This window comes from Nycticebus coucang, chromosome 6 (genome assembly GCF_027406575.1).
Source record: "Nycticebus coucang isolate mNycCou1 chromosome 6, mNycCou1.pri, whole genome shotgun sequence".
Lineage (NCBI taxonomy): Eukaryota > Metazoa > Chordata > Mammalia > Primates > Lorisidae > Nycticebus > Nycticebus coucang.
This window is the reverse complement of record NC_069785.1, coordinates 121,749,476-122,686,034: the sequence shown is the minus strand read 5'-3', so window position 1 is coordinate 122,686,034 and position 936,559 is coordinate 121,749,476. Positions and strand designations below refer to the sequence as shown.

At 48.0% G+C, this 936,559-nt stretch overlaps 13 protein-coding genes, 2 non-coding genes and 3 pseudogenes across 39 annotated transcripts; 10 read left to right on the top strand and 8 right to left on the bottom strand.

Annotated features, from left to right (window-relative positions):
- Positions 1-10,336: 10,336 nt before the first annotated feature.
- Positions 10,337-50,227, bottom strand: TMPRSS4 (transmembrane serine protease 4). Of its 2 annotated transcripts, XR_008380844.1 has the most exons (14): positions 49,942-50,227; positions 35,338-35,467; positions 31,013-31,126; positions 28,157-28,309; positions 27,197-27,326; positions 24,330-24,431; positions 23,090-23,130; positions 20,445-20,604; positions 19,242-19,408; positions 16,811-16,909; positions 15,850-15,992; positions 14,242-14,391; positions 13,022-13,236; positions 10,337-11,563 (listed from the first exon to the last, which is right to left on the bottom strand). XR_008380844.1 is itself a non-coding variant. In XM_053595966.1 (13 exons), the coding sequence occupies exons 1-13, from the start codon at positions 49,942-49,944 to the stop codon at positions 13,225-13,227; spliced, it is 1,404 nt and encodes a 467-aa protein (XP_053451941.1). In that variant the 5' UTR covers positions 49,945-50,227; the 3' UTR covers positions 11,572-13,224. The 2 variants fall into 2 exon arrangements, 1 of the variants encoding a protein (XP_053451941.1); XM_053595966.1 differs by lacking the exon at positions 10,337-11,563 and having other exon boundaries at positions 11,572-13,236.
- A 53,121-nt stretch (positions 50,228-103,348) lies between these two features.
- Positions 103,349-103,822, top strand: LOC128588857 (28S ribosomal protein S17, mitochondrial-like; annotated as a pseudogene).
- A 2,914-nt stretch (positions 103,823-106,736) lies between these two features.
- On the bottom strand, positions 106,737-120,252 carry IL10RA (interleukin 10 receptor subunit alpha). The gene is made up of 7 exons (XM_053595468.1): positions 119,941-120,252; positions 117,874-117,994; positions 117,102-117,286; positions 115,528-115,697; positions 114,590-114,740; positions 113,100-113,221; positions 106,737-111,390 (listed from the first exon to the last, which is right to left on the bottom strand). The coding sequence occupies exons 1-7, from the start codon at positions 120,014-120,016 to the stop codon at positions 110,464-110,466; spliced, it is 1,752 nt and encodes a 583-aa protein (XP_053451443.1). The 5' UTR covers positions 120,017-120,252; the 3' UTR covers positions 106,737-110,463.
- Positions 120,253-163,655: 43,403 nt separating this feature from the next.
- On the top strand, positions 163,656-192,777 carry TMPRSS13 (transmembrane serine protease 13). The gene is made up of 13 exons (XM_053595933.1): positions 163,656-163,758; positions 174,546-174,825; positions 175,798-175,902; positions 179,067-179,189; positions 180,412-180,541; positions 182,295-182,387; positions 183,184-183,227; positions 184,407-184,569; positions 185,455-185,627; positions 188,707-188,805; positions 189,997-190,139; positions 190,251-190,403; positions 191,076-192,777. Exons 1-13 carry the CDS (start codon positions 163,738-163,740, stop codon positions 191,100-191,102), a joined length of 1,554 nt encoding a protein of 517 aa, XP_053451908.1. The 5' UTR covers positions 163,656-163,737; the 3' UTR covers positions 191,103-192,777.
- Positions 192,778-210,694: 17,917 nt separating this feature from the next.
- LOC128588856 (40S ribosomal protein S3-like) lies at positions 210,695-211,417 on the top strand (annotated as a pseudogene).
- A 4,207-nt stretch (positions 211,418-215,624) lies between these two features.
- FXYD6 (FXYD domain containing ion transport regulator 6) lies at positions 215,625-252,000 on the top strand. Of its 4 annotated transcripts, none has more exons than XM_053593399.1 (8): positions 215,625-215,687; positions 245,966-246,028; positions 246,630-246,668; positions 246,798-246,872; positions 247,499-247,535; positions 248,263-248,312; positions 248,787-248,837; positions 250,740-252,000. In XM_053593399.1, exons 2-7 carry the CDS (start codon positions 245,968-245,970, stop codon positions 248,813-248,815), a joined length of 291 nt encoding a protein of 96 aa, XP_053449374.1. In that variant the 5' UTR covers positions 215,625-215,687; positions 245,966-245,967; the 3' UTR covers positions 248,816-248,837; positions 250,740-252,000. The 4 variants fall into 4 exon arrangements, with proteins under 4 accessions (XP_053449374.1, XP_053449375.1, XP_053449377.1 ...); XM_053593400.1 differs by lacking the exon at positions 215,625-215,687 and adding an exon at positions 215,697-216,015; XM_053593402.1 differs by lacking the exon at positions 215,625-215,687 and adding an exon at positions 215,778-216,015 and having other exon boundaries at positions 246,633-246,668.
- Positions 252,001-257,275: 5,275 nt separating this feature from the next.
- FXYD2 (FXYD domain containing ion transport regulator 2) lies at positions 257,276-267,778 on the top strand. 3 transcript variants are annotated; one of them, XM_053593395.1, is made up of 6 exons: positions 257,276-259,839; positions 265,371-265,409; positions 265,605-265,679; positions 267,051-267,087; positions 267,253-267,284; positions 267,566-267,778. In XM_053593395.1, the coding sequence occupies exons 1-5, from the start codon at positions 259,563-259,565 to the stop codon at positions 267,275-267,277; spliced, it is 453 nt and encodes a 150-aa protein (XP_053449370.1). In that variant the 5' UTR covers positions 257,276-259,562; the 3' UTR covers positions 267,278-267,284; positions 267,566-267,778. The 3 variants fall into 3 exon arrangements, with proteins under 3 accessions (XP_053449370.1, XP_053449372.1, XP_053449371.1); XM_053593397.1 differs by lacking the exon at positions 257,276-259,839 and adding an exon at positions 259,898-260,018; XM_053593396.1 differs by lacking the exon at positions 257,276-259,839 and adding an exon at positions 260,905-262,917.
- Positions 267,779-286,507: 18,729 nt separating this feature from the next.
- DSCAML1 (DS cell adhesion molecule like 1) lies at positions 286,508-632,957 on the top strand. 3 transcript variants are annotated; one of them, XM_053593394.1, is made up of 33 exons: positions 286,508-286,735; positions 303,321-303,638; positions 307,628-307,774; positions 539,381-539,527; positions 544,844-545,122; positions 548,420-548,695; positions 550,862-551,158; positions 552,780-553,052; positions 561,861-562,139; positions 562,516-562,635; positions 563,437-563,613; positions 583,849-584,048; positions 584,602-584,698; positions 585,361-585,489; positions 592,849-593,016; positions 594,347-594,417; positions 599,122-599,362; positions 603,295-603,441; positions 605,680-605,835; positions 612,369-612,508; positions 618,640-618,793; positions 620,903-621,020; positions 621,356-621,519; positions 621,752-621,850; positions 622,589-622,777; positions 623,195-623,482; positions 625,232-625,387; positions 627,762-627,792; positions 627,987-628,105; positions 628,504-628,656; positions 629,251-629,445; positions 629,969-630,280; positions 631,935-632,957. In XM_053593394.1, exons 1-33 carry the CDS (start codon positions 286,510-286,512, stop codon positions 632,405-632,407), a joined length of 6,339 nt encoding a protein of 2,112 aa, XP_053449369.1. In that variant the 5' UTR covers positions 286,508-286,509; the 3' UTR covers positions 632,408-632,957. The 3 variants fall into 3 exon arrangements, 1 of the variants encoding a protein (XP_053449369.1); XR_008380577.1 differs by lacking the exons at positions 618,640-618,793; positions 620,903-621,020; positions 621,356-621,519; ... (8 more) ...; positions 629,969-630,280; positions 631,935-632,957 and adding an exon at positions 609,174-609,529 and having other exon boundaries at positions 286,568-286,735; positions 612,369-612,464; XR_008380576.1 differs by lacking the exons at positions 618,640-618,793; positions 620,903-621,020; positions 621,356-621,519; ... (8 more) ...; positions 629,969-630,280; positions 631,935-632,957 and adding an exon at positions 609,129-609,529 and having other exon boundaries at positions 286,568-286,735; positions 612,369-612,464.
- Positions 632,958-648,207: 15,250 nt separating this feature from the next.
- Positions 648,208-718,648, bottom strand: CEP164 (centrosomal protein 164). Of its 3 annotated transcripts, none has more exons than XM_053594777.1 (32): positions 718,536-718,648; positions 708,510-708,612; positions 703,275-703,386; positions 697,348-697,552; positions 689,595-689,750; positions 689,125-689,241; positions 688,215-688,292; positions 679,029-679,412; positions 677,950-678,030; positions 675,909-675,992; positions 671,081-671,166; positions 667,750-667,917; positions 666,715-666,861; positions 662,742-662,951; positions 660,026-660,157; positions 659,724-659,940; positions 658,709-658,786; positions 658,345-658,476; positions 657,904-658,026; positions 656,305-656,448; positions 655,779-655,862; positions 655,600-655,668; positions 655,070-655,245; positions 654,592-654,718; positions 654,204-654,265; positions 653,231-653,438; positions 652,330-652,437; positions 651,374-651,485; positions 650,397-650,741; positions 649,460-649,526; positions 648,527-648,649; positions 648,208-648,344 (listed from the first exon to the last, which is right to left on the bottom strand). In XM_053594777.1, the coding sequence occupies exons 2-32, from the start codon at positions 708,589-708,591 to the stop codon at positions 648,248-648,250; spliced, it is 4,314 nt and encodes a 1,437-aa protein (XP_053450752.1). In that variant the 5' UTR covers positions 708,592-708,612; positions 718,536-718,648; the 3' UTR covers positions 648,208-648,247. The 3 variants fall into 3 exon arrangements, with proteins under 3 accessions (XP_053450752.1, XP_053450753.1, XP_053450754.1); XM_053594778.1 differs by having other exon boundaries at positions 649,460-649,523; XM_053594779.1 differs by lacking the exon at positions 666,715-666,861.
- An 8,732-nt stretch (positions 718,649-727,380) lies between these two features.
- Positions 727,381-752,315, top strand: BACE1 (beta-secretase 1). Of its 5 annotated transcripts, XM_053593266.1 has the most exons (11): positions 741,449-741,508; positions 742,344-742,464; positions 744,032-744,124; positions 744,267-744,355; positions 746,140-746,356; positions 747,011-747,148; positions 748,098-748,232; positions 748,498-748,599; positions 748,930-749,079; positions 749,346-749,517; positions 750,181-752,315. In XM_053593266.1, exons 3-11 carry the CDS (start codon positions 744,059-744,061, stop codon positions 750,420-750,422), a joined length of 1,311 nt encoding a protein of 436 aa, XP_053449241.1. In that variant the 5' UTR covers positions 741,449-741,508; positions 742,344-742,464; positions 744,032-744,058; the 3' UTR covers positions 750,423-752,315. The 5 variants fall into 5 exon arrangements, with proteins under 5 accessions (XP_053449238.1, XP_053449240.1, XP_053449237.1 ...); XM_053593263.1 differs by lacking the exons at positions 741,449-741,508; positions 742,344-742,464 and adding an exon at positions 727,381-728,112; XM_053593262.1 differs by having other exon boundaries at positions 738,604-742,464.
- Positions 752,316-754,251: 1,936 nt separating this feature from the next.
- On the bottom strand, positions 754,252-783,438 carry RNF214 (ring finger protein 214). Of its 4 annotated transcripts, XM_053593254.1 has the most exons (16): positions 782,835-783,428; positions 781,253-781,368; positions 776,740-776,867; positions 776,357-776,562; positions 775,635-775,694; positions 772,353-772,493; positions 767,058-767,197; positions 759,894-759,990; positions 759,650-759,738; positions 758,423-758,513; positions 758,009-758,107; positions 757,445-757,821; positions 757,231-757,363; positions 756,916-757,020; positions 756,547-756,642; positions 754,252-754,832 (listed from the first exon to the last, which is right to left on the bottom strand). In XM_053593254.1, exons 1-16 carry the CDS (start codon positions 783,219-783,221, stop codon positions 754,767-754,769), a joined length of 2,331 nt encoding a protein of 776 aa, XP_053449229.1. In that variant the 5' UTR covers positions 783,222-783,428; the 3' UTR covers positions 754,252-754,766. The 4 variants fall into 4 exon arrangements, 3 of the variants coding, with proteins under 3 accessions (XP_053449229.1, XP_053449228.1, XP_053449230.1); XM_053593253.1 differs by having other exon boundaries at positions 776,357-776,867; XM_053593255.1 differs by having other exon boundaries at positions 776,357-776,867; positions 782,882-782,977.
- A 21-nt stretch (positions 783,439-783,459) lies between these two features.
- Positions 783,460-815,881, top strand: PCSK7 (proprotein convertase subtilisin/kexin type 7). Of its 5 annotated transcripts, XM_053593258.1 has the most exons (19): positions 783,460-783,590; positions 783,854-783,967; positions 785,705-785,833; positions 786,314-786,793; positions 788,157-788,291; positions 788,867-789,032; positions 790,347-790,437; positions 791,553-791,607; positions 792,053-792,191; positions 793,579-793,679; positions 797,952-798,119; positions 798,566-798,673; positions 799,158-799,260; positions 812,416-812,572; positions 813,133-813,227; positions 814,045-814,138; positions 814,391-814,508; positions 814,809-815,447; positions 815,736-815,881. In XM_053593258.1, the coding sequence occupies exons 4-18, from the start codon at positions 786,326-786,328 to the stop codon at positions 815,175-815,177; spliced, it is 2,367 nt and encodes a 788-aa protein (XP_053449233.1). In that variant the 5' UTR covers positions 783,460-783,590; positions 783,854-783,967; positions 785,705-785,833; positions 786,314-786,325; the 3' UTR covers positions 815,178-815,447; positions 815,736-815,881. The 5 variants fall into 5 exon arrangements, with proteins under 5 accessions (XP_053449233.1, XP_053449231.1, XP_053449235.1 ...); XM_053593256.1 differs by lacking the exon at positions 783,854-783,967 and having other exon boundaries at positions 783,469-783,590; XM_053593259.1 differs by lacking the exons at positions 783,460-783,590; positions 783,854-783,967 and adding an exon at positions 785,041-785,186.
- Positions 815,882-816,753: 872 nt separating this feature from the next.
- Positions 816,754-823,434, bottom strand: TAGLN (transgelin). 2 transcript variants are annotated; one of them, XM_053593270.1, is made up of 5 exons: positions 823,179-823,434; positions 818,726-818,917; positions 818,454-818,631; positions 817,927-818,029; positions 816,754-817,301 (listed from the first exon to the last, which is right to left on the bottom strand). In XM_053593270.1, exons 2-5 carry the CDS (start codon positions 818,903-818,905, stop codon positions 817,157-817,159), a joined length of 606 nt encoding a protein of 201 aa, XP_053449245.1. In that variant the 5' UTR covers positions 818,906-818,917; positions 823,179-823,434; the 3' UTR covers positions 816,754-817,156. The 2 variants fall into 2 exon arrangements, with proteins under 2 accessions (XP_053449245.1, XP_053449246.1); XM_053593271.1 differs by lacking the exon at positions 823,179-823,434 and adding an exon at positions 822,838-822,966.
- A 2,215-nt stretch (positions 823,435-825,649) lies between these two features.
- SIDT2 (SID1 transmembrane family member 2) lies at positions 825,650-844,444 on the bottom strand. 2 transcript variants are annotated; one of them, XM_053593251.1, is made up of 27 exons: positions 843,686-844,444; positions 840,562-840,683; positions 840,166-840,330; positions 840,031-840,076; positions 839,502-839,603; positions 839,313-839,396; positions 838,512-838,611; positions 838,269-838,334; positions 837,263-837,356; positions 836,852-836,904; positions 836,035-836,106; positions 835,803-835,874; positions 835,551-835,613; positions 834,677-834,795; positions 834,282-834,355; positions 834,106-834,172; positions 833,215-833,288; positions 832,964-833,087; positions 832,687-832,804; positions 831,671-831,807; positions 831,293-831,401; positions 830,980-831,056; positions 830,755-830,801; positions 830,368-830,473; positions 828,980-829,090; positions 827,174-827,287; positions 825,650-827,079 (listed from the first exon to the last, which is right to left on the bottom strand). In XM_053593251.1, the coding sequence occupies exons 1-27, from the start codon at positions 843,866-843,868 to the stop codon at positions 827,017-827,019; spliced, it is 2,562 nt and encodes an 853-aa protein (XP_053449226.1). In that variant the 5' UTR covers positions 843,869-844,444; the 3' UTR covers positions 825,650-827,016. The 2 variants fall into 2 exon arrangements, with proteins under 2 accessions (XP_053449226.1, XP_053449227.1); XM_053593252.1 differs by lacking the exon at positions 835,551-835,613.
- Positions 844,445-860,925: 16,481 nt separating this feature from the next.
- PAFAH1B2 (platelet activating factor acetylhydrolase 1b catalytic subunit 2) lies at positions 860,926-894,384 on the bottom strand. The gene is made up of 6 exons (XM_053593269.1): positions 894,231-894,384; positions 884,748-884,835; positions 875,857-875,946; positions 873,260-873,376; positions 871,426-871,548; positions 860,926-864,578 (listed from the first exon to the last, which is right to left on the bottom strand). The coding sequence occupies exons 2-6, from the start codon at positions 884,826-884,828 to the stop codon at positions 864,300-864,302; spliced, it is 690 nt and encodes a 229-aa protein (XP_053449244.1). The 5' UTR covers positions 884,829-884,835; positions 894,231-894,384; the 3' UTR covers positions 860,926-864,299.
- Positions 877,794-877,912, top strand: LOC128589269 (5S ribosomal RNA). Its single transcript, XR_008380878.1, has one exon. It is a non-coding gene; the product is annotated as a 5S ribosomal RNA (ribosomal RNA).
- Positions 894,385-900,722: 6,338 nt separating the features above from the next.
- On the bottom strand, positions 900,723-901,513 carry LOC128587293 (induced myeloid leukemia cell differentiation protein Mcl-1-like; annotated as a pseudogene). Its single transcript, XR_008380565.1, has one exon. The product of XR_008380565.1 is annotated as an induced myeloid leukemia cell differentiation protein Mcl-1-like (transcript).
- An 18,385-nt stretch (positions 901,514-919,898) lies between these two features.
- On the top strand, positions 919,899-920,005 carry LOC128589352 (U6 spliceosomal RNA). Its single transcript, XR_008380945.1, has one exon. It is a non-coding gene; the product is annotated as a U6 spliceosomal RNA (small nuclear RNA).
- The last annotated feature ends 16,554 nt before the right edge of the window (positions 920,006-936,559 follow it).

Below are 936,559 nucleotides of genomic sequence, written 5' to 3'. Positions count from 1 at the left end.
AGTGGAGAGGAAAAGTCTTTGGTAGCTGAGAGAGAGGAAAGGAAGTGTCATTTGGGTGGACTCGAGGGGACAGGGCTCAGTGGCCAGGTGAAATGACTGGCCTTAGCTAGCTGAGGAGAGAGGAAAGGCAGGCAAGGGGAAGAGAGTGCAGGTGAATTCACAGAGAGGGGAGGACAAGAGGTTGGGAGACTTTGTCTGGTCTCTGGTTCCTACTATGTTGTCAGGTCATTTGCAGAGCAGACTCAAGGTTGAAGCCAGAGAAAGCTGAAGACCCTCCCAGTTCAGAACCCTCAATGCTCCCCCTTCCCTAGGTACAGCCCCTTCCCTGGCATTCTAACATACCTGCACGCACTGTAGCAGTAAACTGCACACCGTGGGAAGAGGGCATTCTCTCAGCTCACTGCTTACAGTGCTAACAGGTAAGATGGAAGTTCCCCTTCCACTGCCAGTGAACAGATATGCAAAAGGACAATCCTGGACTTAGAATCCAGGGATCTGGGTTCCACTTCTCTATCATGTACCAGCAAAATGGCCTTCAGCAAGCTACCTCATCCCTATGAGCCTCAGATCTCTAACCTGGAAAATGAGGATGGTAATGCCTACTGCCTATGCTCATGAGGGTTAAATGAGGCAAAAGAAGTGAAATGCTTAAAACTACGAAGCGTGGGCCATATAAATTTAAGTAGTTTGTAAGCCAGGTAACAGCATCCATAAGTGGTTCAGCACTTGGAAAAGATCCACCTGAGGCAAGACTTCATGGAGGGCAAGACTCCATGGAGGGCAAGCCAACAGGATTGGAGATGAGCCCAGGTGTGGGCTTTGCTAGGCACACCCCCTCTTGCTTCTGATCAGGCAGGGCTCTTAGCTGCAGAGAGAGGGGATGGGCAGAGAGTGGTGTGTGTTGAGAAATGGCTTCTTGGCAGACATGATAGTATGTCAGTTGTCCAAAACCAAACTCATGATCTCCCTTCCTTCTGTCCCCAAATCTGCTTCTCCCCAGGCTTTCTTGTCCATCTCGTCATCAGGTCAAAAATATTAATCTACCATGACTCCTTATTTTCTCTCACACCTGAAACCTTTTTATCAGTGAACCCCGTCGATTCTGTATTTGAAACACGTCATGAACTTGACTACCTCTCAACACTATCACCATTTCTAGGATTCTGATCCAGGGCCCCATTGACTCTCTCCCGGATTACTACAATAGCTTCCTCTCTGGTCTTCCGGCTTTTGCCCTTGTCCATCCTTAGAATCTAGTTTCCAGAGTGATTCTTTTAAAACAGAATTAATGATGTCACCCTAGCTAACATGGTGGCATACAGACCCTTTGCCTTTGCATCTTAAACAAATGAAAAATTGGAAAAAAAATACATGATGCAATGGTTTTCAGACACCAGACAATAGGCAATGGTGATTCCTGAGAGGGAATGCAATAAGCCCAGTTTACTGTCTGGAGAGAATTTCCAGGCTGCATTGTGGAGGGTAGGAGGGATGGCAGGCTGAATCCAGCATTCTCGGAGTGGAGGAGAGTTGCTGGGAATCTGGGAGAATTTAAGGCAGTTAGAATTTGCAGGGCCAGAGATCTCCAGAGGGTTTCCCTAAGTCTTCAGCTGAGTCCAAGGGGTGCATATACGTGGGGAGACTACCTAAAGCCAGGGAACGAACCACAGGAAGGGTTGAGGGGAACAATTCCTGGAGCTCAGCCAGGGCAGCCCTTCATGTAGGACTGATTTGCCCCACTGCTGAGGCAATGCCCTTTGAATACCCTTCCTTACCTCTCATGAATTATGCAGTTTTGCCATTCTAGTTGGTGGCAATGTGAACTATTCCTGGCTCCGTGTGAGCTCCAGGGATTGCTCCCTCTAATCCTTTCTGGCAGTTCTTTCCGCAGGCTCAGGCACGCCTCCATCAGTAGCAAGGGGGACGCTTTGCAGATTTCTGGGTGAAGCTCTGTCTTCTCTTTCCACTGAGTTGGATCTGGCTCAGTTTTGCTGCACTCTAACTCCATCTCCTTGATTCCGGGAGGTTCCTGGCTCTGCCTGAGTCCCCTGGCCCTGCACGGTAGCATCTGTAGGCCTCTCCTTACATGTCTGTCTCTCCTCTCAGGGATCGCTGACCTGTGCTGCCCGACGTCCTCTGGCTGAAAGCTCTTGTGTGTGTTTCCATCTCCCACCTCGTATTTTGGTTGTTTCAGATGGGAAATTTATGTTCACACAAAAACTCTTAGGGAATTATTTATAGAGGTTTTGTTTTGTCATCACCAAAATCAAGAAACAACCTCAATGTCCTCCGACGGGTGAGTGTATTAACAAACTGTTGTACATCTGCACAGTGGAACATTCCTCTGAAGTTCTGTGTGCCAACTAACACGGATGAATCGCAAATGCATTATGAGGACTGAAAGAATTAAGACTCAAAAAAGTGCCTCCTTCTCTTGTGACCGGTGGGTCCCCACTCTGATGGGGAATCTTAACAAGGGAGGGAGGCTGAGCGTAAGTGGAGACAAGGGGTTGTATGGGAAATCTTTGTATCTTCTGCTCAATTTTGCTGTGAACCTAAAACCGCTGTAAAAATAAAGTCTTAAGAAAACCCCAAACCTTAAAAAAAAAAAAAAGAGCCTACGATGTAGTTCTATTGATATGACATTCTGGAGAAGCAAAAGCTACAGGGACAGAGACTGTCAGGGGTTATAGGTGGGGCAGGGGTTGGCTACAAAGGGCAAGGGAGACTTTCTGGGAGTGATGGAGCTTACTTGTATACGTTTGTGAAAATTTGCAAAACTCTGCACTAAAAATTGCGAATTTTTTGGTATGTAAACTATACCTTAAAAGGCCACAATTAGATGATGTCTCTCTTGCTCAGAACCTTCCAGTCTACCTTACTCTGCCTTCACGGTGGTTTGGGAGGTTCTATTGTTCTGGCCTCTATGAACTCTGATATTGTTTTTTCTAACACTCTCATGCTGACTTATTTCATGGTAGCCTCATTATACTCTTCATGGGTCCTCTCAACATCAGCCTTCTCTGTCTCAGGACCTTTGCATGCGCTGTTCCTCTACTTGAGTGCTCCCCGCTCCATATCCGCAGGATTCATTTTCCTGTTTCAATCAGGTCTCTGCTCAAATATCATTGCAGAGAAGATTTCTTTGGTCATATATCTACCTTAACATCTACCTGGCTTGGTCACTTTCTTCTTATACTGCTTTATTTTTTTCAAAGCACTTACAAGCAGTCTCTGAGTTACAAACTTCTGACTTACGTACAACTTGCATTTATGAATGGAGGCTATTGCAGTAAGTCCTCAAGTTGCAAACATCCAACTTATGACTCACACTTATGAACAGAGGCTATTACAGGTAATAGGCAAACGTACCTGTTTCAACTTACATACAAATTCAACTTAAGAACAAACCAATAGAACCTATCTGGATCTTAACCCAGGGACTGCCCGTATCTCCACCTGACATCTATTCATTTTCTGGTTTTTGTCTATCTCCTCTAATGAGGATTTAAACTTCAGGGGAGCCAGGGCAAGTTCTGTTCTCTGGGGGAATCCAGACCTTTCCACTTTCCTTGAAGGGGTGGGATCCTCAGAGGCCTTCCCAAAAGACAGTAGCTCCCTGGGGCCAGAATAGAGTGTGAGGACAGGTGTCTGGCCTCTTAGCCTGACAAGACAGAGAGCATCTTTAGATGGCAGTGGCATGAGCCGCTGTGGGAGCTTGTTAGAAATGCAGAATTCTAGGCCCCACACCAAATGCACTGAATCAGAATTTGCATTGTAACAAGTTTTCTGGGTGATCTGTGTGCAAATTTGAGAAGCACTAGCTTAAAACCATGGATATGGGGCCCCTGGCCCAAACGTAGCTCTCATGCTGGGCACTGTCAGCAGGGAAGTTAGAAAACTTGGGATTTCTCTGTCCATCGTTCTCCTTTTCTATTGGCTATTAAAAGGCCCTAAAGAATAAGTTTGGGAGCTTCTGGGAGCAAGCACAGGAGACCTCAACTCTGTATAGTAACGATTAAGAAAAATACTGGTTGAATTCTCAGAGTTGCTGGTCATCAGCAGATGTGGTATAAGTTTCCCCATGACCCTGGAAGGCAGGTTTAATTATCACCATTTTACCCAGGGTAAAACCTGGCCTGGGGCCTGCTAAAACAATGACAACTGCAACAAAAAAATAGCTGGGCATTGTGGCAGACACCTGTAGTCCCAGCTACTTGGGAGGCTGAGGCAAGAGAATCGCTTCAGCCCAAGAGTTTGAGGTTGCTGTGAGCTGTGATGTCACAGCACTCTACACAGGAGGACATAGTGAGTCTCTGTCTCAAAAAAAAAAAAAAAAAAAGAAAGCTTTCCAAAGACATGCAACTATTAGGCAGCAGAGCTAAAATTTAAACCTAGTTCATTTATGGATGTTTATAAATAGCAATGATGGTGATGATAATTGCTGACAAACTGAAAATCTCACAGCAACCCTATGAGGTAGAAACCATAATTATTAGTCCCATTTTACAGGTGAGGAAATGGAGGCATACAGATTCTAAATATTTGTATAGAAAATAGTCCGGAAAGACACACAGCAGACTGAGATCAGAGGTTGCCTCTGAGGAGGGAAAGTGGGGATTGGCTTGCGAATGGAAGGGAGGTTCTTTAACTCTTTGCACCTTCAGTATTGTTTGACTTTTTGTAACCACGCAGTACATTTGTAACACACACACACAGAGTTTTGAGTCAAAAATCTACCTGCCTCTAAAGTCCAGATTCTTTTCATGGCAATGCTGTTCCCCCATCTCATCTCTCCTTTCCAATTTCCTTTCTGTCCTTCCCTCTTACTCTAAACCTGCCCTGCTCCCTGAACACAGGGCTTCTTGGTGCCTGTTGCTTTGCGCTTGCTGGTCCCAGCAGCCACAGTAGCCTCCCTGGAGTGGGTGTGCACCTCTCTGGTCTTTGGCTCCACTTCAAACATGGCTGCCCTGCGGCATTTACACGCTTCTTACGCAGGGCTCTCCCACATCAGATGCTGGTGTGGGTGCAGGCAGAGGGAACACTTTTGCACTGCTGGTGGGATTGCAAACTCATACAGCCTCTCTGGAAAGATGTATGGAGAATCCTCAGAGAGCTAAAAGCAGACCTTCCATTTGATCCTGCAATCCCATTACTATCATTTTACCACAAGGACATTTGCACTAGAATGTTCATCGCAGCTGGGTTCACAGTTGTCAGGATATGGAATCAACCCAAGTGCCCATCAATACATGAATGGATTAATAAACTGTGGGATATGTATTCCATGGAGTACTATTCAGCTATAAAAAATATGGAGACTTGACATCCTTTGTATTTACCTGGATGGAGGTGAATGAAGAACATTCTCCTTAATAAAGTATCACAAGAATGGAAAAGCAAGCAGCCAACGTACTCGATACTAATATGAAACTAATAGATAAACAATTACAGCCCCACACTGGAGAAAAACACAATCGAATTCAAATGGGAGGAGAGGGGGGGAGTGGTAAACTCTCGCCTAAGCTGCCTGTAAGGGTACAGAGCACACCCCCTGGGTGAAGGGCTCAACTACAATTGGAACTTTCCCTAAGAAACACAATGTAACCTAATCGTCTGTACCCTCATCTTCATCTGAAAGTGAAAAAAAGAACAATATGCTTCATTGAGCCCCCCTTCCCTCCAGCAACAGGCTGTGGCTGCCCTCCCCTCCACCTGTCTCTGCGGCACCTGGCCAAAGGGCGCACTCACCCTGTCACAGTGGTCTAATGGCCTGCTATTAGGTGTATGGGGTCCCTTTCTGCGGAGACGGCTCTGAGCTGTGAGACTGTCTTCCTCTTACGTCACGATTCCTGGTTCCATCTTGACCTCCCAGCTGAACCACCTGTGCTCTGAGTGCAGTGTGCAAAGGCAGACAGCTCTCAGCACCGGGCCAGGTACAGAAAGAGCTGAAGCACTTCAGGGTCAGCTGCTATTACCCTAAAACATCCCATGAATGTATGCATGGGGGTGTGTCTGTAAATCTCTAATATATATATATATTTTAATTGTTGGGGATTCATTGAGGGTACAAGATATAATATATATTTTTATCGTTCTATTGTAAGTAAATGTCTTTAACTTCTTTAACATATGATTTATTTATTTATTTATTTATTTATTTTTTTGAGACAGAGCCTCAAGCTGTCACCCTGGGTACAGTGCTGTGATATCACAGCTCACAGCAACCTCCAACTCCTGGGCTTAAGCGATTCTCTTGCCTCAGCCTCCCAAGTAGCTGGGACTACAGGCACCTACCACAACATCCGGCTATTTTTGGTTGTAGTTGTCATTGTCGTTTGGCAGGCCCGGGCTGGATGTGAACCCGCCGGCTCTGGTGTATGTGGCTGGTGCCTTAGCCACTTGAGCTATAGGCGCCGAGCCAACATATGAATTATTTAGAAGTATTTAAAAAATACTTAGATATTACCTAGGCATTTTATATTTAAAAAATTATTGTTTGGTGTCACCTTATAACTTAATAGCATTACAATTGGAGAACTTCATTTGTTTGATAGACTTAGTGTAGCTTTCTCAGAAAACTTCAGTTTTCTGTTAAATTTACATCTTAAGATATTGAGGGGTTCAATCCTAGGAAAGCAAGTGTGAGGGGGACAGGGCTATGAGGCAGGGAGCAAAGAAAGCAAACACACAGTCATGGTTCCTGAGCCGACCACAGCTCCATCCATCAGGAGATGCCCGGTTACTGAAGCATAAAACCTGTCCCCTGGGGGATTAGCCTTCTCTGAAGAGCTCCAGGCTGGGGAAGAAGGATGAGCAATTTATCTGCAGGTTCCTTCCTGTCTCCTGTCTTCCACTATTTCACATATGCACCATGAATAGTTTCTGTGTTTGGTTACTCAGCCTCTTCAGGCAGCACCAGGGAAGCCAGAGCTGCCCGGGTGCAGTCAGCTGGCCAGGGAGCCAGGGCTGCTGTGGTGCATGTGAGGAAGGCCACCAAGCCAAAGCCTGGCCCTGGCCCCAGCGGGGGTGGGGACCAGTGGTGGCTATAAGAATGACAGTGGCCAGGGTTTTATAACTGCAGGGATGGAAGGGGCCAGGGCTGGGTCCACTGGAAGCTGGAAGCCAGCAGATGACTGAAGCCTGGAGATCGGGGGATGGGGGCTGCAGGTAAGGCTGAGTGGAAATTGCTGGGAGCACAAAACTAGCTCTGGTGCTCACACTACTTGTTTTTATTTATTTATTTATTTTGAGACAGAGTCTCAAGCTGTCACCCTGGGTCGAGTGCCGGGGCATCACAGCTTACAGCAACCTCCAACTTTTGGGCTTAAGCAATTCTCTTGCCTCAGCCTCCCAAGTAGCTGGGACTACAGGCACCTGCCACGGTGCCTGGCTATTTTGTTGTTGTTGTAGTTATCACTGTTTGGCAGGCCTGGGCTGAGTTCGAACCTGCTGGCCCCTGTGTATGTTGCTGGCGCCTAGCCATTACTACAGGTGCTGGGCCAGTAAAATGTCTTTAGGGGATGCAAATGAAGGTGAACTTCATACGCAACATTAGGAGGAACATAGTGTCTGGTTCCACTGCTAGTGGGTAAGGCGATGATAGTCTGATCTCTTCATTTTAACATTAGATTTCCTATTGCAATTAGCAAGGAATTGATGGAGGGATATGCAGGTATTATGCAAATATTCACTTCTTCATAGTCTTAGTCCATTCCTGCTGCTATAACAAAATACCTTAGACTGGATAATTTATAAACAACACACTTTTATTGCTCACAGTTCTGGAGGCTGGGAAGTCCAAGATCAAGGCACCAGCAGATTCAGTGTCTGCTGAAGGCTCATTCTTTGCTTCCTAGATGGCACCTTGTTGCTGTGTCTTCACATGACAGAGGGGCAAACAGGCTCCTTCGAACCTCTTTTATAAGGGCAGGAATTCCGTTTGTGAGGCTGCATTTCTAATACTGGTCACCTCCCAAAGGCCCTACCTCCTAATAACATCACTTTGAAAGTCAGAACTCAACACATGAATTTGAGGGGGTGGGGGCACAAGCATTCAGACCATGGCAATCATTAATCTCGCACTGAATGGTTTTACTATTCATTGATGATCCTTACCTCAATCAATGACTTCATTAGAAGTTGCCAACAGTGGTTTTCTGTCATTCATCCATATTGATTGGTTACACTTTTCAGGAAACAAGAGTGTTCCCTCACTACCTAGAGCCATCCTGTTAGCTGAAAGTAGATTCCTGTAGCAAAGCAGAATAATACTAATTGTTTTCTCTTTCAGTGCCACTTCAGAGTACAGACTTGGTGTGACCGTCCAGGCTTGGCGACAGAAGAATTGTGCTGTTTTCTTTGTTTATAAGTTTTCAGCTAATAGATCTTCTTGAGGAACTGAGCCTTTTGTGATTATGTAGTGACTCTCTTTATCTTAAAGTTAGTATTGTCTTTTTTGTTCTAAATCTCTATTTAAAAAAAATTCTATAGCTATGGGTGGTGTCTGTGGCTCAAAGGAGTAGGGCGCCGGCCCCATATGCCAGAAGTGGTGGGTTCAAACCCAGCCCTGGCCAAAAACTGCAAAAAAAAAAAATCTATAGCTACCCCAGGTTAAATTTGGTTAAGTGCTTGCTTTTTATATCATTTCCCACTGTTTTTAGTTTCAATGTTTCTGTAATCTGATATTTTGTGTATGTCTCTTATAAATAACACATAGCTTGGTTTTACATTTTTAACCTACTTGACTCTATATTAATTGGTGAGTTGAACTTTTATTGTGATTATTGTACCTTTTATTACCATCTTACTTTTTATATTCTATTTATTCCATTTCTTTTTTTGAGATAGAGTCTCACTATGCCATCCTTGGTATAGAGTGCTGTGGCGTCATAGCTCACAGCAACCCCAAACCCTTGGGCTAAGCGATCCTCTTGCCTCAGCCTCCTAGGTAGCTGGCACTACAAGTGCTCGCCACAATGCCTGGCTATTTTTCTTTTTTTACTGTAGATGTCATTGTTGTTTGGCAGTCTGGGGCTGGGTTGGAACTTGTCAGCCCTGGGGTACGTGGCCGGTGCCCCAGCCCCACTGAGCTACAGGCACTGAGCCATATTTATTCCATTTTTAAATGCTTTTCTCTCTTCTTAGTTCTCCTCCTCCTTCTTTTGAAATTGCTCGATTCTGTTTGTTTACTAGTCTTTTCTTAATCTGTTTCCGCTTTATATTGTTTTGAAAGTGACACACTTTATTTTCATTCTCTACGTGGTTACCTTTTTGACCACCTAGAACATAGTACGAACACTTTACATAACATAACCTTATTTATTTATTTATTTTTAAGCAGTGGGGTAACATAAATATTTAACCTTCCCCTTGAAAAATTTAAGAACTTGAGAATATTTTAACTCCAACTATCCCCTTCTATTTTATAGGTTATTGTTACTCCATATTTAGTCAGGCTTTTAAAAACCCATAAAATAGATGTTATTGTTATTTTATGTACATAAAGTTTCAGATTTATCTTCCTTTTTACCATTTGACCTTCCTTCCTTCTTTCCTTCCTTCCTTCCTTCTTTCTCTCTTTCTCCCTTTCTTCCTTTCCTTTCCTTTCTTTCTTTTTCTTTCTTGATCATTTTCCAAAGAAATATTTATTTTCCTTCCTTCCTCCCTCCCTCCCTCCCTTCCTTCGACAGAATCTCACTTTGTCACCTTGGGTAGAATGCTGTGGCATCATAGCTCACAGCAACCTCAAACTCTTGGGCTCAAGAGATCTTCCTGTCTCAGTTTTTCATTTTTCGTAGAGACAGGGTCTCACTCTTGCTCAGGCTGGTATGGAACTCCTGAGCTCAAGTGATCCACCTGCCATGGCCTCCCAGAGTGCTAGGATTACAGGCGTGAGCCACCATGCCAGGCCAAATTAGATTTGAAAAAAATAAAAAAATGGGGGAGTATGAGCTTTAGATGTTTCTTTAGTGAAAGTTTAGTGGTGGTAAAGTCTGTTTCCGGTTTTTGAAAATGCCTTTACTTTTGAGCTGGGTGCAGTGACTCACGCCTATAATCCTAGCACTTGGGAGGCCAAGGTGGGTGTATTGCCTGAGCTCAGGGGTTCCAGACCAGCCTGAGCCAGATCAAGACCTCTGTCTCTAAATAAAAAAACCAAAAATAGCTGGGTGCTGTGGGGCTATGACGGGTGCCTGTAGTCCAGCTACTCAGGAGGCCGAGGCAAGAGAATCGCTTGAGCCTAAGAGTTTGAGGTTGCTGTAAGCTATAAAGCCATAGCACTCCACTGAGGGTAACAAAGTGAGACTCTGCCTCAAAAGAAAAAATAAATAAATAAAATGCCTTTATTCTTTTTTCTTTTTGCAATTTATAATCTTTATTTTTAATTCATTCACATTATTTTATACATGCAGTGAGACATTTTTAATCTTAGATTCATCTCAATAAGTTGAGACAAGTGTATAGTTTCGTAGGGACCACAATTCTTGATAGACCATTATAATCTCCTTGCATTCTGAAAATAATAAATGAGGCTGTCTGGAAAGTATCCAGCCATCATTAATACTGTTTTTCATACTACAGGCAGTCTTTCTTTCTTTCTTTTTTTGGCTGGGGCTGGGTTTGAACCTGCCACCTCCAGCATATGGGGCTGGCGCCCTACTCCCTTAAGCCACAGGTGCCACCACTACAGGCAGTCTTGAGTTACAAACATCCAACTTATGTACAACTTGCACTCATGAATGGAGGCTATCAGGTAATAGATAAATGTACCTGTTCTAATTTACATACAAATTCACCTTTAGAACACACCTATAGAATCTGCGTCACTGGTAACCCAGGGACTGTCTGTTCAACCCAGGACACTTTCTGTCTTCTAGCTCCTTCACTGCTGTGGGAAAGTCTGTCTAGTTGTAGCTTTCTGGTTCTGTGGTTGATGCAGATTTTCTCTCTGGATGCTTTAAAGCTGTGGTCCCCAACTTTTTTGGTGCCAGGAACCAGATTCATGGAAGACAAAATTTTCCATGGACCAGGGTTGGGGGGATGGTTTTAGGATGACTCATGTACATGACATGTATTGTACATTTTATTTCTATTATTGTTACATTGTAATGTATAATGAAATAATTATACAACTCACATAATGCAGAATTACTGGGAGCCCTGAGCTTGTTTTCCTGCAACTAGAGGCTCCCATCTAGGGGTGATGGGAGACAGTGACACCCAAAGTGTGTTGCTGCTATAAAGCCTGCCACCAGATGCAGCTGAATTGTCACTTGCCACTCACTGGTACGATTTTGATGTGAGTCTGCAAGCAATTTTTATGGTCTCTGTGCAGTCAAACCTCTCTGCTAATGATAATCTGTATTTGTAGCCGCTCCCCAGTGCTAGCATCACGCCTCCGCTCCACCTCAGATCATCAGATGTTAGATTCTCATAAGGAGCGTGCAGCCTCGATCCCTCGCATGCGCAGTTCCAGGAGTGTTCGAGCTCCTATGAGAGTTAAAGGCACTGCTGATCTGACAGGAGGCGGAGCTCAGGCAGTGACGTAAGCAATGGGAAGCATCTGTAAATACAGACGAAGCTTCAGCTCCCTGGCCTGTTGCTCACTTCCTGCTGTGCGGCCCATTCCTAACAGGCCGTGGACAGGTACTGGCCTGTGGCAGGCTGGGGAAGGGTTGGGGACCACAGCTTGCAGCTTTAAAGAGTTTCTTTTCATCTTTAGTGTTCTGCAACTATAATATGCCTAGGTGTGGATTTATTTTTTTTCACCTTAGCTGTATGGTGGTATATATTATATATTATATCTGGGATTCACACCTTTAACCAGTTCTGGAACATTCTCAGCTGTTCTGTCTTTGGATATTTTCTCTCTTTCATTGTTTCTATTCTCTCTTTCTGGAACACTGAGTATATTACACTTTACCATTCTAGCTTCCATTGCTTTTAGCCTGGTTTTCTTAGTTTTTATCTCCTTATTTATGTCTGCTGTACATTTAATAACTTCTTCAATCTACCTTCCAGTTCATTCATTCTCTCTTGATCTGGGTCTTAAATGCTATTTATCCCGTTTACTTTTTATTTTTTGAAATGAAAATGTTTTTCATTTTTATAATTATAGCCTTCCTTCCTTCCTTCTTTCTTTCTTTCTTGAAAAGGTTCTTGAACTGTCACCTAGGCTGGACTGCTGTGGCACAATCATAGCTCCCTGCAGCCTCGAACTCCTAGGTTCAAGCAATCCTCCTGCCTCAGCCTCTTGAGTAGCTGAGTCTACAGGTGAGAACCACCATACCTGGCCAACTTTTAATTTTTTTGTGGAGATGGGGTCTCACTATGTTGCCCAGGCTGGTTTCCTAGCCTCAGGTGATCCTCTCACTTTGGCTTCCTAAAGTGCTGGGATTATAGGATGTGTGCTATGGTACCTAGCCAGTTTTTATTTCTAAGACCTCTATTTGATTCTATTCTAAGTCTACCTGTCATTTTTGCTTGATTATCAAAATACCCATTTTTAACAGAAAATAACAAGTGCTGGTGAGGAGGGAGAGAAATGGGAACTCTTGGGTCTCCATGTCTCTGCTTTCTCTTGCCTCTATTTTGAGAAACAATTGTCTCCCTTGGACTTTTTTCTCCCCAGGATAAAGAATAAAGGTTCAATGGTCCTAGCTCAGTTCTTATCAAGCAGCCCAGACAGCCTATGCCAAAGATTTCACATACGTGTTTAATAATAGTGGCCATAGAGGTAATAATAACAACAGTAGGTTGCACTAGTGGTGCCAACAGTGGGACAGAGCATTTTACATTACAGTAAGTTTCTTACTCCAGTGGGCTTGGGGATGGGTGGAGGAGGAGAGGGCTGGCTCAGACCCTTTCCTCCTCCACGTTAGCCCTCGGTGATCTATCTGGGCTCTCATGGGAGTGGGAAAGTTCCTTCTCGGCTTAGCAATGCCTCTGAAATCTCAGCCCAGGCTCGTTCAGTGGACTGTGTCTCTCCCTGGAATGCTGGGAGCACCAAAGGATGACTGACCCAATGCTAGTGACTTCCTTCTGGGTGCCTCTGGGCTGTGGGGATCTCTTACAGGAATGGAGGCCCTTTACTGCTCCAAGGAATGCTGAGGCTGTGAGCGCAGAGGTGTGCCCAAGGGGGCTGTTGCTCTGTGTCTGACTTCAGGGACCCCTAGGTGGGCAGGGCACAGGGGAAGCAGCTCCCAGCACTGCAGAGGGGCAGCATTATAGCTCAGCCTAGAATAAAAGAGACCGAGAAAGAGAAGGTCAGATAATTTTAAGCTGGGCAAAGTGGTGACATGTGCAAAATGAATCTTCCTTTTCTGAAGCTCTTTGTTCCTTTTCCTACCCTCTAAGGGTAATCTCATAAGGAAATCTCATAAGCCTTTCATCCTCTTCTTTATCTGAATCTTCTCTTTGTTTTTTTCTTTTTTGAGACAGTGTCTTACTATGTTGCCCTTGGTAGAGTGCAGTGGCGTTACAGCTCACTGCAACCTCTAACTCTTGGGCTTAAGTGATTCTCTTGCCTCAGCCTCCCAAGTAGCTGGGACTACAGGCGCCCACTACAATGCCCGGCCATTTTTTTGTTGCAGTTGTCATTGTTGTTTAGCTGGCCTGGGTCAGGTTCAAATCTGCCAACCTGGGTGTATGTGGCCAGCACCCTACCCACTGAGCTACGGGCATCACTCTGAATCTTCTCTTTAAAGGATCTGTTAATCTCATTCTGTCACAAAATAGAGACTTGATAAAGCTGGGTGTATTCTATACCCAAAGTATTTGCATTTAACAGTAATGTCTGATGTGAGGAATTTCAGCCTAATTGTGGAATCCTAGGCTGTTGCTTCTTTTTTTTTTTTTGGTAGAGACAGAGTCTCACTGTACCGCCCTCGGGTAGAGTGCCGTGGCGTCACACGGCTCACAGCAACCTCTAACTCTTGGGCTTACGCAATTCTCTTGCCTCAGCCTCCCGAGCAGCTGGGACTACAGGTGCCTGCCACAACGCCTGGCTATTTTTCTGTTGCAGTTTGGCTGGGGCTGGGTCCGAACCCGCCACCCTCGGCATATGGGGCCGGCGCCCTACTCACTGAGCCACAGGCGCTGCCCAGCTGTTGCTTCCTAAGGTGGAAAATTATTTGGGTTGGAAATGATCTAAGAGCCATTTAGATCAAACCTAAGGATGATTTGGTACCCCCAGGGTGGAGGAAGGGAGGGTGGGCACTGTGCCAGAGCCCACCTGCTTACCTTCCGGACACTGTAGATCCAGTTGAGATAGGCTGCGACTTTGGTGTACACTCCTGGGGTGCTTGGGCCCCCACAGCCGTAGCCCCAGCTAACAATGCCCACCACCTCCCACTGGGTAGATCGGTACATCAGGGGCCCACCGCTGTCACCCTGTGAAAGGTCAGAATAGGGGCTGCTGGGAGAGCAGGCCAGGGGCTGGGCTTTCCTCCCTCCCTCCCTGAACTGGCCCTCCTGTTTCCCCGCACTCCCAGCACCCTGGAATACTCTTCCTTCTGGGGCAGAAGGGTCTTGCTGGGGTCAAAGAAGTTGTGAGAGTGCTGTTAGCTCTCTCCCAGAGACTCCTAACTCCCATTAACAGATTGAAGGCTCTGAGAGGTGTGGTAAGGAATCCTGGCTACCTTTGTTTAATCTAGTAGTCCCCAAATTTATTTAACCACTTACGGAGGGCCTATTTTGTGCCAGGTACTATTCTAAGCAATTGGGACTCAATTAATTAAAACAAAACAAACACCCACAAAGACTCCCTGCCTTCAGGAAGCTTAGAATCAAATGGCCTGGGGAAAGACAGTAAACAAGCAATAACGAAACAAGAAAAAGTCAGATCGTGAAAAGTACACTCGTCTGGGTGTCCGTACTGGCTCCTGTAGCCTCTGAGGCTTCCTCCCCGGCGGACCCAGGAGCATGGTAGGCCTCCCACCACCTCCACTGTGAGCTCCCCGAAGGCAGATCTGCCGTGTTCCAATGTCTGGGGCACCCAAGCCATGACTAACAGACACTTCTGACATGAAGGAACTTAGTGACTTAAAATGGGGTGAGAATCGGGTGAGGGATTTTAATGAAAATGGCTCAGGAGACTCTCCGGCTGTGTGGGGGTGTGAGAATACACAGAAATTGCTAAACTACCTGGCGGTGAGGGTGGGGTAGGGGACGCGCACCAGTGCCCATCCAGATGAGGTAGCTATTTTTGAGTGCAGTTCAACAGCTTGGGGACAGTCACGGAGAAAACAGACCTGGGGTTCCAGCTTTCAAGGGGCCTACAGTCCCATAGATCATGAGAAGTAAAAGTGGGTGAGGAGGCTGAGTAACGTCATTTTTGTCTGTGAAATAGGCATTTGGAATCTTTTTGCTTGTCTGCATTCATCCATCCATTTTTTTTTTTTTTTTTTTGCAGTTTTTGGCGGGGGCTGGGTTTGAATCCACCACCTTTGGTATATGGGGTTGGTGCCCTACTTTCAGCCACAGGTGCTGCCCATCCATTTTTTTTTTTTAAAGAGATGAGGTCTTGGTCTGTTACCCAGGCTGGAGTGCAATGGCACAATCATAGCTTAATGTACCCTTGAACTCCTGGCTCAAGCAATCCTCCCACCTCAGTCTCCTGAATAGCTGGGATTACAGGTATGCACCACCTTGCCTGGCCCCCATCCATTCTTACATCCCTATCTGACTATATTCTTTCCTCCGCTCCTCTCTTTCTCTCTCCCATCATCACACGTTGAGTGCCCACCATACACAAGGCTTCACAGGAGGCATTCAGCCTCTGGGTCTTCTCGTCTCTCTAGAACCTACATGTCTATCCATAGAACGTCTCAGGATCCTTGGAGGTCTCACCTGGCAGGCGTCCACTTTCCCTTCTGGGCTGCCTGCACACATCATCTTCTCCGTGACCTCCCCCTTGTAGGCATCATCTGCATTGCACTGTCTTCTGTCAATGAACTGGACTGCTGCCTGCATCAGAATGTCAGACATCTTCCCTGGAAGGTTGAAAACACAGTTACATTCCCATTCTTGCCTTCTGATCCCCCAGCTTACCCAAGTCACTTTGCTTTTTTGCCTGACACCTTGGTGGTTGGTCCTCCAGGGAGGACTTTTCTATAGGATGTCCTCCTACTCACACTTTTGGGAGTTGCTCCCTCTGAGATGGGTGCCAGCAGCCTCATGGGTGCCAGCTGCCCCATCACCCACATAGGATGGATGCCAGCAGCCTCACAATGGCTTCACACCACCCCCCAGGTAGGAGGAAGGGAAAAAGATGAAATGAAAAGATGCCAAGTACCATTACTCTTAAATCAGTCTGTATCGGGCCGGAACAGGACAAAATAATAACAAATGGGCCAAGAACTGTCATCACGAGAGTTAATGAGCTAAGTGCTGTGACAAATTGTTTTACTGATCCATTAGTTGCTAGATCTGCATTATGTTACCTTATTGTTATCCAACTGCCCTTTATGGTACCTATTGGCTAAACCGCTAAACTGCAAGGTTTGCTTCTGTAAAAGAAGGGTCATCGTGACTCGGTGCTTGCTTTTTACTTCTGTTGCCAACTTTCTTTTTGCTTCTAATTGCTTTCACCCCACCTGTTTGGTCCTTTGCCAACTTTCAGACTAGAAAAGCCCCAACTTCAGACCCCTCGATGCTCTCTCAGTCTGCTTTAGACTTTGCTGAGACAGCCCTGTGGTTAATAAAAGACTCCTTTTTGGAATTCTAATTTGAGTTGGTGCTCCTTAATCTCGCCCCATAACACCTGAAACAAGAACATATCTCGTCCTATGGTTCTGAGCCCAGAACTTACCTCCATTCTGTTCTGTAAAGCCCCAACCGATGACCCAGAGAGGGGTGGACGAAGTGAACTCTTCATTGAAGAAGGGCAGGCAGATGGGCCTGATTCTTTCTGCCAGGAGCAGAGAGGAAGAGGAAGACCCTATATTATTTTCTCTATTTTATGATTTTTTTTAGTTGCTACATCCTCTGATTTATTTAGTTGGTTAACTCTTGGCTCCCAGGAACCTCTGCTGATGGGGATTTTTCTTTTTAACTTCATTCAAATTAATATGAGGGTACAATTTTTATGTACATTGTTCTCACTTCCTGGGTAAAGCTCCCTTTGTAGAAGAGCCCCTCACCATGTGCTATTAGGCGCGATCCCGCCTCATGCCCTCCATCCTTCTCCCATACATCCTCTCCCCTCCATCCTCCCACTTCCCATTACCCCTGAACTGGACTATATTAGTATTTTATTGCTCTTATGAACATGTTTTTATATTGACTTCATATTAGAATGGAGTACTTTGGATATTTATTTTTCCATTCTTGCAATACGGGAACACTTCTACACTGCTGGTGGGATTGCAAACTAATACAGCCTTTTTGGGATAGAAGTATGGAGAATCCTCAAAGATCTAAAAGGAGACCTTCCATTTGACCCTGCAATCCCATTACTAGGTATCTATCTAGAAGAACAAAAATAATTTTACCACAAAGACATTTGCACTAGAATATTTGTTATGGCTTAATTTATAATTGCCAAGTCATGGAAGCAACCTAAGTGCCCATCAACCCATGAATGGATCAACAAACTGTGGTATATGTATACCGTGGAATATTATTCAGCCATTAAAACGGATGGAGACTTTACATCTTTTACATTTACCTGCATGGAGGTGAAATACGTTCTTCTATTTTATGATTTTTATGATCATGGGGCTCTTGCTGGTCTGGGAGAGACTGAGTTAGCTAATCTCTGCAGAGAGTAAACAACTTGCCTGTGGGCATGCTTTTAATACACAAAACAATTAATCCAAAGCTCACCTCCTCACCCACCTCCTTTATCTAATTCTCACACATCAAGTCAACATTTTCTCTGCCTTAAATCACTCCAGGGACAGGTACAAGACAAGGAGAGACCAACCTCTGTAGCCCAGAGAATTGCTCATGCTATCCAGTCCTTGCCTTGCCTTGTCCAAAGCTTCCCGTGAAAACCACAGCCATGACCCTGAGTCATGCTTAGCCCTCATGCCTTCTACCTCCTAACTGTCCCGGGTGATTCCCTATGTGGGTACCTCTGTTTCCCTCAGGAACTATAAATAATAAACTTTTCTTTCAAAGATAATTCATCACCTTACACTCCCTGATTAAAACAAATCTTGAAACAGACTTGGGGTTCAGGAGAGCCTGGCAGATGAGCTCTCTGAAAGGGTTCACACCAGGGTTTCTTTTTTCTTTTTTTGAGACAGAGTCTCACTATGTCACCCTTGGTAGAGTGTTATGGCATCACAGCTCACAGCAACCTCAAACTCTTGGGCTTAAGTCATTCTCTTGCCTCAGCCTCCCAAGTAGCTGGGACTACAGGCACCCCCCACAACACCTGGCTATTTTTTTGTTGCAGTTGTCATTGTTGTTTAGCAGGCCTGGGTCGGGCTCGAAGCTGCCATCTTTGGTGTATGTGGCCAGCCCCCTACTCACTGAGCTACGGCGCCGAGCCACACACCAGGGTTTCTATAATACTTGTACTGTGAGATGCTAGTAGAAGTGACAGGAGAAAGGATTCTATGGCTAAATAATTTTTAAAATGTGGGTTAAATACAGTCAAACAGTTTCTTTTAAAAAACTTCTCATACCTTTAATAAATGAATGTGCTCCAAAAAGGGGGCCTTCATATGAAAATGTTCCCTAAACTTATTTGATGATGGAACCCTTTCTTGCCCAAGGGACCAATGTCCTATGGAAACCACAGTTGGAAGTGCTGTCTGAAAGACTATTCAGTGTAAGCGCGGGGCATCTGATAGCTGTTCAAAGATTCTGTGGGTGGCCTTAGAATAATGAGTTCTCTTCCACGGGAGGAGAACAAACAGGGGTACAATGATCCCTTGGCAGGGATACTGTGCACTCTTGGGCATTGGTCACGGGTGGGAAAGCAACTGGATGATCTTTTTAAAAGGTCCCTCGCAACCCCAAGATTGGATGGATCTATGATTCCCACTTGAGAGGCTCCAAATGGAGAAAACAGACCTTGGAAGGATCTCTGGCAGGGGACGGTGTGGAGGGTTATCTGATGGCAGCAGTGATGTTATAGTTGGAAACAAATGGGTAAGCTGAGGTCTTAAGAGGAGAAATGATGTGCCAAGGCTGTCCAGTGAGCTAGTGGCAGAGTGTGAGTGAAACTTGACAGAAGGGGCTCAGGTGGCCCTTTGCCTGTCCTCCCAGTCCCAGGTACCACCTCTCACCTGAGAATATGAGTGGGGACTGCAGCTTTATAAGGGCAATGTCCTTCTCTTTGGGGTATATGGGGTTGAGCTCAATGACGACGATCTTGGCCACAGGCAGGGATAGGAAGTTGCCCACTTTGTTCAAGCCAACCCTCACCTTCCAGTTGGGCACATCGAGATACTTCCTGGGGGCAGAGAGAGCTGAGGTCAGGTCTGGGCCAAGCATGTCAGGAGGCTTTACCAAAGCCTGGGTCCCCAGGGCCTTGGGGTTGGGGTGCTGGGTGTTGCTCCCTAGAAGGTATATGGAGGGGAAGAGGCAGTCTGAAGACTCACCTACCAAAAGCAAATTCTAAAAGGAGATTTGATTCTTTTTCCTCAGTGAAACATGCCCAAGGAAACTTGACGGAGGGCTGGGGAAGGGGCTCTTTCTAACGCCTGGGTTAGGGGTCCCAGCGCTCTCTCCTCCAACCCTTTTCATTGTGTGTGTGACTCTCACGGCACTTATGCTGTGGTCAGTTACGCTATGAGCTTGTTCTCCTAATGCCAGACACAGCTTAGTGTGCAGAGGTGTTTTTCCAGGAAAGGATTTATAGCAGATTCTCAAAAAAAGGTTAAGAACCACTGGCTGAGACCGTAAACTCTTTGAAGGCAGTGATGGTCTAACATGCTTGAGCACCTATCTGGTGCTTGGTACCCAAGTGGGTACTCAGATGGTGAATGAATGAATAAAAAAAAGTGAGAACTCTTATGAGTGCCCTTCCTAGAGGTTTGGCCAGGTCTCTCTCTGCTGGATGGAAAGGGAATTGATACTTCTTAATTTTTTTTTTTTAGTTTCTGGACATAATGAGTAGCTGAGACTCTAGACCCTGGAACAATGTCCTGGAAGACAGGTGAAAAAAGAGTGGGTTCCAGGCCTCTAAGCAGAAGGGCAGAGCTTTTGTGGAGTTAACCAGGGGGTGGGGCGGGTGAGGACACTGGGGATCTGATGGTTTCCCACTGGGAGGGGTCATGCTTGCTGTCTAGCAACCTCTGCTGATATCCTTTCCTACCAAAGGGCATCACAGTCAGTGCCTCACTGGGGTGGCCACACTCTGGCAATGGTCTGTAGGGGAAGAATGAGTGGGTGGGGAAGTCAAGAGACAGGGTCTCAAGCTCTTTGGCCCTTTCTTGGCTCCCACTCACACCCCCATCGCCTGGGCCTCCTTTCAGCCAGAGCCTTACCTGAAACAGTGGGCGGCGGTGAGGATCCAGCGGTGGTCCAGGATGCTTCCTCCACAGATGTGCTGCTTATTATACTGGAGGCTGACCTGCCAAGGCCAAGAATCGAGAGAGGCCTGGGCCCCGCCCACCACCCGAGGACTCTTCAGGCTCTCCCCACAGGCTGCACTCCACATTGGTCAGAAGGAGAAAGAAAGCAGGAAATTAATCAACCTGTACAGGGGGGTGGGGTGGCCTCCTCTTGGGGTCCAACATCTACCATGAGCACAGACCTACAACTGGGATGGAAAGGTGGAGGAGAACCCAGCCACTTCTGAATTGTTCATGGGGTGATATCGAGTGTCCTAGACCACGAGCTTTCCCCAAATCTTCCTCTCCCTTTTTTCCCCCTGGCTTTGGATGTGTTTACGAGTATAGACTGTGAATATGGGCATGCCCATTGTGTTGGGAATTCATGACCTTCTAACCAAACTGTGATGCAAAATTATAAAAGCTCTGCCCAGGGGGAGTGTCCCTAGCCATGCCTGCTAAGCAAGAATAAAGAGACTCCTACAAGCTGCTTTGGGACCTGGAAGTGGGAAGAAAAGTGCCAGAAACTGAATCTTTCCATCCCAATCTCCTCCTTCTGGAAGTCCCTTCCCCCTGCTAAGCGGGGGTCTCCCAATCTGACATCTTGTCTTTCCACTGACCCAGCTTTCCCATCCTGGAAACAGGAGAAAGGTCTCCAATCTCAATCTCTGTCCCGTTCTGTGCCTCTCCAATCCTGGCGGCCACTGCCATGGTGTTCATTCTAAGGGGGAAAGGCTGCTGCCCTTTCCTGCATGTCCGGCACTGTGCTTTTCAAATACCACTTTCTTCATTCTATCCCGTCCATCCACTCAAAGCCCCTCAGCATCCCCCCTTGTGGGAAGGATAGAGTTCACACTCCTCCTCCTGTTAGGCTCCCACTGTCTTTGTGTAAAGTTTCCATCCAGCCAAATTGATCTGCTTGCAGCTCCCTAAAAAATCACTCTGTTTTTGCTCAAGGAAGTTGCTCCTTTCTGATATGTTATCTCTTTTCCTGTTTATCTACCATTAATCAATTCAACAAATTCATGGTGAGTTGCCCACATGGTGTCTCAGCGCAGTGCTGGGTGCTGGGAGAGAGTGGTGGGCGAGACAGAAAGTCAGTCATGGCCCTTCCCTGCCGTAGCCTCCAGACTCAGTTCTTTCTCAGTGTTAAGTCTGGGCACCACCTCTAGGCTGTCCTAGGAAGATGGATCCAGGCTTGCCCTATCTCCAACAGGGCCATAAATGTATCCCACTCTCAAAGTCAGACCAGATATCTTGTTTGGACAACTGAATATTCATATTCCAATCTCCTCCAAGGTGAAAAAAGAGCTAACCCAAGGCCTCTTTGTTTCCCCCTGCTATGAACCAGAAGAGACTTCTGGAACATTTGAAATAGATCTAGAGCTGGGAGTTTGAAGAGGGGATCCCTAACATTTCTCTTGAGCTCTGGGTTCTGCATAAGGAGTCCCTGCAAGGCCACGCCAACACTGTGCCCAGGGCTGAGTCCTGGGATACCAAAGGATTGTCCTCTGTTGGAATTTTCACAGCTGGTCCAGGTGTCGGCTAGCTTTTCACTGAGTTTTGCTTAAGCCTTGTTATCTGGGTGAGACAGAGGCTCCTTGAGGGAGGACCTGTCACTTGAGCATCTTTGTACCTCCAGGGCTACTTTGTGCCACACCTGAGCTGATGTCTGTGCATACTTAATGTACTTCACCGACAGGCGTCACGTGTCAGATCCCACACAGTAGGTGTTGTGGGGAATCACAAACCTCTTAACATCCAACAGGGGAGCATACACCCTCCCGAACTGCACAGGCAGCGATGGGACCCTCTTCCTCTTCTCTTGGGCTAACTGGCCTGGCTCAGTTCTTGCCCATGAAGCTGGTAGGATGAGCCCAGGCCATAGTGTTTGTTTTCCCTTTTTTCTCTGTTAGAGCTAGAAGGGACCGCTGAGATCCTCATTGAGCAGTGGACCAAAGAACTTGTTAGGAAAATTCGCCAGACCCCAGCGAGTTTACTCAAGGTTACTCAAGGTGACAGGTGAAGGTGACAGGTGCCCATGTCTCTCTGCAGCATGGCAACTGTGATCGCCACTCAGTCTGGGACTTCCCACAGGTTGTCAGGCCTCTCTCTTTCACTCAGTTGAGGATAGTGGCCAGCTCTATTAATTGTCTGGTATTTTCTACTCCTCCTGGCATCTGACAGTTAGACACATTCTAACAGTTCCATGAAATTTACTCAGGGGAATGTGGATAATCTGATCTCAGATACCTGAGCTGACTGGGACAAGGGAGGTTATGTGTGCCTTGATTAGGGGTGGGAAGGATGGGAGGCCCAGTGCCCCCTTTCCAGTTTTCCTAGTCTCTCTCACAGGTCTCTGCATAGGTCACGGGGTTGTGTACAGATGGGGGACGGGAGTTCTTAACGTCAACCATGAGATGGAGCACTGACCCACAAAAGCTCCAGGACTGAACTGGTAAGCTTGGGCCAAAACGGAGTGAAATTTGGAGGCTGAGATGTAGGAAAAAGGATGAAGGTCTTCCTTCCTGCACATTGCTGGCCCAGGCCCCAAACCCTCAGAGACGGGGCATACTCACCAAGGCAGTTCAGGGAAACCAGGGAGCCGGAGAGACAGGGTCTGGAAGAGACAAAAAGGGGGCTGTGGTTTCAGCTTCTCTCTTGGCTGGGAGGCAGTGACTCGGGACTTCTAGTGCTGGTAATTCAAGTCCCCTCCCAATACCTGGGAAATCTAGAACCTGCATAAAAGGGACATAGAAACAGCACTTGTACTTTAATTTGATTTGATTCATCCCCCTCACTATTGAGCACGAGGCCTGCCTCCAAGCCTAACCTGGCCTCCTGGCAGCCTGCGAGGGAAGAGAGCAGAGCCAGGAACAGAGTCTGCTGCGCTGACGACTTTCCAAATGCAAGAAGGATTTTGATGGGATTCCAGGCTAATGATCATTCTGCTACCAAGCCTGTCCTTTTCAAGATTTATTCTTTTTTTTTTTTTGAGACAGAGACTCAAGCTATCACCCTGGGTAGAGTGCTATGGCATCACAGCTCACAGCAACCTCCAACTCCTGGGCTCAAGTGATTCTCCTGCCTCCGCCTCTCAAGTAGCTGGGACTACAGGCACCCACCACAATGCTGGCTATTTTTTGGTTGCGGCCATCATTATTATTTGGCAGGCCTGGGCTAGATTCGAACCCACCAGCTCAGGTATATGTGGCTGGCATCTTAGCCACTTGAGCCACAGGCACCGAGCCTCAAGATTTATTCTTTGGTGAATAAGCAGCTCTCAGCAACATCCCTGAATGCTAAGAAGCCAACATCTTCCCTGAGCCACTTTACTGCAGGGAGGCAGATTTCATCTAGGGGCTATGCTCCGGCAGGGCGGTGAGGCACAGGCATAGGCCATCAGCAGGGCCACAGGGGCTCTTCCCTGGAGCGTTGGGCAGGTAGAGAGGTTTTACTTTGACCTGGGTGAGTGGTGGGGAAGGACAAGTGACCTTTGGAATCTTGCTTATTAGGAAATTTATTAGGGAACTGAAGGTGATAGCAAAAAAATTTGGTTTTACTATTCAGATGGATGGAAAGGTCACTTTATCTATCTCTCTGCCTTTGGGTAGGATAGCATACTTTGTCCAGCTCGCCATTGTATTAAAAAAATCAAGAAAACCTCTCAGAAATCTGATTCTATAGCTCTTGGCATTTCATGATCTGCCTCGCTAGGAGTTTTTGTTGTCTGGCTGGCAGTCTGCTCTGGGTGAGCTGGCTGTTCCCCTAAGAGCAGCGTCTAGCCTGCTGTAGGCTAGACGGTGTCTTCTCACTTACCTACTTGTGTTCAGCACCCGAAGCTGCTGGGTCTTCTCAGTGACTAGAACAACATCCAGATCCTGGTCTGGGTCCATCCTCACATCCCTGAAGACAGGCTTACTGCTCATATATCAGGTGGGAGAGAGAGTTGTGAGCTGGGGCTGGAGGTTAGAACAAGATGGTAGGAACAGTCCCTACTCCTAGGATACAGGATGGTGGAGAACATCTGGTGGATTGTAGCAAGAGAGTAGAGGTGGTCTTGGCCAGTGAGGGTGGGGCCTGTTTTGTTATACAGTAAGGAACATTCCCTTGGCATCTCAGGACTCACCCCTGGGCACAGTGTTGATGTGGCCTTGCAGGGACTCCTTGTCCAGAACCCGGAGCTCAGGAGAAATGTTAGGGATCCCCTTTTCAACCCCCCAGCTCTAGACCTATTTCAAATGTCCCAGAAGTCTCTTCTGGTTCATAGCAGGGGGAAACAAAGAGGCCCAGGGACCCTTGGAGGAGATTGGAATATGAATATTCAGTTGTCCAAACAAGGTATCTGGTCTGACTCTGAGAGTGGGGGTACATTTATGGCCCTGTTGGACGTAGGGCAAGACTGGATCCATCTGCGTAGGACTCCAGAGAAACATTTCTCTCACTTGGACCACCCTTCCTCTTTTTCTCTGCTAATCTATGCTTGCCTTCTTTCAAAGTTTATGTCTTCTCTACTCCAGGAAGACTTTGCTTATTCATCCCATCTCTCTGACTATTCCTTTACTAAATCTGTCCCTTCCAAATCTGTTCATTCTTCCCCAACAGTGCTAGAATGTGCTAGTATGTGCTAGTACACGCTCTGCATGGAGGGTTGGGTCAATTCCATGAGACTGGCTGAATGGCACATTCTTAGGCAGGAACGCTGCCACTACCTGCGTGGACCCAGGTCTTCAACCTGGGAGGATCAGAGTCTGTTATAAGAGCCCTCTAGACCTAGGTTCTGATGTTTGCCCCAGCTCTGATGTTTGTTTGATGAGTGACATTGAGCAGGTCCCAGTCCTTCTCTGAAGGAAGCTTCATTTCCCTTGAAGCCTCCGTTTCCTCCTCTGTCAAATGATGGGTGGAGTGGATGATCCCCAGGGTTTATCCCTCCTTAAACTGCCCATGGTTTGAGGGCCCTATAACAAGAAAGGCCTCCAATCCAGGTGGAGGAAAGAAAGTAGAGAAATTTGAGACCCAGATGAGGGATATGTTGGAAACAGACATTCCCAGGGATGTTAATCTCTGTTCACCCATTACATCCTCATAAATGATTCTGATGAACTTTGATTTTGTAGAGCTCTAGAGCCAGGTGGTTTGGTGCTTTAGTGAGCTCCGGAAGGACAGAAATTCTGGGAGCCTATTACATTAAGAACTCCTGGAGACACCCAGATTTCACAATCGAGTCTCAGCCTGCTGTGCTAGGTACAGCTGACGATGACACGGCAGTTGACTGGACTATAGTAGGGAGGAAGGACAGGCTGCAGGAAGGCTGGGTTGGGCTGGCTGCAGAAGGGAACAGCAGGTGTGGGGGGATGAGGTAGGGAGGTGGGGTGGAAAGCGTGTCTCTTCCACTTTTTGAAATGAAAGTGGCAGGGTTGCACCCCCTGGAGGATAAACAGCAGCAGAAGCCAGATAAGCAGAGCAGAGAGAGGAAATAGGTCTGATTGATTTGTAATGGCTGCCTGGAGCATTTATTGAAAAAGGACCTTGAGGCTGTGTTAGGGATCAAGGGAGAGGGGTCTATGATTGATTAGTGATGGCTGCCTAGTTATTATCTCTGCTTAGTCTTGGGGTCCAGTTTCTTAGAATTCTGAAGAAGTCTGGGCCCACCAGATCCACTCTGCAGCTGCATGGGTTCTTCACCATGCTCTCCAATTAGGCTTTCTGAGTGACCAACTGTCTTGTCTCCCTTTCCTTTAGAGATAAAGTTCCATGGGAAGAGAGAATTACCCAACCCAGAGAAAGAGACTCTAGAACTCCTGATGCCTAGGAATTAGGGGTCTTAGACACACATTCCAGCCCCCTACAACTCCCAGCAACTATCTGAGAATGTTATTTGCCTTCTCTGAGTCTATTTATAAAAGCGGTGTAATAACTACCTTTTTGGTTTTCTGTCAAGATCAAATGAATATAAACATCCATAAGGCTAATTACTCTTATTTTAACTCTGTATCTTTTCCTTCACTCCAGACCTGGAGCTGCGTTTGAAATCTGCTGAGAGCTGGGCTTGCTGATGATGAGGCCCTAATAAAATCAGTCCCGCTTAAACTAAATTGTAACTGATGGAACTTTCAGTAAGTAAATTAGGCTTTTGTATTACTGCACAGGGACAGTTGCCAAGTCAGGATGAACAAGTGAGGATTGGGGATAAAGGTTAGGGGAAGACTGCATAGGAGCTGGTACTGTGTGTGTGTGTTGGAGGTGACCTCAGAGCTTCTCTCATCAGCACCCCATAATTACCCTTCAAGAATGGCTTTACTTTCCCTAATTCACTTTTGTTCTTTTTAGAGATAGGTCCTAGCTCTACTATTCCAGTCGGAGTGCAGTGGCATGATCATAGTTCACAGCAGCCTCAAACTCCTAGGCTCAAGCCATCCTCCTGCCCCAGCCTCCTGAGTAGCTGGGACTACGGGTGCCCACCAGCACCCTTGGCTCCCCATATGACTCTTGAGCAAATTGAGGCTTAGGAAATTTCACTTCATGTTGCTTGTAAGTGAAAGCACTGGGATGGAAAATTTCTATCTGGCTCCAACGCCTGTATTTATAGGAAAGAAGGAGGAGGGGCTAGAGGAAAGGAGGAAGAGGAAGGGAGAAAGGCGGTCACGGGGGTGATGTGACAGCCTCCAGGGGCTTGGGCTGGGTACCTGTTATAGCCCATCTGCCTACAGGCTGTCTTGGCCATAGCCTCTGTGAACTGGTCAAAACAGGCAGAGTACCACCTCTTTGTGTCCTTGTCCAGCACCTGCAGGGTGGATTGGTCCTTGGAGAGACGAACTAGAAGGAAAATACCTAGGTCAGCTGGAGGGTAAGACCTATCTGGCCCATCCCACTCAGAACACATCATAAGCCCAGCTCTAGCTTCCCCAGCCCAGAACTGAGGGCACCATAGAACACCAACACTTTCTCTGGTGATAAAGGACACGGTCACGCTACCTACAGTCCATACAATTTGCCCTGCCTGGAGAAACTTCTCGGAGAGGGACCTCAGTCCTTCTCCATGTAAAGTCAGAGGGGCAGGGGCATGAGAAGTCCCATTGGCAGGAGATGGCAGGTACCTGTAGGCATTAGACTTCTGATAATGAAAGGGCAAATTCCCTGGAAAGCTCCATCGCGCATCTCCTGGACTATTTTAGTCTCTTCAGAACCCAAGTACAAGGTGGATCAAGCTAGGCTACTCCAGTCCACGAAAGAACATGGATTTTTATAAGAGCCTCAAACATCTTATATTCTTTGCAAGACCCAGCTTGGTCCTGTTACATGGCACGTTACAATAAACACCAACGAATAGGAGGATCGCTTCTTGGTCCCTTTCTTTTGTATTCTCCCTGGGATAATAGATTTCATAGAAAGGAGGAACCAGCCAAGATCATCTGATTTAGCCATTGCCTCAAACCCACCCAGGTGCAGCAGGGATGGGGCAACTCAGTTGCACCTTGCTTGCTGTGTGTTAAGGACTGGGATTTAAGGGTAGACCAGGCCTGGTCTTATACAACAGGGTTGGAAACTGACAAATGAGTTGGCAAGCGCTATACAGTGCACCACAGGGAGCCCAAGTGGATTTCCTGCTGTGACCGCTTCCCTTGTCCCGCTGCCCCTGGACTCACCGGACACTGTAGGCCCTTCAGGCACATTCTTGACGCAGTGTTCCTCGTCCTCCCCCGAGGCACAGTCCGGCTCCCCGTTACACAGACTTCTCCTTGGGATGTAGTGGAGGGGCTGCCCACAGAAGAAGTAATGTTTCTCCAGAATCTGCTTGACTGGAAGGCAAGTACAGGGAGGGGGCAGAGAGGGCTAAGGTTCAAGCAGTCGGCCTGAGGCAGGGAGAGGCTATGCTTTCCTAAAGACAATGTTGGGCTTGGAGGCAGGCAGGTGTCTCCAGGGCCTGTTATGGCACTCCGCAGAAGGTAGACCTGGTCTTGAGCCTCAGCATTCCTATCTGTAAAGTGGAGATAATAATGCCGGCTCCATGCCTATAAGATGGGTGAGGAGTCAGGGAGATAATGTACATGGGAGAAATTTATAAACAGGCCCTACTGGTCTTATATCCCAAGTGCTGGCCAGTGCTCTCTGATAATAAGGGAGGAGACAGAACAGGGGACCTGGAATCCAAAGATCCATTTCTGAGTCCTGGCTGTGCCACTGACTGTGCAACTTTAAACCAATCAATTCCCTTCCCAGTCCTCAGTTTCCTCATCTGCACAATGGGATGGTAATCAACCAGGGGTGTTGAGAACACGTAGCGAGGTGTGAAAGCGTCTCGTAGTTATCAAGTACTGTTCTAGAGTTGAGTGCTTTTATCAGCACCCACCTCTAGACCCATTAAGAGCTGGTGTTTTGTTTTGTTTTTCTGCCCTCTATATTTAGATTCTGCCAGCTGCCCTCAAATTCTGTTGCCTCTTTGGCATCTTGGGGTGATAGGAATGCAGTCAGTATTTTTAACGCCTCCAAGAAGAAATATTTCAAAACTTCTCCTTGGATAAAAACTCACAGCAGAACACCTCTGGCAGGAAGGAGCTCCTTCTTAACTGAACTCTCTTGGCCAGATGTTCCCTTTTCTAGTCTAGCATCACTCCTGGTTGGTCCTAAGAGTGATGGCCCTTGTCACTGTGTTAGGAGATTTCCACACATTTCTTCATGTAATCCTGATAATAGCTTTAGGAGACAGATGTCATTGTTAACTCATTTTACAAATGGGGAAACTGAGATATAGAGTCAGGGTTTATTTCTCAAGGCTCTATGATGCTTATATGGTACAGCCAGGATCTGCCTAAAGATAAGGAGCTCAAGATATGAAATGCTGGTCCCCACCTTCCTGGTTTGAGTGAAGCAAGGAAGAAGGAGAAGATCAGATATTATCTAGATGTTTGATTTTAGTTCATGATCAGGAGGTAGGGTAAGGCAGAGTCACCCCATCCTCCTGGGCCAAAGCTAGGAGACAGTGTCACCAGTTGAGATCCCCAAAGCCAAAATGTTGAGGGGGCCTAGTTCAGGATGGAGGATTGGGTTACCACCTCTGATTGAAGAATCTGGTGCAGGGTTCCTGGGACAGGGAGTGCCCAGCTCTAAATTATACTTTGGTGTCTGCCTGGCTTTCCCTGATGAACTTGACCCCATCTCTCCATTGTGGCAGGACATATGCTCAAAGAAAGCAAGCTCACTTTAATATTAGCCTGAATAAAACAGCAAGGCCAGTCTGCTGCTGTTGGTACAAAATCACTGTCATCTTGGGCAAGCCAAGGTCAAGAAGAAATGAATTGGGGTTAGCTGTGGGGCTTGGGGGTCCTGTCCCAGCTCTGTCCATGACTTCCACACCTCCTCTCTGAGCCTCAGTGCTTGTGTAGAATGAGAGGTTGGATCAGATGATCTCTGAGTGTCCTTCAACAAGGTAGTGGCTACTGCTGGTGGAAATGCCACCACAGTTACAGGTGCAAGATCCCGACAGCCCTGCCCCAGTTAATAAATGCATGTCCTAGGTCACATCTCTATGTGGAGCCTGATGACACACTCTTTTGCAAATCTTAGTTTTTGCCTAGATTCTTTATATCTATTTTCTCATTAGTGCTCATGACACTGCTCTGAGGGAGGCAGGATACTTTACAGGTGAGGACCCTGAGGTTAAGAGAGAATGAAGGACTTATTCAAGGTTACCCAGCAGCAAGTGGCAGAGCCAGGATTCCCGTCCCAGGTGTCTGGATTCCTAGTCTGGTGCCCTGTGCCCTACTCCCTGCCGTGAAGGCTGTGCTCAGTATCCCACTGTGACTGTGGGTTAATAAAGGCAATGACTCTATTACAGCATGCAGGAGCCATCGGGACTCATATCACTGCTCATTCAGTCTAATCTTCTTTACCACGGATAAGGCCCCAAGGCAGAGGGCCTGCTCACAATCACACGGGTCTCAGGCACTGGCTATGATGAAGACTGGGCTGAAGGTGGGGAAGGGTGAGTCTGCCTGGGCGGTTTTCCCTGATGACTCCTCTTTCTCCCTGCTCAGAGCAGAAATGCTCCCTGTTCCTCCAGCCAGTGGGGCTGCTCAGATCCATTTAGCTGTCAATCTGCAGAAGAGGGAAGGAGGAGGCAGAGGGCGTGGTCGCTCTGCACATTGCCTGTGTGGGTTTGTAACATATGCCACTGTGCTCATCTGGGACAGAAGCCACCTGGGATAGATGGGGGCTGAGTTCATCTTCCTCTTTCACTCTTAGAAGAAAGCTCCCTTCAAAGCAGGGGCTGGATATGTGTGGATATGTTTTTTTCTGCAAAGCTTCATGCCTATGATTGTGGGGTAGGAAGGTGGAAGGTGTGGGTGGTGCTTGCCACTTACTGGGAGGATAAGTGTAAGGGTGGGGGCGGGGGCTGCCATTTGCTGAGAGGGTAAAGCTCAGGAGGGGGCTGCTCAGGGGGTGAGGGTGAGGGGCATGGCATTTATTTAGGGCATTAAAGTTGGATAGGGTTTGTCACTTACTGACGATAGCCACAGTGATGATGGTTGCCAGGCCCACCACTGCTGCAATGATGGGGATCCCCACCTTTTTGAAGGTCTCGAAAGCGCTACCAGGTTTATTCAGGGAAGCATCATCTGCGTGGAGATGTAGGCAGGGGAAGAGCACACAGTCAGATCTTGGAGAAAGCCCTGCAGCCCGTGGCCTCCCAGAGCCCACAGCCTCCCACCCTCTGGCCTGTGGCAGCAATGCCTTGGAGACAGTTTTGGTTAATACTTCCTGCACACTAGGCTTCACTTCATCAGCACCTGGTCCTCCCCACTGTCTCTCACTTATCCGGGCTCACCCATCTCTCACGAGCACCCTTCAGCAGAGCTGCCAGCCCAGGCCACTTCCCCTTGTCCTGCTTAAGCCTGGGCTAGGATGTTTTCCTCTATTGGTCCAGTTGACCCGCCCTGCCCTGGAGGAGGCCTGAGCCCCTCAGGCGTACACTGTGGCACATACCCATTCATGGCTCTGCCATTGATCCCTTCCCTGACCTGCTGACTTATTTCTTGATTAAACTATAAGCTTTAGGAGGGCAGGACCCTCCAGAACAGGATGTGCTTCCTAGAAACTTAACTCCTTGTGAATGTATGGGTCCTAACAGCCCCAACTCCATCAAACCCAGCTTGTCCCCAGGTTCTTGTCTTTAAGGAGGTTACAATCTGAGGGAGGAGGTAAACAATGACACGGAAGCCAGTGCCTGCAGAGGGAAGCTGATGCATGCTATAATGGAGGCACCATCAAAAGTAAACTGGCGAGAACTTCCTCGGGATGCAGAACTTTTATTTTTTTGAGATAGAGTCTCACTATGTTGCCCCAAATTCTTGGGCTCAGCAATTCTCTTGCCCCAGCCTCCCAAGTAGCTGGGACTACAGGTGCCCGCCACAATGCCTGACTATTTTTTTTTTTTTTTTTGGATTTGTCATTGTTGTTTGGCAGGTCTAGGCCGGGTTCAAACCCGCCAGCCCTGGTGTATGTGGCCGGAGCCCTAGCTACTGAGCTACAGGCACGGAGCTCAGGATGCAGCACTTAATTGTAGGTAGGGGTGGGGCGCAGGGCACTGCTCAAGCTCAGGAAAGGCATGGGAGGGGGCAGCTGCCAGACTGAGCAGCCTGAACCCCAGGGGAGCAAAAGCGTGCTGGGAAGCGAGGCAGGTGGGGTCAGTCTATGAAGACTCTTGAAACCACACTAGGAGCTTAGATTTTATCCTGAAGGCAGAGACGAGCCAATCAAACGTTTTCCAGCAGTGGAGAGACAAGATCAAATTAATTTTAGAAAGATGAATCTTTGATCAGAGAGGAGGTGGATTAGAACAGAGTCTGGGGTTAAGGAGTCCAGGTAGGCGTTTGTCATTGCCTAAAACAGAGGTGTCCCTTGCACATGGTTGTCCAAGGAGACGGGACCTCGGAAAGGCTTTGAAAGTTATTCTCAGTGAGTTATCTGAGAATAACCTGAGTTATTTTACCCTAATATCTGAGTTAACCTACCCACAGGGGTAGGTTCCTTGAAGTCCCCACTCCTTGCAGGCAATCAGCTGAGCTGGTGCCATGGACACTTCTCCCCATGAAGAGTGGGGCACCTCCCTCTGAGGACACTTGAAACCCCTGGGAACAATAGGCTGCTCTCCTGTCCCTCCCCTGCACGTGACTTCCTCTCCCATCTCCTGCAGCAATTTCTTCACTGTCACCTCCTTCATGAGCCCTTCCTTGTTCTCCCTAAAGGCGATCTGCCGACCCTTCCCATCCTCCTTCCTTGATTTCTTTCCAAAGCACTCATGACCTCGAACATACTCTATATTTTATATATTTTGCATATTTTCTGTCTCTTTCCACCCTTCTCTGAAAACTCCGTGAAAATAGGACTTTTTGTCTGTTTGCTCGTGGCTGAGTCCCCAGTGCTTACGATAGTGCCTAGCCCACAACAGACATTCAGTAAATATTTGTTCAATGAACAAATGAATTGCTCTTGGCTCTGTCCTCTTAAGCACATTCCTTTTGTCCTATAGGTCTCTTTTTATGGTGCCTTGAATGATGATGAGTCGCGTGTCTGTCTCTGTTCTTTTCCTTGGCTCTACAAAAGCAAGGAGTGGCATCCTGCCATATGGCACTCAATCAATGCTGATATTAATGAATCTGATAGGGGGAAGCTTAGGAAACAGTGTTTCCCTAACAGTGAGTTTTGAGCTCAGATGCAGAGGCCAGGAATTGGAGATGTGGACAGGAAGTATTGTTGCCTGTGACCTATTGGGTTATCAATAATGTTAGCTGCTATTGTTTTTATTTATTTATTTATTTTTGTAGTTTTTGGCTGGGGCTGGGTTTGAATCCGGCGTCCTACTCCTTTGAGTCCCAGGCACCGCCCAGCTGCTATTGTTTTTAAAGTTCCAGCAGCTAGGGCTCAGAATTGTCCTCTTTCCTGGGTCCATGGCCATGGTGATATTTTATTCATTCATGCATGCATGATTTATTTATTGAGCACTTCCCTCTGAGGACATGAGATTGATTTGTTTCCTTAGAAAGGGAATGACCTCTAGGGAGCCCTGAGCCCCCATGTCTAGGGCCCAATGGCTCTGCCCCCCAGATGTTCTCAAGGAGGATCTGCTTCCCCCGTCAGTAGGGGAAGGGTATTCACACTTAGTTTAAGTTAAGGAACAGCCTCCCTGCCAGTATGTTCCTTCCTCCGGCCTGCCCTGACCACTGCTGCTTGACAGAGCTTCCTAAAGTTTCCCTTCTTCCTGTTTCTTTCTTGCTCAAGAGCCTTGAAAGGACTCCTCATGACTCCTACATGTGGCTAACACTCTCCTCTAGTGCTGTCCAGTGTAATTTGGCCACACTCTCTTAGCCAAATGGACTCCCGCTGCTGGCCTTCCCTACCCCCAGCCTGCCTAGGTAGGTTCACTCCCTGGTTCTCCAACAACCCATATTAGTTCATACTTCTGAGTCTGAAGAGCTTGCGTTTTTCTCTCCACCACTGACATGCCCATTGCTGCCTCCCGTTCTGCGACAGCTTATTCATCCTACAGGGCCTGACGCTTGGCACTAACCCTGACCCACGGCCCTAACCCTGACCACACGAGAAGCACTGATCTTTCCCCTGCTCCCTTTACGCCAGGCACTGGTAGCAAATTCAGCTTATTTTCTGGTTTGGTAGTTTTCAGACTCATTCAGGTGGTAGAGAACTTGGAAGTCTGGGATTCTCTTAGGAAACCATGGCCTATTGATCTATAAATTCCAAAGTGCAAAGTAGGCACTATTTTACTAGTTGAAGATTACTTCATTACGACTGCTATTAATGACCCAGAACCAAGAAATAAATAAGCTGTTAAAGTAAGTAGGTGTGGCCATTTTCTTATTGGTCTGCTCATACTAATTCTTTCCTTGCTTATTTGTTTTGTTGATCTAGCAGTTTATTATCAGGAGTAGATATCAATGGTTTCAGACAATGTAACAGAGGAAAACCCTGAAATTTGGGATCATCCTATTTATTAATTTCTTTTTCTCCTATGTATTGGGTAAACACTGCTATTTTCTTTTCTTTTTTTTTTTTTATTGTTGGGGATTCATTGAGGGTACAATAAGCCAGGTTACACTGATAACACTGCTATTTTATTTTCTACCAATGAAAATGCCTTTGTCCTGTTTGTTCCTTGGCAGCATGGTCAGACCATGAGCTCCTTGAGGGCAGGGACTTTAGCTATTTTATTTACTGCAATAACCCAGGGCCACGAGAATGAGTAACTGAATAAATGAATTGGGAAATTATTGCCCTTGGAGTTTTACGATTGTTGGTTCTGGGCGGCGCCTGTGGCTCAGTGGGTACGGTGCTGGCCCCATATAACGAGGGTGGTGGGTTCAAACCCAGCCCCAGCAAAACTTCAACAAAAAAAATAGCCGAGCATTCTGATGGGCACCTGTAGTCCCCGCTACTGGGGAGGCTGAGGCAAGAGAATCACCTAAGCCCAGGAGTTGGAGGTTGCTGTGAGCTGTGACAGCATAGCACTCTACAGAGGGCAATAAGGTGAGACTCTGTCTTTAAAAATAAAAGGAAAAGAAAAAATAGATTGTTGGTTCTGTTTCCCTAGAGATCAGACCTCCTGCTGGCAGAATGACTGCTGAGACTTACAGTTCCCTAATGTGTTTGTTGAATGACTGAATGATGGAGGGATGGAGGGGCTGGGTGTCAACCATAGTACTTAGCACTTGGTGGTGCTGGTGAGGGCCATCCACGAGTGGCTTAGGATCTACTGCATGTTTACTGAAACTCAGAGGCTGAGGTGAACCAAGGAAGCAGGACTGATGCTTACCGGTGTCGTTGGGGGCTTGATCACTGGCCTTGGCTGGGGCTTGACCACTGGCAAGGCTCTCAGCTTGATCACTGGCAGTGCTCTCGGCCGCATCACTGGCGTTTGTTAGAGGTTGTTCACTCTCAGTATCCTGTAATTGAAGGAGAAAGTGAGTTAACAAGTGAATTTCTTGGACGGGGGCTAGCAGCCTAGGGGAGGTTCTTCATTCTTGCCTCAATTCCCTTCTCTCTGCTAGATCTAAGGCGGGAGTCTCTCGGATATCCAAATAATTGGTTCAAAATGAGAAATTCAGTTTTGTACTGTTTGACCTGGTTCAACTAGTTTATTAATTGTAACAACTAGTTAGCAATTGTAGAAACAACTGGTTGCTGGGTTGGTATGGGTATTGCTGAAATCCTCAAGCAATTCTGCTCTACTGTCTGTTTTTGTTAAAAATATATTTATTTTTACAGATATTATATTTCTAAAAATTTGGATACTTCACAAAAGAGGATACCCCAGTGGCCAATGAGTACCCTAAAGATACTTCGTATTTCTCACCACGCAAAAGGCAAATTCGAACACAATGAAATATCTCTTTTTAATACCAGAATAGCTAAAACTAAAATGACTGACAATATTAAGTGTTGATAAGAATGTGGAGCAACTGGAATTCTCCTACATTGTTAGTAGGACTGTAAATTGGTACAAATACTTTTGAAATGATTTGGCTAAATCTACCAATGCTAAACATACAACTATTCTATGATTTTATGATCCAGCAATTCTGCTCCAGGATGTAGCCAAGAGAAATAAGTGCATATGCCTAGCAAAACAGCTGTATGTGAATGTTCATAGTCACTTCATTCCTAATAGCTAAGCAGTGGAAAAACCCAAATGTCAGTCCCTGGTGGAATAGATAAATAAATTGTGGTATATTCATGTAATGGAACATAATTCAGCAATAGACAGGAGTAAATTAGCATTCAATGAAATGACCTGGATGAATTTCACAGATGCAATGAAGGAAAGAAACCAGATACCAAATGTACACTCTGTGTGATTCCATTTATAGAGTTTGAAAGGTAAAGTTAATCTATAGTGCTAGGGGTCAGAACAGTGGTTACCACTGGGGAGGCAGGGCAGTTATTGGAAGGGACACAGCAGAACTGGTGTTTTATTAATTAACTATCATGTGAGTTATATTTAACTCACACTAGTTTTGAGCCTGGGGCCTCATGAAGCATATATAACTGACATGTCACTTGACCTAATAAAACACTGTGGCCCCAAGGAAAAAATGTTTTTCTCTGGTGTGGCAGTCAACATACAAGACACATGTGAGTTATATATGCTTCACCAGGCCTCGTGCTTAAAACTAACCAAGGTTAAATACAACTCACATGGTGGTTAAATGTGTTAAGAAATAATCCCTTTGAATGGGAGCAGTGTCCAAACAAGACAGTAGGGGGCCTGCCCTTGAGAAATTTGCTTTTTGGGAGGGAGGGGAGGGTCTGGAGATGGGGGAGATGGGCCATAGACAGATAAACTAGAAAAGATAAGAGAGGGCGCTGGTCCCATATGCCAGAGGTGGCGGGTTCAAACCCATCCCTGGCCAAAAAAGACACACACACACACACAAAAGAAAAGATAAGAGAGTGGCGAGTGTTTTATGGCGAGTAATGTGGGGTGAGAAGAGACAGTGCCTGGGTGGAGACTGAGAGTGGGAGGTTGAGGAAAGGGTGTTGGGTAGTTAGGGAAAGCTTCTCTGGGGAGGTGACACTCAAGCCAAGGCTTGAGTGACAAGAAGGAGCCCAGCTGGCAGGAACAAGCTTGGGGAGTTGGAGGAACTGAGTAGAAATTGGCTTGGCTGGAACAAGATGAGGACATGACAGGAGGCTGGTGGTACAGGAGGCTGGTGGTACAGACACCCCATATGTGCTTGCAAGATATAGGCAACAAGGCTTGCCAATGAATTAGGTGCACTTGGGTTTTAGTTAAGCAGATGAGAAGGTGTTTGTTGAACTGTGGAACAGCTAGAGGAGGGGCTGGCTGGAGGGACACTATGGGCCTCTCCCTGTCAATTCACCCTTTCCCACTGAGGGTATTTGTGCATGGCTGCCTTTGTTGAGGTAGGTAGGACAAGTTTCTTTTGTTCATTACTAAACCAACAAATACTGACTTGTACAGTCAATGTGATGGGCCTGGAATAGTGCTAGAAGCTGAGGCACAGAGGGAAAAAAAGGAGGCTTAGAGTCTGTATTCTCTGGAGCTTTGGGTTTCTCACCCCTGAACTGAAGTGACCCCAGCACCCAACTATGTATGTTTTCACTTGTTATCCACTGAGTAGTGGTTGTGGAAAAAATTCCATACCTGTTTGAAAACAAAAGAGAGAAAGAAAAAAATATACCAAATCAAGACTGTAAGGTACAATTACAGGGCCTATGACCATCTTGTTGATCACTACACCCCGATGTCTTGTACAATGCCTGGTGCATAGTAATGTTCAATAAATAGTTGTTAAATGAAGGAGGTAATGAACTTATCTCAATTTTAGGACCCAATCTCAGGCCAGCTTTTAAGAAGCTGACTGTGTTATAGTCACACAATGAGATGTAATATTGCAGTCAAAACCAATGAGCTACAGCAACACAAAATGATACGAATGGTGTTGGCAATTTAATATTAAGGGAAAAAGTAAGTCCCACCAAATTATATCTAGAACAAACTCTTTTTCATAAAGAAGAAAGGGAATGATGAACATGGGATTCGTGGTGATGCTTTTCTAGCACAGTTCCTATCAGAGAATATTGCAGTCAATATTTGTTGAATTAATAAAACACGTCTTAACTGGATTAATAAAACAGTCTTGCTCTAAAGTTAATAGAGAGAAGGGAGAGGTTGAAAGGCAATCATAGACTAACTGTGCTTCCTTCTGCTTTGCTGGAGATGTCTCTGTTACCCCCAACTTGAACTCAGTTCCTGGCCACAACTGCTGCAGCCCAGGCCCCACCCAGTGCAGCCCAAGCCTTTTTGTTTGGGTCATGGCTTGAGCCAGCCTGCCACAAAGCCCTGGTGTCTGCCCTGGGGCTCATCTGGGAATGAAGCTCCAGCTGTCTGGAGTACAGTGGAAGGGCTGGTATGCCCAGGACCCCAAGGAGGGCCCAAGGCAGAGGAAGTGGGGGATGAGGTGGGGAGGTGGAGGTGTTGATAGCTGGAAAACCCAGCTATTGCCTGATTGCTCAGGGACTATTTTCCCGCTTCTTAGTTGGTTACTAGCAGCCGAAGGACACTAAGCTAAGACCCAAATGTGGAGACAGAACTGTTGACTTGCAATATCCTTCTTTTATAAATGCTATCTTACTTAATCCTTGGAACAACCATGAGAAATTATCCCCATTTCACAGAGGAAACCATGGCTCATATATATTAGGTGGCTGCTATGGCTTCAGTGTAAGTAACATATCCAGCTCTTGGGGCCAGGTTTCTGGATGCAGTGGACTACGGTTATTTCCCTGGAGTTTCAGGAACCCATTTGGGTAAGCGTCATTAACTGGTGTTGGTTCCTTTTGAATTTCTTCTCCCCTGGAAAGCAGTCTTGTTGTGCACAATTAGCATGCAATCAACATGCAGAGATTGCCCCTAGCTTCTCCCCAGTCCTTCCTCGGTATGAAGGCAGAGTAACCTCTGCTCAGTTCTTCCGTGAATGGGGGTCAGAGACCCTCTCCCAAGAGTTTATTGAGAAAAGGGTGTACTGCAGAGCTTGGGACCGAGGAGGGGTTTTATTGACAGTAGCATTCTTTCTTTCTCCCCTGCTTCTCTTTCCTTAACCCCCTCCCCGCAATTCCCCATCCCCACCACTGTTTTAGACCTTGGAGAAACTCCTGGTTGGGCTTAGCTCAGCTCCAAATGACAAATGGACCTGTAGAGTCCTTTCTTCCTTCCAGCTCACAGATGAGGAACCCACACGCGAGGCAGCTTTCGTTTTGAAATGGAAAGAAGATGAAGTGTGCTACAGAGAAGTCACAAGCAACCAGCCTGGGGAGTACGAGTTCTCATCTTGCCTTGTCTTCTGACTTGCTGTGTGGCCTAGGGACAGCCCCTCAACGTCTCTGAACGTCAAGGTCTCTTTGGGTAATCGGAATTCTCTTTCAGAGGTGGGATACAAATGAAATGGACATGTGCTCACTGGGCTAATAAGGAGGAAGAGGCAGCGGGTCAGCTCCTCTGTCTGCTTTTCTTGGCCTGCCCCCAGGCCTCCTTCCTATCCTGCTTTCTACGGTGCTGACTCTGCATTGCTTTGCCCCAGAAAGAAGCCAGTAGAGGCACAGCTGGAAAGAAAGGGGCGCAGAGTGAGGAAGAGAAGTAGGGGCACATAAAGGGGGCTTTCTGGCCCTGCTCCCATCTGTGGCAGCTTCCGTCTCCCTTGGGGGCCAAGGCCCTGGCTTCCTATGGCCTCACAGGGAAAGCCTAGAGCCAGCGGTGCTGCTGTTGCTAGGCAATGGGGTAAACAGGTCCTCTTGCAGGTGGCAGCTAGGTTGCTGAGGCTAATGACAAGCAGTGGGGGAAAACTCAAGGGAGTGGGTGAGGAAAGTTCTCTGGGTTTCCAGAGGCTGCTCACAGACACTTCTCAGAGAAGGGCTCAGCCACAGCTGGCACAAGGGCTTGGCTGCTCCTCGGAGGAAGTCTCACACTGCTCTCTGACCCCTGAACCTGCATCCCTCCCCCAGCCCACCTGCAAGCAGCTGTGTTGACCCTTGCATCTGGGACAGGCAGTTTGATGCCCTTGCTGGGCCGTAGAAAGGGCCCTCTCTGTTGGATGTCCCAGCCATGACAGGTAAGGTGAGGAGAGGGGGCGTAGAGGGCTGGATGGTCACAGCGGAGCTGGACAGTGGCTGTGATGAGCAGTGCAGAGTCCATGGGAGGGCCTCAGAGATGACTAATCGTGCGTGTCTCCAAGTTCCTCTGACCTGTTACCCTGTCTCCAGGCAGGTCCACCCCAGCCCTGGCCCACGCAGGTGGGTATCCAAGCTCTTGCACGAAGTTGCTTCAGGAAGTGTCCCCACGTACACTGCCTCGCCTTTAGATGTCCTTAGAGCAGCACTTCTTCCTTTAGGTCTAACTTCAGCCTGGGCTGCTACTTTAGACATGATTTTGCCTTGTTCTAAGCCACAAGGTGCTGACCTGTTGGCAATTTGAGCCAAGCCTTGGCCCCCCTCCCAGCACTTTCTGGCTCGGGGCAGGGCCTGCTTTCATCCTGCCGCCAGCCTGCCGTTCAGCTCCTGCCATATAAGAATCAGCGTTTGTGCTGGGGCATGGCTCTTAACTCCAGGCAGGCTCCAGGAAGATGGCGGAGATGTAACCATCCCTGTTTCACCAAAGGTGAAACCGAAGGACAGCAGGAGCGTGGCATAAGTACATGCCCGCCGTGTTGAGTTGATCGGCGGCCCTGGCTCCCATTGGGTGGGGGGGGCTTCTTCCAGGAGGTGCCCCTGCTAACTGTAGCTCTTACGAATCCCTCTGAGAACCTTCTCTTGGTCGCAGGGGAAGTAGTCCACTCTCTCCAGCCTCTCTGAATTCTTAACAATTCTACTTTGCTTAGCTTTCCTTCTGCCCATGGTGGTGGGCCCACCTGAGCCCACCTTCTCTCCTCAGGAGGGTCTGAATGAAAGGAAGGCGCCAGCATCTTTGCACACCCGAGAGCCCTGACTGGACAATGGCTGAAGGGGACTGCAGAGAGCCAGCAGGGCTGCAGTTCAGACTTCCAGCCTGATGGGGACCCTTGGGAGTTTGCTGTGGGGAGGGCTGATGGATTTGAAGCTTAGAAGGTTTCTCTAACATTGCAATTCACTGAGCTAAGGAGCCACCACCCGGGATGCAGCCTGATGTTTATAAGAATTCCACAGCTTTATACTGTTTTTAAAAAATGGTGTGCCCTTTTGCTTGCCCTGAATTGTCCTTTTAAGGACAAGGGAAATAGCAGGGAGGGAAAGGCAGCTTTGGTGTGAGAAGGGCTAACTCCTCTGTTATGTGGGGAGCAGCTTCAGGCAAATCCCTTAACCGCTCCTGGACCTGGTCTGCTCCTTTGGCGCGCAGGTTATGACAAAACTGACTTCACAAGGTGATGGATAGTGAGAGAGGGGCTCCTTCTGCTAGGTACAATGGGCCTTTCAAGCCTGTTCATGTTTTTTTTTTGAGTCTCACTATGTTGCCCTTGGTAGAGTGCAGAGGTGGCACAGCTCACAGCTCACCTCAAACTCTTGGGCCCAAGTGATTCTCTTGCCTCAGCCTCCCAAGTAGCTGGGACTACAGGGGCCTGCCACAACGCCTGGCTATTTTGTTGTTGTCATTGTTTTTTAGCAAGCTCGGGTCGGGTTTGAAGCCACCAGCCCTGGTGCATGTGGCCAGCGCCCTAACCACTGACCTACGGGTACCGAGCCCCTGCTCATGATTTTATAGACTTGCTCCTGGCTCCTCCCAGCTGGTCCATGTGGTTTGGGGGGTCTCAGTTGCTTTGGTTAGAAGGGGGTTGTCCCCTGTCTCTGCTCTTCCCAGCTCTGAGTCAGGCACACCGGCCTGAATCCAGCTCTGCCTTTTCCCAGCCATGTGGTCCTGGGCAAGTTAATGAATTGTCTACATCTCAGTTTCCTCATCTGTAAAATGGGGAGAAGATGATCTACTGCATGGGGTTGGTGGTGAGGGTTAAATGAGATGATGCATGTGGTGTGCCTGGCCTGTGCTCGCCATATAGAGGAGATGAGTAGGTAAACATCCTGCCCTCAGCTCCAGCTCCCCTAGAGGCTTGGGGAGCGGACTCCTTATGGTCTTCCAGGAGGATCTGCACAGAGGCTCCACACAAGGGCAGGACTGAGCATTCACATTTGTTCTGGGTGCTCCAGTGATAACCAGCCCGGGGTGGGCCAGTCTGGCTGCAGCAGCTCATCTGCCAAAGGTCTTAGTGGCTCCTGGATCTCTTCCCTGTGAACCCTGAACTCATGATCCTATAAATAGGGCTTTAATGGTGCTTCAGTGACTTCTCTGCATCTATTACTTTGTGATTGCATAACCTGGAGTTCCTTTACCACTTCTCTGCCCACTCATACAACTCTGCAAGCGCTTTGTCAAATTTTTCCGTGCTGGGATGCTGTTTTCTAGAAGAGGCTGTGTTTACAGCAGAAGGAGCACAGGCCTTAGAATCCTGAAGCCCAGGTCTAAATCCTACTTTTGCTGCTCACAGGCTGGAGGCCTTAGGCAAGTTATTTAACTACTGAAATCCTTAATTTAGTGTGTGCGAAAGAGAGAGGGGGAGAGAGAGAGAGAGAAAGATTCAATAAGTCTTCCTCCTGTTGAGCCCAAAATATGCTTAGCCTGGTGCATAGTTAAGGGTATGACTACTGTTGGCTATAATAACAACAATAATAAAACTGTATTCATTCAATGAGGCACCTTCTTGGGGGCTGGAGATACAGTTGTCAACAAAGAGGCAAAGTTCTTGTGCTACAGAACATATAGCCTATTGTTTTTATTAATTATTCAAACAATATTAAAATAGAACCCGCTGAGTGCATGGCATAGTAGATACTCAAAAAGATTATTCATTATTAATGAAAGAGCTTCACAGAGGGCCTGACATGTTACTTAATAGAAGCTGAACAAATGGTAGCTATTTTTGTGATTTCATAGCCTGAGAGGCCTGACTTTAGGAGGGGACGCTATGGGCTACGTGCATCTGGGGAGAGTGACCAGGAGATTTAGGGGACCCCAAGTGACGTCATGTGAACTACGTGGACTCTGCAGGGAAGAGAAACAAGGGCCAACAGGAGTTTGGATATGCTGCTTTAAAATGTGTATGCCATCTCAAGGAAGAGGCCAAGGACCAGGCAGAGGAGGAATGTTGGAACTCACAGAAAGCCCTTTTTTCTTGGCAAAGGGGAGATTGTTTTAAGCAACCAGAGCTTCTGGGAATAGAAAGCTTGTGGGGAATGGGCTGTGAGGTGGCAGGGCCCCTACAGCCTGGGGAAGCATTCAGGGAATGACCCCCTAACCACTTCTCTTCCTAGATTAACATTCTTTTCACCTGCAGAAATCAGGTAGCCCATGCATACTTTCCTTAGTATGGGCAAGTACACAGCTTTTCCTCCTTAAAAAAATCCTTACCCCAGGTGTAAAGATTTACCTTGTTAAACATACTTTATAAATAAAGCTGCTTCCACAGTTTGGTACTGGCTGGCTGGCCGGCCGTATCAGCTGAGTCAGTCCTCCCAACACCATCCTAGCTCTCAACTCCTGTCTTTCTTGGCTTTATTTCTCTATTTCTTAAGACAGCCAATTCTTCTTCTACCCCCACCCCAAGACCGGTGAGCAACTGCTAATGAAATTTATTTCTCTAATTCCATTCAAGTCAACTCTCCCTCCTCACTCTGGTTTTTGAGAGAAGCTGGGTTAGATTGTGAAGGTGGTTTCTGAGGCAGCCAAGGGCAGGGCCAAATAATGGCCATAAGCACCCTCGGGAAATTCGGCAGGGATTTCCCCCATTTCCACCCCTTGGGCAGTGCAGCCAGAGGAGGGAGGCAGGAAGACCTGGTGGAGGGATGGTCCTTACAAACATCAGGGCTCTGTTTCTTTCTCTGTTCCGTGTGGCAGTTCTGCATTAGATTTCAGTGGGGCAAAGTGTTCTGAGGCTGCTCAGGGAAACCACTCACCTAGAAGCTCTCTAAGGCTCTTTCTGAAGAGTTTGCTATTAGGCTGAAACTTCTCATATTTCCTCCCATGGATAAAACTAATCCTAGGCCTGATTCACTGATTCTCTAAGCCGATTTTCTATCCTTGGTGGTTTCCTAGTAAGTTTTTTTTAATCCTGAGCAGCATTGGGTAGGAAACTTTATCTTAGTCTTCTTGGAAATCTAACATAATTATAGCCACTGGTTTTCCCTTTGTTCCTGGCTGAGTGACCCTTTGCAGCTCACTGACTTCTTTGAGCCTTGATATCCTTGTCTGTAGCATGGGGATTACAACGTCTCAGAGGGCGAGCATCAGACTCGAGGCAGATTCTGGACATGAAAGAGCTTCAAAGCACAACACACTGCATTTGTATTAGGTTAGAGACGAAACGTGGCTGCTGTTCTCATTCAAGATCACAGTGACTCCTACTTAGGAGAGGTCCTCCCAGAAGCCTGACCACACCCTCCTCTCTGGGCTTTGGAGATGTGCTCATGGGTGATATCCCAATGTCAGGGTGAAAAGGGGATGAAAGCGAGGTAGCTGACCTCAGCTGCAATTACTGCCTCCTTATTGACATCAGTGGGTGAATGAGGAGCCTGCTCTGCCTGGGGTGAGGGAAAGCATTTTCACCTGCCCCTGTTCCACCCATAAAGTATGCAGAGATTAGGGCCTGAACCTTGCATATCCTTCTCTGAATCCCCCACAGTATCTTACCAGTACCTAGCACATAGTAGGTGCTCAGGGAACACACACTGAATGAGTGTAAGCAGATTATACAAGAAGGCATTGAGATTGTTGGACATGCCCAAAGCATGGGTCAGCTCAATCACACCAGCCGACAAAGCCTAGCCAGACTGATGTGCAGGATATTCTGAGACAGAAGAGGTCACTGCCACCCCTGGACAGGGCCCCTCTCAGTCTCTCATGCCCTTGCTCGAATGTTCTTTTCATCTGCTACTGTCTGAGGGTTTGGGGTTGCACCTGGATTATGCTAGGAAACTGGAAGCTGTTCTGCTAGCCAGGGGGAAGGAGAGGACTGTTGTGGTTATGAGTCTTATTTACAAATTTCTCTGCTGCTGTCATGAAGGTTAGTCAGAACACAAGCTGGAGGTGAAGTCAGATGTGTCACAGGGGGATTGCCACGTTGGCTGTGCTGACTCTCCCCCTTCCCTGTCACTGTGGTTTCCAGGCAGGCTCAGGCCCATTCCTTCGGCATATCTAGCCCCATCTGGGATGAAACACCTTGGTAACACCTGAGATGGAATGGGGCATGTTTTCTCACGTGGCGTGAACCTTGTTGTCAGGGTCAGATAAATCAGAACCTGGCTCTAGGGGATTCTGTCTTCAATTCCTTATCTGTCATTCATTCATTCACAAACATTTACCAAGTGCCTATCCGATGCGAGGCCCTATTGTAGGTTTGGGACTAAAAGACCTAGACATTATCCTCAAGAAACTCCCAGTCTGGTGGCCACAGATTTATAAAATCTGACAGCTGAATGCACTTTAGGCTTGGGGGAGTCATGTCTTGGTGAATCATTGCCCGGGAACTTGAAGTACTTTATTGAGGCTGCTGTTTATAACCTAGGCAGGCTGAGGGCAGAGGGAAGAAGTGCCTGGGAAATCTGAGGCTGTGAAAATGTGTAAGCCTGCAAGCAATTGTCTCCTACTGTCCTGAGTTGGTTCCAGTGCTTTGGAAAGCTTTATGAGAGGCCCTGAGCCCGGTTTTGGTTTGTTTTTCTCATCTCCATCTTTACCCACTTCCCTCTCTCCTCCTTTCTCACACTCAGCTCATCAGCTCTTAGGCTTTAGTCATGGTGCTAGGCTGGGGAGTAAAGGGTGTTGATGCAGGTGACTACTGTGTTCTCAGCTGCAGTGAAGGAAGGCTAGGAGGGAAGAGTGTGCAGGAGGCCTGACTTCCAAATCCCTTCTCCAGCTTAGCTCCTAGGCACAGAGCTCGAGCCTCAAGATCAGGAGGGAGATGGAGAGTGCTGGGAGATGCTATTTCCATATTGGCAAGTGCGGTTGTCTGGGCCTGGAGTGCTCCCCCACCCCCACCCCGCCCCCTCCAGCTTCTCAGCTCCATGAGCAGGATCCCTGTTTTGCTTTCTCTTCCCCTGGTGGCCGAGTCCCTAGTGCCTGGCCCAGGTGAGACATTCCACCCTTCGGGAGGATAAATAAACAGAGCTGGACACCTGCTGCCCTGCCTGCTGGGGAAGGGTGGCCCATGCCAAATTCTGGAGGTGGCTCAGCCCAGCCCCACTGAGCTCCAGGGCACAGAGGGGACCTTGAACCCAAGTATAATGGAGGGGCCTTCCTGACCACCCATGGGAGCCAGACCTCAGACTCTTGTCCCCTGTCTGCTCCCGCCATGGCACGAGACCCCTGTCCACACATTCTACTCTCGTGCTGTCCACATGCAGTTCCGTCTGTCTGGAACACCTTCCTACCTTCTCTGCCTGGAGAGAGCCTGCTCATCCTCCAAAGCCCAGGGTAGAGATGTTTTCTTCTGGGATGACCACCCTAGAGAGAACCTATCGCCTTGTCAGTTCCAGGGGCACTGTCTCATCACCACTGGTATTATACTCATCACACTCTGAGTATCCCCAGGGTGGAACCTAGGCATTGCACCCCCCATTTAGAGGCTGGCCAGTGGCAGGGGCTGATTGAATGGTTGTCTGGAGCTTCTTTGGGGGTCACAGTGGCACCAAGTTCCCTCAGGTGGTGAGGGGTCCAGGAGAGCAGCAGAGCAAGCAGTGCTCCTTTGCCCATCTCGCCCTCTAGGGACTTGCCACTGCCCACCTCTCTGCTTGCCACCGCCAAGCCCTGGAGGGTACCTCTGGGGCTGACTAGGCAGCTGGGCTCCATGTCCCACTCTGGGGTGGATGCTGCAGGGTCCCAGACCCCTGTGCCTCAGGCTAGCCTGCTGCTTTGCCACAGGCAAGCCCTTGAGTCTACCCAGGATGGCAAGGATTAGAGGTGGCTGGAGGGAGGACCAGCTTCCCCCAGAGTAGCTGGGAGGGTCAGGTTGACCTCAGGGGTTCATAACTTCTCTGTGTTTCCTGGGGTGTTTGAAGCCTCTGGGGCAGTAATGAGTCAAGGCCAGGATGGCCAGTCACAGGGTCCCTGACTTCCTTCTAGGTCTCAGTGCGCACCACTGTGCGGACCCCTTTTAACATTTCGATTCTACAATTCCTGCTCCAGTAATCTGCCCTAGAAACTACTCCCTTTTCTGTTGCTCCCCCAAGCAACACCCCATGATGGCGGCCACTGTTAACCTAAATAACAGAGTAGAGATCAAGGGACAGATTTGCTTTGGAGACAGAATTTGGGCTCTGATCTTGGGGGCCTGTCCCTGGCTTCAGCTCACCCTGGGAAAACAGGCTAAATGGGCTCCAGGGAGAACCATTGTCCAGGGGGAGGGCTTGTGGGTATGGAAGGAGGGCAAGGGAGGGGAGGGCTGAGCCTGCCAGGACCTGTCCCATCCTCTCCTTAGGGCTGGAGCCTCATTAGAGAGGAATGATGGGTTATTAGACACAGGTGGTTTAATGCTCGCTCGGGGCCCAGAACTCTGGGATCCTACCCATGCTGCTGTCCCCCCCCCCCGCCGGGGCCCCCTGCCCTCTCTCACTCAGTTCCTTCCTAAATTAGATTCATCTTTAACCATGAGTTTTTACCTTTGTACAAGGCATCATGGTTTATAACAAGGGCGTTCAGTCTCTCCACTAACCCTGTGTGTGCGCACATGGGTGTTATGGAACCTATTTCCATTTATGGGGAAGAAAATGAGTAGAATCGTTGAATTCTCAAGACTCCACAGCTGATAAATGAGCTGGCCTCTGGCTGTCATCATAGTTCCCTGCAGCCTTGAACTCTTGGGCTCAAGTGATTCACCTGCCTTGGCCTCCCAAGTAGGTGGGACTACAGGTGCGCACCATTCTACGGACCCCTTTTAACATTTTGATTCTACAATTCCTGCTCCAGTAATCTGCCCTAGAAACTACTCCCTTTTCTGTTGCTCCCCCAAGCGACACCCCATGATGGCGGCCACTGTTAACCTAAATAACCACTGGACCCTGCTGGACAGGCGCTGGCGAGGCTGGATGAGCCCATGTGCCTCCATCTGGAGTTGTTTATTCATGTCAAGGCCCTTTGTTATAAAGTTAACAGACTGGTTGCCCCAAGGACCGTGGTGCCAGGGCAGCCTCCCAGGAGACTGGGAGATGGGGGACAGGGCCTTGTGGCAGCAACTCACAAATCTCCTGTGTTCTGGAGGGATCATGGGGTTTTCTGCCAAGACTGGGATCAGCTGTGGGGTACCCAGCTTATGTGGCCTCTATGGAACAATACACCCTGCCCCTCTGATGGCCCCAATGCTGATATCTACGGCTCCTTCCTCCCCATCCCAACTCCAGACCTGGACTACTGACTTGACTATAAATTTAGTCTAGATGAAAATACGTTGAAGGTATAAGCATGTTAAGATAGGGGGAGATTGTATCACCTATGAGAAACAATTGGTTTAGTATATACTGTGAGGATTAATAACGTTACTGTACTTGCTCTTACTGGGAGAGTATACAATTAACAAAGAGAAATGAGAGGGCAGAACCGCCCTTTGAGGAAATATCCTCATTGTTCTCCAAAATTAGACTTTTCTGTAAATAAAAGTAAAATTATTGATCCCTCATCTGCTTCTCCATTGAATGGCTTGGGCGACAGGTGGCCAGATTCCTTAGTTTGGCAAGGACCAGGACTCCTCAGGGCCACCCAGAAGCAGCCCAGCTGGGCGGGCTGCACTGCTGCGCTCCTCTGCTCTCCTGCAGCCCCAGGGTGTGGGGCTTCTCTGCACACAGGCCGGGCTCATAGGTTACCTCCTTGGATGGGAAGGCTGACGCTCTGATCCTGGCTCAATTCCAGCATAAAGCAGGCAAACCCTTCTCCCTTTCTGACCCTCAACTCCTGAAGCACTGGGCTAGCTCTTGCCAGGCTTTTCAAAAGAGTGTTGTGAGAAGGGCTGGGAGTCAGGAGACAGTCACCTGAGGGGCCCCGGCAGTCACACCCTCCCCCTTCTATACCTGCTTCTCTTTCCTTTTGGTTGCTGGGAAATTTCGGCCAAGGCCTGGATACGAAGACCCCTGCATTCCACTTCAGACCCAGCTATTATCTCGTCCTCTCTCCCTGGTCCTCAGTTGTCCTCCTCAAAAGATGGGATGGATTCTCTTTGCCCCGAGGCAGCAAAGGTACTCTAGGTCAGCAGTTCTCAACCTGTGGGTCGTGACCCACAGGAACTGGATTAAAGGGCCAAGGCATTAGGAAGGTTGAGAACCACTGCCCTAGGTATTCAGAGGAGAGGGAGGTGGAGGGGAGGGCAAGGACATAAAGACAGACCAAGTAGATCTCCAAACATTACCCTCTACGTAGATCTCCAAAACAAAAAATCCATTACCCAAGCTCACCTATCTAGATCATTCTGAGGTATCTCTGCATCATTTTTCTTTAAAAAGGACTCAGTTTCCCCAGGGAGTGGAAGAGGGCTACCATGGCATCTAAACAGACCCTTGCCCTTGGAAAAATGTCAACTTCTAGTCCAAGTCTGGGAGACAGTAGGCAGAAGAGCCCGTAGCATTTGGGAGGAAACCAGCAGAAACAAGAGTCCTGGCCTCTGTGCTGCAGCTTCTTGGGTGGGCTGGTCAAGGGACCCTTGATGGTAGTGGATGACAGGGCAGGTGGTACAAGGCGTGCAAAGGGCTGGGGTGTGGGGGACGTTCAGATGTGACCTCTTTTTTAACTGGGAAAGTATCACAAAATTCTCAGCTGATGACTTCTCAGGTTGCTCAAAAGGCCCTTTATGGAGAAATCCACCCTCCCCTGGTCTTGGGAGCAGAGGGCCCCCTCACTTACCATGCTGGCTCCTCTATCTTCCGGATTTCCCCTGTAGCCTGGAGCTGAGATCCAAAACCCAAGTCAGGAGGGGAGGGCCTCCCCACAGGGCCCTGGCCGGGCAGCAGATCAGAAATCCCTGGTCAGCGCTGGCTGGAAGAGGCCTAAGTGCAGGGCAGGACCTGGTCTCTCATGTCCGGCATCCCTGTTGCCTTAGCAAGCCGTCTGGCTCCCACCTCTGTATTCCAGAAGTGATTTGGGGATTGATTAAAACAAAAAACAAAAAACAAAAAAACCCTAGAGGTGAAGTTGCCAAACTGGAATGATTATGTGTCTTGTAACCTGACACCAGTCTTAGAGGCTGGGACAACACCTGGAGACATTCCTGGGCCCTTTGGCCTCACAATAGGTGACACATCTAAGATGTCACAAAAGCCTTCCCGCCTGAATGACTTCCATCCAACCAGGTGGTGGCTGAGGGTGATGTCAGAAGTCTCCTCCCCGCCTCCCCCAGTTGCCAGCTCACTGTGTGTTTTTATTTGGGGTTGTGGAAAGTTGTAGGAGTCTGGGGTTGGAGGATAGAACTTGTTCTATAGAATGGGTCATCGCCATGTGCGGAGTAACAGGATTGGGAAGTCCATGGGGAAGGGGAGGGTTTCTTCTCAAGGAGGTGGGGTATACCCACTTCCCCTGGATTCCGGAAGTGATGCTCTCTTGCACAGGGCTGACGGGCAGCACCCTGGCCACCCACAGTCCCTTCCCACTGCTTCTTGCCCCTGTCTCGTTAAACATTTTGAAAGTCACTGTTGATGCTGTGGCTGGGGCCTGCCTTTCCTCTTCTCAGGGTTGGTTCTTATTCACATCCTTAGGGCTCGAGCTGTCCCCTGGCCAGGGGATGTGCAAGGTGTAACCTCAGAACCACTGACCATGGAACTGGGAGGGACTTGAGGTAAATGTTGGCTGCTTTCCTCTATTCTGTGGGTGATGAAAATAAATTTCAGAGAGGCAAAATCAATTACCCACGCTCGCCTAGTATACGCATGCCTGATTCTAAACAAATCCATGTCTTCTTCCACTTCTCAGTCCTGGCCCTCCCAGGTGACAGCCTGGGTTAGACGCGTGTGTTGGCCCTTCTGTTAATGCACTTCTAGGTCTCAGCTTTTATTTTCACAACCCTGTGAGGAACATTTGACCTATGGTTGAGGAAACTATAATTCATGGAGATGAAGTAGCTTTTGGCCCAGTGGGTGCTGGAAGCCGCGTCCCCTATCACCACCAGCCAAGTGCTCAGACTGAATGGAGCACAGATGTCTGACAGCCTTGTGTACATGGCCTGGGATGACATGGTCCATAGAAGATCCCAGTGATGTCTGACCAGGAGGAGGCATACCGGGTAGATTGAACTGATTATTTTCCAATCTTGGCTGATCTGTGTGGTGTGGCTTTGGGCTTGTGTCTGAAGAGCAGAGATCTGACGCTGTCCTGGAGCCAACAAGGGCAACAGGGTCCCAACTCTTCCCCACTCTGGGCTAGGAGCCTTTAGAATTGGAAGTTTTGGGCAAAGAGTCTGTGACCTCAGGGGACAGGGCTGGGAAAGTGAAGGGAGGCACCTCCTTTTCAGGGAAGACTCCAGCAGTGGGGCGGTGAGAGACCAGTGGGCCACCCTAGGGCAGGGCTTCTATTGTTTTAGTTCTGCTATGTGCCAGGCAAAACGTCTGGCTGACAGCTTTGCATTTCCTCACCTGGTGCTCAGGTGATGAACCAGGAAAAAGATAGTTGCCTGGGCAAGAAAGCTGCTGGGCGGGACTGGTTGGAGGAATGATGACTTAGCCCTCCTGGTTCCAGCTCCCAGGTGGATTTGGGAGCTTGTGGATAGATCTAGGCAGGACTGGGCAGGGCTGCTGTGATGGCCCAGGTAGGGGGCTACCAGGTTTATAGGTGGAGAGTAGAGGCCAATTCCCCCAGGTGCCAGGTGTAAACAAACCCTATTCTTCTGAGAGAACCTCTGCTCCCTTCTGCCCTATCCTTTCCCATCCATCTCTTTAGATTATCCTCCTCTCCTTTCTTTTACTCCTTTATCTCTTCCTCTCTTTTCCAACCATTTTTCCTCTTCCTTCTTCCCTTTCCTCTTTTTCTGGCTTCAGATCAGAGGTAGCATTATCCTAAAACTAATGAAGCTTCCCAGTCCCTCACTCCCCAGGCTCCTTCCAGGATGCTGGGAAAGGTCCCAGCTACATGTTGACACAGTCACACGCAGCTGTAAATTTTGCTGGAGATTTGGTTGGTATACTTCCTAAAAAGACCCTTCAAATGTATAAGCTTCAGGCTTCACGAAACCTGCATCTTCCCTGGTCGAGAGCATGAGCTCCAGTAGCCTGGAGTCCTGCGTCTGAACCTCAGCCATTCATTATTAGTGTGACTGCGGGCATTTTCTTTAATCCTCCTGAGTGCCGCCTTCCTCATCTGTAAAGTGGGGATAACAATAGTTCCGACCTCATCAGAAGTCAGGAAGATTGCTGTGAAGATTAAGGGAGGTAATCCATGCAAAGTGCTGGGCATCTAAGAGTTGTCTTGAGTGGAGCTGTTATCCTCACTCGCTGTGTGTTACTGGCCTGGTGCTAGAGCACTGGGGATTAGCAGATGAAACACAGGCCTTGAACAGGCACACCTCTGGTTACTGAAGGAGGTGGGATATATCCACAAATCATAGTAAGCTTAAAAACATGTTCAAGTACAGATAGAAAAACACTTTGAGGGTTTGGAAAACTTTCCCCCCTCTTTACCGCCTCCTCCTTATCCTTCCTTCCCCCACCTTCATTTTCCCCTTACATAATTTTACCTGAATATACAATTTCTAGGTTGGTTGCCAGTTTCTAATTGTGCATTTGACCTTAGTATCAACAGTCTCACAATCGTCCATCCCATACGTCCATACATCCATACATCTACCAGCAAACATTTCTATGATAATATCAGACAGTGTGGTTAGACACTGTGGTTGAAAACAATAAAATATCTCCTGTCTTGAAGAGTTCAGTCTGCCCGTGTCCTGCAGCTTTCCTATTAAAGCAGCAGTTTCTGAGGGCAGCAAGCCATCTCGATCCTTCCTGCCCAGGGTGTGCCCCTAGAACCAGCAGTGTCGACATCGCCCCAGAGCGTCTTAGAGATGCAGACTCTCGGCACCCCACCCCACTCTTACTCAATCAGAATCTGCATTGAAGTTCCCCCGTGATCTGTATTCACCTTACCGCCTGATAAATGCTGTTCTGTCTCTTCCCACACTCAGGAGTGGGTAGAGGCTGTTATTTCTGGAGTGAGCGGAATTCAGAGACTGAAGCTTGACAGAGATGAACCCCTGGGGTTCCTTCCAGCCATGGGTCTTCCCGCTGAACCCAAGTAATCTGAGATCAGTTTGGGTGCCTGACCTTTTCGTTCAAACCTCTTCCAAGAAATTAGGTAGAGAAAGGTATAACAGCCAGGGATCCCCCACTCCAAGCAGCTCTGGAGTGACTGTAGGGAACGCAACGCCTGTCCTGCAAGTGACAATGATTTGTGGGGTTTGGGAACAGCAGTTCACTGTGGGGGTGCTAGCAGGCAACCTTTCTAGAGAGGATTTTCACTGCTTTCAATGTTGAGACATAGGCTCAGGGGCTGTTGAGTTGAGCCTTAAATATCTGTACCAAAGAACTGGGGAAGTCAAGAATCCCAAATCTGATTCTAACCCTGACCCTAGTCTCCAGTAGGAGCTGACCTTCCCCTTGTGGCCTCTGCCAGGATGAACAGGTGTGCCCTTCCACACTGTATGAACTAGGCACAGAGGGCAAGGAGGAGGAAGACAGGTATGAGCCTAACAGAATGACAGATATGTTTGCTGCAAATACACACACAGGAAAGAAACAGCTAATATACAATGTGTGCGCCTGCGTGCCAGGCTCTGATCCTGCGGAAAGCTATCTCATTGCCTCATTTTGTCCTTGCAGCCACCGTATAATGTGGGTGCTGCTGTTACCTCCATTTCACAAAGGACTAGACTGAGGCTCAGACGTGGCTGGAATCCGGGTCGATTTAACCTGGGATTCCTAGGTCTTTTGCTACACCACGCACAGTGGGCCCTGCATGGGTCGTGGAGAGGGTCTGCAATGGCCTCTGAAAAGCCGCTTAGCGCCCCGTAGTGCCAGACCCCTACATAGGCCTCCCTGGGATGCAGGAAGCAGTTCCACATTGCGCATGGGATTTGACAGCAGTTTCAGTGAAAACTCTCTCAGCCTCCCCCACGTAAACTAGGTGAAGAAGGAATTTCAGATTATTTGAGTTTAGCCTCTTTTCTGTCTCTTGAGGATACTCTAAAATTTACCCTGGGGCAGTCCAGTGTTTAGAAGACATACGGAGGGCGATGGAGCTGGAAGACACTGCTATAGATTACAGACCATGGACGTACAGTATTGTGATGATGTGTTTTTAAAAGATTCTGGCTAGAAAGTAAATAGCATAGATTTAGTTTATTGTATTCATTTTCTCAGGATCTGGATAACAAACCCCACATCCATGGGATAACCTTCAGGCACAACCTTAAATCTTAGCTCTGTCACATACCAGTTGTATTGGGCATGTTACTTAACTTTTTTGTGCCTCAATTTGTCCATTTGTAAAGTGGGGACAATAGTAGGACCTACCTCCTAAGGCAGATGTGAGGGTCAAGTGACTTTTGTAAAGTGTTTACAATGGTACCTTGCATATTATATGGTAAGTGCCATGTAAATATTATCAGTGAAGTGAAAAAGATTATTTCATTACTATTTTTGAATCATGACCTTCAAAACATTTTTTGATTACTGTGTGGTATAGTCTATACACATCATTAATTCTTTGTCACTTCATTTTTGTTCTTGCCCAGGAGGGTGAGAGAGAGATGCTTTTATATGAATGATCTTTTATAAGGAAGCAACTCTGGACAGAGACAAACTTTCCTTTCAAATGAACATCTTTTTATAAGTAACCAACTCCTGCAATAACAGCCTTAATTCACTCACTCTTCTCTCCTGGCCTCTCATTAGGCCCCATCTTCCAACACCATTGCACTGGTGATTGTTTCCAGTGCATGTTTTTTGGGGGAACACATTCAAACCATAGTAGTGATCTAACTAAAACAGCCTCTGAAGTATTATGGAGCCTCCTGTGCTGGGCTCCCAGGAGAGATCTTATCTTTATATCCTGAGCACCAACACACTGCCTGGCATACAAAAGGTGTTTGAATGTTGGTTGAGTAAATTTAGTTTAAAACATGACCCCTGGGCTGGGTGCAGTGGCTCAGGCCTGTAATCTCAACCCACTGGGAGGCTGATGCAGGAGGATCACTTGAGGCCAGGAGTTTGAGACCAGCCTAATCAAGATTGAGATTCTGTCTCTACATAAAATAGAAAAATCAGCTGGGCGTGGTGACATGAGCCTGTAGTCCTAGCTACTCTAGAGGTTGAGGTATGAGGATCACTTGAGTGAGGAGTTTGAGGCTGCTGTGAGCTATGATGGCGCCACTGCACTCCTAGCCCAGGCAACAGAGCAAGACCCTGTCTTAGGAAAAACAAAATAAAACACCAAAGAACAAAATCTAAAAAGCAAAACACAATAACCCAAACCCCACTACTCCTGCCATAGGAGAAAATAATTCTGGCAGTAGTAAGGAGGAGAAATAAGGAGACCAGGTTAGAGGCAGTTGGAATAGTTCAGGTGAGAGATAAAAATCTTAATTAAGGTGTGGCCAATAGGGCTGAAGACTAAAGAGGAAGGAAAGTATTTAATGACCCAATAATTATTAAAATGATTTTCTCAGTGGTGTATATATCTAATTTTGTCTTAGTAACCTTACAAACTTAAGTCTTAGTGCTCCTATTGTGCAGATGGAGAAACAGAGGGAGCTGGTTCAATCCCACATGGCTGGTCCTTGGTGGGCAGACAGGAGCACAGGCTCAGAGAGGGGTACTGGGCTGCTGGAGGTTAGAAACGCGGACGCAGAATCAAGGCCTGGCTGGTGGAGGAACTGGGGATGACTCAGGTTTCCATATAGGTGATGGAGTCAATGGTGGGCCATTAACAAATGGATTCATCGGGTTGACCCCGTTGGAAGAGAGAATGCTGTTAGTCTGTGGCCAGGCCCCAGGGATGATAATTTATTGATAAAGCTGGTGCCTCTGGCTTGACTGAGTGCTTTTGGCGAGGAAGGGAGGCCTGGGAAAAAGCTGCTCCGGGAAGGCACTGGGCCTCCGTGGGGCTGCCAGGAATGCAGTCGCAGCGCCGCCAGGTGGTGGAAGTTCACCCTACACCCCAGGCTCCCTGCCTTGCCAAAGAGCCTTGGTCTTCATCCTGAGTGACCACCGGGAACAGGGCTGTGTGACACGCAGACACCATCCTGCACGCCCCTCCCTGGTTCTTCCTTCTCCTTCATCCTCTCCCCTGCCTGCTCCCCAGGCTGCTGGCACAGGAGTGGCCAGAATGAACGTGCTTGAGCCCCGAATCTTCGGGTGCTGACCGTCCTTTGGCCTCATTCCTGTGTCTGTGGAAGCCTCTCCACCAAATACCCATGGAGCACCTGCAGGACACTGGACACTGAGGGCACAACATGAATAAGGCACTGTCCCTGCCTGGGAAGCTCCTTAACAGGAGGGGAACTTTTACAGATATTGTACTGTGATCCTGCCAGCAGATGCCCAGATGAGATAGCAAGCAGGGCGGGGGGTTGGGGCAGCCTCCCCGAGGAAGTAACATCTGAGCTGAGCTTCTGAGGATGAACAGGGCTTTGTAAAGGGGAAAACGGAGGGTGCAACAGGGAAAAGGGTATCTAGCCTAGAAAGGAGGCGGTGTGTGTTTATGGAAACAGAATAATCTGCAAATACTTACCCTCTGGGCCAGCCTGTGCTCAGGCTGGGGAGATGATTAATGCATGGCCCCCATTATAAGAAACTCTCACAAAAGACATCTTTGGAAAGATGTTTTTGAAGCATCTGTACACAACTAAGGAATTTGGACAAAGGCCTCTGTACAGACCAGAAGTCCCCAAACTTAGGGTCCTCGAACCCAGAAATTATTACGCAAGATGACCCATTGGGACGGGAGAAAATCTGAAACCATCTATGTATATTTCTTAATGAAAAACAAAGACAGTCTTTAAGCTTTTCTAATACTTAATGTATGCAGTGACCCTGTTGTCTACACTTGGTCCTCATGGCTCATGGGTTGCATGCGTCTGAAAGGCACGTGAAGTGGATTTATCTGTGATCTTATCTAGTTTAAACTAAATTCATTCTCACACAATGGACAAGGCACTTGTGAAAAGATTCTGGGGAATAAGAGAAGGACGGTGATGCCGACGCAGGCAAATAGCAAGAAAACGGCAAGGCTCTTGCCCCACTCTCAGAATGGGTTCTTTATTATCTTCCTACCTTGAGTTAAAAATTATAACAATCGAATCCTAATTGATAGAAGCAGCTCCTCAAAATTCAAAATTACCAAGGTAATGTGCAATATAGATCCAAATAATGTGATACTTTGTCTGAAGGCTTACACTTCAGATACGGTAGCACGTGTAAATATAACTTAGCACACACCTGTAATATGCCTGTTTGTTTATGTCTAACACATTTCTGTCATTGACAGGGATTAAAGAATTTTGGACACCACAGCTCTAGGCAATAAGGAACCAGTGGGAGTTGTTTCAGCTGAAGGATGACTTGTTTGTTTATTTTGAAAGATCACTCTTGGCAGCTGTGTGGAGGGGAGAGGCTGGGGTAGAACAAGAGCAGAGGCTTGTACCAAAGTCCCGGTGAGATAAAGTGAAGTCCCCAACCCAGATTAGGGGAACTAGGAGAGCAGGGAGAAATTTCCAGCACGAGCTGGACTTGGTGACTAATTAGATTTGGAGAACAGGGTGGGGAAACCCGGGTGATTTCCGGCCTCTGGGTGAGTGGGTGAAGAGTGGTACCACTTATCAAGGTGGTGAGCAGAGGTGAGGGGTTGGCTTGGGGAGGAAGCTGAAGAGTCTGGGTCTGAATAGGTTGGGTCAGAGGAGCCAGAGAGAACCCTGGGTGGAGCTGTCCTGCCCAGTCAGACTTCTGAGGCTCCCATGGCTGGTTTGGGGCTGCAGCCACTTCTTCCCCAGGCAGGGGCTGGGTGAGTGATGGTGATGGGAGCTCTTGAAGGAGCTGAAATGAATCAGTTGGGAAGTAATAGCATCTTTTGTCCAGACCCTCTGGTTCTAGCCAGACCACTGGACATTGCATCCCACACATCAGATCCTGACTACACTCTATTTCACCTCTGGGAAATGCCCAAAGCAGAGGTACCCCATCTTCCTCCTCCTCTGAGCCATCTTGGAGGCTACTGATACTTAGCCACAGCGTGGGGAAAGCCTGACAGGGCTGGGAGTGGCCTTTCTGTCCTCAGTGCTGAGATGAGCTAAGTTGAGGAGGCGGTGGGGCAGGCTGGGGTGTGGGTGCTGGGCAGGGATGAGGGTTTGACCTTGGAGAAGGGCTCTGCTAGGGCCACACTTTAGAACAGAAATGCTCATTCTGGCTCAATCTCGTCATTTCTGAATTGGGATCTCTGGGGTGCCCCAGTGCAGGACTGAGAGTCCACTCGGGGCATGACGTGGAGAATGCTAGCAATGCACATTAGTGATGACTCCAAGGACAGCACTGAGAGCCACCAGCTTAAACCTCTGGCAGGACCTTGGGTGTGGGGAGCAGACTATGGGTGGCAGGGCCCCTACAGCCTAGGAAATGCTGAGGAAGTGACCCCCAACCTCTTCTCCTCCTTTAACAACATTCTTTCCACCTGCCAGAAGCACGTAGTCCAGGCATATTTTCTTTATTATCAGCAAGCCTGAAGTTATTCCTCTTTAAGTTAATCTTTGCCCCAGGTGTTAAGATTTCTGCAACCTTGTTATGAATAAAGCTGTTTTCTACAGTTCAGTGCTGGCTATAGCCATTAGCTGGGTCAGTCCACCCGACGCCATCCTATCTTTTTGTCTCCGTCTTTCCTGGCTTTACTTCATTTCCCAACATTCCCACTTGGGTCAACTCTCCCTCCTTGCCCTAGGTTGCGAGAGGTCTCCCTCCTTGTGACAGATTGTGAGACTTGGGGCCTGTGTATACAGGGAGCAAGGTTTGAGAATTCAGTGCCAGGGTTGGTGGGCATCTTATCTCCCATTCAAAACATTTTCTTTGGCAGGGAAAGGATGAAGAAAATAGGCAAAAAGATTCAAAATGAAGAGGGTAGGGAAGATGTTGAAATCAAGACAGAAAAATGGACATGAGAGAGACAGAAAATGAAGAGTAGAAGAGGGTGGTGCCTGTGGCTCAAGGAGTAAGGTGCCTGCCCCATGTACCAGAGGTGGCAGGTTCAAACCTGGCCCTGGCCAAAAACTGCCAAAAAAAAAAAAAAGGAGAAGAATGAGAAGACAAAGAGGGGAAGGAATCAGAAAGTGGGGGAGATGAACCAATGGAAGTTGAAGAGGCAGAAACTCAGACATGGAGAAGACAGAAGCCAAGGGTGTCTGGGATGTGGAGGGAGGGATGGAGATAGGCCTCGGAAGGATGAAGCCCTTGTCCTCCTGCTTCCTTCTTTGCCCACCTGTGTGCAAAATTGGAGGAGCTGGAGCCTAATGAACTGTCTTCTTCGCTGGTACCCAGTGGGCTGCTGAAATCAGCCAGGAAGCAGCTGTCACTTTACTTTGCCGGCAAAACAACCCTCAGTGCAGGGTCTGGAGGGAAGCTGGGCTGGCCTGTGGTTCTGAGCCCTGGGAACCGAAAGGGAGGACTGACTTGATGGATTACCTCTGGGCACGTCTCTTGGCCTGCTTTTCCTTCCTTCCTTCCTTAAATCGTAGCTGTATACATTAATGCAATCATGGGGTACAATGTACTGGTTTTATATACAATTTGAAATATTTTCATCAAACTGGTTAACATAGCCTTCGTGGCATTTTCTTAGTTACTGTGTTAATACACTGCTTTTCTTTCTTTTTTTTTTTTTTTTTTAGAGACAGAGTTTCACTTTGTTACCCTTGGTAGAGTGCCGTAGCATCACAGCTCACAGCAACCTCCAGCTCTTGGGCTTAGGTGATTCTCCTGCCTCAGCCTCCCCAGGAGCTGGGACTACAGGCTCCCGCCACGATGCCTGGCTATTTTTTTGTTTTGCAGTTTGGCCAGGGCTGGGATCGAACTCGCCACCCTTGGTATATGGGGCCGACGCCCTACTCACTGAGCCACAGGCGCCGCCCACTGCTTTTCTTTTTGAAGGAACAAAATTAGAAGCCTATTTGGTGGGTGGTCAAGGACCTTCTGATTCAGAGGGGGAGACTGAGCTGTAATGAACTTGGTCCCAGTCCATGAGCGGTGTCATGCCTCAGACACGGTGAGTGACATTACCTTGTTATTCACATGCCAACAGCCAGGCTGTGGGTTGCAAAAGCAGGAACTCCTAGAGCAGGGAGGGCTGGTGTTGTGTAGTCAACTCATAACTCATACATTGTCTCAGAGGCTCGGGAGACCAAAGCTTGCCTCTGGCTTACTGAGCGACACTCATGCATCTAAAGAAAGTGCCATCAAAGGGGGTCCCAGGATGCAGAGGAAATGGGCTTCATAGATCTAGGCTAATTCAGTGTCTAGCAGCCCAGGCCCAAGGCAGGGCTGGGAGTGGGACATTAGCAGGCTCTGCTCGCCAAAGGGTGGCCTCTGGGGGCCAGTGGTGTCTGTGGGAGTTCCCCAGAGCCCATGTGAAGTATTCCCCCACCTTCTCCACTTCTTTTGATCTCATTGTGTGTTTATCTGGTCATCTAGTTACTGATTCGGCTTCCTTGAGACATCGATGCTGAGAAGATAATCTGAGGTAGGGACTTGCCAGTGGAGTTCCTGAAAAAATTCACTATTAAAACAAAATCAATACCTTGGTATAATAGTAGGAAGAAATGCCATTCATTGAACTTGCTGAGTGCTTTATGTGAACACGCCATCTAATCCTCTCAACAATCTTAGGAGCTGGGCATTATGTTCTCCATTTGGCAGAAGGGAAACAGGCTCAGATCTGGTGTTTGAGCCTAGGTCTCTCTGAGGCCAAAGCCTGGCCGTGGAGGAGCTGAATGCTGACCTGTCTATAGCCCCTCAGTGGTCCCCACCATGGGTAGCATGTCCTTGCAGGCCCCAGGCCACCTGAGGTGTGCAGCAGCTTGCCTTGGTGATGGAACCCCCATTGCATGCCTTTGCTCAAGGGGTCACATCTCTGGAGGAGCAGTGTCAGGATCAGATGCTAGAACAGGTGACCCAAAAGAAGTGGTGCTTCTGGGAGGCTGTGCCAACCTGGGCTCAGCCCCATCAGAGTCCCTTAAACCTGCAACCAGGTTGCTGTGGTGAGAGGACGCAGGGCTAGAGGGATAACATGGGGGGAGTGTTCTTTTGGTCCCTTACTCGAAGATCAATAAAGGAAAATTAAAAGGGGGCAGGGTGGGTATTTTCCTGGGATCCAAAGAATGAAGGCCACCAAGCAGGAGGGATGATGGGAGGACCTGTGTCTGGCCTCAGGCTGCCGAAGGGAGATTTGGATGCCATATTGGAACCAGAATTCCAGGGGAGCTGGCAGGGAATTAGAGGAAGGGAGTGGGGAAGGGAGTAGCCAGAGGAAGCCCCTAGACTCCAGCCTGTAGGGGGAAGGGGTTCCACATGGCCCATGGCAATTGCTTTCCCCTGTGACCCAGAGGAACACAGGATGCTAAGCCTGGAAGGGAAAGGTGGCCAGGGACAACCTCCCAGATCCCTTGGGAGAACCAGTAGACCCCTCTGGGTTCCACCAGCAGCACTTCCCTGGGCTGCCTGCTCCTCCCGCCCCACACGGAAGCAAAGCAGACTCCACTGCAGGAAGCCCTGACTTGTGCCTGCGGACGCCAGCAGAGCCAGCTTTCTCACTGGCACCCACTGTTAACTGCGAGAGGCTGTTGGGAGGTGGGAGAGGGGGTTCACGCTCAGCATGGGAAGGGGCTGGGGCTCTGTTGGTGGAGAAAGACCCCAGCCTCCATCCCTGTTCCTCAGGGAGGTTGTACATGGGGAGAGACTCCAAGCAGGGGACCCAGGGGAAAGGCATGTGAGTGGGGATGGGGTTGGGTGCCAAGGGGCCTGGGGTTGGGTACAGCCCTGGCTACCTGCTTGTCCCTCCCAGGTGGGACTGCCGGTTTGCCTGCCAGGGCCTGCCAGGGCTGTGCAGCATCCGCCTGCTCGGCTCCCAAGCTCAGGGCTCAGGGCTCAGGGCTGGAGATGAACTGATACCATGCTAATCAAATTCTTGGCTGCTTGAGCACTAATCTCCCCATCTGGGGGGAGAGGAGGTGTCTGATTCCTGGCAGTCCTGTGCAGGGGGGGCCCTGGCTCTAGACAAGTGTACCCCATGGGGCTGAGAACATCACCCCCAGATCTGGGGCTTCTTACCAACACTCCAGGGTTCCTGTGGGCCCAGAGTGAGGCAGAACTCAGGAAATCCAGGCTGCTCCTACAGGGAGCACGGAAACGGAGGCAGAGCACATCGGAGGGTCAGCCGAGGCAGAGAGGTCCTGTCCTGGCAGGCCCAGGGTACCCCAGGCATCTAGTCCTTGCCTTGGTGATGGATCCCCCATTACATGCTCTTGGGTGTCAGCACAACTTCTGTGTAGCACTTTGCAATTGGCAAAGTCCTTGCACAAGTTTCTCACCTAACCCTAAGGCACTCTGGGTTCTTCTAAGGCTGTTCATTGTGCCCCAGGAGAGGGCTGAGCCCTCAGGGAGTGGCAGAGCTGCCCCCTTGCAGGCGTGTGGGCTCCATCCAGGTGCCTTTCCCTTCCCCTCGGTAAGTCTGTGGGAAAACACCACTCCCCTTCCCGCGCTGAGCCATGTGCCCTGGGCTTCACTCAGACAGGACAGCGTTCTTCACACTTGTGACCTCCCCTCATGAGTACTGGTACCCTGTAATGGGACGGCGTCTATTGTGAATAAGAAGCCCCACGCCCCACTCAGGTTATAACTTCTTTACAAGGAGGGTGGGAGCTTGAAGATCTGAACCCTGGCTCCCACAGATCCGACTGCTGGACGTGGGAGGTGCTTGGAAGTGTCTGGTGACTTGGAATGAGGCTTTGCCCCAAGACCCCTGCCTAAGGCAAACCCGCCTGAGGAGGAGCTGGGAGGGTTCCTCTATCTGGACAAGCTCCCTGGCCTGGTGAGAGTCTGGCTCCAGCTTGGCCACCGGGCTCTGGAGACGTTTCTGTTCCATGTGTCACTTGCCCCACTTGCCCCTCTTGACCTTTCTCTTACTTCTCTGCAATTACCAGGAAAACCTCAGAAACCCAGTGCTCTCTTCTAGGGGAAGGGAGGTGGGGACAGGCTGTGAAACTGCTGTCTCCCCTCCTGCAGAAGGACAGCTCCCACCTCATTTCTTCCCCTAGTCTGCAAAGCTGGGGTCCTGGTCACATCTCAGAGCAGTGTGGCCTGGAGCCAGGATGCAGTTGGTTCAGAGCTCCAGCCCCTCAAGTCATGGGTGGACCGAGATGAGTGTCCTACCAGGCACTGGGCTTCAGACACCCCACTTGCATGTCCCTGCTTTGATGCCCCATGTTTCCTCAAGTTCTGAGTTTTCTTGTGTTCTCCCAAGTGGGTTTCTGGATGGTCCCTATTCTAAGCTCTGATCCATGGTACGTGTCTCTAACCCCTCACGCAGGCACCTCATTCTGAATTCTATCCACCTCTCCTTGTGGCCATGCCGTGGCTGAATGCTGGACTCTCGTCTGCAGCTGCCCAGGCCTGCACTGCCTCCAGCCTTGGGTCCATTTCCTGCTCTAGCCCCTTCCCCACACAGCTGGCCCTGGGTGGAGTACTGAGCCTAAGATGGGATAGGAGGAGGGAACCTCAGTGGAGGGAGGAGTGGACGCAGGGGACAGTGCACCACTTTGGGGGCTTCAGGACAGCCCCCAAGAGGTGAGTAGCAGCCGAAGAGATGCCAGGAGGGCAAGCCCTCTTGCTTTAGGGAGCTGGAGTCCTGGCTCAACAGAACAGCGCCTAGCAGGGGTGGCCAGCTCCAGGGCATGGGTGCTGAAGACAACTTTTTAAAACAATCACAATACTCGTTCTAATCAGGTAGGATAATGAATTAGCTGTCACGTTGATCCTAGGACAGCTAGGTCATAGGGTCAGTAGCATTTAATCCCCTGTGGTTACCCTGCCCCTGTGGCCAGGTATCGAATTACAGGCTTGAAGAAACTGAAGGCGAGTGTCATTATTTCCACTTAAGCCATTTGTGTTTCTTTCTTTTTTTTTTTTTTTGGAGGAATTCCATTTATTGTGGATGCATTTTGAGGATATATTTTTATTGCGGCGATCAATTATCAGTGAAAAAGATCAAGTGTTCATAAAAGTTTTAGGATGGCAGACTCACAAAATGTCCTAGTCGGCTTGCAGTTTTACTTCTTAAAAGACAACAGAGAACTGTGATCAAACAAGTACCACACTGAGGGAGGCTGTTTGTGTTTCATTCCACAAAAATTGCCTCTTGGCATCAGAGAGCCTGGTCCCCGTCGTGCGTCCTCTCACCTTGGTCTCCCACCCTCCAACCTTTCCACTCACATCCTTTCCTCTCCCATTTCTCTCGACCCACCAGCCTCCTCTGGCTTTGCTTTCAGCCCCCAAGGCTAATGCCCTCAATACACCACTCTCTTGCCAATACTCTCATCCTTGTTCTTTTGCCCCAGCCACCAGCAAAATTCTGACCCTGGAGCGAGTCAGCCCCCCTCCCCCACTCCACACCGGCCCTGAAGCTGGAGGCTCCTTCAGCCACACTGATGTGACCACAGCAATAGCCTTGCCTCCAGCGCCCAGTGGACTTTGGCCTGCTCCAGCATCTTTCTGGGTGTCCTCGGGCAGCTCCCTCCACGGTGGCTTTGGGTTTCGGGTTTCCCTCATGTTCTCCATCACGCCTCCCACCCCCCTACAGTACTCTGAACAGGTGTTCTGACCTCCTGCCCAGAGGAAGAAGAGCCCCTCAGCTAGGAATACCTTCAATTTCTTGCCTCTCCTTGTCCCTCCTACTCCCACAGATGTAGAAATAGCCAAACCCTTCCTGATCGCTTTTCCTTCAATGGAAGATCTGTCTTTATCCCCTCAAAGCCTCTGAGCATCATTCTCCCGTTCTTAAGAGAGCCCCCATTTGCAGCTCCGTCTGTACCTTCCATGTCTCCCTTTTTTGAGCAGTAGATATGTCCAAGTTCCCTTTCTTCCAAACACTTCTATCTCACGCACTGTGGTCACTTTCCTTCCCCTCACTGCTCAGTGTGGGGAGAGAGTGGCCACCTCTTGTGGCCGAAGCTTCTCATAGAAATGCATGACGTTTCTATTCTCCTTTCTCCACCTCCCCCTCCCATTGTGTTCACTCTACACTCCTTGATCTGGCCCCTGCCCCCTTCCTTCCACCGGAACTGCTTTTGCCAAGGCCACCTGTGTTGTTAGCTACTGCAAACAGAGTTTGATGGGCGTTGCTCGATTTCTCTGCAGAGTTGCCCTGTCTTCCTGGAAACTTTTTCCCCCTGAGACCCTCCTCCTGGCTGGCTCTTCTCCATCTTCTCCACCTCATGTGTCAGCATTCCTCAGGGCTCCCTCGGTGGCCCTCTTTCTTGCTTTTATTCTCTCCCTAGGAATTTCATCCAGTCTCCAGGTGGGACCTATCACCTGGGTGCTGCCATCTTACAGATGAAGCTTTCTAGTCCAGAGAACTCTCCTGAACTCTCAATCTATATCTCCTCTGCCCAATGGATGTCTCTGCTTAGAGGTCTGGGAGATCCCTCCAGTCTAGCAGTACAAATGGAACGGCCTTCCTCTGTGTCCCCATGTTGATTAGTGGCACTGCCATCAGCCCTGTTGCCTAATCAACACCCCGGGAATTATCAGGAGTCCTCTCTCTTCCTAACCCACTCCATCCAACTGCTCACCCAGCTCTGCTGACTCTCCTGCTCTGTGTTCTCTCTTCCCTATGTCCTGGCTTGGGCCTTATTCCTATTAGGTCTCTTATCCTGGTCTTGCTCCTCAATGGTCCATCTCCATGCTGGGGCTGTAATGAGCCTTCTAAAGAACCAACATTATCAAGCTTCTCCTTGATAGAGCAGCAATAACCCCCATGCCCTGGCCCCCCACTTGACGCCCAGCTGTCACCTAGCCACATGGGGCCTTCAGTGCCCATGATCTCTTTTGCCTCTCCACTTCCAGCCCCGAGCCCCTCCTCCCTTCACCACCTCCTCTGCTTGGCAATCGGCTACTGGATCAACCCCAAATCTGGGTTCCATGCCAGCCCCCAGGGCTCAGAGCCCTTGTACTTACCTCTTACATTGCCTGTCACTGATCTCCCTGCCCCTGAGGTCTGCAGCTGGGTCTCTAATTTCCATATGCCTGGCTTGCATGGCAAACCAGCAGTATATGATTGAATAAATAAGTAATCAAGGAGGAATTCCTAGAAGAGGCAATTATTATGTGGTGTTTTATAGGTGGATATAAAATGGTGTGAGAAGGAGGATGACAATGAATTGTACAGAGGGAGGGGTCTCTGACTCAGATTTCTCCAGGATCCAGGGGAAACTGAGAGAAATGATTAGATATATTTAATGGGGGTGGACAACACCAGCAGAAAGCACACCCCACCAAAAGGCATCACGTTCAAGTGTGAACACAGACTGTACAGGCTGAGGAAAGCACAGTGGTTGGAGGTGGCGGGGCTGGGGCAGGAAGTGGTGAGTAAGTGAGGCTGATGGAGTGGAGAAGCTGGGGGGGTCCTTAAGAAGCCAGGAGAAGGGTGTGACTTTGCTATATGCTGACCCCCTGTGGCATTGGGTCTCTAGATCTCACCCCAGCCCTGGCACAAATCAAGATAGCTTGGGATTTGAGGTCTCCATTCAGAGGCTGCAAGACTAGCCTTGGAGGCCACAGATGGGACTGTCATACCAGTAACACAAGAAGCTTTCTCTTTTGGGGAGCGGATCGTAATCCAAAATTCTGTCATTTTCCCCATGCTTCTCAAATTAATCCCCTTTAAAAAATATAAATAAATATCTTTTAAAGAGTTTTGAATTTATCTTTTCCAGAATCACATTTGCACGATCCTCCTGGATTTCAGCATTTGGGATTGTGTCTTTCAGGATTGTGCTCCAGCCCCCCTTTTCCTCTCGCAGACCTTGTAGGCAGATACAGAGACCACATCAGTGTCAGGGGAACAGGGCCTGGGGTGGGGGTCTTTGGGACCAACCATGAGATGAGTTCTCACAGCCTCTTCCAGGCCAGGGAATTACAGAAACTGGAGGACATACTCCTCTAAGTGAGTAGGACCCTGGTAAACACACTGCTCTGGGCTTCGGAGAGCTGCTATGTCCTTAACAGGTGCCTCTAGTTCTTGGCGCAGGTGCCGTTTCAGCCACTAGGGGGCGCAAGGGCTCTAGGAATGGTTTCTCAGGACCGCTTGTTCGGGAAGGTAGGTACCGGAAGGGTGGCCAGGGTGTGAACCAGGCAGGTGAGACACCAGGACTGAACTCTGACCCACACATCACTCTGTCATTCATAGATTCATTTATTCAAGAAACACTTTCCCTGAGCCTGGGAGGGGCCAGCTCCCTGAGCTACTGGGCCCTGTGGATACAGAATCAGATAGGCCCATCTGGACCCTAGAGAAGCCACAGCCTGGGCCAGGGCCCTCAGTGTGGTGCAGGTCCTTGGGGGTTATTTGTGCTGTGACAAGGGAATGCTGAGCGTGGTGGGGCCACCCAGGAGGGAGTGTTGATTCTGTCTGGGACGTGGGGAAAGGGTTCCTACCTTTGGAAGTATTTGCTGTGTGTCTTGAAGGATGGGTAGGAGTGCACTGGGCTCAAATGTTAGGGAAAGACAGACAGGCAGGGGAACAGCATAAGCAGAGGCCTGGAGGCAGAAACCTGCCTGGGCTGTCCCACTCTGGCTAGATGAGGCTCCAAGGTAGAGAACATTGGGTATCTGTTGGATGGGGGACAGTTGGGGGCTTATCTTTGAGGACCAGGGAGCTCTACTTGAAACCCAAGGAAGATCCAGGTTTTGTGGGGCCTCACATTTAAGTGCTTTTGAGGCAATCTTAGAAAAACAATACAAAATTAGGTCAAAGGTCTTAGAAGGGTCCGTGCAAGCGAGAGACTGAAGCTTAGCTGGTCAGCTTCTTGAGGACTCCTTGCCTGTATAGGGGACATCTCTTTCACAATTTCCCTGCTTGCCTTTAGGGCTCTGGCCTGCCCTCAGTAGCTCCCGGCTGGCAGCAAACTGCTTTCTCCTCTTGTTCCTGTCTCTCTCTTTTGGGGTCTCCTGGCTCTCCATGCAGCCACAGAAGGCTGGCCTCAGGAGGCCAGAGTCTAGGGTTTGTTTTGGAGAAAGTGAGGCAGAGCTGCACTGCTGGGGCTCGGGAGGTGGGTGGAGATGACCTTTACCTTGAATCTATGCAAATAGTACCACCCCCCAATTGTTCCAAGAGATGCCTTTGAATCTATCTGACCAGCGACTCATGTTAACGCTTTTAACAACACACAAATGTGGAGGATTTTCCCATTTGCCAAGCATTTTCACACCTCTCATGTCCGCTGCACCGAATCCCAGTGAGGCAGGCAATACTGTTCTCTCCACAGAAGGGTCCTGATTGGTCCAGGGATGCCTGGCAGGTGATGCCTCACACCCAGTTCTTTCTCTGCTTCACTGTTTTCTTGTTCACAATCAGCCCAACAATATTGAAACCAAGATTGGCCTGCTCGGGCACCTGCGTGGGGAATGAGTCACCATAGAGGTGAAAGCACAGGGGACAATGCCAGCTGGTTCTGGCATTGTCCCCTCCTGCAGTGTTTTGATGGTAAGGGCAGGTATAATGGTGTGGAGCTGGCAGCCCCCGACGCTGTCTGTGGTGGGGGGAGAGTTCTCCCCTTTGCCCCCCTTTCTGGGCTGCTGGGAGAGCTCTCACCTGGGTAAAACCTTGATATCAGGCTGTCACTGGTGCAATGGATCTCTGAGACTCAACACTGCTTTGCGATATCTTCGGGTGTTCAGTTTGAGATCTCAGCGGGGGCAGAGGGAGAAGAGGGGTGGCTGCTAATTCCAGCAGCCTTTTACTGAGCACCCACTTGTGTTAGACACCCTGCTAGCCCCGGGAGGGTGGACAGAATCAGGTGTGACTTTGTGCTCTCAGCTCGCTTGAACATCCACAGTGGCACCTGTGTGCCAGGCACTAACCAGGCTGCGGGAGCCGTGTGCCTGAGAATGGAACAGACATCCCGTCTGTTTCGGGATGTCAGCCTCCCCATGAACCCATAGAGGGCATGGCAAGGTATAACAGGGCCTGCCCTAATTGGCTAGGACACCTTCTCCGCTTCTTGTGCCAGCAGCTGGAGTAAAAGGCGGAGCCTCCAATCTCCATGGGCCCTTTGGCCCTTTCTCGGCCCTGGATTTGGGCAAAGAGGCGAGCCTGCTGCTTCCTCCCTTATTCATCCCCACGGAAGCCCAGAGAGAACTCCTCCCCTTCTCCCACCTCGTGAAATAACAAGGTTCAGAAATGAAAGAGTGGAATGAATGACAGCATCTTTCCTGCCCCCAGAGAAGATCTTTTGCAGGTTCAGAGGAAGCAGGACAGGGAGGGATATACTGGGGGAAGTTAGTGGAGCCATTTTCTCCAAAGAGTGCACTAAAGTTTGGGAGTCTGTGGTCTGGGGTCCAAAAGGCATCCAGGTACCTAGGTTGACAGGAAGGAGAGAGAGGGAAGCCATCCAAGCAGTCAGGTGTTTTTAGATGCTTCAAGGCCAAGTTAAATACAAAACAAAACAAACCAGAGTCTCTCGATGTGCAACCAATCAAAGCAGGACTGATTTATCCTATTTCCTGCAACCTTCCCAAATCAGCCTGTGTTGGCCCGGAGGAAGCAAGGGGCAGGGGCTGGAGGAGTTTGGGTGAGATGGCGGCTGTAAGGCAGGAGCTGGGGGTGCTCATAAGGGGTGCCTGCCAGTGGTTTCCGCTCCCCACCCGCCTCCCCGAGGTCTGGTGGGGATCAACATAAGAGTCAAAGAGCGAAAGCCACAATGTTTTGAACTCCCCAGCAGCCGCAGAAGTCTGCAGGTGGCAAGGGCAATTGATGGTTGGCGTGGGTGGCTGCAGCTGGGCTGTGAGTGACTTTGGCCCACCTAAGCAGAGGTCTGTCTTTGAGTGGGGTCCTCAGCATGCATTCCCTGGCTGGCATCCCCTCCTTGCAGGCCTTGGAGCTCAGGGGGCCTGTGGGGCCACCCTATGCCTGGGACATTGCCTGGGCGAAGGATGCTCTAGGATTCTTCAAAGCCCTTTCCTTCTCCCATAACCTCACGGGAGCCTTGTGACAATACCATGAGGTCTACATCACTCACAAGTGCCTTCATTTTGTAGTAGATGAACTTGAAAGTCAGAGTGCCTCATGGGAGATTGTGTAGCTGATATGTGCTAGGGCTGGGGCTCCAGCACATTCCTCTCTGAAAGAAAGCCCTACACTCCTGCAGCGTGGCTCCAGCAATTAGCCAATGCAATCAGCCAAATGCAATTAGCACAAATCTCGTAGATTTGTGGCATGTAGAAGCCACCATGGATGCTCGAGGGAGCTGAGAGCACAAAGTCACCCCTGATTCGGCTCTGCCCTCCCCGAGCTAGCATAGTGCCTAGTGCCAAGTGCTCCCAGAGACTTTATGGAGCCCCTGTACATCCACTCCCCCGAAGGAGCCCTGGGTACCCTTAAATCCACTATAAGGCCCCAGTAAATCCACTATAAGATGGACTGGTCTGAACTCAATAGCGCAGGTTCCCCCGACCACTTCCCTCATAATTTAGCGCAGGAGGCACAGTTGGCAGGGTGGAAGGATTAAGGACAGCCCCAGGCAGGTGCAGTTAGGGGGTAACAGAGACATACAGTCACTAAACTTTTGTGATTATGCTTCCCATCAAACAACTTCAAATGTGCACCCTGATATCTATGTCTTTATAAATTATACTTGCATTTATATTCAATATAATGACCTATAAAACACACACAAATATAAAAAAACAGTCTTCAATTTTTTTTTTTTTTTTTTTTTTTTTTTTTTTTTTTAAGTTTTTTGGCCAGGGCCGGGTTTGAACCCACCACCTCTGGTATATGGGGCTGGCTGGCACCTTACTCCTTGAGCCACAGGCACCGCTCAACACACACATATAAATATAAATTAAGAAGGATAAAGATGGAACAAACATGCAAGAATTTTGGCTTCCCTTCACATTGCTCCCAGTGGGTGCAGGAAGTCCCCAGAAAGCGTTTCCTGTTCAGTGGTGGACATGCCCTGGCAAAGGTCATTTCCCTTTGGCTCAACGTGGCCTTGTCTCCTGTTGTTGCAGCTGGTGCCGTGGCAGTGGCTACCTGGCTGAGGCCTAGTGAAGAGCTCTGGCCTCTGCCCATACCTGGTGCCCAGGCCCTGCCATCAGCATTCCCTGCCACTGCTAAAGCTCGTGCTTGCAATATCCTATGGGAAGTATGGTGAAATAGTGCTTTTAGTTAAAATTTTTTTGGTGGTGTTGCAAAAGTAGCATGCTATGACTGTTGACAAAATTGTTGCAGTTTTCATTTGCTCTTTTGTGTAGCCCTTAAGCCCAGCTGCAGGTGGAAGGAAATATGAAGGGGTCGATTCCCTCCTTCTTTGTCCTGGTGCAGGACCCATGACCCTTCATTCCGTTAGGACATGTCCTTCCCAGGAGACATTTCCATCTCTTCTGGGACGGCCTGGTGTCTGGCTCTTATTCATGTGTTCACTCTAGAGCTGTGTTTTTTCCAAGCACTTTATGACCTTTGCCTCATCCCTGAGTCACCTGCGCCTTCTTCACTATCTTTCTTAAATCTGACTCATTTTTAATAAATTACCTTTAACTTATCCTAAAAAATCCACCAAATTGAGATTTGTGCTAATTGCATTTGGCTAAATCTTTTCAAAATAAATGCAAGACTTTTAAAACAAAAAAGAATGGCCCCTGGGTACTACGGTAATCACCTTCTGTATCCAAGAGGTGTGCCCCCGTTCTGGGGGTGCTGATGTGAGGCATGGACACAGAGTCCTTGTCTGGGTCCCATCTGAGCCCCAGAGGCACGTGCTGATCAGTAAGCCACTTGAAACACTTTAGGACTCGTCTACACCCCACCCTACCCAGGGCGCTAAGAGTGGTAGCCTGGAGCAGAGGTGGAGGGTCCCAGCGACTCTCCAGCCCACAGAAATCATTTGTTTAGGCTGATATAAAGGGACCTTTGCTTTGACTTCCTCAAGGTGTGTGACTACAGATTATACTCAAACTGGAGCAGTGTTGTCCATGGGGGTTGACTCTTCAAACTGAAGCATTGTCTTCTCCATTGCTCCCAACCCTTAGTCTTTGGGCAGGTCAGTCTGGGGTCTGGGTGCTCCACGATGGCTGTGAATGGCTGCGGTGCACTACAGGAGCCTGCTCCTGAGCGACATCATGGCTGGACAGAGACACCACTAAGATTTGGTTTAGGAAGAGCCAGGGGTGTTATCTTTCAAGAAGGCCCTAGAATGCCAACTCAGCAGCCCTGACTAGGGTAAGGGCTCAGTCTTTGTATATTTTCTGTCTTTCTTTTTCTCTCTGTTGTCAGATATCCACTGGGTCATCCCTCCCAAGGTCACCACATTAGGGATTTGGGCAAACTGAGCAGCCGATTCACTCCTAAAGGTCACTTACGAGAGGAGAGGGCACATGTCTACTGATTGAGTTTATCATGCACAGAGAAGGAGCGAAACGAAGTATTCTTGGGACTGACAGCTACAAGGAAATCTGACATGTTTGTTTATCTTGAATTCCTTTACTCAAAACAATACACTGTCAAACCTAAGTATCTTTCAGTCTCAGCTTAAGCATACTCAGTATGACTCTCACCTTCCTCCTCAATGTGAGATAAACAGAATGATTTTTCCCTGGGAAACTCCCTCTACTGACTTTTGTGTAAATGGGCTTGGATGGAACCATTCCTCTGTCCTTTAGACCCAAATGGTGTCAGTCTGGCTACAAAAGAACCCCCTAGGCAGCTTACTGAAAATTACAGATTCCTGGTGAGTTTGATGGGGGTAGGTCTAGAGTGGTAGGTAGATCTAGGTAGCTCCATTCTTGGAAAGGGGACACTGAAGGATTTGGGAACACTTGCTCTATACCTGCCCCGACTTGCCTATGGTAGTGGGCACTTGGCTCAGGCTCCAGCTGAGGTTCTTGATACACTGGAGAATGTTGAGGGTCAGGGCTAGGGAGTCAGGGAACTGATGTTAAGATTGCATTTCTGACACAGCCAGGCACCAGAGCTGGTTCTTTATAAGCTCTATCATCTGGGTAAAGCTTGATATATATCTTCCTGTGTGCTTTGGAAGGAGACCAACCACATGTCCATTTAATCAAAAGTGGTATCAGACCACTCAGAAAGAAAGGGGTTGAACCCTGAGCCTTGCTTTCTGTTGAGGAAGATTGCAGTCTGGCAAGGGGCTTTATCTATTCACCCTTATTCTTGCCTTAGGACCAAAGCCAGTCTTTTGAATGTCAATAGGTAAAGATTTATGTGGGCTTGTAGCTGGGAGCTAGCCTCCATTCCAAGAATGGGTGGGCAGTGATAGACCAATGAAAAGCTGACAACATTCTTAAGTTCTAGCAAATTTCAGGGTGGGCAGTGATAGATCAATGAAAAGCTGATAATATTCTTGAGTTCTAGAAAATTTCACTCTAGGGGAAGGAAAGTAGCCTGTTGAATATCTATCATGTGCCAAGAACCACATAACTCTCCTTTATGCATCTCACTTAACCTTCACAATGACCTTGTGAAATTAATATTTTCATCTCCATTTTTACATAGGAGAGGATTGAAACTTAATCTTGCCCAAAGTAATGATATTTTACCCTCCAGATGGTTGATTCCAATTCCCTTGTAACGATCACACACCGACCGCTGAAGCAAGAATTCTGATGGCCAAGACTTAGAGAGACCTGCCTGAAATCTGCTGTCTGTTCATGCTGTACACTGGATTGAAAGACTTAGAGCTGCGCTTGATCGAGGAGAAAGCAAGGTTAAAGTTTAGAGGGCAGGAAGCAAACCAATGTGTCTGGTTTCAAAAAAGTGATCTTGTATTATGTGATTGGTTAGTTTTCCTTAGGAATATTTTTTATTACACAAATATTTCTGTTGCAAAAGACAAAAATGGTACCTGTTCTTGACTTTTTTTAAAAATGGGAAATTTAGGCTGGGCATGGTGGTTCACATCCGTAATCCTAGCACGGAGGCCCAGGCTGGTGGATTGCATGAGCTCAGGAGTTTGAGCAAGCCTGAGCAAGAGTGAGACGCCCCCCTCTACTGGAAACAGAAACACTACCTGGCGTAGTGGTGGACACCTGTAGTCTTGGTGACTTGGGAGGCTGAGGCAAGAGGGTCACAAGCTATGTTGGCATGGCACTCTACCCAGGGTGATCTTTGCAAGATCTTCTGGCTGTAGGTCAGGTCATTGAAACGGCTTAGTAAAACATACAGCTCCATAAAGGTAACAGCTGCATTTTTTTCAATTCTGACAGATTTCTCAGTCACTAAGGTACTTTTTCTGGAACATGAGTAGACAGTAGATGGAGAATATAGTCAGGGGAGATCCTTACCCTCACTGTAAGGATCTTGATGCCACTGCTCTTTGCACGGATTTTAAATGTTATATATTTGCAGGAAACCTGGAATGTATACTTTTTTTAATTGAGATTCATTGAGGGTACAAAGAATTAGGTTACACTGATTGCATTTGTTGGGTAAAGTGCCTCTTACAATTGTGTCCGGCCTCCAAGAGGTGTGCCATACATCGTGACACCCCATCCCCTGGCCTCCCCTCTCCTCATCCCTCATTCCCCCACCCCCACTATGTATGAGATCATCTACTGCCTTTATATTAGAATTGAATGCATTGGATTCTTCCCATTCCTGTGATGCTTTACTAAGAAGAATGTGTTCCAACTCCATCCAGGTTAATACAAAGATGTAAAGTCTCCATCTTTTTTTAATGGCCAAATAGTATTTCATTGTATACATATACCACAGCTTGTTAATCCATTCCTGGGTTGCTGGGCATTTAGGCTGACGTTATGGTGATTGTAAATTGAGGTGTGATAAACAGTCTAGTGCAAATGTCCTTATGATAAAAGAATTTTTTTTTTTCTTCTGGGTAGATGCCAATGCCAAGTACTGGAAATTTCAGGCTCAAATGAGAGGTCTAGTTTGAATTCTTTGAGGATTCTCCAAACTTCCTTTCAAAGAGGTTGTATGAGTTTGCAGTCCCACTTGCAGTATAAAAGTGTTAGGAAACCTGGAATGTAAAAAATGCATTTCAGTACATCTCTTCCAGCTTAAGAATTTCGGGATTTCTCCCCTTTAGCTGCAAGAGAGGATGCTTTGGACAGAGAGCAAGACAGGCCGACATTTTGTTTTTTAATAGCCTTATTTAGATATAATTCACAGAGTATAGAATTCACCCATCTGAAGTACATAATACAATGTTTTTTAGTATATTCCCACCTAGTACAACCACCATCACAATTTTAGACCATTTTCATTACTTCAGTCCCCCCATACCCTTTAGCTATAACCCTTCTCATCTTCCCAGCCTACCCACACCCCTAATAATCTACTTTCTAACCCTCTCGATTTCCCTACGCTGGATATTTCATATAAATGGAATCATATAAGATGTGGACTTTTGTATCTGGCTTCTTTCATTTAGCACAGTGGTTCTCAACCTTCCTAATGCCGCGACCCTTTAATACAGTTCTTTATGTTGTGGTGACCCCCAACCATAAAATTATTTTCCTTGCTACTTCATAACTGTAATTTGCTACTGTTATTAATCATAATGTAAATATCTGATATGCAGGATGTATTTTCATTGTTACAAAGGGGTCGTGACCCACAGGTTGAGAGCCGCTGATTTAGCACAATGTTTTCAAGATTTATCCACTTGGTAGCTTGTATTAGTTCTTCATTCCTTTTCATGGTCAAATAATATCCTGTTGTATGGACATACCATATTTTGTTTATCTGTCTGTGGATTCCTTAGGATTTTCTATATAAGACCGTCTCATCTGTGAATAGAGATATTTTCATTTCTTCTTTTCTAATCTAGATGCCTTTGATTTCTTTTTTCTTGCCTATTACCCCTGACAGAACCTCCAGTTGAATAGAAGTGATACAAATAGACACCTTTCTCTTATTCCTGATCCTAGGAAGAAAGCATCAGCCTTTCATTATTAGGTATAATGTTAGCTGTGGGTTCCCCACAAAAGCCTTTTATGGAGTTGAGGAAGGTATCTTCTATTCCTAGTTTATTCTTGTTGTTGTTGTTTTACCCGAAAGGGTGTTTGGTTCTATTAAATGCTTTTTCTGCATCTCCTGAGATGATCATGTGATTCAAAGTATTTGATTGGTATGATGTATTAAGCTTTTCTCCTTGTTTTTGACTCTTAGTATCTTTTACTATTATGTGTCTGTCTTTGAGTTTATCCTACCCGGAGATTGCTGGGCTTCTGGATGTGTAGGTATTGTTTTTCAATGAATTTGGGATTTTTGTGCCATTATTAAAAAAATGTTTTCTCGGGCCCTTTTTCTTTCTCCTTTCGTTCTACTATTCCTGTTACATATAACTATGTTTTTATACTTGATGGTGTCCTAATTTCACTGGATTCTTTTCACTTTGTTTCATTTTTTTTCTTTTATTTAGCTTGTTATAAAAAAAAAACCAAATGTAAACTCTGGAGTTGGAAATTACATTAGCTGAAATTAAACATTCATGGAAGGGACTCAACAGTAGATTTGAACAAGCAGAAGAAAGAATTAAAGAAGTTAAAACAATTTCCATCTCTTTATTGATACTCTCTATTTGATAGGACATTGTTATCATACCTTCTTTTACTTAATCATACTTTCCTTTCCATCTGTGATCGTTTATTGCAATGGGTGTTTTGAAATCTTTCTGTTACATCCAACACTTAGTCATTCTTGCAAGCAGTTTGTGTTGCCTGATTTTGGGGGGGGAACAAAGGGTGGGTTCGTATCTTTCTTGCTTTCTGTTGTTATTAGAAACAGAACACTTTCGATAACATTGCAGCAATTCTGGGCCCTTGTTCCTTCCCTTCCAAGGCTGCTTATGAAAACAGGGAACCCTAAGTTCTTGCCTGAGCAGTCTGGAGTGGAGCCTTCACTTTCCTGAACTGGGAATGGGGAGGGCAGGGAGAGATCCTGGTTCAAATAGCAGATTGTCTTTCTTTGATTTTCTGAATAGATGTTTATTTGCTGTTTGCTCTTAGGGCCACATAAAGAATTTAAATGAAAAAAAAAAAGATTCTCTAATAAGAAACAAAGGATTGAAATGGTTTTCTTAAAAATGAAGTTTCACCTGTTTCACCAAGTCAGTGGAGCTCCTGATATTGCTTTTATCTCTCTTTTTTTTTTTTTTTGTTAAAGAGATGGGTGTCTTACTAGTTTGTCCAGGCTGGACTTGAACTCCTGGGCTCCAGCAATTCCAAGTAGCTGGGATTACAGGTATGAGCCATCACACCTGGTTCTCTGGCTCCATTATTCTTGAACAAACTTAAGGAGACTGTTAGAGAGCTCCTGGACCAGGGTAATAAAATTCTATTTTGGCCTGATCTAGTTTCCTAACTAACTGAAAATAAGCCTTAATGTTACGTCCTTCCCACCAAAGCTACTCGTGCAGATATCTGGATGTTTGGCACTTACTGTACGTATTCCATATGGCAGAGATAACAATTATTCAAGGACAAGCCACCATCTTCTCCTGCCTCCCAACTGGTCTCCTTCCAGTTTTCTCAGCTCTAATTTATCACTACCTGGCAGTCAGAGTGGTTTTAAAAGAGGGCATGTTATATCATAACACTAAGCTGCTTAAATGCTTGATTGTTTTCTGGTTCTTTTTTTATTTTATTTTATTTTTTATTTTTTTTATTTTTATTGTTGGGGATTCATTGAGGGTACAAGAAGCCAGGTTACACTGATTGCAATTGTTAGGTAAAGTCCCTCTTGCAATCATGTCTTGCCCCCTGTTTTCTGGTTCTTAAAGTCCTAAATCTTGAACATAGACTTCAAGACCCCACTTATCCCTTTTATCCGTTCTCATACCCATTTCTCTTTATGCTCCACCCCCTGCCCCACCCCTGCCCCGCCCCCTCCCCTCCCCTCCCCGCCCCCTCTCCTCCCCCTCCCCGCCCCCTCCCGCCCCCTGCTCCGCCCCCTCCCCGCCCCCTCTCCGCCTCCTCTCCTCCCCCTCTCCTCCCCCTCTCCTCCCTCTCTCCGCCCTCCACACCAGCACATGCACCAGTCTCACATTAATCTTTCAAATTTTTATTGTCCACGTCTCATGCTCTTCCCTGTTTCAGGCCTTTTACATATGTTGTTACCTTTGCCTAAAATATTATTAACTTCTTTTTATTTTATTTTTGTATTGTTAAATCATAGCTGTGTACATTAGTGCAATCAAGGGGTACAACGTGCTGGTTTCATATACAATCTGAAATATTCTCTTCAAACTGTTCAATGTAGCCTTCATGGCATTTTCTTAGTTACTGTATGTAGGCATTTGTATTCTGCCTTTACTAAGCTTCGCCTGTACCCATTCTAAGATGCACCGCAGGTGTGGCCCCACCCATTACCCTCCCTCCACCCTGACTCCCCCCCTCCCTTCCCCTTCCTTGGCCCTTTCCCCATAGTCTTGTGCTGTAGTTGGGTTATAGTCTTCATGTGAAAGCTATAATTTAGCTTCATAGTAGAGCTGAGTACATTGGATACTTTTTCTTCCATTCCTGAGATACTTTGCTAAGAAGAATATGTATTAACTTCTTTTCTTATTCCTATCTTTCAAGTCTTGCTTAAATGTCAGATTCAGGGAAAGCTTTTTTATTCCCCCAGACTGGTGCAAGTCTCCCTGTTCTAATGGCACCCTGACCTGACCCTCTGTTCTTTTTTTCTTTTTTTTTTTTTCTGAGATAGAATCTCACTATGTCGCTCTGGGTAAAGTGCCGTGGTGTCACAGCTCACAGCAACCTCTAACTCTTGGGCTTAAGCGATTCTCTTGCCTAAGCCTCCCAAGTAGCCACAACGCCCGGCTATTTTTTGTTGCAGTTGTCATTGTTGTTTAGCTGTCCGGGCTGGGTTCAAACCCACCAGCCTTGGTGTATGTGACTGGCGCTGTAACCACTATGCTACGGGTGCTGAACCACTGACCCTCTGTTCTTCACAGAACGTATGTTTTTGAGCCACTGATTACTAGGGTGATTGTCTGTTTAACACACCTCCCATTAGAGCAGTGGTTCTCAACCTTCCTAATGCTGCGACCCTTGAATACAGTTCCTCATGTTGTGGTGACCCCCAACCATAAAATTATTTTTGTTGCTACTTCATAACTGTAATTTTGCTACTGTTATGAATTGTAATATAAATATCTGATATGCAGGATGTATTTTCATTATTACACAGAGGTCGTGACCCACAGGTTGAGAGCCGCTGCTTTAGAGCATAAACTTGATGAAAGCAGATCTCCTGTCTGCCTTGACCATTGGATGACCAGTGTCTAGCATGGGCCTGGCACATAGTAGGAACTTCATAGATGCTTGTCAAATATGGGAACCACTGCCTTCTGGAGCGCAGAATTTCAGGACTGTCGTGGGAGTTAGGCAGAGGTCCTGGTGCTCTACTGAGAGCTAATGTGAAACTGGAGGAAAAGATGTATACGTTTCAGAAGAAAACTTCTTACCGCTTTCTCATTAGCAGCCTGACGGACACCCACTCCAAGGAAGTTTCCCCGATGGCTCCATCCTTGTGCTAATGTTCTAATAAAGTTGGCTTCCTCTTTCCACTTGTCGTACATAGTCAGGTGCATATAGAAAGTGAGAAAGTAACCATCTCTCTTTACCCTTGACAGTGTGGTTCCTGAGCCTATTTTAACCTCTAATCGGATTTGTGAGATTTAGAATATAAATTGAGACAGTGACAGCTTTTAAGAAAGTAATGAACAACTAATATTTATGAAGTGCTTTCATTGTGGTTGACATGTATTTTCAATCTACATTAATTCCAGGTGTTAGGTACTTTTATTATTTCCGTTTAATAAACAAATGAATGTAGTTTGGAAGAGATCAAGCATCTTAACCCAAGGACATGTGTGAGTACTCAAGCTGAGGTTCAAATGCATGTCTGTCTGGCACAAGCACCCACACCCTTAACCTTTGTTCCCTATTGCTGAGGGATTCTAGAATTCTGTAAGTGATTTCTGGCCCTCTGATGGTCTTTTGAAACTTCAACTAAACTCTCACCTGAAGTGCCTTTTGAAACTTTCATCTTTAAGTGCTCTAGGAGAACAAGGCACATTTCTTGTCATCTCTTATCAAGAAGCACTCACTGAAAACCCAAATCTGTGTTCACCATTCCATGTTTGAATAAATGTGGTTCTTGCTCTAGACTTTCTTGATTTTACAAGGACGTTTTCAGGAAGTCGAAGCAACAATAACAACAATAGAAAAAGCCCCTCAACTGTACTGTGCTGAAGGTACACACAGCTGTATTAAATCTAAATTCAATTTAAACTTGTTATCTTCAAAAGCTTGGAATTTAGAAAATACTCGTCCTTAGAGTAGATTTTAAAATATACTCCACAAGGTAAGGTTTGGGTGGATAAGAACTGATGGAAACACAGACCTAAATTAATAAACAAAAAGCTTTTAGTGGCTACGTGGTCCTGAGGCAACTGCTTTCAAGTCTGTGTTTTCTAGAATACTTGGTAATTGATAGACAAGAATAATCCCTCATCTAGAGCTTTCAAAAGTCTAAATCAGGCATTTCTCAAACTTTTTTTTTTTTTGGCCGGGGCTGGGTTTGAACCCACCACCTCCGGCATATGGGACCGGCGCCCTACCCGCTGAGCCACAGGTGCCGCCCTATCTCTCAAACTTTTTAAACAGAGGGCCAATTCACTGTCCCTCAGACCGTTGGAAGGCCGGATTATAGTTAAAAAAACAAACTATGAACAAATTCCTATGCACACTGCACATATCTTATTTTGAAGTAAAAAAATAAAACGGGAACAAAATACAATCACACCGCCTCATGTGGCCTGCGGGCTGCAGTTTGAGGACCCCCGGATTAAATAGCAGATAAAGACTTTCTGCCCCCCAAATTGATCAAAGCCTGATTTAATAGCTGACAGCTGATTCTTAACCCTTTGCCCTAACTATAGAGAGAAAAATAAACATTTTTAATGTTTACACATGGAATAGTTAACATATATTAATTTTTTTTTTTTTTTTGTAGAGACAGAGTTTCACTTTATGGCCCTCGGTAGAGTGCCGTGGCATCACACAGCTCACAGCAACCTCCAACTCCTGGGCTTACGCGATTCTCTTGCCTCAGCCTCCCGAGTAGCTGGGACTACAGGCGCCCGCCACAACGCCCGGCTATTTTTTGGTTGCAGTTCAGCCCGGGCCGGGTTTGAACCCACCACCCTCGGTATATGGGGCTGACGCCCTGCTCACTGAGCCACAGGCGCCGCCCCCATATATTAATTTTTATTGCAGAAAAACAAATGGCATATATTCTCACTTTCCAAAAAACTTCTGTTTTTTTTTATTAGAATGATACATGTACTTGGTTAAAAAGATATAAAATGAAAAATAAAAGCTCTTTCCCCTACTATCAGTTACTCCCCAGATCATCACATCACTTTTTCTCTGCATCTTTCCAGAAAAATGTGTGTGTATATGTACATATATGTGAATGTAACAAAATATGGTCTTTTTTTTTTTTTTTTTTTTTTTTTTTTTTTTTTGAGACAGTCTTGCTCTGTTGGTGTGAGTGCAAGCTTAAACTTAGCTCACTGCAATCTCAAACTCTTGGGTTCAACCAATCCTCCTGCCACAGGCTCCCAAGTAGCTGGGAATACAGCTCTGCACCACAATGCCTGGCTAATTTTCTATTTTCCTTTTTTCAGTAGAAATGGGGGTCTCACTCTTGCTCAGGCTGGTCTCAAACTCTTGACCTCAAACAATCCTTCTGCCTTGATCTCCCAGAGTGCTAGAATTACAGGCATGAGCCACCACACCCAGCCAATCTATAGTCTTTAAAAAAAAAATTATATGTACTTAAACTTTGCTTTTCATAATGTCTTGGAGATTTTCAGTAAATAAAGACCAACTGCATTTAAAAAATTATGAAGACATTTTAAGACATCTTTTTTTTTTTTTTTTGGCCGGGGCTGGGTTAAGACATCTTTAGAAACTTTCTTTTGTAAAGGAAGGGTTAAGAAAGATTACAAACTTACGGAAAAGTTGGAACTACTCTATATAAATACACAATTTAAAAACTCTTTTCCTGAGTGATGTGAGACTAAGTTACCCACCAGATACCCCGGCACACCTGAATACTCTAGAAGGGGTTTCCTACAAAGATACTTCCCTACATAACCACAATCCAGTGATCAAAATCACAAACTTAGTATCAACACAGTGCTTCTGTCCAATTCTCTGATTATTAGAGTTTTGTCAATTGCCCTAATCAGGGCTTTTGTAGCGAAAGGATCCAGTGGAGAGTCACAAGTTGATTTAGTTGTCCTGCCTTTAGTTTGTGTAGTGTGGAACATTTAGTGTGGAACATTTCTTCAAACTTCTCTTGGCTTTCACGACCTTCATACTAGGGGGTTATGGGGCCGCTCTGACATGACATGCTCCTCAGTTTCTAAGACCTCTCTTTGTGACCTTTGGCAGGAATGTCCCAGAAGTGATGCTGGGCTCTTCCTGTCGCCTTCCCTCAGGTGTCACACTGTTTGTCTCAATACTGATGAGGTTCACTGTGATCCCTTGATTAGGGTGGCGTGTGCTGGGCTTCCCCTCTGTAAGGTTACTCTTTTTTTCTTGGTGATGAATAAGTCCTTTCTGGGGAGGAATTTGAACTATGTAAATATCCCATTGTGCACCAAACTTTTTTTTTTTGAGTAGTGAACTTTATTTATTTATTTTGTTTTTATTGTTAAATCATAGCTGTGTACATTAGTGCAATCAAGGGGTACAATGTGCTGGTTTCATATACAATCTGAAATATTCTCATCAAACTGTTCAATGTAGCCTTCATGGCATTTTCTTAGTTACTGTATGTAGGCATTTGTATTCTGCCTTTAGTAAGTTTCACCTGTACCCATTCTAAGATGCACCGTAGGTGTGGCCCCACCCATTACCCTCCCTCCACCCTAACCTCCCCCCTCCCTTCCCCTTCCTTGTGTGCACCAAACTTTTAATGAATGAATTAGTTAATTATAGTCTGTGGCTTATTATATTTTATCCCACAGGTGCTATTATTTATCTGATGTCCAAATGATCATTGCTTGTCCAAGAGAAGCTGGATTACAGGGCCTTTTGACATATCTGCATTATTATTAAGGCCCTTCCTTCTTATATTTTTGACACAGGAAGATGACTCAAGATGACTTCCCTGCTGGTCCTGAAATCAGTCATTTCTCCAAGAGCCCTCATTCCTTTGAGTAGAAAATGGTATTTGAAAGCCAAGAGCTTGGTGGTAGATGTGCTGTTGATATCGGGACATTGCTGCTTCCAAGCCCTCTTAATGGGTCAGAGCTGCATAATCACCTATATGCAGCTACGTTTATTTCTATAGTGGACACCAATCGAACACCACAGGGTTTATTCTCTTACAGGTTTCTCTTCTTTTGTGTTTGTAACTCCTTTTCTAGCAGTGTGAAAACTGACTTCCACGATTCTTAATATACTTCCCTGATAAATCCCCCACATGCAATAAGTATTCTGCCTCTGCTGTAACTCCCTCAGCACTGATGCTGGGGCTCTGCTACCTTGCTCTCCTCACTCATGTGGGCTCTGACTCTATTTGCTGGGCCACCCCCTCAACTCTGCCCTGGACGCCTTTCTCATCCCTTTTAGGCTCTGACTCCACCTGCAGGATACCCCCTGCACACCACTTGGGCTCTGATTAAACTTCCCTCACTCCCTACATGGAGCTCTGCCCCATACTACACCTCCCCTCTCAGGGGCTCTCTCCTCTCCCCGTATGGGATCAGACAGAGCAGTCCTCCTCCTCAGACACTCCTCACATGACCAGGACCACCAAGGTCCCACTCCCCCTGCTAATGGCAGTTGGGCCCAAGAACAGCAGGTAGATATTCTGTTCTTTAAGTTCTTTGGTATCTGGAAATGCCTGCCTGCTGTCTTCCTATTGGAACATCTTGGTTTGGCAAAACATTTTTCGATTTCACTCCCCCTACCACCCCGGCTTAGAACTTTGTAGACTTTGTTCCATTGTCTCCGGCCTTAGGTTTCTATGGAGAAGTCTGAAACCAACCTACTTTATGCTGTGTTCACCTGTCCATTACCCAAGATATTTTTATATTTCTGCCTGGACAGTCTAGTAAGGAAACAAACACCACTGTTATTTTAACAGAGAGAATTTATTATAGAGAATTGTTAAGTAGGTAATTCCAATGGTAGATAGAGAACACTCCGTATCATGGAGGTAGCAATTGCAGGAAGCAGCTCCTAGCTGTAAGACTGGGGAACAAAGGAATGAACTTAGAAGCCTTCAAACAGAGCTTGAAGAGCCCTCGACCTCTGGCAAGAGGTGGCTTTGGCAGTCTGGCACTAGGGTTTCTGGGCCAGAAGGTAGAGGGTAATGACTGATTGTACAAATGTGGAAAAGCTGCAAATTAGACCCAACTACTTCTAGAAGAAATTGCTGGGACGAAAAGGAAACATTGGTTGACACTGGTGATATGAAATCCGCAGAAAGGCAACAGGAGGCAGACAGGAAGGAGTTGAGGCCCTTCTTCATCCTCCAGCCCGCAGCCTCTCTCTGTTGCCCCCTATCGGCAGAACTTCCTCCAGCCGAGGTGAAGACATGTTTGCAGAGTCCAGGCTGCAGTGTCACAAAGATGAATATACAGTGAGCTGGAAGGTCAGACACAATAGCTTAATAAATGGAGCAACACTTTCACTGGACTGTGTCTTGCTCTTGCGTATTCTGAATCAAATTTTCCTAGAACCTGGTTTCCTAGAATGCTTTATCTGCAGATTGTTTCTTCCCTTGTTTTAGGGAAATTCTCTTGCATTATGTCTTAGAAAACATTTCCTATTTAATATTTTGCAGTTCTTTGCCTCAGTCACTAATTTACTTTAGTGGGGTTATCTTTGTCTGCCTCCCATAACCTTTAGCTTTTTCTCTAATTGCTTTTCTTTGTGTTTTTCTTCCTTGTCCTCAGTGCTTATCTTAAGCGTTTTCTCTATCAGTAATTCAGATTTTAATGATGTCTGTTCTATCCTAGTTCTTGCTATTTCTCTTGAATGTATTATCTCCATAATGTTATGTTTTGGTCCTTAGTTTGTTTCCTTAATTTTTCTTTTCCTATAACCATACTTTAACACATTTTATTAAGTGGTTCTAGCAGGGGTCCTCAAACTTTTTAAACCGGGGGCCAGTTCACTGTCCCTCAGACCGTTGCAGGGCCGGACTATAGTTTGAAAAAAAAAAAACTATGAACAAATTCCTATGCACACTGCACATACCTTATTTTGAAGTGAAAAAACAAAACGGGAACAAATACAATCACACCGCCTATTGTGGCCCACAGGCCGTAGTTGGAGGACCCCTGTGAGGGTAAAGCAATTTTTAGAAATTTCCTTCTATTTCTTGAGTAATATTTTATTCTAGCTCAGGCTCTTTGTCCCTCTTTTGCATCTGGTTTTATTTACTTATGTTATACTTCCCTTGTGTGGTTGCTATGTCATTTGGGTGGCTACTTCCACACATTCTGTTGGCCTGATATATTGATGACTATTCTTCTGTATCTTGATTCTATTTTTGATTCTAATTTCTTCTTCTTTCTCCTCCATTTCCCGCTCCTTCTCTCCTCCTTTCTCTCCTCAACTCCCACTTCTTCCTTCTCCTTCCCTAACCTCCCACTTTATCTCTTCATATTACTTCGTTCTTAGATTCTTTTCCTCATTTTCTAATTCTAACAAGGATCAGTCCTGGGTTGGTTTCAATTGGTTAATTAACCTCCTCATTATGAGTCATTTTTCTCTTTCTTTGGATGCATGGCAGTATTTGATTGGTTGTAGACATTGTGAATTTCACCTTGCTGTGTCCTGGATATTTTTGTTTGCCTATAAATATTTTGGAAATCAGTCAAGCTGCTTGGAAACAGCTTGATGCCTTTTGGTCTTCCTTTTATGATTTGTTAGATGGGTCCAGACAGTGCTCAGCCTAGGGCTAATGTTCCCCACCAGTGATGCAAGACATTCCTAAGTTCCCTATCCAATAACCTCTAATTTACGAGTGTTTTTTCTGTCTGCCTTATGGGAATAGGTACTCTTTTTAGCCCTATTTGAATACTAGACATTGTTTTCCTTTAATCCTTTCCAATTATCTTTCTAGCCTCAAGTAGTTTCTTCACATACATGCATTGATCCATTACTGAATACTTGGGGAGGCTCCTCTGTACACCACTGGGTTTCTCCCTCTATACAGCTCTCAGTCCTGTCCTGTGAGCACTGCCTTGGAATTACATTTTTTTATAGTCCCAGCTACTCGGGAGGCTGAGGCAAGAGAATCGCGTAAGCCCAAGAGTTAAGAGGTTGCTGTGAGCCGTGTGACACCACGGCACTCTACCCGAGGGCGGTACAGTGAGACTCTGTCTCTACAAAAAAAAAAAAAAAAAAAAAATATTTTGTATTTTTAATATCATCCAAATCTAAGTATTTTATAATCTTCCTTGTGATATCATCCTTCCCCCATGATATATTTAGAACTGTTAAATTTTCAAATATTGGGGAATTTTCCAGATATGTTTTTGTTTTTCATTTCTAATAATTTTGTAGTCAGGGAACACACTCTATATAATTTTAATTTTTAAAAATTTATCAGAACTTCTTTTATGATTTAGTGTATGTTCTATATTCTTGACTATTCCATGTATATTTGAAAACAATGTGCATTCAGGAGATGGTGTTTTACTAGGTCAGGTTGTCTGATAATGTTTGTGGCTTCTACGTCCCTACTGATTTCCTGTCCTATCAATTACATATACAGAATAGTTGAATTCTCCAATAAGAATTATGGATTTTTTTTAGTTTTTCTTTCAGTTCTATTTTCCATCTCATATTTTAAAGCTGTATAATGAAGTATTCTCTTGATGAATTGGCCCTCTTATCATTATGAAATATCTTCTTTATCCTTGGTAATATTTCTTGTTTTAAAACTTATCTGATGTAAATATAGCCACCTCAATTTCATTTTGATTAGTTTTTCATGGTATGTCTTTATCCTTTTACTTTTAATTTACATGTGACTGTGATATGAGAAAGATACATATGTACATATTATAAGCAATAGAACAACCAATACAAATATAGGAAAGAAATATAGCAAATAATATAAAATTAAATGTTATAATGGACAAATAATTAGACATTTAAAGAATTAAATTGAAATTCTGGTTATAAAAATACAAATTGAATTAAAACACAAAAGATGATTTAATAGATTAGATGCAGCTGAAGATAGAATTAGTCAACTAGAAGGTAGGTCAGAAAAATAGCTAAGAGTGAAGCTTAGCATGACAAAAATATGAAAAGTGAAAAATATTGTTGTTAAATAAATATATTGGTAAATAAAAATATTATTGTTAAATTTTTAAACTGAATTTCTGATAACATTCAGATGCTTTACCTTCTACAAAATGAACTTCTAAAAGCTGTACTTTGACCTTGTGAATTAGATGAAAATATTGAGCCAGTACTGAAATTAACTGTTATTCTTCTCTTATAAAGATTATCAATCATAATCTAACCAACATCTATCTTAATAAACAGTAAAAAGACTTCCCAGCTTTCAAGATTTATGATGCCAGACTATTCAAGATGATGTAACAGTGGTATAGAGATAGACATTAAGACCAGTAAAGACAGTGGAGAGCCCAGAAAAAGAGGCAAGTGCTACATACTTTATTGCTGAATATCACTACAGTCACCTTCAAAGTACTCCCTTCAGGAAGCACTGATGTCAGCACCTAGTCCACCTTTCAAAGCAATTCTGGAACTATTTTTTTCTGGAATGGCCATCAAAGCTATTGTTGTATTACCCTTGATATCCTGAATATCATCAAAATGTCTTCCTTTTAATATTTCATTTATCTTCTGGTAAAGAAAAAAGTCATTGGAGGCCAGATCAAGTGAGCCAGTAGGAAGTGCCAATATAATAATTATTTTTTTGGAGACAGTTTCACTTTGTCACCCTTGGTAGTGTGTCATGGTGTCGTAGCTCACAGCATCCTCAAACTCTTGGGCTTAAGCTATCCTTTTGCCTCAGCCTCCTGAGTAGCTGGGACTACAGGTGCCCTCCACAACACTACGCTCGTTTTTTGAAGACTGAGGTCTCACTCTGGCTCAGGCTGGTCTGGAACCTGTGAACTCAGGCAATCTACCCACCTTGGCCTCCCAGAGTGCTAGGATTACAGGTGTGAGCCACTATGCCCGGCCCTGAGCTGGTACATTGTTGTGAAGCAATAGCCATGAGTTGCTGGCCAAGATTTTCAGTTAAGATTTTCCTGTTTTTCTATCAATGTTTACTTCATCTGCTATGCTTCTCACAGTCAGCTGACAATTTTGGTGATGCAAAATTTGAATTTCTGCAATGTTTTCATCAGTTCTGCATGATATTGGCCACCTTGACCTCTCTTCATCAGCGAAGCCTTCTCTTCCTTCAGAAAAATGTTTAATCTATTTTCTTCATGGCATTAGACCAATAACTTGTACTAACATGTCCCTGATTCTACTTCCACTCTTGCTAACTTTAACGAGAAATATGAATGTTTGTTCATTGCTCTATTTCAAGCTCCTACGTTCTTGTGATGGCACAACAACAACAACAACAATGAATGCCTCTCAGTAAGGCATCACCACTTGTCAACATGAACACACCCGTGAGACACTGATATACCAAGGTTATGAAACCTTACCACGTTGCTTGTACAGACAGACAGTGCTGCCAATGTAAGTACATGGTGGCAAGTTTGTGAACTTCATTGTCAGACCTTGTATACAAAACTTGACACATGAAATCAGCAGCAGTGAAGATCATTAAGGGAAAGAATAGAAAAATAATTTGACATGTAAAAATTACGGAAATGATATATGAAAAAATGTATTTCAGGGAGATTAAAGTTCTAACTATAAAAACAAAACTTTAACACTTTCAGAAAATTAAAGCATATATCTTGGAGTAGAGATGAATTTCTTAAATACAATTTTTTTAAAACTAAAATTATAAAATTTCGTTAAAACATGTTAAAATTCTCTTCAAAAAAAGATACTATAAGCAAAATTAAAAGGCAGGCCATAGCCAAAGACTTTGGGTTCCCCCTTGCAGGTTTCTGGAAATCTTTGTTAAGCTCCCTCCTCTCTGGTGTTTTGTCCCATATATTCTAGCTTCCTTCCCCTCCCTGAGTTCTGTATTCTACACCTCAAGTTAGATTGCTGGGCTCTTTCTGGGTTCTCCCTTGCTGTACTGGGACTTGGAAACTGACCCAGAAAGTAAGCTGGGCAATTCTCACTTATTTGCTTCATTTAGAGATCACTGTTCTGTACTACCTTGGTCCATTGTTTTACTTATTTATTTATTTATTTTGGTTTTCTACTTATTTAAGATGAGAGAATAAATCTAGTCCCTCTTATTCCACCATGGCTAGAAGTGGAAGTGATTCTAATATCATTTTTTTTTTTGTGGTTTTTGGCCAGGGCTGGGTTTGAACCTGCCACCTCTGGCATATGGGACCAACTCCCTTGAGCTACTCCTTGAGCCACAGGTGCCGCCCTCTAATATCATTTTTAAGAAGTTTAAAAACATGTAAAATAATGCCTTTATATATATGTTTGAAGTGCTCCCCTTGGCCATCTGGTGGGCGCAGTGACATTCAGCAACGGGGTATGTGGACTTTTTCTAGGATGAGTTTATGAACTTAATTGTTTGTACACACACAAACATATGTAATGTATGGAAAAATATGAAGTGATATGAAAGTACATAGAAAAGATAAACAAATTTGGAAAAGTAGTTACTTTTTTTGGTAAGCGAAGAATGGTATCAGTGATACTTTCATGAATCAGAGTGGTTAATACCTTACAGAGTACTTGGAGTGTACTTTGCCATTTTCCCAGTCCCTTATACATATGGCCTTAGTATAGTTAATACTTTAATATATAATACAGATTCAGAGGAAAGAATAACAAATTGGCACATTTACAATTACATTAGGTGACATTAAAATCCTCAATCATTTGTTTTGGAATATAACAAATATGTGAACATAAAAAAGGCTGAGTAACTTTCCTGGAAAGATTGACAAGGAATGTGGATAGACACATAGGCAATATTTTACTGATAAACAGAGACTATACATTATTTTCAAATATCAGAAATTATTGAAAATTGCAAGGTTTTCAGTTCTAAATGAGTCAGTCATGTCATGAGAGCAGAAATCAAACCTACTTAGAAGGAGAGATAGGGAAAGAATACTCTGAAACTGAGCTACTTTATAATCAAGAATGATAAAACTTTAGAATTTTTTGAAGAGTAATAGTAGGCACATGGCTATTCATCATGCTGTTTTATGTATTTTTTGTATGTCAAGTATTTTATCATAAAGATTTAAAGTATAAAAAGGACACCAAATAAGGAATATTGAAGGAACATTCTAGAAAGACAAGACAAGTAAAAGAGAGTAATTCAGTGTTTCTGCAGGCTGCCTAAGTCAGAAGCCAGACCCGTTGAGGGTGGGGCAAAATAGTAACAAAGAGACATGGTGGCATCTTGCCTCTGGATCTCCGAAGGCCTGTGATTTCCCTGCTGGCGCCTTCTTACTGGCATTTTCTACTTTGGACAGTCTCCTCTGTGATGAAACCTCTCAATCCACCCCCCCATCAGCTTCCATGAATATCACCACACTAACACCACACTGTGTTGAGTCACCTGTCCACCAGTGGGTCACTACCTCCTAGGCTCTTAGGTCACTGTCCCTCTCTCTGTCTCTCTGCTCCTTCTTTGACCTTAGCCTCTTAGTTCTTTGCACTATGTTCCTCCGATGGCCATCACTTGCTCTGCTACTGCAGTGGCCTCCTGACTGGTCCCTCTTCTCCCTCATCATCCCCTACCCTGTTTAGTCTTAACATAGCAGCCAGCTGAGACATCTTTTTAAAACATTGGTTCATGCCTCTTCTCTGCTCAGAGCCCTCTAGTGACGCCCCAAGCTCACTCAGAGGCAAAGCCCAACTCCCTTCTCACCTTCAAGTCCTACATCCTCCGGCTCCTGGTACCCCTTCCTGCCACTCTCCTGTGTGCCATCCAGGGCTTCGTTGATGCTCCTGGGCCCTGCAGGGCATGCTCCTGCCTCAGCTATGCCCACTGCTCCCTCTGCCCAGAACACTTTTACTCTAGATGTCTACATGGCTTGTTCTTTCTCTCACCTCCATCACACCTTTGCTTCTCAACTGTCATATTCTTCACGAGGCCTTCCTTGGCCACTTTATTTAAAACCATGCTTTTCCCTGCATAGTGTTTTCCATCTCTCTGTCCTTCTGCCAAATTTTCCCCTAGTATGTATGACCTTGTAATTTACTGGGATGTAACCTCTACGAGGACAGGGATTTTTGTCTGCTTTTATCTATTGCTGTAATACAAGTCCCTGAAACAGTTTCTTGCACAGAGAGGATATAGTTAAATTCTTTGCAGAATGACTGGGAGCTGCTTGGCCTTACATGAGGCTATTCTATTTTCCCCTTCTCCCTCCCAACCACCAATAGCTGCCTCTCACTTCATTGTGAAGGGAGTTGAGAAGAATGGATTTAGGTGGACATATAGCTGTCTCCACCCAGAAATATTTGTCATCTTTGTTATCATGGTCTTCATAGGAGACATAGATCTCAGTTGACGGACTCATATTTGTAAGAAATGTAACCACGCTTTTTCTAAAATCTAATTTCTATTTTCAGTATCAATCTGTCAAGATGGAAGACTTTTAATTTTCGTAGCTTTGGGAATCATTCTGCCCAATTTTCTGGGGGATGTTAAAAAGTGAGTATTTTTCGCAGTCATCTCACACTGGTGCCTATCGTCATGGCCATCACACTGGTACCCATGGTCATGGCCATCATCTGGACTAGGCTTTGAGCATTATTAGTATGTAGGGTGCTGCAGAGGTATCTCTAGATTCCAGCAGTTGGGCTCTTCTAGCTCTGGAGGGGCTTTCTGTGACTTCCTGCCTCTGTTGGGGACACAGAAGCCATTTGGTTGCTCCGATGCCATGACAGGACACGGCAACTCTTCAAGGCTGTCTGAAGCTCTGTTTGCTAAGGTGTTCCATGCACTATGCCTATCTGGGCTCTTGCTGTCTGCTTGGAACTCAGCCTAGCTCTCAGATCCCACAACTCTATCTGGGAATTCTATTGCTTCTCTAGGGCTCAGTTTTGGAGCAGGGAACAAAGCTTCTCTCTTTGGATCCACTGACATCTTTATAACCTGTACTTTTTCTTTAAATCTCTTATCTCCCCAAGCTGGAATTCTTTTTTCTTAATATGATAAGGAAAGTAAATTTTTCTCTTGTTCATCTTCTGTCTATGCTCCATTTCTCTAACAGTTTGGGCTTTTGCAACTTACAAATGAGAAGAGTCTCCCTCTTGCATTTGGTTATCACATTCTTTTTCTCTGAGTAGAGAATAACTTGGCTGCTTTAATGGTAAGAAGAACCAAGGGGCATGGCAGGGGAACAGGCTTGGGTGGGGGGAGAACTGTGAAATATTTAAAAAATACAGTTGCTCTATTTGGTAATAATAACAACAATAATATAATTAACATCCATTGAGCACTCAGTTTATCAGGTCCTCTCCTGAGTGTTCTTCACGTGTGACATCTCTATCAACCATCACAACAAATCTGTGTGTATTTATAATGAGTCTTATTTTCTATCAGAAGTTGAAGTTTAGCAAGGTAAAGGGACTGGTATGGGTCTCACAGTTGAAAGTGATGGAGCTGGGCTTTGGAGGTTTTCCTGAACCCCAAATCTGAATTCACCCATTGCACCTCCTGGCGTCTTGGCACAAGCCCTTGAGTTTCATGAAGGCCACTAGGTCACGGGGATGAGGAGTCATTCTACCCGTCCTTCCGCACTCCCGCCTTTCTCCTTTCCCTGCCCTGGCAGAGGTGGGTCTTCTCTAGGACCTCTCTGCTTTGGCTCAGAGCCGTCTCTTCTTCCTGCAGGTTTCCAATCTCTCTCACTTTGGCTTTAAATAAAATATAAATTTAGCTCATACCACAAAAAGGGAAGAAGTGGTACTTACAAACAGAGCCCCAGTTTGCTCTGCTGCCCCTGGGTACACGAGCTTTCCTGGGGTCTGTGCTCCTGGGGGTCTCCAGGCCTCCCATCCTGCCACCAGGTTCATGGTGAGGCTGGACCACCCTAGCTCTTCCCCAGGCAGGCAGAGCTTTTGCTACGTAGAATGCCTATGGCCCTAGGAAGGCCTCCTAGCTCTAAACTATTAATATTTCTGTTACAAGAGGACTATTTCTTTGAGTTAACGAGCTCCGAATACAAGATGGCCTTACTCTACTGCTTCAGGTATCAGACGTTCTCATCTTCCTATGGCTGGGCAGAATCACCTGGCCCAGATCAAGATTCCTAGGGGACAGTCATCTTGGTGGGCAATGTGGAGGGAGGAGAGGAGACGTGGACTTTGGCACGGGTGGGTCAGCACAAGGTGGCAGGACTGAGATGCATGTCTCTCTGCAGGTGAGGACTCCATCAGCACCTTGGGCCTGATCCTCGGTGTGGGACTGTCACTGCTGCTCGTGTCTATCCTTGGCTATAGCTTGGCCAAGTGGTACCAGCGTGGGTACTGCTGGGAGGGTGAGTGAGCACTGGGGCTTGTCACCTCAGCTTTGCCCAGCCCCTCCTCTCCCGCAGCATTTGGCAAGGACAGATGGGGCTGTCAACTCTTCAGCATGGTGGCATGCAAACATGTTTCCTGTGGTGGCCACGGTGGTTGAAGACTTGAGTGGGTGTCTGAACAGTTTGAGGTGATGAGGGTGGGGTGCTGGGACCTTTATCGAGGGGATGGAGGCTGTTCCCCCCTCGCAAGCAGCCAGCATCCTCAGAGCCCACTGAAGTCCATCCCTGGGGCCTGTGTGGGCCCCCAAGGTCAAGAGAAATGGCCTCCATGGGGCAAGTTCCAGGTGGCCCCAGTCTAGGCCCTTGTGCATCTCTGGTCTCTATCTGTGGGTCTGGGGATTCTCTCCTAAGCCAGTGGAGTTTTCAGGCTTACTGGGAGTTTCCTAGAATTTGCTGTGCTCTTCTCAATTCTGAGATATACAGGGTGGCCATAAAGGTTGTTTAAATTTGAATTGCACACGAACTTTATGGCCACCCTGTATTATAGCTACGCTCTTCATGGGGTCTGGGAAAGCTGGAAGGGCATACTAGATATACAGGTGGCCATAATGTTCATGTGCAATTTAAATTTAAACAACCTTTATGGCCACCCTGTATTATAGCTGCACTCTTCATGGGGCCTGGAAGGGCACTAGAAAGTGAGAGGTAGAGAAAATCTCCCAGATATGCAGTTAAGTTTAACAGATTCCTTGATTATTTCTTGAGCACCTGCAACATGCCAAAGCACTTTTGCCTCATAGGATTTTCTTTAAAATTCCATGTGAGGAATTTTAAAGCCTTCATTTTTAATAGATGGGACATAAGACAAAAGTTATGGGAACCAGACTCAAGACCTGGTTTGGTTCTTTTGGGGTCTGTGCTAGGACTGCCTCCGCCATCAGGGCCCCTTAATGGGAGGGCTCTGAAGGAGCTCAGGACCCTCCCAAGGCATCCCAACACCCAGCCCAGCCACCCTGCTTCTCCAGACAAGGGTGAAGGAGAACCAGATGTTCTTGGAAGGGTGATGAGCAGCTTTCTCTGGTGCTTAACTGTCTCTTATTGGATTGTCTTTTTAGGGCCTAATTTTGTCTTCAACTTATACCAAATTCGGTGAGTAAACCCAGGGCAGATCTGGGTAAGGTGGGGGTTGGAGGTTAGAACATACTGCTTTTCTTCCCTGTCTCCTCTCCTTGCCCCTAAGCAAGCAAGAAGTAGGGACTGAGAGAATCCATCTAGAAAAGTTCCATGAATAAAACTTGAGACCCCTATGACAGTGAGACCCCTATGACAGTGATCCTTGTAACATTCACTCTTAGGCAGGTAACAGCCATCCATCCATCCACAATCCTACCCATTGATCTACCCTTTCACCCACCCATCCATCTATCCATCCGCCTACTCATCTACCAACCCATCCATCTACCCATCTGTCCACCCACCTATCCATCTGTCCATTCATCATTTATCCAGAATGGTTCTGTTGTAGCCAGTGTTGTTGCATTAGTACAAAGGTGACTGGACATAGTCTCCATCTTCAAGCATTTCACTGTCTATGCTGGAGACAGGCTTGATTACAAACAATGCCATCTCAGGCACAGTACAGTGTCAAAAAAGAAGAGTATACGAAGAAAGTCAGGGATTCAGGGACTGAGAGTCAGAATGTCCTCTTGGGGCAAGTCATCTTGTCTGTTGCCTGCCACAGGGCAGGCCTGTTCCTCCTTTGGACCTGAGAGGTGGAGTGAGTCCTATTCTGGAAGTTAAGTCAGTGAATCAGTGACCTGGGGATTCCCCCACTGCCAGGGATTTCTTCTGATATTCTAGTCTAGAGAGATGGGGTTCCAGGGGTGGCTGGACATTCAGCCCCAGTAGCTTGATTGGATCATCTTTCTCAGGAACCTGAAGGAACTGGAGATAGGTCCACCCTTTACCATCAGTGGCCACATCAGCAGCCCAGATGGTGGCTACATGAAGTTCTCTCATGGGCTAGTTTGATGGAGACAGCACTGGGCTTCGGGAGCCCTGGAGAGGTGAGTGGGAAGGTTGCAGAGCACCCAAGTGAGCCTGAGGCCCAAGTGAAGATCTACAAGGGGCCAGGTACCCGGTCCTAGTACCAAAGAGATTATTTGGTCCATCTCCTGCCTCTGGTGCTGATCTCAGGAATAAAGGCCTAGGGTCATGTTGTCCCCATGCCCTTCCAGCATTGGGCCTGCTCCATTTCTGCTTGTCCACCCAATCTATGCCCTGGATTAGGAAGGAATCTTTCCTTCCTGGAGAGATTCTGTTTCTATTCAGATGGAAGCTTCTAGAGCAGAGCTTTTTAACTTAACCATTTGCTCTGAGATGAAGTTTCCAGATGGCCAGTCTCTCCAAGAAACATCACTCTAGTGCTGCAGTGGAACTTTCTAAGCCCAGGAGCCTTCCCTGCTTTGTGGCCAACTAACCTTTTGGCCACACCTCTCCCCTACATTTTAGCCTCTCTCTCTCCATCTCAGTTGTGTTTTCCCATCTAAACCTTTTCTCCCTCCAGTGGTCCTGCATGGCCCCTTGGTTTCCCATTGGTCCCCTCCCACCCCCAGTTTCTCTGTGTGTGTCCCCTCGGCCAGTCTCTCTAAGGAAGGGTGTGGCTGGATGAGATGGTTTACAACAGTAGTGATTTTCAACCAGTGTCCCATGAAAAATTTTAAAGATCATTCATTAAATTATTTTCAAAAGAAGTTCAAAGCATAATAAGTATATTTTTTCTACTCTTTTTTTTTTTTTTTCTTTTTGGTCAATATAATTTAAGTGTGCTATGGAAGTTTAACTATAGGTTCAAGTGTGCTGTGAAATAAAAAACACTGGCGAGGGATCTTTCCCAAGCTTTGTCTTTTCTCATCTTCTCTTTTTCCTCTTCTGCAGGAGGAGGCTCCTGACTCCACACTGGCCCCTCCTGGGCTCCCCTGGGCTGCCCTCATCTCCCTGGGTCTTCAAGGCCTGGCCTTGCTCCTGATGGGGGAGAATGAGGGGATCTTCTCTGGATTCACCATCTGCCTGCATTATGAGAGTCCTGGGGAGAATTAAGCTTTGGGGGACAGAGTCTGGCTGGGCAGCAGCGGCTTTCTCAGAAACAAAGGAGGCAGCCATTCCTCAGGACTGCATCCCAGGAAGCCCCACACCTGGTGGGAGGAGTTGCAGGTGTCCTGGACAGCCAACCCCTGCCAGCGACAGCCTAGTGTGGGCAGGGCCCCTACAAACCAGAGAGGAGTTGCTTCATCAGTGTCCCTGGTCACTTCCCCTTGCAGAGCTGACACCAGGGGCTGGAAATCCAGCCACATTTTAGGCAATTCCAGCTGTGGTTTTCACCTTCCCACCAGGGGGTGGCTTCCCTGAAGGCTGGGCCTGGACCTGTACTCTGCCCTGGCTCACTCTGTGCCTGATCCTGGCATTTAAACCCTACCCCCACCCACTTCCTGCTTTCTACCCCTCACCCCTGTCGCCTGCCTCCTACCCCTCATCCCTGTTGCCAACTGGCTGACAGTACTCTGCCTCCCAAACATGATCAGCTCCCCATCTTGATGTGCAGGGCTGAGAACAGCACGTTCTTGCGTCTGGCCTCCTATGCTGGGGGTGGGCACGGAGGTGTGGGGGCGCACGTCTCACACTGCGCTGCGTCTCTTGTGCAAAGCCTGCCCTGGGAGGTGGAAAAGGACCAGAAATGGTGGGAATGGGGACAGGAACTGAGGCGAGGCTGAACAAACCAGACACTGCATGAGGGAAACCAAGAATGGAGTACATGCAGCTTGGTGACAACAGCATAATGTCCCTTGCTAGTCCTTGCTGGACTGCAGGGGGGCCTTGCACTGGAGCATCAGCTCAGTAGGTGCTTGCACTGGAGCATCAGCTCAGTAGGTGCTTAATATAGAGGTATTCCATCCAGAGATGCTGAGTTCCCTGGGCCACTATGGATGGAGAAGAGCACGAGAGGGACCTGCTGGCTGCTGGGTGCTGCAGGTACAATTGCCATTCACCCGCCCCTCTACCAGCATCCCAGCAGCAAGCCCAGGACAGCGATTAGGGAAGAGGAGGAGGAAAGTCATGACTCTTGGGCTATCCTCCCTTTCCTAAGGCCTCGTCTCTCTTGCTTTGGGTCCTGGCAGACAGCACAGGAAGGAGAGGAGCCATATCGGCTCCCATCGCATTTCCTGCCAGGCTCTGGGGGCATTCTCCTGGCACAGCCAGGCTCTGGCTTACTAAAACAAGCCTCTGGATTGATGGGTCTCCAACTGTGTCTCCTATTCCTGAGTAAGTGGGAGTGGGGAAGAGGGATCTCCCCTTTTCTAAAAGACTCTTGGAAGAGGTGGGTGGTGGGAAAATGGGTTGATTTTGACTTTCTTCTTCCTTGGATTTCAGCTCCGAGGAGGGGGCCCCCTTTCTTAAGCCATGGGGTGTCCAGCCCCCAATAAAACTCTCGCTGTGTCCTGCTCAGCATGGATTCTGGGTCTGCAGTCCATGCTGGGCCACCCTGGGGGCCTGGAAGTGCTCAGGACTCAACAGCCTTTGGGAAACTTGAAAGGAGGATGGAGCCCAGAACCCATCTGGCCCTGCCCTTGGCCCCAGGTCTGTTGGCTTCAGGTGAGGACATGGAGACAGCTGCCAAGGTCTGGGAGAACAGAGGGTATTTCCCGTCCTCAGGAGCAGAACTGATACTGGGCTACTTCCCCTTTCAGGGCCCTCTGACGCGCTCTCTGTCTTTTTTACACCCCCCGCCCCCCACCCTGTCTTCGTTACTTCCGTAGGCCACTGACTAGTATAGCTTCTTTCACCCTGGGGCCTCAGGCCCCATCCTAGGCCTCTACATGTTTTTACTGAAGTCCCTAAAGTGGCAGATTCCAGCTTGTTTAGAAATGCTTAAGGAACAAACAGATGCTTAGAAAGCCAGCCACAGGTCTGGTTGGGCCAGACACTGGCTGGGCCTGACACTGGGCCCCTAGCCCCACAGGCATGCCAGGGCCTCTTCTGGAGCCTCCCTCCCTCCTCTTTCCATTCTTTATTCCACTGGCCCTAAGAGCCCAAAGAGTCATGAGAGCCAGTAGTTCTCTGGTCTGGCCACCCCTAGTTCCTCTGCAACCCTATTTATTCCTCTTTGGTGCCTTTGCTGGGCCTCCCCTTCTGGCCACATCTAGTCTCCGAGGTGTCCTAAGTCCCATCTTTCCCATGATTTCGCTCAGGGCTTGAGACTTGATGCCACCCATTTTGATCCTAATTGCAGGTGGCCATGGGTAGTGTTTCTTGACCAGGCTGAGCCCTTTATGAGCAAGGTTATGTCACATAGGTCTTTAGTAACCCCGGATACTGCAGGATATAGGAGTACTCAGTAAATTCTTGCTAAGAAGACACTCCAGGCATGGACACGGAAGCCTGCTTTATCGTAGAAGAAGACGCCTGGGTGGCCTAAGGAGGAGCAGAAACTGCTTGCATGGTACCCAGGCTACAGAGCACAAAGCACTTTGTGCACGTTACTTGTTTTGACCCTGTGGCAGCCCTGTGACAGGGATTATTATTGGCTCCATTTTATAGATGAGGAGACTGAGGTTCAGAAAGGTAGCATGTTTTGGCCAAGGCTCCACAGCTAGCTTGTGGCTGCCCTGGAGCCTGAGTAGAGTCTGCGGCTTCATGGATGCAGCCTAACCTGAAGGCTTAAAGGGGTGAGGACTTAACACTGTAGACTAAGGTCTGGTTCTGACCCTACCCTGCCATGCTGTGTGGTCATGGTCCACTCACTCTACTCTCTGGACATCTATTTCAACATCTGAAAATCAAGATTGGGCTATGTCTCCAAAGCTCCTCCTGGCTCTTACCTGTAGAAAAACAAAGACCTTGTCTGTGTTTTCAGTGTTTAGCATATGGCCTGGCACATAGTAGGTTTTCAATAAACAATGAAAAGATACAAGGACAAAGTGTCACTATCACTTTCTAATTTAGGAGGTTGCAATTGAAAGGTGACTGCTGCAAATCTAGACCCCAATGGTCTAGGATTCTAAATATTATTCCTCATTTCCTTGACCAGGATCCAAGACTGGACCTTTCCCACCCAAATCATTCTTTACTTGGAGGGAAAATCACAAATATTTGCTAAGCACATCTTGGTGCTGGGCAGGGGCTCTGTATGCACAGCCTCACTTCATCCTGACAGTCTCACAGGTGAGAGAAGTTCAGAATGTGTTGACATGATTTGCTCAAGAAGAGACAATTTTCTTTATAAACCTTTGTCACCCATATCTAGTCTCAGTTCAAGCTGGCAGCTGCCCTGAGATCTCCTCCCTCTAGCTGGTCTTTCATCTCTTTTGCAGGCCCCTTGGCATGGTGAGAAGGGCTCTTAGAAGCCCAGGCCTCCCCAGGGTGCTCCATCCTCTGCTCTGAGCTTCTTTCTGACCCACTCCTCTCTTTTTCTTCTTTTATACCTCCCCTGGATTTCCAAATTATCGAATTTTGCCCATTTTTCATGTCAGCTCAAATTTCACTTTTCCAGGGAGCCTTCTTCAAGACCTGTAGCTCTTGTTCTCTTTTGGTTTTAATTACATGTCCCCTCTGGCTTCTACAACTTCGGGATTATTTCCTCGCATTCATTTCTTCATTCATTCATGCAGGTTCTATGACATGCCAGGAACCATGCTAGGTGCTCCAGGGCATCTAGTCTCTCTTAAGATCAGCCTTGCTCTCTCTTGTTTGGGGAGCACCTCTTGTAGGCAGAATCAGGTTTTATACCTCTTCTGAGTTCTATGTAGTTCCTTGTATGGCTCTGGCCCTAGCTAAGAACTTCTCAGGAAATTATGTTGAAGGATTACTCAGTCTCCCCAGGTCATCTTGGGTATTGCTTCATCTCTGGTCCAATCCTGAGTACTCTAGAAACTAGAACTTCTCTTCTCTCTCAATCTTTGATCATGTGATTTTTCTATCTAAGAGGTAATCTAAAGAATGATCCAAACTATGGCTAGGCTGGGAGGTGAAGACGGGGCTTTTCTCTCTTCTAGGTTCTCCTTCAACTCTTAATGACCTTGACCCATGCCAGTGGCAGTGGAAAAAGCCCGGTGATGGAGCCAGGAGGCCAGAGTATAGGGTGCCCACTCTCTGCTCCAGGGGTCTGAGAAACTCTTAAGTGGGAGCAGATGGGAGGATCATCGCTATACTTTAAAAAACTGCTTAATGATCAAAAACCCTTTAGAAGCGGTGGTATTTGAATAGATCTGGTACAAAACAGGAAGTCAGTGGCCTGGTGAATTCTCACACTTGAGGACAAGAAGTGAAAATGTTCTGCCTGCCCAGGGTAGCAACAGGCCAGCAAAACAACAGGTGGGGCAGAGCTGGAGGCTAATGCCTTGATGGCCTCCCTGTCTCCAAGATTTCCACCTACAGAGCTGTGGGCTTGTCTCCACCTCCCCAAAGCACGGGACAATTTTTTCTCATGTGTAAGCAGGGAGCCCCCGGGGGAAGAGATGGGTAGAGAATGTAAGAAGCCTCATCTTCTATTCTACTCCAAGTTCCTCCTCTTGTAGCTGGTGAGCTCAAGCCCTCTGGGCCCCAGGAGCTGTGTTTGTATAAGACTTGACTTGAGGACTTTGGGTCCCTTCCAGCTGTGAGGTTCTTCCAGAGCTTGAGTAACTTCAGTTCCACCGTGCTGGGGCAGGGAAGGGGTTGGGGAGCAGGTGGGAGAGACACCTCTGTGTCTGGCTGCCTGTCATATTCCCAGAGGGCCTGCCCCTGGCAGGTGCTCAATGAATGTTTGCCCAAAGAGTGAATGACTATATGTTGAATGTGTTCAGAGTCCTTGCCTAGTTTCCTGACCACATCCCATTGCTTTAGTCTTCCTGTTTGGTCCATACCCCTAAGTCTTTATAAAACCCAAGAGGTATAGAGTGAGGACAGCAGAGAAGGGACTTACCATGGTATAATATGGCTAAGCTATATTATATACAATTATATATATTACAGACAAAATTTAAAATCAAATTTATGTACAGCCTGCTTTATTTAGGCTCAGTCTAAGGTCATCCACGTATTTGCTCAACCTCAAACGACCATCACAACCATGGCCATCTCATGTTTGGGTATTATACATTTTCCCGTTCCTTCCTATGAATGGAGGAGGCTCATTCATTTGTACATGCATTCATTCATTAAAATTTTTTGAACATCCATTACCATGTTGGGCATTGGCTTGGTGCAAAGAATAGAGATAAGTGAAGAGGAGAGTTTCTGCTCTCAAAGAGCAATGAAATAGCATACTGGATGACAGCGACATGCCAGGGCATGAATGAAAGACATCAGCTTAAAGACTGCACTCTCCATTTGAGAGATAGAAAGACTGAGGCCCGCAGCTGACATGGCCCTGTGTCAAGAGAATAGACAGTGACTGCTCTGGGTGAGCCTAGAACTCCGTTCCCCTGAGGGGATCCAGCATTCTTTCTACTCCCTGGGGCTGTTGTCTCTTCCTATCTGCCCTTGGGCATCTCAAGACCAACAACCTTGCAGTGGTTGTAGCCACTCGTGTGGTAGGACACGACTTGCATGGTGTCCCAGGAGTTGTCATTGCCCTAGAAGCAGTCAGGGGTAGAGTCAGCGAGCGGAGACTGCTTTTCGAAAAAGCAGATTGTGAAGGGAGGGAGAGGAGGTGGCCCTGGCCAGAAGGGTTTCAGAGCCCTTGGCTTGTCTTCATGGAGTCCTTCCAGAGCACTACTGCAGGGCCCAGTGCCCCCCTGCACGTGCTGTTGACCCTGGGCACTTCTCCAGCACAGCACGCCCAGCTGGCGCCTCCAACATCCACCTCATGTCCTCTCAGCCCCACCTCTGAGTCCAGCCTCACTCGTGACATCCAGTTCTGAGTGGGCTCCGTGTACTGTGTTCTCAAAAAGCCTTGTCTCCAGTCCCTATCCCATGCTTTCTGCTGTGCTTCTCCAGTTCTAGGGGTGCCCAAGCAACCCTGTGCCCCAGATCGGGCTGGCTACAGCCCAGAGATGAGAGGTACGGAGCAGGAGTAGAAGCAGAGGAGCTGGGGCGAGGATATGACCAGATGACAGTCGGGGAGCTGACAGGTGATTGCATCTGGAAGGTAGAGCTGATAGGACCCGCCTGAGAGATTAGAGGTGTGGGAAAGGGCTAACTCCTTGCTTTTCAGCCTGAACTTGGGAATTTGGGTGCCATTCACTCAGGTAGAAAAGCCTGGGGGAGGAACACTGCCAGAAGTAGAGTGTTATTGTCGACATTGTGATCTTGGGGTGCACACCAGACAGCCAAATGGGACTGCCGAGGGGGCAGCTGGGCAGTGCTCAGGGAAGACACTCTGTTTGGACATTTGGACAGATGGCTCTTAAAAACATGAACTTGGGAGCCGGAGCTCTGTGGGTCACGTGGCTGCTCAAAGCTGGTGGAGGTGACCAAAGCCACATAATGTATAGTTCATTCATCCGTCCATGCCAAATAGATCGTGGGGAAAGTGATCGGGACAGCAAGGCAAAAAACTGCTAAAGTGAGAGTGACCAGGCTTGTTCTGGATCCCTATTTATTGAAGTCTTTTAATAAGCAGAAAACCTACTTTGCTCCTGATGCTCTTCAGCAGTGCACACTTGGGGATATTGTGCTTCTCAAAGCTTACCTGTTCCACAAATGAAGCATATAAAACAGGAACTGGCTGAGATCATTTTCAAAGTTGGAAGAGTCATAGATCCAGTGACAGGAAAACCCTGGGCAGGAACTACCTACCTGGAGAGTCCAGTCAGTTTGGAAACAAACCACCTAGCCAAAAATCTAGAACTCAGTATCTCTTTTTCACAGTGAAGGAGGATTAGAAGAAGAAGCCAAAGGGAAAAATGTACATGTTTACTTTATGGAAAAAAAAATTTTTCTAAGTTTCATCACAAACCATCCAGTTTCTCTTATAGTATTTATGAAGTAGCTAAAAGTAAATGAAGTAAAGAGTTTGTTATGATTTTTCATAAGATTTATGGCCACATTTCAAATCTTCTTTTCAGTGGATTTACTTTCACGTTGCACTAAGTGTCCCTAGCACTTTGTTGCATTTTTTGTGCGCTCACTGTTTTAGAAGGTATAGTGGTTTTCATTCAAAAAATGTTGCCTGAGCCTTTATTTGGGGGGAAGAAAGCCTTTTAGTATAAACAGATAAGGCCGCGGTAAGTGAATGTTTTTGATGGTATATATTCAAAATAAATTTAAACATTTTGTCTGATTTCACCAATTCCATAGGCAACTTAGTCAACATGCTTGTAGCCAGACTTATTTCAGATTAAGCTATATTAATAATGATGTCATACAGAAAGTAAAATCTTCAAATTCTGTGTCACTTCTCTTCCAGGCTAGATTAAAAAGGAATGAGTTCCTAAAACCTAACAGATTGATTAAATTGTAGGACCTCGTACACATGCAAAAAAAAAAAAAAAAAAAGCATGAGCTTGCTGATTCCATTTAGGGGACAGTGGGGAGAGAAGGATCAATTTTAATAGAACAAGCAGCGAATCATCGAATTATTCCCTAAAGGAGCGACTCTCAAACTGCTGTGTGTGTTGGGATTATCTGGGGTGTGATCACCTGTAAATTGCCTTCCCAGATCCTTGGGAACTAACATTCAGAAATTCTGGGCCTTGAGAAAAAGTGTAGGAAGACAAATGCTCCCCTGTGGTTCTGATACACGTGATCCTTTGAGAAACTCCACCACAGGAGATAGGTAGAGGGGATGTGGGGAACTGGAGGGCAAGGGGTGACCAGGTAGCAGGATCCTTAAAAATGTTCCTGTTCTTTCCAGGAATGGGAGAGGCCTTAACTTCCACCATCCCTCCTGCCCTGTACAGGTAGAGGCACGCAGGTGTGGGACCCTACACCCAGGCCTCCCCTGCTCCTGCCCACTCCAGAGCCTCTCAGCTCTGCAGATCAGATAATTTACTGAGGGAATCCTTGGCTGCACCCTCAAGGATGGGCTGTGATTGTCTTACGAACCCCAACCAGGCTCCTGGCTGGACTCTGCAAGACAGAGGCCAACCACAGGCATGGCTCCTGTCACTCTGAGCCGAAGGGATGGCACCCTGCTTTTCCTCAGGGCAAGATGTCATCAGGGCAATATTCTAGCCACATATTGGCTGCAGTGGGGCTGAGGATCTTTCCCAAGCCTGGGTTCTTTATCTGCACACTGAGGGCTCTGGGCGCATCTGCTCTCACATGGGAATCCTGGCCCTGTGCCCTCAAAGTGTCAGGCCTGCCTTGCCAAGTGAGAAACAACTGTTTCTTTTGATGCCTTGGCACGGTTAAGCCAGAATTCACTCCTCCCGCTCCCCTCAGTCCTGTGTCTCCCTTCCATGTCTATATTTCACTTTTCTCATCATTAGGCTCAAGGTTGTAGCACCTCTGAGTTTTCCTTTCACCCCAGCCTGTCACTCTATCTTGCCAACTCTTCCTCTAAAATGTCCTTTGAATCTGTCCCTTTCTCTCCATTCTCACTGGATTAGACTATTGTCATTTGATTGGACTAGTGTAACTACGTATGTACATAGGTCACTATGAAAGTTTTGAGACAGACTGTGTTATGGTCCATTATTTTACTCCCAAGAAACATAGTCAATAGGGTTCTTTCTGATTCATCTTTGCATGTTTCAACTTGCTCGGTTGATTGGTGCTGCTGGGAGGGCTTCATTTGTTTCTGTCCACTTGTTTTTTATGTTTCTTGATTTTTGTGTATCTCAAAACTTTGATAATGACCCAGACATAAGCTTCTGTTATGAACTGAAAGTTTATGTCACTCCAAATTCATGTGTTCATTGCACCTTAGTGTGATGGTATTTCGAGGTGAGCCATTGGGAGGTAATTGGTTTAGATGAGGTTATAAAGGTGGGGCTCCGCACAATGAGGTTAGTGCCCTTATTAGAAGAGAAAGACGGGTCAGACCTCAGTATTTCTTGGCCATGGAAGAGGAAGCGGCAAGAAGGTAATGGTCTGCAAGCCAGACCAGGTGCCATCAGCTGGCACCTCCATCCTGGACTTGGAGGCTCTGCAACTGTGAGAAATAAATGTCTGCTGTTTCAGACCCCCAGTATATGGTATTTTGTTATAGTAGCCTGAATTAAAACAGCCTCCTATTCTGTTTCCTGCTATGTCCCTTCTGTGGGATATGCACTTATACACCACTTATCACTGATGGTAATAATATCTTTGTTAGTGTTTACTTGCTTGACATTCATCTTCATAACCCAACGGCACACTCCATGAAGTCATGCCTCTTCTGTTTTGTTTTTTGTTTTTGCAGTTTTTTTGGCCGGGGCCGGGTTTGAACCCGCTACCTCGGGTATATGGGGCCGGTGCCCTACTCCTTTGAGCCATAGGCACTGCGTAGTCATTCTGCACACCACTCTGTATGCAGCACTGTTCACCACTCTCTATGCAGCACTGAACATTATGTCTGGCACATAGTAGGTACTTAATAATTGTTGAAAGAATGAAATACTGACTACAATAAAAGCTGCCTACCAGGTCTCCCTGCCTCCTGCCTCTTTCCTAATTCACATCTTATGCTTTGTCAGAGTCACCTTTTTAAGACACCAATTTCATCCCACCCAACCCCTTTTCATCTGAGTGTTTTCTGAGTCCCACAACCCTTTTGGAGATTTATGGGAAATTAAGTTAAGATCAAGCTTGATAGCAAGGAAAGGTGCTACGGGACGTTAATAATAAAGCATTTAATTTTAAATTGTGGGTTTACTTCAAACCCTAAACTGGGTTTGCGTCTTTAAACCCATGAACACTACAGGAAATTAATGAGTCAAGCTTCCTAGTATTTAATGTCCTCTAGATAAAATCGGCCCTGACTGCCTGGACCTGCCTCTCATGGTTACACGTCTGCCGTGGGTGGCACAGCCTACAGAGCCCCTCTCTCTGCCATTGACATGTGGGGCTCTGAGAATTTCCACGGATGTGCAGGGTGGGCTCTGTGGGTGGGACTCAATCTCCTAGGGACAGTGTATATTCTGTGACAGTGTGTGCACTGGGGCAGGGGCAGAGAGAAATTTCGGGAGGACAAGGCAGACTCTGACCACAGCTATTTACAAAGTTGGGAAAACACAGTTCAATTGAATTTCCTCTTCAGTCAACACTGGCCCATTTCCCCTCTCTCCTTACTAAGAGGAAGTTCCATTTGCTCACAGAAACACAGAATCACACATCCGTCGGCCAGGAAAAGCCCTCGAAGGAGGTTGCTCAAAACAATCTGGACCTTCTGTTGGGGACTTTAATCCAAATTCCCAAGAAGTCTGGAATTGTCTCATTAGCTCCAGTTGGTTGGAAGAACTCTCTTGATTCCTCCCACATACCTGGCTGCGTCAAGGGTTAGAGAACAGCTGTCAAGTATTCGAATTCCTCGAAGACATTTCCCCTTATTCTTTCAACCTTTATATCCACCCCTCAAGGCAGTCTTGATCCAACCTGCCTCGGGACCTTTTCCACTGAGAAGCAGCCATCTCCAACACCTGTCTTGCAGGAGCAGATGACCAACCCCACTTCTACTTACCATCTTGCTAAGAGGTTTCCAAGAGCAAGGTATGAGCAGGTTCAACTCTGAGTGATTGATGTTAGTCAAGTTCTCTGAAGGTGATAAGATCAGTACTTCCCCAGAACTGATCATTTTGTCAGAATGAAAGGGGGAGAGACATGGTTGGAGATGGCACCAGTGAAAAGAGATGAAGTGTCCTCGGTCACCCCCTCAGGGATGCAAGCTGGGACAAAGTAAAGCTCACAAGGAGGCTCAGCTGCAGGCCTGGGTTTGCTCCACCCGCTGGGCTGGGACCCGGGAGCGATTCAAACCCACGTGTGGCTTTTCGTGGAAGGAGCAGGCTGCTTCTAGAATAAATGCAGATGGCTTCCGCACTTATGAGCACCATGCCAAGACACACCTCTAGGGTGAGGTGAGCAGGTGCTAAGACTCCAGAGAGGTCTGGTTTGCTGTCTTCCTGGAAGGGAGAAGCTTATAAATTCTCCTTTCCAAGTTGTCAGAGTTCACATCCAAAATGTTGCACTGTATTTTCCATGTCCTTTTCGATTTTCTGTAAGAGCCCTTCTGCATCAGGGCTCTTTGTTTTTTTTTTTTAGTGACTGTCTTGCTTTGTTACCCAGACTGCAGTGCAATGGTGCAATCATAGCTCACTGTAACCTCAACTCCTGGTGTCAAGCAATCCTCCTGCCCCAGCCTCCCACGTAACTGGAACTGCAGATGTGCACCATGGTGCCCAGTCCTGCATACTCATCGCTTTCATTTTCACCCATTTCCAAGAAAAGTTGTCCATTTCCCTTTATAACCTTAACAGCCAACAGCTATTTATGCGTGAAACACCACATGCCTAGTGCCGTGTTCAACTGTTTTCATACATAATCTCATTTAAACCTCCCAGCATCCTCATGAGGAGTTATCAAGTCCATGTTACAGATGGGGAAATGAAAACTTTGACAGGATAAGTAATTTGACCAAGGTCACAGACAATACATCTTAGCACGAATGAGAACTTGAACCTGAGTCCTAAGTCCTGTTTCCTTCAAGCATAATCACACATCTCATTAGCATCCCCAGTTACCAACAACCGAGTCCTCTGCCGGCCACCGTGTCATCAGAAACCTGACCAGCTTCACACGATCCCTGCAGTTTTGACAATTTATTAGAATGAAAACCAGACATCCCTTAATTTACAGAGCTTTCTGTTCAAGGCGTACTCACAACCATTTCCTTGGTGGAACCTCACATCCCTAAGAATTAGACAAGTCAGTCATTACTTTCTAGATGAGGAAACTGAGGCTCAAAGAGGAAAAGTGACTTGCCCAAGGTCACACAGCTAGAAACAGCAGAGTCAGAACTAGAACTCCGGGGCTCCTGAGATGTGCAGTTCTTTCACTGTACTATGCTACCTCTTCAATAAATAAATGTACAAAATAAATAAATAAAGCCTTCATGGAACCCCTGAGGAATGCTACCTCGAGCCTGTTTTCAGGGGGAGTTCAGTTATCGGACTGTTACCTAAGGGTGTCTTGGCAGAATGGGAGGGGTCATGGCTGGATTCCCTGGGCCAGGATGTCTGTCTGCAGAAGGTGAAGAGATGGGGGCCCCAGCCTATGGATGGCCCCATCCATAGGCTGGGGCCCCTCCCAGCCCCAGTGCCTGTGCACAGAAAACTGCTTTTGCTTGAAGACAGACTCCAGATGGACTGCGAGGAAGCAGGGCCCATACCAACCCGCTTCCTGGGCCCAGGCACTGGTACTCTCTCAGCATAATGTCATGGCTTCCTGCTAGATCTGTTATCCTTTGGCATGAGAAAGAAGCTGGCTCTGGGCAGATGGCTTCTGGTGTCCACTTCCTCCCAGTCCAGAGTTGGGCAGGGTCAGCAATGTCACCTAGATGCTGGCCAACATTCAGCATGGAAGCCCGCCTATAGGTGGAGTCCTTGTTTTGTATGTAGAGGATGAAATGTTACGCTGAACACTGACAGAGCAGTGACCCCAGCCCAGGGCCCTGTCCTCTGGGTACACAATTGGACATTAGCAGCAAACACAAGCACAGGTCCCAACTCTGACTCTCTGAGGCTGACCTGGGCTGGATGAAGGGCTGAGTTTTGACCAATAGAAACTTACCATGGTTTCTTGGAACTGTCAGAAAGATGGTGGGGCAGTGGGTGGGGATAGTGAGGGGGTTGGCGGCAAGTGACACAAGGGGATGCTTCCCTGTTTGGGAGAGGGAGAGACATGTCTGCAGGTGGACACCAGAAATATCCCACCAGAGGGACGGGTTCTGAGCTGGAAGCCCCAATCAGGGTCTGAGCTCCCTGTGTCCCCCTGTAGCTCCATAATGATGTACTGATTGGCTGGGTGACTGTATGGGGCAGATAGACCTTAAGACCTCTGTTGACAAGTTCCCTGCCAGTAGGGAGCTTCTCCATGTGACCATCAAACTCAGCCTCGGCCTTTTCCTTCCTTCCCCAAGAAATGAGCCCTGCAGCAAGGCCCAGAGGCTTCCAGTCTTTCAGCCCTTCCTCCTGCTGGAGGCCCTGCGGCTTGGCAGGCCTAAGGGCAGAGGCCTGAGCTGACTTCAGCCTGATGGCCTCCCAACTCCAGAAAACCCTCTCCTTTCTCTGAGCAAATCATCCTTTCTGATACGGGGAGAGGGGAGGTCTCTGCCTGTCCTGTCTCAGCATTGCCAGGCTACAGGGCCCCAGTCAGCGGGATAGGCCGATGCCACCCAGACTCTTGGTACCGTTCTGTGAGATGACCTCTTCCTGATCCAGGCACCCTGGCTAGCACTATAGGGCCAGCAAGGGCTGGCCCAGGTGGGCTGGCAGGAAAGTGCCAGACTGCCTCAGGCTCCACTTCTGAGGGAGCCCTAGGGGCCCTTGTTCTGGGGCAGGCAGGGGTGCAGGCATGGCTGAAATCAAAGCAGCTACTTAGCTGGAGTCACTTGAATGCAGGTTGAAGATCAATGGCAGGGAGGCTGGGTCTGAGCTGAAGTCTCTTCGGGGGAGTGGATGGTGTCTTGGGTCTCTGCCCAAGTCCAGAATGGCAAGATCATGTGTCCAGCTCCAGTCAGTTGCTAATTCACCACCGTAGGTCAAGCCCAGGAGTGGCCATTCCTCAGGTGGCTGGTCCCATTGTCCAATTGGGGCCCCCAAGGGAGCCGGAGTCATTCCCAGAGGATCCTGTTTCAAATAGCCCTTGGCCAGGGCTGGTGGAGGCCAGCCTGCTTCATTATCCAGGCACGTCCTGAATTTGGGGCCATCTGTCAAGGGGGACTCTTCCTCCAGGCAGCCTGCCCTGGTTGCCCTCTCCTCTGTACATCTGGTCTGCTTCACGTAGCCCTGGAATGCCACTGAGGCTGGGTCTTCTTCTTCAGGCACCTCAGGTGATGGGGGACTGACATGGCTCAAGGCTAAGCTACCCTGTGTGTCCCCAGCTTGCCCCTCAGAGTTTTGGACTAGGCCAATGCCACTGTCATCCTGGCCTCTGCTGTCACCCTCTACCTGCCAGGCGGGCCCCACGTCGGGGCTCAGGTTGGGCTCCTGCAGGCAGATCCCACTGTCTGTGCTGTTGCTGCTGCCGCTACTGCAGCTGTCTTCCAGCTCTGGGGGCTCTACCTCTCCTAGGGCCCCACCAGCCTGGGGATGGGGCCCAGGGAGGAGGAAGTGGGGATCTTCAGACTGCAGGGATGGCTTGGAACTGTCAAAGCCACTGTCTGTGCTGCCATGGAGGTCCCAGTTCCTCAGCTCTGGGGACACCTTTGGGAAGGCCTCCTCGTCGAGGGGGTGGATGGTGTCTTGGGTCTCTGGGCAGGGAGGCATGCTGACCAGGATGAAGGGGCTGGGCTTCTTGAAGTCCTGGGGAGGAGAGAACAGAGTGAGAGAGGTGGGGGTCACCTGTGGGAAGCCACCCAGTGCTGCCAGGTGAGGCCCTGAGTCCAGCAGGGAAACTGCAACAGGGGACCTGCAGACCCTGCATTACACTGCAGGGAGACAGTGTAATTTGCCTGCCTGCAATTTATACTGTTTTTTTCTGTTTGTTTGGCTGAGCCGGTTTGAACCCGCCACCTCCAGTATAAGGGGCCAGAGCCCTACTCCTTTGAGCCACAGGCACCACCCTGGGTCTTTGTTTGTTTGTTTTGTTTTAGAATAAAGTTTTCTTTCTAATGCAATTCTCAGCATGGCTCAGAACAGATACATAAAAAGCTTGTGTTCTTGGAGCCCAGGAGGAATGAGAGGCAGATGGGAACGTGCTGGGAATGGTGAAAGCTCTCAGGTGGCTCCCCCACCCACAGTGCTTTCCCAACCTGAGAACAGGCTAGCCCCATCTAGAAGCATGTTTCAGACTCTTCGATTATGACCCAAAGTAAGAAATAAATGTTACATAACAACCTATACAGGTAACTCATCTATAAATAATCAGTTTCACAAAAGACTTCATTATGACCTGTGGGCTACGCCATATTGCCTGTCTATTCTATTTGATTCTATTTCCTTCTACCCATTTCATTTTTTAAAATTCTGGAAGTGAGACACCAAGCTAATTCCCCCATTCCCTGAGTTGTGACCCGCACAAATGGGGTGGTTGCAATATGGGATCTGCTTCCCATTAACTGCTAAGGATCTCAGAGAAGTCATTTAACCCCTCTCCTCTTTGCTCCTCTGCCCCAGCCACACGGTGTTCTTTCTGTCCCAGGACCCAGCAAGCACGGTGCTGTCTCAGCTTGCTTGCACACGTTACTCCTTCTGTTTGGACTGCTCTTAGCACTTTGTATGGCTGTGTCCTTACTGTTCAGGGCTCAGCTCAGATGTCACTTCTTCAGAGAGGCCTTCATGACCGTCCTGGCCAAAGCAGCGCTCCAGCCACTTTCCACATTAACTTCGTTTCCTTCTTCCTACTACTTCGTTCCCGGAATTATTACTTGTTTTCTTCACCCTCACCATACTCACTCACTCCCCACTCTCAAAACAACATAAACTCCTTGAGGGCAGGAATTGTCTAGTCTTGTTTCCTATTCTGCCACAGCTTAAACTGAACTAGCACACAGTGGGCACTCATAAGGTTTGTTGATTGACTTACTGACTCCCTGTTACACATCTTCCCTCATTTCCTTGGTATGAGAATGACACAAATGCATTATTGGTTGAGTCCCATTACTATCACATCCTCTGGTGATTAATGATGTAGACTCTAGAGCCAGACTTCATGGGTTCAAATCCCAGCTCTGCCTCACTGATAAAGTGAGGATACTAACAGCGTCTACCTCAGAGGTACCATGCCTGGGCCTGTCCACGGCCAACTATAAACACATAATAACAAAATGACTTGTGGTCACCGAGGGTTGTGGTTACTCAGCACATGTCTTATCTGGGCTACTAGAAGATGATGTTCTCAGGATCGGGCTTTGTGTTCCCTTCTTTCTTCTGTCCCTACAGTGCTTGACAAAGGTATCTCCCGATAATGTCAGGGCTGAGCATGGAAGCAAGCTGAGAGAATAGACTGGTAGGAAAGGGGCTCCCTGCTTTCCTGGGAGCTCTAGTGTGGCTAGGAAGGATGGGAGACTTACCAGGACAGAGGGCAGCTTCCCCCGGCGCCGCACATACAGGTGGAGGGCCAGGCAGCAGGCCAGGGCTCCACAGAGCAGCAGGACGAGGGCAGAGAAGATACAGAGGTTGGTTACGGTGAAATCTGTAGGACAGAGGGATGTGTTTGTGGCACATGGGACGTGGAGGGACAGTCCCCAGAGATCCTTCAGCAACCTCTAGGCTATAGCTCTCGATATGTTTAGGTTTCTGCAAATCTCTGCCTGGCCTTCCAACCTATGCCCTGAAGAAGGCTCTCATTAGATGTACTATTTCCAGCTCTCTGCATATGACGCACATTACAGCAAAAAGAACAATGAATGAGACATTGGTTCAGCAGATAAGAAGAGAGGCTTTGGGGGACAGCCAGAGCTGGGTTCAAATCCCAGTTCACCATTTACTAGCTGTGGGATGTGGACTAATTACTTAAATAAACTGAGGCTCGTAGACATTATCTGTAAAGTGGAGAAATTTACAGTACCTACCTCGTAAGATGGTTGTGAAGTTCACAGTACTCACTGTATACTAAGTACTTATATCATCAGATCTTTACAACCAACTTAGGAGGTAAAAATGTACCACCGTCCCCCAGTTTTACAGATTAGGATCTTGTGGCACAGAGAAGGTGAGTAACTTGCCCAAGGTTATATGCCTCGTAAGTGGTAAAGCTGAGATTTCAACAGAACTCTATCTGACATCAGTGAATGAGCAGCCACCCAACACACAGTTAGTCCCTTTCTCTACATTGAGACTCAGATGACAGTGTGAGTGTCCACCAAAACTGAAATCTACTGTAGCTCCATAAGGAGTCGCTTCTGTCTTTGCTGGACCCTGCCCACACCGGCTGGGCACTCCCAGAATACTTATGGTTGGCATGATTCATTGTGCACTTGATATAAACTATCTTGGGTTGTCATGGCTTCCTCTGTACATACTGTACCTCCCCAGCCAGGCTGCAAAGTCCTCATGGGCAGCGCCACGGCCTCTATATCCTCTCCCATCCCCCACCTCCCAGCAGCTGCTGAGAGGCTGGGCACTTTTTGCTGACCTCAGCAGCTCAGGCGAGAAGTCAGGTCAGTTCTGCTTCCTCTGTGGGGTGCATAAGGAGAAGTCCCTTCTCCCCCTGGCTCTGAGGCAGAACAGCAGAGGACTGGACAATCGGATTAGCACAGTTGACTGAGGATGGGCTGGGAAATGTTGGCTCCTGGGAAACATACTTGTGCTCACCTGTGCTCAAGTAGAAACTCAGGAGACTCAGGAGACCTAGTTCTACCACCAAGTCCTATCTGTGCAATCCCAGAAAGCTACTTATACTAAACCTCAGTTCTCTCATCTCTAAAATGGGTACAATAGGCCCTCTCTCATCAGTGATGGTTAGGCAGTGCCTAACACAGTGCCCGGCACCAGTAGCCATGAACAGATGCTTTTTGGATTGCTCTAGGCCCAGTCTACACAGCAGCCCTGATCAACTCACACTGCTCACTGAGGACGATACACTCCTCTTCCGACCACATCCCTTTGTTAGTTCGGGAGCTGACAGATGGTTTCACCATGACACAGAACTTTCCCACCTCTCCAGAGGTTGGCAGGCTAAAGTTTTCATGTTTTACTTTCTCGTATGTGAACTAAAATGAAAACAACCACAATTAACAGCAATGAACAAAATCCTCTTATTTCACAGCGCACAGAAGCTAAGAGCTGCAGGGGCCTTGAGAGGTGGTCCCTGTCAAGCCCCTTCAGTGTTCTTCATCTAAGACAACAAACTCTGAGATTACCAGTACAGCCCAGGATCTCTGTAATCACCACAACTGGCTTTGTTGTTGCTTTTTAAAATTAATGCTCTTGTTGGGCAGCGCCTGTGGCTCAAAGGGGTAGGGCGCTGGTCCCATATGCCGGAGGTGGCGGGTTCAAACCCAGCCCCGGCCAAAAACCACACAAAAAAAAAAAATTAATGCTCTTGTTGTTCTATTGAATACTCTATTAAGAGAAAAGGAAGTATTTTATAGATGCTGAAGCTCTTTCCAGAAGGGGCTGGAATCAACTGTAGTGGAGAGGAAAGGGGATGGATTTTATAGATTGCAGCTCTCCCACTAACAGGGGTGCCTTTGAATCAGTTACAGGCTCTTAGAGCCTTATTTCCTCATCTATAAAATGAAGTAAGTGTCTATCACCAAGTGATCAGAAGCAATGGCTATAAAGTATCTTAGGTGGTGCCCGGCACATAGTAGCTAGCTCCTTCCACACGTTCTCATAGGGGTGCAGCTTCGTGGTCATTTCAGCTACCCCCTTTCCCCCTCCCCCCCACCCCGCTACTCTGCAGCTAAGTTCCCTGGTGGCACACAAAAGGTGCCATGGCCCTGTGGCCTTGGGGACAGGGAAGCCCCAGCCCTGTGGCCTTGGGGAACCACATACCTTATACTTTCCTGGCCCCTTGCGAAAAGCAATCTCATACTCGCGGAAGTGAGGGAAGATGCTTTCATATGTGTCGCCTTTGGGGGCTATCTTGGGCCTGGGGAGCTCGATGGTCCCATGGATGAAATCGTCGGACATTTCTAGTTTCACTCCGCCAACTGTCAGAGTCACTGAGTAGGAGAAAGGGACAAAACCATGAGGCCTTGGCGGAAGGGACGGTGTACTGGGTATCTAGCCCAGGCCTTGGCTCCAGGGTTAAGCGATATCTACCCTAAAATCTAGACCACAGATTTCCCGACCCAGCAGAACATAGGACTTCTTGTGGAGCATGTTTAAAAATAGATGCCCTAAAAAACAGATGCATTGACCAATGGAATAGGATAGAGCCCAGGAATAAACCCACATACCTACAGTCAATTAAATGTCAAGAAAATTGCCAAGAACATGCAATGGGGAAAGGACAGTCTCTTCAAAAATTACCCACATGGAAAAGCATAAAAATGGAGCCTTATTTCACACCTTATATAAAAATTAACTTAAAATGGATTAAAGACTTCAATGTAAGACCCCAAACTATAAAGCATTAGAAGAAAACATAGGGGAAAAGCTGCATGACATTGGTCTGGACAGAGATTTCTTGGATATGACCCCAAAGCAGAGGCAACTAAAGCAAAAACAGGATTGCATCAAACTAAAAGGCTTCTGCTCAGCAAAGGAAACAAATAATAGAGGGAATCTCCATGGATTAGGAGAAAATGTTTGTATATCATACATCAGATAAGGGTCTAGTATCTAATGTATACAAGGAACTCAAACTCCTTAACAAGAAATAAATAACCCTATTAAAAATGTGCAAAAGACTAGAATAGACACTTCTCAAAAGAAGACATAAAAATGGCCAAATGATAAATGAAAAACTGCTGACCATCAAGAAATGCAAATTAAAACCACAAATAAAAAGCTGCTGAGCTCTGGCCTGTGGGCAGGCATTTGGGAGCCAGTGACCTCCCAGACTATGCATTCTAACTCTGAATCCTGCAAAGCAAGCTTACCGTGAGCAGAGAACATGCTCAGTCCCAATTTGTGGAATGGAAGAAACCCACTGAGTTCAGGGCTCAGCATTTTCTCTAGCCCCTCCAGAGAGAGATTCCCAGCTTTTCTTCATTAGCACCTCTGTTTCAAAAGGATGAGCCCTGGCATTTCACCCCTAAAAGGGGTAGACTCTCATCCAAATTTTGACTACTGCTTGCAGTCCTTACAGATTCGCTTCCTCTCCCCAAACCCTACAAGTTCAATGGTCTGGCCTCATGACTCAGCTGCCCAGACCCATCCTAAGACCTTTATTCTGTAGTATAAACAACTCCAGTTCCCTTTTAAATCTCAAATGACTCTGGCCATTTTCACCTAACCTTGCACAAACTCCTGCCTCAGGCCTGTTCAGGCAGCTAGTTCATGGATGAGGAAGCCTGGCCGGCATGGAGGGCTATGGGGATACAGAGAAAAGCTCTAGACTATAGATTCTGGCTGGAAGGGACCCGGACAGCCATGTTCTAGGTCTAGGGGATGAAAAGTACCTTCGTCCACAGAGAATCGGGTATTTGTAAAGGTCCAGTTGGAGTGCCGGCTGCCATCCACTGCCCGGACTTTGGCCCGGTAACCATTGCTGTGGTACAAGTCCAGGGTCACCATGGTGAGATCACAGGACAGTGCCAGGGCCTGGCTACAGTTGGGGATGATATTCCAGTGCTCTATTCCATACCTAAGGAGATAGCAGGGTAGGAGCTGAGAGAGGAACTTGTGTTCAAACCTACCTCCTTTAAGAGGGAAGCAAGAAGCCAGAAGGGAGAGTTCCCATCAGGGGAGAAACTGGTGCAGCCCTCAGTGTACTTCCTTTAGTCAAGGACATCTAATTTCAAGGGGATCTCCCTTGGTTCTGGGACCCTGTACTGATTTTTCTGTGGTCTAGAAGACTGCTAGTTGAGAATGTAAACAGCTCAAGTCCCAGCTCTTCCAGAAAACTTTCTACTTCCTGCAACACAACCTAGCCTCTCCCTTATGCCAGCTGCACTGCAGTTAGGGTATCCCAACTACATGGTGGAGGCTTTTCCTGCTCTTCTGCTGAGATGGGAAAGTCTTGAGGGCAAAGGTGCTGCTGTGGCCTTCTCACTCCAGCACTCCCAGGGCGCTGCTCAGCACTTACAAGTCTCAATCAGTTCTTGTCACCTGATGGATATATGTGTCAAGATGCCTCCTGATGTCACCTCAATAATAAGGTGGGGGGGTGCGGGGGTAACCGTCCAGCCCCTCATCCACTTCCCTCCTCCCTCTATCCTTCCTTTTCCTTACCTCTGGAGCGCCACTTCATAGTAGGTGGTATTGGACTGATTTGAGATGGGCATCCAGTGGAGGGTGTGGAAGAAAAATTCTGCTTCAAACCACACAGTTGGAGGGCTGGGCAATTCTGTCCCTAAGGAGAAGAGTGTCAACACCAGAGCTTGGCGAGGCTCTCCTGTCCCAACCCCACTCCCTCCGAGATGAGAAGGAGGATGAAGAGGAAGGCAAGTGATAGAACAGCTATCATTTACGGAGTACTTTACTAGGAACTGAGCAGCCCTGCTAAGTCCTTTACATGTAATTCCATTTGGTTATCACAACAGTCCTGCATGGTAGGCACCGAAAACCCTAGTTTTACCAAGAAAGAAAGGGAGGCTCAGAAAGCCTAACTGACTTTCCCCAGCCAATCGACTTGAATCCAGTTCTGTCTGAATCCAGAGCTAATTTTGTATCCTTAAATCACTGCCCTGTGCTGTCTGCGATCAAAAGCCTGAGAAGGGCCAAGGTGGGTCTGATGCATGCCAGGCAAGAAGGCTGGGGATGGAGGGCTATGGCATGTGGGCAACAGGCTCTCAGATAAGCAAGGCCTTGGCTCTGTCCAACCCCTGTCCCAGCCCCATCCCAGGCCAGCCCCTCATAGCCGGGTCTCCAATCTGATCCCAGCCCTGGCTCCAGCCCAAGCCCCTCTCTGGGGTTGTCTGGGTACCCAGACAAACTGCTTGTTGACATCTGCCTGTTTCTCTTTATAGGGCACCCAAGCTGAGTGCCTGCCTTATTCCCTAGCTTCTAAAAGGGCACTGCCTATAGCCAGATGCCCAACCTCTAGCTGGGTGAGGACAGACAGACTGAGCTTAGGACATCACAAAGAGCTAGCAAGCCAGTGAACCTAGTCCCTTGTTTCTAAGAATGCAATAAACATAAAAACTTTTAAGAGCCATGCTAATCAAGCGAAAGGAAGTGCGTGTAAAGTCAATGGCTGGTGGCTTCCACCTCTCTCCTTGATCCCAGAGGGTCTGTCCCGGAGGCAGCACTCTGCTCCCACTCCCCTTGGTCTCTAACTTAGTATCGTCTAATTAGGCTCCTTCTTTTTTTTTTTTTTTTTTGTCCTGACTCTGTCATTCTCACTTAGAAACTACACCTGTCCCTGTCTCTTGGTTTCTTTCATAAACTGTCTTTGATCCTCAAGTCTGTGTCTCGATTTCAAACCAAGTGACAAACACAGTCAGCCTTTGTGGTGTTTGGGCTGCACGTCCCTGACTGAGCTCTCAATCATGTGAACAGCTGACTGCATGTTTTACTCTGTATTTTGGTATCAGGTCACGTAGAAGTGGTTTCGGTCCCTGCTCTCCTTGTTCTACTCTTGGTCCCTCTAACTCTAAGCCCTTTCATTCTCTTTCCCGAGAAACTTTCCAGGAGTGCTGGCTGGGTTAGGGGTCTAAGCTAAGGGAGGAGGCAGGCAGGTGGCAGGGGGCGTGAGTTGGGGGATAAAGACCCAGGCAGGGAGGATCAGATGGGGGTAATCGGTGGAGTGGGAGGTGAGATGGGAGAAAGGCATAAAGGGATTAATTGGGGGGTTAGGGGAGAGGAGAATCAGAGGATCAAAATCACTCCCCAGGGGGACAAGAAGATTCTTTATTTGAACCCTAATAGCAAAAAAGCTAGGGTTAATTCATGGCCGGGGGTGTTGTGTGTTCATCTATAGCCAGATGCCTGACCTCTAGCTGGGTGAGGACAGACAGACTGGGCTTAGGACATCACAAAGAGCTAGCTAGCCAGTGAACCTAGTCCCTTGTTTCTAAGAATGCAATAGAGCTGGGGAAGGGGGTTACTAGCCTTGCACACCCCTTCTCTATCCTTCCCCTCCGTCAATCTCAGGCTCTTCCACAACAGGTGATACAGAGACTGTGTTGCCAGAGTGAGGTAAGCCTCAGCCAGAACCGGGAAGGTAATGGGCGACCCTCTCTCCAGAGGGCCTGCCAGAAGGGTTCTCCACCGCAAGAAGAACTTTAACGGAGGGGTGAGGACCAAGTCGGGGGTTGGGGGGCGCGGAGAGGGCGGGGACAGGTCCCGGAGCCTTACCGTGCGCGCCCGAGCCGTGGCGCGGGCTGAGAAGGCTGAGAAGCGCCGCCAGCAGCACTACCAGGCGCCGCAGCATCCTGAGCGCGCCGCATCGCCGGGAGCCGGGGCCCGCCTGCTCGCCTCCGGCCGCTGCTCGGAAGGACTGAGACTGAATCCTGCGGCCGCCGGCCCCGCCCGCACCCCGCGGGTGACGTCAGCTGGGCGGGGCCTGAGACGCCCCGCCCCAGGGTCCGGCCTCCCCGGCGGAGTCCGGCCAGGTTTCTGCTCCCGCGCGTGTCTGCGCGGGCTGTGCCGGGCTCAGGCCAACTCCCCCTGCCCTTACCCCTCAGGGCTCTGTGTCCTCGGGTCAAAGCAGTCCAGGCAGACTGTACGCGTGCGTGCGTGCGTGCGTGTGTGTGTGTGTGTGTGTGTGTGTGTGTTGGGACGCAGGTGGCGAGGGACAGCCTTGCCCCTGGGGGTGCGGAAGGTGGGTGAGTTGTCAGAGACGATTTTACTGGACCAGCAAGCTTGGCCTTGGAGCTGTGGCTGTGGCCGCGTCCCCTTCGTCCCCTTCGTCCCCTCGCGTCCCCTCTGGGAAAAAAAGATTGTCCTAGTTGCTGAGGGCAGGTGTGCGAGGACACCTCTGTGAGTCTAGCTATTGCCCGACGACCTCCATGTAGAGTTCTGAGCTAAGCCAACATCCAAGTACGTCGTCCCCTTCCTGACTTAGTATTTTTGGAAGCATGTCCACGTCTCGCAGCCCCTTTTGGTTTCTCTCGCTTGCCTGCAATCTCGTGTTCAGACCTGTTTTTCTCCTGGGTGATAGATAACGCAGCTGGGAGAGGTGGGTCACACTGGATCGCATCCTCAGTCATGGTTCGCACCTCTGTGTCACTTGGCTAGTCTGAGACTGGCCTCCAGCTGTACCAAAGATGTAAGGACAAGGGAGACAAACTGTGACACCCTAACCCTAATGTATTGGTGTGTGTCTCTGTGTATACACGTGCATACATGTGTGTGCACGCTTTTGCAGTCACATACTATTTGCAGTGGTGAGTCTGTTGGATTTGGATTCAATCATGGTCTTGAGTTCATGCTAGCAGTCTATTTTCCAAGTGCATATATGTGCTTGGAGCTGTGTTTCTGGAGCCCTGCCTTTGTTTTCAGAGGACACTGGGACAGGCCAGGGCTGGCTTATCAGCCTCTCCCTGCTCCTGAGAAGTTTCTCTAGAAGTCGGTGCTGGGTGCCAATCTGAGGCTTTATCTACTGATGCTTTTGGGAAAGGGGTCCTAACTTGTGTGTGTGGGTGTGACTTAGCATTGGGTGTGTGGTGAAGGAGTTAGTGAACAGTTATCCCCACGGTTTGCTGGGAGGGGGAGATAAACCTTCTGCAAATGTTTTTAGAATGGAAATCTATCTGCCCAGTGGTGGACTGAGGGCGTGCCAGGCTGGCTGGGGGTGGGAGTTGGGGGATTTTATCCTGTATCTGAAGGTCCACACTGGGACTAGAAAGGCCTCACTGATAGTTAGTGAAGGCCTTAGTTAGGCCTAGTCACTTACTTACGTCACTCAGCTGCGTGGCTAGGAACGTGACAGTCACTATCTTACCAGGACACAGGATCAGTCAGGGTCACGGTCAGGGGACAACTCTTGTTCCCACACCCCCAGATCGGCTACGAAGACAATGTGTGAAAATGTTTTTTATATTCTCTATTCCTTGATTGAGAAATTAAGAGAGAAAATTGCTCAGGAGTACACTGGCATGACCCAAGCAGTGTGGCTGTCTTTTGAAATGACTTTTAGTTCTGGCTGACCTTTTAAAGGAGGAAAACATTGTTTTTACTTTTAGTTTTTTGTTGACTTATAAGAGTTTAAATGCCATTTAAAGGAAGACCACTATTCTTCATTCATGTGAACCCTTACTGTATACTCATTATAGGCCAGAAACTCAGTAGAAAATGGTGATCAAAACAAAGTTCCTTCTCCCAAGAAACAATCCAGCTAGAGGTAGAAAGCGAACAGAGTTAATATGCTGTGGTAAGTGCTCTGAGAGAGGAAGTACAGGCTGATGTGGGGGACATAGGGCACAGGCATTCCACCACACTTGGGGTGGAGGATAGGAAAGGCTTCCTGGAGGAGGTGACATTTAAGCTGAGGCTTGAGGGAGGGTTGGAGGTTGCTAAATGAAGAGTGGGTAGGGAGGGTCTTCCAGGCAAAGGCAAGTGTATCTTTGGAGATGAGGAGAATGAGGCATTTTTTAAGAACTTGTAAATTGCATTAATTGGAATTCCTGTCTTAAGAGGAGAAAACCACAATGGCTAACATAGGATAATACCTTGCTCAGGGCAGAGCCAGCAATTGAATTGCAGGCTATTCCAATACATCCCACTGCCTCAGAGCACCCAGAATAGGAATTCTGTCAGGCATGTGATTACTATATATTTCAAGGAAAAAAGGAAGGCAGGTGTTGTGTTTGGTCTGTATTTAGTTATTCATTTTCAGTATCCTGAAAAGTGTACCCTATGATTCTGTGATTTCTGGTAGCCACACCAGTATAGGGACAGCTGATAGGAAGTAGTAATAGTAGGATCTTCTATTTATTGAGCTATTATGATTTATCAGGCACCATGCTGAATACTTTACACCATGTAGCAGAGAATGGCCAGATGCTTAGCGATCCCGTTTCCACTTCCTGGGCACAAGGCACAGCTATGTCTCCCAGTCTCCCTTGGGGCTAGGTGGAATGTGTGGCTGGGTTTTAACCAAGGTGAAGTTGAGTTGATAGGTGCCACTTCCAGGCCTGGCTACAACTCCAAAGGGATAGAAGTAGGAGGATAGAAAGAGGTGCAGTCCTTGAATTACCTCCTAGAGCAGTGGTTCTCAACCTTCCTAATGCCTCAACCCTTGAATATAGTCCAAAAAGGGTTGAGGCATTAGGAAGGTTGAGAACCACTGTACTAGGGAGTAGAGCTGTGCAAGAAAGACCCGGTCTGTATCAGCCTTTTAATAGAGTGAGAGGGGAACACTTGTCATATGAAGCCACTGAGACTCTGGGATTTTTGTTACAGCAGCTAATGTTAAGTACCCTGATTAATCTGCAAACATTGTCTCATTTAATATTTCAGCCTTGTAGCTACCCAGGGAGATGAGCGTTATTATCAGGGTTTCACAGATGGGGAAGTGAGGTCTGAGACTAAGTCACTTACTTACGTCACTCAGTAAGCAACAGAGCTAAGATTTTAGCCCTGGTCTGTTTCACTTCAGAGCTCTTGCTTTTATTACTGTGTGAACAATGCCCTTCCCAATCTTGGATGTGTTCTTGCAAGTGACAAATGTCAAGTGAAAAGAGGGAGAGAGAGGAATAGTGAGGGCCGGGGCAGGAGGAATGGCTCAGGGCTGAGTGTGCCATCCATAGCAGGGGGATGTGGTGAGCCCCAGGGAAGCTGTGGGCAGAGCTGGGCGAACATCTTGCTACTGGGAAACTTCTAGGGCAAATTTTGAGCACTGGATGGTTCCATTTTCACTTTACTTCATCTTGGTCTTCAGGGTGATACTTGCACATGGGCCTGACTGGAGGACAGGATAGGCCTCTGCGTAAGTAGGAAGTCCATGCTTAAGTGTGGTAACAAGCACAACTTGCAGTTTCTGTCCCTGGACTGATGATTAGGGAAGTTCCAGGACTTGTGATCACTGTGTCAGAGTTACACATCACGGAGAGAGAGAGCCAGAGGGCACAGACCTGGAGAAGGAGACAGAAAGAAACCTTCTGGGGAAACGGGGCAATCTTGGGTAAAGGAGAATGATAGACTCAAGATGAGGGGCTGGGCCTGCTCAGCCCAGCCCCAGGGGAGCCTCTTGCTGTTGTCTCCAGACCATAATTAAATTTCCTGGCCACCTGCCTGACTCCCTCCTGGCTGAGTAGCAAAGAGCTCAGAAGGGACACCCGCCCCCTGCTGAACCTTCCTCTTTGCTGTGTTTGTATAGCAGTTTAGGTTTGAATGGGGAGTTGCTAGAACTTTAGCTAGGTTGGTGACAGACATCAATGAAAGGTTTGGGGGCAGGACCTGGACCTGCAGATTTGCATTGTAAATAGAATAGGAAACCTAGTGCGTGAAGGTAGGCGAGGTGACTCCCCTTGTTAGTGGTAGAATTAAAACCCATGAATCGAAGTTCCTCTCTTCATGCCATAGCAGCTAAGCTTGTGGAACTGTGAAGACTGTGTGAGGTTGTTGTGCCCATCAGTTTAGAAGGAAAGGAAGGAAGTGCCAATCGCCCAGGTGAAGGCTCTCCCCTGCTAATTCCCTCCAATCAGCAGAGCTGATTCCCATGCCTGTGATCAGGAATCAGATACGAGTTTTCCCATTCCTGTGATCAGCCTGGGACACTGGTCTTACTGTGAAGGTGGCAGCAGCTTGTGGGCCTCTAAAAAAACAGGAGACCTACTTCCAGCTTCAGTTTGGCCTCTGCCAGCTGTGTGCCCTTCACCTCTACTAGCCAAGGGCAAGATTAGAATCATTGTAACCTTCCTGGGCTGTTTTAAGGCTGGACATAAAAGTGTTCCAATAACTCCTAAGGCTTCTTAAATGACAGGGGGTGTGGTCAGTAGACAGCACCTGTAGTGGTTAGGAGCTAGCCCCTCTCTCCCACACTGCCTGGACATGTGCGACCTCCCTCTAGGCTGTGCCTCCTACACCACCCCTGGACAAGGAGCGGGAGGGCTTTTGCTGTACTTGGGACACCTCCCTCCACCAGAGTGATCTTTAAGAAAATCATCTTGTCTGAAAGGGTATGAACCTAGTCCATTGCCATTGCTTTGTAAACTTGGGATGCAAGAGGTTAAGGATAGAACACCAACAGAAATATCAAGAAACAGTTGTGTCTTCCTTCTGCAGTGTAGAGGGCTCTGACTCGTCTAGTTTTTAAGGGTGTCATTTCCCCTTCATTCTAAAATAACAACAGTCTGAACTCCCACCCCATAAATGCAGGAAGTCCATCTGTCTTGGGTTTCCAGTTCCACAGCCATCCTCATGGGCTTACAGCTTGCCTCACAGCTCATGGCAGTGGCCTCTGGGCTGTGGCTGCTTGCTTCAAGTGGACACAGGACTCTCATGTTATAAAATGCTATTGGAGGTTCTCAGATAACAAAAGGACCAAAGAGATGATAGTCCTTTGCAACTGCTTCTATAAGTAGCCTCTCAGCACCCACCAGTTCAGCCATATCCTGCAAACCTTCCTCGAGCTTCTGGCAGTGTTGGGGGCAGGAAAGAGGCCAACTAACTTCCTATCTTTGGAAATCTCCAGAACTTTCTGGACACCTTTCTTGCCCACAAAGAGAAGAGGGCTTTTCTTTTCCTGCTCAAAGACAACAACTCCTCCTCTCTCTCCCTCCTTTCCCCTCTCCCCCTTCTACCCCCCAAGAACCCCCCTTTCTTTCTCCTTCTCAAAATTTCTTTTTGCCTCAGGGAACATTAATATCCTTCAAGGGAAATCCCTACCCCCAACCTGAAGATCTAGTCTGGCTCCAGCAGCCCACACAGGGCTAGTTGCCTTAAATCTGTGTTAGCCTTAGGCAACAACGCAGGCGGGACAGCAGCTGTGTGACCCAGATAGTGGCATGTCAGGCCCCATCCAGGAGGGGATGAGACCAAGTCTGCTGCTCCTCCCATTCTTGCTGGGCTCCTGATCTTTGGTAAAAATTACCTAATAATGATTTTCAGGCATGAGACAGTGTAATTCAGATGTAGGGAAACTATTTAATTTCTCAGGGGATGGTTCTGCTGATAGTATTGCTGAATGAAACTCAGAACATCTCAGTCTGAGGCATTTCCTTGGACCCATCATGGATATCCAGGATGTTTTCCAAAACAAGGGGCATGCATTTATTTTGACATGACCAAGAAAGTTCTACCAGTACAGACAGAGGCCCCCCACGGAAAGATAAATTCTAATCACTACACTTTCTCTAAGAAATGGCTTGTAAGTCCTTGAATTACCGTTTCTAAGCTTCAAAGATTTCAAGATCTCCTCCCACACCTCTGGTAGCAGCAAGAGTGCTCAACGGGAAGACCCAAGCCTGGACTTCAAGCCCCGGGTCTGTCAGTTGTCATCTGTGCCACTGGACAAGTCATGAATTCCCCAGGTCTCAGATTTCTTCACTGCAAAATGGGGATAATACCACTTCTTCCAACCTAACAGGGTTGTCAAAATCTCTCATATAAACAAACATTTGTTACCTACCCTTGCCTAGGTAGGTTACAATCAAAAAATTAGTAAGACACTGGTCTTGTAAGGCTCACTCACTTTCATGGGATTTAGACCTGCAATAAATAGTTTTGTTGTCATGTGAGAAGAACCAGAAGAACCGTACGCCTAAAGTATTTTGTAAACTCTAAGGTGGTTATACGTAGGTAGGGCGTTGGTACTATTGTCATTTTCCAATGGCTTGGGTCTCAGTGTAAGCATTCCAAATTGTTTATAAAACCAGCACATTATACCCCATAAATGCATTAATGTATACAGCTATGATTTAATATAATAAAAAAAGATTGGGTCTCTGCTTTTCACTCCCAGGCCAGGCATATCTTGAGGCGCTCACAACAGAAAACCTCTCCTTCCTGTCCTCCCAGCTCCAGGAGCTCTTGCTACCTTCCCGGAATCTTGGAATCATTGCAGAAAGCTCCCCATCATCCGTCCCCCTGCTTCTGGGCCAGTACCCTTCCCAGGCATGTTGGAAGTGTGGTCTTTCCTCTTTCGTAGAATTAATGACAAATAGGAGAAATGGTAACTGGAGGTCAACCAGGGATGGCAAATGGTGAGAGTGTGCATGTGCCTGGCAGATGGATGTGTGGGAGGGCACCGAAGAGGGAATGTCCACAGCCCTGGGGCGGCATGAAGGCTCTTAGAATTTATAAGAAAACGAAAGTCAGAGAGGAAGAGCTGTCTCTAGATAACGGTGGGTTCACACCTCACCCCCAGATTAATTCTGTGGTGAAATGACCTTTGGGGACAGAAGAACAAGGCAGCCAATGCTCTTCTCACCTCCTGTTCCCAAACTCTTTTAAACAAGCCAACATTTGGGTGACTTGTGGGGGAGGCCCTGCTGATATCTCTGGCCCCCAATAGCCACCCCCCCCTTTTTATCTTCACTAACCTGCACCTCTGTTCTATCCCAGCCCCTCTTCTCAGGATACCAAAGGAACCTCAGTGGAAAATTGCCAGGACTCATGCAAGAAAATGAACATTTCTGCACATTATTGGAGTTATGGGGTATGGCCAGTGAGGTCATTTTTTACACTTTTAAAATTTTATAAAACTTTGATTAGGAAGTAAGTGTTCGAAACACACACAAAATCTTTAAGTAAGTCAATGTTCAGAAATATACACAATCTTTATCAACACTTTGATGCACAGGTGACTCATATTCAGAGTTACAGATTGTGGAAATTCTAAGCCTAACTATGGAAAACTGAAGGAAATAAACATTGTGAGATTCGTGGAATTCTTATGCATGGTCACCATTTGTGTCCAAATTTAGAGATTAAAAGAGTTTCTATGTGATTTCTGGGTGCTTGCCCATCCACTGGTCCCAGAAGATGCCCCCTGTCCACCCACAAAGTGAGATTCTTCTTTTGCTTCTGGGCTCAGCCTCTTTCTATTACACCCCATTTTTGAATTTGGACTCTATTCTTTCCCCCCTCCACTTAATTTTTTTACCCTAGACTCATTCTAGTCACCACATACTAAAGCATCATCTAGTTACACAGCTGTTCTGAGGTCCCAATTTGATGAAAAAGTCTGTAACTGCCACTAGCCCTGTCATGGTTCTTCTCAACAAATCAAATTTGCAAATATTCCTTGAGCAGTTGCTTGTGTGTCAGGCACCGGGCTAAGCTCCTAGGTACACAAATAGAGAAGATATTACATTTGCCTTAGAAGGGGTTGAGTTAGAAGGAGTCGGGGGTGGGGAGAAAACCTAATATTTATTATTATTTTGAGTTAATTTGCTACTATGACTTCATTCTACTTTATATGAAGTAGGTCTACTCTTCCCATTGAGTCTCAGAGAAAGTTATGTGGTTTTCCCAAGGTTAACCAGTGAGTGGTGCAGCTGGGTTTTTAGGCCAAGGTCTGTCTGGCTCTACTGTCCCTTGCTGCCCCCTCCTCTTGGCCCTCGATCCACACCAGCCATGAACAAAGTGCAATGGAACAAGTCTAGCTGGGGGCCAGTTGGGAGGCTGCCAGGCAAGGAACCAGCTATGGGGCCTGCTGGCAGGGGTGGGGACGTGGGAGAGAGCCCCAGATTCCCACAGGTTCATGGGTGTAAAAAAACTAGAAACTATGAGAAATTCCTTGACAAGGTTTGTCTCTGGCATTAAGGACCTGAAGACGATGTGACTGGTCTGACAATTTCTGAAGCAAAGACTTTATCATCCTTTATCATCATTCCCACCTCAAAGCTCCCACCCTAGCACCTCCATTTTCTCCAAAGAAAGGCCCTCTGAGAAAGTTTATTCTTAAAAAGCTATGAATTGCCTACCAGGCTTCATTCTAGATAGAAAAAGCAGTCAGAACTCCTGCCGAATGAACGTTCATTCTAGTAGGAGGAGACCGATGTCAATGATCAGTAGTTGACATACAACAAATTTGTTTGTCAGACAGTGGTGCTACAGAGATAAAGTAAGGAAGGGGTGTAGGGAATGAAGGGGTGCTGCCACTCTAAATAGGGCAGCAGGGAAGGCCTCCACCAGCAGGTGATACTTGGAGGAAGACCTGAAGGAAGTGGGGAATCAGCCATGTGGGTGTCTAGGTGACAAGCATTCCAGGCAGAGGGAATAGCACGTGCAAAGGCCCTGAGGTTGGGGACTGCAAGGCCAGTGGGGGAGGGGGCTGGAGTCGTAAGTGAGCCAGGCAGACAGGGAACTTGAGAACTCTTGACCTCCCACATCCCCTTGAGTATATCCGCAGGGTACAGAGAAGAAGCATGGACGTAGGGCTCTTCTTCTGAGCAAATCCCACCACTAAAACTCAGACTCCAGCCCTTCTTATCCCCTCCTCTCCTTCTTCTTGATCCTTCCCTTCTTTCCTTTATAGATTCTTCCCTCTCCCCCAAATCTGGACACGTGCCTGGACGTGGAGAAGGTCAATGGCAGGAGGTTTGGGGATCCGGTTGAAGAGGAAGGGCAAGACCTGGTAGTTTCCTCTGGCTGCTGTAACAAATGATCACAAACGAGGTGGTTTAAGACAACCAAATTGGTTCTCTCCTCATTCTTGAGGGTCACTAACTGAAATCAAGGCACTGGTGAAGCATACTCCCCTGGAGGCTCTAGGGAAGAATCCAGTTCTTGCCTCTTCCAGCTCCTGGTGGCTGCCAGATTCCTCTGCTTGCCTGTGTGTGTGTGTGTGTGTGTGTGTGTGTGAGAGAGAGAGAGAGAGAAAGAGAGAGAGAGAGAGAGACATCTCCCTTTGGTCCCTCTTATAACAAAAATTTCTTACCAGTCTAAATGCGATTGCATTCTGGGTTCACCCTGATAATCCAGGATAATCTCTATCATTGCAAGATCCTTAATTTAATCACATCTGCAAAGATTCCATTTTTTTTTTTTTTTTTTTTACAGTTTATGCCCGGGGCCAGGTTTGAACCCACCACCTATGGTATATGGGGCCAGCGCCCTACTCCTTTGAGCCACAGGTGCCACCCTGATCCCATTTCCATATAAGGTAGCATTCACAGGTTCAAGGGATTAGGATGTAAATGTCCTTTCTGGAGCCATTTTCATCCTCCCACAGAGGGTGCTCAAGTTTCAACATTCATCTCTATGTTCATGTGTTCATTCATTCACCTAACACAGGATCACTGAGCATTCACTTGGTCCCAGACAGCATGGGACATGCTGGGAATGCACTGTGAGCAAGGCAGAGCCCTCCTGGAGCTTAGAGTCTAGAATAGAAGATGGATGCGAGTCACATAGTCACCCAGATAAAATGCAAAGTTGCCACTGTGCTAAGTGCTATGAGAGTCTGTAACTGGGGCTTTACCTTGTAAGAGAAGCCCAAGGAAGCTTCCACGAGGAGGAGTGTTTGGGTTGAAATCTGAGAGACGTAGTAATGAGGTGAAGAGAGAGGAAGGAGAGCTCCAGGTAGACGTGACAAATGGCAGAATGGGGCTTGACTGGCTGTGGCAAGTTGTGCAGAGCTTAGGGTGGCACAGGGCCACTTCCTTCCTGCTCCTGACTCAGGTGTATTCCTTAACTCTGTCCACTGTGGCGTGTAGTCTAGTAGAGAAACCAAAGCTTCGTCCAACAAAAAATTCTTAAGACCCTACTGTGTATATTGGGAGTTACAGGGAATAGGATGAGAGAAGGACATTGTCCTGGTCCTTAAGGCAAGAGGCTGTATGTGCAGGAGGTTGGAGGTGGAAACACAAAAGGCTTCAGTGCTGAATAGTCTGTTGCTCTGAGCTGAGTCTCACTTTTGCTACTGGCTGTGTGATCTTGGGAGAATGACTCCACCTCTCTGTGCCTCGGTCAACAAACATTTAACATCTAACTCTAGACTACAATGTGGCTGAGTGTGGTGGCTCATGCCTGTAATTGTAGCACTCTGGGAGGCCAAGGTGGGAGGATTCTTTGAGCTCAGGAGTTGGAGACCAGCCTGAGCAAAAGTGAGACTCCATTGCTGCCAAAAATAGAAAAACTGGCTGAGTGTTGTGGTGCACACCTATAGTCCAAGCTACTGGGGAGGCTGAGACACGAGGATCGCTTGAACCCAGGAGTTTGAGGTTGCTGTGAGCTAGGCAGATGCCAGGGCACTATAGCCTGGGCAACAGTGTGAGATTGCCTCAAAAAAAAAAAAAAAAAAAACTTAGTGTGGCCCCACTGTGTGCTGGGTGGTAGGCCAGGTGCTGGTAGCCCTTAGAGTTAAGTCTGAGTCGGGGCAGGGGACTGAGACTGGTGTTTTCTGTCCTGGCCTCCAGCACTGTGGCCTGCAGGGCTTGATCCGGATGGCTTCCCAGGGCACATGCCGCGGGGACACTGCACCAGGCACAGCTCTCCAGGGGATGGCAGCCAGAAAGAGGGGACACAGCCTGGGAATGCGGAGCCATCTGGGCTTTTTTCTACTTTCTTTTGCCCCTTCTGCAGAATATTCAACTCTGTTTACAGAGATCCCCACTGGATGAACACTAAACATTCTAGTCCTCCTGACTGCTCCAACTTCGGGAAGTATGAATCATTTTACCAACAATTTCCATTTCTATCTTTATCAGCCACCATTATCAGGTACAGCTACGTGATTTTTTGAAAAATGGGAGCAGCTGCAGTCTTTTCTGTTAAAAAAACAAAAAGCATTTTCCACATAAAAAGCCCCAGGTGGAGTTAGACAACCTGCCAACTTACCAGACTGTATCTGGCAAATCACTGTCTCTCTCTAAGCCTCAATTCCTATGCTGAAGTGAGGATTTAAATCCCTGTGAGCATCCTTCTAGTGTTTTTATTACAATCAAGAGTCAGCACCGTACTGTGGTGCCCAGCATGAGGCCCAGCGGGTGGTGAGGAGGGTAAAGCCTTGAGCTGAATGGTTGAACCCTTAGAAACAGTGGAGCCCCACCACCCCATGGTTCCCCCTCTAGGCGCGGAGGCAGGTGTGTTAACAGACGATGTCTTCTGTGGTTTCTTTTCCAACCCTACTGGATTTTGAGCCTTCAACCTCCTCCCTGCCCTCTCACCTTTTACCATCTGGGTGGGGGATTTTGCTCAGAGTGTGAAACAGGCTTCTCAACCTCTCAGGCCCTCCTAGGTGTGAGGTGCCGTTTTGCCCTTGGGTGGCAAGGGCACTTCATGTGTGAGTGGAGGTGTTGGATGTGATGGCAGCCAGAGTCTTGCAGTCTGGGTCTGAGAGTTCAGGCACCCACGGGAAATCCCGGAGCTGAATTCCGAGGTAGGCTGTGGAGCAAGTGCCAGCAACTGCTCCTTTCCTAACACCAGGCCCCGCAGGGAAGGGAGGACGGTCACCTCAGAGATAGATTGGGGAAATGTGTGGAGAAAAGGAGTCAGAGCAGAGCTCACCCAGCACCACAAAACCTGCATAGACAAAGAAGGGCAGAAAATTCACTCCAAGTTTTCAAGCGTGGTGTGCAAGGCACACACAAGGATACAAGGGTGTTCGTAAGTACCATGACGCTCTGACTCCCAGTTTCTTTATGCGTGAAATGGTCATTACAGGGCACACATGTAAAACTATTGCAAGGGTTCAATGAAATAAGGTACCGAAAGGTGTTTAGCACAGGGTATGGCACCAAGTTACGTGTCCAACAAGTGTTCTGAGTTTAGAACTGCTTTCCAGCCCAAGGTATTCTAATACTGTGTACAGGCTATTTCTGAATAACCCTTTGACTGAAAGCAGTTCTAAATCTGAATCAAATATTAGAAACCTCAACAAAGAGAGGACAAAATATCCCATGGACAAGAGTTCTAAATAACTCAGGTAGCTAATCTGTCATCAGTGCTGGGGCCTCCAGGGTTAGAGGGCAGCCAAACTCCTTCCTCTTTAAGTGTGGACTGTACATAGTAGCTTTCTTCCCCAAATCAAAACATCTACTAACAAGGGAACAGCCATTCATTAAGAAAGAGCGCACAGTATGGCAGCTGGGGGTCGGGGAGAGTAACTTGATAATGGATAGGCCTGGAAAACACTACCTCAGTCAGAAGATCAAAATCAAAATGAACAGTGATAAGTCATGTTGAATGTATATACCCTCCATGATGTAGCAAGAATGATCCTTTATCTCTACGGTTATCCTCCCACTCTAACCATGAGGAAAACATCAAGCAAATTTCAATAGGGGGTCATTCTACACAATAGCTAGCCAGTGGTGGGCACCTGTAGTCCCAGCTACTTGGGAGGCTGAGGCAAGAGAATCGCCTAAGCCCAAGAGTTTGGGGTTGCTGTGAGCTGTGACACTACGGCACTCTACCTAGGGCCATATAGTGAGACTATGTCTCAAAAAAAAAAAACAAAAAAAACAAAAAAAACTGTCAAGATCATCAAAACCAAGGAAAGTCTAAGAAACTGTCACAGCCAAGAGAAGCCTAAGGAAGGGATGTGACAACAGATTATAATATGATACTCTGGATAGGATCTTGGAACAGAAAAAGGACATTAGGTCAAGGAAATGTTAATAAAGTGTGGACTTTAGTGAACACGTATCCATCTGAGTTCATTAATTGTAACAAATGTACCACACTAACGTCTGTCTGATGTTAATGGTAAGAGAAACTGGATGGAAGAACTCTCTGCACTATGCTCTCAATTTGTTTTTGTAACACTGTTCTTAAAAAATATACATAAATACATCTATATCATCTGTCAACAAGGGAAAGCAATTGTGGAAATGTGTTAACAAGTGACAAATCTATGTAAAGTATTTACAAGAGTTCTTTGGAGTATTCTTGCGACCCTTCTGGAAGTTTGAAATCATTTCCAAAAAACCCATACATAATCTGCAAATATAAACAAACAAACAAGTACATTTATTTTGAGGGCAATAGAGAACAAGCAAAAGCAGACAGAGGTTCATGTTATGTTATTTGCAAGGAAGAGAACAAAATTGGGTCTCCAAGAGCTCTCAGCCCAGTTCAGGGCGGCACCTGGGGGACCAGAGCCCCACACAGGGGCAAGTCTTACAGGGCTGAGAACTGAGTCGAAGGTCAAGGTCTGGAGCTGCCAGAGCAGTTGAAAATTAAGAAAGTTCTCAAGAAAAAGGAAGCCCCAAATCTGCATACAGTTCCTGAAATCTTTAACTGGCTTCTTAAGATGTATACTTAGGATGGGACTCTGAGCAACACGCAACATGGAAGACAATTGGAGGGAGTGATTCCATTTCTTTAATGGATGTCAGAATGTTCTCATTTTCTATTTCTTCTTCTCTTAGTTTTGTTAAAATTTTTAAGGAATTTGTCCATTTCATCCAAATTATTAAAAGTTGTTAAAGTTATTCAAAATATAGCTTCATTATTTTTATAAAGTTGTTCAAAATATAGCTTCTTTTTAAAATATTATTTGTGGGGTCTGATTGTTGCTTTTAAAAATTCATTCCTGGGCGGCGCCTGTGGCTCAGTGAGCAGGGCGCCGGCCCCATATACCGAGGGTGGCGGGTTCAAACCCAGCCCCGGCCAAATTGCAACAAAAAAATAGCCGGGCGTTGTGGCGGGCACCTGTAGTCCCAGCCACTCGGGAGGCTGAGGCAAGAGAATCACCTAAGCCCAAGAGTTGGAGGTTGCTGTGAGCCGTGTGACTCCACAGCACTCTACCAAGGGCAATAAAGTGAAACTCTGTCTCTACAAAAAAAAAAAAAATTCATTCCTGATATTAGTAACCCATGTTTTCTTGGTAAAATCATTCTTGCTAGATTTTTATCAAATTTATTAATCTGTCTTTAAAAAGACAATTTTCAAGCTTTAAAAATTTTAACATTTTATGTTTTCTATTCATAAATTTCTTCTGTTATTGTCATCATATCCTTCCTTCTACTTTCCTTAGGTTTAATTTGCCTTTTTAAAATCATCTTGAGATGGCAACTTAGATCACTGATTCTCAGCTTTTCTTCATCTCTGTGTATTTAAGGAAATAAGTTCCCCATTGGACACTGTTTTTGTCACATCCACAAGTTTAGTTATATCTATAACTTGGTTGAAAATATTTTACATTTTATTACGATTTCCTATGCCTTGGATTATTTAGAAATACATTATTTGCTTCCTAGGCAGTTGAAGATTTTCTAATTATCTCTTTTTTATTAATATGTAGAATAGTCTATGAATGATTTAAATTGTTGGAAGTCATGGAGACTTGATTTACAGCCTGGCATATGGTTAATTTCAGTATTTGATATTTTTTTGATGCTATTATAAATGGTATTTTATAAATTTCAATTTATGATTATTTGTCACTAATATATAAAAAAAATTGATTTTGTTTCTGAATCTTGCAGCCTGTTACTTTGTCTGTTACCAGTTATAAGTCATAGTAACTTTTTGTAGATTCCATCAGGTTTTCTAATAGATGATCATGTCATCTGAAAATAAAGTTAATTTTACTTCTTCCTATCCAACCTAGATACTCTTATTTCTTCTTTTGGACTTATTGTTCTAGCTAGGAATCTCCAGTAAAACGTTGAATAAAAATGGTGAGAGTGGCTTAATGTGGTGGCTCACACCTGTAATCCTAGCACTCTGGGAGGCCAAGGCGGGGGAGGGAGGCATTCTTTAAGTTCAGCAGTTGGAAACCAGCCTGAGCAAGAGCCAGGGCCTATCTCTACTAAAAATAGAAAAACTAGGGTAACATTGTACCAGGCATCTTTAGTCCCATCTATTTGGGAGGCTGAGGCAGGAGGATTGCTTGAACCCAGGAGTCTGAGGTTTCTGTGAGCTAGGCTGATGCCATGGCACTCTAGTCTGGGGAAACAGAGTGAGACTCTGTCTCAAAAAAAAAAAAAAAAAAAAAAATGTGGTGAGAGGTAACCTCCTGTCCTGTTCCTGTTTTTAGAGGGAAATTTTTAGTCTCTTGCTAATAAGAATGATGGCTATAGGTTTTTTGTGGATTTTTTTTTTTTATCAGACTGAAGAAGTTCCCTAGTATTCCTAATTTGCTGAGAGTTTTTATAAAGAATGGATGTTGAATTTTGTTGAGTGCTTTTCTTGCATCTATTGAGATGATTACATGATTTTCCTTTTTTAGTTTGCTAATGTGGGATTTTCACATATTAATTCAGCCCTGAAGTCCTGGGACAAACTTTCCTTGGTCATGATGTCATATCCTTTGAATATATTTGTTGCTAGATTCAATGTTGTTAAAAATTTGTGAATCTATGTTCATAAGAGATTTTGGTCTTTAGTTCTCTTTTCCTATAAATGTCTTTGGTTTTAGTATCAGGGTACTGTTGCACTCATAAAATGAATTAGGAAGTATTTCCTTCTGTTCAATTTTTTTAGAAGCGTTTGTTAGAATTGACATTATTTCTTTAAATACTTAGTTAAAATCACCAGTGAAGCCAATCGGGCCTGAAGATTTTTTGTGGGAAGGTTTTTAACTATAATTTTGAATTATTGAACAGATATAGGGCTGTTCAGTTTAATTCTTTTTTAGTGAACCTTGAGAATTTGTGTTTTTCAAGGAGAAATAGTTTATTTTATCTGGGTTTTAAAATTTTGACATAAAGTATAGTATAGTATAGTATAGTATACTATAGTATACTATACTATACTAAAAGTATAGTATATTGCTTTTTTATCCTTTTAATATCAGTAGAATCTGTTGACTGGTGCCACTTCACTCACTGCCTGATATTGGTAATACGGGTCTTCTCTCTTTTAATCCTAATCATTCTAACCTGAGGTTTGTCAATTTCACTGATCTTCCCACAGAACCAGCTTTTGACCTTCTTTGTTTTGTTTTCCATTTCATTACTTTTCACTTATTGTTTATTATTTTCTTTTTCTGCTTCTTTGAGGTTTTTCTCTTTATTATAGTTTCTTAAGGTGGAATATGTGCTGATATACTTGATATATTTTTTAAAAATATAGGCATTTAATACTGTGAATTTTTCCTTAAGTACTTTTTAGCAGCATCCCACAAATTCTGATATGTTGGGATTTATCTTGATTCAGTTCAAAATACTTCATAATTTCTCTTTCAATTTCATCTTTGATCATGAGTTATTTGGAACTTTGTGATTCGGTTTCCAGACAGTTTGGGATTTTCCAGGTATCTTGACAATATGAATTCCTAATTTTATTTTGTTATGGTCAGAAAACACACTGTGTATGATTTAATCCTTTGGAATTTATTCAGACTTATTTTAGGTTCTGGATTATGATCAATCTTGATAAATACTCTTGAGGGCCTACACTTGAAAAGAAGGTGTATTTTGGTGTTGCTAGGTAGAATGTTTTATGAACATCAACCAGGTCAAATTGAGTGATAGTATTATTTAAATGTACTATATTCTTACTGATTTTCTACTTACTCTTTCAACCACTTACTGAAAGAAAAGTGTTGAAATCTCTGACTCTATGAGATCTGACAATTAAGTTTGTGAACTCATCTAGAAAAAGAGCTACATGGGTGGTGCCTTTGCCTTTGGCTGAAAGGAGTAGGGCACTGGTCCCATATGCCAGAGGTGGCGGGTTCAAACCCAGCCCCGGCCAAAAAAAAAAAAAAAAAAGAAAAGAAAAAGAGCTACATGCCTCATTGCTGAATATCACTATGGTCACTTTCAAAGTATTCAGCTTGGGAAGCTATGTGCGGATGCAAACATCTAGTCTACCCTTCAAAGCAATTTTGGACCTCTTTTCCTGGAATGGCCATGAGAGCTGTTACCATATCATCCTTGACATCCTGAATGTCTCCAAATATCTGCCTTTCAATATTTTCTTTATCTTCAAGTAAAGAAAAATGTCATTGGAGTAAGTAGGGAGGGTGTTATTTACCAGTTATTTATTTACAGTTATTTATTTCCTGGCTAAAAAACTCCCTCACAGACACTGCTGTTGAGTTAATACATTGTCAAGAGCATAAGTTAGCAAAAAGTTCAGGTAGTTTCTGTCTTTTTCATGCAGACGTTTTAGCACTTCCAAACAGTAAACTTGGTTAACTGTCCAGTTGGTACAATTTCATAATGAACAATCCCTCGGCTATCAAAAAAGGTTACCAATGTCACTTAGACTCTTGATTTGAACGAATGGAACATTTTTGGTCATGGAGAGTTGGCTGACTTCCATCGTGTTTCAGGGTCATATGGGGACACTAATGTTTTATCACCAGTGATAACATAGCCCAAAACATCATCTTGCCTCTCCAAGAGGTCTTGGCAAACTTGGATTCTCCTTTGCTTTTGTTCATCAGTGAGTGCTTTTGGGGTCATCTTTGCGCACACCAAGATTTTCAGTTAAGATTTCCCTGTTTCTCTATTGATGCTTTCTTGGTCTGTTATACTTCTCACAGTCAGCCAATGATTTTGATGCACAATTTGACAAATTTTTGCAGTATTTTGGTCAGTTCTGCTTGTTACTGGCTGCTTTGACCTCTCTTCATCAGTGATGCTTTTTCTCCCCTCAGAAAAATGTTTAATCCATTTTCTTTATGGCATTATCCCCATAAACTTGGACTAACATGTCCCTGATTCCACTTTCAAGCTCCAACATTCTCATGATGGCACACAAAAGCACGCAACAATAATGAACACCACTCAGCAAGCCATCACCGTAAGTCAACAGCTGTGAGATACTCTATATTAAACAGTTGTTTGTACAGTGCTATCGATGTAAGCTCATGGTGGAAAGTTCCAGAACTGTGTAGTTGTCAACTGGCCTGTTTCTCCTTCCATTTCTATCAGTGTTTACTTTTTGAAGGTGCCTAAACATTTAGAATTGATATGTCCTGTTGATTAATTGATCCCTTTATCATTATGAGATGACTTTCTCTATTTTTAGTGATACTCTTTGGTCTGAAATCTACCTTGTCAGATAGTAATATAATGACTACAATTTTCTCCTGGCTAGTATTAGCATAGCCTATCTTCTCCCATCCTTTAAATTTTAACCTATATGTAACTTTATATTTAAAATGCATTTCTTGTTATCCGCATACAGCTGGATCTTGTTTTTATCCAACCTTATAATCTTATAATTTTTTCCAATCTTATGATCTCTGCCTTTTAATTTTGGAGTTTCAACCATTTACATTTAAAATGCGTTTTGATGTGATTAGGTTTGAGTGTATCTTCTGCCTATTTCTTTTCTCTCTGTCTTATCTGTTCTGTGTTATCCTTTTCCTTTTTTCCTGCCTTCCTTGGATTAATTATTTCAAAATCTCTTTTGTTGTTGGGGATTTTTTAGTGGTTGATTTTGAGTTTATGGTATAGATTTTTAACATATCAAGACTCACTTCAAGTGACATTATAACACTGTGCATAGTACAGGAATTTTACAGTAATATACTTCCATCTCTCTCCTCTTGGCTTTTGTAATGTTTTTATCATGCATGTTGCTTTTACTTATATTTTACGGCCCCAGTACATTGTAATTGATTTTTATTTAACAGTCCTTTACCTTCTGAAGATATTTAAATAATTTTTAAGAACTCATATATCCAACGTAGTTACTACCATTTCCAGTATTCTTTATTTCCCTGCGCCAATCCAGATTTCCATCTGGCATCCTTTTCCTTCTGCCTGAAGGATTTTCTTTAACATTTCTTATAGTGTGACTCTGCTGTTGCAAGTTCTGTCAGTTTTTGGCTAGATGTAGTGACTCAGGCCTGTCATCCTAGCACTGTGGGAGGCCTGGGTAGGAAGGTCCCTTGAGCTCAGGAGTTCTAGACCAGCCTGAGCCAAGAGCAAGACCTTTCTTTACTAAAAACAGAAAATATTAGCTGGGAGGGCTGAGTCCCATCTCCTCAGAAGGCTGAGGCAGGAGTGGCTTGAGTCCAGGAGTTTGAGGTTGCTGTAAATTAGGCGGATGCCACAACACCCTAGCCTGGAGAACAGATTAAGACTCTGTTACAAAAAAAAGAAAGAAGGAAAGAAAGAAAGAGAAAGAAAGAAGGAAAGGAAAAGGAAAAGGAAAATGCTCCCAGCTTGTGTATGTCTAAAAATGTCTTTATTTTACCTTTATATTTTTCATTAGCATAGAATCTTAGATCAGCTGTTTTTTCCTTTTAGCGCTTTAAAGATTGTTTCATAGGTGACACCTGTGGCTCAGTCAGTAAGGTGCCGGCCCCATATACTGAGGGTAGCAGGTTCAAACCCGGCCCTGGCCAAACTGCAACCAAAAAATAGCTGGGCGTTGTGGCGGGCGCCTGTAGTCCCAGCTACTCGGGAGGCTGAGGCAAGAGAATCGCGTAAGCCCAGGAGTTGGAGGTTGCTGTGAGCTGTGTGAGGCCACGGCACTCTACCGAGGGCCATAAAGTGAGACTCTGTCTCTACAAAAATAAATAAATAAATAAATAAATAAATAAAAATCCTATCTTACCACTAATCTGTGGTCCATGGGTGCATTCTCCCAATCACCGAGAGCAAGGACCTATTAAAGAAAGAAATTCCTGAGCTATTTCTGGACAAAGTGGGGTTTGAACATCAGGCCTCAGGATCAGAAACACCTATGAAAAGAATGTCTCCAACCTTGCCAGAGGAAAAAAAAAAACGAATACACCATTCACATTCACAATACCTTGTGAATCTGGTGCAATTACCTTTTTCTCTCCAGCCCCCTTAATTCATCTAGCCACTAGACCTCAGGGAAGCCATTCTTCCCACCTTTAGGATGCCAAGTCATCTCCCTGCTCTTATTTCTATCTTTCCCACTCTATCTTTCCTTCTCTGGCTCTCTCCTTCTATGAAGATAAAATAAAGTTTATATTTTATATCCTAAAAAACAAAATATATATATATATAATTTTGGCGGGATTCAAACCCACCAGCTCAGGTGTATGTGGCTGACGCCTTAGCCACTTGATATATATATGGCTCGACACCTGTAACACACTGTTTACAGCACCAGCCACATATGCCGAGGGTGGCGGGTTTGAACCCAGCCTGGGCTAGCTAAACAACAATGACAACTACAACAAAAAATAGCCGGGCGTTGTGGCTGGCGCCTGTAGTCCCAGGTACTTGGGAGGCTGAGGCAAGAGAATCGCTTGAGCCCAAGAGTTTGAAATTGCTGTGATCCCAGCACTTTTGTAGGTGAGGTAGGAAAGACCAGCCTGAGCAAGAGTGAGACACTGTCTCTACAAAAAAAAAAAAAAAGAAAAGAAAAGAAAAATTAGCCAGGCATAATAGCATGTGTGTGCCTATAATCCCAGTTCCTCAGGAGGCCGAAGCAAGGAGGGTTGTTTGAGCCCAGGAGATTGAGGTTGCTGTGAGCTATGATAATGCCATTGCATTCTAGCTGAGTAACAGAATGGGAGCCTGTGTCATGGGGCACAGACGTGTTAAAGGCCTTTGGGCGTTAAGGCAAGGGTTTTACACCCTGATCAGGCCCTCAAGCCATAGCTTGTTTAGTGAATTTGAGTTTTGATGAAGACTAGCTTTACCTGAGATAGCCAGCTGAGGGATAAGATCCTGTCCTTTCCATGGCCAACCCCAGTGATGGGACAGCTGGGTCTCACTGAGCCATTCCCCAGCTCCTTGGATGAGTAGCAATTTATCAACTGGGGAAAAGGAAAATCACATTTCTGGAAAGCCACCCCTGCCTCCTTAAATTTCCTTCTGTCTCACAGTGGAGACATCACCTGCCTCCTTCAGCACACAGAGAAGGCTTTGCAGATGGATGACACCTCCAATTCATCCTTCTATCCCTAAAGCTAACACAGAGCCTGGCATATGTTGTACCCAATAGATAATTTCTAAATAAATAAAATGATTATCTACTGTCTAATCTGCACAAGACACCACTCTCAGTTTGTTCAGATATATTATCTTATTTAACAGCCACAGCAAGCACGGGACAGGCGTTCCGTGCTCAGACTTGGGTCACCAAGGTATACGGGGACCATCCAGTGTGAGTGACAGAGGGCTCTGGGCCTCTCACATGTGGTGGTGTCACATCCTGACCCACAGAGCTGCTCTAGGCTATGACCAAATCAACAGTCTCATCTCAGTTGACATTTGTCAGAATCGAGATGTCATATGACATGGCAATGACACAGTCTGGACAACAGACCTCAGGAGCGTTGCTGAGTTTGAAGTACAAGTCCATTTTGTTTGCTTTTCTTTTCATGTTCTTAGGAATGTTCTTTGACCTTCACCTGGCTTCTGGGTTGTACTCTGGGTCAAGGGCAAAATAAAGGGGGGTGCAGAGTGAACACAGGAGGGAGAGGCACATTCTAGCTTATCGAGAGAGGAAATAGGTGGGACCCATGCTTTATCAAAAAACCACTGAAGGAAAATGTCAACTGTGGTTGTTCTGGGTGGAAAAGACTATGGTGTTAATTGATTGTTTCCTCCAACCTTCCTGTATTTTCATATTTTCTTTAACAAATGTAGAACAATGATATTTAACATTTATTGTGCACTTACTATGGGTCAGACTCTGTCCTAAGTAGTTTACAGAATTAACTCATTTCATTCTCACAACCACTTTGTAATGTAGGTATTGTTTACCCCCCTTTTGCAAATTAGCACAGCAAGGCACAGAGATTTTCAATAATTCTCCCAGGCTACATAGCTCGTAAATGGCAGAGGTTGGCCATGAGATTTGGCTCAGAGACTGCGTGCCTGGCCTTTACACTAGGCTACATGTTATGTACATAACACGAAAACATGCGTACTAAACAGTACCTTTTACATAACTATTCAGAGTGTCACCTGTGCTCTGTCCATTTCAGGGAGTGAAATGATAATGCCAGCATTCCCCACATACTCACTTGAGACCAACAAATTGACCACCATTAGCTCATTCAATTTTTATGACACCTTCCACCATGGTAGCTACTCCCACAAGTAGCCATCAAGCACCTGAAATTGGCTAGTCTGAACTGGGACGTGCAGTGTATATAAAATACTTGCTATATTTCAAAGACTTCACATGTTTTTAAAAATATATATAAAATACTCCATTTTTTAATTGATTATGTGTCAAAATGATAACATTTGGATATTTGGGGTGAAATGAAAGATATTAAGACTAATTTTTTTTTCTTTTTGTGCTTAGTAATATGGGTATCAAAAATTTCAAAACCACAGTTGTGGCTTGCATTTGTGGCTCGAGTTACATTGCTGTTGGTCAGCACTGGCCTAGAAGGCAGGTGTTGCCATCTGCCCCACTTTTCCCTGAGGACACGGAGTGCTTAAGTAACCTGCGTGGGTCTGACTGTCATAAGGTGTGAAGGCAGGGCTGGCGGGAGGACTGCGACCCTATCTCGCCACACTATTTTCCTTTCTAGACTCTCAAAATCGTGAATCTGCACTGGTTAGACAAACATGCGCCTGTAACAAGGAGCAGACAGGGAGTTTGCACCACTTCCCTGAATCACAGATGTGAGCTGGGCACGATCACGTGAGAAGCACCGTGTATACATTGTCTCATTTCATCCTCGCACCAACCCCATGCAACCGTCAGTAGCAGTCCTGGTTCCTGGATGAGGGAACGAAACTGGGGGAGATTTAATCCACTGCCCAGCATTACGCAGCCAGTGTGTGGTGTAGCCAGGACTCAGTCTGACTTTGCCCAAGCTGCCTCACCAACCCTAGGCTTAGTGGAGAGGGTAGCTCCCACAAGTTAGAAAGTGACAGGGCCAGAGTGAAGCGGACAGGAGCCCAATATTCATGGGAAACAAGGGAAGTGAGAGAGCTAAACTAGAAAATCACATATCCCAGGTTGTTATCAAGAGACCAGCTGACTTAGGGCTACAGATTCAACCACAACGTCATCTATATGAGGACAGGAGGAAGAAAGATCAGTGAGGAGAGAGGCCAGGCCGTGTGCCTTACCGTTCTCCCTGAGACTGAGAGGCAGAGCTTGAAGTTTGACTACATTAGCACTAGACTCTTTCTAGAAGGGTCTGGCTTGGCCAATTCTGGGACAAGGAAGGGATTCTTGAAAGCTGAAGGGCCTATGAAGCTCACTTGCCTTCCTTGTGAGGATTTGCTCCATATTGGATGAGTAGGTGGCTTCCTAAGGGTTTGCTTCTAGGGAGAGAATTTATTGCTCTGCTTACATGAAAATCTGGGACTCTGTGACCCTGGGGTTTCTTGTGGCAAACAAGCAGAGCTTTGGAGAATTCACTGGGCTTATTCCTCGGCTCTTTCCCTTTGGATTTGTCCCTGTGGATCTCGGACTATCTCCAGGTCTGGATCTTTCTGGAAGGGTTTCTTCTGATATCTGTCCCTTAGGTGCCACAACAGCAGCTCTGAACAAGTAGAGTAAAAGTGGTGGCAAGCTGCAGGTGACTGCCCAGGCCCAAGGTTCCCTGCCCAGTGTCCTCCTCCCCACTTGCCAGGGAAGGAGGCCTTTGAATGGATTCAGGTGGCTTTTTTTTTTTTGGCTTTCTTCCTTTGGTTTTTCTAAGGTGTAGTGCACCAGCATCTATAAATAATTGGGAGAGTTCTTGCTTGTTTTGGTTTTTTGGTTAAGAAAAACCAAAAAGTCAGTTTCCTGCACTTTTTTGCTTGATGAGAATCATTTCCTCAGCGCTTTGTCAACTCAAAGACTTCACAAAATCAAGGTTTGGGGCTTGACAAGCTAAGAAACAGATCCCAGACAGAGGGTAAGTCATCAAGATCATAGCTGGCCGGCTAGCTGTGCACATGATTAAACATGCACTTGGCCTTCCTGTCTTGAAAGTCACATTGGTTACCTTGCTCTTGAGGTCTCTTGCTGATTCTTCACCCTGAGATGAAAAGTCATTGTCCAGGCTCCCTCCCCCTCTCTTCCTCTTCTCCTCCTCTGTCTCCCTCTCACCAGGGTGCTGGCTCATGTCACTTTCTTACATCTGTCCTCACTTTTTAGAGATGCCTTCCTTCTTCTCCACCAGCCACTAGCTATCATTTTATTTCATTTTCTTTATAATATTTATTACTACAGAAATCGTCAATTACTTACTATCTGGTGGTCTGCTGCCCATCTCCCATCCCTTGCTAGATGTAAGCTTTCTTGAGAGCAGGAATCTTGTCTGCACACTGAAGTGTTCTTGTGTCCAGAATGAACCCCAGCTGTCTTGAAGCCAGTCTTCCCTCTATAAGGTTAGGTCTACAAATGGCATTGTGTTGACCTGAAACTCCAGCCCCACATGCACTTCATGCACAAGATGAAACACTCAGCTTTGAGTTAGTTGCCAACATAGCTCCCCAACACTTGAATCCACCCTTCTGACTCCAGACCTTCAGGAAAGTATATGGGCTTTGGCTGGAGGTGCTTTGAGAGGAATGAGGTTGACATGATGTCCAGTGGGGTACGTGGTGCAGAAAAGGAGCAGCATAGGATTCAGGTCTGGAGAGAACACTAGGGAACAGAAGACCCCTCCAGAGTCATTGGGGTTTGGAGAGTGACCCTGTCTCTCCCATACAGGGGTTTGGGAAGCACAAGGTAACCCTGGATGGTAGATGCCTTAGGGACATCTAAGAAGCTGACACTAAGTGACACTTTTCCCCCAAAGGATGCTCAGGGTCAAGGACAACACCATGGGGATATAGTTACATGGGAGGGAGACTTGATTTTTCTGTGTTGGGGAGCTGGGACCTTGGGGTTCCCAGACTGGAGGAAGGAGAGAGTGGCTGAGCAGGAGAACCTTTCCCAGGGGCGTCACCAGGTGGCGATCTAAGCCAAGCGCTGAGAGGTTAAGCGAGCGAGTTCTCCAAGCCACTTCCCAGGAAATGACTCAGCAAGATGGGTGAGTGAGAGCCGGGAGCACTGTGTCACCTCCTTATAGCTGAGCTGTTCTCAGGGTGATGGGTGCAGGGAGGGGTAGTATCTTGTTTCAATCATTTATTCTTTCATTGACTCTACATTCACCTACGTGGCTAATGAGTTACTGTTCCAGAGGGACATTGCAAGCATTTCCACAAAGAGACTTCTGTCCTGTTCCCTTCTGAGTGTAGGCAGCGTAATGGGAGGATCAGAGTGAGGAGGTTGGTGTTGGAGTATGGATAATGAGGGGTATGGATGACATAATGGAGGATACCCCCGCTCACCCCACGGTGCTATCTCATCCTCTCCTTCACCTGAAATGGGACGCCACTTAACAGGTGTACCTCATCTCCAGCATTTATTATAAACTGCCTTATAGTCTCATCAGCTTTTTCTAAGCACTTATCTCCTCACCCAGCTGAGTGTTAACATCTGACAGGTCATAGCTCATCCATCACAGCTGTCTTCATCCAGCCACCTCATCCAGCATCTGGCACAGAACCTGGAATGTGGGACTATTAGGGGAGATCTGATGGTAGTGATAAATCCACCGACCATCCGCAAGGAGCCAGTAGGGGTTGGGTAGGGTGGCTCACGCCTGTAATCCTAGCACTCTGGGGGGCCAAGGCAGGTGGATTAGCTGAGCTGGGGAGTTTGAAACCAGCCCAAGCAAGAGCGAGACCCCCTCTCTACTAAAAAAATAGGGAAAAGCTAGCCAGGCATCCTGATGGGTGTCCATAGTCTCAGCCAGGGGTCTTCAACCTACAGCCCGCGGGCCACATGCAGCAGTGTGATTGTATTTGTTCCCATTTTGTTTTTTTACTTCAAAATAAGATACGTGCAGCGTGCATAGGAATTTGTTCATAGTTTTTTTTTAAAACTATACTCTGGCCCTCCAATGGTCTGAGGGACAGTGAACTGGCCCCCTGTTTAAAAAGTTTGAGGACCCCTGGTCTCAGCTACTCAGGAGGCTGAGACAGGAGTATTGCTTGATCCTAAGAGTTTGAAGTTGCAGTGAGCTAGGATGATACCATGGCACTCTGCCCAGAGTGACAGACTGAGATTCTGGCTCAAAAAAATAAGGAGCTAGTAGGAATGTGATAGAGGCCCTGCTTTGTGAGCTCAGAAGTCACAGATATTAATAATAATGTCATGGGTGGTGCTCATAGCTCAGTGGGTAGGGCACTGGTCACATACACCCACACTGGCAGGTTCAAATCTGGCCAGGGCCAGCTAAACAGCAATGACAACTACAACAAAAAAATAGCTGGGCGTTGTGTCAGGCGCCTGTAGTCCCAGCTACTTGGGAGGCTGAAGCAAGAGAATGGCTTAAACCCAAGAGTTTGAAGTTGTTGTGAGCTGTGATGCCATGGCACTCTACCGAGGACACCATAGTGAAACTCTGTCTGAAAAAAAAAAAGATGTCAAAGGTCACTGAGGCAGGGAGAGGCACGGGGCTGAACAGGAGGGTATTTGGCACTCTCCTTTCTGAGGCAGCCATGTGTCAGACAGCAGGTGGCACCCAGAGGCCTTGTAGCCAGTCCACCACCATGCTCATTATCATTTCAGATGAATCTTGATTTACATCAGTCGTAATAGCATGGCCTCCTCTAGACATAGACTTAACACTTGTCTCCCACTGGCTGAGGTCTCTCGGTGATAGGAGGACACCAGGCAATGTTATTCCCAGGGCACAATAATGGGTAATGATATTCATGATTTATTCATACATCGGTTTATCTTTTGAGCACCTACTACTGGTTAGGTGACTACTTGCTAGGTATTGACCTGCAATAATGAACTGAAATGGACATGACCCCTGTCCTCACTGAATTTAAAATCTGAAAGATGAAAAGTTATCACATAAATATAAAACTATTGCTGCGAGGTACGTGGTGACATGAAAGCGTGTCGTAGGAGGGTTAGCCAGGAAAGGAGACCTTCTTTCACCCCACAGAGGCGGGAACCAGTATGGAAACAGATGTCGGAGCAAATCCAGTTGTTGTTCCTACCTTGCTTCCCCCTCTGGGAGGCTAATGGACTGACCTCTTTGTATTTGGATTTGGGGGATGTCATGAACCCATAGGGTGCTAAAAATACAAGCTCTACTACATTGTGGGTGTGATCAAATAGCAAGATAACCCAATCCAGGATTCACAAACCTCCTATTAGTGTGAAATGTTCAAGCAGAAAAATTGCTGAACATAGGGAGATGAAGGTTTGAGTTAGGTTGACCAACTTATCCTGGTCTTCCCAGGACTTTCCCAGTTTTAGCCCTGAAGTTTCCATGTTCTGTGACTGTTCTGTTCTTTTTTTTTTTTTTTTTTTTTAATTTTACTGTTTTGATTTTAAAACTGAAAGTCCTGCATCCCAGAAACCCTCTCAGTCCTGGGCAAACTGGGAGAGTCAGTTAATGTAGCTCTTCTCTCTGCCCACCACTGCTTCTCAGCTTCCTTTCTGTAAGATGAGGAAGTTAGTCTAGAAAGGGGTTCTCAGGCCTGTCTGCTAATTCAAATTAACAAGGAGGCTCTTAAAGAACAGAAATGCTCAGGCTTCCCCTTCAGATATTTAGGCGAGGTAAAACCCAGATACCAGTAAGTTTTGGAAGCACCAGGCAGTGCTTTTGCTATGAGGCCGGGATTGAGAATCATTGTTCTAGTTAATCTGAAGTCCTCTATGGCATCTTATTCTTATCTAGGGTGAGTTAGTTATACGTGGACCCAATAATTCCTATGCCCCTGAGTTCCCAGTACGGCCTCCGCTGCATTGTCGTTCCTGATGATGATAAAGTGCCTTTTTCTCTCTCCCTCTTTCCGTGGCTGCTCCCTTATTCTTTGTATGTTTGACTAGCTGAGCTCCTCGGGCTGATTCTACACAGCTGTGCTTGTTCGGCCTTGATTAATCAGGGATCTCCTTTCTTCTGTCCCACCTCTGTCCTGGCCTTGCCCTTCCTCAGCCTCTCTGACCCCTCACTAGACAAGTGGAAAGAGCTCCGTGGACAGAGCCAGGTGCTGTCCCAGGAGTCCCTTCCTCTCCTTCTAAGTGCAGACCATTTCCAGGTTTGTGCCTCCTTCTATTGGGGGGTCAGGGGCTGGCACACAGCTCCCTGCTTTGTACACCAGCATTGGGGACAAGCACAGTCCTTACCAGGCCCTACTCTATCCAGTATTCAGGGATACATCCCCTAAATCAGTGCTGATGGTGAAAGGGCTCAGTGTGTGGAAGAATGTTCTGCACCCTGCAGTACTGTCTTCACCAAGGGCTCTAGCCCTGGCTGACAAGGCCTTTATGTGAGGCCGAAATGACACTTTCATCTACTCAGTAATCCAAGTAAAACTTTTTGAAGTGATCATTCCCCCCATGCAATCTTTTGACAAGTCAGCTCTATTTCTAAAACAAATCTGTGACCACCAGACTGATCCAAGCCCTCTTCATTCCTTACCTAGACAATGACTGGAACTTCCAACTGGTCTCCCTGCCGTTGTCAAATTCATTCCTAAGAGCAATCTTTTAAAACATAAATCAGATTGTGCCATCAATGTCACTCACCATATCAACATACTATTGTACAAAAGAAAAACCATATGATCATCTCAATAGGTGCAGAAAAAGCATATGACATATTTTAACTTCCGTTTATAATTTAAAAACCCTTAGAAAACTAAGAATAGCTTCAACTTGATAAGGGGCATCCACAAATAATCTACAGCATCTTTCTTAACGGTGAAAGACTGAATGCTTTGTCCCAAAGATCAGGAGTAAGGCAGAAATGTCTGTTCTTACCATTTTTATCCCATGTTGTATTGGAACACCTAGAAAGAAAAGGGAACATTTCAGTTCAACACTGTACTGAAACAATAAAGAAAAATAAAGGGGATACATATTGCAAAGGAAAAGGTAAAACTGTTCTTACTCACAAAAAACATGATTATTGACATTTTAAAAAACCCTGAAGAACAGAAAAAAAATCTAGTAAGTGATATGAGCAAGCCACATTATCAAAAGTCAATATGCAGGCCAGGTGTGGTGGCTCACACCTGTAATCCCACCATTTTGGGAGGCCGAGATAGGCAGATTGCCTGTCCTCACGGGTTTGAGACCAGCCTGAGCTAGAGCGAGACCCCCATCTCTAAAAATAGCTGGGCACTGTGGTGGGTGCCTGTAGTCACAGCTACTCTGGAGACTGAGGCAAGAGAATAGCTTGAGCCTGAGAGTTAGAGGTTGCTGTGAGCTATGATGACAGAGCCCTCTACCAGGGGTGACAAAGTGAGACTCTGTTTCAAGAAAAGTCAACATGCAAAAATCAATTGCATTTCTAGCAATGAACAATTAGAAACAGAAATTTTTTAAAATATCACAACATTCACAAAATTCTTAAGGAGAAATTTGTCAAAATACATGCAAGAGCTCTACACTGAAAACTATAAAACATTGCTAGGAGAAATTAAAGACCTAAAGAAATGGAGAAATATACTATGTCCATGGACCAATGTACTATGTCCATGGATCAAAAGACTCAATATTGTTAAAATGTCATTTCTCCCCAAATTGATCCACAGATTCAGGCACTGTTAAGAAAATCAAAGACAAAGCCACAGATTGGGAGAAAGTATTTGCAGAACATACATCACCAAAAAAGGGGAGCAAAAGATTTAAACCTATTTCATCAAAGAAAATATGAAAATCGCCAATAAGCACATACTAAGATGCTCAAAGCATTAGCTATTAGAGAAACGCAAACTGAAATACCACTCCACATCATGAGAATAGCTAAAATTTAAAAAGAATTATAACATCAAGTGATGGTGAGGGGCAGAGCAGGTGGAATCCTTGTACATTGCTGGTTGGTATGCAAAATGGTACAACCACTTTGAAAAACCGTTTAGTATTTCTTGTAAAGTGAAAAATACACTTGCCCTAGACCCAGCAACTCCACCCCTAGGTACTTACCCAAGAGAAATAAAAACATATGTGCACATACATACATGAATATGCACAGAAGTTTTATTCATAATAGCCCCAAGCTGGAAATAACTCAAATGTCACTCAGCTGGTAAAGGGCAAAAAATTGCGGCATATCCATGTAATGGAATACTACCAGCAATGAAAAAGGAACAAACTATTGCTACACACCAATGTGGATTAATCTCAAAAATATTGTGCTGAGTGGAAGAAGCCACATACCAAAGAGAACGTATTTATGTTATATGACATTTTGAAAAAAAAAAAACCCAAAAAAAAAAAAACATGGTGATCAGGAATTGGGCTGTGGACAGAGGATTGGGTGAGAAAAGGCATGAGGGAATTTTGGGAGGAGATGGAAATATTGTACATTTTTTTGATTGTTGGGGAATCACTGAGGGTAACATTTTGATTGCAATAATGGCTATATTATACTGGCAACTATTTGTCAAAACTCATCAAACTACAAATTTTGAAAAGGTGAAGTTTATTGTATGTCAATTAGACTTTAATAAATCTGATTTTTACCAAAAGAATCCCATCCTGCGGCTACCCTCCCCCTCGCCTTCACTGCTACGTCTACTTAAAAGGACACATGGCTTTTCCTTGAATTAGAATATAATTCAGGCTCCTGACTCTGGTCCACAGGGCTCTGGGACCACGCTTCCCATCTCCTTGTTCACTCCACTCCTGCAATGTTGATCACTTTTTTTGTCCTCAGACTCTCTGAGACCTTCCTTCTGCTTAGAGCACTGTGCCCCCAATTCTTGTGTGACCGGCTCCTCCTCTCTACCCACGGTCTTCCCTGACTACCCCCCGCAATCCAAAGTGGCCCCTACATTAGTCTGCTCTGTTTCAGCATTTCTCTTTCCATCCCTCTGTGACACGATTGTGCTTATTTGCTTTTACTTTTACAGGTTTGCTGCCTGTCTTCCTTGGGGGAAGCTGTGGATTTCTCCTTAATTAGAATCCTTATCTTCCTTGTCCACAAAGATAAGGGATCTAATCTGTCTTATTCACCAGGATTTGTCCAGACTTTTTCACCAGATTTGTTCAGAATTCCCAGGCCTGGCATCTAGTAGGCCCTCAAAATTATTTGTGGAAAATTTCCTCAAAAGGTTACACGGAGTTACCATATGACCCAGCGACTCCACCCCTAGCTATATCCATGAAAGAGTTGAAACTATACGCATCTACAAAAACTTGGCATAAATGTTCACAGCAGCATTTTATTCATAAGAGCCCAAACGGGGAAACAATCCAATGGCCGTCAACTCATGAATGGATAGATTAAATGTGGCATACCCACACAATGGCATATTGTTCCACAGTAAAAGAAATGAAATGCTGGTACAAGCTACAGCCTGGATGAACCTTGAAAACATTTTGATAAGGGAAAGAAACCAGTCACAAAATACCATGCACTGTACGATTCTAGTCATGGGTAATGTCCAGGAGAGACAAATCCATGAACAGAAGGTAGACCAGTGGGTACCCCAGGCTAGGGAGGGGTGCTGGGGAGAAATTGGAAGTGACTACTAATAAGTGGGGTGTTTCTTTCGGGAATGATGAAAATGTTCTAAAACTGTGGTACTGATTGCACAACTCCGTGAACATACTAAAGATCATTTCATTGTGCACGTTAAATGGGTGAATTGAATGGTATGTGAATTCTATCTCAGTGAAGCTGTTAGAATTTGTCTGGTGAAATGAATGATTGAGTCTGCCCCTTTTGACTGCCTCTGGCTCGTTAGGAGAGACAAGTCAGGCAGGAGGTGAGCTGATCTCTGGACCCAGAAATGTACAACCAATAGGTGCCAACTGATTGTCCCCGTCTGGGACTTTAGTCCCAGGCGTGGCCTTTGGGCAGGGTAGATCTCATTGGAAGGGGGCCTGGAGGGCCAGACAAGGTGCAGCCGGGAGGGGCTCCTGGCAATCTCTCCCTAGCTCTCCACAGCTAAAGCAGAGCACTGTCTTAGTCAGCTGGGTTCTTTCGCCCCACCCGGGTAATTACCCCTCCTTAGCCCCTCTGTGTTTGTCATCCCGACATGTGAGTAATTAAAGTGAACGTGGGGCTGATGACTCGGCTGCTTTGCATCACACCAGCTCTGGTCCAGTGCAGACTGGGAGAACTGGCTCTTCCAAGCACTTGGGGTAAGTAGAAAGCCAGGCACCCAGTGCTGAGAGGAGGAGGGTGGGGGTGGTCCAGGGGAGCTCTCTGGTCTTCCTCACTCCTTCCTTCAGACTGGAACCCAGAGCAGATGGGGCCCAGGTGATTCCAGGCAGGGCTGAGGACAGCTGGCTTGTTAACCTTGAGGTTAGCCTTGAGGCTTTGAACTCCATATGCCAGGGCCTGAATTTGATGTTGAACCAAAGGAGCGTTGGCCAGCCTTGGGCCTCAAGGCATGGGCTGAGGCCTGGAAAGAAAGACCAGGCCCAGGAAGCAGGTCTTTAGAACCCTGGCCTCTCAAATGCTCCGCCACCACGTGTCAGGGGGTTGCTGGAATCAAAGTTTAATGGACAAATGACTGTTCAGAAAAGAAGATCTCTGAAATTCCAGTTTCCAGTTGCACATACTGAGGACTCAGTCTGGGCAAGGGCGTACCTGGTCATCTCATGTCCTGCTCATGTAACCCTAGGGGGTAGATCCTAGTCTCCTCCCTGGGTCACAGAGAAGGACAGTGGGACTCAGAGAAGTCAAGTCCATTATTTGCTCCATGTCACAGACCTTCCATGTAGTGAAGCCTGTATTTAAATCTGGGTTTGCCTGACTCAGAGCCCAAGGTCTCAACCAACCATTGCTCACACTCCCTAAATCTGTAATTCTAGAAATCCAGGCTCTCTTTCTGGTTATTTTGAAGAATGTACATGTCACATAGAGCTATCGCATGAGGATAGAAACATGATTCATTCAGTAGAGGTTATTTTTCTTTGTGATGGGGAGATCAGTGGAAGCAATTTAGTTATTAAGCAACTTCAATTTGGCACATAGTAGAGATTCAATAAAGGCTTGTTGATTGACTAAGTGCTTAGATTTGGGCTAGACATGGTGAGGGGATGCAAAAGAATTATATTAATCAGTCAGTAAGTATTTATTGAATGCATATTATAGGCAAAGTATTGCCCAGTGTTGGTAAGCAGACCAGACTTCCTTGGATTTTTAAATGTTGGCAATTAATTCAGATAAAAATAATACTGTCCAAATCGAGCAAAATACATCTATTAATTCAGCTCTGCAGTAGCTAGTTTGCAACATATATTTTAGACTCTATAAATATGTTAAAAAGGCCTAATACTCATGGCTATTAAAATTTGTGATTAAGAAAACCGTTGTATAATAGCATATACTTACCATTTTTTGAGTGTTCAATCATTTAATCCTTATAACCCATGGGAAGGTGTTATCCTTCCTGTTTTATGGATGGAGAAACTGAGATTCAGGTAGTAAGCTTGTAAATAATGTAATCAGAATTCCAACATAGGTGGTGTGGGGGGGTTTTAAAACCATAATTTAATCTACATTCTTCACCACTACATTATATTGCCTTATTGATAAGGAACTAGTTGAGAACAGAAAAACAAGCATCAAAAAATTTGGGAGCTTGTCTATACAAAACACTGCCAATTAAGAATCCCCAAGAGGGCAGCACCTGTGGCTCAAAGGAGGAGGGCGCTGGCCCCATATGCCAGAGGTGGCAGGTTCAAACCCAGCTCTGGCCAAAAACTGAAAAAAAAAAAAAAAAAAGGAATCCCCAAGAATCTGTCTTGACATACCTTAATGACGGGTTCAGGAATTCTCTGGAGGACAGAATGACCAGGAACATTTCCACATTGGAAGGTAATGTTGAATTGGGAGACTGGGTAGAGAGTACAGAGCAACATGATGAGCTAAAAACAAATGCAGATGTCAGACAGATTGGGGTACAAAACTCATTTCCAGCACTTACCTGCTTTGTGGTCTTGCATAATGTACTTGCCCTTTTTGAGCTGTGGTTGTTTCTTATAAAGCAGAAATAAATATGTCTCCCAATGGGATTGCTATGTCAATTAAGACATCGTACATAAAGAGGGTCCGATAAACAGTGGCTATTATTTTTTCTGGCAGCAAAGTCCCAAAGTGAGGAGGACAGGGATAAAGGGAAATGAGGCTCCACCCCGAAGGGTATGTCCGTGAGGCTGCTCCTGCTCTGATTTGGGGGCCTGAGCGGTATTTGGAACGTGACGGGTACACAGTACATAGTTATTTACAGTATATCAAAAGCAAGATTTAGGGGCTGATTGAGTGAGCTTTGATTTGCTAAAATGGAAGGGAGCACATCTCAGCAAAATGATTCATACTCTGGCTTTGGGGTCAAGGACATGAAGCCATTTATTTTGATACGAAGAAGGGACTTGGGGTTATGGAGTTACTACAAACAGTTCTGGATGCAGCCTACTAGGGGCAGTCCAGGGGCGGCTACGGCCCAAAGAGCAATGGAATCTAGCTGTTTTCAGGAAGGATTTTGGAGTTAAACTAGAAGTATTTTCCTCCATTTGCGTAATGCCCCTCACTCGGTGCTTCTGTGGTTAAGGGGGCTCCGAAAGGAGCGACTAGAATCATCACAACCCCCAAACATGGGAAAACTAGGGCTGAGAAGGAAAACAACACAAATCTATAAATCCTCAAAGGCGGAGCTGAAAGCTGACAGGTTACAAGAGGGAGCAGCTTAGAACTCAAATGTATCACGTGAAGACAAATTGCAGAAAGATTTCTTGGTACAGAGTTTTAAACATATAGTAATAAGGTCTGATGTCCTCAAAGAACTTCTCAAGAGCATCTCATGATATCATTTGATCTCGAAGGGGCAGGAAGAGCAGACATATCTTTGCTGGATCACGGTAGAGAGGACTAAAGTGATGTGATTGGCCAAGGTTCCACTTTGGGGAAGTAGCCAAGCCACGGCTTGTCATGATACGGTATCCCTAAGAAATGGCTATAGCCATTTCTCGATTTCTGGAAATCGAGACAGGTTCAAGACAAGAATTCATATCTTTGTGAATTTTATATTGATCACAGGTACTAAGGGACTCTAAGGCTATTTGGTGAGGTGCTCAGCTTTGGAAGCGGTTAGACTGCAGCCAGATTTAGTTAAGCCCCCAGCCCTGGGGCTTTGAGCGAGTCATCAAGCCTCTGTGGGCTTCAAAAGAATGTGCTTTGCATTTGTCATATTCCAAGTCTTAACACTATCCCTCTGGAAGATATCGCTAAATGTCCTTTGGCATCTCAGCTGGCGATAGCTTCCTGGTCCTGTTGGCCTGTGTGTCTGACACCATGCGTATAAATGTCTCTACCCAGACCCAGTTGGATTAAGCCAGGTTACAGGAGTGTGCTGAAAAGGAGAGCAGAAATGTAAGCACTTGAGTTAGGAAATGATCTCCATGTTCATTCACCTTCTCTGCAGGCACAGAAAAAGACTCATATCCCTTTAGATGAATTTGTTCTAAACAAAGAAGTCTTTAGAGAACTGAAAAAGCAGAAAGGCTCATGTTTGCTTTCCAAACTCTGAAAAACCTGTAAGAGAAATGAAATAATTGAGCTGTATGTTCAAAGTTCTAATATTTATCATGTTACCCAGGTTTAAAGTCTAGGTAACTTTGTGTCTTTTTTTTTACAGTTTTTTTTTTGGCTGGGGCCGGGTTTGAACCCACCACCTCCGGCATATGGGGCTGGCGCCCTACTCCTTTGAGCCACAGGCAAGGATTCACATTCAAAAAGAAAAAAATCAAAATGCGTAACATTTCCCTTTCACTGAGCAAACAATATAAATGTCTGTCGTTGGGTGACAGTTGGCAAAACACAACATGATTAATCTGGGGGCCTGCAGGAGTTCACCTTCAGTGACTTCACACTTAACCACCTGCTCTAACAAAAACACATCTGAAGCTGCCGAGAAGCGAGCCTAGGAGAAAAATGGCATAAAAGTAAAGCATTTCTTTTCAAGTACTCCGTGTCATAAAGAGTATAGATAAAGGTTCTAACAAGAATGTACATGCTGAACGTCTTAAAATTTATCATCAACGCAGCTGATTGACAGCAAAGACAATTTTAAAAGATTGAGCCATTATATTCCCTATTACAGCTGACTCTGCCATGGTGAGAACATTGACATAAAAACATTATTTCTTACCTGTCATTGTAAGAAAATGTGGGTTCAGAATGAATCGATTAAATTAATGTGAGAATCAGCTCCTTCCTTTATAAGCTGTTGACACTGGGAAATGTACTTTGAGTCTTTGCTTACTTATTGCAAAACAGGCAGGTAATAATACCTGCATGCGGTTGTGTTCTAAGGACAAAACAAAATAATATATGTGCCAGTGCTTTGCAAATGTTAGCTATTGTTTCCTGATGTCCTTGCCTGTGGCTCAGTCGGTAAGGCGCCAGCCCCATATACTGAGGGTGGCGGGTTCAAACCCGGCCCTGGCGAAACTGCAACCAAAAAATAGCCGGCGTTGTGGCGGGCACCTGTAGTCCCAGCTACTCGGGAGGCTGAGGCAAGAGAATCGCCTAAGCCCAGGAGTTGGAGGTTGCTGTGAGCTGTGTGAGGCCACGGCACTCTACCAGGGGCCATAAAGTGAGGCTCTGTCTCTACCAAAAAAAAAAAAAAAATTTATTTATTTATTTATTTTGCAGGTTTTCTTTTCTTTTTTTTTTTGGCCGGGGCTCACCTCCAGCATATGGGGCCGGTGCCCTACTCCTTTGAGCCACAGGCGCTACCCCTTTTATTTTTATCATATATAAAGTATATATATATATTTTCCTCATAACTTCTATTTATTACGCATTGTGCCTGCTTTTGCTCTCTCTGATTCTAATCACCCTGTTCCTGTCTTTCTGTGCCATCCTCAGGAACCTTTTTTTCTTCCTCAAAATGTGATTCTGTTTCCCCTTCTCAGATTCTCCGTTTCACAATCCCTTGTCAGAGAACTCCAGGCTACTTGATGATCTTTGTACACTCATCTCTGGGGCCAAATCTCTCTAATTAAGAGACTTCTAGTCTCTCCAGAGTTGAAAAGGACCTTGTTTTTTAGGCCACTTGGAAAGAAGTTTTATTGCCTAGAAGTAACAGCATCTCAACAAAAGTCCCAAAGTCTGAGCCCAGAGCTTTCTTCACTAAATCTCTAGCAAAATCATCCTTCTCTTTGGGATTTGGATTCAAAGTACATGTCTTAATACTCTCCTCTACTATTCAGACTACTATTTGTTGTTTAAACCACATATATATGTGCGTGTGTGTGTGTGTGTGTGTGTGATAATGACTGCTATTTATTGGTGGGTGATACGTAGCAGGTCCTGTGCCAACAGTGTGATACAAGTGATTTCTTTGAATGGACATAAATGCTCTTTGAGAGGAGCCATTATCCCCATTTTAGGGGCAAGTAAACTGAGGTTCTAAGATGGTGTTACGGTGGAGACTCATGAGGAGCTCATGGTGTGTAGAAATATTTCTCACACCAGGATTAGAATAGTTAGGAGGAAAAAGTTTACATGAATGAAGGAGAAGTGCTGGGCTGCTGAGGAAAAGCTGCTCAGAGTTTTTAAAGGCTTTTTCTTTGTCTGCTTTAGCAGACTGATAACAGAAGTGGCTGTGAAGCTTCTGCACCTTTATTTTTTTTCTTTTTTCTCTGTGAGTCATCAGAGTCTTGAAATGTACCCCTGGCGAGAGCTGGAGCAGGGGGTTCACACCCCTACTGTCTGCTTTGGGCTCTTCAAGGCTGAAAAAGTGAATACTTAAGAGATAACAAGTCAGACCACAGATGCTTAATTAGAACAAAGGAGGTGTGCTGTGAATTTCCTCTTTAAAGGGGCAATTTCTTTGTTGTGAGTTTATTTCTCTTTCTATTAGCTAGGTTATTAGCAAAGTCACCTTTCAGGTAATAAGTGGCAGAGCTGTGGTCCGACCTCAAAGTCCATTCTACAGACTATGGGACCCTCACTGTGGGGAATGTCCCCTTAGGCCTGTTGAGTGCCCCATCAGCCTAGAATGCCAGGCTGTCATACTGTCTTCCCAACAGCGTCAGAGAGCAGTTAAAGCTGTTCCTGTCTGAACCTGGCGTTCTCATGGTCACAGCAGGAAGCGGCTCACTCACCTTGACTTACTCTGTGCACAATGGACTCCAGCGTGTGCAAGTGGACTTGTGTTTACCTGGCCGACAGCGTCACCGGGCTGTCTGCAGCTGCTTCTCTTCTGTGGAAAAAGTAGCAGCAGCCCAACGGGTATTTCCAGTGAACACCTGCTGAGTTTTATCAAAAGAGACGGAGGAGCCTGTATAAACATGGCCATGGGGCTCCTGGGCTCTGGGCCCACACTTCAGGAGGGCCATGCACCTATGGGCCTTGCTCTGTAGAAACCCGCTGAGGTGAGGGGACTTGAAACGGCTTCACAGGAGGAGCAGCTGAAAAAAACTGGTGGGAGAAGTGATAGACTCAGAGGGTCTCCACACTGTCACCGTCAGGTGTCAGGAGGGCTGTCCCAGGGAAGTGGAAGCTGACTTCTGTTGTGCCGGGAACTGGGAACTAAGAATACACAGGTCTGGAGAATCACCAGGAAGAGAGCGGCTGTGTCAAATCCTGCTTGGAAAACAGATGGCGCCTAAATAGTTAGGTGCCCAGAACTGTCCCCAGATGGATTGACAGTACTCTCCACACTCTGGAGCCATCTGGGCACAGTCCACCCCAGAGGGCTCGGCTGCTCTGGCCGGGGAGAGCCTGGGTGGCCGGGGCAGCCTCCCTTGTCCACGCCCACTGCCCACTCCTCAAGGGGGTGGGGCAGGCATGTGCTTGGGGTGCCGGGGGTCTGCCAGGCTTCTTACCTAGTTTATCCATCTAATCATGGGATTTTGATGGTGCAATGGGAGATATTCTGATGACAGGAAGACCAGCAGGGCTTTGGGGCTCTTTATCCCCATGTCTTGAACAAGACCCAGAAAGGCTGGAAACTTCGTGACTAAACCCAACACTGTGCTTCCTGGGTGAAGGATCTCAGACTCTGAGGCACAACCCTCCAAATTCTTCCACCCTCCCTGGCCTCATCTTACAATAGCCAGATGCATACCCTCTGACCAAGCACCTGTGTGTGTCCTGGGCCGGTGGTCCTGCTGGTCTGTGCTGAGGATCCCCATTAAATCTTAGGACAGATTTATAGGAGATTTTAGAAAAGGGAAAATTAATCTTCAGTGATAAGAAGGGATCAGTTTTTCCCTGGGGCTAGGGTGGAGGGAGAGGGAGGTGAGGAATTGATTGGAAGAGGCTTGAGGAGCCTTTCAGGGAATAGGAATGTTCTAGATCTTTATTGTTCTAGTGCTTACAGAGGTGTATAACACATTAGTCAGAACTCATTTAATTGTATATTATGGATGCATTGTTTAAAACATTTTAAAAAATTTACAAAAAGATCTTAGAACAGATTGGTGACAAATACCCAGGTCCAGGCAACGGTCTGACAGGTACTATGTTCTTAATTCTAAGGACTCCTGGTCGCAAGGAGAATGTGCAGACTGTATGGATTCCTGGGAGACTCGAAATGAAATCATACTGCATAGAAAGAAAGCACAGATGTTCACAATGATGGTGGCTTCCTGGGGCTGGGGTCTGCTCTGTGCAGAGAGGGCCTCACCCCCCAGGAAGAGGCCTCCCTGGCTCTCAGTTGGCTCGGATGGTTCCCTCTCCTGGCCAGGCTGCAAGGTGGCAGCCTGCAGAAAATAAAAAGAAGAAGCATAAGGGAAAACGGAGCCCTGCTCACACGTAAGTGATATAAAGGGAAGACAAAATCTAGACGGAAAGCTGATGCTGTCTTTATTTAAACATTTTAATATTCTGTTTATTGTGGACTTTTTGCACTCCTGTTGATTTTTTAAATATTGCATGAAAATATGTCTATCTGGATTATTTGGGCGGCTTCTGAAATTGTGCGGCCTGGGTGGGTGCCTCACTGGCTCACTCCCTGTCCAACCATTAATCCAGAGAATGCAGATAGCAGCAATCAACCTTCCGCAAGCCAGGGTGGAGGGAGACCGCAGCTGAGAGGGGCCCAGCACTGCCCGAGAAGGCTGAGTGGGGTCGGAGACCAGCCTGGGGCTTGGAGGACTGCTGGGTTTGGGGTTGGGGGGAGTACAGACTCTGGGGAGGGATAGGGGTCCTGGGTCCAGGGCTGTCTCCCTGTGACTCATTCCCTGGAGGGTAAGCTCAGTGTCTGCTCATCTGTTGGGCCTTGAGAGATGGGGAAACCCAGAAGTGGGGTGCAAAGAAGGGAGGGTAACTCAGGCACTCCCAGGAAGGAGGAGAGAGGAGCTTGACCTGGACCTGTGGTAGGAGCTAAGGAGACAATAAGAAGGATGGAGATGGAGGAGCCAGAGCAGCTATTTCCCAGGCTGCAGCCCCAGGAGGGAGCTCCCCATTGGGCAGTGGCAGCTGGAGTAGCCGTGGAAGCAGAGGGCTGGGAGTCCAGTTTCAGAACAGTAGTGTGAATCCCTTACTCCTTATTCTCTTGGCCAGTGGCTGTGACACATGTGCTTGTTTGCATGGCTGTAATTTTTATGTAAAACTTCCTCTATCATGACGGAAATGGCTCAGGTGGGAAGTGACTCAGGCCTGATAGCTAGGCCTAGGCCTATGGTTTCCACTGAGGTGTGGGTAAAAGGTAGGTCTCAGGTGCTGTCTCCGGGTAGGGAGTAGCAAACAGTGGGCCTGGCAGGCATCTTTCCACCCTGGTTCCCCGACAATAAGACATCCTCCAAAAATAAGACCTACTTACAGGAAAGATAAGATGTCCCCTGAAAATAAGACCTAGCGCATCTTTGGGAGCACACCTTAAAATAAGACACTTCAGGGAAACAGGGTAGAAGGCAGCCAGGGAGCTGGAGGGAGAAGGGCAGGGACAAAGGCCAGAGGAAAGCTGGAATCATGCAGTCAGGAGGAGGCCACGGAGACTAGAGGAAGGAAGCTGGGAAAGGGTGGAGCCAGGTCAGGGACAGGTGTGGAAATCAAGGGCAGGGGCAGGCCTTCAAGGCCAGCGCTGTTGGGGGAAGAGTCCGGGTCTTGTGCTGCCCCAGCACCTTTCCCAGAAATAGGGAATCTACCAACAAAGAATTTTATGCCTGGTGCCCTCCGCTGCCTCCCACAGCCCCTACGCATGCGCCACGGGGCCTGGCGCTGAGCAGTCAATGCTTGTTGGACAGAGATTGACAATCCCTGACATTGGCAGGGATTTCACGTGAGTCAGATGGCTTGGTCAGCAAGGGTTCTGGGGCAGGTCAACAGGGTCTCTGATGGATACCAAACATAGCCCGATGTTCTTTCAGAGCCTGCCCAGTGCCCAGTGCTAGGCACATTCTCTGATTCAATGTGCTGGCCCCATTCTCCCGACTCTGCAAACCTCCAAGTTCACATTGGTGCCCTTTCCCTTACAGATAGGCTTTCTCTTCCTCCTAATGCCAAGAACCTTACCCTTGCACTCTTTTCAGAGATCATGAGAACTTCATGGAAAGAGGCTGAAGGTGATTGTCTAAGGCCAGTGGCCAGCATGGGAAATGGAGTGGGGACCCTTCATGTGGCCTAGGCATGCCAAGGCTCCATGGCTCCCTGGTGGCCAAAAAAGGGTCTGGGCACCTCCCTGGGAGAGAGGGAAGAGGAGCAGCTGAGAACACAGGGCTGACTCCTCAGGACTGAATGACAGATGGGAGGGGTCCCTCTGCCATGGTGAATGGGTGGAGGGGAAGGAAGGGGATATGACCTGTGGCTGAGTCCTGCTCCCTTGGACATCCAGAGACGTGGCCCCTGAAAATGATTCATGATGAGAGAACTCTGGGGTGCCTTCCTGGGCCATCCAGAAGTTCTCTCTTTGGTCCTTCTGCCTCTGGATTAGATTTCCCTCAGAATACCCTATGCTGGCTGGAGTAGACTGTTTCCACCCTAAGCTAGAAGCTTCTGCTTTCTTGAATATAAATGGAAGAAGATAGTAGTCACTTCCTTTAAGTCCTTGTTCAAACGTCACCTTGGAGAGAACTCCCCTCACCATCCTGCTGCAAACTGTGGCTGCATCCTCCACCTGCTCGATCTCTCCCCTGCCTTATTTTTCTGAACAGCACTTTGTACTTTCTAATGTATTGATTTTTGTCTGCTCCTCCTTTTTCTCCTCCCACCTCCAATGCCAGTGCCACAGGGGCTGGAGGTGGGGCTCTTTGCCAACCCCTGCCCTTGACTTCTGCACTTGACCCTGGCTTGGCTCTGCCCTTCCCTTGCTCCCTTCTTCCAGTCTCCTTGCCCTCCTCTTGACACACAATCCCACCTAGAACAATGACAGGCACATAGAGGCACTCAAGAATACTTGTTGAATGACTATGTGAAGGATGTATATAAAGTATTTCGTAGGATACCTAGCACCTTATGATTATTGCTGCTGTTTATTGCAGCAATGGGACTTGTGCAGATTCCTTAGCCTCTCTGGCCCTCTGTCTCTTCCTCCGTGAAATGGGAAGACTGACCCATGAGTCATCTGTGAGTTTCCTTTGAACTCTAAAAATCCTAGTGTGTCCAAATACTCAGAGTCAGGAAAGTTCTTCCCAAAGCTCACCGTAATCTTCCTTTGCGTTCTTAGCAGCAGTTTTGCTGGGTTTGAAGGTGCCAACCAGCCCTTTTGCAATAATTCTTACTCTACTTCTTTTGCCTCTGAAGATCAGTGTGGGATATAGGTCTGGGACCATGAGTCAGCTTAATATTTCTTGGAACGGTTTCCATTTATGTTTTATTTTAATTGACTTTGATTTATTGTTTCATAATATTTTATTGTTTTTAACAGATGCAATTTGTTCCATACATGATTAAAGGCCGTTTGATTTTAATTTATTTATTAAGAGTTGTCATAGAACTAAACAGAATTCAAGGCCATGTGCCTTGATTTTGCATTTGGACATGAGGTCTTTGCAGATGAATGTTCATGTTGTCCTGCCCTGGGTAGGGCTCTGTCCCTGACCTGGGTCATCCCCTATGGGGACAAGGTCATACCTCGGAGGGCTCGGGAGCATCTGTTTCAGGGGCTCAGGTCAACAGGGCTACGACCATCCTCACAGGGCCTCAGCCCTTCCTATCAGAATCCTCCCCTCTGAAAGAGGCCGTCCAAAATCCTCACAGCTGTTTCATGAGGGCAGTCTCAGGAGTAAAGGCAGCTTCACATTCCGGTACTCTCTGAGTAACTGGGATGGCCTCGGTTGAGGGCTGGAGGGACAGGTCTGGCGAGTTCTGTGTTGTTTATACTGGGGATTACCTCACACATCCCAACCAGCTTCCCCGCCCCGTTTGGTGGGGGCTGGCCCTCAGCCCTCCAAACCCCTTTTCCCCACATGCCTGGGAAGCCAGGGTCCAACATGGATCTTCCCCTAGATATCAGCTGAGCCTGAAAGACTCATCCCTCAGAGACCATGGAGAGGGACAGCCACCCGGTGAGTATGTCCGCCGGACTCGGGCAGGATCCTCCCAGCGCTGAGGAAGCAGCACAGGAGCCAGGAGACAGGTGGGGCTGCCACCGTGTGCCTCAGGTTTGGGGAGACTGAGTGTGCCTGTTCTGGTTTGAAGCTACTTGGGATCAAGATCTGTTGGCTTTTTTTCAACATGGTTCTAGAAAGGGCCCTGGGAGGAGAAGCTGATAGCCTTGTGGGGTCTGGTCAGCAAGCCCTCCGGGACTGTGTGGCTGTGTCCTGGGCTCCTGTTCTGAGGCCTGAGAGCACTCTGGCCAGGCATCTAAGCTTTTAGAGCATCAACTGTGCTTGCCGAGAATCTAAGCTGATTGAATTTATTTTAATCCCATTTTTGTTCATTTGAAAATCAGGAATATTCCAACTGGGTCTTCAAGGTCACCTTGTCTCAGTCCCTCACCTTCCCAGAAAACTGTGACATTTTTTGTGCATTTAAGATTTTCAAGGGGGGCCAGGTGCGGTGGCTCATGCCTATAATCCTAGCACTCTGGAGGCTGAGGCAGGTGGATTGCTTGACCTCAGGAGTTCGAGACCAGTGTGAGCAGAAAGCAAGACCCTGTCTCTGTTAAAAATAGAAAAACCAAGTCAAGAGGATAGCTTGAGTCCAAGAGTTGGAGGTTGCTGTGAGCTGACGTCACAGCACTCTACTTAGAGCAACAGCTTACGACTCTGTCTTAACAACAACAAAAACAAAGATTTTCAAGGGAATGTTTCAACCTCCTTTGGTCACTTATTTTTAGCCTTATTGCCCTTCATGCTTGGGAAGTGCTTCCTTATGTTTAACCACAATTCCTTCTGGTACAACTCAAGTTTTCTCCTTCTCCACCTCCCCCTCCTTCTTTTACGAGTGGTAGAGTACAGCAAGTCTGTCCTCTGTGGGGAAGCCAGTCATATACACATGAAGGCTTCCAGAGATTTCTTTCAACTTTCCTCTGCTTTCTTTCCTTCCAAGAAATCCCTCTTGTGCTCTCACTTCTCCTTAGGTCTTCATTTCTGCTCCTTACCACCACATTCTTTGTACTTTACTGATATGGTAGAATCTGGGAGTCTGGGAAGGATGGGCTGGTACTAATTTGGAAAGATCAGCTCATCCTGCGTTCTGGTTGATAGTTGGCTTGGGTCCATTCTGAACACCAGATGTGTTTCTGCAAATTTTACCATTCCTCCCGCCCTTCTTCTAGCTTCTTTTAGACTCTTCTTTCCCAGTTTTTCTCCCCTGTCTCTCTGACTCTTGTCTCCACCTCATCAAAGTCATTTGACTCTAGGCCTCAGGGGCTCATGGGAGCCTCTGTTGAGCGGTAAGAGTGGTGCACTGGGCAGAATGGAGTTGTGTCTAGGGAATGGGGGAGGTGAACCCACATTTACAGCCATGGGGCATCCTCCTTGGGAATTTTCTGGGGGCCTAAACTAGATGGTCCCCAAAACCAAGAGTGAGAAGGGCTGAGCTATCTGAAGGGTGACCGTACTCATGCTAGAAGTGGATGGTGGGATTTGTCTTTAGGGCAGAGTGATGGAGGTGATGTCTGCCTGGGAAACTCATCTCTCCAGAATCAGGAACCATCAGGGAAGGTCGCTGGAGGGGAACAGGATGGAGAACAGAATTTTCATTATTGATGGAAAAATGGTGACTCCCAATTTATGAATTAAGTGTCTAATGTTATGGGAGGTGCCATGTTCATTCTAGAAGAAAGATTGTTTGAATTTATCTTAAAATAGGAAACTGAACCATTGCATCCTTATTTATGGTTCTTAAATTTAACTCTCTGTTTAAGGTAGAACCTCCGAGAGAGTGAGCCTGAGATGAGGACAAGGAGGGTGATAATTGGATATTCCTTAAGATTGATGAATTAGGAACAGTCTAAGAGAAGCTGGTCATCTAAGGCCATGCCTTCTCCATGATTGCAGAGAGATGCATTGTGGTTTTTCTCCCCCCAACTCTAAAAAGTAGTGAGGAAGATGGCGGTCAATGGCTTAAGGCTGATGACACTCTTGGAACAGCTGTTGGGTCTTCAGAGGAATCTTGGAAAAGGTAGAGAAAGGAGGCTCTCAGCTTCTCACATTCAAAAGAAAGGCTGCTTGTTGTGCTGGACAGAGAACTGACCGCATTCCAGTCAGCTTTGGGCAAGCCACTTAAAACTGTACCTTAGTTTCTTCATCTCTAAAATGGAAAAACAATAGTACCATTAAAAGGAAAACTCTGGAAAAATTAAATTTATCATTCAAAATAATTGAGCAAAGAATGATTTGCTAAGTGGGCAGCCAGACTTCGATGCTGCCGTGTGGTTAGAGAGGATTTATGAACAGAAAATGCAAGTGAGGAACAGAAACAGCTGAATTCATTACAGCTCAGCCTTTGCCTTTTTTGAACACCCTTTGAACGGTTGGCTCCCTTTGCCTGACTTGGTGGTTGGTACAAGAGCAGGTTATAGTCTGTCTACACATCCAGTTGGGTATGGTTTATTACGTGCGGAAAACCCTTTCGGCTGACCTTCGGATATGTAAACAGGCAGCTTTAGACTAAACTTAATAGTACCTACCTCGAGGAGTCTCAAAACAGTGTTTTTCTAATAGTAGCGCTCATTTAGAGTTCCTGGGGAACAGGAAATGTTTTGATTCTAGTCTCACAGGGCTGTCTCAGGCTTTTTTGTATGTATAAGAGGCATTGTAAACTTGATGAAAATTCCTGGCCTGGGTGAATGTTAAAATTTCAAGTTCTTTATAGCACATGCCTGTTTGATTCGCAGAGTGTTAGGGTTTACCATCATCATTACCACTGTCACTGTCACCATCTAAGGTCTAGTCCTGGTTCCTCAAAATTTGGACAAATATCTTCTTCTCATGCCTCAATTTCTGTATCTACCAAAGAAGGGGGTTGGACAGATTGAACACATTGCCACGGGAGACCCCATTCTGGTTCCACGACGGTCTCTGGGATAAGACAAAAGGGATTACAGGTGCACTGCCCCAGGTATGCGCACCTGCTCTCCACAAATAGTGGGCATTTTGAGCTTTTTAAAAATCAGTCACATTTTTAATGCTTAGAGAAGTGCAATGTTTATTAGAAAAAGACAGAAGTAGATGATGGAGCAACATCCCTCTGTAGGGTGGATTTTCTTACACCGGTGCTTCTTGGATGGGGCAGGTTCCAAATCAGCCTGAGACCACAGATGCCACGGACAAGTGAGAAAAGCTGGGGCCCGGGGCTGCCCAGAGCTGGCTGGGCAGGTTCCCGAGGCAGCAGACCAAGCTCAGGTCACTCTGCCATCTCCCAGCCCCCAAGTGCAGACACTCTGAGGACCCCAGCATCTGCCCTTTGCCCCCACAGGCAGCCATCCTTGCCTGAGACCTCTGTTTCACGTTTTCACTGGTGCCGAGCAGCCTTCCCCTGCCGCAGCCTGCCCTGCCTTTCCCTGTGTTGTCCCCTGAGAGTTGACAAATGTGAGTGTAAGCATGTGGGAGTGTGTGGACAGGGCTCCGGGCTGGGTTGCTGGGTGGGAAGGACAATTGATGTAATAATGGCCACTTAGCTTAAGTGTTTTGTTTTGGCAAAACAGCTTCCTCCGGGGATAGCGACAATGGGGGTGGATGTGCCTGGCCAGGTGGGCAGGGTCCTGATGGAGTAGGCATGAGGGAAGCCACGACAAAGAACTCGGCTTCCTCAGCAAAGCAGGGCCGTGGCAGCCCTGGGTGGAGACTGGCTCCTCTACTAAGGAAACAATCAATACCCAAGGCTGAACAGGACATCCCTGTTATGCACCCTGAGCTGTGCCACCACCCCAGCGCTGGCAGAGGGGGAAGACATAGGCACAGAGAGAAACTGAGGCAGCAAGTTCCTGGGGACCCAAAGTTCTTTAACATATTTGATGTGTGAATGAATGAATGAACAGGAAATGTTTTGATTCTAGTCTCACAGGGCTGTCTCAGGCTTTTTTGTATGTATGAAAGGCATTGTAAACTAGATGAAAATTACTGGCCTGGGTGAATGTTAAAATTTCAAGTTCTTTATAACACATACCTGTTTTATTCAAACAAAGTTTTATGTGCAGTCCACTCTATAAAACTGGAGTGGATCTTCTCTGTTTGAGGTGGGGTAAGGGCTCCGGGCCTCGCCAGCTCGTCTCCGTTGGTTCCTCCACGGAACCCATAATGCTCTGTGGAATGCTGTTTGAAAACCGCTGAGTGTCCAACCCCTTCATTTTATAGATTAAGGATCTGAGACCCAGAGAGGGATGCAACTGTCCCCAAGTTCACATGGCTGGGTAGGAGCAGAAGCAAGATTACCCTTGTGCTTCCCACACCTGCGGCAGGGGAGGCCTCACACTCTGGGTACTTGTCTGGAGCGCTGCACTCTGGTACTTGTCAGATGACTCTTAGGGTGCCTGGGGTCACTGCAGTTTACACTGCGTGTAGCCTGGGGATGCTAGTGGCAGGTGTGAGGAGGCAGTGGGGGAGCATGCCTGTGTTCTTGGGAAAGCCTCTATTTGTGGCGTTTTGCTGGGGTCATGGAAAGAGTCCTGCCTAGCAGGGACAAAAGGAAGGAAGCTATAACCCACTCCTACCCAGGCCAGGCTTATCCACACCAGGATGAATTTGTGCCTGCCCTGCCACAGCTCAAGGGACCCTGGGTGCCCAGCAGGCAAGGAGGGCTATTAGGCCCTGCCAAGGGAGCTTCTGTTATTTCTTGGCACCCCCAGAGCTTCTGGTGGGGTTCAAGGAGACATCTCTTCCTGCCTAGCTCAAAGTGCTGGGGCACCAGCCATGGTCCTGCCTTGGCCCAGCCCTTTGAATGTTCTCAATACTCAGTGTCACTGGGACAGAGAAGCCCACAGGGGGCCCAGTCTGGGGAAGGTCCTTTCTCATAGGAAGCTGGTAAGGGTAGGCAGTGGGAGAGGACAGTGTTGTACAACAGCATAGGGATGGGAGCCAGAAGGTCAGCATTCTAGAACTGGCACGGCCCTCAACTGGCTGTGTGACCTTGGGCAAGTTGCATAGCCTCTCTGGGCCTTCATGCCCTATCAATAGGATAAAGGGCTTGGACTATAAAGTTTTCCAAGTTTCCAGACCTGATAGCCTGTAATATACTCAGCCTGCCTCGGGTGGTAACTTTACAAAGGGATGGTCCTGGGATGAGGGGAGTGGCCAGGTCAGCTTAGATTGGATTTGAAGGGGCCCTCAGGCCATGGAGATGTCATTGTTGGGCTGCTACTGCTGCTTGACCTGCTTCAGGTCTAGCAGGGGAGCTCTTCATAAAGTCATTCTCACTGCAAGCCTGAGGTTCTGGATGACCCACAATGCGTATTTTCCAGAGTTCAGGCTGCTGCTTGTGGCTGCAGAACTGTCTCTATGCAAAGCCTGGGGCTTATTCCATGGCACAGCCACATAACTAGTAAGATGAAGCTACCCAGGAGCTGGCAGCACTCAGCACACAGAGCCTTTCTCCTGCCGGCCCACAGAAGACCCAGCAAAGGCCAAGGGCAGGACACACTCTAGGGATTGTTAACTAACTCCCATCCCCCACCAGGGCAGGGCCCAGGGAGCAGAGTTTGCCTTAGGAAACTGTAAAAATGGAGTAGAGGATCTACCCCTAGAGCCTGGTATAGAGAACACTGAGCTGGGAGCAAGGGGCCTTGGATTTTAGTCCCTGTTCTGCTATGAGATGGACAGGAGCAGCTTGGGCAAAGCCCATGAATATTTGGGGCCTATCTATCCTGGTATGTAAAGTGGGAATAATCTTTATATGCTCCTGTGCACAGAAATGCTTTCAGGGAGTCCCAGAGCCAGGGCCTGCTCTTCTCAGCTCTCTCCCTGGCCTATGGACCCCTGCCCTGCCCACCTGCCATGCTGTGCCCTGCCATAGGATGTCTGGAGGGCATGGAACAAGCTTTGAGTGGGGATCCCTCCAACCTGTTTCATGGCACGATAAGGGCTGCCAACTGTATTATCTCAGGGGACAACCTCAGAGACCATCCTAGGGATAAGTGGGGAGGGCCAAAAAACAATGATTGGTAAGGTTAGGCCAGGGAAATGGCCCAGGGTCATCCTGTGCCCCTGCTCTGCCCTGTGCGCCTGCCCCTGAGCCCCTAAGAAGCCTTGGTCTGCAGACAGGTTGTGGGGCGGCTGGGGCACATCAAGGAGTTGGTTGTCTGGGTTCTATTTCTGGCAAAGGCCAGGCCTAGGGAGGCCTGGGTTCTGGTCTTGTCCCTGCTCCTTGTAGCTCAAGATCTGGGGACAAGAAGTCTCCTCCCTTCCCTATTGCCCATCTGCTCAAGGCATCTGCCCTAAGGGTGAGGTCAGGCCTCCAGTGGGAGGCTGGAATCTTGGCAATTGCCCTCCAAGAATTGAGGAAAGGAAATGAGTTAGTTCTGTGACAGGTTAGACATCAGGAAGAACTTCCAGAAGGGTAGGGCGGCAGGCTGTGAAATGTCTAAAGAAGGGTGGGGAGGGTGGTCCCCGAAGAGGAGAGGTGGTTTGGGTGGAGTGGCGGGGGTGGTGGTGGGGGTGGTGGAGAGCAGTGGCCTTACTTTGCAGTTTGGCCGGTGCTGGGTTTGAACCTGCCACCCTTGGTATATGGGCCTGGAGCCTTACTCACTGAGCCACAAGCGCCACCAGTGGGCCTTACTCTGAATGTTGCTGTCCTCTAGCTTGGGGGATGCCCTTCTTTCCTGATGTCTCTGCCTGGATGTGAACTTCCCCTCATGGATAATCGTCAGTCAGGTCTTGGAGTCCCAGGACTCTGTCTTGCCCTAGCCTGAGAAGCAGGCCCTGCTCCTGCTGACTCCACAGCACAGCACTCTCTCCTCTACCAAAACCAGGGCTACATGCTCCCCAACTCCCTGTTGGGGCCTCCCTGTTTCCCCCATGGTCCTTCCCAGCTGCTCCTGGCTGCACACAGTGCCTGCTCAACACCAGTTCCCTCTCTGTTCTGACTCCCTCCCCCCTGCAGCCCCAGCTTCACCAAACACCTTTCCCCAACCTACCTCTCAATCTTGCCACCTATTTTCCTCTGGGCCTCACCCCTGTGGCCTCTCAGCCCTCTCTCCTTCAGCCCAGGACAATGGGGACAGGGCCAGGATGGGGACAGGGGCAGGAGTGCAAGGTCCCCTTCAGCAGGAGACAGTCTGAGCACTTGGCTGGGAAGGAGGAGACTGTGGAGTCTCTGAACACGGCCAGTTCTTTCAGGGGGTCAGGCGTGCTTATTAACCCCTCTCAGTCCTAGTTTCTCATGCATAAATTGGGGTAGGAATTCCCTTCTCTTGCTAGCTGGGAGCCAGGTGGGAAACAAATGAAATAGTGGGTGTGAAGCTGTAAGCCCCAAAGAGATGGAGGAGGTTCTTGTGGACATTCTTGATATGCTGGTCAAGGCTCTCCGTGCTCCTGGCAGGCCTGCTTAGAATCTAAGCCCTGTCCCTTACCTGGCATTGAGTTTGGGCATGGCCTTAGCTTCTCTGCATGTCAGTTTCAGTAACTATAAAGCAAGGCTAACAATACCCATGCAAAGAGCCGTTGTGAGGTTGAAATGGAAGCTAGAGAAATGCTAGTGGGCTGTTACTTCTGCTATGATTTGACACACATTTATAGACTGGGCTCTTTCCCTATTTATCTCAGGGAAAGAAGTGAGATTTGCCCCATTGATACATGCAGAAACAGGCTCTCAAGGGTTACTTGCCCAAGGTAACCTAGGCAGTAAGAAGCTGCAGTCACAGTCAAACACGTCCTCAAACAAACAAACAAACAAACAACCCCCCACCATCACAGCCAATGTTAACCACGCCTTACTGTGTGTGTGTGTGTTGGACCTTTGCATATATCCTTTACACCACAGTGCGGTGATATCATCTATGACCACAATGATATGAAGTGAGGTGATTAGCTGGACCTTGCAGATAAGGAAACTGAGAGCAAAAGTTGATATTACTTGCTCCCAGGGTCACCCAACTGGCTTAGAGGTGGCTGCATTCCAGCCTGGTCTCTTTGAACCCAGAGTACTTGACAACCCACCCTGACTCTGGCTCTTTCCACAAGCTCCACCCAGTCACTTTTCCATGGGTCACATGGAAAAGTTCCATAAGACCAAGATCTGTGCAGGAACCCCAGGCTCCCACCCCCAGGCTCCCAGGCCCCGGTTCTTAGGCCATGTCACAAAGGCAAAGTGAACACACAGTACACGTGTTTCAGGGAGAAAACTGCCCCAAGAGGCTTTTCCTCTAACTCAAGAAGGCCAGTGGACTCAGATGTAAATAAATTTGGGGTACGATCTGGACTATGTGATTCTAGGCAACCTAAGATCTGAGTCTTAGCTTGCTTATCTATAAAATGGGCTTCTAAAAGTACCAACCTCCCAGGGATGTAGGGATGACTTTGTGAGGTCATAGGCATAAACTCTAAGTGCCATGCAGATATGAGCCATGGCTATTTTATTGTATTGAAGTGAGGGAAGATTTATAGTGTAAGCATGACAGGGAGTGAGATGAGGCAGGTCCCCTGGCAAAGGCCAAGGCTCAGGTGTCACTAGTGGGAATCTCAGGGCCTCACACAGTTGGAGATTGTCCCTCTTACTAAAGGATCTTATTCTGGCCTTTGTCCAGCACTGTCTTTCTCTTTAAGATGAACTTGCAGCACCTTTCGGCCCCTTCGCTCCTGCCCCATGGCTGTTAAATTTCAGCATGATTGGTGCTGTGTGCCTAAGGCAAGGGGTTGGGGAGCGGCCTTTGACATGTAACTGCTGCAGGCCAGGCATCCGCAAGAGTCTCCGGTCTGATCTCATGGGATCCTCAGAGTTGCTATTAGTCCTGTTTCACAGATGAAGAAAAAGGGAGGTAAATAACTGGCCCAAGGTCACACTGCTACCATGTGAATAGACCCAAACCTGCCTGATTTCCAAGCTGGCGCCTTAAGTGGACGCGTTCTCTATTTCCATATATCGTTGCCATGCTTCTTGCCCCCAATCCCAGTTCTGTTCTAGAAGCTGCTAGGGATTAACTTGTCTTCTTTTTGAAGAAATCAATTCTCTAGACAACGGCCACCCTCAGCCTTTGGGCCTACTGGGTCGGCAGCAGCAGTCACCACCCTTTCAGGTCCCTAAGTACACCCAAAGTGCTCTCCTGCCCAGCGGCTGGGGCCTCGAGACCCACATCTGCCAGGCAGCCTCCGTAACTCTCTCGGGGAGCCACTCCTGGTGCCTGACTCTGACATGCCAAGTGAGGCCAGGAGCTCAAGATTCCTCCTTGAATTCATCCCACAGCTCCCAGAAAAATGAGAAAGTGATAAAACTCATACCTGGTGGGGATGATGGTGTTGACTTGGGCCAGATGTTCTAATAAGGGGGACTTTCGCCTGGGCAGCTCAGCAATAATATAAAATGCAACAGAGGTGCCAGAGGTCCCAGGGGTCTGAAGGCTTCTATCTCCTTACACATCCCTGCAGGCTGTGTCCTCAGCACGGGGTCCCCCAACACAGGTGGGCTTCTTCCACAATTCCTGCTGCTCCTGGGAAATCTGCCCTCCTGAGCAGCCAGTCAGTTCTCAGAGGAAATTAATAATGAAAGTTGGATGTGACCTGTGGGCCAGGCCAGTTCCCAGCTTGTCCCACTTCTCTGGGGATGAGGGAGGGTCTGAAGAGGCAGAGATGGGGCAAGGGATGTTGGAGATCTCTGTAAAGGCAAGATGGAGGCCAGAAAGTACCTGCTGGCAAGCCGAGGGCACTCAGGCTCTTCTGCTAACCCTCCTGCTCACTGGTTCCCTCTTTCAGATTTGGAGCACCCCCAAGTCTGTCCAGGAAAGGAACAGGACTGGCATTTGTAAAACCTAGTGGTTGAGAGCATGACCTCTGGAGCCCAACTTCTAGGCTCAAACCCTCACTGTGCTCCTTTCTAGCTGTGAGAACTTGGTCTAGTCCCTTAACCTCTCGCCTTTGTTTGCCCCAGTGCAAAATGGGATACTAAGAGTTCCTATGTTGTTGGGTTGTTAAGAGAATTGAGTAAATACATATGAAGCACTTCGAGCATGTTACGGCCTCTGTGACTATACACTGAAGTACTAAATCTAAATTAATAAATCACTCCACCTACGGCTGGCGGAGGTTAAGGATGTTGTCCAAGAGTGGTGGAACCATGCCCAGCTTACACACCTTCTCCCGCACCCAGCCTCCACTTTCCCTGAAGTGCGTGTTCACGTGGGTGTGCTCACGCAGGTGCGCAAAAATTCTGGTGCTGCCGAGAATGCTGGGGAAGAACACAGGTCAGGGCTTTGCCTTAGCATTGCGCTTTGTGGCTGTGGCTTATAGTAAGAACAATATTTTATGTTCTAACACACAAACACAAAAGAGAAAAGGCTTGGGAGGCAGGGAATGGAAGAAAGGGGGGCAGATGGGGGGGGTTGCTTCCCCCACAGGGGGCCTTGTTTCCTTGATAGGAGCTTTCAGAGAGGATGACCAGCCGCAGCCTTTTCTTTTGACCCTCCTTAGACACTTTTAGCCTGTATAGGTGCCCTCAAGCTGCAGGCAAATGGCCCACCCACCACTGTCTACCCATCTCTGCAGGTCCTGTAGGGGGAAGACTATAAGGTTGCTGGGGGACAGAAGGCTCTTGGAACTTCATTCTGTGCTTGGAGATGCTCCCCACCTGAGGTTGTCTAGGGGGCTTTATTCAACCCCTGACTGCGTGCCCCAGAGCCTTTCTCTCCTAGCTCGGCAGTGCCAAAGGCTGGGGTGGGTTGATGGGCGAGCAGCCTGAGGGATGCTCTTTACTCTGCTTTCAGAATGGCTCCCCAGCAGGGACATCTCCGGCTCGGGCATCTCCGACTGGGACATCTCCGGCCCGGGCATCTCCGGCCCGGGCATCTCCGGCTCGGGCATCTCCGGCTCGGGCTTCACCTTCCAGGTCATCATCCAGCAGGTCATCATCTGCCAGGTCGGCCTCCGTGACATCCTCCCCAACCAGAGTGTACCTGGTTAGAGCAACACCAGTGGGGGCTGTACCTGTCCGGGCATCTGCTGCCAGGTCAGCACCAGCCACCAGGGCCACCAGGGAGAGCCCAGGTAAGGGAAATCTACAGAGAAGGCAAGAGGAAGGGGGAAGGTGTCCACAGGGAGGGGAAATCTCAGGGGAAATAATGGAAAATGATTTGGGGGATGGATGATTGGGGTGGGCAGTGAGGGACCTGGGAAGGTGGGGAAGAAAGAAACTCTTATATGAAAACTCAAGAAACCTGGGCCAAGGAAGCAGTGTGTAACTTTGAAGCCTGCATGACCCAGGTTGGAGTGCTGGCTGCAAGGGCCCTCAGTTAGAGACAGGTTTCTTCCTTGGGCGGCCTTGTGTGTCTGCCTGGGAAGCTGGAGTCATGATCAATGGACCAACCAGTGGGTGGAGGAGGAAAGAGGGAGGTTCTGACCAGGCATGCACCTCCAACCCCAGCCTTCCAAACCCTGGGTTGTTTGGTTCAGCTACCAAGAAGTCAGGGAGGTCAAGCAGTTCTGGGGGACCGGCTATGCCTTAGGGCAGCTCTTTCTGCCCATCCCAACTTGCCGTCCTCCCATCCCAGGCGTCAGGCTGTCCCCACCACTACCAATCACACCTCCCTGGATGATAACTGGAGGATCACCTGAGTTCGGGGTCCATCCCCAGTCTTGCCCTCTTCAGGGCAGGTGATGTCCTCTGGCATGATAAGCTTTGTAAGCAGACATGCCACATTTGAATCCCTACCGTGCCACTAACTAGCCAAATAACTTTGGCTAACTATTTCACGTCCATGAACCTCAGTTTTCTCATATATAAAATGGGCCTAATGAGACTCTGCTTTAAGGTTGCTATGAGAATTAAGCAAGAGAACACATGCTAACGGCCTGGCTGGCCCAGACGAAGAGCTCAGTCTAAGACATCAGTTGGTAGGGTGGTACCTTATGCTGGGATGAAGAGGTCCTAACAGGGCCCTTTTGGGCCAGCCCTGTTTCCTTCTCCCTTCTCCACTGCGCTGGACTCCTCCACAGTAGGCTCACCCTTCCTTCTCCTAGGTATCAGCCTGCCCAAGTTCTCCTGGCGGGAAGGCCTGAAGCGGCTGCCCCTCATCGGGTGCGTGATCCTCCTCATCGCCCTGGTGGTGTCGCTCATCATCCTCTGTGAGTTGAAGGAGGGAGCAGGGGTGGGTGCTGGTCACTGTGGGGTGAGGTGGGACGCAGGGAGGGGGGCATGCAGCAGGGACAGACCTGGGAACCTCAGGCTTCCCTGTCCACAAAGGGCCACTGCTGCAAACGATCGTGGACTACAGTGTACCCTCCCCTGAGGGAGCCAAATTAGGAGTGGGGGAGTCAGAGGATCCTGGGCTTGAGCTCATCCGTGCTACTTAGGTGGTTTAGTTGACCACTCTGAGCTCAGTTTCTATACCTTCAGTTGGGATAAAATTCATTTGTTCGTGCAATTTACTATATGCCCCATAAAATCTCATTCCAAATTTCCTGGGTTATACGGAATAAATGAGATAATGGTATAATACCAGCACAAAATCTCACTCTAAAAATGCTAGCTCTTGCAGGCTGGACCGAGTGGCTCACACCTGTAATCTCAGCATTCTGGGAGGCAAGCCAGGAAGATCACTTAAGGCCAGGAGTTTGAGACCAGCCTGAACAAGAGTGAGACCCTGTCTCTATGAAAAATAGACAACTTAGTCAAGTGTGGTGGCACATACATGTAGTCCCAGTTATTCAGGAGGCTGAGGCAGGAAGATTGCTCAAGTCCAGGAATTTGAGGTTGTGGGGAGCTATAATGAGTCTACTGTGCTCCAGCCTGGGGAAAAAAGTGAGGCCTGGTCTCAAAAACAGCAACAACAAAAACCAAAAATAAACTATTTAAAACAATAACAACAACAACATGAAAACATTGGTTGGAGGAAGTCTGTAGCCAGGTGTAGTGGCTCATGCCTGTAATCCTAGCACTCTGGGAGGTCAGGAGTTCAAATCCAATCTGAGCAATGAGTGAGTCTCATCTCTACTAAAAATAATAAAAATTAACTGGGTGTGGTGTCATTCCCCTATAGTCCCAGCTACTTGAGAGGCTGAGACTGGAGGATCTTTTGAGCCCGGGAGTTTGAGGTTGCAATGAGCTATGATAACACCATTTCACTGTAACCTGGGTGATAGAGTGAGACTCTATCTCAAAAAAAAAAAAAAAAAAAGAAGACTTTCAGTGATATTAAGTCAATGGAATGAAGTTCAATGGCTGTTCAGGGGCTCAGGTCCCTCAATCTCCTCCATTTCTGTAGAAAAGATGCCCAGGAATGTCCCTTGGTTCTCTGCTCGGGGCTCCACTGTAAGCCCAACACAGTGGGAAACCTTAGGAGGGAGCAAATGTGACCACACATTCTGCTCTCCTATCCTCAGTGAGATGACAGTCTCCTGGAGTATGACTGGGAGTCATGAAGGGCAGATCCATTTGAGTATGACTATGAGGAAGAGGTGACAGCTGTGAAGTCTGGGTGCAAGGGACAGCTCCTGATGGGGCCAGATGAAGACCTGAAGATAGGAGAGCCCTAGAAGGGGCACCTGAGCAGTTGGTGGCCACAGGGAACATGGGTGGCTGGGTGGGCAAGGGCAGCGCTGGGGAGACAGAGAGGGATGACCCAGAGAGGAGAGTGCACATTTGGGGACCTAACGCCATCTGTTTGTTTTGTTAAGGCCAGGCCACACCATAGAAAACTTTATATGCCAGGCTAAAGAATAAGGACTCTTGTTGAAGGGGCAGCATGAGTGGTGACAGGCTTGGTGACAGGCTTGGTGGGCCAGCACGTGGAGACATCTGCTTGTGGGCTGTTTCAGGAGGAAGCAGCACGCTGGAAGGACAGGCCATAGCACCATGTAGACTGAGGCACCTGGCTCTGCCTGCTGCATGACTTTGTCAAGTTCATTAACATTTGGGCTTCCGTTTCCCCTTCTGCCTGGCCGGGCTGTGGAGTCACTGTCAGTATGCACAGAAAGACCTCAGCACAGTGCCTGCCACACACAGCCTCCCACTGGCGCCTGCCTTTCCCCACCCAGGGTATCCTGCTCCATGAGAGAGTGGGGAACCACCCAAGGAGAAATGAGATGTCACCCATGAGGGGGCTCACTGACCAGAATGAAAGCTCTCACTGTGGTTTCACAGCATTTTCTGAAGTCTGTCTGCCAGGGCAGCCTGTAGACTTCCAGGGCCAGAGAGGTGGCTTGACTTGTGCGGGTCACAGAGCAGCTTCATGGCTGGGCATGAATAGAGCCCAGGCCTCTGGCCCCTGCCCAGCATGCTTTGCCCTGCGTGTCGACATGTAGTCTCATGAGCTTTCTCAGGGAGACCATCCAGGATCGCCCTAGAGGCTCCATGTCCAGGGTGTAGGAAGAGGCCCAGGCCTTGGAGAGGAGCGGCAGCCCAAGAGATTAGGGGGGACCTGAAAGGATCAGGTGTATTGGGTGGGCTTCGCCCCTGCTGATGGAGATCATGGTGGGGCCCAGGGCAGGAGTGGGTGGTGGGGCTCAGGGGCCTGGTGAGGACCAGATGTGTCCCCTGGCAGGAGAGGCCATAGTTTTTGGTGTGGAAAGAGGTTGTCTTTAGGGATGGGGGAAGTCAGGAGGCTAATTTTCACATGTGGTTTGTGAAGTTGTTTTCTTTTAGACCCAGTTTGTACAATTCGGAATCAGCTACCTAAAACTTTTCATGAGAGGACAGTCCAAGGCACAAGGGCTAGCAGTGGGGAAGGGAGTGAGCATGAGGGATATCCCTTGTTTAGGGGCGAGGGAGGAAGAAAAGTCCAGGAGCTTCTGAGGCTGGAAGGATGGCAGCCTTTGAAACAGACAGGTGGTGATGGCGTGTGTGTGTGACCATGAAGACAATTTCTCTGCTGTGTCCTGTGGAGCACAGAGGAGGTGGGAAGGCAGAGGGATTCTGAGAAGTGGGTGCTGGGATACTAGAGGAGACGGTTTCTCTGGCCACTACCCCTGCCAGCGTGTAAGGAGGAGAGTTCCCAACATGGTGCCCATCTCCATACCTCTCTCTCTCTCTGTCTCCTCCTCTCTCTGTGTGTCTTTCTGGGTGGCTGGCTGCTTGAGTCTTCCTGGTGCTGCCCTGCTTGCACGAGCTTTCTGGAGCACTCCAGAGCATTTCTGAGCAGCTTTTCTTTCCTTACAGATGGGGGACGAGAACCCCAGATTCCCAGAGGGATTGCAGGTCGGTGTCTCAGAACCCCCAGGGCCTTGGGCTGCTTAGAGCGTCATCTCTCCAGGGCTGGCAGTGACCCAGCTGTCTGCTTCTTCTCTTTCAGTCTACTTCTGGCGGGGCCACACGGGGATCAAGTACAAGGAGCAGGTGGAGAGCTGTCCCAAGCATGCCGTTCGCTGTGATGGGGTGGTGGACTGCAAGCTGAAGAGTGATGAGCTGGGCTGCGGTAAGGAGGCTGGGCACAGGGAGAAAGAGTGTGTGTGTGTGTGTGTGTGTGTGTGTGTGCACGTGTGCCTGCACCTGTGGTGCAAACTATGTTCAAACAGCAGGCAGTAGACCGGGAATCAGAAGCTCCGGGGTCTAATTATAATGTTTAAAACTTGGGTTTGGGCCGGGAGCTGTGGCTCACATCTGTAATCCTAGCACTCTGGGAGGTGGAGGTGGATGGATCGCCTGACCTCAGGAGTTCGAGACTAGCCTGACCAAAAGCAAGACCCTGTCTTTAAAACTGGCTGGGTGTTGTGGCAGGCGCCTATAGTCTCAGCTATTTGGGAGGCTAAGGCAAGAGAATTGCTCAAACCTAGGAATTTGAGGTTGCTTTGAGCTATCATGCCACGGCCTCTACCCACTCAAAATAAAAAATAAAATTAAATAATATAAAATATAATAAAAAAATAAAACCTAGCTTTGAGTGCTGTGTGACTGAGACAGGTTGTTTACCTTCTCTGGGCTTCAGTTTCCTGATTTATAAAATGAATGAATTGGACAAGATTAGTGGCTCTGAAATAAAATTGGACAGATTGAATGTCAGATTGAGCAAAGTGGAGCAACTTTGGCTGGAGGCGGGTAAGGGGTCTGAGCCCCATTTATATGCCTTTCTTCTTTGTCTAGCAGATGACCTTGAACTTGTCACCCTATAGTTTCTTGAAAGTCAGTTTTTAAACAGTTGGCTTAGTTAAGCACAAAGATCTCTTTGAGCTCCTGTCTTTGGTGGTTCTTATACATATTGCCCTGCTGTGGGGTGTGGGTACATTCCATTCATAACACCTGTACATTTCTATGTGCCCTTGCCCAAGACTGTGTCCATCTGTGACTGAGCCTGTCCCCTGGGCATTCAGTCAAATCATAGACCTTATCCCCCTTGTCACCCTCTTGTCTGGGCACAGTGTGATGGCTCCCAGCAGTGTTTGTACCTTTTCCCGGAAATGGCCTCCTGGGTCCTTTTGGGTAGAGAACTCTGCCCTACCCCAGTCCCTTACCTTGGCTCTTCCTTACTGAGCATCCTGGGCTGCTGACCATCACTAATGAGGCCAAGCTCCCAGACCATTCCCAGGCCTCAGCGAGGAGCCTTAGGACAGGAGCTTTGCGGAACCTTACTCAGCTCATACCCAAGAGCTTGAACTTTCCTAGGTGCTAAGGACATACACTGCCTTTTTCTTGCCTTCCAGTGAGGTTTGACTGGGACAAGTCTCTGCTTAAAGTCTACTCTGGGTCCTCCCATCAGTGGCTTCCCATCTGCAGCGACAGCTGGAATGATTCCTACTCAGAGAAGACTTGCCAGCAGCTGGGCTTTGAGAGGTAAACCTCCTCCCTTCCCCAATCCCAGGGTCCCAGCTTCAGAGCTATCCCAAGCACATCAGACCAGGGCTGATCTCACTAGCTCAGGACATACTTGAGGTAATCAAAGACACAGGGCCCCTGGGGTCCTGTGAAAGTTTAGACCAAGCTATTTCCACAAGGCCAAAACGATTATTGTTCAGCTGGAATAGATCAGATTGCTGTATTTTTCTTTGTATCAAAGCATCCTCATGTCCATTACCACATTTAATGGTCCCAATGATAGCCCTGTGAGGAGGATAGGTATGCGGGCAGGCCTTTTCTTCTTATATCTGGGAACTAGAAGCTCAGTCTGTGCAAATCCCTTCAGCAGACTTTGACCTGTAGAAGTTGTGGCTTGGGCTAGAACTCATTAAATGGGAAATGAGATGGAGCAGGTGAGGCCAGGCAAGATCATAAGGATCTTTGACTCTAAAGATTTTAAACAAATCAGCCAATGCTAGTGGGTGGAGCAGGGAGTAGGGTGAGCAATGGCCTTCCCACTTGAAGGAGCATCTAATTTGTAGGCCAGAAAGGCATCTCCATGCTACCTCTTGATCTATATTTTCAAGCTAAGTAGTTTGGGGGTTCACCGGTGTGTGTGAGGTTGTGGGGTGAAGAGTTTAGGATCTCACTGTAGATTCTTTGTAGAAGAAGCCCCTGAGGGGGGATCTAGGACTTAGAACTAATTCTGTGCACCCGTCTGAGCCTCAGAGTTCAGATCCATGAATGGGAGATCTGAGTGAGCCACAGGGAAAACGATGGGCATCTCTTATCAATGTGTTGGGTGACCTTATGCAAGTCTGAACCTCCCTTACTCAAAGAACATTCATTGAGCTTCTATTATGGGCCAAAGGCTGTGTGGCCCCTGACCATGAAGGATCCAACCCTTGAAGAACCTCTGGTGTGGTCAGTGAGAGAGACGTGATGTGTAATGATAAGGATGTGTGTGAAGCACTAAGGGTGCCTAACTGCCCGTGGAAGAGAGCAGAATGGAGGCACGGACCCTCTGAGGGAATGGCGAGTGTGAAAGCCTGCTGTCACACAAGGGTGCTGCATTCTGGAAATGCACACAAGTCCCACACAGAGAGTGGCACACATCAGAATCACCTGCTGGGATTGTAAGACTGTTCCCCATAACCAAATCTCTGGCATTTGGACTTAGAACCTGCTTAGCAAACATCCCAAGGTGATTCTTTGGCACACTGTGGTCTAAGATCCAGTGGGCTTATCCAGAAGTTCTCAAACTTCAATATATAAGTCAGTAACCTGGGATTCTTTAAAATGCAGATTCTGGTTCAGTAGGTTTGGGGTGCTGCTGCTGCCCGGTCCCCGTATCACAGTTTGGATAGAAAAGGGTTAGACTGGTGTTTCTTAAACTTGAACGTGTATCAGCATCACTGGAGAGCCTCTTAAAATACGGATTTCTGAGCCCACCGTAAGATGAAGTAAGTCTGGGGGAGAGCCCAAGAATTCAGTTCTGACAACTTCCCAGGCGATGCCAATGCCAGTCTCCACTTGAGAACTCCTGGGAGCTATTGGGCTAGCACATAGGGCTGGAGGGGACAGTGGAGGAAGATGTGGCTGGGCTCAGACTGTATCAGGCCTTGACTGCTGCAGGGAAGGGTCAGCACCATCCAGGCCATCACAGTCTGGCCTCTGTCAACAGGGCTGGAGGACTTGGGGTGGACTCTGTCCCCACGGGGCTCATTTTTCTCTCTCTCTGTCCTTGCAGTGCTTACCGGACAACCGAGGTAGCTCACAAGGATTTTGCCAGCAGCTTCTCAGTCTCTGAATACAACTCCACCATCCAGGAAAGCCTCCGCAGGTGTGTCCAGAGTGCTGCGGCACTGCCAAGGCAGTCCTCATTCCCCACACTGTCTCTTCACTAAAAGTCCTGATTGGAGGGTTGGTGCAGAGAGCATCAGGGCATCCTGGAAAGAATTACCAAACCTTGGGGCTACCAGTTAGCCTGGAGTTTGGACTGAAAGCTGCTATGGGGACTGGACCTGGGGAGGGAGAAGCATCTCTGGGGTTGGGGCCAGGGTGGGAGAGCAGCAGCAGGGAACTGCCAGGCACACTGTCAGGACTGGGAGGCCACCGGGGAAGCCTCTCATCCTGTGTCATCTTAACCCTGCAGCCCCTTTTCCCAGCCCTACTGAGTGGGGGTTTGAGGCTGCTCCACCAGCTAGCACTATGTACCCCTTGGAGGGGAGAGCGGGCACCGTGAGTGAGGGCAGAGAAGAGCACTCACTGCATCTGGTCACCTGTTGGTGCTAGGTGAACTTTGCATGCTACATCAAGGAGCTAAGTCACAGGAGTGCCAGGTCACCTGTTTAGTTGTGGAAAGATGCTGGGACAGTGAAGTGGTCCTGGGTTCAAAGAATATGGATCCAGTCCATGTCACAAAAATGTGGAGGGGTGGGGGATGGGAGTGGAGAGGTTTACACTGAGCCACCCCCAAAGGGAGAATTTCCTCTAGGAAGAAGGACATCTCCACCTTCTTGTACAAAGGATAGCTTTCTTGGAAATGGAACAGGAAGTGAGCAGGAGTCAATTAGGAAGGCTTCCTGGAGGAGGTGGCTAAAGCGCACTTCTCCCACCTTCTGTGTCTCCTCCCACAGGTCTGAATGCCCTTCGCAGAATTACGTCTCTCTCCAGTGTTCCCGTAAGATGCTTTTTTTAATGGATTGTGCCCAGTGCGGCATGAGAGCCAGGGGCAGAGGAGTGGGGCCCTCTGAGGGAGATGACTAGCCTTGGGGGTCCAAGCCAGAAAGAGGGGCTTAGTCAGCAGGCCTGCTTCAGGGCCCGGGTCCCTGTAAGGCAGGTGTGTCCAACCAGCAGCCAGCAGGCCACATGCTGATTTTGTGAGGACTTTTTTTGCTTATCCGGGATGTCAGATATCTCAAAAACTATGTAGTATACCAGCAGTTCTCAACCTGTGGGTGGCGACCTCTTTGGGGGTCAAATGACCCTTTCACAGGGGTCACCTAAGACCATCCTACATATCAGATATTTACATTACAATTCATAGCAGTAGTAAAATTACAGTTATGAAGTAGCAATGAAAATCATTTTATGGTGGGGGTCACTACAACATGGGGAACTGTATTAAAGGGTCACGGCATTAGGATGGTTGAGAACCACTGCAGTATACCTTTTTTTTTTTTTTTTTTTTTTTGGTCTTATGAGCTTTCATTAGTATTTGTGTATTTAATGTGTGGCCCAAGACAATACCTCTTATTCTTCCAATGCATAGCAGAGAAAGAAAAGGTTGGACACCCTGTGCCCAGTGTAACATTTCCCCTTTTCCTGACTGGTAGGAGCTAGCCCAGCAACCTCTCTCATTTCAAGAAAGACATTTGACTCTCCTGTTCATCACGAGATTATTCTTCCTGTGTTTTGAATGGTAGAGACCCCTATCCTTACGCTCGTCAATTCAGGGCCTTATTGGAATTGGTTTGCATTCCTCGGCCCCTAGAAACAGCCCGAAGGTTCACCATCATAACCCCAATACCTGGCACAGGGCCAGGGCACTTAGTAGGCATTTGTCAAATTAATGAAAGAATGAATGAGTGGAAAGAAAGAGGAAACTTCCTCGGATCAAACTTCCCACTGGATGATCCTGAAAAATGGACCCATCATGTAGCAGCTTGGCTGGCAGGAAACAGCTGTGTGTCTCAGACTGAGTGAGCAAAGCAGCACCCATGGGTGGGAGGTGCCCTTCAGGACGAAGCTGCCCCAGCCTGCCCTGGGCCCAGGAGTGTGGTGGAGGCTTCGGAGCAGGATCTCAGGAAGAACCCTGGGAGGAGCAAGGTTCACAATTTGCCTCTTCCTCTTTCCCCAGACTGTGGACTGAGGGCCATAACTGGGCGGATCGTGGGAGGGGCGCTGGCCCCAGAGAGCAAGTGGCCTTGGCAAGTCAGTCTGCATTACGGCACCACCCACATCTGTGGAGGCACGCTCATCGATGCCCAGTGGGTGCTCACTGCTGCCCACTGCTTCTTCGTGTAAGTGCCAGACTGGGCAGGTGACTCCATATTGCCCAGGACCCGGGGCACCAGGAAGCGCTGATTACAGGCTGTGTTCTCTGTAGAGGATGACTATGGGGGTCGATTCAGCCCCCATGGACCAGACAGTGCTGGTATGGCTTAGATGGCCCCTTGAGGGTCAGGATTTGCAATTGGAATTTGGTCCTGAGAGTGTGAGTTGGGGGTCTTATTCTGAGCTAGGCCCAAGGATAAGAAAACCCCACTGATGCTATCTAGGGAGAGAAAGGCAGGCAGGAAAAGGGGTTCGGGAGCCTAACCCTGAAGGACAGGAAGAAATAAAGGGGCTTTGGGTTCGTTGCTGCTTCCTGCAACTGGAACCCATAGGAGAGGAGCCCCCCCAAATCAGAAGTGCTGTCTCAGAAATTGAGGGTCAGTGATTTTGGAGAGAACACAGTAGTCAGCTTCTGACAGTTACCAGCCAACCTTGTCCCTTGGGGGCCTATGGCCCAGGCTGAGGGGCAGGAAAGAGCTCTGGGGCTCCGGCCTCCCCAGCAGTGAGTCTACTGTGGGTCCCTTCGTCCTGTCTACATTTCTCTTTCTACTGAGCGTAATACTACTGGGCTCAGTCCCACCTGCCTTATTTGATCCTTGATGACCTGTAGATGAGATAGTGGGGGAAAGGAGTCTTGCTCATCCCTTCTCTTTGTGAGATGCAGAGCAAGAAGTTTAGAATTTGGGGGTAGTGGAGAGAGAGATGCTGTGGACCCCAAGGTCCCTTCAGAGGTCATTTCATCCATGCTCCTGCCTTCAAGCTCAGGCTCTGGCTATAGTTCCCTGTGTGTAGCAGACGCCACCAGTAAACTGCCGGGTGCGTAACTGGCCCCTGCTTTATGGCTCTCGTAGGACCCGGGAGAAGATGCTAGATGGCTGGAAGGTGTACGTAGGCACCAATAACCTGCAGCATCTGCCTGAGGCAGCCTCCATCTCCCAGATCATCATCAACAGCAACTACACGGATGAACAGGATGACTATGACATCGCCCTCATGCGGCTCTCCAAGCCCCTGACCCTTTCCGGTGAGTAACTCTGTACCTCCTTCCTCCCTACTCCAGCACCCTCCGCAGCCCTTGGACTTGGCAGCACCTGTCAACTCATCTTGGGACCCCAGAGCTTCAGCATGGCAGAAGTCAAAGATGCTTAGAGATTATTAAATGGAACACTTCTGTTTTATAATTGGGGAAATGGAGGCACAAGATTCAGAAATAAATTTGCCCCAAATGATACATCTTACATTACAAACTGGGGATAGAGCCAGGGCTTGGATACTGGTCTTAATATAAACAGACTGAATTGTTTCACTGATAGTAACTGAGCATGTAGGGTCAAAACACGATGGAAGACATTTTCCGTATATAATTTCATTTATTCTTCGCAACTAACTCTGTGAAGCAGGTGCTATATTATTAGCTTCATTTGACATATGAGGAAATAGAGCTTTAGAGCAGTGGTTCTCAACCTTCCTAATGCCGTAACCCTTTAATACAGTTCCTATGGGTCACGACCCACAGGCTGAGAACCACTGCTTTAGAGAGAGATAATTACCTGAGGCCATGAGTTATAAGTGGCAGCTCTGGGATTGGACCCAGGTTGATCTGACCTTCCCACTCGGCTCTAGGCTGGCAAATTGCTATACTGCAGTTGAGAACGTAAGCCGAGTATGCACTCAAACAACGAACTGCCCCAAAGTTGTTGCTAAGGGCCAAACAAAGCTACATTCAGGAAATGCCATGGAAGTTACAAGAAAATCACTGTGAATAAGGAATGTCAGAGAAGGCGTCATTCATTCATTCACCCATTTACTCATTTCTCTACTATACAGACAGCCCTGCAGTTAATTACAAGGGCAAAGATAACAAAACTGGCAATGTAACACCAAGACACAGCCAGCAGAGGCCAGTGATGAGATGCTGGGGAAGGGCAGGGAGCTATGGTGTCACAGCCCAGGCAGGCTAGGGGAGGCTTTACCTGATAAAGGGTAACTAAGATGAGTCCTCAAAGACTTGGTGGAGATGTGTATGGGGAGCTCAGGAGGGGCCCTGAAGAATGAGGCAGCGTCCTCTGGCATAAGGACAGTCATACAGGTGGGAAAAGTAGGAGTACTGGGATTTCTGAAAGCCTTGGAGAGTTCTCGGTTAGTCCAGCTATGCCTCTGAGCTGGTATTTCCTGGAACATGAATTACAGAGGCAGTGTCTGTCATGAGTCAGAGCAGTCAGCTCACGAGCATGGGGTGAGGAGGAGGATCCCTGGGCAGAGCACGGTTGGGGCAGGACTGGCCCAGAGCCACGTTGGGCAGGGCCATACCCATGCAAGACCCCACCCACCCAGAGCCACACCATGCCCACCAGCTCTCCTCCTGCCCCTCCAGTCCACCTTAGAGACCCTGGGGCTATGAGGTGAGGGGTACCAGCTGCCGACCCCCCCCCCCCGCCATGCATACACATAAGGGAACTGTCAGTCTGCGGGACCAGAATAGGCCACTTTGACCTTGTGAAACCACCTTCACTTTGTGAAAATCAACCAGATTTTCTTTCCTGCCCGTCCCTTCTTGGAATTACTTGGAATTTCAAAACCAATTAAATACAATAGAATCTCCATAGTTGCCCACCTCCCTACATTGACCACTTCCTAAAGTTGACCTAATTTTCACAGACCATATAGGCCCACATGAACTTATCAGTACGGTATGTCTAGCTCCTTATGTTGACCACCTCTGTATGTTGACCAGTTTGTTACAGCCCTTGCATGGTCAACTTACAGAGGCTGCTGTGTCTTGGGGTTGTATTGCCAGTTTTCTTATATTTGCCATTGCAACTGCAGGGCTGTCCATATACTTCCAGAGGTTATAGAATTTTCAAATTCCTACATTGAATGAAGGCTACTCTAATAGTGCATATGCTTTTCGGACTGTGGCAGCTCCGCTTTAGGCTCTAACAGGCCCCTGGGCGGACAGCAAACCCTTAGTCAGAGGATCACAGCTCACATTAATGCAGTCCTGTGGTCAGAACATGTGCCCTGATTTTTGGTTTAGAAATCAGGGCAGATTTTCTTAAATTTGTTTGCAGGCCAAGCACCTTGAAGGCACAGTACTTTCTGAGAAAACTTGTGAAAACGAGTGGAATATAGAACAATGGAGCACAGAAAGGGGTTACCTGTTTTTAAAACTTTACATCTCAAAAATGGACATAGGAAAGAAATCAAGTTTTGCACTTTTTGTTAATAAGGAATGCCATCCCTTCATTTATTTTTTGTTTGTTTACTTTCTAACAAACAAAATGTGGTGGACATTAACATTTCAGGTCCGATTTATAGGAGAAGAATTTAAAATTCATTCATCCTTCCCCTCCCTCCTCTTCCTCCAATGCTATTCTAGATGCAAAATGCTGTACTGCATATAACAAATGATTGTGCAAATTGTGAACATATGACTAGTATTTTCCTCCTGCAAATTGGGGTTTGGCGGTCAGTGCCCTAGTCTCTCTAAGAACACCAGTCCTCAGAAGGAGCTTATGAAGTGACAGGCAGCAGCACCTTCTAAATATTTCTGCGGACCAAGTTAGCAGGGGTTTCACGGTCTGTAACTGTGGGGATATGCTCTTTCTGCTTGAAGAGATTTCTTACCCTGGGTGGGTAAACATTTGGAAGGAGAACCATGGGCACTGGCCCACCAGCAGGTGCCCTCCCCAGGCCAGCTGGACGCACCACTGAGATGCCATGGCCATAATATCTGGGACTTAGCCTGCTCTGATGGAAAAGTCATGGAAGAGGCTCAGCCAGGAGAGCCAGTCTGGGTGAGGAGAGACCCTCGGCTGCCCAATATCAACTTAGCACAAAAGAACTTCCAAGGGTCATGCAGCTGTCTACAGGGCAGCCATGGAAATCAGATGGCATTGAGGACTCTGGCAGCACCTGGAAAGGTTTAAGGTTGAGATAAAGTGATTACATTTCTTGCCTGGTCAGTCCAAGACCTTGGGGGATTCAGAACCGGTCTAGGGCAGGGAGAGGACTCCTAGAGCATTGGTGTTCCTGACCCTCCGCCCATTTCACCAAAACTTCCAGTCTTGTTCCTCCTCTGATGTCTTGAGGTCTTGTTGCAGCTCACATCCACCCTGCCTGCCTCCCCATGTCTGGACAGACCTTCAGCCTCAATGAGACCTGCTGGATCACAGGCTTTGGCAAGACCAAGGAGACAGATGGTGAGAGGCAGTGATGCCAGGCTGTGTGCCTGTGTGGGTATATACGTGTGTGCATGCGGAGGCAAGGTGTCTGGATGCATGCCTGTCTAGAAGAGAGTTTGGGGTTGTAGATTGATGGGCCTGGGTGTGAATGTGTATAGACAGACACCTGCACGTGTGCCAGTGCAGTTGCGTGTCAGTGCCAGTCAAGATCACCAGGAAAACTCCTGCAGTTGAACAAGTTGGGTTCATGGCTCATTGCAATTAGGCAGAGTATACAGGCCACTGAAGATGGCGTGGAGAGCATCTCAATAAGAGGGCGTTAGGACTTGTAGGATTTGGGTGGTTTAGGGAGGGTTCAAAGAGGTGGGGCTTTTCTGTAGATTAGGTTCTGTCAGGAAGGAAGGTCACTCTATGATTTGGATTCTTCCCAGTCTGATCTAGAAAGAGAAAAAGAGTCTAAGGCTGTAATTGGCAAGGAAGCAGCAGTCACTGGCGGGGAGAGGGGATATTTGGTATTTTTGTGGTTTGCATGGTGACCTTGGTGTTTTGTCTGGCCTTAAGCAGGTGATGAAGTGGGCTTGCTGTTTTGCCTCAATTCATCCTGGTCACAGACTGCCTGGTCAGCTATTGGTCCTGTAAGATTGTTTACATTGTGCAGGAGGACGCCACGGTCTGGCAGGACTCGGTTCCTCAGGCCTGTTCCATGTGTCAGGGCTGCTTTTTTGGGTAACAGAGAGATGACAGGCCTGGGTGCCACATTCTTCTGATCTCGCTTCCATCCCTGACCAGCTATGTCACTGTGGGTACATCACTTCTTCAGCTCTAGATCTCCCCACCTTAAATAGATTAATAAGACCTGCCTGTTTAGGACACATGGTTTCTGGAAACAAATGAAGCGACGTACCTGATGCTGCTTTGAACATTGTGAACGTGATGAATAGGTCGTCATATAGAACGGAGTGTGTCTGTGTACGTGTGTGTCTCTGTATTATGGGCAGTGAACTGTGTCTTGAGTGAGGGTGTGTGTGTGCCCATATGCCCTGGGTGTCCAACCACAGAGAACTTTCCGGGGGCCAGGCACGGCCATGGTGACCTCCAGTCCTGGGAGGCTGTGAGTCTGGGTCCTGGTTGGGCCACTGGAAGCCATGAAGCTTTCCCTCGTCTCACGGGCTTCTATCCTCTCTCTCCTCCATCCTCACCTCACTGAAGAGAAGACTTCCCCTTTCCTCCGGGAAGTGCAGGTCAGGCTCATCGACTTCCACAAGTGCAATGACTACTCCGTCTATGACAGTTACCTTACTCCGAGGATGATGTGTGCTGGGGACCTCCGTGGGGGCAGAGACTCTTGCCAGGTGGGGGTCCCGTGAGTGGGGATCAGGCCCCAGGACGCTGGGACAGGGGAGGCTGGGAGTGGGGTTGGCATGGGGTCAGGCCTGTATTGCTGACATGCTGTCTTCCTCCAGGGAGACAGTGGGGGGCCTCTTGTCTGCGAGCAGAACAGCCGATGGTATCTGACAGGGGTCACCAGCTGGGGTACAGGCTGTGGCCAGAAAAACAAGCCCGGTGTGTATACCAAAGTGACAGAAGTCCTCCCCTGGATTTATAGCAAGATGGAGGTGAGAGCTCTGCCCTGGACCCTACAGCAAGCAGGCTGGGGACTCCCAAAGGCGGGGAGCATAGGAGAGTACCCAGGCTATCCCTGGGGTGTAGGCAGAGGTCCCCCCACCAGCCCATCACATTCAGAGATATTCAGGACAGGGTCAGATGTTGGTCCTGGGGCCAACCCTGGCTGCCTATCTTTCTTTCCCTCCTTTCCTTCCCTCAAGACAGAGCTCAGGGGGTTGCCAAAAGGTAGATGGACCCAGGCCAGGTGCCAACCCCAATGCCATCCCTTCTCCCCAGTGATGGCCAAGGTGTGAGTTTGTACAGACCACTGAGGATGGTGTGTAAGAGGAGGCATCCCTCCCTGGCAGGAAATTGGGCATGAGGACCTGCCCCCAGCTCTGCTGCCCTAGTGCAGACTTTGCCTTCCCTGGGTCTCCTGTCTTTAGCAGTAAAGCAGAGCATGTTGTGCCTGGGGAGAGCTCAGGGGGTCGGGGTGGGGGGGAGCAGGAAAGGCTGCTCCAGAAATGAGGTGTGGTGAGGATCTCAGAACCTACTTCCATCCTTTCCTTCTCTGAGAGGCAGCGCCAGGTGACAGCTGGGCTGAACTGTTGGCTCCGAACCCTCCTCATGGGCTTCTGCGCTCCCCGCCCACCTTCATCCTGCTCTCCCGTTCTCTTCCTCAGAGTGAAGTGCGCTTCCGGAAATCCTAACGCAGCTGGCCTGCTCCTCCTCATAGCACTGGCTGCTGTGAAGGCTCTGGCTGCAGTGACTGGCCATTTGCAGCATCATCACGGCTCACTGCCACCAGGCCCCTTCGTTCTCCCACCTCCACTGTCTGCTGCCTCTGCGTGTGTGTGTGTGTGTTGCTGGTCTCCTAAGTTCTTCAGAAACCAGGAGAGCTGTCAACTCTTCTGGAAATCCCAGGCTGGAAGTCGTCTGAAGATAAGCGTACAGGTGCCATGGGTACTCCTACAGAGATGTCTATAAATGGATGGAGGAGGTGGAGCCCAGAGCCCAGGGAAGGGCCTGGAATTCTTGCTCCTCTGACCCTGACTTGGAGACTAGCCCAGTGTGGGAGACATCAGCAGCCCAGGTGATGCCACTGCTGTCCCAGGACAGATAACAGGTTTTGTTGGTATACCAGCCTCCCAGCGCCTGGACCATCTTTAGCAGAAAGCTACTCAGTGGTGTTAGGAGCATTGCGCCCTCACTCAGGCCTCCTGCTGGTGCCTGGGATGTCAAAAGTTGTGCTCTGGCTAACAATCGTGATGACTGTGGATAGGTCTCCAAGCAATTGGTCATCAGGCTATTGGGGCAGATTTTATTATATTATATTATTTTATTTTTATATTCAAGAAATGGAAATAGATGTATTTTTAAAGATTCTTTAAAGCTTACACGAGCCTTGAGCATCAATCATCCCAAGAACTCCAGGGGACTCATGGAAGTTGTGCCAATTCAGAGTCCTACAAAACGTTTCTGGCTTCCAAGGACTGCCTAAAGGACTGGACGAAGTCCCCAGGATGGATGTGTCCCCAGTTGGTACAGCATCTGGAGCTCCTTTGAGATACTTGGGGGGAAGCAAATCTGCATTTGGGCTGGCGGGCAAGTCTAATGCAGAGACCCATGATCCATTCCTGCATCCAAGGGCTCCAACCCAGGCTTCAAGAAATGGACGCTGCTCCCTGCCTGGGCTCCCAGGTGCTGGACTGGACTCCCAGGGAAGTCCAGGTGGACAGCATCACTCATTCTCAGGGGAACTTCTAAGCCTTTGGGGCTTCTTGTTAGCCTTCCCCACCTTTCAGTTTCTCAGTTGTTCCAGAAACTTAGCATAGCAGTAAAAGCTGTCATGGAGAGAAAGTTAATCCTGTCCGCAGGTCCCCCCGCAAATAGCTCTTGTGAAGGATCCCAGTTGACCCTGCTCCTGCAAACCCTCAGAGGGGCTGGCCTTGCCCCAGGCTTTTCTCTGGGGCAGCTATTTCTCCCCAAGTCGTCTTCTCCTCACCTCCTCAAGCCAGTCTAGGTCCCTGTGGCACAGTGCCACAGAGGCAGAATATAAATAGATCAGCCCAGCCCAGCCCAGCCCAGCTCAGGCAGGTGGCTCCCAGGGGAAAGACTTCCCCAGAAGAGAAGGCTGGAGTTGGCTGGAGTGCCTGGACAGGTGTGAAGGGACTGGATACATTGGGGAATGTTAGCAAGTCTGGGGAAGGGGTCAAGTCCATGTTTACAGCAGTCCCCCAGCAATGGTCTTCTGCAATAAAAGTCGCATGACCTGAAGAATTTGTCTTTGGATATTTTACTGGTACACTATGGAAAAAATTGAGATTGCCCATCCAGGTGCTCAGACATCTTCAGTTTTGATTCTTAGTTTTGGCTCCTCATCGTTGGGCTCTGACCACGTAGTCACACATTCATTTATTTAGCCATTCGCCAGCCGTATCAGTGCCTACCTTGTGGCAGGTACTCATAGGTAGGTCCAGGGGATACAAGGAGCCTGACAGCATGAGCATGGAACTAGGTCATGACCCCGAGTGCTGGAAGCCGTGACTGAGTGTGGTTCCCATGCTTGGAACTTGGACAAAGCAGCCGCTAGCCACACCTAGAAACATCAGAAAAGCTTTCCCTGAAGAGATCATATTTGAAACGAGTCTCAACACATTGTTGACAGGCAATTTTATGCAGAAACTCTCCATGTTACTGGGTAACCCACGACTCGTCAGCAACGTGTTAAAGAGGAGAGGAGCCTTCACAAAGCAGATGGGGGTAGGCCATGTCCGTATTCTCCTTCCTCTGCCAGCTCAGCAATAGGTGTGTTGCCAAGGGAGCCCCAAAGCTTAGGCAACTATTTCCAAGAGCAGTAGATGGATGGTCCCACTGGCCTCTTCGGAAAGATCTTCCCGTTCTTGTTCTGCACTTACTTTCTGTGTTTAATATTCATGTATTGACCTCAGTCGTTATGATCCCACTGGGGAAGGCCCAGCACTACAACCACAAGCTCGCATCTCTAGCCCAGCACAGAATTCTCCAGGTCTGCCCCATGTATCTGGCCTCTGGGGCTGCCTCAGGACTGTTGGCTTCAGTCATTGACATCAATGCCAGGAAAACCCCTTCCTCCCATCTTTTCCTGTTCCATCTGCCCAGGACGGAATGGAGGAGTGGCAGATGTCATGCTTATAGTATTTTGAGTAGGGGTAACACCTATTGTAATAGATCTCACCATTTCTTACAATTTCAATGGCTTGACCCAATCCAAGTTTATTTCGCATCCTCCTTCTGGTTCAGCGAGGGTGCTGTAATCAGTGGGAGGCCTTCTTCCATGCGATTTTTCAGGGACTCCTGTCTCTCCATCTTGCAAGTTTGTCATCCACACTATCATCTGCTTTGGGCCAGAAAGAAAACATGAAGAAGGATCATCTGCTTCTTAAACGTTCTGGCCCAGTAGTAATTTCCACTCTTATTTTATAGGTGTAAACATGTCACAAGGTACCAAGTAGAAACAGTACTGGGAAAGGGAGACCTTGGCTGATTCCTATACAAAAGTGAACACTCATTTTGGAGAACAGCCAGCCCTCTCTGCCTACCAAAGGAAGCTGGCTTGTCTCCCCAGAAGCCAGATCCAGGACAGAGTTAGGGCTTAAGCCATTTCTGTTCTTTTTTCCTTAGAAACCAGATCTTTTCCCTTCTAAGGTTTCCTAGGACATAAATTAATTGGCAGGGGTGTAGAGATATTTGGGGGGGGGGGTTGTTCAGGGAAATAAAGGTAGAGAAAAAGAATCAGGATAGGAAAAGAAAAAAAATGCATTCCTTTTGCAAACGGCATCTACAGAGGTTACAAAAGTCATGGATGGGGGGTGATGAGGCTTCCCAATATGGTCTAGAATCTCCTGGGTGGCACATGCGTGTTTCTGGTGGGGAGAAGGAATTTAGGTGACATTGCCCCTTGTCTCTGTGTCCCAGACTTCTCTGGGTTGTTAACTCTGGAATGACTCTTTGGCTTTGTCTAGTTTGTTGACTGTTGAATTTCCATGCAATTTCCCTAGGGAAGGAGGGAAGAGCCCAAGTACGTTGGTGCAGTTGATGGTGGCTCTTTGGAGAAGGAGCCACTTAACAGCTTCCCAGGGCTCCAGCTGCTTCTGGGCTTTGGTTAGATTCCCAAGGGCCATTGTTTCTCATAATTGCTTAGCCTTTCTGTCCTGATGCAATTGGGTGGACATCAGGACACGCTTGTGGAGAGTTCCTGAAATGACAGTGATGAGGCTAATGATGATAATAGCATCTGCTGAATGTTTGCTATGTACCAGCTGCTGTACTAAGAACCAAAGTGCATTATCTCCTGTAAGCACAATCCCGTGAAGTGGGCATTGTTTTTATGCCTATTTCACAGAGGAGGAAACAAAGACCAAGGTAGTAAACAAGCTTTTCAAAACTACACGAATACTTTATGGCAGAGTTGGACTTTGAATCCAGGCTGTCCGATTTTAAAGCTGCCTTCCTCCTGTTCTATGCCAGGGGTATCCAACTATTTTTTTCCCCATACCTTGGACAAAGAGTTGTCTTGGGCCACACATTGAATAAACAAACACTAATGGAAAGCTGATGGGCAAAAAAAGGGTCTGTGCATAATTTTCATGATATCTGACACCAGAGATAAGCAAAATAGTCATCAAAAAATCCGCATGTGGCCCACAGGCTGCAGGTTAGACACCTCTTTGACAGTGGAGCTTTCTAAAGTCAGGTGGAGTTCTCCCAGCTGTGACTTCATAGGGCCCACCATCTGGCTCTGTGTTTCTTTCCAGGTGGGGCAACTCCCCAGAGAAGGCTGGGTACATCCCTCAGAGTGTCAGATGGCCAGAAAGTTAGGACATGTGTTTTCTGGAGCCTTGGACAAGTACACCAGGAGTGAGAGGAGGCTCCTGACCCTTCCCTCATCTCTGCTCATTGATGGCTTCTGGGATGCCCTGCCAAGCCATAACAAGCTGTCTCCCAAAACATCTCCATGTCTCATTGGTGTGGCACATGACATTCATTCTCCACCTCCTTTGCACTGTCCTGTCCTTTGGGACAGCTGCTGCCCAGCCAGGAAGTAAGCACCACACTGGTCTTACAGTGGATCCTTCCAGAGAACAGAGTGGACCATGCCCTGGACCCCAGGCAGGAGGCTTCGTGAGATGAGACCTCTGAGAAAGCTGAGGACATGGCCTGATCTTCATCCTCACCTCTCAGCTCCCTCCAGCGGGACATGGGACATGGATATCAGAGGATGCCTTCTCTACCCAAGCCCCAAGTCTCAAAGGAGGATTTTCACTTTTTATACAAGGAAGGAGCTGGCAATCTGCTTTGAATAATCCCTCCTAAATACATTATGCTGAGGTGGAGAGAGCACTGGAGTTGAAAGTGAAGGACCTAAAAGTACAAATTCTAGCTCTGTCACTTACTTAGCCATGCGGTCATGGGTGACCCACCCTCTCTATTTCTTTAGATGTAAAATGTGTGTAGCCCACATTGTGAGATTAGATGGATGATACATGTAAACAGGCGGAGCAAAGGGTTTGCCTGCTGCAACCTCTCAACAAATATTGGATTTATAGCAAAAGGGCCACATCCTTCCCCCCCAGATCCCTTCTGATTAGGGACAAAAGGTGGTTAAAGGGGCTGCAGGGAGGTGGGAGAGAATTATGGTCTTCCAGACAAGAAAGTTGGAAAGGGCCCTGAAGGGAAGCAAGAAATTTGGGGTGGGTGTGGCCTAGTTAACCAAGTGTGTGCTGTTCCTGCAAAATGTTACTTCTAGCCTGTGACACCTGACCTCTAGCTGGTGAATGACTCCCCCATAAAACAGAGACAATGATCCCCAGAGATAAGAATCCCTGTCACAGAACAATGCACACTGTTGTTGCCATAAACATGGCAAAACTAACAGATACCATCATTAGTGAAATAACAGTTAATAATTATTGATACTGGGTAAAGATAATTGGATTTATGTGACAATTGAGATGAACCACAACAATGACCTCCAGGTTATTAAGGTGCAAGAAATGAAGCCAGGACAGCACAGCTGAAGGCCTGCGGGGAGCCAGTGGGAATTCTTATAGGTAAATATAAGAAGAATTGGCATGAAAATACTTAACGTTGGTGTATTGCCTTTGCGTGGTGCACCCTCTCATCTGCTAGAGAGACCTTTTCCTCTCTCCTGGGAAAGTCTGTGCTTATCTATACTTTATTCTTTTCCTTTACTTTAAATATACTTTGCTTCTATTTTGCTGTATTGGAGTCCCAGCTGCCTCATTTTCCATTCCCCTAGTTTCTCACTCTCCCTTTGACTCAGTGGATCTTGCTAGTTCTGCTGGGTGAACAGAACCAGGTCCACTGAAGAGCTCAGAGGTGAATTTTCACATCTAACACCTTCACCAAGCAAACAACATAGGGGAGAGAATTATGGATAATCTTCAGTTCCTAGGAAATTTGCCATTTCTTTCATAAATAGTTCTCCTGGTCTTTTTGCAGCGGGCTGGTCTTCCGTGGAGGTGACACTACCACCTAGGGAATACACACTCATTCCTAGCTGGTGGTTTCTCTAAGTCTTGGAGCTCCACTGAATTGAGCTCACTGTGGTCTCTCGTCACTGATGAGGCCGAGATGGTTGCCTGTCCCTGAAAGAATTCTCATCTGGCAGAAGTTGGTGTTCTGTGCTGGTGGCCTCTGACTGCACAGCCAATGGAGTTAGGGAATTCAAGGCTGCAAGGGGTACATATCCCCTCCCCCCATGACTCCTCAATCCATAGCCACCTGGCTCCTACCCCATCATATCAGTGAATCCCCATGGTGCCATATCTGATAGATAATTTTTAGTCCTCATCCTACTGGAACTCTCAAGGCATTTAGCTGCTGAGTTCTCCCTGCTCTATGACACTGCCGTGACTTTCATGCCATGGACTCCCCTAGTTTCCCTTCCAGCCCTCTGGCTGCTCTTTCTGAGTCTTCCACAAAGTTCTACAATGATCTTCCTAAGAGATTGTCCTTCACTTTCTTCTCTTTTCTGTGAGCACTGTAAATGCTCACTCTGGGGCTGAGCCATTTCTTCTGTCCTTGGGGTTTCCAACTAAGATCTATGGAGCCAGGAGGAATGTGCTCTGGGTCATTAAGGTGGAAGAAATGTCATCTTTCTTTTTAAAAGCAGACTAATCTGATTTTGAACTGTTGCAGCCTGGCTTTGTCATGTTCTTCCCCAGAAGAACTTGTGCGTAGCTCCCCAGGCTAGGTGTCTGCACAAGTATCTCCCAGAGTATTACACAGGTAAAGGGCATAGTTCCCAAACCTGCTGCTCTCTGTACCCTCAGTATCAGGAATCCCACTCTCCATGGATCAGACTTAGACGACTTCCCCCTCTACAACCTCTAAAGTCCCTTCTCCAAATGTCTGTTGACAGTTTAGGCTTGTATCTCTTCGGAACATTGCATGAAGGGCTGTAAATTCTGTTTGGAGTCAAAGCCATTCCTTCCTAATAAGATCATGACGGAAATAAAAATGAGTATAGATTTCAACAACTGTGCGTGAGTTTTCACGTGAACATAAACCTTCATCCCTCTAGGATAAATTACTGTAGATGGGATTGTTGGGTCATCTGGTAATTGTATGTTTAACTTTGTAAGAAACTGCTAGGTAGTTTTTAGAGTGGCTATGCCATTTTTCATTTCTACCTGCAATATAGGAGTTCCGGTTGCTAGATATCCTCCCCAATATTTGGTATTGTCAGTATTTTTTTATTATAGTCATTTTAGTAGATTCAATGAAATACAGTGGTATCTTTTTATGATTTTAATTTGCATTTCCCTAATGACTCATGATCTTGGGAATCTTTTGATTTGCCATCTGTATTCCTCTTTGGTGATTATGTCCGTTCAAATATTTTGCTCACCTTTGTTGGGTTGTTTTTGTCATATTGTTTTGTTTTGAGAATTCTTTATATATTCTGGATACAATTCTTTGATGTATATGTGATTGGCAAATATTTTCTCCCTGTGTGGTTTGCCTTTTCATTCTCTTAATTGTGTCCTTAACAGAACAATTGTCTTTAATTTGGTGAAGCCCATTTTATCAATTTTTTTCTTTTCAGACTGTGCTTTTGCCATTATATCTAAGAACTCTTTGTCAAATACAAGCTCATAAAGATTTTCTTCAATGTTTTCTTTTAGAAATTTTATTGTTTTATGGTTCCCATTTTGGCCTAATATCCATTTTTAGTTCATCTGGATACTGTTAAGGTATATATTGAGGTTAATTTTTATTTGTTTGTTTGCAAAAGGATGTTTCATTGTTGCAGTACTATTTGTTGAAGACAGTACTTTTTCCATCCAATTGTCTTTGCATTTGGTCCAAAATCAACTGAATGTATTTTTGTGGGTATATTTTCAGATTCTTTATTCTGTTCTATTGATCTACAGGTCTGTCCTTTCACCATTACCATCTTGTCTCAATTATTATAGCTTCATAGTATGACTTAAAATTGGGTAGGGAAAATCCCCCATATTTATTCTTGTCCAAAATTGTTTTGGCTACTCTAGTTCCTTTACATTTACCTGTAAGTTTTAGAAACAGCTTTCTTATATATATGAAGACTTGTTTTGACAGTTTGTTTTGGATTGTGTTAAATCTATAGATCAATCTGGAGAGAATTAATATGCTAACTATACTGAGTCTTTCAATCCATGAACATGGTATGACACATTTCATTTATTTAGAGCTTCAATTTCTTTCATCTAACTTCTATAGTTTTTAACATACAAATTCTATACCTATTTTGGGTATTTACATGTTAACATAATATTTTTATTTAAAAAATTGTATTTTTCAAATAAAAAAGAATAAGGAGAGGTCAGGTGAGGTGGCTTACACCTGTAATCCTAGCACTCTGGGAGGCTGAGGTGGGTGGATTGCTTGAGCTCAGGAGTTCAAGACTAATCTAAGCAAGACTGAGAATCTGTCTGTACTAAAATAGAAAAACTAGCCAGGCATTGTGATGAGTGCCTGTAGTTCCAGCTACTTGGGAAGTTGAGGCAAGAGGATCACTTGTGCCCAAGAGTTTGTGGTTGTTGGGAGCTGTGATACCACGTCACTCTACCCAGGGTGATAGAGGAAGATTCTATCTCAAAAAAACAAGAAGAAGAGTAGCAGTGTTTTACATTTTTACAAGTGTCTTTAATGTATGGATTAATAAAACATAACTGAATTTTCACACTTGCTTCTGTATTCCATCTGTTGTGGTATGCTATTGGGATTGAAATATATGAAGAAAATCCAATCTTACACAAATACAGCATTAGAAAGTTGAAGAGTATTTGAATAGCCTTTTCAGATAATTAAGTATACTTTTCTTTGGCATTATACTCAGCTTTGGCAAGTGGTAGCTTCTTTTTTTTTTTATTGTTGGGGATTCATTGAGAGTACAATAAGCCAGGTTACACTGATTGCAATTGTGCAATTGTTAGGTAAAGTCCCTCTTGCAATCATGTCTTGCCCCCATAAAGTGTGACACACACCAAGGCCCCACCCCCCTCCCTCTGTCCCTCTTTCTGCTTTTCCTCCCCCCCATAAGGCGATTCTCTTGCCTCAGCCTCCCGAGTAGCTGGGACTATAGGCGCCCGCCACAGCACCCGGCTATTTTTTGTTGTTGTTGTTGCAGTTTGGCTGGGGCTGGGTTTGAACCCGCCACCCTCGGCATATGGGGCCGGCGCCCTACTCACTGAGCCACAGGCGCCACAAGTGGTAGCTTCTTAAAGGTTAGTTACAAATGTGCAATCTGAAAACCACATGAATGAACTTTTTGTATTGGATTAAATTAAAATCTCTTGGTCTATATTGTACTTTGAATGAGTCTTTTACCCATGCCTAATTCTATAGCATCAGTCATTGGGAATTTGGAAAATACTGGTTCTCTAAGTTTTGAAAATCTTCCAATTTTATTGTATAAGATCAAACATTGCATGCATTAATATCAACATTGATTTCATCAGAAAAGTCTTTAAAGATTGGAAGCCATTGGTATCATAGTGAAGGATGTAAATTCTCTAAAATTCTAATCTTCAACTGAAAGCTTAAGCAACAAATACTGTCATTGTCTTCCTTGAGCTGACAAGCTCATTTTTTTTCATTTCTGAAGTAATCATTGCCAGTATTCAAGTCTGAATAAGCATAGTTCGTCCATCTTCATTCGAGAAAAAATGGTGTCACATGAAAAAAAATGTCGAGTTTAGCACACAACCCAAAAGTACATGTGCTTTTCCTTGTGACAAACGTTAACACTTTGGTGGGCAGCAAAAAGGCTTTATGTACACTTCCCACTTTGTCACATCCGATATTAAAAGACATGAGCTCAGGGTTGAAGTTTAATAATATTAATAATTTATAGTAGTCAATAAACTTTGCAGCTTCTTCAAGGACACTTCTACATGAAACTGACAAGTTTGTGAAGAAGGACAGCGACCACAAATACTATACAGTTTGGTGTCACTGCCCTGATGTGCGTTGAGAAGCCAGCAGTTTGATTGATTCATCTTGCTTTTGTGCCATTGGTACAAATGCCAACACAGTGAAAAAGGCAAAGGACGTCATAGTTTTTTCCTGAAAATAGTTTTGACCCTGATGACCCTGTGAAATTTCTCAGGCACCCCCAGAGGTCCTCTGACCATACTTTGAGAACTGCTGCATTAGATCATACAAGACAAAAATAGGAAAATCTGCAGATAATGACTGTGAATGGGGACTTCCTGGATATTCTATTGGAATCATATCTTTATCTTACCCTCCTTGCCTGCTTTTGGGGAAAAGTGAACAATTTATCACCTAAAAAGATCCAAGGCCAGTCATCTGTGCTGTGAAGTGGGTCTTCTTGTATAAGAGGAATAAAGATTTAATTGCAGTTTAATAAAGAGCACAGCGGGTGGGACAGAGAAGAGTGACTGGGAATTTGCATTTTCTTAACTGCCTGAGCTTGAGGCATCCCAGGTGAGCACTCAAAAATTCTAGTTAAAAACACTCAAATCATTGTCTCTGGATTTGGGGAAATGTGACTGATATCCTCAATATCAGTGATGAGGTGTGGGTGGGTTCAGTTTTGTGATTGAAGTAGAGATAGGAATCCATCAGTTGCTCTCTGATAATCTCTCTTACAGGACTAATAGATAAACCAAATTCAGTTGAGTTCAACAAATTGTCACAGGCACTTACTAGTACTAAGGACTGTTAAATGCTGGGAGCGGGGGTTGGGTCTGGGTTAGAGGACCCACATCTATAGGTGATTCGTCATGCTATCACCTCCCTGGCCCTTTCTTTTTATTGGTTTTGAAGCTTGATTGTTTTTGTAATTTTACAATTTAATTTTATAAATACTCTCTTTACAGGATTTTTTTTCAACAATCCTTGAAACTATAAAAATAATATAAAAGCTACCACTTATTTGTGCATTGTTCTATAAACTGCTCACATTGTCACACATTTTATCTCAATCTCTCAACATTATCAAGTAGGTACTATTACAAAGAAGAAAGTAGAAATTACTTTAAATCTCATTATCCAGAGGTAAATATTGTTAGCATTTTGGTAAAATCTTTCTGGAACTTTTTCTATATACCTATAGATAAAGATCTACAATTTTATATGAATGGGGTCATATTATACAGGTTGTTTTGTATCTTGATCTTTTCCCCCCAACAATATGAGATGAAAACCTTCCCTACAGGGTAAGATATAACAAGTGGTCCCCACGTTAACTGAGGGGGATACATTTCAAGCCCTCCAAAGGATGTCTGAAATCGTGGCTAGTACCAAATCCTATATTAAGGATTAATACTAAGTGTTTCCTATACATATCTATGAAGTTTAATTTATAAATTAGGTACAGTAATAGATTAACAACATAACAAAGCAAATAATAAAATAAAAAATAATAAAATAAAATAATTCTAACAATATACTATAATAAATGCTATATGAATTTGTTATCTCTCTTTTGAAATATCTTATTGAACTATATTTACCCTTCTTTTTGCTGTGATGAATAAGAGACAGAGTTGGATGGCACAAGACATTTCATATATTACTGAGTCTGCAATGTTAAACTTATGAATTATATATTTCTGGTTGACCATAGGTAAATGAGACCACAGAAAGTGAAACCTCAAATAAGGGGTACTACTATATTATCATTTTTAATGGTTTCAAAATATCCCACTGTATAAATATATAGTTTACTTGATCTATAAGTGGACATCTAAGTAGGGTAGTTTCTAGTTTTTGACAGTATATATAGTCCAGCAATGAATTTCTTTGTGAGTGCACATTTTCATTCTAAAGCAATAATCTCCAAAGGATACATTCTATAAATAGGATTGTTTTTATACCAAATGCTAAACTGTTTTTTGGAAGAGTTACATTAACTTCTATTCCTCCAACAGTGTCTGAGTCTACTACCCCTTGCTTCAAAGAATGCTAAAGGTCGACATAAAAGTGCACATGAACGTGACCTTCTATGGATACCCGTGCGTATATGAGAGCTGTCCACACGCGTGAGAATTCATTTATTTATTTAACAAATATATTTTAGCATCCACCATTAGGTAAACAGACACCTGGGCAAGGAGAAACTCATGTGAGGAACTCAACATGATTCCAGCTCTCACGGAGTCAAATACACACACACACACACACACACACACACACACAAAGCTGCCATCAGTGCATGAAGAAAAATTATGTAAAGACTTGATCAGCTTTCCCGAGGATCTGCCAGACTCTGGTGTTGATGCTTGGAAGAAGGAGGGGTAGATCAGGGAAGGCTTCCTTGACAAGGGACATTAGAGCTAAGATCTGAAGCATGAGACGGCATTCACTAGACAGAGTAGGTGGAATCATGTTCCAGGCAGAGAAAAAATTTTTATCTCTTATTCCACCCTCAGTGGGAACTGTCTTGCCAGGAAGATCTACTGCCATTCCCTCAATGTGTGAGCGGTCCTGCCTTTCTGCCTTGATTTATTGTTCTCCCGACTCTTTTTCTTCCCAAGGCAGGAGGCCTGGAACTCAAAAATGCAAAGATGTTTGGAGAGGCTGAAGCCCAAAGGGCGATGGGGAGGCTGGGGCCAGAGGGAGGTGGGCAGGGACCACGTGTCTGTGTGTATACGCCTTTGGGTGTATGTGTGAATATCTAAGTGCTGTTAGTAGGTGTATTAGTTACTGGCTCTCAAAGTGCTGTCCCCTGACCAGGAGCATAAACATTTCCTTGGGGTTCCTTGGTATGTCCAAGTTTGAGAACCCCTGGCCTAGAGTAGGTGTTTGTTTGAATATGCCTGGGTGGGCGAGGCTTGGGGATATTTGACTTGCAGGTGGAGGTTTGCATCTAGGCATCCTGTGGAAGGATGCCCACTCTCTCTCACTTGGCCTTGTCCTCTCAGAGCACTCTTGAGCTGAGAGCAAGTCTTCTGGGGCCCTTAGCATATATTAAATGCCGATGGTAGCAATGGCAGTCAGATGTGTCTCCAGCCAAGCTCCTATGCCTCACCAGCCCCGGGAAGATCAGCCACAAGACACCCTCCTTTTATCATAGACAGAAATATAATGTCAAAAGTGCAGAAAGCAGCAGGTTCACCCTGGGAGAGCAAGAGAAATGGCCTGTTCAGAGTGAAAAACAAAAACAAAAACAAAAACCCATCTCTCTGCACTTCCCTTGAACAGATTTCTGGGACAAAAGAAATAATTTCTGCCTCCCTCTGGCTAACAGCTCTGGGTGTGCACAGAGAGACAGAGAAGGTAGGAGTGGGTGCTAGGACCTCAGCCCTACACGGACAGGGGTGGAGAATGGCTGGTGACTGAGGGAGAAGGTCATTGTGTCATGGTGAGACTCCCTCACCCCCGTGGACAGCATCTCCTCATGAGAAGGGGCCAGGAGTACACAGTACCTAAAAGCCAGAGCCAAGGTCATGCCTGTCCCCAACAAGACCCCAAGCAAATAACCTGCTTTGCCTCCGGATTCCAGTTCAGACTCTGCTACTTGTCAGCTGAGTGACTTTGAGAAAGTTACTTGAACTCGCTCAGGTTCAGTCTCCATGTCTCTGAAATAGGGCTGACGATAGGACTCTTGTTGGCATTAAAGGAGGTGACAGGTATGAACTGATTGGCACCGTGCAGGCACAGAGTAAATGCTCTGAGTTGGCTGTTGTGTTTCTGTCACTTCCTTGAAGTCTCTCCCTCGTAGAGAGTTACAGTGTCCCTGAGCTAGCTCGGTGAGTTCAGTTGGCTTGGTCGGGTCCTGCAGAGATGGGAAGGGAATAGAGCACTCAGTTTCCTGGCCATCGGAAAGGTCTGAAGCAGGGGACACATTCCTCTGATCTCACCGTTTATCTGCATCCATCCTGACTTAATGTCGTAATGGCCTGCGATAGGGTGGGGTTCACCATAAAGACAGTCATCAGTAAAAAGGGGTATGTGATGCTCGGCCCATCATGGTAAGGCATGTAACAGACACACCGAGCTCTATGTCTGGCGCTGTAATGCTGGTAAAGGTCAAGTTCTGTCTTGGGGTTGGTCAAAATGTGTTTAGTTAGTATAGGAAATCAAGAAATTAATAGTTACTGAGCAATTACCTTTGCCAGTCACTATGGTAGGTATTTGACATGTGTTATCTCACTCGAGCTTCCCCAAAACCCCGTGGAGAAGGCAATAAATATCCTTAATATCATCTTCCCAGATGAGGAAACTGATGCTCAGAGAAGTTAAGCAACTTGCTCAAGACCAACAGTTATTAAGTCACAAATCCTCAAATCTCATTAACAATTATGTATATACGTTCATTCTGCTACCTCCCTACTGCCTTCCAAAAGAACCTTATTCTTTGGCATAGAAATTGCAACAGCATTCTGATTTCTCTCTTGAGAACGAACTATTTGCTAAGGAAATAAGTTTACCAACCTGGCTCATTTTGCCCACTCTGAACTCAGGGAGCGTTCTTCCCACTACCCAACTTTGACCCTTCCCCCTGCAAGAGAAACCCCTTCTCTCTTGTTCAGTTCTCCGCGTAAGGGCAGCTAGGGATGTTTAAATAGCTTGCTCTGTGACCAGCGGTTGTTAAGAGAATGGGAAACTAAAAATAAACTCCACTGGGTGGTGTCTCATCCTGGTGCCTCCTCCCATGATGAGGGGGGAGGGTGGCTGGACTTGGAGGGGAGAGAGAAGCAGAGAGTGGAATCTGGATGCCAGGTGCAGAAGCCCTTGACCCCTCTGATTTAGTTCTAGGGGCTGGTCCTCTTCCAGGCCCTGGTTGGCTTTCTTATCAGCACAGTGGGGCCTGGGAAGTCTGTGTCAAAGGCCCTCCCACTTGGGCACCAGCCAGTCCTCCCTCCCCTCTGCTGGTGGAGGAACCAGATAAGACGAAATGGACCCAGATGGAAACTTACAAACCTTCCCCATGGGACTTTCTGAACCTGCCAAGTAATCAGCCTGCACATTGCATCCTATTCACTCATTGTGCCTCTGAGCGTCATCTTGCTCTATCCCATCTTAGACCCCCAGGCTCCCTCATCAGACAGTGACTTCCAGGAAGATGGCCCTTAGTCCCATGCCTATTCTGGTCCCTCTCTTGCTCTGGTTGCTTTTGGTAGTTTCACCTAAATTGGAACATTAATAATCAGTACTCCCAGGCAGGATGCAGTGGCTCACACCTGTGATTCTAGCACTTTGGGAGGCTGAGGTGGGAGGATTGCTTGAGGCTAGAAGTTTGAGGCCAGCCTGGGCATCATAGCAAGACCTTGTCACTACAAAAAAATTTTTAAACATAGTCAACAGGCGTGATGGTGCATGCCTATAGTTCTAGCTACTCAGGAGGCTGAGCCAGGAGGTTCATTAAACCCAAGAGTTCAAAGTTGCAGTGAGCTATGATGATGCCACTGTACCCCAATCTGGGTGACAGAGCAAGGTCCTGTCTCTAAAAAAATTGAAAAAAAATTTTTAAACCAGCACTCTCAAGTACATAGCTTAGCCAATATTTTAAGATGTTTTTCAAGCATTGAGGAAAGTATGTGTTTTCTCACTCTGTGGTTAGGATGCAGAAATCCCCAGAGATGGATGGAGCAAGGGAAAGGGGAAACCAGTTCTCAGGAAACCTTGCTCTGGCCCCAGGTCAGCCACCAACAAGCTGTATGGCTCTGAGGCAAGTCAATTCCCCACTCTGAGCCCTGGACTCTCAATCTGTAAATCATTCTCTAAGGCCTCATCTAACTCACAATTTCCGTGGCTCTCCTCGCCACATGTGGTTCTGGGCTCTGCATACAGAAATCTCTCATGCCCTGGATCTTCTGAGATTGCCTTTTGGAAGCCGTCTGTTCCTTCTTACCACCAAATATGTCCCTGCTACACTCAGGCTCACTGCCTGGTCCAAGACTTCAAACCCACTGTGTTTTTTTCAAGTGATACACGAAGCAGCCCGTGGGAAGCATCGTGGGAGACTGGACTCTTAGTCCTAGGGAGGACCTGTTAAAATAGGATGCCCAGATCCCTCATCCCTGGAGACTCTGATTCATGGGCCCCGGGCTGGGGCCCTATCACCTTGTTTTAGTCATCTGCTGCTGCAAAGCAAAACGTCCCCAAATGTTGCATTCAGAACAACCACCATTTAATTTGCTCATATCTGTGGATTAGGAATTGGGGCAAGGCCCAGTTGAGTGGTTTCTGGTCAAGTTCACGGCAGGGGCTGCCTTCATCTGGGAGTGGAGCTTGGCTGCTCCAGTGATGACTTCAGGCCTCTCTCCACCTGGTCTCTCTCCCCAGTAGGGTAGTGTGACTTCTTAAGAAGCAGCATTCAAACAGCAAAGGCAGAAGTAGCAGATTTCTTACGGTCCAGTCTAGGAAGTTATATAATGAAAGTTCTGCCTCTTTTTGTTGCTCAAAATAATCACAGAGCCAGTTCAGATTGAAGGACAGAGGAAGCAGCCACCACCTCCCCGTGGAAGCAGGGCAAAGTTTCCCTGCAGAAGAGTACAGGGATGGGGAGATGTTGCTGAGGCCTTCTTTGGAAATACGATTTACCACGATTTTAAAAGCACTCCCTGGATGTTGTGCTCAAGGTCCCTGAACCAGGCTCAGGGAACAAGCATCTCCCTATAACCTTCTCTCTTCCTATCAAACAAGGTGAAACATCAGATGTCCACAGGCCACCAGGGGACTACGTATTGATGCCTCTTGATTTTCTCTATCAATACGATTCCTATTTTTTGCAGACAGTAAATATTCATCACACACCAATTATATTGACAATGAGAGAGGGGAGGAGAGGATTAAGAACACAAGCCAGACATCCCTTCTGTCCTCAAGTTACCTGCCATCTAAGAGTAAACAACTTAGTCAACTCCTTAGGCTGAGTCATCGTATCCCTTCTGATTCCCAGTTAGAAAGGTCTAAGTTAAACTTAGGAAGATACCCGTGGATTCTCTTTTTAACAGTGTGCTGGGAAAGTGATGTGTTTTAGGGCTATATAAATGTTTAATACCAGAGCGAATGGCCAGACGGATGAGTGTTTTACCTCCTACCGGCCGCATCTAAGGTCCTTATAAGTCCTGAAAACAAAGATCAATAGAGATAATGCTTTAAATGAAGGACTTCAAACATGTCCCTGATCTGAGGAACAATTACCCCAGTGGCATCATCAAAGGGATAGCTAAATTACAGGAGGGTTGGGAGAGTGGAGAAGTCAATGGACCCTGCAGTCCATTAGGATCAGACAAGAGAAGCAGTGACTCTGACCACAGTGGTCTGCTGACCCAGCCAGCACCCCTCTTGTATGTCCAGTGTCATCAGAGATCAATCCCTTTTCTAAGACAGGCCAAGCCTAGTCCCGGGACACTGCTATACCCTCCTTAGAAGAAATGCAGATTTGTCTACAGGCCCCAAATTTGCCCGACAGGGAAGGGACTGAGGGAAGCTGCCCTGCTGGCAGTGAGTCTGCAGGCTTCATGTGACTTCCTTATAAAGAACTTGAACAATCTGCCAGCCCCAAATCATTTTGTATTGTTTTCCTAAACTCCAGCTCTGGCTTCGGGGTGGGTGTAAAACAGGGAGATGCAAAGGAGAATAAGTGGATTCAAATCAGTCTCACTTGCTCAGCAAACATGACTGGGATAGTGGGTTATTGTATAGTTGCAAAGCTGTTCTCCAGATTAAATGGGGGTGCCTGCTGGGTCCCTACAATTCCTCCTGGCTCAAAAACTCAGCTATAGCCTCTGTTCTGAGCCTGCATCTGATGGTTTGGAAGAAAGTATATGATGATAAACAGGTGCCTCTCCCCACGAAGGCTGGCTCCAGGCACTCAGGGAGGGGCGGGGAGTTCAGGCGCCTGCTTATGCTAACAGGCTGTCAGCTTCTCTGTGCACAAGGAAAGCGGAAACTCAAAGCTATTCTGGTCTTGTCTAGGGAGCCATTATGTCTTGAATTTCCAACATCATTATCTCCAAAGGGCAACATTGCTGTTTTTCTCCCATTTGCATTCACTACGAAAAGACAAATGGGTGCATATTTGCAGAGTAGAAAGGCTTAGGGGAGAGTGGTCATGTGCCATCATTTGGATAACCAGAACAGACTATGCTCATAATTAGAGATCGGCACCTCGAGGTGACATTTCACACTTACAAGTTTCAGTTAATCAGGCAGCAATTGGTTCTCTAGATTAATTGGATTGGGGTGGATTTTTCACTTAGAAACAAATCTCCTCTATGCCTTGGCATACCTTGAATAATGCTTTCTCCTTACATATGTTATGGTTTTCTTGTGGGAGGACAGGGTGAAATTTTATTTCAGACTTCCACCACTCTGACTGCCTTTGTTTTCACTCCTGCCCACAAGTCAAGATACTGATACAAAGGTAGCTAAGGAGAGAGATTGTGCAGGGACCGTGCAGGGCCCACTGCAGGAAGAGAGATGCTGGTGTGTGTTTGGTTCTGAGGTGCCATCATGTGTCAGGCGTGTGCTAATGGAGCTGTAAGTACCAGGTCAAGGTCTTTTAGGGGGAAAAGACTTGTGCTTAACTTCTACTTTCTCATGGTGAAAGGCTGTCCTCCCCATCTGGGCCACCTCCCTTATTTCAGTTAGTATTATATTGGCTGCATGGGACAGAACACCAGCTACGGTAGGAAGAGGAATTAGATTTTCTCATATAACAAGAAGTCTGGAGTGATGCCATTCAGAGGTTGTTGATGGTTCTTTCAGCTTCCTGCCCTGATACCCTTAATTGAAGACCTCTTTTCTTCATGGTTACAAAATGGCTGCTTCGTCTCCAGGCATCACACCCACATTTCTGCCAAGAAAGAAGAATAAGGATGAGAAGGGGGGAAAGAGTGAAGAGCAAGAGGCAAAAAACACATACCACTCTGTCTTCTTGGAATTCTTTTTTTTTTTTTTTGTAGAGACAGAGTCTCACTTTATGGCCCTTGGTAGAGTGCTGTGGCATCACACAGCTCACAGCAACCTCCAACTCGTGGGCTTAAGCGATTCTCTTGCCTCAGCCTCCCGAGTAGCTGGGACTACAGGCGCCCGCCCCCGGCTATTTCTTGGAATTCTTATCTGGTGTAATATTGTTCCAATCTCCTTGGCTAGAATTGGGTTATATGGACAGACCTATTTACAAAGGAGTCTGGAGAAATGGGTAGGGTAAACTGAGCACATTACTGCTCAGTTAGAAAAATGTTCTGAGAGAAAGGAAAAAGAGAAAATAGTGCCTGCTACTCTCACAGGAAGGCCTTCTGAACTACTGAGGCCTACTTTTCATCCCCCAAAGTCAGTGTCACGGTTACCTGTTCTCCTCTGTAAGCAATCTGGCCTGGAGATCCCCAGGCCCCAGGAGAAGGCCTTCCTTTGGGAAGGATCAGAGCCCTGAGAGGCTTGCTGTCCATCTGTCCTCTGCCTGTCACCCCAACAGCACCAACTACTTCATCCCTTCCTCTTGGGAAGAGAAAGCCGGTGCATTTCACGGGCGTGGTCTTGGCTCAGGGAACTAGTTCTGAAGACCTATGGTTAAGATCCTCGGTAAAGCTGGGAGATTGCTGGCTGGAGAGAGAGTAAAGGAGGAAGGTGTTTTAAACGGATGTGGAGGGGTTGGCTGGAGCCAGATTATGCAGGGACTTGTGAGTCAACAACTGCAATTCATTTCATTTCAACAAGTTATAAGTGGGTCACCTTTTTAGATCATGGAATCTATAAATGGAGTATGATGCCACGTCTGACCTCAAGAAGTTCTCACTGTGGCCTTCCTTTCGGCAGTGCACAGGGCAACATGGCAGGGCAGATCTCCAAGAAGAGGAAGTTTGCTGCCAATGGCATCTTCAAAGATGAACTGAGTGAGCTTCTTACTTGTGAGCTGGCTGAAGATAGCTACTCTGGGGTTGTGGTCCGAGTCACACCAACCAGCACAGAAGTCATTACCTTAGCCACCAGAGCAAAAATGTTCTTGGTGGGAAGGGCTGGTGTATTGGGGGACTGACTGCTATAGTTCAGAAAAGGTTTGGTTTCCCGGAGGGCAATGAAGAGCTTTATGCTGCAAAAAGAGAGATCTGGGTGCCATTGCCCAGGCAAAATCTCTGTGTTACAAATTCCTCTTAGGGCTTGTGGTGCAGAGAGCCTACTGTGGTATGTTGTGGTTCATCAGAAAGAGTGGAACCAAGGGATGTGAGGTTGTGGTGTCTGGGAAACTCTGAAGACAGAGGGTTGAGTGCGTGAAGTTTGTGGGTGGCCTGATGATCCACAGTGAGGGCCTATTAACTACTATGTTGACACCACCATGCTCCACGTGCTTCCCAGACAGGGTATGCTGGGCATTAGGGTGACTACTCTGAGACCCTATTGGTAAGACTGGCCCTAAGAAACCTCTTTGGGCCTCTGCCTGAACATGTGAGCATCATGAAACCCCAAATGAGATACTGACTACTACTCCTATCTTGAACAGAAGGGTGGGAAGCCAGAGCCACCTGCTATGCCCCAGTCAGTGCCCACAACATAACAGGGTCTCCTGGGCAGGTGTATCTGGAGTCAGTCTGGATATGGCTTTATATAGACCTTTAATAAAGTCTTGTCCAAAGACAAAAAGAAAAATTGTCCTATTGGGGTGGCAGATACATGCTACCAAACAGTGCAAAGTTCAGACTGTAAGTCAATTATAGATACAAAGGCACTGTGCTGTTAATGACAGCATGGACAAGATAGCTTTCGTTTCAATGAAATAATACAGTATTTGAATTTAGCTTTCAGTGTAGGTAGGATTCTTGTAAGTGAGGGAAGGAGGGAGAAGATGTTTCAAGCAAAGGAAAGTATATGAGAAAAGGTTTGGGGGCAGGAAAGCGGACAGTATATTTGGACAATTGCACATGGCTCCCTTTGGCTGGGAAGGAGCCTATGCCAAGATTAGGGTGATCAAGATGATGGGGGGTGGTGGTGATAGGCAATAGACCAGGAGATGAAGTTGGAAAGGCAGGTGGGTGTCTGGTTGTAAAAACTGAACAGTGTGTTAAGAATTTGGACTTTAACTTGTAGGAAATAGGAAACCATTGAGAATTTGAATCACATTTGTGTTGGAGAAAATACCTCTACCAGGTATTGACAGAGTTGACAGAGGTGGAGGTGGGGAGACTGAGGCAGAGTCACCAGTGGTGGCCTGACACAGATCAGGAGCAGTGAGGGTGAGGCCGTGTATGAATTCAAGAAAGACATGGGAGTGGAGTAGCTTTAAGGTACAGCATGATGGAGGATTCAGCCCGAGCAGTGCTGAGTTCCTGGGATTACTTGTCTGGGTCTGGGAAGAGAGGACAAGGCAGGAATATGAGAAGGAAAGATTGGGGAGGGAGGAAGGGACCCAGGATCACAGCGTGGTATAGAAGTGAGCAGAGCTCTCTTAGCTGAGGAGCCAGGAAACAGCTCTGTCCTAGGGGTTGGAGGCTTAGCATTCAACCCCCTACAAAGTAGGTGTGAATAAATACAAAGCATCAGCCAGTGGGCATCCTAGAATGAAGGGGCATCCCATCTCTTCCTGCTTCTCCCTTGGAGGACTTCCTGCTAGGAGCAGGGTCTCCCGAGACTCCTGGTCTCTCTCTTTGAATTTCCCTTTTCCACCCTTTGCTGCCCTCCCACGCTGTGTGACTGTGGTACCAACATGTGGAAGAGTTATTTTGCCACAGTACAAGAAAACCAGGGGCAAGTGCAACCCACATGAGGTTTTGGCTGTGCAGTTGTAAGTTAGCCCAGAGCAAGCTTCAAAGCATGAAGCTGCCCTGTACTCTCAGTAATGGTGCTGTCCTCCCAAGTGCCTTCCCATGGCTTCAATTCTGGGGAGTGGAGTGGGAAGGAGAGTTTTGAGCGTGGTTTCTGCCTTTGAGGCTCTACTTCCACCATAGCTGGACAGCCCTGTCCTGGCTCTTTCTCTTTATGCCTGGAGCCTATAGAGAAGAGAGATTTTCACTGGGGACCCAGACCTATTTTCCAGCTTCCTGGTAATGTTGCTTTCCTCACAGCCCTTTGAATTCTGGCTGCAGGGTCCCCTAGGAATAACCTGAGCCAGCCTACCCCCAATTCTTGAGGCCCTACAGTGGCTTCCCATTGCTCCAAGAATAAAAGCTGGAATCACCTACAAAGTGCCAGGACCCCCCTGGCCTGGCACCTGCTTCTCTCTCCAGTCTCCTCCACTCAAGGCCCTGCAATGGCTCCTTTCAGACCATGATCCTCCTGCCTCAGGGTCTTTGCTCATGCTGCTTCTGTTCTAGTGTCAGAATCATTTCCCACTCGACACCCCACTTCACTTTATCCTCTTAACACCTCTTCACTCTTCAGCTCCCTTCTCAAGGGCTCCATCCACAGGGCTCTGAACCATGCTTTAATTACATACTTATTCATGGGAACATTTGATAAATACCTATCTTGCCCATTAGCTATAAGGGACTGGGTGTTTCCATTTTAGCTATATCTCCAGATCTTGGCCCAGGGCTCAGTAAAGAGTAGTAGCTCCTCCCATCCATAAATGTGTTGAAAGAATGGAGCAGCTGGTGACCTCCTTTTAGCCATCCCACATTTTTTCACAGGGCGTAGATGTGTTTCTTCTCCCCGTAGAAGGGAGATGTGTCTCCCCTTAGGATAGGCTTATATGTCACTTTGTCCCTGTAGTGTTCCAAATTCCTCCAGCAGTACTCCTGGACGAGACGCTAAGCGGTGCTATTCAAGAGTCAAGCCATGGGACTCTTCACGCAGATTTAGCTACTGTTATCCTTCACAGCCTTAGCTGGTCAGCACCAGGCGGGGAGTCTGGAAAGTAACTTGTCCAAGTACTTGGGAACTATCTGGCAGAAGGGGGCTGAATGAACCACTAGGTAGTTCAGATTTGGAGTTCTGACCCACTGGCCTTTCCACTCCCAAACAGGCTTGCAAAGCCCAAGATTGCCATTTCATCTCTACTAGGTGTTCCAAAAAGCAACGCAGAGAGGTGGCCAAAAAGCAGGATTCAAGGGCATCTGGAGGGCTAAATCTACTTGCCTAAGGACATGAGCATAGAAACTGATGTGGTTTTACATCTCTCACCTAGAGTAAAAGAGAAGGGAAAAGGAGCATTACAAGACTGAAACAGAAAGATCAAGCAGTTGATTGGGTAAGATTTTAGCCAAGCTTTGATGAAAGAGCTTTAGCTTTAATAGGAACCAAAGGGACTTGGGGACTGTGCCAGAGTGGCATCCATTCAGCCCAGAATTCCCTGCTTGTCGCAGCCCCTAGTGGGCCCTATGCCCCTGGACTCCATTGCTGAAGGAAGGAACCAGACCTGACGCGGATTAGAAGTACAAGCTTGCAGAAGGCGAGCTAACCTTGCTTGCAGGATAGCCCAGAGCACGAGCAACCTCCACAGTAGCCTTTTATTGACACAGCACAAGACAGGTGAGGGGAGTGTTAGACAATGAATGCGTGCCTAAAGATCACCATGGGCTCGGGCTCTTTCTCCACAAGGAGCATCTGCGTCGAATTGCCCAAGGGTCCGTTCCCCAGCTGCAAATTATCTTGCTCAGAGGTCGTCCGGCTCTTGGCGTGCTCTACACATGGTCAAGAGGGTAGAGCTCTCCTCCTGTCTTCCTTATGGGTTATTCTTTGGCTATTCTTTCTCTGTAGCCATTTGTGGTTTCTCTACTGGTTCCATAGCCTTCTTGAATTTATGCATATTTCCTGCCTTGGGGTTTTGAAACCCCTCCATTGCTTCAATAATTCAATCATCTAGGGTCAGCAGTGGAAGGGCCCTCAGGATTATCTAGTCCATCTGCCCCATTTCACAAACGAGGAAACAGATGCCCGGAGCAGGGGGTGTTAGAGATGGGGTGGGGTCTGTTCCTAGCAGTACCCATCATCCCAGGCTTGGGATTTGTAAGGCAGTCTCCATGGCGCTACCCAGGCTTGGACAATCACAGTCTCTCTCAGTAGGCAGCCCCCTCCCCACCAACACATACCTCGTCTGAGGCTGGACACCACCCATCACAGCATGGCTTCTGGGTACTGACCACATGCCAGGCCCGTGTGTTTCCATGGCTTCCACCGTTAACCTGGCCTCTGCCCTTTCCTACAAACTCTGCTCCTCATAGCAAGAGCCAGTTTGTTGAATATTCACTATGAGCTAAGCCTCCCAGGGGGGAGGTATCTTGAAATCCACCATTTTTCCATGTGAGGAAACTGAGACTTGAGAGGTTAGTGCAAGAGATACTCAAGGTCATGGCACAGATAGGGTTGCAGAGCTAGGATTTAAATCTTCAAGTTCAAAGTCTGTCATCTGGAATTTTGATTCTTGGGGACTGGGCTGGGTGGCAATTGGCAGGGCTAGCGTTTAGGGGAGGCTTTAAAGGAGATTCTGGGAAGCAGATCTGTGGTTCAGGTGAGGGCTGTCCACTCAGCACCCCACCTGGCTCTGGGTCTGGCTGAAAATGACAACGACAACCAGAGCTACCCCACAGCCATTCATGCCTTTGTACACATTCCCTTTAATTGCCAAGGCTCTTAATTAACGTGGGTTGCTGTGTCTGGTGCTGGGTTATTTTCTATTTTCTTTTATTTTTCCGTTCCCCTGAGTTTACTATTTCACAGAGACACTAGCTCCGTCATTGAGTCTGTCTCGCTCCCTTCCCACCCTTACCACAGGGAAACCAAAAAGCAACAGCTGATGGCAAATCCGCTGGGCGCTTTCACGCCCCCTCGGCCGTCTCCTTTGCTTCTCGGAGCTCCACGGCCCTTTGGAAAAATCTCTTTGCAGAGGAGAGGTGAGGAGAGGAGAGGGGAGGAGGTGCGCGAGCGCGGAGTGGGAGGGCGGGCAGGGAGAGGAGAGGGGTCTGCGCGTGGACGCAACCCAGAGCCACCAGCCGACAGCCCCTGAGCGGCTGTCCCCCGCAGCCCGGGCGAGAGCGAACCCCGCCCCTCGCCCCCCAGCCCGCAGGACGCGCCTCCCAGCCCGCCCCGACTCCAGCGAGGAAGGGAGGCGGGAAACCGCTCAAGCCTCTCCCACCGCCCTGCCCCCAGCCCCGCCACTCCCAGGCTCCTCGGGACTCGGCACGTCCTCGGGGATCGTCTCGGAGGGGACCGGCCGTGCAGGTAAGCGGCTGGGGAGTGGCAGAGTTGGCCCCTTTCTCTGAGGACAGCCGAGGCCCGGGTGGGGACGGATCCCCGGAGCGCGGGGAACGCGGGCTGTGCTGATTCGGTGGGTGTGCGCGGACCTCCGGGACAGCCGCGCCTGGCGCCCGCCCGGGCAGCGGGAAGCGGGCAGCGGCTGGAAGTAAAACAAGGCGGTGGGCGTCGAAGGGAGAGGGCTCTCGGCGCGCGGCCAGGCGATGGCGGTGCGGTGACGCTGGTGGCTGGGAACCGCTCTCGATCCTCGAGCTTAGGGCTAGGGGTTTCAGAAAAGGAAAGGAGGGTGCACCCGACCTTTATTCGGGGGACTTTTCCCTTTGTTACCTGGAAACGGTGACACTTGCATGAGCGCGAGGGCGTGTGGACGAGGGACTGTGGCTGGGTGCAAGTGTGACCCACGAGCCCTACAAAATGGAACTCGCAGGTTTGGGGCCGGGGGAAGGTGGGGCCGGGCAGCGGGCAGCAGGATGGGCGCCCAGACAGGAGGACTCATGAACACGTCTTCACTCCCTTTTCCCTCCTCCCTGTCTGTCCAATCCTGGTTTCTTTCCAAGGGCTCTGGTCCCCCTCTTCTCCCTTCCCCAGCAGGGCTGGCCCTGGCAGAACCTCCCCCATTGTGTCTCTCTGAGCTTCCGTGGAGAGTGGATGAGCGGCCGGGGTCTCCCAGCGCTTGCTTCCGGCTCTTACAAGTGGTGGTTGGTAGAGAACGCACCCGAAGGTGGGAGCCGCGAGCATCCTTGCTGTAAACGTGGGCCTGCCCAGGCCGCCCACTGCCCACCGACCTCCATGCTTGGCATGGCTGCTGGAGGCGTCTCCCCTCGAATGTGGCCTCTGGCTCCACTCCCTCTGCGGCCATGGCTTCCTCCTCCCTGGCTGGGCTGGGATTTCCAGCCCTGAAGATGCATCAGTGGACATTCCAGGTCCCCTATGAAAGGATCCCCACTTTGGGGGTCCAGCGCCTTCATATTGTGGATGTGTGTATCTGTTTCCGCAACTTAGCCTTTTGCACGTGACCTGCCTTGTGGTTGCCATGGAAACTCTCCATTCTCAGCCTCCCTCTTTTTCCTGCCCATTCCTCACCTCCATATCTCCTCCCCTCCCCCCAATATGGTTGCCTAGATACTGGTTATCCCTGGCTTCTCTGGATGGGAGACCCTGGATATCTGGCTCCCACACCAAACTGAGGTGGCCGGTTATTCCACTCTCACACACTGCATCTCATAAACACACCCCCACACCCACACCACCCATACATGCATATCACACCACGTATATACCAGACAACCAAACACAACATCTACACCACACCACTACACACCTTGCCCTGAGTCTGCACGCACAGGCCTACCAAGAGTAGCACGTGCATTGCCTTCTCAGCACACATACACAGAGAGTACACAGTACTCGTAAACAGGTCTCAGACTGGGGCGAGGCTAGGAAGAGAGAGGGCAGTTTCCTTCCTCATCCAGCTCTGCCTGAGGGTGTGGACTGAAAGACCTGAAGGCTTAGTAAACCCAGACAGAAAACCTCTCCCTGGAACTCTGCAGAAGGTGGGGGAAAAGGCACATCCAGATTCTCTGCAAGAGCAGCTCCTCTCCTGGAGGCCAGACTCAAGAGGCTTGGCACAGACCAGAATTCAAATCTCTCCTCTGCTGCCTCTCCCTTCCCCCACCGGAGACAGCTGTAGCTCCAGGAGTCTTCCCGACTAGTGAAGGATCAGGCAGGCTCTGACCCCCAGGAAGGAGGGAAGGAAAAGCTCTGACTGCTCTAGGAGAGCAAAGGACTGCTGGGGAGGGCAGGAAGAGGAGGCAGGAGGAGAGGGAAGTCAGAGAGGCAGGAAGGAGCCACAGGAGTTAAGAAGGTGGAAGTTGCTTCTGCCTGGGGCTCAGGCCACCCTCTCTTCCCTCTGGCACATTTTTCTGCTTTCTGCTTAGCTCCTCCAACCAGATCTGTGAATCTGGGAGGGGAGGCAGCTTTGCAAAGAGCTCCAGGATTGCTAGGGCTCTCCCAAGACTTGTGGCTATGAAGAATTGTCAGATGGTAGTGCCTGAGGGAAGAATTTCCTTCCTGGCTTCCGTCTGATCTTCAATCATTCAGGGAATTGTTTTAAGTATCTGCTATGTGTTAATTGCTGGCTATCTGATGGTGAGGGAGGAGACACAGTTTCTGAATCTCTGATTTCTTAGAGCCAGAAGAGGCTGTAAAAAGGCCGTGAGGGCGCATCCAGTGAAGACATAGTGAGGAAATCAAGGCACAGCAGTCACACAGCCAGTAGTAGCTTGTGACTCTTCAGCCAGGATTTGGCCCCCACGCTGCCTGCCCTGTGGAGCTTCCTGCATCTCTGGCCTTTTCTCTGTTGCCCTGAGAGATGCTGTGTCTATGGAATCTTTTGAAGGGAGAGCCTTTCAGCAGCTGGAGACTGGGGACCCCTTCCAAAGAGAGGGTTCCCCGGGGTGTGGAGACAACCGGAGAGCCTGCTACACTGTTTTCTTAGAAGGTGAGACGAGTGTGCAGCAAGGAGGGGAGGAAAGAGAGCAGTTCCCTAAACCCTAGAAACTCCTCGACAGACTACAGGGAGTCAACTCACGGAGTTCCCCCCATAAATAAGATTCCCCCACCTCCCAGCCCTGTTGGGTCTACTTGGCCACCAGCTGGATGACAGACTGTGCCAAGCAGCCCCCAGGATTCACCTTCCAACAAGTCACCTTCTTGCATCTGCCTGAGCACCCTGGAGGAAGCAAACCAGTCACGAAAGGCGCAGCCCGGAGGAGGCGGTTGAGAGCCTGGAGCGGAAAGGCCCAGTTCCAGCCCAGCTCTGCCCCTGCACAACGGTGCTTCCCAAAGGCGAATGCATTCAATCCACAAACATTCTTTTGGATGCAAACTGAGCTTCTGGTGAAATCCAGAAATGGCTGAGACTGCTCACAAGCAAGACCGCCAGGATTTTATACCTCTGTTTCTGCATCTGTCAAGAGTGGGGCTTAGAGTCGTGATTTCTAAGGCAGGTCTTCCTCTACATTTGTGCGGCTTCTACAGCTTATAAAAGAGATCGCTTTTCTGTCTAGGTACCAAGCTGTCCTCTTTATTTCACAGTACAGGGCTGCAGCTGAGCTGAGCAGGAAGGCTGGGCTCTGGATGCTCTGGAGAAAGTCCCTGCTTTCACCCAGTCTGGTAGCAGGTGCCCAAGGAGCTGAACCCGAGTTTTCTTCTCTCTGACCAGGGACCCAGCCCCTCCTGGGTACCGTCCTCTGCCTGGTCTCCCCAGGGTGCACACCAGGGCTGGGTGACATCTCTAAAGAGGCACCCTGGGTGAGGATGAGATCCAGAGCTATCATTCAGAGGGTCTGTGAAATCCTCTGGAGGGGGAACGTTGGGCCAGCTGGGAAGTCTGAAGTAAGAGGGGCCAAGTTAGGGACACATGGTGCCAGTTCTTTGTCCATGATGAGAGGCAGGACATCTCTGGCCAAGACAAAAGCATGGGACCAATTTGGCAGCATCTTTGCTCCAGAATTAGGGGGAGGGAGAGGCCCTGACCTAGGAAAGTATGAAGCCGCTTGGAGGCCACACAGGAACACGCTTGTTACAAAGATGTGCGGGGGAGCACGAGGCCCAGGAACGGGGCTGGGGCCGTGGGAATGTGGCAGCTCCAGCTCAGAATATCTCGTTTGGGCAGAGAAGCCAGGGATGAGGGGCTCTAGTTAGAATGTAAGCGATCTTTATAAAACTATAGGACAAAGCCAGCCCTGGGTTGAGAGACCCGAGGCCAAGGTCTCAGATTCCCTTACTCATCCTTTTAACAAGTGCTCACTGAGTCCCTCCATGTGTCAGGGCTTGCCTGGCAGGTTTCTGAGGTCCCAGCAGGTTGTGAATTGATGGCTTCTCTTTCACTGGAACCCTCTGGCTCGGGCAGACCAATTGATTGGTCCTGTTCCTTCCTCTCCCCCACCGTCCACCTCACCACTTCCCCCACTTCCCACCAGGAAGGCTCTGTGACCTTGACCTTGTTCCTCTGCAGGAAGGCTCCCCGCCCCCCAACATGGGCACTTACACTTGCACACGAATTCCCTTCCTCACACATACATAATCTTCCACACTGACACAGAGGCAAGTGTTCCCACATGCCTCTCACCTCGCTCAGATGTGATCCCTCACTCAGACCATGGCGATGGCCTCTGAGCTCCCATCCTGTCAGCCCACTCCACTCATGTGCCGATCTAGAGCTCAGGTCTAGCTACATCACTCTGCTGCTCACAAACCTCCTGGGCTCACCGTGGCCTGTTCTGAGCACAGGTACCTTGTGCTGGCATTCAAGGCCCCCTGTAGTCTGGCTGCAGCTCCCTCTCTGGGCACCTTCTCCAGATGGTCATCCAAAGCCTCCTATTTCCTACACTCTGCCCAAGTTCAGGCCTGGCTGAAATGTGTTCTCTCACTCCAGCCTGTTGAGTGGGGGGTGGCAGTCTTTGGAGACACACAAACTTGAGTTCTTACCTAGATTCTGACATTTTCTAGTTTTCTTATCTGTCAAATGAACATGAGGATTGAGCAGGGTGAATGATGTAAAGCACTCAGTGTGGTGCCTGGCACAGATATCAGCTGTTACAATAATGCTAGTAATGACATTATCAGGAGACTGGGATGTTATATCACCCTTGTTTGAGGCTCTTCCCAAGTGCTCATTCTTTCAAGTAGCTTTTCCTAATTCCCGATAAAAAGGCACTAAAATTCCCTATGAATACTCCCCTGTGTGCTGAACCCTGCCTTGTACACAGCTGCATTAAAATGATCTTATAGATGTGCCCACTCCCCGCCACCCCACCTCCCTCTCAAAGGCAGGTCTGTTTTCCCCGCAGCTCAGGTCAACCTTGTCAGCCACGTGGGGAAGAGTCCTCACTACCAGGTGGTGGTGAAGCCTGCTTAGGCTCAGCGCCGTCCCCTGACCTGGTGTGCACACGTTCCCAAGGTGGATATTCCCCTATTCCCAGACATCATCTCTGTCTGCCCAGTTCCTTTGGTAGAGTCTAAAAACTAAGAATCTGACTCTATCTGAGCTACAAGAGATGCGTAAGGGCAGAAGTCGACAGAGGGAAGCTGATTCATCATAGCGTTTGGGAACAGGGATTTGACAAGAGACCAAGAGAAATGAGAAAGTCGGGTAAGGGGCTGCTGAGAAGGTTCCTCAGGTTGTTCTGAGCTTAGATCGGATTTCGAATTAATGGAGTAAATGATGCTGAAACCTCCATTCACTCACATAGCAACAATTCTCGAGCAGCCGCTATGCTCAGTACAGGGGATCTAGAGATGACCAGATGTGCCCTGCTCCCAAGGGGTTACCCTCTAGTGACCGCAGGAGGTGGGAAGACATGTGGGCCCTGGCTCTGTGGGAATTGGGAGGGGGTGAGAATCAGGGGAAGGGGGGGGAGATGTGTTTCCTGTAATAGAGACAGTCAGGTCAGCCCCTCCCCTACCCCGAGGGGGGGCAAATTTCCGGGTACCCAGGCCTGTGAGTCAGGGTTTGTCCTCCTGTCACTACCATGTGCAAGGGAGCTAATGTGAGTACGTGCAAAGCGCTCTGCAGGCTGCAAGGTGCAGTTCAGAGCTGTGCTTCCAAAGAGGTGATGGGGTGGGGGAAGGCCCAGCTGCTTGGCCCTGTGGTCTGGCTGTGGGCGGGGTAGCTGGCCCTGCCCTGGTGACTGCCTGGGTTTCTGTTTCTGCTGGTGGGACTGCTAATCTGTCTTGTCTTGAATGGGCCTTTGTCAGCGGGTGTGTGGGGGAGGAGATCCCATCTCTGGCCCAACTGGACTGCTGGTGGGGCCTGCTGGTGGGGCCTGGGCCTGGCCTGTGGCTGCCTTGCAGTGCCTCCCACTGTCCAGACTCTAGAGCCAGGCTCTGTGCTGGCAGGTGGAAGGCCTGGGTCCGACTCCCACACTCACTCTAGGCAACTTGTGTCATTGGGTTGTGTTGGGTTGGCTGCACAGCTGCTTTGTGTGTGTGAGCTTCTGAGGGCTGTGGGAGAAGTTCGTGGAGTGATGGCTGGAATGCCAAAGACTGTCACAGTCATCAGTGACACTGCGGACAAGAGATACCGTGCCTCCCAGATGGGCCAACTTGGGGTCTTTCCAGGGAGACCTCTAGAAGGCCTGGGGTTGTGATTGGTGGATTCTGTGTCCCTTCTAAGGAAGAGACCTCATTTGTTTTCAGGGATAGTTCTTTTCTTCATCTCTTTTCTTTCTTCCTTTGACCAAGTTTCTCTTTGGCAGAAGCAACACGTCTTGTTAAAGGTAAGGATGCCTCTAGGTTAAAATAACAAGTCCCCTATGGGGTTGGGTCTGGGCGCTTAGAGAAGCAGCTTTGAGTCTAGGGGACCTGAGGACCCAGTCATCAGCCTCCCCAGCTGTGGGGTGCTCCTCCTCCATGGATGAAGGACAGTGAGGCAGCATCCCAGCTACTGGCCCTGAGAGGCCCAGGACTGAAGAGGGAAGAGACCTCCCTGGAGGAGGCCAGCTAGAGGGATGCTTTAGGATGGAGCTGCCTTGCTCTGCTCTGGATTGCCCAGCTGCCTTCCTGGTGGCCTGGGGATTTCTGAAGTGTCCTTGGCCACCTTAGGGCCTGGGCTACTGGAATTTCACCACCCTCTGCTCTCTTCTTCCCCTTCCCAAGGTTAGAGTCCTCTCCTATGAAGCTCCTTTCTGGAACTTTGCGGGTGGGGGCAAGACTATTAATAAAATAATTGATGTTTAATTGATTTTTATAGCCATTTAAATGTAAATGGAAGGAATGGGGTGCCTTTCTCTCTAAAGACCTGAGATCCTTTGTGGTCTGACCCTATCTGAGGTCTGAGAGATGCCGAAGGAAAAGGTTTAAAAGGCAATGTAAAAGCCTTTGCTGGCTGGATCTTGGCTGTGGCTCTGAATCTGAGAAGCTCACACATTCCAGAGCACCCAACTCCAGAAAGGTGAGCAGATGCGGGAGTGCTGGGATGGGCTTGGGGGACTATTTTTGTCTTTTAACTGAATTTTAAAATTTTTCCTATTTTTCTGTGACCAGACTTTGTATGTTTAGAACAGCATTAGAGGGCGGCGCCTGTGGCTCAGTGAGTAGGGCGCCGGCCCCATATACCAAGGGTGGCGGGTTCAAACCCAGCCCCGGCCAAACTGCAACCAAAAAATAGCCGGGCGTTGTGGCGGGCGCCTGTAGTCCCAGCTGCTCGGGAGTCTGAGGCAAGAGAATTGCGTAAGCCCAAGAGCTAGAGGTTGCTGTGAGTCTTGTAATGTTATGGCACTCTACCGAGGGCGGTAAAGTGAGATTCTGTCTCTACAAAAAAAAAAAAACAGCATTAGACTTACCGAAAACTGGAGCAGATAGTGCAGAGTTCCAACACGCTCCGCTGCAACAGTTTCCACTATGATCATCGAGATCTTACATGAACAAGGCACATTGGTTACATTTAATGAACCAATATTGATACATTATCATTAACCCACATCAACACTTTGTATTTCCTTAGTTTTAACCTAGTTTCTCTTACCTGTTCTGTGGTCTCATCTGGAACCCCACATTACGTGTCGTTATCCTGCCTCCTTAAGCTCCTCTTGGTTGTGACAGTTTCTCAGATTTCCCTGGTTTTTGATAACTTTGACAGTTTTGAGGAGCACTGAGCAGGTATATTGTAGGATGCCCCTCAGCTGGGATTTGTGTGATGTTTTCCTCATGATCGGCTGGGGTTTGTGTGGGGGGGGAAGGTCGCAGGGGTAAAGTGCCATTTTCATCATAAGGGAACATCTGATCGGCATGATTCATCACTGTGGGTTTTGGCAGGACTGGGTTTCTGTCCCTATCATGCCCCCCTCCAGCACAGTTCCAGGGCCTGGTGACTACAGCTGTGCTCTCTCCACTCCTCGAGACGAATATACCACATCGGTCTCTCACCAGCACTCTCCAGCTGTCCTCACTGTCCCAGGCTTTGCAAGTCATGGGGTAGCAGAGTGTCTTTCTTATTAAAGAGAGCATGAAACAATTTGCTAGGTGCCAGGTCGGTGACAACGACAGGCAGCAGGCGCTTTCTGAGTCTGGAGAAAGGAGTCTCCGTGGAGCGGGAGCTGGACAAAGACAGTGCGATCCTCAACCTTGGCTGCACATTGGAATTAGCAGGGAGATTCTCAAAATTACTCATGCCTGGTGGGTGCAGTGGCTCACACCTGTAATCCTAGCACTCTGGGAAACTGGAGGCAGGAGGATCCCTTGGGCTCAGGAGTTTGAGACCACCCTGAGCAAGAGCAAGACCCCATCTCTACTAAAAATTGAAAAACTAGCCTGGTGTTGTGGCCGGCACCTGTAGTCCCATCTACTTGGGAGGCTGAGGCAAGAGGATCTCTTGAGCCCAGGAACTTGAGGTTGCTGTGAGGTAGGCTGACACTATAAGGCCGGGGTACAGAGTGAGACTCTGTTGCAAAGAAAACAAAAATTATTGATGCCTTGCCTTCCCCCCTCCCCCCCACCTACCCCGGCCCCAACCCCTGAGTTTAGAATTTAATGTGGGCTTGGTTAATTCTAAGGCATCCTTATTATTTTGTTTGTTTGTTTGTTTCTGTTTTTTTTGTTTGTTTGTTTTGTTTCTGTTTTTTGTTTGTTTGTTTTGTTTCTGTTTTTTTTGTTTGTTTGTTTGTTTTGTTTCTGTTTTTTAAAGCATTCATCTTGATCCTAAGCTACAACCAGGGTTGAGAACATAAATAGAGAAGGGAATATTATGAATACTAAGGGAATACTAGAGAAATAAATAGAGAAGGGAAGGGCACTCTAGGTCAAGTGACCAAAATGTACCAAGGTGTCAGATAGACACATGTGTGGAAAGTTGTAGACCATCTTAGTTGAAAGCAATCGGAGAAAATTCTGGTAAGACAGAAATTTTTATATGCCAAAAAAAAAAGTTTGGATTTAAAAAAAGGAGGATGCTAAAGCCCCACTGAATGCATTTGAGTTTGGGAGGGAAGAGATCAGAATGTACTTTAGGGTCATCAGTGGTGCAGAAACCATGTCCAGAGCAGAGGTGGGTGCAGCTACTGCAGTGTTAGGTAAACTACAGTAACCCGGGGGAGCAGGATTAAGCTTGGTTAGGACTTTACAGCGTGGAACCTGGGAGGGAGAGAGGAAATCCTGTAAACAGTTTAAACTGTGAGCTCCATCAGGTGGGGACTGCATCTGACCTGCTCACTGCAGCATGCTTGGTGACTGGCATAGTGCTTGGCAAATAGGAGGCTGTCAGTAAATGTTTGTTAACTTGCTTACTGAAAGCATAAAGATGTCCTTCTTTCCAGAATTATGACTTGCTTCAAAATTTCTTTCCCTGTCTTCACTGTTTTCTCCACCTAAATGCAAGTCGATTTCTGTGTTGCATGGAAAGCAACGTGATTAAATAACTCAGGCTGAAGTAGGTCTTTTAAGATTGGGAGTATTTCTCTTTTGAAAGAAGGATTTAGTGACACTTAAAATTCTCTCCTTGAGAGAATGTTGGGGGGCCGTACAGCCTCTGTATGTTGACTGGTCAAGGGACTGTAACAAACTAGTCAACACACAGAGGGGGTCAACATAAGGACCTAGGCTTTCTACACTGCTACGCACCTATGGTGCATGGCTGATCTATGAAAATTAAGGGGGTGGTCAACATAGAGAGGTGGTCGACCATGGAGGTGCTACTGTATTTTTGAGTAGGGGTGGTCTTTATTTCAATTCTATGCCCTCATCTAATTCTGAGCCAGAGAAAGGGGCTGCCAGTCTCTGGGCTGGTAATTCTTTTGGCATCTCCTGTGAGCTGAGCTGCAGTGGATAGGATCACCTACAACAGGTCTGGGACACAATCCAGCTCCCAGCATGAATATACTGGTATTCTGCTGGGCAGAGAACAGCGGGGTGCTCAGCAGCTGCTGTGAGGGGACAGAAGCTGATCGGGAGAGGAGTGCTACATTGATGCTGAAGCTCAGCTGGGAACAACAGGGCATAGCTGTGGGTCGGCAGTTAGGCCAGGCCTTCTTCTTCCTAAGAGACTCCAGAGTCCTAGTCCTACCTCACAGCAGTCACAGTAAGAAGAACAGAACTGGGCAAGAAAAGGTGAAAGGAAAGACATAATGCACGCCAGAGTTTCAAAAAGCTGTATTTTGGGTTACCTTCTCCTTGGCCATTCTCCCCTGGCTTGGGTAAGGATATTTGCATCATATGAGTCCAGCTTAGGCTGGGCGAGGGTGGATTGCCCCCATAATACTAGCACTTTGGGAGGCCGAGGAGGGAAGATCACTTCAGCTCAGGAGGGCGAGACTAGCTAGAGCTATAATGAGACCCCATCTCTACAAAAAATAGAAAAATTAGCTCACCTATAGTCCTAGCTAGTCAGGAGTCTGAGGCAGGAGGATCGCTTGAGCCCAGGAGTTTGAGGTTGTCGTGAGCTATGATGACACCACTGGACGCTACGGCAGCAAAGAAGAAAAAGAAGAAAAAAAGAGTTCAACTTGTCATAAGTCTGGGTCAGTGTATTTTTTCCCCATCAACTATGCTCTCTTCCCCACCCCACCCCAATTCTTTATTGTGCTAAAATACACACAATATAAAATTTACTGTCTCAATCATTTTTAACTGTACAGGTCAATGTCATGAAGTGCATTTACATTGCTGTGCAAATGTTACCATTGTCCATTTCTAGACTTGCAAAACTGAAACTCCATAGACATTAAACAACAACTCCCCATTTCCCCCTTCCCTGAACACCTGGCAGCCACGGTTCTATTTTCTGTCTCTATGATTTTGACACTCTAGCTACCTTATATGCACGGACGCATGCGATGTTTGTCCCTTTGTGTCTGACTTATTATAGTGTCCGCAAATTTCATCTATTTATCTACTCATTTGTTGGTGGATACCCGGGTTGCTTCCACCTTTTGGCGATTGTGTATCATACTGCTGTGAATACGGGTGTACAAAGTCTCTTGAAGATCCTGTTTTCAATTCTTTTGGGTATATACCCAGAAATAAAATTGCTGTATCATATGATAATTTTATTTTTGATATTTTGGGAAACCACTCTACAGCAGCTATACATTTTATAATTCCATGTCTTTATTCACACTTGTTATTTTCTCTTCTTTTCCTTCCCTTCCCCTTCTCTGCCCTTTCCTTTCTTTTATGGTAGCTGTCCTAATGGGTATGGAGTAGTATCTCATTGTAGTTTTTTATTTCTTATATTTAGAGCCTGTCTGGCTCTCTTTCCCAGGCTGGAGTGCAGTAGCACCACCATAGCTAACCACATTCTGGCAATCTTAGACTCAAATGATCCTTCCGCCTCAGCTTCCTAAGTCCTAGGATTACAGACTAGAGCTACCACCCCCAGCTCTCCTTGTAGTTTAGATGTGTATCTCCCTAATTATTAGTGCTGTCGAACATCTTTTCATAAGCTCGTTGGCCAGTTGTATGTCTTTGGAGAAATATCTGTCCAAATTCTTTACTCCAAATTGGTTTTTTTGGTTGCTGAATTGTAGGTTTTCATATATGTTGGATATTAATCCCTTATCAGATATATGATTTGAAAATATCGTCTCCTACTCTGTGGGTTGCCTTTCTACTCTGTTGATAGTGTCTTTGGATTCACAAAATTTTAAAATTTTTATGGAGTCCTATTTGTCTACATTTTTTTTGTTGTTGCCTGTGACTTTGTTACGTTCAAAAACCATCACCACGTCCAACATCATGAAGCTTTTGCCATGTTTTCTTCTAAGAGTTTTATAGTTTCAGGTTTTACATGTAGGTGGGTCATGGACCCATTTTAAGTTAATTTTCCTATAGGGTGTTAGGTGAGAGTCTACCTTTATTCTTTTGCATCTAGAAATCTAGTATCTCGTTTTCCCAGCACCCTTTGTTGAAAAGACTGTCTTTTCCTCATTGAATGGTTTTCGTACCCTTGTCAAAAAACATTTGACCATATGTGTGAGGTTTTATTTCCAGACTCTATTCTGGTCCACTGGTGTGTATTGCCCGTCTTTCTGCCAGGACCACGCTGTTTTGGTTCCTGTAGCTTTGTAGTAAAATTTGAAACCAGAAAGCACAAGTCCTTCAGCTTCATTTCTTTTCAAGATCGTTGGGCTATTTGGGGTCCCTTGACATTCCATTTCGATTTTAGGATGGGTTTTTCTGTTTCTGCAAAAAATGGCATTGGGATTTTGATAAGGCTTGCATTGAATCTATAGATCATTTTGGGTAATATTTGTTTCTTAACAATGTTAAGTCTCCCATCCTATGAACATGGGCTATCTTTCCATATATTTTATGTTTTCTTTAATTTCTTTTGGAAATGTTTTCATTGTACAAGGTTTTTGCCTTCTTGATTAAGTTAATTTCTAAGTATTTTACTTTTTTGATGTTATTAATGGAATTGCTTCCCTAATTTCCTTTTCCAGTGGTTCACTGTTAGCATATAAAATGCAACTTTTTTTTTTTTTTTTGGTAGAGACAATGTTTTACTTTATTGCCCTTGGTAGAGTGTCATGGTATCACACAGCTCACAGCAACCTCCAACTCCTGGGCTTAGGCAATTCTCTTGCCTCAGCCTCCCAAGTAGCTGGGAGTACAGGTACCCGCCTCAACGCCCGAATATATTTTTGTTGCAGTTTGGCCAGGCTGGGTTTGAACACGCCACCTTCGGTATATGGGGCTGGCACCCTACCCACTGAGCCACAGGCGCTGCCCATAAAATGCAACTTGTGTGCGTGTGTGTTGACTTTGTTGGTTAATAGTTCTAACAGTATTTTTTTTTTTTTTTGTGGGGGGTGGAATCTTAGGTTTTCTATATATAAGATCACGTCGTACTGTGAACAGAGACCATTATACTTCTTTCTTTCCACTTTGGATGCCTTTTATTTATTTTTTTCCATAATTACCCTGGCTAGGACTTCCAATACTGTGTTAAATAGAAATGGTGACAGTGTTTGCCTTGTTCTTGATCTTAGAGGAAAAGCTTTCAGTCTTTCATCATTGAGTATGATGTTTGGTGCGCGTTTTTATATATGGCTTGTGTTATTTTTGTTTTGTTTTGTTTTCGTTTTTTAGGGACAGGTCTTGCTCTGTTGCTCAGGCTACGGTACAAAGGTGGTATCATCATAGCTCACTACAGCCTCAAATTCCTGGGCTCAAGCAATCCTCCTGCCTTGGCCTCTCAAGTAGCTGGACTACAGGTGCATGTTACGGTGCCCAGCTAGTTTTTGTATTTTTTGTGGCGAGGTCTCGCTGTGTTGCTCAGACTGGTCTTGAACTCCTGGTCTCAAGCAATCCCCGGGCCTCAGCCTCCCAAAAGCTAGGATTACAGGCAGAAGCCAGTCCACCTGGCAGTATTATGAGCTTTAAATTTCTAATTTGTTGTGTTTTCATCATGAGAGGGTGTTGAATTTGTCAGGTGCTTTTTCTCCATCAATTGAGATGAGCGTATAGTTTTTTCCCCTTCATTTTGTTGAGGTGCTATAATGTATTGATTGATTTTCATATGTTGAAACACGCCCACATTCCAGGACTAAATCAGGACCAACATTTTTGTTTCCCTTAGTCCCTGTATATTGCCACAGTTGTCAGGGAGGCAGCAAGAAAGAATGGAAAGAGCGTCAACAGAATTAGGAGACAATTCCAGATAGCCAATGGGCCTTAGGCAGTAGCATAATTCTGAGCCTCTTCTTTTCTAACCAGTAAAATGGTGGCAATAACCGACAACATGCAGTGTTAATATTTCTTTTTTTTTGGCCGGGGCTGGGCTTGAACCCGCCACCTCCGGCACATGGGACCGGCGCCCTACTCCTTGAGCCACAGGCGCCGCCCACGTTAATATTTCTTTGGGCTAGTGCTTGGGAGGCTGCCTTACGGATGTTTGGTGCTCTTAACACCACCATCACTGTCATTGTCTCTTCAACCAATGAGGACAGAGAACAGGAGCAATGTGGGGTGTGGGACATACAAATAGTTGCTCCTCTTTCTCTTTTGACAGCCACAGGTACACTGGAGGGTCCAGGGCTGAGGGACAAGAGTCGCTGTTCTAATATATCTTGCCCTGGCCCCCTAAACCCAAGGAGGCAGAGGTCCAGGGCCACCTTAGGAACAGCACCCTTGTTTTGGAGAAGTCCCCGTGGCCCTACCTGTGTGTCTCAGGGCCCAGCCCTCCTAAGAGTTACACAGAAGGGGACCCTTGTGGGAGGCAGAGGCTTCTTCTTGAGTGGCTTCAGCAAAGGAAGAAAATTGTGTATGTTGACCAGAGGGTGGCTGAGGACCTTGAGGGATGGGGCTCACCCGGGGAGCCTCAGCCTACTGCCTTCTGTCCAGCAGAGACCGTGTCTGCCCCTAGGGATGTGAGATATTTTCTCCCAGGAACAGCAGCTGCCTGTTGACTTTTTCTCCCTAGCCCCACCCACTGTATTTCCTCTCTCTGGAGCATCCGTATGACAAGGGTGCATGGGGGGTCTGGCCTAGAGGCCCAGCCCAGCCTTCAAAGCCAATTCCTTCTCTCAGTGTTCTCCCCCTTTACCACCTGTGTTCCTCTTTCCATCCTCCCCAGTCCTCACCCCTCGTTTCTGCGGGGACTGTGCCCCTAGGCCAGCCTCTTCCATCCTCTTCCTCTTCTCTTTCCTTCGCCTGCCTCTCTCCCACTTCTCTTGGGTATCCCCCTATTTGGTTTTCTCTTTCTCTGGGGTTTCTCTCCTTTCTTGCGGTCCCATTGTCCTTTCTGTCTTGCTTCTGTCTCTAACCAGGAGTTCCCTGAGTTTGGGGGAGTACACGTCACCTCCTTGGGCTGGCCCAGCACGCGTGCTTTCCCTACACCACCTGTCTGCAGCCCTGGATGACCCAGCATGTTTATTTTGAGGCAGGGAGAAGGCAGTGGCAGGGCAACAGTGTCAGCTGTGGGCTGAGGCCCCTTCCTGACCCTGTGACCAAGGGAGGACCCTGGAGCCTTCCAGTGGTCAGAGAATAGTGCAAGGAGGAAGGAAGGAGAGGGGCTGTAGCCCCGTCTCTGTTTCTCTTCCTTATTGTTCAGGAAAATGTAGAAAATGAGGGAGGAAGCCCAAGAAAGCGCTGGGGAATGATAATAATAACATAACAGTTGGTGCTTAATGAGATATTACTATCTGCCAGGCACTGTGCTCAGCGCTTTCAACATGACAGCTACTTTCAGTGCAAATGACAGAAACAGAACTCCATCTAGTGTAGGCCAGGCAGGGGTTACCAGTTCATAGGGCCCAGTGCAGGCACCTGGGACCAGAGGGAGCCTGAAGCACAGCCAGGTCTTCTCCCTTCCCCCACCTCTCCACCCTCTCCATGTCTTTGCCCCAGCCAGCTCTTTGCCCATGGGCTGCTGACTGATTTCTCCCCCAACCCCCAGCCTCCTTCTACCCCCACACTTCATAGCTCAGCCACTTTGACCCTTCCTTTTTTGGCTCTGACATGAAAACCATAGGAGCCCAGGGACCCCGAGGTCTCCTACCAACCATACCTTTGAATAGGAGGCAGGGGCTGCCATTAGCAGCCTTCAGACCAGCAGGACTGGAGTGGGTGAAGGTAGGGTACAGGCTCCCTTCCAAAAGGAGATGCCGTTCTCATAAAGGACTGGTATGGACAGGCGAGCAATAGCTGCCCACACACAGAGGCTATGTCATTTTACCCTCACTGCTCCTGAGACACACATCCTATCACAGTTGCAGAAGCAAAGGCACTCAGAGGTCAAGTACCTTGCCCAAGGGCACAAAACCACTGGGTGGCAGAGAGGCAGAAGAGCTGAGTGTTCAGAGCAAGGACTTTGAGTCAGGTTGCTGGGTTTGAATCTGGGTTCTGTCACTTTCTAGCTTTGGGACTTTGGGCAAGTTACTTAACTTCCAGGCCTCAGTTTGCCCTTCTATATGGCAGGAATGATCATAACAGTAGCTACTTCCTAGGACTAATATAAGGATTGAATGAGTTGATCCATGTAAACCGCTTAGAATAGGCATGAGCACCTAATAAATGTTATAACAGTGCTTTCCATTTACAAGATTTACAAAGAACCTTCGCATGTACCATCTCACATGGCCTTTGTAACATCCTTGGGAAGTGGACGGGGAATGGACTAGCTGCTACCTGGCCCCCACCTCGTGCTCTTACCCTTGCCCTACTCAGCTGTGTGGTTCTGTAACCTGCTCAGAAAAATCCCCCTCCCGAGTAAATAAATGACTCTCTATCCAACAAGGAAATGTCAGTTTTCTCTCAGGGTGAGCCGTAGGCCCTGTGCACTGCTGGTGCCCTTCCCCTCTTGGATATATATGAAGCTAGGAGTGTTGGGGAACTTGACTGGGGTAAATGTCCACCCAGACAGTAAGTAGCCCTTTCACTATGGTCCTCTTTGCAGAGCTCACAGGCTGAGGCCTGCCAGGCTGAGACAGCAGCAACAATTAGGGAGGCAGCTGCCTGGGGGAGGTGGACCCTCCTGAGAGCTGCAGTGCAGGTGGCCCATCACGCCCTTTGTCCCTGAGTGGATGTGCGCCCTTCTGGCCATGTGGATCTGCAGACTAAAGTCTGGGGCTCGCTCTCTGGCTGAGCCAGTGCACTCCCATTAGGAAGACCACCCTCCCCCCACCTAAGGGAGGCGGACAGAGCACAGTTGAAGTCTGGAGCCCAACACTCAATTCACCAGGGGAGCTCTCTTACTGGGCCTCACTTCCTTTCTCCATAAAATGGTTTGATGATATCCAATGACCTTCTGAAGGCAGGGAACCAGCTCCTCACCTCTCACGGGGGGACACGCACATGATGAGAACAGGCCTCTCCCACTATCCTGGTTGTGCTGTGCAGGTGGCTGTGACAGGAGCATAGATCTGAGCCCTGTAAGGCCAGGCTAAGAATGAAAACAGAGATGCCCAAGACTAAAAATCATCACAGACAAACTGGTCAGATTTACTGGCAGAGAGGTGAAATCTTTAAATTCCTGAGACATGAGTGAGTCTTACTGTTTGGGGAAAAAAGCAGAGGGAAGGCAGTCTGATCTCTTTGTATTAAGCAAGATCTTTGGAAGAGAAGAGTCTTGCCCTGAAGGCTTTTTAAAGCCTCTTTAGGCTTAGGATTCTATTAAAGGGCCTCCCACACACCTTGTAAGTGTTACCATCAGGCAGTCTTTAAGGATTAAATAAGAATAAATATTTAAAGCAGTAAGAATTGTATCACACCCGTGTTGTTTATTATGAATATTATCTTTTATATCTAATCTAGACTCCTGGCCTAGGCTTCAAATACAGGGTTTTCATCTCAGAATGTTTTTCCCCTTTATTTTATTTTATTATTTTTTTGGAGCCAGAGTCTCACTCTATCACCCTAGGTAGAGTGCCCTGGCATCATAGCTCATAGCAATCTCAAACTCTTGGCCTCAAGAGATCCTTTTGCCTCAGCCTCCTGAGTAGCTGGGACGATAGGTACCCACCAATACACCCAGCTAGTTTTTCTGTTTTTAGTAGAAACAGTCTTTGTTTTGCTCAGGCTGGTCTTGAACTCCTGAGTTCAGGCAATCCACCAACCTTGGCCTCCCAGATTGCTAGGATTATAGGCATGAGCCACTGCATTTGGCCTCCATCTCAGAATGTTTAATTCTTCTCAGTTGCTTCTATGGAGTCCAGAGAGGCCCCCTGTGGTGCAGGCAGACACCTGTGCCCACCCCAACTCCTCATTGCTGCCCCCTCCACCTAGAAGACTCAGGGTCTTCCCCCACCTTCCCTTTCACACTCTGTTCCAGGCTGTGGGCCCAGGATGTGTGCAGCACGCGTGGGTGTGGGCTTTATACTGGCACAAAGGCTCCAACCCTCAATGTCTCTCTGCAGGAGATTTGCACTCTCCAGCAATGCTCAGCACCCTCCCCCCCACACTGGGTATGGCTGGACAGACAGACACCCTGGCCTTGGCATTGCTCAGGAGCATTTACAGTCACGGAGGCTGGAACTGTATTATATGGCTATGTGGGGAAATGGAGTTTTGAGCAGCCTCTTAGAAAGGCCAAAGGTGAATAAGAATCAACCCTCCATTTCACAAAACAGATGATGGAACCTGGTCTTGGCGTGGCTCTGGATCATTGCCTCTTGGAAGCTTCCAGGTGAAAGTGTTCAGGGCACAGAATTGGGAGTCTGAGGCCACAGTGTAGTCCTTATCTCTGGTTCCAGGCAGGACACAAGGTGAAGGGAGAGAGCAGCCCTGAAACTGAGAGGGAGCCGGGGTACTGGGTTCCTCTGGGAAGGACCCTGGAACCCCCCTGGAGTTCTGCTAGACACAGATCTCTCAAGCAGGCGATGACCGTGCTTCTGTTCTTTGCGTTCTTGTTACTCCTGCCAGAGAAGTGAACCAAGCCACTGAGATGGGGACAGAAAGGTGACGGGTACTTTGGAGAGGAAAAGAGTGTATTTGTGTGAGTGGGAGGTGGTTTGGTGGGTTGCTGAGGACACCGATGCCCAAGCATGAATGAGGAAGCCGGGGAAACATTGGGTCAGGTTGAGGCAGGGGGCCAGGGAAGATCAAGGAGAACATTTCATTCTCCAGCCGTGGGGTCTCTCTGGGCATCTTTATCATTTGTCCAAAGCATTATGACACCTGACTGCCCAGAAAAGTAAAACACATTCCAGAGGCCAGCCCGGGGTCTGGGCATTAACTGCTGGTTTGTGCTTCCCGTTCCCTGAGTCCTGTTCCCGAGTGTGGATAGTAGACAGCTGATGGCAACGCTGAAAATGAGCACAGAAGCCCCTTCCCTAGGGCCCTAGGCCTAAGGGGGCCTTAACATTTCTCCAGAAGGTCCTGCTTAGCACAAGTAGACCACCCTCCCCCTATTTTCAGTAAGTCTCTGTTTTTCATCTTTAGCCCAGCTGGACATGGCTCAGATCTATGCTCCTGTCACAGGCACCTGCACCAAACTCACCCGCGCAGTGCAGCCAGACTAGTGGGAGAGGCCTATTCTCATTATCTGTTTATCCCCTGGCCCCTGCAAGGCCCTTTCTAGACGCGATTCCATCCCTCGCTTTTCCCAAAGCCAGCGCTGCTCCTTTTATCTCCAGTCCGAGGTCATCTTATAATCAAAGGAGCCTTTTGCTGGCTTCCCTCCTGCCCCTGTTGTTGCCCTGGCCACCTTTATTCCCACAGGGCCTTGTCTTCTTCCCTGGCTCCCGCCAGCCGTCCCAGGGACCTGTGGCATTGCTCAGCCTTCCTGCTATTCCTCGTGGCTGCTCCTGTGCCAGCCCTGGTGTGCCCACCCCCCACTGCCGGCACGTCAGAGCTGCAGATGGGAGCTGGAGGCATCTGTTCTGACCTGCCCCCACCCCCGCCTAGCTGGGTGAATCAGGTCCGTCTTCTCTTTTGGGGCCTCATTCTTCTCAAATAAAAAGTAGGAGACTTCGGGCGGCGCCTGTGGCTCAAGGAGTAGGGTGCTGGTCCCATATGCCAGAGGTGGCGGGTTCAAACCCAGCCCCGGCCAAAAACCACACACAAAAAAAAGGTAGTGATTCATCTCAATCACTCTAGCCTCATGGCTTAGTTATACCCAATTTATTTGCAGGTGAATCATTTTTCCTGGCATGCAGTAATAGGGCGAGAGTAACAAATTAGCCTAGACAGTGGGGCTCAGGCATTCTGTGGCTCTAAAAGGGTCTCTTCCTAAATGTCTGGAATGAGGCCTCCTCTTTCTTAGGGCCATCCTGCTAGGACCTAGGTCATGGCAATCCCCTAGAGCAGTGTTTAACAACCGTTTTTATCTCATGGCACACTTGAACCTATAGTTAAACTTCCATAGCACACTTAAATTATGTTGATAAAAAAAAAAGAATAAAAAAACATGGTGCTGTAAACTTTTGAAAATAATTTAATTAATGAACTTGAAAATTGTCAGCACACACCAGTTGAAAATCACTGCCCTGGAGCGTGTCTTCCATGGGCTGAGCCTGCAGGAAGGCTGCCAGGTAGGATGCAAGGCTTGGTGGGAGGGGTTTGGGAGCAGGAGGAGGGAGTGATGAGGGTGAGATGATGAAGTTTCATTATAATTCGGAGCCTCTGCATTTTCAAGGGAGGTTGTTTTCTGAGTTATTTTCACAGTAGAAAGTGGGTATTCTGATCTACCTCACTGCTGCGTGGAATCAAAAATAATACAGCATGTTGCTACATCATCAACTAGTGGCTTCTCTTTCGGAGCAGTTTTTAGCCAGTAATTAAACGAAATTATGTGACTCAGTATGGAAAGATAATTGCCTGAGAAACTTCAGATTGCTTTCTCCCGCACGTGTAGCGAGCCAACGTGCAAACGGCAGGACGATCGGAGAGGAAAGTGAACTTAAAGTGCTGCTGCCACCAGAAACACCAGCTGTTTACTAATTGAGAGATACATGACAGCATGGAAAGGAGAGGAATGAGCGGAAACTTAAGTATTTTCTCATAAAATACTATAAAGGAAGCAAAATGTGATTGGTCTTCTTTTCCAGAAGGGAAGAATGGTCCTGATGATACAGTGGTGGGGAGCAGGAGGGTAAGGTGGGAGTCCCCCGGTCCAGCAGGGATGATTTCTCAGGCACCCTGTGTGGGAGAGCCAAGTCCTCAGGCCTTCAGGCAGGGGTGGGTCCAGGGCCCACCTTGTACCCGGAGGCTCACTAGTGTAATGATCCCCCACCCAATTCGGCCTTGTTTCTTCCTCCCCCAAAGACTCCTCCCTCCTCTTCCATCTGCTCCCTAGACTCTGTGGCCTGGAAATGAGATTTATTACTCCCACTTCTATCCAGCCAGTCCCAGGCAGCCCAACTTCCTCCCAGGACAGAGGAAGAATGGAATGTGTGATAACAGGGAGGGTGGGGGACATGAAGGGGTGGTATGTGGCAGGAAGGGAAGCTGAGATAGAGTTTCTTGGAACAACAGTGAGACAAAGGCATTCTGTGTCCCTTCAAAGGCCCTGTGTATTCACTTGGCCACTCGACTCAGGGCCAGCGCCAGTGGAACCATTGATGAGATTTTAAAAAATGGGTTTAGGGGCCAGGAGGCATCCTGAGGAGGCCTGTGCTAAGGTGTGCCTAGGGTAGTCCAGGCCAGGGCAGCAGCTTGAAGGAGTAGAAAATTGGTCACTTTTCAAATCTGTAATAGAATTCTTTCTGCACGACTGTAACTTGATCAGAAATGTTTTCTTTAGAATACAAAGACAAGTCTTAACTCTTTAGCTTGGCATTCAAGGCCCTCCACAGTCTGATTGTAGCCATCTTATCTGAATTCTCACCACCTACCCTGTCATGTGTTACTCAGACTGGATTCTTCACCAGTTTGGAAGGTTTCTTACACTAGAAATGGCAAACACTGGATAGGTTGCTGTCAGGCACCCTTCTGTGCTATGCAGACATTAGCAGTGGGTGAAGGTCCTCTCTCCTGTTGAACTCATTCAGAATCCCTCTGGGGAAGCCACTTGAGGCAGCCACTATTGAATGAAGTGCTTTGAGGGTCAACTGGAATTGAACTTGAACTGAATGCTATTTGTGATTCCTACTTTCCATTTCCTGCTCACTGCCTTGATGCTGATTCCTCAGCAGAATGCCCCTCCTTTTTCTCTCTCCCTACCCATCTAGCAAAATCCTATCCTGCTCTCAAGGGGCAGCAGGAAATGTTGACTCCTCCATAGAAACTTCCCAGGTTCCCTGTTGTATGCCCTGTGCCCCTTCTCCTGGTTCTTCTGGATTCCTGTTGCACGCAGTCCTTGCCTCTTGGTAGTGGCTTAAAGCAGCATGCCTTTGGTAGTTTATATAGTATCTTTAGGTAACATGTCTTGTATGGCTTATCTGAGTTCTTTGCTTCAGAGTCACACCAAGCTACAGTCTAGGTAACACTGGGCTGGAGGTGTGGTCTGATAAGGAAACTGGGGAAAGATCTATTCCCAGTTTCTCTCAGGTTGCTGGCAGAATTCATCTGCTTGTGGCAGAAGGATTGAGACCCCCATCTTTTTGCTGGCAATTGGCCTGGGGCTGCTGTCAGCCGCTAGATGCTAATCATAGTCCCTTGGCCTGTGCTCCTGTCCATAGGCCCTCTCACAATATGGCAGTTTGCTTTTTCAAACTAGCAAGGTCATCATTTCTCTAGCTCTATCTGCCAAGATTGGGTCTTATGTAACCTAACACCATCAACTAGGTGATGTTCCATCACCTTTGCTGGCTTCTATTGGTGAGAAGCAGGTTGCAGCAAGAGACTGCACTAGAAGGTTGGAATTATTGGGGGCCACCCTGGAGTCTGTCACTGTAAAGGTGAAATGAAAACATTTCTGGATAAACAAAAACAGAGTTTATAATCAGTAAATCTTCACTAAAGTAAACTCTAAAGATGTTTAGGAATAAAGAAAATGGCTATAGGATGGCTGAGATTCAAAATTGTGAACTAATCAATTAGTAAAAATATGTTCTTATTAGTTACAATTACTGCATAACAAATTGTCCCCCATGCTCAGCAGCTTAAAACAACAAACATTTGTTATTTCACATGATTTCTGAGCGTCAGGAATCAGAGAAAAACTTAGCTGAGTGGTTCTGGCTCAGGGTCTTTGAGGTGGCTGCAGTCAGACTGTCAGGCAGGTGGCAGTCATGGGAAGGCTAGAGGATCTGCTTCCAAGTTCACTTATGTGGGTTCATGGCAGGCCTTATTTCCTAGCAGGTTTTTGGACTGAGGCCATCCATTCTTTGACACATGGGCCTCTCCACAGGGGTGCCTGAATATCCCAAAGACATGACAGCTAGCTTCACCCAGGACAAGCAGAGACAGAGAGAGAAGAAAGCTATGGTACCTTCCATAACATAATATTGGATGTGACATACGTTATTTCTGACATGTTTTATTTGGTCACAGAGACTAACCCTAATGCAGTGTGGGAGGGGACTATACAAGGATCTGAATATTAAGGGTCATGGCACACCTGGGTAAATCTAAACACACATTGTTTCTGTGAAGTACAAATACTAGAATCTATTGGTACAGCATTAATAAAAAGACAGGACTGAAATATTGTACAATAATCGCATCTATACCAGGAAGGGAGAGATTTGTATTTTTATATTTGCAAGGAAAATATTGGGCCTAATAACCATTATGGTTATTAACTTTAAACTTTTTCAGTTATTGTTAAGTTGAATACACTTGGTAAGATTCTAAAGATAACTACTTAATAATTAGGAATAGCTTGTATAATGTCTAAACCAGTAGATGGAGAAAGGGAGTAAGAAAAAAATAGTCAATTATTTAAAAAGGCAAGTCAGGCCAGTGCAATGGCTCACACCTGTAATCCTAGCACTCTGGGAGACTGAGGTGGGGGGATTGCTTGAACTTGAGATCAGCCTGAGCAAGAGTGAGACTCCTTCTCTTTAAAAAAAAAAATAGCCAGGCGTTGTGGCAGGCATCTGTAGTTCCAGCTACTTGGGAGGCTGAGGCAATAGGATCACTTGAGCCCATGAGTTTGAGGTTGCTGTGAGCTATGATGCCACGGCATTCAGGGCAACAGAGTAAGACTTGGTTTCATAAATAAATAAATAGGACAACAGCAAGAAATAAGTACAAGAAAAGCAGGGGGAAACTGATGTCAGGATCAGACCGAATATGTAATAGTCACAATAAATGGAATAAATTAAACAGAATACATATGACAATTAATAGAAACTATCAGGTTGAATTTTTTTCAAAAATCTGGCTTTTTGCTGTTTATAAGATAAACACAACACATAAAGACACAAAACGGTAGAAGGTAAGATAGCATTTAAGACGGAAAGGATTGCCAAACAGTCCTAAAAGATGCAACTGAAAGGACAATGTGTTATAACAATTTTAAACCTTCTGTTAGAATATCGTAAAGAACACAAGGATAAATTTACAATTCCTTTCTTATGGTGATAGATTTTTAAAGTGCCAATTTTAATTTTAATCAGTCAAAAAACCTGAAAAAATACAGAAATTTAAACAATACCATAAATAATATAATTTAATGGCCTATAGAATTTTCTTCCCAACAATGAAGGAATTTACATCTTCTAAGCATACACGGAATATAATTTTTTAGTAACTGACCACATACTAGGTCATAAAATGAATCTAAATGCATTTCAAGGCATCCCTATATCATCCAGACCATGTTCTCTGACCATGGTGCACTTAAGTTAGAAGTCAATAACAAAAGCAAATTAAAAATCACTGTACACTTGGACATTGAAACAACACACTTCTTAATAATACATAGGTAAGGTAAGAAATTATAATGGAAACTTGAAGTAATAAGAACTAAACAATAATCAAAAACCACACTTCAGAGCTTCTATGATGGAGTAAAAGTAGGACTTAGAACTGTAGTCTTTTTTTCCCTGCAATTTCTGGCTGGGGGCTGGGTTTGAACCCACCACCTCCAGCATATGGGGCCCATGCCCTACCCCTTCGAGCCACAGGCCCTTCCCCAGAACTTTAGTCTTAAATGCTTGTATTAGAAAACAAAAGCCGGGTGGTGCCTGTGGTTCCAAGGAGTAGGGCACCTGAGTAGGAGGTAGTGGATTCAAACCCAGCTCCAGCTAAAAACTGAAAAAAAAAATAAAAATAAAAAATAAATATTAATGAACTAGGTTTTCTAGTTCATTAATAAGAACTAATAAAAATATAAGAAGACAAACGAGAGGAAAAGAACAATAGAATAAACCCAAAGAATGTATAAGGGCAGAATTAAAAAAAATTTTAAAACAGACAACGAAGAAAATAAACAAAACCAAGAGTTGTTTCTTTGGTAAAACTAATAAAATAGGTAAGCTTCTGGTGAGACTGATAACGTGAAAGGGAGCTGTCATAAGTAATGTTAGCAATGAAAAAAATGGACATAACTACAGATCCAACAGAAATTAAAATCACAATAAGAAAATACTATGAACAACTTTATAGCAATAAATTTGAAAGCATGAGAAGGCAAAGTCCTATAAAATTATAACTCACAAAATGTATTAAAGGACAAATAGATATCTGGAAAATGCCATAACAATTAATTGAATTTAAAATCTTCCTACTATGAAACTAAAAAGCGCAGATGATTTTACAGTTTAGTGCTACCAAACATTCCAAGATCAGATTATTCTAATCTTTTGCAGACTCTCTTTCAGAGAATAGCAAAGGAGCAAGTATTTGTTCTGTGAGGCCAATACAACCCTACCAGACAAGGTCAATATAATAAAACAAACATTACAGCTCTATCTCATAGGTGCAAAAATCCTAAACAAAATACAGTCGAACCTCCATAGTTGACGACCTTCTACATTGACGACCTCCTAAAGTTGACCTAATTTCATAGACCAGACATACACCACATGTATGTAAAAGTACACGAGGCCTAATTCCTTAATGTTGACCACCTCTGTATGTTGACCAGTTTGTTATAGGCCCTTGGGTGGTCAGCTTACAGTTCTACTATATTGGCAAACTAAATCTATGTGTTTATTAAAAAGATATTATATTGTTTCATCCCAGAAATGTAAGGATGATTTTAACATCTGGTAATCCATACATATAATTTACTTCATTGATAGAATAAAGGAAAAAACCATAGATATAGAAAATTCATTCATAATTAGTGTAAAACAGGATTAGAGGGGAACTTTCAAAATACTAAAACTCTCTTTAAAGTCAGTAATAAGACTGTGCGTGTGAGTGTTGCATATGCCTGGTATGTTTTCATCATTGTTTCTATTCTGCATTTTACTGGAATTCCTAGCTTGGGCACAAAGACAAGAAAGAAATAGTGTGAAAACTGGAAAAAAGAAACCACAATGTATCATCTATAGATCATATGTCAACAGAGAAAACCCAAAGGCATCTATAGGTACATTATTAGACCTAATAAGAGAATCAACAAGATTATTTAAGTTCAATTGCTTTTTTCTTTATAGCAAAACTTAGAAAATACATGGTCCTATTTAAAATAGCAATAAAAATCCTGAGGTATTTAGGAATAAATCTGACAGAAGATGTGCAAGACCTATATTAGAGCATTTATGAAACTTTACTGAAAAGAACCTAAACAAATGAAAAGATTTATTTATAGATAAGAGACTCAAGATCAAAAATATGTCAGTTCTCCCTAAGCTGTTCTATAGATAGATCCATTGCAGTTTTCATAAAAGTCCTGACCATTTGATATGAATTGGACAAGCTGATTCTAAAATTTATATATGAAAGAAAAAAAAAAAAAAGAATAGTGAAGACATTCCTAAAGGAAGAAGAGGAAAAGAAGATGGGAGTTTGCACCACATGAGATTATCATAAAGTTGTAGTAATTGACTCTGTGATTTTAATGCAGATATATTAAACGTCTAGAAACAGACACATCTAAGGATAAACCAGATATAGACAAAGTGGCAGAGCACATTGTGGGGCACGGCTGGGGGGCGGTCAGCCACTGGGTCCAGGACAACTGGTGATCAGGATGTGAAAAAGTAAAACTTGGATTCCTACCTCAGGCCTTACACAAACATCAATTGTGGATGGAAAAAGATCTAACTGTAAAAGATAAAACTTTACGTTTTTTAGAAAAAAATTCTTTGTGACTTCAGGGTAAGAAAGAATATCTTAAGACACAAAAGTCATTGCCTTCAATTATGTTAGAATTAAAAAATGTTTATCAATTGACAATTTTAGAAAGTGAAATGACAAGCCATTAATTGGAAAGAGATATTTACATACCTAATGACAAAGATATAGTATCCAGAATAAGAAATTAATAATAACAGTAAGTTCAACCCATTTGAAAAATGGGCAAAAGACATGAAAAACACATTATTAATGCAGAAACAGGAATAACAAAAACAAAGAAGCCCAACTCCATTACAAAATAATCAAATTAAGACCGTATTTTATACTCAAGATTGGCAAAAATTAAGATATTTGACAATATCAAGTACTGATAGGATGTAGAGTTAATGAAAACAGTCACATATAACTGGATATTCTAATGGAGATGGCCAATTTGGAAAACCAATTATTGTGTACAGGTAACAATTTGCATACCATACAACCCAATGAACTATTTTACTCCTAGGCTTATTTCTAGAACACTATTTTTCAAACTGCAGAATGGGATCCATTAAGGAGCCTACTCATTTTTTTTTTTTTAAAGGAAATAATGTAGAATAGAAAATAGAGTACTTTATTCATAGTTTTGTAATGTTTCTGGTGTACATGAATATATATGTGTTTGTACTGGGCTGCAGTGTAAAATACGTTTCCCGTGAGAGTGGTGGTCAAAAGAACTGAAAAACAGTGACCTTGGAATTCTTGCATGCATGCCCTGGGAAACATACACAAAAATATTCACAACTACACTAGTCAGAATACCACAAAATTGGGAGGAAAAAAGACCAATGGATTAATACATGATAATTTACTAGCACCATGGACTATTACATGGAATATTCATGGAAAATGAATGAACTATAGCTATATATAATGATATGAGTGAATCTCAGAAGCATAATATTCAACAAAAAATCAAGTCCTAGAAGACTGCACAAGATGATATAATTAAATTATAAAGCTCAAACAAGCTACATTAAACAATGTATTATTTATATACATATGTTAAAGTATTTTGGAAAAGAAGAACAAGGTGTCTGTACAGTGGAATATTACTGAGCCACAAAAAGGAATAAAATAGTAGTAATACGTGGTATAACATAAATGAACCTTGACAACATTATGCCAAGTTGAAAGCCATAAAGTTCACCTATTTTACGATTCCATTTATATGAAATGTGAAGAGTGGGCCAACCCACTGAGACAGAAAGTAGAGTAATGGTTGTCAGAGTCTGGGGGAAGGGGCAGTGAATGGGGAGGGACTGCTAATGAGTACAGGGTTTCTTTGGGGGATGATGAAAATTTCTGGAACTAGATGGTGATGATAGTTGTACAACCTTGTGAATATGCTAAAAATCATTGAACTTTACACTCTAAAATGGTACATTTCATGGATGGTGAATTTTATCTTATTGTGGAATCTGCCCTCTTAACATATTTTTAGGTGTCTAATACAGTATTGTTAACTCTGGGTACAATATCGTATAGCTGCTCTCTAGAACTTACTCATCTTGCATAACTGAAATTTTATACCTGTTGATTAGCAATTAAAAAAAAATCAAAGGAATGATTAAGAATACATATATTCAGGATACCCATGACCTCTGGGGGAGAGCCAAGGGAAAGAGTTGGAGAAAAATATAGGTAAATGCTACAGTGTTTGCAAAGCCCTAGTTCCTAAGTTACTTGGTGATGGGTGTTTCTGTTAATATTGTGCTGTATTATACATGTGTGCTACATATATTTTTATACATATGAAATATAATGTCTACTTTAGAAGAAATACAAATATGAAATGAGATAGCATTAAAAGCCAAATTCTGCCCTTTGATAAAGACTTTTAGAATTGTCTTACTGGAGTCCCAGGCCTGGGCCTTGGCAGGGCTCTGGATGTAGTTGTTCTGATCCCTGGTGGCCGAGAGGTGAAGTGCAGCTAGGCTGCTCGCTCCAGACCCAGGGAAAGTAGGGGGTGACCATGTTCAGAGCAATCGTGGTCCTAGCCGCTAGACAAATGTCCAGGGTTTGGGCCACTACCGTTCTCATCCCACGTGGACAAGAGCAAACATTCTTGGGCTTGCCTGGCTCTGTTTCCTTTGCCTTCTCCCTGGCTCTTTACCACACTTCTTCTTTTTTTTTTTTTTTTTGTAGAGACAGAGTTTCACTTTATTGCCCTCGGTAGAGTGCCGTGGCATCACACGGCTCACAGCAACCTCCAACTCCTTGGCTTAGGCGATTCTCCTGCCTCAGCCTCCCGAGTAGCTGGGACTACAGGTGCCCGCCACAACGCCCAGCTATTTTTTTGTTGCAGTTTGGCCGGGGCTGGGTTTGAACCTGCCACCCTCGGCATATGGGGCCGGCACCCTGCTCACTGAGCCACAGGCGCCGTCCTTTACCACACTTCTTTAAGCCCAGGAGTGAGGCATGTGTGATGCCATTGAAATCACCTGTGGATGGGACCACCTGGCATTGCCTCTGCCCAGATAGCCCACCCTGGGGCCACCCACCCCAAAGGCCTGGACTTGGTGAACTCCTGAGCAGAGGACTCAGTATCCTGTGGGCAAGGGGAGGCTGGAGTACTGATGCTCAGAGACCAAACTCCTTTTGTTTAAACAAACCACCTTTCTGGAGGATTCTGAAGCCCTTGAGAAGAGTTGACCGGGGCATTTTAGAAGTGGGATGTGAGAGGCACCTTAGAGAGGGGTCAGCATTTTCAGGTTTACCTTAGTGAGTCTAGGAAACAGCAAGTCTCACTGCTCACCTGGCTGGCAAGATAAGGAAGGCGTTAGCTTACTTGTTGCATTTAATCTGAAATTTCTGAAGAAGGGTTGGCTGTGGGAACCAGCAAGGAAGTCCCAGATGTCTTAATGAACTAGAGGTGGCCGCATGGGATGGCCTGGAGAGAAGGACATAGATGAGATCACTTCTGAAGTCTTTATGATTATATGGCTTCGGCCCAGAGACAGCCTGGCACTGGAGCTACTTTGCGAGGTTAAGTTCTAGATCCTGCTACCCACTCTGGTGAGTGTCAGTTAACCTATTTAAGCTTTGAGTTCTTGGTCTGCAACGCGGGCTGGTCACCATGCCTGCTAATTGTACTGATTCCACTGTGTTAATTGAATTAATGCATGCACAGCCTCCTCTCAGAGTCTAATGAATGTCTTCATCTGCTTCTGCTTAGTTTGTGTGAACTCTCCCCAAGTGGCGAGTCCTGAGTAGACCTGGGGGTTTGACTCAGCCTTGGTCGGGCTGATGGTTGGAGTCAGGGGTCCTCCTACCCAAAGAATCATTTTCTTCCCTCTGTCCTCAGACATGATGGAGGTGGTACTGATCTTTCTGTGCAGCCTGCTGGCCCCCATGGTCCTGGCCAGTGGTAAGTACCCTCCTGGGGCCCGGCTGTGACAAGTCCTTGCACACCCCTTTCTGGCGGAAGGTTCTGGTCTTTTAGGACATTAGGGTTTGGAAGCTGTCAGGTTTTTCACAGACTCCGATCCAGCCTGCCCATCTGTCCCAACAAGGGTCTAGCAGGGTCTGCTTTTGGGCTCTTCAACCCCATCGGCCCCCGTGGACTTTTGGCCTAGACCCTGGGACTCAGACCTGCACATCAGTCACTAGACCATAAGCACTGCCTCTGGCCCTATGCAGGTCGTGTGTCCTTAGTTTCCCTATCTGTCAAAGAGGAGAGTAGACCCTGCTTTGGGGGGGATGGTGTAAGAATCATAGGGGGCAATAAATGTGGATTTGACACAGAACCTCACTGGGGCTCTGTGCCCTACTTCTGCTAGGCTTCTGGTTGACCCTAAGTGGTAGGCCTACCCTCCCCTGCATCTCCAGTTATCTCCAGTTATTCATGGGCCCTGCTTCCCAGGAGTTCCCTTTGTGGGCACTGAGGTCTGTGAGGCAAAGTAACATATTTTGGGGGCCAGGATGTGTAGCTCTCTCTTCCTCTTGACCATATCAGTTTCTTTTTGCAGCAGCTGAGCAGGAGAATGAAATGGACCCTTTTCATTATGGTGAGCAGTGGGGCAAGCCTGGGGGCAGGGGGCAGGGGGCGGGGGAGTGCAGGCCTGTCTGGGGAAGGGACGGACACTATCGCCCTGGCCCTGGCCCTTCTTGCATGTCACCCTTGGTTCCTTCACCAGACTACCAGACGCTGAGGATTGGTGGATTGGTGTTTGCTGTGGTCCTCTTTTCTGTTGGGATCCTCCTTATCCTAAGTAAGTCTTTTTGTTCCTGTGTTCTCCCTATAAGGGCAAAGACTGAGTCTGCTAGGCAGTCTGCTAGGTTGGACAGTGTGAGAGCCTGGTCATTCCCTTTCCTGGAAATGGCAGGAAACTGTCTTCTGTTATTCTCAGGAACCACTATGGTGCTGGGAGCGTAATAAATGTTTAGTCAAATGGAAGTGAATTCAAAGAAAATGCCGCATGACAACAAGCATAGAAAAGAAGGGGCGGGTGGTCTTCCAGTGCTGTGTCCGTAGGGCATGGGCAGGACAGTCGGGAGATAGGTGACAGGTGCTGCTTGAGTATGCTCCAAGACAAGTGCGTCTGCGTTTGTCTTTCCCGGGTGAGCCTGGTCAGCACCAAGCCTGCTGTGCTTTTATGGTGGGATAGCCATCCGAGCTGTTAGAATGTGCCTACCTTTGCTTTAGAAGGCTCCTCCCCCAACCTAGGGCTACTGCATACAGGTGTGCAAGTGAGCAATGCACTGCCAGGTCTAGTGGTGCCACTTACATAGTCCCATGACTGGCATGGACTCTGGGCAGCCCTGCATGGCCCAGCTGGGAACATGTCTTTGAGCTTATGTTGGGAGCATGACCTGGGATGGTTTCTTTACCTTTCAGGTCGCAGGTGCAAGTGCAGTTTCAATCAGAAGCCCCGGTAAGGATGCCAAGGCAGCAGATATCTGGGGGGATAATCCGAGGGACGGGGAGGGGCCCCTGGTGTGTGTGACCCCAAATAGGTACTCTCCTAGACTCTTGTCCCAGAAACAATGTGTATGTTGAGGGGGTAGGAAAAGAAGTTTGAAAGTTGCCAAGCATCCTGGGGCAAAGAGGGGTCAAAACTTTGAGAGTTTAGCCCATCCTGCTTCTTCTGATATATATGGGAGGAGGGGAGGTGGGCAAGCAGGTGCTGGAACCTTGTCTGGAGGCTGTTGAATCAGCTGAGCTGGGGAGAAGAGAAGAAGAGGGCTTCCTGGTTTCCCTTGAGGCCCATGTCCTCTCTATAGGACTTGTGACACTGTCCCCACTTGTCACCTGCTCATGGAGCTCTTTGAGCTGAGTAGACACTTGGATTCCTTTTCTACCCCCACATAAAGGTCACATCCCATTAATCTACTCAGAAGTCCAAAGTCTGTGGCAGGGCACACTCAAACCCCCAGGTGGCCCAAGGTCATTGCTTCCTGGGTCTTAGTTCTTTTCCGGGCTGACATAGATCATGCCTGTAAATTCCCTCTAATTCTGGCCCTTCAGTCCTGATGTCTCCCTCCACCCCATCTGGAGGAGACATCCCAGGCGGCCCTGTCCCAGCAAGGTGAGTGGCGTAATCTCTGGGTTTGCCCTGGAGACCCCTGATGGGGCCGTGTGTTTGTCTCTTCCTCTTGCAGGGCTCCAGGAGATGAGGAAGCCCCAGTGGAGAACCTCATCACTGCAAATGGTAACTGTCCCTGACCACCTGCCCAGACAGAAAACTGGGAGAGGCTCCTTATGTGGCCCAGGGAGGGACTGTTGCCAGGTGCCCGGGGCCTCCCTGGAGTAGCCAGGCCTGCTCCCAGGGAGCCAGGAGAGGGGTCTCCAGGGCCTCTGTCCCTACCTTCCACCAAAAGGCCACTACTGGTGACAGCTGTTACTTACAGAGCGTCTGCTTTGCGTCATGTGCCCACAGCCCCATGAGAGAGGCATCACTGCCCACGTTTTACAACCAGGGCATTCCAAGGGTGTAAGGAGCACGCCCAGGTTCCTGTATCCAGCAGTGCAGCAGGGCAGAGATTTCCACCTGGGTCCTGATTCGAATTCCTATGTGTGTCACCTCTTTGTTCCCCCAGAGTCAGGCACAGGCCTGCTGCAGCAGGGGGTGGCCCCCTGGGGTGAGGGATCCTTTCATTACAATCTGTTCTGGTTTTCTTTCCAGCAACAGAGCCCCAGAAAGCAGAGAACTGAAGTGCAGCCCTCAGGTGGGAAGGTGAGGTGCTCTGTGCCTGGATCTTTCCCTGTCATCGTCACTGTCTTCATCAAGGTCTGGGCAGGGGTGTCAGGCGTGAAGTATCGGGCCAGCTTTTGCAGTGGCCACAGCTTTTTGTATAAGTCCCACTCTGAGAAGCCTTTCAGGAGTCTGAACGGGGCAATGAAGTGAACCAGGACCAAAAACACCCAAGGTGTTCCTTGCACGAACATGTAAACATCAGGAAGTAGGCTTTCCACAAAGCCCTGTGGTAAGGTTCATAGGGCACCACCCAGCTGCCACATGGGGAGTATTAGGGGTAGTGAAATCCTGGTATCAAAGTAGAATAAAGATAATGGCTTTCAGGGGTGATTAAGAAAGTACTGTAGGGCCACTTTTTTCTAAAACATGTAATTATGAAACTTTTCAGCCCTCCCCCCAAAATAAGATGAATAGCATATGACACTCCCGTCCCCAAACCAGTGTTAGCAGTTCTCAACAATCAGGGGCATTGGTGTCCATTTCCATTGTTCATTGGAGGGGACACAAGAGAGTAGAAACCGGTATGCTTTACTGTTTTGTTTTGTTTGAGACAGAGTCTCACTCTTGTCCTGGGTAGAGTGCCCTGTGGTCATAGCTCACAGCAACCTCAAATTGTTGGGCTCAAGGGATCCTCTTGCCTCAGCCTCCCAAGTAGCTAGGTTGGTAGCTGGGCCAGCTAGGTGGTAGCGAACTACAGGCACCTGTCACCATACCCACTTAGGTTTTCTATTTTCAGTAGAGATAGGGTCTTGCTCTTCCTCAGGGTGGTCTTGAGCTCAAGCAATCCACCCACCTTGGCCTTCCAGAGTGCTAGGATTACAGGTGTGAACCACTGAACCCTGGCCTGCTTTATTGTTTTTAAAGTGCTATCACACGCACAAACTTGCACCAGAATTAAGATGGGTGGGGTTTAGCCCACTCCATAGATGAAGGGGTCAGAGGGCATAGCCTTATGGATGATTAGTGATGGACTTGACCTTGAACTCATGTCTTCATGGCTGTCCATTGCCATTTTCATTACTCCCCGGTGTCCTGTCTGTCTCACTCTATGACATGCCCTGGAATATACTAAGGGAAAACCCAGTCTTTTATCAGCTCCCTACTGCCTTCCCCCCCATACAAATAAGTCCTAATAGACAGGGATATAACTTGATCCTAAATCGTAAGTTAAAGGAGATTTCTGGATGATAAAGTGCCTGGTGCACCAGCTTTTGCTGTGATCATAGTAACATGGTGCACCTGTGTAGCACCTGATTCTGTCCTGAGGGCTTCTGCATCCTCCTAACAGCCCCGGGGTAGGCAGAGCCCGGCTCTTTCCTCCCCTCTTCTGGATAGGGATCTTGAGGGTGGCAGTGGCTTCAGTGTGAGGTGGCTGAAGATCCCAATGTGAGAGGCAGGGTCCTTCCCCGGGAGCTTGGTGTTCTGTCCTCTTCCTCTCAGCTGGGAGGTCAGGCTGAGGATCTTTGGGGGTGGGATGGGGATGCTCCAAGGGGGCAGCCTCCAGGGGAAATGTCTTTTCTTTCTTTTTCTTTTCTTTTTTTTTCAAACTAGGTCTTTCTCTAAAGCCCTGTTCTCCTACGTTTCAAGACTGCGAGCAATTGTCGGGGTGTCCTGGGTTTAATAATTTCCTTTTCATGTCTGCCAGGGCCCAGCCCGCCTGGGAGAACCCTTCCCTGAAGGGCCACCTCCTTCCTGGGCCTTCTCCTTTCTCTGTGCCTCTGCCTCGTCCTCCTGGCTTCACTGGGAACGTGGGGTTAGGAGGGCTGTCATCCCAGGATTTTAGGTGGCCAAGGGGGCTGTGCTCAAGGGGAATGAGGAGCAGGTAAGGTTCCCTGAAAGGAGCCACAGTTCTGTTTTAACTTAAATTCTCCCCTTCTTCAGCCTCCTGGAACCTGAAGGCAGCTGCTTGAACCTTCCGTTGCAAATGTTGATGCTTAAGAAAACCGGCCACTTCAGCAACAGACCTTTCCCCAGGAGAAGCCAAGAACTTGCGTGTCCCCCCAGGCCTTGCCCCACGCCCTCTAACACCATTCTTCAACTTAATGATGTGACTAACACTTGCCCCCGCCCACTGCAGCCTACAGCCCCGTCCATCTCCTGTGACGTGTCTCTGTGTGTGTGTGTTGCCAACTGTGGTCTTTGTGGCTGCTCGTTCGTGGATGATAATTGTGTTAGTGAACTGTAGACTCTCTTCCCTGGGCGGGAGATGAGCCTCATCACCATCGGCTCCCTGCTCGCTGTGGCCCTCCATCAGCTCCCACTGCCAGACCAGCCCCTTGTCCAGATTTATGGTTGAGTATAGGGTGAGAGCATGGGCAGAAGTCTCCAGTGGTCTTGGGACCTGGGAAGGTTTACATCATTTTCACTATCATTCTTCACAGACTTTCTTCTCTTCTTTACAAGAACCTCATTTCCATTTGACCCCATCTGTTCTGAAGGTCTCTTAGCAATTGGGGATAAAAAGCAAGGAGTAGGTGAGCCCAGTGTTGCCTCAGGCGGGCTACACCCTTCTGTGGTCATTCATTCACCTCCCAGGTCATTCATTCACCTCCCAGGGCTTTTCTCTGGGGAGTCCCCATCTGCCCTGACCCTTTGCAGAGCACCCAGAATTCCAGGCCCAAGGCTAATACTCTGCCCCTGGGGAACACTCCCCTTTCATATCTTCGCAGCAATAACCCCATGGGCTCTGGAACCCTTCTCCCTTGACCTTCCCTGGTTCCAAGACTTCAGTCTGTAGCCCAGCTCACCTGGACTCAGACTCTTATCCCTGAAGTTGGTCTCTAGCAGACACTGGCTGAGGGATTCCTACTCTGCTGGGGTTGGCATGGGAGACCCCTGGTCAGGCACAGAGACCACCCCTGCATCCATCGCTCTGCCTGTCAGTAATCAGAGCAGTGCAGAAGGGAGGTTAGAGACCCAGGGGCTCCCACAGCCCTGCAGCACTGCCCTGCCCCAGAGGGAACCATAAGAGGTCCAAGGTCATAATGAGAATGGGAACTTGAACCTGATCCCGCCTTTCCTGTCCTCCATGTTCCCCTGGAAACTAAACACACCGTGCTGCTGTGACCAGGCTGCTGTTCTATGTATCGTGATCCATCCTCTCAACAGAAACAAGGAATAAACTATCATTTGTTTCCTAGGGGCACTGAGGTGTTTTCCTTTCTGTAAAAGCACTTGAGTATTTGTAGGGCCTGTGGCACTTAAAGGGACAAAGGGAGGAAGGGAAGTGTTATTTCAGCTGCTTTTACAGTCACCTCCTCCCTCCATTCCCCTCCCCTCTTTCACCTTGGACCCTCCTCCCTCCCCTCTGCTCTTCCTCCTCCCTCCCCCTCCATCACTGGGCAGACAGCTGCATCTCACAGCAGGACCTGTATATTTTGCATTGTCTTGGAAAGAAAACAGGAGTCACAATGGTCACTGGCCTGGAGTAAAAGGTTCTCTCCTTTCTCTTTGGGCAGTTCTTTTTTTTTTTTTGAGACAGAGTCTTACTTTGTCACCCTTGGTAGAGTGCTGTGGCATCATAGCTCACAGCAACCTCAAACTCTTGGGCTCAAGTGATTCTTTCACCTCAGCCTCCCAAGTAGCTGGGACTACAGGCACCCACCACAACGCCCTGCTATTTTTATTTTGTTTTAGAGATGAGGGTCTGGCTCTTGCTCGGGCTGGTCTTGAACCCATACGCTCAGCCAATCCACCTGCTTTAGCCTCCCAAGTGCTGGGATTATAGGCGTGAGCCACCGAGCCCGGCCATCTTTGGTCAGTTCTGGCACTACCTAACGACTTGAAAAGGAGACACGTGAGTGGGTTACATGGGTTATGTTCAAAGCTCTCACCCTTAGCCCAGCCGTTGCCTAGAAACAAGAAACATCTTAATCTCAATCATATCCCCCCTCTTTTGTGAGGCCTCCCTGGACTTTAGGTTGAATGAGTCCCTTACTTTTTCTTAGCTGGTCACACTTGGTTCTTGCCTTTACATTCACACTTCATGCTTTATACTTGGGTTCTAAACTGTAGGGGAGAGGCAGATGCTGTCCATTTGTGAATCGGCTATAGTAACAATAACCGGGGCATAGGGGCCTGGAGTCACCTAAAGTGTCCTCCCAAAGACGTTCCAACTCAGTTTTTTAGATGTACTGTTGGCTAAACAAACAGCTGCTCAGAGGTTGCCCATGAGCAGTCACCCGCCTGTTCTATCAGAATGCCTAGAACATCGTAGGGTCTCCAGAGAAATCCTCATACAGTCTGCCTCTGCATGTTGTTCAGAGTCTTAGAACCACAAGGACAGGGCATCTAATTGACCCTTCTGGTCCAGCCACACCCTATCTGGCCCCCTCTGGTGCACTGGTTCTGGCTTTGGTTCCTCCAGTCTTTGAAAAGGCTCCAGCTTTATAGTTGAGATCAAGTTCAAAATATCAACCTAGTGTTCATGGTCACGCTTAAACCTGGTAAGTAAGGTAATGATCACCGTTCAGGGACACTCAGGTCTCAGGGTATTCATAGGCCTATGACAGGTTTAAAGCATGGCCAGTTAAGACCCTTAGAGGCCCGAGGCACACAAAGGATTGAGCTTCCCCACACATTACTAAACAGAAAGCATTAAACTTCAAGTTAAGTTTAAGGTGGTCCAGTGGGGAGGTTCTGATTTTTCTCATAATAACTGTTAATAACAGGGAGTGATAGTTGTGATAGTTACATCTCTAGCATGGTATAAAATGATTATCCCTATTTTACCCAAGCCTAAGCCCCACTTAGTTTTCCTCCTGGTAACCCACTTTTATTCTGCACGAGGGTAGATGTTCCCATTTTACAGATTTTCTCCCATACAGTTGTGACCAGGCCTAGTGACACAGCTGGGAGGTGTTGCTAGGAACTGACCTGAGGCTGTCTGTCCACAGTGTTCTATCGCTTGTGGCCTGGCCTCTGGAGAAGGCCGAGGCTCACAAAACCATGTCTGGAACATGACAGTCTCTTCAGGCATCAGCTAGCTGTGCCCCAAGGAGGCTCTTGTGGGAAGCAAATGGTCTGGAAACAGGATACATAAAGAACAGCCAAAGAAACTGGTCATCAAAATAGCAGTAATTAAAAAAAAAAAATACCAGCAACTGACATTTATTGAGCACTTGCAGGGCTAAGGACTTCACCTAAATCTACTTGTTGGGAACTCACAATGCTCCTGAAGGGCTAGGCAGTGTCTGTCTGTCTACTCAGCTTCTAGGCACCTGACGTTTATATTTGTGATTTGATTTAATGCGGCAATGTAGCTTGGTTGAATAGGAACGCTGCCTTGCCATGCCATTTCTGAGAAGGTCATGCCAAGTCTCCTGGTCTCAATGACCTCAGGTCTACATGTTTTGCCTCCCAACTCCCCCCACTCGCCCCCAGGAATTCTATTGCAAAGATTTTCAAGTCTCTTTGCACGGGGGTGTTTATGTTCCTTAATGCCACTATAAAAATAGGTTCGTCAGTCTACCTTCTGGGTCCCCAGGTGTTGCCGCCCTCCCCACTCTGGGGTTTTTGCAGATTGTAGATCGGAACTTGCCAAATTGTTTTTGGAAGAGAGTCAGAGGCAGTGTGCAAGCAGCATGGAGGGGAGAAGAGTGGGTGAGGGGGATGCCAGGTTGAAGAACACCTCAAGGTCACAGGGCTCTCCCAGGATGGTTGGCTGGCAGGGGTAGCTGGGCAGAGCGGGGTGGGAGAGCTCTCCAGCTCCGTCCGGTTCACCCCACCTTGCCCTTGGTTTCTCTGCCTCACCCTCGGCCCTGCCAAAGAAAGAGAAGTCAGGTGTGTAAGCCAGGGGAGGAGCTTTGGAAATACCTGTCTCCAGGCTACAAAGAGGAAGAATGGCCACCTCTCACCGCCAATGTGATTCATTGCTGTCACTACTGAGCTCCAGGGGGGCAGAATCAGCCAGCTCAAGCCAACTGGCTGTTGATTTTATTGAGCCAGCCCCAGCCTCGTGCCTTGGTTGCACAACAGTGGGGCACCTGCCAGGGCAGTGATGGCAGAGCAGGTGATACTGCGATTGAATTTCCTTAAGGCCTTGGGGTGGTAGGGACTGATGGGGGTGAGCTCCGCGGCACTATCCAGAAAAGTGGATTCCTGCCTGTGAGCTGGGTATAGAGACAGCCTGGTAGGGTAAAGGGGACACTCCGGTGTCCCCTCTTCGCTCTTGCTGTGTAAGCTTGGGTGAACCCCAGCCTTCCCATCAGTTTCCTTTGCTGCAGAATGGAGCTTCTTAGCCACGGATATGCTGGGTCTCCTGCTAGCTGTGCTGAAAAGCTCCTCAGTCTCAGTTTCCTCAAATATAAAGTGGAGTCATCACTACCTTTCCTGTTACCTCCAGGGTCAGAGCGATATAAAGGAGATAAAAAAACACTTTGGAGAGTCTCCACGTAGGTATTACACTATTAATATTGGTGTTACTACCCATTTTCTTATCTCCTCTATCTTTGACAGCAGGGTTCCCCTTCTCTTGTGAGATCTGGGTTCAAGTTCTGACTTGAACTTGCATAAGTCTGGGAGCATTTAAATTGGGTGCGATAATATTTAGAATTGAAATGTTCTTTTGCTGTATTATTCTCTAGACCATTATAAAGTGTCTTTTTTGACTTTAGTGACTTTAAATCCACTTATATCTGAAAATAAGATTGTAGTTTGCTCCTCTGTAAAATGGGTGTCACGAAGCCTGGCTGACTCGAGTTGTTGAGAGGCACGAAGCGGCTCTTTGGAACTATCAAGAACCGTGGAATGAGTGGGATTATTGCCAAGTGAGGAGGGCTGAGCAGCAGGCTCAGTGAAGATGCAAACATTTAACAGATATGATCTGAGTCCTTGTGGGGGTCAGGGACTTGGCAATCTGTGCGATAAATGAAAAGACCGATTACACAGCCACATGGGAGCCCCTCCTCAAGCCACATCACTGGGACCCAGAAGTTCGTGGAGGAAAAGAAAAAGTGGGGATGGGCTTGCTCTGGGAGGTCTTCCTGAAGCTGGTGAGCTTCATGCTGCTTTTCAGAGGGGAGGAGCAGTGTAGTTACCCGGAGACGGAAACAATAACTGGAGAGAATTGGCCTCTGTTCCTGTTCAACTATAGACAAGAATTCGGGAAAAGTCAAGAATGCATTTCTCTTCAGGGTATTCACTGTGGGAGAGGTGGTCAAATGGATTTGCCCTTGTTACCAGCTGGTGACCTTGACTCTCAGAGTACATTGCCCTTTGGCAGTTCTCAGGACCTCTGTGCTCTGTGGCTCAGACCATCTTAAACCCAACACTTAAAGAACAGATCTTTCAGGGTCCACCTCCTTCCAGCCCTGCCTTATAAGACCCCAGTGACCTGGCATCCAGGAGCACAGAAGACACAGGAGCCAGGGCTCTTCAGGGTTCAGGACATCTGGGTGCACATATGGGGCCTGGGAACAGTCCCTTTCCCAATGGGCCTTGCATGGCACACAGCTGAGCACTGATTTGGACTGGGGGGTTGAGGCTTTGTAGGGGCTTCTGGCTTCTGCCTTGTTGAATCCCCTTTCCAGCTTTAAGCCAACACAGGAGGAGTTGATTTGGGGACCTGGAATTCTAAAGTGTGGATATGCAGCTCCCCTCAAAGCCCAGGGCTGGCAGAGATGGGAGGCCTGTCTTGGGAAGGCTGGTGGTGAGGCCTCTGCTCTGTCGCTTGCCTTGGATCACCAGGGAGACAGAGGGCAGCTGGATGTCCTAGCCTGTCACTTCCCTACTCTACCAACCCAACAATGACCACCCTAGATTGTTGCCCTGAGACTTAGAAGCCAGGGAACACAGGGAGGCCTGCTTAAGAGACAGGGGAGATAGAGGCATAGCAACTGAGGACACTGTCCCATTGGGTGTGACAGTGCAGGAAGAAGGGTCCAGGAGTTGGGGCTACATCTCCCCACCTCCCAAAGACCTAGATCTCTGGGTCTTGGAAGGAATAGGAGAGCACAGCTGGGTGCCTGGAACAATCAGACTAAGGAGGGGTGCTGGGAGCTCTGCCTGCCCTATAGACTTCTAGGGACAGCCGTACTCCCACCCCAGTTGGCTTCACCATCTCAAGAAACACTGAAAGAATAAGAATTGGGGCCAGAAGCCAGAGGGAAGTATCAGTGCTGCTTGGGTTTGTGCAGGAAGGAAGGGAAGGTCGGAGATGCGGGGAGAACAAGGGCTGGCGGAGATCATGCCAGAGGGCCAGGGGGTGAGGGAGGGTCCTCTTAGCAATCACCTGGGGGACACTGAGCCAAGGGAAAGGACTGCAGTAAGTGTTCTTGTCTCCTGAGGGGCAGCTGGAGTAAGAAGAACAAAGCTGCCATTCACAAGGACCTTCGCTGGCCCAGTACCTTTCCTGTATCACCTGCATCCCTACAACAACCCTGCACGGTAGGTGTTACCACCCCACTTGACAGATGGGAGAAGGAGACCCAGACAGATAGTCTTCCTCAGGGTCACACAATCTTAAGTGAAGAATCAGGATGCAAAGGGATTTAGGAGGGAATACGCCTGGCCCTCAAGCTGCCCCTGCACACAGAGATACGTGCAGGGAGAGATTCTCCCGGTCTGAGCTGCTCTTGGGAACGTGCACCCCAAGTTGAAGGGGCCAGGGCCTCTCTGAAGGACAGTAGGATTTCTCAGAAGGGTCTTGTTGTCCCCAGTGCCAGGTAGGACCTGGTGACCTAAGCCAGCTGGGGGAAAGACAAGAAAGCAGTCTGAGGGAGGACTTGGTTGGGAGTGAGGGGAGAGGGTGGGACCTCCTCAGCTCTTAGGGAACACCTGGACTTCCCCCGAAAGGACAAATGGACACTTTTCTGAAAACTGTCCCAGGGCTCAGGGACGAGGAGAGAGGAGGGCGCAGGGATGGGGTGCAGGAGGAATGAGAGAGAGGCCCCCACCCCTGAGAAGGGCTCTGGGGGAGCTGTGGCCAGATGCTGTCTGTCTGGGAGGGCAAATTGGGTCTTGCTACCTTGAAAAGATGGCTGCCTCAGGCAAGGCTTGGGTCTGCCTGCACGGCAGGTGAAAAGATCTTACCTTTCTGGGGCTGGTTCATTTATCTGATAGAACTGGGAGTCCCCTTTGTGCCATTTTAGGCACCAGGGATTTAGGAATGAACAAACAAAATCCTTGCTGTCCTGGAGCTTGGACTCTAGTTGAAAGGGAGACTAATAAGACGAGGAGAAAAACAACTTAGGTGAAGATTAAGTGCCACAGAAAGAAGAGAAAGCTGAGAATGGTGGCGGTAAACATTTTAGGCAGGGATGCTGAGTTGGGTCTAGGAAAAAAGCCTGAAGGCAGCATGACTTTAGCCAGGAGTACTCAGAAAGAGTACTCGGAAAGAAGGGACTACCCGTGCAAAGGTCCTGAGGCAGCAGTGTGCCCTGGAGGGTGAGGGGCACAGCATGGCTGCAGTGAAGAACAGGGCAGGGTAGTTGGAGACAAGTTCAGAGGTCACTGGAGCCAGAGATTAAGAAAGGCTTTTTAGGGCACAGAAAGGATGTGGGTTTATATTCTGAGCCCCCTGAGGGTTTTGAGCAGGAGAGCGAATCATTAGTAAAGCGAGGGGTTTGGATGGCCTGGCCTTGGATCCCTTTCCAGTTCACCCGCCTATAGTGTGGGGTTTCTGGGACTGCAAGGCCTTCCTTCACAGTACGGGGGCCAGGTGGGGAATGCAGAGCTGGCATGCAGGGGACAGGGGCTTACAGCTGAGATCTCCTCTTTTCTGGCCCATCGATAATATGTTTAGGCCAGGACACCTCTAGAGTTCCATCTCACCCTGAGATTCACTGACGTCTCAAGGGGCCCAGACTGGGGGTGGCTCTGGGCTGTCTGTGTGTACAGGTGTCCACTTGGTAGCACATAGCCTGGCCTGCTTCAGCCAGAGGTTTGCCCTGCCTCTGGCTGAGTGGGAAATGTGTGGAGACAGGGTCCCAGAAGAGATCTCTGCCCATGCTAAGGCCCTTCTAGGCCTCCCGGTTTCCATTTTCAGAGTGTTTTCAGCCCCAAGGAGACTCCCTGGGGGCATCATCATCCCCTCCCTGGGGACAGGTGGTGTTGCTAAGGAGGGACAGAGAAGCCAGTTGTCAGAGTGACCAGGCCCCTCCTAGTCTCTGCTGCTCAGTGTCGGGGTAGGGTTGGCTGCGCCAGGGTGGCCCAGGAACCTGACCTCAAATCAGCCACACAGAGTGTGCTTGCCCTGGCCCCTCAGAGGCCTTGCTGGCCAGGCCAGCAGGGTGGGCTGCTCTGAGGCTGCGCTCTGGCTCCTGACTCCACCCTGCCCTGGGATGGGAAGTGCTGTCTTCCGGCCATTCCCTCTGCCGCCAACCTGCAGCCCTCAGAGGCCTCATTAGGTATCTTGGATGAGTCTTCTGAGGTGCGGTAGGCAGAGCTGACGTCAAAGCCTGCAAGGAGCCCCTCGGGGCTAAGTGAGGGGTCCCCACTGAAGAAAGGGCAGGCCATGGGAACAGCCCCCCAGCCCCTGTCCCAGCCCCACGGCTGCTCCCCATCTCTCCGCCAACTGCCAGAAAGTCACAGGAAGCTGAAAACAACACCCCTCACCCAGGGCAGCCTCCAGGAACCTGCTGCCACTCTGTCCCACCTTGGGGGGCTCCTTGCTGCAGAGTGGGACCTTGGGGCAGGATATCTTGGCAAAGGCCAGGTGGGCTGGAGGAGGAAGATGCGGGCGAGTAAAGCTCGAGGGACGCACAAATGCCCCTCAGTGTCTCCCTCGGGTGCCACCTGCCCAGGGGCCTTGTAGAGAGTGGGGGTTCTGATTCCTCTGGCTTGGCCACGGCCCCATGGCTCCTGGAGACACGTTCCAGGCTCCTGGGCTGGCTGCAGCAACACACCCTTGTGGCCCGAGTGGGGGCTGCGGTCTGCTTCCCTGCGTCTCACTCTTCCCCGGGTGCCAAGCAGAGGTCAGAGAATCTCCCTGGCTTCTCACGTGGATCCCTCACCCCAACCCGACCCAGCAGGTGGGTACGAGGTAAGGACTCCCTTGGCAGCCCCTCCTCCCTGCCTGTGTCTCTTCCTGTCCATGGGCTCAGCTGACGTGTAGAGGGAGGGAGTGCCACTCTTTCTGTCCAGACCCTGAGCAAGTGGCACCTCACAGCTCTGTCTCACAGACACAGCCAGCAGCTCCGGCCATGGACAGGTGGTACCTAGGTGAGTCCTCTGAGCCCCGTGCCTCCCCCATGCAGGCTCTGACACGGGGTCAATCCTATCCCTTTCAAGCAGCCCCACCAGCTCCTCAGCAGTGCAGGGAAAGCAGAGACAAGGAGAGGCAGAGTTTCCAGTCAAGGCATGCCAGCGCAGAGTGGCAGGCGTGCAGTGGCATCGCTGAGCCACAAGAGCTGGAAAGATGGCTTTTCCAACAGCCTCCTCACCTGTCCCTCCATGTGGCTGCAGCAACTCAGAAGCCAGGGTTCTGGCTTCACATCTTGGTTCCCCCACTTCCTAGCTTCCTAACTTCTCTACAGCTCAGTTTCTTCGTCTATAAAATGGGGTTGACAATAATGCATTCCTTACCTTCTAAAGCCACTTTGATGACAAAGGAGTTAATTTCCATAAAGTGCTTGGAACAATGCCTTGCAGACAAAGTTCAAAAATGTGGCTGTCAACTTGCTTTCTCCATCACCTCCTGCCTTGCCATCTATCTATTGATTGATCTCTTATTCATATCTACCAGTCATCTAACTTCCTGACTTTTTACACCTTATTATTCCAGAAAGAACGCATGATGGCTTGCAAAGATAGACAAACTATGGCTTGGTGCCCTTAGCTCAGTGGTTAGGGTGCCAGCCACATACACAGGCTCGGGTTCGAAGCCAGCCCGGCCCAGCTAAACAACCATGACAACTGCAACAAAAAATAGACGGGCATTGTAGTGGGCACCTGTAGTCCCAGCTGCTTGGGAGGCTGAGGCAAGAGAATCGCTTGAGCCCAAGAGTTTGAGGTTGCTGTGAGCTGTGACACCATGACACTCTGCTGAGGGCGACAAAGTGAGACTCTGTCTCAAAAAAAAAAAAAAAAAATAGAGGGCAGTGCCTGTGGCTCAAAGGAGTAGGGTGCCGGGCCCATATACCAGAGGTGGCGGGTTCAAACCCAGCCCCGGCCAAAAGCTACAAAAAAAAAAAAAAAAAAAATAGACAAACTACAATAACATAACATGATAATGTTGCAAAGGGGGTACCATTGTCTTGTGTAAGAGTGGCAGGAGACTTAGCAGCATGTCCCTGAGAATCTGGGCTTCCCAGCTGTGCTTTGCCATTAATTATGTGTTTTAGGCATAACTCACCTCCCTGTCCTCAATTTTTTCTGGTGTGCCCAATAGGAACCATGGCACTGTCCCAGCCACCTCTTGGGGTTGTTATGGGAAGCAAATAATCAGCCTCAGTTTCCCTATCTTTAAAATGGAGCTAAGAAGGATTAAGTGGGGCAGGGCGCACAAAGAGCCTGGCCTGTGGTCCACCTTACCAGATGTTAGTGCTGCTGTAATATTTTTAGCAGCAGGAGAGCACTGAACTGGCATGGCAGGGTCACCCCATTCTCTCCCTTCCTCTCACTCATTCACACTCATTTTCATCAGAGGGTGGATGTCTTTTCTGTATTCGACAGCTAACATTCAACAAAAGGTTAATGCCTGTTATTTCTCCCACCAACACAAGTGTGATGGTAACAAAAATGATGCTTGCTGTGTACCAGGCCGCCGGCTATTCTCCTTAGATGATCTCACTCCTGACAGCAGCCCTAGGAGGTAGGTACTGTGCCCACTTTACAGATGAGGAGATTGAGACAGAGAGAGGTTAAGTAACTGATAGAAGCCGTGTGATAAGTGAGTGAAGGAGCCAGGGTATGGCCTCAAATCTCTGCCACTCCTTGAGATGGTGCAAAGATGATTCCCTCCAGAAGGGCTAGTGGACGCTGACCACTGGCCTTTGCCCTTCGGCTACTGTTGGGCATCAGCCTCTTCTGGAGCCCAATTCAATGGATTAGAGTTTAAAGAGGATTCTGCAGTAGCCCTGGAGTACCCGGCACCAGAGTCCCCAAGGTGAAGCAGGTCATAGCAGAGGGGGAGGCCTTCTGAGAGGTGGGGGGAAGTACCTGACTCCTGAAGCCAAAGTCTGACTGTCAGTCTCCACCTCACCCCTCCCTGGCTGTGTGACCTTGGGCGAGGTCCCCTACCTCTCTGCCCCGCAGACATTATCTGTGTGTGTAAACTGGAACTATTGTAAAGCTCAAGGAGGTAACAGCGAGGAAAGTGCTTTGTAAACCATAAAAGCAGAGTGTTCCCCCTATGATGCGTCTTGCTCCTTCAGGAGCCTACAGTGCCCCGGCATGGAAACAACTCGAGAGCCGAGAACCGGCCAAATGGTTGTAGGAGGAAGTGCCAGGGGTGGCAGAGAGAGGTTAGTTGGGGATGGCCAGAGCCCTTCTGACTGAGGTGTGAGCTTCCAGGGGCACCTGGATGGATGAAGGTAACACAGGCAAGGCCCCTCCCGGGTAGCCGGGACTGGGAGATCGAATGCGCTGGTGGGCTTGGGTGGGCCGGACGGGCAATGGGATTTGCTCCTCAGGACCACCTTGGGGAAGCATCAAGTTCAAGGCAAGAAATGTCAGCTGCAGTGGTGGCATCCGCGGGGGCTGGAGGCCTGTATGGGACCCCAGCACTGCCTTCCCTGCGCTCCCAAGTACAATATACGCTGAATGTATTTTGAAACTTCCACTTTCTCATTCTCATGGCCCCAGCTGTGGCTTCCCCAGCTGGTGGAAGAATACCACTGTTGACCCATCCCAGCCCTTCTCTCTGGAAATTTCCTTTGGGAGGGTTTGAAGACTCAGCCAGCTCCTCCCTTCCCCTGCCTCCCTGCACACCTCCTCATGCCTTGGCGGGAGCCCCTCGGTGCACACCGTGGCTTTTCTTGTGACCAAGGTAAATATTACCAGGCACTGTTAATGTTTAATGCCCCCACCTCGTCCCTGGCCACCCCACGGCTAGACAAAGCAGAGACAGCAGGAAGAGGGCAGCTGGCTGAGGAAATGACAGGGTTGTTTACAGATGATGGTAAGTGTGCGTGTGTGTGCGAAGCAGGGTGGCTCTGCATGGCCTGCCTTTAGGGAGGTGAGCGGGACCCCACGCTCCCCTCTACTGCTACCTCTGCCTTCCAGAATACCCAGCTCCCTCCATGTGCCAGGCTCCTCTCTAAGAAAATTTGCATTTGCCTTAACCCTGAAGAAATACAGCTGAATGGCAGGAGGTGGGCTATGGCCGGAGGTGGGCTACAGCTGCAGGTCAAAGTGGTGGACTGAGCTTCTGTTCTCAACCTTTTTTTTCCCCCTTTGAGACAGAGTATCACTTTGTCGCCCTCTGTAGAGTGCTGTGGTGTCACAGCTCATGGCAACCTCAAACTCTTGGACTTAAGCAATTTTCTTGCCTCAGCCTCCCAAGGAGCTGGGACTACAGGTGCCCACCATAACACCCGGCTATTTTGTTGTTGTTGTCATTGTTGTTTTTAGCAGGACCAGGCCAGGTTTGAACCCACCAGCCCTGGTGCATGTGGCCGGTGCCCTAACCACGGAGCTACGAGCGCCAAGCCTGTTCTCGACAATCTGTTGCACACCTGCCCTAGTTAGTGTGCCTCACTAGACAATCTGAACTCAGAGCAGGAGGAGGAAGTCTGGCTAAAGGAGGAGCAGATCCTTTCCAGGCTAGATTTGAGGTCCAGCCTGTACTTGCAAAAGGCATCCTGTGTTGGGGAATGACTCAGGCCTGGAGGCCAATGGGAATGGGCCCCCGTGCACTGAGGTGGGATTTGAGCCAGATCTAGAAAAGGAGTGGGCGGGTGGGGGGGGGTGCTCATCAAATGGCTTAAACAAGGTGGTCAGAGAGCAGGCGGTTTCCTGGGGTGCTGAGGGCATCCTGGCCTGGGTCTAGCCATGGCCCTGACACTAAATCCCATGTGACCTTGAAGAAGATCTGAACTGAATCTGGGAAGACAACCTTGAAGGCCTTCTGCATCGGGACGGGGTCCTACTCTTGGCCACTGGCTTTCCTGAGCAACCAGCACTTCAAGGCCTTCAGGACCGGACACTGACCCCTCCTGGTCTGTTCTCTCCTGGCCTCAGGATTAGCAGCTGTTGGGGACAGCTGGCTTCACTGGGACCTGAGGCCTCTCACCAGGGGCACAGTTCAGTATAGCCCAGGAGGTGCCAACTTGCACATTCCTTTGGCCTTGGACATTACTTCCCAGGTGCCAAGGAGGGGCTCAAACAGGACAGGAAAGAGGGGCAGCCCTCAGCTGTGGCAGAAAAGCCCAGGCCAGGCCACGTTCCAGCTGTCCACAGGTGTGTGTACTCAGCTCCAGGGTGGGAGGATCCTGAGATCTGCTGGGTGCTGAGCAGTTGGCCACAGGAAGCAGGAGCAAGACTAGATGACCAGATGACCTTGACTTGAATGAGCTCCTTCCTTCCCACTATCTGAGCAGCCGTAAAGCATAGGGCTTAAGCATCTAGATCAGGCGTCCTCAAACTTTTTAAACAGGGGGTCAATTCACTGTTCCTCAGACGGTTGGAGGGGCGGACTATAGTTTAAAAAAAAAAACTATGAACAAATTCCTATGCACACTGCATATATCTTATTTGGAAGTAAAAAACAAAACAGGAACAAATACAATTCACACCGCTTCATGTGGCCCGTGGGCCGCAGTTTGAGGACACCTGCTGTAGATTCTTAGCCACCTGCTGCCTGGCTTTAAATCCCAGCTCTATGCCTTAATTGCCTTGCAACTGTGGGTGAGTTAGGTGACCTCTCTGTGCCTCCATCTTACTGTGGATTACATAGAAATGATATTAATGCCTCACAGACTTTTTGTAATGGTTAAATGGATCAATGTTTTGTTAGCTTTAACCAGGCCCTTGGCAAGCACTATATATTGTTTCTTAAATAAATTTGCTTCTTCCTGAGACTGGTAACATAGGAAAGCAAAATCTGGAGACTCAAGTCAAGACCCACTTCTGCCTCCAACTTCCATTAGGACTTAAGATAAGTCTCCAAACTGGGCGTTGGTTTCCAACTTCTGTTCAGTGAACTTTAAGGGTCTATTTTATTCATTCATTCATTCCACCAGTCTTGGCTAAGCACCTGTAGCTGATTAGTTCTACAAAAACGCTGACAGCCAACCTAGCAGGAAGTGTCTTTCTTGGGCTTTTCTTACTGTGGTGTGAAGGGAGGAGTAGGAGAGAACTAACCCGTCCCAGAGATTCAAGGACTCCCAGACAGCATTGACAACCCCCCCCCAACCGCATTTGCAGGTTCAGTGTTTTGTCCCCAGGGAAATGTCTGAAGCAGCCAAGGGCAGATGTACCCACCAGCAGCAGTTTCAGCAGTCCCACCAGCTGTCCTTGCCCACTGGGACACCTGGGGTCTGCTGACAAGGGAAGGACTAGGAATCCCAGCTGTTCCTGTGGCTGCCCACCGTCTGTGACCTTCCCTTATACCACCTTTGGCTCTCTCCTCAGGTGGCAGCCCCAAGGGGGAGGTGGACCCATTCTACTATGGTAAGCCTGCTGGCCCTCCCCTCCCTTCCTGAGCATCCGGCCCGTCCCCAACCACCCAGCAGCTGTTACCCCACCTCCCCCAGCCCTGGGCCCACGTGATGTGCCCCTCACCTTCCCTAGCTATCAGGGGCTACTGCTGGGGAGGCTGCCAAGAGGGACAACCCAGCCCACTTCTTTTGCCCTCTTTTCCCCGAGACTATGAGACTGTCCGAAATGGGGGCCTGATCTTTGCCGGCCTGGCCTTCATCGTGGGGCTCCTCATCATCCTCAGTAAGTGGGGTATTTCTTGTGTTAGAAGGGGGCTCTGGGTGGGGCCACTTCTGAGCACACTGGCTTCCCGGAGCCCCCAGGAGTATCTCTCTCCTCCCCCCAGGATATGGGAATGGATGCTGGGTGGGATGCCAGGCCAGTGGGAGCCGGGGCCACAGTGTGAGTCTTGCTCTAGTGGACCTGAGGAGCTGCCAAGATGGGAGCGCCAGCTCCTTCTGACCCTGGGAACCTGCAAGGGGAACAGGAGGGCCAGGCAAAGGGAGCGGGGCATCTTCCCTGACCCCGGCACTTCCTTAAGCTTGAGCTACATGTTATCCCATTAAATCTCGGCAGCACTAGAGGATACCCACTACTGTCAGTATTTTACAGATAAAAAATCAGACCCACTCCGAGAGGTGCAGCAACTTACCCAAGGTTCCACAGCCCATGGGAAGCAGAGCTGGGTTCAGCTGAACCTGGCTCACTGCTGCTAGCATGGAAGCATGGCTGGGAGCCAGGCCCTTGGTCCCCGCTGCTAACTTACTGGGGATCCCCAAATCTCTGAGCCTTAGTTTGCTCATCTGTTAAACAGGGATAATCCTAACTATCTCACAAGATGAGGGCTAGCAGTCAAGAAAGTGACTTTTAGAAGGGTTCCACGTAGATGCGGGTGTTCTACAGGAGACCAGGGTCCTTATATATCTCCCAGCCCTAGCGGGCACACAACAAGAACTTAATAAATGCAGTTGATTTGTTTTGGTGCAACCAAAAGGAAAACACAGCTAATATCAATACTCTGGTTTTTCTTCGGATTGGAGAAGTCTATCATAGAGAGAAATAGAAACAAAACAAAACAAAACAAAAAACCACAGACCTCACGTAGCAAGCACACCTCCATGTTCTGGAATTGTAACGCAGCCGTAGGCTCTGCCACTGCTTCCGAAGGCTTCGTGCTGTAGGCACAGCTGGACTCCTGATTGGCTTGCGTGAGTTCTTTGAGGGCAGTGTGGGGAGTGGCTGAGGCAGATGGACCTGAGCAAGGACCTCAGCTTTGGACTTACCTGCCCTCCTGCTCCAAGTGTTTATTGAGCAGCTACTGTGTGCCCAGCACTGTGCTGGGGGCACCACAATGGCCCAGGCTCCCTGCTGCTGTCAATGTACTCACAGTCCACCACAGATCTGCTGCGGTAAATGTTTGTTGACTGAATTAGGCTCTTGAATGCTTATGGTCAGGCCCTATGTAAAGTGAGAGACGATCAACTGTGGCTTCCAAACACATACCGTGGCGATTCTCGCAGGAAGGAGGGAGGAGAAACTGGAACAGGTGAGTCTTCAAGGGTGTCCTTGGAAAATGAGAGGTCGAAGTGACCAACCTTCTTTTCCCTTTTCAAGGCAGAAGATTCCGCTGTGGGGGCAATAGGAAGCGCAGGTGAGTCTGCCGGGGTTAACTGATGAGGTGGGCGGAGCTGGAGAACTGAGGAGCAGGCCAAGGAGTTTGTCTCTGCTTCTGCGATGGAGGGTCCCTAACCTCAGGGACACCTGCACTGTCCTCTCCCCCTGCCCTCTTACTCATCTTTTCCTTTGCCCACCCCAGGCAAGCCAATGAAGACGACCTGTGACAGCAGGTACATTGGAGGGACAGGGAGCGGGTGAGCAGGGCAGGCTGGGAGCAAGAAGGAAGAGCTCACTCTTCCACTGGGCAGGGAAGAATTTTAGGGTCATCCTGGCATCGGCCAGGTGGCCTGGCACCCAGCCACCATCATGTGTTTTAAGGTGATTGCCAAGGGCCTCACTTGGACTGTGTGATTGCAAGAGTTTGCAGGGGAGCCCTGGAGAAGGGCTGGGAGGGAACAAAACCCAGGCTCTGCTGCCCCAGCCCAGCCCGCAGCCTGCCTTTGTCTTTTCAGGTGAGCCATGCCCACCCACCGCACTGGGGCTGGCTGCGAAGCCAAGGAGGCCCGTCTTTCGTGTATTCCTGTCTTCCCTGGGCTCTAGACCTTTGTCCCCATCACTTCCAGAGCTCTGGCTGAAGCTCCAGGTTCAAAGTGACCCTGGGTGGGCATCGCTCCCTCCTGCCCTGTGCCACCTCATGGTCATAATAAAGCCGGCTTCAGAGATGGCTCCTTCCCTGTGCTCTCTCCCTCACTTTGATAATTGTCAGAACTCACTTCTCCAAGTCGCAGTACAAAATATAGCCTGGTCTCATTTGTTTTCCAATTATTTGCTTGGGGACCCACAGCATATAAAAGCAAGATGTTCAGTATTGCCAGATGTAGGCCACTCCTCTCCTCCTGAATTGACAAGCACCCTGGGGACAGAGGCCTCAGCTTGGGATGCACATGTCCAAGGGAAGTCTGGAAGGCCCACGTGTTCAAAGTTATTGGTCTACAGGATGCTGGCAAGGCCTCTGCCCCGGCAGTGGGCACTGCGGTTGGAAGCCTTGGAGCCACCTTGCATAGAAGTTGCTGCAAAGATACCCAGCCAAAGACAGGCTGCCCAAGTCACACCAGTTTGTGGCCACATTCAGGTGCTCTGCCATTTTCTCCAAGCACCCAACGGGCCAGGGGAGGTGGGCCTGGGGGGCTGGTGTAGGGCCTCAGCACATGCTCCAAGGAAACCGGTCTTCTCTCTGCCCCCTTTCCAGTCTTGGGGGACAAAGGAATCCCAGCTGGACCAACTCTCATTCACTTCACCTACTTGGGTGCTGGTTTGGTTAAGTCCAGGGAATAGATAATGAAGGCGAGACCATTGTTACTTGTGCTCTAGCCCTTGTCTGTGCAGACAGCAGCCCACCCAGGGCAGCCCCACCCTGAGATGCTGTCAGGCTGCTTCTCCCACCAGGACCAACTTTCTAATGGCCTGTTCCCTGAGAGGCCTGAGGCCTTGCAGCAAGGTCCCTCTGGGAGTGTCTCCACTCAGCACAGAGCCCATCTTCCCCCCGCTTCCCAGGAGGCTGGAGGGATGGCTGGCGTGACATCATCTAGTGTCTGCTTTCATCATCTAGGTTTGCAAGCTTCCTGGGGAGGGAAGACCCGGCAGGGGAAGCAAGGACAGCAGTGAGTTGCTGGAGTTCAGAATGAACAGGGCGGACCACCATTCTGTTTGGGAATTAAGCTCTTTATTTTAATCCACTGCCCCCAGGCCCCAAAGACCACCATCCCTCACAGAATCAGAAGGCTTGAGTAGTGAAGGTCCCTTGGAGAGCAATACAGAACAAGCTTCGTTTTGCAAAAGGGGAAACTGAGGCCTCAAGAGAAGCGGTGACTTGTTTAGGGTGACATGGTCAGCCCAGGCCACAACCAGGTTTCTAGTTCCCATTGTGGGGGTCCTCCCACCACACTGACACTTGGGGGGCAAGGAGGTAGACTCCCCACTGGTCACCCCTGGGCTTGGAGAGCTGAGGGAAACCAGAAGGCCTGGGGTTGGGGGAGAAGCTCCAGAGGAGCCGTTCCCCACACAGGGGAAGGCCTGGCAGTTCACAGCTCAGCACCATGATCCTCGTAACGCCCCGCTCTGAATGCCAGTCCATTCAGAATAAGTAAAATGTGATGGGCCAGAACCCTAATAGGACTTGGTATTTCCCTGCAGGAGATAGGTACACGTCTGAGCTCCTACACAGGGGTGGGAGAAGTGCCCAAGGACAGGGCAGATATAGCCAGGGGGCTTTCCGGAGGAGGGGGGCTCCCAAAGCCTCTTGGGTATAGCAGCCAGGCAGATGGGAAGAGGGGGTATTCCAGGCCTGTGGCCCACTTGAGGGAGAAGTAAAAACAGTGAAGAGGAGTCATAATTCTAGAATGTTCTATCGAGTCTGCCATGTTCAGAGGGGAATACCAGCTGCTCTCTAGAGAGGACATGGCCCTGCATGAGCCACCTCCCCTCTGGCCCTGTGGCAAGCCTTCCTCCGGAGGCTTCACCAGGTCCACCTGATACCCAGACCTATTGCATTTGAACTTTGGGCTGGGCCCGTGATAAGCCCTTGCTCCAGTGACATTCTGAGATCTGTGACCTGCTCCCTAGCCAGGACTCTTCTGAACATTTTCCCTTCCCTCTCCAGAAAGGTCACACGGACTGGGAGTTACTGAACTTTCACTTCACTTTGGGATTTTCCGCACTGCAGACTGGTATTGAGTCACAAAGAGCCACTAAGTCTGGGAGGTGACTGGGTGGACGACTCTCAACCACACCACCTCTCAAAAACAGACTCAGTCTGAGGGTGCAGTTCTCTCCAGGACCACCAGAGGGAGCGTGCCTCCTGTTCCCAATGCCTTTAGTTGAGCGTTTCAACTCTGCTTATCAAGGACCTTTGCAGGAGGACGGCCCCGAAGGTTGGGCCCCATGCCCATTTTCCTTGAAGTCTGTGAGCTTCTCTATCTCTGCTTGCACTCTCCCAGGGGCAGCACTTGCACCATTCTGGGGTCATGAGCCCTGACTACACCCCGAAGGCAGAGACCACGCATGATTGGCCCAGGGTAACCACAAAGCCTCTAACTCTGGAGTTTGAGTGAATCAAGTTTTAGTGAATCATGAGCAGGACCCTGAGAAAGGCAGGGACGTCTGTGGGGTGGGAAGGGAGAGGTTAGCTGCCTGCATAGCTCTTCTCAAGCTCAGCTGCAGAGTCTGACTGATGGAGGGGCCTTGGCGGTTGTCACCCTCCACAAGGGAGCTTAACGTGGAGCTGGAGATAAAGGTCTAAGGCTCGCTGAGGAGGACGGCTAGGTAGGACAAGGGGAGAGCAGGCAAGGAGAGCTGATGAAGGTCCAAGGGACTCTCAACCTTCTTCCACGGCTAGGGAAGGGGTGAACAGCTCTCCCCTGCCCCAGCTGTAGTCTCACCTGCCCCTCTGAGAATGTGCTTTCAGGGCCCCCAAGGCACAAAGGTCCAGACCTTGGACAGTGGGGTCACAGAGCTTTGCCAGGGCCAGCATGGGACTCTCAGCATTATCCAGGGCCCGGAAGAGCCAGGCATGATGCCCAGGGTAGGACCCAGCAGCCAGGCCGGTCCCATCCCAAGCATAAGTGCTCACTGTCTAAATCTACCTACCTCCTGCTTAGCCCCAGAGATGGAGAACTCAGGGGGTAGAGGAGCAGGAAGTCATCTCTCGGTTCTGGCTGGTACGGGGGCAGGGCCTCTTCTCCCTGGACTTGGTTTCCCAGTCAGAGGAACTGATCAGAGGATCCTTATCTCTTACAGGCGGATCTGTCCAAAGTGAGAGTACCCCTGGCAGAGGCCTCCACTTTTTCTAAATGCTTTGGGATCTTAGGGGAGATTGCCACCCTACCCCAGCAATGTTGATCTCCCACGGGTTCAAGGAGCAAGGAGGTGGCACCCCAAGGACCCCACCCTGAGTATCTCTGGTGGTCCTACCTCTAGCCAAAGGGGCAGGCTCCCAGACACAGGGGTGGGGTGGGTGGGTGGGGTTTCTGTGCTGAAGAAGGGCCAGGGAAGGGGCCTGTTGAGTCTTCCTCCAGGCCTCTCCTCCTGCTCCCGGGCAGCAGGGCTGCTGTAGGGAGATTAATTAATTCCCTGTTGACCTGTGGCCTGTGCAGCTGAGCTCTGAACTGCAAGTAAGCAGAAGGGGCCTCGGTGGGGGGCCATGCGGGTGGGTGTAAATCTGTGCCTTGCCAAGCGCCTGCTCTTCATTCTTTACTGGCTGCCTTACAAATGCTTGGCCAGGGCAGATCAGAGGCAAACGCCAGGGCCACTTGGTCCTGTCGTGACAAGGAGTCGCTGGCTGGGAAGATGGATCTGGCCTGGGCCTCGGAGCCAGGGCCACAGCAGCCACAGTCTGGGGCATGGAGGGGACAGTGCCAAGCCCCAGGCTGCACTGGGACAGTGCTTGGGTGTCCAGCTTTGAAAGAAGCCCTGGGCTCTGGCTCAGTGCCACTGGCCTGGCTCTGGCTGCCAGGAGGAGCTGCCAGGCTGGGGACACTTTATGTTGTTTGCAGCTGAGCAACTGAGGGCATAAGAGGAAATCTCCTTTGGAATCTTGAACCTTGGTGCCCTGGACTTACTTCTACCACTGGAAAGACAAGGGAGATGGCAACTGGAGATGGGTTGAGAGCTCTCCCCAGGTGTGGGTGGACCTCAGGCCTGGAAAGAACTGGAATGAGCTACACCTGGACTGGCAGCCCACCCCCAGCCCTGACTTGGTAGATTTACTTGTCAGGGCTTGCTGGGCCACCCTCTCTGACCATGAATGACATCCACAGTCCCCTTACCCCAGGAGGCCTTCTGTCACCTTGGGCTGCTATTGTCTCTAGATCTCTATACTTGGCTCCCTATTCAAGAAATTCTCATTATCTCTTTCCCAGAGGGCTGTCACCGAGAGGAATTCCTCAGGTGATCAGGGCAAGAGAAGGCTAGAAGGGGGGAGATGCTGAGCTGGGGCAGCAGTCTGTGGCCCCAGGACATCTGCCTGCAGCTCAGCTCAGACCATTCAGTAGAAGGCGGAAAACTGGCTTCCTAGCCAGCTTTGTCCTGGGCCTGCTGTGTGACCTTGGGAAGGCCTTGTCTGTCTCTGGTCTTGACTTTGAGAAAAACAAATGCAAGACAGAAATTTCAAGCCTCAGTGTAAACATCGAGGGCCTGTGGTTTTTAAGGGGAAGCAGTAAGGGAGGGTGCTAGTTGCTCTGTTGCTTCCTCTTGAGCGGGGACAGCTGTCGTTAGAGAAACACTGGGTACACACACACTCAGAGACACACTCGCTTCTTCCTAGTGAACACAGAGGCACCCGGCAAGTGATGAAGGCAGACAAAATGATACACTTGACAAAGCAAAGATGAGGCTGGCTTGGCCCACAGCCAGGAGCGTGTTGAAGCTTTTCGTGGTCTTTGTTTCCTAAAAAGCCTATCAATCAGTAACTGCGTGCATGCCAAACCCAGCCCGCTCCAGAACCCAGGGTCCTCTGCTCTGAAGTAAATACTACTCCAGGTCTAATGTCCGAGGGCCATATGTTCCTGACACAGTTAATACAATTATTCAGGAGTAGTCTGGGGCCACAGACTACTGACCTTGGGCACCTGCCAGGGGACCCTGCATTTCCCTGAGTTCTGAGCACCCCTTCCTCTCTGGCACCCCACATCCTGCATGAGCACAGGGATTGCCTCTGGCAGTTCACTCACCTATCCCCAGGGCCCAGCCCTGTTCTGGGAAGTGTATGTTCAGTAGATGTTTGTTGAAGGAACACATGACTGGCTGACTAGAGGAACCAATGATGATCCTAACAGCTGGACGAGCTCCCTAGGAGCAAGGGGAGTTGTTAGGGGTTAAAGTCTGGGTGGGTGGCTGGGGTAGTGTTGGTGGTGTGCACGCTCACTTGAGGTGAGGGATATTTGGGACCTGCCCCTGTGACAGCCATCATTTCTTCCCTGGATTCGCAGTTAAGATCGCAGGCTTTGGAATCAGCAGACCTGGATTGAGCCCTGGTTTAGAATGATGTGGCTAAGGACATGCTCCCTCAAGTCTCAGTTTCCTCAAATGAAGAAACCATTTTTCACTTGTGGAGGTTCGTTGCGGACAGAAGCTGTTAGCATAGCTGTCTCTGAGCTCCTGGTGCTCACATTTGCTGATGCTGCTTTCCTGGGCCCTGCCAGCCGTCACAGTCCCTTTCCCTTAATGTGCTAACATTTGGGAGACTCTGTCCAGGGGCTTCTTCTCAGGACACCAGGTGTTCAGACTGGCCAGGTCCCAGGGAGAGGCTAGTATGCCCCACGTTTTCTTTTGTGCTATTTAAACCACAAGGGACACTTGTCTGGCTCAGCCTTGGGGAGGTGCCACTCCTGGGCCCTCTGCTGGTTTGGCTGTAGGTGCACCATTTCCTGGAGGGGATTGGAGGGGGGGGTCCATAGCTGCTGTGCTGGGACCAGGAGAGATTTGTGAAAAATCTCTTGATTATAGATTTCCCTATAATGTGTCTGAGAGTGTGTGTGCAGCTGTGAGTTGTATGTATATGAGTGTGAGTGTGTATACTTAGGAGTGTGTGTATGTGTATGTGTGTATGCATGTGAGAGTGTGTATGAGAGTGTATATGAGTGTATGAGTCTGTGTGTGAGTGTGTATATGAGTGTGTGAGTGTGTGTACATGTATGGGAGTGTGTGTGTGAATGTGAGTTTGTGTGTGAGAGTGTGTAAGTGTATGAGTGTGTGTATGAGTGTATGTGTATATGAGTGTGTGTGAGAATGTGTGTTTGTATTGCTAGTTGTGTTGGGCTCAGGAGGAGCAGAGCAACCCAGGAGGCAGGGAGGGTGCAAGAGGGCGGCCCTGGCATCTGAAGACCTGCTTTGCAGGGACCCCCTCTGAGCTCCGGCCCCTCTGGCTGAGGGTGAGGGCCCCAGATTGGAGGACACAGCCTGCCCCTTCAAGTAGTTCTTAGAAGCTGACATGGACACAGGCTAGGGAGATGGTGAGGCCAACTCCAGCTTCGCCCGTGAGACACAACTCATGTGCAGGGCAGGCCCCGCGTGGCCGCGTTGGCTGCTACATTGTGCTGCCTACCAGCCTGGGCATGGAGCTTCATGGAAGACAGCAGGGACATTCCCAGCAGTGGCTGAGGAGGCGAGACGTCCTCTTCAGAGAGAAGAACCACACCCGGGGGCCAGGCAGGGTCCTTCCCAGACTGCCCTTTCAGGAGTGTAGATGTGGTAGCTGACTTCCGGACTGCCTGCTGGGATGCAGCCAGGCCACCCTGGAGCTCTGCACTGAGCGCCTTTACCAAGTGAGGTGAGACTTCCCCAGATCCTGGGGTCTCGGGACAGGCTCCTGAGGTCACTCGTCCCACATTTGGGGTATTCTCCAGCAGTTTGAGGAGACTCATGCCCTCCTCTCAAACCTCACAGTGAGATTGATACCCTGTTTCCCTGAAAATAAGACAGTGTCTTATTTTAAGGTATGCTCCCAAAGATGCGCTAGGTCTTATTTTTAGGGGACGTCTTATCTTTCCTGTAAGTAGGTCTTATTTTCGGAGGATGTCTTATTTTCGGGGAAACAGGGTAGGATTGAAGGATGAAGCAGGATTGTGCAGTGGAATCCTGCAGAGTTGGGGTACACAACTTGGTGGTAAGCTTGGCTCAGCTGCTGACCCACTGGACAGCACCAGGCAAGTCCCTGAGAGTCTCTGGACCTTAGTCTCCTTATCTATAAGATGGGAATTACAACACCCAACTCCTTAAAGAACTCGGATGAGACGATGTGGAGACAAGATGTGTAAGCCATAAAGTGCTATGAAAATGTAAAATGGGTTTTAATTGAAGGATGAAGCAATGTTAACCAAGGTTTCCACTAGATTGGGTGATTATATGTTTTCCAGGAGTTCAGCACATTTTTATTGAATATCAAATATGTGCCAGACACGGTCTTAGATGTTTTGACAAGCTGAAGTGGAAATTGGTTGTGAAACTACACAACACGAAGCCATAGAAGATCTTCTAGTCCAGAGTTTCCCTGTCAGTCCCAAGACCCATGCCCAGCTGCTTACATCCAGATAGATATCTGGGAATTATAAAATTCAGATCCCTGACTCTAGCCTGGGGTCTCTCTCCTTCTCCTCATCTGGGGTGTGTGTGTGTATGTAATTGTGAAGTTGAGTTTAGGAGCCACCAACACTCAGCGATGGCAGATGCTCTCAGAGCATAGCCTGCCACATGCCAGGGTCTCTAGAAGTCCCCGTATCTTCTACTCGTTTGCAGTAGGGCAAGGACAGCCACAGTCTCAGACGTCCTCCCAGATGTCTGATCTAGAATACTCCAGAGTGCCCAGAATATAGAATCAGAAGGATTTTTATTCCATATCCTGTCATTTAGTGGCTATATAATCTTTAGCAGGTCACTGCCTTCAGAAGCCTCAATTTTCTCATCTATAAAATGGGGATATTGATGATTTGCCACACGGTCTTCATGTAAACACACTTTAAAGATCACAAAGCTCCACTTATTAAATCAGAATAGTCAGTCCCAGACTGACTTTTCAAAGGAGAAACTCTATGGAATGAACTTTCTTCCCCTAAGTCCAAATAGATCTAGTATTTAAAGATAATCCTCTCAATGGACTACACCCCCACGCTGCTCAGAGATTTCTGGTACTCAGTCTTTGGGCGACACCTGCTGGTCATGCTCAGTACTGCGTCCTCCTCTAGCCAAAAGACTCTGCAGAGAAAACTTTCCCATCTCTTTGGACATTCACGTTACCCTGCCAGATAGGTGTCATATTCCCACTTTCTACAGGTGCAAAAAGTGAGACATGATACTCACACTTCCAGGTGCTTCAGCGGCATCTTGTGCACACTTCTTGTTCTTAGACTGCGAAGAGCGGGGAGATTTGGTCTTATATTTTAGAGCTGCACACTGAAGGTTCAATAGATAAAGTGATGTAAGACATGAGATTTGCTTCAAAAAGTCCATCGTGATGGGAGGGGAGCCTGAGGACCGTATAGATGAAACAAGATTGGCCATGAGCCAACTATTGTTGCAGGGGGGGTTGGGTGCATGATGATTCCTTATATTAGTCTCTCTATTGTTGTATATATTTGAAAATTACCATCTTAAACCTTAAAAAAAAAAATGGAACAGCACAAACACTACCACCACCAATGATATAAAGAATAAAGACCTAAGTTGGCCCACCCAGCCCAAAGCTTCAGCACCTAATACTAGCTGTGTGAGTTGAACAAGTTAGTTCATTTCTCCCTTTTATTATCTGTAAAGTAGAGCTGTGGTATACCTGTGGTGTAGTGTTGTTTTGAGGCTTAACTGAAATTGTGCCTCTGAAGGGTTTAGCATAGTACTGGGCCCACAGTAAGTGCTCCATTATAATATTGTTATTGTTAGAAATCTATGGCTCTGCTTATAATTTGCCAGAAGAAAAAGTTGCTTTGGCTCATTCAGATGCACAATTGGCCAAACTAGTTCAGCTCAGCTCATTCTGACTAATGAGTCTTTGAAGATACAGCCCAGAACCACCAAGTGTCTCAGATGGGGAGACCCACCTATGTAGAGCCAGGCTTTTCCGAAGCTCCACAGAAAGGCACTTTTCCTGTCACCTACTGTGTCCTTTTCCCTGTCCCTCTGCCTATCGTGGGACCTCCCATCCCTGAAGCCCAACTCACATCCTCCCTCGGCTCCTGCTGACCACGCTGATCTCTGCGCTGAAGCAACTCTCTTCATAGACTCAGCCAAAGTCAAGTGAGGATGAGGTTCAAAAAGTCATCCATCCCAACCAGGTCTTCATAGCTTCATTCAACACATACTTACAGGTGACCTGCCTTTGGCCCAGCGCCACCCTGGTGCTAAGGCTGGAGTGCCAAGCAAGACAGATGTAGCCCCTGGGTAAGAGGCTAAGGACAACACAACCTGGGACATAAGTGCCACTTACAGGAGGCAGACCTGACAGTCAGAATCCCTGACTTAGCCCTGCCTGTCCCTCACAGGCTGGTGACCTGGGATGGCCTTTACCTCCTGGCCACTGTTTCCTTCCAAAGTACCTGCAGGAGAGGCTCTCTGGGTCCCTTCCTGCTCTGACCCACTAGCTCTGAGAGTGAGAGCCTTTTGATGTCGCTGTTTAAACACCTTCTTCCTCTGGGTCAAGCGTGGGCCAGAAACAGTAAAAGGACAGTTTTTAGACCAGGGAAAGTGGGAAATGGATCCTCAAATACCTCATACTGTACCCAACACTTAGAGATGGGCAGTGTCACCAGCATGTTAAAGGCTCTGAGAAATCATGAACTAAAAGAAACCTATGTGCCTTTGGTTATTCCAGTATTTTCCAAAACAATTTGACCACAAATTAATTTTTTACATCACCTATCCCCTTCTCATGAAACACTTGTGAAATACCCTAGATTTTTTTCCATGTTTTTAACCTGATATGCTAAAAATAAAGTCAAGTTTGCTAAAGATGTTAGGCTTTTGGTGTCACGGTGGCCTGAAATGGGGACCTCGTCTGATTGCTGCATTCTTGGTTGAGCTCTGCCACCCTCCCTGGGACTGGGCTAGGACTTCAGAAGACATTGAGGGCATTACCCACCATGTGTAAGTGGTGCTGTTTGAGCCAGGCAGCACCCCAACTCTCCATGTTCAACCAATGGTGTATCTAATAAGGCTCCCTCCTCCTAAACAAGCCACATCAGCACCACAGGGTTGAGGTTCAGCAGTGGTCCCTGGGAAGGGGTCCAGACTTATTGGCATGTCAGCCCCCAAAAGCCAATGGAGTATTGGGCAACAAGAAGAGAGGGTCAGGTACCTAACAAGGAGGGGGATAGTTCTGTGCTCAGGGTTGCTCAGACTTTATCTGGACTATTGGGTTTATTCTGTTTTAGGAGAGATGGTATTAAAGTTGAGGATAAGCAAGGAAAGCTAACAGAAATAGGCTACATAGCTTGGCAAAAGGAAGGCTTGGGGGACTTCAGCAGCTGTTCTTAAAAATTTGAAAAGCCGTCATCTGGCCGAGATTGGGCACATCCTATGAACTCCAGGGGGCTAAGGCAGATTTGGGTTTGATAAAAACGAATGTGTACATGATTATAGATAATAAAATAAGGATAAATTTCTGTGTGGGGAGGGAGCCCTTTGTCCCTGGCAGCATTTAACAGAGACTGAGTTAGCGCCTGCCTGGGTGGTACAGAAGGAGAGATGGGGGGTGTGAGGTGGGGACAGGTGTGGCGTTCACCTTTGCTATCCCAACACAGTATCTCACTTACCACTAGGGCACCTCTGGTGCTGTGACTTTGACCTCCAGCAGGTGGAATTTGGGGGCTGCATACTTCTCCCACTCAGAGTGGCTGGAGGGGCTTACTGGGGTCTTCTAGTGGCTCTGGGAGTGCCACAGTCCTCCATGCTGGGGACCTGTCACAGTGGCAGGAAGGATATTGTCCTACAGAGAGACAGCAGAAGGGACTGGGACGGCTCTAAGTTGTCTTCCATCCTGAGATCCTCCGGTGTATGGCCTGGCAAGTCCAGCCCAGGGTGAACTGGCCATATTTTCTAGAAAGAGGACTTTCACCATTCAAGTCAAGGTTACTACCATGGCCCTGGGCCTTGACTTTCTTTTCTCTGGGAAGGAAAAGCTCTTCAAGGGGAATGTGACACTTTCAAGTACTTCCTGTGTGAACAGCGATGTCCAAGTACATAATTCAGATACAGACTCAAGATCTCTGGGCCAGGGAAGGACCCTGGCCAGAATCTAGGAAGGATGGTCCTGAGCCCAGCTCTGCTGCCACAGCATGGTTTGAGGAAGGTCCCTGGGATGATTTCAGGTTTTGTAGGGGCTGAAGCTTAGACCATTTTGGAGGAGACTCTTTAAAGAAAACAACACAAAATTATGAATACAAAATTAGACACAAATGTGATTATTAACTTAGAATCAGAAAAAGACATCACAATAAATCACAAACTTGGAAAAACTGAAAAATACTACAAACATCACAAAATTAGGACAGATAGCATAATCTTGGTATTAACTAACTGCTTGACACACTTCTACGATGCTTTCCAAATTAAAAACAACTTCATATATAACCTCTGCTCACAGACTAGCTTCAAGCTCCATGCATTTCAAACCTTGTCTCTCCCCCCTGCACACACACAACTTCAGTGCAGGCACCTGAGACCACAGTCGTACTGTGATGCAACTTGGCCCTGCAGGGGCTGTGTTGCAAAGCCAAGCGGGTGGGCTCGCTGTGGGATAGGAGCATTCCTGGGAGCCGTTTCCTACACTGGGAGTTCATGTACTGCTGGTGAACCACATAAACACATCCCATCAAGTTCAAGCCTGCGGTAGACCCTGAAATGGTCACTAGACCCCCCTGGAAAACCAGAGTAGAGAAGAGTAGCAGCCGCAACTGATTTCAGGTAAGCTATAATTATTCTAGAAATTTTTCAATATCTGATTATGTGAATACATTACTGGGGACCTAAAGGACTTGGAGGTTTGAGCTGTGGACAGGTGTCTTGGAAATTCTGCCTCTGGGCACATCGCAGACCTCTCTGAGCTTCAGTTTCTTCACCTGTATAAAGAGCAAAACAATGCCCCATCTTTGCATTTTAGGTATGGATCAGAAAAAAGAGAAGGCTGGGAACCCAATAGCACTGCCACACATGGCCATGACAATGACAGTGAAGACAGCAGTGATGTAAGCTGAGCAGGTATTTGCCAAGACTTCTCGGGCATTAGGGGTCAGTGCTTCTGTGGGTTCCCATGTTCTGCTAAGTCAGCAGTTCTCAACTTGTGGGTCACGACTCCTTTGTAACAATGAAAATACATCGTGGCATTAGGAAGGTTGAGAACCACTGTGCTAAGTGCTCACCCTTAGAGGCAAGCAACAAAGCTCAGGGCTTTGGTCCCAGCTAAAGGACATCCCTCTGGAAGGCATAACACGTGAGGCTGTAGTTAGGTAATTGCAACCTTGTGAGAATGAGACCAGGCAGTCACTAAATCAACATATACTGAGTACTCCCTTAATGCAAGGAGGCACCAGGCTAGGTCTTTTGGGTATAAGCAGAAAGGGTTGGGAACCCAGCATCCAGGAGACAAATCAGATGTGTTCATAAATATTAATAGCCACCATTCAAGACACAGGGCTGAGAGCCACAGCCTAAATAACAAATAACAGAGTAACTGTGCTTTGAACTTCTTTTGAAAATAATTTCATTAATGATGTTTAAAGATTTTCATGCACACCTAAGATCCTGTGGTGCAGATGGAGCCCAGGGGAGGCCTGGTCAGGGACAGCTTGTGGTGTCTGACCAGACCTTACTGGGCGAGCAGCCTTGTCCCACACAGGTGAAGAAGGGAACATTGGCTAGTTGAGAAAGATGGAGGGTTGCTAGTGTAGAAGATTCTTTTTTTTTTTTTTAGAAGATTCTTAAATAAAAGTTAATGAGCACATTTCTGAGTATCTCACGGGCCAGAATAAATGCAGGAAGGCTTGGGAAGCCAGAGAATTTAGCTCCACTCACCGAATTTTACTTTCTTTCCTATCTCTGTTGGTATCTATGTCTTCCCCCCCCACTACCAATCTCTAGAACAATGATTTTCACACAGGTGAGCCATGAGAGGATCTTAGGTGAGCATGAACATTATTAAAGATCATTCATTAAATTATTTTCCAAAGAAGTTCAAAGCACAGCTACTCTGTTACTTGATCAACACAATTTAAGTGTGCCATGGAAGTTTAACTAATAAGCTCAAGTGTGCCATGAGATTTAAAAAAAAAAAAGGTTGAAAAATATTGCTAGAGAAAAGTGCCAATGAACTTCAGCTCCATAGAGTTTGAGACTCGTGGAACCTCTTGGTTGGCTTCTTGCCAATTTCGGAGTTGAGAACTGAGAAGAAACAGCAGCACAGGGGCCTTGCTGGTGGCTTTCACAGTCAATGAATGACCAACTATCCTGCGTCCCTGCTAAGACGGTGGTTTGAACAAGGACGTGGGACCCCAGAAGTCCCATCTGTGGGGGCGGAACTTCAGGGCTTTGTACACTTTGCTCTGATGAGTGTAGAGCCATGATGTTATCATCCAAAGGGTCGAAAGGATAAGAGGCGCAGATATCTTCTGAGCTAAGCAGATAGAATTTCAGTTCATTTAATGATAGTAACACACACCGCCTTTCTATATAGGCACCCTAGTCTATGCATTGTAACAATTCATCCCATGTCAAGAAGATGAAAGTATTTTAGATACATGTGTATGTGTTTGAATCAAAAACTTTTATTTTGTATAGGGTTTTTGTGCTTGTTTGCTTCTGAGTATCTGTGCATAAAAATTGATATTCCTGGGGCCGGGTACAGTGGCTCACACCTGTAATCCTAGCACTCTGGGAGGCCGAGGGGGGTGGATCACTTGAGCTCAGGAGTTTGAGACCAGTCTGAGCAAGAGGGAGACCCCATCTCTACTAAAAGTAGAAAAACTAGCTGGGTGTTTTTGTGGGAGCGTATAGCCCCAGCTACCTGGGAGGCTGAGGCAAGGGGCTCGCTAGAGCCCAGGAGTTTGAGGTTGCTGTGAGCTATGATACCATAGCACCCTAGCCTGGGCAGCCAAGTGAAATTCTGTCTCAAAAAACCCCCCAAAACATTGTACTCCTGTTTTTTTGCCTGCATTCAAGAATATGCATATATCTATGGATATACCACACACTTCTGTGGAGTGGGACTGGGGTGTGTGCATATTTCCTGTGTTCACTGTGCCCTTGGTGTTGGAAAGGGACCTTGGTGATCAGTCTACTCCAACTCTATCACTTTGCTGGTGAAGAAACTGAAGTCTAGGATTTTTTATTTGTAGTCCAGGGCTCTTTCTATAATATTTAAATCGAAAAGAAAAAAACAAAACACACAGGCAAACCCTTGCTTTTTTCCTCCCCCAATTAATGTGTAAGTTCTAACAAGGTCAATCTTGAATTAGCTATCTAACCCCAAATGTTAAGTTTTTAAGACTGACCTGTTCATTGTTGATTGCTTTTATGAAAACCATGTGTAGGAAGAAAAAGTACCCAATGTACTCAGCCCTACTATGAAACTAATTTAGGGTTTTCACATGAAAGCTATAACCCAGTTACAACCTAAGAATAGGGGGAAGGGGGAAAGGGAGGGGAGGGAGGAGGGAGGTGGGTGGAGGGAAGGGGATTGGTGGGGTTACATCAGCGGTGCATCTTACAAGGGTATATGTGAAACTTGGTAAACGGTCTGTGAAGCTAGTGAATGATGCCCCATGAATATATCAATGTACACAGCTATGATTTAATAAAAAAAAAAATTTTCCCAGAAAAAAAAAAAAGAAAACCATGTGTATACTGAAATTGTCAAAGAATTTCAGAACACACGTGAAGGCTTTGTTAAAATAATTATATGCCTTTGTTTTTGAAGAAAAGTGTCCAAAATATATAAGCTTATTGTATGAACTAGACAATAAAAACATCTGTTGTTTCTCATGATGGGCCTCGTCTTAATATAACATGGCAAAATAATACCCCCTAAATATCCATGATTAACCTGAATTGGAAAGGGCTCACCTCCCGGTGACTTCATGTAGCTGTTTCAACTAGCATTGGTAAAAAACAAAAATAAAAACACAAACAGAAAAACAAAACAATAGCCAGATCATCACCTAGGGTTCTGAGACAATGAAATGTTGAAATTAGTCACTGCTTTTAAATGGATGCTGTGTTTTTACTGGAAATGAATTCTACGAATTTGAGGCCTTAAAAAAAAAAATTAGAGCATATGCATAGGGGCCAACGCTGAATTTTTGGATTGTGTTCAAATTGCATTGAAGCACAGGTGTACCTGTCATTAAGCGTTTATGTTTACCTGTACACACGAATGTTTGCCTGGGCAACTGTGTTTGTTCTCGCTTTGGTGTGCATATATTTGTGTGTGGGTGTGAGGGTTTCCATCCAATTTGTGACTGTCCTTTTTATCAAAAGAAAACATAGCCCCTCCAACATGTCAGCTGCGGAGTGGAATGTCAGGGTTTGACACGGGAGTGGGGTGGGATGGTTCTCCCGACTCTCTTTCCCCGAGGTTCATTTGTCCCTTGCTGTTCCCTTGAGAGAGGATTGTTGCTGACCCCGTCATGCTGGCTCCTCACTGCACAACTCCTGCTGAAGAGGAGACTTCTGAAACATGTCTGAGCCAACATGTCATTTTCAAAGATATTTTCCTAAATACTAGGGAGGGACAAAATCTAGGAAATAGAAAATACAAAAAAAGCGTAAGAACAGTCAGTGTTCAGGTCCTTCTCTTGTTAGCGATCTCTCCGGGCTATTTCTGCCTCCAAGTGCACCTTCAGTGTTTCTGCTGCCTCTTGCCTGAATTCCCAGCTCCTTAGCACGGGCCTTGTCACACTGTGGAATGCAGGCTATCACCCCAACATCCTCCTCCTAGAGCTGCTTCCCTCCTCCCAGCTCCTACAGATCAAGGTCCATGTGAGCAAAGCCAATGCTGGTAGTGAACTTGCTGTGTGCTAGCCACTGGGCTTGTCTTAGTTAACCCTCACTATGACTTTCTGAGTTTGATGCTGGGGCTGCTCCTGCTTTACAGGTAAGGGAACTGTGGCTTGGCAAACATAAATTTCCCAAGGTACACAGCTAGTGAGGGGCAGAGTTGGGCTGAGAAGTCAGCTCACTCTGATTCCAAAGCCAAGCTCTTAACCCTGGCATTACAAAGCCTCCTTTTGCTAGAGGGAGCCCCTGGGTCTGGCCTCCCCACCTGCTTTTCTATTTCCTCCCAAGGCTTCTCTTCAGGGGACATCCAGTTGTAGTCACCGACACACTGAATGATCTTACATTTCAGGCAACACAGATTGTGGGTCCTTCAAGGTCCCCACTTGTAACCAGCATAAAAGGAACACTCAGGTTATAGGAGGTACTTTAGGTGCATGAGAAAAGAGGGGTACTTTACTTCCAGCACATAGGGTATAGAGCTGGCGCAGCTGTGCTGACCCCCCAGGCCCACTCTGGCCCCCTTGGCTCCCAGCAGACAGCAACCCCTTTCATCCTGTCTGACTTAGCAGTTTATTTTAGGCATGGCCTGACCAGGTGCTCTGGGTCAATAGGCTTAGTTTTAAATAACTGGATTCCTCTCCGTGACTATCTCCTTCAGAAGGAAAGGGACACGATGGAAGAATGAGCCCAGCAGGCTAAGGGTGGTGGGGGAAGGGAGCTAAGCCAGGAGACGGGAAATGTGTGTCCTCTGCCACTTTCTGCAGGACCTTAGGCAGGCCCATGGCTTCCCCACTCTGGGCCTCAGTTTCCTCATCTGGAAAGCAGAAGATTGGGCTGGGTCTTCTCAAACACCCCTTGCAATCTCCGTTCTAAGCCTGCGTTTGCAGATTACAAAACATTTTGTGAAAAGGTGTTTTGGAGCGGTGATTTAGCGTCATGGAGCTGAGTCGCCAAGGGAGGCAGTGCCACACAGAGCAAGAATGCTGCTCTGATTTGGGGAGACCTGGGTTCCAGTCTTGCTTTTAATGCAAACTCGATGACCTTGAACAAACTAAGCCTCAATTTTCTCACCTGTTTAAAGGGGGCTGATAAAGTTCTGTAGGCTATTATGAGGTTACACAAAGCAACGCAGGTGAGAGCCCTTTAAATTCTTAAAGTGCTATGTAAAAAAGTTAACGCTCCTGGAAATTCTTCAAAACGTGAAACGTAAAGTTACCATATGATCCAGCAATTCCACTTCTGGGTACATATTCAAAAGAATTGAAAGCAGGAATGCAAAGACATATTTGTACACCCATGTTCATAACAGCATTATTCACAATAGCCAGAAGGAGGAAGCAACTCCAGCGTTCATTGGCAGATGAACGGATGAACAAAACGTGGATAAACATAGGGTGGAATATTATTCAACCATAGAAAGGAATAACATTCTTACACATGCCGCAACACGGAAGAACCTTGACAACGCTTTACTAAATGAAATAAGCCAGACAGAAAAGGACAAATACTATATGATTATATTTATATCAGGTAGGTAAAACAGGTAAATTCTTAGAGAGAGAGTAGAACGTTAGCTTCTAGGAACAGTGGAGGGTGGGGGGGATGGGGAATGATTGTTTCAGGGCTATAGAGTTTCTATTTTGGAGGGTGAAGAAGTTTTGGAAATGATTAAGTAGTGATGGCTGCACAACGTTGGAAATGTATTTAATGCCACTGAATAGTTCATTGGTTAAAATGGTTAAAAGAGTACCTTTTCTGTTACATATATTTTAACATAATTTTAAAAAGTAAATGCACATTTGGCAACATTTAAAATTTCTAGGGATAGGCAAAACCTGGGAATGAGGAATCCCAGTCCTCCTGCTTGAGCTCAGGCCAGACGTTTTCTTCCTCTGTCAAGTGGGGCTAACTAGCAGCCTTCTTACCTCTCTCCAGCCTTCACGGGTCACACCTGGGAGGTTCCCAGGTACAGCAAGTGCCTAGGGGACATCCAAGACTTCTAGTACCCTAGGTAAGGGGAGGTACATTCCTGGCCTATCATCCATTCTCAGGGCTACTGTGGACCCCTGTTCTCGATTCTCTGCGGCTCCTTACTTAGGAATTAAGACAAAGGAGAGCTTTCCAACCACATCAACCTTGTCACAGCAGACCTGGCTCAGCCATGCCTGAGCCTGCAGTACCTAACACGGGGTGGGGGATGGAGGGTGGCACACAGCAGGTGCTCAACGTTCGTTTTGTAAATGAGATGTTCTCACTCAAGTCCTATTCAATGCCAACTTTCTATACACCAGCAGAAGGAATAAAACAATTTCTGCTGGTTGAGAAAGCTAGGGGAGAAGGTTAGGTGAAGAAGGAAGTCACACGGGCATAACAGACGGTACCAAAATAATTGTTTAAATAGTCAACAATGTGCCAAGTGCTGAGGAAAATTTGGGCAGCGAGGCGGCTGGACTCAGGGCTCTGCAGAAGGCAGGCTTGCAGAAGCAGCGCGGGGTTGGAAGGGCATGTGGCTGTGAGCTTTGGAGTGAGCAGGAGCGCCCGGTGAAATATGAAGAGCTTAGTCCGGATTTTACCCGGTGCATCCGTGCTCTCCCATCCCAGGGGGTAAACTGAGTTTCAAAGTGGTAGGAAGCATGCGCCCCAGGTTACCGAGCCGGTAGAAATGGGGCGTCCTTGGCCCGAGCATGGCGGGCTCTTGGCACACTTATGACCCATGCCTGTGTGCGACCACGGCTCCAAGCCGGTGGGGGACAGGGACCCCTTGCCTCGCGGACCGCGGCCAGAGCCAGCCCGTCCGCTCTGGGCCCCGCCCCCGTCCCTGGGCTTGTGGGGCTGGGGGCTGCCAGGGCTCGGGGCTCGCACACCGCTCACCACCCGGGGTGCCGCGGGGGGGCGGGGAGAGCGGCCGCCTAGCCCAGCCCCGCGGATGACAGGAGCCGGGGAGCCGAGGAGGGAGGAGCCGCCGCCGCCGCCGAGCACTGGGCTGAGGAGCAGAGAGAGCGGGGCGCGGAGTGCGGGCGGCTGGGAGCGCGCTGAGCGGGGGAGAGGCGCTGCCGCACGGCCGGCCACAGGACCACCTCCCCGGAGAATAGGGCCTCTTTATGGCATGTGGCTGGTAACTTTCCTCCTGCTCCTGGACTCTTTACACGAAGGTGAGACCTGCGCGGAGGCTAGGCGGTAGCGGCGACGGGGCCAGGGTGCGCGAGGCCAGCGGCGAGGCGAGGTGCCCGGCACGGACTCCAGGTGTCCGGGGCACCGACCGCGGTGCACGGCCCCGTGTGGGGCGCAGCGGGGTGGGGCAAGCACCAGGAGAGGGGCCGAGTGAGAGTCAGCCCGGGACCGCTCCGCCGGCCACCCAGCCACCCGCGCCTGCCGTTTAGGGGCGCGCCCGTAGGGGTGGTGGCGAAGGAACCCAGCATCTCCCGGCTTCCTGCCGGGCCGCGGTTCTGCCCAGGACCCCTCCCCCAGCCCCTTGCCCGCTTCCTGCGGTTTGATGGAGCTGGGACCAGGGAGTACCCTCCGAGTCAAGGGGTCCTCAGGCCGTGACTCTTCACCTAGGAGTCCCCTCTTGTTCGGGTCTCGGACTTGACGGCTTACTCCTCCTTCTACGACTGTGCGCCCCTCGACTGCCTCGACCCTCGCTCTGGCAAGACTGCGGGCGCGCTGCATGGCGCTTATCCGCGTGTTGGCTGGTTGCAGGGGGGGATAGCTGGTGATCCTGAGAGCTGGGGGTTTCTCAGGTAGCAAGTTTGTTCTCTAAACCCCGAGGTCACCCTCCTCCACCCCATCCCTTGCCCCAGGCGCTAACCCTGGTTTCGCTGCGCCACCGTGGCCACCTCTGGCAGCGCGTCCCAAGGTGCGAGATCACCGATTATGCGCCTGGCCAGCCGGACCTAGGGACAGTTCTTCCGGCTGGGGGGCGTGTCCCTCTTCCCGGAGAGAAGGGGTTGCTAGGGGTGGGTCCAGGTGTCCGGCAAGTCCAGACCTGCGGGTGGGGCGCTGAGTACCTGATCCAGGAGGTGGCTGGGACGGGGAGGTTGGAAGAGAGCGGACATTTCCGACTGAAGCCACCTGGGCACCGAGTCGGAACTAGGCTGGCGCTGGCAGTCGGGCGTCCAGGTTATGGCAGAGGACGTGCCCCGGTGCGCGCAGATGGCGGGAGATGAGGCGGCCGAACTCCTTGCCCTGGCGCGGCCGAGCACACACGCTGTAATAAGCTCAGCTTTACCTGTTCAGGCCTCTAACTTTTCTCCTTTGCGCCCTGGGAGCGACCTCCTCCCTTCTATGTCCCAGAAGATGTCCTGGCTGAGCCGCAACTCTTGACCCCTAGGCTATGAGGGAAGGCAATTCAGCAGAGGATTGGTGCCCGGGGAGGAGTCCAGTCCTACCTTGCCGAAGCCCCAGGGGTAGGGAGTCTTAACCTGCCGGAGCCTAAGCTGACTGCAATATATGGAGGACTGGAAGGAGGAGGGTAACGATCATTTGTAGATACGGCGGGTCGGAGCCAGACGGAAGGCCAGCATATCGCTGGTGTGTGCGGGGAGATCAGGGCGCGGGATAAGGGGTGGCCTTGGAATTGTGGACAAAGTAGTTGAGTTTCTCAGATCCAGTGGGGTCCACTGGGCAACACACCAGGGCTGGCCTCGGTTGGTTAACCCCTTGCCCCCCGTGTCACACCCCTCCATCCCACCTTAGCAGAGGGAGAAGCCTGCCTCCTCTTCAACCCCCACTGTCGCCCCCCCACCCCACCCCCAGTCTCCCTCTTCCCAGGCTCTTCCTGCCTCCCTCCACCCCCGCAGGCCGGCTGGGCTCGCAGCTTTAATTACATTAATATTAAAAATACATAAGGTGAGGAGCGGCTTTCTCTCTCCATAGCTCTCTCTTCACCCCCCCCACCCCCTTTCCTGTTTTGTCAGGGGAGAAACCACAGGCTAGAGCTGCTGCCACACTGTTGCCCAGCTTTGTCCTCTGTGCTCCCCCACCCCCCACCCTTTGGAGACCTCTTCCAGAACAGCCCATTCCCCAGGAGAGGAGGAGGCCTCTCAGCAAATACCTAAAGGCTGCTCCCCTCCCCCTTCCAGGAGCCTGGCATTAATAAATGAAGCCCAAGCTATTTGATAGGGAAGGAGCAGATGGGGGTGGGGGTGGAAAAGGCCCAGAAGGCAACAGGACAGCCAGAGGGGCCAAATCCTTTCCAACTTGAGGAGGAAGTTGCCAGTGGCCTTGGGCCTGTGAGTAGGTTGGAGGTGCCAGGTGTGAGGCCCCTTGGTGGCCTTTGGGTCTGCAGAGCCTCGATGCCCTTGTGATTCAGAGGCTCCAGCATCTGTTGGGCGCCAGGGCGCCTTGCCAGACAGGCCTTTCTTTCCCTTGGCGCCTTAATTGGGTCTTAGGTGCCAGGCTGGTCCCTGGAGCCTGTTCTGGTTGGGGTGGTGTGGTGGTGGAGGCGGCTTGGGGAGCTGTGATGCGAGAGAGCAGGGAAGATGGGGTTTGGTGTATTTTCTCTCCCGTTGCCAGTCACCCCCGCGGCACCAAGGAAAATGTAAATGTGAACGTTGGAGCCTGTTACAGAAAACAATATCCTCTTGCAATAATTTGTACGTCCATCTGTGAGGAGCCGGAGGAGGCAGAGAGAGAGAAGAAAACAGGGGGAGATGGAGCGTCCTCTGGATGGAATTAAGCAGTTATTGAATGTGTTTTAAGCTTCTGTTATTTCCATTCCTCTCAAAATACCTTTTTATTTTTTTTCTGATGAAGCCTGAGCTTAAGACCGATCCCCAAAACTAAACAGGGAAGGTGTTTTAATAATCGGTTATCGAGTCTCCAATAACTGCCTTATTATTGCCAAAACCAATGCAGGTTTGGGCAGCCAGATGAACCCCAGCGAGGCTTTCTCCGTTGTTACATCCAGCGTGCCAGCATCTGTGTTGCCTGCATTTGCATTTTTACTGTGTAAAAGAACAAGCTTCCCTGGCACTAAAATTCCTGTTTTCTAAAAGCCAAAATAATGGGTTGCATTGATTTTTTTCATTTCCCACCCCAACCTCTCCGATGGGGACTCATGGTTCTGCTCTCTTGAGAAGACCAAATTAAAAGCCTTCGTCAGGCCATTAAGAAAATCTCTAACACTCTGCTCAGTGTCTAATTAAAAGAAAGAGGGGGGTACTAGGGAAATGTGTTTTTAAATCTTGAAATGGCAAACACAACTTAAGAGAAGGTCGGCAAAAGGCCAGTGAATACTGAGGAGGGGGCAAGTGGGTAGAGAAGCCCTGGTTGCTAGAATAACATGAGGGAGGATAGAATGGCCATGATGCCCGACAGACCTTCCCGATGCTTCATTTTTCTAGGCATCAAAGCCAGCTGCCTTTAATGCATTTCTGCAGCAGAATGGGCAGTTCAATTAGAAGCAAGAAGCGAGTAAGCAGTTGACCCAAAGGCGGTGCTTAAGTTGAGCAGGTCTCAGGGGACTGGCTGGAGAGGCTTGGTTTTCTTAGGATGAGGAACAGGGAGGAAATGGGCAAGGGAACCCAGGGTTTGGGTCTCTGATGGCTTGCTAAAGAAGCAGGCCCCTGAGCAGCAGGGGCTCCCAGGCTCCTCCCCAGGGCAGAGTTCTGTCTAGAGCACCTTGTGGGCTGTTAGCCTGTGACAGAAGGGTGCAGACCTCAAGCCCTCTTTACCTTCCCTACCTCTTAGGAATTCCATCCTTGTTTGGTCCCCTGCTCTGGCTGAGGAAGGATTTTATTTGTGGATGAAGAGATGGAAGAGCTGATGTTCAGAGAGCTTTTTTTGAGGGGCAGGGTATGAGTCTCAGGCTGGGACTCACATAATCTTGGAGAAGATGTTTCTCTTGAGGTCATTTAAGGTAGTCAACAGGAAGAGCCCCCACTTCTCGAAATGCGTTCTCAGCTCCTAGGCCAGTAGGTTCCAGTGGTACACAGGTGCCTGAATAGGGCAAGCTACAGGCAGTAGAAGTGGCAGGGTGCCAGGAACCCAAGGGCAGGCCGGATTTGCATATAATTTGCATGTGGATTTGTATGCTCACCTAGCCAGGCCAAGAGCCCTGCCTTCTGTGAGTAGCATCTTGATCTCAGCTTCAGGAGTGGCCACGCAGTGGTCTTCTCCTTGCATGAAATGAAGGTGGGGCAGGAGTGGGGAAAAAGAACTGGTGTTGGTAGTGCTTCTGTGTCCGAATTTTAGGCCTACATGGGCTCAGCTCTGAGTTCACTTCTGGCAAGGCAGCCCTGAAGCTCCCCTTCTCCTTTGGGGGGGCAGGCAGTGACACTGCAGCTGCAGGTTGGGTGGCAATGGGCAGAGAGGGCCCAAGGCAGACCTAACTGGGGATGTAGGGTTGTTCATCTTGTAACAGAAGAAAGAAGAGGGTGAAGAGAGGGGCAGGCACACTGGCTATAGGGATCCAGGATCTACGTTAGCCTTCGGGTAGGTGCACCCCAGAGTAGGGGGAGCTCCGTGCTCAGGCTGCAGTCAGTAGGTGGTGAGGCAGCAGCTGATGGGATGGGGGTGTGAAGGGGGGCCTCCCAGTTTGTCAGTATCCAGTTTGGGAGGAGTTGTGCCTTCCGAGAGGTTAGGAGAATAGTTCCTACTTTGTATTCCTCCTTTGTCAGCCATGTGGGATGGTTTGGGGGCTAGGGGAAAGCATGGGAGGATGGGCACTGTGGTTACAGAGAGAAGGGTATGTCGAGAGTTTGGAGTGATGCTTGAAGAGCAAACACTTCATGGGTGCTGAACCCTCCTCCCAGGGAGCCTGCTGGGAACTTTAGTGGGAGTGTGGCCTCAGGGATGGTTTTTTCCTGCATTTCCAGGCCCCTGAGTGACTCTTACCATGGCAGATGCGGTTGCAAGGCCTTAGAGCATTTTTCTTTTCTTTTCATTCTGTACCCCTGCTAGAGTGCAGTGGCATCAGCCTAGCTCACAGCAACCTCAGACTCCTGAACACAAGTGACCCTTTTGCCTTGGCTTCCCAGTAGCTGGACTACAGGCACCTGCTACCACACCTGGCTAATTTTTCTGTTGTTTTGGTAGAGATAGGGTCTCACTCTTGCTCAGGCTGGTCTTGAACTTCTGTCTTCAAACAATCCTGCAGCCTCAGCCTCACAAAGTGCTGGGATTGCAGGCTTGAGGCACTGCACCCAGCCCTTCCAGAGCACTTTCATGTCTGTGGACTGATTGAGGAGGGCCCTGGTCCACCAGAGCCCACAGAGGTTTCCAAAGGATATGGCGTGGAGGTCTGAGGGGTTAGGTGAGGTCTCAGGGGATGGATGGAGGTAGAGAGGAGGACCAGTGGACAGAGCCTTAAGTACCCCCCACTATTCTTGCAACCAGAGATTTTATTGGAGTATAAAGAAAAATAAAGACATTTGTGACCTGCTGGAGTGGTGCAAGTTTGGAGTTAAGGCAAATCCTTCATTCACATCCTGGCTCTGCACTTACTGGCCAGGTAACTTTGGAGAGCATAGTCAGTGCTCAATATACCTCTTCTCTTTTTCTGCACTGCCCCTGCTTTCCGTCCCAGGCCCCCACTGAGAAATTCAATGTCAGATCCTATCCTGGGCAGTTGTATTAACCAGTCATATGTTTGGCCAAGCCAACTGACTTAGACTCTGTCACACTGAGATAGACCGACTGGTGGCCAGGGCAGGGAGCATCAACTCCTTCCATCTATCTATCCCCTAGCTGGGTAGCCTATAGGACTCCTTCAACGGATAACTGAGGCAGGTGGATGTCTAGGTGTCCCTGGGGAGCCCAGCACACTTCCTCTCCCTAGACAGCAGTGGAAATGCAGAGGGGAGAAGCTGGGTTTAGATTTAGATTTGAGGATGAGGTGAATGCTGGTCTCATATCTGCCCAAAGAAGGTGGGGTTGGTTAAATCTCTCCCCTAGTTAGATTGAGTAAGAATGACCCTGGACTTCATGCCATAAAGCCTGGGCAGGTGCCCCTCATAGGGTGAGCCCTGTCACTGTAACTGGATGTATTTCTTGGTCTCTCCCTGCTGAGATGAGCTTCTGTTTTTTAGGTAGTTTTGTGTGTAGAGAAGACCCTTGGTGGCCCATGACCTTGGGGAGTCCCTGGGTCACTTCTCCTGCCTTGACTCAGTCTGCCACAGGGAATCAGCAAGTGACCCAGAGATCAAATCCTGCCCCTGGCAGGTTGTGGCCTGTGGACTTCCTACCTGGGGGGAGACTGTGGGCACAACAGCCTGTGTGCCCTGCATAACAGATGTTTGTCCAGGGCTATGTTAACGTGCACAGCATTAGCCTTGGGGCCCACCCATGCCCTGCCAGCTGCTACTCCCCTCCTCTGTTCAGCTACCCTACCCCACTCTCTGTGCCCTGGCTCTGTATGACGCCTGCACTGACAGTTTCCAAGGTCACCATCTTCATTAACAACAGTTATTCAAATGCTAGTTGCATCTCCATTAAACAGATTCTAAAGAGATGTGTGTGTGTGAATGTCCGTGTGTTAGAAAGAGCATTGTCTGTGGACCTTCAAAGCAAGACTCAGCCAGTCTAACCTGGGCAAGTCGCTGAAATGTGCATGTGCCTCTGTTTCCTAATCTGTAAAATGGGCAAAGTTACCCCTGTCCCGGCTGTCCTACAGAGCCGTTATTATTATATGTATGTATATATAGAATGAGGGTCCTATAATTATATATCATGTGACAATGCTTTGTGTACTGAACATATAAATACACGCATGTAAAAACCGCAGCAAACCTGTTTTAGCCTTACAAATGCTCTGCTGAAATGGAAGGCATAATTACTGTCATTTCATCATACAGGCATGGTGAAGGTCTCACAGCTGTTTGTGGCTGTCTCCCCCTCCATGGGCCCCCCACATATGCAGAATTTTCCTAGCCTTCCTTTTCAGCATCATAGAACAGCTGAAGAGGCACAGCCAGGCTGGCAGCAGTCTTCCTGGAGTGAACTTGGCAGATGCCCCTGGCCCCAGTGCTGGTGGGAGTGGGAGGAAGCCCACCTCTGCTCCCTCCTCCCATTCCCCTTCCAGGTCCTTGGATGCAAGTTTGGTCCATAGTCCTCTGGACTAACTCCCCGAAAGGGTGAATTTTTCTGCAGGGTATCCTTAGTCTTTTGTGAGACTTCATATGCCACCTCATCTGAAGCCCCAGTACTCACTGAAATCCCCCCAAACCCTGTTGAGTCAAGGGTTAGGGATATCTTGCTACTAGGGTGGCCTGCTCAGAGTCCTGAAGGAAGGGGGACCTGGCTTGGGGGTAGGAGAGGGAGATCCATGTGACTGCCATGGGTAAAAGTCTTCCGGGATTGGAAGGCATCTTTCAGAATATGGAATCTGTCCCCTAATCAGATGTGGCCTGGTCCCTTCTGCAGCCTCCCCACTGGCAATTCTCTTCCTCTGCTACAGGGATCTCCACTTCCAACAACAGGGATCTTCTTTCTAGCAAGGTGGGCCATTTCCGGTCACACCTTTCTGGCTGTCAGAGCTCATCCTTAGAATGAGCTGGACCCTGTTGTGGGCTTGTACCTTCTACCCAGTGGTCCTGGTTCTGCCTTCTGGGCCAGGCAGATGAAAGCGAAGGTTTTTCCTCTTGACAGCTCTTGGGCTGCCCATAGACAGATGTCCCGCCCATCTGAGGCCCCTCCTCCAGACACACAGCATACCTCCCTTCTCTGCCACTCTGCCTGACAGCATTTTTGTGCCTCTGATGCTCCTGTGTTCCTAGCTTAGCAGTGGGGTGGCCAGAACTGAAAGAACAGCAGTGACAATGCTCTAGTGCCAGCGTGGACACTGGCTAGCTGTGTCCCTGGGGTAAATGACTCCAGCTCTCCAGGCCTGTGAATGGAAGAGATTGGACAAAATAATCCCTTAAGTCCCTCAAGGATTAACAATCTAAATCTAGGATTCTCTGGGGACAACTGTGCTGTCTAAACTGACTCCCTGGAAAGAACTTTCTGGCCATAAGGGACCTTCCTTTGACAGACCCTGTCTAGAAAGGACTAGGAGATTAAAGAGTCTGCCCCACTGTCAGCTGTTGCTCATAACTTCTCCTGGAGCCCATAGTGCAGGGGCCTTGTAGGTTGGAGGGTAGCTGCATCTTCCCTGGACCTCAGAGGTTTCGGTAGCTGGTTACAGGAATGGCGTTTCTGCTCAGAATCTTAGAAAACAAAACCCAAAGCCACCCATGTTCTTCATGGACACAAGGAGAGCACGGAGCAGTACTTTTCATGGGGGTTGGGAATTGGGGTACTTTTTGGTCATCTTCACACTTGATCTTAGCCAAAAGGCTGAGAAGCGATTACTTTTTGGTCATCTTAAGGACTAGGGTGTCTCTGACATTAAGTTGCAGGAGGGATGAGTAAAGATGAAATGTCTGCTGGCTGGAATAGTTCCCAATAATTCAAAATTGTCATCCTCTAAGTTATTCTCCTTCATCAAAATACCCCCCTACAGTGTGCTTACATTTTGGCGGTGTCCTAAGTCTATCTAGCCCATCGTGCACCCATGGACAAGTGCATTCAAGAGTCAGGGAGGCCTGGGTGTGAGAGGCAGGTTGGCCATGACTAGCTGTGCAACACCAGAAAATTACTTGACCTAAGAACTTGTTATCTGTAAAATGGGGTCTTGTAGCAGTAGCTACCAAGGACTATCATAAGAGTTAAGTGCACAATAACACAGGAACAGGGCTTTGCATCATGGCTGTCACAAAATAAGTGCTAAAAAGAAATGGTATGGAAGACATCAGAGGCAGAGAGCATGGTATTGGGCCTGGCTATCCCGCTGTCCAAGGGTGATACAGCTTGGGCTGTCTGATACACGATCTGATACTGGGACAAGTCTGTCTGGGAGATTTGACCTTCTCCTTCCAGGGTCTAGACTAAGACAGTCCCCAAGGTGAGGATGTACCATAAAGGGGTTTTGGTAAAGGAGCAAGACTTTGTCTAGCTGGTCCCCGCCTGGGTTTTTTGTTGTTGTGGTTTGTTTGTTTGAAATAGCATCTCATTCTGTTGCCTGGGCTGGAGTTCAGTGGTGTCATCATAGCTCACTGCAACCTCAAATTCCCGGGCACAAGCCATCCTCCTGCCTCAGCCTCCTAAGGGACTGGTACTACAGGCTTGCACCACCGCACCAGGCCCCCATCTGGGTTTTGAATGAACTTGGTAGTTGAGCAGCAGTCATTGATCCTCTCTGGATCCAATTTTTCCAACTCTGGGATGAGAACATTCAGAGTGAAGGCACATAATATATCTCCAGTGAAACCTTTTGTGTGGAAATTCAGTGAAATAATCAACTATGTGGATCAGTCTGAGAAAACCCTGCAGCCCACATCTGCATGAAGACTTCTGCATGAGGCCTGGGGATTAGCAAAGGCTGGTGGCCATTGCAACGCTCTGTTGTTATTGATTATACTACTACTATTTTATGAACTTGATCACCAAAATGAGTTCATTAATGTGGTGGTAAGGTCTTGTCGGCCAAGCCAATGAGAAGTGCCTAGTGTTAGGAATGCAGTTATAGAGGGACAGCTACTCTGAGTCTAGACAGAGGACACTTGTATCAGAAATAGAATTTCTGGCCCTTAATACAAACTTGGTGAATCTGTTAGCTAAGACTCTGCATTTTTAACAATCTCTCAAAGTGATTCTTAGGCATACTAACATTTGAGAACCACTGTTTTAAATTATTATTATTCTCATTATAGGCCAGCAATAAATATTTGCTGCATGAGGTTTCATTTTTTCCCAGAAACACTGCTTGCCTGCTATAATGATACTCGTAACAACAGCCACAATACTCAGGTGGTGCCAGGCACTCGCTTACACCAGAAACAGCCCTGAGCTTTTCATATGTATAGGTGTGAACTCATCTAATCATAATGACCCTTGAGATAGACATTGTCACCCTTATTTTATAGATGGCGAAACTAAGGCACACAGAGGGGAGGGAATCTTGCCTGAGGGCACGCGCACTGCTTGTAAGCGACAGAGTAAGGATTCAAACCCATGGAGTTTGGCATCAGAGTCTGGGCTTTTAACCACTGTGCCAAGTGCCCAATATTTGCCCAGGGGATGAAGTGGTGACCAAGGCAGATGCTGCCCTCGGGGCTCCTGGCTCTGCAGGGGAAAGGATGCCTTCTGCCTCCTTGGTCCTGACCACTCCTGCCTATCTCCCTGAAGACTCATGGCTTCCCCGACCCACTCTTGCTGTGCCCCTGGAAACATGCTTCTCAAAAATGCCATGCACAGTGGCGTGATCGCTGGCCTATAAGCCTAGCACTCTGGGAGGCCGAGGTAGGTGAATGGCCTGAGCCTACAGGTTCGAGACCAGCCTGAGCAACAGTGAGACCCTGTCTCTAAAAATAGCCAGGTGTTGTTTCGGGCTCCTGTAGTCCCAGCTAATTCGGAGGCTGAGACGAGAGAATCGCGTGAGCCCAAGAGTTTGAGGTTGCTGTGAGCCGTGACGCCAGAGCACTCTACCGAGGGCACCAAGCGAGACTCTGTCTCAAAACAAACAAACAAACATACAAAAAACATGCTCCTCAAAGAATCTTACCCATCTCTGGGGACCAGGGGTGTTGCAGGGGCCCCAGCCCTGGCGGATGCTCCTGGATAAAGAGCCTGGTGAAGGAGATGAATAAATATTGTAAGGGAAGAGAACAAAGTGACTCATCCTCTCTCTGGAGGTGGTGAGGTGTTAATGTTTCTGTCCCCTTGGGGTGTCATTTATGATGAGTAGAGATAATGACGTGGGAGTGACCCTCTGTGCACCTTGGAGGAAGCTTCAGTCAGCCAGCTCCCGTAGAGTGGCCAGGCACCCCCATCTCCACCCTGGCAGGTGAGGTGGGAGCCCACGCAGTCGCATACCCAAGTGTCTAGTTTCTGTCCCCAAACTAATCCCGAAGCCCAGGCAGTGGAGGGTGAGCAAGAGAGTTGATGCAATGGCCGCTTAGGTTTCAGCGGTGACCCCGAGGGCAAACAGCCCAAATGACTGGGGGCGATTTCTGGTTTAAAAATATTGCTATGCTCTTTCCACACTTCTAATCTCCTAGTGATTGGAAGCCTGTTTTATGAAACACAGCATCAGGGTGGTGCTCCATGTTAAATAGCGGAGAAGATTAAATGGGTTTAAGTCTGGGCGTCTGTCACATGACAAGCAAGCCCATAACTTCCATTTTCTATTAAAAATACATTTTCCCCTTTGACCAGAAGAAGCTTTGCTGTTGATCTGAGTGTCTCTCTCTTTATTTATGAAGTGCCCCCCCCCTTCTTTCTCTGTAAATATGCCTGGTTCTGTCTGTAGAGGGAAGAGAGAGCTGCGGGGGGTGGGGAGTGACTACAATTCGAGAGGAAGGTAGGAGTCGAGATTTGCTTTACATATTAGGACTGGCTCAGAGAGAAGAGGTGAAAGAGGAACTCCATAAAACTCCAAACTTTGAACTCTTCAAAGGAGCCAGACAGGCCTGCGGTTGAATTCTGGCTCCATTTCTTTCTAGCTGTACAATCTCAGAGAAGATAGTGACCCCCAAAGCCTCCTTTCCCAGAGCTGTAAAATGAGACTAACAGCACCCCACTAGACACTTGTTTGCCAGGATTAAATGAGAAAATGCGCTGAAGCACCCAAGTCTTTCCTGCTCCCTGGCACACAGTAGGTCTTCAGAACATGTTGGCCTTTCTTTTGAGGACTTGATAGATTAGCTAGGCCAATGAGACCTCCAGGAAGTAGATGCCTGCCAGAACACCAAGGGAGTTAGGCACAAGGATTACAAGAACTTGAGTGGTCTCCATTGCCACTGCCAGGGGACTGTCTGGACACCTTGCTCTCCAAAGCTTGCACTCCTCTACAGGTTCCCCACCACCTTCACCACTGAGGGCCAAGATCCTCCATGCAGCTGGGGTTGCCTCTTCTCCCCAAGCCACCCAGTGCTCCAGCCGGGAAGGTTTCTGCAGGGTCCCCACCCGCTATACCTGCTGTTGCACCCTCCCCTGGAGCGCCTTCCCTTGTCCCACCCCACCTCTTCAGATCTTCCCTCCAGCTCAGCTCAGGCGCCCATTCCCAAAGCCTTTTCTCTGGTTGCTGAGTAACTTATCTCTCTCTCCCTCCCTCCCGGGGCACCTGTCTGGATCTGCCCTTTCAGCCTGTCTGCATGTGTGGCCCTGTGCTGTCATTTAACCTCTTTCCCACGTGCCATCTCCTTTACATGCCCCTGGCCTTTGATGCCACTCCTGGGAGACTGTGCTGGGCTAGTGCCTGGTAAATGTCTCCTGAGGGGATGAAAGTCTTTCCTGCTCCCTGGGTCAGAGGGGATGTGGGAAGGGACGTGGGGAAGGGTGGAGGAGTCAGCTGAGAGGAAGCAGGGTTTGCAGAGGGTTTTAAATTCTGCGGGGCTGAAGAATTTAAATTCTGCAGGGGCTGCAGGTGGGGCTGTGCTCTTTCTTCTTTCCAGTAACTAAGGCACCCTTGACCCCAAGGGGGAGCTGGGATCTGAATAGTGATCCCATCCCTCATAGCCATGCCACCTCCTGGGGAATCCAGAACGTTCACATTCCGTGTCACCTGCTCAGTAGTCCTGGGGAGTGGGTAAGAGGGTGCACTGCCCCTTTTGTAAAGAAGGATACTGAGGCTCAGAAGGGCTAAGTGTCTTGCCCGAGGTCACACAGCAGGTGAGAGATGAACCCCAGGACGGAAGGTTCGTCAGACCCCAGGGCAGGGTGCTGTGTGTTGTACACACCTCCCTGTTCCTCCGAGATTGCTGAGGCTTTGTCCCTGCTCTGAATATTTGAACAGGAGCCTGAGAAAGAGGCAAAGCTCCCATCACAGAGGCCATGGTAGACACCAGGAGGTCTTCATAAAGCCATCAGGCCCTTGCTGCTTCCCCTTCTGTTCTGGGGGACTGAACAAACCCATTCCTTCTGCAGCCACTTGCCTGTTGCCCTTGTGACCAGGCTTCAACTTGGCATATAGAGATTCGAGATATTTGGTGGTCTGTGCCTCAGTTCCCCTTTATGGATTCACTCACTCCTTTCTCTTGGCAGCCAGGGTGAGGCTAAATTAGTGTTTATTTAAGGGCTTCTTCATTCTGAGCTGACAGGTGCCTTGTGATAGCAAAATATGAACCCAATGTAAGTGCAAAATGCTATTGTTTTACACCTGAGGTGATGTTTCATGATGGCAGTGCACTGTCAGAACCATAAGGAGAAATGAATGGTGTGTCTAATCCTCCCCAGCTCCCCCAGACTCAGAAGACAGAAGCTCACATCCCAGGGGTGGGAGAAATATGAGGCTACTCTCCTTTTACTATAAATCTGCCATTTCATCAGCCCTGACAGGTGGCTGGACAATCCCAGTCAATTCATCAGTTAAATCTGTAGATGCTGGGAAGCTGTGTCCTTGGCTCTGGCAAGATCCGAGGCCCAGAATTGCAGGAAGGCTGCTGTCATCGTGGTTGATGTGCTTGGTGGCAGCGGGGCGGGGATGCTCAGGACGGGGCCATCTCAGGAGGCAAGGAGGGTGGAATGCATGTCCAGCCAAGAGAGAAGAAGGATAGGAGTGTGTGTGGAGTAAGGTTGGGATGGAGGAAAAGGGGAGATGGGGCCTCCAACCTGGCAAAACATGTTTATGGCTCTACAAGAGAACACGTTGGTACATCCTCTGGCTCTGATGTGAGGCAAAGCTGGGTTACATTCCCAGCTCTGAAACTTGCATGTTGTGTAACTTTGGGTAAGTTAGTTGACTTCTCAGAATCTTAATTTCCTTATCTGTAAAATGGAAAAACTACTACTAATAACAACACCCCTGGGGAGTTATGAAGATTAAATATAAAATCTACATAATATAAATATAATATGTAGAATGGACCTGGTACTGGGCCTGTCTGTAGTTAACAGTGAAATCAGTGGTGGCTATTATTATTATTACTGCTGGAGGTCATATTATGACAGTGGGCTATAGCATATTCTTCTTTAACTGACCCTCTCCCTGAATCAGACAGTTGCTGTGTTCCTTCCTGTGAGGGAAGCTTCTCACTTTCCTAGCTCCATTTGTCAGGCACATTGTAGAGTCTCTCTGTACTTTGATGGATTCTAGCTCTTAAAATCCTTGAAGCTGCTAGGGATGAGGTTGTCTGATTAACTAGGTTGTCTCAGGAAGCATCCCACAATACCAGAGCCATGTCCCTGCTCCCCAAAGCTAAGGATTGTCTGGAATGTCCAAAGCCCAACAGGGGCGGCTCCTAGGAGGAGTGTGTGTTGCGTGTGCCTGGGCATGTTCATGTGTGTTAATTGTGTTCTTAGCCAGCTGAAAATGGAAGTTGGTGGCTGGTTTGTGTTTGAGAAAAATGAAGGTCTCGCTTTTATTTTTCCAGTGGTCACACCGTGGCCATACATCATGTAGTGGTTAAGCAAGTGACTCTGGGGTCAGATTGCCTGAATCTGCACCCCAGAGCCCTCACTTTCTGGTTGTGTAGTCTTGGGTAAGTTGCTCCAACCTCTCAGTCCCTTGGTATCTTCATCTGTAAACCGGGATGATAACAGTACCTATCTCATAGTTGTGGGCAGGAGGATTAAGAGAGGTCCTTTAAGAGGTGATAGAGTCCTTACAACAGTGTCTAGCACATAAAAGATGCTTAACTAGTATTTGCTGAATGAACCTTGGTAAGAAGGACTTTCAGAAGGTGAGCAGAGTCGTGCAAGTGGGATCTGCTAAGTATGTCTCCAACAGCCTCCCAGCCTCAGTTTGCTCACCTGTGAAATGGTATGATTTCATGATTTGGGGGCTACTCTAGCCACCATCACCTGAGCATACTTCAGGGGCATCTGAGGGTCCCCCAGAGCTGACATTGTCAACCACCAACCCTGAGACCGTCACACGGGGAAGCAGCATAAGGAGGAGGTGGGCAAGGTGATGTGCCTCCCCTCTCCCCAGGGCCTCTCAGCTGGTAAGGGTGCAGTGGCTGGCAGGGGCAGAAAATGCATTTGCAGCTGAGAGGCCGCCCCAACACCGCAGCAAGGAGCCCACGAGTGTGTTTTCTGGCACGCCTGCTAATGGCTTCATCACAGCTTTTTATGAGATGATGTGAACTGCTCTGACCAATGAGGCTTAATGGCCTTCCTCAATGAGCTGCCCGGTACGTTCTCCCTGGAGGCTCAGAGTTAAGCCAAGAATATTAACACAGCCGGATGTGGGCCCTCCCCTTTCCTATGAAGTTGTGGAAATTGAGGTCAAGTTGGGTCCTCTGCAACGTTCTCTAAACAAGCAGCAGAGTGGTTTGTTTGCTCCTTGATCTTCCTGGTGGAGAGTGAGTGGCTTCCAGCAGGGACCGGGACCCTGACCCTCTCTGGCCGTGAGGCTCCTGGGCAGGCAGGGAGGGCTCCTTGAGGCTGATGTTCAGGGCTGCTGGGTGACAGCAGGAAATACCAAGGCCCTAAGCGTGGATGGAGGAGTAGACAGTTGGTCCTCCTGGCCAGGGGGTCCTGCCACTGCCGGCTGCAACCGTGAGAACGTTTTCCTGTGTGGCTGATGGTTGGAACAGGAGCATGCTAGAAATGGAAGGGGGTCTTTGTAGTCTGTCCATCCTCCCCCTTAATGTCCATTTTATATGTGAAGGAGAAGATGATCAGAGAGGGGAGGGAATTCTGTAGTCAGTTTTCAGGGTGGGTTTAGAAGCTGGGCCCTTTGCATCCCAAGCCTGGATCTTCTCCATCCACCTTCTGGTCCTCATTCGACCCTTCATGGCAATGCATTTTCCAAACTGGCTTCCGGGGGGAGGGCAGCTCTTAAGAGTCTCCTTTAGTCTTCCATCTTTCCAGGGCTCATCCCAGTTCCCACAGCCTTTGTCTTACTTAGACAGGGTTGGATAACTTTTAACTTTCCTCTGTGCAATGGTAGAAAGAGCATTAACATCTTCTTTATGGGCAACGAGTTCAAATTTCAGTTCTGTAACCTAGCTGCATGATCCCAGACAGATCATGTAACTATAGGGTGATAAAAGAAGGGTGAGACCATCTCCTCTTCAGGGTGGTACAAATGAACTAAGGCCATGGGTGTGAACTTGCATGCCTATGGAAGGTGCTTAGTAAATGTATATTCAGCCGAGCGTTCAGTGTCTCTCCTAATGTGTGGGCATCCATAGTGGATCATGACCATGACTTCAGATCCTTCAACATAGAGTGTGTGGCAGCCTCTCCTCATGGACTTAGCTTGGCAAAGAGAATGATTCTTCTGGCTTGTACTATACCCGTGCAAAACCAGAAGCTTCTATGCAGCAGAAACTGTCTCTTATTCACCTTTGCCAGTGCCTGGTGCATAGTTATTTTTTTGTTGTTGTTGTTGTTGTTTTTGAGACAGTCTCCCTATGTCACCCTCGGTACAGTACCGTGCCATCACAGCTCACAGCAACCTCCAACTCTTGGGCTTAAGCAATTTTCTTGCCTCAGCCTCCCCAGTAGCTGGGACTATAGGCGCCTGCCACAATACCCGGCTATTTTTGTTGTTGTTGTTGTCATTGTTGTTTAGCAGGCCCTGGCCAGGTTTGAGACCACCAGCCCTGATGCATGTGGTCGGCACCCTAACCACCGAGCTACAGTGCCCAGCCTGCCTGTGCATACATAGTTAGCACTCACTGAGTGCTTACTGAATGACAGGTGCTTGGTGGTGGGACGCATGAGTACCGTCTGTGCAAGCTCCCGTGGCCGAGGAGGGTATTATCAGAGCACACCCTAATGGATTCTCTCCCCTCACCTCCCCTGCAGCCCGCCCTGAAGATGTCGGCACCAGCCTCTACTTTGTAAATGACTCCTTGCAGCAGGTGACATTTTCCAGCTCCGTGGGGGTGGTGGTGCCCTGCCCGGCCGCGGGCTCCCCCAGCGCGGCCCTTCGATGGTACCTGGCCACGGGCGACGACATCTACGACGTGCCGCACATCCGGCACGTCCACGCCAACGGGACGCTGCAGCTCTACCCCTTCTCCCCCTCCGCCTTCAATAGCTTTATCCACGACAATGACTACTTCTGCACCGCGGAGAACGCGGCCGGCAAGATCCGGAGCCCCAACATCCGCGTCAAAGCAGGTGAGCGCTAAGATGCCTGCCTCCCTCTGGGGAGCCCAGTCTGAAGGGCTAGGGTAAGGATGCTGAGGACATGTGTGTCACATGCTCAGGGGGCCTGGCAAGGACAGTTTTGTTGGTCTTCTTGGAATCTTAGCTCCACCGCTTACTGTGGATCCTTGGGCATAAGCGATACCTCCCTAAGCCTCAGTTTTCTCATCTGCAAAGTGGGTGCTAATACCTACCTACCACCTCTGTGATACTATGTGATGGTTCAATGAGATACTACTCATTTAAATTAGGTGCTCACCTAGATCATTTATCGCTGCTCCATTCACAATCACCAAGATAGGGAATCAACCCAAGTGCCCATCACCCCAGAAGTGGATTAGTCAGCTGTGGTATATGTACACCATGGAGCACTATTACATCATAAAAAGGAGACCATCCAGCTTTTGTGTTGTCCTGGATGGAGCTGGAGAACATTCTCCTTAGTAAAGTTTCACAAGAACGGAAAAGCAAGCATCCAATGTACTCAATGCTAAGTTCATGAAGCCAGTAGATGGACAAATTCATGCCCACACAAGAGAAAAATACAATTAAATTCAAATACTGGGGGAGGAAGGGGGTGAGGAGGACGGGGGACTGGTGTGCTCTCACCTAACAGGTACAATTTAAGGGTATATGGCACCTCTCCTGGGTGAGGGGCACAACTCCAATAGGGACTTTCCCTAACAGACTCAAACAATGTAACCCAATCGTTTGTATCCTCATAGCAATCTGAAATTAAAAAAAGTAAATAAATTAGGTGCTCATGTCAGCCCTCGACTCATAGAAAACTCTCAGTGAATTTCTTTTTTATAAAAAGCCTTATATATATATATATATACACACACATATATATAAAGGAAAGTGCCCATATCATGCATGTCGTACAATGAATTTTCACAAAGTTCAACACCCAAATCAAGAAGTACAGTATCAACACCCCAGAAACCTTCCTCCTGTTTTTTTTCATAAACTATTCCCTTAAGACAGTGCTCAACCTCCCCAGTGCTGCGAGCCTTTAATACAATTCCTGTGGGTCTCAACCCACAGGTTGAGAACCGCTGCCCTAAGAGACCCACTCGCCTGACTTTTAACAATACAGATGTTTTAGGGCGGTGCCTGTGGCTCAGTGAGTAGGGCGCCGGCCCCATATGCCGAGGGTGGCGGGTTCGGACCCAGCCCCGGCTAAACTGCAACAGAAAAATAGCCGGGCGTTGTGGCGCGCACCTGTAATCCCAGCTGCTCAGGAGGCTGAGGCAAGAGAATCGCGTAAGCCCAAGAGTTAGAGGTTGCTGTGAGCCATCTGACGCCACGGCACTCTACCCGAGGGCGGTACAGTGAGACTCTGTCTCTACAAAAACAAAACAAAACAAAACAAAACAATACAGATGTTTTGCTGATTTTTGACCTTTACATAATTGGAATCCTACAGTCTATGTTCTCTTGACCCTTTGCTCAGGATTCTAGTTGTGAGGTTAACCCCTACTGCTGTGCATGGTGGCGGGCCATTCATTCTCATTACTGTCTAGTGATCTGCCATGTGAAAGACCACATGTCATTTGTCCATTCTACTGCGGAGGGCTGTTTGAGTGTAACATATCTCATGAGAACAAGCATTTATGGAAAATTCGTTTTGGAAAACTTTTAGCAGTGGATTTTGGTCTTTGGAAATGTGGATGGAGGCAAGAGGTGGGATTTCTCAGGTGGTCTCTTTAAAGGAAATGGAAGGTCTCGTTTCCCTGGGTTAAGTCTGGAAATGTGAGGATGGCTTAGAACGGCCATTCTTTACTAGGACATCATGCCTCACTGATGGGTCATGATCAGTGGTAAGGTGTGCCTTGAATAGTTATAAAGTTTTGAGAATAGTTTTCTTAGAAGAGCTTTTCTTAGGGGAGAAGACAGGTGGTGTTCTAGCCAGCCCACTGCAATGGCTCCAAGCCCAGAGGGGGGCATCTTTCCTTTCCTGGGAATGTGTTAGGCTGATCAAGGAGATCGGTTCTGGAGATGACCTCCAAACCAGTGGCAGACTCTGACTTCTAGGGTCCTCTGCCTTAGGAACATCCCTCATAGGGGCAGGGTTCCAAGTAGGTGGGAATAGGAGTGTGTGGGGTAAGACAGAGTGAGAATTGTGCTTCATTTTACGAGTTTGTTTGGGGGTAGACTATGAGCTCTTTTCTTTCCTGGGAGGCCTGACGCCAGGATTTGGGGCCCATTTCTGGCCTCCACAGCCTGGAGGACTGGGCAGAGGGCAGACATCAAGTTCTACACGCCTGTGGTTGAGTTAGGATGCAGTTTTCACAGTGAGTCTGTAAGGAGATTAAGACTAAGACAGATTTAAGTCTCTTGCCCAAGGGCACATCGTCAGCTAATCACAGAGGTGCAGCTATCAGGAAAAGTAACATCTTGGGAGCACTGGGCCTCTTACTTTCTGCTCTGATTGTTATTTCATTTTACAAATGAGGAAACTGAGGCTCCCAAAGTTTAACTGACCCTTGTTCAGGATCACAATGCCGGTCAGTGGAGAAGGCAGGACCTGCTTGTTTGGTGCTGTTAACTGTCACCCTCAGCTGACTCCCTGGGACAACATGGGTGGCTTGCACCCCAGCCAGCCCTGTCCACTCCCTGCTCTGCCTGCCCCCCTGGTCAGCTCTCCTTGGTCCCCTCTGTGATCTCCCATAGCCAAATGTGGAGCTTCTCCTCTCTTTTCTCTCCTCCACCTTCCCCATAACAGACACAACTCCAGAAGGGGAAAGAATAAAGCCTGGGGCCGACCAGGGAGGGCTGGAAACATGACCTATTAAGCCGCTCTCGGTGATGCCAGAGGGGCTGCAGGTGCACAGTGGGGGAGGGGCTGCAGGGCCCTAAGTGTCACCTTGGCAACCCTGGCAGGCAGACGAGCAGGGCACACTGCCCAGGTGCCTGCTGAGGGACAAGGTCTGTGGGCAGAGGAGCTCTGGCTGTTCCAGCTCTGCTTGGCAGGGAAGGGGTAGAAGGACAGAGTGAGCCCCTCGGGGAGGCCCTATGGAGGAGGAAGGGCACAGGCAGGACACCCCATTCCATTCCGCAGCCTGGGTCAGCCTGCCCAGAGGGCCTGACACATGGAGTGGCTGTGACAGTGCCCCAGAAACCAGCCCTGGGACAGAGGAAGGAGGGAGCCCCAGAAAGGAGCAGCCTTGAGGGCGGCGCCTAAACCCTGTAACATTCAACTAGGGGATGGTCTGTGGCAGAGCCAAAGCTGAGGGACAGGGCAGGGTGCTCTAGAGGCCACAGGCAGTCTCAGGAGGGGAGGAAGCAGCACGGATGTTTCAGAGCATCTTGGGAACTGTGTCCAAGTCACAGTTTCAAATGTTCCCTCCCATCATCCTTCTAAACCGCTAAGCCTCCAGAAAGTTCAGCATCTGATCTACATTTCCCAGGTTAGCTGTCGCGTTGTAGTAGCTCCCAAACTGCTGTTACGTTATATGTCACACAGGTTTTATTTTAGCAAATTATGATCACTGTGCCCAAACTGATTGCCACCCTGGGTCCAGGAATGACACAGGAAATCCAATTTAGTTACCTTTGGGGACTCCTAGGGTGTTTCCTTATCACCTGTTCATCCCCTAGTTGAATGTTACGGGGTTTAGGTGCTGCCCTCGAGGCTCTTACCATCTAATATGCTTCATTAATTACCACAACGGGAAAGGCTGGAGTTGGGAGGTATAATCCTGTAAAGGGAGGGCAAATATTTCTGAGGCAGAGCAGGCTGCCCAGTGCATCAGGGCGGAGGCTGATGGAGACGGGTTGCCCAGACAGGACCCAGTTTGTACAGGAGCTGCTGGGCTGGATCGGTGGGAGGTGGAGAGAGGAGGTGGTGAGGGTGTGGCTGGGAGGGGTGCTGCGGGAATTGAGCTCATTTGCTGCTCCTTTCTGGGGCCCCTGCTGTATCCTGTGACACTCTCCTCTTACTCCCAAACTCTCCACAGTTTTCAGGGAACCCTACACCGTCCGGGTGGAGGATCAAAGGTCAATGCGTGGAAACGTGGCCGTCTTCAAGTGCCTCACCCCCTCTTCAGTGCAGGAATATGTTAGCGTCGTGTCTTGGGAGAAGGACACAGTCTCCATCATCCCAGGTAAGAAAGAATCACAGGGCGGTGGCGGACAGGGGTGCTTGGGCAGTGGTCGGATGAACTCGAAGTGCCTGAGCGCTTGTTAATCATGAGACTGGTTCTGGTGAGTGATTTGTTACTGTTCTGGTAAATGCTCTGGCACAAAAGCGTCTTTGCTCTCTCTCTGGCACATCTCTGTGTTGGGGTGATGTATGAAGGTCCCATTAGACCCGGGGTGTGGCCCTGCCCTTCCTGACGGCTGGGGCTTGGCTCAGCCTGGCTCTGATGGAGGAGAGGCAAGGCTGGCTGGAAGCACCATGCCTGAGAGAGAAGGGAGAGGAAGGATGCGAGGCTGGTTTGTGGTTTGTGTTTCTGCATCAGATGACGGGAGCCATGAGCACTGGCCCCTCGGAGGGCCAGACCTGAGTAAACAGATGAGGCTGTTTTTCTCCTTTTGCTTGACTTGGTTAAAGACTCCATCAGAATTCTAGCCAGCCTCCTTCGGAGGCTGATTTTGGGAGATGGGCCTCAAACCACGTTGTAGGTTCACCTCCTTACAGCTGCCGTGATTGTGAACTTCTTGTTATTTGTTCCTTTTATTTCTTCAGGGTTGTCCCTCCAACAGGAAAACAGGTCTGGAAACCCCAAGAGAGACCTCAAGTCCTTAAAATAACTCTAGGCCTCCAGTTATAAAACTGGGATTTTTCCACCATGCACTCCCTTATCCCCACACACGGCAGAGGTTCTGCTGCTTTTTCCCTTCCTTTCTCTACCAAGGACTTTTATTTTCCTTTCTGTGAAATGGATGAACTTGGCCAGGTGCTCTCCGAGTGCCCTTCAGCACTGAGGTCCCATAACTGGCTGTAGGAAATGATTGTTGTCTTACAAGGTGTACAGTTAGATGGGGAATGCATGAAACCCTCTAAACCAGGAATTCTTGAGCCCCAAGGAGAGGAGCTCCTTTAAAAACACCAATGCTCAGGCCTGCCCCCAATCACCTGATGCCCAGGTTCTGCACCTTAGGAGCAGAACCTGGGCATCAGCATCTTCAGAAGCCCACGTGGTTCCAGTGTCCACCTGAGATAAGAACCAGTGCTTCGCGAACTGATAGCTAACGTGGTGGGATGTTTTTGGTAAGACGATAATTCGTGTTTTGCTTTCAGTGCTTTTTCTTTTTCTCCACGCAGATGCCCAGGCCATTATACTACGTGATGCTGGCTCTGGAGCTTGTAGTAGGACAGGAATCTGAAGCCACTTGAAGATAGCTGTTCTTCCTGTCTTTTATAAAACTATAAGCTAAGGGGAAAGGTTAGGATGAGTATTTTTTCTGGGGCAGAGATAACAGGATGCCAGAGATGGGGTGGGGTCCTACAGGTGGTTATGGATACAGCAGAAGTATTTGGACCCCACGAGGGTGGCTGTGTGGGCCCCCCTAAGGACTGAGGGCCAAAGTTCTTGGGTCTAAATGAGGCATGAGGTGCACAGCCCAACACCCAAAGGGGTCATGCAGACAGGGACCATGGGCTGGTGAGGACCAGAGGGATCTTGGACCTTGGTACATCTCTGGGACAAATGCTAATATTGATGGTGACAATTTCCTGCCCATCTAGCAGAGTCAGATTTAAGGCAATTTAAAGAACGTGAAGAAATGTGGTGTTTCTTATACACTTGAGTTTATGGACTAAGAGTTACATCTATCAAAAAGTTTATTATTATATTAAAATTTTGGAGGGTGCTAACTATATGTCAGGCACTAGGCTAAGAAACTTTATCATCACAAAAAAATCTGTAAGTATGTTCCCAACTCCACTTTATAGAAAGGGAAACCAAGGCTCAAAGAAGCAAAGTAACCTCTGGCTCACACATCTGTTAAGCAGAGGGTGAGAGTTTGAAGCCAGGTCTGTGTTTTCAGCCTGTGGGCTTACCCCGACACAGAAGTGCCTTCTGGCACTCAACAACTGTATCCAATCGCGTGTACCCTGGGTGCAAAGGAGGCTTTAAATGTGTACTATAGGCAGTGAGGGCTTTGGAAAAAAATCAATGTCTGTTGATTTTTTTAGGGATGGCTTCATGGAACCAAGTCCAGTGTAGAGATTAAAAGCCTAGAACATGGGACCAGAGACCGCCTGGGTTTGAAACTCACTCCATTGCTTACTCGCTGGGCAAATTCTTTACCTCTTCAGTTTCTGCACTGTAAAATGGATTCATAGGGTTCAAGTAAGAATGAAATGTGTTAATATATGTATAATGTTCAGATCGCTGCAGGACATGCCCTGAGGATAGGCTGTAGCTATTACTAGGTGGAAGAGAGCATATTCCTCTTTGAACTCACTGTTTCCTGTTGCGGTGTATGTGTTCCTACTATGTAACAGAGTCTGTGTCCCCCCAGTGAGATTGCCTTTCCCAAGGGTTGGAACTGGGTCATCTTCATCCGCCCAGCCCTGGCTCTCAGCATGGCGGTTTCTGCACTTGGGATAAATGCTCACTAAATCATCAGTGAGTGGATGAATGGCTGGTTGGAAGAAATCTGATGGAATCTGGGGAAAGGCACAGACAGAGGCTTTGAAATCCAGATGGGCAGGTGGGAGTGGATAGAACTATGAGATCAAATAGGAGAAAGGGAAGGTTAATGGACTCCTGTGCTTAGGAGCTGGAGGCAGTGAGCTTCCCCCAGGCGGACCTTGGAGTTGGGGCTTCAGGGCTGTCTTTGATGCCGAGACTGGGCTGGTAGCCCCAAAGGGCATAATTATCAGGGAAGTAGCCTGGATGCTAATCTGCAGGGCTGTGTTAAACGTTGGTTCTGTAGAACTCCTTTCTTTCCTTTGGTCTTGGAGAATTTTCCTTCCCACCCAGCCCTCTAGCCCCATCAACAATCATTCTAGATTCTTCTACAGCTGTGTATTAAATCCAGAAACAGTCTCCCCAAAACTCATGAATCCAACATGCTCCCAGAGGAACCCGTGAGAGCCAGAGAGAGTGGAGTTTTGCCTCCTCCAGGCTTTGTAGGTGAACTTGGGACTACATGCTACATGCTTTAATTTCAGAAAATGCAAATAGTTTGATCTTTTATAAAAATAGGGTTCCCTTCACCCCACTATCCATATTCACACTATACCCAGTGTGTGCGCTCTGTAGGGTATATGTGTGTGTGTATATTTTGAGGTAAGGGCTGGACAGACGGCATCTTCTCACAGTGGAGTCAGATGTAATGATTAGTTACCTTGAAGGTTGAGGAAGGATGAGCCAGAGTTACTTTTCAGGGTCAGCTTCTGGAAGAGAGGGGAACTGTGTTAACTTTGATCTCTGGGTCTGCATGGCTGGGTTCAGATGCTCTACAGCCACAGGGTCTGCAGTGGGTACTGGAAATCAGAGGAAGGAACAGGGGGACTGATGTGGGCCACCTGGGCCCTGGAAGGTCCCCCTAAGGGGAAAGCAGGTACCCTGGGAGGAGGGGGCCCTCCTACAAAGGTGCAGACCACTATGAATGAGATCCAACCCTCCCACACCTGTTTATGGTGGAATTTGGGAAGAATTAAAGGCTATGAACTCAGAAAACTTTCATGAGTTGGATATCTGCTCATGGGACACCCTTCCTGGCTATTGTGGCCATCCTGGAACTGGTGGAATCCTTAACCAGCTTTTTGGCAATGCTTTTCCCAGGAGAGGCTGGAGAGACCACTCAAAGTGCCACCCTTCTCCAGAGCTACCTACTACACCCATCTCTGCCACCTCCCCCACAGCCCCCTCCCTCCAGCTGGTCATCTTCCTTATCTGACTATTTAAAGAAGTGTGTGTAAAGCAGAGAGCCCCTGATCTGGCAGGCTCCCACCCCTACTTCTCTCCCCAGGGACTCAGTCTCGGGGTGAACTAGCTCTCAAGGCAGGTGGGATGGGGGTGAGAGAGCCGAGGGCTGTGCACAAACATAAATTAAAATTACAGCCTCCGTGAAGCTGAGATGTGGCTTAATTTCCCATCTGCCTGATCACCATTACAATGCATGTTATTGGATATAAAGATAAATCCGGCCCTCTTCCTAATAGCTTTTAATTTCCACCAGACCCGATTATATCGATGTGGGCTCCTTGTGGGAGTTTCCCAGCATGCTCTTCCCCAGCATCCTGACTGGCTGTCTTGGCCCCAGTGGGGAGTTTTGGACGCTGCTCAGATGCAATCCGATGTGTCTGCTGATGCTCTGGAAGACGAGCCTGCTGCAGTCCCCTTGTGTGTGTGACAGGGCTCTTGATAATGACTTGTCCTCAGGCCTTGACTAGAAATGCTTAGGGGATACTGTGTGTTGGGGTAAGGGAGAGACGGGAGCAAGGAGGAATCTGGTCAGAGGGGTTCTGTCTGAAAGGACCTCCAGGGGAGGGTTCCTATCAGGCAGTTGTAGCCCACCTTTGTGCAAAGTGACAGTTATGCCGGTCCCGTCCACCAGCCTCCCCCACTTCTTCAGAGTACTAACTAGGGTTCCAAGTGGTTTCCATAGCTCTTCTCATAGGCTCCTCTGATCTCTTCTGTCTAGTACACAGTTATCTTCTCCTCTTCTTACTGACACCCTGCCCCTCTATTGTCCCTTAAACTTGGTCCACATGTCCCCTTGCATGGGATCTGATGCATGTCTGCCACCTGGGCAGACCTAACTACCCCTCTGGTTTCATTTCTGGAACACTTACTTCATTCTGTCTGGCATCACAGGCCGTTATTTCTGTCTGTCTGCCGCAGGAGGGTGCATAACTGTATCTTTTTCATCTTTGTATCCCCAACATAGCACTGTTGGAGAGTAATAATAATAATAAGATTAATGCTAATGGCTAAAACGTATGGAGACCTCTTTGGGTTAGGCATTTTACATATATTACCTCTAATCCTCAAATAACCAGTTAAGAGATCATTTTGTTTCGTTTTGCTCTTGTTTTTTTGCCAACTTTATGATTGACGATGTTGGAGCCCAGGGAAGTCAAGGAAGTTATATAAGGCCGCGCGGCTGGTAAGGGACATGGCCTGGATTGGAGCCGGCCTTCTGGGTTCCTCTGCCTCCTGCTGCCCTCCAGAGAAGCCTCCTCATTAGGAAGCCACAGTCCTCAGGTTTTGACAGAGGAAGGTCCACCCTTGTCTCCTCTGCTTGCTGGGAACAGAGACATGTCACTAGCCCTTGGGCTGACCTCTGGCTGTATGTGCAGTAACCACAGGCATTGGCTTTCTGAAGGGCAACCCATCTCTAGCTTACAGTCGGTGTACAAACATCCATTCTAACCAGAAGGCTTTGTTGGGCACTGGTTCTATTTGGGGTCAGTGGAAGACACAAGGACAGTTCTAATCCAGGAATTTAGGATTCAGCTTGTGTTGTTGGTTCTGATGGACAAGGATGGATAGTCACAATATAATAAACAGAGATGATCTTGATTTGGCTTTGGAATGCAGATTCAACATGCTACTTATGCTTTGCTCAGGCTGATAGGAATCTATACCAACTTGGATGGGGGATGGGCATGGACAACGAGGTGGTGTCCAGAAACGGTTTGGACCACAGGTAGGATACAAACGTGTGCAATCACATACTGTCATGCAGTCCATCCCCCTCATTTACTGAGACAGAAACCCCGGCCACCTTCCCTTCTACCTCCAGCTCTCTCCCAGGGCACGTGATTTTAACTGCTCAGGGGGTACTTTTCTTTTACTATAGGTACCAGATTATTTTCCTTCTTTGTCAGCCTAAAGCCTACGCGTCTTTCAAAGTCTGGTTCAAATACTACTTTTTTTCATGATGTCTTTCCTGATTTCTGCTGAGAATGGATTTAAAAGTCACTCAGATTAACCTCCTTCCAAGGGATCCTTTTCTTAACTTCCTCTGAACTTTATCAGTTCCTCAAGCTCAAGACACTAATCATATTTGTCCTGTAATATTTTAAAATCTGTGTTATCCCCACTCCGGGGATATGTAACTATCAAGAGCAGGGTCTATATTTTATTCAGACCCCACACTCCTCTAGGGATTAAGGATGATGGTGAAATGACAGTCTCTCCCCTACTGGACTGTGCTAGGGGAGGAGAGAAGTGGGGAGCTGCCTAAGGTCACACAGCAGATGGGTAGCATTACTGGGGTTTAAGTCTGCTGGCCCTGAATTGCTTCTGGGTTCCTTTTGTGATATTCTACTGTTTAGATGCAAAGTTGGGGAGCTTTCAACTATTTAGGGGCTTGGAGAAAAGGGGCTGAGGTGGGTATCCTGGGCTAATATGAAAAAGATGATGGGGCCGAGGTAATTCAGCAAAGGGGGTCTAGACGCCTGCTGGGCACCAGGCTCAGTGCTGAGCCTTGCGGAAGAGTCCAGGTTGACCATGACCTGTTCCTTTCCTTCAGGGGCCTCTCTTTAGGGACTATCACATCTTCCCATGAAGAGGATGATTCAGCAGAAGCCAAGATTCTCCCTGATGGTGGCGGCCCAGTAGCTAATCCTGAGGGAGTGGAATACATTACCAGGCCGCGGGAGCACTTTGGGTGGAGGTGACAGTGCAGGCAGTGGGTAAGGAGAGGATCTAGGGACATGGCTGGAGGATGAGACCACTGAACTCATGAAGGTCCTGTCTAGTTCTGGGCACTAAAATAAGGGACAAGATGATAATAATAATTAGCATTTAATGAGCAGTTTTATTTTTTGAGACAGTCTCACTCTGTTGCCCAGGCTAAAGAGCCATGGCTTCAGTTCAGCTCACAACAACCTGAAACTTCTGGGTTCAAGTGATCCTCCTGCCTCAGCCTCCTGAGTAGCTGAGACTATGGGTGCCCACCACAATGCCCAGCTAATTTTTCTATTTTCAGTAGAAATGGTGTCTTGCTCTCGCTCAGGCTGGTCTTAAACTCCTGACCTCAAGAGATCCTCCCACCTCAGCCTCCTCGAGTGCTAAGATTGCAGACACGAGCCATCATGCCCAGCCTATCAAGCACTTATTAAGTTGCCAGGCTTTGCGCTAAGCATTTTAGTGTGTGGAGCTCATTTAATTTATACAGCAATCTGAAGATGAGGGGACTGTTATTCCCCCATTTTATAGATGAGCAAGCAGACGGACAAACAATGAAGCAAATTGCTTCAAGTTAGTAAGTGGTAGCCACAATGCAAGCTTATGCATTTAGGCTGCATCTCCTGTTTCCTACGTGCTGCACTATATTGTCTTGAAAAACAACTGCAAATCAACAAGAAAAGGACAAACAACCAGCGAGAACTGGGTGACAGTTATGGGCAGACTATTTACAGAAGATGTAGTGGGATGTGGTGGGAAAAAGATAGGCTGTGGAGTCTGCGAGACTTAGCCTGTAACCTTGAGCAAGTTACTTTCAAAGCCTCAGTTTATTCATCCGCAAAATGGGGACAACGAAACCTACTGCAGAAGGAATCCTTGAAATGAAAATAAGGCCTCTAAGGAGACTCAGATTCTTAGAAGGGGAAGGAATGAATTCAGTGCGTCGGGGAAATTGTCCACCCAACTTCACAGGGTTTTCTAAGCTTGAGCCCCATCCAGCTAGCCCTGGATGTCCAGAGACATCATCTCCTGTCACTCCCACCCGTGCTATCCTTTCCGCATGCTGGACTACAGGTGGAACATGAGTAAGCGGGGGTGCAGGCACGGTGGTACTGGGTCATAGGTGGGGCATGAATCCCCTAAACATGATCTTGAAAAACCCTCAGTAGACGGTGGGAGGTAGATGACCACCACAGTATATGTGACTCAAATGTACTGTGATAACATCTGGGCAGAAAGAGGGAAATGAAATGACTGGGATGTGTCCTTATTCACCTCTGTATTCACTTAACACCTTGCAGGGTATCTGACAAAAATTTACTGTTGATGGAAGAAATAAAAGTGTGTGGTTTGGTAAGGTAAAGATCAGCTCCCCAAATTGGCTGGGTCTAATTTGCCCAAAGTGCTCAAGCCCTGGTACAATAATAATTACAAGGTGTCCCAGAGGTGGCCGTACATAGGGAAGATGGGAAATTGTAGCTAAATGTATCTTTATTTACAGACTATTCCTTATAAAATTTTGTAAACATTTACAAAATATTCTCTATATGTTGGCCGCCTCTTTGTGAAATTTTATAATCAGGATTTTGTAAATAAAAGTCCATTTAGCTACAATTTCCCATTTTCCATGGCTATCTTTGGGACACCCCGTAGTGACTCTAAAACGATACCGTTTATAGAGAGCTCTTCCATTATGTCATTTGCTCCTTCCTTTTGCTCTGTTATGCTCATTTTACAGAAAAGAACAGGTACAGTGAGGCTTGGGACTTGTGCAGCGAGAAGAGAATTGAGAGGGAAGAAAATAAACATATATGAAGTCACGTGTATACAGGGCCCTGTGGCAGGCACTAGTTCCTGGAACCCTGGAAGCATGCTACCCCCATTCTTAGATATAAAGGAAATGCGATTCAGCAAGGCCAAGTGGTTTACTCTGGATCATTTAATTTCCAAGGGGCAAGGCCTGAGCTTGGACCCAGAGCTTTTGTTCCCCAAAGCCTAAGCTCTTCCCTGTAACAGTGACTCCAGGCTGAGGGCTGTCCTATGGACTCCCAAACGTTACTGTTTCCCTCACCAAGGCAGCTGGAGAGAGAAAAAGGCAGCTGGTCTTTAACCTTGCCATTGTTTGTGTCTTCTTGCTTTGGTGGGGAAGGGGGCATGGGACTCAGCCTTGTAGTCTTCCTTTAAGCATGGAGAAAACCCGGCTTTCTGATACCATTAGACACACTTTGCACCTTAGTGATGACCAGGAAGCCCCAGGAAGCAGGAAAGGATTTCTCTTCCTAGTCAGATGGCCTAAATTGACATGGGAATCAGAGCGATAACACGGTTGCTAAGACAATAGAGATCAATTACTGAGCTGTTACGCGACCGTGTTTTTCTCCGTCATTTCATTTAATCTTTGCAAGTATCCTATGCAGTAGAGCTTATTAGTATCCCCATTTTGCAGATGTGGGGCCTGAACCATAGTGAGGTCAGTCCCCTGCCCAAGGCCATAGAGTGAGAAGGTGGCGAGGCAGGGTCTGAGCCTGGGGTAGTTAGACTTTGGCTTGTTGAGATGACTTGGGCCCCTTCTCAATCTATGTCCTGCAGGCGGTGTCACCTTTTGTTTTTTATGGGGGTCTCTGGTTTATTGAACCAGCTCACTGGCGTGGTCTAATCGCATCTTCCCAACCACATCTGTGGGAGACACAAGTTTAGCAGACTCATTTAACAAAGGAGGAAAGCAAGGCTTCAGGAGACTTATGGCCCTAATTCAAGGTCACCCTGCCAGGACGGGGTACACTGGGAGCTGTGGAGGCCCCACCTGGAGTGTGTGCCTGCAGCTCCCCGGGACTTCTTCCAATACCCCAGCAGGCGGGCTGCTCTGGGAGCTTGCATGCCAGTTGGTTGGTTCCAGAACCATCAGCCTTGCGCCTCAGTCAAGCAGAAACGTCTCGTGTTCACAGGTGCCTCTGGCGGCGTGTACATGTGGCATGTTTTGCTTTTCCATTTAGTTCATGGCAGGCGCTGCATTTCCAGGGCACCCACTGGGTGAATTTCAGCAGATTTAAGACAATTGCAGGCAAACACTCTGCCCCGGATCACATCGTGCCAGTGGACGTGGAGTAAGCTGCATTGTTTGGTTAAGTTGGCACCTCTGTAAGTTACCCTGAAATCAGAGCGGAATTCTTTATAGAAGGTTAGCCTACACATAAATCATCATTAGACTACCTCATTTTTGTTTAATGCCTACCTAACTGTGCTGTAGTCTAAAAATGTGTGTTTAGTGAAGTCCAGGGTTGCAGAAAAATTATAGGGTTTTCAAAAACCCATTTGCTGTGCTGGTGCTCACATCAGAATCAATCTTGCCTTTAGTTCTCAATCTCATCGCAAACATGCAGCATTGCTTGCTGAATTCTGGCATTTAATGTAGGGTAGCATTTATTCAGAGGAAGCCAACGGTGCTTACAGAATGGTAGAGCTATGTATAGATGGCACTTCCTGCCAAGCCTGTGATTTTGAACTCTGTTGCGTATCAATGAGATGTTGCCTCCAGAGCAGGGCTGGTGGAGACGGTGCTGTGGGTCCAGAGCTGAAGCTTGCAGTGGGTGGCCTGGAGTGCCACAAGCCTCACTGTGTGCTGGCACATAGTAGGCACTCAGACAATGTCTGTTGAATACCTAGAGGAAGATTTAGCTGGGAGGGTGACTTTGGATTAAATTGTAAATGGGATGAACTAAAACAGAGGGAAAGGTATGGTTACACCCGGTTCTATGGCTGCTAGAATAGAGCACCATTATGTTTCAGGTAAGCAGGGCTTGCTTGGAGCCTCTTTTAGGGTGGGATGAAGCTGTGTAGCAAAGTAAAAGAGTGTGAGCTCTGACTTCCGAGGGTTCAAATTTTGACGCTGCTCCTTACTTGTCATATGACCCTGGGCAAAGTCTTCAGCCTCTCTGAGCTTCACTTTCCTCAGCTGTGAGAATTAACAATTTTGTGCTGTCTGAGCATAGTGGCTCACGCTTGTAATCCCAGCACTTTGGGAGGCTGAGGTGGGAGGGTTGCTTGAGGCTGGGAATTTGACATTAACCTACACAACATATCCAGATACCTGTCTCTCCAAAAAAAATCAATAGTCCCTGCTACTTGGCAAGCTGATGGGGGATGATTGTTTGAGCCTACAAGTTTGAGTGTAATCATTGCCACTGCACTCCAGCCTGGGGAACAAATTATGTACTTTTTTTCTATGTAGAGAGAAATCCATTCTCCACGTATCTGATGCATTTTTTCTATATAGATCTATTTTCTACATGTAGTTTCTCCATATGTAGGTTTTCAAGTTTTGCTAGTGCTGGACAGACTCACACCCACAAACTGACCCAAGGTTAGTCACCTTCTCTTTGCAGCCTGGAAAGTCTCCGCAAAGACTGAGGTCACAGATGTGATCATATAGGTGTGAGCATTTAGTGAGGTGAACGTTGCTTTCCTTACACAGAGCGTCATGTGGATTTCAGGGCTGAGAGTGTGGGGATGGGATGATGAGAAGCCTGGATCTCATGGTGGGGCAGAGAAACAGGAAAGCCCTTAACATTACCCCCTTGCAGGTCCTAAGCTCAAGCCTAACATTTTGCTTGTGGATTTTTTGGTCTACCTGACATCTTGCTGTGTGCAGAAACCTCTGGAACTTAGACACCTGTGTCTGCAGGCTGCCAAGTTCAACTTTTAGGTGGAATGCCAAGCCTGTTGCAGCCAGGCACAGTTCTACTGTATCCCAGTTCAGAGCCCAGGTGGGGCCCTAGGCTGAGACAGAGGCCTCTAAGTCGGAGGTGTTTCCTCTCACCCCTAGAGACTCCTCCCCTCCACACTGGGATCGGAGCAATTGAGGCTCAAAGTACGTCTGAATACCCAAGTCTTTAGGGGAATTGAGTCTGCCAGAATCCTGGAGAGTCAGCTGAGCAGCAGACAATTAAATGGGAGAAAGAAGCCCATGAATGTGAGGTGACAGGTGGAGCAGGGTCTGGGGCTCTGCCAGGTGAGGAGAGAGCTTCATCCTGTGTGGGGGTCTGATGGGCTTGCCGAGACTTTGAATCCAAGGAATCCCTCCTGAGAGCACCTGGCTAGGTCCCTCTTCACCCCCCAGAATGGGACACCAAAAGTGAAAGGACTTGCATCTGGAATATTCCAGAACCTTCTATTCGTGACACAGGGCTAGGGAAGCCATTTTGCCTCCTTGAGGCCTGTGCCCAGGAAAGGTACAAACACGCACCTCTGGTTCCATCAGGCTGTAGCTGTGCCAACCTCATCTGACATCAGTTTCATCCCCTAAATCTATCTAAATGGCTATGTTGGCATGTTGGCGGAAACAACAATCAGACGATTGGATTTTTAGTTCATTATTTAATTTAGCAAATGTTTTTTTAAGCACTTCCTGAGTGCAAGATGCTGTGTTATGTAGACACTGATTCCCAAGGGTCTTTGCTTGAGGCTCTCAAGGGATTTGAAGAAATTCTTCTTCCTACACAACGAAGAAACTAATTTTAATTAAAATGTATATGTGTGCGTACGTATAATATGCACTGTGTAATTTGAATGTTGATCGTGCATACGTAAGTACTGACACATACGTACACACTTTTTTTTACCTGTGGAAAGGAGAGAGAAACTTCACTTGTGTAGACCCCACTGTCCATGGGAAAGGTCATGCCTTTGGACCTTCTAGCTCAAAAGTATGTCTAGGTGAGGCAGGGGCTGTCATGTTTAGCTCTTGACTTTGTCTCCCAAACAAAGAGATGGTTTTCCATTCCCACTTTATCTTCTGGGGAGGAGTGAGAGTGGACTAGATATTTGGACTTTTAGGGACAGCCTTGGATCAGTCACTACTTAATGAGGTCTATTAGGCACAGGAAGGGTGCACAGAGGCATGGAAATATGTGGGGGACACTGTGCCTGCCTTTGAGGGGCTTGCTGTCTACCAATCTTGGGCTTGGGACATAGGCAACCCCAACACAAGGCAGAGTGTGATGAGCCATGCAAGACAGGTATCAAGTTCTCTGGGGCCTCAGAGGTCGGGGAGACCCATCTTTCCTGATTAGAGAAGGCACCTGTGAGAAATGGCATTTCCCTTGGGTCCTGGAGAATCGGTCCATTTTGGCAGGCTGAGTGTTTAGATCTATCAGTTCTTAACTTTAGAATCACCTGGGGAGCTTTTGAGACCATCAGTGTCCTCCAGGCCCAGCCTAACAACTGTTCGTTAAACCAGGCAGTAAGATCCAGGCCTCGGAATCTTTTAAAGCTCTTTATGTCTTCCCAGTGGACATCTGGGCTCCAGGTAAAGAAGGCCAGGTCAGGGAACTCCTGGAAAGCTGAGAACAATGGCTTGTCCTTAGGGAAAAACAGTCTGTTTTGCTGGAGCACAGGGTACATTAAGGATGGGGTGGAATTAATACTGCAAGAATTGTGTATAATTAAAGGGCAGGGGGGAACTAGTGAAAATCTAGCAGGGAATGGTCTGGAAGGAATATGAGGTCCTGCAGTGTGAAGTGTGTTGAGGCTATACTAGTTATTGGATGGAATTTGCGGGAGGTAATGAGACCCACAGCACCTGCCATATGCCGGGCCTTGTGTGATTTACTTTATACAATCTTCCCAATATCATTACAAAGTAGGTGGAATCGTCACCATCCCCATTTAAAAGATGGACAACAACGAAGCACTGAGAGGTGAAGTAACTTGCCCAAAGTCACACAGCTAGTGAGCAACAGGGTGGGGATTAAATCCCAAGTCATCTGCCATCAGCGCCCTGCTTCCACTCTGAGGCATGGCATCTGGGCCACTTGGTTCTCAGCTCCAGGGTCTTCCATTGAATTGGACTATCTATAGGAGGGGGAGGGGCAGGACACAGGGCAAGCCTCAGTCCAGAGGGCAGATGTCCAGATCTGAGGCCTTGGCCTGAGTGTGTCCACATGCGAGCCTGCCTCTGGAAGGGGTGTCCAGGAATGAGGCCTCGGAGCGCTGGGTGTCCAGGAGGAGGCCTCCTCTGAAATGTGATATTCAAGTGTGAGGCCTCATCTGGGTGCTGGGGATCCAAGTTAAGGCCTTCAGTCTTGAGTCCTCAGCCTCAGGGCCAGGCCCAGGTGTGAGATCCCCCACCCCAGAGTCCAGGTGTCTTGACACTTCTCTCTCCTTTGGATCATTTTTATAGTAGCCACCGGCTCTCCGAGAACATAGCAGGGATAAGACTAGGAAAGTGGGAAGGGGGCATGAGGTTTCAAGTTCCAGCTCTATCTCTGAAGAGTGTTATGACTGGGTATGACTTTCCTCATCTGTAAGTGAAGGGGCTGGAAGAGATGATCACCTAGGTCCCTTTCAGCTAAGCCCAGGAACCCTGCATCACGCTGGTCACAGGTCTGTGCCCTGCAAGGAAGACAGACAAGTTGAGAAAAGAGCTCCAATTTGTATATTTATTAAAGAAACACACGCAGGAGCACAGAGAGATGCGGATGGGAATAGTCACTGCAGCCATGTTTGTGATAGCAAAAAAACTGGGAAACTAATATGGATAAATTAAATCTGTTAGCGGTGTACAGTGATAACACTGTGCTGGAGGGGAAGTGGATGAACCAGAGCTTTACAAATCAGTGCGGACACTTCAGGAGAAAATGTTGAATGGGAAAAAAGCAAATTGCAGAAGGATGCATACATTACAGTACCATTTGTCTAAAGTTTGAAAACATGCAGAACAGCACCCTATATTGTTTCTGGATACATACATCTGTGGCCAAAGTATAAAAACATGCAGGAGAATGATAAACACCATATTCAGGGGAGCGCTTACCTCTGAGGGGGAGGCGATGGGCTCGTGGAAGGAAATACAACTGTTTTTGGAATGTCTTATTTCTTAAAATGTTTCTTCTAAAAAAGATCGGAAGAAAACATAGCTGAAAGAAACATGGGTCTTTATGCTTTCCTATATGCACGATATATTTTACTAGAAAAGAAACCATTTCAACACAGTATGCAAGGGTCTGGGGGGGTGAGGTAAATTTGGGGGTTCTCTGGGATAGTCTCAGGTTGGGGAATGGGGCGTGCAAGGAGAGGGCTGACCCTGGGGACTGTGTGCTGTTGATAGTCTCAGCTTGGGCGATGGGACGTGCAAGGAGAGGGCTGACCCTGGGGACTGTGTGCTGTTGATAGTCTCAGCTTGGGCGATGGGACATGCAAGGAGAGGGCTGATCCTGGGGACTGTGTGCTGGTGGGAGTGGGGAGGGGGCTTATAGCAGCATTTCCATTATATCCTGGGTGACCGACTTCCTGCCCCTGCTTCTCTGCCCACCTTGGGCCAGGGTTGGTGCTGGTGCTCAACAGTTGTTAAATAACAACAATTAAAAGTGGTGTAAATATAAGTGGAGAAGAAATGTATCTGCCCTGGAATCCCATTGTAATCTGTTTCCTGGTTTAATGAGAGTCTAGAGACCCAGCAGGAGGCCACTGAAAATTAAGAATACCGGGAGTATTTACGGGGCTGCCAGGCCTTCTTCTTCTGCAGTTCTCTGAAGAGCTGGGAGCCCAGGAGTGTCCTCTGTCCTCAGGGGCAGTCAGGCAGCAATGGTAGCCTGTGGACTAGTGAGTCGCCAGCTGGGTAGGGAAAAGTGATTTGGAGATGGGCAGCCACCAGATAATTGCCCCCATTGAAACGTCTATCCTCGATTGTAGCTTGAATTACAAGAGAAAGCTGGAGTCCAGGTCATAGCAAACAGGGAAACCTGACAGAGAAAGGTGATCTCCTGCCCCCTGACCTCCAGGGGCAGGGCGCCCTTTGGGACCTGGGGAACAGAGGGTGTCTTGGGCAGAGGGTGGGGCAGGGTTGCCACCTGCAGCCTTCAGTGATGTCCCCTGTCCTCCCCTTTCTCCATTTCCCTTTGCACCTACATATCCAGGTTCCCAGGTAGTGTGTGAAGCTAATAGAATTTGTTTGTCAGGGCTGCAAGTGGCCTTGGAGATCATGGCGCCTAATTCCCTGGGTATTTCATACAGCTGCCATTTGTGGCCTTGATGAGACCTGGGTGGGACCTAGGCCTCAAGTAGCATCCTACCACACGATGAAGGAGTCTGTGTCATTCTCAACAGGGTAGATTTGTGTTGGAATCCTCAAAGGCCTCAAGTTTTCAGAGTTTACAAAGAGCACAGAGAGTTAGCATGGATACCTGACTCTTTACTGCATTCATCATGTGTGGGCATGTAACAGATGCATTCCTGAAAAGTAATGTATCAAATTGCCTCTTAAGTCGAGGAGTATTCTTTTTAGGGAAACCTTGAGGTGATTTTGGCAAGCGTGTGGGTAGTTGGGTACACTCACACCACTACAACCTTTCTGGAAAGCAATTTGGCCGTATGCTTAAATGTCCACATCTTTAGGGCCCTGTCCCTCAGAAATAACTGAAGACAGGAGTGCAGTGTTACTTACAGTATTGAAAAATCAAAACCCCTAAATATCCAATAGTAGAGGAATGATTGAGAAATCGATGGTACAATAACACAGTTAAATATTTTCAGTACATTTTTAACCTACATGAGTAAAGTATCAAAATACATTAGTTAGAAAAATAATCACACACATATAGTAGGATCCCAATTAGTTAAAAAATATGCTGTATATGTCTGATAGGTGGGTTTTTAAACTGATATATAATTTTTGCATATTTTGGGGTGATAGGTGCTATTTTTTATCTGCATAGAACGTGTAATGATCAAGGCAGACTATTTAGTGTATTTGCCACTTTGACTATTTACCATTTCTGTGTGTTGGGATTATAGATGGATACCTTGAAATGTACTTGGACATTTTTAGTGATTATCATGGTTATCTCTGGGTGGTAGGATTAGGAAGGATTTCTGGTTTCTTTTTCAGAGTTTTCTACAGTTTTCGAGTAGATGTTAAGAAGAGTTAGTTATGAAGTGGTTTTGAAGACTGAAAAGTCACGTTTAAGTGTAGGTAATTCACAAAGTAGCTGCTGCTCCTATTTTTTTGGGGGGGGTTAGTCCCTCTTTTATTAATTTCCTCCTTATAGGGAGGTGAATCTGCTTTTGTGAAATTCCACCCTTAGGTCCTCCACCTGCTGGCTCCCCACCCTTGACCTTCCAGAGAGGAAGTTTCCATCTTTCCTCTGTACCCTGCGGTTGGGTTCCTCGGGCTAAAGCAACCCCTACTTCTGCAGTGATCCCCCCTTGGTTGCATCTGATCTGATCTCACCTGGGTGCCCCCTCTGGACATGCCCCAACATGTCTAGGTCTTTCTCAAAATGCAGGCCCAGAGGGCCCATAACACAGATGATGTAACTGAGGGTGTGATGGGCCTGTTGCCCTCTCCTTGGCCTGAACCTGCTGTTTCTAACTAATACCATAGGGTCAGGTTTCTCATCAGCCACTTCAGAATCTTGGCTCCTTCTGAGCTCTAACTCTTAGTAGCGCTGGGCCTTTTTTCCTAAATTTCTCAATTTTCTCATTTCTAGAATAACAATAATACCCTGTTTCCCCGAAAATAAGACCTACTTACAGGAAAGATAAGACATCCCCTGAAAATAAGACCTAGAGCATCTTTGGGAGCACACGTTAAAATAAGACACTGTCTTATTTTCGGGGAAACAGGGTAGTTTTCTATAACCCACATAATGCTAGGATGGCCTCTACCCCTTTGAAGCTACAAAGATTGGCTCCAATTTTCACTAAGCCTTGGAAATGTCCCATATCCTTCCCAAAATGTCTGCAAGTCCCCAGCAAGGTTTATGTTCTTAGGGCTGTTGCTGGCTCTGGTTTCCCCACTCTGCCGAATTCTTGTTCTTTGTTCTGTGTTTTGGGAATGCTTTTTCTCCCCACCCTGATATTGACCAACTATGGCCTCACCCTCCTTTCTCATTTTCACAACAATCCCCCCACACACACTTATCTACACATATCTTACAGATGTTCCTGGGGGTTTAGGGGAGGCCCGGTGATGGGGATCACAGGAAGCCATCCCTGTCCCTAGAGTCCAGTGGCACCTGCCACACTGGCACTTGGAATATTTATCATTTCTATGTGTTGGGATTATAGATGGATATCTTGAAATGTACCTTGCTCCCTGTTCCCTACTCTTGACAGGGGTTGCCAGCCCTGCCTCAGCACCCCACAGAAAAGGGCCCTGCACCACTTTTCTCTTCTTTACTTTCCAAATTCACCTGCCTGACAGGGAGAATTCAGATGGTCTTTCAGATCTTGCATACGCTCAATGCACACATTGAGAGTGTCAATGTGTATTAACGCATTTAATGGTAAGAAAATCTGTGACAGTGAGCTCCCTCCTCACCCTTTCCTCCGATGGCTTCACCTAAGGGCAGGGTTTTCCTCCACCCAGGACAAAGGACCTTTGCTCCTGGTGGCTGAGGGTAGAGCAGGGACTCTGGATGAGCGGTGCCTGCAGTTGGTGGGATGGGTGCAGGTGCAGTGTGCTGGCTCATTGACAGGGCAGGGGACACCCGCCTCACTCCGCAGCCAGACACTCCTCCTGTCCAGTCCCAACACTCAGAGATTCCCTGTATGGGAGACTGACAATCTGACTTTGTCAACTTCCTCTATTGAAATGGAAAGATGAGAATTTCTTAAGAAGGTTGAAGAACAAAATCAAGAATTCTTTAAAATAGTTTGTTTTGCATTTCTGGCTTGACTCTGCACTTTGATTACAATCAAGAGAAGATGTCCAGAGCAAGGGGAAGTTTCCAAAGGAAGGAAGGGGAGAGAGTCCAAGACTGAAAAAGCCAGGACAGGACTGTCAGCTGGGTCTCCCTGTGGGCAGGGGACGTACCTCTCAGAACTCACTCATCTAGAAAATGGGGATGCTGATGGAAAGTTAATTGTGAACAGTCCCCTAGTTACAAACATCCAACTTAACATTTACCTATTAGCTCCCTTCGCATTTACGAGAATTTCTAATAGGTAAGCTAATAGGTAAATGTACTTGTTCCAACTCACTTGCAAATTCAACTTAAGAATAAACTTATTCAATCCATAACCTAGGGACTGCCTGTGTTTCTCAGGTCTTAATCCTTGGCATCATCTCAATGTAGCTTCTAGTATTTCCCTGAGGGATCCATGTCCTTCCTTTAAGGAAGTTTCCTAAACCCTCCCTTCTTTCATAAGTTAGTGTTCACATCATCCAGGTTCCCTATCCCTGCTCTTACGAGTGCTGTGTATTTCCTGGACAGGTCTTTTGGCTCCATAGAGAAGAAGACTCAAACCCAAGTGCTGCCCAGGGTAACTTACAGCAGAAGTCAGTGAAAGCTTCTGCAGTGTTATTTTCTCAGATGACACAGCTCAGAGTTTGGTATCCTGGAAGAGTGCTTTCCCACCGCTGTCACCTCCCAGAGCACGTTGAACAAAGAGGAGGACGTTGCCTGTGTCTGGAGTGTCCAGTCCCCCACTGGTTGGGGGTGGGATCTGCCTGCCCCGGGTCCACCCCTGACTCATCCCAAGCTGGGGGCCTCTGCATGTGGGGGAGTCAGGAGAAGCCGGGGGCACCTCAGGCAGGTAGGTGGGGAGGGAGGTGCCCGTGGCAAGGTGAGTGGAAGCTGTGGTTTTCCGCGGTCAAGGAGGCGCCATGAAGAATGGCCCAGGCGACCTCCCTGCAGCCTCTTCTCCGTTTCTCCCTCCTCCTTCTCTCCATGATCCCCTTTAAATTATAAAGTCACTCTTTCGAGAATGGCTATGATGGGGTGAGCTGGTTAGCTGTCACCGTAAGCTCTCAGATCCTTCCTTCTTATTCTGCTGGGAGTGGAGAAGGATCACTGTCCACCCGTGGTCCTCCCTTCTCCTCCTTAGTGTGACAGTGTGTCTGTTCGTCCTATTCTCTCTCCAGCCACCCACTCAACTGCACATCCACCCCAGGTACTTCCCTGCTTCACCCTCTCCATCTGGGCCCCGAGTCCTGGCCCACAATATAGTCATAGAAAGTGACAGTCAGGGAAAGCTTCCTTTCTCATAAAGAACTTTCGACATGAAGGTGTGGAAGATCAAGGAGCTATGGCTGCCGAGGGGAGAGGGTGATGGAAACAGAGTGACGGCAGTGAGTTGAATTAATTCCCTGGTGTCGGATTTAATGAAGGGCTGCCTCCCGTGCTGCCTCAGAAAGGCACATCGTGGGGTGACTGGTGCTGGATGCACGCACAGCTCCAATTAAGAGTGTCTGCATCTCACGGGGCCAGGGTGTCTTTGAATCTCGGGACTCTGGGGGTTTTCTGCCCCTCCCCCTTCCAGGCTGGCACAGCCCTAATCCAAAAGTTGGGGATCTCTGCTCCTCTTAAAGGGGAAGGGCCCCACGTTATTTTTTAGCTGCTTCTGTCTGCCACTGCTGGCCCTATTTGCTCCCTTCTGCCTTAGTCGTCCTCAGATAAGGCCCAAGCCTCTCCTTTGCCAACAAGGCCTACTTCACCTCTTCCCTAGTGCCTGAATCCTGGAATTACAGAGGCTTCGAACTGGGAGGGAATCTTAGTGACAATCTCATCCAGAGTCACTTACTAGTAACAGTGTTAGGACTAGGTCCAGGGTCTGTAGAATAATCTCTCTGGCCTTCTTGTCTCAGTTCTGGTGGTGTCAGCCTCCAGTCTGGGTGCCAGGAACACATTCCCCTGCGTCACAACTGCCCATTCAAAGTGATTCTCATAACCGTAACTGAATTAGTGCAACTCAGCCACATGTCACACTTGATAGTCAACAAAAGTGTGCCTGTGTCGTCTCATGTTATACCCAGTGTGTCGAAGGCCATGAAGACATTATTACTCTTGGGTTTGAATCCTAGCTTAGCTGCTAACTGTATAATACATAACCTCATGCAACTTTTGGTGCTTAGTTTCTCAAAGCCTCCTTTTCTAGTTTGAAAATCGGGAATGATAACCTTTATCTTTCAAGTTCGTAACAGAGTAGATTCTTGTTTTGTAAACAAAGCATAAGGCTCTGAGGTTAAGTGACGTGCCTCCAAACATACAGTGATCAATGGCAAAGGGAGAATTAGAATACAGGTCTTCTCAATCCCAGTCCTGTGCTAATTTTTGTTTTTGTTTTTGTTTTTTGCAGTTTTTGGCTGGGACTGGGTTTGAACCCGCCACCTCTGGTATATGGGGCCAGCGCCCTACTCCTTTGAGCCACAGGCACCTCCCTCCCAGGCCTGTGCTGTTTTTGCAAACACCTTTTGCTAAAACCACACTGTCCTTCTCCTTCCCCCACGTCATTTACTGAGGCTTTACTGTGTGCTAGGAGCTGTGCTAAGTACTTTGTAGACTTCATGTCATTTAACCCTGCAACAGCCCCATGAGGTGTGCATTAAATATATTTCCATTTTATATTCAAGGAAGCAGAGGTTTAGAGAGGGTACGTTGCCCCTGGTCAAGAGCTAACAAGTGGCTTAGGCAGGATTTGCAGCAGGTCGGCCTGACCCCTGAGCCCACGCAGTCACTCGTTCCCTCCAGTCCTGTACACCCACCCTGGGGTTCCAGCTCCCAGAACACCTGCAGGCCAAGTGACAGGAGAGACTTAGAGGCTCGTCCTCGCAAGCTCATAGGGCACCCCTGTGTCCAGGCTCTTGCTGGGCCTGGTGTCCTTGTCTTATCACAAGGCCTCATGCTGAAACCCCTGTCTCTGACATTACAATAGCAGTGATTCCTAGTGGTGACCGAAACAGACCTCTTCCCCCTTGTTTTCAGAGTGGGAAATCAAGATCCAGAAAGGAAGCAGTACTCAGAAGAATCACACAGAGACTTTAGGAAACCATACCTTCTGAGTCCCTAGACCTTGTCATATCCCAGGTCACCCTGCTCAGTATGCCTGGGTTCCTGCAAACAACCACAAAAAGACATTCTCTGGCTGAAGCTGCCTCAAAGAAGTCAAAGTGTGCTGGCCTGGAGTGGGTGCTGGGAGTGAGCCCCCGGGGGATCTACCATTCTCACCTGCTCTGAGGGCTGGCCTCTTAACTTACCATTAGGTAAAATGTGCTGCAAGATACATTTAATCTATGTTCCCCAACCTCCTCCCTCTGGAGTGGTGGGACTATCAATGAGGCCCTCGTGTGAGCCACCCAAGTAAATAAACATTATCTCCTCACCCTGTAGGCCTTGGCTAAGTAAGCTTTCTCCTCCTCACTCAGCTGTGACTTTAGTAATGAACCACTCTTGCTTTCTTAGTCACTGAGATCAGTTCGCTGAGGCTTCCAGGAAAGGACCTCCTGGAATCAGAGCTCCTCTCTCCGATGCTCTGGAATTGGGACTTTTGATAGCAATGGGAAGGCTTGTTCTAGGGAGAGAGACCCTGCCTTTCATACCATACCCTGAATCATTTATTTAAGTCACACACACACACACACACACACAGAGTTCATGAATTGATGGTGTTAAATAACAATTAGGCCAGTCATTCCCTTTCCAAAAAAGACTTTTAACAAATCACATCCACTGATAATTAGCCCCTGTGAGGATCTCATTGTGGGAAGTCCTGATGCAAAGTGGATCCAGGTCCACACCTCATACTGGGAGCCGAGTCTCTCACTTGTCAAGGCAAACCGCTTTGCTCACTCAACTTCACCTGGGAGGAGACAGAGCCAAGGCCCTGGGTCAATCTCTGCATCTTCTGTTACCCTGACCTTGAACAAAGGCACTGTCTTTTGCCCCCATGAGCCTCTGTATTTTCCCCAGGTGGCTTCCTGGGTTACTGAGGAAGCTGTGGGTTTGAGGACATGTTGCTGGCTTGGTGGCTTAGGGCACAGCTTGGCACCAAGAACATCACTGTAATACAAGCGCTTTTCTCTGCTTGCCCAAGGCTTCCTGAAGAGCTGGTGTCTTCTCCTGGTGCCTGTCTTCCTGCCCAAGCCCAGGGATGGTGCCCAGGCCTGTTACAGAGAAGTAGCTTGAGAGGGGTGAGAAACTGTCTGAAATAATTCCATCCTTCCCTGGAGACTTGGCGTGAATTTTATCTAATCACCATGGCAACAGATAAAAAAAAAAAGAAAAAAGGTGTGAGCGTATCGCCTTTGCTGTGATAATTCAGATTTATATATTCAGATCAGATTGGAGTTGGAGATTTTTTTTTTAAGGGAGCAGATGCAGCAGAAGGTGTGACTGCAAATAATGTACCACAAATGTTTGATGATCCTGCCCTTTAAGAAGTGGAACGCAGTTTCCTGCAGTTTTTCCAGAATATAATTATTCCATCAAACCCATTGCAATGAGGACTCATTACGGGTCTGCATAATGCAGAGTCACGTCCGTGCCAGCAACACGCCTGCGCACACACAAACACACACAAACACGCATGCAGAGGCAGTCCCAGCCCCCGCCCTCCGCCTCTGGCCACCCCCAAATGGAAACCTCAGAAAACAGCCCCCGCCAAAAGGCAGGAGACCTGAGTAAGGGGCCTAGGAAGGCTGTGATCTAAGGGCAAGGCAGGAATAGTTTAGACTTTCCAGGTGACATAGGGTGGCAAGAACCCCCTCCGTTTACTGTCTTGCCCACAGGAGCCCATTATAGAGTGTAAGCCCCTTACACTCTGCACTGGGACTGGGTGGTCTTCTCTACAGTTGGAGCAAGCTGGCTGATTAATTCAGATGTTTTCATAAACTATGTGAGTCTGATCATTTGTTCAAGGTCACACAGCAGTGAGTGGTACTTTCTGATCTAAACCAGTCTTCTGACGCCTAGGCTGGGGATTTTTCCACTGGAGGCTTCACTTTGGAAATAGAATAAACACAGAGGCCTACACCCTGTTTTCCTTTATCCCCGCCTTGCACACCCAGGGAGGGCTGGCGTGCATGCAGCAGCCCATGTGGTTGGCAGAGAGTGGACGCACCTGCTGGACACCTTATCAGTGTTTGTGGGGCCTTATCTACCCCGTCTCTGCCTGACATGTGTGCTCACAGGTACTGTCAGGTCGCATGGAGCTGACAATTTCTCCAGGTCTCTTGGTCCCAAGTCATTGAAGTTCTTCCAACATGATCACCTTCAAAATGGACCGTTCCTGGTACAGACTGAGAACATTCTTTCCACTCTACTGAGAGGGCACGGCCCCCGTAACCTGCCTGTACCTTGAGTCCAACAAAGATGCAGGTTCTATACCTGCCCAGCTCCCCTCAGAAGAGGGACAGGCCCAAGGTCTGCAGGAAAAGCGGGCAGGAGCCTGAATACAGGGGCCCTCGGTCCTGCCCGTTCCTTGCTGGGGGAAGAGCCTCCATTATTCTGTCTCCTACACCACAGAAGCCCCCCTTCACCAACATTTCCCCAAATGAGGACTTGGGCTGAGAAAGAACACATGTCATGGTGGGGCAACTCGAGAACAGGAACACAGACCCTCCAACTCCTGGGCTGTCCCTCCTCAGTGCCTGTTGTCACGAAGATCAAATCTTAACATGTCCAACAGTACCTGGACAGAGTCTTGTCACCCTTAATGTTTCCATGTCCCCTGCTCACAGTTCCCACTGGCAGCCTGGGTGTCTGACATTATCAAGGACCAGCAGAGTTCAAGTCTGCACAGACCCCGAGGTTGGCTGTCCTGAGGCCTCCCTTTCATCAGCCCTTTCTAGGATTTAGCAGTAGTTCTCCCTGCCATAGTTTGTGTCCCCTTCATCCTGGGCTTTGGGTTGGGTGCAGGGGACACCTGGCCAGAGCCCCCAGCTGACACACATGCTCTGTGATGCAGCTCAGCCTGGCTGTGCCGGTTCTGGCCTATTAGGAAGCTCCGGCTGGCAGACTCATCCCTGCTCAGAGCCTCACACCTTGCCAAGGATCCAGGTCATTTGCTGCCTCCTCCCCCACAGATGGCCTGGTTCCGAGGGCTAAAGTCTGTGGGTCACATGGTGCTATAGTCTGCTCCCCTCTCAGTCTCTTACCTGAGATTTCCAGCTACAAGGAAGGAAGGGTAAGAGGCACGGGGCACGCCGTGGCCCCTTACTCTACCCTGGCATAGGCTTCAGGGTCAATAGCATAAGGCCTCCACCTCCCACAAGGAAATAAAGCTGCTTCAGGGAGGACAGCTCATTGCCACGTACACACCACCCTCTGAATGGGGAGAGGCAGGCAGCAGATTGTTTGTGTTTGGAGTGTAATTTATTTACCTGGGAAGGCACAACTCCACCACAGCATCTGGTTTCCAGCATGTTTCCAAACTCCCGTCCCGGCTCACACCCATCTGGCCCTGAAGAGACCAGGGAACCAGGCACAGGGGCTGGTGCCCATGCTGAGGCTCCTCTCTGGGAACAGAGGGGTTCCACCTGCACAGAAGAAGGCCGAGGAAGGCCTCATAACTCCTCCCTGGAAGTCCAGCAGGGCCACACGAGGCACAAGTGTCAATGCTCCGCCAGCTCAGACCAACAGCTGGGCATGGGGACTCATCATAGCCCCACCCCTCCTGCCTCCACCCTAGGGGGGTCACCAGTCCTTACTGAGGAGATAAGGTAGGCACTAATCTGCCTCCCTAAACAGTTGGGTCTCCCTCAGCAGGGGCCAGTGGGGTGCCCAGGCCACAGGTTCCTGCACATGTGAGCTGGACACTTGCAGCCCGGAGTCCCAACCCTCCCTTCCTCTCTAGCCCACGTTTCCAGTGTGCACCACAGGCACCCTGCACAGGCTGGCACCTGTGCTCTGCTATGGGCTCTTGCTAGGGTGTGTGCATTGTAGGTGACTGGGGACAGTCAGGGCTTACAGAAAAGCTCATGGAACCAGGCTGTGTGCCTCGAGATAAGAAGGTAGGAGACGCGATTCCTGCCTTCTTCCAGTGTTTGAAATGCTATGGGAAGGAAGAAGGTTTACTGAGGCTCCAAGAGACAAACTGAGGGCCGGTGGGAGACATTCTGGAGAGGACAGAGGTGGTTCAATGTCAAGGTGACTTTTCTAACAAAGTGGTCAAGCAGTGACTTGGGTTCCCCAAGGAGGTCATGAGCTCACCATGATGGAGTGTGTCCAAGGCAGCAAGAGAGAACCATATGTTCCTAAGGAGTAAGTGCCTACTAAGGGTCAGTGTTCTTGCTCTTGTCTTCACGTTGTCATAATAGTCTACAATTTAGGCATCATTGCACACATATTGCATAGAAGTTACTAAGCGCAGAGAGGTTAGGTAATTTGGTACCTAACCTTGGTACCCAAGGTCACACAGTTTGTAAACAGTAGAGCAGGGTTCTGTCCACATATGAGCCCTTCCCAGCATTTCATGGGACTATGAAAGGGAAACCTGTTGTGTAGGGGAAGGAGTCACCCAGATGATATCCAAGACCCCTCTCCTTACCAAAGAAGTGATGGCTCATGGCTCGGGACACTGTTCTTGCTTAATCCACCTCTGATGACCTTGCCTTTCAGTCTGACCTCAACACTTAGGTTCCCTTGGACCCTCAAATCAAGGCTATCACAACCCATAAAACTGCTTCACAAAGCAGTGCATTCTGTATGCACCACCCCGTGTAAGTTGGGCACCATCCTACTCCCATGCTACCTGAGGGAACTGAGATCAGAGGGCCCAGGTGGCTGAGAAGTGGCAAGGTTCCGCCACTTATGCAGACCTGCCCCCTGGAGTCAGCTCACTGTTCTAGCTGCTGTGGTGCACTGGACCTGCCGTCCTGTACAACTCAATAGAGCATGCTGTCTTTATTTATTCATGCATTTGCCCTAAATAGAAGGGGTTTTCATGGAGGCCTCTGTAACTCTCAGCCTTGCATCTAGCATTGTGCTGACAGTGCATGTTTGAGGAGGGATGGCGTGAGAACAGTGAGTACTCATTAACAGAGTGACTACTGGTCGCCTGGGCCACAGAACTGATAAGGCTGCTTGGCACAGGGGTCCTTAAGCAGCCCCAGGCCAAGACTACATCAATACAGTACCTCAAATTTGAAGAAACTCACTCCTAAGCTTAGGGTTTGGGGCTGCTAAAAAGAAAAGAAAAAACATCTATTGCACTTGACTTGTCAGATGGAGAAGAACTCTGGCTGAGGGAAGGTCAAGGCCTGAAGCAGCGGCCACGAGGAGGAAGTGTTATAGGGGCAATGAAGACTGGAGTGCAGAGAAGGGAGAATGGGCTGGGGTTGGTGAAAGCCAGGGGTAACTGGGGGTTGGCAGCTGGGCCCCAGGGGCTGGCAGTGAGATGCCAAGACCTTGGGTGTGGGGGTTGGATTCACTCATCTGTCCCTTATGCATGCTTTCGGGGAGTCAGGACAGGCCCACGGACCCACACAGAGTCATGCCCATCCAGAGGCAGGACAGGCCCACGGACCCACACATTCTAAGCCAGAGTTATGAAAGCCCTAAGTGAGCCCAGGCCTCACAGGAAGGGTCCATGGATGATGTGAGATTTCAGCTGAGTCCTGAAGCCTGAGCAGGAGTTACCAGGTGAGGAGTGGGATGGAGGGCCATTCTAGGCCATGGGAGCAGTATGCTGCAAAGGCCTGGAGGAGCAATGGAGCCTTGTGAGTTAGGGGAGCACCCAGTAGTCCCCAGGACAGGGAGTGACAGGAGGGATTGTCCCAGATTGCCAACAGCACACTCTAAGCTGTGAGTGTTGGGGGCTGCATGGGGTTCTTAGGAGGAGGCCACGCAGTCGGGTGTATTCCAGAAAGTTGCCCTGCTGGCAGTGGGAAGAATGGCTTGTATTTGAGGAGACTGGACCCTCTCCTGGGGGCTCCAAGCACTTCCTCAGGGACCGCTGGGCTCCCCTTGGCTTCCTAGTTCTCTGTGATGGGGCAAGAGGAAAAGAGAGGGAGCCACAGAGCACTGGGCCAACGCACTGCCCATATAGCCAACCACAGACAGCACTGGCACCAGCCCTCGGTCCCAGTCTCCTGACCCCTGGTGCTCCCAAATGCCAGTATCCAGGGTGCCCAACACATTTGCAAAATGTGGGGTTATAATAATAAAAGTTGACTTATGCAACACTATGCCAGGCACTGTTCTAAGCACCTAGCACATATTCATTCATCCATTAAATCCCTAGACTAACCCTCTGAGGAAGACACTATTATTATCCCCATTTTACAGATGAAGACACAGAGGCACAGAAAGTTCAAGGCACTTGTCCAGAGTCACATGATACTAAGCCACGCAGCTAGTTCTAATTCTTGTGCTTGGCCAGTGCAGCAGCATGGAGTAGGCAGGCAAGCAGTTCAACGACAAGCTTGTGAAGGGGCGCCTGTCTTAGTTGGGGAGACACGAGTGCCCCTGGAGGTCGGCATCCCACAGCCCCAGTCCCTGGTGATCAGGGCTGGCTCTGGCTCAGTGGTATGGGAAGGCTGGAACTGCCTGCCCCTGGTCAGTGCTGGCCACCTACTGGAGAGGGCAGAGGGCCGGAGGGCTATCTGCTACCCTGTCCCCGTCCCACGTCCCACACCCCCTTGCCCTTAAGGAGAGGAAAGCTCCCTTGGGTTGGAGCAACCTCAACTCCCTTGGGAGCCTGCCTTGAGTTTGTTTTGTTTTGCAGCCAGGTGTTGTTTTTTTCTTAATTGACTTTTGTATGAAGTTTAACATACAGACAGAAAAGTATACTGGCCCTGAGTGTACAATTTAATGAATGTTGGCAAAATGGACTTGCCCACACAGCCACCCTTCAGCAACCTCACCAGCCCACCACGAGCCTCCTGCGAGCCCCTCCCAGCTGTCTCCCATCCCAAGGTGATCACCCTCCTGAGGTCTGTCACCATGGGTTAGCGTTGCCTGGCTTTGATCTGCACACAGAATGGAAGTGAGCAGCACGTCCGCCCACGCCTGGTTCTCCCACTCAGCTGTGCACCTGCGCTCAGGAGGTTGCAGTAACAGTCCTGATAATCACCGCTGTTGTCAGGTTGCCCCCAGCCTGGTCACCTGCCCTCTTGGCAACACTTTTTCTGGATAGCCAGCCCTCCATGCTGGGGTGAGGCAGGCTCTGGAACCCAGGAGCAGGTTGGGCCCCCTGGACATTGCAGAGCCTTTCTGTGGCTTCCTTCTCTTAGCCTAGAAATTGGAGAATATTCTCTTACCTCTAGAATCAAAGCCAGGCCTGCTGGACAGAGACTCCCTTTCCCCTCCCCTGGCTCAGGCCTGAGTAGGCTTTGGAGACCCAGGTCAGTGTGGACTTTGCCCCCAGTGGGGCTCTGGTTGCTAGGGTGCCCAGGGGCCAGAGCGACTGGGGGAGTAGAGGGAGCTCCCCCAGCCACAGACGTGGCAGGTTGTGGAGGAGGAAGCCAGGGGACTGCAATGGTTCCTTTCAAATGGGAAATTGGGATGTGAGGGCGATCTGGCTGCGACATCTGTCACCCCATTGATCGCCAGGGTTGATTCGGCTGATCTGGCTGGCTAGGCGGGTGTCCCCTTCCTCCCTCACCGCTCCATGTGCGTCCCTCCCGAAGCTGCGCGCTCGGTCGAAGAGGACGACCTTCCCCGATAGAGGAGGACCGTTCTTCGGTCAAGGGTATACGAGTAGCTGCGCTCCCCTGCTAGAACCTCCAAACAAGCTCTCAAATGGGAAATTGTAGGAGTCCAGGTTTCCTGGATGTCCAGGACTCTGTCACTGCCAGAAATGAAAGGCAGATATGTCCATGCTCGTCCTTAAGGCCTCACTTGGCGTGTCTGTTAGAAATGAAGGATTAGAATCTGCATCTAACCAGATGTGTTGCTAAGGCCCAGGTGTGAGAGGCTTTAGATAGGCCCCTGGGATGGCCAAGTGGGGGACTCAGGCAGACTGTCTAGGTGTGGACTCCAGCTCAGCCACTTACTGTGTGATCTTTAGGCAAGTTATTTAGTCTCTGAGCTGCATCTTTAAAATGAGGATAATAATACCTGGGGTACTCATGAGACTTAAATGATCTACATGAAATACTTCGAGCAGTTCCTAGCATATGTGAGCAATACATGTCACCTGTTGTCATCTATTACTCGGCACCAGGTTCCAGGCCAGGTGCTGTCCCCACCTCATGTCATCCAGCTCTCATGATAACCCTGAGTGCAGCAGTGGTGTTCAGCCTGACTTCCAGATCAAGCAACTCACTTTTCAGCTGAAGAACCTGAGGCCTGAGCTGATGTGTCCAGGAGGCAGGGGAGATAGAGGCTGGTAAGAGCTATCCTTGGGAGGGGGGTGGAGCATACCACCTTCTCCCCACATGGGTCTGGGATGCAGAATGCCCACAGGCCACCGATAGGCTGCAGGGGTGTGTGTAGATATTGAATTCTGTCTGTTAATCGCTGAGGATTAATTGTTAAGGAGAAACACAAGGTGTTTGTCTGACTCCCAGCAAGCTCTAAATTAAATATGAGAGGGAGGCAGCGGTCTGAGAGTGAGCAATGGCGTTTTCGGAAGGGTCCAGGGCTGAGGAAGGACCTACTGCCCAGGGAAACTGGGCCAGGAGCCAATGGGGTGGTTCTGCCAAACAGCAGGAGCTGCAGGGGCCCCAAGGTATCAGATGGGGCTGAGCTTCTGGTGTCTCAGGGAACAGGTGGGCAGCTGGCTCCCAGGACCAGAGTCCAGAGGTCTATAGCTTTGGGAAGGAGGGAAGCTGGACGTGTTTGGGGACAAAGCACCCTGTGTTGTGTGGAGGCAGCCTGGAAAGGGGAAAGAACAGGAGCACTGGGGGTTCTACCTTCCCTAATTACTGGGTGCTCCTAAGTTCCTGAACACCATTGAGCCTTAGTTTCCTTATCTGTCGCTGGGAATAACACTGTATTCCTATTGAGGTGACACAAGCCGTTGTAATAGAAAAAAACCCAAATCTCAGTGGATTAACACAATAGAGTTTATTTCTTGCTCATGTAGAGTCCAGTAGGTAGTGGGGGTCTGTTCCATGCAGTCATCCAGGAATCCAGGTTACCGCAAATCCATTGTCCTTAACTTCTGGCTCTCAGGGTTTCGCTGGATGACACCAGAAGTAGGTGGTAAGGGGAAGAACAGAGAGACGAAGCATGAGGTTTTTGTAGATGAAGGCCAGGCCTGATGTCTATCACTTCCACCCACATCCCACTGGCCAGGAATCAGCCGCTTGTCCCACCTCAATGTAAGGAAGATGAGGAAGGCAGAGTCCCTGGTTAGCCAGCTGTAGTCCAGCAACAACGCCACATGATGGGAAGAGAAACAGAAATCTCTGGTGGACACTTAGCATCTCTGGCAAAAGCACCAGCCTCAAGGATTGTTGGGAATGGTTGTAAGTAAGAGAACAGAAAATGCACCTGGTATTAGTAGCTGCTGACATGAGGTGGGGACGGCACCTGCTCTGGGACCTGGTGCCGAGTAATAGATGACAACAGGTGACATGTATTGCTGACACGTGCTAGGAACCGTTCGAAGTATTTCACGCGGTTCATCTAAGTCTCATGAGTACCTCAGGTATTATTATCCTCATTTTAAAGATGCAGCTCAGAGACTAAATAACTTACCTAAGATCACACAGTAAGTGGCCGAGCTGTGGTCCACACCCTTCCCCCTTCATCTTCTCAAACAAGGAACCCCTTCCTCCTGGCTTGTCTAGCGTCTTCATTTGAAGCTGAGGCCCGACTGGCTAGAGCAGTGGTTCTCAACCTGTGGGTTGCAACCCACAGGAACTGTATTAGAGGGTCGCAGCTTTAGGAAGGTTGAGAATCACTGGTCTAGAGCCTGCCGTCTCCCAGGCACAAGCTGCAGGTGCGCACTCGGCCCTGGTCTGGCTTAGCCAGAGCCAGCTGGGCAGTTCCTCCTGGTTGAGCCCAGGTGACTCCTCCTCAGTCTACTCAGAAATGCAAGTGTGCCAGCAGCATGCCCTTGGCCATCATTACTGACAGTTCACACTTGAATAATAATTATGTAGCCTTGGAGTCAAGGTGGCCTTGGCCAGGGCTTGCCACTTACTAAGACCAGGCTTGTCCCTTCTCAATATTTGTTATGTGGCTGGAATCCAGGGTGTGGTAGGAGTGAGCTTTCCACAAGACACCTAGGCAGAGAGGTGGCTTTCCAGGGGCATGAGCATCAGTAATGAGGTCTGTTGACTAGGACTAGGGCTGGAGAATGGGGAGGGGACTGGCGATGGAGTCCTGTAAGCCCTAGAAATGAATAGATACTCTCAATGTTAAGTGAGGCAACCAGCTCAACCCAGTTGATCCCTACCCAGTTTTAGCAGTGAAAAGTCCCATTTCCTGAAAACCTTCTCCCCACCCTAGTCTTGGACAGACTGGGACAATTGGTCACCACAGTGTTAGATGTAGAACAATAAAAGAGTATGAACTTTGGAATCTGACAAGTCAAAGTTCACATCACAGGCTGCACAACCTAGGCAAGCTCTGTATACCCCCTGAGCATCAGTTTCCTCATCAGTAAAATGGGGCTAACAGTGTTTATTGTACAGAGCCATGATTAGGTAAAGTAATATATGTAAGGAACCTGTGGTATTGTCCAGCCCCTGCCAGACTGTTCCCTGTGACCAGGGAGCCTCTCTCCTAAGGCAGCCCATTCTCTTTTATTCTAGCTCCAGCTGTTAGAAACATTCCTATCAGAAATCTCTACACACTGATTCTTCTTATGGACTTAGGCCCATCACAGCTCTTGAACTCTAAAGATGATGGTATTGTATCCAGATGTCTGAGCAGACGGGTCAGTGTGGAGATAGAGATGGGCTGGGACTGGTGCTGGATCTGTGGTTAGGAGATCAAGGCTTCTGGGATTAGAACCAAACAGCAGTAGCCACGTGACCATGCAGGCTTTCAGCTCCTCATCCTGTTTTTGCCCATCCCAACCACCATACAGGACCTATGGTGGTAGACAGTGTGTGCCCAACTCAACCTGGTTTGCCCAGGACTTTCCTACCCACTGAAAATGGCTGTGCAGCCCATCTTTAGGAGCACTATTTCCTTCATGTTGTACAGTATACAACCTGAAAAATCATGCATAGATTTTTTCACAGCCTACATATTGGGGGCTGTGCTGGACTAGTTGGTTGACTTCTGTTGAAGGATGTTGTGTGGCTCACACTGTGTACGGCTGAAGTAAGCAGCCACCACCTGCTCCCAGGCACTCCCAGCCAATATGTAGGCTTTGTGGGATTCAGGAACTTGGATCTATTTTATCTCATTATCCATTCCTATGTCCTAGGTCACTGTTGTCAACTTGTGTGTACATCAGCCAGGGGGCTGCTAAAACAAAAATTGCTGGGTCCCCACAAAGATATTCTTATTGAATAGATGTGAGATGGGGCCTGAGAACTGGCATTTCTACAATATCTCAGGTGATGCTGCTGGTCCAGGACTTCCTTTGAGAACCACTGGCCTAGGGAATCTTTTGTGGTAGCTTTGCAACGGGAGTCAGCAGACCAAGGTTCAGGTCTTTCCCCAGCCTCTTATTAGTGACATTAATTTAGGCATGTCACTTCACCTCTCTGAGCCTTAATTTCTTTCTCTATCAACTAGGAGTGGTAACACTTGCTTTTAGCACCTTGAGATGTCATTTCAAGAATCAGATTAGGCAATGCTTGTTCACCTGGTACAAGTTGTTTGATAACTAAATAGCGTTGCTGTAGCTAGCCATTCCTTCTCTGGGCTGTAGATGTTGCCCCTCTGTCTTCTGGTTGAAGACTTTTCTAATCTTTTCCTTTCACAACACGATAATATACCTCATCATCTATTTCCATTACAAGTATCAAGGTGCAGGGAAAGGGCCTATTGCACAGAGACCTGGGGCTACACCTATCGAAGTTAGCTGTGTGGCTCCAGTCCACACAGGGGTAGGGCTGCCAGCAAGTCATGGAAGTTAGTTAAGGAGAGGTCCACGCCTACTCCTTCCCTAGGCACTACGGAAACCCTTTCAGAGCAAGGAAGAAATACCCAGCCGATGCAAGGCTCTGACCCTAGAGGCCCAATGGCGTGAGTGTGAGGCCAGTATGGATGTGGGTTAGGTACATTTTCTATGGAGATACCAGCAGTCTGCATGGGAACACATGTGCCTTGAAACCTGTCTGCACAGACATATGACAGCCGGTGAGGATGAAGCGTGGTGGACACTGACATTGTATGACTAACGCCGAAGCCAGCCAGAGGGGGGTCTGCTGATGTCAGCACCTATAGGAAGACATGAGAAACAGTTAGCTAATTACTGCTAGCCCCACAAAAATTCTTTGTAGGAAGGGAATGACCTAGAATGCAAAATAGGTTTCACTTTGTATGGAAAACTGGGCGGGTGCTAGCCAGAAAAGTACTGAGAAGGCTGGAATCGCTTGGGTACTGGCGGAAGGTTAAGAAAGGAGTTCAGCGTGTGGGGTGGAGAAGAAATGGGTAGGTGCCATTTGAACTGCCCCGTTCTAGACCAGTGAAGAGTCTGTGTCTGTACAGACAGGTGCACTCACACGCAATCATTCAACAACAAGCCTCTATTGAGTAACCTGCATCCTGCCGGTTTGAGGCAGTCACCATCTCACACCCATGCAACCCGCAATTGCTTCCTAACTGATTGCCGTGCCTCCAATTTCTTTCCACCTCTATCTAAAATAGAGATCTGATCATATCACTGCCTGACTTTAAACCTTTCCTGACTCCTCGCTGTGTAATAAATATCTGCACTTGCTGTCAATGGCCTTCTGGACTTCTCCCAGTCCCTGGAGCCTGCTGTGCCGTCTCACGCCTCTCTGGCCTTCTTCTGGTTATTCCTGTTGCCGGGATCACCCTTCTTGACAAGGAAAGCCTGAGTCATCCTTCAGAAACTGCTCTTCAGAGGTGTCTCCTCAGTGACACCTTCCCAGGGTCCAGCAAGGGAGCCCATTTCAGTGGCTGGATTGTAAGATGTCCCTGACTCTGGGCTAGACTATGGGTGGAAGACATAGCATCTCTTTAATAAGAATAAATGCTGCCTGAAGTGTATACATCCATGGCCGGGCACAGTGGCTCACACCTGTAATCCTAGCACTCTGGCAGGCTGAGGTGGTGGATTGCCTGAGCTCAAGAGTTCAAGACCAGCCTGAGCAAGGGTGAGGCCCCATCTCTACTAAAAACAGAAAAATTAGCAGAGCCTTGTGGTGGGCACCTGAAGCAAGAGGATTGCTTGAGCCCAAAAGTTTGGGGTTACTATGAATGATGATGCCATGGCATCATAGTTCTGAGGGTGACAGAGTGAGACTCTGTCTCAAAAAAAAAAGTATACATCCATGGTACAATATATTCCAAATTCAAGAACTTGTATACGTAGGTGCTCTTCTTGTGTTGTAGGCCAGCAGGCTGCCGTTCCAGTCTCATGGAGCATTATGCCCCAGTCCACTTAGCTGACCACCAAGCTCTGAGGTGTGCTCCCTGGAGCAAGGGGCATGTGGCATTCTCACACTCAGTGTACCCTGTACCCTTGCTGCCTAAAGTCTATTAGAGTCATAAGCTGAACCAGACACGGAACTTGGCCCTTGTTAATAACACTTGAACTTTAAATCTTTAAAAACCTTTTACCGCTATTGTTTCTTTTTCATCAGAGAGTAACTGGGAAGGATAAAAGAACTAAAAATGATCTTTTCTGACTTATAGCTAGGGGATTGGAGGCCCAGGAAAGTTTCAAGCAACTGGCCCACAGTCAGAATAGAGTTCAGGCATCCAGATGTCGCTGGACCCCATTCTTTCAGCTGGGCAGCGCTGCCTCCTTCAACAGTGGATTTTAGAAAACAGCAAATCTCTCAGCTGGAGGCTGATACGAATGCTGCATGTAGTGGCTTGTTGAGCTCCTACTATGTGCTAGGTGGTTGACACGCATGATCTAGTTTACCCCCCACAGTAGCTCTGCAAGCTAGATCTTATTACCCCATTTCACAGAGCAGAAAGCTGGCACAAGGATGAGAAATCATTTGCACACATCGCAATGGTTTGTGAGAGGTGGGCTTTGAGTCCAGCTGGGAGGGAGCCTGCAATTCTGGGCTGTTCTTCTCTGCCACATTACAGAAGTCTTCTGCATTATTGCCCAAACCTTTTCCTTGTCAGTAAAAGGAGGGGATAGGGCCAATGGTTCCATGATAAACAGTAGTCTCTAAGAAGCTCTTGGAAATGTGTGTGTGTGTGTTTGGGTGGGTGGATGGGTGGAAGGGTGTTTTAGCTGTAGGACGATTGGTGGGAACTATTGGCAGAGGGCAGGACCATGATGCTACTCCAGAGGAGAATTGTCTCACCCAAAATGCTTTAGTGCCCATGGTTGCCAGCCTCCAAGATGGCCCTAACCATCTTCCCCTCCTTGTAGCCTCTTGTGGTGCTCACTCACATTGTACTGGTATATATTGGTCTGTGGGACCAACAGCATGCAATGGAAGTGACAATGTCATTTCTGGGGTTTGGTTATAAAGAATATGGCTGCTGTCTTTGTCTCTCACCCTTGGTTCACTGGCATTGGGGAAAACCAGCCCTCAAGCTGTGAGCAGTCCTAGGAGGTGCCCACATGATGGGGAACTGAACCCTCCAGCCAACAGCCAGAAGACACCCAGGCTTGATGCAGCCACATGAATAAGCTGGGCACAGATTCTGCAGCCCCAGTGGAGACTTGCTGTGACCAATAGCTATACAATCTCAAGAGAGACTGAGCCAGAATCACTTGGCTCAGCCCCTCCCAGATTCCTGATCCTCAGAAACTGGGTGAGCTTATAGATGATCATCATTTTAAGCCACTTGGTCTTGTGGTATTTTGTCACGGTAGCCATAGATAATGAAAACAATCCCATTAAGAGTCACTGCCATCTGGGATTCCTGGGAGAGCTTTGAGGAGCCCTATGGACGGGGGTTGGATTCTGAGAAGCAATAGTGACATGGCCACAGGAGTATACAGTGGGAGCTGTGGCTCTGGAGCAAGCCCGGGGCTGGACTCTGGGCTGCCCGGCTGCTACTTGTCCTGATCTGATGCATCCATTGGTCTGCCCCTCCCCTGCGGGCCCTGGGGGCTGGGGAAAGCCCGGCTTCGGGAACAGGCTGGCTGCTATCTCCTTGGTCATGACAGTGACAGGACCCACTGGGCTCAGCTCCGGGCCCAGCACAGTCTCTGCTTTCTATGTCCTCTCTTGTTTTTCAAAACCTCTTTCATTTTGTATGAGCAGACAGATGTGAGGGCCTCACAGGCTCACACAGGCTGCTGTTCTGGAAAAAGAAAAAGATATTTTGGGTTTCCCTCTCTTTCTATGGAGGCCCAGCCTTCTTCTAGCTTTGTTTTTTCGTGTGCTTTTTTAAAGGCAGGACTGTCCTCCTCTTCTAATTTACCCCGCCCCCAGACACACACACACCCTCTATGTCCTTCGGGGGTTGGTGTCCTGGATGTGCCCTTTTAAATCTGTAAAATGAGGACAGTGATACGGGCACTGTGAGATTTGGAAGAAGATCGTGAACATTGAAGTCCTTTGTAGACTAACCTCATGGCTCTGTCACTGGGGCCCTTGGACACTCCGCTGTGTATCTCTGAGCTTCCACTTCCTCCTGTCCACTTCCCTTCCTCCCCCTGATGAAAGGAGAGTCCTTCTGACCTTCCACTAGTGATTCCTTTCGACAGGAGGAGGGTTGTCTGATCTGGTCTTCTGGGCTATGCAGGGCAAAGGACCCCTTCTGTACCCTCCCTGACCCCTGCCATCTTGGGTTTCCCAGGGGTCAGGGCTAACACAGCCTCTTGTGAGGGCAGCTGCTGTCTTGCCTCCCTGCTCAGCCCAGCCACTGTACAGGACCTCCGTCCGTGTTTGTCCTCTGGAGCCTCCTCCCTGCCTCTGCCTTGAGCCTCAGCTTTCTGTTTCCTCTTTTGCCAGTTCACCCCCACCATGAAATTCCTGTATAAAAATAAATCTCTGCTATCTTTAATTGCAGACTAAATAATTGCTTCATTTTATTTAAATGTGGCTTTTGGAGGCACCAGGAACAATTAGAAGAAAAGGGCAGGGCAGTGCTGGGTGCCTGTTTTCAAGCATATAATTTTTTTTATTATTATCATACCGATGTTTGTAGGATCTGGAAAAAGAAAGCGCACCCCTCCTCCTGAGTTAGTCATGCACAATTGACATGCAATAATAACAATCGTAATGGTAATAATAATAATAATGCCTGGCTTTTTCTGGATTTCATGCTTGGCTCCCAAGGAAGCTGGGCGTTCACCATGTACTTTCCCAAAGGAGAAAGGTAAGAGCAGCCCCTTCAGAAGTGACTGCAGCCTGGCCCTTTCTGTCTGGGTACTGGGTTTGATGTGAACCCAGAGCTGACCTTCCATATGTGGGGGCTGAGAAGTCCTGAGCAGGGTCAGCCTCCCTCATTTCACCATTCAGAAGCAGTGTGAGGGCCCCTCAGGCCTTAGAGATCCCTTAGTTCAAACTCCTCTTTTTGTAATGGAAACAACTGGCCCCAAGAAGTAGTTTTCCTCTTGGGTCAAAAAACGTGTTAATAACAGAACCAGAAAGACAGGTGAATTAGGAGAGCAGGAGCCTCAGAAACAGGGAGACCTGGGCCTGGTTGCCTCTCCCATCGCATCACTGTTAGTGTGGTCTGAGCACGTTTCTTGGTCTCTTTGGATGGGTTTCTTATTTTGGAAAAATATTAGAAATATTGATACCTGTTTATTGTGGGGAATAAAAAACGTAATCTAGGCAGAAGGCTTCCAGAACAGTACCCGTGCAAATAGATGCTCAAGCAGCATTGGCCTTGCTTCATAATTCATAGTGTATATTTTATGCAAATGTCCCTGGGAGGGCAGCACCTTTGACCCTGGGCTAGATGATTCCTGAAAGATGCAAGGCCCTTGAGCTTGGAGGGGAATCTGTGGAAAGGAAGAGGGGCAGAGAGGATGATGTCCCCCACCCCAGCCCTGGCAAGCCTGCCTTGCATGGGCCATGCTGAGACACTCATTTGCCCAGTCCTTGGGGTTTTCCTTTCTGCCATGTGGCCCCCTGGGTCTGCCCAGGTTCAAGCTGGAACAATGGCCTATTAGACTATTTCATCAGTTACTGAGAACTCACTATGTGCCAGACATTGCTAGATACTGAAACTACAGAGACAAGTACAAGGCGGTTCCTGCCCTCTGTGAAAGTGACATTTGACAGTTGTCTTTCCTGTGAGGTTAAATGACAGGCAGAGCTACGGGTAAGGAATGGTGGGAGCCCGAGGACGCACGAGGGAGGGCAAACTGTCCAGCTTCTAGGGGTTCAGGGAAACCACATCTGAGTGGGGTCTTGAAGGATGTGTAAGAGTTGGGCCAAGAAAGTTACAAGCAGAAGGAGCAGCATGGCCTAAGCTGGGAGGTGGCAGCCTGGGTATGCGGATGACCTCAGTGGTTCAAAATTACAACCTATGCACCATGAAGGCTAGACAGCTGGAGCAGGAGTCTGTGTTGGGCTTTCCAACACCTACTGAGGACCCTGGGCCACGGGAAGGCAGTATCTACCCTGGCGTGAAATTTTAACTTCCCAGGTGAACCCGAGGGCTGCAGATCTTTCTACTGGACTGATTTGCCAAGGCACATCTAAGAGGCCCTTCTGCGATTAACTACCTCCTTTGGGCACAACAGGGCAAGCAACCTTTATATCTTTTTAAAAGCAGTTTTAATGAAATATAATTCATATACCATATAGTTCCCCCATTTAAAGTGTACACTTAAATGGTTTCTCGTATATCCACAGAGTCATGCAACTGTCAACATAATCAATTCTAGAACATCGTCATCACTCTCAAAAGAAACCCCACATCCATTTAGCAGCCATTTCCCATCCCTCTCCCCGACTTGGCAAATACCCCTGTGTGTACACATCTGCCTTCTCCAGGATTCACGTAAATGGAGCCACGCAACATGTCGCCTGCGGTGTCTGGCTTTTCTCACTTAGCATAATATTTCTAGGTTCTTCTGTGTTGTAGCATAAACTCACCTTTGATTTATCAGTTCATCCACTGATGGACATTTAGTTTGTTTCTACTTTTTGGCTATTATGACGAACGCTATTATGAACATCTGTATCTAAATTTTTGTGTAGATGTGTGTTTGATTTCCCTTGGTACGCAGATACCTGGGAGTGGAATTGTTGAGTCAGGTGGGAATTCTGCATTTCACCTCTTGAGAGGCTGCCAGACTGTTTTCCAAAGTCAATGTGGCACTTACAGACCCACCAGCAGGGTCTGAGGGTTCCGGTTTCTTCACATCCTCACCAAATCTTGTTGCCGTTGTCTTTTCGATTACAGCTGTGTTTGTTTGTGCTGTTATAACAAATCACCACACATTTGTTGGCTTAAGCGACATAAATTCGTTTTAAAATTCTGGAGGTCAGAAGTCTGAAATGGTCTCATGGAGCTAAGATCAAAGTGTGGGCAAGGCTGTGTTCTTTCTGGGGGCTCTAGGGGATTCTGTTTTCTTGCCTTTTCCTGCTTCGAGAGGCTCCTGCACCTCTCACCAACTTCAAGGCCAGAAATCGCATCACCCTGACCTCTGCTGCTGTCCTCACGTCTCCTCCTCTGACTCTCCTGTGTTCTTTCCCCTACAAAAATCTTCGCAATTACATGGGGCCCACTTGGATAATCCAGGATCATCTCCCCATCTCAAAAGGTTTAATTTTATCCCACCTGCAACATTCCTTTTTCACATGGTCTAGGCCCCAGTGCCCAGTCTGCAGCCTGGGGTCCTGTGTGCTGATTTTTTGTTTATCTGTGGTGTCAGATTGCAAGAAAAATATGCACAGATTTTTTTTTTTCTAATAGGCTTTCATTAGTGTTTATGCGTTTAATGGGTGGCCCAAAACAACTCTTATTCTTCCAAAGTCCAGCAGAAAAGAAAGAAGGTTGGACATCCTGTATCTGAGGGATTAAGATGGTGAATGTAATGAAGGGGCATTATTGTCCCTACCACAACGGTCACCCAGAGGAGTATGCAGTGGTATCTCATGGTTTTGATTTGTATTTCCCTGGTGGCTAATGTTGTTGAGCATCTTTTTATGTGTTTATTGGCCATTTGTGTATCTTCTTTGGAGAAATATCCTTTGCTCATTTTTTTTTTTTTAAAGAGTCTCACTATGTCACCCTCAGTAGAGTGCTGTGGCGTTCACAGCTCACAGCAATCTAAAACTCTTGAGCTTAAATGATTCTCTTGCCTCCTCATCCTCCTAAGTAGCTGGAACTACAGGCGCCCCTCATAATGCCTGACTATTTTTTTGGTTGCAGTTGTCATTGTTGTTTAGCAAGCTGGGCTGGACTCGAACCCTCCAGCCTCCGTGTATGTGGCTGGCGCCCTACTCACTGAGCTATGGGCGCCAAGCCGCTTTGCTCATTTTTAAATTGAATTGTCTTTTTATTATTGAGTTGTAAGAATTCTGTGTATATGTTAGAGACAAGTCCTTTATCAGACATGATTTATAAATATTTCTCCTATTTTATGAATTGTCTTTTCACTTTCTTTGTCCTTTTGAAGAGCAAAATATTTTAATTTTGATGAAATCTTGTTTATCTGTTATTTCTTTTGTTACTTGTGCTTCGGTGTCATATCTAAGAAACCATTGCCTAATCTGAAGTTAGGAAGATTTATCCCTATGTTTTCTCTAAGGGCTTTATATTTTCAGCTCTGACATTTAGATCCTTGATCCATTCTGAGTTAATTTTGTATATGGTGTGAGGTTGGGACCAACTCATTCTTTTTGCATGTGAATATATGGTTCTTACAGCACCATTTGTTGACAAGACTATCCTTTCCTCATAGAATGATCTGGCACTATTGTAAAAAAGAAACATTTATTTTTTTGAGACAGAGTGTCACTGTGTCGCCCCCTGTAAAGTGCCATGCTGTCATAGTTCACAGCAACCTCCAACTCTTGGGCTTAAGTGATTCTCTTGCTTCAGCCTCCCAAGTAGCTGGGACTATAGGTGCCCACCACAACGCCTGGCTACTTTTTTGTTGTAGTTTTCATTGTTGTTTTAGCTGGCCTGGGCTGGGTTCAAACCTGCCAGCCCCACTGTATGTGGCAGACGCCCTAACCACTGAGCTACAGGTGCCGAGCCTATTGTCAAAAATTGATTGACCCTAATTGTGAGGATTAATTTCTGAACTCTCATTTCTAGTCCATCAATCTAAATGTCCATTCTTATGCTAGTACAGCACTATCTTTTTTTTTCTTTTTTGAGATCGGGTTTCCCTCTTTCATCCAATCTGAAGTACAGAAACACAATCATAGCTCACTGCAGCTTTGAACTCCTAGCCTCAAGTGATCCTCCCACCTCAGCCTCCCAAGTTAGGGTTACAAGTGTAAGCCACCACACCGAGCCACTATTTTGATTACTATAGCTTTGTAGTAAGTTTCAAAATCAGGAACTGTGAATCCTCAAGCTTTGCTCTTCTTTTTCAAGAGTTTTGGCTATCCTGAGTCCATTGCAATTCTTTATAAATTTTAGGATCAGCTTGTCAATTTCTACAAAGAAGCCAGCTGTAACTCTAACAGGAACTGCACAGATCAATTGCTGGAGCACTGCCATCTTATACTACTAAGCCTGTCAGTCTATGAACATGGGCTACCTTTCCACTTATTTAGGTATTTAATATCTTTCAGTCATGTTTATAGTTTTCAGAAGGTAAGTTGGGCACTTGTTTTGTTAAAATTATTCCTACTTATTTATTTTTTGATAGAATTATTAGTTAATTTTACTTTTAGATTTTTCATTGCTAGAATATGGAAATTCAACAGATTTGGGGATATTGGCATTGTACCCTGCAACCTTGCTGAACTCATTTATTAGTTATAATAATTTTTAATTCATTCCTTAGAGTTTTCTCTATACAAGATCATCTAAAAATAAAAGATAGTTTTACTTTTTATTTTCCAACCCGGATTTTTTTTATTTCTTTGGCTTGCCTTAAAATGGCCAGAACCTCCAGCATGACGTTGATAGAAATGATGAGAAAGGTCGTCCATGTTTTCTTCCTGATCTTAAAGGGAAGGCATCCGCTCTTTCCCCATTAAATATGATATTAGCTGTAGGTTTTTCGTGGATTCCCTTTAGGAGATTAGGAAGTTTCCTTCTATTTCTAGTCTGTGGAGTGTTTTATCATGAAAAAGTGTTGAATTTTATCTAATGCTTTTTTTGTGTGTCTTTTGAGATGATCATGTGGTCTTTGTTCTTTTTCTGACCGATGTGGTATATTACATTTGATTTATTTTGTATTGTAAAACTACTTGAGCAAGACATATAAGCCTTTTAGATGCTTCTGGATTCAGTTTGCCATTATGAAGCAACAATTTTTTTCATCAGTAGAAGACCTTTATTATTCATAATTTACATTGGCCCCAGTGAGAATATTGAAAAGTGACCGAGACTTACAAATAGAGAAGAAAGTCTCAAGTACTGGTGTAACTCAAAATGAAAAAGAAGGAGGAGGAAGAGGAAGTTATAGAAGATGGCTTCAAAGAAATAATGGTCTGTTCTCTGTTTTCCCACCATTACAAAATGAAAAAGGCACTCAGAGAAAGGAATAGATTCTTGGAGGTGCTAGGATCTCTATAGACCTAAGGGAGGAAAAACAGGCAACTTGGCAACTCAGAGCTTGGAGTTGAGCTTGCACTGTCCCCAACATGGGCCACTCTTGACAAGGCATACCCACCCCAGATCACTAATCTGCAAAGCAACCCGAGGTGTCCTTAAGTCAGCCAGCACACTGATTCGTGATGTCACCCTTGTCAGGCATTCAGAATCTAGATTTTCAACTAATGAACACTGAGAAGATGCCCCCCATCTCTGTTTCATGAGTTTCAACTTCTGGATCTATTTGTGGGACATTACTATTTGTTTTGGTTATTTTTTTTTTCTTGATACAGTTGCTTGTCAACATTTTTCTTTTATTTTTCTCTCCCTCGGGCTTCAAATTCTGGTGTTTTTTTTTTTTGAAAAGTGAATTTATTTTAGGTTAATGTGAGGGTATAAATAACCAGGTCAAAATATTTGATTTTGTTAGGTAGAGTCCCTCTCGTATGGCACCCCCACAAAAGGTATGTCAAACATCCCCACCCCGTGCCCATTCAGTGAGAGCACCCCAAGACTCTTCTTTTCTCTGTCCCTCAGTACCCCTCTCCCCAGCTTGAACTGAAATGAGTTTTTCTCCTGTGTGGGCATGCATCAGATTGTCTACTGCCTTCATATTAGTATGGAGTACATTGGATAATTGCTTTTCCATTCTTATGATACTTTACTAAGAAGAATGTGTTTGAACTCATCCATTCGGGCTGTAAATGGAGCTGCGATAAACAATCTAGTAAAAATGTCCTTATGATAAAATTATTTTTTTTCTTCTGGGTAGATGCCTACTAGTGGGATTGAGAGGTAAAATGAGAGATCTAATTTGAGATCTTTGAGGATTCTCCATACTTCTTTCCAAAGAGGCTGTATTAGTTTGCAGTCCCACCAACAATGTAAAAGTATTCCACTCTCTCCACATCTGTACCAGCATCTGCAGCTTTGGGACTTTGTGATGTAGGCTCATCTTACTGGGTTAGGTGATATCTCAGGGTGGTTTTAATTTGCATTTCTCTGATGATTAGGGACAATGAGCATTTTTTCATATGTTTGTTAGCCCTTTGTCTGTCTTCCTTAGAGAAGGTTCTATTCCTATCTTTTGCCTAATAATATATGGGATTGTTAGCTTTTTAAAATTGATTAATTTGAGTTCTCTGTAGATCCTAGTTATCAAGCCTTTGTCCGATTCATAATATGCAAATATCTTTTCCCATGAAGCAACTCTTCTGATGTCAGGATTCCCTTGGGGGCAAGAAATCATTGCTCCCTCTTCCTAAACCATTCTATAAATTCATCCACAAGAATCTGTCTTACTTCCCTTGGCTCCATCTTTTCTATATTAGCCCCAGGAGTGCGAGCTGATGACAGTGGGGATGATCACCCCTGAGCGCCTTGACCTTAAGGCTTGGCTTAGATATCCTCTTGGGTAGGAAGCTTTCTCCAATAACCACCCCGGCCCCTGCCCACCTGGCAGCACTAACAGCCCCCTTACCTCACCAATGCTCTAACTGGTCTCAGCATGGAACAGCTGCTTTCTCCTGTAGTTGGTTATTTAACTGTTTGTCTTCTCTGCTAGAATGCCAGCTCCTCAAAAACATGAAAGTAGGGACTCTGGACCCCTGCCTGTGTTCACCTGGCTGCAGTTCCTTGCTTGGCTCTGATATTCTTCAACCAGAGATCCATCCTTTTGACTTAAGAAATTGTCCCAACTTAAAATGGGACAAATGTATCAGGAGAACTAGTACATTAAACTCAGCAATCACATCCAACTTAGGGTAAGAGAGTGACTCCCTCCTTTATAGACAGAAGGTTTTGTTGTGAAGGCGGAAAGTGCAGGTGCTGTGGAAGGAAGGAGAGAGGGAGGGTACCGGGGTCATTGTTTGCGTGTAGGGTACCCGCTCTTTTCCTGAGGCTTCTATAATCTATGGCTCCTCTTAATTCCGTAACAGTTCACAGAGTTAATAAACATGGTCTTGGTGGTTGGGATGGAGAGAGAAATATAGAACTTTTATTACCAAAATGATAATCATGAACCTGGATGCAAATCTCAGCTTTTCTACTCATTAGCTCTGTGAACTTGGGTAAGTTATTTAAATTCTCTCTTCTTCTATCCTTCATTTATAAACTTGGGTTTAAAAATAGCACCTACCTAATAAGTTTCTACTAGAATTAAATGAGTGTGTGGGACTATGTGGCACTTGCTACACACTTGACCATCAGCTGTCATCATTATTGAAAGTAGCCAGCTTCTGTGGATATGTCCCAGGTAGGCTGTGTGCTCCCAGGGTACAACATGTCATACAGCTGCCTTGGCTCCTACCCCCAGGTCTCCTGTCCCTGCAGGGTTGCTTGTGTTGGTCAGCTCCCTTTCAGTCCCCAGAGAACTTTAGTGCAGGAAAAAGTCTCCACACTGTGGATCCAGGGTCACTACTCCCTTGTCATTCCCAAAGTATACCCTGAGCTGGCGGCTGGGCGGGGCACCTGCCCTCACTGTGAGTCCCCTTTTGGGGATGTTGGGCTCCTTTCCTGCCATCAGACTTTTTGCAGTGCTGCCCTGGCTCACTCAGCAGATGGCTTTAACTTCAGACCTTACAGAGAAAGAGCTGAGGTCTTGGTCTCCCTCTCATCAGACCTTTGAGTTCCTGGAATTTACGCCTTCCTCACGGTCTGATACCCCTGGGTAGGGCCAGCCTTTCTCAACACAAAGACAACATCCTGGTGCACCCTTCTCTTGGTTCAAGAGTTACCCACTAACCTCATATTTAGATAAATAAATGTAAGTATGTAATATAAAATACACTTAATATAAAAATAAAGTCATACAGGTGATTTTTCCTACATTGAAGACAACGAATTGCCCCAAGATCACATTCCTCATCTCCTTTCCCCCCTGCACAGAATATCTGGCTTAATGGGGTAAAGTGGCTTTGGGCCACTTCCCAAAGCACCCAGTTACACACACACACACACACACACACACACACACACTCGTTTAATCTTTCCAACAGTAGGTATTATTATCCTGGATTTTTACAGACCTCAGAAACTGAGGTCCAAAGAAGCTAAGCAATTTGCTCAAGCTTTTCACTCCAGAGCTCCTGACCCACACATTGCCCTGTCTCTCCTGGTGTGGTCCTGTGGGCTGCAATCCTCCCTGGGGTGGCCAGCCTGGCTGCCTGACCTGGACAGAGGGTGTCGGGTATAGGTAGGTTTCTTCTGTCTCCTCAGTATGGGCCCAAGGGCAGGTGAGGAATGCATGGAGCTGGTGGGTCACGCCCAGCTGGGGAGGCCTCAGGTGCACACGTGAACAGGTAAGGAGACATGGTAGGTGAAGTCTGGGCAAATGAGGCTGCCTGCTTCCACCTACCTCCCCACCTTTTTGTTTTTTTAGTATAACCACAGCCTGTCCTCACTGCAGAAGCTCCTGAAGCTTCCCAGAACTCCACCCGCACCCCGAAACAGATATCTGGGGCCAGCCCTGGGTCCAGGCCCCAGGAGGCCTCCCCTCCTCCTCCAGAACTCTCTGCCAGGAAGGACCGGTGGGCTGTGGGGCTGAGCAGCAGCTGATTGGAACAGATGATATGTTTTCACTCTGGCATGTTCAACAATGCGCAGATCGGACAGTGAGCGGAAACAGGAAAGATAAGTGGGAAATAAATCACCCAACTTGATTTAGTCGTAATAGTGAGGAAAAGGGGATTGCTGAGCTGTGATCAGAACCTTGATCAGTGGCTCTGGGGGCAGGAGATGGGGCATCATGCGCCCCAGATCAACCCTCTGAATCCTCCTGCAGGAGGAGCTCTGGGTCAGGGGTGGGCAGCAGGCAATCATGGACACACTCTGAGCTCACTGGGAGCCCCTAACCGCAGAGGCCTACGCTAAGCAAGAAGCCTCTGCCCTCTGGGGGCAGTGACAGAGGCTACATGGCTGTGTGCAAGGCCCAACTTCACCTGCCCCCGTCCATGGAAACCCTACCAGCCACACCTGGGGCTCTGCCTGTTGAGTTTCTCAGGAAGTCACTCATGCTTGGTTGAGGGAGCTGATTCCCCCTGTTTTTAATGCTCTCCAGGCAGGATGGGCCTAACCCCATCAGTCTAGAGAGAAGGAGCAGTCCAGCATCTTCTCTGTCCCCCTTCCACTCCAGTGTCTTGCCCTTGGAATGAGCCCAGGTCCAATCTTGGAATGAACCCAGGTCCTGCTGCAGTTCTAGGCTGTGTCCCCTGTGCCCGTTGTGGACAATGAATAGTGATTGACACCTTCCAGGAAGACAGGCTCCACATTGACCTGAGCAGGGCTCAGGTGCAGGGAGTGTTGTGGGAGTCTGGAGAAGGGCAGTGATTCTCAGAGGCCCGGCGTCAGAGAGAAGACAGGTGGCGCAGGAATATCTATTCCAATTCACGAAGGGATATCTGCTCTGGCAAGTTATAAAATACCGTTTCCACCGAGGCTGTAGAATTACTTACAGGAGCCACAATGAAAGCAGACAACCTTTCAATCAAGCTGCCCGTTGTTCCCGCTTCAAGGCTGGCGAAATAAATACTGAGCAAATAAAGTGAGTCGGGATCTGAGCATTTTAATGAATAAAGAGCAGCGGGAAGGCCCGGGGAGTGGGAAGCTGCTCTACATCCCAGTGAACAGACCACATGAGGCCCGTCTGTCAGCTCCCCACAGTGTCCCACCTGCCTCTCACCCTCCATGGCCTGGCCCCTCTTCCCGGTAGGGCCTCCTGTGCTTCCTTCCTGCTCTGGTCGAGCTCCATCCCCTGGCTCATATGGTGCCCAGTGGCACTGCCTGTGGGTGAGGACCCAGCCGGACCAGGGGCCCCAGTGACTAGCCCTATGCTCTCAGAAGGATTCATCTTCTCAAGACATTGGAAGGAGCCTTTGGGGTCAGTTTATTGCCCTCTCTAAGGCAAGGGTCAAAAAGACCAAACTGCTGATGAAGTGAAATAAGAGTGGTAAACAGTGATGTAAGGGCCTTAAATGGGGTTTTAAGGTTGCCTTCATAGCAAGAACCAGAAAGCACTGGGTTGGGGACAGGCACACCTGGGGTCATGTTAATGACGGACAAGCTCGGTTTTGCTCCCCTCCCCTCTGTCTGAGAGAAGGATGGTTGGGCTGGGAAAGGTGGAACGAACCTACACAGAAGAACCAGAGCCCAGGGGGTACCAAGCTAGGAAGAGATGACGTCACGCTAAATGGGTGTGTCTTCTGCCCTGGTTCATTGCCTCCGTGCTCCGGTGCTCAGAGGAGACGCTGCCCATAAGGTGGCTAAGTCAGCATTCGCCTCTCTGGAGAATTGTGCAGAACTAAAGAGAGGGCTGCAAGGGAGCAGAAAGGCAAATGTGGTTTTGCTTTTCAGGGAAGAGAAGCAGGGGAATGCTGCAAATGATCCACAGATGAGCTCAACGCCAGCCCCAAGGAGGCTGCTAGAACAGCCCTGGAATGGACCCAAATGGACATACTTTGGGACACAAAGGGAAGTAAGGTGTGGTCACCAGAAATCAGAATGGGTTCACCATAAACTAGTCATGCCACACCAACAAACTTCCTTTTATGATGTACTGGTAGGTCAAAAGAAAGTTCTGGATATGGGATGAGGATTTTAGCGTGGCATTTGCCATAATCTCTCATAGCAGCTCTTGTGCCCAAGCTGGATATTTGTAAACTGGAGAGTATCCAGGGAGGAGCATTTGGAGCAGGCCCAAGGGGTATAAATGCCTAATGGACTGAGATCTAACTGGAGGAAAATTTCTCAGGATATGGGGAATCCCCTACTCTTTCCAAGATGTGTTATCAGTGACTTTGGTGCAGATGTCAGGGCATGCTAATAAAGTTTGTGAATGACCTGAAGGTACAAGGAGTAATCAATGCTGTGTATAGTAGTAATGGTAAGAAAAATAATAGCTTATAGCTAATGCTGTAAACACTTATCACGTACTAGGCACCATTCTTAAACACTTCACAAGCTAACGTTTAATTTTTGTAGCATCCCCACGAGGTAGGCAATATTGTTACTCCCATCTTACAGATGGGGAAATAGAGGACTTAGAGGTTAAGGTAACCAGTTACTGAACCAGGATTCAGACCCAGGTTCTCTGACCCCAGACCTGTGCTCTTAACCCCCTGCTATATAAGAAATAGGACAGAAAGCAATTTCAATAGACTAGAATGGTGGACAGAACATGAGATAAAACCTAATAGGAACACCGGGGAACTACTGTTTTCTAGAATCAAAGGGCGTTGAGACAGAATGGGGCATGACATTTGTCAGAGCATCTCTGAAAAGCCTGTAGGAGTTTGCTCAGCTACATCTTGGCCTGAATCAAGAGAGCGCCAGGTCAGTGAGTGATGGGCTACTCAGCCCATCACTGTGAACTCCCGGCTCCGTGATTCTTTCTATTTATTATTATCTCTTTTTTCTTGTATTTTTAGTTGACATGTCATAATTATACATATTTATGGGGTACAGAATGATTTTTCAATGCATGTATAACATATGCAATAATCAAATCAGGGTAATTAGTGTATCTATCACCCCAAACACTTATCCTTTGTGGTGGTAACATTCAAAATTCTCTCTTCTAGCTCTTATAAAATATACAATAAATTGCTAACTGTTATTAGCGTATACTGCTCCCATCTAGCTATAACTTTATATCTGTTAGCCAACAGCTTCCTCTCTCCCCTCCCCCCACATTCCCAGCCGCTAATAACCACAATGCTACTATCTATTTCTATGAGTGCAACTTTTTTTTTAGCTCCCACATATGAGTGAGAACATGGTGATATTTATCTTTCTGTCCCCTGACTTAGAGAAATGCGTTTCTGTTGCAGCCCCGGACACAAGCCTTCTGGCTGGTTAGCAGAATCTAGGGGGAAAGATGTCACCTGGTTACAAAGCAGAGAGGAAGCTGATGTTGAGAGTAAATAACCCACTGTGTTCTATTCTCCACTCGCAGGGAGAATTAATGCTCCCCCTGATATATTGCAAAAGCAAAAGCAAACCAAGAAAAGTGACTCTTTCAAGATCCAAAAACAACTTGCTTCATAAATTACCATATTCCCCAATGTTCTTGGTAAAGAATAATTTACACTTTAAACATTAAAGATGGTGTGAGTTGTTAAAATATATACACATATAAAAAAGGCATATGATGAGTTTGAAAAGATTTAGGAACCCAGATTTAGCTACTCTGGTCAGGCCCCTCATTTTTAAAAGGACATTGACAAAATGGAGTAGGCCCAGGCCAAAAAAGGGGAATAGGAAGGTAGAATTAGGAACCCCTGACTATGATGACTAACTAATATGTCAGCTGGGCACGGATGGTTGAAATAACTAGAGACAGGTTGGGGGAAGAGCAGTTATTATCCTGGCACCTGGGGAGCTGGTGTAGGAACAGGTAGACCTACCTCAAGTGTGCAAAAATGGTAGCTGTTGTTGTGATTATAATGATTAACTTCAAACATTTGAACCCAGAATATGCCACTTCTTAAGTACACAGTTCACCTCCCTGAGTCTATTTCCTTTTCTGTATGGTGGGGATTATAACACCCACCTTGCACAAATGTTGAGGATGGAAATTTAAGGAGATTACTTACCAGAAAATGTTTTCTCTGGACATTCCTTAGAGGACAAAGGTCGTCTCTGCCTCACCCTAATGCAGGGCTCAGTGAGCCTCAGGTGCCCACTGGTAACTTAACCATAAAAGCTGCCATTTATTTCTTAAGCAGTTAGTATGTACTGGGCAACGAGCTAAGCACTTTGCAGGTATTTGCTCGATCCTCACAATACCCGATCAAGGTTAAATTTACCATTTACCATATTAGAGATGAGGAAACTGGAATTTGGAGGGCAGGAGAGCCCTAGATCTGGCTGATTCAAGTTCAAGACTTAAACAACATCCTACTACCTCTCTGGGACGGAGCAGGTTCTTTGAGACAGGAGAAGGTGCATGGGGTTTGCAGGTGCAAGGAATCTGGTCAGGTGTTTTTCCCCTTCACACACGTTCTCATGGAGCCCTGGGAGGACCAAGAAGCCATGACAAGAGCTTGTGATTCAGCCCTTGGTTCCCTTGTCCCCTTGGCTTCCAGCCCCCCTCCAGGCTTTTCTCTTTCAGCCTGTCTGACTCCATCTCCATACTTTGTCCTGCTAATTCTGAGGCTGGGAGGGCGTGTGCACTCTTTATGCCGTTCAGCCCTAATTAGAAGTTCCTGACAGCTTGTTTGGGGCCCTGTCAGGCTCTCTGACTTGGCTTGCACCAATAAGTAAAAAGGAAAATTGCTGTCTGCTTCGTACCTGGATGCCTGGGTGTCATTATGAGTGGCCTGTGCGGGCGGCAGGCGCTTCTCTGACTGATCCTATTCTGGGCATGCCAGTGCTGACTCGGCACGGGCAGGGGGCTGTGTCCCTCCAGGGTTCACCCACAGCTCCAGCGCCTGGGCCTGGAGGGACTAATTGATTGAGACTTAGTCAGGGCAGCCAGCTGAGGCTTGGGGGACCTGGAGAGAGATGATCACTGGAACTTTCTTCTCAGAATTTCAAGTCCTTTTGCTTTTGAAATCTCAGATATGTTCAAGGGCAGGGGGCTGCAAAGCATAATCATCTCTTTATGCAGTGACCTATGGTGGGGACAAGTGGACACTGGGGGGTGGTGGTGGATCTTATACTTTTCCAGAGATACGGGAATGACAGCAGAGGTCTGACCCCCTGGACCCTCTGCCCACTAAAGTGCCTGCAAAGAAGGTTGAGAGTTAAGCAGTGAAGACACAAAACACTAGACCACGCCAGCTCAGACCTCTGCTCTGCCACAGATAAGCTGTGTGCCCTTGGGCAAGTCATTTCACCTCTCTGGGCTTAGTTTCTCAACTGTAAAATGGGAATAATAATAGAGCTGTCAGGATTAAATACAGCCTTCAGAACAGTACCTGGTGAGAGCTCTGTAAATGTCAGCTATTATTAATCATACAAGACTCTTAGCTAGATAAAGCACTGCAGAGAAGTGGTTTCAAGGGCAGTTAGCCTGCCTATAACCTTTGTGATGTTGGGCAAGCTACGGAACCCTGACCCTGAGTTTCTTTATTTCAAAAAGCAGATAAACAACAGTAAGTATCCTAGGGTTATTGTGAGGATTGAATGAGGTTACAGATGTAAAACTTTAGCAGGGCCTGCAACAAAGATCAGCAAAATGTAGCCCCTTGCCTGTTCTGGCAAACAAACCTTTATTTGAACAGGCGCCTCTCTTTCCTTTAAGTATCAACTGCGTTGCTTTCTAGCTACAGTTGAGGATGGCCCCAGAGCTGTAAGCATTGGCTGTCTGGTCCTTCACAGAAAAAACTTGCTGACCTCTGGCCTGGGACATAGGAAGTGCTCATGAAACATGAGTTGTCACTAACAAGTAATTGTCGTGGTAGTTCCCAGATTGCTTCACTGAAGCATTTGAAGGCCAAGCCTGCAGGAACAGGTTACCTCCAAGACTAGCTAACTAGAGAGGATATTTTAGAGGTCTCTATGATGGGGGATTTCTTTCGAACGTCCGTCTTGTCTGGGTATTAATATATTTTTAGAAAGGAAAATGAGGATTTGGTAGGGTCATATACCTTCCTGAGCCACCTATTTCCTGTCTCAAGGGATCCAGGAATTTGGGAGCTGTCCCTCTCTCAACTCCATTGATTAATTCTGCCAGTGAGGACACATTTATTTCCCCCTGCTGCACGCTCCCCATCCCAAATCTTGTTGGATTTCAGAACTCCAAAGCTGTCTGAATTATTGGACAAAGACACCTCAACTATACATGAACTGAGTCTGTGGTCCCTTGCACACACTTAGCCACCCTTTGTCCCCAATATGGGCCTCAGGAAGGCTCCTGAGACCTGCCTTGGGGTCATTCAGGTCAGAAGAGCCCTGGGCATTTACAAGAGTTCAGCTGACAGCCCTGTAGTCCCCAGGCTGTGCTGGCCAGGAGAGGGGAGCACCTAGGGTGTGTGTGTGGCTTCTGAGAGAGACTGGAGTCGTGCTGGCCATGCTCCACTGACCTCGCATACAGGCAGGCTATTATCACTCAATTTTTACGCTGTGTTCCGGACACTGCTCCGCCCGCCACGATGTGCAGCCGTTAAAATATTAATGTCTGGCATGTAGCAAACATCTAAAATATGCTGAGACTTGGGAGCTGTTGAGCAGGGCCTTGTTGACACACTGTCTCACCTGGGTGTTGTTTGCTATGTAAATGCCAAGGATTCCTCCCTGAAGTTGGAACCGGTTCTTCTCTTCTCGCCTCTCATTTCCTCCTGGGACTGGACTGGTAAGGCCTGCAACGGCCTTGATGGACCAAGGAGGTGTGTTTTCTTGCTAGTTGCCAGGGGGCATTTAAAAGAGCTGGTTTCAGGGCGTCATGGATAACAACAACCCTGGTCATGCCTCGAGCACAGCTCTGGGCCAGGAACTGGGCTAGGTAGGCACTGTGGGGTTGTGGACCTGGCCACTGCCCACCAGATGCTCACAGTTCACCAGGGGGTTAATACTGCTCACCAGTGCCAGAAACACAGCACAGAGCAGGGAAGACAAGGTGGGAGAGTGGGCCTCCAGCCCTCCGGTGCACCAGCAGCCATTCCTGGTCAATCCTCACCGTCCCTTTTTTTGTTGAACTTCCAAACAGCCTCCCAATCCTGATCAACACGGGGGACCCTCTAGTTGATTGGAACCAGGCTGAGATGAAACCAATTTGTATCCTCAGTGGAGGAAATGATGAGGGATACAGGAGTTCTGATGAAGACTCAGGGGTGGTGCTCTTTTGGGAGGGGAGAGACCAGGCTTCGAGAAGGAGGTGGCCTTGGAGGTTGGAACTCGGGAGCACAGCGGTGCTGGTGGAGGGCAGGGTGGGAATGCTGGGAGTCAGGCACCCTCAGAGCAGGTGCAGGAGCCACAAGCAGTGTCCTTGGTGGCTTTTGGGCCCTGCCCTGTGGCGGGATCCTGATCAGCCATCTGAGGAATGGAGGCTCAGGGCTGCCTCTCTTCTCTGGCTTTCCAGAGTGATTTCTTTAGCTGATAAAAACCTTGAGAGATCTTTTCTCAGTCTAGAAGTCTCCAGAAAGGTCTGTGCCCTCTCAAACTAAACAGAAAGCAGCCTGGCGTCGGGGTGTGTCTAGGATGGAGATGTCAACCATCTAGCCCAAGGGTTGCCAGACTTTCTGTAAAGAACCAGAGAGTAAATATTAATATTTTAGGCCTTGCAGGCCACAAGGCCTCTGTCACAACTACTAAGCTCTGCCGTGGCAGTGCACACACAGCTGTGAACAATAAATATATAGACAAGTGGATCTGGCTGTGTTCCAGAAACACTCTATTTATGGACACTGAAATTTCCATGTCATGCAATTTTAATGTGTCATGAAATAATATTCTTTTGGTGTTTTCTTTTTTCATTTCAAGTATGTAAAGGCCTTCCTTAGCTCTCAAATTGTACCACACAAGTAGTAGGCTAGATTTAGTCTCCTAAACTGGTCAAATCATCATGTCTCAGACTTAGCTGGCACTTTTGACTTATTCCAACTCCCTGGGCTGCCCTTCCCTCTCTGCCTTGGTTGGTCACCTGTTCTGACAGTTGTGGAGGAGGGTGAGCGCTGGTTTTGCAGAGCTTATGCCTGTGAAGCGTCCCAGGTAGAGGCCAGGGGCTGAGAGTAGAGTTGGTCAGCTTGAGCTTTGAAAGAGCAAAAAGCTCTGTGTGGTGCCCCTCTACAAGCTGCGTTTGCTCTTTCCTGTAGACATCCCAGTAATTGGTGGTCAAAGAAAATCAAAGGTCAGGAAATGGAAGCCCAGAGAGGGGAAGTGATTTGCCCAGGGTCGTTCAGCTGGTTAACAACGTAGCTGGGACGAGAACCCTGGCTGTCCAGGGATGGAGTCTTTCCACTCCATCATGAGATAAAATGCTCTCCTGGTTAAGCACCTCCTGGCCCCTCGCCGTAGGCTGTCAGGGAGCAGCTGGCCTTTGCTGCTATGATTGTTCATGCCCACTGCTGTCTCTTTCTGAGAAGAGAAGGACTTGACCAACAGACACCCGCCTCGAGGTAGCAAAGGGAGAAGTAAAACATGATAAATCGCTGCTAATGCTGCTGGGTGACTGAGATAAAGGCTTGATTGTTTGGGCAGCATAAATCAACACCCTGAGCTGGATGGGAAATAAAGCAATAATTTAAATCTATTTTCAGGGCCTTGTGGGCCGAGTAACTGACCAGGAATTGATATCTGAGGATGGAATAATGGATATGGGAGGGTTATATATGGTTAAACCACACCACCTGGACAGCTCTGTACTTTCCCAGCCTGTCTCGGGCCCTGTGGGTGTGCCCCAGCCAGAAACATAACTCCCCCTTGCTCCGTGGAGAGGCTCCAGTAATCCCCTCATCTGTCTTCCCCAGCAGCCCACCCACAGCCGCTGCACCTCCTCTGGGCATCCCAGCCACTTACTCACGTTTCATGGAGTGACTCTTTCTGTTAGGCCCAGAAGACTCCAAAGCACACAAGACAGAATTAGTGTCACCAGGAAGTATGTTCCCTGTAAGCAAGAACTGCGGTGTCTAGTTCACCACCACAATCCCAGGGCCTAGCACAGTGCCTGGCACACAGTAGGTGCTCATTATACTTTTTCTTAAAGAAGAAAATGACCAAACAACAACAACAAAGTCACGGTGAAGCACATTAACTTCTGTACAGTCTCTGGACTGTGGCAGGGGCATGCGGGGAGCAGCGGAGAGGCCAGGATACCCAGTTTTTCCTGCAATACCTATGGATGGTTAAGGGAAGCTGCAGGGGAGAGGAAATGGAGCTGTGTCTTGAGCTAGGAGTTGAATTGGTCAAGGGAAGGGGGAGAGGGACTCCAGGTGGAGTGCATGCAAAGGCCTGGAGAAAGCCGTACTGCTGGTTTTTTGTTTTTTGGGTTTTTTTTTTTTTTGAGATAGTCTCACTTTGTCAACCTCGGTAGAGTGCTCTGGCGTCATAGCTCACAGCAATCTCAAACTCCTGGGCTCAAGCAATTCTCTTGCCTCAGCCTCCCAAGTAGCTGAGACTAGAGGCGCCCACCACAGCACCTGGCTATTTTTAGAGACAGGGTCTAGCTCTGGCTCAGGCTGGTCTCGAACCTGTGAGCTTAAGCGATCCACCCAGCCCAGTGCTGCTGCTTTTGAGACAAAAAAAAATCAGGATTGGCTGGGTACAGTGGCTCACGCCTGTAATCCTAGCACTTTGGGAGGCTGAGGCAGGATTGCTTGAGCTCACCAGTTTGAGACCAGCCTGATCAAGAGCAAGACCTGGTCTCTACTAAAAATAAAAAATACAGAGGCAAGAGGATCACTTGAGCCCAAGAGTTAGTGGTTGCTGTGAGCTATGACAGCACAGCACTCTACCCAGTGTGACAGCTTGAGACTGTCTCAAAAAACAAAACAAAACCAAAAAAATTAGGATTGTGGAGAAATGTGATGGGTGTCAAGCCAGTGACTTATAGTTTCTGTTTTGTTTTAGACAGAGTCTCACTCTCCTGGCCCAGGCTAGCATGCTGTAGCATCAGCCCAGCTCACAACAACCTCAGAAGCCTGGGGCTCAAGCGATCCTCCTGCCTCAGCCTCCCAAGTACCTGGGACTGTAGGCACTGACCATAATACCCAGCTAGTTTTTCTATTTTTAGTAGAGATGGGATCTCTCTTTTGCTCAGGCTGGTCTCGAACTCCTGAGCTCAAGGAATCCACCCACTTCAGCCTCCCAGAGTGCTAGGATTGCAGGTATGAACCACTGGGTCTGGCTAATTTTCTTTAAAAAAAAAAAAAAAAAGTATTTATTTTTATTTATTTGGTTTTTTTAGCTTTTTTTAAATTTATTTTTTATTGTTAAATCATAGCTGTGTACATTAGTGCAATCAAGGGGTACAATGTGCTGGTTTCATATACAGTCTGAAACATTCTCATCAAACTATTATTTTAATTGACAAAAAATCGTATGTGTTTATTTTGTTCAACATGATGTTTTGAAATTAGCGTTTCCATTTTCAATTCATATTTCCCTACATTCTGCCTTCTCTTTTCCCTGGAGTAGTTTCTTTTGATTTGCAGTTGTCCACGTGGATGGGAGGGAGAGTATAGTAACACACACGTCTTGGTGTCATCGATGGACATTTGGACTGGCGATGGGGGAAGGGTTCCCCCCTAAGAAATACTAGAGCTAAAGATGTTATCAAGTCTTTATACAAAATTTTATATGTAATAACAAGAAGGCCAAAATAAACCTAGGCAACACAGATATACCATGTGCTGGATAATAGTCTACACACTCCAGATGCATTAATTTAGTTAATCTCAACAATTTGAGGATCAGGATTAACTGATTATTATTCCCATTTCACAGATGCAGAAATGGGGATCCAGGGAGCTGGACCAACTTGTCCAGCACCACACAGTTAGGAAATTGGACCAGTCAGGCTTCAGAGACTGTACTGGTGACCAGGATGGTCCCACCACTGTGTAACCCACTCCATGCTGTGCTGTGGGCTGCGGGGCAGAGGCAAAGTTGTGTGGGCTGGCAGGTGGTTCCAGGGACTTCCCTCAGCAGAGTGTCTGAGGTGCTGGGGTAATTCCACTGTACTGCCCAGCATCCTCCACCCACCACCAGCTCCACACGGCCACAGGATACTATTCCCACAAAGTGTAAAGATGGATGGGCTCTGTAGAATCTGTCAAGGCCTGACATGGGGAGGAATCTGAACCCGTGACGGAGGTTGTAAACTTTTATGTTCATTATGTTTGTGTTGTTTGATGTAATTAATGGATCTATTAAGCTCAGTCAAGCTCTGACCTCTTTTATAACCATTATAAATCAGCTCAGATGGCTCTGGGAGGGGAGAGTTAGTATCCCTCTGCAGCCTCCTTGGGAGATGGTGGTCATTCCATGGAGTAAGGCTCTGGAAACAGGGTGGAGCCAGGGGAGAAAGCCACCGTGGGTCCCAGGGGATTCCCTAGAGATGGCACTGGAAGCTATCTGCGTGGCTTTGGGAATGGAAGGAACAAAAGCCCTGGGGAAACTGAGGCAAAAGTCTTATTATGGGACTCTCAATCTAGTGGCAATTTATTCATGTTTTTGTAAGTGCTGGGGAGTGGAGGGGTGAGGGGTTGTGGCAGAAAGGGAAATTGGGAGGGAGAAAAGAGAATCTCACACACCTTAACCTCTTTGCCCTAAAAACGGCTTCCTGAGGAATGAATGTACTCAAACAGCCCCAGAAAAGGAGTTGGGCACAGGGAGGGGAGAGCGAGGGGAAGACATGAGGCACAAGAGGAGGGATTCAAGGCCCAGAGCGTGGAGCCAGGAACATGGTCATCACTTTTCCATCGCTTCTCTCTCTGGTTTGGTGAGCAGAGTGATTGAGTGTGATTGAGCAGGGTCGCAGCCCCTGGTTCTCCGCTATTAGGACGCACAGATCCCCAGCAAGGATGTTGTCGGCGTGCCTGTGCTTGAATAATAATATAAAAAAGAAACTAACAAAATACCATTCCCTATCATTAAAATGCAGAAGCAGATAAAGAGCAGCTCCTGTGTAATTACCAAAAATTCTTATTTCCATAAGAAACCGGCGCTTCATAAATTTTCCAACCTGAGCCTTTCTCTCCAGGGAAACTGGATTTCTATGAATATAGAAATTTGGTAATTGCCCCTGAAACTGCGCTTTTCTGTGTTAATGAATAGCAGAAGCTTGCTTTTGCTTACAGCCCCAAACGGTACCGTTTCCCATCACCCTGTCAGTGAGAGCTCCCCTCCCCCAGCCCCCGAGTCCACACACATCACACCCCTTTAGAGCCTGGAGGGCTGGGTTTCAGGAAGAGTGATTTCTTCTCCAGGAAAAGAAGGGAGTGGAGAGGGGCTGTCACTCAGGAGCCTCCTTTTGCCTTTCCCCAGTTGCATGTGTATTCTTCCTTACCACAGGCATGCATTTTTATTTCGGTGCAACGTGTTTTTAAAAAATAAAATAAATGCACCATTATATTAAAAAATGTACGGCATGATATAGCTCATAATGCCATGGTAGATTTAAACCCTCTAAAAGCATATGCATTAAAGCAATTTTCTAAACTAATATAGCAAGAGGTTCACAAAAGCACTGCAACATTTGCTAATAGTTGCCATCTTCAGCTGAGGATAATGATGTTAACAAATGTAATGCGAGTCATGAGTGGAGATTCAAAAAGCTGCTTTTGTTTAATTTTTTTGTAATGCAAATTCTGTTTGGGAATAAAGGAAGAGGGGAATGGGGGGAAAACCCTGTTATTGGAAATGAATCTTAATCCCAGCTGATGATAGGCCAGTTGTAAGCAGAAGTCGCTTCATTGTGGAATTAAACAACTCAGAGATGCAGTTGTGAGGGTGATGGGGACGAAACTAGGAAAAAATAAAACGAGCTGCAGAACTGAGTCTTCTTTCATGAGCCTGGAGTTCTAGGTGTTTGAGTAAAGAAGCCTCAGCATGCTGTGGGTGTTGTCCAGGAGTTACCTGTGGCAAGATTGGAGACTCATCCTTGGTGTGGATTCCTAAACCTGGTTCTCAGAGCAGCTGCATAGGGAGAAAAGGGTGGTGAGGAAGGGAACTGCCCTAACCTTCACCTAAGCCAAGTTGACCAGGGGACCCTGAGTTATTTTATCAAGCCCTACCTCGGTTTTTTTTTTTTTGGGGGGGGGGACTTCAGCAAGTTATTCTGCGCCTCAGTTTTCTCTTCTGTAAAATGAAAGAAGCAGCAAGTACTATTTTGGAGAGTGGTGGGGCTCACATTTTAACTCCCCAGAAGAACGAAGGCAGTACAGAGCTGAGCAGCCCTAACTACTCTCAGCCCCCTTTTGCTTTGCCCTGGGCTGAACTCAGCCTGCCCCATGAAGCAAAAATCATGACCATGACTTTGATGCACAAAGGAAAAAGCCCATTCCAGAATGCCACCTGGGAAGGCTCCCCTGGGGTGGTTTAAGAGTGCGCCCAATTTTCTTGGTTTTCTCTAGAGAAGAGAAGACAGGAGCAGCAAACCTTGTCCTACTGGTAATGCTTCTCCAAGGATCTGTCCATCTTGGCTGCAGGGATGGGCATAGAAGAACAGCCCATGGTGGATAATAGCTTTGTGATCTTGAGGTGACCAACTTCAGTTGCACTGATAACAGATACCATAGGCATGTGGCTTAGGGCTCCACATGCCCTTTTTGAGCGTGTCCTATTTCCCCAGTTAGACTGTCAACTTGCAGAGGGCAGAGACATTACTGTGTCTATAGTATCATTCACGGGCCTACCCAGATGCTGGGCTCAGCAACCACTGCCTAATGGCTCCCATTCATATAGCTCTTCCTATTTGCAAACACTTTTCTAAGTGCCTTTCATAGTTCATGTCATTGAATACTAACAACCTAGCAAGTTGCACCGTAACAAGCCCTATGTTACAGGGCCCTAACCCTAACCCTAATCTGATAGGATTAGTATCTTTATAAGAAACTTGAGTCCTAGGGCAGTTAAGCCACACAAGAACACAGGTTGTTAAGTGGAGAGCAGGCCTGAAGCCAGCAGTCTGCCTCCCCAGTTCTAGCCATTAGTGATCATGTGTTGGCAGCTGAATTTGGAGGAGTGCTCTTCATCCAGACGCATGTCAGATTCACCCTACAGCTCACAGGCGGGATGCCACGCCTGGACCACAGTTTACTGTGGCTGCCTGCAGGCCAAAAGAAGGTTGTTGGGGGGAGGGGGAGGGTGGTGGTGGTAAAATTATTCTAAGGAAGAGAAATTATAAAATAATAATAATAATGACTTCAAGAGGTGCAGAGAAGTGAGGAATATGAGTTACAGTCACTGGATTCCCCAATTTACAGCTTTAATTAATCTAAAATTACAACATAGATTTTTATGATTAGCAGGGATATCTCAGTGAGCAGAGAAGGAACCTTTAACCATGATCCCAAGATGAATCTGGGAGATGACATATCCATGCAATAAACAAGGCAGTGTTAGAGGAAGAAAAGGAAAATAAGAATCCCAGGCCACCCGAAAAGTAATCTGTCAGCAGGACGAGGCCTTCTGAGACTGTCCTTTGCAGAGAGGACAGCCATCCTTGCACCTGTGACAGAACTGCCCAGCCTGGAGGCAGGGACTCTGAGCCAGCTCCCAAGCCTGGAGTTGTTGGTTACCTTAAGGACCTGCCTGGGTCTGGACCAGCTCCCTAGAGTCTTATCTTTCTCACCAGTGCTCTTGAAGCTAACAGATAAGGAGACTTTCCTGCTACCCTGAAGATGCTGCTTCACTGGCTTACCTCTGATGAAGGCTTACCCTAAAGACAGTGCAACAGGAAGAGGCTGGAGGTTGGGAGGTGGAGTGGAAACAGTTAGACAACCATCTAGCCCTCCCTGAAATTTATTGAAATAAACAGCCACTTAAAAACCCTTTTGGCTACCATTATGGCCTGAATGTGTGCATCCCCATCTCCCAGGTCATAGATTGAAACTCTAATGCCCCATGTGATTGCATTTGGAGATGGAGCTGCTAAGGAAATAGTTAAGGTTAAATGAGATCATTGGGGTAGGGTTCTACTCTGATAGGATTAGTGTCTTTATAAAAAGAGATATCAGATTCATTCCCTCTCTTCCCCCCCACTCTCTCTCCCCCCTCTCTCTCCCCCATGTGAGGACACAGCAAGAAGGTAGTTGTCTGTAACCCAAGGGGGAGCCCCCCCAGACATGGATCTTGCTCACACCTTGATGCAAAATATTAGCCACTAACATTTCTTAAGGGGTTTCTTAGTGATAAGGATAAATTCTCCAGAATTTTGAGAAGATAAATTTCTGTAGCTTCATGCCACTCAGCCTGTGGTATTTGGTTATATAGAGTGCAGCCAGAGCATACTAAGGTGGCTAGCGTCTTGTTTCATGATAGCTAAAAGCCAACTGGGCCACAAATTGATATTAGGCTGTATCTGAGATTCTTTAGTAACATACAAAGTTTGGCAGGAGTCAGTCACCTTATTTCAGTTTATCCCAGAATGTAAAAATGCATGAGGTGGGTGTTATCAATTTCCATTTTATAGATGAGGAAACTGAAGCTCAGAGAGTTTAAATTTCCTGTCCCACTCAGAGTGCCGGTGAGTGTACTTGGAGGCAGGTTCTCAAGTTCTGATGGGTTCTGATTCTCGGATGGGACTTGGCCTTGATTGGACTTGGGGTGATTACTGCATGGCAGGCAATGGGGGTGACACTCAAGCCCCCCACATCACACATCCTACTCTGCCAGGTGTCTGGGTCCCTGGAGTGAGAGGAAGAGAAAGCTTTGGCAACAGGTCCAGACAGGTATGATCCGGGGAAGCCTCCTCCCACCTTCTCTCCCAATGTCCAGCAGGGCAGTTAACTAGTGCGCTCCAGTAGAGATGTCCTCCTACCTGCCACCTGACCTGGGCTGGGGGCATTTCTGTCTGGGACTTGGAGCACTGACTCTCACAAAGAACAGACGTTATAGGCAACTTAAAACCTGCTCATTTGCTACTGGGAACTCAGCCAAAGCCAAGCAAGACTATATTCCCGCACAGGAAGGGAGCTAGATTCTGTTTGCACCTGTGTGCACGGGTGAGTCTAGGCCCATTTGCAATGATATGTTTTCCAGTGTAAGTTGGTCATAGAGACATGTAGCTTCAGAAGCCTGGCCACATGATGGTACTTTAGAAGGTATTTAGTCTATCCCCTTTATTTCACAGAGAAGTAAATAAAGGTCTAACCCTTGAGCTGTTAACCTGTGGATCATGAACTCCTTGAGATCATGGATGATTTGACCATTCAGGTCAGTAATTCTATGGAATACTCTAAGAGTTTAGGTTTTAAAATAAAGGCTCCAGGTGGTTTTGATAATTAAGCAGTTTCAGCAAAAACGAATTAAAGAACTTGCCTAAGATATCAGTGGCAGAAGTGGGGTTGGGCCCTCGGCCTCCCCCACACTGCGCCCCACGTGCAGGTGAGGGGCTATCCTGGGACACATGGCATTTGCACAGATGAGCCTGCCTCTGTGGGTGGCTTTCAGTGCACCAGGAAAAGTCAATCTGGCCCAGAACGCCTGTGATAAAGGGATTCACTGTACAGAGGGCCTTCCCATTTACACCTCTTCCTTCTCAGCCCTTAATCCTGCTGGATTATCTAAACTAAACACTGAATTCTGATTGCTTTTCTCCCTGGGAATAGGCTGGCACTGAGTCATGGGAGAGTTAGAAGTGATCTAAACTATGATCTCTGTCGGCCTGCAGCCTTCTGTTTCCCCTAGTATTATATAAAACAGGAGAGGTTGATTTGAAACAATTGAACCAACCAACCAACAACAACAACAACAACAAAACACAGGGAAAATAAAAACAAAACAAAGTAAGGAAGACCTCACCCTAGCAGAGAGAGCTCATGTAAATTGTAAGGGAAAAAAGCCTGCTGAAGAGGGCTCCCGGGAAGGAGATTTTGGTGTCAGGCACAAGTTTGGACTGGTATGAGAAGACGGGCTGCCCAGTGGTTAACTGAAGACCCTTCATTCCCTGTGGTTCCCCAAAATAAAGCTCCTGGGCCAAGACACCCTCACCTTTTCAGCTGTCTCAGAGAGGACTTAGCTTTGACAGAGGAATGGGCTTGCCTTTTGATGTCCTGCCTAGCCAAGATCACTACCACCTATAAGCTCAACTATTCTACCCAGGGCACTGTGATAGGCACTTCATCCTGCAAGGTACATTTCTGATTCTCATTTTACAAATGAGAACATTAGGACTCAGAGATTAAGTACCAGCCCAAGGTCACACTTCCCAGCCTGGTGCACCTCTCACCTTCCCGTTGTTGAACATTTGGGCATTTAGAACTCCTAACTGCACTGCAAGAGAGACAAAGCATTCTGAAGAAGATGACATTCACTTGTTATACAGTTCTGCTTAGAAGCAAGAGGCTGGGTCAGACACATGGAGGAGATGATATGGACCCTGATCAGTCTCTCTAAGACTCAGTTTTCCCAGTTATATGGAGATAATTTCAGGCCATTCCCATCCTGGTTTTGAGCCTTGAAGAAGTCTCCTCTCTCATCATAGAGATTATCCGTGTTAATCATGGTAGATGGTAGGGGTGAGAGGGAAGAGGCAACCAAGTCTTTCTCCTCTGTGTTTCTGGGGAATAGAAAGTATCTTGTTTCAAGCAAAAGAAAATATATAATATTATCTTAAAAGAAAACCAACATTCATACTTAGAGTTAACTGACTCTTGATTACGCTTGCCCAAGATAAATTTAGATTCTCGGGCTGGATTTACCTGCCACCCAGCACTACCCTGTCTCTTATAGCCACCAGAGTGTTCTCTGAGAATGCAAACTCATTTTGATAACAGCCGAAGCAAAATAAAATTAGAAAGGTGATTCTGCCAGGGGAGGGGGGGTATCATATATTGCAAGTCAAAGGCAAATGCACACTATTTTTAGATTCTGCATTGTAGGGGATTATCTGCATTCCCTGCCCCTCCCTAGCCCCCAGACATCCCTCCCTCAGCGTGGCTGAGAGAGTCGGTGTGCTGCACACACATCCGGGCGCACATGCACACCTTGACAGAGCTCTACTTAGTTCATTGCCTCTACCACCCACCTAATGTGCTCAGGGGAAATGGAGATGCTTTTCCAATGTTCCTCTGAATGAAGAGTTCTCCATTAGTCACCACCAGCCTGGCTGGGCCCCAGTGGATAGGGCCATCCCTGCTATGAGGTACCAAAATAAATGGCTTTTGAGGCACCACGGGGAAATATGCTGAGACTCGCATACAATTAAAACAGTTATTAATACTTGCATTGTTCCTGGAGCGTGGGCGTGTGTGACATCTACCTTTTCCCTTTGGCTGGAGCGAAACAAGAGAACATATGTTCTCATTGCCGGGGCTCCCAGCCGAGTCACCGAGTCACCGGGAGGAATGCTAAGTGTGAGGCCGAGCAGTCCCCCTCCCACGGCTCGGTCCTCCCTGCCAGGCGGGACCCCTGGTGGTCTGGGCTGAGAGCTAGATGTCTGAGTTTTAACCATGAGATGTTTGCAGAGTTCGGTTTAGCTTTTCTATCTAAAAACAAACAAAAAAAAATTGTCTAAGCGTGTGTTTGGTGTGGGAGCAGGTAAAAGGTGTGGGGCCAGGGATGGTTCAGAGGCACAGAGAGAGAACCAGACACTCTGACCCACCTTGTTGGGTTGTCAGAAGAAACAGGAACAGATGTGAGGGCACTCTGCACTGTTCAGGGGAATAAGTCTGAGGAATAATAATTCAGTTTTTGTCTCTCTCTCTCTCTCTTGTTGTTTTTTTTTTGTCTGTTTTTGTTGTTTTGTTTTTGCAGTTTTTGGCCGGGGCCAGGTTTGAACCCACCACCTCCCGTATATGGGGCCGGCACCCTACTCCTTTGAGCCACAAATGCCACCATCTCTCTCTCTTTTTTTTTGTAAATTGTTTTGTCATCATTTTGTATGGTTTGCTTTAGGTCCGTCCGTCCTTCCTTCCTTCCTCCCTTCCTCCCTCCCTTGTCCCTTCCTCCCTCTTCTCATACTTCTTTCTCATTTCTCCTTTCTTCATAGGAATAAGGAGCATGAATTTTGGAGTCTCATGTGTGATCCTAAACAAGTATTTAACCTCCCAACCCTCAGTTTCCTCATCTGTAAAATGGGGATAACATGATGATGATTAAATGAGATAATACAAGTGAAGAGTTTAGCTTAGGTCTGGCATGTGGCACGTGCTCAGTAATGGGGAGATAATAGTTACCATTCTGGTCATCATCATCATATTTCTCTTTCCTCCCAACATTTCTTAGGCTACCTCTAGGCATCAGAGGCTAGGCCAGGCTCTAGAGACAGTCTAGCAAAGGGCCCTGCCCTTAGGGACCCCCAATTTTGTGGGGTCTTGCTTCTACTTCCACTCAATGGCCTTTAAGAATGTAAGATTCTGAGTGGGGCAAGACTGACTGAAGGGGAACCTTGAGGTGTTGGGAAAGGTCAGGAGTGGGCGGGAGTTCATATTTTGAGCTGTGATGACAGGATGGGCTAAGGGACCTATAATCCATTTGTCGCTTGGGAACCGAGGTTTCCTGGGACCAGAAAACTAGCAACTGGCAAAAGCAAAGTCGGTTTCAGTGTCAATATTTGCCACACATGGTGAGTAAACAAAGTCTCCCAGGTCAGAAGCCAGCTGTCTGGGAAGAGGAGATGGTGTTGGGCAGAGGCCCTCCTGTAGACCAGGCAGCTATCTGAGTAGCAGACAAAAGAATTCCAATGGGAGGAAGAATAAGAAGTATCTTTCCAGTTCCCCCTGACAGCGTTAGGTGGGTGGTGAAGGCAGCCTGGATAATCTCAAGATGAAATAGCCCTGGGGTAATGGAGAGTTGGAGGCCTGAACTCTGAGCAGTATTCCTTCAAAATCGCTGCTTTGCATAATGGAGTTGCCAGGCAGCTCTGAAATTTGGCTCCAGCCTCCACTCCCTACTATTAACGCGCTCACCACCGGCTGCTGCGCCAGGTCCTAAGCCCCTTTATCCACATCTTTACGGCATGAGCCACAATTGCAGTCACATTTTCAGGGAAACTGCAAGTTTGCTCTGCTAATTTAAGAAACCTCCAAATTCAAACTTACCAAGTAGATAAATTAGGCGGTGGTTATTTGCATGCTAGAAAGTCTTCCGTTTTACAGCAGGGTTGAGCCACAAGAAACCGTTAACTATCAGCTGCTTCCAGATCATTTGGGGCTTGAATTATACCTGACAGAGGCTTTAGGGGAAGACGCATAAAGAATCAGACCTACTGTTGATGTCTCAGCAGTTGGAAATGATGATAAAACACCTCTGCTATTATGATGAAACTCAATGGGAAATACGTCTGATTGACAAAAGCTTTATGATTACTTTCATGTTCTAAAAGTTGTGTTGACTGTTCTTTTTTTCATTCGTGCAAAAAACATACGTGGAATGCCCACGATGAGCCAGGAAATGTGATATAAGATGTAGACCTTGTTTTCAAGGCACTTCTAAGGAGCAATAGTTCAACGCCAGTGGTATGGAATGGGAATTGCTGTGAGATGGGTGAGGAGCAGATACAGTGGACGCATGGAGGAGGGTCTAAACAGTGGTTCTCAACCTTCCTAATGCCGCGACCCTTTAATACAGTTCCTCATGTTGTGGTGACCCTCACACACGAGGAGCGGTATCTCGGTTCCTAAGACCATCGGAAATATGTGTTTTCCAATGGTCTTAGGTGACCCCTGTGAAAGGGGAAAGGGTCGTTCGACCCCCAAAGGGGTTGCAAACCACAGGTTGAGAACCAGTGGCCTAAATCAAACTCTGAAGGAGGAGCAATCTGGAAAGGCTTCCTGGAAGAGGTGAAGCTTAAGTAGCTTCTGGAAGAAGAGTAGGTATTTGCTAGATGAAGGAGCAGGGCAGGGCTATCCCAGCAAAGGGAACACACCACAGGAAGGTGTATTATTTTAGGGACTCTAGAGGGCAGGGAATGGGAGTGTGGGAGTGGCAAGGATAAGAAGGAGGGCAGAGACCAGCCAAGGTCACCCGAAAGGCTTTCGGTTCCTAGAAGCAATGGGTGGTCGTTGAACAGTGTTCTGCAGACCCTATCTGCATTTTAGAAAGATCATTCTGGCAGCAAGAAGGAGGGTGGGCTGGGGACAGGAGAGAGGTAAGCCAGCTAAGAAGTGGCAGGGCCTGATGGAGGTTTTGGGAGCAGGGATAGACAAACAGGCTCCAGGACCAGGGGAGGTCAGCTGGCTGGATTCACAGGACTGTGTGACGCGGGGACATGGAGCAAAGCAGCAGCCCTGGCTGCCATGCGTTGTCTGTTTACCCTGTGCTGTGCACCGTGTGTACATTGGGCATGGGTGTGAATGGTCTGGGAGTAATGAGGCGAGGTGCAGGGGGTGACATCCCTAGGACATTCAGAGTACCAGGGGTAGGAGATTGAAGCCAGGCTCTGAAAGAGCAGGATCAGGGGTCCATAGGTGACAGGTGTTAGCAGGCGCTATGTCCCACAGTAGAGGCAGGCTCTTAGGGTGGCATTTTGTTTGAGGATTCAAGGAGGACCATGAGGCAGAGGGAGTGAGGATGGAGCCAGCCTCCCCTCCACTCCCTGCTGGCTTTGCCTTCTCCAGTCCCCCGGCCCCTCCAACATGCAGCCCCATCTTCCTCCTCTGAAGAAGGCTGCCATGTCTCCCGCCTGCCTCTGGATGCATCACATCCTGAGTTCGGTGGCAAATATTGAACTATTTTTCAGAAGTGTTAATTGGGATTTTTAATTGACCATAAGCAGGTTATCAAAGCCTGTTTGTCTCTGGCAGTGGTTTATTCTCCAGGGGACAATCCCGCCCAGAGTAGTATAATGTCTCAGCAAGCACGTGTTTTCCTGCCCCCCAGTTGCCTCTTTTTTTATTTTATTTTAGTTTGGCCTAATTTAAAAATAAGAGGAAATAAAGCAAACTCTGTTCTGTCTTAGGACGCAGGACCTGAAGTGCTTTGCTTAGGGCACTTACACCCTGAATGGCTGCAACTTGGGGAGCACACCTGTGTCACGCAGCGTTGTTGAAATTTGGTAGAAAGGTGCTGCCCTTCTTCTGGGGGAGCAGAGGGACGTGGCTCACAGTAGGGCACCAGTCCAGTGGGGGGTGAGCCTGGCACAAATTTGCCTCTGTCCTAGTTCCTGCTGCAGCCAGGGAGTCTGCTCCTCATGTCCCCACGCTGACCAGTGCTCCTTAGATGACACATCTAGAAACCTGGTTTGTCATGACTGAGGCGTGTGTTATTGACAGCTCGAGTTGGTCAGTCTAACTAGTTGGCCTCACATGTCCTATTTGTGACCTAATACTGGCCCTGTGCTGGGATCTACCATTTCTCTGGGCCCGGTGTGGAGCAGGCTGGGATGTCCTAAAGTCAGCAGGGCAAGGGAAGCAAGGGACATGCACTGCTGTCTGGGGACTCTGGGTGAAAGGGTTCTATCGGCATGGAGGAGCACAGAGGTGGTGTGGTCTAATGTGATAGAAAGAGCCGCGAGGCTGCAGTTGACTCCCTCAGCCTCTCGGGACCTTGGTTTAGCCCCTCCTACTTTATAGGGTTGTGAACAGACTTGAAAAGATTAGGGAAAATGTTAGAGCACTATTATGGGGAAAAACCCATTCATTCTTCAAACATCTATTGAGCAGCCAGGAACTATTCAAGGCTGCGTGGATCTGTCATTGCGCATGGCGAGGCCTCTGAGCCACCCCCCAACTACCAACTCATGAGCTCCCAAAAAGTGAAGGACAGCACAGAAGCATGAGATCTCATTCTTAGGATCCTACCCCCCAAAACCCCAATGCTGGTCAGTACCTGCCCCTGTGCCAACACTTTTCGTTACTCTCTATGGCCTGTTGGCTTAGGCTGTTTTGATTATCCTTCAGCCTCTAGATGTGATGGTGAGGTCCAGCCCAGGAAGGAAGAGGGCCCCAGAGGGCTGAGTCGAGGTGTGTGTGGGTATGTTTAGATGCCTTCTGTGTGTTCAGGTTCTCTGAGAAGCATGTGTCTGATATAATTAGATGTGCAGCTGATGTCCGGGGAGAAAGTTCTGTTGCAGATAAAGCAGGGAGAGGAGGTGAGAGCCGTATACACAACGCAGTGAGAGCCTTGAGACAGGGGAGGGTAGACAAGGGGGACAGGGGAGCCTCGGGTTTGGGCTGTAGTGCAGCTAGGTAAAGTCTGGCCTCCTGGAGAGGGTCCTGTGCGTGCAGGGATGGCCCAGCCCCAGTGCCCCCACAAGCTCACCGGTCAGCAGGGAGCAGGCTGAGAGAGTACAGCCTTGGCGGCCTGGGCCTGAAGCTGGCATGGACAGTGGATGCAGTGAACGGTGGTACAGAAGGAGCTGCAGCTGGAGGTGGCCGCCCACCCAGCTCCCCCCAGCTCATTCCCCCAGCAGCCCTCTCCCACGGTGGCCACAAACTGTTTCCCCACAGCTGCCTCCGCTGGCATCCCTCCTTTTATTTTTTTGCAACTCCCATCCTTATCCTCTGAGGTGGCCTCATTAAGCCCAAATCTCTTCTCCCCGTTCTCATTCCTGAACCACTCATCTGTGGCAAACTCCTCTTCCTGTTCAAGCCCAAGCCATGTACTCTAGCCCCTTCCCTGGGTAATGGCCCCTCTTATGAGCGTCCACCAAGGCCTGGGCTTCCCCCAGCCAGGTGTCGCTTCACTGCAACCTTGGGTAGCCCCTGCGCTTGTATGCTCAGACCCTGCTGGCCAAATCTAGGTTCTAACTGTCTGGTCCCTTCTGCCCACTTCATGGCTGGCCTCCACCAGGGCCTGCCTCTCCCTGGTCAGGACCTGCGTGGTCTGTGCCCTTGTCCTGGACAGATGTAATCTGGGCTTAGGAATGCAAGCTTAAGTTCTGCGAGTCATGATGAATTAGCTTGTCCAGGTGACATTTATGTGTTAACAGAGGTTTGCGGTCATAAGCCCTGGACAGTGCATAACTGGGCAAAACGAGTTAGGTGGGGTAGAGCAGAGGAATTCCTTCTATTCCCTCAAATTATACCATCTTCGGGGCTGCCAGGATGTGTAGAGGCACTGTGCGGAGGGCAGAGGGTCAGGATTTTTTCAAACATTATGGTTTAAAACAGCTGGATTCAAACACGGGCTGAATAGACATAAGATCTAAAGATGGCTGATGAGCACACGGAAAGGTGCTCTCGACACCAGTCATTAGTGCAATGCCCATAAAAAACACATTGAGAGAGCACCTCACCCGTTAGGATGGCAACTATTTAGACAAACACAAAGTCGCAAATATAGTCAAGGACGTGGAGAAATCGGAGCCCTGGTGTACTTTGGGCAGGAATATAAAATTGTGTAGTTGCTGTGGAAGGCAGGGTGGAGGTTCCTCAAAAAATTAAACCTAAAATTACCTTATGATCCAGCAATTCCACAATTCAGTTCCCCCAAAGAATTGAAAACAGAGTTTCAAGCAGATGTTTGTACCCCCATGCTCATGCAGCCTTATTCACAACAGCTAAAGGTGGAAGCCACCCACGTGTCCATCCGTGTTAGAAGGGGCGTCGTGTAACACACTGTGGAATATTATTCAACCTTAAATTTCCTTTTTAGGAAACTCCGACACGTGGTACAACATGAGTAAACCTTGAGGACTTTATACTAAATGAAACAAACCAATCACAAAAACACAAATACTGTGGGGCAGCGCCTGTGGCTCAGTGGGTAGGGCGCCGACCCCATATACTGAGGGTGGCGGGTTCAAACCCGACCCTGGCCAAACTGTAACAAAAAATAGCCGGGTGTTGTGGCAGCACCTGTAGTCCCAGCTACTCGGGAGGCTGAGGCAAGAGAATCGCCTAAGCCCAGGAGTTGGAGGTTGCTGTGAGCTGTGACGCCACAGCACTCTACCGAGGGCGATAAAGTGAAACTCTGTCTCTACAAAAAAAAAAAAAGTAAAATAAATAAATAAACACAAATACTATGCGATTCCACTTCTACGAAGTACCTAGAGTTGTCAAATTTACAGAAAGTAGAGTGGTGGCTGCCAGGGGCTGGGGGCAGGAAGGAATGACAGGGAATTAGTGTTCAATGCGTGCAGAGTTTTCAGTTTGCAAGACAAAGAGTTCTGGAGATGGGTGGGGGTGACGGCTGCAGGACCTTCTGAATGTACTTAACCCTGCTGACCTGTACACTTAAAAATGGTTCACCCTGCAAATTTTCTTTTATACGTATTTTACCACAATACAAAAAAAGTGGATAAAAAGTCATGGGTTACCAGAAGAGAAGAGAGAGACAGAGAGATGGACCACAGGTTTGCCTGAGAATCTTTACTTTGCATCTCCCAGTCAGAAACACAGAGGCTAGAAACCAGAAGGGATGGGCAGAGGGGATCTTGGCAGGAAAAAAAACCACACAGGGCAGGTGCCTGGCGTAGGAAGCTTGAGCACAGAACAGGAGTCAGCCAAATTGGGTTTGATCTCAGTGCTGTGTGACTTTGAACAAGTGACCTAACCTCTCTGAACCATTGTTTCTTTTCTTCTTGATAAGAGGAGGTGATGATACTAATGACACCAGAGCCCTTGTGAAACTAAAGGCAATCTGTGATGTGCATAAGGAAGTTTCTAGGAAATAGAAGGCCCTTTTAAAATGTTAGCTCCCATCTTAGTCCCTGAAGAGTCTGTGGAGGAGGTGGGGTTTTTAGGCTGTGTAAATGCCAGGGGCTGCCTCAGATGACCGGGGAGGTTGTACTATTAAAGGGTGAGCATGTGAGGGGTCCTTCTCCAAGGTGTTGGTCAGGAATTTAACAAGTCGAAGTGAGCTGAATAGTGAGTTTAAAAGCTTATGGTTATAACTCTGGGAGATTAGCATCTCTAGCCCCCACATGAATCCAGATGACTTTGAAGGGAAAGGGACTAAATAGATGCTTGGGAACCTAGCAGGGGTCCTCAAACTACGGCCCACGGGCCACATGAGGTGGTATGATTGTATTTGTTCCCTTTTTATTTTTTTTACTTCAAAATAAGATATGTGCAGTGTGCATAGGAATTTGTTCATAGTTTTTTTTTTAAACTATAGTCTGGCCCTCCAACGGTCTGAAGAACAGTGAACTGGCCCCCTGTTTAAAAAGTTTGAGGACCTCTGCGTGTGCCTGGGACTGTGTGAGGCACTGGGGAAGCACAGACAGGCGGAGATGGGTCCTGACCCCTGTTGCTCCCGGGCTAGACAGTGACCGACCCTGGGAGGGCTGCAGGGCAGACAGACGCCGCCTCCTCTGGAAAACAGTTCAATGTTGACCAATGACCAGACCAAAGCAAATGAAATGCTAACCCCTGTTTTTCTTTAGTAAATAATCCTCAAAGAGCACATTATAAATTTATGATTTTCGGCCCGGGCCATACCCGCAGCGCTCCTTGGAAATGCTTTGCTCCGCTCCCTACTTCATCCCTCTCAACAGCTAGGCCAAGCCCTTCCCTCTGTCTCTCTCCTACAAACCAGCTGGTGCCTTCTCAGAAGATGCCTTCCACCTGAAAACATACCCCCACGGGCGAGATCAAGTCCACGGGTATGGACCAGCTCAACTTTCCCATCTTTCTTCTCCAAAGCACCCTTCTGTTTATCTGAAAAATGCAAGCAGCTGTGTCCGGACTAAGCCTCTTGCTTCCTTCTGCCCGGGTCACCCTGGGCTTCCCTCCTCTTCAACCATCTCCTCCTCGCCTCCTTGCCATTTTCCTTCAGCTTTTACCATGTTTAAATCGCCTCAACAGTTTTTTTTTTTTTTTTTTTTTTTTTTTGTAGAGACAGAGTCTCACTGTACCGCCCTCGGGTAGAGTGCTGTGGCGTCACACGGCTCACAGCAACCTCTAACTCTTGGGCTTACGCGATTCTCTTGCCTCAGCCTCCCGAGCAGCTGGGACTACAGGCGCCCGCCACAACGCCCGGCTATTTTTTTGTTGCAGTTTGGCCGGGGCTGGGTTTGAACCCGCCACCCTCGGCATATGGGGCTGGCGCCCTACTCACTGAGCCACAGGCGCCGCCCAACAGTTTTTTTTTTAATACAGGCTTTTTTCCCACCCTCTTCTCCAGCTATCCCTTCCACTACACCGCAGAGTTAGTGGCTGTTTTTGCTAACATTTCTTGAGCCGCTGTTATATATATTCTGGGTGCTTTACTTATATTATCGTATTTAATCCTAACCCCAACCTGCAAAGCAGGGCTTGCTATGCTCCATATTTTGTAGGTAAAGAAGTTGAGGCTCTGTGAATTAATAACTTAGCATGAATCACAGGGCTGGTGGTGGTGGAGCCAGGCTCTAACCCCAGGCTCAGGACAACCACCAGTCTTCCGTCTGGTCATCAAGAACCCACAACGGACAGAGCCCTGTCCTGACTGTGGGGAGAAGTAAGAGAGAGGAAAATGTGACCGAAAAGCCCTTTACCCTTCTGTCACTTATTTGTCCAAAACAGCACTCCCAGTGCCACTTCTGGGGTCCTCATCCTCTGGATCTCTCTGTACCCCCTTCATGCTGGAGCATTTGAAATTTGCCTCTTTTTTTGGGTTCCGTGGCACCAATGGCCGGTCTGAGCTGCTGTTCTCTGCACTCCTCCTCTGGCCGTCTTCATTAGTTCTTTCTGTGCCCAGTCCCTGCACACTGTCCCTCCCCAGGCTCTGGCCTTCGTCCTCCTGCTGTGTTGTACGCGTGTTCCCTGGGTGAGTTTAGCCCTTCTTCTCAGAGCACTGATGACCCCAACGCACAAGTCTGCAGTTCCCAGCATGCTTAGTGTGTCTCGAAATGAACGCAGGACCACTTTCCTCCTTTCAAGTCTGTTCTTGCAGACTGGTTAGCAGAATCATTGGCCAGTTATTTAAACGGGAGATTTTGGAAAATATCATCTGTAATGTCTTTCTATCATCCCTAAACCTAGTGGGTAACCAAGTCCTCTTGAGTCTAGCTTCTCAGTAGCTGTGGGTTCTCTCTCTCCTTTCATCCCTACTGTCCCTGCTCTTGTTGAGGACCTTGTACTATTTCCCTTGAACACTAATTGTCTTGCTTCTGGTCTCTTCCCTTTAATCCATCCAATACACAGCTGCTAAGAGTCTTTCTAAAGCCCAGTCTGTCACTGTGCTCTGTATGTTCCCCGTCTTTCACTCATGGACACTGAGGTTCAAGCCCTTAGCAGGTACTCAAGGCCATCACAGTCTGGCTGCTCTTCTGGCCCCATCTTTGATTACACACTCTGGCCTTCATTCACGTTATTCAAGAGTCCCAGGAAGTAAATCCTACTTTCATGCCTGCACCACAGAGCAGAGAGTTCGAGATCCATCTGTTCCATGATGCTCTCTTGAGTCCCCCAACTGGAATGGATGGCTCCCTCCCCTGGGTTCTTGACTAACTTGGTTCAAACTACTAGTGTGGTTAGTTGTTTATATGTATATTTCCTTAGCTAGACAGGGCAGGGAACTTGCTTTTCTCAGAGTGGCTCTCCAAAGCCCAGCATTTGTGTGAAAATAGGTGGCCTAGGGTTATATAGCACGTTTTAGGAACCCTATAAATGCTAGTTTCCTTTTATTTTGAGACCTGAATAGAACAGATGCCAGGACACTGTAGATAGACACACATCCCAGTTTTCAAAAAAGTGGAAAAAGAGCTGGCGCAGTGGCTCATGCCTGTAATCCCAGCACTCTAGGAGGCCGAGGCAGGTGGATTGCTTGAGCTCACGAATTTGAAACCAGCCGAGCAAGAGCAAGACTCTGTCTCTAAAAATAGCCAGGTGTGTGGTGGGCACCTGTAGTCCCAGCTACTTGGGAGGCTGAGGCAAGAGAATCGCTTGAGTCCAGGAGTTGAGGTTGCTGTGAGTTATGACGCTATGGCACTCTACCAAGGGTGACAAAGTAAGACTCTGTCTCAAAAAAAAGTAGAAAAAGGTAGAACCTGAAAATGACATTAAGCCACACTGCATTGGGAAAAGAATTGACTTGTATTCACTCAAAACAAGTCATGTCAAAAGGCGCATTTCCTGTTTACAAAAGGACGCTGAACTGGAGGAGCAGAGAGCATGATTGTGCAAGATAGCTTGATTTGAACAAGGCTTTTGACAAAGTCTCTTACTGTGTCCTTGTGGGCTAGGCTGTGAAACACAACAGACTGGAGATTAATCATGGATCCATTAAAATGTTGAGCTACAAGAAACTTGGGGTGGGTCAGTTGAACCCTCTTACATTACAGGTGAAGAAAGCGAGACTCCAAAGACTCATTTTTCTAAAAAAAAAAAAAAAAAAAAGGAAGGAAGGAAAAGAAAAGAAAAGAAAAAGGGCTGTGAAGCCCATGCTGACACCAGGGTTTTCCCAGAGAAGCTTGATCTGTCACCCGCTGAGCAAACACACCCAAAGGACATTGTTTAAGAGGCTGACCTGGACCTGGAGGGAGACGTCAAATGATCTGCCACAGGGCTTGATCCTTGACCTGCCCACTCAGTCATTTATCAAGCTTTGCACTAACCCCCAGAAGGCATGTTTTTCAAATAAGTGAATGACAGAGAGTGCAAGAGACAGTCAATTGTGGGACTCCAGAATTAGGATCCAAAGTAACCTTTAAGGCTAGAATGATGGGCTGAAAGTAAGGAGATGAAGCTTAACAGGAACAAATGGAAAGTCTTGCACTGAGGTTTCAAAAAAATCAATTCCGTAAGTACAGGCCAGGGAAAACTTGACTTGATGCAGTTCCAGATGGCAAAGGTTTAAGTTGGTAACAAGAGGGTTGTTAGGGCATCTGACCTGCTACAATAGCCACAGCAAGATGCTGATGATCATTCTTGGGCTGAATTAGAAAAGTTAGATTCCAATGCAGAGGACGTGATGCTTCCTGGTCTCAGAACCCCGACTCAGTACTTAGTGGCACAGTTTTGGAGGGACTCTGAGAATCTGAACATGTTGGAGGCTGGCACTCAGGATGGGGAAGGGTCTGGGAATCTTGCCCAGTGAGGAATACTCAGGAAAATGAGAGGTCTTAGTCTAGAGAAAATATGAAAGATAGTCACCACGTGCAAAGAAAGTAGAGCAGCTCCAGGGGCTCTGGACGGCAGAACTTGGGAGCGGGGAAGAGCAGATTTTGCTTCCCTGCAGGAGAGACATTCCAGTGGGACCTCCCCATCCAGCCTGACCCCTGTGTAGGTCATGAGCTTCACCAAACTGAAGGTGTGCAGGTCAGGGCCGGGTGACCCTTGGTCAGGGACTCAGAAGGGTGGATTGAGGCAATCTTGAAGGTCCCTTCTGGTGATCAGCCCCTGACTTTTATGATTCTCGTGATGATTATTGCTCTGATTATAGGATCATAGTGGTTGATCTGTGAGTCTGCCCACATTTATAGAAGCAGACTTCCCCTTCCACAGCCTATTATTCAAGCTAAGTGGGAGTTGTTGTAGTGTAAAATTCCAACCGACATCCAGTTACCAAGCACCTGTGACGGACAGAGCCCTGCCCTGGATATGTTTTGGGGAAAGGTGGGAGGGAGCAATAGGCAACAGAAAAGGCCTTTACCCTGCTGTATCTCAGACAAAACCCACTTATAACTACACCAAGCGAGATTGTGAGGGCGGAGGAAGTGACAGGCAAAAGAGGGGTGTCGCCTCAGCTCTCAGTCACAGTAAGCAAGAGTTAGACAAAAGGGGCTGATTTAGCAAAGTGGAGAGGAGGCTAGGAAAGTGGCAGGCGGCGCCCCACGAGGAGAGGGCTGCGTGGGGGTGGGGAAGACGAGGAGGGGGCTGGGCGGGGGTGGGGAAGGCAAGGAGAGACCCAGGTCGAGGCATGAGGAGGGGAGGGACAGAGATGTGCCCAGGGACTGCATCATTAGGCACCTAGCCTTAGGAAAAGGACACCTCGGGTCCCTCTGCACCAAGGCTTAATGACTTCACAGCCCCTTAGGCCCAGCTTTCTAGTCAAAATGGAAATGGACCTATTTATTTTTAATATGCCCATTTGAGGTAGTTGTGTTTTCAAAGGCTGATGGACTCGTAAGTACTTTTCATTCTCACAGGTTAAAAATTTAAAAATAAAAAACACCTTTCAGAGTAGAAATGCCGACGCTGAATGGGGCTGGGGAGAGGGCAGTGCCCCCCCTGAGGTCCGCAGCGGCCTCACCCACCTTTGGGTGGGGACCACTTGATTCTCAGAGAGCCAGAGCTGCAGGCAAATGAAATGGGGAGCAAAGCCCCTCCGGGGAAGGGAGGTGGAGGAGAAGGGAGGAGATGAAACCTCTCCCTCCCCTCGCCTGTTCCCTTTCCTGAACATAGTAGCGTGGATGTAGTCATGGCTTTTAAACAACATTACACACACTTGTCGTCCGAGATAAAATGTTATTAAGATTAAATGCCGAGCAGGGAATGAATCCGACTTCCCACTGTCATATTTCAGCTATAGTGAGTGATTGCCTTTCCGTAGCCCCAGCTCCTAAGCAGGGAAACGGCATTATTATCATTAATAAGCCCATAATGGGGAAGAGAAATTATAAACATTTCTGCAACAAGCGGCCCTCCAACGTTAATATTTTATGAGCACACAGAGAAGCCCACAACTGAATGTCAATGGCAGAATTATACGTAACCATAATGTAAACACTCATAATTGGGTTGAGTCAGTGGTGGGGAGGCTGGTGGGAGGCTGGTGGTGATGGGCGTAGGTAGCACTTACAGCCTGGGTGGATCCCCAGAGGCAGAAGGTGGGACGCCCCAGGGCCCCTGTCATTCAGACTCACCTCTCTCTACCCTTGGCTCTTCAGAGAGGTCCCACCTGTCTGGGACCCCTGTGTGCAGGGAGCTATCCATCTGCTTCCCCTCCTAACATGTCATTCCCGGTACTGAGTCACTTTGCACTTACTCCTGAGACACATCATTATTGGCCTAAACGCTGCTTTCTGGGGACTTCCAAGGCTAATCACATGTGTGTTTGCTCTCTCTTACGATGTAGTATACACCCCCGGAGGACAGAGAGACTGCCATCTACGGTCATTGTAACCATCAAGTGCATAATATGTTTTTAGCTGGGGAACCCTTGCTCCAAACCATTGTCTCTGCTCCAACAGAAGCAGGGTAGGGGCAGAGCCTCACCGGCCAGCCCCCACTTTCTCCCACATGCTTACCTCTCCCAGGGTCCCTTAAGCCCCTCTGTGGACTCAGAGTGAGAACTACTAGAAAGTCCCCCTTCTCTGTTTCCAGATGACAAAACAGAATGGATGTGACCTATCTGCCCCAGGGACTGGAACCCAGGTCCCCTGGCTCCCAGGGAAGTGTGCAGCATGGTCAAGGGGCCCCTGGGCTGTTACTCTGGCTCTGCCCTGAACTGGCTGGGGGCCTTGGACACATCTCACTGCCTGTTTGAACCTCACTTCCTCATCTGATCAAATGAATGGAGACAAGGAGGTGATCCCTAACACTCCTTTTAACTCTGAAAGTGAAAAGTCATACAGTCCTCACGGAAATCTAGTCCCTGTAGCATCCAGTGCAATTGATGTCAAAGGCCTACAAGGGCAGCCTGAAGACCCACTGGTCCCTCCACACTTGGTAGGGCCCATAGTCCCTGGCCTGCTTAGCCTGGGTTCTGCCTTTGGGCTTTAAGCTTCCTGGGGCAGAGACCTTGGTGGAGACTTCCTCCTGCTGGGTTTGTACATAACAGACTCAGAGCCCAGGACTTGAACTGGCAGTGAGGGTAGGGACCACTTTGCCTAGGGCAGTGTCTGTCTACCATTAGGGACTCAGAATCGGTTGAACAAATGAATGGTTGGATTAATGAATGCTTAGTTAATGAACTGAAGCAGCTCTCTCTTCAGCTTTATTTCTTTTTTTTTTTTTAAAGAAAAACTGTGGGCTATGGCTTTTGGAAACTGTTTATGGAGTGCCCACTAGGTGCTGGCAACTTGCTAGTGACTTTATGGAAAGACAAGAACCCCTCTGGCTGGAAGCCTGTCTCTTTCCCACCCCTTCCCCCATCTCCCGCCTCCTGGATTTTCCCTTTCCCCCTGCTCCTATTCATTATTTCTCTCTGCAGTTATGTTATTATTGGCCTTGGCAAAGAGTTTCAGGGGTGTCGTTTGTCTGAGCAACATTATGCAGAATTAAGTTCCAGGGTAATTTCTGATGCAAATACCTATCCTCCAGGAGAATGTGAATTAAGCCTCCTGGTCTCTACTCAACAGAGGTGTCTGCCTTTGAATCCAGGTCTCTAGCAGTTAGGGAAGCTCCAGGAGGGTGTGGGACCAACTTAGATTCCTTCTTGGGAGGTTCCTGAGTCTCCGGGGACTTGGCTCCCAGAGCTGGAGGGAGCCTTGAGTAGTGATCATCGTCATCCCCCTCATGTCTCATCTGAGCACCCCAAAAGCTGAGGATCTCTGCCCTGACCTCATCCCTGCCCCCCCAGGGAAGGAGTTTCCATGGGAGTATTTCATAGCCTGCTGGCAGGAACTTTACAGCTAACTCCATCTTTCTTGCTAGGTGCTATTATCCTTTAAATCCATACTTTTCAAATGTCTGTGTGGATCGAATTGTAAAGCAGATTCTGATTGCTCGGGTCTGGGCAGGGCCTGAGCCTCTGCATTGCCAACCAGTCCCAGGTGGCACTGCTCCAGGCAGCAAGGCCTTGGGAAACAGAAAAGGTAAAACAAACATAGAAACGGACAGCCCTGCTTATGTGAGTTTATTTGTATGGGTCTCTTAAGTGTTCCGCCTAGAACTGCTTAGTCTCCTAAATCTACTCCCTGGCTGCAACTTCTTGGTCTCTTCAAGTCTCAGTTTCCCCATCTGTAAAACCAAGCTGATGATACTCTCTCTCCTGGTGGTGTTGTGAGGTTACATGCTGGCAACAGAGGCCCCTGGAAGGAGGGAAGGAGAAGGATAGTAGCTTTGCTGCTTCCCTGGGGCTCTGAAGCAAGAAAGAGACCTGTGTACTCTACAGCGCCTGGTGGCCAAGAGCTGAAAGGATTACTCAGCTTCCGTGGGGAGTTTGGAGGTCACCAGCAGGGACGAGCCAGTCCCCAGCCTGGTTAGGTTGATCTGAGTTTAAAAAGGAAAAAAAAAAGACTATGCGTATTACTTGGGGTACCATTTGGCCTTTAATAGAGCGTATTAAAGAAGATTCTGGAGACTATACATTCATTGAGGGCCTTCATTCTCTTCGGGATGTTTTCCGACAGGCTTCTTTCTCTTCACAGCCCTTTGAGGCAGCTAAGGTGGGCATGTGTGGTCCCATGCTACAGATATAAGGCACAGAGAAGCTCAGGGGCCCACCCAAGGTCACACGGCCTGTCCTTGGTGGAGCAGGCCAGAAGCCCACCCTCTGTCTGGTTTTGTGTTCTTCCTGCTTCCCTTAAGACGGGGCTGCAGGTGTATGCAGGAAGGAAGTGGGGAGGGTGGCTCTTCTCCCTGCCTGGCCGATGCTGGGTTGAGTTGGTGGAGAAGGAGACTACTCCTCCCCGCAGCCCTTCTCCTGGGACCAGGATCCTCTTCCAGAATATTTGTAGGCATCTATCTCAAAACCCCATCCCTCTGCAGCAGCCCTTGCGTAGCACCACGGGCCCTGTTTCCTGGGGTGTTGGGACCTCAGGGCTTCACCTGGGGACACACATGCCCATCACTCTGCCTGGGCCCAACTGTGCATGCTCTGCCCATGACCCCGAGCGAGTCTCTACCCCAACCCTGTTTTCTGCTAACCTGCCTGGGGAAGGTGGAGAGAAGGTAGGGAATGGAAGGAAGGTGGTGTGACATATATAGCACCCTCTGGGACATCAGCTCTGACCATTAACCTTCACTTTCCTCATCTGTGGAAGGAAATGGCCCGACTAGATGATCTCTAAGATTCCTTCCAGCTCTCAAATCCTGACTCCTACAATTTCCACCACAATTAGGATCCAATGCTGATCAGTGCTATAGGGCCTGAAGGAAGCCACCTGGAGGTCCCCAGATGCCTGTGTGCCACACAGGCTTTGGTTACTCTCCAGGGCTGACCAGGTATGCCCTTGAGCTCTAAACTTCCTGGGCTAAGGGCCTAGACAGGGGATCCTTTCTGTTGCCAAGTTTTCCCACAAGTTCCCCGCACTGGCTGGACAGACACTGGCCTGTCCACCGGGGTCCACTTTGGCTTCTTTAAGAGAGGACTTGGAGCTGCTTTCCTCTGAAGGGTAATTAGTCAGGCAGGCTCCAATAACTCCCTCTGGCTAAAGATCTGAGCACATGGCAAACCCCAGTGATATATGGAGAGAGGGGTTAGACTCCTCTCAGCACCTCATTTTCTGTTTGTTCTGAAGCTCACACAAGCAAACACCCTTCAATTTTACATTATTGACTTAAAAGCATTTAACATTCAGCAATACATTTTAAATTACACAGACACATCTTAGCACAGAAAAGCCAGCACAAAGACAGAAGGGGCCACCTCCATCCGAACCTGGTGGTTTTCTTTCTTTCTTTTTTTTTCTTTAATGACAATCTTTCATATTCTCTCCCTCTCCATCCCTCTTCCTTTCTCTCTCTCTCTCTCTTCCTTTCTCCCTCCTCCCCCCCCCCACTTGTTAACTGTAAGTCTCTGTGTATAACTGAGCTAAATGGTTTTGATATGCTAGCATCTTCACCCCACACACCCTCTTCCTCTTTTTTTGGTTAATGAAATGTGTGAACAGTTTGTTCCCAGCTAAAAACAAGCACTGATGGGTTTCATACCTTTCTGCGTAGGAGGGAGAGGTAGGCTCTGAACAAGGCACTGGCTGGCAATGCCGGGAGGCCGCTGGTGGGAGGGGAGGGGAGGAGAAAGAAGGAATGTGGAAAGATCAGTATACAACTTCATGTGTGATCTGCTCTGCCACGTACACGCCCTACTGGGGTCCTTTTGATTGGCACATGGACACAGGGACTTGGGAAATCTCTATACCGCTTGGGGGAAGTGAGTTAGTACATCCACAGGTCAGAAGAAAGGGTTGATGCTTGGGATGAACTTAATGGGAGATAAAATCCTCCAAAGGGTATATTCCACGTTAGCCATCTTCACGAAGGAGGGAAGGCAAAGTATGGACAAGAAAATCACTATTGCCCGGCTTGAGGAGGCCACAGCATAGATACAGAGGGGGTCAAAAGAATGCCTGTACATTTTAAGAAAGGAAAAAACTGTATTTTATTTTTTTTAGAGATAAGAGTCTCACTTTGTCACCCTCGGTAGAGTGCCATGGGGTCACAGCTCACAGCAACCTCCAGCTCTTGGGTTTAGGCGATTCTCTTGCCTCCACCTCCTGAGTAGCTGGGACTACAGGCACCCACCATAACCCTCGGCTATTTTTTTGTTGTTGTTGTTGCAGCTTGGCCGGGACTGGGTTCAAACTCGCTACCCTCAGTATAGGGGGCCGGCGCCCTACCCACAGGCGCTGCCCAGGAAAAAACTGTATTAACATTGTAATACTCAAGTCACATTTGACTTCTGCAATATACAAGGTAACAAACATTATCATTATACATTAAGTATTATAATTTCAATACAGTTTTTTTCCTTTCTTAAAATGTGTATACATTTTTTTGCCATGTTCTGTGTCTCTGACTACATTAGTACACATACACATATGGCTATGTCTACCACCCTTCTGTGTCCTCCAGAGCAGATACGGGGACCTTGGATGGGGTGATGAACAGGGGAGAGCCTGCTGTATGATAAAATCATGGCAGCTGACATTTATTCCAGACCTCCTATGAGCCAAGGAGTTTTAAATACAGAGCTTGCTTATGAATACGTACTGTCTTGCTTCCACCTTGTATATGAGGAAACTGAAACTTAAGAGAGGTTGAGTAACTTGCCCAAAGTCACACAGCTTTCAAGTAGTGCATTCAGGATGTGAATACAGGCAGGTTGGCCCCAGGGGCTACAGGCTTAACCCCCATGCTATATAGGAAGTAGCCTGGAAGCAGAAGGCCTTTAGATCTATCAGCTGTGTGACCTTGGGCTGGTTAGTCACCTCTCTGTTCTTCCATTTCCTCACAGGGTTCTCAGGAGACTCAAATACAGAGGTGCATGCCAATGTGCTTTGCAGATTTTGAAGCCATGTTGATAAACTGACAACTCTCATTTCCACGTTCCAAAGACACCAGCAGAACACTTTATGCACAGCAGGTCCTTTGCTCTTACTTTTTTCCACTTAAAAGCCTGCAGTCCCATTTGCCACTGCCGTTTAGGAAAGACACAGACCTCAGTGTCCTGGGGGCCAGCCACGCTCTGGCCTCTGTGCTACTTTCCTTGTCTGGACTAAGACAGCTGATGGATATTTAGCCTGGAAACTGCCGTTGGTGTCACTCCCCCATTTCTGACCTCACCCCTTATCCCTCATCCCACCGATATTTCAGATACTGCAGGCTGCCTGTAATTCCTGTTGGAGCAGGGGAGGGCGCCAATCAGTTCAACCAAATAATAATGGAGGTGTTCAGTACACGCCTCCTGACTGATGGAATGAAGGGGTGACTAAGGGAGAGTGAGTGGATGGATGGATGGATGGATGGATGAGTGAACAGGCCAAGAAAGAGGTATGTCCTTTGCTGAGGAATGGAGGACACTAGCGTGGTGGGATGTAGGACAGATGCATGTCTGATTTCTATTCTAGCTGTTTAGAACCAGTGTGATCTTGGACAAGTCACGTAATCTCTCTGGGCCTCAGCTTCCTCATGGGTGGAATGAGAGGGAGAGACAGTGGGCTCAGGGCAGTTCTCTCCCTTTCTCCTCCCTCCCTTTTTTCTCCCTCCAGCCAGTCGTCTCTGGCCTTCAACTTCCCAGGAGGGTTGTGTACTGTCTCAGTCACCTGTAGACCCTGGACATGGCTCATGTTCTCTCCACACTTGGCTGAGAGTGAGCAGCACATTTTCCTTGCTGCTCCCACAAGGAGAGAAAACACCAAAGTGCTCTCTACCACTGGATACTCTCCAGGGAGAAAGCCATTGCCAGCCTTCATGTGTGGGCTGAAGAAGGTGTCAGGTCAGGGGGGCAGGATGTCTGGACTACTTTTAGCAGGAGCTAGCTCCTCTCAGTAGAATGCAGTTCTTTTCACCTGTTGCTCACAAGAGCTTGGCATCAAGTGAAATTCAAAGGCACATGGAAAAGTCCCATTTACATCATGGATGGGACATGAAAGAGGTGACAATCGTAGTCCGTCCTGAAGAAGGATGAGCAGGAACTGTCAAAGTGAGGTGAGGGAGGAATCAGGGAGGCACTTTCAGGTGATGAGAAATTAGTAGTTCATTTGAGGGAGTCTTCAGGTTCAGGTTCATAGCAAAAGGAGGCGAGGCAGGGGTGGTGGGGGGCAGTGAAGGTCACCCCACCAAGGAAAGTGAGCTTTATCTTTTTCTCAACAGGGTGCTGTTAGCATCTGATGGAACCCTTCCTACTTCCCCTGGGCCATCCCATACAAAGCAGGGAATTAAGAATCCCAGGCAGCCAGGCACTCCATCTTCGTGACAACCAAAAACACCTCCCCAATTTCCAAAAGTGGGGAGAGTCTCACTCCCCCAGAGAACCAACCACTCTGTAGGTGACGAGGGAACATGAGAGGAAGCAGGGGCGACAAGCTCAAATGTATGCTTTAGAAAACTTTCTGTGTTGTCCAAATTGGGATGGGGAGAAACTAGAAGTCGGTTGACCAGTTAGGAGCTTAAATAATTATGTTAATTTGTGGTGATATTAACAGAAGAGTCCCTGTGGGAGGAAGGATTTTATGCGGGTGTTTGTGATTCTGCCCAGTGCCTTAGGAGGGATTCCCAAGGAGACAGTGAAGACAAAGTCCAAGGTTCAAGGTATTAAATTAATTAAAGAGACGGTATCCACTAATGACATCCTCATGTGAGTTTTCTGTTTCCATTTTAAATGAAGAAGGGGGAGGACCCTGGCATTAGGAAAGGGAGGCAGGATAGCCGTGGAGGAGAAGGCAGTTCTGAGCAGCCCTAAAGACTCGGCAAATTAAAAATGGAAATTCAGTAAAGGCCTGGATTGTCAAGAGACTGTTTTTCCAACTTGAAATTCTGCAGCTCCTCCAGAGGAACCTGCCTGCAACAGAGAAGCCCTGCCTAGGGCCCTGTGGTCAATCAGGGGCCTTCAAGGAGGGGCAGACTATGTCCCCACAGCAATGCTTCCCACACTTTAGTCTGTGTTGCACACAGGGATCGCCCCGTGCACCTTTTAAAATGCAGATTCTGACTCCTCAGGCCCAGGAGGGGCCTGAGATTCTGCATTTCTAAAAAGCTTCCTGGTGCTGCTGGTGCTGCTGGTGCTGCTGGTGCAGGGACCACACTTCAAGAGAGGCAAGACCCCAGACTAAGGCTTTGTTGGGTTCTGCCAGGTCCGTCCATCTTGTAGAGGAAATTGCTGGGAGGTGACAGAGCTTGGAGGGCCTGGGAGGCAGAGGGAAGGGCAGGTTGGCATCTATGTGTTTTTGTCATGGGACTAAGACAGCTGATGGACATTTAGTCTGGAAAATGTAAGATGAGAAACTGGGGTCAGAGCAGAGAGGGAGGAGTGCCGGGAGCAGAGGCCCCTCTGCAGTGGTCAGCTCCGGGACAGTCCCCCCAGCCACAAGATCTTTGAATAACTTGCCACCCTTGGGCATCATCCTCTTCAGGCCCTGTGCTCCAAGGCTGAATCTTTCCTGGATTGCCACTGCAGCCGTCATAGCCGTCAACCCCTTTGGGGTGGAGGGGACTGTAGAGGAGCCTGTCTGATGGGGGTCGGGGGTTCTTTAGCCCTCAGATGCTCCCAAGGTGCCCTGTTTGATCGTTCCCTGGCAAATCAGGAGGGTTCGGGAAGCCTGGCCCTGAGGAGGCTGCTCTTCCAAGCCCTGGTGACACTGCATGTGGAATGGAGCATGCAACCAGCATGGCAGCCTGACCATGCACGACAGCAAAGCCACCAGCCTGGCTCCATACTTCCTCCCAAAAGCTCCTCCCAGTCCTGGCCCTGAGCCTTCGTGCCTTTGTTAGGAGAGCTTTCCAGATCCGTGAGGAGTCCCCACAGCTCACCAAGCCCACCACAGGGAAAGCTCCTCCATTTTCTGCTCACTGGCCTGGCTAGGATCTGAAGGGACTTTGTGCCTGAGGGCCTCGTGCAGTGTCCCTCAGGGATGTGGGGACTCCGGGCCCACAGGAGGGTCAGGGAGCCACAGCAAAGATATCAGGCCTTGATTCTGGTTCTTGCTCACAAAGTCAGCTGGGAGAAGCCACCAGGGTTTTCTGGGCTTGGGGGTCTCCATCTGCATAATGGGCTGAAGCTCTGGAGTGTACATGATCAGGCCTTCACCTGATGGATGAGGGACTGAGGGAGGCCCAGACAGATTAGGAAAGGTACTGAGAACAGGAGGAAGTGGGGATCCAGCTCTGGCTGGGTGGAGAGCTGTCAGAGTTCAGGGGACTGTGAGACATGACTTAGGGGTCTGTGTTCCCTGTACATCTGTGTCACAGAGAGGAGGGTCTCAAATCTGTCTTTTCAACTCCTTTTTTTTTTTTTTTTATTGTTGGGGATTCATTGAGGGTACAATAAGCCAGGTTACACTGATTGCAATTGTTCGGTAAAGTCCCTCTTGCAATCATGTCTTGCCCCCATAAAGTGTGACACACACCAAGGCCCCACCCCCCTCCCTCCGGCCCTCTTTCTGCTTCCTCCCCCATAACCTTAATTGTCATTAATTGTCCTCATATCAAAATTGAGTACATAGGATTCATGCTTCTCCATTCTTGCGATGCTTTATTAAGAATAATATCTTCCACTTCCATCCAGGTTAAAACGAAGGATGTAAAGTCTCCATTTTTTTTAATGGCTGAATAGTATTCCATGGTATACATATACCACAGCTTGTTAATCCATTCCTGGGTTGGTGGGCATTTAGGCTGTTTCCACATTTTGGTGATTGTAAATTGAGCTGCAATAAACAGTCTAGTACAAGTGTCCTTATGATAAAAGGATTTCTTTCCTTCTGGGTAGATGCCCAGTAATGGGATTGCAGGATCAAATGGGAGGTCTACCTTGAGTGCTTTGAGGTTTCTCCATACTTCCTTCCAGAAAGGTTGTACTAGTTTGCAGTCCCACCAGCAGTGTAAAAGCGTTCCCTTCTCTCCACATCCACGCCAGCATCTGCAGTTTTGAGATTTTGTGATGTGGGCCATTCTCACTGGGGTTACATGATATCTCAGGGTTGTTTTGATTTGCATTTCTCTAATATATAGAGATGATGAACATTTTTTCATGTGTTTGTTAGCCATTCATCTGTCATCTTTAGAGAAAGTTCTATTCATGTCTCTTGCCCATTGATATATGGGATTGTTGGCTTTTTTCATGTGGATTAATTTGAGTTCTCTATAGATCCTAGTTATCCAGCTTTTGTCTGATTGAAAATATGCAAATATCCTTTCCCATTGTGTAGGTTGTCTCTTTGCTTTGGTTATTGTCTCCTTAGCTATACAGAAGCTTTTCAGTTTAATGAAGTCCCATTTGTTTATTTTTGTTGTTGTTGCAATTGCCATGGCAGTCTTCTTCATGAAGTCTTTCCCCAGGCCAATATCTTCCAGTGTTTTTCCTATGCTTTCTTTAAGGGTTTTTATTGTTTCATGCCTTAAATTTAAGTCCTTTATCCATCTTGAATCAATTTTTGTGAGTGGGGAAAGGTGTGGGTCCAGTTTCAGTCTTTTACATGTAGACATCCAGTTCTCCCAACACCATTTATTGAATAGGGAGTCTTTCCCCCAAGGTATGTTCTTGTTTGGTTTATCGAAGATTAGGTGGTTGTAAGATGTTAATTTTATTTCTTGGTTTTCAATTCTATTCCAAGTGTCTATGTCTCTGTTTTTGTGCCAATACCATGCTGTCTTGATCACTATGGCTTTGTAGTACAGACTAAAATCTGGTATGCTGATGCCCCCAGCTTTATTTTTATTACTAAGAACTGCCTTAGCTATACGGGGTTTTTTCCGGTTCCATACAAAACGCAGAATCATTTTCTCCAAATCTTGAAAGTACCATGTTGGTATTTTGATAGGAATGGCATTAAATAGGTAGATTGCTTTGGGAAGTATAGACATTTTAACAATGTTGATTCTTCCCATCCATGAGCATGGTATGTTCTTCCATTTGTTAATATCCTCTGCTATTTCTTTTCTGAGGATTTCATAGTTTTCTTTATAGAGGTCCTTCACCTCCTTCGTTAGGTATATTCCTAGGTATTTCATTTTCTTTGAAACCATGGTGAAGGGAGTTGTGTCCTTAATTAGCTTCTCAGCTTGACTGTAATTGGTGTATACAAAGGCTACTGACTTGTGGACATTGATTTTCTATCCTGAAACATTACTGTATTTTTTGATGACTTCTAGGAGTCTTGTGGTTGAGTCTTTGGGGTTCTCTAAGTATAAGATCATGTCGTCAGCAAAGAGGGAGAGTTTGACCTCCTCTGCTCCCATTTGGATTCCCTTGATTTCCTTGTCTTGCCTAATTGTATTGGCTAGAACTTCCAGCACTATGTTGAATAGTAAAGGTGACAGAGGACAACCTTGTCTGGTTCCAGTTCTAAGAGGAAAAGCTTTCAGTTTTACTCCATTCAGTAAAATATTGGCTGTGGGTTTGTCATAGATAGCTTCAATCAGTTTCAGAAATGTGCCACCTATGCCTATACTCTTCAGTGTTCTAATTAGAAAAGGATGCTGGAGTTTATCAAATGCTTTTTCTGCATCTATTGAGAGGATCATGTGATCTTTATTTCTGCCTCTGTTAATATGGTGGATAACGTTTATGGACTTGCGTACGTTAAACCAGTCTTGCATCCCTGGGATGAAGCCTACTTGATCATGATGTATGACTTTTTTGATGATAAGCTGTGATCTATTGGCTAGGATTTTGTTGAGAATTTTTGCATCTATATTCATGAGTGAGATTGGTCTGAAATTCTCCTTTTTGTTTGGGTCTTTTCCTGGTTTTGGTATCAGGGTGATGTTTGCTTCATAGAATGTGTTGGGGAAGATTCCTTCTTCCTCAGTTTTTTGGAATAATTTCTGCAGTACAGGAATAAGCTCTTCCTTGAAGGTTTGATAGAATTCTGGAGTGAAGCCATCTGGACCAGGGCATTTTTTGGTTGGAAGCTTTTTTATTGTTTCTTTGATCTCAGTCTTGAAATTGGTCTGTTCAGGAGCTCTATTTCTTCCTGGCTGAGCCTAGGGAGAGGGTGTGATTCCAAATATTTCTCCATTTCCTTCACATTGTCAAATTTCTGGGCATAGAGTTTCTGGTAGTATTCAGAGATGATCTCTTGTATCTCTGTGGGATCAGTTGTTATTTCCCCTTTATCATTTCTGATTGAAGTTATTAGAGATTTTACTTTTCTATTCCTCATTAGTCTGGCCAATGGTTTATCTATTTTATTTATTTTTTCAAAAAACCAACTCCTTGTTTCATTAATTTTCTGAATGATTCTTTTGTTTTCAATTTCATTGATCTCTGATTTGATTTTGGATATTTCTTTTCTTCTACTGAGTTTAGGCTTCGATTGTTCTTCTTTTTACAATTTCATAAGATCTCTTGTGAGATTGTTGATGTGCTCACTTTCTGTTTTTCGAATGTAGGCATCTAAAGCGATGAATTTTCCTCTCAAAACTGCTTTTGCAGTATCCCACAGGTTTTGGTAGCTTGTGTCTTCATTGTTGTTATGCTCAAGGAAGTTAATGATTTCCTGTTTTATTTCTTCCTTCACCCATCTGTTATTCAACAGAAGATTGTTTAATTTCCATGCCTTTGTGTGGGGTCGAGCGTTTTTATTAGAGCTGAGTTCTACCTTTAGTGCCTTATGGTCTGAGAAGATACAAGGTAAAATGTCAATTCTTTTGATTCTGTTGATATTTGTTTTGTGTCCCAGGATATGATCAATTTTGGAGAATGTTCCATGGGGTGATGAGAAGAATGTATATTCTTTATCTTTGGGGTGGAGTGTTCTATATGCGTCTATCAAGCACGGTTGTTCTAGGGTCTCATTTAAATCTCTTATATCTTTGTTTAATTTCTGTTTAGAGGATCTGTCCAGCTCTGTAAGGGGAGTGTTAAAGTCCCCTGTTACTATGGTATTATCAGATATCTTATTGCTCAGACTGAGTAAGGTCTGTTTCAAGAATCTGGGAGCATTTAAATTGGGTGCATAAATATTTAGAATTGAAACATCTTCTTGTTGTATTTTTCCCTTGACCAATATAAAGTGACCATCTTTGTCTTTTTTGACTTTAGTTGCTTTAAATCCACATGTATCTGAAAATAAGATTACAACTCCTCTTTTCTTCTGAATTCCGTTTGCCTGAAAAATTGTCTTCCAACCCTTGACTTGGAGCTTTAATTTGTCTTTTGAAGCCAGGTGTGTTTCTTGCAGACAGCAAATGGATGGCTTGTGTTTTTTAATCCTATGTCTCTTCAGTGGGGAATTCAAGCCATTAACATTTATGGAGATAATTGATAAGTGTGGTAGTATTCTATTTGTCTTATTTGGTGAGAGTCCATTGCTTAGTTTTATCTTTTGCATCAGTGTGGAGGTTAGGTTCTGTCCTTTAATTTCTGAGTTCTTACTTTGCTGCTGATCCATTGTAGTGGTCAGTGTGCAGAACAGGTTGAAGTATTTCCTGTAGAGCTGGTCTTGTTGTGGCGAATTTCCTCAATGTTTGTATATCCGTAAATGATTTGATTTCTCCGTCAATTTTTAAGCTTAGCTTAGCAGGGTACAGAATTCTGGGTTGGAAATTGTTCTGTTTAAGTAGATTAAAGGTAGATGACCATTGTCTTCTTGCTTGGAAAGTTTCATTAGAGAAGTCTGCGGTCACTCTGATGGATTTGCCCCTGTAGGTCAACTGGCGCTTACTCCTGGCAGCTTGCAGAATCTTTTCTTTTGTCTTGACTTTGGACAGGTTCATCACAATGTGTCTTGGAGAAGCTCAGTTAGAGTTGAGGCGACCTGGGGTCCGATATCCCTCTGAAAGCAGTGTGTCAGAATCTTTGGTGATATTTGGGAAATTTTCTTTTATAATATTCTCTAGTATGGCTTCCATTCCTCTGGGGCATTCTTCTTCCCCTTCTGGAATTCCTATAACTCGTATGTTGGAACGCTTCATAAAGTCCCATAATTCTGACAGTGAACATTCTGCTTTCTCTCTCTTCTTTTCTGCCTCTTTTACTATATGAGTTATCTCAAGAACTTTGTCTTCTACCTCTGAAATTCTTTCTTCTGCCTGGTCTAACCTGTTGCTGATACTTTCCATTGCATCTTTAAGTTCCCTAATTGACTGTTTCAGTTCCTTCAGCTCTGCTATATCCTTTTTATATTCTTCATATCATTCATCTCTTATTTGATTCTGTTTTTGGATTTCCTTTTGGTTATTTTCCATTTTATTAGCAGTTTCCTTCATTGTTTCCATCATTTCTTTCAATGTTTTCATCATGTGTATTCTAAATTCCCTTTCTGTCATTCCTAACATTTCTATACTGGTGGAATCATCTGCAGTAGCTACCTCATGGTCCCTTGGCTGGGTTGTTCTGGACTGGTTCTTCATGTTGCCTGGAGTTTTCTGCTGATTCTTCCTCATGAGTGATTTCTTTTATCTGTTTCCTTTCCCTAATTTTCCTTTCACTTCCTCTTGCTCTTTAAGTTCTCATGCCTGTGGACTAAGGGTTACAGGACCAGAAGGGTGAGAAGGTTGAAGAGCAAAAAAGGGATGAAAGAAAGGAGGACCGAGTGATAAGGAAAAAAAAGAAAAATAGAGAAAGGAGAGGGAGTGGGTAAAAGGAATATTGACAAAAAGAAGAGAGGCACAGAAAGAGGGAGACAGAGCAATATAGGTGTTCAGTAGGGTAGTTTGACACAACCTTAAAAAAACCCCCACCTTCTGGGGGTGCCCAGTTGCGTGGTTCCCTTGAGGTCAGCAGCTCTTTGCTAACCTGATCAGACACAGTACCCCACCTCCACCAAGTAGAGAGGAAAGACAAAAATGCTATAAATCAAACCAAAACAAGCAAACAGAAAACTTTACGGGATAAAATTGGGTGAAAAACCAAATGATAGCGGTAGAAACACTAGCAAAAATGAAGTTCTAGTTATTGAAAAAGGCAGCAATGGGAAATTATAATTAAACTAGAAAAATTGAGAAAGAAAAAGGATCTGTATGGAAAAGGTTGAAATTAAAAAACAAAACAACATCAAAATAAACAAAAAAAAACACACAACCAAAAAGAAAGCAGTATGTATATGTTATTGAATATTGTCTGGGCAACACGTGGTCTTCTGGGGTATGAGATGTTAATCACAGTTCTGATACGACTGGAGGCTGCTGATTTCTCAAACCCCAGCAGGTAGACACCCTAAATCTCTCTTCAGCCCACTTAAAAGGCACTTTGAACTTGTAAACTTGCTGAGCAGGAGCTTTCCCAGGAAAGTGCTTGTCGCTGGAATCACTGCTGAAGTAGCTATCCACTTACCCAGTGTGCCGAAACTGGTCTCACTCTGCCCCTGAGGGTTAGGGCTGCAAGGCGGCTCAGACCCCACCCTTAGGCTACTTGGTCACTGGGTTACCAGCTCCCACCCGATTCTAGCTCTGTGACCCTGAGGGCGGAGCTTGCCGGGGCAGATTGCTCACAATGGCTCCCTGTGACCCACAGCCAAACACTATTAGCTCCGTCTGGCTCAGTGGCTCAGACTGGGGCCCTAGACAACGGCCAAAGTTCTCCGCACTCCCACTCAGGCTCTCCCCAAGGCAGTTCAACTGAGTGCCAAGTCCAAAGACACTAAAACAGTTCACAGGTAAGGCCTTTCTGGTTTGCAGTCTCGCTGCTACTGAACTTACAGTTGCGGGCGGGTTTAGACTGATTGAACACACGCGAGCACTTGCCGTTTTTCCACTGTTTTAGTCCTCCTCTTGAGGTCCAGAAGTCTCTCGCTGACTCCCTGTATCCTCACAGGGGTGATGATAGGCAGATCCCACCAGCCAGAGATGCCTGGAGTCCTATCTCCCCTGACTCACGGTGCCCAGATGCAAGGAAGCTGTTACTCGGCTGCCATCTTGCTCCGCCTCCTCCAATCTGTCTTTTCAACTCTTTATAACCAGTGTTGAGGGCCTGGTCTTCATGGTGGGAATGTGGTGCATGTTCTAACAGCAAAAGTTTGCTAATCTTAGTTTCCCCCTTTGAAGAAGGATCCAAAACAAATCGGCCTGGTGGGCTTGTGGGTCTCTGCTCTTCTACCATTGGTATAGCCTCCTGGGGAATCCGGGAAACCTCAGACCTTCTGTGGATTGCAATAGAATAGGCTTTGAGTCCAGACAGCAGGAAAAAAGGTGAGGGTGAGGTAAGGCAATGGCTCAGGGCCCCACAGCAGAGCTAGAAACTCTCCTAGGAAGGGAGGGAGACATTGGTGATTTACTGGAATCTGAGCAGGCTCTGCTGAAGTGCGGGCACGGCCAAGGTCAGCAGGGAAATAATCGCTCACTAAGGACTGGAGAAAGCACCCATCACCTACCAAGAGCAGCCAAATGTCAATATAGCCATTGGCAGAGCCACCTTCAATATGACCCAAATCTTCAAAGCCTTCTCAGCACCCTTCCTGCTGGAAGTCTTCCCTGATCCTCTCTGGGGAGGAAGGGCTGCTAACCCCACCCCTGCAGTTCTGATCCCTGCACCCTGCTCCCTGGAGCTAAGAGTTTTTGGAGGACGGGATCTGGTTCATGGATTCTGGTGTCTGCTAGATCCCTGCCAGGGCCTCTGGGCAGGGTGTCCCTGTGGCTAGCCACAAGCTTGCTGGGCTCGCCCTCTGCTGGGTGTCTAACACGCATCACTGCACAGTAGCCAGGCCCAAAGTCAGCCTCTGGGGTGGCAGTGAGCCCTGGCCTCTGCTGTGGCTCAGACAGACCAAAAGTGGCCTTTCATCCATCAGAAGGTGATGGGTGAGAGGTGGAAACGATGGTGCCCAGAGATGAGGCCACAGAGATGTTCAGGCCAGGTTTATCGAACGGGGAGGGTGACCCACCTGGGTAGTACACAGATGGCATCTGCCTCAGGGGCAGTGAGAGGCCCCTTTTATATGGGGCGCATTCTACAGCTTGCCTATAAAGTTAGGGTCTTTTGGCAGAACTTCTGGGGGGTTGGGTAGGCCAGATCCTTTGTGTCTTTGTCTTAGGAGGACAGGAGGAGGAGGAAGACAGGAAAGGGTTTGTATGTGGTCGTGGGGCCACCAAGTCTCAGAGCCCTTCCCGTATATGTACCTGTGTAGCTGTTGCCACAGATGTGCTTGGCTTGAACCTGCCTCTGGTGCTTATCTGCAGATAATACCATAGCATTTCTGCCCTGTCACTTTCTAGTATTGAAAACTAGTTACCCCAGTGCTCAGAACTCTCTGAGGGCTCCCATCTCGTTCCCCGTAGAAGCCAGAGTGCTGGCCCACAAGGCCCTGCACGGCCTGGCCCTCCTTCTCGTGGCCTCCTGTCCTGCCATTTCTGCACAGTGGCCTGGAACACACCATTTTTCTTCAAAGGCACCACCTTGAGCCAGCCTCTGGCCTTTGTGCTTGCTGTCCCGTTCTGTTTCCTGGAGTGCTCTTCCGCCAGCTGCCCCCTTGCTCACCCACCCACTGCTTTCAGGACTCTGGAGTGTCACCCTTTCAGGGCAGTTGTGGACCCTCTGTCAATTACAGCACCACCACCACCCCCACTTTCCCTGCTGAACTCTGGCCCCTCCTTGGCACTTAACACCCTTCCACCTACAGGGCATTTTCTTATTTGGTTACCCCCCCTCCCCTTGTAGACTCCAGGAGGACAAAGATTTGTCCATTGTATTCATTACCACATCTTCAGGGCCTGAAATAGTTCCTGCTTGGTAGATACTCCCAAATAGTTGCTCAAAACTTCAAACACCCACCTGTCAAGGCTGCTCCTCTTTCCTGTCCCTAACCCTTGCCAGGGGCCAGCTAGTCTGGAGAACCTGCAAGGAGAAGGGAGGGGTGATCTGTTTTTGCATACTCCTGGCTTCACCAACCCCCAGCTCTGCTCTAGGCTGGGGAGGAGGGATGAGAGGAAACGGGCAACAGGGTCCTTTACTTGTCTGCTGTGGCGGGAGCTCTCTCTGTGGTCAGCTGCCATCTCTCTCACTGATGATTCCATGAGCTCTTTGGAGGCAGCTCTCTGGGCCCCTGCACACTGCCCTGTTCCCCCATGCAGGTGGTGACCTCTCGGGTTGGTCTCCCAAGTCCCCCATAGCACGGCTCTAGAACACACTGCATGGCTTCCTTCTGTGGCCACAGCAGGCAGTCCTGGGAGCAGTGTGGCTGAGACCACTCTCAGGCCTCTGGAGCGAGGCTGCCCCTGTTCCCTTGGCTTCCCTGGGCTCACAGAGCCCTTCGCTTGGACCACAGATGGTTTGCACTCTTCAGACACACACAGGCAACCCACAGAACACCTGCTCTGTTCAAAGACAACCTCCCTCTACTCTCTCGTCAGACCCAGGCTGGAGCTGGTGAAGGGCTCAGGTGCTCAGGACCCACCCCACCCCTTGGCATGTCCCTCTGGGAGAGTTGAGTGTCTCTCCTCAGAATGGGGGGGTCCCTGTCTCCTGTGATTCTCAGCCTTGGGCCTCAGCAGAAGTTCTGAAACCATGGGAAAAGTCCCGTTTTATATCCTATCATAACAAAGTTAGAGCAGAAAGGAGACTGGAAAATCTCCTGGCTCAAACCTTCATGGTAGATGCAAAGAAACCAAGACCCAGAAAGGTGAAATGACGGGGCCGAGAGTCCACCTTTGGCCCAGGGCCTCCCAGCTCTCCACCCAGGGCTCTCCACCCTGCCTCTTCTGTCCTCACAAGACCCTCCTTCAATTAGCCAAGGTCTGGCAGCTTGCCCACAGCCCTCCTGGGTGGGCCGATGGCTGCCTGGGCAGTGCTCAGCACACCTGTGTGATGTTTCACAGTGGCTGGGAAGCTCGAAGCTCTGGGCGCTGCCCCCACGGGGAGCAGAGCATGGCCCTGCCATCCGGCTCTGCAGTGGTGCTCTGACCCACACTGTTTGTGGGACAGCCACTGGTCCTACCGGACAGCACTAGCTTCTCTCCCACTCTACCTCCTCATCCCCCAGCTACCCGTGACCAAGCCTGATTGTGCTGGGAGCGCAGCAGCTCCAGAAGAGTGGGGAGAAGGGCTGATCTGTGCAGTTGTAGAAATGGAGACCCTTGGGAACTGACTTCTTCCCCGCCAGTTTGTGATATTTGTGATAATATTGCCAGGCTTCTCATTGGCTCTCCACTCTGTCGTAGTGTTTGAATGAGGGTGAACGTTTTATGAGAGAATGTGGTGGGTTTGAACTGTGGGTTGAAAGCCCTATTTCCTCCTCTGCTTCCCGTCTGTCTCCCTTCGCACCCTCAGCCCCACCTCCTAAGACACTAGCCCTGGAGCGGCGTTACTCCGAACAGAGAGAATTGTGATCAGGAGCGTGAACTGCTCGATGGAGTTTGCATTTCACCAGGAGGAAATATTGGCAAGACCGAGGCTGAAGCGGCCCATTGAGAGTCTGCGGGTGGATGAAAAATGGTGCCCGAGGTGCCCAGCTCAGGCTTCTGCTGGGGGGATAAAGCAGACAAGCACTTAGAAAACCAGATCTTTAACCGCCATTGCACAGTGGGCAGGTTCCTTCCTCGGGCCCTAGACTGGGACCCAGGCCTAAAGAAGGCCCTGCCGGGCTGGTACGATAGAAAGGGTAACCAGATATTTTGTGGTGTGTCTGAAAACGTTCCACGCCATGGTGTGTGTGTGTGTGTGTGTGTGTGTGTGTGTCTCGAGAGCAGCCCAGCTAGGAGGTCGACTGTCTGTGAGTATAATTATAAAAACTAACACACACATTGTTCTAAGTCCTTCGCAGAGACAGGCCCATTCACTCCTCATGAGTAGCGTGCAAGGGAGTTGCTGTTACTATCTTCATTTTACAAGTGGGAAACAGTGGGCAATAAGTTGCCCAAAGTCCCACAGCTAGACAGTAGCACTGCCAGGCTTGGAGTCCAGGAAGCTGCTCTGGCTCCTGTGCTCTTAGCCATTCTCCTGTCCACCTGGGAGGAGACTTTACACTCCGTGAATCTGCACACACGTCAGCCCTGTAGCCCTTCACATCCCTACAGAACCAGCAGTTGGGCAGATTCGTCCCCTTTTTTTTGAGAAAGAGTCTCAAGCTGTCACCCTGGGTAGAGTGCTGTAGCATCATAGCTCACAGCAACCTCTAACTCAGACTCAAGCAATCCTCTTGCCTCTGTTTTTCTAATTTTAATAGAAAGGGGCAGGGGTCTTGCTTTTGCTCAGGCTGGTCTCGAACTTGTGAGCTCAAGCAATCCACCTGCCTCGGCCTTCCAGAGTGCTAGGATTACAGGCGTGAGTCACCGCACCCAGCCTGTCCCATTTTATAAATGCAGAGAAACAGGGACAGAGAAGTCATCTGGTTTGCCCAAAGTTGCACAGCCGGGAACAGTGGAGAGACTCAGGGTGAGGATGCCCTTTCTCTTACCCCATGCAGCCCTCCACCAGCACAACTGCCTCTCAGTCCCTACAGAAGGGGTGCTCAGCCGTGTGCTGCATGGAGGACTAGGGATCCAGGGTTTGCCGTGGGACATCTGGGGTGGGATGACATGCAGAGACACTATCTTGATGATACCCCATTAATACACAGAGCTAGGGACTGGCACCCGGAATGCATGGCACAAAGCATAAGGACATGCCATCCATGCCATTTCAGGAGCCACCATCTGCTGAGAGGATCCTGTCAATTCCATCTGAGCCGTAAGAAATGCCTCTACCTACAACCCCCTTACCTTGTCATAGCATGGGGGTACTGTGCCAGCTTCCCCCTCAAAAGAACCAAGGTCTACATCCCTGTGTCAACTTGGGACCTTCCAGTCTGAATCCTAGCCTGGAAAGCCTCAAAAAGGAGCGCCAGCTAGGTGCTAGGTGCTCCCCACAGCAGGTGCTGAGCACGTACCTGAGCACAGGTCAGGAGCTGATGGACAGAACTGGCGTCCAGCCACATGAAAATATGTCAAGGTACAACACAGGGATAGAAGGGCTACTTTTGCTTTCTCCAGCGAAGAATCTTTTATTTAGGGCTTACAAGGTGGGAGGATGGAGGGAAACCCACCCCCATGAGTGAGATTTGAGGGAAGGTGAGAGTTTGAAGGAAGAAAGCTGGATATATGCTTCTGATTGAATCCATTTCTTAGCACCATCTTCCCAGGCCAGCTCTAACCTGCACGTGTGCATGAAAATAAGGAGATAAATAAATGGAAACGTTGAGTTCCAGGGCAGCCTAAAAGGTTGGGGAATGAATCGATGTTCTCCCCAGGCAGCTGTCCAGAATGAAGTGTAATAGTTAATAAAGGCTGATTGTGTGCACACACAGCTGGGGCTGGCAAACAGAGGGAGCCCAGCCTGGGAGGTGCATCCCCTCCCTGAGCCACCCCTCCCCTCACCCCAGTGGTGACCACAGGCTGATTAAATCATACTTCTAGGCAGTGAATCCATTCACAGAGGGTGCAGGAGGCCTGGGCATTACCTGTGAATTACTTGTCAGGTAATCCTTAATCTTTCTGATTTGCTTCCCCAAGCATGAGGAGTTTGGGGGGGTCAGAGGAAGGGGATGAAGGTAGGGGTCAGGTCTGGAGTGAAGCACCAGACATCATCACTTGGGGTGAGCCTTCACGGAGTGTACTCTCAAGCATGATGGGAAGAAGGAGAGGAGATGGGACTCCCACCCTTGGGGAGCAGACTGTCTTCCCCTTGGAGAGGTCCACCAGGGAGCTGGCTCAGCGAGGTGCTTAATCTAAACAGAAACACCAGCTCAGATCTTAGGGAGACCAAGGATAATTCAAAAACCATTGGTATTTGGCTTTGGAGTGTATTGATTTCCACCCCCCGGAAGATTTACCTACCTGATTCCGCTTGGCTTAAGCAAGTAATAAAAATGTGTTTGCCTTTCTTGGTCACATTTAGACTGGCAGCAAGAAGCAAGGGGGTTCAGAACCATGCTGGCTGGCTGGAGGAAGGTACTTGGGGTTTACAACTTGTCTACAGAGAGCCACAAGAACAGACAATGAAAACTGATTACCCAAGGAGATGGGCAAGCACAGGGAAACACAGATGTTTTGGAGAGTTTAGATCCAGGCAGGTGGTCTGGGGAGGCTTCCTGGAGGAGTTTCCACATGACCTTGGGAACAAGTACAGAAATACACAGCCCCAGTGGTGGGCTTCCTCTACTTCCCACCTCCAGATATAGAGATATAGGTAAACCAATGGCATTGGTCTCCTCACTAGCATAAAAGGCTACTCAACCTGCGTGGATGATCACTGTTGAGGTTGTTATATCACACCTCAAGTCTTGGATCGGTTCCACAAGTATGCCAGACCCGTGGTGATACGGCACTTCAGTGCTACAGGAAAAGAATCAGGCAGAACCTGGAATGAAAAGATGTGTACTAAGAAAATGAGACACCTTTGACAAAGAGAGCAGAACATGAGTGCCCATACGAACTGTCCACTTGTGAGATCACCACGGACACCCATGGCTTAACCCTGAAATTGCTAAGACTGCTTCTCCTGGAACTGTTCAAGTGCACGTGCGCATGCTGAATTCCCCAGGGATGGCAAATTCTTATCCTTTCAGCATTTTCTCTTTCGACTTTGCCAGAAGGGGATAGATACATAAAGCCATAGGCCTCTCAGCAAATCTTCGCTAATGGAAAAGCCACGTGTTTGGGGTGAGGGGGAAATGGCCACTTGGAAATCTAGTGAGTGCCCCTAGTGGGAAAAAGCTGCTAGCAACGCACCACTGATGTCACTAGCACACCCCAAATTGTTCAACAGGGACTACCTGCCCCTCTCTTAATGGGTGCTGGGCTGGAAGGCAGGTAGCCGTGCTTGCTTTGACACTAACCCTCTGGGTCCCTGGGAGGAATCCAACCTCCCCAGCACTGGTTTCCCCATCTCCAAAGTGAGGGGGTCAGACTGGATGAAGCCCAAAGTTTCTTCGGACTCTAAAGACCTCCATTGCTTCAAGAGAGTCTTTTTTCCCCACCCCCTCTGCCTTTGTAATAGGGGAGCCACGGGGCTTCTATTTTCAATTCCTTCGATGTTCCAGGATCTGAGCATTGCTTTTGACTGACCGTAGGTGTAATAGAATTTGTACTTTCTCAAAATTTAATTACTAGCAGTAAGCGATCAATCAATCCATTGATTAACTATTTATTGATTTCCCCCTGACATGGCTCTGAGACAGTTAGGCTGCATTTGGAACACAATCCTTTGGTAATTGGCTTATCCTGCCGGGTGCATAGCCTCTGTTACAAGGCATTTGGGTCGTGGTAAGTGGCTTTTTATCTAAGTGTTTATTTCTCAGATCCCAGGACTGCTGTTGGGAGACATTTTACGTGTGCGCTGGGTTTAGCAGGTGAGCCTTGAGATGGAAACGTGGGCTCCACATAGCCACTGAAATCCATGCAAGAGACTCAGGTCCTTTCACTGAGGGGCCAGGACAAGTCATTTTACCCCAGTGGGCCACTGCTCTATAAAGCAATGGTTTGGGGCTTCGTGATCTGAAAGGGCTCAAATTCCTTAACTCTGATTCTAACTCTCCATTTCACAAACAGGGTAGCTTAAAGAGACAGGAAATTTACATATCAAACAGTGCTGCAAGCACAGGTTGCCAGGCTGTGTCCCTCTCGGGGAGATGTGGACCAGGTTGGTGCTTTGAAGTGCTAACGCTAAGTGCATTCCTTATGCCGGGCACAGGCCAGAGGGAATTGGCCTCACAGTTTCCAAATGTGCACCTCTTTCAAGATGCAGCCAGCTCTCCGCTATCCACAGGAATGTAAGCATGGAGAATGGAATTCCAGTCCGACTTCTGCCACCCACACCCTCCAGTACCTGCCCTTCTGTCAAGTTATTGCATGCCCAGGAAGGCAGATTCATTTCACTGTCAACATCAGAGAAACGACACCAAGGGATTGGTCTGTTCCCTCCTTCGTGGTGCCTCTGACCAAACCCTTAATGGATTCTAAAATCCGGAAGAAAGAACCTTCGCAATGTCTGTTGGTTTGGAATATCAGTGAAGGGCATACAGATAACTGGAATACGATAGAAGTAGGAATCAAATGTTACCCAAGTTCAAAAGCACAGACTTCTGACTCTGTCGGGGGAGTAGGCAAATGATTCAAGGAGGAGTTGCCCCTCTCACCGGACAATCACAGTGGCCTCTGACTGTAGCCTGAGTGGACCCTTCTCATGGCAGCTGGAACCTCCTTGTGCTTGTGTATCTTGAATCCAACGCCCCTTGTTTTAAAACCTTCAAAGGGTCCCCACGCTCCAGAATCAGAGCTAAGCTCCCAGTCATGACATTCCAGGCCTGCCCAGGTCCTACCAAACTTGCCTCCTGCCCATCTGCCTTCTGCTCTGCTCGCAGGTAGAATTCAGTATTTACTGGAGTGAATAAGTTAGCGAGTGAGTAGGTTTGGTTTTGAATGATGAAGAGAAGTTGGGGTACATCCAGCATACTTAAAATTATGAAGAGGTGACAAGCATCAGAAGTGCTATCTAAAGCTCTTTCCTTTCCTTCCTAAGAGGGGGGCAAAGGGCTCTGAAGACTTAGGAGCCAAAAAGATTCCTTCCATTAAAGAGGATCCAGCATCACAGGCCTGGCCAGGTCATCAGTCTGAACTTAATGTTTCTATGGACCCCTAAGGCCCTGTGGTCTGGTCCTTGTCACTCTCTGAGCCCATCTTGTGCCACAGTCCAACTTGCTCATTGAGCTATAGCCACATGGACCTCTTAGTTTCTCAAAAGCAGGGCCTTTCATCTGTCCTTGCCCCAGGGCCTTTGCACAAGTTCCTTGGCCTGAAAGCCCCCCCCCCCCGCAATGCTTCCCATTTTGCTCCATTTCATCCTTTAGATCCCAGCTCCTTACTGATTTTTCTCAGTAAGGAGCTCTTTCCTGGCCTATCTGAAGTAGCCCTGTCCATTTCACCTCCTTCCAGGTTTCTACCCTAACACTACCACCTTTGATCTTTTTAATCTGATCTTCCTGACTACACTGTCAGCCCTGGGACCAGGTTCATCTATCTTGTTCAGGGCTTAGCACAGGGGTTGGCACTGAGCATGTCCACGAGTTGGTTGTCAAATGCCCCAGCAGGGAAGACTTAGGCTAGAGGCAGTCAGGCCACCACTTCTCACCCTGCACCCAGCTCAGGAGAAAGGGGACCTTGAAGGTCTCCCAGGGCAAGAAGCCACCTCCAGCAGCATGAGGCTGAGCTTTCTCAGAGCCAGCCTAAGGGCCAATCCTCCAACCATCTGCCTACCCTGGTGCCTGCCTGTGCCAGCGCTGCCAGGCCCATTGAAGCTGCCCTTCAATGGAAGACTTGTCTTTGAGGGCTTCACCCCCAGCGGGAAACCCTTTGGCTTTCTCCTTTTATGGGGGAATTTTTGCCTCTGGATTGACTGTAATTGCTGGATTTGCATTTGGTTCACCTGCAGCAAGAGGCCCTGGGGACACCTCGGCCTTTGGAAATCAATAGGAATAAACAAACAAATATATTCATAGGAGGGGGATCTGGAGAGGAGGGGCGGCTGGAAAGGAAGAGAAAAAGCAAGTCCCAGTGCCAGGCTCCCTAGTCTGCAGCAGACCAGTCCCCCCCTCTCTGCCACCCCCACCAGACCGACTCTCCGCTGCACGCCAAAGTACCCACCTCTATCACTACAGTGAAACCAAGACTGTAATTTGGGTGCTAGCCTGAATGGGTTCATTTCTTTTTATTAACTCCAGCATCAGGGTTTTCTGCAAGTTGGCTATTGTTCAAGCCTCACTTCTCTTCTCTCCACTCCTCGTGCTCTGAAGCAGCAGGAACAGCTGGAAGGAGATGGCACTGGGCAGCAGAAGTGGCTGGTGTAGGACCAGGCTGCCCTGCAAGTCAGGTAGAAGCCAGAGCCGGAGCGCTGGAGGGAGGTCAGCTCTCTCAGCCTAAAGCCCAGTGCTGTTTAGGGACTGGCACAGGTGCCTTCCTGGACTCACCTGCCAGTGTCCCACAATTAAAAAGAGACCTGGCCAGCCTCCCAGATACCCACTGGGCTATAGCTTAATGAGGAGAAGAAACGACCAAAGGGTGCCCTGCACTCTATAGATTACAAGGTGCCTTTACATACTGTCCTGCACAAGCCAGTTTTTACTGAGAGCAGACTCCTGAGACATCCAGTTGCTGGCTGGGGAATGCTCTGGAATGAACTGGTCCTCTGGGATCTGTAGAGACTGCAAAGCACCCTGCAGAGGGACAGGAGGCACCATGTCACTACCAAGGGCAGATATTTTGTGGCCTTAGCCAATCTCTCTGAGCCTCAGTTTCCTCATCTGGATCTTAAGCCCTCTGAGGACAGGTGCATTAAATGTCTTATTCACTACTGTATTCCACTACCTTACCTGGCATGTAGTAGACATTTAAAAATACTTTTAAGGAGCAAATAAATTCAAAAAAGAAAGAAAATGGGGATAATAATCTCCTCCTCCTAGGGTTGTTGTAGGAATAAATGAGATCACATAATTAAATGCTAATGGTGTTTCTTTGGTACCTTGTTCTCAGAACGGTCAACTTGCTTGCTCCCATGTAAGACACTCAGAAGAACTTCTGGAGCGAGATCCCACTTCCCTCCCTTCTTCCCAGGATGGGAATTATCAAACCAAACCCAATTTCTATGTGTTTGGATGCAGGGTGGTTTGTGGGACCACAGGGTGGCAAGCAGTGTCTCCTCCTGGGGATAAGGCTGCTGCTAAGCCTCAGATCCCTCCCTCTCGGTGTTCTAATCATCCCACAGATTGGACTGTGTGTCAGCTCAGGGCAGCTTCGGCAGAGGAGTGAGCCAGGCTGAGGGCCAACTGGGAAACTGAGTCCTGGGTGCAAAGAGGAAGAAAGATTTGGGAATGAGCAGGGAGAGGGTGGAGAAGCTACCTGAAACCAGCCTTGTTAGCTGGGCTGGCATTTCAGTGCCAAGGATGTGAAGCCTCCCCTGCGGGAAGTCCAGTCCATTAGAGGGCAGAGGCTGGGCAGATACCCTGTTGGAAAGGTAGCCTCTGGTCCCACCTGCCCTTGCCAGCTATCTGCTCTGGAAAGCTGGGTGTTGCTCCTGGGACCCCCAGCAGCTGTCCAGACTCCTGGAGGAGCCAACCCCCCAGACCAGGCCATGGACACCTGCCAACTGCTTCCCTGACACCCCCACCTCTGGAAACACGTGATGGTGAGGACACTGATGGGGACAATAACTATAGGCATTATGGAGCCCCCGACATGTGCCGGGCACCATGCTAGGCACTCCATACCATCACTACATCTACTTTTCTAGCCACCCTGGGAGAGATGGAGACACTGTTACCACTGTTTCATAGGAGAGGAGGTCAAGACTTACAGCCCCCTGGGGTAGCCACGCCTTCTGAAACCAGGCATGAATTGGTCACCTTCCAAACAGTGTGCTCCCGCAGCGGTCAGCCCTTCAGGGGGTCTTTTGCCCTCAGCTGGGCTCAGGCCTTACACTCCACCCCACCTGAGGCTGAAGTGGTCTCTGCAGACCTGGGTGTGTGACACAGAGGGGCGGGGGTTAGGGAGGAAACTGGGACAGGCCCAGAGAGGAGGCGGAGGGGCCTCAGGAGGCCCAGCAGCTGCACTAGACAGGTCACTGGGGTGCAACAGCTGCCTTGTCATCAGGGGCATCTGGCAGCAGCCCAGGGGCCAGATTAAGAAACAGATGGAAAGTCAAACCAGGGGATAAGACAAGGACAAGGGCCTGAAGTCCTCAGAGGACAGTTAGTTACAATGTAGGTGCCTGGGTTTTAGAGGCAAAGGGGCTAATATTGACAATGGAAAATGCCACTCACAGCGCCAGTTCTTCACACCTGTGATCTTGTTCAACCCCTACCACCCTTGTAGTGAGTCTTAACACCTCCAATTCACAGATGAGGAAATTGAGGCTGGAGAGGCTGGCTTGAGGTCCTCTGGTTAGGAAGCGCTGGAGGCTGGACTTGACCTCAGGAACTCCACACCCTTCTGCTTCCTGGGACACAGGGAGGCCACAAGGAGCTGCTCAGAGGGTATAGGGGATCTCAGCAGCAGCCCTTGGCTCTAACTGCAGTGATAGAGAAGGAGACTCAGCCACTGACCAAGCCACCATAAGCCCTTTCTCGGTCCTTTCGTGGGCAAAAGAGGGAGACCTTGTCTGCATTTGGGAACACAGGCTCTGGCCCTGGTGTTGTGTGGGCCTTTGCAAGTGACTAACCTCCCTGAGCCATGGGCTCCTCATCTGTGAAAGGCAGAGGTTGGGCTGACTATACATTTCTTTTCTCCTCTAACTTCCAGACAACCTACACATCAGCAGCGTCTCAGCATGGCGTGGCATGGCACTGCCTCACACTTTAGTATGCCTCGGTCCTGGGCAGTGATGGAGGCCGCTGGCATTGGGTTCAGGTGTCATGCTGTCTGGGTGTGAATCCCTCAGTTCCAAACATGCTGGTTGTGTGACAGTGGGCAAGTTACTCATCTCTCTGGCTCAGTCTCCTCATCTGTAAAATAGGGACAATGACAATTACCCATCTGCAGAGATAGATTTCCCAGGTAGGTAATGCAGCTTAAGCTTGAGAGCCCCTTACTTACACACACCCATTCTGAAGTCATATATGTTTTTTAGAGGCAGAGTCTCACTTTATTGCCCTTGGTAGAGTGCTGTGACATCACAGCTTACAGCAACCTCCAACTCCTGGGCTTAGGCAATTTTCTTGCCCCAGCCTCCCAAGTAGCTGGGACTATAGGTGTCCGCCACAGCGCCTGGCTATTTTTTTTTTTTTTTTTTTGTGAGACAGAGCCTCAAGCTGTCACCCTGGGTAGAATGCTGTGGTATCACAGCTCTCAGCAACCTCCAACTCCTGGGCTTAAGCGATTCTCTTGCCTCAGCCTCCCAAGTAGCTGGGATTGCAGGCACCCGCCACAATGCCTGGCTATTTTTTGGTTGCAGTTGTCATTGCTGTTTGGCAGGCCCGGGCTGGATTCGAACCCGCCAGCTCTGGTATATGTGGCTGGCGCCTTAGCCGCTTGAGCTACAGGCGCTGAGCCACCCCCAGCTATTTTTTTGTTGCAGTTTGGCCAGGGCTGAGTTTGAACCCGCCACCCTCGGTATATGGGGCTGGCACCCTACCCACTGAGCCACAGGCGCCGCCCTGAAGCCCTGTATTTTTTCAGGAGACTGCCAAAATGATGTATGCTTTGGACCCAGAAAGCTGGGTCCACTCCTGCCCACCTAAGAGTTCATGAGTACACATCCAGCTCGTAGACTAGTGACCCACCTCCTCTGTACAGACAGGCAGCATTAGTGGTTGTGGTTGTGGCTGGCACTGTGGTTATTCCACCGAGGTAGGCTCATTTTACAGAAGAGAAACCGAATCTTAGAGATGTTCTTCGACTTGTCTGTAACTGCTCAGCCAGTAACAGCCAACTCCCAGTCTCCTTGGGGACGCCAGAGGACAGAGCCAGCTGGTCCTGAGCTTCCAGGGGCTGACTGTCTGGTCAGAGAGGCCAGGCTGACATTCACGATGCAGGAGGGGCTTGAAAAGCCCCCGGGGTTCAGACATCAACCTGGGAGGGCTCCGAGGGAGGGCCGTGAGAGCAGGACTGTCAGTGGACACTCCACCTGCTGAGATGGGCAGGGAGTGGGAGCTGCTGGGTCAGCTGAGGCGAAGCCAGGATGAATGGGGATGTGGAACTCCTCTGTCAAAGGTCCCTGCACTCATCCTTTCAAAGAGGACTGAAGGCCTTTGAGAATGTCAGGTCTCCCTTACTGGGCTGTGTCTTCTCATTAGTATGGAAACCAGGCCATTGGGGAACAGTTCTGCAAGATGAAAATCTGTGCGTGCTCATGACACTAGTCAGCCTACAATGTTCTAGGCCACCTTTGTGGAGTAGCCATCGGGAGCTAGGCATTGTGCTCAGTCCTCTAAAAGAGAGAGAGAGAGTGGTGAAATGTCTATAAAGTGCTGAGTATTTTTTATATATGAACTTAACACTCCAAAACAGCCATGCAAGGTAGGAATTATTATCCTTATTTTTTGCAGAAAGGGACAGTGGAGCCCCATAGAAATTATGTGACTTACCCGAGGTCACACAGAGGGGAATGTCAGCAGTGCCCTGGAAGTAGATTGGTATGAATCCAAGGTTTCTCCCCTTCCTATCCCACCATAATTCACAAATGTACTTATTTATATAAATTATTGAATAAATAAAAATTTCTGCTCAGAAAGCCAGTCACCTGCCATTTGCCTCTTGGAGTGTCATTGATGTGGGTTTGGCTCCAGGCCTCCCACAGCCTGTTGTGGGGTTCTCCGCAAGCCTGGCTGAATGAGGACCCCCCGCTATCTGCCCATGGAGCCCTTACTCCTCTCTGCACCCTGAGTCTTGGTCCCTCTCCCTGCCTACTGGAACTACACCCCCCTCTCTCCCAGCCTCCCCCTCCTCCTGGCTGCTGTGAGCCGCTGCATTTTCTGGGGTGCACCATTGTGTATCAAATGTTTGGTGTTCGAGCTGAGTGATACAGAATCGCAGCCGGCCTCGCTGTACTTGTTACAGCTCAGTGGAAACACTGGTGCTCTTTGGAAGAGCAGGGGAGGAATAAATGTTTCAGTCACGCTATAAATAATGTATCGGAGAAAGATGTGTAAGTGGTGCTCTGGGTTTTGCCAGGAGGTATGTTTTCCTTCTTTCTTTCTTTCTTTTTTTTTTTTTTTTCCTTTCCTCCCCCAACCCCTCCTTTATTCAGTCCAATACAGAATGCCTCCCACCAGGGATCAGAGGGAAACAGCTCTGCTCCAAGGGAAGGAGAAGATTAAACTGTTGAAACTAAACAAATCAATCCCTGTAGGCAAAGGGCAGTGGAGGGAGAAGCCTGGCCTGGCCAGGCGCTGGCAGTGACTTGGGCACTGTGAGAGAGAGCCTTCTTTCTGGAAGGGGCAGGCTGATTCCTTCTGAGTTGGGTGGGAGAGGGATGGGAAGCACCATGGGGGAGGAGGGTGGGATGGGCTCCAGCCCTTCAACTTTCTCTGCCTTCCAAGTGGAGGGGCTATCAGACAGAGGCTGGCTAGACTTATAGAATGAGGGTTTTGGACCTGGGATGTCCCCAGGGTGGGTCCTGAGAGCCAGTCTAGAAAATCAAAGGCAGTAGAGCCAAAAGCAGAGCCCAATTCCTGATGGGAGCCAAAGAATGCATCAGGTTAGGGGCCTAGGTGGAGCCATTACCGGGAAGGGAAGCTGCAAGAGCAGAAGCATCACAGGAGGTGTGCAAGCTCCCCAGACTGCGCCTGTGGTGTGGCAGGGACATTGAAGGCCAGCTTCTCAGTTGCAAGAAATGTCATAGGTCTAGGGATGGGTCTTATGTTGAAAGATACCTTACTCCTCTTCCTGCTGCTCTGGGCCTCAGTGCTTCCTGGGGTCCCCCCCAAATGAGATGGAAGCTTTCCCCATCTCTGGGCCCTGTGGATGTGGTAAATTCAAGGCAGTGGCAACTCCAGTGGAGCTTGCATTGGGGAGCCAGAAGAACCCTTGGATATTTTTCTTGAGTCTACATCTCTTTAAGAGCCATCTGCCAATCACATCATGGGAATCATCTGGGGGGGAGATTCTTAAAAATTGCAGATTTCTTGTCCCCAGTCCAGACCTACTGAATTCAGATTTTGAATGGGGCCCAAGAATCTGCATTTTAAATAAGCACCCTAGGTGACCCTAATGTGCATGAGTTTGGATAACTCCTGTTAGGCGCTACATTCAGTATCTTTGATTTGAAAGGCGTTTGCTGGGGAAGGTCTCTCTCTACCACCTACTGAAAGCCAGTTTCCCTGTGTAATTTAATGTTGTCCATCTGACAGTCTAGAAACATCGTGAGTACTCACCATGTGTAAGGTGTTGTGCGAGATTATTGCTGAGAGACGCAGACACAGCCTGAGGGTGGAGGGACCTCAGAAAGCATGTGCCACCCAGGGAGAATCTCTTCTCTGGCCTCCTGGACAAGTGGTCATCCGTGAACTCACTACTTTGTGAGACAGTCCATGGCTGGGTGGCTTGCAGGTCCTGAGTGTGCCTCCAGGTACACAGGCCAAGTCTGCTGCTTCTAACATGTGACAGCTCTTCAGATTTTGAAGCTGTCACATTCCCTTGTAATCTCTTTTTCAGGCTAAAAACTCCCAGTTCCATGAAAGGGAGAGTTTGCCTGGACTTCTTGCCTTTCTTTTCACCGGCTGCAGCCTTCTCTTCTCTGAATACTTGGGTTAGTGACCATTGTTTAAAAATGGTGCTTTGCTCTTGGGATGGGTTAAGCAGCAGAAGTGAAGGACTGAAGCCAACCCTCCCTTTCCCTTTTCCCGACACAGACCTGCCTTTGTCCTGGAAAGTTCCCTTTAGAGGAGGAAGCCTGGCTCACCCAGGACAGCTTTAGCAGCAGAAGCAATTCTGAGACAGTCATGAAACAAGTTGGTAGCACAGTAGTGCATCTTCTCTGGGATCCAAGCTACTTAGAAGGCTGAGTCAGCAGATCTCTTAAGGCCAGGAGTTTGAGGCCAGCCCGGGTAGCATAGAGAGATCATGTCTCTAAAAATAAAAAAGAAAGAAAAAGAAAGGCAGAAAAGGTTGCATCCAGGCCACTGCAAGCCTTCCATGCTCCTGGTGCTGTAGTGTTGAGGTGTCACTGACCCAGAGTTTGTGTGCCAGTATCTGGCCTTCGAGGACTGTTTGCCAGGCTTCCACCAGCAGACAGGCCCCAGCTGTAGACCATGCTAGAAGGTGCCAACTCTCAGCTTCACATCCCACCCTTCTTTTTAATGGGCCCAGTCTCTAGGACTCTATCAGTCACCATCTGACACCCTCAGATCTTTCCCTCCATCAAGGCAGCACCAGGAAAAACTGCTTATTAGCAAGGCAAAGAAATGGGAAAGAAAAACTGTTTGAGGGAGACAAGCCACAGAGGCAACTACACCTGAGTCATGCTTTGTCACACTGGCTTTAGGGAAGGGTGCAGGGGAAGAGCCCAAGAGGACCAGGTGGCAGGCGAGGAAGATGATTTGAATAGTGGCATTTGGGACTGATTGGAGGGGAGAGAGCCTGGGGTGGGGAGGCTTCATTATAATAATTGTATCCTTCCCCTGTAGTTACCACCTTGCAAATGTAACTTGATGTTTGTAATGAGCCATAATTAGACAATCACCAAAAGTTACAGTGAGTAGAGTGAATGCAAAACCCAGCCAGCAGCAGGGCCCTGTGCATCACTATTTGGGTGCACCTGTTGTATTCTCATGGTCCTCCTCCCTTAGGGCAGAAGCCTGGGGAAGGAGGGAAGGCCTTCCGTTGCCATGGCTGCTCCGTTGTTACTTGGTCAGCTCCTGGTCCACTGAGGAACCTCTCTCTGGTTACCAGAACTTGAGTTTCTTCCTGCTGTTTGGAGGAGTCATCCTCCAAAATGGAGTCCCTGGATCATCAGCCCTGAGAAGGCTGAGCACAACCCTGAGGTTCTGGCTTCCCCAAGAAAAGATTCCTAGGACCAGACTCTGGCAGTACCCCTCATCCCTGACACAGTGGCCTAGGCATTTTTGTCGCTGTTTCTAAGAACGCACAGGACTGATACCCAAGATTACATAGCTACAAAGTGACTAGTAATGAGAATTATTACCTCTTCTACACTGTTCGCCTACTGATAGGAGTACAGTCCCCAACTCAAAGGAATCCCTAATGATGGGATTTTAGGCAGCACTGGCAGCAACAGTGCATTTAATGGGAAGAGAAGATACTCAGGGGCTCTTTCTCAAACTCAGGACTCAAAATCACCTCTAGATAGAGCTCGCTGTGTGCCTGAGCTAAGCTAGAGGACACCCATCCTCCCTTGCATGGGCTTTCCATGTCAATGAGATCCGCTGATAGAGTTTGGCGCTGGCAACCTACACAGGGCACCTGTTAATGCTAATGATGGTGAATGATGCCCTAACCCAGGCGTCCTCAAACTTTTTAAATAGTGGCCCATTCATTGTCCCTCAGACCGTTGGAGGGCAGGACTATAGTTTAAAAAAAAAAACAAAACTATGAACAAATTCCTATGCACACTGAACATATCTTATTTTGAAGTAAAAAACAAAACGGGAACAAATACAATTCACACCGCTTCATGTGGCCCACCGGCCGCAGTTTGAGGACGCCTGCCCTAACCCCTCTCGGCAGCTGGGCCCCAGCTCCCAGGGCGGAGTGAGTTTGAATGTTCACAGCATTTACATTTTAATTAAAATCCTTTTTGGACTCTCCAGAGTTTCTGTGAATCTATTAGTCCCTGCTACACGCTCCCCTTTTATGGTAAAGTCAGTTCAGAGAATGAGGTCTATATGAAGGCTCTGCTCTTGCTGCTTATCAAATGAGTCCTTGTGGAGAACTAGAAACCAAGGAGAAAACAGAGATGACGGAATCCAACCTTTGGATTGGATTCCTCCTTTTTCAGATGAGGAATCTGAGGCCTGGATGAGGAAAGCTGTTTGTCCAGGGACATGTGGACTGTGGCAAAACTGGGCCTTCACTTTAGGCCTGGCTCTGCCTCCGTACTTTGAACGTGGTACCACCATCTTCCCAAACAAGATACTAGTGCCTTCCCAAAACAGGGGAGCTGGGGAGGGCTCCATCGATGGTTTTGGTCTCCCCTGCCTAGAGCTTTACAATCTGAGCTTGTTCTATAGGACTCAGGCCCCAGGAGGGGAGTTGGACAAAAAGTGTGGAGCAGAAGACATATGCTGGCCAGGTGGGAGCTCAGATGCTGAATCGTCCCCTAGAACCAAGCCCACTGCTCTCCCCCTCCCCTAGGGGTGCTTAAGGAAGCTGACTCATTGCACAAACTGGTGCCCTATGGACATCAGTAAGACCTGTGCTTAAATGATAAAAAATGTTTTTCCAAGGGTCTAGATCAGCTAAATTGTTTTGGAAGGCAGTCTCAATTCACTAAAGAGGCAGGAAATCAGATTGCTGTCCTGACTTCACTGGTAATTATATGCCCTTGATCAAGGCACTTAACCTCTTTTGACCTCAGTTTTTTATTGTTAAATAAGAATATTGTTAGCGGCTTCATAGTCTGTGGTCAGGTTTGTATTGGATAAAGGTGAAGATGAGCCATCACCGAAAAAGCACTGTAGTAATATTGAATGTCTGGGTTTGATTTTCACAGCCAGGAAGCCTCTCTGGTTACTCTTATCCCTGGGTACAAGGCACATATTATCCAGGCACTGAGGAAAAACAGTCTTCCACAAACTAGCCCCTGGTGATTGCAGAACTACACTGAACTGGGCTCACCTTAAACCCAACCGCGTCTGCCTCCAGGAACTCCAAAATAGCCGTAGTACTTACCAGGGTCTGGGAGGTGGCCACCCAGGTCTCGGGAAGTAACGGAGGTCGGGAGAGAGGGACGCACCTCTGCTTACCACTCCGGTTATAAGCTGATGTGTCTGGAAGTCAGAACCACACCCAGACTGAAGGTAGGGACAGATGGGCTGAATCCTAGCTAAAGTCCAATCTTTACCTGATGACCTAGGGGCACCCAGTGAACCAAATTTTGCCTAAACACAAAAAAGTAAAGGGCGTCTGAGTGTTGGGATGCTGGGTTAAAGGTGCAGTTTATTTTGTTGACACTTTTGTTCATGGGATTGGCTTATGGCCCAGCAGCCCAGGCTTTACCTAAGGGGAGTCTGTGTCACTTGAAAGGGTGTTTATCCTAATCCTGAGCTGTTGATGGCCTCTTCCCAGGGCCAAAATATATTGTCTAGGGGTGACTCCAGCTTGGGACATGCTCTTCTGAGATGTTAACCCTTTGTTGGTCCAGGTCAGCTGTTGCCTTGGGCCCTTCAATGGAGTCCAGGCTGTCCTGAGCCATAGAGCCACATGCTATGGCATGAGTTATGCCTTCTTCATAAACACCACGCCCTGCTGATGCCTTGTGTCAGGACTCAGCCTATCCTGGACCTAACTCTGAAGGTCTTAGTTCTTGCTGGGCTGGTAACGGGCAGTCTGACCTTGGTCAGGTCATAACTTTTCTGGGCTTCTGTTTCCCAGTCTGTAAATTATGTGGGAGTCAAACTCCATCACCTTTCAGTGGGTCAAGGAAAGTCTCCTAGACGTGAGAACATGAGCTGGATGGGGCACCCCACAACCAGGGCCTGGCGTTGGCCAAGTGTCCCAGCACAGACCATTGGAAGCTATGCCTCTGATGGACATGTAGCGCAAGCTGCAGAGGGGACACCCTGGCGGCTCCTGTTTATGCTCCAAAAGAGGGTTCTAAAAGAGGCTGCGCCCCGTGCTGCCTGTAAAGACAGCCTCGTGACTCCACAGTCACTGTGAAGGCTTTGTTGTCAATTAGCAGGCAGTTGCATGGTGGAAAAGGCATTGTTCTCAAGGAGTCAGCTCATCCTGCCTCCGTGCCAGCTGGTGTCCTGCAACCAAGCCCAGCTCCAGGGCGTCAAGGTGACGCTGGCGAGGAACAGTGAGCACTCTGCGCTTGTGGTGCCCGGCCAGCGCCCACGCCGGAGTCAATCACTGCTTGACATTCCCGGAGCAGAACACCCTTTTCCAGCAGTCAGTGGAGAGGTGCAGCTATGTTGCAGAAGAAGAACGTATTTACTGATCACCGTCTAGAGTCACAGGGTTAAAAGGGAGCCTTCAAAGGTCACTAATCCAAGTCCCTTTTAATGCTAAAATCTCCCTCTGTAATCCTGTGTCCATCTCTAACGTGTGTCCTACCAGCTTCCAAAAAGGAGAATTGAGACCATTGAGACAGTTAAAAATGAAGCCAGAAAAATAGACCCCATAGAGATGAAAGGATGGGAAGGGGAGAAGGTGGTTTTGCCAGGGACCTGGGATTAGATGGTCACTGACACAGAGCATTAAATTCAACTGTGAGCTTTTTGGCAGCAAAAGCAAAAATGGAAATATGATTGTTATATGGGTGTCTAACAGAAGGACACGTGGCAGGAGAGCATGCTCTTCCCTGGTACTAAATTCTAAAGCAAGCCACATTCGTTTACTGGTCAGGGAAGGTGACCCTGGAGGAAGCGGCTTCATTTCTAGTTCCCTTTTCTTACTCGGATGCTGTTATGTTTCACGAGTCTGTGAGACTTCTCTCTGACTCATTCATTTTTCTTTGTTTCTTATCTCAGGAGCACAGGGTATGGTGTGAGCCTGAAGTCCTGGGAAGACAGGTCCCCTTAGAAACTCCAAGGGCTTTTGAGAATCTGGAAGGGAAACACTTGGGATGTGGAGATTGGGGAGCAGAGTAGGAGCCTCGCCTTCCAGAGCTGGCTGCTAGTGGCCCCGGAATGGGGGAGGCTGTGTGTCATGTGGTGTCTGGGGTACCCTGCAGCCCTTTCAGACCCACCTGAGAGGTGATGGGTTACACCAGTCTCCGGCAGCTGGCACGTAAACCCCTTATGTGATTGAACATGTGAGGTTTTTTTTTTCTCTTAGAGTAATAGTTGTATCTCTGGCCCTCTATTTGATTAGTTGGTGGCAGGACCCAAATGACAAAACACTGGCATCTCCTCTTAAGTTTCCAGTTCTTCAGGGGGACCTTGGGGCATTTGAGGACCACAGCTACCGTGTGTGTCCCTACCACCCCCCAGGCCCTGGACTGGGCACGGTCTGGACATTTTTGCTAGAACCTTCACATGTATTCTCTGGGGACTGTATAGTGTGTGATTAAGACACAGGCTTCAGAGTCTGTGTTCAAATCCCAGCACCCCCAGTAATTTGGTTGGGTCCTGTAGCAAATTTCTTAACCTGTCTAAGCCTCAATTTTTTCATCTATAAAAGAGAATAGTAGAAAAATCTCCCTTGTGGGTACTAAGGAGTTGAAATAGATGATAGATGATAGATAGATACATTTAAAATAGTTCTTGGTGCACAGTAAATATTATATAAGCCTTTACTATCATGATTCTTATCCTTAGAAACTTCTAGTGCTCTAGGTATTATTATCTCCTTTATAACTGATCTAATTGAGGCCTAGAGGGGTTCTGATTCCTAGTCAAAGCTTACACAGGGTTACGTGGTAGGGCCAGGATTGGGGTCTTCCTCCACCTCAGGTGCTCCCTTTAAACATCTTGGTGCTCTGAACGCCAGTTCTGAAGAGCGTGAGACGTCACCTGCCATGTCTCACCTTCTGAGACAGTCATGCTGCACACTACAGCTCAGCATGCAAGACTGACCCTGAGTCCCATTCTGTAGAGTGGGTAGACGGCAGCTGGTTTTAGCCACTGTGGCAAAGAGAGCTGGGTGGCAGTGCTGTGGCCACGCTCTTCCTACAACCAGGTCTGCCTTCCAGCCTAACCCTTGCAAAATACATTTCCTCTCCCCAGCATCTGTGTCTTGAAATTAAATGAAGTTCCCTCATGGCACCTGGCATAAATGTGTTTGGGGCCTGCCCCAACTTCCATGGAGGCTAGGAGTTGCCTGAGATTGCCCTCAAATCAAGGCAATGGTTTTCAGGGTGCCTGAGCGTCCCTGCTTTCTAGCGCTGAGGAACAGGGGGGTTCCTGGTGGACAGCCTGAAGGGAGTTACAGATTGCACTTTTCCACTGACTACACCAAACAGACCTCATTTTAAATCCTATCTCTACTGCTTACTAGCTGCGTGACCTTGAGCAGCATACTTAACCTCTCTGAGTCTCCATTTCCTCATCTGTAAATGCAGATGGTACCTCATAGGTTTGTTGTAAGTCTTGAATAACAATACCTGTAAAGTCTATGCTGGGTGCGTAGTAAAGTGGAACCTATTTATTAGCGTTGCTTTTATGATGGTGATCAGCATGATTATTATAGTCTGCTCCTCAAAATTCAAAGTCAGGTAGCCAGATCTTCTACCTGCGTGAGGAGTCCTCCTGTGTGAAGTTGGGCACACCCTGACCCCTCTGCCCATGGGTGTGGCTTCCCCTGCAGACAAACCCCAATATCAGGGCATCAGGATGGCAGCTGGGGCTGCAGGGCTGAGTGTGAGCTGGCCCCATGCCCAGGGATGGCTGCAAGGCTTGTGCCAGGGCTCAGCTTTGGGCTGTGCACTTAGGGGCTTGGAGAGAGAGGATGTGCTGGCAGCTGCCCCAACATCTGGACACCTGGCATTGGGACTGGGAGGCGGGTGTGGGTGGAGGGTTTCCTGTTTCAGGAGACTGTTGCATCTGATTCTATATTTTACATCCTGGGGTAGAGATGAGGAGAAAGGCCATTCTAGGTGGCCACCATGGTACCAGAAGTAAAGCTTTGGGGTCCCTACCCCATCTGCTCCACTCTCCTAGTGTCTTCCACGCTGCAGATAAATGGCTCTCGATGGGGAAGATAGGAGTGGGCACATGTGCGCCTGGGTGAGGACAGAAGTGTCCTTGCTGTGCTCTGGATTCATCTCTCAGGCTCCTTCCAGCTTAACATTCCATAGGACTCTGAGCCTGTAACTCAAGGAAGCCACAGCTTCCCAGAACAGTGCCATCTCGATAGTAAATCTCGCCCATTGAAATAATGCCTCTGTCTCTGTTCCCCTTGCTTCTGCCTCCTCACAGCACTCCTCAGAGGTGGGAGGTTTTCATGCCCCATCTCATGGATGGGCCCAGAGAAGTGCGTGACTCTGCCATGGTCACAGAGCAGACTGGCAGTGTACCCAGCATGTGAGCCCACATCTCCCTGTTCCAGTTTTTCATACGTGAGTCATTTCAAAAGTTTTGAGATACATAAAAATCAAGAAATGTAAAATCAGCACAGATGGAAACAAGTGAAGCCCTCCCAGCAACATCAATAAGCCGAGCAAGTTGAAACTTGCGCTGTTGCATCACAAAAAACGCCGTTGAGTGTTTCTTAGAAGTGAAATAATGGACCAGAACACATTCTGTCTTGAAACTTCCGTAGTGACCCACTGACGATTTTATCAAGATAAAATTCACACGTGATACAGTTCACCCATTTAACAGGTACGCAGGTCAGGGGGGTCTTAGTATACTCACAGCCATCACCACAGTCAACTTTAGAACATTTTCGTCACCTTGGAAATAACCCCTGGCCTTTAGCCAACATGTCCCTATTCCCCCACCTCTGTCCCTAAGCAGCCACCAATCTGTCTCTATAGATTTGCCTGTTTGGGGTATTTTGTGTGAATAGAATATGTGGTCCTGTGTGTCCAGCTCCGTCACTTAGCGTCTTTCCTATGTTTTTAAGAATCATCTATATCAGTATTTATTCTATCTTACGGCCAAATAATGTTCCATCATATGGATATAACTTAGTTTGTTGATCCATTCATCAGTTGATGGATACATATTGTTTTTTCCTTGTGTATATCATGACTAATGCTACTAAAAACATTCACATACAAGTTTTGGGTGGATGTATGTTTTCATTTCTCTGTGATATGTGCTTAAGGAGTGGAATTGGGGGGTCGTATGATTAACCATTTGAGGAACTGCCAGACTGGTCCCCAAGGTGGCTGTACCCTTTTACATTTTCACGAGCAGGGTATGAATGATCCAGTTTCCTCACATCCTTCTCAACATTGATGTTCTCTTGAACCTGTACCTTGTTTATGAGCAAACCAGGGGGTCTGTGGGGAGGTGAGAATGAAAAGAGACAAGGCTGAATTTAGGCCAAGTAATGGATGAGTGGGGGGAGGAATAGGAATCCCTTTGGAACTACTGCCTCCAGCCTTCCAGAAGTCATCCTGGTGTCAGGCTTGACAAAATACAAGTGCTCGTCCCCAGAGGAGGTCATCTGAAGTGTTGAAGCCAGAATACTGAATCCACTTAACAACTGGGGGAAAATCTTAAGAAAAGTGACCGTGGATTTGTGTGTGTGGCTGGTGGTGACTAGGATTCTGGACCTGGTGTGCATGCTGGTCATTTCCCTCCCAGGACAAGCCTGGCTGGGGACCCTTTGCATAGAGAAAGCCCTCCTCGTTGTTTTGGGTAAATCAAACTGCTCAGCAAAGCCAGGGAGCTTGCTCAGTGTCCCAAGTTGAGCAAGGTGTGGAGGGAGGCACCGATTCCATTCACATCTTCTTCCATCTCCATTTTGGGGCCAGGCTCCTAGCTCACTTCCCTGGAGTTAAGCGAGGCTGGACATTGAACTCCAAAGAACCTGGGGATAGGCTAGCATTGGAGAGAGGAAATGAAACTGTGCCCTCTTGAAAAGTGGAGGAAGAGGCAGCTGCAAGGTGCCTGAGGGAGAAGCTGACCCCAGGCTGCTTGGGCTCCTGAAAGCCACGTGAAGGTGATCGGTGCCTTCCTTGGGCTGGTGGGTTGAGGGTGTTGGCAATGGGAGAACACCTGGCTTCCCCAGCTCTTTCCACAGCTACTGCCATGACTGAGTATTCTGTGATTAGCCTAGGCCTGTTTCTATTCATCCATGTCCCTCTGGAAGGTCAAGCGAGAGTCCCTTGTGGCATCTTGAAGCTGCACCCAGGGTTCATATCTCCACAGGCCACCAGCTGTCCACCACCCCATCTACCTGGCCTGGGAAGGACCAGAGCCATGGTTGCCTCAAGTGTGAGCATGTTACCCTTCAACTGTCAGGCAACGTGTTAGAGCTGGAGGGGTTAACACCTGCCCCACAGTCACAGATGGGCAAGTGAGGGCTGGAAAGGGTAAGTGACCTAATCAAGTCAAAGGTACAGCAGCCATGGACAGAACTTTTGCTACCCCCCAGCCTTGGAGGAGGGGGGGTCACCTGCTCCAAATCCTGTTTTTGTCTCATGCAAGAGGATAAGGTACAGCTGCCTTCCTTGGCAATGAAGGAATACCATGGCAGCATCACTTCCCACAGCCAGGGGACCTCTAATCACGAAGAAGAAGGGCTGGGGACTGGAACAGACAGCACGCTAATTCTACCAGTGCTGTGTCTCCAGAAACAATGCAACGTCACCTAGGTGTCCTGCCCAGGTGAGGTTGCATTGTCAGGGCCTCTCCTGGGTGGAGGCCTCCCCGGGCTGCTGGATCTTATGAGCCCAGAGTGGCCCAAGGGTTCGATTTCAGCCTTGCAGTCTCGGAACCCTTCAGAGGAAGGCAGTGCAAGGGCATTGGGCCTTGCTGGCTTAGGGTAAGCCCTGGCTCTAGGAGGCTGGACCGATGCCCATAATCAATTACTAATAGACAATAGTTGATAAATGATCGTGACTATCTTTCAGGGCAGGCAGTCATCTCCAATGTCTTTCTGAGCCTGTTTCTTTTCTTTTTTTTTTTATTTTTATTTGTGGTTTTTGGCCAGAACTGGGTTTGAACCCGCCACCTCCAGCATATGGGACCAGCGCCCTACTCCTTGAGCCACAGGCACCACCCATGAGCCTGTTTCTTTAGAGTGGGAATGAGAGCATTGCCTTGAAGGGATGCTGTGACTGTGAAACCAGATCATGTCTGGAAAGTACTTATAAACTCTGGAGGACAACAGATTTCTAGATGTTTAATTCTTCTTACATTTGCCAGATATGCAATGAGGGCCCGGACACTGAACAGAGGCACCGTCAGTGCACTCTACGGCGCAGTCTGTTGTAGTGGGCAGGGCTGGGCCTCTGCAGCCCCTGCCAAGGAGGCTGTCCTGTGTTTTGTTCTTGTTGTTTGGCAGTGCTCAAGCTGGTGGCCTGGCCAGGTGCTGTCCCCTGTTCCATGCCCTAGAATGCCCTGCCCTTCAAAGGGAGGACAGGGAGGGCTGGTCTGGGTAGTTCCTCAAGAGCTCTGAGGAGGGCTGTGTTTCAGAAGAGCAGAGGAAGGAGGAAGAGCTTTGCAGGTTGGCACTGGGGACATGGAGGGGGCAAAAGTCTCCAGGGTCTGTCTGGGGAGTGAGGACCTGGGGATAGGTCTAGAAATAGGCTGGGAACAAATTTGGGACCAAGGAACTCACACATTATTTGATAGGCATTGAGGAAGGTTTTTTGAGCCAGTGGTATTTTAAGACAATTACTCTCACAATACAGTGAGTAATTAGTTCAAGGGGGCCCGTCCAGGGCAGGGAGATCGTGAGGAAGAGCCTGCTAGGAGTGTTTCCACACCTGCCTGAGGTATGGGTGGGTGGTCACCGTGGGGCCTGGAGGGAAAGTGGAGGTACAGAGCCAGGCCCCACAGGTCACCACAGGAAGCCAGGGAGATGGGAGAGTCAAAGATGTTAACATTTTGAACCTTTGCGCCTGCAAGACAGTATGGCTTGGTGGTGGCAGGGAACTCATCAGGGCTGTGGAGACTGACTTGAAAGGAAAGACTTTTCCTTTGGGTCTGCAAAAATAGAGGTGATAAAAGTAATGCACTAGCACGATTCCCAGCTAGAGTAAATGTACAAGATTTAGTTGTTTATTGTTCTACAGACAGGTTAAGTCTGAACTTATAGGCCCTCACGTTCCCCACCACCGGTCCGATTGTCTGTGGCAGGCATTCACCTTCCCAAGAGCCACAGCAAGCATTTTGGTTTTTGCAGACCTCACCTCCTATCTCCAGAGGATGCCTCCCTTGGAGCCTGGGATGCCTGCCTGGGGGGCCAGGAGCCTAGGGGCAGGCACAGATGCAGGAGAGGAAGGGAATAAACATTTTTTAAATAGCTACCAGGAGGTAAAGTCCACACAGCTGTCTGGCTGTGTGTTATTTCTTTCCGATGCCATACAACCAAGGGATGAGGCGTCACCACTGTTTCTATGTTACAGAGAAAATGAATCACTCCCCTGAATCCCATGACCCGCGATGATGGGGCTGAGGCAACCACAAACCCTGCTCTGTCTGACCCCAAAGCCTGTGCTCTTTTCCCTCACCAGGGCCCCTGGCTTCCTCCCTCCACAGTCCTTTCTCCTTTTCTTGGCTCACATTTGATCTCTTCTGACACTCAAGGAATTGGACTTGGCCCCTAAGTGATCCCAGGTTGGCAAAAGCGAATCGTACAGAAGCAGGCCCTGCTCTGCTTGCAGTCCCCTTCCGAGAGGACGTTGCTGCTCAGGAAAGGGCTGCCAAAGCCACCTTTAGCCTGCACCTGCCTGGGAGGCCAGGGGCACTCCTGGGACTTGCCCCCACCCCTTCCTCTGGGTTTCCAGAGTGGAAGTAATTTACCCCAGGGACACACAGCTGGGCAGGAAAACCAGTCCTGCTTTCCAGGTCACTGCGGCTCTGCTCGGATAGAGGGTGAATGAGTGCATGGAGACCAGCACAGATGGTGCTGGCAGAGAGAAGGAGGTCAAGGGGATTTGGGACCGGGCGGTGCTTGGTCACTTGTGGGTATGGCTGGGCAGAGCCCCTGTGCAGGGCTGGCCGGCACGGCCACCCTCCTGGGTTGCTTGCGGGCTGCAGAGCCTTTTGTAGGACACCTCTCAGTGTTCGCACACCGGAAGCCCTGATGTCCAGGCAGGATGTGACATGGCCGCAGGAGCATAGAGTCACCCTGCCTTTCCTGGGAAAACAGGGCACCCTCATTCCCATCTGGGTTCTACCTCAGGTGCCCCCTTTCTACTCTACCCAGATCCTGGTGAGCAGGCTTGGGGACAGGCCTAGGCCATGATGTCCTGTAAAATGTGCTAGGAAAGGGAGATGTGGGTAATAAGCCCACCTGTGTCATTAGAAAGTTGTGTCACCTCTGTGGATATCATCTTGCTTTCTAGCATGAGCAGATAGGACAAGGTCACTTCTAGGGTCCTTAGCACAAGGTGCTAAGTGGTGGCTGCTTCACTAAGACAAAACTCTTAGCATAATTAGTCTCATCCCTGAAATGTGACCATTTGTGATCCATTCCTTTGGTTCCCCAGTGTCTCCTCTTCGTCTCTAGGAGACCTCTTTGAATGTAGATATTGTTGGGATGTTAATACCATTGGTGTGCTGGCAAATGTTTAACAACCAGCTCTCAAGGAAGGGGGAGGCCCTAATTGGTGGTGTTTGCAGATCTATTTCCATGGTATAAATACTCCCACGCGGCAAACTGTGTGCTACCCACATGGTGTCACTAAACGTGGGATTGGGGCGAGACGCATAATTGGCTCTCTGAGCTGGTCTAAGTGGCCCCAACACAACTCATTGATCAGCTAACACCTTGGCAGGTGCACATAGTGAATGCTGCATAAAAGCTCGACGGTACCTAGTGGCAGCATAATGGGACAAGGAACGTATGCCAGGGTGAGAGGAGGGAGTGAGAGACTCTGGGCAGGAATTGGAGGAGGAAGCCCCAGGGTCGGGCTTCCCACCCAAGCCTCCCTTCCTATCATCAAACATCCAGGGGTGGGTCCACTCAGAAAACTTGGTAGAAAACATTTCCCTAAGATTCCAGGCCCCTCTTCCAGACCCTGAAGCCCCTTCTCTTCCCTCCAATCTGAACAGGACACAGCTGCAGAGACTATATTTTTGCGACCAAAATAGCAGGACCCATGGTCTGACAGAGGACTTTTTCTCTCTGACTTGGAGTGGATTTAAATGAAGTCTTCCAAGGTCTAAAAATTAAATCCTGGTTATTTAATGAAATGCCCTTATTGAAAAGAATAAAATTATTTTACATTTGAAAACAGCTGTAAAAATTCAGCTAACCCTATAGCAGCTACTACTACATTTGAAAATAGAAATCACTCCACTTATTAGGATTTGTTAATACTGGGTAGTGGGTACACAGATGTAGATTATATAATTCTTTATGCTCTTCTGTACATTGGAAATCTTTTATAATTTTCCAAAAGGAATGACTCAAGACATTGGGAAGCTGGGCTGTCATGATTTCAGTCTCAATTCTCCCTAGAATTTCCCTCCCTTCCCCCCATTCTCTCTGAATTCCAGGAAGGGGAAAAATTAGCCTCAATTGTCCTGTGTCTTCAGACAAAGGGCAATGAGAGGATATTGGGGTACAGACCCCAAGCAACCCCCTTTCTCTCTCTTGGACGCATTACTTTCATCCATCAAGCAGGGAGGTATTTTCAGGGCCTCTGTGATCCTTTGGGACTGCAGCCATCTCTGAACGCTTTCCATGGGCCAGGGAAGCCCTGCAGACCTCTTGGAGAACATTTTCCTTCTGTACTCAGATGTGCACCACCATTGTGGAGTGTTCTCTCCAGCCGTCTGCCTGTCTGTGAGTCCAAGGCCTTACTGAGCAGGGCTATCCCACATGGAGGCGTATGACCCCATACTCAGGGCTCCCAGGCCCATCAGTGACTCTGAGGCAGCAGTGGGGTCTGGGTCAGGGTGAGTGTGTGCGCATGCCACTGAGCTGTTGGAGGTGGGGTGAAGTGCGTGTGAGGTGTGTGGCCCGCCTCAGTGGGCTCTGGCCTTGGCTGGCCAGCTTTGCCAAGATCCCTGGTCTGCTCCACCTGTGGGTGGCTGTCTGAGAGTGGAGTCAACCGCACTGGAGCTGGAGGTGCCCCCTCAGCCCTGCCTTTTGCAGAGAAACATTTGTAGAAGGGAGGGGTCCCTGCCCTGGAGGCTGAGCCGTCCACTGCATGGCTGAGTGGACTCCCCGGCTCCCCGTCGGCGTCTCCCTGACAGCTACAAATAGGCACTTGAATGTATTTAATAAACTCTGGGAAGGAGTTGTGGCCGCCTCGCCTCTGCTGGGGAAAGTGATGGATGTCTTCAGTGAGAGGGAGGACAGCAAACTTTCTAAATGGGCTCAATTTAGGGCAGGAGAGTGAGCTGGAGGGAGTGTTTCGGGTGCCAGCATGCAGGCGGGAAGGCACTGTGGGTACTGGCATCTTTGTCAGCCTAGGGCAGGTTGGACTCACCATGTTTCTGTCAGGGGAAAGGAAGCATGTGTGTCCAGGGGGCAGGCAGAAGGGACGACCCTGAGCCCAAGATTCTCCCTGAGCCCTCCGGGGTCTGTCCCCACATGCCCCCCTGTGAGGAACTGTGCCCCACAGAAAAGAAGGGGGTCTGGTGGGTCAGAATGGGGACAACCAGGCAGGTGCCCAGCCCACCTCTACCTGACAGCAGTTCCATGGCCCGACAGTACGACCTGAAAGTAGCTCCATGGACAGGCCCCCACCTCAGACAAGCTTGTATGGAACTTTCCAGCTCTGCCTCCCACTGACTTGACTGTGGGTAGGTCTTAGTGTTTTTCCAGACCTCTTTCCTCATCTGTGCAAATAACGCTTGCTCGGTGCACCCACGGGGTGACTGATGGAAGGTCACCTGGAAGGAGATCTCCTGATGGAGGAGGTATGTGAGGGTGCTCTGTAACCTGGAGGAGTGACAGCATGTCGGCAGGAGGGTGGTGGTGTGTGGTGGTTACCCAGGCACTGTGTGTATAGACGGGGCGTACACCCCCACACACATACACAGACACACAGGCATAGTCGCTTTGTTATCTTCAATTACCCATCCTAGTCCTGACATCCCTGAACTGAGTTAATCCCTTACAGAAGCTATTTATATTTTCAGCTTGTCCCATCTCTTGAGGTTAGATACTTCATCAGTTTACAAGCTTCTGTGTGAAGTCGCACTTCTTTCTCTGGATCTTAAACTTGCCCCATAAAAGCTTCAAAGGCAGCTGCATGGAAACAAGGAGACAGAGAGAGAACCCGGGGCGGATACATTCAGACTCAGAACTAGGAAACAAGGACAGCAGAGGTGAGGGTCAAATCCCTGCAGGCTGAGGGTCAAAGGTCTTGGTGGCACTCAGTACAGGCCAATCAGAGGAATTTTGCCTTTCTGGAGAGGAAGGTTGGGGAAACTGCCCTGGCGTCTTCTCCTGTTACTCCCTTCCCAAGGGCTTCCTGGAAGAGGCAGCATTTTCTAAGCTGCTTGAACCTAGGACAGCTGTGGCAACCTGGGTCAGAAGGATGTCATAGGCCAAGGGTCGGAGATGGAAAGGGCATGAGGGAATCTGAGAGGAGGATGGGCATCACTTGGGGTCTCTCAGCCCCTCCAAGCTCATGTCTTTGTCTGCACAGCAGCAAGAACTGGGGGGCGTGACAGCCCACTGGCCCAAGAAGGCAGCAGCTGTGCAGGGGACTGAAGCCACCTGCTCATCCTCGGAGAAACAGAGTTAGTCCTTTCAGACCACCCCGGTCACCCGGTGCTCTGCTCTCCTGGCAGCCTCCTTGGTGGTTTTGACAGCCTGTGACCCACCCAGCATCTTGGTGGTAGGGCCTGATCACCCCCATTCTTTGTGGCTCATGAAGACCAGGCTCATGCACAGACCCCTGGAGAAGGCAGGCTCGTGCAGACAGGGCCAGAGCCCAAGCAGGACAAAAGAGGAGGACAAACGTGAGACAGGAGGAAGCAAATGGCTCAGAGCTGGAGAGCCAGAGATAGTCACAACAGTCACTGCAGAGGGGCACAGGGGTTACAGAGAGGGTGGGTTTAAAGTACTTACTACAGTGGTTGCTGCTGGGTGTCCAGAGAGGGCTGGAGACTGCAACTCTGCAGGAGCCTAAGTCATGCTTTCTGCCCTTTGTGACCTTACTGTCCAGTGCATTTGGGGTTGGGGCTTACAAACTAGGAACAGTTCAAGAGCAATGGTGAGGGCTAGGTGGTGGAGATGACCCCGGTAGAAGTTCAGAGAAGGGAGCTGTCACCAAGGACTGATGGGGTGGGGAGAGGCAGGGTGGTGTAGCAGGAGACTGTCAGCTCAGTGACAGAAGACATCTTAGACTCCCAGCTCAACCACTTACCAGCTATGTAACTTTGGGCCCCTGAGCCTCAGTTTCCCTTGTGGGTAACATGGACTCAATAGTACCTCTTCCAGCACATGACGGGCCTAGCTGTGAACAATGTACAGATGTTCCAGGGTGCTCGTTTCGCAGAGGAGACAGGCCCAGAATGGGACATAGGGCTGGTCACAGGCCTCAGTTTCCTCTGAGTTGCCCTCAGTTCCCTAGAGCAAGAATCAGCACTTGGGGAGCACTTGCTGTTACGCTCCCCGGCCTGAACATCTTGTCTCTCCTCCAAGCCTGTCTCCCTCTTCCAAGCCAGTGGCCTCTAGTCTGGGAGTTTAAGGAGGTTCCAGTCTATCGCTCCAGAGCTGATGCCGACTGAATGCCTCCATGCCCTTCCCAGACAATTAAAAAGCTTCCGTAGCCAGTACCCACTGGCCAGGTCACATGCGAAGGCTGCCACAGTCACACGGCGGTTCTGTGTGGAGGCAGAGTGTGTCTGCTTGGTGAGGTTGGGTGTGTGTGCGCGCAGAGAGACACCAGGGAAGTCATTATACCCTCATCTTGGATGCAGACAACTAACCGTAAGAGACATTCTCACACTAATGTGCTCGCAGAGGATGCCGAAATCCAACTTGAAAGATAAACAGCTAAGACTGGAGTTGCCTCCCCCCACCTCCCCCAGCAGTCCCTGCAGCCTTCAGAGCGCTCAGATAGCATTGTTAGGGGTGGGGAGAAGGGGGAAGTTAGCCATCTGCGTCACCAGTGATCCCTGTCCAGAGCCCTTGGGTCAACTAGTCTCCAGTCTTGGCATTTGATCAGACCCAGTGCACTTGGCAGGATGGCAGCGGAATTGAGATGTGGCCTTGGCCCTACTGGAAACATACAAACTCATCTTGCCAGATGGAGTGCTTCTTAACCTGATTTGCTACAAAATGCAATGCGTGCATTCCCTTCTATTAAAAAAAACAGTACAGGTAGAAAAAAGAAGCTTCTGACAAGAGTATGGCTACATGCCTGGTCTTTGTATTATTTTGATTGAGCACAGAGACACATGTTCATGGACATACATGTACACATACATGTACACACATGCACACACAGAGAGAGCGGGAAACAAGTCTCCTCTTTGTCAGTTACATGACCCATCTCAGCGAGTTGCAGCTTTGTGCCCCACACTGTACCAGGGGAAATTGAGGACGGAGAAAGAACCTAAAATACACCAGACCCCAAAAAGGGAAAACCTAGAGGGGGGCCCATTTGCGGAGGCCAGTGAGGGGCTGGGTTAGGTATGGATTGGAGGCCTCAGCAATCACCGTGTAAAAGGAAATGGTGGTTTGGGCCATTTGGTGGCCAAATGCAATCAGGTTAAAGGCATGTTTTGAAGGTAAAACCAGCAGATTTCCCAATGGTCTGGATGGGGCTGGAGAGGGGAGTCAAGGATGATGCCAAAGTGTTTGGCCTGAGCCAGAACTTGGAGGATAGATGAGTCTGACTATGACACCCTCTGTGTGATTTAGTGCAAGTCATTCCAATTAACTTCACCCTATATCTCCAAGAAGAGCAACTCCTGAGGATGGCACAGGTCACTTATGTCAGAGTCCTCCACCAGCATGTCATCAGGATACCAAAATGGCAGTGAGGTGCTCGACAATGGGACGGGCTGCCTTGGCAGGGGTGAGCCCTTCACTTTCACATGGGCAGTGGTGCAGGTTTGCCACCTGTGAGCACAAGTTGGTGGAGGGAGAGAGCCACCTGTGCCACTCAGGCACCGAGAACTAAGCTGTGGCTTTGTGGCGTATTGGGGACTGTCACAGCAGAACAAGATGTGACCACTATGTCTGAGGCTTCCTGGGTACCCCCCAAGCTCCACTCCCACACTCACCCCAATCACATGGCCCAGACTGGTCTGCACATGTCACCTGCATGAGAGAATACTCCCGGGAAAGTCCCTCCTGTGGGGCCTGGGTGGGAAGACGGAAACAGAAGGGCCAGGTGTCACGGGCAAGAAGAACAGATGGGTGGGGAGTCCTACAGAAAGAGAGAAGGAAGCACAGGAAGGCCACCAGAGTGGGGTGGTGGCTGTGAACACTGGGGCCTCTGTGGCCACTGCCAGTTCTCCCATACCGGGCAGTAGCGTGGGCCCAGCCAGCCACACCTGAGCTGTGTCTGCTGCCCACGCAGCCCTCAGCAGAATCGGGATGAAGCCAGCCTTACTGTCTGCGTCCTCCTCCCCCTTCCCTCAGACTTTTAGATCTATTCTCCTCCAGCCTCCCAGCCAATGGAAGCCGCCCTTCTCGGGGTGCAGGCAGCTCTGCCTGGACACTCAGGATGATGAGGCTGTCTCCACTTTGCAGGCCACCCTTTTCTTTTCCTCGGGGCTCTGACTGTGAAAACATACCTGCCACACCCACTGGGGCAATTATAATTAAAAAGACATAATAACAAGGGTCATCAAGGATATAGAGAAATTAGTCCTCATGCTTTGCTGGTGGGGAATGTGAAATAGGGCATCCGCTTTGGAAAACAGTATGGCAGTTTCTTGAAAGGTTAAACAGAATTGCTATAGGATCCAGCAAGTCTACTCCTAGAAATTCCAGAGAAATAAAAACATATATCCATGCAAAAACCTGAACACAACTGTTCACAGCAGCAATAGTCATGGCAGCCAAAATGTGGAAACAATACAAATGTCTATTAAAAAAACAAAAAATGGATAAGTAATATATCCCAACAATGGAATTTCTTTTGGCCATGAAAAGGAAAGAAGTGTTGATTCATGCTGTGATGTGGATGAACCTTAAAAACGACTGGCTTCTTACAGGCCACATTATATGATGTAAATAAAATGGTCATATAAAATGACCACATTATATGATGCCATTTGTATAAAGTGTCCAAAACAGGCAAATCCATAGAGACAGAAAGTAGATTAGTGCTGGGGGAACTTGGGGAGGGGTGTGTTAGAGTGATAGCTAAAGGGCGTGGGATTTATTTGGGGATAATGAAAAATGAACTAAAATTGTGGTATTGGTTGCCCAATTCTGCAAATATGCTAAAAAACATTGAATTGTGCATTTTAAATGGGTTAATTGTATACTATGTAGATTATATCTCAACAGAGCTGTCTCTCTCTCTCTCTCTCTCTCTCTCACACACACACACACACACACACACACACTTGTTATCTTGTATAGAACCCTTGTGACTAGCTGTCCTGGGTTAGCCAGACTAAGGGGTTTCCCAGGACATGGGACTTTCAGTGCTCAAGTCAGGACAGTTCTGGGAAAACTGGGATGGTTGATCACACTATGTAAACCCAAATCTGCCTCTTCGTAGTGTTTACTGACTGGTTTGAGTCTTGTAGGAGACACCCAGTACATGTCCACACCGTACCTCTGCCCCAGGACAGCTCAGCTTGAAAAGAGCCATTGGGAAAGGCCTAAACTCTGCTGAGCTAATGATCTCTGCCCCTCACCATATCTGAGTATGTGAGGAGAGGGACCCCTTTACCACCCTGGGGGGGCTCTACAAAATGGGCTCTGTGCTGTAGGTGAGTGTTTGAAAGAAAGACCTAGAATAGAATCCAGCACCCCAGCTGTGTTCACCCATGCAAGCGGAGAAGAGCCATCATCTTTTGACTGGAGGTTATTTTTCCATTAATTCAACCTCATTGCAGTGTCTTTTGGGGGAAGGTCATATCTTGATGTGTGGTCCTAGTATTAATAAGACGTCTAAGTTGTTTGGATGTGAACTTGTGATTTCTGTCACTAATGTTCTCTACCCATTTCAATCTAATTCTATTTTCTTCTTCTCTCTGATTCATTTCTTTCTTTTACCTCTTTTAAAAAAATTTTTTTTTTAGAGACAAAATCTCACTCTGTTGTCCAGGCTAGAGTGCAATGGCACAATCATAGTTCACTACAGCCTGGACTCCTTTTGTTGCAGTTTGGCCTGGGCCGTGTTTGAACCCACCACCCTCAGTATATGGGGCCAGCGTCCTACTCACTGAGCCACAGACACTGCCCGGTTAGTAAGTCTTTTTTTTTCTTTCTTTCTTTTTTTTTTTTTTTTTCAGTTTTTGGCTGGGGCTGGGCTTGAACCCGCCACCCCTGGTATATGGGGCCGGCTCCCTACTCCTTGAGCCACAGGCCCCACCACGGTTAGTAAGTCTTAATGCTGGATTTTAAGCCCAGGATACTTGCCTGGTTGGTTTAGGGGTTCCAACCCGGCAGAGGGAGTCGTGGCTTCCCACACCCTCCTTTTCCCACTCCCTTGGGGAGTGAGGGAAGTGGTATCTGCCCTGGCAGCTAAGGGCCTCCCATTGTGGCCTGCCTGGAGCCCTCAGGAAGCCATTTACTTAGCTGGAGTGGAGGGGCAGGTGTGGAGATAATTTCTAAGGAAAATAAGTCTTGTTCATGTGTTCATACATGCTGAGTTACTGGGTCCCAGGTGCTGGTTTTTGCTAATCCCAATACATTGGGAATTGTTTAATAGGATTTTTTCCTTTTAATTAAAATATGATAATGAAACTTGCTGCTTCACTCTTTTAAAAAGAATGTTTGAAAATACTCACCTATTCCCCAAATGTTCTGGTCAGGAGAAATCGGGATATAATTATTCGATGCAGCCGTTGTGCAAATGAAAGGCTCAGTTTTCCCTCTTTCAAATATAGAATTCCCATCAGGTATCCTATGAACCTTCCCTCTGCTAATCCCCTCATGCCTGCAAGGGAAGGCCTCTGGCTTCAGGCGGCAGCTGGATGGCAGGACGACCAGCTGTGATCTGGGCATGCATAGAAGAGAAATTACCAAAGCTCTGCATCGAAATACAGCGAAGTCGAGTGCTCTTTGGGAGGGGCACGATGGAAAGAATGGGGGACTGAGGGCCATGGAATAGGATTCCCCTTGGCAAGTTCTGTCTATGGTCTGGGCCTCGAGGACTTGCTCGGTGCCCCAGCTGTAGATTTCCATGTCTATAACCCAATTTTGACTACAGCAGAATCTCCCAGCCCGTGTATGACTTCACTACATCACCTCCTCCTTTGCATGTCATGAAGGTGACTTCCTCTTTTTTCCTATTTCTTTTCTTTTCTCATAAACCGTGCTCTCCTTCCCCCCACTTTGGTAGATCTCCATTGCTCTTTCTCCTTTCCTTCCCATCTTTGGCCCCTCTGGGGCTTCCCTTGCCCTTTTTTTCTTCATTTCCTTCTCTGCTCTCCCCTCCCTGACAAAAATTACCAGGAGGCTCACCCCGTCCTTCTTCTGTGCCCTGGTGCACTCTGGGAAGGGGAGAATTCACCAGGGAGTCACGTAATTATAAACACATGCACACATTAGGATGTTCTGCATTGAAAGCCATAAAATCCAACCACTGGCACTACATGCTTAGGATATCTGTGACTCTGGCTCTGCACAAAGACAGCCCACAGCTTGCTAGATTCCTGACCAGCCAGGGATGAAATGGTAAAACTGAATTTGCTGGGAAAGGATGGGTGGATGGAGCCGGGGTTTTCTCTCCCCGCCCTGCCCCCTTCTGTGCATCAAACCGAATGTGACTGCATGTGACTGCGTGCGGCTGCAGAACATCAAAGAGCAGAAGAATCGCTTAAGAAGAAAATATTGGGGTTATGCATTCGAGAGCAGCCTGAGCTCCCAGTCACCTCTGGGCTGCATATCCATCTTTAATCAGCCCCCAGAAGGACTCTATGGTCGCTGTTGAGCAGCCCACCGTGAGCTTGGTGGGCAGCTCGCATGGTGGTGCCCGCCAGGGGAGGAGGGGGGCTTATGACTTGGCCACACTCACTCCCTGTGCCTTGCAGTGGCCCAACATCAGAGACAAAATCCAATTTCAAGGCCCATTTATTGCCAGAGGCCTTGGCTCTTGAGAAGCACCAGACTTCAATTCCCTCTGGGACCAGGAAAAGAAAGGCCCAGATCCTGAGACTGGACGCTCAAGCTCCGATCTGTGACCCACAACCATGACAGTAGCACTAAGGGGCAAGGGGCCACCTTGCAGCCGGGTGGGGAGGGGAGCCCAGATTTGAGTGTGTGGATGGGGCTGGAGTGGGGGAGGGGTGGGGTGGGGGGAGGGGAGGGAAGAGGATTTGCAAGGGCATGTGGCTTCAGGGCCCTGTTGATCAGCGACTGTCACCAGAGTATTAAGGCAAAATCACTAATGCGAATTCCAGGCAGCATAGACTCCAGGCTTGCTCCAGGGCCCTGAGCAACTGGGGCTAAATCCACAAGCCCACAACATTTTGCACCACGTGTCACCTTTACCTGACCATCTAAAGCTTCAACTAGGAGCCGGAAGGGGAGAAGGAGGTTCAGCTGCGATTTGATGCCACAATATGAAAGGGAGGTTTGGAAGGGTGTGGTCAAGGCCAGAGGCCCTACACTGGTGACAATGGCAGACAGCCCAGACTTCAGGTCTCCCCAGTACCTGTTTGTTGGTCCTCTTTCTGATCAGAGCAGGATAACTTTTGGGGCATTCAAAGTCCCACCACCACGACTGTCCATGTCCTCCCACGTGTCCAGGAAGCTTTCTAAGAAAGCTGAAGCTCTCTTTCCCTGTCCTCGGTGGTCCGTCACAGCCCTGTCGCAATCTACCCTGTGTCAAGATGCTCTAGTGTGTAGATGTTTTCTCTGCTGGTCTATGATTTCCTGACAGCAAGACTAAACTTTGTCACCGTGGCCCCCACAGTGCTCAGCATAGGGCAGGATGAACAACAGGTTACTAATGTGCATTTGTTACAGTTGTACTTGAACCTGACCCCGTTGCTTCCTCCCCAACTTGTGCGCAAGGTCGCACTCAGAGAAGGGGTCATGGTCAGCGTCCACCTGTGCCAAAGTGCCTGACCTCCCCTCTGACAGAGCCCCATGTCATAGGCATCAGAGTCTGGAGGGTGCCCCAGGCAGGGGCCGTTCATCAGCCAGGTGGCTCTGCACCCAGCCTTGCCCTCCGAGAGGACAGTGTTCCGTTTGCCATGTTGCATTTTTGAAGAGACAAGTGTCTTCCCCCACCCCCCTTCAATCCCAAGGAGGGATTTGCACTTTGATTATTTTTGAAAACAGGTTTGTGAAAAATTTGATTTGAGAAAACATTCTTCTCCCACATGCTGAAGGATTGAGGGTCTGTAATCCCTCTCAAATCACCCAGACGAGGTTGGTATTGCAATGTCGGTATCAGAGCTAACAAAAGGGATTAGCAAGGAAAATTCTGCGTGAAAACCTGCCACGCGCTGAAGGCTTTCAGTATAAAGCAGATAAGATGGGTACAGCCAAGCCATTTTTAACCCACTTTTCAGAGCACTCAGAGTCCTCCTTCTGCGCTGACAGGGGCGACGGCTGAGTTTAACATGTCTGTCCCCTCCCTACCCTTCCTGCTCTCACAGTTGGGAGGAAGAATCTCCTTCCCTGGGTGAAGGGTGGCCAGGCAGGGAGTGTTCCCATAGGTAAGAGAGAGACACATATTCTCCCCAGTTGCCACCCTTCTTGGAGGAGTTGTCACCCCAAATTTCAGATGCTAGAGAAAGAGAACAGTCCCTGTGTTGTCTTCCTGACCAGAAGGCTGAAAGGCAGGTGTCACTGTCCTGGGGTTGAAAGGATATTTAGAGCCCACCTGGCCCCATCCACTCCTGAGCAGCCATGCCACCAATATCACAATGGGCTTTGAATTTACTACCCACTACTTGTGTAAATTTAGGCTTAAGTTAACTCTTGTATGCCTCAGTTTCCTTTTTTTAACAAATAACATTAACCTCTTAGTCTTGTTGAGAGAATTAAATGAGGTAATACACGTAGAGCACTTTTCATGTCGCCTGGCACATAGTAAATGACAGTTATAATTATTATGAATGCATACAATTTATTATGAATTATAATTGTCATTATAATTACTATGAATGCATTAGTACTACTATCAGATACAGAGAAATCAAATCCCTTCCAGGGAAAGTGACCCACATTAATTTGGATTTTTTGCATAGGGAAAATTCTTGGGTTCACTCTCCCTACAAAACCCTATTCTAGACCTGACCAAATGCAGGACCATGCTATAAAACTCAGTGCAAGTCTACACTAGCACTGTTAAGTAAAACTTGCATTTTTGACCACATTGGCCAGCTTTCCAGCTCTCAGAATCGACCCCTTTGATGACCTGTGCCACCGTAGGATGAGACTCATTATGTGAGCAAAGTTCAAAAGAGAAGCCTTTGAGAAAGCTTAGTGCCCATCTTCAAGTATCAAAAGACTTGGGAGAAAGCTGATTCTTGCTTACCATGACCAACAGCCAGAGTGGCCTCTCTGGAAAGCAGGTGAGCCTCCCAGCCCTGGGAGCAGCTAAGACAGCATGTGGACAGCCTCCAGCCAGGAGGCTGTGGGAGACATTCCTTTATGGGGTGGATGCTACACGAGTTTGCTGCTAATGTGCCTCCTAACTCTACCACTCTGTGATGACCTGGTCAGTGACTACCTGCTCTGGGCGGCAGGGTTCTCATCTGTGGGCCAGAGGCTTTGCCATTCCTCTGCTGCGCCATCTGCTCTGGCCAGGAAGGAACCTGCGACTCAGCCAGGGAGGCTCTTTTCCTTAACTTAGGTGGTTTTTCCCAGGGACAGGCACCAGATCTCTGGCCTCTGTCACTGTAGGGCCTGTACCAGGGAAAAGGCTCAAAAGCAGGAGTGGTGGATGGTTAGATGAGTGGGTGACCGGTTGCTTCTTAAGTAATGGGACACCTGTGTACACGCACACACATGCGTGCACACACATACACAAGGTCACAGAAAGATCTGTCCCGCCAAACTCCCCCTTTGAGCTTCTTCCATAAAGCAAATGTCTCTAGAGATACTGCCCTTTAGGCTGAACTGAACTAATTTCTCTGATCTCTGAGAGGCAGAGCCCAGAGAGTTCTGGGATCCTGTGCAGGGAAGACAGTAAATAATGCTTGGAGTAAGCCATGTGAACACTGGTGAGGGCCTGCAAGCTCCCCTGTGTCCTCTCAGGCTTCCTAGGGAGCAGTGGAAGTACAAGGAGTGAGGCCATGTTCCAGAAACCCTGGTGAGGCTCCCTCTATCCCTCTGTCCCTTTCCCCATGTCCAGCAGGCAGGTGTCTGCAGCAGATCCTGCCTGGTGTGCTAGAAAAGCTCTTCACCTGTCTGCTGAGTAGGGAGGTTACTCTGCTACCTGGCACCTGGCAGGAGGCCCCCGGGGAGCTCAGGTTTGGGGCTTCCCAGGACTCTGTGTCTCAGCAAGCAGGACCTCCAGCCATAGACCTATGAGGCCAGCACAGCTATATCCTGAGGGTCCCTTTCTTTTCTTCATATTTAGCCTTTCCCACTTTTGTCACCAGTGCTCTCCTTCCTATAAAAGTGCCTACCACGTGCCAGGCATCATTCTGAGCACGGTATGTTCACAGTCTCATTTCACTTCCATAGCCCTGTGGCCTAAATGCTGTAATCCTCATCCTATAGATGAGGAAACTAAGGCACAGAGACCCAACGTGACCTGCCATCACATATGTAGGAACAGTGTCAGAGCCAGGGTTTGAACCCAGGCACTCTTCATCCAGCTGTCCCCAGGACATGATGATCTCTGTATGAAGTATGGAGAAATGGAGGGTGCGGAGATGCCTCCATTGCCTGTTGGGAAAAGGAGTCATCTTGGTCAGAGCTGAAAAGGAGTCATCTTGGTCAGAGCTGTAGGAGTTTGGAAAGTGGAGCACTCATGAAGTCTGGAGGGGGCACATGAGGGGCCCCACTTTGAGCTAGATGCTCATCCCAGCTTGGTCACCTTCCCAGGTATGTGATCTTGGACAAAGCACTTAACCCCAGAGACTCAGTTTCCCCAGCTCCAAAACGAGGGTGTTGGAACCTCCTTTAAAAATTCAATGGGATAATATAGACCAAGTACCAGGTGCAGGAGTTCCTGAAGTCCCCCGCTGGATGCTGAACATATAAACTCATGCCTGGCCAGGCACAATGGCTCATCCCTGTAATCCTAGCATTCTGGGAGGCCAAGGCAGGTGGATTGCTTGAACTCACAAGTTTGAGACCAGCCTGAGCAAGAGGGAGACCCCATCTCTACTAAATGAAAAACTGAGGCCAGAGGTTGCTTGAACCCAAGAGTTTGAGGTTGCTATGAGCTTTGACTCCATGGTGCTCTATAGAGGGCAAGAAAGTGAGACTTTGTCTCCATTAAAAACAAAAAAGAAAAAAAACTGATGGCTGGAGTCATGGTCATCGAGCTGAATGCTGAGCCAAGCCACGGGCAGTGGACGGGGTATACATAGAGCCTGGGCCCTGGGCATCAGATGGGAGGAGACTATGAACACAATGGCTCAGAGGTGGACAACAGGACTGAGTTCCTCCAGCAGGTGCCCCACACAGTCAGGGGATGAGATAGGCCCTCGTTCAAGGCCTGGGAAATAAACTCCAGCTGGTTTGCACAAGGCCAGAGAAGAACCAGACAGATCGCATGAAAATCTCCTTCAGATAGTGGTGAGGAAGAATGTTTTGAATGAGTAGAGTGTCTGAGAGGGAGAAGAAGGGTGGAGAACTCTGTGTGACCTCTGGCAGTACCTTAGCAGACTAGGGGGCTGAGGAGGAACTGTCTCCTGCCATCTGAGGTTCTAGCAGGGCAAGATGGCGGGATGAGCCCTGTCCTATCCACCCAGGAAGGAAACGAATAAATTATGTTTCTCTTGTAATATGTGTCCGCCTGAAAAAAGAGAAAGAAAATTAATTATCTGGTGTCATTAGTCTAATGACCGACACTATTAGAGGTTATTTACCACAGAAATAAAACTTCCCACCGTAAATGTCAGTGCACTTCCTGAATGGACGGTCTCACAGGAAGCACTACCGTGGGCCCTGGCTGATTTCCTTTGTACGTTGACCCCTCCTTCTTTCTTCTAGAGAAGTAGGGTGCCGGTGGTGGGCAGGTGATGGGCACTCTGGAGTGTATGAGGAAACTTCCCTACTGCTGTTCCTTGTCAGGCCCCATCAGTCTTGTCCCAGGTGGGCGAGATGTCAGGGATGGTGCTCCGGGCATCAGGCCAGGGGAGCTGGGCCCTGCCTGAGCCCAGGTGTGCAGCTGTGGGCCCTTGGGAAGGACGGACACTAGGAACCTGGAAGACGATGAGAGAATAAGCAGCCCCTGCCTAGACAGGGGATAGCTTGAGGGTCTGCCACAAACTCTGACATACTTTGTCCCTTCTGATCCTCACCATTACCAGCACCCTGTGTGGATGAGGAAACAGAGGCTCACAGAGGGTACATGACTGGCCCCTCAGTCTCACCTTGCCCCACTGTCAAATCAAGAAAGTACATATATCCTTGGATTAAGAGGAGAGGAGAAGGACAGCGCAGGAAAGCAATTAGTCGGCAGGAGAATGCCCAGATTTCCTACTCAGGGCCCCAACAACACAGGGCCGGGTCCTCCTGTCTGCTCGAGAAGGTGCAGCCCTCCCTGGAAGCACTTTACTTTGTGTAGTCTTCACAGGGAGTGGGGGCAAGGCTGAGCAGGGGCAGATGGTAATTTGGAGTGATTCCTTGCCAGGAGAGATGAGGGTCCCAGCAGAAGGGGGCTGCGGTAAACAGCACTCATGAAGCACTTTTACCCTCTGTTCTGAAGCTGGTGTGGGGGTCTCCAGCTTCCCTGTACCCAGGGCTCAGCTCCATATAATGGGACAATGTCCCAGAGGCCTGTAGGAAGCCCAGCGGCCCAGGAACTAGCTTCAAAGTGCCTGTAAAGCCTACCTGGAAATGGTTACTTTCCCTGCCAATGTCAAGGTCATGCCAGCAAACATGGGACTGCTGCTCCTATAACAGGTCCAGGGAAAGACGGGCATCCCAGGCTGCTGCAGCACAAGGATTAATGGTGTTTCTCTAAGGGGACGCAAATGGCATTTGGGACTAGACCATCCTCCTTTGGGCAGGATTGTCCTACACATCACAGGCCATTTAATAGTGTCCCTGGACCCTGCCCACCACATGCCAGTAGCACTCACAGGCGTTGCTAATAAGAAAATGGCTGACACAATTCCAAATGCTATTTTGAGGTAGTATAAGTTCCGACGCAAAGATCAACCATGCACACCTATAGGACGCATCCTCATTTTTGACTGTCAAAGCCAGCCCTGCACCAAGTTGCACCAAGCACAAAGAATACCCTCTCTGCCCCAGACGCTACGGCTGACCTACTGAACAGGAGGACGTGCCCGTGTTGTGTCTCACCTCCCAACTCGTTTTCTCATTTCTAAAACGAGGGGCGCCGCTAGCTGGAATATTTTCACACTGCTCCCCTGTTTCGGGCTGTCAGCATGGCTAAGTCTTCTCTCTCCCTCATCCGTCATTTATAGCTTAGCAGGAATGTGAGTCACTCTCCTTCTCCCAAGGGCATTGCTGTTTTAAGCCTTATCTCTCACTGTGGAATAAAGAGCTTTGTCCCAGTGAAAGAGCGGCAGGTGTTAGGAAGTAGGTGGGAGAGGTTTTGAATGCCAGAGGGTACTTCCCAGGGCCAGAAATCCCTTTATTCAGTGGTTGTGCTCAACTGAATCCCCTCACCCCTATAATCTGTGAGGCCTCCTGCAGAGAACACAAGTGTTTGGGGTAGGAGCAGTAGGGACTAGGGGTAAAGTAGAACTCCTTCTCTGAGGGGGGTCCCAGATCAGTGATTTCTGAACCCAACCACACATCAGAATCACCTGGGGGTCTTTTAAACCACCCCACAGAGCAATTAAGTTTTACACTGTGTAGGAATAAATCCCGCCAGGCCAGCCATGGGTTTTGAAGCTCCTTAGGTGATTCCAACGTGCAGACAAGTTTGGGTATCCCTGACCTAGACCCTAACAGTCAACCCTGCTTCCCAAACTCTGGTTGTCTTTCTCCTACGCCATGTCACAAGTTAATCTGTGCCTCTGTCAGAGAAATCTTTGCTAGATGGCTTCTCTCCCCAGGGGCTAACTCCTGAACTATGCTTCTAACTAAGGATTGCATTTGAACCTGGGGCTTATAATGTCTCTCCTGTTCCCAGGACCAGGCTTAGGAGTGAACAAGTTAAGGGGCCTCCTGGTGACTTCGAGGCTCTTGTTTGGGGCCACCAGTGGGCATGTGAATTCCTAACACAATCTCACCCATACTCAGGCCATAAATAAAAAGGCCAAAATATCAAACCAAAAAGGCCAGACCCAAGTACACCTGATGCTTTCTTTAAGACTTGTAATGGGCTGACTTTCTACCCATCTTCCCCAAAGCTCATTTATTTACAGATGGGTTTTGAACTTTCAAGTCCTCTTCTATTTGCAGGGTAATATTGCCTTTCTATTCACTACTCTGTCGAGAGCCACCAAGTCAAGAATGGCTCTAGTCATTCTTTGGAGGCTAAAGAATAGGGACTGCCCTTCCCAGGACTCACTGAGTAGCCCTCTGGCTCTGCTCCCCTCCTTCCCACCCTTCTCTGTGAATGCCTGTGATTCTGTCCCTCCAATTGAGCTGATTTCAATCAAGTCGAAGCTGGTGGATGGCTTTGCAAGTTGGTTAGACTTATTTTAATTTGAAACCAACGAATGGTAAATACAAAGTTAATCATTTAACGAAGGTAAGCAGTTCCATTTCTCCACTGTTCTCCTGTACTTCCTCCTCTCCCACCTGTCCTTTATGGCACCCAGATACCCAACTCTTTGCAATAAAGTCTTGACAGCTCCTGTGAAATTCTAACTATGTTTTTATGTAAGGGAACAACGAGGCATTGTCCTTCAATAGTGTCTTAGCACACATTATTCAGAGTGAGCATCCTATAATGGGAACACCTATCTGGTCTCTGTTGGAAGACCTGGGTTCAAATCCCAGGTGTATGATCTTGGGCCTCTGCTTTCATGTCTGTTGGGATGTTTAGTTAACAGTAAGAGCCAAAATGTTAACCAAAATGTATTGAACATTGACCATATGTCAGGCACTGGGCTAAGTGTTTTAGAGGCAACCATTCAATGAGATAGATATTAATATTGTCCCCACCTTAGAGGTGAGGAAACTAGCTCTTATTTCAGTTTCCCAAGGTTCCACTACTGGTGAGTGATGGTGCTGAGACGAATTGACCCAGATCCATGCTAAGGAACCTTCTGCTGGAAGATACCCGTTAACATCATAGGGAGTTTCAGTTGATGCTAGTTGATGAAAAAACAGGGTTCTCATGTCCCATAGGACCGAGGAGAGGGCCAGGCATAGGAAGCATTGGGCTTTGAGATATCAAATAACAAGTGTGAGACCACACAGCTAGTCAGGGGGAGAACCAGGATTTGAGCTCACTCTAGCCTAATGCGAGTCAGCAATCATAATGGCTACCTTAGTTTGTCCAGAAAAGCTTAGATGTGTGCACACTTTGCAGCATTTGATACATAGCATGGACTCAGTAAATGTGATTATTTATATATAACCTGTATTACTTACTAACTCTGCTATCCATAGGATTCTGTAGAAATGCAGCACAGGAAGCTTCCTGTACACTGGTGCCTTGTGGGGGAGGATGAGCAGCCCCAAAATATAGATAGTTGAGATGAACTTGACCTGCTTCACAGTTTTGCTAAAGGGCCTGGGTCCTGGGGTCCCCTCACCCTCAGTGGATTAGGGCTCTGGTCATTCACAACTGAAAATACTAGAAGAAACAAGACATGAAGGGGGAGCCACAGTCCTTCACCCAGGACTTTGTAGTGGAGTGGAGCCCCAGAATGCACATGTGAAAGCTACTCCATGGGACCAGTGGTCAGGACGTTGTTCTCAGAGCCCCATGGGCTGTTAGTTTCGCAGGCTCACCACCCTTACCAGCCAGCTCCCTCCTAACTCTATGCCATTAGTCTCAGGGGAAAATGAGAGGACAACTTGGTACAACCTGTCCCTGCTTCTGAAAGACAAATCAAAATTTAATCTTATAGATGGTGGCTTCTCAGGTTTATTGTCTTGCAACAAAGAGGGTGTGTATTACCATGGTGAGGCAGAATACTGGTATAGAACTGCCTTGTTTATGTCTGCACAGCTTCCATGCCACTGGCCCATTGAGATGGCAAAGCTAAACAAGGATCTGGTGGAAAAAATAAATCTGGCATCAACCTCATCAGACCTCATCTCCTTTTAAGAGATCTTCATTTTGGCAATATCTGAGCCAGGACTAGGCAAATGATCTCTCATTCCACCATTCATTCATTCAATAAACATGGAATGGGGACCATCTAAGTTCCAGGTATTATAGTACCCTTATTATTATAATAACTAAATATGTTTTAAACACTTTATAGAACATTTTTAATAAAATATATTCTTTCATTGATCTGTATGGTAACTTCATGATAATCCCACTTTTCTTTCTTTATTTCTTTCTTTTTTTTATTAAATCATAGCTGTGTACATTAATGCAGTCATGGGGTACAATGTGCTGGTTTTATATACAATTGATAATCCCATTTTTCAATCAGACAACTGAGGCCCAGGGAGGCTACATACCCATGTACACCTAGCTAATAAGTGGCAGATAATGTCACGCATGATTGCATTTCACCTTTTAAAAAAATCCTATAAGGTAAATATTATCTCCTTGGTGTAGATAAGAGAGTGTGGTTTTATGCTATTGAATATTTTTTTTAAAAACATACAGCCAACACATGGAAGAGCCCAGCTTCTAATTCCATAGCTAAATTCCTTTCCCCAAAGAAGGATCCCCATATTCTTGCCATGTAAGTGTCCAGCTGAACAAGATGCAAATACATTAACAGTTTTAAACAAAATGGAACTGCTAACATACAAATAGGTCCTTTTCCTAAGTCCCAGAATCCCCTGACTTCACCCTTGAAGGGTTTTTTCTCCCTTCCTTCTCCTCCTTTGTTTAAGGGATTTCTGTGTTTAATAGAGCTAGTCTGCCATACCAGACTTCACAGATAGGTGTCACTACTGAGCCACTTGAACGTTACTTAATCCTACTGTTCCCAGACAGTAAATAAATTTGTTCCTAATAGAGTGTAAGTTAACCATCCACCTACATGTTTACTTATAATTGAATTTTCTCTATGGTGTTAAATGTGTTTCATAAGTGTTAAAAAATAATCAATAAAAAACAAGACTTGACTGGCTTAGTCAAAGAAGGCTTCCTAATGGATGAAAATTTTGAGCTGGGCACAAAAAAGCATAAGTACTTTATATCTCCGGCTTAATTGTCCTAGATTTTATTTCCATGGACAGTAAGCTGTTTAGCTGAAATGAAGAAATCACTGTGTCCTGGGGGACTTTTCTGTCTCTGCTTCAAAGCTGAAACTTGGCCTTTAACTGGGCTGTCATCTATTACACTAAGCACCTGATATGTATGCCTGGTACCACCTGAAGCATTATTCTCTTTAGTTCTCACAATTACCCTACACAGTAGTTATTATTGTACCCACTTTCCAGTTGAGGTAACTGTAACACACAGAGGTTTGGTGACTTGCCCAAGGTCACACAGCTAATAAGTGGTGGAAATGGAATTGGACTTCATCTGTGTGGTTCCAAGTCCACTCTTTGTAGCTTTCCACACTGACTCTTCATCCTGTGTATTTGGTCTTCACTTGCCTCTGTGGGGTGGGCACCTGTCCTACCTGTCCTGGCCTAAGATGGGTTTATAGGAGTAAGGGTATTTTCCCCATGACATGGGGGAGGGGGGAAGCCCAAAGGAGAAGATGTGGCAAAGTGGGGGGTTCCTGGTCCAAATGGGAGGCAAACAGACAAGCCTGTCTGAGCAATGGCTTGGAAATCTCCCCTCTGGAGTTAATTTCACTCACAGTGTCTTTCCTATTAAGTGGAGCAGTTGGTTGGCTGGAGGTGTCAGAATGGCCCTTATAAAACTAGAATCCAATCTAATCCGAGGGGAGGGCTGGGCAGGGGGAGAGATGGGGGGGGGGTGCCTGAGGGAGGGAGAGGCAGTGTTTACAGGTGCTGGTGGGGTAAAGAAAGCAATTTGTTAGTTCTCCGCTGTTGGTGGCTGATGAAATTCAGGCCTAGCTCTGCTTTATGCAGAGAAGCTGGATCATATCCCTCCATCTGCTGGTCTGAGCTGCTTTCTCATCTCTAAAGTTTAGAGCTTTATCCGGGGCTTTATCTGGGGGCTTGGGGAAGCTGGACCACTACTTTGTGATTGTTCACATTTGGGAACTCAAAGTCACCAGGCTGTCATTTACTCAACAATGATTTACTGTCTCCAGTGTGCCAAGCACCATGCTACATGTTTTATCAAATTAGTTGTCACAATTTTTCTCATCAAATTTATGGGATAGAAATTATTATCCCTACTCTATAGATGGGGAAACTGAGGTTGAAAAAGTTACCCAGGGACACAAAAGTAATAAATAAACTGGGAGCCTGAGACAGTAAAAGAGTCAGAATTTGAACTCAGGTGTTTTGCTCTCAAGCCCACATTATTTCTCGGAGTTGTGCTTCTTAGTGACTTAGCACAGCGAGGTACCCTGTGACCTGAAGCGGATGTGTGACAGCATATAAAGATGCATCTATAATCTGCTACTCCTCTAATAAAAAATGATAGGATGAAACACGGGAAACCTTGCTGTTCCAAAATATAATCATTTTTGTCAAGTCTTCATTTATACTCCTGTAAGTATACCACCATGAACATTTTGGAATCAAACTACGTTATCCATAATCCACTTTAAAAATTCTTTAGCTAAAAACGAACTATAGATTTGCAAGGAGCACAAAAAGAGATTAAAGATATTTTTCATTTTCCTCTAAATCCAAATTTTCCTGAAATATTTTTCTGTTCTGTGGTCTGTAGATTCCCCATGAGTGGACCCTCCCACCTGGGAGGGTCACCTTTATTTCCAAGCATTTGGGCTTCAAGAGCAAATCTCCTAAGGCCAGCCGCAACTAAGCAAGCAGCAATCTCTGAGGAAGGCTGGTCTGGGTGTCCCAGATGTCCCAGGCCAATAGCCACGCCCCCACTGCCCCAGGGCTGCACCCAAGGCCTGGGCTTCATGCAGGGCTATTTCCCAGTGACCAGTTTGGACAGAGGGAGACTGAGACCAGCCACTCCAGGCTGGAGTAGAGTCACTGAGCACCAGGCCTCTACTTGGCAGTCCTTACGGGAAGCATATGGGACTGAACAGATGGGCTGGGCACAGGCGCCCTGAGCTAGAACCGTAAAGGCAAGAATGGAGCTGGGGAGGGAATGGCCATAAAAGCAAAGAAGCCAGGTCAGGGATTGAGCCAGGCAAGGCCAGGCACTTTGGGGTGGGCTTGATACTGGGATGGTACAAAGGAGCACAGCTTCTGTATTATTCAACAGGCCTGCCTGGAAGTTCCCCCTCTCCTGGGGACACCCTCCCTGCAGTGAGCAGTTGTAGCACTTAAAGCCATCCCAAAGGGGACTGAAGGACAAGCCTGCCAGTGCTGGTCTTGGGCTGGTTAACTAAGCCTTAGTAGCAAGAGGTCCCATTTCTTAAACCCTGTGCTCTCCTTGGCCCCAGGGATACCCCTTCCTCCCTCCCTGCTCATTTCCCCAGCTCAAATACAAGCATCTATTTGCCTGCAAACACTGATTTTTTTTTTCAACAAAAGCTAAAGCCACTATAAAGAAATGATGAAATTACTTGGACACTTTAGACTAGGGACTTCCTTTGTTGTAGGGCTGGATTTGTTTGCAGTGCCATTCAGACTGATGGGCTTCTGAAGCTAGCCTGGGAGAGTAGAAAAGATTGTGTTCAAGAAGTAGGCACCATCAGCCTACAGAAGAGAAGACTTGGGGTGGTTGAGGAGAGCATGACTCATAGGCAGGTGTTGAAACCAAAGAGCTGTCATATGAAAGCCGGAATTCAACTACCCTCCAAAGAGGAGAACCAGCAGGTGAAAGTTCCAAGGAGAGAGATATAAGCTCTATTACATGGAAGACTTTTCTCATAATTAAAGGTATCTGGAATGGTGGCCTATCAATGCAGATGTCCCAGCAACTACTGAACAACCATTTGGTAGGATGTTGGATAAGTCATTCAACCATCGAATGAGGTTAAGGCCCTTTCCAGTCCCGTGTGTCTATAACTTAATGGAGCTATGTTGGATAGCGCAAAAGTTTGATTCCAGTAACTCTGAATTCTGTGTCCCTGGGCAATTGTCCTTTTTCGAATGAGAAGTCATCTTGTAAAAAGCATTGTTGAGATTAAAGGTAGCATAGGAAAGAGAGATGTTATTATGGGCCTAGTTTATTATGAGTGTTGGCCAGCTGCTCAGGGGACATTGTCCAGCCTGGTTAACTGAGCACGAACAGTGTGTCCTTCAACAAGTAGCAGCAGGGCTTGGCTCTGCCAACCCCTCCTCTTACCTAGTGGGGGGGTGAGGCTGACAGGTGCACAAGTGTGACATGGGGCATTTCTTTCCTAGCACTTTGGAGAAGCTCCACCATCCTGTCACCTGAAAACGGGGACTTGTTCTGGGTCATAGGACTTTAGGGAGTTCTGCAGCCCGGAGGTGTGTGTGCCCGTGCCTGTGTGTTGACTTGTGGCAGCGTGTTGTAGGTTGTTGTTTTTTCCCTAAATGGTTTAATACGCCAGCGTTTGTGGAGCATCCTTGGAATCAAAGTGTCTTTGGCGTAATTATTGTTAATTGCGCAGACTATTCTATAAACTCATCCAATTAAGAGAAAGTTATTAACTTTATAAAATATCGCAGGCATCCCACAGTGCCATGTGTAGATGGAATAACAGTGTGAGCGGCAGAGTCAGCGTGAAATATCATGCAAATGAGGAGACTTATTTACTTCTTTATAAAAATACCACAACATCCACACTGAGGGGGTGAGTCTCCTCACAGTTGGCCAAAAACTCTTGGGCCAGTGGCCGAGCCTGAAGGACTTCCCAATCTGGCCCAGCTTCCCCCAGAATGAGCTCAAGAATGGCTTTAGTTGAGGCAGCCCAGAGCTCAGGAGGTGCCTCCAGCTCCTTGGACAGCCTGGAACACCAGCTTTACCCGTTACCAGCTATGTGAGCCTCCAGAGCCCACCTAACCTCCCTGGGCCTCTGTTTTCCTTTCTGCAAAATTGGAATACTGACCTCCCAGTGTTGTTATGAGGATTCAATGAACTAATAGACAAAAACATTTGAAACAGTATCTGACATGCAGTAATAGTCAAAAAATTTTGGCGAATAATACTATCTTTGTTATTGCAAGACTTTTGACTGTCCCTATTTCCCTTGAAGTTTCTTCTTGTCTATTGCACCTCAGTAAGAAATTGCAAAGTTCTGGGCAGCGCCTGTGGCTCAAAGGAGTAGAGCACTGACCCCATATACCTGAGGTGGTGGGTTCAAACCCAGGCCCAGTCAAAAAAACTGGAAAAAAAAACAAAAGAAGAAAGAAATTGCAAAGTTCTATAATGCTAGTCATTATACTATTACTATTTTGCAATCTATCATGGTTGGGCTGTAATTTCTTATTTTTTTTTTTTTTGCTAGGGGCTGGGCTTGAACCCGCCACCCCCAGTATATGGGGCCAGTGCTCTACTCCTGGAGCCGCAGGCACCACCCTGGGCTGTAATTTTTTAAATAAACATTTTAATAAAGTAGAACATACACGTGTCAAAGGACACAGATTATAGATATACAGCTTAATTATTTTTCATGAATTAAACATATCTATATAGTTGTCTCTTAGCAATTCCAAGACGTTACCAGCAACCTGGAAGCCCCCTGTGTTTCCTTTTCAGTCACTAACTCTCTCCTCCCCACTGGAAAAAAGAAAGCATAAAATGTATTTATGTAAAGTATACTTTTTTAGGAGTCTGGCTTCTTTTTCTTCAACCTTATTTTTGTGAGATTCATTCACATGAGGTTCATTCATTCAGAACTGGAACAAACTCAAATGTCCATCCACAACAGAAAAAACAAACTGTGCTATATTGATATGATGAAATACTACACAACAGTGGAAAGGAACAAACTATATAATTCCATAGCTCCATGGAGAATGTGAGGACCGTTTGTCAGCCCAGAAGTTACAATAATTCTTGAACCACGATCTTAGCCACTCTCCTAATCCTCTGTGTCAGCTCCAGCAGTAGGATCAGTTTCTCCAGCTCTGACTCTCCCATAGGTTATGGGCCTGATGACTGTCCAGACTTGGTAAGAGCGCTTGGCCATGCTCCAGTGCAATAGGGCAGTGGGTGGTACATTTGAGTGGAAGTTCTGGGAGGGTGTGAGCAGCCCATCACTAGAGGCATCCCTAGTAGACCCTGGAAGGCACTTCCAAACAACATGGAGGCATCAAATGGCAAGTTGGACTGATGAGGACCCCAAAATCTTTTCCTTTGTTGTGGTCCTCTAATTACAGGATTGCCATGTTTGACACCCTGAGTGGGCTGTAGCCACCATGCCTGGCAGTGGGACAAATTCGGAGCTACTTTCATTAGGAAAAAAATGGTGACTGTGAGCTGGCTGCAAATCCCAGCTCTGTTCAAGCAAGCAGAGGTTTTCCAGCAAGAAGCCTCATGTCCCTTCTCTGCTGAGGCTCCCGACTTTGCTCCCGTCCCTGGCCATGGGAGTAACACCAAATGAACACTCACCGATGACCCACGGGCCATCCATGGGGACACTTTAGCCAACAGTACTTGCTAACCTGGACGGGTCAGGTGTGGGAATTTGTATTTGTTGCCTTTCTGCCCTCCTGAAGCCCTTGTTTTGGGCTTTCTTAGGTCCACTGCCCAGATATATTTCCTTCTGTAAAACTTGGTCACATTGTCTGTACAGAAATGGAGGACACCTGGTGCCCAGCAACACCTGACAGGGGAAGAATCTGCCCTCACTTCTCCCTAAAACTGCCCTTGAAGACCAGCAGGCTAAGGTCATGGGAATCCCGCCCCCCAGCTCCCGCCACCTGCTCCCTGTATGGGTGTCTACTTCCACGAAATCTTCCCCAACTTCAAGAAAACCAACTCATTCTGGACAGAAGCTTGTGCAAATCCTACTTGTTGCAAAAACAACTTGTGACAAACAAGTTGGATTTGTGGCCAAAGTCTAGCTCCCCTGGAAGTCCCAGCATGCAAGACTTTAGGATGAGATGGAGGCTCGGGGGTGCAGGAGAAGACAGCAGGGGCCAGCCACTCTCCCCGGGAGGGAGGGCAGTGTTTTATTTCCATTTTCAACATGTGGTCACCTTCATGTTCCCATCTCACCATCACAGCAGCCATGGTGGGAAAACCGAGTCACCAGGGACTTAAGTGACTAGGTAATGCTCCCTTGCCAAAAAAAAATCAACAAGTCTCCAATCCCAAATCTATTACTTTTGGAAGGACATGTGAACCAGAGGCAATCAGACAGGGACTGTTCCACTTGAGAGCCTGAGCATAATCCCCTGACTGGAAACTGTGGCCTCTGTGTGTGGGCATCAGCAGCCTCCCCCGCCCCAGGCTTGCCTCCAGCTTGGCTCAGCCCCAGGCCAGGCTGGGCAGTGCCAGCCATACCACAAGGGGCCTCCCTTTGCTCCAAGAAATGAGCCACACTCTAGTGTAGGTCAGCTTCCCTGAAGGTCAAGACCCCACCCCAGGGTTTCCACCAGAGGCAGGGACAGAGGTCAGACGGGGCTGGGTGCCGTGAGCACCTGGGCCTGTGTTCCAGCTCCACTGCTGATTAGCTGCGTGACTTTGGGCAGGTCCTGTAACACTTTCAGCTTGTGTTTCTTCTTACCCGCCCTAATCCCTGCCCTGTCTACCCCAGGAGGTAGTTATAAGAATCACCCACAGGGAATTAAAGGAGGAGAGAAGGAGCAAGCGGAGAAGGAAGGAGAATCAGCTGAGGAGCCGGAGAGCTTTTTGATTTGATAATGTGGCTTGACATTAATCAGGGTCACCTGGGACCTTTTAAAAATCTGGATGGCCGTGCCACACCCCAGACTGATCAAATCAGAATCCAGATAACCAGAAGATTCCAGTGATCAACCGAGTAGAGAACCAGTGGTGTAAAGTACTCTGCCTACATGAGGGATATGGGCACGATTGTCATTTCTTCTGTTCTTTCACCCACTGAGGACACCGGGCTGGACGCTGGGGTAGGGCTGTGAGCAGACACACGGCCCGTGGGAGCTTAGAATCGATGGGGAAGCCAGGCCCACATGCAGGACTGTGGGCTGACTCCACTGGTGTGTGTGTGAGTGTATAGCTTGGCGTCCTCTCTTCCCTTAACTCCTTCCTTGCCCCTAAGAGTGCTGCCTGAAAAGGAAAGTAATCGTAATTATGCAAAAGCAACCCCTCTTTCACCCAGAGAGCTTCGGAACTGCCTCAAACCCCTGCCCTCTCCAGGAGCCAGGTCTGGACATAGCGACTTGACCTTAGTGACCCTCCCTCCAGACCCCACATTCAGACAAGGGTAGGGGTGGCTGGCTGTCCAGCTAATCATCACAGCCCAAGCCTCTCGGCTCTGCAGGGGTCTGCTCCCCGCCCTCCCCCCACACTCTCTCCTGACTCTGGCAGGAGGCAGCTGGAAAGAGCAGCCTTAATCTCTGACCCCCTGGGGTGGGTTATATTTGGATGTTAAAAGTAATGACACATTTCCACAAAGTCCTCCTCCCTGCCTGCCTAACGGTAAAGTCTCCTGGCAGGGAGGGGGCTGGCTTATATTTAGGTCTGGCATTCCCTGGTAGGCATCCTGTTCTGAAATGGAAATTCTTTTAATAGCATGCCAGCCCGAGTATTTAATGAGCTGGTGTTGACTTTTTGATTTCTTGTTCTTGGTAGCGGACTGTGAACTGCTTCAGCTAATTAGGGCCCCCCTCAACAAGCATCCCATTTTCCGAGCATGGAGAAGAGGAGAGAGCACCCTATTATTCCTCAATGCCCCCTTTACGTTTCCCCATTAAGCTTCTGCCTTCCCTAAGAACTTTGCTTTCTGGTTCACCTCTTCCAGCAAGTCTTCCCAGATTTATCCATTGCCTTCCAACCATCCCTCTACTGTTACTCCAAAAATGCTCTTGAGTCCTTCCTGCTCTGAAGTTTCTGTGTGTTTTCCCAGCAGTATCAGCAGTACTGCAAGAACACCTGTCTCTCATTTGGAATCATGGAATGCGAAGGCTGAGTTGACCATCTGGGGTCAAGGAACCCTTTAAGAATCTGATATAAACACGGTGGTATGGAGGGGAGAATGGACCCTCTGTCCTGAAAAAATTACACAGATGTGCAAGATGTAAAGAGGCACGTGGCCCCTCAGAGGCCCATCCATGGACGCCAGGCTTTCTAGTCTAACCTCCATGGCTTACAGGTACAGAATCAGTGGCCCAGTCAGAGGTGGAAAGTGACTTGCCCAGTGGTAGAACTGGGACTCAATGGTGGCCTGCTCTCTGCCTTCCTCCTTTAGATGTTAAAAGTAATGATGTATCTCCACAAAGTCTAGGCTTCCTCCATCAGCGGGGCCCTGTCCCTCACCTACCCTCCAGTCACTGCAGGGTCCAGGGCATGTTGGCTGGAGGCTTTTCTGCAGGCACAGACAGGCTGGCTTGATCCTGTGCATCCTGGGCCTCTGCAGGTGCCAGGGTGTGGAAGGAAGGGGCCAGGGCAATGTGGATAGGGTGGACTGCCCACTGTGGTCCTGGCAGTGAGATGTAGGATACCACTGGCCCCCTTGTTCCTGAGCACTTCTGTATAGCCAGTATCAATCTCTTTATTGCCTCCTGGAAGGGCAGCTTCATTTGTCAAGCAAAACTACCTTTGTATCTGCAACACAGGAATTGATTCACAGCAGGGACTAGCAGTGGGGGGGTGGCAAGGGGTGGAGGATGTAGGGATGGAGGGAGAAGAAGGAAGCAACTAGGGAAGAGATTGATAGCACGATGCTGATGTGGACAATGAAAATAGAAACCTTCCAGAATGATGGGAAACATCTGACTTGTCTGATGATATTGCCTGAGTCCTAGGATGGGGATAATGTAGTCTCAAAGTTGCCAAGCTTGAGGAGAGGGAGGCAGAGAGAAGAGGCTCTCAGCCCTGCCTGCCCACTGGAGCTGTGTCTGGAAAGCCTCTCCAAGGGTGGAAGAAGCCAGGTGGGCCCTTTTAGCTTCAGCATTATTCTGTTTGATTTCATCCAGTTGATCGAATGCCTACTGTGTATAGATTCCTGGGCTCAGGGCTGAAGGGCACACAGCCAGATGCTCATGGCCAACTTTCTGCTCTCCAAGACCTCACATCCAGTGTGTGTGTGTGTGTGTGTGTGTGTGCGCGCGCGCGCATGCGCGCGCTGGGGAGATGGGGACAGAAACGTCCCCAGACAACTGCAATATTCAGCCCAGGGATGGGCTCTTCAGAGACACAGTGTTATGGGACTGTGGGCAAGGTTAAATGTGACTGGGAGAGCTGGGTAGTTTCTTAGAAAATATGCCATATAATTTCAAAGAATGCACATGACATCATTAAGCCAAGCACCGTAAGGAGGGAGAGGGCACTGCAGTAAGGAAATGACTTAAAGGCTAGACAGGGCAGAGGAGTTTCTACTGTATGGTACAGTGATGTGGCAGCCACTGGATGTGGAGCAAGAAGGAGTTCAAGAGAACAGTGAGCAGAAACAGACACGGTTCTCATGTCTCAAGGAGACTTCATGAGCCTCTTGGAGTAAAGAGTCAGGTGGAGAGATGGACATTGACAGTTAAGCCCACAAACCACTGTAAAGATGCACTTGTGACAAGACCAGAGAAAGTCAGTATGCTCCAAGACCTTGGCCAAAGGGCTTCTTCCCTCTCCCAAAGAAGCTGTGCATGGCCTGGAATCTGCAGGCTAGTAAGACAGAGGGTAGAGAAGAACATTGTAAGCAAGAGAGAGTCAGGGACGAAGAACGCAGCCCTCAAGGGAGGAGGGCAGGGAGAATGATCTCCCTCAGGGGCCTGAGAGGAGGTAGGTTGGGCGACAGCACACAGAGCCCTGTGGACCATGCTGGGAGTTTTATGAGGGGCTCTCCCATGCTATCAGTGGGAGTGCAAATGGGTCCATCCTGCAGAGGAAATGTGTCAGTCATGTAGACCTTGGGAACGTGCATGCCCTTTGACTTGGCAATGCCTACCTCCACAAGTTTACCCTACAGAGATATAAGGATCTTGTTATACAAGTGTGAAGAAGGCTGTGTACAAGTTTTGAGGTATTTTGTTTGTTTGTTTCTTGGCAGTGTTACTTCTGATAGCTAAAACCTAGAAACACCAAAATGCTCAAGAATAGAGAACTAATGAGTATCATTATGTGTAATTGAACGCCGGGCAGTCGTTATAAAGAATGGGGCAATAGCTGGGTGTAGCAGTTCATGCTTATAATCCCAATGACTCTGGAGGATGCAGCAGAGGATCGCTTGAGGTCAGAAGTTCAAGACCAGCCTGGACAGCATAGCAAGATGCTGTATCTACAAAAAAAAAATAAAAATTGACCAGGGGTGGTGGCTCACACCTGTAGTCCCAGCTACATAGAAGGCTGAGACAGGAAGATCACTTGAGCTCAGGAATTCAAAGCTGCAATGAGCTGTGATTCTACCATCGCACTCTAACTCTAGGCAATAGAGCAAGACCCTGTCTCTTAAAGGGAAAAGAATGGGGCAGCCTTTTGTGTACTAACAAGGAATGACCTCCAAGAGATTCTAAGTAGAAAAAGACAAGCAGAAAAGAAAGGGCAAAGTGTACCACGTCCTGCTATGGGAGGTCTGTGCAGCAGGGCCCACACCTCCATTACCCCTTCATCTCAATCTGCCCTCACTTCCTCCAGGAGCCCCTGCTTCATTTCGGGGAGGGGCGGGGGATGTTGCCTACCCCCCAAACTAACCAGAATCTATTTGTAAAGAGGTGTTTTTGACAAGGTCTCTGTGGACTTAGCAACCCCTTAGTCAGAAGGCCAGATAAGAATTTGCACCACCTTCCCCCCTGTTTGTAGTACTGGGAATCTGGGGGACAGTAATTCTCGAAGATCATGTGACCAGAAAGTGGAGTTTTAGCAACAAAAAGGGGTGGGAGAAACTAGTCTCTGGAATTCCCTGTTGGCTCAACAGGAAAAGAACAGAGCAGTCAAGAGTGTCTTGTTGGCATTAAAAATGTGCGTAAACAGTCGACTGGAAGTGGTCACAATTTCTCTCCCCGACAAGCCGTTGGTTGGCAACAGCTTGAAAGCCCAGATGCAGGGAGAGTGGGTGCCTCCGCAAGGGGGCAGGCTGCTTTTCTGGGTGTGTTTGTGGGAGGTGGGGATGGGAAAGTTTTCAATGAAAGAGTGATCACCAGAGTATGTGCATCAGTCCTTGTCCAGCGTCAGTGTAGGTCCTGAGGAGCCCAGGACCAGGCTGTGGTCCATTCTTTTCTTTTTAAGAGACAGGGTCTTGCTCTGTTGCCTAGAGTTAGAGTGCAGTGATATAATCATTGCTCACCGCAGCTTTGAATTCCTGAGCTCAAGTGATCTTCCTGTCTCAGCCTTCCATGTAGCGGGGACTACAGGTGTGAGCCACCACACCTGCCTAATTTCTATCTTTTTTGTTTTGTTTTGTTTTTGTAGATACAGCATCTTGCTATGCTGTCCAGGCTGATCTTGAACCAGCCGGTCCTATGAGGGCAAGATCTGTCCTGTTGGCCATCAGGGCCATGAGAGAAGTTCAGAGTGCAAAGTTGTCTTCCAGACTGTTCCACATTACACTCACCACTTTATTCTATCAAACAAATACTGTGCATAGTGTCTAAAGTTAAAAGGCAAACTACAAATTGAGAAAAATATCATTTGAAACAAACATGGCAGTGGGTAAAAAATAAAAACCTTTAGGCTCATCACCTGTAGCACAGTGGTTATGGCACCAGCCACATACACCAAGGCTGGCAGGTTCGAATCCGGCCCGGGCCAGCTAAACAACAATGACAACTGCAACCAAAAAAAATAGCCAGGCATTGTGGCAGGCGTCTGTAGTCCCAGCTACTTGGGAGGCTGAGGCAAGAGAATCGGCTAAGCCCAAGAGCTGGGGTTGCTGTGAGCTGTGACACCACGGCACACTACCAACGGTGACAAAATGAGATTCTGCCTCTAAAAAAAAAAAAAAAGCAAGCTGCCATTTTTGCCATTTCAGTTGGATGTAGTTTTTTTTTACAAGTTTTTACACATAGCCTGGAATGGCACATATTTTAAAACACATAATGCTCAATGTTGGCAAAGGTGAGAAGGACACTGCTGATGGCAGTGAAAATTGGTACAATATTTACGACGATATGTGTCAAAAAGAGCCTTAAAAATATGATTTCCCATATGCTAATAACTACGTGTCTATGAAGTTATCCTAAGAAAATACTCACAACTACAGATAAAGAGTCATAGTAGTGAAAAATCAGAAATGGTCAAAAGGACCAGCCACAGGGAATCGTTTAACGTGTGTACATTTTAGCACACCCATCTGGTGGACTGTCTCCTGGGCATCTTACTTCCCGGTTTATGATGAATGTTCAAAGATATAAAAATGTTCTCAGTAAAATGTTAAGCGAACTAAGCAGGAGATACAACTATGTATAATATGGTGTCAACTATACCAAAACGTGTGTGTGTGTGTTTATATAGACATATAAAAGTAGAAAATGATATTAAGGAAAGACACCAACACATTAATAGAGAGAGCTGGATTGTGGGTTTCAATTCTTTTATACTTTTCAATATGTTTCCTTTTTATTTTGGCCCAGGCCAGGTTTGAACCCGCCACCTCTGGTATTTGGGGCTGGTGTCCTACTCCTTGAGCCACAGGCGCCGCCCCCAATGTGTTTCCATTTTTAACACTTTATTTTTATGATCAGAAAAAAGTATTCAATAAAAGTTGCATCTATTGGCAAGGCTGTGTTAACCATGTTAGATCCTTAAGTGTAGACGCCATCTCTCCATTGTGGAATTGCTATATTCCATATTTGTGCTGTTGCTAAACTTCACGTTGGCTCGTTCCTATCTCCCACCTAGGTATCTCCAAGAAGCCTCATCATCCTGCTGTCCCGCACAGTGCTTGGCTCGATGCCCTTACACTGCAGGTCTCAAGGGACATGTCATGGGTCAAAATGTATACACTACAAGGCAGACGACACTTCTCCTATTTCCCATGACTGATCTCCTTCTACAAGGCCCCCATTCCCTCTAACACAGGTGGAGAAAAGAGGTCTTAAGCTCATCACATAAAGAGAGTGAGGTGTCTTTCAGTTTAAAACAGTCTGTTGTTGGGTTTGGGCGTGGTGGTTCATGCCTGCAATCCTAGCACTCTGGGAGGCCGAGGCTGGTGGATCGCTTGAGCTCAGGAGCTCAAGATCAACCTGTTTCTACTAAAAATAGAAAAGCTAGCCAGGTGTTGTGGTGGGCGCCTGTAGTCCCAGCTACTTGGGAGGCTAAGGCAAGAGAATCACTGGAGCCTAAGTGTTTGAGGTTGCTGTGAGCTATGATGACGCCACATTGTTCTACCCAGGGCAACAGAGTGAGACTCTGTCTCATAAATAAATAAATAAATAAATAAATAAAGCTGTCAGCTGGGACTTAATGCATACAGGCTCCTGTCAAGTCCGCATTTTTTATCAGGACTCTTTCTCCCACCTAAGGCCCCTCGATTTTTCTTACCCAAGACAATCACCGGGTGCAAGAGAAACGTATCTATCCCTGTGGCACTGAGAATAGGTCCCCATGGTTCCTACGCTGCCCTCCTATGACAGGTTGTGTTCTCACTCTCTGCGCTGCTAAGGTCTGGCATGACCCAAGGTCTGATCTGGCAGCAAAGATAAGGGGTGGGGAGGTTGCTTGTGGGGAGCCAGGCCGCCTTCCCCTGCTGCCTGGGCCCTGCCTCGGCCTCCACTGGTTGCTGTGGATCTGCCTGCGACTGGTCTCTGGGTCTCTGGGTGCCTCAGCACTCCTGCCTACACCTCCGTAGCCAGCCCCTTTGCCAGACCCTCTGCTTTTAAGCTGTTAAGTTGAATTCTTTTTCCTGCTGAGCCCCTGACTGATAGAACAGTGCACGGCAGTCTCTGCTGTGTCTAATGGCTCCCGGGTAGCAGGCATTGATCAGGGGTGTGAATGGCAGAAACCCCGGCCAGAGCACCCAGGCAGTTCTTTCTCTGAGCCAGTGGGTAGGCCTGACTTCCCGCTCCAGGCTGGTGGGCTGCTATCCTGTTTGCCTCTCTCCTCCCACTTTCTCTGAAAGATGTTCAGCCCAGTCTGCAAGGTAGATAGACTCAGCTGCAGAGGACCAAGAGGCCCTGTTGGCATCAGGAGCCAAGTCACAGGGACTTGGGGTCGAGGATGGCCAGACGCACGTCCTGAAAGTCAGGCAGTCTTTCCCTTTTCCCTGCCCCCCTCTCCTGAACAGTTTCCGCATAGAGTCCAGTGCCCAGAATACTGCCGGGCCCCCGTGGACAGTGAGTTTCCTGGGGCAGAGCTGTGATTCCATCAGTCCATGTTCTCCCTACTTAGCACTCTGCTGCCGTGTCAGAAGTTCTCACCAAATACTGACTCTTCCCTAATCTATTTTCCTATCCAAATCCACTCTCCTTCCATGGCCTCTGAACAAGCACCTTCCACTAAAAGCCTTTCCTGGAGGAAGAAGGGCTGAAATTCCTGATTAGCAGTTTTGAAGAAAACAGACATCAGAACTGGAATCCAGATTTTTCTCCTTGGGCTGCTGGAATTGGCTAGCATTTGCAAGATTTGGAATGTGATAGAGCGAAAGAGGATCCCTGAAATCTCCTGTCCGAGCAGAGAAAGGGGGGCTCTTGACTTAGTGATCACAGAGCGAGAGGGTGGGTGGTAGGTGCATGGAAGGATGGATGGAACCTTTGTTAAATGAAGACTGCCTTTTAAAAAATGAATATATCTAAGAAAAGAAAGAATATTCTGGAGAGTTCTATAGCTATCTCAAATACTTGAAGGGGCATTGTATGAAAAGCAGATCACATTTATTTAAGTTTCTAAGTACAGTCAGTGGATGAGAGTCTAAGGAAATGGGTTTTAGCTACAGAGCCTTCCCAAGTACAGCAGGCTGTTTGTTCTATTCTCACTGTAGACAGAATTTAAGCAAAGCCCTTACAGCATGTTGAAGGTGGGTGGGGAATGTAACTTCCTTCTGGGGTCACAGAAGCTATGGAAGGAAGAGACAGTATTTCTGATCCCTGATTTCCCATCTGACCCTCAGAATTTACTAGCAGGGAAATCTCAGAGGGGAAGGAAAGAGCCTGGAGAGAGTAGGAGCCCCCAGCCCACAGCCCCTGAGAGCTGGAGGAGGCATCACAGCTCCTCAGGATCTCCTGGACCACTGCAAGAATGATTTCCCATGTGCCCAACAGAAGAGCTCAGCTCTCCCCATTGCACAGAATGGGAAACTGAGATCAGAGAATGGAAAGGCCAGTAGTAACTGTTGCTCTGTTCTAAGCATTCACCAGGCCCCGGGCTAGGTATTGTACACTCGCAGTCTCCAACCTTTACAGGAGGTTGGGCAACCCTGTTGACAGATGAAGCTCAGAGAGATTAAGTGACACCTCCCACACCCCCCGCAAAATAGCACTGCTAGGAAGAACCCAAGCCAGGCTTCAAGTCCAGATTGCCTGGCTCCAGAGCTCTCTTACAACTCACCATGGCCTCACCTGGGGCAGGAGGTGTCCACTCCCACAGCTTGAACTAAAATCAGAACCCCCTTCCCTGACCCTCATCTCTCCCTATCACCCCAAACCTCTCTGTCTCTGTCCAAGCACTCCCTTCTCAATACCTGCCTCCTCCCATAGCAGGCTCTCCTGACCTGAATGGAGAAATCTAGTCCAACAATGACAGGCTCTGTGTGCCCAGGACTAAAAGAAGCCAGGTGGCGGAGTAAATGAAAGTTGGCTGAGGGCCTCCGCCTAAGTGCTTTCCATTCTGCCTGTCTTTGCATTCTGGGCTGCGCAGGGTGTGCATGTGACTCTGAGCATGGTGACAGAGCTCTGTGCTCACTGCACTGGGAGGCTACCCAAGCCTGGTGAGGGACGGGAGGCTGGGAGACTTTAGTTGAGCTTAGGAAATGAAGGCATGGTCAGCCCCATGGGTCCAGCCTCACTGGTGACTCTGGGAAATGTTTATCAGATCAGCTCTGCCTTGGGGCAGCATTAGGGTATAGAGGCAAGGGGAAGGGTGGAGCTGGTCTAAAACCCTGGAAAAGGGAGGGGGCAGAGTAGAAGAATGGGCTCCATCAAGAGCTCATCTAATCGGTCCCTCCCCAGACCCACAGTCAACAGACAGCCTGTGCTGCAGGCCAGGCAGTGGCAGTCCCCAGAGCACCTGCCTCACATCCCCATGGCACGGAGCCCTGGATCCCAGACAGGCCCTGTTGCCAGGGAGGCATGAGCAGACAGGCCGGCGTGGTAAAGATCTTTTTCCATATTCACTCTCTGGCTCCTCCACCCCAGCTCCTGGGACAATCAAGCCACTTGCCTTCCATCCCATCTGCCACTGGAGCCCTCGGAGAGAAGCTAGAACTAGTGGGAAAGGCTGGGGGAGAGCAAGATTCATGGAGGGGAAAGACGTCTGAGAACAAACGACAGGCTTGGCCCACCCAATTTGAGCATGAATAAATAAACAACTGCAATAAAGAGCTGGCTGCATGGAGACTTCACATCCTTCGTGTTAACCTGGATGGAAGTGGAAGACATTATTCTTAGTAAAGCATCACAAGAATGGAGAAGCATGAATCCTATGTACTCAATTTTGATATGAGGACAATTAATGACAATTAAGGTTATGGGGGGGGAGCAGAAAGAGGGACGGAGGGAGGGGGGTGGGGCCTTGGTGTGTGTCACACTTTATGGGGGCAAGACATGATTGCAAGAGGGACTTTACCTAACAATTGCAATCAGTGTAACCTGGCTTATTGTACCCTCAATGAATCCCCAACAATAAAAAAAAAAAAGAGCTGGCTGCCTTGCCACACAGCTTTGCTGGCCAAGACAGAATTCTTTCAAAAGAAGGGAGCCTGGCTGGGTGCTGGCTCATTATTTATGAGCTGGGCCAACCAAGTGGGGGCCTCTGTTGTTTCTTGCAATTTGATACTGTCCTTTTTGGAGAGTGAGGGAGGGCCAGGCACTGGGAGGGAGGTAGATCACTGCACAACAGCCAAAAGCAGTAAGAGGTCAAGTTCACAATCATCATCTCAGAAACATGCTCAGTGCTATTTGTCCTCCTCTCTCAGTGGCAAAGTTCTGGGTGCTGCAACCATGTAGAGGCACTTCTCACAAATGGCACGTCTCCACCCGGTCCATGAAATTGATTTATGCCACCAAATGTTCAATTTAGCAAGCATATACCAAACACCCTGGAAGTGTGCTAGGGCCCACAGAGATGCTCGCATTACCTGCTAGGAGCTTATGCTGTAGAACATCTGGGTATTGGAGGTGGTCTGCTTAGGAGAAAGACCTGATCTTTGAGTCAAACGAGCTTGGGTTTAAACACAAGCTCTGGCAGTGCCCAGCCACAGGGCCCTGGCCAAGTTATCTGCCCAGCTGAGTTCCCTTGTTGATTAAATGGGGCTAATAATGTCTTCCTCGAAGTGTCATTTTAAGGATTACAAAGAAGGATCTGGCCCAATTCCCGCCACGTGGTAGCTACTTAATAAATGAGAGCTGCTGGTGGCGGTGATAGTATTTGACCCACATACACATGTCTTGATCTTCTAGATAATCCTAGAAAATTAAAAAATTGCCTAATTTTTCTGTTTTGATCCCAAAGTTTGGCATTTCTTAGTTGCTCTTAGAATAGCCTTCCTTACCCAGAATTATTCTATTTTCAGAGAGGAGTTGTTCTCCCCTCTTTAAATTTCAAAATCTTCTGCTGCATTACCTTTATGACACTAGCCTTATGCTTTGGGAAATGGTAAGGTTAAATTGCAAACACTTACTGAGTGCTGTGTGTGTCCAGCACTGTGCTAAGTGCCTTATGTCCACTATCGCATTTAATCTTCACAGCAAACTTTGACATAGGCAGTTCACTAACACCATTTTACAGATGAAGAAACTAAGGCCTAGAGGGGTTAACTTGGCCATGATCACACGGTAGGTGACAAAGTGAAGATTCAAGTAAGCCTGACTCAGAGCTCTTACTGACCATGTGATTGACACATGGATTTCCTTCAGCTTGGACACTTTGGGCAGTGGCATCGGACTCAGGACAGCAGGGTCATAGATGGGCACGACAAGGACCAAGTGCTGCGGCAGTTCTGGAATGAGGATTCAGCACCCTGAGAATTTCCAGGCAGGAACAGAAGATTCTGACTCCCACTCGTCTCTGATTGTTACCTATGTGTGAATTCCTATCATCCCAACAAGACCATGACTTACTCAAAGGCAGTGGCTGCAACCATCCAACAAGGACTTTCTGGCCATGAGCTATGTGTCCGCCAGGGGCAGGGAACCTGCGGCCTTTAGGCCACGTGTGACCTTCTAGGTCCTTCAGTGTGGCCTTTTGACCGAATCCAAATTTTATAGAACAAATCATTTCATTAAAAGGGGTACATCCCTAACCCCAATGAGATTAGAGCACATCACAAAGTCCCACAGCTGCAGATGCTGGTGTGGTTGTGGAGAGAAGGGAACACTTTTCTACTATTGATGGGACTGCAAACTAACACAGCCTCTTTGGAAAGAAGTATGGAGAATCTTCAAAGAGTTAAAAGTAGACCTTCCATTCGATCCTGCAATCTCGTGACTATGTATCTACCCAGAAGAAAAAAAATCATTTTACCATAAGGACATTTGCACTAGAATGTTTATAGCAGCTCAATTCACCATCACCAAGATATGGAATCAACCCAAGTGCCCATCAACCCATGAATGGATTAATAAACTGTGCTATATGTAGACCATGGAATACTATTCAGCCATAAACAAGGAAACTATACATCTTTTGTATTAACCTGGATGGAGTTGAAGCACATTCTTCGTAGAAAAGTATCATAAGAATGGAAAAGCAAGTATTCAATACTAATATGAAACCAGTAGATGAACAACTACATGCTCCCATAAGAGAAAAACACAATTAAAGTTAAGTGAGGGAAGGGAGAGAAGGGAGGAGGATTGGTGTGCTCTCACCTAGCTGGCACAATGTAAGGGTACATGGCACACCTCCTAGGTTAGTGGTTCTCAACCTCCCTAATGCCATGATGTATTTTCATTGTTAGAAAGGGGTCGTGACCCACAGGTTGAGAACCTCTGTCCTAGGTGAAGGGCTCAACTACAACTTGGACTTTAACTAACAGTTTCAAACACTGTAACCTAACCATTTGTATCTTCAAATTAGTCTGAAATAAAAAGAAAAAGGGTGCAGCAGAGAAAAATAAAGCACTCCTTGCCTCTTTTGGTGCTTAAAAAAGAACAATCTTGAAATCAGAAGGCTGTGGGTTTCCCACCCCTGGAAGAGAAGAACCCTGCCTGTAGGGAGTCACAGACAGTGGGGGAGTGCTGAGACGACTGGCCACACTGGGCTGCCTGCCTGGGCCCAGGGCCTGGGGTGGAGCAGAGAGACACTCCTGGCTGCCACCAAGTCAGACATCTCCTATATCTGGCAGTACAAAGTAGATGTTCAAACATACCTGGCAAACTGAATTTCCTCTTCTTGGAGGTCACCAAAAGGTAGCACCTCTGGGCCGTACACAAGCAGGGTTGCTGATTCTGAGGTGGAAACAGAGGCAGGAAATGCAATTGTCCTTCTGATAAATCTGCCCATTTCAAAGAGAAACAAACTTGGGCTTTGCGGGTGTGTGGCCTCATCCCAGCAGTAGAGAATAAAAGTGCTTGGAAGGGTGGACTAGATGCTGCCTTCAGTGCAGAGCTTCCCAAGGGGAGGACTTCAAAGGTAACTGTAGTGATATTCAGCAAGGAGGTATGTAGCACTTTTTCTAGGATGAGTTCGTGAACTTAATTGTCAGACCTGGTATGCAGACACTAAAAGGTAATTCTTCCAGCTCCTATTTGGGAATCAGACCCAGGGACTTACTGTCCCAGGAGACACCCAGGAGAGATGACAGTCACTGGGTTGGCCTGGACTCCGGGGTGCCCAGACCAGCGCTGAGAAACAGTCGGGGGAGGGCCAGGCTTCCCAATCCAGCTTCCTCACTCTGCATTTCTCCTGCTGGGTGTGCCATTCTCATCTCTCTTTAAAGCTTTCCCCTCTTTTTTGATCAGTGCTTATTGTCAGAAAAGGCTGCAGAAATGTATTCTTACTAAGGGGCAAATAATGGAACATATTTTAGAATCTCGGGGTATTTGCATTTAAACCAGGATCAGCAGTTTAAATGGAAGGCATGAAACACGAAGATTTCAGCTCTTGGCAGATACTGAATAATGCTTTGGATGGTGTAGCATTTCTGGCTCTTTCACGATAGTACCACCTATTTTTACTGAATACAGGCGTGGCCAGATCTTAGACAACTCAACTGGACCCTCACTCAGCCCCAGAGGTTAAACTAGGTCTCCCTGCTGAAGAGTGTCTGCCCCCTGCCCCACACACCTTGGTGGCCTTCGAACCCTGCTTTCCTGAAGGGTTTGCAGAGAGCCAGGGTGGAGGAATTGCCTCTGGGGTCTTATTCTTTGTCTCTTTGCTTCTGAGGACAGGGACGCTAGGCCAGCCGTACCAGGCATCGTAGTATCCGGCTGTGGTTTATTTGGAGCTGGAGGTGGGGGTGGGGACAGAGAAGAGCGGTACTTGGTACAGGGTGGGGGCAGGGAACAGCTGGCATGGCTTTGAGGGAGCAGCTGCTACAGAGCCTGCTCTGTGGGTGTACAGCAAAATGGTGGCTTTTAATACTTTTCTGGTGATAATCTCGTTCAATAAATTCCAGCTGAGGAGGTGGGAAGATGTCTTCAGTGATTCCTGCCCTCTCTCCTGTTCCCCTGCAGTGTCCTCCGGAGACCCTCCCCAGTGCCCAAGCACGGCAGGGTCTCGTGTTCCATACCCACCCCTCCTCCTCTGACCTCCTGGCCTACTACAGAGGCCAGCTAGGGCAGAAGAGAAGGTCCCAGGCCCTTCATCAATCACCGTCTCCCTGTCTGGCAGTGCCCAGGGAAAGGAAGCTGCCATCTCCACAGCCGGGTGGCACGTTTACCAGCAATGCCAAGAGATAATGACAGGTTGAGTGTTCTCCGCCTAGTGAGGACTTGCATGCAAATGATTCGGCTCTGAATGGGCTTAATTGTCACTGCCTGATGTGGTGGCTCAGACCACCTCCCCCTTCTTCCTCTGGCGGGGAGCAAATAGAGCAGGGAGCAGAGGAGATTCTATGTTGTGGGGAGGGGTGGCCCAGGATGGCCACCGGGCCCTGGGGCCCTGGGGAGAGGGAAGCTGGCATTTCCCCTCTGTGGGCTGGGCCTGCTAGTGCACAGCTGTGAGTGGAGAGTGGGGATTTGCTCCCCGACGTGATCCAGAGTGAAATGTGGCGCTACAACCAACCATAAATCCCTTTATGCCTCGTAGCTCAGCTGTGAGAGGCTGTCACGGGCCTGCAAGATGTTCCTGCTTGGCCAGCCAGGCCTGGGATGAGAAGGAGGGGTGCAGAGAACAAGGCAATAAGTGGCCTCCCTGTGTGCTAGCTGCAGCCCTGCCCCAGCCCACCCCGCCCCCGGAACTGCAGCCGGAGATGCCAGCAGCCTGGGAGCGCGGACCTGGCAAAGAACATGTGCCGGTGGACAGAAGTGGAGAGAGCCAGCAATGACAGACTGCTGCTTTCATTTCAGGGGTTTTCTCGGTGCTTTTTTTTACATGATGCGTGTGAAGACTCATCCACTTCCCACCATACCCAGCATTTAGGCTCTATCATTACCATCTCCCATGTTTGCACGTAAGGAAAATGAGGCATGGAGAAGTTCAGTAAATTTCTCCAGTTACATGCTTTGGCAGAGCCCAGATTCAAATGCAGAGCCGGGCCCTAGACCTTGTACTCTGCTATCCCACTTCCCTCTGGTAATGCACCACTTACCCAGTGCTGTCCTGGGGTCAGCCGCCGTGATGAGTCCTGCATGCTAAACTGGGCTTTGGCATCTGGGCTTTAGTGACTGAGCACACATCACTGTTGATCTGATGTTTGTGCATCTGTGTGTGTTGAGTGCCCGCCAATCTTCTGACCCAGCCGGAAATCCCCTGACCTAACCAGAGCCAGGGTCCTGCAGCCCTTACTGAGCTGAATCCTGGAGTGAAGTTCATGTTGGCAAGGAAAGCGCAGGATGGTGGCAGATGTCTAGTGCAGAGGAGAAGGTTGGGGAAGAACTCTGTGAACATGTTCACCTGGTGGGGGGAGCGGAGGTATGATGCTCCTGAGCAGAAAGAGCTCTGAACACATTCAAAACATCAGCTTTACACCCATTTACACTTTAGGTTCCATATGACATTTCGCTTGGAGAAAGCCTTTCATGCTCCAAAGAAAAATATCCAATATTAGAATATTTCTCTTTTCTTTTTTCTTTTTGAGACAGGCTCTTGCTTTGTTACTTGGCTTAGAGTACAGTGGCATCATCACAGCTCACTGCGATCTCAAACTCTGGGTTCAAGTGATCCTCCTGCCTCAACCTCCCAACTAGCTGGGGCTACAGTACACACCACCATGCTTGGCTAAGGTTTTCTACTTTTTTATAGAGACAGGATCTGACTGTTCCCCAGGCTGGTCTCATACTCTCAGCCTCACGCAATCCTCCCACCTTTGCCTCCCACAGTGCTAGCATTACGGGAGTCAGTCACCATGCCTGGTTTAATATTAGAAGATTTCTAAAGGTCCATTCTATAGTTCTTTGAGTCTGGATAATAAGGCACCCCTGAAAATTTCTGATAATGGGAAAATATTTGGCAATCCCTTTCTAAGAACTGGTATCCCAGAGGGTAAGAAAGAGTATGGAGCAGAATTAGCCATGGCCATCCAGAGGCTAAGAAGGCTAGCTAGTGAAGAGGAAGAGGCTGCCCGTTGCCAGCAGCAACCAAAATATAGGGCTAGATTCAGTGTCACCTTCTCAGAGTCATCCTGGGAAATGGAGCAATAAGAGATGGGATTGGACCGTGAAGTACTAAGAAGAGGTTTCTGGATTGGCATCAACTGTCCCCAAATTTGCCCTAAGCTACAGCAGTCTGTTGTGTGTTAAATGGTCAGGAATTCTCTAATCAGTGAAAGAACCCTGGTATTGGATCGGTATTACTGTGATAATTCTCTAATTCCACTGCATAGAGTTGTTAAATGTCACTATGATTGCTTTCCCCGTATTTAAATTCTTAATGCATTTATCCTTTCAAAACTTTGGGCACCAAAGTCAAAAAAAGACATCCTGCTTCCAAATGGGACAGTCAGAAGCCTTTCTCAAAACTCTCAGAGCTCTTGATCAGTTTAAACCAAAGCCAGTCAGTCCTGACTTTGAGATCATGATAAACTTACTATGAGTTCTTCGCTGCATCTCCAGGACAGTGGGATGGAAGTTGGTACTGCCCCTGCTGACCACCCAGAGTGCCTCGATGTTCCCCCCTTCCCCTTCTTAAACCTTTACCGCATCCACTCCAAAGCTGGAAATTATATAAACAAAGGCAAAGAAGAATTTGGGCCTTATGCCTGGGGAATAAGAGACTAGATCGGTTGGAATCAGTCTCTGAATGTAAACAAAGATGAACAAGCCAAAATGTCACCACAGAGTCAAGAACTCCCAAGGTGAGATAGAGAAGGGAAGCACAGCGGAGCTCTGACCTGTTTCAACCCAGTTTCCAATGCTGTGCTTTGGACACTGCCATTTCCTAAATCACCATAGATGCCCATGATATAGCAGGGTATAGCTTCAATTGGCAATTTAGAAAACCTGAGTTCTAATCTTTTCCTTGCTCTTCAGCCTTGGGCAAGTCACTGAACTAATTCTTATTCTTCAGTTAAACGAGATAATTACGTTCTACTCCATCACATATGGGGAAATATTAAGGTTCTATGAAAACTATTATCATTTTTATTGTTGTTTTGTAAAAGCTAGTTATACCAAAAGGCATTTTCCTTGGAAAATCTCAGAAAATGACCAGAATAGAGACATGGGTTAAATTGGCATTCCAGATCTCTTAAGCTTTGTACAGAGGGAGAAATGGGGAGAGGAGAGCTGAAGAGAACGTTTAAAAGTTTCATATTCTGCTTTCTTTTATAATCAGTGATCATCCACCTGTGTGAGGAAAATCTTAAACAACTAAATGACCAATAAATATTATACTTCTTCACTATGTTTTTTGGTCTCAGACCTGGCCTACATTTAGGGAAAGGGCTACGCACAATGTGCTTTATGCTCACCACCTCTAGGCTCAATATGTCTTTGGTCGTATTTCTCTTTTCTTAGGTAAGAACAATATAGCCAAAGATGCAAAAAAAAAGAGGAAGTTAACTTTGGGTGATTGGGAAGTTGACAATTTTCTTTCCAAGTTAGAGAAGGAGAATTAAGCTTCAAAAGGAGGTCAGAGAAGGCAGCACCCAAATGAAAAATCAAAGGTAATGTGCAGGACCCTGTTCTCTCAGTCTGGCAAAGACCTTGGCCTCAACCCAGGTTGAGTCTTAACTGCCCCCACACGCCTTCCCTCCAGTTTCTTTCTTTTTTTATTAGATCATAACTGTGTACATTACTGCATTTAAGGGGTACAATGTGCTGATTTTATACACCATTTGGAATGTTTACATCCAACTGGTTACCATAGCGTTCACCTCACTTATTTAATTGTTGTGTTTAGACATTTATACTCTACTATTAATATATTTGACATGTGCCCTTGCAATATGCAGAGTAAGCGAGGTCCCACTGATGACCCTCCCGCCATCCGTCCACCCCCTCTCTCCCCTAGCCTTCCTCCAGTTTGTTTCTTATGGAAAGAGGTCTGTCTACCCAGTAAGGTGACTAAGGCCATTCTGGTGCTGTCCCAGGTCCTGAAATGCCACCTTTTCCCATCTTAGTGATTAAAGTGGCTCTGAAGTGCTCCCCTCTAGTCAGCTGTTGTGTGGAAACTAATTTCCATATAATAACATTTTGTTATTTGTAATAAATCATGCCCACAGTAAGGTGCCTGGGTTATGTCATTATTTGCAAACCTACAGAATGTAATTATAATATGTCGGAAAACCTCCATGCAGAACAGTGCTGTTCAGCCGCGGCACCATCCAATAATAATAAAAATTTATATTGTGCTTTATGCGACTGCTCATCACAGTAACTGTTCTATGCCAAGGGAAAAGAAAGCCCACAGCAGTGACAAATTCATGAACGTGGAAACCTGATAAATGCCAAACCAGTTGATCCCAAAGCTAGCTACTAGGTTTTTCCCTCCTTTCTTCCCTATGAATCATTTATAGTAACAGACAAGGGGTCCAAGTTGGCTTCTCCATTCCAAACAGTGAGAGTGGGGTTGGTTTTTTGTTTTAGAGTTGCCTTTTTCTGTGTTATATACACATGCATCAACCTTGGCTAACATAGGTTTGTGAGAATTCGATTTTTGAACGAAATGCCCGTGTTGTTTTCCCTGTCCCTGTCTTCCACCTCCCATGCCTCATCACCACATCATTATTTTCTAAAATACATGGTTCTGTTGCTTTCTTTGAAGGCAACAATGCAGTTTCCATGGGCAGTAACCGAGGAACATACTGGTTATTCACATCTTGCATGCAACTGTTTCCAAAGTCTCTTCTCTCGTTGAATTTCACCCAAGCATAGAAATATGTGATTGCAAATCACCAATGGGCTCCCTGGTGCTGTCTGTCCTACCTAGACTGCTACAGATTTCTCTACCCCTGCAACATGCCCCCCCTGGGATTTTTTTTTCTTTTTCCATGAAGAATGGCAAGTTCTGGCTGATCAAAAGATATTCTGAACTTCCAGAGAGGTTGTGTTTCCTGGTAGTAATACCATTAAGAGCAAAGCCTTGTGCTTTCAGAAGATTTGGGCTTAAGAGTAGCAATTCTTCACCATCCGGCGCCTTGAGATATTTTGTGCCCCTAGAGAAACATTCCCCCACTTTAGCCACAGTGATTTTACTTTTATTACATGTGTGGTGGTGGCAGCTCTCTAAGATAATTTTATTTAGGGCTGTGAAATTTGCCTTCCAATCTGAAATTGAATTCAACCCACCGCTTTCAGCAGGAGCGATGGGCTTGTGTGTGTGTCTCTTTCCCAGGAATGTTTGCAGTTATTCATGCTGAGTGTGGTCATTTATCATAGACAATACAGACCCAAAAAGAATTTATTAGTACGTTTTCTGTTCCCCCGTGATTTTTGTCTTGGAGCTTAACACATGACATTTGTTTCTTAGCTACTTATCTCTGCATATTTCCGCACCCTCCTTCTATTCCTCCACTTTTGAAGGTTTGTTGAGTGAAGGCGGCTTTATGTTGGAAGATTGCATTGCTTTTTTGTTTTACCGTTCATGGAGCTCCCACAAATCCATCTCAAGATGATGAGCAAAAGGGTGGACTGGGGATGGGGTCTGACGTTGGCAAACTCTTCCCGACTGTAAAGGGCAGGTAATTTAGTGAAATGTACCACCAGGGAGAGGGGCTCATTCTCTGTCTCAAGACATGTTGGTGGAAATAACAGCCAGGGCCATCCCTAGTATCTTAGGGTCAATACCCTTGATGTCGATCATGGCCTATCCATAGAAGGGACCATTACATAATCCTTAAAACTGTGCTTTTGAAAGGATTTAATGATATAAAATAAAATCTTTTGTTACAATATAAAATGAAAAATATCTAAAACTGCACATATGCCGTCTAATTTCCGCTCACCCCTCCCCCGAAAAAAACCGTCAAAAAGGAAATGCACTAACAGCACCAAAATATTCGGTTTCTGTATTCTTTTGGTGAGACCTATTTTCTTATTTTTGCTCTTCTAAATTCTCCAAATTTCTTACAAGGAAGTTGTATTATATTTTAATCCCAAAAAAGTAGAAATGTTTTAAAAGCACGCTAGACAGTGGCTCCACTGACTCCCTGGATCCCTGTTCTAATGACTGCCTCCCAGCCCTCCCACCCAACTATGAAGAAAGCCTTCCTCATTAAAGCTCCCCCTAGCCTTCCCTCACCCTCATCTCTTCAGAGAAGAGTTGTAAGGAAATATCAAAGGGCATGTGTGTGTGTGAGTGTGTGTGTGTCTGATTGTGTGAGCAAAAGAGACAGAGTAATCATTATATCAGGAAGGAAGAACCAACCATAGAAATGCAAAGCAGAGCAGATGAAGAGAAAGGCAGGGGTGAACTGTCTGGGAGTCCCTTCTTGACAGAGGTAACAATGAGGAATTAGAATCCCGCCACGGCAACTGTCAGAGGGCAGGAGATGACAGGAGACTTGAATAATAGAGAGACTCAATCTAGGGGGAAAGGGACACGCCCTTCACACTTCCCTGGCCTCCTTCCTTCTTTAGGATCCTACCACATAGGACTAAAGATGGGAGTCTCAGTAATGGAATGAGGATGCCACTAACTAGGGAGGGGGCTGGGGAGTCCAGGCAGGGGAGAGGGCCAAACAACTGGAGTTAAGGAAGGAGCGGGGCTGCTGGTGAGCGGCAGATGGCAGGTGGAGATGATCTGACCAAACCCACTGGGGCACAGATGTCAAAGCCAGAGCACAGCCTCCGATTTTGCAGGAGCTGATGCCCAGAAGGACTGTTCCTGAAGTCTGAGGACCAGAGACCCAAGCGGGGGTGTGTGTGTTGCTAGGAGCATGGGCAAGTGTGAGGAGCTTCTCACCTGGGCCATCTCTCATCCCCTTGGGTGTTTGAAATGGGGGAGGGGAGCATATTTGGTTGCCACAGTGACTGAGGGGTCTACTGGTATTTGGTGCACAAAAGCCAAAGATACAAAAGTCCTTTGATTGGGATAGATGCACAGTGGTCTGTGGCTGCCCCACCCAGCACCACGACCACCACTGAGAGACAGCTGGAGACTTTCCCTCGGATGGGTCTCTCTGAAATGGACCCGCAAACAAGGACGCAGTAACTGTGCCTCTCTCTGAGTTCCTCGAGGTTTATCTTGAGTGCCTCTCATTCATTTTTCTATTCTTTGGCAAGGCTGAGAAGAGCTGAGGTGAGACCCAGCTCCATGGGTAGCGCGCCGGCCCATATACTGAGGGTGGCGGGTTCAAACCCGGCCCCGGCCAAACTGCAACAAAAAAATAGCCGGGCGTTGTGGTTAGCACCTGTAGTCCCAGCTGCTCAGGAGGCTGAGGCAAGAGAATCCCCTAAGCCCAGGCGTTGGAGGTTGCTGTGAGCTGTGACGCCAGAGACTCTGTCTCCAAATAAATAAATAGGCCACGTCATAGAATTCAGTGAGTTCAGTACAAAGGTCAGAGAAGAATGGGCAGCTACATCCCTGTGAGGGGAAGAAATAGGAGGCGCTGCCTCTCGGCTTCTGTCAGGGCCCAAACCCTTCCTGGCCCAGTCTTTTCTGATCATGGAGGCTGTGGCGCTACCCTTGCCTCTGGGACTGGGGTTTGTAGAAGCTTGTAAGCAGGTCCTGGGTGGCAGACAGGCAGCCAGGTGGCATGGGAACAGCTTTCATGCTCACATTTCACTTGTCAGGCTCTAATTAGGGAGGCCACACAGCAGCCCTGAGGTACCATCCAGGTGACTGAGGCCCACGAGCCCCAGGCGGACACGTGAAGGGGCAGCTCTGCGGCTGCCTCGGGGAATCGGCCTTTGGGGGAAAGATGTGCAAGGGCTCGGGACAGGCTGGAGTGGGTAGGGAAGCAGAGGCCGTGTTCCTCCATCCTGGAGCCTGCAAACCCCGACCAAGCACACCTCTGTGTAGATACTGCTGGGGGCAGTGCCAGTGAACACAGGGATGGGTAAGCTGGGCCTGTTCCCCTCATTGGCTCCTCTCCCCATTGGGGAAGAGCAGAGACACCCTCCTGTTCAGCACCCCATAAGTGCCAGGAATGCCAGACACTGGGATGCCCTAATCTTCATAGTCACTCTCTGAGGTGAGTAGTATCAGCCCATTTGTGGAAAAGAATACTGAGCTCCAAGGAAGTGGCTTATACACACTATTGGTGCTGGGGCGCATGCCCAGAGCAGCCTGACATCAAGCCTCGCTCCTGAGCCCTACTGTGCCAGCAGCTAAGGGGGCAGCTGGGCTCCAGAGCCAGACAGCTTGGGTGCAAAGCCCGCTTCCACCATTTATTAGCTGTGTGACCTTGAGGGATGTTGTCAATCCCATCTAAAAAATGAGGCTAATAATAGTACCCACTGCATGGGATTATTTTAGGGGTTATGTTATTGAACATGGGTAAGGCACTTGGAACACTGCCTGACAGTTCACAAGTGCTGTGTAACTATTAGCTCAATGCACTGACAACAGCCTTAGCGAGCCGAGCGCTGCCCTGGCTCCCAGAGGGAGAAGCCTTTGCAGTTAGATAGCAGGGGCCGAGGGGTCTTTGTAACCCTGTGCTAGACCCTACAAGATCCCAAAGAGAGAAAAGACACAGAGCCAGCCCTCCGGAGGGGCTTCCAGGAAAGCAGAAGAGCCTGGACACGCATGCTTGCACACCCGCATGTGCACACACACCCGCACACAAGCATGCACAAACTCAGATCTTGAGAATGCGTAACACATCAAGTGAAGACAGTGTGAATCGGTGCAAAGCTGACTGGCCACACAGCAATGGCTCCACCAAGCTTCTAGGCAGTCTGCACCGATTGGGCTTCCAGGAGAAGGTGCACTGTGAGTTAGGCAGTGGAAGGATGACAGCCTAGGACTGAGCATGAGCCTAAGATGACAAAACCAGGAGCCAGAGTGATGGAGAATCCAGGCTCTGACTACTGGGGCCCCAATGGCACAACTTTGCACCCTAGCCCTGGGACCCTCCATCTTCCAGGAAAGATGACCAACTCAGATCAGATCAGGTGTCTGTGGCCCAGCCTGGCCCAAGGTGTCCAGGCCAAGGCCTGTGGCCTGGTACCTCTAGATCTTTTCAAGATGCCCATCTAGCCCTGCCTCTCCTCCATCCAGAGCTCACAGGACAACCCATTGGCACCAAGCTCTAAGATCTCAGGGCCTTAGTGTCTGACTTGGAGCATTTGATACGGAGATGGACCCCACTGAGACACCTGCATGCACTGGGGGCAGAAAGTCTGGCACAGTTTTTGGCAGAAAGAGAGAAGGAATCCCTGGGAGCCACCTCCCTCTTTCTGAATGGGCAGCTGAGGCATCCGTGGCAGGAGGGACATTAGATGCCAACACCTGAGTCTGTTAGAAGCCCATCAGAAAGCAGGATAATTTATGAAGAGGACTCTGAAGGAATGCAGAGCAAGGGAGGTGCAGGGAGCACAGCCCAGACGCATAAATCTCTAAAGTGCAAGCACCTGCTCCTACCACTCCACGTCCCAAGACAGAGGATGTTATGGAGCGCGGCTCGTGTGGCACTCACGGATTCCTGCAGCTCTGATACAATACAGTAAATGCATTGTGACAGTAGCTGAGTGGATTCTGTGTGCTGAACAGATGTCTTCTAGCAGACGAGGTTTCTGTGACTGTATCACATTGTGCTTTCATCAATTATACATCAGTCCTCATTATAGAGGCAGGCGCTCATTGCCATGGCTAAGGGAGAAACCCGGCCAGACTAAGAAACAGAAGGCAAACTCAGGGGGCACCAGGGTCCCACTAGCCTATGGGGGCGCCAGAACCCACTCCCCTCCTAAGAGACCCCACATCATCCCCTCACCCTGCTGCCTCCTCACAAGTCTTGATACCCTCTCTCCCAATAATTATTACAAATTATTTTAAATTGTGCAAAATAATGAACCTCCTCTACCCATTACCCAGATTCAACACCTGTCCAGATCTGTCCACGCTGGCTTCATCCCTCCCCCTATGTTGTGCTGAAGTATTTTAAAGTGAATCCCAGGCTTCTGGTGATTTCTCTGCTACATAACTCAGGAGGGATCTTTTAAGGAAATATGTCCACTTTCCCCCTATACCTGTGTGATTGGTGACACTTTCTGGTCATCACCCAGTGCTCAGTCTGCACCTGAGGGTCTTTGGGGTGCATAACTCTTTCCTAGCTGTCACCCTGGGACACGTCCCACTGCCCAATCCCAGCAGAGCCCAACCAGCTATTCTTTCAACCACAGCTCTTAAATCCCCATCTGCAGACCCCAGTAAGAGCTCAGATAATACTCTGATGTCTGCCTGGTGCTTCTTCTCTAGTTGACTACAGGGATCTGGCTCTGAGGAGGAGCAAAGCAGACCCCTGAAGAGATGTGTGAGAGGGGCAGGAGGTCTGGCAGGTGTGGAGCCGGAGCAGTCAATCACAGCAAGAGTAACTTAGAGGCTCGGCACCTGTAGCTCAGTGGCTAGGGCACCAGCCACATTCACCAGAGCTGCTGGGTTCGAATCCAGCCCGGGCCTGCCAAACAACAATGACAACTACAACCAAAAAATAGCTGGGCATTGTGGCAGGTGCCTATAGTCCCAGCTACTTGGGAGGCTGAGGCAAGAGACTTGCTTAAACCCAAGAGTTTGAGGTTGCTGTGAGCTGTGATGCCAAAGAGCTCTACCCAAGGCGACAGCTTGAGACTCTGTCTCAAAAAAAAGAGTAACTTAGAGGAGTCCGGCTGCTGCCTTCTGGTGTGAGCCAATACTCTCCACAACGTGTTGTGCGTGCCCTGTGGTGGGCCAGGCCATTCATCGGGTGGTACTTGGATAAGCATTCAAAAAGTTACACATTTATTGTGATCTTCATTTTAAAAAAATATATAGAATCAGCTTATCAATCCTGTGGTTTCATGGATATTATTGCTACAGATGAGGCCAGCCCAAAAAGTTTGGTGATTTAAGGTCAATTTTGAGGAAAAGGATCAAAGGGCATTTTGAAACCACTCTAAGTGTATTGCGGAAGTGTGTAATACCACTGGGTTTGTTTGTTGTGAAATTAAGTGGCACTTGCTGTGCTGGTGAGCCTACTGTCAGGTCAGAGTAGGTACTAAATAGCGATACAATGGCCAATTCTCTTACTCTCAGCTGGCTTCTTTTAACACAGTGGAACCTCCACAGTCCTAGTGGAACCCCAAACCCTGATGTTCTGGTATGGTGAAAGAAGTAGGAGGTTTAAAATAAGATCATTTGAGTTTCAGTCCAAGCTCTGTTAATAAAATAATTATTTATTTAACAGCTGGGAAATCACTTAACCTCTTAGGGCTCCATTTTTTCACCTATACAATGAGTCCATACCTATCCACCTTGCCTACTTCACCTCAATGTCAAGCTCAAAAGGGCAAGATCGTATTATATTTTTCAACTAGGAAATCCTTGAATTTCAAGTTTTAAGATACATTTGCAACTCCCCAGTTTGAAAGCTTTCTGTACCTCATGTCCTATGCCCAGTCCAAAGTCATCTCTGCAGCTCCCAACCTGGACTCGGTCTCTCTGATCGGCTCTGATGCTGCAGGTCGTTAAGCCTGGCCATTGTAATAAGCATCGATTATCATTATCAACATTATTATATTTACCTAAGATCCCTGGTGCATATGAAGATGCAGAGAGCTCTCATGCATCATTTCCTTTACAAGAACGATTTGCCGTGTCTAAAAACCATTTCTAGAATTAATTTGCCTACTGCAAACAATTTATATTAATGAAAACACATTGAGTTGGTGGGGGGGGCGTTCTGCCCGCGGAGTGTGTTTGCTTTGTTCACCTAGAATAAAAAGAGTTTGAGCGTGTGTTTGTTTTGAATAAATAAATAGCTGGGTGACAGGAGGACGGGCAGCCCGTGCATCGAATCCAGCTGGGTCTAGCATCTCCAAGGCACACTGCAGAGTCGGCAGGAGCCCGCTCCGGTCACTTGCATTTTAATACGTGATGACGTCTGTCATCTGCTTCTCTCTATTTACAGGCCCCTGCTCAGGCTTGGGTTTGATCATGGTGAAGGAACAGGCCGCTACTCTTCTCTAAGGCTTTCGATAAGCCTAGGTGGGACCTCTGAGTCTCCTGATCTCAACTCTTCCCTGCAACAGCCTCTGAAATCCAAACCTTGTTTTCCTTTGTAACCTCCTCTCTCCTCCTGCTTGGCATTTGGGTCAATGAGGCTCATTTTCCTCTCTCTACAGATGGCAGCAGGGTCCCCTGATCTCTGAAAACATCAGACTGATGCTTCTGCTTATCAGAGGGAGAGGAGATGGGAGGAGGAGGAGGAGAGAGAAGGGCAGGAGGATGGGGAGAGAGAGGTGGCTGCGAGGTTGGGGAAAGGAGCCCCACTTCCACCTTACCCACCTTTAGGGCTGCCCTCAGCGTCCCCTCCTGGGTGTGCATATCAGTATTTGGAACTCAGCCTGACCCACCTGCCCCACTGAATCCGTCTGGCTTGTTTGGACACAGGCATCTCAAATGTTTAGTGCTTGATAGTCTCTGAGGACAATGCACTTGAGAGCTCTCGCCAGCAGCAGAGAGGTGGCAGCCAGGCAGGGCTGCAGGCTGTGAAGGCTCTGGCCGTGCTCGCTGGCATCCGGGACGCACATGTGTTTGCATGATAACCTACACAACGCTTCCCGCTGTTTGACGCACCCACTCAGGGGCCTGCAGGGGAGGGGGTGGAGATTTGTCAACATGGCTTTGTTTGGGAGCTGCAGCCTGTGTTATCCCAGATTAATTTGCCCCTCCAGCTTGCACAGGCTACCTAAGGCCAGATGGGAAACCGCAAGTGATTGGAATGGGCACTCGGTCCTCAAGGAGCCAGAGGACCCCTCTGTCCCAGAGAGAAAGGAAAGGCCGCACACTAACACACGGCCTCCGAGAGGGGTCGCCGACAAGGCCAGCAGAGAGGTGGCCCTCCAGGGTGGGGGAGTTAAGAAATGGACCCCAGTGCCAGATTGCCTGGGTCTCCTCTGGCCCTGCCAGATGTGTCCTCAGTGCCTCAACTTCTCCAACCCTAAAATGGGGGTAACAGTGGAACCTAACCCAGAGGGTTGTCAGAGGATTCAATGAACCAATACCTGCTCAGAAAGGCACCTGACACATTGAAATGCCACGTCAGTCTGTGTCGGAGAAATACTGCGTGCTGCTGGTTCCCATGGTAGTAGTATTTATACTGAGGTTCAGAATAACGGGGCCACCGGATCCCAGGATGTTACACCAGGAGGTCCTCTAACCCTGGGCCTCAGGACCACGGGAAGACTCAGAACAGAGCTCTCACCCCCAGAAAGAGGGGGCTCACAGTGAGTGTGACCTCCCATGGGGGACCATGAGGACAAAGAGGAGGCATGGAGATTGGAGAACAGCTCTAGTCTCAAAAACCAAGGAGGAATTTGTAATGTTAAGTCACCTTTTCTCTCCCTCTCACTTTCCACTCACAGCAAGTGATGGCTCTGAACCCTTCCTGGGCTCCTTGGGCTCACTATCTCCATGACGGCTCTGCAAGGCAGCTGGGCCTCCAAGCTGAGGCTCTAGGCTCCAAGAGTTCTCAAAATTGTCATGACTCATCTCTACTGGGTAGCTCCTGCATCTGGAGCCTCGGGCTCCCTGGACAGGAGGACAGTGCACACAGGTGTCCCCTAGACCTGTCACGGGGTCTTAGGCAGAGCAGGAGGCAGGGTGATAGGGTAAACGGGAGAAGCACAGACTGCCACCTTCTGACCAGTTGACCTTGGGCAGGTCACTAACCTCTTGTCACTAACCTCTTCTCACCCTCCATGTCTTCAACTACAATATAGGAATAATAATAACACCCACATTCTGGGGGTTTGAAGAAATCAAATGAGCTTATAGCACCCTATTTCAGTTACCAAGAGGAATGGGGATGGCAGTGACAAGTCTTCACCTAAGAAGACATCCCCTGGGGGTAGTAGCAACCAGAGTGACCTCTGCAAAAAGCTGAGAACCTTCTCTCTGAGGCCCCTACAGGATTTGGTCACCTGCCCCAAAGAATTTTTCCAGGGAAGAGCTGACGTGGCTGTGTAGGACTGGTGGGGCTAATGGAGGCTGTGGGGTAGCAACCTAGGGAACCCACGCTGTGGTCGTTATCATTTTCCACCAAGGTCAGTTTGGCCTCAGCACTGTACTGGGCAAGCCAGATCTAGTCTTGGTCCCCAACAGTTAAGGCTCCAGATGGAGCAAATCGCTAAAACAAACCCCGGGAGATACCAATCTGAGTTGAAAAAATGGTTCTTCCACCATGTCTGTCCCAGACAAGGTCCCTGGAGTTTAAGGATTCTCTGCTCGCCTTCAGGTTCTGAAGGTTCTCCCTGCCCTTAGAAGCCCATCAAGGAAGCGGGCATGAGTGTTTTGGCTCCTGCCGTGGTCTTTTCCAGCTCCTCTCTCCTGGGCCCGTGTAGTCCTCCCACTGTCCGCCCCATCCTGCCTCCAGTCCAGATCTCATCCCTCCAGCCGAGTCGAATGGGAGGAGTTGAACAACCTGACAGCTGAGACCAGAGTCAGCTGGGCAAAGGCTTAGCTCTGTGACCTTGGCCAGATTCCGTCCCCTCTCTGGGCCTCTGTCCCTCCACTCTGAAATGAGCTGGGGTAAGGGAAGTAACTAATTTATTGCTACCTTCTAGCTCTAACTTGCTGTATTTGAAGTCAAGCATTAACTGTCTAATGAGGCCTCAGCCTAAGGAGTCTCCACTTCCTGGGAAGACACCCTTGCAGAAGACAGGAGTCCTCAGGGGTCCCACACAGCCACCAAAGCAAACCTTTAAACAGTTACTACCCTCGGAGTTTAACTTTTTCTGCTCACTTCTCTCATGTTTGATGCTGCTACCATTGGAATGAGGAGTGCCCCGACTATTGTCATAGTGCTGCCAGAGGTCCCTCCACTCTGTGTCACTATCTGGAGCCCACATTCAAAAGGAGTAGGGGAGGCTCTGGGCAGCACTGCTGGCCACTGCTGGCTGGGGGCTGCAGAGGCTTGAAGAACGTGTGTTACTGGGGGATAATCCACATTTCCTCACCCCAGCATGGCATTTGGGATGGAGATGAGGCTCCATCCATTGCCATCAGAACCCAGACTGGAGATGGTAAAAGGGAAGGAGGCATGTGGGATGCTACACGGAAGGAGACAGGCGCTGGCCCCCGGCAGCCACTTTGCCAAGGCACACCATCTCTAACAGTCGATTCCATTTCTTGAGCACCTTCCATGGGCCAGGCATGGCGCACATCTTCAGCTGTTATCAAAATCCTGTAAGGGAGATATCCTTGTCCCTAATAAATAAGGTTAAAGAGCTCACTGCTATAACAGAGCCAGGAAGAACAGACCTGGGATTCGAGCGCAGTTTGGTCCAGGGCTCTTGTCCGGAATGCCACACCCAGCCTCAGTCAGTTGGTCTGTAAGTTGGGAGTTGACTGTGGACTGCTTTATGAACAGTAAAGCTAACTCTGCAAGTAATGGGTCCCAGGAGGGATGGGCTGTGCAGAGAGAGCCGGGAGGGCTATAGAGTCATGAGGGCTTTGCTGGGAAATTCTGGGCAGCTACTGAGGCCCAAGGAGCAGGTCAGCAAGGCCTTCACTCTGCACTGAACACACTGGGCCCCTCCCTGCCAGGGAAGTAGAAGTGAGACCCAGAGAATGGGGAGCAGGACTAAGCAGGTGTCACCAGGGAGCCACTCAACCATTGCCACAATACCCCAGACCCAGGAGGGAAGAAATAGGAAGAGCTGTCAGGCGAGACGAGTGGAGGGACCCCAGGGTACCTTGTGCCATCAGCTCCCTCCTCAATACCATTTAAACACCACCTTCTTTACGTGGAGAAATGGGAACAAGAGAGGGCTTGGTTGGTTAAAACCAGCCCAGGTACACACTCACCTATCTCCCCGAAAGGCCTCAGACTCAGACTTCTGTGTCTGGTGGCAGTCTTGGATCTGAGAAGAACCCAGTAGAATGTTTATCTGGAGCATGGGAAAGAAGGTGGCTGGAAGAGAACAAAGATCTTTGTGGGAACTGACTTAGGAGGAGGAGGAGGGGCAGGATACCCTACCAACTCAAGGCATAGCTGAGCTTTGCCAGAAACAACACCTAGCTACTTGGTGTCAAAAAGGCAGCGTGAGGCAGTGCCTGTGGCTCAGTATGTAGGGCTCTGGCCCCATAAACTGAGATGCCGGGTTCGAACCTGGCCCTGTACAAACCACAACAAAAAAAATAGCCGGGCATTGTGGCAGGTGCTTGTAGTCCCAGCTACTCGGGAGGCTGAGGCAAGAGAATTGCCTAAGCCCAAGGGCTGGAGGTTGCTATGAGCTGTGAAACGTCACAGCACTCTACCAAGGGCAACAGAGTGAGACTCAGTCTCTAAAAAAAAAAAGCAGGTTTCTTGAATCTAGGGATAGGAAGCTAAGGAGCAGAGTTGGTCTCTCCACTGGAATGCTGAGAAGGGGTAGGGATCCTCCCCCACTAAGATGACTTCCTTGTGGGGGGTCACATTGGAAGGCTTGGAAAGATCAGTTATTTCCCATCCATCCTCCCACAGAGCACAAGCCATGGTCTGTTGCTGGTGGAAGAGTGGATTAAGATAAAGGGCAGGTGTAGAGAACAGCCCTGGGCCCAGAGTCAAGAGACTTGCATTCTGCTCCCATCTCCACTACCAACTGTGTGATGTTCGGAATGTCTCTTCCACTCCCTGGCATGTTCTGTAGATCTGTAAAAGGAGGATACTGGTCTAGGTGGTCCTCAGATCCCTCACTCTAAGGTCTTGGAAGTGGCAGGTCCTATGTAGGGCATTCATGCCTTTAGCAGCAAATGTTATTGGAAGGCCTCCCTTCCAATAACCCTGGAGTACCTCCGGGCACAGTGCTGGATGCTGGAGGTACACAGGTGAATCAGGGACCATCCTGCCCTCAGGGTGCTTGGGGTGGGGGACAGCCAGTGCAAGGCCCATGCTATAAACAAAAATGCTATGAGAGCATGGAAAGGTGTGATTCATTCTGGCAGGAAATTGACCAAGAAAGTCTCACAGAGGAAGTGGCATTTCAACGGAGCCTCCAGGAGTAAGTAGGTCCCAGCCCTGGTGACACATCCTCTTGGAGCTCCCAGATGGGGGCGCCAGTTCTCCCACCAGTCTTGCCCTGGCTAAGCAAGGATCAGCAGTGGGGTGCCGTTAGAAGTCAGCTGGGTCACACACCCAGTGCCCTGGTGGCATCCCGTAAATAACAGTGCAGTTCTGGTGTATGCATGTCTACAGATATATTTGTAGGAACTGAACAGCAGATAACCCTGCCCCAATCATTTTCATTTGATGTGAAGTACACTTTTGTGGGCAAAAAAATATGAATCTCTGATTCCATTTTGCTAAACAAAATGAAGTGAGTTGCAGGGAAGAACTGAATGACTACAGAGAGAGGAAGGCCTGAATGTTCCTGCCATAGAATATTTGTGAGGATGATCTGGACGGAGATCATCAGAATTCGACTGTACTAGACACTCAGGCCATCCATTACTAACTAGAAGTATTCACATCCACTGTGACTCTAAGTCATATTGTAATGATAAGAGCTAATATTTATTGAACATTTGTCATGTGCCAAGCACCGGTTTGAATTTGTATATCTCATTAGTCTTCCCATTTTATAGATAAGGAGACTGAGTGACTTGCCTGGCGCCCATTCTCTGCAGCGCTCTGTTGCAGTTTAATAAACACATCATCTCTGTTCAAATGAAACAAGCAGCATTCAAAGCTATATTCAAAACTAGTAGTGTGGAGACTCCTCATGGGTCTCAAAATAGACCTCCTATTTGATCCTGCAATCCCATTACTAGGCAACTACCCAGAAGAAAAAAAAATTATTTTACTATAAGGACATTTGCACTGGATTGTTTATTGTAGCTCAATTTATAATTTCCAAGATGTGGAAACAACCTAAATGCCCATCAACCCGTGAATGGATTAATAAACTGTGGTATATCTATAGAATACTATTCAGCCATAAAAATAGAGATTTTACATCTTTTATATTAATCTGAATTGAGTTGAAGAACATGCTTCTCAGTAAAGCATCACAAGAATGGAAAAGCGAGTATTCAATGTATTCAATACTAATATGAAACCAGTACATGATCTAATACATGCCCATACAAGAGAAAAACCCAATTCAATTCAAGTTGGGATGTGGGGGAAGTGGAGAGGGGGGAAGGGAACGGAGGGGGGACTGGTGTGCTCCCACATAGTGGGCACCTTGTAAGGGGGCTCACCTCCTGGGCACGGGAGGCAAATAACAAATGCAAGCATTGTAATCTAATTGTTTATACCCTCATATTAATCTGAAATTAAAAGAAAGAAAAAAGCTATTCAAAATTGATGATGTGTCCACACACTTGAGATGATGTCTGATTTTTCTTGACTCCAAACACAGCTTCTGAAGGTAGCAGAAGCTACCAAGGCCCTGAGAACTCAAAAGATGAGACAGTAATGGTTTAGTTTTGCCCTGAGCTACTCTCACTGATCTCAGGCATCCATGGGGGACATTGGATTTAGACAAACCATAGAGGCTCAAATGCAGACAAATAGCTTGCTTTGCAGTTCCACTTTGGGTATACAGCCCATCTGGGGTAGAATGTGGCTCCTGAGAAGTTGATAGGAAGGTCCCCAGTGGAGTGGTGGTGTTGCTGCTGCTGCTGGGTGGAATCGGGTAGTGAAACAGACTGAGCAGCTCCGCATCTGCATTTCAGACACAAAAATGGAGCTAGAACAAGGACATTGTCCCAGCCCCTTGGGGTTAGAGCCCAAAGTTAGAGACAGGGGAGATGAGGCAAGCATGAGTCAGTCATCTGAATGCAAAAGGCCAGAAGCCGAAGAGAATTTAAATGTGTTTCTATTTTCTTAGTTCCCTGAGGATCCCTTAATATTGCAGGGGGAGGTGGGGGTGGAGCGGGTGGGGGGAGGGAAGTCTGCACGAAGCAGTCTTGGCCTTTAGTCTTGAGGAGATGGCTCCCTGCAGGGTATGTTCCGGGGTTACCACGAAGTCTCTCCACCCCCAACCCCAAAATGTCAGAGCTTCTTTCCTCTGGCCTAAAGCATTGTGCCTGTTAAAAATGCAAATTTCTGGAGGAAAACTGATGCTAAGCCCAATCAGTGTTTTATGCTACTGTCTGATAGGGTCCATAGTCAGAGAATGTGGCACTTAGAAAGGACTTCCGAAATCTCTGGGTCTAACCCCCTCCCATGTTGTGGATGAAGGCGGGGGATTGAGCGGGGCTCACTGCAGCCCTAATCGAGTCCTGTCTGTCCAAAGTTCCTCTGTCCTCCAAAGGCTAACTGGCTAATGGGGGGAGGGCAGACATGCAGATGGAAAGGGGTGACTGGCAGTGCAAAACAGAGTGTAATGGCGCTTGTGACAGGGATTGGAAGACAGGGAAAGCACAGGGTGTGCTGAGATAATCAGGGAAGGCAGCCCCAAGGAGGTGGGGCTGCAGCTGAGCCTGTAAGGCTGGTGGGCACTCAGAGGTGGACACACAAGCGATTCTCATGGGGCGAGATGAGGTCAGACCAGACTTTGCCTTGCATCCTGTAGGTAAAGGGAGGCCAGGGAAGGAAGTTGAGCAGAGAGGTGGGAGCAGAGTTTAAGACCTGTCTGGCAGAGGGGTGTACAGGCCCTGCCACCCCTCCAACTCGGAAGGCGGAGACCAGAGGCAAGGAGACTCTGATATGAGTGGTCTGGTGAGGGGTGGGGGGAATTGTACTGAGGATCCCAGGACTGGCAAGGTCTCTTTGAGTAATGTGGGGAGGAAAAAGATTTCCATGGTTTCCCGGATTAGAAACCACCCGGTCACTGGGTATCCCTTCTGCAACTCACTTTACCTTTCTGGGCCTCACTGTTCTCATCTCTAAAATGGGATGAGTGCTAATGCCAATAATAATGATAATAATTTCCCTGGCTTCTATGCCAAGTTGTGGGAATGAAATGAGATCATGATATGGAAACACTTTGAACAGATGAAGGGCTTGGAGCATTCTTTTGTCTTCTTTCCCCCTTGGAAATCAATACTGAAAAAAATCCCTATTTCTCCCGTCTAGGTCCCTTGGCCTTCAGCTTCATTTATTTCACGTTGCTTCTGAGGTGATCGGTCCCCAGTGCAGGTGCAACCCCAAGCTCAGGGCACACAGCAGGAAAGCTCAAGCCCAACCCATGCCAGAGACAGAGGGTCCTGGCTTCGTGGCAGGTCCTGTGGGGCCCCCTCTCCCTTACAGTGGGATTCTCCCTGGTTTTCATGTGGCAGGCCTGAGGCTCCCCCTTACTGTTCACCCAAGCATGAGCAACAATCTCTCTTTCTCACTCCCACGTGCTTCCCAGGCTTCCTTAGGCATTACCATTTAATTTATTTATATTTATGAAACCTCCAACTAGGTCAATGCACTTTTACACACATCTTAATAATCGCTGGTATCATGGGGGTGGGTGGGGGAGAGAAGAGGGTCATGTGCACTGTAGGAACTGACTCATCCTTCCACCGGCTGTGGTCCTCGGGGACCCAGTGTGAGGAAAACGCCTTAGCTGGTGTGCTGACTGCTGAGTCTGTATCCAGGGCCGCCTTCCCCAGCCCCAGCTCCACACTTCTCCAAAGGAACGAAGAATAGTTTTATGGGTTCACACCACACCACACCCCCAGATCCCACTGGACTTGTAAACGGATATGAAATCCAACATCAACAAAGTTGCTGAAATGAAATCAGGCACCGAGTGTAAAAGAAGCCAGGCTGTGATTCTCACAACCAGTGAAACTGAACATTTTTTTTTCTGCAGGTCCCAAATACCAGCTTGCCCCTGAAGTCATCCCTATCTTCTCCTCAAATGCACATCCTCTTCCTTGGTCATGGGAGTTACTGCCCCTGTGAAAGCTGTGGCACATGCCTCGTAGGATGCTGTAACCCCACGTTCAAACATGGATCCTCAAGTTAAGAGTATGTGGATTTTGAGGAGATACAGTGAGCTGAGGAGACAAGAAGGCTTTCTGGAAATGAGAGCAGAATCAATGTAAACAATTAGGTAAATTTGCTGATATTGATTTCTAGAAGGGCCATGCCCAGTAGCCTATGGAGCAGCACAATGATTAAACCCATGGGCTTTTGAGTCAGAAATTCTAAGTTTAAATCCTGGCTCTATGGCTTGCTAGCTGTGTGACCTTAATCAAGTCAACATTTCTAAGCCTCAATTGCTTCTTCTATAAAATGGAGATAATAATAATACCTAAGCCAGAGGTGTCTCGAGGATGAAAAGAGATGATGGATGCAAGTAAGATTCTTAGCACGTGGGTCTTACCTACATTCGTATCAATGTGTAATGCACAAACGCATTGCATTATGTGAAAGTTACCAGTCTCAAAAGGCTATCTGCTGTATAATTCCATTTGTAGTATGCTCTAGAAAAGGCAAAACTATAGGGACAGGAAACAGATCTGTGGTTGCCAGGAGCTAGGGGTGGAGAGAAGGGCTGATAATATAGGGACGTGGAGGAATTTGGCAGGTGGTGATGTAACTGTTCTTTATCTTGATTGTGGTGGTGGTTACATGGCTAGAGTATATGTCAGAACTTTCAGAATTGTGCCCTAAAATGGGTGAGTTTTACTATCTGCAAATTCTGCCTCAATAAATATGACCTATTTTTTTAAAAAGAGATAATACATTCATGCGAAAGCCTTCATGCGTGGTGTCTACTAGATAACTACAATTTCATAGTGAGTAGATGGCACGTGGTTACCTGTATTATCATCATCACTGCGATGGGGAGTTCCTCCCTGCCTCAAAGGGCACAGGCACGGCACATTTTTCAAAAGGGCAAAAGGGGTGCAGTGCTCCCCAAAGGAGGAGGCTCTGGCCCAGTGACCTGCAGTGGTCCCTTTCAGGCTGTGACATTTGTTGAAGACATTCCACCTCTGCTCACCAAGTTGTTTTTGCATAAGTGAGTTTTTGTTCTGGTTTGAGCACCCTGGCGGGCTGGCAGACATGGGCCCCAGTCTCTGAGCTTAATAGCCACTTTCTTGCCTGCCCTCATTATTCCCTAATCCGTGTAATTTTAGGACCCTGCTCAGCACCTTCTCCACGTTCACTGTTCCCATTAATAATCATGATCAGCACTTACCTAGGTGCTTTTCATTTTCAAAGCCCATGAATTAACACTAATTAATCCACACAGCAGTGCCAGAAGGAAGGGGAGCTATCATTATCCCGGCTGCGAAATAAGCAGGGAAGAGGAAGGCTCCAGGTGACTTGCCTGTGGCTTTAGAAGGGAGAGAGAGGGGGGATATCCCAGATAGAGAACCCGGGTAGCTGAGATCCCAGCTCAAGGCTGGTACTATTAGTGGGTGACTAGAATGGCCAACATTAGGGAACAATTACTGCGTACAAGGCACCATTCAATGAGCTTTTGTGCATTTTCTCATTGAATCATCCCAGGATTCCTGGGAATATCTATCTGTGTGCCATGATTCTCTGTTTTTTAACGAATAAAGAAAGAGAGACATGGAAAAATTAAGAACCTGCTCAAGGTCCCACAGCCAAGGTCCATAGTCCAGAGTTTACCTCTCCCTGACCACGTTCTACCAGATTGCTCCTTAGAGCTAACTGATGGCTGCACCAAGTTCCCAGAGCTGGCACTAGGTAGAAAGCTGCTAAAGGCATTGCTTCATCCCCACCACATACCAGGAAGGGATGAAAGAGCCAGCTCAGAAAGTGTGAGCCAAGAACAACCAAGTAGGCAGAGCCATCATGACCTCCTGAGTACATTTCCTCTCCACTCTCTGCCTTATTTCCTTCCTTAGCCTACAAGAAAACCATCTATTTATTCTCTTTACAAACATTCATGGAGCTCAGTACAACCTTGAGTTCTGGGGACACTTGAAGATAAGTAAGGTATGATCCTGTCTTCATGGAGTTCACCATGTCTCTGGGAAGCAAAGCCTTGAGAACAGAAACAGCTGGACAGCTAAATAGTTACACAGAACAGTGAGACTCTTTCCGTCTTCTGTACATTCAAAACCTCATTTTGGGACCCTACAAAACTTTTGCATGAAAGAACAAAACTAATCATGAAATGTTCTAAATATGTCATGTAATTCTGGAACAAGGAGGGAATTACATGTATTCATTTATTTAATGAATATTTATCAAGTACCTAAAATGAGTCAAGCTGTGTTCTAAGCACTAGGCATAAAGTAGTAAACTACACAAAAGAAGTCACTGACCTTATGATTTTACCTCTCAGAAGAGACAGTCCACAGATGAACCAGAAAAACATCACCAGGAACTATAAAATAGCAAACAGTGGCACATGCTGTATAGAGAGTGAAAATAGAATGAAATAAAAGAGTGCTCAATATCCACTTACAATTGACTGGTCAGGGAAGGCCTGTCTGGGGAGGTGACATTTAGCTGAGGCCTAAGTGACAAGAAGGAGACGGCCGTGTGAAGATCAAGGGAAGAGACTCTAAGGAGGAGCAGCCAATGCAAAGGCTCAATGTGGAGACCATCTTGTATCCCAGGAGTGGACAGAGGGCTGGAGCGGCTGGGGTAGCATCCTCAAGGATGAGTGAGCCACGAGATGAGATCCAATAAGTAGGCAGGGCCAAATCATAGAAGGCTCCAGGTCAGAGTAAGGAGTTTGAATTTGATTTTAAGTGTCACGGCAGGCTATGGAGGAGGTGGCACTTTTTCAAAGGGATACTTGGGCTGCCAAGTGGAGAATGGATTATAAAAGGACAGACGTGAAAGCAGTGAGAACATGAAGCTGCAGAGGACCTGGGAAGGAGAGGAGGGCAGCATTGTCCTGGCCATGACAATGTACTTGGAGAGAGATAGATGCGTCTGGGGTGTAGCTGAAGATCCAGCTAACAAGACTTGCTGACAATTGGGTAAGGGCAGAAAGGAAAACAGAGCAATCAAGGATAACTGCTATTATGTGTCTGGATGGGTTGGGATGCCCTTCACAGAGAACAGGAGGACTGGGGAGAAACAGGCTAGGGTGGGACTGAATGTTCTGGGTGGGTCATGTTCACTTTGAAATGACTATTGGGCATCTCTCTAGAAGTGAAGAATCGGCAGTTCTGGGGAAAGATCGGGGCTATAGGTTCAGACCTAGGAGCCACTGGCATGTGGGTGGGATTTACAGCTGGGGAGAAGATACAGAACCCAATGGAGGGAGTCTAGATAGAGAGGGAGCTTAGGGCCTTGGGGCGTGCTAACATTTAGATGTGGGACAGAGGGAGGAAGCAGGAAAGGAGATGAGAAGGTGCCCCACTGCGGGAGAAGGGGCTGAGATAGAATGGAGTCATGGAAGCCGGGACAAGTTCAGAGTTTCAATGAGGAGGCCGTGATCAAGGGGGTGAATGCCTCTGGTGGCCCAAACAGGAAAAGCCAATCTTTCTTGTCTACATAATTTCTACAGGCAGCCATGCATTAAAATCACTGCGCAGCTTTTAAAAAATATAGATGCCAGGCCCTATTCTAGAGTTATTGAATTGGACACTCTGAGGATTGACACTGTGACATCAGCACTCTCTAAAATGTGTTCTGGGCAGGTGGGAGGTGATGGGCTTTCCAAGTGAATGGACAGCGCGTATACAGTTTGTGATGTGGCAAGTGAAGACAGGAATGAAAGGCATGTAAAGCCTCCATGCTGGAGAGAAGAAGAGAAACAGAGGCAGGATCAAGGCATGTGGAGAACAGTGGTTCTCCAATGCTTTGGTCTCGAGGCCTCTTTACACTGTTAAAAATTTTTGAGATCAGAAACAAGGCAAGGATGTTCCCTCTCACCATTACATTTCAACATTGTGCTGGAAGTCCTTACTGAAGCTATAATATAAGAAAAAGAAATTAAAAGTATACCTATTGGGGCCCGCCCAGACCTCAGTAAGAGCTGCACAGCAACCCCTGACACACGACACATGCCCGCCGGGCCTCCAAATGCCCTGACCAGGAACTGCAGGAGCCACACAACCCCACGTCCTCCCTCCTATACCCTCCCAGCCTCCACACCGGCCCACTCATCTGGCCAGGGACTCTGGTAGCCGCATGCCCTCTGGAGCCCTCCCTGCCTCTGCACAGAGCTCTTCTCCTGGCCAGAGACTACTGGAGCCTTGAGTTCTCTGTGCCAAAGTCACTGGGCACCAGGCACTCCCAGAACCATGTGCACCACCACCCGCCGTGTTGCTGGATCCAGGTGTGTCACACTCCAGAGCTGCTTCCACAACCAGAACTCCCTGGCTGGGGCAGCCCTAGAGCAACTACACAGGGTAACTCCCTTCAAAGATCCAGCAACAATAGAGTGATCCAGCTGGGGTCTAATCTTGGAGAGACACCTCCCCAACTCTGAGGACGGCCACAGGTAATGGTGAAAAACAATCATGAGATGAAATCAACAGAAAAACTCTGGCAATATGAATAATCAGAGTAGATCAACTCCCCCAAGGATCAATGGGGCAGACACAGCACAAGATCCCATGCACAAACAAATAGCTGTCAGAAATCGAATTCAGAATCTGGACAGCAAATAAAATCGAATTAGAATTCCAAGCAGTAACCCAAAAGATATCTCAAGAATTTAACGAATTCAAAGACCAAATGACCAAAGATTTTGACATATTAACACAAGAAGTTGCATCCCTCAAAGATCTGAAAAACACAGTAGAATCCCTCAGTAACAGAATGGAGTAAGCAGAAGAAAGGATTTCCGACATTGAAGACAAAGCTTTTGAACTCTCCCAAACTCTCGAAGAGGAAGAGAAATAGAGGGCAAAAACAGATCACTCTCTCAGAGAGCTCTGGGATAATTTGAAAAAAAACAATATTCGTCTTATAGGGATCCAGGAAAGCGATGAAGTGGCTTCACAAGGCACAGAGTCTCTTCTCCATGAGATTATGAAGGAGAACTTTCCAGACATGCCAAGAGATTCTGAAATTCACATAGCAGACAGTTTCAGAACTCCAGCACAACTTAACCCAAATAAGACATCCGCCAGACACATCATAATCAATTTCACTAAAGTTAATATGAAAGAGAAAATTCTAAAAGCAGCCAGACGAAAGAAAACTATCACCTACAAGGGGAAGAATATTAGAATAACTGCAGATCTCTCTGCTGAAACCTTTCAAGCTCAAAGAGGATGATCATCTACTTTTAATCTCCTAAAACAAAATAACTTTCAACCCAGAATCCTGGGTTGAATACCCAGCTAAACTGAGCTTCATTTATGACAGAGAAATAAAATACTTCAATGACATTCACATGTTGAAGAAATTTGCCATATTAAACCAGCTCTCCAGGATATTCTCAGACCTATCCTTCATAAAGACCAGTGTAACCCTCCACCACAAAAGTAAACCCACCCAGAAAATTTTGATCAAATTCCAACTTCCACAGTCGCAAAATGATTAAAAATGTCCACCGGAATCTTGAAAGGCTTATCAATATTCTCAATTAATGTGAATGGTTTAAATTGTCCTCTAAAGAGGCACAGGTTGGCGGACTGGATTCAAAAACACAAGCCAGATATCTGCTGCATACAAGAATCTCATCTTACTTTAAAAGACAAATATAGACTCAAGATGAAGGGATGGTCATCTATACTCCAGGCAAATGGAAAGCAGAAAAAAGCAGGCATTGCAATCCTATTCGCAGACACAATAGGCTTTAAAACAACCAAAATAAGGAAGGATAAGGATGGACACTTCATATTTATTAAAGGTAATACTCAATATGATGAGATTTCAATTATTAATATTTATGCACCCAACCAGAGTGCACCTCAATTTATAAGAGAAACTCTAACAGACATGAACAACTTGATTTCCTCCAGTTCCATAGTAGTTGCAGATTTTAATACCCCTTTAGCAGTGCTGGATAGATCCTCCAAAAAGAAGCTAAGCAAAGAAATCTTAGATTTAAACTCAACCATTCAACATCTGGACTTAACAGACATCTACAGAACATTTCATCCCAACAGAACTGAATACACATTCTTCTCATCAGCCCATGGAACATACTCCAAAATAGACCATGTCCTAGGCCACAAATCTAACCTCAGCAAATTTTAAAAAGTAGAAATTATTCCCTGCATCTTCTCAGACCATTATGGAATAAAAATTGAACTCAATAACAACAAGAACCTGCATACCCATACAAAAACATGGAAGCTAGGGCAGCGCCTGTGGCTCAGTGAGTAGGGTGCTGTCCCCATATGCCGAGGGTGGCGGGTTCAAACCCAGCCCTGGCCAAACTGCAATAAAAAAAAAATAGCCGGGTGTTGTGGCGGGCGCCTGTAGTCCCAGCTGCTCGGGAGGCTGAGGCAAGAGAATCGCGAAAGCCCAAGAGTTAGAGGTTGCTGTGAGCCGTGTGACGCCACGGCACTCTACCCGAGGGCGGTACATTGAGACTCTGTCTCTACAAAAAAAAAAAAAAAACATGGAAGCTAAACAACCTTATGCTGAAGGATAGATGGGTTATAGACGAGATTAAGAAGGAAATCACCAAATTTTTAGAACAAAACAACAATGAAGACACGAATTACCAGAACCTCTGGGATACTGCAAAGGCATTTAAATTAAAATTTAACTCCCTAAGAGGGAAATTTATAGCACTGCAAGCCTTCCTCAAGAAAACAGAAAGAGAGGAAGTTAATAACTTAATGGGACGTCTCAAGCAACTGGAGAAGGAAGAACATTCCAACCCCAAACCCAGCAGAAGAAAAGAAATAACCAAAATCAGAGCAGAATTAAATGAAATTGAAAACAAAAGAATTATACAACAGATCAATAAATCCAAAAGCTGTTTTTTTGAAAAGATCAATAAAATAGATAAACCTTTCACCAACCTAACCAGGAAAAAAAAGAGTAAAATCCCTAATTTCATCAATCAGAAATGGTAACGATGAAATAACAACAGACCCATCAGAAATTCAAAAAATCCTTAACGAATATTACAAGAAACTCTACTCTCAGAAATATGAAAATCTGAAAGAAATCGACCAATACCTGGAAGTACACCATCTACCAAGACTTAGCCAGAACAAAGTGGAAATATTGAACAGGCCTATATCAAGTTCTGAAACAGCATCAACTATACAAAATCTCCCTAAAAAGAAAAGCCCAGGACCAGATGGCTTTACGTCAGAATTCTACCAAACCTTTAAAGAAGAACTAGTACCTATACTACTATACCTCTTCCAAAATATAGAAAAAGAAGGAATATTACCCAACACATTCTACGAAGCAAACATCACCTTGATCCCCAAACCAGGGAAAGACCCAACAAGAAAAGAAAATTATAGACCAATATCACTAATGAATATTGATACAAAAATACGCAATAAGATCCTAACAAACAGAATCCAACAACACATCAAAAAAATTATACACCACGACCAAGTGGGATTTATCCCAGGGTCTCAAGGTTGGTTCAATATACATAAATCTATAAATGTAATTCAGCACATAAACAAACTTAAAAATAAAAAACATATGATTCTCTCAATTGATGCAGAAAAAGCTTTTGATAATATCCAGCATACATTCATGATCAGAACACTTAAGAAAATTGGTATAGAAGGGACATTTCTTAAACTAATAGAGGCCATCTACAGCAAACCCACAGCCAATATCATACTGAATGGAGTTAAATTGAAATCATTTCCACTTAGATCAGGAACCAGGCAAGGTTGCCCATTGTCTCCATTGCTCTTTAATATTGCAATGGAAGTTTTAGCCATTGCAATTAGGGAAGAAAAGGCAATCAAGGGTATTCACATAGGGTCAGAAGAGCTCAAACTTTCACTCTTCGCAGATGATATGATCGTATATCTGGAAAACACTAGGGATTCTGCTACAAAACTTTTAGAAGTGATCAAGGAACACGGCAATGTCTCAGGCTACAAAATCAACACCCATAAATCTATAGTCTCTATATATACCAACAATAACCAAGCCGAAAAAACAGTCAAGGACTCTATTCCTTTCACAGTAGTGCCAAAGAAGATGAAATATTTGGGAGTATACCTAACAAAGGACGTGAAAGATCTCTACAAAGAGAACTATGAAACTTTAAGAAAAGAAATAGCTGAAGATGTCAACAAATGGAAAAACATACCATGCTCATGGCTGGGAAGAATCAACATTGTTAAAATGTCTATACTACCCAAAGCAATATATAATTTTAATGCAATTCCTATTAAAGCTCCATTGTCATATTTTAAAGATCTTGAAAAAATAATACTTCGTTTTATATGGAATCATAAAAAACCTTGAATAGCCAAAACATTACTCAGCAATAAAAACAAAGCAGGAGGAATCACACTACCAGACCTGAGACTGTACTATAAATCCACAGTGATCAAAACAGCATGGTACTGGCACAAAAACAGAGAAGTAGATGTCTGGAACAGAATAGAAAACCAAAAGATGAATCCAGCTACTTACCGTTATTTGATCTTTGACAAGCCAATTAAAAACATTCAGTGGGGAAAAGATTCCCTATTTAACAAATGGTGCTTGGTGAACTGGCTGGTGATCTGTAAAAGACTGAAACTGGACCCACACCTTTCACCATTAACTAAGATAGACTCTCACTGGATAAAAGATTTAAACTTAAGACATGAAACTATAAAAATACTTGAAGAAAGTGCAGGGAAAACTCATGAAGGAATCGGCCTGGGTGAATATTTTATGAGGAGGACTCCCCAGGCAATTGAAGTAGTATCAAAAATACATTACTGGGACCTGATCAAACTAAAAAGCTTCTGCACAGCCAAGAACATAGTCAGTAAAGCAAGCAGACAGCCCTCAGAATGGGAGAAAATATTTCCAGGTTATACCTCTGATAAAGGTTTAATAACCAGAATCCACAGAGAACTCATACATATCAGCAAGAAAAGAACAAGTGATCCCATCTCAGGGTGGGCAAGGGATTTGAAGAGAAACTTCTCTAAAGAAGACAGACACACGATCTACAGACACATGAAAAAAAGCTCATCATCCTTAACCATCAGAGAAATGCAAATCAAAACTACTTTGAGATGTCACCTAACCCCAGTAAGAGTAGCCCACATAACACAATCCCAAAACCAGAGATGTTGGCATAGATGTGGAGGAAAGGGCACACTTCTACACTGCTGGTGGGAATGCACACTAATGCATTCCTTCTGGAAGGATGTTTGGAGAATACTTAGAGTCCTAAAAATAGACCTGCCATTCGATCCTATAATTCCTTTACTAGGTTTATACCCAGAAGACCAAAAATCACAATATAACAAAGACATCTGTACCAGAATGTTTATTGCAGCCCAATTCACAATTGCTAAGTCATGGAAGAAGCCCAAGTGCCCATTGACCCATGAATGGACTAGCAAATTGTGGTACATGTATACCATGGAATATTATGCAGCCTTGAAGAAAGATGGAGACTTTACCTCTTTCATGTTTACATGGATAGAGCTGGAACATACTCTTCTTAGCAAAGTATCTCAGGAATGGAAGAAAAGGTATCCAATGTACTCAGCCCTACTATGAAACTAATTTATAGCTTTCACATGAAGGCTATAACCCAACTATAGCACAAGAATATGGGGAAAGGACCAAGGAAGAGGAAGGGAGGGGGGAGGTTAAAAAATATATAAATAAAAATAAAAGTATACCTATTGGGAAGGAGAAATAAAACTATATTTACAGATGAATTAATTGTCTATATAGAAAATCTGAAAGAATTAACAACAAAGAAAACCCTCCTGGACTAATTTTTTGTATAGCAAATTCCATTTTCTTTTTTATTAAGTCATATATACATAGATCATGAATGCAAAAAATAAATAAATAAATAATAAAATGTGTTCTGGGTAAGTGTGGTCCATCCAGGCCATGGCACAGGATCTGAGAACCACCAATCTAGTTCAGCCCTTGGGCCAGAGATCGGAGAGATTCAGTAACCGCGGGTGGTGACACAAGTTCCTGGGGACTGGAGGCTTAAACCATAGATTCCCCTGTTACCTAATGTCGCGTTCTATCCATTACACTACATCGCCATTCTGGTTTGGGGAGATTTGATTTGCCATATGGAAGTTGTAGAAGAAATTTAACTCTTGATCAAAGATAGAAATTTCATAGTAAGCAAGCCAAACCACGGAGGAAAGTGTAATGTCTCTTGTAAAATGCCTAGAATATGCAAATCAATGGTAATAAGCCTTCAATAACCACCAGTTCTGTGACTCCAGCCCAGTTCTCAATTATCTGCATTTGGATTATCCACTTCTGCTGATGAAAATGTTGACTCTGCAACTGATTGTTCCTGACAATCAGGGCACAGCTGGGACCACTCCTCTTCAGCAGCAACTGCATGCTTAGAAGGACTTTGGGCACAAAGAGTGAAGAATTTGTGAGAACAATCAGCCCACGCTTTGTCATATGAGGCATGATGGGGGCGGGGAGATTCCCATTTCTCTAGCACATACCATGTGCCAGGCGCTGTGCTAGGAGCTCCGTGTGCTGAGGAAGCTGCACAAGAGTTTAGTCCTCATATCTATTCCTATGGACTAAAATAGATACTGAAAGCTGGAGGGTGTGGAAAATGTTGGTAAAGCAAAGGGGATGAGGAGTAGGAAGAATCAAGTAAATGCTGGGAGGGTCACTGCTGGGGGCGCTGTCTGTCCCCGGATGAGTGAGGCTCGTCCTGACTGGATCCATTGGGTTGGCCCATGTGCTCTGTGGAGGCAGTGCCCTGGTGTCAGGGAGTGGCAGCCAGTCTTCCTCCTCACTGGACAGGAACCCCCTCAGTGATCAAGGTGGAGTCAGTGAAACTGAGTCAGGCCAGGGGCCTCCCCTAAAGCAACTTCTTCACAGGCCCCGGCTGTCAGGGGACGGATTGGTCCTAGAGGGTGCAGATGAGGCTCCAGCTTCCTCAGCACACAACCTCTCAGGGCGCTGTGGATTCAGCTCTGCTGATGGTAGGGCAGGCGTCACTCACTGGTGGAAAGGGTGCCCTTTATCCTGTGGCCTTTTGACTGAATCTAAATTTTCCAGAACAAATCCTTTTAACAAAGGGATTTGTTCTGTGAAGTTTGGATTCGGTCAAAGAGCTGCACTTGCAGATCTGAAGGGACATGCGTGGCCTTGAGGCCACCAGCTCCCCACCCCTGGTTCAAGTCTCTAGATCCTATTCAGAGCCCAGACAAGAAGACAGGACCAGCCACCGCTCTTCTCTGTAGGGCAGACCAGAGCGTCACCCAGTGGCGTAGGCACAAGTCTTTGCTTTCTGATTGCTATGGGGCTGGGAGGGAGGGGGAAGGGGGGTGGGCAGGCACAGTACCCTGCATGGGGAGAAAAGTGCTGCCTATTTTGAAGATTGTGACTTCTAATGTCTTAGTGGGGGTCAAGCTGTGCATTCTTCTCCTGTGGGGACTCAGCACCAGCCATGCCTTGCTTGGCAGAACCACCGAGAGAAGCCTCATCAGACCAGATCCTAGAATCTCCCCCCAACCTACTGAATCAGACTGAAAAGTGGCCTTAATATGCACCCAGAGGTCTAGAACCAATGTGAATTTGGTCTTCAGGTCCCCTGCAAGCCTTTTCTCTTCTCGGTATCTCCCTAGTTCACTGTAGCTCTTCTTCTGCCTGTGACAGGTCTCAAGCCCTGTGATGTCCCAGGTGCCTGGCTCCAGTTTACCTAGGTTCTCTTCATATTGCTGAGCAGAGCCCAGTCTCTGGATGTCGTGACTCAGGGATTCCCACTTGGTGATCCGCTGGGGCTGAGAGTGTGAAGCAGAGCACAGAAGGTAACTCTGTCTGGGGCCTGCGCTTATGATCAGACAGAGGCCTTGAAAGGAAGGGAAGGTGGGTCACAGGCAGCCCAGCCCAGCCAGCCCCAGTAGCCCCGCCATGGGGCTCTTGAGAGTTTTCTCCAGACTGGAATCTGATTGACAAGCCCCTGTGTCTGCAAATGCAAACCCCTATGGAGGCTCTAGAGAGCTGAACTGGACACATGCTTGCACAGGGCATATGGCCAGCAACTCTGAGCATGACCTGCAGACAGTAGCAGATCAGCTCTGGAATGTTCCTGTCACCTTCTCATTGTGCCGCAGACCATGTGTGAGCTTTCAGTGCTGGCCACTACCACTTAGCAGCATGAACTTGAGCCTCATTTTCCCTATTCGGAGAAGGGAAAGGCTAAAACAATAGCTCTCTCACAGGGCTATTATGAAGAACAGCTAAGACAGCATCTGCGAAAGTGCTGTTATCACCATTACCATCCCCATTACAGCCATTATGAACACGAAGGCTGATGGGGCCCGTTCTGCAGGGGTCACAACGCTTGGGTGATGCCTGAGGGAACCCACACTCTGAGACAGCAAGGCTGTCTGGCCCCCTCAGGTCTCCAGGGCAGCGGGATGGGAAGGAGCCCCAGGGAAGCAGGTCTGGTTGTACCTTCACTTGAACTAGCAGAAGAGAACTTGGTGAGAAACCACTCATCCACGGAGGGGGAGAGGACTTATTTGCCTTCACTCAGTTGATTTTTGAGAATCACCTCTTTGCAAGGAGTATTTCCCCCACCTATTAACCTCCCTTCCTGAGTACCTTTTGAGTGCCCATCATGGTGCTAGACAGGAGACAGCTGGTGTGACCTGTGCACATGCCCTATGACCAAGAGGGGGTGGCAGAAAGATCCCAGCAGAAGAACAAGATGGTGGTGGAGACCACTGCCTAGAACCGATTCCATGATGAGTAATCCACATGATGGGGGTGCAATGCTGGTGAGAAATCAGGGACCCCGAATCGTTAGGCCTCTGCTCCAGCTGGGCGGCATCACTCTGCCTCCCAGGATGGGGCTGGGAATCTAAGGAGGCTACTCCTGAGTGAGCCCTTGTCAACACTGCAAGGAATTTTTGGCAGAGGAAGGCAAGACCATGCCTGTGGGTGGGGAGAGGACCAGGTGAGGCCCTAGACCAGGGGTGGGGAAACTTTTCATGTTGGAAGTCCTCGTTAATTTAGTTGTAATCAAATAAGGCCCTATTCAAGAAACCTCATTTAGATTTAAAATATACCTTATTTTGTAAAAATATAACTACTGTGTACTTTGTCATTTCAAACAATGAAAACCACGTGTTAATTTTGAAAAAACGTAGCTTTGTTTGAAATGCTTGGATTTTCTGCCACATATATAGACTTAGTTTTCTCTTGCAAAGATATATTCAAGTCACTTTGATTTGACATGGTATCACACAGAAATACTGTATTCCTTTAGAGATCTTCTTTCAATAATTCACATTGTTGATTCTGTTCTTCATCAAATTTAGCTATCTGTTCTCACAGAGATAAAAATTTGCCTAACAGCCTGTCCCCGGTTCCTGGATAGCCAACACACTCCTTTAGAATTAAATGGCAGATCCACACTGAAGACCTCATCATTCAGTATTCGCTGGTTACAAGACTGACTATGCCATGTTGCGTTTGCATGAATATAGTTCACAGTCTTATAACTTATTGCAAAGTGTCACTGAAAACAGTCGCTTTAGCACAGAGTTTATTCTGATGCATGATACAATGAGAAGAATTAAGAGTATCTGGATCTGTTTAATAGTTTTTATCTGTGTAATAAACCCTTCATGTTTTCCTGTCATGGAAGGTGCACTGTCTGTACATACACCCACTAAAGTTACCAAATCCAGTCCAACTTCATGACATTTGTCTTGGAAGTTGTTGATGATATCTATTCCCCATGTTCTGTTCGCAAGCGTAGACAAAGTGAGTAACTCTTCCTAGCAAAGAAAATCTTCTGAATGAAGTATAAAACCCATGCCAAGTCAATAGTATCAATTGATTTTTCATCAAAAGTAATGGAATATGTATTTTCCCTTTGAAGTATTGCATAAAGTTGTTAAATTGAAGACTAATTTATGCTGCCAATCACTCATGGTTCTTCTTGAAAGAGGCAGTTGTGGGCGGCGCCTGTGGCTCAGTCCATAGGGCGCCAGCCCCATATACCGAGGGTGGCGGGTTCAAACCCGGCCCCGGCCAAACTGCAACCAAAAAAAAATAGCCAGGCGTTGTGGCGGGCGCCTGTAGTCCCAGCTACTCGGGAGGCTGAGGCAAGAGAATCGCTTAAGCCCAGGAGTTGGAGGTTGCTGTGAGCTGTGTGAGGCCACGGCACTCTACCGAGGGCCATAAAGTGAGACTCTGTCTCTACAAAAAAAAAAAAGAAAGAGGCAGTTGTTTGTACTTTGAAATGTTACCCGGGGTCTAGGCATCCTTCAACTCTGACAGTGCATTCTTTGACAATTCCAGAGTGTACAAGCTACTTTATAAGTTGCTTCAGTGGCATTATTTCCAGGTCTTATTGCTGCTTGCAAGAATTGTCTTTGCTTTTCCTTTTCATCTTTTAATTTCTGCATTACAACCTCTCGAGCCTCTCCCTGTCATTTAAAATATCTGTGGTCATTATGAGTGTCACAATGTTGATGAGCATTGAATTTCTTTAATGTTGCTATTGCAGTATCACAAAGCAAGCAAATCATCTTGTCTTTAGCAGAAACAAGATAATATTGCAATTCCCAATCCTCATTAAAAGTTCTGCTTTCTTCCCTCAGCGTTCTCTTGGTCTTCTTTGACATGATGGGCTGTTAAGCAGGCAGAAGTAAAACTCACTGTCCAGCTGTGCAACTATTTACAAATTCCACTTCAAAAGGAAACATAGTACACTGTTATCAAAAGCCTGTAACAGACTGGTGAATTCAACCCCCATAACGCTCACCAACCAGCCTAATGGGGCAGTGGTGCCAGTCAGGTGGGGGAAGTTAGAAATAAATCATGCATGCAGCAGCTGTCAATTTAGCCCTTATCGCTTACTAATATTCTAATTGTGATGGCCAATCTGGGTGTATTATTTCAATGAAACTTATTCTTTGGTATTTTAAAGATGTTAATTTTATTTATTTGTTTGTTTGTTTAGCAACAGAATCTTACTCTGTCTCCCTGGTGGCATCATAGCTCACAGCAACCTCAAACTCTCGGGCTTGAGTGATCCTCTTGCCTCAGCCTCACTGGGACTTCAGGTGTCCATCATAACACCCAGCTAGTTTTTCTTTTCTTTTTTTTTTTTTTAAGTAGAGACAGGGTCTCACTCTTGCTCAGACTGGTCTCAAACTCCGAGCTCAAGCTATCCACCTTCCTCAGCCTCCCAGAGTACAGACATGAGGCACCACCCCTGGCCAAATATGTTTATTTTAAAAATAAAATAGAAAGCTTTCCGAGGGCGGCTGCTGGGTCTGCGGACGCCACCGCTCCTGGATTGTCCTTTTACACTGCGTTGAAACCTATAAAGGCCGTTTCTGCTGGAAAAAAATAAAAAAATAAAATAAAATATAAAAGATGAACAAACCGTATTAATAAAATTAAAATTATTTGTTCCACAAAATTTGGATTCAGTCAAAGGGCTGCACTTAAGGACATAGAAGGTTATGGGTTCCCCACCCCTGCCCTAGACCGAGGACCTGTGTTTACTTTTCCTTGTCCACTATCCTTGCCTTCATCTTGAATAGCTGGTCTGAGCAGGAGAGCAGAGAATTTCCCTGGGAAGTTCCCTTGGGAATGCCTGGAATTACAACCACATGGAGGGCTGCAGGCTAGTGCTCCAGGAAGCCATAGAGAGTGGAGGTAAGAGCACTGGCTGGGGAGTCCAAAGACTGAGTTCCTCCCCCAAGTTGGCCACTTGCTCACTTAGCCCACATCTTGGGAACATTGCTCACTCTCTCTGGCTTCAGTGTCCTCCTCTGCGGATGATAGCACCCCTAGGACTGTCAAAAGATCTCTGTAGCTCATAGCAGCTGCTCAGCAAACAATAGCAATAACTGCGATGATAAGGAAGGTCTCCAAAGCCCTTTCCTGCTCTCAAATCCTCTTCCTCCACATTATTTGTTCCAGAGCAGAGAGAGTGGGGCACAGCCATGGTCTCTCTGGAGCTCTGGTCTCCCCACACCTTTCCTCTGCTTGCTGCACCCTGCAGCACCCTCAATAATGAGGCTGGGATTTCATTATCTCATGTGTCTGGGTGCCTGGTGCCCAGCTAAAGATCATTTGACAAAGGCACAGGATTCTGCAAGAGGCTGGTATTAATCCTTAAAGCTTAGCATCTACTCTCAGTTGCCATGTGTGGAAAGCTGGCCTTGCAGCTGGCACAGGGCCAGGCTAGCAGGGAACAGAAGGCCTGATCCCTTTTTGAGCTCTTCCAAGAAATAAGGCTTTAGCCTCAGCATCAGGCTCCAGCTGTCACGGCCAGTGGCTTCTTTGTGTCTTAGTTGGACCTCCTCACCTTTACGCCCAGGGAAGGGTCGTGACTCTCAGTGGCCCCTGGAGTTAGTAGGCACAGTCAGCAGAGGGCCACACTGTATCTGCCACTGGCCACCATGACAGCATATACAAAATGTGGTGGTCAAGGCAGGTACTAATAAACACACAATAAACCAATTCACAATATACACACACAATAAACCAATTCCTTTACTGCAGGACTTTTCAGGGCCTTTGATGGCTCTGTCACTAAAAACAATATTGAGCACCTTCTAGCTGCTGGGAAGAAGTGGCAAATAATACAGACAAGTTTTATGCTCTCGTGGCACTGATATTCTAGTGCAGAGGGAGACAGAGTAAATGAGTAAATAAATAAGAGAACTTTGAACAGTGGTGAATGCTCTCAAGAAAGTAAGCCAGTAAAGAGATCGATGTTAAGACACACGTGAACGTCTAAGAGGAAGCAGAACCCAATATTCTGTGAGCAAGTCTCAAGACTGCAGTTCCTCAGGAAGGTCTTGAGGAAAGCTCTAGAACGATTCTTCTAATACTCAGATTTAGAGCATCTGTCTTTGGCATAAGATGCCCCAAGGGTCCCTCTACATCGTCTCCAGGACAGCATTTGAGGCTTTCCAGCTGACCTCCGCCATTCCAGCTGACCTCCCCTATTCTAGCTCACCTCCCTTGACCCCTCCATAAAACTGAGCCAGCGGGAGCCTCCTCCACCTCTATCTCACATCGCATCCCACAGGCTCGCCCAACGTGTTCTCGCTTCCCAGAAAGCCTTCCCTGCTTTCTATGCCTGGTGAACACGTCCTCATTCTTTAAGGCTGTCCTAGGAAGACAATGCGCTGTGATAAACAACTCCAAAATCTCAGTGAGTGAATCCCATACAAGTTTGTTTCTCATTCACATTGCACTCCAAAAAGTCAACTAGGAAGAGAGCTCCTTTCTTCTTCCTCCTGGGGTCTCAGAGCCTTCTACTGGATTCCATCATGTGGTCAAAAAGCAGAGAGGAGCATGTGAGTTGGAGGAATGTGCAGGAGAGAGATCTCAGGAGCCAGGCCTGGAGGGAGGCCATCATTTCAGCCACATCCATAGGTCAGAACTCAGCCCTGTGGGCCCATCTGGCTGCAGGAGAGGCTGGGCAATGCAGCATCACTCACACCCCAGGGAAAGGGAAAGAGGCACTAGCATTATCTCAGCTCAGATGTCATCACATCTGGGAAGCCTTCCTGGCCATCCTCTTACACAATTAGTACAGAATAAACTAAGGAAGGAGGCGTAGTGTAAAGAAGGGATGCGGGTGAGGACTAACACACGTGGGCTCATGTTCTAGCCCTGCTACTGTGAGCGGGATTCGGGATGGCCTGACTTCTGACTCGTTTCCTCACCAGCTCTGTCTTTGTAAAAGTTGCGCTATAAGTCTCAAGTCTCTCATCTATAAAATAGAAATGATTTTTTTTTTTTTTTTTTTTTTTGTAGAGACAGAGTCTCACTGTACCGCCCTCGGGTAGAGTGCCATGGAGTCACACGGCTCACAGCAACCTCTAACTCTTGGGCTTACGCGATTCTCTTGCCTCAGCCTCCCGAGCAGCTGGGACTACAGGTGCCCGCCACAACGCCCGGCTATTTTTTTGTTGCAGTTTGGCCGGGGCTGGGTTTGAACCCACCACCCTCGGCATATGGGGCTGGCGCCCTACTCACTGAGCCACAGGTGATGATAAAAACTACCCAAGAGAATTATGGGAAAGGTAAAATAAGGTAATGAGAACCTCTGGCCAGTGCTCAAAAATGTTATCTTTGGACCAGGCACAGTGGCTCACACCTGTAGTCCTAGCACTCCAGGAGGCCAAGGTGGGTGGATTGCTTGACTCAGGAGTTTAAGACCAACCTAAGTAAGAGCAAGACCCGTCTCTGCTAAAAACAGAAAAACTGAACCAAGAGGATCACTCGAGCCCAAAAGTTTCAGGTTGCTGTGAGCCATGGCACTCTACCCAGGGCAACAGAGTGAGACTATTTAAAAAAAACAACAATGTTATCTCTGATTACCATAAGCTCTGAGAACCTGCTTCAGGCTGCCAGTCCTCAGGCCTGATTTTGTCATGGGGGAGATGATTCTCTGAGAGATGTCTGCCCATCTCAGACTGAGCCTGGACGGCAGCTTTGAGCTTAACGTGCAAAGGCTGGAGCCTACACTGCCTCTTCCACTGGCCATACCCCCAGCTGCTGCCAAATTCTGAGTGTGCCTGGTCATGTGTATGTCACACCCAGAGGGCAGATGCTAAAGCTGGTCACACTTGGGCCCAGGGACAGAAACAGCCCTGTGCTGAGGGTAAGGGAAAAATGTCTGAAGATCACCAAAAAGGTGAAACAATGGGCCTAACCACAGGGGAACAGGAGTATGATGGAACTGTTTCTCAGGATAGAGCAGTGGCCGTAACAAAGATCTCCACCCTGGTGTCCCTCATGTTCTCGTGGGAAGAGACAGACAATAAACCATATACATAATAAGTCAATTAGATACTGTGTTTGTGTATCAAGGTGACGGTCAGAAATGCTAAGGCAGTGTTTCTCAGCCTTATTTTTTATCTCACGGTACACTTGAACCTATAGTTAAACTTCTACAGCACACTTAAATTATATTGATCAAAACAAAGAGTAAATAAAAGAATATACTTACTATGCTTTGAACTTTTGAAAATCATTTAATTAATGATCTTTAAATATTTTCATGGCACACCGGTTGAAAATCACTGTGCTAAGGGGAATAGGTACACATCTATGGTTTGATAGAAGAAATAAGACCTAGTCTTCAATCAGTAGGGTGACTACGGTTTACAATCATCTATCGTATGTTTCAGTATAGCTAGAAGAGGAAAATTCTAATGATTCTACCATTAAAATAAAGACAAATGTTCAAGGTGATGGAATTGATCTTAGTAAGTTACAGGAACGTATTAAATTGTCACATGTACTCCGAAAGTGTGTACATTTATTATGCCTCAATTAAAAAAAGGAAATGCTAAGAGAAATGTAGAACGGAGAAAAGGGGGAGACCAGGGGCCTCATAGCAAGCAGAGTGTGCGTCTTCAAGGGGGTGAGAGTGAGCAGAGGAGGAGAACAGCCCTTCCCAGCAGAGGTGGGAGACAAGAGGGGTGACCTCCAGGGCCTGCAGGGCCTCTTGACTGAGGGCGATTATTCTAAAACAAAGAACCATCCCTTTGGCCATGAATAAAAGCAATAATAATAGCTAGTGGCTTCCCAAAGTGTTCAAAGGATAAAGCATTTCTGCCCAAAGTAGAGAAGCAACTTCCTTCCATGAAAGCGTCGAGGTGGCCCCTTCACTCATCAGTCCAAAGTGACGGGAGGAGGTTTAAGATACATTCCTTTGAAAGAGAAGTGAGTCAGTCCTTGGGAGCTTTAAATGAAGCTTACTCTTTTCCCTCTTGCAAATGCACCGTTTAACAGACATCTTTTCCCAAAAATAGACCTGTTTTGTAGACATAGAACATCTACGAAGTAACCCTCCACCTTGCTGATCTCCACTGGTGCCCCTGGGAACTCCTGGGCAGCTATGCCATCGGCACTCACAGCCTCGACTTGGTTTGATGTTGAGTGGATTCCAGTGGGCTTTGAACCTGGAGAGCCATCCTTGGATTGTTGCTACAGTACCACGGGCACCACTTCCCTGTGCTCAAGCTTTGATCTCCCTTAGACTGGCATTAGGCATAGCTTCTGGGGGGCGCCCAGAGCATGTGGTCTGTCTCACCCGTCATCTCTCCTTGTCTCTTCCCCCCATTGCCAGGTTGCACATGCCTAGCCCAGCCCTTTCCACAGGTGTGATGTGTGAACCTGTCCTCCCTTTACTGTCACCACTCATCCCACAGAAAAGCAGTGCGACATCAGTCACTTTCTCTCCACTTCCCCTTCTGTTGATTATCTCCACTGTGAGGTCTCTTTCAAGAGTTCTGTTCTTTCCTGTCTTCACATTTTCCAAATACGAGAGAGATCATGGTCATAAACTAAGCACAAATTCTGCAACTCACATGGTGGACAGGGCTAATGTCACGAGAAGGTGTGATTTCCCTCTGGCACCAGCTTCCTTCACATCTATGAAAGTGTGGAAGTAGAATGTTCACAAGTAGAGGAGCTTTTGTCAGCTGGTTTTAAAATGCAGCTGGCCACCACCCTCCCCCCCAGCTCTCCTGGCTTCCCGTCCCTGCCCAGGGCTCTGTATTCAGCAAGCCCCCAGCCCCTCTGGTGCTGCCTTCTCATTCATCCCATCTGCGTTCTGGTTGTTCTTTAGGATTTTTTATTCCTCTCTCTTTGATCCCCCTTTTCCTGACTTTCCTTCTAACTTTCTTCCTGTATGGAAGATATAAACTCACTAAATAGGATGGCATGTTGCCTCCGAGTCAGCGACAAGCAGCCTCACCTCCAGGACGACCTGTGGGGTGGGTGACACACCACCAGGAAATGGCCTTGGTGCTTCAGTGACACTCTGGACATTCATGTCATTTCATTCAGCAAACCGTGGACTGGGATGGGAGGGCACCGACGGGTAATAATGGTAACAACCTGTGTTTTCTGTTCCAGACCCCTCCAGATCATGTCTGCCAGTTTAACATCCCTATAAAATAGGTAGGAGTATCTCCATTTTAGAAGGCAGGAACCTGAGGTTCAGAAAAGTTAAGCTCATTCATTCATTCATAAGGTGCCTACCCTCTTAGCTACTGGCTCAGAACTACTGTTCAAGCCTAAGTCTATGACATTCCACTAACTGACCTTGGGGCTCAGAGAACTTGCCCTCCAGCCCAGGAGACCCTCACAAAATGGGGTTAAACACATCTAAGGAGAGTCACATGCCACACGCTGTGGGAGCTCAAAACAAGAAATGACTCCAAGGGGGCCGGGAAGGCCCACAGAAGAGGTAGCACTTGCATGGGGTTGGCACGCACACTGTGGTGAGGAGCTTTAAGGTCAGGCCTGGGGGAGTGTGTGGTGTGTACAGAACAGCCTGTCCTAGGTGGCAGACATACTAGGGGACTCCCTGGGAATGCACAATGTATCAGTAATGGGAGCTTGGGGTCTTCAGGCCTATGACAGGACAGCACCTTGGAGGCCATTTCCACACCCCTAGCAGCTGGCCCTTAGCACTAGGTCAGACTCGGAGCTGCAGAAAGCCTCTGAACCAGGGCTGCAGGCTGACAGCTCCTGTCATCGGTGGTCTATGACGCCCGCTTCTCTCTCAGCACTGTCTGGGCAGCAGAGGCTGAGAGGCTGTGTCCCCTCCCCTTCCTCTACCTCCCACCCTCATCCTGCAGCTTGTTCTTCCTGGGTGTCTATGCCTGTGGAATCATTGTACTCAATCATTTGTTCGTGCCCCCTCTGCCAAGCTGCTACTTGTGCCAGACAGTGTGGAAGCCAGGGGGATACAACAAGGACAGACACAGTCCTGTCCTCGAGGAGCGCAGGTGTGAATGGGGAGCTGGTCGCAGAAACAGCGACTGCAGGGCAGTGTCAGGCACCAAGCCCAGGGTGCTTTAGGCCCAATATGAGGGGCGTCCAGCTCATTCCAGACAGTCCCCGAGCGCTTTTCAGTGGAAGTAAAGCTGAGCTAGACCTGAAGATAAGATATGAAGCGAGGGGGTAGATGAAGGGGAAGCAGGTCCGGACCATCCCAGGCAGAGGGAGCAGCATGGGCAGGGGGTCGGAGGAGAAGGGAGTGGGACAAGGGACGCCAGAATAAGAGGTGGACAGGTAAGGGGAGGACATGGGTGCTGGAGGCATGGTTGGGGTGGCAGGCAGTAGCCTCCTCCTGAAAATCCCCCCGGAGCCATAGACAGCACAGATTCCATCCTGACAGCAGCACACAGCAGCTGCAGGATTGTAAAAGAAGGAGCTGCGGGATCACAGAATGAGGCTTAAAAGGTCACAGGGCACAGCTCCTCATTCTGCATAATGAAGCCAATGAGCCCTGGGCTCATGATAGCCAGAAGAGGGGTCTGCCCTGCAGCCCAGATTTTCCCACCTGCCATCTGGAGCGGCAGTGCCTGAAGCCTTAGCACCAGCCCTCTGTCTCTGTCCCTAAAACTCAGTCGGGCAGCCCTGGAGCCCAGCCCTCAGGACACCTTGGTCCAGGCCCAGCCAGGGTGGGGTCATTAATCTTGGCTGAGCATTCTCTGACACTGTCACTAATTACACAGTACAATGAAGACTGATTTTACAATATGAAGTGAAGCCCTCAGAGGGGATGGCCGTGGGTCACACAGAGGATGAAAGCATTGCCCCGGCAGAAAGGTTGGCTGGGCAGGGTGTTGCACCAATTTGCTCTGCACTCGGAGCCCCAGGGCCTCTGCCAGAGACTCGGGCAAGATGCAGCCAGATCTTTGCCACCCTAGGAAGGAGGCAGGGGCAGAAGCAAGGCCAGGAGGGTTGCCCTCTCTGAATGCTAGAGGGTTCTAGAAAGAGCCTTAGCTAGCAGTCTGTCCTAGGAGTTTCAGCTTTCCCACTAGGAAACTGTCTCCATTTTTAGTTGTAAAACAGGATTGTTAGTACCTGCCCAGTCTACTTCATGGGGCAACGTGCACATCTAATGACAGGGGGGATCTGAAAGCGCCCATACAAGGGGATGTCGCCAGGCAGCTTGGAACATCACTTTAGGCGCCGTATCTAGAGCCAGTGTTATTCCCGTCATCATCATCATCACTAATAGAATGCTGTTCTTTCCAGCCCTGGAGTTCTTTGATATGTCCCTGGTCAGAGCAGCCCCTCCTCCCTTCCAAGGGACAGCCCCACCTCAGCGCCCCACCCTCCCCGCAGCCAGGCCTCTGTTCACTTGGGGAAGTCACCCCAGCAGCTCTGGGCAGGGAACTGCAACTTCTCTGCACTTGGGGCAGGCCTGTCCCCCTTTGCCTTCTCCTTGCTTAGCCTTTGCTGCTCCCCACAATTCTAGGCCTTTCCCTCCTGTTCCAATCTCAATCTAACCTGCCTACCTCCCCACAGCCAGCCCACACGTCCCCATTCACAGCTGGCCACATGGTGACTTGTGTCCTGGTCAGGGTCTCTGTGGACAGTTCTCTCCTCTTTTTCCAATGGGAGGTCTCTGCACTTCTTCAGCCCAGGCCACTCGACATCTAAAGAGCTCTTCCTTCTTGTCCCCTTTTCCCTAAGGACCTATGATGGGCAGTGGCACTCCCAGCAGCTTCTCCCACGCCCACCTCTGCACGGCTACCCTGTGCCTGGGAGACGCCGGCTAAATCTGCCTGCCTGTCTCCCCCCTTTTTGCATCTCTCCCGTCTCTGATCCCTCCACCAGAATTTCCCCAGCACCATTGACATTTTGGGCCTGATACCTCTTTGTTGGGGGAGCTGTCCCAGGCTTGTGATATGTTTTGCAGTGGCCTGTCCCTGGCCTTTACCCACTAGATATCGGGAACTACTTCCTCTCCACCAAGCCCTGACAACCAAAATGTCCCTTGGTGGGGGGCAAAATCTCCCCTGGTTGAGAACGACCACCCTAGATCTGCACCCTGGCTAGATTGTGGTCCCTCAGCCCCTCTCCCCGTGCTTTGTTCCTCTCCCACCCCAGTCCTGGTGTCAGAGCAGCGTCCTCTCTACCCTCCGCCAGCAGCATTGGGCTTTACAGCCCACTCCGCACTAGCACCCTCTCTGACTTGAGCAGCTGCTCTTTCTTCTGGCTACCCTAAGCCAGAGCCACTCACTACGGAGCCGGAAAATGCAAATTGCACACAGTGAATTGCTTTGCTAGCGCCTGGGGCCTCTCCCTTGTTTTCTGCTCAGATGAAAGGCAGGAAGAAGTCCCCCCAACAGTGAGGCAGCAGGGGCTCACAAGAAGCTTAGCTCCCAGTCCTCCCCAGCCCCTGCTGCACCCAACCCCCTCTGCTGACGTCAGGTACCTCCAGGGAGGGGGGCACAAGTGGGGCTGGGGAACTTTCAAGCTCTGCAAAAGCACAGAAGGAAGTGGAGGGCAGGTGGAGCCCTTGTCCTTGGATCTGAGGGCTTCTGAGGCCCACGTCTGTTCCAGGGGAGCAGCCTGTGCCAGCATTAAGCACTTTTAGCCTAATCCCGGAAGGTCACCTCTGTCTCTGGTCAGAGCCTCTCAGGTCAGACTCCGCCATCCACCTGCTTCCTGCGTGTGCCCCATGTACTTACCCTCCATCCATGACACTTGACTCTCACTAGACTATCTAGAGGGCATTTAAAATTGCTTCAGCACCACCATGAAGTGCTCAGGGGAAATGCTCATGTCCATTAGAAAGATCCCTCATTGAAGGTCTAGTCCAACGTCCAACCTGCTTGGTCCAGTCTGGATGACCCCTTCCTTCCATCCAGCTGCAGACAATGCTCGCCTCTTACTGGGGGGATGCCAACACACCACCTCTTTTCTATCACCCTCTGCCCCCTCAGACCAATTTAATCCAATGAAAATAGATGAGCGCTACAGCCAAGAAGCCATAGGCACAGGGGCCATTAAGCTGTAAGAGGTGTCCAACCTTTTTTTTCTCTGCCAAACATTAGAAGGTAAGAATTGTCTTGGGCCACACATTAAATACACAACTCTAAGGAAAGCTAATTAGCAAAAAAAGAATGTCCATGAATACTTTTTGTGATACCTGACACCAGATAAGCCGAAAAGGTCCTCACAGAATCAGTATGTGGCCCATAGGCCACAGGTTGGACACCCCTGCAGATGGTTACACAGGCTGCCAACCCTGCCCTAGGGCATATGAAGTCCCACTGGCTGAGCCCCTTGACCCTCACTGGGAGGTCAATCATGACTACACTCACTCCTTTGGCTCTCAGCATTCAGAGGGCCACACAGGTGGCTCAGCTACATCACACCGAGACCTCACTCCCAGGCAGGATCTCACATAAGGCAGGTCCGTTGGATGTGTCTTTGTCTCCAGGTTTTCCCCATGACCCCTCTGCCTGCTTCCTCTTGGGCCTACTAGCAGGTGGAGAGAAGCCGAACACGACTTAGACTGATGCCTGCCAGCCTGGAGAGGAAAAGGGCTGGTCCTCTCCTCTCTCTCCCGTCTGTGGATATTGCCCCATCCACCCTTCTAAGGCACTCTCCCTATCTGGAAACCTTTGCTGGCCCCCATGGTCCATCACACAAACTGGAGCTCCTTGCCTTGCCCTCACAGCACCCCCCATACAACCCCTGCAGTCTCTGCCCTCTGGACCTCCTCTAGCCCCCAACTTGCCCCTCAGCTACACCCATGCCCTGAAGAAGGCGCCCCTTTCCCCATCCTCCAGCAGCACTTACTGTGTACCAGGTCCCATGCTGATCCCTTCATAATTTGGGGGATTCTCATAGCACACCTTGAAACTGATGCTGGGATTAACACCCTGTTACAAACATGGACAAAGGGCCACAGAGGAATTGGAAACTGACCATCAGTAAGTGACATTGCCAGGACTGCAGTCTCCCCTCTCTCCAACACATCACACCTTTCTCCTTCTGCACCTCCAGGGATAGGCTCCTCAAATTGTGAGCCCTTGGGGTTTGGAAGAGTGCTGGTCAACCTGCCATTACCCAGCACCTGCCGCACACCTGCCACCCATGCAGACCCCAGGCTCTAGATCTGAACACCACCTTGACCTTCAAGGAGCTGCCTGTATAGCAGAGAGATAACATGAAAATAGCCAACTTTAAGAAAAGGGATAATAATACGAGGTGGGCAGGAGGTGCTTGGGGACCCAGACCTGGGGTGACTAACCCATCCAGGGCAGTGCCCAGCCTAAATGTAGAAGGCCATGGAGGAAGCTGCCTGGCCACACAAAGAGGCCGTTCAGAAGGAAAAGGGACCATGCAGGAGCCCAGCCTGATCAGAGGCACAGAGGACAGTGTTTTCAGGAGATGTGAGGTTTATCATGTCAGAAGATCATATAAAAGAGACAGGAGGGGTGGAAGCAGTCAGAGGTGATAAGCTTTAGGATTGCATTTGGCTGCAGGGGTAACCAAAGCCGTCCACACTGTCCTCTGTGCCTCTGATCAGGCTGGACTCCTGCATGGCCCCTTTTCCTTCTGAACGGCCTCTTTGTGTGGCCAGGCAGCTTCTTCCATGGCCTTCTACATTTAGGCTGGGCACTGCCCTGGATGGGTTAGTCACCCCAGGTCTGGGTCCCCAAGCACCTCCTGCCCACCTCGTATTATTATCCCTTTTCTTAAAGTTGGCTATTTTCATGTTATCTCTCTGCTATACAGGCAGCTCCTTGAAGGTCAAGGTGGTGTTCAGATCTAGAGCCTGGGGTCTGCATGGGTGGCAGGTGTGCGGTAGCCAATTCAGAGAGTTGTTTTTATATGTAACAAGGAGTCTGGGAGGGGGCTGTTCAGGAGTCCAGCCTCCTTTTCCCTTCCTGCTCTGCCAGCCTCATGATCGCAAGACAGCTGTCGCCCTTCTGAGCCTCACAGTCAGCTTTCCAGCAGGAAAAAAAAAAAAGAGAGACAGGAAGACATTTAAAAGGATCGTACTGATGATATCTGTCCTTTATTGTTTTTTTAAATTGTGGTAGAATACATATAACATAAAACTTACCATCTTAAGCATTTTAAGTGTCCGGTGAAGCTGTACTAAGTATATTCATGTTGTTATACAACCATCACACTATTTCTAAAAATTTTTCACCAGCCCATGCAGAAATCTTGTACCATTAAGTAATAGCTCCCCTTCTCCCCTCCCCATAGCTCCTGCCAACCATTCTACTTTTTGTCTATGAATTTGACTGCTCTAGGTACCTCACGTAAATGAAATCATACAGTATGCGTCCCTTTGCATGTGACTAATTTCACTTAGGGCAGCGTCCTCAAGGTCCATCCCTGTTGTCCCATATATAAGAATTTCCTTCCTTGGTAAGGCTGAATAATATTCCATTATACGTACATACAGCATTCTATTTTTCCATTCATTTGTTGGTGAATATCTGGGTCGCTTCCACCTTTTGGCTGCTGTGCATAATACTGCTATGAATATGGGTGTGCAAATATCTCTTCAAGTCACTGCTTCGATTCTTTTGGGTATATACCTAACAGTGGAATTGCTGGATCATATGGTAATTCTTGGTTTACTCTTTTGAGGAATCACTGTACTGTTTTTCATAGCAGCTGCACAATTTTATGTTCCCATCAACAGCACACGAGGGTTCCATTTTCTCTGTATTCTCACCAACTCTTGTCATTTTCTGAGTTTGGGGGTTTTTCCCTATAGTCGTCATCCTAATGGGTAGGAGGTGGTGTGTAATTTTGTTTTTTATTTCCCTGATGTTGAACGTCTTTTCCTAGGCTTACTGGCTGTGTCTTCTTTGGAGAAAAGTCTATTTAGGTCTTTTGCCCATTTTTAAACTGGGTTGTTTGGTTTTTGTTGTTAAGTGGTAAGCATTCTTCATATATTCTGGATAGTAAATCCAGAGATAGGATTTGCAAATATTTTCTCCCATTCTTTGGGTTGCCTTGGATTGTGTCCTGTGACGCATAGAAGTTTTAAGTGTTGATGTAGTCAAATTTATCTATTATTTTTTCTTTTGTTACCCATGTTCTTGGTGTCATATCCAAGAAATCATTGCTAACTCAATGCCGTAAAGTGATTCCCTATGCTGCCTTCTAAGGTTCTTCCATGTAGGTCTTTGACCCATTATCAGTATCTGCCCTTTTAGTTTGGAAAATAAGACCTTTCCTGGAAGCCCTTTCCCACCCTCTCACCCCCTGACAGGTCACCCAGAGCAGGCAATGATGGGCACTTTGCTAATCCAAACAAATTTGGAAGCAAAGGAGAATAGGTATTGTGTAGATAACAAGTAGTGTCTGTCCAGTCACTCACTTCCTCACACCAGCATGGGACAATACTGAGCATACAGTGGGCACTTAATACACAGATGCTCATGTTTATGCCAGCTGAATTCCCTCATGCCTGGCTAGTCTAAGACAGGGCAATGGAATGACTTCACGACAGCACAAATAACCCTGGATTTGAAACTAAAGGTTCAAGCCCTGGTTTACCACTTCCAGGCTTGTTACTTCTAGCCAGATGCTTAATCTGGCCGAACCTGTGATCCCAATCCCCTCCCTCTATGCAAATGTTTCACAGATTACAAGGCCCTCTTGCATATATTACCCTTTATCATCCTCACAAGGACCCTGGGAAGTAGATGTAGGGCAGGTTTAGTTAATATCTATTTCCAAGGTAAGGAAATGACTGCCCAGAGAGGTTAAGTGATTTACCCAAGGATGCTCAGCTGGTAAGGGCCAGAAAGGCCCCTCTAACTTCCTAGGCCATGATATGCCCTTCCTGCCCATCTGGGGCGAGTGGGGGGCAGGGAAGCTTGTGAGAAGCAAACAAAGGTCCAGACAGGAAAGTGCTTTGCAGACACTGAGGTGTCATTTGCTTTTTGGGTGTCTGTGTAGATTGGAGATGGTCCTCTTTGATCTGTGGAGATGGGACAAGATGAGGATTAGGTTAAAGGAAAGTTGAGGCTCCTGCTTTTCTCCCGGGCACCTGTGGGTTCAGGCAATTATCAGGGCAGGAAGAGCTGCTCCACTGACCAGCGTTCCCCACAGCCCAGCGGGCAGGTAGCTCCTACACAGGGTTTTTGCTCCTGGCCTGGATCTGAGAACGGCACAGACAGACAGGCCCAGGGTCAGACACCCGCCAGCCACATGCCCGCCTCTGTGTAACCTACAGGCTCTGTTGCCACAGCTCCCACCTCTCTCCCTTCCCCAGGAGCCCCTTTCATCTCACTCTCCCCCCATCAACTTTTTCCCCTCCTTGCTCTCTCCTTTCAAAAGCATAATGAGTCTGATAAGACATTGTCTCCTTAACAGGATTAGCCACGGAGATCTCTTGTCCCCTCCCATTCATTCAGTGATACTCCTCATCTCCTGTCCTGTAATTTTCTGCTGGTATCAGAAGCTCCAGACCACCTCGGGGATATTAATTCCTCCTTGTTCTTTGATGGTGTGACTGCTGATGTGCTGGACTGCCCCTCCCGTCCAGCAGCCACAGGGCCACAGAGGCTTGCTACTCACATGCTCGCTACTTCCCAAGTCAGCCACTGTCCCCACTACCGCCACCCCCACCACCTCGGCTTCCAGTTCTGGGGGCAGCAACTACCTCTGATTTATGGGCCAAGGAGGCAGTTCTCAAGCTGGAGCTTAAGTGGCAGAAGAATGTCCGATGAATGCCCCCAGTCCCAGCCTATCCTGTCCTGTCTCCCTGCCCCACAGGGGTGCCCCACACACTGCCCCTTGGAAGACTCTAGGCAGGCACCAAGAGGTATTTTGGTATGGTGGGTGAAAGCGCTGAGCTTTGGACCTGGCTCACTCCCTGGGCCTGTGACACAGACAACTTGACAATGTCCCGAACCTCTCTGAGCCTTGGTGTGAGCATCTGTATGTGGAGGGTGATGATACCCGCCTGGCGGGGTTGTATAAAGCACAGAGCACAGTAGCTAACACACAGTAGGCACTCAACCATGCTGTTTCAGGCACTCAGTGGGCACAGGGAACACAGTTGGAACTGACCAAGAAACGATTGTTTCAACCCTGATTTACACCCCCAAACTCTCCCGGCACCCATTCTCTCTGAACTTTGTCTTCCCTAATCTCTTTCTTTTCAGACATTTTTAGGGACTGATGCAGAGGAAACTTTATGGCCCCTTCAACCCAAAACATTAATAGAAGAAAGCTTGGCATACAGAGTGAATCCTGAGAAGAGGTAGAAGGAAAAGAAGGGAATTGCCTGTTCTGTTCCCCAAACCATGGCTGAGGCCACAGAAAAGAGGCGTCCTGAGAAAGAGGCCAAGTCCAGCATAGTCGTGGGTCACATTGGGTGGAAACCCTGATTGAGGTTAACAGGCCATTCTCAAGGAGAGGGAGAAGTATGGGGGGGGGGGTGTCCCTGGAGGAGTAGCAGAGGGAGGGAGGAAATTGCCAGAGTCAGAAGAGGTGAGGCTGGAGCTAAATCAAGGTTAATTTGGAAACAGTTGTGTGATCGATTATGCAGAAAGTGTTAGCGAGTGAGAGGTGGGAAATTGCTCCTGTCTGGTGAAAGAGCTCAGAATTCCAAGTGCCTTGGGGAGGCCAGAGCTGGCACCACTCTGGGGAAGGCCGAGGGGGGGAGGGGGGAGGCAGCGTGTGCCTGGGAGGCTGGAGAGGCCAGTGTCCCGCCCTGCAAGATGAGTACATGAAGCACATAGCAAGTATCATCGATGATGTCCTTACTGTGAGCCTAGCCCGGTGGGAAGCCTTTACCTACATTTCTCAGGTCACATTTGTAACACCCCAGAGGATGGCATCATAGCTAATGTCACTGAGCAGATGCTGGACTTCCAGGCCAGCATGGTGCAGGGCATGTGAGGTCTCTGTCCTGAAGGAGCTGTGGAGTCAGACAACCTGGGTTCAAATCCCAACTGTGCTGTTTTCTAGCCACGTGACGTTGGGCAAGCTTCTGAATCTCCATGAGCCTGGTTTCCTCATCTGCAAAATGAGGGTCATATCACCTGCCTCTTGGAATTAAACCAAGGCGGTGCATGTAAAGTGCTCAGCACTGTGCCGGTCACACAGCGGAAACTGACAGTGTGTCTCCATCACCCTCCCCTTCTCCTCCCCCATCCACCACTATCACAGTAGAAGCCATCATGCATTTTACAAATCCACAGTAAAAGGGAAGTATAGGATGAAAGCCAGGAAAAGGGTACAGGTACCACAAGCTAGGGGAGCAAGAAATGATGGAGGACGAGGCAGGGGACGGGGAAAAGTAGGATGTGACTTAGACCTGAAAGGTATGGAGATTACAGTCTCGAGAGGTTACCACGTGGACCCACTGAGTTGGGGCAGGACACTTGTGTATTCACATTTTTTCAATAAAACAGACTCACTTTGAGAGCTGATAAGACACAAATGTTGAAGGGACTGTGAACGTTTCTTCCTTTCCTGATAAGCTCCCCGGCTGGTGTGGCTGATGTGTGGTGTAGTCACCCTGAGTAGTCTGCAAGTTAAAAAGATGGATGTTTACCCAACAATAAAAAAAAAAAAAAAAAAGGATGGATGTTTAAACTTCACTAAACTGCCTCTGCTATTTGAGCACCAGCAGAGGACTTTTAAGAGTTCTAAGAAGAGGTAAATGGGAGTCTGGAATAATCTAGAATCAACCACACATGTGGTCACTCCAAGCTCTGCAGTGTGCTGCCATGAGGGTGATCGTTCGTTGAACCAGCGCTGTGCAGCCACCAAGCCAGGTGCTTGAATTTGTATGACAACTACAAGTCTGTGTGAGGAAACTGAGTCAGCGAGGGTAGGCGACCTGTGCAAGGTCACATGGATGGAACCAAAGTCTCTGTGTGACTTCAGAGCCAAGTGCTCACCACTGAGGTAGCGAGCCAAGATCCGGGCACTCATTCATTCATTCAACCAGGGAGTATTTTCTGAGCACCACCGTGAGAAGGGTGACTGAAACTGAGCCCACAAGCCCAGAATAGTGGACAGGTAGGGAGCCCCTACCTTGAGGAAGCTGTGGCCTTATTCACCAATATGCACTGGGCTTTTACCACGTCCCAGGCGTGGGCTGTGCTGAGGCCCAAGAGGCAGAGATGGATGGAGCTGACAGCTGTTCTTGGCCTTTGGAGGCTCCTGCCCTCACTATGGGGCCCCTCTCTGCAGGACATAGGCACTGAGGGCCTCCGACACAGGCAGGCCTCTGGGGTGGGAGGTGCTGAGTGTGTGTGGGACAGTGGTACCCACAGCCACCCAGTGCCCTTAGAGCCACAGGCGGAGCACAGGGGCAGACATACACGGCTTTGAGGGGTCACAGTGCCATGCCCTTTTGGACACATCCCCCCTGGGACACTCTGAAAGACCAGCTTTCTTGTTGTCTGATTGTAAGCACCCCATTGTCAACAAAAGACAAAAGGAAACAAAGTTGAGACAGAAACAAGCCCACGCGTGGCCCAATTCTGTAGCAGCCTAGTGACTCCTCCCAGGAAGCCTGTATAGGGTGTGATTATCACCACTTTACAGATGGGGAGACTGAGGCTCAGGGGTTTCTTGCCTGCAGGTCATACAGCTACCAAGTGGCAGAGCCCCCACTTTTGGGCTCTGGATCCAGTGCTCTGTCTGCAGCATGCTCCAACCCAAACGGACAGAGCCCCCGGGGATTCCCAGCCCCGGTGTTCTGGGGGTTCAGAAGAGCAATATGCGGTGCCTTTAAGAGATGGCATTCTGTCTAGGAATGTGAGAGTGACCCCACAGGGAGCAGGCAGGAGAGCTTCCAAATGTAACACTTGCCTCCCTTCCAGGCCCCAGGCTGTGGCCCAACAGCAGGAGTCATGAACTGTCTGGAAAGGGAGGTGGTCCTGGCTCGCTGGACTCTCAGAGAGGGTCTGAGAGGGGTGGGGTGCAGGGCAGGGGTGCACCCCTGTGGGAAGGAACCAGTGGTACTTCCCAACAGCATGGACGGCCCAGCTTTGTGATTTGGGAAAAGTTGCTTCCTCATCTATTAGAGAGGAAGAAGAAAAGCCCCAGCCTCAGGAAGGCTGTAGGGAGAAGGCAGATGGCATGCGGGCACAGTGCCCAGAATCACCCTGCTGTGTGGAGCCTGTGCCATGAGATGGGGCTGGGGGGACAGCAGCGGCCAGGATCTGCACCACCCCCTCCCAGGGGCGTACACTCCAGGGACAGTGCCAGGTCTGAGTGACAGGCCACACCTCATTCCTGCAGAGATGAGTGTGCAGTGAAGGATTCCTGGGGAGGGTCTTCTTGGGGAAGCAGGCGAGAGCCGAGCTCTGAAGGGTGGGTCAGAATGAAAGCTGGGGCCTGGCATGGCAGCTCACACCTATAATCCCAAAGTGCTAACTTTGACAGGCAGAGGTGGGGAGATCGCTTGAGGCTAGGAGTTCAAAACCAGCCTGGGCAACATGGTGAGACCCCCCTACTCTACAAAAAATAGAAAAATTAGTTGGGCATGATGGCACTTATCTATAGCTACTCGGGAGGCTGTGGTAGGAGGATTGCCAGAGCCTAGGAGACGGAAGTTGCAGTGAGCTATGATGACACCACTGCACTCCAGCCTGGCTAACAAAGCAAAACCCCATTTCTAGTAACCTTGGGAAGGGGATGAGAAGAATGCCTCAAGTAGCAGCCAGGTGTCGGGGAGGAAGAGGCCAGAGGAAGGCCAACATGGCTAGAGTTCAGGAGATGGGGCCAGGGGAAAGGTGGTGAGCTTTGGCTGCCCTGTTAAGGACTTCCCTCTTCCTGCTAAGAGTAGGAAGCCCAGGTTGGTTTTCAGCTGGACCAGATGTTTCCGTCCAGAGGATCTAGCTATAGGGAGAATGCATTAAGATGGGACCACAGTCGATGCAGCCGCACAGTCAAGACTGTGGTAAGTGGCTTTCATGGCTGTCAGGGTGCTATGGCCTTTGTGCCCGTCAGGGTGCTCAATAAGGAGGGCCTTCCCTCCTGGAGACTTCCTGTCACCTCTCAGTTGCAGAGCCACCCAGAGTAAAGGAAAAATCCCAACTGCTCAGTGGCTGGTGGGAGTCTGGGGTGCGGGGTAGCATTTCCAGGGAGGAGCAAAAGGGTGGGGCTGTACCTGATAGGGGAACCCAGGGCGGGCAGCCACCACACCCTCCCCATGGCCCAAGAACGTAGGGGTCACCCTCCCTGCCAGCGCCTGGTGGCCATTGGGGTGCTGTTGAAGCAAGGCAGCACTCCCAGATTGTAATAACAGTGATTTCGATTACACTGTGAGCATCTGATGAGCATCTGACACGTGGAGCAAGAGCCACCGAGCCCCCTGGCGGGGAACATAAAAGTGGGGGTGGGGGTGGGGGCTCCGGGCAAGCGAAGGCTGTCGCCCCCGGCTGGGCTCTGCCATGTGCAGCGGACGCAGGCTGGGAATAAAGAGGCTTATTTCAGCACCCTGTTATTATGGCATCTTGTTTTCATAGTTTGTTCAACAAACCTCTCTCCCTCTCCCTCTCCCTCTCCCTCTCCCCCCATTGCCTCTCTTTTTTTCATCTTCCTCTCTCAGCAAATCCATTTAAATGCAGTTCTATTCTTAAAGCACCCCTCTCATGCATGTCTAATGAATGTCAGGGAGATGCTATTACAATGGGGCTGAGCGGGGTCCAATCGGCAGTGTGTGTACAAGTCATTTGAAAGGAAGCCTGGGAGCGCTCCAGTTTTATTACAGCATAATTAGGAATAAAATCTTGTTGCAATATGAGAATGAGAGATGTGTGCTAATCCTGGGGTAGAGAAAGACAGAGCTGTATTTAGAGAAAAAGATTCAGGGAGAGAGAGAAAAACAGCCACTGTGCCTCCTCCTCTCCCTCCCCAACCCCAAGTTTCTCCTGCTGATCTCTCTCTCTCTGAGACCCCCTAGGAATTCCTAGGGGCCACTCAAGAGACAGTGATGCGGCCCTTCTGGATCTCAGTTGCCCAAAGCAGTCGCTCTGCCAAGACCACAAAGGGGCAGGGCCACATCCCTTCTGGTAAATCCACACCCTTCCCACCTATTTCACCAGTCCGTGGGCAGTAGGAGGTGGTGGGAATGGCTTGCAGATCTCTGGACTTGGAGGCTGAGACCCAGGCTAGGTTGGGTGTCTCCCACTTAGGAGAGTTATACATTTGTTTATTTACTCAATCCTTCAAAAAGACTAGCTGTTATGTGCCAGGCACTGGTTGGATGTATCCATTAACTCCTAAGGTTCACAGATTCAGTGTCACACAGCTAGAAAGAGAAGCACAATTCAAACCCAAAGCCCTCCGCCTCCAGAGCCTGGCTGTCTTCACCCCACTGTGCTATCAACTTCCTGGGTCCTCCTCAGTCCTTCAGACACCCATCTCTCCAGTAATACCATGTCCTGTAGAGCCCAAGGGCAGGGATAAAGGTGGTGAGACCTGACTAATCCCTCATACTGGGCAGGAAGGGGGACTTAGATGGTGACAGCTCAGCACCAGGACAGCGAATCAAACCCGGAATCTGGAATTGGTGGGACAGGGGTGTAGGGGGACTGTTATGTCTTATGCATGTGGGAGATGACTCTGGCAGGCCGAGGGAGTTTGAGTCAATTCTGGCTCCTGTGCTCAGAAGCCCCTTGGATTGGAGATGAGGTTAAAAGGAGAGGAGACCTCCAGCCTTGCCCAGCCAAACTGCATAAAGAAAGGGAGGCCTGGGAGGTACCTTCAAGATCAAATGGTTCAGTCCCCTCATTCATCATTTAGGGAGATTGAGGCCCAGAGGACCATTGAGACTTACCCAAAGTCACAGAGCAAATTAGAAGCCAGTTTCTCATCTCTCAGCCCAGTGCACTCCACTTCCCCGTGCCTGCCTCTGCATAAGAGTGTCCAGAGAGACTCCCACGGAGGCTATTTCTCAGCCATGGCGCTTATTTGAACAGTCTCAACCCCTCCTAAAAGTCCATGGTTGGGCCAGGTGTGAGAAATGTGCCTCAGTGCGCTAAGTTCAAGATCGGCCAAGCTCTAGATCTAAGCCTGGCCCCAGGGCTTGATTTGGCTGAGAACAGCATAGTTCCTAGAGCCATTGTTGGGACCTTCCAGCCCTGCAGGAGAAACAGAGTCTGGGTGATACCCCACGAGGACAGCCCTGCTCCCAAACCCCACGTCTCCTTGTTTCCCCCCTTTGCTCTCTCACCTACTGAGCTGGCAGTAGAGGAGCAAGGAGATAGGCCAGGGAACACATGGCAGCACTTTGTGTCACCTGTCAGGAGTCTGGTCCCCTGAGCCCCAGCCCAGCCTGGTGTCACATGAGACCATGGTATCCAGCCAAGTCCCCAGGAGACCCATGCCAGCAACAGGTAGATAAACCTGCCACCTGCCCTGTGGAGGCTCTTCAGTTGTGAAGCCTCCTCTAGCCAGCTCCCACACCCACCCTAGCATCTGCACTGAGTTTCTGGCTCTGCACGCCTACAAGCTTGCACAGTGGACATTCCACCTGCCATCCATCCAATCTTCTCCTGACCCAGGCATGTCCACTCTGCCAAATTCCAATTCCACAAGGAAAGAGAATTGATCTGAAAGGTAGGAGGCCTCTCTTGACATCTGTGCTCTGACCCAGACTAGCTGTGTGACTCTGTGCCTCAGTTTCCTCCAGTGGGACGTGAGATGGTGGCTGAGATTTGAATCTTCCATGGAGGGTGCAAATGAGGCCCTGCCTGGGTTAAAGGCCCCTTCCCATGGCTGGTTTTCTGCCCACATCATTCCTGAGTGATGCCTTCAGTGTCCTCCCTGTTCCCCTTCAGCTCCTGGCCCCACTGAAGAGTCTTAGGCTCCGTCTTTCACTGTCACTCTCTGAACCCAACCTGTGTAGGACAACCTGCTGCCTGGTGACCTTCAGGTCGGGCTCCCCCCAGCCCTTTCTTTCCCTATCCCAATGTGTCCCAGAACAAGGCCCAATTCTAGAATGTCAGTGTGGGAGGGGTCCTCAGGGAACAGCATGGCCAGATGAGGAGTGTATTTTCTGCTCAGGCTGTCATAGACAATACCACCAACCAGCCAGCCTGAACACATCTTTTTCATAGTTCTGGAGACTGAAAGTCAAAGATCATGATGCTGGTGGGTTTAGTTTCTGGTGAGGGCTCTCTCCCTGGCTTGCAGACGGCTGCCTTCTTGCATGTCCTCACATGGCCTTTTCTCTGTGTCTGCAACATCCCCAGTGTCTCTCCCTCTTCTTATAAAGGCACTAGTCACATGGGATCAGGCCCCCATCCTAGGACCTCATTTAAGCCTAACTAACGCTCTAAAAGCTTTATCTCCAAATAAAACCACATTGGCAGTTAGGGCTTCAACATACAAATTTTGGGAGAAAACAGTTCAGCCCTTAACAAGGAGGATTTAGGACTTAGAGCCAGCTGGGGAGCTGAGACTTGAATCCCAGTTCCCAGATCATCTTCTGCGTGCCACCTACTATGCTGCAAATCTCTCCCCAGGGTCAGAGTTTACAATCCCAGGAGTCCAGAGTCCAGAGGGGAGGAGAGGAGGGAAAATGGGTGTGTCTTCCCTTGGGTTTTTCAAACCCAGGCTGGCAGGTACCCCAGGGCCCTCACCATCAGCAGAAGTAACAGAAAGGCAAGTGCCCTGCAGAGTCTGCCTGCAGGTGCCCTGGTGCTCGGGCCCCCAGATGGAGGCTGATTCCTACCGGCCAGAAAATATCGATCATCCCACCTTCCCTGCCCCACTGTACAAATAGCTTGGTAGGAAAGGACAACCCAGATGTTATGGAGGCAAGTTATCTCATTAGTCTTATGAACTATCCACAGGCTCCAACTGCAGGCTGACCACATCATTTTCACAAATCTATACTGCATGGAGCAGCAACTGGTAACCTGTATTGATCGCAATTTCTCTTTTGGAATTGGTAGGTCCCTGGGGGCCAATTGAGGTACTTGAAAGCTCTTGCATCCTCAGGCCACCCCTAGGAAACAGACTTGTCTGTTCCGGGCTAAGTACCTCTTTTCTTCCAAGAAAGATTGAATGGTTTTTCTGCGCCTGGCCAAAGCCTGGTCCAGGTGCAAAGCCTCATTCCATTCCTTCCCTCCCCTGCTGCTCCATACCTCCCATTGCCCACTAGAACCTTCCTTGTACGGTGAAGTAGGGAGAACAGAGTAGGGGACCCCTCCCTCAGCTTTGGTTTGCCTGCTTCAAAAAGGCATCTGATTCCAACAAAGGAAAAGCAGCTCCCTAGCCCCATGTGAATACCCATGCTCAGTATACCTGTCACACACGTAGCAGTATCCTCTCTCCAAGCACACAGTGCATTATACATCACAATGTCCTTTAAAAAACATTGTCACATGGACACCACAAAAAGAACCCCATAAGCAAGAAAACCAAGGTGTAGTATCCCCAATTTGAAGATGAGTGAACAGAACCCCAGTCTCAAACCTCCCATTTCTGAGTCCAAATACAGAGCTCTGTACAGCCCCCATTGAAGCCTGCTCCTCCTCAAGCTGCCAGCCCTTTCCCCGTCCCCTGCGCTGTCCCATCAGCCCATGCAAGAGTACCCAACAAGTTCAATGCCAGCATACACTCTGTCCCCTCACATGCAAATCCAGCCACCTGCTCATGATTGCACCTTCCCACTCACACTTGGCACCCTAAGTCTCAGCAGCTGAGTCCTCCCAAAAATGGATCCCTGCCTGACACCCCGAACTTTTACTTCACTCTGTACCAGCCTCCTACAGGAAGTCGTTTGTCCATCCTTCCATGCAGTGACTGTAATGTCTTCTGAAATGGGTGTCATCTCACTATCTGCTCACCCAGTCACTCTGGCCCTGGCTAGTGAGAGGGAAGTTGCCACCAGAAGCAGCCAGGGAGCAGGAGACCAGCCACTGCCCAGAAAGGGGAAGAGTCCACTTCACAGGGAAGAGGTTGCGCAAAGCCCCTTCCAAAATGCAGCACACCCTCTCCTGCTGCTGGGTTGGGGGAAACAGCTCAGGATTTGTGTTCAGGAGCCCTAGGTATGAACCCTGGCTCTTCCACTCACTAGATGTGTGAGTTGGGCAAGTCTCTTAGGCTGAACCAGAGTTTCTTATCTGTAGAGCAAGAGGAGCAGCTTGGACTTCCCAGGCTTGTGACGGGGCTGGGACTTCCCAGTGCCCGGCACCGTTCCTGGGACCAGGTAGACATTTCCACAGATGGGTGCTCAGTGATTCACGCACCTCACTTGTCTTTCTTTCTGAGTTTATAACGCGATTTAAGATAGTTCACCAGCTAAGCCTGGATCCCTCTCCAAACTCAAGGTAGCCTGTACCCATGAGAGGTACCCAAAAGGGCTGGAGAGAGGAAGTTTATGGTTGAGGACCCTGGACACAGCGCTTCTCCCTCCAGGGCCCACTCTGAGGGACTAAGCCTTAAGGCAGGCAGAGGTGGAAACCCCCAAGGCAGTGTGACTCTGGGGCTTCTCTGTTCTCGGGGAAGCCCAAGGCCGCCTGCCCCGACTTCTGTATTGCATACCTCTGCCCTGGATGTTGGGTCCTGGACTCGAATGCAGTCCATCTGGAACCAGCAGGCCTGGCTGTTTGTAGTCTCTCTTCTGGGTGGGGGTGGCATTCCCAATTTCCAATCCAATCCCAATGAAGAGATGTGGCCTTAGTCAGGGAAGGGCATGGAAGGCCAGACACTTGTGAGGGAGTGTCCACTTCCTGCCTTTCCCCTGGGTTCAGGGCTCCTGGGTCTTGCTTCATATGTTTCAGGAGCTCCTAGGAAGTGTGAGGTTATACCATCCACCCTGGCCTCGCCCCGCTGCAGGGGGTCTCACTGGGAAGGTGAGCCCACCACCATGGTTTACGCGGCAGACTGTCTGGGCCTGTGTTACTGTCTGCATTGCTATTTCTTCGTCTTACCTCCAAATCAGTCCTGCTTTATGTCCCAGCCTGGACTCACCTGAGCTGGGGGAAAAAGGAAAGGATTAAAAGTGGCCTGAAAAGGAACTAGTGGCCCAAACCATTGCGATGTGGCAGCAGTGGCGAGATGGGGGAAAGACTCGCAAGGTACAGGGCAGCTGCACGGCAGGAGTCCAGGCTGGAGGTCCAGCTGCCTCCCCCAGGGTGGAGTGAGGGGATTCATTCACTCGCCACGTGCTCACCTGGGCATCTGCTATGCGCCAGACACACTCTGGAGTGGCACACAGGGGCGAACTAAAATAGCCTCTCGCTCCCAGAGAGAAATGCCATGTGCTCTGGGGACAAATACAGCAGAGTAAGGAGTTTGGCAGAGATGTGGGACACAGTCTAATTTTGATAGAGTGGTCAGACAAGGCTCCTCCAAGGAGCTGGCATCTAAGCAGAGACCTGAACCAGCAGTGAGTAGAGGAAGGAGCATTTCGGGTACAGAAGGAATAGTGACAGTGAAAGCCCCGGGTGGAAATGAACACACACACACACACACACACACAAGCACACTGATTTTAAAACCATAGCAATAGATGGTCTCTGAGAGGCCATGTAGCTCCAACATTCTTTAAGCTGCAAATTTATAAATTGCTGGGAAGAGAAAGGATCATAAGGTTGGCCTAATTTACTTCTCCCACTCAATACTTCTCCCTGTGCAATGTATCAGCCAAGTGTTTCTTTAGCATCAACTTAAATACCCCTGGTGACAGGAAAACCTAGCAAAGACATTCATTCTCATTTTTCACAGTCTTGACCCTCCCCAAATTTTTTTCCATTTTACTTATGGTAAAATATATGAAATTTACCATCGTACTCATTTTTTTAAGTTTTAAGTTCAATAGTATTTAAGTTGAGTTTTGCAAAACTCCAACTCTATACCCGTTTAGACAACAAACTCCTCTTTTTTTGTCCCTCCAGTCCCGGGCAACAACCATTCCTGTTTCTGTGAGTTTGACTACCTCAAACCTCATAGAAGTGGAATCATACCATATTTTCTTCTTGTGGTTGATTTATTTCACGTAGGATAATGTCCTCAGTTCATCTGTGTTGAAGCATGTGGCCAAAGAAATCTTTTTTAAGGCTGAATAATATTCCACTACAGAAATATATTATACTATTTGTTGTTTATTCACCTGTCCATGGACAGTTGGGTTTTTTTTTTCACTATTGTGTAAAATGCTGCCTTAAACAAGGTGAACAAGGTCTCTTCGAGACCCTGCTTTCAATTCTTTTGGATTCATACCCACATGTGGAATTGCTGGATTATATGGTCATTCTATTTTTAATTTTTTGATGAACTACCATTCTTTTTTTTTTTATTTTTTTTCTCTCTTTATTTTGAAAATCAAGTCATGGATTGGTATGAAAAATGCACTCCAATATATTTGAGGTTATCCTACAAAACAAACAGTTTTAATAATGAATAAGGCTACTTTTTTCTTTTTTCTTTTTTCTTTTATTAAATCATAGATGAACTGCCATTCTATTCATGTTTAATCTTGACTTTTAAATGCTCACAAAAAATTATTTTTAAAGGTCTAATTGGACATAGGAAAAACTGTGATTAGCAGTGGCAAGAGGCTGGCCAAATGCAGAAACACTCAGAAATAGGAGTGGGTTAACCTGGGAAGGATTCCTGGAGAAGGTGGATTTCCAGCTGGGATCAGGCTTTTCTGAGCTGCAGTTTCCTCGTGACTGAAATGGGGATAAAACTACTATAGAGTTCTGGAAAGTTTCGTTCACCCATTTATTCTGGAAAGATTTATGCAGTGCCCGGTTTGTGCCTGAGTAAAATGAGAGCCTACTGAAAGTTTTCGAGCAGAGGGGCCACATGATCTGACCGAGGGTTTAACATCACTCTGACTGCATGCTGGAGACAGGTGGGGGAGGGGCGCGTGGAAGCAAAGAGGCCAGTTAGGAAGCTGCTGTCCCCGCCCCATCCAGTAATTTCCCCTGCTTTGCGTTAGACGAGTGATTTTCAGCTGGTGTGCCGTGAGAGGATCTTAAGATTTTTAAACGACCATTAATTAAATTATTTTCAAAAGAAGTTCAAAGCATAGAAAGCATACTCTTTTTTTTACTCTTTCTTCTTTTTTCTGATACACACAGTTTAAGTGTGCCATGAAAGTTTAACTACAGGTTCGAGTGTGCCGGGAGATAAAAAAAAATAATAATAATAATAATAATAAAGTTGAAAAACACTGCTCTAGACTGTGCTGGGATCTGTTCAGTTCACACCCCTCTTCCAGCCCTCAGTTTCCCCCTTCCCTCTCCTATCACCCTCTTCCCACCAATCTACCTTCAGACCTCCCTGAGAGCAAAGTGGCCTGGGCCCCACCCGTGCAGGAAGGGCAACTTCTCTCTGTCCAGCACCTCTGGGGCCACCGAGAGCCCCAGAGGTTTCTACCAATTATCTCTCCATGGCTCCTGCAGCTCTGGGGAGTCTCCAATGCCTAGCTCTCTGACCTTTTTGAGAAAAACAGGAAAGATACTCTTGGCTCACCTTTCCCTCCAAATTACCAAGGAGGGGCTTCTTTATCTCCAAGCTCCCTGCTCTCCAGTCCAGCTCCCCAAGAGGAAGAGAAAAATCTGCAGGAGTTCGACCACAGGGAAGAGCTGAGAGCCAGGGCAGCCCGAGCCCTTCTTCTTCCTGAGATGACATGTTGACTCAGCCACCTGTGTACCGGGGATTTTTGTATGCAGTATTTCATTTAATTCTCCCAACAGCCCTGTTCTATAGTCTTTATTTTTCTGAAGGAGATGTGGAACTCACACAAGTATGGTGAGATCGTAGAGACATCAGTGGTCAGAGTGAAGAGTCCTTATGAGTTTAGTAATCCAGTGGTTCTGTCCTGCACCTTGGAATCTCTTAAAAACCTTTTTGAAAAGAGCAATTTCCAGACCACCGCACCCCCCAGAGATTCTGAATTTAATTTGCAAAAGCTCTTTATATGATTCTAATGTACAAACATGGTTAAAAATATTCACCTAATCCAATTTTTCTCTCTTTTTATCCCTGAGAAAACTGAGGACTTGGGGGGAAGATAGGATTTCCCTAGGGACGCCTTGTGGTGTTTTATGGGACAGCTCCCCAAGGCTGCCATAACAAAGCACCACAAACTCCAGGGCTTAAAACAACAGAGACTTATTGTCCCACAGTTCTGGAGGCTGCAATTCCAAAATCAAGGTGTGGGCAGGACCGGGCTCTAGGTGAGGAGCCTCTCTTGCCTCTTATAGTTTCTGATGGTTACTGGCAATCCTTGGTGTTTCCTAGACATTAGAAGCATTGCTCCATCTTCAAACACAACTCTATTTCCAATAAGGTCACAGTCACAGATCCACGTGGACGCTGATTTGAGGGGGCCACTATCCAATCCAGTATACATACAACCCAACGTCAGTGGCAGAGCCAGGATCCAACCCAGTCTCCTAAGTCCCAGTCCTGGGGTTCCCCCCCCACCCCTGGACAGCTTCACCCTTCTTTACGATCCTCCTCTCACTCATGACTTCCATCAAGCCCCCTCCCTACCCTTCGTCCACCCCCCAGCACTAACAACCACACCTCTCATGGTGGAAGAACATTGAATTCTAACTGTGGAATCACAGAGGGCAGAGGCCAAGGCCAGCACCTGGAGACACTCCAGAAGGACTTGATAAATTTAGACAAACTGAACTGAATAGGCGAATGCCCCTTCAAAGGTAGTGAGGACCCCGCTGATGGAAGCAACCAAGCAGAGGCTGGCTGACCATATATTCCTCTGAGTTCTGCTGCTGTTCTAAGATGGTCAATCTAGCAGAAAGCTTTAGAAGAGCATAGGAAGTAAACTAATGGCCCAGGCTCTACCACCTACTAGCTGTGTGAGCTTGGTTAGATTATTTAATCTCTCTGTGCTTCAGTTAATAAAAATAATAATAGTAATAACCATTTCAAAGAGTGGTGGTGATTAAATGGGATAATGTATGTAAATATGTTGGCCTAACTCAGTAAATATTTAGTTTTAACAAAAGCCTGGTCCTGTTCCTGACCACCAAGAAAGAGGATGGCAAACCAGGCCAGAGTCTTCACTTCAGAAATAATAAAAAGAAGAAAAGGACTCACTAACCATGATTTATTTCCCTAGTCCTGAGCATGTTGACAGAGGACACCACAGCATTTGAGATATGACAGGCAGTGTCAAAGGCAGAGTCCACATTTAAACACAGCTCTGTGTCCTGATCTCAGAGTCTAAAAGGAAAGGGACCCTGCAGTGTAAACCCACAGGGACGCTGCTGGCATCTGGGGTGGGACAGTTCTTACTCAAGATGCCCAGCACCCTTGCCTCTAACCACTAAATGCCCTTAGTACCTCCAATTATGGTGTCAACCAGAAATTATCCCCCCCCCACATTTCCAAGGGCCTCAGGAGGGGGCTGGACCCTTAGGTTCCCACTGCCATTTTCTCCTTCTCCAGGGGGATCCAGCTGGCCCCAGGGAGCAGCAGCCAAAGATGTAGGTTTGGCTGGTCCCATAGGCTGGGGTGTGGAGCCAGCCCTGGGGGCTTGCATGAGGTCCAGCCCTGGTATATGTGACTCCCTGACCCGCCGGCTGTGCCTTCCTCTGCCCTCAGCAACTGTATGAGGCTCACTCCCCGGGGCTGCTTCCTCCCTCCCTTCCCCAGCAGGGCCCATCATCTGATTCTCATCAAATATGCAGAACTGCTGTTGCACCAGTCCCCCCCAGAGGGATTAACATAATACCCCTGATTTCTCCTTCCCCTCTCCCACTGCCTCTCTCCCTGCGCGTCCCCCTGGCTGCAGCCGCCTTTGTTTCAGGGGAAGCGAAACACTGTGTCTGAAAACGTTACTGCAATTAAATATGCACAAGAAGGGGGGAGGAGAGGGAGAAATGAGGACAATGAAGGATGTGAAACATCAGATGCAGCAGCTGCTTGTTGCTATAGAAACCCTAGCTCCCCACCACCATCGAGGCGGCATCAGCCCCCCAAATTTCCCCCCCAACTGGTTTAAAATTCCCATAGGGCTGCGTGCCCCATTTGTCCTGAGGTGCTGGGAGATGCAAGATCACAGAGTCCCAGCTGTCCGGGCCAGGAGCACCTGTGGGCCGCTCGCGTTGATCTCTGTCTCTTCCCATTTGTCCTCACCCCAGCACCACCACCTCCTCCCTCCCCGACACCAGTACTTCTGATTGGCAGCAACACCCTCCCGTGGTTCTGCATTCCAGTCCCAGTTACATAATAAATTACGGGAGAGCTTCCGCGTTTGACTTTGGGATGTCACAACATGGAGACAAAACAGCACATGCAGAGTCCACTGGGGGAGCCAGGCTTTCTCCCGGCTTCCTGGGGTCCTCTCTGGCTGCCGCCGGCTGCAGGGCTCAACTCCTTCCCCCTTCCTTCTTCTCCTTGTAGGGGTCTGCACAGTTGAGGTCTGTGTGCTGGAGGGGGGCAGGTTGGGGGACTCACAGAGAGAGCCCCAAGCGAGATGCAGCTCATGGCAGGAGGTCACCGTGTAGTCCCAGACTTGGGCCTACACTACCACTTGTCTGAGGGGACAGGGAGGGAGAGTGGGGTGGCAACAGTTGGGGAGACAAGACCAAGGTGGCACAATGGAGCTGCGTCCCTCCTCTCATGGCCCCCCTAAAAAGTGGATGCAGAGTCTTGGGCTGAGAGTTGGTCATTTTACTCCACTCCACCCCGAGCTGATCGGTGAAGTCTGATGACGAGAGCCCCGCAAAGCGGAGCAACCCTGGAAAGTCCAGTCCTACAGAGGCGTGTGAAAGAGCAGAGGGGAAGGAGGAGGTGAGGGAGGGCGAGCAAGGAGCACCCAGGAGATGGTAGATAATCCAGCGTCATTCAGAAGCAAGAGGCCAGACTGATGATGTCATCCGAAGCCACATTAAATAAATACCTGTTAAAACATAAAATCCTGAGACCATGTAGCCTAAAAAAAGAAAAAGGGCTTGATGCTGCTTTCCAGTATGTGAGGGGGCAGGGTGTGGGTTCGGGCTGGCCCTGCTGACTGGCTCTGCAAGGCTTTCCCACTCGAGGCAGGCCCTGTGGAGGGAGCTCCACGGCAGATCAGCAGATCGGTCTGAAAGTCAGAGCAGGCAACTTTGGAACCGGCCGCTAATTGAGGCAGTGAGTTCACCACCCCAGAGATATTAAAATGAAGGCTGGAGAACATTTGTCAAAGATGTTGTCAAGCACAGTGAAATTTTCAACCACGCAGGTCAACAGCTTTTTCTGTTGAAAAGTGTCCTTTGGTGAGGTCTGCACCCCCAGGTGCTGAGAATCTTAGACCTGTGCTTGGGAGGCTGTGTGTCACCACCACAATATTCCTCGTAGGAGAGTGAGCCAGAGCTCTTATCATCAGCAGAGGGAAGGGCGTGGGGCTACCCAAAACGTTTCCCTAGGAGAGCCTGCCACCTGATGCAGTCAGGCCCTTCCTGTGGGCTTGGCACGCCCCTCTCCCCTGCAGCTTTCTGTCACCATCCAATTGCAGGGCTCCCTCCCAGTAGAAATGTCAGCCTGGGGCTCCGCATGTCTTCCTGGGGAGATAGCTAACCCCCCCAGAGAGAAGGCAGAGGAACCCAGAGTCAGCTTCTCCCTCTCAGTCTGCCCTTAGTGGGAGCTTAAGGAATCCAGAGCCAGCCCCTCCCCAACCCTCAAATCCAGTTTTCTTCTTTAAATTAGCCCTCATTAGCTCAAGATCAGGGTGAGCCTTGGGACCTTGGACATGGAAATGCACCCACCTCTGAGTGGAGTCTTATGTCACATGCAGCCACTGTCGGCTACTCCAGTGTGCTGCTGCCTGTGGTCCTGGTCCCTGCTGAGCCCAACAGTCAGGGAGGGATGGTAATGGGTGTGGCAGTGGCACAAGCACAGTACCTGTCCCTTTCTCTGCCTTGAACAAAATGGGTGTTCAAGGAATGTTTGTTAAATTACTGTTGTGGGAGGTGGTGCAATAGCTCACACCTGTAATCTTAGCACTCTGGGAGGCCGAGGCGGGTGGATTGCCTGAGTTCAAGAGTTCAAGACCAGCCTGAGCAAGAGCCAGACCCCATCTATAAAAATAGCTGGGCTTTGTGGCAGGTGCCTATAGTCCTAGATACTTGGGAAGCTGAGGCAAGAGGATCACTTGAGCCCAAGTGTTTGAGGTTGCTGTGAGCTATGACACCACGGCACCTCTACCCAGGGCAACAGAGTGAGACTCTGCCTCAAAATAAGATAAGATAAGATAGATTAGGTAAGACATCATTGCATATCTGTATATCTGTATATCCATTCCTGTACAGCTCAGACTCCATAATCATTTGTTGAGTGAATAAAGGATTTAAATTGAGAAGAAAATGATTGAGCGTTATGTTCATTTCAATGAAGCGGGAGAGCAAGGAGTCAGAAGACCCAAGTTCCAGTCCACTTACTGGCCGTGTGACCAGAGCCACTCAATTCACCACAAATCTCTGTTTCCTTCTCTGTACAATGGAACCAGCCCCTCACATAGCCGTAAGAGCCCGTGAGCAATAAGTATGAAAGCTTTGCAAACTCTTGCAAAGAAGTAGGAAAGATGAGGACTAATAGTCACTGAGCGAGCACTCACCCTACTAGTTTATTAAATCTGCACCTACCCTAAGAAGTATTATTTGTACAGATAAGGCTCAGAGAGGTTAAGTATCTTCCCCAAAGTTGCACAGCTAATCATTGGAAGAGCTGGGTTGGGATCCAGCTCTTTGACTCTAAAGCCCAACTTCTTTCTATTAAACCCTGAGGCATCTACACTTAAAGGAATAAAGACTATAACTTGCGTTTGTCATTGTGTTTGTGTGTAGAATATCCTCATGGCCAGAGATGCCAACCTGCTTTTGAAAGTTACATCAGACTAAGGAGTGATAGACTCTGTCCCGATTGTGTCTCCAGAAAACAGGTTTTTTATTACTTCCCATGGCGGGCTGTACATCTCTGACGTACAGAAGGAGGACGCCCTCTCCACCTACCGCTGCATTACCAAGCACAAGTATAGCGGGGAGACCCGGCAGAGCAATGGGGCCCGCCTCTCCGTGACAGGTAGGCAAAGGGGTTTTGGGGAGGCCTGGGCATGCTGGGGAGGGAGGCGCCAGCCCATATGGGGACTCAGCATGTCTGCAGCACCCAGGGACTCAGGGGCCTTAGAGAAAGAGATTAAAGAACACAGGTAGTGAAACCACCAGGGAAGGCCTCATCCAGCGTGGTTTTTGGTGCTCTTCGCAAAAGGACCCCAGAGATAAATTCTTTTCAGGAGACTGTGCCAGAGGAAACTTAACTCTCCCAAAGGACTGATAAGTTTCCACTTTCAAATAATGAGGGTTATGGAGCCCACCCCCCCTTTCCCTTTTTGGCCTACCTTGTTAGAAAGTTCATAGATAAAATCTGGTACCCAAACATAGTAACCATTAGTCTAGATTTGGGGAATTTGGGCATTTCTGCAAGTCTCTAGGTAATTTTTAAGATTCTGTTATATCAATCAGTATATGTGTATCTTTTATGGTGGGCTACCTCACAACATTTGGAAGTAGGCAGAATATAATTCATAAACAAAAATATTTCTAAGATGAATAAAGGATTCTTATTCTGGAGGAATGATAGCTTCTTAGGAGGGATGGAAGCTGATATTTATTGAATCCCCTGTGTACCAGGGATTTCCTTCACTTTTTCTCGGTTCAGGCACCTGTAAGGAAGGTGTTGTTTTCCCAGTTTTACGGATGAGAAAACCAAATCTTAGCAAAGGCAATAAACTTGTCTGAGTTATTTAATCAGTGGGTGGCAGAGCCAAGCTCTGGCCCCTGGTCCTGGGGTCCTTCCAGCTGCAGGACCCCCTAGAATGGGGGCCAGTTGAATGCCCCCATCCATGCTTCCATCAGAAAAAGTAAAGAAGGTACATGCCGCTTCTCGAGGGAGGCTTTGTGAAACAGTGGTTGCCAAACTTTTTTGACAGCAATCCCCAGACAGTCATTTTTATAAAAATCTATGCAATGCATGCTGGTATTTTTCTACATACCCCTTGCAAGGCACTGTGATGTTTTCTCTTCTATTCTATCCTGTTTTGATGTTTCTAAATGCTGATCCAAACTTACCGTATAGATCTGACAGCCTTTTAACAGTTTATGACCCAAAAGTTGAAAACCTCTGTCTTGAGGAGATGAGAGTGGAGCTTTGGGAAGGAGGATGAATTAATAGCCAGAACATTTAGCTTTGGGGATTAGCCTCACGAAATCACACGGCCTGTCTAGATCTCTGGAAAAGGAGCCTGGCTAGGTGACCACTCTGACTCTTGTCGGCCTCCGGTGGTCTGTGTCTTAGTGAGATCTACGCTGTCCAACAGCTCATGATCCCTCGCATCTGCTGCCCTAACACTCTTGGAGGACAGGAGCCAGGAGTGCAACCCCTAGGCTCCCTGATCCACCCAGTGTCTTCAGCGCCTGGCCCTGTGCCTGACACATGGTAGGTGCTAAGTATTTACAGCATTAATCAATGCCAGGGGAAACTGCTGTCATTCAGGGAAGAGACAGGGCTGCACTATGCGCTTGACTTTGGATTCTGCAGCCCAGTTCCCTAGGGGTGCACTTCCAAATTATAGGAACTTGTTTGTATGGTGTTTTGCATCTCATTTGCATGCCTCTTTCAAATGATGCCGGGAAAGGCACAGAAATCCCCCTTCCTACAAGCCTGCTCCCTTCTCCTCTAGGAATACCTGGTCCCTTTACCCTTTAATCTCCTGGTTGGACCTCTGGTCTCTCGGGGGGGAATAGGCAGGAGTCCTTCAAAAAAAGACCCTCTTCAAACTGGAAGATGCGCCAGCCCCTCTCCCTCTCTTCTTCATTCGTCACCAGCTAGGAGGAGCAGGGGTGGGGAAAAGGGGACTCAGAGATCAAGCCCAGATAGAGAAAGGGGGGGGGGGTAAAGAGAGGAGGGCACCCAGACAGACAGAAAGAGAGAGGCCCAGGGAAAAGGCAGAACCCAGAGAGACAAAGGGAGACAGAGGAGAAGATCCAAAGGGAGCTGGGGGAGGGGGCCCCCGTGATGTGATGTGACAAGGCGATCTGGAAGCTGCTTGTCTTGGCAAAAATGCAACTGATACTGTTCAGACCCACCCCCAGAGCTGAGGGTGGGGGTCAGTCCCGAGAGAGGAGAGAGGCCAGACACAGGTGGCAGGCGGGGTGTTTCAGTCTTTAGTGGCCAGAGCTCTGTAAGCTCCTGGGGCTGGTGGCAAGAAGGGTGCATTTGTAAGCTCCTGGGGCTGGTGGCAAGAAGGGTGCATTTGTACTGGGTCTTCAGGCCCAACTATAAAAGGAAAAGTGAGAATGGTGCAGGTGGTTGTGTGCTGGAGCTGAGGATGGGAGCCACATCTCTGGCTGCTTCAGTGCGGGCTGTTTGTTAAGTGGGGGAAGGCAGTAATGAGGTATATTCTTAAAAGGATATATGGGAATCAGGCCCAAGCCTCAGTCTCAGCCACACTGCTCATCAGTTGTAAAACCAGGCATAAAATAAAGTTCCAAACCTCAGCTTCCTATCTGTAAAATGGGAGCGCGATAACGTATCCTCCCCCGGGTTGCTGTGAGGACAGAGTAGGATTGCAAATACAGAAAGCTTAGCATGGTGCTCAGAAAGCCTTCATCGGACCACAGCTGCAGTTATTCTTGTTGGGTCGTTATAGTTCCGTGGTTGCTGCGCTATCATTCCTCCTATACCCCCAAAGCGTGAGGTAGGGGAGGGAGGCAACTTGCATTTCTCTGCGTCGTCACTGTTAGCGGAGGCAGTTGCAAGAACAGTCTGAGCCCCTGCCCAGTGCAGCCTCATAAGAATCATTCCACACATCAAGGTGCTTCGTGGCATTTACCAAGTGCTTTCATGTGCATTAGCTCACCTTGACCCCACAGCCACCCAGTGAGTGGGCATTATGATCCACATTTATTAAGGAGGAGCCCACTGAGCAGAGAGACTGAGCAACTAGGCTCAGGTCCCCCAACTCATGAAGGACAGAGCCCTAACCACCTTCACACTGCAGCCCTGTGCATCCGGCCACCTCCTTCAACCAGGGAGCCCCAGAATCCCAGCCCAGCCCCGCCCTGCCCCAGCGCACCCCCAGTGATTCCTCGGGCAGGGCCATCTGTCTTCCCCAGGCCTGCACCAGTGTTGGCAGCGCCCCGTCCCCCTGGGCTGTCACCGCATACACGCCGCAGCATTTTACTCCTGCTCCAGAGTAATGAAAGAGGTTTCTTTCCCTCAGAATTTAATTTCACGCCTGAGCCTCGGTGATTAATTCTCTGCCCCCCACCCCACCCCTTCCTCTACCGCCCTGACAGCCCCTCCGCTTGTAAATTCTGTAGTGTGCCACGGAATTTGTGTATTTTGCATCAATTAAGTGTCACATTGAGTAATTCTTCCCTGGCACTGGGTTTGTTTATCTCAACCATATCCACCTGGTTGGGGGGTGGGGAGGCTGCGGAACCTGGCAGGGAGGGCCGGTGGCCTCCAAGTGACGATTGCCCCGCACGTCTGCAACCCCATGTTGTGCCTGTAAAGCACTTCAACATTTTGCCATCGGTTGCCCACAATAGCCTTGCAAGGTCTGAAGGCAATGTCGTCGCCTCCACTGTGCAGATGAGGAAACTCAGGCTGGGAGATCGCAAGACTCATCCAGGGTCACGTGGCTGATCAGTGACCCAGGCCAACCTTGCCCCTGGTATCCCGATTCCAAGCCCACAGGTGCCTCCTGAAGAGCCCCGGAGGGTAGCAGGAGAGCAGGGTCTTCTGAAAAGTCTTTCCCTCGGAGAGGAGAATTCTTAGCCCAACCTCTGTCCAAGGGAGATGAGCTGAGAATTGAGAAAAGTTCCCATTAGTGAAGGGTGACCCGAGGGAGCTAGAGGCTCTCGCCATTTGCTCCTGAGCCAAATTTCGTATTTTCAATTATTCCTTCTCTGACTCCATGTACTGAACAAGAGTGAAGGAGGCCTGGTTTCTGGTCTCACCTCTGCGGTGTGAACCTGACAGCTCCCACACCCTCTGGTCTGAACATCCTCATCCCTCTGTGCGCTCCAGGTCCCTAAGCAAGCTCCATTATCCCACGAGTCTGCATAGCTCTGCAATGTGGAGTCTTACCCAGAAAAATCAGACCACTAGCCCACCCATGCCTGAGCGCCCCCATTCATCCTCCCTGAGACATCTATGGCTCAGCAGCTTGAGGAGCGGCCAGTCGCCTGGTCCAGCACTGCCCCAGGGAGCTTTAGTCTACCCAGGCAGACAGCCGCGTGGCCTGCTACCGACTGCCCTTGGAAGGGGGAGTGCTGGCAAAGGTGACCTCTGCAGAGGCAAGCAAGGTGGCAGAGGGCTTGGGATGGGCGTGCTCTTCCGTGCTTCCTGAAATTTCACCATGTGCATATCACCTATTCACAAAACCCACACCGTTACAACTTTTCTTTTAAAAAAGAGAGGAGTTATTTGAAAAGAAAAGGAAAACTCTGTCGTAGTTAGTGAGAGTGGCCTGGGGAGGCATCTAGAAGAGGTGACACTGAAGCTGGTGTGTGAGAGGAATAGAAGTTGGCAGGACGTGCAGGTGGCCCAGCGGGAGAGATGGTTTTGATAGGTGAACGGAAGATTTAAAAGCAGGAGGTCCCCAAGGGGCAAAAGCCCAGGGAGGCCTGGGAGGGTCCTAGCCCAAGAGAGCAGATGGGACACTGCTCAGAAATGATGAGGGCACCACACACAGAGTCCTGCCCCTAGGGGCCTTGGTCTTCTGCAAATAGGGCAATAGGTCTCCCAGTCCTCAGTTTCTCTTGGTTGGAGAAGGCCAACAGAGGAGGGTTGCTGGGGGTGGCAAGTGTGGCTGGCAGAGGCTACCTTCCTAATGCTTCTGGGCACCGACAGACACGCACTGCTCATCCCCAGACTGTCCCTAGTGTGGGCAGAAGGCAGGGCAGGGGCAGGGAGACCTTTCCCATCCTTGGGGGGACTTCCACCCCAACAGAGACTTATGAAGAACTGCCACCTTGAGATGTGATGATTCTCATGGCGCCGAGTGACTGCGCCTGAGTCCGCCGGACTCTGGGGCCTCTGTGGAAGGAGCTCCTGCTCAGGCTCTCCCGCTCTTGCTCTATTTCCCTTTCCTGCCTCTGTCTTTCTGTCTGTCATTCTAGCCCTGGACTCCACTATAACCTCTTCTCCTCCCAGCCCCGCTGGGAGTCCCAAGCAGGGCTTGCTGGGGCTCTGTCTGAAGCTGCACTGGGGGCTGCTCACCGTGGGCACCCATGGGCAGTGGGCTCCTATCTGGGTGTTTGCCTTCCCTCCCCTAGCCCCACTTCACCCACCCACATCTGGCCAGGGCTGCCGACCCTCTCTGCCTTCCAGACCCTGCTGAGTCGATCCCCACCATCCTCGACGGCTTCCACTCCCAGGAAGTGTGGGCCGGCGATACCGTGGAGCTGCCCTGCACTGCCTCAGGCTACCCGCTCCCTGCCATCCGCTGGCTGAAGGATGGCCGGCCCCTCCCAGCTGACAGCCGCTGGACCAAGCGCATCACGGGGCTGACCATCAGTGACCTGCGGACCGAGGACAGCGGCACCTACATTTGTGAGGTCACCAACACCTTCGGCTCGGCAGAGGCCACAGGCACTCTCACAGTCATTGGTGAGTCAAGAAAGCCCCCCTTTTTTTATTGTTAAATCATAGAAGAAAGCCCCTTTTGCAGCCACAGTAGCCTTTGGGAGCACTGCCGGTGACAGGGGAAGAGTGCGGTTGCCAGTTGCACCTCCCTCTGCCCAGTCCTGGGGGATAATCCTGGCTGGTTGGGAAAGGCAGTTCGGTAGCCTGGAAAAGCCCTTGCTTTGGAGTCACAAGACCTGCCCTGTGGTTCCAGCATCATTAACTAGGACCATCAGCTCAGGGTAAAATGGAATAATGATCCCAACCTTCCAACCTCCCAGAAGTCACAAGGCTCATACAGGATGCAGAGGGTGCTGGTGACACACTTTTCATGAAGGCAGGGCTACTTAGCTTACGGTGGGGAGGCAGTAGTTAGAGCGTGTCCCCATCCTAGACACTCAGAATATTTAACAGTAATTAACAGAGGCACTAATCAATCAGACCTGACGCTGGGAATAAGTGACCGAGTCAGCTATAGCAGGACCTGCCAGCTGGGCATCAACTCCTGCCCTTTCCTGCACTTCTCCCTGTTTCTCCTGGGGGTCCCAGAAGCCAGTGTGGGGAGCATGTGGCCTTAGTAGACCCCTCCTGCTGAGGAAACCCACGGCAGGGAGGGAAGGTAGACACAGAGGGGCTAATGCCGGGGAAAGGCCTGGGGGCTTCCCCACATCTCTGCCCCTCCCTTGTGCAACCTGGCCTCAGGTTCCCCATCTGTGATGTAAAGAGGCTCCTTCTGTCTCAGACATGCAGAGTTTAACTCTCCCAGTTCCCTGCTCTCTGGGCTGCAGTGGGATTTGGTTCTGGTGACCCTTGGGGAAATCCCAGGCCTCATGGGCCAGCAACAGCCTGGAAGCATAATGAGGGTCATTCAATGTGGGCAGTGGACAGAGACTGTCCAGAGGTGACCCCAACCTGCATCCTGCAGGAGGATCCCTCTGCCATGAAGGCTAACCAAGGCAGCTCCTCCCGCCTCACCACCTGTTTCCTGCACACAGGGCTGTGGGTCTGCAGACCCCTGGGCAGGCCAGAGACTCACAGCACAGCCCACCCTCTGGCCTCCTGGGCCTGGCATCGAACTCCCCCATCCCAGATGTGGGCCCAGGAGGGTCTTCATAGTTGTAGCACATTCATCTGCAGAGCCAGGAAGAGGCTCTTCACCCCAAAATTCACCGTGGGCTAGACAAGCAGAAAGAGCCCCCAAGAAGTACCCTGTGAGTGGCAGTGCATGGGACACATCTAGGTGACACCCTGAAAGCCCTGCTTCAGGGGACGTACAAACAAACCCTGGACAGCACAGCAGACAGATAGAAGGACCAGGCCTGGTACCCCCTTCTTGCCCTAAGCGCTGTCCAAAAACGTTTATTCTAATATTACCTTCATCTCCTTCTGCTACACATACACAGCCTCAGGAAGTAAGTCAGAAGGGCAATATACCCCCAAATCCTCAGAAAATTAGCAAACCTGGCTGTAGGTAAATGGAGTGTTCATGGCTCCTGCACCAGTACACATGGGCGGGCAGACACACACACGGACACAGGTGTGTGCTGTACTTCCCCACATACGCGTTCACACATGGATGGTGCCGTACACACGCACAGACGCACATCCCCTCACCATAACAGGGCCATGTCCAGATGCACTCACACAGATGTACAGCAAGTGATGGCCTCCAGATGTGTACACACCCACACTGCCCCAGAATGTGTTTCCTCTGATTGCACACCCCTCACCCCTCCTCACGGTGGGCTTGACAGGACCACCAAGTTCAAGGGGAAGCACTGTGGCTTTTCTCTGTCTTCCAGCCCCTCTACAGCCTCTCTCTGGGGCTGTAGAGAAAAGCAGTGCTTTTCCCACCCCCCATGCTGCCAAGAAGACCCCTGTCCATCCTGCCACATGCCTGTGCATGAGAGAGAAGCTACTAGAGCCCTGGGAGTTCTGGCTGGTGATGGAGACGAGCAGGAAGCCACCTGCCTCATTGTGCACTGACATTTCCCGGACAGCTCTGGGGAGTGAGCAGGGATAGCCAAGTGTGACCAGCTCACACAGCCTGCAATCTTCCCCCCTCCTGCAGCCTGCCTCACTGACTGTCCCAGGCTCCTGCAGCATGGGCCCCCTGTACACAACCTGTTTCAATCCCACAATCCCACTGCAGCCCAGATAGCAGGGATCTGAGAGAGTCAGACTCTGCATGCCAGAGACCGAAGGAACCTCTTCACATCACAGATGGGGAACCTGAGGCCAGGTTGCACAAGGGAGGGGCAGAGATGTGGGGGAGCCCCCAGGCCTTTCCCCGGCATTAGCCCCTCTGTGTCTACCTTCCCTCCCTGCCATGCGTTTCCTCAACAGGACGGGTCTACTAAGGCCACATGCTCCCCACACTGGCTTCTGGGACCCCCAGGAGAAACAAGGAGGTCAGGGAGCAGCCAGCTGACGTCCATAGCACACAGTCCATGCAGTCCAGAGGGGGAGACAGAAAAAGAGGTGATGGAAAGACAGTGTGCTCAGTGTGGAGTTAGGTACATGCGGGGGGCCTGGAATAAGAATCCTTAATCCTCCCTGGGAGGGGCAGTGGTGTCCAGGAAGGCTTCTGGGCAGAGGTGACGCTCAATATGAAGGATGAGTAGGAATTAGGCAAAGAGCTCTAGGCAGAGGCCCTAGGGCCACAAGCAGCCTGGGGCATGCAGGAACCACAGACAGGTTGCTGGTGCTCTAAAAGTTGTGTGGCTTTGGTGAGAATGGAAGGAAGGTGGGAAGAAGAGAAGCTGTGAGGGTTTTGAATGCAATGTTGAGTTGTTAGGAATCGTGGACACCGAATAGGGACATGGCTGGAAACAGCAGGGAGGATCCAGGCCAGGCCTGCACCTGGGCAGTGGTGGTGGGGTTGCTGAAAAGGGTGACCACAGATCTGGGTCCATACATAGGAAGTTAGTCGGCAGAAGGCAGTGGCTGGCTGGTTATCTCTGCAGGTATAGGAGACAGCTGGCTGGGCAGGGGTGACAGCTGGCTGGGGTGGGCAACAGGGTCCAACATGCTCCCCTCCTCCTCAGTGGCCCAGGCAGAGAAACACACTTCAGGGAAGCAGGGGCCATCAGAACAGAAAGTACAGAGAACTCCCCGGCCTGCCCTTAACAGATGGGTAAACTGAGGCCTACATCAGGAATCCCGCATCAGTCCCCATCCCAGAACCTGGACAACCCCCCCAGCCATACTCCACCCCCATTAAGCCTCTTTCTTTTCTTTTTCTCCTCCCATTTCCTTTTATTTCTGCCCTTCTCCACCCAGATCCCCTTCATGTGACCCTGACACCAAAGAAGCTGAAGACCGGCATCGGCAGCACGGTCATCCTCTCCTGCGCCCTGACGGGCTCCCAGGAGTTCACCATCCGCTGGTACCGCAACACCGGCCTGGTGCTGCCTGACGAGGCCATCTCCATCCGCGGGCTCAGCAACGAGACCCTGCTCATCACCTCGGCCCAGAAGATCCATTCCGGAGCCTACCAGTGCTTCGCCACCCACAAGGCCCAGACCGCCCAGGACTTTGCCATCATTGCCCTGGAGGGTGAGCAGGAATGCCAGGGCAGAGGCGTGGGCTCTGGCGGGCGGCTCTCTCCCTCCCGCCTGCCTTTGAGGTGGTGAAGATGCTAGAACACATTTATCCAGCTCACACAATATACCGGGGGTGGAGGTCCTTTTTTCTGTGCTACCTATTTTGTAGTTGAGGAAACTGAGGCTTTGATCCCTTGCCCGTCACACAGCTCTGCCCAAGGGACAGAGCGGGTTTGTTTTTTCTTTTTTCAATTTCAGAATACTAGGGGTGTCCAATGTTTTGGTTACATGAATTGGTTTTGCACTGCTTGAGTCAGAGTCAGAAGTGTACCCATCACCCAGATAGTGTACATCACCTGTGCCCTCTGAAATCACTAGAAGGAAGCTTCCAGAGGCTGGAAGAGTGCCAGGCACTTGAACTTTTGAATCCTCTCCCTGCCTGAAGTCTCTTCACAGCAGACTCTGTTTCTTACTAAGGACCTGGGTTTCCACCTGTTTCTCTCCCTTAAAGCCGTCACTACCCAGAGGGCCTTACTGGGTGCCTCACCCAGAACCTCTGTTCAAGTTGTTCACTGAACAAATTACCCAGCCAAGAGGATGGATGGGGACTGCAATTCAGCTTGCACTGCATTTGCCAAGCCCTGAGCCTGGCACAGAGCTGTGACCACACAGAGGAGGCATCTCTTCCTTTCTCCTTCTTTGAAAGGTGCAGTGGGGGCTGGTGGAAACTCCATTCTTACCAACAAGTTTAGTGAGTCCCAGCTCCTCCTTCACTGCTACCAAGACAAACAAAACATGATCCTGTTCCTTTTCAAGATTTTTTACTATTGTAACAGATGCCAAACCCAGGCAAGCCCGCAGATGTAAGATCCCCCACTTATCTCCCTATCATGGCCTATGAGTCCTCACTCCTTGGGAGGTGTGAGATACCCACTGATCCTAAGCCCCTGTGCCCCAGTCTGGAGCCAGCACCCAGAAAACACACCTTCCTCGCTCCTCACTTCCTCTTGGCCTGCCAAATCCCTGGTCTCTCTTTTCTACAAGCATGTGCAGGCAGCCCAGCACAGACCTGTTTGAAACGAGCACCTTTCCCGTCGGGGGACCTCCTGTCAAAATTATTCCCCACCAGCTGATTTTCTGTCTGAGGGGCCTCCCTTCGCCTTTGGTGGAATTACAGTGTTGATGACCAGGCACATGGGAGAAGAGGCTGGTGGGGACAGAGGGTGGGGAAGGTGAGGGACAGCCTCGGGGAGAGGGAAAAAGGAGAGGAAAGGCCAAAGTGACACCCCCTGCCCCTGGCTTTCCCAGCTCCAGACTCTCCCTAGGTTTTAGGTAAGGGTCTTCCTAAGAAGTTGGGGGTAGGACTGGCAGATTGCCTGAGTCTTAGATTAACTTCAGCATTTTAGTGTGAAATGTGAAGTAGGGTATAAAAAGTGCCATCTTACATTGGCCTTCCTTAAAAAAAAAAAGTAATGCCTATTTGAATCCTTTACAACAGTCCTGTGGGGAAGGATGGCCAGGGTTAATAATTACATATTCCACATGAGGAAGCCGGGCACGGAGGTTAATTGTCTTGTCCAAGGTTGTTCTGTTAGCCAAAACTTAAGGCCCAGCCAAGACTTCCCACCTCCACTGCCTCTGGGAAACTTTTATTTCCAGACTCAAACTTAAGGCCTTTTGCTCACAGGACTGAAGCACTCCCACCCCTCCTGCAGGCACAGTCCTATGCAAAGAGAACGGGAATCGGACTCCACAGGGCTGGGCTGCTCCACCCAGAGTTCCATACAGTTAACATCTGAACCTCTGTGCCTTTATTAATAAAGGAAAAGTTGAGAGGCACTAATGTTTATTAAGTACTTAGAAAGTGCAGTGCTAAGCATCTTAACTGCATTAATTCATTTAATCCTCACAATATGGGTATGAGGTGACTTTAGTGATTATCACCGTTTTTCCATCCTCCACTGGCAAGAGATGGGAAGATTCAGAGAGGCTAAAAGTAATTGGCCCAAAGATACAGGGCTGACAGGTGGTTGAGGGAGGAGGGTCCCAACTCGGGAGTCTTAATCCGTGTTCCGTAGTAACTGGCAGGGCTTTGCCTCCCCCTGCCGGGGTGGGGCACCTGGGGGGACGGGTTTTCTGTGGCTCAATGACCCTGAAGGGGGTTCCTCGCTCCCTGCAGACGGCACACCCCGCATCGTCTCATCCTTCAGTGAGAAGGTGGTCAATCCCGGGGAGCAGTTCTCACTGATGTGTGCGGCCAAGGGCGCCCCACCCCCCACGGTCACCTGGGCCCTGGACGACGAGCCCATCACGCGGGACGGCAGCCACCGCACCAACCAGTACACCATGTCAGATGGCACCACCATCAGCCATATGAACGTCACGGGCCCCCAGATCCGCGACGGGGGCGTGTACCGGTGCACGGCTCGGAACTCGGTGGGCGGTGCTGAATATCAGGCACGAATAAACGTAAGAGGTGCCTGTCTACATTTAAATATCAGAATAGGCTTTTGAGTTCCTTTGCCATCTCTGTGGTTACCATTATTCTTGTGATTAGTACTTATTATTAATCGTCATTTTTATTTTACTAGAGGTCTCTCTCTCTCTCTTTCTCTCATTCCCTTTCCCTGCCCTCCGCGAGCCCCATTATCCATTCTTGTGTGTGTGTCTGGTACAGCTCATCCCCTTTCCCATTCCCACCCCGCCTCCCTCTACCACCTCTCTCCAGAAATCCAGCCTGCCCATCCCCTCCGTCTAGCCCATTCCCACCTATCAAATCTGTGCCCCAATATGCCACCCTCCTGCTACCAGCCCTACCAGGGCCATGTAAGGACAAGGACAGGGCACCGGAGCCAGGCTAGACCTTTAATGTGGGTGCCTGCCAAAGCTGTGCCCTCGGTGTCCTCCCTCTGAGCCAGCCCTATAATGCTCCAGGAGGTGTAAGCAGCCAGGAGCCAGGGCATCATCTTGTTCCCCAAAGGCTACAAGGCTAAAGCCATCAAGAGTGGGAGCTGAGGCTGGGTGGGGTGTCCCAAGAATGGAAAAAGGAACACAAGGAGGTCATCCCCTTATCACAGTTCTCCAAGTCACTGCAGTGAGGACAGAGTCTCACTATGGGACCCAACTGGTCCTCATCGGACCCCTGGCCCAAGGGAAAAGGAGAAGGAAAGTACCAAGAGGAAAGACGCACTGGTCCACGTGCCACGGGGTTGCCGTGTGGGCCAGGAAGGGGAGTGCAGGTGGAGAGCCATGCTAAATTCATCTGGACCGGCCCCCCAACCCACACAACAAGGGTGGGCCTCCCATCTGGCCACCCTCCTGCCCTCTCCTCTGAATTGGAAAGGGAGCAGAGCCACAGGGCCCTGGGAGATTTCCTAGTCTGGGGGCCTGAAGCACGGAGAGTTACTTGTACCCATCCAGGCACTGTCCCTGTGTGGTGGGCTCTGTGCCCCCTTTGCACCCCCCACATTGCCACTTGCCTGGCTGACCCAGCTGCAGCCATTTCCTGCCCCGGACAGTGTGATCAGAGCCCCTCCTTTATAGCCCTTTCTCAGAGGCCTACAGTACACATTCACATGGTGAAAAAATCATCACCTCATCCAGCAGAGGCCTTCCTGTCATCTGTAACTAGTTAGCGCCCAGAAGATCCTCTGGGGTGTGAGACCAATATGAGCATGTAGAATGGAAATAACAGATTCTCCACAGTTCTACTCCCCGCCCCCCTAAATCTCTCCGTAAATGAGCGCTTGCCCTCCCAAATCCCAGTCACTTCTTGTGAGGCTGCAGTTTGGTCAGGTACCCAGTCCCCTTAAGGAAACGACTCTTGCCCGAGGCATGTATGTACTGCGTCTGTTTGCAATTATTTGAAGCTAGTGACACTGAGTCCTGGAGAGACTCAGTCCATGGGTGTCCCTCAACTCCAGCCTCTGCCTTGAGCCCTGTAAAAGGGATCCTTCTCCCCCTACCCAATGCCTACCCCCCTGGAATCTCAGGGGCCGCACCCCCAGAAGAGCACCACAGGGCGGTGCCTGGCTGTCCCTGGCTGACGGCACCACTTGCCCCTCCTGTCCTCCTGCTCCCTCCTGACTCCTGTCCAGGCCCCCCCAGCATCCGGGCCATGAAGAACATCACAGCAGTCGCCGGGCGAGACACCCTCATCAACTGCCGGGTCATCGGCTACCCCTACTACTCCATCAAGTGGTACAAGGATGCGCTCCTGCTGCCTGACAACCACCGCCAGGTGGTGTTTGAGAACGGGACCCTCAAGCTGACCGATGTGCAGAAGGGCATGGACGAGGGCGAGTACCTGTGCAGTGTCCTCGTTCAGCCCCAGCTCTCCATCAGCCAGAGTGTCCACGTGGCTGTCAAAGGTGGGTCTCCCTCCCCAACCAGAGCCGCTGCTCACCCTGCCTGCCCTGTCCCTCTCCAGTCAGCTGCCCAGGCAGCAGTGGGCAATCCTGAGTGAGAGAAAGTGACCTGCCAAGAGGCCAGCTCAGAGACGGTGGGCTGCACTCAGCCCCCAATACCAGGGTAGAACGGCTGGAAACTCAGCAGAGCCCCAGAGATCAGCAGCAGGAGGCCAGGCTGGAGGGAGCCCACTCTGGGTGCCCTGACTCCACCCTGGCTGTTGTTACAGACTGGGGAAGTCCTTCCACCTGCTAGCACTGCTTGAGGCCTAGAGTGCTCTGCCTGGTGCCCAAAAGCCTCCTCCTTTCTGGGCCCTTGCCAGTCGCCTGGGTGAGGTCTGTGTGTCCTGCCTGGGACCGGACAGCCATCACTGAGTCTGTGGATCAAATGAATGAATGAACATAAATAAGCCCATACATTACTGTGTGAGTCGGTCACAATGTCCTCTTGTGGGAATGTCCCTTGATTCTGGGACTGTGCAGGTGTGTGAAGCCCCCAATACATGCTTTGGGAGTGACAGGGCTGAAGATTGTCTGGACAGTGTGTGAGAGGAGGGTGGTCTGGCTGCTCTGGGACAGGATGGAGAAGTGGGCCCTGCTGGGCCTGACTAAGGAGAGGTCAGTGAGAACCAGACAGAGGGGCAGGGGTCACCATGCCATGGTGAGTCAGCCATGGCTGTGACGAGTAAGGGGCTGATGTCTCTTTTTGGAGAACAGAATGGGGTTGAGTGGGGGGGGTTCAAGTATTAAGAAGATAAGTGGAGGAGCTGTTCTCTGCAGCCTGAGCTCCAAAAGCATGGAGACCCCAGCCCAGGGCTCCAGCACCAGGCTGTAGTCACTGTAACAGCCTGGCAGACAGCATTGGGAGAACCACTGCACCCCCAGTCTCTGTGCTCCATGCCCTACATGTGTGTTTCATTTAACCCCACAGCTGCCCACTTACCTAAGACAGGTACTGTTTCATCCCCACTTTCCAGGGCAGAAATCTGAAGCATAGAAAAGTTAAGTAAATTGGCACCTAGTGTCAGAATTTTTCCTGGGTCTGAATCACCGCAGATCTGAGCTCTAACGCAGACTGGCCCAGAGCTTGGGGAAGGGGAGGATGGAGAGGAATGTTGGCTCCATGCACCACCCCAGGGATACAGAAATAGAGATTGCTTAGCCAGGCATTGTGACAGGCACCTGTAGCTACTTGGGAGGCTAAGACAAGAGAATCGCTTAAGCCCAAGAGTTTAAGGTTGCTGTGAGCTGTGACATCACGGGACTCTACTGGGGGCCAACAAATGAAGACTATCTCAAAAAAAAAAAAGAGAAGTAAGGATTGCAGGACTACGTGGGTGAGAGAGGGAGAGGCAGAGACCTTGGAAAATCTGAGAACCCCTATCCCCTGGGGGCTTCCCTCTCCTGGGCATCTGTGTCACCCCAGCAGTGGGAGAGGAAACTGGGGCAACCCCTACGCCTAATATCCATAAGGTCAGAGAGGGAGGAACAACATGAACCAGGAGAGGAAAGCTAACCAGGGGCCCACAGGAGGATGGAAAAGGGGTCCCGGCCACAATGGAAGCAAAATAGAGCAAGAAGAGGGAGGTCTGGGAGGAGGAAGAGTTTGGGGGACAGAGGCTGCATCTGGTTTGGGCCCTGCCCACCTGGAATGATGGCAGGCCATGCGGGGGGGTGGCCTGGTGAACAGCTGGAAGAACTGAGCAGTAGTGGTGAGGCCGCTCAGAATTCCTCCCCACTGCCCCTGTCATTAGTGCTCAGAGGCTGGGCCACCTGCATCCTGAGTTCCCAGCACTGCCGTAGTGCCAGACAGCGTGTGCTTTGACCTGAAGCTGAGACCTTAGGCTGGGTGGGACTGACTTACCAGGAACCCTTGCTGTGAGCCCAGATAAGTGGGGCCTCTGTGGCCATCTCAGAGCCTCCTGGCCCTGCCTCCCAGCTGCCTTGCTTCTTCATCCCCGCCAGGCTGAGGGTCATCCTGGCCACATCTTCAGGCTAATGCCTCTGCCCAGCCCTATGGCCCTGCTGGGCCAGTAGGAACCTCACAGCCACCAGGCCATATCCCCACCCCTGGCAGCTGGAGCAACCCTGCCTGGTGGCAGTGGCACACAGCACAGCCTGCCTCCCCCACCCGCCATCACGAGGCCGCCTGTCTCCATTTCCACAGCAAGCAGTGGACCGAGAGTTCACACTGTAAACATCACGTATTAAAACATCTAACCTTTGCTTTACTCCCTTCACCCACCCTCGCTGGCAAGCATTTGGCTGGGTTTGTTGTCTTAAAAATAATAATAATAATAACAGGGCTCCAGCAGGCCTGGGAGTAGTCGGAGCATCCTGAAAGCTGCTCTGCTCATCAATTATTCAGCTCCATTCAGGGAGAGATCAGTCCTAATGAATTGAATCTGATGCATTCCGTCTCAGCGACTCCCTGGGCCTGTTGCGATGGTGCTGAGCGAGGACGGTGTCTCCACAGCCCAAGGAGAGGGAGGGTGTGTGTGTGTGTGTGTGTGTGTGTGCATGTCAGATCCTGGAGGGCAGGGCTGATGCACTTGCCACATGTGAACCCTCAGCATTCAGCACAAGCTGGGCATTCACAAAGCAGGGGTGTGTGTTTGTGTGTGTGTGTAGTACACAGGCTCGCATGAATGCCTTCCCTCTTCCCTACCCTCAGGATCTGAAAAACCCCAGAAACCAGCCCTAGAAGGGGAGCCATCGCCTGTTTTCTCTCTAGACAAGCAGCAGCGTGATGTGAGGAGCTCTGGGCCCCTGTGCCCCCACCACTCCAAAAGCTCCGGCCCCTCATCCCCATTCTTTCCCCCGCTCCCTCTCCCCACCTCATTAGAATGCACTTTTGCAGAAGAACCCATCAGAGCTGATTATGATCACGCTGCTTGATTAGCTGATGTGCTGTTCCAAGAACTACTACCCAAGGAGGGGAGGGAGGAGGTGCCCCTGGGCATGGCATGGCGCCTGACTGGGGTGCAGGGAGGAATGGATGGGCCCGGGGCGGCTCTCCAGACCCCAGTGCTACTGCCTGGGTGGAAAGTGCACCCCTCCTAAGGATCAGAGCAGAGCGCTAGAAAGAAGAATAAGGCAAGGTGAGGTGGGGGTGGGACAAGGCACTACAAGCTTGAGATGAACTTGGAAGTCCCCCCAACGCCCCCAGCTTTCTGTGGGGCCAAGGGTTGGTGGGCAGGGCGGGGCAGAGCCCATGCTGTGCCAGGAGCTGAAAGAACCACTGCTCACTCCATTTTTGGGGGACTGCCTCTCTTCAAATGAATTTTTCAAACACTGAGCTGAGAAGAGCAGAACACCCAGCGTGGGCACGCATGTGCAGAGACCTGTGTGTGAGGACACACGCATGTGCACATGGGTGCTCATATCCGTGCACGTGCAGCAGGTGAGCACATTAGCCTGTTCACACTTGAGAACACACGTGCATGCCTGCGTGCTAGCAGTTACACATGCAATTCTCTCATCTGGTGGTGCCTCTGGTGACATTCCCAAGCCACAGAAAGTGGCTGCAGGTGGGACACTATGAAATATTGCCCAAGTGAGCCTGCTGTGGCCCGGCACGGTGGGAGCCGCAGAGGGCACAGAGGGTGGGGGGCGCTTTGAGGGCCGCCCAAGCTTTGGCACATGTAACGCTGGCATGGGGGAGCCAGGCTACAGGAGAGGCAGGTGCCTGTCTCTGGGCATCCAGAGAGATCCTTGGCAGGATGCTAAGAGAAGGGGACACAGATCCAACCTAGATTTAGTGACTTGAGGGCCCCCTGTAGCTGAAAAATAGCATAGCGTGTAAGCATCTCTGGGCACGCAGGCTGGATGTTTAATTAACTAGGAAGGCAGCTGCAACTGGGCCCCTCGGCATTGGCTCAGTGAAGGAACGTCTTCCATCCCTCTATCTGAGCCTCCAAGGGTCTCTGGAGCCAAAACGAGGGCATGAGGTGCTTTCTGCCCATGCTGGGCAGGGCTGGGACCAGGAGATGGTGCCAGGCCCCCTGGAGAATGAGTGGAAGAGAGCACACACCCACCTGCACACGGACACCCTCTCCCGAATGCCCAAACCCCCTCCCAGACTTGCTAGCTGCTCAATGCTGAGCCTCAGCCTGCTCACACCAGTCCCTGCCATATGCCTGGTCACCCGTGGCAGAGGCCCTCTCCCACCCTAATGAACGGGTTGGGGCTTTCTACAATTGTAGAGCTTAAGAGAGGGCCAGCCACCCGGCCAAACGCCTGCTATTGGCAGAGGCAGAGGTTTGGAAGAAACCATACTGGAGTCCACAGGCAGGGGGCACAACAGACTCTATGGGAGGAGACACCCTAATTGTACTTGCGGGGAGAGGCCCCGAAGGACGCTGCTGCCAACAACCCTATTTCCTCACCCAAGGTGCCAGGAACACAGGCATAAGCCACCTCCTGTGGGACAGACAGGCTCGTGGTGATGGTGGTGGTAATGAAGGCGCTGATGATGACGCTTCGTCGCACCCGCTTATTCATGCAGTGACATTTACTGTGCGTTCACTGTGTTCCAGGAACTATTTTAGGTTTTGTGAATACAGCTATGCTCAAAAAAGACAAAAATCCCTGCCATCATGGAGTTTACATTTTAATTAGGAAACTGATCAAACAGCAAAGACCTCAAAGATAACTCATGTCCAATAGGAGCAGGGCTGGGAGTGCTGGGGAGTGGATGGGGAAGGGATTATCAATTTTAAATAAAGTGGTCCGGCAAGGGTTTCCTGAGAAGACAGGGCTGCGTGCAAAACTGAAATAAGCAATTATTACTCCTAAAATATGGGATGTATTGGAACTGGAAAATCAGTGTTAAGCTTTAGATATTAGTTGACCCCACCCCTCCATTTTGCAGATGAGGAAACTGAGGTTCAAAAGCAGAGACAGGGTGGTGGGGAGAGGGCAGCCTTGCCTATGGTCATCTGAGTGGGTAGCAGAGTCTGGAACTAGGTGCCTTGGGCCCTAGGCACGGCTCTTTCCCCACCTCCAAGCTGTGTGGGCAGAGAATCTCCAGCTTCCCACAGCGCACACTCTGCTAGCAGGTGCAATAAATAAAAGGCTCTGTCTCAAAGAGGGATGACGAGAAATACCGTAAGCATTTATGGTCTGAGATGGTGGTCGGCACACCTTCCCTGTGCAACACTCCCAAACAAGTGGCCATAAAGGCTTTACAGTGGCCAGACATGGCAAGGACTGCCCCCAAACCCCTGTGTCTTCTCAGCCCCTCTGGCCTCTTCACCATTGTAGTACTTGGCTAAAGATGACTTGCCAGAGCAAGGCTTCCAGAGAGAAATCCCCAGGTTGTGGGGACATTCATGTCCCCCCCATCCAGGCTGTCTGCTGAGGTCATGCCTGGACTCAAGGGCAGGAGGCCCATGGCCTGGATTCATGAGCGCTCCTGGTCAGAAAGCTCACCTCCGGAAGGGTCGTTTTTCCTCTCCTCCACCCCACATAATTTTTGAAAGCATGCATGTTCTTTAATTCTCAGTTCAAATGTCACCTCGTCCATGAAGCTGCAGCCACCCATGGGCGTGATGTCCCCCTCTGAGTTCAGCCTCTGCGTATCCGGGGGGTGTTGTGCGGTAATCTTCGAAGTGGGAGTATCTTACCTTCCCTAGTAATGACAAGCTCCCAGAGGCTCTGCCCTAGTGTAAGCGTGTTTCCCCAGCCCACACAGAGCGTAATGCCTTCACAGAGCAGGCGTTTCATAAATATTAGATGAATTAGTTAATTAATGAATTAACCTGCCTTAGTAACTTGTTCCATTATCTAAATCCCTTCTTACTGAGAAAGGCTGTCTTCCCCTTGCCTGAATGCAATCTGCCTGCCTGATTTCACCCTGTCTCTATCCACTGCTGTGTCCTCGGTGGAAATGTCCTCCCCAGGCACGGAGCCCTTCTGTCTTCTCCTCCCACCTCCTTTCTACACCACCTGTTCTACTCTCCAGCCCCTCGTCACTGCTGCCACTCTCATGTTCAAGTGTCCACGGGGCTCTTAAATCACAGCAGCTGGTTTGGTGCCAGGAGAGCAAGAGCCCTGGCCTAGGAAGGGCAAAGGGAGAAGCTGTGACTTCCAGAATCCCATGGCATCAATGTAGCATCTTAACGAGCAGCACAGGACACCCCCTTATTCTGGCTGGCTCATGCCACCTCTTGCTCACCTCACAAGTGAATGTCTTATGTTATCCAAGCAAATAATATCCACCTATATGTTTGTTCATTTACTCACACAATGAGCCCTTAGTGGGCACGTACAATTTGCTGGGTAAATTCTAAGTCCCCCAAGTTACCTCCCTGCCATGACCCGTGCTGTAATCAAGACATGGACCAAGGGCTCCAGGGCTGTGCAGGAGGAAGATGGGTGTCACAGAAGAGATGGCATTTGAGCAGGGTCTGAGGTATGGGGGGAGTTTCCAGGAGCCCCTCACCCCTACCTTTGGGCTTTTATAGGAAGGAGGACAGGGCCAGAACTTGTACTTCTTGGCCTAAGGAAACACTGCGTGGCACGTCCGAGTCTCTGCAACAATTCCATCAGGGAGACCCAAAGACCTAGATCTTACCTAGGCACAAAAAGAAATAGAGACCTGAAGGGGGGCCAGCAGACACTCAACAAGGGGAGGCTCTGGGATGCCTCAGTAATGGGTGTTGAACTGTTGCTAGAGTCAAGGTTCCAGAGAAATCTATGTGAAGATGTCCGAGACCCAGCAAACCCCTTAGGACTCTGGAGGCAAATTCCTATCCCAGGGAAAAGAGGTAGCCAGAGACCAGGATGAAGAGATTCAAACAATGATCAGAGCCCCAGAAAAGCTGGCTGAGAGTTAGGACCCAGGTGGATCTGGAATAAGATGGGTCAAAGCCAGCCAGTGAGTGTGGAACACACGTGGTCGGAAACGAGAAGGATGAATGCCCAGCTGTGCAGTGCTAAGGGGCTGTGGGCGTTCATGGCAAGCTGACAGGTCCCCAGGCTGGAGTGAAGGGGGAGGTTGCAGATGACACTGGAACAGTCAGTTGAGGGCCCTGCTGAGGGTCATGGAGGCCCTTCTAAATGTCACTTCCCCAGAACTAGAGCTCACATTCAACAGCCCTCCCAGAGACCCAAAGGGCTGCCAAGGGTTTTTCTATGTCCACACCTGGCTGCTCCCCATGGGCAGCTCCATCAGAGCTCTGAACATCCTTGGGGTACAGGCAGGGCCTCAGGCCTGCATCTGATGCTGCCACCCACCCTTGCCCCTCGGGGTCCATCCCCCCCATGACTGCTCTGGGTGGCCTGGAGTAGAGAGTAGTAGGCTTGCCAGTAGGGTAGGGCTGGTGCAGGGAGAAGGCCAGAGCCTTGTAATTTAATTATTCGACTGCAGAAAGGAGATCTCATCTACTGGGTGCTCATCCTTGTTAAGCTAATTGTCTGTCTCCTTCACTCTCCTCTCCCCCCACTTGCGATGTCGCTGCAGCCTAATTGAGTTATCATAAAGATAATGGCTGATGCTCTAGCCAGACTGAGAAAGGAGGATCCATCTCACAGCGACTCCTGCTGCAGACAGGCCCCCCAGGGGCTGAGATGTAGGCAGTGGAGGTGGGAGGGAAGAGCTGCCTCTCTGGGGAGAGGGAGGCTGTGTGGATGGCACTTTGCACACTTCACCCTGGTTGCTGACCCGCTGACAGGTCAGGGCTCCCTCTCTGCTCTTTCCTGCCACCCAAGGGAGCTCACTGACAAGACACAAGGGTCTCTGGTCTGGGCATATTTGGGGCTTTCTCAGAGAGTCAACCAACCAGCTTAGTGCAGAGAGTTCAGACTCAGAGAGCAGACAGCTCCGGTTTAAAATGCTACTGTCAGGCAGCGCCTGTTGTTCAGTGGGTAGGGCACCAGCCACATACACTCAGGCTGGCGGATTCGAACCCAGCCCAGGCCAGCTAAACAACAATGACAACTGCAACAAAAAAATAGCCGGGCATTGTAGCAGATGCCTGTAGTCCCAGCTACTTGGGTGGCTGAGGCAAGAGAATCCTTTAAGCCCAAGAATTTGAGGTCGCTGTGAGCTGTGACACCACGTTATTCTACTGAGGGCAACAAAGTGAGATTCTGCCTCAAAAAAATAAATAAATAAAATAAAATCCTACTGTCACCTCTTCTGAGCAGGGCAACCTAGGGCAATTACTTCTCGACTCTGAAACTTTGTTTTCTCATCTGGAAAATGGAGGCATTGCCAGTGGGAGGATTCAGTGAGATCATGTGTAGAAAGCAACGGAAGCAATGATGTGAGCTTCCACTCACCTGTCCTCATACCTGATGGCAAGGGAGAGAGGCGGTGTGGGTGACCTGTCACCCTCTGCCAGAGGAGACCAGAGCATAGCACCCTGGTTGTAGGCATGCCAGGCCCCCAGAGAGCCATAAGATGTGTCTCGAGGGTGAGAAAGTGGGCATGGGGTACTGAGGGTAGCAGAGAAGTCGGAGGGAGAGCTGAGCAGAGGGTCAGTAGGCAGACAGGTGTTCAGAAGCATGTGAGGCAAATCCCAGGGCAAATCTAAATGGCAGAGTTGACACAGGTCAGGGAAGGGCCTGAACAGAGACAGTGGGCCTAGGCCTGGGTGGACAGAGGGACAGGAGCCAGGAACCATGGCAGGGCACCAGGTGCCAGGGAGATTCTATGCTACTGGAGAACAAGGCACAGCCACCAGGTGGGGCCAGTGGGGTGGCACGGCTGGCCAGGCTGGGCACAAAACGTGGGGGCCTGATGGCAGCACCCTCTTGCCTTCCCAGTGCCCCCTCTGATCCAGCCCTTTGAGTTCCCACCTGCCTCCATTGGCCAGCTGCTCTACATCCCCTGCGTGGTTTCCTCGGGGGACATGCCCATCCGCATCACCTGGAGGAAGGACGGCCAGGTGATCATCTCAGGCTCGGGCGTAACCATCGAGAGCAAGGAATTCATGAGCTCCCTGCAGATCTCTAGCGTCTCCCTCAAGCACAATGGCAACTACACGTGTATCGCCAGCAACGCAGCGGCCACCGTGAGCAGGGAACGCCAGCTGATCGTGCGTGGTGAGCAGGCCCAGGCCAGCCTCCGGGGAGGGAGGGACAAGCTCTGTCTGCTGCTGCTTTCTAGTTTGAATCACAGGCTCATGGAAGGTTGGCTCCAGCCCAGCCCTTCAAGATCAAGAGGTTCAAACCTCTTCTTTTCCAGGGGAGGAAACTGAGGCCCTGAGTAGGAGAGACACTTGGCTTAGTTAGTTGCTGGCAAAGGCAGGATTGGAATTCAAAACACCCAACTCAGCAAGTTATCTGCATTTTAGGTTTCAGAAGCTGCCTCCCCCAAATTTATAATGTCACGGGCAGGACTGCCCTTGACTGGAGGTGCCCTAGGAGACCTATCAGAGGCAGAGACGATGCACTTCTCCCACCTTTCCTCTTTCTACAGTGCCCCCTCGATTTGTGGTGCAGCCCAACAACCAGGACGGCATCTACGGCAAAGCTGGTGTGCTCAACTGCTCGGTGGATGGCTACCCCCCACCCAAGGTCATGTGGAAGCATGCCAAGGGTAAGCCCTGGCCCAGCCAGCTCTCCGAGGGTGGGAGGGAGGATGCTCTGATGGGATTTGAGACTGTTCCCTACATGGCAGCTTCTAGCCCTGAGTGGCAGTCCTAGCTTCCTGTCTGTCACCCTCAGCACCACCAGGGGTCTGTCAACCACGGACAGCCATCATGCCAGCTCCACATTTCCTCTTTTCTCCCATAGACCTGGCCTTCCCCAGCCCCAGAACTCAGTGTGCATCTGTTTTCCCCATCCATCCCACCCCGGACTTCCAGAGCCCCCAAAGACCCCTGCTTCTCCCCAGGCGATCTATTCCAGGACCTTAGTCCTTGTAACATCCCAAGGACATATTTGCTTTCTGAGTTAATCCCATATCTTAGACCACGTTTGTGGCTGATGTTTGGAGAATGGGGGGGGTGTCACAAGGCCCCCTGAAGGATGCTGGCCTCTTTCCCAGGCCTGGCTGCCTAAGACGAGGCAACTGCCACTTAAAGGCTCAATCTTCTTCCCAAAGACAACTCTTTCTTCCTTTCCAAATTCACCCCAAAGAAGCTCATTGCCAAAGTGGGCATTGAGCAGAGGCCTCCAACCCCATCCCTTTGCCTCAGAGCTGGAGTGGGGCCCAACCTCTGTGAGGGTCTTTCCTGTGGCCCAGTGGGAGCTATGTGGGCTCTAGCACTTTGGGGGCGGTGCAGCTTTCCTACAACATGGCCTAGATCAGCAAGAGAAAGGTATCAGGGCCATCCCCAAAGCACTCCAGCTCACTCCCTGACCCGGACCCTGCCCCCTAAGTGCCTCCTCCTTCCAGGGAGCGGGAACCCCCAGCAGTACCACCCCGTGCCCCTCACCGGCCGCATCCAGATCCTGCCCAACAGCTCGCTGCTGATCCGCCACGTCCTAGAAGAGGACATCGGCTACTACCTCTGCCAGGCCAGCAACGGCGTGGGCACCGACATCAGCAAGTCCATGCTGCTCACTGTCAAGAGTGAGTCCTCCCCAGCACCCCGACCGCAGCTCAGGCCTGCCCTGCACACTGCTGCCTGCCCCTTTGGTTTCTGTCCTTCCCTCTGTGAAGGGGAGGCAGGAAGGATTTCTAGTCAGAGGCAGGCTTGGGACCCTCCGATGGGGCATTTGAAAGCAATCTCATCCAAAACAAGGGCCTCGCCATGAAAGGTCCCGGCTCACCCCACTCCTGTCCTGAGTGATTCGCTCTAGCAAAGTATCACGTGATGTCACATGTACCTTGATCTGCAGGTGGGCAAGTCGATCTGAATGCTCATATCAACTTATTTTTTCTAAATAATATACACCTGTTTGTGTATGTGTACAACACAAAGGAAAAAGCAGATGCACAATGTAGGAGAAAGGTCCATGGGCAGAAAACCTGGGTTCCGATTCTCAATCTACTTGATGAGCTGTGTGACCCTGGGCAAGTTACTTCACCTCTCTGTGCTCCAGTACTCTCACCTGTGCTAGAGGGCCCTTCCCAGCCCACCCAGCTCACAAAGTTGTTGGGAATAATGCAAGAACTGATAATAGAAAGAGGAAGATGCTTCGGCAAAGCAAAGGATCAGTACAACTCATTGTAACATGGTGCTCTGTCCATGACCTCTAAATCCCCAGATCCAGAGCCAGCCTCAGTGGCCTTGGAAGCACACAGCTTATTTGCCCTCCCAGAGGTCTGCTAAGTCACACACAGATGCACCCATATCCCTTTACACTGTAGGGGTATGTATGACAGGTCCCTGGGAATCGTGTCAGAACAGTCTCTATCTGGCCCTGTGTCAGGACACAGACCTCAGGCCATGGAGGGCAGTGGTAAGACCCTGTGTTCTAGCATCTGACCTTGCCAAGTGTGAATCTAGGGGCTGTGACTTAATTACTGTGCAACCTTAATAAGTGTACTTGGCTTCACGATACTTCATTGTCCTGATCCATAAAACGAGGGTCATAACAGTTCCTTACCTGCTACATTTTGTGTCAAGAGTCAGATAATACATGCAAAACAACCAGTATGGTAACCAGCCCACAAAGATTTAGCCAGAGCTTTTGTTATTCCTAAGGGCAGTCCCTCCAGGGCTCACAGGAAAGGCCGCTGACAGCAATGCCCTGTGTGTGGTCTGCCCAGCCTCTCCCAGGAGTTCCTTCTTTAAGAATCATAGCTTCTTTATCTCTTGCCAAAGCCCGTGTTCAGCTCAGCACAAGCCAGGGAAGCCCCAGCGATCGATGTCAGGGAGCTCCGAGCCGGAATCCCCGCCCTGGGGAGCCGCTTCCCTCACACTATCAAAAAGCACTTTGTCCTTAATAAAACCAGGCAATCAATCTACATCCCTCAGCCTGGGAGAACTTTGCTAATTCAGGCTGCGTGAGGCAGGAGAAGAGTAGGCATCTCTGGACCTGTCCTTGGAATCTGATCCTCATCACTGTCAGCACAAGAGAGGAGCCCAAACTCTTCTCAGATGGTTTTTTTGTCTTCGCTTTTTTCTTTAAATTAAGAGGTTGGGGCTGCCAGCTCTGTGGCAGGTGGTTTCTCCATGGAGATGAGGGGACATGGGTGGTGGAGGACTCAGTGGTCAGGAGGCTGACTATGCGTGAGGTGACTATGCCTCGGGCTGTTCCTGGACAAGTCTCTTCCTCTCCTCCCCAGGGGTCTGAGTTTTCCTCTGCTGTTCTCACTTCACAACCGTGGCAGCTGTTGCAATACTCTTAGGGACGCCACTGGAGCCTGGTCCATAAACGCAGGGCTTCCCGATGAACACACACAACACAAAATCTTACACACACCCAGGCACTCACACACTGGTATTAACCACTGGGCCTCCTCTGACCACGTCTCTTTCCACACTAATCACCCCCGGGCAGAACTGGACTTGGTCCCTGCCTCTTTTCTCCCCTTGTTCTCAGTTTAGCCTTGTCCTTGTTCTTTGCTTCTCTCCTGGTGAAAACTACAACACTCCCTTCTTACCCGCTGGGTCTCACAGAGCCACTGCGTCTCACAGAGCCTCCGGGTCACATTTCCCACTTGCCATCCTTCCCCATCACAGTCTCTCAGCGCTCCCCACAGCCCCCACACTTCTCCGAGGGCTGCTTTCTCTCCCTCTGTCACAGATGCCCTCCCCCTCCAGCCAAACCTTTCCCAGTAACCTGCCCCAGCCATCCTGGAGGCCAGTGCAGGGCCAGGGACATCTGAGCCCAAGAGTGGGTGCCGAGGGCTGGCACAGCCAGGGCCTGTCTGGGGCTGGAGGTCCTGACTACCTTTATGCAGTAGGCTATGGAATTCTGTGCTGCATCTGGCTGTCGGAAGATGCCCCTGTGATAATGGGACACTGTGGAGGGGCAGGAGCAGGCACTGGGGTGGGGCATTGGCACACCTGACCTTCCTTGGAACGTCCATTCTGCCTCCTGCTTCTTCCAGACAGGCACACTGTTTCATGTCATCCTCAGCTACCCGCCAACACATGCTCTCCCGCTGCTGCTTTGTCCTTTTCCTCCTACACCCCCCTCCACCTTACAGCAATTCTCCCATGCCTCCCATTCTGAGTTATTCTTAAAGGGCACAAGTAGGTGAAACCTTCAGGACCTGGGTACAAGGGTCCTCTGTGGGCTCACCAGGGAAACCATCCCCAGTCATCCTCAGTGCATCTCAAACACCCACACCACCTACACTCCTCCTCACCCCATTGCAGAGCCGGCCACAGAAAGGCCTACCACTTCCAAAGCCAAGTTCAAGGCTTGTCTCAGGGCCCTGACACACGCAGGACGCAATATAGATCTAACTTTTCAGACCTCGCACTTCTATGAGCTCTCAGAAGGCAATCTGAACCTAACTTCCACTTTACCCGAGCAGAGGAAAGAAAATAAATACATCAAAGGGAACATAACAGCAGATAAAACATCCAAATGTCAAACTGGCCATCTGTGGTTGGCTCCTGCCAGGAAGCATGTCCACAATTGGTTCCTATGGCTTCCTGTGGTAACTCTTCACTCACTAAGTGATGGTCATTGATGGTCAATAAAGCTCTGGGACTATGAGCACAGACTTTAGAACCAGATGGACACAGGTTCAAATCCCAGCTCTGCCACTCGACAGCTGTGGGAAGCAGGACCACAATCTCTGTAAACCCCAGTGTCCGCTTCTGCAAGTTTGGAATTACTGAATAATACTTTTACTCATTGGGAAGGTTTACCATGCACTTAGAGCAATCAATATAATACTTGGCACAAAATACACATTCAGTAATTGGCAGTCATTAGTTTTAGGTGCTGAAAACCTAGTGATGAGTAAGACAGAGTTACTGTTCTCAGGGAATTTAGAATCTTGAAGGGGAAATAGACAGATACCCAAAACAACTATTATACACAAAATGATAAGTGCCTTAAAAAGCTACAAACAAGGTAATACAAAAAGAATCAGAGATGGATTCATCTATTTTAACTCCGGAGGCAAAAAAGGGGGTGTCAAGAAGAGCTTCACAAAAGCGCTTCGCAGTCATAGGTGGGGGGCTTGAAGGATGAAAAGGATTCTGACAAGAACCAGGAGGGGTGAAATTAGTGCCCTTCTAGGGATGAAGAATCACCCCAAGCAAGGCCATGGAGGCAGGCAAGTGCATGAATGTGCTACAGTGAGGTGGGAGCTTGGGGTATCTAGCAGAAAGCAAAGGGGAGGGTGACATGTGAGACGCTTCTGGACTGCGGAAGCTAAATGTTTTCTTTCTATATAGAGTTGACTTGATACCAGGCTCCAAATCAGTATTCCAGAGGCCCAAAGTCTGGTAGGGGATGGTCACTATTCCCAAGCTGGTTCTTGGAGAATTGCTGTGCAGAACCCTCCTCAGGGCCCAGAGTGCTAAGGGTTTGTTAGAGTGGGAAGCTGATTTCCCAAGTCCTTAGACATCCTTATTGGCAACCATCCAAGCCTGAGTGGCCTCTACTTCTCCCTGACCCCAGGGTCTAGGTGTGGGCCAAGCTTATGTGTGCCTGAGCATGCAACCTAGCCTTGCCACCTTCATGATAGCACTTTACAGTTTACAAAGCTGTACCTTGCCTGTGAGGGTGGCAGGCAATAGCTCCTTCGCAGAGAACTTTAGAGATTGGATCAAGGTCATTGTGTAGTAATAGTCCCAACTGAGACAAGAACTTGGCTTGTGGATTCATGGAGTAGTTGAAAGAGCACTCACTAGGAGTCCACAGGCTGGATGAGTCTGGCTCTGTGACTCACTCATTATGAATCTGGCTATGCTGTCCTTTCCCTTCTCTGGCCTCAGCTTCCCCATCTGTACAATAAGAGGCCTGAGCTAGTCACTCGCTGATCCCACGTCCTTCCAGCTCAGATAAGCTAGAATTCTAGCAGTATGCATGGCCTTTTCAGGACACCTGACCACCTCCCAAAACATGGTTGAAAATAAATGTAATTAACAGAAGAAAATACCATGTCCACTAAGCTGCCCTTTATCTCCCTTTTAAAATATTTTAAGAGATAATGACCCAAAAGAAGAGGAGGTAGTTCCTCTTCCAACTGACATATGAGGGAAAAATAAAGCAGCTTCAAAGAGAATTCCTCATCGAGAGGCAGGTACGAAGCTAAGTTGCAGAGTCTGGGGCAGAGGAGGCCAGCTGTGTTTTGATGCTGCCGTCAGTGGCAGTGTCTCCCGGGACTCAGCCACCCCATTGTGCAGCTTCAGGTTACCTTAAAGACAGGTCTTATTACACTCAAACTCTCCTCCACTTGGTGAAGGTTCCAGTGATTGGGCCACAGCAAAGCCCACAGCCAATTAAACCCACAAGGGCTCTTTGTTTGGTTTGAGTTTTGATTTATTTGTTTAGCAAAATGTCAGACCAATTAAAGGGAGATCCAAGTGCCCTCAGCCAACACACACCCAGCTGCAGCATCTCAGGGAGTCTCGGGGAGGGGAATGAAGTCAGCTCTAGCGGGGATAGGGGAATGGGGGTGACTAAGCCCGGGGAAAGGAAGCCCTTGGGCCCCTGTAGCCCAGGTCACGTGCTGTGGTTGGCCACCGGAACAGAGTTCAGGATGCAAAACTTTGGAAAGGATAACTGTGTGTCCCATGACCCAGGATGGTCCTAATTTCAAATTTGCTCAAAGGAAGCTCCTCCTTGTCAGACAGATGTAGCAGCTCCTTCAGAACAGATAACCTGGGCACCTCCCCCTCCCACGTGGCAAGGAGTCCGAAGGCCAAAAGGAATGGCTGCCCAGAGTCTTCAAACCCCTTTCTAGACCACACTTCAGGTTCCCAGAGGATTCCCTTCCCTCATGCCCCAAGCCTGCTTCCAGAACCTTCTAAGGCCTCCTCTGCCGTCTGTCCTTCCATGAATGGGCCCTGCCACCAGCATGACCCGTAGACCTGAGGGAGGGCTGTTCGTAGGGCATTTAGCTGAAGTCTAATGGGTATGTGAGTATGTGGACTGGGGTGTGCACATGCATACCTGTAAGGCCCCTCTCAGCACATGGATAAACTGAGGCACAGGAGTTCAAACAACTGGCCCAAGATTTTCTGTGTGTTCCCTGGTGGTAGGTTCTGTTCCTCACCAGACTGAAGTTCCCTGGAGGTTGAGGTTGGTCCTTCCCCCACTGGGTGGGAGTTCCTACCTCTGGCACCCAGCTCAGCACCACCCTGAGTCTACTTTGGCCAGGAGGTCTGCAGCCAGAGCCAGCCCCCAGCTCTCCACCCTCCGCAGGGCCCAGGGAGGTCAAAACAAGTAGTTCACACAGTGGGCAGGAGAGCCCTGACTAGGGAATTGAAGAGTCTTGTTTCTTTCCCTGGGATCCCCGCTGCACAGTGGGCAAACCCAGCCATCTCTCCTCCTGGGGTTCAGTCTGTGCCCCTAATCAGTGAGTTCATAATCCTGTCCCTTTCCCTCACCCCTAAAGGCATGAACAGAGCCCCAAAGTGGGTCCAATCTATTGTACCAATGGTCACTCAAGGGTACCATGTTGTCAGACCCAGGTCCTACCTTTCAGAAGCTGTAGCCTTGGAGCCTCAGGGGATTATAAAAAAGAGGAAGATGAGTCTGAACCGATAAAATGAGGGAGATCTTACTAATCTCACAACGCCAACAGTATCATCAGAACAATTCACATTACATCCCAAGCCTAGCCCCCAAGGGGACCTTTGTACAAAGCTTTCAAGGTAAAATAAAATAATCCCTGCCCTAGCCCCATGCCCTCTCATCACCATAGCAACCTAGTGCTCCCCACAAGCAAGGGAAGTTTGGTTGAAGGGCAAAGAGGAACAAACTTGCCCCTGCAACCTCCACTCCCTATTGAAAGGTCCTTGTCCCCAGGGTCCTTATCTCCTTAGAGGCTTTAGAAAGTGGTGACACAAAGCCCACCGCCACCATTTCACTTTCACCCCTACAGTCCCTATAACCATAACACCAGGGAGTTTCTAGATGAATCTGGGCTCCGTGGTATCATTCAGGGCAGACCAGATGAATAATAAAATTAGGTGCCAGCAAACATTCTGAGAGTAAAGAGTCAAGGTTATTACTGAGTGGCTCCATTTAAAAGATAAGAAAATACAGACACCAGCAGCGCCTGTAGCTCAGTGGGTAGGGCACCGGCCACATACACCGAGGCTGGTGGGTTCGAACCCGGCCTGGGCCAGCTAAAAACAACTATGACAACTGCAAAAATAAAATAGCCAGGGATTGTGGCGGGTTCCTGTATTCCCAGCTACTTGTGAGGCTGAGGCAAAAGAATCGCTTAAGCCCAAGAGTTTGAGGTTGCTGTGAGCTGTGACACCACAGCACTCTACCCAGGGCAACAGATTTATACTCTTCCAAAAAAAAAAAAGAAAATACAGACAGGTAGAGAGCTAAGGGCCTCCAAACCCTGCCCTGGGGATTCTAGAACTGCTCCCCCAATTATGATCGAAGCCTTTCTGAATGACAGGACCAGAATAAATTGTTGAAACAGCCAGCAATAAACGCGTACTTCCTGAGTAGCCCCCAGCAGGACGCCAAAGTCTGAAAGAGAGAAAGGCAAGATTAAGTCACCGTCCCTGCCCTCCAGGAATTTACGGACATGTTAGGAAGCTGGACCTAATCTCCAGGAAACAGGGCAAGATCACATGCTGAAATGTTTGGCACTAGTAGTGTGATGTTGGGTTAGAGAAGGAAAAACGCGAAGTTCATAGACTTGGTCAGGCAGAGCTTCCTAGAATGGACTGGAGTTGAGCCTGAAAGAACAGGTAGGGAAGAAAGGAACATTCAGGCTGAAGGGACAGCAGGGGCAAAGACCCGGGGCAGGAGGCCTACGGAGGCAGTGAGGAGCCCACCTGACCAGAGGGTGGTAGCTGGGGCAAGGGGGCCAGCCAGATCAGTTGGGAAGTGTGGCCCCAAAGTCTGGGCATGATGTACTAGAATAATTCAGGGGTGTCCAACCCTTGGTCTCTGGGCCCCCAGGGTGATTTCATGAGGACTTTTTTTGCTTCTCTGTGGTGCTGGATATCCCTAAAAGTAGGCAGAGAATATTTTTTGCTAACCAGCTTTCACTAGTGTTTGTATATTTCATGTGTGGCCCAAGACAACTTTTATTTTTCCAATGTGTGGCATAGGAAAAAAAAATGCTTAGGGAGAGGGGTGGGGTCTCAGTGTATGACTCACTTCTTGGGGGCAAGACACAATTGTAAGAGGGACTTTACCTAACAAATGTAATCAGTGTAACCTGGTTTCTTGTACCCTCAATGAATCCCCAACAATTAAAAAAAAAAAAAATGGAAATCTTTACCTACTGGAAGATCATGAAGTTAAAAAAAAAAGTAGATACCCCTCTGCTGTATGGTGGGAGTGATACTACCCTGTTGCCCCGAAAATAAGACAGTGTCTTATTTTAAGGTGTGCTCCCAAAGATGCGCTAGGTCTTATTTTCAGGGGACATCTTATCTTTCCTGTAAGTAGGTCTTATTTTCGGAGGATGTCTTATTTTCGGGGAAACAGGGTAGGATCTTGAACAGGGAATGGAGAGAAATAGGAAGGCTCAGTCGTTTTGAAGGAACCAATACCAGGCCTTGATGAATTGGACAAACGGAGCTGGGATGGTGCCACCAACAGAAGTGGAGTAGATGAGAGTGGAGAGAAGGCATGTTCACTGTGGCCCTGTCAAAACAGAGGTGACAGGGTGTGTCCTGAGGCAGCTGGACACTGGCTGACCCTCTGCCAGGATTCTCCCTAGAGCTGGATGCTACGCGAGAGGAGCCGAAGGCTCCCATCCTGCTGAAATGACTCACGACGCATGTGACTGGCAGGTGTCCTGTCCTAAGCCAGAAAGTAATGACACCAGTGGGCTGCAGGCACTCCCCCAGAAGCCTGAGCTTCCACCCCTCCCTGCTCAGCCTCCTGGGCCTCCCAGGTCTAGAGAGACTTGAGATGTGGCAAAATTCAATTCTAAAACAACATTTTCTCCTGCCTGTGTTTACTCACATGCAGCCCTGGGACTGCTCATTCATCGCTCAGCAAATGGCTGGTACCCACTCTGTCCCTATGCCTGCACCAGGTGCCGAGGCTGTATTGGGAGCAAGATGGCTGTGGTCTTTGCACATTCCGGCACCTGCCAGCCTACCACCAGTGAGGAACCTCCAGGCTGGGAGTCAGAAGCCCACATGAAGTCCCCTCCAGCTCCATGGGGCAGAGGCTGTGGCTACCCTCCCTAGGCACTCTGCACTGAGAACCTCTGGTCACATGCCTCTAATTTAGTTTCCCAAGGCTGAGTACTACAAACTGGCTTGAAACAATAGGGCTTTATTCTCTTCCTGTTCTGAGAATCTGAGAGCAAAGTGTCAGCAGGGCCACGCTCTCTCAAAAGTCTCCAGGGAAGGTGCCTCCTTGCCTCCTCTGGTGGCTGCCAGGGGTCCTTGGTGTTCCTTGGATGGCAGACACATCACTCCTGTCTCTGCCCCTTTCATCACGTGGCCTTCTCTTCTTGTGGCTTTGCATCCTCTTCCCTCTGTGTGTGTCTCTTCTCCTCATTGAAGGACGCCAGTCACACTGGACTGGGGCCCACCCTGCTCCAGTGTTACCTCATCTTAAGTAAATGAGATCTTCAAAGACCTTATTTCCAAATAAGGTCACGTTCCCAGGTCCTGGGGTTAGGACTTCGGCAGATCTTTTGGAGGGATATAATTCAATCCACAACAATCTCCACGCCCGGCCAGTGATCTGATACCAATTCTCTATACTTTCCAGCATCTGAAAGCCCAAATGCTCCCCTCCAGCATCCTACAATTGCTCCTGTCTACAAAGAGTCTGCAAGTCCAACCTCTCCAATGCACAAAACTGCAGGGCTTGTGTTACTGGAACCCAGCCACACTTGTGCTTTATGTTGTGTTGCCTGTGGCTGCATTGGAGATACAACAGCAGAGCTGAATGGTTGCAACAAAGACCTATGGCCCCCAAAACCTAGAACATTTACCATCTGGCCCTTTTCAGCTGTAGGATTTTCACAGCCATGATCCGGAAGTACCTTCCAAGTGATCAAAGATAAATGGCATCATCTGCTTCTGTTTCTGAATGTTCAGAGTCACTTTTCTCATCTCTAAAACAAGGATCAAAATACTCCCTCTCTCCTAGAGCTGTTGGGAAGGTGTTTAATGAGATAATTCATGTAAAGCATTAACCGTGGTGGATGCACATAATAAGCACTCAGTAAATGTTAGCTATTATTACCACTATCATTTTTTCAACATTCTCAGAAAAGTAAAGGACCGGAGGCAGGGGGAGAACCAGGTCCCCACCTTCATTTGAGGAGGTGCCTCTTCCTCGCTTGCACTCCTTGGCCAGCAGCCAAAAGAGCAGGTGCCTAGCCCCATTTTAAAGCTGGATAAAGTAAGGCCTGGTGAGGTTGAGGGTCTCGACTGGGCCTGCCATGCAGCAGAAACAGGTCTGCAGTCGTGACCCCCACCCCAACCCCCTCCACCTACACCTTTCCTGCCGGTTCTGTTCCTCATGTGCACCGGGCAGTGGACAGCCAGGGTCCCACAGGCCCCCTGCTCCCCAGGCACCTCCCTGCCATCTCTCAGTGCCAAGGCTGATTGCTTCCATGCAATCTGAATTAATCTCATGCTTCAGGTGGAGCTTGGCTAATCAGGGGAGACAAGAAGCCGAAGTGGGTGCAATCAAATTAACAACGCCACAGCACTGACTCTTTAAGACAGAGAAAAACAAAGCAGGCACCAGAAGGTACCCCACCCCCAGCCTTTCCCAGGGGAAGCCTGGAGATGCTGCCACTGAGGCCAAGCAAAGAGCTTCTCCCACCCGTCCCGCCCAACCCCCCCACCCCACGTGCCAACAATGCCCCTTTGTTGGTAGCTTATCTCACAGGGACAAACAGGACTGCAGTTCTTGTCAGGGGCTTGTTAACAAGGAGCAGAGACATCAGCCTTGTGGGGGAAGGAGGGGTCCACTCACCTCCCATGGGCACTTGTAATCCTTTCAAAACCAAAAGGAGATAGGAACCTCTGAGCAGGGCAGGATCCCTGGGTTTGCACAGCCCTCCAGAGGCTTCGGAGCACCAGCTGTTTCTTTGGAAATACCTCTCCCAGAGGACAAAGAAGAGGACATTCAGAAAAGCATTTTAGTATGCCCAAAGCATCTTTTTAATGAAAAACTCCATGAGATTCTTGGAAAGATTTCAGGTAGACTTTCAGAAGAACTTCCTTAAAAAAAGTAGCCTCTTCTTTGGGAGTAGTGAAGAGCACCATAACTTTGCTGTCCTTCTTCCAATCCTGCTGGCTTTGGAGTGTCATGCCTGAGGCAAGGGAGGGCGCAGAGGGCATCTATAGTGTCAGTATAGAAGAGGGATCATCCAGCACTATGGTCCTTCCCTCTGACCATGTGTGAGAATCTGCTAGGGGTGGCGGTGGCTCCTGAATAATACAGATGCCCACGCCGCACTCTAGACCTTTTAAATCAAAGCCACAGAGCAGGTGGAGTCTGCACAATAATAGTTTTTTAAAAGCTTCCCAGGTGGTTCTCATGTCAGCCAGGCCTGAGACCCTCTTCCCCTAGACCACCCACCCAGGCTAGTCTGGAAGAGCAAATTAGCCTAAGCCCTTGGACCCCTGGTTCCCAATCTTCTTTCCTCCAAAGTAGGTTGTGTTTCTCTCCAGAGAAGCTCTGCTCTTCGCACTCCATCCCAAGCACCTACTTCGCTGGCCTCTGTCCTTTTCTGACATTTTCATTCTTATTCACATCATGGATGAGACCACAGATGCTCTGGGTCAGGTCCCGATTCTGCCACTTACTAGTGACTGACTCTCTCAGCCTCAATTTCCCCATGAGTAAAGTAGACATAAAAATAGGGCTGTTGTGAGGATTACGGGATTTAATGCTTGTACGGGAACTCAGAGCAGTGCCTGGCACATAGTAAGCCCTCAGTAAAGTAATAAAGTATGTGATTATTGATTCTTACAGCAATGCCCAGGAATGGGGAGGCCGTGCCACAGGCTTCCTTGTGGAAGGCAGCTCCAGGCCGCTTTAACATTTTGTCAGTCAGTGGCATCCTCATCCTATTTCCTCCACATTCTCCTTCCCACACACACTGCTGTCCTTTGGGTATTCATAACTGAATCTTCCTTCCCTGGTGACTTAGGGACTTGTCAGAAACACCAGCTGAGCTCCGATCATGAGAGGAAGAGAGGGAGGGAGGCAGAGACAAAGAAGGCCAGGCTCATCATGGCCCCAACTCCCGTCCCCAGCCCCAGCCTGCCCAGGACTGTCCTCTCCCACTCCCCCAACCTACTCCAGTTTTCATCTTCCTTCAGCAGCCCCCACCCCCGAATCTATACATGGGGGGCAGGGTGAAAAAAACAGCCAGGCAGAAGGCCGGAATAAACCAAAAAAGAGAGTGCTGGAGAATTGTCACTCAGTAGCTGTGTGACCTTACACGAATCACTTAATGTCTCTGAGCTTCCATTTCCTCTTTGGTAATGGGGGATAATAGACCCTATGCTACTGCCTTAATGAGACTGGAGCTCCAGGCAAAGGCCCACCCCAGCTGATGGGGTGGAAACCCAGAGGGAGGGGGAAGTTGGGTGAGCTAAGGAGGGGCTGCGTAAGTGCAGAGTTTGTAATGCCCATGGTGGGGTCTGGGACCCTAGAACCCCACCTCCAGGAGTGGGGTTGGTGGGAAAGTGTGCAGATGCTGGGGGTGAGTGAGGCAGCAGAGCTGTCTCATGGTGTGTTAAAAATCTATCAGCCTCTCACATCAAATTAAAATGTAAATAGCAGCTGGTCTGGGCAGGACCTCGAGGGTGACAGGAGCCAGCCTGCGAGTAATTTCACAGACAGGAACCGGTTACATAGGATTCTGACAACTGTCTTGTTTCTGAAATTGATTTCCTCCCCTCTGCTTGCTGCCCCAGAAGGGCCCTAGAGCAAGGGGAGGGGTGATTCCTCTCCGCCCAGCTGCCTTTCTCCTCTCCCTGACACAGGCCAATAAGGCCCTGCCAGAACCAGTGGCAGGAAATCTGGAACCTCCCCACCGCTATAAGGCCCTGGCCTGAGTCCCAGCAGCTCAGCGCAGCTGCTCCCTGCCCTGGAGTGAGTCTAACTGTGGCCCAGGGCAGGCTGCTTCTGGGTGCCCGAGGGAGGAAATGAACGCATCGGTGCTTTCTTTCCACAACTACATGCTGCATCCTGGAACAGGGGATGCTTCTGTCCTGCAAAGTCACACAGTCAGACACAAGGAGACAGGGACACTGCAATAGGACCTGTGTGTGCAGAGGATGCCCCCCACAAGAGAGGCAACCGCATGCAATGGTGGGTGTCAGGGAAGGGTCCTGGAAGTCATCAGGAAGCCTCTTTGGCCTCTGCCAGAGTTGGCCCCAACTTGTCCACTTTTAGTGCCAGGCACGGTAGCAGACACTTCTGGGACTGGGCAGCTTTGAACAAGCCTAGGTCAGAGAAGACCCCCTTCCCACCTTAAGGGGCTGTACTGGAAGGCCCTATGTATTGGGAGCAGCTCACCCACACCTCTGTGCCCAGCCCCTCCTTTCTCCCAAGTCCCCAGAATATCTCCCCTGTACCCCTCTTTGTAGCGAGAAATCAATTTCCCTGGCTATTAATTGAGTAACCTTGTAGGGAGGCAGAGGAGTTGTGTATTAAAGCCTCCTGAGGGTGGCGCCTGTAGCTCAAGCGGCTAGGGCACCAGCCACATACACAGGAGCTGGTGGGTTCGAATCCGACCCGGGCCTGTCAAACAGTGACAACTATAACCAAAAAATAGCTGTGGCTCAAGGAGTAGGGTGCCGGTCCCATATGCCAGAGGTGGCGGGTTCAAACCCAGCCCCGGCCAAAATAAATAAATAAATAAATAAACTTTAAAAAAAAAATAGCTGGGCATTGTGGCCCGCGCCTGTAATCCCAGCTACTTGGGAGGCTGAGGCAAGAGAATCGCTTCAGCCCAGGAGTTGGAGGTTGCTGTGAGCTGTGATGCCACAGTATTCTACCCAGGGCGATAGCTTGAGCCTCTGTCTCAAAAAAAAAGCCTCCCGTGTCCTATCAGAGCAGCGTGCTGTTCTTGTGGCTGTCATTAGCATTGGTCACACAGACTCAGCCCTGTGCATGCAATCCCTCCCTCTCCCCACTCTCCTGCCCGTGCCCCCAAAGCTACCATCCCTGCTGCTCACTCAGGCCACAGCTTTTTTGCTGACAGCCAAATTCCATTCCCCAAAGCTAGAGATTGTGCACAAAGGTGGCACAGATGGACGGACAGCCAGAGCGAGAACCACTCTCTGGAAGTCTCGGTTATCTCATTTGAAAAATGGGGGAAAAGATTTAACTTCTCATGGTGAGGTGTTGGGAGGAATCATTGAACAATATTTCAGAGACACAGCCTACCCTCTGTGGCCTGCACCACCATGGGCACACAGGAAGCCAAAGAGCTCCGTTGAGAAACACCTGGGAAGCGTACACATCCAAGTTAAAGGGTTCTCCTAAATCAGCACCCCCATCCATCTTATTCCCAGCCCAAATTTCTCATTTGGATTAACACATATTTTGAATATGAAAAAACAGAATTGTTAGCTTCTTCCTTTATTTTGTTTATCACCGATCATTGGTTCAAAAGAATGACTTTAAAACTAAATTATATATATAACATATTATATAATTAAATATATTATATAATATATTATTTATTAATTATATAAAATATAATGTATTTATATTAATAAATTATTATAGTTTTATTTATTTATTGTTTTATTATATGATACGTTATTGTAATTATTTAATATAATATTTATACATTATATATTATACATATTATGTATTTTATATAATATATTATACATAATATATATTATATATTTATTACATATATTATATATATAAGGGGACAGAGGCTTTGGAGCCGGGAAATACCAATAGTGCCTGCCTCTGCTAAGTTCATCTATGTGAGTACTTAGAATACTGCCAGCACATGGGGAACTGTAGAGGTGTGTGTGTGTAGAGGAAGCGTGCACTTCGGTACTAAGTAAGGGTGTGGGGAGATGTGTATCAAACAGCCACATCAGGGATTGGCATGACAGTGACAGTTACATCCGGTCGTTTGTGTTTGGTGCCATGTGTGGGTTTATGGTAAGGATGTCAGAGCATGGGCTGTGAGGGTGACTGTGCTGATGACTATCTATTGGAGTATGTTTCTGATGTGTGTGTGTGCATGTGTGTGTGTGTGAGAGAGAGAGAGAGATGGGGTCAGGATCCGTAACATCTCCCTAGGGAATCCTTGGGGTCTGCCTTCAACCCAGAAATCCCTGCATTGTCCAGCTGCCCTCCATCCAGGGAGGTCCAGGTGTGTTTATCACTGCAATTTGGTGAAGCAGGGAGGCCTTGCAGGCGAGAGCAAGGGGCAAGGGGAGGGGGAGGAGCTGGGGGAGTGGATGGGGCAGGCATCTGGGCCTTGGGTGTCCCTCTATTAGGGAGCTGCCTCATTAAGCCCAGCTGCACAGCGGCCAGGAGGGCTGTGCCGGAAGTCACCTGGTCCCTGGAGGCTGTAGGCAGGGCCCGCAGGAAGAGTGGCAGAGTCTCTGTTCTGGCAGGAAGACTGTGTAGGGCAGGGAAGAGGGGGGAAAGGATTCCCTGCTTCCTGCCCAGGATTGAAGTACTCTGAGTCTTGGAATCATTTTGCAAAGCAGCGAGCCAGGTTCCCAGACCATACTGCCTTCTCTCCTGAGACTCAGATGCCCCCAGGGTCCCAGATGCTGGCCTAGCTTGACTCTAAGTCTGCTGTGTTCCTGGTGCCAGAGCTCACTGCCTCCCACTGCATCCCTTTCTCTAAATAGCCAAGACAACTAGAGAATGCCTTCTCAGGCCAATTGGGAGGCCTGCCCTGCCCCTTGTAGTATGTCTCCCTTGCTCCCTGTGGGTTACTAATTCCCAGTTGTCAGCAGGGTTTGCCATCGGCCCCATCTTCCTGGTTACAACCCAGCTTCTCAGTGTCCTCCATCATATGGATAACCTGACCTTATAATTATTAGTCCCAAAGAGCTGGAAAATCCTTCTAGCCATGAAGCCTCCACACCTGGCATGCATAGTACAGCTCTGCGTCGGGTCACCCTCTCTGGTCCTCCTTTGAGATGACCTGCTGCTTACTCGCAATGTGACCACAGAGCCTCAGTGTCTTCACTTGTGAAAACAAGTGTCTGTGCAGGTGATCTCTGCCAGTGCCATCCAGTAGACACAGAACATAGGCCGTAAAAACACTAATAATTTCAAACCTTCTAGTTGTCACATTTAGAAAAGTAAAAAAAAAAAAAGAAAGAAAAAGATGAGATTAACTATAATATATTTTATTTAACTTGACGTGTCTAAAATATTAACGTGTAATCCATATAAAACTTAAGGAGATATTTTACACTTTGTTTTCTTCTTACATTTTTGAAATCCAGTATGTATTTTATACTTACACACATCTCAGTTTGGACTGGTCATATTTTAAGTACTCAGTAGCCACATGGAACTGTTGTGCCCAGATCTCGAAATCCCCCACAAAGACCACCAGGGAGCCTGTTTTTGATGCAAAAACAAAAGGGCCTTTTATTGCAAGCTCGAGCTTGGGCTCCCGGGGACTCTGCTGCAACTGATCTAAGCCAGGAGCCTTGAGCTCTGGAGCAGGGGGTTCTTATGGTCCAGCAGAGCAGGTGGGCGTGCAAAGCTTGAAACAAAGGGGGTGCTTCTGGATTGGTGGGCGGTTTCTCATGATTTCAGGGAATTGCCTGGGCTTGCCTGGGCTTGTCTGGAAAGTGAAACTTACTGAGTGATGGCTCTGATCTGGTTCTTTCAGAACTCGTGGCTACATCTTTAGCAAGTCAGGTCTTTATCTGAGCTGTATGATGCAGTGTTCCATGATACTGTGGAATAGCCTGGCAGGTGGCATCTTAAAGCCAGCAACTTGGTGCACATACTTCTATCCTGGGGGCGTGGAAGACTTGGGGCAGGAATGCACCCCAGGATTCTTGAGCAGCAGCTGTGTGGCAGGCACTTTACAGACAGCAGAACCTCTGTAAGTTGACCAAGGGACTATAACAAACTAGTCAACATACAAAGGTGGTCAACATAAGGAGCTTCCATTGAGTACACGTGGCACGTGTCCAGTCTATGAAGATTAGGTCAACGTAAGGAGGTGATCAATGGAGGGAAGTGGCCAACTATGGAGGTTCCACTGCTTATGGACTCACCTTGTCCTCACAGCTGGTCCATGGAGCCCAGAGAAGTTGACCTTAATGTGTTGAAGGCCACATAGCTGGCAGTGACAGAAGTAGAGCTCAGGCCTGCCTGGCTCCCAAGCCCCCAAGCCTTCTCTCCTGTTCTACATAGAGGGGCTCCCTGAACTAGGCCTGAGCTACAGGGCTGTGAGGAGAGCCTTGGGTGGTGCTGTGTGGTGCTTGTTGCCATAATAAACATCCAGCTTGTTGCCAGGGAGGGGTAAAGGGATCCCACCCCAGGCCCCAGGTTACCACACACAGCAGTGCTGGGGGACCGAGGATCTCTGGGGACCCTGCTTTCTCTGCATACATGTCTCTCTGTCTGAAGATTGGAAAGATAAGTTCCCTGAATACGCAGGTATGGGACTGCTCAAAGGCATACGGCCTAAAAGGCAGGTGGGGTCTAAAAGTTGGTTTTGCTCCACTGGCCAAGCTGTGGCTCCTGGCCAGGCTGCATATGGGGGATGGAGGTACCTCTGTCATTCACACACAGGCCCTGGACAGGCAGGTGTGGGCCTACCTGAGAGGTGTGCTAGACCTCTTACATTCTCCTTCCAAAAGAAGACTCTTCCTTTTTCCCTTTGTCCTTCCTCAGACTCCAACCTGCACTGAGGCTCGACCCTGTCCTGATCCCCCTTTTTACATACACATGTGCACACACACACACACACACACACACACGCACTCCTCTGTGGCTTCAGCAGGATGCCTAAAGAACAGGACTGATCTTCCCCAGGAAGACCCAAGGCCCAACCCACAGGAGATCCAGGCCCTAGTCCTTTGAGCATCCATGGTAAGGAGAGAAGAAACAGCCTAAGTGCCCCGCCAAGCCCAAGCATTTCAATCCTCCAGTAAAAAATGGAGGCATCTGCAATGCAAGGCCCCGACTTGTTGATGTAAAATCTCACTCTATATTCCACCCAGGTTTATACGAGTGAATTATGCAAATCTTTGATGGAAAACTATTCCTCCACACATCCTTGAGAGTGTAAAACCTTAGTCAATAATTCATACTCGGATGTCTCTGACTGCAGGCTTTTTCTTCATTATAACTTGCACCTCGTTACTTGTCTTTCGCATTTTATTGTGTATCCTAGTGTAATGCCGTGCATTATAAAATTTATCTGCTTCATTATTTGATGAGCTGGGGCTGGGGAATGTGCTGAGAGGCTGGTGCAGAGGCCTGGGGCCAGGGCTGTCCTCCACATCAACTCCTGCATGACAAGGCGACAGCAGCGGAGGTGGCTGTCGTGGGTATGCAGCCCCATCCGCCCGTCCTTTCTTCAGAGACTTGTTTGTCCATAAAAGTCAGATGTTCCTGGAGAGTTTTCAGGGAAGAACTTTGTCTGAGCAGGTCCGTAGGATGGGAGGAGAAAGAATCTCTGATGATGCTGGGAAGAGAGAGGCCAAAGGACCAGCCCCTGAAAGAGAGCAGAGATGTGTGCTGGGGTGGGGCAGGGAACTGGCTACAAAAGAGGGGAGAGAAAAGCCCCTTTAGGCACGATTGCCCAGGCAGTCCAGGATGGGGCTAGGATGAGCCGATCGCTACTCTGCAGAGTTCAATGTGAGGAGGGGGTATCAGAGCCTTACAGCCAAGGAGAGCCCCTCCCCACTGGTGTTCTCCAGGATGGCTCCTGGGTACCCCTCCTGAGACAAGGGCCCCCTGGGGACCTGTACTCTTGAGAGGCAAGTTTTCCCAGAAAGGGGATGAGGGGAAGAGAAGGCTCGGGACAGGCCTCAGTGGCATCTGCCTACTTACCTTCCTGGACCCAGCCCCCATTTTGCTGCCTCTGAGCTATGGCTCAGTCGGGGTCCACTGCCTGGGGGGCCTTCTCTCTGTTCTCCCCATTCAAGTCCCACCATAGCAGGAGCTGTGCAGCCCTCCTAACAGAGGACTTACCACCCTGGGCTGAATCACCCATGTGGAGGCCTCTTCTCACCCCTAGAGTGACACTCTCTGAAATCAAAGGCCACATCTGTCTTGTTCACTGTCAGCTCCAAAACCCAGGACTAGACCCGGCACACAGTAGGTCTTAATGATGCTCGTTGAACAGGCAGACTGTGCCTCTCCACTTGCTCCTCAGTCAAAGTTAATTTCTCCCAATGCTCCGTGACGCATTCATTGGATTTTCTCATGTTCATATTGCCCACGCAGAGAGATCTACCTTCTTCCCCCACCTCCAGGAAGCCGGACCCTGTGTTATTGTCATATGAAACCCCCTAGTCTGGCACAGAGCCTCGTGATGGCACAAATGCCCTATGTGTGTTCATCCACATGCCCCCAGACCACCTTTCCCCTGTCCGTCCCTTCCTGCTGCTGCTGGCCGAGGTGCTAAGACCCAAGGAGCAGTCTCCTGCTAACCAGCCAGGGCCTTGGCCATTTCATGGTGATCCTCTCAGGTCAGCAGTGGTGGGGTGGAGCAGATCCATTAGTGTGCTGTGTGGCAGTCTTTTTTTTTTTTTGAGACAGAGTCTCACTATGTCGCCCTGGGTAGAGTGCCGTGGTGTCACTACTCACAGCAACCTCAAACTCTTGGGCTTAAGCAATTCTCTTGCCTCTGCCTGCCAAGTAGTTGGGGCTACAGGCATGCTACAATGCCCGGCTATTTTTTTGTTGCAGTTGTCATTGTTGTTTAGCATGCCTGGGCCAGGCTCAAACCACCAGCCTCAGTATATGTGGCTGGTGCCCTACTCACTGAGCTATGGGTGCCAAGCCCTGTATGATGATCTTATTGCAGTGGTACAGCCAAGGGTTTTCTGCTGTATTTAGTTTGAAGGAACGGAGAGGACAAACACACCTCCTCGATAGACAAGGCAGAGTCCTGGTGCTTTAGAGCAGTGTTCTTAACCTGGGGTCCAGAGACCTCCCCTGCCCCAGAAGATCCAGAGATCTGATTTGCGGGCAGGTCTATGGATTTGGGTGGGTGAAGAAATTCACAACCTTTTTTCACTAACCTCTAAGTGAAAATGAGTATTTCCTTCCATTCTGAATATAACCAGCAGAGCACAGCAATAGCAGCAGCGCTTGTGACTGTCACCAACAGAAACCCACAGATGTGTTTGTATCCTATCACCGTCACTGCAGATATCTCAAAATATCACTTAGGCTCACCACTATTACAAGATCATGGTAACATAAGACGGTAATTATGAGACCTACCAGTAGACCTTAGTTCACAGAGACTAGTACAGAATACATATTGATGTGTGATATACAATACTAGAAGTTTGCTTTTTTATGTTTTTAATATTTGCATAACTGTATTTCAATGTAACTGGTTTCTTTTATAATTCTATATATAGTATACATGTAAAAATGTCTGAAACCAGTCTGCTGGCCTCCCCAGAGGGATCCAGGTTATGTAAGAAGCCCTGGTGAAGAGGGGTTCCCCATACTCTGCCCCCATCCTGATCAGCTGAGTGGGGCTTCTCCATGGGCACATGTGCCTCCCCCAGGCTGGCCCCCAGACTCTCACTGGGCCCCTTCATCTCCCCAGTCCCAGCCATGATCACCTCCCACCCCAACACCACCATCGCCATCAAAGGCCACGCCAAAGAGCTGAACTGCACGGCACGGGGTGAGCGGCCCATCATCATCCGCTGGGAGAAGGGGGACACCGTCATTGACCCTGACCGCGTCATGCGGTATGCCATCGCCACCAAGGACAGCGGTGACGAGGTTGTCTCCACACTGAAGGTGAGCATAGTCCCCAAGGACCCCAACTCTCAGAGAGTAAGGATCCCACAACTATTATGTCTGCTTCCAAAGGAAGGAATGGGGAATCTGGGAGCCCCTCCCTGTACCCCAAAATGCATTGTACCCTCCTCTCCTACCTATTTCCCTTCTCCAGCTAGGCATCTTTGCCTCGGAACTTCACCATATCCTTTCTAACAACCCCACAGCCTTCAAATATGGGTTCCTCAGCCCCTCCTTCATTCTGGAAAACTTGGGCTCCATTCTCCCTTAGAGACCCCTCAGCCCTTCCCTCCCTTCTGGGACCATCAGCCTCTCCCTACACAGGCCACTCACCCCTGCCCTCCTGGGCCCCTCAACCCCTCCCTGCATGGACCCTCCACACTTATATCTTTGGAACCCTCTGGGAAGAGAAGCCCTTGACACAGCCCCTGTGGGTCCCCCTCCCAGAACAAGATGGCCTTGCTGATGCCCCAGGAGTGGCCCCTTCAGCTGACCAGCTCTAAAAGCCTCTCCCCATTTCCTCCCTCTCCTGCCCCTGCTGCTGGTCTCCCAGCTCAAGCCGGCTGACCGTGGGGACTCTGTGTTCTTCAGCTGCCACGCCATCAACTCTTACGGGGAGGACCGGGGCTTGATCCAGCTCACTGTGCAAGGTAACTTCACCCGCCCCAGGTCCCAGCCTGCTCCCCCAGGCCGGGGGCCCATGGCCAACTCCTATCGAAGGGCAGGGGGTGTGGCTCACACTACAGGGGAGGATGGCAGAATGGATCTGTCTGGGGAAAAGGCTCCCTCCTGCGCAGAGTGGGGAGGTAGGACTGTCCAGGAACACTTCAGACGGCAGGGTTTGCCATGGCTGCAGCCTCTAGAGCAGTGGTTCTCAACTTTCCTAATGCTGCGACCCTTTAATACAGTTCCTGTAGATCGCGACCCACAGGCTGAGAATTGTCAGTTCTGAGGAGAGGGGAGGGAGTCAGGTCCCTGGACCCAGACCCCTGGAGGAGGTGTGAGTGGAAGGGAGGGTCATGCTGGGAAAGTCGGGAGCTCTGCAGCAGTGGAAGAGCGGGGCCGTCAGCTCAGAGGACTCCCTGCAGAAGGGCTGCCCTCCCCCAGGCCAAGCAAGAGAGGGCAGGAAGGCAGGAGACCAGGCCAGGCCCCCTCAGCCTCCAAGCCCCGCTGCTGCCTCCTCCGCCCCCACCCTGCTTACACCCTAAGGTGCCAGGTCCTTGACCACAGGTGACTCCAGCCCCCAAGGGTAGGCAGAAGCTGAGCTCCCTACTGTCATCCTCATCTTTGCCCCCCTCCCACCTTATCCCAGAGCCCCCCGACCCCCCCGAGCTGGAGATCCGGGAGGTGAAGGCCCGGAGCATGAACCTGCGCTGGACCCAGCGATTCGACGGGAACAGCATCATCACTGGCTTTGACATCGAATACAAGAACAAATCCGGTAGGTGCTGGGGCAGGAGGATGAGGGCACAGCCTCCCGTAGTACCTTGTGCCACAAGCCCTGCCTATGCACCTCGGGTGGAACAGCCCCTGGAGCTGCAGGGATGCCATCTAAGGCAGACACACAAGCACCCACCACTGCACAAGCACCTGTGGCTTCCAAAGGGAGGGACATGGGTCACCCCAGCAGCAGGTGGAGGGCCCCTGGTTGATGGGGAGGGGTGTCTTTCTGAGACTCCCTGGGCTACGGTCCTCAAGGGTGATCTGATTTAAAGCAATTTAAAGGCACTGGGCTGTGGCTGCTCTGTGGGGTCAGAGGCATGGGGCTTGACCTGGTCATCTAGGCATGCCCGCCTGGGATAAAGTGATGAGTGGCAGCCAGGAAGTTAGTCTTTCCCAAGAATGCGTTGCTTTGTAGATGAGAGGCCCTGGAAAGCTCGGATGTAAGTTTCCTCCTCCTCGAGCCCCTCCTGGAACCATCGTGTCAGCCCCCCGCCGGCTCCTGTGCAGCACCACGGGGAGGGTGGGCAGTGGGCACTCAGCGTCTGGGGAGACAGTGCTGGGCACCGCGGTCAGGGGGCACGAATGGCAAGGAGGGGACCTCAGGGGGACCAGAGGGCACCTGGGTGACTTCAACATAGGAGTCAGAAGAAAATCCACTTCCCATTCCAGATCCTCCTCTTCCTTTTGAATTCAATACCATGAGCCTATGTCAGCGTCTCAAAATAACTTAAAAAATACAACACAGAGGAGAGAGTGGAGAAGTCAGCCCTCCCGTGCCCCTTCCCCCTGCTAGCTCAACTCATCTTTTGGGTCTTCCCTCAGATCTGACTTTCGTTTTCTCCTGACACCTTCCAGACCCTTCTCCCATTTGGCACAGCACATGGCCACTGGCTGGCTGGCCTCGTCTCTCAGTCACCCTAGTCCTGTTCTGTGTGGTATTGCCAGCACCTGCACGGGCCCCAGCCACAGGGCGATGCTTAGCAAATGGCTATGAGTGGGCTGCAGGGAGACCCCTCTGAGCAGCAGTCACCCCTTGAGAAGCAGCTCCACCCAGGGCACTGGCCCAGTCACCTTTGATTCCATTTCTATGAATAAGCCCCGCCTTCAGACGCTTCTGGCCTAGATGCAGTCAATTACCCAAGAGTACAACCTGAGAGCAAAGGCAGACTGAAAGGCAGCCACCCAGACTTCAGGGACCCCAGGAACCTCAGGGACCTCAGGAACCTCAGGGACCTCAGGGACAGGGAAGGCACAGCCCAAGCAAGGACAAGGTGCACTCCAGGGAGTGGCCTGTGGTCTAGCACAGGGCTCATACATACAATTCAAAGGCTACAAAAGTGTTCTTGGCAGGTTTGGGGGGAGGCCTCCAGGCTGAGCTTTCACTTTGTTGGGAAAGGTTGTCAAGGGCCACTAACAAGGTATACACTCCCAGGGAGAGGCCTGAACAATGTGACACCTTAGAAAGAAATTAGTGTCCAGGAGGTGTGCAAGGAAGCTGTGGCACCCTCAGCTGGGTGAGGTGGCGAGGGAAGGGCAGAGAAGCAGAGAGCTGGTGGGGTCGTCTCACATCCCACACCTCCCTGAGGCTGGGCAGCAGCTGCCCGGGAGCAACCGCAGGGGCTGGGTCTGAAGGCCGACACCTTTGCAGAGCAGCGTCTCCCTGCTAGGTGCACAGCTGGGGCAGAAAGTGGATACCCGGGCTGTTCTCAAGCCCTTCCTCCTCTGCTCCTCATAACTGTCTCCCTGTCCCCCTTCCCAGGCTGCCCGGCTGCCCACCCCCTCCACTGACCACTCTCTAATGTGTGGAAACCTCTCGGGTGCTGCTCAGCAGGGTGACAATGGAGAGCAGTACGGGAGGAGGGGCAGCAGGGACAATGCTACTCTCAGAACACCTTCCCCCAGCTCCTCTGTCTCTCCTGCAGGGTGAGGAACTGCCACTGACTACCCCAGAGCTGGGAGCGCCAGGGTGGTGGGGAAGGCACAGGGAAGGATAATTAAAGTTCAACTTCAAACTCCCCCTCCCACAAGGGCTTTGCACCTTCAAGCAAATAAATGCCGCAACCCAGAACACGGAGAAGGCCTCTGGTCCTTTCCCCTACCTTTGGGTGGGACTGCTCCAAAACAGCCCCCCCCCCCCCCCCCCCCAGACAGGCACCTGTCACACCCGGGCATTGAGAAGCAAGAGCCCCTCGAGAACTGCAGTGCATGGCCACCAGGGGCAGCAGAGCCCTCAGCACAGCACAGCTTCCTCGTCTGCAAAGTGGGTCGGCAACACCTGCCTCGTGGGATTGTTTGGAGGACTAAACAGAAACCATCTAGCACAGGGCTAGAGTAAACTTCCCATAAATGTACATTCCTCTCTCCCTTCTAACTCAAACACCTCATGCGGCAATTTATAGCCCTGTGGGACTCGCAGGCTGAAATATGCGTGTCTGTCAGTCAGCCACATGTACTGACTGCCAATAATTTTTTGCAGAATCATGCACCAGCCATGTGGTAGGGAAAGAGAAAGAAATCGGAGACAGAATGCTACCCTGGGAGCTTACAGTGCAGTTGGAGAGACAGCATACTCTGCACACACGTGCACACACACACACACACTTTAGGAACCATTATAAAGCACTATCCTAGTAGATGTAACACCACAGACCAGATGACGAGAGAACTGGAAAGGGTATCCAAGGGAACAGAGGATGACTCACAAGAAGGAGGAGGGCTGCACGGGTGCGTGTGTGGTGGGTCTAAGCACACCTTCCTGCACCTGTGGAATGAGAGCCAGGCTCAAGCAGACTCGGGTTGACCAGGTGTCAGCACTGGAGACCTTTAGCGAGCATATCTTTGGGCATCTCCTTATCCATAAAATGGAGAGGGTCGTACGTCATCCTCAGGGTGGTTGTAAGGATCAGGAGAGCGTGATGACACATGTGACGAGCCCGGCACCAAGCCTAGCACGTGGTAACCCCCCACAGTCCCTGTTCTATGTTCCCGCTCTTCCTCCCTCTCCCCCACCTCGGAGGACATCCATCCTGGTGCTGGCCATCTGCTCCCCGCCTCCTTCTTTGCCCCAACTGTGCTTTTGCCAGGCTTTCTGCCATGTTGCTCATCATGCTAATTTTCCAAGGGAAATTACCGAGTCTGCCCTTTCTAAGCCATCCCACTCACGCTGACTTCTCCTGGCCCCAGGCAGCAGAGTAATAATACATGAATGCTGAATGATAAATAGCACCATCCACATGAATCTATCAGATGGTGCTGTGCAGATTTAAAAATGCAGACACCACATTTCGTCCCTGTTATCTGAGCAAGGAGCAGGGATGGGTTCTTTGAGGATGACCCGCCAAGCCCAGAAGGTCTCCTCCTGGCACAAGCTGGTGTGGGGGCTGTGCTGGCCACCACTGGGCGAGCCAGCCTGGCATGGCATGGCGTGGCGTTCTGTGGGAGCTGGAGTGTGTCTGTGACAGGGACTGGCATTGAGATGTCGGGGGCTGTCGCTGTGACGCAGAGAACTCTTCATGCTGCGGAGAGATCGCCACAGGAGGCTCAGAGCCGTGGTGCAAGGAGAAAATCAGAGATGCAGAATGGATTCCCGTCCCCAGCACAGGCAGCTAAATGCTCCAGATGTGGCTTTTCTCCAAGGTGCACCCCCTCCGCAGTGAATATGTCTCCTGAAAAACCAAAGCTGCTCAGTCCCCTCTCAGCAAGCAGCCCGCAGAGCAGAAGGCACTGACATCTCCCCAGCCGCTTCCTTATTTTTTTTAAGAAGAATATTTTGCATCATAAACCCTTTGATGAAGAAAGGGAGAGAGAGCCCTTAATGAAATATGTTAATCTGGGTAAGCCAGGCTCATATGAAAGGGAATATTAAAAGAGACAATATTCACCAAAGCCAGCTCTCTGAGAGAGCTGAAAAGGAAAGAGAAGAAAATAGGGCCCCTGATGTCAGCTTTTCAGGGTCAGGAGGTGGCAGTGATCAAGTTCAGAAAATCAGCTCGAAACCTCCAGATTTGACTTGGATGCATTAGCCTAGGAGGGTTGTGGTGAGAGCTATTTTGTGCTAACATCAAAGATGATTTAGGAACACAAGGTCAAATGCACCTGCATACTACTAGCAAAAGTAAGAAAAAAGGGGCTGCTCCTTGAAATGCCTCCTGCTTTCCTGTGATTGGCAGCTGAGTGAGGCAAGGAGAACATGGTGACTCCAAAAAGTCCAAAGTAAAGAACAAAAGAAGTAGCTCTGATTTCAAACCAATAATAGATTTTAAGTGCCCAGCGCATGTGAAGTGGAGCAGGGGACCAAAGTCTTAGACGTGGCTCCTGCCTTCAGGGAGGCTAGAATTTCCTTGGGCAGCTGCCACGGAAACACTGAGCCCGTGCGAGCAGATGCCACAGTCTAAGAGGGGCTGTGCACACTGTTAGAACTCAAAGGAGAAGGATGGAGAACAGGGAGGCTGGAAAGGTGAGCATGAGCCCGATGTTGCAGGGCCTGATTCAGGTTAGGAAATGGTGCCTTTATCCTAAAAGCAAGGAAGAATTATTAAAGAGTTTTATGCAAGGGAATGACAATATCAGATTTGTGTCTGGGGAAGACCACCTTCAGGACCAAGATAGAGAGAAGCCAGCCTAGGAGAGAAGTTCAGTCACATTTGTAGAAGGGACGATGGCCATGGGGTGGAGAACAGTTGGAAGATGAAGGACATGAAGCAGACGCTGTGGGCCAGTGAGAGCGTCACTTCCTTGGTCCAAGTGAGGGCTGACAGTGGCTGGGCCTGGGGTGGAGATAGAGATGGAGAGAAATGAGGAGTTTTGAGAGCTATGTGGGACACAAAAGCTATCAGACCTGTAGGGGGGAAGAGTCAAGAATAACACCTACACGTCTGACACTCTTGGTGACGGTGGTGCCACAACAGAAGCCAGGGGGAAGCTGGGTTGACAGGGTGTATGGTCAGGAGTTCTGTCTTGGACAGGTTGAGTTTGAGCTACTTGGAAACATCCGAGAGGAGAGTCATCAAGTACATGGTTGGCTTTAAGGTCAAGAGCTGGAAGAAGAGGTCCAGGCTGAATACTAATCTGGGAGTTATCTGTGTGGAGATGGGAATAGAAGGCATGGGTGGTAAAGTAAGTACGGACGGAGAGAAGGAGCACCTCGGAGGGAGCCTCAAAAAACTTTAACCATTAACGGTGGGGAGGAGGAGAAGGCACCTCCAGAGAGGCCGAGAAAAACCAACTCAAGAAATAAATGAAGGGCTTGTACCCTCAATGAATCCCCAACAATAAAAAAAAAAGAAATAAAGAATAGAAAAGAAAAAAGAAAGAAAGAAATGAAGGGCGGTGCCTGTGGCTCAAGGAGTAGGGCGCTGGCCCCATATATCGGAGGTGGCGGGTTCAAACTCAGCCCCAGCCAAAAACTGCAAAAAAAAAAAAAAAAAAAGAGAGAGATAAGTGAAAAAAGCCAGTGTTTTATTAGGCAGTCCAGGGAAGAGTGTTTCATGAAGGGAGAACACACCTGACAGGCCAAGTAGGAAATCGGGTTTGGTGGCAGGGAGGTCATCTAGACAGTGGACGTGTGGCAGTGGTGTCCCGGGAGGGCAGGAAGAGTAAGTGGTGAGTCTTTCAATCACCCAGCATGCACCCGGCACAGCACAGGTGCGTGGTAAATATCAGTGCTGCTTCTCCTCGGCCCCTCTGTTTCCAGACACACTGCCTGGGTCTCTCCCTTCTGCCTGCACTCAGCAAACATGAATGCTCCGACTTGTGCTAACTCCCACTCTGCCACAAACACAGGCAAATCCAAGGTGGTTTGTGAGAGAGCCCCAGCTCCCAGGGTGCCACAGAGAGAAGTGAGCACCTGCCTCCACGTAGGGAGCCCGTTCTGTCCCAAAGCCACAGGGAGCCTGCCTATTTGCAATTCTGGCTTAACCTGTCAGCTACAGAGTGACCCTCCAAGTGGTTGGGGTGTTTTATAAGACAAGGAAAAAATGATGTGTTGCTGTGCATCAACAGCCTGCCATTTTGTTCCTTTGGCTCATGAAAGCAAAGAATTAAATGCAAACTACAGATGGGGAGCTGGGCCAGGGTCCTGCACAGATGCTGAGGCTGCACAGCGAAAACTAGTGTTTTCAAAAGAATCAAGACCCCAGTTAGCCAGAATCCAGGGGATTGGGATAGTGTCTTCTGGTAAACCGATTCTCCTGATTTATCAGGCATTAGCTTGAAAAAAAATTTTTTTTCTTCAAAATCTTTCTAGAATGTGCTGGCCTGCTGTCCTCATTCAGGAATTAAGCTGTAGTGAATACAGTTTAATCTTTTCTACTGAGAATTTTTCAGGATACTGTACAGTGGATTTAAGAGGCATAGAAAATTAGACTGAATAGTGACATCCGGACATACCCTGGGAACATTTTTAAGGCCTACTATCAGCTGGTTTCCTTGTGCTTTGCCTTTTTTTTTTCTTTTGAAAAAAGAAAAAGTGATTTGGTTGAGAATTCCGGGTTTGGAAGGTCCTGGCTGAGGCGCTGCTGTACCTGCACCCCCTCCCATTTTTCTCTGCATCCCCTAGTGGGTGCACTGCAAAAATATATCCACAGAATGACTGGATTCCTCTGGAAACACAGGGTGCTTAGAGTCGAATTATCCCTGAATGGTGCTTAGCTGGTATTTTCCACATTCTACAAGGTTGCTAAACGTTAGCCCTGAGATGGACTCCCATTCCCTCTGGGTAAATCATGAAGTTGTTAATGTCTTTGTTGGTCCTTGGCCCTAACAGCTCAGAGCCCAATCTCCTGCTGGTGAAGGGACGAGGATAGGTGTGGCTTGGGGACTCTGGTACTTGGTCCGTCCACCAACCCTCACATGTAACACTCAAGTTCACCACCTCACAAATACACAGTAAAAGAAACACAGAAGGCACAAATGGAGAGAAGGAAAAAGGGGGGAAGACTTGGCTTCCTCCTTTGCACAGGGACCCATGGGTGGATGGGGTATCTTATAGTTAGAACAGGTCACTGATGTGATGAAAGACCCAGGAAGAAGGGTCCTGACCAGTCAGATCCTCAGGGATGGCTAGCAAATGGTGATCTTGGTGGGGGACCCTGGGAAACCTCTCATTTAACCCCTATCTGAAGTGTAAGCTCATAAGCTGGTCAGTGGTGGAAGGTCAGGCTTCTTCCAATCTGGAGCATCAAGGGATGGACCCCTTACCCTCTGTGACATTATTAAAGCCTGTACCCTCTTTCTTCCGTTTGGGCAGGCTGGACCCTGTGGGCATTTGAGTTGAGATTGGGATGGACTGGAGCTTGAGCCTGGGTAGAGGTCCTGGAGTTTGGCTGGCTGTGCTGTGACATGGGTGTCTTCTCTCCAGATTCCTGGGACTTTAAGCAGTCCACACGTAACATCTCCCCCACCATCAACCAGGCCAACATCGTGGACCTGCACCCTGCATCTGTGTACAGCATCCGCATGTACTCCTTCAACAAGATTGGCCGCAGCGAACCCAGCAAGGAGCTCACCGTCAGCACTGAGGAGGCTGGTGAGGACTGCCTGGCCTCCCCTACCCATGACCTTGGGAACCAGGACCTCAGGGGCCCTCACCAACCCTGTCTATTGGCACTGAGCTTGCAATTATAAGAAAGGAAGAGAGAGATCCCAAAGTATTTGTGTCTGCCTCTGGATCTCTGGAGGCTGTTCTGTCTGACCCTTATCCAGGTGGGGGTCTAGATACTGGGCTTTGGGGAGCTGTCCATGGTCCTGCCCCAATCCTCTCGTCACAGGCTGTCTGGAAAAGACACATCTGCAAAGAATGGAGTACTAGTCCCTGGACCATTTTCTGCAACCTTTGTCATGGAGTTTCCTTGGAAGTTTAAACAAGATTTCTCTTGCTATATTTTCTTTTGTTTGTTATTGTGAAATATACGATAATGCAAAACCATACATATAATGTATATATACAGCTTTACAATCATTAAGTAATAACTAGCATAACCAACATTCCTTATCAACTCTCAGCATGCCAGGGGTCCTTCAAATACCCCTTCCTGAAGTAACCCCATCCCTCCCCTGAAGTAACCAGGACGCTGACCTCTGTGCTACTAGTTTTCTTGCTTTTCTTTTTTATACTGTGCCCACAATGTGCGTGCAGAAAGCCCTATAATTTCATTTGGCCTGTTTTTCAATAGATTCATAAAATTACACTTCATATATTCTTCTGTGTCTTGCTTGTTTTGGTCAATATTATTTTTGCAGGCATCATCCTGTCATGGGTATAGCTATATCATTGTGCACTTTCCATGCTGAATGCTATTCTGTTATGTGGCTGGATTATAGTCTGTCCACTGTGAATGGACACAGGGATTGGTTATAGTGTGGGGCTACACCAAACTACTGCAGTGGCCATTCTTGTGTTTATATGCTAGTGCCCAGGTTCATGGGTTTCTTTAGGAGACATAAGCAGTTGTCTAATTACAGAGTCATCAGACAAGCATATAATTCTACCTTTAACAAAAAAGTGCCAGAATGTTTTGCAAAGTATTGTACCAGTTTGCTCTCTTGTGATCAGTGGATGAGAATTCCTGCTGCTAGAAGGATTTCCTTGCCTGAAGCAAACACTTGATACCACCAAACTTTACAAAAACCTTTGGCCGTCCTAGTGGCTGTAGGGTAGTACACATCATTGTTAACTTTATTTTCAGCAAATTATAGAGAATGAAGAGAAAATTGAAACCCTATGATAATGTCAGAGGAACTCAAAGTTTCTCTGCTACCCACATCTGAGTTTTTCTGCCCAGGAGTCCTCTAGCTCTGGAGGAAGGGGTGAGAACACAGACTTGACTCGAAATGTTGCTTCTTCCCCCTCTCCTCAGCTCCTGATGGGCCCCCCATGGATGTCACCTTGCAACCAGTGACTTCACAGAGCATCCAAGTAACCTGGAAGGTAAGTGAGGTTGGAAGCACCTCCCTGAAATGCCTTCTTGCCTCCTCCCTCCTCAAGCTAAGAATGAAGGCCCCAGCAGGCTTGCTAGTCTCTGGTTACATATAATGCCCTTGCCTGTTTTTCACTAAACCCAGTGAGGTTTGAGGCATATAAGGAAAACGGCATAAAGGATAGGTCCCCCTGCCAACCCCCACTCCCCTCTCTGCCCTGGCTCACTAATGGAGCCTGTGCCTGGAGTGGGATGAAGAATCCGGCAGTGCCAAGAAGGGAAGATTGTTCTTCACTACACTGGCCCATTCTCCAAACCCCACATGTTGTAATCAGGTTGGAATTAGATTCAAGTTTGTGCAAAGTTCCTCCTCTCTAACAGCAGGATGAAAATACCTGCCCTTCCTTCCTCTGAAAGTGGGAGAGATGCAGAGAAAAGAAACCAGAGTGTGCTGCATTCATTTCTAAGCGGCAGAGACCTATAAGATCTAGGGAGTGGCTGAAACATCTGTCACTTAAGGAAAATCTTAGAGGAGATTCCACAGCTAGGCAGGGAAACAGAGCAGAACAACCTTGAGCAGAACTAAGCATGCTTTCATGGGTCGCTCTGGCCTACTGCCATATCCCTCCCTGGGCCCAGAAGGGCTGACAATCCAGAAGCTTCCTATAGCACTGCATCCTCCAGTCTCCATGTGCTTTCCCGTACACTGACTTGACTGATCCTCTCCTCTTCCCTGGGGGTGGCTGGAGGAGATATTCTCATCCCTATCAGAGGAGACCACAGCTGGGGGATCAACTGCCCACAGTCATTCAAGTAGAGAGGAGTCAGGCTTCGATGCAGTCTAGAGCCCCAGACCGTCTTCCCTCCACAGCCCATTGCATGGGCTTCTGGAGCAGAGAACATTCTTCCTGCCCATCCAATGTTCTTCCTGAAGGTTTCCCATCTCAACAATGGGACTTGGGGTGAGCTTTCCCGTCTTCATTAGGAATCAATTGTCCAAGGTCATTTTCTGACCCTAACTTCTAATAGGAAAAGCCCAGGTACTTCAGAAGGGAAGACTTAAGAAGAAAGGAGATTCAGTGATGTTTTCCTGAGAAGACAATATTCTCTTTCTCTCTCTCTCTCTCTCTCACACACACACACACACACACACACACACACACACGCCAGCAGCAACAGCAGCAGCCTGGTTCCAACCACTAGGAAAGTGAGGCAGGGGCTGGACAATTGATCCTTCCTGGGGACCCCAGCCTACCTAGTAAATATCTGGAGCCATGGTCCCCCTCCAAGATTCAGAGCTGGGCTCCTGAGCTCTTCTCAGAAAGTGGGGTGAAGCCTGGGGCCCAATCCCCAAGTCTTGCTGGTGTCCTGGCTCTGGACAGGTTTCCTAGGATTACTCCCAGGGACCTAGGAGGTGCAGGCAGGGAAATGACTAAGTATGTAAAGTACTGAGACATTTATCTACACAGCTCTGACCCAGAGGTTGATAAAAATTTAGAATCAGATTTATTTCTCCAAAGTCTTGTCATGAAAAATAAAATTGATTAGAAAGTTAGAACTTCAGAATGAACCAGCCAGTCAATAAATTTTGGGCTAACTTCTCAGGGGATTTTTTTTTTTAACGCTGAGAAACAGATTAATGAAAAATAAAGATTCACTTGAAGATAAGTCACTTCATTTTAAGAGTCTTTCTGCGAGATGGATCACCCCTGCTTTATGACATAAATTTGCAATCAGCCCTATTGATTTCTTAATGCTTCAGAGAAATATTAAGATTAATTTAAATCTTGAGTGTGTCTGTTGGGGGAGATAGGGGAGGAGAGAGAAAGATAGGAGAAAAGAAAAATGGAGAGGAGGGAGGAAGGATCTGTTGAGATTTGTATAAATATGGAATATTATATTATCATTATCAGACGTGTATGTATCGGGTATGCCTGGACGCCTGTCCAGGTCTTGGTCAGTATCTGTTGATGGGTAACGTGCACAGATGTGTATCATGGTGTAGAGAGCCCTGGGAAGTAGATAGGTGTGCCATTGCATAATGATGTTTATACCAACGTGCCTGGGGATGGATATGTGTACATGTAATGTGAGATTAGCTATCAGACGAGGGTATCAGGCCCTTAAAGAGCTGTTCGTGTCAATCGTAGGTGTCTGTGTGTGTGTGTGAGTGTGTGCAGACCCAAATACAGAAATGTGCCCACTTATAGATAAACAAGTGGGACTGCCCATGTGCAAAGAAAAACATTATTCAGGCAACAACAAAAAGTCAAGTCAATTAAACACACGCACGCACACCTATTGAGTGAGTTCAAAACAATTATGTTAAATTAAAAACTTCATTTTATTGAGTTAACGGTGAGTTTAGAAATGCAGTTCATTTAAAACATTCATCAACTAAAAACAAAAATAACCAGGAAGGCTGTTTTACTAACTTAATTGTTTTTGATCTTACTATTTCTTAGTACAATAAAAGGTGTGCTTTTAAATTAACTTCATTGTTTTTAAAACCCGGATTCAAGCTGGTTTTAAATGCACTGGGGTGGGTGTTCTGTCTCAATTTATAGATGGGCAGGCCCGGTCGTTAAAGGAGCCAGCTTCTATCTGGGAGTCTAAATGTGTCTGGGGGCAGGGAGGAGGTGTGCGGGTGAGGCTGTTTGCTTTGATGGCTCTGAACCTGTGTGTTCCTGGTTCTGGGCGTGAGTAACCAAGATTGCGTGTGTATGAGTGTGGTCATGGGTGAGCATGGCATGCATCAGTACTTAGTCTGTTTTCTCTCTCAGGACATCCATTTATGTGTGTGTGTGTGTGCGGGCGCACGTATGTATGTGTCTCTGTGTGTGGCTGGGTGTATTCCAGTGTTCAAAATTGGAATGAGAGTATATTTTCCAGCTGCACATGAAGGTGGCTTTAGTTTTAGTGAAATACACATAACATGAAATTGACCATTTTCACCATGTTTAAATGTGCAGTGGAGTGGCAGGAAGCCACTCACAATGTTGTGTTCCTGGAACTTTTTCATCACCCCAAACTGAAACTCTGTAACCCATAAAACATGAACTGCCCATGTCCCCTCCTCCCAGCTCCTGGAAATCTCTATTCTACCTTCTGTCTCTGTGAATTTGCCTGTTCTAGGTATAAGTAGAATCATCCGATATCTATCCTCTTAGGTTCTGGTTTATTTCACCTTCCATCCGTCTTCAAGGTTCATTCGAGTTGTAACATAGTCAGAATTTGATTCTTTTGGTGGCGCCTGTAGCTCAGTGGGTAGGGTGCCAGCCACATACACCCAAGCTGGTAGGTTCGGGCCCGGCCAAGGACAGCTAAATAACAAGGACAACTGCGACAACAACAACAAAAAAAAAATAGCCAAGGCGTTGTGGCGGGTGCCTGTAGTCTCAGCTACTTGGGAGGCTGAAGCAAGAGAATTTCTTAAGCCCAAGAGTTTGAGGTTGCTGTGAGCTGTGATGCCACAGCACTCTACCCAGGGTGACAGCTTAAGACTCTGTCTCAAAAAAAAAAAAAAGAATTTTGTTCTTTTCATGGCTGAATAATATTTTATGTCTGGCTATTTCATATTTTGTTTATCCATTTATTTCTTGATGGACATTTGAGTTGCTTCCACCTTTGGCTATTCTCAATAATGCTGCTGTGAACATGGGTATACGGGTATCTGTTAAAGTCCCTGAGTTCAATTCTTTTGGGGCATATGCCTAGGAGTAGAACTGGTGGATGATCTGATAATTCTGTTTAACTTTTTGAGAAACCACCAAAATGTTTTCCACACTGGCTGCACCACCTTACAATCCCACCAGCAATGTGCAAGGGTTCTGATTTCTGCACATCTTCAATAACACTTATTTTCTGTTATTTTTCTAATAGCCATTCTAATGGATGTGAAGTGGTGACTCAGGACTGTTTTTATGCAAATTAGTTGTTCACCTTCCTCTCCATCTGATTACTTCGTGCCTGATGCTCTGTATTTCCCAAGCCCCAGGGCCCGTGCCAGTGACATTCCTGGTCATTCACTCAGCCATTCATACCCAGTGAGGGCCTGCCATGCTGGGCCCTCCTCGAGACACTGAGGGTACAGCAGTACCCAAAGCAGACAATGCTTCTTGTCCTCGTGGTGATTACATTCTAACAAGGTCAAGTTAGGTGGTCAAGTGCATAAGTAAAAAATGTGGAATGTCAGATGATGCTAAGTTCTGTGGTGGAAAATAAACCTGAAAGAGAAATGGAGAGCTGGAGAGAGGCAGGGAGCAATCTTATGTAAAGAGCTAAGGAAGGCTTCGTTAAGAAGGGAGTGTCCTGGGAGGTGCCTGTGGCTCAAAGGAGTAGGGCACTGGCCCCATGTACCGGAGGTGGTGGGTTCAAACCCAGTCCTGGCCAAAAAGAGAAAACTGCAAAAAAAAAAAAAAATAAAGAAGGGGGTGTCCCAATAAGGATGCACAGGGCAAGGAGGTGAACAGCATTCACCTGGGAACCACCTTCCCAGCGTCCTGGGAAGCAGTGACCCGGGATGTGGGTACGCCTGGTGTGAACATCACTAGCCAGTGTGCTGTAGTGTCGGAGACTTTGACTTTTGGTCTGAGCAAGATGGGGGCCTTTAAAGGGTTGAGAGCAGAGGAGTGGCATGAGCTGACGTTGGTCTTCACAGCATCATCTCACAGCTCACCTGTGTCTTTGTCCCCGCCCCTCCCCTGTGCTCACAGGCGCCCAAGAAGGAGCTGCAGAACGGCGTCATCCGGGGCTACCAGATCGGCTACAGGGAGAACAGCCCTGGCAGCAATGGGCAATACAGCATTGTGGAGATGAAGGCCACCGGGGACAGTGAGGTCTACACCCTGGACAACCTCAAGAAGTTTGCCCAGTATGGGGTGGTGGTCCAGGCCTTCAATAGGGCTGGCACAGGGCCCTCATCCAGCGAGATCAATGCCACCACCCTGGAGGATGGTGAGGGCTCCCACAGCAGGGAGGGGGGTAGAGACCCCAGCCAGGACCACCAAGGAGGGCCTGTGGGTCCTTCTGCTTGTGTCCGGGCCCCATCTTGGTGTGGGTCCACACAGGCTCCCTGGGTCTCCTCCATCGCCTCTTGACCTTTGGATCCTCAGGGGATGTTTGGTGAACTCAGCACCCAGGCCTCTTAGTCCATCGGCTTTCTGTCCCTCACCCGTGGATGCCCTGCCCCTCGGTCCATCTGTTGACCTGTTGGCCTATCTGAGCACTTGTCTGTCCGCCTGTGTCTCTCCACCCACGCTTCTCCCCTGCCTTTTCTTCCTGCCTTCTCCTAGCATCCTAACCCATCTCTCTGACCCAAGCTCTTTCCTCTATTTCTTCTACACCTGCTTCCTGTTTCTCCTCCTTGACAGCTTCTTGGAGAAAGGGCAGAAGCCAAGTTACCTTTGTATCCTAGGCTGGAACCTGTCCACCATCTGTTTTAAGGACCCAAGATGAGGCTGGAGTTAAGAAATCCTATCACCCATGTGGCAGAGGATTTAGAACCCGATTATTTAAAACTTCATTCTTTGATGACTAGAGAAGACCCCACACTCTGATTAGTAAATTAAGGGGCCCAATCGATCTAGGGGGAGAGAGTTAGGAGCAAGCAGGAACATGCCCCCTGCCCAAGTACAAAGAAGATGCCAGCTGGTCTGAGCCTTCGCCAGGTCAAAGAGGAGAGGTGGCCAGGCTGGTCACAATGCCCCAGAGACCAGAATGTAGATGGAGACCTTCTTCCAAGTTTCCTTCTTGATGCCCCAACCCAAAATGAGGGTCTGAGATTAAAACCCTCCATAGAGTCTGAGCCTGCCCACTCTGCCCCCAACAGAGGGACCACCTGCCCCAGAGAACAGGAGCCATTGCCCCTGCACATCAGGATACCAAACATTCCACCATTAGAGAGTCATTCCTTTAGATGAAACAATGCCCCCCGCCCCCCACCTCATCCCTTCTGAAAATGTAGCACCCAGCGGGAAGAGGGGTTAGGACACATCAGGTCAGGAACACCAGAGGGTAGGTTAGCAATTAGCTCATACAGGCACTGCCTAACCTTGGCTATAAATTGGAATTATCCAGAGAGCCTTCAAAATACTGATGCCCAGGCTTCATCCCCAGAAATTCTCATCTCATTTCTTTGGGGCACAGGCTGGGCTTTGAGATGGAGTAGACGTCAATAGCCCTGGAGCTCTGGGCACCTGAGGGAAAGAGAGAATAGAAATGAGGGGGGGGGGGCGGTGCCTGTGGCTCAGTCGGTAAAGGCGCCGGCCCCATACACCGAGGGTGGCGGGTTCAAACCCAGCCCCGGCTGAACTGCAACCAAAAAATAGCCGGGCGTTGTGGCGGGCGCCTGTAGTCCCAGCTACTGGGGAGGCTGAAGCAAGAGAATCGCTTAAGCCCAGGAGTTGGAGGTTGCTGTGAGCTGTGTGAGGCCACGGCACTCTACTGAGGGCCATAAAGTGAGACTCTGTCTCTACAAAAAAAAAAAAAGAAAAGAAAGAAATGAGGGGAAAGGCGTGTGGAGAGCAGAGAGGCACAGAGAAGCCCAAACCCCTAGCCCCGTCCCCAGCCATGACCCCCCAGTCCCCTCAGCTTCCCTAGCCTGAGATGCTGGCCGTAGGCCTGGCTGGGTTGAGGAAAATCAGTTTGTCACTGTTTAGTACCAGTGGTATTAATTCAGGCAGCACCTAACACCAAACCTGAGTGTACATCGGCATCTCCTGGAAGGTCTGTTAAATGCTGACTGCTGGGCCCCAGCCCTAGGGCTTCTGCTTCTGCAGATCTGAGGTAGGGGCCAAGAATTTATAGACCCAGCTAGCTACTCAGGAGGCTAAGGTGGGAGGATCACTTGAACTTGGCCAGAAGTTCAAGGCCAGCCTGGGCAACATAGCAAGACCCCATTTCTTTAAAAAAAACATTTCTAGGCCAGGAGTGGTGACCTGTAATCCTAGCACTCTGGGAGGCTGAGGCAGGAGGATTTCTTGAACTCAGGAGTTCAAAACCAGCCTGAGCAAGAGCAAGACCCCATCTCTACTAAAAATAGAAAAATTAGCCAGGTGTGGTGGTGGGTGTCTGTAGTCCCAGCTCCTCAGGAGACTGAGGCAGGAGGATTGCTTGAACTCAGGAGTCTGATGTTGCTGTGAGCTAGGCTGACACCGTGGTTTTCTAGCCTAGGTAACAGAGTGAGACTCTGTCTCCAAAAGAAAAAAACATTCTAGTAAGTTCCCAGATAATGCCAACTAACACTGCTGGTCTAGGCAGCACTTTAGAGAGCCACAGCACCAACAGCTCTGTCCCCTAAGGAGGGAGTCCAGGCTTGTAGAGGTTAAGTAACCCGTCTAGAACCGCCTAGCTATTAAATAACAGAGTCTGATGAAATCCAGGCCAGACTCTGAGTCCCATACTCGCCCTCCTTCACCCCGTGGGGTTCCCCTTTTGCTTGGGAGCAAGGCAGGATGTGTTGGTGCGAGGCACGTCCAGGGGAACAGTTGCCCCAGCCCAGGCCAGCCCGTCCAACCTAACACTAAGCTCTGTCCCCAGGGCCACACCAGGGCAGTCAGGCCACCTGCCTTTGTCAGAGCACCACCTGCCTTGCCTTGTTGGGGTGGGGGGAGGCCTGGAATTTCCAACAGGGAGAGATCAGCATGGCTGTGGAGTCATTTTCAAAACAAAGGAGGAGAGGGGGGAAGAAAGTTTCCAGCAGTATTTGCTCAGCAGTTTTTCATACTTAATTAAGGCCCTCGTTAGCCTGTCAGATCCTGATCATTTCCTGGCAATATCAGCACTCCTCCTGGGGTATTCAAAGGCCCCTGCTTTAGCAATAGTGTCTTTTCCATAATTATATTACCTTCATTTTGTTCGAACAGGCTATCTGTATTAGTTTATTACACTGGGTCCCTAATTACATGGTGCTTGTATTTTTACACCTAAGTAATATGAAACAATAATCATTCTCAAAGAGGATCGTTAGGATGATGTATTATCATTTAAATGCTCATAAAAATTAGAGTTGCCTCTTGTGGGGCAACGGGATCTAATTACCTTCCATCCAGCCTGTGCCTCTTTCTCCCATTCAGAGCACAGCAGACTCAGTCTTTTGCTTTGTCCCTGGCTCCTCAAAAGCCAGCAGGAAGTGCCACCAAAGTTCTCCCTAGCTGAGGTGTTCCCACTGTCTATCATCTCAGAAAGGGCAAGCTGGCCCAGGCCAACCCAGAAGAGTGGGCCTCAGGTTAAGTACAAAGGTAGCTCTCAGAGGGAGAGTCTCTTAGAGGGTTAGAGACTGTACACTGGTCCCAAAGAGTGTTTCCCATCATCCCAGTCCTTCAGGTGTGTTCGTGTTATAGGGCAGGGGAAGAGGTAGGAGAAATGGGCTCCAAAGGCCTAAGGGTCTCTGTGAACGCTCCCCACCCCCCAACCCTGAGCCAGGGTTGAGATCCTCCTCCCTCCTTACACAGGAGTCCCTAGAGCCAGGCCATGGCTTGGACCCCTGGTCAGATGATGCAGAGGAGCTGGCAGCCATCAGATAGAATCCTGAACTACAGACACCTGGTGGGGGGTTCTGGCGCATCCATCAGAGGTGGATTCCCCTGAATTCCCGGGGACTCATGCTGGAGTTCCTTGCCTTCTTCCCTAGTCCTTGACAAAAACAAGGAACTTGCTACCCAGAGAACAAGGAGACAAAGTCTGCAAAGATCTCTGTCCAGCCCAGTCCCCAGGAAAGGAGACTTGGTTCACTTTCCAGCTTCCCCAGGACTCTTGAGTCAGGAGATCCCTCCACTTATCTAACTGGACACTCCTCCACTTGGGCAGCAGGGCCCAGCCTGGGACTTGTTACCGTCACTCCCACCCTTGACTGACTGGACTCTTGGCTCTCCCCTCGCCACATGCAGTGCCCAGCCAGCCCCCCGAAAACGTCCGGGCCCTGTCCATCACTTCCGATGTGGCCGTCATCTCCTGGTCGGAGCCCCCACGCAGCACCCTCAATGGTGTCCTCAAAGGCTATCGGGTCATCTTCTGGTCACTCTACGTTGATGGTGGTGAGTCTGCCAGGACTGATGACGGGGTCTCAGGACAGAGGTGTGGGGTTGTGGGGTCTGCTTCCAGGCTTAGAGCACAGCGTCCTCCCACGGTGTGCTGAGTGCAGTGGGGTACCCCCCTTCTCCATGAGAGGGATAATGATTAGAAGGACCAAGGGCTAGTGAGGGAGGGTTCGGGGTCCAGTCACACATGTCCATGTTAGCCTGGGTCTGACCAGGGCCAAGCGTGGATGGGGCCATACGTGGTCCTGTCTCCGGTAAGTGACGAGGAGACACCCAGCTACTCCTGGACCACAGTATGTTTGGGGAGTTACTCGGGGCATGATAGTGGCATATTTGCTTTTCTACTTTTACATATTGATATTAGGCCCTTGGGGCTGCATCAGTCAGGGTCCCTGCAGGGAACATTTGGTACATTCAGATGGGGCAATTGTAGAGTGTGGTGAAGGGACTATTCCCGGGGGTGGGGAGCAGCTGGGAGGAGCACCAGCCTGAAGAGCAAGAGAGGCAGCAGGGTCACCTGAACTCAGGGACAGTCTCCCTCGGCCAAACCTAGCTTCAGCCAGGCGTGTAGTCTGTGTCGCAAGCCACTGAGGACCTGGAGAAGGACACACAGCATGGAACTGGGGCTCAGAAGGCAAAGGGAGAAAAGCTGGTACAATGGTACCACCTACCAATGGTGTCTTCCTTGTCCTGGGATAGACTGCAAACCGGTTTGGGTACCTGCCTCCCAACATACCAAGCTCCTGCCTGTGGGCATACACAAAGACCTCCAAGTGACCAGAAGGTTTGTATCCACACGAGCCGGGGCCCAGCACCCCAAACTGTGGAACTGTTCTCCTGAAGGCCTTCCTCATCTCAGCAGACCACAAGGGCTACAATGAGTTTGCCTCCCCAGATCCCGAGCCTTCTGCCCCTGTGCCCTCTTCTTTCCCTGGAGGACCTGGGAGTCCAGCACAGCTGTCCAGAGCTGCTACCACCCCCCTCCCCACCTATATTCTGCTCTGACCAGACACACTGCCAACAGGAAGTGTCTTTCCCACCACCATCTCCATTGTGTCCTACAAAAGGCAGAGGCCTCTAGCTCGGGTATTTGGTCTCTGAAGTCCTCCCGAGTTCTTTTGCTGTGAGATGCCACACCACACTGCTTAGAAGGTGACCTCACTACATTCATATTTGTGCTGAGCTGAGTAAAGGATTTCCTTAGCCTCAGCCTCTGAGGAAGCTATTGGCCTTATTAATCTTCAAAGAGCACACAGACCATCGGCCACCTGCTGCCTCCTTCCTGGGTCTCTCTCTGGCTCCAGTCCTCCACAAGTCTGCCCTGGTTTCTGGCCTCCTAGGGAAGAAAGTCCCTGCTGCTCAGGCCTCTGAGATTCCTCCTGCACTGGCCCAGAGTCCCCTCACCCTGGGCATGCCTTCTCACCCCCTGGACCCTGGCAGACTGCTACATTCCCCAGGCCAGGTTCTCTGCCTTGGGCCTTTGGCCTACACTGGGCCACCAGCACAGTGCTGGGAGTGGGTTTGTAGGTTCTCATCTCTACAAGACCACTCAGTCCTCATCCAGTGTCTGGGTCTGTCCTTCTGAAAACCCAGTAGTCCCAGTGGGAGGCTCAGGAGTTTGTCTCTTTTCTTCATTCTATGACCTGGCGCTCCCATGGTTCCTTGGTACAAGAAGTTCCTTGGCAGAGCAAGGATGATGGGTCCTCACTGAGTCTGAGGCTGTCAGCTCCAGCAGCCAGGCCCAGGTTCTTGAGCAGGATTTCACAGGGCACGAGTGGATGTTTTCGATGATGGGAAGAAGGCAGATGGGTCACTTAGGCCCAGGAGCAGTCAGAGGCAGGGGAGATAGCCTCAACCATCCCTGGGAATCACACTACCCAGGGTCTCTCACATGGGAAAGGGGTAGAAGCGTTGCTTGGAGAGATGGAGAAATGGAGATGTTCCAATGGGCAAGTATCAAGTTGAAGTTGGTGTAAGGGAAACTGGAGGCTGGGGCCAGGCCAGCATAGTTGCCTTGCCCATACTGGGATACTTAGAGAGACACATGGCCTGGAGTGGTAGCCCACACCTGCTCCCAGGTACCTCAAGGTGGAGGATCCTCTAGGACTGGCCATCATAGAGTCGGTCTCTGAGCCAGGGAAGCGGGAGTATGTGGAGCCCAGGCCAACAGGGCAGCAGCAAGGACCATGGCCTGGTTGGGCTGGACCACCCTCAGAGGCTGCTTGTCTCCAACAGAGTGGGGTGAGATGCAGAACATCACCACCACGCGGGAGCGGGTAGAGCTACGGGGCATGGAGAAGTTCACCAACTACAGCGTCCAGGTGCTAGCCTACACCCAGGCTGGGGATGGCGTCCGCAGTAGCGTGCTCTACATCCAGACCAAGGAGGATGGTGAGTCCAGGCCTCTCCCCAGAAAGGCTGCTCTTGACCTGCCCCACTGCCCACCCCCCAACTTTACCTGGAGAGTAAGGGTGACACCAAGGTACTGTCCTTTCTCCTATCCCTTTGAGCCATTGTAGGGTGACTTTGAGGACTTTGGGGGTCCTGCTTTGGGAAGGACATAGCTTATCATAGGCTGTGGTGAAATGCTACAGGATTCCTGTGTCAGCATATACACAACTGTAAATGACCCCCCCCACCAAACTCTGCAGCATTGAGTCAGAGACCAGATAAACCTTCCTCCCCATCGCCCCAGCCCTGAAGGCATCCTTTTTGTGGCATCTGCTCCCCTGCCAGGTTTAGCCTGGTCTCCTCTGGATACAGATGTGGGGGTTGGGGAAAGCAGGAGTGTCACTCAGCACATCTTGGCTTAGGGACTTGGTAGTCACCTGACAAAGGCCTCAAAACAGGCCAGGCCTGGACTCCCAAGAAGGGGAAGGGGATGTGCCTCCATTTGGAGCCGTATGATCTCAACACCCTTCTCAAGGGAAAGAACTGGAGAAAACCCAGAGATGGAGGCCAAACTCAAATAAGAGCAGGGAAGGGGGAGGTGGGAGTAGAGCAGACCCAGGAGGGACTAGGTTGGGAGAAAGACCAGATTCCACCAGGGCCCAGAGCCACGCTACTCTAGGGGTACCTTCCTAAAGAACACCACCCCTGGGAGATGCTGTGTGTGACCAATGGGCTCCTGCTTCCAGCCCTACCACTTTCTTCCCCACTCTGACCAAACCGCATCATTTAGCTGTTTCTTAAGTGCATGTTCTGAGCCAGGTGCTCTGCTCTTGAAAGGCATGACTCACATGAAAGTGGCTGTTGCACAATGGGCACTGAAATGGTAGCCCTTGTTGGCCTGATGGCTCCCTTCCCACTCAGCCTCAGCCTTTTCAAGGACTATGAAGACCCAGAGTCTAGGTCCTATCCAAACAATTTGTCAGAAGGTGCTGGAAAAGGAGCAATTTGGGAGAAGCTGCCAGCATAGCACAGAGCCCAGCGACTGGACCAGCTCCCAGCTTGGCTTAATCTCCCCCCTCACCCAAAGCCCCTCCTCCCCTTAAGCTCTGAGCACTTCAATATTTACCAACCTGCCTGCCCTACTTTTGCTGTCATTAATCCTCCCATCACAGCTGCCTGGGACAACTCCCAGCAGAGCCACCTGCTCTCATGTGGAGACTGAGCTGGGATGGTCCCCAGAGCCTGGTTATATCTGAGGCCTCAGGGCCATAACTCAAGCACCTTCCTGGCCTCCAGAAGTAAACCACTTGAGCCCCAGCCTTCATCTTGCCCCTTGATGCAGGACTGAGCCATAAGCAGCTGGACATGTTTAACTGACCAAGGTGAGGCCCTGCAAGGGGACTCACAAGTCTAGGTACACCATCCCTCCTTGCAGGGAGCTTTCAACCCTCACCCCAGAGTCCCCTGTGGAACCAAACATGGGAAGGCACAGAACAGGAGCCAGGGAGACACCACCCCTCACCTACAAGAAGGAGCTTCATAGCATGGACCAGGCACTAGCAAATATAACAGAAGTGCACACCCCAGCCCTGGCATTTGTGGGCAAGTCACTTAACCTTTTTGAACCTGTTTCCTCATGATAAAATATAAGAAGCAAGATAATGAAAAGATGCAATGGCTCCCACCTATAATCCTAGCACTTTGAGAAGCCAAAGTAGAAGGATCACTTGAGGCCAGGAGTTTGAGACCAGCCTAAGCAACATAGCAAGACTCCTGATCTACAAAAAAATAAAATTAGCCAGGTGTAGTGGCATGCATCTGTAGTCCCAGCTACTCAGGAGGCTGAGGCAGGAGGATGGCTTAAGCCTAGGAGTTTGAGGTTGCAATGAGCTGTGATGGCACCATGGCACTCTAATCTGGGCAATAGAGTGAGACAATATCACAAAAAAAAAAAAAAGGAAGCACCAGACAACTGTAAAATCTTTTCTAAAAGGTCAGGTACTGGCAAATGATAGTTGCTTTATGGGTGCTGAGAATGATTGCTACAGGCGGGGGCATCAGTGAGCTGCATTTTAGGCAAATGGATCTTTAGGCTCAGAGATCTTTAAAGATCTTTAACTAAGGATGAGGCATGACTAGACCCATGTTTTGGGAAGTTAACTCTTGTTACCTTTGCCACCAGGAAATAAGAACTAGTGTCACAGAGACCTGTTAGAACCTGTCCAGGCAGAGATGTGGAAGTTCTGTACTAGGGAAGCAGCAGTGAGGATGAAGAGGAGCATGAGTTTAGAAAAACCTATCAGAGGAGTTCCACCTCCACTAATGACCAACGAGGTGACTCAAGCCTACTGTCCTTGCTAAGGACAGCTAGGAAATCTGGATAAAATAGTTTTTAAAATTCTTGCTTGAAGGCATCAGAGAGCTGACAGGAAAGTGAAGAATCACTGGGCAGGGATCCAAGGAAAAATACAGGCCCAGGAAGTGAGCCTTGCATTTGTAATACACGTAGCTGTTTTCCTGGGGGACATTTACTGAATCTGTAGGCAGTGGCTGAGAAGCCAAACAGTGTAAGAAAGATGTGGATTGGAGGTCAGGGCCTGCCAGAATGTGCAGATCTTTCTGGTGAATCCTTCTCACTTTAAGTTAAAGGACAGCCCTCTAGGAGTAAAAGTGGATCAAAAGTAGACAGCTCACCTTCAGACCATCTCAGTCCTGGAAATTGGATTGAAGCAATCCCAGATTGCTAGTGCTCAGAATGCAGGTGTTATATCAGAAGCCATTATGAATCCTCTCTTTAGGAAGATATCATCTGAGGCCTCAAATTATTTCAACAAATAATTTTGCAAATGCTGTGTCTGGCATACAATAAAAAATATGGGGAAAACATGAATAAAAGCCAGAAGGAAAGAAATAAAAAGGACACACAAGACAAACACATCCACAAAGTTCTCAAATGTGGGTTTTATCAAACATGGACTATAAGATAATGATGGTTGACAAGACTGAAAATTTCAGAGAATTGGAAACTACCCTATGGAAAATCTAGGGGAAAAAACTACTAATATCTGAAATTAAGAACAGAGTAGATGGGTTTAGACATATTAGACACAGGTGAAGAGATAATTAGTGGATTGGAAGCTAGGTCAGAAGAAAATATTCAGATAAAGCACAGAAAGACAAATGGATGAAAATTTTTAAAAAGCAGGTAAGAGACATAGAAAAGTGACTCTTAAACTTTAATATGTACACAAATCACTTGGGGATCATGTTAAATTCAGATTCTGATTTGGCAGGTCTAGGGTGGAACCTGAGATTTTGCATTTCTAACATGCTCCCAGGTGATGCTGCTGCCGATCCATGGACCACATACTGAGTATCAAGGACATACAGGATGCAGTGAGAGGAAATCCCAAAGAAGAGGAGAAAACGAACAGGACAGAAGAGAAAGTGTCTGAAAATTGTTCAAAACTGATGAAAGATATCAATCCACAAATTCAAGAAGCTCTACACCCCACAAACAACAAATTAAAGAAATCTACAACTTAGCATATCATAATAAAGTTGCTAAAAAACAGAGAGAGAGAAATATCAAAAGCAACCAGAGGAAAAAAGACTGATTGTGTCTTCAAAAGAGCAACAACAAGATTGTCAGCTAACTTACCAGAAACAGTGGAAGCCAGAAAACAATGCAATGGTATATTTAAAGTGTGTAAGAAAAATAGTTATCAGCCCATGATATTATGCCTATCAAAACTATTCTTCAAGGTTAAGATGAAATAAAGATTTTTTCAAACAAATAGAAACCAAGAGAATTTGTCACCAACATGGAGACATATTAAGTAGCATTCTTTAACTGGAAGGAAAATAAACCTGGGTGGAAGTCAGTGATGTAGCCAACGAGGGCAGGGCAATTAAATGGTGAATATATAGGTAAATCTAAATTAATAATGACTGCATAAAATAGAGATGATGCATAAAATACACAATAAAGCATGTAAATTGGAAGAGAGTTAATGAAAGTTCTAAGGCCTTTGTATTGTCTGAGAAGTGTCAATTCATATTGAACTTGGGTAAGCTAAAGATCCATGTTGTAATCTGTAGAGTAATCACTAAATATAGTGGAAAAATATGTAATAGTCAAGCTAATAGAGAGAGGAAAATAGAATTTGAAAAAATATTTAATTGACAAGGAGACACAAAAGGAATGAAAAAGAAAAATAGTAATAAGTGTGACAAATAGAAAGAATTAGTAGATGGTATATTTAAACCCAAGTATAGGTGGAGAATGGTGGCTCGTACCTTTAATCCCAGCACTCTGGGAGGTCGAAATGGGAGGATTGTTTGAGGCCAGGAATTGAGGAGCAACATAGCAGAACTTCATCTCTACAAAAAAAAAAATAATAATAAAATAAAATATCCAGGCTCAGCGCCTGTAGCTCAGCAGCTAGGGCATGAGCCACACACACCAGAGCTGGCAGGTTCAAACCCAGCCCGGGCCTGCCAAAGAACAATGACAACTACAACAAAAAAATAGCCAGGCATTGTGCTGGGTGCCTGTAGTCCCAGCTACTTGGGAGGCTGAGGCATGAGAATTACTTAAGCCCAAAAGTTTGAGGTTACTGTAAGCTGTGTCACCATGGCACTCTACCTAGGGTGACATAATGAGACTCTGTCTCTAAATAAATAAATAAATAAAAATTAAAAAGTGAACTAGCCAATGTGGTAGCTCACCTATAGTCCTAGCTACTCAGAAGGCTGAGGCAGGAGGATTGCTTGAGCCCAGGCTGCAGTGAGCTATGATCACACCACTGCTCTTCAGCCCAGGCAACAGAGGAAGCTCCTGTCCATATTAATTAACTAAATAAATAAATAAATAAAAATTTAAAATATATATCAGCAATTGCAGTAAAGATAAATGCACTAAAATCCTCAATTTAAAAAAAAAGGGGCTCTCAGACAAGCTAACAAAAAACAAAACCCAAATATGTGTTGTTTATAGGAGTCATCTAAAGCATAAGGATATAGAAAGAGTCAACATGAAAGAATGGAAAAAATAAAAGACATACCATGTAAACTGTCTAATAGAAAATAATATTAATATCCAACATAGTATACATTGAGGCCAAAATCATCATTAGAGATAAAGACGGACACTTTGTTACATTAAAAAAAAAAAAAAGAAGAATGTATCAGGCAAATAAAACAATCTTAAACGTGTAAGCACCTAATAACATAACCTCAAAATATACAAAACAAAAACTGATGAAGTATGAAGAGAAATAGACAAATCCACAATCATAGTGGAAGCTTTTAACATACTTCTTTCAACACCTAATAAGAAAAAAAACTTCTTTCAACACCTAATAAGAAAAAAAAGCATGCAAGAATAGATTTGAACACTAACACTACAGTGATGAGTGCACTTACCCAGTAGCCATCCAGAGACTCCACAACTTCAGAGACCTGGCGGAGGTGGAATGGCAGGGCTGCAGCAGAGGGGGTGGGGAAATCGAGGATGATTCCTAGCTTCTGGGCTTAGGCACTTGGACAGATGATGATATTGCATCTATGTATTTTATTTAGCCCCAAATTATTGACCACTTGCTAGCAAAAAAGTTGAAGTAGTTTCCACAAGCTGAGAGTTGGGAAAAGGAATGTGAAAATATTGTTACCACTTACTGAATGTCTTCTGCGTGGTATACACTGTGCTAAGTGCTTTATTTTAATTAACACTAATTCGCACTACAATCTTTTAATGTGGTTATTATCTCTGCTGTTTAGATGGGGAAACTGAGGCTCAGAAAGGTAAAATAAATTGAATAGGATATGATCAGTATCCTCAAAGAATTATAAAAGCTCCTAAGAGGAAAGACAAGTGCACAACCATACTGCAGGGAGGTGAAGGTGGAGAGTGTCGGCTGGGGACAAGAAGCTTCTAGACTCTCAGGCAGAGCCCTGGGGTCCCAGCCAGGCTGGGCAGGCCCAGAGATGGTGAGAGGGAGCCTAGAGTCCTTTTCCTAATCACTCCTAAGGTAGACTTCCCTCCAGAAAGGGCCTACATAGCATCTCCAAGACAATTCCTTCAGCTCACACCAGGAAACACATTGTGGTCTTAGCCTTAAGGAACTTACAGGCCAAAAAAGGGCAAAGTGACCAGTGCCAGTGTGATTTTTTTTCCCCCTGAATATAGGCTTCTAGTTAGTAAGGACACTGACAAGGGGGCGGGGTTAAGATCACAGGTATCAAGATGACTTCCTCCTGGGTCCTGCTTCTCTTTAGCCTATCCTAAGTCCTGGGTTCTGGCCACTCTGAGGACCTCCATTTAAGAGACTTTGTCACAAGCCAAATGATCACCTTTCTCTCCCACCTGTTTATCATACTAGACCATCTCCTCTTTAAAGGAAGCTAAAGATTCCACCTCCAGGAAGTTCTCCCAGATTGAGTTGCCACCCTCTCCTTACTCCCTCCATCATTCTTTCCCAAAGGCTGTGCTTCTCCCTTCTCTAAACTGACCAGGACTTCTCCCTGCACAGTTCCAGGTCCCCCTGCTGGCATCAAAGCTGTTCCTTCGTCAGCTAGCAGTGTGGTCGTGTCGTGGCTCCCGCCCACTAAGCCCAACGGGGTGATCCGCAAGTACACCATCTTCTGTTCCAGCCCAGGGTCTGGCCAGCCGGTAAGTACAGGGAGAAATGATGATGGGGATGGGAGAAAAGAAACCTTTTAATCAGCTGGCTTCCAGGCCAACCCTGGGGCTGCGTGCATCCAAGCTTCTACCTGGATTCACAGATAAAAATGGAGACTGGTCACCCCAAAGTGGCTAACGCCCTACCCAGTGACCATCTTAGGTGCTCTCTGTTCCAGAAGCTGCAAGATTGTCACAATCCCTGGAGATCCTAAGTCAGGTCGGTCATAACCAGGCAGGCAGGTGAGAATGAGGCTAACCTCAGCTCTTCTGGTCTGGCTGACTGCGGATGCTCCAAGCAGGCCCCAGGGCTGATGACTGGGGACTGCCTGGTCTGTGACATCTGGGAATGAATCATCTTAAAGCATGTTAGTCTGGCCTTAGAGCTGTGCCCTGACTGAGCACCTCAGCCTGGAGCCGGCTTTATGAAGGGAAGAGGAAATAAGGGGACAGCATCTCTCTCTGGCCAGGGCCAGGCCCCAGCAAGGGGAGAGAGCTGAGAGGTTGTGACATCTGCCCACACCTAAGAACAGAGGGGGCAGCCCCAGGACTAGCCCCAGCCCTTCTACTGAGCTCTCTGAGGAGCCCCACAGGGCAGGAAGAGAGGGTGGGGGTGGCTGTGGGAAATGCACCCGTATCCTACAACATGCCTCCGTCACTGTCCCCACCCACTGGGCCGCAAAGGCCTGAGTGGCCACTCCAGAGTACACCTGTACAGAGGGCTTCCAGCCAGGTTGGAGCAAGAGCTAGAGGGGAGTGCATAAGGGGGGCATGGTACTGTCAGGGAGATGTCACCAGGGCTGCAGCAGCAGGGAGCAGAAATAGGAAGCCAGCTTCTCCCTCACTCAACAACTGGCCATCAGCCAAACATCTGCAGGCAAGCCCTTGGCCACCAGGAAAGCCACCCTGAAATTGCTCAGTGATCCTGTCATCCTCTCCTCCTTATATGCTCTGCTTTCCTGTGGTCTTTCTGAATCACCCTCTGAGTGGCAGGTGGCCCAGCTCCTCACCAGTGGAGCCAGAGTTCTATGACCAGAGGGGAGAGCCCCCTGATGCCACCCCCTTCTCTCCATCTCACATGTGACAAAGTGCAGACATCACAACTGTGCAGCTCCATGAATTTTTACAACGCACCCAGAGGATGGAACAAGACATTACAATTTCCCCAAAGACCCCCTCGTGCCCCTTCCCTACCCACCCCTTTGCCAGGGTAAGCACGATCCTGACTTCACTAACAAAGATTAGTGCTGCCTCTTTCCACACTTTGTATAAATGGAGTCTTGCCATTCATCTGGCTTCTTTCACTCAACATTGCTTTCAATTTGTGAATTTCATCCATATTTTCATCCTCCATTCTCACCCCTGTATTGCTGTTGGTCTTGCGCGAACATTACAATGACTTATCTGTGGTGCCCTCTGTCGACATCCATTGATTGAAGACTGGGGTAGTTTTCAGTTTGGAACTATTCAAATGGCGCCACTGTGCACGTTCTTGCACGTGTCTCCTGGTGCTCACACGCACGCATTTCTCTTGGGTGTACACCTAGGAGAGGAATTGTCGGGGCACGGAGTCTGCAGATGAGAGCTGAGTACTCCCTGGGTGGAGTTGGGAGCTTGTGTCCTGCTCACAGGGGATCAGGGCTCCAGTTACTCCCCACCGGCACAGACACTTGGTTTTTCCCCAGGGCAGCATTTTCAGCCGTATCCTCTGTGGCTTTCCCCTCTCTCCCTGCCCTCCCCAAGCGCTAACACTCTGGGCTCTTACAACACTAAGCTTTTCTCATGCTGAACCCTCCCCCCCATGCCTTTTCCCACCTCCACACCCTTCCTCTGTTGATTCCTGCCATGGCACACTCCACACTCCTCTGTCATACACTGAGTGCCTGAGACAGCAGTTCCTGTCCGTGTATCCATCTCCTGCACCAGCCTCTGAGGCCCCGTGGGGACAGGGGCGGCATCTTTTCATGTTTGTGTCCTCAGCTGCCAAGTGCTATGCCTGGAACATCATGGTCACTGAAAATGTGTCCAGTGAATAAGGAGCAGCCTGACCACTGTGTAGCCTTAGATACGGGCAAGTTTCTCTCGCACTGATGGGTGGTCATTCTCTAGCTTGGGTTTTTGCAGTATTTCCTCCTCTGATATTGGAGTCTCTCACAGGATTGGTGTCAAGGTGCTCAGCCTCATTACTCAGGCTTCAAGAGGCCTCAGCAGAGTGGCTGTGACTCCTCTCCCAAGGCCCAGAACAAAGCGCCAGATCCCCACCCCCTCGTCCTGCTGCTGGGGATCCTGGGACCCTCCCCCTATCCTCTTCCTGAGCACATAGGAAGCCTCTCTCTCCTGGGGAAATTCCCATCAGTGTCACACAAGGTCTGCTGGTGTGATGAGAACTTCAGTGAGGCCATGTTGGGGAACACTAGGGACAAGAGGAGGGGAGGGAGGCTGAATTTAGTGAGGGACGTGGGGACCTAACCACCATGACACTGTCACTGTGCACAAATGTATTCCAAATTTCAAAAAATGCATTACAAACCCATTTGTGAAAAGCAGTCCTGGGAGGGGACTACAAGGGGTGAGGCCACTGTAGGTGATGATGTAAATCGCAGGTACAACGTGGGGGTGGAGGTGAATGCCCGAGGCTAAGTGTGTTCACAGTGCTGGCAGGAGAGTATATAGGTGCAGGATGCTCAGAATAGAAAGTGTATGGCACTGGCACTTCAGGAGTTACCCCCTGGTGCAGTCCCAGCTACAGTGAGTCCTGATAGGGCCAGACACAGTGGCTCATGCCTATAGTCTTAGCACTCTAGGAGGCCGAGGCAGGTGGATTGCTTGAGCTCATGAGTTCAAGACCAGCCTAAGCAAGAGCAAGGCCCCATCTCTAAAAAATAGCCAGGCATGGGTCAGGCACGGTGGTTCACACCTCTAATTCCTAGCACTCTGGGAGGCCAAGGCAGGCGGATTGCTTGAGCTCACGGGTTCAAGACTAGCCTAAGCAAGAATAAGACTCCGTCTCTAAAAAATAGCCAGGCGTCATGGCGGGCACTTGTAGTTCGAGCTCCACGTGAGGGTGAGGCAAGACGATAGCTTGGGCCCAGGAGTTTGAGGTGGTTGTGAGCTATGACGCCATGGCATTGAGGGTGACAAAGTGAGACTCTTTCTAAAAAAAAAAAAGCACAGTGAGTCCCAATAGAAATTTTACCAAATACTTTAGTACGTTTGTTATTGTTCTCTGATTATAAAAATAATGCAATTTTATTATAGAAAATTCTGTAGGAGATATAAAAGAATAAAGAGGAAAATTAAAATTACTTGTACTCTCACTCCCTAAAGATAAACACTGGCAATGTTTTGGTATGTAGCCTTCCAGTCTTTGATCTGCATATATCTTAGGGGTTGTTGGGGAGGAGGGGGTTAACAAAATCACAACAAAATTTTACATATGTTACGTATCTGCATTTTTCACGTAATACACATAGGTACTGTCCTACAAACAGTAGGACGAATATTCTTCTACAAACCATGATCTAAAACATAAACATGGCTCTTTATACATAATCTATTTAACCAGTCCCCCATTATTCCACATTTAATGCATCTTTCAAATTTTCACCATTATAAATAGTGCATCTGTGAACACTCTTCACAAACGTCTTTATGTACATATTTCAGTATTATCATAAGGTAAATTTCTATAGGAATTTCAGAGTCACAAAGAATGTGAATACACATTCAGAAAGTTTGTACGAATTTGTTTTTTCCACCAGGATTGTAGGTAGCTGTGGTGTGTATGGTGTGAACCAGCAGCCTTGTCCTTTGCACTTATGCTGATCCCAGTCTTATTTTTGTTTTGTTTCTGTCAGCTTGATTTTTTAAAGTATCTTTTTTTAAATTGCCTTTCTTTGATTATTAGCTAGGCTAATTATTTTTATACGGTCATTGGTCATGTTTTTCTTCCTTCGATAATTGTCATTTCATGTCCTTTGTACATATTTCTATTCTGTTTTCTTATGTTTTTCTTATTGATTTGTAAGTGCTCCTTACATATTAAGGATAATAACTATTTTCTACCATATAAGTTGCCTATAAGTGCCTCTTTTTGAGGCACCGTAGTTTTGCTTTTTACAAAATTCAAATTTATCAAGCATTTCTATTTATGATTTTTGCCTTTATTCTTATAATTAGACAAACAGAAATATTTACCTATAGTTCTTTTGTTGTTTTCCTTTTTTAAAGAAACTTTGATCTGTTGGTTCTTAATTTGTGGATATGACCATGTGCTTCTGAAGGTGATTTCAGGAGATTCATGGGGAGTGCAGGTTAAAAGGAAGGCACCCAGGATCAGGGTAAGATGCTAATACTTCGAGGGGAAGCCAAATGTCCCTGTCTTGTGTAGGCACAAATGTACACTTTGGTACACACTGACATACACAAGCAAATGCACTCAACTCTTCTCCATGCATACTCATGCACGCATACACACACTCCTCTACCTCACCAAAAATAAACCCAGAGAGGAACATGTCCTAGTTTACAAAAGACTATCACATGCCTCGCCTCACTGTGCCTCATAGTCACCACACAGGGTACCCATAATATTACTTTCCTACTTTGCGGGAGAGAAAAGTGAGGCCCCAGCAACCATGAGTCATATGCCTAGTAAAAAAGGAAGGCAGGTGTTGAAGCTACTGTGCCACCCTGGACTCTTGCACAGATAGGAACTCTGTAATTCACACAGATACGCACACCAGACCCCCGAGTGCTGTAACCTGAAAGAGCTTCCCAACTACCAGGGCTCAGGGTGGCTCTGTACCTGCCCCCAGTAGGGACCTACTGGTTAGAGGACCAGACACACCCCGCCCCACAAAGGGGGCAGGAGGAAGACTCTGGCAGGAAGCTCTGTGCGTGTTGCAGACCCCTGTGCCTTCTCCCTAACATTTCCCTGCAGACAGGCTGGGACCAAAAAGGATGTTTTCTCCTATTTTTAAAGTCATTTGGCCCCTCAACCATCCCATGAGGCATGGAAAATGTCGCTCTGTGGCCCCATGTCTATCTGGAGGTCTGTCCCTTGGCATGTGTGTACATGCATCTGTGTGCCTGTGTGCCTGTGAGCGTGCGTGTGCAAGACCCCCTGTCTGCAGAGATAGCTCATTATTAGCTCCCTCTGGCCTCGGGGCTCCCCATCTGTTCCAGGGCTGCTTCCCCTCCCTGGACTTCTGCTCTGATTTCAAAGGGACTCTGGTGCTATCCTCCTCTTCCTACCCTGGGGCTGACCAAAAAATAAAATAAAATGAAAGTCAGCCCCATCCCGCCTGTACCAGGGAAGAGGCTGACAGGAGGTCTGCAAACTAGCGCTTATCAAAAGCTCCTTCTCAAATTCATTTCAATATCTGAGCCTCTGGTTTCCAAGGCAACATAATCTTTTCATCAAAGCAACTGGTAAAACCACTGGGATCTGATATTGTTTTGTTGGCAACTTGTCAAAACTGTCATTTTGTTAAAAAAAATTTATGGATTTATATAACCTACAAATATATATGGCGATCTATACCACTAATAATCATTAATAAAGTGCTGCCCAGCAAAGCTTTCACGGTTACTCTCCTGCCCCTTCCTCCCCCAATGGGCTTGCCGCCTGCAGAATGGAGTGGTGATTAGACGCAGGGCTGGGAGGTGACTGAGCCCGGGACAGGCTGGAGGAGCCTGTCTACAACCCTAATAAGACAGAGGCAGTAATCTAGCTTCTTCCCAAAGACTCCTTTCTCTGGGCTATGTTGGGACCCTCCCTATCCCATTCTTCTGTCTCCTGGTTCCCCCCATCCCACACCCAAAACCCTCGCATGCCCTGGCCTGAAGCCACAGTTACCTCTTTGGATCAGCAAAAAAGGTAAACTGAGGAAGAGCCAGCAACACTGCAGAGCAGGCTGTCAGCTCACAGGGGCCAAGTCCAGGGCAAACTGTCCACTTCTATTTCAAAACTAGGGTCGGGTAAACTGGACTGAAACCTGGCCTCTCACCCTGACCTGCCATCCCCTCCTCCCAGCCCAGGGCCCTGAGGATGACTTGGAGGCTGGAGGCTCCGGGGCCCTGGCGCTGCCTCTCAGGGTCTCTTCTCCTCTGCCCTGCAGGCTCCCAGCGAGTATGAGACGAGCCCCGAGCAGCTCTTCTACAGGATCGCCCACCTAAACCGGGGGCAGCAGTACCTGCTCTGGGTGGCCGCTGTCACCTCTGCCGGCCGGGGCAACAGCAGCGAGAAGGTCACCATTGAGCCAGCCAGCAAGGGTGAGAAGCCCAGGGTCAGGGCAGAGGCACAGGTGCTCACAAAAGCTCCCTTCCAAAATCTTGGTTCCTCCAAACAGGGACTTTCTCCCTTCACTCTGTCTGTGACCTGTCTGTGAGGAGCTGGCCATGCTAGCCTCCCTCCAACATCCCCCAAGACTAGGCCTCTGCTGCCCCCTGACTCCAGGAGTGCCTCACAACAGGCCGCAGCCAGCCCAGAATCCTGGCAGGTGACCTGGTCCCGGCTCCAAACCCTAATCCGAGCTTGAAAGACAAGGGGTCATCCCTGCCCTGATCCCCAAGGAGCTGAGGCTCAGGGATAGCTCCTTACAGAAGCCTGGACCCCTGAGGCACAGGTGCCACTGCTGATTCCTGTAAACAGGGACAGTGCCACTGCTGAGAAGGGGAATGAGACCTTAATAGAAGTGTCCCACCAAATCCCTGACCCAGACAAGAGTGTGGTGTTGGAGGGCACCCCACTTTTCAGAGGAAAGACAGCTCCAGGGCCTCACCCCAGCTCCCGGGTGCAGCTACCCAGAGAAGACTGTGCCGATCCTGGAGAGTGGGAACTGGCCACGACCAGCCCAGGATTATAGGTCCTCTCCTGGCCTCCAGACCTCCTGGTGCCCTTCATCTCTCCCCGTCTCTATTCCCTGCCACTACTGAGCCCCTGGCTCTCAAGCCCTGGGGTCCCAGCAGCCAGATTGATGAAGAGGTTTGTGCTTGCTCAGCCCAGCACCCTTCCTGGGGTGACTTGAGCTACCCTTGGCTCAAACACAAGAGCAGCAGCCCTCCCCTGCCGCAGGCTGAGTTAGCCGTGTCTGAGGGAAGGCCCACAGCAGGCCAGGGGCTCCCAGCTGCCCTGCCAAAGGGTGTGTCGTCCCATTCCACAGCTGAGCGGTCTGAGACAGGAGTGGCGTGGTCTGCAGGAACACCTGACAAGGGGTGGGCTAGCTCTTCCCGCTCTGAGTGACAGCTCTTTCCACTCAGCCTCTGCGCCACCACCCACCCTGCTTCCTCTGCGGCAGCTCCAACCCCTCGTTCCTTCCTCCCAGACCCCTTCTCCTAGAGCCTGTGGTGTCTAAGAACATAGGTCTCTTGGCAGAAGTCTGGCCCCTTATCCTGTGGCATTAAATAGAACTCGCTCCTAGAGGGCTTTGTACTTCCTAGAACACAGGTACACATGTGCCCTCGTGTCTTCCCTCATGGCTGCCCTGAGAGGCAGGAGCCAAGCACTGCTGCCCCCCACACATACTCGCACACCTGTGCATAGACCTGAGCCACAGAGGTTCCAGCAGCCAGCCCCAGCTCATGGAAGAATCAGATCTGGAACTGGGTCTCTAGAGAACCTCAAATGCGCCCTGGGCCCCCAGGCTGCTCAGTGCCCCCTGTGGAGTGTGACTTAACTTGGGCCCCTCTGCCTGGCCCTTCCGTCTGGCCCCGAGCAGCCCTTCTCCCTCCTTGCAGCAGCCCCCCAGGCCTCCTCTACTCTAGGAGCCCCATCGCCCTGCACTGCCCTCAGAGACCAGCTCCACGCCTCACCCCGGCCTCACAGCTGCTTTCCCTTCACCCAAGAAGGGCCTCAGCTCCCTGGGCCCCCTCTGACCCTCTGAGGCACTGGGGCACTTGGTCCTTTAAATCTGGGTCACTCAAGCCCAGAAGTTCAAGGCTGCAGATCATGCCCCTCACTCCAGCCCGGGCAATAAAGCAAGACCCTCTTTAAAAAAGAAAGTCTCCAATTTCAGAAGCCTTCCCCAGCCATTGCCTCCCCAACTCACATAACAGGCAGAGTTCATTCCCACCAGAGTATTTTGCACCCTGTAATGACACTCTCCCTCTTAGACAACTTGAGAATAGGATAGGAAATACATCTTATTCACTTTTTGATTCCTCAGAGCCTCACGTGATACCTGGCTCATGAGAGGTCTCTGAGAAATGTTGGTTGAGTCAGTGACTCCCAGCAGAAATTCCCTGATGTCTACCCAAGCTCAAGGTGGAGAGTCAGATGGGGGCAGGGGATTCAAACTGTAAATCTGGGGAGTCCTAAGAAAGGGGGGTCAGGGCACGTTCAGGGGTAGAAGTGGGGTGACCCTCATCCTCTCTTCCCGGTAGCACCAGCAAAGATCATCTCTTTCGGGGGCACTGTGACAACACCCTGGATGAAAGATGTCCGGCTTCCTTGCAATTCAGTGGGAGATCCAGCCCCTGCTGTGAAATGGACCAAGGACAGGTGAGCAGTGAGACGCTGGAGGGATGAGGTGCTCCAGAGAAGGGACAGAAGACCCCTGATGACAAGACTCTGGGGTGTCCTTGTGCAGGGTACACAGCTACTGCTCTCTCAAGCAGGCCTGGTTTCCCTGGCTCCCTTTGGCCAGGAATGAAGGATCTCCCTTCCCTGGGTGCTTAAAGAAGCCAAGTTATCCAGGAAGTGCTGAGCAAAACCCCAAGAACCCAGGGTTCCCTGGGAAGCCTTCCTCCACTCCCAGCTCTATTTGCCTACACCAGGGGGAGGGCCTCACAATGCGGAACACTTGCCATAACTCACCCTACCCCTTGCCCTGGTAGTGAAGACTCGGCCATCCCTGTGTCCATGGATGGCCACCGGCTCATCCACACCAACGGCACACTGCTGCTGCGTGCTGTGAAGGCCGAGGACTCGGGCTACTACACCTGCACGGCCACCAACACTGGTGGCTTTGACACCATCATCGTCAACCTTCTGGTGCAAGGTGAGACTCAGCAGGTGGTAACAGGGATGGAGAAGGGGCAGAAGGAGATGGTGATATCTCTGGGGAGACAGACCTTGGTGGGGCAGAGGTGCAGGTGGCCAGTAAGGAGAGAGGGGTAAGAAGCAGGACTGGGAGCCTGGAAGAGCCAGGACCTCTCCGCCCTCAAGCTCCCGACACCCCCCATCATTGGGTTCACCCTTTGCCCTGAGGGCTGGTGGCTTTCCCTTCACAGTGCCCCCAGACCAGCCGCGTCTCACTGTCTCCAAAACCTCCGCTTCATCCATCACTTTGACCTGGATTCCAGGTGACAATGGGGGCAGCTCCATCCGAGGTGAGGAGGGGTCTGGAGGAGGACGGGAAGACTCAGGAGGGATTCTGGGCCCCAGGGAAAGGATTTCACCTGGTCCCACAGGTTGTCCCTGTAAAACCCAGGAAATGATAGGGTCTGGGGGAGTGACTCAGCCACAAGAAAGTTACTCCCCACGCACCGGAGAAAGTGTGCTGGCTGACCTGTCTGGGCTTTAGTAAACCACCACCCCACTACCACTGTGAGCCATGTGGGCCTGGAGAAGTCTGTTTCCTCTCTAGGCCTTGTTTCCCCTTCTATCAAAGTAGATAAATGTACTCAATCAGGGCGTCTCCAACTCGAATGTGAATGTGAACTACCAGGGTGTCTTGTGCAAGGGCAGACTCTGATTCATCAGGTCTGGGGTGGGGGCTGAGAATGTGCATTTTTAACAAGCTCCAGGGGACCCTGACAGCTGCAGTGTAGGGGCCCACACAGCGTCCTTATAAACCTCACAGCTCCGGTCTTCTGCTCCCTCCCCACTTTGGCTGCTAAACCCTAACACTGGAGCTGAAGACAGAAACTCACACAGGGGCTGGACCCAGGATCCTTCCATTTTGCATCTGATTTGCATATGCCCCTTTCTGGCCACTCTGCCCCTGCCTGGAGCCATCCCCCCCACCCCCGGGCCCCCAGGGATGCTTGGTGGGGAGCCCAAAGCAGGGTTTCTGTGCCTGCCCTGCCCCACTGTACCCCGCTGAGCCTGGCAAATGTCCCGGGCAGGCTTTGTGCTGCAGTACTCAGTGGACAACAGTGAGGAGTGGAAGGATGTGTTCATCAGCTCCAGCGAACGCTCCTTCAAACTGGACAGCCTCAAGTGTGGCACGTGGTACAAGGTGAAGCTGGCGGCCAAGAACAGCGTGGGCTCTGGGCGAATCAGCGAGATCATTGAGGCCAAGACCCATGGGCGGGGTGAGGCCCAGGGGACAAGGGTGGGACTGGAGCATCGGGCTGGGGGAGGAGCCAGGCGGGGGCCCAGGGCCGGAGGGGAGGAGGGGCCCAGGGACACAGGGAGTGGTAAAGGAAGAAACTGGGTCTCCCTCCATCAACCAGAGCATCCGAGGAAGCCCTTAGAAGAAGCTGGTCCCATTTCCCAGCCAGGAGTGGCAGAAAGTGGCTCTCCTCTGCTGAGGTCTCTCTCCAGGCCTTTCCCCTCTCTGCCCTCTCCTTTTCCTCCTTTGCTCCCTGGGGCACCCCCACTCCTGTCTGTGCCAACCAGTTACCCCTCCAGAGACCCTGCGGTCTCACGTGCCCCATGGAAATCCTCTCCAGCCCCGCGAGTCCTCCTCCCCTCAGTCTCTAACCTCTCTCTCTCCCTCCGGCCCCCAGAGCCCTCCTTCAGCAAAGACCAACACCTCTTCACCCACATCAACTCCACACATGCTCGGCTTAACCTGCAGGGCTGGAACAATGGGGGCTGCCCTATCACAGCCATCGTGCTGGAGTACCGGCCCAAGGGGACTTGGGCCTGGCAGGGCCTCCGGGCCAACAGCTCCACGGAGGTGTTCCTGACGGAACTGCGAGAGGCGACCTGGTATGAGCTGCGCATGCGGGCTTGCAACAGCGCTGGCTGCGGCAATGAGACCGCCCAGTTCGCCACCCTGGACTACGACGGCAGTGAGTCGGCGAGGGTGGGAGAGGGCAGCATGGAGGCTGGGACAGGATGGGGTCCGGGAAGCGGGCAGAGTGGCAGACTCATAAAGACAGGGACAAATAGAAAAACAGGCAGGGGCGGCGCCTGTGGCTCAAGGAGTAGGGTGCCTGTCCCATATGCCGGAGGTGGAGGGTTCAAACCCAGCCCCGGCCAAAAACCACAAAAAAAACAAAAACAAAAAAATTGAAAAGACTATTAAAAAAAAAAAAAAGAAAAACAGGCAGAAACAGCCAGGCTGGGTGGCTCACGCCTGTAATCCTAGCACTCCGGAAGGCCCAGCAATCTGGGTGGATTGCTTGAGCTCACAAGTTTGAGACCAGCCTGAGCAAAAGTGAGACCCCCCCCCCACCATTCTACTAAAAAATAGATAAACTGAGGTAGGAGGCTCACTTGAGCCCAAGCTGGAGGTTGCTATGAGCTATGACGCCCTCTACCCAGAGTTTGAGACTCTGTCTCAAAAAAAAGAAAGAAAGAAAGAAAAAGATAAAAAGAAAAACAGGCTGGAATGCAGGCAGGGGAAAAAGCTGGCTAACAGGTGAAGGAACAGGCAGGTAGGTGGGCAGACGCACCAGCAGCTGTACAGACAGACAGCGGGCAGGTAGACAGGTCAGCAACACCAACCATAGAGTCTTTGAAGGTGCCGTCCACTATCCATTGTTTCCGGGAGACGAGAAAGGAGGCGGAGCTGGGGGTGAAGTCCTGCCCTTTAAGAACTCTGCCAGTGTGGTGTAGCAGCCAGGAACCTGGAGGCTTTGGCCATCTTTTAGCCACCCCATCTCATGGAGCCTCCAGGGTTGCCAAAGAGAGAAAGAGAAGAGGCACCTGGCTTGTAACTGCCTCGGCCAGCAGGTGGCGCACATCACTAGTCCCACTGTTGCCCAGAACTAGTCGTGGAGTCTGACCTAACTGCCAGGAAGTCTGGGAAACCCAAACAAGCACAGGGACATGTGGTGAACATGTAACTGGTGTCTGCCATAGGGGCGCCACACGCGCGCATGCACACAAGGAGACACTGAAGGAACAGAGAAGGTTGAACTTACAGGGCCATTGTCCAAGGCTACCTGTGTGTTAAGGGAACAGTAAAGGCAGTATCAGAAAGGGTGGGCTCAAACAAGGACGGCTTCATGAAGGAGGTGACTCAAGCAAAACTTTGAAACAGACAAGGATCGGTACTTGGAGAGGGTTATGTCAGCAGGAGAGCGTGTCACGCCTCCCTGCAGGTGCCCAAGGCGATCGGGTCTCACCCATGGGAAGGGGGAGCAGTGAGATGATCCAGGGTTTTTAGTGAGTTTTGGCCCCATCCGGGGAACAGAACCCAGAGTCCTACTGCCTTCTCCTTCCCGCGCTCTGCCTTTGTCACCCACTCCCCCATGCACACAGCTAGATATGGGAAGTTAAGCCCAGTAATCCACTTTCTGGGACTGAATACTGACCACCAATAGGCAGGAGACTAACCTGAGACTTCTGGCTAATTCTAAAACAGCACCAGAAAGGCATTAGTAGAATGCAATGTAAAAACTGCATAACTCTTCATGGCTGTCCTGATGGGAGCAGAATTTGGGAAGTAGAAGGGAGGATCAGGGCTCTATGCCAGGTGGTGGAGGTCAGTCACCATGGGCAGCCGAAGGGTCAGAGGCCTGGCTCACCCACGGGACTCTGCCTAGCAGATGGCTCATACGAGACATCTGATTCCCTTCTTTACCTCCATTCAGGCACCATCCCACCCATCAAGTCTGCTCAGGGCGAAGGGGATGATGTGAAGAAGCTGTTTACCATCGGCTGCCCGGTCATCCTGGCCACACTCGGGGTGGCACTGCTCTTCATTGTACGCAAGAAGAGGAAAGAGAAACGGCTGAAGCGGCTCCGAGGTGGGAGAGTTTCCTGTGCTTTCCAGGAGCGGGTGCTGGCTGGCCACCCTGAGCAGCTCCCAGCACCACCTGGCTTGGGGCCGTGCCCCATGAAGGAAGGGCTGCCACTCAGACCTTCTGAAACCCCCTGGATGTTCACTACATCCTCCTCTGTGCCCTCAGCACTTTGTCCCTGCCCCAATCACGGCTTACATTTAGAGGTACACACTAGTAAAGCCACATTGATTGTTAAAATATTTAAACATTTCCATATTGGTTGGTAAATATACTGGACGTTCTCCCTTGCACCTTGGATGCTCCATTCTCTCACATGGGATCACTGCAAACTTCCTAGGATCCATCCACTAAGGAATAGAACCACAGGGAGTCTCCAGGACCATGCTCAGTTCTGACTGGGCAATTTCCATGCCAAGTCAGCATTGACTACTTTGAATATCATCCCCTTTTCCAACACCTATTACCATGGTATGGTACAAATGGGACTGATTTATTTCAATTTCCCCTAGTCCTAATATAGTGTCTGGCACCTATCAGTTGCTTCATAAATGTTTGTTGTCTTATTTGAAAAACAGTTTTTGGATCTGCTGGATCATAGACATTGCCAGACATTAGAGATACCCTTATAGAGTTCATGGTCTAATGTAAGAAGCCAGTGGGAAATGATAACACAGAAGAGGGAATGACTAATCCCTCAGGATGTTCAGGAATTAGGTGGATGGATGAATGGGTGGTTGAGTGGATGGTTGGATGGTTGATGACCAGATGGATGGATGATTGAATTTGTGGTTGGATGATTGGATAGATGGTTGGGTGGAAAGATATAAATGGAAAGATGATTCGTTGGATGGTTGAATGAAAGGCTGGATGGATAGATGGTTGTATGGATAGGTGGTTGAATGGATGGATGGATGGATGGATGGATGGATGAGTAGATGGTTGAATGGATAGATAATGGATGATTGTATGAACAGTTAACTAGATGGGTAGATGCTTAGATGGATGGATGGATATTTTGATGGCTAGATGTATGACAAAATAGATGGACAGCTGAATGAAAGAATGGTTAGAATAGTGGGATAACTGGATAGGTGGTTAGATAGTGGTATAGATGGTTGAATGAAAGGTTAGATATATAAATGGAAAAATGGTTGGATGAATATTGAATGCATGGTTAGATGGATGGGTGGATGGTTGAACAGACAATTAGAGGATTGGATAAATGATTAGATGATTGGATGGATGAACGGATGCATGGGTTAGATCAATGAGTAGATGGATAAATGGATGAATGGGTGGATAGTTGAATGGAAGAATGGATGGAAGGATGGATGGATGGATGGAAGGAAGGAAGGAAGGATGGATGGATGGATGGATGGATGGATGGATGGATGGATGGATGGATGGACGGACGGACGGACGGACGGAAGGAAGGATGGATGGATGGATGGATGGAAGGAAGGATGGATGGATGGACGGAAGGAAGGAAGGATGGATGGATGGATGGAAGGAAGGATGGATGGATGGAAGGATGGATGTTTGGATGCACAGATCATTCTCAGCTATCAAGGGGCTAATGGATTAACAATGCCCTTTGATTCTCTTCTCTTTCAAATTCCTAATCTGAGAGTCCTGATCTTATTCAAGGCTCCTCTGAGACAAATCATAGACCTCTAAATCTATCCATGGACTTTTGAGGGACAGATACCCTAAAGGAGAAGCAAAATCTATTGGTTGATTTAAAAAATTAGTCATCTGGGGCTTCTCATTGACCACCTCTACTTCATCCTCTGCTCTCCTCTTCCAGCAGATAACTGAGGATAGACCATCCAGGAATGCCCATAGCCAGGTGTCTTGTTTAAATAGAGTCAATTAATGAAGTAGATGGAGCACTCATATGCTTTGGGAAGAATCTCCCTATTAGATAAAAATCTGAGGAAAGGAAAATGGACCTGAGGGAACTAATGTGCAGAGTGGTGACTAACAATACACAAGGTTCGTATCATACACTTGAAAATGGCTGAGTTATTTTAAATGTTCTCACCACCAAAAAAAAATTTTTTTTAATATATGAAGTAATGCATATGTTATTTAGCCATTTCACAATGTATACATATTTCAAAATACTATTTTGTACAATTTTTATTTGTAAAAAAAAAAAAAAAAACAGACCTGAGCCAAATCCTGAAATGGGAGCAGTGAAACCTCGTCATGTTTGGGGCTGTCCTGTAGGTCCTTACATTTCTCTTTTGCTTCATAGGAAACCAGCATTGGCCCCATTTTAGCGAATTCTCCCACTGGTTCCCCATGCCTTTTCCAAATGTCATCTTGCTAAAACCTCGTTCTCACCCAGGCCCCCCTCTCTATTGTTTCACAGATGCAAAGAGTTTGGCAGAAATGTTGATAAGGTGGGTATCCCTGAGCTCTTTCCTCTCTCCTCCCTTTTCCCTTCTCCCCTGCAAGGGACTCTGGAGCCTCCCTTTGTACTTCCATGGTAGGAGACAGGCTTCTAAGATGCCACTGTCCTGCAAAGCCCTCTCCCCCAATCCCTTATGGCCACCTATCTCCCCAGCCACCTACCTCCCAACCTTCTCTTCCATAGCAAGAACAACCGAAGCTTTGACACCCCTGTGAAAGGGCCACCCCAGGGCCCACGGCTACACATCGACATCCCCAGGGTCCAGCTGCTCATCGAAGACAAAGAGGGCATCAAGCAGCTGGGTGAGTGACAGGTGTCACAAGCTCTCTGTCCTGCTCTGGTGTGCTTCCCCAGGCTTCAACCCATGGAGGGCAACCACCAGCCCTCCTGGCAGTGCTCAGGGTTCTGGCAGCAGCCCCGTCAACAATTCAACAATCTTGGAACTCACTGCAGCTTGTCTCCCAGGCTAAGCTTTCTCCTCTGTCCAATAGGGAGAATTATAGTATTGGATAAAGACAAAGAAATTTGGCTAAGCACCCGTAGTACAGTGGTTATGGCACCAGCCACATACACTGAGGGTGGCAGGTTCAAACCTAGCCCTGGCCAACTAAACATCTGCAACAACAACAACAAAAAGACAAAGAAATTTGGGAAGAGAAATTTGGAAAAGACTCCTGGTGATTGTCTTTCTTTCCCCTAGGAGATGACAAGGCCACCATTCCAGTGACAGATGCTGAGTTCAGCCAAGCTGTCAACCCACAGAGTTTCTGTACTGGTGTCTCCTTGCACCACCCAGCCCTCATCCAGAGCACAGGACCCCTCATCGACATGTCTGACATCCGACCAGGAACCAGTATGCATTATTCCCGGGGAGACAGCCTTCTTCTCATACATGGTGTCTTGGGCACAGCATGGGGCAGATGTGATAAAACAAAAGTGGAGGGGAGAAGCAAGAGAAGAATGGAGTAGAATGGAAAGGGCACTGTGGTTAGAGTCCAGAGATCTCCAGGGCAGACCTACTTGCTGTGACCTAGGGCATATCACCAACCTTATCTCTCTAAGCCTCAGTTTCCTGTTGGGCATTTTTGCTGTCCAAGGACAAGAGTACTCTATCTCAAGTACTGTAACTCTGGACATAAGGACATCAAGGACTGTAGGGAATGAATGGACAGTCAGGAGAGGACCTCACATTCTTTTCCAAGTGGCAAGAAAAGATAGGGTAAGAGTGGAGAGCCAGGATGCCGTCCACTGGTTTCAACCTTGATTCTTCTATTCTGGGGCCAGCCATGGGGTCAAGAAAGGCAGCTTGGTCAGCATTCCCAAGGGAGCTTCTGAGGCTGCTTCTGCCTCCTCCTTTGCTCCCACTGCCCCTTTCTGATAAACACCAGCTGCCCAAGCCCTCGTGTCCTCAATTGGAGGGTGTTATTTTTTGCTTCCCTCTGTCCAGATCCAGTGTCCAGGAAGAATGTGAAGTCAGCCCACAGCACCCGGAACCGGTACTCAAGCCAGTGGACACTGACCAAGTGCCAGGCCTCCACGCCGGCCCGTACCCTCACCTCAGACTGGCGCACCGTGGGCTCTCAGCATGGTGTCACTGTCACTGAGAGTGACAGCTACAGCGCCAGTCTGTCCCAGGACACAGGTGTGCCCAAGGCCCTGCCTGCAAGCTGCCCACCCTCCTCCAGTTCCCCAGCATCCATCTCCATCTTCCATTCTTCCCAACGCCTACACGTCAGCTCATGAGGGCCAAGACACAAGTCAATTTCATTTCTAGCTGCTCACTGATTCACCATGTAGCTGGGACAAAAGCACTTGACCTCACGGAGTTCTGCTTGGTCAAAGATTTCATTGTGCTCTCCCCAAAAATTGTCACAGAAAATGGTACAAAGGATATTTGTTGGAGAAAATAGGAAGTAGGGGTGTTCAGGGGTTGGTCACTTATTTTTAAGAATGAAATATTCTCTGCCTTTCTTTAACCAGAGACCCCACTTCTGCCACCACTGCCACCCTCACAGGAGCTTATCATTCTGGTGACAAGATCATGACCAGGATTTCAAATGGCTGCTGGGGTTAGGAGCAGGGGAACTGCTCAGTCTGGTCTCATTTGCACGCTTCTCCCCATAACTACTCCCTTCCTCTGAACCCCACGCCTTCTCTGTCCCCAGACAAAGGACGGAACAGCATGGTATCCACTGAGAGTGCCTCTTCCACCTACGAGGAGCTGGCCCGGGCCTACGAGCATGCCAAGCTGGAGGAGCAGTTGCAGCACGCCAAGTTCGAGATCACAGAGTGCTTCATCTCTGACAGCTCCTCCGACCAGATGACCACGGGCACCAACGAGAACGCTGACAGCATGACCTCCATGAGCACGCCCTCCGAGCCCGGCATCTGCCGCTTTACTGCCTCCCCACCCAAGCCCCAGGATGCTGACCGGGGCAAAAATGTGGCTGTGCCCATCCCTCACCGGGCCAACAAGAGTGAGTGGTCAGGCCATGTCCTGGGCTGTGTCCCCTGGCCCCAATCCCACAAGGCCTGGCTAGATCTAGTCCTACCAGCCCCTAGGTCCGGCCAGCCCCGCTTGGCTCCTTGGCAGTGCAGGGGAGCCCAAAGAGCATGAACTTGAGAGCTCTCAGTGTCCTGGCTCTGTCTCCTAATATGTTTATGGCCTTGAGCAAGTCACCTAACCTCTTTAACCTTAATGTTCTCATTTGAAAAATGCAAATGGTAGTATCTTCTTAGCTTTGTCATAATAGGTATTAAAAATGATATAGAGGCGTGGCTTATAGTAGAGTCTTATTAAGTGCTGATCACTCCCTTGATCAGAAGCTGTGACAGGATGGAAAGTGACCCCTCATGGGGTCTCCACCAATGGCCTCTGGCCTCAATGTTAGTTGCACTTAATCCAGACCCATAATATCAAACCTGGCAGCTCAGCCACGGTAGGCATATGTCATGGTGGGCAGAGACTTGGCCTGCCTGGGAACTTGACCCCAGGGGCCTGGCCACAGCCTATGACCTCAGAGATTGGGAGAGCAGGTCTAGGATTGCCCGGGGGATCCCTCGGCAGACACTGAGGACACAGGGTACAAAGCACAGATTACCCAACACTGCAGAATCTGGTCTGCTTGGCACTGGCTGCGCTCGCAGGCAGGGGGCGGTGGCAGGGGCTCCAGGGCATCTAAAGAAGAACCTGGAGTAAAAGAAAGTCCTCAAAGACCAGTGGCCCTGAATGACGTTCTAACTGTGTGAATCTGGGCAAATTCTTCAATCTCTCTAAACCTCAGTTTCTTTACTTGCAAAATGCAGACAGTATTAACCAATCCTGGGGGCTGGTGCCTGGCACGGCTGGCAGGTGATAGAAGCGGATGCTCACGGAGCAAAGGGGGTGGGATGTGGAGTCTGGGAAGATGCCATATGGAGGCAGCTTAAGAAATTAAGGCAGAGGCTTAGCCTTGTACTCAGTGGTTAGGGCACCGGCCACATACACCGGGGCTGGCGGGTTCGAACCCAGCCTGGGCTTGCTAACAACAATGACAACTGCAACAAAAAAATAGCCGGGCATTGTGGCGGGCACCTGTAGTCCCAGCTACTTAGGAGGCTGAGGCAAGAAAATTGCTTGAGCCCAGGATTTTGAGGTTGCTGTGAGCTATGATGCCACGGCACTCTACTTAGGGCAACAAAGTGAGACTCTGTCTCAAAAAAAAAAAAAAACAGAAAGAAAAGAAATTAAGGCAGTGACAGGGAACGATATTCCTTTCATCCTCAGGGTTAAGAAAAGCTTTCTGGCAACCAGAGTTGTCAGGAAGTCCTGTGGGCTCTCCACACCTAAAGCTGACCAGCCTGTAGTAATCACTGAACAAGGCTCAATTTATTGAGCAACTATTAGATGCGCCAGCCACAGCACTTTCCCTACTTCATCTCATTCACTCCTCTCAATATGATCATTAGATAAGGAAACTGAGGCTCAGAGAGGTCAAGGACCTGATCCTTCCTCTCTTCTTTATTGCCCAGGTGGTGGAGGGGCTCCTAAGCCAGATCAGGGAGAGGAAGGGGACTTGAGGTGGGGTGGGGGTGAACAAGCTGGTTCCCAGAGGCCTCTGCCTCCAACATCCTCTGCCTCTCTGCTTCCAGGTGACTACTGCAACCTGCCCCTGTATGCCAAGTCAGAGGCCTTCTTTCGAAAGGCAGATGGACGTGAGCCCTGCCCTGTGGTCCCACCCCGTGAGGCCTCTATCCGGAACCTGGCTCGAACCTACCACCCCCAGGCTCGCCACCTGACCCTGGACCCTGCCAGCAAGCCCTTGGGCCTCCCACACCCAGGGGCCCCCGCCGCCGCCTCCACGGCCACCTTACCTCAGAGGACTCTGGCCATGCCAGCACCCCCAGCCGGCACGGCCCCCCCAGCACCTGGCCCCACCCCTGCTGAGCCCCCTGCTGCCCCCAGCGCTGCCCCTCCGGCCCCCAGCACCGAGCCTCCGCGGGCCGGGGGCCCACACACCAAAATGGGGGGCTCCAGGGACTCACTTCTTGAGATGAGCACGTCAGTAGGGAGGTCTCAGAAGCAAGGGGCCGGGGCCTACTCCAAATCCTACACCCTGGTGTAGGGCACGGTGAGGAAGAGCTGGCTACGCTGGGACCTCGCTGCACCTCAGCCCTCACACACCAACTTGGCTGTTTCCTGCATTATTTATATGAAACTGACAGACAAAAATCAACCAACGACAGAGCAAAAACCCCCAAGTCATGAACGCTTGTACATAGAACTCTTTTGTACAAATGAAAACTATTTTCTTCTTCTCCATGAAGCCAGGGCACAAAGAATTTGACAGTACAAGTCAAATCCCCCACCCCACAAAATACGCGTGGAGATATATATACATATATAGAGATAGGGACACATCGACGAGCTATATATCTATATATTTCTCTCACCCTATTTTGAGACAGAGGCACAAAGACTCAGCAATTTTTTCCCTCCTACTCACCCCCCTCCAATCTAGGTGGTTTTGACAAAGACACAACTCAGAGACACTGCATGCGATTTTACTGTTCCAAGAAAACCAGGAGTTGCTTCAATTTGCAGATGCTTATGTGTTAATACCTTTTTCTATGAAAAAAGACCCAGCGCCGTGTGCAATAAAGGTTATGTTTCTAGGTGGTAGCTTTTTTCCCATCTGGCGAGGACCAGTGGGGAGGGAGGAGAGACCTCTGCCTGTCTCTTGTGAAGAGACTTTGTAAGAATCCTGGGCTTTCACGCCACACTTTAAGCTTTATAAAAGGCTTTCAATTAGCCAGGGTGCGTCCTCTCCTGTTCTCAGAACTATGCCAGCTCTAAGGGGGACCAGCTCTGTGGCTTTCAGTAAGCGCCTAAACCTCTCTGCGCCACAGTTTCCTTAACTGAAAATTGAGGGAAGCTTGTAGCAGATGAAATGAGGTAACCTTGGCTCACCAAGTACAGGAGAGCCCTGGATGGGGAGGGGTTGTCTACCAGCTTCCCTCCCCTGGGAGAGAACAGGGAGACGTGGCTGCACACAACCACTAGCCAGGAGTGACAGGAAATTTACCTTTGAATTGGGAACAAGGCTGGGCATGGTGGCTCACGCCTGTATTCCCAGCACTTTGGGAAGCTGAGGTGGGTGGATCACCTGAGCTCATGGGTTCGAGACCAGCCTGAGCTAGAGTGAGACCCCATATCTAAAAAAAAAAATAGCCGGGCATCGTGGCAGGCACCTGTGGTCCCAGCTACTTGGGAGGCTGAGGCAAGAGAATTGCTTGAGCCCAAGAGTTAGAGGTTGCTGTGAGCTACGACACCAGGGCAGTCTACTGGGGGTGACAAAGTGAAACTCTGTCTCAAAAAAAGGAATCAGGAACAAGGAGGGAAAGGACATATTTTCCACAGGGATCAGGCCAGGGCTGAAGTTCTAGGCTGATTGTCAGAGCAAGGTGAGGGCAGAGGGAGAAGAGAGGTCATCGGAGGCCAGAGGGGTGAAAAGGTCTCATTACAAAGAAGAGGGACAGGGCTCAGCCAAAGTGAACCAGGTCAGCAGGCACACCAGGTCCCTCCCTGGTTTCTAAAGAGCTGGCATCTTGGCTGACTGCCAGGTAGAAGAAAATGAGCCTACAGGGAAGCGCAGGCAAAGTACTGAGTGTGTGCAGAGGAAGAGCAGGGAGGTGGCGGGTGAGCTGAGCCTCCAAGGATGTGAAAGTTTGGAGAGGCAGAGGCAGAGGCAGAGTCAGGACACCAGCAAAAGCCCGGGGGCATGAAACTGGTGGTCTGGAGGGGAACCCATACCCCTGCTGTGGTGAGGGCAGCTGGAAAAGGAAGCAAAGGTTGTACTCAGGAGTTTGAGACCAGCCTGAGCAAAAGTAGAAAATTTAGCCGGGTGTCAAAGTAGGTGCCTGTAGTCCCAGCTACTTGGGAGGCTGAGGCAGGAGGATCACTTGAACCCAGGAGTTTGAGGTTGCTGTAAGCTAGGCTGACACCACAGCACTCTAGCCTGGGCAACAGAGTGAGATCCAAAAAAATGGGCCAGGTGCAATGGCTCACGCCTATAATCCTAGCACTCTGGGAGGCCGAGGCAGGTAGTGCTTGAGCTCAGGAGTTAGAGACCAGCCTCAGAAAGAGTGAGACCCCTGTCTTTACTAAAAATAGAAAAAACTAGCCGGACTTTGTGGTGGGTACCTATAATCACAGCTACTCAGGAGGCTGAAGCAAGAAGGCAGCTTGAGCCTTAGAGTTTGAGGTTGCTGTGAGCTATGATGATGCCACAACACTCTACCTAGGGCAGCAGAGTGAGATTCTGCCTCAAAAAAAAAAAAAAATTAAAAGAGAGAAAAGAAAAGAAAGAAGATGAAGAAGTGAAAGGGGCTCCTGGGTGAGGACTTCAAGTTGGAGCTGAGTTGTGGATGAGGAATCTGGAAGGAAGGTGAGTGTGGGACCTGGGGTTCCCCAGCAGCTGAGAGGAGGAAGTGGAGTGGGTGGGGAGGGGTCTGTCCAGCATGCAAGCAGAGCATACCTGTCAGCCTGGAATGTGTGATCTTTAACAGAAACATCTTTCAAGCAGCAACTTATGTCACAAACATCCTCTGAGCTCCTGGCATGTGCAGGATGCAGAAGAGTCCCAACCATGAATAACTACGTTCCCAGGTAAAAGAGTCTGCACCAAAAGAGGGGAGGGGCGGACAGTCTGTACTTCTTGGTATTCCTAGACTCACAGAAAAATGCCCTCTCAGCCCCTAACACCCAGAAGCCACCCCCAGAGAACCTGCCAACAGCATCAGTGAAGACGAAGGCCTTGGATTCCAGACACGCGGTGACAGCCCATATTCCTTCCATCTCTGGGAGGACAGAGACGCCGCCCAGGGCCGCGTGCGCCATCTGCAGGTCATATCCAGAACTGCAAGCACAATGATCAAACCTAGAAGGTTCTTCCCAGAAGGCTCCCAACCCCACTCCCTGCACGCTGGGCACTGGGGAAACAAGCACGAATTAGATCTGGCTCCGGTCAACACAGGGAAAGAACAACTCCCCAGAGGCTGGAGTGGGCAGAAGATGGAGTCACCCGCCTAAGGGTGGCAATGCGGGGAACACAATTGTGAAAATACAGATTCCCCATACTACATGCCAGGCACTTTGCAAAACACATTCCTCCCACTGGCTCCTACTACCTCATTGCAGATTTGGGGGACGGTAACATGATTTCCATTTGACAAGTCAGAAAGCTTTGGGGAGTTAAGTAACTAACCTGAGGCTGGAAGAACAATAAGAATTGGAGATGAGAGGGCAGGAATCATGAGTGTCTTGATCCCTTAACTACTGAGCCAGAGCACCTGGGATTCCACTGGCCAAAGTCTGTTTCTGTTCTGCCCCAAGGACGTTGCTAGGCGAAGGGTCCACCAGGTCCAGGTGAGCAAGCTGGACTTGCAGACAGGAAAGCAGTTGTGTGGAAGCATCAGTAACCAGTTCAGGCAGGTGAGCCAATGCCCAGCACTGGATCAGGGGGTCTGAGGTAAGTGGGGATGGATGCAGCTCTGGGGGCTGCTGGAGAAGGCCTGGGACCTGAGATGGACTGTGTAGGATGACAAGGATTTGGAAAGGCCACAGAAAAATAAAGCTTGATTGGGGGGGGGGGTCACGGTATATGACACACCTCTTGGGGGCAGGACACAATTATAAGAGGGACTTTACCTAACAAAAAAAAAAAAAAAGAAAGAAAAGAAAAGTAAAACTTGAGGGCGGTGCCTGTGGCTCAAGGAGTAGGGCGCTGGTCCCATATGCCGGAGGTGGCGGGTTCAAACCCAGCCCTGGCCAAAAAACAAAAAAAAGGAAAAGTAAAACTTGAGCCAGTTAAACTTGTGTTCAACTGGGCTGGGCCCCTTCCTATAAAGGACAAGTTTCTGGAAGTTCAAACGACTTGTGCAAAATCCATGTAATTTTATGTGCTAATAATCTCTAACCTTGAAATGTTCTTCAGCTGAACCACAAGCCTACCTGTCTGGCCTGTACCCAGAAGCTAATTCAAAACTCAGCAGAGAACCTGCCCCTTCTCATTCATCTCCAGCTCATCCTCACTAAACTATTTATCTGGAGCAACCACCTTAGGCACTGGCTTGTTCCTTCCCAGATCTCCACTTTGTCCACTATAGACAAGCCAGCCAGCTGTCCTCGAGAGCCTTGATACTCAAAGTGTGGTCCATAAGCAAGCAGCACCCAGGAGCTTGTTAGAAACGCAAAGTCTCAGGCCTCACCCCACAAGCAGTGAATCAGGATCTGCATTTTAGCAAAATCCCCAGAGGATTCATATGCACATTAACATCTGAGAAGCCTTCTCTAGAAGACCTTCAGAGAGGGTCTTTTAGACCCTAGAGAAGGGTTTTTTCCCCTTTCTACCAATAACCAGAGCTAGACTCTCTAGATTCATATTTACCTGAGGAGCCTGTTAACATATAGAAGCCCAGACCTCATCAGTCTTAACTAAATCAGAATTTATTGACAGACAGCCCAGGCATTTATATGTTCTTGGTGGTGAAAGATACATAACATAAAATTTATCATTTTAACCATTTTTTTTTTTTTTTTTTTTTTGTAGAGACAGAGTCTCACTTTACCGCCCTCGGTAGAGTGCCATGACGTCACACGGCTCACAGCAACCTCCAAGCTCTTGGGCTTAGGTGATTCTCTTGCCTCAGCCTCCCGAGCAGCTGGGACTACAGGTGCCCGCCACAACGCCCGGCTATTTTTTGGTTGCAGTTTGGCCGAGGCCTGGGTTTGAACCCACCACCCTCGGTATATGGGGCCGGTGCCCTACTCACTGAGCCAAGTGTAAACCTCAGCAGTATTAAGTACATTCACAGTGCTGTGCAACCACCACTACCCACTTCCAGAACTTTTTCATCATTCCAAAAGAAACTCTCTACATGGTTAATCAATAACTCCCCAATTCCTCTTCTACTTTGGCTTATTCTAGTTTCCCCATCTAAGTAGAATCCTATGATATTTGTCCTTTTGTGTCTGGCTTATTTCCCTTAGCATAACATCTCTGAGGTTCGTTATGTTATAGCATACATCAGAATTTCATTCCTGTTTAAAGATGAATAATATGCCACTATTTATGACATTTTGCTCAGCCATCCATCTTCTGACCGAGCCCTGAGTCGCTTCCACCTTTTGGCTGTTCTGAATAATGCTGCTGGGAACACGTTGTGCTTGAGTCCCTCTTTTCAGTTCTTTTGGATGTATATCCAAGGGTAGATTTGCTGACTCATATGCTTATTCTAGGTTTAACTTTTCAAGGAATGCACAAACCACTTTCCACCAGGCATTTGCATCTTTAACTATCAAGATGATACCCAAACCTGTGTTCCTTGACAAAACACAGTGAAGCACTTCCTGTGAGCTGCCTGAGCTAGGCCTGAAGGTGCACAGGCCCTGTGGGTCTCTTTCTGCCCCCAGATGGGGAGGAGGAGGAGGACTACAGGGATGGCTAATGTCTACCAAAGCCTCGTTACTGCCCCTCCCGTGACTACAGTTTCAGGCCCCGTGACTTCTAGGCAAGGCTATGACCTTGAGCTCTGAGCAGTAGAATATGGCAGAAGTGATACATCTACTTTCAGGCCTGGCTTATAAAATCCTTCCTTGCCAGCCTCCACGCTCACCAACTGGATGTCAGTGCCCAAGCTGAACTTGGAAGGTACTTACTGAAGATGGCAGAGCCTCTATCGACTGGGTGATACATCTGGGTAGACCAGACTCCAATGACAACTGGCCTTAATGTGAGCAAGAAATAAACATCTCATGTATCAAGTCACTGAGATTTCCATGTTTATCTTTATGATAGCTAGCAACATCTTAACTTTACAGGAAAGGACGAGGAACTTGGCTCACCATGGACATTGTCCCTTGATAATCCAGGTCCAGGGCATCTTCCCCACACGCCACCTCCTCTCCCTCTACATATCAGATTCCTACACAGGCAAAGGATTGGGCTGGTGAGTAGGGAGGAGGAGGGAATGGTGAGTAGGGAGGAGGAGGGAATCTGCGTGTCTGTAGGAGAGAAAGGTAGAAGGACCAGACCAGGCTTGAGCCTTGAGCTGGAACTCCTTCCTTCCTCCCAGAATCACACCTTCTTCTGGGCAGTGGCAGTGCCACCCCAGGCAGAAGGCGAAAGAGCGGCTAGCAGGAGGGTGTTGTCCTAGAGGTGATCCATGTTTGATTTTAGTGTCTGTAAGACTCAGAAAATCTCAGGACTCAAAGAAACCTTCAAGGTCACCTAGTCCGGGCTTCCATCCAAATCATGAATTCCTCCTACAGTCAGGAGGGTGGACTGGCCTTCCCGTGGACACCTAATGATGGAGAACTCCTCCCTGCCCTTGCCTGCCCGGCACACCTTTGGACAGTTCTACCAGCAACCTCTCCCCCACACTAAGCTTGGGCTGCCCCCTCCGGCTTCCACCATAAAGGCTTGCTATCATCACCCCTTCGGGCCCACAAACAAGCATCATTCCTCTCCCAACAGGACAGACCTCCCCATGTGGTATTTGAACATTGTTCTTAGATGACGAACCCCACAAGGGCAGAAAAATGTTCCATTCCTTCCCTGTTACATCCAGAGCAGTACGTGATTTACTAGAGACAGACAGAGAGAGGGTAAAGAGTGGGAGAAATGGGCAGAGAGGAGATCGGGAAGACTGAGACTTAATGAAACTTAGTTCCAAGGTATAAGGAAACAACACAGGCCAGGCACGGTGGCTCACACCTGTAATCCTAGCACTCTGGGAGGCCAAGGTGGGTGGATTTGCTTGAACTCAGGAGTTCTAGAATAGCCTGAGTAAGAGCAAGACCCCATCTCTACTAAATAGAAAATACTACCTGAGCATTATAGTCCCAGCCACTTGGGAGGGTGGGGATCGCTTGAGACAGGAGTTTGAGGTTGCTGTGATCTATGATGATGCCCCCTGTACTCTACCCAGGGCAACAAAGTGAGATTCCGTCTGAAAGAAAGGAAGAAAGAGAGAGAGAGAGAGACAGAGAGAGAGAAAGGAAAGGAAAAGAAAATACGACAGAAATCGTAATACCTGCTGCCATTTATTGAGATCCTGCTTGTGCTAAGTGCTCTGCTCTCCATGTGTTAACACGGATGGATACTCTATCTTCACCACTACGTGTAAAAAGCGTAACTCCTCTGAACACAAAATACCCATGCAGTTCAGTCTCAGAGCAGTGGGACTGGTCAAAGAACCTCCACCCAGTAACCAAAAGAGAAGTTTTAAATAGCTCGCCCATTAGCTTTTTTTCTAATGACCTTGAAGGGATCCAAATGACCTGATGGAAGTAAAGCCCACTGACACCCTTCCTCCTCCGAGTCCTCACACCCTGCACACCACCAGGGCCTAGGCCTCCACCAACTCTTCTTCTTTTCCACCCTTCTCAGCTCCATCCTTTTCTCCTCTGGAGAACTTTCTCTCGGAACAGCAATGGTTGGGTACAGGGGAAGTAGAGGAGGTGGGAGAAACAGCGACAAGGCAGGCATCCTCTCTGGTGAGTAGAGGGAAGGAGCTAAGGATGCAAAATGAACGTGTCCAGAATTTTGGCCCTCAAGAGGTATTATTGCCATTTTATTGGCTAAGAGAAAAGTCAAAGAGGTCAGGTGACTCACACAAGGTCATTCAGCTAGCAAGTGGCATAGGCCAGGGTTTGAATTCCAAAGCCAGTGTCCAACCAAACCCCTCAGAATCCTTCACAGAAGCCCAGGTGAATTGAGCATCTTCTGTGTGGCAGGCACCATGCAGAGCCCTGTGATGGGAAAAGCAGGGACTGCAGAGTCACATCTCGGCACTCACTTTCCAGCTCTGTGGCCCCGGGACAGCAGCCGCTCCTCACAGACCTCAATTTCCTCTTCAGTGAAATAGGAAAATAATCCCTGCGCTGCCCCAGGTTGCTGAGACGGAAAGGCCATAATGAAGGTTAAGTGCTTTTAACTGTGGAGGTGGGATCAGGTGAGATAAAGACCACCAGCTCAGAGGGCAGATCCCAGAGAAGCTGGAATTTGCCTGATCTGCCCAGGTTTGTGTCCAGAGCAGCAGGTGAGCTGTGAAGGTCCCTTGCTGTCCTGGGGAACCTACTGAAAGTCACCAAGACAACACGTATAGGAAGGGGAGCTCTGAAGGGCGAAGATATCCTTAAATCCACCATCTTTGCTGGCAACCAGGAGCTGGCCCTGGGCTGCCTGACTCCAAACAGGAGTCTTTAAGTAGAGGGCTCACGTGTGGTAAAGTGTCACCCCACCCGTGCCACTGTGTCAGTGCCCTCAAGGTCCCCACCTCACCAAGGAGGTCTCAGCCAGACAGGATCTCTGCCCTGAAGTTATTATCTCCTTAACTCTACCCTTCCCTGCAGTGAAGGCAGATGATGCCGTCACAGGCCGGACCCTGCGCGTCCCCAGCTGCCAGGGCCCGCCAGCACCTTGGTGACAAACTTCGTCGTCCACCAGCTCCTTCCCCTCCCTCCTACAGGCGTCCACGCTGCCTGTCATCTGGGGGCCACCAAACCTCTTCCCCAGGAGAAGGCAGGTCCCACACCTCTGAGGCCCTGAGACCCCTGCATACAATGACGCAGAGATTAGGGAACAGCAGCTGAGTCCCCAGGTAGATTTCAGGATGACAGGACATCCCATGGATAGGAGCAGAGAGCAGCCTGAGGAGCTCATCGCTGTAGCAGGCCAAGACTTTGTGGGACTGCAAGGGGGTACTCGACATGGGTTATCTCATTAATCCTCTCAGTGTGAGGTAGTTTCAGCTCCATTATAAAAATAAGAACCTGAGGCCTAGAAAGAGGACTCATTTCCCAAACTTCTCATTCTCTGCTAGTAAACAGCAGCCAGAATTTGAACCCAGGTCTTTTACAGGCATAATATAGAGGCAGCCCAATAGAACAGGTCATCCGAAGGAGTCCTATCTCCACCCCTACCTCTGCCCCTTTCTGATTCTAGGCCTAAGTGCCCAGGCTGCCCAGCAGTGGCCCTACGAGGAGACTGATCACTAGGAGAGTGGTCAAGCCTGTGTCCTCAAACTTCCAGGTCCACATGGTTGACAAGCATGAGCCACTCTTGGGCTCCAACCCACGGTACCATCTCTCAAGCCTGCTCTGCCTCTTGTCTGTACCTCTGCCTGCCCCAGAGTCTATGCATTCCACTTCTCCCCTCATCTCCCTCCCCTCTCCTTCCCCTCTGCAACCCTCTCCTCTCTACTCTTTCACACATAACTGGCCATGAAGAGGAACACAGTCCCTCAGCAAATTTTTCCTTGTTTTGTCTTTGTGTCCAAGACTTTTGCTGTTACTCAGGGGAAGTCACACAAGTTCCAGCATCTAAGTCATAGCTCCTGACCTCCCTGCCGGGGTGGTGATAACGACAGCTAGCTAGCATTCACTGAGGGCTTGCTACCTGTTGAACACTGTTCTGGGGACTTCTTCAGCCTCCACACCACTTTAAGGGATAGATAATACTACCAACCCCATTTTCACAATATGAAAATTGAGACATAGGCTGAAGTGGGAATCCTTGTTTGATTCATACTCTCTCTGCTGTTAACTCTGAAATGGGACTCCACAAACTGTCTCTCTGCTCACTACCTCCCAAGAGCAGATGTCCCCCTCCTTTGTACAATACAGGCCATCAGGAATGCTACCTTAGCCCTCCAGAGAGTGAAGCCAGGAAGCAGGCTGACCTCTCTACCTAGGATTTTTTTTTTCTTTATTAAATCATAGCTGTGTACAGTAATGCAATCACGGGGTACAATGTGCTGGTTTTATAAACAATTTGAAATATTTTCATCAAACCAGTTAACATAGCCTTCATGAATGGATTAATAAATTGTGGTATATGTACACCATGGAATATTATGCAGCCTTAAAAAAGATGGAGACTTTACCTCTTACACGTTTACATGGATGGAGCTGGAACATATTCTTCTTAACAAAGTATCTCAAGAATGGAAGAAAAAGTATCCAATGTACTCAGCCCTAGTATTAAACCAATTTATAGCTTTCTTATGAAAGCTATAACCCAATTATAGCCCAAGAAGAAGGGGAAAGGGGAGGGTAATTGGTGGGACCACACCTACAGTGCATCTTACAAGGGTACATGTAAAATTTACTAAGTGTAGCATATAAATGTCTTAATACCTAGGATTTTTAAAACTAGGAGAGAGGGGCAGCTCCTGTGGCTCAACGGAGTAGGGCGCCGGCCCCATATGCCAGAGGTCACGGGTTCAAAGCCAGCCCCGGCCAAAAAATGCAAAGAAAACCCTAAAACTAGGAGAGCACAACCTGCAGCCCATCCTGCTAAGTGCCTCTGTGCTTCCTGGAGGTGGGGGCAGCACCCTGCCAGTCCATGCTGCCCCCACACACATCATTTCATCACAAATACTATATAGAAGAGCTCTCCCTGCATAGCTAGGAGGCTGCCTGGGAGCCAGTAATGCACGTGGGAGTGAGGGCTATGGCTGAGCTGCTTAATGAACCCATTAGGTCTCTCCCAACTCCAGATAATCATCCCAAAGACCCAGATCCAGCCCCCTGTCTGATCAGAGTGCAGAGCCTGGTGGAAGCAACTGACATATGGATTAAAGTTCTTTCAAGAAGAAAACACAGGAGGGAGAAAACTAACCAGATGTTCTAACTCAAAGAAGAGGGGTGGTGATCCTTCTTCCCAGGCCATCTTGTCCTAAGCCTGGCTCCAAACAGTGGCCATTGGCCACCCCAGAGTATGTACGAGAGCCTGTCCTACTCCCTGCATTCTGGGGCTGGCATCTCCACAGGCCTGCAATCACCACCCTTTGCTCTGCTTCAAGGAGCCCCGGCATCCCAATGAGAGCCTAAGGGTCAAAGCATTGCTGGGAGCCTCTCCACAGTCCTGCTAGCCTTAGAGACCCCGGCAAGGAAAAGGAGGAGCTATTGGACCCTTGGGGAATGGGTCCTCCCAGGGAGGCCTTGTGGGGCCCCACGGGGAAGAGGAGCAGGGCTTTGAGGTCAGTGCCCCTCTCTAGAAGAAATGCCACCAGATCTTCCAACGGCACTCACAATCAGGATGACAACCGTCGATGGAGCTAAGTGCTCTATGCTGGGCGTGTATGTGTCCGCACTGTCCTGGGACATGCTGTTAGAAGCAGAATACCTGGCCATTTCTTCTCCTCCCATCTGATAAAAAACGTTGGCAGATTCTAAATTACAAGGACTCACATTTACATTTGTCTGCCGTCTCCCCAACCCTACTCTGATGTGAGTAATCTTGTGATAGCAGGACACCAGCACCTCTGTTTTACTCTTCCAGAGTGACAATGATAACGTCTCATATAAATTAAGGTTCCCATTTCAATGGACTCACTTACTAGAAACAAGGTCATCGCCAATGTGTATGCTGACACATGTGAACCACCAGCTTCTGGGAATGGGAAATCACGGGTGTATTCTTGTTTCAAATTAGAGAACTGGAAAAGAAGAGTAAGCCTGTCTTCCTTTGGCTGTAGTCATTCATCATGGCAAACACTGTTACATCGGCCCTTCACTTGGAGACACAGCTGCTGGAGAAAGCACCTTCCATGGGGCAGGTAAGCAGATAGAAGATGGAATAAAGGAAGAAAAGGCACTCTGCAACTCTTCAGGACACAGCTGGTGGCAGGCACTCCATTTTTTTTTTTTTTTCACAGCAGAGAAACAGTTTATTTGCAGAGGCTAAGCAGAGAGACAGGAGAGTTCTCTCAATTCTGCTTCCCTGAGAATTGGGGGACAGGAAATTTTTTTTTTTTTTACTTGAAGATGAAATTTTATTTATTTTATTGTTGGGGATTCATTGAGGGTACAAGAAACCAGGTTATACTGATTGCATTTGTTAGGTAAAGTCCCTTTTACAATCGTGCCTTGCCCCCAAAAGGTGTGGCACACACCAAGATCCCACCCCCTCCCTCCTTCCCTCTCTGCTCTTCCTTTCCCCACCCTCCCTCCTTCTCTGCTCTCCCCTTCCCCTACCCCCACCGTGTCACTGTCATTAATTGTCCTCATATCAAAATTGAGTACATAGGATTCATGCTTCTCCATTCTTGTGATGCTTTACTAAAAATAATGTCTTCCACTTCCATCCAGGTTAATACAAAGGATGTAAAAATCTCTATTTTTTAATGGCTGAATAGTATTCCATGGCATACATATACCACAGCTTGTTAATCCATTCCTGGGTTGGTGGGCATTTAGGCTGTTTCCACATTTTGCAAATTGTAAACTGAGCTGCAATAAACAGTCTAGTACAAGTGTCCTTATGATAAAAGGATTTTTTTCCTTCTGGGTAGATGCCCAGTAATGGGATTGCAGGATCAAATGGGAGGTCTAGACTGAGTTGTTTGAAGGTTCTCCATTCTTCCTTCCGAAAAGGTTGTATTCATTTGCAGTCCCACCAGCAATGTAAAATTGTTCCCTTCTCTCCACATCCATGCCAGCATCTGCAGTTTTGAGATTTTGTGATGTGGGCCATTCTTGCTGGGGTTAGATGGTATCTCAGGGTGGTAGGCACTCCATTTTTTTTTTTTTCTTTTTTGAGACAGAGTCTCAAGCTGTCGCCCTGGGTAGAATGCCGTGGCATCACAGCTCACAGCAATCTCTTAACTCCTGGGCTCAAGCGATTCTCCTGCCTCCACCTCCCAGGTAGCTGGGACTACAGGCGCCCGCTACAATGCCCGGCTATTTTTTGGTTGCAGCCATCATTGTTGTTTGGCAGGCCCAGGCAGGATTCAAACCTGCCAACTCAGGTGTATGTGGCTGGCGCCTTAGCCCCTTGAGCCACAGGCACCGAGCCAGCACTCCATTTTTTAACCATCATTTCCCTACCTCCCTCAAAGAAGCTGGAGGTGGGACCAGCCATCCCTTCTCAGCACCCCTCCCACCCTAGCCCTACTCTGGCCCTCCAGCATTCCTCTGGATGAGGCCAATGCCCCATCCAAGGTGGACCCATTAGAATGCTAAAGCTGAGGCTGCCACCCTCCCTCATCTCTGGAGGGTGCATTCAGGCTTAGAGCTTTTGACCAGGAACCAGAACAGACTTGCTCAGGTCACAGAGCTTGTAGGCAGCAGAGTCAAAAGTAAACCCAAGTATCTTAAGGCCAGGGTGATTTCCCCATACTGCTGTTTTGTGTAGAAGGTTTTTTTTAGGGTAGCGGAAGAGTCAGGGGTGATCTATCATCATTCCCAACATGGCTCCCTTAGGAAACTAAACAAACGTCTCACAACAGAGCTTTGGGCAATCACCCCATCCTCTAATAGGAATGACCCATACTCCACCAGTAATGGCGAAGAGAAGCATAACATTGTCCCTTTTTATTGTTCCTTCAGTTCTCCAGAAGAACCTGGTAATATTTGTTACCCTCGAGGAGGAGCAGTAGATAGCTCATAGAAGGAGTAACTTTTGTCCCATCTGAATTTTGAGTTATGTGTGCATATAGTTTATTCAAAATAAATATCCTCTTTAAAAAAAAAAAAAAACAACAAAAACTCTTTCCTGAAGCCCCAGAAAGTTAGAACTCTCAGGTCCTGGTCCTCCTCTACTGCCAGTGCAACATGGAGCAGCTATTGTAATCTTGCTAAGCTGTTTACTGCAAAGCAGAATGCTATGGCATCACACAGCTCACAGCACCCTCCAACTCCTGGCCTTAAGCGATTCTCTTGCCTCAGCCTCCCGAGTAGCTGGGACTACAGGCGCCCGCCACAACGGCTATTTTTTGGTTGCAGTTCAGCCAGGGCGGGTTTGAACCCGCCACCCTTGGTATATGGGGCCGGCGCATTACCGCCTTACCGACTGAGCCACAGGCACCGCCCCCTCCCTTTTTTTTTTCTTTGTCTTTCCTTCCTAGGAAGTGGCTGGGACACTAGTCTCCTTCTTTCGTAACTTTTGTCTGCAGTTGGCTTTCTTATGCAAATAAATGAAAGGAGCCATCGCAGTTTGCCCTCCTCAAATTCTCTTGCTATAAATCCAAGACTATATGGAAGCTGCTCCTACCAGAGGAGCAAGAAAAAATCAACTTAGGGACTGGGGGGGGGGGGTGTCTTATCTTTCATTTATCTGCATTGGGGGGAAAAGCCAGCTGGCCTTTGGGAAATGGCATTATGGGTCTCCAGCTGGCAGGTGGGGGAGCAGGAGGAGGCAGAGGGAGAGGGAGAATGTCAGCACTTCCAGGGACTGGGAAAGGGTGCTCTAGGGGTACACGATTGGAGTGCAGAGAGCTCAGCTACTTTACTAGGGACTCTACCCTAGGCACTTAAAGATCTCTGAGCCTTGGCTGTTCCTCTTCTTCTTCCATAAAAATGAAGCAGAAGGGCGGCACCTGTGGCTCAAAGGAGTAGGGTGCCGGCCCCATATACCAGAGATGGTGGGTTCAAACCTGGCCCCAGCCAAAAACTGCAAAAAAAAAAAAGGCAGAAAATACCTACATACCTATCTACATTGTTGGGATGATTAAATCAGATACTAACTAGGGTGGCGCTCCATGAATATTAATTTTTCCTTCCTCCCTTCCCAGGAAGAAGGAAGCCAAAGAAAAGTAGACACATTCACACAACTGCCTTGTAGAAAATGGACCCGCAGAGATTTAATTGATGTAGAAAACACAGGATTATCACTCGAGTTAGCTGTATCACATGAGCTATTCCCAAAGCACACAGAATGAGGCAAATAACGTAATGGGCTTTTTCTGTGTGGCAGGCTGATGCCTAAAAGGCATCTAACAGATAAAAGAGTCAATTAGATCTTAGGTTCTTATTGCATGACAAAGTAATGGGGGGGGGCAGCGAGAATTGGTTTCCTTGTGTTACAGAGGCAAGGGCAACCCCACAGCTTTTAAGACAAGAACAAATGGGGGCATTTTATTTAAACCATGAGCCATGTCAGAGAACATCTCCTGCAAACCCCCACCCCAGGAGCCCACCGATGGAAAGTGGGCTGTGGAAAGCTCGGCCAGAGTGGCAGCAGCGCCTACTGACATGAGACCCCTCACTGCCAGTACCAACGCTGGCCCAGCCCCTCGCCAGCCAGGCTCTGAGAATAGGCAGCAGTGGGGTCAGGCACAGGTTGAAAAGCAGGTGGAAACAAGGACTAATGAATACCAAAGGTGTTCTGGGAAGAGAAAACCCAGGTGAGGCCCGGAAGCCATCCCAGTCTTGTCCTATGGCTTTTTGGCTTCCTGGAGAAGTTGTACACTGGAGACCTGAGATTCGCTGGGATGGCTGAGGAGAAGCCCAGGGGAAGGAGGAGGGGCGCTCCTGAGGACAGCCCTTGGGGAAAACACAGTGCAGCAGAGGGACAGGCCCCAGCAACCTTCCGCAGGGCTCTGGGCCAATCCTGAGATAGTCAAATGGAAAGATGGAATGCTCAAGAAAAGGAAAAAATTTTTAAAAAATGAAACAAAAAGGAAAAAAATGAAAGGGCCTAATGTCTAAGGCTAAGGCCTTGGAGAGACAGGGGTGAGCCCCACAGATCTGGCCCCAGGGTATAAACACGCTGGGGGACTTGGTCCTGGTGAATCAAGAACCATATACACAACCTCCAAGGGAGCCCCAAGACGTGCCCCGCAGCGCCAAGGGACCAGCCCAGTCCCAGAGGTTCCCTGGGTCCTGAAGACAGCTTCTTCCCAAAGGTGTTTGCATCTCCGTGCTCCACAGCAGCCGTGGGCCGTCAGCATGCCACATCATGCAGGAGCTTGCAGCAGTCCCACATTTCAGCCCATGACCCATTACGTGGGCACAGAGTATGAGGCTGTTTCACCCACCCTGCAGTCCCTGTTGCCCCTCAAAGTCCTGAGTGGGGAGAGTGGCAAAGGGGACCAGAAAATGCTTTACCAGGCAGCTCCTCAGGCACTTGGTCTGGGTGGAGGAGAGGCCAGGCTGTCCCACGTCCCCATTCAGAGACTCAATAGTGAAACACCTTCAGCCTTCTCTTCTCATCCAGGCCCAGCTGCAGGAGGCTGGAAGTGGCTGTTGGCTTGGGCACCGAGGAGAAGAGATGTCTGGCCACGGGGTGAAGGAAAACTGCAATCAGCTGAGCACACCAGACAGGGGCCAACAGAAGGCCATAGGCTGAACGGACGGACGCTCCCTGGACCCCCCAGGGCACAAGGACAGGCCTTGCAGCCCACCTCACTGCTACAGTAGGAAGGGACCAGGATTCTGGAACCAGCTAAAAGGATACAACTTGGAGTCGTTCTTGAAATTTTCTAGCCACTTTCGGTTAGCCTCGATCATGCCCTGAAAGTTGGTGCTGCCCCCTTCGGGGATTTGGGAATGTGGGCGCTGCAGGAGGCGGAGCTGCTCACTGGGAAGGAGGAGAGTGTGGGGAGAGGAAGAATGGAGGCGGGGGCTGCCCGAGGAAGGACATGTGTACAAGACCAACCCGTCATCCTGCCTCCTACCAAGTCAAATCATCCTTTCACAGGCAAATCTGCCCCTCTGGAACAATTCCCAAAAGGGAAGGTGGTGATAGACCCTGCCCCACCTCCCAGGTTCATACTACAGACATCAGCCTCTGGGTTCCCACATCTGCCTGTTTCCAGCCAATCTCATCAGCAAATAGCTCCCCTCCAACAACTTGGGCGCAGCACCAGCTCCAGAGTTGGCTAAAGAGATGGTGGGGGGTTACTTATGGCTGGGGGCCTTAGCAAGAGTGAGGGATACATTTGGCAAGGAATAAGATGAATGGGAAATTAATAACAGGTTTAAATAATTGCCCGTCTGTCTCCCCAGTGGGGTGCCCCTCTGGCTCCAGATGTTGCTCAGCAGGACTTGGGGAAGAAAGGAGCCATAGGAAGCAAACAAGAGCTCAAGGACAAAGACAAAAGGCCAGACTCCAAGGCTGGAGAGGCCATAGGAAGGGGCAGGGGCTGATTTTGCCCCCGTGCCACAGGGCAGCTTCCTCATGGAGCTGGCAACATAAGCCAGGCCCTGCCCCCACTGGGACTTCCTTCTGGTTGTGGAGAGGCACCTCAGACCCAGGCAAGACATGGGTAGCTCTGTAGACTGGGAGTCTTCCTGACCTCTTGGGACAACAGGTCCAGAAGGTCTGCTCCCCTCACAGCAAGAAACTTGATTGTGAGGCTCTACTTGACCAAGCCCCAGGGAGGCTTACCTGGCAGATACGTAACCCAGCCTGTTCTCCAGGGGGGCAGGGCTGTTGTTCAGCAGTGGGATGCCTGCTGGAAGGGCAGGGGGAAAGGGCTCAGCACCTGGCAGAGGCACTGAGCCACTCTCCTCCTGAGCCTGCAGGATGCCTTCCTGCTCAGCTGCACCTCCTGCTTCCCCAGAGCAAACAATAAAAGCAAGAAAAGCCTCAATGGCTAGAGGTAAGACAGAGGATGGTCCTATTTATTTAATTTCTAAAACTTAATCTACTTTTCAAACTTGAGTTGAAGCAGAAAGAAGAGATTTATATTTTCCTCAAATGCCAGTGTGTTGTGGCTTTTCGCATTCCTTAGGGGCTATAAGACCAGGAGAAGCCACCTGGCCAGAAGCGAGGGGAAGCCACACACCAAGGGGTTACAAGCAGAATCCTGGAGTCACAGAGCCATGGGTCAAAACTCAAGTTTGCTACTCACTCCCTGGGTACCCGGAGCACATAATTTAACCTGAGTCTCAGTTTCCTCATCTGTAAAATGTGGATAAATAATTACTACCTCAGAAAATTACCAGGAAGACTTAATTAGAAATATACACCAAATGCCTGGGCCATAATGTACTGCACAAGATGGTAATTATTGATGACAACTATAATGACTTTTAGGTTCTGTTGAGTTCTAGAATCCATAAAAAAGGGCCCAATCAACCCAGGCTCCATCCTAAACCATCCTGACCCACAGAGCCTCTGGCTGCAGGACCACCAACAAGGTCTTTTTCATCAGGGACCCCCAGAGTCAATGGACCAATGACCATGCTAAAGTTGGGGAGCAAGGGACAAAGGGAGGAAAAAAGGAGGAATAGGAAAAAGAGGGCCAAAGAAAGAAAGAAGAGGAAGAGGATGGTGGGAAGGCTGAGCCCAGATCCAAACGCCAGCCCAGAGTGAGACTTACATGGAAAGTATTTGCGCCACTTCTCCAGCAGGAAGTCATCTACTGTTTGAGCCATGGAAGAGGAGAGCCTAGGGCCCAGCCCCGGGTCCCAGGCCCACTGCGTGGATGTGGGTGTCACAGGGGATGAGGCCGAGGCCCTGGCCAAGGAGGGGCAGTAGGTGGGAGTGGAGGTGCTCTTGAGGGCCCGGAGGGAGAAGTTTGCTGGCGTGGATGTGAAAAGCGGTGGTGGCTGAGCACTGAGGCTGCCCAGGAGGCCCAGGACGGTGTTCAGCTGGCTGCTGATCCGCTGCAGGGAGCTGCTCAGGTCATGGATCTTGTCGGGAAAGATGGGACTTGGGGACAAGCCTATTGAAAGGTAAGAGGTGGACGGTGAGGAAGAACTCAGGGTCAGGCCTGGAATGACCTCAGACCCAGCTGGCACTGCAGCCCCCTGGTGGCTGTCCTTCCCCGTTCCTCCAGACAACCAAGACAACAGCCTCTTGGCATATGGGGGTTTCAAGGGATAGCAGAACTTCTGTGTTCTAAAAGCTGGCCATGAGAAACAGGCTTCCAGGGCAAGGCCCTGGGAAATGGGCCCAGGACCCTGGAGAGAAGGCAGACAGGAGAGGGCCCTCTGCTCACATTCAGGCCAGCACAGCAGAGGGAGAACAGCCTCCCCCACGAAGGCCTTAGAAGACCAGAGACTAGCAGAGATAGCTCTCTCATGATAAAGTGCTCTGCAGCATTCAGAAGGCCCTCTGACCCTTTGGGCCCTGTGTGCCAGCAAACCAGGCATTAACTTTGGGCCCTTTGGGCCAGCAAACCAGGCATTAACTCCCTAGCATTAACTGAGTACCTTGTACAGACACCAGCTCAGAGACCTCCCCCTGCAAGGCTGAGGGAACAGCCTTCTGTTCCCCTATTCCTTCCTATCCTTGGAGACTACAGTCCTCACCCTGCATCTCACCCATCACCTGCCTGCTGCCATCACCACTCACTGCGAGGCGGAGAGGAAGAATCGGAACTTTCACTGCTTGTGCCATCCAAGTCACTGAGATCGAAGGTCACCTTCTTGGTGGGAGACTCTTTCAAAGTGTCCTCGCCTAAGTCCTGAGAGGTAAAGCAGTGATTATTACCACCCCTTCCAGTGTGCTGTCTACCTTGCCTCCTGCCTTCCCAGCAAGTGGCTAGAATGCTGAGCTGGGTTCTTTTGCATTTTTTGTCTTCACACTGGCTTTCTTACACAAAGCCATGAAACATAGCCATCTCTGTTTGCTCGCCTAGCAATTATGTTGCTATATATCTGAGACTGTCTGTAGGCTGCTGCCCTTTTGACATATGGGGACTGTGGACTCAGTGGGTAGGCTCTTCTGGGGCCCAGTCCCAGCAGGCACCATGGCAGGGGCTGGGGAGACCACACAGGCTGCCTCACAGCAGGCTGGGAATGGGGTGAGACTAAGAGAATCCAAGCATCTGAGCTATGGCCAACAGGGCCACCAGGACCATAGATACCCGCCCCACTCTCCCAGTAGACTCTCCCTGCTGGATCCAGCCACCTGATCCTCCCTCCTGCCACAGCTAAACCTCAGGTACCCAGCAGAAAATCCACAAGGTCACAGGCCAGGTTGGAAAACCTGTCATGTGCGTCCATTCCTGACACCCCAGTCAAACTTCTCTTTTGGTACACTGACAAAGTAAGGGCAGGGCTAGGCCCACTTCTCGGGACTCTTCAGTAAGAGGTTCCAGGTCAGCACAAATAGCCAAATCCACAGGTGGCTTCAACAAACTCAGAGCTGGAACCAGTCATTTCCAGCAGCCAGGAACCTAAAGCCCACTGCCCAGTCCGGGCCCTGAGGACCAGTTCCCGTGCCCAGGACCAAAGAACCCAACCCAACCCCAGAATCAGAAGAGGGAGGCAACGATCACACTGGGCTCCCTGGCCACAGGGCTGCACCTCTTCCCGCAGGGAGGACTCCAGCTGATTCAGCTTCTCCTCTTTCTTCTTCAGCAGGTTATGGCCTTTCCGCATAGCCAACTTCATCTCATCCAGGTGCCTGGTCTCCTGCAGCCAGGGAGAAAGGGGAGGAGAAGTGACTAACCACACAGATGTAGTCCCAACTCTGCCATTTGCTGGCTGGGTGATCTTGAACAAATTACTTAACTCTGGAAAAGAGAAATGTGACTTTTCACAAGGTTGTGAGAATTAAATGAGATAGTATATCACATGTGTAACACCATGCTAATACCTAATAAAGTTGCAAATTGTGACTGCTAACCAAATGGTGACTGTCATCACTGCTCCAATTATCACTATCATCCTCCTCCTCATCATCAGAATTCTAAGGGCACGGGAATGATGCAAGAGAGCCCCCAGGTCTGCCAGGACCCTCTACCAGTACAGAGATTTGTAACACCAACTTACAACAATAAAATCTCTGCCTTTCTGATGCAAATTAGGCTATCAGAGAAGCTACTCAGAGTCTTATGCTGAGTGTGTTTAAAGGATTTTCATGTATGAAAGAAGCACCTAGTCTGACAGAATGAAAAAGTTTTCATCTAAAAGTTTTAAAAGTTTTCTGAAATTTAAAGTTTTAAAATCTTAGTTGTTACTATTCTCCTAGAAAATGGGAATAATAATACTACCTTGCACGTTATAGAGTATATGGTTACTGTGAGGATCCAGTGGTTTGCTATTAGAGAAGTGCTATGCATTGCCATGTAACTGTAAGTAACCCCAAGGCCCAGGAGGTTACTCTCATTTTAACCAACTTAGGGAACCCCAAGCGTGAGCAGTGGGCTGGCTCCCTCAGTGCTCCCCCGGGACAAGGCTGGCAGCCTCTCCTCAAGCTCCTGACCTCCTCCAGGTTCCTGCGCACATCTCCCAAGGCCTTGGTGTCTGTTGAGTCTTCGGCCACATCCTGAGCACAGGCCAGCTCATGGCGCCAGTGCTGCTGCGCAGCTTTCAGAGCTGTCTGCCGCCTCCGCATAGAGCGTGTCTGCTGCAGCAGAAACTCCTTGGCATTACGGAGGGCTACCCCCTCAGCAGAGATGTAGTGCCGCACACTGTGGGAGGACAGGTCAGGACAGCAAAATTGGAGAAGGAAAACAGAAGACTCCAAGAACCCTGCTTTGTCACACAGCCAGTTCCCTAGCTAATGCCCACCCTGAGCACAGGTAGGAGCTGCCAGGCTGCAACTGGGCAGTGTGCTGAGATGCCACTGTTAAGTGCCTACAGTGTGCAGCATGCGGGACTAGCAGTGGCCCTACCCTGACAGGGTTGCACCAAGGCCCTCCACACGGATGACCAGGCACTCCGGCAGTCAACCAGAGGTCAGCAGATGCCAGAATGCTGTGTCAAAAGTTATAGCAGACAGTTTCTTTTCTTTTTTTTTTTTGTAGAAACAGAGCCTCACTTTGTTGCCCTGGGTAGAGTGCTGTGGCATCACACAGCTCACAGCAACCTCCAATTCCTTGGCTTAGGCAATTCTCTTGCCTCAGCCTCCCGAGTAGCTGGGACTATAGGCACCTGCCACAATGCCCAGCTATTTTTTTGTTACAGTTTGGCCGGGGCTGTGTTTGAACCTGCCAGCCTCAGTATATGGGGCCGGTGCCCTACCCACTGAGCCATAGGTGCTGCCCAAGCGGGCAGTTTCTTAACCTGCCAGAGAAGATTTCTCAGTTCCCTAAGGCCTCCCTGCTGAACCAAGCCCCATGGGTGATAACTGTCGCCTCACTTCAGCTCACCCCAGCTCTCTAATCAGGCACTCACTCACTCGCTCCTGCACAGTACCCCCAACCCAAAATAAGACAGGTCATTCGGGAACTCACCTGTCCAAGGACAAGTCCTCCTTGCTCTGAGAAAGAGTAGAGGACACCTCTTTGGCTTGGTTCTAGGGATACACAGTAGAAAAGACCCAGTGAGTACAGCAAAAGCAATTATCGTGCAGGCTCAAGAGACCCCAAAGGCCTGCCAGTGGCCTAGACAGGAAATGGCTCTGCCAGCTGCCAGGCAATATTCTGGCAATATTCTACGGGACCAGTGGAGACAGTGGGAGGTTGGGAATAAGAACCGGAGACCAGGTCCTACAGAGAGCAGAGCCACGATCCTTCCGGATGCCCACCCCTAGTTATGCACTCTCCTGATGAACCCCCAATACCCTGCCCCTGGTGCCGCACCCCTCTTGATGTCCTACCCAGTCTCTAGGTCCCAGCTCACCATCCCAAGAGATTTCCTCAGGTCCTCAATGTGGAGTTCCGGCTCAAAATGTGAGGAAACATTACTCTCCTCAACGGCCAGCTCTTTCAACAGGTCCTGCTTCCTCTGCGCTTCTGCCTCCAGGTTGCTGTGGAGAGAAAGCAGAGCAGGCAGTAGGTGTGAGGCAGGGTCTCATGATGAAGCAGCCCAGGCAGCGTCCTACTGGGACATCTCCATTGCCTTACTCCAGCCACAGTCCCAGAGGTGGGGCTGAGATGCAACAGTACAATCAAGGATCCCCTGCTCTTCCCACCCTCCTGACACCCCCTACTTCCTACAAAATGCAGCAGCCACAGGCTCTTCTGCCTGGCCCCCAACTCAGCAGCTCCAGCCCCTCTGCGTCTCCCTCTGAACTGGGCCATGATTAGACTGGCCCCACAACCAGCAGACATCAGAGGGCAGGGAGGAGGCAGGCAGGGCGGCTAAGTGCCCACCCCACCTGATGCGTTTCTGCAGTCTCTGACTCTGAGTCTGCAGCAGGTCCACTTGGGACTCCATCTCCAACTTGCGAGACCGAAGTTTGTCAAGAATTCTTCGGAGGTGCCGGTTTGACTCTAACAGGTGGGCATGCTCCTTCCTTGCCTCCTCCAGGTGCTGATGGGTGGCTGTGGCTTCCTGGGGGCAGAAGGAAAGATCGAAGCACCCAGAGACACAGTGGGGAGAAGGCAGGGAGCAGCAGCATGAGCAGGCAGGGAAGCCTGAGGAGGCCGGGCCGGGGGATGGGACTGAAGTCATCGTCTCTGAGGTCAGGAGGCCTGCAGGCTCCTGTCCCACCACAGCCCCAATTCCTCAAGGTTCCCAAGTGGAGGTCGACAGAGTGACGCTAATAGTGGAATATTAGCCAACAGAGCTTAGAACTCCAGGGCCCTGATCAGGCAAACAAAAATGGTGTTGGGAGGGCAGGTGTGGAAAGGAAGGGGATCTGGAGGAAAAGCAAACGGATGACAAGACCAAGAGCAGCAGACAAACCTCGTTCTCCAGAGCAACCTGCCGCTGCACATGGAGCAGCTGCTGCTTCTCCTTCCGGGCAGTCTCCTCCTGGGGGGAGACAGAGCATGCTGGCTGCCTACAGACCCAGGGCTGAGGGGCAAGGCCCGTCTTCTAGAGGAGCCGTCACTCTAAGGGCAAGGCCCTTGCAGATCCCTCACCTGAACATCCAGCTGAGCCAATCTGGCCTTGACATCTTTAGTTCTCATTTCCAATTCCATCTCTAAATCGTGGAACTTCCTTTCCTGCCCAGAAGAGCAGGTGGAGAGAAAGACATAAGTGTAGAAGAGTATAAGGCATCAGCTGAGAGGCAGGAGCAGGTTCCAGAACCCACAACCCCCCAGGCCACACCACGACCGCCACTCTGGGCTCAGACTTCCTCCCAGTGTGCCCTCGTAGCCTCCCAGGAAAGCACCACACCTTGTGTATTTCCAGCAGGGACAAGGAGAAGCAAAGGACTGATTCCAAAGCGTTACCAAGGCTGACCTCCCTTTCTAATCCCAAGCATGTCCCCTAGCCCAGAAAACAAAGGAGCAAAGATGCCCCAGCTTGGAGATGGCCAGTGAGAGACCCCCCAGTCTGGAAGCTGCTGGGCTCTATCCTGCTTCAGCCGTGGCATGTGCACCCAGCACCTTCCTGCCTTGCACAGAGACGTCATGGTGGGCTCTTCTCACCCCGACCCCTCACCTGCTCCCGGTGCCGGCGCCGCAAGTCCTCCAGATGCTTCTCCTGCTCCTGCTTCATGGTCTCCAACTCTCGCTCATGGGCCTTCCGGAGGCGCTCTAGCTCCGCAGTCAGGTGCCCCAGGAGGTCAGCCCGCTGCTTCCTCTCCTGAAGGGGGGTGAGCCCACCAGTGGGAAACTGCAATGGACCTTCCCACCACAAAAGTCATAGTTCCCCCACCCCCAGGTCAATAAGCTCAGGGACAGGCCGGGCACGGTGGCTCACACCTGTAATCCTAGCACTCTGGGAGGCTGAGGTGGGTACACTGCCTGAGCTCAGGAGTTTGAGACCAACTTGAGCAAGTGCAAGACCCCATCTTTAAAAAATAGCCGGGTACTGTGGCGGGCACCTGTAGCCCCAGCTACTCAGGAGGCTAAGACAGGAGAATCATTTGAGCTCAAGAGTTTGAGGTTGCTGTGAGCAGTGACACTATGGCACTCTACCAAGGATGACGAAATAAGACTCTTGTCTCAAAAAAAAAAAAAAAAAAAAAGCTCAAGGACATCACCAGCTCCCTAAGGCCAGCTCTTAGAGATGAGAGGCAAAGCTACAAGGCCAGCACTGTCCCATCCTCTGCAGCTGAAGCAGATGCCGGCCAGATGCCATGAGGATGCTCCCTGGCTCTCCCAGTGCTCCACCATGTATAACTCTTCCTCCTTAATGGAAGAGAGGTCACGGATAAACTGCCCCTATTCTCCAGCAAGGTCGAAATTAGTCAGGGATGGCATTCAGCTAAACATCACATAAGCACTATTTCTGCCTGGGAAAGATAATAGAAAGAGTCTGGAATACTGTTCCAGTTACACAAGACTCAGCCATGGGCTACAGTCAGTTACTCCTACCCACTGAACAAGCCAAGCCAGCTTGGGGCCACTCAAGTAATTGAACTTTTCCACCTTAAGGCCAAAGGCTAAAAATGGGCAAATATTACCAATATATTATCCGGCTCTTCCATGTCTATTATTTTTTTCTCACCAGTCTATTTCACAGTGTTCCAAAATTTTGATTAACCCTACTGGCATGGCACTGGAGGGATGACACTGAAGGCTCTGGAGTCAGACAGCCTGGGCTTGAATCCTAGCTCCTCTACTTACTAGCTGGGTGCTACCTGGGAAATTTACTTAAACTCTCTAAGTCACAGTGCTCTCATCTTTAAAATGGAGATAATAATTGTACGTACTTCCTACAGCTGCTGTTAAGAACAGACGGGTTAATATACAAGGTGGACATAAAGTTCATGTGCAATTAACTATGTTAAACCATTTTAAATTGCACACAAACTTTATGTCCACCCTGTATATAAAGAGCTTAGAGCAGTGCCAGGCACACAGTACGAGCTCAGTATATGTGGCCATCATTCCTGTTAGAAGACAGCACAGCCTGCCCAATAGACAGGACTTACCCCCATTAAGTAGAGGTTTAGTAAAAAGGCAAAAAACAACTTCATAATTGCAGGAGACGAGGGAGGAAAGCCTCCCACAAGCCCTGACCACATCAGCTGGGAAGGAAGAGAACGAATCAGAGAGAGAGAGAGAAAACGCACAAGGGACATGGCCAAGCTACCTCGGCTTCGTACTGCTCCCTGGCCTCCTCCACCACTTGCTGGTGCTCCCCCTTCATCTTGTCCAGCTTCCTCTCGTGCTCCCTTTCTATTTCTTGGCGCTTCTCTCGTAGGAGACTGCTGAGCTGCGGGGCAGATGGCAGGGATCCGGCATGAGGACTGACGGTGGACCAGCACTTGAGGCCTGATACACACCTCGCACCCAACACACACAATCACTACACTTATAGGCTCCACGGCATACATGTGGCCATACCACTAACACCCTTTCACATGCAAAGAGGGGCCTGGGGGTGCAGAAGTACCTGGCTTCAAGGGAACTAAGATGTAAAAGTAGAACCAGAGAAACTAACCCCAAACTGGAGGACACTCAGCCCAAGAGGGAGCCCGTGCGTGACAGGTGCATACAAAAACTGGGGGCACAGCCAGTGTTCAGCACTCACCTCTTGCTCATACTCAATCACTTGGTGAACCTTCTGGAAAGCTCTCTGCTCTACCCGCCCAAGGCTCTCCTGCAGATGGGCCTCCTCTTTATACTGAACTTCCTCTATCTTTTTCTGGAGGCTGGAGACCACCTGAGGAAGCCCCAGCACATAGGAAATGTAACCCTCAGAGAGACCGCAGATCTGCTGCTGGGGGACACATTCCTAGGACCCAGCACCCATCCCCAGGGAACTGGAGGAAAAGGGAGGCTTGCTCCCGAGATGGGGCTGAGCCCCTTTGCTGACCAGCCATGAAAGGGGTCCTGGGGCTCATACTCAGGGCCAGGACACCCAGACTCTGCCCTCTTGGCCAGCCACATCTCACCTCCTGGTGCTTGGTCTCCAGTGAGGAGCAAAGCTGCTCCAGCTCAGCACTGTGCTCCTTCTCTAGCCTTGCCACCACCTGGGGAGGAGCAAAGGGCCTGTGAAGGAAGCAGGCTGGGAATGGCTGGCCTGGTACTGACCACCCCCAAGGGCACATCTTTGTTCCTCAGAAAAAAACTCAATCCCTAAACTCTCAACTGGTGAATGAACAGGAACACGCATGCTGGGACAGGGGGGCATTTCAGTCTCAGCTCACCGCTCCCATCCCCCTTCCTCTGGGCTAAGCCTGGGGTCTACAGATGGCGCTCATGATATGAATAAGATCAGAGCTAGGGAGGGCGCAATCTCTCTGAGCACCTGCAGGACAATGAAGTTCCCTCAATCCTGCTGCAGTTTTTCCCTGTGTAATAGCTAAAGCACCGCTCCTCACCAAAAGAGAAAGGATGCCCTGACCATTATGGCAGTGTCTATCCTGGAGGGAGACAGAGCAATGACAAAAGAGAAAACCCCTCTACGTTGCTAGCCTCTCACTCTAAGGCAGGAGAGAAAAGGGGGAAGAAGGTGAAGTCAGTGCAGCTGCCCCTCAGAGACAGGGACAGGATACCCTTGTCTCAAGACCTCTGGTCTGGCTAACGTTCTTCCCACCGTGAGGCCTTCTCAAATCCACAGGACACTTCCCTCCAGTCTCTGATGACCCCTCCACCACTGACAACACCCAGCTGGCAGTCCCCATCTGGCCCAATTCTGGAGGGACTCTGGATACCTGACATGTCCACCCTGCCATAGAGACCAGAGCCAGTACCTGCCCTGAGCAGAGTCAGGTCCACTTGCAGTGATGAGCTCAGAAGGTCAGCTCATCGTACCCCAGGCCTGTGTGTGCATGACGTCCACTCTCTGCCTGGCTCCCTGGCCTGCATACCACCTGAGCCCTGCCCCTGCTCTATCTCTGCACTCAGTTCCTCCCCAGGTAGCCCAGCAACACATCAGAGGCTGAAGTCCCTGCTTGACTTCCTCACTTCTTTCCTTTCCCTTTCCAGCTGCTCCTGCAGCTGCCGCAGAGCCTTCTCCTTCCTGGCATTCAGGGCAATCTGCTCACTCTTCTCCGATGCCTCCATCTCCTCCTTGAGCTGCACCAGCATTTGCCTGTTTTTCTGTTCCAAGCTAGCCCTCTCAGCCGTCCGCTGAGACTCTAATTCTTCTCTCAGCCTCTGCAGGGAAGCCTCCTGCTCGGCCCTGGGCAGACAGAACGGAATGGGGATGGCCTTGTGCACTCTGGGGTCACCTCCACAGGCCTGGGCAACCCACAGTACATACTCACCTGATTCGGTCCGCGTCTGTTTCTGCACTGGCCTGGACCTGGGCTTGGAGCCGGGATAGCCTCTGGCTTTCCTCCTCTCTCATCCGGGCCTCCTCCTCCTGGGTGGCTTTCTGCAGCTGCTCCTTCAGGGAACTTAAGTGGAAAGGAAAGGCAAGTTTGTTGAGAGGGATGGCAAAGGTCTTTCCTACTGTATTCATAATCCCTGGCTCTCAGCCTGCAATAACCCTGGAGTCTGCCTATAAAGTGTCCTAAATCTTAAAGACAAGTCTAACCTCAGCCTCCGCATCCAGGCTGCCTCCCTAAATACCGTCCAGGGTACCAGGGGGCCATGAACCCCCCTTGCCACAGGAAGCAGACTTTAGGCTGTAGGGTCTGAGTACAATATTTCTTCTAAAGCGCACTTGGCCAACACATTCCCTGTAGCACAGCATTTGCTCCAGGTCAGACACAGTCACCCACCTGACTCTGGTTGCACATTCTTTCCCTCCCCACCCTATAGACTCCTTTCTAGGCGCATCAGATGAGTCACCATCTCTAAATCCCACCACACTCTCTTTGCCTCTTGCCTTTGTCCATGCTAGTTCCTCTGCCAAGAATTCTTTTTTATCTGACAAACCCATATTCATCATTCGACACCCAGCTCCCTCCTCTCTGGGAAGTCTTTCTAACCCCCCGGCTCCCCAACACATTCATCAATTCATCTTTCTGTTCCCAGCACACTTTGTATGTGGACCTTTCTTATCTCATGCCTCTCTGTGCTGTGCATCGTAATTGATCTTTTGTATCTGTTTTCCCTATTTATAGGCCGACCGTTTTGTCCAAAGCAGACATCCCTCTGCTCACACAAATGGATACTCTTTTCAGGGTATCTTCACACAGCCCTACATGACCTAGGGATGTGAGCTGTGCACTCAGGGAAGTCAAGTCTAAGAAAAACGTGATTTGGAAGACTCTTTCAAAAGTTTCTGTAGAGAATTTCAAAGCCAAAGGATTTAGGATGGTTTCCTATTTCAAGTTATTAACACCACTGCTCTCTTCTACTACGATAGAAAACTGGAGTTAAGGCTGAGCACAGGGGCTTACACTTGGAATCCCAGCACTCTGGGAGGCCAAGGTGGGAGGATCCCTGGAGCTCAGGAGTTTAAGATCAGCCTGAGGAAGAGCAAGACCCCGTTTCTACTAAAAATAGAAAAAAAATAGCCAGGCTTTGTAGCCGGTGCCTATAGGTGGTGTAGCCGGTGTCCCAACTACTTGGGTGGCTAAGGCAAGAAGACTGCTTGAGCCTGGGAGTTTGAGGTTGATGTGATCTAGACTGACTCCACAGCACTCTAGCCTGGGTGACAGAGTGAGAATCTGTCTGAAAAAAGAAAAAGTACCTCCTGCTACTTTGGGTGGGTGCCAGGGTGGTACTTGGGTGGTACTTCCTTCTAGATTTCCCAGAAACCCTTTCTCCTTATCCCATGGCTAAATTTTACACACAGTAACACAGAATGTTAAAACTGATGGGGACTTCAGAAGTTAAGTCCAATATCTTCATTTTGCAGCTAAGAAACTAAAGGGCTACCTACCTTCTCATCCAAGAACCTTTTTACAAGATCAGCTGTGGCTTCTAGAAATTTCTGCCATGTGTAAATTTCTCAGCACAGAAAAGGAAGGTTGACCCCTCAAAAAGGCATGGGCATAAACAGAAATAGGGTTCTCTTGATGAACTACTTTGAAGAGAACCAGACAAGGCACTACCCACAGAGAAATCACTTAGGTGAGATTGTCTGAAACTGCATGGATTTGACCTGAAAACAACAATGAGCACTATCTGACCCACCACGTTCCAGGCCCGATCACATGCTTTCGGCATGCTAGTGCTCACTACAATCTCAGAGGGCTCTCTGAAGGCTCCTCTGGAGGCAGAGGGCTTCGGGGAGAAATGCAAAGCACAGTAAGCTAAGCCTAGGGTGGCCAGGAAGAGGGGAAGAGCCTGGGCAGGGAGACACCACTGGCACGTCCCTCAGCTGTTGCATCCTAAGGTGAGCCGCTGACTCATGTCTAGTTTGGATGGGCCCTTGACCCAGTTTTCAGCTGCCTGGAAGAGGAAAATGCTGTGGGGAAGTCTGTTCTTTGGGATGCTTCTTGGCAGAGGACCCAGAGGTATAATATAAAGACAGGGCCTGGGTCAGCAGATCCTGTGCTGGGATAATGAGAGAGCCTGCCCCCAGCTCTCCTGGTACTTGGGTGCTGCTTTTCTGCTTTATTTTCTCTAAATTAAGCATAAATGCTTTATACACTTTGCTATGTATAATCTAAAAATAATAACTCTCTCTACCACCCTTGGATGTTCTAAGAGGACAAGATTTAGCCTTTACTTAAATTGCCAAGTAAATGAAATACATTAACACCTTTTTGTAGTATCTTTCCCATACTGGGACTGTGACAGATTGCTCATTACCATCTCTATATCCATTCTCCTTTTTTTCCTACTAACAGAACCCTGATTTTTTTCCATCAGGTAAAAAGGCCAGCTATAAAAACTTAACATTTCCCAGTCTCTTTTACAACTGGGATAACCAATGAGATATGGCAGAAATTCTTGGGTAAAGTTTCCAGGAGTGTCTTAGTAGAGCCATGGGCATCCCAGTGGTCTCCCGGATGGGAGGAGGGTGTCACTCACGCCTCGCATCCCTACGAGGCCCAGGGAGTATGCCCAGGGGGAGGGCAGGACCTGAGCGCCTTCTCTTTCTGCTGGTGAAGCCAGAGCATCTCCTCTTCCTCTTCCCGCTGCAGTTTCTCCAGCAGCTGCTGCATCTTTTCTTGCTTGGATTCCAACAGCCGCCTCTCCTCTTGCTCAAGTTCTTGGGCCACAGCCTCTTCCATGGCCTTTAGTGTAGCCTCTGAGAGCTGCTTTGGGGGAGCCACAGGCTCTATGGATTGCCTACCACAGGTGAGGAACAGCATATTACTATAGCTTTAATATCCTTTGGCATTAAGGGTGGATACAGAACACCACATATGGAATCCTAAAGAAGGGCCCACATCAGGAGACATATTTGTAGATCAGTTCATCCAAGGGCAAGCTATAAGATATAGTCATCATTTGTTCTATAGGACAAGCCCCACTGTGGCTGTCTAAGGCCCCAAGAGCCTAGGGAAAAGAGTGGTCTATAGTAGACTTTCAGTAGATCTGGCAGGTTGCGGCCCAAGATCAAAACCTAAAGCTGGCAAGAGCTGGCAGCAGCAGGGAGAGAGAGAAGCCCTGTCCCTTATGGATACTTCCACAGAATGGTTCGGGGTCCTATTACTGTCTCCCCACAAGGACTCTGCCTGCTACTTGAGGCTCATGCCAGTAATTTTGAAACAGTCCCTAGAGACTGCTCTCTGCTTCCCAAACTGAGCAGAGCCTGCAGGAGAAACAGCCACCTGTCTCCTAGCCCTGAGACCTATAGCAATCAATGGAGGTCCAGGAATAGGAAACTCTGCTCTCACATTACCAGCAAAGCCAGGAGGAAATGCTTCCCTAACCTAAAAAATGTAGCAAGAGTAAACAGGAGTGCCATGTTCCCCTATCTGCCCACCAGGGCGTGTTTTCATCTGCTTAGAGTTAAGTCAGTGTTTGAAAAGGAGCAAAAGAAATTCAGAGCACAGGTGGGTGTTAAGGAATAACCGTATTGATTAAAACAATGTCTGTAAAGTAATAAGGACTATTATTTTCATTGTTTTCTGGTTCGTGAAGGAAATACCTAAAGAGAAACCCTAAGAACACTCTGAGCAAGGAAAAGCATAAGCAGGATAAAGCATCTGCCTCCCCAAGTGATTTTCCTAAAGGTCAGTGTGTCTGCATTTCCAAGTTCCTCCATCGCATGTTGGAACCTGGTCTCACCACAGCCATTGCCCATTGTAGGCCTCGTTGCTCAGTTGGCCTCAGTGAGAAAGTATGGGCATGACCCAAATCAGAGAGTTTGGGTGAGTCAAACAGGGGAGCCAGCCCTTCCAGCCAGGGACTAAGAACCCCTTTCCCCGCAGCTCGAGCACACAGCAGATGAAAGGCAGTGGGAACATCAAATTAGAGCAGCGGAAGAAAACAAGGACTTGAGGCCCTTGAGACGAGAGAGGGAAGAAAACAGAAGAGGCTACTGACAATTCTAAGCAACCGTAAAGACCTTTTCTTTCCCCTTTCCTAAAATAATAACTCAGACCAGAAAGTCTTGAGCTACACCTTCAATCCTTTTCTGCTCCCACCTCCATCTCTTCCCTCCTTCCAAATCCTGTCAGTCCCGACACATTCCAACTGCTGCAGATGTGAGAGATGGGGCTGCCGTGTCCTCTGAGAACGCTGCCCTCAGAAAGAGCCTCCCCCGCAGCTCTCTGCCTCATCAACCCTCCAGCTCATTTCCAACCTTGGCTGAAAACATCTTTTTTCCCTGAGACAGTACCTTTTAATGTCTCTCTCTCCTGCAGGGTGTGGAGCTACGTGGAGCCCTAGGGACAGATGCTGTGGAAAGCTGGGGCATCAGACCATGTGGTGGCATGTGCCCAGGCAACACGCACCAGTGAGCTCGCTTGCACACCTGGCGCACAGGCAAGCAGGGCTGTTTTCCAGTGGGTCTCTTCTCCCTCACCCAGCTTTAAAGATCTAGTATCCTAAACTTCTAGCTTAGGTCCAAGACAATAAACAATGTCTTAAGAGATCTATGATAATCAGGAAGTTGAGGACTCCAGAGGAAGAGGCAGCTCTGATTTCTAGGCCAACTCCTCAGGTATCACCGTGTCTTAACAGCAGGTGACAAAGGGGAGGCTCTGTAGGAGCACCATCATTTCAGGCTGGCCACCAAGTCCCTCAGACACATGTGAAGGAAAGCAGGGAGGAAGGGGAGGACGGGAGGACAGACTGAGAGCACCCTAGGAACATTCTAAAAGGCTACTACCACTAAAGCTGGACCAGAATCAAAGAGATCTGGTGGCTTTGATTCATTTGCCCTCTTCTCTGCAGGTCTCCATAAAAGATGCTGTGATGACAAAGAGGAGGATATTCATGCTGTCAAGCCCCGCCTGGTGGCCACAAAGCGCGCCTTGTGAGTGGCGCGTGCTGCCTCCCCGCCTCACCCGCTCCCTCTGACCTGCCTCTGCCCCTGACCCTGCCATTCCACTTGATGTCTTTGAAAGCTGACAGACCCAGAACTACTCCCACAAAACCCAGAAAACCAATCTATTCCTAATGTAGCTATAAAGATTAATATCAAGGAAGTTATGAGCCTGAAAAGACCCAGGAAAGGAACAAAAGTCATTTCCTTAAGGAAACTGAAACTGTGTGACCAAGTAAAGTGTCTCTGAGATACCAGTAGGGACAGACTCACTGGGATGGGGGGAGAAACACAAAGTAAGGGGACTAATCAGCCGAGGCAGCTGGGTAAGAGCTGGGGGCCCAGGCTGCCTCCCAGAAGTCCGGGAAAAACACCTCTCTGACCTCTGCCCAGCTCTTGCTGTCTCTGAACCACATTTGTCTCCTGTCCTCATAGAAAGCACCCTAAACTGGCTCTCCACAGCCACCAAGGAACCTTGGGAAAGCTGTATCATTCCTCGGGGTCACAGCTTTCATCATAGAATCTATCACTATCTGAAAAAAGTGGTCGCCCATTCCCCACATCACTTCTGCAATGTTACGGTGATGACATGAGATCTAGGCTCACGTGTCCTGCCAGCTCTCAGTGACATTCCCCATGAGTTATCAGCATATGAACCTGTCTCTGCACAACTGTCAGCCCTACATCCTTTGTACCTGCTCAGTTCACAGAGGGAAAAATGTACAAATCCGAGCACCTGCCTTTTTCCAAGCAGAGAAAAGTAACAGCGGCCGCAGACTGAAAGTCGGAAGTCTAGAACTCTAGTGACTAGAGGCTAGTCCTAATTCTGCAACTGACTAACAACGTGACCTTGAGCAAATCTCTTCACCTCTCTGAGCCTCAGTTTCCTCAGCTGGAAAAAGGGTAAGAGGAGAAAGGGTGAGAAGGGGAAGAGAAAAGGAAAATGATTTCTAAACGTCAGAAATGCTCAGCATAAAAAAAATAAATAAATGCTCGGCATAATAACATAGGCGAATCACAAAAGTATATTGACCTTTGAACCCACAAACAAAAGGCATATCCTGTATAATTTAATTTATATGAAAGTGGAGAACCAGAAAAATGAATCTACAGGACAAAAACCAGAGCAGTGGAGACCTGGGGTGGGTGGAGAGAGGTATGAGGAAACTTGCTCAAGGGATAGAAACAGTCTATGTCTGAGCTGAGTGACAGTTACATGGTGTGCGCAGATGCAAACATTCGTGGAATTATATACTTCAGATTTGTGTCCTTCAGTATAAATACTCCATCAAAAAAATTTTAAGAGAAAAACAGGGCTTGGTAGAGGAGGTAACAGGACTTAACAGGTTTCTGCTAATGAGACAGGAGGTACCTCCTGGTCCACCCCTGTACCCCAAGTCCTGACCAGGAGCCCTGGGGACCTAAGCTAACCCCACGTGAAGACTAGCGACAGCTATGTGGGGCTCCTAGGCTGCATATGGGGCACCAAGGATATGCTCCATCTTCCCTGCACTCGACCTCCAGCAGCATCCCCACCCCACTCCCAAGAATGAATGGGCACATTTGTAATCTACACACAGTGGAGGACAGGGACAGACACATAAAACTGGCCCTTACACCTCTGGAGAGACCGGTGGGGTAGGACTGACCGCCACCTTCTCCTTGAGCTCCTCTGCCTCTTCCTGCCGAGGGCCCAGCTCCTCGGCCTGGGAGTGCTGCTCCTTGCCCCTCTCATGGGTGGCAGACAGGCTTGGGGCCAGCTCCCTTGATGGCAATAAGGAAGCAACTGTGTTAAAGCCAGTAGGAAGGAGGCACCCATTTGGGGTCAAAGAGTTATGACAGGGACAAGAGAAAATAGCCCCAAGAAAGTTTCCCTCCCTCGGGTCTCAAACTTCCTCCCAGTTGCTCCCCAAGTTGTCTGTGTTAAAGACCAGAGACTACTGCCCCATGTGGGAACCAGGACGGCACAGCAGCCAAGGAGAAGCTCTGCATGCACCTGTTGTTTGGTATGTGCCCTTGCTCGGGTCCCCAGTAACTCATTCCAACCTGATGAGTTCTAAGAATGGCATCTCTCTTTTGCTAGGGGGACAAAGAACTAGTCAATGTACACTGGGTTCTGGACCAGGCTAAGATGCAAACCCAGGTGGCCTCAGGATAACCTGGGGCTCTGCACCTTCCTCTCCCTGGGCCTAGCACACAACAGAACTCCAGCTGAGTTTGCAGAATGACTGGAAGTGGGATGACTACTGAAGGGAGGGTGCTGGTGGGGAGGGAACCAGGAGAAATGGCTCCCATGGCAGGATCAGAACAGCCGGGGTGACAGCAGTCTCTGCCCTAGTTCATGACAGGGAAAAAGCTGGGATAAAAGAGATAGCTTCTTGTTCCATAGTCTTAAGTTCTCCTAATCAGATGGTACACCCCAATCTCAGGTGTAGACTGAGGAATAGGAAGCAGCAGGCTTCACTTCCCAGCTCCCGTGAGACACTAAAGCAGACCCTCTGCTGCTGATGCTACTTAGGCTACAAACCTGCCCTAGCCCCTCTACCGCCCACCTCCCTAGGCCCATCCACTGCCTCTACTCTCAGCACCAACACATGCACACAACACACAGAGGAGCCGCCCCCTCCAAGGGGTGCTTTTCCTCATCCTTACCTCTGAAGGGAAACCAGTGGGCTGGGGCTGGCTACAGAGTCCTCCCCAGGTTCCTCGGCCTCCTTCCATTCAGGCTGCCGCTGAGGGGACTGCAAGGGCCCCTCTTCAGTAGACTGGCTATGAAGGGGACTCTGGAGCTGTTCCCCATGCAGAAGTGGAGGAGATAACCTGGTCGGGCCAGCCAGAGTAGATGAATCAGAGCCCTCAATTTGGAAAGCAGAAAGGGAACTGGGGAGTGCAGATGTGGACTGAGATCAATCCCTCCTCCCAGGCTAGGTCCTAGCGCCTGCCCCTACACCAGTGGACAGCACAGGAGACAAAGGCCGATTTGCAGGAAGGAGCAACTCTCTCCTGAGCTCTCCTTCTGCCTGAGTTAGAGTCGGACTCTCCAGGTGTGCACTGTATTTGCTTGGTCCAGGCGAGAGGTGGACACAGTCCAGGTATACTCATTCCTAAAGTTCACCATGACCAGGGCAAAGGAGGGATGGAGAACTGAGTGGACTCATTCCTAAAGTTCACCATGACCAGGGCAAAGGAGGGATGGAGAACTGAGTGGACTCATTCCTAAAGTTCACCATGATCTGGGCAGAGGAGGGATGGAGAACTGAGTGGACTCATTCCTAAAGTTCACCATGATCTGGGCAGAGGAGGGATGGAGAACTGAGTGGACTCATTCCCAAAGTTCACCATGATCTGGGCAGAGGAGGGATGGAGAACTGAGTGGACTCATTCCTAAAGTTCACCATGACCAGGGCAAAGGAGGGATGGAGAACTGAGTGGACTCATTCCTAAAGTTCACCATGATCTGGGCAGAGGAGGGATGGAGAACTGAGTGGACTCATTCCTAAAGTTCACCATGACCAGGGCAAAGGAGGGATGGAGAACTGAGTGGACTCATTCCTAAAGTTCACCATGATCTGGGCAGAGGAGGGATGGAGAACTGAGTGGACTCATTCCTAAAGTTCACCATGATCTGAGCAGAGGAGGGATGGAGAACTGAGTGGACTCATTCCTAAAGTTCACCATGATCTGGGCAGAGGAGGGATGGAGAACTGAGTGGACTCATTCCTAAAGTTCACCATGACCAGGGCAAAGGAGGGATGGAGAACTGAGTGGACTCATTCCTAAAGTTCACCATGATCTGGGCAGAGGAGGGATGGAGAACTGAGTGGACTCATTCCTAAAGTTCACCATGATCTGAGCAGAGGAGGGATGGAGAACTGAGTGGACTCATTCCTAAAGTTCACCATGATCTGGGCAGAGGAGGGATGGAGAACTGAGTGGACTCATTCCTAAAGTTCACCATGATCTGGGCAGAGGAGGGATGGAGAACTGAGTGGACTCATTCCTAAAGTTCACCATGATCTGGGCAGAGGAGGGATGGAGAACTGAGTGGACTCATTCCTAAAGTTCACCATGATCTGGGCAGAGGAGGGATGGAGAACTGAGTGGACTCATTCCTAAAGTTCACCATGATCTGGGCAGAGGAGGGATGGAGAACTGAGTGGACTCATTCCTAAAGTTCACCATGATCTGGGCAGAGGAGGGATGGAGAACTGAGTGGACTCATTCCTAAAGTTCACCATGATCCGGGCAGAGGAGGGATGGAGAACTGAGTGGACTCATTCCTAAAGTTCACCATGATCTGGGCAGAGGAGGGATGGAGAACTGAGTGGACTCATTCCTAAAGTTCACCATGATCCGGGCAGAGGAGGGATGGAGAACTGAGTGGACTCATTCCTAAAGTTCACCATGATCCGGGCAGAGGAGGGATGGAGAACTGAGTGGACTCATTCCTAAAGTTCACCATGATCCGGGCAGAGGAGGGATGGAGAACTGAGTGGACTCATTCCTAAAGTTCACCATGATCCGGGCAGAGGAGGGATGGAGAACTGAGTGGACTCATTCCTAAAGTTCACCATGATCCGGGCAGAGGAGGGATGGAGAACTGAGTGGACTCATTCCTAAAGTTCACCATGATCCGGGCAGAGGAGGGATGGAGAACTGAGTGGACTCATTCCTAAAGTTCACCATGATCCGGGCAGAGGAGGGATGGAGAACTGAGTGGACTCATTCCTAAAGTTCACCATGATCTGGGCAGAGGAGGGATGGAGAACTGAGTGGACTCATTCCTAAAGTTCACCATGATCCGGGCAGAGGAGGGATGGAGAACTGAGTGGACTCATTCCTAAAGTTCACCATGATCTGGGCAGAGGAGGGATGGAGAACTGAGTGGACTCATTCCTAAAGTTCACCATGATCCGGGCAGAGGAGGGATGGAGAACTGAGTGGACTCATTCCTAAAGTTCACCATGATCCGGGCAGAGGAGGGATGGAGAACTGAGTGGACTCATTCCTAAAGTTCACCATGATCTGGGCAGAGGAGGGATGGAGAACTGAGTGGACTCATTCCTAAAGTTCACCATGATCTGGGCAGAGGAGGGATGGAGAACTGAGTGGACTCATTCCTAAAGTTCACCATGATCCGGGCAGAGGAGGGATGGAGAACTGAGTGGACTCATTCCTAAAGTTCACCATGATCTGGGCAGAGGAGGGATGGAGAACTGAGTGGACTCATTCCTAAAGTTCACCATGATCTGGGCAGAGGAGGGATGGAGAACTGAGTGGACTCATTCCTAAAGTTCACCATGATCCGGGCAGAGGAGGGATGGAGAACTGAGTGGACTCATTCCTAAAGTTCACCATGATCTGGGCAGAGGAGGGATGGAGAACTGAGTGGAAAATGGGGAGAGCAAGAGAAACCAGACTCAAGTGATCAGACTACAGAAAACACATGAAGCTGTCAAAGATAATTTTCCAGTCCCAAAGGGGACTGTTCTTCCCCTTCCAGGGTGGCAGCCCTTATCACGGGGCTCAGGCCTGAGAAGCCGGGAGCCTGTCACACTCACACACAAAGTTAGCACAGGCACTTCGGATGTGGCAGAGCCCTGACTCCAGGCTCTAAACTATAGCACCAAGCCTCCAGCATGACTCCCCTAGACTGCCAGAGGATACTTTAGCCCTGGCCTGGGACCAGGCTCATACACAGCTTTATCAACCCAGTCCAGAAAGGGGGACAGAGCTCTGGTCCCACGACAGTGCACAGCGTGCACCCATTCCTGTCTTGGTGCAGAATCAGAGGACAAACTCATGCACACACACGTGTGGGCATACATACATACACACGCACACAGGGAGACCTAGGCCGCCCAGCCAGTTCATCTCCTGCACAGTAAGCCATGACAACCAGCAAAGCCAGGAGTTCTGCCCAAGTCCACACCACTCTGAAGACACCCCAAGACCCCTGAGGTCAGCCCCCTAGATACTGTACCTCTCCAGGCCTTCCGACTGCTTGCTCTGTAGCTCATCCTGGTTGGACTGGTTGTCATCCTTGTCTTCTTTTCCTATCTCCTGAGCCTGTAGGCAAGAAATGGTGAAAAGTGTGCACGGAGGGATCTGCATTGGGGTCTCTCCAGCCTCCTGCTGGCTCTCATGCTTAGGAAAAAGCACTGAAAGGCAGCTCTCTAGAGGATGGAGACCACACAGGACATAAAACAGAAAGCCTGTGTACTGTACAGTGAAGCTTCCCGAGCTCTGGCTAAGTCCCCAGGCTCACGGCTGCTCCCTAGGTTGGCCGTGGCCTGGCAAGGAGGAGACAGGACAGATGACCACAGCCACTGTACACAGAGTTAGAAAGCAGAGGCTGAAGGAGAACACACAGGAGAAGAAAACCCTGCCTCCTGCTGCTAGAAGCCAATATTTTCAGTTACAGAGAAAGCAAAGAATCCATGAACACCCCAAGTCCACAGAGGCCCAGACTAGCAGCACCAGCAATATACAGGCGTGCTAAAATTCAGTGGGCAGAGTAGGGGCATCAGGAAAACCCTAGAATGGAAGAATCCTGGAGAGATGGAGTCTTAGTGGAATAGTAAAGAGCTATGCCCCAAACAAAAAGGGTACCATCCAACTCCTGGACAAAGGAAGATAAAATGTTCCTTTGCTTCATTCCTGCCCCCCACCCCCACCCCAAGGCTCCAGGTCCATCAGTAGGCAGTGATGCACCCTTCCCAGTAAGAAATTACATCTTCCATTAAAACAAACAGACAAACAAACAAACAAAAAGCCAAAATCCCAGCTGGGTGCCATGGCTCTCACACCTGTAACCCTAGCATTCTGGGAGGCTAAGACAGGAAGATTTCTTGAGCACAGGAGCTTGAGTGCTCTCAAGAGCAAGAACAAAACCCTGTCTCACTAAAAATAGAAAAATAAGCCAGGCATTGCGGCGGGCACCCGTAGTCCCAGCTACTTAGGAGGCTGAGGCAGGAGGAATGCTTGAGCCCAGGATTCTGAGCTTAGGACTCTGAGTTTGCTGTGAGTTATGATGATGCCACTGTACTCTAGCCTGGGAAGTAGCAGAGTAAGCCTATCAAAAAAACAAACAACAACAACAAAAAAAACCTCATTCTAAAGCTTGAGTTTCGAGGCAAAACTCACAACCTGGTTGAAAAATAATGGGGGTGATATGGGGAGGCTACTGCTAATAATTTCAAATATTTTCCACAAGGTTAAAAAGTATAATTACCTGGGGTCAATCCCATGTTCTAGCACTTCCTACCTGGGAAGTCTGTCTCTTCCACTGTAAAATAGGACAGTAAAGCCATAGCTCTCAGGCTATGGATTAAATTAGATCACGCGCATAAAACCTGACTCCTAGTCCAAAGAAGGCATGACCTAGATGCTAGCTCCTCTTCCCACATTCCTCTCTCTATCGTCAGCCTAAGATTAAAAAAAGAGAAAGAAAGGAAGGAAAGGGAAAGGAAAGAGGGCTCAGCACCCATAGCACAGTGGTTAACTGGTGCTGGCACAAGCACCAAGGTGGAGGGTCCAAACCAGGCCTGGGCCAGCTAAACAACAATGACAACTGCAACAGAAGAATAATAGTAGGGCGTTGTGGCAGGCGCCTGTAGGCCCATCTACTTGAGAGGCTGAGGTAAGAGAATCGCTTAAGCCCAAGGGTCTGAGGTTGCTGCAAGCTGTGAGGCCAAGGCACTCTACCGAAAGCGACACAGTGAGACTCTGTCTCAAAAAAAAAAAAAAGAAAGAAAGGAAAGGGAAAAGAAACAAAAAAGGTTTTGCCAGTGCCAGTCCCCATTCCAGGACCTGCACTCCTTCTGTCACACCGACGGGAGCCCCGTCTGCTCTGGGACACATGGTCAACAGGAGAGGTGGGGCAGGAGACAGCTCACTCTGCCTTCCCCAGTGGGGTCCCCAGCCCTGTGCCCATAGCCCCCCACACCTCTCCACTGGCAGCCTGAGCCCCAGCAGCTGTGGCCAACTCTGCCATCTGGATAGGCGAGGAAGGGCAGGGCCTGAACTAAAACCCAGCTCCTCTGAATTACATTAAAAATAGAAACGCTGCCTGTGCACACCTCCTGGTGCCTGCAGCAGAAGGGCTCCCTGCCAGGGCTGCCACTCCTCATCCTGTCAGCCTGGGCACAGCCTGCAGATAATGACAGGGGCGTGCGGCCTCCCCCACCCCACCTCTTTCCCCTTCTAGGATTTGACTCACAACTTGTCTTCTGCAAACCACACCACACTCATCAAATACCTTCTCTCTGACTTCCCAAGAAAAAAAAACAATCGCACAGGCCAACTCCACTTAACAAACTAAAATATGAATAATAAACTGGGATAATCATAATAAAAATTTGGGGATTGAGCCCAGAGTCAGGAAAGACTCCATGACTTTCAGCCACACACAGTGAGGATGTAGACAGGCAGACAAGGGGGCCGGCTGCAGACCACGTCTTTCCACCCACTCCCTTCCTGTTTCCTCTTGTGTATTTTCACGAGGAAAGAAACGAGCTCTACTGCCATAGAAAAGGGAATACTTTGGGGAAACACCTAGACAGAGGGTCTTTGGAGTAGTTTTACTTGCTCCCTTGACCTTTTTGCCCTAGAAAAGGAAGCAAAAGAACCAGATGAGGAAACCAGCCGCGTTGGCATTCTTCAGAAAGGGGAGACAACAGTACACCCTAAGTCTCTGGCCTAGGGCTACACAGGACGCCATTTCCTCACCCTTTACTCAGCTCTAGGGTCTTGGCTTTGTGTAAGATGCAGTCCTCAGTTAAATAAATCACACAGCATTCGTACAGCCCACTGAACAAACAGGTAGATCTGATTCTATGAGAAGTAACTTAGAAGTAAGTCAGGGGACTATTCTTAAATTTTAAGAGCATATTCACAGGTAGTTTTTGTAGCATAATTTCAATTTTTATGGGAAGAAAAATATAGAAAATAGATAAATGTTTATATGTATACATAAAATTTTGTGGAAAGACACATGAGCAACGTTAATGGAAACTGCTCCATCCCGGCCTGTGGGGTAAGTATCCAGGAAGCAGAGGACTTGTACCTTGTGTATTATTTGAAATAGTTTTATGATCACTTTCTAATTTAATATAAAATTATGCTTATAATTCAATGAGGCTTAACTATGGTAATGGTTTCAAAGGTGTATACATAAGGTAGAGCTTATCAAATGGATGTGCAGTTCATCATGTCAACTGAGTCTCAATAAAGCATGAACAAAAACTAGTATAACTCAGATCTGTGCCCTGCTCCTATACTTGAGAGACACAGAGACTATGGCAAAATGGGCACAAGCCTGCGGAAAGGATAAAGGGACTGCACCAACAGGTGGGCCTATTACACAAAGGGGCTGCTGTTCTCTCCTCCAGCTCCACTTCCCTGCTCAACCTCTCCATACCCTGAAGATGGAGAGAGCCTAGAGGCTGAGCCTTCCCTGCAAAGAGCTCCATTTGGTCAGCCAACCCAAGCACCCACATTGCCCACACTCGGACAGACCAGTCACCAGGTATAGCCTAGGCCTTGCTCTGCCTGGGCTAGCCACATCAAGGAGGTGCCTCATGAAAACCAAACTCAAGTCTGATCCCGCCACTGCTTTATACCAGGTGACCTGCCCCAGAAGGAAAGAGGCAGCATTAAGTCTTAGATAGGACGTACAAATCTCTTTTCAGGTCCCCAGGTAATTCTAACATTGGCCAGGTTTGGGGAGCCAGAACAATGGAACCCCCTCCCTGACTGGGTCACTGTCCCACTCACTTACTGCCTCACAATTCACCTGCTCTAAACCCTTCCTAGCTAATCCTACCTGCCCTTGCCTGTGCCTTTATATCCCTCCAGCTCTGCAAACAGGTCTAGCAGAGACCTGGTGGCTCAGGAAGGGTTTGTCGGAGAGGAACATGTGCTCAAATGCAGTCAGCTTTCACACTCCACCCTGTCTCCAGCACACTTTCCACTAAAGGCTTTCAAGCAAAGTTCATATTAAACATCTTTTTGTTTGTTTTACCCAACAAATTTCCATTTTGCCCAAACCAAATGCTCCCTTTAACTTGCAGAAACCAAGTATCAGAATCACTCTTCTCCTAACCAACCCACAGAGGAGAAAAAAAGCGATCTTCCTGGCTTAAAGCTCCATAAGCACAAGATCGATGCTAGAGTCATCTTTGTACTCCACATGGGTCAGCCATCATACATGCCTGCCCAGTGCTTACATCTGGCAGGAGAGACAGACAAACCACCAGAAAGCAAAACAAGAAGCACTAAGAGGAACAAAGAGAGGGAACAATTCATCCTGCTCAGAGGCAGTGGTGTCAGAGGTGGGCCTCCAAGACTGTGGAAGAGCTTGCCAGGATAAGAGGGGAAGCAGCACGGCAGGCAGGCAGCAGCAGAGGCAGAGGGAGGGTGAGCTCCAAGAATGGTGGGTGGCAGACCCAGCTGGAGGGGGGCAGGTGGGTTTTGCACAGGGCAGGGAAGGATAGATGGGCCAGGATGGGAAGTGCCCTGAAATCCACTGTCTACATAGTTGCTTTGCACATAAGCCAGTGGTCAACTTTCAGTTGCTGAATGAATAAATAAATGGATAAATGTATGGGGGGGAAGGATTTAATTCATAGCAGCAACAAGAGCAAGAATGGCCAGAAGCTCCATTTGGGCACAGTCAGGGCCATGCCTTAATGAATTAGAGGGGAGAGAACTTCCAGAACCCTATCCTGGGATGGGCAGGGCTCCAGTTCCATAAAGTGGCTGCCAGAGAAATGAGGCCCCAGCCCAGACCACCACCCAGAGAGACTCACCTCCCTCTGGGCTCCATCCAGTACCGGAGAGAGCATGTCAACATCCTGCAGGTTCTCTGAGATCCGGCTGCGAAAACCAAAGTCCTGGAGACAGTGGAGATAGGGAGGTCAGTTCTGCCTCTGCCACAGTCAGCACCCACCTGGAACTCTTCTCTACCTGACTCCAACTTTCCAGAAAGGTGTCGACCATGTGCCAGGCTCTGTGCTAAACACTTCAACATCTACTAATTTAATCTTCACAATAACATTGTGACTAGGTGGAAAGCTGTGTGCTAAAGCAGGTATGGCAAAATCACTTTGTTGTTTTTTTTTGGGGGGGGGGTTTGGTTTTTGGCTGGGGCTGGGTTTGAACCCACCACCTCTGGCATATAGGGCCAGCACCCTACTCCGTTGAACCACAGGTGCCACCTGGCAAAATCATTTTGTATACTAAAAGTGGTAAATGTGGCTATTTACTGTAAAGGTCTTTACATTTTTCCACATGTTTGAAAATTTTCATAATAAAATTATGAGGAAAAAATAACCTTAAGAGACTTAAAATCCCACCCTCATCCCAGAGATGAGGGAGCAGGTGGAAAGCATGTACACTTTGCCCAAGGTCACACAGCTGGTGAGCAAGGGGGTTGGGGCACAGGGCTGACTCCAAAGCCCAGGCTCTTTCCATGACACACGCTGCAAAGTATGTCACTTTCCAGCTGTCTCTCCCCTACAAGGGCCCAACCAAGGCACCACTCAGAAAACCTACAGGCAGAGTTTGGAAACAAGGCCTGGTGGGCTCTTTCTAGCTTGCTGTGCCTCCTTTTCCATACAGGTGCCTCTCTGGACTATGGGGATTAATAAGTGGCACTTTCTGCATAGGCTCCTCTTAGGGACAGGCAGCAAGTGCCCACACCAGTGCCAGTTCTTTGCTGCCCGTTGGCTGCCACAGGACCACAATCCCACCCCCTCTGAGCCTAAGATCCCCACCGGGCTAAGCGGTGGATTGCTACCCAACAGCATGCTAATGGGGACAGTTCTGTCATCAGTCTGATAAATGGCAGGACGCCCAGATAAGGTCTGGTCCTGCTGTCCACAGTGCACTCCATCCACTCCCATGGAGAAGAAAAATGCTGATGGGCACATTTCGCCACATGGGTGACTGCGTTAGAAGAGCCAGACCCTTTGCTTCCAAGGGTTTTGTGACATGGCTATTCTTCGTGGACAATTTTTGCCAACAACCACGACTTTTTGCCTTCCTTTCCTAGTTTGTGGGTTTTTCTTCTTTTTTTGGTGACATTTTCCTTTCAGTTTGAGTTCTATTCCACTTAATGCCATCTGCCTCCTAAGCCCATGGCTCAGTGAGGGGCCAGAGAACACAGCCTCCTAATTCTTCCGCACCCCCTCATATCATTACTGTTCATCCCTGCCCCTCTCCCACTAATCCCTGTGCTTTGATCTGCCTCTTCCAAACAGATGGAGGATGGTTTACAGAGGTAACACTCTGCCAAAAAGCACCCCAAACTACTCCCCTTAGATACAGACCTAGCAAATGAAACTAGGATACAGCAGGCTGGGTAGGTCTGTGACAAAGAAACCATGCATTCCAGGACAAAGCCTTAACTTTAAAAATGAAACCACAGCACAGCTCCTGGCCAGAGTCTGGAGACTGGTCTTTGCCACAGCTCAGTGATCCCATAAATACAAACGCACCAGTCCCTAATCTCCCAGAGACCAAAGGCAACCCATGTGATCTCACAGGCAATTTGGAACAGTAACAGTAACAGCAGCTAACATTCTAATGTCATTAAATATATAACAATAACGTTAATGTTTATATGCTAACATTTTACATTCTTTACTTCACTCTCTTCTTAGAGCAAATCTATAAAGTAGGTAGTGCTATCCTTAGTTAATGGGTTGTGAATCTGGAGCTAGACAAGAGCTAAGTATGATGTCTAACTTCCCTACGCACAAGCTGTGTGATGCTGGGCAGATTATTTAACCTTGGAACTCACAAATCCATGCTCTTCACCACTACTCCACTATCCTCATCTCAACTCACCAGGCCACAGAAGGACTTGAGGTCAGAAGCTGTGGACTCTGAGAGCTGCAGTTCCTTCACTTGTTCACTGATCTCTGACTCCTGGGAAGAGAAACCCACAGAGAAATCCCCCAAAGCACAGGGCCTCAGTTACTATCCAGAGAATCCTGTTCAGGCCATGCTGCCAACACAGAGCTCAGCTCAAACTGAAATCTACCTCTTCTTGAAAACTCTAAGGAGGCCCAGGGACCATGCCATTTTCTCCAAACACAGGCAGCAGCCTCCACCCCCTGGGACTGGGCCAAATATAGATGATCACACTCTGAATCAGACCAACAGAGATTTACACATGTAAGGAAAGCCAAGTGTGGTGGAGGTGGTCAGAGGGTTGGCAGTATCCTAAAAAACAGAATGAGAGCATCTTTTCCAGAAAACAGATAAAAGCTCTTTAAATGAATTCCCTCACCAGCTACCTGGAGGAGCAACACGGCTAAGGGTTATAAAATCTAAAATGCCCTTTGGGACATTTCCCCAGGGGGACCTATTTCTGTCTATTCTGGTCATTGGCTTGATCTTACCAAAGCAACCACTTCCACATCTTGGGTGGGTTCAGAAAGAGCCACAGAAATTGATGAGAAGACTCTTCTTATTACCCAATTACCTATGCTGGGGCAGGATACACCCAACTGTGGTACCCACCCCATCTCTCCCACTACACACAATGTTTTCTTCTAGCTGTAGGAACTCAGACTATTGCAACCATGACTGACCCTAAATTGATGTCAAAAAGCAGAAAGAGGAGGCAGGAAGAAGTAAAAAGAAATAACATGAGTATCCCAGGAGGGTGCCAATAGAAAAGCAAATTTCTGCTCTGTATTTCAGTACCAGCAGGTTAGCAATTTCGTTCAGGATTTTACTGCCTGCTGGGTCTGGACGTATTTGTCACAATTAAGGGCTGGGCTGATGTTGACAGCTCAGTGCAGGGACTGCAAATGAAGCCCCTAACTCAGTACTGAAGACGTGGAGATGGGAACCGACAAGGGTGAAGAGAACAGCAGAGGACTGCAGCTGGCCCCTGCCTGTGGGACACACCGCCTTACCTGGCTGGCATCTGATCTACTCTCTTTTGGGGCAGACGATTCCTTCTTTGTCTCCTTCACCTCTTCTCTCCTGGAACACTCCTCTCCTGCATTCACTGTGTCCTCTGGTGCCTCCTTTTTAGAAGCTTTGGCAGACTCATCACCCCCTGGGCCCACCTTGGAGGGCACCAAACTCCTGGAAGCCCCAGGTTCGCTCTTCTCATTCTCTGCTTTTTCTGGGAGCCCAGGACTTGCCCCTCTTCCCTGTCGTCCTTTGCCATCAGCACTGCTCAGACTGCTGTCTGCACCTTGGCTGAAATGCTTGCTAGAAGTAAGGAGACCTGAAGCATCTGAATCCGGAGAAACAACCTTCTTCTCCCCTGGCTCGCTTGTTCTTGGAGACTCCTAGGGAGCAGCAGACCAAGTCAGAGAGGAAGGTATCAGAAATGTATCAAAGGAGTTTAGAGAAGTGCTGCCAGATAGGACTGCCATTCCTGGATCCACCTGGGCTAGAGTTCTGACCCCCATGACTATCAATCACTCAAACAATCTATGCTTTTTAAAACATAGATTCCTGGCTCCACCCCAGATCTACTGAATCAGAATTTCGACAGTGATTTGGATATACCCAATCTGACTCCTATTCACTGGTGAGCTTGGAAATCACTACATTGGACTATTCAACTTCATTACCACCAATTATGTTCTCAAGTAATAAATCTGTCTCACTCCGGTCCCATTAGCCAAATAATAAGACTGCAGACTCAGAAGCCAGTATTTATTTAAGATGATGATGGATGTTCATGTGAGAGAAAGGCAGCAATGTCTAGAATTTCTATTTTTCATTTTTAATGGACGGTGGGGGGTACAGAATATCAGGAAGGTGCCCTTCGTCCCTAAAGCCTCCCTGTCCATGCTGACCATCAGCAACCTGGAGAGAGCAACCTCCATCAAGGACCTGCCAGCTGGGTCCTCTGGGAAGCAGATGCCAAGATGGGATTAGCTATGCAAGAGGTTTGCTGAGGAAGATGTTTACAAAGGACAGTAGAGGCAAGGACAGCCTTCAGAACACAACACAGGGCAAATACCTGTGGTGGGAAAGAAGAGCCTCAGGGCACCGCAGTTCTGAGAAAGTCTTGGCCAGCCCAGCAGAACCCCCAAGCAGGATGTCATTAGAGGAGTCCCACATTCAGCAGAAACTGTCCTGCTTTCGAACCCATTGTGCCCCGTCCTCAGAAGGAAGCATGGCCTTGCCATGAAGCAGGGTGTGTTGAAAGGGCAGCCAGTGGCTATCCTTCTATTAAGCTCCCCTTGGCAGGGTCTCTTGAAAGGAGATCTTGAGCAGTGTACCTTTGGAGTGGCACACCCTGCTTCAAACACACAAATTTACTTTAAAGACTAGAGAAAACCGGGCGGCGCCTGTGGCTCAGTGAGTAGGGCGCCAGCCCCATATGCCGAGGGTGGCGGGTTCAAACCCAGCCCCGGCCAAACTGCAACAAAAAAACAGCCGGGCATTGTGGCAGGTGCCTGTAGTCCCAGCTGCTTGGGAAGCTGAGGCAAGAGAATCGTGTAAGCCCAAGAGTTAGAGGTTGCTGTGAGCTGTGTGAGGCCACGGCACTCTACCCAAGGGCGGTACAGTGAGACTCTGTCTCTACAAAAAAAAAAAAGACTAGAGAAAACCTAAGGCTGTTTCCACTTAAATTCTTTAGAGTCAATCAAAAGAGGGGGGGAAACCCTCACTTGTAAATACAGCCAGTGATCTTTTCCGGGCTCAGGCTGAGTATCCTTCCACCCAGAAAAGATCTGTGCTAACACTTGGGCTGCCAATTTCTGATCAGAGATTTTTTTCTTTTCTTTCTTTCTTTTTTTTTTTTGTTGTTGTTTTGGAGATAGAGTCTCACTCTGTCACCCCGGCTAGAGCACAGTGGCATCATCATGGCTCTCTGCAACCTCAAACTCCTGGGCTCAAGCAATCCTCCTGCCTCAGAGGACAGAAGAGGCAAGGAGAGCCTTCAAAGCACAATGCAGGGCAGACACCAGTGGAGATACGGCTCTCTTGAGCAGCTGGGATTACAGGCATGTGTCACCATGTCTAGCTAATTTTTCTATTTTTTGTAGAGATGGGGTTTCACTCTTGCTGGTCTCAAATTCCTGAGCTCAAGTGGTCCTTCCACCTCAGCCTCCCACAGTGCTAGGATTAATGCATGAGCCACTGTGCCCCACCCCAATCAGAGATTTTTTTGAAGACTTAAACAAGGCACATAATGACTAAAGAGTGAAAGATCCAAGAAGCCCTAAACGTGACATTTACTGATGCTTTGTTAAAGTACCTACTGTACCCATAGGTATAACCAGTGCGTGCAGGGCTGACAGGCTATTGACAAGCTAATCCAAGCTTCCTAAGGACAGTTTAAAAAGGCAGTAAAGCAGAGTATTTGAGAGCTCAGCTTCAAAGACAGACTACCTAGACTCAAATTTTGGCTTCACATATGCAGATGTGTGACCTTAGGCTAATTATTTATTTATCTGTGCCTCAGTTTCTTTCTCTAAAATACCAGGATATAGGTATGACTAAGTGAGATAAGACTCATTAAGTGAGTTAAAGAACTTAGGACTGTTCCTGACATAACTGTGGGTGTACACCATAAATGTTAACTAATGTTACATGATGAGTGCCTTCTCTGTGCCAAGCACTGCCTTGGGGATCTGAATAGACATAGATCCTGCCCTCAAGGAATCGAGCTAATATTGAGAAAAGTGAAATGTCCCAGATGGCCCTGGTTACGAGCCTTGACTTCCCAAAGCAAACAGGACACAAGATGCTATGGTGATTCTGTCACAAGGCCTGGGCCTGTCCCAGAAAGAAAAGCAGAAGGGGTACCTTGGCAGCACACAGCAAGAGCCCCTCCAGGGCTGCCCCTCTCAGTAGCCTAACCTCTAGCCTGGAATAAAGCTGCCAGGATCACTGGCCTCAGAAAAGGACACCAGACAAACTCCTCCTCTTCAAAAGAAGCAGTTTCAGGTTGAGACCCAGCCTGCATTCAGCAAGAGCTCCAATAACCAGGCTGTGGGGCTCTGAGGACTCCAAGGAGTGGAGGTGGGCAAAGGATATCTAGCAGCCACATCCCCTCACTCAGCAAGTAGGGCCAGTCTACCCTGGCCAGGTTCACCCTGAGATTAAGGAAAGGCTCTCCTGCTTGAAGTTGAAGGTAAAACTCCCAGGGCTGCCTGGAAACAAACCCTGATTTAAAGACAGAGGAAGTATCAGACCACAAACATCATCTGGGGCCTTCAGGATAAAGCTCATACCTCCTCACTTGGCCCACAGCCCTTCTGGCCCAGCCCCTGCCTACTTCTCATGGTTCACCTCCAGCCAAACCTGCGGACATTCACTCTTCCCACCTGTGGATAAACATGCCATTTTGCTGCTTTGTCATACACACTTAAAACACCCACTCACCTACACATACACTCTACGCTGACAAAGCCCTACTGGGTGTCACAGCTTCACCTCTTTCAGGACACCTTCCTTGATCCCTGGGTCTGGTGACCTAAGATGAACCTTCCCCATCCTATACCACAGTAGCCATTATAACAGCTGGTTTCCCTTACCAAATTAGCTCCCTATTGTCCTTAGTACCTGGTTTCTGGCACATAGTAGGTGCTCAGCAAAGGCATATTGACCGGATTGTTTTAAATGAATAAGATTATCATGCAGAGACAGGAGCTGAGGCTTTCCTTCCTATTCTGCAAAAATGGAGATGTAGTATTTATTTCACAAGGTTATGTAGTGAGTAGACTATATTTATTACAGTGCTTATTAAATGGAAAATAGCTAGGCAAATATTAACTATTAATTAACTACTCAAGACGATAAAAAGCAAGTAACCTATCAAGAATCAGAGAATGCCAGCTACAGATAGAATTCCCATTCTTACACATGGGAAGACAGTCAGACTCTAAGAATCTTAGGTCCAATCTAATTCTAAAGCTTAAATTCTTTAAAAGATGATTTTCATATGATGGTTTGTTCTAACTTGTCTATGTAAATACTACAGAGTAAAAGATGGCTAATATTAAAATACATGGCTTGCATTCTCTGTATCCATGTTGAGTAACTGTAATGACAGGACAGCCAGAGGTCCACCTTGAGGATGGAGAAGGCAGAGGGAGGCTTGTAGACTCTCCACGAGTGGACAAACAAGAGAGGCGTGTCCTGAAAACCCACTCTATGCTACTCTCCGCTCCCTTCTAGGACCCTGGCTCCTTGTCAGGGCCCTGGGCTGAGGCCTAAAGCCCCAAGCAGAATGCACACTCCAGGCCCCAGCCACAGGGGCGCTGTGGGGGAGGCGAAGGCACGGGGCCTATGGGTGTGGCCCAGGTGTGCCCTCAGCTCATCCCTGCTCAGACTCCTGCCTCCTCCTGTCATATCCCCAGGTCCTTGAGTATCGCAAGGCACATATCTGTTGCTTTTTCAAATAAGACCTTACCATCTGCATGAGAAGGGGATATAGGAGAGTGCTTGTAAGAATAGTTTCACGTGGCTCAGTGCCTGTAACTCAAGTGGCTAGGGCACCAGCCACGTACACTGGAGCTGGCAGGTTCGAATCCAGCCTGGGCCCGCCAAACAACTATGACAACTACAACCAAAAATAAAACAGCTGGGCATTGTGGTGGGTGCCTGTAGTCGCAGTTACTTGGGAGGCTGAGGTAAGACAATCACTTAAGTCCAAGAGTTGGAGGTTGCTGTGAGCTGTGACGCCAAGGCACTCTACCCAAGGTAACAGCTTGAGACTCTGTCTCAATAAAAAAAAAAGAGTGAGAGAGAGAATAGTTTCATGAATATTTAACATACTCCCCAAAAGCCATGAGGCCTCCAGTGCTACAATTCCTCTCCTCCGACCCAGAGCTCAAAAGCAAGGGGGGGTTGCAAGCCACAGGAGCTGAATACCATGTCTGTGTATTGACTCAGTTCTGGGAAGATGCCCACCACGCTGATCAGCAATCCAGTTTATTTTGCAGGTTTCATTTCCACCCAGTTGGTCTCGATTCTCTGTACAGCTCCCAGTGTTTTTGCACGTTCCAATCACACTGACATCATCCTGTTATTCCTCAGCCCAGGCTTCCTCCTGCTCCTTTGATCTACTGATGGGCTTTTCACCAGCCCCACATGGCCACATGCTGCCCACTGGCCTACCCTTCAGCCCACCCTTGTGCTCACTCTGTTCTCAGCAATGGTTCCCTGAACTTTTTCCCTCTTGAGTCTACAACCGGCTAGAAGGAGGTTTAAGTCAGAAGGCAGGCGAGGAGGGGGAAGAGCGATGCATTCTTGCCATCCTACTGCCCTCTCATGGAATCATGAGCAAAACGCCTGCTCAGTGAGACAGGGCAGAGTGAGCCTCAGCAGTGGATCTCTATCCAGGACTGCCTGGGACGCTGAGCAGTGGGGAAAGTGGGCAGTTCAGAGAATCCAAAGACTGTTCCCTGAGTCGAAGGCCATTTTCAAAGGGCAGGGTCCAAGCAAAGGTTGTCCTGCCTGTCCTGAAACCCCCATCCATACCTACCACTAACATTCCCCACCAGGAAAAGCCCAAATTGCTGCCTGATGTTAGAAAGTAGAAATCCAACACTCCATGTGTCAAAAAAAAAAAAAAAAAATCCTAAATCTGCTGGGATGCTAGAGACAGGGGTGGGAGGTGTATTTAACACCGCCCATTCCAGACATTCCCCCATCACGCTGGGGTGCCTATTTATATTAAAGAAGTTACAAAAACGTTTAAAAGCTCCCACTACCCAAAAGGAGCCCACAAGCATCAGAAGGAAGTTTGTTTTTTGTTTTGTTTTGTTTTTTTGAGGCCCCGCTTTCACAGTCTGTATTTGTACTGAAAATCAAGATCAAGTGAGCTTTTGCCCTTCTGCTCCACGGGAGGTTTCTGTCCTCCCTGAGCTCGCCTTAGAGAAGGAAAGTTTTTAGAAGTCAGAACACGTCGAAAAAGAAAATGCCTTTTTGTTGATATTTATAATCCATTATGAAGTAAATGTTAACTGGCCCAAGTGAATTACGATCAATCTATAGCAGGATCTTCAATCCTCCAGCTGACAGCAGAGACTAAGTACCCACTCTACCCGGAACCTGGGAAAGCCAAGGGAAGGAAAGAATACAACACAACCTGCCTGGAGAGCCTCCCTGTCCCAGCGTGGCTTATTCGCTTGTTGAACGCATTCATTCCCTTGCTTGTTGAACAAAACATACCCAAGCACTTGTATGTTCCAGGCAGTGGGCTGGGTGTTACCCAGACAAGTAGACAAGAACAGACAGAATCTCCACCCTCAGTGTGCTCATTCTCATGGACACAAACAAGCAAGCCCTCTCCCCTCCTCCTATTCATGGTCCTCCTTCAAGGCACAAAACCTGAGCATCTCCTTGGAGTCCAGCAACACAGGTCTCACCAGTGGGAAGAGAAGAAAACAAAGTTGTCATTTCAGAGAGCCAAACAGACTGAGGCTTTGTATTTCATCCAACCAGACCAGGCCTGCTCAAAAGGGACAGTTTCAAAGTAGATATATTTCAGGTTGATGATGATAAAGATGGGACACTCAGAAACAAGTGTTACATTTGGCAGGAAGTGTTAAAGTCATAATCAAAACATATCTGACTGTGCAGGGCCAAAAAGCTATACAGTTTCTGAGATAATAGACAAAGTCTAACAAAAAAAAGGTCCTCCCCGACAGGTAGAATAGGGTCACCTGGAAGGTCCATCCACAACTCCGGTCTCAAGTACCAAGTCAGGTGCTATCAGCCAGCATCTGAAACCTCAGCTGACCAGAGACAGTAGCCTGGATCTCGAGGCAACATCAAGACCAAGGAATAAGAGTTAGAAACAGTAAGGGATATTGAGGAAACAAATTTAAATCCATGATATGAGCACTTTTGTTTTACTGGCCCGTTTTGTGGTAATTCTAATGAAGTGTGAGTGACTTGTTTGATTTTAAGGTATTTAAAAGAATTTGGTTCTCTGAAAAGTTTAACTAATTGAGCCTGCAACCAATATTTAAATGTTTAAGGAAATCTAACTTGTTGACCTCATTATTCATTGTCTGTATAAATACTTTGGGAATATTTTAAGAAATATTAATTATTTAAAAATTAATAGGCCTGGCTCAGCGCCTGTGGCTCAAGCGGCAAAGGCGCCAGCCACATACACCTGAGCTGGCGGGTTTGAATCCAGCCCAGGCCCACCAAACAACAATGACAGCTACAACCGAAAAATAGCCAGGCACCGAGGCAAGCGTCTGTAGTCCCAGCTACTTGGGAGGCAGAGGCAGGAGAATCACTTGAGCCCAGGAGTAGGAGGTTGCTGTGAGCTGTGATGCCGTGGCACTCTACCCAGGGCGACAGCTTGAGGCTCTGTCTCAAATAAATAAATAAATAGTGAAAATGAATAAGCCGGGCGCAGTGGCTCACACCTGTAATCCTAGCACTCTGGGAGGCTGAGGTGGGTGGAGCTTACAGGTTCAAGACCAGCCTAAGCGAGAGCAAGACCCCATCTCTACTAAAAAGACAAAAAAAACAGGCAAGAGGATTACTTGAGCCCAAGAGTTGGAGGTTGCTGTGAACTATGATGATGCCATGGCACTCTACCCAGGGCGACAGCTTGAGACTTGGTCTCCAAAAAATTAATAAACTGGACACTAAACAAAGGACGCACAGTAGGGACTATTCTTTTTCAAATATAAAAACACATTAGAGGTCTTAGGTATTTCAATGACATGATGAGTTCGGTGCGGTTTTATTATTGTTTTGGGGTTTTTTTTACAAAGAACATTCAATTTTGGGTGGATATTCTAGAAGTTATTCCCATCCATATTCTGTATTTTCCAGCCCTCATGCTTTTGCTCAAGCTGTTTATTTGCCCAGAACAACCCCTTATATCCTCCATCTCTGTAACTTACCTACTTTTCAAGATACCCGTTACATGGCTCAGCACCCATAGCACAGTGGTTACAGCATCGGCCACATGCAACAAGGGTGGAGGGTTCAAACCTGGCCGTGGCCTGCTAAACAACAAGGACAACTGCAACAAAAAAATTAGCCGGGCATTATGGCAGGAGCCTGTAGTCCCAGCTACTTGGGAGGCTGAGGCAAAAGAATTGTTTAAGCCCAAGAGTTCGAGGTTGCTGTGAGCTGTGACACCACAGCATTCTACCGAGGGTGACATAGTGAGACCCTGTCTCCAAAAAAAAAAAGACTCCCATTAAATGTTACCTCTTCCAACAAGTTTTCCATGATGTCCAGGGAAGTAATGTCTTCCACCAAAGGTCTCCCCCAAATAGCATACCAATGCTATACCTCTGTACACACACTGCTCTGCTGTATAGCTTCCTATAAATTTTATTCCTTCCTTTAAATTTTATTCATTTAAAATTTACTGAGCACTTACTAAGTACCAGTTCTTCTCCCTAGGTGCATACTCCCTGAGAACCCAAGCCATGTCTTAGCAATAATCATACCTCCCATGGAGCCCAGCACAGTGTCCTGATATAGATTTAGCATGTTAACATTCAGGATGCTGTTACTTTTCTGTTAAAACATTTGGATGGTTCCCAGTGCCAATGTAATCCAATCCAAACCGCTTGACCTGCCACTGAGGTGCTCCGGGGCTCAGCCCAACCTACCCACACAGTCTCATCTCCCACTGCCATCCCATGCACGCTATGTACTCTAAAGAGACACCTCGTCCGCCCCAAGCTTACCCTGCACCTTCTGCCTCTGCCTGTACGGTTCCTGCATTTAGGCTTCTCTCTCACCTGCTCATCCTCCTGCTTCACCTCAGCTGAACTCCATGGTGCTCTGCTTACGTTCCTTACAGCCTCATTGCATTCTAGCCTGTCTTAGTCATTTAAGTCTCTCTTCTACAACTATGGAGACTCTTACAGAGCAGTAATCATATCTCATTTATGCTTGTATGACCTATAGCACCTAGAAAAGTGCCTCGTACAGAAACAGTCATGAAATAGTGATTATTTGGTAAATGAATAAATGAATGAATTACCTTCCCCTCTTGTCCCACCCACCCTACCTCTTGTCTCACCCACCCTACCTGGACAGGCCTAGAGCAAAATGATTCTCTTTCCAAATATCCATCCCACAAATTAGAAAGACTTAATATAAGGAAGAAAGTTGTTGCACTGCCTGCAGGGGCTTACCTCATACTCAAAGTCGTCCCCAAGGGCTCCAACATCCAGGTGCAAGTTCTTAAGGAGCTCACTTGAGCTCCGGACACTCTAGAAATAAAAGTGATTATGATGGTAAGTCAAAAGAAACTTGTCAGCCCAGGGTGAGAGGCATGCAGAGGGAAAAGTGGGATACTGCTGAACTGGCAGGCGGGGCCCAGACAGGGCTTCCGAGGACTCTAAAGCAGGACCTCCACTAAGGCAGCCTCACTAAACAGCCCTTCACCCAGTGTGAACATTGCTTTGTGCCAAGCAAGTGGCCAAGAAGCTTCTTGTAGGTTATGCTTTCTGGTTCAGACCTAGCAGGCACATCGACCAGTTAAGGAAGCTGTGGGCTGGAAAACCATTTTTACTTAGTTTCAAAATACACAGAGATTAGCCAAAGGTGGAAAGAACTCACTCACGTATCATCACATGAGTGGATAAGCAAAACGTGGCCTCCACACACAACAGAACAGTGTTCAGTCTTAAAAGGGAACCAAGTTCTAATACGGACTTCAGCATAGATGAGCCTTGAAAACATCATGCTAAGCAAAATAAGCCAGACACTAAAGAACAAATATTATATAATTCCACTTACATGAGGTACCTAGAATAGGCAAATTCACAGAGACAGAGAGTAGATTAGAGGTCACCAGGGGCAGGAGGGAGGGGAAGGGGGAGTCATTGTTTAATGGGCACAGAGTTTCTACTTGGGATGATGAACAAGCTCTGGAAACGAGTGGCAATGGGAACACAACACTGTGAAGATAATACCACTGAATTTTAACTTAATGGTTAAAATGGCAAATTTTATGTTTTATATATATTACAATAACAAAATATTTTCAAAAGAAAAAAAAGTACAGGGGTCTCCACGCCAGGGAGAAGACACCATCATCACCTGGTTTTCACTCTCCTCCTCTTCGTTCTCCACCCCTAAAGCCAAGAGGTTGAGAGTATTCTTGTCCTCGTGAATAGAGCCCAAGAGACCTTTTGCAAAGGCTGATGTCTTGAGTCCCTGTGAAGGGTCCAAAATAGAGAACAGTCAAGGGACACAACATGGGTACCTTTGGAACGATCTTTATTTAGAATGCCTTCCCCATTCCTGGTTACTCTAGCTCACCCTGAGGACTCCCTTCTTCAACTCCTACTGCCCAGGATGCAAGTACAGGGAAATAAGCACTGGGGTCTCTACAGCATGGGTCTGTCCTCCAGAGTTCACCTTCACACAGGTGCGACTCAGCTTCCCAACTAGATTATGAACTCTGAGGACTCAGCCTATTCTCTTTATCCACAGGCCAACGTTCCCAGCGAGGCACACAGGAGGTCCCATGGTAACTAAATACGCAGAGCGTAAGAGAAAGTACTTACCTGCCTGTGTTCTCCAAGCTGACCAGACTCCACTGAGCTCCCCAGGCTCAGATTTTGAGATCCACAAAGAGTAGGGGGTAGGGCATCCACAAGGCCTCGTAAAGGAGCCAGGCCCCCAAGAGGAGCGTGAACTGGGGCTAATGAGGAACCCAGGGCCTGGGCAACAGAAAACATCTTGTTACAAACCCAAGAAGCCACATGCCTCTGACAGTGTTGGAGACAGATATAAAAATAAAACATCTAAATCCTGCCCACTCAAATTTAAACCACCTCCGCTCGAGGCTGCTAATGAAACACAACATCCAGAAATTACCATTGTGCCAACTGCGTGAGAAATCACAGGCTGGTTTCCTGATTCCCATAACTCTAACGCTATCTCACAGTAAACGGTTTCTTTTACATCTGGCAGATGCTGCATGGGATTCTGCTCTCCTTTCAGAAGCCAGAGAGGAAGTATGCGGGAAGGGATTGCAGAGACAGAATCCTCATCCTTCTCTCAGAAGGAGAAGTTGCAATAGATGAAGTTTAAAATTGATGAGTCAAGAAAAAACAGTCTAAGCATACTATTTACAAAGATGGAAGTAAACACCAAAAGAAAGTGGCTGCCACTGGGGAGCGCTTTGTATTCCAAAGAATTGCTGTACCTTGCTATATGCCTTTTAGTATTATTTGACTTTTTTAAAACTATGGGCACGTGTTCCTTTAACATGAACACAAACTATGAAAAAATATACATGAGCAACAAAACAAGGATTCTCCTTCCATCTCCACTGATGAGGAAGATGGCTGAAGGAAGCCCTTCTCAAGGGCAGTAGTGGTGCTGACTAGGTCCTTTCTTTTCCTTGTTCCCAGAAGGACCAAAAGAGGCCTTCATTCTAGGACTGGGGAAAGAAACCAAGCTGGGAGTGAAAATTCATGAAACCTCAGGCTACTCACAGAGTCTCAGATTCTGAGTTTACTCACCTACAGGATGGAGACAAAGTGTACCTTGACCCCTAAGAATGTTGGCTGAGAAGCTCAATAACAATGAGTGCCAGGGGCCTTTGAGCAACACCAACATCATGGAATTGCTATTATCTCAGGGAGTCATGTTACAATAATCTGGGCTTATCAGAAATAGACACAAGGGGACAATTTACCAAGAACTCTTCAAAATTCATTTCTCAAATTTAAACTATATAAAAAAACACAAAAATTTGGTGGCGCCTGTGGCTCAATGGAGTAGGGTGCCAGCCCCATATGCTAGAGGTGGCAGGTTCAAACCCAGCCCCGGCTAAAAACTACAAAGAAAAAAAACCACAAAAATTCCTTTCCTCTCTAATCCCAAAGGGACTGAAAGGAGAAGGGGGAACCCAGAGGAAGTCAGGCCGGGAAGTTCAGATGGCCCATCTTCGCACCCACGACCTTGGCCCAGGGGCTGCACCAGTGGGCAGGTCCTCCATAGGACCTGTTTCTGCACAGGGAAGGCATCAGATGCTTATCTAGAGAATGAGGTGAGAACCACTCCCAAGACTTTGCAGGTTTGCTTACTGTGGAATATCTTTGCTAGGGAGAAAAGGAGCTGATAATGATGACACTGGCCAACAGTGCACAGGCTAAACACCTCACATGCAATGTCTTATTTTACTCTCAACAACCGAGGTGGGCTCTGCCACGATCCATGGTACCCGCGTGAATCCATGGAGGGTGGTAAGGTTGAGAACCCTGCCCAAAGCCACAGGGCCAGTGAGAGGCAGAGACAGGATCAAAACCCAGGGCTATCTCTAAGATGGCATTTTATACCACCTTCCGGTTACAGCAGAAAAAGGGCCCAGGAAAGCTTCTCCAAGGTAAACTGTGGGCAAACCAGGCCTTACTCCTCCGGGCTTCAGCCCTCCCTACCAGCCCGTGTATCAGTAATCAAAATTCTTCCCACACTGTATTTATGGAAAATTATAGACTCCTAACATGGCTCATTTGCTAACATGCTTGAGGCTTGAAGAAGGGCGACAGGCATGCTGAGGGCTTTGTTCCCTCAGGCCTTTACCAAATCAGGGGTTAGCTAGGAAATTACATACTCCTGGCTCCTAGCTGATCATCTTCTATAGATGGCCATTAACTCTTGAGTGTGGGGATATGCATGGCGTTGTCTTTCAGAGCAGATAAACTTACTGCCATTGGGCTAATTAAAACTTTCAGGATAATCTGCAGCTTATCTGATATTTATAGTGCTGCAGTAGTTATTAAAGCTAAGGGAGAACCAGTGCAAGCCAACAATTAGGAACCAGAGGGAACAACTGGGTAAAGCCACAGCTGGGCAAACAGCAAAAGAATAGCTAGGAAATTCAGACTGATCCCCCATGGTCTCTGATCCAACCTGGCTTCCGAATGAAGAATGGGGCAGAATGACAGGGCAAGGCCAAAGTAGAGGAGGAAGTGAAATCACAAGTGACATCTCAAACAGGGTCTGCACAAGCCTGACACAGGTAATCCACGAGGTTTTCTGGGGACCCTGGGAGACAAAAAGCAGGAGCAGAAGCAGCTTACTGGACAGCAGAGACTCTGGGCTTCAGTCTCGTGGGAGTAATAACTCCCAGTTCCATGTGATTCGAAGAAGGGATAAAGTTCAGAGCATTGGGATGTGGTATCTACTTGGAAGGACCTCTCTCTGGAATCAACTAATTGGAAAGGCTTCCCAAACCCCAAAAAGGTATCTATATCCTGCATGAATGCCAGGGTCAGTACTACCCCGCCCATCTTCAAAACTGATTTTTCTTTTCTTTTTTTTTTTTTTTTGGAGACAAGGTCTTGCTCTGCAGTCTAGGCTAGAGTACAGAGGTGTCATCATAGCTCACTGCAACCTTAAACTCCTGGGCTCTGATGATTCTTCTGCCTCAACCTCCAGAGTAGCAGGGACTACAAGAATGTACCACCACAACCAGCTAATTTTTCTAATTTTTTGTTGAGACAGAGTCTTGCTCTTGCTCAGGCTAGTCCTGAAATCCTGACCTCAATCAATCTTCTTACTTCGGCTTCCCAGAGTACTAGGATTAAAAGGCAGGAGCCACCGTGCCTAGCCAAAACTGATCATCTTTAACACATGTGAACCACTCATGAATTACAGTTAGAGCCAAGGATGGGAAGTCATAGATAACCTCAGCCCAAATTTCTTTATTCTTCTCAGATAAAGAAATTTGAAATACATGTCTTCCTGTAAGATGCCATTTGGATAGTTAAGGGATCAACAGTTACCAAGACAAGGTAAAAAGCAGACCTGATGGCTGCAGCAAGACATCACTTCCACCTGTTCCCTCCCTGCCAAGTTCACTGAGGCCTTTAGGCCATTCACTTTAAGAGGCCTACCTGGTGGTGAAGCGGCATCTCGCCTGGCTCTGTAGCAAGCCCTCTGTCGGAGCTCAGCTCGACTAGCCCCTGCCTGAGGGAGCTGCTGCTTGGCTGGAAATGGGCTTCCTGAGAGGTCTCCTGCCCACCAGGGGCAAGGGCCACCTCCTGAGATTGTTCCAGCAGCTCTGGCCCCCACATCAGAAAACTTGAGTCCCTGTCCATAGCTCTGATGGCTTCACGCTCACCCTCACCAGACATCCTGGAAGACTCAGCTGCCATGTAGCAGACCATGCTGGCGATGTCTTTGCATGGCATTTCCTGCATGCTATCAGGCAGCCCCAGGCCCTCCAGCCGCCTAGAGATCTTGACCATCTGCAGGATGTGCTGGTAGAACCTCTGATCCTCAGAGTAGTCTTCACTTTCTGACTGTACCTCAGGACACACACTGGACAACTGAGGAACTAGGAAGGGTCTGGAGTATTGATCTCTGGGTCCTGGGCCTGACTGACCCTCAGCCTGCTCAAATCCCTGCAAGCTCTGCAGGTCCCAAGGAAAGTTGTTCACCTCGCCCAGGATGTGAGAGTCAAGATGTGAGGCCAGGCTGCTGCTGTTATCCAAGTCAGGCCCGGACTCACTAGGCTTCTTTTCTTCATGAGGGGACTCTAGAGACTCTGGGGGGTGTCTCTTCTCACTGGCAAGAGACTCCTCTGGGGCACTCCCTGAAGGGGCGTTCTGAGCTGGCTCTGATGGGGGATCAGGTGGTATCAGGAAGAGTCCCTGAGGTGGATCTTTAGCTGAGACTTCTGGAGCCTCAGGGTCACTGAGCTCTGTTTCCTTGCAGCTCCCTGGGATGTCCTTCTTGATAAGCTTGGAGACCTGGCCTATCCACAATCCTGGGGCCTCTCTCCTCTTCCTCCCCCTGCCCATGCTACCACCTTGCCCAAGAACCCCCTGCCAGCTCAGGTCTTCAGTGGGGCTGCTATCTAACAAGAACAGCTTGCTCTTCCTGGTAGACGGTGTATGGTCAGAAGAACATGAGGACAGGGAGGGCTCCTCCTCAGGGAATAGCAAGGGACTGAGATTCTGGCCCTTGTCCCCCCCAGGGCCAGTGGAGCTCAATTTGGCTAAGCTGCGGCCGTGCTGCTCTCCTTTCAGCTGTAAGCCCTTGGGGGTTTCAGAAAACGTTGCGTGGACAGGGGCCTGGCTCTTGCTTTCTAACATATCCTGCCAATTCTGGAGAGGCCCAGTGTCCTGAGGGCCTGGAGTGCCGGATTTCTGCTGTCTGGTCCTCATCTCCAGCTCTTCTATTTCTGGGTCTGAAAACCCCAGGTAGATTTTCTCTGTCACCTTTTGGCCTTTCTGAGCTGGTTCTGATGCCTGCTGATCACCTAACTCGGGTGGGGACCTGCCTAAAATTTTCTCCACGTCGGCAAAGATCTGGTTTCGGAAAGCTTGGCCTTTGGAGAGTGGCTGCAGCTTGCTGGGGAAGGCACCCAAGAGAGGCCAGGGGGTGTCCCCCAGCATGCATGGGCTCTTCCCTTTCTTAAAGGAGCCCTCACTTCTAGCCTGCATCTCTTGGTCTAGGTCCAGATCAGCAAGCCCAGGTGATGAGAGAGGGGACAGCCCACGGAGAAAGGAAGAAGGCAGAAGTCCCTGTTCAGGCTGTGTTTCCTAGATGGGTATATAAATATGCAGAGAAAACTAAGACAAAGCACTTCTAATTTATACTTGCTACCTTAGCCCTTTGCAAGCCCTTAGCAGAAACCCACCCTCCATTTAAAATGAAACACAAACCAAAAAGGAAAGAAAAGATAAAAAACTCCCTTGAGCTAAAATTATGAAAAATAAATAAAATAAAATTATATCGTATTCTGGGCTCCAGTTTCCTTCTCTATAAGGAGGCGGCTAGACTAGGGGCCTCGCTCAATGGCTTGTAAACCTTACTCCATAGAACCTGGGAGGGTCAGTACATCGGGGACCCCTACAGTGTACATGCCATAAAGAAGAGGCATCACCAAGACCCAGGTGCAACCAAAGCAGCTACGCTTCTTCCTTCTTTTCTTTTTTCTTAGAGAAGGGGTGTTGCTCTGTCTCCTAGGCTGGAGTGCAATGGTATGATCATAGCTCACTGTAACCTTCAACTCCTAGGCTTACGCCATCCTCCTGCCTCACCCTCCCGAGTAGCTGGAACCACAGGCACACTAACATACTTGGCTAAATTTTTTGGTTTTTGTAAAGACCAGGTCTTACTAAGTTACCCCAGTTGGTCTCAAACTCCAGGCCTCAAGCAATCCTCCCACCTTGACTTGCCAAAGTGCTGGAACTATAGGTGTGAGCCACCATACCTAGTCCATTTATTTTTTTATAAGCTAGAACTCTATAGAAGAGGCAACTTTAAGTCCACTGACACAAGTCTGAAAATCACCAACCAGGATTATCCCCAAGGTACCATTCATCTCTCAGGTTCTGTGATTAGCTTTATAAAATCCACTAACCTTATCAAGGATTCCAGACATTTTCTAAGAGGGAGAGAAGAAGGGAAGTATAACCAGTGACCTGAAACCTAGAAATTCAATCTAATATTTTCTACCAAAAGCACAGGTTGGTACTGCTTGGGAGATGTCCACATGGTCACAAACCCTCAAGGCTAAAAGAAATCCTAAAAAAAAAAAAACCCCAAAATCAACTACCCCCTCCAAACCTTCACCCTAAACACCACCTGGCTGTCAGTGCATACCTCCACAGAGTCTCAACCACCTAAGCCGGGACTGCACAGGCCTGTCCCCTGGACAAACTCAAGTCTCAAGGTCCGTCCTGAGCCCTAAGAACCAGACTGACAGCCTACAACTGTTTAGTTGTCCTCATTTCCTGAAACCACAGATAAAACCCTTTTTAACAGGGATTTCCAAGAACTCAATCACACACCCACAACCCAATCTTTTACCCAACTCTCAGCTCTTCTTTCTCCACCTTTAGTTATGCCAGAGCCTATCCAGATGGCTGATTTATCATTTCAAAGAACTCCAAGTTAGTGAAAAGCCCATCAGCCACCTTTTGCCTTTCAAACACATGATATTAGAAAATTCAACGCATTTGGCAATTACTTGTCCTCTTTCCTTTATCTGGAGGAATAGGTTTATTATCTTGCTTCTCAGAACCATGAGTAGTACGTCAGGGAGGAGAGGGAAGAGGAAAGTGTCCACAGAAAGCTCAGACATAGCAACAAGGATAAATCCATTAACAACCATTCAAAGCTAGAACTGGCACCTCTGGAAAGAAGGCAGATGGATAAAATCGTCACTGAGAAGTAAGCACAAGGCTCTGGTGGGAACTAAAGACTATCAACAAAAGAGCAAAACAACTGGACCACTGAAAGGGTAGAAAAGATATTCCTAGTGCTTCCTCCCCCTCCCCCCGCTGAACTGAGTTCCTATGGCCCTCCCTCTCCTGAGGGGACCCCCACCTGTCCCATGCCTGAGTGAAGGGAAGAAGGCCTGCATGAAGCTTTCCCTGCACCACCACAGCACCCTGGGAGAGTCTGGGCCTCACTTCAGTATGGCTCGAAGTCTCAGCTGCTTCACCTAAAAAATTAAAGTGATAAGTCTACCTCCTAGGTTCAAATGCGCTGGAGGGACAAATAAAACAATAACAGATAAATGCACTTTGAAATCCTAATACACGTGGATCACACTGCAATTAAATTTCAGTTCTCCATCATTAACTGAGCACAGTGTAGATAAAAGCCCAAGGCTTTTCTTTTGGATCTTGAAAGCACTGGTGTTTGACAACTGAATTATGGCTACATCTGACATCTAGGAATTCACAGCACTTTAAGACAATAATGAAGCCACACAAGGAAGGCCTGACTCTGAAGGAAGAGAAAGGACACTCTGCTCATCTAAACTCACTGCTTTCCCCCAACTGCTCCCCGTCCCCACTCTCCAGAGCAGCAATACCATCACTACTACCAGTACTGTGAAACGCCACCCTCAGAGGAGTGCTCCCTCTCACTAATCCTATTAGGTAACGTGTGCTTCTCAAGTGGGGAAACAAGAAAATGTTTAGAGAAGGTAACAACTTTTCCTTCTCTAAAAGGAAAATATGCTAGAAGACAGGCAAAATTCAGATGATGTACTGTCAAGAATTTACCTAAGTAGGACCACTCTAAGTTGATGACCCAAGGGACTGTAACAAACTGGCCAACATGTGGAGGTGGTCAGCATAACATACAGTACACGTCTGGTTTATGAAAATGATGTCGACCTAAGAAGGTGGTCAGTGTAGGGAGCTGGTCAACCATGGAGGTTCTACTGTATGTTGTTATAGTTCTTACCCTCCCAGCTAAAGATACCTGGAGGTTCCTAATATTCCCTCAAGCTTTAGCCCTGGCCTCTCTTAGAGGTGGCATCCACTGATGCCACTGACTCACCAGGACATTTTTGGAGGTCTCTCTGTCCTTCTTGTCTTTCTTTTCCTTTTTCTTTTTTTTGTCTTTCTTCTTAATGGCCCCAGGAGTTGACAGCTTCCCCCGCTCTTGGATCACCAAGTTCCGATAGTGCTCATCACATGGATGGTCCCACGTGGATTGCCCATTAGCAAAGTTGAAATAGTAAATGTCACCTGTGATGTCCTGGCTAGGGATGAGCAGAGTTCAGAAGTTAGTCCCCGCTCAGGTACAAAGCTACAGTATTTAGGAAAAAGAAGAAAAAGAGGGAGAAGGTAGAAAAGGAGGAGTCTGAGCAAGAGGAATGCATAGTGAAAGCTCTGATTTCGCAAGACTATAAATGCATAAGAAGTAATAATCCAAGCTAGTGTGAACCAATGGTAAAAGAAAATAATATAGATGTATTTCAGGAATCTGTGTTTCACATGAACAAGACCAAAGTAAACCATTCATCCCATCCACCACTAACAATAATCTATTCAGATAGCTAACAAGAAAAAGAATCCCATTTACAACAGTAATGCAAAGGATAAAATACTCAGGAATAAATAAAAAATATGCAAAATCTTTATCAAGCTTTACTGAAGTCAGAGGATAAAAGAAAAAACAATCGGAGAGATATTCTATGTTCCAGAATAGAAAGATTCAAGTTTGTAAAGATGCCAATAATCCTTAAATTAATGTATAAAGCAAATACAATCCCAATCAAGCTCCTTTTGAAACCTGACAAGCTGAATCTCAATATAAATAAAAGGGAAAATGAGCAGAAATAGAAAAATATCAGGGGTAAAAAAAGACAATGACAGAAGACATTCAAATGACAAATAAGCACATCAAAAGATGTTCAACATCACTAAACATTAGGAAAAGGCAAATCAAACTACAATGAAATACCATTTCACACCCATTAGCGAGGCTATCGTCAAAAACCAAAAAAATAACAAGTGTTAGCCGGTATGCAGAGAAACTGAAACCCTTATGCATTACTAGTGGGACTGTAAAATGGTATAACCACTATTACAAATAGCACAGCAGTTCCTAAAAAAAAAAAACTAAACACAGGAGGCACCTGTGGCTCAGTGAGTAGGGCGCCAGCCCCATATGCCAAGGGTGGCGGGTTCAAACACAGCCCCGGCCAAACTGCAACAAAAAAAATAGCCGGGCGTTGTGGCGGGCGCCTGTAGTCCCAGCTGCTCGGGAGGCTGAGGCAAGAGAATCGCTCTAAGCCCAAGAGTTAGAGGTTGCTGTGAGCCGTGTGACGCCATGGCACTCTACCGAGGGCAGTACAGTGAGACTCTATCTCTACAAAAAAACAAAAACTAAACACACAATTACCATATGACCCAGCAATTCTAAAGTAGCAATTTAAAAAGATATTTGTACACCAATGTCCACAGCCACATTATTCACAATAGCCAAAAGGTGTTAACAACTCAAATGTCCACTGACAGATGTATGACTAAATACAACAAGGTATGTTTGTATATACGATGGAACAGTATTCCTCCTTAACGAAGAGTTAAGGCTGGGCATGATGGCTACCGCCTATAATCCCAATACTCTGAGAGGCTGAGCCAGGAAGATCACTTGAGCTCAGGAGTTCGAGACCAGCCTAAGTAAGAGCAAGACCATGTCTCTACTAAAAATAGAAAAATTAGCTGGTTGTCATGATGAGTGCCTGTAGTCCTAGCTACTGCTTGAACCCAGGAATTTAAGGTTGCTGTGAACTAGGCTGACACCATTACACTCTAACTGGGAAAACAGAAAACAAAAATAAATAAATAATAATTAAATTCTCTCACATGTTTTAAGATGGATGAAACTTGAGGATACTATGCTTACTGAAAGAAGTTAGACACAAGAGGACAAATACTTTTATGAAGTACCTTGAATAGGCAAATTCATAGAGACAGAAAGCAGAATGGTGGCTGCCAGAGGCTAAGGAGAGGGGGAAATGAGGAGCTAGTGTTTTAAGTGCTGAGAGTTTCAGTTTGCAAGATGAAGAGTTCTGGAGATGGACAATAGTGAGGGCTGCACAACATTGTGAAGGTACTTAATGCTGCTAACCTGTAACCAAAAATAGTTAAAATAGTAAATTTTCTGTTATGTATATTTTACCACAATAAAAAAAGTACAAAAAATTTTTTCTGGCTCAGTGCCTGTGGCTCAAGCAGCCAAGGCACCAGCCAAATACACCTGAGCTGGCGGGTTCGAATCCAGCCCCGTCCGCCAAACAACAATGACAGCTGCAACCAAAAAATAGCCAGGTGCTGTGGTGGGCGCCTGTAGTCCCAGCTACTTGGGAGGCGGAGGCAGGAGAATGGCTTGAGCCCAGGAGTTGGAGGTTGCTGTTAGTTGTGATGCCACAGCACTCTACCCAGGGCAACAGCTTGAGGCTCTGTCTCAAAAAAAAAAAAAAAAAATTTTTTTTCCTTCAGTATGATAAATGAAAACACAAACAAAATGAAAAGACATGAGAATGGGAGAATATAGTAGACATAATAGTAGTAAGAACACTAATATCCAGAATAATCAGAGTTCTATCACCTTCACTAGAAATAAAAAGACAGGCAACCCAGGGCGGTGCCTGTGGCTCAGTCGGTAAGGCGCCGGCCCCATATACCGAGGGTGGCGGGTTCAAACCCAGCGCCGGCTGAACTGCAACCAAGAAATAGCTGGGCGTTGTGGCGGGCGCCTGTAGTCCCAGCTACTCGGGAGGCTGAGGCAAGAGAATCGCTTCAGCTCAGGAGCTGGAGGTTGCTGTGAGCTGTGTGAGGCCACGGCACTCTACCGAGGGCCATAAAGTGAGACTCTGTCTCTACAAAAAAAAAAAAAAAAGACAGGCAACCCAATAGACAAAAGGCAAAAGATAGAAAGAAGCAAATCACAAAAGATAAACAAATGGTCAACAGATAGCCAATTCGACTAAGAACAACTTGGAAATTGCAAATTAAAATAATCAGGCATAATTTCTTGCCTTTGGAATAACTTTTTTTAGATTGACAATTTTTTTTTTTTTTTTTTTTGAGACAGAGAAAGAAAAAGAAGCTTCTTTCCAGCTTGGCTCCCACAAAGAAGGGTGGCAAGAAGAAGAAGGGCCGCTCTGCCGTCAACAGGGTGGTGACTCGAGAATGCACCATCGACATTCACAAGTGCATCCATGGAGTGGGCTTCAAGAAGCGTGCCCCTCAGGCACTCGAAGAGATCCAGAAATTTGCCACGAAAGAGATGGGGACTCCAGATGTGCGCATTGATACCAGGCTCAACAAAGCTGTCTGGGCCAAAGGCATAAGGAATGTCCCGTACCGTATCTATGTGTGGTTGTCCAGAAAACATAATGAAGATTATGAAGATTCACCAAAGATTATGATGAAGATTCACCAAACAAGCTCTATACTTTGGTTTACCTATGTACCTGTTACCACTTTCAAAAATCTACAGACAGTCAGCAATGCCCCTTTCTCCAGCTTTCAATAAAATTTGTTTTCCTAAAAAAAAAAAAACTCTGCAGACAGTCAACATGGATGAGAACTGGTGATTGTTAGACACATCAAATAAAGTTACAAAACCAAAAAAAAAAAAAAAAAAGAAATCTAAATACAGTAAATGGAAAGACTCAATATTTCAATATTGTTTCCCCAAATTGATTTATAGATTCAGTGCAATTTACAATCAAAATCCTAATAGGAAACTGATAAGCTAATTCTTTTTTTTTTTTTTTGTAGAGACAGAGTCTCACTTTATGGCCCTCGGTAGAGTGCCGTGGCGTCACACAGCTCACAGCAACCTCCAACTCCTGGGCTTAGGCGATTCTCCTGCCTCAGCCTCCCGAGTAGCTGAGACTACAGATGCCCGCCACAACACCCGGCTATTTTTTTGTTGTTGTTGTTGTTGTTGTTGCAATTTGGCCAGGGCTGCGTTTGAACCCGCCACCCTCGGTATATGGGGCCGGCGCCCTGCTCACTGAGCCACAGGCACCGCCCTGATAAGCTAATTCTAAAATTCACGTAGAAATGCAAAAGATCTAGAATGTGACTTTGAAATGGAGAACGAAGTTGGAAGATTTACTCTAAATGATCTCAAGATTTATTATAAAACCTAGAGTAACCAAGATAGAATGGTAATGATATAAAGACAAACAGATCAATGGAAGAGAACAGAGAATCCAGAACTCTCACATACATAGTGAATTTGGAAAATATCTAAATATTCTCAGGGGCCGGGTACGGTGGCTCACACCTATAATCCTAGCACTCTGGGAGGCCAAGGTGGACTGCCTGAGGTCAAGAGTTGAAGACCAGCCTGAGCAAGAGCAAGACCCTGTCTCTACTAAAAAATAGAAAAACTGAGACAAAAAGATTGCTTGAGCCCAAAAGTTGGAGGTTGCTAAGCTATGATGACAGCATGGCATTCTACCCAAGGAGACAGCTTAAGACTCTGTCTCAAAAGAAAAAAAACTCCTTCAATATAAGAATAGTCAAATAAATCAAGATTTTTAATAATTTTGGTACTTTATATATGGAAAAGTATGCAGCTGATAAAATAATAAGGTAGACCTACACAAACTGATACTGAAGATCATTATATATAATAGGGCACTTATGTTTAAAAAACCAAACCGTGTGTGTGCATGGGTGCGTGTGTACTCAAAGGTCTGAAAGGAACTTACCAATTAAAAGTAATTACCCTTGGGAAAAGGAGTATGGTAAAAGATAACATACATACATAAGTTTTAATGGTTTACGTTATTTTAAAAAGCAAAAAATAGTTCACACTCTCCTTACAGGACAAGGAAGTGTTAGCTACCACTAGCAGTACGTGAAGGCAGCTGGCACAAAGCCCAGCACAGAGCTGGACAACGACCAGGGGTTTCCTACCTTCCACCAGGGTGGCGGATTGGAAACAGAAACCGCAATCCTATAAACTTACCCTACACACCATGAGTTCTCAGCAAGTGTGTAAAGCGCTGATGGACTTACCACAAGAAAGGTATCATGAAACTGGAGAAGGTCCAAGGAAAGGCGGCTAAAAATCAAGAGAACAAGAAGCCTGCCATGTGAGGAAAAGCTGAAAGGATTAGGATTTTTCAGCTGAGAACAGTAAGGCAACAACTGTAGTCACTTTGAAGTATGGCCAACACAGCGCAAGAGGGGACCCCCTCAGACATCTGTGGCCCATTCTGGGATAAACTTAGGTAAACCCCAACCTAAGGTAGGACATAAGTAAACTGCTACTCACTTCAGGAGACAACTCGGAATGAGCTCTGTGCACGTGATGAGGAAGAGGAAGCTGAGGAGAAGACAGAGCAGACACAGAGAAGACAGACACCAGTGTCACCGTGAGTGGTCTCAGGAGGGAGATGGCCACAGGGAGATAACTAAGGTAAGCGAATCACTGCTCCTTGCAATTCTAAGAGTTCTAACTGAAACTGAAAACACAAATGAATCCATAAATACAGAACCTATTCATAAACAAGATACATGAATTCGGGGTGGCAGAGCCACTGTGCCCCCAAGGCAGACGAAAACCCTTTGCCAGCCAGTGCAGCCTCAGTGCAAACCTCTTTAGCACCAGCGTCCATTTGGACATGCTAAGGAGGTACACTGTCTCCTTCAAGATCAGTCTGCAAGAAGTGGCAAAGAGAAATACCTCCTCAGCACATCGGAAACAGATGCTGGTGCCAGAGGACCTGTGTGGGCTTGGATGAGTGCTGAGCCCCTCACAGAGACCAGCCAGACAGCCTATGCTCAGGCCTGAAACATCAAGTAGCCTAGCAGAAGAATGGCATAGTGCTGTCCCTGACTGGGCAGGACAGGTTTAGAAAAGCTGGCCGACTACTACAGATTTCCAGTGTTCAGTTCCCTGTGCCTCTGAAAGGCCAAGTCAGTGGGCCGCATCCTCTTCTGACTTACCAGGGTTTCCACTCCACAGGCAGTGGGGCCACAATGCCCTCCCTTGCCAGCCACATCAGTTCCGGTTCCTTGATGGGATCGATACCAATCTCTCTGGCAAATTCAAGAATTTCTGCAAGGAGAGGCAGAGGTAGGAAAGTAAGAGACATGAGGGGAAAGGGGGGGGGGATGAAAAGAAGAAAAAAAATCACAATCAATATTTTCTTTACTTTGCCATTACTTTTAACTGTCTTCAATGAAAAAATATTATTTTTCAGAAGCCATGACACTCTGAGCTGGGGCAATAGAGTAAGACTTTGTCTCAAAAACAAAACAAAAAATAAATAAATAAAACATTATTTCTCTAAATAGAAATAAATGTTGTTTCTTTACATCACGATTTATAAATGGCACACTTGAATCTGGACATGCTATCTCCATACTACAAGAAGATAATCTAAGCCAGGTGTAGTGTTTTGAACCTATAATTCCACCTACTCAGGAGGCCAAGGCAAGAGGATCACTTGTGTCCAGAAGTTTGAGGCTGTGGTGAGATATGATTGCACCACTACACTCCACCTTGGGCGACAGAGCAAGACTCTGAGTCAGGAAAAAAAGAGAGAGAGAGAGAAAAGAAAAAAGTATAATCTGAAGGCAAGTATAAAAAAGGCAAAAAAATAAAAGCAAGACTTCAGGGAAGAACGCTGATAGCCATGACCAGAAACATCCAAGATGCGTATAGCCTTTCCAGGACAGCAGCTCTCCTAAGATTTGCAAAAGCACTCATCACTCATTCAAGAAGCACATTCTGAATGACTATAGATGACTAAGCTTCTTGAAAACCTTACAAATACACAAACTGAGTACAACCCACGTGATATATGCTGTAATGGAGACACATCCCGTGTGCCATGGGAACACAGAGAAGGCAGTGGCTGACTGTGCCTAGAGACAGGGAGTTCTCTGTGCTGAGAAAGTGGATGGAGCTGAGGCAGACTGCTCCCCCACCTACTGAAACCGCTCATCCATTAAGGGAGCTGCTTCTTGTTCAATTTTGCTGTATTTCGTGAACTCTAATACTTTTGTTGTATTTTCTTTTTTTTTTGTACAGACGGAGTCTCACTGTACCGCCCTCGGTAGAGTGCCGTGGCGTCACACGGCTCACAGCAACCTCTAACTCTTGGGCTTACGCGATTCTCTTGCCTCAGCCTCCCGAGCAGCTGGGACTACAGGCGCCCGCCACAACGCCCGGCTGATTTTTTGTTGCAGTTTGGCCGGGGCTGGGTTTGAACCCGCCACCCTCGGCATATGGGGCCGGCACCCTACTCACTGAGCCACAGGCGCCGCCCTGTTGTATTTTCTAGAATCAAGCATTTAAAAGAACTCCTTTCCCACAGAACTGAAGGAACAGGAAAGACATTATGTACTGAGTCAAGAGCAATCTCATCTAGAGGGAAAAAAAGACGGATGAGATGACCATTGGAATGTGTCACCAGAGCCCCCAGGAATAATGAAATAAACACCCAAGGGACATCAATGCTTAAGCTGGTAATACCCCAGGCCAGAAAGGCATCGCCAATATGAGTTATCTTAGTAGAAAATACAGAGATCGGGCGGCGCCTGTGGCTCAGTCGGTGGGGCGCCGGCCCCACATACCAAGGGTGGCGGGTTCAAGCCCGGCCCTGGCCAAACTGCAACCAAAAAATAGCCGGGTGTTGTGGCGGGCGCCTGTAGTCCCAGCTACTCGGGAGGCTGAGGCAAGAGAATCACTTAAGCCCAGAAGTTGGAGGTTGCTGTGAGCTGTGTGAGGCCACGGCACTCTACCGAGGGCCATAAAGTGAGACTCTGTCTTTACAAAAAAAAGAAAATACAGAGATTAACATAGCTGAGGACTAGGAAAGAAAAAAACATTTTTTCAAAGGACCAGTTAGAATTTGGTTGGCCAAGGACTAATTTATTCATTAATTTCACAAATATTTTTTTAGTGCCTCCTATGTATGAGTCACTGTGTGCCATGAATTAAGAAAAACAGACACCACTCTTACGGAGCTTACATTCTAGCAGAAGAGATTCCCCAGCAAGGAAGTAAACAGCCAAAGAATCAAAGCTTCTGATAAATGCAATGAAGGAAGTAAATGAAATATGAGCTAGATAAATGCAATGAAGGAAGTAAATGAAATATGAGCTAGACAATGTCAAAGAGGAGGGGCGGTCCTCCAGAAAGGACCCTTAAGGAAGGCCTCTCAGCAACGCTGACACCCAGTTGAAACCTGCGGGAGACAAGGAGCCAGCCATGCAGAGCACTGAGGAAAGAGTATTCAGGCTTAAGCAGAGCGGGTATAAAGGGCCTGTGGCGAGAAGCATGTTGGCCCCTCTGGGGACTATTAGACAGACAATGTTTCTGGCAGAGTGTGCCTGGCGGGCAGGGCCAGGTTGCACAGAGCCCTGCAATCCCATCAAGGGTGTTGAGTTTGGGTATTAAAAGCACAGACCTGAAGTGATCTGCTATATCCTGTAAGATCATTCTGGCTACCATGAGGGATACAGAATGGACAAGAACAAGAGTACAAGCAGCAAAGCTTATCGGGAAGCTAACTGAGCTTGTCCAGAAAGAGAAAACGCTGGCTCGAGATTAGAATACCCACAGTTGGACTGAGCACAAGAGAGTTTTTATAAACATCCTTAGGAAACTCAGACCCCATTTACATCAGCCACCAAAACAGACAGCATATTTAAAAAATAAACTGAGCACAAAATATGCAAGACCTCTATGAAGAAAACTTGAAGTCAATCTGAAAGAAACAAAAAAAGACATAAATGGAAAGAAAGATGATGTTCTTGGATAGGGAGACCTAATTTCATAGAGATGTCAGTCTTCCCTAAGTTAATTCAAATATTTAACACAATTTTCCCCAAATATCAACAGTTCCCCCATACATAGTCCTCTCCAGAACATGACAAGACAGCCAAGTAAACTGAAAAGAAGGTGAGCAAGGCCAGGCATACTGGCTCATCACTATAATCTCAGCATTTTGGGAGGCTGAGGCAAGAGGACTATTTGAGGCTAGGAGTTCAAGACTAGCCTAAGCAACAGAGTAAGACACCCATCTCCAAAATCTCATGCTAGAGACAAAATCTCACTCTGTTGCCCAAGCTAAAGTGCTGTGGCATCGACCTAGCTCGCGGCAACTTCAAATACCTGGGTTTAAGCAATCCCTCTGCCTCAGCTTCCCAAGTAGCTGGGACTATAGGCAACTGCCATAATGCCCAGCTAATTTTTCTATTTTTAGTAGAGATGGGGTCTTGCTTTTGCTCAGGCTGGTCTCAAACTCCTGACCTCAAGTGATCCTCCCACCTCAGGCTCCCAGAGTGCTAAGATTATAGGCGGGAGCCACTGTACCCAGGCCTACAAAAAAATTTGTGTTAAATTAGCCAGGCATGGTGATGTGCACTTATAGTCCCAGGTACTTGGGCAGAAATACTTGAGCCCAAGAGTTTGAGACTGCAGTGAGCTATGATGACATCACTGCACTCTAGCCCAAGCAATAGCACGAACCCCTATCTCAAAAAAGGGGGGGAGGGAAAAAAACAAGAGGGTATTTTAGCCCTTCAAAATGTTAGCACGTATGCTGTAGCCTAAGTAATTTAAGATTACAATAGTGGTGTACGAATAGGCTGCCCAATGGAAGAGAGAATAGCCCCAAATACAGACAGACAGACAGGGATCTGAAGGCATCTAAATCCATGTCCGGATGCTGCCTCTGTGGGAAGAGGAACTATCGCATTAGTGTTGTGGAACCAAAACTAGAAGGGAACATCAGAGAAGTATTGTATCCTTGGAGGTGGGAATGCTTTTCAACTGTGATCAATAATTCAGATGCCGTATGAGAATGAACTGACAGATTTAACATAAAAATAAAAAAACTTTTACGTGGAAAACGAACACCCCCTGCTGTAAGCAAAGTCCAGGGTTTAAGGTGAGATCCGTATGTTTGTGGAGATGCAAGAATTGTGACCCTGCTCTCAAACAGGGTCACAAATGACCTGAACTATAAGCAAAATTTGTGTGTCTAGGTCCGTAGCTCATGGAAAATTTTCAGTCCATAAAAATAGCTAAGTGCTGCAAAGTGCAGGCCCTGGAGTTGGAATACCTAGAGGTGAATTGTAGCTACACCACTTAATAAAATTGTGTAATTATAGGAAAGTTACATAATCCTCTGTGCCTGGGTATCCTCATCTATAAAATGGGAGGAGTTGTTGTGAGGGGTCAACGGGTAATACACGTAAAGTTCTTTTTTCTTTTTTTTTTTTTTTGAGACAGAGTCTCACTATGTCACCCTTGGTAGAGTTCTTTTTTTTTTTTTGAGACAGAGTCTCACTATGTCACCCTTGGTAGAGTTCTTTTTTTTTTTTTGAGACAGAGTCTCACTATGTCACCCTTGGTAGAGTGCCGTGGCATCACAGCTCACAGCAACCTCAAAATCTCAAACTCTTGGGCTTAAGCGATTCTCTTGCCTCAGCCTCCCGAGAAGCTGGGACTACAGGCACCCACCACAACGCCCAGCTATTTTCTTGTTGCGGTTGTCGTTGTTTAGCAGGCCTGGGCCAGGTTCAAAACTTGCTGCCCCGGTGTATGTGGCCAGCGCCCTAACCACCAAGTACGGGTGCCGAGCCACATGTAAAGTTCTTAAGACAGAGACAGGCACATACTAGCACCCAATAAATTAATTCAGGTCTGGCCTCTAGTGGAAAAAATAAATAAATGCACGTTATTATAATTATTAATACTTTTTTTTAAATACTGCTTTAAGTTTGTTCTTAAGAAATTGGGTTTCCCCTTGTCTCAGGACACACTGTACCCCTTTCACGATATCCCTTATTATATTTCCAGTTAAAACTAATCATTGATCTAACCCAGAGTCAGCAAACTTTTTCTGTAAAAGGCCAGACATCAGTAAATATTAAACTTTGTGGGTCATAGTCTCTGTCACAACTACTCACCTCTGCTGTTGGAGCATAAAAGCAGACATAGACAATATATAAGCAAACAAGCACGACTGTTTTCCAAAAAAAATTCATTCGCAGAAATAGACAACAGCTAAGGTATGCCCATGGGGTACATACTTTGCCAAACTTTGATCTAACCCAAATTTACTAAGCAGCCCTGTGCATGTACCATGCTTTGCTTTGAAAGAACAAAAATAAACCAGACATGATCCTGACCCTTAAAAAACTAATATAATACAGGTCTCTTACCTTGTTCACTGGGAATGTAGGTCTCATCGTAATTTTCCTCCAGGACCAGCTGGTCTCCAATGCGGATGGGTCGTGCGGCCATGATTGGTCTGGGCTCAAACACCTAGATCCCAGAGACCCCGACCCAAAGAGAAAAATCAGTGACCCAGCTTAAATGGAGAAAAGGTGGAGCTGGATCAGGGAGTGCCTGAGTCAAACTGACTTGGCTGGGGACTGTCCAGGCTCCAGGGACAGTGGAGCGTGGTACAACCAAAAGCTCAAAACTCAGGCTCTGCACCTGGGAAAGTTCCCTGAGACACATCTCCCAAAATTTCCTTACTCACGTCTTTTCTAGAACCAGGTAAGGCAATGCTCTGAACAAAAGATCTGCAACCCTGGCTCCGTCAAGAGTTTGACTTCATATCCCCACCCCCAAATAGGACAAAGAATTATAGTACCAAACCACCAAGAGAAAAAACCCTAGTGACACCAAAATAATCAGCAAGCAGCACACGGACACCTATGTGCAGCACACCCTAGTGCACAGGCCCACCACCTCAACACACATCCAACAATGCCCTCAGGGAGCCTGCAATCCAGGGGAGGGAGCACAACCACCACAGTACCAGGAGACAGACAGGGAAAAGCCCTGCTCCCAGAACAGAGATAGGAGCCACAAACGCCCCCCACCCCACCCACCCCCAAGGGGTGAAGGATACTAACAAGAATACTACTAACGGTGAGAAAGGCATTCTAGACAGAGGAAGCATTATGTGCAGACAGGTGTTCAGGAGTGCCGGACTCGAGTGGAAGGCCGATTCAGGGCTGGTCTTGTAGACCATGCTAAAGAGCCTCAATCCTGCCCTACAGCAGAAGGGAGTCACTGAGAGCTCTGGTGGAAGAAAGTATCACAGGGAGGCCTTTTTTTAGGATAAGAACTCTGGCAGGACTGATATGGCTTGATTGGAGAAATGAGACTGGTGTCAGGAAAACCACTTGAGGTGGCTGCCGTCCAGTGGAAAGATGACAAGGGTCAAACTAGGGCAGAAGAAGTGGGAATGTAGAAAGAATGTATACGATGGACACAGTGGCATTAGGCTTAAAAGGACCCGGAGGTAAGGTGGAAAGGAGCGGAAAGGAGCTGCAAGGGGCTAGTTTTTGTCCCTCCATACATCATACATTGAAGCCCTGGATCTGGATATAGGGTCTCTAGGAGATAATTAACGTTAAATGAGGACATGAGGGTGGCACCCCTGACCTGCTGGGATTAGGGTCCTCATAAGGAGAAGGGAGACCAGAGCCCAAGCTCCCTCGCTCTTTTCCACATGAGGACATAACAAGTAGGCAGCTGCCAAACTGCTTAACTGACAAGCTGGTGCAGTTCTAGCCCTAGTCCCACCCCACCTCAGGAACCCCAGATCCCTCCAACTCTCCCTTTGGTAGCTCCCAGGATAAAGCAGAGGAGTCAGCCACACCAGGTGTGGCCAACAGGAGTCTGGAGCCACAGGTCCTGACTTCAGAAGTTGTCACTGTTCCACCTGGAGCAGCAAGCTTGGAGCACAGAGCATGAAACGGCACTCTTCAAGCAGAAAGACCCAGCTGTAAAAAAGGAGGTCATGACCTGACCTGGAATGATGCTCAGGAAAGATCCCTAGAGAAAGCCAATAAGTGAAAAAGTGTCCATCAAGGACCATTAGTTACTGTGGCCCCTTCTCTCTGGCACAACCGCTGAGAGGTGGGCAACGGAGGTGTCCTGCCTTAGGAATCACAAGACATCATTTCCTTTTTTCTTTTTGAGACAGAGCCTCAAGCTGTCGCCCTGGGTAAAGTGCCGTAAAATCACAGCTCACAGCAACCTCCAACTCCTAGACTTAAGCGATTCTTTTGCCTCATCCTCACAAGTAGCTGGGACTACAGGTGCCCGCCACAATGCCCAGCTATTTTTTGGCTGTAGTTGTCACTGTTGTTTGGCAGGCCCGGGCAGGATTCAAACCCACCAGCTCTGGTATACGTATGTGGCTGGCGCCTTAGCCGCCTGAGCTACAGGTGCTGAGCCGACACTGTTTCCTTTATCAGTCCACTGGACTCCAAGGGAGCTACCCTCTGCCCCCTCTGATCCCACCATGCCACCTCTAAGCAGGAAGAAAATCCCAAAGGAAAAAGGATTCTTCTCTGCAGTGAAGAAGGTGAAGTAGGAATCTGCTCTTGACCTGAAGAACCCCTAATATCCTGTGCACATAATGCTCAAATCTCTGAATCCTTAATCCTCTTATTTAGAGAGAGAAGGAAAAGGAAAAGAGGGTCCGTGCGCTGGGGGGACTCAATAGTAGCCTGGACCTCAGTGTGAACAAAGATTGATCAAATATGTGCTCCATGCAGGGCACTGTCTTAATTATCTCAGAGAAAATGAGAAATTCTGCATTTGAGCAATGTCACCTATCCCAAGATACATACCATCTCCAGAAAGCACAGGAGAGGTATATTCTCTGCCCTCACGGCAAAAAACCTGATTAGCAATATATATACTAATCTATATTTAACTATTTAAAGATCAGAAAAACCTGAAAAATCTGACTTTATAAAGCATCAAAATTCTAAATAAATCTTCTGCCAGAAAAAAAATTAAAATATAGGTGGGCTGTACTCTACTTTCTTTCCTTGCCTTACCCGGTTTCAGAAAAGATGTAAGTAAGGACAGGGGCAAGGGAGAGAAATCGTATCTGTTTAATGGCTACTAGAAATCATTCACTTGAGGACTACATGGGTTGCTATGAAAGTTTTGAGACAGATAGTGTTATGGTCCATTACTTCACTTCCAAAAAACACAGTTAACAGCGGGTGGCGCCTGTGGCTCAAGGAGTAGGGCGCTGGTCCCATATGGTGGAGGTGGTGGGTTCAAACCCAGCCCCGGCCAAAAACCACAAAAAAAAAAAAAAAAAAAACACAGTTAACAGGAAGGCCTGATTCACCTGTCCAAGTTTCAATGTGCTGGGTTTATCAGTATTGCCAAGAGGGCTTCATTTGTTTCCTCCTGTGCAGACTCTATGTTTCTTTTTTTTTTTAATTATAGGGTCACTAAAATTAAAATATTCCTGAATTTTATAGTTCAGCATTAATATCACCACATGTATACAAATGGTATAAAACAAGTACAGTGGGTTTTTTGTTTGTTTTTTTTTTTTTGAGGCAGAGTCTCACTTTCTTGCCCCAGTAGAGTGCTGTGGCATCATAGCTCACAGCAACCTCAAACTCCTAGGCTCAAGCAATTCTCTTGCCTCAGCCTCCCAAGTAGCTGAGACTACAGGCACCTGCCACAACACACCTGGCTATTTTTTAGAGATGGGATCTCACTCTTTTCAGGCTGGTCTCGAACTTGTGAGTTCAAGCAATCCACCCACCTCGGCCTCCCAGAGTGCTGGGATTACAAGTGTGAGCCACCACACCCAACCTAATACAGTGGTATTTTTAATACAAAATAAACATCTGTTTTATGGAAAAACTATACTTCGTATCTACACAGACAGCTCATCTTTTCCAAACAATAGGCAAAATTAAAATTAACTACAAAATCTCCAAAACAAGGAAACTGCTTCAGTTTAGGCTACTCCAGGAAAAATAGACCCATAACACATTACAAGGGTGATCTAAAGATTGTAGCTGGACTTAACTAAGATTTTATGTTTCTTGATTTTTTTTTTTTGTATCTCAAAACTTTCATAACAACCCATGTATTTACTAGTATCTACCAAGTTTATTTCTAGGCACAGAGACGCAATGGTGATTAAAAAGACTTTCACCTGCTATTCCCCAGAGCTACAATCTCGTGAGGGAGTGGAAAAAACAATCAGTCACAGATAAATGTATAATTATAACTGAGGGAAGACCTCTGAAGGAAGTGAGCCCCGTTCAGACAATGCCGAAGCTCTGAGAATAGAAGGATGAGCAGACATTCATCAGACAAGGAGAAAAGGAAGCCACTGGCTAACAGAAGAAGCAGTTTGTACAAAGGCAAAATGGAGCATAGTCAGAGATGATGCTGGGGAGGTGAGTGGGAGCCAGGCCATGCCGAAGCCTTGGTCTTCATCATAGGAGAACTGGAAGGCGGCAACAGGTGTCCCAGAACACATGTTGAAAAATCTCTCTGGTAGCCATTGGGAGCACAGACTAGAATGGAGGCCAAACTGGAAGGAAGAGAATCAAAGCAGGTGTGGCGAGATGAGGTAGGAAACCATGAGACAGTCTAGGTGACAGATAGTAACCTTAGATCTGCTATGGCAAATAAATGACACATGTCTTAATATTTCCCTCCAGGCTTACAACCACGAGGGACGTCACTGGGCAATCATGGCACCCTAAACACTAAACATGGCCTCAGAAACCTCAATATCATGTCCCAGGTAGCAGTTACCAACAGATCACATGAGGCCCGAGGAGACCTACTTGCCAACTGGCCTGAGACCCTCTATGAGCCACAGAGTTGTGGGGAGGGTCCTCCAACTACACTCGTCCATCTCTTGCCTACCCTGGAATCTAGCAAAAAAAAAAAAAAAAAAGGTGGCTCATACACCTCCTTCAGGAAGCCTTCCCAGCTAACCTCATCCTCTCCTGTCAACCCAGAACTACTTCAGAACTGAGCCTGCAAATTTCCTGTGTACACATGAATACTTCTCTCAATATTAATTTGCTGATGAAATAGATTCTACCCCTGTTGTAAAACCACAAACTTTTGCGGGCCATGCCTGCTCTTCTTGGATTTTCCAACCACACCTAAAATAAGCCTGTGTAAACTGCAGGTGCTCAGTCATTGCTGTAAGCTACTAACACAGACCTAAAGGATCTCAGGAGCTGGAAAAAACCCATAGTAGCTTCAGTCCAAGTTCCCTTGCCAGGCTTAATTTTCCTTCTCTGTGCTGTAAGTAACAAGATACACAGTGGTCAAAGCACTAGCTTTGGGACAGAAAACCTGGATTCAAATCCCAACGCTCTCACTTACCAGGTGTATGACCTTAGGCAAGGTACTTCACCTCTCTTAGCCTGCATAACCTCATAAGCACAATTCAAACAATCATGAGAATCTATGTCAAAAGGCTGTTTGAGAGTGAAATGAGATAATAGTTGTAAAGTGCTTAGCACAGTGCCTGGTATACAAAAAATGTCAAGTAAGTTTAGCTAGTATTACTGATGTTATTGCCAATTCCATAGTTTTGATAATGCTTACTGTTAAAAAGTCTTTCTAATACTAAGACAATAATCAGTTTCAAAGATATGACCCCTGATTTGTTAAGTCCTGCCCTCTGCTCCATGGATAGCACCCAAGGACTCCCTAGCTAGGCTAAGCACTCCTGGTTCTCCTCCATCTAGTACACATTACGTTTCTCAGTCCTTCAATTCTGTCATCCTCCTCCTCTCTACTTTGTCAGCACACCACGGAGTTTTGCATACCCACATGCTAACATAGCATATACACTCATATGCATAAGTAGGATTCCCTATATATGTATTTATCTCTTCCACTCTACTGCAACAACTATAAACAAGGTTCATCACAGAGAAGGTTTACTGAAGAAGGCATTGGGGAGAAGGTGGAAGACATTAGCGTTGATAATGTAGTGATAGTTGATAGTAGTTGATAATGTAGAGTTGGTAATGAGCACAGATTTTAGAACATTCTTGGCTTTGAATCGTAGCTCTGCCTCTTACTAGCCGTCAAGGTTGCCTCAATTTTCTCATCTATAAAATGGGGATTAAAACAATGGCTATCTCAAAGGATTGTAAGGATTAAATGATTCAATACAAGAGCTTAAAACATAGTAACAGGCTGGGGGCAGTGGCTCACGCCTGTAATCACAGCACTTTGGGAGGCGGAGGTGGGCATATCACCTGAGCTCACAAGTTTGAGACCAGCCCGAGCTAGAGCGAGACACCCATCTCTAAAAATAGCCCAGCATTGTGGCAGGAGCCTATAGTCCCAGCTACTTGGGAGGCTGAGGCAAGAGAATCACTTGAGGCCAAGAGTTAGAAGTTGCTGTGAGCTATGACACCAGGACACTCTACCGGGGGCGACAAAGTGAGACTCTGTCTCAAAAAACACACACACACACACACACAAAAAAAAAAAAAAAAAAAAAAAAAACAGGGCAGAGCCTGTGGTTCAGTCGGTAAGGAGCCAGCCCCATACACTAAGGGTGGCAGGTTCAAACCCGGCCCCAGCCAAACTGCAACAAAAAAATAGCCGGGCATTGTGGCAGGTGCCTGTAGTCCCAGCTACTTGGGAGGCTGAGGCAAGAGAATCGCTTAAGCCCAGAAGTTGGAGGTTGCTGTGAGCTGTGTGATGCCATGGCACTCTACCGAGGGCCATAAAGTGAGACCCTGTCTCTACAAAAAAAAAAAATAAATAAAAATAAGAGCTCAATAAATGTTAGGCATTATTATTATTCATGTATTTAAAGGGATTATTTACATATTCAAAGGGCTTATTATTCCAGAGCACAGATCGTACACCAGGGAATATAACTTAAGGTCAGACATTTAATAATTACTTATTGAACACTTGGGTCAGGCACCATTCTATGTGTTAGAGCTACACGCCTGATTACACATGGCCCTGAACTCAATCTCAGCCTAGCTGGGAAGCCAAACATGTAAACACAGACCACATGATACGGTAGACATATTAAAGGAAGTGACAATAATATATAACAAAACACGAAGGTAAGGGCAGCTAGCCTCACTTTGGAAGATCAGGAAAAGCATCACAGAGTAAGGACCACTGAGATGGTTCTTGAAGGATAAGCAGGAGCTCATCAGGATAACAGGAGTGAGAGAATTTCAGGCAGACGGAACAGCATGCACAAAGGGAAAGATGCAAGAAAGCGTAGGGTGGGTACAGAGACAACAATAAAAGCTAATAGTCACCCAACACTTCTTAAGTGCCAGCAACTGTACTGGGTGCATATATACACCATCTCACCTCATCCTCATTTTTCAATAAGAAAGGTGAGGCTTAGCAAGCTTAAGAAAAAAAAAAAAACTTGCCCAAGGTTTCACAGCTAGTAAATTAGTACAGCAGAATATGCACACACCGGCTTGGTGCCTGTGGCTCAAGCGGCTAAGGTGCCAGCCACATACACCTGAGCTGGTGGGTTCAAATCCATCCTGGGCCTGCCAAACAACAATGACAGCTGCAACCAAAAAATAGCCAGGTGTTGTGGTGGGTGCCTGTAGTCCCAGCTACTTGGGAAGTTGAAGCAGGAGAATTTCTTGAGCCCAGGAGTTGCTGTGAGCTGTGATACCACAGCTCTCTACCCAGAGTGACAGTTTGAAGCTCTGTCTCAAAAAAAAAAAAGACACAGCTCCCTACCCAGAGTGACAGCTTGAAGCTCTGTCTCAAAAAAAAAAAAAAAAGAATATGCACACATCTACATCCACCTGACTCTAAAGCTGGAGCACTTATCCACTCTGACATGATAGGACTACAAGGGACAATGGAGGAGCGGCAGGAGAGAGCTCTAGAAAGGAATGCATATTACAAAGGGCCTGGAAGGAATGAGACACTATCACCCTGTACATAAGGAGAGGCCATCACAGGATTTCACACAGGAGACTGGCATCATTAGATCTGAAGTGGACAAAGACGATTCTAGCCAGGCACAGTGACATGCACCTGTAGTCCCAGATACTCACAAGGCTAAGATAGGGGGATTGCTTGAGGCCAGAAGTTCAAGACTGCAGTGAAGAGCCACTGCACTCCAGCCTGTACAACACAGTAAGACACTGTGCCTAATTAAGTAATTAATAAATAATATAAGAGCCTGTAGTCCCAGCTACTTGGGAGACTGAGGCAAGAGAATCCCTTAAGCCCAAGAGTTTGAGGTTGCCGTGAGCTGTGATGCTACAGCACTCTACCGAGGATGACATGGTGAGACTGTGTCAAAAAATAAAATAAAATAAAATATGGGCGGTGCCTGTGGCTCAGGGAGCAGGGCACTGGCCCCATATACTGAGAGTGGTGGGTTTGAACCTGGCCCCAGCCAAACTGCCACAACAACAAAAAAAATAGCCAGCGTTGTGGTGGGCGCCAGTAGTCCCAGCTACTCGGGAGGCTGAGGCAAGAGATTCGCCTAAGCCCAGGAGCCACAGCACTCTACCAAAGCTGATAAAGTGAGACTCTGTCCCACAAAAATAAATAAAATAAAATAATAAATAAATAAGAAAGGATGATGCAGACAGCTGTGTAAGAAAGAACTATTAAGAGGAGGGCAAGAGGCTCGGCACCTGTAGCTCAGTGGTTACGACACCAGGCACATACACTGGGGCTGACAGGTTCGAACCCAGCCCAGGCCTGCTAAACAACAAGTACAACAACAATAAAAAATAGCTGGGCATTGTGGTGGGCACCTGTAGTCTCAGCTACTTGGGAGGCTGAGGCAAGAGAATCACTTAAGCCCAAGAGTTTGGGGTTGCTGTGAGCTGTGATGCCATGGCACTCTGGCACTCTTCTACTCTTCTGAGGGCAACATGGTGAGGTTCCGTCTCAGGGAAAAAAAAAGAGAAGGACAAGAACCGAGGCAGAGAGATAACTTAGGAAGTTATCCTGAAAGCACAGGTCAGAAATTGTGAATTAAGTCAGTAGCTATGAAAATAGAAATGAAGGGCCAAGATTCTGGGGGAATTAGGAGGCAGAACAGGACTTGATATACCTCACAAGTGAGGGGCAGGAAGGAGGGAAATCAGAGCACTTATCTGTTCACTTTGCTCAACTGGCAGCACTACTTTAAGGGGTAGGGAACCTGCAGCCTTCTGACTTTAAGATTGTTCTTTTTTAAGCACCAAAGGAGCCAAGAAAAGTTTGATCTTTCTCTGCTGCACCCCTTTTAATAAAAAGACTTGTTCTGTAAAATTTGACTTCAGTCAAAAAGCCACAGACTCAAGAATCCAGAAGGCTGCCTGGCCGCGGTGGCTCGTGCCTGTAATCCCAGCACTCTGGTAGACCAAGGTGGGGGTCGCCTAAGCTCATGAGTGAGAGACCAGCCTGACCTAGAGCAAGACCCCATCTCTGAAAAAACAGCCGGGCATTGTGGTGAGCACCTGTAGTACCAGCTACTCAGGAGGCTGAGGCAAGAGAATCGCTTGAGCCCAAGACTTTGAGGTTGCTGTGAGCTGTGATGCCATGGCACTGTCCGAGGCAACAAAGTGAGACTTTGTCTCAAAAAAAAGGGATCCAGGAGGCTACATGTTCTCCATCCTGCATCCAGCAAATGTTTTCTGTATATATGAGATTAATGAATTCCACGTGTAGACCAGACCGAGTGAGTGAATGGTTAAGTCCTTCACTGAGATAGGAAATACAAGAGGAGGCACAGACCTGGGGGAGCAAGGAAGGTTGCAGGCCTGAGCTAGGAAAGAAGTCTGGCTGAAAAGTATCTTGGGGAATCACTACTGACTAGATGTTAACTGAAATTTGGGGTGAAACCACCTGAACATGAAGTGTGCTGAGCATAAAGGCCTGCAAAGGACTAAATTAGGAGCACTAGGACTAAATTAGGAGCACTAGGAGAGAGAAGGTCCTATAGGCCAAGGGAAGTGAGCGGTTCCAGATAGGGAGATGTGTGAAAAGAAAACAAAAAACTTTCCAAGATCCTCAGCGACCAAAAGATGACATAATATTGAGCTAGCCCCAGATTCGGACATGGGGGCAGCTTCCCACACGAGGACGTTCAAGCAAGGATCTGAAGGCCGGGCTTGCACGCTATGAACCGGACGAGAACACCAGCCCCCTGCGAGTTCGCGGGCGTCCAGCGCCCCGGCTCCCGCGCCCCGGCTCGCCGCGCACTCACCGCCAGGCCCCTAGCCCAGCGCCCCCGCCGCCCACTCCGGAGCAGGGCGAGGTGACATTACACACAGAGGCACTCTCGTCCCGCAGCTCCTTTTCACTTTTTCCCTCGTTCCCGCCCACTCTGGTGCACATCCAGCTCTTTGGCACACGAGTGTGCCTCAGCTCCCCCCGCAACCCTTCTCTCCGCCACCAGACTACCTGGAAGTCCTCACCTATCCGCTACCCCGGGAAGTTCTGGGCGACGGTTCCGGGGTCTGCGCAGCCTTCCCAGCACCACCCCGGCACCCCGCTTCCAGGGACGCCGGGGTGTTGCCCTGCAGCGGCCAACAACCACTTCCGGAAAGGGTATAAACCTAGCAACTGAGAGTCCCGCCTCTACCGGCAGCCGATAGGTCACTGGCTGAGAGCTCTGGCATTGGATTGGTTTGAGGCCCCGTCAGGTCACGCAGGAGCTAGGCAATTTGTTTCCCGTTGCACGATGGGAAGTGTAGTTTAAGGTGGTTGATAGTCGTCCCTAGAGGTTTTAAAAGGAACCCTCAATTTAAAAATAGCCGGGCGTTGTGGCCCGCGTGGAGTCCTACCTACTCCGGAGGCTGAGACAAGAGAATCACTTGAGCCCAAGAGTTTGCGGTTGCTGTGAACTAGAAGCCACGCACTCTACTGAGGGTGACAAAGTGAGACTCTGTCTCAAAAAAGAAAAAATAGATACACGTATAAGGACAATTTCTTCCAGGAGTAAAGAAGGACCAATTCGTAGTATTTATCGTGATGTCAATTATCCAAAGTAATCTATTGATCACCATTTTTCAGTAGTGTGATTAACATCAAGTGAATAATACAGTGATTGTCAATAATCAACCCATTAAGCCTATAATGAACAAAAGAAATGCAAAGTAAGATAATGAAGACCATCCCATCTCCCAAAAAACTGGCTGTCCTGCGTTCCAATTAAATCAATAAGCATGTCCAGGCATTGTGGCTCTCGCCTGTAATCCTAGCACTCTGAGCGGCCAAGGCAAGGGGATTGCTTGAGCTCAGGAGTTCAAGATCAGCCTGAGCAACAGCAAGACCCCGTCTCCACTAAAAACAGAAAAATTAGCCGTGCATCATGGCGGGAGCTTGTAGTCCAGCTACCCAGGAAGCTGAGGCAAAAAGATTGCCTGAGCCCAGGAGTTTGAGGTTGCAGTAAGCTATGATGATGCCATGGCACTCTACCCAGGGCAAGAGAATGAGACTGTCTCCAAAAACCAAAAATAATAATAAGCACCTGAACAGAAGTTAGACTTTATTTTCCACTATCCATCTTTTCACCGGACACAAGTTTGCATGTCTGCAAGTAGACAATAGTAATGCTGTCCTAATTATTTCAAAGGGTGTGTTGAAGAAGAAAAAAAGTGACACAATATATAGCCCCTCCACACACTGGCAGAAAGGCTACTGCTAATGACAGTTGCCTTACATGGAGGGCAAATCTTCCTTTCTCTCATGTTACCACCCTCCTTGAGAAGTTAAGAGGGACAAAGACAGCTCTAGCTATAACATCAGTGGGAAAACTGGAAAACAGAAAAGTGAATATATTGTTAATTGAAAAGGAGAATGGTGAGGCCAAGGACCTTGAGCCTCTCCTGACAGATTCTAGAGACACAGCTGACTCATACTCACTCCTGAGATTAGTCCCCACACTACTCAGAGCCTGATCACAGAATAAGGAACTTAGATTGTTGATCCTGTAGATCCCAAGCCAGGTATCCAGAACATACTCCTTGTGAAAGTTGTCAGATCAAAATGGAGCCGCTTTTGTTAAAACCCTGACTAATGGAACCAAGGAAGGCCGTGAAAGAGGGTTCTCATGCATGAATGCTTAATGGCAAGAACCATCACAATCCTAGCACCTTGGGAGGTCAAAGTGGATCTCTTGAGGCCAGGTGTTCAAGACCAGCCTGCACAACATCATGAGACCTTATTTCTAAAAAAAATTTAAAATTAGCCATGGATGGTGGTGTATACCTGTATTCCTACCTACCAGGAAGATTGCTTGAGCCCAGGAGTTCAATGTTGCTGAGAGCTATGATCAAGCCATTTCACTGCAGCCTGGGCAATGGAGCAAGACCTTGTCTCTAAAGAAATAAGGCTGGGAGAGGTGGCTTAAACCTGTAATCCTAGCACTCTGGGTGGCCGAAGCAAAAAGATTGCTTAAGCCCCGGCTCAAGACTAGCCTGAGCAACACAGCCAAACCACGTCTCTGTGAACAAAAAATTTAAAGTCCTAACTACTAAGGAGGCATCCTCCTGCCTAGGAGTTCAAGCCTGCAGTGAGCTATGATCAGACCACCTTACTCCAACTTAGGTGACAGCAAAACTCTGTCTCTAAAAATAAATAAATAGGGTCAGAACCTGTAGCCCAGTGGTTACAGCGCCAGCCATATACACTGAGGCTGGCAGGTTCAAATCCGGCCCAGGCCAGCTAAACAACAATGACTACTGCAACAAAAAATAGCCAAGCATTGTGGCGGGCACCTGTGGTCCCAGCTACTTGGGAGGCTGAGGCAGTAGAATCTCTTAAGCCTAAGAGTTTGAGGTTGCTGTGAGGTTTGATGCCATGGCACTCTACCCAGGGCAACATAGTAAGACTCTGTGTCAAAAAATATATAAAATAAAAATTTAAGGCTGGGCACCCCTAGCTCAGTGGTTAGGGCACTAACACAACAACAACAACAAAAAAAATAACCAGGCATTGTGGTGGGTGCCTGTAGTCCCAGCTGCTTGGGAGGCTGAGACAAGACAATTGCTTAAGCCCAAGAGTCTGAGGTTGCTGTAAGCTGTGACGCCACAGCACTCTACTGAGGGTGACATAATGAGACTCTATCTCAAAAAAATAAAAATAAAAAAATTTTGGTTGATTTTTTTTAAATCAACCAAATAAAATCAATTTGGTTGATTTTAATTGCCAACATTTGTGTTTTAATAAATTTATTTCAGGTTAATTTGAGGATACAAATAACCAGGTCAAAATATTTGATTTTGTTAGGTAGAGTCCCTCTTGTGATCATGTTCCACACACAAAAGGTGCGCCAAAGACCCCCCCCCATGCCCATTCCGTGAGAGCACCCAGACCCCGCTTGCCAACATTTTTAACTTTTGTCTTTTAGTACGAGTTCCTTTCTCTCTCCTGGGAAGAGCTAATAAAATAAGAGATACTATGGGATTAATGGGATTATCCACGCACAGATACACAATTTGCATTTTATCAGGTTTCCCCATAGGTTTGTACTCAGAAATACAAACCAATTTATAAAATGCCCTTAGGCAACGTAATTAAGAAAATAAGTCTTGCGAGAGGGGAGGAATAATAAAATGATACACTAATTGATTTACCGGTAGTATACCCAATGAATGAAGAAGAGAGAGGATTTCACTCATTATAGGTCATCTTCCACAATCAGGGATAAACCTTTAAAGGTGATTTTTCAAAGATGGAGAGGAATTGATGACAAAATTTTTCCGGGCACTTAGGTCAGAAACTCCATTGTTAGAGCTGTTTCTTACAACTCAAAACTCAACAGAAAAAAAAAAAACACCTGATTTTAAAATGGGCAAAAGATCATTTCTTAATAGAAGATGTTCCAATGAACAGGTACATGGGAAAAAATGTTCAACATCAAGTGTCTCACACCTATAATCGTAGCAATCTAGGAGGTGGCTGGATGGCTTGAGTTCTGGAGTTTGAGACTACCCTGAGCCAGAGCAAGACCCTGTCTCTACTAAAAATAGAAAAATTAGCCAGCCATAGTGGACAGGCTCTTGTAGTCCCAGCTACGCAGAGAGGCTAAGGCAAGAGAATCACATGAACTCAGGAGTTCGAGGTTTCTGTGAGCTATGACTCCAGGGCACTCTACCCAGGGAGACACAGTGAAACACTGTCTCAAAAAAATAAAAAATTAAATTAAATAAATAAATAATAAAAATGTTCGATATCAGACAGCGCCTGTGGCTCAAAGGGGTAGGGTGCTGGCCCCACATGCCGGAGGTGGTAGATTCAAACCCAGCCCCGGCCAAAAACTGCAAAAAAAAAAAAAAAAAAAAATGTTCAATATCACCAATAATCAGAGAAATGCAAATCAAAATCATTTTGAAAAGCCACCTCACTCCACTTAGAATGGCTATAATAAAAGAGGCAAAAAACAAAAAAACTGGATGGAGCCTGTGACTCAGTGGGTAGGGCACCGGCCCCATATGCCGAGGGTGGCAGGTTCGAACCCACCCCTGGCCAAACTGCAACAAAAAAATAGCCGGGCGTTGTGGCGGGCACCTGTAGTCCCATCTACTCAGAAGGCTGAGGCAAGAGAATCGCCTAAGCCCAGGAGCTGGAGGTTTAAAAAAAAAAAAAAAAAACTACGTGTGGTGCATATGTAGAGAAAAGGGAACTTTTATACACTGTTGGTAGGATTGTAAATTGCTACAGCCACAATGGAAAACTGTACGGCAATTCCTCAAAAAACTAAAAATAGAACTACCATATAATTTAGCAATCCCGCTACTGGGTATACAAGAGTTTGACAATTAAATTCACAAACTCATACTAGAAAAAGTGCTGCATACCTCACTCGTGACGATCACCATGATCACCTTTAATGGACTTCCCTTGGGCAGCTATGCACAGACACCAGCATCTAGTCCACTCTGCAAAGCAATTTGGAATGGCCGGGCGTTGTGGCGGGCGCCTGTAGTTCCAACTGCTTGGGAGGCTGAGGCAAGAGAATCGCTTAAGCCCAAAAGCTTGAGCTTGAGCCACAGCACTCTACGGAGGGTGACATAGTAAGACTCTGTCTCAAAAGAAAAGCAATTTGGGAACTCTTTTCCTAGAATGCCCATCAGAGCTTCACTATACAAGGCCTGACAACTAAGTTCTCAAACTTGCCGCAAAGCACGCATGTTGGCAGTACTGTACAACAACTGGGTAAAGTTTCATAACCTTGGCACATCAGTGTGTCACAGCTGTGTTCATGTTTATGTACAGCAAGGTCTTTTGAATGGCATTCATTATTGTTTTTATTTTTTCATTTTATTTTTTTTTTTAGAGACAGAGTCTCACTTTATTGCCCTTGGTAGAGTGCCATGGCGTCACAGCTCACAGCAACCTCTAACTCCTGGGCTTAGCTGATTCTCTTGCCTCAGCCTGCTGAGTAGCTGGGACTACAGGTGCCTGCCACAACACCTGGCAGTTTTTAGAGATGAGGTCTTGCTCTGACTCAGGCTGGTCTCAAAACTGTGAGCTCAGGCAATCCACCCACCTTGGCCTTCCAGAGTGCTAGCATTACAGGCATGACCCACCACACCCCGCCAGTAGAATATATTTTTTAGGGCAGCGCCTGTGGCTCAGTGAGTAGGGTGCCAGCCCCATATACCGAGGATGGTGGGTTCAAACCCGGCCCCGGCCAAACTGCAACAAAAAAATACCCGGGCGTTGTGGTGGGCGCCTGTAGTCCCAGCTTCTCAGGAGGCTAAGGTAAGAAAATCACCTAAGCCCAGGAGCTAGAGGTTGCTGTGAGCTGTGACGCCACAGCACTCTATCCAGGGCAACAAAGTGAGACTCTGTCTGTAAAAAAAAAAAAAAAAATAGAATACATTTTTTAAAGGAGTTGACTCCATAAAAGCCGAGAGTAGAACAGTAGTTACCAGAGGCTGGGGAAGGGAAAGGATGGGAGAGTTTGGTCAATAGGCACAAATTTACAATTACATAGAAAGAATGGGTTCTGGTGTTCTGTTACATAGTAGGGTGACAATAATTAAAAGTAAGATATGGTAGTAGAGACAGGGTCTCACTCTTGGCTCAGGCTGGTCTCAAACTCCTGAGCTCAAGAGATCTTCCCACCTCAGCTTCCCAGAGTGCAAGGATTACAGGCCTGAGCCATAATCTCCCTTTCTTAAAGTCAACTGGAACATATAACCTAACCTAATCACAAGAGTGTATCCCACCATGTTCACAGTCCCACGGGATGTGCACACCAGAGGGCAAAAATTTGAGAGACACATTAGACTTCCGCCCACCACAGTCCGAGAATAATAATTGTATTATTTCAGATTTTTTAGATTTTTGTTAAAGTTTATTTTATGACTAATGATATGATCCGTCTTGGAATTTTTTTAATTTTAATTTTATTTTATTTAAATAGGTTTACGGAGTGGGCAGCACCTGTTGCTCAGTGAGTGGGGCGCCAGCCCCATATACGGAGGGTGGTGGGTTTGAATCTAAGTTCCATAAAGACAGAGATTTTTGCCTGTTTTATATATTGTTCTACCACCCCCAAGTAGCTGGGAGTACCTGTGCCTACCACCATGCCAGGCTATCTTTAGAGAGGGGGTTTTGCTCCTGCTCAGGCTGGTCTTGAACTCCTGAGCTCAAGCAATTCACACACCCCTGCCTCCCAGAGTGTTAGGATTACAAACATGAGCCACCATGGCCTTTTATTCATTTTTCTATCAGATTGTTTGGGATTTATATTGATTTGTAGAAGTTCTTGTAGAACTTTGTAGAAGCTGTATACTATGTATTATAGACATTAACATTTTGCCTCTCTATTGTGTGGCAAACATTTCCTCGTCTGTGGCTTACCTTTTAATTTTGTGAATGTCTTTTTTCTCAGTAGTTGCAGTAGTAATAATGCTAATAGCTGTCCTTTATTGAACATTTACAATATGCCAGACACCATTCTAAGTGCTTTAAGTGAATTACCTCATTGAATTCTTACATTATGAGGTTTGTACTATCTTTTTCCCATTTTGGGGGGGAGGGACTCAAGCGATTCTCTTGCCCCAGCCTCCCAACTAGATGGGACTACAGCCACCCACCACAACGCCCAGCTGTTTTCAGAGATGAGGTCTTGCTTTGGCTCAGGCTAGTCTTGAACCTATGAGCTCAGGCAATTCACACGCCTCAGCCTCCCAGAGTGCTAGGATTACAGGTGTGAGCCATCGCTCCTGGCCCTCTTTTCCCTATTTTACAAACGAGAAAAATGATGCACAAAAAGGTCAGGTAACCAGCCTGGGGTCTCCCAGTTACTGGACTAGGGAGAACTAGAATCGAAATACTGGCAGTATTGGAATACTCATGATTTTACAGAACTTTTAAATATTTAAGCAATCAAACAGATCCAATTTTAAGTGGGCACTTCTGTGTGGGAGTTTTTTAGTCTTGGGGCGGGGGTGTTTAGAGATAAGGTCTCTCTCTGTGGCCCAGGCTGGAGTGCAGTGGCTTAATGATATATAGCTCACTATAACCTCAAACTTCTGGGCTCAAGTGATCCTCCTGCCTCAGCCTCCAGAGTAGTTGGGCTTGCTGGTGCCCGCCACTGCAAACAGCTACCTTTCCTGTTGGGGGGAGGGTGGTTTTTGTTGTTGTTTTGTCTTCTAGACTTTGTTGAGAAGACCTTCTTTTTTTGTTTGAGACAGAGCCTCAAGTTGTTGCTCTGGGTAGAGTGCCGTGGCATCACAGCTCATGGCAACCTCCTACTCCTGGGCTCAAGCAATTCTCCTACCTCTGTGTCCCACGTAGCTGGGACTACAGGCACCCGCCACAATGCCCGGCTATTTTTTTGGTTGCAGCCGTCATCGTTGTTTGGCGGGCCCAGGCTGGATTTGAACCTGCCAGCTCAGGTGTATGTGGCTGGTGCCTTAGCTGCTTGAGCCACAGGCACTAAGCCAAGAAGACCTTCTTTAACATAACATTATGAAACTATTCTTCTATTTTTCTGTAGTTTTGTTTTTAATGCTAAGCTATTTGATATATCTGGAGTTTATTTTTAGGTGAGGTAAAGATTTGGTGTTCTTTCCTTCCAAATGAATTGTCAAATGTCCCAACTACAGTTATTGAATAATACATCTATTTTCCTAAAATATGAATTCCATCTCTGTCATGTGCACAATTCCCATACATACATTGATCTATTGATTTTTATATTTTTAACTTGTGTCTAATCATCTCATTGGTTAATATATTCTATTCGTATCATAAAATCTGCAAATAATGATTCCTTTGCCTTCTAATATTTATAGCACTTGTTCCATTTTCTTGTCTTATTGAGTTAACCAGATTGATCTAAACTGTGTGGGATAAGGGTGGTGATAATGACTTTCCCTTTCCTAAGCTTGACTTTAGTGGGAATAACTTGTTCTTATGATGTTTTCTAAGATTTTCTGTTGTCTTGTTTAAGAAGTTTCCCCTTAGTGTGTTCTTTTTAAATCAGAATGACTACTGAATTTTATCAATGGCTTTCCACATTTGATAAATAACATATTGATATAACCATACATCTTTCTCCTCTAAGCTATTGGAACTCTATAAAGCTTTTCGTTTTAAGCTCTTGTCAACGAATATACAGCTACTTCTTGGAGTGATAACACTTCAAAGCTGTCAACAGCAATTAATCCTTAGTCTGGCTGAGTGACAACCCAGAACTCAGGAGGTCAAAAGGATTTACAGCAAATAGAGCCTCAAGGAACAAAAAGATACAGATTAACTGCCCACAGATTGCAGACTCCTGAAAACTACTAGGCTTTCCCCTCTATGGATCCTGCTTATATGGTTTGCTGCCTAGAATACCCTTCTATCCTCTTTAGTCTTGTTCCCCTATCTCCACTGGAGGAAAGCCTACTCACTTTTAAATGCTCAAATTAAATACTCCCTTCTCTCATTGAGTCTTCCCAGATCCCCTAGCTGCTCCCCTCCCCCCCAGTTCCTATTCTTAAAGCCACATCGCTTTGGTGTAAGCCCACTGTGTGGCAGGAATCACGTAAGTCTTCCATGTGCAACCACCCTGGGTGTATGTGAGTTTTATTTCTCTCTGTAGCCCCAGGGCCAGCCATTGTGCTGAAAGGACGGACTGATGAGAGGGGGTGCAGCCACCATCTCGATGGCCCTTCCCGCCCCGCCAGGGTCCTGCAGGGCGGACTCCCCCTCGGCAGAGGGCATCGCAGACCCCTCTCTAGCCCCGGAAGCTGGGCTGCATGCCATGGGAAAACTACACTTCCCAGCGATCCCAGGGAAAAGCGAAAACCCTTTGGCTTTGACAGCCGCCGCCACAAGTCTTTCCGCCTCCCCTGCCCGCCCGGGAGCTGGGAGCTGGATTACGGTGGCCTGAGCAGCCAGCGCAGCCGCAGGAGCCCGGAGCCCCTGCCCCTGCCGGCGCCGCCGACCCCGCCAGGAGCCCCGGGAAAGCAGCCACTGCCGACCTGCCATGCCCGCCCCTCCAAGCCCCGCGAGGGGCCGAGCCCGCTGCTGAAGCTGGCCGCCACCGTCCAGATGTAGCGGGGTCCACATCCCAGTCTCTCCCCTTCTCTCGTGCCCCGCGGATTGCTCCTGCCCGCTCTCCACGGCCTGGACCCGGGGGTTGGCTGAAGGGCCTGCGGGCTCTGGAGTCCTGATGTCTCCGAGCTCCCTCTCCTGTGAAGGCACCACCTAGACTTGGGGACAGCCAACAGGGACGGACGTGGGCCAGTGCAAGCCCGGAGGGCCCGAAGGCCAGGGCCCACCATGGCCCAAGCCCTGCCCTGGCTCCTGCTGTGGCTGGGCTCCGGGATGCTCCCTGCCCACGGCACCCAGCACGGGATCCGGCTGCCCCTGCGCAGCGGCCTGGGGGGCGCCCCCCTGGGGCTGCGGCTGCCCCGGGAGACGGACGAGGAGCCGGAGGAGCTCGGCCGGAGGGGCAGCTTTGTGGAAATGGTGGACAACCTGAGGGGCAAGTCGGGTCAGGGCTACTACGTGGAGATGACCGTAGGCAGCCCCCCGCAGACGGTAAGGTGGTCAGGCGAGCCCTAGCTTTGTCCCCTGCATGAGCAGAGGGGTGAAAGGATGGGAATGCAGCATGCTGGTCCCCTGCTGAAATGGGCTGGTGGGGACGGCTGGAGGGACCCTAACCATTCCTCCCAAACTATTCCTCCGGGGTCATAAGTCACTCCTCTTCCTCTCTCCCCTCCCCATCACAGACTTCCCAATCCCCCTTGGCTCACTCCTTGTCAGGCACACTTACCCCCTCAGTGAAACACTTGCGTTGGGGAGCCTAACCCGGGGAAAGGGACTGCCACAGGGGCACTGTAACAGGTGTCAGCCCCTCTGGTAATGAACAAGCCTGAGTGCCCCAAATTCCACCACCGTGGAGGTTGGCCACCCAACCCTCTCTCCTCCTCTCCTCTGGTCTTCCAAACTTCATTCCCAGCACCTTGAACCTCAAGGACCAAGGAATCCTGGTACCAGTTACAGCACCCCCTTTCTCCCACTCTCTGAGCCATCAAGCCCCCCCCCCTTGACCTCCACTCTGCCCAGAAGCCCTGGTAGGGTTCCTGCCTTCCCCAGGCCATCCTTCCTTCTCCCACCCCTTTCTGCACTCCAGCCCCTCCCCCGCCTCAGGCCTCCCCAGGACAGAGGGGAGCTGAACTGAGCCCTGGAAAAGGACTAATTTTAGGAGAGAAGCCAGATGCCCTATCCAAGAATGGGACTCCTTCCTTGGTAGGACAGAGGGAAGGCATGACAGAGATGGAAAAATCACTGCCCACTCTCCCCATCCTCCCTGACAATCTCCAGGGTACCTCCAAGGTGGTTGGTGGGGAGTGCGCCCTCAGCACCTCAGTGGGCTGCTGTGGGAGTGTGTGCAGCCCTCCATGTGGGGTACCGTGGCCAACCTCTGTGTGCATCTGCCTCCTCTGTGGTGAGTCTGGGCACGGGAGGCAGTGTGCTTCTGTGTACGCTGCTGTGTGTCACCTTGAATCTGATCCTGCACATCTCTGTGAACCACCCCCAGATCTGTGTCTGGGAAGCCTGTCCTTGAAGGGTGTGTGAAGGTGGGAGTGTGTCTGGCGTGGGTGGAGGGGACAGCCACACTTCCTGAACTTCCCAGCCAGCTAGATCTGGAAGAAATACAACCTCCACCTCCCAGTTACTTGTCAGTAACTGCCTTCCTAAGTCCATGCTACTCAGGCCTACCTCTTGGCAAGTCCAAGGCACCGGTCTTTTATACTTTCTCTGTCTCTTTCCTCTATATCACCATAACTTCCCCAGAAGTAGTTTCCAATCCATGTGTGGAGGCCACATAAAGCCAGAATCCAGGCCCTGAGCAGCCTGAGCAAATAGAATGTGAGGCTTTGTCAGGGAACAGAGGGGAATGCAGAGACCTGGGACCTTCTCCTGTTTCTGCTACTAATGTGCGGTGCAAACTGCACAGATCTAAAGGCCTGCGGCGGAAATGGGGCTGTGGAACCAACAAGAGCTTTGGGGTCAGACAGGCCAGGAATTCCAGCTCTACCACCCACAGCTTTTCCTTTTCCCGGCTGTGTGGCATTGGGCAAGTTACATAACCTCTCTGAGATTATTGCCTTGTCTTTAAAACGAGTGAACCTATAGATCTCCTTTGCAAGGTAATTGTGAGGATTAATTGTTCTAGGTGCTTTTATCTGGACACAAAATTGACTTCCAACAAATTTGAAGTCACTCTCTCCTTTTCTGGACTGTTCTGCTTCATTCGTGCTATGCGATGAAGCACTGGGTGTCCTGAGTCTCTGCATTTTACATGTGTAAAACTATACTGTCATCCGTCCCTGTTGGCTGTCCCCAAGTTTAGTACTATACTTCCCTAATCCCCTGAAATAATGCATACATCCCCCAGCCCAGCACTTGGGGGAGAGTAATTGCTCAATAAATGTCAGTTCCTTCCCCTTCCCTTCTAGGAGAAGAGGAAAGTGAGTTTGAAGTTCAACACCAACCCAAGGAGCCAGTGCCAGGGAGCCCTAATTAGAGCAACTCTGTGGTTTACACTATGGCTTCTGAGCCTATGCCAGCCAGTCTCTTCCCTGTGGTGCTTTCCTTTCCCAGCAGTCTGTGAGAAAGATGCTTTCTCCGTACCTGGTGGGGTTGCTGTAAGCACTAAATGAGAACTTGGATAGCGAAGTACTATGAACAAGTAAATGAGTAACATGAAATTTGGGGAGCCCTTTCTCTGTTAGGCAATTAATTGCTGGGGCTTAAGGGCTGATCCATAAAGAGACAAGAAGACACATTTTCTGCCCACAAAATGTAGAAGTGAAATAATGGAAATGACTAGCATAAGGTCATCCATATAGTGAGCTCAAAATGATGTCCAAATACAAATTCTCTCACCCTGGCAGCACCTGTGGCTCAAAGGAGTAGGGCGCCGGCCCCATATGCCAGAGGTGGCAGGTTCAAACCTAGCTCTGGCCCAAAACTGCAAAAAAAAAAAAATTCTCTCACCCCACCCTGGACCTCCCTAGTTATAACCTCTGGAGGTAGGGCCCAGGAGTTTGTCTCTCAAGTTTGAAAACAAGTGAGCCGTAGGAGTGCAAAGAGTGAGTGCTATAAGTGTTCAGAAAGTCAATCAGGGAAGGCTTTGCGAGGGACATGTGCCCAGATTGTGATCTTGAAGGATGGACAGGTGTGAGAGGCCACTCCAGGGGACAAACAGCACCAATCCCACTGCTTTATGATTGCACCTGACTGGCCTTGCATGTCCATGTCCGCTCCCCACCATCACCACCGCCAATTTAGACGACAACGAGAGGCCACAGTAAATGAGAGAATGAGTTATGTGTGTTGGGGCTTACACTTATTTATTCAGGAGGCAGGAGAAAGCCAGTCCAGTTTATATTACACATTTGTGCTGAGACCAGATAAGTTTGGGTAAATAAAAGAGAGCTAAATTGCCAATAGTTGAAATGTCAAGCTATAAGGTTAGGAATTTGGTCTTTAGATACAAGGGGAGAATTGAATTTATTTGTGCAGGGGAAGGCTATAAAGAAATCAGTCTTTTAGAAAGAGATATCTGAATTTTAGAAAGGATGGAACTGAGAGACGCAGACAGCAGGAGGTTCTGTCACAACAGTCCAGGTGTGAGGGACTGTGCCAAGGAAGCATGAGGCTGTGATGAGACGGAAAGAGAAGGGAATAGCTGGACACAAGGAACATTACACGGTGGAGGGGCTGGGTCCAAGGCAGGTGGGCAGGACTGAAGACATTGGTGAAGAGGGCAGCATCAGAGATGATTTTGAGGTTCTGACTTGGGGTGAATTGGAGGATAACAAAACTATTCATGCAAATAGGAAAGTTGGCAGGAGAAGATGGATGAGTAGTTCTGGCATACAAATATATACCTCTATCCATTATTGCAGTATAAGTCTCTTTTATACACATATCATTGTGTTCTTCATAGCAGTATATAAAAAAGTCTTTATCATTCACAGCTTCTAGCAGTAGAAGTGAGGTCTGCAAGGTTAAACAGTTGACCAAGTGGCAGGCTAGTGAGTGACCCCTTCTCACCCTGTTCTTTCTACTCTGCCATTTGTCTTGGGAGAGAAGAATTTATCTCTCTTGGGAGAGAAGAAGCATCCCTCTTCCATTCCCCATAACATGCACTGATACATGATCTCCCTAATAACATTTATTGTGACATAACTGTTTTTGTTTCCCTCAGAACACTTCAAGTACTTACGGACAATGTCTTTTAAATTTTATTTATTATTTTACAGTGTCTTTTACTTTTCTTTGTAATCTGATATCTATGATAGTGCCAAGCTCCAAACATGCCCCTAACAAACACTGAGTAAATGGGCTCGGAGCCTGTAGCTCAAGGGCACCAGCCACATACACCAGAGCTGGTGGTTTCGAATCCAACGTGGGACCGCCAAACAACAATGATGATAACTACATCCAAAAAAAAAAAGCCAGGCATTGTGGCAGGCGCCTGTAGTTCCAGCTACTTGGGAAGCTGAGGCAAGGGAATCACTTAAGCCTAAGAGTTTGAGCTGTGAGCTGTGACACATGGCACTCTACCCAGGGTGACAGCTTGAGACTCTGTCTCAAAAAAAAAAAAAAATTGAGTAAATGAATACCTTAGCTGTAAGACATCTAACAGAACTGTGATGGCAGTGTAAATGCAGAATAAAGTATTTTTATTCTTTTCACTTACATGAAAGGATGTCATCTCATTATGATAGTATGAGCATCACTGACCAAACACAGGACAATAATGTAGTTGTGCGGAGGGAAATTTGGTGATAGTCAATCCAATTTAGCAAATATTTATTGAGGAACTATTGTGTGCAGAAAAGGAAAATAAGGCCATAGCCTTAGCCCTGGGGGAGCTCACTACCTCGTGTGAGACACAGACATAAAAACACCAAAATATCCTATAAGACCAAATGCATAGGCCAGGTGTGGTGGCCCATGCCTGTAATCCTCGCACTCTGGGAGGCCAAGGCCGGTGGATGACTTGAGCTCAAGAGTTTGAGAGCAAGAGCAAGATCCTGTCTCTACTAAAAATAGAAAAAGAAAACTAACCAGGGGTAGTGGTGGGCATCTGTAGTCCCAGCTACTCAGGAGGCTAAGGCAAGAGGATTGCTCAAGCCCAAGAGTTTGAGGTTGCTATGAGCTATGACACCACAGCACTCTACCCAGGAGTGACACAGCGAGACTCTGTCTCCAAAAAAAAGAAGGCCAAGTGCATTTGGTACAAATGGTACGACTGAGTCTTGGAAGTGCACACAGAAAAGCAGCTATTTCTGATAGTGTGGTGGAAAGGAAGGCCTCATGAAGGGACACAGGAACTATGGTGAGAAGCTACAAGTTAGGGTGGGGGTGCTGTGGGGCTGAGTGAAATTTGGGTTTTATTCTGTAAGCAGTAAGGGATCCTTATAGGTATATGAGAAGAGGGATGGTATAGTCTAATTTTGGTTCTAGGAAAACATCAGTGCACAGGATGGCTGGGATAGTCTACCGAGAGACACGGTTCTCAAGTAGGGTATAAGGGCCCAAAAGAACGTGGTGGCAGTGAGGGTAGAAAGGAAGAACCAGCACTCACATGTCCTTCAAGCAGTTATTTTCTGCCCTGCTGAGATGCAGGGGTGAGAGAGGGAAGAGGAGAAAATGACTTCCTTCTGTTTAACCAACGTTGTGTCAGGGACACAGCAGAGAGGAGCAAGTTTTTGAAGCACAATATAGTTGACCAAAGATCTGTATTTATTATTTGGCTTTAATTATAAGGGAACGGGTATTAGCATATCTATTTTAGGACATTAGAAAACTGAAGTCCAGAGAAGTTAAGTGATTTGCCCCAAATTACTCAGCAAGGGAGAACAGATGGGCTTCAAATACTGGTTTTTGGATCTCGAGTTCTTTCCCATGTTCTACAGTCTTGGATATGTGGGTTGACTCTGAGACGTACCCAGCAACCAGCTGACAAGGGGGATCTGGAAACCAGGAGAGAAGTTCAGACTGGAAGGGTAGACTAGGGAGTCACCCGCTGAGAGATGGTTGTGAAAGCCAAATTAGCAAACAGACGTGTTCTTTGAGAGAGTGGAGCAGACAGAGGAAAACAAGGAAGGAATAGTGGGTGTGTATACAAGGGAGCAAGAGAAAATCTTCAAAGAAGCAGAAAAGCATGAGAGTTCAGAGTCTCAGAGACCAAGAAGTCCAAGTAACTACTTTTTCCTCTTGTCTTTCTCTCATAATGATTTTTTTTTTTTTTTGCAGTTTTTTTCTTTTTTTTGTCTGGGGCTGGGTTTGAACCCACCACCTTCAGTATATGGGGCCGGCGCCCTACTCCTTTGAGCTACAGGCGCCACCCTCCCATTGTGATTTTTAAACTGTGTCTTGCAGCGTTCTGTAAAGTGGGCTCAGTGATGAGGGAGAGAGACGGGAGACAGGCAGGCGGGCGGGACTCCCAGCCTCCCACCCTTCCTATCTCATTTCACACACCTCTCTCCCACTGGCTGCCCAGCTCGGTAGGGAAGAATTTAGCTTGATGGTGGGGAGAGGCAGTGCCTTGAGAAAGACTGTGCCCTCTCACTGAAGTAGACCCTTCTTGAGCTTCTCTGATAAAGAGCAAAGCAGAAAATTCTGGTTGAAAAGGCAAGAAGATAAATATCTCCAGGAAGCCCCCACACCTGACAACTAACTTCTCTCTGTCCTGGGAGCCATCTCTTTTGGATGCCTGGGCAGTGGAGAGTGCTGGGAAGGAGCCTGACCATTTTTCTGGTTCTAGAGCTGCTTTCTGAGATTATCCTGGCCAGATGGGCCCAGAGGGCTGGAAAGCATTCACTGATGCCACAGTACCTGGTACCTGAGGGTGTGCTCAGGTACTGTAGCCAGGTGGTGCCTGAAAGGGAGCAGTGGGCACTGGGAGGAGTTTGAGGAGTCGGTAGCCTTAGGAGATTCTGACACGGGAGAGCCATGGAGCAAACTGGCTGAGCTCCATCTTCTCCCATGCAGCCCATCCTCTTCCTCAGACTTCCTGAACTGCTGTCATCTTGTGGCTGCCCTCTCTGCTGTCCACCCTAACCCCGTGTCTGGGCTGGATGTCTCCTTGCTGACCTTTCAGGGGCAGTGACTCCCACCACTTATTCCTTTCCAGTACCTGTGGAGATTTTGCCAAGTAGCATAAGGAGTGAATCCTAGCATCTCCTAAGTGCTCAAACAAGCAGGCCCATTGTGCTAAACATGATCCAGGTGCCGGGGGGGAATTGGATTTATACCAGAGGTCAACTTCATTTTCAACTGAGGACAGAGCAAGAGAAGATTAAAGCCAATGTAACTAACCTGTGGGTGGGACAAGATTCGACAACAGGAAGGACTTACTGTCTAATAATGGAGAGCAGGTGTCAGATAGCTGCTCTGATGCCTTGTAGAGCAGGGATTTTCCAGGTGGGTTCCACAGAGGCTGAAGGTGCTATGTCTTAAGAGCTAGCACAGTGGGGTGGGGGGTGGGGGTGATCAGAGAAAAACAAAACATCTCTACCCTTTTCTCTGATACACTGAAATTCTGCATACAATGGGGAAAAGGTTCTGCTGCTTATAAATTTGAAAACCACATATGTAACTTTTGGGGCCATTCACATGCATAATCTCATTTGAATAGGAAATACTGATAAATATTAGTTGAGCTAGATTAGAGGCCAAGGAGAAATGGAGCATCCCTTCCAAAGGGGGAAGGTAAATTAGAAAGGTTAAGGGTAACCCAGCCACTTTGGGATTCCTTAAAAATCTAGCCCATGGGGGCAGAGCCTGTGGCTCAAAGGAGTAGGGCACCGGCCCCATATGCCGGAGGTGGCGGGGGTTCGAACCTGGCTCTGGCCAAAAACTGCAAAAAAAAAAAAAAAAAAAAAATCTAGCCCATGGCTCGATGCCCGTAACTCAGTGGCTAGGGCGCCAGTCACATACACCAGGACTGGTGGGTTCAAACCCAGCTGAGGCCTACTAAACAACAATGACAACTACAACAAAAAAAATAGCCAGCCATTGTGACAGGCGCCTATAGTCCCAGCTACTTGGGAGGCTGAGACAAGAGAATCACTTAAGCCCAAGAGTTTGAGGTTGCTGTGAGCTGTGACGCCATGGCACTCTACTGAGGGCAACATGGTGAGACTCTGTCTCAAAAACAAAAAACAAAAAAAAAGAAAGAAAACCTAGCCCAAAGTGGGGTAAATAGTGCCAGGGAGCCAGCTTGCTTACAAGTACTGACTGCCAACTACAGTCTGGAGAAGGAAGCGGAAGGCATAGGATCTATCAGGGAAAAGGGGTCCATTTGCACACGTCAGCTGATTTATTCAGGTGGGAGGAAGCTGAACAGGACCCAATCTCTGCAGGCAGTTTGAAGTAGGGGCTGTGAGCTGTGTTGGCCATAAGCCATGCCCAGCTATTGACTTGAAGCTTCTCCTTGCCCCCTTCTTTCCGTGTTGGGTAAGTTCAGGTCTGGAAATATCCACTTAGGAAAGCAGATGAAGCTGACTCAGAAGGTTCTAGAACAAAAGAGCCCTGGAATCACTATAACTGCTCCAAGAACCAAAGGACCCTGGGTGGATATTCAGTCAATATGCATGGGTATGGTGTGTGTCCACTGTCCTGGTCACTGTGCTCAGAGGCCACACGGTATGGGTTGAAAATCATCCCTACAAGGACCCTGGGGCTGAGAATAGCAGGAGTCTGCAGGAAATGAGGCAATCGCTGTCAGTTAAAAAAAAAAAAAAACATTATGGAGCACTTACTCAAGGCTAGGTAATAATTAGGTAATAAGGATACAAATGTGCTCTCTACCCTTGGGGAGCTCATAATCTGTGGGGTAGACATTCAAAAAATGATTAAGTTTTGTGAGTGGGAGACAAGGAAACACAGGTGCTATTGAGGACCTGCAAGAGGAGGAATCTAACCTTGGCTGGGACATCAGGGCAAGATCTTTGGGAGAAAGGATGTTTAAACTGAGACTTAGAAGTCAGACAAAACAGGGAGAGCACCTTTCAGACAAAGGAAGCAGCACACTACAGGTGCGCAGGTGAGAGACCATCATGCTTTTGGGAAACTTCATAAGCAGCATGGTGAGGAAGGGGGAAAGTGTCAAGAGCTGTTCACTGGGGTTGAGCTATGGTTGATCAGGTATCCCCAAGGTCAAGGATCCCAGGACTTAATTCAGGTAGTTTGTGTCAGTTACCTGGTAGCAAACTACTCCAAAATTTAGTGGCTTGGAACAACAGTCATTCTATTTTTCAGAATTCTTGGGTTGGCTTGTGGTTCTTCCATAGGCCTCACCTGCGCTCACGCTTGTGGGTCAGGGGTGGGTCAGCTGGGGACTCGACTAATCCAGGCCCGCTGGGCCTCTGGTTCAAAAGTCTATCATTCTCAAGGGGGCAAGACTGAGCTGCTTGAGGCAGAATCTCAGGACACTATGCCAAGGGGGCCGTCCCCAGTGAGCAAGCACTTATCAAGACTTTTCTTGCATCATTGTCCCATTGACCAGAGCAAGTCACATTGCTAAGCTCAGAGGGGGTGTGGAGGGAGGTGAAGAATTCTACCACATACTTCCTCTCCAAATGGGAGAGACAAAAGGGTCAAGGAGTTGGAAGACGACACTCGAGGGTTGGTCAGAACCAATGGATTCCTGTCCTAGCTTTGTGGCTTGTTATATAGGATGGTCAAATTGCTTACCCACTCTAGGGCTCAGTTTCCTCCTTTGCAAAATGGAACAAAGGCTTCTAAATCTCAACTTGAGCTCAAAGTCTTGTTATACAAGAATTTAAGCCCTCTCATTAACTGTGAGGCCTGCACAGAAGGAGACAGACTTACTCTTTAGTACGAGGAATTGAGTTAGACTTCAACTCCAGAGCTTGTAAAGATGGTAAGACGCTGGGATAGGCTACCAAGAAAGGTTGTGGATTGTCAATCACTAGAGGTAATTCAAAACTGGAAACAGTCCCCATCTTTCTAGGCCAAAGGACCAATGGATGCCTCCTGTAGGTTCTTCTTATCCAGAAGAATTTGAACTATCCCTGCCTACCAGTGAGCAAAGAGCTTACCCTAAACTTTCTAGTTCTGTACCTGTCTCATCACCCAAGACCTATTCCTGAGAACTCTAGGGGAACACACAGAGCGAATCCTGGGCAGGTGTTCCTTTCCCTGTGGGGCTCATTAGCACTTCCCCTGCAGCTGCCCTCCCTCTGAAGCCCCCAGGGGCACATTTGTTTGTTAAGTGATTGACACTGACCTAGCCCTGACCCCAGACTACAAGCCCCTGGGCATCTGACTCCTGGGTCTGTCTGACCCCAGGAGAGAGAGGAGTAAGATGGTTCCAGGACCACAGGCTGCCTGAGAGGGAGGCAGTTCTGAGCTAGAGCCACACCCATAACCTTGGCTTGGGAGCCACTGAGGAATCCCTCCTTCACTGCCACCCCCAGAGAGAGTAGTGTGAAAAATAGGGTAAATTAGTTCTCCCTTTTTTTTTTACTTTAGCCATTCGTTCATTCAAGAAATATTAATATTATTGCCAGTCACTGTGATAACTACTAGGGATGCTGTAGGGATTTTATTCTTAAAGTATTTACAGGATTGGTGTGGGGAATTAAGAAGAGATCAGTGTGCTGGTGGGCAGAGAACTTGGCAAGGTATGGGATAAACATGGACCAGATACATAGCCAGTGCAGACCATGAAGGGCCTTGTAGGAAATGCTAAAGCTTTAAACAGAGATTTGGTTTTTGCTGTTGTTTTGTTTATTAAGACAGGGTCTCACTCTTTTGCCCCAGCTAGAGTATAATGATCTGATTATAGCTCACAGCAACCTCACATTCCTGGGCTCAAGCTGCCCTCCTGGCTCAACTTCTCCAGTAGTTGAGAACTATAGGTGTGTGCCCCCATGCCTGGCTAATTTTTTAGTTTTTTTGTAGAGACAGTATCTTGCTGTGTTGCTCAAGCTGGTCTTGAACTTTTCTTTTTTTTTTTTTTTTTGTAGAGACAGAGTCTCACTTTATGGCCCTCGGTAGAGTGCCGTGGCATCACACAGCTCACAGCAACCTCCAACTCCTGGGCCTAAGCGATTCTCTTGCCTCAGCCTCCCGAGTAGCTGGGACTACAGGTGCCCGCCACAGCACCCGGCTATTTCTTGGTTGCAGTTTGGCCGGGGCTGGGTTTGAACCCGCCACCCTCGGCATATGGGGCCGGCGCCCTATTCACTGAGCCACAGGCGCCGCCCTGGTCTTGAACTTTTGATCTCAAGTGAATTTCCCATCTTGGCCTCTCAAAATGCCCGGATTACAGATGTGAGCCACTGCACCCAGCCCAATGCTTTTATTATAATAAAAGTTTTTATTTTAACATCTAAGGTAAACCATTGACATAAGAGAGTAAATTGAACAAATTTGCACCCCTCTGCAATCTGTTGTGTTTCTTTCAGTGCAGAAAACAGATTGGAAAGGGCAAGAGTGGATGTGCCAAGAGCAGCTGGGAAGCTATTGTGATATTCCTAGGTGAGATGATGATAGCTTGACTTGTGGCACAGGAAATGGCAAGAAACTTTTTTTATATTCAAGAGACTTTGGCCTGTAATCCTAGCACTCTGGGAGGCTGAGGTGAGAAGATGGCTTGAGTTCAGGAGTTCGAGACCAGCCTGAGCAAGAGCAAGACTCTGTCTACTAAAAATAGAAAAATTAGCTGGGCATAGTAGCAAGTGCCTATAGTCCCAGCTACTCGGGAGGCTGTGGCAGGATCACTTGAGCCCGAGAGTTTGAGGTTGCTGTGAGCTAAGCCGACACCATAGCACTCTAGCCTGGGATGACAGAGTGAGACTTTGTCTCAAAAAAAAGAGAGACAGAGAGAGACTTTTAAGGCGCTTATTTGCAAAGGACTTGATGCACTAGACAGAGATGTGAAGAAGACGGTGGTGTTAAGATGTCCCTGATGTTGCTGATTTACAGAACAGATGGTTGGTGACGCCATCCACTAGCACAAGGAATGCTGCAAGTCACCCAGGTCAGCTTCGGACACCCTGAATTGGAGGTATCTGTGAGGCAGTTCAGTATATGTGTTTGAGCTCAATGGGGAGGAAGGCGTAGAGTTAGGAGTGTAGGAGTGCCGGGATCTAGGTGAGGTGGCTTAGGGAGGCAGAGGAGTGTGAGAAAAGAGTGCCTGTGAAGGAGCAGAAAATATGACCTGAGAAGGAAGATGAAGCCTGGCTTGAAAATAGCTTTTGTATTTGGTGACGTGAAATCACTGTTAATTGTAGTAAGGGCTCTTTTATAGTGGAGGGGTAGAGGCAAAACCCAGTTTTAGAATGGATTGGGGATGAGTGGGAAGTGAAGAAACGGAGACAGCTTAGCTGAGAGCTTCAGTTGTGAAGGGAGAGGCAGGGCTGGGTAGCTGGAGGCGTATGTGAGATTTAGGAAGTTTTTTGTTTTTGTTTTTGCTCTAATGACATTTACAAATGCTTCATTATAAGCATCTGTAAATGTCAGTAGGAAGAATCTGGATTTGGTGATGATGGGGGTAGGCTGGGGTGGTTGAATCTACCTGAAGGAAAAGGGATAATTAATAGAAGACAGTGCCTAATAGGGTGGAGGGAACTAGCTCCCTAGCCTAGGTCACGGGGTCTGGAAGAGCCAGGTGGGGGGTGCTGGAGGCAGGGTGGAATGACCGATGTGGGAGGTCAGGGCAGCCCCTCTGATGGCCCCGTTCTGTGAAACAGAAGGTGAAGCCACTGCTGGCAGCACGTAGCCCTTCCTCCCAATACCCTTAACTGCCCTGTCTCAGAATGACTGTGGTGGCTCAGTTTTACCTAAGGCCCCTGCCTCGTCAAAGGACTCAGCTGAAGGCTAAGAGACAAAGGCTGCTGGGGCTGCCCCCAGAGCTCCACTTGGTTTAGAAGTGTTCAAGGACAAGACCAGAAATTGCTTCTTTGACGGGCAGGATATTACCACAAAGGACATTTGCTCAGGAGGGAATCTCAACTGTTTATTGTGGTTTCCTATTTGGGGGGGGAGGCTACAGAGGGAAAGCACAGAGCCTTGAAGGCCTGAAATCCTGGCTAGGAGATGGGTGAGGGGTTTTGCAATGGAGGGGGGTCATTCCTTCCTGGACTTGGCCCCCTTTGAGGTGGAAGGGAGAAAGGCTGGGACTAGAAAGGCAATAAGAGTGACCAGGGCTTCCTGGCTGGGGAAGTAGTCGCCTGCAGAGACAGTCCCTCCCACCCCACAGGAGAGCAGAGGAGTGGGGAGGCAGGGACAAGACAGGAGAGGAGAGGAGTGGGGAGGCAGGGAGGAGCTGGACAGCAGGAGCCCCCAGATCTAAGCTCTATTCCAGTGTACAGAGTAGCCATATTTTCCTAGGACTGACCAGGTGGTCTCTCCCTTGAACAGGCTACAGGGACATGTTGTGGAGAAGACCTTCATTTGGGGGTCCAGTGAGAGCAGGGAATCCTGTAAATAGGAGGCCAACCCCCAGTGCTGGAAGCTGAGTCCTGAGAGGTTGGGGAGGAGGTCTGGAGAGGGGGCGGGTGAAGATACCTTTTTAATCGTTAACCTGGTTGACTGAAATCCGAACTGCTGAGCCTCCTGGCTCTATTGATTTTCTCCGAAAGCACAGCATCTGGAGCTGGTGGCTGCCCAGAGACCAGGGAGAGAGCCTAGGGGGGAGAGGGGACAAGGAGGGAAATGGGAATCAGGCCAGGAGGAGGAAGGATCAGGGGAGTCTTTGGGGACATGACGGAGGCCAAAAAGCCTGAGCAGGCACTAGGGGAGGGCACAGCGTAACCACAGAGGCACCACTGAGATGGAAGGGGCCAGAGAGGATCTTGCAGAGAGGACAGAACTAAAGCCCAAAGAAGCACAGTGACCTGCTCAAAGTGACAAGGGCAGAGCCTGCACCAAATCCAAGGTCAGTTGACTTCACTGCACAGAGGAGAGAAGATAGAGAAATATGAAAGCCCCTGAGGTCAGGAGAAAAGCTGAGGTGATGGACATGGAAAGACGGCAAAAGATTCAGTTTACAGATGGCCATTTTTCTAAGAACAAGGGCCTTTCCTCTTTTTTTATCTGTGAGGATATAGTAGACTGTCCTGGTCCTGCCCTGGGGGCAGGGTCCTTTAAGACCTATGGAACCAGCGGCTATTGATTGAGGAAAAAATAAAATTGAAAGCGGCAAGAGATAAAGAGGCAGGACACACAGAATAGTTTTCAAAGGTGGGACACAGGGAACCACGGCTAGCTTGCAGGACTTCAGCAAGAGGCCCAGAGTGCTCGTCCCACCCAGCTTTTATTGAAGTGTATTTTCTCATTTAGCCAAGAGGGTAAGCTGAGGAAGGGAATAAAACGTCAGCACTTTCTCTGAGTATGCATGTTGTTATTCTATCAATAATCATTAACTTTAAGGGTCTGGGCAGCCTTGAGCAATCCAAACCCTGAGCCTTGTGTAGGGGCAGCCTCCTGTGTGTGGTCACACACACAGATGCCTTGGGGGAGGTTAAACCCCTTAGTTTCTCTGTGGTGCAGATGCCGTGGTGTCAGTTCTACTCTGAAGAATCGGTGGGGAAGAGGAATTTTCCCCTAATCTCCACTGAGAGGCATTTCCCTCCCTGGTTAGGGTACAAGCCCTTCTGCCCATGTCTCAGTGCTGGAGCTGTTCCCTTGATCTCTGCCCAAAGCAAATACCCATCATGGGTATTTGCTTTGTTGACTGAGCAGGAGTCAGCCTGGTTAATGTTCCTTCCCAGGCCTTGCACACAGCTTCTGCTACAGCCATTGTTCTTCAGAGTGCTTAGAGACCCAGCAGGGGTGTTTGAAAAGCTGTATCCCTTACAGGCCAGGCTTCCCGTGAAAGCAGAAACTGCTCAGGTAAGTAATTAACTGTTAGTTTAAAAGTAAGCTAACTAAACTTTTTATTCTGCCTTGCTCAGCTTATTTCTGTTTTTCCCCTTTTCTGGGGGTGTTTTCCCTTGCCAAGAATGGGGTCTTTGGTCCCCATTCTCCCTGCAGTAGACATTGAAAAACAGCTCTGAGGCTGGATGTGGTGGCTCATGCCTATAATGCTAGCACTCTGGGAGGCCGAGATGGGTAGATTGCTTAAGCTCACAAGATCGAGACCAGCAAAAGCAAGACCCCATCTCTACTAAAAATAGAAAAACTGAGGCAAGAAGATTGCTTGAGCCCAAGAGTTGGAAGTTGCTGTGAGCTATGACCCCATGGCACTCTACTTAGGACAACAGCTTGACACTCTGTCTCAAAACAATAAACAGTAACAAAAACAAAAAAAATAAACGACTCTGGTCTGACTGAGGGAGGGGTCAGCCTATCAAAGGAGGAGGAAAGAGCAAGGTAACAGAAATGCCAGGAGGAGCTGGACCTCAAGGAGCACCAAGAAGATGCCTGTTCCATAATCCCTTAGCCAAACACAGGGCCCTGGCAAGATGGGCATTCACCAGGTCATCTCACAGGGCTCCTGGCTCTCCATGATTTTTGATGCTAGGATTCATAGGTCTAAGTTACCTCTGAGACAGACGGGGAGCCTTGCCTGGATGGCCACATTCTGGTGGGCAGGGTCAGAAGCACACACATGGGCACCGATGTTCCAGCCTGGTCCCACAGCGCCCCTCACCAGTGCCAACTCCTAGAATAGCTCTTTGAGCTGGAGGGGCATGTGCCAGACTGGCTTCCTTGGAGAACCATAAAAGGAAAGGAGGGGCTTGAAGACAAAAATCAGTCAAGTACACAATGAGCAAGGGCAACGTGATGGTAGAAATGGGATGGACACCAACATACACATACAACGTGAGTCTGATGACGGGTAAAATGTTGAGACTCTGCTGACAGCAGCAGACACAAAAATTTCCGTGGCTATGTTGAGGATGCTGAAGGAAACGAAATACTTCACCCCAAAATATATTTCTTTCACATACTTTGAGATGGCTGTTCAGAGGGCCTGCAAAGCTGTCTCTTGTGGGGGATGTCTGCCTCTGTAGAGAATCTGCATTGATGCACCCGGGTTTTCTCTGAGGTCCTCTCCCTTAATCCCTAATCTAGGAAAGATTAACTGAAAGTCTGACACCTTTCAAGGTCTGAAAGAAATAAGAAATATTGGGTGGTGCCTATGGTTCAAAGGAGTAGGGTGCTGGCTCCATATACCGGAGGTGGCAGGTTCAAACCCAGCCCCAGCCAAAAACTGGAAAAAAAAAAAAAAGAAATAAGAAATATTTACCGTCTAAACTCTCTGGGGGGCTGCTGCCTATAAGGTTTCATCATATAACAAGATCACCTTTGCTAGCTGGCCTCCTCTTCTCTTACTTCTATAACCTATTTTGCCATGATCCAAGCCCCTATTCATTTCTTTGAGTTATTTTGTATGACTCCCATGCATGATAATAAATTGGTATAGCTGCTCTCCTATTAATCTGCCTTTTCTCAGTTTATTTTTTCAGCAAACCTTCAGAGGATGAAGGAGAAATGTTCCTTTGGCCCCTACAGCATTCTAGGACCCCAGGTTCTGTCTGTGGTTATGGTACACTATTGGGTGTCAGCCGGGCCAGTCCTCCATCGTGAAAGTTTCACATTCCAAAGGGAGACTCTGGCTAGGGTGGTGAGGGAAAATAAAAGCAGTGAGTCCTATCTATAATGTCTTTTCTCTCCCATTTCTCTGGCAGCTCAACATCCTGGTGGACACGGGCAGTAGTAACTTTGCAGTGGGGGCTGCCCCCCACCCTTTCCTGCATCGGTACTACCAGCGGCAGCTGTGAGTCCAGGGGAGAGCCCTGGGGGGGAGGTACCTTTTCCAAAGATCCAGGGCCAAGAAGGGTCAGGGGAGGGATGCAAGGAAGACTAGATTCTGAGATCCTTTCTTCCTTCTGGAGGAAGGGGGAGGGAGAAGGCAACAGTGACCAGGAGAGACAGGGTGAAGAGGGGATGGTTTGAGGAGGTATACCATGGGAAAGGGTGAGTTGAGGGGCAACTAGGAAATGCTTCAGTACTGGGACAGGGCAGCCTCCTGTGAGAGGGAAAGAAGGAAGGAGAGGAGCCACATATCTCACAGGGCGATGTCGGGGGGCTCATTTTCTCTGCCTGAATATGGAGGTAAGAGAGACTTCATCCCACACCCCTTCAGTGGCTCTATTTTCTGACACAGCTAAGTCTTGGCTGAATAGGCCACAGTGATAGCTCACTTTGTTGTGTTCTCAACCAGGGGTCACTCTAGGTGGCTTTGCACAGACCAAGGACATGAAGTGCCCTCCATAAACCCCACTGCCTAGACCAGTATCAGGGACCGAAAGCTGAAGTATCTCCTCTGTGCCTCACGTAGATTCAGCGTACTGGTGAAAGCGGGGGTTGGAGGGAGTTTTTAAGGTTAAGAGAGGCAGTGAGGGATAATGCGGAAGCCCCCTTAGCAAAAAGTAGGAGGAAAATGTGATGGGAGGACATCTAATGTCTGAGACATCTCTGTGTATGAAAACGTTTAAGGCAGGTGGCGCCTGTGGCTCAGTGAGCAGGGCGCCGGCCCCATATGCCGAGGGTGGCGGGTTCAAACCCGGCCCCGGCCAAACTGCAACAAAAAAATAGCCGGGCGTTGTGGTGGGCGCCTATAGTCCCAGCTGCTCGGGAGGCTGAGGCAGGAGAATCGCCTAAACCCAGGAGTTGGAGGTTGCTGTGAGCCGTGTGACGCCATGGCACTCTACTGAGGGCGATAAGGTGAGGCTCTGTCTCTACAAAAAAAAAAAAAAAAAATATATATATATATATATATAAAAAGAAAACGTTTAAGGCTTCAATCCTATCCTTGACCTTCTAAGCAGGTGCAAAACCCACCTTCCCCATTTCCTGCCTTCTTTGGCTCCTTTCCCTTTACATTTCTATCTAAATGAGGTAGTCAGGGAGAGGAATGTGGGCAAGACAGATGAAAGGGCATTCATTCCAGATCCTGGTCCCAATCCCATCACTGCCTCTCACCACACACACAAGTCCTGGACAGGGATGTGATGAAACACAGGTGGGGGTATCATACATTGATGAGCATGTTTTACAGAAGTAACACTGACCGGCTGTACTGAGATGCTTGTGCAAATCCTTTCTCGACAAGAATTGCCGCAGAGGTTTTACATTCATGCTGCGTGGCACTTTCACCACTACTCAGATGGTACCACTGCGTCCCAAGACAGCAAGAGGGTCAATTCAATAGCTCCTTTCTCTGGGAGCTTGATGGAGCCAGAGGGAGGAAATAAGCTGTCCCGCAGTAGCAGGCACAAGGAATAAAGCTCAGGCTTGTTCTTTGTAGAGCCTGAGCTCAAGACCTACAAATACGAGCTATGGAGACAAGGGAACGAGCCCTCGCAATAGCTCCCCTCGTGTACTGCAAGGCCACCGTACATTCTGTTCTGGGTGATAGGTCTGGGGATATTCCGCCGAGTAGTCTGCGAGCGGACCCTAGGATGCCCCTGAGTTAAGGTGGCCTTTGGTAGTGGTTTATGCTGGGTCCCTGTATCAGTTGTGGTTATGCATCCATAGATCTTTGCCTTCTTTCCACAGGTCCAGCACATACCGGGACCTCCGGAAGGGCGTGTATGTGCCCTACACCCAGGGCAAGTGGGAAGGGGAGTTGGGCACTGACCTGGTGAGCATCCCCCATGGTCCCAATGTCACTGTGCGTGCCAACATCGCTGCCATCACTGAATCAGACAAGTTCTTCATCAATGGCTCCAACTGGGAGGGCATCCTGGGGCTGGCCTATGCTGAGATTGCCAGGGTAAGAGGAACGGGGCTGGCCCTAAACACTATGTCTGCCTGCATATTGCATACTATGTTACGCGGGAAAGGAGTTAGGAGAGAGAAGGGGAAGGAATCGACTAAAGAAGGGAAACAGCCTTGGTGTGTGTCACACTTTATGGGGGCAAGACATGATTGCAAGAGGGACTTTACCTAACAATTGCAATCAGTGTAACCTGGCTTATTGTACCCTCAATGAATCCCCAACAATAAAAAAAAAAAAAAAAGAAGGGAAACAAATCAGTTTACAGGATTACTTAACAGAACAAGGTGGCAGTCTGAGTTTCAGCCCTATAGAGGATAGAACTCTAGTGAGTGAAGCCGCAACAGGTACAGGGAATAGGTAATTTCTCCTTAAGATCTTTAAGAATAATAAAGGTCTCCATAAATCTGAAGGTTAGGCATATGGGGATCAAAGCTCTGTGGATCTGAGAGCCTGTTGGTACTTTTCTGATTGTGTGGCCAGTGTCCCTTGCTAACCTCCTCTCTGCCAGATCTCGGAACCTCAAGATGGTCTTTCCCAAGGAACATCCCCCACATTTTCACTTTTGCCTTCCAGTCTAGACGGGAAGCTGGCTTCTGTTCACTAGGGCTCTCTGTATAAGGATTCACTCCTTGTCTCTTTCTGCCACAGCCCGATGATTCCCTGGAGCCCTTCTTTGACTCCCTGGTGAAGCAGACCCACGTTCCCAACCTCTTCTCCCTGCAGCTCTGTGGCACTGGCCTTCCCCTGAACCAGTCTGAAGTGCTGGCCTCAGTCGGAGGGAGCATGGTGAGTGGGTTCTCAGAGAGGGCAGGTCCCGGCACTGGGAGAGAGATGGCTGCCAGCTGCCCTGTGTCCTCAAGGAAATACCACAGCTGGCTCCACTACTTGGAACCAAGAGAAATCTCTTTATATTCTCTACCCCTACTTTTCTTTTTCTGTCCTTTTCTTCTTTGCATTATTCCAGAAGGATTCAAAGTACCTCTGGTAAGCCTGGAAAGGATCAGAAGTGATTAGGAAAATTTCAAAGGAAATAAAAATAAGACCTATCGAATTAAGATTATTCAGTCTGAAGGTGAGAAGGCTGAGATATAAGGAGTTTAAGTCTATTTATTAATTAATTAGGACAATGTTCTCCAACAAGCAGAGAAAATAAAACTTATAATAGAAACAACCATTCACTCAACATTTCTGGTGCCAGTTTAGGTTTAAATAAATTTATGCCAAGAGCTGTGTGAATCTGAACAAATAAAAAATCCTGGAAAGGGCGGCACCTGTGGCTCAGTGAGTAGGGCGCCGGCCCCATATACCGAGGGTGGTGGGTTCAAACCCAGCCCTGGCTGAACTGCAACAAAAAAATAGCCGGGCGTTGTGGCGGGCGCCTGTAGTCCCAGCTGCTCGGGAGGCTGAGGCAAGAGAATCACATAGGCCCAAGAGCTGGAGGTTGCTGTGAGCCGTGTGACGCCACGGCCACGGCACTCTACCGAGGGCAGTAAGGTGAGACTCTGTCTCTACAAAAAAAAAAAAAAAAAATCCTGGAAAATCTCTTCTCCTGAACACATTTAAGAAACTACAAATCAATTCTGGGCATGATTTGATTAGAAGCAGGAAGATGAAAAAGGTAATCTGTAGAAGACCTTGCCATCCCCAAGAAACTACTGATCTCATTGCTTGGTCTCTGGGTGAGCTGCTTTCCTTCTGTGCCGGAACACGGGTACCTGCCTCTTTTTGTCCCTAGATCATTGGGGGCATCGACCACTCACTGTACACAGGCAGTCTCTGGTACACACCTATCCGGCGGGAGTGGTATTATGAGGTGATCATTGTGCGAGTGGAGATCAATGGACAAGATCTGAAAATGGACTGCAAGGAGGTAAAGGGGGACACAGGGGAGGAAAGGGGGTAGGCAACATGGTGGGAGGGAAAAGACCCTGGTTACAGGGAGGATGAAGAAGAGGCATGAGACTTGCAGAAAGAGCTGGGGCTGAGCCTGGAATAGTCAGGAGCCTCATGGTCACAGCAGGACCTAAGGTTTGGGGTTAGGACTGGCAGAGCACTTTCACAGAGCTTAGGGCCTAGTGATGAAAAAATCATGGAACCAGTTCTGATGTCTGGACTCCCTCTCCTCTCCCTCTTAGTACAACTATGACAAGAGCATTGTGGACAGTGGCACCACCAACCTTCGTTTGCCCAAGAAAGTGTTTGAAGCTGCAGTCAAATCCATCAAGGCAGCCTCCTCGGTCAGTGGACTATGGATGGGGTAAAAGAGATGGGACCGAGAAGTCAGTGAGACTCACATTCCTCAGCGAGAGCCAAGATGTCTACATGTAGATCCTGCCTCTTAGAGCTCTTAAAAATCTTTTCTCCTTTATGGGTCTCAAGTTTGCTCATCACACAATGCCCCATACAAATTTTTGACCTCAGTCTCCTGCTCTCTTTCTCTAATCCTTCAATGCATTTTACCTTTCCCCACTTTGTATATTTCAAAGGGCCCAAAGTTATTTGAAAATCAGAGCGGTGAGATGCTTAGAGTCTGTTTCCTCACAGTTATCCCCTTCTTGTCAACACAGACGGAGAAGTTCCCAGATGGTTTTTGGCTAGGAGAGCAGCTAGTGTGCTGGCAGGCAGGCACTACCCCTTGGAACATTTTCCCAGTCATCTCTCTCTACCTAATGGGTGAGGTCACCAACCAGTCCTTCCGCATCACCATCCTTCCACAGGTAAGTCTCCAACCTAAGTCAGTGGGACCCCATAAAAAGGACAAGGTACATACTGGGGGACAGTGAGCAGGCCTGGCTTCCCAGAACTTAGAAGACAAAATAGAGGAATGTCCAGTGGTAAAGGAATCCTGCAAAGCGCAAGCCCTCAGCCCTCTGAGACAGCGAAGGGAGAAGCTACCACAGTAAGAGCAGAGATGCCCAGAAGGCAAGATGGGGTAAAAGATGGAGTGAGGGAGACCCTCTTACCTGTGATCGCTTACCCCCAGCAATACCTGCGGCCAGTGGAAGATGTGGCCACGTCTCAAGACGACTGTTACAAGTTTGCCATCTCACAGTCATCCACGGGCACTGTCATGGGAGCTGTTATCATGGAGGGCTTTTATGTTGTCTTTGATCGGGCCCGAAAACGAATTGGCTTTGCTGTCAGCGCTTGCCATGGTGAGAGCACCAGGGATGAGGGTGTGGGGTCTATCTGAATTCTCCCTGTTAGCAGTTAGGATACCTGGGCCCCTGTTAGTTTGGGAGGTAGTAACAGTTGCCTCAAGCCAAAGTCACCATATTGTCCAAAAGCTACTGTACGTGCCAGTCCTTTTCTTGAACTGCCTGCCATGGTGACCGTGCCTGCACTGGTAACCTCTGTTGGAAACCCCGGGTAGCAAGAGCAGCCTAGGCACCTTGGGAAGCCCTAGATGCAAGGGCAGCTGGCTGAGTCTGTGTCAACCCTGTCAGCTGCTGTACGGTGAGGTTGAAAGTGACTTCAGAAAGGTGACAGGGTTTTGCAGTTGGATTTCAGCAGTGGAAAGTAAGTTTACTAGGTGCACAAGGGCCAGCTTTTGGTCACCTCAGAACTACTGACTTTTAGCTATCATTCCTACTGGGTGGGTATACAGGGAAGGGCTGCTGCTTCCAGTGACCTGGTGGGGAGAGAGGCCTCTATGTGGTACTGGCTTTCCGGCCTGCTCTTAAATCTCCAGGGAAGGAGATTCCATAGTCTCTGCAGGGGCTAATTACAAGGTCTCACTCTCAGGAAGTTCGTTTGTTGTATACCCCAAACTGCCCTGTGCAATGAGAGCTGCCCATTCACATCTGCCTTCTCCCCAGTGCATGATGAGTTCAGGACAGCAGCAGTGGAAGGCCCTTTTGTCACTCCGGACATGGAAGACTGTGGCTACAACATTCCACAGACAGATGAATCAACCCTCATGACCATAGCCTATGTCATGGCTGCCATCTGCGCCCTCTTCATGCTGCCGCTCTGCCTCATGGTGTGTCAGTGGCGCTGCCTCCGCTGCCTGCGCCATCAACATGATGACTTTGCTGATGACATCTCCCTGCTGAAGTGAGGAGGCCTATGGGCAGAAGGCAGAGATTCCCCTGGACCACCTCTGGGTGGTTCACTTTGGTCATGTAGGAGACACTGAGTGCACCTGTGGCCAGAGCACCTCAGGACCCTTACCCACCTATCACGGGCCTCTGTACTGACAGAAAAGGAAAAGTGGCAAGGTGGGCTACAGGGATTGTACCTGTAGGGCACAGGAGAGGGAAGAAAGAAGCATTCTGGTGGCGGGAATACTCTTGGTCACCTCAAACTTAAGTTGGGAAATTCTGCTGCTCGAAACTTCAGCCCTGAACCTTCGCCTACCATCCCTTTAAATTCTCCAACCCAAAGTATTCCTCTTTTCTTAGTCCCAGAAGTACTGGCATCACACCCAGGTTACCCCAGTGTGTGTCCCTGTGGTACCCTGGCAGAGAAGGGGCCAATCTTGTTTCCCTGCTGGCCGAAGTCAGTAGGAGAGGAGGCACAGTATGCTATTTGCTTTAGAGACAGGGACTGTAAAAACATGCCTAACATTGGTGCAAAAACTCCCTATTGAATTAAAAAATCAGATTGAATATATGTATTGGCTCAAGTGGGGGTGGCTGGAAACAGAAGAATAAGTACAAGGACAGAGAACAGCTGGGATCAACACTAGGAGAAGCAGAAACACAGCCACGTACCAGTCCCAGTTTTAGACCTCGTCTCCAAGATAGAATCCCACCTTCTAAGGTGGGTGTCATACCGTTTCCCAATGTTTTTTCTGTGGTTGCAGCCTAACCAAAAGTCAGATGGGAAGAAGGGCTTATCTAGCCAAAGAGCTCTTTTTCAGCTCTCTTAAATGAAAAGTGCCCACTAAGAAGTTTTACTTAACACATGAATTTCTACCTTATTAATTCCACTCATCTCTACCTGAACCCTTTATTCTACATGATAGGTAGCAGTGAAATGCCCACCCCCCTCCCCAAGCTCCAGGTGCCCTATAGGAGAGCAAATGGAACATAGCAGGGCTGGGCTCTGTCTTCCTGGTTACAAGTTCACTCCTTTCCCCAAATTCCTATTCCTCTGGAGCTTTGCAACGAGGTGCTAAAAAGGAATAGACAGGAGATCTCTTTGACCTAATCTTTTGAAAGGAGAATGCTGAGTTCAACAGGTATAGGGCTGATGCCCTATACTGCTGCCTGAAATCCTTGCTGTCCATCTGTAAGAAGTGGTAAGATCTTTACACAACACAGCAGTTTCATTGCCTTCTTACCCTATCTTATTGCCCTTCCATTTGTTGGACTAAGACTCTTACAGTGGCACTAGTATTATATCAAGAGTATCAGAAATTCAGGGCTTTCTGGCTCTCATGTCATTGCCTTGGGTATCAAGGCTGCCCAAAGAAAGGATGGCAGCCTCAGGGCTTCCTCATTTCCTTCACCGCAGAATCCCTTGATGGAGGCCATCCATTTCTCCTACCTTGTTTCTCTACTCTCCACTACTAACAGCAGGAGGGGTAGCCAGGCTGGTTCTTGGGCTAAAAAGTGGGACCCACTTTATTGCTTCCCTATCAGTTCTGACACAGTAGACGATGATACCACTGTTAGTGGGAAGAGCTGAGTTTTCCTGGTGTACCCGTCACATTCTGTCCCTCTCTGGTTAACACACTGCTTCCAGGTATGGGACCTACCAGGTGTAGAATTACCTAATGAGGGAGTGGGAAATACAAGGAGGCCTCAGCCAGCCGCCCACAAGCCATAAATCAATAAAACAAGATTACTGAGTCAAGTTTTTTATCTGGGTTCTCTTCATTCTCATCATACTGGTGCTGCTTTGGCTCCCTGGAAATATCCCACAACTACAAAGACTGACAGGAAGATTGGAGACTGCCCACTTGTAGCTAAGAACTTACTGTATAAATAAAATCCCAGAATTGCTACCACGAAATGAAAATGACACATTCTCATTTATAATTTCTACCCATGTTGGGGAAAACTGGCTTTTCCCCAGCCCTTTACTAGGGTTTCCAGAGCATAAAACTCAACCCCCACTGTCCTATTGGTTTTTTTTATGAAAACTTACACGTTTCATAGCTATTTCCTTTCTATCCTGAAACTATGAACTCTAAGTATATTTAAAAAAAAATCTTGACAACTTTTTCTTTGTAAAAATATGTATTATACATCTCTATTTGTCAATTCTACTCCCCCAAAGTGACCGTCCCATCTCCACTTACTGCATTTGGGGTCCTCCCCATTGATCCGCCTTTTACCATTGCAGGCTAGTAGACAGAGAAGGGAGAATAGGAGTGGCCAAAACTTAAGTGTTGCTTTCTGACTGATCATGAAAAAGAAAGAGGAAATAGGAACGCTGAGGCCCCAACTCCCATGCACAACTCTCCAAAACACTTACCCTCTGTTAGAGTTGGCTTTCCAAGGATTATACTGGAAAGCAGTTAAGCCCCCTCCTCACTCCCTCCTTTTTTCTCTCTACTCCTTTGGCTTCAAAGACTTTTGGAAAAGAAACAATATTCTTTATATTCATTTCCAATTTCTAAATTTTCAAAGATACTGGAAAATACTGCAAGTGGCCCAAGGCTGCTGCAAAAATCTTAAGATTACAAGACAAAAAAATGAATCCCTCAAATGAAAAGAACAAAGGAACTGGTCTTCCATTATGTCACCTTTCCTGTTCACGACAGCGACGAAACTGGAGAAAGTAATATTTCATTAACCAAAGAAAGTGGGTCATCTGACCTCTGAAGAGCTGAGTACTCAGGCCACTCCAATCATCCTACATGATGCCAAGGAGGTCCGAGGAAGCCCTACTCCCGAAACTGATACTAGTCAATACACCTGGGCAAATAAGGCAAGAGAAAAGAAAAAGAATTCATCCATGAGCTTATAGGCACAGAGGAACAACAAAGGAAAACGGTAACAAACAGAAAGGAGAGAATTTAGTTGGGTCAGGAAGAAAAAGTTTTTGCTACCCTGATATGTACGATAGTACCAAGAAGCATTTCTAGGTCCCAGAATGGAAAAACTTCAGTTGTTGATAACACAATGATGTCCCTTCCCTGGAGCCATTTTTTTTTTTAACTGACACTAGTTTCTACTTGTTCAATTCTAAAAGAGAAGAGAGCTGAAGCCATTTCCTGTAGGAGTAAAGATAAAATGATAGGAAAAGATTCAAAGCTCTATATTCTAATAGAGTCACTGCTTTCCTAGGAATCAAAACTAAAACCCCAAAAATCCAGTAAGAGGTGGGAAAATGATCTAGTTCTGGATAGCTATCCACAGAACAAATTAAAACTTGAAACTCAAATGACTTTCTTCATGTCACTTTGGTCTCCATTTTTCCTAACACAGGAAACATAGCTTTCTTGCTTCAAAAATTGAAACCGAGCACCCCAAGATCATTCTGAAGTAATTCTGTACAGATATCTCCTCACCCCAGTGCCTATCTGGAGCTCACCCAAGGTCACCAAACAACTTGGTTGTGAACCAACTGCCTTAACCTTCAAGGGGGAGAAGGGTTCGCTAGACTAAGAGACCAGAAGTAAAGGGTTGGGAAGGGTTGAGAACTTCACAATGTTGTCCTGTCACAGCCCGATTAGAAGCCAAGCCGGTGGCAGCAAGAGATGGCTTGGCCCAGGAAAAACTCGTGGGTTGTGCTAATTTCTATGCAGGAAGAAGGGTGAACAAAAGCTTGTAGGGGTATGGAGGAAATGGAACCTGGTTATATTGTTATTCTTGGACATTTTGCTGATGTAAAACAGAATATTCTGTAAACCTAATGTCTATGTATAAATGAGCATTAAAACAGTAAAATACTCGATGAAAAGTCAAACTATTAGGGTTACATTTTTTTCCCCTCTCAGTCAGTCTCATTTTATCCACTGGAGTGACTAAAACAATACTGAGGCTTCTGGAGGCTTTCAGTACGCAAGGCATCTGGTTGGACAGCAGGTGAGCACCAGGCTTTAAATCTGCAGACATGAACCTTAAGAAAACGGACTAGAAGCTGAGCCAAACCAAAGCAGGATAGCTGTAGAGCAAAGGCAGCTTCCTAGATGGTTTTTATATTGTATTTGAAAACAGCCCCGGGCAGCGATATCATAATTTCAAGGCCAAACTAAAAAACTTCCCTACAATCTGCAGCATCCCCCAACGGAACTGTAAGATGAGGGGAACAGACTGTTTCTGCATAATATACATACTTTCATTTACGAACATTTGAATACAGACTTTCTATACACATATTACCTATGTAATAAAAATGTACATGGCATGAGTATATGTCACTGTATAAATATAGAGTTTTAGAAATCTTGAACCCGCGCTTCCTGTTCACATCAGTTTCTCTTCTTCTTCCTCCCCAGTCAGGTCCGTCATTTAAGAGTTGGACAAAAGGGACAAGTGTCATTTGTGTTGGTCTGGGCCCAGAACTTGATACACTGAAAAGAGAGAAAGACACACCTCAGGTTTATCTAGAAAAATTAAGGGAAGGAAGGAGAGCATACCAATAACAATAAATAATACCTAACTCAAGAAAGTTCCTAGTGTGGGGTATCAAAAGGACTATTTCAAAGGCTCTGACCCTCCCTCCCCCACCAAACACCTTCAGAGAAGATAAACCTGTCCTTTTTACAAGGAACACTGGGCATGGTGGGTCACACCTGCAATCCTAGCACTCTGGAAGGCTGAGGCAGGAGGATCTCTTTAGCTCAGGAGTTCAAGACCAACCTCAGTTAACAGCAAGAGCCCGTCTCTACTAAAAATAGAAAAATTAGGGGGCAGAGCCTGTGGCTTAAAGGGTAGGGCACTGGCCCCATATGCTGGAGGTGGCAGGTTCAAACCCAGCCCCAGCCAAAAACTGCAGAAAAAAAAAAATTAAAAGCAATTAAAAAAAAAAAAGAAAAATTAGCTAGGCGCGGTGGCAGGTGCCTATAGTCCCAGCTACTTGGAAGGCTGAAACAGGAGGATTACCTGAATCCAAGAGTTTGAAGTTGCTATAAGCTATACCGAGGCCATAGCACTCTAACGTGAGCAACAGCATGAGACTCTGCTTCATAAAAAATAAAATAAAATAAAAAAGTTCACGAAGCTGCTTTTTGTTGAGTGTCTAGTGTGGCTTACTCCTCCTTATGCCCATTTGGCCTGAGATGAGCTTCCCCCTAAAACCCGTCACCTTCAGATCTTACTCAGGACTTCTTCTTACCAAGAATTTAGATGTGAATTCAGTTTCTACATCTTAGAAAAACAAAATTAACAAAAAAAAGTATTAAGAAGGAATTATCCGTGCTATTAAGAGACTTAACTCTGCCTAGTAACGTAGGAAAAAGACTAGGAATGATTTGTCAGTCTGGGAAGGTCAGGAGGCCTTCAAGCTATTCTGTTAATGGAGTTACTTAGCAATCTCATACTCAGCTTCTCCATTCCATTCCTCTCATCTAAGCAAAGTCTCCTGACAATGTTATGTCTGGAACAATGTTTTGATATGTTTAATTATCTCTTATTGTCAATTTTCCAACAAAGTGACTTTTCAGTGCTTTAATATGAATTGCTTATCCAGTCCCCTGAAGGGAATGAGGTAAAAAGAAGCTAGGAGATTTAGCTGCAGTATTCTGGATTCTGCTAATGTGAAGCTCCAATTTACTGAAAACTGTATAATCATGTATATAAGATGATTATATATTTTTGTTTTGAATTTTACTTTCAATTGGCTTTCAATTGTCTTAGTTTGAAGTTTTTTTTTTTATTTTCTTTGTTTTCTTTTTACTTATTTATTTATTTACACAGAGTCTCGCTTTGTGGCCCTGGGTAGAGTGCCGTGGCATCGTAACTCACAGCAACCTCCAACTCTTGGGCTTAAGCGATTCTCTTGCCACAGCCTCCCAAGTAGCTGGGACTACAGGTGCCTGCCACAATACTGGCTTTTTAGATTTTTATTTTTTTTGGTAGATACAGGGTCTCACTCTGGCTCAAGCTGGTCTCGAACCTCTGAGCTCAGGGCCATCCACCTGCCTCGACCTCCCAGAGTGCTAGGATTACAGGCATGAGTCACCACACCCGGCCAATGATGCACACCAACACAGTAAAATGTTTAAGAGAAACCATCCTAGCTATCAGAAAAGAAAGTTGAAAATGTGAAAGGTATGTAGCACCTACCTCCTTGTGCAACACATGGGTACATGCCATTGGGTGCAGCTCATTGGGCTGGACAAGTTTCTGGCACATAAGACACAGCTTACAAGTGGCTGGAGTCTGCAGAAGATAGGAGGCATGGTCAAAAGGTAAGGAACCTCTTCTTTTTATATTCATAATTCCATCTTTATTTCCATGTAACAAAAAGGTTTTATACCGAAAGAAATAAAAGTTCAAATACAGGTTCTTGCCAAAAATACCTGCATTTTTCTAGCAGGGCTGCCAATAACCCACTGAGAAGATGATGGTTTCTTACTACACTCCATCTTAAACCCACTCCTTCCCAACCTCCAGCTTCTCCATATTCCAGTGTTTTAAGAAAAAGAGTCTTACATGTGAAGATCTTCCAGAATATGAAACCTGGGCAGAAGGCAAGAACATCGGGGTACTGATTTGGGCCAGTGGAGCAGGGAACAAGGCTCGGATCCGACCAAGTGGCTGTGGGTAAAAACAATGTCAGGGTAAGGGAAGAGAGTAACAGAGCGTATAACGAGAAGGAATCATTTATTTCGCAGTACAGCAAAGGAAGAAAGCAGACTAGCCACCCTTGGCTGGAACGCCTCTTCCCATACCTAACTTTTCCGAGGCATATGTCTCTTCCGAAGCATCTCAGTTGGCCCAACTTCTCTCCCAAGTAGCTTTTCTCACCTGAGTACCTGCTGCCATCCGCTCATGTTCTGCCAACCGTGCGGCTACCAACTGAATTAGTTCTTCCATGGTCAGGCCTGCCATGGTGGTACGTGCTGTCTTGATCTGCTGAAGAATGTTGGTCATCTGGGCCCTAAGAAGGGGGAATTTTGAGGGAGGTTCTATGCAACCTCCCTGCTTCAACCCACAGCATCTCTCTGGCCAAGGTGCTCACTTATTGCACTGCGGGAACCGGGCCAGCAGCTTCTCCAAAATCTTCTCCAGTTTGTCTGCTGGCTGGGGCCGAGGAGTTTCAGAAGAAGCCTTAACACCGCCCAGGCCTGGGGGAGGCAGGATGGAGGCGGCAGGGGGCATGTGTGGACCGTGGGGGCTGACAAGGGAACCCAAGCCAGGGCTATTTCTCCCATGTGAGCCAGGAAGGGGTGGGGAAGGCTGGTTAGGCTGGGAAAGGGCCGGGTTCAGGATCGGGAAAGACAAGGAACGGGGATCTGCACTGGGCATAACCATGGGCATTGTGACCTGCCCAATGGAGAAGGGCATCCGAGGAGCCAAAGAGGGACTGGGTTGAAACACCTGAAGCATGAAGTCTGTCTGCAGAGGGGAAGAGGTCGAGGACAAGAGAGAAAGAAAAATAAAGTTTAAGAAAATGGAGTGGAAATCAATGAGCAACTCTTGCACAGAATAAGGATAGTCCCAACATCTTCAAAACAAGAACAAGCAGAAGACTGTGCCTCTGCCACCAGCACAGACAGCCAGACTCCCAAAGCCAATCTCTTACCTCTGATGGGGGTGGAGGCAAAGTGGGAGTAGGGATTTGAGGAAGGCTGCTCAATTTGGCTCCATTCCTCACTAGCTGGATATGACTATTAAATTGGTCCTAGAAAACAATGAAAGAATTATCTTTTGGTGGCGCCTGTGGCTCAAAGGAGTAGGGAGCCCTGGCCCCATATACCAGAGGTGGTGGGTTCAAACCTGCCCTGGCCAAAAACTGCAAAAAAAAAAAACCAACAAAAGAATTATCTTTTACTGCTGAGCTGAGTGAGCCTCTCTAGAAAAAGAGTACCATACATTCTCAAAACGAGAAGGATGGTAGGGTAGGCCCTGACTGACAACTCAAAAGGTTACTTCCCTGTTGCCAGGTGTGTGACCACAGACCAGCACTGACCGAGTGGTCACCCATCACTACACTTACCCGAACACTCTTTTTCATCATCCGAACTCCATTCAGTCTTGTCTCCCATTCCTGTTTGGAACGAACTGACTCCAGTGTTGGGGGAGTTGACCTTTGAAGAAACCAACAAGAATTTACAGAATAAAAGAAAGCAGATTTCCTAATTCTCTAAGATAGCAAAACTGGAGCTGGCTAACTGGCCTTGAGAAGAGGTCTGAGGAGGTACAGAAGCCCAAGATTCTAAGTCCTTTGCCCCACTTTATTATTTATTTATGTACTTATTTATTTTGAGGCAAGAATCTTATTTTGTCACCCTCTGTAGAGTGCCATAGCTCATAGCAACCTCAAACTCTTAGGGTCAAGTGATTCTCTTGTCTCAGCCTCCCAAGTAGCTGGAAGTGCAGGTGACCACCACAATGCCCAGCTATTTTTTAGAGACGGGTTCTTACACTTGCTCAGGCAATCCACCTGCCTAGGCCTCCCAGAATGTTGAGTCACCACACCCAGCCTTCCTTTGCCTCATTTTAACTCCATCACCTTTTAAGCCAAGTATTTGAGGAAGAGGACTAACCACAGAGAAGAGTGTTCTGGTCTGCCTGAAAATGCCACAGGGGTCCTCCAAATTCCATGGCAGAAAGAGGAGAGAAGACTATATAAAAAACAAATCTTCAAAGACTTTTGTTATGCTTTGACAGGTTAACAGATACTGTTTATCCAAATGGAAACAATATAATAAAAAATGCAAAAGTTATAAAACTGTAAAAGAGTTACAGAGTGAAGAAGGTTAGAATGTGAGAAGAGAAAGGAATAATTACTATTGCAGATGGAGATCCCCTTAAAATTCCTGTGAAGATGGAGCAAGTGCCAAACTTGCTGTCCTAGGATTTCAAAAACCTAAACAAATTAACTGCAAGACAATTACAACTCTAGAATGGAGGCCAAACATGGTGGCTCATTCCTATAATCCTAGAACTTTGGGAAACTGAGGCAGGAAGATCAGGTAAGCTCTGGTAAGAGCCCATCTCTACAAAAAATAGAAAAAATTAGCCAGGTATAGTGGTGTCTGCCTGTAGTCACAGATACTTGGGAGGCTGAGGCAGGAGGATCACTTGAGCCCGTGCATGAGTTGAGGATGCAGTCAGCTATAACCATAACACCACTGCATTCTAGCCTCAGCAACAGAGTAAGACCTACCTCAAAAAAAACAACAAAACAAAGCCCCTAATTCTAGAATGGGAAGACACTTACTTGAGGTAAGTAAGGTGCAGCTCTGCCTCTTTTTCTGCTTCTTCTAGTTTCAATACCAGCAACTCTTTTCTGCTCTCTAGTGATAAGATCTAAGGAAACCACACACAAAAACATTAATTTTACATACTTAAAGCTACCCCTGCATAGTTAAAACCAATGCTCTTCCATTACTATACCAAAAGTATAATATATACCATAAAGAAGGCCAAAATCAAGACTTTCAAGATACCAGCTCTTTTCTCACCTCTGCCTTCCAGGCCCTTTCTGTCTCTTCCATAATGTTCCGGTTAATTTCACTATCTTGATTCTTGAGTCTATCCAGTTCCATTTCCCACACCTCTCTATAAAATAAGAAACCATGAACAAGACTAGGGAAACAAAGATAAGCTTGTGAAAAAAAAAAAAAAAGATAAGCTTGTGAGGGATACCAAGGCAAAAGTAGAACCCAAAGCTGGTGTGCTAGGTCCATTATAGGAACTCTAACTATTAGGTGTAGGCAGAGACAAATTATGTTTGAAGTGGTCTGCAATTGCCCAAAGGCCCTATATCTGAAAGTAAAATGTTTACATCTTTTCTTGCTAAAATAAGGTTATGTAGCACAGAAAAAGAGTGTAACTTAGAACCAAAACTCTCCACTGAAGGCAGAATGTCCAAAGGGGGTTCAACATCATTGTGGGCTTCCTCTTCCCAATTTGTCTTTTAGTATGAATACTTAAGAATGCAGAACCAGGGCGGTGCCCGTAAGCTCAGTGGATAGGATGACAGCTACATACACCAAGGCTGGCAAGTTCAAACCCAGCCAGGGCCAGCTAAACAACGACAACTGCTACAAAAAAATAGCCGGGTGTGTGGCAGGCGCCTGTAGTCCCAGCTACTTGGGAGGCTGAGGCAAGAGAATCGCATAAGCCCAAGAGCTGGAGGTTGCTGTGAGCCGTGTGATGCCACGGCACTCTACCAAGGGCAGTAAAGTGAGACTCTGTCTCTACAAAAAAAAAAAAAGAAAGAAAAAAGAAATATAATTGTCTTAAGACTTGGCTTGGTGGCTGTAGCTCAAGCAGCTAAAGCGCCAGCCACATACACTAGAGTTGGCAGTTTAAATCCAGCCCAGGCCCGCCAAACAATGACAACTACAACCAAAAAATATCCAGGTGTTGTGGTGGGCACCTGTAATCCCAGCTACTCAGGAGGCTGAGGCAAGAGAATCACTTAAGCCCAGGAACTGGAGGTTGCTGTGAGCTGTGATGCCATGGCACTCTACCCAGGGCGACAGCTTGAGACTCTGTTTCAAAAAAAAAAAAAAAAAGACTTACTCCTTAGGAATCTCATCAAATAACCAGGAAAGATTAACCACCAGAAAAGATACTGGAAATCGTTGCCATGTCCATATACTTTTTATCTGCAGATACTCCTCAACTTATGATAGGGTTACATCCCAATAAGCGCATTGTCAGTTGCTTATAAATTGATTTTTTACTTAAGTTATTTCCAATTTAGTATACTTTATCCAAATCTGACCCCATCATAAGTCCAGGAGTATATTGAATGTACATGGCTTCCACAACATTGTAAAGTTGAAAAATTGTTAAGGCTAACCATTGTAAGTTAGGAACTATCTGTATTTTTTGAGGGCAATTCAGAAAGATTACTCACAGGGGGTTCAATCTGCATAATAAGATAGTTTTTGTTCACGGTTAAGTTCTTTCTTAGTTTTTTGAGACCGAGCCTCAAGCTGTCGCCCTGGGTAGAGTACTGTAATATCACAGCTCACAGCAACCTCCAACTCCTGGGCTTAAGCAATTCTCTTGCCTCAGCCTCCCAAGTAGCTGGGAGAACAGGCACCGGTCACAATGCCCAGCTATTTTTTGGTTGTAGTTGTCATTGTTGTTTGGCAGGCCTGGTCTGGATTTGAACCCACCAGCTCTGGTGTATGTGGCTGGCACCTTAGCAGCTTGAGCTACAGGCGCTGAGCCTCACAGTGAAGTTCTGCCCCTCACTTTCCCACTACCTTCCCCTGGGAACTCTGTCCCAGGTCACTGTTGTTTGAACTTACTCTTTTTACTACAAAATCATTTACTCCTTCAACTTTCCTTTTCCCTTGAGAAGCAGAGTGTATATAAGCATCTGGACCTCAATGAGTTACTGTGCAATCATTCTGCAATTCCACTGTGTTTATGCCCATAAAGTAAATTTTGTAATGCCTTTTTCTCCTGTTAATCTGTTTTCAGTTCATTTTCAGCAAACCTTCAGACGGTAAAGGCGAACCTTTCTCTTTGACCTTATAGTCTCACAAAACTACAAAACATTGGGCGGTGCCTGTGGCTCAGTCGGTAGGGCGCCGGCCCCATATACCGAGGGTGGCAGGTTCAAACCCGGGTGCCTGTAGTCCCAGCTACTCGGGAGGCTGAGGCAAGAGAATTGCTTAAGCCCAGGAGTTGGAGGTTGCTGTGAGCTGGGTGAGGCCAAGGCACTCTACCAAGGGCCATAAAGTGAGACTCTGTCTCTACAAAAAAAAAAAAAAAAAAACAAACTACACAATATTGCCAAGAGAAACTGAAGAAAAAAAAGAGTAATATTTCATGTTCTTTATCAGAATATCTCAATATTGTTAAAATATCAACTACCCCCAAATTGATCTAGAGATTCAATATAAAACAAATCAAATTCCAAGCAGGACTTTTGTAAAAACTGACAATCTGATTCTAAAATTTATGTGGAAATTTAAAAATATCTAGAATATTCAAAATGATTTTGAAAATAAAGAGGATGTACTTGATTTCAACATCTATTATGTAGATACAAGGAAAAACAAATAGATCAATGTAACAAAATAAAAAGTAAGAAATTGAGCCACACTTATGTGCTGTAAGGGCAAATACAAACTAAAAAATAAGAGACTTAGGGAGGATGTAGTGGCTCATGCCTGTAATCTCAGCATTTTGGGAGTCCAAGTCCTGATGACTAATGATCGCTCAAGGTTAGAAATTTGAGACCACCTGTCTCTACTTCCTCACCAAAAAAAAAAAAGAGAGAGAAAATTCTTCTTATTGAAAATAATGGAAGAAACTTCCCCTAATGCCCTAACCTTTTCTTTTCTTTTCTTTTTTTGAGAAAGAGTCTCGAGCTGTTGCCCTGGGTAGAGTATTATGGCATCATAACTCACAGCAACCTCCAACTCGGGCTCAAGCAATCCTCTTGCCTCAGTTTTTTCTATTTTTAGTAGAGACAGGGTCTCAATTTTTTTTTTTTTTTAGAGACTGAGTCTCACTTTATCGCCCACGGTAGAGTGTTGTGGCATCACAGCTCACGGCAACCTCCAGCTTTTGGGCTTAGGTGATTCTCTTGCCTCAGCCTCCCAAGTAGCTGGGACTACAGGCGCCCATCACAACAACCAGCTATTTTTTTGTTGCAGTTTGGCTGGGGCCGGGTTTGAACCCGCCACCCTCGGTATATGGGGCTGGCGCCCTACTCACTGAGCCACATGCACCGCCCCTGCGGTCTCGATTTTGCTCAGGCTATACATAAAGACTTGTACTTGAATATTCACAGCTGCTTTATTTGTAACAGACAAAAAAATAGAAACAAGCCAAATGTCCACCAACTGGTAAAGATATAAACAAATTGATACAATCTTACAATGGAATACACATTCAACAATTTGGATGAGTCACAAAAGCATTATCCTAAATAAAAATAGACAAAACAGATAAAACAGATACCATATGATTCTATTCCCATGAAGTTTTAGAAAGGGTGAAACTATAGAGAATGCAGACCACTGGTTGCCATTGGCTCAGGGTGGAAAAGGCAATTGACTCCAAAAGTTCATGAAAGAGACTTTTGGGGAAAAGGAAGTATTTTTTTGAGACAGAGTCTCACTATGTTACCCTGGGTAGAGTGCTGTGGCGTCACAGCTCACAGTAACCTCTAACTCTTGGGCTTAAGCGATTCTCTTGCCTGAGCCTCCCAAGTAGCTGGAACTACAGGCGCCCCCAACAATGCCTGGCTATTTTGTTGTTGTTGTTCCAATTGTCATTGTTGTTTCGCTGGCCTGGGCCAGGTTCGAACCCACCAGCTTCAGGGTATGTGGCCAATGCCATAACCACTGAACTACGGGCACTGCGTCAGGCAGAAATCTTACAGCCTTATTAACTGTAGACCCAAACTACAAAATTGGGCACTACTAATAAACAACTAGAAAATTAGAGGAAAATCTCAAAAAGGAAAGTGCTATAGATGGAGAACTCCAAATTCTGCATGAAAATCTGCCCAAATCTCTGGCTGATCTGTGAACCGTGCGTACACGGAGACAACTTAAAGGAACCCAGCTACGGCTAAATGGACTGAACAGAGGTCACAGCTACCGGCTACAAAACAAAAGCATGACATTGAAGCCCAAACAAGGTAACAACCTTACAGTTTTTATAAATCAAGATATTTTAGAGGAATATAAGAGAATTCAGAATCTCTACAAATATATTATTCACCATATTCAGAATAATCCCTAATTACCAACATATAAAGCAACAGGAACTTTAATTAAAGATGTTATTAAAAAAAAAAAAAAAAGAATAAATGTGATCCACAATCAAGAGTAGGGACTGGCAAACTACAGCCCCTGGGGAAATCCGGCCTGCCATCTATATTTGTCAGTAAAGTTTTACTGGAACATAGCCACTCTCATTGTTTACATATTGACTAAGGTTGCTTTCTTGCTATAACAGCAGAGATGAATAGTTATGCCAGAGACTGCACGGTCTTTGCAAGGCCTAATATATGTATTTATTACATGGCAGTCAACCCTTTCTCTCCACTATGAGCCAACTAGCAACCACTGATTTGCTCTCCCTTAACTATAGTTTTATCTTTTCCAGAATTTCACGTAAACAGAATCAAATGGTATATATTTTGCTTCTGGTCTCTTGTTTAAGATAATGCTGTTGATTGTTGATTCTTGGTCAAGAAAAAAAGCAATCAGGATTTCATAGTAACTAACATATTGGAATTTCAGGCAAGGATTCTAAAGGATCTATTTTAACCATGTTAAAAGGACAAAAAAAAAAAAAATGCTCACAAAGAATGAACAAATAAGTTCTCTCAACAAAGAAACAAAAACTTTTTTAAAAATTGTTTTGAGACAGAGTCTCACTATTTTGCCCTTGGTAGAGTGCTGTTTCATCATAGCTCACAGTAACCTCAAACTCTTGGGCTCAAGTAATTCTCTTGCCTCAGCCTACCTGTAGCTGAAACTATAGGCACCCGCCAAAATGCCTGACTATTTTTAGAGACAGGGTCTCACCCTTGCTCAGGCCGTTCTCAAACTTGTGAGCTCAGGCGATCCATCTGCCTAGGCCTCCCTGAGTGCTAAGATTACAGGGATGAGCCATGCTATGTTTTTAGAGACAGGGTCTGGCTCTTGCTCAGGAGGGTCTTGAACTTGTGAGCTCAAGCAATCCACCTGCCTCAGCCTCACAGAGTGCTAGGATTACAGGCATAAGCCACCAAACACAGCTAACAAAAACTATTTCAAAACAAATAACTAAATTGAAAGGACAGAATTGAGGGCGGTGCCTGTGGCTCAGTGAGCAGGGCGCCGGCCCCATACACTGAGGGTGGCGGGTTCAAACCCAGCCCCGTCCAAACTGCAACAACAACAAAAAAAAATAGCCGGGCCTGTAGTCCCAGGTGGGTGCCTGTAGTCCCAGCTACTCGGGAGGCTGAGGCAGGAGAATCACCTAAGCCCAGGAGTTGGAGGTTGCTGTGAGCTGTGTGACGCCACGGCACTCTACCGAGGGCAATAAAATGAAACTCTGTCTCTACCAAAAAAAAAAAAAGAAGAAAGGACAGAATTGAAAAATATATTATTCTTATTTTTTCTTATTGTTGGTGAATCATTGAGGGTACAATGAGTCAGGTTACACTGCTGCATTAGCTGAAGAAAAATATAATATTAGAAATAATGACATTTGCTGCATAGGCTTAAGAGCACAATGAAATTGATTTAAGAAGAGTAATGCCAGGTGCAGTGGCTCACACCTATAATCCTAGCACTCTGGGAGGCCCAGGTGGGTGGAGTGCTTGAGCTCACAAGTTCAAGACCAGCCTGAGCAAGAATGAGATCCTGTCTCTACTAAAAATGGAAAAACTGAGGCAAGAGGATTACTTAAGCAAAAAAGTTTGAGATTGATGTGAGCTAGGACGCCTCGGCACTCCACCCAGGGTGACAAATTGAGATTTTTGTCTCAAAAAAAAAAAAAAAAAAAAAAGAGTAAGTGTATTGGAAGATACATCAATAAAAATTACTCCCTAAGAGGACAGAGTAAAAATGATTGACAAGAGGGTGGCGCCTGTGGCTCAGTCGGTAAGGCACCGGCCCCATTTACCGAGGTTGGCGGGTTCAAACCCGGCCCCGGCCAAACTGCAACCAAAAAATAGCCAGGCGTTGTGGTGGGCGCCTGTGGTCCCAGCTACTTGGGAGGCTGAGGCAGGAGAATCGCTTAAGCCCAGGAGTTGGAGGTTGCTGTGAACTGTGTGAGGCCACGGCACTCTACCGAGGGCCATGGAGTGAGACTCTGTCTCTACAAAAAAAAAAAAAAAGATTGACAAGAAATGAACAGTCACAGTGAGGTACAGGACCATATCCAAAGGTGGAGTCTTAGAAGGAAAGGAAAGGAAAGAAAGGGGCGGAAAAAATATTTGAGAATTATGTCAGAAAATTTCACAAATGTGGTAAACTTTATAGATCACAAAGCTGAGAAAACCTCAGCTTCTGGTCAGCTGCCTCTGGTCAGCTGTCAGTGTGTCCTCTAAATGGACCCTCTGAAAGAGTGTTCAGGCCTGTGGGAATAGACAAGAGACGGCACAGACAGGAGTGAAGCTGGAAAGGCCGGTGCAGGTGCCTGACAGTGGGTCTGTGCAAGGGGGCTGGTGGGCCAGGGAAGGTGTGACTGCCAGGCATGGGGAATTATGAAACTCCCTAGATTGTGTGTGAGTCTGATACCTCACAACTTCTAGATGCTTTGGTTTAGATCGGGTGTGTGTTTCAAAGCACCCCAGCTCTGGTAGCCCAGGGATGTTGGGAGGCTGTGAATCCTGGGAGAGGGTTGCTTAGGGGTGAGGCCTGAACCTTGGCAGAAGAGTAGAAGAGAGAAAGGGACTGGCTAGGTGAGCGGGGGAAGAGAGAGAAAAAAAGATAAATAAATCCCCAAAACTTTTTTCTATCAAGTCTAACATCAGGCACTGAAAAAGCTAAAGTCATTACAGAAGTTTGACTTGTTCACTTGTTTTTCAAACAAAAATTAGACTGAAAGAAAAAAAACCTAAAAACACAAATGGAGCTGGTTCCTCACATTTGTATTTGAGCACACATGCACAAAACACACAGGCTTTTTACTCTCACAGCATCGATTACCTTCTGCCTTTCTCACAAAGCTTCTCAATTTCAGCTTTCAGATCCTGCTCCTTCTGCAAAAACTCCTTCTTTTCTTTCTCTATCTTCTTCTTTGTTTCTTCCCGCTTTATTGTCACATCTTGAATAGCCTTTAATATCTCCTGAGTCCCACACAATTAAGTCACACACAAATAAAGAAAAAAAATAAGTTAATTTTTTTGATCTGGAGGTTATTTTCAACTATCAAAAATTCAAATATCAACTTTAATGAATTCAAATTGAATTGAAAGAATGTGTTTGATGAGTAACTCCAAAACCCAGCAGTCAGACCTAAAGGAGAAAGTTACAGTAATGAAGATTTCAATTCAACAGGAAAAATAATTCTAACAACCACAACTACTCAAAAATGGAACATACTGCCTTGTAAAGAAATAAGCACTCCATTGCTGGTGTTCAAATAAGGCTGAATGAACACCTGTCAAGAATGCTGAGAAAGTCGTTCTTGCACCAAGTGGAAGTTTGTTATGTCCAACAAATACGGTCTTATCTTATTTTGTTACAGTGCTAGCTTATTATGTGTGGGGTTTTGGGTTTGTTTTACTATTTAACAACAACAAATATATTCATATATATTTTTAATAAGAAGTCAAAAAATACAAAAGTGGCTGGGCACAGTGGCTCACACCTGTAATTCTGGCACTCTGGGAGGCTGAGGTGGGTGGATTGCTTGAGCTCAGGAGTTCAAGACCAGCCTGAGCAAGAAGAGCAAGATCTTATCTCTCAAAAATAGCCAGGCATTATTACATGCACCTTTAGTGGAGGGCAACAGAGTGAGACTCTGTCACAAAGGAAAAAAGTGATAAACGTAATAAACAGTCACCCTTTAGTTCATACCACTTCCATTCATAAGGTTAATTAACGTGTTAACTGCTTTGTATTACACTTTTACATCTGTCTTCATTCTCACACAAATACATGTATATTTATGTATGTGTTGTCTATTTTTTTGTTTTGTTTCGTTGTGTTTGAGGCGCGGGTGGGGACACAGTCTCATTCTGTCACCTGAACTACAGTGCCTTGGCCTCAGTGTAGCTCATAGGAACCTCAAACTTCTGAGCTCAAGCGATCCTTCTAAGTCAGCCTCCCAAGTAGGTGGGACTTCAGGTATGGGCCACCATGCTTAGCTAATTTTTCTACTTTAAGTAGAGATGGGATCTCACTTTGCTCAGGCTGGTCTTGAACTCCTAACCTCAAGCACTCTGCCCACCTGGGCCTCCCAGAGTGCTAGGATTGATTATAGGCATGAGGCACCACACCTGGCTGTGTGTGTGTGTGTGTGGGGGGGGAGCTGTTTTCATGTCATTTAATGTACACAATTCCACATCCTGATTCATTTATTTATTTTTTTGAGACAGAGTCTTACACTCACCCTCAGTAGAGTGCTGTGGCGTCACAGTTCACAGCACCATCAAACTCTTGGGCTTAAGCGATTCTCTTGCCTCAGCCTCCCAAGTAGCTGGGACTACAGGCACCTGCCACGACACTTGGCTATTTTTTGTTGCAGTTGTTTAGCTGACCCGGGCCAGGTTCAGACCTGCAACCCTCGGTGTATGTGGCTGGCGCCGTAACCACTGTGCTAGGAGCACAGAGCCCTGATTTTTTGCACTAGATATGAACATACCATGTCAATAAATATAGATCTAACTCAAAAATAGCTGCATAAAGGCCAGGCATCATAGCTCATGCCTGTAATCTTAGCACTCTGGAAGACTGAGGTGGTAGGATAATTGAGCTCAGGAGCTCAAAACCAGCCTGAGCAAGAGCGAGACCCTGCCTCTATTACAAATAGAAAAATTAGCCAGTCATAGTGGTGCGTGCTACTCAGAAGTCTGAGGCAAGAGTATCCCTTTAACCCAGGAGTTTGAGGGTGCTGTGAGCTAGGCTAACACCATGACTCTCTAGCCTCAGCAAGAGAGTAACACTCAGCCTCAAAAAAAAAAGCTACATAATATGATATCAGTGGATATATCCAAATTTATCCAACCATTCTATTCAGAGATCAACAGGTTGATTCCAAATCTTTATAATGACATTTCTAATCTAATCTAATTAATTTTTTAAAATCATATTGCAATTAACATTCTGTATGTCTACACTTTCCATATAAAAAATGAACTCCTAGTAATAAGATTGCTAGATCAAAGTACATGTATATATTAAATTTTAACTGACAATTCCTAATAACTATTTCAAAACAATCATAAAAATTCATACCCCTACCAATGTCTGAAGGAATTCATTTTTCCTCACCCTTGACAATTTATTTCGTTTCTGCCAATTTCCTGGGTGAGGGATAGCAAGGAGGACAAAACGGTATCTAATACTTATAACAGGCATTTTCCTAACTTCTATTAAATAAGCATTCCATGAAAACAGACACTGTGGCTGGGCACAGTGGCTTATGCCTGTAAATCCTAGCACTCTGGGAGGCTGAAGCGGGTGGATTACTTGAGTTCACAAGTTCGAGACCAGCAAAAGTGAGACCCCGTCTCTACAAAAAAATAGAAACTGAGGCAAGAGGATCATTTGAGCCCAAGAGTTGGAGGTTGCTGTGAGCTATGATGCCATAGCACTTTACCCAGGGTGACAGCTTGAGACTCTGTCTCAGAAAAAAAAGAAAACAAGAGACTGTGTTTTGCTCACCACTAAATCCCCAGAGCCTAACAGGCACTCAAAAATATTTGCTGAATGGCCGGGATGGGTGGCTCACACTTGTAATCCTAGCACTCTAGGAGGCTGAGGTGGGGGATTGCTTGAGCAATTGGGAGACCAAGCCATAAAAAAAGACAGAGACTTTACATCTTTTGTATTAACCTGGATAGAGCTGAAACACATTCCTCTTAGTAAAGTATCACAAGAATGGAGGAGCAAGAATCCAATGTACTCAATACTAATATGAAGCCAGCAGATGATCTACATACACGCCCACATAAGAGAAAAACTCAAATCAATTCAAGGTGGGGGGTGGAAGAACAAGAGAGGGGGAGAGGGTAGGAAGGAGGGGGAAGGGCATGCTCTCACTTAATGGGCACAACGTTAGGGTGCATGGCACACCTCGTGGGGGTAGGACATAATTATAAGAGGGACTCTATCTAATAAATGCAAACATTGTAACCTAATTCTTTGTACCCTCAAATTAACCTGAAACAATAAAAAATAAAAACAAGAGCAAAAAAAAAAGATGAATTAGAGACCAGCCTGAGCAAAAGTGAGACCCTAACTCTACTACAACCAGAAAAATTAGCCAGGCATGGTAGTGAGTGCCTATAGTCCCAGCTACTTGGGAGGCCGAGGCAAGAGGATCTCTTGAGTCCAAGAGACTGAGGTTGCTGTGAGCTGTGATGACACCACAGCACTCTGCCCAGGCTGACAGAGTGAGACTCTGTCTCAAAAAAATTAATTTGGGGGCGGCGCCTGTGGCTCAAGGAGTAGGGCGCCGGTCCCATATGCCAGAGGTGGCGGGTTCAAACCTAGCCCCAGCCAAAAACCACAAAAACAAAACAAAACAAAAACAAAAACAAAAATTAATTAGGTGAATGAATGAATGAGTGTCATGAGCTTATTTTCACACATTTATAATAGATAGGCTTATACATTTATAATAGATAGGCTTTTCCTCTTCTGTGAATTACTGTTTATAACTGTGATAGGCAAAATGAAACAATCTCTCTCAATATGTCCACATCCTAGTCCCTGGAACCTGTGTATGTGTCACCTTTTATGGCAAAAAGGACTGTGTGCATGTGATTTAAGGTAAGAACCTTGCAATGGGAAGAGCATCTTGCATTATCTGGGTAAGCCCAATCAAATTACATGAGCCCCTAAAAGTGAAGACTCATTTATAGCTGTGATCGGAGGAAGATGTTACTACAGAAAAACGGTCAGACAGATGCTGGCTTTGAAGATGGAGGAGGTGGTCACTAATATACAGCAACCTTTAACGGCTGGAAGGCAATGAAACATATATTTCCCTAGCACTCCCAGAAGGAATGCAGCCCTTGATTTTGTCCCAGTACACATTTTGGACTAAGGACATTCAGAACTGTAAGTTAATAAATATGTGTCATTTTAAGTCACTAAAGGCATAATTGCTATAGCAGTGATAGGAAAACGGCCGAATAAATTTTTCTAATTTTTCTCTAGACTGTTGACTTTTAGCATGCACTTGGAGGAATCACAGAATGTCATGCTTATTAAACCCTTCATTAGATATACTACAAGTATTTCTTCTTCTCAGTCTAACATTAATCTTCCAACTTATTTTTATATCATTTGCCATACCAAAGTTTTAAACTATATGTAATTAAATTGATTAGTCTCTTTCTTTATGGCTTATGAGTTTTCTGCCTTTTGTTTAAAGTGACCCCTTGCAATTTAAGGTTTCATAAATATTCTAAATTTTCTTCTAATTTTTCTTTCTAGTTTTTTTTTTTTTTTTTTTTGGCTCAAGCAATTTTCTTGCCTCAGCCTCCCAAGTAGCTGGGACTACAGGCGCCCACCAGAACGCCCAGCTATTTTTTTTGTTGCAGTTGTCACTGTTGTTTAGCAGGCCCGGGCTGGGTTTGAACTCACCTGCCTTGGTGTATGTGGCCGGTGCTCTAACCACTGAGCTATGGGCACCAAGCCACTTTTTAGTTTTTGTATGGAGTTTTGGGGACTTTTTTGAGAGAGCATCTTGCTCTGTTGCCCAAGCTAGAGCGCAGTCACTGGTGCAATCATAGCTCACTGCAACTTCAAATTCCTAGACTCAAGTGATCCTCCTGCCTCAGCCTCCCAACTATCTGAGACTACAGGCACCTGCACTGGGTTAATTTTTCTGTTTTTTGTAGAGATGGGGTCTCACACTTGCTCAGGCTGGTCTCAAACTCCTGGCCTCAAGTTATCGTCTCACTCTGGCCTCTCAAAATGCTAGGATTACAGGTGTGAGCCAGTGAACCTGGCACATATGTCAATTTTTAACCTACCTATGATTATGTATTTTATTATAATATGAAACAGAAATATTATCAAATATTTTCCAGGTAGATAGTCAATTATGTCAACAAAATGTTAAATAAATAGGACTTTTCTCTATGAACTATCATATGAATGAGAGTTTGTACAATATGCTCTCAAAGGTTCTTTCTATGCTTAAAATTCTATGATAGCTTTTAAAAAGTAAATACTGCTTTTTTATTTTTCTCATCTCAGAAATTAATTTTATTTGATTAGGAATTGTTACTTATCTCAGTGACAATTTCAATATAAGCAGAATACCTGGTGATTCTTCATTTCTTCTTCTCTCCTTTGCTGAAGTTGCTTTAATTGCACTTGGAGCTGATTCTCCACTTGCCTCTGCTTGTCCAGGACCTCCTGATAACGCTCCTTCAACAGAGTTCTCTCTGTCATCATTTTATCCTATTGGGAACAACACAAGAAAAGGCTGTTTCCCAATTTAATAATAAGGAATATTCATTAAGTGACTTTCCAAGGTATTACTTAAGCTCCATGATTGCACTGTCCAATATAGTAGCTACTAGCCATATGTGGCTATATAAATTTAATTAAAACATGAAAAAATAAAGCTGTGTGATGGCCTGTGCCTATAGTTCAGGTGCTTAGGAGGCTGAGGCAGGAGGATACTTAAGACCAAGAGTTAAAGGTTACAGTGAGCTATAATCACAACACTGCACTCTAGCCTGGATGACAGCATGAGATGCTGTCTCTCAAAAACATAAAAATAAAAAGCACATGGGCCTCATAACCACCCAAAAGACATAGCCAAACAAAACCCTGCGCTTCTTCTGGCCCAGTGTGAAAGAATGATGCTACTGAATGATGCAAAGCTTATTTATGCCTTCCTCCTCCTTCAATTCCCATACAGTCATCTGAACCCTGCTTATAACTATGAGGACAAAATAAATACAAAGTGCCTGGAGTAAGCACTTGAGAAAAGGCGACTTCTTTCCCTTTCCCAGAGGTTCTCTTCTACCCATACTTCTACCTCATCCATCTCCACCAGGTCTCTCTTCTTGAGGACCTTTCTACCTGTCTATCACAAATAACTCCTGAGCAGCTGACCCCTAGTTGAGCATCGCGACCCCTCTGTAACAATGAAAACACATCATGGCATTAGGAAGGTTGAGAACCACAGCTCTAGTTAAAAACTTGTATTAGCTTCATCTGGTTTATGTACTCCAATAACTTACTTCTTTTAATTTGTCCTTCAATTCTTCAACTTGTACCACTTTATTATCTGGTTGCTACAAGTTTTTTTCCTTTTTGTATTATTCTCCATTTAGTTAACATATCTTACTCTAAAGACCACTTCCTGATCCTGGAGTAACTTTCCCGTCATTAGCCATCCTCTTAAAAAATACACTTAGATATTCATACATACACTTAAAGGGTAGAAGTTTTAGCAATAAAAAGCCATAGATCGATCAAGGGGACCATTTTAACAAAGATAAATATGAAGTTTTACTGCCTACGTTTTAAAAACCAAACTAATAAGACACAAGTAAACACTGCATGAGAAAGAGACTTGATAAAGTTTGACTGAAAGCTCAACAGTATGAGATTGCCAAAATAAGTCAATGTAAGCTTCACACTTGTGTTCAAGTACCTGAACACAAGTACTGTAGTACTATGATAAAGAAAAGGAAAAAAGGGCGGCGCCTGTGGCTCAAGGAGTAGGGCGCCAGTCCCATATGCCGGAGGTGGCGGGTTCAAACCCAGCCCTGGCCAAAAAACCACAAAAAAAAAAAAAAAACAAGCAAAAAAAAGAAAAGGAAAAAAAAAAAAAGAAATGAGAAAGACAGACATACCCATTATATTGTGAACGAATTATATCTGGATTATTACATTTGGTTCTCAAGATCACTTGTGTTTTTTGAGACGGGTCTTGCTCTGCTCCTGCACTACAGCGCAATGGCATATTCATAGTTCACTACAGCCTTGAACTCCTGAGCTCAAGTGATTCTCCCAGATCAGCCTCCCAAGTAGCTAGGACTACAGCTGCAAACCACCACACCCGGCTAATTTTTTTATTTTTTGTAAAGAGAGGACTTGTTGTGTTGCCCGTGATGGTCTCCAACTCCTAGTCTCAAGCAATCTTCCCTTCTCAGCCTACCAAAGTGCTGGGATTCCAGGCCTAAGCCACCACACCCAGCCTCCAGATTACTTTTTTTTCTGAGACAGTCTCACTTTGTCATCCTGGGTAGAGTGCCATGCTGTCATAGCCTATAGAAACCTCGAACTCCTAAAGTCAAGAGATCCTCTTGTCTCGGTCTCCCAAGTAGCTGGGACTACAGGTGCTCACCACAACACCCAGCTAGTTTTTCTATTTTAGTAGAGATGGGGTCTTACTATTTCTCAGGCTGATCTTGAACTCCTGAGCTCAAGCAATCCACCTGCCTCAGCCTCCCAGAGTGCTAGGATTATAGGTATGAGCCACTGCACCTGGCTTAAGATCACTTTTTAAAAGAAATATTGATAAAATGACAAACATCTAGGTGAAAGTAATCAGAATGATAAAAAACTAAAAAGAACCCGGCACCCACAGCACAGTGGTTATAGTGCCAGCCACATACACCAAGGCTGGCAGGTTTGAACCTGGCCCAGGACAGCTAAAGAACAATGACAACTACAACAACAAAAATAGCTGGGCACTGTGGCAGGCCCCTGAAGTCCCAGCTACTTGAGAGTCTGAGGCAAGAGAAATCACTTGAGCCCAAGAGTTTGAGGTTGCTGTGAGCTGTGACACCATGGCACTCTACCGAGAGTGACATAATGAGACTCTGTCTCTAAACAAAAACAAGAAACTAAAAAGAAAAATTCATATAAGTAATGCCAAAAACATCTGGGGATATTTCATCTGGAAAGGTTTGGATTTGAGGGATAAGAGGAAGAGGCATAAAAAAACTTCAAATATGGATAGAGCTAACAAGCACAACAGGAACTAGATTTACCACTTAAAGCTCAAGAGAAAGCTCTACCAACAACTTATAAAGGGTCTGTAGTAATCAGAGTAAGATCTAATAATAGAGTTTTTAAAAATGCAATGGGGGGGGGGGCTCAATAGACATGACATAGGCCTCCCAGGCATGGTGGCTTACACTTACATTCTTAGCACTCTGGGAGGCCAAGATAGAAAGATCACTTGAGGCCAGGAGATTGAGACCAGCCTAAGCAAGAGTGAGACCTCACCTCTAGTAAAAACAGAAAAATTAGCCCGGTGTGATGGTGTGCACCTGTAGTCCTAGCTACTCAGGATGGGGAGGCAGGAGGATTGCTTGAGCCCAGAAGTGTGAGGTTGCAGTAAGCTACGATGACGCCCCTGCACTCCAGCCCAGGCAACTCAAAAACAAAAAAAAAAGCAATAGGCTGCTTTGTGAAGTAGTAATCTCCTATCCCTGGAAGTGATTAAGTAGAAATTAGCTAACTATTTGTCAGAGATGTTATGAAGGGGATTCCTGCACCCTTTCTAAGAGGCTATTCCTCTAGAGATCTTCTGCCTTAATGATTTCATGTAACAACAATGACAGTTTAGATACTTACCAAATTCTTCTCAATATCTTGATCTGTGTTTACCTCTGAATCTGCCGTCTTAAAGTCAGTCTATAAAAAAAAAAAGAAACAATTATATTCAGAACTGCTCTAAGACACTTTAAAAGAGGAAGAATTACTCTAGTACCTTCACCTAGAAACCTGCCACAACTAAGAAACATTTTGCTGTTTCCCCTTATCAGCTTCAAAGCAAAAAAAGCGATAGAGTTCTGGCAAATGGATAGAAATCATTCATACCAAAAATAACGTGAACGAGATCAAAAAGTGACTGAGAGAAAGTCTCAAGTCTGACATGAGGATTTTGTCCCCTACAACCTATTGTGCCCATACTTTCTCCTGTGACAAAGACACCAGTCACTACAAGGCAGGACACACTGTCCTTGTTAAGATGCAGATCGGAGAATTAACCAGGACTCCTCCTGCAAGGACAAGGATGGGAAATGTGAATGCTAATGACTTGTACACATCGATTTCTCAGTGAAAGTGATTTTATGTAGGTCATAAAGTTCTGGCTGGCTGTAAGATTAGAAACCAGCTTTCTTACTGACTGAACACCAGAATGAAGTCATTGCATGGCACTGTATGAAAATAGCATAATGACTGCCAGCAAAAAAAAAAATAGTGTAATTCTCTACCAAATATAAAGAATTACCTCCTATCCTCAACCCCCACACCCCCAATTCCAGTTTAGTAGTAGAAACTTGATACTTGACCTGTACAGCAATGTTCTGAGAAAGCTTCAGGGAAGAGCTATCCTGGTCATCGTCCTGATCCACTCTGACTCCTTCCACTCCATTTGCTGGAGGCACTACAGGTCGGAAATCCAAGCCTGTATCCCTGCTACCTTCCTTTAGGATGGAGGCTTGTGGGGATTTCTCTTCAGAGCAATTCCCGGAGGCAAGCTGCTTCGTGTGGCACCCTGCCTTAAGAGACCGAGTGACTGGGTGGAGGCTCTCCCGGAGGCTTGTGTCCCCCTCCTCTCCTGCTGTGCTGGCCAAGTCCTTCAAATCAGACTGAGACCCACTGCCAGAAAGACAAAGGGCTGTGTCTATCAAGTTTTCTCCTAAAACCGCCTGGTGGGCTGCTGAGGTGTCACCTGCTGATGAACCAGGATTCTGCTCCAGGTGTTCCAAGTGGACATTTCTGTTATTCTCCTTGGTTATCGTTTGGCTACTTACACTCGACAGAGGCAAGTTCTTCTGCTTCTGTGCAGAGTCTTTAGGGCTATCAAAAACATAAGATAAAAAGTTTCTCTCTTTACTCAATCTCAAAGAGGATTAAATATGTAGTATTTTCAACATTACCACTAGAAGAATAAAATTAAAGTACATAAGCCTTTCTTGAAGAAAACTCCTATTTCATTCCAATGACTTCTATCCCATATGCAGGTAATACTAGCTTGGAAATTAAGCTGGGTTCTGAAGACAATCTACAGTAAAGGCCAAAACATAAGTGACTCTAAAGAGCCAAAAAAATTCTGAGAGCCATTATGAAAAACTTTCAAGGATCTAGATGAAATAACCTAATGCTTGTTAGAATATTCAATTTAGTTACGTGTAATAATTTAGTTACACATGGTATTTCAATAAAATATTAACTTAGAAACATTGTTTTTATTCCACTCCTATGTTTCACAAAAACAATTCTCATTCAAACTCCTTATAAAGATCTTTGACAAGAACCACTTTTTAGGCCGGGCACAGTGGCTCATGCCTGTAATCCCAGCACTCTGGGAGGCCAAGGCAAGTAGACGGCCTGAGCTCAGGAGTTCGAGACCAGCCTGACCAAGAGCGAGATCCTGTCTCTAAAAAAACTAGCTGGGCACTGAGGTGGGTGCCTGTCGTCCCGGCTATTTAGGAGGCTGAGGCAAGAGGATCACTTGAGCCCAAAGAGTTTGAGGTTGCTGTGGGCGATGATGCCACAGCACCCTACCAAGGGCAACAAAGTAAGATTCTGTCTCAAAAAAAAAAGCCACTTTTTAGATTCTCCAGCTTTTCCAGAGCATAGCACCTTCATTTTCATAGTTGCCTACAGCACAATTTTGAATCAAAATTCAACTGTCAATAGAAATTTCATATCAGTATACATAAGCACAACATTGAGATATTCTGTCATTTCTCATAGCCATTGAATGCACTGCTTTTTAAAGAGATCTTTAAAATATATTTATAATGGCATCCAGTATTTACAACTATAAATCTTTCATCACCCAGGAATATGTTATATTCCTTTGTTCCCCTCCCCCACCTTTTTTGAGACACAGTCTCACTTTATCCCACTTGGTAGAGTGCTGTGGCATCATAGCTCACAGCAACCTCAAACTCTTGGACTCAAGCGATTCCTTCACCTCAACCTCCCAAGTAGCTAGGACTACAAGTGCCTACCACAACACCTCGCTATTTTTAGAGACGGTGTCTCACTCTGGCTCTGCTGGTCTCGAACTCATGAGCTCAAGCAATCCACCTACATAGGCCTCCCAGAGTGCTAGGATCACAGGCATGAGCCAGCTTGCTCGGCCGGCTGGATTAAATATTATAAGTAACCTAGAGATGATTTAAACTATTATATATGGGCTTGGCACCGGTAGCACAGTGGTTATGGCGCCAGCCACATACATCAAGGCTAGCGGTTCAAATCTGGCCTGGGCCAGCTAAACGACAATAATGACAACCTCAACAAAAAATAGCCGGGCATCGTAGCAGATGCCTATAGTCCCAGCTACTTGGGAGGCTGAGGCAAGAGAACCACTTAAGCCCCAAGAGTTTGAGATTACTGTGAGCTGTGATGCCACGGCACTCTACCCAGGGCGACATAGTGAGACTATGTCTCAAAAAAAAAAAGTATTACGTGTGGGAGGATGTATATAGGTTACACACAAATATGACACCATTTTATATTGACTGGACCATCTGAGGATTTTGGTATCTGAGGGGAGTCCTAGAACTAATCCCCAACAGACACTCAGAGGTAACTATATATAGTTAAACATTGCACACAACAATGTACTATTAGGTATACAATGTATCGCTGGTCTCAAACCTATGAGCTCAGGCAATACACCCGTCTCAGCCTCCCAGAGTGCTAGGTTTACAGGCGTGAGCCACCGCCCCCAGCCATCCCTCCCTGTTTTTTTAAAACAGATTCTGTCAGCTGACTCCCTTAAGCATCAAGTCAGTGTATCCTTCTTTCCTCAACACATAGGTAGTACTTGTTCAAAATGAAACAATTATAAGAAAGTCTCGTGATCTAAAAAAAAAAAAAGTTGGCTCGGCGCCCGTAGCTCAAGCGGCTAAGGAGCCAGCCACATACACCAGAGCTGGCAGGTTCAAATCCAGCCGGGCCTGCCAAACAACTGCAACCAAAAAATGGCCAGGTGTTGTGGCAGCGCCTATAGTCTCAGCTACTTGGGAGGCTGAGGCAAGAGACTTGCTTGAGCCCAGAAGTTGGAGGTTGCTGTGAGCTGTGATGCCACAGCACTCTACCCAGGGGGAAAGCTTGAGGCTCTGTATAAAAAAAAAAAAATTGTTTTTTTTTAAACAGAGTCTCACTGTGTTACTACCTTCCGAAGAGTGCCACAGCGTCACAGTTCACAGCAACCTCAAACTCTTGGGCTTAAGTAATTCTCTTGCCTTAGCCTCCCAAGTAGGTGGGATTACAGGCGCTCGTCACAACGCCCGGCTATTTTTTTGTTGCAGTTATCATCGTTGTTTAGCTGTCCTGAGCCAGGTTCGAACCCGCCAGCCTGGGTGTACGTGGCTAGTGCTGTACCCACTGTGCTACAGAAGCCAAGCCTCATGATGTAAAAATCTTTATAAACACTCTAATTCTTTTTTTTTTTTTTTGGCCGGGGCTGGGTTTGAACCCGCCACCTCCAGCATATGGGACCGGCGCCCTACTCCTTGAGCCACAGGTGCCGCCCTCTAATTCTTTCTTGCAGGGAAATAGCTGTGGAATAGGGGAAGAGGTCCTCAATTATAAATTTGGGCATATGGAGTAAATGGGTTGGAATCTTCACTCTACTACTAGCTATTTGACTCTGGACAACCTACTTCATTTGTGAAACAACATTATTCACTTGGTAGGGCTGTGAGAATTACACGAGATAACACATATAAAGTACTTAGTACAGTGCCTTGTATATAGTAAACACTCAGTAAACCTTAGCAGCTATGATTACTAGAAGTATGTGGTTGATTTTATTTATCTAAACCCTGACTCCAACATAGCTTAGTAACTTTGGGCAAGTTACTAACCTCTCTGCATCTCATTTTCATCACCTGTAAATGGGAACAGTAATATTAGCACCTACCTTCTGGTATTATTATGATGTGTTAATACATACAAAATTGTTAGTACAGTATTATCTATTATATTAGATCCCAAGCACTCTAGAAAAACGTTGAACATACAGCCTGCGCTCTGTAGCTGTGGGTTCTACATCCGGATTCAACCAACCATGGATTAAAAATATTCGGGAAAAAAATGCATAGGTGCATTTGTACTAAACATGAACAGGCTTTTTTTTTTTTTTTGAGACAGATTCTCAAGCTGTCACCCTGGGTAGTGTTGTGGCATCACAGCTCACAGCAACCTCAAACTCTTGGGCTTAAGCAATTCTCTTGTCTCAGCCTCCCAAGTAGCTGGGACTACAAGTGCCTGCCACAACACCCAGCTATTTTTTTGTTGCAGTTGTCATTATTGTTTTAGTTGGTCCGGGCTGGATTCGAACCCGCCAGCTTCTGTATATGTGGCTGGCGCCCTACCCACTGAGCTACAGGCGCTGCCTGAACAGGCTATTTTATTCTTGTCATTATTCCCCAAATAACATGGTATAACAACTATTTAAATAGTATTTACACTGGATTAAATGTTATAAGTAACCTAGAGATGACTTAAAGTATCATATATGGGAGGATGTGTATAAGTTACACACAAATACGACACCATTTTATATTGACTTGACCATCTGAGGATTTTCCTTTCTGAGGGGAGTCCTAGAGCTAATCCCCAACAGACACTCAGAGCTAACTATATAGTTAATTTAGTTCAACATTGTACATATCAAGGTACTATTACAAGGATATTGTATTATAAGACGCAATTTGGGTAATCACCAATTCCTACTCTCAAAATTTTAGCTGGGAGACAAAATGTATACATGAAGCAGTAAGCCATATGAACAAAGTTATCTAGATAGACACACATATACATTTATATGTATGTGTATACACAGATGTATATACCTCTATATAAAAGTCTCATTTACACAAATATATAAACACATGGTTAAATGAACACACAGTCCATGAAGGAGTAATATTTGCATTTTTTAATGAGTTTAAACCCCCTGTGCTCTGATTCTATTTATTCAACAAACATTTAGCATGAGTGCTCAACAGCAGATGGAGTCCTGGATACCAGAAATACAAAGATAGATCAGGCTGCCCCCTACCTTTAAAAATCTCAATTTAGTTCAGGACTATTGGAGCTCCCCCCCCCCAAAAAAAAAAAAAAGAAAGAAAGAAAAGACCAGGTACAGAAGCCCATCTCAAAAGCCCTTTAACCAAATGAACCAAACGAATCTTCCCAGTGAAGAATCCACACATTACCTTAGACCATCTGGGAGACCTTCCTCTGATTTGGAAGCGCATAAACTAGAAGATGAGTCTGGAGGACTGGAGGCATTGGCCACAACACCAGCTACCTCAGATGCCGCCATCGTGTTCTGTACATTCAGGAAGAAATTACAGACTACACGTTTTCAAAAGTTTAAAATAAATGTATCTTTCCCCCTCAAAACGTCTTCACAATAGAACTGTTCCAGGAAAGAAACTCAAAGAAAACCTTGGAGTTTAGAACATACTTAAGAGTATTCTATAGTAGGGTACATGTATTAAAAGAGCTATTGCATATGATAGATCCTAGTGGGCATCAATCCTCAGGAATCACCACATTTATATAAATATCTAAGATCCTGTGCAAAGATTTTATTTTCACTTTTGGCAGAAATGCAGTTATTTAAAATAGATCATAGTCTGCAAGAAAATGGTCCACATGCCTACACTATCTACTATCGTTTATAAAAGATGCATCTTTTGGCCTAGTAGTTATAATATCTTATGCCTTCAAATCATTTTATGGCTGTTACTGTCGAAGCATCCTCCATTAAAGTGAAGTTTTGGGGAGGTGTCTGCACGTGAGAACAAGTACAGGGCAACGCTAAAGTGTATCTTCAGCTCTGTCAGTATGTTCATCCCAGATGGGAAAAGCGTGATACCCACGGACTGCGGAAAGTACAGACTCTTTGGAGTTACACAGCGGCATAAAAAAGGCTGAATCCTGGTTACTCTAGCATGAAGTGAGAAAACGGTAACAAGAAAGGGACTCCCGACAGATGCTTCTGTTGTTTTTCAGATCAAAAGGTCATCCTCTATGCTGCAGAACAAACTTATAAACTTCTACGGTGAGAATAAAAAAGAGAAAAACAACTTGGGAGGTGTGTGTAGGGGGGATAAACATAGGGTTAGTTTACATTCTTGTTTTTATTTTAACAGCATCACAGGTAGACCCGTGAACCCTGCAAATGCATGGGGCAAATACGAAGACGGGGCTGTGTCAACGAACGCTTCAGTCACAGCCCACAGACCCTCTCGTGCCTCCGCTTGCCTCATTATACAAAGCTCCCGGGAGAAAACGGCCCCAAATCGCCATTATTGTTCCCTCAGGTGCAAACATCCTGTCTCCAACAGAGCCCGGGCCTGGAGTCCTGGGGGCCCCGCACTCGGAACCACAGAGCAAGGGTCAGACATGCAACTCCGCGGCCAGAGAGCCCAAGGCAGGTACATCTGGCTGCAAAGTAGCGAGTGCCGAGGGAACCCTGCACCGCGACAGGCAGCCCTGGCGCGGCGGCGACGCCGGGAGAGGAGTCCCCGGGCGAGAACAGGGGACAGTCGGAAGAGGACAATGGGGGGAAGCAGCGCCGGCTGGCCGCCGTCACCCTCAACAGGGGACTGCTGAGCAGGCCGCTCGCTCGGGCCGGAGCCCCCTCTCCATCTTCCCCTCGGCCCCCCACCCCACTTCTAGGCCAGGACCCCGGTCCCCGTCCTCGCAGCCCCCTCCACGCCCCCCGCTCCGACCCCCGCCCCCGCCCCTCGCCGTGCAGCCCCCTCCCCGCGCGCGCCCCGCACACACCTCCCGCGCCGCGCCCCCGGGAGGATGGGGGGAGGGACGGGACGCACCTGAGCGGGCGGAGCGGGGGGAGGGGGCGGCCGAGCTACGGGGGGAGGGGTCGAGCGCCGGCCCGCGCGCGACACCTCCCACTTCCGGCGACACGAGCGGAGGGGGCGAGGTTCGCTCGGCGAGAGGAGAGGCCGCAGTGGCGCCGCGCCGCCCCCGACGGCGCCCTCTGTCGGCGAGAGCTGGCGCCGCCCGAGACACGAGGATGCTGCGGAAGACCCCCGAGATCCCAGAGGGCTCTTCAGGGGCACAGGGAAGAAGAGAGATCCGACCGCGAGAAGCAAGGCGGCCTGGTGGGGGCAGGAGCCCCTCTGTGGAGGTTTCAGGGAGAGCTGGGGCCATGGCGGTCAGAGGGAGAAGAGCAACCAGGTGTGTTTAAAGGTCGGCACCAAGATGCCCTTTTCAGAGGACGCCATTAAGAAGAAGAACCCTGCGGGAGGGACCCTGCTGAAAATGACCCGTGGCTTCGGGGCGGTGGAGCCCCGCGAGTTCAGCCTGCCAAGCCCGCACGCCCTCTGCCCACGGAGGCCGCCCTCGGGAGCGGGCCCCCAGCGCCGGTTGCTGGAGCGCGTCGGGACGGCCCGGGCCTGCGGAGCCGCCGCTGATTGGCTGCGCCGCCGGGGCGGAAGTGATGCTTCTGTCACTAGCTGCTCCGGCTCCCGGGAAGCCGCGAGTTTCCGCAGGGAGGTGGCGGCAGCTGCGGCCGGGCGGGTGAGTTGGGAACTAGGTGCGGGCTGGACATTGGAAGTCCAGGTGGCCAGAGCCGGGGGAAGCCGGCGTCTGAGGATAAGGGAGCTAAACAGAAGTAGCGTTCGGTCCTGGCGTGGGAGAATCCAGGGGTATGGGGCCTCGAGGTCTTGGATTCCAGCATAGCAGGAGTGCTAATGAGAAGGGGGCATGTTGCACGGAGCAATAAGAGGTCGGGGAAGGGTGGGATCTGTGAAGCTGACCCCTGTACGTAACATGGTTTCTAGGACCTGGGTTTACAGCGAGGAGGACAGTCACTTGAAACAGAATCTTGGACTGCGGGCTGTCCATACGCCTTTGACCGCTAAGAGGTGTAAAGATAGGCCCAGCGCTTAGGAGAGGTTAGATCTGCCTTCAGAACGAGTTTAAGGTTCCTGCCCCAGAAGCCTGAGAATAAAAGTGCTGTTCTGCCGCTGGGAGACAGGAAGAGCTCAGGTTTCTCCTTCTTCCGGAAATTTGTGGTGGGGTTTTCTGAGACTGGAGAAGCCTCCTTAGATGGGTCACTATCTGGCTATCTAACAGGATTTTTTTTTTCTTAGTAGAGTATGCAGACTTGGGAAGACACCCAAAAAACTTGGGAAAATCGATGCTACGGCAGGGGGTGGGGGGCATCAGGCAGAGATTTGAGAGTGACTATGCCTGGGTACCTAAGAGAAAAAGAAAGAAGTATGGAACGGAGATCTCTGGAGGGAAATGTAGGGTGGCATAAGTTCTCCTCTCCCTTTACACTGAGTCTTCAGTAAAATTCCCGGTTTTTGGAATACTTTGAGTTAGATCTGTTGGGGCGTATATCTCAGTACTAAGCCCTGCCCCAGGGTGAACTCAGTTGAGAGCAGCAGCTTTTAAAGGAACCCCGCCAGCCATAGGTTCACACATGTTCTGCCACCCCTTTCACCTGTCACCAGGTGAAACCAGGTTGCCAACCAGTTCTAATTTGGCCATTCTTTGAGGACTCCTAAGCAGAGCCCCTGGTTCTGTGAAACCCAGGCGATTGGAAACTGAGCCCTCACTTCAAGGCCAACCTGCCGAGCTAGTTGCAGGGGTAGTTCTTTTATTTATTTATTTATTTTTTTTTTTTTGTAGAGACAGAGTCTCAATGTACTGCCCTGGGGTAGAGTGCTGTGGCATCACACGGCTCACAGCAACCTCTAACTCTTGGGCTTACGCGATTCTCTTGCCTCAGCCTCCCGAGCAGCTGAGACTACAGGCACCCGCCACAACGCCCGGCTATTTTTTTTTTTGTTGCAGTTTGGCCGGGGCTGTGTTTGAACCCGCCACCCTCGGCATATGGGGCCGGCGCCCTACTCACTGAGCCACAGGCGCCGCCCCAAGCAGGGGTAGTTCTTTAGTGCTGTTTTCCAGTTGTTTCTTCTCTCCTGCTTGCCTGCTTGTCCTTGATGCCTGTTCAGTTTCATTTGTATTCTCTGGCTTTCCCCCTGCCTCTTGACTATTCCTCAGTTCCCCTAATATCCTTGGAAGACACACAAATCAGAAAGTTATGTACCTGGCTTGGCACCTGTAGCACAGTGGTTACAGCGCCAGCGACATACACCGAGGCTGGTGAGTTCAAACCCAGCCAGGGCCAGCTAAGCAACAATGACAACTGCAACAGAAAAATAGCTGGGCATTGTGGAGGGTGCCTGAAGTCCCAGCTACTTGGGAGGCTGAGGCAAGAGAGTCGCTTGCTTAAGCCCAAGAGTTGGAGGGCACTCTACGGAGGGTGACATAGTAACATTCTGTCTCAAAAAAAAAAAAAAAAAAAAAAAAGGAAGTTACCTACCTCCTGGACTTCTAGAAAGTGTGTTACTTACTTTCTCAGGAGGCATTTTTGTAACAGGTTCTCTATTGGGCCTCTAGAGGGGAATAATGAAAGGAGGGTGGCATGATAGCACAAGCGTGGGGTTTCTGGATTTTGTGCTGATTTGGCCTTACGAAACCAGTTCTGTTCTGGTCTATGATCTATTTTAGATCCCTAGAAATGACACTTGATCAAGTTTCTTTGGTCACTGGTACTGGAGTTCATCTAGCCTCTGCTTGCTCCACTGGATTTGGTGGGACACTGTTTCTCCTGTTCTTAGGTCCCCCAGGTCTGTAGCCTGTGCTGAGTCAACACTACTCACAGTCAAAGTGATGCCTTTTCTCCGTTTGCATAAGATGAGTGTGACGTGGGTAGCCGGACCAGGAGCTCAACTTCATGTAGAGTCCAGGTGGGAATGGGGCCCCATTCTGGGGAGTTAATCCTGAGGACAACTGCACTGAAGAATCAGAGGGGAAAGATTTATGTCCCCTCTATAGGGGGAGGGATTGCCTCCTAAAGAACAATCATATGCTACCAGTAGTTTGTGGGAGTGGTATGCAGTGTGAACCACATACATGGCAGCAGGGGAGGGCATGGTGTCTGTGAGCAGACCCTCTGCTAGATGATCTGGTGTAATGGAGAATAGGCCCATCAGGTTGTGGGAGGTCACCCACTGGGGTTAGTACTGGCCCACACTCCATCTGAGGGTTTATTCCTGTTGGTCAGGGATAAATGTGAACAAAAAGAAAAGATCAAACACTCAGTAATTTAAAAGGAGCAGATTGGGGACTTCCAAGGGGAACACACTGATATTTCAAAGTCTTCCTTTTCAGATTCCTACTGTTATCAGCTCTTTTATTTCTTTTATGTTCTTCCTCTTTGTCTGCAGCCTACTGCTCTGATGCCGAAAGGGAGGCAGAAAGTGCCACACTTGGATGCCCCCCTGGGCCTGCCCACCTGTCTCTGGCTGGAATTAGCCGGGCTTTTTTTACTGGTTCCCTGGGTCATGTGCCTGGCAGGGACAGGTGGGCCTGATGCCCGGCATCCAGGGGGGCTAAGCTGGGCTGTTCATCTGGATAGCCTGGAAGCTGAAGGGGCAGAAGATACTCTGGAACAGCAAGCAGATGCCTTGGCCCAGGCAGCAGGGCTGGTGAATGCTGGGCGCATCGGAGAGCTCCGGGGTCACTACCTCTTTGTCCAGCCAGCTGGACGCAGGCAGGCCCTGGAGGTGGAAGCCATACGGCAACAGGCGGAAGAAGTGTTGGCAAGGCATGAAACTGTGCGCTGGCACTCAGAGCAGAGGCTGCTAAAGCGGGCCAAGCGCAGCGTCCATTTCAATGACCCCAAGTACCCACAGCAATGGCACCTGGTGAGTCCAGCGCTGCAGTTGTCAGTTTCAGATGGATAGCTTCCATTCATTTCTTTCTTTTTTTTTTTTTTTTTGGCCAGGGCTGGGTTTGAACCCGCCACCTCTGGCATATGGGACCGGCGCCCTACTCCTTGAGCCACAGGCGCCGCCCTCTTTCTTTCTTTTTATTAAATCATAACTGTGTACATTAATGCAATCATGGGGCACTATGCACTGGTTTTATATACAATTTGAAATATTTTCATCAAACTGGTTAACATAGCCTTCCTGGCATTTTCTTAGTTATTGTGTTAAGACATTTATATTCTACATTTAGTAAGTTTCACATGTACCCTTGTAAGATGCACTGTAGGTGTGGTCCCACCAATCCCTCCTCCAACCATCCTCCCTCCTTCCTCCCCCTCCCTTTCCCCTTTGCCCATATTCTTAGGTTATAATTAGTTTCATAGTAGGGCTGAGTACATTGGATACTTTTTCTTTCATTCTTTTTTTTGAGACAGTCTTACTCTGTCACCTGGGTAGAAATCATCACAGTTCATAGCAACCTCAAACTCTTGGGCTCAAGAGATTCTCTTGCCTCAGCCTCCCAAGTGGCTGGGTCTACAGGTACTCACCATGATGCCTGGGTAGTTTTTCTTATTTTTGCTTTTGTTCAGGCTGGTCTTGAACTCCTGAGCTCAAGCAATCCACCGCCTCTGCCTCCCAGAGTGGTAGGATTATAGGCCTGAGCCACTGTGCCTGGCCCCATGCATTTCTTTAGTGGGTTTCTGACTGTGTCGCTCTTCCTTCCATCCTTGGCCTGAGGGAACATTTCTGTGGTGTGTTTTGCCCCAGGGCTCCACCTCCCCTCTACTGTTTTCTAGAGAGCCCAGGGCTCTCACTGCAACCAGTGGTTGCCACGGTCCAATTCTGCCACCTACTAACATGTGCCTTTGGGCAAGCTACTTAACCTCTCTATGCCTCAGTTTCTTCATCTGTAAAATGGAGATTGCAATGGTACCTACCTCATAGAATTATGGTTAGGATAAGCAAATTAATATATGAAAAGCACTTAGAACAGCGCAAGACTCATAGTGAACACCATTACATAAGAGATAACTACTAAATTGGCATAATAATTATATAATCCCACACATAACCCTTAATTCTAGCCACCATTTCACCTAAGTCACCTGTGATTGGTGCTGAACTATCTGGAGACCAAGGCTGTGTGGCACAGCCCTCACTTACCCCTCCTTGGCTCTCATGGTCTGTAGCCTCTGTTTGGCTCCTGGGCCAAGGGTGAAAAGGTGTTGCCAGCTCTAACCGCGTCTCTCTCTGGGGCTTGCTGTGTGTCACTGGAATCCTACCCCCTCTCTTACAGAATAACCGGCGGAGCCCTGGCAGGGACATCAACGTGACAGGTGTGTGGGAGCGCAACGTGACTGGGCATGGGGTGACGGTGGTGGTAGTGGATGATGGAGTGGAACACACCATCCAGGATATTGCACCCAACTATGTGAGTGACCCCGGAATGACCCCTCCCACCACCACACTTCACCTCCTTCTTGATGTGGCCTCAGTCTTATCCCCTCTCCTAAAGGTTTTTGGGTCAAACGGAAGCCTGGGTGGTGGGATAATGTTCATCTTCTCCCCATTGTCCCAGCCAGCTTTCCAGACTGGCAGTCAAGGCCCCACAGGTGACTCTCACCTTGTGGGAGAGCAAACCCAGGCAGAGCTTCCTGCTTCCTAGTGCCACTCCTTCCCTGGGGAGTAGGGAGTGGCCCCTGTTGGCAACTTTCCTCTCCACAGAAGTTCTGCGTACCTTCCTCTCTCTGAAGTGTGGCTTTTAGGTAGCCCTAAACCTCTTGTATCCAGGTTTCCAAAGCTATGGAGCAGTAGACACATTCCTACAGCAGCAGGAGAGAAGTTTGCTCTTCTCAGTTTTGCTCCAGGCCTTTGCTCATATCTTGAACCCACATGGTTTGCAAAGAAAGATGGGCTTGCTGCCCTGGCTTGGAGTCCTAAACTCCCTGTTCCTTCCCTCCTTGTGCTCCAGGATTTGATCACATGTTCCCCCCCCCAATATTTCAGAGCCCCGAGGGTAGCTATGACCTCAACTCTAATGACCCTGACCCCATGCCCCACCCGGATGCAGAGAATGGCAACCACCATGGCACACGGTGTGCGGGAGAGATTGCTGCTGTGCCCAACAACAGCTTCTGTGCTGTGGGCGTGGCCTATGGGAGCCGCATAGCAGGTAACTCATGCTTTGATTCTAGCCTTGGTAAGGTGATCCTGTAACCAGAGTCTTCATTCTCTGTACCCCTTACCACACTGAAATGTCTTTATCCCACCCCTGACACCTACACATAGCATAGAGCAAGGGTAAATTTATAACAGGCATCTGTGGACAAATGAGTTCAGTGATTTTTCAGTGCAGTGGTGTTTCAAACATGTTTTTTAGCAAGTTCCACTACTTGAAACAGAGTAGACCATCAATGACCTTTTACCTGACTACATTATATTTGTATTTTCATAATCTGTAAAGTGCCTTCTCCTTGGTTTTTCCTCTGTAATCCCATGTTTATGGGGGCGCCATACACGTCCTGGCTTTCTAGTTTCCAGTCCTACTGGCAGTCACAGGTTGTTCTCCATCCTTTCAGGGGCGCTCAGCAGCCCTATTCTCCCCTGGCTCTGGTTCCTTTTCCTCTCAGTCTCTGGGCAATGAATGGGGAACCCTCCTTGTGATTCCTGGTTAATTCCTGGGAACTTGCAGAGTGCGTGGACTGGGTGTGATCCTTTAACATTCCTGCAGAGGGCAGCAGCCCTCTGTAAATGAAACTGCAGAGGGCTCAGAAACCTTAACTGTGATCAGGTCCCTTGTTCTGAAAGGCCATTTGTCCCGCCATGGTCACCAGGATGTGACCCACCCATTTTAAAGAGCAAAATGAGGCATCCATGAGAGTAGCAATGGGGATGAATACCATTTATTGGATATCTGTGTCAAGCACTGAGCTAGGTGTTTTATTATGATTGAGGTTAAGGATAAGAAGGGAACCTTGGTTACCTACATTCTGGCCTATGACTGTCCCACCAGACTCCACGATTGTTAAAATCTAAGACCTAGTATTGTGTTAAAAAATACTTTTGGACATGGCCGCACCTGTGGCTCAGTGAGTAGGGTGCCGGCCCCATATGCCGAGGGTGGCGGGTTCGGACCCAGCCCCGGCCAAACTGCAACAGAAAAATAGCCGGGTGTTGTGGCGCGCGCCTGTAGTCCCAGCTGCTCGGGAGGCTGAGGCAAGAGAATCGCGTAAGCCCAAGAGTTAGAGGTTGCTGTGAGTCGTGTGACGCCACGGCACTCTTCCCGAGGGCGGTACAGTGAGACTCTGTCTCTACAAAAAAAAAAAATTTTTTTGGACAGATAATATGTATACCTGGTCTAAAATTTTGAACAGTGCCAGGAAGCATATAGGGAAAAGTAAGTCTTTTATCTGTGGCTCCCCACCATGCAGTTCCCAGTCTGGGGGACCAGCATTAGTAAGGAGATGTTTTGGCCTTTGATGCCTAGGTATCCGGGTGCTGGACGGACCTCTCACAGACAGTATGGAGGCTGTGGCGTTCAACAAGCACTACCAGATCAATGACATCTACAGCTGCAGGTGAGGCAGAACTGCGGTGAGATAGAGCAGATGATACAGTAGAGGCTAGCACACCAGGGATGAATCTGCCAGCAAAACGCCTGCAAATCCACCGACCGAGGCAGGCCCAAGGAGGGGTGCCCTCACTGGGTTCAACTAATAGGTCCATTGCCCTCCTTTCTGCAGATCCCCAGCCCCTGGATTCTCCTTCTTAAGCTTCTGTGACCCCAGTAATCAGGTTGCCACATGAGAGGCCCCAGTCAGCCCCACATTCTAAACTCATAAAACCTCTAGGAGAAAGTAGACTTTCCTGCTTTCCTACTTTCTTATTTCTGGGGGGTAAGCTAAGCACCCAGCACCCAGCCCTGCCACCCTACATGAATGCACCTGCAACTTCAGGTCATGGCCATGGTAGGAGGGATAAGGAGGAACCAGGGTTGGGAAGCCCCCATGGCATTGATGGCACCTGTTCTCCCTAACAGTACCTCCCTTAAATTCACGACATTCTCCACAGGGTACATTTCCTCTTAGAGGAAAGAATAGAGAACTCCTCCCCCAAAGAACCAAGAACATACACAGAGTGGATGTCCCTTCAGTGGAGCTCTGCTGTCACGCCTCATAGTAAATCCCTAGATCCGGAGAGCAGTCACCCCTGTCCCTTCATTGTAGATCCCTAGATCCAGAGAGCAGTCACCCCTGTCCCTTCATAGTAGATCCCTAGATCCAGAGAGCAGTCACCCCTGTCCCTTCATAGTAAATCCCTAAATCCGGGGAGCAGTCACCCCTGTCCCTTCATGGTAAATCCCTAGATCCGGAGAGGAGTCACCCCGTCCCTCTCTGCTACTCTGTACTTTCTCCTGCCACCTGAAAAAAGGAATTTTAGGAGAAGGAGAACATGGTCCTAAACTAGGGATATGTCCAAGGAAAGAAAAACTTTATCACAGACTTCTGTTTTCTACTTTGGAGAAGGGATGGACCTTTGAACCCTACATCTTTTAATCGTGAGAGTCCTAAACTGGAACCCTTGGGAGGAGAGAAAGAGCTGTGGGCAGAAGGGTTGCCAGCTGAGACTGGGAGGCCCTGGGTGGGCAGCCACAGCCTGGATCTGCCCCTTCCCTCTGGGTATTTCTCAACAGCTGGGGACCAGATGATGATGGGAAGACAGTGGATGGCCCACATCAGCTTGGAAAGGTAACTGACCCACACGGACCCCCTCCCCATTCAGTCCTAGAAGAGCTGCTACAAGGCAGTCCCTTGCCCACCCACCCCATCTGCAGTGCCAGCCCTGTCCCTTTTGCCCTGCTGCCTCCTTTTAGGAAGTGTGTGCCTAACCTTGGGGCAGGAAGCATGGGGACACTAGGACTTAGACAGCGAAATGGGGCAATGCTTTGAGATTGTTTTCCTTTGAAAACAATCCTCCACCCTATCCTCTTATAAGCAGAGTACATCATCAAACATTGTTCAGCTCCCAGCTCCGTCTCCATCTTGTGTCTGTCTTTAAATCTTTCCCCCATGCCCAGTGCCCTTTGAACTTTTTTCCTTTTCTTCTTAGAAGGGATGGAGAAGGAGTCTGGTACAGCAGGTAGAGGTCTTCCCGTGAGTTCCTCAACTGACACCTGACGTTTTTGCTTCTCAGGCTGCCTTGCAACATGGGGTGATTGCTGGTCGCCAGGGCTTTGGGAGCATCTTTGTGGTGGCCAGTGGTAACGGGGGCCAGCACAACGACAATTGCAACTACGATGGCTATGCCAACTCCATCTACACAGTCACCATAGGTAGCGTTGCCGTGTGTGTGTGTACGAGTATGTATCACTCAGTGGTGAGGGCGCAGCTTCAGTGTGTCTGTCTAAATGGGTGAGCCCAATCGTCTCTGGGCTCGGACAGGACTGGCCCTGCTCTCAAAGGATCTTGGGACTTCCTTAGATGTCACCATACCCTGGGAACACCTTTAAACCATCATCTGGAGATCCCCCTCAGTGCCACAGCCTCCACCCCACACAACTGGTTAAGCCTCTTCTCTCGTCTCTCTTTCTGTGGTCTACTTGCCTCCTGCTTAAAGGATTCTGAGTCCCGTCTAGTTTAAATTAAGTGCCCTTCACCTGTGCTCCCACTCAGAGCCTTTGCCACCCCAGCTGTATTTACTTACCTGAGTTCTTAGTTCTTACCTAACTGTAGGCTCCTTTTCTTTCTTTCCTTTTTTTTTCTTTTGGAGACAGAGTCTCACTCTGTCATCCTGGGTAGAGTGCCATGGCGTTTTTTAGAGATGCCTGGCTAGTTTTCTTCTATTTTTAGTAAAGACAAGGTCTCAGTCTTGGTTTCAAACTCCTGAGCTCAAGCAACTCAGCCTCCCTGAGTGCTAGGATTACATGTGTGAGGCACCCAGCTTGGCCCCCTTTCTTTTTTTTTAAAGAGACAGGATCTTGCTCTGTTGCCCAAGCTAGAGTACAAACAAGTCTAAAAAAAAAAAAAAAAAAAAGTCGTAGCATCGTCGTAGCTCACTTGACCAGATGATGGTCTGGTGGTCTCACACCACCTTGACCTCCTGGATTCAAGCGATCCTCCTGCTTTAGCCTCCTAAGTAGCTGGGACTTACATGTGCAACCACACTCTGCTAATTTTTGTGATTTTTTTTTGTAGAGACAAGGTCTTGCTATATTGCTAAGGCTGGTTTTGAACTCCTGGCTTCAAGCAGTCCTCCCACCTCCGCCTCCCAAAGTGCTAGGATTGCAGGCATGAGCCACTGAGCCTGGCCTCTAGGCTCCTTGAGACTGCTTGGGAGGGACTGCAGGCATGAGCCACTGCACTTGACCTCTTTAGGTTCCTTGAGAGACTAAGGCTGTGGCATCTTCCCTATGTTCCTGATGCCTAGCATGGTATGTGACTCACAGTGGACGCTTAATCAGTTTTGAAAAAAATGGACACCTGGATGAATAAGCAGGTATAGGAGTGGAAAACCTCCAGTTTTACCCGAGAGCCTATTGAAACACAGTACACTCTGTGCCACTTGAGGCTGCTTGTTCAGATGAGGGTTGTGGGCACACTGAGGGACTTGAGTCACTCAGATCATGGTTTAAGCTCAGGACAGTCCCTTAGGTAACAGCTCAAAGATGACTCTAGGACCCCATCCTCATCCCAGCTTCCACTTCCCTCTTGTGTCCCTAGGTGCCGTGGATGAAGAGGGGCGGATGCCATTCTACGCAGAGGAGTGTGCCTCCATGCTGGCGGTTACCTTCAGTGGTGGGGACAAGATGCTTCGGAGCATTGTGAGTGTCTCCCAGGCCCTCTACAGACCCTGCCACTGTCCCACAGGACATCACATGGCAGGCTTAGCAGCATGTTCCTGTCCCCTGCTTTCCTCCCTGGCAGATCGGTGTCTCTGAAGGGATGCCACTATTGGGACATCCAACCTGAGGACTCTGGAGGAATCTGCAGAAATGGCTTTTGTCTTCAAATTGACTTAGGACAAATATACTTAGAGAAACTAAGTGTCACATTCATTAAACAACTTCTTTGCAATGTCTTCTTTTGGTAGAATTTGGGCTTTTGCTAACTTTTGTGGACTTAAAAAAAGAATCATCTGCTCTTCAGCACTTAGATGAATCCTGTGAGTTCGGGTCATGTTCATCTTCAGGAGTAAACTAGTGGTTCTTTTCATGGGATGTGTGGGAAAAGGAGTCAGGGAATGTCTCATGTCTCGTGTCAATATGAAAGAGATCTCTGCCTAGAGCTAAACTTGGAGTCATAGCAAATAGAATCAGGGAGGGGAGGGGAGCTTCTCTGGCCTGTGGAACCAGTTAAAGAATTCAGGGGCCATTATCTATATCCATCTGGACTTAGCTTCCATCCTGGCAGGGATAGGCCAGGTCTCCAGACCTTCGTCCTAGAGCTCCCTGCCTGTCCTATTGTCCTTAGTAATGTCATGTGGGGTTAGAAGGCTCCAGGCAGGAGCTGGGCTGGAGCCCGGTGGTGTCAGATTTCCCCAGTGGCTGGGTTGCAGGGTCTCTGGGGCCACTGGGAATTGGGCTGCTTTGTCTTCCTGCTGGGTCAAATTTATTTTCCAAAACTGAAATTTTGTTATGCCAATAAATGACTTCTGGTCAACAAAATGTTCCAAGGCTCTGTGCCAGCTGACCCCTCTCCCTCCTCCCCTGCCCCGGGGATAAGAGAAACGGAGTGGACTGAAGTAGAAAGGCAAAGAGAGGCTGCCCAGCAGCCTGGGCTCTGGACACGGGCACAGTCCAGAGAGGCTGCTCAGCAGCCTGGGCTCTGGACACGGGCACCGCCCAGAGAGGCTGCTCAGCAGCCTGGGCTCTGGACACGGGCACAGTCCAGAGAGGCTGCTCAGCAGCCTGGGCTCTGGACACAGGGCACCGCCCAGAGAGGCTGCCCAGCAGCCTGGGCTCTGGACACAGGGGCACCGTCCAGACAGGCTGCTCAGCAGCCTGGGCTCTGTACACAGGGCACCGTCCAGAGAGGCTGCTCAGTAGCCTGGGCTCTGGACACAGGGGCACCGTCCAGAGAGGCTGCTCAGCAGCCTGGGCTCTATACACAGGGCACCGTCCAGAGAGGCTGCCCAGCAGCCTGGGCTCTAGACACAGGGCACCGTCCTCAGCCCAGCTCAGTTAGGACGATGAGAAGGAACATGCTGTACTCTTCACCCCCTGAAGTTTGGGGAAACTGAGCTCACCCCTGCCCCATCCAGGAGCCCAGGAAGTCTCTAAACACAATCGTCACTCTTGCTCTGGTATACCTGGCTTTTCTCCTCCCAAGTCAGCTCACTCTTACCCCCACCTTCCATCTGAACTGTAATTTGTCCAGAAATGAAGAGAGGTTACTTAGCCAAGTTTCCATCTTTGGAATGTCCTTGCATTGGAAACCCAGTGCCAGTTTCTATTCAATGACCAAGGTGGCTGGGTGGAGCTGTCTTTCTGAGGCAGAGGCTGGGGTATATGCTTCCCACCATTTGGCTGCCTGGGGAAAATGCTCTGGACTTTATGATGCCTGTCCAGGGCTGCTGCCACCATGGGGAAGTTCATGGGCTTCCTAGCTGCATGCTAGACTGTCACTGTGAGGCTATTTTCCTTAACAGGCAAAAAAATCAATCTATTCCCTAGCACAGACAAGGCTTCCCGCTCTCGCTGAGACTACAACTTGGACAGAGTTTCTTGGGATTGTACAGTATCTGGGTGAAAATTACATCTCTTGGAAGCTGCTGTAACAGCTGGGAGGGAAGCAGTGAGTACAATGGAGAAAGGGCAGCTCTTGGCAGAAATTGGCAGCCTGGTGTCCAGCCCAGAAGACAAATTTGGAAGAAAGAAATTCTCTGGTTTAGTACTGGCACCATGTGCCAGGGATCCAAGCTCCACATAGTGGAGCAGATTCCAGCAGGCCCTCCTTAGCTAAACCCTCTGGGGCTCCAGGGTTGATGAAAGACTGAAAAGAGCTTGATGCCAGACAGATGCCATCTTTCCCTCCTCCACTCTTTTCTCCCACCTAGAACCACAGGTAGAGAGAAGGGGACTTATGGCGCCCAGCCTGGTGTGGTGAAGCAGTTGTCCTGTCTAGGGCCAGAGTGCAGGCAGGCCATGTAGACACTTGAGCCCATGCTGAGCCCCGGGCTGGGCAGGACACAGTTCTCTCCTATGTTTGTACTGAAGCCACCCCAGCCTCTGTCACTTGGTTGTCAAGTTGGATTTCCTTGAATGGTGCTGTCACTGTTGTCCCAGCTCCAGCTGGGGCCCAGTAGCTCCCCTGGCCACTTCCTTTGTCTAGCTTGGTTGCCGGGGTTGGAGGGTTGGGATGGAGAATTTGGAAATGGGAGCAAGTATTAGAGGAGCAAGACTCAGGAAACTTTTTTTTTTTTTTATGATCAAATGGTGTTCTTTGACAAACTTTATTTTTCTTTATTATTAAATCACAGCTGTATACATTAATGCAATCATGGGGCACCATACACTGGTTTTATAGACCGTTTGACACATTTTCTTTTTTTTTTTTGGTAGAGACAGAGTTTCACTTTATGGCCCTCCGTAGAGTGCCGTGGCGTCACACAGCTCACAGCAACCTCCAACTCATGGGCCTAGGCGATTCTCCTGCCTCAGCCTCCCAAGTAGCTGGGACTACAGGCGCCCGCCGCAATGCCCGGCTATTTTTTGGTTGCAGTTTAGCAGGGGCCAGGCTTGAACCCGCCACCCTCGGTATATGGGGCCGGCGCCCTGCTCACTGAGCCACAGGCGCCGCCCGCCATTTGACACATTTTCATCACACTGGTGATAGCCTTCCTGGCATTTTCTTAGTTATTGTGTTAAGACAATTTATATTCTACATTTACTAAGTTTCACATGTAGCTTGTAAGATGCACCGCAGGTGTAATCCCACCAATCACCCTCCCTCCGCCCATCCTCCCCCCTCCCGCCCCTCCCTCTCCCTCTTCCCCATATTCTTAGGTTATAACTGGGTTATGGCTTTCACATGAAATTAGTTTCATAGTAGAGCTGAGTACATTGGATACTTTTTCTTCCATTCTTGAGATACTTTACTAAGAAGAATATGTTCCAGCTCGATCCATGTAAACATGAAAGAGGTAAAGTCTTCATCTTTCTTTAAGACTGCATAATAGGGTGGTGCCTGTGGCTCAACGGGTAGGGCGCCGGTCCCATATGCCGGAGGTGGTGGGTTCAAGCCCAGCCCTGGCCAAAAATAAAAAAAAAAAAAAAAAAAAGACTGCATAATATTCCATGGTGTACATATACCACAATTTATTAATCCATTTGTGGATCGAGGGCGGCACCTGTGGCTCAGTCGGTAAGGCGCCGGCCCCATATACCGAGGGTGGCGGGTTCAAACCCGGCCCTGGCCAAACTGCAACCAAAAAATAGCCGGGCGTTGTGGCGGTCTCCTGTAGTCCCAGCTACTCGGGAGGCTGAGGCAAGAGAATCGCTTAAGCCCAGGAGTTGGAGGTTGCTGTGAGCTGTGTGAGGCCACGGCACTCTACCGAGGGCCATAAAGTGAGACTCTGTCTCTACAAAAAAAAAAACCGTTTGTGGATCCATGGGCACTTGGGCTTTTTCCATGACTTAGCAATTATGAATTGGGCTGCAATAAACATTCTGGTACAAATATCTTTGTTATAATGTGATTTGTGGTCTTCTGGATATATACCTAGTAGAGGAATTATAGGATTGAATGGCAGATCCATTTTTAGATCTCTAAGTGTTCTCCAAACATCAAGACTCAGGAAATGTATCTGCACTGGTGCCCTCCCACATCTCCGTCTCTTTTCCCGCAGTCGCACCCTCAGAAGTAACTTAAATTTTTGTTTTCCTTATTGCCATTCTCCAGCATTCTCTTAGGAGGCCAAAAGTATCAAGGACCTCCTTTGACTTCCCTGCTAGTGGGTCTCCCTCTGGTCGAAGATTAAGCTCTAACAAAGGAGGTGTCTACCTGAGAAGCTTATTCCGAGGCCAGTCCTGCCCCCTTCTCTCTAGACCGCCTTTGAACTCAGTTTCTGACCCACTCTCCCTCTCTCATCCCAGGTGACCACTGACTGGGACCTGCAGAAGGGCACTGGCTGCACTGAGGGCCATACAGGGACTTCAGCTGCGGCCCCTCTGGCAGCTGGCATGATAGCCCTAATGCTGCAGGCGCGGCCCTGCCTCACGTGGCGTGACGTCCAGCATATCATTGTCTTCACAGCCACCCAGGTGAGATCCCAACAGGTGGACAAGCGGCCTGGCCCAGCCTGCCCCAGAGCTCAGGTATCAGGATGCTTCAGATTCTAAATGTCCCAATGTGAGGCACCAAGTCACTTTCAGAGTTGTGTGTATAAAGAACAGGTGTGGGACCCCACAGAGACCACAGCCTGAACTCATTTGTTCCTGTTCTGCTGATGCTGTGGTACCTGCACAGGAGGGCTCTGGCTGGGCTCTCCCTCATGCCTCCTGGCTACCTCTCTAGAAGCAAGCCACTGGGCTGGTGACATCATGGGCTTTGACTTTTTGTCCCAGCTTTGCTTGAGGAATCCATTCCTGGTAGCCTCAGTGGGAGAGTCTAGACTGGTTCAACCAACAGGGTGGGCAGGGAAACTGGAGTTAGGTTGTTGAGATTACATTGTCAGTGAAGCAACTAACCAGGACCTCTGTCCTTTCAGTATGAAGATCGCCATGCAGATTGGGTCACCAACGAAGCAGGCTTCAGCCATAGCCACCAGCATGGTTTTGGCCTGCTCAATGCTTGGAGGCTTGTAAATGCAGCCAAGGTGAATGGGTGTTGGCAGGGTGTCCTGTGTGGAGTGACCAAGGGAGGTGAATGCCTGAAACCCTGCCTGGCACATTGTAGGTGCCGGATAAATATTTCCTCATTTCATTTATTTGGCTATCTTTACCCTCATCCCATTTTACCAATGAAAAGGCAGGCTGAATACTATAATGAGGCCTCCAAACTGTTAACAGAGAGTAAATAGGACCTGAGTATAGCTTGGGACTCTCAGGGTGCCCTGGTTCTCATCTTCCACCCTGGACACAGCCATCTCCTCTGGTTCCTTGATTTGGTGCCTTATGGAGTATTTCAGGTTGTCAGCCAGAGCCTCTGGAGTAAAAGAAGGTGATGAGGAAAGGAAAAGTAAAGCAGAGCTAGGCCTTGAAGATCATATTGACAAGCGTGCGTGCGTGTTGTGTGTTTGTGAGAATGTGACTGCGATTAGTCTTGTTTGTTGATTTCCCATCCCACCCTTCCTTTAATAGATCTGGACATCTGTCCCTTACTTAGCATCCTACGTCAGTCCCATGATAAAAGAGAACAAGGCTATTCCGCAGTCCCCCCGATGGCTGGAGGTCCTGTGGAATGGTAAGTGATCAGCACCAAGGGGGTTAATCTTAGGCCTGAGTTTTGGGGCGGGGTGATGGGGATGTTAAACTCATCCTCCCTACAGACTCTACCCCCTTCCTTCAGGAGCTGAGCTCCAGCCAAACCTGTGGAGTTTTCTTTGACCATTTTAGGACATGTTGCTGCTTCTGAGTTGGCTGGCCCCCTGGCTGCTTAAACAAGAGCTGTCTCCTGAGTCACTAGTAGTAAAAAGGAGCTGTGGAGCCATCAGCTAAATGTGGTGGGAAGAGAGGGGCTGGGACTTGGAGAGACCAGGCTAGAGTTGAAAGGAGTTCCTGTGACTTCCATGTTAAGATCTTGACAGAGAACTCTGTTCAGTCCACTGGCCTTTGGATGAAGTGAAAGAGTTGGGAATTTCTTCCTTTGATACTCAGGCTTATCTAATCGAGAATCAGATGTGGTCTGCTGGGGGTGGGACAGAGTCTGTAGAGGTTAGACTTCAGTGGCCTGTCCTTTGCCCCCGCATCCATGGTCCCAGGGCCACCAGGATTGTCTGAAGGCGGGATGGGGGAGAATCTTCAAGGTCAGCCATCTGGTTTTAGGTTGAGCACAGCAGTGGAAGCCCTTCCCTGAAAAGAGGGAAGCTAAATTGGGATGTTCCTGCTAGAGGATCCTCCGTCTGTACGTTTCTAGTTTTCCCTACCTCAAGCTCCTTGGGGAATTTTTCTTTCCCAGAACTCTGTGCTCACGTTTCCTGTCCTCCGAGGAATTGATCACAGCAGAACCGTAGCAGCACAAGGCAGGGCCAAAGAAGGCAACTCAGAAGGGAGGACGGGGCCCTGCCCTCGGTGGAGATTTCACAGAGAAGAGTTGAGTTGTCTCTTTCCCAACCACATCCAGGATGTCCACTTTCCCTCCACATGGAATGAAACCCATGGGCCCAAAGTCATTGCATTGTCCGTAAAAGGAATGTTATCTTGGAAAGCACATAAAGCATCAGCCAAGGAAGAGAAGTTCCGAAACATTCCCAGGAATGCAGCTTAGTTAGAACCCTCTGGCTCTGCACTCGCGTGTCTTGGAGACAGTGGGCCTTTTTACTTTTCCCTCCCACCCAGGGCTGTTTCCCATCACACCCGTCAAGTGAGGGAGTTGACTTGGAAGAGTATTAAGGTCCCTTCCAGCTTTGTCATACTTTGCTTCCCACCAGCCAGAGTATCTGACAGACTTCCCTGGGTATTGAGACATCTGGCAACTGCTTGCTTGTCACTAGGAAGCAAGAGAAAAGGACAGATCGCCCTGGGAGGAGGAGAGTGGGAGGTGGTCTAGTGGGGAAAGCAGGATTAAGAGAAGGGAGGGAAGGCTGTTGCAGTCCCTCACACCTGTAATCCTAGCACTAGGGAAGGCATTAACTCAGGTCCCTCACACCTGTAATCCTAGCACTAGGGAGGGCACTAACTCAGGTCCCTCACACCTGTAATCCTAGCACTAGGGAAGGCATTAACTCAGGTCCCTCACACCTGTAATCCTAGCACTAGGGAGGGCACTAACTCAGGTCCCTCACACCTGTAATCCTAGCACTAGGGAAGGCATTAACTCAGGTCCCTCACACCTGTAATCCTAGCACTAGGGAGGGCACTAACTCAGGGCCCTCACACCTGTAATCCTAGCACTAGGGAAGGCATTAACTCGGGTCCCTCACACCTGTAATCCTAGCACTAGGGAGGGCACTAACTCAGGTCCCTCACACCTGTAATCCTAGCACTAGGGAAGGCATTAACTCAGGAGTTTGAGACCAGCCTGAGCAAGAGTGAGGCCCCATCTCTACTAAAAATAGAAAAATTAGCTGGACATCATGGTAGGCACTTAATAGTCCCAGCTCCTCAGGAGGCTGAGGCAAGAAGATCTCTTGAGCCCAAGAGTTTGAGGTTGCTGTGAGCTATGATGATGCCACAGCATTCTACTGAGGGTGACAGAGTAAGCCTCTGTCTCCAAACACAAAAAAGCCAAGCTCTAGTCATTTCCACCAGGACCTGGTTGATTCAGCGTCTAGGGCCTGGAAAGTGCCTTTTTTAGAGGCAGAGAGAAGCGAGCATCCCTAAGATGGAAAAGGAGGTAAAACACCTCTAAGACTTGTGAGCAGCGTCGTCCCACAGTGAGCAGCTGCAGTGAGGGAAAGATTCTGTGTATGTGCTGCCCGGCTCAGCAGCCACTGGCCATGTGAGCCTGTCGAACATTTAAAACGTGCCTAATGTGATTGAAGAACTTCATTTTATTTCATTATAATTAATTTAAATTATAAGAGCCGCCTGTGGCTAATGGGTACCATTTTGGGAAGCGCAGCCTCAGAGTAAGGAAGGTTTTTATTTTATTTATTTTTTATTGTTAAATCATAGCTGTGTACATTAGTGCAATCAAGGGGTACAATGTGCTGATTTCACATACAATCTGAAATATTCTCATCAAACTGTTCAACGTAGCCTTCATGGCATTTTCTTAGTTATTGTATGTAGACATTTGTATTCTGCCTTTAGTAAGTTTCACCTGTACCCATTCTAAGATGCACTGTAGATGTGGCCCCACCCATTACCCTCCCTCCACCCTAACCTCCTCCCTCCCTTCCCCTTCCTTGGCCCTTTCCCCATAGTCTTGTGCTATAGTTGGGTTATAGTTGGGTGAAAGCTATAAATTAGCTTCATAGTAGGGCTGAGTACATTGGATACTTTTTCTTCCGTTCTTGAGATACTTTGCTAAGAAGAATATGTTCTAGCTCCATCCACGTAAAGGGGGAGGTGTTTATTCCCACTAACAGGAGGTTGTGAGGGGAAGGGGATTGAGGCCCCTTGTTTTCTTAGATCTGACAGTGGGTCTCAAGTCTCTGCCTGAGGGTGGAAAGGAGAGTAGAGCTTTGGCAGGAGTGTCTCATACACAAGAGAGTGGATGTGTACACTGGCTGATTCCCCAGTCCTGCCCCAAATCCTGTTCCTTCACTCTCCACCTCTTTCCCCTTCAGCCCACATTTGCCACTCTACTGACTCTTCCTTCTGCGCATGCAATGGCTCACGCCTGTAATCCCTGCACTCTGAGAGGCCCAGGTGGGTGGAGCGCCTGACCTCAGAAGTTTGAGACCAGCCTAGACAAGAGGGAGACCCCATCTCTAAAAACTAGCCGGGCATAGCCGGGCGTTGTGGTGGGCGCCTGTAGTCCCAGCTACTCGGGAGGCTGAGGCAAGAGAATCGCTTAAGCCCAGGAGTTGGAGGTTGCTGTGAGCTGTGTGACGCCACGGCACTCTACTGAGGGCCATAAAGTGAGACTCTGTCTCTACAAAAAAAAAAAAAAAAAATAGCCGGGCATGTGGCAAGCTCCTGAAGTCCCAGCTACTTGGGAGGCTGATCAACAAGAGTTTGAGGTTGCTGTGAGCTATGATGCTACGGCACTCTACCAAGGGCTACAAAGTGAGACTCTGTCTCAAAAAAAATAAACAAAAAGGCTCAGTGCCCATAGCTCAGTGAGTAGGGCACTGGCCACATACACAGGCAGACGGGTTTGAGCCCAACACAGGCCAGCTAAACAACGACAACTACAACCAAAACATAGCTGGGCACTGTGGCAAGTGCCTATAGTCCCAGCTACTTGGGAGGCTGAGGCAAAAGAATCGCTTAGGCCCAAGAGTCTAAGGTTGCTGTGAGCTGTGACGCCACAGCACTCTACCGAGGGCAACATAGTAAGACTCTGTCTCAAAATAATAATAATAATAATAAATAAATAAAAATTAAATCCCTGCTATCATTCAACCAGTAACCTTTTCAAATGAATGAACTAAAGCAGTTGCTCACTTTCATCACGCACTTACTTGCTCTGCCATTGAAGATTTCCTTGGAGACTCCCAGGACCCCTTTCCTGGGCTGCTTCAGAGCCCATCCCTCTCCCCCTCTCCCCCTCTCCTCCCTCTGATCCCCTCAGCAAGGTTCTGCTGCGGCATCTCCTTCCCCGGCCTGCAAGACTGCCTTTGCTCCAGAGCCCTGTCTGGCTTATCTGCTCAGTGTGCTTGTTTCCTTTGTTTGCTCTTTACAGCCCTGAATTCCTAGTTCTAAGACACCTTCCATGATCCCTTTTCCTCATTCCACATTCTGTTCTGCAAACACACAGCAGCCACCATGTTTATGACCTCAGCTACCACCTTTCCATGTGATTCCTAGATCTAACTCTCTTACTCTGATCCTTCATCAGTGAAAAGGATAGAGGTTAGCATAGCTTTCACAAGATTATGGGCAGATAGAGCCCTGGCACTATTTTCACCTCCAAGAGGGTGAGAATTGAAACCCCACCTTACCAAAGGCCAAATGATAAGATGAGGATCATCAGCTCAGACCTGAGTGCTTTTTATGTGCCAAGCACTCCTTTTTGGATTGGGTTCCTTTTTGGATTCTTTTTTGTTCCACGGTGTTCCATAACAGGTCATTTACTCACCTGTAACCCACTTCCCTGCCGCATTAGTGCTCTCCTCCAGCTTTGCCATAAATATTTTCCTTTATCTTTCTATTCCTAAGTCACTGTGTGCTGTTGATAGTCTAGCAATACATTGCATTTAACACAGACAAAATTTTAGATCTCATGATCACTTCTCAAAGCCAGCTTGCTCTCCCAAGTTTCTGCCATTTACATCGGTGTCATCACCATTCCTGTGGCTCCCAAACTTGAAACTGTGGCCTTTTAAATCCTTTTGTATCCCTTGTCTTTCCCCCCATGTCTTTCCCTGGCCATTTCTTATAATTTAGTCTATTTTTTTTTCTCTAAAATGTCTCCTAATGGATTTACTCATTCACACAACAAATATTTGAGACCTGCTTCATCCCAGGCACTGTAGTGAATTCTGGGAATTCAGAGTTAAGACATGATTCCTGCCCTCAGAGAGCTCACAGTCTGGTAGGGAAGACAGCCCAGTTTGCAGGTATAGTACAGTGTCATAAACACTGCAACAGAGATGACATGGGTGCTTTGAGAGCACAGCAGAGAGACATCAGCTCACAGAGGAGACAGGGAAGGGTTTTCAAGCTGATGATGAACTGAGTTGTACTACGTAAGCTAGCCAGGAGAAGAGGCGAAGAGACGGATGTCAGGCAGCAGAGACAACATGGACAAAGTTGATGGCATCTTTAGGGAGCTGCAGGTAATTCAGTGTGGCTTGAGCGTGAGATGCAGGGGAAGCAGAGGACCTGAAACTGGAGGTGGCCATGCCACATAGAACCATATTTGCCCTGATTGGGAATTTGGACTTCATCTTGAAGGCTATGAGAGCCTTTGAGAGAGATTGTCACCAATTAACATTAGCACTAAGGCAAAGAGAGAGGAATCAGAGATTTGAAAAAGAGTTTTGCTCTTTCACCCTGGCTAGAATGCAATGGCATCATCATAGCTCACAGCAACCTCAAACTCCTGAGCCAAGCGATCCTCTTGCCTCAACCTCCCAAGTAGCTGGAACTACAGGCACCTGCCACCACACCAGGCTAAGTTCTCTGTTTTTATTAGACAAACGCTTTTTTTTTTCGGGGGTGGGGTTGTTTTGTTTTGTTTTTTCTTTTTGTTTGTTTTTTTTTTTATTAAATCATAGCTGTGTACATTAATGCAATCGTGGGGCACCATACACTGGTTTTATAGACCGTTTGACACATTTTCATCACACTGGTTAACATAGCCTTCCTGGCATTTTCATAGTTATTGTGTTAAGACATTTACATTCTATATTTACTAAGTTTCACATATACTTGTTTTGTTTTTTGAGACAGTCTCACTTTGTCACCCTCAGTAGAGTGCCATGGCGTCACAGCTCACAACAACCTCAAACTCTTGGGCTTAAGCCTCCCAAGTAGCTGAGACTATAGGTGCCCTCCACAACGCCCAGCTAGTTTTAGAGAAGAGGTCTTGCTCTAGCTCAGGCTGGTCTCAAACTCATGAGCTCAGGCAATCCACCTGCCTCAGCCTCCCAGAGTGCTAGGATTACAGGCTTGAGCCACCATGCCTGACTTAGAAACGGGATCTTACTCTTGTTCAGGCTGGTCTCAGACTCCTGAGCTCAAGCAACCCACCCACCTCAGCCTTCCAGAGTACTAGGATTACAGGTGTGAGCCAACATGCCCAGCCTACTTTTACATTTGCTGTAATAAAAATTTACAAGCTAGGTGTGGTATATGTATACCATGGAATACTATTCAGCCATTAAAAAAAATGGAGACTTTACATCCTTCGTATTAACCTGGATGGAAGTGGAAGACATTATTCTTAGTAAAGCGTCACAAGAATGGAGAAGCATGAATCCTATGTACTCAATTTTGATATGAGGACAATTAATGACAATTAAGGTTATGGGGGGGGAAGCAGAAAGAGGGACGGAGGGAGGGGGGTGGGGCCTTGGTGTGTGTCACACTTTATGGGGGCAAGACATGATTGCAAGAGGGACTTTACCTAACAATTGTAATCAGTGTAACCTGGCTTATTGTACCCTCAATGAATCCCCAACAATAAAAAAAAAAAAAATTTACAAGCTAGGATTATAGATATGACTGGTTCAAGCCTGTAATCCTAGCACTCTGGGACTGTGAGGCAAGAGGATCACTTGAGGCCAGGAGTTTGAGACCAGCCTGGGCAACACAGCAAAGCCTAGTCTCTACAAAGAATTAGAAAATTAGCTGGGCATGGTGGCATATGCGTATAGTTCCAGCTACTTGGAAGCCCAGGAGTTTGAGGTTGCATTGAACTGTGAGGATGCCACTATACTTTAGACAAGGTGATGGAGTAAGACCCTGTCTTTAAAAAAAAGTACATATGCCTATAAATGTTGTATTTATATACGTTATAAATACAATATAATATATATTTTAAAAATACTTAGGCTCGGGCGGCGCCTGTGGCTCAGTCGGTAAGGCGCCGGCCCCATATACTGAGGGTGGCGGGTTCAAACCCGGCCCCGGCTGAACTGCAACCAAAAAATAGCTGGGCGTTGTGGCGGGCGCCTGTAGTCCCAGCTACTCGGGAGGCTGAGGCAAGAGAATCGCTTAAGCCCAGCAGTTGCAGGTTGCTGTGAGCTGTGTGATTCACGGCACTCTACTGAGGGCCATAAAGTGAGACTGTCTCTACAAAAAAAAATAAAATAAAATACTTAGGCTTGGCGCCTGTGGCTCAAGCCGCTAAGGCACCAGCCACATACACCTGAGCTGGCAGATCCGAATCCAGCTGGGCCCGCCAAACAACAATGATGGCTACACCAAAAATTAGCTGGGCGTTGTGGCAGGCGCCTGTAGTCCCAGCTACTTGGGAGGCAGAGGCAGGAGAATTGCTTTAACCCAGGAGTTGGAGGTTGCTGTGAGCTGTGATGCCACAGCACTCTACCCAGGGCGACAGCTTGAGGCTCTGTCTCAAAAAAAAAAAAAACTTATAGCCAGGTGCCGTGGCTCACACCTGTAATCCTAGCACTCTCGGAGGCCGAAGCAGGTAGATTGCCTGAGCTCACAGGTTCCAGACCAGCCTGAGCCAAAGCAAGACCTCACCTCTAAAAATAGCTGGGCGTTGTGGCTGGGCACCTGTAGTCCCAGCTACTTGCAAGGGTGAGGCAAGAAAATCTCTTGATCCCAAGAGTTTGAGGTTGCTGTGAGCTATGATGCCACAGTTCTCTTTGTCACCAAGGGCGACAAAGTGAGACTGTCTCAAAACAAAACAAAACTGTGATTGACTTATTTTTAGAAGATACAGGGGACAAGTTAAGAAGAAAGTGTGGACATGGTGTCTTACATCCTCATCTGCCATAATAGAAAGTTGAGAAATGTCTCCAATTGATAAATGACAAAATAGCGGTACCTGTTTACTGTTTAGAAACAGGAAGGTAGATCCTAGAAGAAAACAAGTGAAGACAATAAAATGTTCCTCTTCTGGCGGCGCCTGTGGCTCAGTGAGTAGGGCGCTGGCCCCATATGCCAAGGGTGGTGGGTTCAAACCCAGCCCCGGCCAAACTGCAACCAAAAAATAGCCGGGCGTTGTGGCGGGCGCCTGTAGTCCCAGCTGCTCAGGAGGCTGAGGCAAGAGAATTGTGTAAGCCCAAGAGTTAGAGGTTGCTGTGAGCCGTGTGACGCCACGGCACTCTACCCGAGGGCGGTACAGTGAGACTCTGTCTCTACAAAAAAAAATAAAATAAAATAAAACGTTCCTCTTCCGGGGAGTAGGTCACGAAGGTTTGCAGTAAGGAAAGGGTAAGCAGTTATTCCCCCTCATTATAAGCACTTCAGAACCAATTTACATTCAAAATGACACATACTATACTATTTTGTTAGAAACAAGTGTCAGGGATGATGGGGAGGGTAGGGAGGAGCAGTGATAGTGAATATAAAGAGCATTCTCAAGAAGTCTGATGGAAGAGGAAAAGAAATAATATCTGATATGTGTGTTGCCTTAATATTTATTTGCTAAGTACCATTCTGAGCCCTTGTACCTGTATGAACTAACCTTATTCTCCTATTAATCCTATGAAGTAGGTACTATTACTAGCTCCATTTTATTTATTTTTATTTTTTTATTTTTATTTTTATTTTTTTTGCAGTTTTTGGCCAAGGCTGGGTTTGAACCCGCCACCTCTGGCATATGGGGCTGGTGCCCTACCCCTTTGAGCCACCTGCTGCCGCCCCACTAGCTCCATTTTATAGATAAGGAAACTTGTTCCATTCTCATAGCTAGTAAATGGCGGAGCTGGGATTTGAACCCAGGCTGGATTGCTCCAGAGCCCATACTCTTAACACTCATAGGTGGAAGGAAGAGAGGAATTGAAGAAAAGTTTATTTGTCCTTGTTTTTCATTTGTGGTAGGAAAGCTGTAAGCAAGAACATCCAGCCAAGAAGGTAGGTAATTGGGCTGGTCCAGGTGACTTTTTTTTTTTTTTTTTTGCAGTTTTGGCCAGAGCTGGGCTTGAACCCACCACCCGGGTATGTGGGGCCGGCGCCCTGCTCCTTGAGCCCCAGGCGCCGCCCCCAGGGTTTGACTCTTGCCAGATACTGCTGTGAAAGGATGAGGAAGCAAAGGGAACTTGAAAGTGTAAACAAGAAAGTTGGAGAGATGAGCTGCAGGATCTCAGCCAGTTAGGAAAACGGACCTTGATGGATTGTAAGAATATGAAAGGGTCAAGATGAGAATGAGGGGGGTTTGTTTTCAGAGAAGGTGGGACATTGGCTTTGACGGGAAGCAGACGGAATCGTGGGAAGTGCTCACGTGTACACACACGTACACGGAGCCGTCCGGGTGGATATTTACCGGCATGTTATTAAAAGCTCTGGGCGCCTTTTTGTTTTTACTTTTGCTCATCTGCTTTTCTAATTTATCTTTATTTAATTCCTTATATAATAAGAAAACCCACAATGAAAGTTACTTAAGCCATTTGGAAGTGAAGCAGCCTCGTGTAATGACCATGTCTGGGAATGGCCCTGGACGTGAGTGGCTGACGTGGGTGGGAGAAAGGGCTTTGCGGTTGGAGAGGTAAAGCATCATGAAGGCATGACATGGGAACCCTGGTGTCATGGTGGATGATGGGACGTGGCACTCTTCACTGAGTGAGGCGGGGAAACTAAGCAGGCGGTCAGTAGGAACAGGGAGTAAGGAGGACAAAAAGTGGGGTCATAGAAAGCCTTGAGCCTTCCCTCCTCCTCCCCCAGTCACAGTTACTCACGCACACAACGCCTCTCCCAGGGACAAGGCAGTGACTTGTTGGCTGGTCTTTTCTCACCGGTTCCTCTCTCTAGTTAATCCTGCCCACTGAAGTTGAGAGAAACTTTCCTTCAGTAGATTTTTAAAAAACCTCTGTCCTAAATCAAATATTTTGACCTGGTTGTTTGTACCCTTACATTAACCTAAAATAAATTTACTTTTCAAAACAAAAACAGGAAAAAAACCTCCATCCTTGGCCAGGCATGGTGGCTCGCGCCTTTATTCCTAGCACTCTGGGAAACAGACAGGAAGATCCCTAGAGCTTAAGAGTCTGAGACCAGTCTGAGCAAGAGCAAGACCCTATCTCTATCAAAAATAGAAAAACTAGCTGGGCATTGTAGTGGGCACCTGCAGTCAAAGCTGCTCAGGAGGCTGAGGAAAAAAGGATCACTTGAGTCAAGAGTTTGAGGCCGGGCGTGCTCACACCTGTTATCCCAGCACGCTGGGAGGCCAAGGCGAGTGGCTTGCCTGAGTTCACAAGTTCGAGACCAGCCTGAGCCAGAGCGAGACCTCATCTCTAAAAATAGCTGGGCGTGGGCAGCGCCTGTGGCTCAGTGGGTAGGGCGCCGGCCCCATATGCCGAGGGTGGCGGGTTCAAACCCAGCCCCGGCCAAACTGCAACAGAAAAATAGCCGGGCACTGTGGCAGGCGCCTGTAGTCCCAGCTACTTGGGAGGCTGAGTCAAGAGAATCGCCTAAGCCCAAGGATTTGGAGGTTGCTGTGAGCTGTGTGACGCCACGGCACTCTACCGAGGGCGATAAGGTGAGACTCTGTCTCTACAAAAAAAAAAAAAAAAAAATAGCTGGGCGTTGTGGCAGGCGCCTGTAATCCAAATTACTTGGGAGGCTGAGACAAGAGAATTAAGCTCAAGAGTTTGAGGTTGCTGTGAGCTATGATGGCATGGTACTCTGCTGAGGGCAACAAAGTCTCAAAAATAAATAAATAAATTTGAGGTTGCAGTGAGCTATGACACCGTGGCATCTACCCAGAGTGACAGAGCGTCTCAAAAAGAAAGAAAGAAAGAAAAACAAAAAAACAAAACCTCTGTCTTTGCTCAGTAATCTATAATAGGTAGGTCTCATTAGCTTGTTTAAAATAAAATTTGTTAAAGCTTTGTCCAACCAAGGTTCCCTGCTCCCTCCTTTCCATTCCTCTCTGAGCTGCTGCTGCTTTATTGCTGTCTGCCTTGCGTATTGGAATGAATTAATGGAAGAAAAAGTGCTTTATAATTATTTTTCTCAGGCCACAGTGGCTCAGGCCTATAATCACAGCACTTTGGGAGGCCAAGGCAGGAGGATCATTTGAGTTCAGGAGTTTGAGACCAGCCTAGGCAGCATAATGAGACCCTCTCTACATGAAAATTTATTTATTTTTTTTTTATTATTTGGGATTCAGCGACAGTACAAAGATTTAGGTTACACTGATTGCACTTGTTAGATACAGTCCCTCTTATAATTGTGTACAATTTTGAAAATTAGCCAGTCATGGTGGCACAGGCCTGTAGTTCCAGCGATTTGGGAGGCTGAGGTGGGAAGGACACTTGAGCCCAGGAGTTTGAGGCTGCAGTGAGCTGTGATCTCACCACTGTACTCCAGCCTGGCAACAGAGTAAGCCCTTATCTCTGGGGCAAAAAATAAAAGAAAGAATTATTTCTCATTGCAATCTAATTTCTTTTGCATTTTTATTTTATTTTTTTAAGACTAATTAAGTGCAGTAGTAAGAAGAGGGGAAAGAGGAGAACAAGAGTTCATCTGATGATGGACAACCACGTGAGGTAACTCACTTCCTTTGGACCAGCCAGCAATCTAATTTCTTTTCTTTTCTTTTCTTTTTTTTTTTTGGTTTTTTTTTTGAGGCAGAGTCTCACTTTGTTGCCCTGGGTAGAGTGCTGTGGTATCACAGCTCCAGCAACCTCCAACTCTTAGCCTCAAGCGATTCTCTTGCCTCAGCCTTCCAAGTAACTGGGACTACAGGTGCCCACCACAACACCTGGCTACTTTTAGAGATGGAGTCTCACTCTTGCTCAGGCTGGTCTTGAACCTGTGAGCTCAGGCAATCCTCCCATCTCGGCCTCCCAGAATGCTAGGATTATAGGTGTGAGCCACCACACCCAGCCAATCTGATTTCTTAAAGTCCCCAATTGAGCCTTCCACTTCAGTAGCTTTTTAAATTTTTTTTTAAGCTTTTTATTTTGAAATGACTATAGATTTATGGATAGTTGCTAAGAAATGTACAAGAGAAGTCCCACGTACCTTTCTCCCAATGTTAATGTGTCACACAATTATAACACAGCATAAAAACCAAGAAGTTGATGTTGGCACAATTCATAGAACTTATTCAGATTTCACCACTTACACATGCACCAGTATTTGTGTGTTTGGGAGTGCAATTTTATCACATCACATATGTAGCCTTAAATAACCACACCCACAACCAAGAGCCGAAAGAGACCATTGCCACAAGACTCCACCACACACTTTCCCTCCTCCCATTCCTGGCAGTTATCTGTTCTTCATCTCCACAGTTATGTTATTTCATGAACGTCATCTGTGTATCTTTTTGAGGTTGGATTTTTTCATTGACATGATTTCCTTGAAGTTTATCCCCTTCTCTCTCTGTCTCTTTCCTTCCTTCCTTCCTTCTTTCCTCCCTCCTTCCCTCCTTTTCTTTCTTTCTTTGTCTCATTCTGTCGCCCTTGGTAGAATGCTGGGGCATCATAGCTCACAGTGACTTCAAATTCTTGGGCTCAAGAATTCCTCTTGCCTCAGTCTCCTGTGTAGCTGGGACCACAAGCACCTGCCACAACCCTCGGCTATTTTTAGGAGAGACAGGATTTTGCTCTTGCTCAGGCTAGCACTGCAGTATTATTTTTTAATGAACTTTGTATTCTTTATGAGATTTTTTCATTCCTGCCTCTAGGAATGCCATTTCTCCCTCCTAGAATACTGTCCACTGACCCTCTCATCAATCTGGATTCATTTCCTTCTTCAGAGTGTGTCACTTCACTGTGCCCAAACCCATGTGACTCGTCTCTGTTCCCTTGTCAATTATATATATGTCTTCTGTCTCATATGCTTTTCCACTTGCAGGTAAAAGGCAGGGACTGTGTCCAACTTATCTTTACATTCCCAGCATCTAGTACAGTGCCGAAAATGTACTCAGTAAATAATTTGGGGATGAATGAACGACTGAAGTGGCTCTGTTGGATCTGATACTGTATCTTGAGAATGTGTTGTCTTCCCTGTTAGACTCTGAACTAGACCGTAAACTTGAAAGCAGCAAGTCCATTCCATTCACCAGCGTACACTAGGTCCCTGCTAGCATTGGTGTAAATGTTTGTGTGTGGCTTTCATGAGCACGTGCCTTTGTGTATGTTGGGACAAAGTGAGGGCGTGTTTGTGGGCTGGTTTCCCAGCTGCCCAGCCTGACTTTCCACAGTCAGCAGGATGGACCTGGAGATGTCGGGGCTGAAGACCCTGGAGCATGTGGCCGTGACAGTCTCCATCACTCACCCACGGCGCGGCAGCTTGGAACTGAAACTGTTTTGCCCCAGTGGCATGATGTCCCTTATCGGCGCCCCCCGCAGCATGGACTCGTACGTACACTTGGCCTGTGGTTCTCCAAGCTCTCTTTGCAGCTAGAGCTTTTCCAATGAAAAGATATGACAGAAGTGGACACTGGCACTTCAGGGCACTTCCCTGGCAGCGGGAAGCCATCCAGCACATGCTTTCTCCAGGTGCTAACAATGTGCTGGGCACCATGCTTTACATGCATTTTCTCTAATCCTTATAGGAACCCTGTAAAATAGACTTCGTAATTTCCTTTTACAGAAGGAAACAAGGCACAGAGCTAGTAAGTGCCTGGGAGAGTAAGAAGGAACCCGCATCTGCCCCCCAGCCTGTGCTCACGCCACACTTTATCCCTCCTGGCTATTGCAGCACCTTCTCCCACGGCAGGGATCCCTCCCTCCAAGAGACCCCAAGGGCATGGACAGCACTTGAGGACCGCCCCCCCTCCCCCCAGCCTCCGTGGCACCTTCCCAAATGGCTGTATCTCATTTCTGTAGCTACTACATTAAGAAAGGAATGTTTCTGGAGAAAGGGGTCAGCTCCCTGCGCCGTGCCTTGCAGGCTTCCTGCTGTGTTCTTTCCCCAGGGATCCCAATGGCTTCAACGACTGGACCTTCTCCACTGTGCGATGCTGGGGGGAAAGAGCAAAAGGGGTCTACAGGCTGGTTGTCAGGGACATAGGTAAGCCTCCCTGCCCTGCCCACAGGGCCCTGCCTTTCCTGCTCATCATCTGGTCCCTCTGCATCTTAGAGTCCCCACAGGAGGTGTCCCTGTGGAATGCACAGGGTTGTCACTGGACCAGGAGGGTTGATGCCAACAAGTATACCCCATCCAAAAAATGAGCATTGATATCTGAAACCGTTCATTTATATGACTTCTCATATTCCTTGGAGAAGTGACTGATCCATTTTTCCTCAGGATAGCAACAAAAATTCCTTGTTGAAACCACATTTCAAGTCCTTTCACATATAACCATCCTTCGGCCAGCCCTGGTAGGCAGGTAAGGGCAGGACTAATTTTCACCTTTTTCTTTTTTTTTTTTAACTGGCCCAGAGGTTTGAAGTGACTCATGGAAGGTCACAGTATCCGTGAATATCTAATATCTTCAGTATCAACAAAGAAAGTATAAATTGAGCCCAACCCTCCCAAATTCCAGTCAAGTTAGGTATTCACTAGACCAGTGGTTTTTAAACTTTTCTTTAATTTAGTAGAAAGACATTTTTTTTTTTTCAAGCAAAATCCCAGCTGCAACCTCAAAATATGAGAGATAAAGGCAAGCCTTCCCTGCTTTGGACTAGAACCTTTTGACTCTCCTTTCCATCTCTCAGGGTACCCAGCAAGGCTCTTCTGTAGAACTCTGGGCTCAGTGGGACACAGACAGCTACTACACGAGGCCATGTGCTCTGAGCCCCTTTGGGCGGTGGGGCAGGCAGGGCCTCTGCTGTTTGGCATGGCCAACAGGAGGGCTGGCTCATGACTACCCTGCTTGCTGCCCTAGGAGATGAATCGTTCCAGGTGGGCATCCTCCAGCATTGGCAGCTAACCCTGTATGGCTCTGTGTGGGGTCCAGTAGACATCAGGGACAGACAAAGGTATGTACGGCTGTATGTGTCAGAAGGGGGCTGGAGAAAGGGCCACCTAAGGAGCCCATCTCCCTCTGAGCCCCAACTGGCTTCCCAGTTCCAGTCTCAAGCCAGTAGGTAGAGCCATGGGCTGGTGGCTCACAGTATGCCCCCCTCTTTAAGCTATGGGACTTCCCTCTCTGCCGCAGTGACTTAGGAGGATGGGTGAGGACAGGTGGTATAGGAAACATGTTCAGTAGGGCATCCTTTTCTTCTCCATAGGCTGTTAGAAAGTGCCATGAGTGGAAAATACCTGCATGATGGCTTCACTCTGCCCTGCCCACCTGGGCTGAAAATTCCTGAAGAAGATGGTTACACCATCACTCCTAACACCCTCAAGGTACTGGGGCCACAACTCAAGCTATAGGCAGACAGGACTGTCCAGGGGGGAGGGGAGTGGGTCCTTGATGTGATGATCCAGGCGGCCCGGAGAATGATGGGTTGGGAGGACCTGGGTCCCAGCAGTGTGGTTCCCCAGCACTGTTCCTACCCTTCTAGCTACCTCTTAAAGGGCAGCCTGGGTTGGGGGGAAGCAGGAGTGGTTTGAGGTGGTCTGCAGAAGGGAAGAGACTTCCTGAGTTCTTTGTTCTGGGCTAAGAAACACTCCAGTCCCTCACACGGGTGCCTGACTTTCCTCCAGACCCTGGTGCTGATCGGCTGTTTCACTGTCTTCTGGACTGCCTACTACATGCTAGAAATATATTTGAGCCAGAGGAATGTGTCTTCCAACTCACTTTGTAGGAGTGGACCTTGCCACTGGCCCCAATGGAGCCGAAAAGCCAGGGAGGAGGGGACAGAGCTGGAATCAGTGCCACTTTGCAACAGCAAGGATCTAGATGGAGTGGAAGCAGAGAGCAGAGTTCCTCCCACTACCTCTGGCCTCCTTGCCCGAGACCTGCCAGATCAAGGAGACCGGAACCTGTCCCAGAACAACAAGAGTGCCCTGGCCTGCTCTCATCAGCACCAACCCCTACACCTTCCGCAGGGGAAGGAGGAGCAGATCTGCTGATAGCAGGGCTTCACAGGCTCAGTGTGGCACAAGCTCTCGCGTCCCTAAAGTGGGGAAGCTTACAAAGCTGCTCCCAAGTTCCAGGAGCTCTGGAGGGGAAGCAGTCCTGATGCTTCCATATGGAATCTGTGGCCTAAACAGCATCCTCTGACTACGCTTAGAAGGGTGAGGGCCTTCCTAAGGTACAAGTGGCAGAGGATTGGTACCAGACAGCAGTCTGGCAAGAGCCATAGGATCTTCCTCCAGCTAAAGAGGAGTTTTGGCAAGAAGGTCTTGGATGGGCGGCGCCTGTGGCTCAGTGAGTAGGGTGCCGGCCCCATATGCTGAGGGTGGCGGGTTCAAACCCAGCCCCGGCCAAACTGCAACAAAAAAAAAAAAAATAGCCGGGTGTTGTGGCGGGTGCCTGTAGTCCCAGCTGCTTGGGAGGCTGAGGCAAGAGAATCGCGTGAGCCCAAGAGTTAGAGGTTGCTGTGAGCCGTGTGACGCCACGGCACTCTACCCGAGGGCGGTACAGTGAGACTCTGTCTCTACAAAAAAAAAATAAAAAAAAAAAAGAAGGTCTTGGATAAGAGATAGGTGCCTCCTTGGGAGGCCTCCATCCTCATCTCTCTTGGGCAAACCAGTTGTCTAGGTGCCCCCCTTGCATGGGGCCCCCAGACCATGCCTGGGTTGAGAAGGTGCTGCCCTGGCCAGGAGAGCATCTCTACGAAAACATCACTGGGGTCACTTGGGCAGAGGACTTAGGGATAGGCTCTGGGAAGAGCCCCCAGATATGCCTGTCCCAAACGCAGCTGCCTCCATTATCCTTACCCCAGATCCCAGATCAGAAGCCAACCTTGAATGCACCCTATTCCCTCACCATTACCCCTGCCCTCTGTCCTTCTGAAGGACTGGTGCGGTGCTCATGGCACAGCTGGGAGTGGGTACGGCTGCCATGGGCCTGTGCTACTTCAGAAGGGGATCCTGCAGCAGAGGTGAGGGGCGAGATGTGTGTTTTTTAGGAGGCAGCCTTGGGAGCCACAGCAACCCCAGTCCTGCGACCACCCTGTCTTCCTCTGCAAAGTGCTCAGGGAAATGGCCTTAGCCCTGGAGGTCAGCTGTCTGCCTCTCAGGTTGTGACTCTGCCTTCCTTTCTTGGCCTCCCAAGCTAGTTGGCTGATTGGAGATTTTTTTAATGCTTAAGATTTGGCTTTCTCTTTTCACAGCACATTTTGTTGAATTTTTTTCTGCACAGCTTTTCCAAAATAAAAACCTTCCAAACAATTCTGCCACCCCCACCTCCTTCCTTCTGCATCCCCAAAGCTAATGCAAGTTGAAAAGTGGCTTCCCTTTTCCTTCAATCCCTGAGACTCACTCTCCTAATCCACAGCCTCATTCCCTGGAAAGAATCAGACCCTCCTAGAGTCTTGAAGTATAATGGGTCCTTCAGAGGATAGCAGCCAGGAACACATGTAAACTCAAGACACCTGCCTGTTCCTGCTCTAATTTCCTAGCACTGTAACGGAAGTGACTAGGGCAAATCAAACTCTGCTGGCCAGGCCTGAGGAAAGATTGATGTATATATATTTTTTTTTCCTTTTTGAGTTTCAACTCAAAAGATATTCCAGGAAAAGAGAGAGGGAGGCTGGGCTGGGTTTCCTTCAATGGGCTTTTGATGCCAAGGAGGATGATGGACTTGCCCCAACCCAGCTTTACCCCCAGCCCACTTCCACCCGAGCAGAGTCCAGGGGAGAGACAGTTGAGGTGGCAGGGCAGCTGGGAGGGAAGGGCTAGGGCAGTGGTGCTCTGGGGCAAGAGGTCGGGCTGAGGCTGGGGAGGTGGAAAGGAGCTGTCCACGTGCAGTCCCCTTTGCTCAGTGACAGAACGTCAAAGCTTGGCCAGGGCTGAAGGAACTACACAGGTGGGGGTGAGGCAGGCTAAGCGATGGCTGCAGCCAAGGAACTAGGGCAGGGAAGGGCTCAGGGCTGGCCCTCCCCTCTCTAACTGATGATCTGCCGAGGGCGTCCGTAGCCTGTCATGCCGGCCTGGGAGGCCCCTTTGTTGCTGCCCATCTGAAGGCCAATGACATGCTTTCCTTCCTGCAGTTGGCTCTCTGTGAACTCCCGCTTATGCTCCTGTGCTTTCCTAGAAGAGGAGGAATCAGGATAAAGACTTGGCAGGACTGCATGCTTTCCACCTGTTCTCCGATCCCTCTGTTACTTCCTAGTGCAGTCCCAATGCCTTCCTAGTCACTTCTTCTTTTTACTTAATCTAGCTTGGCCCATAGGCGAGGAATGAGACTGGCTGAGAAAGCAAGGAATCGGGAAGTGTGAGGGGCCCGGCACAGTGGCGCACGCCTGTAATCCTAGCACTCTGGGAGGCTGAGGAGGGTGGATTGCCCGAGCTCAGCCTGAACAAGAGTGAGACCCCATGTCTACTAAAAATAGAAAAACTAGCTGGGCATTATGGCGGGGGCCTATACTCCCAGCTACTTGGGGAGGCTCAGTCAAGAGGATTGCTTGAGTCAAGAGTTGGAGGTTGCTGTGAGCCATGATGCCACAGCACTCTACAGGGCCATAGAGTGAGACTCTGCCTCAAAAAACAAAAAAGAAGTATTAGGGTCTCCTTCCCCCCTCCCATCCTTGACCTTCACTTCGTCTCTTCCTGGCTATCACCTCCCTACCCACTCCCACAGGCTGTTTAGCCTAAGCCGCCCCCTGCCATGCAGAGACCCACGCTCAGAGTGCAGGGCATCCCTGCGGCCACATACTTCATAAACCAGTTGGGATCTCCACGGTAGTGCCCGTCATTCTTGGTCACTGCCAAGCTGCCCAAAGCCATCAGGGTCCTCTGCACTGCTGCCATATCTTTGCCTGTGAGAAGAAAAAGGAGAGCAGGGACAAATGTCAGGACTGTATAAAACAGGACCCAAGCCAAGGCCTGCCCCCCCCCATGGAAAAATGGCCAAACTAGGGTGGTGCCTGTGGCTCAAAGAGTAGGGCAACGGCCCCATATACTGGAGGTGGTGGGTTCAAACCCAGCCCTGGCCAAAAACTGTAACAACAACAATTAAAAAAAAAAAAAAGAAAGAAAGAAAAATGGCCAAATTAGGACGAGAGTTGTCCCTAAATCGAAGGACGTTTCAGTTGATCCCACAGGCCCTGGTGAGTGTGGTGTGGAATTCTCCTGGCATCTCCCATTCCCACTGTGCATAGACTAGGAAACCCCTTGTGACAAATTTTGATCATTTCCTTCCTCAGCATCCGTCTTCCACCTGCCCAGCCCTTTTTCTCATACCTTCAAAGAGATCCACAGTCTGGAACATGTCAGTCTTGGTGACCCCATAGTCCTCAGCTGCCTTCAGGAACTGAGCCACCTGCTCCATCTGCTTGAAGACCATAGAGGGCGGGTTCTCTGGCACCTTCACCGGCTTGGAGCCCTCGGAATACAGGCTGTTCACCAGCTTGCTCAGAATCTGCCGGGCACAGGGCAGAGCTTGGCACTCAGCTCGGGGGCCCATGACTTGCAGGGTGGCATAGCCCAGTCCCCTTTCCCAGAGTGCTACTCACCACGCCATTCTTCAGCCAGACCTGGAAACCCAAGCGCCCACGGTCTGGGCGACCCACGTCAGGGCCACACTGCGCTACAATCCACTCCACCAACCGTTCCTCCAGCTCCTCGTCATACTTCTTTTCAATTTTAGATTGCACTTCACGGCTCATGCCGTAGGAGGGACCCTTGTTGGCCATGCTGGGGGAGAGCTAAGGCAGGACAGGGTGGAGGAAGAAAGGAGGGAGAGCGTCAGAGGAGCAGGGAGCGGCTCTGCTTTCAGCTGTGCCAGGCCAGCCTTCTGGCTCTGTGCAGGGCACTTGGTCATCCTAGACATTAATCACAGCACTACCCACCTGGGCCAGGCCCAGCCCCTTAGTCCAGAAGCCTCTCTGAACTTGAACACCAGGAAAAGGTCTGGAGCAGGGGTGGGTAAACGTTTGTTGCAAAGGACCAGACAGTAAATATTTTAGACTTTGCAGGCCATATGGTCTCTGCTATTGGAGCATGGGAGCAGCCATAGATAATATGTGAACTCATGAGCATAACTTTGTTCCAATAAAACACTTAGAAAAGGCCGGGTGTGGTGGCTCACACCTGTAATCCCAGCACTCTGCGAGGCCAAGGCAGGAGGATCACCTGAGCTCACAGATTCGAGACCAGCCTGAGTCACAGCAAGACCCTGTCTCTAAAAATAGCCAGGCATTGTGGTGGGCTCCTGTAGTCCCAGCTACTTGGAAGGCTGAGGCAAGAGAATCACTTGAGCCCAGGAGTCTGAGGTTGCTGTGAGCTGTGATGTCATGGCACTCATCCAAGGGCGACAAAGTGAGACTCTGTCTCAAAATAAATAAATAAATAAATAAAATATAAACAAAATAAACATAGCTGGGTGTTGTGGCGGACGCCTATAATCCCAGCTACGTGGGAGGCTGAGGCAAGAGAATCAATCACTTGAGCCCAGGAGTCTGAGGTTGCTGTGAGCTATGACACCATGGCAGTCTACCAGGGCAACAAAGTGAGACTCTGTCTCAAAAAAAAAAAAAAAAATAGACAGTAGGCTGGACTTGGCCTGTGGGCTATAGGTTGACAACCCCTGGTCTAGAGCATTCTTTCTTTGCCAAGACTGGCCACAGAGGCACTGGAGAGGCCTTCCAGAGGCCACCTTGTGTCCCACAACAAAGCCAGCAGGTGTCTTTGTCCAGCTAGTTATGAGGTGGGTTCCCACCTCTACCTCGAGGAACAGTTACCTCAAACTCTCACTTTCCCCTCTAGCTCAGAGGCTGGAACTCCAGAACTCCATCTCTCCAGGTCAGCTCAGGTCTGGCCAGCAGCTGAAGAAGCTCAAACCTACCCATCCCTGGCATGGTCTAGAAAACCACTAAAGCCCAAGAGCTCTTGGTAAAGAAGCTGGACTTTCTGGGCAGCGCCTGTGGCTCAAAGGAGTAGGGCGCCAGCCCCATATGCCGGAGGTGGTGGGTTCAAACCCAGCCCCGGCCAAAAACTGCAAAAAAAAAGAAGCTGTAATTTCTCAGCAGAGAGAGGTATACCCAGCAGCTCTCCCTCATGCCCTCAGGCTCTTGGCCACTGGAGTAGCTGGAGTAACCAAGAAGTCAGAGTCTCTAGAGACATTCCAGAGCCAAGAATCTGCCAGCAGAGCAGGGGAAGCCCTGCCCTATCCAGCATTTGCCATCCGGAGGGCCTGGGCCCGGTGCTTCTTGGAAGAGCCTTGCTAATGGAGAGAGGAGGTGTGGAAGCAGGCCCAGGCAGGCAGGTCACTGGGTAGACATGGGTGTGGGTGGTCAAGAGGAACCTGGCCTGGCCACAGGGGTCACCCAGGGGTGGTGTACCTTCAGCCCTGCTTTTGTCTGAAGAGTCTTCCAAAAGAGGGACCAAAAGAGTCCAAATCCATCCCCTAGCCTCAGAGAGATCAGAAACTGGGACAGGATAATGGTCTCATGAGGTAGGCCGTCAGCACATTCACCCAGCTCCCTCTCTGGGGAGAGTTGAGACCCTTCCCCACTCCCACCCAGCCCCCGCGGGAAGCAGGGTGAACACTGCCACATCACACTGGTCCCAGGCCAACTGCCAAGCCCACTGCCCTGTCCTTCCTTTTCTCTCGTGGCTGACCACCTATCTGAGCTTGAGTTCCCTGTCTGGGAACTGGGGATTATGTCATTGATCTCAGAGGGCTATGAAAATGAGACAGTGTCTGTGAACTACCCCACACACTGCCCGTCCCTTAGCTGAGCTCCTTGAAATGCCAGTTGGATTGCTGCCCAGAGCCAGTCTCCTGATAATGACCTGGGAGACAGCCATTCCTTGACTGAGGAGTAAAAATCTACAAGTGTTCCTCCCACTCCAGCCTTCATCCCTTCTCAAAATCATTCCCTGAGCAGAGAACAGAGTTTTAGAAAGAAATCACTAGGGTGGCGTCTGTGGCTCAAGGAGTAGGGCGCCAGCCCCATATACCAGAGGTGGGTTCAAACCTGGCCCCGGACAAAAACTGCAAAAAAAAATAAAAATAAAAATAAAAAACATTAAAAACATGAAAAAAGAAAAGAAAGAAATCACTAAATAGACTCACCTACATGTCAGCCACTGGAAAACTCACTCTTTTTTTCTTTCTTTTTTTTTGCAGTTTTTGGCCGGGGCCAGGTTTGAACCCACCACCTCCGGTATATAGGGGTCAGTGTCCTACTCCTTTGAGCCACAGGTGCCGCCTGACAACTCACTTCTCTAGACATCTCTTTCCTTATTTGTGAAGTATGGGTTGGACCACTCTGAGGACATGGTTCTCTGGGCACCGAGGGGGAGATGGACTCCCTGTCCCCACCACCCTTCTCCTAGCCAGTGATACCAGAGAGCCCAAGGCAGAGGCTATTCAGCTACAAACAGCCATGTCCCTCACTTCCCCACCCCATCCTATATCCCACCCCCACTTCCCAACCACCCAAGGGTCCTGGGCAAGGAGCTATGGTCAAAATGCCCAAGGTAGGTGGGATCAGATGATTTCAGCCAGTCCTACATCCTGGCCTCCACCCCAGACTTGGTCTCTGCCTTTGTCCACCATCCCAGACCCGCACCCACTGCCTTCTCTCTCCTATCCTGCTCATATCCGGCACCCACCCACCCTACTGCAAGAACAGGATGGAAGAGCATGTCCCCCCCCACTCCCAGTTTCAGTCTTGGGAGGTTCAGAACAGACAGTACAAGTCCAAGTGTCAAGGCTCATAGTGACAAGTATACCATGTTGCAGCCGCTCAATCTGGAGACTATATACGGAGTTTAGTCAGACAAGGGAGGGTGTGAACTGCGCACCACCCCCACCTCCACCTGGCACCACCATCCTTTCCCTTCTTCCTCCTGGGGAAGGTCTGCAAGGGAGAGGCCCTGAGGGATTTCCTTCAAGTCCTCTAATGAAGACCTCCCCAGTCTCAACTTAGAGCCATTGTGAAGAGGAAAGAGACGAAGATGGCTACAGGGCAGCCCGCTCAGAGGCATGAAGACAACAGATTCCTCCCAGGACAGCACAGACAGTGACGGGCAGGAGGCCTGGCTTTGACCCTCCTGCCCTGTGGCTCCTGTCGGGGCCCCGCCCCTGAGCTGCCCGTGGGTGACACTGGGCAGTGGAGACAGTATAAAGTCCAGCTACAAAGGGACAGGTGGCACCACCTACCAGCAGGAGCTCAGAATAAACAAGCAGAACCAGGGTCTGTTCAGGACTGCTGTGCCCCCTCTCTCTACCTGGGCAGGAGTGAGCACAGCTGGATCTCTGCGTGGGCATGGAGGTGGCTCATCTCAATTCTGGGGACACAGAAGAATGCCCCTGCTACATAACTGCATGCCCACCGTCATTGCTAGCCTTTTGATAGTGACCACAAAGGGGAACCAGCAAGGGTCCCAGGGCTGTACTGCCCCTCACTCCAAAGCTCCACCACCACTCCCTGCCCACAGTAAGGGTGACATTCCACTCTGAGGGTGGACTGGAAGGGCAGCTTTCTCCCCCATCCCTGCATCCTGCCAGCCCAGGCTATTCCCAATACAAAAAGAGTTCTATGGTCCTTGACATTGCCTCCTGGGCTGTCCCTAGGACCCTTGTCCTTGCCCCACTCTCCAGCACAAGCGTACTCACACACTCCTTCCCTCCTTGGAGGTCCTCCTAGAGGGCTGACAGACAACAGAGCCTTAGCCTAACTAGACAAGTCCTTGAGCCCAGCACACACCCTTTGGATGTGACTGGCTGAAATGGGGAACCTCCCTCTCACTCCAGTGGTTTCCACCACCAATTCCCCTGAACCAGCCACCCAGTCTGAGGGAGACATGGGACCCTAGCAATGCCATCCCACCCTGTCTGGAGATTAGGAATTCAGCCCACTGAGAGGGTGGGCTTGCCCCCTGGCCAGGGCCTGCAGAGCCCTGCCTGGAATGCACCCACTGCCACCCTCAAGCTCCAGCCCCAACAAATGCACTTACGGGGTTCCTCAGGGCTTGCAAGGAGTGAAGTCTCCGTGTCTGGACTTGGACAGACAGGATGGGGCGCTGGCTGGATGAGAGGTTTAAAGGGCTGCCACCGTGGTGATGTCAGCCTCCCCCGCCAGCTCCCTCTCGCCCCCTCCCTACTGGAGGAAACCGGCTTCACTCCCCACACCAGCCCCCCCAGTGACTCTACACAGGCTCCATATTTGGGGAAAGACACCAAGTTGGAGCAGTCTGCCCGGGGGCTGCCGAGACATTCTCTGCGTGCTTTGGAGATGGAGAAGGCCTGGGCGGGGCTGCACCGCCAGCAGGGAGTCGGCCGGGAAAAGCCTTTTATGGACAGGACCATGAGGCCTTCCCTGCTGCCCTGCTTAGGACTGTTCCTTCACTGTTCCCTGCCTTGCCTCCGAGTTTGAAGTTTGAGAAGAGGAGGAGTTTAGAGTCTGGCCACAGAGAGAGCCAAGAAGCTAGGAGTGCTAGGGATCCCTGGGGTTTGTGGGGGACAAACTAGACACCCTCCCCTCCTGGAGCTTTAAGCTCTAATCCGAGGATCTACTTCACGCCAGGCACTTTGCAAATAATCTTAATACTCACAGCTACTACCCCCATTTTACAGATAAGGAAACTGAGACTCAGAGTGCACCTTACCCAGTCCTACATGGTAAGTGGTGAAAGGCAGAATGTGGGCACCCCCGCCAAGCTCTTTGTAAGGGCTGGAAGGATACTCAGAGCCACTCTTTCAGCTGTACCATTCGGTTCAAGTTGAGAATATCTACCAACAGTTGGGGTGGGATTTTTTTTCTTTTCTTTTTTTTTTGAGACAGAGTCTCCCTATGTCGCTCTCGCTAGAGTGCCATAGCAGCACAGCTCACAGCAACCTCAAACTCTTGGACTTAAGCTATTCTCTTGCCTCCTGAGTAGCTGGGACTACAGGCGCACGCCACAACACCCGGCTATTTTTTGGTTGTAGTTGTCATTGCTGTTTGGCAGGCCTGGACTGGTGCATGTGGCTGGCGCCCTAGCTGCTGAGCTACAGGCGCTGAGCCAATTGGGGTGAGATTTGAGGCCTCCATAGTAGCTGAGATAATTGTGACCTTGACCCAGAAGGTAGTGATAATAAAAAGGGTCTCTAAGCCCCGGCAGGGCCGGGGGACTAACCCTGGGGTAGGAGACAGAGGTTGGTATTGTGCCTCCTTGTCCTGGAAAGCAGACTGGATTCTATGCCCGCAGGAGGGAGACCCACTGACATCTTGCTTGCACCTGGTTCAGCTTCTGGAGTCTCAGGGAGTGATAGGAGATTAAGAAACGTGAAAGAGGGCGGCGCCTGTGGCTCAGTGAGCAGGGCGCCGGCCCCATATACCGAGGGTGGCGGGTTCAAACCCAGCCCCGGCCAAACTGCAACAACAACAAAAAATAGCCGGGCGTTGTGGCGGGCGCCTGTAGTCCCAGCTACTCGGGAGGCTGAGGCAGGAGAATCGCCTAAGCCCAGGAGTTGGAGGTTGCTGTGAGCTGTGTGACGCCACGGCACTCTACCGAGGGCCATAAAGTGAGACTCTGTCTCTACAAAAAAAAAAGAAAGAAAGAAACGAAACGTGAAAGATTTCCAAGGGATCTCTGAGCTGCCTGCGGTGGCCCTCTGTCCCTCATCCTAGGGCACATAGTAGGGCGGACCTAACACTCTCCTCTACACACACCCCAGCACCATTGCGAGCGGAGCAAGAGCCCAAGAGAGGGGCCACCAATTCGGGCTGTCAGAGGGGCTGCCGCAAAAGTCCCGCCCCACAGCCACACTGCTCGCCCTGAGCTTGGTGGAGCATAGAGCCACAGCGCCTCCCAGTGGCAGTTTCCGGGAAAGGCACGGAGAGGAGCCGCGGATTGGCAAGCAAAAACCCATTCCCGCCATCCCGGGAACCTGCACACCCTGGCTGTCTTGAATTCATCGATTCCTTGGCCTCGAAATTTTGCTCTCCTTGGCCGGCTGAAGTCTAAATAAACCTTTCAGGACATTTCAAAACCACCTCCCCTTGGAGCCTGTCCACCATCCATTACCATCTTCTCTGAGCACCTGCCCCCTCCTCCTGCACCATCTCCCTCCACACCAGGGAGCACTGCCTGGGCCTGCAGCCTGGGGGGCGCCCAGGTGGGAAGTAGAGCCAGCTTGTCTGGAGGGTGGTGGCCTGGTGAGTGGGGATCTCTGATGGGATGGCATGGCTAAGGCTTTGTCAGTAACTGGCCTCTGCCCAGCACAGTACCTTAACGCATGGCAGTCTCCTGCCAAGTTTGCTGAATTCATGCTATTGCTCCAGAGAGAGGAAAAAAGGGGGAATCAAGGAACTGAAGTTTCTAGTGCCACCATGGCTTGGAGAGAGAAAGGCAGGCCAGAAGAAATGGGAAATGCACCCCTCATCCTCAACATCTCCACCCAGAAAGGGAGAATAGTAAGCCAAGCCTCCAAGAGCTGCCTCTAGCTGTGTGTTTATTGAACGCAGACTCATTCATAGAAAACAAATGCAACCACAGCATGGAAAGACATAAAATGAAGTTCTGAAAAAAAAAACACCCGGACCCACCTCCTCAACCCAGACCAAAGAGAGCTATAAAAACAAATTTGGGAGAATAAAACACATTCTCATCCCCGAGGCAGAGGCTCAACTTGACCTCCCCATCCTTGGCATCTGGAATGGACTGGAGGGGATGAAGGGCTCCAAGGACCAGAATGGGCAGGAGAGCCCCAAACAGGGGTGACTCTGTAAACTCCAAAGTTTTGTAAGTATGGACGTGTGTGACTGACATAGAACCTGGCTGAAGACTGGACGGAAATTCAGAGCCCAGCCCTGGGTCCTAGAGTGAGGCTGGGACTGCAGACACACAGGCAAAATAGCATGTCCCTTCCTTAAGCCCCTTTCCAAGGTAGGCACTGGGCTCCTGCAGCTGTGAAGGCAGGACGGGATGGGCTGTTTCATCCCTCCTCTGCCCTGGACATTCTTGGGCAGTGTCAATGGCACTGAAAGGCCCCCAGCTGGGATTTGGCAGGGCTAAGGGCCTGGAAAGGACAGGAAGGGTTGAGTCACTTTTCCCTTCAGTCCTGGTACAGGCATCAGTCTGGGGGCTAATGGGACAAGGAGATGACCTCTGAATTTAGCCTCTCAGAAGGTGGTTCTCAAATTGGGCTGACTGCATTGCTGAAAAGCCAGCCCTGAGCATAGATCAGAGGGGACAGGACACATACTGCTTTGGGCCCCTTGCAGGCCTTAGCACCTAAAGTCTGGCACCAGGTGGCCACCCCCAAAGTCCCACACTCCCATCCATCCTGGCTGACTAGAGTGGGCAGTGATGGCAGCCAGGTATAGCCCCAGAGAGAAGTAGAGCCCTGGTACAGGACAGAGACTCAGGTCCCAGACTAAATCCTGCAGTGGGAACGCAGGAGGAGGAAAGGGCTTTGGGTCCCAGGCTTGGGAGGTGGTGAAGAGGACGGGCGGAATGCAAGGCGTGAGATGGGGAGGACGTCATCTTCCCTTCTTCCTCCTGCAGAAGGACAAACGGAGAGCCAAAGGACAGGGCCCGCGGAAGGCCCCAACACTGAGAAGAAAGCAGCAATTTGGCCAATGTCTGCAGTTTCAGGGAGCAGGCCTCCTCCCAGCAGAGGGCAGCTGCAAGGCTCAGTGCCACCCCATGACTATCTCAGGCCAGGCTCAGGCTGGACCTCACCGTCCCACCACTACTCAGTGTTTGGCAGCAGTGCTGGGACTTGTACTTCCAGCGCTCCAGAGATGCCGGGCATCGGACACTGATGTGCTCAGAGCCCCGAGAGGTAAAGTGAAGGCCAAGGCTCCTGCTAGAAGACGTAGATCTTGTCCCGCTGCACAGTGTCCAGGTCATCGTCCAGTGTCAGCAACACCTGGGGGGGTGGTGGGGGGTGGATGCCAGATCAGCCACAGAGAAAGAGGCAGCCTCTACCTCTACCCTCCTAGGTTGGGCCAGGTCCTGCCTACCAGAAAGGACCCGAACATGGCAATGGAGGACAGGAAGTGCCAGATGTCATGGTCGTCAAAGAAGTCGAGGAGGATACAGTCTCGGTTGTGCTCCCTTGACTCCGCGGGTGTTTTCTTGGGAAGGAACAGAGACAGCCACGTGCTGACCCTGTTCTGGCAAGACCAGGGGCAGACCCACTCCCCTTTCACTCAAGGGGACCCCTCTTCCCTCCCCAGGCAAGAAAGCACCTTGTTTTGATCCGTCCCATGCCCTCGTCCCCCTCATCTGAGAAATAGCCTTTGGTTACAAACTTCTCCCCAGTCTGCTGGCTTCTGCTTGCTCCTTTTCCTTCGCTCCTGTCCTCCACCCTTCACATTCTTCCTTCGATCTAAGAGCTGAGAATTCTAATAACCTTGAGATGCCTTCAACTCAGAGGTGCCACAAGGCCTCCTAACTCAATCCCCTGCCTGAACTCTGTAACCTGCTCCGCCCCCTGGTTCACTGTTTTCTCCAAAGTACAATCATCAGGTTACACCCCTGCTCAAGGACAGTAGCCATGGGCTGTGGCACTCAAGGTCCTCCCTGCTCTACCAGTAACCTCCATCCCACAAACATCTACTGATCACCCCACACCCATGTCTGGGGGGTTATCCAGGCTGCATGCTGAGGCCACAGACATGACCAAGACCTGCTCTGGCCTCAAGGAGCTCAGTCTTCACCTGGCCCCCAACTTAGTGCATTCACTGACCTCCAACATCACCAGAGCTTTTATGGCCAAGAACAAGGCAATAAGGCCTGTCTCCTCCATGAAGAGCTCCTGGGCTCCTAATTCAGTCTTCTCTGTGCTCTGTCCCCCAGTACATTCCCCTTCACACCTGTGCCCTTCATCTCATGTATCAGAAATTGTATTTTTTTTTTTTTGAGACAGAGTCTCATTCTGTCACCCTGGCCATAGTGCCATGGGGTCACAGCTCACAGCAACCCCAAACTCTTGGAGTCAAATGATTCTCTTGCCTCAAACTCCTGAGTAGCTGGGACTACAGGCACCTGCCACAATGCCCAGCCACTTTTTTTCTATTTTTAGTAGAGACAGGGTCGTACTCGTGCTCAGGATGGTCTTGAACTCCTTAGCACAAGCGATCCACTCGCCTCGGCTTGCCAGAGTGCTAGAATTACAGACGAGCCACCAGCCATGTATCAGACAGTAAATAGTAAAACATGTATTAATATCTCTTTCCCTCTGGAATTAGATTATGAGTGCCTCAGAAGCAGAGACCATGGCAGACTTAGTTCTGATCACAGAATTAAGGTCCAACACATAGGTACTGAATAAGACAGAAAAGAGAAACCTTGACTTCTTTTTTTTTTTTTTTTTTTTTGGCCGGGGCTGGGCTTGAACCCGCCACCTCCGGCATATGGGACTGGCGCCCTACACGTTGAGCCACAGGCGCCGCCCGAAACCTTGACTTCTGTGACTTCAAATCCCAAATGCCACTCACTGGCTGTGTGTCTCGGCAAAGGTCACTTGTCCTCTCTGAGCCTCAGCTGCTTCCTAAATAAAATGGAGATATCTCCAGGCTGTAAAGCTGAATGCTAGGAAAATTAAATGAGAAAGCAGCTAGGAAAGTGCTGGACCATGGCAGGTGCTCCCAAACAATTAGGCTGGGCACAGTGGCTCATACCTGTGGATTCTAGTACTCTGGAGGATCTCCAGAGGCCAGGAGTTCAAGACCAGCCTGGGCAATATAGCAAGACCCCATGTCTTATTTTTAATAAAAGCCTTGGCCATCTGTTGGCTCATGAGGAGCTTGTGAGTCCCTACTCACCTGCCAGGTGCTGAGCCCCTGGAAGAAGAAGAAGAGCGCGAAGCCCCAGACCACGGAGGTGCAGACGATGCAGAGCAGGGGGATGAGCTTGATCCTCTCCCCACTGCGCAGCTGGGGTGGGGAGAGAGGGACAGGAGCCTGAGGGCCAGGCCTCACCTGTCCTTTCCAAGCCTCTCTTAATATCCTTCCAAATACCCTCCCAGGCTTTTACGACCAGTCCTTGAGGAAGCTGTCTTAGATTCACACCACCTCGCACAGCCACAGAGCTCAGCCTGCACCCACACCTGCAGCCTGGTTATGTTGCTCCAATATCCACCCTAGCTGGTAATCCATGTACCCAGAATCCTGTGCTGACAAAATATATTGGCCAAGAGGGTCCCTTGGGAAGCTTGATCCTTAGAGGCACAGGCCCACCACAGATTTAGTTCCTATCTCCTCTCAACCCCTCCTGCATTATTTATTTATTTATTTTTGAGACAGAATCTCACTTAGTCTCAACCCCTCCTACTTGCTTTATTTATTTATTTATTTATTTATTTATTGTTGAGACAAGAGTCTTACTTAGTTACCGTGGGGTTCAGTACAGTGGCATCATAGCTCACAGCAACCTCAAACTCTTGGGCTCAAGTGATCCTCTTGTCTCAGCCCCCTGAGTAGCTGGGACTTCAGGCACCTGCCACAATGCCCAGCTAGTTTTTCTATTTTTTTAGTAGAGACAGGGTCTCTATTTGCTCAGACTAGTCTTTTTTTCTTTTTTAGAGCCTCAAGCTGTTGCCCTGGGTAGAGTGCCATGGCATCACAGCTCACAGCAATCTCCAACTCCTGGGCCTAAGCGATTCTTTTGCCTCAGCCTCCCAAGTAGCCAGGACTACAGATGCCTGCCACAACGCCCAGCTATTTTTTGGTTGTAGTTGTCATTGTTGTTTGGCAGGCCCAGAATGGATTCGAACCCACCAGCTCTGGTGTATGTGGCCAGTGCCTTAGCCGCTTGAGCTACAGGCGCCAAACCCAGACTAGTCTTGAACTCCTGAGTTCAGGCAGTCTACTAGCTCGGTCTGCCAGAGTGCTGGGATTACAGGCATGAGCCACTGCACCGGGGCAACCCCTTCTGCATTAAAAGGGGTCCTAAACAACTCAAAATGCTACCAATTTTAAGGCCCCTTTATAGGATATGGAAGGGGCTCAGTAAATGGCCCTTAGTCTGCCGTTGGCTCCCTGGGGGCACACGCAAGAGGCTTTAGCCCGTCCCTTCCTCAAATCTCACCGGCATAGACAAATGGACAGAAAACTCTTCACTCACACACCAAGTCCTGTCCTGGGCAAGCCATGCCTAGTCGCCCTCCCCAGAAAGCAGAGAAGCTGACAGCAGTGGCTCATTCCCCACTCACCTTCATAATTATGTAGAAGGCAAAGTAAAGAAGGAGGTTGCAGATGCCGATGGCCAGCAAGTAGGAGGCAAAATCATTGGGGCGCATGATGAGCCCGTAGGCAGCCCTGGCAAGAAGGGTAAGGGGCTGGTGGAGTGGGGAAGGGCCAAGAGCAAGAAAGGGGCTCTTCCTTATTCCCCCCCCCCACCATCCTTTATTATGATGTGGGGCTGGGGTCAGAGGCCCACAGAAGACTCCAGAAGCCCAGGTGCCACCACTCCTCTCCTTAGCCCTCATTTCTCATGCCTGACATTTAGAAGTTGTCCACGGTCTCTAAGGCAGCCAGTGGCTGACCAAGTCCCCAGCTGTCCACCCAGCCAGGCTACCAGAAAAAACAGCCAGACTCACAGTGACCAGTTGATAATGTTGCCCATGACCAGCAGTACCATTCGGTCCTGCAGGGAAGCAAAGACATGGGGATTGAGAGGCGGGAAGAGAGATGGGAAGAAACGGAAAAGGCCCCATCGGCTGGCCCCTAATCCTACCCTAGGTTCTCAGCTGTGCCTCCTTCCCCCCACCCCCTGGAGAGATGAGAGTGGAGGAGGAGGAAGGGGCTGGGGAGCTGGGCAGTACCACGTAGAGGGGCCCACTGCACTGCCGGATGCAGTCCGTGTAGAGCACGTGCAGAATGCGGCGGAAGATCCCCGAGTCTGCAAGGAGAAGGGGATGGTGCTGACAGGCTCAGGTGTGATGAGCCTTTGCTGTCATTGGGGACCCCTGGCCTGGGCCAGCTGAGCAGCTGGGGCCTTCAGAGGGCACAGCCCTGCAAGGCCTTATCTAATTCCTGAGTGTCTCCTGTGTGTCTAGGTCCCTGAGGCCACCACCCTCTGTTCCAGGCATCCCTCCAGGTTCCCTCCCACAGGCCCTGACCTGGCCATGCCCTCACCCAGCTTCCAGCGTCCCATGTAGTAGAGCTGTGTGCTGAGAAGCAGGGTGGCAATGATGTGAATGACGGAGAAGATGATCCAGAACACCGTGTTCCCCTTGCCAAAGACCTGTCGGGAGGCCACCGAGGGCAAAGGAGGGGAGGTGCTGAGGGCTGCTGCTCCCACGGCCCACCCCTCCTGGGGCTCACTGCCTGGCCTGGCCCCGGTACTCTGAGGGGGGGCCCAGGAAGGCATCTCAGGGCTGGAGCAGGGATCTCTTCTGCAGGAGGTAGCAGGGGGTGTGCACACCCACGTGTGTGAACACGTGCACCTTTCCTATCCTACAGGGGGAGCGGAGCGAGCCAGTGGGCTCGAGGCAGAGCTGGTCAGGCCCTCACCACGCCCAGCACAGAGAAGAAGATGACGATGGCCAAGCAGGCATAGGCGCTATAGGCGCTGGCGTTGATGTCGGGGTGCCGCTTCTGGTAGAGCTTCAGCATGCAGAGTCCGGCGATCATATACATGAACGATGTGTCTAGGATGGGGGGCACAGTGAGCTACAAAAACACCTGCCAAGCCTTAACAGAGAATCCCCAGCCCTGACAAGCAGAGAGGAAGAGAGAGCCCCAATGCCTTGCGATGTCCACAGAGTGAGTTGGTGGCAGGTTGGCATGTGAATGCCAGTCCCTTAACTATCCCTGTCACCCCACAGGCTGTTACTAGAATCTGACATCTCCTGGTGACAAGGACAACTTAGTCTGAGTGTCTTAGGCTGTGAGCATCCTGAGATCAGAGACCAGTTATTTTTTATTTTTTTATTGAGACAAGAGTCTTACTTTGTCACCTTCTGTAGAATGCCGTGGCTCACAGTAACCTCAAACTCTTGGGCTCAAGCGATTCTCTTGCCTCAGCCTCTCTAGTAGCTGGGACTACAGGCACCCACCACAATGCCCAACTATATTTTATTTTATTTTATTTTTTATTATTTATTTATTTATTTATTGCAGTTTTTTGGCTGGTCTGTGGGGCCGACGCCCTACTCCTTTGAGCCACAGGCACCACCCTATGTTTTATTTTTGTTTAGCAGGCCCGGGCCAGCTTTGAACCCACCAGCCCCAGTGCATGTGGCTGGTGCCCTAACTACTGAACTATGGGCACCCAGCCCAGAGACCATTTCTTAATTATCTTAAGTTTCCTCAGTGCTTGCACAGGCCTTTACATAGGAAAAGCTCAACAGATGAATGAAATGGCACCCAGGGGCCCCCTTCCCAGATGCTAGGATGGGTGCGCACACAGCCATCCCAGCCTTGGAGTTTCCTTCTGGGCTGAGTCTCAGGGACCCCAGTGGGTGACTGGGGGATGGTGGAGGACTCAGGCTGTGGGTTCAGCTAGAGAAGAGGGAGACCCCACTCACCAAACTGGAAATTGGTGTAGTTGGGGCACACGTGATAGCAGGCACTAAGCAGCCCCTCCATCATCAGGGCTGTGCCCATGGCATAGAACAGACCAAAGTGTTTGGGGATCCCACATTCCTGTTGGGAGGAGAAAGGAAGGGAGGAAGAAAGTGAGATAGGAAGGGACCAGAGAGGGTGCCCAGAGAGGGGCAGAGGAGGGGTGGTGTGTTTGCAGGGCAATTTGGGGGGGTGGGGGCAAGGCAAGGGCATCCTGGCAGGCAGTTGGGTGTCCCTCACCAGGGCGTGGAGGTCGTTGCGCAGCAGGGCCCGATTGTGGTTGATCTCCCGCTGCAGGATGATGAGCAGGAAGAGCAGCCCCAGCAGGATGTACCCCAGGTTACTGAGGATGTTGTTGAAGGCGCTAGAAAGGGCACCACAAGGCGTCTACTTAAGTCTCCTCTCCAGCCCCAGCAGCGATTTGCAAAGCCCCTGCCCGACCCCAGTTCACCCCCAGCCCAGAGTAGGAGGCCTCCCAGCACAATCTCTACCTGAGGTTGCCCAGTGGGTGGGCGCAGAGGAAGTTGTAGTAGCAGATGTCCTGATTCCCTGTGACATTCACCACCTGCAACAGGAGTCGGGGCCGGAGAAAGGGCTGCTAACATGCCCCACTCTGCCCCCAGCCCATGCCACACCAGGTGGGCCACGTGGCTGAAGAGAACAAATGCCGTCACTGCTAGCAGGTGTGGCTACACAGTACCCTAGACACATGCTCCTTTTGAAAAAAGGGATAGCCGGGCGGTGCCTGTGGCTCAGTGGGTAGGGCGCAGCCCCATATACCGAGGGTGGCGGGTTCAAACCCGCCCCAGCCAAAATGCAACCAAAAAATAGCCAGGCGTTGTGGCGGGCGCCTGTAGTCCCAGCTACTCGGGAGGCTGAGGCAAGAGAATCACCTAAGCCCAGGAATTGGAGGTTTCTGTGAGCGGTGACACCACAGCACTCTACCAGGGCAACAAAGTGAAACACTGTCTCAAAAAAAAAAGGGATAAGAGGCTGCACAGTGACTGTCTCCCTCGTTAGGTGTGGCTAAACACCCTGAGGCATGACCGTAAGGGAAGCCCTTGCCCCACAGCACAGAGAAAAGGGAAGAGAAACCAACCCTTACAAAGTCTGGGACTTTTGTTTCAGAGTCTCCACAACTACCAGGGAAAGTGCTATCCCTGGTATTATGCCGCCCCCATTCTGCAGATGAAGAAACTGATGCTCAGGGAGGTGAAGTGATTTGCCCAAGGTCACACTGAGCTGGTAAGGCAGAGCAGGTATGAACCCACATCCCAGGACCTAAGACCTGTGCTCCTTCCAGAGCCCCATGCTAAGAGTCCCTGCATGTGGGGACAGTGTCCCAGGCCATGCTGAAGGTGAGCCAGCCTCTGTCCTCTCACCGTCTGGTAGGTGATCACCAGCTGCACCACAGGAAGGGCATAGAAGACAGCAATGGTGGCGATGTTCCTGAGGAAGGAGAGGTGAAGGTGAGGGGCACAGGGCCTAAGAAGCGGCCACGTCACCTGCCAATCCCATCCACCAAGAACAGGAATCCCAGTATGTTCAGCCCACTTACCAGAAGTAGATCTGGTACTTTTTCCGAAGAACACGCTTGTCCTTCCGTGCCAGGTCAGCCACATAGAGGTATTGCTAGGAGAGGCAGGAGTGAACCCCACTTACCCACCACCTGGGAAAGGCCCCTCTCACTCAGACTGGAGGTGGACAAAAGGGGCCTCCCTCAGACAGGCCTGGATTCAGGTGGACAGACCAGTTAGACCAAGAGGGTTGGGCCCATTGGGCTAGAAGGGGTTGGAGGGTGAGTTAGTTTCCCCCGGAATCTATGATGCCCTGGCTGAGCTTGTGCCCTCTGCTTCCCTCAAATACCACGTCAGTGGGAAATATGCTGGGGCCTGAACACAGAATGTCCCTTCCTCAGGAAATCCCTGCCCAGGCCAAGCCCACAGGTCAGACCTTGGTGCGAATAACATTTTTGTCTGAATCGATGTCAGTCAATGTATCATAGTCATCCTCCTCCACAGAGCTCATGGAGTCCAGTCGTGGCCGGGTACCCACTGGGTCAAAGGAGCGGCCTGGAAAGGAGGGAGGGGTTGTGCCTGTGAGCACAGAACCCACGGTCTGCCCCCACCCATTTGAGGCAACTGTAAAAATTACTAGGAAGAGGTAAATTGTAGGCTGGGGCTCTGAGCAGGGGTGGAGGTAGGCTCAGGAGCTGGGAGGACATATCAGGTGCTCCAAGAGGGGAGCAAGGGTGGGCTCTGCGAGGAGGCCATCAAACAGGGCTCACTCTAGCTTTACGCTACTCCTGGCTCCCCTCTCTGAGCTGGGCAGACCCTAGGCCCCAGACACAAGCCACAGGATTGAACTTGGCAAGTCATGCTGATTAGAAGTTATCCAGCCCTGTCAGTTCTGAGAAGACACCGCCTTGGCCCCCCAGGTTCAAGACCCCATGGGAGTAGGTGCAAGGTGGGGTGGGACCCTGCCTCTAGAAGAACACCTCTCCTTCATCTAGCTTGTCTCCTGCCTTCAGAAGCTTTTTCCTGTGACTTTGCCGAGCCAAAGCCCCCAAAGGCCAGAATGTGACACCCACACCCTCAAGCCTTACACCAGCAGGCAAAAAAGACAGCAAACTAGAACTTCGGGCCTGGGGGCAGCTGAGGTGCCAGCCCACCAGCACTGGGGCCAGTGCCTGCCTATCTCAGAAGACACAGAGCTGGCATCAGATGGAGAAGCCATGCACAGAGCATCTTTCAGGGCCTGGGGTCGGCAGTCAACTGCCCTGCAGGAGCTGATTGGCAGGGCAGCTCCACCCCCTCCCCACATCTACCCATGGCAATGCACAGCTGCCGCATCTGGCCAGAGGGGAGGCGCCGCTTGAACTGGTCGTGCCCTTCAAAGGAAAGGGAAAATTACCAGGGAGCTGGGACCAAGGAAGAAGATGAGGGAGGAAGGGGCAAGAAAACAGCAGGCCCTCCCTTGGTTCCAGCATCTGGCAGAAGAGGTAACCGCCCACCAGGACTTTTCACCCAGCCAACACCAGCTCTGCACTACACAACCCCTTCCCGCCCAGCCCACTCACCGTGGTAACCATAAGAGAGGTCCCCAGTGCCCTCGCTGTCAACCAAACCATCAGTGGATCCGGAACCATTCTCTGTAGGGAGTGGTCAGTGGTGAGTGAGGCAGGAGAGACCTCAGGGAAGGGGACACTGGCCCATCCCTAAGGGGCTCTGAGCAGCTGCAGGAGGAGGGGCAGCAGAAGATGGCAGACCAGGTTATGGAAGGCAAGCACAGCCTCTGGCATTGACACATACCAAAGGAGCCATAGTTGTAACCCTCATATGCGGAGCTGCCAGGAAAAGAATCAGCCAGAACTCGAGGGTGACCTGCAATGAGAAGTCAAGGTCACCTTAGCCCTGGAAGCAGAGAGAGGCCTGGAGCCAGGGGAAAGAAAAAGTGAAGAATCCAGAGAAGATAGCCACAGACAGGCCATGCCAACAGCAAAAAACAAATACCTAACCAAGCAAACACATCTCACTCCCATGTCAACACCTGCCCCAACCTCCCACCTGTCCCTCCCATGGAAACAGAACCACCCTTTGTCTCTAAGGAGAGGAAGGTCAAGGGACTGACACTACACATCTAAGTTACTGGCAGCAAGCACAGACATCGTCTGGCCTGCCCAGACCCCTGCCCCACACCCAGACAGCCCTATGCTTCACCTCCCTCCCCGCTCTGGACTCCAGCTCCTCTGTCCACAGCATCTGGAGCTTACCAAGAAGAGAAGCTGAGAGGGAAGGTCCCAAGCAGGAGAGAGATAGAAGGAGAGGGAGGGGTGGGAGGAAGGAAAAGAAAATGAAAGGTTAATAATCCCAGAGACTGTGAGCAGAACTGCCTAAGACAGACCGACAGTCATGGGGAACAAGTCAAGTGTCAGCCTCCAAGGTGCTCATGTCAGGAAAGGACCAGCACAGTATCCCAGCCCCGTTGCCATCCACAAGTGTTACTCCCAGGCTGAACATTACGAAGCCCCAGTCCTTCCTCCTCCATGCCCTGAGTGAACCATCTACCACTCCCCCTCCAAAACATGCACCAAAGCCCGCCCTCCCCATCCCGGCCCCCTGGAGGTACCACTTTCTGGGCAGGCTCGGTCCATGGCCACTAGCAAGGTCTTCTTCTTCTGCCTGCAGGGACAGAATCCAGAGGCCACCCAGATGGGACAGGACAAGAATCCATCAGTGCTGGGTTCAATCTCCTTCTACCCTCTCCACCCTATGGGATCCCTAAAACCTTGTTCTCCACCCTGGATCCCAGGGTTACTATTGGGCTAGGGAGCAATGTGGGTTCTTCCTGCTTAGGAAGAAGGTTGAGGGGAAGGGTTGGTTTCCATAGGAGAAGCCCATGGACCACAGCCCCTAAAAGGGCCCTGTTCTCCGCTACTCTGTGGAAGTTGCACAATACCCTGGGCCAGTTCAGATCCTGCCAGGCTGCCTCCCTAATGCATCCTGCCCAACCCACCCCAGACCAACAATGCCACTTTACCTCCAGTTCTCCCAACAGGCCAGGAGGACAGTCAGCAGGTAGAAGGACAGAAATATGCCCAGGCAGAAGAGCATCCCACCAACATAGGCCTCGGCTGCAGGGAGGGAAGCAGGAAGGTCAACACAGCAAAACCTTTTGACGTATCCCATATGGCGCTTGAGAACCTGTGTGACCTGGCTTCTCTGCCCAACCTGACCTCTGCTGCTCCTCCCCTCAGATGTAACACCCTGGCCAGAAAGACCAACTGCCAGTTCCCAAATATGCCAAACTCGGACACAATCCTGTCTCTGCTTGTGTTGCTCCCTGTGCAAGAACTTTCACTTCTTACTTTTTGAAAACTCTATCTTGACTTAAACTTCAAGCCACAGCTCAGGGGCTGTGTCCTCTAGGAAGTCTTCCCCATCCTCTGTCCCCACAGTGGTGTGTGCTCTGTTCATCACAGCTCTTAGCAAACTGCAGAGCGGCAGCCTCCTGACCCTTCAGATGGGGGTTCCCTAAGGACTGAAGCCCTAGCACACCACTTGGGACCCAGGAGGTGGTCGATAAATATTTGCTGAATAAATCATCTCTACAGGAGAGGCACCTTCTTTTCTCTCCTATCACAATCCCTTATTTTATCTTATACTTTCCTATTTGTAAAGAGCTCCTCTTAATCCCTCAGTAAATATTTCTTGAGTAGTGACTCTGGGCCCAGGACTTTCTTGCTAATTTTGTGCAAAACCTCATAATTCAGTGAAATCAATGGGACAAACTTTATTACCTCTGTAACAGAGACAGGGAAACTGAGGCTCAATGAGAGTACACTGCTGATACGTGGCAGAGAGTGAACTAGAACTCAGGACTTCAATCTTTAGTCACAGACTGCCTGTACCACATTACAAGGGAACTCCCTATCTGGACGCCTGCCAAGAACACTCTGCCTCCTGGCCTGCTGGGCTGCTTGCACAGGGAACACCCTCCAGCCCAGGCCTAAAAGGAAGAACCAGAGAGGCTTGCCCACACTCACAGGTAACTGCTTGAGATACCAGCACTGAAAGGGTTTTCTGGCGGTGCCCTTGATCAACTGGTTCATCTGGAAGGAAAATGTCAATTGGTAAAGAAGTGGATGCCTGACGCTTGGCTAGAGTTGGTGGGACCTCGTCTTGGAGAGTCTGGGTCCAAAAGTCCATGTCCCATCAGGTCTACCAATCACCCATGCCTGGTCTTATCCCTCCCAGGAATAGAGGGAAGTAGAAATGTACAAATGTACCTTCCATAAAAGGGTAGAAAGGCAAGGAACCCCCGCAGGCCTGGTCTTCGGTCTTTACCACCACCACCACATAAAAGCTGTTGCTGGGGAAGTCTTTGCGCTGCAGAATGACAATGGTGACATCATCATGAACATCACCATCATCATCCTCTTCTGAGTACTTACCCTGGGCCAGACATTATGCTAAACTCTTTATAGACATCATTTTACTTAATCCTCACAAAGGCCCTTAAGATAAGTAAGTGCTGGATAGGCTTAGAGAAGTTAGCTTAGCGTCAGACTGCCAGTAAAGGGTAGAGACTGGATTATCTGGCCCCAGAGCCCAAATCCTGAGCCTACATCACTGCCAGGAAAACAAATGTGTGTGTGCTGCACATGGGTTGGGCTGCTACAGGCTGGGCAACAGCCAGAAGTGGGCGGGGTGGGGGTGGGGGGCAAGACTGCCCCATCAGTAGGAGGACTTGATGTTGTAAAGCAAACACATGGCTTCCCCATCCTGCCTCCACCCTTCGCCAAGGGTAGTACCCTGCATCAGCCAGGAACCTGGGGCATCTTCCTCGCCTCGCTATTATTAGAATGAATGAAGTAAATATGGCAGCTGCTCTTTCCCATCACCAAGGGTAATTAAGATTGTGGCTCAACTCTCACATACATCAGGTGATTCAAAGTCAAAAGATCTGGAGGGCCAAGACTCGGTCTTGTGAGAGACAGGAATGGGCAGAGGAAAAGGAGCAAGGGATGAGAAAGTTACCCAGCTCATTGCCTGGCAACACCTCCCATAAGGCTGTGTGCACCTCTCACCTGCACAGTGATGGCGGCCTTCTTGGTCATAGTCTGGTACATGCCAATGAAGGCAACGTTGTTGTCCAGGTCATAGACAGGGCACTACAGAGGGAGGAGGAGAGACAGTTGGATGGGAATCTGGGCCTGCCCCTCTCTTCAGCAGCCCGGCTACCTGCCAGTGGAGAGTTACAAGGGCAGGCAACTCACCAGGACATCTTGGATGGAGATGACTGTGCAGGGGAAGGCCTTGGTGGAGGTCACCTTGACAATCACCGAGTCCACTCCATCAGGGAACTCATACTTGAAATACTAAGGACATAAAAAGTATGCTCTCTCATGAGCATGCTCTCTTGGCCACTCTAGAAGGGAACAGTCTCCCATAAACAAGGACCCGGAATCCTCTCAGAGTTCGGCAGTAGAGGCTTTCTGGGGAGAAGGGCCTTGATCATAGCAACCCCATTTTCCGCAGATCATTCCTTTCTGCCTCAGCTGCACACTCAGGACAGTGCCTGAAAGGCAGAGTGGGCAAGATGGCAACCAGACCCTGCATCTCTGCACTGTCCCACGCTATCTGTCCCTCGTCACCTTAGGCCCAGAGCTCCTGATTCCAGACAGTCCCATCATGGAGAACACAACCAACTTGAAAGTCCCAGCAAAGACCACTAACCAGTCCTACTCTCAAGTTCAATTTTCCCCCATTTCTCCTCTTGAGGGGAAGCCAACAGTGAGATGTTACCTGCGGCTGGGCTGCTGTGGTGTTGAAGCTAAACTGCTCCCCAGTCCTGCAGAGTGGAGAAGAGCCCCTCATAGTCACTCCCAGAGCTTGGGAAGGAGGCCAGACCCCACGGTCCCCTCGCTGTACCCTGCTGACCTGAGCACAAAGTCGTCCATGCGGCTAACTCGGAGCTGGTACGTGGTGTTGACTGGTGACAGAGTGGACACATCCACGTAGAAGAACTGGACCTCAGACTCATTCTTGGTGGGGGGCTGACATAGTGTGCGTTCCACTTTTTGGTAGAGGTACTTGCGTTGAAACCTATGGCCCAAAGCAAAGTCAGTTGTGACTTCTATCCCACTCCAGAGAAGCATGGCCCAGTTCCTCCTGTCTGGTCCCTACCACCTCCCTATCCCTAGGCAGACAAGCAAGCTCTGACCAGCCTCCAGGCTCAAGGAATGGAGAAGAGAAACAGAGAGGCTCCTGGGTGAGGCTCTGGGCAAGGCCTGGCCTAGGCCACTCCCCCTCCCTGGTCCCCCAGGTCCTACTCACAGCCCTCGCAGGATTAGGGGCACCTGGAAGGACACCACAGCCTCCTTCTGGCGGACCACAAACAGCAAAGGCGCCCCCTTCTGCTTGTTCAGGACGTTCACAGACACACGCACGCCCTCAGTCTGCAGGATGAAATAGAAATGCTCTTCTCTCAAGCGCCTGCCACCCAGGACACGTGAATCTGGAGATTGTGAGCCCTGCCCTCCCTCTTGCCAGCCACTCTTTACTTTCTCCATCCTGGTCAGGCTGGAAAGCTGTCTTTGCCCCTTCCCTTGACAGAATAACCCCTAGTCTCCAGGAGGGACTTGAGCTGAGTTAGAGGAGAGCAGTATAGAAAAGCAGCTTCTTGGGAGATGCCTATACCTCAGTGGGTAGGGCACTGGCCATATGCACCAGGGCTGGTGAGTTCAAACCAGCCTGCTAAAAACAAAAAAATAGGCACTGGGGCGGCACCTGTGGCTCAGAGGAGTAGGCGCCAGCCCCATATGCCAGAGGTGGCAGGTTCAAACCCAGCCCCGTCAAAAACTACAAAAAAAATAATAAAGTAAAATAGTCAGGCATTGTGGTGTGCACCTGTAGTCCCAGCTATTCAGGAGGCTGAGGCAAGAGAATTGCTTAAGCCCAAGAGATGGAGGTTGCTGTGAACTGTGACACCACAGCACTCTACCGAGGGCAACAAAATGAGACTCTGTCTCAATAAAAAAAAAAAAAAAAGAGGCTTGGCACCTGTAGCTCATGCGGCTAAGGTGCCAGCCACATACACCTGAGCTGGTGGGTTCAAATCCAGCCCGAGCCTGCCAAACAACAATGACGGCTACAACCAAAAAATAACCGGGCGTTGAGGCGGGTGCCTGCAGTCCCAGCTATTTAGGAGGCTGAGGCAAGAGAATCGCCTGAGCCCAGGAGTTGGAGGTTGCTGTGAGCTGTGATGCCACAGCACTCTACCCAGGGTGACAGCTTGAGGCTCTGTCTCAAAAAAAAAGAAAAAGAAAAAGAAAGAAAGAAAAAAAAGAAAAGCAGCTTCTGGACGGCATGTGTATTCAGGGCAACAGGACCAGGCAACTGCAGGGCCCAACAGACAACACAAGTAGGCCTTGGGAATCTCCATCAGGATACCCCATGTCTATGCATGTGCCCTGGATGCACAGGCCTACCCATACACGTGTGTACACAAACACAACACATGCAGACACAGCAAACCATAAAGTGCTCCTCAATCCTCTTCCCCGTGAACCAGGGGCCCAGCAGGAAACTCCAATTCCAGAACTAATCCAGGAGCCAGAGCCCATGAAGGGAGGAGCAGTAGGTGCTGAATACCAAATCGTACCCTTAGGTCTGACCAAGGGACAGAACTATGGAAAAGGCACTTCACATCTCTGAGCTTCAATTTTCCTCTGTAGAAAATGACACTCACCCTTAGAACTATGGAGAAACATATATAGGACAGTAGGAGTTTTATTTTTTTTTTTTTGAGACAGAGTCTATGTTGCCCTGGGTAGAGTGCTGTGGTGTCACAGCTCACAGCAACGTCAAACTCTTGACCTTAAGAGATGCTCTTTCCTCAGCTGCCCAAGTAGCTGGGACTACAGGTGCCCACAACACCCAGCTTTTTTTGTTGTTGTTATTGCAGTTGTCATTGTTGTTTACTGGGCCGAGGCCAGGTTCCAACCCGCCAGCCCCATATGTGGCTGGCACGCTAGCCACTGAGTTACAGGCGCCAAGCTGACAATAGGAATTTAAAAAAAAAAACTAAGGCCAAGGTGGGTGGATTACCTGAGCTCATGAGTTTGAGACAAGCCAGAGCCAGAGCCAGAGTAAGAACTTGTCTCTAAAAAGTAGCCACGTGTTGTGGCAGGCACCTGGAGTCCCTGCTACTTGGGAAGCTGAGACAAGAGAAAGGCTTAAGCCCAAGAGTTTGAAAGTTGCTGTGAGGTGTGACATCACGGCACTCTACCAAGGGTGACAAAGTAAGACTCTGTCTCAAAAAAAAAAAAAAAAAAAAAACTAAATAAATCTTGAGAATCTGGAGAATGCTTGTTATTAGACTGCTGGAACCGAAGTCCTAGGGCAGCATTTCCCAAAAGGGTAGAGAGACCATAGTTCTTCGGGTGACCTCAGACATTAGAAAAAGGACTCCAAGCTGCAGATCAAACTTGAGAGAATCAGGCACTGGGGGGCAGATCCTAGCCAATTCTGCAAAAAAGTCAGATTCCCCATTCTCTTTTTTTGTGTGTGTCTTTGTTGTTGTTGCAGTTTTGGCTGGGGCCAGGTTCAAACCGCCACCCTTGGTATATGGGACTGGCGCCCCACTCCCTAAGCCACAGGCACTGCCCAGATTCCCTATTCTCAACTCTGCTGCTTCCCAGTAAAATCAGTCATGGAGAGAGAGTGAGAGTACTGGGCAGAAGATCACACAACCAGTATGCAGGAATTCTCTCAATCTCAGCTCTGCCTGGGATTCAACTTCCCAGACCTAGCTACAGCCATGTTCAACCTGGAAACTCACAAATGGGAAAGAAATGAAAGAGAAGAAAGATTGAGGTGGATTCTTCACAGTGGACAAACTCCCTTTCCTTTCCCATCCAACTTGCAGCAGGCCTAATCTCTGCCACCCTCAACTTACAAGGCCACCCAACTTTCCCAGGCAGGTAAAGGGCTAGAAAGTCCCCCATTCATCTCCTTGGGGTGTCTGAGCTGTAACTTGCCTGGGCAGAGCCTTTCAGTTCTGGGCCAGTCTCATTCTCTGGAGGTTTTGTGAGCAAGCCCAGTAGCAACCCTGCTTCCCCTTGCACCCAAAATCCCACAGAGCTATCAGACCCTGGGGGTTAGGGTAGGGAGGAGTCCAGGCCTGCTCAAACCACAACTGGTGGAAGGATGGGGGTTGAACAGAAGATGGGAACAAGACAACTTCAAAAACTGTCCAGTTAAAGCTTCAGAGAAACATGGGTGGCAAAGGAAGAGAACTAGTCAAGAGGCTCCCATGTGGTTCTGGGAATTGAGAACCAAACAGAGGGGCTCAATGATGGGGTCTCTTAAAAGGTAGGGGAGTGGCAGAATCGCCTAGCCCTGTCTCTCACCCACTCCCCTCCAGCCCCCAAGCCCTCACCCAAATCCCAGACCTCACCCGGTTTCGGGTCACGGTATGGTTGAAAGTGTAGATGTTGACCAGCTCGCTGTTGACCTCATCCACGTAGGTGCGCTCAAACTCAGCGTCTTTCTGAGACACATTCTTGGGCCCGAGAGCTCCCAGATGGCTCTCGACCGAGGACACCAAGAGCACCCAGAAGGGCAAGCCCAGAGCGAACATGGCCCCGGCAGGGCGGCAGTCGCAGCGGTGGTGGTGGTGGCGGCGACAGCGACAGGCGACAAGACACCTCCGGGACGGGTTGCGGCAACGGACGCAGCTTCCAGCATCTCACCAGGACCAGAACTTTAACCCTGGCCTGAGATTAGGAAACGTCCCCTCCCAGGAGCCACGGAGACGCTCCCAGGGCACCCGCAGGGGAGGGAATGGCGGGGAGGGGGAGGGGAGGGCAGGAGTGCAGGTTAAGGGAAGGTGCCCCAGCTCGCGAGGGGCTGAGCACTGTCCCGAGACCCTCCAGCGCCGGGCCAGGGCCGTGAGAAAGAAGAGCAGCTGGTTACCCGGAGCCCAGAGACGCCGGGAAACAGGAAGGAGCAGAAGCCGGCTGTCAGCGAGAGCGGCCGAGAAGGGAGGAGAATCAGAGAGCCAGGGGCGTGATGGATGGCAGCGACCCGACGCCCTGCGGGGCGGCGAGTTCTCCAGGGCTCGGGCCCTTTAAGGGCAGGCGGACGCCGGGGCCCGGGCGCCCGCAACTCTGAAAGTGAGCTGCGCCGCGGAGCGGTAAACAGCGGGGCGGCCGGCCTGCCCGCTGACGTCGCTGGAAACTGACACAGATTTAAAGGGCCAGATCCGGGATTCGCCCTTAAAGGAACCGCAGCCCTGGAGCTGTGAAAGAAAGCCATCTCCCACTCCTACCGCCTTGCCTTTCGTCCATCCTAATTATCTGGAAGCTCTTCATGGAATACGCAGATGTTTCCGTGAAGGATCTCCAAGTGTTGGGTTCTTGTTGACAGATTTTTCTCTTTGCTCAAACGTACGGATTCCCTCCCATCGCCGCCTACACCTCCATTTCCACTAACATTCTCCATCCCGTCCATTTTTTTTCTCCTGGGATTTTTTTTTTTTTTTTTGTAGAGACAGAGTCTCACTTTATGGCCCTCGGTAGAGTGCCGTGGCCTCACACAGCTCACGGCAACCTCCAACTCCTGGGCTTAAGCGATTCTCTTGCCTCAGCCTCCCGAGTAGCTGGGACTACAGGCGCCCGCCACAACGCCCGGCTATTTTTTGGTTGCTGTTTGGCCGGGGCGGGTTTTGAACCCGCCACCCTCGGTATATGGGGCCGGCGCCTTACCGACTGAGCCACAGGCGCCGCCCTCTCCTGGGATTTTTTAAAATGAAGAATTTAGATAATTAGAATAGACAACTGTGGCCCTACCAGCGGAGGGGACACTGAGGCAGAAGCCCGTGACTCCACGAGAGGGGCAGCACAGCTGCAGGGACGCCTTCCAAGCTCCTGGGTGCTGTTTCCTCTTCTGTAGAGTCAGTTACTAAGTTCGTTGAAACATACAAACCTTCAGTGGAAATTAATGAAATTTTTCTACAAAATATTTTGCACTGTGTTTGAAGAAGCTTAAAGAATTTTATACTCTTCGATCCAGTAATTCTACTCTGGGGACTCTATCTTAAAGAAATAAGAAACACGCAAAACTGCAGATGCTGGCGTGGATGTGGAGAGAAGGGAACACTTTTACTCTGCTGGTGGGACTGCAAACTAGTATAACCTTTCTGGAAGGAAGTATGGAGAAACTTCAAAGCACTCAAGCTAGACCTCCCCTTTGATCCGGCAATCCCATTACTGGGCATCTACCCAGAAGGAAAAAAATCCTTTTATCATAAGGGCACATGTACTAGACTGTTTATTGCAGCTCAATTTACAATCGCCAAAATGTGGAAACAGCCTAAATGCCCACCAACCCAGAAATGGATTAACAAGCTGTGGTATATGTATACCATGGAATACTATTCAGCTATTTAAAAAAATGGAGACTTTACATCCTTCGTATTAACCTGGATGGAAGTGGAAGACATTATTCTTAGTAAAGCATCACAAGAATGGAGAAGCATGGGGCGGCGCCTATGGCTCAGTCGGTAAGGCGCCGGCCCCGTATACCGAGGGTGGTGGGTTCAAACCTCGCCCCGGCCAAACTGCAACCAAAAAATAGCCGTGCGTTGTGGCGGGTGCCTGTAGTCCCAGCTACTCGGGAGGCTGAGGCAAGAGAATCGCCTTAAGCCCAGGAGTTGGAGGTTGCTGTGAGCTGTGTGAGGCCACGGCACCCTACAGAGGGCAAAAAAAAAAAAGAATGGAGAAGCATGAATCCTATGTACTCAATTTTGATATGAGGACAATTAATGACAATTAAGGTTATGGGGGGAGGAGGAAAAGCGGAGAGAGGGAAGGAGGAAGGGGGCGGGACCTTGGTGCGTGCCACATCTTCTGGGGGGCAAGACATGATTGCAGGAGGGACTTTACCTAACAAATGCAATCAGTGTAACCTGGTTTCTTGTACCCTCAGTGAATCCCCAACAATAAAAAAAAAAAAGAAAAAAAAGAAGAAGAAATAAGAAACACGGATAAAAGTGTGTGGGCAGCTATGCTTATCACTGTAATATTTATAATATAAAACCTAAAGGAAAAAACTTGAATGTCCATAATGAGGAAGAGGTTAAATGCACTGTCATGAAACCATCAAATACAATGCTTCAAGGGCCAGGCTTGGAGGCTGATGCCTGTAGTCCTAGCACTCTGTGATGCTTCAGCACAGGAGTTCAAGACCAACCTAAGCAAGAGCAAGATCCCTGCCACCCCCCACCACTAAAAATAGGGGGGAAAAAATAGCCAAGTGTGATGGTAAATGCCTGTAGTCCCAGCTCCTCCGGAGGCTGAGGCAAGAGGATCTCTTAAACCCAACAGTTTGAGGTTGCTGTAAGCTATGATGCCACAGCACTCTACCCAGGGCAACAGAGTGAAACTCTGTTTCAAAAAAATAAAAAAAAAGATACTTGAGACTTTAAAGGAGGAGTAAACAGAATTGGAGATATGTATATACAATAAATAGTATACATTCCAAATATCTATAGACATGCATTTAAAAAGTTGTAAATTGCTGTTAAAATTTAGCAATGGTTATTTCTCAATTACAGGTGATTTAAAAACATATATATCCCAGCCTGAGCAAGAGCAAGACCCCATCTCTACTGAAAATGAAAAATTATCCAGGAGTCTAGATTAGAGTGCCTGAAGTCCCAGCTACTTGGGAGGCTGAGGCAGGAGGAATGCCTGGAGGAGTCTGAAGTTGCTGCCAGCTAGGGTGATGCAATGGCACTCTAGCCTGGACAACAGAATGAGATTCTGTCTCCAAAACAAAACAAACAAAACATGTATCATTTTCATGTAATCCCAAAAGTATAGAAAAGTATGAAAAGAAAAATCACTGGGTTGTGGGTGGCTTTTAAATTTTATTTATTTTTATTATTTTTTGAGACAGTGTCTTGCTATATTGTCCAAGCTAACCTCGAATTCCTGGGTTCAAGCAATCCTCCCACATCAGCCTCCAGAGTGGCTGGAACTACAGATATGAGCCACCATACTTGGCTAAAGTTTATGTTTTATATTTATTATATGTATGTATTTTTGAGAAACAGAGTCTCACTCTGTTGCCCAGGCTAGAGTGCGGTGGCATCATAGCTCAGGGCAACCTTGAACTCCTGGTTTAAGAGATCCTCTTGTCTCGGGCGGCGCCTGTGGCTCAGTCGGTAAGGCGCTGGCCCCATATACGGAGGGTGGAGGGTTCAAACCCGGCCCGGCCAAACTGCAACCAAAAAATAGCTGGGCGTTGTGGCGGGCGCCTGTGGTCCCAGCTGCTCGGGAGGCTGAGGCAAGAGAATCGCTTAAGCCCAGGAGTTGGAGGTTGCTGTGAGCTGTGTGAGGCCATGGCACTCTGCCGAGGGCTATAAACTGAGACTTTGTCTCTACAAAAAAAAAAAAAAAAAAAAAACAGAGAGATCCTCTTGTCTTAGCTCTTGTAGCTGGGACTACAGGAATGTAGCACCACACCCAGCTAATTCTCCTATTTTAGTAGAGATGGGGTTTCACTCTTGCTCAGGCTGGTCTTGAACTCTTGAGCTTAGGCGAGCCACCCGCCTCAGCCTCACAGAGTGCTAGGATTACAAGCATGAGTCACTGAGCCCACCTTATTTATTTTTTTTTTTGAAACAGAGTCTCACTCTGTGACCCTACTAGAGTGCGGTGGTGTCATCATAGCTAACTGCAACCTCAAACTCCTGGACTCAAGCAAGTCTCCCACCTCAGCCTCACAAGTAGCTGGGACTACAAGTGTTCATTATCATGCCTTTAATTTTTCTTTTCTTTTCTTTTCTTTCTTTCTTTTTTTTTTTTTGTACAAACAGGGTCTTGCTCTTGCTTAGGCTGGCCTCAAACTCCTGGTCTCAAGCAATCCTCCTGCCTTTGCCTCCCAAAGTGCTAGGATCACAAGCATAAGTCACTGCACCTAACCCAAACTTCATTTTTTATATTTTTAAAAATTTACAAATTTTCTTTTCTTTTTTTTTTTTTTTTTGAGACAGAGCCTCAAGCTGTCGCCCTGGGTAGAGTGCTATGGCATCACAGCTCACAGCAACCTCCAACTCCTGGGCTCAAGCGAGTCTCTTGCTCAGGCACCCACCACAAAGTCCGGCTATTTTTTCATTGCAGCCATCATTGTTATGCGGCGGCCAGGCTGGATTTGAACCTGCCAGCTCAGGTGTATGTGGCTGGTGCTTGAGCTGCTTTAGCCACAGGTGCTGAGCCAAAAATTTACAGATTTTCTACAATGTACGTGTACTCTTTTCATAAGACAAATTAGACTTTTTTTTTTTTTTTTGATACAGAATCTCACTATATGGCCTTTGGTAGAGTGCCATGGCGTTACAGCCCACAGCAACCTCCAACTCTTGGGCTTAAGCGATTCTCTTGCTTCAGCCTCCCAGGTAGCTGGGACTACAGGCTCCCACCACAACACCTGGCCATTTTTGGGTTACAGTTGCCATTGTTGTTTAGTTGGCCCGAGCTGTGTTCGAACCTGCCAGCCTCAGTGTACGTGGCTGGTGTAGTAACCACTGTGCTACGCATGCCCAGCCAAATTAGATATGTTTAAAGGAAAAGAAATATGATCACCTCTAAAGTTGTCAGACATCCTAACGAAGCCACCCAGTCTCTTGCCAAGTGTTCTCTCAGCAGGCAAGGTGGCTGTAGTCTCGGCTCCTTCTGGCTCTACCTAACTACAAGGGCACTGTTTTAATGAGAACTATTTGGGCGGTGCCTGTGGCTCAAAGGGGTAGGGCGCCAGTCCTATATGCTGGAGGTGGTGGGTTTAAACCCAGCCCAGGCCAGAAACTGCAAAAAAAAAAAAAAAAAAAAGGAACTATTTTATGTTATGACTAGTTATGAGTATTTATTCATCCCTGCAAAAAATATTTAATAAGCAGCTACTATGTGTAGGGTACTTTTCTAGTTATATTGGGCAAATGCTGAGTGGGAGAATTAGAACTGGCCCCTGTCCAAGTACAGCACACTTGAGGATGAAGACCAGAAGCAGCCACTAGAAAGTCAGCCAGAGACAACCTTATGTGTTTTCTTGTCCAACCTCGCATTATGCAGATCGGTAAAGGACGGCCCAGAAAACATCAGCTCATTAGTAGCTCATCAGACTCAAGTTTACACCTTGGTCCAGTGCTCTTTCCAGCCAAGTCTGGACCAAAGGACCTTCAGGGTAATAAAAGGTGTATTCACAAGGAGCCCACCAGTCAGCTGCCCAGTTTGGAGTATCAATGTAAGATTTATATAGACCAACTAGACTTTATTTTCTCTTTCATAGTAACCCTACTCATCTTGCCAGTAAATAATTTGACTCTTCAGCTACTCCGGGACGCTGAGACAAGACAATCGCCTAAGCCCAAGAGCTGGAGGTTGCTGTGAGCTGGGATGCCACAGCACTCTACTGTCACCTAGAGTGACAAAGTGAGACTCTGTCTCTAAATAAATAAATAAAATAATAATAATTTGACTCTTCTGATAAACACCCTAGCACTAAGCTATCAGGCCTGATGTCATTTAAATGACCTACCATTTGCTGGGAACTTTCCGGGGTGTTGTGAGAACCATAAATCGGGGATAATAAGAGTTTTGGCTGTGGCTATATTGAATAAATGCAGGCCGGGGGCTGGTGGCAAGGAGAAGCATTCCAAATTGGCTTTTGCATATGAGTGCATGCTCATGCAACCAGGCTGGCTTAGAGTGCCTGGACTCAAGTGATCCTCCCACCTCAGCCTCCCAAGTAGCTGGGAGTATAGGCTGCTGCACTATAGCTCCAAGTTGGCCTCTTATGCTTTGGGGCAAAATGTGCCCCTCGACCTGTTTCAACCATACCTTCTGGGATCCTATTTCACACTTACTAAATGACCGTCTCTGGAGGCAGAGCACTCCAGGAGATGGCTATGCACAATAGTTTGAAAAGCACTAGTCTTTGGTATCCTTGGTAGAGTGCTATGGCATCACAGCTCACAGCAACCTCCAGCTCTTGGGCTTAGGCGATTCTCTTACCTCGGCCTCCCAAGTAGCTGGGACTACAGGCGCTCACCACAACACCCGGCTATTTTTTGTTGCAGTTTGGCCGGGGCCAGGTTTGAACCCACCACCCTCAGTATATGGGGCAAGCGCCCTACTCACTGAGTCACAGGCGCCACCCCAATTATCAATATTCCTATTTGCCCCCTTTCTCCTGGCAATATCTCAGGAGAAATCTATTCAAGCAAACCTCAAGGGGATCCTTTCCTTTTGCAAGATCTCAAGGGCTTAGTCTTTGAATCCTCAGCATCCTAGGTGTTCAGACACACTAGGAGGGCAGCAGCTCAGATTCTCTTGCTGTTCCAGGTCTGCAGAACTTTCCTTAGCCCCTTTGCTTCCACTGTCACATCCCATGCCAAGAGAAAACATCACAACCCAGTTATGAATAGGCCCTTTCTGAGGTCTGGCAGCCCAGAGAGAGAGAATGGCTTTTTGTTGGCTGCAATAGTCAGCAGCCAGACATGTGAGTGAAAGAGAAAAAGAAAAGGCCTCTGGGAAATGCTCTTGGCCTTCTGTGTAGGTCCAGCTGCTGCCTTCTTTTCCTTAATATACAGAAATCTTGACCCCAACTCTGGCCCTGCACAGGTCAAGATGGAGGTCCTAAGTCTCAGATGACTTCTTTTTTTTTTTTTTTTTGCAGTTTTTGGCCGGGGCTGGGTTTGAACCCCCCACCTCTGGCATATGGGGCCAGCACCCTACTCCTTTGGGCCACAGGCACCGCCCAAGTCTCAGATGACTTCTATCTCCTTGTGGACCATCCTTCCTGAGCCTGACTGCTGAACAGACCAAAGAAATGAGACCATTCAAGGGCGGCGCCTGTGGCTCATTGAGTAGGGTGTGGGCCCCATATACAGAGGGTGGCAGGTTCAAACCCGGCCCCGGCCAAACTGCAACAACAACAACAAAAAGCCGAGGGGCAGCACCTGTGGCTCAAAGGATAGGGCGCCAGCCTCATATGCCGGAGGTGGCAGGTTCAAACCCAGCCCCGGCCAAAAAAAAATGCTGGGCGTTGTGGCAGGCACCTATAATCCCAGCTGCTTGGGAAGCTGAGACAGGAGAATCGCCTAAGCCCAAGAGCTGGAGGTTGCTGTGAGCTGTGACACCGAGGATGACAAAGTGAGACTCTGACAAAGTTGCTGTATCCATAGGTCCAGCTCCATTTTAAGTCACAGGAGATTTGCAAAGTTTGGGACAAGAGGACAGGAAGGAAGCTTCTGCTGGCTCAGGGGTTTTGTTAGAATGACCTGACGCCTGCACCAGGAGCTGGATTCTGTAAGAATCACAGTAAATGGATTACCTGAATCCAATCAAGTAATTTAGGAACCTGGGAGGCAGAAAGTGACTGTGCCAGTGGGTGGGTGGCATAATCAAAACAGACTTTAAGGCTGGCCACAGTGGCTCACGCCAGTAATCCTGGCACTCTAGGAGGCTGAGGCAGGTGGATTGCTTGAGCTTATGAGTTCCGAGACCATCCTGAGCAAGAACGAAACCCCATCTCTACTAAAAATAGAAAACTAGATAGGGGTTGTGGCAGGCACCTGTAGTCCCAGGTACTCGGGAGGCTGAGGCAGGAAGATCACTTGAACCCAGGAGTTTGAGGTTGCTGTGAGCTAGGCTGATGCCATGGCACTCTAGCCTGGGGCAACAGAATGAGACTCTGTCTCAAAACAAACAACAACAAAAGAACAGACTTTAGAATCAAGTGATGCTATAACTTTAACCCAGAAAACAACTCCTCTGAAGAAGGAAATTGACTTGAAGTTCCCTGTTTACACTGTGACCATAAACAGGGCTCAGTGTAAGAATTGTGCCGGATCCAGATAGCCCCAGCAGCAGGAGTTCATCACTACTTTCCATCATGCCAATTCTGTTCTTTCCCAAGCTGCCCTGTCTGTGGCTCTTTCTCCTTAAAGAACTGAAAACTCAATGCACATCAGACTGCGAATCAAAGTTACAGGATTTAATCTACCATTCTGGGGACAAACCTGTCACATAGCTTCATGATGTTATGGAAAAAGCAAGGACTTTGATATCAGAAAGTTTTTTGCGGGGATTGTCTGTTTTGAGGCAGAATTTTGCTCTTATCACCCCGGCTAGAGTGCATGGGTCATCATAGCTCATTGCAATCTCAGATTTCTGGACTAAGCGATTCTCTTGCCTCTGTTCCTGAGTAAACCATGCCAGGCTAATTTTTTCTATTTTCGGCAGAGATGGGGGTGTGTGTGTGTCTTACTCTTTCTCTAGCTGGTCTTTTTTTTTTTTTTTTTTTGAGACAGAGCCTCAAGCTGTCACCCTGGGTAGAGTACTGTGACATCACAGCTCACAGTAACCTCAAACTCCTGGGCTCCAGCGATTCTCCTGCCTCCGCCTCCCAAGCAGCTGGGACCACAGGTGCCCACCACAACGCAGGGCTATTTTTTGGTTGCAGCCGTCATTGTTGTTTGGCAGGCCCGGGCTGGATTCGAACCTGCCAGCTCATGTATATGTGGCTGGCGCCGTAGCGGCTTGAGCCACAGGTGCTGAGCCTCTCCAGCTGGTCTTAAACTCCTGATCTTGAGCAATCCTCCCTCCTCAGCCTCCCAGAGGAGGATTACAGGTACCAGGGAGTCTGAAGCGGGAGGATCACTGTGCCTGGCCTGGCCTCACCTCACCTGGGGGATGTCAGAAAGTTCTACAGTTATGGCTCGGCACCTGTAGCTCAGTGGTTAGGGCACTGGCCACATACCCTGAGACTGGCGGGTTCAAACCTGGCCCAGGCCAGCTAAACAACAATGACAACTGCAACAAAAAATAGCTGGGCATTGTGGCGGGCACCTGTAGTCCCAGCTACTTGGAAGGCTGAAGGAAGAGAATCGCTTAAAGCTGAAGAGTTGGAGGTTGTTGTGAGCTGTGACGCCACGGCACTCTACCCAGGGCAACATAGTGAGACTCTGTCTCAAAAAATAAAATAAAGTTCTACAGTTAAATCCCTGCACTGTGTGACTTAGGCATATTACTTAAACTTCCTGAGCTCCATGTCTAATCTCCCATTGTCCTAAACACTCACAATGGAGCTAGCCTTGGGTATATTCATCACCCTAAACTATTATCTAAAGAAAAAAAAGAGAGACAAAGGAGAGCAGCTTTTTTTTATTTCTTTCTCATTTCTTTCTTTTTTTTTTTTATTAAATCATAGCTGTGTACATTAATGCGATCATGGGGCACCATACACTGGTTTTATAGACAGTTTGACACATTTTCATCACACTGGTTAACATAGCCTTCCTGGCATTTTCTTAGTTATTGTGTTAAGACATTTATATTCTACATTTACCAAGTTTCACATGTACCCTTGTAAGATGCACCGCAGGTGTAATCCCACCAATCACCCTCCCTCCGCCCATCCTCCCCCCACTTCCCTCTCCCCCTTCCCCATATTTTTAGGTTATAACTGGGTTATAGCTTTCATGTGAAAGCCATAAATTAATTTCATAGTAGGGCTGAGTACATTGGATACTTTTTCTTCCATTCTTGAGATACTTTATACTAAGAAGAAAATGTTCCAGCTCCATCCATGTAAACATGAAAGAGGTAAAGTCTCCATCTTTCTTTAAGGCTGCATAATATTCCATGGTGTACATATACCACAATTTATTAATCCATTCGTGGATCGATGGGGAGAGCAGCTTTGACCAAATGCACAATACCTTCTGCCAAAGATAGATTAGTCACTTTCTATTTCCTAAAACTAGATTTTCCCCACTCATACTGGGAAATAGCTGTAATACCTTCCGACCCTGCATCTGGTTCCTTCTGGCCATGTGATGGAACTAACATCTCAGCTTTCTAAGAAAAAAGACTGGTCATCAGGTTGAAGAAAACAAGTAGATAAATAATTGATAAAATCAAATCTGTGCCTCCAAAGATCAGTGATAAAAATGAGCCAGCCATCCTATTTCAAGAAACCTTGGGTCAGCCAGGCAGAGTAATTCATGCCTCAAGTGATTCTCTTGCCTCAGCTCCTGAGTAAACTGGGACTACAAGTTCCTATTAATTACGCCTGTAATCCTGGCACTCTGGGAGGCAGAGGTGGGTGGATTGTTTGAGCTTAGGAGTTCAAGATCAGCCTAAGCAAGAGTGAGAACCTATAGTTACTAAAAGAAAAAAAAATATATATATATATAACAAAAAATTATATATATATAGAAAACACTAGGCAGGTATATATATATATATATATAGAAAACACTAGGCAGGTGTGTATATATATATATATAGAGAGAGAGAGAGAGAGAAAACACTAGGCAGGTGTATATATATATATAGAAAACACTAGGCAGGTGTATATATATATATATAAAACACTAGGCAGGTGTATATATATATAGAGAGAGAGAAAACATTAGGCAGGTGTATATATATATATATAAAACACTAGGCAGGTGTATATATATATATATATATAAAACACTAGGCAGGTGTATATATATATATAAAACACTAGGCAGGTGTATATATATATATAGAGAGAGAGAAAACATTAGGCAGGTGTATATATATATATATATATATATATAAAACACTAGGCAGGTGTATATATATATATATATAAAACACTAGGCAGGTGTATATATATATATATAAAACACTAAGCAGGTGTATATATATATATAGAAAACACTAGGCAGGTGTATATATATATAGAGAGAGAAAACATTAGGCAGGTGTGTATATATATATATATATATATATATAGAAAACACGGGGCAGCGCCTGTGGCTCAGTGAGTGGGGCGCCGGCCCCATGTGCCGAGGGTGGTGGGTTCAAACCCAGCCCCGGCCAAACTGCAACAACAACAACAACAAAAAAAAAAGAAAACACTAGGCAGGTGTGTGTGTGTATATATATATATATATATAGAAAACACTAGGCAGGTGTATATATATATATAGAAAACACTAGGCAGGTGTATATATATATATATATATATATAGAAAACACTAGGCAGGTGTATATATTTATATAGAAAACACTAGGCAGGTATATATATATATATATATAGAAAACACTGGGCAGGTGTGGTGGCACATGCCTATAGTCCCAGCTACTCAGGAGGCTCCCGCAAGAGGATTGCTCAAAGCCTGGAATTTGAGGTTGCTGTGAGCTATGATGCTATGGCACCCTATCCATAGTGACAGAATCTGTCTTAAAAAGGGGGGGGGCAGCACCTGTGGCTCGGTGGGTAGGGCCCCGGCCCCATATACCGAGGGTGGTGGGTTCAAGCCCAGCCTCGGCCAAACTGCAACAAAAATATAGCTGGCCATTGTGGTGGGTTCCTGCTGTCCCAGCTATGGAGGCTGAGATAAAAAATCGCCTAAGCCCAGGAGTTGGAGGTTGGAGGCTGAGATAAAAAATCGCCTAAGCCCAGGAGTTGGAGGTTGCTGTGAGCTGTGTTGACGCCAAGGTACTCTACCAAGGGCAATAGAGTGAACAAAAAAAAAGCTTGGGTCTTTGGCTAAGAAATCAGAAGATACAACTAAAGAAACTTTACCCATCTCTAACTGTGTGGAAAGATGATGTGGTATGGGCCAGGCACAGTGGCTCACACTGGGGTGGGATCATCACTTGAGCCCAGGAATTCAAGAGCAGCCTGGGCAACATAGTAAAAGACAAAATAATCAGACGGCGATAGTGGTGTACCCCTACAGTTCTACCTACTTGGGAGACGGAGGCAGGAGGATTGCTTGAGCCCAAGAGTTAGAGGTTAGGGAAGCTATGATCAGGCCAATGCACTTGGAGTGAGAACTTACCTCTTAAAAAAAAAAAATTATGGTTTGGCACCTGTGCCTCAAGCGGCTAAGACGACAGCCACATACACCTGAACTGGCGGGTTCGAATCCAGCCTTGGGCTGCCAAACAACAATGACAACTGCAACCAATAAATAGCCGGGCTTTGTGGTGGCTACTTGGGAGGTGGAGGCAAGAGAATTGCTTGAGCCCGGGAGTTGGAGGTTGCTGTGAGCTGTGATCTCACAGCACTCTACCCAGGGCGACAGCTTGAGGCTCTATCTCAAAATAAATAAATAAATAAATTAGGCTCGGCGCCTGTGGCTCAAGTGGCTAAGGCACCAGCCACATACACCTGAGCTGGAGGGTTTGAATCCAGCCTGGGCCCGCCAAACGACGACGGCTGCAACCAAAAAAAAAATAGCTGGCCAAAAAAAAAATAGCTGGGCGTTGTGGGGGGTGCCTGTAGTCCCAGCTACTTGGGAGGCGGAGACAGGAAAATCACTTGAGCCCAGGAGTTGGAGGTAGCTGTGAGCTGTGATGCTACAGCACTCTACCTAGGGCGACAGCTTGAGGCTCTGTCTCAAAAATAATAATTAAAGATCAGGTACAGTGCAGCTACGTACTCTTTTTTTTTTGTAGAGACAGAGTCTCACTTTATGGCCCTCGGTAGAGTGCCATGGCATCACACAGCTCACAGCAACCTCCAACTCCTGGGCTTAAGCGACTCTCTTGCCTCAGCCTCCCGAGTAGCTGGGACTACAGGCACCTGCCACAATGCCTGGCTATTTTTTGATTGCAGTTCAGCCAGGGCCGGGTTTGAACCCGCCACCCTCGGTATATGGGGCTGGCGCCTTACTGACTGAGCCACGGGCACCGCCCGCTACCTACTCTTTATTCCAATTTCTTCTCAAAAATAGAAAAGGGCCAGGTACAGTGGCTCATGCATGTAATCCTAGCACTCTGGGAGGCTGAGGCAGGTGGATAGCTTGAGCTCACAGGTTCGAGACCAACCTGAGCTAAAAATGAGGCTTCAGGGCAGCACCTGTGGCTCAGTGAGTAGGGCGCCAGCCCCACATACTGAGAGTGGCGGGTTCAAACCTGGCTCCAGCCAAGCTGCAACAAAAATATAGCCTGGAATTGTGGCGGGTGCCCGTAGTCCCAGCTACTCGGGAGGCTGAGGCAAGAGAATCACTTAAGCCCAAGAGGTGGAGGTTGCTGTGAGTTGTGACGCCACAGGGCTCTACTGAGGGCGACAAAGTGAGACTGTCTCTAAAAAAAAACAAAAAACGAGGATCTGTCTCTAATAAAAATAGAAAAAAAAAAGAAAAACAACTTAGGTAAGAGGATTGCTTGAGCCCAAGAGTTGGAGGTTGCTGTGAGCACTCTACCCAGGGTGACAGCTTGAGACTGTCTCAAAAAGAAAAAGTCCCAGCTACTCAGGAGGCTGAGGCATGAGAATCAGCTAAGCCCAGGAGCTGGAGGTTGCTATGAGCTGTGACGCCACAGCACCCTACTGAGGGCGACAAAATGAGACTCTTGTCTCTAAAAAAAAAAAAAGGCTCAGTGCTGGTAGCTCACTGAGTAGAGCGCCAGCCACAAACATGAAGGCTGGTTGGGTTGGAGCTTGGCCCAGGCCTGCTAAACAACGACAACTGCAACCAAAAAATAGCTGGGTGTTGTGGCAGGTGCCTGTAGTCCCAGCTACTTGGGAGGCTGAGGCAAGAGAATTGCTTAAGCCCAAGAGTTTGAGGTTGCTGTGAGCTATAAGGCCACAGCATTCTACCCAGGGCAACATAATCAGACTGTCTCAAAAAAAAAAAAGAAAGAAAAGAAAGGCCTGGGCGCCCATAGCTCAGTGGTTAGGGCACTGGCCACATGCACCAGGGCTGGTGAGTTCCAACCAAGCCCGGACCTGCTAAACAACGACAACTACAACAACAACAAAAAATAACTGGGCGTCGTGGTGGGTGCCTGTAGTCCCAGCTACTAGGGAGGCTGAGGCAAGAGAATCTCTTCACCCCAAGTTTGAGGTTGCTGTGAGCTATGACACTACATCACTCTTACAGAGGGTGACAAAGTAAGACTATCTCAATTTAAAAAACAGAAAAAAAGAAAAGGGTCACCTCTCTTTACACACTAGCTCAGACACAGGCCACATGCCATATGGTTGGTCCTCAGAGACTTCATAATGGTACTTTTCTCGATTGAAATCCCTTTTGTTCTTCTAAACCAGTATAGCTTTTTCTTGACCTCCACTTTTCCTGTGAAAATTATCATTATTAATTATCTAGTCCTAATCAAACAATCGAAGAAAATGTCTCAGAAATTTTCATATTAAGTATATATGAATCTTTCTGCTTTTGATATTTGTAATTTTTTTTCTTTTTTTTTTTTTTGTGGTTTTTGGCCAGGGCTGGGTTTGAACCCACCACCTCTGGCATATGGGACCAGCACCCTAGCCCTTTGAGCCACAGGCGCCGCCCTATAATTTTTTTTCTTTTTAAGTCTTAGGAGTTTAAAAATGTTTGGTTTTTGGGCAGCGCCTATCGCTGAGTAGGGCACCGGCCCCGTATACCGAGGGTGGCAGGTTCGAGTGTTGGATATTATATTTAGCTGCTTGATCTTTTAAGTCAATGGTTGCCAATAAGCATGCTGCAGCACACTGATGTGTTATGAATTCTTCACAAGTACGCTGCCAAAGTTTGATCAGTGTGTAAACTTTTTTTTGTTTTGTTTTTTTTAGACAGTCTCATATTGTTGCCCTGGGTAGAGCACCTTGGCATCATAGCTCACAGCAACTTCCAACTCTTAGGCTCAAGCAACCATCTTGCCTTAGCCTCCTGAGTAGCTGGGATTACAGGCATCTGCCATATTGCCTGGCTAATTTTTAGAGACGGGGTCTTGCTCTTGCTCAGGCTGGTCTCAAACTCTAGCAATCCATCTGCCTCAAAAGAGTAGAGCGCAGGTCCCACATGCCGGAGGTGGCGGGTTCAAACTCAGTCCTGGCCAAAAAAAAAAAACTGCAAAAAAAAAAAAAAAAGCATAAATTCTAAACATTGATATGAGAAAAGAGGGTCAAAAGATCAGTTTATGGTTTAAGAGTTAATTATTATTTTTGTAGAGACAGAGTCTCACTTTATTGTCCTTGGTAGAGTGCTGTGCCATCACAGCTCACAGCAACTTCCAGCTCCTGGGCTTAGGCAATTCTCTTGCCTCAGCCTCCCCAGTGCTGGGACCACAGGTGCCCGCCACAACACCCAGCTATTTTTTGTTGCAGTTTGGCTGGGGCCGGGTTTGAACCCACCACCCTTGGTATATGGGGTGGACGCCCTACTCACTGAGCCACAGGTGCTGCCCAAGAGTTAATTCTTCGTTTTTTTTTTTGCAGTTTTTGGCCGGGGCTGGGTTTGAACCCACCACCTCCGGCATATGGGGCCAGCACCCTACTCCTTTGAGCCACAGGCACTGCACAAGTTAATTCTTTTTAACTTGCAGATACTATTGACCAATCTGCAACATTCATTTGACAATTTTTCCATTACCTACTATTTAGGATTTCTTTTTTTTTTTGTTTTCTTTTGTTTTCATTGAGGCATTTTATTTTTTCAGTATGTATTACATTCCTAGAAAAAGAATCGCAGGATTTTCCCTCCTGTATGTTTTCTTCTTGCTTCTTCGTGGTCCATGATGCCAGCTGAAGTTGTCAGTATAGTGAAACCAAACCGGTAGGATGGGAGCAGACAATTCTGCCATCTTTCTAGAGTTGCACAGCAAACCTGGGGCTGATTGCTCCACACTCATTTAACCTGTCTGTGAGGTTCTCAACAACTTTCCCAGCTCTGCGATCATCAATGATTTCAAATTCGCCAATGTAACCATGCTTCATCATCACAGCGGACAATGGGGTGGCACCTGTGGCTCAAAGGAGTAGGGCGCTGGCCCCATATGCCGGAGGTGACGGATTCAAGCCCAGCCCCGGCCAAAAAAGCAACCTCCAAGTCTTGGGCTTAAGCGATTCTCTTGCCTCAGCTTCCTGAGTAACTGGGCCTACTACGGGTGCCCGCCACAACACCCGGCTATTTTTGGTTGTAGTCAGCATTGTTGTCTGGTGGGGCCCGGGCCGGATTTGAACCCGCCAGGTCCGATCCACATGGCTGGCGCCCTAGCTGCTGAGTTATAGGCACCGAGCCTGTTCATGCTCTTAAAGAGCAGTCATACGTACCATTACGGTGGCACACACGGAACGACTGGGGGGAAAGAGGCCAGGCAGGACTGCTATTTTTGCCCTCTGCCCTAGACAGACAGAGGGCCTAAAGTTTCCACACACTCGCACGCAGGCGCACACGCATCCCCCTTATTTAGGATTTCTTACATCTAGTCACCCCACTTTGCCATCTTACATGTTTAAGAAGGTAAGCGATACGGCAGCGCCTGTGGCTCAGTCGGTAGGGCGCCGGCCCCATGTACAGAGGATGGCGGGTTCAAACCCGGCCCCGGCTGAACTGCAACCAAAAAATGGCTGGGCGTTGTGGCGGGCACCTGTAGTCCCGGCTGCTCGGGAGGCTGAGGCAAGAGAATCACTTGGGCCCAGGAGTTGGAAGTTGCTGTGAGCTGTGTGATGCCACGGCACTCTACCGAGGACCATGAGGTGAGACTCTGTCTCTACCAAAAAAAAAAAAGGTAAGCGATTAGAGTCAGCTTGGTATGCTAAGTTCTACAGAAAAACAGCAGGATGATCTAAGTATCCAATTTCCTTATGATAAGAAGAAAACAACCCGTTCTTTTTTTCCCCGTTGGAATCTGAACTATAAGGAAGACACACATAAGCAAGTTTGAGCGAGATGTTTACATTTATATCGAAATATACACTAAAACAGAATGAGTTCTACTGTCAATGAAACTTTGCCAAAGCAGAATCACAAACTTTCGTTGGGGAGGTCCAGTCAGCTAGCAGCAGTGATCCCCAAGCAGGAATACCAAGAAGAAGCCTGGGGGACCCCTCTCCAAAATGCCTCCTTTCAAGAGACCCCAACTCACTTCTCCCACATGCACCCACACAGAATTTAGGAGCTTGGACATGCTCCTCATTTTCATATATTTTTAGTTTCTTCTTCGCTGCAATAAATATAAAATGGCAATGCTCAGACACCGCAGCACAGACAATATTTCAGGCTTTAGCATACAACTGTAAACAGTGACTAGGTTAAAAAAATAAAAAAAGACAGAACTATTATTCTTTTTTTTTAAACGAGACAATTCTTAAGAGCAGGGCATGAGCTACTCAAGACTTCTTGTTTCAGGTTAAGGTTTATGACAAAAGATTTCAGGCTTAGGCAGATGCCTTCAATAGTCCAAAAAGACCCAAGGTGGTAGCCAGAACACTGCCTATGGCAATCTACAATAAAAGGAAAGAAAAACAATGTGCACTAAATCAACCTTGGCAGTGTATCTTCAGCCTGCCACATTTAAGATATGTCCGCAGACATCTTTATAGTTTCATCACTGACTACCATCTAGTGTAGCAGGAATGTGTGGGCAAAGGAATTAAAATTTGCTGGGAGAGGAACAGAATAATGTCTCTGCTAGCTGCCTGGATAGTTGGCCCCTTAATCACAATGACAACTAGGACATTTAACTTGGACAATGTATTAAATTTACAGATTTTTTTTTAAAAAGTACAAAGACTAATCAGTAAGTTGTCACTGAAGCAAAGTGGATGTCAATCAAAAAATATATTAACACTTTTTGCTTAAAGCAGTACAAAGAAATATGGTAAGAAATGAAAGTGAACTCAGTATCTGCTCATTAGTAATGGGGCAGAATTTTATTTAAAAGGCTAGTGGTTCAAATACTATTGCTTGAATAGCTCTGGTAGATATAAAATGTAGGTTTTATATCCGAGGTTTCTACATGTACACATAAGCCAAGGAGCTGAAAGCCAGCTCACAAAGGGATTATTTGATCCTCAGTCAAGAGAGAAGTTAAAAGCGCATGCTGCAGGAGTAACCTAACGGGTTCATTTGGGCCATACTCCCATCCTTTGAGAAAAAGAAAAAGACCTGGATAGGAAACTGTCTTTTCACACACAAAATTCTGGCTTAATTCTCATTCCTATTAACAACTACATCTCAGTTGAGAATAAATCTGCCTTGAAAAACTCGGGAAGCTGGGCTACTAAAAATAAAAAGGAAATTATAATATAGTAAACACATTTAGTAAACACCACCTGTATTTTCTGTTAATGAAGACATGATACATTCAAAAAAAAGTATTTTTTAAAAAAGACAAAAAACAAAAACATTTCTAGAAAGAAGTTGACCAGAAAAACAAACAAACAAAAAACAACCAGCCCAAGTTCTACCCTTCTTAATCAGAAGTAGGTCTTAGTACAAATCAGCAACCCCCTCCTCCAACATACAAAAACACTGCCATCTGCTTTGCAAACAGCACATAAAACATATTACCTCACTTATTGAACTTGAACATTAAGTTCACTGCAGAGCACATTTTGATGGGTTACTTCAATACCCATCTGGTCCAGTTCAAAATATCTATTTGTAGACCCAGTTTGCACACATTCCATAGGTATACTGAACAATAAACCATCTATTATCTCATTATTTTTCTAAATGGCAGTTTGTGTTGCTCAAGCAAACATTAAGATTTTTATAAAGAGTTCTCTTGAAAGAAAGTCTAAGAAGATACATTAATGAGAAACCTTAAAAGTTAAACCTAGCTCTTTTTCACTAAAATGATGAAATAGAAGTAGAATGTTCTAAAGAGCAGCTTCACTTGCTTACCCATGGGAAAAGGCCAAATTTTCTGGGGATTGATAAAATTTAACTAAGCCAATAAAGAGAAATAAAATATATATCTTAAGATATTATAAAACTTGAAATAATGCCAGACATCATAGAATGGGAAACAGAGTTCTGATTTTTTTTTTTTTCTAAAAAAGGGAAACTGGGCGGCGCCTGTGGCTCAGTGAGTAGGGCGCCGGCCCCATATGCCGAGGGTGGCGGGTTCAAACCCAGCCCCGGCCAAACTGCAACAACAACAAAAAAAAAAATAGCCGGGCGTTGTGGCGGGCGCCTGTAGTCCCAGCTACTCGGGAGGCTGAGGCAAGAGAATCGCGTAAGCCCAAGAGTTAGAGGTTGCTGTGAGCCATGTGACGCCAAGGCACTCTACCTGAGGGCGGTACAGTGAGACTCTTGTCTCTACAAAAAAAAAAAAAAAAAAAAAGGGAAACTGTAACAGGTTTTTAAGTGAAAAAGAAAACAAACCCGAACTCTGACTATGGATAGCACTACACAGATTCTAAAACACAGACCATCACACAAGAATGAGTTCTACATTGGTAATATTATGAGAGTAACTGGCTGGGACGTATACTTCCAGCAACAGAGCTCCTAGGTCAAAAATGTGTTAAAAGCTTGTAATTGTCAACAAGGACCAAGAAAAAGAAAAAAGGTGGGGTGAGGTGGCATAAGGGAGGATGAAGACGAAAACGGAGGAAAGGTTGCATGCATGGGTCTATTACAGACATGATATTCAGCAGCATAAAAATAATACCCTCCCAAGAGTCCCCTGAATGGGGCAAAACCTGTCTTTTCACTGCTTAGCATAGGAAAGATTAAGAAAGTAGAACAAATTCACATACAACTATAGTGTCTCCCATATTTGAATGACAAAGCATGTTCACTCTGATGCCAAATATTACGAAAATATTGAGGATACATATGAAAGCAAAAGAAAAGCAAAAGACTAAATTATGAACCTTAAAAATTAGAAGAAAACATCTGTTTTAAAGCCAAGTAAGTGTGATTCTGATAATTATTATATATGACATAATCCATACAGAGGAAGGCCAAGAAAAGGATCTTCATATTGTTCAGTACTTATGCTTGCTGCTGTCCTAGGAAACAGTGATAATTCAAAAAATATGTCACACATACAACTAAAAAGTCCGCTTCTAGTTTCAAATGAATTTAAACAACAATCTTCCTTGGCTAATTTTTCTCCTGTGTCAAACAAACCTTTTATGTACAGGACCAGTTTAAATCCCTCCTCCCCTTCAACACTAGATATGAACATCCAGAAACATTCTACAATGCAAAGTGCCTTAAGAAAGAGAAGGATTCTGTAGTGCCAGTGACATAACTGATCTGAGGAAGCTGGGATGCTATTAACACTGATGGGAGCCAGTCAGGCAATGGTGGTTTGCTTTTCCTCAGGTGTTTCCTCCAACAACTGCATGATCAGTTCATGGAGGGGTTTGCAGATCTTTGCATAGCCTCCTCCTGTGAGATGCAGAAAATCAAACATGTCATGGCAGGAGATGGCACCGTCCGAGTGCACGAAGCCCCCATCTATATCCAGGAGCTGCACATTGGTAAGCTTCGGCAGGGAAACCTTGAGAAGTTGGTTCACCTTGGCATTCTTTTGCCTCAAAGGATTGGGCTTCTCACCTCGAGGTAACAAACCCTGGGACAGAGCAGAGAACATTAAATGAGAAGATTCACGTGTTTTTCTCTACTTATTTGTGATTTCAGGTACTCCTGCAATACCTGCTCCATTTTGGACTTTCTATACCTTTGATTTCTGTTAACAATGAACTATATTGTTTTTATGAGACAGTGTCTCTGTCGCAATGGACAGGGTGTCATGGTGTCGTCATAGTTCACAGCAACCTCAAATTCTTGGCCTTAACTGATCCTCTTGCCTCAGTTTTTTAATTTTTAGTAGACAGGGTCTTAACTCTTACTTGAACTCCTGAGCTTGAGCAATCCACCCGCCATGGCCTCCCAGAGTGCTAGGATTACAGAGGTGAGCCACCTCGCCTGCCCTGCTATTTCTTCGTAGTTTCTATATGGTTCCTTCTCCTTCTCCTGTCCCTTAATTGTTGGGACTTATCCTCTGCCTATGACTCTTCTTGCTCTAAACACTTCAGCCCAGACCTTCAAAATTACTTATTAAACTCCCAGGTACGGAACCAAACTTGAACATTCCTTAGGCACTTTCAACTTAACATGTCCAAAAGCAATTCATCAAACTATGTTCCTTCTATACTCTCTTTACAACCAGTCATTTCAACATCCCTGAGTCTCTCATGCCATATACCTTATCTATTTATTGTTAAATTACTCAGTTTCTAGATCTTAAATATTTCTCTAATCTATTTTCTTTTTTTTTTTTTTGAGGCAGAGTCTCACTATGTCGCCCTGGGTAGAGTGCTGTGGTGTCACAGTTCACAGCAACCTCAAACTCTTGGGCTTAAGCAATTCTCTTACCTCAGCTTCCCAAGTAGCTGGGACTACAGGTGCCCACCACAATGCCCAGCTATTTTTTTGTTGCAGTTATTCAGCTGGCCTGGGCTGGGTTCAAACCTGCCACCCTCAGTGTATGTGGCTGGCACCATAACCACTGTGCTATGGGCACCGAGCCATCTATTTTCTTTTCTATATCCTGACTATGTATACCACTATAGGTTAGGAACTTATCACTATTCACCTAATGTAAAATTTCCCAATTGTCTTTCTACCTCCAGTGTTGTTTTCCGTTCAACCCACTCTCCATTTGGCTATCAAAATAATCTAGCTCAAATACTCATCTACTGCCAGGCATGGTGGCTCATGCCTGTAATCCAAGCACTCTAGGAGGCGAAGGTGGGTGGATTGCTTGAGCTGAGAGTTTGAGATGAGCAATAACAAGACCCTGTCACTACTAAAAAAAAAAAAAATCAAAAAACTGAGATAAAACAATCACTTGAGCCTGCGAACTCAAGGTTTCTGTGAGCTATGCCATGGCACTCTAAATCAGGATGCCAGAGCGAGAATCTGTCTCCAAAAACACAAACAAAAGAAACCCCCCAAACCCTCATCTATTAATGCCACATAGAAGCTATACCATAATATACCATGAGAAAGAGTGCTGAAACGAATGCTGTCTTGATGAATCAGAGCCACATAATATCTGGTAAGATAAAACAGGGTTGTGCCCTAAATTCATTGTTTCCCGGAGATAAGGTTTTGCTATATTACCCAGGCTGGTTATCAAACTCCTGGGCTCAAGTGATCCTCTCACTTCAGCTTCTTAAGTAGCTGGGCCTACAGATGCATGCTACCATGATCAGCTCTAAATATGTTTTTATCTTATATGCTAATAATCTACTATTGATAAATCAGATATGTCCTCCTATGATAGTAAAGAAAAGCCTGGGCGGCGCCTATGGCTCAGTGAGTAAGGCGCTGGCCCCATATACTGAAGTGGTGCGTTCAAACTCGGCCCCAGCCAAACTGCAACAACAACAAAAATAGCCAGGTGTTGTGGCAGGCGCCTGTGGTCCCAGCTACTCGAGAGGCTGAGGCAAGAGAATTGCCTAAGCCCAAGAGCTGTTGTAAGCGGTGATGCCACAGCACTCTACCGAGGGCAAAAAAGTGAGACTCTTGTCACCAAAAAAAAAAAAAGAAAGAAAAGCCTATTTTTACACAGCCAAGAGTAAGGTTTCATCTTCTCAAACTAAAAGGGAATTTTATAGACAACTGACCTCATTATAAATCACTGTCAGACATCCAAGCCTTTTAGTTGGTTGCCCTCTAATACTGCCACACAACAAAATTTTATTTAGGCAGAAACTCTGCCACCAGTTTCTCTTACAGGGTATGGTAAGAGGTCTTATTTCACAAAAAATAGATTTTTTTGTATTACACTAAAACAACAAAAATTATATCCAAAGGAAGGACTTGTTCATGTCTAAATTTTTTTCAGCAAAATGTTGGGATTATAGTGGCACCTGTAGCTCAGTGGGTGGGGTGCCAGCCACATACACTGAGGCTGGAGGGTTTGAATCTGGCACAGGCCAGCTACAACAACAATGACAACTGCAACAACAATAACAAAAAAAAAGCTGGGCACTGTGGCAGGCACAAGTAGCCCCAGCTACTTGGGAGGCTGAGGCAAGAGAATTGCTTGAGCCCAAGAGTTTGAGGCTGCTGTGAGCTATGATGCCATAGCACTCTATCCAGGGCGACAGCTTGAGACTCTGTATGGAAAAAAAAAGTTGGGACTGTGATTACCAATTTATTGTATGACTATATAGTTCAAAAAAGAACCATAAGAAATTATGACTTTGCTACCCTGATCTATCGCCTATCCTCGTTAAGCCCCTCAAAATTTAACAAGATGAAACTGTAGAAACAAACTAAACTCTCATATAACTGTTAAAACTGTAAGGCTCCACACCTAATAGTTTATACAGATCAGCTGTCTTGAATGCTGAATATTAGAGTATGGTTAAGGAGCAAGCAGGAAAGATGGCCAGTGAACAGTAACTATTCGTGTTCTTCGGACTTGCAAAGAATACCACAGCAATCAAAATCATAAAAAATGGTTAATCCTCAAAATTAGGGCAACAGACTTGGCGCCCATAGTTTAGTGGTTAGGGCGCCCGCTACATACACAGGGGCTGGCACGTTGGAACCCGGCCTGAGCCTGCTAAACAACGACAACAACAACACAAAAATAGCCAGGTGTTGTGGTGAGTGCCTGTAGTCCCAGCTACTTGGCAAGCTGAGGTAAAAGAATTGCTTAAGCCCAAGAGTTTGAGGCTGCTGTGAGCTGTGATGCTACAGTACTCTACCGAGGGTGACACAGTGAGACTCTGTCTCAAAAAAAAAAAATTAGGGCAACATACCTACCAACGTGACTTTTTTTTTTTAATTGTTTGGGAATTATTGAGGGCACAAAAAATTAGTTTACACTGATTGCATTTATTAAAGTCCCTCTTATACTTGTTTCCTGCCCCCCCCCCCACGATTTTTAATCAAGGATGAGAAAAATAATTTGTCTATTTGCATAGCATCTTCATAAAGTGAGTAATAAGGGTATGACACGACTTTTCTCTTTAATTTTTAATAACTGCTAAAATATTACTTAAGGGAAACAAAACAGAAAAATACTATATTCCTACTTCTTTCACCCTTTAACAACTGTTTTGTTTTCTTTTTTTTCCTTTTCTTTCTTTTTGTTTTGTTTTCTTTTATAGTCCCATTCCAACTGCATATATAATTTTAAGCAATTCCTAATACATTGTTTAATAGTCCAAATTTTCACTTGAAGTATTTTCACACAGCCCCTCCTTTTTGTGAAATGAAAGTTTCACTCTGCTACCTAGGCTAGACTACCATGGCATTCACATAGCTCACAGCAACCTCAAACTCCTGGGCTGAAGCAATCCTCCTGCCTCAGCCTCCCAAGCAGCCCACCACAATGCCCAGCTAAATATTTTATTTTTTGAGACACAGTCTCACTATGTCACCCTCCGTAGAGTGTGGTGGCATTACAGCTCATAGCAACCTCAAACTCTTGGGTTAAGCAATTCTCTTGCCTCAGCCTCCCAAGTAGCTGGGACTACAGGTGCCCACCACAATGCCTGGCTATTTTTTGTTGCAGTTGTCATTGTTGTTTAGCAGGCCTGGCCCAGACTGGAACCTGCCAGGTTCGGTGTATGTGGCTGGTGCACTACGGGCGCCGAGCCTAATTCTTTTATTTTTAGTAGAGACAGGGTCTCATTCTTGCTTAGTCTGGCCTCAAACTCCTGAGCTCAAGTGATCCTCCCACTTTGGCCTCCCCAGAGTACTACAATTTGAGGCATAAGCCACCATGCCAGCCTCAAACAGCCCTTACAATTTTAACGTGATTAGTATACTATTCAATGAACGACTGGTGTGATCATTCCCCTACACTGTTGACTATTCAATGTTTCAGTATTGAAACAGATAATCCTACAATGAAAACAACTTTTGTTTTTAGACAGAGTCTCACTTTGTCACCACTAGTTCACAGCCACCTTGAACTCTTGGGCTCAAGTGATTCTCTTGCCTCAGACTCCCAGGTAGCTTAGACTACAGGCATCCACCACAGAGCCTGGCTATTTTTAGAGATGAGGTCTAGCTCTTGCTCCGGCTGGTCTCAAACTCCCGAGTTCAAGCAATCCACCCACCTTGGCCATCCAGAGTGCTAGGATTACATGCATGAACCACTGTGCCCAGCCTGAAAACTTTTATATATCAAATTTAAGTTTGCTTGAAACAAAAAATATTTATGAAGGATTTACTCAGCAATATTCATAAAGAAAATTATTCCTAGGTTTGGTGTCTATAGCTGAGCGGCTAGGGCGCCAGCCACATACACTGGAGCTGGCAGGTTCGAACCCGGCCCAGGCCTGCCAAACAACGACGACAATTACAACCAAAAAAGGCCAGGTGTTGTGGTGGGTGCCTATAGTCCCAGCTACTTGGGAGGCTGAGTCAAGAGAATCCCTTAAGCCCAAGAGTTTGAGGTTACTGTGAGCTGTGATACCACAGCACTCTACTGAGGGCAAAATAGTGAGACTCTGTCTCCAAAAAAAAAGAAAGAAAATATTTCCTAAGCACCTACTACGTAGCAGTCACTATACTTCAAACATGGACTCTTAACCCACAAAATAATCCTTTACAGAATAGCAGAATATAAACTATCATTAACAAGTAAATTCAATACAATGTGATAAAAAATGAGGTCTGACTTCCCAGAAACTATCAGATGAAATCCAAAATCCCTAACATAGCACATAAATTCCTACATGACCTGGTCATGGCCTCTTTCTCCTGACCATCCCATCATCCTCCACTCACCCAACAAATGTGTGTATATCAAGGCTTTGATCATTTCCTTTTTCCCCTCTATAATGGGGGCATTATCTTCTTTCCTTTCCCCATTTGTCTGAAGACCAAAGAATTCTTTAAAACTAAACTCAAATAACAACTTTTGTGTCTAAAACATACCCTGTTCTCCTCTAATTCCCAAATCATAAAGTATAATATGGACTGCGCCTGGCCCAGTACCAATTTTCTTGCACATGGAATTTCTGATGTTTAACAAAATTCAGAGATTCTAATAAATACACCACATTTAACATATTAACAGTGGAACAGATATAGCTAAGTTAATCCAAATCTAAGTTCAATAAAATAAAGAGACTCAGGGCTGGGCAAGGTGATTCACGCCTCCAATCCTAGCACCCTGGGAGGCCAAGGTGGGTGGATTGCCCTGAACTCACAGGTTCGAGAACAGCCTGAGCTGGAGCAAGACCCCATGTCTAAAAATAGCCGGGCATTGTGGAAGGAGCCTGTAGTCCCAGCTACTCAGAAGGCTGAGGCAAAAGGATCACTTGAGTCCAAGAGTTAGAGGTTGTTGTGAGCTACGATGCCACAGCCCTCTACCAGGGCAACAAAGTGAGACTCTTTTGGCCGGGGCTGGGTTTGAACCCGCCACCTCCGGCATATGGGGCTAGCACCCTACTCCTTGAGCCACAGGTGCTGCCCGAGACTCTGTCTTAATAACAAAAAGGTAAGAGAGACTCAGGATTCAGATAAATCTCATGTGCAACTTAAAAAAATATTATTAGTGGAACAAAAAAAAAAAAAAAAAAAAAAAAGCTACCTGAATTTCCACACTTCTAAATAAAGACGCAAGGATGAGTGAATAAAAGATAGCCCCACGGCTTGACTCCTCGGCTCCTAAAAGAGTTGTGAGTTAAGCCCCAGCATGCTGGAATAAAATCCTCTTGCTGTTTGCATCAAAAAAAAAAAAAAAAAAAGCTCCACAGGTGGTATGGGGAATGGTGAGACCACTAAATATCAGAGAAGGGGTCTGCCTCACAGAATAAAGATTCTCTTCCTCTTTTTTGTTTTTTAAGACAGAGTTGTCCTTGGTAGAGTACTGTGACATCACAGCTCACAGCAACCTCAAACTTTTGGGCTTAGGTGATTCTCTTGTCCCAGCCTCCCAAGTAGCTGGGACTACAGGCAACTGCCACAACACCTGGCTATTTTTTTCTGTTGCAGTTGTCACTGTTGATTTTAGCTGGCCTGGGCCAGGTTCAAGCCCTCCAGCTTCAGTGTATGCGGCTGGCATCCTACCCACTGAGCTGCAGGTGCTGCCCCCCACTCCCCTTTTCTCTCAGACAAAGTCTCACGCTGTCACCTGGGTAGAGTCCTATAGTATCACAGCTCACAGCAACCTCAAACTCTTGGTCAAAGGCAACCCTGTGGCCTCAGTTTACCAAGTAGCTGGGACTACAGCCATCTGCCACAATTTTTTAGTAGAGACAGTCTCACTCTTGCTCAGGCAATCCAGTCGACTCAGCCTCCCAGAGTGCTAGGATTACAGGCATGAGCCACCTTGCCTAGCCCGAATAAAGATTCTCTACATTCATGAGTGAACATATTTCTAAAAACATTTCCCAGCTAACCTAAAAGATGTCACTCTCCACCCACTGAAGTCTACATACCAATACAATGATTTTGGCTTGTGGCTGCCTTGTGTTGATAAGCTGTACAATGGCCTCAATCCCACCTGCTACTTCTTCTGCTGTATTTTCATGGTTGTTTGTTCCTACCCAGACAACGATGACCTGTAATTCAAGAAAGAAAAAAAGGAGAAGGAAGGAATAAAGGAATATCCAACATTTAGATGAAAATCTTATTTCAACAACCAAAGAAGAAGAACTTCTCAAATGGTGTTGGCTTCACCAACTTTAACTGGACAGCTATCTCAATACACTGATTATGCCTCACATTATTTATCAGGATTAATTCTAAGTGAACTAATACTTAAGTAGCAAAATTGTACTAGGATGAAATGACAGAGAATCCTATCATAAAGCTGGAAGTTAATTTCTCATAAACTAGAAGCTATACCAAAAAGATGAATAAATTCAACTGTATAAAAACAAAACCTTCCACATATATAAAATATTAAAATGAAACCTCAATTTTAAAATGAGGTTTAAAAATGTAACCTAGGAGAAGATACATCCAACTCATATCATAAAGATTTCTATATAGTACCTTTTTTAAAAAATTAATAAAAAGTACCCAAGGGAGTGTAATAGAAATACCTAGTTGCGCTCAAGGAAAGGAAAAGAGGTAGAGGTTCAGGTGGAGGTAATATGCAATTTTAACAAGTTTTTCCTCTTTAAAAACATTCACTTTATAAGGTGGTTATCACTCGGACACATACATCTCATTAAGTGACCCAACAAAGTAACTTTCCATTCTACCCCTGAAAGAAAGGCAGGTGGGTAAAGTTTTTGGAAAGGCAAAGAATAAAATGCTCTCAATGAAAGCAACTTCTACTAGTGGTTGAGCCTTGTTTCTTTTTTCTTTCAGGATTTGAAAAAAATTATACGCAGTGTGCCAACTCAGGACATTTATAATGTGGTAAGGTACTGAATAGAAATCTTCATTTGGGGCGGTGCCTGTGGCTCAGTGAGTAGGGCGCCAGCCCCATATACCGAGGGTGGTGAGTTCAAACCCAGCCCTGACCAAACTGCAACAAAAAATAGTCAGGCGTTGTGACGGGTGCCTGTGGTCCCAGCTACTCAAGAGGCTGAGGCAAGAGAATCGGCTAAGCCCAAGAGCTAGAGGTTGCTGTGAGCTATGACACCACAGCACTCCACCAAGGGTGACAAAATGACTCTGTCTCTAAAAAAAAAAAAGAAATCTTCCTTTGTTCACATCTGCTTCAAATTTTCTTCAGAACTTGGAGGTCTTAATTATCAATTTGTTTATATAGTTAACAGATACATCGAGTACATCATGGTCCTCCTCCCATGCCCCCCCCCCCCGTAAATTTCTCGCTCACGCTGCCCCAGGTCCATGCATTCCATACAGTAGCATACCTCATTAGCATCAAATCTCTTCCTACAACTGAATAAGATAATTATAACAGTTACAAATATAATCCAGGCAAATAATACATTGGTTTCTTGAATAAACAGTTGACCATCTCTCTACAGTGACCACTAGTGAGGTGACCTAATTTTCATAGACTGGATATGTAACACATATAGTTTATCAGTACAGTAGGCTTAGTTCTCTATGTTGACCACCTCCACATGTTGACCAGTTTGTTACAGTCCCTTGGGTGGTCAACTTAAAGAGGTTCTACTGTATTTTAGTACACACTTAAGCAATAATATCACTTACCATAAAGAGGCATGAAGCAAAGAGCAACAAAGAAACAGTGCTTTAATGTTTCTTCACTACTAGTTTCACACTGTTTAACTATTTGAAAAGACTCGATATTAATGACATTCTTTTAAATGTTAAGTTCCATTTCACCTTAGGTTTAATGTTCTCCAGTTCTCCGTTCTTTAGTCTCCATAAAACATGTCTTGTCGTATCTCCCCCAATACCAAAATTTAGTGCATGAAGTGGGGAAAAAAGCTCTCGCCATATCTAAAAAGAGAAAAATTGATTTAGTCAAGCTAAAACTAGTGCAGGGAAAAAAAAAAAAAATCCTTCAATTATAATGTGTTGCAAGGTACATGTAATAATTTCCATTTTCTCTATTCAAACGTAACATTGCAAATGGCATATTACTCACTCTTTAAAAAGCTTTGATCTTATTGTGTAACTAAGTTGTTTTTGTTTTGTTTTTTTGATATAGAGCCTCACTTTGTCACCCTTGGTAGAGTGCCACAGTGTCATAGCTCACAGCAACCTCAAACTCTTGGGCTCAAACAATCCTCTTGCCTTAGTTTTCCTATTTTTAGTAGAGATGGGGTCTCACTTTGCTCAGGCTGATCTTGCACTCCTGAGCACAGGCAGGCAATCCACCCGAGTAGGCCTCCCAGTGTTAGGGTTATAGGCGTGACCTACTGGACGTGACCTATAACTCAGTTCTTTTTGTTTTTTTTTGAGACAGAGTCTCAAGCTGTTGCCTTGGGTAGAGTGCTGTGGCATCACAGCTCACTGCAACCTCCAACTCCTGGGCTTAAGTGATTCTCTTGCCTTAGCCTCCCAAGTAGCTGGGACTACAGGTGCCCACCACAATGCCGGGCTATTTTTTGGTTGTAGTTGTCATTGTTGTTTGGCAAGCCTGGGCTGGATTCGAACTCACTAGCTCTGGTGTATGTGGCTGGCGCCTTAGCTGCTTGAGCTACAGGTGTTGAGCCTATAACTCACTTCTTAATGCAGTGTTAGGCCTCAGCTCAAGAACTGAGTCACAACTTAATGATGCCCCTTAAGAGGTACCAACATTTATAGTTAAGGTGACAACCCAATAAATTCTCATTTCCATTTATTAAACTATTTAAAGAAGTAGCATGAGGGTGGCGCCTGTGGCTCAGTCAGTAAGGCGCTGGCCCCATATACCGAGGGTGGCGGGTTCAAACCTGGCCCCGGCCAAACTGCAACCAAAAAATAGCCGGGCGTTGTGGCGGGCGCCTGTAGTCCCAGCTACTTGGGAGGCTGAGGCAAAAGAATCGCTTAAGCCCAGGAGTTGGAGGTTGCTGTGAGCTGTGTGAGGCCATGGCACTCTACCGAGGGCCATAAAGTGAGACTCTGTCTCTACAAAAAAAAATTAGCATGAAATAGAAACAAAAAAATAAAGACATTTAGAATGCTAGAGCCAAAAAGAAATAAAGCTCTCTCTCTCGTTTTTTTTGAGGCAGAGACTCACTATGTCGCCCTTGGTAGAGTGCCATGGCTTCAGCTCACAGCAACCTCAAACTCTTGGGCTTAAGCAATTCTCTTTCCTCAGCCTCCCAGTCCCAGCTGGGACTACAGGTACCCACCACAAAGCACGGCTATTTTTTTGTTATTGTTGTCATTGTTGTTTAGCAGGCTCTGCCTGGGTTCGAACCCACCAGCCCCAGTGCATGTGGCCAGTGCCCTAACCACTGAGCTATAGGTGCTAAGCCAAAGCTATCTCTTTTTAAAAATTTCCTTTAGCTGGGCATGGTAGCTAACACGGTAGCTATAGCTACACATGGTAGCTGTAATCCTAGCACTCTGGGAGGCCAAGGTGGGTGAACTGCTTGAGTTCACTACTTTAAGACCAGCCTGAGCAAGAGTGAGACCCCAACTCTAAAAACAGCTGGGTATTGTGGCAGGTGACTGTAGTCCCAGTTACTTGGAAGGCTGAGGCAAGCACATCGCTTGAGCCCAAGAGTTTGAGGTTGCTATGACCTATGACGCCAGGGCTCTCTACTAAGGGTGACAAAGTGAGACTATCTCAAAAAAAAAAAAAAAAAAAATTTTGTCTTGGAAAAATGCCTAACTCTAAACAAAGAATTGAAATAACTCACTATAAATATATATGTAAAATATTCCTCATAAGGGCTGTGAAAGGAAAAAAAAAAAATATATATATATTTTAAAAATAGAAAAATGGCAAAATAATAAGTTAGAATCATGACTAGAATAAATCTAAGTGAGCAAATACAAACAAGAAAATCAGACTAGGGCAAATATAAACAAACAAATGTAACATCAGAAAGAGGGACTTAAAGGCTGAATATGGTGGCTCATGCCTGTAATCCTAGCACTCTGGGAGGCCGAGGTCAGTGAATGGCTTGAGCTCACAAGTTGGAGACAAGAGCTCACAAATGTCTTGAGAGAAGCACAAGAATTTGAGGTTGCTGTGAGCTATGATGCCACAGCACTCTACCAAGGATGACAGAGTGAGACTCTGTCTCAGGAAAAAAAAAAAAAAAAACAGAAATAAAGAAATACAAGGGAGTTTAGTTATTAACAACTCTATTTTTTCTTCTTGGTCTTATTATGTATGGTGGCACAAGGAACACAAGGTCTGATTTCTCTTACGCTCTAAATTACAGCTGTTCTAAGTCAGAAATAAGTTGACATGTTCAGCTCAAAGTGAAAGCCTGTCGTACATTATAGCCACGACCAACCCTCATCCCTTCCACCTTTACCTCATATTGCTGCATTAACTGCACCATGGAGTCTCCCACAAATAGTACATCAGGCTCTTTGTCTTTACAGTCCAGGACAAATCTGTTGTGCTGGTTTGAAAAAGAGAAAATATTAGAAACTGCATTTATTTTTCTGTGAGATTTCTTGGCCTAGAAAGAACTGTCCAACTATTTGCTGTTGTTAAACATTCTTTTTTTTTTGAGATAAAGTCTCACTCTGTTGCTCAGGCTAGATTACAGTGGTGCAATCATCGCTCACTGCAACCTCAAACTCATGGGTTCAAGTGATCCTCCTGCCTCAGCCTTGCGAGTAGCTGGGCCTACAGGCATGCACCATTATGATGCTCAGCTGAGTTTTCTAATTTTTTTTTTTTTTTAATAGAGATAGGAGTCTTACTATTATTGCTTAGGCTGGTCTCCAACTTGTGACCTGAGGCAATCCTCCTCCTTGGCTTCTAAAGTGCTAGAATTATAGGCATGAGCCACTGTGCCTGGCCTAAACAATCTTTTTTTTTTTTTTTTTTGACTATTTGTAGAGCTTATTCTTCTCCTTCTACAATTAACTGCTGGAACTTTCTTCTCAACTTTACCATATTATGCTCAAGAAAATCAGAATTCTACTAAAACCAGAATAGAAAAAATATATTTAACATGCTATTTTCTTTCTTTCTTTTTTTGAGACTGAGTCTCATTTTATTGCCCTGGGTAGAGTGGCGTAGCATCACAACTCACAGCGACCTCAAACTCTTGTGCTCAAGTGATTCTCTTGCTTCAGTCTCCCAATTAGCTGGGACTATAGGCACCAGTCATAATGCCTGGCTATTTTTAAGAGATGAGGTCTTGCTCTGGCTCAGGCTAGTCTTAGACTCAGGAGCTCAGGTGATTCACCCATCTTGGCCTCAGTGAGACCCCACCTCTAAAAGTAGCCAGGCATTGTGGTGACGCCAGTATTCCCAGCTACTTGGGAGGCTGAGGCAAGAGAATCGCTTAAGCCCAGAAGTCATCAAGGGTGACAAAGTGAGACTCTGTCCCCCTCACCCCCAAAAAAATTTATAAGCAGCAGTAACCTAGTTCTGGAATGCCTATTTTAAAGGAACAACATACATGTTAAAATAGATTTTACCTATCAATGCTGAAAGACTTAGTTTAAATTTTTATATTCAACCCTCAAACAAATTCACACAATGCTTTACACAATAGGCCTGTAATCTAGTTCCAGGTTCCAAGGAAAGGTCTGAATGCTTAAGTATTCACCCACAAAGATGAAAAATAGAGGGCGGCGCCTGTGGCTCAGTAAGTAGGGTGCCGGCCCCATATGCCAAGGGTGTCAGGTTCAAACCCAGCCCTGGCCAAACTTCAACAAAAAAATAGCTGGGCATTGTGGCAGGTGCCTGTAGTCCCAGCTGCTTGGGAGGCTGAGGCAAGAGAATTGCGTAAGCCCAAGAGTTAGAGGTTGCTGTGAGCTGTGTGATGCCACGGCACTCTACCCGAGGGGGGTACAGTGAGACTCTGTCTCTACAAAAAAAAAAAAAAAAAGACGAAAAATAGAAAAGTGACAAAAATACTTCTGAAAATAATTTGACAGTTTACATACTAAAACACTTCTTCTCTTAGACTCATAGGATTAGGAGAGCTTTTTTCTTCCTTCCATGTTTTGTGTAGATTAGTATTTTTAAAAATTACCACTGTTTCAAAAAGTATATGTAAAGGGAAGGGATAAAATCAGCAAGAATAAAAATGCAGCTAGTGAGCAAGTACTTTTCACTTTTCACATTATGCTAATTCTCTACTGCTTCTACTGGAGTACCAACTATCTTTCAATACTAATAAAACTGAATGTCAATATTAACAAAACAGACTAATAGAAATGTCATGAAATTTAGGTACTACTGTTCTAAAAGTTCTAGTACTTTGTCTTTTAAAATACAGACGCACTAGTTTACGGCCATACCACCCTGAATGCACCCGATCTCATCTGATCTCAGAAGCTAAGCAGGGTCAGGCCTGGTTAGTACTTGTATGGGAGACTGCCTGGGAATACCGGGTACTGTAAGCTTAAAAAAAAAAAAAAAAAAAATATATATATATATATATATATATATATATTTTTATACACACACACAAACACACACACAGAGAGAAAGAGAGAGAGAAACACTTGTAGTTAAGTTTGGAAAAATAAAAAAGACCAAAACATCTATAATCCTACCATTTTAACCCAGTAACTACTACTATTTAGAGGATTTTCTTCTCATCCTTTTTTCACATGTCCTCTACCCCACCCCCCACTTTTTTTTTTTTTCTAAAGACAGAGTCTCAAGCTGTCACCCTGGGTAGAGTGCGGTGGCATCACAGCTCACAGCAACCTCTAACTTTTGGGCTTAAGCGATTCTCTTGCGTCAGCCTCCCAAGTAGCTGGGACTACAGGTACCTGCCACAACTCCAAGCTATTTTTTGTTGCTGTTTTGTTCTTGCAGTTGTCATTGTTGTTTTAGCTGGGGGGCCCAGACCAGGTTCGAATCCACCAACCTCAGTGTGTATGGCCAGTGCCCTACCCACTGAGCTACAGGCATCACCACCTCTACCCCTTTCTAATATACAGTTTCATCAGTATGTACGCCTCTTTCTGGCACAATGGCATTAGTGCCAGAAAAACTTACATTAAATTCTAGCTTATTTCCTTTTAGTCCAATGACTTTAAGTAAGTACATAATCTGAGTCTTGGTTTTAACATCTATTGTCAAGGCTTCCCACTTGGGTTCCCCCATCTCCACTGCTGGAGGTTCTTTTGCTTATCAATGTTTCTCTGCCAATAAACTCCATCCTGTCACTTAAAAAAAATATGCAGAAGGGCAGCACCCATAGCTCAAGTGGGTAGGGTGCCAGCCACATACCCTGAGGCTGGTAGGGCTTTAGCCCAAGAATTTGAGGTTGCTGTGAGCTGTGACACTATGGCACTCTACCCAGGGTGACAGTTTAAGATTCTGTCTCAAAAAAAAAAGGCAGAAGTAGAGAGAATAACACCATGAACCTCTATATACTCACAAGCTGCAGCAATCATGTAATTTATGGCCACGATTATTTCAGTCATACCCCCAACTATTGCCCTACCCCATACCCAGATTATTGTGAAGCAAACTGAAGATATATCATTTCATGTTTAAATATTTTAGTATGTGATTCTTTTGGGGGGGGTGTCAGAGTCTCAAGCCGTCACCCTGGGTAGAGTGCTGTAGCATCACAGCTCACAGCAAACTCCAACTCCTGGCTTAAGTGATTCTCTTGCCTCAGCCTCCCAAGCAGTGTGTAATTCTTTAAAAAATATAACCAATACCAACTGTATACCAAAATATTAACAATAATCCTAAATATCAAAGATAACTATTCAAACACAAGGTCTCAAAATTTTTTTGTTTTACAAGCTTGAATAATTAAGTTCACGAACTCATCCTAGAAAAAGTGCTACATACCACATTGCTGAATATCACCATGATTACCTTCCAGGTACTCCTCTTGGCTATCTGGTGACTGTAGTGATATTCAGCAATGAGGTATGCAGCACTTCTTCTGGGATAAGTTTTTGAACTTAATTGTCCAAACTCATACAACAGCACTGATGGCCATTCCAGAAACAGTTGCGAAATCGCTTTGACGGGTGTGCATATCCTCCCTATGTAAATACCTCAACGGTGACCATAGTGATACTCAGCAGTGAGGTATGTGGCACTTTTTCTAGGATGAGTCCACAAACTTATCTGACCTTATATGATTCTTAAAAGTATCAGGATCGTGATTGCAAGAGGGACTTTACCTAACAATTGTAATCAGTGTAACTGGCTTATTGTACCCTCAATGAATCCCCAACAGTAAAAAAAAAATAAAAATAAAAAAAAAATTAAAAAAAAAAAAAAGTATCAGGATCGAATCTATCCCTTAAAACTCTCTCTTTTTTTTTTTTTTTTAAAAAGAGGGTTTTTTTTTTTTTTTTTTGTAGAGACAGAGTCTCACTGTACCGCCCTCGGTAGAGTGCCGTGGCGTCACACGGCTCACAGCAACCTCTAACTCTTGGGCTTACGCGATTCTCCTGCCTCAGCCTCCCGAGTAGCTGGGACTACAGGCGCCCGCCACAATGCCCGGCTATTTTTTGGTTGCAGTTTGGCCGGGGCTGGGTTTGAACCCGCCACCCTCGGCATATGGGGCTGGCGCCCTACTCACTGAGCCACAGGCGCCGCCCCCCTTAAAACTCTCTTAATCCACAAGTTCCCCATCCCTCCACCTCACTTTTTTTTTTTTTTGAGAATACAAGTATTACTCCCAAATTTACTTTTTTGGAGAATACAATTTTTGACCTATAGAATCTCCCCTAATCTAGATTTTGCTGCAGTATAATTGTGGGGAATATGTTCACCTGTACCAAGTGTAGATCAGGGTTCAATGTTTTGGCAATACATCATAGGTAGTACTATCAACACAATACTTGTTTAAAAAATTTTTTTATTTACTTTGAAGTAATTTTAAATCTACAGAAGAATTACAAAGAGTATTGCCACATGCCATTTACTCAGCTTCCTCAATACTAACATCTCACAAAACAAGGTTCATTTATCAAAATTAAGAAATTAACACTGGCAAATACTATCAACTAAATGAGAATTTACTCAGCTCACAGCACTTTTTTCCACCATTGTCCTTTTTCTGTTTCCAGAACCGATTCAGCATACAATGCTGCACTAGTTCCGCGTCTCCACCCTCTCTTCCAGTTTGGAAGTGTTTCTTGGTGTTTCCTTGTCTTTCACAACTTTGATGCTTTTGATGAATAGTGGGGTCAGGCATCTTGTAAAATGTTCCTCAAATTAGGTCTGTCTGATGTTTACTCATGAATTAACTGAGGCTATAAATTTCTTAGAAGACTACCACAGAGGTTTTATCATTATCAGGCACATGTGATATTGACATGACTTATGGGGATATTAACATTGATCACTTGTTTGAGGCTGATCAGCCAGGCTTCTTCACTGTACAGTTATTTTTCCTTTCTGTATTCTCTTTTCTATTTTTAGAAACAAGGTTTTGTTCTGTTGCTTGGGTTAGAGTATGGTGGCATCATCAGAGCTCACTGCAATCTCAAACTCCTTGGGTTCAAGCCATCCTTCTGCCTCAACCTCCCAAGTAGCAGGGACCACAGGCATATGCTATTACCCCCAACTAATTTTTCTATTTATTTATTTATTTATTTTTTGGCCGGGGCTGGGTTTGAACCCACCACCTCCAGCATATGGGACTGGCGCCCTACTCCTTGAGCCACAGGCGCTGCCCAAATTTTTCTATTTTTTTGTAGAGATGGGGTCTTGCTATATTGCCCAGTCTGGTCTTAAACTCCTGGCCTCGAGCAATCCTCCTGCCTTGGCATCCCAAAGTGTTGGGAATACAGATGTGAGTCACCATTCCCAGTCCCCATCATCTTTTTTGAATACCTCCTTGCTTTCTTGCATTACGAGATGCTCCAGGCTCACCTTTCACTTTCCTTGCTTCAGCTATAGAATCAACCATTTCTCTAAGGAGCTGTTTCCTTTCATTAGAGAACAGTATTTAGAAACCAAGATTTCTCAGCGTATATTTTAATATTTAGTTAAATTAGTCTACCCTAAGCATGCAGGTTTTATAAAAAATGTATTTAAAATTTGTGTCTGTTTTTCTCCTATTTTACTGGGTTTTTTTTGTTTTGTTTTTTTCCAGCCAGTAGTCATTATTTAAAGCCTATTAACTTATGACAGGAACAACCATGGCATCTAGTTTTAGTTACTATTTTTCATAAAGGTATAAATGACCTAAAAGTCCATCAATGAGAAAACAGGAAAATCAACTATGGTTTTTTCATATATAAAGCAGTGAAATACTATTTAAAGAATGAAAATGAATAAACTATAGCTATATCTTTAACATGTATGATACACTGCAGAAATGTACATACAGAAAGACACTACTAAAGTTTAAAAAATGCAAAATATATATATTTAGAAACGTGTGTGCATGTTGTGTACACCCTATGTAAAATACACAAAAACAATAAATGCCAAATTTAGGATATTGGTCTGATGGTGGGGAGATGGGAAAGAGAAAGGAAGTGATCAGTACAGGGATATCAATTTTATTAGCAATGTTTTATGTTTTAGGGTAAATGGCAAGTGGCAAACACACAGATGCTCAACATTATTTAAAATTATTTCTTTTCTAGCCAGGCGTTGTGGTGGGCGCCTGTAGTCCCAGCTACTCGGGAGGCTGAGGCAAGAGAATCGCTTAAGCCCAGGAGTTGGGAGGTTGCTGTGAGCTGTGTGAGGCTACAGCACTCTACCAAGGGGTATAAAGTGAAACCCTGTCTCTACAAAAAAAAAAAAAAATTATTTCTTTTCTTTTTTTTAGAAACAGAGTTTCTCTTTATTGCCCACTTTGGCCTCAAATGCCAAATGCCTGGGCTCAGGCAATCCTTCCACCTTAGCCTCCCAAGTAGCTGGGACTACAGGTACATGCTGCCATAACTGGTTCAAAGTACTTCTGAATACTTAATTTTGAAAATATAAATGAAATAGGAAATTTAAGTCAGAATAACCAAGCATTTGATCCATGCAAGAACAGTTCAAAATAATATTGCCACTCATAAGCCAGTTCATAGACTAATTATTATTATATATTTTTTTGAGACAGAGTCTTATTCTGTTGCACAGAGTACTGTGGTATCATTGCTCACAGTAACCTCACACTGTTGGGCTCAAGCAATCCTCTTGAGCAGGACTACAAGTGCCCACTACAATGCCCAGCTATTTTTTTTTTTCTTTTTTGAGACAGAGTCTCGAGGTATTGCCCTGGGTAGAGTTCCATGGTATCATAGCTCACAACAACCTCCAACTTGGGCTCAAGCGATTCTTTTGCCTCAAGTGTTTTTTTTTTATTTTGTTTTGTTTGTTTTAGTAGAGACAGGGTCTCACTTTTGCTCAGGGTGGTCTTGAACTCATGAGCTTAAGCGATCCACTGGCCTTGGCCTTCCAGAGTGCTAGGGATACAAGCGTTGAGCCACTGCACTCGACCTGGCCAACTACTTTTAGAAATGAGGTCTTACTCTTGCTTAGGCTGGTCTTGAACTTCTGAGCTCAAAAGCAACCCACCTGCCTTGGCCTCCCAGATTGCTAGGATTATAGGCATGAGCCAGCACAACTGACTGAGAGACTAATTTTTTTTTTTGTAGAGACAGAGTCTCACTTTATGGCCCTCAGTAGAGTGCTCTGGCCTCACAAAGCTCACAGCAACCTCCAACTTCTGAGCTTAAGCGATTCTCTTGCCTCAGCCTCCCGAGTTGCTGGGACTACAGGCGCCCGCCACAACGCCTGGCTATTTTTTGGTTGCAGTTTGGCCGGGGCCGGGTTTGAACCCGCCACCCTCGGTATATGGGGCCGGCGCCCTACCGACTGAGCCACAGGCGCCGCCCTGAGAGACTAATTTTTAAGTCTAGAAAGAAAAAAGCGGAAAGAGAATACTATACAACTATAAAGAGTATAAGTAGAATCACTAAATGCCAAAACAGTAAACTTTGGGGGCTTACATAGAAGTTATTACTTCAAAGAGGTAATATAGTTGGAAACAGATGAAGAAGTTAAGACTATTAGAAAAGAAAACAGTGCTAGAAAAACAATGAACATGACAAGAAGACAGAGGCCAGCTTGAAGCGATTTCCACTTGCTACAGATGAGAAACAATTTAAGATTCAAAATATGAAATTAACAGCTGGGCATGGCAGCATGTGCCTGATGTCCCAGCTATTCCAGAGACTGAGGCAGAAGAACTGAGTTCAAAGCTGCTGTAAGCAATGATCACTCAGGCAAATGCCCATTACACTCCAGTCTGGGCAATGGAACAAGATCCATCTCTATACAAAATTAAAAAAAAAAATTAATTTTGAATTACTAAATAAGAACCTATGAACCCATACTATGTTAAATAATAAAAATTGGTTAAGGTCAATCCCACCTGAACCAAAGATCAAAGTTAATATCACCAATGAGACAAACCAACATTACATGTCTTGTGCATGATGTGCTGAGGACGTATCACATCACTTATATTCCTCCCCAAAATTCAGGCAGACCCCAGGTTATGAACAAGATAGGTTCTGTAGGTTTCTTCTTGAGCTAAATTTGAATGTAAATTGTGAAAAGTACATTTACCTATCATCTGTAATAGCCTCTGTTCATACTTGCAAGTTATACATAAGTTATACATGTTTGTAACTTGAGGCCTTACTTTGCAAAAGTCTGGGTTGTACATAAGTCTGTAACTTTCAGAGTGTCTATAATCTGAATCTTGACTATGAGGAAAAAGACAAACTCAAATTGAGGAACATTCTACAAAATAAAATGCCCTGTAGTCTTCTAGACCATCAATGTTAAGAAAAATAAATAAAGGCTAAGATACATTTTAGATTACAAGAAAATCGAAATATGACAACTAAATTAAATGTATGATCCTGGACTGGGAAGAAATTGATACCAAGGACATTACTGGGACAACTGGAGAACTTCGAATATAGTTTTTGAATTAGGTAATGTTATTATATCAATATTAAATAAGCAAATGTTCTTCTTAGAAAACATGCTGAAATATTCAGACGTAAATAAATGGTGAGTGCAACTTTCAAGAAACATCATATTGATATATATGTATAAAGACAGACACAGTAATTATGCAAATATAGCAAAATGTTAACTGATGAGTCTAGGTAAAGAACACAGGGAATTCTAAAATTTTTGTACTATTTATGTAATTTTGAAATTACTTCAAAATAAAAAAAGCTTTTGAAGGGATTCATCTCATGTGAATAAAATATATGTACTTCCTTTTACCTGAGACATCCATCTGTCATCTCCTTGAATATCTTCCGCTGCATGTGGGATAGCTGCTGGATTTGAGTCTCCTTGGCTCATTCTATACCTGAGGAAAAATGTCTATGTTATGTTTCATTTATTAACAAGAATGTTTGTTACTACTTACCTAAATATTACCTGTCAGGTTTTAAATAATAACTTAAGTTTCACTGTGATTTTGCCTAGGAACAAAACAACTGGGGTTTATTTTCATGAATTCAAGGACATAACTGCTTGAGTTGTATAAATATAGCATCACTACATTTCCATACAGGTTTGAATATCACTTAGGAACAGTGCATTACATTTTAAAATCTTCAAGTATATATTTTACTCCTGGTTTTTCATGATTATGTTACTCTAAGTACCAAATGACACAAGGAATTAGACACGGTACAATGAAATCTACATTAGAGACTTTTAGACTGTTAAGAGTTACGTATTAGGGGCAGCGCCTGTGGCTCAGTGAGTAGGGTGCCAGCCCCATATACGGAGGGTGGCGGGTGGCGGGTTCGAACCCGGCCCAGGCCAAACTGCAACAAAAAATAGCCAGGCGTTTTGGCGGGCGCCTGTTGTCTCAGCTGCTCTGGAGGCTGAGGCAAAAGAATCGCCTAAGCCCAAGAGCTGGAGGTTGCTGTGAGCTGTGCCGCTACAGCTCTCTACTGAGGGCAACAAAGTGAAACTCTGTCTCTTAAAAAAAAAAAAAAATAAATAAATAAAAAGTTACATATTAAAAAATACTATACTACTTGGAGGCCTAAGGCAAGAGAATTGCTTAAGCCCTAGAGTTTGAGGCTGCTGTAAGCTGTGACACCACAGCTCTCTACCAAGGGCAACACAGTGAGAAAGAGGGCGGCGCCTGTGGCTCAGTTGGTAAGGCGCCGGCCCCATATACCAAGGATGGGGGATTCAAACCCGGCCCGGCTGAACTGCAACCAAAAAATAGCTGGGCGTTGTGGCGGGAGCCTGTAGTCCCAGCTACTCGGGAGGCTGAGGCAAGAGAATCGCTTAAGCCCAGGAGTTGGAGGTTGCTGTGAGCTGTGTGATGCCATGGCACTCTACCGAGGGCCATAAAGTGAGACTCTGTCTCTACAAAAAAAAAATATATATATATATATATTTAAAAAAGAACAGAAATACATCAGCATGATTAGAATCCATTGGTTACTGAACACACAAATAACTAGAGCATAAATTATGGTAAAATTAGTCATAGGCTTTGGCACGGTTTTCTTTTCTTTTTTTTTTTTTTGAGACAGAGTCTCACTGTGTCACCCTCAGTAGAGTGCTATAGCATCACAGCTCACAGCAGCCTAAAATTCTTGGACTTAAGTGATGCTCTTACCTCATCCTCTCTAGTAGCTGGCACTATAGGTGAGCCCGCCACAACACCCCGCTATTTTTTTCTTGTAGTTGTCATTGTTTGGCAGGCCCAGGTGGGTTCGAACCCATCAGCCCCAGTGTATGTGGCCAGTGCACTAGCTGTTGAGCTACAGGCACCAAGCCTTGGCACTAGTTTTTGACAAACATTTCTAGGTATTTTTTCCTTCCACTTTATATTTTTTTGAGACAGAGTCTCACTGTGTTGCCCTAGGTAGAATGTGGTGGCATCATAGCACAAAGCAATGTCAAACTTTTGGGCTTATTTTTTGTGACAGACTCTCACTTTGTTGCCCTTGGTAGAGTGCCATGGTGTCACAGCTCACAGCAACCGCCAACTCTTGGGCTTAAGTGATTCTCTTGCCTCAGCCTCTCAAGTAGCTGGGACTATAGGTGTGCGCTACTACGCCTGGCTATTTTTACAGACAAAGTCTCACTTAGGTTCAGGCTGGTTTCAAACCTGTGAGCTTAGGCAATCCACACACCTTGGCCTCCCAGAGTGCTAGGATTATAGGCAGGAGCCTCAAACTTTTGGGCTTAAGCAATCCTTTTGCCTCAGCCTCCCTATCAGCAGGGACTACAGGCCTGTGCTACTATGCCCAGGTAGTTTGTCTGCTTTTAGTATAGACGGGGTCTTACTCTTGCTCTGGCTGGTCTTAAACTCCTGAGCTCAATCCACCCACCTCAGTCTCCCAAAGTGCTAAGATTACAGGCAAGAGCCACTGTACCCGGCCTATTATACTTGTTTTTAAACATGGAGTCTCACTTTGTCACCTCAGCTGGATGGCGTGCACTAGTGCAATCAGCTCACTACAACCTCAAACTCCTGGGCTCAAGCAATTAATCCTCCTGGCTCAGCCTCCCAAGTAGCTAGAAGAACTATACAGCCATGTGTTCCCATGTCTGCTAAATTTTCTATGTTTTATAGACACAGGATCTCCCTATATTGTCCAGGCTGATGTCAAATGCCTAGCCTCAAGAGATCCTTTCGCCTTAGCCTCCCCAAGTGCTGAGATTACAGGTGTGACCCACCACAACTGGCCTATTTTTATTACTTTTAATAGAAAATTTTTAGAAAATTTTAGTAATGGGGCGGCGTCTGTGGCTCAGTCAGTGGGGCACCGGCCCCATATACCGAGGGTGGTGGGTTCAGACCCAGCCCCAGCCAAACTGCAACCAAAAAAATAGCCGGGTGTTGTGGCGGGCGCCTGTAGTCCCTGCTACTCAGGAGGCTGAGGCAAGAGAATTGCTTAAGCCCAGGAGTTGGAGGTTGCTGTGAGCTGTGTGAGGCCACGGCACTCTACCGAGGGCCATAAAGTGAGACTCTGTCTCTACAAAAAAAAAAAAAAAAATGTTTAGTAATGATGAGCCCAAATATGTCATCTGATAGTAGGGAAGAAGAAATAAGTGAAATTCAGCAATATTAGAAATGCCAATCTTGGGCGGCACCTGTGGCTCAAGGAGTAGGGTACCAGTCCCATATGCCGGAGGTGGCGGGTTCAAACACGGCCCCGGCCAAAACCACAAAAAAAAAAAAAAAAAAAAAAAAGAAATGCCAATCTTCTAGAAAGACATAAGAAATCAGACAATTTTTAATCAACTCTGGAGAATACACATCAGAACCACTAGGTATGAAATGTAAACAATGATAAAAAAGAGAAAAATCTGGATTCTTTTTAACTTACAGAAAAAGGAGGCCACCTTCTATATCTGCAATGTTTTCCTTTCCTTGCCATCTTCAAATATGTATAGATAAGCAGTCTCAGAGTCACATTCATTCAGTATAAATTTACTAAGAACATAAAACACTGCATTGCCAGAGTAATAGTTCTTCACAATCACAAAGTATCAATCCCTAACCATGAAAGCATTCCTTCGGTCATAAAAAATAAATTACAGAAGCAAACAGCATTAATGCTAGTTAACAAACAAATTATCTCTGTTCTAAATGACACCAGATCTAAAAAAATTAGGCTAAGGTGTAAGCCAATATCTGACTGAAAATGTGAAATATCAGCCTGGTGTGGTGGCTCATGCCTATAAACCTAAGCACTATGGGAGACCAAGGCAGGTAGACTGCTCAAACTCAGGAGTTCGAGCAAGAGTTGAGACTCTGTCTCTTCTAAAAAAAATTTAAAAACTGAGGCCAGAGGATCGCTTGGGCCCAAGAGTTTGAGGCAGCCGTGAGCTATGATGATACTATGGCACTCTACCCAGAGCGACAGTAAGAGTGAGACTGTCTCCCACCCTCCGAAAAAAAGGAAAAAAGAAAATGTAAACTATCACCCACACCCTAGGTTGATGTTCTTTAGATTACTAAAACTTTTAAGGATCAGAAAATAGTAGCTACTTATGAAAGCCTATATATGCTCTACGTTTCGTACAAACCACCTCCAATCCTCACAAAAATACTGCAAAATTAAAAAAAAAACAAAAAAAAAACAATAATAGGGATTTTGGCTCAGCGGCTGTGGCTCAAGCAGGTAAGGCGCCAGCCACATACCTGAGCTGGTGGGTTCAAATCCAGCCCAGGCCTGCCAAACAATGACGGCTGCAACCAAAACTAACAGCCAGCCGTTGTGGCAGGCGCCTGTAGTCCCAGCTACTTGGGAGGCGGAAGCAGGAGAATTGCTTAAGTCCAGGCGTGAGAGGTTGCTATGAACTATGATGCCATGGAACCCCACGCAGGGCAACAGCTTGAGGCTCTCTCTCCAAAAAAAAAAAAAAAAAAAAAAGGAATTAGGGGATTTAGGTATTTTGGACAGTGAATGTCTTTTTTGTTTGTTTTGCAGTATATTGGCCAGCACCCTACTCCTTTAAGCCACAGGTGCCGCCAACAGTGAATGTCTGAAGGGGATATGAAATTAGGTTTGCCTGACCCCAGTGATGTCAGCTCTGGCCCACTGATCACAAATCAGTTCAGGCTGACTCCCTAAAGGGAGTCTTGTAGCTAACCATTTTACCCAGAAAACATTCAAGACAGAATTTAAAAAAAGAAAAAAAGAAAGAAAAAAAAAAAGCTTAAAAACATCAATATAAAATATAAGAAACAGGAATAACGGCAAGATTAATTTGTATACCTTCAGTAAGACAATGGTAACTGACGTTTCAGTGTCTATAAAAGGCACAGGAGGCTCATCGCCCATAGCACAGTGGTTACATACACTGAGGCTGGCAGGTTCAAACAACAATGACAACTGCAACAACAAAAAAAGCCAGGCGCTGGGCAGGCAACTGTACTCCCATCTACTTGGGAGACTGAGGCAAGAGAATCACGTAAGCTCAAGAGTTGGAGGTTGCTGTGAGCTGTGATGCCATGCACTCTACCGAGGACAATATGAGACTCTGTCTCAAATAAATAAATAGATAGATACATAGGTAAGTTATGGGAAAATTAAAAGACGGATGTGTAAAGAAAAAAAAAAAAAAATTTAAGGGGTTAAAACAAATAGCCATACAGAAAGGTTTAAAAATTTGGAGACTGTATCCTGGCGCAGTGACTCATGCCTGTAATCCTAGCACTCTGGGAGGGCAAGATGAGAGGACTGCCTGAGCTCACATATTTGAGACCAGGCTGAGCCGGAGTGAGACCTTGTCTCTAAAAATAGCTGGGCGCTGGGCAGCACCTGTGGCTCAGTGGGTAGTGTGCCAGCCCCACATACCGAGGGTGGGGGGTTCAAATCTGACCCGGGCCAAACTGCAACAAAAAAATAGCCGAGAGTTGTGGTGGGCGCCCATAGTCCCAGCTATTCAGGAGGCTGAGACAAAGAGAATCACCTAAGCCCAGAAGTTGGAGGTTGCTGTGAGCTGTGACACCACAGCACTCTACCAACGGCAATAAAATGAGACTCTGTCTCTAAACTAACAAATAAACAAACAAAAACAGCCGGGCGTTGTGGTGGGTACCTGTAGTCCCAACTACTTGGGAGGCTGAGGCAAGAGAATCAGTTGAGCCCAAGAGCTTGAGGTTGCTATGATGCCAGGGCACTCTGAGACTGTCTCAAAAAAAAAAAGACTAATAGTCTACATAAATCAGAAGATGTCTTCCTATCTGCAATTCAACTTACAGATCTATATTTTCAGAGTTCATCGAACAGATAAATAACTGATCTAAAACAACTTAATAAATAATTAATATTTATTAAGAACTTGTCATTTTGGCTCAGCGTCTGTGGCTCAAGTGGCTAAGGCGCCAGCCACATACAGCTGAGCTGGCGGGTTCGAATCCAGCCCGGGACGCCAAAAAACAATGACGGCTGCAACCAAAAATAGCTGAGCATTGTGGCGGGTGCCTGTAGTCCCAGCTACTTGGGAGGTAGAGGCAGGAGAATCGCTTGAGCCCAGGAATTGGAGGTTGCTGTGAGCTGTAATGCCACCGCACTCTACCCAGGGTGAAAGCCTGCGGCTCCTCTCAAAAAAAAAAAAAGCACTTGCCATTTGCAAGATCTTGCACTAAGCCTTTGTTATTTAAATAAAACTGAGAGAGACCTAAGGAACCTGCTTTGTAACAGCAGAGCTGGTAATTAGGAGAGCTATGTTTTGGAACTAGGGTAAATGATATGCCTCTAAAACTCGTTGCTCTTCAGCAAATGATGTTATATTCTACATAAAAAAGACTACAGAAACAACAATACATTCTAATTTACTAAGTTATTTCACTTGTATTTACTATTATTACTGCCCAAATTTAATGACATTTGATAGCCTGAGCTAAATACTTCCATCTCAACCCTTAATTTCCTCGTGGTCAAATAAAAAAGGTATATAGTTAAAAAAACAAAATGCCAGTTAGCTGAAGCTACAAGGCAAGTATAATTGGGGGAAGATGGCAAAATATTTCCAAGTAGTCTTTTTTCCCCTTTAACTACACATACAAAGTCATCCTTCTTCCTCCAGAACAGCAAAGTATCTGAATGAAAATTTGTTTCTTTGTGCCTCAAACACTTGGATTTTGTATTATTCTGCCAAATCAAAATCTTACAATACAAAGTAGCTTTCACTGTTTTACTGATGCTTGTAGCTTAGTAACATTTTTAAACACCAGAAAGAGAAAAACTGAGCTACAAACTCAGATAATTTCATCTTTAAGAGCAAGCACACGCCTGTAATCCTAGCACTCTGGGAGGCCAAGGGGGAAGGATCCCTTGAGCTCAGAAATTTGAGACCAGCTTGAGCAAGAGGGAGACCCCATCTCTACTAAAAATAGAAAAATTAGTCTATTTTTAGATGTGGCAGGCATCTGTCTATAGTTCCAGCTACTCCGGAGGCTAAGGCAGAAGAATAACTTGAAACCAGAAGTTTGAGATTGCGTGAGCTAGGCTCATGCCATGGCACTCTAGCCTGGGTAACAGAATGAGATTCTGTCTCAAAACAAACAAAAAAAACAGACTGACAATTTCGAAGGGGGATAAACTGCTGATTTCTTTTCTTTTCTTTCTTTTTTTTTTTTAAAGGGCCTCACATTCTATTGCCCTCACTGGGAGTGCAGCCTTGAATTCCTGGTCTCCAGTGGTCCTCTCATTTTAGCCTCCCAAGCCAAGTAACTGGGACTATAGGCACTAGCCACCAGGCCTGGCTTTTCTTTGTGTGTATTGAGATGGGAGTCTTTCTGTTGCCCTTAAAGGAGTGCCGTGGTGTCATAGCTCACAGCAACCTCAAACTCTTGGGCTCGGGAGATCCTCTTGCCTCAGTTTTTCATTTTTAGTTGAGACGGGGGTGTCACTTGCTCAGGCTGGTCTCAAACTTGTGAGCTCAAGCTATCCACCCTCCTCGGCCTCCCAGAATGCTAGGATTACAGGTGTAAGTCATGGAGCCTGGCCTAAGAGATGGAGTCTTGCTATGTTGGCCAGGCTGATCTTTAACTCCTGGCTTCAAGCAATCCTCCCACTTCAGCCTCCCAAAGTGCTGGGATTACAGGAATGAACCGAATGAGCTACTCTCACAGACATATGAAAAAAAAACGAATTAAAAGGCTTGGCGCTTATAGCTCAAGCAGCTAAGGCGCCAGCCACATACACCAGAGCAGGCAGGTTCAAATCCGGCCCAGGGCCTACCAAACAGCAACGACAACTATAAGTAAATGGCTGGGCATTGTGGCGAGCACCTGTAGTCCCAGCTACTTGGGAGGCTGAGGCAAGAGAATCACGTAAGCCCAGGAGTTGGAGGTTGCTGTGAGCTGTGATACCATATCACTCTACCCAGGGCAACAGCTTGAGGCTCTGTCCAAAAAAAAAAAAAAGAAAGAAATTTTAAAAAATGACTAATTATCCAGAGAAGTCTGTGGTAGGTAACAAAAATCTGAGTGATTCTGGGCTTCTTGCCTTAAGCAGAGAGCAATAATGTAACAAAGCCATCTTCAGAATGGTGAAGCAGGAACCAAGAAAAAAAAAAAAGAAAATACCAACAGGGAGAGATCTATTTCACCTTACTAATTCATAATAATATCCCCATGTAGAAGTGATTAACTTCTAAGATCACAAACAGCCAAGCAGAATGGAAATAAAAGATCCAAAGAACAAAAGTTGTATTAATTTATCATGAAAAACTATACTCCAGGGAAGCTTTAATTGTGCACTCAACGGAGTTGTTTGGGAAGATGAAGAATAGGAGAGTTGCACAATTTTCCTTCATTTTCTTTCTTCTCTACTTAACCTGGACTTGGATAACAACAGAATTTCCAGATGTTTATACCAGTACTACAAGGTAGTGTCGTGCATCTAATCAGAAACCAGTTCCAACAACAAAGAATTCTAAATTCTCAAGACGAGTTAGGTGTTAAGTGTGAACCAGGAGAGGAGGCAGAAAGCTGAACTAAGAATTAAAAGATTGAGAATGAGAGTCTCAAACCTAAGACTCTTCACTGTTTCAGAAGGAGTTGGGTTATTCTGAAGAGGAAGGCTGGCCTCACTCTAAATGCCCCAGCCTCTGTGGGCTGGTGGGTGGGTCTCTGGCTTCTAGCACATCCATAATTTATTATCAAATGCCCAAATCAACAAATTAAAACACAAAGATCTCCCACTCCTCCCCTGCTCCCCCACAAGGAGGCAACCTTTATGTCAGAACAATGTGGCCTGGAGAAAAAGCTACAGGGAACACACAAGGCAAAGACCATATCTTTATCCACACTACCTCTCACCCAAACCCTCCCAATTTAAAGCTGTATGAAAGGAGGTCCTGGGGTGGATCCGGGTGGTCTTTCCTTTCTCCGTGGGTCAGCTATACAAAGAAGCCAAAGCTTCACGCGGCTCGTTTTCTTAAGGTCTGTATATGAATTATAAAAAGCCACGCTGGCCCGGACGTTATGGAGATCAGAATGAGTCACCATGCAACAGACAAACCAAACCTGTGGACTAGATGGCCATGGCCCGGGAAATGGACGTGGACCAGGAAAAGAAACCCCTCCAACCCTATCCACGGACAGGCTGGCTGACCTTGGGCCTCTCTGAGCCTAAAATGAGGTGCTAGGCTGGCAGCCTTTTAAGAAACCATCTCTCCTGAATCCTGACAGTCTACGGGCCTTTCGAAAACATCAGAGTAGATAACGGAGAAGTTCTAAGGAGATGGAAGTGTTTTAACAAAAGGGAAAGGGAAAAGTGCTCGGTAAAAAAACAAAAGAGTAGGTGGTTTGGGCCTCCAACAAAAGGCCAGGGGAGAGAAGGGTCAGAGGCTCAACCCCAAGGAAGGAGGGAACACGCAACAGCTCTGGCTGGAGGTGGAGAGTTGGTGTGAACGCCGCCCGCGGGCGCGGGGAGCCGGCTGCAGGGGGCTGACTCCCGGGGGCAGGGCTGCGCCCCGCCGCGCTGCTCCTCCACGGTGGGCGCGCCGGCCGGCGGCAAAGGGAAATCCACAGGTTTGGGCGCCAGGGGACCCGGGAAGGCGAGCGACGCCGGCGGCTGAGGAACCAACGCCGGACCCGCGGAGAAGGCGCGCGCGCGCCAGGCACCCCAAGGGCCGGCGGGGGGTGGGGGGAGGGGCTCGGCGGGTGGGGGAGGGGAAGTCGCAGGCCTCTCACAATAACACCTCGCCGCCCCTTCCGCCCCCTAGTCTAGGCCACGGGCCCCCGGCGACCCTGGATGCACTCACTCAAGCAGAGGGTCCGTGCGGGCCCCAAGCGGCTGCGGCGTCGGCGGGTGGCGCTTCTGTCGCTCGCTCGGTCCCGGCGGCCCCGCTCTCCGGCGCGTCCCTCCTCTGGCCCCAGCACCAGAGCCTCCACTTCCGGTTCCCCTGCCACTCAGGCAAATGGTTCCGGAAGTCCCGCCCCCACGCTGCGGCGCCTCGGCGTGGCCCCCCTATCGCCACTTTCGCTGTCTGCGGGCTCTGGTGCTGCGCGCCCAGGGCTCTTGTCACACCCCCAGCAGGTTGTCTGCCTTCTTCTCTTTCGTGGCCTCTTTTGTTTGTAGTCTGAACGGCGTGGACCTCTATTTTTCTCAGGCTGCAGTCCTCAATCCTGCGTTCTTGTCACTGCAGTGTGGAAATGGCATTCAGTGACCTCACACTGACGCCATTCCCTTTCCACTCCGCCAACCTGGCTTCCCTCTCCACCGGTGGAATAAACCAGATTACTGAAAGTCTGAGGAAAATAGGGCACCGGGGTGAATGAGGCGGTCCCCGACAGTTACGAGGGGAATTTGTTTCTATGATGAATGTAGGCATTGGGGGTGACGTGCGCGTCTTTTCCTTAAAGATCCCTCAGTTTAGGGAAAGACATAACATATGCAAAAGTCATTACTGAAAAGGTTGTATGCTAAATGCTAAATACGTGCAGGATTATAAGGAGGGGCAAGAGATGTGCTTAGGTTTATAGGCGCAGAACGTTTTGGACACCAGCACCCGGAGCTGGCCCTTTAAGGGTGGACGCGATTCATCGTTCCTGTGATGTGTGCAGCGGACCTGGCAGAGCCAAGGCTCCGAAACTGATAGGGAAAGGGGGTGATTTTGCTGACAAAAAACCTGTGAATCCTGTAAAATCCTGAGATCATAAAGTTTCAAGATACAGCGAATTATTTTTCAAATTACCTGTGCTGGCAAGTAGTATTAAATTTGTATTATGTAGGCATGTACAATTCAAAATAATTTTGTCCTCATTGCTAACTTACCTTGGAATTCTCTTGGAGATGTTCAGACACTATATGGCGTACTAGTAGGGGCTTAATAAATGTTTGTTGCTTTAAGTGTTTCATTGCAAAGCATTTGTGTCCAGAGAACTCAAAATGGTGGCATTAATGAGACGGCCCTGAAATGTATTGATAACAGAAGAGAATCAGCTTCAGCTATTCTCTGGGAATAAATCTATGCAATCCTGCATTTCCCCAATGTTAGTACCTAATAGTGAGAGGTCAAAGACCAAAAAATAAAAGATTATTCCGAAATATGAACCAAAGGAAACGGAGTCCAGGTTCTGTGTGGGCAACATCGGCCTATCTTTCCACCCGGATGTGGGTGAGCTGAGAAGGAAGTCAGCAAGTGGGTTAAGGTAGATGGAAATTTAAAGGGTCGGAAGGGCAGGGATTGGCACGTTCCCTCTTTCCTGGGTTGGGCGTTTATTTCTTCCTTTGCGGGTTGGTTCTGTTTGGGCGGGTCCCTCCATTTCACTCTATGGAATAAGCTTTAGTGTAATTACAACTTTAATACATTGTCTTCCTTGCTATACTGTAAGCTCTGAGGGAGCAGAAACATTTTTCTGTGGATTCCTAGCCCCTGACATGGTTCCTAATTCATAGTAGACATTCCATTAATACTGCTGAATGAAGAATTAATGAACCAGCCTTGAATTTGTGCCTGGGTGGAACCTCTGGCCTACCTTTATGCTTTTTTGTTTCCAACTTTTTTTTTGTTTTGTAGAGACAGAGTCTCACTTTACTGCCCTCGGTAGAGTGCCCTGGCTTCACACAGCTCACAGCAACCTCCAGCTCTTGGGCTTACTGATTCTCTTGCCTCAGCCTCCCGAGCAGCTGGGACTACAGGCGCCCGCCACAACGCCTGGCTATTTTTGTTGTTGTTGTTGCAGTTTGGCCGGGGCTGGGCCTGAACCCGCCACCCTCAGTATATGGGGCCAGTGCCCCACTCGCTGAGCCACAGGCGCCGCCCTTGTTTCCAACTTTTAAGTTAAGAAACATAGACAAAGAAGGTATGCCCCTAGGAAATACTAGAGCTAAACTAGCCTCTGCAAATATTAAGTACCTTTACAGCTCAGGCAGTTTTTTTTGTTTTTGAGACAGAGCCTCAAGCTGTCATCCCAGGTAGAGTGCTGTGGCATCAAGCTCACAGCAACCTCCAACTCCTGGGCTCAAGTGATTCTCCTGCCTCCGCCTCCCAAGTAGGTGGGACTACAGGCACCCGCCACAACACCCAGCTATTGCTTTTTGTTGTTGCAGTTTGGCCGGGGCGGCTTTGAACCCACCACCCTCAGTATATGGGGCCGCTGTCCTACTCACTGAGCCACAGGCACCACCCAGGGGGGATTCTTTTTTTTTTTTTTTTTGGAGACAGAGTCTCACTTTGTCGCCCTTGGTAGAGTGCTTTGGTGTCACAGCTCACAGTAACCTCAAACTTGGGCTCAAGCGATTCTCTTGCATCAGCCTCCCAAGTAGCTGGGACTACAGGCACCCACCACAACACCCAGCTGTTTTTAGAGATGGAGTCTCACTTTGGCTCAGGTTGGTCTTGAACCTGTGAGCTCGGGCAATCTACCCACTTCGGCCTCCCAGAGTGCGAGCATTATAGGTGTGAGCCACCTTGCCTGGCCTATTCATTTTTTTTTTTTAATCTCAAATTAACATGAGGGTACAAAGGATTAGGTTACAATGTTTGTGTTGCTTAGGGAAGGTCTTTGTTGTAGTTGTGTCCCACACCCAGGAGGTATGCCATATACCCTTACATTGTGCCCATTAGATGGGAGCACACCTCTCCCTCCTCCCCTCCCCTACTCCCTTACTCCTCCTCCATCCTCCCAACTTAATTAAATTGAGTTTTTTTCTTGTGTGGGTGTGTATTAGTATGTCTACTACTGGCTTCATATTAGTATGGAGTACATTGGATATTTGCTTTTCGATTCTTTTTTTTCCTATTTTTTTATTGTTAAATCATAGCTGTGTACATTAGTGCAATCAAGGGGTACAATGTGCTGGTTTCATATACAATCTGAAATATTCTCATCAAACTGTTCAGTGTAGCCTTCATGGCATTTTCTTAGTTATTGTATGTAGACATTTGTATTCTGCCTTTAGTAAGTTTCACCTGTACCTATTCTAAGATGCACCATAGGTGTGGCCCGACCCATTACCCTCCCTCCACATGGCCTCACCTCCGCCCTCCCTTCCCCTTCCTTGGCCCTTTCCTCATAGTCTTGTGCTATAGTTGGGTTATAGTCTTCATGTGAAAGCTATAATTTAGCTTCATAGTAGGGCTGAGTACATTGGATACTTTTTCTTCCATTCCTGAGATACTTTGCTAAGAAGAATATGTTCCAGCTCCATCCATGTAAACATGAAAGAGGTAAAGTCTCCATCTTTCTTTAAGGCTGCATAATATTCCATGGTATACATGTACCACAATTTGCTAGTCCATTCGTGGGTCGATGGGCACTTGGGCTTCTTCCATGACTTAGCAATTATGAATTGGGCTGCAATAAACATTCTGGTACAGATGTCTTTGTTATATTGTGATTTATGGTCTTCTGGGTATAAACCTAGTAAAGGAATTACAGGATCGAATGGCAGGTCTATTTTTAGGTTTCTGAGTATTCTCCAAACATCCTTCCGGAAGGAACGTATTAGTGTGCATTCCCACCAGCAGTGTAGAAGCGTGCCCTTTTCTCCACATCCACGCCAACATGTCTGGTTTTGGGATTTTGTTATGTGGGCTACTCTTACTGAGGTTAGGTGATACCTCAAAGTAGTTTTGATTTGCATTTCTCTGATGATTAAGGATGATGAGCTTTTTTTCATGTGTTTGTAAATCGTGCATCAGTCTTCTTTAGAGAGGTTTCTCTTCAAGTCCCTTGCCCACCCTGAGATGGGATCACGTGTTCTTTTCTTGCTAATACGTTTGAGTTCTCTGTGGATTCTGGTTATTAGACCTTTATCGGAGGTATAACCTGCAAATATTTTCTCCCATTCTGAGGGTTGTCTGCTTGCTTTACTTACTATGTTCTTGGCTGTGCAGAAGCTTTTTAGGTGATCAGGTCCCAGTAGTGTATTTTTGATACTGCTTCAATTGCCTGAGGAGTCCTCTTCATAAAATATTCACCCAGGCTGATTCCTTCAAGAGTTTACCCTGCACTTTCTTCAAGTATTTTGTTTTTGTTGCAGTTTTGGCCAAGGCTGGGTTTGAACCCGCCACCCTCGGCATATGGGGCCAGCACCCTACTCACTGAGCTACAGGCACCGCCCTTCCTCAAGTATTTTTATAGTTTCATGTCTTAAGTTTAAATCTTTTATCCAGTGAGAGTCTATCTTAGTTAATGGTGAAAGGTGTGGGTCCAGTTTCAATCTTCTACAGGTTGCCAGGCAGTTCACCCAGCACCATTTGTTAAATAGGGAATCTTTTCCCCACTGAATGTTTTTAATTGGCTTGTCAAAGATCAAATAACAGTTAAGTAGCTGGATTCATCTCTTGGTTCTCTACTCTGTTCCAGACATCTACTTCTCTGTTTTTGTGCCAATACCATGCTGTTTTGAAGACTATCGATTCATAGTACAGTCTCAGGTCTGGTAGCGTGATTCCTCCTGCTTTGTTTTTATTGCTGACTAACGTTTTGGCTATTCGAGGTTTTTTCTGATTCCATATAAAACGAAGTATTATTTTTTCAAGATCTTTAAAATATGACAATGGAGCTTTAATAGGAATTGCATTAACATTATATATTGCTTTGGGTAGGATAGACATTTTAACGATGTTGATTTTTCCTAGCCATGAGCATGGTATGTTTTTCCATTTGTTAACATCTTCAGCTATTTCTTTTTTAAAGTTTCATAGTTCTCTTTGTAGAGATCTTTCACGTTCTTTGTTAGGTATACTCCCAAATATTTCGTCTTCTTTGGCACTACTGTGAAAGGAATAGAGTCCTTGACTGTTTTCTCGGCTTGGTTATTGTTGGTATATATAGAGACTACAGATTTATGGATGTTGATTTTGTAGCCAGAGACATTGCTGTATTCCTTGATCATTTCTAGAAGTTTGTAGTAGAATCCTTAGTGTTTTCCAGATATACGATCATATCATCTGCAAAGAGTGAAACTTTGATCTCTTCTGACCCTATGTGGATACCCTTGATCGCCTTTCTTTCCCTAATTGCAATGGCTAAAACTTCCATTACAATGTTAAAGAGCAATGGAGACAATGGGCAACCTTGCCTGGTTCCTGATCTAAGTGGAAATGATTTCAATTTAACTCCATTCAATACGATATTGGCTGTGGGTTTGCTGTAGATGGCCTCTATTAGTTTAAGAAATGCCCCTTCTATACCAATTTTCTTAAGTGTTCTGATCATAAAGGGATGCTGGATATTATCAAAAGCTTTTTCTGCATCAATTGAAAGAATCATATGGTCCTTATTTTTTATTTTTTTATTTTATTTATTTATTTTTTTATGCATCATTATGAATCAGCTTTATTCCATTTTAACTAGGTTGCGTACAATTACATCAATTGGTTCAATTGTTTCAATACACACTCTAGAACTAATCAAGACAAAGTTTAGCATAGAAAAGTTGTAAGAAATAGGTTCCTAAACTACAGAAGTTACAAAATTCAAAAAGAGCATTAAAAACTAAATTTGAGAACCCCCTTTATTGTTCAAAGAAATACTTTCTGTAAAAATATATGCAATTTTTACAGACATACAAGTTGTTTTTGTCTTAAAAACTGAGGCTATTCCATACCTGTAAGTAATTATTAAGACTTAAATCAAGTATTCATGGTCCTTACTAGGCTAATAAACTAAGAATCATTCAAATGAAGCTAAATCAAGTATTCATGGTCATTACTAGGCTAATAAACTAAGAATCATTCAAATGAAGCTAAGGTACAAAAGGTATGAAAGTCATGAACACTTGAACTTTCTATTCCTCAAGAACACAAGAATTTGTGAGCATATTTAATGAATTCTATGACTAATCCAACTACTGGCCACACTCCTGATCTCAACAAGGAAATGTCTTTTCAGCCTACGGTCTTCATGAAATCTAAAAGTCCTCCTTCATGGCCCGTTTGCTTGTTGTTGAACTGAACTTTGCTTCTTTCAGAAAGTGACTCTTCAATCAAGGGGGACCACTTTTCCCATGTATTTATTCTTGTAAAAGTCACATTCCTCTTGCCACTGCCTTTTCTGGGTAGGCTGCTCTTGCAAGTTACATACAGCTTAGGGTAATTTAAGTCCAACTTCATAAATCCATTTGATTTCACAGGTGAATGTGGTTCTGGTGGCCGTTATTGGTTAGAAGTAAATCATCGCACTTACAAGCCTATCTCTTTTTTTTTTTTTTTTTTTTGGCCGGGGCTGGGTTTGAACCCGCCACCTCCGGCATATGGGACCGGCGCCCTACCCGCTGAGCCACAGGCGCCGCCCTTACAAGCCTATCTTATTAGATAGGCCAAACCAGCTCCTACTCCAGCCACACCTGCAAAAGCCAGCAGCACATTTCTGATGCTGCTTGCCAGGTCTTCCAGGTGGAAGAACTCCACGAAACCATCCCAGCCTCTTTGTTTCACTAGCCAGTCCCGTTTTGTCCTTATAAGGACATTTGTGATATTTTCTGCTAATGGCTCCATGCAGCTTTCTTGGTTTATGCTCTTCAGGTGTTTGGCCACAAAGGCACCAAAAGAAATCAGAGTCACAATCCTGCCCCAGTTTGTTACGCTGTAACTGAAAACATGGACCATCACTCCAGACAAAGATTTGACGTCGTTTGCGGTTTTGATGTCCAGCTTGCGAAGCATCCCTCAGAAGGCCGTCTGGTGGTTGCGCTGCACTTCGTCTCCCACGCGGCGCAAGGTCTCCAGAGCCTTCCTGCTGGCGGCTCCTGCCCTGTCCATTGGCTTCGCCTCCTTGGTGCCGGTCGCCTGCTCCCGAAGGTACCAAAAGATGATCTCCAGCGACTGCTGGTATAACTCATCCTCTTCTGCTGGGAGAGGTGTGGAAGGAAGTGACCCGTCAGTGTTGGGGCCGTTACCGGCCTCCCCGGCCAACTCCAGCAAAGGCAGTACCTCCAGCTGCTTCCTGAGAGGCTCCGGCTCGTACGCGTCCAGCTCACCTTCGGGCGACATGATGGCATCGGCAACAGTGGCTTCCATCTCTGGTAGCAACGTGCAGAGAGGGTCGGCACGAAGAACAGCAGCCTCATGAAAGTGGCAGTGACGTCGGAGACCTGAGCACTCGTCCTTATTTTTTAGTTTGTTTATGTGCTGAATTACATTTATAGATTTATGTATATTGAACCAGCCTTGAGACCCTGGGATAAATCCCATTTGGTCACAGTGTATAATTTTTTTGATGTGTTGTTGAATTCTGTTTGTTAGGATCTCATTGAGTATTTTAGCATCAATATTCATTAGTGATATTGGTCTATAATTTTCTTTTCTAATTGGGTCTTTCCCTGGTTTGAGGATCAAGGTGATGTTTGCTTCGTAGAATGTGTTGAGTAATATTCCTTCTTTTTCTATATTTTGGAAGAGGTTTAGTAATACAGGTACTAGTTCTTCTTTAAAGGTTTGGTAGAATTCTGAGTAAAGCCATCTGGTCCTGGGCTTTTCTTTTTAGGGAGATTTTGTATAGTTGATGCTGTTTCAGAACTTGATATAGGCCTGTTCAACATTTCCACTTCATTCTGGCTAAGTCTTGGTAGGTGGCGTACTTCCAGGTATTGGTCGATTTCTTTCAGATTTTCATATTTCTGAGAGTAGAGTTTCTTATAGTATTCGTTAAGGATTTTTTGAATTTCTGAGGGGTCTGTTGTTATTTCATCATTACCATTTCTGATTGATGAAATTATAGATTTTACTCTTTTTTTCCTGGTTAGGTTAGCCAAAGGTTTATCTATTTTACTTATCTTTTCAAAAAACCAACTTTTGGATTTATTGATCTGTTGTATAATTCTTTTGTTTTCAATTTCATTTAATTCTGCTCTGATTTTGGTTATTTCTTTTCTTCTGCTGGGTATGCGGTTGGAGTGTTCTTCCTTCTCCAGTTGCTTGAGATGTCCCATTAAGTTATTAACTTCTTCTCTTTCCATTTTCTTGAGGAAGGCTTGCAGTGCTATAAATTTCCCTCTTAGGACTGCCTTTGCAGTATCCCAGAGGTTCTGGTAATTCGTGTCTTGATTGTTGTTTTGTTCCAAAAATTTGGTGATTTCCTTTTTAACCTCATCTATAACCCATCTATCCTTCAGCATAAGGTTGTTTAGCTTCCATGTTTTTGTATGGGTATGTAGGTTCCTGTTGTTATTGAGTTCAACTTTTATTCCATGATGGTCTGAGAAGATGCAAGGAATAATTTCTATTTTTTTAAATTTGCTGAGGTTAGATTTGTGGCCTAGGATGTTGTTGATTTTGGAGTATGATCTGTGGGCTGATGAGAAGAATGTGTATTCAGTTTTGTTGGGATGAAATGTTCTGTAGATGTCTGTTACGTCCAGATGTTGAATGGTTAAGTTTAAATCTAAAATTTCTTTGCTTAGCTTCTTTTTGGAGCATCTATCCAGCACTGCTAAAGGAGTGTTAAAATCTCCACCTACTATGGAACTGGAGGAAATCAAGTTGCTCATGTCTGTTAGAGTTTCTCTTATAAATTGAGGTGCATTCTGGTTGGGTGCATAAATATTAATAATTAAAATCTCATCATATTGAGTATTACCTTTAACAAATATGAAGTGTCCATCCTTATCCTTCCTTATTTCGGTTGATTTAAAGCCTATTGCATCTGTGAATAGGATTGCAACACCTGCTTTTTTCTGCTTTCCATTTGCCTGGAGTATAGATGACCATCCCTTCACCTTGAGTCTATATTTGTCTTTTAATGTAAGATGCGATTCTTGTATGCAGCAGATATCTGGCTTGAGTTTTTGTATCCAGTCAGCCAACCTGTGCCTCTTTAGAGGACAATTTAAACCATTCACATTAATTGAGAATATTGATAAGCCTTTCGAGAGACCGGTGGACATTTTTAATCCTTTTGTGACTGTGGAAGTTGGAATTTGATCAAAATTTTCTGGGTGGGTTTACTTTTGTGGTGGAGGATTATGCTGGTCTTTATGGAGGATAGGTCTGAGAATATCCTGGAGAACTGGTTTAGTTATGGCAAATTTCTTCAACATGTGAATGTCGTTAAAGGATTTAATTTCTCTGTCATAAATGAAACTCAGTTTAGCTGGGTACAGGATCCTGGGTTGAAAGTTGTTTTGTTTTAGGAGATTAAAAGTCGATGACCATCCTCTTCTAGCTTGAAAGGTTTCTTTTTTTTTTTTCGCTGGGGCTAGGTTTGAACCCGCCACCTCCGGCTTATGGGACTGGCGCCCTACTCCTTGAGCCACAGGTGCCACCCTTGAAAGGTTTCAACAGAGAGATCTGCAGTTATTCTAATATTCTTGCCCTTGTAGGTGATGGTTTTCTTTCATCTGGCTGCTTTCAGAATTTTCCCCTTCATATTAACTTTAGTGAAATTGATTATGATGTGTCTGGGGGATGTCTTATTTGGGTTGAGTTGTGTTGGAGTTCTGAAACTGCTATCTGAATTTCAGAATCTCTTGGCATGTCTGGAAAGTTCTCCTTCATAATCGCATGAAGAAGAGACTCTGTGCCTTGTAAAGCCACTTTGTCACTTTTGGGGATCCCTATAAGATGAATATTGGTTTTCTTCAAATTATCCCAGAGCTCTCTGAGAGAGTGATCTGTTTTTGCCCTCCATTTCTCTTCCTCTTTGAGAGTTTGGGAGCATTCAAAAGCTTTGTCTTCAATGTCAGAAATCCTTTCTTCTGCTTGCTCCATTCTGTTACTGAGGGATTCTACTGTGTTTCTCAGACCTTTGAGGGCTGCAACTTCTTGTCTCAATGTGTTAAAATCTTTGGTCATTTGGTCTTTGAATTCATTGAATTCTTGAGATATCTTTTGGGTTACTGCTTGGAATTCTAATTTGATCTTGTTTGCTATCCAGATTCTGAATTTGATTTCTGACATCTCAGCTATTTGTTTGTGCATGGGATCTTGTACGGTGTCTGTCCCATTGATCCTTGGGGGAGTTGATCTACTCTGATTATTCATATTGCCAGAGTTTTTCTGTTGATTTCGCCTCATGATTGTTTTTCACTGTTGCCTCTGGCTGTTCTCAGAGTTGGGGAGATGTCTCTCCAAGATTAGACCCCAGTGGGATCACTCTATTGTTGCTGGATCTTTGTAGGGAGTGACCCTGTGTAGTTCCTCTGGGGCTGCCCTAGCCAGGGAGTTCTGGTTGTAGAAGCAGCTCCAGAGTGCGACACACCCAGATCCAGCAATAGGGCGGGAGGTGGTGTGCACGGTTGTGGGAGTTCCTGGTGCCCAGTGACTTTGGCACAGAGAGCCCAAGGCTCCAGCAGTCTTTGGCCAGAAGAAAGGCTCTGCACAGAAGCAGGGAGGACTCTGGAGGGCACGTGGCTACCAGAGTCCCTGGCCAGATGAGCGGGCCAGTGTGTAGGCAGGGAGGGTACAGGAGGGAAGACACAGGGTTGCGCAGCTCCCGCAGTTCCTGATCAGGGCATGCGGAGGCCTGGCAGGCACGGGTCATGGGTCAGGGGTTACAGTGCAGCTCATATGGAGGTCCAGGTGGCTCCAAGCCCAGGAGTTTGAGGTTGCTATGAGCTGTGATGCCACGGCACTCTACCCAGGGCAATAGCCCGAGGCTCCAGTGTGCCAAAACTGGTCTCACTCTGCCCATGAGGGTTAAAGTTGTAAGGCAGCTCAGTCCCCACCTTTAGGCTGGTCAGTCACTAGGTTACTAGCTCCTGCCTATCCTTGCTCTGCGACCCTGAGGGTGGAGCTTGCTGGGGCAGTTCTCTCACAATGGCTCCCTGCGGCCCACAGCCGAACACTATTAGCTCCATTCAGCTCAGCAGCTCAGTCAGAGGCCCTAGACAATGTCCAAAGTTCTCTCCAAGGCAGTTCAACTGAGTGCCAAGTCCAAAAACACCGAAACAGTTCACAGGTAAGGCCTTTCCAGTTTGCAGTCTCACTGCTGCTTGTACTTACGGCTGCCGGCAGGATTAGGTCCATCGAACACACACAACCACTTGCCAGTTTTCCACTGTTTTTGTCCTCCTCTTGGGGTCCAAAAGTCCCTTGCTGACTCCCTGTATCCTCAAAGCGATGATTATAGGCAGATCCTACCAGCCAGAGATGCCTGGAGTCTTATCTCCCCAGAATCACCGTGCCCAGTTGCAGGGAAGCTGTTACTCGGCCACCATCTTGCTCCACCTCCCTGCTTTTCCATTTTTGTGATACTTCACTAAAGGGAATGTTCTCCAGTTCTATCCAAGTTAATACAAAAGATGTACAGTCTAAAGCTAGACATTCTTTTTCTTCTTCTTCTTTTATTTTTTTTTTTTTGAGACAGAGTCTTAGTATGGTGCCCTTGGTAGAGTGCCGTGGCGTCACAGTTCACAGCAACCTTAAACTCTTGGGCTCAAATGATTCTCTTGCTTCAGCCTCCCAAGTAGCTGGAACTACAGGCACCTGCCACAATGCCCACCTAGTTTTTTGTTTTTGTTTTTTTTTTTTTTTGGCCAGGGCTGGGGTTGAACCTGCCACCTCTGGTATATGGGGCCAGTGTCCTACTCCATTGAGCCACAAGTGCCACCCCCAGCTACTTTTTTTGTTGTAGATGTCATTGTTGTTTAGCAGGCCCAGCCAAGTTCGAACCCACCAGCCCCAGTGTATCTGGCCAGTGCCCTAACCACTGAGGTATGGGCACCGAGCCTAAAGCTGGATATTCTTTTTTTGGCAGGTGGGGAGAAGGACATAGTCTTACTACGTTGCCCTGGGTACAGCGCCGTGGTGTCACAGCTCACAGCAATCTCAAACTCTTGGGCTTAAGCAATTCTCTTGCCTCAGCCTCCCTAGTAGCTGGGTCTATAGGTGCCCACCTCAATGTCCTGCTATTTTTTGGTTGTAGTTGTTATTGTTGTTTGGCAGGCCCAGGCTGGATTCAAACCACCAGCTCCAGTGTATGTGGCTGATGCCCTAGCCGCTGAGGTATAGGCACTGAGCCAAAGCTGGATATTCTTTTTTTTTTTTTTTCCAATTCAAGGGTTTAGTTTATTATATCTCAAACAAGAATCAGTACAGTTGGGCAGCACCTGTGGCTCAAAGGAGTAGGGCACTGGCCCCATATGCCAAAGGTGGTGAGTTCAAACCCAGCCCTGGCTGAAAACTGCAAAAAAAAAAAAAAAAAAAAAAGAATCAGTACAGTTAAAGTATGCACCTGAACTATTGACAAAGGTTTTTTTATTATTATTTTTTATTAAATCATAACTTTGTACATTGATGCATTCATGAGGTTCAGGGTACTGCTTCGATATACAATGTGAAATGCTTACATTGAACTAAGTAACACATCCATCACAATTGTACTCATTTCCAAAGTTGGATTTTTTTTTTTTTTTTTGCAGTTTTTGCAGTTTTTGGCTGGGGGTGGGTTTGAACCTGCCACCTCCAGCATATGGGGCCGGCGCCCTACCCCTTTGAGCCACAGGCACCGCCCTGAACTGAATTTTAATGAGTTGAATTGCCAGGTATAAGGTGGGGACAATAAAGGAGAGAGGCAGGGATGAGGAGTGGGGACATAGCACAGTAAAGGCACAAAGCAGTAGAGGCAGCAGGAGGAAAATCTCCCATGTTCAAGATCTTTCAGAACCAAAATATAATGGTAATGAGCTCATACTTACTCTATTTCCTTTGCCAGATTAGGATCACGCCCAGTTTAGCTTTATTTTCTTCACATTGTCTAACATGGAGCGTGAAATTTGTGTGCAATAAGTGTTGGGAAACTGATAAAATATTAATTTCCCAATTATATGGGACCTCTCTGCTATCAGAGAATCACCCTGATTCTCTTTAAGCACAAGCTGGACCTGAGGACACACAAGCATAGCCTCACCTTTACACCGGCAGATGAATTAGCATTGCCTCCAATCATGAGTGGTCCCATTACCACTACCCTTGCTACCAGTACTAACTAGTATTACTACTGTAATAGCACACATGCGTGCACACACACACAACTATGATTTCAAAAATTTAAATTACTTTTAATAGTCAATCCTCTGAACTGTTATATTGCTTATAGCTACAGCAAATAAAGAGTAGAGAAATAATCTAGAGATTGTCTTTCTTTCTTTCTTTGTTTTTTTTTTTTAATTCATAGCTGTGTACATTGATATGATCATGGGGCATCATTCACTAGCTTCACAGACCGTTTTCTTTCTTTCTTTTTTTTTTTTGTAGAGACAGAGTCTCACTGTACCGCCCACAGGTAGAGTGCCATGGCGTCACACGGCTCACAGCAACCTCTAACTCTTGGGCTTACGCGGTTCTCTTGCCTCAGCCTCCCAAGCAGCTGGGACTACAGGCACCTGCCACAATGTCTGGCTATTTTTTTGTTGCAGTTTGGCCGGGGCTGGGTTTGAACCTGCCACCCTCGGCATATGGGGCCGGCGCCCTACTCACTGAGCCACAGGCGCCGCCCTCTTTTTTTTTTTTTTTTAATGAGACAGAGCCTGAACCTGTTGCCCTGGGTAGAATGCCGTGGCATCACAGCTGACAGCAACCTCCAACTTCTGGGCTCAAGCGATTCTCCTGCCTCTGCCTCCCAAGTACCTGAGACTACAGGCACCTGCCACAAGGCCAAGCTATTTTTTTGGTGTAGTTACCATTGCTGTTTGGCAGGCCCTGGCTGGGTTTGAACCCGCCAGCCTCGGTGTATGTGGCTGGTGCCCTAGCCGCTGAGCTACAGGTGCTCAGCCCATCTTCATCATTTTCATTTTACAGATAAAAGTAAACTGAAAGGGGTCAGATAATTTGCCAAAAGTCACACAGCAAGGGGTGGAACTGGAGTTCAGAGCTAGTTCTATCTGAATCCAAAACTTTGTATTATTTAAAGTTCCAACCACTGAAGTGGAATGGGCATGGCCTCTGTGTGGGCTGAGACGCAGCTTTTCAGAAGTACTGAAAAATAATATAGAGTGGGATCAAAGTATGCAGGGCTTTGCAAAGAGCGAAGTGAGTTATTTAATACTTAAGTAGGCAATAGGTAGCCTTGGTAGTTCTTAAGTAGAAGAAGTAATATCAGCATGATCAGAGAACTTTAAAGTTGAAGGAATCTTAGGTTAGAAGGCATATAGAAATCTATTTATGATACCACTTAGAGATATTCATTCAAATTCTGCTCTAAACTCACTTCTTCCAAGGGTGTGCATTCCTTTATCAGCTAGTCCTAGTTATTGAGAGATTTTTGGTGAGAATACTTTGTATTTCTTCTATGCTAGCAGTTCTCAACCTGTGGGTTGCGACCCAGTTGGGGGTCTCTTGCATATCAGATATTTACATTATGATTCATAACAGTAGCAAAATTACAGTTATGAAGTAGCAATGAAAATAATTTTATGGGGTTTTTTTGCAGTTTTTGATCGGGGCTGGGTTTGAACCCGCCACCTCCAGCATATGGGGCCGACACCCTACTCCTTTGAGCCACAGGCGCCTCCCTAATTTTATGGTTTAAAGCAACTTTGAAGTTCTCTGATCATGCCGATATTACTTCTACAACATGAGGAACTGTATTAAAGGGTCACGACATTAGGAAGGTTGAGAACCACTGTTCTGTGCAAGGAAGAAATCGGCTCAGGACCAAGTTCAGAGATCTGCAGCCACTTCTGGAGATCTTCTGGGTTAGCACAAAACCTTGAATCTGTACTTCTCCATTCATTCATTCTTTCACAGATACTTACTGAGCACTTCCATGTACCAGTTGCTTTAAGATCCCTGCCCTGGCTCAGCACCTGTGGCTCAAGCGGCTAAGGCACCAGCCACATACACCTGAGTTGGCGGGTGAATCCAGCCCTTGCCTGCCAAACAATGAGGGCTGCAACCAAAAAATAGCCGGGCGTTGTGGTGGGTGCCTGTAGTCCCAGCTACTTGAGATGCAGAGGCAGGAGAGTTGCTTGAGCCCAGGAGTTGGAGGTTGCCGTGAGCTGTGATGCCATAGCACTCTACCCAGGGTGACAGCTTGAGGCTCTATCTCAAAAAAAAAAAAAAAGATCCCTACCCTTTCCAGGCTCATATTCTTGTGGGGAGAGGTAATAGACATGAGACATGATAATAAATAATGTAGTATGTTAAAAGATAAATACTATAGGTATAAGAGATGACTGTACAGTTGTACCGAGTGCTGGGAGTCATGGGGTGGTGGAGGTGGTCTGGGTGACATTTTAAATAGGGTGCTCAGGGTAGCCCTCACTTGAGAAGGTAACGCTGAAAAAAGACATGGAAGAACAGGGTCTCTACCTAACAAATGCAAACATTGTAACCTAATTGTTTGTACCATCACATTAATCTGAAATAAAAAAATACAACAACAACAAAACATGAAAGAAGTGAGGGAGTCCTCTGTGCAGTTATCTGGTGGGAGAACATTCCAGACACTGCAAAAGCCCTGAGGGTATATATGGCATAGTCCAAGAGCAGCAAGGGAGCCCAGGTGGCCGGAGTATAGTGAGTAATGGAAAGCTTGGGAGGAAACAGGAACAGAGGAGTGATGGGGCCAGAATACGAAGTCCAAAGAAAGGATTGTTGACTATTACATGTATTCTGAGGACAGTGGAGAAATAGGGTTTTGAGCAGAGAAATGATCTGACCCAATTTTCTTTTCTTTCTTTTTTTTTTTTGGCAGGCCCAGGTTGAAGTTGAACCTGCCAGCTCTGGGGTATGTGGCTGACACCTTAGCCGCTTGAGCTACAGGTGCCAAGCCTGACCTTAATTTTCAAAAGATTCCTCATGCTCTGGGCTGAGAACTGACCTCAGAGGAAGACTGGCAGCAGAGAGACCACTTGAATATTTATGTATAAACATACACATATACATATACTATATATATACGTACACATATATTATACATATATAAATTTTTTTTAAGGTGAATCAACTGAAGCAGTGAGAGTGGAGAAGGAACTAAGGAATCTGTAACTGGTTGTGATCAATTGATTCTAAACACCACTGCATTTGGCCCAGCCAGTTGAGGGGTTATTGCAGTAATCCAAGCAAGAGAAAATGGTGGCTCAGACCAGGCTGGTAGAAATTTGAGGTGTAGCACAGTGGTTATGGCATTGGTCACGTACACTGAGGCTGGCAGGTTCAAACCAAGCCTGGGCCAGCTAAGCAATAATGACAACTGCAGATCTGCCATTCAATCCTGTAATTCCTCTGCTGGCATATACCCAGAAGACCAAAAATCACTACATAACAAAGATATTTGTACCAGAATGTTTATTGCAGCCCAATTCATAATAGCTAAGTCATGGAAAAAGCCCAAGTGCCCATTGATCCACGAATGGATTAATAAATTGTGGTATATGTATACCATGGAATACTATGCAGCCTTAAAGAAAGATGGAGACTTTACCTCTTTCATGTTTACATGGATGGAGCTGGAACATATTCTTCTTAGTAAAGTATCCCAAGAATGGAAGAAAAAATACCCAATGTACACAGCCCTACTATGAAACTAATTTGGGACTCTCACATGAAAGCTATAACCCAGCTACAACTTAACAATAGGGGGAAGTGGGAAAGGGGGGGGTGGGTAGAGGGAGGGGAATCGGTGGGATCACACCTGTGGTGCATATTACAGGGGTATTTGCGAAACTTGGTAAATGTAGAATGTAAATGTTTTGGCACAGTAACTGAGATAACGCCGGAAAGGCTATGTTAACCACTGTGATAAAAATGTGTCAAATGGTTTATGAAGTGAGTGTATGATGCCCCATAATCATATCATTGTATACAGTTATGATTTAATTAAAAAAAAAAAAGACAACTGCAACAGAAAAATAGGCAGGTGTTGTGGCAGGCACCTATAGTCCCAGCTACTTGGGGGCTGAGGCAAGAGAATCACTTAAGCCCAAGGGTTTAAAATTGCTGTGAGCTGTGATGCCAGGGCACTCTGCTGAGGGTGACATAGTGAGACTCTGTCTCAAAAAATAAAAAAGAAAGAAATTCGAGGGCGGCGCCTGTGGCTCAGTGAGTAGGGCGCCGGCCCCATATGCTGAGGGTGGTGGGTTCAAACCCAGCCCCGGCCAAACTGCAACAAAAAAATAGCCGGGCGTTGTGGCAGGCGCCTATAGTCCCAGCTGCTCGGGAGGCTGAGGCAAGAGAATCGCGTAAGCCCAAGAGTTAGAGGTTGCTGTGAGCAGTGTGACTCCATGGCACTCTACCCGAGGGCAGTACAGTGACACTCTGTCTCTACAAAAAAAAAAAAAAAAAAGAAAAAGAAAGAAATTCGAGGTGTATTTTGTTGCAACATTAACCTTCCTTGCATCAATTCAAGTCAAACACTTTTTTTTTTCTTCTTGAGACAGTCTTTGTCACCCTCGGTAGAGTGCTATGGTGTCATAGCTCACAGCAACCTCAAATTCTTGGGCTCAAGCAATCCTCTTGCTTCATATGTGCCACAATCTCTGGCTATTTTATTTTTTAATATGTATTTTCTTATTTTTTTGAGACAGAGTCTCACTCTCTGCCTTCAATAGAGAGCCATGGCATCATAGTTCACAGCAACCTCAAGCTCCTGGGCTCAAGTGATCCTCTTGTCTCAGCCTCCCAAGTAGCTGGGACTACAGATGCCCACCACAGTGCCCAGCTATTTTTAAGGACAGGGTCTCACTCTTGCTCAAGCTGGTCTCAAACTCTTGATCTCAAGCAACGCACCCACCTCAGCCTCCCAGAGTGCTAGGATTATAGGCCTGAGCCACCACAACTGGCCCAAACACTTTCTATGAAATGTTTTTTTCATGTGTTTTTTAACCACCATCATTCTCTTCCTCCTTCAGGTTTATTCCTTCTTTCTGACTCTGGAAGTGACAAAGCCCTGCTTCTCTTCCTGGTCACTTCCCAAGACAAGTCCCCAGTTCTTTCCACTTTATAGGTTTTACTGCAAAACCACTAAAAGAAAACTGTTAAGAGTTTTGTTATGGCTTGGTGCCTGTGGCTCAAGCAGCTACGGCGCCAGCCACATACATTGGAGCTGGCGGGTTCGAATCCAGCCCGGGCCTGCCAAACAACAATGACAACTACAAACAAAAAATAGCCAGGTGTTGTAGTGGGCACCTGTAGTCCCAGCTACAGCACCATCACTTATCTTGTCAAACATTTCTCTGAACATTCTCTTTATCTTCTTGCCCAAAAAGTCATTTCAAATGTTGGCCATATTTTCTCCTATGTCCTTCATCCCCTGGGCCTGGACACAGTGTATGTGTCTTGCCACTTTCAGATGATTCTCAGTCTTTTCTCCTGATAACCCCAAGCTCAAGCATCTCACGTTCTCCTATACCACCAATTGCCCCTTATATTTGGACCATCTACCGACATTCTCCCTTTCCCAATACACTCCTCTCATTTATGTACTATCTTACTTCCTGTTTACTTCCTCTCCAGAGTTTCTACTGTCTTAATGCTTGGTAATCTCAATGTACATGTAGATAATCCTTCCAATAGCCTCCCTCTCTGCTCCTTGACCTCCCCTTCGCCATTTATTATTGTCCTTCACCCTGTTTCCATCTTATTTTGCAAATAATTGCAAACTTTTCATCAATGCCATGATGAAAACGCCTCCTGCACCATCTTTTCCGAATGCTGATACCTACAATTCTTCAGTCCCCCAGGGCCTCGCTGTCCCTTGAGTCTTCTGCCTTTCTCTGTGTCTCCCTGCCCTGATGTGCTCTCTCCCCTCTTTACCTAGCTTAAATCCCATGATCAATCATTACATCCCTATAGCTGTATATACTCTAAACTCTCTCTCTCTTTTTTTTTTTTTGGCCAGGGCTGGGTTTGAACCCACCACCTCTGGCATATGGGACTGGTGCTCTACCCCTTTGAGCCACAGGCACCGCCCTCTAAACTCTTATTCCTTTTTTTTTTTTTTTTTTTTTTTGTAGAGACAGAGTTTTACTCTATGGCCCTCGGTAGAGTGCCGTGGCCTCACATAGCTCACAGCAACCTCCAACTCCTGGGCTTAAGCGATTCTCTTGCCTCAGTCTCCTGAGTAGCTGGGACTACAGGCGCCCGCCACAACGCCTGGCTATTTTTTGGTTGCATTTTGGCCGGGGCCGGGCCTGAACCGGCCACCCTCGGTGTATAGGGCTGGCGCCCTACCGAATGAGCCACAGGCGCTGCCCTAAACTCTTATTCCTTTATTGATCTGTCATATTTATTTGGCAAAACCACAAGTGTGGATATACAAAATCTTTGACCAGTTCTGAGCACCCATCTGAAAGTGAAAAAAGAAAACACAGCAAAGCTGAGTGGTCTCACTTTAAGACTAGGCCATGAACTTCAAGTGGACTCTATGCTGCCCAGCAATCATGGTCACTCCTAGTCCTTTCACTTACCTGCTCTTCCAGATGAGAACTTCACGGCTCTTCCTCTCTCTTCAAAACATCTTAATTTCCAGATCATGACCCTGACTCCTATTTTATTTTTTTATTGAGACAGAGTCTCACTTTGTCACCCTGGGTAGAGTGTTATGGCATCATAGCTCACAGCAACCTCCAACTCTTGGGTTCAAGCAATTCTCTTGCCTCAGCCTCCTTAGTAGCTGGGATTATAGGCTCCTGCCACAACACCCAGCTATTGTTTGTTTGTTTAGCAGGCCCAGACTGGGTTTGAACCCACCAGCCCCGGAGCATGTGGTTGGTGCCCTAACCATTGAGTTATGGGTGCCCCCCGACTCCTATTTTTTTTTTTTTTTTTTGGTTTTTGGCCAGGGCTGGGTTTGAAACCGCCACCTCCGGCATATGGGACCGGCGCCCTACTCCTTGAGCCACAGGCGCCGCCCAACCCCGACTCCTATTTTAATAAAAGTAGAAGCAACCAGAAAACTTCTTTGGACACAATACCATATCTACCCACCATCCTATCTATGAGCATGCGTAAAGTATCTGTGCTCCTGCTTTAAGCCAATTTCTCTACCTGTGTCCCAGATCCTATGCTTGTCATCTAAGGAAGAACATTAGTCCATTGATTGTTCCATTTCTTTTCTCTTTTTTTGCAGTTTTTGGCCAGGGCTGGGTTTGAACCTACCACCTCTGGTATATGGGGCCGGTGCCCTACTCCTTGAGCCACAGGCGCCACCCAGATTGTTCCATTTCTTTCTTTCTTTTTTTTGGAGACAGAGTCTCACTTTGTTGCCCTTGGTAGAGTGCCGTGGCATCACAGCTCACAGCGACCTCAGACTCTTGGGCTTAAGCAATACTCTTGCCTCAGCCTCCCAAGTGCTGGGATTATAGGTGTGAGCCACCGTGCCTGGTCCATCTCTTTCATAAAAGCATCATTTTTCACTCTTTATCAGATAATTCTCTTTAGTGTATAAACATTCTCCCACTCCCTCAATGTTCTTCCAGCTTCTACTTAGCTAACACCCTCAACTTCTTCAAGTATTCATTTAATTCAGTAAACTTTTGCTGGCCATCCACTCATCGAAGTACTGAACTCTTTATCCTGCTGTATTTTCACTTATCTATCCCATTTACCACCTTTTAATATATTATATAGTTTATTTATTTATTTATTTATTTATTTATTTATTTATTGTTTGTATACCTTGTTGTCTGTTTCCCTTACCAATAGTAAGCTGCACAAAGGGCAGGTATCTTTGCTTTGCTCACTGATGGGTGTCAAGCACCTAGAACAGTGCCTGACCTACACGTACATAGTGAGAACCTTGGTAAATATATGTTGGAACCATGAAGGAGTAAACCTGAGGTTTCAGGGAAATCTTACCAATGTACTTAAAACTAGAATAAAAAGGAAGATGTACAGTGATCTTGGGTGGGAAGATTTCGTATTGTTAAGATGTCACCTACTTACTACATAAATTAAATGAAATTCCACCTAAAATCCCACTTACATTTAAAAAATTTACTTCTATAGTTAAAAAATGAACAAAATACTGGGTGGCGCCTGTGGCTCAGTCGGTAAGGCACCGGCCTCATATACCAAGGGTGGCGGGTTCAAACCCGGCCCCGGCCAAACTGCAACCAAAAAATAGCTGGGCGTTGTGGCAGGCGCCTGTAGTCCCAGCTACTCGGGAGGCTGAGGCAGGAGAATCGCTTAAGCCCAGAAGTTGGAGGTTGCCGTGAGCTGTGTGAGGGCCATAAAATGAGACTCTGTCTCTACAAAAAAAAAAAAAAATGAACAAAATACTAAGAGTACTATAATGGGGCTGGGCACAGTGGCTCATGTCTGTAATCCTAGCACTTTGGGAGGCTGAGGCAAGTGGATTGCCTGAGCTCACAGCTTTAAGACCAGCCTGAGCGGGCGGCGCCTGTGGCTCAGTCGGTAGGGCGCCGGCCCCATATACCGAGGGTGGTGGGTTCAAACCCGGCCCCGGCCAAACTGCAACCAAAAAATAGCCGGGCGCTGTGGCGGGCGCCTGTAGTCCCAGCTACTCGGGAGGCTGAGGCAAGAGAATCGCTTAAGCCCAGGAGTTGGAGGTTGCTGTGAGCTGTGTGAGGCCACGGCACTCTACCGAGGGCCATAAAGTGAGACTCTGTCTCTACAAAAAAAAAAAAAAAAAAAAAAAAGACCAGCCTGAGCCAGAGCGAGACTATAATAGACCAGGCATGGTAGCTCATGCCTATAATCCTAGCACTTTGGGAGGCTAAGGTGGGAAGATCACTTGAGGCCAGGAGTTTGAGAATAGCCTGGAGAATATATTGAGACCCCATCTCTACAAAAACTAAGACAAATTAGCCAGGTGTGATAGCACACACCTGTTGTCTCAGCTACTCAGGAGGCTGAAGCAAGAGAGTGGCTTGAGCCTAGGAGTTTGAGATTGCAATGAACTGTGATTATGCCCCTGTACTCTAGCCTGAGTGACAGAGCATGACCCTGTGCCTAAGAAAAAAACATAGTATAATGAACCCCCATGTCCCCAATGCTTAACTTAAATAATTATCAATATTTAAGCTGGGTGTGGTGGCTCACTCCTGTAATCCTAGCCCTCCGGGAGACAAAGGCTGGAGGATCACCTGACGTCAGGAGTTTGAGACCAGCTTGAACAAGAGACCCAAGAAAAAACAAGAAAGAACAAAAATAAACACAACAAAACTAAAAAGAGTGAGACCTCATCTCTACCAAAAATAGTGCATAGTGGCATGCCCCTGAAATCCCAGCTACTCAGAGGCTAAGGCAGGAAGATCGCTTGAGCCTAGGAGTTTGAGGTTTTGATGAGCTGTGATGATGCCACTGCATTCTACGCAGGTGACAGAGTGAAAATCTGTCTCTCTCTCTCTATATGTGTGTGTGTGTGTGTGTGTGTGTGTGTGTGTGTGTGTGTCAATTAATGGCTAATTGTTTTTTATTATTTATTATTTTTTTTTTTTTGGTAGAGACAGAGTTTCACTTTATTGCCCTCGGTGGAGTGCCGTGGCGTCACACAGCTCACAGCAATCTCCAACTCCTGGGCTTAGGCGATTCTCCTGCCTCAGCCTCCCGAGTAGCTGGGACTACAGGCGCCCACCACAACGCCCGGCTATTTTTTTGTTGCGGTTTGGCCGGGGCTGGGTTTGAACCCGCCACCCTCGGTATATGGGGCCGGCGCCCAACCGACTAAGCCACAGGCGCTGCCCCGCTAATTTTTTTTTTTTTTATTGATTTTTTGGTAGAGACAGAGTCTCACTTTATGGCCCTCAGTAGAGTGCCGTGGCCTCACACAGCTCACAGCAACCTCCAATCCTTAGGCGATTCTCTTGCCTCAGCCTCCCGAGTAGCTGGGACTACGGGCACCCACCACAACGCCCGGCTACGGCTAATCGTTTTTTAACCTGTCCCTCCATCTATGCTTCCAGATGATTTATTATTTTTACTTCTCCTAAATTATTTATTTTGTAGAATTTAAAACTTAAAGAAAAGTTGTAATAATAGTTCAAGCAAACAATTGAACACTCTAGATTTATCGATTGTTAATACTGTAACATTAAAATATTAAAATATTAATATATATTCTATTCTCTTCTGCCTCCTATATCAGAAGAAAACTACTTATGTATTAGAATATATAACCACGGATATGTACTGCAAATGTGGAGCATGAAAGTTTTCATTTGTGTATATACCTTTTGAAGACAGTATATATATAATTTCATATGTATACTTTTTTTTAAATGAGACAGAGTCTCACTTTGTTGCCCTCAGTAGAGTGCTATGATATCATAGCTCACAGCAACCTCCAATTCTTGGACTCAAGAGAGTCTCTTGCCTCAGCCTCCTGAGTAGCTGGGACTACAGGTGCCCACCGCAACACCCAGCTATTTTTTTTTTTTAGCAGGCCCAGGCTGGGTTCAAACCCACCAGTCCAGTGCATGTGGCTGGAGCCCTACCCACTAAGCTACAGACACAACCCTCATGTGCATACTTTTTGTATGTGGTGACACTTCCTGATGAGTTTTTAATCTAACAAAATTATCTTAGGGCAGCGCCTGTGGTTCAGTGAGTGGGGTGGTGGGTTCAAATCCAGCCCTGGCCAAACTGCAACAACAACAACAAAAATCATAGCACAAATCTTTTTTTTTTTATTTTTTTTATTTTTGTAGAGACAGGGTTTCACTTTATTGCCCTCCGGTAGAGTGCCGTGGCGTCACACGGCTCACAGCAACCTCCAACTCCTGGGCTTAGCCGATTCTCCTGCCTCAGCCTCGCGAGCAGCTGGGACTACAGGCGCCCGCCACAATGCCCAGCTATTTTTTTGTTGCAGTTTGGCCGGGGCTGGGTTTGAACCCGCCACCCTCGGCATGTGGGGCCGGCGCCCTACTAACTGAGCCACAGGCGCCACCCCATAGCACAAATCTTATAGGCGTTCCTCGATTGCACTAATGTACACAGCTATGATTTAACAATAAAAATACATTAATTAAAAAAAAATCTTACAGGCATCGTGGCAGGTGCCTGTAGTTCCAGCTACTTGGGAGGCTGAGGCAAGAGAATTGCCTAAACCCAGGAGCTGGAGGTGGTTGTGAGCCGTGATGCCATGGCATTCTACCGAGGGTGATAAAGTGAGAGTCTTTCTCTTAAAAAAAAAAAATTATCTTAAAGTTTATGTGAAAAAAATATTCAAGAATAGCCAAAAAATTAAGAAAAAAGTATAGCAAGCCTAGCATTAACAGATACTATAATATACTGTAAAGCCTCTATAATAAAAAATATATGTGAGAATAGAATAGAGAATCCAGAAACAGATCCAAATATATATGACAATTTGTTTATTTATATACTTATTTTTTTTTTTTTTGTAGAGACAGGGTCTCACTTTATGGCCCTTGGCAGAGTGCCGTGGCCTCACACAGCTCACAGCAACTTCCAACTCCTGGGCTTAAGCGATTCTCTTGCCTCAGCCTCCCGAGCAGCTGGGACTACAGGCGCCCGCCACAACGCCCGGCTATTTTTTGGTTGCAGTTTGGCCAGGGCCGGGTTTGAACCCGCCACCCTCGGTATATGGGGCCAGCGCCTCACCGACTGAGCCACAGGCGCCGCCCCTATTTATATACTTATTTTTGAGGCAGAGTCTCACTATGTCGCCCTCCATAGAGTGCTATGGCATCATCACAGCAACCTCAAACTCTTGCCTTAGCCTCTCCAGTAGCTGGGACTACAGGTGCCCACCACAATGCCCGGCTATTTTTCTGTTGCAGTTGTCATTGTTTTTTAGCTGGCCACCACCCTTGGTGTATGTGGCTGGCGCTGTAACCACTGTGCTACAGATGCCGAGCTGATATATGACAATTTAATATGTTAAAATACTATTTTGAATTCACTGAAGAAAGGTAATTTAATAAATGGCATTAGAAGCACCGTACAACTGGAGAGAAAATAAAGTTTGATCATTACTCAAGTCATATGCAAACGATTTATTTCAGGTGATTAAAAAGTTAAATATAGGCTCGGCGCCTGTGGCTCAAATACGTAAGGTGGCAGCCACATACACCTGAGCTGGGGGGCTCGAATCCAGCCTGGGCCCGCCAAACAACAATGATGCCCACAACCAAAAAATAGCTGGGTGTTGTGCGGGCACTTGTAGCCCCAGCTACTTGGGAGGCAGAGGCAGGAGAATCGCTTGAGCCCAGGAGTTGGAGGTTGCTGTGAGCTGTGATGTCACAGCACTCTACCCAGGGTGACAGCATGAGGCCCTGTCTCAAAAAAAAAAACAGAAAAAAACTTAAATATAGGTTTGGTGCCCATAGCACAGTGGTTACAGAGCCAGCCACATATATGGAAGCTGGCGGGTTCAAATCCAGCCCAGGCCAGCTAAAACAACAATGACAACTGCAATAAAAAATAGCCGGGCTTTGTGGCAGGCTCCTGTAGTTCCAGCTACCTGGGAGGCTGAGGCAAGAGAATCGCTTCAGCCCAAGAGTTGGAGGTTGCTATGAGCTGTGATGCCACAGCACTTTACCTAGGGCGACATAGTGAGACTCTGTCTCAAAAAAACAAACAAAAAATAAATAAATAAATAAAAACTTAGATGTAGTGCTTCCTTTGGCAGCACATGTACTAAAATTGGAACGATACAGAGAAGATTAGCATGGCCCCTGCGCAAAGATGACATGCAAATTTGTGAAGCATTCCATATTAAAAAAAAAAAAAAGCAACAAAACAAAAACTTAAATGTAAACAGCAACAACAAAAAATAAAGAAGCCGGGCGGCGCCTGTGGCTCAGTCGGTAAGGCGCCGGCCCCATATACCGAGGGTGGCGGGTTCAAACCCAGCCCCAGCTGAACTGCAACCAAAAAATAGCCGGGCGTTGTGGCGGGCGCCTGTAGTCCCAGCTGCTCGGGAGGCTGAGGCAAGAGAATCACTTAAGCCCAGGAGTTGGAGGTTGCTGTGAGCTGTGTGATGCCATGGCATTCTACCGAGGGCCTTAAAGTGAGACTCTGTCTCTACAAAAAATAAAATAAATAAATAAATAAATAAATAAGCCAATTTAGGCATCTGTGTACATAAGCTAAGAGTTATGTAACTTTAATTTTAATTTAATTTAATTTCATGTTATTTTATTTATTTTTTGTTGTTGCAGTTTTTGGATAGGGCTGGGCTTGAACCCCCCACCTGTGGCATATAGGGCCTGTGACCTACTGCTTGAGTCACAGGCGCCGCCCTGATTTTCTTTTCTTTTCTTTTTTTTTTTTTTTTTTTTTTTTTTTTGTAGAGACAGAGTCTCAATGTACCGCCCTCGGGTAGAGTGCCGGGGCGTCACACGGCTCACAGCAACCTCTAACTCTTGGGCTTACGCGATTCTTTTGCCTCAGCCTCCCGAGCAGCTGGGACTACAGGCGCCCGCCACAACGCCCGGCTATTTTTTTGGTTGCAGTTTGGCCGGGGCTGGGTTTGAACCCACCACCCTCGGCATATGGGGCCGGCGCCCTACTCACTGAGCCACAGGCGCCGCCCTTCTTTTCTTTTTTTTTTATTGTTAACTTTATTTTATTTTTTGAGACAGTCTCATTATATCACCCTCGATAGAATGCCCTGGCGTCACAGCTCACAGCAACCTCAAACTCTTGGGCTTAAGAGATTCTCTTGCCTCAGCCTTCCAAGTAGCTGGGACTACAGGCGCTGGCCACAATGTCCAGCAATTTTTTTGTTATAGTTGTCATTATTGTTTAGCAGGCCAGGGCCAGGTTTGAACCCTCCAACCCCAGAGTATGTGTCTGGCGCCCTAACCACTGAGCTACAGGCGCCGAGCCAGAGTTATGTAACTTTTAAATCAAAACAGAAGACCCAGAAGCTATAAAAGAACAGATTTAACAATACAAAAAAAATTGTGTGTGGGGGGAAAAAACATCATAAACAAAGTCAAAAGACTATTGATGCGCTGAGAAAAGTTTTTACAATAAAAGGACATATAAAGGCTAAGATATAAAGAGCTTTTGCAATTCTATACCAAAAAGACAAACAACACAGAGAAGTGAACCAGAGATATGACTAGATAATTCACAGAAGAGCAAATCCAAGTGACAAGAAAGCATATAAACAGATGCTCGTCCTTTTAGCAGTTGGAGAAATGAAAATTCAAGTACAACGCTGTCATTTATACCTATCAAACTGACAAAATGTAAAAGGGTAGTAACACCTACTGCTCACAGTGATATAGGAAGGAAGAGCTCTTGTGCTAGTGGAAATATGAATCCTGTTGACCTTTTTGAAAGCAATCTAGAAACATCTCTCTTTTTTTTTTTTTTTTGAAACAGAGTTGTGGTCGCCCTGGGTAGAGGGTTGTGGTATTGCAGCTTGCAGCAACCTCAAACTCCTAGGCTCAAGTGATGCTCTTGCCTCAACCTCCAGAGTAGCTGGGGGGGGGGGGGCGGGAACTACAGGCACCTGCTACAATGCCTGGCTAGTTTTTCCTAATTTTTTTTTTTTGTTTGTTTGTTTATTTTTGTAGAGACAGAGTTTCACTTTATTGCCCTTGGTAGAGTGCCGTGGCCTTACACAGCTCACAGCAACCTCCAACTCCTGGGCTTAAGCGATTCTCCTGCCTCAGCCTCCCGAGTAGCTGGGACTACAGGCACCCGCCACAACGCCCGGCTATTTTTTGATTGCAGTTTAGCCGGGGCTGGGTTTGAATCCGCCACCCTCGGTGTATGGGGCTGGCGCCCTACTCACTGAGCAACAGGCACCGCCTGTTTGTTTTTTTTTAGTAGAGACAGGGTCTCACTCACACTCAAGCTGGTCTTGAACTCCTGAGCTCAAGGGATCCACCTGCCTTGGCCTCCCAAAGTGCTAGGATTGCTGGCGTGAGCCACCATACCTGGCCTGAAACATCTGACACCCTTCACAAGCAATCCAATAACAATCCTATGAGGTGTTACTATTATTATTATTTTTTTATTTTTTTTATTTTTTTAGAGACAGAGTCTCAATTTATTGCCCTCAGTAGAGTGCTGTTGCGTCACAGCTCACAGCAACCTCCAACTCCTGGGCTTTAGCGATTCTTTTGCCTCAGCCTCCCAAGTAGCTGGGACTACAGGTGACTGCCACAACGCCCTGCTATTTTTTGTTGCAGTTCTCATTGCTGGTTTTTTTTTTTTTTTGGTAGAGACAGAGTCTCACTTTATGGCCCTCGGTAGAGTGCCGTGGCCTCACACAGCTCACAGCAACCTCCAACTCCTGGGTTTAAGCGATTCTCTTGCCTCAGCCTCCCGAGTAGCTGGGACTACAGGCGCCCGCCACAACGCCCGGCTATTTTTTGGTTGCAGTTTGGCCGGGGCCGGGTTTGAACCCGCCACCCTCGGTATATGGGGCCGGCGCCTCACCGACTGAGCCATAGGCGCTGCCCCTCTCATTGCTGTTTTAACTGGCTGGAGCCGGGTTCAAACAAACTGGTGCCCTACCCACTGAGCCACAGGCGCTGCCCAAGGCGTTATTATCATCTTTGTTTATGGGAGTGATGAAGGACCCGTAGCACAGATAGATCAGGCTCAATTTTACGCAGAAGATAAGGGAAGAACTGGCTTTCAAACTGAGGCTAAATTCAGGGCTTGCTACCAACTAAATCCTCCTTTCATATAGAAATGCCAGTATGAGATGGCACCTGTGGCTCAGTTGGTAAGGCGCCGGCCCCATATACCGAGGGTGGTGGGTTCAAACCTGGCCCTGGCGGAACTGCAACCAAAAAATAGCCGGGTGTTGTGGCGGGCGCCTGTTGTTGCTACTCGGGAGGCTGAGGCAGGAGAATCGCTTAAGCCCAGGTGTTGGAGGTTGCTGTGAGCTGTGTGATGCCACGGCACTCTACCAAGGGCAATAAAGTGAGACTCTGTCTCTACAAAAAAAAAAAAAAAAAAGAAATGCCAGTATGTGAGGATATAAGCACAAGGGTTTACACTATAGCATTGTCTGTAATGACAAACACCAGATGCAAAGAGAATAACCATCCACAGGAAATGTTTGATACACCATGAACCATTTATACCATGAAATATTATACATCCACGAAAAATAATGTGTTAGATCTATACCAATTACTTAGGAAGAATTTCCACACGGCGCTGTGAAGTGAGAAAAGCCAGATAGAGACATACATGATATAATTACATATTTTTTGAAACAAAAACTCCCTCAACAATACGAAAACAACCTAATGGGCAAAAGATCTGAACAGGTGCCTCATGAAAGAAGATATATGGATGGCAAATAAGCATATGAAAAGATGTTCAACATATGTCATTAGGGAAATGCAAATTAACAATGAGATACCACTGCATACTTAAAATTCAATACTCGAACAAAGCCCAATGCTGGTGGGCATGTGTACCAACAGGAATTCTCATTCATTGCTGGTGGGATTGCAAAATGGTATCGCCACCTTGGAGGATAATTTGGCAGTTTCTTACTAACCTAAACTAAATCATGCTCTTATCATATCATCGAGCAATTGTGTTCCTTTCTATGTACCCAAATGGGTTGAAAACTTATGTTCACACAAAAACCTGCACATGGAGGTTTATGGAAGCTTTATTCATGATTGCTAAAACTTGAAAGCAACTAAGATGTCCTTCAATAGGCAAATGGATAAACAAAAACTGTGGTACCTGCACACAGTGGAATATTACTTAGTGTTGAAGTGAAATGCGTATCAGGCATGAAAAGATATTGAGGAAACTTAAATGCATATTTCTAAGTGAAAGAAGCCAATCTGAAAAAACTAGATATAGTATGACTCCAATTATATGACATTCTGGCAAAGTGAAAACTATGGAGAAAGACCAAACACAGTGGCTCACAGTTATAATTCTAGTACTTTGGGAGGCCAAGGCAGGAGGACTGTTTGAGGCCAGGAATCAGAGACCAGCCTGAACAACATGGTGAGACCCTCTCCCAGACCTGAACAACATGGTGAGACCCTCTCTCTACAAAAAATAAAAAAATTAGTCCACCCTGGTGGTGTATGCCAGCAGCTACTTGGGAGACTGAGGCAGGAGGAGGGCTTGAGTCCAGGAGTTTGAGGTTGCAGTGAGCTATGATGATGCTATTGTTGCCAGGGCAACAGAGCGAGATCTTGTCTCAAAACAAAATGAAAACCATGGAGACAGTAGAAAGATTAGTATTGGGGACAGACAGGAAGGGAGGATAAATAGCTGGAATGGGGGAATTTTTAGGACAGTGAAACTATTCTATATGCCACTGTGATGGTGGATACATGACATTATGCATTTGTCAAAATCCATCTAATGTACAAAACAAAGAGTGAACCAAAACATAAGCTATGGACTTCAGTTAATAATAAAATATCAGGCTTGGCACCTGTGGCTCAAGCGGCTAAGGCACCAGCCACATATACCTGAGCTGGCGGGTTTGAATCCAGCCTGGGCCCACCAAACAACAATGATGGCTGCAACCAAAAAAAATAGCTGGGCGTTGTGGTGGGTGCCTGTAGTCCCAGCTACTTGGGAGGCGGAGGCAGGAGAATCGCTTGAGCCCAAGAGTTGGAGGTTGCTGTGAGCTGTGACGTCACGGCACTGTACCTAGGGCAACATAGTGATACCCTGTCTCCAATAAAAAATAAAAAATAAAATAAAATATCAATGTTGGCTCATCAATTGGAACAAATGTACCACATTGCAAAAATTAATAATAGGGAAAATGTGGCAGTTGGTGAGAATGGTGGAGTTGGAGGTTGCTGTCAGCTGTGATGCTACAGCACTCTATCCAGGGCAACAGCTTGAGGCTCTGTCTCAAAAAAATAAAATAAAATAAGATAAAATAAAATATCAGTATTGATTTAGTGCCTGTAGCTCAGCGACTAGGGCGCCAGCCACATATGCCAGAGCTGGCAGGTTCATTTCCAGCCCGGGCCTACAAACAATAATGACAACTACAACCAAAAAATAGCTGGGCATTGTGATGGGCACCTGTAGTCCCTGCTACTTGGGAAGCTGAGGCAAGAGAATCTCTTAAGCCCAAGAGTTGGAGGTTGCTGTGAGCTGTGACGTCACGGCACTCTACCTAGGGCAACATAGTGAGACTCTGTCTCCAATAAAAAATAAAAAATAAAATAAAATATCAATGTTGGCTCATCAATTGGAACAAATGTACCACATTGCAAAAATTAATAATAGGGAAAATGTGGCAGTTGGTGAGAATGGTGGGTATATGGAAATGTTACACTTTCTATTCAAATTTTCCATAAGCCTAAGACTACTAAAAAAAGTCTATCGGGCGGCGCCTGTGGCTCAAGGAGTAGGGTGTCGGTCCCATATGCCGGAGGTGGCGGGTTCAAACCCAGCCCCAGCCCGAAAACCACACAAAAAAAGAAGTCTATCAAAACACACAAATCAGCTCAGTGCCTGTGGTTCAAGAGGCTAAGGTGCCAGCCACATACACCTGAGCTGGCAGGTTCGAATCCAGCCCGGGCCCACCAAACAACAATGACGGCTGCAACCAAAAAAATAGCTGGGCATTGTGGCGGGTGCCGGTAATACCAGCTACTTGGGAGAAAAAAGGCAGGAGAATCACTTGAGCCCAGGAATAGGAGGTTGCTGTGAGCTGTGATGCCATAGCACTCTACCCATGGCAACAGCTTGAGGCTCTGTCTCAAAAAAACAAACAACAAAAAAACATAAATCCCCTAACACATGTCTTTCTATGTGTCTATGTATGATCATATGTGCATTGAAAAAGTTAAAGAAGAGGGCGGCGCCTATGGCTCAGTCGGTAAGGCACCGGCCCCATATACCGAGGGTGGCGGGTTCAAACCCGACCCCGGCCAAACTGCAACCAAAAAATAGCCGGGCGTTGTGGCAGGCGCCTGTAGTCCCAGCTACCCGGGAGGCTGAGGCAAGAGAATCGCCTAAGCCCAGGAGTTGGAGGTTGCTGTGAGCTGTGTGAGGCCACGGCACTCTACCGAGGACCATAAAGTGAGACTCTGTCTCTACCAAAAAAAAAAAAAAAAAGAATGTGGAAAAAGTTAAAGAAGAGAATATACCAGGTGATGTTTGGTGATGGCTGATGGTGGGAATGGGAGGAAGCTCAACACAGACTGAATTTGGAGCAAATGCACAAACATAAAACTCAGGGTCAAGAAAACATCCCAGCAAAACAGCATAGAAACAAATCCAGAATAGGCACACAGAATATAAGAAATACATCCAAACTAGTCCCTTTGCCGCACTGGCTAAGAGTTATTACCAGTTTCTAAGGGGAAAGGAGTGAATACTGATACCAGAACCACTGTATACAATTTACAAGGCATGGCTTATGAATTTGTAAATGGCATGGAGTTTGTTCTTAATATTAAGAACAAAACAAACAACCAACTCAAACAAGTCAAAAAATAGTTACTATTAAGAAACATTGACGGGTGGCGCCTGTGGCTCAGTGAGTAGGGCACTGGCCACATATACCAAGGGTGGTGGGTTTGAACCCTGCCCCAGCCGAACTGCAACAACAAAAAAATAGCTAGGCATTGTGGCGGGCACCGGTAGTCCCAGCTACTCGGGAGACTGAGGCTAGAGAATTGCCTAAGCCCAAGAGCTGGAGGTTGCTGTGAGCTGTGACACCATGGCACTCTACCGAGGGTGACAAAGTAAAACTCTGTCTCTAAAAAAAAAAAAAGAAAGAAAGAAACGTTAAACTAGGCATGGTGGCTCACACCTGTGATCTTAGCACTCTGCGAGGCCGAGATGGGTAGATTGCTTGAGCTCACGAGTTCGAGACCAGCCTGAGCAAGATAGCTGGGCAAAAATAGCCGGGCATTGTGGCAGGCACCTGTAGTCCTAGCTACTCAGGAGGACTGAGTGAAGCAAGAGGATCACTTGAGCCCACGAGTATGAGGTTGCTGTATCATGCCATGGCACTCTACTTGGGGCACAGAGTGAGACTCTGTCTCAAAACATAATAATAATAATGATAGAAAAAAATAGCTGAGCATTTTGGCAGGCACCTGTAATCCCAGCCACTCTGGAGTCTGAGGCAAGAGGATAAGCTTGGTCCTAGGAGTTTGAAGTTGCTGTGAGCTACAACTCCATGGCACTCTACCCAGGGTGACAGAGTGAGACTCTGTCTCAAAAAAAAAAAAGAAAAAGAAAAAAGAAAGAAAGAAAAGAAATGGCCTATCTTTATATCCCATATCTGTCCATACCTTGTGCATCATTCAAGGTCTAGCTGAAATGTCCATTTCTATAAGGCTTCCTCAATTCTACCAGCTGAAAGAAAATTTTCCTTCCTCTTAGCTTTAATATCTTCTGTGGGCATCTTATATCTGCATGTATACATATCTTAGTACTGAGTGTGACATCCTCTGACAGGAATAAGCCCCACGAAAGGCATATTTGGTATGGATTTATTCTGAATACATACCCTGATATGAAAAATGTACAATTTAGGGCGGCGCCTGTGGCTCAGTCGGTAAGGTGCCAGCCCCATGTACCGAGGGTGGCGGGTTCAAACTCAGCCCCGGCCAAACTGCAACCAAAAAATAGCCAGGCGTTGTGGTGGGCACCTGTAGTCCCAGCTACTTGGGAGGCTGAGGCAGGAGAATCGCCTAAGCCCAGGAGTTGGAGGTTGCTGTGAGCTGTGTGATGCCACAGCACTCTACCGAGGGCCATAAAGTGAGACTCTGTCTCTACAAAAAAAAAAAAAAAAGAAAAATGTACAATTTACCACAGAGGGAACTTGACATCATAGCTCACAGCAACCTCAAACTTTTGGGCTCAAGCATCCTCTTGCCTCAGTTTTTCTATTTTTAGTAGAAAAAAATGGGGTGGGTGAGTGGGTCTCACTCTTGCTCAGGCTGGTCTCAAACTCCTGAGCTCAAGCAATCCACCTGCCTCGGCCTCCCAGAGTGCTAGGATTACAGGTGTGAACCACCATGCCCAGCCTTATCTGTCTTTTATGTTCCAGCCAGCTGTCTTACAGAGATGAGGAGAATAAGAGTCTTTCCCTTCTGGGAAATAGCTACTGAATTAGAGTTCTGGTTGCTCCTCAGTGGATGGAAAACTAGATGCTTTCCATGTAAGAGAAGTCAACATGACCTTAACCATGGCAGCTGTTTCCTGCCCACTGGGAGGTGAACTATACATGTATTAGTTCCCTGCTAGACTATAAACTGCCTGGGAGCAGCAGCTGGGTCTAATTTATCTTGATATCTCTTGCAACGTGTAGCACAGTAACCCAGTGTCATCTTCATAGTAGATTAATTCAGCAGTGATTTATCAAGTGCCGATAAGCCAGGCAATGTCCTTGGCTCTTGGGATACCAAACAGATAATTTCTGCCTTCATGGAAACTGCTTGCAAAGTGGCAGAAAATTGGTAATCAAGTTGGGTGATAGGCAAATAGGGGATCTTTATACCATTCTCTTTACATTTTTATGTTTGAAATGTTCCACAGTAAAAAGTTTCAAAAAGTAGAGAATGGCCAAAGAGCATTCTGGGAAGAATGGGGCTCTGAGATTTTTTTTTTTTTTTTTTTTATAGAGACCGAGTCTCACTGTACCGCCCTCGGTAGAGTGCCGTGGCGTCGCACGGCTCACAGCAACCTCTAACTCTTAGGCTTACGCGATTCTCTTGCCTCAGCCTCCTGAGCAGCTGGGACTACAGGCGCCCACCACAACGCCCAGCTATTATTTTTTTGTTGCAGTTTGGCCAGGGCTGGGTTTGAACCCGTCACCCTTGGCATATGGGGCCGGCGCCCTACTCACTGAGCCACAGGCGCTGCCCACTCTGAGATTTTTTTAAGTAAACAGACAAAGCAATTAACAAGTAACCAGAAATAAATAGAAGATGTGGTCAGAATTGGCCTTATGTTGATCTTATGGATGTGCAGAGTAGAATGATAGTTACCTGAAGATGAGAGAGGTAAGGGGGTAGAGGGGCTAAAGAGAGGTAGGTTAATGGGTACAATAATACAGTTAGAATAAGTTCTAGTGTGGGGGTGGCGCCTGTGGCTCAGCAAGTAGGGCGCCGGCCCCATATGCCGAGGGTGGCGGGTTCAAACCCAGCGCCGGCCAAACTGCAACAAAAAGATAGCCGGGCGTTGTGGTGGGCACCTGTAGTCCCAGCTACTCGGGAGGCTGAGGCAAGAGAATCGCGGAAGCCCAGGAGTTAGAGGTTGCTGTGAGCTGTGTGACGCCACGGCACTCTACCCAAGGGCGGTACAGTGAGACTCTGTCTCTACAAAAAAAAAAAAAAAGAATAAGTTCTAGTGTTCAATAGCATAGTAGGGTGACTATAGTTAACAACAATTTGTTGTATATTTCAAAATAGAAATGGTAAATGTTTGAGGTGATGGATATCTTAATTATCCTGATTGATCATTACACATTGTATGCATGTATAAAAACATAAGTACACACTAAATATGTACAATTATTATATATCAACAAAAATTGGCCTTATAATTATATCAAAGACTTTGTGACTTGAAGGGCAGCAAGGCAGCATCTACAGCCGTCAGAAGCCTGACAGTCCCATTTACAGGTGTAGAGGAGGGTTGGTACCTAGGTGAGACTCTGGTTTTCATCTCTTCATTTCTAGGTCTCTAGTACAGAGTGTAGCTATACCATAGCATAAGAAGAACGCGCTGATGAAAACTTGCCAGTAACTGCTTCTTGCTCTAGCTATATTCACAATTTCCCCCACACTCAGAAGTGGTACAGAGGGATGGTATCTTGGAGATAAGAAAGGGGTTTAAAAGTGAAAGAACAAGTAACCAAGGGGGGAGTCAGAGCTTCAGATTCCTTCTTTTTATGGATTTCCCTAGGTTTTTTCAATCATTTCAGCAAGTGTGATGCAGGCTCCAGCGTTTAGGTTGAGGCATTGCTTATAGACTCTTCACAGTGGTGGAAAGAAGAATAAACAGGCTATGCCTCGACTCTGACCTACAGTGTTGGAATTACTGGGGCAATATCTCTACATGATTACTAGGACACTGAAGATTAAGAGCCACTGATTTATACCTCTTCTCTTTGCTTGCATTCAACTAGCAAGCTTCTTGACCTGGAAACTTTTATCTTCGTTAAGTTTCATTTGCTTTATTTCACTTCACTAGATTGCTACTGATGTTTCTTTCCAAAAATATGAGAGTAAAGTCCTTTCTACCTTAGGAAATATTAAAAGAGGTTCAGCTTCCATTTCCTTGAATAGTTATGTTTTTTTTTTTTTCTTTTTGAGACAGAGTCTCAGGGTGTTGCCCTGAGTAGAATGCTGTGACGTCATAGCTCACAGCAAACTCCAACTCGGGCTCAAGTGATCCTCTTGCCTCAGTTTTTCAATTTTTAGTAGAGACGGGGGGGGGTCTCACTTTTGCTCAGGCTGGCCTCGAACTTGTGAGCTCAAGCAATCTTCCCGCCTCAGCCTCCTGGAGTGCTGGGATTACAGGCATGAGCCACTGCACCCAGACAAGTAGTCATGTTTTAAATTAATTCAGAATTAAGGGCCGGGCATGGTGGCTCATGCCTGGAGTCGTAGTGCTGTGGGAGATTGCCTGAGCTCAGAGGTTCGAGACCATCCCAAGCTGGAGTGGGCCAGAGTGAGACCCCATCTCTACCAAAAAAAGATGAGTGTTGTGGCAGGCATCTGTCGTCCCAGCTACTTAGGAGGCAAAGGGCAAGAGAATTGCTAAATGAAGAAAAGCAAAAAATAAAATAAAATAAAATAAAAATAAATAATAATAATAAATAAGAAAGAAATAAAAAAAAACTTCAAACTAAGATGAGTGAAAGCCAGTTGAAATTGAAAGCAAAATTAAAAAAAAAAAAAACAAAGAAAGATACATTTTTCTCCCTGCCTCTATATTTCCATCCCCAGTGTATTAAAGTGCACCTGTCTCTTGTTTTCAGGAAAGGGAGAGTGTTGCTTATGGCAACTACCAGATCACTTGAGATTTCCCACTGCAGGTTTCCTAAGCAACCCTGGAAATCATCTTTGCAGGGAATCTTTAGTGGGAAAAAGGTATGAACAGACTAGTTCTATTGCATTCCCAGCTATCACCTGTTTCTAACTTTTCTTAAGTGGCTTAGGGGATTCTGAACAACCCATTCACCAGGGAGAAAGTTAAGGATTCTTTATCTACATTAGGTGTCTGGGGAAAGGCAGAATACAGGGAAAGTTTTATTTGGAAAAGAGCAGAAGCAACAGCTGCTCTGGATATCAGCAAATCACAAGGACTACTTGCCAGGGAGACCTGCTGTCCAGCTTGTAAGCTGGCACAGTAGTGTTTGAAAAGACTCTTTTCAAGCTCTCTTCGCAGTGCTGGGTAATAGAGATGTAAAGACCTGTGGAATAAGAAGCACCTTCAACATTTAGTTAATCTATTAGGGTTCTCTGAAAAACCAAAACTGGTAGGATATATATAGATTTTTAGAAAGAGACTTATCATGAGAGATTGGCTCATAAGATTACGGAGACTGAGAAGTCTACCATCTGCTACGCGCAAATTGGAAAGCTGGTGGTGTAGTTCCACTCCAAGTGCAAAGGCCTGTGAACCAGGATGTCTGAGGGCAGAAGAAGGATGTCTCAACTCAAGAAGAGAGGGCAAATTCACCCTTCTGCAATTTGTTCTATTCCACCCCTAAAAAACTGGATGGTGTCCACTCACATTGGGGAGGGTGGATTTCTTACTCAGTCTACAGATTCAAATGTCAATCTGATTGGTAAAAACCCTCATAGACTTCTCAGAAATAATGTTCTACCAGCTGTCCAGGCATCCCTTAGCCCAGTCAAGTGACACTTAAAACTAACTATCACAGAGAAGGTTCACTAAACACTCCCTCTGTGACGTCAGTGATTTCAGTCTAGTGACCTGTGTGTGGGCTGACATGATTGCCTTAACTTATCTTAGCTTTTTAGGGCCTGGTATGCTAATTTAGGAGCCTCCTCACTTAATGTTCCTAGATGCACCATAGACTCTCTAACATCTTTCATTCCCAAAATGTTCATAGTGTGCTGTCAAGGGCTGCTGCTGCTCTGAGATGTTCTATTAACACCACTGCCCGGCTCGGCACCTGTGGTTACAGCATCGGCCACAACACCAAGGCTGGCGGCAGTTCGAACCCGGCCTGGGCCACCTAAACAACAATGGCAACTGCAACAAAAAAATAGCCGGGCGTTGTGGCCGGCGCCTGTAGTCCCAGCTACTTGGGAGGCTGAAGCAAGAGAATCGCTTAAGCCCAAGAATTAGAGGTTGGCACTCTATGGAGGGTGGCATAGTGAGACTCTGTCTCAAACAAAACAAAACAAAACACCACTTTCCCACCATGCTAGCTGGCACTGCAGTTGCTGCTAAGGACTGTCACTGCTCTGATGGGAACAATGCACACTGTTGCATTCAGTGACTGTGCTGCGGTCCCCACTGGTTATCCACATTTCTGTAGGCTGGTACTGCCATGACTCTTTCTCCTGGATGCTCTGTGGCTTCTCTACGGCTCGATCAAAAGCCTTCTGGGTATCCAAAGATCATGTGGTCTGTAGCAGAGTAGAGAATAATTTCCCTTATTCTTTTGTATTATACATTCAGAGAAGGGTCCCAAAATATGTTGTTTGAGTCCTAATATGTCACAGAGATAAACAACTCTTGCAATGTCTACCCAAGACTAATCTCTTCTATGGGGCCTGGATCTTCAGCTAACGTATTGAGATAGCGTTGCATTTGAGAAACAGTGGCTACACTTTGTTCTAATGACCAAGGCATTGACCCTCGGTGAAGCCTATCATGCTTCTTTCCTATTCTGCTAGAAGGAGGTCTATCCAATGAGGCACTTCTGACCGATACACTTCCTTAGAGCCATCCCACCAGCTAGCTAGACACACCCAGCCATACCTGAGTCATCTACTGTGGATGAGATGAGAGCTCTCTGACCCAACCCTGTGCAGGTGATGCTGTCCAAAAGGTTTTCCATGTTTATAAGCTTTATTTATCCTATAGGATCCTAAGACACTTGGGAACAGGGACCATGTTTTCCACTTTTTTTGTATCTATAACACAAGTGTAGCCCCTGAACTATCCTACCATTAATCAGAATAAACCCATCATTAAAAAAGTACTTTTGCAAATATTATCTTATTTAGTTTTTTGACATCCCTGTTAGTTAGGTTATTACTATCTTCACTTTGCAGATGAGATAACTCCAGCTGTCCAAGGTCACCAAGCTACTTAGTGGTGGAGCTGAACTTTGAACCACCGTTAACTGATTCAATATTCAAATATTCAGGACTCTTTCCATTGCTCTGCAGCTGTCAGCATGAGGAACCAGCTAAAATGTTTACACTCTAAATCTGGCTGTAACTATCTCTCTCTCATCCCCCAGTCTCAGCAGGAAGTCTGAAAGACGACTGAGGACAACCCAGTTTTACTTTATCCTTATTATTATTTTTCTTTTTTTAACTTCCCCTTTTGTATTTGAGGCTTTTTCTGGCTTGGCCCTCTGAGAACTTCTGAGGATCTGAATGTGACCCCATAAACTCCACATGTTGAAACTGTAATTCTCAATGTGATGATATTTGGAGATAGGGCAATTGGGAGATGATTAGGGTTAGATGAGGTCTTGAGGGTAGGGGCCCCCAAGATGTAATTAGTGTCTTTATCAGAAAAGGAGAGGTAGGAGCTCTTTCTGAACCATGTGAAGATACAGCAAGAAAGTGGCTGCCTGCAAGCTAAGAAGAAGGCCCTCACCAAGTAATTGAATTGGATAGCACCTTGGTCTTGGACTTACCAGCCCCCGACCTCCCCTGGTTTGTGGTAGTTTGTTATAGCAGCCTGGACTGACTAAGGCAGACCTTGTTGCCCCTCCTTTCTTTGCCTTGATTTCTAGATCTTGGCCTTCTCTAGTTATAGAGAAAGAAGAATGTTTAGTCTTCTGGTTTCTAGGCTTTTTTTTTTTATGGTAACAGTGCTGGTTTCACAAAGAGAAAGTCAGAAGATATAGTTTCAGATTCCAACCCTGCTACTTGTGTGAGCTCAGACAAGTCCTATAATACCCACACTTCTCAGACAGGCAGCTTCATCTCTTTGAGGGTCAGTTTTCTTATCTGCAAGAGAAAGGGATTGCAAAAGTTTATCCAGAACCCTCTCAGATGTAAAATGTTCTGACTTTTTGATTGACATTCTGGCCTCCATGGGCAGCGCCTGTGGCTCAAGGAGTAGGGCGCTGGTCCCATATGCTGGAGGTGGTGGGTTCAAACCCAGCCCCGGCCAAAAACCACAAAAAAAAAAAAAAAAAAAAAAGACATTCTGGCCTCCTTCTCTGTTGCTTTCAGCCTCTAAGGTACTTATCATTCCTCCTTATCAGCCACCAGTTCAAATGTTCAGGCTACACGTCTTCCTGAGTTCTGATTATGTATTTCATATGGTCAGAGACAAGGCTAGGCACTCTAAAACACAACAAGCCTAGTCACCTAAGAAAGTAAATTTTCACTACAGAATCAACTACAGCACAATATTGTCTGTGTAAAGTGGTTTTATTTTTAAAGATGAGCTTCTCTCTCTTTTTTTTTATTTGTTTATTTTTTTTTTTTAGAGACAGAGTCTCACTTTGTCACCCCCGGTAGAGTGTTGTGGCGTCACAGCTCACAGCAACCTCCAGCTCCTGGGCTTAGGCAATCCTCCTGCCTCAGGCTCCTGAGTAGCTACAGGACTACAGGCACCCACCACAATGCCCGGCTATTTTTTGTTGCAGTTTGGCCAGGGCTGGGTTTGAACCCACCACCCTCGGTATATGGGGCCAGAGCCCTACTCACTGAGCCACAGGCGCCGCCCAAAGATGAGCTTCTCAAAGACAGCAAGTTTATTTCAGTGAATATAGTTCATCTGCACAATGTAAGAGGTATTTATGGCTTGTTAATTGATATGACTTAAAGTAAAGCAGTGTGTTTTATTTTGTTTTGTTTTAGGACTTTCCTTTATCCCACTATTTTTGGTGTACCATGCCTACCCATGCTGTACCGTCTTCTGTGGAAAGGCTACCAACTACTCTCCATTATTTTTCTAGCTTGGCTCCACCAGGGCTGGGGAGGTAAGCCAAAGCATGTCATCCTAGTTCCTTCTCCAATTCATAGTTCAAACCCCATTTCAGAGGAGATGTGTTTCATCATCTCCCCTTAGGTACCCTGAACAGGTGGTCGCTCTTAGCCACATCTCTGCAGCTACGAAAAATCAGCTTTAGCTGTGTATAGATTTGACGTCCCCCTCCCCCACCATTCAACAGGGCACTAAATAAACACACAGTAGCTGAAAATAATTTAGCTCATGTGACCTCCTCCAAAGTGAGAATGTAATCAACAACCTCTGAGGTCTATCAACAAGAAATAGACAAGACAGAAGCAGATGGGGCTACTCCTAGTAGACCAGCTGAGCTGTTTATAATTATGGGAGATTATTTATTTATTTATTTATTTATTTTTATTTGAGATAGAGTCTCACCCTGTGCCTTGAGATAGAGTCTCATCATCATAGCCCACTGCAACCTCACACTTGGGCTGTGGGCATCCTGCTGCCTCAGCCTCCTACAGTGCTGAGATTATAGGCATGAGCCACTGCACCTGGCTCATAAGGGATTCTTCTTCAATGACTCTAGTCTTGGGTTGCTGGCTTTCCCAGTAATAAGTGGGGTCAAGATGGGCCATTTACTTTATTAGATGTGGAGTGGGGTTTGTACCTTTGAGAGTTCTTGTTCAACAAAATGGCTAAATGGGAATGGGAGAAATTATATTTGTACCTCCTATGAAAGTTCCCTTCCCTTCCCTTTTTTTTTTTTTTGAGACAGTTTTAAGCTGGCACCCTGGGTAGAGTACCGTGGCATCATTGCTCACAGCAACCTCCAACTCTTGGGCTCAAGCCATCCTCTTGCCTCAGTTTTTCTATTTTTAGTAGAGACAGGGTCTCGCTGTTTGCTCAGGCTGGTCTTGAACTCATCAGCTCAAGTAATCCACCCCTGAGATGTTTTTAGACAGAGTCTTACTTTGTTGCCCCCTGGTGGAGTGCAGTGGTGTCATAGCTCACAGCAACCTCAGACTCCTGGGCTCAAGCGATCCTCTCACCTCAGCCTCCCCAGCAGCTGAGACTACGGCACCCGCCACAATGCCTGGCTATTTTTAGAGACGGGGGTCTCGCTCTTGCTCAGGCTGGTCTCAAACCTGTGAGCTCAAGGCAATCTGCCCATCTCTCCCTCCCAGAGTACTGGGATTAAAGGCATGAGC

Coding starts and splice junctions, on each gene's coding strand:
- TMPRSS4 (XM_053595966.1), bottom strand. Junction 23,131..24,329: donor CGGGTGCTGAACACAAGTAG/GTAAGTGAGAAG, acceptor TGTCTCTTCCAG/ACCCTGTCTCTCCGGCTCCC. Junction 16,910..19,241: donor GTCCCCACTCATATTCTCAG/GTGAGAGGTGGT, acceptor TGCTCCTGGCAG/AAAGAATCAGGCCCATCTGC.
- IL10RA (XM_053595468.1), bottom strand. CDS start 120,016: ATGCTGCGGCGCCTGGTAGTGCTGCTGGCGGCGCTTCTCAGCCTTCTC. Junction 117,287..117,873: donor TATGAAGTGGCGCTCCAGAG/GTAAGGAAAAGG, acceptor CTATCTCCTTAG/GTATGGAATAGAGCACTGGA. Junction 115,698..117,101: donor CCGATTCTCTGTGGACGAAG/GTACTTTTCATC, acceptor TCTCCTACTCAG/TGACTCTGACAGTTGGCGGA.
- TMPRSS13 (XM_053595933.1), top strand. CDS start 163,738: ATGGAGAGGGACAGCCACCCG. Junction 185,628..188,706: donor CAAGCCCCTGACCCTTTCCG/GTGAGTAACTCT, acceptor GTCTTGTTGCAG/CTCACATCCACCCTGCCTGC. Junction 190,404..191,075: donor GGATTTATAGCAAGATGGAG/GTGAGAGCTCTG, acceptor TCTCTTCCTCAG/AGTGAAGTGCGCTTCCGGAA.
- FXYD6 (XM_053593399.1), top strand. CDS start 245,968: ATGATGGAGGTGGTACTGATCTTTCTGTGCAGCCTGCTGGCCCCCATG. Junction 246,873..247,498: donor TGGGATCCTCCTTATCCTAA/GTAAGTCTTTTT, acceptor TTTACCTTTCAG/GTCGCAGGTGCAAGTGCAGT. Junction 248,313..248,786: donor GAACCTCATCACTGCAAATG/GTAACTGTCCCT, acceptor TTTTCTTTCCAG/CAACAGAGCCCCAGAAAGCA.
- FXYD2 (XM_053593395.1), top strand. CDS start 259,563: ATGCCCCTCAGTGTCTCCCTCGGGTGCCACCTGCCCAGGGGCCTTGTA. Junction 265,680..267,050: donor GGGGCTCCTCATCATCCTCA/GTAAGTGGGGTA, acceptor TCCCTTTTCAAG/GCAGAAGATTCCGCTGTGGG. Junction 267,088..267,252: donor GGGGGCAATAGGAAGCGCAG/GTGAGTCTGCCG, acceptor TGCCCACCCCAG/GCAAGCCAATGAAGACGACC.
- DSCAML1 (XM_053593394.1), top strand. CDS start 286,510: ATGACAGGAGCCGGGGAGCCGAGGAGGGAGGAGCCGCCGCCGCCGCCG. Junction 593,017..594,346: donor CGTCAGCACTGAGGAGGCTG/GTGAGGACTGCC, acceptor CCCTCTCCTCAG/CTCCTGATGGGCCCCCCATG. Junction 621,851..622,588: donor TGGGGGCAGCTCCATCCGAG/GTGAGGAGGGGT, acceptor TGTCCCGGGCAG/GCTTTGTGCTGCAGTACTCA.
- CEP164 (XM_053594777.1), bottom strand. CDS start 708,591: ATGGCCGCACGACCCATCCGCATTGGAGACCAGCTGGTCCTGGAGGAA. Junction 658,787..659,723: donor TGGAAAGGGAAAGGAAAGAA/GTGAGGAAGTCA, acceptor GCTCCTCCCCAG/GTGGTGGCAAGGCTAGAGAA. Junction 652,438..653,230: donor TGCGCAGGAACCTGGAGGAG/GTCAGGAGCTTG, acceptor CCCTGGCTGCAG/GAGACCAGGCACCTGGATGA.
- BACE1 (XM_053593262.1), top strand. CDS start 742,123: ATGCCGTGGTGTCAGTTCTACTCTGAAGAATCGGTGGGGAAGAGGAAT. Junction 747,149..748,097: donor CCTCAGTCGGAGGGAGCATG/GTGAGTGGGTTC, acceptor TTTTGTCCCTAG/ATCATTGGGGGCATCGACCA. Junction 749,080..749,345: donor GCATCACCATCCTTCCACAG/GTAAGTCTCCAA, acceptor GCTTACCCCCAG/CAATACCTGCGGCCAGTGGA.
- RNF214 (XM_053593253.1), bottom strand. CDS start 783,221: ATGGCCCCAGCTCTCCCTGAAACCTCCACAGAGGGGCTCCTGCCCCCA. Junction 759,739..759,893: donor AAAGGGCCTGGAAGGCAGAG/GTGAGAAAAGAG, acceptor TGGTTTCCTTAG/ATCTTATCACTAGAGAGCAG. Junction 754,833..756,546: donor CCCATGTGTTGCACAAGGAG/GTAGGTGCTACA, acceptor CTCTCTTTTCAG/TGTATCAAGTTCTGGGCCCA.
- PCSK7 (XM_053593258.1), top strand. CDS start 786,326: ATGCCGAAAGGGAGGCAGAAAGTGCCACACTTGGATGCCCCCCTGGGC. Junction 790,438..791,552: donor AATGACATCTACAGCTGCAG/GTGAGGCAGAAC, acceptor ATTTCTCAACAG/CTGGGGACCAGATGATGATG. Junction 792,192..793,578: donor CATCTACACAGTCACCATAG/GTAGCGTTGCCG, acceptor TTGTGTCCCTAG/GTGCCGTGGATGAAGAGGGG.
- TAGLN (XM_053593270.1), bottom strand. CDS start 818,905: ATGGCCAACAAGGGTCCCTCCTACGGCATGAGCCGTGAAGTGCAATCT. Junction 818,632..818,725: donor TCTGGCTGAAGAATGGCGTG/GTGAGTAGCACT, acceptor TGTGCCCGGCAG/ATTCTGAGCAAGCTGGTGAA. Junction 817,302..817,926: donor GATCCCAACTGGTTTATGAA/GTATGTGGCCGC, acceptor CTCCTCTTCTAG/GAAAGCACAGGAGCATAAGC.
- SIDT2 (XM_053593251.1), bottom strand. CDS start 843,868: ATGTTCGCTCTGGGCTTGCCCTTCTGGGTGCTCTTGGTGTCCTCGGTC. Junction 839,397..839,501: donor TCTCCATCCAAGATGTCCTG/GTGAGTTGCCTG, acceptor CTCCCTCTGTAG/TGCCCTGTCTATGACCTGGA. Junction 831,057..831,292: donor CATGGGACGCTGGAAGCTGG/GTGAGGGCATGG, acceptor TTCTCCTTGCAG/ACTCGGGGATCTTCCGCCGC.
- PAFAH1B2 (XM_053593269.1), bottom strand. CDS start 884,828: ATGAGCCAAGGAGACTCAAATCCAGCAGCTATCCCACATGCAGCGGAA. Junction 873,377..875,856: donor AGTTAATGCAGCAATATGAG/GTAAAGGTGGAA, acceptor TTCTCTTTTTAG/ATATGGCGAGAGCTTTTTTC. Junction 864,579..871,425: donor AAGCCAAAATCATTGTATTG/GTATGTAGACTT, acceptor GCTCTGTCCCAG/GGTTTGTTACCTCGAGGTGA.